The 968923-nt window shown below is 44.4% G+C and overlaps 2 protein-coding genes and 2 pseudogenes across 9 annotated transcripts; 2 read left to right on the top strand and 2 right to left on the bottom strand.

The window, feature by feature from the left end:
- The first annotated feature begins 114426 nt into the window (after window positions 1-114426).
- LOC124512316 (glyceraldehyde-3-phosphate dehydrogenase-like) lies at window positions 114427-115409 on the top strand (annotated as a pseudogene).
- An 85182-nt stretch (window positions 115410-200591) lies between these two features.
- RGS6 (regulator of G protein signaling 6) lies at window positions 200592-736016 on the top strand. Of its 8 annotated transcripts, XM_047079800.1 has the most exons (19): window positions 559070-559163; window positions 639404-639454; window positions 642496-642602; window positions 643812-643863; window positions 649252-649316; window positions 653473-653549; window positions 655939-656020; window positions 657568-657642; window positions 659303-659401; window positions 660521-660582; window positions 675818-675928; window positions 687971-688096; window positions 695777-695963; window positions 711073-711162; window positions 714949-715002; window positions 716458-716577; window positions 718998-719008; window positions 728651-728670; window positions 735850-736016. In XM_047079800.1, the coding sequence occupies exons 1-19, from the start codon at window positions 559085-559087 to the stop codon at window positions 736014-736016; spliced, it is 1635 nt and encodes a 544-aa protein (XP_046935756.1). In that variant the 5' UTR covers window positions 559070-559084. The 8 variants fall into 8 exon arrangements, with proteins under 8 accessions (XP_046935755.1, XP_046935756.1, XP_046935759.1 ...); XM_047079799.1 differs by lacking the exons at window positions 716458-716577; window positions 718998-719008; window positions 728651-728670 and adding exons at window positions 200592-200675; window positions 726997-727063 and having other exon boundaries at window positions 559064-559163; XM_047079803.1 differs by lacking the exon at window positions 687971-688096.
- Window positions 230324-230819, bottom strand: LOC124512315 (60S ribosomal protein L21-like; annotated as a pseudogene).
- Window positions 736017-793533: 57517 nt separating the features above from the next.
- DPF3 (double PHD fingers 3) lies at window positions 793534-968085 on the bottom strand. Its single transcript, XM_047079406.1, is given in 11 exon segments — window positions 793534-793640; window positions 794160-794241; window positions 804586-804698; window positions 849123-849251; window positions 866436-866573; window positions 886361-886439; window positions 894771-894866; window positions 901853-901980; window positions 919581-919688; window positions 939259-939419; window positions 967802-968085. Coding segments are annotated over 11 exon segments (1347 nt in total). The 5' UTR covers window positions 968044-968085; the 3' UTR covers window positions 793534-793569.
- Between the last annotated feature and the right edge of the window lie 838 nt (window positions 968086-968923).

Raw genomic sequence — 968923 nt, 5'->3', positions numbered from 1 at the left:
GACTTCGACTGGGACGCGAGTCCCATCCACTACACCGCAGCTGTGTCTGTAGGTAAGTTAACCTCATCTCTGAGTCTGGGTTCCTCATCTGGCAAAATAGTAACCGTGTGATGTAGTTTGAAGGATTAAATGGAACCACCTATTAAATTTTTTTTTTTCAACGTTTTTTATTTATTTTTGGGACAGAGACAGAGCATGAACGGGGGAGGGGCAGAGAGAGAGGGAGACACAGAATCGGAAACAGGCTCCAGGCTCCGAGCCATCAGCCCAGAGCCCGACGCGGGGCTCGAACTCACGGACCGCGAGATCGTGACCTGGCTGATGTCGGACGCTTAACCGACTGCGCCACCCAGGCGCCCCTGGAACCACCTATTAAATAAAGCCATTGACTGGCAAATTTGAAGACACAACCTGTCTTCCGTCTCCAGTATGTTAAGGCTGTGATGTTGTTTTTCTGGGAGAGTATCCTGAGGTGTTAATAGCAGGGTGGGATGGAAGAACCAGGATGAGCTCCCCCCCCCCCCACTCAGTTTCCTATCAGGTGCTTTCAACCCTTTGCCGTGTCTCTTAGAACGGCGAGTCTCGAATTTGAGCTTCCATCAGAATCACCTGGAGGTTTTTGTTAAACCACAGGTCACAGGGCAGCATCCCCAGGACCCATGAGTTAGCAGGTCTGGGGTGGGTACTCAGTGGTGCATTTTCTCCAAGTTCCCGCGTGATGATTTAAAAGCAGGCCTCTCAAAGAATAGGGGTAACAGGTGGACATCCGTATCCATTAATAGTTAAAAGAAACAGATGCTACAGTATAAGGCTCTTACGCCATATACCTGAGTGTTCTTTTGATATGTTAGCCAACCACAGAGCACTTTGCAGGGGAAACAGGCTTAAACTATAGCTAAAGAGAGTTTAAAGACCCTTTTTTAAATTAAAACTTAGTAAGTTAAGGGGCGCCTGGGTGGCTTGGTCGGTTATGCGTCTGACTTCAGCCCAAGTCATGATCTCACGGTCCGTGAGTTCGAGCCCCGCGTCGGGCTCTGTGCTGACAGCTCAGGGCCTGGAGCCTGTTTCAGATTCTGTGTCTCCCTCTCTCTCTGCCCCTCCCCTGCTCATGCTCTGTCTCTCTCTGTCTCAAAAATAAACGTTAAAAAAAATTTTTTTTTTTTTAAATAAAAGTAAGTTGCGTGAATCGTTCTGCCATTTGACTTTTAAATCCCTGTGTTAACTGGATGGTACAGGAGTGCCCTTATGCCCATTAAGGGGATGGAACTAGTTACCAGGTCAGCAAGGAGTGAACTTGGTCACCTTGGGGCGACTGGCAATTCGGATGGCAGTGCTACCTAGGAGAACAAGGCAGGGGAGAGCCAGGGAAGGGTACTGGGTCAGGCCCAGTGTGTGGCCACATGGGAATACAAAACCTGGGAGATGTGGTTCCACCTGGGAGTGCTGGCTTCCACTCGCTGACTTCCAAATTCAGCTCCGCCTGCTTACCCCGATCTCCTCCGAGAACCTACCCAACCTCAAAGTTCTCAAGCGAGTTTTCGACTGCCCTCATACCTGCCCCACCTGTTAAGAAACCTTTACCTAAATCCTCACGCCGCAGACCAGCCCATTTTCTCCAGTTCTGCCCGGAAAGGCGGGGGAAGGGTTGCTTAGGCTCCATACCCTTTAGATAAGCTGTAGCTCGGAGACTCGAAGAGCCTGGAGGTCCTTCCTGAGATGATCATTGCAACCTTGCTTGTACTGGCTCCTGCGCTGACCCTTCTTCGTGCTCCTTCCCACAGATGTCCTGCCTCTCCCTGGGTTTCCCTCCGCACCCGGTCAGACTCGCCCTCCCGGCCCTCCAGCCTTGCAAATGCAGCATTTCCTCCTGTCTTGCCTTCATGCACCCCCGAGAGCTTTCACCTTCCCTTCCCTTCTACGCCTTCCCTTTCACCTTCCCTTCCCTTCTCGTTAACACCCCTTTGGCCAAGCCTGCCTTCAGTCCTGTGAGTGTGCAGAGCTCACATTTCCTTCCATTGCTGAACTCTAAATGAGCACCTCTCGCTATGCTCCCTTACCCCTCCTTTGCCAGGCACAGCCCCGCCTTTAAACAAATGCAGCTCGTTTCATCCTTCTCTTTGGACCTCTTGTGACCCATTGTCAACCTGAATGATCTCCCAAACAAAAGAACCTAAAGCTTTGGGTACCTTACTCTGCACCTTTAGACAAATGCTTTCCTTAAGGCATCTCGTCATATGTTCCGGGGATGCATCTATGATTCCTTTTCCTTAACCAAAGCGCTGTGTTATTTTAAATGAGCCTGTCTCCCTACGCGGTTTTTTTGGGTTATACATTTGTTAGCACACCCCCAGATCTCTAATGAGGCCACCCAACCACACCTCTCCTATGCATTTCTGTAATTCAGCCTGTAAGAAAAGCATCACAAGAGGGTATCCGCCGATAAAATCCAGGCTTCTTTGCAAAAGTGTAGATGGTTTGGGAGGGTGTGGGCTCTCCAGGTCAACACAGACACCTCCATCCCCTACAGCCTTCCACACTCCCAGCTCACTGTCCACATTTATGTAACTGGCCTGGTAGATAGGCATTTAAGTTGCAGTCTTCTGGATCCTATTGCCAAACCCAAGAGAGCCATATCCTTCACCAGCCCCAGCCCCCGTCATACACACACACTCCTATCCCACCCCACCCTCACCTTCCTGGGAGCAAAGACTCTTAGAAAAGACACTTAAGAAAGGAGTTCTATTCAAGTTCCAATAGCAAACTAGGAGTGACTAACACAGGTGCCTGGAGGTGGCCTTTCAGTCACCTATCTTAGTGGGGAGGTAGGACAGAGTTGTAACTTGACCTAGTAATTATTCTAAAGAGCTTAAGGGTATTTGAAAAGAGTTACTTTTTGTAGGCTGCTTAAATGTTGTTCTGCAATCTGAAAACAATGAATATGCTCAGCAAACTTTGGTTTTAGTTGGTACAAAGATAAACTCGCCCAACATAGGTACCTTTCAAATCAATGTGGCTATAGCCTATGGCAACATGCTCTGTAAATGCAGTCTCGCTTAATACTAAAGATTCCAGCTGGAGTAGAAGCGAGGACGTCATTTACAGGCACTGGGGATAGACAATTCTACCTCCAGAAAGAAAAGATCTGGTGCAGGGTAGGAGGGGTAGGGGGTACGGAGTTACTGACCACCATTTTTAAGTATTTGACATGTCATTGTATGAAGGAGAAACCACCAACCAGCCTTGATGTCTGTAGTTCTAGAGGCAAAAATGGAACCAATGGATGCCTGTTGTAGGAAACAGATTTTGTCTCTGAGATAGCTGATCAATGGTGACTGGGTGGCTTCCTGGGCTGGAAGCCAAGAATGAGGAGTTAGAGTAGGAACCGCTTTGTGAAGATGCCATCCCTCCATCTTTTCTAGTGGACTCTTGCCTTCTTTAAATAAACTTGGAGTCATGAGCCACAGACTCGGGATGGAAGGAGACCATCCTCTCAAGATAAGCAGTTCTGCCTCCCAGCCCTGATGGGGTTGAATCTCCTTTTCATTGTCCAGCCACCTGAGCGTGAGCACATCCGGTGAGGGGGAACTCACTACTTCCTGGGGCAACACACTGTACCTTTCTGTCTCCCTTTTCAGTCACTCCAGTTATTTAGGGAAAATCCATTTCCCTTTAATTTTTGTAACTACTCCCAGTCCCCACCATTTCAAATTACACAAACATGAATTTCTCTCCCCCAGTAGTAACCACCAGTATTTTGGAAAACATCAAGTGTTCTCAATGTTATTTATTCCCTTGGGACAAAAACTCCCTACTCTCTCAACTTCTCCTCCTGCGTCATGGACTCCAGCCCCTTTCCCACAATAATATAATCACATGTAACATGAATTAAGGACACAAATGCTCCGTGTGCATTAGCCCATTGAGTACTCACAACGGCCCTGTGAGGTAGGGCTAGGATTGTCCCTATTCTACCAAACAAGACAGGCCTAGAGAGGTCAAATCATTTATTACACTAGAATAGCTGGTGAGTGGTAGAACCGAGATTCAGATCCACACTTCGGATTCCAGAGCCAGTATTCATTTAATGTGTATTTTCTCAGTCCTGGTCCAGAGGACTCCTGGTCCTCTGGGGCCTATGCTTGGCCGCATAGATCTTTGCTGAAGGGACCTAGCCAGTGAGCATCATGGTCACCAGGTTGTAAATGGGGTGGGGCTGGGGGCCATCGAAGACAAGTAAAAGTGTATCTAAAGGCCAGAAGATTAGGGGAAACTACCTCTTTGGGGGGCCCTTAACAGAGAGGGACTCGGAAGTGCTTCAACATCTCTCTCATACAAAATAGATGTTCTCCCTGCAAATTTCAACTCTAGAAAACATCTCTGTCCAATCCTGAGCCAAAGCTAGAAGTAAAAGAATCTTTGAGAAGCCTGAGTCAATGGTTCCTAGACATCAGCACCACCTGGAGAAGTTGTTGGATTCCTATTCTGTGGCTATGGGCTGAGAGTTTGGTATTCATAGGTCTGGGGTGGAGCCGTTGGAATCTTCATTAAAAAAAAGGGTTTTTTTAATGTTTATTTTTGAGAGAGAGAGAGACAACGCGCAAGTTGGGGGTGGGGGCAGAGAGAGGGAGACAGAATCCGAAGCAGGCTCCAGGTTCTGAGCTGTCAGCACAGAGCCCCATGCGGGGCCCAAACTCACGAACCGCGAGATCATGACCTGAGCCGAAGTCAGACGCTCAACCGACTGAACCACCCAGGCGCCCCAGAATCTTCATTTTAATAAGCATACCAAGTGTTTACACATGGATGATTCCTGAATCAGCTTCTTTGAGAAACTCCACCCTAAGCTTTCTCCCCCCAGCCCCCCCCTTTTTTTTTTCTACCCTAAGCTTTCAAAAGTCCCTGGCCAGCTCTTCTGAGCCAGCAGGGAGCAGCAAGTTAAGGCAAGGTGTCACAGGTTTGAGATACCTGGTACTTTGCTGCTTCTCACCAGGGGAGAATGGCCAGCTGAGCCCAGCTGGCCAGGCAGGAGTCTCAGGAGAGAAGGGTAGAGTTACCCTTTCAGTTACCCTTTACCCGACTCTACACCAAGGGTCTCCTTTTTGAACCAAGAGGCATTTGCTTCATGGAAGTCGGTTAAAATCTGTTTCAAAACCAACGTCTAAATGTTGTACAGAATGCTCGTCTCTCCTTAGGGTTAAGCGACAACAATATTAGTTTTACACTCTGGTCTAATCAGATCTCATTGCTGATGTTGCTGTGATAATCCTGCTTCCGGTTCTGTATCCTTATCAATGAGCAGACAGGAGCCATAGATTGGTCCCTGTTTACAGCCATCAAAAGACAGAGGCTTCTGGTTTATGCCTCGAAGGCCATCGATCGGAAAACTGTGCCCGAGGTCCTCGCAGTCCGTTTGCTAAAGCAACGGACTGAGAGAAACAGAACCAGCCCGGCTCCCAGTGTAAACCCGGGCAAAAGCCCGAACGGGTCCTGACCCGCGCACCCGGGATGGGCGGCGGCAGTGTTGCCGGTCAGGACGTTCTCCTCTAGCCAGCGTTCTGGTTCTCAATGGCCATCTAGGCTACTTCATACTTACTCAACACAACTACCACTTTGTTATACAGGCACACCTCATTTTATTGTTTATTGCACTCTGCAGATATCGTTTTTTGTTTTTTGTTTTTTGTTTGTTTGTTTTTACAAACTAAAGGTCGGCGGCAACCCTGCACTGAGCATGTCTATCAGCCCATTTTTCCAGTAGCATTTGCTCATTTCGTGTCTCTCCGTCACATTTTGGTAATTCTCACAATATTTCAAACGGTTTCATTATTATTATACTTATGACGCTGATCTGTGGTCAGTAATCATTGATGTCACTATGGTAATTGCTTTTTGGTGCCATAAACTGTACCTCTAGAAGACGGCGAACTTAGCAAACGTTGTGTGTGTTCTGACTGCTCCATTGACCAGCCGGTCCCCCGTCTCTCTCCCTCTCCCTCTCCTCAGGCCTCCATGTTCCCTGAGATACAGAAATACTGAAATTAGGCCAATTAACAACCCTGCAACGGCCTCTGAGTTTGCAAGTAAAAGGAAGAGACGCAGGTTTTAAATCATTTTAAATCAAAAGCTAGGAACGGTTAAACTCAGCGAGGAAGGCGTGTGGAAAGCTGAGACGGGCCAAAAGCCAGGCCTCCCGCACCAAACGGTTAGCCAAGTCGTGAACTCAAGGAAAACGTTTATGAAGGAAATGACAAGTGCTGCTCCCGGGAACACACGGTTAGAAAGGGAAACAGCCTTCTTGCTGATGTGGAGAAAGTTCGAATGGTCTGCGCAGAAGATCAAACCAGCCACAACATCCCCTTAAGCCAAAGCCTAATCCAGAGCAAGGCCCTGACCCATCAATTCTGTGAAGGCCGAGAGAGGTGAAGAAGTTTCAGAAAAGTCCGAAGCCAGCAGAAGTCGGTTCATGAGGTTTAAGCAAAGAAACTGCCGCCATAACACCAAACCACAATCCAGCGAAGATGATTCAGGAAGGTGGCTCCGCTGACCAACAGATTTGCAGTGTGGACAAAACAGCCTTCTATTGGAAGAAGCAGCCATCCAGGGCTTTCATAGCTAGAGAGAAGTCAGTGCCTGGTTACAAAGCTTCGAAGGCCAGGCCGATTCTCTTCGTAGGGGCTAAGACAGCTGGTGACTTTCCATTGAAGCCAGAGCGCACTGACCATTCCGAAAATCCCAGGGCCGTTCGGAACGATGCTACATTTACCCTGCCTGTGCTCTAGGGATGAAACAGGAAAGTCTTAACGACACACATCTGTCGACAACATGGGTCACTGAGTATTTTAAGCCCACTGTCGAGACAGTGCTCAGAAAAGAAAGAATCCTTTCAAAATATTGCTGCCCATTCATTAATAATACACCTGACCACCCAGGAGGCTCGGATGGAGATTTAGAACGAGATAATGTTGCTTTCAGGTCTGCTAACACAACATCTGTTCTGCGGCCCACGGATCAAGGAGTAATTTTGACTTTCAAGGCTTATTATTAAAGAAATATATCTCATGAGGATACAGTGATTCCATAGATAGTAACTCATCTGATGGATCTGGGCAAAGCAAATTGAAAAACTTCTGGAAAGGATTTACCATTCTATATGGCATTAGGGACATTCACGATTCCTGTGGAAAACAGGATGGAGGTTCCTCAAAAAATTAAAAATAGAAATGCCATAGGATCCAGTAATTTCACTACTGGGTATTTACCCAAAGAAAACAAAAACACTAATTCAAATAAGATGTATGCACTCCCATGTTTACCTGCAGCATTATTTACAATAGGCAAGATACTGACACAACTCGAGTGTCCATTCATAGATGAATGGATAAGATCCATTGATTCCATACAATGGAATATTAGTCATAAAAAAAAGGGAATGAAATCTTGCCATTTGCAACATGTATGGATCTAGAGGGTATAACGCTCAGTGAATAATATGATTTCACTCGTATGTGGAATTTAACAAACAAAACAAATGCACAAAGAAAGAAAAAGACAAAAACACTCTTAAATATAGAGAACAAAGTGGTAGTTACCCGAGGGGAGGGAGGTGGGACGGATGAGTGAAATAAGGGGATTAAGAGTACACTAATCATGATGAGCACGAATCACGATGAGTAACATATAGAATTGGTGAATAGCTATATCGTACGCTTGAAACTAATTAACTGTATGTTAACTACACTGGAATCAAAAAAAAAAAAAAAAAAGAACATTCATGATTCATAGGAAGAGGTCAAAATATCAACGTTAACCGGATGTTGGAAGTGGATTCCAACTCTCCTGGATGACTTGGAGGGGTTCGAGACCTCGGTCGAGGAAGTCACTGCGGAGGTGGTAGAAATAGCAGTGGAGCCTGAAGACGGGACTGAATTGCTATGATCTCAGGATAAAGCTCGAGCGGATGAGTAAAGAAAGGGGTTTCTTGGTATGGAAACTACTCCTGGTGAAGATGCTGCGAAGGCTGTGGAAGTGACAGCAAAGGATTTAGAACAGCGCATCAACTTAAGCTGACCAAGCAGCAGCAGGATCTGAGAGAACGACTCCAATTTTGAAAGAAGGTCCGCTGTTGGTAAAACGCTATCAAACGTCATCACATGCTACAGAGAAATTGTTGATGAAGGGAAGGGTGAGCTGATGTGGCAAACTTTTCCGCGGTCTGATTTTAGGAAATTCCCAAGCCATCGCCCTCATCCGTCAGTAGCCATCCACACTGAGGCACGACCCTCCGCCAGCAAAGAGAGGACAACTCACTGAAAGCTCGGATGATGGCTAGCATTTTTTAGTAATAAAATATTTCTCAATTAAGGTATATACAGTGGTATTTTTTAGGCATAATGCTATTGCACATTTAATAGACTATGGTGTAGTATAACTTTTCCTGGCAAACATAACTTTTATATGCATGTGACTTGCTTTATGGCAGCGGTCTGGAACCAAATCTGCAAGATCACCAGTGTAAGCCTGTGGAAAAATCCACAGGAATTTCGGCAGGGCTCAGCTAGGTGATTCTTACGCTCCATGTCGTATTAACTGCAGTGACTTAGTGGCATTCAGCGGGGCTGGTTTAGAGGTCCAAGATGGCTTTACTCACATTCTTGGCCCCTCAGCAGTGCCCCTTCCCCCCTCTATACGGTCTCAGACCCTTTCCATGTGCTCTAACGGTGCAGTTGGGCTTCTAACGTGATATTCAAGGCTCCAAGAGACCAACGTGGAAGCTGCCAGTCCTCTGAAAAACTAGGTCCAGAAATGCCATCTATCACTTCCCCATGTTTTTTCAAGCCAAGAGTTAAGGGGAGGGGAAACAGACCCCACCTCCCAAGGAGGGGCTTGTCAATAGGCATCATCTTTAATCTCCCATAGCTGGCCTCTTCTCTGGTTCCCATGTGATCATTCCCTCTCAGAATCTGCACTGAGACTAGAATACGAGGTTCTAGTTCAAGATGGTGATGTGGGAGGATCCTGAACTCACCTCCTCCCACAGACACTAAATCTACAGCTACATATGGAACAATTTCCTCTGGAAAAAAACCCCAAACGAGCTAAGTGACTCTTACACACTGATGTGGGTTTTTTCCTCATTTGCCCAAAGTGGGAAGGAGAGGCTGAGACACAGTCTCGTCATAAACCCCACCTCTGATGTGTGACCCACAATTGGGAGAGAACACATAAACCATAGAACACATAAACCTGAGGAGGAAAGGTTTATACCCACTTGTAGCACCTGAACTTTTAAGATCTGCACCCCGAGAGTCAAGCCCCCCAAATATCGACCTTAGAAGCCAACGGGGCATGCATCCGTGAGACCCACGCGGCTATAACAGAGAAACAGTTCTTTTTTGTTGTTTTTCATTTTTTAAGTGTCTGTTTATTTTTGAGAGAGAGACAGAGCGTGAGGGAGGGAGGGGCAGAGAGAGAGGGAAACACAGGATCGAAGCAGGCTCCAGGCTCTGAGCTGTCGGCACAGAGACCCACGCGGCTCTGAACCCACGGACAGTGAGATCGTGTCCTGAGCTGACGTGGGTCGCTTAACCCATTGAGCCGCCCAGGCGCCCCGCAGAGAAACAGTTCCTTTTTTAATTTTTTTTTTTTTTTTTTTTTTTGAGAAACAGTTCTTGAAGGGCTCACACGTGCAGACTCTCCCCCCCAGAACCCAGGGTAGAGGCAGAGGCCTGTTTGCTTCACTTAAAAGTGTTAACCTGAGGACCAGGCGTCTAATTAAACATACATCTAAAGGGTTACTTGGGGCGCCTCTGTGGCTCAGTCGGTTGAGCGACCCACTTCAGCTCAGGTCATGACCTCACGGTTTGGGGGTTCGAGCCCCCGCACCGGGCTCTGTGCTGACAGCTCGGAGCCTGGACCCTGCTTCGGATTCTGTGTCTCCCTCTCTGCCCCTCTGCAGCTGGCGTTCTGTCTCCCTCTGTCTCAAAAATAAATGAATATTAAAAAAAAAATGTAAAGGACTACTAAGAGAATACCTTCCGAAAGCGGGGGCCAATGGACCCCATTTTGCCCTCTCTCTCTGCCTCTCGCCAGTATCTCCCGGAAAGAAGCTTGTACTTTCATCTGGCACACTGCTTTTTGTGGCTGCCACCCAAGAGACACCTCTAAATCGCTTGGATCTGCTGGCCAACAGGGCTCGTGCTCACGGGCTTCACCGAACTGTGACATAGGAAGAAAGAGTGTTTAACCGGCTGCCATCTCCAGGGCACAGCGATCAGGCAACAGAGAGACTCCCAGTCTTTAGCCTATCTTCATAGCTCTGCCCTAAGGGTCAGACTTCTAATTAAACACACATCTAAAAGCCAACTGTCATCTTCTCTGGGCATCACCTCCCACTCTCCCTCTGCAACGCTCCAGAGCACCAGTATCCCAGAGAGGAGCCTGTGCACCCAAAAGCCCTGGGTTTTGCGTTTGCCTCCCGGGAGACATCCCTTGATCCCCCGAGTCTGGTGGCCAGCAGCACTCGTGTTCACTTTGGTGTGATAGTAGCGAAGAAAGGAATAGCTGTTTACTGACTATCATCCCAGGGCTCAGGACAGCGGGGACAGAGAGAGATGCCCATTCCCGATCTTCCCCAGCCCCAGAGAGGGATTTAGGTGCAAATCTGTAAAAGCTGCAGCCTAAGGGTCTGGCTTCCAATCAGCCTGAATTTAGGTGCTAACTTAAACCCTCCCCTTCGGGACACTGATGAGTGTTGGCACACCCTCACCTACTGGGAGCCACTAAAAATAAAGTTGGCTGCTCAGACAATCACAAAGATGTGGGATGTGATTAAGAGCTAAGGCAGGGTTGAACAATAAACTTCATCCTCTCCATGAGACCATTCCTTCAAGACTGGGAGAAGTGCTGTTTTATCTAATGCATAAAAAGCAACACACACACCAACACCACCACCATCACCACCAACAGAGAGTCAAGAAAAATAGATGAATGTTTTTCAAACGGAAGAGCAAAATGAAACCTCAGAAAAAGATCTTAATGAAATGGAGAGAATTACTTTACCTGATAAAGAGTTCAAGATATTAGTCATGATGACGCTCACCGAGCTTGGGAGGAGAATGAATTAAAATGAAAATTTCAATAAAGTGAAAAGACCAAATAAAAAAAAATTTTAAGTACCAAACAGAAGTCACAGAGCTGAGGAATACAATAACGGAATTGAAAAATACACTAAAGGGGTTCCACGTCCGACTTGATGAAGCAGAAGAAATAAAGCCAAGGCAGTGGAACTCACACAATCAGAGCAGCAAAATGAAAAATGAATGAAAAAGATCTAAGATAGTTTAAGGGACCTATAGACAATATCAAGTGGGCCAACATTGGCATTATGGGAGTCCCAGAAGGCAAAGAGAGAGAAAGAGGCAGAAAAATTTGGAGAAAAAATGGCTAAAAATTTCTCTAACCTAGGGAAGGAAACACACATCCAGATCCAGGAAGACCGGAGAATCCCCAATAAGATGAACTCAAAGAGATTCCACCAACACACATTATAATGAGAGTCTCAAAAGTTCAAGGCAAGGAGAGATTCTTGAAAGCAGCAAAGGAAAAAAAAAAAAAAACAACAACAACTTGTCCCATGCAAGTGAACCCTCCTAAGACTATCAGCAGATTTTTCAGAAGAAACTTTGTAGGTCAGAAGAGAGCACATGATATATTCAAAATGCTAAAAGAAAAAAAACCTTCCAACCAAGAATACTCTAACCAGAAAAGTTTTCTTTCAGAATTGGAGGAGGGATACAGAGTTTTCTGGACAAGCAAGTTAAAGAAGCTCATCACCATCAGACTGTCCTTATAAGAAATTTTGAAGGGATTTTAAACCGAAACAAAGGGGTACTAATTAGTAACAAGAAAACATATGGAAGTATTTATCTCACTGGTAAAAGTAAATATACAGTAAAATTCAGAATAAACTAATACTGTAAAGATGGTACATTAATCACTTACAAAGCTAGTATGAAAATTAAAAGACAAAAGGACTAAAAAGAACTGTAATTACAATAATATGTTAAGAGATACACAAGATAAAAAGATGTAAATTGTGACATCAAAAACAAAAATGTTGGGGATGGGAGTAAAAATGTAGAGCTTTAGAATGTTTCCCAACGTAAGTTGTTACCAACTAGAAATATACTGTTATAAATATCCATTCTTTTATGTAAGCCTTGTGGTAACCACAAAGCAATAAATCTGTAGTAGACACACAAAAGATAAGGAGAAAAGACTCTAAGCACCCTACTGAAGTAAACTGGATCACAAAGAGAGCAAGAGAAGAAAGGAACAGAGGGATTACAAAACAACCAGAGAACAATGAACAAAATGGCAATGAGTACATAGCTATTAAAAATTGTAATTCTTGGGGCGCCTGGGTGGCGCAGTCGGTTAAGCGTCCGACTTCAGCCAGGTCACGGTCTCGCGGTCCGTGAGTTCGAGCCCCGCGTCGGGCTCTGGGCTGACGGCTCGGAGCCTGGAGCCTGTTTCCGATTCTGTGTCTCCCTCTCTCTCTGCCCCTCCCCCGTTCATGCTCTGTCTCTCTCTGACCCAAAAATAAATAAACGTTGAAAAAAAAAATTGTAATTCTACATTTTCCAACCAAAGACATAGTGGCTGAATAAGTTTTTAAAAACCGTAAGCCATATATATGCTGCCTACAATTCATTTCAGATATATGGACACGTGCAGACTGAAAATGAGGAGATAGGGAAATACATTCCCTGCAGATGGAAACCAAAAGAAAGCTGGGGTAGCTACACTTCTACCAGACAAAATAGACTTTAAGACAAAGACTGTAATAAGAGACAGAGAAGGCCACTACATTATAACAAAGGGGTCAATCCAAAGGGAGGATATAACATGTATATTTATGCACATAACATAGGAGCACCTAAACAGATAAAGCAAATACAAACAACCCTAAGGGGGAAAAGAGACAGCAATATAATAATAACAGGGGACTTTAATACCCCACTTACATCAATGGATAGATCATCCAGACAGAAAATCAATAAGGAAATATCAGCCTTAAACAACAAGTTAGATCAGATGGACTTAATAAATACATACTGAACATTCCATCCAAAAGCATAATACACATGCTTCCCAAGTGCACATGGAATGTTCTCCAGGATAAATCATATGGTAGGCCACAAAACAATTCTTAATAAATTTAAGATGATTGAAATCATATGAAGCCTCTTTTATGACCACAATGGTAAGAACTAGAAATCAAGGGGCACCTGGGTGGCTCAGTTGGTTAAGTGCTGACTTCAGCTCACGTCATGATCTCACAGTTTGTGATTTCAAGCCCCACGTTGGACTCTGTGCTGAGAGCTCAGAACCTGGAGCCTGCTTTGGATACTGTGTCTCCCTCTCTCTCTGCTCCCCACTTCTCAAAAATAAAATAAACATTGAAAAAAAAATAAAAAAAAAAAGAACTAAAAATCAGTTACAAGAAAAAAACTGGAAAAATCACATATGTATGGAAACTAAACAACAACCAATGAACAACCAATAGGTCACAGAAGGAATAAAAAAATACTTTAGACAAACAAAAATGGAAATATATCAAAACTTAAATGATGCAGCAAAACTAGTTCTAAGAGGGAAAGTTTATAGTTACAAATGCCTACGTATCAAGAAACAAGAGAGATCTCAAATAAACAACTTAAGTTTATACCAGAAGGAACTGGGAAAAGAAACAAAGCCTAAAGTTAGTAAAAGAAAGGAAATAAAGATCAGATCAGAAATAATGACTAAAAAGACAATAGAAAATATCAGTGAAACTAAGAGCTAGTTCTTTGAAAAGATAAATAAAATGGACAAACCTTTAGCTAAATCAACCAAGTAAAATAGAGGGGGCTCCAATAAAATCAGAAATCAAAGAGGAAACATTACAACTGATATCACAGAAATATAAAGGATCATAAGAGACTATGAACAATTATATGCCAAATAGAACAATCTAGAAGAAGTGGAAAATTCCTAATTATATAACCTGCCCAAATTGAATCATGAAGAAAGAGAAAATCTGAACAGATTACTAGTAAGGAGGTTGAATCTGTCATCACAAAGCCCCCAGCAAACAAATATCCAGGGCCAGAAGCCTTCACTGGGAAATTCCACCAGACATTCAAAGAATAATTAATACCAATCCTTTACAAACTCTTCCAAAAAATAGAAGAGGGAATGCTTTCAAACTCATTTTATGAGGCCAGTATCACCCTGATACCAAAACCAGACAAGGATGCCACAAGAAAAGAAAATTATAGGCCAATATTCCTGATGAACATAGAAGCAAAAATTCTCAACAAAATATTAGCAAACCAAATTCAACAATACATTAAAAGGACCATATACTATGATTGGGTAGAATTTATTCCAGGGATGCAAGGATGGTGTGATATCCAAAAACCAATCGATGTGATACACCAGATTAACAAACGAAGGGTAAAAAAAAAATACATCCTCTTAATAGATAAAGAACAAGCATTTGACAATATTCAACATCAATTTATGACAAAAACTCTCAACAAAGTGGGTATAAAGGGAGCATACCTCAACATAATAAGGGCCTTAAGTGACAAGCCCACAGCTAATTTCATACTCAATGGTGAAAACCTGAAAGCTTTTCTTCTGAGATCAGGAGCAAAACAAGGATGCCTGCTCTTGTCACTTAAATTCAACAAAGTATTGCGAGGCCTAGCCAGAGCAATCAGGCAAGAAAAAGAAATAAAATGCATCCAAATAGGAAAGGAAGAAGTAAAACCGTAACTTTGCAAATGGCATGATACTATATATAAAAAACCCTAAAGATTATACCAAAAACTGTTAAAATAAATGAATTCAGTAAAGTTGCAGGATACAAAAATCAATCTACAGAGATCTGTTACATTTCTCTGCACTAATAATAAACTATCAGAAAGGGAAATTACAAAAACAATCTCACCCACAATTGTATCAAAAGGAATAAAATACCTAGGAATAAATTTAACCAAGGAGGTGAAAAACTTGAACACTGAAAACTTTAAGATATTAAGAAATTTAAGACATAGATGGAAAAAATATACCATGCTCAAGGAATGAATAATATTGTTAAAATGATAAAATAATTATTGATAAAATTTTATCAACTATGGATGTCGAATATTATTAAAATGTCCATGCCACCTAAAGCAATCTACAGATTCAAACAATCTGTATCCAAATTCTAATGACACTTTTCAGAGAAATGGAACAATCCTAACATGTGTATGGAACCACAAAAAAACTGAGTAGCCAAAGCTGTCTTGAGAAAGAACAAAGCTGGAGACATTAAACTCCCTATTCCAAACTATATTACAAAGCTATAATAATTAAAACAGTATAGTATTGGCATAAAAACAGACACACAGAGAAATGGAACAGAATAGAGAGCCCAGAAACACACACATAGATATGTGGTCAATTAATTTATGATAAAGGAGCCAAGAATATACAATGCAAAAGGGACAGTCTCTTCAGTAAATGATGCTGGAAAAACTGGAGAGCCACATGCAAAAGAATGACACTGAACCCCTATCTCACACCATACACAGAAGTTAACTCAAAATGGATTAAAGACCTAAATGTAAAACCTGGAACCATAAACTCCTGGAAGAAAACATAGGCAATGAGCCCCTTTGCATTGGTCATGGCAATGATGTTTTAGATTTGACAGCAAGAGCAAAAATAAACAAGTGGGATTACATCAAACTAAAAAGCTTCTGGACAGCTAAACAACCATCAAGAAAATGAAAAGACAACTTACCAAATTGGAGAAAATATTTGGAAATCATATCTGATAAAAGTTTAATAAACAAAAAATATATAGAATGCATATGACTCAATTGCAAAAAACCAAACCAATTTAAAAAACGGGCAGAGGATCTGAAGAGACATTTTCCCAGAGACAATATACAGATGGCCAACAGACACATGAAAAGGTGCTCAGCATCACTGGTCATCAGGGAAATGCAAATAAAAACCACAATGAGGTACTACCTTGCACCTGTTAGAATGGCTATTATCAAAAAAGCAAGAAATAATCACGCTGGCGAGGATGTAAAGAAAAGGAAACCTTTGGTGCGCTGTTGGAGGGAATGTAAATTGGTGTCACTACATGCGCAATAGTATGGATGTCCTCAAAAATTAAAAATAAAACTACCATATGAGCCAGGAGCACCTGAGTGGCTCAGTCGGTTAAGCTTTTGACGCTTACTCTCAGCTCAGGTCATGATCTCCTTGTCATCAGATTGAACCCTGCTTCAGAATCCATGTTGAGTGTGGAGCCTACTTGAAATTGATACTCCCTCTCTTTCTCTCTCTGCCTCTCTCCCCTGCTCACTTATGCACATAATCTCACTCTCTCAAGAAAAAAAAAAACCAACAAAAAAACCTACCATATGATCCAGAAATTCTACATCTGGGTTTCTCTCTGAGGGAAATGCAAATACGAACTCAAAAAGGTAACTTTACTCCCACATTCACGGCAGCATAATTTACAATAGCCAAGACATGGAAGCAACCTAAGGGTCCATGAATGAATGAATGGATAAAGAAAATGTGGTGCGCGCGCACACGCGCGCGCGCACACACACACACACACACACACACACAGGAATATCATGCAGCCATAAAAATAAGGAAATTTTGCCATTTGTGACAACATGGGTGGACCTGGAGGGCATTATGCTGAGTAAAATAAGTTAGAGCAAGACAAATCCTATATAATCTCCCTTACATGTGAAATCTAAAAAAAATAAAAAACTAACACCCCCTCCTGCCAAATTCTGAACTTACAGAGAATAGATTGGTGGTTTGCCCAGGTAGGGGGGGCTGGGGGGTGGAGGATGGGGGAAATGGGTCAAAAGGTATAAACGTTCACATATAAGAGAGTCCTGGGTGTGTAATGTACAGCATAGTGACTAAATATAGAAATAGAAAGCTGTTCGTCATCGATGTATCTTAAACTTTGGCTAAAGATTCCAAAACTAAAGCCTACAGGACCCCGGGAGAAGGCTACTCATCACACATTAAAACTCAGAATTTAAAACACTGGGGCTGAGAGTGCAGGTGGTCTATGAAGCTGGAGGCCCCTCAATGGTAGAATTGTCACACCTCTGTCCCCGTGATCTCACGGGCCCTAAGTTCACACCACATGGGCCCCGCTGTGCTCTCCGGTTTAGGCAGAGACCAAAGACGCTAGCTCTTACTACAATGGACGTTGTCACTGAAGGTTTAGTGACCAGGATGGGGTCTCAAAGCATTTGCCAACAGCACTTTGTTCGTCAAAACCCAATGGTCCTAAACTGAATAAAGTATGGACTTTTCATAACGATGCACCAATACTGACTCCTTAGCTACAACAAATGTACCACAGGAACAGGAACGTCAGAGGACAACAATGGGGGAAACTGGTGAGGGGACGTGGGAACTCTCTGTACGGCTTTGTAACTTTTCTGCAAGTCAGAAACTATTCTGAAATAAAAACGTTTCTTACTTAAAAACTAAGCAAGTGAATAAAACCAAAAGCCCCAAATCTTAGCGGTGCTGAGACAGGCGATACTACACGCAGATGAAAGCGATCTTGAACCCCCACCTGCAACCTTACCTAAACATCAATTCCAGCTGGCTTGTGTATTGAAACACAGATCTAAAGATTCTGGGGGCACCTGGGTGGCTCCGTCAGTCAGTTAAGCATCTGACTCTTGATTTCGGCAGAGGTCACGATTCACCATTCGTGAGTTCGAGCCCCGTATCAGGCTCTGTGCTGACTGTATAGAACCTGCTATGGGATTCTCTCTCTTCCTCTCTCTCTCTCTCTCTCTCTCTCTCTCTCTCTCTCTCTGTCCCTACCCTGCTCATGCTCACTCTCTCTCTCAAAATAAATAAATGAACTTAAATAAAAACATTCTGGACTGTACCACGAAGAACATCTTTATGATAAAGACAGAGGTCTCTTTAATAGGGTCACAAAGGAAAGGACTGAACCCCGTCGAAAGCAAGAACTTCTATTCATCAAGGGACACAGAGAAGAATATATTTAAAAATATATCCAACAATGGGCTCCTATCCAGAATACAGAACTCCTAAAAATCAATAAGACAGACCACATACAGACAAAATGGGCAAAGATCTGAAAAGGAATTTCACAGAAGAGGGTATCTAGAAGACCAATAAACACTGATGGTGTTCGGCATCATCAGTTATCAGGGAAAGGCATTTTTATCACCAGCTTGGTGTGAGGGGCATGGTTTGCCATCAGAAGAGGCCGGCAGAGGAAGAGGATATCAACCTTCACTCCAGGCCCTCTTCCCACGAAGACCAAGAACTCCACCCTTAAACCCTGGCAAAGGTTGAGAATCCCTGTGGGTCCCGAGAGGGTCCCCAAACCGGAAGGGCTGAGAAAGAGCTGTCTCTCTAGGCCCTCACCTCTCATTCCTGAGAATGCAGGTTTTGCTATATATTCTGGGCAGCCCTTAAAGCCTCCAGAAGGCCACCTAAAGCCTACCAGGAGGACAGGGGCAGCAGGGCGCTCAGAAGGTGGTGGCAGGAAGCGGTGAGGGCAGCCCCGGCCAGCAGAGGCAGGGTGTCCACTCCGAGGCACGGAGCAGGAGAATTTCGTTGCTGCTTCAGCACCAATGACAGCAGCCCTTCCGTTGCCAGGGAAGTGATGTGCCCAGAACTGCAATTTGCGGGGCCGTGACACCCTGTGCCTGCCATCTAGAGGTATGGGAGGCAGCCTGGCCGCCCGGCCTTCCGGCCTCAAGCCTGGGTGAGCTTAATGTGGGAGATCTGTCAGCTTAATCCCCTAAACATCTTCCTCCTGTGAGCCTTGTGCTCAGCTGCACGGCCTGCCAGCTGGCCTAAATCCTCAGCTTGCCAGAGAACTGGCCACAAGCAACGGCAGGAAATAAAGCCAAGGAAAGCCCTCAGCTGGGGCGCGGTGAGCGTCTCCTGGTGTCCCTGTGACTCTTTCAGATGCTGTCGGATGAGGAGGGCCATCCACGTCCCCTGATACCCTCCGTGGCTCTTCATACCCCAGCTGCGTCCAGCCGGCCCTGCCTTCACAGCTGGAGCCCCGCTTCATGGCAGTGACGTGAACCACTGCCCCAGGTGAGGCACAGCTTCCCCGCATCTAGCTGTGCGGCCTTCTCCACGCTTCCTCTTCGATTGGTGGAAGGGGGTCCGCGTGGGGTAAGCCTACAGCGGCCAAACACAGTCCTTGTCGCAGAGGCAGGGGGTGCATCATCACTAAACTCCCCCCCCCGAAGGAAAGGAAATCAATCTCATCAGCCCTCTGTCTTCAGTATTGTTACCACCTGAACGCCCGTAACCTGCCAAAGTTGCCCTCTGTGGAGCGGAAGCTCCAAGTGCTCGAAGATTCTCTCACGCTTAAACCAAAACTTGGTTTACAGCTGTGTCTCTGCTACGAAACAGTAAGCAGAGGTATGCGGTGTTAGGCACTCAGAGTGTTTCTGGCCTCTGTGAAGCAGTTCGTGGCGGTTGTCCATTCCTGGGGGTGGTTCTCGAGCTCGGTGGTACTGGCACCTTTGCTTTACAGCTGAGAAAGCCGAGGCCCAGAGGGGCCGGGAGAGCACGGAGTCACTCAGCTGGGTTTGTGGGATCCTAATACCTTGGGCTGATGTGTCCCCCAGCCTGTTGGGCCCGGTTCTAGCCTCTGAAACCCCCAAGAAAAGTGTCACTCTCTTTCCCAAGGCCTTTCCACATCCCTGCCCCTTCTCCCGGACCAAGCTTCCTTGGGCTTCTCATCGTTGCCTCCCGGCTTTGGCCTCAGTCCCCTCCCCATCCTGATCACCCGTGTGCCCGGGGTCCCTTCTAAGGGTGCTAGGCAGAAATGGACACAGTCTTCCATCGCTGGTAACCACCTCTACAATTCTGGACTCGGTATCCCTCACGATGCAGCCTGTGGTTCTCATTCCCCACCCCCACCCCCCATCTGCCATGAGCTCAAAAGCAAGTCCAACACCTGAGGCTTCATCACATATGGTATTTTAAAGTATTCCTTCTGCCTTCAGAACTTCACCTTCATCTCAGTGAGATTTCATCTTGTTAGATTTGACTGTTTCAGTCTGTTGAATTTTTTTTTTTTTTTTTAGTGGACTTCACGCCCAACACAGGGCTTGAACTCACAACCCTGAGATCAAGTCCTGAGCTGCGATCCAGAGCCAGACGCCTAACTGACTGAGCCACCCAGGAGCCCCTCTGTTGAGTACTTTAACAGTGTGGATTCTGTCGTTTCCGACAACCGCTACCCCTCAAAGTGTGTCACAGTAAATGTGACTCACATGCCTCCTGGAGGACGCTGCTGCTGAATGGCCGAGGACAGGGCCTGAGGCCACCACCCACGACCATCCAGACGGGGACCCCTTGCTTTGAAACAGAATTCCTTGGGAAGCATCGTTCAGCTAGTTACAGACCTTCCACGTAACCCAAACCCACACTCACCCTTCCAGGCTCCCTCCTGGTCACCATTGCCTTCTCCTGGGCCTTCAGGCTCTCGGCTCGTTGCGTCTGAGCCGACAAAGACCAACTTTGACTCCTCTGACGAGTAAGCGTCGTGTCATCTGCCCCGCTGTCGATGTTCTCTGTAGCGTCTCCGGACAAGGTTGACAGTCGGGTGACTGAGGCCTTGGTGATGCTGCAGGGGAATCAGGGTGCAGGTGACAGAAGGAGGGCCTTGGGAAACGAGCAGATAACCCAGTGAGTGGTGTGCGAGGAGGAGGAGGAGAAGCGGAAAGGGGGGAGGAGAAGGAAGGGGAAGGAGCTCTCCTGAAGGCAGTCGGGGCTGATGGCAAGAAATCTCCAGCACCTGCCCGTGAATCTGTGGCGAGCCCACAGGTGCCAGACACTCGCTGCCTCTGCTCCTTTTTCTCTTGACATTTTGCTCAAGAGGGATGGTACCCCAGGTTTGCTTGGATTGGGCTCAGCCCCCTTAGGAAAAGTGCAAAGCGCAGGGTCCATCCCTTGAATGCCTTTTCAAAACTCAGGCACTGGAGACGGGGCTGAGTTGATTGGCTTCATGACCAGAAGGTGCTTCTCGTAGACCATTTATTCATGCAAGGCCCTGAGAAACTGGGAGTTTCTCTAATGCTTTTCCACATGACCACAGATGAACCATTCAAAGAGGGCCAGCGGGAAGGGACAAACATTTAAGGGTCAGGAGAGGGGAAGGGCTGTCTTCTGCGAGAGAACTGGAAATGAACGTGCAAGCTTTATCGGGCAAAAGCTGTATTTCTGCCTGCTTATTAGGCACAGGGCTACGGGGGAAGGACGGGTTGACACGTGGAGGGACACAGGTCCTGATTCTGGAGGGAAGCCACAGAGGGCCCTTGGGAGCCATTCACCTAAGTGAAGTGTGTTTCCCGTGCGCCCCAGTTCCTTGGGGGCATGAGCCAACGTGCCCTTGGAAGAGTTGCTGCAGAAGCGCGGCCCGAGTGCCAACGGCAGGCTGCTGGCGCCCTCTGCTGTCCACTTGTGAGCTTTGCCTTCAAGTGGAGGAGAGCTATTCCAGGAGCAAATCTGCAGGCACAAAACTTGGCTGGAAACAGGGGCTCTCGAAGGACCACGAGAAGTCCTGTGCTGGACCCAGAGCCCTGTTAGCGTCTGACCTAATGGCCGGCATGACCCACTCATGGGTCAGGTGAGTCCCAGAGCAGTACTTTCAGGGACTTTTCTGGGGCCAGGGGTGAAGAGGGAATCCCTGAGAGCCAAGGGATGCTCAGAGCGCTGAGCAAATGATAAAGACGTTGCTTCAACCTGGAAGGCGTTCAGAGGAGAGAAGCCTGTGTCGATGGCTCCATTTTCCGTTCTTCAGACTAATGACAAAATTTCCTGCCACCGATAACCTCCCTCCCTCCAAAACCTGAGCCAGTGCGGAAAGGATTGGGGAGCAGGGGAGGGGATGAGGGGCTTGAGCTTGGGGAGAACTGCCAGGCGCTGGTTTCTCTGGCCAGGGTTTCTCCCCCAGTGCGATCTGCTAAGTACCCAGATGCAGAAACGCAGATCATTTTTCCCCTACAGTGAATTCCAGAAGCACCAAGGGTTGTCCGGTAAACAAGGCCCCAGTGCCCAGTCTTTTCCAGACCATGAGCTCCCCTCGCTTCAAGATTGTGGAGCAGATAGGGACGCCTGGGGGGGCTCAGTCGGTTAAGCATCTGACTTCAACTCAGGTCATGATCTCACAGTTCGTGGGTTCGAGCCCCGCGTCGGGCTCTGTGCTGACAGCTAAGAGCCTGGAGACTGTTTCGGATTCTGTGTCTCCCTCTCTCTCTGCCCTCCCCCACTCACACTCTGTCTCTCTCTTTCAGATATAAACATTAAAAAAAAACTTAAAAGATTGTGGGGTGGAGAAGAGTGACAGGATTCACTTATTTCTGTGGTAGGTTATGATTCTGTTGAACAAAGTGGTGTGTAAAATGTCACATTTCTTTCTTCTTACTCTAAATCTGGCTAATGGGTTCTAATCAGCCTTTGCAGAGGCTGACCGTGCCTCTGATCCTTCTAGCTCTTTCAGACACAAAGGGCGGGGTCTGGGATAATACTGGGATCAGCCTGTCCCAGCTGGAGAAATTTAGGAAATGCTGCAAAACATCCCGGGATCCCCCACTCCGGATGCCTGGCAGGGTTCCTGTTTACAAACATGCCGCGCTAAGGGGCTCATGCCGATTTAGAGACCCCAATCTCCATTTCTCAACCCCCGGTTTGTCATCTGCCGCTGGGAGCACAAAATTCGACCTGCCTGTGGCACATTAGGTTCGATAATCTCTTCCTGATGCTGCAAATTCTCGTTGTGAAATTTGGGACTTTTCTCACTTAACTGGATCCCCACATCTCGTAAGGGATCCAAGCTGTCTGGCCAACCAAGCTGAGCCTTGACCTTGAAAATTCAACATAGGCAAACTTCCCCGTTCTTTGATATTTTGAAGGTTTCTTTCTGGGGTCCAGCCCGTCACCTTCATATTTCTAGAAGAAGGAGCATGAAAAGAAAAAGAAAAAAAGCCCTCGCAAGGGGGCTCAAAGGGGGTCCTGTGCCAGTCTGTCGTGCCAATATCCTAAAGAAAGCAGACTGCAGTTATAGGTAACGTTCAAGAAGCTGAGATTATCTTTTGCTGCGTGATCACAAACTGTTTTGTTATTTCTCTAATAATACGTGCAAAGTCTCCTTTGGAGTTGTGAAAGGGGGAAGAGAGAGGGAGAGAAGGAGGAAGGGAGGGGGTTTCCAGTTCTGTTTTTCTACATGTACCGACAGGCTACCTTGGCCTGGGATTAGACCGAGAACTTCAGAGAGAAAAGGTAGAAAACGCTCACCTCTTGAAGTTTGCCTGCTGGTCTCCTAGCAACTGGCTTCTTGTTTGAGGCACAGCTGAGCGGCGTGGGGACTCCCGACACCGTGAAGGGGCACCTACTCGCTTTTTCCCACCGGATGATGGAGTTGTAATTAATCTAAACACTCCATTCAAGCGGCAGTGAAGGAAAGAGGACGAGTTCTCAGAATGAGCTTTTCTGAGTTGCCGTGCCTGGTGTTGTGACAAGAGAGGCACGTGTGTGAGGGCCTGCTGCTCCCTCAGCCTCCTCGATGCCCAACGGGGGGCCAGGGGGCTACCTGGCTGAGGGAGGTGGCCAGGTGAGGAGAGTGGGGCACTTCGGTGGAAGGTGAGGCATTCACTCCCAGGGTGAGGCAAATGACGACTCTCCACCTACGGGACCCCGAGAAGGACCCCTCCTAGATGCAGCAGGCCTTTTACCGCACCTCAGGCCCTAGCTGGACGGGGGCCTCCCCCAGGTCACCTGCTAGAGAAGGCACGTCTCGTCTCAAGACAGCATTTGCACTGAGACTGAGCCCCGTTACCAGGTCACTTGGTTTCTAAAGAAACAATAAAAATCTAGATTTATGTGTGTGTGTGTGTGTGTGTGTGTGTGAGCGTGCCCATGCACTAAAATCTCCCAATTTAAAAATATTTGGGGGCCCCTGGGTGGCTCAGTTGGTTAAGTATGCGACTTCGGCTCAGGTCATGATCTCATGGTTCCTGAGTTCGAGCCCTGTGTTGGGCTCTGGGTGACAGTTCAGAGCCTGGAGCCTGCTTCCGGTTCTGTGTCTCCCTCTTTCTCTGCCCACCCCCCCCCCCCAATCTCACTCTCTGTCTCTTTCTTTCTCTCTCTCTCTCTCTCTCTCTCAAAAATAAGTAAATAAACATAAAAAAAATTTTTCCTCAAACTCTTTTCATTCACTTGAGATATGTAAGGCCCCCAATTCAAACCATAACCCTTTGCTTAAATCTTTTCTAAGCAGTCTTTGCTGTTAAAATATCTTTTCTATCCCATTTCTAAAGCCATGCATCTCCCCTTCAAGCAGTGCGATGATCTGGGAGTGTGAGAAGCATCTGAGGCTTTCCGGTCCCACAGCTCGGCCTGGGAGCCCTGTCCCACCAGACACAGGGCTGCAGGAGAGGGGAGACCCTAGCCATCGGGAGCCGGAAGCTTGATGACCGGAGCTTGCCATCAGTGTTTTTGTTTTTAATTTTTTAAGTGTTTAATTATTTTTGAGAGTGAGGGAGAGACAGAGCAGGGGAGGGGCAGAGAGAGAGGGAGACACAGAATCCGAAGCAGGCGCCCGGCTCCCGGCTGTCAGCACAGAGCCCGCCCTGGGGCTCGAACTCACAAACCCTGAGATCATGACTTGAACTGAAGTCAGACACTTAACCAACTGAACCACCCAAGTGCCCCACCATCAGTGTGTGTAGAAGTGAAGAGTTGATGCAAAAGCATTGCAGAGGAAGAGAATGGAGAGTGCACATCTGGGGCGCAGGTGCAGGCTGGGCAGTGGTTTAGCCAAGGGCAAACCTGTGAGGCTGAGTTCTGCTCCTGAGCAGGTTCCAGTAGATCATGGCAGACCCGCTCACCCAGTTGCAAAAAGCAGGGAAAGAACTCAATAAGTTAGGGCGTCTGGGTGGCTCAGGTGGTTAAGCGTCTGACTTCAGCTCAGGCCATGATCTCCTGGTCGTGGTTTCCAGCCCTACATGGGGCTCTGTGCTGACAACAAAGGAGCCTGTTTCAGATCCTCTGTCTCCCTCTCTCTCTGCCCCTCCCCCACTCACGCTTTCTCTCTCTCAAAAATAAACATTAAAAGAAAAAAAAAACCTGGTGAATTACAAAAGTCCTGTTTTTAATGGCATCTAAGAGGCGAGGAAGCTGCAGGAATAAATGGACTACAATTTCAGAAAGGGGAGAACTGTTGGAGGTGAGTAGACAGTCGGCTGCCCTTCATTTCTGCCCTTTTTCTGATTGTGGTCTGGGCTGAGGCTACCTGCCCCCCTAGGGGCAGAGAATGTGGCAGATCCCCTAGATCCTGTGGGGCTGGGCTGCCCAAAGCAGGGCTTTTAGGAGCCTCAAACACGTGGCTGGTCCTCCCTAAACATCTTCTGAATCTGAGGCTGGATGGGTGACCAAAGAGTTAAGTGAGAAATTTTAAAAGGTGAGCGAGAGATATCCATCCTATCCTCTGGAGGTGCTACAGAAAGGGAAATTGTCAGGAGTAGCTGAACTGAATACAAAGAGGCAACAGATGAAGGCTGTAGAGGGGGGTACTGCCCTGAGGTCCCACGGGTCCTTTTCACCTGCTGTGGTTACTTACAGATTCTTCTGGAAGCTGCGAGAGCCTAGGAATCTAGGCTTGCCCCTACGCCCGGTGCTGGAGGACAAAGAACTTAGGACATTTATGAGACAGGGTGACCTGACTGAAGACCAGAGAGACCTCAAGCAGATGTCTGGGCTCCCTCCTGACACACACCAAATTTAGAATCTGTGCGAGGCGAGGTACTAAAAAGCGAAGCGAAAAACCTGTGAAGGCGGGGCTGAATCTCCTGCAGTCTTTCCGGGTTAAGGGGACAGAGAACTGCCAGGCTCCAGTTGAAATCTCTGGGGAGCCACACCCAGGAACAGGGGTAAGCTGAGGGTAGATGGCGTCTTCCCATAACTCTTACCAAAACTGTATCCGCGTCTTGACCCAGCTCAGTCTCCGAAGAAGGGTCTCCTGCCTGGTGCCTGATGCCGAAAGGGTAGACAACATTATCTGGAGCCTTTGTAGGTCTTTATCAAAATGTCTGGCATACAATAAAAATTTGCTAAAGAGCAAAAATCATGTCACATATAACAAAGTAAAAAAAAAAAAAAAAGGCAATAGAAATAAACCCACCTGTGGCCCAGATATTAGCAGTTAAGAACTGTTAAGTGACAGAATGGAAAATGCCACCAGATGTTTGGAATAGAATCTTTAAAAAGAATCAAATGGACCTTTTGGAACGGCAAAACACACTAAAATGGGGAGGTCAATGGGTTTAATGGCAGGTTGTGAACACAGTTTACTAACTAGTTAGAAGATGGGTCTTCAGAAAATATTCAGAAGAGGGGCGCCTGGGTAGCTCAGTCGGTTAAGCATCCGACTTTGGCTCAGGTCATGATCTCATGGTCTGTGAGTTCAAGCCCCGCGTCGGGCTCTGTGCTGACGGTTCAGAGCCTGGACCCTGTTTTGGATTCTGTGCCTCCCTCTCTCTCTGACCCTCCCCTGTTCATGCTCTCTCTCTGTCTCAAAAATAAATAAACGTTAAAAAAAATTAAAAAAAAAAAGAAAATATTCAGACCAAATGACATAGAGAAATACAGAAAAAGAAACATCAATGGTGTGACACGTGGGATCGAGTCTCAGAAGGAGCAGAGAGAGACAACAGAAGGGAAACTTACGGGAATTAGGACTGACCAATTTCTCAAATTGCTGAAAGACATCACCCTACAGATTCCGAAAGCTCAGTGATCCCCAAGTAGGATGAATCCAATGTGCTGTTTCTAGAGCCTGGATTGAGCACATTAACAAATAAGGGCTTGGACTTGGACCGATACAAGTATTTATTCAGGGGCATCAACCACCTTTGATTAGAGAATGGATGGATTCCAAGAAACTCTCTCGGATCATGCCCTGTTTCCAAGGCACTGCATCCGCGGAAAATCTTCCTGCTTTGCTCTTGTTTTCCTCCTTTGAGGGCAATCTGTTGAAGATGTGTTGATCCTCCAAGACCTGTTAGCATGGACGCTCACCACCGCTCCTCATGCTTGGGTTGCAGGGAGGGCGCTCCTGCTGTATTCAGGAGGGGCTAGTGTTGCAGAAAGGCCTCCGTTCCCTCCCTTCCACTTGGCTCCATCTCCTTATGGAAAGAGGCAGCATTTTGGGGACTGGAGAATTAGAGAAGTCTGACGCTTCACTGCCACCTATTTCTCTGGGGAGGCTGGTGTGTTAAAAATGCCTACCATACGTGGCCTTCCTTTCCCTTCTGCATTCAACCTGCGCGAGACGGTGGACCTCCCTGCCGGCTGCTGGCTGAGTCCGCCATGCTCCCTGGGTTTTCTCCCGAACCCCTTGTGTGTGCAGTTCCTGAGGTCTAGACTCTATGAGAGAAGGTGAGAGTGATTTTTTTTTTTTTTTTTTTTTTGTCTGCAGGCCCAAGCCTCATTCTCAAATCCAGTTTTACATGCCGTATTTTACTCCCTATTATGTTTCCTAATTGGTTCAAACTCCAAGCGGGTAGAGCGAGCTTTATTATCACCCGTAAGACCCCAATAAGAAACACCTCGAAAGTTACATCTTCTCTTAAGCCTTTCTCATCCCTTCAGAGCAGAATGAACTTCGTCCTTTCTGGCTCTGAGGCAATTTATTATAGCAACACATTGTGCAGTAATTACTTCTTCATCTAGAAGTCTTCCGCACCAGGCTTGGGTTCTTGGAGGCAGGTGCCATATCTGATCTGTTTTTGTTTCCTCGTATCATCGGACAGCATCCTGCACATTCTAGGTATTCAAGTTTTGTTTAAGGACGGGACTCTGGAATTCAGCAAATATCACCACGTGAGAATCGCTAGTGCTAACAACCCGTTCTCTGCAGCTGTTTTCAATATCAGGTTCAGGGTAATTGAGAGGAACACTGAAAGGACCCCATGAAGAAATGCTGTTTTTGCTCCTTTTCCTGCTTTTTTTTTTTTTTTAATCCAAGTGAGTTAACATGTAGTGTAGTAATGATTTCAGGAATGGAATTTAGTGATTCATAGAACACCCAGTGCTCATCGCAACAAGTGCCCTCCTTAATGCCCATCCCCATCCAGACCATTCCCCCCACCCCCACCCAGCACCCCTCCAGCAACCCTCAGTTTGTGCTCCGTATTTATGGTTTGTCTCTCTCAGTTTTTATCTTATTTTTGCTTCCCTTCCCCTATGCTCATCTGTTTTGTTTCTTAAATTCCACACATGAGTAAAATCGTACTGTACTTTTCTTTCTTTGACTTATTTCACTTAGCATAATACACGCTAGTTCCACCCACATTGTTGCAAATGGCAACATTTCATTCTTTCTAATCGCTGAGTAAGATTCCATTGTATGTATATACCACATCTTCTTTATCCATTCATCAGTCGATGGACATTGGAGCTCTTTCCATAATTTGGCTATTGTTGATAGCGCTGCTCTAAACAGGGGGGTGCACGTGCCCCTTCGAAACAGCATTTTTGTATCCTTTGGATAAATACCTCGTCGTGCAATTGCTGGGTCATAGGGTAGTTCTGTTTTTATTTGAGGAGCCTCCGTACTGTTCTCCAGAGTGGCTGCCCCTCTTCACGTTCCCACCAACAGTTCCTGCTTCTATTCTTGTTAGCACTTGAGCCTCTGCGCACGCCTTATAGTACAGATCGTATATGTCCCCCTTGCAAAGGTCAAGGAGGTAATGAGTTCTCTGGGGTCTTGCAGCACAATGGATGATATCTAAGGAGTGACTTGGTGGCGTGGTCAGGTAGGTTTTCCGAGACCACTGCCTCCTGATACCGAGGACCCTGGCTCCAGGGCAGAAGTGACTTCTGGAGGACACCTGAGCACCCGGCCTTGTTTTGGCCGGTTCCTGGATGCCTGAGAGGACACGCACACCAGACTCCAAGCAGAGACCAGACTCTCTCTTTTCCTTTCTGAGTCTCCTAGACGCTGTGTCAACATCCGTGCTTTCTGTGTCTTCAATAAACCCTGATCTCACTTCCTCCTGCTCACGTTTGATTTCTATCCCGTGGGAAGCCAAGGACCTTCTTAGCTGGTCCTGCAGGCCCTCCTTTGGGTCCTTGACTCGGTCTGTGACCTCATAACCAAGAATGGGCTATTTGGAAAGGATGACTCTTAGATGACAAAATTTTCTTCTCGAAGTGTCAAGTCTAAATTTTTTTTTACCCGTTTGAAAGAAAAAAATGTTTCCATACATTTGTAAATACATATCAATATCTATACTTTATTATATACATTTTTTCTGCTCTCTGAAATAGAACATCTTGAGTATAGTACAATCTTCCAAAGTCTCAGGACCACAGCCCACAAAGGCTATCGAGATAGAGGTTTCTTTGTGCATGCATCAAGTGACTGCAGTGATTTTCAAGTTCAGGGCTCTCCATCTTTCCCTTTCCTGCTATCTGACATGCCACAGTGGTCGTCTACACTGCTGGGTGGTTGCTGTGTCTATCACCCCACACATGGCTCAGGTGCTGGGGAAGGTGTACGTGTGGAGGTGGGGGATGTATGGCAAGGAGCACAGGAGAAGGTGACAGTCGGGCACTGGAGGAGGTTCCACTTCTTAAAGAGATAATAGGCATGGGGGAAGGGGAGCAGGGGCAGGGAAAAGGTGACCTTGGAACCGCTTGCAGGAGAAAGATCGGATTTGTTGCGCTTTATTTGTTGATGAGCTCACCCTTAGTGGTGACTCGGAATTAATTTACTTTAAACATCTTAAATACAGCACAACAATATAGTTTGGTGCCGTGAGCTGAGCAATGAGCCTTCCCAGACTGAGCTGGCTTAGGAATGAAAATACAGTCCCCGAGGGAATTTAACACAGAAGGAATTTGGTTTATTTTGTAAAGCAAAACAATTTTTAACGGCATGTCTTACTAATTACTAGGGAGATGAAATGTCAGCTTTGGAATCACTTAGGAAGTTTTGGCCAACATCAAAATATATCCAGATGCCGACTCCACTCCCAAATTGGATTATATGTATTTTAAGAAAGACCTGTGCAGGCACTTCTTATCAACAACGTCATACACAAAGCAGGAAAAGCAAGGGAATAATGTACAAGACTTTATTTCCCTGTTGAATTTATATTGAAAAGATTTTTTTTGTTTGTTGTTTTCTTTGGATTTTTTTTCCCTACAGTTTGTTGACAAGTGTAGCTTCATGTGTTTTTATTTAATTTAGAGAAATCACTCTGTGTCCTATTAAGGGTCTCTCGTGAGTCCCTCTTAGTTATGAAAATATAAGGAGAGTTGGCCTCACACGTCATTACTTTCACCAAAAGTGAACGTGACTCATCAAACCTACAGGCAAAAGGACAGGAATATGTTCCACCTCTTGGAGAAAGGAGGACCAAATAACATGTGGACATATTTTTATTTATTATTTTTTTTTAATTTTGTAAACATTTTTATTTAGTTTTGAAAGACAGAGCCTGAGCAGAGGTGGGGCAGAGAGAGAGGGAGACACAGAATCTGAAGCAGGCTCCAGGCTCTGAGCTGTCAGCACAGAGCCCGACGCAGGACTCGAACTCATAGACCGCGAGATCATGACCTGAGCCGGAGAAGGACGCTCAACCAACTGAGCCACCAAGGAGCCCTGAGGATGTATTTTTAAATCACCGCAGAGTTTGAGCCCCACATCAGGCTCTGCACTGACAGTGTGGAGCCTGCTTGGGATTCTCTCTCTCCCTCTTTCTCTGCCCCTCTCCCACTCATGCACATACTTTCTCTCTCTCTTTCTCAAAAATAAATAAACATTAAAAAAATAAATCACCATGAAATATTGTGCCCTCTATAAAGGGTATAGAGGAAGATCTGATAAATGGAAAGATAGATATCCCATGTTTTAGCATGGGCAATATACTACTAATATAAACATGTCAAACCCCTCCCTCAGTTATCCAAAAATTTACTGTCATCAAAATGAGGACTCAGTTGTAACCTGTTTGAGATTTTGAAAAGCTTATGCTAAAATTTATATGGAAAAAAGGCAATCTACAACTAGGTAAGATAATTTCAACTTTAACAAAGAAGCATGAGAAGGGGTGCTTGCCCTATCGTATGTTAGACACATCAGAGAATTATAATAAAAACCACGCCAAGCCCAAAACAGAGTGATATTAGCAGCAGAACAGTCAAATGGACTGTTGGAACAGAAAAGAAAGCTGATAAAGAGAGATACAGACGTATATGAGAATTTAAACATGATGCCAAAAATCAGTGAGGACTTGATGGCTTGTGTGACAAATGGTACTGGGAAAAGTGACACTATATGGCGAAAGATACAATGCATGCCTACGTAAAACCGTGTAAAAAGATGGATTCCGAGATGGATAAAAGAACTAAATATAAAGGTTAAACTATCCGGCTAATAGGAAAAATGTCCACAATATGGTTCTGAATTAATACTATAAAACTTGACAAAATTATATTTGTTTAAATAAAAATTAAGTATTTCTTTTCAAAATAATAAACTGTGGATATATTTTGATAGAATGAGAGAAGATGTTTGTAATGTTTAAAACTGAAAAGGGATTAATATCTAGAACACTGCTTCTGAAAATTTAATAGGCATACGAATTCCTTGGAGATCTTGTTAAACTTCAGCTTCTAATTCAATAGGTCTGGGGTGGGGCTCTGAATTCTGCATTTCTAACAAACTTCTGGCTGATGCTAATGCTTCTGAAAAGCAAGGATCAAGAATATACAATAAACTCCCCCAATGGGAGAAACCCCAATAGAAAAATGGGCAAAAAGTCATGAGCACATGATTTATACATAGAAAACCCAAAAGGCCATCAAACGTGTAAAAAGTCTCAAACTCATTAATTACCAGATACATGCAATTTAAAACAATAACAAGATATTATTTCACATATATCAGGGTGTCAAAAATTAGGAAGATTAAAAATGCCAATTATTGGTATGGATTTGGGGAATACGGAAACACTCATGCGCTGCTGGTGGGAGGGTAGACTGGTGTAGCCATTTTTCTGAGCAATCTAGTACTACTTGTTAAATTTATGTGTTTATGTGTTTATTTGTTTATTTTAGAGAAAGAAAGAGCATGAGTGGGGGAGGGGCAGAGAGAGAGGGAGACACAGAATCCAAAGCAGGCTCCAGGCTCTGAGCTGTCGGTACAGAGCCTGACGCGGGGCTCGAACTCAAACTGTGAGATCATGACCTGAGCCCAAGTCGGACGCTAAACTGACTGAGCCACCCAGGCACCCCACTATTTGTTAAATTTAAATGTATTCACACCAGATGTATAGGCACTCTACTCCTGGTTACATTTTTCACAAAAAAATTTCACAAAAGACTCATAAGAAGACATGTTTACTTAGAAAGATGTTGGGGCGCCTGGGTGGCGCAGTCGGTTAAGCGTCCGACTTCAGCCAGGTCACGATCTCGCGGTCCGTGAGCTCCAGCCCCGTGTCAGGCTCTGGGCTGATGGCTCAGAGCCTGGAGCCTGTTTCCGATTCTGTGTCTCCCTCTCTCTCTGCCCCTCCCCCATTCATGCTCTGTCTCTCTCTGTCCCAAAAATAAATAAAAACGTTGAAAAAAAAATTTAAAAAGAAAGATGTTTATTAGATCATTATTTATGGTGCTAAGAATTTGGAGGTTAATACTTGAGAGAGTGGACAGATGCCCACCTTCGAACATGCGCCATGTTGATGGATCAGAAATCTTAATGTTGTTAGGATGACAGTACCCACCTAATTGATGTACAGATTTAACACAATCCCTATTAAAATCCTAGGTACTTTTTCTGCAGAAATTGACAAACTGATCTTAAAACTCAAATGGTGGGGCGCCTGGGTGGCGCAGTCGGTTAAGCGTCCGACTTCAGCCAGGTCACGATCTCGCGGTGTGTGAGTTCGAGCCCCGCGTCAGGCTCTGGGCTGATGGCTCAGAGCCTGGAGCCTGTTTCCGATTCTGTGTCTCCCTCTCTCTCTGCCCCTCCCCTGTTCATGCTCTGTCTCTCTCTGTCCCAAAAATAAATAAACGTTGAAAAAAAAAATTAAAAAAAAAAAAACTCAAATGGTAATAATGCAAAGGACACAGAAGAGCTACTTGGGACTTTTGGCATGATGGAATGAGAATCTGGAATGGAATCTGGCCAATCCAGCAACCAATCTTACTCAAGGGTAAAAGTCTCAATGCTTTTCCCCTAAGATGAGGAACAAAACAATAATGCCCTATCTTGCCACTGCTATTCAACATTCTACCAGAGCTTCTAGCCAGAGGAGTTAGGCAAGAACAATAGATAAAAGACATTCAGATTGTAAAGAAAAAAGTAAAACCATCTATATTTGTAGATGACATGATTTTGTATATAGAAAACCGTAAAGAATCTACTTAAAATATTATCATAATTAATAAGCAAGTTCAGCAAGGTTGAAGGATACAAATCAATATATAAAAGTCAATTATATTTTTATATACTTGCACTAAACAATTAAAAAAAATTAATAGTGCAATTCCATTTACAGTAGCATCAAAAAGAATAAAAAACTTAGAAATACATTTCAAAAAGGGGTGCAAAACATACACTCTGAAAACTACAATACATTGTTAAAAGAAATTAAAAGAAGACCTAATAAACGGAAAGCCATTTCATGTTCATGGATCAGGAGATTTTATATTTAGATGACAATATTCCCCAAACGGATCTACAAATTCAGGGCAATCCCTATCAAAATCCCAGCTGGCTTCTTTGTAGAAATTGACAAGCTGATTCTAAAACTTGTATGGGGCAATCCCTATTAAAACGCCACCACCATTTTTCACAGAACTAGAACAAACAATCCGAAAATTTATTTGGAACCACAAAAGAACCCCAAATAGCCGAAGCAATCCTGAAAAAGAAAAATAAAACTGGAGGCATCACGATGCTGGATTTCAAGCTGTATTACAAAGCTGGGTCATCAAGACAATATGGTACTGGTGTAAAAACAGACACATAGATCAATGGAACAGGATAGAAAACAAGAAATAGACCCACAACTATATGGTCAACTAATCTTCGACAAAGCAGGAAAGAATATCCAGTGGGAAAAAGACAGTTTCTTTCACAAATGGTGTTGGGAAAACTGGACAGCTACCTGCAAAAGAATGAAACTGGGCCACTTTCTTACACCATACACAACAATAAATTCAAAATGGATGAAAGACCTAAATGTGAGACAGGAAATGATCACAATTCTAGAGAACACAGGCAGCAATCTCTCTGATCTCTGCCAGAGCAACTTTTTCCTAGACATGTCACTGAAGGTAAGGGAAACAAAAGTAAACGTGAACTATTGGGACCTCATCAAGATAAAAAGCCCCTGCACAGCAAAGAAACAATCAACAAAACTAAAAGGCAGCATACTGAATGGGAGAAGATATTTGCAAATGACATATCAGATAAAGGGTTAGTATCCAAAATCTATAAAGAACTTAACAAATTCAACACCCCAAAAATAAATAACCAAGTTAAGAAATGGGCTGAAGACATGAATAGACACTTTCCCAAAGAAGACTTTCAGATGGCTAACAGACACATGAAAAGATGCTCAATATCACTCATCATCTGGGAAATACAAATCAAAACCACAGTGAGATACCACCTCCCACCTGTCAGAATGGCTAAAATTAACCACATAAGAAACAATAGGTATTGGTGAGGATGTGGAGAAAGGGGAACCCTCTTGCACTGTTGGTGGGAATGCAAACTGGTACAGCCACTCCGGAGAACGGTATGGAGGCTCCTCAAAAAACTAAAAATAGAACTACCCTATGACCCTGCAATTGCACTATTAGGTATTTACCCACAGAAGACAAAAACACAGTTTTGAAGGGTTACCTGCACCCCAATGTTTATAGCAACATTATAGACAATAGACAATGGCCAAACTATGGAGAGAGCCCAAATGGTCATTGACTGACGAATGGATAAAGAAGATACGGTGTGTGTGTATATATATAAAGAATATTACTCAGCCATCAAAAAGAATGAAATCTTGCTATTTGCAATGATATAGATGGAGCTATAATGCATTATGCTAAGTGAAATAAGTTAATCAGAAAAAGACAAATACCATACGATTTCACTCATATGTGGAATTTAAGAAATAAAAACAGATGAACATATGAGAGGGGGGAGGAAAGAGAAGAGAGGGAAACAAACTACAAGAGACTCTTAATGATAGAAAAAAACTATGGGTTGCTGGAAGGAGGTGGGTGGGAGATGGGCTAGGTGGGTGATGGGTACTAAGGAGGGCATTTGTTGGGATGAGCACTAGGTGTTGTATGTAAGTGACTAATCACTGAATTCTGTTCCCAAAACCAATATAGGACTGTATGTTAACGAACTAAAACTTAAATTAAAAAAAGTGAAATTTAAGGGACCCAGAATCGTCAAACAATCTTGAAAGAGAACAAAGTTTTGACAACGACTGATCTCAAAATTTACTATAAAATTATAGTAATCAAGACAGTGAAGTACTGATAAAGATAGACATAGAGGTCAACAGAATGAAAGTTAGAGGTGAACTGTCACTTTTTTAATCAACTGGTTTTTGACAAGGGTTCCAAGACAGATTAATGAATGAAGAATAATCTTTTCAATAAATGGTACCGGGACAACTGAATATCCACATGTAAATAAATACTTCAGACTCTTACTTCATGCCATATACAAAAACTAACTCCCAAAGGAGTAAGACCTAAATGGAAAAGCTGAAACTATAATACTCTTAGACAAAAACAGGCATAAATCTTCACCATCTCCCATTAGGCAATGGCTTCTTAGATATGATACCGGAGGCATAGGAGAAAAATATATAGTGGACATCACCAAAATTAAAAACTTGGTGCATCAGGAACGCCTGGGTGGCTCAGTCAGTGAAGCGTCTAACTTCAGCTCAGGTCATGATCTCACAGTTCATGGGTTCGAGCTCTGCATTGGGCTCTGTGCTGACAGCTCGAGCCTGGAGCCTGTTTCAGATTCTGTGTCTCCCTCTCTCTCTGCCCCTCCCCTGCTTGCACTCAGTCTCTGTCTCTCAAAAATAAACATTAAACAGTTTTTTATTTAAAAAGATTTTTTGTGCACCGAAAGATACCATTAAGAAAGTCAAAAGAGAACCCACAGAATGAGAGAAAACTTTTGGAAATCATATATTAAGAGACTGATATCCAGAATATGGACATGTGGAATGATATGGAATACATATATGGAAAAATGGGTATGGAAAGAACATTTACAACTCAATAATAACCCAATTAAAAAATGGACAAAGGATCTAAATAGGTATTTCGCCAAAGAAAACATACAAATGGCCAATAAGCATGTGAAAAGATGTTTGACATGACTGGCCATTAGAGCAGTGCAAGTCAAAACCACAATGAAATAACCAGACAATAACACGCACTGGTGAGAAGGTGGAGACATTGGAACCCTAATACACTGCCCGCGGGAATGTAAAATGATACGGCCATTTTGAAAAACATTTTGGTAATTTCTTAAACAGTTAAACAAATAAACGTTCCATATGGTCCATCAATTCCATTCCTAGGTATTTACTCAAGAGAAATGAAAGCATGATGTCCACGCAAAGACTTGTAAGGCAAATGTGTAGAGACAGGAAACAGATCAGTGTCGGCCTGGGTCTGCAGGTGGGAGGACGTATTGACTACAAGTGGAAAGAGTGACCTTTTGTGGTGTTGGAGACATTTTAAAATTGGATGTTCGGATGGTTACACAGATCTACAAATTTACTTAAAAGCACTGACTTGCACACTTATAATGGGTGAATTTTGTGGTATGAAAATTGTACCTCTGTTGAAATGAAATTTCAAATGAAATGAAAATTGTAAAACTGTTGAAGAGAAATAACCAGTAACAAGGTAGAAGGAATGGTGGTATGGATAAATCAAGACTGGCAATACATTGAAAATTGTAGAAGTTGCATGCTTCGTAACGAGGGTTCATTATACTATTCCTTGTACTTTTGTGTATATTTGAAATTTTTCATAACACAGAGTTAAAAAATAAACCAGTAGTATTCTGAGAAAATTTCGTAGACGAAAAACCATCTGACAGGAAAAGTCTACTTAATGGTAAGACTCTTCGGAAAGAAATTGCACATTGAGATGAACTGTACACATTTCTAATTATAAATTCAGACTAAGCATTGAGTTGTCTTTATTCGATTGCCATTTAAAAATGTAGATTTTGAAAATCTGTATCACAATGCTCACAGGTCTGTGGTCCCCAACGCATAATGTTTCTAGTGCTCAGCATCTCCTGTGGACAAACAAGATGGTCCACTGGATGACCCCGCTTGCTCTCTGCAGGTTGCCTGGCAACAAGCTGTCTGGGATCAGTGGCTTTCTGTCCTCCAGTGGGAGGGAATGCACATGGTCTTGACTTTCCACAAGGTCTCCAGGTGCTATCAGCGCTGGTCTGCAGTCCCCCTGAACAGCTAGGGTTTACGTTCAGACCGCTCTCTGGTTGCCTTATAAAAATGCAGGGCAACGAAGGAAACTTTCCACATGGAGCACATATAGCCTATTCTGCGTATAGCCCTTTTGAAAAAGTTGAAGGGGTCAGATAGATCATTCTGGGTGTGGGAGACATGGCTTTGGGTGGGAATGTGGGAGGTAATGGCAGGCCACTGGCCAAGCTGAGATTGTCAGTGACCACGTGGTCCGAGGTTTATGCCCATGGACTGCAGGAACCATAGAGTAGCGGTTCAAGCCTTAAAGAGAGATCATCGATAATGGAAGACAAGCCTGCTCATAATTCTACTACTTGGCTTTTCTGAAAAATATGTTGAGCTCTAAGGACAAGAAGAATGAAACAAAAGAGGTCCTTCCGAGGCCACCGACAAAATGGCTTGGTCATCCTAACCAATTAGATCTGAAATCCATTCACACGCAGCAACCAGGGTCATTTCATGGAGAATCAACAAGAGAAGTGTGAATTGGGCTCCCACCATCATCGCCACCACTGGCTGGAGGAGTCCTGAGAAGTGTGTTCATGTACAGGCCGTGAAAGGGCCACATTAGGGAAGTTAAGGGAAACCAAGAGGCAGGTAATAGAGTGGGTGGTTAATCAAGATCCCCTACTGCCAAGTGAATTGTCTAGAACCTGTCCAGTTTTCTTTTTTCCTATCATTTTCTTTTCTTTCTTCACCATGATAAATGCACTCTTTAATCCCCTCCCCTATTTCCCTCATCCCCCCGCCCACCTCTACACTGGTAGCCATCAGTTTGTTCTCTAGAGTTAAGAGTCTGGTTTTTTTTTTGGTTGTCTCCTTTAAAAATTTTGTTCATTTGTTTGATTTCCTACATTCTATGCATGAGTAAAATCATATGCTGTTTGTCTTTCTCAGACTGGTTTACTTAGCATTATCCTCTCTGGACCCATCCATGTTGTTGTGAATGGTAAGATTTCATTCTTTTTTTATGGCTGAGTAATATTCCATGATATAGATAGATAGATAGATAGATCGATCGTCAGTGCTGATTGACATTGGGGAAAGCGTGATGCCCACGTGGGCTTTGTTTCATTGGGAAACGACAACAACGGCAAACACAGCGATAGCCAACCCAGACTGAGCGCTCTCTAGATGAGGACTTTAAACACATTAACTCATAAGTCCTCACAACCACTCCATCATGTAGAGTCTCTCTACTTGGCGAGGGTTAAGTAACTTGTCCAGGGTAACGCAGCCAGTGAGAGGATATAGATGTTCAGAAGAGGCCTCCGGGCACATGAATGGACAGACATGGAAGGACACACAGAATGTCACACAGACCACAGATTGCATACCTGTGCCACTCTCCCACCTCACCTCTGCTGGTTATGAGAAAGGCTGGGGCAGTGAGTGGTGTGGTGTGGTGTTAAAGAAAGTGAACAATGGGGTTAGATGGCCCGAGTTCAAGTCCTGGCTCTCCCATTTGGTCCAGAGCAAATCACTTAGAGTCTCTACACCTCGGCTTCCTCATCCTTAAAAAGTGGATTGTTATGTTAGCACCTCCCTCACAGGCTGTTATCAGTATTAAATGAGACAATGCTTTAATTCTAGACACAGGGCCAGTCATGTAGGAAGACCTCAGCGAATGGTGGTCATTGTTGTTACTCACGTGGCAGGAGGTGCAACTCACACACTGTGTGACTGCATTATATCCATACATCCATATGTATCCAGGACAAAAAGGTGACTTCTCTGTTTAAAGGAGTCCTTCAGCAGAGTGCCTGGCTGGCTTAGTCAGAGGAGTACGCAACTCTTGATCTCAGGGTGGTGAGTTCGATCCCTACATTGGGTGTAGAGATTACTGAAATAAAGAAATAAACTTAAAAATATAATAAAAGAGCCCTTCAGAAAGTCCAACACAACTTTCCCGCTTGCATCTCACGGGCCAGAACTTAGTCACATGGCCGCTCTAGGCACAAAGGAGCGTGGGAAAAATACATGGTGGTCCTGAATCCAGGTTCTGATTCCAAGGAGGAGGGGACAATGGATGATGAGATCCAATCTCTGTCACACTTCATCAGACGTGTGGAGGTTTTCAGAATTTCAAATGAATCATGGAGATGGGTGATGTATTTGATTTTCCATTGTAGCAGAATCTTCTAGTGGCTTATTCACTACCCATTCCCTCCAACTCTCTCTCTAGCAGAATCTTCATTTTGGGGGAGAGAAATGCTGTCTTGAAAGAAAGCTGTTTTCTTCACTTCCCTTGTATAAAGTTCGAGCCATGGGACCCACTTCAGGTTTATGAGCCATAAACCCCACCTTGCTCAGTATCTGGGAAACCCTTTGCTTCCTAGAGAGAGGCCCTTCCTGCAGTTTCCCTCCCTTCTTCCTGCCTAGGGCGTGGACTTGATGGCTAGAGCTGAAGCACCACATTGGACACAAAAGGCAAAGGCCAAATATAGAGGAGACCTTAGTCTTAATATCCTGGAGCCTCTCCACTAATGTTGTCAATCATGCTTCTAACCTTCTTGTATGAGAAACAAAACAAAACAAAACAAAACACCTACGTGTTTAAGCCATTATCAGCCTCTAGAACTGTGAGAAGTAAATGTCTGTCCTTTAAGCCACCCAGTTGATAGGATTTTGTTGTAACTGCCCAAGCAGACTAGGACAAAATGCATAGGAATAAAGTTAAGAAACTTAAAAATTCCCCTATAGGGATGTATACAAGACTTGAAATAAATGGAAAGCTAAAATAATTCTGATAAGAAAATTCAAATATTAGAGATATCAATTTTGCCTAAGATACTTTATGCCACGATCCTGATTTTAAAAAGGAATATGAAGTAGGTAGTATTGAGAATTGGGCAAGCTGGTGATGAAGTTCACATGGAAAAATACATGGGCAATGGATCCAGGCTATCTCCATCTCAGTTCCTCAATGAAAATGGAAGAAAGCAAAAAAAAAAAAAACCCCAAAAAACAAAAAACCAAAAAATGAAAACAGAAATGTTCTGGTAAAGCTTGGCCTGCAAGCAACTCACATCCTCTGTTCTTTCAATTGGTAAGACCAAGTCATGGGCCAGACATGGCTGCTGGTGAGGGGGGGGGCGGGGGTTGAGGAGGCCTGGGAATATGGCAGCCTCCCTGTAGCCACACTGAACTATGGAAGGGGATCCACTGCCTTATGTGTTTCTTACAAGGACTGACGGGAGGCTTATGAGCATGCCTATTTTAGAGACCTCCCCGAGTCTTAGGGAGGTGAAGTACTTTCCCAAGTTCACGATTAGTAACTGTCAGCACTGGGAATCAAACTGGGTTTGTTTTGCAGCAATGAATCCCAAGCCTGAGCTTTTTTCTCTGCAGCATGTTAAAATTTAGAGCTGGAAGGGAATTTGGAGATTGTCTAGTTGCCCCCGAGACTGTAAAATGCATGTGGGCCTCTCCTGGAGTAGCCACTCAATTATACATGTCACCTGCCTGACCAGCAGACTGGCTGACTGTCCTCCAGAGGGGCAGACTGACATTAGGCCTTTGAATGACGTGTCTAGGTCCTCTGCTAGTTCATGGCAGAACCGGGATGAGGCCCTGTGTCAGCTAATCATTCTGTCTTCTAAGCCACACTGCCATGCTTCCCTTGTCTCCTGCCTATGGACACATTCCAGCCCATCCAACCCCTCTGGCCGGAGGCTAAGTAAATCCTTTATTCTGCACTATGAGGGTTACACAAGGCTCACAGGCAGGGACCGTGCAGTTTTCCACGAGGTGATAACTTCGCAGAAAAGTTTGACTTCTTATCTGAGGTCCTTCATTTCACCCGTGAGGCTTGACCAGCCTCACTCCCCTCTTGATGATGCCGGTTCTAGGCAAAAACAAAGTTCTTTTGGGATTTCCTCTCTTCTTGAATTCATTTGGAGACTGCCCTAAACGCGTCACACCTGGAACTGGTTTCTCGCTGCTTCTTTACAAATCTGGACTCTCTTAAATTGTCATTCCTTTGCTTCCTAACCTGAGGCCAGATCTGTTTTTGGATTGATTCCAAATGGCTTGCGCCTCATAATTAACCCTTCTTTCCCTGGAGGTCACGGGGAAGAATCTGGCACTGGCCCAACTCTGTCCCCAGATGTCTGCCTTGGGGTTGCATCTGCTCTACCCACACCAGGAGCACAGCACGCGTACTTTGCTGCATGGTTTAGTCCCCCACCAGTAAGCTTCTTACGTATTGCCAATTTCCACTTGCAGGATACACACACCCCCCTTATAGACACACGCAGCCTTACTATTTATACGGGTTCATTCTTACCTGCGCCTAAACAGATACATGTATTACGCCCCCGGAACCAGTGGGTTATTCATCACAGTAGTAATGAATCTGGGAAAGCCCAGATCTGCCCTTGGAGCGGACTTCACTTTTGCCCAATGAGAATGATTCTCCTGGGTGACAGGAGGGAATAGTTCAGTACCCATCATTGAGACGCAAGACCCAGACTAAACCTCAACAACTCATAACCCGAGGCACTGGAGCACTAAAACCGCTTTAAAGAGAGTTTTGAGAGGCGGTGATTATCTTGGTAAGTAACCCCTATTTTAGGTGTCCTCCCAAGTGGGAAAAGTTTTGTCTGAATAGGCCAACACCCTTTAAATTTCATGTGGAGGAAAAAATGTCATAACATAAAAGAGAAATGAGTAAAAAAATGAGTTCCTTCCACTCATATGTGTATTTGACACTGAAAAGAAGAACTTTCATTGCAAGTGATATTATGTGATGTCTTGAGCCTACAGAGCTGGACGTTTGGTCATATAATTACCAGTGTTTATCTGCATTCACTTTGGTGTGTTCAAATCTTATGTTAAGGAAAAAGAATGTAAATCCAAATAATCACAATGTTATCAGACCATAAAGGATTCTTCATAAACCAGCAACAGATGCTATAACTCTCCCTTTCCCCCCCGGTGGCTTCTTCAGCTAAGTGTGAAAAATAAATGGTTGACCTGAAAGGACCAGCCCCGACTAAAGGCTTGAGCGCTCTCTCTCTACAGAAGGAAAACTTGGGGGCCACCTGGTAGCCAGACCCAACATCTTTGAATTTCTTCCTGTTCATGTTCTAAGCCTCCTGACTTATCCTCATCCTGGGAAGGAAAAGGAAAGCCAGATGTTCCTGTTGAAAAAAAGTTGGAGCTTGAAATTCATCCAAAGTGAGCTGTCGGGAGGAGGTTCTATGGTGACAAAGGAAGTAGAGGAGGGAAAATCAAAGGCATTCACCGGGCCGGGACCAAGGCAAGGTGGCCATGCCAACAGCCTGTCATCTGTCTAGAGTCCACCTCAGGGCTGTGGCTCCAGTGCAGAGGTGGAGAAGCAGGACACGCGAGGGGTCTAGCATGTGTCTTGGGAACAGGAGCCGAGGAGGGAAAGATCGTATGTGTGGGGCCAGCTTTGCACACAGTGGCCCAGAGCCCAGAGAGCACCCTGAAGGTGCGCTCTATTGGGGGTCTCACAGTCGGATACAAGAATGAGGCAGAGTGAATGCCGGCAGTGGGGAGAAACATGCTAGTTGCAATAAAATAGTGGGGAGAGAGGCCTTTTGTATGGGTGTATGGGTAGTGTCGTTGTATTCTTGGATCTCCAGAAGCTCCTTGACAAGCCAGTGCAGCGGGGTGATGTTCTTCATTTCCCCACCCCCCTGGGGTCCTTATCCTTCCACTAGCCATCAGTCAGACTATGTTACCGGGGGAGAGCTGTCAAAGTGAAGGGCAAAGGGCAAAGTAAAAACCCACACGTTTCTCGGGGTTTGACTTCCCAAATGGACATTTATATCGCCCACTGGGAGAAAACCCAACTTTGAAGTACCAAAGTCAAAGTTTGTGCCATACGCCAGAGGCCCGGGAAGGAAGCCTGATGCTGTCATGGGCAGCTGTCCTGCCCTAAACTTGACCAAAGGGTGTGCTGGATGAGAAGGGTGGAGGAGGAAGATGAGGGCCACCATGCTGGCATGTGGTCTTGAGCTCTTGTCCCATCCCACTTGTCTGGGGGCTGAGGCCGGGGGACAGACCTCTTTACGTTTAGGGGTGTAGGGGGAGAGAGAAGGGGAGCCTCCTTATCCATCTGGTGTTCTGAGGGCCTCACATATGTGTGGGTGGAGGTGATTAAGACCGGAATGGTGTCAGGGCAAGGAGGGCTTGCCTGGCAACGCTTCAGCCCAGAGACAAGGGCTGGCAGCTCAGAAGTGAGTTTTCTCCTGTGAGAGAGAAAGGGGGAAGAGGCAGACTCACAGCGAGCCACAGAAGTGAGGATGGTGAGAAGCCCAAGGTGGTTAATCTATGGAGAAGTCTGAATGGAGGAGTTCATCATCATAAAAGATGAACACTCGCGGCGCCTGGGTGGCGCAGTCGGTTGAGCGTCCGACTTCAGTCAGGTCACGATCTCGCGGTCCGTGAGTTCGAGCCCCGCGTCAGGCTCTGGGCTGATGGCCTGGAGCCTGTTTCCGATTCTGTGTCTCCCTCTCTCTCTGCCCCTCCCCCGTTCATGCTCTGTCTCTTTCTGTCCCAGAAATAAATAAACGTTGAAAAAAAAATAAATAAAAGATGAACATTCTTGGGATTTACGGCTTTCAGCCCACCTCTCTTCTTGGGGTTAGGAATTCTGTAAGTTTACCTGTTGTTTGATTGCTAGTTTCCTTAGTTATTATTTCAATCATTCATTTGTTTCCGTTGTTTTCAGTACCTGCTACACCCCTAGAGTTTAAGTCGTACTACCAAACCAGCTCTTTCCGGCTTTAGGGAATGTTTCCTCGTTCCATCCTGGGAAGTGGTGATCAGATTGGAGTTGTTCTGCCCACACTTCCTTGTTTTGGATCCTGTGATCATGCTCACGTTCAGCTGGAAAGGTGAAGTCTTTAGAAATTTTAAGCCATCGAACATCCGTGCGGTAATTTTGCAGAGAAGGGAAACACGTATGATCTCTGTTTAGAGTTTTCCGCGGCCGTGCAGTTATCTCAGGTATGAAAAGATGTAAGAGAACATCTCATTTTCAGGAATCCAAGACATTAAACCCTTAATCTTCAGGATGGTGACCATTTAACTTCTTTATGGATCTCAAGATCAGAGGGCTCAGAAAAAAGTTCCAGCTTCCTTTTAACTTCAGGCCCCTTGACGTAACTATCATTCTTCTTGATCCTGAGCCTTCTGAGTAAATAAGGCAGTGGCTATGTTCCAAGCATTTCTGAGGAATAGACTCCATAAATGTTGGCAACTCAGTAAGTGAGCCATAGAAACTTAAGTGATCTAGGAACAAAAGTGTAATGGTTCCTGCAGGCTCTCAAGAGCAGCTTTCCTCAAGCTTCTTTTATTCTTAGGGTTCTCTGGGGGGAAAGATGGGTGGTAAGAGGATTTATGGACCATACCTTGGGTGGATAATCAACCTTGACATTTCCAGAAGAATCCATTAACATAGCAGTAGACACTGCCGTCATCCTGCCTCCTGTGTGTAGAATTCAAAACAGGGTTATTTTCTATACCTTCGCAAAGGGGAGCATGTGTTTTTCAATACCTATTTCCTAACTGTAAAGAACAAGAAAAGTGACCGAGGTATTTTGCATGTGAAAGTGTGTGGATGTCTAGACTGGTTACCGTAGTGATTGGAGTGACAGTAACGAACCTGAGGGTTTTGCCCATACTTATACTTGTTAGTTTTAACATCGGACCATAACTTATCCTCCTAATGTGACTTGCAAATGCCTAGCGTTGGTCATGAAAACGGATGGTGGCGTACAGATGGCTCAGTGCATATCCATCACCCCCAGTGGGGAAGCAATGCCAAGTGCCTGCTGACGGCTCATTCCAGGCGACAAATGGCTTCCTTTCTGGTTGTGTTGAAAGCTGAAGGTTTTTCTTATTATAAAAAGATGCTATTTAAATTATTGTTTGCTTTTGCTCTGATGTGAGAAAGGGGGAAAAAAGTGTGGGTTGCAAAGACCCCTTTCCTGCTGAGATGAAACTGAGAAGGATGGGCTGCAAACTGAGAGGGCATCTGTGGTCTCTGTTTGCCTATAGATCCTGGGGTAGCAGGAAGACACCTTCATTCCATTATAGGGGCGACACAGATTCAGAAGGGAAGCACAAAAGCCTCCAAGGTCACGGGCTTTTTCTGAGAGGAAAGGAGCTAATGAAGGAAGCCACAAAGAGATGGCAAGGAAACCAAGAAGGAATGAGTCTGTCAAGAGCAATTTTCCATTGGCTTTTGTGATGCGCAAGACAATTAGGTGACATTCAAGGCTGTGTCCTTCAAGGGCAGTCGTAAACAAAGCTTTTTCCAGCATCTGCAGTAGGTTCACAGATTAACTCGGTCAATGCCTCATTTGCAACTCAGCTGGTGAATGATGCCCCTGCCCTTCAGACATCATGTGGCAGGTGGTTCCTTGGGCTTTGAGGAATTCACGAAGATAATTGGTAAGTTGAAGAGCGATGTTCAGAGCATAGTTGGTACCAGCTGAGGCGGAACCTCTTGGGGGAAACAGCCCCAATGTGATCTCTACCCAAGTGTTGCTGTTCAGAGTTTGGTGTGTCCAGAGTTTCTCATTTTTCAGAAGTTGGAGATCTAGATTTAGATGAGAAATTTTCTGATTCACCAATATTAGCAACTAAGTTTAAAAAGTCTTAAAAATCACCGTGCAAGCCAAACATGCCCACACACTTATCATTTGCAACCACGAATTAAATCATAACCAGAATGCTGCCTTGAGAGCCAGTTTCAGGGCAAAGGAGTCAGTTGTTTGACCTCTTTGGTTAGTGTCTTTGCACCATAAAAGCCGATGCATCTGTTTCCATCCCGCAGGCACGCATCTGCCAGGAAGGGCTGAAGTCTCCTCTGGTCCAGATACACCGTGACATTTGCCTCGACATCACGGGTTTCATTAAGACCACAGGTTTCATTAAGGTTGGTGGTCTTACATTATGGGGTTTGCCAGTTAAGGCTCCACCTTTCTCTACATCTTCTGGGACTGCATTCTCTGCCCCAGTTAGATTTTACCAATCCCCTGCTTTTACCTAAGGGTCCAGGAGCATTTTGTCCGTGTGGATATACATGCTTATCCGTTAGGAATTGAGTTTTCTTGTTTAATTTCCCAAAGGAAACAACGACGATATTAATGACATCCATTCATTTAGGAAACGTTGACTGAATTCCTACACTGAACCAAGCACTGAGCTGGACACCAGGGCTGCCCTACCCAAGAAGAGGGAAGTCAAGGAGCGTATATTCTCAGCACCACAGACGCTTCTCATGGAAGGAACAAACTTCAGTCTATCAGGCTCTGTGGGGAGACATTTTATGTAATTGTCATGTTTACTCTTCAGGCCAGTTCGACAAAACCAATGTTATAATTATTTCTATTTTTTATGGTTAAGAAAACTGTGGCTAATCAAGATCAAATTGAGGCAGGGAAATTGAAGGGATCCTATGGAAAACTGCTTTTTGTTGTTTTTGTTGTTCCTTTTCCTGTTTCTACTCTTGCTAGGACCTGCACTCCCAACCTGCCTCAGGGCTTATGGTACAAATAATGTGTGCCCTCCTTGTAAAGGTCAAGAGTTTATGATTTCAAGAGTTAATGAGTTCTTTGGAGTCTTGCAACACAATAGATGATAGCTAAGGAGTGATCATGTGGGGTGGTCACATAGGTTTTCCAAGACCCCTGACTCCAGGGGCATAAGTGACTCATGGAGGACACCTGAGCACTCATCCATGTTTTGACCGATTCCTGGATGCCTGAGAGGACACGTACACCAGATCACAGTCCTCACTAGAAATCCTGGACCCCAAGCAAAGACGAGACTTAATTCTTCTTTTCTTTCGGAATCTCCTGGATACTCTGTATGCACCTGCACTCTCTATGTCTTCAATAAGCTCTGATCTCACTTCCTCCTTCTCACATTTGATTTCTATCCAGTGTGAAGCCAAACACCCTCTTGGCTGGTCCTGTGGACCCAGCCAGCCTGCATCAGAATGACCCCATCTCCACTCTCCAGAGAGGCACTATGGGTACCCATCTATCAAACTCAGTGTCTAACCAGGTTCTCATGACTCAGCTCCTTCTCGCACAATGATGTTTTAGGAGGCAACGTGGAAGGTAGCAGCCGTTTTTCCTTATGGAAATTCCACATATGTGTTTAAAGTCTTTCCAATTCAAGAGTTATCAGTAAGAACTGTTAAAAAGAGATTTCATTTTCTGAGTGCTGACATGCTACTAGGCCCCATGCTATGTACTTTACAAAGTTTCAATTATATCTTCACAAGCTATCGTATGAAGTAGGGATTATTGCCCCTTTTGACCAAAGAAGAAATTGGAGCTCAGAGAAGTCAGGAATTTGTCCAAGGTTACACAAAGGGCCACTGTACATCTCCAAGGGGATGTACAGCCCACAGATAGGTGGTACGCAATCTAATCAGTTGTTCACAGAGTTCACACGTGGTGGTACTGAGAACTGACCCAGAGTAAATACAATGAGACTGGAACACAGGTGAAGGGACTCACAGAGGGGAAAGAGAATGCCAAGGAGGGATTTGAGAGAGACCCCCCAAAGGAAGTGGGAAATGCCACCATCATATGGGAACAACCTTTCCAACATCCTAATTTTGCTTGTCAATCCTACCCTTTGGAAGAGCCGGCTCAGCTATGCACTGGCCTTAAAGACAAGCGACTGGTTGCTTCACCTGTAAGACAGAATCTTGTTAAACTGTTGGTCTTGTTCAATGTCTTTGATCTGACTGATGTGAGAATAGAATTGACTTCCGTGACCTGGTATTTCCACATTGTGTAGACAATGTGGCATAAACAGCCGACTCTAAGATCCAAAATGTCTAGATCAAGATATGATTAAAAAGAGTCAGAATGTTTTGGAGATCATGGGGCTTTCCATTTTTATGGTTTGTCCTATTGTCCTACCTGGGTTTGAAAAAGGAATCATTTTCCTAAGGTTTAAAGATAAACAGGTAAATGGAATGGTATCAGAAGCCATAGATGAAGAGTCCCTGGAGAACAGCCTAGCAGGATGTTATCAAGGTGTGGCAGCCTTCCTGAGCATCAGGAAAACTCCACGATATGTCAAAGTGGCTTGCAAATGGAATGAATAGTCTTAGAATTCTAGAATATTAGATCTGGAAGGGATTTTAGAAACCGGGTAGGCCATCTTCCTTATTGCTTTTTTTAAAAAATTTTTTTTAAGGTTTATTTATTTTTGAGACAGAGAGAGACAGAGCATGAGCAGCGGAGGGGCAGAGAGAGAGGGAGACACAGAATCCGAAACAGGCTCCAGGCTCTGAGCGGTCAGCACAGAGCCCGACGCGGGGCTCGAACTCACAGACCACTGATCATGACCTGAGCTGAAGTCAGACGCTTAACCGACTGAGCCACCCAGGCGCCCCTTCCTCATTTCTTAAATGAGGACCAAATTTAACGACAAGAGAGACAGAGCGACTTACCCAAGGTCACACAGCCAATGATGAAGAAATGTTAGGGTTAGGTCTTCCTGAAGGTCTTCCACTGTGCCAGAGCAATGTTTCTGTTGTCCTTGAGGGCTATTTGGGGCTATTTGGGGGTGGGGAGCAGGGGGATGGGGGTAAAATAGTTGATTTATTAATGTCACAAATTCAAAGACATAGTTTTTCTCTAAACTTTTACAATTTATGTCTTATATTTTTATTTATTAAATAGCCTTATTTAATCCAGTTAATCAAATTCTCTTAAAATCTCTTAAACCGTGTTTATAAAGGTCATACGTTCCATTTTCATTTTTAAAGGTTATAAATGTCTGAACTAATAAACAATTTTCCCAAGTACTTAACTCTAACAAATCTAATAAACCTAGTAGAATTATTAGCGAGCTGTCAGCACAGAGCCTGATACGGGGCTCGAACTCACGAACCGTGAGATCACAACCTGAGCCAAAGTCGGATGCTTCACTGACTGAGCCACCCAGGGGCCCCAGACATTTTAAACATCCTACGCATCCAATACATACAGACCGTCCCACTGTCCATAAAATCTGTTCTTAAAATTAATAAGAAAGCATCAATTCTACAGAGTTGGCTCTTCCTCGGAGGAAAAAGCGGCCATTAGTCCACCCCAAGGTTGAGGCTGTCATCTCAAGAACTGAAGTTGCTCACAGAGGACCATGAAGAACATGGCCGTGATGACCAGTCGCGAGCTTCAGCCCTTAGGGGAGTCATCCCAGGATGCGCACTACATCTTGAACCCTCTTAAGAGTGTTGCTAATAGCATGTCTTACAGCCCAGTTCCTCTGGTTTAAAAGGATATATAAGTCTTTTGACTTAAATCTCCACTCCCTTCTCACTCCTTGGATTCTGCTAATCTATTTCCTGCCTGGTTATAGTCTGAAGATTTCTCCTTGTACCTGTTGCCCAGGCCACAACTCTTACAGATATTTAAGTGACATCTCACTTTGTTTGGATATCTCAGAGCTCTGTCCAGTTCTGTGGTCACATAATCCAATGATACCCCAGAGTTCTAGCACACAGCTTTCTCTGTTGACATGATGGTCTCTGGGCAGTGCCTGGCAACTGCAGCCTTCTCCTCCCTCTTTCCCGGGAAAAATATCCCCCAAATGCTGATTGCGTTCTAGATCTCTGAGACAGGGCCCAATTCTCCCTAGGGGGATAGTTCCCCAGTTGCATACAGCAGCCTTATTATGGCAGTTTTTCTCTTTCTTTCTTTCTTTCTTTCTTTCTTTCTTTCTTTCTTTCTTTCTTTCTTTTTTACAGCAGTGTTCTTTCATGGGAGAAATTTCAATAAAAGATTTTTTTTTAACTTTCTAAATTTATTTTTGAGACAGAGAGAGACAGAGCATGAGCAGCGGAGGGGCAGAGAGAGAGGGAGACACAGAATCTGAAGCAGGCTCCAGGCTCTGAGCTGTCAGCACAGAGCCCGACGCGGGGCTCGAACTCACGGACCGCCAGATCATGACCTGAGCTGAAGTTGGACGCTTAACCGACTGAGCCACCCAGGCGCCCCTTCAGTAAAAAGATTTTTAAGGTAATGAAATTTCTGGTGTCTCTTAACACTTCATATGAATATAAAAGTTGGAGGGTATGTTTGGGTGTTAATAAAATAAAATAAAATAAAATAAAATAAGTTATGTGCTGCGCCCAAATTTTACTTAGAAGAGTCCTGGGAGCTCCGAAGTGATTGCAAATTACACTTCAGAGAAATAGAAACTCAGATACAATAGCAAGTCCAAATGGCTTTTGCTCGGGAGTCATCTATTCCATGTATTAAGATGCTGTAAACAGAGAAAACAAAGACGGTTTCAAATAAGAATCCCTGATCAAAACTCACCTTGAATTACGGGTGTCGATTTGCAATTGAGCTGCTTCTCTCATGAGCATACTCCTGGTACAGGGCAGCTGGGGATGAATGCTGAAACAAGGCTCGGAGATGGTGCGTTCATATATACGTGTACTCCTTCACGTGACAAAATGAAACAGAAGTTCCTTCAGCTACTTTGTTTGTTTACAAAAATACTCAGCTGAACTTGACAAAATTTCTGAGTGTGTGCAGCAGACGTTGTAAAGTTGTGCTACTTTGGTAAAACCCAGCCTGTAGATGGGGTTAATTTAGTCCATCAGTATTGGCCCATATGGTGTTCAAAAAAAAAACAAAAACAAAAAACCAACATTAAAATTTTTTTTTAATGTTTATTCAATTCTGAGAGAGAGAGAGAGACAGAGTGTGAGCGGGGGAGGGGCAGACGGAGAGGGAGACACAGAATCGGAAGCAGGCTCCAGGCTCTGAACTGTCAGGACAGAGCCCCACTCTGGCCTCCAGCTGACAAATCATGAGATCATGACCTGAGCCGAAGTTGGACGCGTAACCCACTGAGCCACCCAGGTGCCCCAAAAGAACCAGCATTTAAGAGTAGGAGGGTAGCACATAAATGTCTGAATTTCTCAACAATACGAATACCTGTCTATACAATCAGTGTTCCCACATGGTGACAATGCTGTCCCCACTAGATGGGGCTTGTACTCTCCAGACCTTCGCAGTCCCTATTGTTCCTCAATTCTACCCGACATTGTGGATTGCTATTCACCCTCACTTTCGCTCTGTTCTTTTTCTTTTAAAAAAATTGTTTTAAACAGTTTCTTTACTATTTTTGAAAGAAAGAGAGCATGAGCGGGGGCAGAGAGAGAGGGAGACACAGAATCCCACACAGGCTCCAGGCTCTGAGCTGTCAGCCCAGAGCCCGACATGGGGCTCGAACCCACAAGATGTGAGATCATGACCTGAGCTGAAGTTGGAACCTTTACCGACTGAGCCACCCAGGCACCCCTTTTTCTTATAGTAGCATGACAAAGCAGCAGCAGAATTCTATCAAAATTGAAAAGTAAAAGACAAGGGAGTTGTGTGTTTCAAGATACAAAAGAGAGTATATTTCTATGCAGAAACAAAGACTACTCCTATGTTTCTACCATGCAAAGTTGTGCATTGACTTGGGGTTCTTGTTGGCGCGTGAGTATGCACCTGCCTGTGCTTGGGACTGGTTCCTTACATTTGGTGCTCTGACAATAATGGGTGTCAACGTGCTGTAACCTACTGAACCCACTCATAGCATGGAAGGTGGGTGAACCTCGCAAACTTTAGTTTTTTATAATTTTTAAGATTTTATTATTATTTTTTATATGTATAATTTATTGTCAAGTTAGCTAATATACAGTGTGCTCTTGGTTTCGGGGGTAGATTCCCATGATTCATCGCTTACATACAACACCCAGGGCTCATCCCAACAGGTGCCCTCCTCGGTGCCCATCACCCATTTTCCCCTCTCTCAACCCTCAGTTTTTTCTCTGTATTTAAGCGTCTCTCATGGTTTGCCTCCCTCCCTCTCTGTTTGAAACTGTTTTCTCCCCCCTTCCCTTCCTCCATGGTCTTCTGTTAAGCTTCTCAAGTTCCACATATGAGTGAAAACATATGATACCTGTCTTTCTCTGACACTTATTTCACTTAGCATAATACCCTCCATGAACCTCACAAACTTTCGTTTCTACTTCTCATGCTCCCTAAAATCTGAGATAAGTGAACGCTCTTTTCTCATGCAACTTTCAATCCAATTGTACTAACCCCACTTTACACAAACATAATTGTCTTCACTGGTACCTTTGCTTTTCCAATCTCCCTTGAAATAATTGGGTTATTGCATTAGAAGTGTTCTTGGCGATAGAAGCTAATAGAGATATGTAACACAGAAGACTCAACGCTCCCTTAGGAAATTATGGTGGAATAGAGTTGAAAAGGGAAGATATTAAAACCAGGACAATGTTGAATGAGATTGAAAAGGAAACACTGTAATTGAGAGGAGGAAAGAGTAGTTGGTAGGATTTCTTGATTTTAAAATTCATTCTATTAAAAGGATATTGTTGGTTTAGAATAGGCCATGTTCTTAGCTTTGATTAAAAAGTTGGAAGAAGAAATAAATATTTCAGCATCTTGGATGGGCAGAAATAGGGTTGTGGATCACTCATTTCAAAGGGGAAAGAAAAGAAAATGTTTTCTTGCAGTGGTGGAAATCGTGCTGAAGAAGAGGCATATTTTTTCAGATGATGAGTCTGATCTACTTAAATTCAGGGTCTGGAGAAGCATGGAAATATCAAAGTGGTAGGAAGTCATTATGATCATGTCCTCGCTCATATATGAAACTTATTTATGGATAACTATTGCCAATGCAATGAACAAAAAGGATTGACTGCTAAGGTACAGCCCCAAACAACCTTCCTGAAGCTCCTACCCCCAGGTCCTGGCTCACATCTGCTCTGTATAGCTTTTTACCTGACTCTCCCGAGACCTAAGGCAGGTTCCAGGTTGTCTTGGTCACTTACAAATAAGAAAAAAAAATCTTCTGGTCACCTCAAGTCACAAAATCAGTCTCATCTCAGTAATTAGGATATTTGGTTCCATGAAATCATCAAAACTCCAACTATGTTTAGAGTTACAGTTTCTTTCCTCCTCGAACTCAGCTCTGCCTTAGGAAAAAGGGGCCTGATGGATTCTCCAAGGCCCCTTTCTACAATCTCCCAATGTAGCACTTATGCCAATGCTCCCCACCCTCCTTCCTCAGTTCGCTAACCAGCATCTCTGATAATTCCAGGGCGAAGCAGGGAAGAGGGAAGAGAGGTAAGGTGTTAGGAGAGGTCTTGCCTGACAGGTATGGACATGGCTGGCATTAGGGCTGGGATTAGGACATAAAATTTAAGAGCTCTTCCAAATTAATAATAAATATAAATACTATTTAATGGAAAATTCTAAAGAACTAATGCAAAAATCTCTGATGAATAAAATGCCAAATTTTTAAATAAAGACAGGATGGGTTTAAATCAATTAAAAAATTATTTCAAACGGTCACTTAGACAAGAGAAATTGTCAAACACAGCACTTCTCTCAGTTGAAAATGACATAAGCAAAGAAGTTGATTTTGAAAATATTATCGATAACTTTATGTCCACAAAAGCCAGGAGATTAAAATGACAGTAAATCTGTTTGGGATATAAATAAAATATTAAAATGTAAAGTAATGTGGCTTCAATACACTTCAATTTTTCAACATTTTTGCAACTATGCTAATGTTCTGGAAAAAAACCCTTACCATTAAAAAGGCACATTAAAAATGTATACAGAGGATATACATCTTTCCTTTATTTACAAAAAAAATTTTTTTGTGCATCATGGATGTTTTAACCTTGATCTTGGGTTTTAGAAATGTTGTATCAACATATTATTCATCTTGATTACTGAGTTTTTGGTGGCCCCTCAAAATTTGTGCCCACCCGAAGATCCTCCTCGGTCCCGTTACTCTAATCCCAGCCCTGGCTGACACTGGGTTTGAGGGTAGGCTCAACAGGTGTTTAAAGATGACTTTACACGGGTGGCCCCTTTGCTGCAGGTTCACCTAGTCTGTCTGTATACACTCATGATTTCTCCCTTAGTCTTTGGACACCCCACAGGACACTTCTACCCCTCTATGTAGCTCTTTGGCAGGGTCACTAAACACACTTGAGCGACTGTCAGGTGCCCATACCTCTCCCAGAAAGCAGGTGCCTTAGACCCACTGTTGGTGGAGAACAGTTATAGCCCAGCCACAGCCCTTCCTCGATGCCACCAGCTCCTGCCTTTAAGGAACCTCTTCCAGGTGTACGTCACTGTATGCCCCGGGGATTCACATCAAATTTCTAAAGTGGTCCCTCTCACCAATCTTGAAGTGAAGGAAAAGCAGCCCTATTTTACCCCCCTAGGGGAAATCCCTCTTACCGTCTTCTGTCTCTTAACAACTGTCTCTATCTCTACAAATTCTTAGACTGGAAGGCAGTTGTCTGGTAAGGATGGCAAAACTTTTTTTTTTTTTAAATAACAACATTATTTAAATATAATCTGCATACAATACACTTCGCTCATTTGAAGTGTAAAATATGGGACGCCTGGGTGGCTCAGTCGGTTAAGTGTCCTACTTCGACTCAGGTCATGAGCTCACAGCTCATGAGTTCGAGCCCCACTTCGGGCTCTGTGCTGACAGCTCAGAACCTGGAGGCAGCTTCAGATTCTGTGTCTCTGGCTCTCTCTGCCCCTTCCCCGCTCGTTTTCTGTTTCTCTCTATCTCTCTCTCTCTCAAAAATAAATAAGCATTACATTTTGTGAAGTATAAAATTCATTAATTTTTAGTGTATTCATAGAGTTGTGTAACCATCACCACAATCAGTTTTAGGACATTTTGATCAGTCCCAAAGATATCCCATACCCATTAGCAGTCATTCCCCATACCTCTTAGCCCTAGATCAGCACTAATTTACTTTCTGTCCTTATGGATTTGCCTATTTTGAACACTTCATATAAATGGAATCATCTAATGTGAGGTCTTTTGTGATGGGCTTTCTATAATTAACATAATGTGTTCATCTCTGTTGTAGTATGAATCAGTACTCCATTCCTTTTTATTGCCACATAACATTCCATTGTATAGAGAGGGATCTTTTCACATTCTTTGCCCATATTATTTATTCCTTTACAATTGTGTTGTAAGAGGTCTTTCTATATTCTGGGTAAAATCCTTTATCAGATACATAATTTGCAAAAAAAATTCTCCCATTCTGTGTGTTGTTTTTTTCATTTCTTGATTGTGTCCTTTGATGCAAAGAAGTTTTAAATTTGGATGATGTCCAGCATATTTATTTTTTCCTTTTGTTACGTGTGCCTTTGGTGTCATATCTAAGAAGTCATTGCCTAATAAAAGGTCATGAAGATCTATATCTATGTTTTCTTCTAAGAATTTTAGTTTTAGCTATCTGAATGAGGTCTATGTTGAATTTGGAGTTAATTTTTGAATATGGTGTGAGGTAGGGGTCCAAATTATTAACTTTGTATGTGGATATCTAGTTGTCCCAGTAACATTTATTGAAAGGATTGTTCTTTACTCATTGAATTATCTTGGTACCCTTGGTTAAAATCAATTGATTGTGAATGTAATGGTATATTTTTCAATTCTGTTCTGTTGACTTCTATGTCTATTTTATGTCAGTACTTGACTGTCTTGCTTACTGTAGCGTCATAGTAAAATTTCCAAATTAGGAAACTTCCATAGTTATTCTTCTTTTTCAAGATTGTCTTGTGTCTCAAGTTTCCACACAAATTTTAGGATCAGCTTGCCAATTTATGCAAAAAAAAAAAAAAGCCAGCTGGGATTTTGATAAGGATTGCACTGAATTTGTAGATCAATTTGGGAAGCACTGTCATCTGAACAATATTAAGTCTTATGATCCTTGAACATGGGAAGTCTTCCCATTTATTTACGTCTTCTTTGAATTTCTTTCAATAATATTTTGTTGTTTTAAGAGTATAAATTTTGCAGCCTTTTTGTGAAATTTATTCTTAGGTATTTTATTCTTTTTTTTTTATGTTTATTTATTTTTGAGAGAGAAACAGAGTGTGAGCAGGGGAAGGGCAGAGAGAGAGAGCCACACACAGAATCTGAAGCAGGCTCCAGGCTCTGAGTTGTCAGCACAGCCCCACGTGGGGCTTGAACCCATGAGCTGTGAGATCATGATCTGAGCTGAAGTCGGACGCTCAACAGACTGAGCCACCCAGGCGCCCCTAGGTATTTTATTCTTTTTGATGCTATTGCAAATGGAATTGTATTTTTAATTTTATTTTTGGATTGTTCAATGCAAGTGTACAGAAATATAAACTGATTTTTTAAAAAATGTTTATGTATTGGGGTACACTCTTGTGTTTATCTCTTCTGTTAAAAAATTGTGTTTAATGTTTATTTATTCATTTTGAGGGAGAGAGAGGTCGAGCACGAGCAGGAGAGGGGCAGAGAGAGAGAGAGAGAGAGAGAGAGAGAGAGAGAATCACAAGCAGGCTCCATGCTGTCAGTACAGAGCCAATGCAGGGCTCAAACTTGTGAACTCTGAGATCATGACCTGAGCCAAAATCGAGAGTTGGATGTTTAACTTCCTGAGTCACCCAGGTGTTCCTAGAAATAGAAATTGGTTTTTATATATTGATCTTATATCCTGCAGCTTTGCTGAATGTATTTATTAATTCTAATAGTTCTTTTTTTTAGTGAATTCTTTATGGTTTTCTATACACAAGGCCATCTCATGTCCACACAGAGATAGTTTTACCTATTTCTTTCCAACATGGATTCCTTTTAATTATTTTTCTTGCATAATTGCTCTGGTTATAACCTGTGGTACAGTGTTGAATAGAAGTGGCAAAAAAGGACATTCTTATTTTGTTCCTCATTTTAGGAGGAAAGCATTCAGTTTTTCACCCTTTAGTGAGATGTGAACAATTGGTTTTTCACATATGCCATATTTCAGATTAAGGAAATTCCCTTCTAGTTCCAGTTTATTGAGCGTGTTTATCATGAAATGTTTTTAAATTTATTCAAATTTTTATTCTGCATCTATTGAGATGATCATGTAGTGTTTATCCTTAGTCTATTGACGTGTTGTAGTATGTGAACTGATATTTGGATGTTAAACCAACCTTGAACTTCTGGGATAAATCACACTTGATCATAGTGTATAATCTGTTATATGCTGCTGGATTGGTTTGGTAATATTTTCTTGAGGGTTTTTATGTCCATATTTATAAGAGATATTGATCTGTAGTTTCTTGTGCTGTATTTATTTGCTTTTAATATTGGGTAATACTAGCCTCAAAGCATGGATTGGAAAGTAGTTTCTCCTCTTCTATATTTTGGAAGAGTTTGAGAAGTATTGGTGTTAATTTTTCCTTAAATGCTTTGTAGAATTCAGCGGTGAGGCTATTTGGGCCTGGAATTTTCTTCGTGGGTAGGTTTTTAAAAATTTTATTACTAATTCAATCTCTTTACTTGTTTCAAGTCTATTTATATTATATTCATATTTTGTTTCTTCTTGAGTAAGTTTTAGTAATTTATGTCTTTCTAGAAATTTTCCTATTTGATCTAGGATATCTAATTTGTTGGTAGACAGTTGCTAATAATATTCTCTTATAAACCTTTTTGCTTCTATAATGTTCATAGTAATGTTCCTCTTCATTCCTGATTTTAATAGAGTCTTCTCTCTTTTTTTTTTTTTTTTCTATGCCAGTCTAGTGAAAGGTTTGCAATTGTGTTGATCTTTTCAAAGAACCAAGTTTTGGGCTTATTGATTTTCACTATTGCTTTTCTATTCTCTTTTGTTTATTTCTGCTCGAATCTTTACTATATTCTTCCTTCTGCTTACTTTGCATTTAGCTGCTCTTCTTTTTCCATTGTCTTGAGAAGGAAAGCTGTGTCATTGATTTTTAGATCTTTCTTTTTTGTAAAATAAACTTTGTTTGTAGAACTGTCCCATATTTATAGAAAAATTGAACAGATAGTACAGAAGTTTCTCAAATATCTCCACCCAGTTTTCCTATTAACATCTTACATTAATAAAATACACTTGTTATAATTAATGATCCATAATGTATATAGTGTAATGATACATAATAATGTACCGATATTGGATCATTAATAATGTATCAATAATTGTACCTTATAATTGTACATTAATAATTTATTAATTATTGTACATTAATAATGTATTAATAATTTTACATTAATAATGTATTGATAATGTTCTTAGTTTATTTATATGTTTAAAATTTCAACCTAATGTCCTCTTTACATTTAAATTTTATTTTACTTAAAAATTTGTAAAGGGGTGCCTGGGTAACTCAGCTGGTTAAGTGTCTGACTCTTGGTTTCAGCTCAGATCATGATCCCGTGGTTCCAGAGTTCAAGCCCCCCATTGGACTCCATGCTGACAGTGCAGAGGCTGCTTGGGATTCTCTCTCTTTCTCCCTCTTTCTCTGTCCCTCCCCTGTTCTCGCTCTCTCTCTCAAAATAAGTAAATTTTAAAAATTAAAATAACATAAAAATTTGTAAAGAAGGCTTACTTTGTTTTAGAGCAGTTTTAGGTTCACAGCAAAATTAAAATGAACATATAGAAATTTCCCATATACTTCCTCCCCTCACACAGACAGCCTCTTCCATTATCAACATCCTCCACCAGAGTGGCACATTTGTTGCAATTGATGAAACTGCATTGACACATCATAATCACCTAAAGTCCATTGTTTGCGTTAGGGTTCACTCTTGTGTTGTACATTATATGGGTTTAGACAAACATATAATGACATGTATCTACCATAATAGTGCCAAACAGGATAACTTCACTACTCTAAAAATGCTCTGTGTTCTGCCTATTCCTCCTTCCCACTTCACTCCTAAATCCAGTGACCCCTGAACTTTTTAATGTCTCCACAGTTTTGCCTTTTCCAGAATGTCCTACAGTTGGAATCATACAGTGTGTAGACCTTCAGAGAGTTTTCTTCTCACTTAGTAAGATGCACTGAAGTTTTCTCCCTGTCTTTTCATGGCTTGACAGCTTGTTTTTGATGCTGAATGATATTCCACTGCCTGAAGGTGCCACAGTTCACTTATCTTACCCGAAGGATCTCTTGGTCGCCTCCAAGTTTTGGCAGTTATGAATAAGATTACTGTAAACATCTGTTAAGTTTTTTGCACGTAGTTTTTCATTCCTTTTGGTAACTATCAAGGAGTGTAATTGCTGGATCATATGGTAAGAACATGTTTAGTTTTGTAAGAAGCAGCCAAATTGTCCTCCAATGTAGTATCATTTTGCCTTCAGACCAGCAATGAATGAGAGTTCCTGCTGCTCCATAGCCTCACTAGCATTTGGTGTTGCCGGTGTTCTGGATTTTGGCCATTCTAATAGGTATATAGTGGTATCTCTTTGCTGATTTAATTTGCATTTACCTGAGGACATATGATGGGAGCATCTTGCATATGCTTATTTGCAATCTGTGTATCTCCTTTGTTGAGGTAGCTGTTAAGATCTTTGGCCCACTTTTGTTTTGTTTTAAAGTTTATATCTCTACACCCAATGTGGGGCTCACACAACCCTGAGATCAAGAGTTGCATGCTCTTCTGATTGAGCCAGTCAGGTGGCCCCCGGCCCTGTTTTTAACTGGGTAGTTTGTTTTCTTATTGGTGAGTTTTAAGAGTTCTTTGTAAAAACTTTGGATAATAGTCCTTTATTAGACATGTCTTTTGCAGATATTTTCTCCCAGCCTGTGGCTTGTCTTCTCCTTCTCTTAATTTTTTTAAATGTTTATTTATTTTTGAAGAAAAGAGAGACGGAGTGTGGCGGGGTGGGGGTGGGGGTTGGGCAGAGACAGAGGGAGACACAGAATCCAAAGCAGGCTCCGGGCTCTGAGCTGTCAGCACAGAGCCCAATATGGGTCTCGAACCCACAAACCACGAGATCATGACCCAAGCCGAAGTCGGACGCTCAACCGACTGAGCCACCCAGGCGCCCCATTGTCCTCTCCTTCTCTTGACCTAATGTCCTCCTTATGTTCTAGGATCCTATCTGGGATACTACGTTGTATCTGTCGTGTCTCCTTAGGCTCTCCTAGCAACTGACAGTTTCTCACACTTTCCTTGTTGGTGGTGATCTTGACAATTTTGAGGATCCTGTTCAGGCATATTGTAGGATGTCCCTCTGTTGGAACTTGTCTCATGTTTTTCTCTTGACTACACTGGGCTATGGGTTTTTAGGAGGCAAATCAGAGGTAAAGTGTCATTTCCACCATATCCAATTAAGAGTATATACTATTCACATGCTTTATAACTATTGATATTGATCACCCGGATGAGGCAGATTTCCCCACTGTGAAGTTACTCGTTTACCTCCTTCCCACACGGTACTCTTTAGAAGACAGTCACTATATATAACCCACCTTTCAGGAATGGGATTTATGCTCCCCCTCTTCTATTTATTTTTTTCCCCAAGTTTTTATTTAAATTCCAGTTACTTAACATATGGTGTAATATTACTGTACAGGTGTACAATCTTACTCCAGGTATACAATATGGTGATTCAACATTTCCCTACAGCACCCAGTGCTGTTCACGGCAAGTGCGCCTACTTAACCCATCCCCTCCCCCCCACCTTCCCTCGGGCAACAACCAGTTTGTTCTCTATAGTTAAGGGTCCGTTTCTTGGTTTGCCTCTTTCCCCTCCCCCACCACCATGGTCACCATTTTGTTTCTTAAAGTCCACATAGGAGTGAAATCATAGGGTATTTGTCTTTCTCTGACTGACTGATTTCGCTTAGCATAATACTCCTTAGCTCCATCTCCATCATTGCAAATGGCAAGATCTCATTCTTTTTTATGCTGAGTAATATTTCATTGCATATATAGACCACATCTGTATCCATTAATCAGTTGATGGACACTTGGGCTTTTCCCATAATTCAGCTATTGTAGATAATGCTGCTATAAAGTCGGGTGCATGGCGGTACCTGGGTGGCTCAGTCGATTGAGCTTCCGACTTCAGCTCAGGTCATGATCTCACAGTTCATGAGTTGGAGCCCTGCATTGAACTCTGTGCTGACAGCTCAGAGCCTGAAGCCTCCTTTGGATTCTGTGTCTCTCTCTCTCTCTACCCCTCCTCTGCTCATGCTCTGTCTCTCAAAAATAAACATTAAAATTAAAAAAAAAATCAGGTGCATGTATCCTTTCGAATTAGTATTTTTGTATCCTTTGGGTAAATATCTAGTAGTGTAGTTGCTGGATCATAGGATAGTTCTATTTTTAAGTTAAAAAAATTTTTTTTAATGTTTATTTATTTTGGAGAGAGACAGAGTGCGAGCAGGGGAGGGGCAGAGAGAGAGGGAGACACAGAATCTGAAGCAGGCTCCAGGCTCTGAACTGTCAGCACATAGTCCAACATGGGGCTTGAACTTACAAACTGCCAGATCATGACCTGAGCCAAAGTCGGATGCTTAACTGACTGAGCCACCCAGGCACCTCTGTTTTTAACTTTTTGACGAACCTCCATACTGTTCTCCAGAGTGGCTGCACATGGTCCCTTTTAGAGTGGAGTGTCTGTATATGTTACTTGTATTTTTTTCTACATTTGTCATTTATTAATGGAGATTAAGGAGATTTGTCATTTATTAAGGAGATTTGTCATTTATTAATGTATTCAGTAACTTATTTGTATCAGTAGGACTGATATACATTTATTTTACTTTCTTTTTTTTTTTTTTAATATTTATTTTTGAGACAGAGAGAGACAGAGCATGAACGGGGGAGGGGCAGAGAGAGAGGGAGACACAGAATCGGAAGCAGGCTCCAGGCTCCGAGCCATCAGCCCAGAGCCCGACGCGGGGCTCGAACTCATGGACCGCGAGATCGTGACCTGAGTCGAAGTCGGACGCTTAACCGACTGAGCCACCCAGGCGCCCCTACTCTTTCTTCTTAAAAAGAAGAATGTAGGTGTTTATAGCTACGAAATTCCTCCGAAGCACTACTTAGCTGCATTCCATATGTACAAAATGGGTTTTTAACCAATTCCTGAGCAAGTCCTTCAGAGCAACTATTTGCTAGTTACGTCTTGGTGCTGAGCCAAAACTTAGACCGACTGCCATTTCAACATCTTGATACACTCACAACAAGGTTCTTTGGCGCTTTACCAACAAACTCCTTTATTATGAAATGCAATAGACTTGCATTTGCTTCACATTTCTGTGATAATACGCAAAGTTCCAGGGCAGGAAGTATTGTGTGGTTAGGAATTGCCAGAATGAGAAGTTACAATTCTAATGTTCACGTTAAACTACTTTTAGTTTAATTTAAGTATACCCTTGGGCCAGTTTCACAGCTGGAATTTCGGTTAGGCAGAGGAAACAGATCTATCTCTTCTAAATTATCTGGTTAACTTAGACAAGGACATGTGTTTAGATGTAGCGGTATGGAGAGAGGGGATGGAAAATGGAGGCAGGAAATACTTGGCGATAGTTGAGTTTGGCTCATAATCCAGAAGGGAGCCCAGACAGCAACCAAGGGCAAAACTCGCAGGAAGTCACAGCGACTTCAGGAGCACGGTAGTTTGAAACTTCTTATTGGTACAAAACCAAAAAACGTAGCTTATTTGAAGTAGGAGTACTCTGGCCCACTTCCTTGTTTCTTGTCTCTGAAATAAACTGAAGTTGGCCTTTGGCTCCCAGAAGCCTGATATCCCAGGACTGATTCCTGGGGAAGCTGGTTATCTACTGAGGAAAGATACAGCCTTTGAGGCTTCCCAGGGCTGTGATACGATCATACCAGCCCCAGTTCTTAACTCTAGCTCTATAACTTGCTCTGTGATCTTGAGTACTCCCCTCAACCTCCCTGACCCTCACTTGCCTCATCTAGAAAATGAGACTGAAAGGGACGGAGAGAATGATTTCTAGAGTCCCTGCAGACTCTAAATCTCTATGATAGATGTCCTGGCTGGTCTTAACTCATCTTGCATTATAAAATGACCCCAAGATAAACAGAGTACTAACCTGGTATTCTCTTCCTCTCCATTTTTTTTTCCCCTCTCCCCACTCTTGCTCGTGCCATTCTTCTGTATATTTACCCAAATACCAAACTCTCCCTTAAACTTTACCCTGGGACGGAATTGAAAAAGACGTGCTGCTTCCCTTACATCTATGTTTAATAAGATAGAATGATTAGGGAGGGAAGGCCTCTTGAGAGCTCAGCAAAGGAAAATAGTTCTGGAGGGCATGCCCCAATTATGTTTTCATTCAGGGCATTTTCAGTTAACAAAAGATAGTTAACAGTAAAATAGAGGCAAAGCAAATCCATTTGTGCCCATCTGCATTCTCTTCACCGGACAGATGCCTAATTCTGGAAGTACCGTGGCAAAAAAAAAAAAAAAGACTACAAAGAGCGCTGCTGTGATTCCATTGGTCAACAGCACACTCCATTCTTTTTACTATTTAGAAGGTTGGGGAAGGGTTCAAACATGGCTAGGTTCCAAGGGCCTCGGTTGGCAAAGGCTCAGCGAACTTTTCGTTTGTTTCATTTTGCAAAACCCACTGACATAGCTTCTCCGGCTGAAAACATTTCAAAGCAGGGGGAGAGGAAGAAAGAGGAATAATGTCAGGGATATAGGTCCAGCAATCTGGTTTAGGTCAGAGAAGGCCTAGAGGCAGTAAGAAGAGCACTGGATTCAGAGTCAAAGGCTGGTTCCCAGGCTGCCTACACCCTCAGACTCTGAGCCTCTTCAACCAAAGCACAGAACTACAGCTAATACTTGCCTCACGGGATGCCCAACAAAAGATGTGTTAAAGTGCTCTGAAAACCGCAGCAACTTCTGTTGGCCATTGTCGCGAGGAGGCCGTGCTCCGTAGAAACAGAGGTGTATTTTAAACAGAGCAGGGATGGCTGTGAGAGGGCTGTATTTGAGGATGGCGAGGGCTGTGGGGATTTGTACCCCATCCCTTCCACAAGTGTCTCTTCCTGCAGAGACAGACTCGTAACCAGTGAGGCAGGGCCCCACGGGCCCTTACCAAAGGGAGGTCAGGGGAACCAGCCTTAGGCACTCAGGCAGGGGAGTTACTAGAAGACTTTGTGATGCTGCAGGGAAAGGCTAGCACACCCCAGTGGCTCAGGGGAGGGCGGCAGTCCACCTGCTAAGGGCCAGCTTACCTGTCCTTCCTAGCTAGGATGCACGCTGTACTTGGCGGGATGGTTAAGCCTTCCCTCTCTGAAGGGTTCAGGTAAGCATGCCAAAGAGCTATAGAGTCAAGGTCTAGGAGTTGTCATTCCTTTCAGCAGCTCATTGTTTTCTACTCTCTGATGCTCTTGTCCTTTAGAGTGTTTTTTTCCTGCCAGCTCCATTGCCCTCTCTACCCCCTCTGCGTCCTTCCCTTGGCTTTTCTCTGTCTCTGTCTGTCTCTCTTTCTCACACACACACCCCACTGCCATTTCCAAATCTTCCCTCTCTGGTAGTTTTCCAACCCTCCTAGAGATATTCATTCCTTCCTATATAATAAAGAAGTCCTGACCCCATATGCTGTGTCTTGGGAAACTCTGGTCACTTGAGTTTCAATAGGACAGTAATGGAGGGTTTGCTTTGCTGACTCTAAGTAGTGTGTAGTAGGTGGGAGTGGCAGAGGAATAGCCTGGTTATGGAAAGAAGATGGGATATGACACGCTTTTCTAATCCAGTTCAGGTTAGGTGCTCCACCAGCCAAAGACGGGTTGAGTTGCCTCCTAAATTAACCTACAAGGAGACTCATCTTGTGTGTTTCCAGACAAAAGTATGGAAAATCCTGTGTGTGTGTGTGTGTGTGTGTGTGTGTGTGTGTGTGTGTCTGGTGGGGGTGGAGTGAAGAGGGATCTTAATAGCATTCTGTTTTTAAGTAGGATAATTTTTAAAATTGAATTTTGTAACTGTCAACTGGGAGCATGGACAGATAGTTAAAACTCACTTAAAGTATAAGCTTTAGTGTCCACACGACAATGAGGGACCTTCAGAACAAACTGAAGTAAATGATAATTCAGTAGATTTGGTGTGGTCTTGAGGCTCCATAATAAATCTCCATAATGAATAGTAGAAACAGCATTACCTAATCCATCACATTTCTCATTGAAAATTTCATTAACTTGACCAAAAGAAGTTTGCAAATCAAAACATTTTCACCCATACATCATGTAAAATGGAGCAAACCAAACACAGTGACATGTCAAACTCATTAATGGTTTTAGTCCAATCAGAAGCAAAAATGGGGTTGAATTTAGTCTCTCAATCAGAGCTCAGATGTGTCTTTGGCACATGTAACAATGCATCACCTCAGCTTGCCTGTCTCTTCTTCAACCGAAACACATTCGGTCAGATCTATAACATGGGTCTTGACCAAGTTGTCCCCTATGAAGTGATTCTGAAATTCTGAAGGAAGTTTTAAGCCCTTTTTATTTGCTTTCCGTTGTATTATTTCTCACCCTGACATCTTTTTGTTGCCCACAGAATTTCTGAAACTCATTCAAAATTGCACGATCGGTTTTTACATGTCACTGCAGTAATGGTTCTTTGTGGATCAGTTTTGTCACGCGAGAGTGTTGTCATATCAAAGTTTATGCTCATTTGCACCTTGTCAATTTTAAAGCCCAAGTTTATAATAGGCATCTAAGTGCATCCTACACTGCCCACAGCTTACTTGTTATGGTTTTGGAAGTACCATCGTTTTTATAAGAGGGCACCTAAGAGGTAATGAGCATGCATCCAGGCAGCGTAAGCATAGACTCATGCACGCACGTGGGCAATGCTCAGAAGCAGCCCACACCAAAGCCATGGCCATGTACCAACAGTCACACCACATTATTTAGATCACCTTACCTCAAAGGTATATATACACAGACGTGTGCAAAGAGATACTATTTGGAATTGGTTCAGGTGATTGTGGAGGTTGAGAAGTCCCACAACCTGTGGTCGGTAAGCTGAAGGCCTCGGAAAGCCAATGGTGTAGTTCCAGTCCCAACCCAAAGTCCTGAGCGGATGTGGATCCTGGCCTGAGTCCAAAGGCCTAAGAACCAAGAGTGCTGATGTCCTGGCTGAGGCACAGAGCAAGCTCCTCTTTCCTTGTGCTTTTTTTTGTGCTCTTCAGACCTTCAGTGGATTGAAGGGCGTCCACCTGCCTTGGTGAGGATGTTTTCTTTACCCAATCTACATATTGAAAATGTTAATTAATATCTTCTGGAAACACCCTCACAGACACACCCAGAAATAATGTTTTGTCAGCTATCTGGGCATCCCTTAGCCCCATCAAGTTGACATATAAAATTGACCGTCATAGAGTCTGAGTCTTGACCTTCTCCATGGGCATCAGTGCTTTCACTTTGCTCACTGGTAAAAATAGTATAAAAACTATTTTTGAACACTGACTTTTTTTTTTTTTGAGAGAGAGAGAAAGAGAGCGTGAGGTGGGGACAGGGGCAGAGGGAGAATCCCAAGCAGGCTCCACACTTAGCAGGGAGCCGGACCCAGGGCTCAATCCCATGATGCTAGGATCATAACCTGAGCTGAAATCAAGAGTCAGTCGCTCACCCGACTGGGCCAGCCAGGCGCCCCGAACACTGACTTCTTTAGAGAAAGTTGAAAGCTTGTGCCACACAGACCTGTGTGCTCTCTCGGCTGGGACAAGGTGCTCATTAAAATTCTCAGGCAAAGAATTAAACTGTTGTCTCTGTGGAGAAAACGTTAGACCTTGTAGCAGAGGTAAAAGCACGCAGAGGAGAATGATTTCAATGTTGACCTTGACGATAAAAAGTGACTCACAAGGTTGCCTTTTTGCAGCAGATATTCTTTTCAAGATTGAACATTCTCATTCAACACAGGCAAAAATAAATTTCTAATTGCACTTGATCACAAATAAAACTAAAGTTTGAGAACTGGATAAAGGCAGCTGATTGTGAGGACAGTGAGTCATTCCAGAGTCTCTATTTACCTGCCTCCAAAATTGGCAACATAAGGAACATTAGTGGTCCTCTTTTATCATGGAAAAAGCCACTTAATGAAGAGCCAGAGGGGGGCTCCTTCAGGACCTCAAGTGACAAGGGCAACTTGACCTCTTAACAAATACACTTGTTGACTTTACATCGAGTTTCAGCAACCTGAAAACCCTGGGCTGCAGACCTCTTAGGTATACTTCCGGCATCTCCGCTCAGTAGTTACTGGGATGTTTAGGCTGCAGAAGAACAAAGTTGTAGCCATCATATTTACGTAAATCTGTCTGTGTTTGTAAATATTATGACACCAAGACGAGGAAGAGACATTGCCTCTCTGGCGGATGTGCTGTGTGTCCCCTTGTGCCCCCAGCCCCCTGTCCGCCGAGGCAGCCCTGTTTGCAGGACTCCACGCCATTTACCCTGGTGCTTCCTCTTTGTCCAACTTGAGGAAGCCTGTCACACCATGATCACTTCCTCCCCGTGATGCAGTGAAAGAGTTCTTATTGACCCAGGAGGTTTGTTTGTTCATTTATTTATTTATTTGTTTGTTTGTTTGCAAAATGCTCTTTAAAGTCTTTCTGGCCCCATTCCCAGTTTACCTGGTAGGTACTGAATAAACGTGCACTGTTGAGCCGCGTTCAGCCGCTGTGTTTTGTGGGCTGGCCCACTCGGGGTACCTGGGCTCTCGTTGTAGTTTTCGAAAAGTATTCTTTTCATTGTGGCCTTCTCTTGGACTTTGCTGGTTTCGAGTGCCTGGTATTTTTGGTCTTTGGCACACTCTTTCCTGGGTTTCCAGTAAGAGGCCTTTCAAATAGTGCCTAACCCTCCTGTGGATTTGTTCACTGTCTTTTGTTTTTTGTTTGTTTAATCTTGTAACTCTTCCTTTACATTTTTTCCCCTAACTAGGGTCCACATAGAGTCAATTTTTCCTTTTCTAACAATGCATGGTTGTCCTTGGTTTTCTCTCTCCCTATGGGCCGTTGGAGAGGGGTGGGGTTGGCAATGAAAGGAGAGAACAATTATTATATACAGACTTTACATGTGATTTTATTTAATCCTCACAAAGGCTTATGCCCAAGATTATTATAATAAGAGGCAATATTTCCCGAGCATTTGCCACCTTACAGAAGACCCAAGTTTTGCTAATGATTTGTATGTACTATCTCATTTGACTCTCAAATGGGGTAGATTATATTATTCCCACCATTTTAAATGTAAGGAAGCTGAGGTTCAGAGAGGCCAAATGGCTGGCCCAAGGTCTCATCACTAGTAAATGGCAGACTTCACACTCGGCCCAAAGCTTCGGCGGCTATGCAGTTGAACGTCCTGTTGATAGCTGCTGCAGCCGGGGCTCACAACCAGGCTGGCCTGGCTGCAATGACCATGCTCTTCCATCATAGCACCCCTGTCTCCCTGGCCACCACGTGCTATTAGACTCAACTCCAGAGTGTGCAATTTAATAGCCTTGTGATAACCAGCCCCTGGTGAAAATTAATATCTCTACATTGCCTCTAAAGACGTTTGGAGCCATCATATGCAGGCATAAATGGGTTATTAATGGAGATAGTCAGATGATCTGAAAATTTATACTGAATTCGGAATAATTTGCAATAGGTTAAATGATACTGAGAGGCTCGTTCCAGAGAAGACGCAAGAGATTCACTAGCCCTGTGTGATCTTGACCACATTCCCATTGGCCCATATTAGCCACATTTGTGAAACAGAGAAATTGAGCTTGTAAAGGACTCCAAATCATCCATGTATGCCTTCATTCCCTCCTTCGTTCGTTCAACAAATATCATATTTACTAAATTCTGACAATGAGCCAGGCACTGTTGTAGGTAATGTGGTTATAAACTGAACAACACCAATAAGGCCCCGTCCCCTTGGGTTATGGTCTAAGGGTGATGGGACCATTGAAGGTTTAAGCAGGGGTTCATGGATTGTTCTCATGTAGGTTTTATTTATTTTTTCAATGTTTATTATTTATTTATTTATTTATTTATTTATTTATTTATTTATTTATTTATTTTGAGAGAGAGAGAGAGTGTGTGTTTGTGTGCACACGCATGTGTGCATGAGCAGGGAAGGGGCAGGGAGAGCCAGGGAGAGAGAATCCCAAGCAGGCTCTGCACTGTCAGCAAATCGTGAGATCATGACCTGAGCCAAGATCAAGAGTTGGACGCTCATCCAACTGAGCCACCCAGATGCCCCTCATGTATGGTTTAAAGGATCCCAAGGTTGTGGGATGGAACCCTGCATTGGTCTCTGTGCCGAGCATGCAGCCTGCTTGGGCTTCTCCCTCTCTCTCCCTCTGCCCCTCTCCCCACCCACTCTCTCTCAAAAAAAAAAAAAAAAAAGGCATGGAAGACGAAAAGAAAAAGGCTCACTCTGGTTGCTGGGGGTCAAGAGTGGAGGAAGGTAGGCTAGATGGAAGGCTTTCATAGTGGTCTGCCTGAGCAGTTGTGGCAGCTTGACTGGCCAAGGTGACAGAAGTGATAGACTGAGGTCAGGATGCATTCTGAAGGCACACCAAAGTGATTCTGCCCGCAGATGAGTTGTTGGGGGTGTAGGAGGGAGAAAGCGGAAGTTGGTTCCCAGGTGGGGGGCTGGGCCGCTAGACGAACGGAAACTCTGTTACCTACGTGCGGAAGCTCTGCGAGGAGCAGGCTGGGGAAGGGGTTCTGTTTTGACAGCTTTATGTTCGACGCGGCCGGCAGGTGCACCCCCGGCCATCACGTCGGGGTGGTGGAGGATGTGTGGTCTGGAGCCCTGGGGAAAAGTCAGGCGCTCCCTGCAGTTGAACTTACCCCCTCGATCCTGGTCATTCACTAGTAGATAAACTGGGACCACGGCCGAGGGTTCCTGCCTCTTCCCCTTGGCAGTGACTGACCTCCCAGCACACGGACTGGAGGAGGTGTATGTGGTTTCCCCGGTGTGGCCTGCTGAGGGACGCCTGACCTCCCCGTGCCGTTCACGTCTCCACCGAAGAAAATTTCAAGGCAGAGGGTATGGCTCCCAGAGCCCTGGAAGGAGGGCTCGATGGCCAAAGCTGCAAGAGGTTTTAGTCAACTCACAACATGCTCGATGACTTCTCCACCTCCACTCTGTCCTCAGTCTGTGTTGTAGTAACAGTGAATACTTTGTAATGCTCACCGGAGCCAGGAGCTCTTCTAAACCCATCCCCCTTCATCCTCACAATCCCACGTGGGAGGTGCTCTTTTTATCCCATGTCACGGCACAGTGGGGCCCAGAGAGGGTGTGGAACACATGGCCGCAAGGCTGGCCTGCCCTCTGTCCTGCCGGCTCTGGTGAGGTCCCCCTTCCTTGGACCCGCTGCCACCCTAGCCCCCTTCACCTTCCCTGCTGAAGCCTGGAGAAGGTGATGGGCTTTCTGCCCAGCGCCCAGGGCCTGATTATTCTCCTCGCACCCCCCGAGAGCTGACGGGCCACCGGCTCTGCCCTCTGCTGTGGGGTCTTTGGCCACAGCCTGGCCTAGATTAGGTGAGCCCCACTTCTCTGCTTGACCTCTGAAGCACCCCGAGCAATCAATCCCCCATGAGTTTACCAAGCGTGACTGAAGAAGTTCCAAATACAGGAAGAGAAGGCCTCTGGGTTCCTTGTTCTGCTTCAAATACACCATGGGGATGGGCCAGTGCAGGAGCTTCCCGGCTGACCCTTAGGGTTCTGTGCTACTTGGTCACATCTCCTTCTGGGTCTGGCAGGAGCTTTAAACATTTTCTTTCATATATCCTTGTACGCTTTTTGTTAAGCTTCATGTTTGATAGTTTATCTTATTGTTATTTAAATTTAAAAATTTCCCACTCTACTAACTAGTTGCTATTTATATATAGGTGAAAACTACTGATTTTGTTTCTTTTTAAAATTTCTTTTTAAGAGAGAGAGAGAGAGAGCGCGCATGAGTGGGGAGAGGGTTCAGAGAGAGAGAGAGAATCTTAAGCAGGCTCTACACTCAGTGCAGAGCCCAACATGGGGCTTGATCCCACAACCCTGGGATCATGACCTGAGCTGAAATCAAGAGTCAGAGGCTCAGCTCACTGGGCCACCCAGGCACCCTGAATACTACTGATTTTGTATATTTATTTCGTATCCCACCAGGGCACTGAACTCTTACCACTGGCAGTAAATTTTCAGCTGGTTTTCGTGGGTTGTGCCGATAAAGAGTAACGTCTTCAAATAATGAGAATTTTAGCCTCTCATTTTAAATTGTTTACACTTTTAATTTCCTACTCTCATCTGACTGTGTTGGCTAGTACCTCCAGGTTGATGTTAAATAATGGTGGAAGAGAGCACACTGATTTCTTGACGTTAGGGAGACAGCCTCTCCTAGCTCCCTATTAACCACACGTCAGGCGTGAATTAGATACATCGTGTAGAGAAGGATCCATATAGTGCTACTTTTTTTGTACGTTTTGATCAAGGTGGTTTACCGATTTTGTCAAATGCTGTTTCAGGTCTCTGCACATGATTACAGGATTTTCTCTTTAGAGTTATTAATATGATAAATTATCTTAATCGTTTCTTTAATATTGAATTACCTGGGAATTCCAGGAATAAACTCCACGTGGTCATGATGTATTAGTTTTAAATGAGCTGTTAAATTCACAAAAGATACCCATACATGAGCTTGTTCTATAGTTGGTTTGTTTTGTACAAGCTTTGACAGGTTTTATCACTATTATACTGACTTCATAAAAGGCATTCGAGCATTTTCCTTCTTTTTGCATGCTCTGAAACAGTTTGCATTAGACTGATCTGTTCTTTGAGGCCTTGGTAGAATTCCTCTGTGGAACTTTCTGATGCCATCTTGGGGGGTCACTTCTTTGACAACTTTCTCTCCTTTTCCTATATGATAAGCCTGTTCTCTTCCTTCTGGGTTGGTTTCATTGGTTATATTTTCCTAGAAATTTGTCCATTTCATTCATATTGACATGTTGTAATTCTCTTAATTTCCTCTGTGTCTATGGTTATCGTCCTCTTACCGTTTATCTTTCTGTATCTTTGTATTTTTGCCTTCTCTCTCCTGACTGGGCTGCCAGTGGTTTGTTGGGAGTTGGATTCCCAGGGTAGTGAAATATGAGGAGAGTTGAGGGTACAAGATGTTTATCAGGGAGGGGCCCCTGGGTGGCTCAGCTGGTTAAGAGTCTGACTCTTGATTTTGGCCCAGGTCACAATCTCACTGTTTGTGAGTTCAAGCCTCTCATCGGGCTGTGCTAGCAGCATGGAGCCTGCTTGAGATTCTCTCTCTCCCTCTCTCTCTGCCCCTCCCCCACCCACTCTCACTCTCTCTCTGCCCCTCCCCCACCCACACTCTCTCTCTTTAAAAAAAAAATGTTTATCAGGGAATGCCCCTGGAATCAACACCTATGGAAGGGAGGGGAAGGAAGTGGAAGGGGCAAAGGAGAAGTGAGGCAGGCCTACTGACAACCTCTGCTGACTTCTTAGCCAGCTCTGGAGCTAGAACATTCTTTCAGAGTTGTTCCCTATTGGGCTGGATGGCCAGGCCTCTATTCCTGCTTCGAAGAGAGAGTAGGTATGGATCATTCCAGAAGAGGTGTCCCTCGAGTGAGGTGGCTCCCTGCAGCTGAGGCCATCCCCAAAGTTGCTGACAGCTGAAGGGACAAGTCTTTCAAGAAGAGAGAATTGGGGTGGCACATCTCCATGTCCCCCACATGGGTTATTGATGTTTTACTTCTTGAAGACTCTACTTTTTGATTTATTTATTGCCTCTGCTGTTTTTCCCCCAACATATTAATTTCTGCATTTATCTGTATTAATTTCTCCTTTCTTCTTTTAGCTTATTTTCTTATTTACTTCTTGACTTTTTGAGTCAGATGCCTAATTCATATGCTCGTTTTTCTTTCATGTTGATCTTTTGAAGCATTTTTGAGGTTCCATATATTCCTCTGAGTGTGACTAGTTGTTTTCTGTGGGTTCCGATACATCTTTGTTATTCTTTCTTTTCCCTTCTAGGAACTTAAACATTTGTTTGTATTTCCTTTTGGATCCTAAAGTTGGTTAAGAGTGTTTAAAACTTGCAGATGGAAGGAACTTTGTTTTCTGATGGTTTTTGACTTCTAATTTTATTAGAATATTATTAATTTCTAATATTTATTTATTAGAACATGTTGCCTGTGTTCTTTGTACTAGAAACACTAAGGTTTCTAAGGTTTTCTTCGCAGATTTAATATATGGTCAGTTTTTATCAAAGTTCCATAGGTGCTTGAAGAGAAGGTACAGGATATCCAGCTTTTTTTTTTTTTAATTTTTTTTTCAATGTTTTAAATTTATTTTTGGGAGAGAGACAGAGCATGAACGGGGGAGGGGCAGAGAGAGAGGGAGACACAGAATCGGAAACAGGCTCCAGGCTCTGAGCCATCAGCCCAGAGCCTGACACGGGGTTCGAACTCACGGACCGCGAGATCGTGATCTGGCTGAAGTCGGACGCTTAACCGACTGCGCCACCCAGGCGCCCCCAGGATATGCAGTTTGATGCGTATCAACTTAGACAGAGCCTATTAATTATTCAGGTGTTCTATATCTCATTTGTTCTTTGTTCCACCAAATGGCTTTTGGCCAAAATTCTGGCTTGGCTTATATTTAAGACTGTGACTGCAGCAGGATTCTTGCACAGAGAGTCGTGACACTGAGGCTTTTTAATTTCTAAGAAGCAATTTTATTCGTGCCCGCACGGCTCAGTTGGGTTGTACCCAAAGAACTGAGTGCCGAACGTCACATGCGTAGTTTTTTTTACACATTTTCTATTTCTTTGTCTTCCATATATGGTAGCACACATACATATGCAGTTGATTAAGTCGGCTCAGTTTATAAGGTCATGGTCGGGTAGGTGCATAGCCAGGTTATCTTGAAGTTTTCTCTCCCTTTTTTTCTCTCTCCTTGGGGGGGGGGCCCTACCACATGACCTCTGCTTTTTTGTTTGCTTGCTTTCGTCTAGTATGTCTTAGCACAAATTTCCATTTCCAACTTCGCTGTCCACGTTTATATTTTTTTCAGGTGTAGATTGTCTGTGTTGCCTAGAGGTAGTTTTTGCTTTGTGATCTGATCTGAAAATCTTTTTATTTTAATAGATAAGTTAAGCCGCTTATATTAATTGATGGGACAGATGTATTTGGTTTCAGTTCTATCATTTTAATTTATATTATGTTTTCTGAATTTGGAGAAGTTCTGGGGTGCCTGGGTGGCTCAGTCGGGTAAACGTCCCACTTTGGCTCAGGTCATGATCTCACGGTTCTTGGGTTTGAGCCCTGCTTCGGGCTGTGTGCTGAGGATCAGAGCCTGCAGCCTGCTTCGGATTCTGTGTCTCCCTCGCTCTCTGCCCCTCCCTCACTCATGGTTTGTCTGTCTCTCTCTGTCTCTCTCAAAAATAAATAAACATTAAAAAAATTTTTTTAGAAAAGTTCTTGTTTTGTGTTGTTTTAACCATATGGTCTTTTTTTCTTTTTATTGGGTCTCTGGGCAGTCCTACTATTTAGAAAGGTATCTATTTTTGTTTGTTAATAGATAATAATTTATAATATAATTGCATTTAATGCCCTTAGTCCTCTGTTTCTTTAGAAAATATCTGTTAATTCCTTACTAGGACAAATGATGAAGTGAACATCCTTCTTTTTACTTCTGGCCCCTCTTTCCTCCGCTACCTGATTTTTGACAGTGTTCTCTTTCTTAGTATTTCTTTGGGACTGTAACTTATACTTTGATTGCTCATTAATTTAAGTTTTAAATAGTATCTCTGGCTCCCATTTTTATAGATGAGATCATCTGTGAACTTACTCTACCATCCCTAACAAGCTTCCCCTCCCTCTCTCCCATTTTTTATTGTATAGTTTTTTTTAATTTTTTAAAAATGTTTATTTCTGAGACAGAGAGAGACAGAGCATGAGTGTGGGAGGGGCAGAGAGAGAGGGAGGCACAGAATCTGAAGCAGGCTCCAGGCTCTGAACTGCCAGCACAGAGCCCGACGCGGGGCTCGAACCCACAGACCGCGAGATCATGACCTGAGCTGAAGCTGGACTCTCAACAGACTGAGCCACCCAGGCGCCCCTATTGTATAGTTTTTACAGTGACAAGAATAACAGTGTCCCTGACATGCTGTGCCATTGCAATACACAAATTTAAGATGCAGGAAAGAGCCCTTGAATTTTAGCTTTAAATGTTCGTCTCTTTCATTGTCTTGACCTTCTTCTTTCTTTTTAAAATTTATTTATTGTTAAGTAATCTCTACATCCCATGTGGGGCTTGAACTTTTGACCCCGAGATCAAGAGTTGCATGCTCTTCCGACTGAGCCAGCCAGGCGCCCTTCTTCTTTCTTTTCGATGAAAGGCATATCGGGTTTATTTCATCCATTCTCTGTTTTCTCTAATCCCTTTTTGGTATTCCTTTGTTGCCATTTTGTTTTAGTCTTCGTTTTTATTTCGATCCGCTGTGTCCCTTCTTACATTTTCCTGTAATGCCTATGTTCCCTCTGCTCCTTCCAAATTTTGCTTTTTCTTTTTTCCCCTTTGATATTTTTCTTTTTTATACTAGCTCAGGTTTTATCTCCTCCTGAAGGCTGCTATCTCCTCCTTGATTTCTTACATTTGTGCTTTGTGGATTTTCCTTTGCAGAAGCAATGACTTCATTAGGTTATTTTAACTCTTAGCAAAATATCTGCTCCCAATCGCCATCCATTTCATTGTAACATTTTTCTGACAGCAGTTTTATCTGTTGGTACATTTTATTGCTCTTTTCTACCTTTTTCCCCCTTATGGTATCTTTGGATCAGTGCCGTGTCCGTCTCTCTGTAATTACTCACCTTTGAGCCAGCTATATTTTTGTGGAAGCTAGTTGCAGGAATTTTCCTTGGTAGGGCAGAAAGTAACTTTTAAGGCTTCATAATTCAAAAACTCTCTACTATCTGCCGCTGCAGAGACTGCCTTTTGCAAATATGGCTCAGCTGCTGATTCTTCATGTAGTCCAATTCCTACTGCTTCTCTGAGGCCAGCCAGACCCCGGAGGTCCGCCCGTCACCAGCCCTGCTTATTTCAGTTTCCATACCTGTGTGGTAAATAAGAGATACAGTTTTGCGCTTTGGGTGAGCCCCTGTCACTTTCATCAAGAGTATTTTATGGCACTTTTGTAGATATCATACCGCTGAAACTTCTCGCAGTTCTCTGTCTTTCTTGCCTTCCTACGCCGCCCGACTTTAGCTGCTTTGGGGCATCTTTTAGCATATTTTGAAAGCTATGAATTATATTTGTTTCCTACTATTGCTGAAATTGAGTTTGTGGGTGTTCTTTTTCATTTTCTTTATTGCGTCTGTATAATTTCCAGGAGAAGGGCAAGATGCTGATTTGGATACTCTGTTTATATCAGAAAGTCTAAAAAATGACCTTCTTGAAAGAAAAAAAGTCAAATCCTGCCATTCCCAGATTGAAATTCTTTGGGGCTGCACATTTCATGTGGAATAAATCCAAATTCCTTTGTACTGATAAATCCTGTGTGAAGGCCCAGTCTCTGTTCAGCTGTCCAAACTCACCTTAAATCTCCCTCACACACATTCTGCTCCAGTCACTCTGATTATCTTGGGGCTCTTAGAAGGTAGCAGGTTCTTGCTCACCTAAGGGTCTTTGTCCATTAAACACCCCTTTGCCCTGCCCTCTCTGGCCTCAGCATTCTTTACATTGGCTCCTTCTCATTTTATAGGTCTGCGCTTACATAACACATTTTCAGAGATGCCTTCCCTGACCCTCCTATTCCAGCCCCTTTTGCCACCCCAAAATATGTGCCTTTGGCATCTTGATTATTTTGAGCTGTAGGCACTTGAAAACCAGCAAATGCAGGGAGAGGGTTTCTCTGAACTCCCCTATATGCCCAAAGACCAATCCTCCAAAAGGAACACACCTGTATAAATCCCCTTCCCCAGAGTTTCATTAACTAGGGAAGATGGGCTCTTATGACAGGAGAGGAGACTAGAGGTCAATACCACACCCAGAGAAACTTTGTCACAAACCATCATACCTCCCATCTATTTTTTTAAAGCCCCATTCATCTTCCCTAAGAACATTTACTCTCCCCTAAAAGGCCTATAAATCCCCCCTGCCCCCCTTTCCCTATTAAAATGGTGTATAATCCTGAATTCAAAGTGCTTTGGGGAGTTACTCAGTTTTCCTAGGTTTCTCCCATGTGTATATGAGGTATGCATGTTAATAAGCTTCTGTTTGTTTTTCTCTTGTTAATCTGTCTTTTATCGTAGGAGTCTCAGCTAGGAACTCAGAGAGCGTAGGGAAATTATTTCCTCTCTACACATGCTTCTTTATAGTACTTTATGCATTTTGTAATTATTTGTCATTTTCCCCCCTCTCTCTCCTTCCTTTCTTCCCTCTTTCCTTTTTTCTTTTCCTTATTTTTCCTGCTTCCCTCCCTCCCTTTCTCTCTCTCTCTCTCTCACTCTGTCTTCTAGGAGGACAGCAAAGGAAATATGACTATCTTGTCTCTTTATCTTCGGCTCCTAAAGCAAGGCAATATGTGATCAGTGGGCATTTGTTAAGAGAATAAATATATTAATACATGAAGATTATTTTCACATATGAGTGTCCTATTTCAATAGGGAAATTGATAGGGTCTGTTGTTTTCACTAGAGAATAAGCAGGTTGGAAGGAGGTCTGGAGACTGTTTCTTGGAAGGGTTGGTTATAGGAATAAGGGATATTTCACTTTGGAAAAGAGAAAAGTTGGAGGGTAGAAATTAATAGCCTTCAAATATAGAGAGTTTAATCTTGTAGTGGTTTTCATCATCAGAATCACTGGAAGAACTGTTTGAAAATATGGAATCCTGGATTGTTCCCTGATCTTTGATTCATTGGGTATGGAGTAGGACTACAGAATCTGGGATTTTTGTTTATTTGTGTTTTTAAATGTTTACTTATTTGAGAGAGAGAGAGAGAGAAAGAGAAAGAGAAAGAGAGAGAGAGAGAGCGTGCGACCCAAGCAGGCTCTGTGCTGTCAGCACAGAGCCCGACACGGGACTTGAACTCACTAACCTGTGAGATCATGACCTGAGCCGAAATCAAGAGGCTTACTCAACTGAGCCACCCAGGTGCCCTTTTACTTATTTTGGTTTTTAACCGCAGCTAGTTTTTCATATCAGAAAATGTTGGGAAATGCCATCTTATAAGAGGCAGCGTTGTCACTGTAGGAAAAACTAGAACACTTGGATTGAAGTTATAGAAAGGCAGACTTTGACTCAACAAAGGGGAGTTTCATCCTAGAAGGGCACCAAAGTGGCTGAGGCTGCCTCCCTGGAAGGATGCCCAGAGAGCCCGTCAACCCTCCAGGGGCCAGTTTTGCTGTGGATAAGACCTACGCTAACATGATTGAAATCTTCGGTTCAAGGAGATGCATAGTGTTTTAAATGCTTGGGGCTCACAGTTATTGTGCTAGTGGGGAAAGGCAGGAAACAATAACAGACAAACTCCAAATAAACAAAAACGGAAAGCAAAACGACATACACAAAATCAAGGGGGGGTTGGAAGCAAAACAGAGGCTTTAATGAAACTCTCAGAGGCCTGGAAGAGCAGAGGAAACCTGACATTGTCGATACAGTAGAACCACAGGACAAACAACGAGCACGGTGAAGCAGGCTGTGGTCTCAGTGACTAGATTATCTTAAAGTGCAAGGGCCTCAGCATTGAACTTGGACAACTGGTTTGCATTTGCAACCAGAAAATTATGAGGAAATGGATGGTGAAGCAGTGGTTTCAGAGCTACGGGAGGATGAACTTACCAGAAATTGTTTATCTGTGGTCAGTAATTCCCCAGGGAGTCCCAGTGGGGAGGGAAGCCTGTGGCCATTCTGGCTTTGAGGGACAACAAGTCAAAAGCAAAAGGTCTGGTTTGTTTCTGGATCATGAGGCTGCTGTAGAAACAAAGGCTGGTTCTAGGAACTCACTCTGGACTGGCCTGAGGGAAGCTCAGAAAGGCAGGGGTCACCATCATCACTGTTAACATTTATGAAGTCCCTTATATTACATATGATTTCATTCTCATAAAAATCCTGGGTGATGGCTCCCATCATCCCCATTTTACAACAAGGAAACCAAGGTTCCGAGAGGTTGTGTAAGTTGCCCAAAGGAACGTCGCTTAACAAAAGCCTATTGAGTATTTTGTAGGGATTAGTAAGTGAAAGACAGTCCAGATTTGAACTTGTATCTACCTCCAAAGCCCACGCTTTTTTATCCGCTTTAACAAAGGGTCAGTTTTAACAATAAATAAAACGCTATTATGAAACTGTAGGAGAAATCCCAAGTATCCAAAAGAAAAATTAGCAAAGGGCATGAATAAGTAAGCTACCAAAAACTTGATTCAAGTAACTTGAAAGGACATGAATGGAGTGTAAAATTTTAAGGACATCGCAGTAAAAGGAATGCAGGGAACAAGCAATGGCGTATTTGTTGGAGAATATGTAAACTAGTGCAACTTCTTTGGAGGGCAACTCGGCAGGTGTACCTACAAAGATTTTTAGTGCATATTCCTATTGGAATATATATATACGTATACATATATATATAAATATATATATATGTTCATATATATATAAATATATATATATGTTCATATATATATAAATATATATATATGTTCATATATATATAAATATATCTAAAATACATATATATGTTCATATATATCTAAAATACATATATATATTCATATATATCTAAAATACATATATATTCATATATATCTAAAATACATATATATATTCATATATATATCTAAAATACATATATATATTCATATATATATCTAAAATACATATATATTCATATATATATCTAAAATACATATATATATTCATATATATATTTTAAATACGTATATATTCATATATATATAAGTATATCTAAATACATATATATTCATATATAAAAATATATCTAAAATACATGTATATTCATATATATTCATATATATAAATATATCTAAAATACACATATATTTAAATACATAAAATATAAATATATATAAAATTATACATATAAAATTATATATATATAATTGTATATATATGTATATATATATATATGCATATATATATAAGCAAAGATGTACCTAAAGACACTTCAGTATTATTTGTAAGACAAAAGACCAGAGAAGCAACCCAAATGACCTTCAGTTGGAAACTTAACAAATAAATAATGGCAAAACACAAAAAGAAAAAAAATTTACAAAGCCCACATTTAACTACTAGGTGAATCTGCCCCTCAATAATGATGAGAAGACCCAGTGATAGTCGTGGCACCTTACAGAGAGATGTTGAGTTTTGTACAATTTATAAATTACTTGCAAATCGGACTTATTTTGAGTCAGAGAAGCAGACAGAGCAGGTGTTATCCTTCAGTGTAGATGGACAAAGAAATAGGGACGCTGTGGGGTTGAGTAAGTTGCCCAATATAATGGTGAGAAATGACTGTGGCCTGGAACACAGTTTTGTGGACCCTGTGCCTGGTGCTCTTCATGATGCCCAATATTTAGAAAATGGATGTCTGTGGAGGGGGTGACCCCTTCCTCTGGGAGAACGGACAAGACCAAGGAGTTATTTTTTAAGTTGACATGGACGGGGCCCCCTTGTGATGGTGTCACGGCTTGCTATGCTAGCAGGCTGGTTTCTTGGGCTCCTGGTGAGCCGTGCCTTCCTCTTGCGTCCAAGGGAGCAGACGGATCTGGACACTTTCACCGCTGGTACCGAATGTCCAAAATAAAGGCAATTCTCTTTGATACCTACCCTCTAACCAGCAGTTGAGGAAGCCATGGGATCACTCTGTGCCTTCCGGCCTCAGAGTAACAGAATCATGTCTGCTTTCCCCTACGTATACTAGCTCATAAAAAAGAATTCTGAAATTTTCAGAAATTTTGTGAACCAGTAGTTGAATATACCTATTATTAAAAATTAATTATATAGGGGCGCCTGGGTGGCTCAGTCGGTTAAGCGGCCGATTTCGGCTCGGGTCATGATCTCGCGGTCTGTGAGTTTGAGCCCCGCGTCAGGCTCTGTGCTGACAGCTCAGAGCCTGGAGCCTGTTTCAGATTCTGTGTCTCCCTCTCTCTGACCCTCCCCTGTTCATGCTGTGTCTCTCCCTGTCTCAAAAATAAATAAAACATTAAAAAAATTAAAAAAATAAAAATAAAAATTAATTATATAAAGGTATAGTTAACTAAGTTATATTAAAAACAACACTTATCGCTTCCTAATTATTTTACTCTTATCTGTACTCTCAAGGTTATTTGCATCTGTTGTATTTGCATAGTGGAAATGCTATATAATGGTATATACCTGTTCATTGTCTTCCCAACTCCAGGGCTCAGTGATGGCACGTTGCTAGCTAGAAATTGTGGGAGTATTTACGCTATCCAAACTGGCAAATACTGCAATTAGGGCTTGATCTATTGTCTTGTTGGTTATCTAGACTTAAGAAGATGATAGAAAAATGTCAACAATGCAGATTAAACTTACAAGTATGTCCTAAAACAAGTAATAAAATGGCAATAAATACATATGTATCAATAATTACTTGGAATGTAAATGGACTAAATGCTCCAATTAAAAGACATAGGGTATCAGAATGGAGATAAAACCAAGACGCATCCATATGCTGCCTATAAGAGACTCATTTTAGGCCTAAAGACACCTGAAGATCGAAGGTGAGGGATTGGAGAACCATCTATCATGCAGATGGATGTCAAAAGAAAGGCAGAGTAGCCATACTTACATCAGACAACTTAGACTTTAAGCCAAAGACTCTAATAAGCAATGAAGAAGGGCTCTATATCATAATAAAAGGGTCTATACAACAAGAAGATCTAATAATTGTAAATATTTATGCTCCCAACATGAAAGCACCCAAATACCTAAAACAGTTAATAACAAACATAAAGGAACTAATTGATAATAACACAATGATAGTAGGGGACATTACCACCCTACTTACATCAATGGACAGATCATCTAAGTGGAAAATCAGCAAGGAAACAATGGCTTAGAATGACACACTGGATCAGATGGATTTAATGGATATATTCAGAACATTCCATCCCCAAACGGGAATACATATTCTTTTCAAGTGCACATGGAACATTCTCCAGAATTGATCCCATATTAGCCCACAAAAGAAGCCTCAACAGATACAAAAAAAATTGAAATAGCTTTTCTGACCAAAATGCTATGGCACTGGAAATCAACTACAAGAAAAAACTTGGAAAGACCACAAATACATGGAGGTTAAAGAACATTCTATTAAAGAGTCAATGGAAAGGAAATCAAGAAAGAAATTAAAAAATACATGAAAACAAATGAAAATGAAAACACAATGGTCCAAAGCCTTTGGGATATAGCAAGGCAGTCCTAATAGGGAAGTTTATAGCAATACGGGCCCACCTCAAGAAGCAAGAAAGATATCAAGTTAAAATATGTCCTGTTTGTAACCATTACATTGTGAATAACACAAAAGTTGAGGAAATATACCTCCAGCATTGAAAGTCTCTCATGTTTTGACAATCAAGTAAAATTCTGACATTTTTTGCATTTCATTTTCATTTTCCTTATTAACAGATAAAAATATCAACCAACATTCGTGTCTGAACTACATTCATTTTTCTAAAAATTTTTTTTTTTTCAACGTTTATTTATTTTTGGGACAGAGAGAGAGACAGAGCATGAACGGGGGAGGGCCAGAGAGAGAGGGAGACACAGAATGGGAAACAGGCTCCAGGCTCTGAGCCATCAGCCCAGAGCCTGACGCGGGGCTCGAACTCACGGACCGCGAGATCGTGACCTGGCTGAAGTCGGACGCTTAACCGACTGCGCCACCCAGGCGCCCCTACATTCATTTTTCAACTGCAACCACGTGTTAACTGGGAATCTAAGAATTCACTAAAAATCAATGAAAGCATTCTGTGGGAATTAATTGGCTAAGTGGAATTTACAACAAAGGGTATTATGTTTTATTTCTATAGCTAAATTGTGAACTACACATCCTTTATATTACTAACATTTATAATAAGCTTTTATAGGTATACCAATACAGATTTTTGTCTTCTGGAGAACTGGTTGTTAAACATTACCACCAGACCACTATTGCCTAGGAACCTAAAAATCACTAACACCTGGAAAAGAGTCATCAGCAAGATGGTGGAATAGAAGATACCAGTCTTTGCGTCCGATATAAAACAACAATCAGACAGCTATCCATGAACAAAAATAGCCCTTGGAGGACTCAAATCCAACTAGGAACTTGCAGCAACACAGTGGAACATCAACAATAACAAAAAATGGAGAATAACTATATAGAAAGGGTTGCTCAGGAGGTCTGCATAGCTTAAATATCTGGAAATGGTTAGGAACATAGAAGAATAGGGTTTCAGTATCATAGGCGCTACTGCATTTCCTAGTGGCCTGCTCATGATGGACCCTGGCTCTCTTTGTCATTGAGTACCTCAACAGCCCCTGAGATAGCCACAGACTTCCTGTAGCTGTCACAGCAGAGGACCCCATAGTGTTTGTTGGTGTGGACCCCAATGGCCTTCTCCAAAGAAGACACCCACACCTTAACCACGTAACCAACAATTATAATTGCTTATGGACCCCTTTGAGAGGGAGATGCTACCATTTCCTTGCCCCAAGAATGAGCTGCTATTGTGCCATCCTGGACGCGGGGCTGACATCCTTCCAACCAGCTCTGCATATGCACTGGACCCAAGGGCCATGGCTTCTCTGTGTGCACCTGTCCTTATTTACCAGACCTGCTGTCACTGTGGGCTAACCTGTGACTTGAGTTAGTTCTGGACTCCAGCTTTGTGACTCCTCCGTGTGTGCCCACGCTGGGGAAACTAGAGCCACAGGTGTGCCAGCACCCTGAACTCTGGAGCCATAATCACTCTGCTTGTACCCCCACTTAGGACCTTGGCTCCATCGCCACTCTGAGAGTACCTGTGTCTACAGCACTGGGCCACCACCTCAATGGGCACATTTACATCCTGAACCCCAGAGCCATGGTTACTCTGCACACACCAGTGCTTAGGACATTGGCTCTGCAGCTACTCTGGAAGTGCCCACCCAAGGGCACTGGAGCTACCTGCGGGAGGACCTGGACCAACTGTAACTTTGCATGTGTCTGTGCTCTAGACAATGGCTCCATGGCTGCCTGACGGGTGTCTGTATATCGGACACGAGTGCCACCACCACTGGGAACACACTCAAAAGCCAGAACTAGTGCCAGAGGGATTCCCTTGGCCACAAATTCCCCTGTGGGAGAAAAAGAGATCAGGAAGAGCCCAGAACCCTTTGCCATCAAAGACCTCAAGAACTCTTACTGTTGCTATGGTCACCTACAGTGTTGGCTGCTGAGGACCCTTGCAATCCTTGCAAACACTGGCCTCAGCTGATGCAGAAGCACAAGACTATACCACTGTGCCCTCCTTGGAGCAGGAACTGCCACACCCAATCCATAGGTAAAGGTCTTTCCCCACTGAAACCAGTTTATAAAGTCAAGAAGACATGACTGCTATATTGAATGCATAGACATCAGCATAAGGCTACAGAAACATGAAAAATCAAGGAACCAGGAGACTCCCAAAGAACACAGTAATTTTACGGTAACTGACTCCAAAGAAATGGAGATCTATAACTTGCTGGACAAATAATTCAAAATAATTATTTAAATAAAACTCAGTGAGCTATAACACAGATAGGCAACTCAACAAAATCAGGAAAATGATCTATAAACAGAACGGTAAGTTCAACAAAGAAATAGAAATCATAAAGTAGAACAAAACAGAATTTCTAGAACTGAAGGGTACAATGAGTGAAATAAAAAGTACCCTAAAGGGCACCAATAGAAGCCTTGATCAAGCCAAAGAAGGAATCTGAAAAAACTAAGAGATTAGTTTAAGATTATCCAGTTAGGGGTGCCTGGGTGGCTCAGTCGGTTGAGCGTCTGACTTCGGCTCAGGTCATGATCTCACGGTTCGTGGGTTTGAGCCCCGCATCGGGCTCTGTGCTGACAGCTCGGAGCCAGAAACCTGCTTCTGATTCTGTGTCTCCCTCTCTCTCTGCCCCTCCCCTGCTCATGCTGTCTCTCAAAAATAAATAAATGTAAAAAAAAATTTTTTTAAATTATCCAGTTAGAGGAACAAAAGGGGCAAAGAATGAAAAAGAATGAAGAAAACCCACCAGTGAAAGTAACAATCAACAAAATGAAAGGCAACTTATGGAAACCATATATCTGATAAGGGATTAGTATCCAAAACACATAAGGAACTCATACAACTCAATAGCAAAAAACTCCAAATAAGCCATTTAAAAATGGGTGAAGCACCTTCATAGATATTTTTCCAAAAAAAAGACATAGGACAGGTATATGAAAACATGCTCAATATCACTAATCATCAGGGAAAATGCAAATCAAAACCACAATGAGATATCACCTATACTTGGTAGGATGGTTATTATGAAAAAGTCAAAAGACAAGCGTCAGCGAGGATGTGGAGAGAAGAGAATCCTTGTGTACTATTGGTGGAAACGTAAATTGATAGAATCACTAGGGAAAACGGTCTGAAGGGTTTTTGAAAAATTAAAAATGGAACTGCCATATGATCGAGCAATCCCACTTCTGGGTATATATGCAGAAGAAATAAAATCACTACCTCAAAGACATAGCCAAACTCTCATGTTTGTTGCAGCATTAAATTCACAGTAGCCAAGACAATATGGAGACAAGCGAAGTGTTTACTGACAGATGAATGGATAAAGAATGGATAAAGGAAATGTGATACGTATAGATCTACCTACCCACAGTGGAATATTATCGAGTCCTATAAAAGAGGAAATCCCGTGATGTACAACAAAATGGGTGAACCAGGAGGATATTTTGCTATGTGAAATAAACCAAACAGAGAAAGACAGGTACTGCATTATCCCACTTATATGTGTTACCAGGGTAGGGGAAAAGGGGAGATGTTTGGCAAAGGGTATAAAATTTCAGGTGATGAATGAATTAAGTTCTGGATATCTAATACACAACATAATGACTATAGCTAATAATAATGTATTATGTACTTGACTGACAGTAGACCATAAGTGTTCTCACTAAAAACAACAACAACAACAACAACAAAGATATCTATGTGAGGGGATGAGTACGTTATCTGACTTTTGCGGAAACCATGTGACAATGTATATGCATATCAAAACATCTCAGAAACCTTAAATATATAGTTTTCATTTGTCAATCATACCTCACTAAAACTGCCAAAAAAAAAAAAAAAACGCGAACACCTGGATCCTGTTTCCCAAGTTCCAATGTAACAGTTTCTGACTCAACAATTACACCAGCCTCAGGTGACTGTAATGTGCAGCTAAGGCTGGGAATTAGTGCTACAGAGATTTTCAAAATTGAATTCTAGAAAGTGTAGGTTGGGCCAGTGGACCAGGACTGGCTTCCTAGGAGATGAAGGGCTCAGACGAATGCAGGGAAGCTTTACCCTCTGAGACACAGCCAGCCTGTCTTCAAGGAATGATGTGCAAACTCCCGGGCCTCAAAAAGAGTCCAGCTAAGGCAGGGAGGGAACTTGGTATAAATGAAATATGATGAATAATGCGGAGCTTACAAAACTAAGCTCCAGATTATGGGAAGAGGAAGAAAGTGTGATGATTGATTTGTGCATGATGGCAATTGTATACTATCAGAGATCTTATTGGAGGAGGCCAGAAGTAGCCCAGGGCCAAACTTAAGGAGGTTACACTTCTAACTAATAAAACATATTAAACTACACACACACACACACACACACACACACACACACACACACACACACATACCCAAGTGAGTGCCAGAGGCTGAAATATCTTTTCGGAAGAATGTCTGCCTAAATCAATAGCTTAATTGTTCTCATGAAGAATCTCTTATTTTTTCCCCTTTGGTTTTAAATTATTCTTTACACTCTTTCTTCCTATCAACTCCTTTCTTTGATCTTACAATAAATAAATCTTACTCATTCTTACTGAAAAGAATCAGAGTAACTCCACGTTCTTCCCAAGCCTCCTGAGAGCCAGCAGACTGCCAAGAGGCTGGCCAATGAGTTCAGGATGAGGCTCTCAGGAAGGTAGAAAACCAGGGCTAGAGGTTGCCAGGAAATAAAAGAAAGAAAAGAGTGGTCAAAGGGTCAGCACGTGCCAACTTCTTCTGATCAGACTCAGGTGAAATTCAAAGAGACGTACAGAGAGAGTGAAGCCTACGGGGGATTGCTGGGAGAGGTGGCAAAAATCGCCCTCTGCTCTGACTCATAAGTCTCCACTGCTCTGACATCCCTCACAGGCTACTGTAGGGAATGGAAAATGCAGAGCAGTCTAGATTGTTCTATAAGAATCCTCCATCTTCTATAACACATTAAGACTTATTTCAGTGCTGTGCACACTTGAGGTGTTTTTAAGAGAGAAGGATTGGGCAAGAAATTGGAAAAGGCACTGGTGACAGGCTGCCACTTATCCCCTATATATTAATTCTCTTCTTTCTTATTAACACAGCTGCCATTTCTCAAGTAGGCAAATGATTATCTAGAATAAAACCCACTCTGCTGTTTGCTGAGGCTTCGTGGCAAAGTTCTGAAAATAAGACAAGGTTGTGTGAGATTCTAGAAAGTGTCCTTACAGTGAGGGTATGCATTCTTTGTCTCTTCCTCCTTCTTATCGACTGGGATGAAGACATAAAAACTGGAATGCTGGCAAGGATCTTGGTCTTGACGATGACAAAGAGCGAGATGGCCAGAGTTCGAGTTGCTGGTAAGCTCTTGTCACTCCCAGAGGATGGAGTGCTTGGAACTGATATGTGAGGACTCTCAAAAGTAAATGATAGTAGGAAGATTGGGGAAGAAGACCAGAATTCCAAGAATCACCCTATCAGTGATGAATTTCGCCCCCTTTTCTTCTGTTATCCCCCAGCCAGGACTCAAGGTGCCCTGAAGCCAGAAAGTAGACACCAACGCAAGGACATGAGGACTCCAGTAGAAGTCCTTTAGTTCTGGCTTGAAGAGCAGTAAAGGGGATTCCTAACATATTGAGAAACCTTCTTTGTTTTCTCCGTTCTCTTGTGCTCTAGCCCCAGAGCAATCCCGTGACAATGGTGGTAAGAACAGTGACAGTGGCAGCAGTGGAACCTGCAAGTACCTAAAACGGAAACAGGGAAACTTTCCTCTCTGATCAAAGGAGCTGTGGTACCAAAAGTGTAAGTAAAGTAAACTCGCATTTTGCTCTGTCTCTCTGACTTTCTGCTACTTAACTTCTGTTATAGGTGCAGTTTCGGGAAATATGCAGCAGAGGAGAATAAAAAAAGCCCCAGTTTTCTGGACTGCAGACCATAAAGAGGAGCAGCTGGAAAGCAGAAAGTACCAGAAATGTGACCGGGGTGGGAGAACTTGGGAAAAAAGTCCCATAAAGCTCCTGGCTTCACCCTCAAGTTGTGCATACAAGGACCTGCCCCTAATAGTACACCCTAGACATGAAGAATGGGTTACTGGGCAGGCCACCACCTAAGTCCCAGACTAGCCATGGGTGGCAGTCGTAACTGACAGATATCAATAACAACGCAGAGACTTTGAAAACAGAACAATGGCATTACATTCTACAGAAGACTGGTCAGCACTCGATGCCTGAACCCAAACAGATCTATATCCTGGCGACACAAAAATACCAATGTTGTTGATGGTATTTAAACAAGACATGGAGTCTCATAACATAGTATTAAAAATGTCCAGAATACAATACAAAATGATTTGGCACGCTAACAATCAGAAAAATCTCAATGTGTATGGAAAAAGACAATCAACAGACCCTAATCCTGAAATGACATAGATGTTGAGATTATCAAAGACTTCATAGTAGCAGTTACAAGTTGCTGTGAAAAGTAAGAATGACTTTTTTTTTTTTTTAGGGAATGGAAAGATAGACTCAGAGAAGAAACAGAAGATATAAGAAAAAAATGGATGTTTTAGAACTAAAGATACAATAAGTGAAATAAAAATGTCACTGGGTGAACTCCACAGCAAAGTGGACGCGACCAAGGTAAGCATTAGTGAACTTGCTATCTAAGTGAACTTAGATAGAATAATAACAATTATCCAACATAAATTACAGATAGAAAAAGATTGGGAAAAAAAAATAACAGAGCCTTGGGGACTTATGGGACAATACCAAAAGGTCTAACAGGGTCCTAGAACATAAGAAGCAAGCGTAAGTCACAGAAAAAAATATTTGAAGAAATAGTGCTGAAAGCTTCCCAAACGTCTCTGAAGACATCAATCTACAGACTCAAGAAGCTCAGCCAACCTCAAACAAGATAAACGTTAAGAAATCTATGTCCAGCTACATCATAATAAAAAACTGCTGGAGATTGAAGACAAGTGAAAAAAAAATCTTAAAAGTAGCCAGAAAAAAACGACACATTGCTTACAGTGGGAAACATTTCGAAGGACTATGGGTTTTTCATCAGGACTCACAGATGCCAGGAAGAAGAGGAGGAGCATCTTTTATTTATTTATTTTTAACATTTATTTATTTTTGAGACAGAGAGAGACACAGCATGAATGGGGGAGGGTCAGAGAGAGGGAGACACAGAATCCGAAACAGGCTCCAGGCTCTGAGCTGTCAGCACAGAGCCCGATGTGGGGCTCGAACTCACGGACCGTGAGATCATGACCTGAGCTGAAGTCAGCCGCTTAACCGACTGAGCCACCCAGGCGCCCCGAGGAGGAGCATCTTAAGGTGCTGAAAGAAAGTAAGTGGGAATTCAGAATTGCATTCCTGGGATAAACCGAACTTGCTTAGGACAGCGTCTTGTTTTTCTAACTTTGATGGATTTGGTTTGCTAATATTTTGCTTAATTCCCACCCCCCAACTATGCTCATGAGAAATATTGATTTAGAATTTTCCTTTCTTGTGTTTTACTTGTCATATTTTGGGTTCAAGATTATGTTGCCTTATAATACAAATAGGGGAGTGATCTCTCTTTTCCTATACTTGGTAACAGCTTGCATAAGACTATTTTATGTGTATTTAAATTTGTTTGGTAGAATGAGTTAGGAAGCCATCTGGGGCTCAAGTTTTCTTTATGGGATTTTATTTTTTTTTTTTAATTTTTTTTTCAACGTTTTTATTTATTTTTGGGACAGAGAGAGACAGAGCATGAACGGGGGAGGGGCAGAGAGAGAGGGAGACACAGAATTGGAAACAGGCTCCAGGCTCTGAGCCATCAGCCCAGAGCCCGATGCGGGGCTCGAACTCACGGACCGCGAGATCGTGACCTGGCTGAAGTCGGACGCTTAACCGACTGCGCCACCCAGGCGCCCCTCTTTATGGGATTTTAAAAAGTTGATTAAATTTCCTTAATGGTTTGAGGGCATTCAGATTTTCTATTTGCTTTTGCATCATTTCTGGTAAGTTACCTGAAGTATTTACCCATCTCATCTAAATTTCCAAATTTGTATAGGCACAAAGTTGTATATCTCATTTTTTATTTTTCATGGCTGCATCATCTGGATGTTGTTTTTCTTTTTATTCCTAGTATTGTTTGTTTTGCTTTTTATTACTTTTCTTAGGAGTCTTTCCAGAGATTTTCTTTTTTCAATTTTATGAGTTTTTAAGAAATCAGCTTTTGGTTTTGATTTTCTCTATTTGCCATTTCATTATTTTCTGTATTTATTTTTATTATTTTCCTCCATCCTTTGCCTTTGATATGATCTTGCTAGCCTATTTCTAAATATTTACCTCATTTTCTACCTATAGCTCAATAATTTCCAGCCTTGTTTCTTTTCATATATATACACGTAAGCATGTAAGGTTATAAATATCCTTGTAAGTCTGTTTTATTTTATATCTTAAGTTGTAATATGTAGTGTTATTTTTATGATCATTCATCTTGAAATAGTTCTAACTTCCTTTATGATGGGAAACAGTCCAGCATTTGGATTACAAGTGTGGAATCTATGGCTTTACTGATTGAATCCAGCACTGCCAGCTGTGTGAGTTTGGGTAAATCACTCCTCGGGAGCATTGGTTTCTTTGGGGGAAATGTAGAAAATAAGAATGATGTCTATCTTGAATGGATTTTTGTACAGATTAAGTAGAGCCTGGCACACAGTAAAGAACAATGTAAGTATAAGCTGTTACATAGTAGCTGTTACTTCTTTAGTTCCTTTGTTATCACATTTTTTTCTGGTTATACTTTACAATTTATTTCTAGTTTTATTGCGTTGTAATCAGAGGACATTTTCTGTATGATTTCAATTACTGATGATCCGGTGAATCAAAGCTGGAAATATTCCACATGTGTTTAAAAAGGCAGTATATTCTGCAGGGTTGAGTGCGGTGTGACAGTGTTTTGGTGTATCAGTCAGTATCCGCTCGGGAAAGTTGGAAACCATTCTAGGTATTTCAGAGAGAATTTAATACAGGATATTGGTTACAAATTTTTTAGAAGAGCAAACAGACAGATAGACAGAAAGACAGAAAGACAGAAAGAAGGAAGGAAAAAAGGAAGGAAGGAAAAAAGGAAGGAAGGAAAAAAGGAAGGAAGGCAGGAAGGCAGGAAGGCAGGAAGGCAGGAAGGCAGGAAGGCAGGCAGGAAGGAAGGAAGGGTGGGGCATTGGAGCTTAGTAAAGATGGCTTTGTCCAAAAGCCCAGTATCCCTGTACATCTGAGGATGCTAAAGGACCCTCTACTGCCATTAGGATCACTGCTGTTGCTTTGCACAGGTAGGAGCCTGCACAGTGATAGATGATGGAGCCCAGCATCCAGCAGTGACATGGATTGCCGCTAATAGAGTTGTCATCAAAAACAAAAAGAGAACAAAAAAGGCCTTCCCTTTTCCTCCTGCCTTATGATCTCTGACCAGTACCTCCCACTGGCAGAATATAAACTGAAGCTAACTGACAAAGGAACCTGGAAACATACTTTGTGGGATTCAAGCCTGTTTTGAGACAAAGCAGTGGTCCAAATGTTGTTCCAAATGTTTCGCATGAAGCAAAAATGGAAACTAAATGACTGGCCAACTTAAATGTGTTGTTCAAATCTTCTATATCTTTACTGCTTGTTTTTATCAATCATTGGGTAATGGGTTGGTATATTTCTTATAGTTCTGTCAATTTTTCCCTTATTTGGATGCATAAAAATGTAATGTTTTTATTTTCTTTTTTTAAATGTTTATTTATTTATTTTGAGGGGGACGGGCAGAGAGAGAGGGAGAGCAGGCTACCCCTGTCAGCGCGGAGCTCGATGCAGGGCTTGAACCCACGAACTGTGAGGTCATGACCTGAGCCAAAATCAAGGGTCAGATGCTTAACCAACTGAGCCACCCAGGCACCCTGTAAATTTAACGTTTTTAGAGCTTCCTGGTAAATAGAATCTTCTCTACAAATTATGAAGTGACCCTCTTTATCTCTAGTTAGCATTTCTGTCTTAAAGCCTATTACTGTGATGTGACAGCGTTTTTTTGGTTGGGTTCCCTAAGAGCAGAGCCCGCATAGGGATTCTGATGCAAACTACCATTTTACCCATTTTTAAGTGTCCAGTTTGTTGGCATAAAGTACATTCATATTGTTGTGTAACGATCACTGCTGCCAATGTTTTGTAAATTCCCTCTATAAGACTGAGGAAGTTTCCATTTTTCCTGGTTTGCTGAAAGTTATCATAAATGTGTGTTAAAATTTGTCAAATGTTTTTTTTTCCCTCTGAGATGATTATGTTTTTTTTTTCTTTTATTCTGTTAATTCGATAAATCATATTGACTTTGTTTTAAAAGATTCCATCAAATTATTCTGGGTTAAAAACCACTTGTTCATGGTGGATTAGCATTTTAATATATTGATGGATTCATTTTGCATTTTATTAAGGATTTTAAAGCTTATGTTCCTGAGTGATAGTGCTCTGTATTTTCTTTTTGTTTTAATATCTTTGCAGTTTTGTTACAGCTAAGCGGGCCTCATAAAAATTAATTGGGAAATGTTTCTTCTGTTGTTTGAAAGAGTTCTTTTTTTAACATTGGAATTATTCCTTCCTTAAATGTTTGCTAGAATTCATCACGAAATCCATCTAGGTGTGAAGTTTTCTTTGTGGAAAGGTTATTTACAAATTCAGGTTAACAGATTTTCTATCTCCTTTTTTATCTTTGGTAACTTGTATTATTGGCATAAAGAGGTTTGTAGTATCGCTTATCCTTTTACTGTATGGAACATTTGTAGTTACCTTCTGATACTGGAATTTTGAGGGTTTTTTTTCTCTTTTTAAAAAAAATTTTTTTTTAATGTTTATTTCTGAGACAGAAACAGAGCATGAGTGGGGGAGGGGCAGAGAGAGAGGGGGACACAGAATCCGAAGCAGGCTCCAGGCTCTGAGCTGTCAGCACAGAGCCCGACGCGGGGCTCGAACCCACAGACTGCAAGATCATGACCTGAGCCGAAGCCGGACGCCCAACCGACTGAGCCACCCAGGTGCCCCATTTTTTCTCTCTTTTTAAAAATTCAGTCTTGTCAGTGTTTACCAATTTTATTAAATTTTCAAAGAAGCAATTTTGGCTTTTATTATTTTTTAAGTTTATTTATTTATTTTGAGAGAGAGCACAGGAGCATGAGTGAGGGTGGGACAAAGAGAGAGGGAACAGAGGATCCCAAGCAGGCTCCGTGTTGTCAGTGCAGAACCCGATGCAGGGCTTGATCTCATGACCCATGAGATCATGACCTGAGCTGAAATCAAGAGTCGGATGCTTCACCAACTGAGCCACCCAGGTGCCCTGCAAGTTTGACTTAAAAAAAATTTTATTGCTGTTTCTCTATTTTCCATTTTTAAATTACTGTTCTTTATCATTTTTTTCCTTTTACTTGCTTTGTGTTTAATTTGCTGTTCTTTGTCTAGCTATTAATCTAGATCATTGTTTTAAGCCTTCCTTTTTATTAAGATCAGCATTTATAAATCATCCTCTAAGCAGTGATGAATCTTACACATCTGTTGTATTTTGAGGATCATATTGAAACTGTTTTCTAGTTTCTTTTATGACTGCTTCTTTGACACATGGGTCATTAGGAGTACGTTGTATAATTTTTAGAATGTGCAGCTTTTATGAACACCTTAGTTACTGATTTCTCATTGAACTCTGTCACGGTCTGAACATATACTCTGCATGCTTTCAATATTTTGAATATTTCTGAATATTTTTGAGATGGCCCAGCAGGGGTCTATTGTGGAGGATGTTCTATGTGCACTTAAGAGAATATTCCACCATTTTTTGGTTGTTGGCTTCTAGAAATGTCAATTAGATTGAGTCACTTGACAGTGTTCATTTTTTCTGTATTCTTATTGATTGAAAAAAATCTACTTGGTCTAGCATTGAAAGAGAAGTGTTAAAATTTCCGAGTTTGTCTGTTTCTCCTGTTAGTTCTGTCAAATTTGTTTCCTGTATTTTGAAACTGTAATATGAGATGTATAACAATTTGGGATCATTATGTCTTCCTGATGAACTCATCCTTTTATTTTTATAAAATGTCCTTCTTTATCTCTCATTATAGTCCTTGCGATTTTTTTCTTCCCTCTACATCGTACCAAGGTTCAAGACAATTAATTTTCCTTATAGTCTCCTGATTGTGTGGGGGCAGACATGGCTACCCTTATACTAATGATGTAGTTATTTGGGATTCTATAAATGGTAGGTGTCAATTTTTTTTTTTTTTTGAGATGAAGAAAGCTAAGAGACGGAGAAATCTAAAAGATAAATAGCTTCTAGGGGAATAGAGTAGAACTTGCAGACATATGTGAGATTCCTAAGAGTCATAAAAATACAAGTGGAAATAATTTTTTGAACCTTTTCTATACGACAAGCACAATTTCAAATACTTTACATGTACCAACAGATTTAATATTTGTAACAGCTCTATAGGAGGAGAACATTATTATTTTCTCTCTTTTTTAAAAGTAATCTCTAAACCCAATGTGGGGCTTGAACTCATGATCCTGAGATCAAGAGTTGGATGTTCTACCGACAAAGCCAGCCAGGTGCACCCCCCTTTTTTACTCTCTTTTTTAGATGGGAAACGGAGGCTCAGAGAAGCTAGATTACTTGTAGAGCTAGTAAAGGACAGAGGCAGAATGTGAGCCCAGGCGGTATGATGTTCAGGGATCCAACTCACCCACTACGGACATACAGTGATAGAGTGATCTCAGGTTAACTGTAAGGTTCTGAATGTGATACACACATCTGATCATGACGCTTGACTGCTCAAATCCTTTTAATGGCTTCTCATGGTGCTTTGGCTGAAGACCAAAAATCTTTACCTGTTCATGTAAGATTTATCTCCTGTGGGGCATTTGGGTGGCTCAGTCAGTTAAGCGTCTGACTTAAGCTCAGGTCATGATCTCATGGTCCGTAAGTTCAAGCCCTGTGTTGGGCTCTGTGCTGTCAGCTCAGAGCCTGGAGCCTACTTCAGATTCTATGTCTCCCTCTCTCTCTCTGCCCCTCCCCTGCTCTCACTCTGTCTCTGTCTCTGTCTCTCTTTCTCAAAAATAAATAAACATTAAAAAAAAAAAGATTTATCTTCTGTCCATCTCCCCAACCTCATTTTGATTTACTTTCTCCCTTGGTGCACTTCATTCATACTGCTCATCTCTAAGATTTTCTGGTATAATGTGCTTTCTCCTCCAAGAACATGACATATCCTGGACTCTTGGCCTGAAATTCTCTTTCCCTCTCTTTGTCTCATCATCCTTTAAGTCTCAAACATTACCTCCTCCAGGAACCCTTCTCTAGTGCTCCTGGGTTAGATTCTCCAGGCTTACCTGCCCACAATAATCTCTAACACTTATCATGCTTGGAACTGCTTGTTGGAGGTATGTCTTCCTTTGTAGACTTTAAACTCAATAAGGCCAGGGAAGGTAAATCTTATTCACAAGTTGGTCCCTATTAGTTAGTAAAGGGTTTGACACATAACATTCCTACAGTAAATATTTTTTAAGGCCCGAAGTAAAACTGACATCTTTAAAAAACAGTCCTCTCTCTCTAGACCCATGGCCTCTGAGAATTTGAAATATCATATAAACACTTCATGCACTCTATAGGGCTTATACCCAGGACATAATTCATGATCTGAAAATTAGTTCAGCATTCTCTTGGGACCAACCCTTAGGAGATGAGACTTCTGGGAATTTTGCTTTTCTAAAAGTGAGAGAAGCATTTCTTCTGGTATTTTGACCTCATAGATTCCCGTCCCATCTGGAACCTACAAAGTCATGCATTTTTATGAGAAGAAAAAGCAGCCAAAGCTGTGAAATAATCCCTTTTCTTCAGACTCCAAATAAATTTGTTTTAACCAATGAGCAGAGGGCATAGGGGATATTATTTCTACAGAGATTGATTTAAAGTATGAAACAGATGTCAGCCAGTCCCTGAAACCCCAAAGTATTTCCTTGATGCTGTCTCTAGTTCCTCGCAATATTTGTTTATTTTGGATAAAAGCCATTGCCTCTTTTAAAATGCAAACATTAACTACATGTTGAGTGGGTGGAGCTGAAGGAGACAGCATGGTGATCTGCTTTTCATGTTCACTTGTTTGATTCCCCCTCACCCCCCACAATTTTGTGTGAATTCGTAAATCATCTCCTTCCCAAACTGACATAGGCTCCATAAAGAGGAAAAGGAAGAGAGAAACCAAGAGAAGAAGTCGCTGCCAGGGTGATCCTTCTTGGGAATGGGATGACAAACCCTGATGCCATGGAAGGAGGAAGAGTCCTGTGCAGGCAGGCAGGAAAGCTTCACAAAGAGATTGCTTCCTGTTCACACTGTTTCCAGGGACGAGATTTTCTTTTTCGTTCTGCTTTGCTTAGTGACCTACACCTTCCTCTATCCTACCCCTATTCATTTGAAATAAGAGATCTTTTTAAAAAGAGAGTTTTACTGAAGCATAATTGGTATACAATAAATTGTACATATTTAGTGTGTCCAATGAGCTGTGTCAATATAGAAATCCACCTGTGAGCTTTTACGCCAATCAAGATAAGGAACATACCCGCCAATCCCAAAAGTCTCTTCCTCTCTCTTTGTAAATTCTTCCTTCTGCCCCTTCGCACCCTCTCCTAGGCAACTATTGATGACTACAGATCAATTGATGACTACAGATGACTTCACATTTTCTTGAATTTTATATAAATGGAATCATGTATGTTTTTCTTTCAGCTGGCATAATTATTTTGAGATTCCTCCATGTTGAATGTATTAATAATAATTTATTACTTTTTCATTCCATTGGATGGATGTGCCACAATTTGTTGCTTCATTTGCTCGTCGCCCATTTGGATTGTTTCCAGTTTGGGGCTGTTACAAACAAAACTGCCACGAACATTCATGGAGAAGTTTGTGTAAGTCTCTGTATGGACTTTGGTTGCATTTAGTTCTTTTGGGTAAAGACCAAGGATTGGAGTGGATGGGTCATATGGTAGGAGTTAACTTTTGAAGAAACTGACAAACCGATTTACCATTTTGCATTCCCACCTGCAGTGTATGAGAGTTCTTGTTTTTCGGCTTCCTCACCAGCAGTTGGCATGGTCACGCTTTTTTATTTTACCCATTCGAACGAGTGTGTGATAGTATTTCCTTGTGGTTTTAATTAGTATTCCTAATGGCTGATGATGCTGAGCATCGTTTCATGCGTTTATTTGCCATCCACACACCTTCTTTGGCGATGTGTCTATTCAAATCCTTTGTCCACTACCAAAAAATCGGGTTGTTTTCATGGTTTTGAATGTTAAGCGTTCTTCATACATACAGAGTAGAAGCCCTTTATCACATATATGCTTTGCACATGTTTTCCTCAGTCTTCCAGTTGTCTTTTGTTCTTTTTAAAAAATGTTTTTATTTATTTATTTATTTATTTATTTATTTATTTATTTATTATTCATTTAGAGAAAGCGCATGCATGCACACACAAGTGGGGAGGGGCAGAGAGAGAGGGGGACAGAGGATCTGAAGTGGGCTCTGTGTTGTCAGCGCAGAGCCTGAAAGCAGGGCTTGAACTCATGAACCGTGAGTTGAACATGACCTGAGCTGAAGTTGGACGCTTAATGGACTTAGCCACCCAGGCACTCTCCAATACCATTTGGGGACTGTCTGCTCTCCACCGAATTGTCTTTGCAACTTTGTCAAAACACAGTTGTTCACATATGTGTGGGCCTATTTCTGGACTCTATTTTGTGCCATTCATTTATTTTTTAATTTTTATGTCAAGGCCATATTGTCTTGGTTATTTGTAGTTTTATAACATGTCTCTAAATCAGACGGTGTTACCCTTCCAAATTTAGCTCTCTCAAAGTTGCTTTTGGCTAGCCTAGATCCTTTACATTTATCCACGAAATTTAAAATTGCCTTGTGAATTTCTACAAAAAAAAACCTGCTGAGATTTGGACAGGGATTTCATCTATAGAACAATTTGGGGGGAAACCTGACATTTAAACAATTTTGGTCTTTCAACCCACAAACAAGGCATATATCTCTGTTCATTTAGGACTTCTTTAATTTTCCTGAGCTATTTTTGTAGCTTTCAATGCCCATGTTTTAAACATGCTTTGTCAGATTTACTCCTGTGCGTTTCATGGTTAACACTACTGTAGATGCTCATTTTAAGAAATTTCAATTTTTGGTTTGTTGCTAGTAAATAGAAATATTACTGATTTTTAATATTGATCTCTCTATGTACTGCAACATTGCTAAATTCACTTAATTCTACGAGCCTTAAAAGATAGATTCCAACAAATTTTCTAAATAACTATACCAAATGTCTACAAGGAAAGACAACTTTATTTCTTTCCAGTCTGGGTGCTTTTATTTCTTATTCTCTTGCTGTACTGACTAGAACCTCAAGTATAATGTTGAATAGAATTGGTGAGAGCAGACATCCTTGTCTTGTTCTAGGTATTAATGGTGAAAGACTGACTGTTTTCCTTCTAAGTATTATGTTAGTAGGAAGGTTTTCTAAATTATTGATATTCGTTGAGAAATTTCCCTCTGTTCTCAGTCTGCTGAGGTTTTTCATGTTTGTTGTTGTTGTTGTTGTTGTTTTGTTTTTTACAGGAATGGATACTGAACTTTGTCAATGCTTTTCCCGGATCTAGTAAAATGATCATATGGTTTTTCTTCTTAAATAACTTAGAAAGTTTGTTAATGGGTGATCCACATCGATTGATTTTTCTACTGTTATTGTACTTTTTATACATTGTTGGATTCAGTTTGATCAAATTTTGTTGAGAATGTTTGCATATGTGTTCATGAGGGATTTTTGATCTTCAGTTTTTCTTTTACTGTAATCTGTCTGGGTTTTGGCATCAGAATAATACTGAAACTTACAGAATGGATTGGGATGTATTCCTTCCCCTTCAATTTTATAGAAGAGTTTGTGTAGCATTGGTATTATTTCTTCCTTAAATATTTAGTAGAACTCATCAGTAAAGCTATCTGGGCCTGGGGTTTTCTTTGTGTGAAAGTTTTTAACTACTTTTTAAAGTTATTTATTCATTTACTTATTTTGAGACAGGGAGAGGGAGAGGGAGAGGGGGAGGGGGAGGGGGAGGGGGAGGGGGAGGGGGAGGGGGAGGGAGGGAGGGAGGGAGGGAGGGAGGGAGAGAACGTGAATTGGGGGAGGGAGAGAGGGAGGGAGGGAGGGAGGGAGGGAGGGAGGGAGAGAACGCGAATTGGGGAGGGTCAGAGCGGGAGAATCTTAAGCAGGCTCCACACCCAGCACAGAGCCTGACTTGGGCTCAATCCCATGACCCTGGGATCATGACCTGAGCTGAAATCAGCAGTTGGATGCTTAACTGACTGAGACACCTAGGCACCCCTCAAGTTCTTTTTAGATGCAGAGTTATTCAATTTGTCTATTTCATTTTAAGTATATTTGGTCTATTTCATCTAAATTGCCAAATTTATTATCATAAAGTTGTTCACATTTCATTATTATTTGTTTAGTATCTAGAATTTATAGTGAAGTAGCCATTCTCATTTTTGATTTTGGTCATTTATGTGTTTTTTTTTTTTTCTTTTCTCTTCCTGATTAGTCTGGCTCGATATTTATCAATTTTATTGACCATCTTACAGAATTAGCTTTTAATTTTACTGATTTCTCTCTGTTGTGTTTCTGCTCTCTAGTTCACTGACTTTTGTTTTAACCATTATTGTTTCATTTCTTCTGCCCTTCTTTTTCTAGTTTCTTAAGGTGAACACTGAGGTCATTGGTAGGATACCTGTGGTTTTTTTCCTAATAGAAGCATTTAAAGATAAGGGGGTGGGGGTGGGCAAAATGAGGGAAGGGCAATAGGAGATATAGATTTCCATTTTGGAATAAATAAATCATAAATAAATAAATAAATAAATAAATAAAAGGCACAGCACAGGGAATACAGTCAGTGGCAATGTAATAGCATTGCATGGTGACAGATTGTAGCTCCACTTGTGGTGAACAAATCCTAACATAAAAGGAAGGTGAATCAAATGTAATATACCTGAAACTAATGCAACATTGTGTGTCAACTATCTTAAAGATAAAAAGTTATAAATTTCTCCCAAGAAATGGTTTTGTCGCATTCCTTACATGTGGATATGCTGTATTTTCATTTTTGTTCAGGTGAAAATACTTTCTAAATTTCCTTTTGGTTACTTTTCTGATTCACGGATTATTTAGAAGCACGTTATTTCATTTTCAAATAATTGGAGATTTTCCAGAGACCTTGGTAATGTAATTCTGCTGTCAGAGAATCTTCCTTACATGACCTGAATCCTTTTTTGTGTTTATATAATTTATTGTCGAGCTAGCTAACATACAGTGTATACAGCGTGCTCTTGGCTTCAGAAGGAGATTCCCATCGTTCAACGCTTACATACAACACCCAGTGCTCATCCTAACAAGTACCCTCCTCAATGCCCATCACCCATTTCCCCCTGCCAGACCCCATCAATCCTTTTAAATTTATTGAGACACATTTTATGACCCAAAATTTGGTTTCTCAGGGTAAATTTTTCCTGTGTACTTGAAAAAGATGTGAATTCTGCTATTGTTGGGTGCAGTGTCAGTTTAGGTCTAGCTGCTTGATTGGTGTTGTTTAAGCCTTTTCTACTTTTACTGATTTTTATCTCTACTGGTTATCAAGAAAGAGGCATGAAAATTTCTGACTATGGTTACAGATTTGTCTGTGTCTCTGTGAAGTTCTATCAACGTTTATTTAATAGACTTTGAAGCTCTATTATTAGATGCATAAACCCTTTTTATTGTTATATCATCTTGGTGAATTAATCCCCTGTCATTAAAAAATGACCTCTTCACCACTGATAATATGCTTTGCTCTGAATATTACTGATATTAATGTAGTCACTCCAGCTTTTTTTTGATTAGCATTATATACATTTTTCTATTCTTTTACTAACTTATTTATGTCTTTATAGTGAATGAGTGTTCATTATAAGGAGCATATAGTTAGTTGCGTCTTGTTTTTCTGCATCAGTCTGATAATATTCACCTTTTGACTTTAATTACATTTTTATTAGGACACTTAACGTTGTCTCAGCTCATTTTTAAAAATTTATTTTTTCTCTATTTCATTTGGTAGTTTCTATTGTTATGTCTTCAAGTTTACTGATCTTTTCTTCTGAAATGACTAATCTGACATTAATCCCATCCAATTTTTTTCTTTTTTCTCTCTTTTTCTTTTTTTAACCTCAGACATGATAGTTTTTATGTACAGACGTTCAATTTGGGGGATGCCTGGATGGGTCAGTCGGCTAAGTGACCAACTTGTTTTCAGCTCAGGTCATGATCTCGTGGTTTGTGAGATCAAGCCCTGCATTGGACTCTATGCTGACAGTGTGGAACCTGCTTGGGATTCTCTCTTTCCCTCTCTCTCAAAATAAATAAATAAACTTAAAAAAAAGAGAAGTTCAATTGTAATCATTTTATTCCTCCATGAGTCTACTTTTTTTTTTTTTAACATATGGGATGTAGTTATAATGACTGTTGTTAATATTTTTGTTGGTTAATTCTTACATCTGTGTCAGTTTTGATTAATTATTCTTATTATTATGGGTCACGTTTTCCTGCTTCTTTCGATAGCTGGTAAGTTTTGGTTGGATGCTATAAGTTGTGAACTTTACATTGAGTGTGAAATATTTTTCTCTTCCAAAAAATATCCTAAACTTACTTATTTATTTATTTATTTATTTAATATCCTAAATTTAGTTCTGAGATACAATTAAGCTACTTAGAAATAGTTTGATCCTTCAAGGTTTTGTTTTTTTAAAAAAAAATTTTTTTTTTAACATTTATTTATTTTTGAGACAGAGAGAGAGCATGAACAGGGGACGGTCAGAGAAAGAGGGAGACACAGAATCTGAAACAGGCTCCAGGCTCTGAGCTGTCAGCAAAGAGCCTGACACGGGGCTCGAACCCACGGACCAGGAGATCATGACCTGAGCCAAAGTCGGACGCTTAACCGACTGAGCCACCCAGGCGCCCCAAGGTTTTGCTTTTAAGATTCTTTCGGTGGTACCGGAAGGTGCCAAGACCCTTCTGAGTAGTCAACCCATTTTCTTGCCAATTCTGACGTTTTCCACTCCTCTATCTCGTCTTTTAGTGTGGTCCTTTCCGTGGCCTTGGGTAATCTCCTCCCATGAATGTGATGATCAGTATGTTGAAGAGTACTCAGGGCAGATCCTCCGCAGATCTCCAGGATTCTTGCTCTGTGCAGAGCTCTTCCTTTGGTACTCTGTCCTGCCAGCCCTGACTACTTTGGTCTCCACCAGACTCTGCTCTCTATGTTTAGGTGTATTTATTTATTTTGAGAGAAGGAGAGAGGCAGAGAAAGAGGGAGAGAAAGAATCCTAAGCAGTTCTGCACTATCAGCACAGAGCCCGACTGAGGGCTCAAACTCATGGAACCATGAGATCGTGACCTGAACTGAAACCAAGAGTCCGGATGCTTATCTGACGGAGCCACCCAGGTGCACCTCTGCTCTGTCTCTTCAAATCTGGAGTCACGCTGCTGGGTTCTGCTTAGGTTTCTCCTCCATGCACCACAGCTTGGAAACTCTTTCAGGACAATAAGCAAGGACTATCGTAGGGCTCGCTGTCTCTTGGGATGACTGTCCCTTATTTTATGATATACAGAAAATTGTTATTTTGTTTACTTTTTTGGCTGTTATTCTATCCTGTCTGGAAATGACAGTACAAGGGGCTCTTTTTTTTACCTATAGAATTAGGTCATCATGCTTACCTCCTCACCGAGTCCCTATGGAATAGAGTGGTCAGTGTTAAGTTTAATCATAAGGAGGTCCCTACACAGGATTATCTCAAGACCTCAACTTCTTCATTTGTCAAACCTTGGGTTTCTGATTGAGATGAATATTTAGAGCCACAGACAGATTTCTCTACGAGAGCAAGAAAATACTTTACTTAAATGGGGTTTTTTGAGACTCCATGTCAGGGTTATTCTGCAGATTAAGAATAGGAGAAATTTTTGTCCCTTGAAATCTCTTTAATGATGATAATCAGTAGGACTTGAGAGTTTCTTAAATGTTACTTTAGTTTCTTTTTTCCCATAGGATCCAAAAGCTCTTAACAAATATAGTAATCAGTATATAAACTAGAATCACAATCAAAGTGGTTCCCCCCGACCTCCACCAATTCTCACCACTGCTTCTGGGCCTTTCCCCACCTGGCCCTCCCTCCTCCCCCCCCCCTTCTCTGTGTTTCTCTCTCTCCTCCCTCATTCTTTCTGTCTCTCAATTTCTCTTTCTATGTTGGAACACAAGACATGGACATTTTATATCCGGAATGATTACTATATCCATAAAACACTGGCTAAGTCATTTCAACACCCACTGACTTTTAACAAAGTAATGATAAGGGCTAAACTAATTGTCACCTATCTGATGGGACTCCTGGTGCTAAGTAACGGAGCACGTAGGTCAGGGTTTCTCGTGGTTAACAGATTTCATCTGTTTAATCCTGCTGTGTAGGCCATCACTTATTAAGTGCTTAAAGGGGCTAGGGCTATGTAGGGTGCTATAGTGGGGGAAGGCCGGGGTGGGGGGGAGGAAAGAGCTACCGAAGGAAAGGTGCTCCCAGGTAATATACAGTTAGTTCCAAGTGCTGTTCTCAGAAGTTTGTCTCGTATGTGACTGCTGTTAAGCTATAACAGCCAAGTGCAAAAGCTGTGACAGACCGTATCTCTCACAAAACCTAAAATATTTGCCTCTGGCCCTTCACGGACAATGTTTGCTGACCTTGCTCTAGGCTGTATTGCAAACAAGATAGTTTTTTCAGTAGCGTGTCTCAGAACCCAGTCTGGGGCTTTGTACATAGAAGTTACCCAATAAGTACTTAACAGATGATGAATAACGACTTCTGTTCTCAGAAGTCCTGCTTTGGACTCAGAAGTGATGCAGGGGCCCATTATAATTGGTTAGAATTACTACAAAAAAGGTGCTTTTGTGTGTTTGTTGTATATGTTCAACTGACCTAGCACTCTTGGATTTAACACTAAGAATGTTTTGCATTTTTGGCCTAGACCCACTGGTAGCCATTTTCCTAGAGACAATGGGTGAGGCTGCCCCAAATGGGGCCAGGAAACACAGCTTCTGTCTGGCTTTCCATAGCTACCTTTTTCAACACTTTCTTTAAAGGGAGTGGAGTCAGATTACGTGGGTTTGTTGCACTCTAAACTTGGGCAGGACAGGAACCTCTAAGCCTCTGTTTCTTCATCTGAAACATGAGAACACTCTTTCACAGAGGGTTAGTGGGGGAATTGGAGATGCTGTGCGTAAAGTGTTTACTACAGTGCCTGGCCTACAGTAATGACGACATAATAATGACGTCATTATTCATCATCTATTAAGTACTTATTGGGTAACTTCTACATACAAAGCCCCGGACTGGGTTCTGAGACACGCTACTGAAAAAACTATCTTGTTTGCAATACAGCCTAGAGCAAGGTCAGCAAACATTGTCCGTGAAGGGCCAGAGGCAAATATTTTAGGTTTTGTGAGAGATACGGTCCCTCTCACAGCTTTTGCACTTGGCTGTTCTGGCTCAAAAGCAGTCCCATACGAGACAAACGAAAGGATCTGGATGTGGTCCAAAAGCTCCAGGAGGCCATTAAAATATAATATGATAAGTGGTATGATAATGTGGGGGAATATTCTAGCCCCTCGCTACTCAAAGTACGGTCCTCAGACCAGCAACCCTGACAACACCACGGAGCTTGTTAGAAATGCAGAACCTCATACTCTGCCCCAGAACTGTTGAATCAGAGTCTGTATTTAATAACAGAAGGTCTGGTAGGAGACCCTTCATAGAAGGAAGAACATGCGATCTGAAAGCTGAAAGACAAGTAGATTGTTTCCAGGTGACATAGGGGCCTGGGGACATCTTTCAGGCAGAAAGAACGGCAAGTAGAAAGGCCTGGAGGCAGGAGAGCGCATGCTTGAAGAACTGAAGGTGTTGGGGCTTTGTTAAGATGTTAACTCAGGTAGAAGAGATTTAAGGAACATAACAGTCAAATGCAGTGGCTTGATTTTGTTTAGATCCTGTTTTGAAGAAACCGATTATCAAAAGACATTTTTGGGGGTGCCTGGATGGCTCAGTCTGTTGAGCGTCCGACTCTTGGCTTCAGCTCAGGTCATGATCTCGCGGCTGTGTGGGTTCAAGCCCCGCATCTGTGCATCCCCCCCCCAAGTAGTGCTGTCTCCGTCTCTCTCAAAAGAAAGAAAGAAATTTTAAAACATTATTTCTAAAAAGACATTTTTGAGACAATTGAAAATCCGAATACAGAGTAGGTGTTAATACCATTGGCTGTGATGATGGTTCTGTGTTTATATAAGGAAATGTCTGTATTGTGGCGCCTGGGTGGCTCAGTAGGTTAAGCATCCAACTTTGGCTCAGGTCACGATCTCGTGGTTCGTGGGTTTGAGCCCCGCATTGGGCTCTGTGCTGACACTCCCATCAGTTCTGTGTCTCCCTCTCTCTCTGCCCCTCCCCTGCTCACATTCTGTCTCTGTCTGTCTCAAAAATAAACATTAAAAAAATGTAAAAAAAAAAAAAAGTCTGTATGTATTAAAGATACATATGGAAAGACTTAGGGGAAAAATGACCTGATGACAGGAACTGGCTTGAAAACATATTCTCCAGAGAGGAAGCAGATAAAAAGGAACGTATGACGAAAGGAGAGCCAAAAGTAAGTAATTATTGAATCAGGGGATGGGCACATGAGGTTCATTATATGATTCTCCCCTCTTGTGTGTACTTTTGACAACACTCATAACAAAAAGTTAAAAAAGAATTTTGGAATTCATCAAATCTCTTACCTTTGCTTTTATGTGAAGTTCAGTTCACTATTAAACTATCCTGAGAGTGATGCACAAAGCGCTATTTTCCTCTTTTGAAGACAATTCAGAAGCCCTTGACTGAAGGTCACGTTGAGCCCAATGGATCTGTGTGCATTTTCTTTTGCTAGAAAAAGCAGAGAAACACAGCTCTGCGGAGGTTTTACTCCATTTCTTTAAGCGGATGCATTTGGGCCCAGGGGTGGGGCCGCTGCCCAGAGGCAGCACAGACCGGTGCCCAGAGGACCCCCCCTCCCCCCCCCCCGGCACAGCCAGGCCTGTGGCTTGGTGGGCAGCGTTGTGCAAGGGCCATGAGAAGAATGTGCATTTTGTGCATTTTGAAATCATGTATCCAGTGACTGTCGATGGTGAAGATTATAGATTTTTCATCCTGTGGGGACATTTACCACATCTCTGGGAGGATCAATGAAAAGGAAATGAGACCAGAGTAAAGGGGCTGGCTTTGGAGTTACCATTTTGCAGCTCTGTAGACTTGAGAAAGCTACTAGGTCTCTTGAGGCTTCATTTCATCACCTGTTAATTTGTTTCAGCGACTCACTGGGGTTGTTGTGAAGATTTAAGGAGATTATTTGTCTAAAACTTGGTCTCAGGGCACCTGGGTGGCTCAGCTGCTTAAGTGTCCGACTCTTGGTTTCAGCTTGGGTAGTGATCCCCTGGTTTTGAGAGTATGAACCCCACGTGCAGAGCCTGCTTGGGATTCTCTCCCCTTCTCTCTGCCCCTTCCTGGGTTTCTCTCTTTCTCTCTCTCTCAAAAGAAATAAATACACTAAAAGAATTTTTAAAATATAAATAAAAACTTGGTCTCATTGGAAGCTGTAAAACCTGATCAATAATGTTGCATTTTTTCTGAACTGGACTTCTTAGTATTCTCCCTTCTTTCTTAGCTTGGAAAGCTTATTTTTGGCTCTCAAATTTGACTGCTCTCCCTGGTACCCTGTTTTCATTTCTAATGCAAAATGTGACCTTTAGAATGTGCCTCTTAACCGATCTTCTTCCTGCCTGGAATGTTGACGTGATCCTGGAGGTGCAATAGCCATCTTGCCATCATGAGGATTATCCTACAACCTAAGGGTGTCAGGGCAGAAAGGTAGGAGGAGGCTTAGGTCCTTAATGGCAGTGTCAGACTATACCAGGATTGGACTACCCACTGAATCTCACCTTTGAAGAACACACATTCCAGAGTTTAAAACTCTAATTGTCTCTGAAATAAGAAAGAAAATAGTATGGGTTAGAAAGTGTTGCAGAATACTGACAAACGATGATCTGAAGACTGCACATATGGGCTTACTAGATTCTTCTACTTCTATGTGTGTATGTGTGCGTGTGCATGTGCCCACGTGTGTGAAAATTTTCGTAATAAAAAATTCCCCATGTTGATTGTAATGTGATGCTCCAGCTCATAATTAAGTCCTTTCAAGGGCAGAGCACAAAAGTCTCCTGATGGCAGAGTTTCGTCAGCCTCCCCAAATACGCAGGCCTGCCAAAGGGGTCCTGCCAAGCTGCTGCCCCCTGCTGGCCCCTGCCACATTGCGTGTGCCAGAGTTTGAGCTTTCCGACCACAGGGGAGGGTCTTGGTTGCAACTCTATCTACTGAAGTTTTCAGACAGATATCTGACTCTTGATTTCAGCTATGTTATGGGTAAATGTACCTTCTGTTTTAAAATTTTTAATGTCTGCTGTTTACAAAGCACCATGGACCCTCGAAGATGGCATGTGTGGAAATACAGAGACGTAAAACCCTGTCATGTTGTGCGGATGAGGATTCATAAAGCTCCCCCTGGAACCGATGCCCTCCTTTTTATTCTCATTTCCCCAATTTTTCGAGCTCTCTGCTTGTGGACATGTTCTGGGATGTATTTCTGAAAGCCCATCCTTTCTACTTTGATTTCAGGTGTCATGGCTGTGATGCTTGTGACATATTTGACATGGACCAGGGAGAGGGAAGGGACCGGGCGTGCAGCTCAATTCACCAGGGAGGGTATGGAGTCATTTCTGTGACCCCCAGATCTAAATAGAAGAAGGAATAGCACCAATTCTATACAATCTCTTCCAGAAAACAGAATAGAATGAAACACTTCCCAACTCATGGGATTACTTAATTACTCTGATACAAAACCAGCCAAGAGATTACAAGAAAAGAAAACCACAGGCCAATATCCTTCATGAACATAGGTACCAAAATTCCCAAAGATACGTTAGCAGATTGAATCTAGCACATTCTGTGTATCTGTCCATCCACCCATTCATCCATCCATCCACCTACCTGTGTATCTACTTTGCTATGACCAAGTGGGTTTTATCCTGGGAATGCAAGAAGGCTAGCTCAATTTTTAAATAGCAATCAATGAAATAGCAAAAATATATTTGTAAACAGCCATCAATAGTAATAATCTAAAGAGGAAAAACCACTTGATCATACTAATTGCTGCAGAAAAAAAAACTTTTGACACAATTCAACATTTAACCATGATAAAAAACTTTTGGTGAACCAGAAATAGAAGGCAACACTCTCGACCTCATAGAAAGCATCTACAAAAAATCTACAGCTAACATCATACTTAAAGGTGCAGAGTTTTTCTTCTTCTTCTTTGTTTTTGTTTTTAAAGTTTATTTATTTATTTTGAGAGAGAGAGAAAACAAGAGTGAGTCAGGGACAGGGAGAGAGGGAGAGAGAGAATCCCAAGCAGGCTCTGCACTGTCAGCACAGAGCCCGATGTGGGGCTCGAACTCACAAACTGTGAGATCCTGACTTGAGCAAAAATCAAGAGTTGGACACTTAACTGGCTGAGCCACCCAGGCATTCCACAATGTTTTTCTTCTAACGTCAGGAATAAGACTGGATGTCCACTCTCCTCACCCCGAACCAACAGGGTACTGAGTTCTAGCTAGTGCAATAAGGCAAGGGGAAAAAAAAGGCATATATTTTGGAAAGGAAGAAATGAAAGTATCCTTATTCACAGATGACGTGATTAAGAAAATCCCAAGAAATCTAAGTGAGCTCATTGACACAGCAGGTGCAAAGTCTGTTGACAATTCAGTTTTATTTTTATATACTGGTAATGAACAGCTGGAACCTAAATTTTAATACAAATACAGTGGTCCCCCCCCCATAACAAAAAAAAAGAGAGAGAAAAAAAGAAAGAAACACTGAGGTATAATTCTAACCAAACATGTACAGGTTCTGTGTACTAACAAACTTACAAACTCATGAAAGAAATCAAAGACTTAAAAAAAAGACAGATATACATCTTGTTCATGAGTTGAAAGTCTCAACACAGTAAAAATGTCAGTTCCCCCCTAAGTTGATCTACAAATTTAACATAATTGCAATACAAATATCAGAAGAGCTTTTTTATAGATGTGGTCAAGCTTACTCTAAAACTTATTTGCAATGGCAAGGGAACTAGAATAACCAAACAATTTTGCAAAAAAATAAAATAAAATAATAAAATAAAATAAAATAAAATAATAAAATAAAATAATAAAATAAAATAATAAAATAAAATAATAAAATAAAATAATAAAATAAAATAAAATAATAAAATAAAATAATAAAATAAAATAATAAAATAAAATAATAAAATAAAATAAAATAATAAAATAAAATAAAATAATAAAATAAAATAATAAAATAAATTTGAGGAATCCCACGATACAATTTGAAGACTTTCTATACAGTACAGAAACCAAGACAGTGTGGTATTGATGATGGAACAAACAATAGAACATTCAGCAGGATAGAGACACCAGAAATTGACCCACACGAATATGGCCAAGTGATTTTTGACAGAGGTTCAAAGGCAATTCAATGGAGACAGGGTTATCTTTTCAACAAATAGTGTTAGAACAAGTGGACACCCATGTATTAAAAAAACGAAAACCTAAACTTCACACCAATACACAAATGAATTCAAATCGATCACAGATCTAAATGTAAAACAAAGAACTATAAAAATTTTACAGCCAAACATAGGGAAAAATCTTCATGATCGGGATTAGGCAAAAAATTCTTTTAAAAAAAATTTTTTTTTCATATTTATTTTTGAGAGAAAGAGAGAGAGAGACAGAGTACAAGCAGGGGAGGGGTGGAGAGAGAGGGAGACAGAATCCGAAGCAGGCTCCAGGCTCGGAGCTGTCAGCGCAGAGCCTGAGGCAGGGCTTGAACTCATGAACCTCGAGATCATGACCTGACCTGAAGTCGGCCACTTAACCAACTGAGCCACCCAGGCGCCCCATGGACTAGGTAAAGAATTCTTTAGGACAACAAAAACATGACCCACAATAGAAAATATTGGTAAATTAGACTCTGACAAAATAAAAAAACTTTGCTCTGATAAAAATGTTAAGAGAATGAAAATACATAGTACACACTGGGAAAAAATATTTGTAAGTCGCATATCAGAGGTCTTGTATGCAGAGTTTATAAAAAGCTTTCAAAACATAACAAGAAGGGCAGGATTGATCTAACCATCTCAGTCCCGCGTATTTACCCTAGAACAATAAAAACTTTGGTTCGTGCAACTCTGTTGAAAATCTACCCAAACTGGACACAACCCAAATATCCATCAAAAGGGAATAAAAAACAAACTGGCTCATCTGTACAATGAAATTTTACACACCAATAGAAAGGACTGAACTGCTGATACACGCAACAACTGGATATTCTTCAAGGCATTATTCTAAAAGGTTATACACAGTATTATTCCATTTATGTGACGTTCTTGAGAAGACTAAAGTATAATCTATTTTTAAATTTTTTTTTTAACTTTTATTTATTTTTGAGACAGAGAGAGAGCACGAACGGGGGAGGGTCAAAGAGAGAGGGAGACACAGAATCTGAAACAGGCTCCAGTCTCAGCTGTCAGCACAGAGCCTGATGCGGGGCTCGAACTCATGGACCGTGAGATCATGACCTGAGTCAAAGTCGGACGCTTAACCAACTGAGCCACCCAGGGGCCCCAAGAAGACTAAAGTATAAAAAAGAGAATAGATTAGGGGTGATGGGAAGGTGTGATTACAGAGATAACGGGGGACACCTTTTTGGTAAGAGACTCTTCCATATCCTGACTGTGTGGTAGTTAACATTAATCAATACGTGTGTTAAAATCCACAGACCTTTGCCTCACGTGTTAACTTAAAAAATAAAATAACATTTGGGTCTTTAATAATAATAGACATTTACTTTTCTGAAATAATTTCTGAAAACTCTAAGAATCAGGGGTTTGAATTTTTTGGCCCCACGAGATCATTTTAGCTCTGATCTGTACGGAGCAGTTATTTTGGAAAGGACTAAGGAGAGATTCATCTGTATTTAATTTAATTGCTACCAATGCTGGAATCTTGGGTCAAAACTCAATCTTGAATACTAAAGATCGAATACGCAATCTTTAATTACAGAATACTAGAGAATTTTAAAAGTAGGTGTTTGATTCATCCCCGAAACAGTCATTTCTTTAATGTGTAGGGCAAGATAAGGGGGGGGAGGGCAGAGTAGGAGTCATTCTAACCTAATTAGAACACATCTGCATTCCAGCCAGGAACTGTTTTGACCACAGTGGCTTAAACAGAATAGGGACTCAACCCTCTACTTTTCTTCTCTTCCATCCTTGGTGTATAGCCTACACCTCACTGGCCGTAGTTGATGATCTCCAACCATTATGTTTAACTTTCCAAGGGAATGAGGAAGACATGTTTACATTTCCAAGGGAATGGGGAGGATTTGCAAAAGGGTGCAGCTTCCAGCTGAGTCAAGTCCTTTTACGAAGTTTTCTTTGAGGTTCCTTATATACTTCCTCTCACTGGCCAGACCTTAGTCACATGGCTATACCAATCTGCGAGGGAGGTTGGGAGACATAGTCTTTTAGCTGGGCCCATTGCAGCCCAGGATAAAATCAGAGTTTTGTTATTTAGGGAAGCAGGGAAAAGGTAGACTAGGAATTCACTCACGTGATTAAGGAGGCCAAGAAGTCCTATGACCTGCCATCTGGAAGCTGGAGAGCAAGGAAAGGTGGTGGCATAGTTCAGTCCAGGTCTGAAAGCCTGAAAACCAGGAACGCTGTTGTCCGAGGGCGGAAGATGGACGTCCTGGCCCAGGCGGAGACCAAGTTCACCCCTCCTCCACTGTTTTGTTCTATTCAGGCCCTCAACTGATTTGATGATGCCCACCTGCATCAGTGAGACGAGCTTCTTTATTCAACCCACCAATTCAAATGCTAATCTCTTCCACCAACACCCTCCCGGACACACACAGAAAGGTTTTACCAGTTATCTGTCACCTCCTAGCCAGTCAGGTTGACATGGAAAATTAACCATCACGACCTGCATTTATTTGGCGTTTGAGGACAGCAGTGGAAGGCACTGAGAGGCCACAGAGCTCGGGGCGAATCTGGGGAACTCTAAAGTGATCAAATGTGGCGGCCATGAGGATAATGATCATGAAACGTACAGACTTTCAGCCCTCTCTAAATGGAACCCCCTAGACGCAGCAGCAGTCATTGTCAATTTCTGGCCCCTGTGCCCCGCCCCTCAAGATTTCTTATAGGTAGCACTTGCATTCCTATGCCTGAGGATCTTCTCTTGCTACTGGAGCTCACTTTGCTGCTTGCATGGCAGGCCAGAAGTACAAGGGAGTTAATTCTCCCCAGGAACCGCGCTCAACCAACGGCGTGAGTGAATCGGTGTCTAAATGCCATCTTGTGTGGGGTCACTCTGAGGCACGTCCTTTACGCTCGCTGCCGAGTTTTTTCAGCAGCTGTGAGCAACAAGCATCCATGTGGTAGTTGCCTTAATAAGGTACTCTTAGCTCCTACCGGTGTTCCCTTCGCCTCCCCGCTGCCCAAGAACGGCTTGTCCTAGAATCCTTGTCTTAGGGTCTGCTTCTGAGGGAACCCCAACGAAGACAGGTCCCAACTGAGAGCACTGTGAGAAACAGCGCATATAAGCAGACAGAAGAACCATCAGTAATTCCGTCCACTTTTCTTTTTTGAGGAGCACTGCTGAGCCTCAAGGGCAAAAGCATGATTAAAAATAAGCAGTCATACTTGTTGGTACCCTCAACAGATGGGGGCCATTCAGTTAGTTTAGGACAAACGGCTCTACACGCTTCAGGTGTGGGCCCAGTGGATCAGTGTTTACAGAATTATAGATGAAGTGGTTTTAATTCCTAAATCCTTGCTCTTGACTGGAAATAGTAATCCATTGCCACTGCTGTTGCCCAGGTGTAGACTCTTCTTATTTCTTGGTGGGACGATTACAGCAGTTACTTAACCCAGTCTCTCTGGCTCAGCCTCACTTCTCCTTAACGCATCCACACTGGTGTTGCCAGAGAGATCATTTAAAAATGTAAAGCAAGCTCTCTGCTCCTGCCTCTTGGACAGACAGATGCTTCTGGTATAGTGCCAGCAGCGTCCCTGAGACATGATGGTGAAGGCCGGAGTCAACGGATTTGGCTGTTGGGCGCCTGGTCACCAGGGCTGCTTTAACTCTGGCAAAGTGGTTATTGTTGCCATCAATGACCCCTTCACTGACCTCAACCACATGGTTTACATGTTCCAGTATGATTCCACTCATGGCAAATTCCATGGCACAGTCAAGGCTGAGAACGGGAAACTTGTCATCAGTGGAAAGCCCATCTCCGCCTTCCAGAAGCGAGATCTCACCAACATCAAATGGGGTGACGCTGGTGCTGAGTATGTTGTGGAGTCCACTGAGGTCTTCACTACCATGGACAAGGCTGGGGTTCATGTGAAGGGTGGGGCCAAGAGGATCATCACCTCTGCCCCTTCTGCCGATGCTCCCATGTTTGTGATGGGTGCGAATCCTGAGAAGTATGACAACTCCCTCGAGGTTGTCAGCAATGCCTCCTGCATCACCAACTGCTCGGCCCCTCTGGCCAAGGTCACCCATGACAACTTTGGCATCATGGAGGGACTGATGATCACAGTCCATAGCATCCCTGCCACCCGGAAGACCATGGACAGCCCCTCTGGGAATCTGTGGAATGACGGCCGAGGGGCTGCACAGAACATCACCCCTGCTTCTACTGGTGCTACCAAGACTGTAGGCAAGGTTGTCCTGAGCTGAATGGAAAGCTCACAGGCATGGCCTTCCATGTCCCTACTCTCAACATGTCAGTTGTGGATTTGACCTGCCGCCTGGAGAAAGCTTCCAAGTAGGTGGGGAGGCAGGCATTGAAGGGCCCCCTCAAGGGCATCCTGGGCTACACTGAGGACCAGCTTGCCTCCTGCCACTTTAACATTGACACGCACTCTTCTACCATCGATGCTGGGGCTGGCATTGCTCTCAATGACCGCTTTGTCAAGTTCATTTCCTGGTATGGCAGTGAAGTTGGCCATAGCAACCAGGTAGTGGACCTTATGGCTCACATGACCTCCAAGGACTAAGAGCCCCTGGACCACCAGCCCCAGCAAGAGGAAGAGAAAGAGGAAGAGGAAGAGGAAGAGGGAGGCCCTCGGCTGCCTGGGATCCCTTGCTTCAACTCATCCCCCAACACACTGAGACTCTCCCAACCTCCACAGTTTCCATCCCAGACCCCCTGAAGAAGTGGAGAGGCTTGGGGAGACCTACCTTTTCATGTGCCATCAATAAAGTATATTGTACCCAGCCAAAAAAATGCAAACCAAGTTATGCTTCAAATCCTTAAATATTTCAGGGCGCCTGGGTGACTCAGTCGGTTAAACATCCAGCTTTGGCTCAGGTCATGATCTCACGGTTTGTGGGTTTGAGCCCTGTGTTGGGCTCTGTGCTGACAGCTCAGAGCTTGGAGCCTGCTTCGGATTCTGTGTCTCCCTCTCTCTCTGCTCCTTTTCTGCTTGTACTCTGTCTCTCTCTCTCTCTCTCTCTCTTTCTCTCAAAAACAAACAAACAGTAAAAAAAGAATTCAAATCTTTCAGTATTTCCCAGCCAGGGAATATCTCAGATGTCCTAGGGGATTTATGCCCTTCAAGTTTTCCTTTTCTCTCCCGCATTTCAGTTTCTATTTTTCTGAATATGAAACATGAATTTTAGAATTACTTAATTATTCCCACCTGTTAAAGTTGAAGCGTTTGCTCCCTTCCGAGTGGGTGTGCACGGTAGTTAGGAGATGAGAAGAAGGAAAGCTCTCTTGAAGCAATTACTCAGCTGGGATATCAAGGGACCATTGATATGCACGGTGGAGTTTTTAGCTATTATACTATTTTAAGTTATTTGTATTTTAGGTCATATGTTTTCAAGTGTATACCCATAATGGATTAAAGGCTTATCAGGGGTGTTCGATCTCCAAATACACAACGCAAGTTGTCTCCTTTTGCCTGGAATCTTCTCTCATTGGCACCATTTGGGAACTGAAGCATTTCTGACTTCATCTTTGACAGTGATTTCTCTCTCAACACTTCCCTTTCTGAAAGTCGGGAAGAATTAGGTGCTACTTTCTGTGTTCTCAACGCTTTTCACAAGCCATTTAATTATCAGGATGTTTTGTAAGGAGTTGATTCGTCCTCTGTCTCTCCCACTAGACTGTGAAGTCTTTGCTATGGGGTTTGTGTCTTATTCATGTTCGTATCCTTTTGACATAGTGCCCGGAACAAATATTGGCTCCCAATAAAAGTTTTAAATGATCTCCCATAAAGCGACCCCATCAAGAAAAGCCCTAATTGTATTCTAAATATTCTGCTCCAAAAGCCAGAAACTATAAAATGTATTTTGGAGAAGATTCGCATCACAAATGACTAAAACGAAAACAAAAGTGTTGACGCTTAAAAGGGTGCCCTCTCAGGGAGCCTGGGTGGCTCAGCTGGTTAAGCGTCTGACTCTTGATTTTGGCTCAGATCATGATCTCATGGTTCGTGAGTTTGAGCCCCACACTGGGCTCTGTGCTGACAATGCAGGGTCTGCTTAGGGTTCTCTTTCTCCCTCTTTTGCTGCCCCTTCCCTACTTGCATGCTCTCTCTCCCTCCCTCCTTCCCTCCCTCCCTCTCTCTCTCTCTCTCTCAAAGGGTGGCGTTTCAGAACTTCATGGCAATAGGCTTTCTGCAGAACCCATTCTCTGAGGGATCCTGGGTAGGTGGACTGTGCTGGGCTCAGAGTTGCCCGTTTACTTCCCAACACTGACTTCTGGTTACTTCTGTAAGGGATCCTATTGCTGGAGTTAATGGGGTAAAGGCAGAAAAGGACAAAGGAGCCAGGCTATCATGTTATTTTAGTGCCTCATGAGGAAAGAGCCCCTTGGAGAAAGGAATCTGTTTACACCAGCATGGGAACTTACATTTACTTCCACTTTGGAGAAATCCTAATAAAAGCTGAAGAAAAGCAATGATTCCTTTTCTCTTCCTGGCACAGGAATGAAAAGAAGCGAATGCTACAAGCCTCTTTGTTTCTAATAAATCCGGGCTGGGTGGGGCTGCTGGGCATCCTTTCGTTATGTGTGATGAATGTCAGAATATCTCTAATTAAATATTCTGAAAAGGTGCTCTAAGCTTTTTGGAATTTTGTCTGAGCAAATCTCCAGGGACAGGGAAATAAAAAGTTAGGTCTTAAAAGTCTACTTCTCTTTTCTGCTTGAAAGGACTCTAGCGCATTCTACCAACTTCATCTAAATACTTCCCCGGAGAAGAGGCTGCAGGTTAAGTGGGTGGCCTTTAATGCCTTCCAGGAGGGTTTAATTATTTAACTCAGCTCCAGGTGAAAGCAGTTTCAGCAAAGCACTTCGGTCAAACGTAAGTTGGCCAAGAAGAAAATTTTGGTCAAAACGAACGCTTCTCAGTCATTGAGTTTTCATGTGTCAATCATTTTGGCGGACTGGGAGAGAGGTTTTGCCACCCTCGATACATTTCTTGAGCATTTTGGGGTCTCTCCTCGCCTTCCTTTTTTAAGTACAGGGAGTTCCACCTCCCTCTTATTCACTGGATACTTAGGACTTAATTTTCGAACAATGATTCCAGCCCTGCACTGTGTGTGATAGTGAAAAATTGGAAACATCCTAAGTGATTAGCAAAAGAATGTTAGTTGAGATAACCTCCATGTCCAACAATAAGTGGACTGCTCCAATAAATTGTGGTGTGTTTTAAAGAAATATGAAAATTCTCATCTATTGCCCCCAGATTAGCTATTTATCAAGATTCAGTCTTGATAACCCTGTTGATCAAGAGTTACAGATGTGTAGCCCATTCTTATAGTAAAGACATATAGACACACACAGGAAAAAATCTGGAGGATGTATACCTTGGTGATTGTTTCTGATGGGTGTACTTACACGGGGGTTCTTTATAGTTACCTTTGGTTTGTCTATTTTTGCCTTTTAACAAAGATCCATTGTTTTTTTGGTAAAAATAATTTGAGGGGCACATGGGTGGCTCAGTCAGTTAAGCATCCAACTCTTAATTTTGGCTCAGGTCATGATCTCATGGTCGTGGGATCGAGCCCCGCATTGGGCTCTGTGCTCAGCATGGGGTCTGCTTGAGATTTTCTCTCTCTCTCTCTCTCTCTCTCTCTCTCTCTCGCTCTGCCCCTTGCCCCAACTTGCACTCTCTCTCTCTCTCTCTCTAAAAAAATAATAATGATAATGTTAATAATAATAATTTGAGAAACATTCTTAATAAAATAAACTATAGAAGAGAATGATCTGGAATTTTCTTGCTTTAGGGATGGAGACTTGTTGCCTACATCACCGTGATGGCATCTGAGGTAGGAGTGCTCTCGGTCAGGGGGGGTGCCTCTCTTCTGTGGCTGGATGGGGCTTGGGACTGGGTTCTGACCTTAGCAGAAGGCCTATGTGATCCTTCCGGAACATCTCCTTAAAAACGTCTCACTGTCTATGGTCTCTGACCTTCCCTTCTTCTGTCCTGCCTGAACTGGGATGTGATGCCTGACCTGCCAACAGTTAAGACCAGGGAAAATTGACTGAATATAAACTAAACAATAAAGGAAAAAGTAGCAAACCTCCCTGGCCAGAACATGAAGATATTTCGAAAGACAGACAGGAATTCATAGAGCTTGTAAAATCACCCCCAAAAGGCATTAGAATTGCTAATATTATTTTTTTTAAGAAGTCAGCAACTGGGGACATTTATGTAGCAGGATGAAGATAAGTACCAAGTGGGAGTTTTTTCTCAGGTTGGTTGGAAATGATAACTAACGTTACTCCTGGAAACAAAACCTCAAGTTTCCCCACATCGTAAGGGCAGAGAATGGCCAGCTGTTGGGAATGGCAACCTTCCAAAATGACTCACTGAGGGGCAACGGACAGATCCTATTCCACCACCAACTCCAATCTCGCAGAATCCCTCTGACCCCACCCTACACTCGCATTCCACCTCCCAATATAGGACTTGGACGGAGACAAATGGTCTTCTAAGTAGGAGAATAGGACAAAGAACAACTATGTCTCATCTTTTCTTTCACGGGGATGGGGAGGAAACTCCAAGACAGGGAGAAGGAACTGGACCCGGAGAAATTCATTTGTACGGCTTGGGAGTACCTTCGAGAAGGGCGGGCTGACATCTCATCTTCTGGCTGGGCCTGGAGAAAGCACCCCGGAAGAATTCAGGAAGACAGACGCCTAAGCCAGGCAGGAACAGGGACCATCCCTTTAAATTTTCCATTCCCAGAGGTACAGGAAATAGATTCCACTTAAGTTGACAGATTCCAGGATTCTAGTCCTTCTTGAATTGATGAAGTGGGCACAGGGCTCACTGGGGTCCATCATAGCAAGAAGCAAAGAGCCTAGGCCTCCCTGAAGTATAGCCTAGACTGCTCCCGGTGGGGGGGGGGGGGTCATCCTGAAGATGGGGTCACTCGTCTTGAGGGACCCCACACACCTTGGGAAATGGAGTCTCACATCAATGAAGCCTGTTGAGAACATCAACCATCCATATCCAGACCACAGAAAACACCTAGAACACTAATTATAACAAACCGTGGAAAGGGTCGTGTGTCCACTAGGCCTTTATGGAGACAGTCCATTCCCCTGCTCTTTCCTCCCACCCTAACACTAGAGGGGAGAGCACAGGAGGGAAGCAGGAGAGGAGTCAGGGAGGGCCCACCATGCCCCCATCATACTCCAATTTAGCCTGGGCTTGGTGGGGGGTAGTGGGAATGGGGAGCTTTGATCTGATTTTGAAATGGAAAGATTCCAATAACAGGACTGAGCGAAAGGACTCAAATCAGAGGACTCTGATAACTGGAAATAATTGAAGAGCGGTGGGCTGAGGTTGAAATGGCATTAGGGAAGCTCACTCCTCTGCGGGAGAGGGTGGCAGAGAGCGGGTAGGGAAGGCAGATTCATTTTGCACTTGCACTCCAATGTGGGACTCCCCCCCGCCTTTTAACCAATTCTCATCCTTTTCAGAAAAACCGTCCCGCTGACCATCCTGTTTCAAACCCCACGGCGCACCCTCCTGAGGTCTTGACAGGCCCTTGTGATGAAGAGGTCACACGGGGCAGGGGTAGAAGAAAGGTCTAGAAAGGCACCTTGTGGTATATCGTGTCACATACATTTTGTGAACCATTTCCCATTCTCTTGATCTCACCTACCCCTGGGACCTCTGACCACCTGACTGCTGCGGCAAGCATTTTCTCAAGGACACCAGTCATTTCAGGAGGGCACAATTCCACAGTCCCCTAGCCCTTTGTTGTCCTGCTCTCCTTCTAACTCCTGCCCCGGGGCAGCACTTGCGGCGGGAGCCTGGCTCTGCTGTGAGATCTGCTGGGTCTGCAGCCCAGAAGTGTGGGGGCTCATGCCCCGTGAGCAGCCCTCCGAGCCCTGAGAGATGGGATCTGTAGGTACACCTCCAGGGACAGCACCTCTCAGAAAGCAAGTGTTGGAGCTTGAGCAGTCACGCCTGCCACCGTCATTCCTCCCTCTCCTGCTCGCCCCTGTCCTCCTCACTCCGACTTCCCTGGGATTGTCGTCTTAGATAAGGAGTCGCCCAGAGCCTCCGCCTCGGGCCGCGTGCTTCTGGGGGAACCGGGGCTGGGACAGGTGTGCAAACCTGCCTTGATTTTCAAGGTGTTGCTTCCTCGATTCCTCTGCCGGATTCGCATTCGCCTTGGGAATCGGCTTGCACGGCGTGAGCGTGAGCGCTGGGGATGCCTCCAGCTAGAGGCAAGCAAGCAGGCTGCGGGTCTGCACCATGCCAGGGGTCCACGCGTCTGCAGGCGAAGGCCAAGTGGAACCGCTCTCCGGCCCCAGCCTCAGCGTGACTGCGGGGGTGGACGACAGTCCCGGGGGGCCCTCCTCCTCCGAGCGGAGGAAGGGAGACTGTCCTTCGCTTCGCAGATAGAGTCAGGTTGAATGACAGTCACTGGGGAAACAAAAACCTCTCTCTAGACATTGTTGCTATAGTCACTGCCGAGACTAAAACCGAACCTGACAAGCTTTCCCGACAAAGGAAAATGACGTCCTTCAATGTGCTGAATTAAAAGCAAACTACCCATTTTGAAAGAGAGAAAACCTGTTCCAGCTCTGGGATGCCTGCTAACACAATGAGGCGAAACCTTTAGATAAACCCCCCCACGCCACTTGAGCATCCCAAAGCTTAACACGGTGTAGTTTACCAAAAGAATAAATTCCACGCCGAGGTCTTTGGGCTCCACTCAGCTGATTCCTTTTGCAAGGACACAGTATCCGATCCTGTACAACAAAAGGCAAAACCATCTCTACTAATCTTCAGCTTTCTTCTTCTTCTTCTTCTTCTTCTTCTTCTTCCTCTTCTTCTTTCTTCTTCTTCTTCCTCCTCCTCCTCCTCCTCCTCCTCCTCCTCCCCCTTCTTCTTCTTCTTCTTCTTTCTTCTTCTTCTTCCTCCTCTTCCTCCCTCCTCCTCCTCCCTCCTCCCCCTTCTTCTTCTTCTTCCTCCTCCTCCTCCCTCTTCCTCCTCCTCCTCCCTCTTCCTCCTCCCTCCTCCCTCTTCCTCCTCCCTCCTCCTCCTCTCTCCTCCCCCTTCTTCTTCTTCTTCTTCTTTCTTCTTCTTCTTCCTCCTCCTCTTCCTCCCTCCTCCTCCCTCTTCCTCCTCCTCCTCCCTCTTCCTCCTCCTCCTCCCTCTTCCTCCTCCCTCCTCCTTGTTCCTCCTCTCTCCTCCTCCTCCTCCTCCCTCCTCCTCCTCCCTCCTCCTCCTCCCTCCTCCTCCTCCCTCCTCCTCCTCCCTCCTCCTCCTCCCTCCTCCTCCTCCCTCTTCCTCCTCCTCCTCCTCCTCCTCTTCTTCCTCCTCCTCCTCCCTCTTCCTCCTCCTCCTCTTCTTCCTCCTCCCTCCTCCCTCTTCCTCCTCTCTCCTCCCTCTTCCTCCTCCCTCCTCCCTCTTCCTCCCTCCTCCCCCTTCTTCTTCTTCCTCCTCCTTCCTCCTCCTCCTCCCTCCTCCTCCTCCCTCCTCCTCCTCCTCCTCTTCCTCCTCTTCCTCCTCCTCCTCTTCTTCCTCCTCCTCCTCCCTCCTCCTCCTCCTCCCCCCCCTTCTTGTTCTTCTTGTTCTTGTTCTTGTTCTTCTTCTTCCCATTCAACCATCAGTCCCCTTGCAACTAGGCTCCAGAAAGCTGAGTAGAGCCAGGATACCAATGACATGAGTCTGATTCACCTCCAGCGTGGGAGGAAGACAGAATGGAAGAGTCTTCAGGGTTAGTAAAGCAAACTGACATCATTGTCTCCCCAGGAGGCGCCCAAGGCTGTTCAGGGGCGAGGGGTGACATTTGCAGAGGGCCCCTGAGCACTATCCAGGCAACCAAAGACATAGCTAAAGAGCTGCGGCTACCGAAATCTGGGGAGTCTGGGAATTCACCCAGAGCGAACTGGGTGGGTGTGCGCCTTCCTCACTGAGCGAGGAGTGAGCCACCGCCTCTTTGATATCGGTGTGGTGTCCGGGGAAGCACACGCAGGCTGCCAAGAGTCCCCAGAGGAAATGATTCTGAGGATGTGGGGCTTGGCCGCTGTCACTGTCCAGTTCCTGCAGGCCCCCTGGAGTCCTGGCACGGAGCATCCGGAGGAAGACCCCCCGGGGGGCAGTGACGCTAACCAGAAGTCCAGGGGGCCAGGACTACCCACTGAGATCACCCAGCTAAGGGCTGCACTTGAGAAGGGAGCCTCAGTCCTCCCACCCTGGCTCACTCTGTAAGGAAGGCAGACATGGTTTTATGCTTGAGCCTCCGGGGATGGCAGAGGTGGTTCCCGAGTCCCCCTGGGAGGAGGTGATGGTGGCAGTAGCGAGGTGGGAGTGCTGAAAGTCTCATCAGCTGCTTACCGCCTCCGCTGCCTTCCAGGGGACTTCTGGGTCAGAACGGCACAGCCCAGGTAAAGCTCCCTCCACGAAGACCCTGGTCCCAATGCCTGTGCTGTTTATGGGCGAGGAGCTATTTGGTGAGTTCAGGGTAGTTCGAATGGTTGGACCAGACCCGCACTCTCCGCACAATGACTCGAGGGGAAAATCCCCCACCGGGACATTTCCCCCAGAATCTTCCACTCACACAGATTGGAGGCTGGCACAGACCATAGGCGTGTGGTTGATAGGAGCCAAACTCCACCCCCCCCAGAGACACCAAACTCCCTTTTGTGCTAGTCCCTGAGTGACTTTTGGGTTCCTTCCTTTGGCCTCCGTATTTGACGATTCTTCTTTCAGACCATTCACGGCGTATCCCAAGGTAGGTCTTTAGAGTTCGACGTGTTTCTCTTTTGAGAGCTGATTCTCAAGAAGCCCACTCCCCAAAGATCACCTCTGTGGACTCCTCTCAACATCCATCTCTACTCCTGGCGACCTGTGGACCTGCCCACGCGAAGGCTCCTGTGACCCAGGTGTCAGCTCAGCGAGGAGAGAGGGGAGGCGAGCAGAGCGACAGGGCAGGCGTCCCCCCTTCACAGCTCTGCGGGGAGCAGCCGTGGGCCGCCACCCAGCAGGACTCTGGCTCTGGCTGAGGCTGAGGTTTATTCGGTTCTATTTACAAGTGAACACAATACCACCCCCTCTCCTTAGCCACTTAGCTCCTGTTACTCTAAGAGGAGCTGAGAAATGAGCAGTGTTCCACACTTCCTCCCACGAGATCGGATAAAAGAAGAACCAATTCGGTGACTCAGGGCTTCCTTCTCCCACTGACAATCCCACCCTCCCGCCCGAGGGGTGCACACCTTCCCAGGATTGCACTAGCCCCATCCCGGCGGCTGGAAGGATTCTCTAATCAGGGCGGAGAAGGGAGTGAGTCCTGTCTCCTCCAGCCCGGTCAAGTGCTTTTCCTCCCCTGGGGGCCTAGCCTGGTGTAAAGGGTGTCAAACCATTTTTTTCCCTGGTCTGGAAGCCCGGGGACTTTCTAGGTCTTAAAGGGAGTTTTTAATCAAATGCTGCGATTGGGTAGAAGCTAGCAAAATTGAAGTGATTATTATGCCTAAATGTAGAACATCTATTCCAAACCCTCATAGAAATGAGGTGGTGTTTTGTTTTGTTTTGTTTTATTTGTTTGTTTGTTTGTTTGTTTTTAAATCATCCGTTTGTTTTATCCTTGCCATAGCTTCCTTTTTTTTTAGGGGTGTTGACTTAGAATTCTATTTCTTTCAGTCCCACTAAGACTCCAGTCTGTGGCTCGTGTTGTGCTGTCTTACCGGACAGGTGACATTTTTGATTGTGTTTCCGGATGTCGTCCACTTCACGGCCCATTCTCTTTTCTGGCCTCCACAGACCCCTTGTCTGGGTTCTCAGCCCGGCGGTCTGCTGAGCGTGAGGCTTAGGAAAAGGGAGAAAAAAGAAAACAAGACTAGAGCCCCTGAGCTGTAAGGCCTCACAGGGAAAAACTCACTGCGCGTTTATGGGAGAAAGCTATCTTCGTTCCCCCTCTTGGAAAACACAGAAATGAAAGAGCATGGACATCTAACAGCCAATTCTGAACTTTGTTTTTTTCGGGAGTGAAAGATTTGACCGGAAAGAGGAGGAAGAGTCAGTAAAGAGGACCGGCGGAAAGCACAGGCTTTAATGGAGACAGAGCCAGCTCTGCTGGGTGATTAAAGGGAACTGACTTAACCTCTCTGAACGTCTGTATCCTCCTCTAGAAGGCAAGTGGGATAACTCCTCACAGCGGAGGGAAGATTAGCGGACAGGTGCTTAGCACACAGCCTGACACGGAGAGGCAGACAAAATCACAATCCCCCCAACCTAAAAGTGAACCCAGCAATTGGAGTGCTTCCTTCTCTCCTTCCCTCCCTTCTTTCCGTCCTTCCTTCCTTCTTTCATTCCTCCTTCCTTTTTATGGTGGTAAGATAGCCACAACATAAAATTTTAACCAGTTTTAAGCGTGTAATTAAATACATTAATGTATGTACATTAAATGTACATTAAATACATTCACGTTGGCACGCGAGTGTCGCGACTGGCCATGTCCAGAACGTTTTCGTCACCTCGGACAAACTCTGTGTCCATTAAACACGAATTCCGCATTACTTCCTCTGCATCTGGGGACCGCTCTCCCACTTTCCGTCTCTGTGCGCTTGACTCCTCTAGGTACCTCGTATAAGTGGGATCATGCAGTGACCCCACTTTGTGCCTGGCTCACTCTCGTAGCAACATGTCCTCAAGGTTCATCCAGGTGGTAGCCTGTGTGAGAATTCCCTTCCTTTTTATGGCCGAGTAACGTTCCACTGTGGGATTGTATCACATTTTGTTTACCCCTTCATCTGTTGCTGGACATTAGGCTGCTTCCCCCTCTTGGCCATCATGAATAAGGCTGCTAGGAACACTGGACAGATCTCTGTTTGAGTCCTGCTTTCTGAACAGCACTTTTGAAAAGATGTGGCTCGTCATGAAGAATTATCCACAATTTGGAAGTAGGCACATTTGGATGTGCACTGGATGTGCATCCCGTGCAGGGCTGGGTTCTGTTCAACGCGTCTGTCCTGTGTCAGGGTGCTCTGATTTTCCAGGGGTGTTTGCCGTGGTTTGATTTCCTGGTTATGCTCGACGCAGTTACTTTACGACTCCGTAAAGGTGGAGGGTGCAGGGTAAGAATAAGCAGCCAGGAGCGTTCCAAGGGATTCTTGTCCAGGTGCAGTGCACATGATTGCTGCCCAGGAGGAAAGAAAGTTAACTCAAAGGTTACAGTTAATGCGTTGGAAGATATTTTAGCAGGTCTACCGGAGGCAGGGAAAGAAATAGAAAGTCTGTATCGTTTTAATAAGGACGGTTTTTGCTTCTTGGTCCATCTTGCCCTGCTTCCCCAAGAGTCCACAACAGTGTTTGTTCTGTGGACTTGCTTGTCTCTTCATCTACCAGATGTTGCCCCTAAACTGCCCTTCTTGAGGCCAGGCTTGGCCTTGGGCAAAACAGCCAAGAAACCCTTGCTCGTGTGCTAATGACACATTGGAGACATCTTCTTGTTCAGGCTCTTACCCGAGCTTTTACTTTTCTTTTTCTTTAATTTTATTTGCTTTGACAGAGAGTGAGTGAGTGGAGGAGGGGCAGAGAGAGAGAGAGAGAGAGGAAAAGAAGGAAGGGAAAGAGGGAAGGGAAGGAGGCAAGGGAAGGGGCAGAGAGAGAGAGGGAGGGAGAGAATTGCAAGCAGGCTCCACACTGCCAGTGCAGATCCCGACTCGGGGCTTGAACCCAGGAACCAAGAGTCAGACGCTTAACCGACTGAGCGCCACCCAGGAGCCCCTGAGCTTTTACTTTTCTCCTCGGCTCAGTTTGAGGCAGTTTCCCTCTATCAGGGACATCTGCATTTTAGACTTCCCAGCTGGGACCTAAGTAAGCTCAGAGAAAGCTCAAATAAAGGAATTTCAGGCTTTATAAACCCATGCAATGTTTCAGCAGATGTTTCCTAAGCACCTGTAATATAATTTTTATTTTATTTTATTTATTTATTTATTTATTTATTCTTTAATTTTTTTTTTCAATGTTTATTTATTTTTGGGACAGAGAGAGACAGAGCATGAACGGGGGAGGGGCAGAGAGAGAGGGAGACACAGAATCGGAAACAGGCTCCAGGCTCTGAGCCATCAGCCCAGAGCCTGACGCGGGGCTCAAACTCACGCACCGCGAGATCGTGACCTGGCTGAAGTCGGACGCTTAACCGACTGCGCCACCCAGGCGCCCCTATTTTATTTTATTTTAAATGCTATCTTCAGCCAGTATTGAGGCTCTAGCTAGCGGCCGGTCAGCTCCCCCTTCCGAGCAGCTGATTAAATCCACACTGCCAACCACTTCCCTTAGGGGTTCCCGGACTCCAGGGTGCTGTGTCCCTGTCACATTGCCCTCAGGCCAGGTACCTGGCAGCTAGGGAAGCCCCTATGCCCTGGAGCCCGCAAAATGATTCAAGGTGACCGATCCACGGAGAGCCTGAGAAACCTAGCTAAGCCTACCCCACTCGCCATTCACAAGCTGAGCCCTACAGTTCCAGCTCCTGCCGCCCTGTCCCCGTCCCTGGGTGCAGCCCCGTGTATGGCCAGCCTATAAACAGAGTTCTGCCTTCCGTCCTTCCTCGTGTCACTGTGTTGTGTCCCACCACTGAAAGGGAGTCCCACAGCACTTCCCACGTGTCAGGGACTCTGCTGTATCTCGAGGGAATGTGGGCAAAGGGGAAATGGTCTCTGACCTCGAGGAGATTACAGTCTAGTGGGAGCAACACCAATCCTTACATGAAGAGGTAAAGAAGAAGGTGCAGCGTCTTCAAGCTCCAGAGCATGAGGACCTGAGAACCCCACCAGGACGTGGTTGTTTGGGGATCGGAGGCTTTTGGGTCAAGAACACTTATTCTTTTTTTTTTTTTTTTAAGTTTTATTTATTTACTTGAAAGAGACAGAGACAGCATGAACAGGGAAGGGGCAGAGAGAGAGAGGGAGGGAGAATCCCAAGCAGGCTCCATGCTGCCAGTGCAGAACCCGATGCAGGGCTTGAACTCACAAAACTGGGAGATCATGACCTGAGCCAAAACCAAGAGTCAGACGCTGAACCAACTGAGCCACCCAGGTGCCCCAAGAACCCTTTTTCTTTTCTTTTTCTTTTTTTTAATGTTTATTTGTTTTTGAAAGAGAGAGAGAGAGAGAGCGTGTGCACACACAAACGGGAGGGACAGAGAGAGGGAGACACAGAATCAGAAGCAGGCTCCAGGCTCCGAGCTGTCAGCACAGAGCCAGATGCGGGGCTCCAACTCATGAACCACGAGATCATGACCTGAGTCGAACTCAGACACTTAACCTACTGAGCCACCCAGACGCCCCCAAATCCTTATTCTTGATTGGAGTCTTCATTTCTGCCGAGAATCCTGCTTTCTCTTTCAACAGATCAGACATATTTCCCTCCCGTAGTTCATTTTATGACTTAGGTTTGTGTATCATGTTAGTTTGGTGATGGGCAGGGCAGGGTGTGGAAAAGAGAGAAGATCGTGAGTGAGCAAGAGGGGGTCAAACTGGTATGTTGAGATTTTAGAACCAGCTCTCCTCTTGCCTCGGGAAAGTGGCCCTCTCTCTTCTAAGCCAAGCTGTATTTTGTCCTTCTCAGCCAGAGAATAAGGTCTATTCTTTTTTTGTTATTATTGTTTTAACTCAAGTGAGTTAACACACATTGTAGGCTTGGCTTCAGGAGTAGAACCCAGTGATCGATCTCTTACATTTGACACCCTGTGCTCATCCCGAAAAGTGCCCTCCTTGATGCCCATCGACCATGCAACCCATCCCCCTACCCACCTCCCCTCCAGCAACCCTGTTTGTTCTCTGTATTTCATAGTCTTATGGTTTGCCTCCCTCTCTGTTTTCATCTTATTTTTCCTTCCCTTCCCCTATGGTCATCCTTTGAGTTGGCACAGCTGTTGACTGTTCACCCATCCTGTTTTCCACCTTTTCGTCACCATTTGTCATGACTGAAAGAATCTGTGCCTGGATCTACTCACTTTCTTGTAGCCCTGATAAGGACTCAACTCCCCGGAGCCAGAATTATGAGCTAGAGGCAGGGGTGTCTGGACACACAGGGCCAGGGTGGTGCAAGGACAAGGTCAGCACCCTAGAGTGATGCCTCCTCACTTTGTGTGTCCTAACCACCTCACTCGCCTGGCCCTGCCCTGCTATTCCCATCCTGGGGAAATGGACACTTGGCCAGTCAAGAAACTCTCCAGTGTCATCTCCCTCCCTCAGAACAATCCTCAATTGGGCTCAGGCAACTTCACTCAACCCCCTTGACGATCCTGGCCCTTCTTCTAACTCGCCTGTTGGAAGAAATAATTCTACTGACACCGTAAACAAATTGAAGAAAAATAAACATTCTACTTTACTAACATGACCAAGTCCATTCCCCACCCCCCTCATAAAGTTGCCAGACTAACTCAGTCCATGCTAAAGACGTGTGACACTGATTTCTGGAATGCCTGAGTGAGGAAATATGACAGCCATCTCTGGATTTTGGAAATTAAAAGTACTCTTCACTGCAGTTCCTACAAGAGCAAATTCTGGAAGAGGCAGCTTACTGTTTTGGGAGCTCAAGTGGTGGAAAGAGGGCAGTGCACATGAGGAAAGCCGTGGTGGTTCTCCCCACATTTCATGAGGGCTCCCTTGGGGGGTCAGTGGATTCAAGGGGGATTTGAGGAGGAATAATAATTGAGGCTTTTGAAGGGTTTGAAACACAAACAAGGGCTGCAACATTAATAATACAGTACATTCCTTTGAACACAGAGGAGTTCAAAGCTGTTCTTGTGGGGTATTAACTATTGTTTCTGGTGCCAGCTGCTTGCACAGAAGACCCTCCCCTTTGGCCTTGTTTTTCACCCGTAGAACATCTCTCTTTGGCCACAGAGGAGGACTTGTGCTTAATAGTTGGATAAAATTCGTTCCTTCTTTCCCTCCTACTCCCTCTTTCTCCCTCTGTTTCTCTTTCTCCCTCTCTTTCTCTCTCTTTCTTTCTTTCTTTCTTTCTTTCTTTCTTTCTTTCTTTCTTCTTTCTTTCTCCTCTATTTCTCTGTCTCTGCCTTTCACTTTCTTCAGAAATGCATGTGATCCTAAATTCAAGGAAGGGAAATTGGCCACTTCATCCCTTACTAGTCATTAGAAAACAATTCATTCGCTGTTGAGGTTGAAGTGATTAAGGTGTAAGCCATGTCGGTAACAGTGAATTGTGCTTCAATATGGCCTTCCCGGAATACCCCAGGTAAAGTAGCTCCACTGTCTACCACTCTCATCCACTATCTGAAACTTTTCTTTTTCTGTGTAAGAGTTGATGGTCTGTCCCTCCTGAGAGAAATTAAACTGCAGTGACTTTGCCTTATGCATGTATCACTGTGCACATCACATCAATTAATGTTGGCTAAATGAGTGGATGAATAAATGTATGAAGGAGTTGCATTTCAACAATGAGTAATTTAAATAAGTAGATACTAATGCGTTGAAATTCTTTTATTGAGTCATTGTTCCATGTAAAGTATATTTGGAGACATATGCCAGGCAGAGTGGTAGGCATTGAAGATAAGACAATGAACAAGACCAACATGGCTCCTGCCTCATGGGGCTTAGAGTCTAGTAGGAAATACAAGCAATAAACAAGTAATTCCAGGGTACTGTGTTTTTTGGAAGATGGAACTTTAATTTTGTTTTGGGGGAAAACAATTTCAAACATGAAGGCCCCTGGGTATAGCTTGACAAATTCCTGAAAGAAGCCCAGGGTTTCTGGCAGGCCATTGTCCATTAGAAGTTGCTTTTGCTTGCATATAATGGAATCTCTATGATGGAAATGTAACCAAATTGGGATTTACTTTTCCTCCTGCAGAAACAGGGTGGTTGGGCAGCCCAAGGCTGGTGCAGTGGCTCCATGATGTCGTCAGTGTTTCAGGATCTTTCTCTCCTTCTGCTCTGCCATCACAAGCATCAGACTTTACTCCTCAAGGCTGCAAAAGGGCTGCTCCAACTCGGGTCCCATATTCACTTTCCATCCATTACGAAGAAAAAGGAAGTGATAAGGCGGAAAGGGAGGTGCCTATCTTGGGAAATTAAAATCTTTCTTGAAGTCACCAGAGACTTCTTCCAAAACTGTGTCATGTGGTCATTGTCAGATGCAAGTTGCTGGGGAACTATAGCTTCTTTACTTTGGGTAAAAGCTGTATCTGGGGGAGAGAGAATGGCAAATGCTACTCCATTACAGAATGGTTTCTACTACCAAGGGAAAAGAGGAGAATAAATACTGGGTAAACAACGAGCAATTAGCAGTCTTCCACAGAGTACTCATTCCCTCCCAAGCTTGTTCAGATGGCCTCACTGTGAGTTAGTGACTGGAAACAAGAACTTAGTGAGTCACACAGGAGGACACATTGTCAGGGGCGCCTGGTTGGCTCCGTCAGGAGACCACATCTTTAGGATGCTGGGGTTTCAGCAGCTGGAAACAACAGACTCAAGCATCAGCAGCAGAAGCAGTGATATGTCGTTGCCCAACAACGCACCTGGTTAGTGGCAGCAGCAACCAGTATCTGGTGTGTGTTATATTAAACAGGAAAAAGGTTAGAATGATACACTAGGAGAGACCCCAAAATACAGTGTCTTGAGCAAGATGGAAATTTACTTCCCTTCTATGTAATATGCCAGAGTAAGCTGTCCAGGGCTATTTGAACAGCTGTCATTTTCACCTTGTGGCTTCCATCCCAGGATAAGAAGGCCACTCAGTTATCTTTATATCTTGACCATAAGGGAGGGGAAAAGGCCAGAGGTGTATGTGCCAAATTTGTAAAAGCAAGGGCTGGAAATGGCACACACATCACTTCTGCTCATATCTCATTGGCCAGAAGCGGTCATGTGACTCCCTGGATGCAAGGGATACTGGGAAATGTAGTCTTAATACAGTATGTACCCCACTGAAACTATATACTAAGTAAGGAGAGGAGAATGGATCTTAGCAGACAACAACAACTTCTCCTACTTGTGAGGTCCCCTAGCCTCAAGGGGGTATCTTGATTCCATTAGTGATTCCGGAATGTCCAGGTCTGGCTTTTTGTGCGTTGGTAAGATTTGGAGTCCATAAGAGGATGAAGATTCCAGAAAGAAATGAATGAAATGAAATGGGCAGATAGGAGCTCAAGTGTTGAACTAGTGGATAAGTCATGAAACTGCTGGATAAGAATTGAACTACTGGATACTACAGGAAGGCTTTTACTTGTATTCCGTTCTGCGAAGCGGAGCTCCAAGTCTCAATAGTAAAATGTGATGATTAATAAAGTGACCTATCTTAGCCTGGGCGCTCCAGGAAACAGCCTAAGGCAAGGATTAAAGTGCTAACCCTTTTTTTTAAGGGAGGTGCAACCCCAAAGCAGGAAAAGTAAACAAAAAAGAAATGAAGCAAGGAAGACGGGATGCGATGTAATGCAATACATTACCATACTTGTCACCGCTTCAATGAGCTACAAAGAGACAAGGGACACAGCTCGACACAAGGGACTCAGCAGATGTGTTCAGTCAGCATCCAGGACTTCTCCTGGGAGGGTTTTAAAGAGAAACCATACCCTGGAGTAGCTAACAGGCAAAAAAGAGGAGGGAGACTTTATCTGTCTTCGTCCCTTTTGTATTGTAGTTCTCATTGATTAAGGTTCACCATGCATGAAGCATGAGCTGGCCCCTCAACCACCACTCAGATTGGCCAGATTCCACGCTCTGCAATACGATGTTCTTAAGTCCGCAAGTGGAAGAGTGACTTGCTATAGGTAGGAAGCCAATCAAGAGAGAAAAAGAAGGAGGTGGTCAAAGGAATTTGAGAAAACGCACAGGTTCCTGTCCTGAATACAAGAATATCCAGGCTGCGATGGGACTTACAGGTTCCAAAAGACCTACTCTGGTCTGAAGCGTCAGCCGAGTCATTTCTTTCCCCCGGCCATTTGGCTGCCAAGAGGATGAACGAGATGTAGCCTTAGACATATTCCTAAGAGTTCCTGTATTGTTGGAGCAACCAGAACAACAGGACTTAGCTTATTACCTCCCTAGTGGGAGTACCTAGGAGTTTTTGATATAGATCATCTTTTGACTGAAGCATTATTGTCATCTGGTACAGGTTGAGTGTAGAGGATAGTGCATCAGAGACACCAGAGACATGTGCTATTTTCACTGCCCCACACTGAGAAAGAAAAATATAAATACACGAATAACATCACAACACAGCATGTGCTAAGTGCCGGATGAGTGATTGAGAATTCAGAGGATACAATTAGTAGGGTTTGCCGGGAGAGGAGACTGCTTCATGGAGGTGGTCAGGTTTGATCTGGACCTTGAAAGAAAGGATAAATCTTGAACTACTGGGTACTATAGTAAGTATCTGGAATACCTCTGCATACATACAGGGGTTAGGTATGTTTGGACTAGGAGGAGGGCATTCTGTGTTGGGGAAGGCACAGACAAAGATACGGTTGTTGGAAAGTACATGGTGAACAACAGCAGAAAGAAAAGATGAGTATCTGCCTTTGTCTGAAGGAAAGATCGAGAAACCGCCGTAAGATGGATTGGATCTTAAATTGTGGATATTCTTAAATACTAAGATGTGGAATTTGGATCATTTCCCTAAAGGCAATGGAAAGTTGCTGAGGGACTTTAGCATTCTAAGAACGGGACATTGGAGGACAACTTTTGATGGGTCGGGAGGAGGAAGTTGGAAAACGTCCCATCATGGAAACCATCCCTTAAAAAGGACCCTTAACCAAATAGGTCGTACCCACTTGGCCAAAGAGGATGGTTAAGTGGGGTGGGTACGCGGGGTCGTGTATTTCAGGGGGTGTGAATTGCAGGAAGGAAAAGCATGGGGGAAATGAAAATGATTTTTCTATGTTGTTGTTTTGCCAAGCTTCCGCTCTGAACAGACCAAAGATCTGGTCAGCCCTGATTCACGTGGAGTCCTTCAAACGCTCCGTGGGCGGCTTCATCAGCGCAGGAGAGGTCTGCCTTGAGGAACCGCAGGAAGTAGTCTTACTCTGATTTTATGGCTCTGTACTCCAGGTTTCCTTTCAACCCCGCACAATTCTGTGGCACCTGTCTTCCTGTTAGGCCAACTGTCAGATGTGAGCGTAAGACCTTTGGTGAGCGTAAGACCTTTGTTCAAACCCACTCTATGAAAGGTTATTTTCCAGTTTATTCCTTTTCTAATCACGTACCTGCTGCTAATCTTCCGTGCAGTTAATTCTAGGGCTGTCTGCAGATTGTGCCACGGGTGTTTTATAACTGTTACAACGTACTTTTCAAAAGCATTTGGGATGTTTTTCCTGTAGTAACTTACCCTTCTAGAAAGTCTTTAGTTGCTGCCCACACACCACATGAGTCACAACAGAACTCAATTCAGAGCTAGTAAAACCTTTAAGAATAGAACTGTTATTGGTGGAAAAGACTTAGTGCAGGAGCAACTAAGGAGGATTTGATTCAATTTGGGCTTAAAAACAGAACATTATCTTCAAATAAAAATTTTCTTTCCATCTCAAATCTATATGTTTAGAGAAAATACGTTACTACTCAGAGGAACTTCCAGTAAAATCAAAGAAAGAAAAAATTGATTCCAGAATTAAGGGGTAATTTACTTCAATTTTATTTGATGTCTGAAGGACAGGAGCACTTTTCCAAATCTGGAAAGAAAAGAAGGCTCCAAACTTGTTAGGACAGATTGCCAGAACCACACAACAAGTCCACTTTTTTTGTTTGCCTAATGCAATTCACAGAATATTCTCGTTTGTAACATTCACACCCAGGTCTCCTGTAGGACAATGAATCAGTCCTTGTCCTGGTTACCATTGCTATAAGATGAATTATTCCAGGGGCAGAAATTCCAAAGGGCTTGGCTGGGTAGTTCTCACTTGGTGTTTCTCACGGAATTGCTGTCAGATGTCTACCGTGGTTGTAATCATTTGAAAGTTCAACTTGACTGGATGGATGTCCAGAATGGCTTGTCACACGGCTGGCCACTGACGCTCCCTGTTGGCTGGCAAGAGTGAATACACGTTGGCTTCTCCAGTGGGACAGTCCCAGAATAGTCAGGTTTCCTTCATGGCAGCTGGCTTCCCTTGGAGCAAACACCCCAGCAGAACCGGATAGAAGCTATCTGGCTGTTTCCAGACCAACCACACAGTGCCGCTATTGGTTGAAGCAGTCAGCACCCCCCCCCCACCCCCCCCCCACACACACCCAAGGAGAGGAGGCAGAGGCCCCACCTTTGACGAGAGGAGCATCACATAATTTGCAGCCATGAAAACAAAATCAAGAATGCTGCTATAGTCCTATGTAGACAGCCTTAAGGTCTCCCGAGCACCTTTCTGGGGATTCCTATCAAGTTCACGTCTAACTCAGTATCCTGATACCCGCTTAGCAGATCGTCTTGTCCGGCTTCTTCCCAGAGCCTCTTGTCATATTTTCCCATTTCTTTCTTTAAAAAAAATTTTTTTTAACGTTTATTCATTTTTTCAAGAGACAGAGACAGAGTGTGAGTGGGGGAGGGGCAGAGAGCAAGAGACGACACACACAGAATCTGAAGCAGGCCCAGGCTCTGAGCTGTCAGCACAGAGCCTGATGGGGGCTCAAACCCACAAACCGTGAGATCACTGATTAACTGACTGAGTCACCCAGGTGCCCCTGCAGATCTTTCTATCTACTTGGATAAATCACCTGAAGGAAGCATCTCATCCTTTTCTTAGAGCACTTTCTAGCTGATTTGGTTTTAACCAGTTAATGGAGTCCTAACTTGTGCGTAAAATGTTGGTCATAAAATTTTATTTTTGTATTTATTCCGGAGCAGAGATTTTAATATAATAGCTTGGTTTTTGAACTGTCTTTCAAATGACTACATTACACAGGAATCTTATTATGATACACTGAAGTAATTGTTTCAGTGAAGAGTCTGTGTTTTTCATCTTAGCAGAATCTAATTGCCCCTCTATTGCAAACAATACAATGAAATTCCTTCATGATAAAATATTATGGACGGTCCTTTGGAAACAATTGTAATGGGTTGGGCCCACATCAGAAAAGGAAAGCTACTGAGAGCTGGTTGAATGCCTGAGAAATTGTGTTCTATCAAACATCTCAAGCAATCAGCCACCAATAAGCCCTGTAAAAATAGATGCTTCCCTGCTCTAAAAACTGGGTAATTGCCAATAATCTTCAGCCAGATGGGTACCGCCTTCCTATAATCACCCTAGAGTTTCCTTCTCAGTCTCCCCAGGTCAGCCTGAAAGTTATGCTCGTGTTAGTTGCCTCATAAGGAAGGGACTCCGATGGAAAGGGTGGAGACCTTCTTGTGTAAGGACTCAAGAGTGGTTTCTCTTCCTGTAGGAAGAAGTTCTGAAGATGGGTGGTGTCAGGGAAGGGCAAATGTCACAGTACAAGCTGAGCGTTTCACACTGAGGGCTTCTGAGGGCGGGGACTTCGATTTGCAAACTGTTTAAACTGGTTCTCTGGAGCAAAAGGCAATGGTACATTTAGAAAGAATGGCGTGTCACTGAGACGCCAATAGGGTTATGCAATAAACTATGGCTACTTCCTTAGAAATTAAATGTAGGTTTTATAAGACGTTGGGTTGTCAGGGAATCTACAAATATAAAATGGTTTCTACAGTACAAGGGCATTTTGTGGCTTTTCACGATGATTTTGTGTGAATGTTTTGTTTTGTATACAGTTTTTCAGAAATAGCGTGACAGGATAACAGAATGTGCTCTACGTACAGATGAAGTGGCTAGAGCCAGCATCATGGGAGGCAGTGCTCTGCCCAAGGGTATTTATTTGCTATATCATTTGTAATGGACTTTAAAACATTCCTGCGCAGACACTGTAAAATCTGCATTAGTCGGTTTTTATCTGCACTTCAGAGGCAGTTAGTTAATATTTGAAAGTACTCTAATCAGAAATGATACAGCAGAGGGATGGTTGATTAGCATTTGAAAGCCCTAAGTCAAGTCTATACTCCAGAGATAGCTGGTCGTGGAGAGACTTCAGCACCTTCCTTGTCTCTGATCTGCGTAGTGGGTGTCAGACTTTGGGCGCTGATGGAACGAGGGGTCTTCAAACGCGTGGACTTGCCGGAAGTGTTGTCTGGGCGCGTCTGCTGTTAAATAGAGTATAAGGATCTAGCGAGGCCAAGGCCTTCTCTCTAGGATCCCAGTTCCAAAGTTGTCATGTGCTCAGTTGCTGATTGGAGCATTTCTACGACCCTGCTTTGGCTTGGCAGCTGAGTCTGCTGCTACCATATTCACATTTACTTTGAGTACACTTTACATGAAAGAGGCTATCTCAGCACCCAAAAGGGCAGAAATCTGGGACTTCATCGAGCGCACAGGATAGGATGTGTGACTCTTCTTGTGCTTATATTGTTAAAGTAGCGTCTCAGACAAACTGCGTTGCACGCGTATATCAAAGGTATTTTTCAAACTTGCTGCCGGGAAAGAGGCTTCTGAGCACGCTAACTTCAATATTTCTTACTTGATACATACTTTGTAGGGACAAAACAAAAATTGCTTCGATGTTCGCTATTCGTATGATTTTTTAAAAGGATGGTTAGATAAAGATCACGAGATACCCTGGGAGACTGGCCACAGGTTGCTAAACAGTTCCTGAAGCTGACAGTGGATGGGTTAGTTGAAGTCTCGGTGGAAAGCAAATGGCTCGCTCAAAATGGGTAATGCGAAGACACTGGAAGGGAGATTGTGTGTTAGGGTGTGTGCAGGGTTTGCGGAGGCTGAGGAGGGATGATGTGGTCCTCGGAGGTCCTCAGGGAGCCATTACTGCTCCTGGGACTGAAGGGGCCAGGGAAGGGTAGACCTGAAGACAGAAGCTACCCATGAGGTGCTTTCTGCCAGGAGCAGAGGCTTCCCATGCAGGGGCATAGACCACCCACAGCATCTCTGCAGAGAGAGAATCAAGGAATGTATAACCCAACCCCATTCCGCTGCCCTTTCTGCCTTCCAGTCTCCTGCTGGTGCTTCTCACCGGGCAAGACTCGACCTAAACTGCAGGGCCAGGGAGCCCAGGAATGCAGTCCGGGCAGGCTAGCTTCCAGGGCCCAGGAGAGTGGGGAAAGGTGTGGAGTGGAGCTGGAGGGGCCAACAGAAGATCCAGGACAGTAAATTTGCTAGAAAGGACTCTTGAGCTCATTGAAGTCTATCGGAAAATAGCCTATGTGATTTATCAGGAACAGTAATTACCTCTCCAAAGTAGCAGCTAATCACTTCAGACCACAAAGTCCTGCTTCAGTTCAGGGACAATTTTCTTTCTCAGTGTGCGTAGCAGAGATTGGTCTGACCCAGCTTTTATTATAAATCACGACCTAATAGGAGGCTTACTGCTTCATCTACCTGCAAGTGGTGGTGGCTATGAGGAAGAGATTTCCTTCTTGATATCTCATACTTGTGAAGGATTAGGTAAACTTTCTAAATCTTTATATTTCACATTCTGGTTTTTTTTCCCCCCCTCATTGTACTTATTGCCGTTCATAGTTACCTATGAGTTTGTTGATCTGTCATTCTACCCAGTGACCGTAATCCATGAAGGCCAACGGCTATGTCTCTCTACACGGCCTACGTGGAGCTACAGGCAAGTAATAGGTGCTCAGTGATTATTTACTACATGATGGAGTAAATGAATACTCCGGTTATCTGTCAGCAAGGCAGCATGGTTGAAGCGGCGAGAGTGTGGGTTCTGGAATAAGGAAAAATTAGGTTTGAATGTTGGCTGTACTTAGGAGTTGAGAAGTCCTAGCAAGTTGCTTAATCTCTCAAAGCTGTAATTTCCTTCTCCACAATGTGGTGATTATAAAGTTTAGCCACCTAGATTTACTCACTAAAGTTTGAATCAGACACACTGTTAAGTGCCTAATAGGGCTGGGAACGTGAAAGAAGGCAGTTGGGAACTAGAGGGACACCTGATGCTGTTCCCATACACCTGTTGTTAGTTTTCATTAAAAAAATTTTTTTTTCAGTAAGGGAGGACTTCTTTCAAAAGAGTAAGGATCATTAAAAAAAATTTTCTCAAAGGAACAACCAGGGGCTTGGCATATAATATAAAGTCTTCATCTTTTGGGAGGTTATCGAAATTTCTCTCTTTGAAATGATCATTGGTCACCAGTGTTTAGTTCAATCTAGTGGAAATGTATTCAGCGGAGTCTGAAACCTTTAGCATCTGTGAGATAGGGTATCCTATGAAATTGACATCGTATATTCAATAGAAATGTTCCTAAAAATACGGAACACTTTTACTGATAATAACACATTTCAATGCATTCATCCTGTGATGAATTCTTCTCTAAAGTTAAGAATGACCCCAATATTATTGTTTTAAATACAATTCCTTTTAAGCGATGGGGAAAATATCTGGTGATGTCCTCTGGGCTGGCTTTCCAAGTACCTGTCAGTAAAGCACCCTCTCCCCTTAAAAAAAAAAGTGGCCTTTAAATTAAAAAAAAAAAAAAATCATACAAGTTGACCATAGAAAAAATAAGAAATAAATGACAAATAGATGCACAAAAGCAACTTTAAAAATGTAAAATCCATCCAGAAGCAAACTTTTCAAGTGTGAATTTGTACTTACCCATTTCTTTATAAACTTTACTAAGAAAATTCTTCATCAGAGCTACTTTTTCCTCCCTGGAGTATCAGTAGGGTTTCACCAGTCTGAGTGAATACTTTTGTAAACTGGATCCCTTTTGCAAATTTCCCCCACTTTCCCACTGCCAGAAAACACTGTTAAGAACCTGTGGGTGTCTCTCCAACATTGACTTTAACTCCTCCACAGTAAGTAACAACTATGTTGTTTAGATGGAATTGCCCCAACCCCTCAGGTTTAGGGATGGGCACTATGTGGTTTGAGCCAATCCAGGTAACCTCATTTTCCTTTGCTGATGTGATTGGTTCAAGCAACCCAGCTTTAGCGCAATTAACATGTGTTCTCTCAGCCACAGGGATTGACTCACAGGTGATCCAACCAACTGGTAACTTGAAACTTTTGCTGGGAATTCTAGGAAACAAAATTTTCTCTCCTGGATGTGAAACGTGGGTATAAAATCTGGAACAGTTTAGCACCCATTAAGGAGGGCAGCCCAGAATATAATCTTTAACTTTTTAAAAATGTAAGATGTAAGTGATCATCTTACAGTTGGGTAGAAAGATGGCTGCAATTTTCATCTCTAAAATCTATAAACCATGTAAAGCATTTCATACATTGCCAGCACATGGTAAACATGTGAAAATGTCTAACCCAATTATTAATGTTGTTTCCAATCTGACTTATAGTTAATCTGACCAATAAATTCTTGTCTACGTGCCAATAGACATAGGTTACCTATTGATCATTCTTCTGGCCAATTAATATATACACGTCTTAACAAAGATATCTTAGAGACAATATATTCAGTTGTTGTCACTGGAGCTAATGGAATGGCTCCAGCGGTTGAAAGCTCAGGCTAACATAAAGTGAGCTTCCTCAAAGCTGCTTGGGTCAATCCCCATCCCACTCCCACCTCCTCATCTGTCGGTTGGTCTTGTGCACAAAAGCTGTGGATTGCCTACATAACAGCCATTCCTCCCTGCTAACAGAAATCTAATTTTGTACATTTATTGGTCATATGGATGTTTTAGGGGATTGGATCTTGATAATACCAATTTCCGGGCCAGTGATTGGTTTAGAAATGGGTGTGTCATCAATTCTGGTCAATGAAATGTGAGGAAAGCCTTTTTGCAGGGCTTCTGGATGGAACATTCTGTCTCACAGCTTTTGGGTATTGATATGTGAGGAAGTGATGCTTGAGGTTGCTGCAGCCGTCTTTCTATCATGATGTGTCAAGCTTGAGACAGAGTCTACATTCTGAGGAGAAAAGAATCTGGTTCTTGATGACATAGTTGGACAACTGAAAACCAAAGTGCTTTAGGACTTCTTGTTGCATGGTGGATGGAAGCCCTTTATTGTTTAGCCATCGAGTGGCGTTTTCTGTTACTTACATCAAAAAAACGTCTAAATGATTCAACTATGGGACACGAATAACCTATTTTCTCCTCTTAGATGTTGTTCTTGTTATTCAGAGAGACGCAGGCTGTGGAAACACATGAATTGCCCCACTCATTTTGTAGACAAAAAATTTACCAAAGGTTCTTTTGGTAGCTCACTCTTCACGGCGACTTGAGCGGCAGCATATCTTATTGGGTTTAAAGAAAAAGCAAAACCTTTTGTTCCTGTTAGATGTGGAGACTTGGGTACCTCAAAGAGAACTTTGGGTATCTTTTGGCACATTTTACTTAATCAGTACAGTTTTTAAAAGTCTGTATACTCACGAAGAGGTGTGAAACTGTTGGGAAATATAAGATTCAGACACAGAGAAATTCTCTTCCTAGGAACAGGGAGGAAAACTCTTGAACTACAATTTCTGGCAAAGTCGATGTAGATAGAGAAAGAATAGATGCTGTTTCTGGACATGAGAAAGAACATACATCAAATATATAAGCTTATGTGCCTTTGGCAAGTGAAAGATTGTGTGGTATTTATTTAAAGGCAGATCAATCCCCCTCCGAGACTAAATGAGGAAGAGATTAATTGAAATCTTAATGGAACATAAAATTGGGCATTGGCGATGTTGGCCTGCAACCATTGTAGATTGACAGATAATGCAGCCAGTCTGTTTACCTTATTGGAATGAGCCCTGGGAGGTGATGTGCCTGCTTCCTAATCTAGGAGTCTAATGTTTGCTTCTTAGATTTTTGTTGACAGGCTGATATCCTGACTCACTGGATCAGCCAGGTCTGAATCCTTTCTCCTTTGTTTCTACCTACAAAAGATATACTGGCCTGGGTCTAGGCATGGCAGGGTTAATTCCAACACTGTATTGAAAAGAACTCCAGGAATCTGGGGTGAAGGAAGACCTGCTCCTGTCAACAGCGGTGCTTCCTTTAAAACTGCATTAGGGGGGCGCCTGGGTGGCACAGTCGGTTAAGTGTCCGACTTCAGCCAGGTCACCATCTTGCGGTCCGTGAGTTCGAGCCCCGCATCGGGCTCTGGGCTGATGGCTTAGAGCCTGGAGCCTGCTTCAGATTCTGTGTCTCCCTCTCTCTCTGCCCCTCCCCCATTCATGCTCTGTCTCTCTCTGTCCCAAAAATAAATAAATGTTGAAAAAAAAATTTTAAAAAAAAAATAAAAAAAAAACTGCATTAGGGAGGGGCGCCTGGGTGGCTCAGTCGGTTAAGTCCGACTTCAGCTCAGGTCATGATCTCACCATTAGCTCGTGGGTTCGAGCCCCGAGTCGGGCTCTGTGCTGATAGCTCAGAGCCTGGAGCCTGCTTCAGATTCTGTGTCTCCCTCTCTCTCTGTCCTTCCCCCCACCTCTCTCTTTCTCTCTCTCTCTCAAAAATAAATAAACATGAAAAAAAAAATAAGACTGCCTTAGGGAAATGATGCCTTTTGAAGAAAGCATGTGCAGTCGTCATCCTTGCCTCTCTAAATGGCAGTCACCTCTGTAATTACCTGACTTCTTTTCCTAGTTGAGCTCCTTGAGGGAAAGGCCTTTCCCTTATGAATGTCTTTATCTCCCTCTTCCTGGTATACTAGGTGTTTGACAAAGCCCAGTTGGCTGACTGAGGTCAGCCTATTTTCCAACCTACATTTGGAAAGGTTGCGTTCATTAATAGTAAGGCGCTAGATCATGATCACTAGGAATTGACAGATTATACTACATCTGACATCCAGTTTGCTGGGATCAGATAGAAAGTGAGTGTCCCTCTTGGATGAAGGTACCTCCTGAGAGAGAGGTCCTAGGGTCAGTCAGACAAATCATAGCATCAGGCAGCGAGTCTGAATGGTGCTGGGTGGGAGGCCAGGAGCCGGAAGAGTGAATGAACAAGTGGAGTTCTCGTCTCTTGGGATCCCTTGTTACCATTACCACTGCTGAACCTAATGAGTGTGTCATTGCCAATCCACATAGCCACACGCTAAATGTTAATAAAGCTTCTTTTTATCCTCCCAGAAATTAGGTAAGAAAAATGAGTAGAAGTTCTACCATTGTCTTCGTGTACCGTACTTTTTTGCACATCCTACTGTAAAGACTCCTTGTCTACACATGGATAAACAAGATCAATACAGTCTCTGCCCTCATGGGGTTATGATCCACTGGGAAAATTAGAAACAAACAGGCTATTACAATAGTATAATACCCACATTGAAATGTAGAACTCGATACTTAGTATTAAAATAAGTGAATATTAACCGATGGATATTGTGGAAATTAATAAAACAAAACTCCTTTAGAATGGAGCTGGAGGCCAGCAGGGGGAGCTCTTACACCCTAGCACTCCCGGTCACTCCTAGACCAGGAAGAGTGGGATGTGGCCACTACTTTACTATTCCAGCAGGAAGAAGAAAGACTTACCTCCTTCCCTGGCAATAGCCCAGCCAATGGAAGACTGTCACAACTTGCCAATGAGAAGCAATTATACTTCCAACTCCTAATTTCCTCTAATGGACTTTGTGTTTGTGACAGCCATCCCAAATTCCCTGTTTCATTCTCTATAAAGGGGTGTGCTTCTTTGCTCAGGGGGACTTGTCCGTGGTTTTGCAGTAACTTACTTGTCCTGGACTACAATTCTTTGCTATTCTCCAGATAATCTCCTCTTGTTGGCTGTAAGATAACTGGCAGATTTATTTTTAAGGTCAACACGACTTTTTTGTGTAATTAAACAAAAATATTTCTCAGCCACTGTAGCAGACAATCATGGTTTCTGCTACCCAGAATCTATTTCGTCTTTTTCTAGGAAGGAGATCTTGGGTTTTTTTCTTAGGAAATTATATCCCCTTCCCACTGTACTTTTAATCCATGGGGTTGGGTTATCCCTTCACCAGATCTAGGGATAGGAAAATAATCTCCTGATCTAGGGGTAGGAAAATCATCCAGATCTTAGCAACATTGTATTTGAATCCCTAATCGGCGAGAAGTAGTCACGTGACCCAAGCTAATCCAATCAGAGATAATCCTGGGTTTTTTGTTTTTTGTTTTTTTTTTTAAATGGAATAACCTGGACAAAGGAGTTCTCTTTTCTCTCCTTTTCTCCTTTGGTTCCAGACCTGGAATCATGTATGAACAGTCAGAACTTCAGGCAGCTATCTTCTCCACGAGAGGAGAAAAGGGTAACCAAGATGGAAGAAATGTAACATTCAAGAGGCAAAGGCAGAGAGACTGAGTTTCAATGATGTTTGAGCCCCTGAAAACCTTGGAGACCACTTTTACCACTGTACTTTCCATTGACGTGAGCCAATAGGTTCTTGAGTTTTTGCTTAAGCCAATTTGCGTTGGGTTTTCTCTCACTTAACAACCGAAACCTAATTTACAAATTTGCAGCTGCTCTCACTTACGGGTAAGCTAACTCTGGTCTTGTCTGATGTCTGAATGGAACTCACCTTTCCAATATCCCGAATTTTTCCTGGATTTATATTTAATATTTGCCTTTCATCCCTGGGCTTTTTAACAATGATGGTGAATTCTAGATACCTTTATCCTTTCTCCTCCCACCCCTATTGTGATTTTAGCTTTCCTAGCATGGCTTTTCCTCAGGCTGCTTTGGAATTACATGTAATGCCCACTGAAAGTGCAGATGGCTGGGCCACATGCCATGAAAATCTGAAGATCTGCACTTGAAAAATGCTCCCAGGTGATACAGATCTAAAGTTTGAAAAATAGAGTCCTAACATTAGACAAGGGTCCTTTCTGCTCTTCCCCCAAAACCCATACGTCACTCTCACCCTTGATCAGTTTCTCTTCCCATCTATGGATAGACTGTAAATGAGAAACAATAGAACTACACGGACTTCTCATTGGCTAGCATGACCCTGAGCTTTCCCTGTCATCCACTTAGCTAGGAAAATTTTCCTGGATGAACCATCTCAAAAGTCAGATCTTTGCCCTTTGGAAATATGAACTTAGGGGTGTCTGGATGGCTCAGTCAGTTAAATGTCTGACTCTTGGGGCACCTGGGTGGCTCAGTCAGTTAGGCATCTGACTTTGGCTCAGGTCATGATTTCACAGTTCGTGGGTTTGAGCCCCACATCGGGTTCTGTGCTGACAGCCCAGAGCCTGGAGCCTGCTTCTGATTCTGTGTCTCCTTCTCTCTCTGTCCCTCCCTGGCTTGTGCTCTGTCTCTGTCTCAAAAATAAATAAACATTAGGATAAAAAATAATCATCTGACCCTTGATGTTGGCTGGGGCCATGATCTCATGGTTCACGGGTTCGAGCCCCACATTGGGCTCTGCGCTGTGTCAGCGAGAAGCCTGCTTGGAATTTTCTCTCCACCCCTCCCCTCCTAAAATAAATAAATAAACTTTTTAAAAAATTTTAAAACAGGAAAAGAACGAAATCTGAACTTATATCTTCTAACAAGATACACTGATGTGATCTTCTGTATTCTGCGCAGCTGTAGTTTTTGAAAGGGACACAGAATTCCTAAAACTCAGCTCAAATCAGAGATTGAAAAATATATAGCTAGATAGAACATAACATGATATTTAAATATTTCCCTTTTTCTTTCCCCTTCTATGGGAGGCAGGAGAGGTCTGAGGTTGCCCGCCTTCTCCTCAATCCTGTGGGCTTCTATAGCAGTATAATATCAGGGTCTTTAAGCAACAAGGATTTCCTCAAATTTGATGGATTGTTGATGACTGTGATACATGAGGCTGAAGGAGAAGTCATGGGACAGACATAGAAGCCAACTTTGAACTGTAAGCCTTTCCCATGACCTGGGCCCCCAAAATAGTAGCTGTCTGCCGGCGACCATCTGCAGCCTTGATCTGACCCTGACCCAAACATTTGGCATGTGGAAGCTGGCCCAGAGCAAGCAGATTAATCTCCCAGTGCTCACAGCCTTTTCTTGGACTTCTGTATGTCACACAGTGATCACTGTTTAAAAACACTGATAAAATTCAAGAATGTGCCAATAATAACTCCCTCATCGTGGGCTGAGCTGGATTTCCAAAGCACCAGAAGCTGAATGCTGATCCTCCAGGAAAGATGGTGAGCAGGGTGCCATTGGGGGCCCTCAGGACCACCTGACTCCAAACCACAGGACTGGTCCACGGTAGGTCAGGGAGCTGTGGGTGGGGCAGAGTGGTTGAGAGAGGACATCTCCCCTTTTACATCAGCTTTTTTTAACCTTCCTTTGCCTTGAAGGTCCGGCTGCTTGTCTCACCATTCCTGTCTCCCCTGATCCCCCATGGAGACAGATTCCTTAAAGCTTCAGGGGTGCCTGGGTGGCTCAGTTGGTTAAACGTGTGACTCTTGATCTCAGCTCAGGTCATGATCTCACAGTTCATGAGTTCAAGCCCCGCATTGGGCTTTGCGCTGACAGTGCGGAGCCTGCTTGGGATTCCGTCTCTCCCTCTCTCTGCCCCTTCCCCACTTGCTCTCTCTCTCTCTCTCTCTCTCTCAAAATAAATAGACTTAAAAAAAAAAAAAAACTTCATTTAGAAACCTTTGAGTCACCTGCCTTGACGCCATTAATCTTCCCTCTCTGCCCTCGCTCTCTAAACTTCCTCCACAATACAAGTGAGTGTCTAAGGCTTCGTTTGCACAGAGATGTTAGAAAAATGTGTATTTTTTTTAACTTAATAGGGAAAATGACGTATGAGACCTTCCATTTGAATCAAGAAACTGAGAGAGGCACTGTGGTTTATGTAGGGACAATTCCTTTGGAAGATCCAGGCAGAAGTCAGACTGGTTTATGATGAAAAAGCACAATACTAATGTATTCCTAGCACTTCAGGGAAATTCAGGGAACCTCCTTCCCCCAGTCTATCGTCTACAGAACATATCCCATCAGGAGGACTAAGGTAAGGACAGTAAGGATGGGAAATGAGAGTTTATGGTGTCGATCAAGGTAGAGAAAGTGCTGCAGTTGAATGCAGTAATACTTTCCTTTCTCTTGGAAAGGACCTGTGCAAGAGAGGGAGGCTTGGGTCTTTCAGGGGATTGATGTTTATTTCCTTCAAGAAATACTGAGTGTTTCTTGTGTTCCAGGCATGATATTAGATATGGAAGATACAAGGATGGGCAAACAGATGTGGTTCCCGTTTTCGTGGAGCTATCATCAAGAGGGGTAACACTAGTAACCAATTAATCATTAAGTAAATGTGCAAAGGAAGTGGTGACGAGTACTGGTAAGGAGAGATCTCCATGGGGCTAGGAGAGGCAATATGAGAAAGGATTTGACCTCGTCTAAAGGGTCATAAAAAGCTTTCCTAAAAAAGTGATGACTGGGTTGAGGCCTGAATGATGAGCAAGAATTAAGTCGATAAAGAAGGAAGGGGAGGGAATGAGCTGGGGGCCCTGTGGGGACCTGGTGAAGCACAAGGAGTAAGGACTCTGCATTGGATCAGGGAGAGTGAAGGGGAGAGGGGCTGAGGTTGGAGAGATTCCAGGGCACAGATCAGGGAGGACCTTGCTTGTAGACCACGTCAAGGATTCTAATGTTTATCAGACAAGCAATGGGAAGCCATTGAATAGTTTTAATTGGTGATAGCGGTCATGATAGTGGTGGGGGATGTGTTCAGCTTTGTGTTGGAAAAGATTGTTCTGGTTGCCGTGTGACTGGGTGGGGAGAGGGTAGATTCAACGTAGAAAGAGCAGGCAGAGGGTCTTGTAGCATCCCAGGCAAGGAATGATTGGGCTAAGCTGGTGGCAGTGATGGAAAGAGACATTGAAGAGGGAAGATCAACAGGGCATGGTGTGTGTGGTCCCCTTATCACCTTCAAGCTTCCTCAAGGGTAAATCTGACAGGAGCCCAAAGGAGCATGCCCGTTGGTGCACGAGAGAGCACGTCAAAGCTAAATTACATTGATCTGAAGCACAGATCTTTCGAGCACTGGTGCAAGATCCCAAGGAGCATTTTCCAGCCCTCCTGCCTCTTCAGCATGAGCAGGCACCGAAAATGAAGTGTGAGGGAAGGAAGCAGGCACCCAGGTTATTTTTAGCAAGCTATAGGAAATAGCCAACATTCTAATTTGAATTCTTCTCATTAAAACCCAGAGCCTAACCCCACACAGTTCTTGTTTCTAATGTCGGCAAACTTCTCTTTTTCCAGATAATTGACAATAGGCCCCCACGGAAGTCTTCTCAGCATTTCTGCAAAAATTTAGCAAACATTAGGTTTGACACCATCACCATGTTTGCCAAGACAGCAAAAATCCCAGCCGGCAAAACTTCGAGCGTGATGAAGTGGAACAGAGAGGACAGCGCGGAATGAGTGATCATTTCAGGAAATCTTCTAGCAAGAGTTTCCAGTGTTGGGGTTTCGCATCGTCTTTGCAGGAAGAGCGGTACGGAAGGTCCACTCTGGGGCCAGGCTGCGGTGATGTAGGTGGGTTTGCTCCTCTTTCTTTCCCACCTTCCCTCCCTATCCTCGAGTCGTTCCCGGAGTTAAAATTATGTTTTAATATTTTCATTTGATAACAACAGAAACGTTTTTTATTCGACAAGTTTACCTGGTATAGTCAGCGTCTGAATGATGGCTGAGCTGGTCTTTAGATTGGTGTGGCAGGCCTTCCACCTGCTTGACCTGGGACGTGTTATTTAGCTTCTTTGGGTCTGGATTTCCCCACATGAGACGTGAAGAGGTGTTATACTAGCTCAGCACTTCCCCAGCCTCAGTCATTCGGGTGTCGCCTTCATAATATTCGCCATGTTGTTATTTTTTTTAACATTTTTTCTTCTAAATTGATTCATTTGTTTACTTCAGTCTTTTTTTTAAAACAACAACAACAAAGTCTTGGCAATAATATATGTGAAATCGTGGAACTAAAGTGATGATAACCTTTTTTCTAATACACATAAATAAGCACATATTTAAAATAAAATGGGTTTTTTTTGCATATATCTATGTGAAATCAACCTACACTCCTCCATGATGATATATGTAGACCCCACTCTAGGAAACTCTAGACAAGCCAGATTCTAAGCTCTCGTGCAGTGCTAACATACTGTTGTTCACATCTGGCCTTACCTACCCCTCCTGGTTTCCCATAGCTTCCTAAAATAAAACCCTAAGCGTGGCCAAATCAATGTCCCTGTTACTCCTTGTAGACAGTATGTGCAAGCTATTCTCTTCATCTAGAATCAATAATTTACTAAGGAAAGAGAAACCATGACCTAAGTAAGAAAGAGCAAATTGGGGAAGTACATGATGGGGTCAAAAGCTACCCTTGACCAGTAGGCCAAGAAAATCCTTAGAGTTGGTTGGCAGTTGGTGGGTGAAGGTCAAGAGTAAAAAGTTGAGGGTTTGGTCCTTTATGGGCTATTTGTTTTCCTTGAAGAAGAGGTTTACCCACTTACAGGACAAATTTACTGGACAAAATTTTTTTTAAATGTTTATTTCTGAGGGGGGGTGGGAAGGAGAGAAAAAGAGGGAATGAGGGGAGAGGAGCAGAGCGAAAGGGAGACAGAGTATCTGAAGTGGGCTCTACACTGACAGCAGAGAGCCTAACATGGGGCTCAAACTCACAAACTGTGAGATCATGACCTGAGTTGAAGTCAGACCCTTAATGGGCTGAGCCACCCAGGCGCCCCTGGACAAAGTTTTGAGTGCTCCCTGAAGGTCTTCAACCTTATCTAACATACAAAAGAAGATCTACTTGGGGAGTAATCATTATTTGATACAGAAATGTATTAATTCACTTATTTATAATGCATTTTGTGTTAAAAAAATGCATGATGTGTTTCCTCCATGCTAGGCATTGAACATACAAAGGCTATTAAGATATTTCTCTATCCTCTAGGAGCTCAGGTTTTGCTGGAGACGGAACATGAATGGGTGGGCCTGGTAAGGCATTGCGGACCTCCAAAGTATATCCAGGGTACAATGTGCCTCAGGACGGGTAGTGTCAGTTCTGTTGGATCAGGCAGAACTTCCTAAGGGATGTAACTTGATTTCTAAGCCAGCGTTGGTTGGGGGGGTGGCCCAGTGGGGATGGAATGCCCTCCCAGGGACTATAAACAGTTATAAGATTTTCTGGCATATTCAGAAAACGGAATGCAATTTAGTAGGGGTGGAACCTACAGTTGCCTGTGTGTGTGTGTGTGTGTGTAAGAGAGAGAGAAAGAGAAACAGAGTGGTTGACTCCAGCGGTCGTACTTCTCTATTCAAGAAGGAACTGTTAGAGACTTCAATGCAAGTGGGAGCTATGTCCAGAGCTGCATGCTGGAATCTCACTCAGGTGCTCACATGGTGGATAATTGGATAGGGACAAGTTCCCAAGCCATAGGCAGAGACCCATTAAAACACTATTCTAAGGGTCCGGGAGAGAGATGATGAGGGCAGCAGTGGTGAGAGAGAGAGAGGAGGGACAGCTTTGAGAGTCAGTGTGAAGGATGGGCTGATGAGAACGGGAGATGCCTAGGAAGGGGTCAAGGTTGCCAGCTTGCTGATTGGCTAGCGGTGCCATTCTCACCGTGGGGACCCAGCAGGAAAGAAGCAATCTGGGGAAATATGTATTTCTTTTGGAACTGGACCCCTTGGGGCCTGCATGGCAAAGTGATCGGGTATGGAGCCCTGACACCTCAGTTATTTTCCTAGCTCTGTTCCTATGACCCTGTTTCGACTTCTCACCATTTCTGGTGTCTGTCCCTAAGACGTATGGCCCGCTCTGGCTTGATTTCAGGTCTTGAGGAAAAGAAAAGAAAAAAAAAATATGTGAAAGCGCTTCCTAAATGTCTTCACAAATGTAAATATTTCTGTCTCCAAGGAAGCGCAAGGTGTAAAAAGCAGAGTCATCAGCACATTTAGCTCATAAATGGGCAGAGTATGTGACTCCTTTGCATCATGACAGAGCACACAGCAGAGACGTCTCTACAGAATTGACAACATTACTGCTTACCCTTTGGCCAAGATGGCCTAGTTTCTATGAGACGAAAGGTATCACTTTGCTTTGCAACGTGCCAATTCACCGGACACTACATCTCTTCGTTTTTTTCCTAAATCTTATGAAGTCATTTTTCCATTCCCACTTGCTAGGTTGGGCAAAACATCCATCGTCAGCCATAATGAGGATTCCTGTTGGATCACATACAAAGCCTGTTTTTCACGAGTGAGATTTAAGACATGTATGTCCACTCACGAGTGGAGTGAGCGACGTTTACACAGCATTGGTTTGCAACCGTCTTGGGAGCTTTCCTGGTAAAATCTGAAACTGGCCTCTGTACTCAGAAGGGAGGGAGAGACCAAAGAAAGAGGCAGGCCATCACGGGTAGGTGGGTGGCAATCTCAATAACAGCGACGGAAGCTTACATGTGAGACAAATGGATCTCTGCACCTGCCCACCCAATCTTAAAATGTTATAAAGGGGCTTTCACTGGGTTCAGTCACATATACTGGGCAGGTGTTCTCAATACCATATCACTATCTTAAGGCTACGTCCTTGAAGTAGCCTCTGGGAGTGGGAAAGGCAAGCAGGATGCATATTCCCAGGACAGAGGAAGGAGTGAGGAGCCTCCAATTGGCGGTCATGTCCTTCTGATGACGTTCCCAACACACAGGTAACTAACCATCCTTGCATGAACAGGGTAACCTAATTGTTCTAGGTTTAGGAAAACCCATAACACCTGCTAGTTCAGACCAAGGGCTTTGCAATCTGTCGCCCCTAGGGCTGAGGAGAACGGGAGGCTGAGGTGCTGATTGATCTGTGCTGGTGGTTAACATGCCCAAGGCAGCCCAGCAGCAGTGTCATCCAGACCAAAAGAAATTTGGGAATTACCTTTAATTACTGTTGTGGTCCCAGTTTGCTGTGCGGTAAGCATGCTCCTTATAAATAAGGAAAGTTGAGATATCAACAGTGTGGCGAAGGTCGGTATGGAAGACAAACCCCAGCACGGAACCACCGAGGGTGGGGGCTGGTGAGGAGGGCTGATGGTTGAGTGTGCACGATGCAGCTGAGGTCTACTGCAGAGAAAGGGGGGACATGAAGACTTCCTCGGGCAAGGAGGTCAGAATGGAGAGAAATAGGAATAAGAAGGCATTTTGAGTTAATTGAAAAGAACTCCGAGATATTTCTTATAAATCGTTCTCATGAATGGAGAAAAGATCAACTTGGGGCAACCACTCTTAGAATAGCGTTTCTGGTCAGGGTATTTTAAATGTTAACTCACCTCCCGGGAGGAGAGAAAAGCCGCCTCTTAGAGCGATATCCCACTGGTGGTGTGTGAGAGGATGGCTGGACTTAAACATCTGAATACTCTTCTATTTTAATAGTTGCGTGTTTATTTGATGACTCTCATTATCTTTGGCAAGTCATTATACTTTTCTATTTGAGGCAGTGGCACAACACTTTCTGTTAAAATAAATTTGAGGGAGGAGGGGCACCTGGGTGGCTCAGTCGGTTAAGCGTCTGACTCTTGATCAAAGCTTAGGTCTTGATCTCACAGTCGTGAGGTCAGGTCCTGTGTTGGGCTCCACTCTGGGCATGGAGCCTACTTAAAAAATAACATAAAGTAAAATACATTTGAGGGGGAAAAGTGAACTGATTTAAGGAAAAATTATTTATTAAAAGAAACAGGAGAGAGAGTATGGAAAAAACAGAAAGGCAGTATTAGAATGACCAAAGCTTGGGAGAACATCAAAAGTTGTGCTCCATTTGGGTGGAGAAGCAGAAAAGAAAGGAAATAATTACCTAGTTTGTAATGGCCCATGGGTAATTTTGCAACCAGTTTACCTCATCACATGGGCTTTTTTCTCATGAAAATTATTCTCTGAAAATGCAAAAAAATCCAAGGAGAGAGTCATATCTTAACATATGATAAACAGGGTTTTTTCTTAAGTTTATTTATTTTTGAGAGAGAGACAGAGCACAAGGGGAGGGTCAGAGAGAGAGGGAGACACAGAATCCGAAGCAGGCCCCAGGGTCAGAGCTGTCAGCACAGAGCCCGACGTGGGGCTCAAACTCACGAACTGCGAGATCATACCTGAGCCGAAGTCGGACGCTTAACCGACTGAGCCACCCAGGCGCCCTGGTAAGCAGGGTTTTTTTTAATGATGTGGCTACACTTGGACCTGGACACGTCTGGAAGGGGGAAGGAGATTCCCCCTGCAGTGGGGCTGCAGGGGGAGGTTAGGGGGAGCCCACCCCAAGACAGTTCACCAGCCTTACGATTTCATCCAACTCTTGAGTAGAGAGCGTCCTTGGGTGGTAACAGTGCAGTGACAGACAAGTGGGTTGAATTAAAAGGTTCTGAAGGTTTAATTTTAATGTGATGATGAGGGTAGTGTATGTATGTAGGCCCTGCAGCTCCTAGAACAGTGCTCTGCACATACACGTTAAGTAGCTGCTAAATGGGAGAATAATTGCACAATATTTTACATTGGCTTGCAAAAGAGGAGAAACTGGTCAGGTTGGAAGTGATAGATAACTGAGTTCATATCGCATTTCTGCCCTTTACATGCTGTGTAGCCTTGGGTAAATTACTTAACCTTTCTGAATCTCGTCTATCAAATGGAGCTAATCAGTGGTGCACTGTACATGTTCTACAACTGGCTCACCAGGAAAAAGGAAAGCTCTGCTTTGTAGCACTTGCTGATTTCCGTAGTGTCAATATTCACCATCAAGCTAACAACCATTTCACAGCTAGCTTGCAAAATTCCTGCCAATCTACAAATCAGTTCTCAGAAACCCCCAGATACAGTTCACCACTGGAGGTCACGATTCCAACCTCACACGGGTGCCAGTCATTCTTGGAGCACTTACTACCTGCTAATAAGCACTGCACTTGAGTGGTCTCATCTAGTTTTTCTTCAATGTTTGTTTATTTTTGAGAGACAGAGAGAGACAGAGCGTGAGCAGGGGAGGGGCAGAGAGAGAGGGAGACACAGAATCCAAAGCGGGCTCCAGGCTCTGTCCGAGATGTCAGCCTGACATGGGGCTTGAACTCACAGGCTGTGAGATCATGACCTGAGCCGAAGTCGGACGCTCAACTGACTGAGCCACCCAGGCGCCCCTGTTTTTTTGTTTTTTAATGATGATTTTGTGGGGCACCTGGGTGGCTCAGTTGGTGAGCATCTGACTTCGGCTCAGGTCGTGATCTCACAGTTCATGGGTTTGAGCCCCGTATCAGGTTCTGTGCTGAGGGCTCAGAGCCTGGAGCCTGCCTTGGATTCTGTGTCTCCCTCTCTCTCTGCCCCTCCCCTGCTCACGCTCTGTGTCTCTCTCTCTCAAAAATAAACATTTAAAAAAATTAATAAAAACTAATGATTTCAAAAGTAGAATTTAGTGACTCATCACTTACATATGACACCCAGTGCTCATCCCAACAAGTGCTCTCCTTAATGTCCATCACCCATTTAGCCCATCCCCCAACCCAAGACCCCTCCAGCAACCCTCAGTTTGTTCTCTGTATTTAAGAATCTCTTACGGTTTTCCTCCTTCTCTCTCTTTATCTTGTTTTTCCTTCCCTTCCCCTATGTTCATCTGTTTTGTTTCTTAAATTCCACATCTGTGTGAAATCATACGATATTTTTCTTTCTCTGACTTATTTCACTTAGCATAATCTCTAAGTTCCAACCACATTGTTGCATATGGCAAGATTTCATTCTTTCTAATTGCTGAGTAATATTCCATTGTATATATATACCACAACTTCTTTATTCATTTGTCAGTCAATGGACATTTGGGCTCTTTCCATAATTTGGATATTGTTGATCGTTCTGCTATAAACATTGGGGTGCATGTTACCCTTTGAATCAGCATTTTTGTATCCTTTGGATAAATACCTAGTAGTGCAATTGCTGGGTCATAGGATAGCTCTATTTTTAATTTTTTGAGGAAACTCCATACTGTTTTGTAAAGTGGCTGCACCAGTTTGCATTCCCACCAGTAGTGTAAGAGGGTTGCTCTTTCTCTGCAACCTTACCAACACCTGTCGTTTCCTCAGTTGTTAATTTTAGCCATTTTGACAGGTGTTAGGTAGTATCTCATATTGGTTTTGATTTGTACTTCCCTGATGATGAGTGATGTTGAGCATCTTTTCATGTCTTTTGCTCATTTCTTCATGGGATTATTTGTTTTTTGGGTGTTGAGTTGGTAAGTTCCTTTTTTTAAAAAAAATTTTTAATGTTTATTTATTCTTGAGAGAGAGACATACAGAGACAGAGTGTGACTGGGGAAGGGTCAGAGAGAGAGGGAGTCACAGAATCTGAAACAGGCTCCAGGCTCTAAGCTGTCAGCACAGAGCCTGATGTGGCCTGTGAGGTCATGACCTGAGCCAAAGTCGGATGCTTAACTGACTGAGCCACCCAGGTGCCCCAAGTTTGATAAGTTATTTATAGATTTTGGATACTAACCCTTTATCTGATATGTCATTTGCAAATATCTTCTCCCATTCCGTCAGTTGCCTTTTAGTTTTGTTGCTTGTTTCCTTCACCGTGCAGAAGCTTTTTATCTCAATGAGGTCTCAATAGTTCATTTTTTGCTTTTGTTTCCCTTGTCTCTGGAGGCATGTCTAGCAGGAATTTGCTGCAACAGAGGTCAAAGAGGTTGTTGCCTGTTTTCTCCTCTAGGATTTTGATGGCTTCCTGTCTTACATTTAGGTCTGTCATCCATTTTGAGTTTATTTTTGTGTATGGTGTAAGAAAGCGGTCCAGGTTCATTCTTCTGCACGTCGCTGTCCAGTTTTCCCAGCACCACTTGCTGAAGAGACTGTCTTTATTCCATTGGATATTCTTTCCTGCTTTGTCAAAGATTAGTTGGCGATACGTTTGTGGGTCCATTTCTGGGTTCTCTATTCTTTTTTTTAATTTATTTTAATGTTTTAATTTATTTTTGAGAGAGAAAGAGAGAGAGCACAAGTGGGAGAGAGGCAGAGAGAGAGGGAGACACAGAATCCGAAACAGACTCCAGGCTCTGAGCTGTCGGCACAGAGCCCGATGTGGGGCTTGAACTCATGAACCATGAGATCATGACCTGAGCCGAAATTGGATACTTAACGGACTGAGCCACCCAGGTGCCCCTCTGGGTTCTCTATGCTGTTCCATTTGTCTTTGTGTCTGTTCTGACGGTGCAGAGCCTGATGTGGGGCTCAATCCCATGAACTGCAAGGTCATGACCTGAGCCGAAATCAAGAGTTGGATGCTCACCTGACTGAGCCTGAGCCAGCCAGGTCTCCTCCAGAAAGAGAGCTTTGTAGTGATTTACCAGCAAAGCGAGAGCTTCTTCCTTCCCTGCTCTCTCTGCTGTTGGCCTATCACACAATGAACAACACAGATGTTTCTAAGAATTTGATATCCAGCTATTCGTTAAATGTATAATATTTGGAACTAAACTGATCCATTATTATACATTTTGTGCTAGAAGAGTATGAAATTCTTCCTTCAGAGAACTTGGGTTGGAGGAAGTTGGGCTGGGGGATTTGGCTAAGTAGACAGGGCCTCCTACCCAGATGTCATTCTCCTCCTATATCCGCCTTTCTGACAGAGCCAGCTCCATGAGATGCTGCAAGCCACCACCAGGAACTTTCTTACAGGGAAGGTGGTCATGTAATCTACCCGGTTCTGGCCAATGAGACTTAAGGAAGCGTGGTCAGAGGCTTTAGCAATTTTCTTTGTTGAACAAAGCAGAGACATGGGGAAAAAAAGTTCCATGTCTCCCTACCTGCTTTTTGACATTACTCTCCGGGGATGACAGATTTTGGGTCTAATTAGATGGATGGCCTGGAAGTATCTACCTACTTATTTCCTGTTAGGTAAAGATAAAGAAATAGCCTTACTGGTTAGAGCCTGTTACCTATGCATGATGTGATTTGCAGCCCCAAACATCCTATACCAATAATTAAAATGGATTTTCAAGTTTACCTGCTTGAATTGAACTATTAGAACGTGTGGTTACCAAAACACCACTGTGTCGGTGAGAAAGCTTTCTGCGGCAAGTAATTCCAAGTCCTGACTCCTGCTGGCTCAGCAGAGGGAGGTTTATTACCTTGTGTAACAGGGATAACAGAGTGGGGCAGGCCCCCCGGTGGTACACATACCCTGGCTGTCCTTCTCTGAGTGTCTCCCGTCCCATTCTCCTTGTGGGTGGGTTTGGTCCTCAGGCCAGTTGACTGCCAAGTTCTAGGCCCAGGGGAAGAAGGGGGATTGTCTATTCCTGTGTTTCTTCGGAGAAGCGAGGAGAGGTTCTTTGTCAGCCATGGTCCATATTTATCCTTTCCTAAGTCAGTCATTGGCAATGGGAGTTGGGTTCCTACAATCCTTCGGGACTACCTTCTATGGGCTAGGGGGTGGAGGGGAAGAATGTAAGAAAACCCACACAAGGACCAACTCCACTTTTCTTATCTTTTTGCTTCTTGGAGATTTTTCATGGGCTCTGGTGAGCTTGTTTTCCACTCTGGGAACCCTAACTGATCATATTTTTTTTTTTCTCTTCTACCTTGGCTTTGAGCCTTCACTCACTCAGGTGCCTCCCAGCTGACAAGGGTTTCTTTCCTTTTACCAGTTGGTTTCTCTTAAAAGAATCAATTCTTTTTGTTTCTGGGTCCCTAAGGCCCCGATTATAAAACAGGTGTTGTATTTTAAAACACAATGTGATACCAATGTCTTCACAGGGAAAAAAAAAAAAAGAATCTAGACATACGCGCTAGTGTTTTTAGAGTTAAAAATGTTTCACTTGCATTTGTTCTTCTGCTTGAACATATCTTTACGCTCACAAAGAAAACAGGTACCACGCCTTTAAGAGTAGCTCCCTGTCAGATTTTAAAATTGATGCAAAGTTACTTGAGGAATAAGAGCAATTAAACGTGAAGCGACTTTTATCTGACGACAACGTGGGGATTCAACTTGGAGGAGATAAGTTAGTAGAGGAGAGAAATGTGAGGTTTACACCCTTTCCTCATTTGATGGAAGAAGCCCTGGTCTTCTATTACCCCTCACGGCACCTTCACTTGTATTCATGTGTATCGGATTAACCACCAAAGACTTGTTTTGTACCTGGTTTCTGCTGCTTTTAGTCAGAGAGATACCTGTGAATCCCTTGTGTGAATTGTGAGCCAGCTGTAGCTGTTTCGGCCATTGTTATGAGACTACCCAGAACCCCATTCCTCCCTTCATCCACCCTAATAGGACCTGTGTCCACCCTCCCGTATAGCCTGTGCTACTGGGAGAATCTGATGCCACTCTTGACTTTCGGGTGGGATTGAAGCAGTCAGCACGTCTGCCATCATTGGTTCAGGGGCAGACATGTGATGGGCAGAGTCCAATCAGGGTGAATCTCAAGATTTGGTTGCTTAGAATGTCACAGCAGGCACATTCTGTCTCCTTCTGCGGTGTGTGGGTGTGTGTTCAGTGCTGCTCACACCATGGAAGGTCAAGCAGAGACACTGAAAACAAAACAAAACAAAAGCAGATGGAAAGAAACTGAATCAAGCCAGGCCTGAGGCCTGACCCGGCTCTAGACCTTCCAGTGACATGGGCCAAGAAATCTTTCTTGTTGATTGAGTTTTCCATTAGCCACTTAAAGGGCCCTGCAGATGGAAGAAGCTGCCCTCAAGAAATTTCTGGTAAATAGGCCTCTGAGTTTTCCTCAAGGCAAACAAGTTTTATTGCTCAAGAAAGGAGGGGGAAACGAATCCTTTGTGTTTTGAGCACTGGGAAGAAAATTAGCCTGATTTCAAGTGTATTGCCGCAGGCCTGGGAGACAGCCATGTTGTAGGAATTCTCCGGAGGCTAAGCCTATAACAGCACTCCAACCGGTCTTAAGGGTTAACTTGCTTCAAGCTTACCCGCTCTGGCTTTCTGAACTTACTCCCTTGATCTGTAGCAGAACTAACTGACTTTCTTTGAGATTTGCAGGCCACTGGCCTTGAGGCGTGAAGGACTCAACTCTCCCAGAAGACAAAGCCTGACTACAACTCAAAAACAGCTGCCGCTGATGCGGGCAAGTCTGTTCCGGGTCATGGGTCATGGCGATGTACGACTAACCACCTGGGCACCCGCTTCTCTTGCACGTAGCCCCCCCTCCCTGTTCCCACGCCTTCACCTTTAAAGCCCTCTGGTTTCCCCCCAGGATGAGGAAGAGGGTCTTTGAGGCATTCGCCCGCCATCTTCCTAGGTTGCCAGCTTCCTGCATAAAGCAAACTTTCCTTTCCCACCACCACTTGTCCTTTGAATATCGATTTTTGAGTGGTGAGCAGCTGAACCTGAGTTTGGAGCCTGTTCTCTGGTAATAGGCCCACACATTTAGACACAGCACCGCTGTGGTGTGGGGTCTCTCATGGACCTCGCAGAGCAGGCCCCTGAAGGAACTAGGTAATTAAGGTGTCGAAGGCTGGGACAAGCCTGGCAGGATGGCCATGGAGGCCCCTGCCGGCCCGCTCAGGAGGCTGGTCTGTGTCTTGGGTCAGCAGGGCAGGGCAAAGAGGGAGGACCAGTGATCCACAGTCACGCTGTTTGTTAAAATGCAGATTCTCAGGACATAGCCACTAAAGCCACTGAATCAGGATCTGGGAACAGGCATTTCGAGAAGCATCCCAGCTTATTTTTAGGTGAGTACCATTGAGAACCCATGCCTGAAGCGTGTGCAGGGGATTAAGCGGAGGAATCTCAGTTCAGTTGTCCCCTCCAGGCAGGAAAATGGTGAAAATAGGCGGCAAGAAAGCCCAGGGTCAGGTTCCAGCCAATCCAGAAATAGGATGCCCTCGGTGGTCAGGTTGGGAGGTATGCCCCTGGGTCCGGCCTAACATCTAGAGCCAGGATGAATCTTCAAGTAGTTTAGAGCTAATTACCAATGCTTCTGGCATCACGACAATCTTCAGTGCTACAAATGGCCTTAGACACGTATCGGATTGTCCTGCCAGCTTTGATGTGTGGAGATGTGGGGTTGTGGGCAAGTAGACCCTGATGCTGTCAGAGCGCCCCTCGCCTGTGTCGGGGGTCACATAGTCCAAGTGATAGGCCTCATCACAGAGAGGCTGCTGGGTTGATGTCACACACCCTCTTCTCCTGCCTCTGCTTTCAAAAGTATACACTATATGGGCATCTGGGTGGCTCAGTCTGTTAAGTGTCCGGCCCTTGATTTCGACTCAGGTCATGATCTCATGGTTTGTGAGTTCAAGCCCTGCATCAGACTCCACATGGATAATGTGGAGCCTGCTTGGGATTCTCTCTCCTCTGTCCCCTCCCTCTCTTCTCTGCCCCTCCCCAACTTGCGGGCGTGTGCTCTCTCCCTCAATAAATAAACTTCAAAAAATTCATTAAAAAAAGAATACATTATAGCAGCTTGGCAGGGAAGAGATTTTCAGCACCACTCTACAAATGGGGACAGAAGTACTGAATGATTAGACTTCACCAAGGTCAAGCAACAGGGATTTGGGAGAAATGGAAACCACAGTGGTTTCTACCTGTGACCGGGGGAGCCCTCATGGTCAATAGAAGTCATGGCCTGGGCAGCAGACCCCCATGTGGCCCAGCTGTTCCTTCTATTATTATTTTAGTTCTGAGTGTTCTTCAGCTAAAAAAGCAATACCAATCAAACAAGTGCAAAAAGTCTGAAAAGCGCCATGAGGAAGAAAGCAGGGCAGGAACCGGGAGAGCTGAGTTCTGTTCCAGCTGTAATCTTTGCTCAGTGCTTCCTGCTTCTCTCTGGACCCATTTCCTCATCTGCAGAATAAGCTGCAGCCTCACTGCAGATGTTAGCACGCGGGACTTCTAAGGTCAGGGTGTCTTCTTGTCAATTCCAGCCTCTCTCATAGAAGGCCAACTTGGAAAACGCTTTAACTGAACGCTGTGTGGTGTGGTTCTTAGATTTTGCAGCTTGACTCTCTCCCATTTGGGAAACCCGTCTCGTGTTTACCAACACAGTGCAATTAAAGAATGAGGCTGCACTCACCGTTTACAGGCTTGTTTCCATTTTTTCCATTTGTGACACTAAATCAGTTGCTGAGCCCTGATCCCATGAAAGGATTAGCTAATAGATTCCTTCTCTTAATTTCCCCTGATTTTAGAGGTCTCCCAAGAGAAAGAAAATGCATAGTTTATTGGGATGGGGTTTTACTGCCGAAATCTTTTACTTTTTAATTGCAAGGAAAGAGATACAAACAGACCTGGTTTACCCAAAATAATTTTGTGTTCCCATTTGAGTTTGATATAGTAGTTAAAAAAAATCTCCTACTTAAAAATACTCTCTCGGGATAAATATTTATGTGTGTATATTTTCTTAAACCTTGATCTTTTTCCATTACGTAAAATAGTTTTCATTCCTGGTATGCAATTCTATTAAACAACCTATCATCTCAAAACTAAGCATGCTACTAATTTCCCTGGGGATTAGTTTTTAATCTTCATTTTAGCCAATTGTTCTATTTCTTAGAGATAATACGATTTTATTGCATTTTAAGATATATATTTAAACAAAAGGCAAATATTATACGTGGTAAGTGGGAATGGGGTTGGGTTACTATGATAAAGGTTTGTTTGAAACCTACCTGAGGTACAGGACAGCTCTGGCTTCTAGACAGTTACATTTAAAGTATTCAATTTCTGGGCACCTGGGTGGCTCAGTCTGTTAAGTGGCCAACTTTGGCTCAGGTCATGATCTCGCGTTTTGTGAGTTCGAGCCCCGCGTCGGGCTCTGTGCTGACAGCTCGGAGCCTGGAGCCTGCTTTGGATTCTGTGTCTCCCTCTCTCTCTGCCCCTCCCCTACTCTCATTCTGTCTCTCTCTCCCAAAAATTAATAAACATTAAAAAATATATAAAATAAAGTATTCCATTTCTTCTCCTCTTCTTGGTTAAAGAATAATTTTTCTTTTCCCCAGAAAAGGAGGTTTCTAACAAAATTACACGTGATCCACCCCAGTGCTGGGATAAATAGGAAAGAGACAAGGACCCATTTCCTTTGTGGTCGTGCTCCCAGAGAAGGTTGGGGAACTCCAGATATGGAGTGGATTCTGTCATCTGTGGCTTGTAAATCCTCCAGAGTTGCTCCCAACTTCACAGCTGAGCCTCAGAAGTGGAGAAGAATGAGGGCTGGTTCTTCCCTTCGCTTGTCCCGATTTTTCTAGGGGGGTTTTCCAGGGGCTAAGGCAGGCCCTCTTCGCCTCCTCTCTAGGGCGGGAGTCCTCGAACTCTAAGCTGTATCTGAACCACCCGAATTAATCAGAGTGCGTGGTACCTCACTGATTTTTAGCCCCATTGTATGTTTCTGATTCAACAGAATTTTAGGGATGAGAAACCAGAGTTTTAACCTGCATGTCACCAAGATGTACATGCGTTAGTGAAGTTTAGTGAACAGATAAGCAGGCAGTTAGTTAATATTTGAAGTATCCTAGTCAGGAGTGCCTAATTCTAGGAGTAGTTAGGGAGTTTCTAGAGACTCTCATCTGAAGCTCGTGTGTGTGAAGGGGTGGGCTTACTAAACACGGTAAGCTAAACATGGCTTCAGTTATCCATATCCCATCAACACCAGAGGATTTGTTCATTAGCACAGTGCACATCAGAAATATTTTTCATGGGTGAAATCAGTGGCACTCAAAGTACGTAGCAAGGCCAGAAATATGGCACAGGTAGCGCACCTTTGCATGAACAGGATGAATTAATTGTTCTAGGTTTAGGAAAACCCATAACACCTGCTAGTTCAGACCAAGGGCTTTGCAATCTGTCGCCCCTAGGGCTGAGGAGAACGGGAGGCTGAGGTGCTGATTGATCTGTGCTGGTGGTTAACATGCCCAAGGCAGCCCAGCAGCAGTGTCATCCAGACCAAAAGAAATTTGGGAATTACCTTTAATTACTGTTGTGGTCCCAGTTTGCTGTGCGGTAAGCATGCTCCTTATAAATAAGGAAAGTTGAGATATCAACAGTGTGGCGAAGGTCGGTATGGAAGACAAACCCCAGCACGGAACCACCGAGGGTGGGGGCTGGTGAGGAGGGCTGATGGTTGAGTGTGCACGATGCAGCTGAGGTCTACTGCAGAGAAAGGGGGGACATGAAGACTTCCTCGGGCAAGGAGGTCAGAATGGAGAGAAATAGGAATAAGAAGGCATTTTGTTTTTGTTGTTTTTTTTTTAATTTTTTTTTAACGTTTGTTTATTTTTGGGACAGAGAGAGACAGAGCATGAACGGGGGAGGGGCAGAGAGAGAGGGAGACACAGAATCGGAAACAGGCTCCAGGCTCTGAGCCATCAGCCCAGAGCCCGACGCGGGGCTCGAACTCCCGGACCGCGAGATCGTGACCTGAGCTGAAGTCGGACGTTCAACCGACTGAGCCACCCAGGTGCCCCATAAGAAGGCATTTTGAGTTAATTGAAAAGAACTCCGAGATATTTCTTTTTTTTAAAGGATTTTCTTTTTTATTTTTTTTTTTTATTATTATTATTATTTTTTTTTTTTTATTTTTTATTTTTGGGACAGAGAGAGACAGAGCATGAACGGGGGAGGGGCAGAGAGAGAGGGAGACACAGAATCGGAAACAGGCTCCAGGCTCTGAGCCATCAGCCCAGAGCCCGACGCGGGGCTCGAACTCACGGACCGTGAGATCGTGACCTGGCTGAAGTCGGACGCTTAACCGACTGCGCCACCCAGGCGCCCCTAACTCCGAGATATTTCTTATAAATCGTTCTCATGAATGGAGAAAAGATCAACTTGGAGCAACCGCTCTTAGAATAGCGTTTCTGGTCAGGGTATTTTAAATGCTAATTACTTGCTTGGATGTATATTAAATACGAGCAAGTAAATACCAATGGACACACTTATATCTCACTGAGATGCAGGTTAAAATCCCTTAGTTCCTGGTGCTCCAGCTGGAAGCCTCATAAGAAAGACTAGAACAGTGATTTTCAGGGGGAGGGGAAGGCCGGGCCATGGGTTTGTATCAGGACATGTGCGTGTGTATGAGTATGTGTAATTAACACAAACCACATGCTTGGAGAAGTCTTCCAATCTTGAACCTGCTTTGCTGTCTGCAGACGCTGTCACTGCTACAGGAAATTCTCGAGGTTCCATGACTTTAAATTCCACCTATTAAAAAAAAAATGTTTATTTATTTATTTTTGAGAAAGAGAGAGCGAGTGCATGCACGCAGGGGCAGGGGGAAGGGCCGAGAGACAGTGAGACAGAAAATCCCAAGCAGGCTCAGGCTGCCTCAGTCAGCACAGAGCCCGACACTCTGGAACACAGCCTGGAACTCACCAACTGTGAGATCGTGACCTCACCCCTGATCAGAAATCAAGAGTCGGTTCCTTAATGGACTAAGCCACCCAGGTGCCCCTAAATTCCACCTATTTTTACGTCCATACCCCCGATCCCCCAAAGTACCGCAGAAGCCCTCAGCAGATTATCCATCAAGTCTCATTGGTCATAACTCTACAACATAGCCACAGAAATGGAACTAGCATGAGTAGTTTAGTCTAATAAAGATCCACTCTGGTGGAAGTGGTATTAGGTCTTCTTAGTTATAGCTGCCAGAAGGTGGGTGGGGAAGTCAGCAAAGAAGAAGGAGAGAGTAGAGGAGGGGTCAAGGATGGGTATGGCTTGGGAATGGGTTTGGTAGACAACCGTGTCTGTTACGGTCTATTTTTATGTTCTATCTATCAGTAAAGTTCAAGTGGGTCATGGCCTCCTGGGAGAATAGCATATCAGAAGCGTGATACTTATCAAAAGAACAGCTGGTATGGATAAACAAAATGTGGCATATCCATATAATGAAAACACTATTTGGCAGTAAAAATGAATGGACTCTTGCTACATGCACCATCACAGATGGAACTCAAAGGCATGACAAGAAGCCTGACACAGGATGACTGTACTGTATGATTTTGTTTATATGACATTATGGAAAAGGCAAAACCATAGGGGTAGAAAACAGACCAGTGGCTGCCTACTAGGGGTAAAGGGAGGTGACTGGCTACAAAGGAGAAAGAAGGAACTTTTGGGGGGTGATTAAAATGTTCTAGAGGTTAAAGAGAAAACTACTGCTGGGTCTTGGGGGATGGTGGGAAAAGGGACAACATTTATTGCAGGAAAATTCATTTTGAGCAGAGGATACAGTTCTGTTATCTTGAGAAACAGGGCCACCTGTCCACCTGCTTTGGTTTGGACAAATGGCACAAATTTCATTTCTATGTTCTTTAGAATGTCAATGAGGAGTTGGCCAACACAAGATTCTGAAGAGGGCTGAGGATACCCTTTGAGCTGAGCTCTGGTTCTTGAACACCTGCAAAAGGCCTTTGGATTAAAATAAGGTTCTCCTTAAGAAGAAGGCTTTGCTATGTTTTACAGAGGTTGCTATGTGTTCAATTTCAATGTTCTTGCTTTTGGGGGCTACCTGTGGTCTTAGGTGACTGGGACTTTTGATAGAGTTTGTAACTGACAGATTTTGCCTCAATAAAGGAGCCTTCTTATTGAAGTACCTGCCTTACCATTTACCATTTACCTAAACAAACATGCCTGTAACTGAATTTGATAAGCTGGGAATCCCAGCACCCAGCAGCAGAGGATTGGGGGGAGGGTGAAGAATAGATATTTTTGGTTGAGGGGACCTGTCCAAGATTTCAAGTCCTATCACATGAGCAGCTGCCTATTCTGTGACAATTCTGACCACAACCTCTGGATGGTAGCGTCTGAAATAATGTCTATGAGGTGATCTGATGAGGACGCTTGGTCCAAACAATTGGTGTGAACAGAATCCCATGGTTATTTTGGGAGCTGTTGTAGGTTTTAAAAAACTTGTCGTTGACGTAAATTTTCTCCCATGTGTATTGGTTATATATATATACACCTCCCTGCATCCCTATTATTAAGCATGGGGCCTTTGTACATACACATTCCATTCTGACCAAACACTACTTCTGAGTTTCAGACATCACCATTCCAGCATTGTGACATAAACACATCCATCCCCAGACACACAATTTTTAAAATTGCGGATTAAGTGCTAAACTATCATCATGAATTGCATGGCCTTTTCCTGAGAAAGAGATTATGCAATTAGTAATAAGAAAAATGCTGAGCATTCTATGGAAGAAGCATCCCACAGGCTGTGGGTCAGTCACAAACTGTCAGAGGAGGTAACTGAGAATACATGACCACTGGTCAACCCTCGAGCTGGATCTGGGCAACTGGAGGCCTCTCATTCCTCCAGTATGTTTGGAATGTATGTTTTGCCCACTGTTCCTGCAGTAGGAGCCATTTAAAGGATGAAGCTTTGTGAGAGTAATGCGTGGTTGAGACCATCTGAACTGGATATGTGGACTGGACCCTGTTGAGGCCTCTGCATGAACTTTAAGATTCTGGCAGGTGGGTGTGGAGATCTACTCATCTTGTGGCTGGCTGCTCAAGACAAGCCTTGTATGTGAGTTCCCTTGCTTATTAAAATTGTCACCTACAAATCTAGAATGTCTGTCTCTTTTCTGAGTCGCCTTGCCCTCCATTTATAGAGGACAATTTGCAAACCAATGCAAATTTTTGTTCAAAAGCAGATTCCCTGGTCCCCTCACTAGAAATTTCAACTGAGGTCTGAGGTGGGGTTCAAGAATCTTTATTGCTGTCTCTTCAGCAAGTGGTGCTGGGAAAACTGGACAGCGACATGCAGAAGAATTAACCTGGACCACTTTCTTACACCATACACAAAAATAAACTCAAAATGGATGACAGACCTAAATGTAAGACAGGAAGCCATCAAAATCCTTGAGAAGAAAGCAGGCAAAAACCTCTTTGACCTTGGCCGCAGCAACTTCTTACTCAACACGTCTCTGGAGGCAAGGGAAACGAAAGCAAAAATGAACTATTGGGACCTCATCAAAATAAAAAGCTTATGCATAGTGAAGGAAACAGTCAACAAAACTAAAAGGCAACCGACGGAATGGGAGAAGATATTTGCAAACAACATATCAGATAAAGGGTCAGTATCCAAAATCTATTAAGAACTTATCAAACTCAACACCCAAAAAACAAATAATCCAGTGAAGAAATGAGCAAAAGACATGAATAGACACTTCTCCAAAGAAGACCTCCGGATGGCCAACCGACACATGAAAAGATGTTCAACATCACTCATCATCAGGGAAATACAAATCAAAACCATAATGAGAGGGGCGCCTGGGTGGCTCAGTCGGTTGAGCTCCCGACTTCGGCCCAGGTCACGATCTCACCGTCTGTGAGTTCGAGCCCCGCGTCGGGCTCCGTGCTGACAGCTCAGAGCCTGGAGTCTGCTTCGGATTCTGTGTCTCCCTCTCTCTCTGACCTTCCCCTACTCATGCTCTGTCTCTCTCTGTCTCAAAAATAAAATAAAAACATTAAAAAAAATAAAAAAAAAAACCACAATGAGATACCACCTTATACCTGTCAGAATAACTAACATTAACAACTCAGGCAACAACAGAGAAAGGATCTCTTTTGCACTGCTGGTGGGAATGCAAACTGGTACAGCCACTCTGGAAAACAGTATGTAGGTTCCTCAAAAAATTAAAAATAGAACTACTCTCCAACCCAGCAATTGCACTACTATGTATTTATCCAAGGGATACAGGTACGTTGTTTCAAAGGGACACATGCACCCCCATGTTTATAGCAGCACTATCAACGATGGCCAAAGTATGGAAAGAGCCCAAATGTCCATCAATGGATGAATGGATAAAGAAGATGTGGTACATATATACAATGGAGTATTACTCGACAATCAAAAAGAATGAAATCATTTACAACTACGTGGATGGAACTGGAGGGTATTATGCTAAGCAAAATTAGTCAGTCAGAGAAAGACAAATACCATATGACTTCACTCATATGAGGACTTTAAGATACAAAACAGACGAACACAGGGAAGGGAAGCAAAAATAATATAAAAACAGGGAGGGGGACAAAGAGACTCTTAAATATGGAGAACAAACAGAGGGTTACTGGAGGGGTTGTGGGAGGAGGGATGGGCTAAATGGGTAAGGGGCATTAAGGAATCTACTCCTGAAATCATTGTTACACTATATGCTAACTTGGATGTAAATTAAAAAAAATAAACAAAAATTAAAAAAAAAGAATCTTTATTGCTAAGTTTCATAAATGCCTCAGGCAATATGGATACTGTGGCCTTCAAGCCACCCCTTGAGAAAGACCCTTTTAAAAATAGCCAGGAAATTCATTTTCTGTCAAGATTGAACAGGAGGCAAAATTTATCCAGAATCTTTTTTCCTTTTATTGTCAAAGTGCAAAGTAAATAGCCCTTAATTCTCAGGAAAAGAAAAGACTACATTAAGAGTGAGGAAGAGAAAATGTGGGGGTCTGAGGAAAAGCATCACGAGCTGTCAACTGTCACAAAGTCACAGTCCTAGGAAGTAGGCCACAGGGTGCCAAGTCTCATCTCCTCTGCAAATCGACTGCCACGCACACACGCACCAAATGCACTGACACTAACCAACCATATTTTCCCATCGTCACCTGCCAGTGTAGTCATCACAACTAAATTGCCAGCTTGTTTTTGTTCTGTTCACTTTGTCACCCAGTTTGAGAGCTACACCACGATCAATTCTATTGCATACTTCCCTGCAACTCCTCACTGGGTAATGAGGTCATCAAAAGATTTAGGAGTTTACCTATAAATGTATTTTATTTTATACTTTAGAGGAGTTTGGGGGAAAGATTCTTGTACACAGCATGGCCTTCATAAATGATTGCTGAGCGAATGAATGAAATGTTGGGCCGAATCCCATTATTGTATATATTCACAAAATAGTAGATCAAATCATATTTTCAGTACAGCTAACAGTGAGCTGAGTCTTAAAACCCACAGTGAACACTTTTGAAAGTGCAGATGATTTTCTGTTGTTATTTTATTGTGTTTGTTTTTTGTTAAGGAGAACAATTATATCTTGATACGTTTTGGAAATTTTTATTTTTAAATCATTTTAAATTACACAAAAGTTGCCAAAAATAGTTCAGAGAACTGCCTTATATTCTTCAAGTTGTTAACACTTCTGAATCATCTGAGAGTAAGCTGCAGATATGAAGCCTCCTTACCCCGTCATACATCGGTGTGTAGTTTCTACAAGCAAAGACATTCCTAAATAACCACAGCACAATCTCACATCAGGAGAATGACACTGATCCAGTGCAATCTAATAAAATCCACTGAAATTTCACCAATTATGCCATTACTGTCATTTATAGGCCTTGGATCCTATTAAAGATCACCTCTTGCATTTAGTTGTCTTGTCTCTCTAGTGACTTTTAATCTGCAACAATTTTTACTTTCATAGCCTTGCCATTTTTGAAGGATACATGCCAGTTACTTGAATTTCTCTCAATTTGCATTTGTCTGATGTTTCCTCATGACTTTTATATTTATGCAAAAGAAGTACTACTGTGTTCTTTTCACTGTATTCTATCAGGAGGCAACATGAGGTTGGTTTTTTCCATTACTGGTTTTTATTTATGTAAACTTTTGCCAGTTGATTAAGATGGTATCTCCCAAATATTACAGTTGTAATGTAATGTTAATTAGTAAGCGTGCTGTCCTTGTTAATTAATAATTAATGGTCTGTTGATGAGAATTAATGACTATTTTTAGGGATATACTTTGAGACACTGTAAGTATCTCATTCCTCATCAAACTTTTACTCACGAATTTTAGCATCCATTGATGATTCTGGCTTGAATCAATCAAAATGATGGTTGTAACATCGTGATTTTCTACATTCTATCTTTCTTTCTCCTTCTATTAGTTGTATTCTACTAGTAGAACTTTCCTTTCTCCTTTATTTCTTTCTATCAGCATGGACTCATCTCTATTTTACTCAAAGGTTACAACTTGTTGCTGTCATTATTTATTTTGATGCTTAAATTGTCCTAGATTTGGCTGATAGAGACCCCTTTAGATCCTATATTCTTTGAACGTATCTCCATAATTCTTTAAGTACCTTTTCATTTTCCTTGCACAACAAATTATTCTGGTTTTACCCACTACACCATGGAGCCATAGTTCTCTTTGGTGGAGAATGGTATTTAAAAACCAAAGTCTGAGTATTAGGTGTGTTCATGGCTACTGGGGTACTATTGCATTTAGACTCTCTCAGTGAATGGAACTAGGAAACATACCAACATATATATGCACATATTCATATATTTTTCTATCTTTTCATCTGTGTAAAGTAGAATTCATTTCATACCATCTTCTTTAATTTCAAGCCACATCACTGGGTTTATTCTAATCTTTCCTCTTTTTATATCTGTAATTCCCTTCTCCAACAGTGACAAAACTGCCTACCAATATCCTTAATATAGTTACTTGTTTGTTCAATTCTTGGTATGTAAACCAATCTGTTGGCCATGGTAGCAAAAAGTATGGCCTGTCTCTATGAAGTTAATTATTTTTATCATTACATATATATATATATATATAATATTTATAATATAAATATGTTATATTAAAATTACATATAAGTTATATATATAATAAAAATATGTAGTATATATGTCTATGTGTATAAAATATATACACATACATGTATACATATGTAATTATTTTATTGAATTGCAAATTCAAATTTATTGAATATAAGTAAATATGTATAAATTTTATTGAATTGTAAATTAAAATTTATTGAATATAAGTAAATACATATAAAAATACCTGATTATATATAATAATCAGCTTTACTGATATATACCATGAAGTTCAAGGTGTACTATATGATGATTTGATACACATGTATATTGCAAAATGGTTACCACAGTAAGGTTAGTTAACACTTCATCCCATCACAAAATTACCACTTTGTGTGTGTGTGTGTTTAGATGACAATTAAAATTTACCCTAACAACTTTCGAGCATAATACAGTGTTGTTAACTATAGTCATCATGCTACACATTAGATCCCTAAAACTCATGCATCTTATAACTAGGTTTGTACCCTTTGATCAACATCTCCTCATTTTTCCAATCTCTTGGAAACTACCATTCTATATTTCTATGAATTCAGCTTTTTTAGATTTCACAGTGAGCTCATACACTGTTCGTTTTTTCTCTGATTTATCTCACTGAGCATAGTGTCCTCAAGGTCCATCCATATTGTTGCAGATGGCAGGATTTCCTTCTTTTTGTATGGCTAAATAATGGCTCGTTCTGTGAAAAATGCCGTTGGAATTTTGACAAAAATTTTGGTAATAATAGTAAGTGTGTGTATTTGTGTGTGTGAGATCCATTCAGGTGTCAATGGATAATCAGGTTGTTTCCATGTCTTGGCTATTGTAGAAAATGTTGCAATGAACATGGGAGTGCATATAGCTTTTTGAGTTAGTGTTTTCACTTTTGGGGGGGATATATGTCCAAAAGTGGAATTGCTGGATTATTTGGTAGTTCTATTTTTAATTTTTTGAGGAAACTCCATAGTGTTTTCCATAGTGGCTGCACCAATCTACATTCCCATCAGCAGTATACAAGGGTTCCCTTTTCTCTACTTTCTCACTAATACTTGTCTCTTGTCTCTTTGAAAAATAGCCATTGTAACAAGTGTGAAGTAATATCTCATTGTGGTTTTAATTTGCATTTCCTTAATGATTAGTGATATTGAGCATTTCTTCACGTGCCTGTTGGTCATCTGTATGCCTTCTTCAGAAAAAATGTCTATTCAAGTCCCTCACCCATTTTTTACCTGTTTTTGTTTTTCTATTGAGTTGTATGAATTCTTATACTTCTCATCAGATATTAACTCCTTATCAGATAGATGGCTTGAAAATATTTTCTCCCATTCTATAAGTTGCCTTTTCAATTTGCTGACTGTTGGCCTTTGCTGTGCAGAAGCTATTTAGTTTGATATAGTCCCACTTGTTTATTTTTACTTGTGTTGCTTGTGTTTTTGGAGTCATATCCAAAAAATTGTTGCCAAGACCAATGTCAAAGAGACTTTCCTCTGTTTTCGTCTAGTAGTTTTACAGTTTTGGGTCTTACGCTTAAGTCTTTAATCCATTTGGAGTTAATTTTTGTGAGTTGTGTAAGATAGGGGTCGAGTTTCATTATTTTGCATGTGAATATCCAGTTCTCCTAACATCAGTTAATTCTTGGCTCCCTTGTCAAATATTCATCCACTGTTTACATGTGGATTTATTTCTGGGCACTCCATCGGTCTATGTGCCTGTTTTTATGCTAATACCATACTGTTTCGATTACTATAGCTTTGTAATATAGTTTGAAATTTGAAATCAGGTAGTGTCATGCCTTTAGCTTTGCTTTTCTTGCTTTAGACTGTTTTGGCTATTTAGGGTCTTTTGTGGTACCATATACATTTTAGGATCCCCCCCCCCCCGTTTCTGTGAAAAATGTCATTGGAATTTTGACACAGATTATGTTGAATCTGTAAATGGCTTTGGGCAGCACGGATACTTTAACAGTATTAATTCTTCCAATCTATGAATGTGGGATATCTTCCCATTTATTTGTGTCTTCTTCAATTTCTTTCACCAATGTCTTGTAATTGTCAGTGTATGGATCTTTCACCTCCTTGGTTAAGTTTATTCTTAAAGTATTTTGTTCTTAGGTATTTTGTTATATTTGAAGACCTTTCTTCAGATGCACCTGAAGCTCACTGCTTATACTTCCAGATGGTTGTTCCCTGATGCCTGACCCTCAAGAAGCTGCTGGTCTCAGAAATGCAGAGCTCCCCTTAAAAGAAAGACCCCCTTCCCATCCCCCATCTCTCAGTAAGAAGCCCATTCTCTACCTGTTCCAAACAGCTGCAGCCAGCTCCACGAAGATGCTTACACCAAATAAACCTGGGAACAGAAAATTTTCATATTTTAACAAATGAAATAACTGGGGCATCTAATGAAATTATATTTTACTCATTAGGTTAAGTGTGGTTTCCTTTGGTTGCAGGCTTTCTTCCAGGTTTTGGTGGCACCACTTTTGTGACTTAGCCCCAGGTAATACATATACCTGCTTGGGTACGTCCCCATTAAGCAGAAGGGTCTGAGGGCTGGGACCGTTATTTTATCAATTTCTAGTGCTTGGCAGAGGGTCTAACACAGGGTAGGTGCTAATTATTGTTAATTGGATGAAAGAATGAATATGTCCATTAGTCAATATAGAATGGTGGGAAAGGAGATTTATCTTGGGAAGGAGACATTAAAGTTCAACCTGTGACCCACGTGGAGGAAGACAGGTCATCCATCTTTAGAAATCTTTAGATATTTTGAGTTTTTGTTTTCCTGGTAACACACAATTCAAGAATAAATTATTCTTGATATTGGTTACATTGACATTGCACACTGCTCCCATGGTGACCATCCAGTACCAACAATGTTGTTCTATTTTCACCTGCAGTTTCCTGAGTTTTTAACCAAATATCCAATTTCAAAGATCCCACATTAAAGAATGTCTTCAGTTCAAGTTACCCTTTCTCATTTTCTATCTTCAACCTTTTCCTCTTTTCCCCAAGAACGTCTGCAGAGTTAATTTCTCTTGAAAATTCTTTCGTGGTGTTCTAGATACGAATGATCATAAAATACTCCAAACACAGCATGTGGTGTAAATGTTGAATCGATTAAAATGACGAGGTTAGTCACAATATCCCTGACGATCGCTGTGGCCCATTTTAATTTAGAGGGCGCCAGCTACACGTCAGCGAGAGACTGAAAGCTACCGGGCAAACCACTCCGGACCAGGAATCCCTAAGACAACCCTGACGCCGCTGAAGTTTCCAGACGCGGCCAGCTCTCGGGACTGACAGAAGGAGCCTCCGCATCGCCGAGCCAGTCTGCCAGTTTTCTCGGCAGCAGATAAAGTGCCAGGAATTTCTAGGCTTTCCCTTCCTCGGGCAAATCCCAGTCTGCACCGTCCGAGGCGCATAGGAACAGGTGAGCCGAGAGGCGGCGCCCGGGGGACGCGCGCAGGTGCCTGGGCCCCGCCCGGCCCCGCCCGGCCCCGCCCCGGGGACCTCCCGGCCCCGCCCCGGGCCGCCCCGCCCCGCCCCGCCCCGCCCCGCCCCGCCCCGCCCCGCCCCGCGCCACTCCGCTCCCGGGCCCAGGTGCCGGCGCCCAGGTGCGCGCGGCGCGGGGCTGCAACTCTGCCCGACACCCGACAGCGGGCGCCGCTGCGGCGGTTCGCGAGCGGCGGAGCTGAGCTGAGCGGCTCCGGGAGTTGGGGCAGCTCCTGCGCCCGGCCCTGCTCGCAGCGAGAGCTCCGCCCGGCGCCGGCATCCCCCAGCTGCGGGAGCGGGCGGGCGCCGAGGGGGCGGACCGACCTCCGCGGACCCCGGCGGCCTGGGGCGGGCGAGGGGCGAGCGCCGGAGATCCCGAGCGCCCCGCGCCCCGGCACCATGCGACCCGCCGCGCCTCCTGGCCGGCCCCGGGCTTCGCTCTCCGCTCCCTAAACCCCGCGCTCGCCACCGCGGCAACTCGCAAAGACAAGGCGGGTCGCCGGAGAGCAGCGGGGAGACCGCCTCCGACGTCCCCTCCGCCCCCCAGAGGCTGCCGGTGCCTCGTTCTCCGGGCTTCTCTAGCTTTACCATGAACCTGGCGCAAGCTTGGCTTTAGGAGAAATTCAGAAGCCGGAGGGGGAGTCAGTGCAATTCTTTGGTTGCTAAGGTAATTGTAGTTGTGACAAAAACGGGCAGGAAACAATTGGGGGAAAAGAGGTTTTAAAACGGCAGACACCCTCCCTCCCCCCCCCCCTTCATATGTGTTGATTTCATTTCATCTCCTGGGTGTGGATGCTGTCCATTTCGGATGCGTGACAGGTGTCGGGCTGTGCGTGTGTGTGCAGTTTGGGACTGTAGAGGCACGAGCTTACATAAGTGGTTAGGCAAGCTGGCGTGCGGACTTGTGTGGGATGGGTGCAGGTCTGCATATAAATCATGTTCCTGGGTTTCTGGGTGCGAAGCGCTCAGTGACTGGGGCCAGCGAGCAGAGGGTACGTGCTCTTAGGTACTTCCAGTCTTCCGATGCTGTGATCGCAGGTGGGGCACCTTTACCCCAGAAGCAGGCGTTCATTAACTTTTTCTGTGATAAACCTCGCCCTTTTGCGGTTTGCAAGAAGGAGCGCAAGCGAGTGGTGAGGTGGGGAGGGCAGGGGTGGGGGCGGGGGTCTGTTCTTCGGGAACTGCGGCAGGAAAGAGAACGGTAGGTAGGTATTCGCTCTCAGAGGGCGACCGCTAAACTGTTGGCGTGAACAGCTCGTGTTTACCGTCACCGTCAGGCTGTAAACGTGGCCCGGCGAGACGGAAAAAAGTGACCCAGAAAATTTAATTTTGTTCAGAATGAAAGATGCTTTTTAATTTTATTTTGTTATTCGTTTTTAATTTGATGGAGCAGGAACGTGATTTGTTTCTCTCTTGTTGGGAGGAGTGGCATTTCTGCCTTACAAATTGAAGATATTTTGGGGCTTGTTGTTGGCTTGGGATTGTTCCCTCAGCATTTATCAATGCTTAGAAGCTGGATCCGCAGGTAGTTTGTAATCGATACCTTTTAGCAACCCCAAAGTAAAACTGCAAAAATAAGCAGTCTTAGACCGAGCCCAACATTGGACCCTTTTCTCACCAGAAGGGGATGAGAGATGGAAGACGAAGAACCAGGCTTCTAAGTGTCCGGATGGAGTTACAGACGGAGCCGCAAGTTTGTGTATGTTCTGTCAGAAAGTGTTTGAAGGGACACTGTTAATAGGTTTGGCTTCCTATGTTAACAGCAAGGCTTCTCTAGATCACTTTTCATAGGCGGATGGGTAATTCCAGGGAGTGGGACCTGGGGGTTGGAGAAACTTTCTGTAAGCTGTACATTCTTTATCATGATGTGTTCTTAGTCTTATTAATTTGTTAATTTTGCAATGGCTGAGACTGCTCTGTGACAGAAAGTAAGCAGAGGACTGAGGGACATTTGAGGCTCTTTGGGGATGCGCTTCTGTAAGTGAAAGCTTGCATGCTAAACAGCCAAACCCAAGATAAGAAGTTCTTTCTGAGTTCCCTGATGGTACCGTCGAGCCAAATTGTTGCATAAGTATGGTGATCTTAGATACTATAAATGTTGAGGTATTATATATATATTATATATATATGTATAATATAATATATATTACATTATATGTATAATATAGTATATATTACATTGTATGTATAATATAATATATATTACATTGTATGTATAATATAATGTATATTATATATTTATATAGTATATATTATATATGTATAATATAATATATATATTATATATATGTGTGTGTATTCCCTCCTCCCCTCCATAACTCATTCTTTCCTGAAGGCATCTGTAAATTCTAGAAATATCAGATATTGTGGGTATTTTGGTACAAAAGGTGGCCACTAGGATTTCCTTTTTGTTTTTTAATTTTTTTAATGTTTGTTTATTTTTGAGAGAGAGAGCGAGCGAGCAGGGGGGGGGGCGGAGAGAGAGGGAGACACAGAATCCAAAGCAGGCTCCAGGCTCCACACTGGCAGCCCAGAGCCCAACGCAAGGCTCCAACCCACAAACCTTGAGATCATGACCTGAGCTGAAGTCAGATGCTTTACCGACTGAGCTACCCAGGTGCCCCGGTATCTCCCTTTCCGTTGCCATCGCATTGGTTAACTTTACTTCCATGTCTCCTTTAAGAGACTTTAATTAACAGTGAATTTATTTTGCTGAGAGTTTTAGTAAAACAGTGCTAGTTTTTCTTCAAGCGATAAATCTGTCTTATCAAGTGAAACATTACAGCAGTGCTTTTGCGGCAGAAATGTCTCTTTAAATGAGACAATCCTTATTTATCTATTTTTTTTTATGATTCATTGATTAAAAGTAACCAACATAGATATTTTTTAAATGAGCAAACATTTCTTGAGAAAGAAAAAAAATTAAAGGGTATTGGGGACAGTGAAATTTGCCAGTAATTTTGGATGTCTTTTTTGTCCACAGGGACAGAATTTGGTGTGAAAGTAGGATCCTTCTGTTTCTTATTTCTCTGATATTCTCCCATGCATTTTGTCCCCTGCACTCCTAAGACTTTGCCAGGAATTGCTGAACATTCTGTTTTGTGCTAAGGGTTAAACATCAGGGTGATATGAGTAAGGAGCTATGTGTCATATCAACGTTTTTCAAAAAGGATGCTCTTAGAGATTTCAATAACTGTTTCCTTAGCTTCACAGTTAGCTTAATTCACAGTGCTTTGAACCTAGGAAAGCATTTAACCTCTTCCTTTTCAGTGCCAGCTAGAAGGAATATATTTCCTGAATTTCATCTCATTGCAACATATGGCATGATATAAATAATTACTACACACACAGTATCCTGCTGTATGGAGAGAAATGGAATTACAAAATAAACCTTCGTGTTGAGTGATTTGGAGGTAACATTTCAAAGACAAGTTTTACTTTTCTTCCTTGATTACCAAAGTAATATATAACCATTGGGAAAAAATTCAAGAAAATACAAAGAAAAAAGATTTGTAATTCTCCCATGGATGGTGAACCACAGTTGACATTTCTGCATGCTGTATATTCCTCCAGATTTTATTCTGATCACATTATTAATTGTATTTTTTAAATTTTTAATTAAAATTTTTTTCTTATTTTAGAGAGAACAGGCAATTGCGATGGGGGGAGGAGCAGAGAGAGAATTTAAAAAAAAAAGTTTTTTTTAATGTTTATTTATTTTTGAGAGAGAGAGAGACAGAGCACAAGCAGGGGAGGGGCAGAGAGAGAGAGGGAGACACAGAATCTGAAGCTGCCTCCGTGCTGACAGAGCCTGACCCGGGGCTTGAACCCACAAACTGTGAGATCATGACCTGAGTGGAAGTTGGACGCTAAACCGACCAAGCCCCCTGGGGCACCCCAGAGAGAGAATCTTAAGTAGGCTCCACACTCAGCATGGAGTCCAGCATGGGACTTTATCCCATGACCTTGGGATCATGATCTGAGCAGAAATCGAGTTGGACACCCACCAGCTGAGCCACCCAGGCACCCCTATTCACTGTGTTTTTATACTTCTCTCCCCCAGCCTCCCAAATTTTCAAATCTTGTAAATGGAACTTGGATGTGCTAAAGGTTTAGTAAATTACTACTAGTTTATTGGATGATTTTGATAGAGGAGATTTAAATTTTTGTTAGTGGTTCTTATTTTCAAAGAGAGTAGTTCCTCTGTTTTTCCATTTTCTTTGAAAAATGAAGGTTTTTACTTTGGTTTGGTAATACTTGGGACTTCCCATAAGATTTAGGGATTAAAGCATCAGAAAAGAAAAAGAACCTTGGCCTTGTTTAGGGTGGGGTGTGCGTGTGGAGGGACGGATACCTGAGTTCTGGTTTCATTTTCTCCACCTCATGTGGCCTGTGGCCTCTGGGCCTCTGCTTCAAAAGATAAATGGAACTTTCAGCTTTAGTTAGTAAACTAACATATTTGTTGTTTTGACATGTGATGAGGATGATAGTTGTTTGAAGTGGGCTTTTTCAAACACAGGAGGCTCGGGGGTCAACCCCAGAGTTTCTGATGTAGTGGGTCTGGGGTGGGGCCTGAGAATTTTCATTTGTAACAAGTGCCCAGACGCTGCTGCCTGCACTGATCTGGGGACCACACCCAGAACTAGATGCTGTGCTCCTTGAGGGCAGAATCCCTGCCCTCTTTTCTTTGCATCCATCTGCCCTAGTGTCCCGCCAGGAGGTTCATTGTAAGCGTCGGTTTTCTCCGTGGGAAAAACTTTCTCCAGTAGTCAAGATAAAAAAGATAACCGTCCAGAGTCTGGAGCCATTAAGTCTGTAGTAAGAGTACTAATCAGTCATGAAACCCAGTTCTTCAAACTGCAACGGAAGCAAAAGCGCTTACAAGTAGGTTGTTAAAATGAACATTAAACCTAATGAGTTACCTTAAATAACAGCTCAGAGTACCTGCTTGAAATGTTACAAACTGGAAGGCTCATGCATGCTTCACTGTTGCCTTCCGGAGACCTATAAGAGGCATTTCGTTTTCTACCACATATACATTCCAAAAAGGGTGTGTATGTGTCTAGATTCACTATGAATTATCCCAACTACCAAAGCAGGTCAAGGAAACAGTGGCCTAGACTCCTCCCTCCAACCCCCGGCCAAAAGGTAGAACAATGCTCATTAGAACATCGCAAAATGGGGACCTAAGCTTGGAGAAAACATTAACCTGTGTGAGTCCACAAAACTGATCAGTGGCATCACGAGAAATCAGATCCAGGCCTGCCTGACAGGAAAGGGTGTTCTTTACCACATTCCTCTATGGACACGGAGTGAAACCATTTGATGGCCGGGAGATTGCAGGTAGCTGAAATACCCCAGTCACAACTTTTGGTCATCCTGGTGTGGCTACTTCGTGACTAGAGAATTAATCCTTCTACTTAGGCGTTAGAAACATAGGGTGCAGAAAACCTCCATTTTTATGGATGGGAACTTAAAATGTAACTATTTGAATCTGGACAAAGTAGATGTTCACAAATGCGTTGTGGTGGAGACCCAATTTCTTGGCTTTTCTAAGTACTTAGGTAAAACCTTTAAAGGAAAAAGCCAACCTGTAAGTTTTTGCAGGGTAGAATTCTCTTAGCCTAGTACCTGCCCCACCCAAGAAGCTATTTTCATGCCTGGGGTGATGCACACCTCTAGCAAAGCCCTTCCAGGGGAGCTATGCCTGAACCGGCTTGAGCAGGAGCTAGCGGAGGCAGCCCTCACTCTGAAGTGCCTCAGGCACCTGTACTGAGACCTGGCCAGCCCTGAGCCCTGACGGAGACCTGTGACCGGTGGCCCTTAAAGTAGGACAACAGGCAATTTAAAACCCCGTTGATTGTGTTTCTGAACCTCAATTTCCCCATCTGTAAAATAGGAATAACAGAATGCCCCTTGAAGGATCAGTAGCTGGGAGAAAATGACAACTTGCCTAGCATGCTGCACGGAGGAGGCACAGTGACCCAAGAAGGCGGACCCTGTCACACCAATTGTCTATTTTCTAATAATTTTGATTACGAGTTGTTGGTTTGCAGCCCTGGAAGTTTCCCAGTAATCTGAAACCCACCTGGGTGCAGGAGGGCAAAGAGACCCAGGGAAGCATTCACTCCAGGTTGGTAGGTGGCAGCGTTAATTAGCAAGGAAACTTACATAGGAGCTTTGTCCGGAGCAGCTGCAAGATAAATAGCCCTCTCCATGTGGCACCTGGGTGGCTCAGTCGGTTAAGTGGTGAAGCGTCCACTCTTGATTTCGGCTCAGGTCGTGATCTCACAGCGGAGCCTGCTTGGGATTCTCTCTCTCCCTCCTTCTCTGCCCCTCCCCCACCAGCACTCTGTCTTTCTCTCAAAATAAAAATCTCCGCACTGAATTGCCTGCCGGAATCGTAGGGGTTTTGTAGGAGCCTTAATGGCGTTCAGGTATGTGTTTAGTCCGGATGGAGCTCAGCAGCGCCTGATTCTCCCAGGGTTATGCCCTTGGAGGTGGCTCCCACTTTGGGAACCATGGGCAGAGCCGACATGCCAAGGACTAGAGAGGGGATGAGGAGCCTCTGAGTGCTCACGCCCCCCTTTCAGGTCACCCGGTGGTCCTGTCCTCTCGATAGCCTCCTCCAAAGTGAGTCTGTGAGGACTTGCCTATATCAGCCTAGCATTTGAGGGACTCCCAAGTCCCTTGGAGAATCCTGCTCCAGAGTGCTAAAAGTGGATTTGAGAAGGTTCGTAGAAAATAGGTGGCCCAGACACTGGGTGGAGAGGGTGGGGTGGGAAGGATCTTCCTCTGCAGTAGCCAAAGATGGGTCTGTTTCCTTGAGCCTAAAGGCCATTAATCATTAGCAGGACGAGAGGTGAAAAATAGGGGCTGCTGCTACATGGCTGTCTCTTAGGGCGGCTTGTGACCCATACTCGAAGCAAGGCTGTGCAGTGTTTTTCCTCTGTACCTTCGGGATCTCTTACCGTGTTTGGCAGGCTAGGAGTTGGGTGAACGTTTGCTGAGTTACTGGCTTGTAGAGTGGCAGCTCCAGTGGGTGAAAATGGGAGGGAGGATGAACTAGTATTGACAGAGAGAGATGGACTGGTCTGGGTGCAGGTACATGGGCTGGGGCAGGTGTGGATGCAAGGTACCCCATTCTTATTGTTTACTTGATTTTGCCTGCCTAGGTCACCTTGGATTTATGATATACTGAGGCCCTCTTCCTGGTTTGTAATTATGCACTAGTATTTGTCTCTCCCTCTGCCTGTGGGCTTCTTAAAAAATTTATTTATTTTGAGAGAGAGCAAGAGAGAGAGAACGAATGGGGGAGTGGCAGAGAGAGAGGGAGAGAGGGAATCCCAAGCAGGCTCTGTGCCGTCAGTGTAGAGCCCAATGCAGGGCTCGATCTCACAAACCGTGAGATCATGCTCTGAGCCACGATCAAGAGCCGAACGCTTAACCGGGTAACCGACTGAGCCACCCGGGTGCCCCTGTTTGTTTGTTTGTTTGTTTGTTTGTTTGTTTTAACCATGATTTTATCCTGTACCCAGCACCAGACCACACACATAGTCAGTGCTTGAGAAAGCCCTTGTTTGTTTCCTAAAGAAAAAGTTGCCAAGCCTACAAAGTTATGGATCTGTCGTGAAAGAGTGAAGTGATATTGTTCAGCACTTGTAAAGCTTTTTTGTAGATCACAGCCTTTTAAAAAGAATTAGGTGTAATTACTCCCATTTTATAGATGAGAAGACTGTGGCTGAAGCAGAGGTTTAGCCGCAAGCCGTACGTCAGGTAGTTATTGAGTAGAGAGAAACTGAGGGATTTAGATTTAAATCTTACCTGATCACAGAGTCTTGAGTCTGATGTATCACAAAATGGGGGATAGACAGAGACCCTACCCTCGAGATCACTTCAGTTGTCATGGAGAGATATTAGCAATAAATAGAAAATTAACAATGAAAGATGTTAAGTGACAGTTTAGGGAAAAATGCATGGAATTTTGTAAGTCAGATTAGGTAGCAAATAGATGACAAAGAGAGTAAGTGCAGTTCAGTGTGGAGACAGAGCATTGTAGCATCAGACCTGGTAGAGACAGGCTTTGAGAAATCGGTAGAAATTTCATAGGTGAAGAAAAAAGACAACAGCAAGCTTTGCAGGTGGAGGTATTGATAATGGCTTAGTAAAGCAATTATTGTTCTTCAGAGTAAGAACCCATTTTTTTTCTTGAAACGTGGGGCCCTCTGACCCATTTTTGATAGAAACATGGGTACCAAATTCATGGGTACCAGGAGTTTTTGCTAAAAGCAAGATAAGCCACCCATGTATGATGATGAATGAATGACCCTGAACCCCAGGGTTGGGAAGCCATCAGGGACAGGTGAAGACTGTGTTAAAGCAAAGTCTATGTTCTTCTCAGAAAGCCCTGTTGTCGCCATCCATTTTTAATCATTAGCAACCAATTTTAATTAGAAAAAATATTGTGTAGATGTACATTGCTCAATCCAAGCAAGACACTTGTTTGAGCTGGCTTTGTTTTTTATATGTGTGACCTCTCTAGAAGAAAGACAACAGCTTAAAAAAAATGTCCAATGTCTTTTTCTCTCAAGCTGCTATGTAAGTGCTACTGTGTTCAGATTCCAAACCAAGCAGGAAGATGCCATTATATTATTTTGCTGACCGTACATCCTAAAACAAAGACTGATTCAGCAGCTGGTCAAAATAGAAAGGATGCATTCACAAAGAATAAATTTATTGATTATATTTTAGATTTTTTTTTTTTTTTTAGAGGAAGGCACTTTAACTTTTAGAATGGCACATAGTTTAGGAGCTTGGCTGCTGACTTCTGCTGGGACCCTGGGGTCTGTGACATTGGGCAAAGTAGCTTAACACCATTGATCTGCATTCTCCCCAAGTGCAGAATAAGGCTGAGAAACTGTGATTGCTGAGGGCATTACCGACGGAGAGATTGTTCCTGGATGTCTCTGGTTTAGTCAGTTCTTAGTTGGGCAGAGAGGGGGGTTCCTTCCCCAGGTCACGGTTTGTCTAAGGTCCTTGCCGTTTTCCCTGCTTTTTTGCCTGGCTTGTCCTCATCGGCAATATGTCCCACTAATGAACACCTTTTTCTAGATGATCATTAATCAGGTATGGCTCTTGTTACCAAGAAGTTTAAAATTCTGTGGGGAGGGGGAGGAGAAACAGGATGTGTTAAGATAAGCACACATAAATGGGATAGGGGAGAGACTATGGAGAGATTTCATTGAAGATGTTGAGTGGACAAATTGGACATTTGACAACCAATGGCTTTGGGACCTGCAGAGATGGGAGCAGGGGCCAGAGGTGGCCAGGGTGTGCTTGAGGCATTTCAGTTAAGTAAAAGTACAGGGGTGACAAAGTGTGCAAAGAATGTCCCCCTATTGAGAATCAGATCCTTAAAAACCTTTCAGGCAGGAAGTCTATGTTGGTGAACTTAAAACTTGAGGGGCAGCAGAGACAGGGGACATCTAGGTAGTAAGTGAAACTGTTTAAAATAAATATTTACATGTACCAAAAGTACAAAGAGAAAACAAAGTAGATTGTGAGTGACATTTTCCTCACCTTATGTTGGTAACAGAGGTTGTGCCACAGCGAGTTTCTAGTTGTTGCCATTTTCCAGGAGATCACTCCTCTGCAGTGAAACGCTTGTAAGAGGGTTTGCTTTATTAGAGCCATGCACGGTTCCCATGCAAATGGGCCTCTTCCTGTACTGTGTCAGGCTCTCTGTCTAGACATTCAGTGCCTTTTAGACTTTCTGACTGCCAGCTTGACCGCGGACTCCAGTAGCTTCCTGTGGCTCAAGGGTAAAGTGGATGAATCTTGGGATAAACCTTATTTAACTTGCTCGGCATAACTGATTAGGAAGCTCTCAGATGTCTCACCCCTATGCGTAGGGTATCAAGCTTCATGCCAAAGCATATGCTGTCAATTCCAGGTTTTCATTTCTTTGGCTTCCTGTAGCTTTCAAAAGCTTCTCTGCAAAAACCACTTCCCCTGCCTGCCATCTGCCTTACAACCTCCCTCCCTCGCTTAAAAAAATCTGTGTCTAAGCCCCAGTTTCTTGTCTTTTTAATTATCCTTAATGGGGAATGACCTGTTGGCTATGAATGACATATTTGGAAGTAGATTGGCTTAAGTTGAATTTTGCTTATTGGGAATCCTTGGTTGGGATAAGTTACTTGGGGTTGCGATTGGACGTGTTGTTGGCCATGGAAGATGGACAGTGATTGACAAGACTAGAAATTCAAATTGGGGCCAGTCTATTAGGGACTTGAATGCCACACGCGTATAGCGGTGGTGATGATAATGGAGATTCAGGGCTTTCTGGCATATATAAAAAGAAAAAAACCCAAAGAACTGAATTAAAGCAAATTTAAGCCAACTCAAGAAGAGGAACCTATGTGACTTCTACATCTGGGAATTCAGGCCTGGCTGGATCCAGAGACTTAAATAATGCCGTCAGCATTCTTTTTTTTTTTTTTTTCATTTATTTATTTTTTTTTTCAGCATTCTTAACTTGATACTTCATTGTCTTGACTTCCTCCTTTGGTGACACTAGAGAAAAAGAAGATGGTCACGAATATCCCTCCCCTCACATCCTTTTCACACTGCCCCTCACAGGGAACAGGGTCTTCATTCTTCCAATGTCCTTCTCTCAGCCTCAGGGAAAGCCCCAGATCAGTCCCAGTGGTGCAGCTTGATCTAATCAGCATGTCCTGTCATACAGCAATCCTCTGGCCAGAGTAGTCCACGGGCCCACCCTTCCCTATCAGAAGAAGGAAATTTGATAGCAAAAAATATACGGGGCAACCAGAAGTAGCTGCCTCGGTCTTCTAACCTGGCTGAAGAACTTTGGGTTTCATTTGTTGGGCAGTAGAATAAATGCAGAGTGTTTCGGCCACTGTTTGAGAGTTCTGAGAAACTTTATAAGAGTTGGAAATTTCTCATTATCCAAAATAAAGGTTTTTTTGGATAACGCGAAAGATTTCCTCAATCGTGTGTTTCTTTTTTTTTTTTTTTTAATGTTTGCTTATTTTTGAGAGAGAGGGATAGAGACAGAGCGTGAGGAGGGGAGGGGTAGAGAGAGAGAAAAACACAGAATCTGAAGCAGGCTCTAGGTTGTGAGCTGTCAGCAGAGAACCCGATGCAGGGCTCAAACCCAGGAACCACGAGATCATGACCTGAGCTGAAGTCAGACACTTAACCTACTGAGCCACCCAGGTGCCCCTCAACTGTTTGTTTCTAATCTCGTTTCCTTTCTATACCAGCTTCCTCATTCAAGGATTACCGCTTCTGTTCTGTAGCTGCTGCACAAAGGCCAGAGTGAATGTATACAGTGGTGACATGACGTCACCTACAGCCCTGCAGTTATATGTGCATGGCTGTACCTGAGACAGGTCAGTGCCACCTTGAGAACAGATGCTGTATCCTTCCCCCAGAATATTTGCGCTGTCCTTTTTTTAAACATACAATTTTAGACGATAAGATACTCACAGAAGAGTACGCAAATCATTGCTCGATAAATTTTCGAGCAGTAAATACCTCCGCATTATCACTCCCAGATCAAGAGATAGAATGTTACCAGTCTCCCCAGAAACGACCCCATGCACCTCCCAGTAACTGCACCCCCACATTCCCTAGGGGTAACTGCTAACCTGATTGCTAATACCATGGTGTTCCACATCTTGAAACGTATGAAATATATATGGAATTATACACAGGTATACATACCGCCTTTTTTGTGGCTTCTTACGCACAGCATGGTTTGAGCCATCTGTTGTGGTATGGAGCAGTCTACTTTTCATTGCTGGGTAGCCAACCACTTTGTAATATCTTACAAATTGTCTATTCATCTGCTGTTTGTTGACAGGCATTTGGGACAGTTCCAGTTTAGGGCTGTGAGGAATAATGCTGCCGTAAACGGTTTTGTGCGTGTGTGTGTTGGTGCACATATGAATGCATTTCTGTTGGATGTACATGGAAGGCTGGTTTGCTGGGGCACGGGATACATATGTCCAACTTTAGTAGATTCTTGCAGAGTTTTCCTAAGTGGTTGTAACACTTTCTATTCCTCCTGTCACTTGATGAGTGTTATGATGAGTCTACATACGTGTCAGCACTTGGGATTGTCGGACTTTTTAATTTAAGCTTTTATGGTGGGTGTGCAGTGGTGTCTCATTGTGGTTTTGATTTGCTCTCGTTGTGCCTTTATAATTTTTTTTTTGTCACTTTCACTTAATGTCTTGTAGTCGCTGTTCAAGTTGATTGTCTATTTTAAGATTGGATTGTCTTTTTCTTATTGATTCGTAGGAGGTTTTTAAAACATTTTTTTTATTTATTAAAATTTTTTTAAAAATATTTTTATTTATTTTGAGACAGAGAGAGAGAGAGAGAGAGAGAGAGAGAGAGAGAGCATGAGCAGGGGAGGGGCAGAGAGAGAGGGAGACACAGAATATGAAGCAGGTTCCAGGCTCCAAGCTGCCAGCACAGAGCCTGACGCGGGGCTCGAACTCACAGACCGTGAGATCATGACCTGAGCTGAAGTCGGAGGCTCAACCGACTGAGCCACTCAGGCGCCCCCGTTTTTTTTTTTTTTTAAACAAATTCGAATACAAGTGTTTTTCCCAGTGATAGGTATTTAAAATATATTTTCCCATTCTGTGGCTTGCTATTTAACTCTCTTTTGATGAATAGGAGATCTTGCTTTATTTATTTAAAAAAAATTTTTTTTTAATGTTTATTTTTTGAGAGAGAGAGACAGAGCATGAGCGGGGCAGGGGCAGAGAGAGAGGGAGACACAGAATCGGAAGCAGGCTCCAGGCTCTGAGCTGTCAGCACAGAGCCCGATGTGGGGGTCAAACCCACAAACCGCGAGATCATGACCTGAGCCAAAGTGTGACCCGACTGAGCCATCCAGGTGCCCCTGGAGATCTTGCTTTAAATGTAATCCAATCTGTTAACCTCTTCCTTTATGGTTATCGTTTTCTGTGGCTGCTGAAGAAATTTTTGCTTACCCTAAGGTTGTGAAGTTATTTTTCCACTTTGCAGAAGCCCTGTTGTTATGCCTTTATATGTGGGTTGAAGATCCAGCCGAGGTTGATTTTTTATCTATGGCATGAAAAAGAGATCCATATTTATTTTGTTTTCCATATATATATCCGATTAACCCCTGCCCTGCCTATTGCCCTGTCCGCTTTCTAGTCCCTTCCCTTGTTCTTTTTGGCTCTTATACTGATCCCACCCTGTCTTAATATAGCTTAATAATAAGTCCATATCTGATAGTGTATGTCCAGTTATTTAAGAATAGCTTGGTTATTCTTAGACATTTGCATTACTGTATAAATTTTTTTTTTTTGTTTTATTTATTTTTGGGACAGAGAGAGACAGAGCATGAACGGGGGAGGGGCAGAGAGAGAGGGAGACACAGAATCGGAAACAGGCTCCAGGCTCTGAGCCATCAGCCCAGAGCCCGACGCGGGGCTCGAACTCACGGACCGCGAGATCGTGACCTGGCTGAAGTCGGACGCTTAACCGACTGCGCCACCCAGGCGCCCCTACTGTATAAATTTTAAAATCCTCTTTTGATGGGATTTTGAATTGGGACTGCATTAAATCTCTAGCCCAATTTAGGGAGTAAACTAATGTCTTTAAAATGTTGACTCTTTCTATTCATTAATATGGTATATCCCTTGGGGTGCCTGGGTGACAGTCTGTTAAGCGTCTGACTTCGGCTCAGTTCATGATCTCTGGGTCTGTGAGTTCGAGCCCCACGTCGGGCTTTGTGCTGACAGCTCAGAGTGTGGAGCCTGTTTCACATTCTGTGTCTCCCTCTGTCTCTCTGCCCCTCCCCCACTCATACTCTGTCTCTCAAAAATGAATAAATGTTAAAAAAATTTTTTTTGAAATACGGTATATCCCCTTTATTTATTTAGGGTTTTATCTCTGTTAGTGTTTTGTATCTTTCCATGTGGTAAAGGTATTGCACCTCTTTCTTCTATATACTATATGCTGTTGCTAGTATTTGAAGTCAGCTGATGCTATTATAAGTGATATCATTTTAAACATGTTTTCTGGTTGTTGGTCTGTGGATATACAGAAATATAGTTGATTTTTATTTGTTGACATTGAGTCCAGTGACTTTCCTAGGTTCATTTATTAATTCTAATAGTTCTGTGTAGATGATTATAGCTTTTCCATGTACACAATCAAATTACCTGAGAAACAGTTTTACTTCTTCCTTTGCAGTCTCCCTTTGCTTCCTTTCTTTTTATTTCTTTTTCTTGCCTGTTGCGTTGGCTTAGACCTCTACTGTAACAAAGAATAGAAGTGGTCATGGCAGGCAACCTTGTCTCATTTCTAATCTCAGTGGGAAAGTTTTCAAAGTGTGACTATTAAATATTATGGTTGCTATGTTTTGTAAATATCCTTTATCAGATTAAGCATGTTCCTTTACATTCAGAATTGGCTAAGAGTAGTTTTGCGAGTAGATGTTGAATTTGACTAGATGCTTACAGAATAGTTGAATGGAATGTCCGGCTCAGCTCTGCACTTCCCTTTTCTTTTGGATCTTGGTCTCCTATGTCCTCATTGGACACCCTAAGGTCATCCTGTGTCCTTAGGAGCACTCCTTTTTCCAATTGTATCTGGCTTTTCTAGTTCTTGAGGGTTGTTCTGTTACAAGGCAGACCCTCTTTGTAGGAAGTGGTACATGCTAATTGTACTATTTTTGTCGTCCATCAAATATGAGTGAAAGTGTAACGAACCCTCAGAATCCTATTCAACTGTTATTTCTTTTACCTATATTGCTCCTGCCTGATGAACTTCATGAATAGATATTTTTGTTTGTTAAGTCTTGCGGTCTCTAGCACTGTATGCATTATGGAGTATGCATAATGTATATATTATGGAGTCCTAGAAGAGATGCACTTGATATTTAAATGCCTGGTTTTAGGGTAAAAAGATTCTGGTTTTACCTGTTCTTAAAAAAAGAAGAAGAAGAAGAAGAAAGAAAACAACAAAATCTCAAGGAATATAACTGACATTCTTTAAAAAAAAAAAAAAAGCCAATAGGAGTGCCTTTCTTTTTGGGTCCCCAGGGAACACGCCCTCCTCTTTATCTCTTAGTCATTCCCTTCTGTGTATAACAATTGGCAAAGCTTCTCTGTCACTCCTACCTCTTCCCCAGCGGTGATACAGTCTTTATCATGTGAAATCAGAGAATAACAAGAGTTGCTTCTGCAGTCCCTATAGTCAGGAGTATTAGACCCTGTATGATCTTAGGACTCATACTAATAAAATGTGAGTCCTCTCACGTGGGAGGAAAGACATTTGGAACCCGAAGACCTAAATTTTAATGCTGGCTCTGTTACTAACCGGCAAGATGACGTGAGAATATAATTTGATCTCTCAGACTTTGGGTTCATCCTCTGAAAAATTAAGTGGTTGGGATTGCTCAGGGAACAGGAAATTTTTTTATGAAAAGGATCAAATAGTAAATACCTTGAGCTTTGTGGGCCATATGGTCTCTCTTGCAGCTACTGGGTCTCTGCTGTTGTAGTGCAAAAGCAGCACAGACAGTAAGTAAACAAAGGTGTTTATTTATAAAACTTTATTTCTGGACACAGAGATTTGATTTTATACAGTTTTCATGTGTCATAAAATATCATTCTTCTTTTAACTTTTTTCCCCACCATCTAAAAGTGTAAAAACAAACAAAAAGAACAAAACAAATGCATAAGAAGTAAAACCATTTTTAGTCCACAGACCATACAAAAATAGGCAGTAGGCTAGATTTGTCCCCTGGACCCCAGCTTGCCGATCTTGGAACTTGTTGGTTGGTAAAGGCTATTCCGGAGCTCTGTGTTAGGCCTTGATCTTCCTAATCTTTGAAAAAAAAAATTTTTTTTTCCTGTCCCATGCACATTGTTCAAGAGAGCCTTATTCCTTTCTCTTAAATCAATTCAGAATAAGAAAATAAAATATTTTATTTTCCTTTAATTTCTTCTCTGAGGCTTGCTCTTTATTTTGTAGATCTGAGTTTCTGACACTAGTAATTTCCTCTGTCTGAAGAACTTCTAGCATTTCCTGAGGGGCAAATCTGCTAGCGATAAACTTACTTATTATTTATTTGTCTAAGCAAGTTTATTTGCCCTTCGTTTGAAAGAAGAATCTCACTAGATGTAGAATTCTAGTTTGATGTTTTTTCTTTCAATATTTTAAATATTTCACTTCACTCTCTTGTTTTTGCATGGTTTCTGTTCAGAAGATGTCTATAATTCTTATTCTTGTTTTTTTGTAGGTAAGATTTTTTTTTCCCTGTGATGTCTTTTGAGATCTTTTCTCTGTCTTTGATTTTTTGCAGTTTAAATATGATGTGCCTTGGTGTTATATATATATTTTTAATTTACAGTGATTGGAGTTATCTGATCTTTCTAGATTTGTGGTTTGGTGTGTATCTGACCTTGGAATGTTCTCAGTTATTCCTCCAAATATTTCTTCTCCTTTCTCTTTCTTCTCCTGGTATTCTAATTATACTTATATTATACCTTTTGATATCGTATCATAGTTCTTGGACGTTTTGTCTCAGTTTGTAAAGATTTATTCTTCTCTCTCTGTTTTTTCAGTTTGGGGTTTCTATTTTTTTTAATTTAAATTTTAAATAGCTAATATGCAGTAGTTTCAGAAGGAGAATTCAGTGATTCATCACTTACATACCATACCCAATGCTCATCCCAACAAGTGCCCTCCTTAATACCCATCACCCATCTAGCCCATCTCCTACCCACCTCCCTCCGTCACCTCGCAGTTTGTTCTCTTGTGGTTTGTTTCCGTCTCTTCACTCCCCCCTCCTTCCCGTATGTTCATCTGTTTTGTTTCTTAAATTCCACCTGTAAGTGAAATCATCTATTTGTCTTTCTCTGATTGATTTATTTCACTTAGCATAATACACTCTGCTGAACTCTATCTACATCATTGCAAATGGCAAGATTGCATTGTTTTTGATGACTGAGTAATATTCCATTGTATATATATTACCTCTTCTTCATCTGTTCATCAGTCAATGGACATTTGGCCTCTTTCCATAGTTTGGCTATTATTAATAATGCTTCTACAAACATTGGGGTGCAGGTACCTTTTCAAATCTGTATTTTTAAAAAAAAATTTTTTTAACATTTATTTATTTTCGAGACAGAGAGAGACAGAGCATGAACAGGGGAGGGGCAGAGAGAGAGGGAGACACAGAATCTGAAACAGGCTCCGGGCTCTGAGCAGTCAGCACAGAGCCCGACGCGGGGCTCGAACTCACGGACCGTGAGATCATGACCTGAGCCGAAGTCGGACGCTTAACCGACCAAGCCACCCAGGCGCCCCTCAAATCTGTATTTTTGTATCCTTTGGGTGAATACCTGATACTACAGTTGCCGGATTGTAGGGCAGTTCTATTTTTAGTTGTTTGAGGAACCTCCGTACCGTTCTCCAGAGTGGCTGTACCAGTTTGCATTCCCGCCAACAGTGCAAGAGGGTTCTCCTTTCTTTGCATCCTTGTCAACACCTGTTGTTTCTTGTGTTGTTAATTTTAGTCATTGTGACACGTGTGAGGTGGTATCTCCTCGTGGTTTTGATTTGTATTTCCGTTTGGGGTCTCTATTGACCTTCAGGCTCACTGATTCTTTCCTTGTCCATTTTGAGTTGACCCAACGAGCCCTTAAAAGGCATTTTTCATTTGTTACAGTGTTTTTGACTTCTGACATTTACCTTTTTTTTTCTAAAGAGTTTCCATCTCTCTGCTTTCATTACTATCTACATTGTCTATTAGAACCCGCAACATACTCATAGTTTTAAAAAATTTCTTGTCTGATAACTTCAGCATCTGTGTCCTGAATCTGGTTCTGATGATTGGTTGTCCTTTCAGACTGTGTCTTTTCTTGCCTTTTGTGTGCCTTGTAATTGTTTTGTCAAAAGCCAAACATGGTATATCTGGTAATGGGAATTAAGGTAACTGGGCCTTGAGTGTGAGATTTTATTTAAATTGGCCAAGAGTTGAGCTGTGTTTAATGTTTGCTATAGCTGTAGCTGCTAGAAACTTCAGATTCCCCTCGTGTTCTTGTTTTTGTCCCTCTCTTGACTTCAAATGAGTCTTCAGAGAGTTTGTGTCTTGGAGGTGTTTGAGCTGTAATCTGTTGTTATACTGGAGCACCATTCACCCGTGTGGTGGTAGGGGATGAGTAAGGAGGTATGTGCTGTCATCTTCCAATCAAAAGCAAGAGTAGAGTGACTTCATTCTAGTAAATACAGCAACACGTCCTCTATTGCAGCAGGAGGGAAGACAAAGAACATGGTGGGTTAGGTGAGGGTGCCCGAAGTTGAGAGATTTGCCTTCTGCTGACTTCCATTTCTTCAATGAATTTTGAAGTGAGCCCATCAACAGCGTGTGCAGCTTGAACAAAGATAAGGTATGGGATGGCCACTTGAGACAAACAGAGAGCAAACTTGGTAGGAAAACATCTAGATTTGATGGGCAGTGTTGATGAAATTTAAAGCTGGTGCTCGTGCATTTAAAATGCAGCCAGTCGGTCTGGCTGTGTGATTTCTTTCTCATTCCCGCCACAAAGAGCATACTTGCTTGGGTGTGAGCTTGGGTCTTCAGATATTATATGGATATTGTGTGGTGGATATTCTGGTTCCGTCAACGTTGGAGTTTTGCCTGGAAATCTGCCACAGAAAGAGCATAGTGAGGCAGTTAAGGGTATTTGCAAGGGTGTGACTGTGAGTGGCTAAAATGAAAGGACCAGTGAGAGAAAAACGTGAAGGCAGAGCGAGGAGGAGGAGTAAAAGGCTTGTGAGTCCCATGGACTGAATGTCTAAATAAGCTTGAAAAATGTGTGCAGTGAATGTAGAGTAAGTGAGCTGGAAAGAACTGGTAAGTGAACTGGGGTGTGAGGTGGTCCAGTCACGCTGATGATGGGGTTCAGCACGTGGCCGTGGGAGACGGTGGCCGAGGAAGAGGGTTGTAGGAAGAGGGTTCAGGTGGGGAAATGGATGGAGGAACCGGCTTTCCAGATAGGTCTTTGATTCTGATGTTCACGTCACTGAGATTGATGAAGGAGTGAGGGATGGAGAAGAAAACCTCTGAGAACTAGAAGCAGGAGTCCTCGGGAAATGGGAAGGCTTAACAGGAGGGAGGCAGGATACAGTAGTGAGATTGGGTAGAAAGTGGCACAGCTAGATGGTCTGAGTGTCACGAGAGCAGGGATTTGTGTAGGAAGACAGGAGGGAAATCACTTGAAGCAGCAATGTGGAGCCGGGACGATGCTTACCTTACTTCCTGGTTCGAGATACGTGGGGTGAGAACAACTGGGCTCCAGGGGAGGGGATGTCCTTGGGGGAAGCCGGGTTTCCATGAAGGTCACTGAAGGTCAAAGTTCAAAGACAAGGTAGAAGGACATGGTGGGCATACTGTTTATAGAAAAAGAGTTAGAAAGGCAGGGAGGGTGGATGGGGAGTTGGCAGGGTCTGGGGGTGTCCAGAGCAGTGTGGGGGCCAGAGCCCTGGTGAGAGAGGATGCCTGGGTGGACCTGAACTTTGAGCAGTGATTGCAGCAATAGGACCGTGAGCCACATCACAAGGCCAAGCACATCCTGTTATATGAAAAACTTTCTGCTTCTCCCTCCCAGCTTAATTTTTTGGGACTTTTGCTTAATATAAGGAATGTGAAAATATTTATCTTTATAAGCAGCTTGAACAAAAATTTGTTTAGGCTGTAAGGCAGCTGTGGCAACTTAAAGAGGATAATATTTATTTTGTATGTCTTAAGGTTGGGTTGGTAGGGGGAAGTCAGCTTCACTGATGCACTAGGAAGTAGAAGGTAGGAACCACAAATCAGTTGAGGACCTACTAAGTACCAGTTGAACTATGTACCAGAAGTACCTACTACTAGGTACTTCCTATGCGATATATAGGTGCTAACTACTTTATATTTAAATATATACTTAAATTTCGTATATTCACAAAATTGTGTCTTAAATTCTTTCTATAGGTGATGTCACTGGAGACCACGTCGGAAAGGTGGGCACTGGAATCGGTCCTGGGTTTGGATTTTAGTTTCTTGGTTGACAAGCTATTTTACTTTTGGCAACTTTGGGCCTCAGTTTTCTCATCTGTAGAGTGGGGATAATAACAGCCACCTGTTAAGAGTTGCTGTGGCGCATTGCTTGGGTGATTCTAAGGAGCAGGCAAGGCTGAGAACCCCTGATACCGGTGATCAGCATTTACTCTGTTTTATAGATGAGGAGACCAAGGCTCAGAGAGGCTAAGTAAGCATAGCACTAAGTTGTTTGTGGCCACATAGCACTAAGTGGCATGGCCAGGATTGGGAGCCTGTTCTTTGACTCCAGGACCCTTGCTCTTTTCAGTGCAGTCTCTTCCTAAATACAAGGGAGTCGGAAGGAGCCCCACCTCCACGTGGCTGCCCAGACAGTAGGCAGCATGGGATGGGGTAAAGGGATTAGGTGAAGAGAAGGCAGGCTCCATGGAATCTAGGGCAGTGGTTTCCAGACCTGACTGGGCTTTCACATCACCTGGGGACTGTTTAAATGATAAATCTCCAGGGGCCACCGTAGGCCCACCAGATCAGAATTTCTGACACCTGGGACCCAGGAACATGGATCTTTAGAGTCAAGCCCAGGTGCTTCTGAGGCTGCTGGTCTGGTTCAATTCCTTGGACCAGCTTTCGGGAACCACCAAATGCTAACCAAAGTCCTGAGATGATCAAGCGATTATATCCTGGGTGCCCAGCATTGCCACCAAAATTGGCCCCTAAGGATTGAGCTCTCGCATCTTGCTTTAAGATCTTTGGCGTCTCTCGCTCTGTCACTGAGCAGCTAGACTTTGAGTTCGTCTGTATAGGAAGTGTCACGTTGGCAGACCACTATAACAGAAAGAAGTATTTGTTCTTCAGAACCGTTGTTCTTTCTTCTCCCCCCTGGAGGTTCCTGCCCTCTCAGTCAGATTAGAGCTATATAAACAAGCTTGTACTACTGAGCTAGCACACTTCTTGTGAAGTTTTTTTCTCCACAAAGTGCTTAACATTGCTGATGTCAGAAAAAAAAAATCCATTGGGTTTTAATGGGCCGAAGCAAACAGTGTGAGGTTGATACAATAGGAGGAGAGGAAATAACATCAACAGAAATTCTTATTTGGTAGCACAGATATTCAGACTGTTACAGTCAGGCTTTGATTACCTCTCTTGCAAGATATTTCCCTGAATAGGGTTTTGAGGGCTAGACACAAAGAAGGGCAGGCAGGATGTTTAAGGATTTTAGCTTCATGTGACAGTGATCTCGGTGGCATTGGAGTGTCACTGCAGTGGTCTGCCTCTTAGGTGTACGTCAGGATCTCCCGAGAAGCTTGTTAAATAGCTGATGGCTCCATCTCAGAATCCCTGAGGTGGGGAAAGCGTTTCTCCAATGATTCTGATGCTGATGGCCTGGGAATTTCACGTGGCCAAATAGTGGCTGGAAACCAGACTGCTGGTCAGTTGCTGCGTTCATTCCGCGCTAGGGAATTTGCATACCCTATTTGATTTCCTCTTCAAAAGCAACTCTGCAAAGTAGAGGACTCTCACCTTCCAGGTGAAGAGCTGGAAGGTGGGGGAAGGTGGGGGGAGGTACTCAATTGCCAAGGCAGTCTTGGTGTGGCCAGAGCTGAGATGCTATTTCCTGTCTGACTTCAAAGCCACTTCCTTTTCCACATCATGGAGGTCTTTCTACCTGCTGGGCTCAGCATTGTTATCTGCTGGACCCTAGTCTTGGCTGCTCCAGAGAGGCTGGCATTACAAAGGAAAACAGCTGGCATTTGTTGTAACTGCAAGCTACAACTGAAATAGAAGTTTGGAGTAAATTGCAGTCCCGACTTGCAGAAGATTTACTTATCAGTTTGAGTCATAGATACTCAATTGTTCTGTTATTGACAAGGTGTCTCCTCACTATACTTTCCATCCTCCCACATGTTCCTTCTTATCTAAATTGCTCATGGATTCCAAAAGTGGATTCCTGAGTTCAGGGCTGGCCCATATCAATAAATTCTAGGGAAAAGTGTGATTCTGTCCGTAGGTCTTTGTCAGGAAAGAGCCTTCTTTGTGGGGCAGTTTCAGTGGCTTGTTATCTGGATAGGTATTCCAGAAGGAGTGCGCTGCATCTTGGTAGAATCTTATCAATTCCATCATTCATTTAAAAATATCTGAGTACCTACAAGGTGTGCCACACCTTGTTCTAGGTGCAGGATGGACCCCACCAACAAAGACTCTGCCCAAGCAGAACTGGCTTTAGTAGAGGAGATTCCTGATAAACAAGTAAACAAAGAGAGGTGCAAAGCCCTGTTATTTCTCACTCCACGTTTGTCCCATTTAATCTCCTTGAGATCAGATCAGTCCTCATGGTTTTTTTTTTTTTTCTTTTGGGTGCCTACAGCTTCTGGGGCTTCACGTGGCCATGCTTGATGCCTGTGTTGTCCCCTAGGCTGGAATGGTCTCTTCTGCTTCCCCCAGACTCCTCTTCATCCTTCGCTGTCATCTCAGTTGCCAGCTTCTGCCCTGTGCCGGCATAACCAAATACCCACACATTACGACGTCCTGTTTCTGTGGACATGTCTGTCACTCTTCCTGGACTCTCAACACTTTAATGAGATCATCTGTGCCTGATTTATCTTTATATCTCCAGGGCCTACCATATCTTCATATCTCCAGCCCACCTTGCGAGTGGATGCTCAGGGCGGTTGCTCCAAGAAGAAATGTTGAGGCCCACTGCCCCTGGTGGTGGGTGGTGGTATTACAGAAATCGCTTCAAGGTTGGGGATGCTGAGTCTGGGAGAGGATGCTTCACTCCAGCAGTTTAGTGATTCCTTGACAAGCTCAGCATGAGTGATGCCATAAATGGAGGACATGGGCTAGGATAAAGAGAGGTGGTACGGAACATTCTGATGAGCATTTGAAGGAAAGTTTTGAGGTTCCAGGGCAGAGCTGGAAGGAACACTGGAGATGTGGGGTTTTACAGCTATTGTCCACTTGGGGTCCGGGGAAGTTGTGACTTGACCTGGTTCTGACAGCTAGTCAATTGCACACAAGGTAGGAGACCCAGGCCACCCAGTTCAGAAGGCTTTCCGCTATGCTGGGACTATAGTGACAGATAAGGAAACACAGGCACAGGGAGGTGAAGTAACTTGTTCCAGATCATGCTGCTTGGAAGTGATGCAAACTAATTTTGGATGTGGATCTGTCTGATAACAGACTCCAGCTTGTAACCACTGTGCTACCTGTCTGTCTCTTCTCGGAGTTTTCAAAAATCAAGCCCTGAACACGTTTTTAGCTTCTCCCTTGGTTAGCTGTAAGCCATTTTAGGAAAAGAATATCATTAACGTGTTTCCTTTCTACTGAAATGTAGTTTTGTGTTTCTTTCTACTGAAATGTAGTTTTGTGTAGTTTTGTAGTTTTGTGAAATGTAGTTTTGTACTGAAAAACATTCACATTCTTTAAATATTAAAATAAAAGGCCCTGACTTGTTTACTGTGTGCATATATACATGTAGCATAAATAAGATGAAGTTTTTGGTTTTCACTACCATGAAATTTAAACTATTCCTATTTCATTTCTATCATATTTCATTTAAAAATAAATATTTTAGGGGTGCTTAGGTGGCTCAGTTGGTTAAGTGTCTGCTTGATTTCAGCTCAGGTGATGATCTCATGTTTTGTGGGTTCTAGCCCCATGTCGGGCTCTGTGCTGACAGTGTGGAGCCTGCTTGGGATTCTCTCCCTTCCTCTTCTCTCTGCCCCTCCCCTGCTCATGCTGTCTCATTCTCTCTCTCAAAAAATAAATAAGTAAACTTAAAAAACTAATAAATATTTCATATATTGTAATGAATGAGAATCTAGCCCTTTAATGTCACGAGCCCTAGCTTCCTAGTCAATGAATGTAATTAGAACATCCTTACCTGTGTAGGTTTTGCATCCCATTTGTCTAACATCTGTTGACGCATGGGCTTGAAAGTGGTTATATCATTATTTTAGCAATGATTCTTTCTAGACACAGAAAAGTTGAATGACATTGAGCTGCCAGAGGAACCAAAAATAGAAGTTTTTCTACTATATACTAGATTCACTGAAATTCCTAATAGGGAGACTTGTCTGCCTGCACTTGGTAGTCTAAAGTCCTAGTCCTGGACCATCAGCCTATTATAACACTAGAAATGTTTCTGTGCGTGCATGCGTGTGTGTGTGTGTGCGCGTGTGTGTTGGGGGAATTGGCCAGGAAAAGGCGAAGGCAGGGCTAACAGGATTGTTTTTAGGTCATTCCCAACCTTGTTGTTATAACAACAAGGGAGATAATATGGTCATTATTATGGTGGGAGATAATATGGTCATTAAAGTCAAGTGTTCATTTAAAAATAAAGCCAGAGACCCAAAATGCCTCTGTTGCATAGATAAATGAGCATACATAAATGGACTCAGTTTTTGTTTTTCATGCTCTGTCGTATTCTGTGTTGAGGCAAAGGAGTAGGCAAATAAGTAGCTGTTCATTAAAAATAAAACAGCGTGTTATTCATTTAACTTTAAAAGCCACTGATTGGAATTAATAATTAGCTTTTCCATGTAACACTATATTCACAGAAACCCTGATATTACAGTACATAGAGGTAAGAGCACGTTCTTTATCTCTTCATGTAATCTAACTTTTAAAATGCGTCTTAATTCACAAATGACAAAGAAAGCACGCAACATTCAAACGGTATACTTTGGGCATTTAAATTCTTAGCACAAATGACAAATTCCTATCTCTTCCCCATCTTCTGCCCAAATTTGTTTTTATGGAATGACCTTTGGTACCAACTTATTTTATAATAAAATATTTCCTGAGCTTTCATTTTAAATTGAAATGGCCTTTTCTGTCAAGTGTGGTATTTGTAAAAGTTTCTTTGATGAAAAGCCTATGGATTTTGTGCAAATAACCCAGGCAGGCTCTTAGCTTAGAGATAACATTTGTATAGGACTTTTATGGCTTTATATGATACCTTTACACTCAGTTTATTAGACCCTTACCTGTGAATACTCAGTAGAATTCACATTTTACTGATGAGAGCAGTGTAGAGAGAGGTGCCTTGGTGTGGTTCTGGGTACACAGCAGGCATTCAACATTTTGTTTTAAAAGGAAGTTAACAAAGAGAACCCAATAGGTTATTTAACTTGTGCGAAGTCACACAGCAAATATAGTGTGATACCAAGAACTGAACTTCTTTACCCAAAAATTCCATATGTTGTCACTGTTATCTTTTGAGGCTTTTTAAAAAGGTCAAATTAAATATTCATTCTACTTAATTGAGGTAAAATTCACACAACCTAAAATTAACGACTTCGAAGCGTACATTTCAGCAGCATTTAATACATTCACAATGGTCTGCATCCATCGCCTTTACCTAGTTCCAAAATGCTTCATTATCTCAGAGGGGATCCCAAGTCCATTAAGCAGTGGCCCCATTCCATCCTCTGCCCAGCTGTTGGAAACTACCTGTCTGCTTCCTGTCTCGATAGATTTACCTATTCTAGATATTTAACATAAATGGAATCCTACAATGTGTGACTGCCTTCGTCTGTTCAGGCTGCTATGACAGAATATCCTAGATTGGCTGGCTTATAAACAACAGAAATTTATTTCTCACAGTTCTGGAGATCAAGGCTTTAAAAGATTTGGTGTGTGGTGAGAGTCTGTTTCCTGGTTCATGGATGACTTTATTCTTGCCGTGTCCTTATATGGTGGGAGGGAGCTCTCTGGGCGTCTTTTTTATAAGGGCACTAATCAGCTCCCAAAGGCCCTACCTGCTAATACCATCAAGCCAGGGGTTAGGATTTCAACATATGGATTTTGTTGGAACATAAACGTCCAGTCCATTGCAGTGACCTTTGTGTTTGGCTTCTTTCACTAAGCATAATGTTTTCAAGACCAATCTGTGTTGTAGCATGTATCAGCACTTTATTACTTTTTACGGATGAACTTTATTCCATTGTAGGGAGAGACGATATTTGGTTTATCCATCAATGGATGGACACTGAGCTGTTTCCATTTTTTGGCTATTGTGAATAGTGCTACTGGGAACATTTATGTTCAAATATTTGTTGGAATACTTGTTTTCAGTTCTTTGGGAGTATAGTTGAATTTTCAAGTTACATGGTAATTCTATGTTTAACTTTTGAGGAACCACCAAACTGTTTTTTCATAGCAACTGAACCATTTTACATTCCTATGAACAGGTACAAGTGTTCAGATTTCCCCACATCCTTTGCCACACTTGTTATTTGAGGTTTTTCTCTTTTAGTATGACCGTCCTAGTGGGTATGAAGTGGTCTTTCCTTGTGGTTTTGATCTGCATTTCCCTAGTAAAATATTCAGATTTGAGTGCATAGAATTAAGCAAGAAGTGAGCTTTGGTAAGACAAAATCAACATCACAATGATTGGCTTCATCTGTCCTCAGGAGATTATTTAAGACGGCATAAGCTCACCTCTAGGGTACATGATTCTGGGCTGAAAATAAAGAACATGTTGCTTTGGGATTAGGAGAATGTATGTGGATCACGACCCCAGTTATCCCCTAGATATTTTTTTAAGATACTGCTTAAATTAATGTGGAAAAATGAGAAATTTATCATGTTTTATTTTCATATCACCTGCCAAAAGTACTTCTTTGCATGGCAGGACTTTCTTTGTATAATTTTTTCATGTCTTAACGGTCTATTCATTTATTTTTGCAGTGTGAGTGAAGACATCCGGGATGGCTCAGGGATCTGGGGATCAAAGAGCAGTGGGGATTGCTGACCCAGAGGACAGTTCTCCAAACATGATAGTCTACCGCAAAGTAAGGCCTCTTGTTGAATGCTGGGGGTGCTGCTTGTGTATGTGTTTGTGTTCCGTGCAGGGTTGACTGATGGTTGACAGCTTGACAAATGTTTTCTGCTTAAACTGATAAATGAATATCATTTTCTTCTCGTGTCCTCTGATTTTCCAATTCTAAAATTCAGAGAAGTTAGGTTTTGTCATACTTGATATTGAACACTTGAAAAATACGATTTGATTTTCTTTAAAGATTTTGTTTTTAAGTAATCTCCCCACCCAACGTGGGGCTTGCTCGTACAACCCTAAGATAAAGAGTCGCATGTTCTACAGACTGAGCCAGCCAGGCTCCCCCGCTTTGGTTTTCTTTAAACGCAGAGATTGCCTAAGCAGTGCAGATGGAGACGTATTCTCCTTCAGTGTCAAGGCCTTTGTGTAACATTTATCAACTGATTGTTTTTGAACCCATGGTATGTATAAGATCTGGTCTAGATGCCGTGGGAGATACAGAGGTATGCATGAATTAGATGTCTGTGGTTGGTGAAGACAAGAGATGTACACAAATGCAGAGTCTGTAATAGTCTAAGTGTTAATTTCCAAAAGAGAAGTGCAAATACGGTATTATATGAAATCAGAGGAGGGAGTGATTACTTCCAGGCTCAGAGGCCAGGTGTGGACTGGTGGAGTGGTCTTTGAATTCACATTTTAAAGGATGGGTAGGACTGCTTTATGTGGAAAGTGGAAAGAACAACATTCCAGTGGCGAGATGCATTGAGCAAAGGCAAAGGGCTGAAGAAAGTGAACAGCAACCAGAACTAGTGAGCTTGGGCATAGGTGAGTTACATGGAGTAACGGAGGTAAGATTTTGGGAAGACAGTTTGGATGGAGCCAGATTTTAGAATGTTGAATCACAGACAATTTAATCATGAAAAACTTTTGTGCCGGGAGTTGCAAAATCAACATTTCCCTTTGGGATTATGAGTCTTGCCCCACTGTGCCAGATACATTGTTGTGAAGGTAGACTGGAGGCTTAATGGGGGAGGGGGTGGTGGTGGTATTTCTGTATCTGTGAGAAAGAAGGAGGATACTAATCTAGCAGGGGAAATGCCCCTCAGAATTGAGTGGGACTGAGCAAAGGAATTAAAGAGTCTAAATTAAAAATGTCTTGGAAACTGAATGGATATAGAATTAGGAAGGAATAGAGAATCAAAGATGGCTGTTACATAGCCACTTTGGGTTACACTGGCAAGACACTGATGCTATTAATTCAAATAGGGACATTTGGAAGGATGTTTTCAAGGAAGGAGATATGGCACATAAGTTTTATTTGTGCACATGTTGAATTTGAGGGAATAACTGCTTATTAATACACGTTTAATGCTTGCATGTGTGGGAAAATTTGATCTAACTAGATTACGTTATTAATAAGGAAAATTGGTTAATGTTCATACACTTCACTAAATATTTGAGTTGTCTGCTGGGTTCTGTGTATTCTGCAAGACTGTGTGTTTGATCTCTGCTAATCATATGGGCAAGGTTGAACTAGATATTCCTGGATGATCAATGTGGTGAATTTTTCTCTTTCCTTATAAAAATAGAACTCAAAACTAATCTCGCTTTGAGTATCAAATTCCTTCATCCTTTGCTTTGTAAGAGAATGCTTAGATAACCCATCTCTAACAGAGAAGCCTATTAAAGTGTAATAAAGAAAAAAGAGATTCACATGGCTAACAAATTGGTGAGGCATACAGAAATACAAAGATGTGTATTCCTCATTACCGTCTTAACCCACCCCACGCCAGGGAAACCCTAAGCCAAGATCATAGGAACCTGAGCTTTGGAATCAGACCTAGGTTAAAATTATTGCGATGCTACCACTTCCTAGTGATGTGACCTTGAGTTAGTTATTAATTCTGTGAGGCTCAGTTTCTTCATTTTTAAAAAGAAAAATAAAAGGTGGGGGGAGGAAGGACAGTACCTCATGGGGTTATTGTGAAGATTCATTTAGATAAAGTAAATGAGGAACTTAATGAAATCTTTTTTTTTTTTTCTTTAGGGTCTTATAAAAACAGTGTCATTTGGAGAAAGGAGATAAATTATAAGATGTTTAAATATTGGTACTATTAATACGTTGACTTAAGTATGCTCATACAGTGAGTTGCCTTTTTAAGACACAGGAAAACAATACAGATATTTTTGTATTATTCAGGAGATTGTAAACTAATGGGTTATTAAAGGTTGGTAAGAAATGTAAAGGTCATGCAATGCAAACACCTTTCTACTAGAATATTTGGGATTATGTTGAAAGGAAAACTTCCTACAGGTTTGTGCAAACTTGATTTTTACTTTTTAGGTGGTAGCAGGGGACTCTTGGTTTAATTTAGATACAAAGCTGTCAATAACCATAGTTCTTGAAAGATATGATGACTAGCCTCTTGGTTTCTATACTGGAAACATATCTTGCTTCCTTTTGACAAATTTGCATGTGGGATATTTATGTGTTCATGTTATTTGCCATAACAGTTAATTGCTATAAAAGCGATATTACGTCTGTTCAATCTATTAGGAAGAAAGAAGGCATTGCTTAGTATGGGTCTAGGACCTGGAATCATTTAAACCTAGTTAATTTGACTAATTTAAGTCATGGTTACGTTTCAGTCATGGGATATTTACCTAGTTCTCTACTCGCAGTGCTATAGACCAGCCGTTTGCTACAACCAATACAACCAATATTGTAGGACACTATCCTCAAGGTGTCAGTAAAGATTAAACCTTGCAACCAAGGTCAATTTAAGACATGTACATACTATGGAAGTCCTCTTTTATAGTGTTTTTTTTTTCAAGTTGTAAGCTCTAAAACCAAGCCTTTTCTTAGAGGTCCACGACAAAAATTTACATTAAAAATTATGCAAATAGTACTTTCCTTTTTGTTGTCTTTCTCTGGTTGTTTCTTACTCATGTCAGATGTTTTTAGTGTGACGTTTTTGCTTGCATTGTGTTGTGTTGATTCACATGCTGACATTTAAAAAGCCAAATCTAGAGAAATGGAGCTTTTGGGTGAACTTCCGAGTCATAAGTGGGATGATTATGTCCACAACGTTGTTGTGACTTTTAAATGCCATTTAGGGTGGTAACCTTCTGACATATGAGTAATGACGGGTGGGTTTCTGAGGCCTACACCTTCAGAATACTCTTCATTTTCTTTTCATGTTTTCTGTGTCATTAACTCTGAGAAGTTGTACTTTCCCAAGGCATGATTTATTTATTGAGTTGAACAGACTTTCTCATTTAGTTTTTCCATCCTTCACATTCACATTTTGGATTGGAGGTGTATATGAAAAATGTATTGGTCACATTAAAAATCTATTTAAAAGAAAACCTTAATTATTCATTAAGGCACCCAGACCCTGTTAACCTTTTTTTAATATTCTTGGATCCAAAAGATCCTGGGTCATTGAATTGCCCAACGTAGGGATGATATTTGAACCTGGCTGGATGTCAGATCATTTAGGTGTGTTTTATAACAATATTGATCCTCAAGAGATCCTCCACCCCTCCCTCCCCAAGGCATTTTTGTTTCATATGTCTGAGCTGGGTCTTGGGAACCTGAGTTTTAAACTCTTTCTCAGGAGAATCTGGGCTCGAAGCACTTATTCAGTATGTTTTACAATGTCCAGGTAGAGTACACGTAGCACCGTAATGGGAAAGTTAATGTTTTGAAGTGGGTTTTTGATTTTATAATTATTTATAGATCTCTCAGATGTAGAAGAACCAGGCTTCTGTCATGGAGTTACACGTAAGGGATTTTAGTAACCCCTTCAGAGGAGCAAAGTAAAGTATGGAGAAGGTGCGTAACTTGCATGAAGTTACTCAGCAGTTTCCCAGTGATTGGGTCCAGGTGGCCTAACTGCCCCCCTCGGCATCCCTTCCACCACCATGTTATCAACCACAAACTACCATTGCCACATTGTTGGGGTTCAGCAGACACTGGATAAGTTAAATAAGTGAAAGTACCGTGCGGCGGATCTTTGCTTTTCATGCTTAGTCTCAGAGATTTGACTTGGGTTGACTTTGAACATTTGTAATGCGAAAGCTTCATTCTACTTGCTGGTGCTCTTGTTTCTTGGTTAAAGATTTTCAAAAATGTTTACTTTCTTTTTTAAACCCAGAATTCTTTTGAGTACAAGTAGGTTGCTTTCTGATTTTGTTTAGTTCTCTGAGTGGTGTTAATAATGTCTCTTGAGAAATTTCCAACTGGACTGGTGATTTGATTTGGTAGAACTCTGAGCAATTAGATTGTAGTTGGATGGAGAAAATTGTAGCTTAACTTGACCCAGACTTGGGTCAGGAGATGGGATGGTGTGATGGAAGATGCCAAACAGGGAGCAGAGAGCTCTGGGTATCTGGCCCTAGCTCCTACACGTACTGCTTTGGTTCTCTGGATGGGGAACTTCATTTTCCCAGCTCTGTTTCTCATTTTGACTTCCTCTTCTCTACTTTTTTTCCTCCTTCCTTCCCAACCACAAAATACTCCTTACACAAAAAGAATACGTTCAGTGTCCACATAAAGTAGAAAGAAGCATGATAAAATGAACCCCGTGTGCCTACCAACCCACCAACATAACAAATATTACTTTGGCTTCGTTTCCTCTTCTGTAAAGTGAGGGGATTGGACTAAATATCGTAAACATACTTTTCTGCAATGATTTAAAAGGTTCATTCTGTAAGTTTTTAATCATAGATTAATTCACTTCTCTGCTGTCAAAACAATGTTGTGAGACTGTAGACACGTGTAAGGGTCTTTAGAACTTTTCCAGAAATATTTCAAACAGTCCTATGTAACTGAAATTGGACGGGGATCAAACCTAATGTCGTTAGGCATCAGAAGAAAAATTCTAGTTGCAATGATTTAACATTCAACAGTTAAAGTATCTTCTTGGTGGTGACCTGTTTCTTTGGCTTGCTAGTAACATTTAAGACATTTGTATAATTATCATTTGGCAGTACTGATTGTATGTTAGACAGACAGCAGGAACAGTGTCAGCAGCACTGGATATTGTCAGTAATATATAGTGTTAGGGATGAATTAGAAGTTTTAGAGAAAGAAGAAAACGTCAGTGTGCTTGTCTGTCATTGCTGGCTTCCTTCACTTGTTAGTTTCTACTGATTTACTCCTTTTCTGCTGGAATTTGGGTCTTGCCTTTGTGTTGACCTGATACTCCAAGGTCACTTCCCCTAATGTTCTAGGACCCTGGAAGCCCTGGGCAGAAGCTGCTTTAGGCACATTTCCAAAAAGTAAATGTGGTCCTATTTTAGTTACACAGGCAGTGGGATGCAGCAAGAAGGGGAAAACATTTAGCTTGGAAGAGGCAAGCCTGATGAGCACGCTGGGAATAGGACACTGTTTTGGAATTCACAGAAGGCAGTTGTGGTGGCCAGCGCAGCCAAGAGTCAGGGAACCTACAGATTCTGGTGACCAAGGCACAGTAAGGACTAGAAACCATCTAATCAGCAAATATGTATCGAGTATCATTTGTGTGCCAGACACTGTTGAGTGCTAGGAATGCAAGATAAGGTCTGTGCCCTGAAAAAAACCCGTGGGCTAATGGAGCAGAGATGGGTAACTAGACAATCGCAAGAGGCCATCGGTAGAGGTGAGCCAAGGAATGATGAAGGAGGTCGAAGGGTCATGAAACCCATATCAAGAGAGAGGATGGGGGCGCCTGGGTGGCTCAGTTGGTCAAGCATCTGACTTCGGCTCAGGTCATGATCTCACGGTTCGTGAGTTTGAGCCCTGCCTTAGGCTCTGTGCTGACTGCTCAGAGCCTGGAGCCTGCTTCAGGTTCTGTCTCCCTCTCTCTGCCCCTCCCCTGCTCACGCTCTGTCTCTCTCTTTCAAAAATAAACAGTAAAACAAAAAAGAGTGAGAGAGGATGATGATGTTATAGAAGACAGCCCAGGGGATTTGGCACCTGCCTTAATTCATGAAAGATGAATAGGAATTAACCTGGCAGAGAAGGGGAGAAAAAGCGTAGGAGGCATAAGGACTACCACATGGAAAGGGACAGAGTTGTGATGTTATAAACTGAGTTCTGGGAACTTCAAGTGGCTGTTCTCTTGGAGCTAGGTTTATGTGATGGGGGCTGAGAAATAAAGCTAGCTGGGGAGATTAGGACTGGATCACAAAGGACCTTATACATCATGCCGAAGATTTAGGACATCATGCGGGAATCTTCCTTTTGTGCCTGCATGCCCATGTTCTACCCCCTCCATACTGCTCTCTGCCCCAGGAGGTAGACTACATCTGCAGGGATCCTGGAATCTCTGGCTTTGAATCAGATTTTCTCAGTAGAAGCCTGGGGAGAGACGAAAGGAAGGAAGAAGAGCAAAGCCACATATTTCTTCCCCTGGCTCCCTCTAGAGTTTTGCACTACCTGTGTCGCTTTACTGAAGGTCGTTGTTCCTCCCAGGGCAGACTGTTCTCCTCTGGGTCCTGATACCCTTTTCCTCTCCTCATCTTTTTGGGCACCTGGGTAACTCCAGTTTGTATAGTCTTCCATTGCTGTATAACCAATTACCCCAAAATGTAATGGGGTTAATTGGCTTTACCATGATGTTTATTATGTCACAGTTTCCATGGGTCATTAATCTAAGGTGGGTCCTCTGGGTCAGTGTCTCTCAAAAGACGACAGTCAAGACATTGGCTGGGATTGCAGTTTCATCTGAAGGCTCACCTGGCATGAGGCTCACTTCAAGCTCACTCCTGTGGTTGCTGGGTGGGTTCAGTTCCTTGAGTGCTGTGGGGCGATGGCCTCCATTCCTCCGTTCCTCCACTGTCAGTTTCTTGCTGCATGTGTTTCTCCACGGGACAGCTCACAACATGGCAGCTCGTTTTGACAGAGTGAGCAAGGAAGAAGAGTAAGAAAGGGGGTTGGTAGTGGGAGTCTCACTCTTTTATAACCCAGCCTTGGACATGACATCCTATATCCCTTCTGTTAGGAAGGAGCAGGTCAGTGGGTCCACTGCTAGGTGAGGGGTTTTGCACAACTCAGAGGTTCTGAGTGTTTCCTTATGGTTCTCCTGTACTCTGCCACTTCTTGATACTTGGTCCTTTTTGAAATAAACCTTTCTTGAATTGTCCTATGTGTGCCATCTGTTTCCTGATAAAGCTCTGACTCACGCAGGTATTAACCCCAAAGCAGAGGAAAACCACTGAGACCTTGTTTTTCTTCATAAGGAAATTCACCGCAAAAAAGTTTGAAGCGGGGAAGTCATATGGTCAATGTGGAGAATGCACTTATGCAGAGAGGGTGTAAGAGAAATGGTAAAATTAGTAGGTCGAATGGTTTGGTGAGTTTACAGGAATCCAGGTGAGGGAAAACTGGTGGCCATATCATGGCAGTGGTGATGTAGATGAGTGGTATGTTTGAGAGACGTTTAGGAGGTAGAATCAACAGGATTTGGTGACTGCTAAGATGTAGGGTGGATTTGAGGGGAATAAGGAGGTATCTTTTCACCAGGCTGTACCTGGGAAATGGTGGAAGGTCTCTTGGAACCAACAAAATTTTGAACCAAGTAACTGTAGAGCTGGATTGCCTGCCCTTCTTCTCCTTGTGTGTAGAGAAGTCAAATGTCACACAAAGAGTATGTAACTAGACCAGGGTGTCTGGGTATTGATTGTGGCCACACCATTAGCTCATTTTGGCCACGCATGAGTTGCTTCTGTTTTAAGTCGAGCTCTGCCGTTTGAAGTGAGGGGTTAGCTAAGCTGGGTGATCTCAAAAGTACTTTCAGTTCTCACATGCCAGGGCTTTCATAATCTAAAATAAAGACATCCACGTTTCCTTACCTGTTTATTGTTTCATAGCCCTCTTTGTTTTCTTTCACATTTTCCTTAAAAAGTTAACCCAAGCAAAATTTTAAAAAGTCAGGTAAATCAGGATGTTTCAAACAAATGCTTTTTGCTCTTGAACATTTAGGGCTTCTTTTCTTTTTTTTCTTTTAACATTAAATAAATTACCCAAGGACTAACTTCAGAGAGTATTCTGGGTAACTAATTTAATTGTTCAATCTGCATTTTAAGATTCCTTTCGTTAAATAGCTCGAAGGTTTTTTATTGCCTTAGGAAACAACTGTTCTGTTTTCCTTTTCCCCTAGGATTGGACTTGCCAGAGGAAAAGCACCCCATCACATTCTCTTGGTTGGCAGGAGACAGGAGTGTGGGCAAGTCCCGGACTAGTGGTATCAGTGTCCGCAGATGAAAGGGCTGGTATTTTTAGTGTCGAGAATAGCTCAGTGTGGTTTAATATGATGTGTTTCCACGAGTATAACTTTCTAATTTGGAAAGCCTTTGGTGTGTTCAAGGCTTCATTTCATTTTTCCAGTTTTTCCCCCGCATTTCATTTCAAGGAGTCTAAGATTTTACATTTTGGCAGTTTATTACCTTCACTATCGACACGTCTTTGTAGTATCCCTTACAGTACAGCGAGCTTGCACGGCCATAGGGTTCAGTCCCCGTTCTCAGGATTTTGAACAAGAAATACTAGAATCTAACAGATACCCGTGAAGGGAAAATAATGAAGTGTTTCACTCATTGTGGGATAGGTGGATTGTTTTTTAAAAAATCTGTTTGCCAATATAAATCAAAACTGAAATTGCAAAAGTCTTTTGATTCACATCCTCACTTCTAAAAATGCATTACAATAAGGGAATGGAAAAAATATACAAAGATATAAGTATAGACTTAGACATACACTCACTCCGAGAGAATATTCACACCTCTGTGGTGAATAACATCAAAAGATATGAATCAATCAAATATCTGTTGAAAATGAATTAAAGGGGCGCCTGGGTGGCTCAGTCAGTTAAGCGTCTGACTTCGGCTCAGGTCATGATCTCACGGTCCGTGAGTTCGAGCCCCGCGTCGGGCTCTGTGCTGACAGCTCAGAGCCTGGGGCCTGCTTCGGATTCTGTGTCTCCCTCTCTCTCTGACCCTCCCCTGTTCATGCTCTGTCTCTCCCTGTCTCAAAAATAAATAAACATTAAAAAAAATTAAAAAAAAAAGAAAATGAATTAAATACTCATGGGGGGTATAGGGTTTATATTTGGGGTAACCCACCAGTTAGGTTACTGGGTCCCTGTTCTGGTATATCTACTAATTTTCTTGAAAGGAAGATGGTTACTGACACCTGGGGATATGGTCTGATTGAATAGTCTGTGTTTTTAAAACCCTACAAGACTTTGCCATTTTTGTTTTATAACATTTTTGTTTTATTTGCTAAACATAATGGTTATGTAGATTTACTAAAAAATTATTGGTGGGGCGACTAGGTGGCTCAGTTGGTTAAGCATCCACCTTTTGATTTCGTCTCAGGTCATGACCTCACAGTTCGTGGGATCAAGCCCCACATCTAGCTCTGCACTGATAGAGCACAGCCTGCTTGAGATTCTCTTTCCCTCTCTCTCTGCCCCCACTGCCCCCCGTGCTCTCTGTCTTCCTCAAAATAAATAAATAAACATTAAAAAAATAAATATTGTTTTCATTTTTTTATTTTCTACATCTCTGTGCTTACCTCTGGGACCTTTTTTCTTTGGTCTGGAGAACTACCTTTAGTATTTTCTTGAGCGCAAGTCTGCTGGTGCAAGATTAAGGAAGAGAATAAGGATTTATTGGCTCCCCACTCGATACCAAATACAGTGCTGGGTACTGTGCATACATTGAATCATGCGATCAGCAGATTAGCTTGTTAGGCAAATGGCGGTCAGCCTGTATGACATACAAGGGAACAGGATCAGAAGGAGTAGATAACTGGTATTGAGTTTTGAGTCTGGGTTTGCTTTATTCTAAAGTCTGTAATTTTTTTTCAAATAAATTGAATTATGTTAAAAAAAACCCAAAGGAAATCTCAAAGTTGTTTGTAGTTAATTATAGGAAGGTTGGTATTGACAGGGTGGGCTTACAGAGGAGGAAGGAATTTCAGGAGAAATGGTTTGAATTGCATCTGTAAGAAAGGGGAGAATTTAATTCTGTAGGAAAAGCCAAGAAATGATTTTAGGTGATGGGGTTGTGTAAGCGAGGTTTGGTGATAAGAAAACCTAGATGTATTTAGGAGGCAGTGTATTTTATAGCACTAAATCTAGGAGGTATGCTTCATGTAATAACAGCCTTATTCTTCATATGGAGAACCTGAGGCAAGAAATCACTAAACATTTCTAGTTCTGAAACTCACATGGTAAAATATTGGTACAGCTGAGCTTTCTGCCAACTTTCTTTCTTTCCTTTTAAAAATTCCTTGTTTTCCATTTTAAGAGTAATAATTCATTTTCAAAAGAATATATGAACTAAAAAAAAATCTCACTTATTCCTACCATGCAAATATGACCACAGTTAACATTTTGGTCTATTTCCTTCCAGTCTTTATATATATATGGGCTATATATGTATATATATATGTATATATATATGTGTGTGTATATATATATATGTATGTATATATATATACACACATATAAAGCCCTGATATATATATATATATATATATATATATATATATATATATATATAATTTATATATATATATATAAATAATCAGGCTATATATATCAGGGCTTTATATGTATATATATATTTATCAGGGCTAGAAAGAAGAACAAAGCTGGAGGTATCACAATCCCAGATTTTGAAATACACTATAAAGCTGTAGTAATCAAAAGTGTATGGTACTGGCACAAAATAGACACAGAGATCACTAGAGCAGGATGGAAAACCCAGAAATAAACCCACAATTATATGGTCAATTAACATAACAAAGGTCTATAACAAAGGTCTCTAACAAAGGGAGCAAGAATATACAACGGGGAAGACAGTCTCTTCAGTAAATGGTGCTGGGAGAACTGGACAGCTACATGCAGAAGAATGAAACTGGACCATTTTCTCACACCACACACAAAAATAAACTCAAAATGGATTAAAGACTACATGTGATACCTGAAACCATGGGAATCCTAGGAGAAAACATAGATAGTAACTTCCTTGACAGCAGTTGTAGAAACATTTTTCTAGAAATGTTTCCTCAGGCAAAGGAAAAAAAAGCAAAATTAAACTATTGGGACTATACCCAAATAAAAGGCTTTTGCACAATGAAGGAAACCACCAACAAAACAAAAAGGCAACCTACTGAATGGGAGAAGATATTTGCAAATGATACATTCTATACGGGGTTGTTACCCAAAATATATGTACAAGTCATACAGCACAACAAAAAACCTCCAAATAATCCAATCAAAAGATGGGCAGAGGGCCTGAATAGACATTTTCCAAAGACATACAGATGGCCAACGGAAACATAAAAAGGTGATTAACATCACTAATCATCAGGGAAATGCAAATTAAAACCACAATGAGGTATCACTTTACATCTGACAGAATGGTTAGACTCAAACAATACAAGAAACAACAAACATTGGCGAGGATGTGGAGAAAAATGGTGGGAATGTAAATTGGTGCAGGCGCTGTGGAAAACAGTATGGAAGTTCCTCAGATAATTAAAAATTGAGTTACCATATGATCTAGTAATTCCTCTGCTGGGTATTTACCCAAAGAAAATTAACACTAGTTTGAAACAATATTGTAGCATTGTTTGTAATAACCAAGATATGGAAGCAACCCAAGTGTCCATCCATTGATGAATGGATAAAGAAAGATATTACCAGCCATGAAAAAGAATAAAATCTTACTATTTGCAACAACGTGGATGGACCTAGATGGTATAATGCTAAGGAAATAACACAGATACCATGTGATTTCACTCATATGTGGAATTTAAGAAACAAAGAGCCAGACAAAAAACCCCACTCTTTAAAAAAAATTTTTAATATATATTTATTTTTGAGAGAGAGGGAGACACAGAATCTGAAGCAGGCTCCAGGCTCTGAGCTGTCAGCCCAGAGCCCGACGCGGGGCTCGAACTCCCAAACTGCGATACCATGATCTGAGCCAAAGTCGGACGCTTAACCAACTGAGCCACCCAGGTGCCCCAAAAACCCAGTCTTTAAAAAAAATTATTTATTTATTTATTTATTTTGAGAGAGAGAGATGACACGAGAGGGGGAGGGGGAGAGAGAACCCCAAGTAGGCTCTGCATTGCCAGTGTAGAACCCAACGTGGGGCTCGAACGCATGAACCATGAGATCGTGACCTGAGCTGAAACCAAGAGTCAGATGCTTAACTGACTGAGCCACCCAGGTGCCCCTAAACACCCCCCCTCGCCCCCCACCTCGTAAATACAGAGAACAAACTGGTGGTTGACAGGGGAGGTGGGTGGGGGATGGGTGAAATAGATAAAGGGGATTAAGAGTACACTTATTGAGCACTGAGAAATGTATAGAATTGTTGAATAACTCTATTGTATGCCTGAAACTAATATAATCCATGTTAATTATAAAAATAAAATAAATAATTAAAAAAATAAAAGAAATATATATTAGCCTAGTGGGTAATCGTAATGTATACACTATTTTATGTTTTCCTACCATTGTCTAAGCATTAATCCGTGCCACAGTATGTCATCATAATCATAGTTTTGAAGATTGTATTATATTCCGAGTAGGTAATGTACCATAATTTACTTATTCAGTTCCTTATTGTAAACAGCAAAATTTAGAATTTATAAGTCAGAGGGTATGACCTGTGTCGTGTCTCCTGACACATATTGTTTACCAGAAGGTCAGTATTAGTTTCTGCATCTATAGGCTGGCCTTCTCTGGGTTGTTGTCAGCTTTCACTGAGCTTAAGAAAGAGGGCGAGGGGATCTCCAGTAATTAGGGCTGGAGTATTATTCCCTCTCTACCTCGAGACCAGATGCCCATCCTAATGTCTAACTAGCTTTGCAGCACTCCCCTTATCTTGAGAGCCTCAACGCCTGGGTATTAGAAAATTTCAACTTGGAACCTTTCCAAGCCTTTTGCTATTTTATTCTCTATTTGTTTTTCTTAAGCAACTAACTAAATAAGAATAACATTTCAACCTCTTTCCATTCCCCCCTCCCCCAGCATTTTTCCTGCCTGCACCACCTCTGCCTCCAGTTTAACCATGGGGTTGGTTCTTACATTTTAAAGCTAAATACAAAAGCACAGTTCTGAGATGCAGCCAAGTTCTGCAGCCAAGTTTGAAGAATAAAACTTTTAAAACAGCTCTTCTGTCACACACTTGCGAGGGGAGGCAGGCTTTGCTATAAATAAGGCACATTCCATTTCTATCTCATCCTTTGCAGCCCTCTTGGATAATGCTGTTTGTATATGACTGCAGTGTTCTCTCGCTGCCCACTCACCCTTTCAACCTTCCCTTTTAGATCACATTTTATTTAAGCGCTTGGTAGTTCTGGAATTTAGGGACCCTGCTTGAGAGAGGAGTACAAGTTTCCTTTCATTCTTCGGGGTTAAGTGTACTAAGATAAAGTGGCTGACTTGTAAGAAACTACATTTTATCTGAGACATTTTTAGCAGCTGCCGTATTAGTTTCCTATGGCTGCTGTAACAAATTACCACGAAATTAGGGCTTAAAACAAAACAAATTTGTCCTCTCATGGTTCTGGAGGTCAGGAGTCTAGAATGATTAGGCAGGACTGTATTGCTTCCGGAAGCTCTAGGGGAGAACGCATTTCCTTCCTTTTCCAAGAGGCTGGCCCCATTCCTCAACGCATGACCTTGCCTTGCTCTGACCTCCTTTGGCCATCGTGCCTCCTTCTCTGACTCTGCCCCTCTTGCATCCTTCTTATAGGAACCCGTGGTTCCATGGATCCCCCCCCCCCCCCCCCCCGCCATGTAATCCAGGGTAACCTCCCCATCTTGAAATCCTTAACTTAATCATGCTTGCAAAGTCCCTTTTGCTGTGTAAGGCAGCATATTCACAGGTTTTGGGAGTTAGGATGTGGACATCTTGGTGGGGGGAGGTATTCTGCCTACTACTTAGAAAAGGGAAGGAAAAATAATTTTGGAATTTTATCTGTTTTTCATAGCTACAGAGAGGATGTGCTGAAGGATTGGTTTTCCTTCTAGTGTTTGGGATGGTAGATATGTAGCAACCTAAATTAAATCTAAGATGTCTGTTTGTATTTGCTAATGTCCCTTTGAAGACAGGAAAGAGGAACCTTTCAGTGGCTGGCAGTGAGGATGGGGGGGGGGAGGTGTCTTAGTTAAAGACCTTCCTTCCTTCCTTACTGGGTACTTACATTAGGCTCTTCTTAGGGCATTGAGGAGAAATGACCAAGCAGATGCATTCTAAATAAATGAAGGAAAACCTCCTTTACTAGAGCCTCCTACGGAGTGGCTTTCTTATGGGACTGTTCATCTCCAGTTATTTTAGATTTTAGAATATATAAAAATTGTGGTACTGAGCAGTGCAGTTAATCAACACTGTCTTCATGGCTGGCTGGAGAGTACAGTAGGAGACCATGACCTTGCATTCTTTTTTTTCAAGCAGTAGGAGAGCGCTGGCAAAATGCACTCTTCTTAGCCTGAAGGCTAAAGGAATGTGCCAGTCTGCTTGTTGACTCTCCCGAGGCCTCTCTTTCCACCATTTTTCATGTTCTGGTGAGGAGTCATGACACATAATGGCAGACAAAAGGTGCACAGGTGATAATGTTGGCTGTAAAACCACCAAGCAACAGCACAACCCTGGATGTTAAAATGATTCAAGGCAGATGAGCCCCTCCAAGGAGCTAGTCAAGAGAACAGATGATAAAGCCTAACCGTTAGCAAGGGATTGGAGTGAGCTTTTCTTCCTAAAAGGAATGATTACTATCACTAACTTCACTGCCTTCTGGGGAAGGAGAGGTCGGTAGTTGAAAGCAAGATCTCCTGTGGCCAGTGACATGCTACAATTTTAGGACAGGGGATAACGAACTACTTGCCATTGGACCTAACCCATCCTCATGTCAGTTCTTGCAGTGCCCTTGTACTAAGGGTAGTTTTTACGTTTTAAAATGGTTGGGAAAAAATTTAAAAAGAAGCAATATTCCATGATGTGTGAAAATCAACGTAAAGTTCAGATTTCAGGGTTTGTACCACAAGACTTATGGAAACACATCCATGCTATTCATTTATCAGGTATCTGTGGCTACCACAGAGGAGTTGAGCGGTTGTGGCAAGAGATTGACCATATGCCTGACAAAGCCTAAAATATTTACTAACTGGCCTTTTATAGAGAAGTTTGCAGCCTCTGCTTTTGGGGATTTGGAAGAGACTGAAAAAGCCTCTGCAAATGTCCTTGTTGGGACAATATTTCCATAGGAACCAAGACCCGGTGATTCCGCCCAGCGGAAACTCATTTCTAGGAACCCGTGGGGAGTCTGGCTGGAAAACGGGTATACACGATAACCCGGAAACCAGGTACATTCGTATGCTCTAAATAAGACACAAATCCTCCCATTCACTCCTGGAATAGTATCTCTCCTTTGCTGAGGGGGTCATAGAGTTTATTCCAGTACTTTATTGAAGAGATTCTGTTTGGTTGGTTTTTTTTTTTTTTTTTTTTTTTTAATGAAGAATGGCATATTGGGCTGCTGGAAATGTTGGGCTGTGTGTTCTGAAATATCCCAGTAGGACAAGTGCCAGCTACCTACGTTTCAGATGCAATGTCCAAATGGCTCTCATTTTTCCAAGACCCACTTTGTCCAGGCATCGGGCCAGTGCCTTGGCACATGACGGCTCACACCGACAACACCTCTGCAGGATCACTGGGTGCCATTCCCACTGGGTGCCATTCCCCTATGAAGAAGGGGGCTCGTAGTGGGTATGCCTGTGCCTGAAGGCTGCTGTGAGCACGAGGCCACTTCTTCGTAGGCCAGGCTCTCTTCACAAGACCCGGAAGGAGCAGGCCAGCCACCGGGGGAGCTGCTTAGTTCTGGTCTTTTCCCTCTGATAGCAGGGCTAGCACGACCTCATAAGCAAACTGCTCTAATCACTGAGTTATAGTACTCAGTGATGGCGTTAACTTCCATCACTTAGGTTGTGTCGATGTCTTGACTGTTGCGAATATGCTGCAGCAGGCAGGGCGCAGACATCGTTTTGAGATACTGATTTCGTTTCCTTTGGCGGTATACCCAGACGTGGGATTGCTGGATCGTGCGGTAGTTCTGGTGTTTTCTGAACCTCCATACCGTTTTCCTCAGTGGCTGTACTAACGTACATTCTGACCAAGAGTGAATAAGGATTTCCTTTTCTTCTCATCCTCACCAACGCTTGTTATTTCTTGTCTTTTTCATGATGGCCATTCTAACAGCATGAGGTGACCTATCATTGTGGCCTTGATTTGCATTCCCAAAAGCCAAGCTATGGACACAACCTAAATGTTTGTCAGTGGATGAATGGAGAAAGAAAATTTGGTGTGTAGATACAATGGAATAGGATTCAGGCATAAAAAAAAAAGAAGAAAACCCTGTCATTTGTGATCACACGGCTGAACCTGCAGGACGTTGCACTGAGTGAAATAAGCCTGATGGAGAAAGACGAATACTGTATGGCTTCATTTATATATGGAGTTTAAACAAAATAAAAATGAACGTATAGAACCAGAGAGTAGATGGTGGTGGGGGCTGGGGGTGGAGGAAACGGGGAGATGTTGGTCAAAGGGTACAAACCTTCTGTTATAAGATGAATGAGTCCTGAAGGAGCTAGTGCACAGCATGGCGGCTATAGTTAATAACACTATATTTTACTTGAAATTTGCTAAAAAAGTACCTCTTAAGTGTTTTCACCATACACACATACACACACACACACACACACACACACACACACAGGTAACTATGTGAGGTGATGGGTATGTTAATTAACTTTGTTGTGACAAGTATTTCATAACATATATGTATATCAAATCATGTGCTCTTTGTATAGGTACAATTTTATGTGCCACTTATACCTCAATAGATTTGGGGGAAAGTGTTAATTTCCATTCTATAGTTGCTCGCCGCAGTCCATATCCCTCGTGTCATGTGTGCGGAAGTCCTGAGATACTATTCATCTAAACTTTGTAAGATGAGGAAACTGAGGCTGGTGTAGGGTCAACTAGCCTCTGGTGGCTGAGCCAGACCTTCTGACCTCAGGGTCTGGCGTTCTACACACTACTTCCCACAGCTTCTCCGTGAGGCCAGGCCTCCAGCCACCGAGCCATGGCATCTAAACCAGTCATAGTAGAGGACTGTGCTACATACAGTTTAGGCATATGGAGCTTGGGTTCATCCTAATGGTGGTCACCGGACGACCTCCAAAGACCAGTTTTGCATCCCGGGTATTTTTTGGCTTTACTCTCAAACTGTTGCTGTGTCGAGTACAGTCTCTTTCTCTTCCTCATTAACGCATCTGTGGCTTGTGTTTCAGCCCCAAGCCAAACCAGACCAAACCAAAACTGGATTTCCATTCGTGTTCCTTTTGCCATGTGGCTCCAAATCAGGAAAGGTATAAGGCATGCATTCTGCTCACAAAAAGACTTAAAAATTGTGGGAAAACGCACTGTCAAGGAAGGTTTGTGTCCTTTGGGACGTAGGAATATACCATTAATCACAACTGTGCCTCACAGCTGCACAAGTTATTAAAAGAGCTCATTTTAAGCCAATTTTAAATAGCAGAGATCGTTCTTCAGCACATTCAACAAGCACTCTGTCCTGGTTTTGCCCCGATCCCCGCATACTCCTTCTCAGTCTTCAGCCCTGGAGTCGCCTCCTCTGCCCACCCTGTGACTCCTTGGCCCCCTTCTCTTCTCCATGCCATCTGGGAGCAACCTCGCGCTCTGTGTATGCTGACTTGGGGATTCCGCAAAAGCTCTCCCCTCTCCAACCTCCACATGCCTATATCCAGCTGCTTAAAGGATGTCTCTGTTTGAGTCCTCCTCACTGCAGACTCAACAGGTAGACTGTAACTCCTGTTGGCCTGCCTGAGACCGTGCTCCCGCTAGAATTCAGTGGCTGGTGTCACATCATTCATCCAGCGAGCGTCTGAGTACAAACCTAACATGATTCTCTTTGACAAAACTCTATGCCTCTATGCCACGTAAATATTTTTTTTTTCAACGTTTTTTATTTATTTTTGGGACAGAGAGAGACAGAGCATGAACGGGGGAGGGGCAGAGAGAGAGGGAGACACAGAATCGGAAACAGGCTCCAGGCTCCGAGCCATCAGCCCAGAGCCTGACGCGGGGCTCGAACTCACGCACCGCGAGATCGTGACCTGGCTGAAGTCGGACGCTTCACCGACTACGCCACCCAGGCGCCCCAATATTTTTATTTTTGTATGTGTTACCTTTTGTGTTTGCCTCCCTACAATATTGTAAATGCGTGGCACCCGGTAGGCAATAAATAAATGTTTGGTGGGCAGACCTATTGATACGCATTCCTGAAACATATCCCATTACCTTTCCCGGATGAGATTTGCTACCACACGACTTCTCTTTGCACTGGGTAGACCGTGCAACTCCATTTTTGGTGCAAAGATTGGTAGCATCTCTCCGAGCTTTGCAAACTTATTTATCTTAGGAATTATTGAGCTTGGCTGCTGTCCACATCATGTAACAATTCTGCTGTCACATTTTCCTCCTTGCTTTCTTTCTTCCCTCACCCCCAACTTCTCATATTCCTATCTGTGAACAAGAACGCGAAGAAATGAAGACAAGAATACAAACCCATATTTCTCTCACCAATTAAAAATATCTTTCCATCTTGTTTTACTATTCAATGAGTTCCTTGTCCTCTTTCTATGTCAAAATTAAAACAGCTTCTTTCCTTCCTAGTGTCTTTAAATTTTTTTTCTTATTGCAGAAATGATTCATGTTTACTATAGACAAAGTTAGAAATTATAGACAAACACAAAGAAGGAAATAAAATGTATAACCTATCTTGCTCACAGAGCTATAGTTAACTTTTCAAATTACCTAGTTCCAGGGACACCTGGGTGGCTCAGTTGGTTGGGTGTCCGACTTTGGTTCAGGTCATGATCTCGCAGTTCGTGGGTTCGAGCTCCACATTGGGCTCTGTGCTGACACCTCAGAGCCTGGGGCCTGTGTCTCCCTCTCTCTGCCCCTCCCCCACTCTCGCTCTCCCTCTCACTCACTCTCTCTCAAAACTAAACAAACGTTAAAAAAAATTTTTTTAAATACCTTGTTCCATCCTTTTTTATTTTCCTATGTACATATTTCAACAAAAATGTAGACTTGCACTTGCTGTTGGAAAACTTCTTTTTACTGACTGGGTTGAGAACCTGTTCCCATGATGGCAGATATTTCTCTAGATCAGGTGTCAACAAACTTTCTTTGTAAAGGGCCAGATAGTAAATATTTGAGGCCTTGTGGGACGTACTGTTTCTTTTTAAACTACTTAACTTGGGGCGCCTGGGTGGCTCAGTCGGTTAAGTGTCCGACTTCGGCTCAGGTCACGATCTCACAGTTTGTGAGTTCGAGCCCCGCGTCGGGCTCTGTGCTGACAGCTCAGAGCCTGGAGCCTGTTTCAGATTCTGTGTCTCCCTCTCTCTGACCCTCCCCCGTTCATGCTCTGTCTCTCTCTGTCTCAAAAATAAATAAACGTTAAAAAAAAAATTAAACTACTTAACTCTGCTGTTGTATTGTGATATGTAAATGAATGAGTGTTGCTTTGTTCCAATAAAACTTTATTTTCAAATCAGGCGGTTGGCCAGGTTTGACTCATGGCTGGGCCATGGTTTGCTTATGCTTGCTCTAGAATACCATTTTTAATGGCTCAACAGTATTCTACTTTATCAGTATATCATGATTTACTTAACCAATCAGAATAATAGCTAATATTGCTGGAGGCTTTATACTGTGTTTCACATATTGAAAGGCTTGTTCTATTTCCTTTCTCACTTTTCCTGCCCATAGCTCTGTGAAATGTAGGTATTATTCTTTCTATTTAACAGATGAGGAAACTCAGATAAAAAACAGGTAGGTAATTTGCCTAAGGTTAGATGGCTGTTAAGTAGAAAAGGCAAAACTTAATTTGTTTTGAGATTTAGAAGCCATGCTTTTAAGTACTCCTTATATTTTTATACACATTGGTGATTATTTCCTTGGGATAAATCCCTAGAATTAGAATAACAAGTGCATCTTAAGGCTTTTGATCTGTGTTTCCAGGTTGATATGTGTGGCCAGATCCTATTTCTTGGGGGTGTATAACAGCACTGTGTGCCTAACACGCCTACCTGTATCAGGGACTTTTTAAAACCTTAGCAAGAATACTTCATTGTTTTATATCATATTAAAAATTATAAATATGGATGAACATTTCCCTTATGCATATTTCTCATTTATGTTTCTTATTAGGTGAATTTCTCATTCATGTCCTTTCCTCATTATTCTATTAGAGCAGTTGTCTTTTTCTATTGATTTATTGGAGCCTTTCATGTAAGGAATTCCTCTGGTGTTTTAGTTGATGTTACATGGCTTGTTATGAAAATGGTCCATTTACTTGAAAAAGCTATTGTCTTTACAATTAAAGAGAGTTAAGCAGAAAAAGTATTTGGCTTTAACATAAAGCACTAGACTTCTGAAATTAAACAAACAAACAAAAACAACAAAAAACCCTGTAAGGTAAGACAGAACTTATTCCTGCTGAGGAACTTGTCCCTTTAGTTCACATCTTCTTAAGTCACTAGGATTTGAGTTCTTTAATTGGAACTACTGTTTTGCCGTGGTCATGGCAACACATCTTAGCTGCCATGGACAGCATATACCTTTACAAAATATTTTTTAGGGAGTGGTTTTTGGATGGAATTTGTTATCCAGTGTATTCATGGAGAGTCTAGATGAATTAATGGGTGGTAGAACAATAATTGTATAATAATAATAGTAATAAAAATAGTGAAATAACTATAGATACTTAATATCATAGTAGTAGTTAATAGTAGATAGTTACTATCTCCTGATCACTTACTATATTCCAGCCACAACGCTAAATGCTTTCTATTATTTAATTTGATCTTCACTATAATGCTAAGTCATAGATATTGTTATTATCCCTGTTTTATACATGAAGAAACAGACCAAAAACCTAGGTGGCTTACCCCGGACTTTAGAGCTGCTAAGTAGGAGTGAGCTTGACTTTGACCCTGATGCTCTACCGTCAGAGACTGACAGGCTTATTATAGAAAGATGTTGGGGTATGTGCTTACTTGTGTGCACATGTGTAGCAGATATCTTGATTGTCAAAGGTGGAGACAGCACTGCTAGACTCTAATAACCCTAGGATCAATGGGCCATGAATCTGACCCAGGATTCAGAACCCATGCTCTTGTAAAGATCAGAGTTAGGATGCTTAATTAGATTCAAAGAGCCCAAAGGGTAGCTGCTCCAATACAGTCTATCTCAGGTTTCTCTTGAGGACCGTCGAATTGGAAGAGGACATCTGATGGGGAAAGGCAGAGTTGTAAGACTCCCTAGGCACTAGAAAAGAACCATTTTTTTCCTTCCAATTTTATTGAAGTATAATTGACAAAATTGTGTGTGTGTGTGTGTGTGTGTCACTTTTTCTTTATTCCTCCATCAATTGACACTTAGATTGCTTTTGTGTGTTGGGTATTGTAAACAGTGTTTCAGTGAACAAGGAAGTGCAGAGATACTGATGTATCTCTGGAAGTGAAAGGAAGTCTTTGAGATACTGATTTCATTTCCTTCAGAAATGAAAGGGTTCTCTTTTTCCCACATCCTCACTAACTCTTGTTATTTCTTTTGTTAATAGCCATTCTAACAGGTGTGAGGTGACATCTTATTCTGGTTTTGATTTGCATGATTAGTGATGTTGAGAATCTTTTCATGTACCTTTTGGCCATTTGAATGTCTTCTTTGGAAAAATGTTTATTTAGGTCCTTTGCCTATTTTTAGGTTGGATTGTCATTATTTTTGCTACTGAGTTGTATGAGTCCTTTATAAATTTTAGATATAACCCCTTATGAGATATAGTTTATGAATGAGTCCTCCTATTCTGTAGGTTGCCTTTTCATTTTGTTGATTGTTTCCCTTGCTGTGCAGAAGGTTTTTGGCTTGTTGTAGTCCCACGTGTTAATTTTTTATTTTGTTGATTGTGCTTTTGGTGTCACGTCAAAAAATCATTGTCCAGACCAACCTTAAAGAGCTTTTAGCCTATGTTTTCTTTTAGGAGTTTTACAGTTTCACATTTTACATTTAAGTATTTATTTAATTTTAATTTACATTCAAGTTAGTTAGTGTATGGTGTAATAATGATTTCAGGAGTAGAATCCAGTGATTCATCCCCTACCTATAACACCCAGTACTCTTCCCAACAAGTGCCCTCCTCAATGCTCATAGCCCATTTAGCCCATCCCTCCATCCCAAACCCCTCAGTTTTTTCTCTGTATTTGAGTCTCTTATGTTTTGTCCCCCCTCCCTGTTTTTATCTTAGTTTTGCTTCCCTTTCCTAATGTTCACCTGTTTTGTATCTTAAATTCCACATATGAGTGAAGACATATTTGTCTTTCTCTGACTGACTAACTTCACTTAGCATAATACACTCTAGTTCCATCCACATTGTTGCAAATGGCAAGATTTCATTCTTTTACAAAAATTTTTTTAATGTTTATTTTTGAGAGAGTGAGAGAGTGCGAGCAGGGGAGGGGCAGAGAGAGGGAGACACAGAATCTGAAGCAGGCTCCAGGCTCCAAGATGTCAGCACAGAGCCTGACGCGGGGCTCGAACCCACAAACTGCGAGATCATGACCTGAGCTGAAGTCGGATGCTTAACCGACTGAGCCATCCAGGTGCTCCAAGATTTAAATCTTTTTGATTGCCAAGTAATATTCCATTGTATATATATATATATACACCATGTCTTCTTTTTTTTTTTTAATGTTTATTTATTTTTGAAAGAGACAGAGACAGAATGCAAGTGGGTTCGGGTAGAGAGAGAGGGAGACACAGAATCTGAAGCAGGCTCCAGGCTCCAAGCCATCAGCACAGAGCCCATCGCGGGGCTCTCACGAGCTGCGAGATTGTGACCTGAGCTGAAGTCGGATGCTCAACAGACTGAGCCACCCAGGCGCCCCTGTACCACATCTTTATCCATTCATCAGTTGATGGACATTTGGGCTCTTTCCATACTTTGGCTGCTGTACATAGTGCTGCTATAAACATTGGGGTGCATGTGCCCCTTTGAAACAGCACACCTGTATTCTTTGGATAAATACCTAGTAGTGCAATTGCTGGATTGTAGGGTGGTTCTATTTTTAATTTTTTGAGGAACCTCCGTACCATTTTCCAGAGTGGCTGCACCAGCTTGCATTGCCACCAACAATGCAAAAGAGATCCTCTTTTTCCTCATCCTCGCCAACATCTGTTGTTTCCCGAGTTGTTAATTTAGCCATTCTGACAGGTGTGAAGTAGTATCTCGTTATGGTTTTGATTTGTATTTCCCTGATGATGAGTGATGTTGAGCATTTTTTCATGTTAGCCATCTGGATGTCTTTTTTGGAAAAGTGTCTATTCATATCTTTTGTCCATTTCTTCACTGGATTATCTGTTTTTTGAGTGTTGAGTTTGATAAGTTCTTTATAGACTTTGGATACTAACCCTTTGTCTGATATGTCATTTGCAAATATCTTCTCCCATTCTATTGGTTGCCTTTTAGTTTTGCTGATTGTTTCCTTTACTGTGCAGAAACTTTTTGTCTTGATGAGGTCCCAACAGTTCATTTTTGCTTTTGTTTCCCTTGCCTCCGGAGACATGTTGAGTAAGAAGTTGCTGCGGCTGAGGTCAAAGAGGTTTTTGCCTGCTTCCTCCTCTAGGATTTTGATGGTTTCCTGTGTTACATTGAGGTCTTTCATCCATTTTGAGTTTATTTTTGTGTATGGTGTAAGAAAGTGGTCTAGGTTCATTCTTCTGCATGTCACTGTCCAGTTTTCCCAGCACCATTTGCTGAAGAGACTGTCTATTCCATTGGATATTCTTTCCTGCTTTGTCAAAGATTAGTTGGCCATACGTTTGTGGGTCCATTTCTGGGTTCTCTATTCTGTTTCATTGATCTAAGTGTCTGTTTTTGTGCCAGTACCTTATTGTCTTGATGATTACAGCTTTGTAATATATCTTGAAGTCTGGAATTGCGATGCCTCCAGCCTTGGTTTTCTTTTTCAAGATTGCTTTGGCTATTTGGGGTCTTTTCTGGTTCCATACACATTTTTGGATTGTTTGTTCTAGCTCTTTGAAGAATGCTGGTGCTATTTTTGATAGGGATTGCTACATTTAGGTCTTTAATCCATTTCCAGTTAATTTCTGTGAGAGGTGTAAGATAGGGCTCCCATCTCATTCTTTGGATGTGGATTACAGTGTTTCTAACACTGTTTATTGAAGAAACTATGCTTTCTCCACTGTGTGTTCTTGTGTTTCTTATCAAAGATTACTTGACCATATATCTGTGGATTTATTTCTGAGTTCTCTATTCTGCTCTATTGGTCTCTGTGTCTGTTTTTAGCCCAGTATCATACTGTTTTGATTACTATAGATTTTTGATATAGTTTGAAATCAGGAGTTGCGATACTGCCAGCTTTATTCTTTTTTCTTAAAATTACTTTGAATATTCTGAATCTTTTGTGATTCCATATGAATTTTGAGATTTTTTTTCTATCTCTATGAAAAATGCCATTGGACTTTTGATAGGGATTCTGTTGACTTTGTACATTGCTTTGGGTAGTATGGATATTTTAATAATATTAATTCTTTCAATCCATAAACATGTGATATCTTTCCATTTATTTGTGTCTTTTTCAGTTTCTTTCATCAGTGTCTTATAGTATTCAGTGTATAGGTCTTTCACGTTCTTGGTTAAATGTATTCCTTCCTTCATTCATTCTATTGTAAATGGAAGTTTTTTCTTTATCTCTCTTTCAAAAAGTTCATTTTTAGTGTATAGAAATGCAACTGATTTTTGTATGTTGATTTTGTATTCTGCAACTTTACCGAATTCATTTATGCTAAGTTTTTTTTGGTTGAGTCTAGAGGTTTGTTTGTTTTATACACACACACACACACACACACACACACACACACATTAGGATTATGTCATTTGCAAACAGAGGCAATTTTACTTCTATCTTTAAAAAAATTTTTTTTAAATGTTTTATTATCCATATTTGAGAGAGAGGAAGACAGAGCCACACACACACACACATTAGGATTATGTCATTTGCAAACAGAGGCAATTTTACTTCTATCTTTAAAAAAATTTTTTTTAAATGTTTTATTATCCATATTTGAGAGAGAGGAAGACAGAGCGTGAGCAGGGGAGGGGCAGAGAGAGAGAGCGAGAGAGAGAGCGAGAGAGAGAGACACAGAATTCGAAGCAGGCTCCAAGCTGTCAGCACAGAATCTGACACGGGGCTTGAACCCACGAACCATGAGGTCATGACCTGAGCCAAAGTCAGACACTTGACTGATTGAGCCACCCAGATGCCCCTTACTTCCACCTTTCTAATATGTCTTTCTCCTTTCCTTTTCTTTTCTTTCTTTCTTTCTTTCTTTCTTTCTTTCTTTCTTTCTTTCTTTCTTTCTTTCTTTCTCTTTTTTCCTTTGCCTAATTATTTAGGCTAGTGCCACCAGTATTATGTTGAATAGAAGTGGTGGAGAGTGGGCATTGTCTTGTTTCTGATTCTAGAAGGAACGCTTTCAGCTTTTCATTGTTGAATATGTCAGCTGTGGTCTTGTTATATATGACTTTTCTTAGGTTGAGGTACATTCCTTTTATACCTAATTTGTTGTGAGTTTTTATAATGAATGGATGTTGTATTTTGTCAAGTGTTTTATTATGCAGCTATAGAAATGATCATATGATTTTGTCCTTCATTTCATTAGTGTGTTGTATCATATGTATTGATTTGCATACACTGAACTTCCTTGCATCCCAGGGATAAGTCGCACTTTATCATGGTATGTGATACTTTTAATGTGCTGTTGGGTTTGGTTTGCTAGTGTTTTGTTAAGGATTTTTGCATCTATATTCAAAAGGGTTATTGGCTTGCAGTTTTTCTTTTCTTGCAGTAGCTTTGTGTACCTTTGATATCAGGGTAATTCTGGCCTCTGAAATGAGTTTGGGAGTGTCCCTTCTTCCTCGATTTTTTGAAAGAGTTTGAGAAGGATTGGTGTTAATTCTTTAAATGTTTGTTTGAATCCACCAGTGAAACCGTGGTCCTGTGATTTTCTTTGTTGTGAGCTTAAAAAAAAAGTTTATTTATTTATTTTGAGGTGGGGAGGGGCAGAGAGAGAGGGAGAGAGAGAATCCCAAGCAGCTCCATGCTCATCATGGAGCCCAACATGGGGCTCAAACCCATGACCATGAGACCAGGACTTGAGCCAAAATCAGGAGTTGGACACCAAACTGACTGAGCTACCCAGGCACTCCTGTTGTGAGATTTTTGATTAATGATTTAATCTCATGACTCGTTGGTCTCTTCAGATTTTCTATTTCTTTATGATTCAGTCTTCGTATGTTGTATGTGTATATGAATTTATGCATTACTTCTAGGTTATCTAACTTGTTGGTGTATAATTATTCATAGTAGTCTTTTATGATCTTTTTATTTCTGTGGTATCAGTTATTATTAATTTTGTTTACCTTTTCTATTATTTTTCTAGACTCTGTTTCATTTACCTCCACTCTAATCTTTATTCCTTCCTTGTGCTCATTTTGGGATTAGTTCTTCTTTTTTTTATTTCCTTGAGGTATAAAATGAGATTGTTTAAAATCTTTCTTGTTTCTTTTAATGTAGGTTTATTGCTATAAACTTTCCTCTTAAGACTGTTTTTGCTGCAAGCTATAGGTTTTGATATGTTGTTTCCATTTTTGTGTGCTTCAAGATATTTTTGGATTTCCTTTTATTTCCTTAATGATCCATTGGCCATTCAGAAGTGCATTGTTTAACTTTTACATTTATGAATTTTCTAGCTTTCCTCCTGTTATTGATTTCTAGTTTCATACCATTGTGGTTGGAATAGATAATTGATTTCATTTTAATCTTACTAAATTTTTTAAAGCCTTGGTTGTATACTAGTATATGATCTGTCCTAGAGAAAGTTCTGTGTGCAGTTGAGAAGAATGTGTATTCTGCTGCTCTTGGATGGAACGTTCTTTATATCTATTAGGTCTGTTTTGTCTAAAGTGAACTTTAAGTTCAGTGTTTCCTTATTGAGTTCTGTCTGGGTGGCCTATTTATTGTTGAAAGTGGAGTATGAAGTCCCTTGCTATTTTCATATTGTTGTCTATTACTTCTTTCAGATCTGTTAGTATTTGCTTAATATATTCATGTGTTCATTGTTGGGTGCATATATATTACAACTGTTATATCTTTTGATGAATTAACCCCTTTATCATTATATAATAACTTTCTTTTGTTATGGTTTTTGACTTGAAGTCTATTTTGTCTGGTGTAAGTACAGTTACCCCTGCTCCCTTTTGTTTTCCATTTGCATGGAATATTTATTCCCATCCCTTCACTTTCAACAATATATGTTCTGAAAGTTGAAGTGAGTCTTTGGTAGGCAGGATATAATTGGGCTTTTGTTGTTGTTGTTGTTGTTGTTAATCCATTCAGCTACTCTATGACTTTTGATTAGAGAATTTAATTCATTTACACTCAATGTAACTATTGATAGATAAGGACTTACTGTTACCATCTTGTAATCGTGTTTTGGCTATTTTGTAGTTCCTTTGTTTCATTCTTCCTCTCTTGCTATCTTCTTTTGTGATTTGATTTTCTATAGTGTATGCTTAAGTTTATTTCTCTTTCTTTTTTGTGTATGTAGTATAGTTTTTTGACTTGAGGTTATTATGAGACTTATGTAAAATATAACAGTCTATTTTAGGATGATAACTTTGCATACAAAAACCTTACCTTTTACTTCCCCCTTTTATGTTTTTTTTTTAATTTTAATGTTTATTTATTTTTGAGAGAGAGAGAGAAAGAGAGAGAGCGAGAGCATGAGCAGGAGAGGAACAGAGAGAGAGGGAGACACAGAATCCGGAGCAGACTCCAGGCTCTGAACTGTCAGCACAGAGCCTGATGTGGGGCTCAAACTCATGAATGATGAGATCATGACCTGAGCTGAAGTCAGACTCTTAACTGAGTGAGCCACCCAGGTGCCCCTCACCCTTTTATGTTTTTGATAGCACAACTTACATCTTTTTATATCATGTATCCATTAAAAAATTATTGTACCTATAGTTGTCTTTTTTTTTTAAGATTTTTTATTTTCTTAAGTAATCTCTATGCCCAACGTGGGGCTCGAACTTACAACCCTGAGATCAAGAGTTGTGTGCTCTACTGACTGAGCCAGCCAGGTACCCTGTACCTATAGTTATTTTAAGTCATTTTTTCTTAAAAGTTTTTTTTCCTTTATACCAGAGTTAAGTGATTTAAACACTACCTTTACAGTGTTAGGGTTTTCTGAATTTGATTATATACCTACTTTTACCAGTGAATTATATACTTTCAGATTTTTTATGCTATTAATATCCTTTCATTTCTACTTGAGGACTCTCTTTAATGTTTCTTGTACGGTATGTTTAGTGGTGATAAACTCCCTCAGCTTTTGTTTGTCTGGGAAGTTCTCTATTAACCTTCATTTTCAAAGGGCATCTTTGATGGGTAAAGTATTCTGGGTTGGCAGTTTTTTCTTCTAGCACTTTGAATATATTATCCTGTTCTTTCTGAGCCTGTAAGATTTCTGCCAAGAAATCAGCTGATGGCTTTATAAGCATTCTCTTGTATATAACACATTTCTTTCTCTTGCTGCTTTCAAAATTCTTTCTTTGTCTATGATTTTTGATAGTTTTATTGTAACTTGTTTTAGTGAAGTCATCGTTGGGTCAAGTCTTATTGAGGACCCATGAGATGAGCTTCATGTACCTGGATGTCTTGATCTCTCCCAAGATTTGGGAAGTGTTCAGCTATTAGCAGAGAAACTACTTCTTTTGGCCACCCAAATTACTCCCAAGTGCCTACCAATTTACATGTAAAACTCCCTTTTCTGTCATTTAAGCATTCAACCAACTGATGCCAAACTGTAATTTTAGTCTTGTATCACATGATTCCATAATACATACCCAGTTCTCTGGGCAAACAGACCCAGTCCAAACACAGCTTGAGCTTTCTCTCTCCTTTGTTTTACCTGTTTTACATTCTTGAAATGTCTTCAGTTTCTCGGCCTCAACCCTAAGTCTTCATCTGTCAGAATTCTGGACCGTTCTCAATACTGAAATAAAAATTCTACCTAAAGATCAGTTCCTAATTTTTAAGGACAGAAGTGACTCCCTCCACCGCCATTTGCTTCTGATGATATTTCTATTACTTTCTTAAAAAAAAATTTTTTTAAACATTTATTCATTTATTGAGAGATGGAGAGAAACAGAGCATGAGTGGGGGAGGGGCAGAGAGAGAGGGAGACACAGAGTCAGAAACAGGCTTCAGTCTCTGAGCTGTCAGCACAGAGCCTGATGCAGGGTTCAAACCCCCCCACTGTGAGATCATGACCTGAGCTGAAGTCAGACGCCCAACTGACTGAGCCACCTAGGCACCCCTATATTGCTTTCTTTTAAAACAATTTTTTTTGTGTTTATTTATTTATTTATTTATTTATTTTTTACAGTCTTGACGTCTTTTATTTTTTTTACATTTATCACGCCATGAATTCATAGGGGATGGATTCCAACAGCACAGGCTCCTTTCCATTGGTTCTCACAAAGTGTGCTTCTCTGGGTGGGGCAGGCTGGTGCTTCAGTTGAACCCAAGTATGTTTCTCCTTGGCTTCCTTCTTTTTCTGATCATTTTCCTTCACATGCTTCAGGAAGCTGTCTCGGCTCTTTGAGTGCTTAATGTGTTCGATACGTACATTAATTCTCTTAGCAAGAATCTTGCCCTTAACTTGTTTGTTTACAACAATGCCAACAGCATGCTGGGTAACATTGTAGACTCTTCCAGTTTTGCCATGGTAACATTTGTGGGGCATTCCTTTTTGAACAGTGCCCATTCCCTTGATGTCCACAATATCACCTTCTTGTAGATTCGCATGTATGTTGCCAAAGGAACAACTCCATGTTTTCTAAAAGGCCTAGAGAACGTATAGCGAGTATCTCTCCTCTTTCCCTTTGTGTTGGTCATTTTGGCGAATTACTGGAAGATGGCGGTTCCGGCTGAAGGGAAGCTGTGTTTATTTATTTTTAAGAGAGAGAAAGAGAGACAGAGCATGGATGGAGAAGGGGCAGAGAGAGAGGGAGACACAGAATCTGAAGCAGGCTCCAGGCTCTGAGCTGTCAACACAGTCCTGATGTGGGGCTCGAACTCACGAGCTATGGGATCATGACCTAAGCTGAAGTTGGATGCTTAACCAACTGAGCCACCCAGGGGCCCTGATAATTATATTACTTTCAAGTCAACTATAACCTACTTATTTGTTGGACAGCTTTTGCGTGTGTCTTCTCCATCTAGCTTCATTGGAAGACCCTTGAGAATTGGATCTAATTCATTTTTGTATTTCCTGTAGGACTTGCATGGTTCCTTGAATATAGTGATTTTCCATAGATGAAAATGACACGTTGGGACACCTGGGTGGCTCAGTCGGTTGAGCATCTGACTCTTGGTTTCAACTCAGGTCATGATCTCATGGTTGTGAGATTGAGTCCCACATCGGGCTCTGCACTGAGCGTGGAGCCTGCTTTGGATTCTTTCTCTCCCTCTCTTTCTGCCTCTGCCTCTCTCTCTCTCTCTCTCTCTCTCTCTCTCTCAAAATAAATAAATAAACATTAAAAAGTGGCATGCCTTAATCCTGTTCTTTTTTTTTGTTTTTAATATATCCCATTCTTTTATTGAGGTAGAGGTAGACATAAAGTCTCTTAGATGCCTTAATCCTGTTCCTGTGGATCCTGACTCTAGAAGAAAGGAAACCTCCATTTAGAGCTTTGATATAGATTGAATTTTGTCCCCCCACCCCCCAACTGTATTGAAGCCCTTACCACCTTTACCTCAAATGGTGATCTTATTTGGAAGTAGAGTCATTGCAGGTATAATTAGTTAAGATCAGGTCATACTAGAGTAAGGTGGCCCGTATTTCAATATGACTGATGTCCTTACAAAAAGAGAGATTTGGACACAGACACACACAAAGAGAACACCATGTAAAGATTGGAGTTCTGCCATAGCTAAGGATCTGTCAGCCTGGAGGGGAGACTGAAACACATTTCTTTCTGGAGCGTTAAGAGAGAGCAATACCCTGATGGCACCTTCATCTCAGACTTGTAGCCTCCAGAACTGTGAGACAGTCCATTTGTGATGTTCAAACCTCTCAGTTGTAGTACTTTGTTGTGGCAGTACCAGGAAACTCCTACCAGCCTGCATTTTCATCCTCAGAACAAACAAGAATGGAGTATTTTAAATAATCATTTTCTTGGTAGAGCTGAGGGCTGAGGTAAAGTAGCCTGATAACAAAGTAACCAGAACCTTCTCTATTATTTGCACCCCTGGTCCTTGGCTCTAGACTGAGTTCTTATGTCCCTCAGAGCATCTTTAGCACTGGAAACTCAGCATGTCAGAACTGGACAGTCTTTCATCTTTTGTTTTGTTTTGTTTTTAATGTTTATTTCTGAGAGAGAGAGAGAGAGAGAGAGAGAGAGAGAGAGAGAGAGGTGGGGGAGGGCAGAGAGAGAGGGAGACACAGAATCCAAAGCAGGCTCCAGGTTCTGAGGTCAGCACAGAACCCGATGTGGGGCTCTAACCCATGAACCATGAGATCATTACTTGAACTGAAGTCAGACATTTAACCGACTGAGCCACCCAGGTGCCCTTGGACAGTCTTTTATCTTTAACCCTCTTCCTCCCTCCTAAGCCTCTCTCAGTTATTATTACCATGTTCCTGTCAGTCCCTCTGGCTAAAGCCTCTGTGAGCCCTCCCTTTTCTTATCCCCAATTTAAAAAGTCTAGATTTCTTCCATTTTTTGAAAAATAGGAAGATCTGGCAACATCAGATCCTCATACTGGTGGCAATAATTGGACAGACGGAGGGGCAGACCCTTAACGCAGAGAATGTGTTCTCAGTCCTGCCTGATAGCACCATGCCTGAGCCTTGTCTGCGTTGGGGACTGGGACTCTGGCGGGATGAAGTGAGAACACTGCCTCTTTTCTCACAGGGCTCTAAGCGTAGACTTTCTGATCCTGGACTGAGTCAGACTGAAGGTTTGTATCCTGCTCTGTCACCGGCTGGGAGGCAGCCACGGAGAGGCTCCTTAAACAGGGCCTCTGTTTACTAATCTGTAAATGAGATGGTAATAGAGGTCACTTCATAGGGGTGTTGAGAGAATTAAATGACTTCATGCACATCAGGAGGTTAGAACCTGGCACATAGCAGGTGCTTCATAAATGATCATTTAATTGTATTGTTATATATGCAAGAAACTCTTATTGGCATTTATCCAAACAGCCTTATTATTTTTCATAAAGGAGAGCATAGTCACTCTTCAGTTTTTCTTTGCTTTCCCCCTGTTCCTCACCAGTTTCACACACATTAAGAAATGTGGTAATTTATACACACAGACTCAGGGCTGGCCTAGCAGGGAATTTGGAGCACAGCTTCTGGGATCTAAAGTGGCTGAGCTCCTGGGCCTCTCCTGGCTGCTGAGTCCCCTGTGCTTATCTGCCTTCGATGTTGCTTAGGTTCTAGTGACCAAGGGCACAGCTTGGTGACTGGCCTCCCGAGGCCTCCGGAGTCGCCAGGGGGTGCCTCTAATTAGGTACACTGTTGAGCACACAGGTATTTATCCTGGAGGCAAGAAAGGCTGCTGGGAATAGCTGCTTAACATGAAATGCAGACAGCAAGTCCAGTGTTGGTTAGAAGCAAGTTAACTATGATTTGAGGCATTGGCAAAGCCCAGGTAAGCCAACAGCGAGAACCCCAAACCCAGTCGTTTGCAACATATCCCCTTATTGGGCCACTCCTAAGCTGAGCAGATTCATTCAGCTGATATTTACTGATTGAATTCCCATAAACTGTAGGGATTTATTAAGCAATTCCTGAGTGTCAGATACATATAGTACAAGGTGTTAACGATAAATGAAATGATGAGTGAGACACAGTCCTGCCTGTAAGGAGTTTATAATCTGGTCATTGGGATTGACGGATGAGCTAACAGTGGTGTTGGGGTTGGGGGGTAGTCACAGATGTGGGTTACAGTATCCCAGAGTGGAGGAATCCTGACTCAGCGGGGGGGGGGGCAACGAGGGGACCATCATACTTGTCATTTTTTATCTAATGCCCTATAAGATTGACTTTTGTGAAGATAAGGATTGTGACTGTCTTTTTATTGCTGTATCTCCAGGGCTAGCCCAGTGGTTGGCGTATGGTAGAGGCTCAATTAACATTTGGTAAATAAGGCAATTAAATAGTGTCTAAGCTGAGAACTGAAGGATGAGGTGTTAGCCAGGAGGAAAGCGTGTGTGTGTGTGTGTGTGTGTGTGTGTGTGTGTATGTGTGTGTGTGTGTAGGTGGGATAGAAGAGTGGCAGTAGAAAATAAAATGGTGAGAAAGGACATCATGGGGAGGGGGTGGCATGTACTCCTTGGGAAGGACAAAGACTGGTTCTGGAAACGTTTGCTCCTACAGTAGGGTGGTATAGAGGCAATTCAAGAGGCATGGGAAAGGCTGATGGTGAAAACGACACAGAATTATTAAATATTTAAACAAGAAAGACTGGTTGGATTTGACATGTATGTTTAAGGTGCAGGAAAGGGATTGGATTGGAGAGGACAGAGTAGAAGCAGAGAGGCCGATTCGAGGGCTTCTGTAGCAATCTTGATTGGAGATGGAGGCGGCTGGACAAATTACTGACAATGGAGATGGGGATGTGGATAGATTCCAAAGCAACTAGGGATGTAGAATTGTCAAGTCCTGGCAACTGTGTCTAGAGAAGAAAGGAAGGAATAGCACTGCACCTTTAAAGAATTTTTTTTAATGTTTATTTATTTTTGAGAGAGAGAGAGAGAGAGACAGAGTATGAGCAGGGGAGAGGCAGAGAGAGAGGGAGACACAGAATCCAAAGCAGGCTCCAGGCCCTGAGCTCTCAGCACAGAGCCCAATGCAGGGCTCGAACCCACAAACCACGAGATCATGACCCAAGCTCAAGTCGGACGCCCAACCAACCGAGCCACCCAGGTGCCCGGCACTGCATCTTTAAAGGATGCTAGCATCATTCACTTACTTGATAAACAACAGAGGAAGAGTAGAAGTGGGGGAGATAAAACCACACGTGGACACACCGAGCTTGAGTTGCCTACAGGAGGTTCAGTGGGCAGGTGCATACATCAGGCTTAACCTCAGGAGATGGATCTGGCTTGATATACAGGTTTAGATGCTCATTAGCATAGAAGATCAGGGCTTTATAACCTAGCAGGTCCATTGATAACATTCAGAAGGCCCATGAACCTTGGAAATTACATTGGAGTTTTAATGCATGTGCATTGTTCTGGAGAGTTAGCTTTGTATTAACCTTTCCAAATAAGTTAACTCTTGATCCTTAGGGCCACTGGAACTAGAAGAGAGGTGGGATTGCTCAAGCAGAGGTAGGAGGAAGAGAGCTGTGGAGCGTTTGGGGGATGGGGGCACTGTGCTGAATCCGCGGTGGGGGGTGGTATGTGGGGAATGAGATGAAGATTTACAGAAAACATTAGCTTGACTGTTTATAAAGTGCTTTTACAGACACTGTCATTTCATGTCTCAGTAACTCAACTAGATATTTATCATTTGGCTCTGTGTCAGAGTTCAGTACAAGACACAGAAACTTGGCTATACATTTTCAAACAAGAAGGGATTTAATACAGAGAGTTGGGTGCTTACAAAATCACTGGAAGGGTGAGCTTCAGGGGAAAAATTTCCAGAACAATATGGGACCAAGGTCAGAAGGCACCCTTGCAGTTGCCATCCTGGTATTGGCAAGCTGGGACCAGAAAGTCCCTGTGGCTGCTGCCATTGCTACAGCTGCTTTTTGACCCTCAGAAAGCTGGAGAAGGGCCCTGGGACACTGCTGGGGTTCAAAAGTCTTATGTTTCCATGACTTTCCTTTATGGCAGTGGGCAGTCAAGGAGCCAGAAGATCACCCCCATCTTACCTACCTACACCTCCTTGCATGAATGCATATAATTAGTGGAACCCAGTTAACCCCTGTACCCCTAGATTCAGGGAGGTCTGGAAAATATCTTTATTCTACCTCTCCACCTAAAAAAGAGAGTGAAATGGAGGTAGAGAAGAGGTCCCCCCCGCCAAGGTACAGATAGCAAATATTTTAGTCTTAAAATACGTGGTCTGTATTGTAGCTACCCAGCCTTACTATTGCAGTGCAAAAGCAGCCATAGTAAGTGTATGTAAGAATGAGCATGGTTGTGTTCTAATAAAACTTTATTTATAAAAATAGGTAGTGGGCTGGATTTGGCCTATGGGCCATAGTTTGCCCACCCCTGAGGTAAGCAAATCAATTCACTGTAATTATAATGGGTTCATTTTACAGATGAGGGAACTAAACCATTTAGCCAGTGTAAGCGATTTAGAGCCATTTAGCCAGTATAAGTGAAAACGTACCCTCATTATTTTGGTTTCAAAGTTCATGCTATTTTCAGCAAACCTTGATGCTGAGCCCATCTCTTTGAGAGACTTGTGATCTAAAGAGGAGATAAAGTGTCCAATTCACAGACCATGGTAAAGGCCCCAAGAATTGCAATGCCTTGTAGGCATGTCAAACACTCTTCTCTTTGACAGAAGAAATAAAAAAAAAAAAAAAGTTATTTGAGCTAGGTGTTGAAGAAAGGTATAACTTTAATAGGTAGAGATAGTAAGGGGCAGGTGGGGCACAAAAAAGCTTTTAAAGTGGCATGGGAAACTTCAAGGCAAGTTTACGAAAACAGCTGGAATCTAAACTCATCTGAACACTGCATCCTTCTGGGTTTTGAGAGAGGAAGGCTGGATTATGGAAAACCTTGGATGATAGGATTAAAAATATGGATTTAAAAAGCAGAAACCCTGGCAATTTTTGAACAGGGCTGTGATACACACACATTACTACAGGAAGAATGATCTGGTGGTATTGTGGTACAGAAGTCTTTGACTCAAAAGCTACGGCCAACAAGAATTCACATAGGAAGTGATTGCAGTATCTTTTCATGCAAAGGAAGCAGTGGATATGAGGGACTTCTTGAACCATTCACGGCACTTGGAAATTTATAAATGTAGGTGGGTTGGAAGGATGGCTTTGATATTGAAAAATGAGAAGAACAAAAGTTAGTCAGGAATAGGATGTTGTTTGTGTAGGAAACATGGTGGGTTCCATCTTGGATATTAGGTAATGAGTGGGAGAAATGGAAATATGGGGCAGGCAATTAGAAATATGGGCTTCATTTTCAAGAGACAGGTGGTTGGGTGTTGTCACATACAGCTGGACAGAGAGCCACAGAAAAGCTCATGTCTCTGATGGTTGTGGGTGGTAGGGAATACCCAAGGCAGAAACCAGGGGTCTTAGGTCATCAAGAGCCAGGAGAGGCAATGGAGTAGGGAAAATAGGTGGAGTGCCAGGGTGAGTATTATCAGAGGAGTCAGGGGAGGAGCTATTTCCAGAAAAGGGAATGGCCAGTAGTGTTGCATGCCACAAGGAGGACAAGAAATGTTCATGAAAGGCCACTTGACTTGGTGATGACACAGTTGTGGTGGGTGAACTCTGAGAGAGCTGTTCAGTGTGTGGTAAGTAGACGGAAGAAGAAGTTGTGGACTGTTCCCTCGAGGAATTCGATATTGGAAGGAAAGAGGAGAGAAGATGGGAGACTAAAATTTATTTGTGTTAAAGTTGGTTAATTCTTCAGTGCCTAAATACCATAAATGACTTCCCTCATCCGAACGTATCCTGATTTCTCCCCCTCCCCTACCAGGAGTTCCTAAAGGAAAGGGGGTCAAAGGAAGAACACCATCTATTCTCTCTTGATTCCAGGATCTGTTTTTTGGCCAGCTGTTCGTGTCTGACTTGATTTTGCTGTTTGGTTCCGCCGACGGCCTCTCCTGGCAACCTGTGAGGTAATACACAAATGTGTGTGGTGGTTAAGCAACCGCTTCCAGCCGTGGAGGCTCAGCTAAATTTGGAACACGCATGAGTCCCAATCTAAGTCTTCGTTCAGTGGGGAAAAAATAAGTCCCTGACTCTGAAATTTCAGAGGTTATACATTTACGGAATATGAAATCAGTGTGCTGATGATTTTTGCCTTACCTCACTGGATTCCTTTAAAATCTACTAGAGAATTGCTGTGCAGTGAAAATTTCGTTCTCTTCAGGATCTTTTCTAGAAAAGAAAGTAGGTATGGCCAAGCTCCAGAAGGAATGGAGTATCTTACACCAGTGCTTTTTATGACAATAAGCAAAAGCAACATACACTGCAATGTCAACAAAGCAAACAAACTCTAGGGTCAGATGGAAATGATTTTATCTCTGTAAATTAAGATTCTTTCTTTTATATTTTTCTTTTTTCTTTTTTTGAAAAATTGGGCGTGGAGCCCAATGTGGGGCTTGAACTCACAGTTGTGAGGTGAGATGAAGGGTTGGATGCTTAACTGACTGAGCCACCCAGGCACCCCGAGGCTCTTTTTTTATTCTAACTCTTATTTCCTTTCACACCTTGGTTAGTGGCTTCCACAACATAATCAGCTTGGTCTCAAGTCGGTTATGGAATGGATGCATCGAGATGTAACTTGGATTAATATTCTTCTCTCAGTCAAATTCACTTCCTTACTCTTATATTTAAACCACTATGTTATTCTCAAAGGCCCTAAGCTGTGTTTCTCTGGAGCTGTTTAGCGACCGGAAGTGGTCTAGTCCTCCTTCCCATTGTGTAGAACTTCAGTTTTTGAAGTGTTTAGATATCCAGTCATTTCATTCGACCCCACAACAATCTGTGAGATAGGCAGTATTATCATTAAGCCCATCTTACAGATAAAGGAACTGAGATTCAGAGTGGTTAGTTAATTGGATCAGAGTCACATAGGATGCCAGCAGCAGATTCAAGGCTAAAGCTCAAGTTCCCCTAGCTCTAAATTTATCCCGTTTTATTCCCATGGTGCTTTGGGTGTCATTTTTGACATGAGTGTTTTCTTTCATTCTTAAGCACTTCAGTGAATAAGCTTTGTACACCATCAGGTTGGTTTCTGGTAGTACGTTGATTGTGGAGGGCTAGGGGCAGAAACCACAGCCTCGGAGTGACAGCTCCCCTTCTCGGAGGTTTGGCCTTTATTGAATGGACGGCTCTTGTTAAGGAAAGGTATGCATTGAGATAAGAGGCTTGCCAATCTTTCAAAAAGTGGAAGTTTCTGGGCTCCTTGGGGATGGCTAATGATAGTGATTATGGAGGAGTTTGCAGATGTGAAGTACGTTATAAATGCTGGAGGAGCGGCTGGCGGTAGAGTGTGTTTCTGGGGAGATGGGTATTTGCATTTTTTACCTTCTGGACACCGCTGCCTTTGGCACACTCGTGTTTTCCATAAACAAGCATGTTTTGCTTCTCTCTAGAAACAGGTCCGTTATCTAGCTTCGTGGTGGTTTTCTGTACGTGTGAGCTTGTGCTCCAGTTAAATTGAACGCTTGTACTGCTGCAAGACTGAATTTAGTGACGTTGCCAATATCTTAGCCCTCAAGTAGTCTTTAAATATCCTTAGCCTTGGGAGCTGGCCCAAGAAACTGCTTATTCTTTTCCCCATACCACTCAGCGTATAAATCCCGAATTACTGCTGACCAAAGATAGGTAAAGTACAAATCAATAAGCATTTTGTTCCTATATTTTAGGGAATGAGACGAGTGAGAGAAAACCCTTTGATGAGGGCTTCAAATTATTGTCATTGTTCTACAGATTAACAGGGCTGAGGCTATTATTATTCTCATTCGTTGACTACCATGTCCTTACATTGCACCAAAAGGGTTTTTTAGTAGCTTTTTGAAATATAACTCATATACCAACAATTCACACATTCAAGGTATACCGTTCAATGGTGTGTGGCGTGCTACATTATCAATTTTTTCTAAGTTTATTTATTTATTTCGAAAGAGAGAGAGTGAGCAGTAGGGAAGGGGCAGAGGGAGAGAGAGAGGGAGAGAGAGAGGGAGAGAGAATCCCAAGCAGTACATTCTTAATTTTTTAAAGTTATGGCCAAAGACATAAAACATAAAATGCCACAGTTTTGTGCAACTGTCACCACTATTTCCAAAGTCTTTTTTATCGCCTCAAACAGAAACACCATACTCATTTAACAATAACTCCACCTGAAAGGATTTTTGAATGTGCTTTGATTGCTACCTTCATATGTGGGCAAAGCCTTTGAGGAAGATTCTGTTTATTCTTTGCGGGAAGTTCCATATGGTACGTGACACAGGCTGGGTGCCCTCGGGAAGCAGCCTCTGGGATGAGTAGGCAGGACATCATGGGAGCATCTCTCAGGGTCCACACTTGGGGGGAAGTGAGGGGGTGGGACTGGGCAGCGGGAGAACCCGGGCTCCACTGCAGCCAGAAGGCCTATCCCAACCCCCCGGGGCTCTGGAACTGGGGACTCTGGAGCTGGGCATCGAGGATGCGTCTCTATACCTTTTTTCCTCCAGTCATCAGATGCCACAGGCCCTGGGGGATACCTGAGCCGGGGCTAAGTAAGTTACTCCTTCAACCAGGGGACCTGGGGAGAGAGCTGACAGCGGAGAGCTATGAGCCAGCAGTGTTCTTGGCAGCTGGGGGACGAAATCTTCAGCCAACGCATCCGAATGTGGCTGTCCTTTGGAGTCATGTGGGCATCCTCAGTAAATGCCATGCCTGGTTTAATTGACATGGGGGGACCAGAGGGCAGCAGGAGTTCTAAGCGCTGCCAGGTGACTGTAGTGAGCAAGTCTGGGACTGCCTGCTTTTAGTCCTGAAGAGGTGGCCTGTTGGTGCGGTGCCACCACTGTGGGAAGAAACCTGCATTTTGGAGTCAGGAAGATTCGCATGTGGCTCAACCACTTACTAGCTCAGTGAGTTCTCATTTAGGTTCTGCTGGTAAGACTTTGCTGCTGGGCTTTAAAAAAATGTATGTAAGTATAAATATAAATATAATATAAATATAAATATAAATATAAATATAAATATAAATATAAATATAAATATAAATATAAATATAAATATAAATGGAGGTGCATTTGAGTGGTTGGGAGGGGACTTACAAATCAATACAAACCCAGTGAACACTGACAAGAAAATTTGGCATAAGACAAGAATGCATAATTTACGAAGAAGTTCAGATAACTTAAACATTTGAGGATATAGTGTCTTAACGCATCGATTGCCTTTCGCGTCTGAAGACATGAAAATTACAACTGTGTTTGCTTATAGCACTCAGTAATGGTGAAGGTGGTGGCTGGAGACAGTTTTACACTCTTGGTGTGTGTGCACTGGTGCAACATTTATGGTGGAATATGTGATTCTTAAGGTGAATCAACTCTAATTCCCAGAGGTTTCTCCTGAGGAGACTGGTGTGTAAAGATGTGTGCGTAAAGGTGTGATTGGCCACGGCGGGAGATGGGGAGCAGAACAGCGTCTCGCGAGTAGGGTGTTGGTTAGATAGCTCATGGTACATACGTATTTGGGAATTATGTAGTCGTTAAAAAAATGATGTAGCGTGCACGTATTAACAGAGGAAGATAGCCGTCGCGTATTTTTAAACGAGAGAAGCGGTAAGGAAAACAGCATGAGCCGATTTCTGCATTAAAATCATATTTGCGTTGAAAATGCCTGTAAGAAAAATACCCGATGTTAAGAGTAAACAGCGTTTTTTCCCCTGAGTAGAAGAATCACAGGTGAATTTTACTTTCTAGCCCGTAACTCTCTATAATGCTTCGACTTTAAAAAAAGGAAGAACATTATGCATATATTAATTTTTGTGTTAATTTTATATTCAGGAAAAACAGCCATTTCCAAAAGTGACGTAGTTCCAAAATTAACACACGCACACCTCCATCCATACGTGCTTGTGTATGTCTGTGTGTGTGTTCATCTCCACGTGTCCCCAGCTGTCTGAGAGGGAACGGTCTATAATCTAATTAGTGGTTATTCCTAGGATTGGGGGTCATCGGTGATTTTCCTTTCTTATGCTTACTTATACTTCACAAATTCTCATTTTCTTCTTTTTGAAGTTTACGTATTTATTTTGAGAGAGACAGAGATAATGAAAGTGGAGGAGGGGCAGAAAGAGAGGGAGAGAGAAAATCCCAAGCAGGCTCTGTGCTGCCAGAGTAGAGCCTGCTGTGGGGCTGGAAGTCAGGAAGCAGTGAGATCAGTGACCCGAGCTGAAACCAGGAGTCAGACGCTTAACTGACCGCGCCACCCAGGTGCCTCTATACTTCACAAAATTTTAAATGATTGTATCACTCTTTCAACGGGAAATAAAAAAAGGGGAGCTTTTAGTATTTCAGCATACTTGTTTGGCCTGGTTTTCTATCCACCCTTTAAATAGCGCCTACATCTGTTTCTTTGGAAAGGGTCCTTGGGTTAGGATTTCTTTCTCCCAATAATCACTATTACATGTGGCATGGTTGTGTGCTTTACAAAATTAAGGGCATTTATTATGACTTGCACGTTTGTTATCAAACTGTGTGTTTTTACTTTATTCATCTTTTTTTTCCCCTTAAGTAAATTCAACCTTTAGATGAGCCATTTGCAAGCCTAGCATCCATCATCTACCATTATACCTTCTGCTTCATCTGTTAAATGGTGATGTGTCCCCTAAAAATATTGATATTAAATTAAGTCATTCTATATTTGCTCTTAGGGAGAGCTTTGAGGTTATCAAATTTACCAGGCAGGTAGGATATGCAGGAAGAGAAATGCTTGGAAAGCTTCCATGCATCTGACAAATCTCATTCATTCCTCTATGCCCTGAATGAAACATCACCTCCCCCTGTCCTGTCTTCTTGGATCCCTCAGGGCAAACTGGTGCTGACTTTTCCATGTGTTTATTATGGCCCTCATTAAATTTTGTTGTAAGTAGTTGATGGCTGTCATCCCATGAAGACCTCCAGATAGGAAATGGGTGGGTAGCCGCCCACCAAGATGGGTCCTCAGTGATCCTTACCTCTTGGTATTCATGCCCCTGACAAAGAAATTATAACAGAAGTGATGACATGTCATTTCCCAGATTAAGTTATAAAAGACTGGGGTTTCTATCTTGGGTTCTTTCTCTTAAATCACTCGCTCTATGGAAAACCAGCTGCCATGTTGTGAAGACTAGCAATTTGTGGAGAGAGGTGCATGTGGCGACAGCTAGTTGGAAACGGAGGCTGGTCCGCAAACATGCGAATGAGCTTAGAAGCAGGTCTTCCCCTTGTTGAGCCTTCAGATGTTACAGGCCCTGCTGTCAGCTTGGTTTCAACCTCATGGGAGACCCTGAGCCAAAACCACCCTTCTAAACACCTCCCAATTTCTAATGCTTGGAAACTACGTGAGACAATACATACTAGTTGTTTTAAGTGCTTTGAAGTAACTTATTACAGATCAGTAGATAACTAGTAAGAATTTGGTACCAAAAGGGGGGGGCAGAGTACTGATATAACAAAAAACCGAAAATATGGTAGTGGCTTTGGAACTAGGCAGTGCACGGTGGGAAAGCTGTAAGGATTTTGAGGGACATGTTGGCAAACGCTTCAAGTGCCTCGAGTACACTGTTCACAGAAGTTTGGACTTTGAGGAGACCACCGGCGAAGGCTTAAAGGAAAACGAGCAGAATCAGATTGAAAACTGGAAAAGGCAGAGTCCTTATTATGCAGTGGCAAAAAAATGAGCAATACTGTCATCTGCAGTAATATGGGAAGTAGAAAATGTACCTAATGAACTGGAGATTTCTTAACAGTATTGTTTCTTCCATTTCTTCCCCGTTGTTGCTTATAGGAAAATTGTAAGACAAACTGAAGGCAGAACTAGTGAACAAAAAGAGCCAGGACTTGCTGTTTTTGAAGATTCCCAGCCTCTTCAGATGCCACGTGATATTAAATTAAGAAATGGCTTCTGAGCAAAGATCAAATTAGGGGGCACTTTTAGGAAAACAAGTTCCAAACATGAAGCCAGGGGTGTGACTGTAAAATCTTTTCAAGATCTCAAAAATCAGGGTGCCTGGGTGGCTTAGTTGGTTAAGCGTTGAACTTTGGCTTGGCTAATGATCTCATAATTTGTGAGATCAAGCCCCACTTTGGGCTCTGTGCCGACAGCTCAGAGCCTGGAGTCTGCTTCGGATTCTGTGCCTCCCTTTCTCTCTGCCCCTTCCCTGTTTGTGCTCTCTCTCTCTCTCTCTCTCTCTCTCTCTCTCAAAAATAAAAAACATTAAAAAAAATTTAAAAAAGATCTCAAAAATCAAAGATGGTGCCTCAGAGAACTGTGCAGTCAGCCAAAAGACCCTCTAAAGGGATACAGGTTTCCTTTCTAGACCCTCTTGGTCAATGGTAGGGCTTCTTGGAAGCTCAAGGACATTGTACCTCAGCAAAAGCCCAAGGTGAGGAAGGACCCATTGCAAAGAGATTTGTGGGTGTGGCTTTTGTCTAACGGAATGAAGCCTAAAAGGATTCACAGAAGACCTTCAAAGTTTTTAAGAGCATTACACTTGAAGAGGCACCCTCAGCTTGAAATGAAAGTCACATAGTACAAAATGAAAAGAGGACTTTGACCCCTGAGTATCAAGAAGTAGGAAGCAGGCAGAGAAAAATACTCAGCTTCAAATACTTGTTGCCTTTCATGAAAATGGAAGGACTGCAGGGAAGCCCAAACCAAGAGTCCAGAGGGTAGAGTTAAGAGTGGAGAATTATTCCCAGACCTCAGCAAAGAACTCACAACATGTACTTGCCAGGATTTCAGAATTGCTAGCCCTACATGCTTCCCATTTCCTCCTTTGTGGGCAAGGGTTTATAGTGGTTATCCTCTGTTTGCCCCGCCATAGTGTGCTGAATGTGTGGGGACAGATAACCGGTTGCTTTGGTTGCACACATCTTAGACATTGAGAGGAACCGTACTCAGTGGGCCGAATGTCAGGGACTACACTCAAGAATCCTCACCCATGACTAGACTTTATTTAGAGGGTGAGAGTCTGGACTGGGAGCTGACGCCAGTGTTCGGTGGGACTTTTAGCGACTGTTGGAGGGGTTAGCGTATACTACAGGTAGGACCGATGGGAATCATTGGGAGCCTGAGGGTGAGTGGTAGCCAGCCTCTAAGATAGCCCCTATTAATCTCTGACTCCTGGCATTCAGAGTTGTTAATTCCTTCCCCTTCCCATTTTGTAGTAGGTTGGTCTTTGTGCCCAATAGCAGAAGGGATGGTATGTCACTTTGAGATAAGTTTATTAAAGATGGTATCTTCCGTTTTGGGGATGCTGTCATTCTCTTGTTGTCTTGGATCCCTCACTCTGGGGCACATCATGTTGAGGATATTCAGGCAGCCTTGTGGAGACATCCACTGGTGAAGAGCTTCCGGCCTATTGCCATGTGAGTGAATTTTGTTATAAGTGTACCCTCCAGCCCCAACAAGGCTTCAGATTGTGGAGCCCCAGTAGACAGCTTGACTGCAACTTCACGAGACACAGTGTAGAAAGGAATTAACACAGCAGACCCTAGACTGCTATCCTTAGAAAGGTCTGCTTCCAAGATTGGCTCTTGGCTGCCATCTGGGAACTTGGATTTAGGGGAGGTTCCCACCATTCTCTAATGATGAATGGTTGACATTGGCTAAACTGTGCAAACAATAGCATTTATGGGGAACACTTGCTTTTATCTGGAAGGCTGGAATTTGGTATGTGCTAGGCAGAGGGTGCCTATAAGAGCAGCCACCAGTAAAAACGTTGGACATTGAGTCTCTGATGAGCTTCCTTGGTAGACTGGTAGACGACATTTCACAAATTGTTGTCACAATGTGATGCTAGAGGAATTAAGCTTGTCCTTTGTGATTCCATGGGGAGAGGACTCTTGGAAGTTTGTGCCTAGTTTCCTATGGACTTCATTCTATGCACATTTTCCCTGTACTGAATTTTGCTTTATATCCTTTTGCTGTAATCAAAGCCATGAGTATTACTATACGTATGTGAATCCTCCTAGTGATCACTGGATCTGGAGGTGTTCTCGGGGATGCCCAAAACAAAGACCCAGGGCAAGAACCACCTACTCAGAAACTGAGATAACAATTGTTTATTATTTTAAGGCACTGAGCTTTGGAGCAACAGATAACTATACAGGAAGCCAGTTGTTTCTCTCTCCTCAACATTTAGCTTAGTGTCTAGAACATAGGTGTTAAATATTTGTCGAGTGAATTGATATTTCTGCCTTTGAAGAATTTTATGGTCCATCTGGTGCCTTTGCAGTAGAAATCTAAATCCTCACTTGATATTATGAAGCTGGCTTACCTTCCCTTTCTTTTGTCTGGAAGAACCAGTTCCAGTGGCAGCAGCCTGCCTTACAGTTATCAGATCCTGCCATCTTCCTTTTTGGATGAGGTTCATGTGTACAGGAATTAGTGTATGACCATGCTTCTCTGTTACTCACATCCGAATTTCCTTGATTTCTTTTTTTCTTTCTCTCCTATGCCTTGACAATGACAACTGTTCTTACCATTGGAATAAAACTGTCTTCCTGCTGAAAAATTAATTACTGAGTGTTTCAGGGCCTTATAATATATTAATATTTCTCTCTTGAGTCCTGCCTCTTACTCTGTCATATGATTGCTTTGACAAATGAATGTGTTTGTTTTACATTGTCTCCTCCTCTGTACACTATCTTAAAATAGACTTATATACAAAGATAGTGACCGTTCGAATAACTTTTTTTTAATGTTTATCTATTTATGTAGACAGAAAGAGAGTGTGGGTGAGGGAGGGTCAGAGAAAGAGAGAGAGGGAGAGAGAGAACCCCAAGCAGGCTCTGCACTGTCAGCACAGAGTCTGACGTGGGGCTTGATCTCATGACCACGGGATCATGACCTGAGACAAAATCAAGAGTTGGATGCTTAACCCACTGGGCCACTCAGGTGCCCCCAGGCTAAGATAACTTTAATGCAAAAGAAAAACCCAAAATATATACTAGAAATAGACTTCCTGGGGTTATTCACAGTTTCTGAAAGAGATTTGTCATATTTTAATCAAAGGGTAGGTGTCTGTGCACACACACACACACATACACACACACACACTCATCCCGTGTTGACTTCTGTGACATACCTGTTAGTACTTAACAAAATATTTTCCCTCCCTTCAAGTCTATTCAAGTCTTAGCAGATGACCTTGATTCTTATTTCCCTGACAATCTCAAGGTGATCTAATAGATCTCTGATTTGATCTCTTTTTTCTTAATTAAAAAAATACTTTCCATTTTTTTAAGTGTATTTATTTATTCTGAGAGAGAGAGAGTGTAAGCTGGGGAGGGGCAGAGGGAGAGGGAGAGAGAGAGAGAATCTCAGTCAGGCTCTGCACTATCAGCACGGAGCCCAGTGTGGGACTCAGTTTCACAGAACCGTGAGGTCATGACCTGAGCTGAAATCAAGAGTCAAATGCTTAATCAACTGAGCCACCCAGGCACCCCAGTACTTTCCCTCTTATCAAAAAGTCATGTATCCTTCTTTCCAAAGGGTCCTCTCTATAATCTTTCCTCCTTCTTCTTGAACATTATTTTTTATCTATTATTCTGCTTTTTATTCTTGCATTTTCTTTCTTCCTCTTCTTACCAGTTTCAATAAGGATGCTCAGGTTTCTCTAACTCCAAATAGAACAACCACCCTTTTCTTTGCCTGCTTTCTCTTGGAGTTATAATTCTATGTACTTCCTTTATTTTGTTGCCAAGCTTCTCAAGATTAGTCATTTTTGCTGGCTGCCTCACTTCCTCATCATTCACTTACTGCTTAACACTTAAAACCTACTGGTACCCTTTCCATCCGAAATTCCCCTCCAAGGTATTTTAATGACCATGTCTATTAGCCCTCTACCCCTTCTACCCCCAAAACAGATTGTTTACCTTATTGAAGCACTTATTACTGTCGTTGTTACTTTCTTAACAACTGCCTTTTCTTTTTTATTTGATATATGACTTTTTTTTTTTTGCCTTCGTACCCCTTCTATCTTTTATAGCTAGATTTCTGATTATTGACTAACGGAACAATTAATTAAGACTTATCCAAGCTGAAAGAAATTGGTTTCTGAAACAAATGGTCCACTTACAAAAGGTCTGTTCCCTTCCCAGGATTTTTAATTCTCAGGGGTTCAGTTATTTACATAGAGTATGAGGCCATTACATCTGAACGTGCAATCTAGACACTGTTGACTGACGGTCTTGTTTATTTCATTTGGATATGACTGCAAAATTCTACATTTCAAGCCTCATATTTCCACCAGAAGGTGAACATATCAACCTACCTGTATCTTGATTCCATCAAATTCTAACTGAAACCAGAATTTTCATTTTCCTTCCCCCCAAATAGCTCTGTATGACCCCTCTGTTTTTCATCTGATTCTAGGATAGGGATCAACTTTTGTCCTTCTCTTCGACCCTTGTGTCCAAATAATCCTCAAGTCTTATCAGAACTACTTATATATCATTTCCTCCGTTTGATATCTCTCTATTTCCAGTTCCACCTTTACTGTCTCCTAGCTCCTGCCTTTGTCCTATGTTCAGTCCCATACACTTGGGCCCAATGGTTCCTTCAAAAGTGAATATTCAACCCATCATGGCACCATCCGGAAATCGTCTGGTTCTGACAAATAAAGGGTAAATGTCTCTCTCCTCCTCCTCCTCTATGCACACTGTACCCTCATAGCTGCCCTGGCTTTCCTACCTCTGTTTTGCTCATCGTGCTCCCATGAATTAGGTTATGTGAGTAGAAATCAGCTTTGTAGGCAATTCCGGAGATCAAACAAAAAAACAGGAATTTGGAGGAAATTACTATTGTTAAGAAACACGTACATGCACATCATTTTTGCCTGTTGAAGTCCTCCTCATCTTTAAGCTTCATCTCAAGTTTGTGGTGTTTTCCCTGAAGGCTTTCATGCTTTCCCAGTGAGGGCACCCACTTTCTTCCACGTTACATTGTGCTTTGTTTCCAGTCTTCTGAGGACACACAGGGTTTATGCTCTGTGAGTTTACAGAATGATAATCTCTTAGGATATGAAACTAAGATACTAGAATTGGAATTACTATTTACTTTAGTTTTAACTTTTTTCCTACTGATTTTTTTATGGTGGTAAAATAGACATAACATAAAATTGACCATTGTAACCATTTCGAGTGTTCAGTTCTGTGGCGTTATTCACGTTGCCGTGCACCCATCACCACCCTCCATCTCTGGAGCTTTTTCATCTTCCCTGACTGAAACTCTTACCCACTAAACACTGTCTTTTAAGATTACAATTTTCATGGAAATTTTAAATGTTCATAAAGTTAGAGAGTGTATGTATTTTCAAAACAACAACAAAAAATTATAAACGTTTTATTTATTTTTGAGAGAGAGCACGAGCAGGGGAGAGACAGAGAAAGAGGGAAACAGAGGATCCACACCAGTAGGAGAGAGCCCGACATGGGGCTCAAACTCATGAACCACAAGATCATGACCTGAGCTGAAATCGGGCACTCAACTGACTGAGCCACCTAGGCACCTCCAAAATAATGAGATTTTGACATATTGGAAGTACATGCTCAAAATCTTAAGAGACTGGGGTACACAATCCAAAGATTTATTAGGGGTCAATAACAATTATGTATCTGTAGGCATTTTATAAATAGTCTTTGATATTAATTTTGTATATATGGTGGCAAAGAAGGCACTTGTTTGATATTAATTTTGGATGTAAGTTATTGACTGACACCTGTCATTTCTTCTTCTTCTTATTTTAATGTTTATTCATTTTTGAGAGACAGAGAGAGACAGACCCAGCAGGGGAGGGGCAGAGAGAGAGGAAGGCACAGAATCAGAAACAGGCTCCAGATTCCAAGCTGTCAGCGCAGAGCCCGACGTGGGGCTCGAACCCATGAACTGCAAGATCATGACCTGAGCTGAAGTCGGGCACTTAACCGACTGAGCCACCCAGGTGCCCCGACTGACACCTGTCATTTAATTATTAGATGGGCTTTTGCTTTGTAGAGAAAAACTTTTAAATAGGCAAGCAAAGGTTAATAAATTAAAATCACCTATAATATGACAACTTGTGTAGTGATTAAAATTTTATTATCTGTTCTTTTCAGCTAGTTTTCTATGAATACTGATATGGTTTTCTTTTAAAAAGGAAAGATCATGTTATTTTATTTTTGTAAATTTTGTACTTTGTACTTTGAAGAATGTCATGAATGTTTCTTTTTTTATTTTTTAAAGGGTTTATTTATTTTTGAGGGAAAGACAGAGTGCAAGTGGGGGAGGGGCAGAGAGAGGGGGACACAGAATCCGAAACAGGCTCCAGGCTCTGAGCTGTCAGCACAGAGCCCGACGCGGGGCTTGAACTCAGGAATGGAGAAATCATAACCTGAGCTGAAGTCAGACGCTTAACCAACCGAGCCACCCAGGGGCCCCACAAATGTTTCTTTTTTTTTTTTTTTTTAATTTTTTTTTTTAACGTTTATTTATTTTTGAGACAGAGACAGAGCATGAACGGGGTAGGGGCAGAGCGAGAGGGAGACACAGAATCGGAAACAGGCTCCAGGCTCTGAGCCATCAGCCCAGAGCCCGACGCGGGGCTCTAACTCATGGACCGTGAGATCATGACCTGAGCCAAAGTCGGACGCTTAACCAACCGAGCCACCCAGGGGCCCCACAAATGTTTCTTTTGATACTAAACACTCTTTTTCCATATATTTTAATGGCTTTATTTTATGAAGGTATAGAGGTAATTTACTTAGATACCCTAATTCCTGTGCTGTTGGATTTTTAGGCCCTTCCATTTTTTTTTTCCTCCTCTTTTTGCTATTTAAACAGTTCTATAAGACAGATGCTATTAACCGTGTCTCATATACCTGTGTTCTTTCTTTAGGAGAAATCCCCAAGATTTGTATGTTTCTTTACGAGTTGTGGTTTTACTGACATCTTTTGTGTCTGTCTCTGTGGCAATTTTGTGTAGTGGTGAAGAGTTTGGGCGGGAATTTTAATTGTACCTCAACCACTTACTGGCTGTGTGACTTGGGGCACGTTGTCTTTGTGCGCCTCATTTTCCCTCATGTGTGTACGTATATTGTATCCGTATATTGGGGATAAAAATAATACCATGTTGCTGGGTTGCAGAGGCGATTAAATGAGTTAATAAGTGGAAAATACTTAATAGTGGTTGGCATAGAGTAAGAGAACGGTACTTTTTGGCCAGTTTTGCTAGCATATGGCCCCTGTCAGGTAAGCCAAGTTAATTGTCAAGTAGCTCCTGTAACATAAAGCGTGGTTATATTCTTCAGTAAGATGAATTACATATTAATGATTTCATTTTATCAGTTCTACTAGGTGAGAACCAGGAACACAGCAATCCCAATCTGTCGTACTTTGTAGGGACAGGGTGTGTAACCTCGTAGATTTGAAGGCTTGATAGGAACCCTTTTGTAGGTAGATTCATACGGTGACAAATGAAAGGGGAATTAAAGTCTTGTTAGAAGAAATTTGTCATTTTGTAGGGGGAGCAGTGTGGTTCATTTCCAGACACTTGATGAGGGCAGAGATGTGGCTGTATTCTTTCATCATTTTTACATCCGTCTAGCCTTTGGCCATAGTAGGCACTCAATAAATATTTGTGAAATAAATAAACATTCACGAATAAACATGTCAATGCTTCATTGAATGTATTGCAATGTATGTTGTAAACATAATGAAGGCTTTGTATAATGAACTAACAATTGACAGTGGAATTCTTGTCTGCAGAGTGGGCTGGAGGCTTTCAGGCTTTTGTTCTGATTATTATAGGATTTGAGAGTGAGCAGATTCAGAAATGATGCAGGCGGCTGTTGCTTCTGGTGAATGCTTCACTCTATGCTGGTCAGGTTCTCTGATTCCTCTGCTGTTCCCTCGTGTGTGCTCTGTCCTTAGTGCACCTGCTGGATCTGATCTCACCGTGAAAATAGCGTTTCCTTTCTGCTGACCCATGGGGTTCAGTGTTTGATTAACATGTTTCCCATTTTCTGAGCAAAATACCTAGGTAAGTCCCCTTTGGTTGAGGTGAAGATCCGCAATAATTTACAACCACTGTGCGAGCCTTGTGTTGAATCACATACTTCTTGTAAGGACGTGGTGTCGTTTGTAACACTGGCACTAGCAGCCCCTCCTAGAACATTCTCGGTGCAGTGTGTTGACTCCCACATTGGATAACATTGACAGTCATCAGAGGAATGACTTAGTTGCTGCTGAATTAAAAAAAAAATCAGACTTACAGTATAAATGAATTTTACTCTCTTCAGAGTAGTGACCTTGGAATAGATGCAGTCCTTTGATGCTTCCATTGATGTTGCTATTGCTTTCTGGAATCCTTTTTACGTGGCCTTCAGAGCTATGAATATGAAATATTCACATTCGTCTGAATATTTTTGAGTTTGACAAATATTCATTCTCTGTGGGAAGCTTTGATTTTGGGAAAAAGGGAAAGAGCCATTGGCATCGAGTCCGGCAGCCGAAGTGAATGATGAGGGCAGAGAGTACTGGTTCTGTCTAAGGCAAAGGAGGATTTTAGACATCTTACAATTATGTCATGACACTCACGTGTTTTTTCCAAACATGATTTCTTTTTATTTCTCTTAAAAAAAAAGTTTATATATTTGTTTTGAGAGAGACAGTGTGAGTGGGGAGGGGCAGAGAGAGGGAGAGAGAGAATCCCGCGCGGCTCTGTGCCCAAGCACAGAGCCCGATGTGGGGCTCAGACCCATGAAATCGTGAGATCATGACCTGAGCTGAAAACCAAGAATCAGACGCTCAGCTGACTGAGCCACCTCGGCTCTCCCATGATTTCTTTTTCTAAAATCATGTTGCAATTTATAAATACTTCAAGCCTAGAGAGAACACTACGGGACCCTATATGACAGGCATGCTCCTAGCACGGACGTTAAACAGATGCTAACATTTTACAGTCTTTGTTGGCATATGTTCTTTCATCTTTCTCTCCTCCCCTGTTCTTTCTCTGGAAGAAGATATTTTAGGTACTCCTGAAACACTACCCTTCCTCAGGCCCATTGCCTACCCTCCTCCTTCCCTCCACAGTCACACCTCTGCCAGAGTTGCTTTGCGTCTTTCCTGGGTATGTTTATGCCTTTTGGAGGGAGTGCTTTAAAATGTACACAAATTGCATTTTACTGTATGTGTCCCTCTGACATTGTTTTTGAGATGTGTCCTTGGTAATTTGTTTTAATTGCTTTATACGAATAAATCGGCTTATTTGTCCACTGCCCTAAGAGAAGGTTAAGGTGATTCCACCTTTTTGCTGTTGCGGGTAGTGATGCAGTGATCCTCTGTGTGCATCGCTGCTTAGGAATACGTGCTGGGGATTGTCTAAAGCAAGTACCTGGAGGAGAAATTGCTAGGTTCCAGGAGATGAACATCATCAATTCGGTGGATGTTTCCAAGCCGCTCTCCAGAGCAGTTGTAATTATGTTCCCATTTGTAGTTACCGGTTCCCCACATCTTGATTTATCAGAGATCAGATTTTTGCCTATTGGATTGTCATGGGATTGTACCTCCTCATTTTAGTTTGCACTTCTCTGCTCACTAGTGTGATAGAGCATCTTGTCATCTGTTTAGTGGCCGCACAAGTTTCCTCTTTTGTGAATTGTCCGTTCAGAGCCTTTGCCAATTTTTCTACTGCCACTGGCCTTTTTATTAATGATTTATAAGAATCATTTATAGTCTAGATATTAATTCTTGGTCAGTGTGTTGGGCTAGAAATATCTTCTCCTAGTCTGTGGTTTATGTTTTCACTTTTTAATGATGTCATTTGTTCGAAAGCAGTGCTAAATTTGAATACAGTATATTAATTTCTTTATTATAGTCTATGCTGTTTTTGTGTGTTGTTGATGAAATCCTCCTTTTCCCTAATGTCAGAAAAATTGTTTCTAAGCCTTCTTTTAAAAGTTTTGAAATGTAATGTTTTAAGTGACTTCGAATTAATTTTTGTATATTGGTACGATGCTGGAATCTACTCTAATCTCTTTCCATACGGGTGACCAGTTGTCTCCGTTCCATATACTGAATCTTTTCAGGGCTGTCACTTACCACAGTCCCTTATGGTGTGAGGATGTGTTCCATGGCTTTGTGTTCTTCGTTAGGGTGTGTTTGTCCAAGGTGGCCCAGCCTCTCTTTAATTACTTTAGGCTTATAGGCCTAGGTTCAGTTTCACCTTTAGTGCTGCTTTACTACGCCAGGTTCTTTACACGTTCAAATATATTTGTGGACTGTAGAAGCCTCATTTTGCTTTTGTTGGAATTACTGAGACGTTTTACAGATATATGGTGAGAATTTACCCCCTCAGATGATACTGAATCTTCTCATCCACAAATATGGAATAGTTGTCTATGAAGTTCTTTTTTTTATGCCTTTAGGTAGAATTTCATAATTTTTTGCCATACTTCTTATGTATCTTTGTTAAATGTCTTCCTAAGTTTCCCCCGGTCTACGTTGCCGTTGTTAACGGCATCTTTTTTATTATCTCTTCCTGTTATTGCTGGTGTATAGGGACATTATTTGTTTTTGTATACCTTGCTGAATTCTCATTAATTTTCATGTTTTACTATAGATACTCTTACATTTCCTATACAGACAGATATATAATCTTTGATAATGACAGATTTTTTCCCCCCCGAAGTTGCATGACTAAACTATGTCTCTACTTGGAACATTTCTGACACCAAACATGTGGGTTTTTCCCACATTACACTCTCCAATTTTTTGCAGACACAAACTGGGTGTCCAACAATTTGGTTCATTTCTGGCATGAACTTCCTGGAGTTAGTGCACAGCCCACAGGTTAATGAGTTCAGTCCCACAAGACACTCCCCACTTCAGATACCAATCACAAGTCTGGGTTTCCCATACTTCTGACTGACTATAAATTGGGGGCACCTATGACCTCTTCCTCAGGTTTGATAATTTGGTAGAATGGCCCATAGAACTCAGGAAAGTGCTTCACTTCACTTTTGCTGGCTTATTATAAAGGATACAGCTCAGGAACAGCCAAATGGAAGAGATGCATACATAGGGCAAGGTATAGGGATGGGGGTAGTGGAGCTCCCATGCCCTGTCCAGATGCACCACTCTCCTGGCACCTCTATGTATTCACCAACCCAGAAGGTCTCCAGACTCCATCATTTTGGGTTTTTCTGGAAGTTCCATTACATAAGCATGATGGATTAAATCATTGGCAATTGGTGTTTGAACTCAATCGCCGGCCCTTCTCCCCTCCCTACTGGTAACCAGTCACAATTCTCCGAGTCATTTCATTAGCATAAATTCAGGTGTGGTTGAAAGGGACTGATTATGAATAACAAAAGACACCCCTCTTACAAATTCCTGGCATTTTAGGAGCTCTGTGCTAGGAACCAGAGGCAAAGACCAAATCTAAATTTCTTATTGCATTGCAATATTACAGTGGCTTACACTTATTTTTCTTGTATTACGGTACTGGCCTCAATTTCCACTATACTGCCTTTGTAAATAAAGTTTTATCGAAACACACTCACACTCATACTGTCTACGGCTCATTTTGCATTACAGTGGCAGAATTGACTAGTTTGGACAGCAGATTTCTAGTTTGCAAAGCCTGAAGTATTTGTTATTAGGCCTATTACATAAAATTTCCTGAGGCATGATAGAACCTTCTTATTCCTGACTTTAAAAGGAGAGCTTGTAATACTGTGCCATTAAGAATGATGTGCCTGTAGGTTGGTTGATGTGTACCCCTTACTGGGTTAAGAAAATGTCCTTCTATTCTTAGACTTATAAGAAATGTTTTCTTGTTTGTTTCGTTATTTAAAAAAAAATCATGAATGAATGTTCAATGTGTTCAAATGTGTTTTTAGCATATGAGATTTGTTTTTCTCTCCTATTAAATATACTTAATTCTGTTGTCTTTTAGATTATCCTATTTCCAGTTCTTGGGGCTTAGAATCCTCCTGCTTAATGTGTTTTTGTAACTTGTGAGCTTAGTGGGCCCGAGTTTTCCATGGGAGTTGCCTGAAGCATGGGTCGTGGGAGTTTTGCTCTAGTTTTCCCATACCTCTCCTTGTCCCAGGACCAATTTTTATGTGAACTTCTCATGTTGGGCATTTGTGGAGCGTGCAGTTCGCCTAAAATTGTACCCAAGAAGCAGAGATCTAAGGTTTAAATTTTGCAGGGAGCTTTTTGTTCTCCTTTTGTAACGTTAAATAGAGATTTACAGGTGATCTGACTTGGTGGGAGAATGCTCTTTAGCCCTTTTTCCCGGTGGTTGCAGTGCTTTGAGGGGCCTCCTTCAGGGCAGCAGGCCTACCTTCGGCAGGCCCTTTGGGCTTTGTTTCTGGTCCCAATGTGCTAGTTGAAATCTAAACCCTTACTGTTCCTGGCTCACTACTTGTTCTACTCCATCCTCTTCCCCATGACGGCCCTGGCCCCTCAAGGCAGCTGCCCAGTTGATTCCTCTGCTTGCTTCTGATTTTCAGTTGCTGCTTCGTTTCTGACACCTGCTCATTTCCCCTTCTTTTTTTTTCTTTTTTTTAAATTTTTTTTTTCAACGTATATTTATTTTGGGGACAGAGAGAGACAGAGCATGAACGGGGGAGGGGCAGAGAGAGAGGGAGACACAGAATCGGAAACAGGCTCCAGGCTCTGAGCCATCAGCCCAGAGCCCGATGCGGGGCTCGAACTCCCGGACCGCGAGATCGTGACCTGGCTGAAGTCGGACGCTTAACCGACTGCGCCACCCAGGCGCCCCTCATTTCCCCTTCTTTATTGCAGGTTCAACTATGAATTTAAGAAGGAACAGATATTTCTAGGTGCTCGTGGCAGGAACATGAGACTGTGTCATCTTAGGTTACCATCTTGGTGGAATGAGAGGCTGCCCCCTAAATGCAATTTCATCATTCAAAAAAAAAAAAAAAAAAAACAAAACAAAACACAGTGAAATCCAATAAAACAAAAAGCAAAACTCAAAAATTGGATCCCTAAAGGAACTAACCATGAGCCAGGCAGCATGCAGAGTCCTTTGCTATCAGCTCATATAATTCTTACAAAGACCTCATAGCTCTTTTTAAGTGGAAAAGTTAAGTAACTGGCCCAGCAGTTTGTCAGAGGCAGCACCAAAGCTAGGAACTCAGCTTTATCAGACATTCCTTCCTCTTTTTTTTTTTTTTTTTTAAGTTTTTATTTGTTTATTTTGAGAGAGAGAGAGAGAGCACAGGTTGGGGAGGGTCAGAGAGAAAGAAAGAGAGAGGGAGGGAGAGAGGGAAAGAGAGAGAGAATCCCAAGCAGGCTCCGCACTGTCAGTGCAGAGCCTGATGTGGGGCTCAAAACCTATGAACCATGAGATCACAACCTGAGCTGAAACCAAGAGTGAGACACTTAACCAACTGAGCCACTCAGGCACCCCAGACATTCTTTCTTCTTAAATGGCCTGAACAGTGGTAGCACTGGGTACTAACTGTGCCCCTTCTCAAAGTGACTATCATAAAGGTGGGCACTATTTTTTAGCCATTAGTCCTGAGATATTGATGCAGTCACCTTATCTGGTAATTCTAGAATAGAATCATGATTGCATTGGTGAGAATTTGCAATTTTAGGTAGATTTAAATGATTTTGAAGCAGTTTTTTTTTTAGGAGTTTTCAACAGTTGAGGAAGGAACAGGGATACTCTTCCTTCTCAGCATAACAGAGTCTCAGGGAATAAAGACGTGGCATTCCCCATGTTGGTAAGATTTTGGAGAAATATTTCTTCCAGGTCGACTAAGACATGTTTTAAGGGTATGTTGTCATGCCTGTGATTTCTGAAAGGTTACAGAGAGGTGGGTTATTTTTTTTTTTTTATCTCCTCTTGGTTTACTTATTCATATTCAGAAGTCAAAGCCTCTATAAAGACGGAGTCAGCGGTCATTAGATTTTTGTGATTACGAGGTTGCACATGGCTGACATTATAATCTCACTTAATGGCTTGAGGATGGACTCCAGGGCCTTTCACCTCCGCTCACCCTTGTTCACCACCTAATTTAGCAGCATTTTAGTTTGGATCCAAAGACAGCCTTGGGAATTTTGGCTCAGTGCTTGTAAAAGTATCGTGGAATATTGCGTGTTACCTGATGCTATTTGGGAGGAGATGCTTGAGCAGTTGTGGCTTCTGTGAGCCCTGATCTATTATCTAGGAGAGGCTGAGAAATGGTGGAACTTCTGTTCCGCCAGCAGCATAGACCTGTTTCACTGTGAACTTGTGTTAATGACTTTGCCAAAAATTTTCTCAATGCATAATAGGCATATTTGTTAGAGGAGCTGATCTTGCAATCCTGTGTATCTGGAGCAGTCAATTACGAATCTGCTAATTAGCTTGATGTTTGGTCTCCCAGCGAAGTGAGCTCTTGTGAACTCTGCCAGAATCTGGATTTCCAAACGATTTGACAAGAGAAAAGGGCAGGATGGGGCCAAAGAGGCCATTGCAGGTCAGTTTCTTATAGTCAGAAATCTGCTCAGCCTAAGCACCTTGCTTTTCTGTTGCCAAAAAATACTCATTCTTCCCCTTTCATAGTTGCTGACCTGTCCCAGGAAGAACTAATTTTGCCTCCCTTTCCTGTTTTCAGCAGTAGCCTATGGTTACATGGTCTGAGATGTGGCCTCCTGGGGGCAGATCTCCCCTCTCTTCTTTGCCCTATAATAGGCCTAACCTGTCCAATCTATAACCCCAGTGGCCGGCTCTATTAATTCTTCCTCTTTCTGGTGAGTAAGTGTGATTTCTCCAACGTATAGTACTTCCCCTCTGCCTTTCTCTTTTTACAGTTTTTTTGGAGATAGTCACCAATAAATGCTAATCTTATTGAAGGTGTTTTATATGCCAGGCACTTTAGAAACCACGTTAATAACAACAACTATTATATATTGACCGTCTACTCTGTGCCAGGCACTGTTTTAACTACAAGAGAGGGAGGTGGAGCAAAACAAAATGAACCCTGTCCCTCTTGGAGCATGTTTTATTGAGCAGGTAGCCAGACAAGAAACAAACATACACTGTGTTGGATAGTTCAGTGTGCTCTGAAGAAGCAGGGTGGAGAGTGACTGTGCATGTCGGGCTGGTTCGGGAAAGCTTCTGCGCTGGGGGCATATTTGGGAAGAGCAGAGTCTCCAAAGGATTGAAGGAACAAATCCAGGTTGCTTCAGAGCTCCACTCCGCATCTTGCCCAGACAGAGCCTGTCCGACGTGGAACCCCACCATTCCCTCCCTGTCTCTGCTGGTGGCACCACATTCTCCCAGCGCCCAGGCTCTAGGTCTGAACCTGGCCCTTCCCTCCTCTTTCTTTATCTAATCACCAGACCTCTTTGACTGTCTTTGAAATACGTGTGGCAGCAAAGTCTTCATTTCCACTGCCTTTGTGGGAGGGACACCATTGCTTGGTTGAGCACGTTGCCTTTGCATTTCGGAATCACAGTTACCGCGTCCTAAGTGATCTTCCTTGGCTGGTAAGGGCTCTGTCTTCTCCTGACCTATTACCAGCAACATGCTGGAGGACATAAGCCACCGTCGGAATGCCGACTCAGTGCCAGATATGGGATCCTCACAAGGACTTTACGATGCTGGCATTGTTCTCATTCTGCAGATGGAGAAGCAGACCTTCCCACAGTTGCTTACTGATCCAGCAAGTGGTGAAACCAGGATCTGAACTCCTATCTGACCAAATCCATGGGTCTCTCCCAATCTTGAGCCTGGGCTGCCCCCACCCTGCTGTTACATGTGATCAAGACCCCACCTCGATCTCTTAACTCCTCTGCTCAGAATTCTTTCGTGCTTCCCGGCATCCGTGGGGAAGTGTCCAAACATTTTGGGATAGCGTTCAAAGCCTTTCGTAACTGGGCCCTCCTCCACCTGTCTTCCAGTTTTACATCTGCGTTCCCTCCAGTGACAGCCTTTGCTGGGCATATACAAATGTGTCGTGTAGGTAAATGCAGCTTTACCTATGCTCACAAGGTGAGCACTTTTTCATTCCGTCTGTGTAAACTCACTCTCTCATCGTGCCCCAGCTCCGACTTACCTCCTCTCACCTCTCACCTGTACCCATCTTTATCTCCAGCCTCTGCTCAGTGAGAAGGGGTGTCCCGCCTGTTGTAGGCCAAGCCTCACTTCAGAGGATGTGCCGGGACATCCCCCGAGCACCTGTAGCTCTCCCAGTCCTGATCACCCCAACCTGCCTTCTCCCTTGATTTCCTTAGGACTGTTTCACATGTGATCCTAAAATACTGAGAAAACGTACGCATCTAAAATGAGTATAACTTTTCTAAGTAAGGGCCTTGGGAGATATATACTTATTTCACTAAAGCTTCTCAGAGCTCAAAATACATTTGGAGGAGCTCCCTTTCTAAATTGCCTTCCAGCTACCCAAGAAAGTCAATTTCCTTCTTTAATAGCTACGACTCATTTTTGGACTCATGATGACATGAACCCAGTTCAGTCACCTATCTGAGTCATCAGTAGGGACTCCATTTAAAATTTGACTATTTCCCGAAATCAAATTTATCCTCAAGGGATTAAAACGAGATGTTCACTAGAACGTGCCACAGGAAATTCTGAAATAAGGGTTCTGAAAATGTCTGCTTAAAATGTCAGGGGATGCAGCTGGGAGAAAAGCAGGACTGGAACGTTCCTTTTAGTTCTTCATCCATTGTCTTTCACTTGTCCGTTCCTTAGCAGAAGGAAAGGGAGAAAGGGAAGGATAGGAATGAAAACGGAAACATTCCGGGGCAGGATGAGTCACGGGAAGCAGTTCAACCCTACAAAACAAGAAAACGAACAGCATTCCCTCCCAAATCCAAGCCTTCCTCAGGGGAAGATGGGGCAGGACATTTCATTTTGAACATGGAATGAGGCTCGGTCTGGTGCAGGTGTGAAGGATAATAGAGGCAGGAGGGATGAGATAGAAAGGCCTTGGTACGCTCAAGAAGAGGAGTGCCATTGATTGGCAGATAATTCTCCTGAGGTGAGGGAGGCTGGAGGGCCAGACTTGGTCCAAGTAAGAGCAGGATCTTGATCTTTACTCTTCTGGCTACATGCAACTCCATTACTCAGCAGTTGTCTTGACCATGAGCTCACTGAGAGCCGCCACTGAATCTTATTCTGCTTTGTATATCCAGCGCTTAGCACTTGTCTGGCACATAATAAGGACTCAGTAAGTATTTGCTGGACTAATAAAGAAAAAAATAACGAATGGGTTGCTGGAAGAGGTTGACAGGCGAATTCTGCACTGTCGTTTCTGGTAGCAGCCACCAGGTGGTGCCTTCGTGAGAACAGGAGCAAATGAAATTGTGACTTTCAATGGCTCACTTGAGAGAAGCCTTAGGTCTTTCCCAGAACCCTTGCAAGAACGCGTGCCCTCCAGCAATTCTCCACACTTTCTTTTTCTTTTTTTAAAAATTTGTTTATTTATTTATTCAGAGGGAGAAAATGAGCATGAGGAGGAGAGGAAGAGGGGCAGAGAGAGGGGGAAATCCCAAGCAGGCTCCACACATGGCAAAGAGCCCCACGTGGGGCTCAAACTCAGGAACTGTGAGATCATGCCATGAGCCAAAATCAAGAGTGGGACACTTAATCAACTGAGCCACCCTGGCGCCCCTACCACGCTTTCTTATTCCTGACGTTGAATGTGCATACAGAGGTCAAATATGTGGCTAGCACTGACTTTCTTTACTTGGGTCAGTTTCACAGGGGACCCATAAGAATCCTTCAGAAGGTTTTATGTGTCAACCATGGGATGGGAAACCAGTTCTATTCCGGGCCTGTGCCGAATCAAGTGGGTTCCCACTGTTCCTGACTATCCCCTGTTTTCCAAGAGAACACATACTCCCATTGATCCTGTATCTTCTCTGAAATTCTTTCCCAAAGTCATTGGTAGCCTTATACCCAGCTCTGGCAGCCTGTGGAGTGTTGGGCCCCCCTGCCTATTTTAAGCTGCTACCTGATGAGTACCTGCTCTGTGCCTATGGCTTACATGTTGGAATCCTCGGAACAGTTTCACATGATGGGGGCATAAATCGGCTCAGCGGGCTTAGGCAGCTTTCCCAGAATGACACAGCGAGTAAGTGGGACAGAGAAGATTCAAACCCAGGGCCATCTCCCCACAGGCCTTACTGTGGTCTTTATTACATTTCACACAGGGCACAGTTTAATGTATCTGGATTAATGAGATCCAGGAACAATAATGCTGTAACAAAATCCAGAAAATGTGAAACAGTGTCTTGTAGAGGGAGTATAGTTCACTGCCAGTATGAGCAGATACACTCGGTTCTTGTCAGTTTTCAGGCAGTTCCAAAGGAATAGTTAGCCTGAGGCTCCTTTGTGCCTATAAGCCTAATTAAAGGTACAAGAGATTCTGATTGGCAAGAGCTGGGGACAATGCTGCTGACTGAAGTGCTGTGTGTGTGTGTGTATGTGTGTGTGTGTGTGTGTGTGAGAGAGAGAGAGAGAGAGAGAGAGAGAGAGACAGAGAGAGACAGAGATAGAGACAAAGACAGAGAGAGAAGGAAGGAAGGAAGAAGGAAGGAGGAGAAAGAGAGAGAGAACGTTAAATCTTATGAAGACCTAGAAAACTATCACTTTTGCTGAGACTGGATTTGGGCAAAGCAACAGAGTAGATGGACTTTACCTTGAACCTCAAGGCCTGTAGCATCCTCTGCCCCAATAAGTCCAATTCAGTGTCTGAGTGTCCCTTTAAAACTTACCCTTTGTCTCACTGTGTCAGGTTTCTGCTATATGATAAGCTGCAGTGAGTTGGACGGGGATAGTCAAATAAATAGATCAACATAGTGCACTTGCTAAATAATGTTTCTTTGGGGAGAAATGATTTAACTCAGTTAACGTAGCTGCAGGCTTGGGAGATGTTAGTGCTGGGAATATCAGGAGTGATTGGCCTGCGAGAGCGGGGATGAAGGGAGGTGAAAATCTGGGTAGTAATGGGGGGTTGCTGTTGGGGGAGTTGGAGGAGAGGGGATGAGAGAGGATGTGGGGTCAGGAGGGCCTCTTGGAGTATCTTACTTCAGACCTCGCTCTGTGCCTTTCCATAGGGCCAGACGAGAGTATCCTGGGTTTTGTGATCTGAAATGTTTTCTCTGAGCCTTTCAGAAAGCCTTGGAGGCAAGGAGTAATATACATGATTCATATTTTCGAACACTTAACATGCTAGAAACTGGGCATTATTTATATAATCCTCAGAGACCTTGGGAGGTAGATACTGGTGTTCTTTTCCCCCACCCTTCTTTCAAATAATGAAATTGAGATTCAGGAAGGTCATAAGCCAGTTAATGGCAGAGTCAAAGTTCAGAGCCAGGACTGTATGATTTATAAAGCCATGCTCTTTACTGCTATAGTATGCTCTGAGAATAAAGAACAAACCTTAAAATAAAAGTGCTTATTATTCGTGATCCTGCCCCAAAAACATTCATTTATTCATCCAACAGTGAATGTGCCAGGTGTTGTAGTAGGTACTGGGATATTGGATGAATAAAACAGACAAACCTGATCACGTGGAGGTTACCTTTAGAGAATCATAAAATCACATTTCCCACAAACTTAGGAAAAGCCTGATTGTTCTGTAGCCATGGTGACAGGTAGCCATCAGAACCAATTTTAAATCTGCTCATTTGGTCAACACCAGCTTGTCTTGGTTGGAACTGGCTTTAAAACAAACCGGTGTCAGTTCCTCATTTCTGAAAGTCAACCAATTAAGGGTGGATACTCTCCAGAACCCCTGCCTCTGAGCGCCAGCCAATCAATAAGAGCCTTAGCTGAGCACCTACCTGATGTTAGCCCACATATGCCTCTGAACATTGGCCAGTCATTGAGCTCCACATTTTCCAAAGGCTTCGATGAGATCAGCCCTCTGTTTTGCTTGGAGGCACCTTTTGGCCAGAATTGCTCATCTGTATTATAGTGAACAATAACTTCAGTCTTGTATTTGATTTCAGATACCGAGTGGTGTTCTCATTGTCCTTTGACAAAACAAACAAGTTACACCAGGGGAGATAGTGTCTCGCTACAGAGAAAACAGCGCAGGTGAGAGGCTGGAACATGACAGGTAGGGAACTGTTTTAGATGGGAAGCTCAGAAGAACCTAGGTAAAATATTTACAGAGAGACTAGAATGACCAGAGAAGTATCCAGACATGTGCAGATCTACACTAGAGCTTCTAGAAAGTAGGAAGAGGTATTGGGGTAGAGAGGATGCCTGTGTAGGGAGGGGAGGGAGTAGAAGATGGGGCTGGAGAGGAAATGGGTGGAGGCTGATTCTTCAGAGCTGTGGGGGTTTGGATTTTGCTCCAGGTGTATCTGGAAGGCAGGAGACTACCCAGAAATGGACCATGTTCCCTGCTTTAAAAATGACGTGCACATGCTTGTGTATACGTGTACACAGGCATACTCACAAACACATTTTGAAGTCAGGGTCAAAGATCCTTTAGGTCTACAGTAGTGTTTATTGTGCCATTGAACGTGTGAGTCATTGTACCCTCCACAGCATGCAGCTGAACCTGTCACTCTCTCCAACTGGGAGTCCCATAAACAAGGTGCATTTACTACCGTAGATGTCGCCCGGGGACAGGCAATCAGTGATGTTAAAAACTGCAACTCTGAGAAGTTGTTCACTTCATTATAAAGCTGCTGTACTGTCTCAGACAGAGGGGTGACATAGGGTTCCAAAAGACTATGAAGCCTTCCCAAGAGTTGGGCTTGGTCTCCTCCTAAATATATTAGCCAGTTTTCTTTAGTCATTACACATAGAGCTCAATGTCTGTATTTTGCCATCATGATTTATTCTGATCACTGTTCTTACAGAGGGGGATAGATGCCGATCAAAGACTGAAATATGCTCCATTTTTACTCTTTTTACACAGGTGTTTCTTCAGCAAGATCACCTGACCATCTTCTGTTGGGAATGTTTTTGTTAGTTAATTCATGAAACACGATTGAAACTGCTTTAGGATATGAATACCATACATGCTCATTGTTTTCATTCGGGGACTAGCGCTGCACTGGGCAACTGCGTGTTTGTGCTGCTGGCTCTTGCCGACGTTGACATTGGATTTACGCTGTGCAATGACAAGGCCAGCCACACAGCTTTGTGTGGGGAGGCAGGCTGCTCTCTGAGTCCTGGCTGTTTTGCTCTTCCAAAAGCATTAGCTCAGATGTGGCTGGAAATCATTCTCCTTTCCGTCAGTCACGACTTCTAAACCCATCCTTTCAGACACACCTCTAAACTACCTTGGACGCTTGGAGATGTGTTTTGCGTATTCATATTTGAATCACAGCATTGTTTGTGGACACTCCCTCCCTAGATTGGCAGTTGTTTGCTGAATTCCTGAGTCCCAGTTACTTTGAGTAGCAGGAAATAAGACGAGCAAGGAACTTGTAGATGCTCAGAGCCCTTTATCATTCTCCCTTCTTAGCTAATACATCTTATAGTTATTTCTGAAAGGAGAATTTATTTAAACATATTAAATGCTGTGGATAGTGACTTTAATGTTTGTCATAATAACATCACTGCCATTGCTTCCCTGCAAAGTGCCATGAATAAATCTCTAAAGAAATACCCTCATAATATAGTTTCAAAGGACATCCATCCTTCTGTTACACGTTGTTAATGTAGTGTTGTTGTTGTTACTGTTTTAATTAGCGCAGAGAGACCCCCATCCTGAGGTGGTATCTGTGCTCTATTGTAACGTGTCTGAAATGGATATGGGAGTCATAGGGGGATTCAATGTAGGTAGCTGAAGTATCTAGCGAAGACTTAGTGCTTGTTTGGCTTTGTGGCTCTGGTGAAATTTTCAGAAGATCTAGTTGAAGAATCAACATGGGTTGACCTTCTCTTTTCTTTGTTGCTTTTGGTTGTCTGGTGAATCAAAAAACTAGGTAGTCTTCTTGAAGTCTTTCTGACAGTTCCTCATCTATAGGTCAAGTTGTAATTGAAATATGATATAAATGGGTTGGAATGATGAAACACAAGATTTCTGTGACCCATTAGCTGCTTTCTAGCATAATATGGACTCTTATTATTTGCGTTCCATTGATAAGTGAGGCAGGATTGTATTTTATTAAGAATCTCCTATCATTGGGAATAGTCAACAATGGATGGATAACACGTATTGGATGTGGGCATTGGTTTTAAGTCTCAGTGCCACCTGTATCAGGAACCAGTTTTTCATGATCCCTCTTGCAGTGACCACTAGCTGGGTCTCGGTTATGGAGCCCCACAGTATAGTTTCAAATGTAGCAGCAACAGTATAACCCCTGTCCGCCAAAGACTTCAAGTCTTGCTGGAAGTTGTGTAACAGTGACCTTGCTGATTATTGACATACATTTATCTTGCCATGTAAGAAAGTTGGAGCCATCCCTGTATTTTAACATATCAGGCTCTGCATGCTCTGAATGTGATTCCGTTCCTGGGTTTCTTGGTCATGGATGTCCCGAGTCCATCTGATGCTCAGTGATGTGAACTACTGTGAAGGTTTCCAAGGCTTATACTGGTTTCCAAAGTTGTATCCTTAGAGAGGCTCTTCCTCTGCACAGTCTGCATCGAGCACTCATAAGAGCTCTCCTTTGCTGTAGGAGCAGGAACTGAACCAAACTGCAGATGTGGTTGGAAATGCGTTTCCTGCTTCCTGCTGACTAGTATGCTGTGATAAGCTCCAGTGCAGTCCTCCTGGAAGTGTTCCCTACCTTCATGGATGACAAGCATTTCTCTCCCTTTCTGTGGGTAGAGGGAGGGGCATGGATGGGAAAAGAATGTTGTTGGGTCTCAAGGTGGAGAGAAGAAGGTCAAATGTTTTATTCTTTCTGTGATGAGAACCAGCTCATTATAGAACTGAAAGTGAATGCTGGGTATCATGTTTAAACTAGGGGTTTGCGTAAGTAGTGATGGAATGTATTTTTTCCCTCGAGGAGGCCAGCAATCTGCTCTCAAAGGTTGAATAGGAGTCTGAGCTCCAGGTAACACATTCAGCCTTTTCTCTTCCTTTAATTCTTTGTCCTGTCTGTTGCTCCCTCATTGTTCTAAGAGAGGTTAAAAGATAAGACGTCCTAAGTGTTCTGCATTTTCTGGGACAAAATAGAAGTATCAGGCAAATATTAGTCCTTTGATAAGCTAATGACACATTTTGTAATCGTTAGAATAACCCCTAGAAGAATAGTAAAAGAGTGTGTAATTTCCATGCTAACAGGTTAAAAATAAAATAATTAAACATGAGCCAATGCTAATGAAAGAAGAGGAAAATTTGAACATTGGGACAAAAGTACACATACGGGTAGCTATAAACCCAAATGCTTCAGTAACTACATTATATACGTATGGGGTAAATGTTGTATTTGCAAAACAAAGGCTATCAGATGGATTTTAAAACCTTTCGGGAGACATATTTAGAAGGAAATAAAAGTTTGAAAAATAAAAAGATGGAAAAATATGTCATGCAAATACCAAAGAAAAGTAGATGTCACGTGATATCATTGTTGATCGTGTCATGAATGTGGTTGATTATGGTATGGGTTTATGCTTTATGTCGTATGCTTTCGTGATCAAGAGTTTCTTATTGTTAGGAAAAAATGATAACATTTCATGATTACTACAAAATGTTTCATAATCGTAGCTGATTTTTTAAAAAATAAAGATGTAGGCTTTTTACTGCATCTACAGAGACCTTTCAACCATGATGTAAACTACATGCCATTATGTAAAATCAGTGGACCATAAATATTTTAAGCCATTTTAAGTTAATTGGAAATATCTTGTGTTAGCAATATCATTATCTTCACAGTAAAAGGGATGGGGAGATTGCAGTAGAAATCAAGTTCCCTGGGGAATAGGCTGTACAGCCAAAAGTAAAGTCACTTTTTCCTGACCAGTGACTTAGCTTATTTCTGAGTAAAACAGGTCAATGATGTTCTTTAAATAAAACAATATTTAACTGGATTGATTTGTACCTGATATGGATTCGGGGACCTGAATAGAACTAGGTATTGAACTGGGAATCTAGAAAGGAAAAGAAATAAGACCCTTAGCAACAAAATCTTTTTAGGGTTTGAGCTTACTTAATACAGGATATAACACACATAGTGTTAGGTTGCAAGTTTGTGGATAAGCATAACTATATACTGAATAGTTTGAAACATTGGCCAAGTAGATCCCACTTTTCAGGGGAGCATGTTTATGTGAAGAGAGAATCCCTTCTTTCTGGAAAACTTTTAGTTTGCAAATATTAAATGATAGAGTTCCCTTCTGAACATTTCTTATTGTGACTTCTGTGCTTGATAAGAACTGTTATTTTACCCATTAAAGATAATCTATGGGGGCGCCTGGGTGGCTCAGTCGGTTAAGCAACCGTCTTCGGCTCAGGTCATGATCTCGCAGTCCGTGAGCTCGAGCCCCGCGTCGGGCTCTGTGTTGACAGCTCAGAGCCTGGAGCCTGTTTCAGATTCTGTGTCTCCCTCTCTCTGACCCTCCCCGTTCATGCTCTGTCTCTCTCTGTCTCAAAAATAAATTTTAAAAAAATAAAGATTATCTATGAATGCATGCTAAAAAGAGGTAGGAAAAATCCCCCACATATCCATAAAAAGACAATCATTATCAATATTTAGGTGTGTGTACTTTTTAGTCTTTTTTCTAGAGATAAGATTCTTGTAAAGTAAAAGTACACTCATAGAGTATACAATTTTTATTGTATTCTTTTATACCATTTAATGTAATTAGCATTTTCCCCAGAGAGTAGAGGCAGTATATCAGTCTAGATCCTGTGGTAATGTAATTCCTCAAATCTTAGTGACTTAACACAGCAAAGATTTATTTTTTGCTCATGTTATGTGTCTAATGTAGATTGACAGGGAAAGTGCTCATTCAGATTCAGGGATCCATACTGATGCTGATGGAAGCACTACTTAGACACTAGCATTCACAATCACTAAAGCAGAATAAGAAAATATGGGCACCCTGTGCTGGCTTTTAAAGTCTTCCTAGGGGCAACTGGGTGCCTCAGTCGGTTAAACGACTGACTTCGGCTCAGGTCATGATCTCGCAGTACATGAGTTTGAGCCCCGTGTCGAGATCTGTGCTGATGGCTCAGAGCCTGGAGCCTGCTTCGGATTCTGTCTCTCCCTCTCTCTGTCCCTTCCCTGCTCACACTCTGTCTCTCTCTCTCAAAAATAAATAAACATTAAAAAAAAAATTTTTTTAAGTCTTCCTAGAAGGGAAACATCACTTGCTTACATTTCATTGATCAATTCAAGTCACGTGTCCGTGCTAACTTCAAAGAAGGTAGGAAAGGAGAGGAAGGAAGGAAGAGAATTGGACTATTTGGCAACAGTTCTAATGACTACCTCAGATGGCCATTGAAAACATTTTTTTAAATAATTGGGATAGTTTCACGATGGACGTCTTTGCAAGAGCTTGCAGAGTTAGCCCTTCTGTTTATGTTTCCAATTTCAATACTTTATTAATCATGCTGAAATGAACATTTTGGTGCAGTCACCACATCCCCACCCCTTCTTCTGGGCACTTTACTAATCCTTATAAATTATAGAGTAGATTAAGTTCTCGCTATATAGTTTGTAGCATTTAATATCTGCCACCACACTACAAGTTTCATATAAGGACCGTGCCTCTTTTTTCAGTGCCGTGCCCTCTAGATGGAACATCATAAATGCTAAGTATATGTTAATGAAGGAAAGAGCAAGTTGTGAGAGGGTGGCAAAGCTATTATTAAGGTTTTTCCTGTGTATTGCCAAATTACTTTCCAAAAAGTCAATTTACTACCTGTTATAACCTGCTATCACTGGTTATTTTTTTTTTCTTTGCTAAATGGAAAGGCAAAATAGTATCTCAGCATTTTATTTGGTATGTCTTTGATTACCATTAAGATTAGGTATTTTTCATACATTTAAAAAATATGGTAAAAAGCACATACCAAAATTTATCATCTTAATGATTTTAAGGTTTACTGTACAATAGTATTAACCATGTGCACATTATTATGCAACAGATCTCTAGAACTTTTTCATGTCAAACAATTAAAACTATACTTGTTGAACCCTTGTTCCCCTACTTAAAGCCCCTGACAACTCCCATTCTACTTTGTTGCTAAGAGTTTGACTACCTTTGATATCTCATATAAGTAGAATCATTCAATTTGTCTTTTTGTGATTGGCATATTTCACTTAGCATAATGTTCTCAAGGTTCATCCACATTATAGCATATGACAGTTTTTTCTTCTTTCTTAAGGCTGAATAATATTCCATTGTGTATATGAATCACATTTTACTTATCCATTCATCCATTGATAGACTTTTTTTTTTTACTTTTACCTCTCAGCTATTGTGAATGATTTGTAATGAATATGTGTGCAGATTTTCTTCAAGATCCTGTTTTCAATTATTTTGCATATATATCCAAAGTATATGGAGGTGTGATTGCTAGATCATATGGTAATTCTATTTTTAACTTTTTGAGGAACGTGAATGCTGTTTTCCATAGTAGCTGCATCATTTTACATTCCTACTAACAGTGAGCAAGGGTTCCAATATCTCCACATCTTTGCCAATGCCTGTTCTTCTTCCATCTCTCCCTCCATCCCTCCCTCTCTCCTTCTCTCTCTCTCTCTCCCTCTTTCTTTCTGATAGCTGCCATCCTACTGGGCATGGATTAATACCTCATTGTGATTTCGATTTTCATTTCCCTGATATTAGGATGCTGAGGATATTTTCATGTTTGTTGGCCATGTGTATATTTTCTTTGGAGAAGTGTCTGTTTCAAGTTTCTTACCCATTTTTAACTGAGTTTCTTTGTTTCTTTGTCGTCGAGTTTTAGGAGTTCTTTATGTATTACAGATATTAATCTCTTATCAGATACATAGTTAGTAAATATTTCCTCCCATTTGGTAGATTGCCTTTTGACTCTGTTGGTTGTTTAATTTGCTGCACAGTTTTTAATTTTGATGTAGTCCTATTTGTCTATGTTAGTTTTCGTGGTATATGATTTTGGTGTTATATCTAAGAAAGCATTTCCAAATCCAATGTCATGAAGATTTCCCCTATATTTTTTTCTTAGATTTGTATAGTTTCAGGCCTTACATTTAGGTCTTTCATCCACTCTTAGTTAATTATTATATATGTTGTAAGATAAGGGTCCAATTTCATTCTTTTGTATGTGGATATACAGTTTTCCCAGTACCATGTGTTGGAGAGACTATTCTCTCCCCTTTGTGTAGTCATGGAACCCTTGTTTAAAATCATCTGACTATATACTTGAGGGTTTCTTTCTGGCCTCTCAATTCTGTTACATTGGACTTTGCTTCATTTATTTACTGGAACAGGTTTTTTGTTTTGTTTTGTTTTTTTCCCCAAGGAATTTTTAGTTTTCTGTATTGTGCCTTCAGTGAAGAGAGGTCATTTTACTTTTTCCTTTCTAATTTGGGTGTCATTTATGTCTTTTTCTTGCCTAATCGCTCTGGCTAACACTTCCAGTACTATATTAAGTAGAAGTTGTGAAAGTGGGCACCCTTGAGTTGTTCTTGTACTTAGAGGAAAAACTTTCACTTTCTCACCACTGAGTATGATGTTTGCTGTGAGCTTTTAATATATGGCCTTTATTATGTTGAAATAATTTTCTTCTATTTCTAGTTTGTTGTGTATTTTTACCATTAAAATGTGTTGAATTTTGTTAAAAGCTTTCTCTGCATCAATTGAGATGATCATGTGGTTTGTATCCTTTATTCTATTAATGTGACATTGACTGATTTTTCACATGTTGAACTACCCTTGCATTCCAGGAATAAATCCCACTATCATGGTGTATCATCCTTTTAACATGCTGCTGAATTCTGTTTGCTAGTATTTTGTTGAGAATTTTTCATCAATATTCATCAAGGATATTGGTCTGCCGTTCTTTTTTTTTTTTTCTTTTTTTCTTTTGTAGTGTCCTTATCTGGTTTTGGTATCAGGATAATGGGCCTCATAAAATGAATTTGGAAGTGTTCCCTCTTCATTTTTGGAGGAATTTGGGAAGGATTGGCAAAATTCTTTAAACTTGGGTAGAAAAAAAAAAAAACTTTAAAACAGGGGCACCTGGGTGGCTCAGTTGGTTAAGCATCCAACTCTTGATTTCAGCTCAGGTCATGATCTCAGAGTGTGTAAGATCGAGGCCTAAGTTGGGCTCTGTGCTGACAACATGGAGCCTGCTTGGGATTCTCTCTCTTCCTGTCTTTCTGCCCCTCCCATGTTTGCATGTGCTCTCTGTCTCTCAAAATAAATAAATAAACAGGTTAAAAAAATAGACTTTTGGTAGAATGCTCAAGTGATACCATCTGGACTTGGGCTTTTCTTTGTTGGAAGGTTTTTGATCACTGATTCAACTTCCTTACTAGTTACATAAGTCTGTTCATATTTTATATTTCTTCACGATTCAGTCTTGGCAAGTTGTATGTTTATAGGAGTTTAAACATTTCTTCTACATTATCCAACTTGTTTGTATGTAATTGTTCATAGTAGTCCCTCATGATTCTTTTAATTTCTGTGGCATCAGTTATAATGTCTTCTCTCTCATTTCTAATTTTCATTATTTTGTTCTTCTCTTTTTTTCTTATTCTAGATAAAATTTGGTCGATTTTGTTGATTCTCTTCAAAGAACCAACTTGTAGTTTTTTCAACTTATCCTATTGTTTTTCTGTTCTCTATTTCATTTATTTCTATGCTAATCTTTACTTTCTTCCTTTGCTAACTTTGGGTTTAGTTTCTTTTTCTAGTTCCTTAAAGTGTGAAGTTCCATTGTTGATTTGAGATCTTTCTTCCTTTTTAATGTAGACATTTACTACTATAAAATTTCCTCTTACTACTACTACTGCTACTGCAGCATCCTATAAGTTTTGGGATGTTATGTTTTCATTTTCATTTGTATCGAGATAGTTTCTAAATTTTCCTGTGATTTCTGTTTTGAGCCCTTGCTGTTCAAGAGCGGGTTAATTTCCACATGTTTGGTAACTTTCCAGTTTTCCTTTTGCTGTTAATTTCTAGTTTCATACTGTTGTGCTCAGGAAAGATACTTGATATGGTTTCACCCTTCTTAAATTTAAGACTTGTTTCTGACCTAACATATGATCTATCCCGGAGAATGTTCTGTGTGTGCTTGAGAAGAATGTGTATTCCATCATTATTGGGTGGAGTGTTTTGTATAGGTTTAATTATGTCCTTTTCCTCTATAGTGTTTTTTGAGTCCTCTATTTCCTTATTTACTTTTTTTGTTGTTCTATATGTTATTGAAAATGCAATACCAAAATCTGCTATTAGTATGTTACTGTCTATTTTTCTCTTGTAATTCTGTCAATGTTTGCTTCTATATTTGGGTGCTCTGATATTAGGTGCATATATATATATGTTATATCTCCTGGTGAATGGACACTTTTATCATTATATAATATTCTTCTATGTCTTGTGACATTTTTTGACTCTTATTTGATATAAATATGACTACTCTCTTTTGGTTACCATTTGCACAAAATATCTTTTTCTATCCTTTCACTTTCAGCCCATGTGTGTCCTTATATCTAAAGTGAATCTCTTACAGATAGCATATAATTGGATCTTGTCTTTTAGTCCATTCAGCCACATTATGTCTTTTGGTTAGGGAATTTAATCCATTTATAGATATTTTATTTGTGATACCATGGGGACTACATAAAACATTTTATAGTTACAACAATATTTTCTAAACTGATAACAGTTTAACTTAAATCACATAGAGAAACTCTACTCCTTTACATCCTCCCTCCCAACTTATGTTATTCATGTCAAAATTTACATCTTTTTTAAAAATTTGTTTTGAGAGAGAGAGAGAGAGCACACAAATAGGGGAAGAACAGAGAGACAGGAAGAGAGGGAGAATCCCAAGCAGGCTCCACACTCTCGGTGCAGAGACACAGAGCCCAATGTGGGGCTCAAACTCACAAACCCTGGGATCATAACCTGAGCTGAAATCAGAGTCCGGCACTTAACTGACCGAGCCACCCAGGTGCCCCCAAATTTACATATTTTTAATATTTTGTATCCATTAATAGTTTTATAGTTCTTCTTTATACTTTCATCTTTAAAATGATTTACTACCATTACAGTATTACAGGATTCTGTATTGGTTTATATATTTATCTTTAATAGAGAGCTTTATATTTTTGTATGCTTTCAAGTTGCTGTCTAGTGTCCTTGCATTTGAACTTGAATGACTCCTTTTAGTATTTCTTCTTTTTTAAATAATTTTTTAATTTATTTTTTATTTTTAATTTTATTTTTTTAAATTTACATCCAAATTAGTTAGCATATGGTGCAACAATGATTTCAGAAGTAGATTCCTTAATGCCCCTTACCCATTTAGCCCATCCCCCGTCCCACAACCCTTCCAGTAACCCTCTGTTTGTTCTCCATATTTAAGAGTCTCTTATGTTTTGTCTCCCTCCCTGTTTTTATATTATTTTTGTTTCCCTTACCTTATGTTCATCTGTTTTGTCTCTTAAAGTCCTCATGTGAGTGAAGTCATATGATATTTGTTTTTCTCTGACTAATTTCACTTAGCGTAATACCTTCCAGTTCCATCCACGTAGTTGCAAATGGCAAGATTCCATTCTTTTTGATTCCCAAGTAATATTCCATTGTGTACACATACCATATCTTCTTTATCCATTCATCCATTGATGGACATTTGGGTTCTTTCCATACTTTGGCTATTGTTGATAGTGCTGCTATAAACATTGGTGTCCCTTCGAAACAGCATACCTGTATCCCTTGGATAAATACCTAGTAATGCAATTGCTGTGTCGTAGGGTAGTTCTATTTTTAATTTTTTGAGGAACCTCCATACTGTTTTCCAGAGTGGCTGCACCAGCTTGTATTCCCACCAACAATGCAAAAGAGATCCTCTTTCTCTGCATCCTCACCAACATCTGTTGTTACCTGAGTTGTTAATGTTAGCCATTCTGACACATGTAAGGAGGTATCTCATTGTGGTTTTGATTTGTATTTCCATGATGATGAGTGATGTTGAGCATCTTTTCATGTGTCGGTTGGCCATCTGGGTGTCTTCTTTGGAGAAGTGCCTATTTATGTCTTTTGCCCATTTCTTCACTGGATTGTTTTTTGGGTGTTGAGTTTGATAAGTTCTTTATAGATTTTGGATACTAACGTTTTATCTGATATATTGTTTGCAAATATCTTCTCCCATTCTGTTGGTTGCCTTTGAGTTTTGCTGATTGTTTCCTTCGCTGTGGAGAAGCTTTTTATTTTGATGAGGTCCCAGTAGTTCATTTTTGGTTTTGTTTCCCTTGCCTCTGGAGACGTGTTGAGTAAGAAGTTGCTGCAGGCAAGATCAAAGAGGTTTTTACCTGCTTTCTCCTTGAGGATTTTGATGGCTTCCTGTCTTACATTGAGGTCTTCCATCCATTTTGAGTTTATTTTTGTGTATGGTGTCAGAAAGTGGTCCAGGTTCATTTTTCTGCATGTCGCTGTCCAATTTTCCCAGCACCACTTGCTGAAGAGACTGTCTTTATTCCATTGGATATTCTTTCCTGCTTTGTCAAAGATTAGTTGGCCATATGTTTGTGGGTCCATTTCTGGGTTCTTCAAGATTGCTTTGGCTATTCAGGGTCTTTTCTGGTTCCACACAAATTTTAGGATTATTTGTTCTAGCTCTTTGAAGAATGCTGGTGTTATTTTGATAGGGATTGCATTGAATATGTAGATTGCTTTGGGTAGTATTGACATTTTAACAATATTTGTTCTTCCTATCCAGGATCATGGAATCTTTTTCCATTTTTTAATGTCTTCTTCAATTTCTTTCATAAGCTTTCTATAGTTTTCAGTGTATAGATTTTTCACCTCTTTGGTTAGATTTATTCCCAGGTATTATATGGTTTTTGGTGCAACTGTAAATGGAATCAATTCCTTGATTTCTCTTTCAGTTTCTTCATTGTTGGTGAATAGGAATGCAACCAATTTCTGTGCATTGATTTTATATCCTGCAACTTCGCTGAATTCATGAATCAGTTCTAGCAGTTTTTTGGTGGAATCTTTTGGGTTTTCCATATAAAGTATCATGTCACCTGTGAAGAAAGTTTGACTTCCTCCTGGCCAATTTAGATGCCTTTTATTTCTTTGTGTTGTCTGATTGCAGAGGCTAAGACTTCCAATAATGTTTTGAATAACAGTGGCGAGAGTGGACATCCCTTTCTTGTTCCTGACCTTAGGGGGAAAGCTCTCAGTTTTTCTGCATTGAGAATGATACTAGCATTGGGTCATTCATATATGGCTTTTATGATCTCGAGGTATGATCCTTCTATCCCTACTTTCTTGAGGGTTTTTATCAAGAAAGGATGCTGTATTTTGTCCAATGCTTTCTCTGCATCTATTGAGAGGATCATATGGTTATTGTCCTTTCTTTTATTGATGTGATGAATCATGTTAATTGTCTTGTGGATATTGATCCAGCCATGCATCCCAGGTATAAATCCCATTTGGTCATGGTGAATAATTTTTTTTAATGTATTGTTGGATCTGGTTGGCTAATATCTTGTTGAGGATTTTTGCATCCATGTTCATCAGGGAAATTGGTCTATAGTTCTCCTTTTTAGTGGGGTCTCTGTCTGGTTTTGGAATCAAGGTAATGCTGGCCTCATAGAAAGAGTTTGGAAGTTTTCCTTCCATTTCTATTTTTTGGAACACCTTCAAGAGAATTAGGTGTTAACTCTTCCTTAAATGTTTGGTAGAATTCCCCTAGAAAGCCATCTGGCCCTGGACTCTTGTTTTTTGGGAGATTTTTGATTACTAATTTTATTTCTTTACTGGTTATGGGTTCCTTTTAGTATTTCTTGCAAGGCAGGTCTAGTGGAGATGAACTTCTTCAGCTTTTGTTATCTGGGAAAATATTTATTTCTCCTTCATCTTTGAACAGCAGTTTTACCAGATACAGTGTTCTCAGTTGGCAATTTATTTTTTCCCCCAGCACTTTGATTATCCTACTGTCTTCTTCCCTATAATGTCTGCTACGAAATCCATTGATAATCTCATAGGAGCTTCCTTGTATGTGATGAATTTTCAAGGGTCTGTCTTTGTCTCTGGTGTCTCAGCATGGATTCTTTAGACTCATCTTAGTAGGAGTTCATTGAGCTTCTTGAATTTGGTTGTCTGTTTCCTTCCTAGTTCAGGAAGTTTATGGCCATTATTTCTTCAAATAAATTCTCTTATCATCTCCTTCAGGGACTCCCATAATGTTGTATCTTGGTTCCTCTGGTAGTGTCCCATGAGTCCCTTAAGATATCTTCACTTTTCTTCATTTTGTTTTCTTTCTGGTGCTCTGAGTGGATAATTGCAAATGACCTGTCTTCAAGTTCACTGATTGTTGTTTTTTTTTTTTTTTTTTATGTTTTATCAAGTTTGTTGTTGAACTTTTCTAGTGAGTTTTTCAATTCAGTTTCATTCTTCAGCTCCAGGATTTCTTTTCGGTTCTTTTTAATAGTTTTTTGTCTCTTTGTTGATATTCTCATTATGTTCATTCACTGATTTTCTGATATTCTTTGGTTGTCTATCTGTGTTCCTTTAACTTACTGAACTTCTTCAATGAGATAATTTGAATTCTTTTTCAGCTAATTAATAGATTTCCATTTCTTTAAGTTCAGTTCTGGAGTTTTATTTTGTTCCTTTGATTGGGCCATGTTTCTCTATTTCTTTTTATGCCTTTTTATTTTTGCTGGAATTTGGCCACTTAAAAGGACAGCCACCTCTCTTAGTCTTTATGGACTGGTTTCATATAGAGGAAGACCACTCATTGGTCAGACTGGTGAGAGAAACTGGAGACCTCTCTGGCCTTTTCTAAGAATTATCTTCTCTGGGCTTGTGTGTATAATTTCCCAATCAGAGAGGTTTGCTGATTTCCTTTTTCAGAAATCATTATCACTTACCTTGTCTGGTGTCTCTGCAGTACTATAGTTCATTGGTGCAGCAACAAGCCACCAAGGTCTCCTTTGTTCTCAGTGGCCCTCAGGCATTCTGATTATGCCAGTTCCCCACCAGTGCTCTGAGTCAGGTCCTCTGTGTTAGGCAGCCCCTTGAAAAGTTGGAATATTGGACATACATTATGCTTTTCTCTTTCCTTCCCAATGGAGAAGTTGCAAGTTGGGTGTTTATTTCTCAATCACACTATGCTGTGCCTATCAAGGTTGAAATGCAATGTCATTTTCTTACCAGTTTCAATGTGATTGTTCTTGGCTTTGTGCTTTGCCTGGGATACTCTGACTTCTTAACTGATTTCTGGGATTCTCATAAAAGCTGTCTGGACCATTAATAAATCAGTGCCTAAGGGGGAATGATATCTGGAGCTTCTTATTCTGCCATCTTGCTGATATCACCTCTCAGGAAGATCAAATTTTATACCTTTTAGTGGAGGGGAGTGAAAAGGCCATTGTATTGGGAGTCAGCAGATAAGGTTCCATGTCTGTTTCTGTAACTAATAGTAGAACCACTGTCACCTTATGAAATGGTTCTAGAGTAGAGATTATAACAGCATATTGTGGCAACCATAAAGGACTTTTACTTATTTCCTGCCTAGTCTCAGGGTTTCAATAGTGAAGAAATTCCCTTTAGTAATTTTGGTATTTTTAAAACTGTGAACCTAACAAATGCTTATATATATGTACATTTGCTAATGTAATACACATTACATATAATATATTATTATAAGCATTCATTAGGTTCATAATTTAAAAACTATTCTATTAAAATCATCTGTGACCCATTAATTCTGAGTCATGACTTAGCATTTTAGAATATTTCTTTTATATTTTGCATGTACCTGAATAATGTGTTGAAAATTATATATATTTAAATGTTTTCCATACACAGTTCTGTCCACTTTCTGATCACCAAATTTTACTTAATGAACTTTTTTTTCATGTTAAGCATTTGCTGATTTTTCAATAGCCACATATTCTAAAATATGACTTTGTTGTACCTTATTTAACTATATTACCATACCTCATATCTATTTTGGGAGCTTATTATAAATATGATCATCTTTGTAGAAATATTTGATATGCTTTTGAAATATGCTATTAACTTCAAGTAGATTGCTGGAAATGAGATTCCTAGGTCAAGGAAGGGTATCGATGTGAATGGTTTTACACTATTTGCCAACTGCTTTTGAAAAAGTGGACCATATCTGTTACATTACTCTTTTTCTTCATTAGTATTTAAACATTTTTATGCTAATTTGATAATGAAATTATATTGCATTTTATTTCTGCTCTTTGATTATTTCTTAACGGTTATGTTTTTATGGATGGTTTATTATTATCCTTTTTGCCCCTGTATTTCTATTGAAATACTAGAAATTTTTCTTTTAGTTTTTGCTCTTTATGTGTTAGGGTATTAATATTTTCTTAGATTTCTGGTAAATATTTTTTCTTGATTTATCACATATATGGCTTATAATTTTATCTCATGTTCTGTCATGTTGAACCCTTTATTTAATCACATTTACACAACTTTCCTTTAGTGATTTTCTTCCTTTGTGATTGTGCCAACCGGATATTAGATATATCTCCAGTAGATTTCCTTTTAAGTTTTAAATATATATATATGTGTATATATATATACACGTTTCTGACCTTAAAAAAATTTTTTTTAATGTTTTATTTATTTTTGAGACAGAGAGAGATAGAGCATGAGCTGGGGAGGGTCAGAGAGAGGGGGAGACACAGAATCCCAAGCAGGCTACAGGCTCTGAGCTGTCAGCACAGAGCCCAATGTGGGGCTCGAACTCATGGACCACGAGATCATGACCTGAGCCAAAGTCAGATGCTTAACCAACTGAGCCACTCAGGTGCCCCACTGACCTTCTTCTTGAAGAACTTGTTTTTGAAGAGCTTCTTTTGACATTTTTTGCAGGACAGGTCTGCTAGGAATTAGTTCCCTCAATTTCTTTTTGAGAAAGTCTTTATTTTTTCAATACTTTGAAGTATTTTTTCAATACTTTGAAGGATAATTTTGTTGAATATAGAATTCTAACTTGGTGGGCTTTTCTTTTCTCCCTTAACGCTTTAAATATTTCACTCCACTCTCTTTTTCTTGCATGGATTCTGGCAAGAATTCCAATGTCACTCTTATTCATGTTTTTCTATAGGTAAGATGATTCCTTTCCCCATGATTTCTTTCAAGAGTTTCTGTTTAACTTTGGTTTTTGGTAGTTTGAACATGATAGACTAGATGTAGACTTTCTGACATTTATCCTGTCAGTGTTCTCTAAGCTTCCTAGATATGTTTTGGTGTCTGATTTTAGAAAATTCTCAGTCATTAATACTTCAAATATTTCTTTACTTTGTCCTCTCTTTCTTCCCTTTCTGGTTTCCCAGTTAAACATGTTATACCTTTGAAATTTCTCCACAGCTCTTGTATGGTTTCCCCTTCTTTCTTTTCCTCCTCTGTTCTTCTTATCGTCTTCATCCCTCTCTCTTTCTCTCTCCATCTCTGCATTTCTATTTGGGAAATGGCCATTGACCTATCTTGAAGCTCTCTGATTCCTTTCTCAGCTGTGGTTGGTCTCTTAGGAGCCCATCAATGGCATTTCTTCATTTCTGTTACAGTGTATTTGATCTCTTTCATTTCCTTCTGATTCTTTCTTAGTGCCCATCTCTCCACTGATCTTACCTATTTGTCCTTGTATACTGTCTGCTTTTCCCATTAGTGCCCTTAGCATATTAATCATAGTTATTTTTAAATTTTTTGTCTGAAAATTGCAACATCTATATTATATCTCAGTCTGGTTCTGATGATTGCTTTGTCTTTACAGACTGTTTTTTTTTTTTTTTTCTTGCCCTTTAGCATACCTGGTAATTTGTATTGAAAACTGAACATAATGGATTGGGTAGTAGGCCTTTAGTGTGATGCTTTATGGTAATCTGGCTAGAAGCTGGGCAGTGTTTAATGTTTGCTATAGCTGTAGGTGCTAGAGGCTTAAAATTCCTCTACTGTCCTTAGTTTTGTCTCTCCTTTTGTCTTTGGCATTGCCTAAAAACTCCTCAGGTAGAGTCTATATTTGGCATCCTTTTCAGCTGTAATCTACTGTTATTATACTGGTAAAGTTTCGTGCTAAGGTGTGGGGAAAGGGAAGCATTCTGTGATGTTTACAGGTATTTCTTAGCTTTTTTTTTTTTTTTTTTTTTAAAGCTTCTTTAGATGAGGCAAGAAGGCTAAAGGTATCGGAGTGGGAGAAAGGTCATTCTCCTAGGTGGAATAAGGCTATGGTAAAGTCTTTTCTCTTGGAGAGTATGCCTTTCTTACTGAGAATGCTTTGGGCATATTTCACAATGGTTACTGATAAGGACCTAATGTTTGTGTCCCTCAAAATTCATACAGTTTTTGATTTCCTTCTTTCTTTTTTTTTTTTCCCTTTGTTCATTTGTTTCTTAAATTCCACATATGAGTACAATCATATATTTGTTTTTCTCTGGCTTACTTTTCTTAGCATTATCACACTGTATGTTAACTACATTGGAATTAAAAAAAAAAAAATCGTATGTTGAAGCCCTAGCTGCCAACGTGGTATTATTTGGAGCTGGGACCTTGGGAAGGTGATTAAGGTTAGATGAGGTTATCAGGGTGGGGCTCTGCTCAGATAGGATTAGTGCCCTTCCAGGAAGAGACATCAGAGAGTTTTTTCCTGCTCTCTTTCTCTGTCTGTCTGACTCTCTTTCTATGTGCACATACCAGGGAAAAGTCATGCAAACACACAGCAAGATGGTAGTCATCTGCAAGCTGGGAAGAGGGCCTTATGAGAGCATGACAATACTAGCATCTGATCTTGAATTCCAGCCTCCAGAACTGTGAGAAAATAAATTTCTGTCCTTTAAGGCACACAGTCTATCACACAGTTCTTCTCTCTCTGTTGACGCATATGGTTACTCTTCTCTCTCTGCCAGAGCCATGAGGGGGTCTTTGGAGATCTTGGAGGTAGGTAAAACCTAGGAAAGTGTGAGGGTCCCTTCAAGCCTGCAGCCTTTAGGAATTTCCCATTCCCACGTTTGTCCCCATTCAGCTTCCAGCATTAGGGAGAACTATCATTTAAGTGTTCTTACTAGTTTATGGCTCTAACAGCTTTTGCTTCAGGTAAGCATATCTTCCATGTGATGCGTTGAATTCACCCGTCTCTGCAGATTTGGGGTTGGCAGTTGGCCCTGCAAGCTCAGTTCTTTGACAGATCCCAGAAAAGTCGTTGAACACTTCCTGTTGGAAAGATGGGAGTGGTGACTTCCAGGTTCCTTACGTATCAGAGCTAAAACCAGAACTCTGTATTTTAGAGGTTTACTTTTTTTCCTTTGAACTTCATAAAATGTTTAGTATATGAGGTAGAGAGTATTCTGAATTTTCCCACAAATTACCAGTTAAGTAATCCATCTCTCTCCCAGTGATTTATGACGCTTTCTTTATCATGTTAAATACACATACATTTTCTTTCACTTGCTTTGGTATTCTTTTCAGTACTATCCAACTTGTTTAGTCCTTCTTCTGTACTTGAGCCATACTATCTTAATTTTTTGTTCTTCATGGTACATTTTATTATGATGCATGGCAAATATTCCCTTAACTGTCTTTTAAATCTTCTGTTCTTCAGCAAGTATTCATCCAGATGAATGTGGTTATTTTTGTTATCTCCCTAAACCCATCCCTCCCCGAAACAATCCGAGTGGGATTCTGGTTAGAGCTATATACTAAGCTTATAAATTAATATGGGAATAATTATCATGGCATTAATAAGTCAAGTTATAAAAATCTCCAAAGTGTTTCTAAACATTAAACTTTATTTTAGAACATGTTTAGATACACAGAAAAATTTTAAAGAGAGTACAAAGAATTTTTATATACCCCACACCCAACTTCCCTTATTATTGATGTCTTATATTAGTATGGTACATTTGTCCCAACTCATGAGCCAATATCAATACATTGCTAGTCACTAAAGCCCACAGTTTATTCGGATTTTCTTAGTCTTCTCCCAATGCCCCCTTTAAGTTCTAGGATCCCATCTAGGCGAACACATTATATTGAGTAAGTTATGTCTCCTGAGGCTCCTCTTGGCTATGACATCTTCTCAGACTTTGTTTTTGAGGAGCAGTACTTAGATATTTTGTGGAATGTTTCTCACTTGGGTTGGTCTGATGATTTTCTCATGAGTAACTGGGGCTATGGGTTTTTGTGAAAGAAGACCACAGAGGTTGGGTGCCATTTTCATCACATTATATCGAGTGTACATTCTATTAACATGATTTATCACTGTTGATGTTAACTTGATCGCCTGGCTAAGATAGTGTTTGTCAGATTCTCCACTGTGAAGTTACTCTTTATCCCCACCTTTCCATACAATCTTGCTTCAAAGGAAGTCACTATGTGCAGCCCACACTTAAGGAGTGGGGAGTTACATTTCCTCTCCTTGAGGGCAAAATAGCTGCATAACTTAACTGGAATTCTTCTGCATGAGAGACTTGTCTCTTCTCCCCCATTTATTTATTTACTTAATCATATATTTAAGTCAGTATGGACTCATGAATATTTATTTTATATTTGGTCTATAACCCTACACTGCTTTATTTTGCTCCAATTATTCCAACTTTGGCCATTCTTGCAGTTGGCCCCTGTGTCCCTTTGGCAAACCCCTATTGTGTGTGTGTCTCTTGAGCACTTTCTTACTTTCCTGCATCAGAAGATATTCATGCTCATTTGTACATTTTCTGTCAGCCATAAATTTACCATTTCTCTGAGGAATTTTGGCTCTTTTTATTGGAGAATAGTATTAGAAACTAATATCTGGCCACTGGATATTCTATTATCCTTTAAAATTAAATTTAACAAAAAACTTGACTTTTTGGAGACATTTTCTTTGCCAGATGAGTTTATTGCAGATTTGACATATTTATCCAACTTCTCGGGGAGCATAAGAGTCCTGTGGAGGTTGAGTATTTATCCTGGTCCAGTCATTATGCCAGCTGTTGGGGTGAGAGTGGAAAGTGATACATTTTAGTGGATTTCTGAAGCACATATTCTGGTTTGTGTCTGGTGGCGGGGGGAGGGGACGGGTGGGAGAAATAAGCAAAAAGATGATTTTAATGAAAGATAAGCAGGCAATAAAAGGGCAATGTAGCAGGGAATGACTTGGGACTAGTGCTCCTTAAGAGTGGTCACTGGGGAAGGTCACCCAGAGGAGCTACTGTGAGTCACTTGGATAACGCAAAGGAGGCAACACTCAAGATTTGGGGGGGAAGATTGTTCCTTGCAGAAGTAGCATCAAAGGCAAAGGAAATCATCTGACGCATTGGAGGGAGAGAAAAAAGACCAGTGGAGGATCATTTGGGGGATAGCAATTGAACAGGAGGATGGAGGAAAAGGAAGTCAGAGACACAGATAGGACCAGGGTGGTGGTGGTGGTCATTGTCGTCTTTGGGGTAGAGAGTAGATAGAGCAATATTTCATGGGGAACCATGCCTGGGATTCTGTCCACCTTAGTTTTCTCCAGACTTTGCTTCTCTCCCCCAAACCCTGATTATACTTACTTTCAGGTGCCTTGGGGGAATTTTGGCCCTTGTCTGGCATTTCAGTCCTGGACCAGACGACTTGCTTTGGGAAGTGGCTCAGTGTTGAATAAAGATCATGGCTTTGGATTTAGAAAGTTCTGAATTTTAATTTTGTGTAATCTTGGGGAATTTGCTTAACTTCTTACAACCCCATTTTTCTTAGAACCTTAAAGGAATTTTATGTAGATTAGAGGTGATATATGTAAAGTGCCTTGGAGGTGCACAATGGTTGCAACTTACTATTTGTAGTCAAAGTTTGATTGTACGCCATGAGAAGTCTCTGGTACACAATGAACAGTTGAATCATAACTAGCTAAGACTAACTCAGGGTTGTATACTCTCACAAACTGTTAAGCAGGTACAGTGATTTGGTTTAGATTAGGAATTATCCTCGTAGGAGCTGCTGGGCAGTGGTGACTTTCCACTGACCCTCCTCCCAGCTTCTATTGCTATTTTGTGGTCTTTTATTTTGTCTCTAGACCTACTTCTGGGTTGTCAGTGTTTCACCTGCCTGCCTTCTCTAACCTGCTGCCCACCTGCCTGCACTTACTCTCAGGCAGGGTCTGCCTGACTCTGGGGCTCTTACAACCATGTGGGCTGTTCGTGATTTTCCGTGTGCCTACCAAGCATTTCATGGGTTCCGAGACTTGAGTGGAAGTTAAGGGTGAGGTCACACAGAGGGTCATAGTCCCTACTGCTGGTGTCCCTCCTTTCTTATCTCTCTTCTTCCCACTATGCTTCAGAAGCAAATCAGTTCCTTTCCATCTGAGTCAGTCCTTTGGAGGCCCCATCTGGTGCTTCAAACTGGCTTAAATTTCTTCTCAACAAATACATTAAATCTCCCTAAGAAGAAATCTTGTGATTAATGCTTTTCTCCATATTTATTTTTGGACTTGTCTCTTATTTCTTGAGTGACTGCTCAAATGTCATCTCCTAAGAGAGGCCTTTTCTGACCATTTTATTCAAAAGTTTTCTTTGACCTTCCCCCCCCCCCCCCCGCTCCCCAACAACCCCTCTTCCATCACTGTCAATCTCCTCACCTGGCTTTATTTCTTTTCCTGATGTTTATCACTATTGATGCTATTTTATGGGTGTGTTTATTGCTCCATAAGGCAAGAACTTTGTCTTATCCCCACTGCCTCTCCAGAGGCTACAACGGTGCCAGAACACCATTGGTCTCAATAAATTGTCAAATGCCAGGGCACCTGGGTAGCCCAGTCGGTTAAGCGTCCGACTCTTGATTTTAGCTCGGGTCATGATCTCTGAAGGAAATTCAGTCCAGATGGGGAATGCCACCTGCACAAAGACAGGGGAGTATGCAGGGAGGCCAAAGATAAAACTTCTCAGGATGGTACATGGCCAAGCTGGTACATCCCAGGCTCTGACTCTAGAAAATTTGGCCTCACCAAGTCTTATCTCCCTGGCTGTGTGTATCTTAGACTCTAGATTTTCTCTTAAAACAGACTGGCATTCTGTTCTTTCACCCTTATGAATTCCATTCGAGGCTGCCATATTGTCCAGCTCCAAGGGGCACTACTCATGGTAGTTCTGATCCACTTCAGTTACTTCTCCTCTCAAATACAGACTCCCTGCCCAAGATCCTCTTTTTCTCTTATTTTATGTTTTATGTTGTGCTTATTTTTGGAATCTTTGCCTTCCTGTTCCACTCTTTCATGATCTCTTTGGCTTCTACTCTACTATCCCTGGTTGACTTTTGCTAACTTTGCACTATCACAGGGCTGGAGGCTATTATATATCCGTAATTTCTTGGCATCACCTACATTTATATTTTATCATGGTCCTATAGCTTGAGTTGAGAGAGATTAGATGAGTAGAAACCAAATTAGAAGCAAGCTGGCAGAGAAGGCTCACACCAGAGCCAAGTAGTACCTTGATGTGTTCTCAGAGGTCGTGCTGCTCTAACAATCAAAGCCAATGCTGCTCTCTCAATCTATGGTAACCGTGGTTCTAGGGCGTATCCTAGAATGTGTGATGTGTGTGTCTGCTTGTGTGTTGGAGGGATACTGAGAAATGTAAACTCTTCCTCAAAGAGTTAGGTAGTGGTGAAGGTCTTGAAAGTCTTTGGTCTCTCTTTTTGTGCTCCAGAGTCTCATTGACATTATCCACTCTTGGTTATGGAGGTCAAAGTGTTATAGTCAGCATTTTACCCTGAGTGTATCTTTTTTTTTCCCCCTTTAAATTGCCAGGCTAGTATTAGGGACAGATTTACTCCTTGAATTTTGTTTTTCATACCTGACCATGGCTGTAATGTTGACATCTCACTTTTGGACTTTTGGACATGACACATGTACACATCTCTCGTCTTATTCTATTTTAATTGCTTTTAAAATCCCCATGTCCAGTACCTATTTTTAACCTTATATTTGGCAACCTGAAACACTTGTTTCTAAAATTAATTATCTAATTATATAGCATTTGTTGACATGATGAAGATAGCACTTAGCTAGTCTAGGATCCAATGCTAAGTGTTTTTTTTAATTTTTAAAAAAAAATTTAATGTTTATTTATTGTTAGAGAGAGAGAGAGAGAGAAAGGGTCAGAGAGAGAGAGGGAGACACAGAATCCGAAGCAGGCTCCAGGCTCTGAGCTGTCAGCACAGAGCCCAACGTGGGGCTCAAACTCATGGACTGTGAGATTATGACCTGAGCTGAAGTCAGATGCTTAATCGATTGAACCACCCAGGTGCCCCAAAGTGTTTTAATTTTAAAGTAAGTAACTTATTTGGGTTGATGTAGAAGAGGGGATTGAAAGGCTCCAGTCTGTGGTTTAGTGTGTGTGTGTGTGTGTGTGTGTGTGTGTGTGTGTGTGTGTGTGTATGGGTGTGTTTGGGTATAGTTACTCCTTTCTCCTTCATTCTTCTCCCTACTGCTTTTTCTCATCTCATCCCCTACTCAAAGGAGTTATGATGACATTAGAAATATCCTTAAATGATGATGCTTTTCAGATATTATCATCATTTCAGGATTTTCTGGCAGTTTACAGGGGGATTCTAGGACAAGTATCACCTAGGAAAGGGCTCTTTGAGTTCAGACATGGCAAGAAATGTATCTCTCTCAATTGAAGTCATACTCGTTTTCAGCCATATTGAACAACTCACGGCCTTCTAACATTAACAAGTAATAAAAAATTGACTCTACATAATAATACCTTTATTCACCTGGTCTTATGGTCCTCTGATTTTGGTAGATGACCCATAGGCTGAAATGTGCACCAGGACTAATGCTCAAATAGTAAATCCCCATTTTGTTTACACTAGGTGCTTTCCACACCAAATGTCACTTCTAGTAGTGATCTGAGTAGGCAGCTGTTCACTGTACGTAATATAATGTACACCAAGAGTTGTGGCTGCTCCAGAGATATTCTACTCTGGCAAACTGTGGTATCTGGAATTTCGTGCTAGCTGCCTTATATTGTTAAACCATAGACATCCCTGATCAAGCTGTGTTGTTTCTGGAGAGGGTAATGGAACCAACAAACATGGCTATTATTTAGCGAGGACTTAGTGTGTGCCCAGCCCCGTGTGAGGGGCTTTATGTACCTTACTTTGTTTAATCCTCACAATAAACTTGGGAGGTATCACCCCCTTTTGCACATGAAGACACTGAAGGTCAAGCAACTAATCAGTGGAGCTGGTCACAAGTCTTCTTCTGGCCACTGACACTGATTAACTCCATCACATAGACATACTTCATCAGGTTAGTTAGCCAGGCGAGTGACCACTGTGGGAACGAGGCAAAGGAGAGGTAAGTACTGACTGAGGCACAGAGTAGAGATTCATTTCCTATAGGAGCCTGGGTCTGGGGTTACTCAAGATAATGCCTAACAGATGTGGCAGTGACAATGATTCATAGGCTTCTTCCAAATATGATATTTGACTGTTGCCTTTCCATCATGGTCTGAGTTTGCAAACTTCAGGTAGGGGCGTTGGCTCATGCACATTAGGCCAGTGTTGAGTTACGCTGTTACATGGCGCCTGGAAGAACAGCTCCTCCAGGCAAAGCAAACTGAACAGAAGAGAATGTGGACTCGGGTTTTTCAGAACAGATCACACCCGTGTCCTAGGGTAAAGGACAGGTAAATTATCATTACCCATCTTTAAATGTTTTCACTGTAACAGAGTTGCCAAATGGCACTTTAACCTTGATTTTCCAGCAAGCTTCAGAGCCACAGATTTTTTTTCTTAGTCTATCCTAGGATCGTCTGACTTCATGAGGCCCTTAACCCATGGCACCAGGTGTCACAGCTCTGGCAGACGGGAGTGCCTACGACCTTCTTCTCCTACCTTTTTAGTGGAAAGCACCTGTTTTCCTGGGCACCTCTCTGTCTCCCTGTACAGGGTAACAGGAAAAGGGCGAAATCATGTATCAGTAAGAAAGGGGGGACCTTTCTGGGCTGATTTTTCTTTGGAATCAGAATGGAGATTTGTGGTCATACCACTTTCCATCAAGTATTTGCAAGTTTTTGGGCAATCAGTGCTCTTCGGAGTGGCTCTCACGGGTAATACTAGGTTAGCCTGCTCTCAGTATAGTCTGCCCTTTGTTATACTCTTTCCTTTTTGCAGGCTTTTTTTCCCCCTCTGAAGCAGAAAAATAGAGATATAAAATTGTTTACTCCATCTCTAAAATAATAGACAAAACCATCAACATTCCTATTTTGTTAAACTTTTTAATTTCACCAACAATACGTGGCAATTGTAGGATTCTTTTTAAGAAAAATAGAGAAGAGCAAAAAAAAAAAAAAACAACACAATTAACTAAAAACCTGTAATCCCACCACCCAGAGATAAGGTCCAACTCCATCTGCCTCACAAGTTCTATGCATTCTAGGCTCCCTATTCATTGAATATTGAGGGACTAATGCTACTTTGATTATGATGGTGATTTGTAAATAATTGCACAGAGTTAGTTCACAGAGATTCGAAATTATGGCCACAATAGCAAGCTAGGATTTTATTTTCTCAATTGGAAAGTAGAGAGTAAAAAAACAGATTAAGAGTGAAAGATGTTTTTCTAAGTGTGCATTTGTCGGTGGTAGTTCTAATTCCCGAGACAGAGAGAAGGTTTTAACTCCTGCCTTCCTGACTCATTTTTAGAAAGAAGCAGAATCATTTTCCCAACAAAACCTTTGAAAACCCCCAAGAAAAGAGGCACTGGGAGAGCAGGAGAAATATGGAAATGAGATATGACAAGCTGAAGGAGTACTCGTTTGGAAACTGTCACCTTTTGGAACACAGTAGAGTTGCCTGCACCACTGGTCCCAGCTTTATTCTTTTCATAAGGGCACTAGGTTCAAAATGAAGGCGGGGCTTCAAACCACAGGTCAGGATATTGGAAAAACTCAGCAAAATGTTAAGTCTCTTATGATGTCTACCTTTATGCTTATAGCTTCTCTGTAACAGTAGGAAGCAAAGGAGTGGGTGAGTCAGGAGCAGTAAGCCGGAAGCAAATAGATGTGACAGCAGCCCGCACAGAGGGACTGGCTACAGCACTGGCCCCTAGAATCCCCTTGGTGTCACAACTAAACATAATTGGAGCTTTGTCTCTGAGCTTTGTCCTCTTGCACTCTTCTGCCCTGTTTGCTGATGGGTTTCTGCTCTTGAAAACCTGAGAGGGAAACCTCCTGTTGACCGATCTCTGTTTTGCAGGCAGGAAAGGAGTGCCAATTTTACCTGCCCTGTATAGTCTCTCCAATTTCTTCTGAAGATTTTCTACATCAAAAAAGCAATTAAAAAAAAGCAACTTAAGAAAATGTAACAAGCAGAGGTGCCTGGGTGACTCAGTCGGTTAAGCGTCCAGCTTTGGCTCAGTTCATGATCTCACAGTTCGTGCTGATGGCTCGGAGCCTGGAACCTGCTTCAGATTCTGTGTCTCCCTCTCTTTCTGCCCCTCCCCTGCTTGTGCTCTGTCTGCATGTGTGTGTGTCTCTCTCAAAAAAATAAGTAAACATTAAAAAAATTTATATATATATATATATATATATAAAGAAAATGTAACAAGCACAAATAAACACAAACGAGTGACACACACACACACACACACACACACACACACACACGCACACACACAAGAATCCAAACGGTAGGCCTATGTAAAAATGGTTGTCATCTGACTTTGGAGTAAAGACATGTTAATTCTGTCAGCAAGAGGAAAGAGTTAGAAATTCTTGGGAAGACAAAAATTTGCAAAGGAAATCCCATTCAACTATGAAGTAAACTAACATGTGACAGAATTCTGAGTAATTGATGTATAAGAAAAAAGAATACATTTGAACTTGATACTTGGAACTGGTATAGTGACAAAGGATAACATCTCCTTTGCCTGGTCAGGTCTCACTATCTGGATCTGCACTGAATACAAATATTTACTTAGTCATAATATTAGAAACCTTCTGTCAGCTTTCAATTTTCAGAATTAACCTATATGTTATGCAAGAAAGGTAAGTTACATTTACTGAACAAAATGGAAATGTAAGACTTGACATTGTGAACTAAGAGTCAAGGTGAAAAAATGTAAGGAATTAGAAGGGACTAGAAGGTGGAGTGAAGCATAAGGGCGTATGTTTTCTCCTACTTCATAATGGCAGTTGAATGGTACTCTTTAATCCTGATAAAAAAGAGGAATAGAGATTTAGGTACACACAATTATGTACCAATAAAATGTTATATATACGGAGACAAAAGGGAAGGAGACTGTATCCTAAAATCTTTTTCTCTCAAAGTAGGGGATCAATGTAAATTGCTTCAAGTTTTAGAGGCATGTGTGAGCAAGGCAAGCTTATACTTTTCTCTCTGTGTCTTCGTTTAATTTTGTTTTTATTTTTTTTTAATTTTTATTTTTTTCAACGTTTATTTATTTTTTTTGGGACAGAGAGAGACAGAGCATGAATGGGGGAGGGGCAGAGAGAGAGGGAGACACAGAATCGGAAACAGGCTCCAGGCTCTGAGCCGTCAGCCCAGAGCCCGACGCGGGGCTCGAACTCACGGACCGCGAGATTGTGACCTGGCTGAAGTCGGACGCTTAACCGACTGCGCCACCCAGGTGCCCCTAATTTTGTTTTTAAATATCCATGTGTATCTTTTGAAATGAAAAAAAGCTGAACACATGATCTATAAGAAACTATGGTAAGCAGTTACACTGCAAAACTTCATTATATTCCTCTATTAGAATCTCCAATGCAACAAAACAGCACAATCTGTCTCCATGTTGTTTACAAGAGAAGTGCCAGCACAAAATGGCACCAAGTCTGACAATGAACAGACAGTCACCAATTCTAGGCAAGTACAAGCAAAAAAAGAACACAGAGCTGGAAATATTAGCCTGGGACAAATTCAAGGAAAAAAGCATTAAGTGGAAGAGAGGGCATATTTTGTTTTTTTGGTTTTTTTTTTAATTAAATTTCTTTTAATGTTTATTTATTTTTGAGAGAGAGAGAGAGAGAGAGAGAGAGAGAGAGAGAGAGAACAAGTGGGGGAGGGGCAGAGAGAGCCATAGACACAGAATCGGAAGCAGGCTCCAGGCTCTCAGCTGTCAGCACAGAGTTCAACGTGGGTCTCGAACTCACAAGCTGTGAGATCATGACCTGATCCAAAGTCGGAAACTTAACCCAAGTGCCCCTAGAGGGGATATTTTGTAATGGTGAAGGTTACGGCCCACCATGAAATTACTATCATGGATCTTTACACATGGAAAACCAGCCCTATAATTGGAAAAGCAGAAGCTATTAGGAGAGAAAAGAATTAAGGAATACAGTACAGAATATACTTTTAAAAAAGTCCACCTCTCCAAAGAAGTCTTGAAAGGCACGGCTCTTGGGCTTGGGGTCAGTGGAAAGGTACAGTTTATTCTGACCATAGGTTTCTGTCACTTTCTAGTAGAGGGAATAAAAAGTTTTATTTCTGTGACATTTCCTCATGGTAAAATTCCATAAAATTGAAAACTTGGGGATAAAGGTATTATCAGGAGATACGGTCATGATTTTTAGTATGTGAGCTGTAAATTCTGTCCTTATCACTAAGTTCCTGAGAATACTGCTGATTTTCCCAACTCAGTAAAACAGTGACCCAACCAAAGACGATTCTATTGACCTTTATTCTTCTGCGTCCAACCCTAACACCCTTCCTGCTTCTATTGGTTCTAGTCAATACAGAAATTTTATTTTATTTTTATTTTATTAATTTTTTAATTTATTTATTTTTGAGAGAGAGAGAGAGAGAGAGACAGAACATGAGCAAGGGACGTGAAGAGAGAGAGAGAGAGAGAGAGAGAGAGAAAGAGGAGAGACAGAATCTGAGGCAGACTCCAGGCTCTGAGCTGTCAGCAGAGAGCCCGACGTGGGGCTCCAACCCATGAACTGTGAGATCATGACCTGAGCTGAAGTTGGACGCTTAACCGACTGAGCCACCCAGGCACCCCATAGTCAATACAGAAATTTCAGTGTCATGGCTTATTTCTTCTAATGGAAGCTCAGGTTAAAAGCAGAAGGAGATCTGCTAGGTACCTGTGCAAATGTCAGGTAGAGAGGAGGCAGCCAGGGGACTAAGAAAGATGTGCTTTGAGCATCAGGAAAACCTTTTATAGCATCAGATACCTGGAAGAAAAATCTACATGTCGGCCAGAAGAGCACATTTTATTTTATTTTATTTTTTTAAAAAAAGCTTCCTGTATATACCTCTTAATCATCAGCATTGTGATCTTATCACACTCTTTAGACAGCAGATATTTTTAGCACATTTGGTATTTAGCGTAGTACGTGTTAATGTGCTGTTTAATCAAAAACCTTTAAAGGAACCTACTAATGGACAATCAGAATGAACAAATGTGATAGCATTTCCTTACCCTCAACCCCCACCTCCTTTAAACATAATGTACTGAATTGAAACACTCATGAAATCGATACAGACAAACTAGTGAATGATTACTCCCCAATGTCTGGCTGCAGTGATGAGAAGGCTCTTTCTGGACGGACTTGGTATCTATCAGGTAGTACACATGGCTTCTCAGTGATCTGAGCCATACCTGTTTAGGTGTCTCAATCTATCATGATTTCAAGGGGCTCCTCACGTGGGGAGTTTTTCTTACAGGATTTTTACCTGCCATTATTTGGCAATGATTGACTTAAATGAAAACATCAGGAGAGCCAAGGAAAGTAGCATTTTCACGTGATTAAAGCTACCTCAACACTGCATTGTTGCTCTTGTTTGGTCCTTTCAAAATTGTTATCGGGGGCCCAGTTGGTTAAGAGAGTTGTCTGTCTCTTGGTTTTGGCTCAGGTCATGATCTTATGGTCATAAGATCGAGCCCTGTGACGGGCTCTGCAGTGAAAGCGTGGAGCCTGCTTGGGATTCTCTTTCTCCCTCTTTCTGCGCCTTCCCTGCTCACGCATGTGTGTGCTCTTTCTCTCTCTCGGAATACATACATACATACATACATAGATACATTGAAAAAAAGTTGTTTTCAGGCTTTATAGGTAAGAAAGCAGAGATGTTTTTTGAATGTACGTTCATTCTCAAAGGCCACAAGAGTATCTTTTAAAACTTACTGATGAAGTTGGGGCGCCTGGGTGGCGCAGTCGGTTAAGTGTCCGACTTCAGCCAGGTCACGATCTCGCACTCCGTGAGTTCGAGCCCCGCGTCAGGCTCTGGGCTGATGGCTCGGAGCCTGGAGCCTGCTTCCGATTCTGTGTCTCCCTCTCTCTCTGCCCCTCCCCCGTTCATGCTCTGTCTCTCTCTGTCCCAAAAATAAATAAACGTTGAAAAAAAAAATTTAAAACTTACTGATGAAGTTAAACAGATGCAGTTTCAGACCGCTGTAAGTTTTTTCAGTGCACCTGATGTCAAGGACAGAACACATAAGTTTGTTCAGATTTTTATTGTAATTATAAAACAGCATTTTCTACCAAGTGTGCTTCAGCAGTCTCCTACATCAGAATGGCCCAGAGTGATTCTTAAGAATGCATATTCCTGGTCCTATTGCCCAGTTTCTGATTCAGTAGCTCTGGGGTGAATACTTGGGAATTTGTGTTCCCATGGTCTCCGGGAAATTTGTAGGCATGCCAGAGTTTGAGAACCACCGCTAAGGGCCATTATGATTCTGCAAGCAAACCCAATTTTCTGTTTTCATTTTACATCATACAAAGTAGGAGTTTAAAGAATTTATTTTTGGCAAAACTGGAACATGGTCTTCAAATTAGTAAGACCCTTGTTGTGTAGGAGAAATATTCTCTGCAAAATCCTTCTATGAAATTGATCTTAAAAAGACCTGCTGACTCAAATGCTAAACAAATCTGTCCTCCATCCGACTGCTGCCTGTCAGAATTGCTGACCTTACGCTTGTGTATTCAAATGCGTCCTGAAAGTCAAAACATATTTTCTGTAGTTTCTAATGGAAAAGAACTGAGCCTGTCACTTGGTTTTAAAAGGAAGAAATTGAGATAAGACAAAATGGTTCAGATAAATTTTACCTCACAAGAATAGAGGGAAGAAGAGAATAAAAATTTCCATAACCGTTGTCAGTTATCTTTTGGGTGAGGGGATCGTGAAATGAGTAACCCTTCCCTCCCCGAACAACAGTAAATGCTAGATATTAGACATCACACTTAAGGATTCCTGCTGTGTCAGAGATTAAATCACAATTAACTTCATATTGAATTATGGGGACTATAACCCTTAAGAGACTGGGACTTGTCACACAAGAAGTGGGAATTTTGTGGGTTTTTGTCTGATTTTGCTATTATTTGGCAGATTTTTCTTTTCTTCCTTCCTGACAGTTTTCAGTTAGCGTCAGCAGAGCCACCTCTGGCCACAAGGTGAAAGGGCCACCACGCTCTGAGATGACAGTTCTGTACCTTGGCCGGACAACTTTGAGATCCTTGCTTCCAAAAGGAGGTAGAACCTAGGAGCTGGAATGATCCTAGCTTATTAGTATTTGACTTTAATTAGAATACCAAAGTCCCTTGAATTTCCTTCTCAACGGTATTGGGGTCTAGTGTCTTTTGTTATAGACTTTCCTTTTTCTTCCGTTCTTTGGACTCTAGTGCACAGAATTAGAATAATCCTAATTCTCGGTTCATGACATACCACCAACTGTCCACGAGTGGCCGCCTTTTATTTTTTTTAATGTTTATTTATTTTTGAGCGAGCGTGCACATGCACGTGGTTACAGAGAGGGAGGGAGACCGAGAATCCCGAGCAAGCTCTGTGCTGTCAGAGCAGAGCCAGACGTGGGGTTCAAGCTCAAGAACGGTGAGATCATGACCTGAGCTGAAATCAAAAGTCAGATGCTTAACCGACTGAGCCACCCGGGCACCCCTATTTTACTTATTTTTATACTGACAACTGGTAAACATGGTCTAATCCAAGAATCCGAATGTAATTTGCTACATCAATCTCTGTAATTCTTTTATTCCTAAGCCTCTCCATCTCTCTTCCACCATAGATAAACACTATTCTGAACATTACTTGCCCTTTTCTTCCTGTAGCCGTCTTTATCTACATGTATGTTTAAGTGCTACCTTGTTTCAATTTGCCTGTCTTTGAACTTTATGAAGAGCTATCATCCCTGGTTCATATAATCTCCTAAAAACTTGCTTTTCACTCAACCGTGTGTTACTGAGATTCATCCATAAGTTATAGTATAATTTATACGGTGATCTGTCCATACTCCTGCCATTGGTCACTCAAGATGTTTCCAGGTTTTGCTTTTATGACCAGGGCTGCTCTCTGGTGTATGGGTGCTGAGGTCTCTCTTGCGCGCGGATCTCAAGGGGGAACAGTAGCCACGGGCTGTGTTGCAGGATGTGAGATTGTTCAGCTTTACAAGATGATGTGCTTTCCAAAGTGGTTGTATCTGCTTATGCTCCCATCAGCAGTGCAGAAAATACTCTGTTAATCTGTGTCTTCACAGACCCTCTGTATTTTCAGACTTAATTTATTTTTTGCCAATTTGTGGGTATAAATCTACCGATATACTTTTAAGTATTTTGTCTATTGCGTAGAAAAAAAGATGGAGAATAAGATTTGGCTTCCTTTCTGTCTATGAGCTAGAAAACAATGAAATGTTTGTGCCTGCTTCATTTAATGGCACCCAGGTTTTTATCCCCATTATCCTCATACATTGTTACTGTATGTAGGTGACATTCTTTTTCTATACTTGCTAAAAATATTAAAACCTTGCCTATACAGTGAAATCGCTTTGGAAAAACTTTTAAATGCTGATGCCTAGAGCCCTGCCTCCAGAGACTGATTTATTTGTCTGGGGTGCAGCTTTGAATGTGGGGAGGTTTTGAAAGCTTCCCAGGTGATTCTAATGTACAGTCAAGGTTGAGATTCACTGCTTTAAGTTATAGAGATCTTGATAAGCAAGTATAAGCTCAGGGTAGCCTGATACTGTGAATTTTTTTTTTCTCTTTTCTAAAGTATACATTTTGCATTGATTTGGAGAATTCTCTTGCCTCTGATTTCGAGTCCAGTGAGCTTTGAGGGATTTTGTGCATGTGTGTCATTGGTAGAAGTTCAGAGCGGGCATTCACTGGAAGTTATAATGGGCCAACATTATGCTTGGTACTTATGTTGTGCTTACCACTATGAATCTCAAAGTTTAGCGTGCATAATAATCACCTGGGAAGTATTTCATTTGTTTTTTACAGTGCACGCTTTGAGTCAAAGCCCTTGAATCTATATTCTAACAAGCATACCAGGTGATTATGAAGCAGGTGGTTCCAGGAGCATCCTTGGAGAAAAGCTGCCTCCTCATAGTCTTGCAGCGTAGACCGTATTTTCATTTACAGATGACGGAACATGATGCTCAGAGAAGTTAAGAAAACTGCATTGGGTCACACAGCTACCTGGCGGTCAAGCCTTTGCTCTGTTTATTCTTAGTCCTTTTCATGGTGAGCTTCCAACAAGGCCCCCAGAACGTGGGGGACGTCTGCCAGAGTTTAGAATGTGTGCTGTCTTCCCTACACTTGTGTTGTTTCCTCATCTGGGGATGACTCTCTGTCTCCACCAAAACAACAAAAACAACCACTAAAACCCTTCAGCATTCCACCCAAATCCACCTCATTCCTGTATTCTAGACATGGTTCGCTGTATTCTAGACATGGTTCTGGGCTGCCCTATGTGACTCATTCCAGAGGTTTATAACTGAAAGCAAATATTTTCATATAGACTTGCATTTATTTACTCCGGGGTTTTGATTACTTGGGACACTTTGAGTTGCAAGGGAGAGAACACTAAGCCGAGCAAGCAAGAGGGAATTTAGTGGGTTGTGTAACAAAGAACAGGGCAGGGGTGCAGCTGGGGTTCAGGGACCTCTGGGCAGTCAGGGTCCCAAGCCCCTCACGCTCCCTGCGATGATGTCTTTCTGTGCCTGGCTTCTACCAGCTGGTGGCAGATGTGGCTTTTGGTAAGGGTACTTCCTTATTCTTCACAGCTTCACTGGAGGGTGAGTGTTCCAGAATGGACACCTTGGGAAGGCTGTGGCCTGGTTTTGGTTACATGCTTTCTGAGTGTAGAAGGTGGTGGAAATGATTGTCAGTCTCGTGGTGGGAGTGGAGAAAGGAGCAGTTTTCCTGTAGAAGGAGGGAATGTGTTCCAGATAAAGGGCAAGGCAGTTGTTGGGCAGTCAAAGCAATTCACGTCTAATTTGGTGTGTCTGTGTCTAATTGTCAAGGGGTGTTCATGACTTAATATATTTGGCTCTTTGTGTAGTAAAAGTGTTGAGCTTAATTTATGTATAAATAACTTTCTCTGGTACAACCAACCTCATAGATAATGAAAGATAGGACTAAAAATGTTTACTTGCCTGCCCTTGGCTCAGAACTCTTGATTTTGGGGTGATTAATTTTCCTGAGAAAACTTCACATAGAGAATTTTTCATTACTAAAAGCTAGACTTGCAAAAAAAAAATCAAAAGTGCTATATTTTTTGTTCTTATCTGGTCCTGAAGCGATACCTTTTGTTGACGATGACTCCTGTGCAACTTTAAGAATTATTTCTAAACAAATGTACAAATGGATGGAAGTATTTCTGCACGCTTTTTAAAACTTATATTCAGTGCATGCTCTTGCCCGCCCCTCCCAAATTAGTACTTTACCCTGAAATCTGGGCCTTTGGCCCGTGCATTTTAAATTATGTTCATATTGTACTTCTCTGCACCCATCTCTCATACAGCTGCGTATGTCTACACGAAACACAATATGCTTTGAAGTTTCCATTCCATTTGTGAGCAGATGGTAGCTGGTCAAGGAAACACCATGAGGATGTTTGCTTCCATATTTTGGCATGAAAGCCTCCCAGTCACTCTCAAGAATTACCTTCTCAAGAATGTCCTTCTCGTGTTCCCTGTAATAAATGCGATGCCAACATGGCTGTTGGTATTGTACCAGCTATCTTGCGTAGGCGAAGGCAGTCCTCCCAGGAATGTTTGTTGCCGCGGGTACATTTCCGTCCACGCCGTGTGACACGTCGAAGTGGAACGGCCGTGGGTATCTGCAGCTGCCTCAAGAAGGGTGTCGAGGGTCTGTGGTTGTGCGCTTGCCTGGCTCTCACGTGGGTCTTTCCCGAACATTCGCTCCAGAAGAGCCACCGGTTCTCTTGGCAACAGGCCGAGTGTGTTGGTCTGCCGAGGCCGTTTGCCGTGAAAATAGTCGCTGCCGAGCTACTTTAGGAAGCTTTGCTTCACTATCATCCCCTCCTCCCTTAAGTGTTCTCATTTTAACTCATTATCAAACTAGCAGACTCGAATTGCAGCGACTTTTTGAACGTCTTCCAAAATGCTTCCTTCCAGGGACCTTTTGAGGGTCATCTCGCGCTTCTCCTTGATGCTCACGGATGGTATAAGGCCGGCTGTTCAAGAAATCGCCCTGTCACCCGTGATCTCTCCAGGTTCTCAGTATGTTCAGAGAGTCAGAGTTGCATTCTTTGCAGAATTTCCATCTGGGTTGGCAGTTAAGGCTGACTTAGCGCCATACGCTCTCTCCAAGGCTCTTGAAGGGTGTGTTGACCTCTTCATTGAATTCTCCTGCAGGATCAGACCTCCCTTGGATGCCACGAGGCAAGAAAGGCATCTGTGAGTGGCTGCCGTGAACTCTGCCGGGATGAAGACGTTTGTCTATCCTGGTCTAGGAGGGAGGCCGGTTGTCGCACTGTCAGTTCATGACTTAGTTTTGCTCGTCATCTTCCACGCGAGTATTTCCAGAGCACAGACATCGACCTGCGGAAGGCGCGGCTGTAATCAGTCCGGTTTCCTGAGATGTGCCGAGGCTTCAACAAGGGTCTTAAAAACTTGTGCTAGAATACCCGTCGTCAGAAAATTTCCTTTGAAGTTGATGCCATGAAATAGCTGCCAACCGGGCATATATTTTGAAGTGGTTTTTTTTCAATGGGAGTCTACTCACTCTCCTGTCTACTCACAGCTCAAACTCACTCTCTGCCTAGTGCCCTCGGTGGTAAATATTCTAAGAGAGCTGGTTGGAATTGGGGAGTGCTTACTTGGTGATGAAACTATGATGAAGAAACTCTACAATCACACGGTCTTCCATCGAAAGCATTTTTTTTTTTTTTTTTTTTTAGCCCTTCATTCTTTTTAACAGCCTCTGTGAGATAGGTTTTTATAAAAAGTATCTTTTGTTTTTGTTTCTGGCCACGTGTTGCTTAAAAGTTAACATTACATTCGAGGAAGGAAAACCTGATTAGGGACCACACAGCCTCACTCTTTCATTTTATAGATGAAGAAACTGAATTGCAAAGAGGTTACGTCACTTGCTTGTCGTCCCATAGCTAATTAGTGGTCCAACAGATTATTTCCCAGTCCAAAGATGGTTTCATGGATAAAAAGCCCATTGTTGGAGACTTGATTTTCACATTTTCCTGGGTAATGACTTACCAATTATCTAACATTTCTGAGACTTAGTTGCTTTATCTGTAAAATGGATTGTTGTCCATATTACATTAGACTGCATCTAAAAAAACAATTAACTCAGTGACTAGCATCTACCAAGTAGTTAATTATCAGTTCACAACTGGATTAATTCTCAATATTCTCTTCTCAGGGACCTTGGGAACCAGAGCAGGATGGCGAGTTTTCAGCTTTTATAATGCCTTTGTTTGGAAGCTTTGAATGTATGTGTCTGTTCCATCATTTAAAATTCTTCTAATGCAGTTAGAAGGGCTTACCCTGGAAGAAGAGTGGGGACATTGTTTGGGAGAGTCTGATAGAACATGTCATGTGTTGGTTCACTCAGAAGCTGAATGAGGTCTTTCTTTCTTACTTGTGCACTCTCATTTAACTGGAAATACCTTGGCACTTAAAACAAGGTGCCATATTGTTAGGTACCTGGAACTATGTTTTGAACCCATGCTTCTGAGAAGAGTCCATATCTCATTGTCACCAGTCATGGAGTGTTACCTCTTATTATGGCCTGAATATTTGCATGTGCATGCCCCCACCCAACTGTTATGTTGAAACTCTAATCCCCAATGTGATGATATTTGGAAGTGGAGCCTTTGGAGCTGATTAGGGTTAGATCAGGTCATGAGGGTGGTGCCCTAATGGTGGGATTAATGGCCTTAATTAGAGGGGGGAGAGAGAGAGGGAGAGAGAGAGATTGGGACAGATCGATCTCCATTTGAGTACAGAGGAAAGGCCGTGTGAGGACTCGGCAAGAAGGTGGCCATCTGCAAGCCAGCAAGAGGGCTCTCACCAGAAACTGAACCCTATAGACCTTGACCTTTCCAACCTCCACAACTGTGAGAAAATATATTTCTGTTGTTAAGCCCCCCAGTCTGTGGAATACTGTCTGGTTGCCAGAGCAGACTGAGACACCTCTGCCTGAGTGTGTGTGTTCAGCTGCCTACTTCCTTATTTGCCTAAATCACACACTGTAAACAGGTCTCCATGATGGAAGAAGCATCGTGTTCGGATGCATCGAGGATTTTCTCTTCTCTGTCCACCAACATCCTATGCTGCGAGAGAGTACTGGGCCAGATACACGAAGGGGGACCAGTCAGCAAACCCCTTTTCATTAGGTTTTTGATGACTTAAATCTTCTTTTCTATGAATCAAGAAGTTAGGCAGGCATTGATGTCCATAGATTTTTGTATAACATGAAAGCTTTATAATAGTTATTTGGTATGTAAATAATTTCCCTGCAAGCATTCATTCGTTTACTCTTCATTTCCATAATTGCTTATCATCTTTATATTTAGAATTTCGGTCTGCCCCGACCCAACCTTTTTACTGTGGTATATGCTTTTATGTAACCTGAACTGTAAAAGCCTGGAATACTGCGGATATGTCTCTGCTTTTATCCATCTGTCAAATCTGTCATTGTCTGACGAAGCGTATGTAGTCTGTCATATACAAATCTCTGCGTGGACACCAACACTTTTTAGCTATTCATTAATCTTATCTTGTTTCTTTGGCTTCTGGATCATTTTCAGCTGAATTTGAAACCATCTGAGGTCAGAGCTCATTTTTATCCAAATAGATAGGGTGCGGCTAAACCTGGATTATAGCCAACAAAGATCTTACATCAAGTGCCCACGAAATTAGAAACATCACCGAGGAAGCATCAGCAGAGTTTTGTTTATTGGTATCTTATTCTCAAATAAAGTTTAAGCATTGGTGATGGAAGCTTTTGGATGTTGTTGTGAAAAGCCTAGGGAAGGTTTAATTTTGCTTTTATTTAAATTTAATTTTAATTAAACAGTATTCAGTATTGCTTAATTTTGCTTTTTATTTTTGAAACATGAGTTCCTTCCTTCCTTCCTTCCTTCCTTCCTTCCTTCCTTCCTTCCTTCCTTCCTTTCTTCTTTCCAGGGATTTTGCCACCAGGGGTTAGGGCCCTCTGTTGAAGGCCATTTGTGTGTTCACACATGTGACTGTGGGTCAATAGGAATGTCTTTACCTGCTATTATGTAAGTTGTTATGTAGGGCTTTGTAAGGGATATGTGCAGTCATGAAGGCTGCAAATATTCTGTCAAACTGTAGGATTTCACCTCCTCTCTTCCTCTGAAGGTAGGGAGGAGCCATGTGACTTGCTGTGGCCATTGCAATGTGAGTACAGTGTTGGAGGCTTTAAGAGCTGGTACGTGAGCCACCACATTCTATCCCATTGTCATAGTGACCCTGAAAGCAAGCATTGGATGGAGACTCTATCTTTCTGCGTCCCTAATTGACTATGATAAACTGAATTGTAGTCAACCTGTATTAGATATGTATCTTGAGCAGTATTCTTTTGTTGCCATTTTGGGGGAGGATAAGGAAATATGACTTGGAGTGCCTAGTGTAACCTAAGCTATCCTTGTTATTACTGGGGTGTCCCTTATATGCAGGGGGCTTGAGGTCTAAGTGGGCAGAGAACATGCATTTACATAATGAAGAATGAACTAGGCACTTGGCTGTATCCCTTATTTAGCCACATTTATTACTGAGCAATAGAGAAGCTGATTATAAGATTGAGCTTGTGAGCATATTTCTGAGATTCTAATATCGACTGGGAAAATAACTTTTTTTTTATGGGACTTGTAGATCACAATTGATCAAACTACCTATGCAGAGGATTAAAATTTACTGTTGAGTAGCCAGTGGACCCGTGATATCTTTACTCTGAAACTGGTTTAAGAAGACCAATTATGAGTTAAGTCTCCATTGTTCTTTGTACCTTACATCTTAGGATGTAAGGAAATGGAATGAAATTCCTTGAAACAATACAGATTTGTTTTGATGGCATCTATTTTTAAATTTTTAAAAAAATGTTTATATATTTATTTTGAGAGAGAGAGTGCCCAGGGAAGAGGCAGAAACAGAGGGAGAGAGAGAATCCCAAGCAGGCTCCATGCTGCTAGCACAGAGCCCAACTAGAGGTTTGACCTCATGAACCGTGAGATCATGAGCTGAGTCGAAATCAGGAGTTGGATGCTTAACCGACTGAGCCACCCAGGCGCCCCATGGCATCTATTAATCAAAATTGTGCTTTATCTTTTTGGTATGTGGGGACAGCCTGCCTGATTATACATACTCATAGCTAATATAGGTTAAACTGGTAATTCATTCCTTGCTTAAATTGGTAATTCACTCAGCAAACATTTATTGGACATCTGGTATGAACCAGGCTCAGCTCTAGCTGCCGTTGGTACAATGAAGAACAAGACAGAGTCTCTGGCTTCATAAATTTTCCATTTTTGTGTGGGAATTGGGTAATCAACAAGTAAACAAAGATACAACATGACATTGGTGAATGAGTGCTATGAAGACAAAGCAGGGAGATGGGATAGAGAATGGCAAGGTGTAAGGAAGCATTTAAACAAGAAATTAAAGGAAGTGAGGGGGAATAAACCCATGTGAACAATAATACTTCAGGCAACAGGAATAGCAATTGTCCCGAGGCAGGGACATCATAAGGTATTTAGAGAACAATTAGGAGGCCAGTGTCGCTGGAGGGGGGTAAGCAATGGAGAAACTGGGAAGAGAAAAAGCCAAAGAGGTAGACAGCACAGATAATAGGGCCTTTGGATTTTTACCACATCTGATGGAAAACCAGCAGGGTTTTCGAATGTGGGAGAGCCATGATCTTCTTTGTTTTAACTGGATGATGACCCCAGAACAGTCTGTAGAGGGCAAGAGAACAAAACGGGAAGATGGGTTAGGAGGCTTACACACGAGTTCAGGTGGGAGATGATGGGGCTTGTATGCAGTTGGTAAGTGATGGGTGTGAGAAGTGGTATGATTCAGAATATATTTTGAAAGTATTGCCATTAGAATTTGCTAACTGGATGTGGACTTTGGCCTGACCATCTGGCTGAATGGTGGTACCATTTTCTTAGATGAGAAAACCATTTGAGAGGCTATTCCCTATTCAAGAGAAGGTGGCCATTGCATGTATGAGCCTGGAGTTAGGGAGAGGTTATGGCTAGAGAGGTAAAATTGGGTGTGCAACCAGCAGGTGAGTTTAAATCCATGAGGTTGGATAAGATCCCTAAGGGAGTTAGTGTTGGGAGCCAAGAGAGGTTGCCTGAGGACTGAATCCTGGGGTGTTCCCAACACTTAGAGGTTGAGGAGCTGAAGAGGAACCAGTGAAGGGGACTGAGAAGGAATTGACGGTAGGAGGACACATAGGCAGGTGAAGTGTCTGAAAGCTTCAAGAAGAGAGTGCCAAGAATGAAGGAGGAATGAAGAACCATGAGAATGCTACTGAGAGATCAAAGACCTTGACCATGGATGTGAACGCTGGATGTAACAGTATGAGATCATGGTGCTGTTGACAACATGAGTGCCACTAGCTGGGTGCGGGCAATGCTGGATTGTAATTGCTTTAGGTGAGACCGAACGATGAGCAGATGAAGACGGATACATAGTTCTTGAGAGATTTTTGCTATGGGGGCGAGTGTGAGGGAGAAGAACTATCTAGGATGTGAGGTCAGAACTATTTAGCTTATTTTTGTTAAGTGGGAGTTACTATGTTTGAAAACTGTTGGGACTTATTAGAGATAAAGATAAAGAGGGTCTCTGTAAGTAGGGTAAGAGGGAATGAGACCTAGCGTATCAAGTGGTGGACTGGCCACTTTATCTGGAGTTAAGGCGGTGCATGTTCTAGATTTGGACAGGCACAGATAGGTGAGCCTTCATAGTTATAGGAACGGGCTCTGTTTTCTTTTGCTTGCTCCTATTTTCTAAGAAAAAATAAGAATCAAGATCATCCGATGAGTATGAGGAAGTATAAAATAGTTTTCTAGCCGTGGGAGTATAAGTTGGCCAGGGAAGTGTGTGGTAAGATTGTTGAGCAGAGCTGAAAGCCTTTGAGATTAGCGTCCTATCTTTAAAGCAACACCAGCCAGGACAGTTGCTTATTTTCTCTAGATTGGGTCAGTTTCTGTGATGTAGGGAGAGAATCCAAGGATAATTGTATTTAACCAGGGTTATAGCTTTGCCAACCGAATGATATGGGACAGGAGAGACAGAGATGGACTGGGGACAAAATGCAAGGGAGTGATCATTATGAAGCTCAATGGGTCAGACTGGATGACAAGGAAGGCGGAACCGTGAGGCAGGTGATTGACCATGAAGAGATGGTCCAGTCAATGGATTCAGGGGCCACAGATGTCAAATTGTTGAAGTTGGGGCACTGGACGGAACGAGCTGGAAATACCTCCGAAATAAAAGTTGGCAGCGTTCCTCAAGATTAATCTCAAAAAGAGACAGTGTAAAATTACTTACTCTGCTGCATGGCTGGGGAAAAAGGCATTTTTCAAATATGACTTCAACTCATTTTGTACCAGGATGTTCACCCTGATATTCTTGGGCAAGTAAGTAAAATTAGGCAACTATTTCTGTGTCTTCACCCATAAAAGGAGATGAGCGAGAAGGCAGAACTGAATACTTCGTGATTGTTCAACTCCACGGGATTTCACTGCTTTGTGGCTGTTTAACTGACAGGCTAGAGCTGCAGAGATGCCGTTATCAGTGGGGCTACCAAGCCTCACCTGAGGAGATAAAATTGGAAGAGAAGGTCTTGGTTGGCACAACAATAGAAGCTTCGGTGTGTCACAAATGAGAGATCAGTGGACGGATGTCATCTATTTGGTTGTTAAGTAATACGCACACAAAGAGCCCTCCCCTGCAGCTTTGTCAGTATCTTTATCTTGTGAAGCCTCAGTGAATAAAAAAACTTGCTTTGGAAATATAATAAGGTCCCCCATCAACGGTATGGCAATCGTAAAATTTGTTAAATATGTAAATCTACTTCATATCACAGGTGAATCTTGTCATCATTTCATTTTACAGTATCTTGGGCATTATTGACTATAATATTGCAATAGTCAGATTTATTTTGTATTTACTGAAAACCTACCGTAAGCATTCTCACACACAGTGTGTTTTAAGGGGAGGTTTTACCAGTGCTTAACATATGTTTTCTAGAAGGAGAGCCTTCTGAATTGAAACTGAAAGATGATAATTACCACTTTTATTAAATATCCAGCTGGCACACTTGGAAAATGTTATCTTATTCTCTAGCATTGGTTTTTATTTTGGCTTCCAACTTCCTATTTACTTTATTCTTTTGTTTTTGTTGTTTTTGTTTTGAGGGGGATTAGGGCTACAGATTTTATTTTTTCCCTGCATTACTGGTTTTTATAAAATAGTTTATAGGTCAAGATTTGTGGATCTATTGGGGGCTTCATCCCAGAACTATTGGCAATAACTAGTTTTTGAAATAATTTTAGATTGATGCTTACAGTAATATATGTTTGGGGTGAACTGATGGTGTACAATATCTTAAGTCTTAACATGAGTGTTGGTTAATTTGGTAGTGTTAAAGTGAGGTTCAGTCACTGTTTAATTTACCCATCCTTGACTTCCCAGTAGAAGTTATCCCTTTTAAAATGACCTTTCTAGGGGCACCTGGGTGGCTCAGTCAGTTAAGCGTCTGACTTCGGCTCAGGTCATGATCTCCCACCCAGTTCATGAGTTCAAGCCCTGCATCAGGCTCTGTGCTGGTGGCTCAGAGCCTGGAGCTTGCTTCAGATTCTGTGTCTCCCTCTCTCTCTGTCCTACCCCACTCACACTCTGTCTCTGTCTCTCTCAAAAATAAACAAATGTTAAAAAAAAATGAAATGAAATAAAATGAAATAAAATAAAATGGTCTTTCTATTGCCAGATTCTTCTTGTCCCTAAACCAACAAACCATCAAAAGTCACTGGGATCATCAGGATGTTTCTTTTCAAGGCTTTGACAGAACCTCTCCACTATACTGAAGGTTATTGAGTGACTATTTGAAAAAGAACAGTGTGGAAGGCATTGGTGCCTTACATAGCTTTTGAAAGTGGACCTCATCATCATGCCCTTACCTGTTGACCAACATGATAACTGTTTACTTTATGGACTGAGGTCAGCATCTACTGCAAATGATGGGGAGTCCATTGTCTTTCTGTGCAGGTGAAGTTTAAAAGTCCTCCATAAAATGCATGGGGATCTCAAAAGGAACAAATACAGCAATGCCTGAGGTGACCCCTTTATTGCTGCCTTCGAAGTACTTTTAATCTCCGAAGGAATGTGGCTTGACTGTGAGAGGGGACAGGTCACCGGAGATTTTAACTTTGCTGTCTCCCCACGTTCCATGCTTTGAGAATCAAAGGTCGATAACAGTTGGGCAAAATCCTGTATGGGGCCAAAGATTTTTCTAAAGATTTTTAGGTCTGTATATAGACCCATATGTTACTACTTCAAGCTCTGCCATTGGCAATTTGGGTTTCACTGAGACTGTGTCTTCACAAGATAAGAGCACTTTTATAGGAATCATGTTTTATATAAGTATATTTTATTTAATCTCATCAATAGTTTTTTTTAAGTTGGTTTTAAGCTAATTTGGCATCTATCTCAGAGAGTGGCATATCCTGGGAGATAGATTTGCCCAGAAAATACTCGATGGCTATCCACTTAAAAACTGAAATTAGGTCAGTGTTATCTTGTCTTCAGGTAACAAAAATAAAACCCCAAGGGAGTATTGACTTGGGATTTTATTTAAGTGCTTAATTTCCTGAAAAAACAGTTTTGAGACTGAATAATTATTATATTACCGAATAATTATATATTTTTTCTCTCCCAGTGTTCTAACTTAGACATTAGAGACAAATGTTCTTATAAAGACCACAAAATCTCCAATTAGCCAAAGAATGAAATATACACTACAGATCCACAATCACTTACCAAAACCTCCAGGATGGATGTATTTTGAAATTCAAGAGGTTTTGGGTTTTCTTAGGGTCTGACGTGGCGTTTGTTAATCAAACACACTAGGGACTTCTCAGGTGAAAGTGAATATTCACAGGAAGTGGAATAGAGATACAGTCACCTCACATCTGTTCAAGTAACAGTTTTGCATCCTATTGAGTCTTGGCATCAAACTTAAAACAACCAAGAAGCCAAGCAAACAAAACTTTGTTTTTAAGCTTTTGAAATTTGGACTTGCAGTTAGATTGTGGGCCTCTCTTGCTCTTCTCTGGATTATATCTACCTTATTTATTATTAGTTTATTTGTAAAAACAACAACAAAAAAATGAAGTCTGTGTTTACCGTAACTCTAATATTTTGCTACTCACAGTGGGGTCCAGAGCCAACAGCCTCAGCGTTACCTGGGAGCTTGCTGGAAATGCAAAGTCACAGGCCCCTCCCCAGCCCTGCTGAATCTGCATTTTAATAAACCCTCAGGTGATTTGTGTGTATACTAAAGATCAAGAAGCACCAATCTAGTATTGTATTGGATTTAATTTAGAATTCAAAGGCCCACGTGGGCATATTTGACCTTTCCAACCCCTTGGAGAATGAAGTTGTCTGTGTCCCTTGCCGGTCCCATGGCATCCCCCTTCTCTGTAAGCCCCATCCAGATGACTCTAACATAACCAACTTTTATAGTCAGTATTTCCTCCGTCTTTTATTGTCTCTTAAAAAAATGAAAACATTTGGCTTTTAACTGGATCATCTAATTCATCTATTTACATTTATTGTAACTCTTGACACATTGGGGTTTGTTTCTTTTATTTTGTATTTTATTCTGCCATGTTTCTCTTCTCTTGTATTTTTCTGGATTGATAATTTTTCTCATCTCAATTCCTTCCTCTGCTAGTTTGTTGTATATTCCGTTTCCATATTGTAACAGGAACCCAAGGAATTTGACCATATACACTTACAAAAGTCTAAATTTAGCTAATCTCTTTCCTCCTCCCAAGTAATACCTTCGAACACTTAGCTCCTATTACCCTCTTCTGTTGCATGCTGTTGTTATTGTGTATTTGGTCTATTGTAAAAATTATTAATCACGTAAGAGTTTGTTATTGTTTTAAAGAGGATGCTTATTTACATTTATCCACATATTTGCCCACATGCTTTGCTTGTATCTTTGCATTTTAGATCTTCCTCTGGGATCACTTTTATTCTACTTAAATTCTGTAGACTTTCTTCCAGTGAGGACCTCTTGGTGACAAAAATTTCCATTTTTGTTTGAAAATGTCTTTATTTTGCCCTTATTCTAATCTGCTGTTAAATGTATCTATTTTGTTTCTATTTCAATTTCAATATTTTTTATTTCCAGAACCCATTTAGTTTTTTAAAGCTTTTTTGTCTTTTTTAAGATAGCATGGGCAGAGGGAGAGAGAGAGAGACAGAAAAATAATCTTAAGCAGTCTCCATGCTCAACGCAGAGCCAGACTTGGGGCTTGTTCCTTGAGATCCTTGGGATCATGACCTGAGCTGAAATTGAGAGTTGGACACGCTCAATGGACTGAGTCACCCTGGCACCCTATTTTAATATCCAGTTTTTTTATGATAGTATTTTTTCTGACCACATTTTCAAATTTCTTTTCTTACTGCTTGAACATAAGAAGGATGGTATTTCGTTCTGAATTTCTTAATTCCAGTATCTGAAGTCTTTATGAGTCCGGTTCTGTTGTCTGTTACTCATGGGTCTTGTTTCCTAGCTTTGTACGTGTGTGTGTATTAACCAATTAGTTGATTCTTTTCAACTTTGACCTACTCCTTTTTCTCGTAACTGGGTGAGGGTTTTTCCAGATGTAGGTTACAGATGAATTCTTCCAGAAATTGTGTGAGGTAGCATCTGCCATGTGCCTGAAGTATTACCAACTATGAATGACCCTTGACATTAAATGTTCTGCTTCGGGGTTTTGGGGACCCTGCCTGTTGTATGAGTTTGTGCCGCAAACTTGCATGGGTTTGGTTGGTTGCAATGAATATCTAGGATTGATTTTTTTCCTCCTTCCATCCTTGGTTAAAATTAGGGACAGGAAAGTTTCCTTGTACTCGTCCACGAGCATAGTTAAATGGACTGTTTGTGGTTCTTCTGGTGGTGGGGAGGATCTCCTGTGCATGTAGCCATGCGGCTCGGTAAAGGCACCATAGGATGGACTTGAGCGACTTCCTTGTTTGCTCTGGTCCTTCCTGCTGGGCCTGAAACCAAAGCTCCTGTACTCAAGGTAGACTCCTGACCTCCAGGCAAAAGCCAGCTTCAGTGCTCATCTTACTTTATAGGAGTCACACTTACTTTGCAGGGATCACGCACACATATACATGTGCGTATAGGTGTATATGTGAGCCTGCATGTCCATGTAGGTAGATATGGGACCATATGTGTACGTGTATCCATATACAGGCACACATGTGTAAAGAGCAGGAGACGTAAGAGGCATTTTATATATTTTATTTTTTAAATTTAAATCCACGTTAGTTAACATACAGTGTAGTATGGGTTTCAGGAGTAGAACCCAGTGATTCATCAGTTACATACAACACCCAGTGCTCATCCTAACAAGCGCCCTCCTTAGTACCCATCACCCACCTAGCCCATCCCCCCACCCAGCACCCCACCAGCAACCCTCAGTTTGTTCTCTGTATTTAAGAGTCTCTTGTGGTTTGTCTCCCTCTCTGTTTCTATCTTATTTTTGGTAAGAAGTATTTTAAAGAGAGAATGGTGTCAGGGTGATGGGCAGTATAACCGGTTCCTTCGAGTGCTATTGTAACCCATCAGCCCATATTCACACATCCTCCTTTAACCTCCATCCCCCTTTTGGGGGGAAGTAAACATAGGCCTGGGAATCTTGACGTGTTTTAAATGAGGAGGCAGAAGCTTGTCTTCTTGAGAAAGCAGTGGTGTGTAATCCTTTCAGGTAGTAACTCATCCTCCCTTCATTAGCAACTTAATCTGTGTTTTACAAATGAAGTTAATGGATGTTAATTTCCATGTCAAAATAGCTTAAGCAGCATCACCTTAGACTTCCAGTTAGCCTTGTAACCATTACAGTGGCATGGCATCCTGCTGTGGATCTCGTATTTGGCTGTACATCAGACCTGCCTGGGGAGCTTTAACATTGCTGCAGCCTGGAAGTCACCCCCCAAAACTGATATCTTTGGTCTGGATGCAGCCTGGGGCATCAGGAGTTTTAAAAGCTCCCCAAGCGCCTCTACTGGGCGGACCAGATTGAGGACTACTCAACAGTAGTTAATTTACATGGGAGCCACATTTAGACTTACTGGGTTCAGATCCTGACTCTGTCACTCACTAGATGTATGACTTTAGGCAAATTTCACAATGTCAACGTGGCTCAGTTTCTTCATCTGTAAGATGGGGATGATGACAGTAGTACCTACTATCCAATGCACTGTCCAATGCAACATGCACGGACTAGTGGATGGCACAAAACACACATTGTTGCTATTTTGTTTATTTATTTAAAAAAAATTTTTTTTAATGTTTATTTTCGAGAGAAAGCAGGGGCGCAAGCGGGGGAGGGGGAGGGAGAGGGAGACATAGAATCTGAAGCAGGCTCCAGGCCCCTGGCTTTCATCACAGAGCCCATGCGTGCAGAGCTCAAATCCATGAGCTGTGAGATCATGCACGGCCTGAGCCGAAAACGGGATGCTTAACCGACCGAGCCACCCAGGCACCCCTCATTGTTGCTATTTTAAATATACTATTGATAAAAATTATTATTATAACTAGATATTTTCTGTCTCAGAAGCCCATGTGAGGTTAAGAATTTAAATCTTGTTTTGGGTAGTACCAACCTAACTTTGGTATTTGATTAGTTTTGCTTAATTTTTTTGGTTTGTTCCATAGTTTTATTTAAAAGTTCATCCTAATAACCCTCTAAGTTTAGGCAGTATCTGCTGGAATCATTTAAGGTGTTTGTTTCCAGAAGACTGCAAAAATTAAATCAAGGTATTTGCAGAGAAAAGATTGACAGCTTGCAGGTAGCCTAGAGAAAGAGCCCCAGTTCCTAACAAAGAGAGGAAAGCGTAACAGGGAGCTTTTCCTTAAGCTGGAAATTAGTGCCTTCAAAATAATTTATCATATGCCACTGTTGATGACAATATCCAGAATCTTAGAGAAAAGCTTCATTAACATAAATATCTGATTTTTTCTGAAGCTGTACCAGTGTAGAACCTGTTTTTCTAAGGATCTATGTATTCTATACTTTTTCTTGTTTTCCTGTGTCACCCATCCTCTACAAGGTGGTTTAAATGTTTTGTGTTCTTGGTTTTACATTTTTACTCTCCCTTGAGTGAACAGTAAGACAGTCATCAGCAGATAGTGCATTTGTAAGTCACGTTATTTTCCCATTAAATTACTTGATAATTTCAGAGAAACTGTATTCCTATTTTTGATTCATTTTCAACTGGCAATGCCCCTTTTTTAGGTCCTGTATTTAGCATCTCTTCTTACTGATGTGGAAACAAACTTTTAAATGAACTACCTTTATTTATTTGTTTGTTTGTTTGTTTGTTTAAAGTAGGCTTCACCCTCAAGTGAGGAGCCTAATGTAGGGCTTGAACTCACCACACTGAGATCAAGATCTAAGCTGAGATCAGAAGTCGGATGTTTAATGGACTGAGCCACTCAGGCACCCCAATGAACTACCTTTTTAAAGAAATATTTTAATAAAAGATCTTTTGTAATGTGAATAATGTTTTGTTCATGGTTTTCTGGAGAAATCTGCCATGTTCCTTTAAGCCTTTACTTTTTTTTTTTTAAGTTTATTTATTTTGAGAGAGACAGAGATGGCACCAGTTGGGGAGGGGCAGAGAGAAAGGGAGAGACACAGAATCCCAAGCAGGCTCTGTATTGTCAGCATGGAGCCGGATGCGGGGCTCGAACTCACGAAACTGTGAGATCATGGCCCAAGCTGAAATCAAGAGTCAGATGCTTAACCAACTGAGCCACCTAGGCACCTCTCCGGCTCTACTTCTGTACTGGATATGGCTTCATTTATTTTTTGGGTAAAGGCATGTGCAAATATAATATCTGATTATTTATCTCAGTTCGACCTCTCCAATTAGATATCATTATCAAGATAATCAACTCTTTTTCACACAGAATTTAAAAGTAGACCAGGACTTGTGACATCATATTAATCAGAGCACTTATGAAATATTATTTAATTTCTTTGCTCTCCTTGTAAAGCATCATTTTCATTAACTCATTAATTCATGTATTTATTCATTATTTGTGTACCCAACAAAATAATACGATACGGCCTTGCCCTTAAGGATTTTATAGTCTAGGAAAACAAATATGTACACATACACACACCATGTCTGAGGATATGAACAGACATAAGATGAAGGTGGAACCCAAACAGCTCTTGTACATTTTGGTTTTCATATAATCTAGCCCATCATTTCTCTCCCAGAAAGTAGAATGGATTGCTTTTTTATTATAAACATAATGCATGTTCACTGTTAAAGAGATAAAGGTATCTGACCAGAAGAGAAATTAACCTGTGATCCCCCCACCTATTAGCAGTAAGTATTGTTAACATTTTGTTCTTTACTCTTACAAATTTCTTGCAGACGTTTTCTCTGTGTATTCATAGGCTGCCACAATTGTTTCAATCCCACACCAGTTCATTTAGGTCATCAGACAGCAGTGCAGGTGCTTCCTCCCAACACGGGCTCAAGTTAATTTTGGTATATTCCTTGGTGCATTCCTCCAAGTCTTCTTCAAATGCTAAGACTTTCTCCTTTTTGAAGGAAAACACGCTCCCAAACTCCTACCCAGACCTTCTCTCCAAGAGGTCCTGGCCAGAACATGTATGAATTTCCTTCTGTCTTCAAAGCATTTGCATTTTGCTCCTTCATTTTATAATTCCCTTCCTAGAGGAGAATAGGCCAGTGCCCGGCGAGCTGGGGTGACGGTTTGCTGTGCAACGGCCACGGGCACCTTAGTATGGCTGTGTTCCTATTCTGCTCCCCACAGGGTGAAAGGGATGAAATACTCTGTAACCATACCTTTCTTCTGTTCTTGTTTTGTCATTCTTACTCTGGCCTTATTGCTGAGCTTATTAATGTTATTCTTCCATTTATTAATCCAAGTTCATTCTCCTCTTCGGTATAGTTTTAGTACGAATTTCTCTGCGGATCCGTACTGACCATTCAACAACAATGGCAGTGGGTCAATTTACACTTGATGCTTTGGCCATCCGTTGTATGGCCATCCTGCACTTAAATAATCAACTGTGTAAAGTTGATTTTCAATTTTTCAATAGTCTGGTTAACACTACAATGAATATCCTTTTACTTGGGACTGGTTTGTAGGTGGAGGATTGCTGGATTAACAGATGTCTATATGTAACAGATGTGTGCGTATACAATATATGAATATATATATTCATATATGTGTGTATATATGAATATATGTGTGTATGTATATGAATATATATGTGTACACACACATGTATGTATCTCCGAATTATCCTACAGAACATTGTACCAATTTACATTCATGCAAACAAGGCATTACAATTTCCCAGAGTCTTTCCAACCCTGGTTATTCACAATCCTTTCAAAAAACTTTGTAATTAAGATTAATGAAAACATATTGATTTATGATTATTTACTGGTAAAATTGAGTATCTTTCCATATCATTCTTGTGTATGAATTTCCTCTTCATATTTTTGCTTACTTTTCCATTGAATTAGTTTTCTTATTGGTTTGTAATGGCTCTGTATATAGAAAGAACCTTAATCTTTGCCCATTTTACATAGTACAAATATTCTCTCTAGTTTCCTGTTAGTTGCTTAGCCTCAGTCTAGTGATTTTCTTTCTTCTGAAATGTTAAGTTTTATGTAATCATATCTTTTAGTTTTTTCTTTATTGTTTCTGGCTTTGACTACATGCAAAAAAAGCCCCTTCCCACCCCAAAGTTGTAAAACTACTGGGTGGTGATTTTGAAGTTCCACTTTCACTTTAAAATTTTTCTTTTAATGTTTTTATTTATTTTTGAGAGAGAGACAGAGACAGAGACAGAGACAGAGACAGAGTGTGAGTGGGGGGAGAGGCAGAGAGAGAGGGAGACACAGAATCCAAAGCAGGCTCCAGGTTCTGAGCTGTCAGCACAGAGCCAGATGTGGGGGGGGGGGGGTGGTGGCTCAAACTCATGAACTGCGAGATCATTACTTGAGCTGAAGTCAGAAACTTAACCAACTGAGCCACCCAGGCACCCCTTGAAATTCCACTTTTAATGTTTACTAAGTGCTCCTGAATAATGGTCTGCTTTGAAGCCCTTGAATTCTTGCTGTATCTGCTTGTCTGTTTCTGACTATTGTGGGTACAGCAGGATACATATTTATATCTATGTAAAAAGCCATGTAACCGTATGTAAGCAAACACACCTGTTACTCTTAAAAATTTTTTCCAGTCTATTCTTGAGTGCTTATTCTTTTAAATGAGTATTAAACATTTTGTAATGTTCCAAGAAAGATTCCATTGGTGCTTGTTGTATTAAATTTAAGCTAATTGACAAGAGAATCTGCATCTTCATAGTATCGTCTTCCAATCTAGCTAGGACGTAGGCATTATCGGTCTTTATCCCCCTAAGCTCTTTCCAATTTTCAACAATGGTATCAACATTCTCAAATTGCTGTGCACTGAGATTCCTCTCCCCTGGCACCAGTGCCCAGGCTGATGCTGCACTTGACCTTCCCTTCCTTACCTTTCTGGATCCACACCTCCAACTTCATCTGCCCAGCGTGGTTGTAGCTTATGTCTTTGACTTTATTTCTTCCACCTTCTACTCATTATTTTAAATTGTATTTTCTCTGTTCTCCTTGTATGCTTTTCCTGTTTTTACCAGTGGTTGTAAATCTCCTTTACCCCTAGTAATTTGGTAATTCAATGTATCTGTCTAGGGCAATGCTCCACTTCCTGTTTTCAATAGCAGTATATCAAACTGTATCTTTCCCCTGATATACCAAAGTTAAAGACCTTCCTAGACGCCCTCCCTCCCCTCCCTCCCTCAACTCAAGTGTTTATTATCATGCTCCTAATCCACACACTCTTCTGCTATTGAAGTTGAGCATTTAGGAGGCTCCTATGTCCTTATTTTTTGTCCTTATTTCTTCCTTAAAAATTCTGCGGCTAGTTGAATTAATTTAGACTATTAGTTTTAAGATAACTGTTAACATTTGGGGCATGTGCCTGGCTCAGTTGGTGGAGCGTGTGACTCTTGATCTCAGGGTCATGAGTTTGAGCCCCACACTGAGCATGGAGCTTACTTAAGAAAAAAAAAAAGATGCCGTTAACTTTGTAATTTTTTTTACAGCATGCTTCTGTTGTTTAAAGAATCGAAGCCTTTTAAACACATCATTAGTCACATTTACATTCTCTAGTTGATTTGACTACATTATCATACATTTAACCTATTTTTGCACTCATAATCTAACTCTTGAGATCTTTTAATTTTTTTATTGGGATGGTTTCTTAGAGCCCACTGTTGGTATCCTTTTTTGAGTTTATTTCTAAAAGTATCTTTTTCCCTCAGCTGTGTGGTCTTGGAGTGCCCTTCTTCTCCTCCACAGGTGTGAAAACACTGCTTCATTGTCCGCCATCCAGTGTTGCAGATGAGAAGTTTGATGTTAGATGAATTAGTTTTCCTTTTTAAGTTATTTGTTCTGACTTCAGGAAGATTGCAGGATTTTCCCCTTTATCTTTGAAGAAATTTCTCCAAAATATGTCCAGGTGTTGTCGCCGCCTTCTTCTTCTTCTTCTTCTTCTTCTTCTTCTTCTTCTTCTTCTTCTTCTTCTTCTTCTTCATCAAGCCTTACTAGGATGTCTAAGCATTTTGCTTTCGTTTTTGTTTTTTATTCTGAAAATGCAAGTCTGTCTTTGACTCAGTAAAGCTTTTCAATCTGAAAACTGAAGTTTTAACATCAGGAAAGCTTTCTTCTACTTTAAACAGTTACTGCCACACCTGATTTTCTCCTTTTATTTGTCTACATGGTTTTTCCAAAATAAAACAAAAAAACCCACTCGTAACAGTATAGAAAATACTGTGGTAGGTTCTCATTTAGCCCAGGCAAGAGTTAACTGTTAACCTTTTGTCACATTTGTTTCAAATATTTTTTGAAAGTATACCATATATTAAAATACTATCTAGAAGCCTAGAGTTTGAGCCATTCAATCATTTCTTCATTGTACTTAGACTGTTATTTGTGAATTAGAGAAGATGAGATAGAAGGAATGCCAGTAACAGCAGAAAGAAGTCTCAGGGGGCATAAAATGCATATTTTACACTTTCAATGAAATGAATCCTTGGTCTCAATATTGTTTTATAAATACTTATAATACACAACACAGTAGAAGTGTTGTATCAGGATGCTTGGGCTCCAGGTTACAGACAACCCCATCTCCAGTTGGGATAAAAAGAAATAAAACTGGGGGCACCTGGGTGGCTCAGTCGGTTAAGCGTCCAACTTTGGCTCAGGTCATGATCTCTCAGTCTGTGAGTGCAAGCCCCACGTCAGGCTCTGTACTGACAGCTCAGAATCTGGAGCCTGCTTTGGATCCTATGCCTTCCTCTCTCTCTGCCCTACCTCTGCTTGTGCTCTGTCTCTCTTCGTCTTTCAAAATTGAATAAATACTAAAAAAAAAAAAAAGAATTAAAAGAAAAAAAAGAAACAAAACCGTTCCTCTCCAATAACAAGGGCTACTTAGCTTTTTTTTTTTTTTTTTTAATTCCTGTATAGTTAACATGCAGTGTTATATTCATTTCAGAGATACAATATAGTGATTAGGCTACTTTATCTATTACTCAGTGCTCTGCACAATGAGTGTACTCAGGGGCTATTCAGCTTTACCTCAGACCAGGCCCTCATGTGGTCACGTTGTGGGTAAAACAATTCATAGGTGTGAATACACCTGGATCCTCAGCTCCAGATGTAACAATGTCCTCAAAAATGAGAAGTGCCATTGCCTTTTATATTTCTTATTTCTGAGTGAGGAAATCTACCTAGGGATTGAGGTAGTCTGGAAGACAGAGGGGAGGTCTTTATACTAGTGAACAGAGATGTTCACCAGTACCTTTACCTCCAAGCATCAGGGTTGAGAATTGGTGAAAATTCTCATTGCCAAAAAGAGCCAGAGCCATGTGATGGAATCCCACATTGCGTGGACCCTTGCATTCCCCACCCCCCCCAAAACTGTGGTTTTGGAATTAGTAATAGACTAGAACTTCTGGATTCAGCAGTTAAGGGTCTTCTACAAGTCCTAGCTTGACTGCTTTGAGAAATTTTTTCAGCTTTGGGTCTTTCATCTGCAAAAATTAAAAAGTTGAATTATAAAATCACACAGGTCCTGTAATTCCCCTTGCCTCAGATAGAAAGTAGATAGTTTTCTCAGTTGAAGAGATTACATGATTATGATGGTAGCTACACTGAGCATTTGCTTGTGCCTTTATTATTTTTAACAATCCAGGGGAAGTCTATCAGCTGAAATCTCTCAAACCTGCATATATCTGGTCAAAGCTCATTTATTGATTTTTCTGCTGAAAGTTGCACATATATAAAAACAGAGACCAAAGTTAATTTGTATGGTATTGTGGCTGCTTGACTCCCTGAAGCCTAAGTTGTTGGGAAATAATAAACTAAGTAGTAAAATATTTAAGTATTTGACCAGGTGGACAGCCTTTCTGGAAGGATCATATGTTTGTGCACTTGATATTTAACCTCAAATGCCCTGGCCACACCCCTAATTTGTTTCCAGGGGAAATCTGATACATAGGAGCCCCCCACCTTGGGTAGTATTATGTTCGCTATCAGCATGGATGTATGCTGGTTACCTATAATGTACTTGATTCGGAGTAAGTTTCTTGCTCATGGAACATGGTGGAGACTCTAGATATGTAGAATGACTTAGGGTAATTCCCATCGGAACAGTAGGGCATGAGGAGAGGGGATCGAGAACGCAAAAGAGAAAGGAGTTCACACTTACGGAGTGCCTTCTGCACAATAGCCACTGAGAAATTTTATTTTAACCCCATCAGGTGATTATCATTACCTTAATTTGTGTGTGAGGAAATTGTGGCCCAGAGAGGTGGAGTACCTGGCCCAGTGTCTCCAGTATTATTTGGTAAAGCAGCGATTCCAACCCAGGGCTGTCTGGCTGCGTCTAGAAGCGCTGCGTACCAGGCCTGCATATGAGACCAGTCCTCTCCAGGGGCTCTCCTGGTCCACCACTGTTTCAGCAAACAGATTATTTCCAAGAGTGCAGACAGTGGGGCTATGCTTTAATAGGAAGAGAACAAGCAACAGAAGGGTTAAAATGATCCTCGTAAGAAGGAACTTTCTTGACTCAACGCACGTTATCTTTGCTTCATGGCACAAGAAATGAGAGAAGTTTGTCTTCCTTGGGCTTTCTTATATTTCCTTTTGTCCTTCCTTTCTTGCATCTAATGCCGAGACTGATGTTTATTTCTGTCCTTTTGTCTTAGAGACGTACTAAAGTCATTTTTTTTTTTAAATCTTGGAAATAAAATACAGTGAATCATTACTGTCTTAGAGAAGACTCAAGTTAAGCTGTGTGCACACCCAGAAAAGTATCAGGGCTGACCGGTTCCTGCCTCCTGCTCTCTACTGCTAAGATACTATGGAGGTCAAAGCAGTTTTCCTAAAATGTTCCAGGCTTCAGAGACATTTGCTGCAGGACACCTGTGCCCTCCCTTGTTCTAAAGGCATCAGAGTTTTTCTCCCCTAGTGTTTGGCTTTCTTATTTTTAATTGATGACAACCTGGTTGTTGGGATTCTTCCCTTTGCATTCATGCCTTGAGCCCTGACCTCCAAGGGAAGCTGTACAGATATTTTACTTCAGGCTGGATATTTTTCTACTTAGTAACTGTGACAGTGTTCCCAGAAATACTTTTCTTGCTATTAAGGGCTCTCCCTTTCTTATGTGCTCCTACAACTTCTGTCTTCACCCTCCTACACTTTATAAGTATTAGCATATTTAATTTTTTCCCCTCAAAAAAATCTATACCTGAAGGCTGACCAGGAGACTTATGGGGCTTGTTTCAAGGCGTGCTCTGACATATCTGAAGTTGACCCATTCCTCTGCAGTTAAAGAGCAGAATAAAATCTCTTCAACTGTTCGGGTGCCTGGGTAGCTCAGCTGGTTAAGCATCTGACTCTTGGTTTCAGGTCATGATCTCATGGTTCTTGAGTTCAAGCCCCACATCAGGCTCCATGCTGATAGCACACGTGTATACCTGCGTGCTCTCTCTCTCTCTCTCTCTCAAAATAAATAAATAAACTTTAAAAAGCAACATCTAAAAAAAATCTTGTGAACTGCTTCTTAAAAGCATGGAATAATAAATATAAGTTTTCTAACTGGAAGTTAAAACCAAAAGTTTTCTTTTTGATTCAATCAGCTAAATCAGTGAACTAAATAATGCCTGAATATTTGTAGCTAATGAGCAAGGCTCTCCTGAACACTTAATTGTCCTGACCAGGAAATACCTAAACCCCATTTCCCCTGAGGCATTTACTATCATGTGTTCTTAGGACCATACTTCTAAAATAGTGAATTAGGGAGACTTGGAATATTTTATTGTGAGTATTTTGCCTTCTTCATCAGGTAAGATGAAATGCATTTATTTACTTATTTATTTAGCGTATTTTTTTAAAGCTTATTTTGAGAGAAAGAGAGAGCACAAGCAGGAGAAGGGCAGAGAGAGGGAGAGAGAGAATCCCAAGCAGGCTCTGCACTGTCAGCAAAGAGCCCAGTGAGGGATTCCATCTCACAAACTGTGAGATCATGACCTGAACTAAAATCAAGAGCCAGATGCCCAACTGACTGAGCCACCCAGATGCCCCGAGATGAAATGCATTTAAAAAAAAAAAAATGGAACTCAATGGAATATTATGAAGACGTGAAACTTGAATAGAGATACACTCAACACAGATAAATTTTAGTGATGACTGAGTGAAAAAGAAAGTTCCAGAAGAATACAATGTGTATGCCTTTTCCATAGAACTCAGAAATATGAAAACTTCGACAACACCCCTCCCACACTTTTTTAAGAAGGAAAGGAATGCACAAATCAGAATAGTGGTTACAGCAGGTATGGGGTGAGCATATGATAACTATTGGTTTGTTCTCATTTTTGGGTTAAGTCATAGGCTCATGGTTCTTCATTATATTATTAAAACTAAATGTTTTGAAGGCCCCATGTGGACCAAGGAGGATCATTTCTCCTGATTATGAATAACTTGTTCTGATCATGCAAGATCTTTTCAAGCAAGTCACCTGGATGAGCTCATCCCTTCCAGATTTGGGATTTAACAAAAAAATTTTTTTTAACATTTTTATTTATTTTTGAGAGACAGAGCATGAGCGGGGGAGGGGCAGAGAGAGAGGGAGACACAGAATCCAAAGCAGGCTCCAGGCTCCGAGCTGTCAGCACAGAGCTCGACGTGGGGCTTGAACCCACAAACTGTGAGATCCTGACCTGAGCTGGAGTCAGATGCTCAACTGACTGAGCCACCCAGGCGCCCCAGATTTGGGATTTGTAAAGTTTCTGCTATTCCCTATTTGTATCTGTGACTATAATCTTAAGGGAACAGTTAAAGAAAAAATTATTCAGTCACTTGTTAAAGATGATAAGGAGGGCTTTATTCAAGGAGGGGCTACTACAGCAGAATTTTGCAATAGGGGAGAGATACCGGGCCCAGCTCTGATTACGGCAAGGCCAAGTGGTGATTTACAGCCAAGGAGCAGGGTGAGGGTGAGTGGACAGAAAATGAGTTAAGGACAAACAAACATCAGGGGCAAGGAGGATTCTTGGGGAAGGCAGACTGGGGCAAACTCGGAGGTGGGAGATAAAGAATTTGGTCAGATATCAAGGGTGATTAGGTACCAGAGGTGGGAGATTTTTCACTAAATGGTCTCCGAGGATTCTTGCTAAAACCGGAATAAGCAGGCCGAGGACAGAATCCAAGAGCAATGCCTCGTCCAAAAGAGGACTCAGAGGAGTCTAAGGCTTGATAAGGAGATAGTCTTTGTCAGAGCCAACTGACTTCTAGCTACTAATGAAAGAAATGAAGGTCAGAGAAATCTTGGAACCGCTGGGGGCCAGGTGGGAGTGGGCGAGCCACAAGATAAAGTCCGGGGAGCGAGAATTAGTGCTTTGGGCTCAGCAAAGAGAAGACCGGAAGATCAGAATCTTTTTGAACCATCTCTTTCTGTGCACTGAAGATGGAACTTTGTTTTTAAAAATAAAGGCTGTTGCCCCTTGCCTCTGTGTTGCCAGCTGCCTTTGGTGGCAGAGTTTTGATTCCGTGGCATCCTTTGCTCACCAGTGATCTTTGGGACACGTTGTGCTCATAAGAAATAAATGTGGGTGCCATTCACTTGAATCAACAATGAAACTGCCAGCTGCAACGCATTCCCATTTCCCATGAGCACATAAATGTATTTCGGAGTGACCAGCTCCTCGACTATGCAGGCTTTTTCCTTCGCCTGTTTCGGGTCCTGGCAGATGTCAGCTCAGCGTTTACCACGTATCACGACGTTTCCATTAAGGCTTCCGCTCTCCTTGGTGAAACAGAAGAGGGATTTCATTTGAAATGATTCATTAAAATAATTTCACTTACAGTTACAGACATTGTCACCCTTATCTTTTGTCTGGACAACGGTGAGGTCTCTCTGCTCCCGTCTCCCCCCTCCCCCAAACCCTCACCTCTTGTGCCTTCCTAGCCCATTTCTGTCCTCAGCCAGAGTGATCAGTTGAAGGCTTAAATGAGACCAGATCATTCTCTCGCTTAAAAAACTCTCCACTGGTTGCCCACTGCCCTTAGAATAACATCTGCATTTTTATCACGTGCTCCCGGGCTCACTGCAGTCTGGCCCCTGCCTGTGGTCCCCACCTCGCGCCGCTTCGCCCCTTGTTCTGTGTTCTCAGTACCCGGGCCTTCTTTCTGTTCTACAATTGCCCTGAGCTCCTTCTCTCCTCAAGGCCTTTGCACATGCTGTTCCCTCTGCTAAAATGTTCCTGCTCTGGATCTTTGCGCAGCTGTTGTATTTCCATCATGCCACAGTGGGTCTTCCCTAGCCCCTGGCCTAAAGCAGCCCCAGCCCCACCTCGAGGGATACTATCTCATTGCACCTTTGCGTTCTCTTCATTGCATTTACTACTCGCTGATATTATTCTTGATATTATTCTGGTCCCGTGTGCCCCAGTGAGAATTAATTTCCACGAGGAGAACTGGAATGTTAATAGGATTGCCATTGGGTTCCCAGTGCCTCGGACAGTGCCTGGCACATAGAAAGTGTCCAGGAAATGAAAGCAGGACTGAAGATAGAAACTTACCTACTGCTCTGTGGGTCTACCGCATGTGTAACCAAATCAGACCGCGTCTAGTGAACATGGGAGAAGCCTTCTGATTTTTCTGGAGTAACATTACAAGGGATAGGAAATAAGCGCACACGGCTGGAACAACACTAAATAATCTTGTGACCCGCTGATATACATTTACGTTTTGCTGAAAGAATTAGGCCAACGTCAGATGATCTGAGTTTATATTCCTACACGTTATACATTAGTTTCCTGGTGATCGAAACCGGGTTAATTAGTCTACGCTAGGTGTTTCCTGTTAGGGATTTGAAGATTATCTGCTCTATCCAATTTGTTTTTTCTTAGCTGAGGAATCACTGTTGAATTTAAAAAGCAACTTGCCTGGCCCTGTTTCCTGATCTTTTGATGGAAATGTTTTAGTGGGGAAAAAAATGTTTACTAGAAGCAGGTAATGAAATCATTTCATGTATTTTTTTTTTTATGCGAATGCTTTTTGCATTCCTTGGAGGGATAACTCCGTGGCATAAAGCAGGGAGGAAGATTCTCATGTCATTTCCCAGCCTCCTTCCCTGGCCACATCTGGAGCTTCTTCTTTTTTTTTTTTTTAAAGCAACTCACAGATCAGTGCGGGTAGGAGCTCCTTGGGTTTGCATGGGACAGTCCTTCCTTCTCCCTTTGCCAACTGCGATCCCCACAGCAGGGCTCTAATTCCCCAGGGAAGGAGGCTGCCGGGCAGGGAGAGCAGAAGTGGCCTTATAGCTCACTGATACTTTTAGTAGGGAATGTTGTAAAATGTTAGGTAAATGCAACACATCCAGTTTTACTAATAGTATAAATTCTTTAAGGAATTTAATGTCTTGTTCTTTAATTCTTTTTTTAAAGTTTATTTATTTATTTTGAGACAGAGAATATTACGTGTGCACATGCACACACACGCAGGGGAGGGGCAGAGAGACGGAGAGAGAGAGAATCCCAAGCAGACTCCGTGCTAAGCTGACTTGGGGCTCGAACTCACAAACCGTGAGATCGTGACCCGAGCTGAAATCAAGAGATGGACCCATAACTGACTGAGCTACCCAGGCACCCCAGGGAACTCAATTTCTACACCGTAACTCTGGGGTTCTCATTAAACCAGAGCTTACAGAGATTTGAGAATAAGGTTCTGGTTGTTGACCTAGAGTCTGATAATCTGAATATGAGTTCTAAGTGGAGAAGAGAGGGAGAGAAAGTTTATGTATTAGACTCTGACATCAGTGTGTGTGTACATCTCGGTCCACCCTCATTTCTGTGTAAGGAAGAACTCCTGTGTTCCATAGGACAGTTGTGCAAACAGAGCCTCCATGGTTTGGTGCAACTTGTTCCTAAGTGACCGTGCTGGGCCGGCACCTGGATTTACAGGCAAGGTGCATCCTTTGTCTATTACAGCATGTGCTCCCCGGCTCCGTCACTTGGAATTGTACTCTTCACGTATTGACTTCCTCAGGCATGGAAGGGAGATGACAATGCGGCATTTCCTCTCTCCCAGGGTGCTTTAAAGGTCCGATGCTATGGGAGACAGCTTTGTGAAAACTACGCGAGCTCTACAAACATAAGAATTAACAGAGTAAGCAGTTAAGTTTTCCTAGCAATTGGAGCCAGAACCCAGACTCCACCACAGTCCCTTTCCCCCCTGCCACTCTTTCCCTTTGTTCTTCTAATCCCTCTCCTTTAATTCATCTCTTCCCTTCACAGTGACAGTCCTTCTTTCCGTAAGGGTGAAGTTCTGCCCAAGAGGAGGACTGAGCTTTGACCCTAGAACGTACCCTCTTTCTCTGATAGGGCTTTGCCTACTCCGCTCTGTGTAGACACCAGTTATTTCACAAGCATGTTTGTTCTTTGCCCCAGTTAGGGAAAATGCATCCCTTCTCCGAGGGGATGAGCACAACGCAGGCTGATGTTCTTGTTCAGTCAACAACTTGTGCAACTATATTTGGCCAATGAATACTGCTTTGGCAGGGTCATTGGTGTCTCCCTACTGGAAAAATCTAATAGATATTTCTCACACTTCACCTTAAGTTCTTTTTGACATTTGACATGGTTAAGAATTCCTTCGAGAACAACCTCCTTTCCTCAGTGAAGCTGACACCGGTATCTTGAGTCTCCCCCTAAAAACCTGGTGGTTTCTCTTCACGGGCTTTTCTTCCTCTAGTGACCAAATCACTTCCTCTACATACCACCACCACAACAAAAATTCTTTAAAAGCCTTCAGTAGTGGATAGAAATAAAACCCAAACTCCTTTGGATTTATGGTGCCTTCATATTTCTCTTGCTGGCGAAGTTAAATGATCTTTATAGGCAGCTATCCTGTAAATGATGAAGTCCATGTGTGGACCAGCGAACACCGTAGGTCTTCCTGGAGAAGGTTAATGGGAAGGTAGGGAAGTTTCCACAAAGTTCTCTTTTTGGAGACTTCCAGGCTGGTGTCCTTGGTGGAAGGGAGCATTAGCCAGACCCGGGTTGGCCTCGCTGATGTCCATGCCCTTGACCATCTACAAAGAATTGACTCGTGCCTCCAGTGCCACACTCCTCGAGAGTCCTCCCTGCCCAGTATTTCTCATTTCCGGGGGCCCTACTTCCTCTTGGTCATCTGGGCCCAGGAGTCCTGCCTCAGTGATTTCCACCCAGCAGAACCCTCCCAAGTGAGCATTTGTGAGTGTGGCGGGCTTCACTAAAGACGAGGGAGAGGGGGGTAACATAAGCATTTAAAATGCAGTGGGGCAGGAATGTCAATACCAGTGTGAACAGGCTCTCCAACCACTCTGGCACCAGAAGGGGACTTTCCACTGTCCGCTTCCCCAGAGTCCTGCTCTGCCCTCCCTGCCTCTCAGACTCCTGGCCTTCTCTCCCTTGCTTGCTTTCACTCAAAGCCCATGGGCCTTTCCCTGTTGTGTCAGCCTTGCCCTGGCCAGCACCCTCTCCTGTGAGCAGAGGAGCCTGGTCACTGCTGAGGTCCTGTTTTCCCTTGGTCACATGAGGGGGGTATTCAGTGCTCTTAGCTCTTGAAGGGGCACAGTGGACTGAGGGGGCCTTGACCAAATCACTTCAAGTCCCCGGAGCCTGCTTAACTCATCCTTAAGTAAGGAGGCCACAGGAGCTAAGCTCCGAGCTTCTCTGTGGATCTCCATTTCTGTGAGTGTCATCTCATCTGAGGTTGGCTATCAGAATGCAGTTCCTTGCAATTCCTTGGAATCCACGTGGTGTACCTGTATCTGCCATGGAAACTTATTTACTCTTTTCCTTTAAAAAAGATAGAAATAGTCTGGCTTCACTTAACTATGCAAATGGCCTAAACAAGCAAGACAGAAACGCTGCCAGGAGAGAAGTTGAGGTAGAAAGTGGCCAAGCCAGGTAGTAAGCTGTTTGCCCTAGGCCCCTGTTCTCAGATGGACTCGTTTCTTGGGGACAAGGCCATGTTTCTCTGCTATTCAGCTCTTAAAAAAAGGCAAGCTTGAGCCATCTGATATTTAAGGGAAATAACAGCAGTCTAAGAAATGTATTAACTTAGTCTTCTCTAAACTCTCTTCTGTTAAGTTGAATCATCAACAATCATAACACTTGGACTAGAGGAAGGCCTTTCCTAAGCAGTACAGCTTATGCTTTTGTTGAAGGATTGCTATAGGAAAGGTCCACTTCATAAATATTTTTGTGGTGTTTCCTTTTTAAAACATAAACTTACTTTGAAACAGTTTTCGATTCACCAAAGAATAGTGAAGGTAGTTCAGAGAGGTCTCATAATACTGTGTATCCAGTTTTTTAGATATGATTTTATTATTGTTTATTTTATTTTATTATTTCAGATTTTGTTTTCCAGCTATTATTAATATCTTATATTAGAATAATAAATTTGTTATGGTTAATGGACCCATATTGACATATTATCAACTGAAGTCTATACTTTTTTCATCGTCCTTAGTTTTTACCTAACGTCTTGTTCTACCCTAGGACCCCACCCAGATTACCATGTTACACTTAGCTATCATGTCTCCAAGTCTCATTAGAGTCCTCTTGTCTATGGCTTGTCTCAGACTTCTCTTGTTTTTCATTATGAAATACTCCAGGCATTCAAAAAAGGTGTGCATGTGTGTGTGCATGTGCACACATGTATGCACGCCTATGGGTGCGGGGGTTGGGGGCTGGAGAATAGTTATATAACCACCATTCAGCCTCAGACAGGATTGAAGCCCATGTGTATCCTTCTCGATCCCATACTCCTTCCCTCTCGAAACACAGACCAATGGGGCGCCTGGGTGGCGCAGTCAGTTAAGCGTCCGACTTCAGCCAGGTCACGATCTCGCGGTCCGTGAGTTTGAGCCCCGCGTGAGGCTCTGGGCTGACGGCTCGGAGCCTGGAGCCTGTTTCCGATTCTGTGTCTCCCTCTCTTTTTGCCCCTCCCCCGTTCATTCTCTGTCTCTCTCTGTCCCAGAAATAAATAAAAAACGTTGAAAAAAAAATTAAAAAAAAAAAAAAAAACCACAGACCAGTACCTTAGATTTGGTGTTTTTGTCCCATGCCTACTTTGAAATAACTATATATAGTGTTGTGTTCCATATTTTACTTTCCTTATTTATTTTTTTTTAACATTTATTCATTTTTGAGAGACAGAGCATGAGTGGGGAAGGGGAAGAGGGAGAAGGAGACACAGAATCTGAAGCAGGCTCCAGGCTCCGAGATGTCAGCACAGAGCCCGACGCGGGGCTCGAACCCACAAACTGTGAGATCATGACCTGAGCTGAAGTCGGACACTCAACCGACTGAGCCACCCAGGTGCCCCATGTGTTCCATATTTTAAAGGGATACGAATGTTACTCTGTAAGCCTCATTTTGTAGTTTGCTTTTTTTCAAGTAACATACTAAAAAAATCTACATTGCTCCAATTTATTTATTTTAATTTCTAAATCAGATTTGTTGTATGAATCCTCTCTCTTTTTGGTGGACCTTTGGGTTTTATTCTCTTGGTCACCGCCATGGTTATTGTAAACAGTGCTGAGCAGACAGGATTTACGTAGCACTTTATGCGTGAGTATTTTGTATGACTGTTGTACCTTGCAGTTATGGAAAGGGGAGTTCTAGGTTTGAAATTTTGTCTTTGACCAAAGAGCTTGTTCACTTATTCAATAAATATTGATTAGAAATCTAAAATGAGTCAGACACTGAGCCAGGTTCTGGAAGAAAACAGAAATAATTCCTCCCTCCTCATGGTGTTTACAGTCTATTTGGGATGACAGACATTAACGAAGTAATTAAAGATACATATGTACTATACAGATGCATTCTAAAAATGTGGAACAATAAATTGTGTTGTATCCCATGAAAAAAGATGAACGTTATTGAGAGATGATGAGCCTTCATATTTCCTGTATTGTAAATCACCAAAAGAATTTCCTGCCAGGACAAAGCTGCTCTCCTATTGAATATATGTGCTTCCTTTTATCTAATAATGGAAGCAATGTAAAGCAAGAGGTTTCCCTTTTTGCTGCAGCTACCAGGAATCTCCCATCTAAATGTAGTGCCCAGCTGTAGTACCTGGCTCATCCCAGTGACTTGTACTATATTTATATTTTGACTTTATGAATGAAAGGGTTTCTGGGGCAGTCGGTTATGTGTCTGACTCGTGGTTTTGGCTCAGGTCATGATCTCGTGGTTTGTGAGCTCGAGCCCCATGTTGGGCAGCAGTGTGGAGCCTGCTTGGGACTTCTTTCTCCCTCTCTTTCAGTACCCTCATCCCTGGCTCTCTTCTCTCTCTTTCTCAAAAAAAAAAAAAATAATAATAATAAAATAAATGAATAAACATTAAGGGAAGGTTTTCTTCTAATTTCATATGCCATCTCTTGCACACCAAATCATTTTAGAAGTAGCTAAGGCATAAATCTTGGAGGCAAGACAACATATTGATAAGCTGTTGGTCACCCCGAGTTTAGCTTTTCAGAGATGAGCGGCCTTCCTTTTCTTGGGGTTTGTGTGTTGGTTTAGGGGTCTTGCTGTACTAATTTGATTTCATTATTTGAATTCACTATGAATTCTTCAGATTAATTTATTATCCATCAAGAGGCAATTTATTCCCTAAATACTTCACTTAGATGATGATTCTTTTTAATCACCACCAACACACACACATACACGCGCGCGCACACACACACACACACACACAGCTCCTTAGCAATTCTACTTCGCTCTCCTGCTATCTTTAGGAACATTTGTCTTGCCTTAACTACTCTCCTTTTAAAGACATCTAGTTTTCTGTGACACTGTTTACTTTCATTATGCCTTAATTATGGGATTCTGATAACCATGGAGGAGTAGAGAGACAATAAATAGGGTTTTGTGGGTGATTAAATGCTAAAGCAAAGCTGAGATGTTTGATAACCACAACAGTTGTTTCTGCAAGTATATTCCAAAGGCAGGAATATTATTGCTATTACACAACAATCAAGCAAAAAAAAAAAAAAAGAAAAGAAAGAAAGAAACAGAAAGAAAAAGGCCTCCCACAAATCACTGTGCTCGTTGCATTGTGCTTTTGAAAATCTAATGCTCTTTTATCTGATGTTTTTTCAATTGTCAGTCTGAGTAGTTGGCTCTTCATGGCAGAGTACTACATAAAGGACGAGTTCTCAGTGCTGCAATGTCAATTATCTAAATGAGTGGCTGAGGTGGGCAAAATGTACCTCATCAACCATGTGGACCATAGTATAGTCTGAAGAGAAATTATATTTGAGCAGGTAGCATTGAACTCAATCGTAGTTGTTTGGTTTTAATGAATAATTTAGCACTATCACACAGAAATGCATTTGGCAGTAGGTGATAAAAGCTGAATCAATGGTGGTTTTAATAATTGGGGTATTTTTCTCACACAACAAATCTAGCCAGAGGCAGTTTTTAGGTTTTGTTCAGCTGTTTGGCAATTCTGTCAGAAATCGTGATTATTTTGTGTTTTCTGCTCTGCTCTTCCTCATGTGTTAGTATTCATCCTTATGCTTATTGCCTCATGGTGGCAAAATGGCTGCTGCTGGGACTGCAGACATCATGTGCACATTCTAGAAGGGAGACGTGAAGTGGTGTGCTAGCCACAGCTCTCTCCTTTTATCAGGACAGCAAAAGTTTCAACGGAACTCCCCAGCAGTCTTGCTCTTAATTCTAAACGGCTGTGATAGTGTCCAGTTTCAAGGATACCCCTGTAAGTTGGGTATTTAGCTGACACATAAGGTTTCAAACAAAGTGGAGGGCGCTAACAAGGATCACAAGGGAATGGATGCTGATGGGGCAACGAATTGGCAATCATCAGTCTATCATATATGGCACACGAGAGTTTTGCTACTAAGCATCAGATATAAAAATGAATGCGCTTACCCCGAACGTGGAAAACTATTACATTTCTAATGTCATGCCAGTTTCATAGTTAAACTGGAAAGATAGGAAATTCTGGTACACTCCCCATATCAACGTATATGATCGCTGACCTTACTACGTAAAGGATTTTGGTGGAGACTAGCTAATCTTGCTTTGTTTCTGAAGATTTTGCTTTTGTTTTTCTAGCCTAAAAAGTGAACCTTGAAGATAATTAAGAAAAATACATCGACACATGACATAAGGCATGTTAAGTCTGTGTCTATTCCCAGAAAATGCATATTTTTATGCCTTGGTTGTCTTCAGGTGATTGCTAGGGAAAGGGAGTGCGATAATTAATAACTACGCTCAAATTTAAAAAAGCAATTGGGCCACATAGTTCAATCTCATTTACCATGTTGTCACAGGTAGAGAAGACTTTTAATTTCAGGTTTTCCTTTTTCTTCTGTTGACTTCTGTCTTCTGGTTCTACCTTGCTGTGTAATAAGCCACCGTTCTGGGGGTTGGCTGCACTCAGCTAGCTTGTCCTGCTGGGGGCGGGGGGGTCTCATACTCTTACTCTCAAATGGCAACTGGGGCTGGAGTCATCTGAACACTTGCTGAGCTAGACACATCCAAGATGGCTCCTCACATGCCTGGCCATTGATCTCAGCTTGGATTCTGGCGTGTGGCCTCCCCATGTGGCGTGCACTTCTCCTAGGCTGGTGGCTGGCTTCTGAAGCTGAACATCCCAAGATACCAACACAGATACTGCAAGGCTTTTTTGATTTAGGCTGAGAAGTCCTGCAGCATCCACCTTCCACTGGCTATGCAGGACAGCCCAGACAAAGCGGGGCAGGAGGCATGGTCCCCGGGGGACCATCTGTGGAACAAACTACCACAATCTCCTTCCTTTACTCCCCTTGGAGATTCAGGGGCCATCAGAAGCCAGTCAGAAAGAGAAGAAAAGGGTGAAAATGCTGCTGCACATAACAGGCAATGGACCCAGGATGCTAGAAGTTACTCCCCTAGTACTCCTAGGGTACCCTTTTCATGGTGTTTTGAAACATGACAATGGTGGTTGTAAGTTGAAATCTTTAGCTTTGTAACTTTATAACTTTTAACTTTCCCCTTCTGAGCAAAATAGGTCAATATTAACTTGAAAAACTCCCTTTAACGCTAATAGTTGTAAAAACAAAATGCAACATGTACGACAACCCTAAGCTCAAATCCAAACCAACCCTGAGCTGTGTTGTGCGATTTCTATTCTTTGTATGTGAGCATCTCCTCTTGTATTAGAGGCCAAGCAGAGAATCATCTATCCCCAAATAAATGAGGTCAGAGTTGATTTTATTGACAGCCTCACCCCCGTGCCCAGACTGCAGAGACCCAGTTAAATGCATCTGCATGTACCAAAGGCACCGCAAGTCATTCTCTTTATGTTGGCCTTTGGTGGTTTTTCATCTTTGCTGCCTTTTCCTGTGAATGAACGGCAACACTAGGGCAAGTTTTCAGAATCTTTAAGGATCTTCAGAGATTCCTGTCTTGCTGAGACACAGGAAGGCCGTAATTAGCAGACAGACCAAGAATGAAGAGGTGGAAAAGAGGGTGGGTATCTTTGCTGCTATAAACTACTGGCTTTCACCATTCTACGCCTTGGCCTGTGTTGCTGCTGCTACCTGGAACACCCCTCCTCCCCGTTGTCTGCCTGGCCGACGCCTACTCACCCCCAGATGCAGCCCAGCTGGTGGCTTCCGCGTGACGGCACCTCAACTCCCTGGGCACGGTGCTCCGCAGGCATGATCCCGGCGCCTGCCATCTTGTCTCATTAGAGTCAGCTCCCTCACGGGACTGTGGCTTCTTATGGTCAGGGGCCACCTCTTGGCCTACCCCGCCAACCAAGCCACAGAGAGTGTTCAGAGGCTCAGAAAATGTTTGAAAGCAGAATTTATTAGTCAACGCTACCAACATACAGCTCATTTTTATGGTAATATGTTAGGGGTGGCTTTTATGTTTCCCTGACCAAAACAAAAAACCCACTAAAAACAACTGGACCATACAAACTTTCCAACATTAAGGATGGGAGAAATGTTACAATAACCTGAGACAGCCGTGCTGCCGCTCATTTTGCCTCTGTTACCCGGAGTGTACCTCTCTGTCTTCTCCACAGCCTCCCCCATCCTCCTGGTCTGGTTCAGGACCCCTGTCCCACAGCCCCGTGGTGCCTCCAGTGGGCACCACACAATTGGACAGCTATGTACAATGTAATGCTTGCTGGCCCTTTGCTTACATGTGTCTGGCCTCTTCAGTGAAAGGTAAGTTCTCACTCTTACTTTTTCTGTGTCCCCTGAAGATGGGTAAGTAGTGTGTATGCAGCAGGCCCTCGCTGGAGCTGCCATTGACTGTCTAGAGCCGACGCAGCGCGTGGGTATTTGCTGAGCACTAACGCGCTTCGCACCCCCGCGTGGTGGGAATGTAGCGGGAACTGGTTCTCGGAAGGGACGGGGCTGGGGACCCTAGTTTAGGGACATGGTTTTTCTCCAAGCTTAAAGAGGACAGGTTGTCAGAGTTTTGATTGACACAAAACAAGGCTTTTAGAGACCATCGAAATAGTTGCCAACATTTAATGGTCTGGAAACTACATAAGAATATAGAGTTCTTGTTTCTCTTGAAAATTTGGAAGATTTGGTTAAATGGGACCTTGATTCCCAATCAGCGGTAAGTGCTTCTAAGTGGTGACTGCTCCGTTCAGACAGAAGAGGAGCTTCCTTTCTCTCATCCTGCACTCTCTCTCCTTTCATTTGCATTACCATCTTGCTTCTTAGATAAACCATTCTAGAAAAAGCCTATTATATGTGCTGTTGTACTGCTGAATGCATACACACAGGGCTCCAAAAGAAAACCCTACATACGAGCAGTTGATGTATGGACTTCTTTCTTATCGTACACATTTGAAAAGATCTAGGACCTCTGCGCGTCCCTTAGAATTGCATGGTTTTTCATCAGTTGGCTTCTTTTACAACAATCATTATCACTCCCCTTTTATTGAGCACTTACTATATACTAGTTACTGTTGTGAGCGTATATTAACTTGTCAAGCTCACAACAGCTCTCTGTGAGATTGGAGCTTTTATTGTCCTCATTTTACAGATCATCCTCTATCCTCATTTCTCAGATGAGAAGCTGAGAGCTTAAGTACCAGGTTCACCCGGCGAGGAGGTGGGCTAACCAGCCTTTGAACTGAGGCACAGGCGAAGGGAGTTACATACCTTTAAGGTTGATTTCCAGGACAGTAATATGATCTTCTTTAAATGGCTGCTTTGTGTTCAGCTACATGTGCTCTCAGATACAGACACCTAGTTTTGTTCCTGTTGCTTGTTCACAGTGCTAGTTCATGACAAAAGTGGAAGAACATACAGATGAGTCTGCTGAGGTCAAATCTGTCTTGTTGTTAAACAACAGTCTGCTCTGAAGAAAGTTACACGATAGGGTCGGGGGAAGTCCTGATATTTAAAGTATTCAATCTAATTGACCCTCAGAAGCCACTACCTTTTTTTTTTTTTTCATGAATTTAAAAGAGGAATTGGTGGTGAAATACTTGTAGAGTGGTGGATTGAGTTATATCTTTAGTCTTGATTGTGTCTTTGTTTTTTTTTTTTAAGTTTATGTATTTTGAGAGAGTGAGAGTGCATGCATGGGACAGACAAAAAGAGAGAGGGAGAGGGGGAGAGAGAGAGAGACAGAGACAGAGAGACGAGAGACAGAGAGACAGAGAGAGAGAGAGAGAGAGAGAGAGAGAGAGAGAGAGAATTCCAAGCAGGCTCCATGCTATTAGCACAGAGCCAGATGCAGGGGTCAATCTCATGAACCATGAGATCATGACCTGAGCTGAGATCAAGAGTCAGATGCTTAACTGACTGAGCCACCCAGATGCCCTTTGATTGTGTCTTTGAATCTTGTCTCTGAAGCCACCTACTTGTAGGACACAGTCCCCAGATGCTAGTGACTCTAGTTCTTGATTGTTCTTCCCTTTCCTCTTGTCCAGCTTCTCCTACTTCCTTTGCTCCCTTTCTTTCTCTTCTCCTTTCCCCTCTTCTTTTCCCTTTTCCCTCCCTTTTGCATCTCTGCCAAGATCTTTGAGTGCTAATGCTATAAGAGAGAAATATAGTCGTTTCCTCTCTCAGGAGACTGAGTTGTTTAGTGGAGGCAGGTAGACATGTTTAAAAAAAATCACTTTTTAAAAACCTGACATTGTAGTGCACAACATCATTTTTCATCAATAATATGCTAAAAAACACAAGCAGAACAAATGATTCCTAATGCTAGCAGAACTGTAATCAAATGGGTCCTCTTGTACATTATTAGTATTAGAAAATATTTTAGCATTAGGGAGGTATATTATTTTCATATGATCCAATGTACAAATCAAACTATTGTGAACTTCAAAGGCGTTTGCACTTAAAACACATTAGTGCATTGGGTTGTGGGCGTATTTTAGCAACCCATCCCTGAGAAAGTTCCCTGAAGAGAAAAGGAGACCCCAAGAAACACCTAAGGGACAACTTTTTCAGGGGGTCCTGGACCAAGGCAAGATGTTCAGGGTGTCTGTGGACAATCAGTGTTCATAAAGGACAGATTGTCCACAGGTGGTGCTGTAGACAGCAGGGCAACAAGAGTGGGAGGAATGAGTGAGGAGGTGTGTAACTGAGAGTAGACAGAATGAGCTACTTGGAAAAGGGCTGAGATGCAAATAGATTCTTACGCACAAGAAACATCTATATTCTTGTCAAACATGATCAGATAATATATGTCTAAAGCCATCACAGTGCCCCTTTCTCTTGAGCTAGTAATGCGATTCCTGGGAATCTAATTTTAGGAAATATTTCAAAATATGGAAAAATCCATATGCATGGAAATTATTCATTTTAGTTCTACTTATAATAGCCAGAAATGGGGATGCTCTGCATGTCCCTCAGGAGAGCTATACTTAAGTAAATTAAAAGCATTTCCTTGGTGGAAAGTTACACAGCAATTAAGTGATGATCTTGGAAGACGGTGAAGTAATTTGAAAAATGCTCAAATGATTGAAAAGTATAGTAACAATTGTACCCTTGAAACTACGTGCGTATGTGAACCAAAACCACATAAAAAGGCAAAAGGGAGAAAAAGACGGACAGGAAATACAGCTGAATGTTTGTAATGCGTTGGATGTGAGATTATGGATGTAAAGTGATTATTATCATACCAAGCCCGATTGTATGATGAATTTGAAATCTCCTTAACCACGAAAATGACATAAATATAAACACCGAACAGTAACACTGTGGTAAGTGCATGATAGATGCGGACGCAGAAGCCTCAGCATGTTGTGTGAGCAGAGTTAATGGACGTTTTATCTGGGAGATAACGTTATAGTTGAGTCAGTGAGGTGTGTAGCTTGAATCAAGGGCCCAGGAGATGAATACAAAAGGGCTGCAGACATGGGCAAAGGACAGACATGGGCAAAAGACAGCCTACTGAATCGGGAGCGTGAGCTTTGCCGTGGTATTTGTGTCCTGTATCTGAATCCCATCCTGTCACGGCTGGTTTGCCAAGGGAGCTACTGCTTTTTTCCTTTCTTTGGAGGCCCTTTCTTCCATTTCATTAAGGTTTAGTAGGTCTGGGGTTGCTCTCCCTGGGAGCTGTTGATGCCCTAGTGAAAGGTGAGCCAGATGCATTAAGACTGCTCTGCCCATTGGTCTTGTGAGGACCCCTCACTTTTCCCTTTGGTTCCTGCTAGGATTCATTGTCTTTGGACTCATTAGTTTTTTATGGAAGCGATGGTAGGGATCATCATTGTAGTAGTCACGGATACCTTTGTTGAGCGCTTACAGTGTCAGGTGTTCTCGCAAGTACTTTCAAACTTGAGGAGGAGACATTAGTCTTCCCATTTTATAGATGAATGCATGGAGGCTTAGATACATGAAATAATTTATTCAAGCTTATACAACTTGAGTATACAGAAATACAGTTAACTTTTAAAAACTTGTTTATTATTTACAAAATAACTTCATTGGCTGAAAGTTGGCAATCTCATGTCAGTCCCCCAATCGCTGTATTTTCCCCCTGGAAGTTTCCTTGTTCACGAAGTCACAAATCTAGGAAACCCTGAACTAAAACCTCAGGGCCCCTGGTTTGACAGTGGAACGGAACATTTAAAATTGGAAATATTCTAGAAAATCTAGACTACAAGATTGCCATAAGTTTCAGAAGAAGAACCAAAGATTTGGCTTGCTGCTCCGAGTTGCACACTGTGTACAAAATATCTTCAGAATTTGATAGCTTCATTAGTTAAGACTTAGGAAAGAGCCCTTTCTTAGCGCTTGTACGTTCTTCCTTGCGTGTCTGTGAGTGAGGCCCATTCACAACTGCATGACAGTGGTCCCAGTGCTATCCTTTCCTACTAGAAATCATCTTTAAGCACATCTCCAAACTGTAATATGAGCATATGTGAGTGTCAAATGTGGCATGCTCTGTATTTAAGTAGAACTTTGGAAGAAAAGCCAAAAAACCTTAACACTTTGAAATTATTCAAAAAGAATTTTTAAAGTTTATTCATTTTGAGAGAGACAGAGAGAGCAAGAGTGGGAGGGGCAAAGAGAGAGGGAAAGAGAGAATCCCACGCAGGCTCCGCACTGTCAGCACAGAGTCCAATGCGGGGCTGGAACCCATGAACCATGAGATCATGATCTGAACCGACATCAAGAGTCTGACGCTTAACCAACTGAGCCACCCAGGTGCCCCTGAAATGATTTTTAAACGAATAGTTTTCTTGTCTTATCGATGCTACTATATCCCTTTTGTGCAATTTTAGTGAAGTTCTTGAAAACACAGAAGGAAAGCAACGTGTTTCGTCGTGTCTCCTTTCCCCCCCGCCCCCCAGTAGTAGCTATCATCAAGCTAACTTCTAGCTCTTTCTTGCTTTCTTGAATTTATATATTTCTGTATATACAACAATTTAGGGAGAATAATAGTAGAGAACACCTTTTCCCTTAAATAAAAAATTACAAAACAGAAAAATGATAGAAAAATCAGAATTACATCGTGCCCATCAAGGGGGGAAAGAAAATCAAAGTGTGATTTTTTTTCTTTTTTAGATTGAACTAAACAGGCCTGGGTTTGTTTGCATCGTGGACATAGTATTCTTAACAAGGTACTAGAAGCTTGCAAGGCCACTTGAAGCCTAGACTCAGAAATTGTACATCCTCGCTTCCACCGTATTCCATTGGTGAAAGCAAGTCATTAAGACCAGCAGATTCAAAAGGTGGAGAAACAGATTCTACGTCTGAGTGAAGGACAATGGCCTTCTTCGTAGTCTACCAAAGCCATGACTTTGTCGTAGGTTATTAACAGAGTTAAATGAGTTAATGTAAGTACAGTGCTTGGAAAAATACCTGACATATAGTAATTACTATTTTGTTATGATGATGATTATTATTTCTAGATGCTTCCCCAGGAGCTTATTAAATGTCTTTTAATCTTTTGTTTAGTTTTTTAAAATGATGTGGGAGGAATAGCAGTGACTTTTCAGGCCCTGAGAATGCTACTTACGGGCTGATGTCCTCTGCCATCTAAAACAAGGGTGTGTGAGGTGACAGAGACCTTTCTTTGGCCTCTCAGAGGCCCCTCGAGGTGGTGCTGTTGGGGATCCCCAGGATCCTGTGTTTTCATGCTTTTTTTCCTTTCTTCTGTCAAAACTAATGCCCATCCTTTATTTTTACCATTGTAGTGTTTACTAAATGTGAGAGATATGTCCCTTTACAGGAGGGCTGTCTTGTGAGTATGGGTGTGGTGTTACCTTTTTATTATAATGTTACTTGACTATTTGCGAATAACCAAAGCCACGGATAGACTAATCGTGCTTGCCTGTAGCCTTTATGCATCTATAAAATTTTTAAAAAATTAAAAATTACATTTTAGCAGAACAGATTTAAAAATTAAAGGCAAGAAAACGTTGGGGATTTCAAACTAACGGCCTTGACCTAACATGACAGATGCTGTTATTTTTACTAAAGTGACATCCTGGCTCCAAACCACCATGGCCTTTGACGCCTTCATTTTCCCAGTTTCCTCTGCGAAGATGACTGTAAGCCCTTCCATTTCACAGTGTGCTGTGACATTACTCCTCCTTTGTTTGGCAAGAAAGCACCAAGACATCAATTGCACCTCCGTCCACCTCTCTTTGGCCTGCAGTAATTAGCGTGGCACTCCTTGGTGTATGCTGACTTGATTATAAACACAAATTATGAATGCTGAAGTCATCTAGCACTGCTTGATTATAAGATGGTTATATAATTTAGTGCCTGTAAAATTTTCGTGTGCAGGGGCGCCTGGGTGGCTCAGTCGGTCAAGTGTCTGACTTCGGCTCAGGTCACGATCTCACGGTCTGTGAGCTAGAGCCCCGTGTTGGGTTCTGTGCTGACAGCTCGGAGCCTGGAGCCTGCTTCGGATTCTGTGTCTCCCTCTCTCTCTGTCCCTCCCCCGCTCGTACTCTGTCTCTGTCTCACAAAAATGAATAAACATTAAAAAAAAAATTTTTTTTTATTTTAACGTGCCCATGAATCACCTGAGGATCTTGGTAAAATGCAGACGGGGATGGGGCCTGAGATTCTGCATTTCAAATAGATTTTCAGGTTTATGTTCATGCTGTTGACCCAAGGACTGCTTTGAGTGCAAGGATCTGATTGTGCCTCTATGAATACTTTTAGATTATTATTTCAGCTAAATACGCAAACGTTGGTCAGTAGAAAATACACATGTCGGTGGATATGTTCATGGTTCCCAGGGTCAGAATAACCACTAAAACATAAAAGGCAGCTAGGTTATTAGAGTATTATAGAGGCCCTGTAGGAATCAGATCCTGACAATAGGTGTGAAGCTGCACGTACTGAATGTCAGGCATCACCAGTAATATATGAGGAATAACGATTGGATGAAGTCCTCTCTGGACTTTCCAGATATAACTCACAGATGACTCCTCTGCCAGCGGGACAGGCCAACTGTGGTTTTGCCTCTAACAAATCACATCTCTCCCTTTTTACCCAGGCAAAATTTTTTTGTACCTTATTCACCACTTACATTTTTCCTGGTCTTAGAGTTAACAAGAGCTCCCTTTTTCAATTTTAATGTCCTGAGGGCAAGGATTATGTTCTATTCGTTTTTGTACTTTCACACAGTGGGCATATAAACAGTTGTGGAACTGAATTTATTAGCTAGATAAATCTTGTGAGTGCCCTTTGCTATTTGCGTAACTAAGGTTTGATTTTCTTAAAATTCTAGGAGTTTTGCCCTCTTTCATATTTCAGGACACATTACTTTATTTACTACTTTTTTTTCTTTTTTCTTTCTAGGAAATATTCCCCAAACTTGACTGACTGAAGCTCAGTCTCTGATATTTGAACTCACACCACATTTTTATTCTTGGCTCTGAGATGCACTTTGCTTTTTATTTTGTTCTGAGGATACTCTTTGAGAAGATAAGAAATGCTTGTAGATATTTAGTGGGTAATTTGTGGGACCAGATTTATCTTTTCTAAACAGTCCCACAGTAGTCTTCTGGAGAGGCAGTAGGGTGAATTTGTCTTCAATTAAAGAAAAGTGCAAGATTGTAGAGCGATACCAAGGCATTGGCTTTGTGCATAAAATATCTTTTCCATGGGGAAAAACAAAACAGTGCCCAACTTTATCAATAAACCATTATAAGTTGTCTTTGACATGGGCTCCCAGGACATTCCAGTTCCTCTTTTGGCTTGAGAAGCTGTCAGATAATGATTGGGACAAAAAGCTCTAGAGGTCACGGTGGGATACCTAGCAAACATAGGGACACTTTGTATAGCACATCATTGAACCAGGTAGATAGCAGGTAGAGAGAGACCAGGGAGATAGCATATGAGTGGTAAGGCAATCTTCCCATGGTTTGATATGATTTTTTTCCTAGTTGTTTGTCTCTGCCTATCTTTCCACCCACCCATCTATCTAGCCTGCCTGCCTGCTGCCCATCTATCCATCCATCCATCCATCCATCCATCCATCCTCTTATTGAAAAATAAGACACACACTCAAAACAAAAACAAACAAAAAAAAACCCCCAGACAATGCAAGGATAGCTTACTGCAATGATTCCTGAAGTGTGGTCTTCACATTAGCAGCACCACCATTGTCTTAGAACTTGGTAGAAATACAGACGTTTGAGCTTTTATGTAGACTTTAAAATCATAAACTATGGAGGTGAGATCTCTGTTTTAATGACCCTCCAGAAGATTCTCATGCATGCGCTTGAGAACCACTAGTTTAGTGAATTAGGTGGACATTTTTCTAACTACCTTGTAGGTCAAGAAATAGAACTTTCCAGTTAACTCAGAAACCCCTTTATGTCCCTCTTCCCAACCACAGTTCCTTCCTTCCTTCTGAAAAAAACACTTTCTTGGGTTTCTCAGTAATTGTTCCTTGTCTCTTTCTAGTTTTTTTATTGAAATGCACAACCCCAGATACTATAGTTTAGTCTTTCCTGTTGATAGTAAATTTGTCTTTCCATGTGCAGCCCCCTCAGCACTGTCACTTTCTTTCTCATACAATGTATCTATTAAAGACCCTAGATTGTTTGGCTTGTTGGACTTCCTAGAGGGTAGATTTTGCTGGTAGTATACTCATGGCATAGTTCCATGTGATCCTCTACATTTCCTGCATATTGGCAGCTAGATATAGAGGCTTTATCAAACCCAAGCTTGATCCTTTTGCCAGGACTGTAGGTGGTACTGAGTTCTTTCATGACGAGGCATAGGATATGTAGCTTTACAGTTTTTTGATGTCATCAAGCATAACTGTTCGATACTTGGATCTATTGGGAGGTGTATATTGGCAATATTCTGTCATTTCATTTTCACTTTTACTTATTAGCTGGAATAATTTATGTAGAATAAATGTGTATCACTATATGGCTCCCCAGTGATAGATTCATACATGAAAAGCAGATCAAAGGCTCCTCTTTCTTTTTATTTACCTAGTTTTCAAAATGATGAATTGTTGCCCTGTGATGTTCAGAAAATAAGCAGTTATTTATTAAAATGTCATTATGAACTACTAGATTTGAACATACTGGAAGGCTGTCAAACGTTGGCAACCTTACCCTTATTAAAGCTCAAACTGCCCTTACCTTTGGCCAATGGGAGCTTCTTCCGCTTGCTTCCTGATTCCTCTTGATGTGACTTGTTCTCTGACTTCTTCCTTTTTTTTTTTTTTTCATGTTCATCTTGTACATTTCTTATCCTAGATCAGCAATCAGCCATTTCTCCAAGAAACCTCCCTTTTAATAGGAATAAGATAAATAAAACCACAAACTAGGCACTCATGGGTACTGGCTTTGTCTTTTATTTTATTTTTTTTCTGCATCTTTTCCATGACAGAGCTAGGAAATATTTATATCTACATGTCTTTTTCTATACCTACATATAGTGAATTCATATATATTATAATTAAATATGTATTTAAATATAAATAAAGTTAAAATACTTCACAAATTCATTCTAAAGTTTACAATTGAGGACTACAGAGTTTTTACTTAACTTCTTCTCTCTCTTTTCTTTAGTGTTTATTTTTGAGAGAGAGAACGAACAGGGGAAGGGCAGACAGAGAGGAGCTCTCTGTCTCCCAAAACGGGCTCTGCACTGACAGCACTGAGTGTGATGCGGGACTCGAACTCACAAACCATGAGATCATGACCTGAGCCGAACCAACTGAGCCACTCGAGTGCCCCCACTTAACTTATTCTATATGGCGTCCATATCTCATTTCTTCCACTGTAAGAATCTTGGTTCTCAAGGACACAGAAGATGCTAGCTTAGAATATTTCTTTTTTCTTTCTTTCTTTTTTTTTTTTTTAATGTTTATTTACTTCTGAAGGAGACAGAAAGGGTGTGAGAGGTAGAGGGGCAGACACACACACACACACACACACACACACACACACACACACAGAATCCGAAGCAGGCTCCAGACTCCGAGCTGTCAGCTCAGAGCCCGACGTGGGGCCTGAACTCACAAACTGCAAGATCATGACCTGAGCCAAAGTCGGATGTTCAACTGACTGAGCCACCCAGGCGCCCCTAGAATATTTCATAATTACCCATTTGCTCTATTCCACATTATACATCTAGTATTATTACTATCACCACCAACTAAGATCACTAAAAAGAGTTGAGAATTTTTTATGCATGTGTTATTTCGATTTTCCCCTAATTCTTTATGGTTACACCAAATCTGTGTTATTAGCTAATTTTTAGTACATGCTATACTCTTCAGCATTTAACCTCTGTTTAATGTTAATTCTTAGTTTTATATATGTAATGCTTACATCATCTCTATCCTAGTCCTTTGGTTATCTGAAACTCATTCTCTAGTAGATTCCTTAGGAAGGGGGTTATGGTTCAGTTTTGCTAGACATAAAATCCTTGGCTCAGATTTTCTTTCTTTGAATATCTAAATATGTTCCTCAATTATCTTATGGCATAAAACATTGCTGTAAATTCTGATAATCCAGTTTTCTTTCTCTTGTCGGTCATATTCTCTTTTTGCCTAGAGTTGGCCCAGTTGTTTTGTTTTGTTTCGCTTTTTCCTTTAAAGTCTTAAAATTTTACCAGTGTATGTCTTGGTGTTGGTGGTTCTGGGTGATTATTCTCACAAGGTAGTTTCTTTTTAAATTATATGTTAACGTGCAATTTACAAATTGTTCTATTTTAGGAAGGTTTTCTTCTTTCTTTTTTTTAAGGAAAGTTTTCTTTATTAAAGTTTTTTTTTAATTTTAGCTTTTATTTATTTATTTATTTATTTTTTTGGTATTTGTTATGTTCCTTTGTTCCAAAATTTCTCCCCCCCTTTCCGAATCTCCTGTTATTTTATTATGTTGCATCTTATTTGCTTGTCTTCAAAGTTTGTCACTTTTCCTGGTAACACTTTCTTCATTTTTTTTTTTTGATTTGAAACTTTCCATTTTCTCCTTCTATTTATCTGAAGGTATTATTATTATTTTCATTCACTCTTAAGTTCCTTCTAGTTAAGATTTTATTTCTAAAATTTCTAACTCCCTCAAGTTCTGTCACCTCATTTCTGATGTTTTTTTAGTTTATCTATTCTGGTTTCTTCATGTCCAGTATATTTTCTCAGCGTCTTTTGGCACATTTAGAAATTGTATATTACAGTTTTAATCTGATTTTTAAAAAAAAATTTTTTTAACGTTTATTTATTTTTGACACAGAGAGAGACAGAGCATGAACGGGGGAGGGGCAGAGAGAGAGGGAGACACAGAATCGGAAGCAGGCTCCAGGCTCTGAGCCATCAGCCCAGAGCCCGATGCGGGGCTCGAACTCACGGACCATGAGTTCGTGACCTGAGCCGAAGTCGGACGCTTAACCGACTGAGCCACCCAGGCGCCCCAGGTTTAATATGATTTTTGAGACTGTTTTCTTGGGTGTGCTTTTATTAACCTGTAGAGGTGGTATTTTATTCCTTTCTCTCTTGTTCTTATAGTAATATTGGGTAGAATTTGATCTCAGTGCTTCTCTGTTGCTCATTTTCCTGAAGTTTCAGCAAGAGACTTGGTTGAGATACTTTTTTCTAACTTCCCAGAACCCCCTCTTCAAGTCATGTAGTGTCTAAAAACAAACAAAACTTACTGTCTTACTTACTTACTTCTTACTGAAATTTCCTACTTTTGTTTTCCTTCCCCACTGTTCGCTGAATTTTCTGTTTTCTCAGTTTTGTTATTCCTGTTTTGCTCAATTTCGATTTTTCTCTCAGGAGTTTCTTTCCAATGGGAGGCTCTGTCTTGACAGCAGGAGTTGGCTATTTGTGTATTTGCTGGTGGTTTATCCTTACCTGCTTGAATTTTGGTGTTTGGGGAGAAGGTTATCTTATCACCTAGTTTTGTTGTAAATGTTACTTACATATTTTTTATTTTTCTATTTAAACGCTGTATGTTTATATGTGGGGATTCCAGAAGACCTACCCCCACCAAAACCAAAACCAAACAAATACAAAAACAGAAACAAACAAACAAACAACAAACAAAACCCCACTATGTAGCTATCACCACCACCACCTCAGAACTTGTCTGTGTTTAAAATGATGATTATAGCGCTTTGGACTTCAGAACTTGAGAGACCCTGCATTTTTAGAGCTGGGGCAAAATGTTTTCAAACGCAATTGTAAGAGGGAAGGGAAAGAATTGGCTTCTAAAATGTAATGGATTATAATTCAGAGATGGGTGAGCTGATTCTGTCTCACCCAGCTACAGAGCAAACTCGGATAAAGATGACAATACGGAACAGGAAGATACAATGGGGGCCGCAGGGGGTTAATCAACACAGGTTAGTCTTCCTTTCATGGCCTATGCCTTATCTATTTCTTCATCAAGTGGAGACACCTGTCTAGTTTCTTGCAGCAGACTATGTTAAATGGTTAGAAGTGTGCTGGCTCTTGCCCGCCCTGCCTGCCTCGCCCTGCTGCTGTCTGCTAGCGGGCCATGAGGTGAAGGGAAGGGACTGGCCCCATATCACATAGGTGCTTTGAGAATCAGACCTCAGGCCTGCGTTTGCTTGGCTCCGATCCAAGATTCCTTCCGCCACCACAGTTTACCTCATCACCAAGTATTAAGAAGATGGATTTATTAGCCCAAAATAAAACTGGCTGATGTGGACTGTATGCTGTTTTTGTTTTTTTTTTTTTTTTTTGAAGAATATTGTGAATTCTCCTTCCTTAAAAATCAGGGTTACCAAAAATAAAAATTAAAAATACATTATAAAGAAGAAATCAGGGTAATAGCTATCACTGTGGCATTCTTCTGTTCACATAGCTGTCACTATTCAGCGAGCAGCTTGCTGTGCTGTTTTCCAGGCCTCGTTGGCTTCTTGCCACGCGTGTTTTTTTTCTTTTTTTTTTTTTGAGAGAGAGTGTGTGTGTGTGCAGGGGAGCAGGGGTGGAGCAGAGAGAGAGGGGGAGAGAGAACCTTAAGCAGACTCCATGCCCAGTGTGGAGCTCACATGGGGCTCAATCTCACGATCGTGAGATCATGACCTGAATTGAAATCAAGAGTCAGCTGACTGAGCCACCCAGGCGCCCTGGCACTCACGTTCTTATTTACTGCTCACCATCTGGCAAAGTACTATCATCATCCCTAGCTTATCCAGGAGGAATCCTAATACAACTTAGAGTAAGTGTGTTGTCCAAAACTACCCTGCGAATGAACTGTGGGTCCACGAAAATAGACACCCTCTTCTTCTTGGTGTTCTGGGCAGCAGAGAGCAGCTTCTCTTCATCACTGTGGCCACCATGGTCTGTGCACCCCAGGACCACCCCCCCCCCCGTCTCTGCCCCACTGCACACAGACACACACGGAGAGTGGATGAGAGAGTACCCTGAATGATTATCTTGAGAGTAAGTCTGTCTGGTCTCATGGGTCTTGTAGCGGCTATGTCTGTTTTCCAGCCTTCCCCCTTTCCATCTCTCTCCATCCTTGGCAGCCAGTTCTTTGGCAATCAGAGTGTAGACCGGTGTATCTTCCTTACTCATGCCAACCTGGACATCTTCGTGCCATTCTCTGTGTAAAACTTCTACCTGGACTCTTTATAATCTGTTACTTTGGATACCTATGGTTGTAGAAAAGCAGTAACTAAAACAGAAATGTTTAGGGCAAAAGAGCTTTTTGTCTGATCCTTTATGTCCATTGGCCCAGATAATCGCCCCAACGACTGCGTGAGGCTGGGGGGCAGGAGGCATGGCCCATGCTTTGCCAAGCCTTCATCTTTTCAGGGGCTCTTCATGTCCATTGGCTTCCTCACTTGTCTCCTCGTCTTGACCTTTATCTTTCTCAAATCCATTGAAGACATTAACCAACTCAGGCCCTAAGACGCTTCTTTCTCTAGGTCACCTTCCTATCTAGCACCCATGATGCCTTCTCATTGTTCCCCAAATCAAACCCAAACTCCTGTCTGACTTGTAGACTCTAATTTTGCCTCACTGAGCTCTTTGAGAAGAGGACCTAGGTTTGTAATGGTCTGTAATCCTTGTCTTCCTTCCACTCTGCCTCTCTCTGCCCCCTTTGCTTTTACTGAGTAACATTTTCTTTTCCACAGTTACTGTAAAAAGAAATCAATTCTGTTTAGCTAAAGTAAATTACTTCCAACTCTCCTTACATGGAAAAAAAAAAAAGGCGCTAAAGTGCTGACAGATACTGTCTCGGGATAGAGGGATGTTCTTGCTGTTATCCTTCCAGAATGATCAGAAACAAATTTAACTGGTGAATGGCCGTTCCATGTGGAAGGGAAGTGGTAACTAATGTAAAATTAGTAGACCTCCCAGGAGGATTCACAGCGTTTCTATGTCATTTGCCACTTCTACGTTACAAATCAAATAGCAGTCTCACCTGGGAAGGCAGGATGGGTCTGTCCTGTCCACCTTTATCTCTTTAAAATATAGCTTGAGTAACAGAGCCACAGAAGCATGTGAAAATTTCTAGAGCATTGCCATTATATATTATTCACAACAGCCCCAACAGGGTTTGGATAAAATGCCTTTTCCTGACAGAGTTCACCGCCTCCACAGATCAAGAAACCTGAGGAAGACCCCATTTGTATGTGTGTGGCCAGCAGTACCCATGGGGGGTGCGTAGCTCAAGGGAGCTTCAAATAGCCATTCAGGATGGACTCAAAAAGGGAGCCTCAGAGGAGCAGACAGACCATTTGCCTAAATCATTTTACGCCCGTAAAAATTGGCAGACTTCAGCTGGTGGCAGGTGGATTTTAATTCATGCCTGGATGTTTCTTAACTACAGACATCAAGAGAGCTGGATGGGTCACTCTCTGCAGGCAGTTTCTCGGTTTTGCCCTCCTCCTTGGCTACCGTGCTATCTGTCTCTTTGGTATAGTCCCTCTTGGAGGCCAGAATCCCCTGGCAGAGCTCCGGGTCTTAGAGAAATGTGGCTGTAAAATGCTCGAAGTTTATTCTGATGATACTTGTCACGCTTGGGCAGATGGTGGCATTTACCACGTTGATTGGCGAGGAGTGTTCGCGCTCCCAGACGCAGATGGGCCAAGAGGCCTTCCCGGCAGCCTCACATCCGCCCGCTCCAACATCCATCGTGGCTGCTAGTCAGCGGCCCCCTCTTTGTTCCGGTAACACTTGTGCTTGCGTTTCTTTCATGTTGCCCGTCGGTGGTGGTGACGGTCATCTGCCTTGATGAATGCCCCCTACCAGGCTGGCTGTCAAGTCTTCAAGGGCAGGGACCTGGCTTCGACTCCAGGGGCTAAGAGGTTCTGCACTCTGTGCAAGGTCACCTAGCAGCCGAGTGGCAGCAGCGCAGGATTCTAAGCTTCATTCATCAATCTCCAAGGCCCAGGCTGTTAATGAGAAGGCCTGTCATGTCATAGCCATCATAATGGCCCTCTGAGGGCAGAATGATGGGCGTAAAATAGTCCATCATCCTTTGATAATTACAACAGTAATTGTTTGTTGGGGTCTTAGGAGCTGCACCAATCACTTTAAAGACATTATTTCAGTTAATCTTCCCAACAATCCTATGCATAAATAATATAATCACCATTTTCAGATGAAGAGAGTGAAGTTCACAGAAAGTAAGAGACTTGCCATCCAGGTTGCACAACTAGTAAGTAGCTCCAGCCCTCACTCAGACTGCTCTGTTTTTGAAGCCCTGGTCTTGTCTGCTCTGCTTTAGTGCCTGTTGGCACAAATGGACGCTTGACATCTGAGAACAGCTCCAGACAGGGAGCCCCTCATCGGTGTGTGTCACTCTTCTTCACTGAAGCCCAAGCTCTGTAGATCATTTGCAGCTGCCTTGAGCATAAGAAAACACACGGGACAAGGACACTTTAGATCTATGCACTCAAACAAAGAACACTTTGTCATACACTCAAAACGAGGTGTAGAAAATAATTTTATGTGTTGTCCCACTTTTCATTTGAAGTTAGTAGGGATCTTGGGAGTGACAGTTGGCAACTACCAGCCAATCCCCTGTCAACCCCCAAATATACCCACTTCTTGCTTCTTGCTTCTTGCTTCAGTCGTGGTCAAGGGCGTGGCTCTGACAAGTTCACCCTACCATGTGGACGATTATGGTGGGAGGGAGTGTGATGGTGGCCGTGATACCCTCTATCGGTGTACCCTGTATTTGTGCACACATCCTTATGTAATCAACTTCAGGGATTGGGTGACCAAGCATCATAGATTATTATCCCCCTTTTCCTCACGGAACTGAATCTCAAAGGTGGTTGAGTGGCATAGGGTGGACTCAAACTCAGGGCTTCCATTTTCTGATCCAGTGCTCTTTCTGTTAGAGTCATTACTCTCACACTGTGGGGTGTGGAGGTGCCTCAGATACCTATCATGATGAGGGGGGATGAGGGGACTCAAGGACCTACAGCCTGCCTTAAATAGAACTGATCCACTTTATCTGACTGATTCGTAGGGGTCTGCGTGAGGTTTTGTTTTATAGAAAGGTGCTGGCATTTTAACAGTTTGCTCTTTCTGTGTAAACACTACCAAACGTAGTTCTTATTGTGCATGCATGGGCGGGCTGGCGGGGGCTCAGCTGGGCTCTGCTGGCCGCCATAACTCTGGCAGCAGCAGTGGGGCTCCCTGCTTCTTTCTGCAAGTGTACGGGTCGGCTGGGCTGGCTCTGTGGGACCAGTGTGCTAGCCAGGGCATGCTTTTCACAGTTTCTTGGCTTGGGCCTGGAACTGGCCTACTCTTGCTCCCAAAGCAAGTCACAGAGCCAAGGCCAAAGTCAGAGGGCAGGACGGTTCGCTGCCTTTTTATGGGGCCTGTGGCAAGGTCACGGATGCAGAGAGGCATGAAAAGTTGGGGCCAATAATGCAGTCTATCACGACTACTTTCAAAAATTGGGATATCACTGCAAGGTCTGAATTCGAAGGCTGTTAAAGTTCTTCAAGCCACATATACCCATGGCCTCCGGGGAAGGTGGCTGTGTCTAGTGAAGGACAGGAACTTTGTACTCAGAGATAATCAGGCCCAAGGAGTGTTGCTTGTTAGTGGTGGCCAGTTTGGGCTGTGGTCATCCTCGTCTGTTCAGAGTCCAGAGTGCTCACCATTACACCATGGAACCCCTACTACATCCCATCTTTTCACTGCTTGCTCAGGTAGGGTGATGTTTAAGTGTGTGTGTGTGTGTGTGTGTGTGTGTGTGTGTGTGTGTGTGTGTGCGCGCGCGCACGCGCACGTGTGTGCATGTATAAGGGTACAAGATACGTGCCTCTGCCTACCAACCTCATCAGCTTCCGTCCTTGTTTTAGCTGACAGCTTTATTCTGTGCTTTGCTCCCCCTTCTCTCCCTGCTGTCCCCCAGCATTTATATTAGGTTGGGCTACAGAGCTCTCTCTCGCCACCAGCTCCTTGATTGTCAGTGTCAGCTGCACCTTTGAGCTCTAAGCCTTTACCTGCCAAAAGCCTTTCCTAGGTGGTTTGTACCTTCTGACCCCAGTCTGGCTAATTTACCTTCATAAACTGTCAGATTCTGCTAAGGTCATTTAATTCTGTCATCTTGTAACGTTCAAAAAAAAAAAAAGTGGATAAGAGGCCAAATGATGAGCCATCCACCCTGGAGTACAGCACGCCAGCAGCATTCTATTTCATCATTGAAAAAACAGTGCGGGAGTTACCAAGCAGAATATTTATTAAAATGGACTCCATGAGGAGGTTGTAAAGACAAATGCGAAATATCTAAATGTGCAGAGTTACAGGCTCAGAATAAAAATGATTTCCGGAATATTGGGGCACACAGAGTCTCCCATCTTACCCACTGCTCTCGTTCCCAGTACGTGTAACCGCATGGGTGGCAATTGCTAAATGTTGCAAGTCACGTATGCCACTTGATCCAAGGTCTCCTCACCAAACATCTGAGTGGGAGGGCGATCATGTTGTGACACAAGTAATCTTGATAAAGGGAAACAAAATCATTAGGTGATATGAAAAGCCACGCATCCGGGTCTGTTTAGTCAAAATCGATTCCAATGACATTTAAAAGGATGGAAAGAATCATAGCCATAGGCACTATGTAAGCATGGCCACTTTATGTGATTTAGTGAGTCCTTTTCTAATTATTGGCAGTCAATGCTGAGTGTATCCACATGCTAAAATCCATTTCCTTCTAATAAGATCCCATCCACCTGGACCTCAGTTATGTGGCTATCTCGTCAACATGGAGCAGGTCTCGGAATAGGAGGGATGTGGGAAGGCCACCCAAGCATCATCTCAAGTGTCTCAGTCAGGGTTTGATCAGAAAAGCGGAGCCACTAAGATTTATCATCTGGATTTCACCCAGGTCGTTGTGGGATCTGGTTAAACAGTCAATGGAAGGTTGTGACATCTGGTGCCAGGCATCACTAGGGCAGGCAGTGAGGAGGAAAGATGGATGTGACCTTGAGGAGGGAGAGATGAAGTGGAACCCATGAGGACAAGCTGGCATCCACATTCATGGACTGCAACCCACGTTGGTCTCTCGCTGCCATCAAATTGCGTCCATGATGGGGTCGAATTCCAGGAGCCACCGACTGACCTTCATCATGGAACTGAGCATGCACCTGACCAGGAGTCAGAGACGGTGAAGGAGGCATTCCAGAAAGGGCTGGACAGGTCCATTTGCTGACTCTTGACAACGAAGTGGCCAGCAGTAAATGAAGACACACAGAGTTGCGGAAGCACCTGATACCCCGCACCAGCCTTGCAGATGCAGAGAGACCACAGCTGTTCCTCCACTTCCTTCTTTCCGTCTCACCCACATGCTTCCTGGGGTCCGTGCTAACCCAGAGGAGCGCAGGGGACGGAAGCGTGCGAAACAGAGTTCCAGCTTAGCTGGTTAGCGCGACGTAAACCTACCGCTCTTGGTCTTGCTAAGCCCATTTTTCACATGTGGCCCACCCAGACTGAAATAATCCCTGTTGGTTCACCATCTTATAGGGGCCACTATTTACCTCGTTTGCCCAATTTGGGTGCTAGGTGCTTAGGTGCAAACATCAGATCTCGATTGCCTGTTAAGGATCTTTTCACTCTTGAATTTGTTATGACGTCCAAAAGATTATTTGAGAATAACCGAGTGTGGCACCCTATACTTGTATCTCCTGTGGAGATACATAAACATAAATGGATATGAATATTATGCACACATATAGGCTACAAATAATATACAGCTATTGATATAATATGGTCTAGCAATATCATGCACAGTCCTCATCAGTGAAACCCAGGAATGAGAGTAGCTTAGTAGGCTAACAAATATTGATCGAACACCTACTGTGTGTCAGGTAGTACTAAAGCCACAGAGGATACAGCAGTTAATGGACCAGTATCAGCCCTAAGCAGTTTACATTCCATTCCAGGGTGGCTCAGCCAAGACGCTGTTGATGCTCCTGGCTGGATACTTCCTGGCTGCAGGGATTGTTCTGTGCATTGTAGAATGTCTAACAGCATTGCTGGCCTCTACCCACTGGATGCCAGTAGTCTTTCCTCACTCCTCTCCCAGTGGAGACAACAAAAAATGTCTTTAGATATTGCCAGTTGCCCCCTGGAGGGCAAAATCACCCCCAGTTGAGAGGCACCGTTTTAGACACTAAGTCCCATTGACATACTTTTGGGCGCTAATAGGTGTCACTGAGGGGGCACATGACCATGTTCAGGGTAATTAAGAAAGGCCTCCTTGTGAAGGATTGGCATTTGAGATGCAGGTTGCTCTTCAGAGATTGGAGGTCAAAGTACTCGTGGCAGAAGGAAGAGCCAGCACCTAGGTCCTAGGTCAGAGCAAGCTTGGGATTTTAGAGAGCAGAAATGCCATGGGACTTGGAGCATGTGCAACATGGGGAGAGGGTGGGGCCTCAACCTGGGTGGTTTTGTTACAGGAATCATGGCTTGGAGCCTGCATTTAACCCTGGCTACTCTGGGAAGTCATGGGAGAGGTTTGATCGGGGGAGCGACGAGAATTATTCCTTAAAAGGACCATGCTGGCTGCTATCAGGTGGGTTGACAGATGCCTTACTGTCCTGCAATGCTGGGCACTCTGCTTCCTCTGCCCAGTGACCTGTGGGGATCCATAGTAACCCTTACAGTTGCCTATTTCCATCTACCAGACTGATCAGCTAATGGTAGTTTTGGGTCTCTGTGTCTGACAGTGATTGAAATTGGATTTGAGAATATGGCCGCTTTCATCATTGACATTTCTTTTTTTTTTTTTTTTTTTTTCAACGTTTATTTATTTTTGGGACAGAGAGAGACAGAGCATGAACGGGGGAGGGGCAGAGAGAGAGGGAGACACAGAATCGGAAACAGGCTCCAGGCTCTGAGCCATCAGCCCAGAGCCTGACGCGGGGCTCGAACTCACAGACCGCGAGATCGTGACCTGGCTGAAGTCGGACGCTTAACCGACTGCGCCACCCAGGCGCCCCCATTGACATTTCTTAAATGCTGGCTACTTCGGTTTCTGGCCCTTCCTACAAGTGCCAGGCCCCATGCTCACCCCCCTTTTAAAAACATACCTTCTGTAGCCTTTGGAGAACATCAACTTCTCACTAAGGCTGTAGTGGAGGGAACTCCATAGATTTCGAGTTTGGGTGAAATATGAAAGTCTCCTGCCTGACCACTACCCATGATACTAGTTTCATTTTGATCAGAAAGCCTTTAGGCTTAGGGCCATCTTCTCCCCTCCCTTCCCACACATACCCCATGGCTTCACGAGGTTTTACTCTTTACTGGTTTCAGGCCCCCATTTATATTTGAATTACACAAGCATGAGCATTCACGCTCTTGACCCATAGAGGAGGCATTCTGTTTTTCCTGGGAAAATGGTTTACTTTCATTTTGGACACCATTTGGAATATACTTGGTTGTCTGAGTGGAGGCAGAAAAGTAGCCAGCAAGAAGAACCCAGCTAGAGGCAGTGGCGAGATATGGCCTCTGAAAGCCTGTGACAGTAGACCCAGGATTCAAAAACGTCTTCCTGTGGTCAGTCCAAGGTCAGTAGCTGCAGACACCACATACCTAAGTTCTTGTGAGGCATTCGTTGTGTGACAAGCCAGCATGGCAATGATTTCCTAATAAAGACTATGAGACCTCGAGACAAGGTTAATTTCTTTTCAGCATTGCCTACTAAGCAATGCAGGAAAATGTTTTACTTTTTAGTTACTCTTTAATTTAAAATGATTTTAAAAATGGAATGGTTTTGGCACTTAAAGAGTTACTTGGGGAAAAAAATCGATCCTCCAGAATGTTTCTCTACAGCTTACTTCTTTTCCAGATTTTCTTATTTGGCATAGATTTCAGTGGAATCTTCCAAAAGTCATTAATCCATTCTCTTGCTTCAGTGCATGTTTTCTTGATGGATATTATCTATTTTTCTGTTATGTTGTAAGGTTTCCAGGACACATAAAAGTTGGAGGATATATGGTCGATGCAAACTAATTCTAAAGAGTAATGAGATTGATTTCAAGGGGTACTTTAAAGAATACAAATGCCTTTCTTTCAGTTTTCCTGAGTGGATGTAAAAAGGAAGGGAAGGAACAGCATCTGAAGCTAAGGAAGGAAACATTTGAGGTGAAGAATCACTAAATAGGAGTCAGACGGAGCTTTTTAACACCATGCCAGATAGCAGTTGCCTTAGACCATGGGCAAAAACGAGCACTGCAGGCACTTAAGAAGCATTTTTTTTTTCCTGGTAGATATTATTGGGCTTTGACAGGAAATCACACCCCGGTTGTCCTGAAAGAAAATCAGCAGTAGTTTTCTATGGGCCATTTGTACCAGTGGTAGTTTTGTGGGAGGCAAGATTTACAAAATTGACCATGCATTTGAAAGGTCATTGAGCAAAAGGCAAGCGTGTGAGTGAAGGTTCCACGGATGTTCTTTAGGTTTTGCTCTTTCTGTGAACAGCCTACATTTTCACTTTAGGAAAATAACAGTCATACACATACTCACAAATCACATTCAGCCAGTATTGATTTTAGCATTGTATGAAAAAGGACTTTTCTTGATGCTGTATGTGAATCAAAGGAGAGAGGGAAAGGGGGAGACTGACTGTCTCTGGCTCTTGCAATTTAGAAGTGAACGTATAGGTCCATGCACATGTAGCTATGATACTACATGCCCGGATAACACGTGTGTTCTCGTGGACCTGGGAAAATATCCCAGGTTGGTAGAAGAGTGTAGATTTCAATGGGACCTTGGCAGGTGGGGTCAATAAGAATATTCCGGTGGCAGAGATAGCTAGGGTAAGGCACAGAGCTGGGTGTTGCCAGCTTTGTTTTGTGAGGACAATAGATTCCTGTGATTCCAGCAGTGAGGAAAGCAGAAGTATTGGAAATGGTCTTTCAGAAAGATCCAAACTGACTTCGAGAGCAATTGTAAAGGTCTTGCTGATGAATTTGTATTGTATTTTCCATGCAATGCAGGATCCGTTAGAAGAATTTGAATAGGAGATGATCATGGAGCATTTAGAAGACATAATTTAAGTATAAACTATGACATATTTTCCTTGAAACCGTTAAAGAACCATAGATTCTTAGAGCTAGAAGGGACATTAGTAAGTACCTCATGAGGTGGTTTTCAGATACGGTGGGCAACCCTTCCTTCACATGACATCTTAGCAAATGCCTCATCTATAAGACAGAATGAAGAGCAGTTCTGGTGGAAACATTATGGGAAGAGTCCTACATTTGCTCGTTTCTCCTCCCTTTGCCCCTCCGGCAATCCCCAAGCTACCTGCAGAGAAAGCTCACAGTTGTTCCATTTTAAAGATGAAGTTCCTCAAGAGAAATGACAACATGTTTACAAAAAGATGTGTATGGCAATGTTACTAGCAGCTTCATTTATAATAGCTGGAAACTCGACCGAACCCAAATATCTATCAATGGAAGCATAGATAAACAAACTGTGGGGTCCTCACACAGTGGAGAATACTATGCCATAGTGAAAGGAGCGCCCTCCAGACACGCATAACAACATGGATGAATTTCAGTAACATTAAGCGAGAGAACCATGCGTGACATCAAAGAATACACATTCTCTGATTCCATTTATGTGACATCCAAGACCTCTTAAAAAGAACGTATGGGGAAAGAAACTCGAAAGTGGTTGCCTGGGCAGCAGGGAGGAGGGCAGACTCGAAAGGGGTACAAGGGAGCCTTCTGGGGGGTTGGAAATGTTCTGTATCTTGTTTTGTGTGGTGATTACATCTGTCTGTTCAGTTGTCAAGACTCATCAAACGAAACACCGAAGATGTACACATTCTCCCGCATACGTTATACGTTAACTTATAGAAGCTGAGTTACCGACGTCCTTAGACAGAAAGTTGCCCAGTTCCCATAGCCAGTTATGAGGAAGACTGGGGACTGGATGTTAGGTTTTCTGGATTCCTGGTCTGGTACTTGTCGTCATGTCTTCTCCCTCAGACTCATGCATCCCCTTGACCAACACAGCATCAACGCTGACTCACTACCACCCAAAACTACCCCCACTAGCTCAAAAACTTCACTGCTGCTGAGAAATATTAACTTGTAGAGTTAATTAACTTGTAGAGAATAAATCTACAGTGCTGTAGAGCTTCTGAATCAGCTTCTAAAATCTTCCTACAGTGATGGGGCGCCTGGGTAGCTCAGTCGGTTGAGCGTCCGACTTCGGCTCAGGTCACGGGCTCAACAGTTCGTGGGTTCGAGCCCCACGTCGGGCCCTGCGCCAACGGCGCAGAGCCTGGGGCCTGTTTCACATTCTGTGTCTCCCTCTCTCTGCCCCTTCCCCGCTCGTGTTCTGTCTCTCAAAAATGAATAAACGTTAAAAAAATTTTTTTTTTAAATTTTCCTACAGGGAGGCCAAAACTGGCAAGCACAGCCGCACTTTTCACACACTGTGCTTCGTGTATTTGTATTGCCGACTCATTGAGAAACAGTGCTCTATTCCATAGCCATGGGGGCCTTGTGTGACTTAGCCATGTTAATGCTAGATGGAAATACGGCAAGGGAGAAGACACTGGTGGCTTCCGTTGTAAACCTGTGAACACTCACTGGTGGAATGTCAGCTCTCGAGATACACCTGTTGTTGCATAGCCTAGAGGCTCACCTGCACAGATGAGTTGAACTGTAGTTCAACTCCATTTAGTGGTCACCAGTGGAGTGCCACACGCTGCTATGTTGTTTGGCCTGTATGTTAAGAGTATCATTCCAGGAGAAGGGGGGAGGTAGTGGGAGTTCATAACCTTCTTGCTCGTGGAAGCACTGGACGGCAGAGCAGCACCCTTGACTTAATGACTGATCTACAGGAGGGTCTAGCTCTTTTATCCTCCTGCGTCTTTTGCTCATAGTCTCTCTGCCTGGAGTGTGCCGGGGGTGCGTTGCCCATCCGAAGGGTCACACGTATGCCTGTATTCCTCAGTCTATGGAGAACGTTTCAAGGACTGGGACTGTGTCTTTGTCTTTGTGTTCCCAGTACCCACAACAGTGCCTTAATCTGGGAAGATGGATCTTAACTGGGAGCTATTTTGCCCCCGTTGCTCCAGGGAACATTTTGCAATGTCTGGACCCGTTTTTCATGTCGGGACCTAGGGGCAGGGGGTACCTAGCATTTAGTAGGTAGAAGCCAGGGGTGCTGCTAATCATTCTATAGTGCACAGGACAGCTGTCCACAATAAAAAAGGTACCCAGCCCCAAATGGCAAGGGTGCCAAGGTTGAGAAATCCTAACCTAGAATATACTTTATTGTAATAAGAGGTCAACAACATCATGAAATTGCTCACTCGGGGTCGGGGCCAATACGTTCCAATGTTATGATGAGTCTCTCGGCTTCTGTTACCACTCTTGATTCTCTGGGCATTGAAGTCCAGCTGCTTAATTAGAGGGGCAGAGATGTCTGACTGAGTCAGGTAGCCATCAGCCAAATTGGAATCACCTTTGGCTCAGTTTGAATCCGTCCGTCTTTTAAGCCAGTGTTGCCTTAACTTAGCTTTGGGTGTCTCATCCCTTCATCTGTAGCCAGGACAACAGGGGTCCTTGGCACAGATCTGCCTGCTTTGCTTAAAAGAGGTCTAGGGGGGTGGGAAATGAACTCAGATTAAATTTACTCACCCAAGGCCACACAACAAGTATGTTTTGGAGCCACATTCAAATCTAGCATGTTTCCTTTCTAGTTTTCTTGGACTTTATTAAATGTTCCTGCCTTTCCCTGGTAAAATTGATTTCCCCTTGTCACCAATTCTCTAGGAATCTTGGTCCAGGGCTTCGGCTCTTCAATCAGTACAGGGACATCACTCTGTTTGTGATGAATCATAGTTTCACCTTCTGTCCTAAAACTGAGTTAGGCCAGCACTCCAGGTTCTACTTTCTTTATGTTCATTCTGTACACTTCACAAGAATCTTTCTTTGGTTTATGGTAAAAATTGAAATGTAGAAAAAAATGGACTGAAATGAAAGACCAAACATTTTCAGTTAGGTTACTAATTAACTCTGTGACCGAGGGCAAGCCACTTATAAATCACTCATCTTTAAAATGCTAAGACTCAGTCTAGATCTCAAAACTTATGACCATGTATGGAGCAAGGGGAACCCTCTTGCACTGTTGGTGGGAATGCAAACTGGTCCAGCTACTCTGGAGAATAGTATGGAAGGTCCTCAGAAAGTTAAAAATAAAAACCCTATGAGCCAGCAATTGCACTGCTAGGTATTTACGCAAAGGATATAGAACCACAGATTCAAAGGGGTTTATGCACCCCAATATTTATAGCAGCATTATCAACAATAGCCAAACTGTGGAGAGAGCTCAAATATCTACTACTGATGAATAAAGAAAGTGTGGGGTATGTATGTATGTGTATGTATGTATGTATATAAAAATATTATTCAGCTGTTGAAAAGAATGAAATCTTGCCATTTGCAATGACATGGTTGGAACTAGAATGTATTATGCTAAGCTAAATAAGTCAGTCAGAGAAAGACAAATACCATATGATTTCACTCATATGTGGAATTTAAGAAACAAAACAGATGAACATACGGAGAGGGAAACAAACCACAAGAGACTGTTAACCATAGAGAATAAAATGAAGATTGATGGAAGAAGGTGAGTGGGGGATGGGCTAGATGGGTGATCGTTATCAAGGGGGGCACTTGTTGGGATGAGCACTGGGTGTTGTATGTAAGTGATGAATCACTAAATTCTACTCCTGAAACCAATATTGCACTGTATATTACCTAACTAGAAATTAAGTAAAAATTTGAAAAGAAAAAAAATTATGATCATAGGGTTGGGGTTCTTTTTTACTATAACATATCTATTTTTCTTGGCTTAAACCTGTAATACTCAACAGCTTATCATATAGGAAAGAACTGATCTAAAGTAGAAGAGGCAAGATTTGATTTTTCCTTAATTTTAAATTTTATTTAAATCCAATTTAGTTAACATATAGTATAATAATAATTTGAGGAGTAGAATTCAGTGATTCATCACTTACATAGAACACCCGGTGCTCATCCCAGCAAGTGCCCTCCTTAATGCCCATCCCCCATCCAGACCATCCCCCCACCCAACACCCCTCCAGCAACCCTCAGTTTGCTCTCTGTATTTAAGAGTCTCTTATGGTTTGCCTCCCTGTCTCTTTTTATCTTATTTGATGTAATTGGTAGATATTGTGAAAAATGGTTTTAAACTCTGAGTGTGGATTGAAATGCTTCTTGTTTCCCTAAGAGGACTCAGTTTCTCAGATAGTCTCTGCCTCAATTTCCACATGTTTTATTTCAATGCGTGGACTAAACACAGAGCATAGTCATACATGACGTGATCATAATGCAAGTCATAGCCGGTACGTGGGAAACCTGTGGCCAAAATCAAACTTAGAATCAGGTATATTAGGAGCCACCTTCTGTTCCTGTGATGAGAAAGTATTTGTAATGCTCAAAAGCTAATAAGAGGGTTCCCCAAAATAACAGACCCAACATTGAATTTTAAACAGTGCGATTTTCAAAAATTTGACCTGTACAAAAGCTTTCACAAAACACCTTATGTAGAACAAGGATGGTGCATGTTTAGTGAGAAATAATATTCCTCTAAACTTGGAAAAACGTTCTGAAGCTTCAGATGAAAAACATGGAAATGCCCCCTCTTCTTGACTCTGTAACAAACGTCCCCCGTCCCCGGTCTACTCGAGGACTGACTTTATCCCCAACTGACCAGAGCTGGATTACTCTGGATAATGACTGAATGATCCCAAAATACCAATAAGTAACAGAATATACAGAGGCACAGTATATAGTAACCACTTAAAACTTCCCTTTAAACTACTGACGGAAACACTAATTAAGACCTGAAATGGAAGCAAAGTAACACAATCTTTGTCGTGTCCTGCAGCATGAGTGTGGAACTAGGTTCTTTCACCTACTACGGTATCATCACAAAGCAAGCATTTAATGTCTTTGCTGCTACAGTCTCCTTTGCTTTATTATGCTGTTTATTTCATGGGAAGTCTCAATATTAGTTATAAAAATGTCTCTGTGTCTGCAGCTGCATTTTTCATCTCATAAACTCGCAGGGATCTCATCAGTTCAACGTGCTTTGTAAGGTTTGCCGCAAACCACTACAGGCAAGGAGAGGCTTAATCAAAGTTTCTTCTTCATAATGAACGTGACACACAGAAAAAGCATAGCAACGAACGAGCCTGTGATTGTAGGTAAAGACTCATTATATGAAAATCTATATTTAAATTAAGAGCTTGGCAATAGGATTCTTCAGTGTACAAGAAAAATCACCATAGGATGCCTACAAATAGTGTATCCTAGGCATTTGAATAGAATTTAATCTATAAACAGTTTACCCTAGGTTTTAAGCAATTCATTGCTGGGGGAAAAACAAACCTGGGTTCTTTAAAATAGCAAAGTATTTGCAGTAACTGAACATTATTATAGCTGCAGAAATCCAAAGATAATTTTCTTTTGTATAATTTTTGAATTATAAATTGTTTATCTTTCCTTAATAACTTTTACTATAGACAGAGCTCCTTTTTTTTTTTTTTGTTCTGTTTACATAAAAGTGTCTGGAATGATTCAGTGACACAGATGTTGGAAATTAAGGACTCAATTCAGACTGAAGCTTTTTATCCTCACCTGCCCCCCATGCTTTTATCCAGCACTAATTAATGTAAAGGCCAAAAGTCAGACAAAATGATGTGAAAAGGGAAGGTGGCAGCACTGGGGACCAGAATGAGGCCGTTGTATATAATGGAGAGACACCAGTTGACATTTTTCATGAGAATCATTTTAAAGGGTTCTCTTTTGCTAGTCAACAAATATAAAATATGTGAACCTCCTCCAGTTGTAATAGACTTTACAGTTTGTAAATAGAGTTAGAAAGAGTTTGTAACAGAGTTACAACAGTTTGTAATAGAGTTAGAGTTCCACCTTTTCTTTCCAAATAGCCGGAGAGGACAGTCTTTGCTGGCGGCCCGAAGCCCAGTCACTCATAACACCCCGGGGAAGGCTAGCAATGCCTGGATTCGAAGGGCGGCATCAAAAAGGAGATTGTACCACCCCCCAGGTGCTGAACAGAGCTCTCCTAGACTGTGGTAACCTGCTGGCAGGGTGATGACTGTGTACTTTATGCCAGCTCAGTTGTGCCATAAAAATGCTAAATCACCGGTTTTATGTAGTAGATTTGGGTTGGCAGAATTGCAAAGGTGAGTGCCAAGCCTGTGCCGATTGCCTCCTTTCCTCTCCCAGCTGCTCAGGTCCCCTTCCATCCCCCTTCCAAGTACAATAGACAGTTTTCCAAAGGAGACATCCAGATGGCTTACAGACACATGACAAGATGCTCAACATCGCTCATCGTCAGGGAAATGCAAATCAAAACCACAAGGAGATACCACCTCACGCCTTTCAGAGTGGCTAACGTTTACAACACAAGAAACAACAGGTGTTGGTGAGGGTGAGGAGAAAGGGGAACCCTCTTGCACTGTTGGTCGGAATGCAAACCGGTGCAGCCACTCTGGAGAATAGCATGGAAGTTCCTCAGAACGTTCAAAATAGAACTACCCTATGATCCAGCAATGACGCTACTAGGTATTTACCCAAAGGATACAAAAATATAGCTTCAAAGGGGTACGTGCACCCCAATGTTTATAGCAGCATTATCACTACTAGCACACTATGGTGAGAACCCAAATGTCCACTGACTGATGAATGGATAAAGAAGGTGCGATGCACACATGCACACACACACACAATGGAATCTTACTCAACCATCGGAAAAGAATGAAATCTTGCCATTTGCAATGACATGGATGGAGCTAGAATGTATTAAGCTAAGCGAAATAAGTCAATCAGAGAAGGACACATACTATGTGATTTTGTTCCACAAGAGACTCTTAACGGTAGAGAAAAAACCGTGGGTTGATGGAAGGAGGTGGGCACCCTGGAGGGCACTTGTTGGGATGAGCACTGGGTGTCGTATGTAAATGATGAATCACTGAATTCTACTCCTGAAACCCGTGTATGTTAATTAAAATTTAAACTAAAAAATATAATAGCTAATCTTCTGCCCAGTAAGTATAGTGAACGAATGGGATCCAGAGACGTCTGATACACTTTTTGGAGAAGTTTGGGGTGAGACTCTTTCTTTTAGTTTCCCCTTCAGAGAGAAGTCCTCATTTTCCTCACATGTTCATTTGTCTGCAGTTAGTAGAGATTTGTGGCCGGTGCGCCAGAGAGGGGTTGCCTTGGTGGGGTTGGCTGACCTCCTAGCCGGGATCGCCGTGCAGTGAAGTGGCCAGCCTCTGGCAGCCTGTCAGGTGAGGGAGAAGGCCGCTGTGTGGTCGTGTGGATCGTAGGCACACGGGAACATTCCCGTCTCCAGGTGCTGGATCTAGAGCACGGAAGCTATGCAATCAGATGCGCCGTGTCCGGTCATAGCTGTCTTGTGCCTTCACCTTCTTGGGGGGGGGTCCCCCTGCTCACATAGTGTTGACGGTGATGGCTTTGCGTCCTGCTGGTTAGTCCTTGGGCATCGGGAGCATTTTTGTCTCCTTGTGTATTTGCTCAGGTGATGCCTTTGAATGCACTCAGGCCTTTTGGGTGGACGTGATTTAGGTGATTCTTCCTCAGAAAATAGAAGCAGCTGGGTTCTCCGTTTTGCTCGTGGTGATCTTTAAATCAGGGCGTTGGAAGCCGCTGACTCTATGTAGCCAATTCCCTGAGGCTGTCTTGATTAGGAGGACATTTGACTTGGATGGGCTAATGGGGCTGAATCAATAAGGAAAACACAGTTTCTGCTTGCCTGCCTTTTAAATGACTAAGAAATGCACGTAACGATTCCCCCCATTACTCCATTTAAGCCCCCACTTCTGACGCCACACCACATTTTTTCTCATCCTGTCTCTCAGCGTTAGCCCATCCCACAGTGAGTGGGTAGAGGGGAGTCATGAGGTAGGAGGTGCATACGTGGATTATGCAGTACTTAGGAGAGAAAAAGCTGATGCTTGCTTTTTTTTTTTTTAACTTTTATTAAAAAGTTCCCAAGTCAACAGAACAGTATTAAAATTGTCTTATCAGAATGTCCTATTCTTTTGCATTTTCCTAGTTAAGGAGACTGCCATGAACTCTGGGGCCTGCCTAGGTGAGGGTCTTGAAAATATGATTAAAGATTAAATATTTGTTTATTGTTTTTGAGAGAGAGAGACAGAGAGAGAGCGAGTGGAGGAGGAGCAGAAAGAGTGAGACAGAATTCTAAGCAGGCTCCAAGCTGTCAGGGCAGAGCCGTATGTGGGGGCTCGAACCCCCAAACCCTAAGATCATGACCTGAGCCAAAACCAAGAGTTGGATGCTTAACCGACTGAGCCACCAAGGCACCCCGAAAGTGTGATTAAAGATTAAAGTGATTATAGTGAAAGTAATAAAACCAGGAAAAAAAAATACCTCGGATATAAACCTATTAAGCCACCTTTAGAATGGTGAATGAAAATGACAGTATTACAAAAAAATGTTAGAATTGTTGGCTTTACTTTGAAATTAGTATGTAAAGGAACATTTTATTTATTACACTAATGCTTCATCTTTAATTTTTAAAATTATGAGATTTATATCCTCTAAGTACAGCCTGAGTACATTTTAATATTTAGTTGTTGAGTTTTTTCTTAAACTGTGATTTAAAAACAAGTCATGGGGTGCCTGGGATTTCTCTCTCCCTCTCTGTCTGTCCCTTCCCTGCCCATGTTCTCTCGCTCGCTCGCTCCCTCTCAAAATAAATAAGTAAACTTTAAAAAAATAATAAAAATAAGTCATAATTCTTAAACTGGGTTTCATTGTTTTGGGAAACAACAGTGTTTTCTAGTAGAACATATTAAAGGTTTAAAAATGTGAGGTAATGAAAAAAGAGTATTCGTATCAAAATTTTCACCGAGTTCCAGCATAGGACATAATTGGCCATAACTGTAAAAAATGTGTAAATTTTGAGGTTATGGTAGAGTCACATGCAGTTGTGAAAAATAATACAAAGAGATCCTGTATTTCTCTTTCCCTTGTTCTTCCTCCCCACCCTCTGGTAACATCTTATAAAACTATAGCATGATATTGCAGCCAGGTTATTGACATTAATACAGAACAGTTCCATTTTTTATGTGTTTGTTTATTTTTGAGAGGGGGGAGGGGCAGAGAAAGAAAAGGAGGGAGACAGAGGATCTGAAGCGGGCTCTGTGCTGACAGCAGAGAGCTGGATGCGGCCTCAAACTCACGAACCATGAGATCAGGACCCGAGCTGAAGTTGGACGCTTAACCGACTGAGCCACCCAGGCGCCCCTATAACAATTCCATTGAAACAAACCTCCTGTGAGCTGCCCTTCTATAGCTCCCTCCCTTTGTTGGGAACAACCTAGTTCTTCCCTACTGTTTCTTCCTTGTGAGTCTTCTTTACTCCTCGCACAGAACACTTCACTCCTGACACTTCTGGTCACCAGATGTGTGAAAGTTTCCCCCACACTGGGCGATTCTATAATTCAACTCCTCCTGGCACTGTCTACATGGAGACAGCATCAGATTCCACAGATTAAGAGTTCAGTTCTACAAGACTGTGTCCTACCCTCCACTTCAGAGGCCAGTCGCAAGCCCTAGGCTGTTACTTGTGCTTCTGACCAACCAGCTACGGGTGAGAGGTTCTGGTGACCTCCTCAGGTTTGATTAATTTGCTAGAGAGGCTCACAGAACTCAGGGAAACACTTACCTTTACCAGTTTATTAAAAAATACAATAAAGGATATGAATCAATAGCCAGATGAAGAGATACATAGGGCAAAGTCCCAAACAAAGGTGCTTCTGTCTTCATGGAGCTTGGGGCCTTTCTCCTGACCTCTAACAACTACTAATCTATTCTCTGTTTCTAGAAGTTGTCATTTCAAGAATGAAATCGTGTAGTATGTAATCTTGTAGGGTAGTCTTTTTTTTCCCTGAGCACAGTTGCCTCATGATTCATCGGAGCTGCGTGGATCAATCATTCATTTCTTGTTTATCTCTGAGCTGTATTCCATGGTGTGGTTGTATCACAGCTATTTAACCATTCACCTACTGAAGGACATCTGGGCTATTTCCAGCTTTTGCCTATTATACAAAAGCAAGCAGGACTTTTAAAAAACATACTTATAGCGATGTTTATGACTCCATCTTATTACAGAGTATTTATTGGGCTGAGGAGAGTAAGATTAAAGGCTTAGAGTCAATTAGGACTAAAACAAATGTTATGAACTATGACAGTCTAGCTCAAAGTAGTTTGATTTCATTAATGTAGTTAAAAAAATTTTTTTTAAGTTTATTTATTTTTGAGACATAGTACAAGTGGGGGAGGGGCAGAGAGAGAGGGAGACACAGAATCTGAAGCAGGCTCCAGGCTCTGAGCTGTCAACACAGAGCCCAACGCAGGGCCTGAACTCACAAACCGCAAGATCATGACCAGAGCCGAAGTCGGACGCTTAACTGACTGAGCCACCGAGGCACTCCTAATGTCGTTTATTTTTGATATTCAATCAAGCTCAACTTTAGTATTGGCCAAGGTCCATCAAGAGAATTTACCTATAGTTATGTTGTTTAGTATAGTTACGTTGTGCCCATGTTTTCAATCCGAATGATTGCTCAGAACACACTATAAACAATTTACTTTTGTTAAGTGTTGCTCACATATCTCATTGTGTTTCTGGCGATGTGACAGCACATGATTGGGCTTATTTTTTGCTGCCAACCCCAATTGTTGGATGTTTAAAAAACACTAACCACCCTTATGTGCTTGGAGGTCTCTGATGAAAAGGCTTAATTAAATAAACATTCCATAATGAACAGAAGTGCCAGCACAGGCACAGTCTGTGAAATGTACAGCATATTGACGGCCGGCCAGTTATCAGTTGAGGGACACTCAGAAACATGTGGTTATATTGGTAGGAACTGGAAGGATCCAGTCTGCTTCCCCTTGGATCCCACAGAGTATATGTGTACGTGTGTTCGTGCTCCATGTTAGCCCTGACAGGGACAGAGAAACGGAATAACTGGCATCTTATCTGCCCAGCAGGTGCTTCTGGCAATGGTCATTTGTGATGTTGTTTTTAATATAATTCACAAAATTTCTCTAGGAAAAACACGTTGGAACGGACAATAAAATGTCATCTGCTTCATAACTTTTTCCTAAAAGGCTTGGAGTTTTAAAAAAGCTTTCTGCTTTGATCTCATAACAGTCTCTTGGAAATATTGTTAGTGTCCTTTGGGCCATATTTTATAATTGGAGAAACTGAAATAGAGAGACCAGATTGGTCTAGGAAAACTTTGTGGAGATAGGGAAGTGAGTTGACTCTTGCTTGCCCTAGAAAATGGGGAATTTAAAGAAGGAAATAGTCCTGGAGGATAAAAGTTGACAGCTTTGTTGGGGTGCCTGGGTGGCTCAGTGGGTTAAGCATCCAACTTTTGATTTCGACTCAGGTCGTGGTCTCAAGGTTCATGAGATCGGGCCCCACGTCAGGCTCTGTGCTAACAGCGTGGAGCCTGCTTAGGATTCTCTCTCTCCCTCCCAATAAAGTTGACAGCTTTGCTAAAGAAAAAAGTGAATGAATTGATGAGGCCGGAAGCTCTTTAAAGGCAAGAATTCCCTTTCATCTGTATTCCCAGTACCTAGTTGGAGTCCAGCCCAATGGAAGCATTCAATAAATATTTGTTTAATGCATAAATAAACGTATGGATGACCAAACTACAATTTCTGATGTTGCCATTAAAGACACTTTTCTCAGACGGTTCCTACCCACCTTATCCTGATGGTGGTGTTTAAATCAAGTATCTATGGCTGCATAACAAACTTATCCAAAACTTAGTGGCTTATGAAAGTAGTTCTGGTGATTCACTGGATGCACCTGGACAGTTCCTCTGGTTGTCCTTGACATTTCTCTTGCAGTTGGATAGCAGCTGGGATGGAGTTTCTGGAATTTCCACTTGGCTACAGGGATGTCAGGCCCCCTTTCTCTCCAGGTGGTCTCAGGGCCTTTCCTCTTTCTATGGCCTTTCCAGCAAAGTACCTGAACATCTAACTTGGTGGCCCAGGGCTCTCAGAAAGTCCAAGGTGGAAGCTTTCAGGTTTTTCAAAGGCTCAGGCCTGGAAACGTCAATAAGCCACTTCCTCTGCCTTCTTTTAGTTAAACAGTCATGGGAGCCAGCTCAGATTTAAAAGGAGGGGTAATAAATCCCACCTTTTGATGGGGCTCCACTGTGGTTTTCCATCAAGTCTCCAACACTGGATGTTTTACAACATGGTTTCCATCCAGTCATCCAACACTGGATGTTTTACAATTCACTCAATTCTGACACTAACCACCTAGAGTTAGCACAGACCCCACAGGCTAAGGGCTCAGTCCCACAAAAGTGCCTCCCACTTCAGGTACCGGCCACAAGTGAGGGTATTCCCAAGTCATCCACATTTCTGTCCAGCCAATTGTAAATTAGGAGGTTCCCCCAACTCTACCTCAGGTTTAGTTATTCACTCAGAAAACTCGGGAAAATGCTATATTTAAGATTACACTTTGTTATAAAGGACACAAATGAACAACCAGATGAAGTGGGGCATGGGGGGGGCGGCGGTGCAGAAGGATCCTGAGTGCAGGAGCCTCTGTCCCCTTGGAGTTAGGGTATACCACCCCCCAGGTACATCAATATGCTCACCGATCAGGAAGCTCCCCAAACCCCATTGTTCAAGAGTGTTTATGGAGGTTGTGTTGACTAGTAATGATTCATTAAATCATTGGTCATTGGTGGTTGAACTCCATCCCCTCCCCCTCCCCAGAGGTAGGGGGAGGGGGTTGAAAGTTCTAGCCCTGTACTGCTGTGTGTGGCCAACCCCTCTTTTGAAACTATCTAAGGGACCACCTTGAGTTACCATGATAGCATAAACTCAGGTATAGTCCAGAGGGATTCATTATGAATAACAAAAAAGCACTCCTATTATTCAGGAAATTTCAAGGGTTTTTAAACCTCTGTGGCAGGAACTAGAAATGGGGACAAAGGCAACATGTATTTTTTATCGTATTACAGGGGTAATGACAAAGGATTTGTGGCTACCTTTAGCCCACCATGCTGGTCCTCCACAGACTCAAGCTGGCCTATCACTTTACCCAAAATAGATGGAATTTTAAGAGTGACTGTTTTCCTGTCATGTACTTTGTTAAATAATAAAAATTCAACCCATACATTTTACAGATCGAAGTGACTTTGATAAGCATGATTCACAAATCGGGCAGCATCCCATCTAGCAAGTAGAGGAAAGCCCCAAGGAGTTGTACAAAATTTATAGGAAGGAGGGTGGGACGGTAAGTTCTTAGCAAAAGAAAAGATTGTTTCAGGCAGGGCCCCCTTCCCTGAGGGGAAAGGGCAGGGGTATTATTAGGTGGATTATTTAATCTTCTTTTGGGGAGGATAGAGAAAGCCCACATGACAGATTCCTCACTGATGCTGATCAGAAAATTCCTGACTGACCAGTTAAAACTACATTTCTGCAGAAGGTTGAAATGGCAGTTAGATTAGGTATTGAGTCCTGGTTTGGTGACCTGGCCTATGTGATGCCATTTTGGGCCTGTGGTTTTCTTTTTAACAATTCCTTTCTTTTCATCAGACTCCCAGCTTAATTGAGAGATGTGATCAAAATTTAAGACATTAGCTCCACTCTCAGCTACTGTTGAGAAGTTCTCATAGTTTTTGTTGTTCTTTGGGATCCAGAGGTCATGATATTTTTGCTTAACTTCTGGGATCTTCATAGGTCATGGCTTTGGGTTCACATTCTTTAAGTTGGTAATTTTTCTTGTTCCTTTTTTGACATTCCATTCTTAGGGAGATCATTTGCTTGGTGGTTCGTGGCTACAATCATGCATTTAAATGTTTTGAGAGAATACAATGTACCAGGGAGATTATTATGAATACTAAAACTAAAAGCAAGATAATTCCCAGTGTTTGGAGTGCACTTCAGAGCCATGGTCTCCAAGATCCAAACCAATCAAAGAAAGACCCTGTTGAAGGAATTACCCTTTCAGCCTAACTGGCTTGCTCCATGATTTTATATAACTTAGTTTCACCTTCCCCAGATGTGTTGATCCAGGTATAGCAGGTGGTATTAACTACAGTACAGACACCTCCTTGCTCAGCTAAAAGATACTCAAGGGCTCTCCTATTATCAAGAACAATTTTTGCCAGAGAGTCTAAGGATCTTTGTTGGGTTATTATTGCTTTAGCAGTGGATTCTGCAACAATTTCAGGAATTAAGGAGAAATTCCTCATCGGGCCTTATTTACATTTATTCCAAAACAAAGAAATAGAGACCTATCAAAAGGAGTGAATCCTGAATCATGAAAGCCTCCTGGTAGGTACTTTCTAATTCAATAATGTAAATTCAGGGGAGTCGGCCAATGAGATGTCTTGTTTTGCTTGTGAAAAGTTAGGGCCACAGTTAGGTTTTCTTGTAGCCTGAAATAAAAGGTTGTTCTAAATTCTGGAATTTGCCCCCCACCCCCACCCCCCAGCAAGGGCCTGGGAGATATAGATGAGGACATTATCCTTCCAGGCTAATGCCAGAGTAAAGGAAAGGAAAAGAAAGAGAAAAGGTTTCATGTTCAGTTAAAGTATGAAGTCTTTATCTGTTGTCTTGGGCAGAAGTAATCAACCTTGATGTCAGCTACTTATCTTCCTCATCAATTTGATTCAAAGGTCTCCAGCGTCTTCTAATTTTGAAGAGGTGTCAGTGGTCAGGAGCACTTGATAAGGGCCCTTCCAGTGGAGCTCCAACACTCTCTTCGTCTGATAACATTTCCAGAATACCCAATCACCATGCTCTAGATTGTGACCAACAAGAACCCCTGAATTGGGATCAGGAAAGACTTCTTTAACCTGTTGGTGACAGGCTTGAGCATAAGATCTCAGAGGCTTAGAATAGCTGGTCACAGTAGCATGAGATAACGAAGGACAAGCAGAAGGCTGCATAGACATTGGTCTGCTGGTGACTCTTTCATGTACAGTGAGTTTGTTTCTTAAAGGGGGAACTTCAAATAGTCAACAGGACCAAGGGCGTTACCTTAGCTCAGGGAAGTCCAATAGCTTCAGCACATTTAGAAATTTTAAGTTGGAGGATCTCTCAACCTTGTCTGACGATTGAAGTGAAAAGGACAGTGATAATTCAAAGAAGTTTGCAAGGTTTTCATCAAGGCTTGTAAGATTTGTTCAGTGAGATGGTTTCCTTGATGACTGGAGATTATGGAAGGTTCCCAGTGAGAAACACATTCTCTAACGGTTTCTTTGCTACCATGATGGCATCAGCTTTGTAGCAGTGGAAGGCCTCAGACCATCAGGAAAACACACAAACAGTAATAAAAACACTGTGACAACCCCCACTAAGTGGCATCTGAATGAAGTCTAGTTGTTGGTGTTCTAAGGATCCAGGGACAGGAGGTCTGAGGCCTCTGGGGACAAAAGTAATTTTTCCAGGATTATGGACTTGACTAGTTACACATTGCTGGTGACTATTTTTTGCAATTTTGTACAAGTCTCCCCACTAATGTCTGTTAGTAATTTGAGACATCTTAAATGCCCTGTAGTGGGGTGGAGGAATGTAAAAATGGAAACATGGGGTTTTCCAGGGAGCTGGGAAGAACCAAGTGGCCACCTTGGGTTTCCCATAACCATGGCCATTCATTGAATTTACAGTCATTATTTTACCATTTTGATGTTTCTGATCTGGGAGCCAACTGTCACCATGTTGCAAGGACATCGTGACGGCAAAAGTCTGGCAATAAGGCGTCATTTTTGTAGAAGCAGAATGGACTTTATCCACATGTGCCATAACCGTTACAGATTCTGTTGCTGTTTGGCTTTTCATGAGAGTCAGCTAATCACATATTAAGTTTTTTTCCCCAAGATTCCTTTTCCACTCTCCTTAGTGGCTTTAATTACATATATTAGAGGTTTTTCTTAATGCTTAGAAACTTCAATTTCTAGTGAAAACCAAGTAGTAAGCAATTGTGAACTGATATACCAGCATGTACCTTTTTAATTTTCCAGAGTAGCGCAAACACATCCAAATATCTTTTACTTTCTCTGTAATAAGAAGCCAAAGTAGAGACACCTATGTTCAGTAATTAATATTTTGGTATTTTATCTTATTTGGAAATGATCTAAGTAGTAAATGAATTTAACTTATCATTTCACCGAACTCAGCAAAACTTTAAGGTTTTAGGTTACCAAAAAGATTTGGGAGACTATTTAAAAGTTTGCCTAAAATTTAAAATTTTCTTTACATCTATTCAATTTACTTGTTCTTAACAATTCTGCTTGAATCACCCATAAAAATGTAATGAGACATCAAAGTCAGTCATTCTCCCAAGCTAGTTTTAAAGAACATTTTGTAACAGATAACATCAACGCACTTGACTTTAAGTAAACCCAGGCAGAATAAAAGTTGTAATTTTAATGTTGATAACTCTAAAGACATGTCTAATTAAACCAAAAACCAAATATTTTCCCAGATCGTGTGAACTTGAAAAAACATTTGTGTTAGTTTCTATCTTTCTGAGAATTTTAGAATGCCTAATCCTTACAAGTGCTTGCCTTCAAAATAACTAAATAGAGCTCTTTTACAAATTAATTTTAGCAGTACCGTCCAGAGGTAGAAAAATATCTCACACCTACAGCATATACATGTGGACACACACACACACACACACAGAGACCAATGCAAAGACCCTGTAGTTTACTAATGTTTGAGGAGAAGATTTTTAAGATTTGTATTTGTTCCTGGAATTAATCTTAAGGAGGCTGTGCTATAGAACTCTTTTGGCAGTTTGTATTTTATGTTATTTTTAAAGATTCCTTATTTTTAAGTAATCTTCACACCCAAGGTGGGACTTGAACTCATAACCCCGAGATCAAGAGTGGCACACTGCACCCACTGAGCCAGCCAGGCGCCCCTAGCAATTTGTGTTTTAAAAAGACTGCTTGCTTCTTTTTCTTTCTTTCTCCTTCAGTCTCAGATGATTGTGGGCTATGCTTACATTTCAAAGACATAAGATTTAAAACTTTAAGGGACAAAGAAAGACTGCAAGTTCCCCCCAAGATGGACTTTGGTTTCCCAGAGCCAATAATTTACAAGCCAGCCGTTTGAGATAAATGGGAAGTTTTGGGAGTAGTAGAGGAATAGGTGAATTTTGAATTGCCTCTATAGCTGCATTTCTAGTTTTGTAAAGTTTTGTAAGATAAGGACTATTATTTTAATTCCTCAAAGACTTGGGTTGTAACTTAAATGACATCATATGTTGGTCTATGCTTCCAACTACACTATTCTCAATTGGCTTCTTTCCCTCAGGGCACATAGTTCTAATTTTAAGTATTTCTGGCAGTATTGAATTACCTGCCTTGGGTGTAACAGATGTCCCCAAAGAGTGTGCAAAGGATACTACCTTCTCAAGATCCAGAATCATTCCTGAAGATAGCCAAAAGAAAGAACCAACAACCCATGTGTCCCAGGCAGGCAGAAAGCCAAGCCCAGTTATGCAAATTGAGACAAACAAGAAGGCAATAGCTGTCCCCAGGAGGGAGAGGATCAGTGAATGACCTATGGGCTTAGATTTGGAAAGGAAGGAACAATGTGAAATTTCATTTTCCTTTCTTGACTGGGCACCACAGACACAGAGAAGAACAGATTCTGGTGAAATTTTCACCCTCCCCTGGCTTCTGCCAGTTTTTCTAGGATCCCTCCTGCAGGCTGGTATCTACCAGAGTTTCTCCTTGGCTGTTTAAAGGAACAGTATGCAGTTTACCAGACAATCCCTCAGTTTTGTCAACTCTGGGAGGGGTCCGTAAGGGAACCCTCCTCCTGAGATAGGTATAGGGGTGTCCGTAAGGCCATTAACCCAGCAGACTTTTGTTTATGATTGTGTAGTCTCTTCAGAGTGGAAAAACAATTCAGACTAGAATGAGTTCTCAAAGGAGGATAGAGGGGAGCCGTGGGAGTTAGGTGAGTCTTACAGTCTTTTGTTTTAGGTCTCTCTCACATCTTTAATTTTTCATCAGCCTTTTGCAGTAAGTCTTTCAATGAAACTACTTTGGAATTCTGAGACCTTTTGCGGGCTTCTGCTTGCCAATTAAAGTAGGTATCCCATTTTGTTTAATTTGGGAACCCTTGCTTTTTTTTTTTTTTTTAATTTTTTTTGTCAACGTTTATTTTTGGGACAGAGAGAGACAGAGCCTGAACGGGGGAGGGGCAGAGAGAGAGGGAGACACAGAATCGGAAACAGGCTCCAGGCTCTGAGCCATCAGCCCAGAGCCTGATGCGGGGCTCGAACTCCTGGACCGCGAGATTGTGACCTGGCTGAAGTCGGAAGCTTAACCGACTGCGCCACCCAGGCGCCCCTGGAACCCTTGCTTTTAAGTGTACTTCTTAAATGAACCATCTTGTCTAATTGGAACATTCCACATAATGGCCATTGTATTTGTGAGTTGAAGTTCCCCTGTGGGCTGGCAGCAGTTTGGTAGGTCCCTAGCTGCAAATGGAATTAACCCAGATTTCTTTCCAGCCACATCCATCTACAGAGGGGTGCAACTCACATTTCTGTCTGGCCTTATTTTGGGTCCCCCAGCCTGACAATTGCCAAACCAAATTCTTCAGGACACAAAACAAGCTTATTACAATTTTGCTGTTCCTCCCCCCCCCCCCAGGTACCTGCAACTTTCAGGACTATAATTCTTAGACATAAAATAAGCAGGTGTGGGGGCGCCTGGGTGGCGCAGTCGGTTAAGCATCCGACTTCAGCCAGGTCACGATCTCGCGGTCCGGGAGTTCGAGCCCCGCATCAGGCTCTGGGCTGATGGCTCAGAGCCTGGAGCCTGTTTCCGATTCTGTGTCTCCCTCTCTCTCTGCCCCTCCCCCGTTCATGCTCTGTCTCTCTCTGTCCCAAAAATAAATAAACGTTGAAAAAAAAATTAAAAAAAAAAATAAGCAGGTGTGCCTGAAGGTAGTGCACTTGAATCTTTAGAATTTCAGGATCCCAGCAGCTAAGCCTTTGAGTTTCTCAGAGTCAAACTGATACCTGAAAGGGATACGCTGCTGGGTTGGGGATAGTTTGTGTTTTACAGTGTCCCTCATTGCATGAAAGCTTTCTTGAGGTTGGGAGTGACCCAGGATCAATCTAACTCATTGCATGACCAATTTATCCTATCATGAGAGTCTTCTTGAAGTGGTGAATGCCCTAACAGCCTTTAAATGCTTGGCCTGTGCCCACCAATCTTTGCAGGTTTCTGGCTTCCGAGGATTCCCTTGGCAATAACTTTTACTGCACAAAACAAGACAGACAAACATGTGCACCTTAACATCTCTGCGGTAGCCAAGGGATGTTACTGACTCCTGGCCACAAGAAGGCCCTGTGTGCACTACCACCAATTCCTGTGGAACCATGGACTGGGCAAGTGATTAAACCAGCAAACCCCAAGGGATGGGGACTGTGGACTGATTCCAAACAAAATGGAGAAAGACAGCCGCTGCCAGCAGTTCCCAGTGTGGAATCCAGGGATAGAACTAAGGTCTAGGGTTTTCCCTCTGGGGAACAGTGGTCTGAAAGGCTACAGGCTTGAGCTCTGGGAAGACCCTTCTGCCAGCTCCGTTGGGCCCCGGGCAAAACTACCCACTCAGCTGGGTTCTGGGCAGAATTGCCTGCCCAGTTGGGCTCCAAGCATAATTGTCTGCAGCTCAGGCTGACCACCCCTGTAAAGGAAAGCCAATTAGATGGAGACCTTGTACCCAACAGGAGTGGAGCTCAGAACTGAGAGGGGCTTCAGCCTTCAGAAACAGCGAGAAAGACAGTAAACCCAGACGGTTCATGGGGTACCACACTTGGGTTTCCTGTCCTTGGATGCCATTGGAAGTTCGCTTCAGATCCCAGCACTGCCACCAAATCTGTTAAATAATAAAAATTCAATTACGTAATTTTAAAGATCCAGTTGGCTTTATTAACCAATTCATGAATCAGTCAGTCTCCATCTAGCACATAGAGGGGGCTCTGAGGAGTTGTACGCATGGAAGGTTTTTATAGGAAGGAGGGTGGTACAATAAGTTCTTAGCAAAAGAAAAGAAAGGATAGTTTGACCTTGGCAGAAGGGCAGGAGATCTTATTAGGTGGATTCCCTTATCTTTTGGGGGATGGAGAGGGCCCATGTGACAGATTAACTCACAGATGCTGATCAGAAAATTCCTGACTATCCAGCCAAGACTACATTTCTGGGGGAAGTTAGAACTGCAGTTAGGTTGGGCATCGAGTCCCGGTTTGGTGACCTGGCCTGTGTGACACTATTTCGGGCCTGTGGTTTTCTTTTTAACAGCTTGGAAAATGTTTTATCCCCATTGCCACTAGAGCAGGCTGCATAAGCTGTGGCTTATGTGTGCATGCCAGACACATGCATGGGTTTATCAGGAAAAGCTATTGAATTGATGTGTCAGGGGGAAGAGGGTGGTGATGGGAAAGCCCCACTGACAGGCCTCAGTGTTAGGCTCTGGTTTTTAGTTGTGGCTCCTTTGGCAACTACTCCTTAACCCCCTCAGCTCTCATGCCCACTAGGCCCTGAATTGAGGAGAGCTCAGACTATGCTGCCTCCCTTCAACTTGACTGTCTCCATCATTTCCCTCCTCACCCTTGTGTTCTTTTCTCACAAGCCTGACTCAGACCTAGTTTTTGCCTGTTTGTTTTCTTTTGCTCACAGACTATTCTCTTGGGCCAGATTCCTACCCCCGCCCCCCAATCATCTTATTCTGTCTCCTCAAATGTTTTTTTTTCAATGCAATCTTGCCAAAAGCTATTTTAGGGTTTGACTGTGGCTTTTTGGCATCATTATCTCACTGGGTCTAGTTTGGAGGTTCCTCTGGGATCTCTTGCTGGAGTCTTCTCTTTTTAGGATTTCCCAGTCTATATCAGAAGCATTAAAAAAAAAATCATCACTTTGTCCTGGGGAGAATGTTATTTTCTCCATTCAGATATTTAAAAATCTTAATGCTCTACAACTAGAGTTTTATTTTGTAAGGGATATTCTCTGGTAAGCTGCCAATGGCAACCTATAATACGAAGTTCCATATGCCCCTTTGGGTTCAACTGTAATCTTTGTGAGATAATTTCATCCCCTTTTTTCTTGCTGTGTAACTGAAATCCTCAAGAGCAAAGAAACTTTTGTATCCCTCCCACATCCCAGAACTAGCTTGGAGTTTGGCCTCAGGCAACAACCAACTAACAGTGCCTTGAAGATAACCCTCTGGGGAGTTAATTAAGATAGACTGAATAATTTAAGGGGCAGTTCTGGTGAGTGAAATAGAGAAGAGCATTTTGGGTTCAAGGGTTGGTGCATCCCCTTTTTCATTATTTCAACTCTTACCTCTACTTTCTTGATGAACGTTAAAGAAAAGTAAACCTATTTTATAGATTTGATAGTGTTAATTAATTTTGGTGCTTACTATGGGCTCGCCTTTGGGCTGGGCTCCATGGAAGTTTGAGTTGTAATTACGCAGTAAGCTTTCAAATTGTACGATAAAATCCTAGTCAGTTTTCAAGATCCATCCCAGAGGCCACCATCTCCAGGAAGTCTGACCAAACTCTTCTTTGGGTTTGGTCACTCCCTCATCCCTACCCCATACAACTTTCTACACAGCTACATTACAGTTCTTCAGATATCATCTTATATCTATTCATTTACCCATTTTACCCCCTCCCACATCCACTAAGGTTATTGTCTCTACTTTATCCTGAAGTCTCTTCTCATCTACAGTGACTAATGCTCCATCCACTAGAAATGGTATTAACTCCTTTCCATAAAGACCACACATAGTTGTTCTAGGATTGCCTGGAATTATAGGCTAATACGTCAGTGTTGGGGCTTCAGAGTTAATCCAACAGACGCATTTCAATTTTCCCTGGTTCTATGTGCACCAACTTAGTCGTTAATTAAATCTCTGGGTCAGAAATTGTAGCAAGAATGTGCCATTTAATATGCTTCCCACATATTTTTAAAATAGTTTAACTTTTTTGCCTGTGTTTCTCGTACATGTGCCGTGATTGAGTTACTCTCTTATCCCTTGACCTTGCCAACAACTAGGGCAGGATCAAAGTCTTGTAGTTCTCTTTATGGCATTTAACACAATGTCACAAAAACTTTGGCCTTAAGTACTTCTTCTTATGATAAGCTTCATGGGACTTCGGGGTCTCGAAGAACTTTCTGGCCTGTGGGGCAGGAGATTCACTTGATTCTAGACCTGGCACAGACTCTCATTTGCTGCCGCTGTGGGGTTCACCTAAAGATGTGGGCCTCAGTTTTCTCAGCTGTAAAGTGCGAGGATGGGATTCTCAGCAAGCTCCCTTCCAGCTCTAAACTTATCTGAGTTCCCCCTTTCCCTTGTTCTGTATCTGCCACTTTCTGGAATATCTTTTGTATTTAATATAATAAGTTTGTCCTCACTTTGAAAGGTGTTTATGACATGAGAAAGAGGTGGGAAATAGTTAACATAAATGCATTCTGAGCAGCCTAATACTTTTTTTCCTGCCAAACTTCTCTTTCCTCCTCTTCCCCCGATATTTTTTGGGGGGTGGGTGGACGGGTGGGTGGCTGTTGCGATATTGATATTCAGAGAAGAGTAGAGCATGCAGGACTGCAAGGGTTCATAACAGATGGTTATATGGTGCCATTTTAGGAGGGTTATTATAAATAACACATCTATTTTCCTGAATAGTAGGATGTCTTAAGTGTTGAGGCTTCACCCTACTATTGAAATAGAAAGAGGAGGAGGAATCAAGGAAACACCTAGCTAGAACATTTTTGCATGATCTCAACTTTCTTATTGTTCCTGAGCATCTTAATTTGGATAGTGGTGTGTTTTTGAGATTGAATGCAAGGAAATTCATTGCACCATTTTTCTGGCACTCATTTCCCTTCTCTAAATGCTGCTTTGCTGGAGCTGCTTCCTCCCTTGCCTGCGTGAGCTTGTCTGCCCATATCCCAGCTGCAGTCGGTTGGCACAACCTTTCTCCCGGGGAATTGTATTGTACTCCGGGTGGATGTAATTCACGTACCCACTATCCCCAAAGGGAGAAGCAGTCTCTGCATTGGTAACTACAAAGAAGGAACTGACCTTGTATCCCCACTGTAGAGTGAATATATCGTTTATGTTAGGTGTTCAGTAAGATATTTTTTACCTCGAGGATAACGGAGACAGGAAGTAAAGAAACTTGTCAAGCTTCTTTAGGATAGCAACCTTTGAACATGTTTTGCTCTGTGAATTGGAATATGCTGCCCATCAAATTGTCACTTCAGTGATTACCATACAAACATTTGTTTACATTAATGTAATTGCTTTCCTTACATGCTAACTTGATAACCTGGTTCCTTGAAAGATATTACCCCATGTAATATCCAAGGGAAATGGAAAGAGGATGCCTTAGAATGTTACTGCTCTCGTTTTCACGTTCCAACCCCTGATTTAGTGCCCTTTATCTGTTCACCTCCAACCCTGCATGCTTTTCAATAAAAGAAAATGCATTTGGGTTGCCATAGCTCATGGACATTAGTGAGGAGGCATGCCGAAACTTGAGAGGACCCCCAGATTCTCAAACACCACTAACTGGGTTGGAACCACTGGAGGTCAAGCTGGATTTCCTCAGTGGTTTTATTCCCATTTTTGCCAGGGGCCTTACACATGTTGTGTCATAAGATACTTTCTACAGCACTGTATGGTAGGTATTAACACGAGTATAAACTTTATACTCTAAGCATAGGAACCACAGGTATGGAATCCTCAGATGCCAAGGGTCTGCTAGATGCCCTGAGTGAAAAGGTAAGTTGTGTCATCTGTTATGGAAAACTAGAATGCAAGTGCAAAATGGACCGAGACCTCCATGGGGAGAGAGAAGTTTGATGCCTTTCTAGCAACATCCCCAAAATGGACATTATGAGCACACCAAAGGGAAGGGATAATGTCCTCATCACTCTTCCCGTGGTAGAATTACATTTGCATCCTTCCTGCTAGAAACGTACTTCACTGCAGTGGGTCTTTACCTGTGTTTTTCTTTTTTGGAGGGAGAGTCCTTCTATTTCGTGCACCGAAATGGCCAGATACTCCATCTCTCTGCCCCCCGGCAGCTAGATCAGGGGTATGTCATGACTTGGGCTTCGCCAGTTGGTACTCTTCTTCTGCACTTTGGAGCTGGGGCATGTGCCGCAGAGATCAAAGGGCACCCGAGCAAGATTCTAAGGCAGGGGTGTTGACAGGCAGTGAGAGAAGCAGCACGGAGTCCAGGGTGCCGCCACTGTCCGCCAGACCTTGTGTGGGTAGTTCCTGGAGTAGCCACCCTGAGTTTCTGCCCGGTTTTCTAACACTTCCATCATTTCTCTTTTCTTCAGCGTTCTTCCAACGCATTCCTTTTCTGCTTAAGGTAGCCAGACTGAACTCCTGTGGCTCACAACCAATGACCTTGTATAATTCTGTCACAGAATACTGTGTGGCTTTGCTTACTCACCTGGCATGAATTACCTTCTGCTCAGGCCGTTTAGAGACATCCGTAGTCCATATGGATCACTGTTAATTTCACTATTTATGGTGAAAACTTGTTCCAGGTGGGAAAGCATGATTATTTTGGCTTGATTTTAAGAAGCAGAAAACAAAGGAAAAGAAATACTGTGTTGGCACCGAGCATTAAACTATAAGGAAATAAAGCTCTTAATGGGTAGACTTTTAGCTAAGCTCCACAGGTTTATTTGTTTGTTTATGTTTTCTGCCTATTCATTCAACAAAAGGAACTAGGGAAATTCATGGCAAGGAGAAAATAAAGCATCAAAGAGGATACAAATATTGAATAAGGTATTGGAAACCCAAACACTTAGATCTTTAACATTCATTATGAGGTTACTTCACATTTCTTAGGCAGATTTTTTTCCCCACCACTTGGTATTCTGTGCGTACACTTACATATTTAAATAATAAATTTTAAAAATACCATAAAAAATGGTCAAGTTTTTTTTCCCCATTTGACTCGCAGTTATTTCACTTCGATGAGACTCGTTAAGGAAACCATTTAGAGTTGTAAATGCCACCAAGTCATTCTAAAGTAAAGATTAGAAATTCTCTCATCAATCGCTAGTCAAAAAGGTCCTGACATTTCTCTATGGATTTGGCCCATGTGATTATTTACCAGTGACCATCCGACCTCCGTGCAAAGCTGCTCCCCCTAGAAGGGGCATGGTCTTTGCACAAGGTAGAGCGACACTTCATGGGTACCAGCAGCCATAACAGTTTCTTGAAAAGCAAATCAGATTCACATTTACTTGAGTGCTGGGTGAGATGTTTTGTAGGCAGAAAAGGAACTATACCCTAGTATCATTTCAGCTCTTATACATCAAATCTTCTTATAAGTTTAAAAAGGCTTTATAATCATTTTAATTAGTGCTTTCTCACCAAGCCCTGGGTGGGACATGACTGGCACATTTTTCTAAGAAAATGTAGTTAATGCCGCATTTATGACATGGAATTGACACAAGATGCTAATTGGTGGGGAGCTGATAATAGCAGCAGAATGATGGCAGAACACTGTTTCCATAGCCTGGTGCACCAGACTGTTTCCCCCATTTTTATAGGCTTAGGTAGTGGGGAGGGAAGGAGCTAATGACTATGATTTTTACAGTAAAAAGGGAAGACAGGATTTCCAAAAGCATCATTAGAAATGTCAACATAAGCCTGTTTCAGAATTAAAGCAGTGTATCTCAAAACTCGCCCCTGTAATGAAGCACCCTTAATATATTAACCAGCTGGTAACCAGCATCTGAGATCACATTTGGATGTGCCCCTTTCCAGAATGGCTGTGGGTGCTGGCTTCTTGTCTTCATCTGAGGATTTTCAGCTGGGCTTCTGAGCAGGCTGGACCCTGAGCCTGGGTTGAGGAGTGAGCCAGGCATAGGATTTTGAGGCCCTTTGCAGTGGGCTGCTGGCAGACCTGTCTTTATCTTTCATTCATAGGCATGAACTAGACTCCAGCCGCCTTTCCTTTAACTTGAGAGAGGTTATTTGACCATTCTAACTCTTGCTGTGTGAAAAGTGCAATGGTTCTTGTCAAGACATAACAAACTATATTTGAACATTGCTTTATCATTTACTGTTATATGCAGATGATAAGTGCTGTGGGGCAAAGACCTGCCATTCTCTATTCACATCATCAGCAAATGTGCAGAGACCAGGGTGTATTCTGAGTCTGTATGGTTGATCACAACCCTCACCTAGAGTTTCTGGAGCTATTCCCTCAGTCAGTAGACCATGATGTGGCACAGGAAGGGAACAACACCCAACTGAAGAGTGTTAACACATGTCTTTAGTGCCCCGATCCTCATTTTGCTGACTCATCTGTGACTCTGGAATCTTCATGTAGATTCCATCACCCTGAGGACCGGTTTAGGAATATGGCTCCTCAGTTCCCCCAAGGTTGTCTCTGTCCTTGGTCTGTAGCACCAGAGCAGCTGTGTCCATCAGCCTCTGACGGTCCTCAACCCTCTCCCTGGTCAGGGGCCAGTCACACTGCCCCAGTGAGCCTATAGGGAGAACTCTGAGTTTCCACCCCTCTTTGCAGGAGTTGATCTCTAGGTAATCTCAAAGGCTCTTGAAAGCTGCAGACAGACGTGTCTGCTAAGTCTCCATTGTCATCCATGGTTCTCCTCGAGCTTGTCCTCTACTGGGCAGTGAGGAAGGGCACAAGGTCAAAGGCCTTGACTCCAAGCGACTTCTCATACTCTCCAAAGATGTCCTAAATGTGTGCCTCTACGAGCCATCAATTCTTGTTAGCTGTGGACTTGGGTTCTTCCAGCATGTGGCGTCAACCCTGCCATCTTTGTGTGTCCTACATCTCTGTATGTCCTGCATAGGACCTTGGGACTCATGGTAAACTTCAGTGCTGGAAGTAACTTCCAGTACCATGCTCCATATGGCTCCTCATCAAATTACATTCCTAGATTATATATTTTACACTAAAAAAATCTCCCAAGGTATCTAGGACCATACTGGATCCTAAATAAAATGCTTGTTAACAGTGTCACCTCCATTTAGTATATATTGAAATAACTTTTTCTCCCCCAGTGTTCCCCTCTTGAACTCTACTTTGAGGGGCCACTCAGCCAGGACTTTCTGTGAGAGAATTGGTATATTTAGCAGTCATCAGATAGTTACTGTTATAGTGCTGAGTTTTTAGAAACCTGTTAATTGTACTAGCTTAAACCTAAATTACATGTTCCTGTCTTCATATGGTGATGATGATGATTTTATAAATGCTGGTTGGATAGCACTGTAATTAGTGGGCACCGGCTTCTATTTTGGTAACAATTTATTCTTACACCACATTTGAGAGGTTTCTCTTTCCTGTGGTCACAAAGAGGTAAAAAAAAAAAAATGACATCCTTTTTAATAAGGCATCCCAAGCAGCCTGAGTACCTATGAATTATAAATGAAAACTTTTCAGTGATTAAAATAAATATACTGATGCAGTCCCCTTTTCTGCGTCATTGCTTCACTAGGCCTGCATGAAAATCACTCAGAGGAAGTCCCATGGGTCTCTGAGATCACCTCCATCTGGTTCATGCATTTCTCTGATGTAAATCAGAGGGAATTAAGGACAGTGGCATTTTGGCTGGCTTGAGGAGAGGTGTTCTTTCTTCCAGGGGAGCCATCAGCCCCTTGCTGATGGTTAGGTAGGGCCCTGTGGTCCAGCTCTTCATGGACTCGTGTTTGTAGCTATGGTCTCACAATGTAGCTCGGTCCACATTTTGTTGCCTCAGTAATCAATTTCCATTTAATGTTCAAAGATGATTCCATTCCATTCCTTTCCCAGGTAAGGCTTTATTTAGTAGCGACAGTTGAGGGCAGGTGCTGGGGCAGGTGAATTAAGGGCTCCTTTAATTTATGACCACAAGAGACCCTTGTGGAACCTTGAAGGCTGTCACTCTAAAATCCAATCCCAGATGGATACTAATCAACATAAATGAATTGCATTTGCAGGAATCCTTCTTTCCCACTTCTCAGTGCAAAGCTCCTGCTGACATCAGGGGCCATTGGGTGAGAAGTGGGTAGTAGGGAAAGTTCTTGAAGACCATAATGACATACATGAGGGCAAAGAAAGAGAGGCCTGGATGAAGAAGAAAACTTTCTCCTAGCTTTTTTTATTCCTCCCTGCCCTCCATTTGCCTTTTATTTGATTGGTTGTTGATTAAATGACGTTAATGTCTGTTGCAGAATTGTGCATGAGAGACTACTGGTCTTTTACTGTTCACGTTGGAAATGAAAGGTTATGAGCATTGCAGGTTATCAGTTCTGAAATGGCCCATTTGCCAACAATTAATGACTTTTGGGGAGCAATTAATGTCAAGGTGAAAGCAATGAACCCTTCAGCAAAATGGACAGTGGTTTCGAGCTAAGGGAAAATTCAGCCTTTCATAGACTTTTCTCCTATCAAAACATCTCTTTAAGGTCCAATATCTAATAGTTTTGATATTGTATTTCAGATATCTAACTTATTTAGGGTTTTTTTTGGAAGGTTTATTTAGATTTTTAAGTCACACTTTTCTCTCAACAATGTATATAACCAAAGTAACACAGGAAAGATAGTGCTTAATAAAATCCGTGTTTAATGTCAGTAATATTTATTGTTATCAGATTAGAACCAAGTTAATATCAGATTAGTAAGTGGCATCTCAGTCACAAGACTTTTAGGGATGTGAGGTAAGGAAGACAAAAGAAATGGTAGAAACAACTGGATTCATCTTTGGAGAATCTCAAAATCATCAGTGAGACATTGGCAGAACAGGGAAATTATTTCTGAATCTTGAGCCAATGATGCCCCCTGATCAGATCATTTGGCCATTATGTGTTTAAATTTGTTTTCATGTTTATTTATTTTTGAGAGAGAGAGACAGAGTGTGAGTGGGGGAGAGAGGGAGACACAGAATCTGAAGCAGGCTTCAGGCTCTGAGCTGTTAGTACAGAGCCCGATGCAGGGCTCGAACTCACAAATGGTGAGATCATGACCTGAGCTGAAGTCGGATACTTAACTGACTGAGCCATGCAGGTGCAGGTGCCCCTGGCCATTATATTTTTAGAAAACCATCATGCTTCTTGGTGTATTTGTCTAGAAAACCTTTGCCTACAAAAATTAGAGAAAAATTGCTGATGGTTGCCAGAGGCAGGGAGGTTGGGCCAAATTACTGAAGGTGAGAGAGAGATCCAGGCTTCCATATGGAATGAAGAAGTCATGAGAATAAAAGGCACAGCATAAGGAATATAGTCATTGATATTGTGATAGCAAGGTGTGGTGACAGATGGTTGCTACACTTGTGAACATAGCAAATATATAAACTTGTCCAATCACTATGTTGTCAACCTGAAACTAATATAACATTGTGTATCAACTACCTTAAAAAAAATTAGAGAAAAGTTACAACCATAATAAATTGGTCTCAATTGCATAGATCATGAGACTACTCTCTTTCCATTTCTTTCTACGTGGTGTTATTTCCATTACTGCCCACTTAACCAAGGTTTGGGAGTCGTAACTGACAAAAAATCTAAAGCTATTAGGCCCTTAAGGGAAAGTTTACAGAGTTACGTCATCTGTTTTTAAGCTCCTTTCCTCCAGTGGACCTTGCCACACCCGCAGAACATTCTCTTTTTTGAACTCACAGATTAACAGTTGGAAGATGGATGTATTTTTGAGCCTTGAGTTTTTACTTTTGCTCTTTTCAGCCTTTTATGATGCAAGAATGCTTTGGAATGACTTGAAATAGCATTCTTCATTCATTCATAATTTATTGGAAATCTATTCGGAGCAAGGTATTGTGCTAGATTTGAGGTAGAGGAGAAGTGGTTCATTCACTCAGCAAATATTTGTTGTGCACACATGATGTGGCTAAGAACTAGGAATGGTGGAAAGCAAAAGATATTGTTCCCGCCCTCCTGGAGTTGAGTTTAGTACAGGAGACACCTTTAAATCAAAAATCACACACGTATATACACATACAACGACAGTGTGTGATATGAGCTGTAAAATAAAAGAATCACATTATCTAGGAGCAAAGGGCTTCTATGAGTAAGCAATATTTAAGAGAAGACTGAAGGACAAGGAGAGATTAACTTAGTAAGGGATGGGGTGCAGAACCGTATTGCAGGTAGAGGCAGCTGCTGATGCTGGTGCTCAGTGGTGAGGGAGAGAAGCACAGTGTGTAGGGTCATGGCACTGGAGCCCAGAGAACAAGGGAGAGCCCAGGGTGAGACGAGTCTGGACTGGGAGGTGGGTGCAAGACCATGTAGGACCTGATAACCATTTTAAGAATTGGAGGTTTTATCCTAGGAAGAGTGGGAAACTTTTGAATGGTTTTAAGAATGTAAAATGGATGGAACATGTTTTGTTATTTGCAAAGATCACTCTAGAACCATTAGAAGTGGTTGCAAGACCACTCAGAACACTGTTGGGCACAGGCAGAAGGTGACAGTAACTCAGGTACACATCATGGAGAAGGGAGCCATGGATGGATTCTAGAGATGTGGAAGAGGCAGAAGCAATAGAACTTGGTATTTATTGAATATGGTCTGGGAGATGGGTGTTGGCATGATCCCTGTTTCTAGCTAGCTTAGTAGGGTGAGCGATGGTACCATTAACTTAGGTAGAAAGCTAGGATAAAATAAGATTTGAGGGAAAAGCTGAGTTTTACTTCAGATACGTGGAGTTGGAACTGTTACATAGCGTTGTAAGAGTAAGCTATTGTTACATGGTCTTAAAAAAATGAATGGATGTTTAAAAATTTAAGATGGCTAGAGGTAGAGTGGTCTAGTTATCTATATTGCATAACAAACACCCAACAGTTATGGTTTAAAGCAACATTTACTTTGCTCATGAATCTGCAATTTTGGTCGGCATTGGGGTGAATAGCTGGTCTCTGCTTCCCTTGGTGTCAATGGGGGTGTGGCCTGAACGCAGGAGGCTGGAATCATCAGAAAGATGGCTCACTTCTATGCATGGCAGTTGATGCTAGCTGTTGGCTGGAACCTTAGCTGGGGCTGTGGCCAAAACACCTACACATGACTTTCCCATGTAGTTGTTGGGATTCTTGCCTGAGGTCGGTTGTCTGGGTTCCAGGGTGACTGTCATGTGAGTAGAGCGAGAGTCAGGCAGAGGTTCCATCATCTTCCATGACCTAGCCTCGGAATTCATGCAGCATCACTTCTCTTCCCACTGCATTTTTTTTTTTATTTTAAAAAAATTTTTTTTTCAACGTTTATTTATTTTTGGGACAGAGAGAGACAGAGCATGAACGGGGGAGGGGCAGAGAGAGAAGGAAACACAGAATCGGAAACAGGCTCCAGGCTCCGAGCCATCAGCCCAGAGCCTGACGCGGGGCTCGAACTCACGGACCGCGAGATCGTGACCTGGCTGAAGTCGGACGCTTAACCGACTGCGCCACCCAGGCGCCCCCCCACTGCATTTTATTTATTGGAAGTGTCTCTCTAAGCCAGGCCATGTTTAAGAGGAGAAAACTTAGTCTACCTTTTGAGGGGAGGAGTACTGAAGAATTTGTAAATATGTTTTAAAACCACCACATGGGGTAAGAGGTTAGGAGAAGAAAGCAAAAAGCATTCCAGAAGAAGGGAACAGGTTGAAGCAAAAAGTAGAAATTGTACTCAATAGAAGTGCTGCTGACTAAATTCAAGAATTCATGAAGGGCCATGAGTAGTGGCAAATACAGATTAAAAGAAAATTTGGGACCAAATCATAGTAGAGCCTAAATTTCTGCAAACCCATTGTGTTGGACCCTGAGACAAATGGTCAGAGTAGAATACAAGTTTATGTTTATTAAATAAAGATCAAAAGGTGATGTAACAGTTCAGTGACTGACTGGCATAGATTAGGAATAATTCTACTTGATGATAAAATGATTCATTCCAATTAGTTCTGGTCTACAAATTTTGGATCCTGCCTGTGTCTCCAAATTTAAACTGCTCACATCTTCAAATCATTTTATTTGGGCTTTGTGGTTTCCCTAATGCCAGTTGGAAATGTGAGTCAAAAAAAAAAGTATGCCGGGGCGGGGGGGTCCATTAGGAGGTGTTTCTCCTTTATCCTTTAGTGGATTAACTGTGGGAATCTTGGTCTTTCTGTTCCTCGTCGTGGCTTCAAATCCCTCCAGGTCACTATTGGACTACCTTAAATGGCCTGGATCAGGATGGGTGTAGTGGGTTGAATAATGTCTCTCCAAATTCATTTCCATTCAGAACCTGAGGATGTCACCTTATTTGGAAATAGGATCTTTGGGATAAAATTAGTTAAGGACCTCGTGGTGAAATCATCATGGGTTTTAGTGGGCCCTGAATCCAATGACTGCTGCCCCTACATGAAAAGGAGAGTACACAGACAAGAGGGAAGAAGGCCATGAGAAGATGGAGACAGAAGTAGGAGTTACATATCTATAAACCAAGAATTGCCAGGAACCACCAAAACCACAGGAGACAAGGAAGGATTCTGCCCTTGGGTCTTTGGAGGAGGCATAACCCCTATGAACACCTTGATTTCAGACTTCTGGCCTCCAGAACTGAGAGAATAAATTTCTGGGTTGGTTTGTGGTGTGTGTGTGTGTGTGTGTGTGTGTGTGTGTGTGTGTGTGTGCGTGTTTTGTTTTGTTTTTTTCTTTTTTTTCCTTTTTTTTCAAGTTCTTTTTACTTTTTGATTTTTTTATTTGTGTTTTTTGTTTGTTTGTTTTTGTTTGGTTTGGGTTTTTTTTGCATTTTCATTTTTTCTTTTTCTTTTTTCTTAAGCCACCCAGTTTGTGGCAATTTGCAACGGCAGCCTGAGGAAAGTGATATAAGAAATTTGAGCCAGGCATAGAAAATATGGGTGTTGGTTTTCCAGATGCACAACAGAAACCATTTTGAGTCTGTTGACAATTGTGTATCATTTTTATCACTGCTACCTTCAGAAAATCAGAGTCTAGCATATTTCTTTCCTTAGTATAATGGGTAAATATATCAGACTGGGAAAGGGGTAAGAGGAATAGGTCATGGGCTCCACCAAAGTGCGCTCACAGAACTTGGGGCTGGCACGTTATCTACACTGGTGGATGGTCACAACAAAGGGAAGTATAGAATGAACACTCCCTTGTGTAACCTGATGGCTAACAGGGTTCATTCCATGCAGGAGGGGTTGCTGCTGTGTACAGAAGGAGGGAACCTGGTTCTTTATCTCTATTATGGTAAATAAGGAAGAAAGCAAGCCTTCCTATGGCAACGGGGGATTTTTAATGAAGTAAAGGAGACAGAAGAAATGTCCCAATGGAGAATGAAGTGTGTCAAAAACAGATTGTGCGCGTAATTACTTTCTCAGACCTTCCTGACATTATCAGCAGGACTGGTGTTTTGATGAAAAAAAAAACTTAATTAAAACTTAATTTTTTTAAAAGTGGAAAATATTCTGCATGGTTACAGGAGGATTGAAATCAGGGCACTGTGTAATTTTAATTGCCTTCAAGAGATGCGCTCCACGAAGACTACCATGGGGAAAAGAAGCCCCAGGGACGAAATCAGAGGTGAGTTGCCATGTTGAATCTCCAGCAGTGGCAAGATAGGTGGTGGCTGTGTGTTTGGGTGGGGTTTTTCCCACTCTCATGGGTCGCAGGATGTGAACTCAGTTCCCACTGTTGGGCACAGCAGCTCAGAGTGAGAGAGGTAGTGAATCTATTCTGGAGTGTACTGATCCATACACACTTGGACAACACATTGTAATCACGTGCCGATTTGTAAAAAATAAAATCTGTCCCCCTAGAAAGGGAAATCAGAAGTTGAGGAGGTTAAATATGACACGAGGCAGCAGTTTTTAAATGCTGGTCTCTGAATCAGTTCTATCAGAATCATCTAGTTCTGGTTCATTACATCTTTTAGAATCTATGCGTTTCCATTTTTAAAATAAGCTTTCCCAGGGTACTCTGGGAGTCAGGTGTGGGAACCGCAGGCTTGTAGTAAAAGGAGGGTGGCCTCAAAATCAAGTCAGTATGGACTCTGCCCTTTACTCTTGTGTAGAGTCAAGCTGACTGCTTAGCCTCTTCCATCACTTTGGGGTAAGAAGCTTACCTGATGGGGTTTTGTGATCATCAAAGATCACATCAGTAAAGTGACTGAGACACATTAAGTGATCTAAAAATGATAAAACTGTAGAAGAAGAGTTGAATCGGGCTGCTTGCTAAATTGGGAGAGATAAGGCAGCTTTCTTCAAATATTTATAGGGCAGCTATGTGGAAGAGGTAACAAATTCATATTTTGTGGCCTTCAAGGTCAGACTGAGGCCCAGCAGGTGGAAGTCACAGGGAGATGAATTTCAATGCAGTATTAAGTGGAGCTTTCTTATGAATGGTCTGGGGATGACATTGGCTCATTTCTGAGGGCGGTACATTCCAAATCACTGGAACAATGACAGCAGCTGCCATATTGGAGCAGCTGCCGGGGGCCACCTGGAATCAGCCCTGTGATGGGGTTTCAGGCTTCCTGTGGAGCAGTGGCCAGCATACAACCATTTTGTAAACCATCAACACTTATTTGAAGGAAGTCTTAGCAGAAAGCATAAACAGATAAGACCTATACGAGCAGGGATGTCCCTTCAGGGATTCTCTGTGAGGGACATTGTTATTACCCTTTCCTCAGGTCTTTCAGAAAGGAACAGGGTATAGTGATTTTCTTGGATGACTGGGGAACTCTTACTGGCATTTTAGAGGAGGGAGCTAGAGCTGTGAAAGGTGCTGAAATGAGTAGGGCAGTCCCAGACAGGGAGAAAGTCATCAGACCCCCACGGCCAGTAGAACTCTGTTGAGAAGACTTGCATCTTGTTGAAGCTCAGATGGTCCCCCTGAATCAGCCCCCGAGGGTTCTTTTTGCAGCCTGGTTTAGAAACCTCTGGTGTAGGATGGGTTACAGGGCCACTCAGCCTTCCATCCCGGCACTCCCTGGAGACCATGAGCTCAAAGCAACCGATCAGGAGGGCCACCTGCATAAAACGGGGTAAAGCCAGTGGTGGGAGGGAAGACAGTTTGCCTCGCTCCCACTGGGGCCCATATTTGGATGAATACTGACTTACTTTTGAGAAGCACAGATGGCTGTCTTCGCAGTCTATCCCTCTTGTTATCAACAAGACATTGGAGGACCCCTTGATGGGGGGAAGGGGAGTGGTTTATGGTCACAGAGTTTGATCGCCCTGCATGGTGCTAACCAGGCTGTATGGGGGTCAGATGTTTGACTGGCCTTGACATCAGGCTCCAGCCAACAGACACAAAAATGATCTTTTTTTATTTTTATTTTTTTTCAATATATGAAATTTATTGTCAAATTGGTTTCCATACAACACCCAGTGCTCATCCCAAAAGGTGCCCTCCTCAAGGCCCATCACCCAACCAGCCCTCAGTTTGTTCTCAGTTTTTAAGAGTCTCTTATGCTTTGGCTCTCTCCCACTCTAACCTCACAAAAATGATCTTTAATTAATTTCCTGTTAGCCCCAGCTAACTCAAGTTGCCAAAGTTTCCCTTTCTAAATAGATAAATGATACTAAGTATTCCTCCTGACTACTTTATGTATTTATTTATTTATTTGTTTGTTTGTTTGCAAGTGCCTCTGTCTCCCACTGTTAGGTTGTTGGCTCTCATTTCCTAGTAAGTGGGAAGGCTCCATATCCCTTCTTTGTGGCCATTCCCCAGTGAGGCTGGTCGTCACAGGAGACCTTGATGAGGTACAAGGGCATGGCCATGTTACCAAGCAGCATGCTAAGAAAGACACTCCCCCGTGCTCTGCAAGTCTAGAAGAGGCAATATAACATTCGGTAGTGGGAAGTAATAAAAACTCTGAGAGAATTTGGCCCTCTCTGTGTAGGTGATCTGGAGTGGAGTAAATATTTCTCGTGCTACATGGTTTGCTCTGTAGGCTTCATTGTTGGCTTTCTGGGAAGCTGGTAAACAAGGCAGAGAAACGAATTATTCCCTCCAGAGTGCAGGGGCCCCACTCACCCACACAGCCCTCCTGGCTGTCACTTTGAGACACACCCCCAGCTTTCTGGAGCTGGGATGATTGTCTCCAGTTAGCTCAGGTCTTGCAGCAATGACAAATCCAACCTATGACATTGTCTGAACACTAGGACGTTCTTTTCCTCCTGGCTTGGTTTAGCTCTGCAGAGCACAGCAGTGGCCCAGGCAAGCAACAGGTCACTTCCTTCCTACCATTCTCTAGAACCCTCAGGGCTTGTCACCTGGAATCAAAGACTTGCCTACACTAAAGAGGATCTTAAAGGTCAGCTAACTCAACCTCCCACCCAGGATATGCCTTCCAGAACAAACCACCCACGTTGCTGATTAGTAATATTGTATGTGGTTACTCAGTGAGTGCAATTGTGTCATTTTGGGAGAAAGGACGATCCATAGGGTGTCGTGAAACCTATGGCAGTGAGCTGGGCCCTGATGGAGGTTTACTGTGGTTTCCAACCTTAATCATTAGTGGTTTGGATTACTGAAGTTTATAATAGGCTTTTTGGTTACCAATTATGATTCACTCCATGCCCTTTTTTCACTGTAACATGAATCTCTGACCCATTTTCTATGGTGCAGTAGCAAATGCCTAACAATTGGCAATATCCCCTTTTAATATCAGCCATTCAAATCATCACATCTACCAAGGTGGCTGGGGAACCCCTTCATCTTCATTTTCTCGGTTTGGCATTATTTTGTGGTGCTGTCATTACCTATCTAGGTGCAGCCCTTTGTTATGCCGGGACCTCCGCTCTATGCCAGTGAAGAGATGAGGTTCAACCAGGGAAGGAGTGAGAATAGTTGTTCTCAGACTTGACTGCACATCAGAATCACCTGGGACCTTTAAAAAGATTCTGATGCTTGGGGTGCCCAGGTGGCTCAGTTGGTTAATCGTCCAATTCTTGATTTCAGTTCAGGTCATGATCTCACAGTTTGTGAGATAGAGCCGGGCATCGGGTTCTGTGCTGATAGTGCTGAGCCTGCTTGGGATTCTGTCTCCCTCTCTCTCTCTGCCCTCCCCTGCTTGCTCTCTCTCTCTCTCTCTCTCTCTCTCAAAATAAGTAAAAACAAACTTAAAAAAAATCCTGATGCCTGGATCCCACTCCTAGAAGTTCTGATGTAATTGGTCTAGGATGCAGCCTGGGCTTCAGGAATCTTATAATCCCCACGATTAATTCCAGTTTGCAGGCAGGATTGTGAACCAGTGACCGAGGGGACTGTGCCTTAACAAAGGAGATCCAAATGGTGGTGGCCAAGAGGGGTTAGAAACAGTTGGGACATGTGACCGCATTTGACCCTCAAGATCTAATTTGGTGATAGCAGGAGTTTCAGCAGGAATGTTTATTCATTAGGTTGATGAGTACGCAGGGCCAGGACGTGGCCGAGAAGGACTAGATTGATGGCAGGGACTGAGCAGATTGACAGTTCCCTAGCAAATAAGATGGGATCTACAGTTCCAGCAGGAAGAGGTCAAATAAGGAATCAGACAAAGGGCCAGCAGTCTGGGCTGTGTCCAGAAGCTATAGTTAAAAGAAAAGGCTGCAACCTGATTGTCATGTTCACATTGGGCTTGCCACTTGCAGGGACAGCAAGGCTGACCATGCAGCCTGCTTGCTGGCTGGGTGATGGGGTTCCTCATTTATCCCCAGGCTCAAGGCTGAGCCTGTAGGAAAACAAAGGCTGGAGGTCTTATGTCAACCAAGACAGAGGCAATCAGAGACTGATGGACATGGAACAGGGAGGTCTGGATAGAAAGGCTGGCTCTGAGTCTGTTGTAATTATCAGGGCAGTCAGTAGGACTGGCTGGAAAGGTGAAGATATTCTTTGCTGTGTCTTCTTGTGGAAGTCATTTCATCTCCCAAACCACGTGGATGACGCCCTTCAGCTCTCATTGGGAAGTGGTGAATTAGGTAATGTGTCTAAAGATCTCTCTGGATTCCTTAGGAGAAAGGATCGTTTGAGCACTGCATAGGTAGGAACAAAAATGCAAATGAACTAAGCACTGTACTAAGGCATTCGATATTCACCCTCAAGTGGACTCCTAGCAGCTGGAAGCAAAGGATTCTATGTGGGGAAGCTGGCTATCTGACCACTGGAAACGGGTATGTAGCTCAGGCTTTGCAGCACTAGAAGTCTAAGAATCTTTCGATTCCCAGGCATGTGTATCTGTTACTCACTCGAAACTGGAGAAAGTCTCTCACGTAGACAGTCTGGCTTCTTGTCCCCTAGCAGCACAGGTGGTATGCATAGGTGTAGAGCATCCTCCCTGTTCTGGGAGGTGAGTCCCAGCTTTCTCTTCCCACCGTGCTGTGGCTGTGTGCTTCTGCAAGAGTATGTTTTCTGAGCGGTGGCTCACAAATGACAGACATTTTCAGGACTGCTGGGAAGGAATTGGACCTTTTTCCTTGAGACAGTGGGGAGCTACTGAATGTGTGTGGACAGGTGGGCAACACGCTGAAAGAAAACTTGAGGAATGTACACTAGGCTGTCATGTGTAGGTAGGAGATAATGATATTTAACTGCTGGCTTGTTGCAAAGAGGAAATGGAGGCTAGAAGTCCAAGATCAAGGCGCTGGCAATGTTGGTTTCTTCCAAGGACCATGAGGGGATGGTCTGTTCTAGGTCTTTCTCCTTGGCTTGTGGATGGCTGTCTTTTCATCGTCTTCCCTCCATGTGTTTCTGTGTCCAAATTTCCTCTTCTTACAAGGACATCATTCCTATTGGAGTAAGGTCCATCCTAATGACCTCATTTTAATTTAATTACCTCTATAAAGACCTTATCTCCAGATATGGTCACATGTCAAGGCTCTGGTGATTAGGACTTCAACATATTAATTTTGGAGGCACGCAACTCAGCCTATAAAAACCAATCTTCTTGGAGGCTTCTCTTTTAGGGTCTTATGCTTAGGTAATTACAGGCTATTTTAAGGGGTATTTAAAGACCCAACAACTCCCCCTACTCAACCTACCGTCTGCCCCAAATTATGTTCATCCTCTCTTTGTGTCTTTTTCCCCAATCGTTAAGTTTAATAAAGAAGTTTGCTAAGATAATTTTCATACGCATATACTCCTTTTGCCTAAGAGTAATAATAGCAGTCAATTAACTACCTGACAAATTTGTTTCCCAAATTATGAACAAGTGCTAATGTGTGAGCACTAGGTAGGGAGTCTAAGCTGTGTGATACAGTACAGAATATGTAGACTATCCATACTATGACATTGTGGGACATAGTAAGGGCTCTGGAGCTAGTCTGCCTGGGTTTGAATCCCAGCTCTGCCTTTTTCTCTGTGCGACCTTAAGCAAATTACTATTCTCCCTGTGATTTTTGTCTTCATCTGAGCAATGGGCATAATAGTAGCACCTGGGTCAATGGTTGTTTAGAAGATAAATGAACTAATACATATAAAGGGCCTTGTCTATAGTCAGCTTTCAATCAAAGTTAGCTGATAGTATGATTATTGTTGTTCTTACAATGTTTTATGAATTATGAAGCACATCCCTGTGTGTTTTCTCTTCGCTCTTGAAACAACCCTGTGGAGTGAGAGTAATTAGTCCCACTTCACAGATAAAGAGACTGAGGCTGTAAGATATCACGAGAGCCATTCCAGGGCATGTGGCAGCGTTCCCAGATTCTACCTCATTATTGATGATGCCTTTTGGAAAAGAAATAGAACTCCAAAATGACGAGCTTTTCCCCGGGAAGGTGAGGCCAGAGTGTGGGCTCCTGCAGGATGACCTCAGGGCGGAGCAAGGGTGTAATCTCCTAGGAGAGAGGCATTCTGAGGAGAAAAGTGATGGAAGGAGCAAATATCGGGTGAGAAAGATTTCAGAGAACTTTGTCTCTTGGTCAGTGCTTCATTGGTTCCGACACTGTCCAGGTGGTCATATTTTGAACGCTTTCTGGCTGTTGCTGCTAAAGGCAATCTTTGCATGTGATGATCTCCTCCAACAGATTTGTAGCATTCAGCTGACTCAGATTTCCCAGTCCTATGCTGGCTCGGCCAGGTGACCCCCATGTGTGCATTTTATGATTCCAGTGCTCAACGTAGAGCCTGGGATTTTTTTTTTTTCCAGAACTCCCACTGGTATACTTGGCATGTTGAGCTGAAGTAAGTTCCTCCCTATTCTCCAAAGTGTGCTCGTCACCACTGTCCTTATTTCGTCCCCAAGCATGGACACCAAAAATTAATGGGGAGAAGTCGCTAGTCTCTTAGTGATGAAGCAGGGTTGGCAGAGGGCACCATTGACATGTCTGTGTATTCCCAACTTGGAACTCGGCAGATGTCTGTGAAATTGACCAATCTGGCCGACTTAAAAATTTTTTAATCCATTTAAACTGTTTTATAAAATTATTTTTTATTACATTGTAGTTATTTACGCATATGTCTTTTACCCGTTAGGCTATGAGCCAACTCATGGGTGAGCACTAAGAGGTATTTAACTTTGCACCAGAGAGCTCAGTAATGCCTGGGAAATAGCAGATGTTCAGTAAATGGTAAATGTCGTCCAAAGCTTAGATGTAACTAAGCTGCCTCCCTGGGCAACTGGAAATGCCTGTATTGTGCCTTGAAGCCCATTGAATTCAGGTGCAAACATGGAAGTTATTTTAACAAACCCAGTGTGCGTTGATAAAGGCAGAATTATAGCTATTTATTTTTCCCCTCATCATCAAAGCAGCCTGTAAATTCAGAAGCTAATAAATACATAAAGGAGTGATCAGATACCCTAGGGCTGGGCTGCCATTTGTTTCACAAATGATTCCTCTTATTGAATTGCATGTGGTAGGAATGGACAGAGGTGGTGTCAGGCAGAGAAAGACTCCGTTCTGTTGGTAAATTACTGACCTTGACTACTATGATGGGCTGAGTTGTGTTCCCCTCCAAATTCACATGTTGAAGCCCTAACCCCCTAGTACCTCAGAATGTGACTGTACTTGGAGATAGGGCCTTTAAAGAGGTGAGTAAGTCAGGGCAGGCCCTAATCCAATCTGACTGGTATCCTTATAAGAAGAAGAAATTTGGGCACATGTAATGGCACCAGGGTTGTGTACCCACAAAGACAAGGCCATGTGAAGACACAGTGAGAAGGGAGCTAACTGTAAGCCAAGGAGAGGCCTTGGCTTCGAAAGAAACCAAAGCTGCCCACACTTTGACCTTGGACTTCCAGCCTCCACAGGCTGATGGGAATGGACACAGACCTTTTCTTATTTCATGGAATTATTATGTCACAGTGGACTATGAAAGAATCTATGAGTTTTTCAGCCTCTCTCCTTGGCTCACAGATGACTGCCTTCTCACTATGTCCTCACGTGGCCTGACCTTTGTGCATACATATCCCTGGTGTCATTCTGTGTGCCCAGATTTGCTCGAATGTCTCAGTTCTGACCCCAGAGCCGGTCTTGGAGGAGACCAAGTGGGGTCTCCCACACGGGTGCCATGAGTTAGAGGTCTCAAAATAGACCCCGTGGTGAAGTCACTAGTGAAATATTCTATGCCCACGAAGTTTCTGGACATCATTCTGGGTCCTTCTCCTCCAACCTCAACAATTAGCAAAACTACAGGAGTGCCGAGTAATGATGCCTTTGTTGTAGAATTTTGTTTATGGACAGCCTTGCTTGAATTAGACCATTTGACCATATCTATGAACTAGCATGCCAGATAGTGATTGGGAAAAACTAAATGTGAGTCCTTTCTTATACTGTATTATGGTGCTTGTGTTTTCTTTGTTTTCCTCTTGTTCTTTAAGTTCTATGGGAAACCCATGGGAAGGGAAAGATTCTAGCCAGGTTATTTGACTTCAAGTAATTTCATTTCTTTTGTTCTTTCTCTCATGTATCCCACTGTGTTTTTATAATATAGTCAATGGCAAGATTCATAGCAGAACAGAATGCTGCTTTGAACATTTGAGTGATGTGAATTCTTTATCAAGATTTCAGGAATCAAAACTTCATGATATTGTCCATAATTGGCACTTGTATGCACTTGGCATTGTTAATTTACATTAACTAGCATGAAAAGCCTAATTAATATAGTAGAAAGGCGGGGCGGGGCGAACCCATCTATGTGGAAAAAAAGAAACGATTGCCCTTCTATTTCCCATGCGAGGGAAGGGTTGAATTTATTTCAACTCTTTATGGATGAAAATACCTGTGATGGTCTTTTCAGAATGCAAACGTGGTGGAGGCTGGCCTGCCTCTGTTTCCATTGAGTTGTCTAGCAGGACGCTTCTGAGTAGACGTGCTGCAGAATTACTCTGCAAGGTGCAATCAGGGGAAGCTTATGAGTTGTGGGAAGCAGAGAGAAGAGGGAGAGAGGCATGATGAGAAATGAGGGTCTGGAGCGGGGGTTCCTGAAGGGTTCAGCCCAGCCAGGAGATGGTCACCAAGCCAGGAGCTGGAGCAGCTGGGACTGTGGGACTTGGCTAGTGTGCAACTTCCACCCATTGCACTCCCCCAAACCTTCATAGAAGACTGCGATGCAGACTAGAACTTGTCTCTGGGAAATTAAAACTCTCATGGTCTCCTTATTAGAGACAGTATGAGGGGCAGAAGAGCTTCACCCAGGAGGAGAAATGCAAAAATGACACTCCGTGGGACTAGCAGATCAAAGCCAACAGGTGACAGACACTGTGAGGAGGGCACTGGACTCCTACAAGAAAGTGAGATTAGTGAGTGTTTGCTTCAGACCATGATCAATACATGCATTCATAGTAACGCCTAGAAAATTGGAGATCTTGGGAGAAAGCCAGGCCCCAGACGCTTGGGTTCTGCAGTTGTAGAAGCTTTGAGATGCCTACATGAGGATAGGGAGAGAATGTGTCTGCTCAAGTGTCCTTGGAAACAGGGATTCTTCACCTTTTCCCAGGGGCGGTGGCAGGAGGAAGGTGGGCGAAGGAGGAGGTCAAGAAGATGAAAACATCCCATGTGCAGGTGGTTCGTCATCTAAGAAGGTTTTAGGAAAGAAAAAAAAAATGATTGCCAAATCCATGCTCTCCCAGGGTCTGCCGACCCTCCCTGTCTACAGCCTGCCTTTTAGTTTGTAGTGTTTTATACTCTTTTATGTAAAAGGATTTTCTTAAGAGAGTAAAAGAGAGGGGCGCCTGGGTGGCTTAGTTGGCTGAGCGTCTGACTTCAGCTCAGGTCATGATCTCACGGTCCATGAGTTCAAGCCCCGCGTCGGGCTCTGTGCTGACAGCTTAGAGCCTGGAGCCTGCTTCGGATTCTGTGTCTCCCTCTCTCTCTGCCCCTCCCCTGCTCATGCTCTGTCTCTCAAAAAATAAACAAGTGTTAAAAAAAAATTTTAAAAAAGAGAGTAAAAGAGAACCCACGAGACAGGAGGGGGAAGGGGGTATCCGGTTATCTGCCTTCCAGGCGCAGGGGTTCAGAGCTGTGCTACTCTGCGGAAGTAAAAAGAAAATGAAGTGTTTGATCTGCAGGTTGTGTGTTTTGTTCTGTGTATCGAGTACAGCTCAGATGGAATATTTCATTGGGCTGCTCTCTGATGCGCATAGCAGCCTCTGCCTGGCCAGCCACTGGGGGGCTGGGGTGGGGGGGACTGGCAGGGGGAAGACCTGAATACAGGGTTGGAGAGCATCTCTGTGTCACACATCTCAGGCGGATCATCTTATCCAATGCTCAACACAAGCCTTTTCCATCTTAGAGATGAGGAGAGCGAACCTCAGGAAGCCTGAGCGAGTATCTCATCACTGTGAAGCGTGTGGTGCAGCTATGTGCTCAGTGTTCTTTTGTCAGCGTTGGGAACTTTCATGCCCTAACCCTCCCCTCTTCATCCTGCTTCCCCTCCTCTCCCTTTCCCTTCCCTGCCTTCCGTTTTATAGTCCATCTTGAGAGGAATGGTGGTAACTGTTGAGTAGTCCAGCTACATTTTGAATAAATAATGACACTTAAATTTATAACCGTGTTTTATTCTACAATTTGAGCACAGGTAACATGTGTCTGGCTATTTTTCAACAGGCCTGACCAGGTGGTATTTGACTGTGACTGCTGTCAGTTATTTTCTGCTCACAAATCCAGGGTCAGTTTGCAAACCTCTGAAGGTGACACGGCACCAGCCACCACGGGGCTGGGTGGGATCAGGAAGGTGGGGGGTGCGTTACAGGTCCACCTCTTCTGTCTAAGGGGTGCTGCTTCCGTGGTTGCTTGACGACTGCTTCACCAGTTCCAACGAGGAGCCAAGAGCCACACCAGGGATAGAAAAGCGGAGAAGGCAGGGCTCACGCCGGGTTGTTCACCAAGCCTGGAACACGAGTCAGACCCAGGCAAGGAAACATCATGCGTACAAGCTTCAGCCTGGGGATGTAAGGAAGACTCTCTGGGGCACGTGGACCCAGCAGGTGGATTTATGTGCAAGGAATAGAGTGTGATGGAGGAATAAAGCAGTCCAGTGGCTGCATCATCAAGAGGAAGGATGGCACACAGAAGCAGTGTCTTTAATCCGGCCTCACCTGTCACGAGCAGTGTGGTCCCCACCGCCCCAGCTGCAGGACGTCATGTCTTATATCTGATAGCTTTCTCTTAGCTCGGAATTTAAAACCGTGTCGCTGGGTTTCCTCGGGGGCCCTGCTTTTATTTGTTGTGGTCTGGCAAAACGTACCACACGGATTTTTTACAGCTTGCTCTGTGCATGGGCATCTTTCCACCCAAGCAACATGTTTACAAATGCCAGCCCTGCGTTTTCTGAAAATACCGCTGAAAAGAGCAACTGTGTTGGGATGTGCCATGAGTGTGAGGAGACCAGGCAGCCAGCCGCCAGGACTGGCTCTTCCTGGTGAGGCTGTTGCTCAGAATCATTCTGCACGGTGCCTGTGCCTTATGTGTTCCCCAGCGCTAATCCACAAAGGGCCCGTTCTCTGTTGACATGCTGTCATTTTGGAAGTTAAAACCCTTTCAGGAGATTCCTGCTATGCTTAGTGTAATAATGCACGGATATAGATTTGTCACACATTCTACACAACCCCTTTGTATGAACTCTCTGTATTACTGAATTTGTCCAATCTCCATAGGGAACATACTCTAAGAGATCCTAATCTGAATGTTTGAAAATTTGCCTTCCCTAAGCCAGTCCCTTCAAACCACCCCTCCTTCTATCCCCACTTTTGAGACAGAGAGGGAGAGAGAGAGGGACACACAGAGACAGACAGAGACAGACCCCACCATACCTTGATGGTTTTTTAATGGTTAGATAAGTTCCTCTTCTCTGCTACTTGCATTATCTTCCTGCCTTCAAAATCAGCCCTTCTGTTGTAATTCTGTGTTTCTTTTACTATATTTCTTACTTTCAAAGACATGTACGTAAGTGGATGTTTGCAAGCCTCTTTCTCGACGTACCTATTTTCCCTCTGGTAATCCTGAATACAGACGAGCAAATTTTCAGTGCAAGAGAATAGGGAATAGGGAATTATACTGCTTCACACCAATTCAGGAATTTTCAGGGTGGGGAAGATCTCACGATATGGTGACACTGGGTGTCTTATTGGAGCCTGTCTGTGATAGGTCTCAAAAATGGACCAAAGATGGAGGGAAATTTGAGAAACCTAAGTAAGGAAGCATGGGAGCCATTCTTAAGCCTTGAGGTGAAAAACGATCGGTAGAAGGGGTTCTATTTCATGATCTGAAAAGCTATAAGGGAAAAATGTACTTCTTATAGACCTATTGATTTCAGCAGATAGAACACAGTTGTTGGAGGGCACTAGTCACACTCCAGACTCCACAGTTCTATTTTCTTCCTTCTCAGACGTTCTTAATTTATTGTGAATGTTCTCTCTACCTAATTTTTGTCGTGTTTTTTTTTAAAGTTTGTTTGTTTGTTTGGTTGTTTGTTTAGAGGGAAAGCATGAGTGAGTAGGGGCAGGGAGAGAGAGGATCCCAAGCCGGCTCCTTGGTGTTTAGCACAGAGCCTGACATAGGGCTTGAACTCATGAACTGTAAGATCGTGACCTGAGCCGAAATCAAGAGTCCTATGCTTAACTGACTGATCCACTCTGGGGGAAGCCCCTTTGGTGGTGATTTTTGAGGGCTGGTAGCTGGACTAATTTAATCATTATCCATTCCTTTCATCAAATCCTTGCGTGTATGTTTTTGCTAGATGTTGTTTTAAATGTTGGGCACTGCTTTAGATTCAGTAATTTATTTTCACTCCTTACCAGTTCACTAGCACATTTCAAATGGACAAGTCATTTTTAAGGGGAGATATTTTTTAAATATTTGTTTAGGGACGCCTGGGTGGCTCAGTCAGTTAAGTGTCCAACTTCAGCTCAGGTCATGATCTCACGGTCCGTGAGTTTGAGCCCCGTGTCAGGCTCTGTGCTGACATCTTAGAGCCTGGAGCCTGCTTCAAAATCTGTGTCTCCCTCTCTCTTTGTCCCTCCCCCCACTCTCACTCTGTCTCTCTCTCAAAAAAATAAAATAAAAACATTTTTAAAAATTTAAAAAAATAAGTACTTGTTTAATGTTTATTTATTTTTGAGAGAGAGAGACAACGTGAGTGGGGAAGGAGCAGAGAGAGAGGGAGACACAGAATCCGAAGCAGGCTCCAGGCTCTGAGCTGTGGGCGCAGAGTCTGACATGGGGCTCAAACTCACAAACCACTAGATCATGACGTGAGCCGAAGTCAGGGGCTTAACTGACGGAGCCACCCAGGCGCCCCAAAGGGAGAATATTTTTAAGGGAGCTTGTTTTTAAGGGAAAGTGTTTGTTTACTGTTTGGTAGTGGCCAAAAAGAGAAGATAGTAACGGACCCCACTGTGCCACCCTGCACTCCCCGTCCTCAGCTTTCGGCATCCAGCCAGGTGGGCTGCTGACAGATGCTCTTGGTCTAAGACTTGCTCTGTGGGCACCCCGTTTCTGCTCCTTGTCTTAAGGGGAAGCTCAGAGGGGTCAAGTGGAATTGCAAGCATCCTCTGAAAAAGCAAGAAGTGAACCACAGCACCCCCTCCCCAACACAGCTGGAGATCTCTAATAAGGCACACCCCTTCCCCTGTGCACCTGAGGTCCTGCCTGTGCGGTTAGCAAGGCTAGCCCTTTGATGGTCCCTTTCTTGCAAAGCTAGCACATCAGAACTAGTGGGTTCCTGTTTTACTGACTTAATAATCCTATCCTAGTTAGAAATACAAGATTGGAGTTTTAAGAATAAAAATATTTTCTCAGACGGATTATATTATTTGGAACAAAATGGTTTCAAATCTAGCGTACCTTTAAGTTAGATTTTTTTTTTTAATTTATAAAAACGAGATCACAGTAACAAAACTACAGTACTACGAAAGGCTATACAAGCAAAGTAAAATCTTCATTCTCTCCCCTGAATCTGAGCATGATTCAACAGGTAACACCTGTTAAGAGTTTATTCATCTAAAAATTTGATACTCGTAAGCAAATAATGTATACATGTATATATGTGTATACTTGTGTATTTGTACATTTCAACCAAATACATTTGCCAACTGTATAACTAGCTATTTCTGTGTAATAAATTACCACAAATGTAGGTGCTTAAAACAACGCATGTTTGTGATCTGGTAGAATCTATAGGCCAGGAATCTGGGCCTGGCTTAACTGAGTCTTCTGCTTTAAGAACTCCCATGAGGCATTGCCAAGACTGGGGTTCTATCTGCAAATTCGGCTAAGGAAGGGTCCATATGGAAGCTCATTTACGTAGGGGCTAACAGGATTCTGCTCCCATAGGGCTGTAGGACTGAGGTCTGTCAGGTCCCTGTTGCCTGTGGGCCAGGGGACCCCCTCAGTTCCTTGCCAAACGGGCCTTCCCATCATGGAAGTTTGCTTCATCAAAGCCAGCAAGGAAAAGAATCTTCCAGCAAGATGGGACTTAGAGCTCTGCATAATGTAATAGAAGGATGACATTCTCATTGCCTTTGTCATATTCCATTGGTTAGAAGCAAATCACAAGTCCTACCTATACTCAAGGGGAGGGGATTACACAGGCACATGAATATTAAGAGGTGGGGATCATTGGGGGCCATCCTAGACTCTGTCCTCTACACTATTTGCACACTGAATATTAACATCGTTTGTACTTCTGCATTAACAGTACTCTCCAGAGGAAAATCCGCTGTATGCCAGATGATAACTTTGATCTTCTTGCTTTAATTCCTTACCCCATCCGTGATTATAACTAACAAAACTTTAGGGTATATTGGTGGTAAAAAGAATCCTTATTCTAGAAATTTAATTAATAGTCAACATGAGGCAGGACCGTTTCTGTATTGTAGGTAAACTAAAACTTTATCACCAGGAGAAATGGGTCAGAATATGTAAAACACAGTAGCTAATACTAACCAGCTAGGGGTGGGAGCCTATACAGTGAGGTTGTTGATCAATGACTCTGGCCCTATTGGACCTCTGCCTGGAAGATACTAGCTGTGCCTGGTATTAACCCATCAGTTGCTGAATAGTGGGGAGATTCCTGGTGGGGATTTTAGGGAGGGGATCTGAGTCGTAGAGCTAGAGGTTCCTGGGTAATTCTATTTACTAATCATTAAAGACAAAGGAGCAGAGGCATAGTTTGAACTGCAGTGGTTTCTTTCCATCATATAAACATGTCCAGCAATATCTTTAGCCCTAAACCTGAGGACACGGACTCATCTGAAACCTCATGCATTTATCTATTGGGGCCCATTGCAAACAAGAAAGCACAAAGGCCCAGTTCTGACCGGGGGAAGTGCAGGACACAGGAGAGCGGTCCATCGTCATACAGGGAGCTCTCGGAGCCTCACAAATCATCCCAGGTTATCTACTACCTTGTTCTGAAATTGGAGAATGAGGTTCTTTCCCTGTGCCCTGGGTGATGGCAGGTTTTGTTACCAGTTCAAGCTGCTACTGTTACTGATTTTTCAGCTTTTTAAAGCAGCTCCCTCTCCCTTAATATTATGAGACTGGTTCAAAATATCAGCAGAAGAGCAAATACCAAATGGCTAAATATTTAAAAGATATAAAATCAAGCCAGCAAAATAAATGTATTCTATCTTCCAACCTTGACAATTGTGCTTTTAGAAAGACCTGTAGGCCAGGTTTGAGTTTAGAATTCTTGGGCACTTTATTTTATTATTTTTTAATTTTGATGTTTATTTATTTAGTTAGTTTAATTTTTTTATTATTTATTTATTTTTTTATATGAAATTTATTGTCCAATTGGTTTCCATACAACACCCAGTGCTCATCCCAACAGGTGCCCTCCTCAAGGCCCATCACCCACTATTTTTTTTTTTTAACAGTCATTCATTTTTGAGAGACAGAGACAGGGCGTGAGTGGGGGCAGGGCAGAGAGAGAGGGAGACACAGAATCTGAAACAGGCTCCAGGCCCTGAGCTGTCAGCACAGAGCCCGATGCAGGGCTCGAATCCACGAACCATGAGATCATGATCTGAGCAGAAGTCAGACGCTTGACCGACTGAGCCACCCAGGCGCCCTGAACTTTTGGATACTTTCGGGGCCTGTGCCTCCCCGTGGTGGGATGTGGGGAGAGCCAGCTTCTACCCTGCTTCCTGCTTCCTTCCTTTCTCCATCCCTGCCACACCCCTCATTCTGAAGTGCGGGACACACATTCACGGGGCCCACCCAGCCTCTACATCGAGGCTCCACCCACACACCCCTCAGACTACTGCTCTTTGGTCCCCCTCAGACCGTGGAGTGTGGGCTCAGCAGAGGCTTTCCCAGGCCCTGGGAGTGGACATGGGATCCTGCCGGCAGCATGTTCTAGAACTGTGCTGTGAGACAGCGTGGCCACATTGTGCCCACTGAGCACTCCTTGGCATGTGCTGTAAACATGAAGCACACACTGGAGTTTGAAGACCTGATATGAGAAGTGAAGTGAATATTTTTTATTAGTGACTACATATTGAAATAATAATATTTTGGATATATTGGGTTAAATAAAATCTATTATTAAAATTAGTTTTACCGGTGTCGTTTTTGCTTTCTAATGTGACTACTAACAACTTGAAAATATGTAGGTAGCTCGCGTTTGTGGCCGCCCTAACGTTTCTGTCGGGCACTGCTGGTCTAGTAGGAGGCAATCGGGTCTGCTCGGGCACATCCCCTTGGTACCTAGGGCTTCTTGTCCTGTGGGGAGGGAGAGTCACCACAGAGCCCTCTAAACCATGGGCTCCTGGGCAGAGGCCCCTTGTGGTTTTGCTTTAAGGTGATGTTCATAATTAATATGCCTTTCCACCCTCTCCTGGCTAAGTGACCTCTAAATCTCACTCCCCTGTGCTCACTGAGGTGAGAAGGTCACCTTTGCACCCCCACCTCCCCATCACAACCACTTCTGAATCCACACGTACCAGGCACAGGAAGCAAAATTGTTGTGTTTTGACAATTATCTTTGAGATGCCGTCATTCTTTGGATAAGACAGAATCCAATCACTGAACAATTCTTCTGCAGGCACAGAGCCTCCTCTCTCCTTCTCCTTTTAGTTTGGGGAATACATTTATCTTTCTGAATGGATTCTTCTAGTAGAATGATGACAGAAGGATCAGGAATGCCTTTTTGGATTCAAGAGGCAAACATTTTGCTGTGTGTGTTAAGGGTTAACATAAACTGTGGAATTAGGATACAGGTACTGTCTAAGAAGAAAATTTGCTTCTCCAATCTCTAGAGAAAGAAAACTGTAGACAGTCCTTGATGACTTACATAAGAAATTCAAGTTTATGGTATATTGCTTTGTGACAGCTTTAAGAATTTACAATGAATGCTTTAGACTATGGGTTTAGGGTTTCAACAGAAACAATGGCTTATTTAGGGGGCTTGTGCCTTTTGCCATCTGACTTGCGTTTATAAGGAGGAAGTATTAATAATTTAGATGTTTGAAATCTCTTCAGCTCATTGCTTTATTTCTTATTGGAGTAGAGGGTGGCTAGCTCTTAATAAAACTGTTTTTCCTCCTGAACACATAGCTGGATTATATTACCTGGCCTCCCTTGCAATGAGGTGTGGCCGAATGACTCAGACTGGCTCAGAGATGTTGGCTGGAGTGATGTATTCCTGCCCACATTGTCATTTACTCTTTATTCTTTTCTTCCTCTGCCTGTGGATGCGGAGTATCCAGGGGAGAGATTCAGAATGTGCATTTTAACAATTTTCAGGCGATACCTATACACATGCACATTTGAGAAACACTGCCCTAGGGAGCCTGGGTCCCTTCTGGTGGCTGAGAGGAGAGCCACCCAGGAGAGCCGCCCCTAGGAATAGTCACCTTAGATGGTCCACGTGATAGAAATAAAAGTTTATTGGTAGTAAGTCACTGAGATTTGGGGCTAGCCTTCTCTGGCTAATATATTCACAAGTATTTGAAGAACTGTGTACCTGTAATGTATTCCCTTCTTACGAATACTCTCTGCCTGCCAGAATGGTCTCATTATATACCTCCATTGTCCAAATTATTTAATAAAGACTAAAGTAGACCTTATAAGCGATATTAGTGAAACCTTGTGGATAGTTTTTTAGAAATCACCAAAATTACAAAACACTGGCAAATTCGCATTTGCCCTATATATATCTTGAAAATTTCCCTCTTTCCCCATCTTTCCCTCCTTTTATTTTTTCAGCTGCCTCCTTAACTTCCTAGTAGCCCCAAAGGGGTGAAAATTGTCTCTGTTTCCATAATGGATGAGGAGGTCACTCATTTACAAAATCCCCATGGAAGCCAAATTATAGGAAGATTCAGAGGCAAGAACATAAATTTTCATTTCTCTTAACTCCGTTATCTTTTTTCACTGGACTCTCTTTAATATCCTTAGGCCAACATTGATTTCTATAGCTTAATTATACAAGTTAAAATAGGTTATGTCTTTATTATCATAAAGAATACAACAATATGTATATTCATATGTTCATTCATTCTTGGTATAGAGAATAATTCAATCAAAAATAATCTGTTATAGGAGGGCACCCTTTGAGATGAGCACTGGGTGTTGTATGGAAACCAATCTGACAATAAAGTATATTTAGTATAAAAATAATCTGTTCTATCTATGATAGGTATAGGACAGCCTTCAAAAACCAGCTTGTAAAGCATTAATAAGAGATGTACTGATTTTTTTTTTGTCCCCTATAGATCTGGAGATGCAAGGTATTCCCAAGATGGATGAGTTTATTGGATGTGTATGTGTGTATCCGAGTATATTTGAGTAGCCGTCTGTGTTGGATTAGGCAGAGACACTATTTTAAAACCATCATCAGAATTACCTATCTTTATACATTTTAAATGAAGAAATCAAGGCAGTATTTCCTTATTGGCTTACATTATTACATACTAAATTATCAAAGAACCAGCATGTCCAAATCTCATCATTTTCATTAAACACATATACACACGCTTGCACTTATATACATGTATGCATGTATACACGCTGCCACACACACACACACACACACACACACACATACACACACACACACATGCTACAAGGAAAAGCAAAAAGAAGCTGCTTTAAAGGACATGTGCACACGTGCATGCACACATGCACAAGCATGCACGTGCACACATGCGTACACAAATCGCTTTGGCTTCTCTTCTTTTCCAGCCCATCCTTGTAGAGAGGAATGACCACTTCCATTTACTGCAAAAACTCCAGCAGAAAAGTGTAATATGCAAGAACCGCGAGCTTAGTGGTAGAGAAAAGAAGATTCTTTGAAGCTTTTCGCACTTGGGCTATCCTAGCAATAGACAAATGTTTCCATACACAGGGATCCATCAAGGTGTTGAAGAGATTAGGTGCCACTGTGATGGAGGTTTTACCAAATTTTAGCTTTCCGTCACTTCTCCCCTAAAATATCTTGGGGTTATATGTGCTGAGGGTTTTTTTTCTTTTTTTTTTTTTAAGAGAAAGCTGTCTTTTTTTTTTTTTTTTAAGTTTATTTCTTTTGTGTGAGAGAGGAAGTGCAAGTCAGGGAGGGGCAGAGAGAGGAAGGGGAGAGAATGTCAAGCAGGTTCTGCACCGTCACAGAACCGAAGTCGGATGCTTACCCGACTGAGCCACCCAGGCACCTCAAGAGAAAGCCTGAAGCAGGAGAAGGACACCCATGTCCTCTGGTTTGTATTGTAAGACTTTACAGCCTGATAGCAGCACATCTTGACTTTCTTGTTACTATCCTTAATGGTGGAGGAGAGGAAACACTAGCAATCATAAAATGCGAGTTCAATTAGCCTGACCTTTCATATTGAAATCTGAATTATTAACAAGTGCTTTATGTGCCTTTTTGCATTTCATCCTCCCAACAACTCCACGAGATGGGTACCATTATTGTACCCTTTTGCCGAGAAGGAAACAGGCGCAGGGAAGTTAAGTAACCTGCCCAGCGTCTCCTAGGATTCCAACCCAAGTCATCTGGCTTCAGGAGCTGGCCTCTTAGTCAAGTTCCTCTGCTCTGGAGTTGATGTGCTTGCCTAAGACTCGTGGTCATTCCCTGAGGCTTTGCATCTTGTGATTCTGGTGAACTCACGGAAATTTGGAAGTTTCACAAAGATTCAGATTGCTCAGGGATATGAAAATGACTCGTGGGCAGGGTGGAGCTTCCAAGGAAATCCATTTCATTCCCTTCTTAATGGGCTCTGCTAGTTTGCAAAAATCAAGAACTGTGATGATTTAAGATGTGTTTGAACTCTTTCAGATTTCCATAGAACCTCACTCAGCAGTCCTTTTGAGATGATGTCATAGTTCTTCTGTGTAAGCTAGCAATGCCTTCCAGGGGAAGAAGCCGGTGTATTTTACAAATGTTATCTTATCCTTACAGCACCCTTGAGGCTCAGCGAATGGTATTTAGTTACTGTTTAGGGGACTATAAAAATTAGGTTGTGGTTTGTAAAGTTTATTTTTATACCATTGAGAACGCATGCCTTTATACATATATGCTGTCTATATAATGTTGGATATTATGTATTATATACACATACACGTATATAAAAGTTTCACGCAACACTCTTTGTGTATGTGATCTGCTTTGATGTGTTGTATTCTGTTCCATTGTTCTCCATTATGCCACTTGTGACCCACAAAACTGACTGTATTACCTACAGATGGAGTATAACCTACAGTTTGCAAACATGAACTCCACAGCATTTATGGATCTAACTCAGGCAGTGCCCTGTTGACCCCCTTTTGCAGCGACCAGTTGTGACTTTCAAACTTTAGTTTTTTGGGACGCCTGGGTGGCTCAGTTGGTTGAGTGTCCAGCTCTTGATTTTGGCTCAGGTCATGATCCCAGGGTTGTGGGATCCACATGTTGGGCTCCCCCTGAGCATGGACCCTACTTAGGATTCTCTCTCTCTCTCTCTCTCTCTCTCTCTCTCTCTTTGTTTCTTTCTCTCCCCCTCTCCTCAGCTTATGCTCTCTTTCTCTAAGATAAAAAGCAAAAACAAAAAACCTCCCAAAACTTTAGGTTTTTTTTTATGTACATGAAAAGTTAGCAGCTTGGCATTAGATCTGGAATGTCCTAGAATCCCTTCCACATGCTCAGTGGCTATTTATTGAGCACCAGCTGTGTGTCAGGCACTGGCATGACAGCAGTGACCCAGACAGAGTCACTCCACTTGAGGACCTGGCCATCTAGTGGTGGGGGGTGGGGGCAGAGAGAAAATAAATGTATCATCTGTCAGGTGGCAGAAAGTACTTCTAAAGAAAAATTAAGTCAGCTAAGCTACAGTGACATTTTGGCAGAGAGCTGTTTCGCCTTTTCCTGGATCTCTCCTTATCTGAGGCTTTTCTTGCTCTCAAGCAGTGACTGCTAATTAGGGGCAGTGTGGACCTTCTAGGAACCCTTGGCAATTTCTGTTGTCACACCTGGGGGAGGCAGTGCTGCTGGTATCTCGTGGGTAGGGACCGAACGTATGGCTAATATCCTACATCGTATGGGACAGCCTCCCCCAACAAAGAATTATTGGCCTCAGAATGTCAATAATGCCAAGCAGAGAAATCTTGCTTGGGAGCCATGCTCGGGGGTCCAGTGCTCTTCCTGAACTAGGCATGGAAAGGTAAACTCCTCTCATCTGAGATGCCTCTTTCTGGCCCAGGAGAGCCTATGCCATAGCCTGTCTTGGTGACAGAGTTGTTTTTTGTTGAGCCCCAGAGTTATTGGCACCAGAATGCTGTCTTCATGTTTCCACTTAACAAGAATACCCACCAATGAAATGCATGTTCGGGAAGAGAGACACAGTGATGTGACACATTTCTCTGTTCTTCTCCATTAACCTCCTACCTTGAATGGGTGCTGGAGATTCCAATAGGAGCTGGTCCTCCGGGCTTCGGGCCTGCCTCATGGATTTTATTTAAACATACTGCATGATTCTGGGGATCAAAATAACAGATCAGTACCTCCTGCCCCTTCCTCTCAATGGAATAAATGGAAACTTTGTTTGGCTGTGGCTCCAAAAGAAGATGAAAGACTTACTTCCTTTTCAGACACATGTCATATTTCTCCCTTTCATTTCCTCTTGATAGCTGACCCTCAGCTGTTGGAGTTCCCCGTCCACAAAGTACTTTGAGAGGATGCTCAGGTCACCTGTGTGAGGAAATACCCTTCCAGGTCTGTAGGGCCACAGCCTCTTACTCTGCGTGGGGCACACCAGCGGGCCCCTTTGCCTCCCCAGCTGTGCAGGAGAGAGGGCCGGCACAGGGGCTTCTCCCTGGAGACATGCTTCAGCCCCAAGGGCTCCCGACTATGGCAGCACCACGCAGGACTGCTGAGTATAGACCCAAATGCCCTGGTCTCCTGTGATTCTTGGAAACAGTCTTTCGAGGCTCCAAGCCAAGTGGCAGAAAAATTCCAGGATGTTTTCAGGGGTAAGCTTGAGAAGAGGGGATTTCAGGAAGAGAAAAAAAAAAAAAAAACCAAAACAACTCCCTAGGATGTCCCCTATCATCCAATGCTTGGGGGTCCCTGGAAACCCCACTCTGGGTCTCAGTATGTAGCCAGGCCTTAAGTGGATGGTCAGGGTGTATGGACTATTTGCTAGACCCTGCTTGGGAGCTCTTCCAAATGTGGGAGAGGCACCATATCATGTGTCATGGAATGGCCATTCAGGAAGCAGAACTTTTTTTTTGTTACTGGTGGCTGGTGTGTATAATTATTAAATGTTTTTCTGGCCACTTCCCTGTTTTGACCAGGAGTCTCTCTCCTTACCACCCACTCCCCCAAATCACCCTCTCAACCCTCTTAGAACCCTGGATAATTCTCTCATTCTCTTTGTCATTTTCATACCGTGCACCTGGAACTCATATTCCGGTTAAACACTCTAGCACAAGAAAGAGGAAGCAAGAAGGGATAAAAAGAGGGTATGTCTAAACACTATTAATTCTAGAATTTTCAGTTAGTCATGTCTCATGACCTCTATGCCAATAATCAACTTTCTTTTCCCACTAGAAGCAAAGTAGCATGCTCGTAACCTCTCATATCTATAATGACTTGCTTCATTCATGCATACATGTATTAATTCATTCAACATAACTTTATTCAGTGTATATTATGATCTAGGAATGGGGCTGGGCTGGCCCCGTGGGAAATGCAAAGATGAAGTAAGACACATTCCCTCTCTCAAGCAAGTTTGAGTAGTATGGAGAAGACTGGATATTGGCTTAGCAAACCAGAAGCTATCCCGGATGACAGCGGTTTGGGATAAAACAAGGCATTGTCAGATGAGTGCCGTGGTCAGTGAGGCTGGGTCAGAGGTTCCTCGAGGGGAGGGACTGTGCTGACACATCACTGGGTTGCCAGTCTAGTGCCCGGTGGCTGGTGCATGCTTCTTACGTGTCAACTGAACTTCTATGGTAGTGCCAAGGGGGAAGCAGAGGGGATGCTTTCTGGAATGATCCATGGAGGATAAGGAGTGGAGTAGACTGGCCTAGGAAAATGGGCAGTTCTGGTCCCCATTGTTCCTTAATCTTGTAATGAACGAGCTCTCAGCCCATGGGGTTTGGATGACTGTGTCTGTATCTCGATACCATTAGCATCACTAAGAGATGCCCCTCCTTGCTCCCCCAGGTTACCACTAAAGTGGCTCCTCTACCCCCTCCCAGGAGAAGTTGGAAGGACATGGAATCCTGTGGAGGGAACTTTCTGTTGCAAACAAGGCCAATAAATTCCAAGGGACAAATCTCATGTGGAGCCCCAAGTCACTGTGCAGATCTTCTAATCCACACCTCAGAATGAGTAGAATTTGTTTGGTGTCACATATCAGCAAGATAAGTCGGTTGTTTTCAAGCAGTTTGGTTGGGTAGTGATGGAGCATACATTTTGGAGAACCATAATTGTGTAATTCAAGAATGTGATGCATTGTCCCTTCTCCCTGCCACCACCCACCCCCATGGAGATAGTTGACTTAGGGCATGCTTCTCCATGCACTTTGGAAGTCTCTGCAAGAAGGGGAGAATGGCGTTCTGCTCCTCCACTTGGGTTTGCTGAGGGTAGGGGCTGCAAGCACAAGACCTGCTCTTGTGACCTCAGAGCAAGGGGGAAAGACCACAGAAATGGATGCCACCAGAAGGGTGAGAGTTCCAGTCAGCACACAGAGCTGGTTGAGGATGTGACCGTGAACCAGCTGCACTGTGTCCTGTTTCCACTGACATGCCTTTACCCGCATACCAGCCCCTTCTCTGTCTTTGATGCCAAGAAAGAGCAAAGAGCAAGCCTGAAGCCTTCTGGGAATACAGATGCTAGAAAGTAGGGGAGGAGGCTGGGAAAGAGCCAACTTAGGGCTGTGAACGGTGATGAGTTAAACTAGTTGCATCTGCCTGAAAATTAACTAAGAAAGTATTTTAAAGGAGAAGAGGCTGAAAATATAAGGAGCATTAATCTTATCTGTCTCTGTGAACTTTTACACACACACACACACACACACACACACACACACACACAACCTGCACTTGGGTCAAGTAGAGAGCATTCCACCCCCCAAGATGGACCCCTTGTGCTCCTTTTCGGTCACTGCCTCCCCAAGATAACCATTATTCTGACTTCTATCACCACTGATGAATTTTACCTGTTTTTATTTTTTAACTTCACATGAATGAAGTCATATAATATGCTCTCTTTTGGGTGTGGCTTCTTCCCCTCAACGTAATGCTTATGAGATTTTTCCACATTGTACTTATGGGTAATGTTTTTTTCTTTTTCATTTTTAAGTGCTGTATATCACTCCAGAGTATAAATAAACCACAATTTGTTTATTCACTCACTTGTTGATGGGAATTTGAGTTGTTTCCAGCTTCGAGTGCTTTTGAATGAAACTACTGTGTACCTACCTCCCCGTGTGCATGCCTTCTGGTGGACAAAGGCACTCGTTTCTCCTAGATACGTGTCTGAGATTGGGATGATGTGTTGTGAGGTAGGTCTAGGTGTAGCTTTACACCAGGTTTGTTTGATTCTTCTGTCCAGGACAAAGGTAGCAAACCGGGTGTCTGAAAGCAGAGGGGTTGAAAAGGCTGGTGTGAGTAGGGTGAGTGGATGGCTTGTACGGGGTAGGGAAGCAAGTACTTCGAAGACCCCAGAGGATGCCTGATGCTAGGGACTCAGGAAGACTCATTAGGAATCACTTTTTGCTGTGTCTGGACTTAGAGAATGCTGAGTGAAAGGGCCAGATGGGTAGACTTAAGAAACTGGAAGAGTTTAGTCTTTCTAGTTTTGTCTACTAGCACAACATAAAGTAATTGACCTTGGAAGTATCACAGGATCTTTCAGTTCTACTTTCTCACTTATAAAATAAAAAGGCTGTTCAGGGTGATTTCTCAATGATCTTTGAGCTCTCATCATCATTATGTGAATAGTAGCTTTGTTATGAATGATCAATTCAAGTGTAGGAGAAAATCACATGGAAATTACAGGAAAAGCCTGCTGTTGTCTCCTTCTGTTGTTTTAACATCCGCCACTGGATGTTAAAAGAATATGAGAATGTCATTCCTTGGCTTAGACCAGTCCAGCTATGGGTGCCATTCGTCCTTCATGGGCAGCACCTGAGCCTCCTCTTGTTCCCCCAGGGAATGCTGTACCCCACATATGCCGGTCCATTTCTGCCCCATCTCCCACTGATTGAGCCACTGCTCCTGGCTGGTCTGCTGGCTATTCTGATGCCCTCACTGAAACCATGTCTGAGGGTTGACATAGGTAGGTGGACCATTTTCTTCCATTCATTTACCCGTTCACAAAGTAACTCCGGGTATGGCCACTACAGCCATCTCTGAGCCACACTGAGCCGTGACACCCTTCTTGACATTGGTCTATGGCCTTGGCTGCCCTGCCCTGGCTTACTCCCAGACATGGCATGGACCTCACTTTCCTTTCTCCACTTGGGCCAAATCACCCCCCAAAATCAACAGTCCCCAGAGGACACTCCTGACCTCTGTTGCTTCTTCCCCAGCCTTTCAGCTGCAATTGGGGAAAAAACAGTTCCGCCCCAGTCCTTCTGATGCTCGGGAGCAGCTGTGAAATGACACTGCCACCAAATGCCCTGGAGAAATAAGATGGGGCTCTTGGGGGCTACTAATTCACAACCTGCTGGATGGAGCCCACATTTGTGGTATCTCAGGATGCTTCCTCCACCTAAAGAGCCCGACCTGCAGGAGGGAAACTCCTTTTCTCCTAAAACTACCCTGGTCCTTGGAATGGACACATCCCCAGAGACAATTTATTCCTGGCCCCCCTCCCCCTACCTGAGAAGTTCTAGATCTCACTAAATTCTAGTTTCTTCTTTCTTTCAAGAGCTTCATTAAAATATATTTACAACTTGTGTTTATTGTTTGTTGAAATTTAGCTATTAATTTTATTTTTTAAGTTTATTTATTTATTTTGAGAGAGACAGAGACTGCGCGAGCAGGGGAGAGGCAGAGAGAGAGGGAGAGTCCCAAGAAGGCTCCTCACTGTCAGTGCAGAGCCTGATGAAGGGCTCAAACTCACGGAACTGTGAGATTATGACCTGAGCCAAAATCAAGAGTTGGAAGCCTAACGGCCTGAGCTACCCAGGTGCCCCTGAAGTTTAGCTATTTAAAAATATATGTATATTTGTGTTAAATAAGGGCCATATCAGTCCATCTTTCTATAACGGGTTCTTAGTCTGATATCCAGTATATACAAATCTTTCATACTGAATAAAGTGAAAATGGAAAGCAGTTTTTGCCAAGAGCCCCGCTCAAGGCTGCCACCTGGTGACACAATATCTAAATTGCAGGAATATGCAACAAGACAGGATGTTGATAGTGAACATCTCAGGCAATACCACGGAGTATTTTAAAGGGGGGAAAAGTCTTCATAATTACTACAAATAGTCAACATTTAAGACTTAAAATAGTCCTGCACTTGCAGCAGTGCCGTGATAGATCAAGAAAGAATTGATACTCTATGATCTGGGGGAAAGCCCCTCCGTTAAGTATAAATATCAGTAAATATAGTCTTTAAACATTTATACACCACATTTTGTCATGTGGAATCCAGCACATAGTTCTCATCTGGTGAAAGTCATAAAAATAATCAGAAAATTATAAAATAGAAAACTGGCCCAAGACTATTTCTTGGAAAAATAAGATACTGCTTTGAGAAATGAAAAAAAGATAAATGAGCCCTAGCACTGGAACAGATTTTTCAAAAATATTGCACACAGAGACCTTTTTTTCCTGTTATGCAAGTTATCTGCTTTGCTATTCTCCAGGGGCTAAAATGTATGCTTAACCTGCATCTGAATGTTGGCCCCAGGTGTGGGGGGCCTACTGGGATCCCTCAAATCCATCTGGCCTGGTTAAGGAGGGCTATAAGGCTAGATTTCATGTTTCAATAATTTCTGCCCAGTCACCCTGGGGTGGCAAGTACTGCTCAGTTTATAATAGTGCCTGGCACATGGTGGGTCTGCCGTTGATTGAACTAGTAGGTATTCTCGACAGGTATAGACGGCAGCACCGGTGATTAGCTGTAACATAGCCCCCTGGCAGGCACAGGAAAGGCAAGCCTTTTCTGAGCCCCTGCTGCACACAAAGCATGTCTCTGCTCCTAAAAGAAGCAGGGTGTATTCAGCCAACTATTTGCACTGGCCCCTGCCAGCACCAATTCTGCATGACCTAGATGTCCCCTTCCTCCTCTGTTAACGCCATATTTGAAGAGGGTGTTCTTTTAGGCTATTTGTGAATTGAATCCTCTAGTGTAACAGTGATTCTCAAAGTTTGGTCCCTGAACCAACAGGATGACTTCACCCAGGAATTTGTTAGAAGTGCAAATTCTTGGGCTCTACCCTGGACCTACTGAATCAAACACGGAGGGAGGCCAGTAATCAGTGTTTTCACAGGCCCACCAGATGATTCTAATGGCCGTTAAAGTTCATGAACCACTGCTACCTAAGGACTGATGTCAATTCGGCATCGCGGTCAGAAGAGCACAGTTTTTTTTACCTATTTATTCTGACGGGTCAGGTGCTGTCTATGTTGGTTCTCTTGCAGATCATCTCCTGATAATGATTTGGATTTTCAGAGGCAGCAAATGAATAGGAGGTTAAAAAGGAAGTTTGTGCATTTACTGGTGGGAGAATTATAACACAAGTTCATTTCTTGCCCGTTTTATTTATGCGATGCCTGAAAGTGGCAGGAACTGCTGCAGCCTTTCGAAACTTTAGTGCATTACACCTGTGCTTCCATTTGAGCCGCCATGTTGGTTGCAGCACTTAAGTAACACATGTGTTCCCCAGTAAGTGCAATCTTAGCACCGAAACGCTTGAGTTGGACGAGACAAAGGGACTTCCAGTATAGTAGCTGTTGTTAGGATTGAATGTAAAAGACGTTTGATGTTTAATTGAATAGAGTGGATGCCGTTGTTGAGTGGCTCACTCTAACCTTTCTAAAAGACAGTTAGCAGCAACTTGATCTTCGCCTTTATGATCCGTAACCTTTCTTCTCTTAAGACAACCTCAGGCTCAGGTCTCTGTGGACTCAGTTGGCTATCACGGGACACTGTCTCAGAAATACCCCAAAGAAAGCCTTTCTCTGAGGCGTATTTAGGTTTGTCATCAATGTTAAAAATTGAACTTTCACCCCGTGTATCTTGATCGCCAGAGTATAAGAACCTCCTGTCTTATAATTCTCTACCTATATTTGTACTCAGGTGCTCTCTTAATCCTGGAAAGTCTGGTCAAGGGAAGGAAACTTGACATTGTAATGCATGCCTTCGGTGTCTCTACTGTGCACAGTAATTAAAAATCCTCTGCTTTCTTTTTGGTCTCCATTTAATAATAATTTACATATGAGAAAGCTATTGTTGGAAATTTTGCTTAGTTCAGAATGAGGAATGGGATGTCCCATCCTTGCCCTTCGTGACTAGGCGAGTAGCGAATGAAATAACTGGTTATGCCACCGGGATGGGTAAGGCTCTGTTACCTGACGTTTTCATCCAGGCCCTTATAATTGCTGTACAGACAGTGTTCAAAGACAGGTCTTTCGTGACCATAAGGCGCTGACAGGACACTCATTTTTGCCATCATTCAGAGCTCTTCAAGGGAGCGAATTTCTTGTTACCTAAATATGTCTGCCTTTGAAGAACAAAAAGCCGAACTGACACCACCGGGATTTGCGTCTCCACGTGTGGGGATTCAGGAAACCTGTGTGTGCCATAGAATGTGATGTTGTAGGACTAAGTGGATTCCTTCACCATAGTACACTATATATAGTCTGCATCGTGTGGAGTGGAGACCACGTCAGCCATATTTGGAAGATATCTCAACAATGTGATAAAATCATCAGGTTCTTGCTAACCCTGAGTACAAGCAAGCTGGTTCTTGGGTAGTCCTACCAACAGTATGAGGCTTTTTTTTTTTTCTAACCAGCATTTGAGTGCCTTTTATGTGCCTGATACAGGGTGTAAGAGCAGCTCATGTTACAATTAATCTGGGTTTCCAACAATTTGTCTTTAGTATATGAATATACAGAGGCAGCAATAGGAATGATTGTTTGTGATGAATGTGTGTGTACTCCCAGATTACTAAGTGACCAATTTACTACAAAAAAAGGAGAAGGGAAATTACTGAGATCTGTTGCTTTCTGCTCCTTGTTTTGCATTATGGTTCAGTTTGGATTTTTGCAACAATTCAGAAATGAAAATTGTTCTTTCCATAATGATATCAGGGTTAAGTTTTTCCCTATTTTTTTTCTTTAGAAAATGTACAGCTTATTAGCTCAAAAAAAAAATCTTCCAAGTTTTAAAATGCTAGGTTGGTGCTGGGGGTGCAGCCCAACAGCACTGTGGGCTTTTTAATTCAGTGAGAGAGAGAGATGGTGGGTGGGCTATTCTGGGAAAATGCTGACAGAAACATCCATCCACATTGAAAGTCAAGTGGAAACCTGGTCCAGATGAGAGCAAATTAAAATATGGATGATGTTTTCAAAGAAGCAAGGAATAAATCACAGAAGTGCACCCACTATTTTAGATAAGGTCAGCAGCAATTTACTAGTGTGTGAGAAGGAAAATCCATCCTAGGGAAAACTGCCAATGACTGTTTTTAGTTAAACGTTGGAATGGACAAGATTTAGCAGTACTTTACAAAATGTATTCTGAAGCACTTAGAAAGACATCTAGTGTTGTTGTCATTGATGAGTTCTTTTTCATACAGCCTCTTGTACATGATATACGTGAGAGAAAGAATAATGCAGGGTTAGTCCACTTCCCATGGCCCACCCTAAGCTAGTACCTTCTCTGACCACATGGTAAAGTCCCTATAGCATTTGATGGAGACCATGCGGGGCTTCTGTGGCTGTGGTTTTGGAAATAACATTCTTCCTAGCCTTCAGATATGCCGTTAGTTACAAGTTTAAGAATCCCCTTCTATTCGATCTGATAGGATAGCCTTACTTTATGCCACTTTAGAATGACGTCAAGCTAAATACTATAAGACATGAAGTATTCAATGGCAGTACTCCGTTTCTGCTGGGACAAAGAAAGCCTGGCTTAGGTAATCTCACTGTACTGTCAGACCTGGTTGAATTGCCTCTGTCCCCACGAACCTCTTTTCTCTTTTACGTTCACATCCATACATCTCTCCTGCAGGTACACCCAACACGCAGTGTAGCCTCTTGTATAATTTCTATGATTAATGGACTCTGGGTCTGGCCGATTCCTTGTATTATAGGTCTACAAATTATCGTAATAATATAGGCATAATTGCAGGTATAGTTTTATATCTGCCTGGTTCCATAGTGGTTTTATCATTCATTCACTAAGAACAATTATTAATCTTTAACCCCAAGGCAAGACACACAGTTCCAATGTGGCACATATATAGTACATCAATTTACAATAGGGTTGGAGGGGGGGTGAGGAGACAGTGTAGTTTAAAGGACATAAATAAGACATGAAACCTGAAAACAGGATCGGGGACAGGTAGCAAGTAGGGAAAGAGATTGCAGAGAAGTTTAAAACCAAAGAAGAAAAGAAATACCAAAGCAAACGTGCTCACATCTCAAATTAGATGTGAAGAATGCTTTTTCCTTCCTCTGTGAATCTGAGCTGCCTCCACGTGACTGTGTCTGCCTTGGGGATCGAGAGATATGGTAAGTGTTGGGAGTGAAGGGTCTTCATTTTGGAAGGTATACTTCTGTTGGCTCAAGTCTGGGCAAATATTCTAGATGATCGATGTATGAAAGCCTAATGAGATGCCACTTAGGGGGTTGTTCATTAACAGTCTACACATGTAAAGTATTTCAGTTTGCGCCCTCTGTAGTTTCTGTAACATTAGAGTCAGAGGTTTGCCTCTGATAGGAATTTTCTACTTAAAAGCAAACTTACTGCCCCTATGTCTTGTCTCTGTGTATCCCCATCTTACACATTCTTCCAGGCACTGGTCAGATGTTTCTCCACAAGCTTCTTATGGGCAGGAATTGGACCTCATTCATCTTTTTATTCTTTAACAGTGCTTTCCACAAATATGTACTGACTAAATAAGTGACATAATTTACAGAGAGAATCTATGAGGCTTAAAAACACCTTCTACAAGATATTTAGTAAAGCGGTAAAAACACTGGTATTTAGCAATTACTTCTTCATATAACAAAAGTATTTTAAATACATACATACAAACAACCCAATCCAACAAATCACTTAAGGGAAACCATCGAAATGGTATCTTTGTTACTAGTTACTGAGTTTATAGTTCATTTATGCTTTCTCTGAATATATTTTGTACTCATTATGTAATAGCTACAGATAAACGATGATCATTTCCATGGGTATCACTGATATTTGTTTAAAACAACAGGCAGGAGAGAAGAACTAGTGTATATTCCTTTACATCATTAGTCTTGGGTTTCTTACAGAGTACACACAAAAAATGTCAGATTTGCTTTTCTGTCATTTGGCAAAGCTTACCCTCTACCTAAGCACACGAAGACACCTACTTTCCTCCTAGTGGCACAAAGTATTGTTTGCACATGCAAAGAATTTTGTTAAACGTGTCTACATTTGTTTGCACCTCCGAGTGTTTCTGTAAGTGATAACGCTTCATTTTTGCCACATCCAATCTTATTAAAATCACTTCATAGAAAACTCTTGATAACCATCATAATTACACCCAAGTCCTCTCAATAACACACTCATTATTTCAGTCAGTATTTAATACCACAAAGGACAATACTACACGAGGAGAGTAGGATGTGGCTGACTGGTGTCTAGTGTGAATTATTTGGGCGGGGTTATCAAGTAGATATAAATGCTCTACATGAAAGAGATGGTGGTAATTATGAATCATTACAATTCAATTAGTATCTGTACCCAGATGTATTGACCACTTTTCAAGCATTATGTGGTTGATCTTGCAAACAATCCCATCAGGGTCATTATTATCTCTTATATCAATGGTAAAAATGAGTCTCTAAGAGGGGATTGGCCCTTAAGCAAACTGGTAAGGTGGTGCCAGTGAGCTGAGTCTGATACTTTTGCCTCCAGATCCTGTGACTGGAGCTGTTGGCCAAGCCCACTGCCCTTGCTCTTTCATGGACCAAAGCAGATGTCACCATCTGATCCCATTTCTCTCTCACTGAGCCAAGATGAAGCCCAAGAATCCCCAGGGGAGACAAAAGCTGTCCGCTATCCTGCCCTGTATTCTTTTGGAGTGCATTTTGCTGGGCATTAGTGCAGATGAAATACAGCCAGCGTCTGTGGAAGAACCGTATAGTACGTCATCAGCACTCTAATATGAGCCTACAAGTTGCCCTGGGTTGAAGGAGGTAGATTTCCTGTAAAAGGCTTTGATTTGTTTATCTTCTCCAGGACTTTTGCCTCCTTTGGGAGGGGAGAGGTCTTCTGCTAAACACCTGCTTTCTTTCTTTCTTTCTTTCTTTCTTTCTTTCTTTCTTTCTTTCTTCACAAGAACTTTAATTGGCCAACTTTGAATGCACTAAGGTGACCTATTTCTGTCCAGAATAACAAAAACATTCCAGACGACTGACGCCTTTTATTGGGGACAGTTTGACCTGATTCTAACCCTCCTGCTCTACTTGCCAAGGAAGACGATCACTGATAGGCCTTAGCGCCGACCACTTTTTATTTCTCTACATTGTTTTTCTATTTTCTTGCAAAAATAGCAGACTTGTCCAAGTGCCTAGCTACTATGGCAATAAGTGCTATTTAAATAGATGCTGAATACATGTGTCCCAGCTTCAGTGAGTCAGTGGAAGCAGTTGTGGGATCTGATTGCATAAATGCATGGGAATAATGTTTGTCTCTAGGGCAACAGAACTCCTTTTGAGCCCTGGAGAGGACTGTGTTCAGATGCAGAAAGGCTGATGTAATGATCATACACGTTCAGGTGGAAGGGTCAGTTTCTCCCTGAATGGAAAATGTCAAATAATGGCCATTTGGATTTTCTGCACGGTAACCACAGCAAATGCCTCAAGAAAAAAGAGAATGAATAGAAAAGCCCTCAAAAAGCTCTAAAGAGCCTGGAAAATGTAAAGCCATCATTATTGCTTTATGGTCTTGATTTGTCTAAGCAAAGGTCCTGGCTTATTCAAATATATGTATTGATTTTTTTTTTTTAAATATGCAATTGACATTAAGAAACTTGGTCCTAAATAAATGAACTTTGCCTGGCAGAATCCTGCTGAACAAGTCTTAAATACGTTGGGAAACCACACTGCTGTGCGCAATTACAAACACAAAACTTGGTTGGCACAATGACATTTTCCAGAGATGTCTCTATCATGTGGCTACAACTGTGCTGTGCTAAATCTACTGCCATAAAAGCTTAGGGCACCTGGGTGGTCTATTGGTACTAGTTGGTCATTAATTCTGCCATAAAAATACACCTTGGTTCCGCAAATGAGATTCCTTCAAAATTGGCAATGGACTTGAGTGCCTGTCCCTGCACAGAGATAGGCAGCCTTTTTCCGTCTCAACAGTAGACAAAACAAGGACCAGGCTTGAAATTTTAGTCAAAGTTCAACATTCGGAAGGCCTTCCTGATTTTAAACATCCACTAATGTTCCCTTAAAAAGTGGGGATCTTGTAAGCCTTCTCGTTTCCTTCCCTCCCCTACCACCACTCCTGTCACCTTTTCCTTCTTCCTTTCTTCAGAGATTTCCCATCTATAAAATGGGGGGAAAATATAACACATTTGAACCAAAACCTCAGGCTCCTTGTTTCACCTCTCATGCTGTAAACAAGGTTATCTTCTTCTCCCTCTATTTGGTGTCACATTTTTTTTTTTGCATCTTTTGTGCTTTTTGTTGGTGATTTCATTGTTCAAAATGGCCCCGAATCACAGTGCTGAAGTGCTCTGTCGTGCTCCCAAGTGCAAGAAGGCTGTGTGACATGACTCATGGAGAAAATACGTGTGTTAGACAAACTTGGTCAAGGCGTGAGTTACAGTGCTACTGGCTGCCAGTTCAATGTTACCAAATCAACAAAATGTATTAAATAAGGTCTTTAAAGAGAAAGACACAAAACAAACTTTTTGTGTTGATTGGTTGATGAATATGCGACCAAAGGTTTGTAGGAATCTTACTCTGTGTTTCTCTTAGGAGCAGTGGTTCAATATTCACAGAAGCTTTGTAGAACATAGTTACAGGTAACAAGAGTTGACTGTGCCTGGCTTTGGGGTTGCCATGAGGACCACATGAGGTAATGCCTATTGACTTCAAGGTTCCTGGCATGGCTGCCATTGTCATCATCATTGGTAGAGGTTGACACGTGGAGAAAGAAAACAAATTACTGATAATTCCAATATTTTACCCCAACACCTGGCTTTATTTTGAGCATTCCTTTCGGTCTTGGTTTCTCTGTATTCACCTTTTTATACAACTTGTTACAATGCATGCAATTTCAAATAATGCTTTTTTTTTTTTTAATTTTTTTTCAACGTTTTTATTTATTTTTGGGACAGAGAGAGACAGAGCATGAACGGGGGAGGGGCAGAGAGAAAGGGAGACACAGAATCGGAAACAGGCTCCAGGCTCTGAGCCATCAGCCCAGAGCCCGACGCGGGGCTCGAACTCACGGACCGCGAGATCGTGACCTGGCTGAAGTCGGACGCTTAACCGACTGCGCCACCCAGGCGCCCCTCAAATAATGCTTTTAACTTACTGTTCTGTCATGTGCTCCTTTCTGTGTTATAAACAGCCTTCATTTCCCTGGTCTTATGGATGGCAAGTATTGAAAACTTTGTTCCTGGGATGACTTCAGATCAGTCTTTTTCTAGTTTGAGGCTGATTAATCCCTCACGATTCCAACAAGTCTTAAAATTCTGTGATTAATTATAAAAAAATAAGTCAGCAGTAGAGAGAAAGCTTTTACTGAACAGAGAAATTTCCTATGCAATCTTTTTATCTCTAGTGAAAAACTGTTTTTTAAGCCAGAGGGTCTGGGGCGTTATTCAGTGGGAAAAGGTTCTGGAAATACAAAGGAAGAGTAATTCTAACCTTAGTGAAAACCATGGTCTAATACAGGGGTTGGCAGCCTTTGTCTGTAAATGGCCAGATAGTAACCACATTAGACTTTGTGGGCCATATGGTCTCTGTCGCAACTGCTCAACTCTGCATTGTGGCTAGAAAGTAGTTGTGGATGATACCTAAACAAAAGAGTGTGGCTGTGTTCCAATAAAACTTCATTTACAATTAAAGTACAATTCCAAACAGAATGTCTCAACACCCAAGTGGGCAGTGCCTTTGTTACTCTGTTCCTTCCACAAAACTTCTAGCATGTGTCGGGTCTCATGCTGGCTGGTAGTAACACCAGCAAGAGTAGCAAAACAAGATTTTCCATGTCTTGTGAAGTTTACAGTCTGGAGGGGAAGGGAGAGATTGTAATGAATAATTGTACGAATTAACATATAATTACTGTGTTGATAAGTGCTGTGAAGGAAGAGACTAGTGGGCAGTGAGACTATATATATAATATATAAGAGATTCAGGCATAAAGTTAGGAGAAGGAGCTATACCTTGAGGATGCCACTGGAAGCTCACTGCCAAGACAGGGCCTTGATCCTTGTGGAATAAGTGATTTTCATTAACAAGAACTTGATGTGCAGGCCTAGCAGTGAGTAGATGCTAGCCCTTAATAGATTTGCCGTGGTCATTGGTCATGGAACCAGGGCAAAATAGAAGATCTCTGCCTTGAACTAATAATCCTGTAGATGACTGCTCAACTTTTACCCATGGTTATAACAACCATGGCGTCTAGATTCTTATTCTAACACTCAGATTTTTTTTTTTTTGCCCTTTTTATATAACATCCTTTTTTTTTCTTATGGTTTGACTTGCCAACTCCTCATTTACTGACTCAGGGCTGGATTTATTCGTGTTGACCACTCCCTTAGTATTTTTATTTATTTATTTACTCACTCACTTACCTACCTACCTACCTTCCCATTTACATTTATATTATTGCTTTTCCTAAGAAGAGATGAATAGTGTATGGTTGAGACGTGCCCAAGATTCAGGGATGTCCCTTAGCCTTGGGTAACTTGCTGCTTACTCAAACTTCTGGTCTCCCTTACCGACCCACCCTGTGTATCCTTTGCCTTGTTAGGGGGGTGCCCATGAGTACCCGCTCCTGCTCCTGCTCTCTCATCACCCTGGGCATATCTAGGCTGCCTAAGCCTAGCAGCCTTGTGTCTCCTCATTGATTGTCTTTCCCTAGGGAGGGCAGTACACAGAACTCTCTGGAAGAAGCTGTTGTTCTCTCACCCTGGTAAATAAAATGCTCTACTTCATTGCACTCTACTGACAATTGCAGTGTTCAGTCACTCTTCTTTCCATATGGGAAAGGACTCTTTTCCCATGGTTCGGTTCTGTGACTCAAGTGGGGAATAAGGAGGAAGACATCTTGGAACTCGTATGTGTGGAAGGTAGTGGGAGACAGCTGTTGCTTGCTCTGGCATTCCAGCCACTCCTAGGATTACCTGAGGTGGCTGTGGCAGAGGAAGAGGCCCCCAGACCAACTGCCCAACAGCTACAGTGGAGAGTCCCTGGGGTAATGTTCCAGACCCCAACTCTCCACTGGATGCACTGGGGCAGGGTCTGGGCACCCACATGGGGCTTCCTGAGATGAGAGGTGTTGGGGCATGTATGTGGGAGAAGCCCAGAGACTTCTAGAAGTATATGGAGCAGTATCTAGGGGATGATGTGTGCTCATCTGAGAAGTGGAGTTATATGGTTTGTTACTATTTGAAGTATTTATTATAGTTTATTACTGTTAATGTGATCCCAGCTTTCCACCTGCCTGTGCAGCCCATCAAAGAATGGTTTATCTTGCTAACGTGCAGAAATTCCTGTTTGCACATTTTGTTTGGTTTTGGGTTTTTTGTGTGTGTGTGTGTGTGTGTGTGTGTTTAGCTGTTCAATCCTTACATTAGTCCTTTTGAAATCTCTGTAAGTCCTAGATATTAGAAATGCTGGTTGTCCCATATAGTGAACTTGTCAAACTATACTGGGTTTCAGGTAGAAATAGATTTCTCCCTCCTTCCTAGCAATATGTTTATTTTCATAATGGGTTCCATTTTCCATAGAATGCCTTCCTCGCTACTCTATTTAAAAAAGTATCTCATCAATATTATTCTAACTGAATTCTGTAGTGTCTTTTAAAGGGGGGAAACTTTAAAATTTTTTTAATATTTATTTATTTTTGAGAGAGAGAGACAGAATGTGAGCAGGGGAAGGGCAGAGAGAGAGGAAGACACAGAATCTGAAGCAGGCTCCCGGCTCTGAGCTGTCAGCACAGAGCCTGACGTGGGGCTCGAACTCACGAGCTGTGAGATCGTGACCTAAGCCGAAGTCAGACCTTAACTGACTGAGCCACCCAGGTGCCCCAAGGGGGGAAACTTTAAATGGTGACTCCCTTGCTTAAAGCCCTTCATGGCTCTCCAACCCTCTTCATGAAGGTTAAGGAGCCGGGACTAGGACACAAATAGAAAGGGCGTACCAAAAGTCAGTGATCAAGATAAAAAATATTTAATGCACTATTTTCTAAAAAATCTGATAGGCAAACTATGGCTCATCTCTGTATTTATAAATCAGGTCTTGACCCACACTCTTCATGTCTCTGGGAGGCCGCCTCATCACATCCTTCTATCTGCCATGTTAAACTCCATCCACACTGACCTTTGTGGCTACTTTCCTTTTTGGAACCACGATGCTTCCTCCGCTCTAAGCCTTTGCATGGGTTGTTCCCTTTTTGCATCCCTCCCTGGGATTGCCCCTGCTCACCATGTAGAACTCACCCAAGTGTCCCTTCTCATGGTCAGGTGCCTCTACTGTATGTCCTCCAGGAGGTGACTGCCCTTCCTTGAGAGTGCTGGCCAAGGAGACACGCACTGGGGTGTTTTACTTAGACGTCTAACTCCTCCGCTGACTGTAAGTTCCCTGAGAGTAGGACTGACTCCTTTATACCTCTCTTAACACAGCGGCTCCCACCTCGACAATTCATAAACAATTGATGGGGGTTTGTCTAATGTGCTTCTGGTGTACCCCCTTGATATTGGGTCTGGGGACTTCAAATGGTTGTTTTCCTGGTGGTGGGAGCAACATCTCACCTGGTCCACCATTTGTGGGATTCTTTCTCATCTTCATAGCAGATGACAGGTAGACTAGAATGTACCATTATCTCTGCTTCTCTGCCTCCAACAAATCCTGTGGAGGAGGGATTACGATGGTGAAAAGAAAAATGAAGCCATCGCTCTACAGATGAGGAAAATGAGTCGCAGAGAAGTTAACTGACTTCCCCAGGAGCCTGTAGCACAGCCGAGAACTGCAACGTGGGTGTTACGACTCTGGGTGGGCACCTTGGTCTGCTGTCCTTGGCTCCCTCTGTCAAGAGGAGGTACTGAGGGAGGTTCTTCTTTCCCTTACTAGCAAAAGGACAAAGGAGATTAGGAGCCTTTTCCTGACACGAATGCCATGCCAATTTCTAGACCTCCCACCCCTGGTAATCCCTTAAAACATCCCATTTACACACCTCTGGGCTTCAAGGCTGAATGTTTGGTAGAAGCTCCACAGCGAATAAAAAGCCGGAAAATAAATAAATAAAAAGCAATGAAAGGTGTCTCCTCGTAGACGATAGTCTTCTCTCTCTTTTCTGTTCTCTCAGGTTGACTTTGTCCTCTTAGGTTGACTTCGTCCTCTTCACCGTGAGGGACTTAATTGGAACTGACTCTCTTATTAGCTTTCAAGTTAATCGGCTTCCACAGAGAGACTGTCTCCTATTAGACTTGTTCACTTGACAAACCTTCACGGCAGTTCAGCACAGACTGAAGTATTCATCAGTATAAGGACGGAACACTAGGTCTGAGGGGTTCCTTGTGGCCACGGCGGAAGCCCTTGGCTGCTGTTTGCACTTCTGCCTGAACCCCACTGTGGTGAAAGGTCAAGCCTGGGAAATACTCCATTAGTAGCAATTGCTCCCTCTAATGAGAGGCCACCTTCCCCCCCCCCCCCATAAACAGTGCACACCTCAGAAAGGCACAAGGTAAGATCGCCAAAGGCATGAGTGTAGAGACTGAAAAAGAGGGCCAAGGGCCCTGGGTCCTCCAAGGGGAGGAAAGAAGAGAGGAATTAGAAAAAACAAAACAAAACAAAAAAAACGAAGGAGCTTTGGGAGAAAGACGAGGGGGTGCAAGAAGAGAACTGGAGGCTGGAGTGAAGAGGGAGAGAGCAGTCGACTGTACCCAAGGCATTCAAGAAGATGGTGATAGGTTGGGGAAGTGAACAAGATCTTTCTTCCAGGCTACTTCTGGGGCAGCAAGGAATCACCTTACCCCGTGGTCACCATTTCACTGTGGTGTGTAGAGTCACGGAATCTAGTGCTCTCAGTGTGCGCTCACTAGGACTGAGCCCTTGGTGTTGGGTGGTATTGCTTATTTTCCAAGGCAGTGCCACTGGTTGACATCATGGGAGACCTCTGGATGCCACATACAACCTAAACCCTCAACCTAAAACACTGGTTTTTAAGCAGGGAAATGACACGCCTTAGCCTGTGTCTTGTAGATACTTTAGGGAACGGAAGGATGGGGAATAGGCAGGGAGTCTTGGTAGGAAGACTATTTCACTGGCAGAGGCAAGAGATGGGAGGTCCTGCGAGGTTCCAAGAGATGGGAACCTAGTGTTCCAAAGGAGGAACAGCGAGAACGTAAAGGGGTGAAGATAGGAAAGGCATCGAGATGGCAGATTTGACAGCATTTGGTAGGTGATTGGGGTGGATATTGAGAGAGGAAAGACTGAAGACAACTCTTGCGTTTCTCTCTTGTGTGACAGGGACAGAGCCCACTGTGGATTTTTGTTGGGAGATCAAGGGAAGGGGCTACGAGATTAGCCAGTTTATGGATTAATTATTAAGACACAGCAGGGACCTGGGAGCTCCCCTCCTCACAAATTAGTTAGCTGGTAATTAGGCAGTGGCTGATTAATGCTATCGCCTGCTTCCTGTGGGGTAGGAGGAGAGGCGCTGAGCCACCCCCAGAGTTGCTGGGATGCAGGAGGGAGCAGGGACAAGAGTCTCCACCACTATATTACAGCTCCCCCTCTCCTCCCAGAAACCCAACCCTGAAGGGGCATCCTGAACATCGGATTCTGTCTCCCCATTACTCTTCAGATGTTCTTTGCCTAATAGATTAAAAACAGGAAAAGGGGACAATAGGTGCGCCACGGAATTATCATTCTCAGTAGTGATGTTTTACCAAAACACCACAGCAACTTTCCTTTTCAAATAGTTGGGTACCGGTCTTCATGCATTTGTCAAGTGCACATCAGTTTATTTTTCCACTTGGGAACTATGACTTGGGTCTCTCTTTCCCCACCCCGGGCTCTGTCCTCCTGAAAACTGTCTCTTCTGATATGAAATGAAACTCCCCCAAGGCCAATATAGCTGCTCAATACTAAGTGTTGGGGGGAAACCTGAAGCTGAATTCGGTAAATGCTTTTGAGATCCATAAATTCCCCAGAGACCTAAACTGCTGTAATTCATGCAGGTGCATCCTGGTCTCCTGTTGGCGCCATGTGAGAAGTAAAGAAAGGTGATTGAATTGGAAGGAATGCTCAGGATCCCCCTCTCTAGTTCCCTAAACCCCAAACATTCTCTGACTGCTTAGTGCACATACCCATGCCAGAGTGCCTACCTCCGACCTCACTAAAGATACCTGTCTCTGCCTGTCTGCCAGGCTCCTGCCTGCAGTGGGCACATGGGCAGAACCCTGAAAATGCAAAAGGGCCCAGCAGAATGGTGGGCAAAGGGCAGAAAGTACAAGGGGGCAACATAAAGGCTGGGGGAGGGCTTTCTTTAATGGTACTTTTTAAATTAACATTAAGTGCCACATTTTTAAAATCTGTCATTTTTATTTATTTTTTTAAATTTTTTTTAATGTTTATTTATTTTTGAGACAGGGAGAGACAGAGCATGAACGGGGGAGGGTCAGAGAGAGAGGGAGACAGACTGTGAAACAGGCTCTGGGCTCTGAGCTGTCAGCACAGAGCCCGACGCGGGGCTTGAACTCATGGACCGCGAGATCATGACCTGAGCCGAAGTCGGCCGCTTAACCGACTGAGCCACCCAGGCGCCCCAGTCATTTTTATTTTTAAAACCCAAATAATCCTGTTTCTCTTTTTTTTTTTTTTAAATCAGAAGGTGTGGCACATCAGGGCCCCAATTTCCATTTGGCCACCGTCAACTGGAGGTGAGTTGGTGTCCTTCAGAACTGAGGGCATGTGGTCCCCAGAGGGTCTCACTCCCTACCACACCTTGCTGTCTTGTGTCTCCATAGCGCTGAGGTCCTTCAGGACTCACTAGCGAGTGATGTTCTGGAAGCCTGCCTCGGTCCTCTAGGCTGGGGTCAGGGGCCCACCAGCGCTCCTAAAGTAGTCATAGCAATTTTGTCTCTTTACACACATAAGCAATTAAAATATAGTAGCAAATGTCACTATGTTTATTTTATATATATACAGTTTTTACTATTATATCTTAATTGCTTGCTAACTTATGTCAGCAGCCCCCCCCCCACTGTAATTCAGGCTCCATGAGAGCAGGTACTTTGTCATGTTTGCTATTATACCTCCAAGGTATAATACAAACGATAACTTTGCACAAGGTCCAGAGCAGGCATTCAAATAAGTTAATGTACAAAAAATACGGATGGTGGATTCAATGATCTCTAGGGTCTTAGTTGCTGTGATGTTCTGTAGTTGTGGAGTGTAGTCCCCTACTCCACAGATGGGAAACTGAGGCTTGGGGAAGATCAGTGATTTTCTTGAAGTCTTGCTCAGGCTAGAACCTGAAGTCTTAACTCAGGTTAGAACCTGAGCCTCCAGAGAGCAGTCCACCTGACTTGGGCTTTCGTCTCAAGGAGCCAATGATCAGTGTAGAAGGAAAGAACAAAGTAAATGCCCAGTGTCTCCTGAAGAGTGAAAATAATAAACACTAGAGGGGTTTCTAGGAATTTCTACAGAAATCCCTTCAGAAACATGACTAGGATGGGGCGCCTGGGTGGCGCAGTCGGTTGAGCGTCCGACTTCAGCCAGGTCACGATCTCGCGGTCCGTGAGTTCGAGCCCCGCGTCGGGCTCTGGGCTGATGGCTCAGGGCCTGGAGCCTGTTTCCGATTCTGTGTCTCCCTCTCTCTCTGCCCCTCCCCCGTTCATGCTCTGTCTCTCCCTGTCCCAAAAATAAATAAACGTTGAAAAAAAAATTTAAAAAAAAAGAAACATGACTAGGCTTCAGTAATCCAGTGCCAAGCAATAGTCTTCACACTGGGGCGTTCAGGCACATTCTCAGGGGCCTTTGGGTTCCCTTTGAAAACAGTGAATATGCATACATTTGTATCACCTGCTGCTGAATTTCAGGGACTTTGTTTGTTTCTCTGAGAGGGTATGGCACTTTCCTGGCCAGTGAGCAGGAAAAAGGAGGGAAATTGAGTTGCAGATGCTGTCATGCTCTGGGTGAAGGCCCACTGATGGCACTGTGATGTTTTATGGTTCGGGGCTGTGGCAGTTAGTGACATATTTATACTGGAAGCACTGATTTCATTGCAGCAAGAACACCCCCATCCATTGCATTATTTTAATGCAGTTGACTATTACTAGTTTCATATTTAATTTTTACATTCATCTTGGTTTCAGAATTGCATGAGAACGAAAAGCAAAACACTTTGCATCGAGTTGTGTTAGTTTTATACATACTTAAGCAATGTGGCACCAAAGTATTCTAAAACAATGCTGGAGATACAGGAGATTGTCTCTTTCCTTTAAAAGGAGCCCATACATTATTCAAGGTTGTTGCATGCACTGACTTCCTGTCACATTTGCATTTAAGTTGTGAGAAACTGTTGGCACGAGAGAGAATTCCAGTGCCATGAGCTCCTCTGCTGTCAGAGTGAATTACTGAGAAGGAACTGGGTATGGGAGATGTGATGCGTTCTTCCCTCAGTAGGTGGCTGTTCCCACAGGCGATTCTAAAATCTAAGAGGTAATTCTGACTATTGTCTTGCTAGCTTTAGAACCTAATCCGTTGTAAGATGTTATGATATACAAGGTCTGAGGGGTGAAAAGATTTATCTTCTGTTTAACATGATGTAGTATGTTTAACCTGAGGTCAGTAGACTGTATAGCCTGTGGACCAAATTTGGCCCACAGACCATTTTTGTCAATAAAGTTTTATGGAAACTCGGCCGCACCTATTTGTTTATAGATCGCCTACAGCTGACTGCTTTCACACTACAATAATATAGGCCATTAGCTGTGACAGAGACTAATGGCCCACAAAGCCTAAAATCATTGCTATCTGGCAGACCCCTCGCATATGCATTCGAAATAACGATCTTTTCTGCCCTGTGCTTTCGGCTTATATACATTTCAGTTATTTGATTCTCGAAAGTGACCTAATCTCTCCTGCTTTTACAATTAGGAAATTCTAGGTGATTGTTGCTTTGTGTAAGATTCTTTGATTTTTCTATGAGGGAATCTAGTCTGTTTTGAACATCAATTGTTACTGCCTTAAGATCGGAAACTGGAGACTGGCGCGATGTCGTTTTAATCCTTGAACCCTACCTGGTAGAGCTCACCTGAGCTGAGCTGTGAGTTAGATCCTTGTGTTTTCACTTGTCGGCCCTTCCTGTCCCACCTCTACCCCGACTCTCTCTCACTACCTTTGGGACACAGTGCTCTTCGACTCCTTGCCTCTCAGCCACATCACCAAAGGCTCTGCGGCCACACTCCCATCTCCATTCAAATTAATTTTGTCCACTTCTTGTTTCCTCTGAGGGTATTTGCACTTGAAGCTTTTATCCCTACTGGGGAGTAAGCAGCGTTGGCCTCCCTTAAAGATTTGACCAACTTAGGGGCACCTGGGTGCCTCAGTTCGTTAAGCATCTAACTCTTGATGTCGGCTCAGGTCATGGCATCGCGGTTGTGAGATGGAACTACGCTTCTGGCTCTGTGCTGAGCATGGAGCCTACTTGGGATTCCCTCCCTGTCTCTCTCTCTCTCTCTCTCTCTCTCTCTCTCTCTCTGCCCCTCCCTGGCTCACATGCATGTGCGTTTTCTCTCTCTGTGTCAACATAAATAAATGAACATTAAAAAAAATTTTTGACCCCCTTAGAGGTGTTGGGGGAGGTTGGTAGGATGGGAATGGCCCAAGGTGAGAGGGTGGGGACAGGGATGTCCCTAGAAATGGCGCAAGTCCCCCTTGATGATTGCATGGTCCAGTGCACCTAATCCTGAGTTTGCTGTGAAGATCCGAGCATGTGCCTTTCTTACCTCAGATCCCCAAATCTTCAGGGGGATACAAGACTTAAAAAAAATTCTTTCAATGAAGTTGGCTTCTTTATAGAACCACCTAAGACTAACACAAAAAGCAGAAGACTCAAATGCTATTTGAAAACACCTGACTGGGGATGACTTCCCACTTGCACATGACGAGGGAAATCATCAAAGGACTAGGGGAGTGTGCTATGATGTAAGGACAGTCCCTAAAAGGAGACATTTACTGCTGAGTATACATTGCTTAAAAAAATAAATTTTTGTGGGAGTAACCAAAATAATGGAAGACACTAGAGCTATCTTAGCCATCTTGGGTCATTCCTGATCACACTGGCATTGTTCACCCTCTGAGGATTAAGTCAGCCAGGGTGAGCACCTCTGGCTGGTAAAACAACTTAGGAACTGGCACAGTAGTACATTTTCACAGTGGTTAAAAAGCTAGGCAGGTTTGGGCGTAAATCAAAATCCAATATCCACCTCTTCCATGGCAAGTGTTAACATGGTTAGTTCTGAGGAACCTTTAGCACTTGCGTACTTCAAGTCTCTATTGTTTTGATGTGTGTGTCTCTTTGTACAAATTAGAGACTACTCAATACATTTGTGAAGAAAGAGATCTTCACCAGCAGAAGGATAATACCCAAATCTGGTGATGAGGTGAGAAGGAAAGAGAGAGGCAGCATCCCCAGTGCACGATTAGAGGAAAAGCCAAATCATTCGGCTGAGGGCACAGAAATCTCTTTGGGAGGGAGGTGTCTAAACAGAGTAAGAGCACATGTGGTGTATTTCAGTGAAGTTTCCCTTGCCCTCCAGATTCTCTAGCAGGCCTGCAGAGTCCATCCTACAAGAGGGCCTCTCTCTGCATCTGGGAAGCTCAATTCTTACCCATTCTATAGGCCTTTATTGCAGAGGCTTTGGGAAGAACTTACACAAACAATCTGTGCCCTCTCTTTCACAGAACATTTCATAACAACCAACTCTCCTGATTCTGTAGCCAAAGTCAGAATGAGCAAGGCTCCTCTCCTGGGAGCAGGAGCACGGCCAGTACCCAGGGGTCCCTGCACAGTGTCTTTGCCTCCAGGTTTGTTGCAGGCCGGAGAGGCCATTTCTTCACAGGGACTAGAGAAGCAGAGCCCTGGAAGGAAGGAAGCAGGGAGAGCAGGCCTGTGGTAAGAGGGGTAGGAGATGGAAACATGCTTGGCTGCAATTGCCCACTTCTGCTTAACCGGCAAATTGGTCCCGTGATGTGAAGTCAGAGCTTATGTAGAATGGATCCTGTTTGTTTAGAAAAAGTAGACTGTCAGTAAATCACTCCAGGTATTGTCTCTAGCATGGTGTATATCAGGTCCATAGGCACAAAAACGTATTTGAGTGAATGCATAAATTAATGGAATAATTAAGACCTCAGAGTGGAGACGGGCAAACCGAGTTTAAATTCCACTTTGCCATTTAGTAGTTGTCAGTTATCTATTACTGCAGAACAAGTTACCCTCAAATGTAGCAGCTTAAGTGACTACGTCACTGTCTCTGTGGCTAGCAAGCTGGTTTTGGCTTCGCTGGGTACCTCTGCTTCTGGGTCTTTCCCAAAGCCACAGTCAGCTCAAGGTCTGGCTGAAGGAGGACCTGTTTCAACTTTACTTATGTGGCTGTTGGCAAGCTTCAGATCCTTAATCGCTGTTCCTTGCCACCTGGGCCTCTCCGAAATGCTGCTCACAACATGGCAGCTGGCTTCCCCCAGAAAGAGGAATCTCAGAGGGACTCCCAAGACAGAAGCTACATGTTTCTGTTTTGTTTTGTTTTTGCAAAAGTTTTCATTGTGGCTGTACACACACACACATACACACACACACACACACACACACATATATGTCATAAAATTTCCTGTTTTAACCATTTTTAAATGTACAATTCAGTGGCATTTAGTACATTCACAATGTTGTGCAGTCCCCACCACTATCTGTTTCCAAAATTTCTTCATCACCCCACACAGAACTTAAAGCTGCAGCGTCTTTTTAACCTAATCTCAAGAGTGACATACCATCATTCTGTTCTGTTTCTTGGAAGCAAGGCACTAAATCCAGCCCACACTTATGGATAGGATTACACAGGGTGAGAATACCAGGAGGGTGGACATCCTTGGGGCAGTCCTAGAGGCTGACTACCATAAAACCTTCTGATCTCAGGTGAGTTACTGACCTCGCTGAGCCTCAGTTACATCCTCTGTAAAATATCTACCTTGTAGAACCATGCTCATATCCAAGGGGAACACCACCCAACTTTCTACTCCCCAACATGAGATAAAATGCATGGCCCTGAGCCGTGAAGTTGAAACACGCTGGACTCTATCTTCCTGTACAAACTCTTGGATTCTCCATGATGCTTCTGTAACTGTCACATCTTTGGACTCCTGACAGCATGAACACATAGGACAGAAGCAGAGGCAGAACCGTGGAGATCCAGAATACATTTCCTAAATATTCATAATCTAATCTTTATATGAAGCAGAGATTCCTCTAAAGAGGAAGCCTGTATTGGACAATGCTTAGCTCCTATGTTCGCATCAAACCACCCCTAGGGATTGGTCCACAACCTACCTCAGTTGCTCATATTCACCACCAAGACGCTATCCTTGTTCCATTATGGTTGCTCTCTTTCTTCCATGCAAATTTCCAAACATCTCTTTAATGCATCTCCCCCCTTCTCTGATGAGCTGTCCTTTGCGGTGAATAAGAAACAGCTCCTCTGGAGCTCTGTGCATGGGGTTATATAATGAAGAAGCAGACTGCTTTTAAAACTATTCTTTACAAATTTCCAAAATGGCAATGTACGTAATCCGTTCTTGTCCTCTCTCACAGGCCAGTCCTACCCAAGTCAGGGTTTTATTCTAAACACCAGCTTCCAGATGTGTTCTGGGGTCACCATGCATTCCAGCCACATCTTTATACTTTCCCTTCCATAGTCCTGCAGGAGGCTGTAATTTGGATCCATAACTGATCAGCTGGAAATTAATTCAGGTGATTGTACTTTTAAGTCAAAGAAGTGAATTCATATTCTGTACAAAGGCTTCCAGTGATGACCATTTTGGAAAGATTATTGAGGATTATTTGAAATAAAAAGAGTTTATTGGCTAATGCTCAAAACCCAAAATAATTACTGAACACTGTTTCCCAAAGTGTTTCTGCAGAAAGAGATGCTGTTGTTTGCCCACTGACCAAAATTAAATTGTTAACCTCTAGGGTTGTTGAGAATATGACGAAACAGTCATAAATTATTTGCTGCTGGGAGTATAAACTGGGCTCTTCTCTAGGGAGTCAATTTGTAAATCAGAATTTAAAATATATGTCCTCTTGACCCAGGAATTCTCCTTTTAAAAATTAATGTAAACCATCCTTGCACATCTACAAAAAGGTATATACACAAAGAGTTTCACTGCAGTATTGTTTGTAATAAGAACAAATGAGAAAAATCTCAAATGTTCATCAATGTTAGACTAGATAAATCAATTACAGTGTGGAGTAAACCATGAGTCTGTTCAAATAATGAGGCAGATTTGTATATCCACACATGAAAAGATGGACATAGTATTTTGTTACCTGGATGAAGTAAGTCATGGAGTAAGTCATCAGGATGACCCCTTCTTTAGGCAATTTTATATACAGTAGAACCTTGGATTGCAGGTAACTTGTTCCCATAAGACAAACATTTCTAATAAATCTTAACTTGATAAACGAGTGATATCTTGCAATACGAGTAGCACGTGAAGCCAAACATCACATGATCACAATGGAGCCAGTGGTTCTTGAAATTCACTTTGATATTCAAGTGCTTCGATATACTTTGATATACAAGCATGTTTCTGGACAAATTATGCTCGCAAACCAAGGTTTTCCTGTATATATGTTATATATGTATAATATATATGTATATTATTATGTGTCTACTCGCATAGGTATTTGGAAGGATACACACCAAACTGTTACCAGTGGCACTCTTCCTCTAAGAGTTTTCTAATGGATAGGAGGGTTATTTCCCACTTTACTGTGTTACACTTGCGTATTGTTTGAATTTTTTATAATTACATACGTTTCTTTTTAAACTTATTACAGAAGTAACATATGTATATTTTTAAGCAGTAACCATTGCTTATGCAGTAACCGTAATGGAACAAGGATAGTCCTTCACCCAGATGCAATTACATTAATTAATCTTCCATATCTTTTTCTACACGTGAACCTTTTTTTAATGTAATTATTTTAAGGGTACCTGAGTGGCCCAGTCGCTGGTTGAGTATCCCACTCTTAATTTTAGCTCAGGTCGTGATCTCACGGTTCACGGGATCCAGTCCCACGTCAGGCTCTGCACTGACAGCACGGAGCCTGCTTGAGGTTCTCTCTCTCCCTGTCTCTCTGCCTCTCCCCCAGCTCACACTCTCTCCATCTGTCTCAAAATAAATAAATAAACACTTCAAAAATGTAATTATTTCATATAGACTATCGTTAAGCTACTTATTTTAGTTCAAAAATATATGATTGAAAACAGGATAAATGCAAGTATTCACAATAAACATGTTTATATGTCAGTAGGTAATCAATTATGTCTAATGGCTATAATAGTGTGGTTTTCAGGTACATGAGATTGTTGGAAACTAGGAATTAGAAATGAGGCAAGGTAAACTTTTAATGCAAGAACCTGTTACCGGGTTCCTTGCACTCAGTCTCATCTATCCCTATGTCCACACTATCCACAGTCTGTACTTAAGCTCTGTCAGTGTCTTAACTAAAATCCTGCATGGCCGCCTGTTGCCCTCAAGATAAAATTCTACCCTCCTCATCTAGATTACAAGGTCTGTCATTTTCTGGCTCATGCCTATCCTCCAGCATATCTTTGGTCAATACCTTTACCTCCTATTCCTGTCAGCCTCCCACCTCACCCTGGCTTCCTCTCCTCCTTCATATTTCCACCTCTATTCCTCCATTTCAAATGCAACCACTTCTCTGATTCCCGTAGTGTCCCGAGCTTACGCTTAGTTCTGGGAGGATCTTGTTCTTAGCACCCAACAGGCACTCTGCGTTTTCCTGGAAAAATCGTTCATCCTGTGTGGAGACCCAGAGCAAGGTTATTAAGCAGTCTCTGCTTCAAGCTCATTATCTCTGAATAGGATAATAATAGTATCTGCCTCCTAAGATTGCTAACTGGACCCAGTGAATGAATGCATCTCAGTGGCTTAGAAGTGCCTGGTGCAGAGTAAGAGTTCAGTGTGTTTGTGGCTTCAGTTGCTCTTCTACTCATTTTGTTGGGTTGAGATTGATTTTGCCTTCTGCTCTACAGGTCGATTTAAGGATTAGCTAAAGCGATCATTTAATTTCCTCCTTTTACATTGTGTGATGGGCCCAGGAAAGGACATACAACTTGATTTTGAGGGAGAGAAACTCTCTCTTTCTCTAGGCTTGGGCATGATGTGTGCCAGGCTCATTGCTGCTATAGCCAAGAGATTACGGGTGGGAGCATCTCCGAGTATGGAGCCCACACAGAAGCAAGTGAAACAGACCCAAGAGAAAGAAAGAATGTGCTGGTGACACTGCATGGGGCCCTTTCATGAAGCCGTGCATGACCAACTCTTTCCTCCACTCTTTAGTCATTTGAGCCAGAATGTTCCTTTTTTTTTTTTTTTTTTTGCTTAAACCGCTAAGGGTTGGGTTTTCTGTCACTTGTGATCCAGAGTTTCAAGACGTGTATCCTGTGTCTAACTAACATCATATCTTAGTGCAATATTCTGTCTCTTGGTCTTTATTCCTCATTAGGTTTAAGATCTGTGAGGAAAGGACCTGGGTCATCTTCATCTCTGTACCTCCAGCTCCCAAGACACTACTGGACTATATTAGATGCTATGTCTTGAGTGAATAAAATCCCCCAGAAGCTATTTCAACATATTGTTTCAGTGTTTCAACATAACCTGTTCAGTGCTTCTGGCTTATCCAAGTCTAAAATTCTACCGATTCTTCAGGAAGACATAGTAAGATAGGAGGAAGGAATTAACATCGTTGAATGAATGTCTGTTAGGAACTAGGTAACGTATACAGTGGTCCTCTCTTATCCATGGGGGCTACCTTCCAAGACCCTTAGTGGATCTGAAATTAGACAGCACTGGATCCTATACATACTGTGATTTTCCTTATATATGCATACCTATGATAAAGTTTAATTTATAAATTAGGCACAGTAAGATTAGTGACAATGACAAAAAAGAACTATAACATTATACTGTAATAAAAGTTATATGAACGTAGTCTGTCTCTCAAAATATCTTATCGCACTGTCCTCACCTTTCCTCTTCTTGCGATGTGAGATGATAAAATGCCTACCTGAGGAGGCAAAGGGAGGTGAATGACGTAGGCACTGGGACAGCATTAGGCTACTGCCACCTTCTGACAATACATCAGAAGAAGGGTCATCTGCCTCTGGACCACAGTTGACTGTGGGTAACTGAAACCACAGAAAGTGAAACTGGGGACAAGGGGACAATACTGTACAATACTTTATATTGCATTGTATCATTTAATCGAAAAGACTAATTTGCTTTTCTTCCCTACCTGGTCTCCCATGATCGGGGAGAGATTTTATCTATCAATGAAATAATATGAAATAATGAAATAATCACTTGGCAAGTGGCTGATGAAAGAACGAAATATGAGCTATCTTCGGGCGTCTAATAAGAAAAATGAAAAGCAGATAAAACACACACAAATTCTGTACTTAAAAAGGAAGCAATCCTTTGAGCCTTTTGAGTTCAAGGTGCAAGTTTTATAAACTATTACCATTGTTTTTGAAAGGAATAATTTTATTAAAATATGTCACTTCAGTTATGAATATTTCAATGCAGAATTCCCTTAAGACACAAAAAGGGAGGTGCTTGTACTCCACTCCTTCATTCCTGAGGGAAGTGATGCAATTGTCTACCTACAGGCTAGTTTGCAAGTCACAGGAAACCATCTCCCCTCTCCAGGCTGCCAGTTTGTTGTCCCCTACTTGGTGACATTCAGTCTGGGGACAGGTGACCAGGAGAGAAGTACTGAATAGCCTTCACTCCGGAAGGTTTTTTGTGCTCAAGGAGCACGCAGTAATAACATCTAAACTCTAATGCTTGTCCTCCGTCTATAGGCTATGCGTATGTAGTGGCATATTAACGTCCTGTTGATTTCAGGTGTACATCACAGTGATTTGATGTTTGCATACATTATGAAATGATCCCCATGATAAGTCTAGTTACCATCTGTCCCCATATAAAGTTATTACAATATTATTGACTATATTCCTCATGCTGTACATTACATATTGTTTTCAGTTCGTTTTTCAGAGTATAAGAATGAAGATTGTAGTATGGCCCAACTCCGGCTTGTGTAATTACTCTTTAGAAAGCAATCTAAAGAAGTATATTAACCAAGTAAATGTAGTTATTAGTCATTCAGTTACCTGTATAATGCTAGTTAAGAATTATTGAAAAAAGAATTATTGAAATTGGTTATTGCTGTATTTATTCAGTAAATACTTAAAGAGCATCCCTCTATGGACCAAATTCTATGGAATACAAAGATACCTAGGACCCAGTGGCTCTCTTGTCTACAAGGAGCTGATGATCAAGCTGAGTTGTCCTTGAATTGCTTTTTTCCATTTGCAGTGGGAATTTTGCGGATGGGAAATTCATCTAGAAAAGTGTTGAAGAATGTGGTTGATCTGCATGCGGGTTAAAGATTTACATGTTAGTGAGAGCCATAGGCAGACCAAGCACATTGTTCATAGGCCAAAAGAAGCAAGTTATTCAGAAAAGAATGGGAAATAGTAAATTGTGTGTAGTGCCATTTTGCTTGATGTCAGAAAGGTGAATTTCTAGAGTATTCTAGATCAGGTTGCTGTTCTCACATGGTTTGGGGCCCCACATATCTTTATTTTATCCTCAAATTTGCCCCAAGTTTAATACCTATTTGTGCCTAATCAGGGAAGAACACATAATACCATCTTATGTGTACTTTGAGGTGGAAAATCTTGGAGGGAAATAATTTTTACGTGACTTGAAGGAAAGAAGAATTTGAGTTTTGAGTCCTTGCCAGTTCAAGTATTTGCCCTAAGAATAGATTCAATGCCATTTAAACTCTGCCTCCATGAGAATGATCTTGGGGTGGGCGGGGGAGACTTTCAAGTCATTGGATCCTCTAATCTAGAATATGAGACTAACATTAGCAGAATATCCCTTTAGGATTGATCTACTTGTCTTCTGCTTTTTCCTTTCTCCATCCTGTCTTGAATCCCCAAGTACCCCATCTTAGAACTCTCCTAAAGCTATTGACTCTCATTTCCTACTGTCCTTTGCCTGCCAGTTTGTTTTATAATTTTTCACCATCTTATAAAGGGATAGCTTCCAAAAAGTGTTCTTTAAGTGATTAAGGGTAAAGATGAATAAACCTCTATCTGTATGTATTCATATCACCAATCAATATATTTAATAACAAAATACCAATTGAAAAATGACTAATGTCACATTTTTCATCCTTGGTCAAAATCAGAGCCCTCTCTTTTATTTTTTGCTTTTGAATTTGAAGGAGCCTAAATTCCTAAGAAAATGCCTAACATATCCAAGAAATTGAGATAAATCTATGTGAGCAGAAGAGGCCACTGACACTAATCTTGGCCACAGCCTGGAGTTATTTAGAGATAATATCAAGAGACCAATCTTGCAGGCTTTCAAGGGCCAGAAAGATAAGAGGAAACCTGGATATTGAGGTGTCACAGAAGCCAAGGGTAGTGTTTCAAGGAGGAAGAAGTGGTCAAAAGTGTCAAATGCTACTAAAATATCAGGAATAAAGAAGACTGAAAAGTATAGTCTGGATTTAGAGAAAGTTATTAGTGACCTTTATAAGCATTGTTTTAGAGGAGTTCTGGGGCTTGAAGTCAAATTGGCAGGTGGGAGAGGTGAGTGGAAGAGAAGGAAATTGAGATGTAGATAGACACGTCCTTCAGATTGGCTGTGAAAGGAGCGATCAGCCAGGACGTAGAGGAATATGGGGTTGTGAGGACTAGAAAATATTTATTTTGGAGGGGAGATATTTGAACAGGTTTAAGGTTTAAAAGCTGGTGGGAAGAATTCAGCCAGAAGAGAAAAGTTGGATAGCCAAGACGGATGGTACAATACAATAGATAATATGAAGTTCCTAAGATCCACACTGAGCCCAAACCCAAGAATCATCTTAGAAAAGACCTGACATTCAAGGTTCACCTGGAAAAGACTCTATTTTAAGATGGCCTCTGGATTTAGAAAACCCAAAGGTTCACCAAATTAGCCTGAAGATTGAAAGTTAGAGAGCAGTGAGTTGCCATTTGCACCTTCTTTGAGTCAAAGGAATTCAGTTATCTTAGACATTTCATCAAGCCTTGGAAACTAAGGAAAGAAGCAGGTGGTGAGGACGTACAATATTAAAATAAAAACTAGACCTGGCCACCGAGTTCATTACAGGTGAATCTAGCTTCGCCATAAGTTGAGAGGTGGGTGGTCAGACAGCTAGGTTTTACCTCAAGCTGGACTTGCACATAGTGAAAGCTCTCACCAAAGAAACTAATGGAGAACCAACACATTAGGTGGGAAGAATACCTAGGGCCATAGATCTTCGCATGCCTGGGGAAGGCCAGAATTTAAAAACTAAAACTCAAATAGCTGTGACCAATGGACAGCACCCTCCTGACACTTTAATCGCACACCACTCCTTTTACATCCATCCTGAGGGCTCTCCACCAAGACTTCTAAGGCATGAACCGCTGGTCAATGCTTCAGGGAGACAACAATGCTAATTATACTGAGTACCCGTGATTAGCTGTCTCGTCTCATATTCCTATCGATAACCTAATCAAAGACCCAGTTCAGCCAAGCTGACCTTACCGATTGCCTGAGTTGGCTGCCAACAGTTTCATCAGAGAGGAGGGGAATGGGGAAACTGGAGGCGGATTGTGTTGTGATTTATGTGGAACCATGAAGGTAGTGTTTGTGTCAGTGGGAGCTGTGAATCGATGCTGTGGGTAGCTGGATACGGTGGAGATTTTTTTCAAAAATTGGCAGGCATATTACATTTGGAAATTCTCCAGTGAAACATCAGAGATTTAATAAATGATTACAGTTTTGTGTTCTTGCTCTCTGTGACATCTCTCCTCTTAATGCTCTATCAATGTTTGTTTCTCAGTACGTGTTTGTCACTGTTCTTAATTTTGGAAAATCAGGAAAAACTCCAAATTAGCATGTAGCATCTGGGAGTGATTCTCTAGTACTTTTATTGGATATAAGCCCACAATATAACCCCTTTTGTAGGACTGTGCAAAGGTACTTGACCACGTATTCTTTCTGAAAGCTTCTCCTATCAGGTTTAAGACCTCACGGTATCCCATTACCTGGGTAAAGGAGTAAAGCAGATAGGAGTAGACAGAAGGCCAGAGCTAGTGAGACCAGCATTCCCCTGGATTATTTTATAGTTTCTTGTGTTAACACTAAAGGCTTCCTTTAGGCTCGTTAGGCCTGTTGTTAAGTAGGTTTCTTCTTGGGGGAAAAATAGTCTTGCCAGCATTTTGGGTTGTTTCCCAATTCTTACCACCACTTCTGTATATCCTCCCTTAGAAGCTATGAAATAGGCGGGGTGGCTACTCAAGACTTTCTGTGCATGCCTCTTTGATGTTACTCCCACGAGCTTCTGGAATGGGTCAAGAGAGATGCCCTAAAAAGCCACACTATACATGAGGTTAAGTCACATACTCTTCTCTTGCCCATCTCAGATCGCACTCAGTCTATTATGTTGTCCACCCAAGCTGGCCCCAGGGTCCTACGAAACACCCTGGAAAACAGCACTATCCAAACGGGAAAGTAAGCTCTTCTTCCCCAAGACCTTTGTATCATCATCAAATTTCACTCACAACATCTTGAGTAACAGTGCATGAGGGCAGACTTTGAGATTGGCATCAAAACCATAAATACATTAGCAGCTGCCGTTGTCTTGAGTATAGATGGCAAATGGTTCCAGGTAGATGGGGCTTTCTTCATAAATATCAGCAGTTTGGGGGTTAAGTGGAATTTTTTCTTTCACTGTTGACAGGGTTGAACTTCACCTGAGCCCTGTGATTCTGGAAAACAGTGATGACTAAGAAATGTCCCCATCCTTTTGTGTACTGGGAAATAGCTTACTGCAGAGTCATCTCCCCCATGTGACTCATAAATGATTTGTGAATGTGCCCCAGCTGGTCAACCTGGACGAAATGCCTGCTAATTTGGCTTGACCAAACTTCAGTTAAGCCCAGAGGCCTCTACTCACCCCTGAGGTTCAGCAAGCATTGGAACAAGGAATAATCCCTCCTTAATGGTGCTTCCTGAGAATCTGCTGGCTGCAGAGAAAATCTTTCCTGCTCAACTGTCAGATCATGCCACCTGCTTACCGCCCCCCCCCCGCCCCCGCACTCGCTCCTCCTAGCCTTGTTTATTCCTCCCTATCGAAAAGGAAGCCCTTTCTGCCTGACTTTTGATTAAGCAGAGGCTTAGAGATCTTATGGCCAGAGCATTGTCCCTATTGCACTAGCTCCCCTTCTCTTCTGAAATCCTCTTTTTAAGTAAAGTCTCTCCTTATCTAAGTCTGGATTTGTTTAATTTGACACTATTTTATTATTTAGCACTGAACATATTGAACATGACTTTTCTTGGTGACCTGTCTTCCTGCTTAAGACTGTAAGTCATGGTGTTGTGCTCAAGAGGTGGTTGTTGATGGTAAAGCTAATTCTGGGTGGGGTATTGGCTCATCTGGCATTAGTACTGGAGCCATCTTGTTTTGGAGGGTAGAGCAGCAACCTTTCTTTCACGTATTTTTGAGTTCACATTGAGCTCCTCTGGGTAGGGTACCGTGGAGACCTTTTGCTTGGCTGGAAACAAAACAAAACACTGTTAAAATAATCATTGAGTTCACATGTACCTATGCACAGATATATCTATATCTGTATACCTTGTGGTTAATTTCTAAATATGGGTTCATATTTTATATATATTCACATAAGTAAATAAATATATATGTATATGTGTGTTTATATATGTCTCAAGCTATTACATTTAGAAAGCCATAAGAATCAGATGTGCGCTAACTTTCTGAAAGGCTGAGATATAATCCAGGCATCTGGCTGCCGTCTTATTTTTACCCCTGACACATGCAAATGTTAGCAGGAAAAAAAAATTAAGGAGCAATTGATTGCATAATCATTTAATTATGCCTATAATGTCCAGAAGAACATGTAGGCACGGTCCTTTTTCAGAAAGCAGGTAAGGAAAGAAACAGGTAAAGGTAGAAGAAAACCATGCTGCCATGAGGCGTTAAGAGCAATGTGATAGCAAAATTATTCCCATTTTACAGATAGAAAAAATGAGATTTGAGAAATTGTGATTTGTGTAGAATATCACCTGACTTGTAAGATATGGAGCCACAACTGGACTAAGTTATTCTACCTTCTAGTCTAGGGCTGTCACCAGTACACCATGAAACCCTTTCTGTAGTGAAAATAACAAAGACCAGAGGAGAGTTCCAATTCTGCTCTTTGTTGTTCATTTCACTGTCAGACTCTCTGCAACTTGTCGCCTCCATTGCTTTCAGCACCAGAGGCCACTAATCTCTTCTTCCTTTTCTAGCCAACCTTCTTCTTCAAGCATGTATGAAAGCATTCCCAACATCCAGCCAATCAGAGGCATGATCTCTATTCTGTCCCTTGCCTCTTTGGGGCTGTGTCAATTTCTGAGTACCAGGAGGCTACTGCTTTCCTGACAGAGCCGGGGATAGAAAGAGAGGGAATACTTGTGTTCCTCTCTCAACTTCCCAGTTCTTCTGGAGTTCTTCCTTAGCTTCTGGAGGACACAAAGTACCTTAGATACTGAAAGAGTATTGTATTCCACTCAATATCCATTCTATCATCGAAAGATTTCGTGATAAACAGTGCGCCTAAGCGTACATTTTACCTTATGCAGTGTAGCCAAATTCTGCTTTGAGAATTACATGGACTAAAAATGTAGTTTATTCCACCGAGGTGGCGTTTTGATTTCAGAGAGATTGAGTGACAAGCTCAGAGACTCCCTTGGTAAGGCACGTGCCTCACCCAGAGCAACGTACAGGCAGCCTTTGGTCTAACCAGCCTTGCTGGATGCTGTCCAGTATTTTAGCTGTCAGATCATGCTCTCTATAAATGCAAAGATGTCATGTATATTATGAAGAAACCACAGATGTATTCAAAGCATGCAGCCTTTGCCATTTATCCTAACTCCTCCTAATCACTACTGCCGACACAACAAAACAAATGTAAGGCATAGCCCCACCACAAGGAGTTATCAATCTTGTCATTGAGGGGAGAGCAGAATTCTAACATATAGGGTAAATTTCTTTCCAGGCTCTTTAAATGTGAAATGTGATAAGATATTTAAAGATCATTTCACTAACACATAAAGGAAAATATGAACACGTGCACATTAAAGTGCAGGTCTCACAATTTTGTGCTAAGGAGACAGTAACTAAAGTAAGTTCCATGTGACGCTTGCAGACTAGGAACAGTTGCATTGAAATAGTGAACTTGTAAAAATAATATGGAAGAGCTAATCAGGCATAATCCCCCCTCTCCCTTCCCCTCTCCGCCCCCCCCCCTGTTGTTGCTTATCTGTTGCTTTTTCGCTTTACTTCCCTCTTTCTGTGCCTTTCTGTGCCTTTTGTGAAACACATGATTTTTACATTGGGCAACAAGGTCACAATTCTCTCTGATAATCACATAAACTGAGAATATATTTGTTTTTGGAGGGAAGAATCATTTCCTTTACCGATGTAGAAAAGAAAGAAAGCACTTTGACTTTGTGGTAAAGATAGCCAAGTCCTTCCTTCAGCAATGGAAATAGGCACACGGGGGATGGGCGTCTCACCGTTTAGCAATGGTGGCTTCTCCTAATGGAGATGGATCTCATGAAAAAAAAAAACAAACCAAAATTGTTGGTTCAAGAGCCGGCAGCAGACCCCTCCCCTAACATCTTGAAGGTAAAGAAAATCAAGGTGCTCCCTGAGGTAAACCCACACACAACAGATGCCATTAGCCATCTGTGGTGGGAAAGAAACAGAGCTTCCGGCAACGCATGGTTGAAAAGTTTGAGAACATCCAAAGCTCCCATCGCGGTGATATGGGAAATACCTCATGGAAGTAGAACTGGGTAATGGCTGCATTTAGTTGTAACAACCTCATCGGTGGTGTTCCCTTGGGAAGGCTGTCTGGATGCAAAGGGCATTGTCAGGCCAGCGCTGGGTTTCTCAGTGTGGTAAGAAGACCACCAGCCCGCCTAAGAATCTCCTGAGGTGCTTCTGAAAATGCAGATTCTGGGGCTTCATGGCACAAACACTGGGAATTTGGCGTGGGGTCAAAGAATCTGTACTTTGTTTATTCGTATCCCCATGAATGTTCTTTTTTTATACTTTCTCCTCAATTTAAAAAAGAATAAAAATGTGTTCATTGTAACTGAGAATGCAACTGTGATTGAAAGAAAAGTAAATCGTACCCAACTCCTCTGTTTCTTGTCCCCTGAGGTAACAGTATTCGCTGAGTGAGCATCGTCCCTTACCCACTCTGTGCTACCCATTGAAACATGTACACAGTCATTGGACGGTTTTGATTTTTGCTTCTGTTGTCTCTTTTTATAAACTGGGTCATATTACACACACTATTTTGAAATTTGTATTTCTCAAGTCATCATAGAAAGCTCTCCAGGTTTAAAAAAAGTATGCATATATATGTTTGTATGTATATGCACACATACATATACACGTATGTACATGCAGACACAAATATATATGTCAGTTTGCTTGGAAATGAAGTTTAATGGATGATAAACTCCATCAAAGGCCAAATATTGCCACAATAGTTAACCAGTAACATAAGGGAAAGTTGAAAAAAAAACTTTGAATTTCTTCAAAGTTTATGTGTGTGTATATATATATATATATATATATATATATATATATATTCTTTATTATATAGTACATTCATTAATTCCTTAAACTTGTATAATTTCCCATGGCACAGATCTGTTCAATTTTTTTAATTTTTTTAATGTTTATTTATTGAGAGAGAGAGTGTGTGAGAGTGAGTGGGGGAGGGGCATAGAGAGAGGGAGACACAGAATCTGAAGCAGGTTCCAGGCTCTAAGCTGTCAGCACAGAGCCCCACACAGGGTTCAAACTGAGAAATCGTGAGATCATGACCTGAGCCGAAGTCAGACGCTTAACCGACTGAGCCACCCAGGTGCCCCTGGATATGTTCAGATAGTCAAGCATTTCCCCATCAATGAATATTCAGATAACTTCCTAATGTCGTTACATGTTTTATTGCCATTATAAACATTGTTTTTATTGGGGGGGAATAGAGTTGCAGAAATGGTATTTCTGGGTCAAAAGCTGTATTCATTGTTAGTATTATAATACTAATACACTAATATATTATACTATTAATATGTAGTAATATAACATAGTATTATAATATTACTTTCTTAAAAGCTTGAAGCAAATTACGGCTGATTCGGATTCCACTTAGTTTTGTCCTAGAAAGTCATTGTGAACACTACAGTAGTGAATACTAAATCATTAGAGGAAATACAAGGTAGGTTCCTATGAGCTTCTGGTTCCAATATTTTCATCAACCAGTCACCACATAACCTTATGTTATGTATGTCTCTGATAAAGACAGCATATTTATTATGTGTTATTGATTTATTTATATTGAACTCACAACCAACGGCACTATAATTCAAGCCTGGACAAAGTTTGTCCAACAAACATTTTTTCTCTGAAAACATATCACATCCTTCTTGTGCTTAGGAACACTGGACAGCACTTCAGCACTATGCTTGGGGGCCATTTAAAACAACAAAATCACCAAAAAAAAAAAAAAATGCAGAAAATGTGCACTAAATAGATGGCAAAAAGGACATTGATTTTGAGGTTACAAATAGATTTCAAGGAGTAGGTGAATTTGTAAATACAAAATCCACAAATAATGAGGATTGACTGTATTCCCACCAGAAATGTTTGTCATGCTCATTATCTGTCATTTTCAGGGAATGTTCTCATTTTTTAAATATTTGTGAAATTTTTGTGAAAATTATTTTCTTGTTCTTAACTACTGGTGAGGTTGAGAGTATTTTCTTGCATTTATTGTACATGTGAGTGCAATCTTTGACCACTTACCTGTTCGTGTACTTTGCCTCTTATACTACTAAGTGGCTTATTTTATTTTAATCAATTTGTAGAAATGTTGTGTCTTAGGGATATCAACCCTTGGTCATATGTTATGCAGATGTTTTTCCACTCTATTGCTTATCTTATTTTTCGTTTGAATATCTTTGTCATATTCTTTCATAACCAAGTACGTCTCTGCCCTTTGTGATTTAAGGACTTTTATCTTCTTATATTTCCAAGATTATCTAGACTTCAGATTTTCATTCTATATTTTTAGGATATAAGTTATAGTTAAATCTTGAATTAGCATTGCATCATTGAGATCAGCCAGTCCGCGAAACAGAAACCTGATAAGCTACAAGTTAGAAGTACCCATTCAAGCACTATGCAGGAAAAAGAACCACACTAGCTCAAAGACACGATCTTTATGTCTACACGGTAAGTGTGTCCCTTACATTAATTAAGACCTCATGTTAGCCAAATTAAAATGGCATAGCTAATACCAAATCCACTCACTCACCTCCCTGGAAACCCAAGGTAGAATGGGTTTTTAGGTTGCTTTGATCTAGTAGCTCAATGGTATTTCGAAGACCCAGTTTCTTTCTGTTTGCGTTCGGCCTTCTTCAATATCAGCTTTAACCTAATCTTGGTTTTCTTCATGTTCATGAGGTATTTACCAACAGCAATAATGAGGGCTCTATATTCTTTTTCAGTACTCATGACGGCTAGGGTAGACATACTTCCACATTGGTATGGTTCTTCTGTGGTGCTTGGCAGAGCCTCTAGGATCTAGAACTAAGGGGTGTTAGTGTCACATACGAGGATCCATGTCAGTGTGTGATTTGGTTGAATGTTTTTTTCCTATGTGAGTTGTTTCTGGATCTGCACCACCCAAGCCTATTTCCAGGCCCTCGAGCAATTCTGTGAGCTGCCTACTATCTTGTATTAATGTCTTTCAACTTAGCCTGGTTAAAGTAGATTCTGTTTTTGCAACTGAGTAAAGTAATTGGTGTCTGAAATGTTTTCGTGTAGCACACCGGCAAGGAAATAGGAATCTGGAATTCGTTATTTAATGTAGTTGGGTCTGAGGGCATATGCAGTGAAATATTTCTTGTACATTGGCTGTGGCTAAGGGGAGTGCAGTGCCTTTTGAAGGCAAGACGGGTGGGCTCAAGTGGCTGCTCCCATATAATATTTCAGAGAAATGTGGTTCCACTGGCTTTGTGTAATTGCGCTAGAGAACTTAAACAAATAGAAAGAGAACAGGCTCGAGGTTTTCAATTCTTGCTTCGTTGTGGGCTCAGAAGACAAGTGAATTTTCTATACCTGGCCTAAAAGAATATCATCTCTTATAGACACAGGCATGTCAAATGTTCTGATCCTTTGCCTTGTTGAATTATAGCATAGGCTGAATTCACAGACTTTCTAGGTCTGTTAAGTGAGAATTGGGGCACTGAGAGGGAAAGACGGAACCCTGAGAAGTGAAATGGAGACATTTGGGAGGATTCATTGACTCAGAGATTACTCATACCCGAAGACCATATAAGAGGGTGCTGATTCCCCATAATCCACTCCTATGACCCCCTCTTCATTGCTTCCATTTCTCTATGCGAAATCAGATCCCAGGATATCACACAAAGCTGATCAAAATGTCATATCTTGGAAGAAAAAATATTCCTTCTATTTTTATTCCTATTGTAATTTTTTACATGTCAAAAGAATTCACAAGATTTTCCAATTTATATTCACAAAGATCTGCATGGTGTTATTTATCCATTACACATTTTAATTTTCTTCCTAACTAACATGAACATCTGTTTTTGCAATGAATCAGCTAAAATACTACATTTTCCAAACTTCCTAGTATCTAGGGAATGCCATGTGATATAGCCAATGAAACACAAGTGTAAGTCTGCTGATTATTTCTTTAAAAGTTTTGCTTCCCAAAGTGCTGTTCTTTCTTCTTGCACCTTCTTCTATCCTACTGTCTAAAAATGGCAGTAATTTCTGAAACTGTAGAAGTCATCTTGTGCTCATGAGGGAAAATCCAGGACGCCTGTTAAGACCTCAGGTCTGACCTTAAAAAGGTCAGAACAAACGACAGTGGCTACCTGCTGCTACTTTTCTTTTTATTGATGGAGGGGCAGAGAAGGGAGGAAGAAACCTAATTTATTTAAATAATTGTTTAGTTGAATTTACTTGTATATGCAGCCACACACCATCATGAACAGGTAATGTGGTAGATGGAAAGCGTCTATTTCCTCCATAAAAAAAGTAAAAATTCTTGAACTTCACTGATTGGGCCAGTTTTGATTTCATACCAACTTTGTACCCAATTACTTTAGCAAGAGAAATGCTGTGTGCTAATTGGTTTAGGCCAGTAAGATCCCTCCCTTAGAGATGGGGTCAATCCCATTAAACATACTTGTTTACAGATCCATGTGGTAGAGTGCTGACAAGAAGAAGAAAAGGAGGGTTAGATGTGAAGCAGGCGCGTAAACCTGTCCACTCCGTCTCTATTGTGGACATGCCATTAACATTTATTACTAATTACTCTCCTTCTGCTTTCATGATCACTGAGCAATCTGCTGGTTAGATTTGACTCCCATATAATATATATTAAAGTCACAGGCTCTATTGATGTGAGCCTTGTTGTCTGATGGCCAGTTTAGTTAATATATTCACAAAAAGATTCCTTGGTCTGAACTTAGTTAATGTGATTTCCCAGACCAGGGAATCCTCCAGATAAATGGTGCCTTATGAGCCATCCTGGCATCCAGCCCACTTGCCTTCTGGGGAATACCCTCTGCTACACTTCTTAGCATCTACTTGAACTCTGGAAACTGTCATGAGTGCCATGAGTGTTACATTTTCCTTGTGAAAGGCCGTGGCAATAACACTTGCCATGTGTCCAGGAGAACCCGAGATACAGTGCAGTGTGAGACAGATCTAATTCGTATCTTTATAAAGTCAACATGATTCGAGAGCCTTCACTACCGTAAAATGGAATCACTTTGGTGAGTTGCAGTTAAGTTTAAGGGTTATGTGACCAATGCAACCAGGGTTATTACTTGTAGAAAGGGAGGGTGAAATTTGCAAAGAAGAAAAGTCAGATTGATTGTGTAACCCTTATGCCTGCTACCAGATACTCTGGCAAAAAAAAATGTGGGCTATAGGTAACTGGTTGATATTTACTGAGTGAAATAAGATATACATCCGATCAATAGAAATATTACCAATAATAATAACTAGGATGGTGAGATTTCTGGACTGGAGGAGAGGATCCCTAAGTGCTGATTTCGTTTACTGTGGGTGCAACTGAGAATAAATCCCCTCAGTTGAATGATCTTCAAGTTTCGTTTCTGCTCCAAAACTGAGTAATCATTATGATTAAATGTTTCCTGAGCAGTTTTACTTATCTCATTAATTTACTTAAAAAGGCCTTTCTCTATATCACAAAGACCAACTTTATTGTGGTTTTTTTGAACAAATTATAACAAATGTTGTGTTTGTGGAATCCAAATTAATGAGGTTTAACTGCCTGCTAATTACAACTCCTTAGAATTCTATAAAGAGTTCCCCTTCAAGAGTTCAAATTTGTTGACGAAATTTTCTCATTAGTCTTCACTATGAGCTTGGGAAACAAATGATCAGTCTATCAAACATAAAAGGAAATATTCTGCGGTATTCTTCCCAGTTTTTCCTAGGGAAGGCAGTAACGGAACAACACAGAAACCTGGCTTCCGGTTTTAACATCGTGCACACAACTCACTCTCTTAAGGAGATTCTTGTAATGATTTAAAACCCAACCAAAATGTAGCAGTGGCGCTCAATTAGCAGATTCATTAGTTGTGTCTTGATCACACCTCTGATTGTCACCTCCATTAGACTGAATTAAAGTGTGCATTCATTATAGTCATTAGTCCCTGTCCCTGATAAGAAATCCGTGTTCAACTTCTAATGAGGGTGTTAAGTGATGTCTCTGATGAAAACACATACTGCTTGTGGTTCAGGGTGGTGTAGCCCATTTAAAAGCCATTTGTGCAGATACAGCCTGGGAAGTTCGGAACAGCTGGGACAAGGTGATTACCCCCCCCCCCCGGTCTGGTAATAGAAAAGGACAATATAGAAGACCGGACCTTCAAGAGGCAGGAAGGAAGGTAGTTTATACCCGAGGGAAGGGGTAATTGCTTCAAGCCATCCAGATGGGGGATTTTGCAATGGAAAGCAGGGTTTCTATTTGGCCAGTTCTACTCCACATGGGGTGGGAAGACCACCTACACCAGAATCATTTGGGAAGCTTATTAAGAAACAAAAAAGTCACCTCTTGCGCCACACTCTAAACCTCTGGGGTTAGGGCCCAGGAATCAATCCGTGTGGTTAATAAACCTTGCCGATTATTCTGGCCAAACTGAAGTTTGAGAAACACCACAGAAGAAGATGCCTGCAAGAAGATGCCTGCAAGAAGAGACAGAAAAGGAACTTAGATGTGGTAAAGACATCAGAGCATTTTGGGGAGCCATTTGACTTGGATTTATCATAGAAATATTTGCCCTTGGGGCGGCTGGGTGGCTCATTCGGTTAAGCATCTGACTTCGGCTCAGGTCATGATCTCCCAGTTCGTTGGTTGGAGCCCCACATCAGGCACTGTGCTGACAGCTCAGAGCCTGGAGACGTCTTCGTATTCTGTGTCTCCCTCTCTCTCGGCCCCTCCCCCACTCGTGCTCTGTCTCACTCTGTCTTTCTCAGAAGTGGATAAACATTAAAAAAAAAAAAAGGAAAGGAGAGGAAAGGAAGAGGAAGGAAGGAAGGAAGGAAGGAAGGAAGGAAGGAAGGAAGGAAGAAAGAAAGGAAGAAAGAAAGAAAGAAATTTTTGCCCCAAACAACTGAGGTAAATTTTTCAGAGGGCAGTGGTCCAATTTGCAACAGGTAACAAGAGAATGGATTTTTTGGTCCTTTAGAGGTTTTGGGTTTTCTTTTCCTGTTCTTTGTGGTCTTGTTTAGTAATGGGTGTTTCACTTGGCTACATAAAATAATTTTTGTGTATTTTATTATACATATAAGAAACATGGATGTGCTGAAATTTTTTTCTCCTGCTTGTGAAAAGTTGCACATCAGTAATTCCTGACACTTTCTAAGGTACTTTATCCTTTGGGAATCTGAGGAAAAGCATGGATTCTGATTTCCACAAATCATATGTGTACATAAACGCATAACTTTTTATATTGAATCTCTGGGGCAATTCATAGGCCTTCCCTGATCTGATCCATGGAGGCCAGATTAAGAACCTCTGACCTATAAGTCTTCCACAAGTTGCTCTATAAACTCAAGTAGCCACACCTATCGCACAACTAAAGTAGGGAGGAAAAGGGCATGGTTTGTGTGAAACAAATGGCTGATAGCAAAACTGAGGAATTCAGCATCCCTCAAGGCCTTGACCCAGACCTTCAAATCTGTCAGAATTGCCACAAAAAGTGTTTGCTTCCCCCTAATATTAGAGGTTTACCCATCTTGGGCGGCAAGTCTCAGATTTCCCCCCCTATTGGCTCATTAGGACCTGGTGGGGATCATAATGAAAGGCAGGCTCACTGCATTTTCTTCTCTCCACTGATAACATTAAGCTCTATATTGGTGAGGTTGAGGCTCTATATTTATATTTCCACAATAAACAAAGATGCTATTTTCTAGCACTTGGACTCTGTACTCTTAGAGTTTAGGCTTCTGTGGAAGTAGGTCCATTATGAATTAGATTTTTTTAAACTGTTGACTTTGGAAAAAAGAAAAATATTCTGTAACACCACCATCAAAAACACCTAATATTAATCATTTAGAGTGCATTCCTCTAGCATACATTTTATACTTTTTTGCTGAAATAGGATCATACTAAATGTAATCAAATCTGATCTCTTTACTTAATAGATCTTAAATATCTATATCAGTAAAATACATCCATTTTGTCATGTTTATTGGTGGCTGGCATGCGTATACTTCATTTAACTAAGTGCCCATGAATGGATGCTTAGGCTCATTCCCTACGTTTGATTTTCTAATGTCGTTCTGTGCTTACGGCCATTAACATTTGGGATTCTTGCTGCTGTCATGACCAATCTTAAGGTCTCTGAAAAAAACAAGTGCTTTGTAGAGTTCAGTTTTCTTGCTTAAAAGCAAATTCCTCAGAGTCAAGGGTGTTTGGATGTAATTTTCACTTTATTCTGGGAAACTAAGAATAAATAAAAACCCAAATCTATAACCAAGGCCCACCCACCTCGAGAAAGTAATCAGCCTCCGTCTCTGAAATTTCAAAGGAAAGCTAACTGGAGGTGCCACCAAAATCATTTTTAATTAGGCAGTTAGCAGTTCCTAAAGCAAGTTAGAAGTTGGTCTTCAAACCAGTGTTTTTAAAGAAAGGGCCGTTTTAATTGGTATATTCTTGTTTAGCATCTTATATCAGATGGTAGTTTTAGAATTTAGATTATATCAAAGTATACCAGACTAAGAATATGATTTCTTCTGTCTTCTAACTAGCTGAATGATGGCACGTAACTGGGTATATCTGTGTGGGTCTCTGGGCAAAAAGAGACACTTTTCTACTGCCTGTGGCTTGATGATCATGTTTGGGGACCCCAGAGCTGCCACTTTATCATAAGCCCTATAAAGCCTCACCACCAAAATGTGGTCCATGGGCCAGTGGCATGAGCATCACCTGGGAGATTGTTAGAGGAGTAGAACCGTGGATTCACTCACACCTCCTGAATCAAAATCTTGATATTATATTAGCAAGATCCCCAGTTAATTTTTATACGCTTTAAAGTTTGAGAATTACTGCTGGACAGGACGCCCAATAAGCAGGACACCCTTCATCTATTGCCCCCCATTAGACATACAGCATTTCTTTCAAAGGAATTGATCCTTGCAATAGTGTTTGTAAAGGGACCGAAAATAGGAAGATGTTGTGTGTGCCTTAATATTAGAATCCACGTGTTCGATCAGATTTCACAGAAAGGGAAATTTACATATAGTGAATCTTATTTCTCTTTTTTATTTTCATAATAAAATTAGATGCCTGCAGATTAGAAAACTATCCCAGTATATGTAACGTTAGAATAAAAGCAAAGAGCAGGGGAAGGTGGTCAGCACCATTTGGGTGATGGTGATCGTAAAGGTTTTGGAGCCTCTTCCCAGCACTAGCCATTCGAGAAAACTATTCATTAGCACCAACTGTGTTCCAGGCACTTGACTGGGGACGGGGGAAAAGAAGTTCATGCACCAAAATGCACAAAAACAAAAGTGTCCAGAGATTAGAGAGGGCACCTAATTTTGTATGAAGGTGCCAGGAAAACTTAACAACGGAAGGGGCACTTGAACTGAATCTTGCGGGATAATCTTTCCCAGGAGGAAAGAACGCATCAAATACCAGGAAGAATTAATATAAATACACAAAGACTGGCTTGCCATGTTAGCAAATGCTTTTATCATCTTGGTAGTAGGGAGCCACTGGGGGATTTTAGTCAGAAGTGTGAGCTGATAAAACGGTTTTTGAGAAAGATTAAGTCTGGTGTTTAGAAGAAACAGAGTGAGGTGAGGTCAGAGCAGGGAAGCTCAACAAAGATGTTGTTGCAACCCTGTGAGTGGTAGAAGGATGAGCTTGAACAAAGGCAGTGAATGTGGCAGTAGTTGTGGGAGGACTGAGTTCAGCCAGGTGTGAGAAGTGAGACTGGCAGGATTAGGAACAGAGCAAAGAGGATAGGCAGAGTAAAAGGACAAGACAGGGGCGCCTGGATGGCTCAGTCGGTTAAACGGCCGACTTCAGCTCAGGTCACGATCTCACAGTCTGTGAGTTCGAGCCCCGTGTCGGGCTCTGGGCTGATGGCTCAGAGCCTGGAGCCTGCTTCCGATTCTGTGTCTCCCTCTCTCTCTGCCCCTCACCCATTCATGCTCTGTCTCTCTCTGTCTCAAAAATAAAACGTTAAAAAAAAAAATTAAAAGGACAAGACAGACTGAAGACTCTAGATGGGGCCATTAAATTAAGATGGAAATATCAGGTGTTTTTCTGCCCTTTCCACGTTTCTTCCATTACAATTCCTCCTTGTTTGCATGTCCCCCGCTGTGTGAGGTCATTGTAGATACCTTTGTAGAAAACAATACAAATACCCCAACCCAGTTTCCCCCAATGGTAACATCTTGGGAAAGTAGAGTGAAACAAGTTCTTCTCAACATTTTATGATCTACCAGCAGTTCTGAGTTAAAACATCCATATACTTTAATGCCGATTCTTAAACAGTTCCCACTCCTTGTTCCCATCCCCTCCCCCATCCAATGGCTCTAATTGCCAGCCCCTGTCCCCTTTCTTCTCTGGTGGAGCAGATCTTGACTTTGGTGTGGAAAATCATGTCACTGGTGGTCACTAGGTGTCCGGTGTCCATCTGATTCCCTCAAGCCTGGAGATGGTCACTGAAGGCTGGTGGCCCCACAGAGTCACCCTCCAGTGTCTGCTTGTAGGGACTGAAGATTCAGCAGTGCTCTTTACTACATTGTTAAACATGTGACATGTCGTTGATTCTTGCCCTAGCTCTCCCCAGATGACTGGGAGTCTTTTAGTTTTCTAGTTTGAAATTTCTGGAAAATCTGTTCCTAAAGTAATCAAGACTTTGGTATGCAAGTGACAGATGCCCAGATTAAATTAATTTAAGAATCCTAAGTGTATTGGCCCACTGGGAAGTCCAGGGATAGAGCCCCGCTCAGAGATTTCGGAGACTCAAACAATAGGATCAAGACTCTCTTTCCTCCCTTTTGCCCATCTGTTGACCTATGCTCTTCATGGTATGCCTTATATGGCCATTGGTAGATCTGAACTCATGTCCTTACAACTCAGAGTGATGACTAAGAAATAAGACTTGGCCCTCCACCATTCAGTACAAAACCCCACTGGGAAGGGCTCTGTTTGGCCCAGTTCGCATCCTATGCCAATCTCATAGGCCAATCACTTGTTCAGGGACTTGTAGAATATTACGAAGGACTCAACCTGAGCTACTTATCATCTGATGGTCCTGGAATTGGAGTATCAAGTTAGCAACCTTGACAGAGCCAAATGGAAAGGGGAGAAACGATTCTTCCAAAAGAGGGAAATAGCATTTTCTAGTCTACCAAAGTAGACACTTGATGTCTAGTTTAGTTTCATTTGGATTGGTCATCCCTTCCTGTGGTGAGGAGAGAAGTTATGTCACACAGTACCTGTGGATGTCCCTTCGAGAGAAAAAAAGGCTGCAAGCAGAGAGACTTTTATACATGTGAGGTTAGAATTTGAAGCTCAGACCTAATAGCCTTAATTGTCTTTGTGAAGTAAAAAATAAAGTCAGCTTTACGAGAGAGTAGGACAGAGTGGGGAGCTAGAAGAACTAGTTGAGGGATGAGAAGTGTGGGTGACCAGTGATGATAAAAAGAGCTGCTAAGAGAGAGTGGAAGCCCAATGAAGATTGGAAATTCTAGTGAAATAAAGAGATATATTTCAAGGAGAGGGCCTATGCAGCTGTGGAAACTGGTATATCTGAAATCTGTAGGACAGGCCTATAGTATAAAAACTTCCAGACAGGAATCAATGTTAGTCTTAGGGCCGATTTTCTTCCTCCTCAGAAAAACCTCAGTTTTGCCTTTAAACCTTCCTGCTGATTGGATGAGGCCCACGAACATTACGGAGAAAAAGCTCCTTTACTTAAAGTCAACTGATTACGGATGTTAACCACATCGGCAAAATACCATTACAGCCACACCTAGGTTAGTATTTGATTAAATAACCGGCTACCGGAGCCTACCCGAGCTGACACGTAAAACCATGTGTCCCACAGAGACCATAAACTCTAGGGACCAGTCTGCATTTTCGTCCCCTCCTCCATCCAACAGAGCTAAGTATCGAGCAGGCAGGAGCAGAGAAAATGAACTGCTACACTCATAAAGATGAAGGGGACTTTCAGGGTGGGGACACTGGAGGCCGAGGGGACATGTGAGGGAAACTGCCGCTAAAGACTAGATGAGCATTGTCCCTCCAGTCCAGGCTGGACTGAGAAATCCGTTCCCCAGCTGTAAAGCGGAAATTATGGGAATATCAACCACATAGGCTAAAATAAATAATGCACGAAAAATACTTCTGTTGGGCACCGAACTAAGCACCACATTAATTTTCAGGTGTCATCATTGTTGTGGTTTCATTTAACTGTCAAGGAATTGACAGCTTCCACAAAGTCAAAGAGTAGGTTTGGTGGAAGTAAGAATGTGAGGTAGGCGTGGGATATTGGAGTTTCTTTATTCATCCAATAATTACTGAATAAGTACCGTTTATGAGCCAGGCACTGTTTGGAGGTGCTGTTGATGAACAGAAGTCACTGCCCTCATGTGGTTTATGTTCTATTGGTGGCAGGTGGCACCAGGTAATAAGCAAATAACTTCAAAAAACCAAGCAGCAATCAGCCCCATGGTAAAAGTGCTGGGAAGAAAAGTAGAGTTGAGTTAGGCAATAGAAGATGGGGCCAGGAGGGCTGGGGTGGGATGATAGAGTCAGAAGGAAAGCCTTCTGATAAACTGACATTTACATAGGAACCTGAAAGAATGTAGGGAGAAAGTATTCCAGGAAAATACAGTGGTGGTGCAAATGGTCTGAGGCAGGAGCCTGTTCTTCCCTGGAGGAGAATGTGGGAGTTGAACTCAAGCTGGTGACAAGGGGCCAGATGAGGTTGTGTGTGGTCAGTTATTATAAATTCCCTGGAGTTTATCCTCGGCCAATCCAATGGAGAGTTTTGAGCAGCGAAGTAACATGATCTGAGTTACCTCTCATGAGAGTCCTTTTGGAGACAACATGAGGAATTCACAAAAGGAAGACAAAGGTAGAAGAAAAAGACCGGTAAGGAAGATCTTTCCATAATCCAAGCAAGAAGAATTTGTGATTTGAAAGCATTATTAGGCATTAACAAGGCCAAGGTATGGCTATGGGAATGCATTGCCAGAGTGGCCTGTTGGCAAGGATCAAGGTGGTCCCGGAACCTAGAACAGCATTTCTGGGGGAGGTTTCTACACCGACATGAACTTGTTCAAGATGGCACAGGATAGGGTAGGATTAGGGGTAGGAAGAAGGACTGTGATTTAGGCTCTGAAGTCCTTCATGAGTGAGGGAGTATGAGTAAGAAGGTGGTAGGGGACAGCTGTAAAAGGGTATGAAAAGGATTTAGATTGATGTCAGGATCCCGCCTCAGGGCCTTTGCACTCACTGCTGTTTTTCCTTGGAACGTTCTCTTCCTAGTATCTGTACAACACATTCTCTTCCTTTCTCCATTCAGTTTGCTGTTTAAGTAGACTGGAAGACTGTGGGTCAGGAAATAGTATAGTAAGAACTAAGACAACTATCTTGCCTCTGCCCCTACATCACCTGGAAAGCAGGAGAATGGGCGGCTTCCACCTGAGAGGTCTGACATGGAAGTCGTGTCCATAGGGAAGAGGCACGTCTGGGTTGAGGCCCAAAGGGGGAGGAACTGTCCTGAGAAAGGGGTAAGAATGCCGAGGACTTTGACCATGAACCAAGAGACTGAGCAGGCACAGTGGGGAAAATCGTGCCTGAGGGAGGTCAGTCGAGGAGGAAAGGACCAAATGGGGAGGAAGTGCAGAGAGACCTGGAAGGAACAACTTGCTGGCATGAGAGCTGAGGAGACCAGACACGGTAACAGAACGTACAGGTCCTGGCAAGCCTAAGCCAGACGCTTCCTGGGACACCAAACAGAGTACAGGTGCCCGTGAGCTGTGAGTGGGTGTGGTCCGCGGGGTGTGAGGAGTAACTAGGCGGCTCACAGGATGCTTCACTCCTGAATGAGCCGTCGCCTAGAAGGGTGTGAAGGTGTGAATCCAAACCAGATAGAACTGGCAGAGAGAGATCGGGTCGAAGAGGTGTCTGTCCACAGAAGTCAGATTCTTCAGACTATCACACTTCAGGGGCCAGACCTTTCCGTTTTCAATGTAGGCATCTCTGCCCTGGATTTACAGAGGAATGAGTCCCCTCTCACTGAAGGTGTCAAAGCAGTAACGTAGACAACTACTTGGAAGAAATGTAGATAATGGGGGCTCAAGCGGATAACCTTTATTTTCCACTTGACCTTGAACATATGTGGTCTCCTGGCTCGCAAATGCCACCTCGATATTTTCTTCCGGTGGGATAGAGTGCAGTCATTTCACAGGGAGGTACATTATTTATGGAATGCGGGGCTTGTAGAACTTTAAAACTGTTTATAAGCGTGGAAACGGTATGAAAAATGAACGGAGATCAACTTTCACAACTTCTGCATGTGACTCGTCCCTTAAGTTCAGATCCACATCAGAGGATCCAGGTTGATCCTTGTGTTCTTGCCATTACCACAATGCTTACAATACTGTTTTCAGTAAGCTGTTTTTCAGTGCGTGTTTGGCGAAGCCGGTTTTGTGCTAACCTTCAGTGGGAGTGGGGGGACAGCACGGTGCCTACCTCTGTGGTTTCACAGGTTGTAAAGGGACAAAGTAGAAGGCTTGCATGAGACACACGGAAGATAAAGGCATATACAAGGGGCACCGTATCAAGATCATATCTGCCTATGGTATGAGCATCAGCTAAACCACACTCTCTGGAGGGCAAGCCCTGTCTCCAGACCATGGCTTTCTGCGGTGATGGTGTGGAGAGCGCGGTGGCTGGCAGTCCGTGGTACAGGGAGATTCCAACCACAACATTCGGGAGTGGTGGCTGTGCTTAGGGTTGGTTAAGGGGATGGAGAGGCATGGCTGTGGGAGGGTTGACAGCCAAGTTCACTGCCTCAAGATGTGAGAGCTGAATCCTTATAGCGCTTTATGGCTTATGTCTTTTATTGAGTACCTACTATGCTCCACATTCTTATAAGCACTTAGCACACATTGCCTGTAATTTTTCCAGTCATTCCATTCCAGTTCTCCCACTCTGAGGAAGGCGAACAGTTAAGACAGGCTGGCCCCCTGACGAGACCCGACACAATGACTGGATCTCAGAGGGGTAACCATTTTCCAAGACCTGGATCTCAGCTGTGTAGGTTCGAATTCGGATTGTATAACCAGGAGCGAATGAGGGTCTAGGAGACATGCACTCTCCTGACTCCTAAGGGACTGATGTATAAAAACAGGAATGCCAGCCAGTTATCTCGCAGTCATTATTCTGTGAACCAGATACATGTATTCTTTGATCAGGGCCGTCTCTTTGAGGGCAACGATGAGAACATAATTTGGGATCATCCGGTTCCTTATGCGTTGAGGCAGAGCAGGCTGGATGAGGTAGAGGATCTTGCTGGCTGGGTCACAGACCTGTGAGAGTCTAGGCTCTGATGCTGCCCTGGCTGCTGTGAGGCTGGATGCCACGGGGCTGGGTGGGGGACTCCAACGGCCCTAGCCTCTCTCGTTCAGCTTGCAGTGACTCCAACACTGACAGTCACCCGATTGGGCTGCTGTGTTCTTTCTTTAGATGTTCAATGCCAGGCCTTCAATCAAGTTGTAGTCTCACTTTGAGAGTAAGTTTCCCTTTCTGTGTTGTCTTTGCATATCACTGTTTCAATCCATCATTTCTGTCTTTTGACCGTACGTTCTTCAGGGAAATCTTATCATTCCATTTCCAAATTTGGGGAGAAGTGTATGAAAAAATGGGGAGGCGCTGTATGGTCAACCCCATCTCCCAATGAGAGAGGCTATCAATCTCCCCATTTTACTTGAATAAATGGAGTCACACTGCCACTTGATTTTTTATCCAAGCTCCTGTTACCATCCAACCTAGTATTCACTCAGCTGTTGTTTGTTGTTGACTTCTCTCATTAGGATGTAAGCTTTGGGAGAGCAGGGTCTTTATTTTATTCACTACCATATCCCCAGCACCTGAGACAGGTGCAGCATATATGTACATTGGATGGATGAGTGATCACACACTCGGTCCTAGGTCTATCAGGCTCCCACGCCCAGACTCAGTTTGGTGAGGCCAAGGAACAGAGGGAAACCTGACGGTGTCTGGGCCCAAATGAAAATCAAGTGAACCCTCTCTCTTCTTAAAGAACCAGCCTGGCTGAGTGGAGACCGAAGCTGGTGACATAGCAACACAAGAATGTTGAAGGCCTTTCTCTGTGTGGTTGAAATAACCTTGACGCTACAGAAGGAAGCAACTTGTCCTGCTCTTACTATTTTTATAAATGGAACCCTGGAACCAGATGAATCATTTGTAATTTTTCCGTTATCAATTTTCTTTCATGCATCATCATGTGTAGGCTCACCTCCAAAGGATACACCATTTACCTGGTAGCAGGCCCCTGCATGTCAGACCTTAATATCTAAAAGAAAATAAACCAGCTTAGAGTTGCCTTTTTTGCAATCCCAAACCCAAAATGTGGTTATATGGCCCCACTGTAGTCTGCTAATTTGCTAGCTGTTAATAGATGGTTGATGGACATCCATACTATTCTGCATATTTTATTCTGTGAATAACCAACACAGTTTTAACTTATGTGCCCTGTAGTGCATGTCACAGGCACCTCTGAGACAGAGATACATACATTCTGGAAATCGTCCTATGTGTATTGTGTTAGAAAGTGGAATTCTTTTCTCTGAGCCTTCTTCAAGGCCATTAAAACAAGATCTTGTTCCAAATCAAATGGAGCTACTTACTGTGAGAGGATTTTGTACCTTCTTCAATAATTAAAGAAAGCAAGCAAGATTTATAGACAATGCAGTTTACATGATGCATTGAAAAATGCGTTCTCCCAGCAGCTGTGTTTATCACACGTTCATTTTCTTAATATCTCCAAATTACACAGCAAAATGAAAGGGAGGGGAGAGTGGTCAGGGACCTTTCCAATTTTATTGGGATAATTTTCAAACAAATAGAAAGTCCAAAGGAATTGTACAGGGAATACCCATGTACTTGCCATATTTTACAACTAACATTTTGCTATAATTACTTTATCACTGTTAATAGACCTATGCCTCTCTCCATGTTATTTTTGATGCTTTTAAAAATAGGTTGCAGGGTCATAGGATAGTTCTATTTTTAATTTTTTGAGGAACCTCCACACTGTTTTCCAGAGTGGCCGCACCAGTTTGCATTCCCACCAACAGTGCAAGAGAGGAAGGGTATTATGCTAAGTGAAATAAATCAGTCAGAGAAAGACAGATACCGTATGTTTTCACTCATATGAGGATCTTGAGAAACTGAACAGAAGACCATTGGGGAGGGGAAGGGGGGAAAAATTACAATCAGAGAGGGAGAGAGACAAACCATAGGAGACTCTCAGATACAGAGGACAAAGTGAGGCTTGATGGGGGGTGGGGAGAGTGGAAAGTGGGTGATGGGCATTGAGGAGGCCCCTTGTTGGGATGAGCACTGGGTGTTGTATGGAAACCAATCTGACAATAAATTATATTTAAAAAAAAAGTAAGTTGCAGAAATCAATACACTTTACCAGTAAATACTTCAGTGTGCATATTATCAACTAGAATTCAATATTGTTTTAGAACAATAAGGGTTTTTTAGAATAAAATTTATAAAATTTGAAATTTAAAACTAAATTTAACGCAATTTAAATTTCAAATTTTATAAATTTTATTTTGTACATTTATAAAATGTATTTGGTGACATACACAAAATTAAAGTTTTCCATTCAGTGAGTTTTGACAAGTGCATATACCTATATAATGGCAATTGCACATAGGTAATCACTGGTTGGGTTTTTCTCATGGATTAGGTTAGCCTCTTCTAGAACTTCATACACTTCTAGAATCCTGTAGTATACTGTTTGGGCTAAATAGATATAGTATATACTATGTTGCCTAAGCTTTTCATTCAGCATATTTTTAAGATTCATCCTTTTGTCCCCCCCCCCAATATATCCGTAATCATTGTCTTTTTGAGTACTGACTTTTCTGACTCCTAATACAGTGCTCTTTTGACTACTATCACAGTACCAAACTGAAGGTATTCCTTCTTCACATCCTACCCTTCCTTCTCTGAAGCATTTGCCCCGCACCATGGTTATGGCCTTTAATAGTTTCTGGTTTATACTCTGGCAAAGCAGAAAACTAATGGCTATTACAATTTAAGCTCCTGGTCACCAGAATTTATGGACTGTTTTTCTCTTCTACATTATCTTGTTTACCCACTGCTAGGCCTTCACTGTGTGAGGGGGATTGAGGGAGGTTCTGGGGAGCGGGGATGTTGAGAAGTGGCCTAGGCCAATCTGGTAGCTCTTGTTGGGGGCTGTCAGTTACCTCCAATGAGAGAAGTCAGCCATGAGCACCCAAAGCCCCTCTCTACTATCTCTCTACCAGCGGGTCTGGAACAATGAAAAGCAGCCTCAGACCTGATTCTACAGGACACACAAACACTTCTTAGCAAGCAGAGTCAGAAGCACTCAAACAACCTGTTCTGCAATCTCAAGGATTCTTCCCTCTGTCCTTTCAGGCACCCCAGTGAGCACCTCTCTTGGGGAAACAGTCAGATAGCTTCCTATTCAGGACAGAGGACCAGATGAAGTTCTAGTCTGCCCTCCTCTGAAAGTGTGAGGTCATTAGGCTAGCCAGGCTTGACACCCGATTCGTGCAAACCTTGAAGTTTCTAGCCAATTCACACATCATTCATATTCCTCCTTTCGCCATTGGAAACTGATTTCCAATGTCCCTTTATGCCAACCAATGAACTTTCCGGTGCAGATTCAGAGAGGAGTGTTTGAAGCTATTGTGCTCCACCTCAGGGAGCATGAACCCCGATGGAAATCTTCCAGAGACTTGTCAACACCACTGTCTACATATTTCTACTTAGGATACTTGACATATTAACTAATAATGCTTCAAGGATGGCTTAAACATGACTCCACCACCCACACATAAGGCTCAATATTGACGTTAAAGTATTTCAATGCAAAATACAGATCATGCCGGGGAGATATAAGAGTCCATACATCCTCCCCCCACCACCCCCCGCCCCCATCCTCCCAGTCCTCCAACCCCACTGGAATGTCCATGTAATACTGGCATTTCTGCAGGATCTTGATTTTTTTTTTTCCATCTGAGGTTTTAAAAAAATAAAATTCAATTGTGTAACTTTGAAAAATCTGCTTGGCTTTATTCAATGTTTCATGAATCGGGCAGCATCCTGTCTAGCCGATAGAGAGGAGCTATATAAAATGGAAGACTTTTATAGGCACAAGGCAGCAGGACAGGAAGCTATCAGCAAAAAGTGGATTGCTTCAGGCAAGGGGAAGACAGGGGTGTCTACCAGGAAAATAGCCTCACTGTGCTGACCAGGTAATTCCAGACTGACTGGTTAAGATTACATCCCTGGGAGAAGCTGGAACTGCAATTAGGTTAGGGAGTAAGTCCCGGTTTAGTAACATGGGCTTAGCACGGGTGACTCCATTTTGGGCGTCTTGTCTCTTTTTTAACAGAGGGAATCCTTCATACTGGTATGAGTTTCTGCCTCTAGACTTAATGTGATTTAGAGCTTCAGCCCCAATGGTATCTCGCTCATCCCCTCCCACCCTCATTGACAGCAAACCAGTGTGAGTTAAGGATTTACTGAAATTCATTCCTTGGGGATTTTTAAATGCAAGTCTAATGTTGAAATGCAGCTCTGGGGGCGCCTGGGTGGCGCAGTCGGTTAAGCGTCCGACTTCAGCCAGGTCACGATCTCGCGGTCCGTGAGTTCGAGCCCCGCGTCGGGCTCTGGGCTGATGGCTCAGAGCCTGGAGCCTGTTTCCAGTTCTGTGTCTCCCTCTCTCTCTGCCCCTCCCCCGTTCATGCTCTGTCTCTCTCTGTCCCAAAAATAAATAAACGTTGAAAAAAAAATTTTTTTAAAAAAAAGAAATGCAGCTCTGATTATGGCTCTTAGCTACCAGAAGTCTTTCATTTGGAGAGAGAGCTGGTTGACTCTGGGGCAAACAGCACAGAAGCCGAGCAGCAATATAATGCTTTCAAGTGACTCTTCAGGCTGTGAAAGTACCACTCGCTTGGTAACTATTGCTGTTAATTAAGTTTACAGCCTCATTATTAGTTCCTGGCTCTGCTATTGTTATTAATTATGTCAGTATCAATTTGTAGTGGAAGGCAGTTCCCCAGGGGATTCTTTTAAAGTCGTATGTTAAAATTAGAAATAAATGTGTAAGTGTCCTTATCAATAGATATTAAGAGTTTGGGGATTTTATTTCGAGCACTTTCTAAATTTGAGAGCTTGTGTGACGGTTTGAGCATTGTTATGAATGTTATCTTTGTTGTTGGTAGCAGAAGTTTCTACAACATTTAAGTATTAAGTTTAAGTATTGGCTATTAAGTTTAGTAGTTTGCTGTTCACCCATTCCGTGATAACTTGTAGCTAATTCCAACAATTAAAATTATGCCTTTACAAGGGAAGGCATAATAGTAGATATGTAATAGTAAATTGTAAATAGTAGACCTTTACAAGAGGTCTAGCATGGGATTTTGTATACTGAACTCAAATCGGGCTGGACAAATACAAATGGAAACAAGTCTGTGTGTATGTTGACAAGGACCACTCTCCTCCCTTTAGTCAACAGTACTGTACGCTTTATTGACTTGTTTATTTTTTTAAGTGTTTACTTATTTTTAAATTTTTTTTTTTTAATTTACATCCAAATTAGTTAGCATATAGTGCAACAATGATTTCAGGAGTAGATTCCTTAATGCTCCTGACCCATTTAGCCCATTCCTCCCTCCCACACCCCCTCCATTAACCCTCTGTTTGTTCTCATATTTATGAGTCTCTTATGTTTTGTCCCCCTCCCTGTTTCTATATTATTTTTGTTTCCCTTCCCTTATGGTCATCTGTTTTGTGTCTTAAAGTCCTCATATGAGTGAAGGCATATGATAATTGTCTTTCTCTGACTGAGTAATTTCACATAACATAATACCCTCCAGTTCCATCCATGTATTTGCAAATGGCAATATTTCATTCTTTTTGATTGCCGAGTAATACTCCATTGTGTGTGTGTGTGTGTGTGTATGTGTATATATATATACATACACATGTGTGTATATAAATATGTATATATATGTATTATATATGTATTATATGTATATATATACATGTGTATATATGTGTATATACATGTATATATATGTGTATATATATGTGTGTGTGTGTCTGTGTGTGTATATATATATATATATATATATATTCTTTATCCATTCATCCATCGATGGACATTTGGGCTCTTTCCATACTTGGGCTATTGTTGATAGTGCTGCTATAAACATTGGGGTGCATGTGTCCCTTCGAAACAGCATACCTGTATCCCGTGAATAAATGCCTAGTAGTGCAATTGCTCGGTCATAGGGTAGTTCTATTTTTAATTTTTTGAGGTACCTACATACTGTTTTCCAGAGTTTACTTATTTTGAAGTGAGAGAGAAAGAGAGAGCAGGGGAGGGGCAGAGAGAGAGGGACAGAGGATCCAAAGCAGGCTCTGTGCTGACAGCAGAGAGCCCAGTGTGGGGCTCGAACTGACTGATCGTGAGATCATGATCTCAGCCAGTTGGACATTTAACCAACTGAAACGCCCCTTTATTGTTTTATTTTTGAAAGCTTTAAACCCTTCTCTGTCCTTTGGCCCAACTCTCCAGACAGTGTTTGCCCAACTGGGCCCCTACGTAATCATAGAACAAATTGGTTATTTTACCTATAGCTTGGTTTTTGTTTTTTGCTCTATCAAGAAAAAAAAAAAACACCCATGGTTCTCCAGGTTGGAGAAAACAACTATTAGCATTTTGATATATTTTCTTCTAGATACCTTTCTAAGCATATACATCAAACATAATTTAGATCACACACTTTATTTCCCCCCCTTTTTATTTAAGTATTTATTATTAGACATTATATTGTTTGTAATTTTTTTCTTATGAAAATATATATTGTACTGAGCAGCTTTATTTTATTTATTTATTTATTTATTTATTTATTTATTTTAATGTTTATTTTTGAGAGAGAGAGAGAGAGGGAGACAGAGCATGAGTGGGGGAGGGGCGAAGAGAGAGGGAGACACAGAATCCAAAGCAGGCTCCAGGCTCAGAGCTGTCAGCACAGAGCCGGATGCAAGGCTCAAACCCATGAGCTGTGAGATCATGAGACAAAGTTGGATGCTTAACTGACTGAGCCACCCAGGCGCCCCAGCCCTTTATTTTTTTTAAATGTTTATTTTATTTATTTTTGAGAGAGAGAGAAAGAGAGAGAAAGCATGTTAGGGGGGAGAGGCAGAAAGAGAGGGTGACAGAGAATCCCAAACAGGGACCATGCTGTCAGCACACAGCCTGATGTGGGGCTTGAACCTACAGACTGTTAGTTCAGGGCCTGAGCTGAAATCAAGAGTCTGACGCTTAACTGACTGAGCCACCCAAGCACCCTGAGCAGCCCTTTAAATAGATATTTGAGAGCAACTCCAATTATCTCCTTAGATGCCTAGAAAGGAATTTTTTTTCCTAAAGATGTGAACATTAATGATACATATTTAAAAATTCCAAGAACTGTACCAATTCCGAATCCGCTGGAAGCATTTCAGAGTGCCTGGCTCACTGTACCATATATCTAATAATAACATTCACTTTCTAACTTAATAATTTTTAATTTAGAAACTTGATGAAGGAAATATGCTGGAATATCAAATAATGACCTATTTTCAAAGCTTCATTTTGCTTTTGTTGGGAAAAAAATCTTTTCATTTTCAAATTGGATCCAATGGTTGACATGCTGCAAATTAACAATACCCAGATTGGCAAGAGAAAATACAAAGGTTATTTATACAAGCGTATGAGAGCCAGAGGTTACTTTAGTAATTAGTAATTAGTTACTTTAGCCAGAGGTAAAGGTTTATATATCAACTTAACAAAGGGCAGGGGAGTGGGGTTGGGGGGTGTTAGGGTTTCAGTGGGAAAATATGGAAGATTCTATTAGCATTTCGATGCAGTGGGCCGTCAGTCTCCATGGGAGTCAAATTTGCAGGAAACCTTGGAAGGAGGTTAATGGCAGTTGTATGTTTGAGGGGCTCTGCTTTAGTCAGATAAAGGAAGTTCAGATAAGATTTCCTTCTGTATCTTCTGTAGCTGGAAAGTTTTCACTTAAAAATAATCTTATACCAACACTGGGGGTCTGAGTGAGTCCCTACACTCGATTTTTTTAATATTATAAATAGATGTGCTGAACGAGAAATAGATTTCCTATCATGAATTATCCTGAGGATTAGTAGTAATGGTGTTTCCTTCCATTTTTAACTGGTAAAAATTGCCAGTGAGGAATGATGCAGAATAAAAGGGGAAACAAAAGAAAAGTTCCAAAGATCTTTTTTTTTTTTTTTAAGTTTCTTTTGAAACTGGGAGAGAGCATGAGAACGGGAGGGGCAGAGAGAGAGGGAGAGAAAGAATCCCTAGCAGGCTCAGCGCTGACAGCGTGGCTCTATCTCATGAACTGTGAGATCATGACCTGAGCTGAAATCAAGAGTTGGAGGCTTAACTGACTGAGCCACTTAGGCACCACCCCCCACCGACCCCCTGCAAGGATACTTTTTTTTTCATAGATATGAAGATATATGCTTGGATACGGAAATTGACTCTAATGTGTTGGGGGAGGGGGGAAAGATAGTAGCTGTGGCTTACAAAGAGCTTTTAACATACTCCTTGATATGGTATTACTTGGAGTTCATTTATTTTAGGTTATAGTCATGAGATATGTTTAAAACTTCTGAGTTACACTCTTTGAGATAGTCACAAATGCCAGAGACGGGAAACTTAGATCAATTTCTTCTTGTTTTGCTATCCTCCTAGGAAACAGTTTGTTCTACAGATATTATTCAGGCAAATCTCAGTTCCCTGAAACTTGACTTTTGCAGCCACCCTTGATTTGCACATCCACTAGCAGCTTTGTGGATAATGCAGTGTCAGAGACTTAATTGAAAGGCATGACAAGTAAGAAAATGGGTTACATACCTCAACACCAAGTCTCATTATACATGACAATGAGATTCATTTTGGGCTTTCCATTGCATACTTGTCACTTATATTCATTGCCTTCCAATTCTTCCCAGATCCTTTGGCAAATCCTTCCTGCGGAAATCACCTGAGTGAGTCGGAGAACAGATAAACCCCTTCCCCTTCCTTTAGATTTAATACCAAAGTTAAATGTGCTGCTTGCAGTGAACCACCTTGCTTCCTTTTATTTTATTTGGGGAGGGGGGCGTTTAAACATTTCCCTTGGGAAATGTACGGTTTTTTTCCCTCTACTTTCATAACCCTGGCATCTGGTGTGACTGATTCAGCTCTTCAGTCTGGGACAAAGCGACTTTTAAGTTTCCAGAGCTATGAGGAAGCTATAAAGGGAATGCAATTCGCTCTGTTAGAGAAATAACAGCCTTGGAGCTCAGGGACCAGAAATGTTGCTCTCCAAAGGTTTGTTAGAGCTTTACTTTGAATCTTATTCCTCAATATTTTTGTTGGCCTGAATCAGTGACTCTAATTATATATAGAAGATAGAAATAGCAGATATATTTAGCAAGTTGGAAAAATCCCTGTAGTCTACCCTGGGAGCAGCTCCACACACGGAGCCAACCTGAGACTCCAAAGACCCTGCGTGGTCTCTAAGAGACACGAATGACTTCATCGCGGTAGCGCAGGGAGCACAACAGAGCTAGAAACACCGAGCAGGGAAGGTCATCCATCAATAGGACCTCCGGGAGAATTCCCAGTCCCCACTCCGTGCTTTTGTTTATTACTTGTCTAAATTTTTGTTTTTAATTTTGGAGATTTTCTGCTTCAGACTTTCATTACTTTCCTCAAGTGTCAAGCCTACCTACCTCTGTCTAAGCGAACAACCCGCACTTCCTACTTCACCGAGAAAACTGCTACCAGGGGGATAATAGCTCCCACTGCTTTATGATCCTGTCCATTCCGTAGCCTGTGCCTCCACCTATCCCTGTCTCTCAAGGAGAAGCGGACTGGCTGTACATGATCTCATAGTGTCATCCCTTGGCGCTCCACGGGGAAGTTGCTCCAGGAACAGTCAGACTCCCTCCACCAGCTGCTGGCTCCCTCCTTCACACCAGGAAACCAATTAGAGTCACAGAGTAACTGAAGGGGGAAAAAAGATGTCTAACCTGGGCCCAAGGGTGCCTGGCTCCAAGGCCCCGAATACACCAGGTCTGGTTCAGCAGCCGCTGACAAAGTCCAAAAGAAGAGGGATGAGTAGAGGTGAAACAAGAAAGGAATTTATTTCAGTGGGTCCAACACCAGGAAGACAGCAGACTAACATCTCAAAGATTGTGCCAAAGTGCCGAAAATACTTCCAGGTTTATGTAAGGAAAGTGTGGGACAAAGGGTGACGGGTACGTGCAGACGGGCAGCAAAGGTCGGGTCATCGTTGTCTCAGGGTCAGTTATACAAGGTCTCGGTGGCTCAGGGCAGCCCTTATTGCTGGAGACAGTAGTTCTGATTCCCATCCCAGGATGCCTTGCACCGGGTCTTTTGCCAGAGTTAAGGAGACAAGCCGGAAGGAAGAAGTTAATCAGTATGAAAGTACAGAGTGAGGTCAAAATGGAGGTAGATGAAGTCCTCTTTCAGATGGAGGGAGAGCTAGTATGGGGCCTAAAGCAAGCTCCCACCATCCCTGCACCCCACACTCATAATCCCCCTGCCACGTCCAAGGTGAACCAAGGTGAGGCCATGAGTGCCATCAGCCCCAGGGGCAGGCTGTAACGGGTAAGTTGCCTGTGGAAAATGCTAAAGCAATAATAAAACTGACTAAAAGTTGATCTGCTTTTTAGTATTACTAGGTTCTGGCAATTCTAAAGTATGTCAGTGACGCAGTACTCCTCTCCAGAAAATTCTTTTGTTGGTCTGAGTTCTAGACAACTGGTACAATGATTGTTTAGTATTAATAATAATAATAATAATAATAATAATAATAAAGTATCACTGTATGTTAACTAACTGGGATTTTTTTAAATTTTTTTTTTATTTTTAATGTTTATTTATTTTTGAGACAGAGAGAGACAGAGCATGAACGGGGGGAGGGTCAGAGAGAGAGGGAGACACAGAATCCGAAACAGGCTCCAGGCTCTGAGCTGTCAGCACAGAGCCTGACGCGGGGCTCGAACTCACGGACCGCAAGATCGTGACCTGAGCCGAAGTCGGACACCCAACCGACTGAGCCACCCAGGCACCCCAACTAACTGGGATTTAAATGAAAACTTAAAAAAAAAAGAAAAAGAAACAAATAATAAAGTGGCACCTTTATGACTTGCCCTTTAAGAAATATTGCATTCTCTTTGGAAGTTAATTTAGAGAACTCTCAGATATACATGTTGACTTCCTACACACGTGGACTCAGTTACACACCATCAACTGTGTGATGGTGAATTTCAGGAGTCAACTGGACTGGCCATGGGGGGCCCCGTTTAAACACTATTTCTGGGTGTGTGTGAGTGTCCAGATGCCATTAGCATTTGAATTGGTAAACTCAGTAAAGCGGTTTGCCCTTCCAGAATTTGGGTGGGCATCATCCAGTCCAGTGAGGGCCTGCATAGAACAAAAGTCAGAGGAAGAAGGAATTCACCCTTGTTTTCTGCCTTGCGGAGCGACCTGGGACATCTCATTTCATGTCCCGCCTTCAGACTGGGGTTTACATCCTTGGCTCCCCTGTTTCTCAGGCTTTCAGACTTGGAATGAATTTATATTTCTGGTTTTTCTGGGCCTCCAGCTTGTAGATGGACTTCTTAGCCTCTGTAATTTCATTATCTATCTATCATCTATCTATCTATCTATCTATCTATCTATCTATCATCTATATGTCCGTCCATCCATCCATCCATCCATCCATACATACATACATACATATATCATGTCTCCCAGTTGGCTCTGTTTCTCCAGAGAACCCTGACTAATACAAAGTATAAGTTCATAAGGACTGGAATTATTTGAGGTTGTTTCCAGCACAGTTTGTGTCTCTAGGCTCTGAGATATTACATATTCCTGTGTTTAAAAGTAGATTTAAAATAAACAATGACCACACAAGAATTGTAAGGATAAAAAAGCAAGGCTTGCTTAACTGCAGTTCTACGTATAAATCTTTCTCTGAACCTTGTGGAGTTTACTCCTTTGAAAGTGTTTCTTTTATGTGCCTTTAAAAAAATACTTTCTTATAATTAAAAATTATTAATCCATTACTTTTCCCCTTTTTTATATTATAGTAATTAATAACCGGCCTAATTCTATATACACAAAATTTAATAAAAGATCATTTTGTTATGTTTTCATTTGTTTTCTGGCCTTTGTTATTATTTGTTTTATTTTAAGATCATTTCTGAAGCTAATTTTGTAGTGTAGAGGACGGAGGTCTTTAATGACCCACTCTGTGATCACTCTGTGATCCCTACTGTCCCATGTTCTCCCCACTCTTTCCTTCCGCATTCCTGTGCTTCTGTAAACACCTAGAAGAACTGTACTTCTGTGAAGACTTGCCCTGATTAGTCCACCTCCTTGCTTCCTTCTCTGAATTTCTCTAACACATTATAGCATCCCACAAGATGTAGCATGTAGCTGTATGCCAGCTTAGATTTTTTTCTAATACCTTCTTTCCTGAAATGGAATCTGAGCTGCCTGAAAGCCTGGGTTATGCCTCAAGTCGACTCTTCTGCGTCCCCCAAGCACACTGACTAGAAGTATCTGATTGACAGAGATGGGTGCTCCATAGCACCAACGTATCCTTCCAGAGCAACTCCTGTACCCTTGAGAACGCCATTGTAAGAGCTCTCACAACTTTATGTAATCACTGTCTGTCATCTTTTTCTGAAACTTTGATTTGGATGACCAAATGCAGCTGCTTATCTTCAAGGCAACAGAGCCTGCTGCAGACATTCATCCTAAAGGCACGTGCAGGGAGAGAAGGGGAATCAATAGCGAGAGTTAATTTCTGGCTTTATCCCCCCCAAAGAGGTACTTTTATAGCACTGAAGAGGAAAAGATGAATTGAAAAGACGCCTGCAGACTCTCAGATAGGTCATCTTTATTTGCATCCCCTATTTTCGACCAGCAGTTTTCAAAGTATGATCCAGGGATCTCCAGGAGTCCCAGAGATCTTTTCAGGGGTTCCATGAGGTCAAATGATTTCCATAACATCACCTGGACATCATTTGCCTCTTTCATTTCCCTCTCACACGTGCATTCTGGAGTTTTCCAGGTGCCACATGACAAGTGATAGCTCACTAGATTCAGTGTGGAAGCACATATGAAAAGCCAATTGTGGTGCATTAAGGTAGGAAGTAAAGAGATTTGCAAAGAATGTAGAACAGTGCCACCCTTTTCACTAAACTTTTGGGGGGAAAACGGTTCTTATTCATGAAAGCATTCTATTTGTTAACATGCAATGGTTTGTTGTTAACTTTTAATAAATGAATAAATATACTTTTAATTCCTTGGTTTTAATTTTGAATCTAGCAAGTAGCACTGGATATAACCCACACAAACAAAAGCTCTTTGGGGTCCTCAATAAGTCTGAGGACCAAAAAGCTTGAGAATCGATGTCTTAAAGCAACTGTGCTCAACTGTGCCTTCCTGAACTTGCTAGGACCTTCTTCCACCTTCTCTCCGCCATGCTGATCAACTCTCTCTTGCTTTCTCTCTGAAGCCAGGTTTTCAGCTCTAACTCAGGAATTTTATCCCGATAAAACTTAGCTCCTAATGAAACCCAATGAGGGGATGATCTGTCTGACATTTATATTCACTTTGCAACATGAATGGAATGAAGGATCAGTTTGCAATTGCGTTTTTGATGGCCTTTTGGATTTATAGAGCAGCGAGGGGTGGGCTAACCTATTCAGTCAAGTGAAAGGGTAAGTAACTATCAAAAAATAGTTGCCTTCTGTTTCACCGTCCTTGCAACCTTTCCCACAAGTTCTCATTGCAGATATTCTCCTGGAACCCCCTGCCTTGAATTTACAAGGAAGTGGACTTTGTAAATTGGGGGATGAAATTGGGGGATTACCAATATGAAAACATTGGTAAGATTCTCTAAAGAAAAACAGTCTAACTGGTGTGGTATGATTTTGATAATAAAGGAAATTCCCAGGATCAAAGAAGGTAGGAGGAAATATTCTGGCACTCAAAATGAAACTCATTAAATCTTGGTGAAATAATAGTTATTGAAATAGGCTAGTGGGTTTTGACCTTGGACACACTTAGAATCACCTATTAGTTTGTAAAACAAAATGCTTATATCTGGGCAATTGAATCAGAATTTTGTAGGAGAAAGGTGATTCTGATGCCTAATAAGGATTAGGAACTGATGACATAGCCAAATATGTGAGCAGATAACCAAATAAAGATCATAGTTTTTAAGTGTATGGATTCAATCCTTTATTCATTTAGCCTTTATTCAGGGCTAGGACCTGCCCAGAAATTTGAACTGAAGTCCTCTTTGACACAGAACCTTAAATTTATACACAAATTATATTCATACACAAACATTATATCTATATTTGTACACAAATATTTGTACACTTATATTTATACACAAATTATAACACAAATTTATAACCTTATAGGCTGATTGTAAGCCCCAATGGGAAACTTGTTGAAGGTAGAGAGAATTTTGTTCAATTACTCAAATGTAGTTTACTCCCTGGATAAGCAATGTCACTGGAATGAAAACTCTGAATTAAACGAGAAGGAACGTGTCAGACTAGTTTTTACACTACAGGATGAATTTACCTGTGTTAAAAATTACTAGAATGCATATGGAACACATTATTCTTTTCATCAATTAGTTCAAAAATATTCAATGAATATCAACTATGTATTGAACGAGATAGCCCCAAGCCACAGAGACCCACAAATTAACAGATAATTGTCATCTAGTGATTTGAGTGCCAATCCCATTGCATCTATCTGTGGGATAAATCTGGGTGTTTGTAATTCTAGAATAAAGCCAGCATGTCTGCTCTCATCTCCCTGTTAGCCTGTACAAATCGGCTCAAGTGGTAATTTGCCATCCCAGGAGAGAAGCCCTGTCATTCACAATTGCTTCAACATTACCTTTAGATATAGTAAGCACTGGTTTGTGAATGACTATAACGGTTTTAGCTAAACTCATTTTCTTTTCTTTTAAAGTTTATATATTTACTTGAGAGAGAGAGAGAGAGAGAGAGAGAGAGAGAAAGCAGGTGAGAGGCAGAGGGAGAGGGAGACAGAATCCCAAGCAGGCTCCACACTGTCCGTGCAGAGCCCAATGCAGGGCTTGAACTCACAAACCATAAGATCATGACCTGAACTGAAACTGAGAGTCAGACACTTACCTGACTGTGCCACCTAGGCACCTCCAAATTCATTTTCTTAGTCTGTAGTTACACAAGATAAAGCAATAGTCACGGGGGGGAGGGGGAGGCAGGCAATCCTTAAAATACACTGACACAAAAAGGTTGAAACCACCAATGCCCCCATCGCCTCCTTTTATAGAAGAGAACTCTGACGTTCACAGCAAGATAATGATTTATTCTAGATCCACTGCTTATTAACTCTTGGTCCTGGGTTTTTTCACAGCACTGACTTGACTTTAGCACAGTGACTTCTTAATGTCTTGTGCCAGCCATTGCTGGCACAAACTCTCACATGTAGGGATGGTTAATGGTGTTATTGTTCCTGATCACTGTTCCTTCTTTGTAAGAGTATTACCTGTGCCTGTAGTAGGCAGGTAACTGACAGCGCCTCCTTGTGGTGGGAAGTACACTTCTATAACCAGCGGTGTCCAGCTGGGCTGTATTACTTTCTCTGGCCAATAAAATGTAAGCCAAGCTGATATAACTATGCACATCTACGCTTAAGCTTTAAGAGCCATTGTAGTGGGGCACCTGGGTGGCTCAGTCGGTTAAGCATCTAACTTCGGTGCAGGTCATGATTTCACAGTTTGTGCGTTTGAGCCCCGCATGGGGCTCTGTGCTGACAGCCTAGAGCCTGCTTCGGATTCTGTATCTCTCTCTTCTCTCCGCACCTCCCCGACTCACGCTGTATCTCTCTCTCAAAAATAAACATTAAAAAAAAAATTTTTTTTAAAGAGCCATTGTGGGATTAAGCTATATTATTTTACCTCTGTCATGCAAATGGCGTATTGTAATAGGGAATACTATACCAGCCTGTAAAGAAGACGCGAATCAGAGTCACAGCCTGCCCACACTGACGTGTAATGTGAATGAGAGAGAAATCTTTGTTTTGGTAAACCGTGTAATAGGATGTTGGTTACTGCAGCATAACCTAGTGAGAGCTAATTACTACAGTGGGCAAGAGGGCCACAATTTTGCTCTTAAAGGACCAGATAGCAGCCATTTCAGGCTGTGGACCGCATACAGTTTCTGCCATGACAACTTAACTCTGTGGCAAACGTAGCCACAGACGTAAGTAACCAAACGGGTGTGGCTGTGTTATAACAAAACTTTATTTACGGGGCGCCTGGGTGACTCAGTGGAGCGTCCGACTGCGGCTCAAGGTCACGATGTTGTGGTTTGTGGGTTCGAGCCCCGCGTCAGGCTCTGTGCTATCAGTTCAAGCCTGGAGCCTGCTTCGGATTCTGTGTCTCCCTCTCTTTCTCCCCCTCCCCCACTCGCTCTCCATCTCTCTCTCTCTCTCTCTCTCTCTCTGTCTCTGTCTCAAAAGTAAATAAACATTAAAAAAAAATTTTTTTAAACCCTTTGTTTACAAACACGGGTGGCTGTAGGTTGCCACAGCCCCTGCAGTAGGATTTTATTTCCCTCCCTCCTTGAGGTTGGATGTGGTCCGTGAAGTTGGATGTGACACCTGCTTTGGCTAGTAGAACGGAAGCCATTTTAAGAACTAGTTCATGAAGCATCTTCTCTGTCAGCCTGAGTCTTGAGACAGAATATTAGAAAGCTGAGTGCCAGCCAACCCATGAGAGGTATGTAGAATGACTCTTAGAAGCAAACCTCAATGTTTTAACCCACTTCAAAATTTGGGGGGCATTTGTGGCCAGAGCACCACCTAGCCTATATTTACAGATACAGGTCTATCTAGCATTATGTTTTCGAGGACTCCCGCTCACTGCCATTCCAGTGGATCCTATGTGGCATTCCACATGATTGACTTCTTTATAGCGTTTGACTTGTTGATCACAACGATAGAATGTACTTAAATGAGGTTTTGAGTGTAGGGGGAGGATTGTTCTATTGAACCAAACAACCACAAATATTTTACAAAGAGTCCAATTACTCGAATGAGCTCTTAAGTGTAGACTCATCTGAAGAAATTTTTAAGTCCGATTTGCGATAGATAAAATCTGTTAGCAGTTTGATTCACAAGGCCAGTCTTTAGAAAAGCACAAATTAGAGACTGTCATACTTTTTCTCTGGTGTGTAAAGGTTAATTACCAAACTCCTGGTTGGTGACAAAAACACGAGTTCACAAAAGTCATCACGTTACATACCCAGAAGCATAGTTCTCCAACACCATCAAGTCTAGGCTAATCGTGTGATGGTCTGCTCAGACCTGTGGCTTCCTTTGTGCTATCCCTTTTCGTGTAGAGTCCTGTCTGCTTCTTGTGGTACATACAGGAGAGCTGTCCTTTCCACAGGCCCTGTCCTTCTCCCAGGTCCGGTTAATTGCTTCTCTGTGTAACATGTCAACCAGCAGCCTTAAATGGTTATCCAATTTGAGCTTGCCAGAAACCCCTTTGCACCTACTCTGTGATCTCCACTGTTATTTCTGGAAAATTCCCAGTTCACCAGGGGCTCTTTGCTTCCCTTCGTTATGCCCACGGGAGAACAAATCAGAGAGAAGCAGCAATCTCTGTGTGTCTCAAACTACAAGTCCTGGGTGGAGGAACAGAGTGAAAGGTAAAATCCCTTTGTTGCCCAGAGAACACCCAGTCCCTGTGCACCAATCACTCACTGTGGGTCTGGGCTTGTGGGCACCGTGACCGTGGCTCACACTTTTCGGACATTCCCCACAGCATCACCTACGGCTAGTCTTAAGAGTTTTTGCTTTTAGTGAAAGGTAATAGATTAGTGTTTTAATCATATTACCTTGGGTGGGGTATAGTGAGGCCAGATGCAGATCAAGAGAGAGAAACTGGAGATTTACAGTTTTGTTACAGCTCCCTAGGGAGAACAGAGCATACCACATAGAGCCACTCGGAGGAAGCTCAAGGGTTGATCACCAAGCAGAATGGGGTAGGGAAGAGTGGGCAAGCCTGTTTATTGTGGTTTCCACAGGAAGAGAAAGATAACGCAGAGCAAACAGGTGTAGGACTCACGAATTTCAATAATTTCAGCAGACTCTGGGGCAAAGGGGCTATTCTGACGTCTGGTACTTGGCCCAGGGTGATTAGGGCGGAGGCACGGTGGCCCATGATGTAAGTAAGAGCCCCATAGCGGAGGTGGTTGGGGGTGTGGACTTACCTGGAGACTCAAGAATGGGAACTGACTGGTCATTAGCCTGGGCCTCAAAACTGGGTCAAGACGGAGCACACACGTGCGCGCGCACACACACACACACGCGCTCACACACACACACACACACTATAATACAAGTAGAAGAGACACCATAATTCTGGAGTCCTGCTACCTGCCACAGTCACTCCATACTGTTTTGTTACATCTAGTAAGAGTGTAATTAGTGGGTATTTGACTGAAATCTGTGTTTGTTTAGAAGGAGTTTCTTTTTTTTTCTTTTAGGTGAGAGTTTTAATTTTTTTTTTTTTTTTTTTTGCTTTTTTAGCGCTTATTTATTTTTGAAAGAGAGAGAGAGACAGAGAGTGTATGTGAGCAGGGAAGGGGCAGAGAGAAAGGAAAACACAGAATCTGAAGCAGGCTCCAGGCTCAGAGCTGTCAGCACAGAGCCCGACTTGGGGCTCAAACCCACGAACTGTGAGATCATGACCTGAGCCAAAGTCGGATGCTTCACCAATTGAGCCACCCAGGTGCCCCAAGAGTTTTATTTATTTATTTATTTATTTATTTATTTATTTATTTTTCGAGAGAGAGTGTATGCACACATGAGCAGGGGAGGGACAGAGAGAGAGAGGGAGAGAGAGAGAATCCCAAGCAGGCTCTACACCCAGGGTGGAGCCTGCCACGGGGCTCAGTCTCACAACTGTGCAATCATAATGTGAGCCGAAACTGAGACTCAGACGCTTAGCTGACTGAGCCACCCAGGTGCCCCTAGATAGAGGTTCTGAATTTATTTCCTCATTGGTTCCCAGAGATGGACAGAGACACATGGACATCTTAGGCCGGTAGAAGAAGGGGGTACTCACATTCTTTATTCAGCTGATATTTTTTAGTGAAGCCTTCAAAGAAGCTGATTTTCTGTTCTAAAATTTCCATAGTCCTTTCTTTATGTTTGAAATAACTATCATATATACTATATATAAAAGAGAATTTTTCCTTATTTGTATAACTTTTATTCCCAGTTCACATTCTCTACCCTTCCTTATTAAATAGAATTAGTTGCACACATTTACTAGGGATAGAAATAACTTAATAATTTACAAGGCAAATCTGATTCAAACATGTATATTTTTTCCTGGTTCTTATGTCAGTAAAATGTTTCTCCTTTTTTTTTGGTAGCTTTTCTTTGCAATTTTTTTGTGACTTTGGAAACATACAACATCTTTTGACAAATATTAAATGTTTTCCAATTTAAATAGTACACCACTTCATTTTTGTAAACAGTATGATGCTATGCTTTATTCCGTTTTAGAATTTCATTTGAACAGCACCAATAACTACAGGCAGCTGTCAACTTATTGGTCTTGGGATTGGGGCAAGGTCTGTAACAGTGACACCAGCAAGAGAACTACATCTTAAAAATGTTCACATGATGATGTTTTCTACTTCAGTGGGAGTTTTGCCAGTGATGTTAGAAGTTGCTGTGGAGGGGTGCCTGGCTGGCTTGGTCGGTTGAGCGTCTGACTCCTGGTTTTGGCTCAAGTCATGATCTTACGGTTCATGGGATCAAGCCCCATGATGAGCTATGTGCCTGCTTGGGATGATCTCTCTCTCTCTCTCTCTCGCTCTCGCTCTCGCTCTCGCTCTCGCTCTCGCTCTCGCTCTCTCTCTTTCTCTCAAAATAAATAAACTTAAAAAAAAGTCGCCATGGAAACCAGAATTAGCTGGCACTATATTTTGTATTTGTTCAGTGACGCTGTAATGCCCCTCATGGATTTTCACTCAGGTAGTTATTAGACCGACAACATGTCCTGAAAGGAGTAGTTTTTGAACTGTGTTCTGTGGAACCCTAGGATTCTTCTAAATTACTTTAGAGGTCCCACTAAGCATCTGGATCACTTTGAGGCAGACTCATTAATGAGACAATAGCTGAGTAGCCCTGAGGGTTGGCCACCCTGGAGGAGAGAGTGGAGGGGTCAGGCTGCCTTTACAACAGCTCTGGTCCAAGAAGGACAGCCCACCCGGGGCCAGCCCCCAAGCCCCGTTCCCAGTAATCACCCAGCCACAAAGTACTGGGGGTGCACGCAGTATTTGGAAAAAAGAGGTTTACTGCTTCAAAGGTTTGAAAAACACAGCTCGAGCATTGTTTACGAGGAAAGAAACAAAGAGTAAGAACAATACTGAATTTGAACAACTAATACCTTAAGACTGGGAACATCCTGTGCTCTTAGACAGTTATAATTTAATCCAAATACAGTGGAACCACACTGTAATTCAATTCGAGGCAAAGAACAGAGTTTTGTACACAGCTGATTCATTTTGGAACACTCTCTGGGGATTTGGTTACAGAAAAGTGCAAAGGACTTCTTTGTGTTCATTCACCCTAAAGCTGCCCCATGGCCCCAGTTTTAGAGACAGCGAAGGCGTTTTGAGGACATCCCACTTTATTTTCACAAGGCTCTTTTGGGTTGCCCTGATACGATGTGCCCACATGCTATGTTTGGCCTGATTCTATAGCTTGGTTCTCAAACGAGGTCTGGCCATTAATTTGTCGTAATTGTTACACAGGGCATTTTAACGCCTTCAGAAGGGGCTTGCTGCATACACTGAACCGCTTTAGGGGGCACCATTGTCTTGTAACCACGCTGTGCTCTAGGGAACCGTTCCCCTTCACAATGCAGTGGCTTTGGGCGAGGCCTTCTCCCGCTCCTACACTCCCGATGCCTGGGTTACACCTGAGTTTGAGACCTCTGCTGGGTGGTTGTATTGTTTGGAATAGTCAGTAGAGCCTTTGACGTGGAGCCGGAGCAGATGAGGTCACAAACTAGCAGCCTACAGAGGTCAGCATTTGTGGGGGTTTTGTTTTGTTTTGGCTTGATGTTTAAAAATTTTGATTCGGGGGGGCTCAGTCAGTTAAGCGTCCAACTCTTTTTTTTTTTTTTTTTTAATTTTTTTTTCAACGTTTATTTATTTTTGGGACAGAGAGAGACAGAGCATGAACGGGGGAGGGGCAGAGAGAGAGGGAGACACAGAATCGGAAACAGGCTCCAGGCTCCGAGCCATCAGCCCAGAGCCTGACGCGGGGCTCGAACTCACGGACCGCGAGATCGTGACCTGACTGAAGTCGGACGCTTAACCGACTGCGCCACCCAGGCGTCCCAAGCGTCCAACTCTTGATTTCAGCGTCTGGCTCTTGATTTCAGCTCAGGTCATGATCTCACAGCTTGTGAGATCAAGCCCTGCGTTGGGCTCTACGCTGACAATGTGGAGCCTGCTTGGGATTCTCTCCCCCTCCCCTCCCCTGCCCCTCCCCTGCTCACTCTATCTCTCAAAATAAATAAACTTTAAAAAATGTTTTTGATTCAGTACCAATTTGATTCAAAATCAATTCGATTCAATAAAATGTTGGATTTCACTGTAAATGAAATTTTACATTTTCTTAAAAAAAAATCAGACAATCGGATAACTTTGGAACTACATGTCCAAGTTAGTTGGCCCTGAATAGCAGTACTCCGTTTCATGTAGCATGTGATTTCTTTCTCTCTTTTTTAATTTTTTTTTTAACATTTACTTATTTTTGAGAGAGAGACAGAGAAAGAGACAGAGTATGAGCAGGGGAGGGGGAGAGAGAGAGGGAGACACAGAATCCGAGGCAGGCTCCAGGCTCTGAGCTGTCAGCACAGAGCCCGACGCGTGGCTCGAACTCACAAACTAGGAGATCATGACCTGAGTCAAAGTTGGACGCTTAACCAATGGAGCCACTCAGGTGCCCCTGTAGCGTGTGATTTCAAGTTTACCGCAGTCGCCACTATTCCCTACTGTTGCTCCCTACTTTACATTACCTGCTTGGTAACTTAGGCATCTGATTTCGGGACTCATTTTATAACATCCTTGTTGTAGGCTTAGCAATTATCTTATTCCTGAGAGGATTGATTAAGAAAACATATCTGGAAATGACGGCATGTTATGCAACATTGTAATACAACAGAAGTGTAGAATATTTTCATTGTTAGTCCTCTGAAATCAGGTCACTGATGGTTAAAGAAAAAAAATGTAATGAACAAGAATTTGAAATAGCTAATTAAAACAACTTCAACAAAGAGGTAAATTTCCCAAAGTACTCTGCTTCTAGCAAGTAGCTTACCCAGGGCGTCTGTCCCATTTGTTTTTAAGTCAAATAAAAATTTAAGAATACCTCACTTAAGGGGTGCCTGGGTGGCTCAGTCAGTAAAGCGTATGACTCTTGATTTTGGCTCAGGTCATGATCTCACAGTTTGTGAGATCGAGCTCATGACGACAGCATGGAGCCTGCTTTGGATTCTCTTTCTCTGCCCATCCCCTGCTCGTGTACCCTTTCTCAAAATAAATAAACTTAAAAAAAAAGAATATTTCACTTAAATATTTACATAGCTGTAGAAAACAGTATTACAGCAAAGGCATGTTTTATGTAGGCCTTTACATGTACAAAGTAGGATTATTGTGCTCTTTTATTTTTTTTTTATTTTTTTGACGTTTATTTATTTTTGAGACAGAGAGAGACAGAGCATGAACGGGGGAGGGTCAGAGAGAAAGGGAGACAGAGAATCTGAAACAGGCTCCAGGCTCTGAGCAGTCAGCACAGAGCCTGATGTGGGGCTCAAACTCACAGACCTCGAGATCATCACCTGAGGCTAAGTCCGACGCCTAACCGACTGAGCCACCCAGGCGCCCCTCTTGTGCTCTCTTACAGAGTCATTCCTGTTAGAGAACAGGTCATTCCTGTTGGATAAAAATCCCTGTAAGCCTGGTGTTTTAGTCAAGGTGCACTTCTGGCTCGTTGAGTTTGGTAACGTGTTTTCAACACCGAGTAGCTAATTTTCCAGCAACATAGTTTGAAATGAGGATGTTGAATGGGTTAGTTTTAGTTATCAGAAGGAATTCATACTCCAAAGTTGAAAACGAGTGATAATTATCTAATGTTCTAAAATGGGGTGCTAGACCTGGCTGTGGAGTGTTTCATAAAAGATGTCAAAACCAGTCCAGTGGCTACCAGTCCTATCTCAGCTCTAGCCTGCGTTAGAGAGGACCAGTGACTCACACAGAGATTATAGACACCCATCTCTGTAAGGAGCTGTGGGCTTTGTAAAGAGGGCGGGGCATTTCCCTCCCGTTGCCATGGAGAGAGGAGTGGCTCACTAAGGGGGAGGTTCTCTAATCTGGAGACTGGGTCATGGCTCCAGCGGCAACAATTCCACTCCCCAGGCAGATACCTGCTGAGCTGCCTCCAGCTGGGCAGAGTGGAGCACAGTGAAGACAAGGGGGCAGGGGGTTGTAAATATAGAGACAGGTGCCTGCTTCCCACATAGAGAATTTGGTAGCTGGGAGGTTGCTAAAGCAGCCCATGAAAATGAGGCAAGGAGACAGGTGTCAGTAGTGGCAAGCTCAGCTTCCATTTGGCACAGAAAAAAAAATTGTGTGTTCTCCTTGAGTCCAGAACAATGGACAGGTAGAGAGTTTGAGCAGTTACTGCTAGTTTCTTGCCTGAGAAGTAGAACTTTTGGGGTGAGTTGGCCCAGGCAGTGGACCCAGACTGTGATATGCATAGTGCATGCTGATGTAGTAGATTGTGTGTGTGTGTGTGTGTGTGTGTGTGTGTGTGTGTGCATGCACAAATGGGGTTGGGGAGATGGCTCATAAAAGGCCGGTCAAATGGTTGTTCAACCATAGTAGGGCACTAGGCGTGGGCAGTCCCCTGTGGGGCTCTGAAGAATCTACAAATGTAAGTTTCCCATGAAAGTTCCAGCACGTGACTGCCTCACACAGCCAACTTTGACAGCCAAGAGACAATTGCAAACAGCACAAGCTGATGTAGAAAGATAGCCCCCACTCCACTGATGTCTCTCTCCTTGTGTTGACCCTAGAGGAGCAACGAGCAGCCGGGTGATAGTGAGGAGCAGTGAGCAAAAGGAAAGGTCACTGCGGGTCACACAAGATGGGGCAGAAGGAGAGAAGCTTGGAATCGGTGGAGATTGAAATTTTGATATGAGATCACTAGACCTTTAATAAATGAAGGAATCGCGGAGCGCCTGGGTGGCTCAGTCGGTTCAGCATCCAACTTCGGCTCAGGTCATGATGTCACAGTTAGCGAGTTTAAAGCCCCATGTCTGGCTCTGCACTGACGGCTTGGAACCTGCTTCAGATTCTGTGTCTCGCTCCTCTCTCTCTGCCCCTCCCCAACTCACGCTCTGTCTGTCTCTCTCTCTCTCTCTCTCAAAAATAAATAAACATTAAAAAAAATTTTTACAAATGAATGAATCCTAATTTCCACAAATAAGACTGTTCCTACAAATGAAAGTGATTGAAAATCTGCAAGGTCTTCCTGAGAATCTGTCTAGCCATGGGGAAGGGAGAGTCAACAAAATATGCCACACATAGTGATGAGAGAAAAACGAAACCATATCCTTAAATCCCTGTCATTCAATAAGCCAGTTTCCAACCCCATAGAGTACCAATGAGAATACCCCATAGAACATTTGATGAGCTTCTAAAATGAATCCTTTCCAAATAAGGACACCTCTTCTCTTACCATCTTCTGTATCTTATAACAAGCTCGTTTGGGTTTTTCTTGTCTAAAACCGAAGTCTTGTAGCCAAAAAAATCAAAATCATCCTCTTCTAAGCTTTACTTAAAAACATTGCTTCTTACAGTTGAATTAAAGCAAATTGTCTTCATTAATTAGTGTCAAAGGTGAATTTATTCTGGAGGTTTGTTTCGAGTCATGAGACATAATACATTTAAAACGATATTTCGATTTTGAGCTTCAATCATGGTGATTTCAAGTGAGGTTATTAAATCACTGTAACTTTTGAAGAAAACATGAAAAAATTAACCTCACGTCTCTTAGCTTGCTTCCTTTATTATGTTAGAGTCACTTGCGCCTGCTAGCATTTCCAGTTTGGGGAAGGCAGGCTCTAGGTTCGGCTTATCCTCATGATGGCGTTTCCTTTTGAAGGGTGTTGGCGGTGGAGAAAGCAGGACTGAGGGTGAGCCTCACAGTGGGACACCTTCTGTTGGCTCCCTCAGAAACTTCACAGGGAGTGTGTCATAGGGAGGCTGCTCAGGCGGCCATAACCAAAGACCACAGACCAGATGGCTTAAACAATAGACATTTATTTCCTCACAGTTCTGCAGTCTGGGAGTCCAAGATCAAGGTGCTGTCAGGGTTGGTTTCTGGTGATGTATCCTTCTTGGCTTGTACATGGCCACCTTCATGCTGTGTCCTCACATGGCCTCTTCTCTGTACAAGGAGAGAGAGAGAGAGAGAGAGAGAGAGCTCTGAGCTCTCTTCCTCTTCTTGTAAGGACACTAGCATTACCGAATCAGGGCTCCACCCTGTGACCTCATTTAACCTTAATTACCTCCCTAAAGGCCCTGTCACCAAATAGTCCCATTGAGGATTAGGGCTTCAATCTATGAATTCAAAATATGAAAAGACGTATTTCAGTCCCTAACAGGGAGGAAGGAAGAAATTATTTTAAAGTTTTCTTAAAGTTGACATTTCTGAAAAAAACATATTTAATTTCCAAATTTGGAAGACTTTTAGAGCCAATTGCCTGCAGAATTTCTTTCACAAGTGACTGAAACCCAGCTCAAATAAGCCGAAGCAAAACTGGACATCTTTTGGCTCACACAGCAGATGGTAGGGGGTCAACTACATTAGCCACAGCTGGATCCAGGGGTTCACATCATCAGGTCTCTCTGTCCCCTTTCCCGCTGTGTTTGGCTTCTTCTTCAGATGGGTCCTCTCCCTTGGTGGCATTGATGACTTGGGGCTCCAGGGTGACCTGGTTCTGGATTGGCATTTGCGACTCTAACAGGAGAGACACTCTCTCCCAAGGGTCAACTCTGATTGCCCCTGTGTGCGGTGGGGATACTTTCTGGAGGCCTGGACACTTGCAGTTATGGACTGGCAGCCCCAGCAGATGGGGAAGGACCTACTCTCAAACAGAAGACTCTGGGCAGATTGAACTTTAAGATGTGCCACAGTCTTCCCCTTCTAAGTTCCTGAGATGAGACCATTTCTTTGTACTTTGTAACTTCTATAATTTTATAAGTAATGGTTCAGAGAAGGTTCAAGTTCATCTTTATCACACTCGGAGAGATTCTATTTTAAGGTCATTAGAGTCTTTTGGAAAGCCGGTTGGTACCATGTTGACCTTTGCAGGTATCTCTCTGCAGACCCTTCAGGCCGCCTGACCTTGTCACCATCGGCAGATTTGGCTGTGGCTTCTTTGCTATGCGCAGGCTCTCTACAGATGACCTTAATCTCTGCCCTGCTCCTCAAACTTTCCCTTCTCTGCTCCCTTCTGCACACCCAGTCAGCCCACACCTGTGGGTTCAGGTGTCTGATGCCTCATCCAAAATTCTCGGGCTGAGAATATTTCCAATTTTAGAAGGACCACGCTGTACGTATACTGGATACTGACATTCCCAGCAGGGTCTGGGGTAGCAGCCAGAAACCCAGCTCCTTAACACTTCTGCAGGGCAACAGTGAATGTTGACACTAGGTGGGAATAAAGGAGGAAGTCTATAGTGGCCTTACATCAGTCAGGTCCGGTCAGGCATGGTCACCAAGTAAGTTACAAGAGATTTGTTTCCAGGGCTCTTTGTATTTCAGATTTGTGAATAAGGGATCCTGGACCAATACTGGCTTGTGTATGGTAGGTGCTCATGAATGCTTTGTTGAGTCTCACTCACTATGACTTGTATCTGTGAAATTTAAAACTTAAGAAACATTTATGGGGCACCTGGGTGGCTCAGTCAGTTAAGGGTCTGACTTCAGCTCAGGTCATGATCTTGCAGTGAGTGAGTTCGAGCTCCGCATCAGGCTTTGTGTTGACAGCTCAGAGCCTGGAACCTGCTTCAGGTTCTGTGTCTCCCTCTCTCTCTGCTCTTCCCCCACTTTGTCTCTCTCTCTCTCTCTCTCCCTCCATCTCTCAAAAATAAACATTAAAAAAAACTTAAGAAACATTTTGACTTAACTACTGCACTTAAAGCAGCATTTTCCAATGTTTAAAGTATGTAAGTGTATCTGTGTGGGTAGATTACTATAAAGAAGCACAGACTTCGTGCCAGTGTCTTCACTTTGAGAGGTTCCTGGTGGGCAAGAAGTTAGAAAGCCACAAAACCTGAGATTAAAAGTTTTTATTGATTCACGTCTTTAAAGTTCATCCTACTATCCAGGGGAGAGGAAAGCATTCTCACCAAAAATGTTATTACCAAGTGAAATGAGGTCAACACGAAACTAGTTCCTGACTCTCTTCTTCAACCCTTCTGGGGTTTTCACAAAAAGATTTTCCAAATCTTTTGTCTTTGAGCACAGAAATTAGAGAGCACTCTTACCAGGAGTGAAAGCAATTCAAGCATCCAAAGCTAAATTAGTTTACCACTTGGAACCGTGAAGTTCAAGAGAATTTTCAAGTTTGCAACATTTGGTCCCTACCAGGGAGATGCAAAGGGCAGAATCAGTTCTACTTTTGTTCGTGTTCCTGCCAGCTTGTGTCAACCATTTACCATCACGATGTCTCAGTTGTCCCATCTGTCAGCTCGAAGAGTCTTTGATGTATTTCAACATATCATGTTTTTAAGAACTTCTCAACACTACATTCTGGTTCTTGGCAACTGTCATGGATGGATTTGATGCACCTCACCCTGATGCCTGCCAGGAGGGAGCTGGAAGAAGGGCTTAGAGAATCTTATCGTAAATCCGCACGATGAACACATACATGCTGCCATCAGTGCGTGAGAATGGGATTAGGGGTATCTGTCTTACTAGGACTATGGGAATTTACTTTTCAAATACTCTATATGAGGACTTGGGGGTTGGCCAAGTGCGTGTGGTATGTCCTAATCTGGAAAACACTTTGGGGTTGGCAAAATCGGTGGTGTTTTAAAAACATGGTTGCTGGGGCACCTGGGTGGCTCAGTCAGTCGGTTGGGCGTCCGACTTCGGCTCAGGTCATGATCTCACGGTTGGTGAGTTCGAGCCCAGCGTCGGGCTCTGTGCTGACAGCTCAGAGCCTGGAGCCTGCTTCGGATTCTGCGTCTCCCTCTCTCTCTGTCTCTCTGCCCCTACCCTGCTCGCACTCTCTCTCTCTCTCTCAAAAATAAATAAACACTAAAAAATTTTTGTTTAATAAAACAAACAAACAAATAAAAACATGGTTGGTTAGGATAGTGGCACAAGACTTGGCATCCTTGCATAAATGAGGCATCATCAGAAATCTGGCAAGCCAAGGAAGTCTCAGCAGAGAAGCATGTCTGGTCTGAGCGCACTGAGCCTGTGTCTCTGTCCCCACTTCATGGGGAATCTGCCCCCTGGTTCAGCCACAGGCCTGGTGGTTCAAATGGAACATTGCCAGTTGGATGCTGGTCAGGGTACCAGTGGGCAGAGAAGGCCTTTTGGGAACTATTTGCCTGTACAAAGCCTCCCTCTCCTGTTTGACCCAGCCTCCAGTTTCTCTCCTTCCTACACCTTTCCTTAATGAGTCCAGCCCGCATTGACCTTTTGGTTATCTGAATTTTAGTCTTACCAATTTGGGGGGGGTGGTAGGGGGCTGAGGGGAGTACATCTCTTCTACTTATCTACGCTAGGCAACAAACTACCCCCACATTTAATGGCTTAAAACAGTTAACATTTCATCCTATCCTATCTTATGGTTTTGTGGATCAGGAATTCTTGCAGAGCCCATCTAGGAGATTGTTTTGCACCTTGTAGCAGCAATTGAGGTCAGTCAGTGGCTTCGGTTGGCAGATAGGTGATCTGGAGAATTCTAGACAACTGCATTCACATGCCTGGTGCCTTGGTGGGGATGGCTGGAAGGTGTGCTCAGGTGGAATGCCCATTCGAACACCTACGCCTACACTTGGTAGCCTCAGACTGTTTGCATGGCAAGTGGCTTTCCCAAGGGTGACAATTTCCACAGAAAGGAAGTGGAAACTACAGGTCTCCTAAGCCTGGGACCAGAGTCACTTCTGCCATATTCTAATGGTCAAGCAGTTACAAAGCCCTCCCGGTTTTTAAGGAAGAGAAACTAGACCCCACCTCTTACCGGATGGTAAAAGCAGAGTTGCCTGCCATCTTTAATCGACCACACTTGCCCTCTACATTATCCAACCTTTTTCAGTACTGTGCTGCTTTCTCCAAATTAGATGGTCTCATACGTTTTTGGTACGTAGGGCAGGATTCAAGAAATATTCATTGAAATGAAAAGAGTTAGAAGAGAGAAAATGTCTGCCTCTGATCACTTTCTCTAATAGATGTCAGGGCTTTGTGGAGCAATTTGGGGGTAGTTCTTCTAATCTCATAGCATAGGGCTCAGAACAAGGCTGACAGTCATTTCTGGATTTCTTCCCAGGTATAGCAGGTTGGGGGAGATGAGGCACTGCTCTTTCTACCCAGGACTTAACCACATCCAGGCTGAGCCAGAGAGCAGTCCTCACTGTCTGTCTGCATGAAGACTCATTTACCCCCCAGGTCATAGTACTTTAGATCAGGGGCCAGCCAACTGTGGCCCACAGGCCAGATCCAGTGTGCTTCCTATTTTTATACAGCCCATGAGCCGACTGGGTGCTGATGTGACAAAAGAGAAAAATGCAAACCATGGTGACACATATATTTTTTGTCATTCCAACTCCCTGGTGCAAATGACGTACTAAAAGTCAGAGAAGAAACTAATTACTTGGACTAGAAGAAGAAAGCAAGCCTTCTGTTGTTAGAATATTCCTAACATTTGAATCTCTTCTTTCAGCCCACGTAGATTAGTGATTCTTAATATAAGCAAAAAAAAAAAAAAAAAAAAGTATTTTTCTCTCCATAGCCAATTAATTTCTACCCTGAAGCATGGAATATGATTATTTCTGTCATTATCTTAGTTTCCAGAGCCACTGATGATTCAGTGACATACATATCCACACACTCGCATCCACTCTTGCCACCGTTTATCAGAAAGATCTGACTTCACTTTCAGGAGTGATAATTTCCCCCTAATTATTTTACAAATGGTTATTAAAGTATTTATGTTTTATAAACTGAAATTTGCTGGCATTTAGGCTTGCCTTGTAGACTCTTATTCTTGTATCCGGGACATCGGAGAAGACACTCATTCGAAATAGCCCACCCCAGTTCCTGGTGAGCTCACCTTTCTGGAAGTCTTCTAGTCCCCAGGGAGGCCCTCTCTTGTTAATATAAGAACGACAGGCTGGTGCCTGAAAGTGAGTTTTTTCCAAAGATATGGTATTGGGAGTTTTCTGTGCTCCTCTTTCCCTCTTATGTGCTATTTTTTTTCTTTTAAATTCCATAGCAATTTTTAACAACCTCCCCGCCGGTTTGATAGGCAATGAACTTTCTGTCATGGGTGGTTTCCACCTGAGGGAAATGGAATAGCATACCCCACGATATTGTTCTTACTTCCTCCCACTCTCCATTACAAATCAAGGAGAATGAGGTTGCATCCGTGTGCTTGACACAGGCTCTGTAGCATATGATTTTTCAGTCACTTTCACTGAAATAGGATTTCATTCACCAGTTCCTATAAGTTGCTTGTGACTTCTAATAGACTTTGCAACCGTTATTCATTTACCCTTGGCTCCGAAAGAGAAAGATTTGGAGTAAGGAAGAATGAATGGTCAGGAGAGGGGACATGGGTCTGCAGAGAAGCCATGCCAGAATCTCTCCCTACAGGCTACAACAGCCTTTGGTGTCCCATGCTTTAGGCCAGGAAAGATGGCACCTTGCACGTTTCCCAGTTGACTCTTGCAGCAATTCTGGAAAGGAAATAGACATTACTGAATACAGAGGGGGAAGTTGAGACTCAGAGAGGCTAAGTGGTTTGCCCAGTGATATACAGCTGGTAAGTGTCCCTGGTCTTCCTGTCACAATACACGCTTCTTCAGCCTTCTCCGTTTTGGTAAATGGCAAGGTCACCTTTCCAGATGCTCATGTTAAACACCTTGCTGGGACTCTATTTCTCCTGTATTTCTCTTGCATCCTTCTTTTAGTCCGGTACTGAACCCCTGCAGACCCAGAATCTATCACCTCTGTCACTTCTGCCCTCTTCCATGCCACCATGACCAATGCAATGTCCTTCTCCCTGGTCTCTCTGCTTCTGCCCGTGCTCCCCGAGAGTCAGTTCCCGGCACACAGGCAGATAAATCAGACAGAACCCTTGAAGGGAAATCCCATTTCATTCCTAATAAAGCAGAAGTCAGTACAGGGGCTGCAATCTGCCTCCCGACCCCCATTATCCCTCTGGCCTTATCTGCCATTATTGCCCACACTTGCTCACTCCACTTCAGTTACACTGGTTTCCTTGCTGCCTCTTGAATCATCAGGGCCTTTGCACTTGTCATTCCCTCTGCCTGGAACGCTCTTATCGCAGGGAACTGCATGATTTAGTCCCTAACCTTCTTTGTGCCATTGCTGAAATGATACTGTTTCAAAGACTATCCCATGTAAAAACCTTTCCCACTCCTTTCCCCACACCCAGAACTCCTGGGTCCTGGTACCTGCTTGAGTATTCTTCATAGCACTATTCATAACCTGCATACTGTGTATTTTCCTCATGCATTTGTTTATCGTCTGTCTCCTGCTGGAATGGAAGCTGCGTGAGGGTATTACTTCTGTCTGTGTCTTCGGTGCTGGGTCCCTAGTCCCTCGCCCCGTGCCTGCAACATAGTAGATGCTCAACAAACTTTAATGAGTGAATGAAGGAATTATTCAGTCTTAGGACCTGAAATCCAAGCCTCTCTGCTCTTTCCAAAAGCCCACCATGCTGCTGGTTAATTTTTATATGCTTACATTGATAGAAAACACCTCATTTCAGGAAATAGCTGAAGAATGCATTGTACAGAAGAGGAAATCAACCCTGAGTTCTGAAATCCACCTGGACTTGACTGATTTCTTGATACAGAGTTTTCTCTGGGTTCTAGAGGATGCGTTTTCCAGATTGGGGGTGCCCTTGGGCCACAGATGTCATCTCTTTGGTCCTCAGCTTTCCTGTCTATAAAATATGCAAGTTGAGTAGATAATCATTACTCTTCTTTCACATGAAAAATGATCTCCTTCGATCTGTAGAGTTAAATGGAACAGTCTGATGCCTCGTTTGTGACACCTGTTCCTTAATGTGTATCAAAGGCTCAAGCTCTCTGACAACCAGAACAACGTTTTCTTTCTCTTGATTTTTTTATTTCCTCGCATTTCTCGATGTCACACCCTATACTCAGTTGCATTCTATATGCTTTGTTGACCCAACTGAAGACCAAATTCACTGAGTGCGGAGCTCACCCTCAGTGTGAATTCTATTGCTTGAGAAACTAGCTCTAAGAGAAGAGTCCCTGTTGCCAACATCAGAGGTCGCTACGCTTCTGTGCACCTATGTCTGCATCCACAGTCACCCTGATCAATAGATACTTCTGTTTGGTAAAGTTAACTTCACACAGAGATCAGCATTACAGGCTAGCAAGAAATATCAGAAATATACTGAAAAATCTTCATGCTGGGAGTCTTAGGGTTGGTGGGTTGGTGTGAGGTTATAAGTTCCAACACCACCTTAAATGAAGGCATGAGTGTTAAGGTATCACGGTGGCCTGATCAACATTGGTTGGGCTATTGCTTATTAGAGGAAAGTGTGTATGGGAAATACCTTTCAGTGTCCCAAATCTGCAGCATCAAAGAGATTGAGGTATTTGAAATATTGAAAAATGTTTTAAATCTTGATGGACCTCTAATTACTGTGATTCTGTTACGATTTAAAAAAAAATTTTTTTAACGTTTATTTATTTTTGAGACAGAGAGAGACAGAGCATGAATGGGGGAGGGTCAGAGAGAGGGAGGCACAGAATCTGAAACAGGCTCCAGGCTCTGAGCGGTCAGCACAGAGCCCGACGCGAGGCTTGAACTCACGGACCGCGAGATCATGACCTGAGCCGAAGTGGGACGCTTAACCGACTGAGCCACCCAGGCGCCCCTCTGTTACGATTTTTAATGTGAAGAGAGTCAGGTGTGTTTCAATGTCACAGTCACCACATTTTAGTAAGAACTGGTTCATTTCCCTTTATGTGTGAGATGTGAAATGAATGCATGTTATTATAATATGATCCTATGTATGATATTACATGACAGGACAGAATATTTTCTCCCTCCAAAGGAGCACTTCTTAATTTGATAGAGAAAACACACGTTGAGAAGGGTTCATGCTTGAGCACTGCCTCTCTGTTTCCCTCTTCACCAACCCCCCAACATTTTATCTCAACGAAGTGCTGCGTACCTTTAATTTCATGCATCAGTACGGGCTTTGTCCCTGCTGTGTAAACTATTCTGTAGGGATATTAGAGGGTAAAAAGATGAAAGATACATATGTCCTGCCCTCAGGAAGTTTACATTTTGGGGAAAGGAGAAAACAACAAGCCAGAATTTATAGCGGTATATAACACCTGTGCCAAAAACGTTGCAAGGGAGGTGCTGTGAAAAGGGGAACATTTGCGAGAGATTTCTGGAGGAGGGGCTAGAAGAGGAGGCACAGAGGAATGCAGACAATTTAGATCTGGTCCCCTTAGGCCACAGGCTCCTCTTCGCCTTCAAAACGCACTTAAATGTGCAAGATGTCAGCTCACTTGCAACTTTTCCACACCCAGCCATCATCTGTAATGAGGTTCGTGCCCACAGTGTTGGTCGGTGGAAAAGAAGGAGACTGGGTGACAGCCAGAACAAATGGAATCCTCTCGGGCAGGAAGAAAAAGAGGAAATGAAATGGCAAAATCGCAGGAACCGCCAATGGGAAAGGGTGGGAGAGGACAAGTGGCCAAGACGATGACGTGGTGTTCGTTGTCAACTGGGCAGTCTTTCAGATGTCACCAGAGGACACCGCCATAATTAGCATGCAACCAGACGCGCGCAGCGACTACACATTTTGGCTTGGTTGGCGGCGATCGTTGAGTCTTAAACAAAAGCAGTTTCAGCTGCAGAGCTGGTGCCAGGCTTTCAGAGAAAGAGAATAAATTAGGCTGCTATGACAAGCTGTTCCACTGCAGCAACAATAGTTTGGACTTCCAACACTGCCTATCAGCCAGGCCTGCAAATACATCTTCATTTGTTGCTGGGCAGTTGGGAAAGACGAGTCGTTCAAGAACTTTATGATTTTTACCTTCCGTTCAGGCACACCTGACCCAGCCCTCATCGGCCACAAGAAACTGTAAAGACACCTAACGTGAGGCAAGATCCTCGTGTTTCTGTTCTGTGTGCGGTTGTGTTTGTTTGCTTGTTTGTTTGAGAACTGTAAAAAAAAAAGGCACAAGGCATCCTATTGAGACATGCATTTCAGTTCTACAAGGGTTTACGGAACACCTCCTATGTGCCAAGCATTATACCGGTTCTTGGATGGAAAAGTTGTGGCTGGGAAACCTGTGCCTTTCATTCAGGGTAACAACAGCACAAGAGAAGGAGCTTCAGCAATGTGTCCAGAAGGTCAGGAAAAGGAAATGTGGCGCGATGGAGACAGTGAGAAACTAGTGTGTCCGTGCCCCTTGTTTCCATGGTAGGCGCCTGGTTCACACCTTGTCAACAGCCAAGGATCTGGTTGCAGAAATACGCCACTCCTTCCACGTAAGAGCACAGAGTTTTAACATGTGATGGATTTGTGTGGCGTCATTCCAACTTTGTACCAGATTTTTAGAGCAGCTATAACCAATTACTATAAATTTAGTGGCTTGAAACAACACAGATTTATTGTCTTACGGTTATGGAGGTCAGAAGTCTGCCCTGGATCTCACTGGGTCAAGAGCCAGCAGCAGTGAGTTGAGTACTTGTCACATGGTATCATTCTGACCTTTTTTTTTTTTTTTTTGCCTCCTTCCACTTTTAAGGACTCTTGTAATTACACTGGGCTCACCTGGATAATCCAGGATAATCTCCCTATTTTAAGGACAGCTGACTGGCAATCTTAATTCTATCTGCAACCTTAATTCCCTTTTGCCATGTGACCTAACGTGTTCCTAGGTTCTAGGGATTAGGACATGGCCATATTTGGTGGGGGTGGAGCATTGTTTTGTCTACCACAAACTCATCTACCTTCCAAACCAACAACTGTGATCAGTTGGGTAACAGCTAGGGATACGCACTCTGGGCTCAGGAGAGAGGAGGGTTGCCTGGCCTTTGCCAAGTGTGGTCTCATCTCACCGTACCCGACACATCTGAGGTTACTCATGCAAGGGCAAAGGGACCAACCGCATATTATAAGGAAGCAGCACTTGCCTGGTCATCAGAAGACATGGATTTTAGTTTCCCTTCTGACAACAAGCTGCCTAGTTACTGTAGGCAAATCATTGGACTTCTCCGGGCTCCCATTTTGTCCTCTATAAAATAAAGGTAGTGGATCAGATGTTTTCAAGTCCCCTTTCCATTTCTAGCTCTCCACGGCTCTTCACTAGGAAAATGAGAATGGCCAGAAGTTTCCTGTTGGAAATGCACTGCCATCATTAGAGCATCAAAATGCTAGAATAGTATACAAAAGTCTATCTCTATAGAACTCAGTGTCTGTACCCCTCCAGGATCCATCCCGTCATCCTGCCCCGATGACTGTAATGCATGGTAGCCACCCACAGTCTTTTTTTCCCCTAAATTGGAAATTATGCCAAAAGAGCAATGCCAGTGAATTAGGTGGATTAGAGATAAATCATGGCTCTATGGTTGAGACACGGCATTAAGAAAATCGACTTAGAGATGTGTGAGGTCACATATAATTGAAAGTGAGCATTTCAGAGTGACTTGAGAAGGTTGAGTCAGCCTTTCAAAGCTTGTATTACGGGTAAGAAACCTGAACCTAAAGAAATAATATGTATGTGGGTCATTAGATAGCCTCCTCCCTCAGACAACCTCCTCCCTCACTACCTTTTTCCCTTTAATCAAAGAACCATACATATGCAAGTAACTGGATCACCTCTTCTTCTCTCCCTTTTCCCCTTTAATCACAACGGAGAGGAAAGTTTCCAACCTAGCATTAAATTAGGTCAACAGCTAACACAGCATGAGGATAGACGGCAGGAACAGCAAGTGGTATATACACAGGAAATAAACGACACTGTGCAGCCAGCATCGATAAGCTGTTGAATAGTGCAAGGGCCCTATTAAGATTTAAAGTAATAAAAGGTGTGAGGAAATATGGTTACCAGCAACTGATAAACATTCCTGCCTTATGGGTGTTCATTTCACTTACTGGCTTCTACTGCCTCCAGTATGATCTCTCCTGGTAACCTTTATCCCCCAGAGCCGGCATAAAGAACACCTAGGAAATGTCACCTTTGTAGTTGCTCAGAGAACAGCTTTGGGTGGCTGCAGGCAGACCTGAAAACATTAAGAGCGGCAGGTGCATGGAGTTGCATCCATTTGTGAAAGCTCATTGATTCAGCTTAAAGAGAACCTTGAACGGATTTTAGAAAAGGGTTGTCGGAAAGATGCATTGACCCCGGTACATGCAGATAGATGTGGAATTTCATCAGGAGTGTATATGGAAATGTGCCTGCCTGCAGAAGCACAGGTATTCTCTGCTCAACTATGCAGACGATTTGGAAACATTTACTGCTGCTGAACAGTGATGTTTCCTCACCATGGAACAGTGCTAAGATCGGACTCGGACTATCCACACAGTTGGTGGTAATGTCTAGATTGCTCCTGGAGACCTGGGGGGAGTGGTCATTGCTTCCCACGCCACCACCAGTTAGGCGTGTACCAGAGTCACTTCCCTCAGGCAAACCCTCAGTGGCCAAGACAATGGAGCAGGGGCGGTTCTAGCGCCAGTCCACAGTGGGTCCAGAAACATCTTTCCCCACAGACCTACAAAGGAGGATCATGCCCTTCTTGAGTCTATTAGTCTGACTCATCTCACCACCCAGTGGTGTAATTGGAAGTCAGGGGCATGTCCGTGAACCCTCAAACCGAGGCTGCATCCGAGGCTTGGGGGTTCTGCTCCCTGCATTGGTGACCATATGATTAAGGGCAGCTCAGCCCCCACCACTGGCACCGCTCCAGACTTTCCACTGCCTCCAGGACTGAACCTAAAGGCTACAGGCATCTGGTCTCTTCAGGCCCAAGGTTTCCATGGAAGGCAAAATAATGGTCTCAAAGACGTCCATGTCTGAATGCCCAGAACCTGTGTATATATTTCCTCACTTGGCAAAAAGGCTTTGCATAGGTAAGTAAGTTAAGATCTTCAGTTAGGAAGGTTGCCCCAGATTATCTGCATGGGCACCATGTCATCAGTAAGGGGATGACAGAGGGTCCGAGGTCAGAGTGGTGCTACCACTGGCTCTAAAGAAGGGAAGGGGGGGGGGGGCTGCAAGCCAAAGAATGCAGAAAGCCTTTCAAAGCTGAGAAAAAGAAGGAAGTGAATTTTTGTCTGGAACCTCCAGAATGGACACAGCCCTGCCACCCATTTTAGACTTCTGACCTCCAAAACTGTAGGAGAATGAATTTATGTAACTTGCAGCCATTAAGCGTGTGATGATTTGTTATGGCAGCCACAGAAAACTGGGGTTTACCTTGTTCCCCACCTCAGAATGCATCCCTTTATGGGCTAATTAACAAGAGCACATTCATTTCCTTCAACAGAAAACTTACCCTCACCCGCCACCCTGGTTCCAACAAATGTCACAAAGCACTGTAGGGTCAACCTCGGGCAGGTCAACTTGTCTGCTCTAGTATTTTGCTTTCATATTGCAATGAACAAAATGTTTGTTTCTCTTGTGCGATGGTAAATTTGGAGGGTCGGATTCCTACTTCTGTTATTCTGATTTTCTAAGCATGTCTTTAATAAGCATACATTAATTTTGTGATTAAATGACATAATAATTAAAAATGTTAAAGGAACATTTAAAAAGCGGGGCGGGGGGGCGGGGCACCTAGGTGGCTCAGTCAGTTAAGCTTCCGACTTCGGCTCAGGTCATGATCTCGCAGTTCATGAGTTCGAGCCCCGCGTCAGGCTCTGTGCTGACAGCTCAGAGCCTGGAGCCTGCTTTGGGTTCTGTGTCTCCTTCTTTCTCTGCCCTCCTCTGCTCATGCTCTGTCTCACTCTGACTCTCAAAAATAAATAAATGTTAAAAAAATGTTAAAGGAAGAGAAATCTGTCATTTCTGTAGTGCCTTAATCTGTGTTACCTAATCACAAGTGAGAATGTGAATGTTGTTTGCCCAAATAGAAGGTAGAAGATGGAAAAGCAGTCCTGTAAGTGAAAGCAATTAATTACCTCATATACCAGGAACAATGCCAAGGGTGAGTCTAGCCTGTAGGTTTCCAGATTATTATGAGTTTAATAAGGGCACAGTGGTAGGCAGAAGTCTAAGAGGGCCCCCAAGGGTGTACCTGCCCTGTGTAATCTCTGGGCCTATGAATATGATGGATGTTACTGCTATGATTAAGTATGTGATATGGCACAGACTTTATGGCAAGGAGATAATTTCGGTGGGCCTGACCTAATCACATGGAGCCTTTAAAAGCAGAGAGTTTTCTCTGACTAATAGTGAAAGAGAAAATCACCCTTGAAACAGGAGGAGGAATTTTTGTACCATTGATGGATATATAAGATGTATTAGTGAAGTGCTGCTTCACTTCTTCCCTCTGAATTCCACCCGTGAAGGTCTCTCGTGGCCCGTTCTAGTCAGAAGTATATGGAGCAGGGAATTCTGGGAAATGTAGTTGAGCTTACCCAAGCTGGCACGTTACAAAGCCACCAGAGTCTCTAAAGAGAAATTATGTCTTGGGTCAGGGGAGATGGGAACCATTAGCAGACTTAGATGAACAGTTAATGGCCCAGGAACAGATCTATAAAGGATCAAAGGATCTTTGTTGATGAAAAAGTGGACCCGTGAACAGTGGTGCAGATTCAGGTGCCACGGTGACAGGGTGTTGGATCAGAGTTAAAAACATGAGAAGGAGCAATGAGGGGCAAAGATGAAAGTGTGTGTGTGTGTGTGTGTGTGTGTGTGCGTGCGTGTGTGTGTGTGTAGAGAGAGAGAGAGAGAGAGAGAGAGAGAGAGAGAGAGGTTATAAGGAATTGGCTCATGCAGTTAAGGAGTCTGACAAGTCTCGAGATCTGCAGTATGAGTCAGCAAGCAGGAGACTCAGGAGAGCCAATGACTGGCAGGCTCAGGACCCAGGAAGAGCCAATGTTTCAGTTCAAGTCTGAAGGCAGGGGAAAACAACAACAACAACAACAACAACAACAACAACAATGTCCTATCTCAAAGGCAGTCAGGCAGGAGGAATTACTTCTTATTTAAGAGACCATCAGTCTTTTTGTTCTAGTTAAGCCTTCAAGTGGTTAGACAAGACCCACCCGCATTAGAGAGGGCAACCTGCTCTACTCGGATCTGTCAGTTTAATCTTATCCAAAAATACCCTCACAGAAATACCCAGAATAATGTTTGAATAAACATCTGGGTACTCCATGGCCCAGTCAACTTGATCCATAAAATTAACCATCACATCATGGTACAAAGAATGTGCACGTTGGAGACAAGTATCCCCTTTGCCGTACCGGCCAGCCTTTTATAACCTCCGGCTTCCCACATGTGAAATGGGGATGATGCATTTATCTCCCAGGACAATTGTGAAAGCCAACGGCTAATGTAGTTCCTCAGCAGTCATAGTGCCAACTCTATGCCAGGCACCATCACCCACACTGCAGACACAGTAATGAAGAGAGAGACCATATCCTTGTACTCCTAGAGCTCACAGTTTCGTGATAAGAGATAGATAAAAGCAAATAAATAATAATTTATTTAATCACTCAGTGCCCAGTATCAGATTATACATTCACTTGCATCCTGGGACATCGTTCTTAATTTCCTTTTACAAATGCTGAAACAGAAGTCACTTGCCCAAGACCTCTCTATGACCAAGTATCAGAGGTGAGACTCAGCCCAGGTCTTCTGATTCCACGTTCGGTACTCTTTGCATAGTCAAATCCCTCTTCTGACAGAAATCATAAGCATGCAGTTCCCACGTACTTATGACACTGAAGTAGATCACAATATCTCATGTAGACAGATGGTTATGGCTTTATATACTAAGAAAATCGATTTAGGCAGATGTTTAGTTGATAACAAGAAGTATCAACATGACCCCAATGGATTTGCTGAAAGTTATTGGTTGCTATTAATACAGAGATAGTTTATTGGTGTATTAATGCAGAAAGTAAGTCATATATAGCCAGCTAAACCTGAGAAGTAAAGCAGGATTCTTAGGACAAGAGAAACCACCAGGAACTAATCACATTTATTTCATGAATTCTAATGATACTGAGTTTCTATCACTGGAGTAATAAATACAATAATGAAAATAAGAAGAATGGTAGGGTCAAGTGACTGGGGGAGGAGGCCTCTTTAGACAGGTTGGTCAGGCAGAGCTGTGAGAAGGCAGATATGCAAAAATCTGGAGGAAGCACTGTGGGAGAGAGAATGCAAGAGCAAAGGCCCTGAGGCAGGAGAAGGGGCTTGGAGTGCTTGAGGAATAAGATGAAGAGTGCCTGGGGGTTGATGAGCAAGTGGGACATGGTAATCCATGCATCTGGAAAGGTAGAGAAGATCCAGATCCTGCCTCGTAGCCCATACTGAAGGATTAGAATCTTCTACAAGTGCAGGGGAGGCCCCTGGAAGATTTTAAGCAAGATTGAAATGATCTCGTGTGTGTGTGTGTGTGTGTGTGTGTGTGTGTGTGTGTGTGTGTGTGTGTTTAATCACGGTGGCTGCTATAAAGGTATCATCACTTACAGGGCACTTCTAGACCTTGAACTCTTTTCAAAGGTTATTGTGGGCTAGTTCATTCATGCAGTCCAGACTTGAAACTGACAAGTGAAAATGTGGAACTTCTGGAACATCAGTAAAAGTAAAGAACTACCATGATCCTGGCTCCGGTGTAGACCTCGGGTTTGCGGCATCCATGAGAGAAGTCTATGGTGGCCGTACAGGCCCCCGGTCACTTCTCTCCATCAAACATACTTGACCTTCATATGACCTTTCCACTGGTTGGTGATAGGGTACCAGTAGATTAGCACTGATGAGTTTTTAGGTCACTGTGACAAATAGTCAATGTGTTACCCTTTTCAGGTAACAGTGTTCCTTAAACCATTTGAAATGCCCAAGTTTTCAAAAAGCCCTTAATATGTGGCTTTAACAGAGTTGGGATTTCTAAGTCTGTAGCGTGTTTCTAAGAGAGGAGCTGATAGGACGGTAAACATAGGCCACGATGGCCCTCTGCTCTGCAGGTGTCCCTGCTTCCCTTGGTTTAAGACACGAGCCAAAATTTCCCAAAATTTCCCAAATTTTCCCAAAATTATGTATAATTTTATAAGTCAAAAACTGTTCTTTAAAAAGTACTACAAGGATGGGGCACCTGGGTGGCTCAGTCGGTTAAGGGTCTGGCTTCGGCTCAGGCCATGATCTCACGGTTCATGAGTTCGAGCCCCATGTCAGGCTCTGTGCTGACAGCTCAGAGCCTGGAGCCTCCTTTGGATTCTGTGTCTCCCTCTCTCTCTGCCCCTCCCCTGCCCACACACACACACACACACACACACACACACTCTCTCTCTCTCTCTCTCTCTCTCAAAAATAAACATTAAAAAAACAAAATGAAATGAAAAAGTACTACAAGACTCCATTCTTGTAAGACTCTTTTATTATTTCATGGCTTCTTAAGTAATGCCATAATACTGAGAATCATTCCATAATACTAAGGAATAAAAGGAATCCACTGCTAAAAATAGACTTCACATTTGCCCAGGTGCAGCCGCCCGTCTTACAGTAGGTTGGCTGGGGGCAGGGGTGCCTCCCCACTAGGGGTAATGAGCAGGGGAGAAGGTCATAGTGGTCTGGTTGGGATGGAAGAGGAACAATCCCAGTGGTCTTCCAGAGTTTGCCAAGTCAAAGCGCAAAGCTGAAATTGCAGGCTGGAGGGAAGTCAGCCTCATGATCCGGGGAGACTGGCTTGCGCGTTGAGCTGAAGGCACAGGTCTAACGTGTAATGATGGATGGCAGTGGGGGTGCTGGCCAAGGAGATTTAGAGAATGGAGTGAGGCTCGGGAGAAAGAGGGCCAGGCACTTTAGAAGGCTGGCGGTTTGAAGAAGTGTCGGCAAGAGCGCTTGGCAAAAGGTCGGCTCCTTGAAGGCACTGCGTCCGTGTCCTTTTGTCATAGATTTCTCACATAGTTTTCCGATAGCAGTCTTTAAACTCTCCCTACCAGGGAATTGGTGTTAACCCTTCATCACCAGCCCTGGGAATCATTTTTAGTCAAGTGTGGATCTCCATTTCTGTCTCTCCTTCACTGTCTGGGATTGCTTTCCACCGGCTTGATCTGGAAAGTGATGACTAAGGGGCGCCTGGGTGGCTCAGTCGGTTAAGTGGAAAGTGATGACTGATTCCAGATCTCCTAACCTGTATGCTGTCCCTCCGTGTTTTCTTTGGCTCCCGTGTTCTCCCCATGGGCTTACTTAGCATTTTCTCTTTTGTTGCTGTGGTGTTGAAAACCTGTTGACAGGATGCCAACAGTCCTCATGTGGGACTCCAACTCACGAACGGTGAGATTATGACCTGGATGAGCCCTGTATTGCTTAGGACCCAGTCTATAGATGAATTACCCACTTCACGAAGCATGAATGCCACGCTGCTTCCTGGGTTGCACAGCTAAGCAGTATTCTCCACCCTCACCCCCACCCCTGCCAGCAAAAACTCCTAGGGACATTATGGTTTAATTGCTCAATGCCCAATATCATAGAAGTTATACACTCACTTCATCTTGAGACATAGTTGTCACTTCCCTTTTACAAATGCTGAAGCAAAGGTCACTTGCCCGAGACCTCTCTGCTACCAGGGGTCAAAGGTGAGACTCAGTCCGATACCCCGCGTTCTTTACGCGATCAGAGCGCCCTTTCCAACAGAAAACGTAAGCCTGCAGTTCTCACACACTTACAAAACTGAAGTAGAGACATTATCTCATGTGGACAGATGGTTATGACTTCGTATACTAAGAAAACCTATTCAGGCAGATGTTTAGTTGATGACAAGAAGTGTAAACATGACCCTAATTAATGGATTTGCTGAAAGTTATTGGTTACTCCTTGTCAGAACTGTTGTGTTCCCTGTCACTCCTCAGATTGGCTACACAACGGGAAAAATTAACATGAAGAAAATTGGCACTTAAAATGCGTTCACTCTTCACCATTAAGCCAAATACCACTTTTCATTCAGAAAAAGAGTGAACTTTTCCTCGCGGTGTGGGGAACCACGAATAAGAGAGAGGGAACAGAGAGACCCGAGGAAGATCAATCTCATAAAACAAAAGGACAAAGGAGAAATGACCCCTTGCTAAGAATTCTGCCTCAGCCGTCAAGGCTGCTGGGCCTGACCCCAGAGCTGGAGAGTTACACCCCGTCTGTCACAGGTACCCCGTTCCCCGTTGGGGTCCATTCTCGAGAAGATGACATCATTCCCACCTCCCCTCCCTGGTGCACCCACAAGCTTTACAGGCAGCTCTCCAGCTGCCCTCTCCCTTCCCATGTGCCTCCCTGCACCTTCCTTAGCATCCAGTGTGGCTGGTGGTGAGGTTTCCTTCTGACCTTCCACGCACCTTCCTCTTCCCCAGCTCTGTTCCTCTCTACAGCCCAGGTGAAGGTGTTTTGGAAGCCCCTTTCAACGGATCCTTTATTGAGTCTCGGACTTCAAAAACTTCTTGGACTGACAGCATCCCTTCTGGTTGGCAACCGGGTGGGGGTTGAAGTGCTGATCGACACATCGGTGTTGCTTCTGTGGCCGCAGAAGCAAGGGGGGAACTAGGCGTAGCTAGAAACCGGTCCTCACAGGGGTCTTACAGGAAACATCCAGGTTTCTCGAAGGTCAGCAGATCCTCACACTAGTTAATTAAAGCAGCTACTCCCGCCAGTGAAAGCTTTCCGGCTGGGCTGAACTGTTTACAGCTAGCTAACATGCACAAAGGGGAGGAAGGTTTGAATCTTTCAAATTCGGAAGGTGCTTTCACTCTGCAGACTCTGGGGAGCAGGCATCTCAAGGCAGAAGATACTGTAAAGCACTTGGGGTGAATTTTGCTCCCTGTTTTTGCCTCTCCCTTGATGACCACCCTGCCTGTCAGCTCTGCCCCTCTGCCCTCCTGCCGGGACCTCCAGCTCTCGCTGCCCCTGTCCCTGTCTGCCCTGGTCAGGTGGCAGCGAGATCCTTCTAGCTGATCTCTCAGCCTCCGGTTTTCATCCCCTCCTTCCCTGCATTAGTAAGTTCAAGCCCTGCGCATGGTGTTCTCCCTGCCCCCTCTGGGTTTCTGTCCACCCTGTGTCCTTCCATGAGCCTGATAGGCAAGCCACAGCGAACAGATGCAAACGACCGCGGGTGATGTCCTCCCATCCCTTCAGCCAGGCTACCCTTTCCCTCTTCCTCCCCTAAGGAAACTCCATCCATTCTCTATGGTTCAGATGCACCTCGCGCACTCCCTGGTAAGAGGGAATTGTTCCTCGCTCCTCTTACACCAGCACAGAAGCACACATTTGTTCTCCTTTGTGTCACAGTAGTTTGTATGGCTTTTATTCCCGTCCAGTTGAAAGTCTTCAAGGTCTGGTTTGTGTCTTATTCATCTCTGGAACCTCACAGTACCTAGGAGAGTTCTTGGGATAAACCCGGTGTTGAAAAGTCTTTGTTGAATTGAGAAGCGCAGGCCCACCTTCCTGATGAGCTAGAAAGGTACGAGCTGGGCAGGTGCCGCAGACTAGCTCTTCTAAAGATGCGAAGGGCAGGGCAGACCGACGTCTTGCTGTAAGAAAGGTTTCCTTTTAGGACTCAGCACTTCAGCACCGCAGGGGTGGGGGTGGGGGGGGGTCATTGCTGAGTTCCCAGCAGTACTGAGGGCTCACGTGGGCGGGGCCAGGGATGCGCATGACAGAAAGTGGCAAAAGGAAGCATAGATGCCTTTTTTTTTTTTTTTTGGAACTTTAGGAGCTGATCATTTTTCAATGACTTTCATCTAAGGCCCCAAAGTGATTCTTTGTCTTACCTCTGAAATGGTTGTGCGTGAACATCCAGCTGTATAACAAGCACCATGCACGTTGGTACGTGTATATATGTATGTGCATACGTGTGTATATGTCTACACGTGCCGGTGTGTTTTCCAAAATCCAGTGTTATTATGGAGCCCATTGCAGAGGAAGCCGGGTCTAGGAGACATGAGCACAGTAACTTGATTAAACCCACCACTGCAGAGTAGCATGACTCAGACGGCCTGGGCCAAAGAGGCCGTGGGCAGAGAGTCGCCAGCTGTGGAGCCCGCTTTCCTCAGTTTATTGGTTTTCCCTGACAGCATGGAATAAAGTTAATCCCTACCAGGGCCTCAAGCGTTGTATTTAGTAAATTTACATTCGAGTCACAAGCACAGATTTGACCTCTGGATGGCCACCTCCGACTGTCATCGGTTTTGCTCCTCTCTCCTCTGGCACAGTGTCTGGACCCTGCATCTCAGATGTCACAACACCTCACTCTCCCTGACCATGTGCACAGAGGAGGAGTGACAGCCACCATCTCCCACTGCCAGGGACAGGGGACAAGTTGAGACTCTGGGCTGACAGAATGAAGGCCGAGCCAGGACAGGTAGGACAGTGGACTTAAACATGGCCGAGGAACCCCATGTACTTAGAAGTATCCCTATCTGCAGACCAGAGGGGAAGGAACTGGTCCTGGTAATAAAACAAACGTTTCTTGTCCTGTCTCTGTTCAGTTTACTTACATTTTCCCATCAGACTGTTTTAACGGTGCCCTCTACAGGTTATTTCCAAAACTACAGTACCCTGCCGACCTTTCTTCCCTCCATCCTCCTTTTGTTCAGGATTCCTTTTGCGGGATGGGCAGGAAGATCACAAAGCTTTCTTGACATACATAAGCAATATATTGCCGATTTGTAACTTCTTAAGAGCGTGGAAGTGAGCCAACCCTTTCCACTGGATGGAGGGACTGTAACCCTGGGGGGAGATGTCTTTGTGAAGATCTCACTTCAAATCCTGAACTGGGAAGAGAGGCCCAGAATCGTCCTGGACGACATGACACAGGAACCTTGACATGGGCAGCATTTTCTGAACACATTACTTTGCTGACAGCTTTCAGTCTTCTATGAAACGCTCCTTCGTATCCTTAGCATACTGGTTTTTTTCTGGTGCTCTTTTATTGTGGTTATTCTGCACAGATCAGAATTTCATCCTTCTTTATTTCATCTTTTGCACACACACACACACACACACACACACACACACACACAAAATCATCCTGGGCTTATTAGTTTCTTTTACCGCTCTTAAACTCTAAACAAAACCTGCATATGGTTACATTAAACAGGTATTTTCTTACCAGATATTTCCATCAACCCCCTCCATTCATCTATTTTAGTTCATTCTAAGCCATTATCATGCACCAAATTCAAGAAAATTGTGTTTTTATCTCCTGTTATTAATCACGATCCCGCTGCATGTACTGAGGCAGCACAGAAAAATAGTCAAGCAACAGATGAGGCCTATTTACGAAAGCTGTGGAACTGATACACATGTTCCTCACACTGCGATTGGGGTAAGGCTTTGAAAGTTTCTTCTGATGGGCTAGAATTTTGGTTTTTATTCTCTCTCTCCCCACCCCTTAAATAGAAACATAATTGCACAGATTCTTATAATCAATAGACCTGATTTACCCTGCCAGAGAACATACTCCTCAACCTTTTGGGGTGAAAGTGAACTCCTCTGGGGTCCCAGCATCGCACCGCTTGTATAAGCCAATGTCAACCAAGTGGTCCAAGTCCCTATTCAATTCCAACAGTTGAGTTGTATACTCTGAACCCAGTGGTGAGCTCGTTTCATTATTTAGGAACAGACCTCAGGAAAATGAACGTCACACATGGGCTAAGCCAAGGGTCTGTGAACTTTTCTGTAAAGGACGAGGTAAGTAAGTATTTTCAGTTTGTGAGTCATACCGTCTCTGTCGTAGCTACTCAACTCTGCTGTTGTAACGCAAAAGCAACCACAGACAATAGGAAACACATGGGCATGGCTGTGTTCCAAAAAACTTACTTATAAAAACAGGTGGCAGCCTAGATTTCACTCAGAAGCCCTCGTTTGCCAACCACCAGGCTCAGCTGTTGTAGGACCATTACTGATAGATGCAGGCCCGGCCCCTGCGTGACAGTGCCAGCCAAGGGGGTGAGTGGGACCTGAAATTTAAACAGGCTGTGCCTGTCCCCACCTCCTGCCCACAAGGGGCACTTGTAGTTCGTACAAGCCTGCTTCTAGGCTGTGTCCAGCCAGAAGGAGCACCTGCCCTCATGTATTAGTTAAGGTCCTCCAGAAAAAGAGAACCAATAAAATGTGTGCAAACAGAAATGGAAGGGCGCCTGGGTGGCGCGGTCAGTTGAGCATCTGACTCTTGATCTTGGCTCACGTTGTGATCTCACGGTTCTGGGTTCAAGCCCCACGTGGGGCTCTGCACTGATGGCACAGAGCTTGCTTGCAATTCTCTCTCCCTCGCTCTCTGCCCCTTCCCCACTCATGCTCACTCTCTCTCTCTCAAAATAAATAAACTTTAAAAAATTTTTAAAAGACAAAAGGAGATTTATTGTAAGTAGCTGACTCACACAATTATAGAGGTGAGCAAGTCCCAGGGTCTGCAATGTGAGGTGGCAAGCTGGAGACCCAGGGGAGCTGATGTATAGCTCCCAGCCAAGTCCAAAAGCCTAAGAACCAGGAGAGCTGAAGTTTCAGTTCCAGTCGGAAGGCTAGCAGGCCTGAGACCCAGGAGGAGCCAATGTTTTGTTTTGAGTTTGAAAGCAGGAAAGACTCCCTCTCACTGATAGGGACACCAGTCTTTCTGTTCTATCAGGCCTGCAGGTGATTGGTTGAGGGCCACCTACTTTGGGGAGGGCCATCTGCTTTACTCAGTTTACTGAGTCAAGTGTTACTCATCCAGAAACACCCTCCCAGACCCTCCCAGGGTAATGTTTCTCCAGATTTCTGGGCACTTCATGGCCCAGTCAAGTTGACCCATAAAATTAACCATTAACTAATTAACTAATTAACTAATTAGCAAAACATGGTGCTAAATGTGCTCAGTGGTGCTGAGTACTTTGCATTCTTTGGTGGGCTTTATTTTCAAAAGTAGGATCTCACTATGTCTGTTTTAGTATCCATATCACGCTTTTTAGACACAAACACTGTGCAAACGGTAAATGAATGGGCGCCATTGTTAGGACCATTTGGCTGCAAGGTGTAGAAACCCATTTGTTCCCCCACATTGATGGAGGGACTACAGAGACTGGAGGGACAGAAAATTAAACACAGCAGGCTATGGGTGTAGGACGCAGGAAGTGTTCACTCTCACAGAACGACACATGCCCCTCCTTATCCTTGCCTGTCTTTATTTCACCATTTTCTCACCCATTTCTATGTACACATGGTCTGCCCCAGCCCTGGCTCCATGCTTCATCTTGGGTATTTGCATCTCTAACCACCCCACTGATCTACTGCTTGTTGCCCCAACCCCAGCTTGGAGGGAGGGAACCTCATTCTCCTGGATTAGGATTAAGGTCAGCCTTGATCCAGTTGACTTACTGAAATGAACAGAGTCACGTGGCTCAAACATGGCTTCCTTGGCCCGCACCTGGGTACTGGAAGGGGACGGTGTGAACAATTCCAAAGGAGCTGTACACTGGGCAGGTACCCCAGGCTAGGGGAACTCTGAAGAAAGTGATTCATTTGATTAGGGATTGCTGTGATCTTATTATTTGTGTCCCCCTGCCCCAAATTCATATGTTGAAACCTAACCCCTAAGTTGCTGGTATTAGGAAATGGGGCCTTTGGGAAGTGATTAGGTCAGGAGAGTGACACCCTCATCAGCCGGACTAGCTCCCTTCCCCCTTCTGCCATGTAAGGTCATAGAGAAAAGATGGCCATCAGTGAACCAGGAAACGAGCTCTCACCAGACATCAAATCTGCCAACACCTTGATCTTGGACTTCCCAGTCTCTAGAACCATGTGAAATAAATGTCTGCTATTTATAGCCACCCAGTTTATTATTAAACTGATATTTTGTTATAGCAGCCTGAAGGGACTAAGACAGGCATCTTGTTAGTGGGTACCACCAAAACCATAGTCCCTTTAAAAAGTTTGTTCTTGTTCAAAAATTGTGATCCAGCCCACCGATCTCCATCTTTAAATATTGTAGAATATTTAAAGTAGGAGGAAACAAGGCAGGATTTTTTGGATTTTAACACCAGAATTCTTTTCTCAAATAAGATCTTGTATGGAGTCCCAGTACCTGCAACTGGAAAGGAGAGAGCTGTGGGACAACTGGAGAAAGAAGACAGCCCCTCATTGCTCATTTCCCTCCTCGGCCTCCTGTCAGCCTCAGGGCGGCTGCCGACACTCCTCCAGGGGACCAGGTGGAAGCTTCCCATGTCACTCTGCACAAAGAAATGAAAACGTTTCGGTTAATAACATTTTCTCCCAGCTTCTAGTAGTGGAAGACATCTTTTCCTTTCAAATTCCCCCTCTGTAAACTTCTTTACTGCATATATATTTAGAATATCTTATAGAGATTAATAATATAATTGCAAGGTTTAATATAATATTGGTATTTGACACTCTATTGGACCTAAGCAACCAAGGAAAAGGGAGTAAATAAAAACTGAGTGAAGGAAACGTCACTCACATGTGAATGGAACTGCATGTCAGTTGTGCATATAAACATCTGGATGGAAATTTTTTCAGCTATTTGTGTATTGAAATACATTTACATATAGTGAAATGCATAGCTTTTAAGTGCACCATCCGAGTTGTGTTGACAAATGCATATACTTGGGTAACCCACAGCTCTATCAAAATCGACAAAATTTCTATACCCAAGAAAATTCTCTCATTCGCTTCCCACACCCCCAAAAGATACCCCCCCACACACATACTTGGAAGAAACCCCAAATGTGATGTCTATCACCGTAATCAGTTTTCCTATTCGAACTTCATATAAATGAAATCACACTGTATATGTACTCTTTCGTGTCTGGCTTTTATCTCTTAGCATAACATTTTTGAGATTAGGGGCACCTGGCTGTCTCAGTGAAAAGAGCATGCAACTTGATCTCAGGGTCATGAGTTCGAGCCCCGCGATGGGTGTAGAGATTGCTTAAACATAAAATCTTTTATGAAAAAAAATATATACATTTGGGATTCAACCATGTTGACAAATATGTCAATATTCATTCCTTTTTATGTCTGAGTAGTGTGCTACCTTGTGACTGAATATACCATAGTCTATCCATTCTTCTGTGGATGGACCCCTAGAAAGTTTCTGGTATTTGGTTAGTACAACAAAGATGCTGTAAAAATTCTTGTTCAAGGCTTTTTGTGGACATATGTCTTCATTTCTGTTGAATAGTACCTAAGAGTAGACTTGCTGAGTCACAAAGTATGTTCTCTTTTTTTAAATATGAAATTTATTGTCAAATTGGTTTCCATACACCACCCAATGCTCATCCCAACAGGTGCCCTCCTCAATACCCATCACCCACTCTCTCCTCCCTCCCACCCCCCATCAACTCTGTTTGTTCTTAGTTTTTAAGAGTATCTTATGGTTTGGCTCCCTCCCTCTCTAACCTCTTTTTTTTCCCTTCCCCTCCCCCATAGTCTTCTGTTAAGTTTCTCAAGATCCACATAAGAGTGAAAACATATGGCATCTGTCTTCCTCTGTATGGCTTATTTCACTTAGCATAACACTCTCCAGTTCCAACCACATTGCCACAAAAGGCCATATTTCATTCTTTCTCATTGCCATGTAGTATTCCATTGTGTATATAAACCACAATTTCTTTATCCATTAGTCAGTTGATGGACATTTAGGCTCTTTCCATAATTTGGCTATTGTTGAAAGTGCTGCTACAAACATTGGGGTACAAGTGCCCCTATGCATCAGCACTCCTGTATCCCTTGGGTAAATTCCTAGCAGTGCGATTACTGGGTCACAGGGTAGATCTATTTTTAATTTTTGGAAGTATGTTCTCTTTTTAAAAAATTGTCCAAAAAGATGGTGTTACCCTTGTGGTGAGCATAACACAACATATAGGGAAGTTGAATCACTATGTTGCACACCTGAAACCAATGTAACACTGTGTGTCAACTCGACTCAAATACAAAAAATTAATTAAAAAGTAAAAACCTAAGAGTTTTCCAAAATGGTTGTCCATTTTACACACTCAGTAGCAATGTATGAGTACTCTGATTGTTGCACATCCTTGCCAATCCTGGATACTATCAGCCTTTTCAACTTAGCCATTTAAGTGGATATATGGTAGTATCTCGCTGTAGTTTTAATTTGTATTCCCCTGTAACTAATGATGTTGATTGCCTTCTCAAGTAATTATTGGCCCTTTATCTATCTTTTGTGAAATTTCTGTCTGATTTCTTGGTCTTTAAAAAAATTATGTTGCCTTTTTAGTATTAAACTATAGAGGTTCTGGATACAAGTTCTTTATCAGATATATATACCTGGCAAATATTTTCTCCCAACCTATGGTTTGCTTATTTTATTGAAGGTGTCTTTTGATGAGCAGTTTTAAATTTTGAAGTTCAGTTTATAGATATTCTTCTTTTATGGTTATTGCTTTCTGTGTTTTAAGAAATCTTGCTTTTCCCAAAGTCACAAAGATATTCTTTTATATTTTCTTCTAGATTTATAGTTTTAACTTACACATTTATGTCTATAATCCATCTTGAATTACTTTTTATGTATGATATTGAGGTAGGACTCGAAGTTCTTTGCTTTTTCCGTATGGATATCCAGTCATTCCAGCACTATTTGTTGAAGACTTTTCCTTTTTCCATTGAAAAAGTTTTGGTGCCTTCTTGAAATTAATTTGACCATGTTTGTGTGGATGTACATGGAGGTTTTTTTATTTTATTCTGTTATTCTATTTCACTTTTTTTAATGTTTTTTTTTTTGAAAGAGAGACAGCATGTGAGTGGGGAAGAAGCAGAGAGAGAGAGAGAGAGGGGGATCTGAAGCAGGCTTCAGGCTCCAAGCTGTCAGCACAGAGCCCAAGGCGGGGTTCGAACCCACAAACTGCGAGATCATGACCTGAGCTGAAGTCGGACACTTAACCAACTGAGCCATTCAGATGCCGCCTCTATTTCACTTTCCTTATGCCAGTTTCATCCTCTTGATTTCTGTGGTTTTCACAATAAATTTAGAAGTCAGGTAGAGTAATTCCTTCAACTTTGTTCTTTTATTTCTGGAATGTTGTGTCAATTGTGGGTCCTTTCCTGTATAAATTTTAGAATAAGCTTACAAAGCCAATTACATCCTTCTCCTAGAGACAAGAGGATACCTCTTCCTTTTGTTGCTATAAAGCCTGTCTCCTATAGCACCTACTGGTTCTCTCTGCCTTGGAGCATAGCGCCTTTGTCGCCCAGCATGACATGCAGGGTCCTTCTCCCCCAAGCTGTGAGTCTGTAACTAATAAATTCCCATCTATCTCATTTGTCTGGTGTCAGGCATTGTGTCTTTCCGCCATCTCCTACTATTTACGGCAGGGGATCCCTCCCTTACCAACTGGGTAAATCGGAGACAATTAGAACAATTCTACATTAGTACACATGGCAACGACTTATTCTTTTAGACAGCTGCAAAGAATTTCACAGGACAAATACAAACTAATTTACTGATGCTATTCTCTATTGGTGGACGTTTAGTTTCCAATTTCTGGTATCACAGCAATACCGTAGTGAATCTTCTTGAACATCTAAAGGAGTAAATTCTAAGAAGCTAAAGTCTGGATCAAAGACTATGCACATTTAAATTTTCGATAAACATTACCAGATTTCTTTCCGTAGAATATTTATTGATTTGACTCTCATAGGCCATGTCTGAAAACTTAGTCCTCACAACCTTATCAACCCAGCAGGTTAAACTTGCTGATCTTGGCCAAGATGATGGGTGAAAAATGTCAAGTTGCTGTGTTTTAGTTAACTTCTTCTTATTAGAAGAGAGGGTGTCTAGGGGCACCTGTCTGGCTCAGGCAGTAGGGCCTGTGACTCTTGATCTTGGAGTTGTGAGTTTGAGCCCCATGTTGGGTATAGGGATCACGGAACACAAAATAATAAACTTGAAAAAAAAAAAAAAGAAGTGAGGTATCTTTCCATATACTAAAGAGTCATTTGTATTTCTGGTCTTTTTCTTATTGACTTGAGGAAGTTTTTCTATGTAAGTAAATTAGCCCTTTTTCTATAATTAGGAATTGAAAACTGGTCATTTATCATTTGACTTAATTTATAGGACATTTTGCTGACCAGATTTTTATTTCTTTTTACATTGTCCAAGTTATCTTTTGTGGGTCTGGTTTTGGGGTTATACACAGAGAAGTCTTCTTTCTCTGTAGTTGTTATAAAGAAATTCTCTGGATGTTTTTGTCTGGATTGTAACGGTTTAGTGATTACATTTAAATCTTTGTTTCATCTGGAATCTATACTGATATAATGCATAAGATAAAGATAAAGATAAAGAGGGGCGCCTGGGTGGCGCAGTCGGTTAAGCGTCCGACTTCAGCCAGGTCACGGTCTCGCGGTCCGTGAGTTCGAGCCCCGCGTCAGGCTCTGGGCTGATGGCTCGGAGCCTGGAGCCTGTTTCCGATTCTGTGTCTCCCTCTCTCTCTGCCCGTCCCCTGTTCATGCTCTGTCTCTCTCTGTCCCAAAAATAAAATAAACGTTGAAAAAAAAAATTTAAAAAAAAGATAAAGATAAAAAGATAAAGGGGTGTCTAGGTGGCTCAGTCAGTTAAACATCTGACTCTTGATTTCAGCTCAGGTCATGATCTCACAGTTTGCAGGATGAAGCCCCACGTGGGCTTTGCGCTGACAGCGTGGAGACTGCTTGGGATTCTCTCTCTCCCTCTCTCCCAGTCTCTCCTCTGCTCGCTCTCTCTCTCTCTCTCTCTCTCAAAATAAATAAAATAAAACTTTTTTAAAAACCCAAAACTTTTATTTTTTCAGTTGACTACCTATTTGAGAATAACTCATCTTTTCTATACCACCTTTATCAAATAATAAGAGATTGTTTTTGGTATATGATCTGTTCCATGAACCTATCTGTTTCCTCATATATTGATACAAGAATTATTTTTATTGTTATATATTTTAATTATTATATATTTAAAACGTTTGAATATCTGTTATATTTTGCAATTTTATTCTTTTTTCTTATTCTTAATTCTGTTTTCCATATGAACTTTTGGAATCACCTTGTCTACAACTCCATAAAAAAATTCTGTTGCTATATTATTGGGATTATTTGACATTTATTTACTAACTTAAGGAGAATTGAATCTTTAAGATGCTGAGCTTTCCAATCAAAGGATGTGATGCACATGTTATCTCTTTAATGGCTTTTATACCCCTGGAAGGTGTTTTAAATGTTTAGTTTGTATAGATCTTGCCCATTTCTTATACATTTATTCCTAGATATTTATGTAGTAGTCTTTACCTCCTTTGAGATGTTCTAACTAGTTACAATTTGTTAATATTAAGGCCAGTGATTTCTAGATATGAACATCCCCCAGCCATCTAGTTGAATTTTTTAGTATTTGTAATAGTTTTCCAGATATGTAGTCATATCTCTAACTAATGATGATTTTACTCATTCATGCTGTCTTTATAGTTCTTATTTCTCTCTCTTGTCTGTTTTGGGTTGGCCTTCAGAGCAACACAAAGTAAAAGACAAAGGGTGTCTTTATCTTATTCTTGACTTTAATTTCTGTGGTTTTCCCACACCAAATATTAACCAAGTCTCCGCTATATTCCAGGCACCAGGATGTAGCAAATCCACCTGTCATTCAAGACTCAGCTCAAATCCACCTTCTTCCAAAGCCCTTTTTGATCATCTCAAGCAGCAGTTGTCTTTTTCTCCTCTAAACTTCATCTTTACCTCCCCTGTGCCCCTTCCTACTTTTTAACCTGTCTTAGAGTTACTTGTGTCTTCATTATTGTAGTCCTCTAAAATGCCGTAAGCTCAGGGAAGGCAGGGTCTCTGACTAATCATCCAGTCGTGCTCAGAATTCTGGCTCGCACGCAGCAAGTGCTCAACACTGTGCTGCTCAGTTAATTGGTAACTCATTAGTATGAAGATCTGCTCCAATAAATTTTAGATAAGCATCTGCTCAAATAAAATGCAGGATTCTCATACAGAGCGCTGAGGCACGAGTAATAAATACAAACCCAGAAGACAAAATACAAGCATACACGTGTTCAGCACCAGCCAAACAACCTTCCCTTTCACTTCTTAGGGAGGGAATACAACAGACAGGAAGTAGCCTCTCTTGCAGCCAGAGAGCTTGGAACCTTTGGAGGTCGGTCAGTTCTCTGAATCTTGACAAAATGATACAAATCATCAAGTCACTTCATGCCTTTTAGGTTTATCCTCAGAATCTTTTTCTCTAAAAAGCCTCTCTCCCTAGGGATCGTAGAGTGACTATTATTTAGTATTGCTGCGTATCAGTGTTTAGTCTCTTCATGACATGCAGTTGGTTTTACTTGGTAAGGAATGGCCCCTGGATTTTAAATTCCTATGTCTAGCGTCTCCACGTATCGTGTTCACTTCACTGTTCCCCTCACACCCGTGATTTACCTACACACCCTTTGCGAGTCCACATGAACGAACACCTTTTATGTGCAGCGGAAGCTGTTTGGGGGCACCTGTTATCAGCCCACTAGCACCTCCCTACCCATGTCCGCAGAGGCCTGAGTGGTGGGGGGGGGAGGCCAGGGATGTGGGTGTGGGGGCCTGACTCCTCAGGTTACAACCCATAATAGGAAGAAAGTGTATCTCGTCTAAGAACCCGAGATTTGGGTCCTAAAAGGTAGCACAGCAGCTGACACCTGCGTAGCTCATCAGCTTCTGTTCCATGAATAACTCGCCCATGGGTGAGTGAATGAGCAAGCACGCTCAGGTCTCAACAGGAGCTGGACCATGGACTGACTTGCACTACAGGCTTTTCTAATTTTTCGATATGGTTGAAGCCGGCAGCTTGTGCGTTTGCCCTGGTTTAAGAAAAGCTCCTGCATCCTGGCCCTCGTGCAATATTGTGAAGCTTAGGTTGCTTAGTTGATAAATATGGCTTTATTATTCATTCAGGCATTTGAGTGAAAGAGCACACCCACTGAAAGCAACAGCGGCTCCTTTTAAGCTGCGCGCTCTGTTGAAGAGGTTCTTTCTTTCAAGCTCAGGAAAAAGCACTGGTTGATGGTGGCCACGTACCCGGTCCCTCGAATCTCTGGATATAGCCCGTGGAGGAGAGCGCTCACAGCTGCGGGCCACCCGCATCACCATTTCTGCCACTGGCCAGAGGGTATTGTCAGGACCTCGTTCAAAAATTGGCTTTGTGGGGCGCTTGGGTGGCGCAGTCGGTTAAGCGTCCGACTTCAGCCAGGTCACGATCTCGCGGTCCGTGAGTTCGAGCCCCGCGTCAGGCTCTGGGCTGATGGCTCGGAGCCTGGAGCCTGTTTCCGATTCTGTGTCTCCCTCTCCCTCTGCCCCTCCCCCGTTCATGGTCTGTCTCTCTCTGTCCCAAAAATAAATAAACGTTGAAAAAAAAAAATTAAAAAAAAAAAATTGGCTTTGTGGTTGGAGACGTGCTCTGGGGACCCTGACCATGGTTGGTCCCGACCTTTCATTATCATCATCTCTTTCTCCCCGCTCAACATTGGTATGAACTGAGATTTGCGGGTACGCGCCGCCTGTGTGGGCCTTTCGGAAGACAACTTCTGTCCTGCTTCCCCATCCTTTCCTCTCCGCCAGCTCTTCCCCACACGTTGGTCATGCAATATTGATGACCTCCGGCCCCTTCTCCGCCCCAGTGTTCCCGAAGCCCTTGTGCACCGCTGAGCGGAGACAGGTGCAGGACCTAGTGGGGGGTCCAAGACTGCTGCTCCAAGGTTACCAGGGCCTCCTGGCTGCCAGAGCGGAGCCCTGGCACTGGAGATAAGGGGGGGGCGGTGGCCCAGCCAGTATGAGGGAGGGTTTGTTCCTCTCCTCTGTTCTCTAGGAAGTAAAAGGTTAAACTGTTCATTTTAAGAGACCCCCTGAGTATAAAGTATTGATGTTCATCTTTCTAGAATGGGCTGATTCCTAGGCTCTTGACCTTTACTCCGACTCATCAGCTGCACAGTCCTCAGAGAGCTTTCCTTTCCTTCTACTTGGTCAGGACAAGAGAGGCTAGGGTGTGTTGTTAGCTTAGTGCTCGGGGATGAGCAGTGCAGGAAACATTCCCTTTGTTCCCCCTTCTTATTCAGCCAGGTTGTGACAAGATACAACAGGGTGAATAATTTCCACAGAGTGAGTGCCCTTTCTGAAGATTCTCTGCTGGAGGAGAGAAGCCGTCTCCACAGAGAAGCCGGGAGCCACACCGCGGGGACCTGTCTCCCTTCACGTTTGTATGCGTCATTTACACATATTGAGCTCCGTCCACACGTCCACAGCCAGTCTCTCCTGAGGCTTCCCATGACACAGGCTGCCGCTTCCGAGAATATTAGCAGGCCGGACCCTTCCAGGGTCCCATTTGACTCTGGCTTCTCCCACCATAGTCAGATTTCTTATTCGAGGAGTCAGAATTCACAAGGACCGGGGTGATGTTGGCAAAAGACAATCAGATCTCTACTTTCCGGTTCCAAAAAATCGAAACAAGTATTTTTCTTGAAAAAATAAAATAAAATAAAAAACAACCACATGGGACTCTACTGTGTTCCAGACACCAGGCGACCTTGTCTTCGGATTATTCTAGAAAGTAAGGGAGTGATTTGTGTGATCACTCCAGCTAAGGAATGAGGAGAGAAGGGAAGACCATAGTTCTAGCCCTACCCTCCGACAAGGGACAATGCACCTAAAGCTTTCCAAGTGTTGCTCAGAATTGTGTCAAAAACGAACAGTCCTTTGCTTCACAAAATATTTTAATGAAAACAAAAGAGAAACTAAGAGCCTCGTGTACTACTGGTCCTGCCTAGTTCACATCTTCAAAGACCTTTAGTAATCTCCATTGTGTGGCTATGTGATTTTTATCACACAACCTCAGACTCTTACAATTTTGAAATAATTCACCACCAAGAACTCCTGTCAGAACTAAATGCTAATAAGATTTGGTCCGGAAGTCTAGCATGGTACGATCGTTAATGTTTAATGCACTCACATCAAAGTGGGGTAATCCTGCTACTGAAGGTCAAGAAAGGCTTTAAAAAAAAATAAATAGGGGAGAAAACATTACAGATATTCTGTTAGTTTTTTCACTCAGATGAATCTAGCATAAACTTATTACAGCCAAGCCCAAGACAGACATTTCCTGGTGATCTGGCAACCCCCCTTGTATCATTATGTGGTCTGTCTCTTTCCTCTTCCTCTTTGCTTCTAATGATGATGATGAAAAGTGTCTCTGGGATATACCGCATCTTCCAAGTGCTCTGTCACTGTCCCTCCAAAAGATTGCTGTTGGGTTTTATAACCATCGCTGATATGCACAACTAATTTACGTACAGAATTTGCGTATTGAATTATGGTTTGGTTTTGGAGCTATGGCAATGGAAGGTGTCACTTCTGATGGGAGAAGGAAGAATGACTTTCAACGATGCAGTAGGAAATTGCAAAGAACTCTGCTCCCGGTTCCCTCGCTAAATCAAAAGATTACAAGGGTCAAGATCAATGTCTTCATTTTCTTTAGCAGTATTCTAAAGAGGCCCCAGCAGAAAACTCCAGCCCTAGGATTTCTGGTAATTGAAAAAAGAAGCAACTGTTCTTGGGCAGCGTGTGATGCCTGTAGAAGTGCACCAGCTCCTGGGGGCAGCCTGGAGTCAGGTTCAGTCTGCTCGTCCTGTGCAAGGATGGCTCCCGCGGAGTTACTGTAGCAGGTATGCGTGCTAGTGTTCATTAATAAGCTTCCACAGAAGCTTATAGATTTCTCGGTTGAAAGAGAAAATATTTTGGGGGGACCCAGCCTCGATTTTCCCTGGCAAATTGTTCCATGGCTTTGAGATAAACGCACCCATTGAAAACTCTGGAATACATTTTCACGTGGTTCTATTATCACTCATCATTTTGCCAAGAAACATTAGTGAGGAAAGCTATGAAGTGGCTAACTAAGCTTTTGTGGGTTTTGTGTTTTGTTTTGTTTTGTTTTTGCCTTTTCATCTTGGTGTGTTTTAGTGGGAGAAGAATTCATCTGAGATGAGAGGGTCAGATTCTGGTGTTAGCTCTGCCCACTAAGAGTGTGTTTCTTTACGCAAGGGTCAGAATCTTTCCAGGAATTAATCTCTTGATTTGTCAAATGATGCTAACAATACCTGCCCCAGCCGTCCTGTACCAGGGTAGTAGGGATAAAGTGAAATCACAGATGGGAAAGTGTTTGCAAAATTCTAAAATGTTTAGATAGTGTTTCCTTGTGTGTCAAGGGAGTAATCAATTACACTTCTGCTGCAAAAAAGGCAGTTAGGAGGATTGAATGTCAAGGGCTTAGCAGAGACCCTGACACATAAAAAGCACCCTATGGATGGCAGCTGGAGGACCAAGGAGTGGGGGTGTCACCTCCCAATCTCCTCCATTACCCTTCTCCCATAAAAAGCAAAAGATCTTAATGGGCCCCAAAGGTCACTTTGGTGCTAATAGTTTTTGGCTTTGGAGACTTCTGCCCTTCTGGAAGCTTACATTCCTCCTTCCCAAACATTTGCAGAGTTTAGCTGTTCAATGGAAGGGAATGAGGCACCAATCAACAAGAAATGACCTTGGAGCCGACATGACCTTGGAGCTGCAGCAACTTGATTTAGAATTCTAGCGCTGCTTCTTGCTTGCTGGGTGTGATCTTGGGCAGCCTTCTTTAATGCCTTGTGCCTCTCTTTCTTCATCTAGGGGATTGTGTTAGACTGTCTCCCTCACGGGGAAGTTATGGGTTCAAATGACACAATGCCACCGTCAGGAGAGACTAGTTATCTTTCAGGGTGCAGTACAAAAGAAAATGCAGGGTCCCTTGTTCAAACATGATTAAGAACATCAAGATGGCAACAGCAGAGCATTAAGCCAAGTGTAGGGCCCTTCTGAGGTCAAGTGCAGGGCAAAGGGCAAGTCACACCATAAAGCTAGCCCTGGCCACAGTTCCTGGCCCAGTGGCAGACTGCCACCCAGTAGATACTCAGTAAAGACTGATTGCTTTTCTTTCTTTTCCTCACTCCTTTTCTCTTTTCTTTCCTTTATAGATTTATATTCCTAATTTATATCCTACTGCAATTTCTCTTACAAGTCTCTTAGGTTGAGGTTCCCTCTGATGATTAAACTGCCTCTTCCCTTTTGTCCTGAAATCAGGGAGTCAGGTGGTAGGATTGAGAGAGGATAGTTTATATCTAGACTCCTCCTGTCTCTGTGTCTATATTTCCCAAGGTCTTTCAAAGACAGTCCAAGAAAATAAAGAACTGACAGCATCATGATGCAAAATAAAGGGCTAGAGTGTATGTATATGGGACCGGGAGGAGGGAGAAAGGATAGAGAAGGTAAACTACAACAAAGGAAAAAAAGAAAAACAAAGGAAAATGAAGGTATTAGAAGAAGGTAAAAGCCTGCACTTTCCAAAGGATATCATTTTGCTACCATACGTCCAAGCACAACAAAGGCTGATTCATTATAAAGTCACCTATACTTTCTTCCCAACTTTCAGCCCTTTCCTTGAAATCAAAACAACCAAACCCTTTCTGAGGTCATGGTCTTTTGTCTCTGAACATTATAATCAACAAAGGATTTTGTTATGTATTAGTTTACAGAAATCACAGTATCTGTGAGTTTCGGTATGCTACTCACATGTTCATGTTATAGAGGAGAAGACAAAGTAATTTTCCATAGTTACTGTGTCCATTGGGAATGATTGGCTGCAAGTAGCAGAAAACCTGAATTTCTGTATTTGGGGAGGGGAGGTCCTCCTAATAAGAGGCTCAGAGGCAGACTGTGGCCTCAGGGGTTGGGCAACTCACAGACACCTTGTTTCCTTTCTGCTCTTCTCTTGGCCTTTCCTTCAAGGTCACAAGATGGCTGCTTTGGCTCCAGGCATCACGTGGTCAGAAGAAGAAATGTGAAAAGGAGCGGTGTCAGCCATATTGATGTCTTTTCTCATGAAAGTTAAACTTCTTCGGGCACCCCCCAGCTTGCAGACTTTGCTTGTGTCTCATTGGCCAGAACCATGTCCCACGGAAGTCTTGGCCACATAAAAATGCTAAGAAAGAGGGTGTTTAGCTTTTCCAGCCTTTATACTGATGGTGAGAGAGAAGGGTGTTGAGACACCTCTCGGGTAAAGCACACAACAGCGCGTAGGCCGTAGTGACACAGATAACAAGTGGCAGGAACAGAGATTGAACCCAAATCCTTCATTCCTGAGTCTAGTGATTTTACCACTGCCACATTGCTCTTCTTTTTACAATGTGTTCAACACCATCCAGCTTGGCCACTTCCTGCTGAGACAAGCAGACAGAAGTCACTCCCTCCACATTATGGAAATTTTAAAACAGGGAATACATTTACTATGCCTTGCTTTAAGCCTCCCCAGAGAACCTCCTCCAAATTATATAAAACTGAGAGATAGACGGTTTATAGAGAATTTTTTCCTTACGTGAGAAATTCTGTGTGTTTGAAGTTTCGTGAAACTAGTTGTATTATATTTGGAACACATAAGAGAAACTGTGTGAAACATTGCTTTAGGCTCTGTGCCCTAGAATTTCCAGGCTTCAGCTGCCCCTCCTCCCACCCTGCTTCAAGTCACAACTGACTTGTTTTTTGGTAGGAGCTATTTACATATGAAGATCATATTTAGATGCCCTTAGTAAATTGTTAAACTCACTTTCCTAAACAAGACCAGAGTCATAAACATACATAAATATCAGCTTGAGAGAGTAGAAACAAAAGCCAAGCTGGAATTTCTCCACTGTAATCACCACATGCAGTTACTGAAGCAGAAAAGCTGAGCTGAGTAATTCAGTCCAAGGTAGAGAAATAACAGAATCTGGAGATGTAAATATGTTTCTGTTGGAGATATTTGGAATAGCATTATCATCAGCTTCTTCCTTTTTAGCTGGAGAATGTTGTTTGAGGAATTTTTGTTGTGTTTTCTCTAAAGGCTTCCGGCAGTAAATTAGAAGTATAGCACCTGCTGAATGTTTAGTTGTAGTTGAAGCATTGAATAAATCATGAAATCTGTGTAAGGTGAACTGAATAATAGCTTCCCTGGAGAGAACTGTAATTTAATGTTGACAAAATAAATCACCTAGCATTTTCTGGGGAATCTTTTCCTTGTAGCAAGAGTGTTTGATACTCCTAAGTTAATTAAGAGTTTTGGCAGATTGGACTGCGTTAAACCTAGCAGTATGTTTAAGAACTACCATTATGTGCTAGGCACCAGGTTAGGCAATTTTATAAGCATCAGGTCCTTACATTCTCACCCAGCCCTGTGCAGTTCTTAGCTGTGTTTTTCCAGATGAACAACTAAGATTGGCAGAGGCCATGTGTTGAGTCTCAACACCTCAACGAGGAAGGAGTAAAGTTCTTCCACCACTTATTCATGAAAGTAAGTTTTTCCCAGGCAGTGTGGCACACCCAACAGATTGGCCCATTTAACCCTCATCACAACCCCTTCCACCGAGGCCAGAAACCTCAAATTCTCAGCCTTCCTGTGGGTTAGCTTGGGGTAGTTGGTAGACACGATTCCGTCCAATGATGTGTAAGCAGAATTCTCTGGGGAGGGCATTCCTCCTCCCAAATAGGTAAAGTCTCTTTCAGCCACTCCTGACCTTGAGAAGGGAAGCTGCACAATTAAGGTTAGTATAGCAAGAAGCCCAGTTCCTCGATGATATTGACCAGTTGCACTAGCCCTAGTCTGCCTGATGCCACATTCCTTGTTGACCAAGAAAAATCATAATCTCTTACTGTATTCAAGAGGCCGTTGATTGGTGTTCTGTTTCCCTGCCCACCTCCCCATCCCCCATAGCCATATACATAGCCAAATCAGTAAACGTGCTTCTGCTTCCTCAAAGTGGCCATCTGGTAGCTCCTAGTATAGAAGTTGTTCCCTAGGTATAGATAATTGAGAAATGTGATGATACACACACACATACATACACACACACACACACACACACACACAATGTTGCTCTAAGAATTAGAATGTGCTTCCATTAAAATGATAGTATTAATTAGATAACTGATGTCTTATACTGATTAGAGTAAAAGATTTAATAGCACTTATTGATTATGTGATCTTGAGCTAGTTAGTTAAGCTTGCTAAGTCTCAGATGCCTCATGTATGATTGGGGATAATAATAGTCCTACCTCATAGGGATTTGGGGGGTACTTGGCACTGAATTGGGCACATCATAAGCACTCAGTAGGTGGTATTATTGTGACTACTACTACTACTAGCAGAATTATTCAAGACTTGCAGATTAAGGGAACATTTATAAAATATATAGCCAAAGTAAAAATGTTCTAGTTCTCTCTCTCTGGATTAATCTGTTATGGTTCCTTTTTAACTTAATCTAACATTAGTATCCTTCCATAATTAAGTCAGTTATTACTTAAAGGTCAATGATTTCTCATCCTAGAGAAGCTTCTTTGGGGCCTTTTGAATGGGGACAACGTGTGTATTTTCCCTACTCTCTATTTCCATTGTCAAAGGCCATAGCTACTCTACCTAATTATCCTCGCCAACTGCCTCCTGACATTCCTAGGGCCTCAAGGTTCAGTACTTGATTTGGTTTCTTTTGACTCCAGTGCCCTGTGCTGTGTTGATTTATAAAATAGCTATTCTAACTGCTAAACTGAAAAGAAGGCCTGTGTGAGTCTGCTGTAAATTTTGGAGGAGTAAAAACAGCATGGTGCACTTTAAATTTTAAGATGTCATCAGAAAAAAAGCTCTTCCCATTTTCCTGTTGAAAATCATAAAACAGAAAAACAAGAGCAAAAAGTATAAATTCCGTTTTCAAAACAGCTGGGAGATTCTGTATCCATGAAACACAGTATATGACAGAGGGCTGGCCAAATGCCGAGGAACAAATGCAGGCTGTAGCTTTTGACAAACCGAGCAGAAAACACATCTCCAAAATTGGCACTCCAGAGTAGACCTACCCTGAACAATCAAACCAGCAACCCTTTGACAAATGGCAAGAGTATTGCAAACCTGAAAGCACAAGCATTCTTGACTCTACCTGGCACCATGTGGTAGCAGGTGAAGCTGAAAAGGGAAATGCACAGTTATGCTGTGTATATAGGAGAGTCTGTTGGTAAGGCATTGCTGCACCCTGTTGGCTGAAAAGAAGCAATGGCTAAAATAGCTCATAAACACACAGGCATTTGTAATAAGATTTCATAGTGAATCAAGGCAAAGTTTTACCAAGTCACAACAACGTCCTCCCTCCCAACCCACATAAATTTTTTCCAACTATCTGGATTAAAAAGAATTCTCTCATGAAGAGTGACAATAAAAAACAAAGCGCAGGATACTAGAGCATCCTACAGGCTGATACAAAGATAGCACAATCAAAAAGGAGAAAAAGAAACGGAAAACAAGTGGTAGGTACGAACGTGCTCTATGAAATGAAAAAGTAAGATGACTATGAAGTCGAAAATTTAAAGAAACCCCCAAAGAGCTCAAAACAGAGATGAAAAGTGGCCAGGGATGATACAGTGAAATGAGAGGGAAAGAAACATGATATAGCTCACCAAAGAAGTGAAGGAGGAAAATCATCACAGAAATGAAGATGATTTTAAAGCAGCACAAAATAAAATAGACACTGCTGAAAATAGAATAGGGGATCTGAAGGGTGGAATTTTCAAAACAAAACAAATAAAATGGAAATAAGAGTTTAAAGGGGGATTAGAGATAAAGTGGTAAATTTGGGTGACAAAGAAGACCCCACAGATAGCAAAATGTCTCTGAAGAAGAGAACTAAACAAATAGAATACAAACAACCAAAGATATAATTCCACACAACTTTAAAAAAATAAAAGAAGACTAGAATTTATAGATTGAAAGGATCTACCATGTTCCAGAAAAAAAATTGCTGAAGAGCCATCAACACTGTGCTATATTTTAGGAGTATCAATAAACTTCAGAGGTAAGAAATAGTCATTTAGTCAAGCCAGCAGGAATATCGGGTAACCGATATAAAACCAGAGATTTTTAAAAGTCAGTTTAGCCCAAGGGTTCCTTATAGAAATATCAAAAGATAGTAGTGATAATGCCTATAAAGCCCTCAATTAAAGAAGAAAAAAAGCGTGTGGCCTAATAAGAATTTTATGCACAGCCAAACTGTCATTAAAAATAAAAGCAGTAGATAAAACTTACCCAACATTTAAGGACCCAGAGTAGATGACTCCCATGAGTCATGCTTTAAAAACTATTAAAAAGAAACTATTAAAGGAAAGACTTTAACTAAGAGATGAATGGAGAATTCCTGACAAAAAAAAAAAAACAAAAACAACTTCCAGTGAACACTAAACCCACTTAGCATTTAGACTAAGTCTAAAATAAATATGGAAATTTTGGTTACAGAAAAGAGTATAAGCTCTGAATGTATATAAATATTAAAATTAATATAATATTAAAGACAGAGAAGGTAGAAGTTGGTGTATGTTGATTTTCTCATCATTTCTAGTTGAAGATCAAAGAATCTCATTTAAATTTTTTTAAGTTTCTTTATTTTGAGAGAGAGCATGTGTACGCGTGTGCATGCATGAACAGGGAAGGGGCAGAGAGAAAATCCCAAGCATGCTCCACACTGTCATCTGTCAGCACAGAGCCCAACACAGGGGCTTGAATTCACTAACCATGAGATCATGACCTGAGCTGAAATCAAGAGTCAGATGCTTAACCAACAGAGTCATACAGACACCCCTAAATTTTTTTAATTTATATTTTGTTTTTATCTGAGAGAGTGAGCCAGCAAGGGAGAGAGGCAGAGAGAGAAAGAGAGAGAGAGAGAATTTTAAGCAGGCTCCACACTCAGCATGGAGCCAGAAATGGGGCTTGATCCCAGGACCCTGGGATCATGACCTAAGCCAGAATCAAGAGTCAGACACAACCAAATGACCCACGTAGGTGCCTCCAAAGGATGTCGTTTAAATGTGGTAAATCAAGGACTTGAGGGGGTGCCTGGGTGGCTCAGTCGGTTGAGCGTCCGACTTCGGTTCGGGTCACGATCTCACAGTCCGTGAGTTCGAGCCCTGCGTCGGGCTCTGGGCTGATGGCTCAGAGCCTGGAGTCTGCTTCCGATTCTGTGTCTCCCTCTCTCTCTGCCCCTCCCCCGTTCATGCTCTGTCTCTCTGTGTCTCAAAAATAAATAAACTTAAAAAAAAATCAAGGACTTGATAAGTAAGTATATTTAAATATACAAAGGTAAAAACTTTAAGAGTATATCAGTACATTAGCTTTAGGTATATATATAATTACATATGTATTACATATTTTTTTTAATTTTTTTAATCTTTATTATTTTTGAGAGAGAGAGAAAGAGCAAGAGGGGGGAAGAACAGAGAGAGTGGAGGAGACACAGAATCTGAAGCAGGCTCTAGGCTCTAAGCTGTCAGCACAGAGCCCAACACGGGGCTTGAACTCACAAACCACAAGTTCATGACCTGAGCTGAAGTCGGATACTTAACCAACTGGGCCACCCAGGCACCCCTACATATATATACTTTTTAATGAAATTCAGAAGGAAAAATAAATGCAGAAGAACAATTTTTATTATTCATGGTGGGAAGTTAAATGTCAGTGTTTCAAGAAAGAGGATTTAAATAATTTAAATTTATAAAGGTGATCACTGAAAGAAGTAATCATAATACAAACCTGCCCAAATAGTATAAGGAATGCTCACAAAAACAAAACAAGGAAAATATGACTGAAGAGTATAATATTAAAAAAAGCAATAGAAACATAAACATGACACAAAATACTGTGAATTATAAACAAACAGTTCTGTCATAGCAATAAGTATAAGTGGACTAAACTCACATATTAAAAGGAAAAGCATCTAAAACTGAGTAATAAAGTAAACCTTAACCATATGCTATATACCAGATATATATCTAAAGCCTAGTGACTCAGAAACTTGAAAACAGAAGGATTAACAAAGAAATAACATCAAATACCAACAAAAATAAAATCAGAGGCTATGATCTTAAAAACAAGATTGAATTTAGAGCAAAAATCATTAAGCAAGAAAAATAAAGATACTTTGTATGATGAAGTGTGTCTTCCACAATGATCTAATAGTTATAGGTATTTCTGCACCAACTGATAGAGTATAAAATGTCATTAAGCAAAAACTACAGAATATACAAGGAAAAATAGAAACACTTGGTTATAGGAGGCTTAACAGATGAAGTGAGCCAAAGAATGTAATGATACAGATGACCTAAATAATATAATTAGCAAAGTTATATTTATCAAACTCTATCCCTAAAACTAAAGAGTATATCTTTTTTCGTTAGATGTCCAAAACATATTTCCAAAACTGACTGCATTTTAGACCACATAGAAAATCTAAATAAACTCTCCAAATAAGGAATGGAATAGATATTATCCTTTAATCAGTATGAGTCAAAAAGAATCAATCTGAAATTACATAATATTCAAAATGACTAACAGTAGACTGGGTATTTACTCAGAGAAAATGAAAACACTAATTCAAAAATATATATGCACCCCTATGTTTATTGAATCATTATTCACAATAGCCAAAGTATGAAAGCAGCCTGTGGATTAATAGATGAATGTATCAAGAGGATGTGGTATGTAGCTACAGTGGAATATTGCTCAACCATAAAAAAGAATGAGAATTTTTTTTGACATTTGCAACAACATGGATAGACCTAGAGGGTACTATGCTATGTCAAAATAAGTCAGACAGAAAGACAAATACCATATGATTACACTTGTATGTGAAATCTAAAAAATAAAACAAATGAACAATTTTTTAAAAAAAGTAGAAACAGACCCATAAATACAGAAAACAAATTGATGATTGCCCAAGGGGAGGGAGTAGGGGAATGGGCAAAACAGATGAAGAGGAGAGAGAGAGAGGTACAGGCTTCCAGTTATGGAATGAATAATTCACGTGGATAATAGGTACAGCCTAGGGAATGTAATCAGTGGTATTGTGACAGCGTTGTATGATGACAGATGGTGGCTACAATTCTGGTGAGCATAGCATAGACTTGTCAAATCACTATGCTGTACGCCTGAAACTAATGTAACATGGTATGTCAACGATATTCCAATAAAAATAATGACCAATAGTGGTTATAACCACATTGCATATCCTATGGAATTAGCTAAAGCAGTTGCTCAAGGGGAAATTCGTAGATGCAAGTACTCAAAGTAACAAAATTGAAAGGAAATAAATTCATTGTCTTACGCTCACGAAGCTAAAAATAAGAAAAATAAAACTAACCTAAGAAAGATAGTAATAATGATCAAGTCAGAAAACAATAACTGAAAAAAGGACAAATAAACCGGTTGGTTTATTAACCAACAAATAAGTTGTTTCTTTAGGGGAAAAAAGATAATCCCTAGTAAACTAGCCAAGGTGGATCGAAATAAATCATTTACTAAGAAAATATAAATATCAAGTGTGACCCCAATAGAAAAAAATCTAAACTAATTAGCCTAGAAAAAAACACAGAACATGGGCAAAAAATAAACCTCTCCAAAGAGAGCACTAAGCCCAGAATGTTTCACAAATTACTTCTACCAAACCTCTAAGGAAAAGGTAGACCCTAAATTAAACTCTTCCAGAGCATATAGAAAGATACAGCTTCCAAATTCTTTTTCTAAAGCTAGCATACATCAAGCATATCCTGATAAAAAGAGTACAAAAAAGCAAAGTAAAAAACCAGTATTGCTTATGAATAGGAATACAAAATAACCTAATTAAAATGTTACCAAATAAATCCAAGTGCTCACCAAGACAGAACTCACTACAACCAAGTGGATTTATTAATTCAAAAATATAAGAAGGTTTCAAAATCCAGAACCATGTTAACTTAATTCATATAACATTGCCAAAATTAAGAATCATTTTGGGGGCATCTGAGGTGTCTCAGTCGGTTAAGCATCTGACTCTTGGTTTCAGCTCAGGTCATGATCTCATGGTTTGTGGGTTCAAGCCCCACATCAGGCTCTTCACTGATGGTGCAGAGCCTGCTTGGGATTCTCTCTCCCTCGTCCCTCTCTCCTTGCCCCTCCCTGCTGGCTCTCTCTCTGTCTCTTTCTCAAGATAAATAAACTAAAAAAAAAAATCATTTTTGTCTTCTCTATAGATAACTGAAGAGGCATTTGATAAAATGTATGCTTTATTCTTGATGAAAAACTCATGCTAAAATACATCATTATACACACAGACACACACTCACACATACTTAATAACGTATGTCCCAGAGCTGCTACTATACTTACTGGAGGAAGAGAAGAAACAGTTTCATTAATGTCAGCTCCAAGAAAGTATACCTTACTCAACAGTATTTGTTAACTTTACTCCAGAGATCCTAGCCAGCCCAAGTAAAATAGAAAAAGAAATTAGCATAGATATTAGAACCAATAATTAAAATTATTGTGACATGCAGATGATATGATTATATATTGTAAAACACGAAGAAAAAATTTTAAAAACATTTATTAAGGAGATGAAGTACAAAAATGGTCCTTAATAACTTTGCATGTACAAACAAAAATTGGTTAGAAAATGTAACTGAAAAAAATCCCACTTACAGTAGAAATAAATTTAACAAGAAATGCTCCAAGTTTACACAAAGAAAACTTTTTAATGCTACTGAGAATATAAAAGATGATTTAAACAAATGGAAAGGGACGCCCTGTTTAATATAAAGATGTCTTAACTAAAAATGTAATTCAATGCAACCAAACACCAGCAGGTGTTCTTAGAGGTAGACAGGATGATTCCAAAGCTCAAATAAATATAAGCAAGCACAACCCAAAAATTTCCGATAAAATTGAGAGAGGATTGGCCTTATCAGATACTAAAATATGTTTTAAAATAAAAGAAGTTAGATAGATATAATAGAAAGATATATATATATACATATATATGTATGTACACATATGTGTACATATACATATGTATACACACACATACATATATATACATATATATATATATATGTATATATATATATAAAGAGAGAGAGAGAAATACAGCACTACACCTGAATAACCAGGAAGTTCAACGGAAGAGTGTTTCGGGGCACCTGGGTGGCTTAGTCGGTTAAGCGTCCAACTCTTAATTTTGGTTCAGGTCATGATCTCACAGTTTGTAAGTTCAAGCCCCACATCGGGCTCTGTGTTAACAGTTGGGAACCTGCTGAGGATCCTCTCTCCCCCTGCCCACTCTCTTTCTGCCTCTCCCTGACCCCCCCAAAATAAATAAATAATTTTTTTAAAAAGGAAGAGTGTTTAGAAGTAGACTAGACCACATGTGATAAATGGAAAAAAGGTACATTCATAATGCTATTGAAATCACTGGTACCTTTCTTCCCAAAGGGGAAGAAAAGGGATTCCATTTTCAAGAGAACCCTGAATTTCATCCTCAAAACTCACACTAAAATAAATGCCAGAATACTCAAAGGTTTAAAGACAAAAAATAAAACCATAAGGAACTAGAAAGATATAGAGAATTTTTCTGAGCCTGATGTGGGAAAGAACTTTCTATTTTTGATTCAAAATGCAAAAGTTATAAATTAAAATATTGATAAATTCTATTTGCTATAAAAGAATATGTCGCATTGCGGAAAGCACCATAAACAAAAGAAAAAGAAAAATAACATACTGATAAAAATAATTTGTGGACAAAGAACTTCTCTTCTTAACATTAAAAAATGATAGTTAACAGCTCAGTATCATACACTTAACACTTGTCAAGAGATCTCATATTAGGGGCTCTTGCATGGCTCAGTCAATATAGCAGGCAACTCTTGATCTTGGGGTCGTGAGTTTGAGCCCCACGTTGGGTGCAGAGACTATTCAAATAAATATATTTTTTTTTAATCTCACATTAAAGTGTTCTTACTACACACACACACACACACACACACACACACACACACACACAGGATGAGAAAGGAGCAGGAGGCCAAGTTTTGGATGTGTATTACCCCGATAATGATATGATGATGGTTTCTCGGATGTATGCATATCTCCAAATTCACCAAATCGTGAATACATTAAATACGTCTAGTCTTTTATCTGTCAATTATACCTCAATAAAACTGTTTATTTAAAAACAATGGAAATTACAAATGAAAATCCTGAAAAGATACTCATGATGCAAACAATGGAAAAAATACCTATTCTCACTCAAAATGAAAGAATTATACATTAAGACTACTGAGAGATACTGATTTTCTTTCTTTTAATGTTTTATTTGTTATTTTTGCGAGAGCATGAGCTGGGGAGGGTCAGAGAGAGAGGGAGATACAGAATCCCAAGCAGGCTCTAGGCTCTGAACTGTCAGCACAGAGCCCAACATGGGGCTTAAACTCAGGAAACGTGAGATCATGACCTGAGCCAAAGTCAGATACTTAACCGACTGAGCCACCCAGGTGCCCCGAGATACTGATTTTCAAAAACCTACCAGATTTCACATTGACAAGGATCAAAAAATTTAATTTCTCATTTTGGCAGCATTATAAGGAAATCAAGTAGTACTCGCATAGATCTCTGGTGGTACCATGAATTATTACAAGATTTATTCAGAACAAATTGCCAGTGTTTATCAAAACATAATCTTCTGACTCAGAAATTCCATTTCTAGGAATGTATCCTACATTTGCATTTGTATGCCATTGTGTGTACATGCAGTTGTGTGAAATTATGTATGTATAGGAATATTTATTGCCACAGTGTTTGTAAGAGCAAAAGATTATAAACTGGTGATCAATATAGATGCATTATTGCAAACATCTATTAAATGTATATGAAGGGATATGTCCTGTAACGATATGACCTCTAAGAAAACAAATTGCTAAAAGTACTGTAGAGTATGCTATCATCACTGTAAAATAATGCAGATAGTAATCAGGACTATTATACAGAAAGTGCGTGCTTACATATGAATGGAATATCACTGACCATATCCTCATGAACCTGATGACAGTGGATGCCTCTTGAGAGGGGACTTGAGAGCCTAGGATGGGCAGTGAGAAGTAGAGTTTTCAATGTGCCCCTTTATCTGTTAAATTTTGTATCATGTGTATGTGTTACCTAAGCAAAAGTTAATCCAGTTCCGGGGCAGCTGAGTGGCTCAGTAGGTTAAGCGTCTGACTCTGGATTTCAGCTCAGACCACCGTCTCACGGTTCATGGGATTGAGCCCCACGTCAGGCTCTACACTGGAGCCTGCTTGCAATTCTCTCTCCTCTCTCTCTGCCCCTCCCCTGCTTACTTTCTCGCTTTCAAAATAAATAAACTTAAAAAAAATTTAAAGACAAAAAAGTTAATCAATTTTAAATTAATTTAGATCCCAATGCAAATCCTACATCTCCCTTTGAGCAAACTGTACCCCAGTCTCCCTCTCTATGAAACAGGAACGATCATAATGGCCCCTCTCAGGCTGTGATCACAGCTACATGAGATAATCATGAAAAAGCAACCTGCACAGTGCCTGGCAATTCCATGTAATTGCTTAGTAAATGCTACCCACCTTTTACCCAATAATTAAAGGAAGTTTCATCTAACTATCACAACCTAGTAAGGTGCATGGTTGTGCTTTACTGTGTTTTTAATTTTCTTTGTAATACACTAATGACTTAAACATCTGCCTTCCCTGTGCATAATTAACTAACGGGGAGAGCAGTATACGTTGCCAGTCAGGCATACTACTTTCCCTGGTGGAAAATAACCCTTTTTATTTCAAGAGCCACGTCTAGGTGTTACCTAGTCCTTGGCACAACTAGAATAAGATGAAAAGGACTAAAGCTGACAAAGCACAACTATGTCCTGGCCTTGGATCTCAGACACCTGGATCCAAACCCTGCCTCTGTCACTCCTGACTGCCGCAGAGCAGTCATGTGGTTCACTTCTGTGCCCTTCCATAGCATCCCTTTAAAATAGAATACCCTGCGGAGGTGCTACTGGGATTAAATAAAACCACTCTAGACAAGCATGCAATCCACACTAGCCTCTCAATAAATATTTTTGGAAGAGTATTAAACACGTGTGCAAAGAGCAAGAAATGGTCCCTACCTTCAAAGTCCTTACAAATGGATAGATGAGGGGCGCCTGGGTGGCGCAGTCGGTTAAGCGTCCGACTTCAGCCAGGTCATGATCTCGCGGTCCGTGAGTTCGAGCCCCGCGTCGGGCTCTGGGCTGATGGCTCGGAGCCTGGAGCCTGTTTCCGATTCTGTGTCTCCCTCTCTCTCTGTCCCTCCCCCGTTCATGCTCTGTCTCTCTCTGTCCCAAAAATAAATAAACGTTGAAAAAAAAAAAACAAATGGATAGATGAAACACTGACTAATAACTTGAGCAAAAGCCATTCGGTGGTAGGAAGTAAAGAGGGTAAGCCTGACGGTTACAGAGGGATCACCAGTGAGCTGGTAGCCACGATGACTGACTGTAGATGAAATACCAAGGAAGAGAAAAAAGCAGCGTTGTGAGGGCCAGCCCTACACACTTGAAATCAACGAGGTGCACGGGAAGGTCTGAGGGCTGTTGGGAACAAGAAAGTGGGTAAGATGTGAGAAGTCACAAAGAGTAGAGACACTTGAAACTTTTCGACTCGGACACAGCATGTTAGAATCTGACTTGACTGAGGAAAATGTGAGCTAGCCCCTGCACTAGCACACCGCCACTTCTCTGTTATTTTAGCTGTTGAAAACCTTTACTGAAAACTCTCTTGCTTGCTCACTCACTCCCTTATATGCACACACACACACGTGTGTGCACAGACACGCATACATACATACAGTCATGTGTGCATGCTCACACACACACACACACACACACACACACACACACTCCAAGGTGCTTCCTACCATCAATGGTAATTTGGTGAGGAGCCGTAAACCAGGGAAGACCTCCAACCCCTCCCCCCTGCCCCATGTCTTGGGACCCCAGCACTGCAGGTGTGGAGGGCAGTGTGCCTGTGGACGCAGCACTGCCTGCTCAGAGGAAGTGTTTGTGGAAACCCCGGGGCATCCCCAAGGGAGTGTTCTCCCACATAGGCTTAAACTGGTGTTACATGTCCAGAAAGTCCTGTCGGAATTCTTTTACAAGGAAGGCAAGTACCAACGAATTAGCAACACACAATTTTTTTTCCATTTTAGGACAAAGAAGACAGTTCTGGAATTATGGAGCCCAGGATAGGTTCATTTAAAAACCATTGTCATCTTTTTAATGTTTGTTTGTTTGTTTCTTTATTTAATATTTATTTATTTTTTAATATCATATTCTCAAATTAGCTTCCATACAACACCCAGTGCTCATCCTAACAAGAGCCCTCCTCAATGCCCATCGCCCACTTTCCCCTCTCCCCCACCCCCCATCAACCTTCAATTTGTTCTCAGGATTCAAGAATCTCTTATGGTTTGCCTCCCTCCCTCTCCATTTGTAACCTTTTTTTTTTCCCCTCTTCCTTTCCCCCCACGGTCTTCTGGTAAGCTTCTCAAGATCCACATATGAGTGAAAACATATGGTATCTGTCTTTCTCTGACTGACTTATTTCACTTAGCATAATACCCTCCAGTTCTATCCACATTGCTGCAAATGGTCAGATTTCATTCTTTCTCATTGCCAAGTAGTATTCCATTGTAGATATAAGCCACATCTTTTTTATCCATTCATCAGTTGATGGACATTTAGGCTCTTCCTATAATTTGGCTATTGTTGAAAGCGCTGCTATAAACATTGGGGTGCATATGCCCCTATGCATCAGCATTCCTGTATCCCTTGGGTAAATTCCCAGCAGTGCTATTGCTGGATCATAGGGTAGAACTATTTTCAATTTTTTGAGGACTCTCCACACTGTTTTCCAGAGAGTCTGTACCATGAAACGATGCTCAACGTCACTCATCATCAGGGAAATACAAACGTTTATCTATTTTTGAGAGAGACAGAGAGAGAGAGGCAGAGTGTGAGCAGGGGAGGGGCAGAGAGAGAGGGAGACACAGAATCCAAAGCAGTCTCCAGGCTCTGAGCTGTCAGCACAGGGCCCGACGCAGGGCTCAAACCCACAAACCACAAGATCATGACCTGAGCAGATGTTGTATGCTTAACGGACTGAGCCACCCAGGTGCCCCGGGATAGGTTCATTTAAATGTCACTAGCAGGTTGGAAAAATCTATGGTGTGGAAGTGCTTTTTGCAAAGCAGAGGCCAAGTGGGGAATCTTATGGGGCAGGTGGAGACCAGCATGAGGGCAATGGGCGCCTGTAGAACAAAGAAGGAAGGAACTTGCCAAACTGAGGAGGAAGGGGCATGCAGGACTGTCCCCTAACTGGGGTCTTAAGAGCTGCTCTGGGAGGGTGTCACAGGGCAGCATTTCGGCTCACCACTTCGGACTACACAACTCACTGCCCTTCTCTACACAATGAATTTTGAGATCAGATTGAGATGAATTCATTGAGATCAATGAATTTTGAGATCCACCACACCAAACTTCTGAGTGGAATAAAGATTCCCCTGGGGTGAACTATTAACTCTTTGATGGTATCACACACGTTTTGTGTTCTCCACGTTACCAGACACAGCAGGTGCACAGGGTAAGGGAGGGGCTGACACTGTAGGTACAAATGTTTCTCTACAACATGGGGAGCCTTGCCAGGATCTGCCCCTGGGACTGCAGCCCAGGATGGTGGTTTTAAACCTTCCAGTCCACTTCTCCCCCATCGGGCTTTGTGCAGGACAACGAATGCATTGAATGCGTGTATTAAACGCCCACCACGTGTGTGTAACACACAGCCAGTGGCTGTTAGGGAGGCCCCACAGAAGGAGCGACACTTCCGCCGAAGAGCAGATTTTGCAAGTCCTTGTCTTCCGTTGGCATGTCTGTGATTTGCGTGTACCCCGCTGCACCCCTCCGCTGTGAAGAGTAGGCTGTAAACAAAGGAGAAGTGCTTGCGAGCCTGCGTGAGCCCCCTAGGGTAGCAGCGCCTCGAACACTCGGGGGACCTGGGGGAAAGGGAGCGCTCGAGGCGGATAAATACCCTCTCAGCGTGTCCTCCCCTGCCCATGCCAGGGAGGCTGTTGGCGGGTTGAAAAATCAAGGCCTTGGCCACGTCTCTCTCTGAGTTTGACTCATCGACGAGAACATTCACTTTTCCTATACCTCAGCTAAGCAGGATTTTAAACTCTGTGCTAATGAACGGATACTTCATTTCAGACCCACGGGGCTTCAGATCGCACGCTCGTCAGAAAGAGTTCCAAACCCTCTCACGGCAGCCTTGCACGGGGCCTAGAGACCCCTGGCCAGATGCAGATGACATTTTAAGAGTTTTTGGCGTGGCCCATGTTCCCAGACAAGATGCGAGTTTCTGTCGGTGAGCCCTCTTTCCCAAGCCCAGGGGTCTGCAGGGGGTGTGCCTTGGGAGCAAAGCTACCCCACCCAGTTCATCTGTTTATCGCAGATGATGCAGACGGGGCTCCCGGGCCGGGCAAACAAGGGCTTTGCAACGGAGCCCATCCGGAGGGTCAGTCTGCAGAGCGGCGTGATCAAGGCAACCCGGCGGCCCAGGATTGTGCTAGTCACAGAAGGCTCAGGAGACTTTTCCCATTGCACCTGCCCTGGCTCGCTGTGCTGAAGCACCCCCACACCCAGCATCACCTTATTGTTCTAGAAGATGGCGCTGTTTGGGGCGCCTGCGTGGCTCAGTCGGCTAAGTGTCAGACTCTGGATCTGGCTCAGGTCGCAATCTCACCGTTTGCAGTGGGGGGTCGAGCCCCACCTCGGGCTCCATGCTGGCAGTGCAGAACCTGCTTGGGATTCTCTCTCTCTCTCCCTCTCTCTCTCTCTCTCTCCGCTTCCCGCCCCCCACCCACCCTTCTCTCAAAATAAATCAAACAAACTTTAAAAAAAAAAAAAAAAAGATAGAGCTGTTTGCCCACAGAGTTTGAAAACCTTCTGTACCAAGGGTAGCAGTTTGTCAGAGACATGACCGGGTGCTCAGATTTCATTCGCCATCTGGGAATAAATACGAGGCTGCGTGTTCTCGCAGGGTGCGTTCACCTCCAATGCTTTGCAAGATGGGACTGCCCAGCGAAGCTGTTATTGGAGAGGGTTGCACAGGATGAAATGCTGTTGGAGATGATTGTCCAGGGAGGGCGGTCTCAAGAGTACCATTTCCTCTTGGTGTCAGGGAAGGACTGCCTGGCCTTGGGGCTTCAATGTTCCTTTCAGACCAAAGCGCCAAGGTCAAGGGTGTACTGCCCTTTTCTTTTGTTCTCATTCTCTCTCTCTCTCTCTCTCTCTCTCGCTCTCGCTCTCCCTCTTCCTCTCCCTCTCTCCCCTCCTCTCAACTTGACTTTCACTGCACTTTCTTTAGAGCCAAGTGCAAGCGGCACCTCCCACCGCCCTTGAGAACCTCTCTGGAAGACCACTCGCTCCCCATAGAGGAAGGGGTTTGTCCCATTAATTATTCTAACAAATGCCCAATTTTGTTTTTCTCCGTGGCCTATCCAGATGAAGGCTTCTTTTACACTTCATGTTTGCAATATTTTGTTCCTTCGAGAAAAAAAAAAAAAGCTGTTTACAAATGTGAAATTATTCCGATTATCTCATCTCTGCTGCATTCCTCCGCAATGCAAAGAGTTAAATGATGCATGAAATCACCTGTCGGCCCACATTAGCCAGAGCTGTGTTCACATACCCGGGGGTGGCTTGTGAATTATTTAACGAAAAGGACTCTTGGCTCCGTGTCCGGCTAGACACGGTTCAGCCCGAGTTACTTTGGAGGTGCTGTTTGCAGGCCCCGAGCTTCTACTTGGCTGAGGAAACCGTCTGCCAGACACTGTGGGTCGTTGCCAACAGCAGGTCTCCTTGAGAACAACTTGAACTTAGCTCCTGCAGGCTCCAGATGGCTCGCAAACTACAGTGGGGTTTTGCAGAGCCCTTAAAGCTTCGCCAAAAAAGAGGGAGTTGGCACCGTTTCCTCCCACGTGGCGGGTTCGCCCTCACGCTGGGAACCTCAGGGTTACTGCCGGGGGTTAGAGAGTCCATGTAATAACACGCCCGGTTCCCATCTGAGTTTGGACGCAATGAGAGAGAGGGGAGAATGAGGCACAGGAACGTCAAAATACCACCTTCGTTACCGATCCACCCCCAGGAGAATGTGGGGAGACAGCAACACTGGACATCCCGATTTGGAACCCCAGAACGCTGGCACGCCTCCCTGCCTAGTGCTGGAAACCAGCCTCTCCTGTGGAGGAACGGGAGAGGCCATGGCAGGAGACAGAGGCATGGGGGTCCAGGGCAGGGGGACCTTCTCCAGGGAACATGGCATCTCCTGAATGTCCTGAGGAGCCACGACAAGCTGTATATTTGGAGGACAGAATCATAGAGATTGTAGGAACTGGAGCAGATTTTAGAAACCATTGAAACCCTTTCATTTGCAACGGGAAACTGGGGCACAGAGGTGTTAGGGACTCGCCCATGGTAATGCAGCTTGTTAGAGGCAAGGCTGAGTTCTGTGCGCCTCTTGGTCCACGGTGGGGCACCACCCCACTGTGGGTCTCAGGCCCCAGACCCACCCCCACCCCCTCCGTCCCCCTTGGGAATGGGACATCCTCCGAGGATGCACAGTAATCTGGTTGCAGCAAATGGTGATTTAGGAAGAAACTTAATATTATGAAATCGAGTCAAGTAAAGGTCTCTGTTGATGCTTTGTCTGAGCTTTTTCAACTCTGAACACGCACTTGAGAATGCAGTCAGCTCCTGCCTGAGCCACAGGGCAGGACAGCCAGCTTGGGGAGAGATAAGGGAGGGGAGGGGACCTAACTGGTATGTCATCCGGAAATGCTCTTGTCTCCCACTCGGATGGGGATCACGGTCACGCCTGCTTCTGCAAATGCTCAGAATTCTAGGCAGCCCCTTGGCTTCTTTCTGTCCCCTGGACATAGTCCCCACTGCTGTGTTGCACCCCATCAACAATCTCCACTGTCAAAATCCTGTTTCTCCCAGCCACTCACTGCGGTGCTAGATTTGTGCAATGTTCCTTCTGCTGGTGTTCAGGGCTCAAACCCAACTGCTCCCCCGTGGAGCGCAGATGCCGGGAAAGGGCCCTTCCCGATGGGCCCAGTGACCTCAAGGAGGTATGCCCCTAGCCATCACATTCCCCAAGGGCTCTTGTTCCCTCACGGCCAAGCCACTGAAATCTAAATGCCCACCGGCGCTGCAAGGTAACAAGTTCACACACAGTCAAGGGCGCGCGCACACACATCAGATTTCTATTCCCATCAAATCTCTGCATCCCAAAATGACCTACTTGTTGGCAAAGGCTTTTTATCTGTCAGAAGTTATTATCAAATGGAAGTTTCCTCTCTCCGCGGCACACACATTATTGCAAACACAGGTTGTGTGGCTTCCCTCCACCTCACCAATCCCGCTCCTAAACCCTCTGCCTCCCAATTCCCCAGGCTCCAGAACAGCCAGGGAGAATGTCTGAGCCAGCAAGTAATCGGTCCCAAAGGAGGCCCCTTGGGGACAAAAGGGACATTTTGAGGGAACCCACTTATATTTTGGATGATGTGTCCTTCTCCATAAGGCTCAGTCCTGGAAAGCCCCCAACTAGGCCAGAACCCACCCCCCTGAGGCTCGTGCGGAGCCCCCCCACACCCCAGGGGCAGCAGGCCAAGTGTGGCCCCTCCCAGCTCTTGAAGGGGCTTCTATATATGTCTCATTTGAACCCTACACTGACCTGGGGAAGAGGCAGGGCAGGTGGCTCACAGGGTAGGCAAGTCAGGGAGCACTTCTTCCTTCTCACTTCTCCACCCCTCCCACCAGAGCCATCATTACCTTGACGGCAGGAGGGATGAGGCAGACTGGTCTGGATGGACCTGGAAGCACCCAGAAACCCGAATAGCACCCACTGAGGCACTGGGATTTCAGAGAAATGAGGGAAATTGTGTCTTAAGCATATGCTGCAAAAATGTGTTCCATGATGGAGCCGGTCCAATTCACTCAGGAGGAGACTGAGACCTGCGGAGGGGAAGTGATTCCCTTGTGACAAAGCAAGAGTAAGGACCACAGGCAGAAAAGCCACTCTGGGGGCATATGGACAGGACACCTTCACCCCATTCAACATCTCCCCCCCCCTCCAGGACACTTTGTTCCGCCCCCACCCCTCACCCCGCCCCAGGGCTCTAGAGAGGCCCTTCTATCCCAACTCCACCCACACCCCTTCTGCCTGAAGCCCCCACCTGGGCCCTCCCCCCTTAGAATTCAAGTCTCAGACTCCCCCCTCCACCCCCACCTCTCCCTCCACTTCCCACTGTCTCCTATCTTCTAGGGGGTCTTCTTCCCTGAGTTCCCTGGAGAGAATTCACACCCTGAATGGACCCACTCACCCCAGGGAGGACTAGGCTAATGGGCTAACAAGTTTCTCTTCCAAGCTGACCTCGTTGCATTTTAAGGTGCAAAAGTGACTCCTAGGGGCCATGCCTTGGCTCAAGAAGTACTTCAAGAGCTGGACAGTGGCAGGTCCAGAATCTCTACACAGAAAGGGCCAAGGGCTGCAGTCCTCGCCGGGGGGCTGCATTTGCAGAGCAAGCACACTTTTTACTTGATTTTATTTAAGTTGGTAGATACTTGGGATGAGGGACTAATCACTGCCCCGCCAACTTCTACCCTTGCCATTTAATGCTGTCATTAAGATCTAGGTCACTTGCTTTTATGTTGGCTGCAGTTCATGGGTGTCCTCTTAAGTCTGGTGCCAGAAGGGAACTTGGCATTTTAAGTGCAGCCTCCTCAGTACAGAGATGAGGGCCCTATCACCTCCCTCATTAAGGGCACTATGTTTCTATTAATGCATCCTAAGATCAAATTGATCTTTTGGGGTTTGCTTGCTGCCACATTATATTGTAAGTTTTCAGTTGACTCAACAGCAAAGTATCTTACATTTGGGCTGCTAAGTCATTAATGTCTCAAACCATTTGTGTGGTGTTGTATCCATGCGTCTGTGCCCTAAGTGTGGGAGTTTATATATATTCCTTACCGCAGATAGTTTTAGAACAAACGAAAGACCAACTCTAATCATGACACCCCTCACTCCTGATTCTGGAAAACAGTGTCTTCCTGACCCTCATAGTTGTGAATCTGGTCTGTGAATCTGGCATTCATTCTCAGTCCTAATCTTAGACATAGTCTTGGCTTTCAGAAAGCGAGAGCTTCGAGGTAGTATGCTGTGTGGCTTCCAGGGAACCAGACAATACACAAGATGTCAAATTAGTTCATTTGGCACGTGGAACACTGTCTAATCTGAAAATAATTAGTCATCATCTCCTGGGAGTGTGTGTGTGTGTGTGTGTGTGTGTGTGTGTGTGTGTGTGTGTTTGGGGAACGGGAGCCTGGGAGGGGAAGAGAAGGGAGAGGAAATTATTTTCATCACATGCTGAACAGAAATAACTGGAAAAAATTAAAGTCTGTGGTCTGCAGAGTCAGGAGGAATGTACCAGTTCGCTAGGGCTGCTGTAAGAAAGTATTGCAGGCTGGGTGGCCTAAACAACATAAATATTTTGACTCAAACTTCTGGAGTCTCCAATTCGGGGTCAAGTTGGTGACAGCCAAGGGCTGTGATGGATGGATCTGTCCCAGGCTTCTCTCCTTTGCTTGTGGATGCTGTCCTCTCCCTGTGTCTTCCCATCTTCCCTCTTTATACATCTCTGGGGCCAAATATCCCCTTTTTATAAAGCGGGTTGGATTAGGACCCAGCTTAAGGACCTCATTTTAACATGATTCGCTCTAGAAAGACCCTATCTCCAAACGAGGCCCCGTGCTGAGGCACTGGGGGACTCTAAGAATTGGGGGCAGACACAGTTCAGCCATCACAAGGGGAGTCGCAATGAGGCGTGCTAAGAATGTCACCAGCGTGACAGGGAGCTCCTGTCAAGCAGTAAAGCCACCCATGGAAGTCACATCTGAGACTCAGGTCTTTCTGCTGTGAGTGGGCTCTGAAACCGGCCCCTCCCCCACCAGGTGGGGTCGACACCCCTCCCCAGGTGGTTTAGGCCCTGCGAAAGCCCTGCTCCTCAAGTGGGGGACAAAACCCACTCCCTTCCATATTGTTTGGGCAGTCGGTGTTTCAAACCCAGTAGTTTCTTGATACGTACGTGTCCCTCCTCTCCACCTCCTGGCTCCGCGCAGCTCCGCAACCCACAAATAGGGGAAGAAGTTTCTTTTCGATGGAGAATGGGTACCGGCTGTTCTGCGTTAAGATCTTTTTCTTCGCCGTGCCTCCGTGCCTCCCGAGGACCCTGTGGGGCAGGCAGCAACATTCACATAACACGAAACCTTAGGCGACCTGGCCTCCTGACTGGAGCCCAGCCTGGCCACGTTCGCTCCACCCACCTGTCCCCCCTCCCCCCCCCCCCGTAGGTGGGGCTGGGCACCCCACCCCCCACACCCTCACCGCTGTGGCTCCCGGGCCCCACCTGCCGCTTGTCCTCCTGAGGCAGGAGAGCTACTGGGAGACTAAAAACAAAGTGAGGACGCCAGCCACTTAATCTGGGTGATTAACAGAAGTCATGGCAAATGACCCTGCCATTCTCCCAAGGGAGAACGGGTGCGTTGCCGGGTGTATTTTCAGATCTTGGTATTTATCCCCGTTTGCAGTGTGCAGCTGGCAATCCATCGAATGCTTCCCAGAGTTGCTCAGGCTCCTTAGAGTAAAATCAGAATTAAATCAGAGAAATAGATACTGTCTTCCATCTCATTATCTTGGGGATGAAAAATAAGTTGTTCTTTTAATCTGTGATCTCAGGAGCCGTAGGCAAAGGACTTGGAAATTAAAGGGAACACCTTTTCCTGGGCTTGCAAAGCTTGTCTTTCCTTTAGGCAGGTCCTAGGTCCCCCCTTGGCAAGGCGCTGTCTCTGGACTGGACAGTTCTGCTACTTTATCCTGCCTCGTGGTGGGGCTTGGGATTTAAGGCCAAAAAAAAAAAAAAAAAAAAAAAAAAAAAAAAAACAAAAAAACACGCTGCTCTGAAAAGCTGTGGGGTAATGTGGAGTTGGGCAATGAAATAATCATTTTCTCTGTGGTTGGAAACCTATGCAAAGTGGGTCCCATCCAGTGGGAAGTGACTTTAGGGACACCTTTTGGAAATCGTGGCTCTCTGGTAGCAGGTGCTGTCCTCTGAGGCAATGACACAAAAGAAGGGCCCATCCCTGGCCCTCTGAAGGGAGCAGTAGAATCTTCTGTGGTTACTCCCTTGCGTCAGATGTAAGAAGAAATTACGATCTATTCTGAAGGAGGAGAGATGAACATTTATCAGGAACAACTATCTCTGTGCCGGGCACTGTGCTGTAAGAGCTTTGCCTACATACTCATTTAAATTTTAGAAATGAATTGCTGGTCTTTAAAATAAAGTAATTCATGGATTTAAAGAAATTTGGGGAAATATTATCAAGCCTAAGAAGATGAGAAAATGACCCATCGTTCCTTGGTCTATTCTGTTTAATCTCTTGGTGGCTGGAGAAAGTGAGAGACTAGCCAGTTCAGAAAGACCAGGTCGGGGGGCAGGGGAGGGCGCATTCTTCCTTCACGTAAGAAGTGGAAAGGGGCTCAGGGTGTTTTATGGCACAGGAGGGTAGTGAGGGGAAGGAGCCAAACTCTGCAGGTGGGACCACAACCTCTGGGCAATCAGTTACAGCCCTGGAAGGGGACTCCAGCATCCCTTAGATAATGTGTTCCAGAAAACATCAGACGCAGGGCTGGCATGTTCAGAAGCAGCATTGGTTACGAGCAGGAGAGGCATGAGACGTGAAACCCAAAATGGAATCCTTGCTGCTGTCCCTCTGGCAGCACAAGTCAGGGTTGTTCAGGGCCCTGCCCCCCGGGGTCCAGTAGGACCCCAGGATGCTACAGGCTCAGGAGCTTCCTCGGGATTAGAGGCAAGAATCACCCGAAGTCAGTGGTGTTACTGTACCGTCTCCTGGAAGGCCCCCTTGGGGACTGTGCCCCTCTTCCTTAGGCTCATTGAATATCCTTGAAGGGCCTCCCCCTAAAAGGTGAGCACGAAGGGAAGGCCTGCCTGTCTGGTTTCCCAGCACCTAGCACCTAGTGAACATTCGAATATTCTTGCAGTTAAGTGATGATTCACCTCCTATTTCCCCTTTAGGACTGTTTAACCTGATTTTGCCTCTTTGGGCCCCCCTCCCCCCCACACTGTGATTTGTCTCTGTCTCCTCCGTCAGGGGTGACTCTTGTGCTCACGGGAACAGTTAGGGGCATCAGACATGAAGAATGGCATAACCAACCAAAGGGAACGGCGCAGGAAGAGCAAATGACACAGTCAAGTGCGGTGAGGCTGTGATCCAAGAAAACAGTGAGGGGTGCACCTCTCGGGACAGGCTGGAAGGTGCAGATGAAACCACACTACACAGAATCACCATCACTGAGCCGAGGAGAGCTGGGCAGGATGGGCCCTGGAGAGCCAAGGGTGGTGACATTGCCAACTACAAGGACGCGTTTACAACCAAGAAGTTACCACCTCGGGATCTTCTGAGCACGGGCTGCAGGTGGTCCTGAGCAAAGCAGACACGTCCTGGCTCTTGCTTCACACCCTTGGAATGGAAGAAGGAAGTAAAAATTATAGACAACTTATAATATATATGTGCGCACGTACTGGAAACATCAAGGGCCATGCCCTGGAGGAGGGGCTTTTGGGCGGGGCCTGAACACCTGACTAGGATCCAGATGGGTCTGCAGTGGCTAGGTGAAGCAGGTCATGAGCCAGGATGGAGCACAAGAGGTTGTTGTTCGAAGGAAGATGGGCGTGTCCCGAAACACAAAGCATTCTGGGAGCTGATGCTGGCAAGGTAGTTTGACGCCAAATCATAGAGGGCCTTGAATTCCAAAGTAGGAAACCTGGCATTTATTTTGTAGCAGTAGGGAGCCACAGCAGGCTTTTGAGGAGGAGAAAAGTTACATAAATCATTCCAAGCCCTTAAATTCACTCCAGTTGCCAGTTCAGTTGTTCAGTTTGGAGTAGGGGAAGGTGTTGAGGTAGAGTCAGGAAGGAAGTGAGCCAGAAAGAATGAGTGATTGCAGAGTCCGGGATGTCCGTGGGGTCAGAGGGGAGGACGGGTCTTATGTTCCTTGCTCCTCTCCAGGAGGAAAAAAATTTGTAGTGATGTTCCAGGACACTGGATGGACCAGTTTCTCTTTGGAAACAAAGATATTGTGAGGCTTTTTCTCCATCCAAGAGGAAGGTGATATACGTGTTAAAGCTAGAATCTTTCTATAGAAACATAATATGAAAAGGTGCATGTTTGAATTTGGAGTGTTGTATCCTGCTTACCTAATTATTTGGGCTGTGTGGCCACGTGGTGTTCCTTGTGGGCTAGTTCCCTTTGGTGGGCCAGGCTGAAGAACGTGATAAGATCAAATCTGAGATGGGACATAAAAATCGTATTTATTTTTCCATGTGTAGAACGTGATGTTGGCATTAATTAATGGGCTACTGTGACCCATTTAAGAAGCCCTTGGAAGTAACCTCTGAGCCACCCATCTAATTGGTCCCTGGTAGACCAGAAACTGAAGCGTTTAAAATGTCACGGAAGCAATTACTTCAGGTTATGGACAGATGTTTTCGCCGTCCTCAACCCTGACATCTTCCCCCAAGCAGACCATCACAATTGCCGCTTGACCACTGGTCTGACTGTCAAAAAAGGGACGGAGAGCAGTGGAATGTGGGGAAATCCCATCTACTTCCTCCCCGGGAGGAGAAAATACTGATATGTTTTGGAAACAATGCAGAATACTGATTTTCCAAACATTGATTCATGAGCAAGGGGGTCACTGTGTGTATTAGTTTTCTCTTGTTGCTGTAACAGATTACCTCAATGGCTTAACACAGATAAATTTATGATCATACAGTTCTGGTCATCAGAAGTCTAGAATGGGTGTCCCTGGGCTAAAATCAAGGCTTTGGCTGGACTATATACCTTTTGAAGGCTCTAGCAGACAATCTGTTTCCTTGCTTTTTCCAACATCTGAAGTTCACTTTCCTTGGCTTGTAGTCCCTCCTTTCATCTTTAAAGCCAACAGAGTCTCATCTCTCTGACTTATTATTCTATGGTTACGTCTCTAAGTGACGATAGCTGGGAAGGGTCCTCATCTTTCAAGAACTCATGTGATTAGACTGAGCCCACCTGCATAACCCAGGATAACCACTGCATCTCAAGGTCCTTAACTTTAATCACATCTCCAGGGTCTCTTTTGCCATGTAAGGTAACGTATTCACAGGTTCCACCAATCAGGATGTAGACACCTTTTGAGGGGATCGGTTTTTTCTGCCTTCCACACTGTGTACTAAACTTTTAATGTGGTCCCATCCTCTGCACCTTCTGCTCTGCTAAAGCCGTAGGTGAACCGGGGTCTGCTTGGGAGCTACCCTGACTGCTGGCATGGTGATCCGGAGAGCCAGCTCGGAAGCAAGACTGCCTGAGTTCAGTACCAGTAATCTCATTATTCAACAGCCCCATTTGGCCTTGGACAATTTGCTGTCCCTAAGTATCAGTGTGTTTCTCTATAAAGGGAGGAAAATAAGAAGCAGATGGCACACAAATTAGGGCAATTTGAGAAGATTATAATAGAGATGTTAGGTCCTCTCACATTGCTAGAATGTTTCATTGATCAGGGTCCATTTTCCTCATTTGCCCTGTAGCTGGTGCTCTGCAGTTGGAGATTCCTTATTCCATGGCTCACCCGGACGACCTGCTCCACTCATATTTCCAAGCAAACAATAGATTCTTTTACAAGAGACACTATGCCTTCTAAAGCTTTGCTCTTCCAGCCAAGCTCAGGGGAAAGTCATTTCCCCTAAAATGTCATCAACCCATTTGTTCACTGACCTAGAATGTCATCCTTTTCCGTTTTTCTCTTCAATTAAATGGGGGAAAATGCTTTCCATAGAAGTAATTTATGAAGCACTGCATATAGTAATGCTTAAAGCCATAAAAATAAGCCTCTAGGAGGCTAAACAAGTAACACTGCCTATCCTTCTACCCTGGCATTGCCCCTGGGTAACGTCGGGCACAGTACATTGGGGAACTTCTCCAAGCTCAACTGATCCTTGGGTGCCTATGAAGCAATTCCTTGAACACTGTTGCTAAGGTTCACGGAATCTTGAGATTTCTGTTCATTTAATCCATTTCCAAAGCAGAATGATCTTTAAAAATGTAAATACCAAGTTTACTTTAAAGCGAAGATATACCACCCCTAAACCCTAATATATATGTATTTATATATATTCATATATACACATATATACATAATGAATATATATGAATATATATTATATTTGATCATATATATATCATATATCATATATGGGTATATTATATAATATGCATAATATGTATTAATATGTCATATGTAATATACAAATATATTAATGATATATTAATACATATTAATAATTATATAATTTTGTAATATAATTATAATTAATACATATTAATAATATATTGTTAACATATATGCTAATATATCAAGCATCGCATTTGATGCTGGAATCCAAAATAAAGTTCTTTAAGAATATAGCACTCATGATACGGAAGGAATTTCAATGTCCATCAGTAAGTGAACGGATAGTGGCTCCTGGGCGGCTCAGTCAGTTGAGCATTCGACTTCAGCTCAGGTCATGATCTCAGTGCTCATGGATTCGAGCCCCGCCTCGGGCTCTGTGCTAACACCTTGCAACTCGGAGCCTGGAGCCTGCTTCGGATTCTGTCTCTCTCTCTGCCCCTCCCCTGCTCACGCTCCATCTCTCTCTCTCTCTCTCTCTCTCTCTCTCTCTCTCTCAAATATAAGTAAAAAATAAATATTAAAAATTTTTTTTGATTCTAAAAAAAGATAAGTGAATGGATAAAGATTTATTTATTTATTTAGTGTGTGTATGTGTGTGTGTGAGAGAGAGAGAGAACAAGGGAGGGGCAGGGAGAGAGAGAGGGAGAGAGAGAATCTGAAGCAGCCTTCGCACTGTCAGCATAGAGCCCAGCGCAGGGCTGAATCTCACAAAACGTGAGATCGAGACCTGAGCCAGAATCAAGAGTCAGACACTTAACCAACTGAGTCACCCAGGCACCCCAAGAAGAATGTTATATATATATATATATATATATATATATATATATATATATATATGATGGAATATTACTCAGCCATAAAAACAGAATGAAATCTTGCCATCTGCAACAACATGGGTAGACCTTGAGGGTATTGTGCCAAATGAAATAAGACAGAGAAAGACAAATACCATATGACTTCACTGATATGTGTAAAACAGACCGAAAGAACCAGCAAGACAAATGGAAACAAACTTAGAGATATAGAGAACAAACTGGTGGCTGCCCGAGGGGAGAGAGGTGGGGGGGGGGGGGGAGGGATGGTGGGAAATAGGCAAAGGGGATTAAGAGGTACAATCTTCTAGTTATAAAATAAATAAGACAAGGGGATGTAATGTACAGCATAGGGAATATAGTCAATAATATTGTAACAACTTGGTGTGGTGACAAATAGTACCTAGACCCTACTGTGGTGACCATTTTGTAATGTATATACATATTGAATTACTGTGTTGCACACCTAAAACTGTAGAACATTGTACGTCCATTATTCTTCAACTAAAAAAAGAATATAGCACTCATGTCATTCATTCATTCATTCAATTATTCTTTCAATATATATTTACTGAGCACCTACTATTAGGATTAAATGATGAGAAAGTGTAACGGAAAATGCAAGTACAAGTTAAAGTGGTAACCAATATAGACAAAAGACAGAGGATCCTATAAGAGCCTATAACAGAGTAATCACTAGAAACCATAGACAGATTCTAAGTAGGGGAGTTAAATGATGAAGTTTTCCTTCGCGAGTATCACAGGTTGCGGCCTGGAGAACAGATCAGGGAGAAATCCAGGCCTGCCCAGCCATCCTTAATGAATGTTCTTTAATACAGGAACTTTCTGCCAGACAAAGTCAGCCACATTTTCATTCCCCTCTTCCCACGCCTCCATGTGATATAGAGGCTAGATAAACTACCCTCTGCCCAGCGCCCTTTGCAACCACATGTAGCCATGAGACCCTGCTCTGGCCAGTGAGACTAGAGCAGAGATCTGTTGGCATCTTCTGGGAAGGTATGTGCTTATTGGATAAAAGGAACAAGTACAGCCGTACCAACACCCCCACCCTTCTTCCCGCCTTTCTTCTTATTCTGCAACGTGGAAGTGATGCCTTGAGCAGGGGCAGCTCTCTGGCAACCACAAGGGAAAGGCCAAGATGGACATTCACATAGAACTGCATGCCTGCCACGTACGCATTGCTTGTTATGTAGGAAAAATAATCCCCCGTGTTTAGAGGTTGGATTTTTTTTGTTTTTTGTTTTTGCTTTCTAGCAAAAGCATTTTAGACTGATACAGTGATTCAAAAGTCAGTTGAACTGAAAACAGACTAACAGGTATTTCAATCATAGTTGTAGCTAACACAAGGAATCTCCAGCCTCCCCTCCTGCCACTGGAATCACAGTCCTTTGAACAGGATAGCAAAAAAGGGAGGGGAGGTCCCCTTTTGAAGACCTCTGAAAATACTATTCCTTAGTGTTTCCGTGTGAAGCTTGTTGGGAGCCCACACTTGGTTCTGCTGTCACAACCTTAACTTTGAGTCTCGAGGCCTGAGTCTTTCTGAAACGTATTGGTCCCTTATGGAAGGGAACAGACTGTCTTTTACCCACTTTTGTAACCGTAGAAACTAAAACTACCTGGCACTTTGTAGGTGCTCAATAAATGTCCACTAAACCAGTAAGGGAAGCTGAGTACATTTAAGTAGAGAATAGCAGTGTGCTGTGTTTTTAAAAATAAAAATGAGACCTAGCCTGATCTTATGGAACACATATGGGACAGAGCATGCTCAGTGAAGGATACACATTTTGGATTAAGAAATATGATTATCATTTGCCAGCTCTGATTCCTGCCTCTGGGCTGATAAGATGTGTCCAAAGAGTCATTTTCACTCATTCCCGGACACCAGAACAGAAGGCATCTTTAATGAAATGTGGGAGCCGAAGTGACAGGCTTTAGAAGCTAGAAACAGGCAATTGATGGCAAAGTCAAGATGAAATGCTTCAGTAGAAAAGACCTCATGCCTGAGGCATACTTTCTGTGTTAAAGTTGTGGATTTTGTTTGTTTGTTTGTTTGTTTGTTGTTTTTGTTTTTTAAATGGCAACATAGTTTGCCTATTCGCGAAGATTTTTAATTTTCCACCGAGGAAAAATTGGAGGAGCTAAATAAATTCATTCACTAGATCATTAATTTACACAAACAAAAGTAATACTGTCCTCTGGTCATTTCTGTCAGGAGCGCCATCTATATAAGCAGAGATGGGCAGGCATGGAACTGATCAATAAGGAGCAGCATCGGGGCCTCTTTGGATCATGTCTGTATCTGGCTTCTGATGCCGTTTGTCCAAAATGATTTCTGAAAACATCAAAACTCCCCAGTCCTGCTCAGCACCCTACTTTGCACCTCAGCACAGAGAAGCATTCTGCATGGGGCGGCCTGGCAGATGGGCCGCGTGGAGAATGGGAAGCCAGAGGCCTGATTGCCTGTCCTGTCCTTTTTTTGCAGACACTGCTTTGCATTGGTCAAGTCAGAGAAGTCTCTTGTGTTCTGGGACTAGAAGTCTCAGTTTAACAACCAGGCCTATCACTGTAGATGAGGGCAGTAAAGTCCAGAGAGGTTAAATCACTTGTCCAGGGCCAACACAGCAAATCAGTGAGGCTAAGGCTAGCACTTGTCACGGGCCTCAGACCAGTGTTCTTCCCACTGTCCTTCTGGGGCCTCCGTTTGTGAAGAGATGATTTTGCTTCTCCTCACTCCTCTCTTACACCCCACAGCTATTTCCGTGAATTATAACATTCCCGTCCCATAACATTCCTCAGTTCAGAGGAAACCCACCCTGTGGTGTAATGGTTTCCATTTTCTCTGCTCTTTGGAAGAATGTTCTACCTGCATGCCAGTGCTGAGTTTTGAGCGCCTTTGCAGAAGGGCGTCCTGGTCATTGTGACTCATCCATGCAGAACCAGCTGAGCTTGCCAAGTAGGTTTTTTGCATCACTTGCTGTCAAATATGAGCCAACCTCTTATTGATTGCCACAGGGGAACATTCTCCCTAATGACACAGAGCTTCATGTTAAAGGATGTCAGCGAATTGATGTTGCCCTTCTCCAGGAGCGAATTGATGTTGTCCTTTTCCAGGAACAAAAAGTGTCAAAAGTTAGATGGGACTGAATAGTAAAGGAAATATAAGTATATACCTTCCCATCTCCCCATTCCCAGCCCAGGAGCTGTGATCTACCAGTAGAGGATAAATCGTGCCAAGACTCCGGGACAAAGAGAGAAAACACCGAGCAGCAAAGCATCAGCAGTCATTGGACGGAAATAAATCCTGAGATGGTTGATAATCTGATTATCTGGATCGAGTTCTCTGTTTCCTTCTCCACCCCCTTAGGGCTGGGCTGAACTTCCCCTTCAATGCAAACAGTATTAAGTGCCTTGTAACTCAGGAGCCCTGTCAGCAGACACTGAAAATAAGATAAATCTTGGATTTGATCGAGCTTGGACATTAGGGTCAGGAAGACTTGGACAAAGATTTGGGCTTTGCCACTTACTAGCTGTCCTTGGGAAAATCACTTAACCTCTCTAAGCCTCAATTTCAACATATTTACTGAGTAACTTGCAGGACCGAGAAATACATTAGTCAATCTATTCAAAATAATACCGAGGACAGTGTTGATCATATGTAGGTGTTCTTCAGGTGTTCTGAAAATGTGTGCCATTATAATTTATATAAGCTCCTGGAGCCCACTTTTGATTTTTTGGTAGGTCTGTACTCTTAGCATTTTACCAGAAACCATGACAACAATAGCAACAAATATATATATATATATATATATATATATATATATATATATATATATTCAAAAGCAGTATTATTAGCTGATGTTGCAATGGACCGTGCTCTGGAATCAACCTCAGCTATCACAGATTTTCCTGACACAACAACAGAATGGGCTACAGAGGAGTATAAGGCCCTAAGAATTTTTAAGAAAATGGTAGGTGGTGTAATTGGAATTTCTAGATTCTTAAAAAGCATTGGATTTTAGGATACCCGACCTCCAGGACTCATTGATTCTTATTATTAAGTATTTGTGTGGCTTCAGCAATTTTTGATAGGTGCATTTATTTTAGAGCCCTGTTGTATCAGTAAGCTAGAGCCATAATTCTTCTGCATAGCAAACCACCCAAACTCAGGGACATAAACAATAAGCTCATGGGTGTGCAGGTCAACTGAGGTTTGACCTGTCTAGCTATGTGTTGGGTCCCTTCTGCTCCAGATGTGTCTCACCCTCCTTGGAACAGCAGCTATCTGATATAGGAGGGCAAGAGAAGAGGCTGAGCATGACCATGGAGGTGCACTGAAAGCCTCTGTTCACATCATGTTCAATATCCTCCCATTTGCCAGGCGAGTCACATGGCCCAAGCCTAAAAGTCAAGGGGCAGACTCCCTGCTCATCATGATGAGGCCAGGGCAAGGACTTGGGTATATATTCATACTATGGAGGATTCAAGAACGGGGGACCAATGAACATTCTTTCACCCATCTTGTGTTGTAAACTATTGCTGCAATGTAATTCCCTTTCTGGTCACTTAAGGGGGTTATCCTTTTGATTTAGCTGTAACCTCTGATAAATAATATACCTCTTGGCACATAGTGAGCCCACATGAAAAGAGAAGTCTTCTTTAATAAATACATCCTTTTAAGATTCAGTGGTGTGGTGCAATGACTAACGAATCGTGGAGGCTTCCTCTGCATAGCCAGTCTTTAAATCCAGCCCACATCAGCAGAGACTGGAAATTGTTATCATCTAATGACAAGTCAGGTATCTAACTGATTGAAATATTGGCTTCCCTCCAATTCCCAATGATTTTGAGTCCATTTTATTAAAAGCATCAGTGTAACTGATACTTCTGGCTTCAGATAGCACACTAGATCAAAAGCATAGATTACCTTGAAAACATGACCATTTTTCCTAGGAATAACTCTCCTTGGCTATCAGTAAGGAATATTCAGACTACTCTGAATCATTGGGTTGAGTTTAGGGGCAGCAAGGCAGGGCACTAGCTGAAACTATTACCAGGAATGTGGATGAAAATTTTTCTTTTCCTGTCATTTAATAGGTCTTCAGAGACTTACCTTTATTTTTAGCATGATATATTCATCCACTCCCTAAAGGGCCAGGAACTTAAGATTCTTTCTCATTATCAGTACTTCTCAGGAAAACCCAGAAATATCCAAAGGAAAATGGTCTCCCTGCTCGGCTGCTTTTATGGGAATCTTATTGGGTGGCAGAGCAGTCCAGGGGTAAGAAGCCTGAGATCTAAGGTCTGTGGCTACGTTTAAACTCAGATCCACAAATGGGTAGCTGTGTGACCTTGGCAAGGTTGCTTAACTTCTGTGGCGGTCACTGACACTGTTCATAGATGGTCAGTTCCCCTCCCCTGTTGGCACCAAGAAGACTGGAACCCTGGCTTCTTTGTGGGTGGGTGGTGCTGTGTAACTAGATCTGGTCAAAGAATTCTGAGCAAAGGTGTCATATGTAACTTCTTGGCTATAGCATTTAATAACCAATACCAGATTCTCCAGAATTCTCTCTTGTCCCTTTAGCACAATGATGAGCAACATTCAAGATGGTAGCCATTCCATCAGCCTAGTAACTACAATAGGCAGAGTCCCCCTGGTGACCTGTGATAGACTTGAGCCATGAGAGAGAAATAAACATGGCTGTACTGAGCCATTGGGAATTTGACAGTTATTTGTTACAATAACTTAATCTGGTCTACCCTGGTTGACACACCTCACCAGATCTTTTTATCTGAAAAATGAGGATAACAGCGGAATCTAGATATTATTAAGTAATTATAAACATTAAATAGGATAATATTGTATGATACTTAGAATAACACCTGGCACATAATAAATTCTTAATATATTTTAGCTATTATATATTATTATTAAGTTATTCTGTATCCTAACCTCATTATTTATTTTTAACAAGTTATTTATGTCTATCAAACAAGTTGCCATATGACTTTGAGAAAGTCAACCTCAACCTGCAATTGCCAGTATGTTAGACTAGATGGGCTATAGTTTTAAATCCCTAGACTTAAAATTTTATGCATCTTTGATAGAAGCACTCTGAGAATCCGTTTCACAGATATTCTTTTGCTTAGGGAAATAAGATGTGTAATAAAACTAAACCTCCTCTTCTCCCCTATTCCAGTCGCTCCCTACCCCCACCTCCTCAAACAATAAGATCTATGTCCTTGTCACAGATTGCTCTGTATCCTGTTCTGAAGCTTTCTGCCCAGGAAATTACATCTGACTTGTAAATTCTTAGCTACAAATTGGTTTCCCAATTTAGGCACCTAAATCCTTAATAGTCCGTCTCCTCTCTCTGTTCTGTTTTCAATATATGCACATAGCAACTTGTTTTATTAATAAAATCTAACTGACTTCAAGCCACAGCCCACCGTGGTCTTTCTTTTGAAAATGTGACTTATTTGGTCCAAAAGGAAAGGATTCTGTCTTTTGTTCCACTTTAGTCCTGGCTTAAGGTGACCACCCTCATACCACCACAAACAACCACTGAAACCTGTCCTCCGACTTCTCTGAATCAGAACTTTCCATGTCTTTATCTTTTCTCCTGTGTGGCTCTGGCTGGCTCCTGCACTGGTCCCAAAGACCAGATGGCTCATATTGTCCAGGCTATGTATAAACCCAATTTGGGAAAGAGGAGGAATCATTGCAGGCATATTGAATTACATGGTGGATCTCATTAGGAATCCTAATATTTCTCCCTCCTTACCTTCTTGATCTCAGAGTCTGTTCTTATAGACCACGTTTTATGTTCTTGTATATAACCTCATGGCCTCATCCCATCCCCAGTGCTTGGTTTATTGCAGATCCTGCTACTATGTTTATTGACTGCCTGGGTGGAGGCTGTTTTTTTATGTCTATCGTTGGCATTCATGTTCATACATGTTCATTATGGCTGTTAATAAAGGTATCATTTATCATTACTTTATGGAGGAAAATGACACTTCCTTATTCTCTTTCAGATTGAAGACATCATCACAAAGATGCAAGATGACAAGACAGGGGGTGTGCCCATCAGAACAGTCAAGAGCTTTCTCTCCAAAATTCCCAGTGTCGTTACAGGTAAACTTTCTCCTTACAAGGTGTTGGTGGCAATAGGAAAAGGCCACTGAAGAGTTGTATAGTGCTGGTTGTGACCTGGGGTGTGTCTAAAGATTTGTGAATAGTAAAGATGATACATTCAATGTGCTTCTTAGACAAAGTCTAGTTGTGGTCATGGTTTCCAGAAGAAGCTGCTCTTTGCCAATGATTAAGGATGGTTTTGCCATGACCACCCTTCCGTGTATAGGTTGAGGCTTCTGGAAAGAAGCTCATTACTGACCTGAATAGCCCATCAGCAATTTAGCCTACGAGATGTACACAAGCACAGGCGTATTAAAGAAATGATTTTAGATTTAAATAAGCTTTAAGAAAGTCTTATGTTCAAATTCTACCAAATGCTTTTATTTTTAAGTTTTTCAACTGACTGTATTTGAACTCTTGGAAGAAGTGGTTTTAGAATATTTTTTCTGCATTACTTTGGGGATTTGGTGTGTTTTGTATGCTTGGACATTTCTTCAAAAATTAATTATGAAGTATATCAAACACATGGGTATAGTTTCAAGTATAATACTAAAATAGGCCACATGTGTCTACCAGCCTGCTTCCTAAGTAACACATCACCAGTATCTTAGGCCCCTTATGGGCCTAATGGATGACATCTGCCTCCCTTCCCACAGTAGGTAACCTCTATCTACTCTTATCCTGATCAGTTTGTTGCCTTTCTTCATAATTTCACCACATAGGCTTGTATCGTATCTAAACAAACAACCAAATAAATTAAGATAAAATTTTAGAGAGTTCTCTCATCATCAAAATCTAGTTATTTGCTTTCCAAATTTGGGGAGCCAGAAGGCTTCAGTTTCTACTACATACTTATAAAATAATTAAGATAAAAAATCCTGACAACACCAAGGGCTGGTGAGGCTATGGAGCAACTGGAACGCTCACACATTGCTGGTGGGAAGGTAAAAACTGTGGACATTTCTTATAATACTAAACAAATGCTTACCTTATGACCCAGCAATCCCACTCCTTGGTATTTATACAAGAGAAACAAAAACGTGCACTCAGACAAAAACTCATTAAGTATTTATAATAACTTTATTTGTGATCTCCAAAGCCCAGACACAACCCAAATGTCCTTTGGTGGGTGAAGAAAGAAACAAACTGTGGCACACCCACATTCATCAATAGAAAGGAGTGAACTGTTGATACAGGCACCAACTTAGATAAACCTCAAAGTTATTTTCCTGAGGGGAAGAAGCCAGTCTCAAAAGATTACATCCTGTAGGATTTCATTTACATGACATTCTAAAAAATTCCAAAACTACAGTGACAGAGAACAGATAGATCAGTGGTTGACAAGGATTAAGAACTGGGGAAGGATATGATTATAAAGGGATCGCACAAAGGAATTTTATAAGGTTACAGTGGAACTATCCTGTATCCTGATTGTGGTGGTGGTGGTGACATTAATCTATACATAGGTCAAAATTCATAGAACAGCATACACACAGCATACACACACACACAGAGTCAATATGTGTATGTTACCTTAAAAAATAAATATACTCAACTGAGGCACGCATAAGTATCCTAACTCATTATTCAGACTGTCACTGTTTAAACTCAGGTACCAAATAGATCTGGATAATGAAGGTTGATTGTATTGTTAGTATGCTCTAATTTTGAAATTTTTCTAAATGGAATTATAATATTGGCTATGATATATTATTTTTTCATACACTTCTGGATTTTGTTTGATAAAATGTTGTTTAGGATTTTTAATCAATTTTCACGGGACGATGTGTTTATTGCTTTTCTCACTTACCCTTCTTGCTGCTTTGGGTATCAAATTTATGTTAGATTCCTAAGATGAATCATGGAGTATATTTCTTTTGTTGATATAGTAGTGTTCTCTGAAAAAATGTTTTTCTCTTTAATCTAGATTTTAGGTGTTTACTTTCAATTATTTTATTTTTTTATTTCTTGAATTTCCATCTGGTTCTTTCTCCAATATACTTGGTCATTCATTCCACACATATTTCTTGGGTGTTTGCTATTCTAAATATTGCTGGCCAGTGGGAATTCAGAAATAAATGAAACAGCTAAAAGTTTCTGTTCTCATGGAATTTTAGATTCTAGTGGAGGAGACAACAAAATAAATAAGAAAAACCCGTAGAATTTTAGGTAATGATAAAGGTCAAAGAGAAAAATAAAGTATGAAAGGTAGATGATGGAGTCACAACTCTGAAACAGGTGGCCAAAAAAGAATTCCCTGAGAAGGTAACATTTGGGTAAAGATGGAGGGGAGATGAAGGATTGAGTCATGCAGATATTGAGGGAAAGAGCATTCCAGAAAGCAAGTGCTAACTCTCTAAGGCAAGTGTGTTCTTGCATACAGAGGAACTAAGAAAAGGGACCCAGAGTAGAGTGAAAAAATGAAAGGGCAATAGGGATGAAGTCAAAGTGATAATGGTGACCATGATCATGCAACCTCTTGGTCACTATAAGGCCACTGGAGAACTTTAAACATGAGCTGTCATGTTCTGACACAAGATCATTATATTGCATTCTGCATACCCTGGGGAGTCAGGAGACTGTGGCAAAAGTGGTAGTCAGACTAGGCTATCAGCATGGGAGACGTGTGAAGTGATCAGATTCCAATTCAAGTTTGAGGGCAGAATAAACAGTATTTGGGGAAAGATTGGATGTAGGATATGAGAGAAAGAAAGGAATCAATGATGACTCTGCGCTTTTGGTTTCACGCAACTGGAAAAATGGAGTTGGCATTAATTTCGATGACGAAGACTGTGAGTGGGGAAGGGGGTGTTTCTTTGTTTAGCTGAAGTGTAAGAAATTAAAAGGTCCATTTTAGACATGCTAAGTTTTAGGGACCTACTAGACATTCAACTGGAGATGACAAGTAGGCACTTGGGTGTGTGGATCTAGAATTTAACGGAGAGCCTGAACTGGGCACATAAGTCATTAGAATATAAGTGATATTTAAAGCCATGGGATTAATGACCTCACACCAAGGGATTGAATGTAAACAGAAAACAGTCCAAGTCCTACAACTTGGGATATTCTAACATATGAGGGTTATGGAGAGACAAAGAAATCAGCAAAAGAAAGTGAAAAGGAGCAGCTGGAGACAAAGAGGAACATCAGGAGGACATGGTCTCTTGGAAGCCAGATTTTCTAGAAAGTGCTTCAGGAAAGAATATGCCAAAAGCTGCTGATAGTCATGTAAGATAAGGACTGAGAATCAACCATTGAATTTAGCGACAATTGAATTCAACTGCTGACCTTGATAAGTGCATATTCCATGAAGCATTTGGCAGGGGAGAATGGCAAAAAGCCTTATTGGAGTAGGTTCAAGTCAGAATGGGAGGAGAAATATTTGAGGTAGTGAGTATAATTAATCTTTGAAGGAGTTCTCCTTAAAAGGAAGAAATGCAGGAGGATCTAGACGGGTGAATGAAGTCAGGACACGTAGGTTTTTAAATAATATGAAAGTGACAGTATGCTTGTATGATTAATGGCAATGACTCAATAGGGGGAGAAAAATGGTGCAGGAGATGGAGGAAAATTTCAAGAAGTGATATCATTGAGCAGGTAAGAGATTGAATGTAATGCAAGGCAATTGGGGAGCTCTAGCTAAAAACATGTACAATTCATTCATAGGAAGACAAATGGAGGTGCAGTAGATGCACAGAGGTACAAATAAGCATGATGGCGGGAGGGGGGAGCTTGTAGTAGTTTTCTTTTCACTGCTTCTATTTTCTTAGTAACATGAAAAGGAAAGAAGGTAGAGATATTAGGTTTGAGAAGAGATCAGAAGCCATGCAATAGTCGTCTAGGGGTCTAAAGAGATTGACTGGACTAAGGAAATAGAGTTTTGACTGTGAGGTAGCATTAAGGACCCTCTTGAGATTATTAATATTTATGAACTTAAAGAGAGGCAATTTCTCCAGCCACATTTAGCTCTCTGGGTTTGGACGTGTATCAGGTAGAAAGGTGGACTTAATTAAGGCTCTCGCAAGTATGAAGAGTATGATAAATCAAGGGAAAGGCAAGAGAGTAACTGAAATGATTGACCATTAAATTTTAACTGAGCAAGGATGGAAGTGAAACATGAGATGGGTGAGGAATAGTGGAGAGTAGTCATGACCATAAACTGTAGGTCTAGTGGAAAAGAGTTTTGGAGTTGGAGGCCAAAGTAAGAGAGCTGGAAATGTAGGGGATGGTGTTTGGATAGCCGAATTTTTTTAAAGGGCATTCTTCTAGGTTTTTTAGATTTTTTTATGTTTATTATTTATTTTTGAGAGAGAGAGAGAGAGAGAGAGAAAGAGAGAGAGGGAGAGGGACTGAGTGGGGAGGGGCAGAGAGAGAGGGAAACACAGAATTTGGAGCAGGCTCTGGGCTCCGAGCTGTCAGCACAGAGCCCGACGCAGGGCTCAAACTCACAAACCGTGAGATCATGACCTGAGCCAAAGTTGGAAGCTTAACCAACTGAGCCACCCAGACATCCCTAGCAGAATGTTTGAAATTGGGATTATGGGAGTAAGTGACTGAGATAGAATAGAGGGCAAGATCACTAGAAGAGAGGAGGTCAAGGAACCAAGGGGCCATGATTTGGGGAAACTGGGCTATGTGGGTATTGAAATCATGACTGGGGGATAGTTAGAGGCAGTGATTGTGAGTCTGTGGTTAAAATCTTCATGGAATAAGAGACAGAGGCCTAGGAATCAGTAGATGACTTCACAACAAGAGGAGTAGATGACTTAATCTGATGTCATGAGAGTCAAAGCTAAACGTTTTTTTGGAGAAGAGGTGGGGAAAGAAGACATGAGAGGCTAGAGGGTCACTTACCTGCCTTCAAATGCCATGGTGTGTAGAGCATGGGAGAGAAAATAGCCACCACCTCAGAGAGCCACAGGGAACCAGAGCCCACTGAGAAGAAAAAGATGAAAGGAAAATTAACTGAAAAGGATGAGGATATGAAAAATTTTATTTAGGATTGACCATGAGCTCCAGAGGGCAAGGAAAAGCATTTCAGGAAATGATGCATACATGACCTGGGTAATTAATGTCCATTATTGCTATGTACCAGGCACTAGAGTAGTCACAGGACGTGTAAAAATAAATGAAAACCTGATCTCTGCTTTTCGAAAGCTGTTAATCTAATGAGAGAAACAGACACAGGTAGACCAATAATTATATGAGCTATGTATTCTAATAGCAAAATGAACAAAGCCCAGAGGAAAGAATTGTGAGTTTTCCTTGGGTAAGTCTAGAACATTTCTCTAAGGATGTATGTCATTTTTTTCAATGTTTATTCTTGAGAGAGAGAGATTGAGCACAAGCAGGGAAGGGGCAGAGACAGAGGGAGACACAGAATCCAAAGCAGGCTCCAGGCTCTGAGCTGTCAGCACAGAGCCCTACACGGGGCTTGAACCCACGAACCGTGAGATCATGACCTGAGCCGAAGTTGGACGCTTAACCAACTGAGCCACCCAGGTGCCCCAAAGGATGTATATCAGCTTTTATTGCTACATAACCAACCATCACAAGTCATAATTATTTTTTTATTTCTCATGATCAGGATTGTTTGAATTGGCAATCCAGGTGGTTCTCCTGCTGTTCTCACCCATGAAGCCCTAGTCATCTGATGGTTCAATTGAGACTAGAGGTCTACGATGACCTTACTCATTTGTTTGGTAGTGGTGCTTACTCTTAGATGGCACTTCAGTTCTCTTCCATATCACCTTGTATCCCTCCCCCAGTAAGTTAGACTGGGCTTCTTCACAGCCTGATGGTCTCAGAGTTCCAAGGGAGAAAACTGCAAGGTTTCTTAAGGTATAAGCTCCAGAACTTATGCAATGTCAAGTACACACAATCTGTTCTTCAAAGCACATCACAAGACCAGCCTAGATTGAGGAGGATGGGGAAACCAACTCTACCTTCTGGTGTAGGAGTAGAATGCCACATTGACATAGGGAGACATGACTCTTTGGAGGTCATTATTATAATGATCCACCACATGAAATAATTTTAGAACTGGATCTTAAACATAAGTTGAAAACAGAGGAAGGTCATTCTGGGCAGAAAAAATAGAATTTTCATGGCCCAAATGCATGAAAACTATGCCAGGTTGCAGCAAAGATGAGCTTGCTTATGTGGTTGTAATTTATTTTTTTATTACTTTTTTAATGTTTATTTATTTTTGAGAGAGAGAGACAGAGCATGAGCAGGGGAGGGGCAGAGAGAGACAGGGAGACACAGAATCTGAAGCAGGCTCCAGGCTCTGAGCTGCCAGCACAGAGCCCAACGTGGGGCTCGAACTCATGAACCATGAGATCACGACCTGAGCTTAACCGACTGAGCCGCCTAGGCATCCCATGTGGTTGTAATTTAAAACACACTTATGTGTGTACGTGTTTGAAGAGAAGAGCACATTGGCAGAACACCCAGAGGAATTAAACGGATGTGAGACTTAATCTTAATAATGGATTATAAATGAACTTGGCTTATAGACTTTATCCCAAAGGCAACGGTTTTAAATAAGAAGGACATCACATCCATGTGTTAGAAGCAGGAAGAAACAGGGAGTGTAAAGACTAGTTAGTGAATCTTTAGATGGAGGAGTCTAAGCAGGAAATAAGAAGGGCTGTGTTAAGAATAGCCACAGTTGGGGCGCCTGGGTGGCTCAGTCGGTTAAGCGTCCGACTTCAGCTCAGGTCACGATCTCACGGTCCGTGAGCTCGAGCCCCGCGTCAGGCTCTGGGCTGATGGCTCAGAGCCTGGAGCCTGCCTCCGATTCTGTGTCTCCCTCTCTCTCTGCCCCTCCCCAGTTCATGCTCTGTCTCTCTCTGTCCCCCCAAAAAATAAATAAACGTTAAAAAAAATTTTTTTTTAAATAAAAAAAAAAAAAGAACAGCCACAGTATCAGCTGGAACCACAGCTTTAGAGCCACATCTCATTCAATCTTCATGAAAATCCTATAAGGTAGGAACTGTTACTATCTCCATTTTACGGGTGAGTAACCTGCTAATTCAAGAGCCTAAGTTACTTTTCCAAGGTTACACAGCTAGTCAGTAGCAGGACCTCTGCCTCCAGGGCCTACCTGTGAAAGAATAGTAACTATAAGATTCAAGACACCTGAAGGAAAGATAGAATGTAGAATTGATAGGACTTGGTGACTAGATGCGGGGCAAAGGGGAACTCATTCAAAATAGGATCCCAGTTTACATGATGGATTGAATACATTCATCTTTTTCTCTTTTGAAACCCCACAAAAATCAAAATAAAAAGGATTTTTAAAGATGCAATCCCAAAGTTGGAGGCCATTATGGTAACAATCCAATGTGAAAAGTGAACATCCTTGGATTAAATATCCTTGAAAAGATAATCCAGTACAAAAACAATCAATGCCTCGCTCTCCAGATGTGCACCTATGTGAGAGACTCGTGGAGAAATGTTTCCCAATGCAGACAGTAACAACAAAATTCAGAGATCTGAAAAGCAGACAGGTACATGGTAGCTGGCACAGCTCTGAAGCAACCATCACTAGTCAGTGGGAAAAGCTAAAAAAATTAAAAAAAAAAACTCAATTTATATGATAGAGTCCTCAAGAGTCTCAGACACTGGTAGTTCTATCTAGTTAGAATGCATTTGGCCAACATACTCACCTTCTCCTTAACCACCACTGCATGGACAAATCACTAACTCAGTGCCTACTGTTGAGCACCATCAGGTCCCACACTCCCAGCACACCTCAGGCTGGAGTTGAGGTTGTCCCTAACACCAGTTAAACTCCAGGACAAAAGGTAAATCTCATGCTCAACCTGTTCAAAGTCTCAAACATGATATTCAGCCAGCACCTGCTGTGACACAGAGAACGGCTAGCAATTGGAATACAGGAACCTCATTTGGCAATGTCAAAAAACACAGAAGAACTTAAGTCTGCACCAGTGGGTATTCAGCAGCCACAGACTGAAACAGAATTTAGCTGTAAGGTTGTTGGATGGAGCCACAGCTGTAGCCAATCCTATGAGCAACATGTTTAAACCCATACCCAGAGTGCTAGCACCAACACAGAATCCCAAGCTGTTTACCTCCACCAACCATCTCTAGAGAAGAACCTGGAATGATATTTTCGGAACACATTATGCCTCTTCACCTTCCTAAAGTTACAGGTACTAGAGTAGAGAGCTACATCCAAAGAAAATCTAGATCGCTGAGACCTTCGGGTACCAAATCCAAGGTGGAAATCCACAAATATATGGCCACTCCGTTACTGTGCCCATGGATATTTTGTGTACAGAACAGTAATCACCCCATATGGCAACTCCCCCCCCACCCCCCAGGCATCAGCCTCCATCAATCTTTCTAACCTTTAGTGAAATAGCCAATCACCCATCACAAACCAGCAGATACCCTTTCACACATTTTGGGAGTTTTGTCACCAACATTGGAGATTCCCCTTCATGAATAACAGCTGGGAGTAGCTTTCTCTCTTCTGTATCAGGAGGACCCCATTTCCTCTGCAAAGATTAGAAGGTAAACATTTTAAATGATGGATGAAATGAGTCTTGTGTGACCAACGCAGTGTTTCTATCTCTTGCATTGCTGGACAACCAGCTGTCCATACTCACATGTGGCTACCACCTGAATAAAACAGTGACTACAATGAGAGAAGGCATGAAGATGGAGACAAATATCACAATAATGAGAGTCCTCTGGTGAAGTTGGGAAGTATGAGATTCCTCCCAGATGCCATATTGATGAGGGGTATGTAAGGTGTGTCTCAGTGCATCCAAGACACCATCACTAAAGAAGTTCTAGAAAGCTACTCATTGCCACTTTCTCAGAAGCATGGTGAAAACCAAAGATGAGAATAACATTAATCTGAAAGTATCCCTGCTAGAAGGACCATCTCTGTACTGTCCAACAACTACCCTGAGTTGAGAATCTTACCAACTTACCAAGTCATATCAAAGATAAATAAGAAACAACTGTTAGTGACCTACACCGAGTAAAGAAACTAATACACAGGAGGGGCACCTGGGTGGCTTAGTCAGTTGAGCATCCAACTTCAGTTCAGGTCATGATCTCACGGTTCGTGGGTTTGAGCCCCACGTTGGGCTCTGTGCTGACAGCTCAGAGCCTGGAGCCTGCTTCGAGTTCTATGTCTCCCTCTTTCTGACCCTTCCCTGCTCGTGTTCTGTCTCTCTCTCTCTCTCTCTCTCTCTCTCTCTCTCAAAAATAAAAACATTAAAAAAAATTTAATACTAATATACAGGAATATGCAGATATGTATGTTTGTAATAAATCAAATGAGTGAGTCTGGGTGAGAAACTCCAAACTTAAGGTTCTAGAATATAAGGAAAAGGCCCCACATAAAGAATGTATTTTTTTAAAAAAATCAACATTGGAATAAAGGAAAATATACAGACCTAGTACATAGACTAACAAAAAGAATTTGTGAGGAATAAGGGTGTGGGTTATGGGAAGATATAAAAGCTGAACATCGAAATAAAGAAAGCTTTCTACAATTCACAGGTGTCATTAAAGGGGTCCCTGACACCCAGTGACACAAAAAGGTCAGAGTTGAGTGGATGTTATTTCTTTCAGAGGAGCCCCTTTGAAGTAGGCTTTATGGCACATTTGTTTACAACTTTCCTAATGTGTTGGTGTCTATCAGTTGGAATTGGTGACACAAGAGGGGACAGGCATTTCTTGACCTTCCATCTAACAAATCAGATTTATCTGGTTAACTTATGCAGGACCCATAGAGAGCCTGGAGAAAAAGTACCTATTTGGATCATTTATGCTGAAAGTAAAACCTTTTCCTGTCATGTTACTCTGTTCCTTTTCTTCTAGCCTTGAAATATATGTTCTAACCTTTTTGGTCAGATCTTTATTAATAATAATTATTTAATAAAAATAGATATAATGATTTTTAAATTCCAATGTAGTTAACACACAGTGTTATATTAGTTTGAGGTATAGAATATAGTGATTCAACAATTCCATACATTTTCAGAGCTCATCAAAGTAAGTGTGGTCTCAGTCCCCTTCACCTATTTCACCCTTCCCCCACCCCCTGTAGCCATCTGTTTGTTCTTTGTAGTTAAGAGTCTGTTTTGGGGGTTTGTCTCTTTTCCCCCCATTTTTTCATTTGTTTTGTTTCTTAATTTCTACATCTGAATGAAATCATATGGTATTTGTCTTTCTCTGACTTATTTTGCTTAGCACTCTACTCTCTAGATCCATCCATGTCATTGCAAATGACAAGATTTCATTGTCTTTTATAGCTGAATAATATTCCATTGTATATATGTACCACATCTTTTTTTTTAATTTTTTTAAATGTTTATTTTTGAGACAGAGAGAGACAGAGCATGAACGGGGAAGGGTCAGAGAGAGAGGGAGACACAGAATCTGAAGCAGGCTCCAGGCTCTGAGCTGTCAGCACAGAGCCCGACGCGGGGCTCGAACTCATGGACTGTGAGATCATGACCTGAGCCGAAGTCGGACCCTTAACCGACTGAGCCACCCAGGCGCCCCGTACCACATCTTCTTTATCCATTTATCTATTGGTGGACACTTGAACTACTTCCTTAATTTGTGTCTATTGTAAATAATGCTGTGATAAACATGGGAGTACATATATCCCTTTGAATTAATGTTTTTGTATTCTTTGGGTACATGCTCAGTAGTGGGATTACTGGATCATATTTTAATTCTTTTTTTAATTTTTTGAGGAAACTCCAGTACTGTTTTCCAGAGTGGCTACACCAGTTTGCAATCCCACCAACAGTGCAAGAGGGTTCCTTTTTCTTCACATCCTTGCCAACACTTGTTTCTTGTGTTTTGTATTTTAGCCATTCTGACAGGTGTAAGGTGCTATCTCATCGTGGTTTTGATTTGCATATCCCTGATGATAAGTGACATTGAACATCTTTTCATGTGTCTGTTGGCCATCTGTATGCCTTCTTTGGAGAAATGTCTGTTCATGTCTTCTGTCCACTTTTAATTGGATTATTTCTTGTTTTGTGCTGAATTGGATACGTTCTTTATATATTTTGGATATTAACCTATTATTGGATATGTCATTTGCAAATATCTTCTCCTATTCAGTAGGTTTGTCTTTTAGTTTTGTTAATTTTTTTTCTGTGAAGAATTTTTTCCTCTGTGAAGAATTTTTTTCTGTGAAGAATTTTTTTTCTGTTAATTTTTTTCTGTTCAGGAGACATATCCAGAGAAATGTTGCTATGTCCGATGTCAGAGACATTACTGCCTGTGCTCTCTTCTAGGATTTTTATGGGTTCAGGTCTCACATTTAGGTACTCAATCCATTTTGAGTTTATGTTTGTGTGTGGTATAAACAAGTGTTCCAATTTCATTCTTTTGCAGGTAGCTGTCCACAGTTTTCCCAGTATAATTTGTCGAAGGGACTATCTTTTTCCCATTGAATATTCTTGCCTCGTTTGCTGGAGATTAATTGACCATATAATTGTGGGTTTATTTCTGGGCTCTCTGTCCTGTTCTGTCGATCTACGTGGCTGTTTTTGTGCCAGTCCGTAGTGTTTTGATTACTACAGCTTTGCAGTATAACTTGAAATCTGAGTGTGTGATACCTCCAGTTTTGTTCTTCCTTTTCAAGATTGCTTAGACTGTTTAGGGTCTTTCGTAGTTCCATACAAATTTTAGGGTTGTTTGTTCTAGTTCTGTGAAAAATGCTGTTGGTATTTTGATAGGTATTGTGTTATATCTATAGATTGCTTTGGGTAGTATGGACATTTTAACAATATTTGTTTCTCCAATCCATGAGCATGGAATATCTTTCCATTTGTTTGTGTCGTCTTTTCTTCTTTCATCATAGTTTTATGGTTTGCAGAGTACAAGTCTTTCACCTCCTTGATTAAGTTTATTCCTAGGTATTTTATTATTTTTGGTGCAGTTGTGAGTAGGATTGTTTTTCTTAATTTCTCTTTCTGCTGCTCCATTATTAGAATATAGAAATGCAATGGATTTTTGTATATTGATTTTGTATCCTGTGACCTGATTGAATTCATTGGTTAGTTTTTTGGTGGGGTCTTTAGGGTTATCTATATATAGTATCATGTCATCTGCAAATAGTGAAAGGTTTACTTCTTCTTTATCAATTTGGATGCCTTTTAATTCCTTTTTCTGTCTGGTTGCTGTGGCTAGGGCTTCCAGTACTAAGTTGAATAAAAATGGTGACAGTGGGCATCCTTGTCTTGTTCCTGATCTTAAGGGGAAAGCCCTCAGTTTTTCACCATTGAGTATGATGTTATCTGTGGGTTTTCCATATATGGCCTTTATTATGTTGAGATATGCTCCCTCTAAAATAAAGGCATTTAATAAAAATAAAAGACTTTTATTGGCCTGACCATATCAGGATAGGATGGTAAAGGTGGCACTTTTACCCAGTATAAAGACTTGAGGAAGTTTCAGATTTGGGAGCAAAGACACAGGATCAATCTTAGTCACGTTGAGTGAGAGGTTTTGAAGGGACATTTAGGCTGTATTATACAGGAGACAGTTGGAAGTGAGGAACTGAAGTCCTGGGGAATGTTTTTCATAGGATATATGGATTTATGAATCATCATATCCTAAGTGGCAAGGGGTTTTGGGCTCATGATGCAGTTCTAAGATTTGTACATCTTCATGAATAAGCTCTATACCAATCTATCACCTACCCAGCCTGAGATAACACATCCCCGTATTCTATGATTTTGAGTTTGAAATTTTCCTGCCAATGTGAAGAAATTATCTTCACTTCTCAGATTAAAACTCATGGGCAAATTCATAGATGTTGCTAGAATGAAGCGAGTGAAGGGGTGCCCATGTCTGTGGGTTAGACATCTTGGGTTTGGGAAGGTTACCCCAAAGAGTAAATGTCCTGAGAAAGGGAATGAATATGGTTAGGAGAAAAAGAGCAAACGTAAGAGATACCCATTAGAATACGACCTCTCCCTAAGAAGTGAAAAATTAAGAACTAAAAGATACAAGGTTTAGAAATAAATGAACTTCAGGGAACACAGATAGAAAATAGGAGAGAGAAGAAGTAGCGAAACAAGGAGTAAAAAGAACCCAAGATCAAAAGCCAAGGCTCATTGGCTTTTGGGGGCAAGGCTTATTCATAAGAAATGAAAATCTATGCCAACCTATCTCACCCTCCAGAGGCTTGGTATTTCTGAGCAAATTGCACCCAGAAAAGGCACCTCATGATCACCTTAACCACTCCCTCTTTAGGACAACAGATCAGTGTCCTTGGGTCCTCCCATTTTGTTTTTTTTTTGTTTTTGTTTTTTAATTTTTTAATGTTTTATTTTATTTTTGAGTGAGCATGAGCAGGGGAGGGGCAGAGAGAGAGAGAAAGACACAGAATCTGAAGAGGCTCCAGGCTCTGAGCTGTCAGCACAGAGCCCGATGCAGGGTTTGAACTCATGAGCCGTGAGATCGTGACCTGAGCTGATGTCAGATGCTTAACCGACTGAGCCACCTAGGTGCCCCTTGGGTCCTCCTTTTTGAATAGTAGTCATCTAACAAAGATGTTGGAGCTAAGATGATAAGGTTTCTGAGTTTCCAAGTTCCAGCCTGCCAGTTCTATCTACTCCCCACTTGCCCTGCATGTGACAGACACATCCTGGGCCGAATGCCTGCCAACTCCAGGAAACTAGCCAGATTGCACGGCCTTGCCCAGCTGTCATAGACAGTCATTCCAGGATAATTCTCTGTCACCTAAATGTCATGAGGAATTTTCCAGGGACTTTAAAGATTATTTTCTTCCAGCCCACCCTCAGAAACACAATTTCCTAGCATGCAAGAGCCATAAGATTCATCTAGTCTCACTTATTCTTGCAGATAGGAAAATTGAGTCCCAGAGACATGATGTAATGTGCTCAGAAATCACACAGCTTGTTAGGGACTGAACCAAGATAGAATCTGGGTTTCATGCTACCTTTGCAATGCTGCTTCCATTACTTCATGCAAAAAGTTATAGACTCTTGAATTGGAATAGTTTAGATGACGGATGCATTCCCCCTGAACATGAGAATCACTTGGGTAACTTGTTAAAAAGTACAGATTCCAGGGCCTCCCCAGGGGTCTGGGGTCTATTTTTAACGTCTTCCCAGATTATCTAATACAACCTGTCCGAATTTGGGAATCAGTACAAGCACCACATTCCTGGCAAGTACTCTCCAGCCTCTGCTTTAATAACCAGCAATGATGAATGTCATCATCTCTCATTTCATCTTCAGACAACTTTGGCTTTTAGGACAAACTTCTTCCTTATGATGGATGGAAACTTACCAACCTCCCCATAGCTTCAATCCATTAGTCCTAATTCTTACATTCTGTATCACAAAGAATAGAGGAATGAATTTGATTAAAAATACATCCACCTAGCTCTTCCTTAGGAATTTTTATTATACAAATAATTTTCAGACGATATGCTGGGTATATATACACATAGTTTTATTCTGCTTATCTCAACACGTTTCTTCATGTGTACACATCTATCTCTTTTTGTAGTTCACAAATTTATTTTTAATGGCTCTATGTTGACATAGACATTTTAAAGTGTTTTTCTTATGGGTTCTTGGCAATAGAGTTTGGGTGATAGAGCCTGGAGATGTAAACTGCTTCAGTGATGTGCACTGGTAAATGTGTGACCTTTGACCCTCTTTGGGCCTCAGTTTCCTCATCTGTTAATTGATAAGTTTAGATTAAACAATGTGGTCCATGTCGACTTTGCGTATGAAGGCCTGTATGAAGTTACTGCTTTCCACTTAGTTCTTTTGATGTTCTGACTGAATCTAACCCTGGGTTAATCTAGACCATCAGTTTTCTCTTAAACTGTGATGCTTCCAGATGATAAAGTAAGAGAATCTGGTTAGAAAACCTGAGAGTTACCCCAAAATTAATCAACATTCTTGGTCTTTGTTACTCTCCTTCTGCTCCTAAATCACTGAGAGGAAGAGGAACTAAAAAAATGACTTAGAGACAATTGGTTGGGTGCTATAGGAGGCTGAATAGTAGCTTCCAAAGATATCAGTCCCTAATTCTTGAAACCTGCAAATGTTACTTTATGGCGATAAAGGGTCTTTGCATATGTGATTAAGTCAAGGCTCTTGAGATGGGGAGATGATCCCAGATTATGTGAGTGAGCCCTGAATGCACTCACATGTATCCTTGTAGAAGAGAGTCAGAGAAAGATTTGATACAGACAAAAGAGGAGGTCATGTGATCACAGAGTTAGAGGTTGGAGTGACGTGACCACAAGCCATGGAATGTGGCAGCCACCACCAAAATCTCCCTTAGAGCCTCCAGAGGTGGTGTGACCCTACTAACCCCTTGTGTTTTGGCCTAGTGAAACTGGTTTCAGACATCTGGCCCCCAGAACCATAATAGAAGAAATTTCTGTTGTTTTAAGCTACACAGTTTGCAGTGGTTTATTACAGCAGCCATGAAGAACTAATACAGGGCCCAGATTGCACTAAACACATTGTAGCATGAAAAAAATGACAGAGTAAGCGATGTCTTAGAAGATTGTGGTGTTCTAGGGGCGCCTGGGTGGCTCAGTCGGTTAAGCATCTGACTTCGGCTCAGGTCATGATCTCATGGCTTGTGAGTTCAAGCCCCACGTCGGGCTCTGTGCTGACAGCTCAGAGCCTGGAGCCTCTTCAGATTCTGTGTCTTTCTCTCTCTCTCTGCCCGTCCTCTGCTCACACTCTGTCTCTCTCTGTCTCTCAAAAATAAATAAAAACAGTAAAAAAAAATTAAAAAAAGAAGATTGTGATGTTCTTGATTGAAAAAAAGGCAAAAGTCTATAAATATTTTTTCAAAGTTTAATGGAAAATATAAATTATAATATTCATCCTGAAAAGAAATTGCACTGACATGTACCTATATAGTATAATTACTCAATGAGTAGTTAGCTTAAATTACTTCATAATGCTATAATACAAATTTTATTTGTTCTTGTCTCAATGTAGATACATTTTATATATCCTGAATATTGCTATTATTCCTGTATTTGTGATGAATTCTATTCAATCCATTATTAGTATATAAATATCATTTATTTTTTAATTAGTATGCCAGAATTTATACATGTGTACGTATTATTCCCTTCAAATAGTCACCTTGAGAAGTAGCATATTTATTTTAAGAATGCTGCCATTGCTTTCATTATTTCCAGAATTTCTCTCTGATAAGAGGTTATAGAGCTTCTAGAATTTGCTTAAATATCCTCAACAGAAGCAAAGCCACAAATCTGTATCCATATCCATATGCACACACATACATAGATATTGTCAAAATAGATGCTCAGTTTTCTGCTTTGGAGAATAGGGAACTAGTCTACTCAGACCAACTGTCTAGCTGAGAGCAGCTCTAAAATCCAGGGGAAAAAATAAACTTGATGTTATTGGAGAGTTAACAAGAGAATGAAGAATTACTGAGCCAAGATTCATGATAATGTGAAAATCCATAGATATCATCCTGGCTTGGAGGACTATTTACACCATGGGGAAATTTGACAATCCAAAGAGGCAACTGGAAAGCTGAGAAGTGCTTTTGATAATATAATGGGAGGAGGATAACTAAAATTGGAGCTGAAAGACCACTGAAGATGGGGATTCTGGTAAATTCTCCACTCTTTGGATCAAGACTCTGAAAGGCTAAAAGTGAAGTAAAAATACTCAATCTCCACACAGAGTGAGGACCAGCTCCCAGTAACTGACACAGACCACAAAAATCTAACTTCTTGACATTGGTGCAAAGTGATCCCAGGTTGTTAGTGCCCTTTGGCACTGGAAGAAGCAGAGAATTTTATTCTAGTCCTCCAATTATTTCTACCAATGACTTTCCAAACATAAGGGGACATGGTAACATGAATGAGAGCTCATAGAAACAACAGATGATGGAAACAAACTCAAAGGAGCTCCAGACTGAAATGATCTGACACTAAAAGGATTGTCATGGCTGTGTTCAAGAAGATGGAGAGCAAAGAAGAAAATTTCAGCAAAGAACTGCAGACCATAAAAAACAAAAAAAACTTATAGAACATTTTTGAATGGAAATTCTAGAACTGGGTAAACTTAATAACCAGGATTAAGAAGGGAGTGTATGGGTTTAATAGCCTATTAAATGTGGCTGAAAAGAAAATCACTGGACTAGATGGTCGTTTAGAAAAAAAAATGAAGAGGAAAAAGATTTGAGAAGAAAGGGCGAAAGGTATAGAATATATGAGAAAGTGAAACGTGTTTCGTTTAATGGAGTCTTCTATGTAGAAAAGAGAGGGAATGAGGCAGAAACAATGTTTGTAGAGTTGACTGAAAATCTTTCCAAAATTAATAATAAAAACCACTAGCCCACAAAGTCAGGAAGCCAACAATCCTACAAAAAAAAAAAAAAAATTACAGCTAGATAAATTATAGGAAAACCACAGAAAACCAAAGACAAAGATACAAACTGTAAGGACAGCAAGAGAAAAAAAAAATCAGATCTAACTGTAAAAAAGCAACAATTAGACCAACAGCTAGTTTTTCTGGAGGAACAGTGAAAACTGAAAGACCATAAACTGAAGGCAAATAATCGTTCATCTAAAATCCTGTACATAGCAAAATTATCCTTATTCCAACAAATGTAACAGCTTAGATAAAAAGTAAAAATTCCTTGACACACAAATTACCAAATCTGACATACAAAGAATCTTAAAGTTGAATAGAACATTTCCTGTTTAAAAGAATTGAATTAAAAGTTGAAAATGTCCCCACAGACAAAAATAGGTCAATTGACTTCCTAGAGAAATTGAATCAAAGATTTAAAGGAAGAAATACCAGTTCTACATTGAGAAGTGAGAGCACTTCCCAGCTCATTTTCTGAAGCCAAGATTATTCCGGTACCAAAAACAGACCAAGACATTACAAGAAAACTATAGTCCAATGTCTCTCATGAAAACACATGCAAAATGTTAAAACAAAATATTAGCCAATTTGAATCAAGCAGTCTTATCTGTCAGGAGTTGGCAAATTTTTCCTTGTAAACCGCCAGGTGGCAAATACTTTAGGCTTAGCAGTCTTCCTTGCAATTATTAGGACTCTGCCATTGTAATGCAAAAGAAGCCATAGAGAATATGCAAATGAGTAGGGCTGGCTGTATTCCTATGCAACTCTATTGACAAATATACATAGAGGCTATCCTTGGCCTACACTTACTTGACTTGGGTGTAGCTCATAAACAAGACATTGAGAAAAAAAATAGCAGACGCAAAAAGATATATGCAGTACAGTTTCATTTATATAAAATTCAAGAAACAAACTATGGAACAATAGTATTGAGGAATATAGAAGAGGTGGTAAAAATAATAAGAAAAGCATGGAAGTAACTACCATTTACTACTAAGGGACAGTGAGTGCATTACAATTGAGACCATACATCTTGGGAATGTTACAAAAAATTTTTAAACCTCAGTTAATGGTGACATGAATGTTTTCTTTCAATTTAAACTGTGTTGGGTGTGTAATGTTTCACAATAAGAAATAGTTTCTCTTTTGTTCTTTATAATAAAAAGCAATTTCAAGTCAGTTTGATGAATAAGGTCTGGGGAATGCTAATTGCCAATGCAATTTTGGTTTAAATAAGATCTGACTCTGAATAAATGAAGCTGGGTTTCTTGTTGTCCTTATAAACTTGTTCATGAGTTTATTTCCAAAGAGGATTTCAAAAAACATTTGTAGCATAGCCAATACTGATTGAAATAAGGGTGTAGCCTCTCAGGGGCCTGGCCAACTCTGAAAAGGACAATGCTTAATTAAATATTGACTAAGCTGTGTTTGCCTTAACAAATATAACTCTACTAACACATTTCCTTTAAATGTATGCATTTTAACTTTCTTCTGATGAAGTTCATTTTAGTAACAACATCCTGAAATCCTGTCAAGTTATAATTGTGAAAGCAAAAAGCATAACTGGTATTCTTGGCTTTTGTGCCATTAAAATCTTACTCTAAATGTCACATTAATTCATCTTTTTCAAATTTTTCCTTGTTTGATTTTTTTCCTTTGAGAAGAAATGCTAAGTGGAATGAAAGCAGAAAAAGATAGCTCATTTATTAAAAGCGAAACTATACCACACAACCTCTAATGTGTTCTCTAAAAAAATTTTTTTAAACACTTCTATTAAAAAGTCTGTCTCAGAGTGAGATAAAATGTAAGAAGAGAATGAGTCCGCATTTATTGTAACTGATCCAGGGTCACTGGTTTCTTTTCTAAAGAAAGAATCGGGAAACCACTGTGGACACCATCTCCTGTAACAAAGGGTGTTGGGCTAGCAACAATGACTGTTGATTTCACTGAATCCAAAGACAGAAAAGCAAACCCTGTGATGGCTAGATGTGTTGCTGGTAGGAAGTTTATGTAAAGATGGTGAACATAGAGACCGTTTGTTTGCAGCTTAGCAACTTGTGTAGTTGATTTTGTCATTCTATTCTACTGAGAACAATGGTACCCAATAAAGCTTTAATTTATGGAAACACAAAACATTGTTACTGGCATATTAAAACCATTATGGCATGTGTTCCATATTTAAAAATTTAGAGCCAAATTTAGAAGTTGTCATTATGTCATTTCCGAAGGCTATTTTTCCCCCCTTAAACATATTCACTTTAATATGTTTTGTGCAAAGAAAGCCTAACTCTTGCCTCACTTGCACTCAGAGGAAATTTGAAGTTATTTTTATATAAAATCAGATACTAATACTTTACCTAGTTAATGGTTCTAAGACATCATTTTCTAGACCCAAGAACACTATCATTGACTAGGATCTTCTGCAGAGTTCTACCTTCAGAGTTCTACCTTCAGGTAATATGTCCCTGGAGCATTATTTTCCTAAGAATTAACGATGGCAGCAACGTTTATTGAGCTCATCATAGCTAATATTGTTGACTATCACTATTGTCTAAAACACTCCCACTTTTATCCTGATACATATGAGCAAACTGCTGGAATGGAGGGTGGGTTGGAAAGTCCTAAGAAGGCACTCTCCAGAGTCACTATTTACAGATTTTCCTAAACAACACTTCCTAAATCCAAGTATTTCTTCCCTTTAAACCAAGTAAGGAGGGCTCCAAGAAAATCACTGGTGATGATTAGGGGGTGCCACAAGAAAGGACATATTTAGTTATCTCCCTAACTAGATTCTTGCTGAGCTGTTGAACCCATGGTTCTCTCCTGCTTCTGCCACCAAGAAGGAAAATATGGAAGAGTTCATGGGAAGCTTGGCAGGTTCCTCTCTGAGTTTGTGGCTGTATGTGAACCAAGAATGTCTGCTTCTTGAATCAAAGAGGCTGGATGGGGCAGCCCATCACCGCAGCGGGCAATCAGGGCCCACAGCATGGTATGATACCTGAAGAGAAAAATAGGGAACTCTGACCTCTTACCCCCAGGATCCCTGTGGCCTTTGGAGGCTCAAGGAAGGATCTCCATGGAAATTGAAAAAGAGATGGAGAGAGGAGAAATAGAGGAGCAGAACTTACCCTGTTCCACTACAAGACCCTCTGGACAAGGCTGGTAGAAAAGAAAGAAAGAAGAGTGAATTGGGATTTAAATTTTAAATAGAACTGATTGCAAGGAGCCAGAAAGCTAAAGGCTCTGCCCAAGAAGTCATTAAACAAGGGCAGCGGAGATCTGACTTTTCATGTTTTAGGACGGTGATCAGGAAAAGCAAAATCATTTCATGTTTGTACCTCATTTCATTCATATTGTTCAATAAACTGTATATAATACTGAATGACAAAAGGAAGCTGGGACTTCTGTCTCTGACCATATAGCCAACTCGATGTCAAAAGAGTACTGTTTGGTGGAGAACACAGAACTGGTGAGAATGAAAAGGAAATCTTTAGAGGCCATCAGCTCTAAAGATGAGAAATCCAGAGAAAGTGAGAATCCAGAAAAGTTAATGAGTATTAGATCAGCCTTTTTTTAGAGGACATCTGTTAATCCTGCGTAGTCCAGAGCCTGGATTTTAAGAGCCATGCATGGGGGTGTCAAGAAGCAAAATTGAGTAGGGAGACGGTATCTTCATAGATTCCTGAGGGGCAGTGCCATCATTGGGTGAACCAGAAAAAAAAAATGAGCCTCAGAAAAGGAGATGATGGGAATAATCATTTTAGCCTGGGTTATTATTAGAGTAAAAGAAAGGGCAAAAAGTACCTCCCCAGCTAATTCATAATTCCAGATTCTAAGTCTCCTCTTGCTGTTGTGTGTCACCAAACTCCCTGGGACCAACAGGCACCAAGCAAAAAATATAAAATTTCTCCATTTCACTACTGCCTCCAGCTACCCAGCAAACACACCTCCTCTATGGAGGAACACACTTTAAATATGGACGTCGGGGCGCCTGGGTGGCGCAGTCGGTTAAGCGTCCGACTTCAGCCAGGTCACGATCTCGCTGTCCGTGAGTTCGAGCCCCGCGTCAGGCTCTGGGCTGATGGCTCAGAGCCTGGAGCCTGTTTCCAATTCTGTGTCTCCCTCTCTCTCTGCCCCTCCCCCGTTCATGTTCTGTCTCTCTCTGTCCCAAAAATAAATAAACGTTGAAAAAAAAATTTAAAAAAAAATAAATAAATAAATAAATATGGACATCAAAAATTCCCAGAAAAAAAAAAAAAAACACTAGAAATGTAAGAAAACAAACCAACGAGTGAAGGTCAGAGAAAGCACAAACATAGAATAAAGATTGTGGGTGCTGGATTTATCGTATATGAACATAGAATAATTATTAGGTCAGAACATAAGAAATTGCCATTTTTGTAGCTCAAAACTGGTCAAATATCTGCAATCTCATATGTTTAACCTAATATATTTTTTTTATTTTTTTAACAGTTATTTATTTATTTTTGAGGGAGAGAGAGAGACAGCACGAGCTGGGGAGGGGCAGAGAGAGAAGGGGACAGAGGATCTGAAGCAGGCTCCACACTATCAGCACAGAGCCCAATACAGGGCTCGAACCCACGAACCGTGAGATCATGACCTGAGCCAAAGTCAGATGCTTAACTGACTAAGCCACCCAGGCGCCCTAACCTAATATATATATATTTTTAATTTAAATTACATTAGTTAACATACGGTGTAGTCTTGACCTCAGGAGTAGAACCTAGTGATTCATCTCTTACATATGACACCTATAAGTTAAATATTAGTTAACCTAATATTTTTAAAGACATGAGATGGTATTGGAAGTATTTTGGAGGACTGAAGATCATGTACTCTCAAAAAAACACTAGAAGCTTTGATAAAGAGTCAAATAGAATCTCTAGAGACAAAAAACATAATGGTTGAAGTTAGAAAATTGAAATGTTAAACAGCAGATTTGGCATAGCTAAAAAGAAAAATAGCAAGCTAGAAGGTTGAGTGGATGAAAGTGCTCAGAATGCAGTATGGGAAAGCAAAAATATAAATAATATGAAAAAGAAGTTAAAGACTCAGAGAAAAAAGTGAGAAATTCTAACAAATTTTGAGAAGGAAATGAGAGAAAATAGGAAGGGTAACTCATCCCCATTTTCTTTATTATTTCCTTTTTGATTTAAAGGTATAATCACTGATTGTTTTCCAAAGTTGATTAAAAGAGTCAACCCTCAAATTCCAAAATTCAAATTCCAAGCAAGATAAACGAAAGTAAATCTGTATCTAGCTACACTGACATCAAATTGCAGGAACACACACCAAAAAAGAAAAGAAACTAAGAAAAAAGAAAAAAATGGGAAAACAAAAGAAAAACAACTAGAAAAGAAAACAAAACAAAAAAGAAAACAACTAGAGAGAAAAGACAGATTGCTCATCTAAAAGAGGACCTCTTGTGCAGTGACTTCCCATGTATCAAAATGGGAACTAGCTGGCAATGAAGGGAAATCTTCAAAATATTTAGAGAAAGTAACAACCACCTTAAAGTTCTGCATGCATGAAATTATTTTTCAACAAGAGTAGAACTATCTCATAAAAACTGAAGGAACTGTATTATTAACATACATTTACCAAAGGAATTTCTATAGAACATATTTCAGGAAGAAGGAAAATTATCCCAGGGGAAGTCTGAGAATGGTTAAGTAAGGAACATGATTTAAGTATGGGTTAATTTGAAACAAACATGGGCTACATAAAGCAAAACCCATAATCTCCAGTGTGAGGGATGAATAAAAAAAAGTATTCCTAAATACTGGAAAATAATTGAGAGGGACTCGATCAGTTAACAGTATAAAGGTCCTGTATTGCTTGGAAACAGGATAAAGATACTTAATAGTTCTAGACTGGTACTGTCCACGATGGTAGCCATTAGCCACATAAGGCTTTTAAAATCAAAATTAAACAAAATATAAAAATTCAGTTCCTTAGTTGTACTAGTTTCATTCCAAGTACTCAATAGCCACCTGTGGGTAGTGGCTACCACACTGGTCAGGACAGAAATAGAACATTCCCATAATTGAAGAAATGTCAGTTGGATAGCCCTGCGTAGACTTTAACATTTATATGTGTGTGTGTTAGTTTCCCATTGCTGCTGTAACAGATTACCACAAAGAGTGGCTAATCAATACAAATTTATTATCTTGCAGTTCCAAGTGTCAGAAGTCTGAAATGGATCTTAATAGGGCTAAAATTAAGGTATTGGTAGGACTGTGTTCCTTCTAGAAGCTCTAGGGGAGAATATGTTTCTTGTCTTTTCCAGCTTCTAGAAGCTGCCCACATTCCTTGCCTCATGACACCCTCCATCTTTAAGTCCAGCAACACCTAGCTGAGCCTTTCTTGGGCTGTATGGCTTCAACACAGAGTCTTCTGCCTCAGTGTCTCCCTCCTCTACAAAGAACCCTTGTAACTATGTTGGGCCCACCCAGATAATCCAGGATAATCTCCCCCATCTCAAGATCCTTACTTACATATGCCAAATCACTTTTATCACATGAGGTAATATATTCACAGTTTTCAGGAAAAGTATGTGGATATCTTTGGAGGCCATTCTTCTACCTACCACAATGTGTATTAAAATTTCTAGAAACCATGAAACAAGTCTCAACAAATTTTAAAGATTTGGTGTTGTATAGACCATATTATGGTCTATCCTACAGCAATACAATTAACCTTGTGGTAATAGTAATAATAATAATAATAATAATAATAATAATAGATGAGGAAGAGGGAGAAGGAGAAGGAGAAGGAGAAGGAGAAGGAGAAGGAGGAGAAGGGGAGGAAGAAGAAGAAGAAGAAGAAGAAGAAGAAGAAGAAGAAGAAACAAATAAGATTGGAAATTTAAAGCATACTTCTCAATACCTCAGATCAGAGAAAAATTACGATAGAAATTAGTAAATACTTAAAACTAAGCAAAAATTTAAGACTTCATTTCAAAACTTGTAGAATCTGGATACAGTGGTACTTAGAGGGAAATTAATTGCTGAAAACAAATGAACTATGCTTCTAATTGGAGAAGTATAAAAACAACAGAATAAACCAGTAAGTAGACAAAGTAAAGACAATAAATTGACAGAACAGAAAAATAGATCAATAAGAGCCAAATTGTCTTTGAAACAATTGGCCACGTTGACAAACCTTAGGTAAGATTAATTTGAGAGAAACAGAAAGATGTGTATCAGAACGAATAAATATCAGAATGAAAAGGACATGTAACACAGATGTAGAAGAGATTAAAAGATGTTCAGAGTGTATATTAAACAGCCTTATGCCCCAAAATGAGAATTTCTGTAAAATAAGCAAATTTTTAGAAAATGATAAATTACCAAAAATAACTCAAAAAATTTTTATGAATATTTCCAGAACTTTTAATGAATGTTTTAAAATATCCCCATAGGGAGCGGCGCCTGAGTGGCTCAGTCAGTTAGGTGTCCAACTTCGGCTCAGGTCATGATGTCACAGTCCGTGAGTTGGAGCTCTGTTTCGGGCTCTGTGCTGACAGCTCAGAGCCTGGAACCTGCTTCGGATTCTGTGTCTCCCTCTCTCTCTACCCCTCCCCTGCTCTCAATCTCTCTCTCTCTCTCTCTCTCAAAAATAAATAAACAGCAAAAACAATTTTTAAATCCCTACAAATACTACTAGTTCCAGGTTCTTACTTATAGGTTCTGCAGACATTCAAGGAACACAAAAATTCAGTCTTACACAAACTCTTTGAAACAATAGAAAAAAGATAATTTCTCACTTCATTGTATAGGATTAATTCAAATTTGATATCAAAGCCAGACAGCGCCAGTATGACAAAGGGAAATTATAGCCCAATTTCTTTCATGAACACAGAGGGAGAAAATCGTAAACAAAATAATAGAAACTAAATCTAGAAACACTGAAAAAGGGGAAAAAATCATAGTTTTTGTGGGGTAAGAAAATAGAAACTGGAAGAGAGGGACTACCTCTTATAGAGGGGGTAAAATACTAGGGATGGAGACACAGGGGGTCACAAAGGGACTGGTATCACTGTCTTGCTTTTATTGGGTAATGGGTCCATTGGTGATCAATTACCACCATGTATTTAACATTAGCGTCGTTTAGAGTTAAATGGTGAAATCTATACTCTAAGTATGTCTATACTTTATACTTTCTATGTGTATGTGTGTATATATTTTTGAGATATCATTGACACGTGACATGATATTAGTTTCAGGTGTACAACATAATGATATGATATTTGTACATATTGTGAAATGATCACCACAGTGAGTCTAGTTAACGTCCATCACCACATAGAGTTATACTTTCTTTCTTGTGATGAGGGCTTTTAAGATCTACTCTCTCAGCAACTTTTCAAATATATAATGCAGTATTGTGAACTACAGTCACCATGCTGTACATGACATCCCCTGACTTATTTACTTATAACTGGAAGTTTGTACCTTTTGACCTTCTTTACGCATTTTGCAAACCCCTTACCCACCACCTCTGGCAACTGCCAAGATTTTGTCTGTATCTGTGAATTCAGCTTTTTTGTTTGCTTGCTTGCTTTTCAGAATCCACATGTAAGAGAGATCATATGATATTTGTCTTTCTCCGTTTCCATCACTTACATCACTTAGTATAGTGCCCTGTAGGTCCATCCATGTTGTTGCAAATGACAAGATTCCCTTCTTTTTTTATGGCCAAATAATATTCCATTGTGTATATAAACCACATCTTTATTCATTTATCCATTAATTGTCAGTCCTTTTATGTATATATTGGTGATGTATTGTTCAGGAGTTTACAACTGTATATATGTATACATATATATATGTATATACAACTATATATGTATATACATATATGTACATATACGTATATATACATATACATATATGTACATATACATATATATACATATACATATATATATATACACAACCATGTAAAAATCGTGCATACATGCACTAGTGGATGTGGATGTGTGTGGATGAGTGAGAAAGAGAGAGAGAGAGATTGAGGTTGAGATTTTAAAGAAATGTAAAATAAAAGCATATCACAAGATGGAGATAAACAAATGCATTTACTTTTGGAAGATGAACTTGACCCTGCTGTGCTTTTGGATTATACCCAGCCTCATAAATCTAACTTCGGGCTTTTAGCAGACAGGAGACCACGGAAAAACATTCAAGCTTGTGTATTTTCAGACAGGCTGTCTTACTTTGGGTGTTGTGTGTTTAACCCACACTGTCAAGTTTCTGTAAACAAACCTGCAACATGATCCATCTGACTGCTCCCTGGTTATTATTCAATTATCACCTATTCTGCTGATAAACAGTCTCAACCAGGCGACATTTCCTGCATGGAGCTGACACCCTCCCTTAATGGTTCACATGTCCAGATGTAATCAAAACTGTGAAGGGAAAAAGCAGAGAACTTCATCTTCAGTACAGAGTTCTCTCTCCTAGTTCTTTCTAGTTTATTCTTTCCTGAGGACGGTCATCTATCCTCTAGTGGAGAACCCAGGGCTGGGCTGTAGGAGTCTCCACTTCAAATGCAGACATTAAGGACGAGGAGTGGGGGAGACGTTGTCTGTAGAGAATTTTAAAATAATAAAAGGCAATGAAAGTCATTATTTTACCACCATACATGTCTAAATAAAGTTGGTGTTAAAATACTCCTCTCCCTAAAATTATTGAGTTGGCTTAAGAGTTCTTAATTGCTATAGTTACTATTGAGATATAATGTTGTATATGTAAGCTTTAAATTAGTATATTTTAATTACCTATCCTTAATAACCTCCTATTCTAGGTGGAAGTTAATCAGAAAACCAATAGTTATTCAGAACTCCCAACACAATTAGCAGAGCGTGCACTCATTTTAAGAGTAAGTGCAGAATAGTTTGGAATTAGCCACAGTTCATGTCTGAAACTTCTATGGCACTATTTAAATAGTTTTAATAGATTAAAGTAAACACTGATAGCACAATGAGACGGACTTAAGCTGTTTCAATTCTGTCATTCTGTGTGACCCTTTGCAGTTTATACTTGAATTTAAATTTTGTGTTTGAAATTGAAAACATTGAAAAGTGCAAGGTGTAATATTTCTGTTTGGTAAATGTAAGTTCAGTCTATGCACAAAATACTTACTGAATTTTAGAAATAGCCTTAAAAGTGAAATGGCCTCTTTTTGGCCATTTTTTGGATTTAAAAGTAAGAAAAAAAATCAAGAAAATGACATTGTTACTTAGTGGTATGATTTAGTAACTACCTAAATTGTGGGGTTATTTTTTTTTTTTTGGTAGATGTTTCTGTTTTATCAAAATTCATTTATTGGTTATTGTCAGTAAGGAGAGGGTGTTAAAAATGACCTGTCCCAACTGTCGATGCATAGAGGCGCCCTGGAATTATCTTTTCCTTTTAGTTCCCCAGAGTGTCATTGGGAAATCTAGAGCTAAGGGTAGGTGGAAGAGGAGTCTTCTAACTGGAGGGGACATGGTTTGGATGTTTTTAAAGGAAACTTCAGCTTCAACATATTTCCCCAAACTTGGTCTGCGGGAGAAGGAGCCCTGCTGGCCATTTTGGTTCTACGACAGTCCTTTTTCCTAAGATGCATGATTCGAGTCTGAGGTTCTGTCAAAAATATATTTAAAGCTTGGGTGTCATATACACCGCACCTGAAACTACATCCTCGCAGCCATTCAAGATCCTTTAAAAAAAATTTTTTTAATGTATATTTATTTTTGAGAGAGAGGGAGACAGATCATGAGCAGGGGAGGGGCAGAGAGAGAGGGAGACACAGAATCCGAAGCAGGCTCCAGGCTTTGAACTGTCAGCACAGAGCCCTACAGGGGGCTTGAACCCACGAGCTATGAGATCATGACCTGAGCTGAAGTCAGACGCTCAATGGATTGAACCACCCAGGTGCCCCCAAGATCCCTTTAAATGTTTAGATGTTATGTTAAAATACGTACGGGGGTTCCTAAGTTTTCAGTCCTCTTTCAGAGATGACATGAGGAAGAAAAGTTCAAGGCCGCCGCTGTCCAACAGTGTTCGCAGACAATGTGCACACGTTGGGGGGGGGGGGGTTTCAGAAGCCAATCTCCTCAGGGTTGCTTGCAAAAGAATTCTTGAGACAGAAGGTTCAGGCAATTGGGATGTATTCCTTAAATCACATAGTAAGGAGCTGTGTTATTGGGAGCCTGTTTGCTCCTGGTTCACCAGACTTAATATATGTTTTCTTATTTAATGGTCCAAACAATGAAGTGAAGCTTTGCTACGTGGGGCTCTTCTGAGGAAGGTGCAGCTGACTGACCCTGCCGGCCCCCATCCCCCCAGGGGTTGTTTAGCAGTGGGGCTGAGATTCTCACCCAGCCAGCCTTGGGCATGGCTTCACCTCCTCTCTCGAGTTTTTACGACTGGCTTTGATCTTCAATGTAATGCTGAACAAAGAATTTCAGTGGGGGGGGGGGGCACCTGCGGGGCTTAGTCAGTTAAGCATCTGACTTTGGCTCATGGTCAGGATCTCATGGTTTGTGAGTTCCAGCCCTGCATCAGGCAGGCTCTCTGCTGTCGGCAGAGACGCCCCTTCAGGTCCCCTGTCCCCCTCTTTCTCTGCCCCTCTCCAGCTCATTGACTCTAAACAAACAAACGAACAAACTTTAAAAAAAAGTTTTCAAGAATTTCAGTGGGACGAGTGGAGACGGTGGCATATATCCTGAACTGCACTTCAATTTGTAGACATGGCCAAAATCTATTTTCAGTCCGGAATAAATGAAGGTAGAGAAAAGCTCTCCCAAGCTGACCTTTCAATTTGCCACTGAGCAGCTCCTCTGGAACGTTCCGAAAGAGAACTCACTCTTGCCAGAGGGCTTAGCAAAGCTGAGGAACTTTGTGCTGTTGGATAAGCGCTTCTCCTCCTCCTCAGAGAGTGGTCCCTGTGGACCAAAGGGAGAGGACTGGCGTCTCCAGCAGCAGGGCTCTCCTGTCTGTTCCTAGTCCCTGCCCTTATGGCATCCCTCATCTTTTTGTCCCGCTTCCTCCCACCTGAAAATGCTTGCAGAATCCTATCGGATGCCAACCCGCTTCTGTAGTAAGCAATATTTGGGGGATTTTCTCAGAGGGTCGGGAAGCATTTGTACATGAGCGACATCAGTGAGCAAAGGGCCAGAGCAATATAAATCAGAGAAGCAGCTCAGATTCGGGCTGCCCTGATGGGGCTCTGCCTCTCATGGAGCATCTCGTTGTGTGGCCCTGTTTCCTCCACCTGCTGCCCCTGCCCTAACATGCGTAATGAGAAAAGGAACTTCATTTTTGTCTCACAGTTGGCCTACTTTAAAACCCTAAACTGTAGAGTGACCCTTCATCTGTGGCAACGTTTTTGAATCCCAGCATGTTCTGGCCTCTTAGAGCCATTGTCTATGTGAACAGCAAATACCAGGCCCCATTTGTGATCTCCAACGAACTCGGAGGAAGGCGGCTGGTTTAAGTCCTTGGGGCATCGTGGATGTAGAGAGAACGGGCCTACCGTTCACGGAGCCAACTGTGGACGTGCGCCAAGTAGTTCCTACTCCACAGAGGTGCTGGGGGGATTAAACGCGTTACTACGTAAAAATAGTTAAAACTGCGTCTGTCCTACCGCGAGAGCTCCGTTCCATCTGTTTCCTAGTATTCGTGTCAGTAGTCGTGTCGCTGTGTTCTCCCTGTTTTTCACGTGCTTCCCCAGTGCTTTTTTTTTCAGAAGCACGTAAAAATACTCAGTTTACCCCCTCTTGGCTATGGGAAACGCTGCTGGGCACTTCAGGCCCATCTGCTAGACACGTTATTTGTCCTCCTTCACCATGCTGGGAATATCAAATACCAGTTGTGGGGCTGGGAGGCAGGGCTGTGAGGCCTTGCAGACTCCCCGTGTTTCCCTTGGGAGGTGCAAGGCTGCAGATCCCCTGTATCCCAGATGCCCAGGTCTTTGTTCTATCAACTGTGCGGCCAAGTACCCAGGCCCCTTCAGGGGTGCCTGGCCCTTCGGCTTCCTTTCCTTCCCTCCTTTGTCACCATTCTATCCCAAAGACTGCTTTTCCTGGGGAGGCCCTAAAAGCTTAAGTGGGCTTTCTAGACCCAGACGCACGGGACCGACTCCTGCTGTGTTTGGTCATTTCCTCCCAAGACAGGGCGATCTCCCTGGCTGCTTCCTGGGGCAAAAGGCAGGGCACACACTGAGTGGCAGAAGTGTGGTGGGGGAAAATCACCTAAGTTAATTTATTGAAATATTACCCGACAACGCCAGAGGAACTTTAGAAAGGCTTCGCCAGCTTCCAAGAGTAAGAGGGTGTCACCTGTGTCTCACCACCAGATCCCCAAGGCCCGACGCGTGGTCTAGGAAATATTTGGAAACTAACTGTCACGCGCAAGAACGTCCTCAGTGGTATAATTGTTTGCTTCCTCGGATCCACCAAAATTTATGGCCGGTTAGTTTGTTTTTTTAGTCATTTAGACACAAGCTGTTTTTGAAGACTCAGAGGAAAAAAAAAAAATATCCCACAATACAACCGTTGGGATAGCTTATATTCAAGTTTGCATACTTCGTGTAAATTAACAACGTCAAAGTGTATCCCATGGGAATCAACATCTTGGCATCACATTAATCAAATGAGTCTATCGAATTAAGTTCAATAGATGTTTCTGATCCCATTGCACATCCTCAAATTAACAATAAAAGTCATAGAATTTAAAGTTAAGGTCCAAGGAGAGCACATGCTGAGTAAACAGTCTTGTGTAGTTAAAGACTCAACAACAGATGGTAGGAACAGCAAAGTGTAGGAAAACTGCAAAAAAAAAAAAAAAAAAATCTTCAAAAAAACAAATGGGTCCTTAAAATAGATGAATGCCAAATAAAACAGAAGAGTGTGAGGAGCCATAGTTTTAGTTGAAAGTGAAGGCTTTCACATCAGCTCTGGTGGGGCCTGGAAAATTCCTAAGTATGGACCTGATGAGAAGGTTTAATAGGGGAAAAAAAGGAAAACATTGGGACTATTATCAAAAATTTTAATTATAAACCATAATTTTCATATGGAATGAAATTATGGGATACTTTTCATACAAAAAAAAAGTGATCCTTCAATTTAAAATGTTTATGTGGGAAATGTTCAGAGGTCAATTGTTTTAAGGGAAAAACTGAGCAGAGCTGGTATTAAGTAGTAATTTCCTAAATTTAGCTCTTACGCCAATCTTCCCGAAAGTCATTGTATCTGTCTAATAAGAGCCATTTACCATGATTTCTGCCAGAAAGGGTAAACCTTAGAATCAGAAGATACCAGAGTTTGACGGTCCTCTGTGATCCTCTGCTCCAACTGACTCATTTCACAGGCAGACAAGGGAGTACAGAGTCAGAGATGTGGGTTAAATGAGCTCTCCAAGGTCTCATGGCTCATTAGTGGTGGAATCAAAAACTAAAACCAGCTTTCCTGGCTCTTTTTCCAGGCCTGAGATCTAGAGCCATGACCCTCCCAGGTTGCTGGCTCCTTCCTTTGGGGGCCATAGATAAGCACTAATCTTCTAGAACCTTCCAGTCAGACTTCATGCTCCAGGGTTGTGTCCAGAGTTAAAGGGGGTGTTGTGCTAGGCTGGAAGCAGAAATTGTGAAATTCAAACACGTTGGCAAATGCAAACACATGGATAAATCCACTAAAATCAGGGCAGAAAGCTTTCCTTACATAAATTGCTGTTGGAAAGAACGGTAAAAACTTACCCACAATCCATGAATGTGTTAATTGTTTTTTTTTTCTTCCACAGACACTCACTAATTTATTCTGAAGGGAATGATACATTTCCAAATTCCACTTTTACTTTCAAGAAATTCAAACTTCAAAAAAAAAAAAAGTTGAACACTGTATTGTGATTGCTTCAATAGTTAAGAGTATCAGCTGTCATGACTTTGAAAAATCATTAGCAAAAATTGGCCGTGAAAAAGGGAAATCTGTCTAGTTCACAAGCATTCATCTTATACGAGTAAGCAATTCCTAATCTCTTGTTGGAGAGAAACGCGGCACCTAACTGCGTGCTGTCGGGATCAGCTCCCCCCGCCCCGACCCGCCCCACAGTGATTGGCCTCGATGGACCTCCGAGCCTGGCTGGGCTCCAAGCCTTGGCTGAACCTCACACTTTATCCCCTCGGTGATTCCTTGCTCTTCCTCCTTCCTCTCCTTCATCTGTCTAGCATCTTTTATTTATTCATTTATCCCACCCATATTTCTTGTGCCAAGAAGAAAGGTTAGTTGTGTGCCAAGCAAGGTACCGGGTACAGGGAAAATACAATGGAAAGCGAAAACAGACAGCCCTCTCTGCCCCCCTGGAGCTTAGAATCGGATGGAGGACACAGATGTTAGGCAAGAATGAACAGGCATGAGTGGGGACACTCAAAGGAGAGGTGCACAGTGACGTAAGAGATCAGCACAGAATTTGAGTAGGCTGACCTTGAGCTGAAGTATGACAGACAGGTTGGTGTAAGGAATGTCATTACAAGTATAGGTATGAATGTATGTATTTGTTACAGGGGCTGGACGTTATGCAATTGTAGTCGTTGGTTGTGCAGCCTCTGTAAGGCTGTTGTCCTAACCTCTGATCCTCTGATGTGGAAGCTCAGAGTCTGGAGGACAGGCAGCCAGCAATGGAAGATGATGTAAAGTAAGGAGAGGGAGCACAAGTCAGGAACCACACCCACGCGGGAACCCGTGAGGATTGACTGAGACCCATGTCAATTCTCACCGCCTCCCTTGAGGATGTAGTCCTGCAGCACGTGCTGGCTCCCTCATCACAGAGACCAACATGCACCCAGGAGTCAGAGAAGCTGAAGGAAAATCCAGGGAGAGGTGGGACAGTCGCAGGTCTGGCTGCTGCCCTGCCCCAAGGAGGGGAGCCCTCCGATAAGGGACATGGCGTGAGTTGTGCTCCCTTCTGCTCTCCGTTCCCACAAGGAATGTCCCTGGTGGCCCACCCTCACCGGAAACAGTGGGGAAAGGGAACCTGGGGAAGGGGGTTCAGCCTAGCCAAGTTGACGCCTTACAAAGCTACCCAGGCAGCCTGGACACAGTGTAGGCAATGGGTGTGCAAAGCCTTCCACATTCCTCTCTGGCTGCTCCCACCCAGGTCTCCCTGGTCAGTGTGCACTTTCAGAGACATAACCTCTCTGCTGTGCAGGAAGTTGCACTGGGGACAGGTTTGGAATTCCCGGATGAGCTGCCAACAGGCGAAGGGAGGGAAGCAGCAGCTAATAACATTACAAGTCCCTTTGGCAGTGATGCAAACCTCCACCGTCACAAGTAGGACAAGTGGAGGGAAAGGAGGCTCTCTTAATGGCCAAGTCAGGCAAAGGGTGGCAGGCTTCCAAAGACAGTGCTGACCCCTGCATGGCATGTCAGTGGAACGAAGAGTCTGATGTCATTACATCTCTGGTATGTCTGCTTACATAGGATGTTTTTCTGTCTCCTCCTACCCGCGGATCTCCGAGCCATGCACAAGAGGGTCTGATACAGTTTGGCCCCCCACTTTTGCCAGTGTTGGGGAACCAGGCCTGCGCCTATAATGAGACATTCTGTCTTATTTGTGGCATCAAGTAGCTCAGCGGTCCTTCAGATTGGCTGTGTCGTGGAATCACCTGCAAAGCTTTACAGTCTGGCCAGATCCAAGCCCCCACAGCTTGGGGTGAGGACGGGGCATCACTAGTTTGTAGAGGCCCCAAGGTGATGCTGGTGCGGAGCCAGGGTTGAGAACCAGGGATCTAGCCTAACTCTCCTGTTTCTAGGTAGTGAAGCTCAGCCACGGAGAAGTTGACTGTGCCCTAGGATGGGACCCCGGTGTCCTCACTCTTCAACTCGGGCACTTTCCACTGTGTATCCTACGGTATCCCCCGTTGAGACTAAGCAACCTAAATTGAAATTGCATTCTCTGAGAATGTGTTTCTGAAAATGTTATTTATAGAAGACAACGGGATGGGTAACTCATTCACTCAAACTCCTGAAGCGTGTAGACAAACATGTGCTTCCCAAAGGTCTGCCTTAGCTTACCTTGTCCACAGCGTGAGAAACAGAAAGTAGGTGAGTCTAGGAATATGTTGTTCCACGGAATGCATTTCGGAATGATTCTAGCAATTTCAGGAGAGCCTTAATAGCCAATAATAGGTCTCCTAAAAATGAAACCATCTTCACTGGCATATGGTCACATGCTCAGCCTAGAATAGAGCCAGGAGCCTCTGTAACAGTCCGCTTTAAAAAGAAAACCAATAGAGAGAAGGAAATGGCAAATTGGATTAAAACAACTCTTGTAAATGAGCTGAGCAACATCCAACCTACAGTCTGCCCTCATAATTATCATTAATTATTTTTTAATAGAAACAAAATCAAATGATCAGACACTTGCAGTCTGTGGCAATCACATGATGTACCAATATCTACTTTTATTATCTTCTGTATTTAAAACTATCTTAAGTATCAATCACATTTTTAATGTTATTACAAAATGTCTAGTGGGTAGGGAATATTTATGATGTTCACATTTATGATGTAAATATCTGCCGTTTTTTTTTAACTCATGTATAATTGACCTGCCATGTTATATCAGTTTCAGGTCTATAATAACGTAGTGATTTGACAAGTCTATACATTATTCAGTGCTCACCACAATATGTTGTATGATGACAGATGGTGGCTATTTTTATAAAATTTTAAAGAACAATTGCAATATTGTTTCTATAAAAACCACACATTCTCATTTCAAAGAATTCAAGAGTCATGGACAAGTACAAAGAAAAAAAAAAAGTAAAATAATCTTCCAGATTGCACCATCCAAAAATAACAATGTGGGATATCAGGTGGACATCAGTTTAGATTCTTTCAAAGAATATGCGTCTGAGAGAGAAGCTGTCTAGACAGACAAACTGTAAAATGGGGATCACACTCTAACACCTTTTTAAAATTAAAAAATACAGGGGCGCCTGGGTGGCTCAGTCAGTTAAACATCTGACTTTGGCTCAGGCCATGATCTCACGGTTTGTGGGTTCGTGCCCCGTGTTGGGCTCTGTGCTGACAGCTGAGAGCCTGGAGCCTGCTTCAATTCTGTGTCTCCCTCTCTCTCTCTCTCTCTCTCTGCCCCATCCCCTGTTTGCACTCTGTCTGTCTCAACAATAAATAAAATTTAAAAAAATTTAATTAAAAAATATATATTTAGGTCAATTTTACTTTTACACAGGAGTAAGAAACTGAAGTAACACTGAGAATTCCAAACATCATGTAAATGTTTACCACCTAACACGTTATTTCCTTAAAGATGCCTTCACAAAAGAGATTATGAAAATGATTGTAGTCATATTTGTATTGACTATATGGTTCAGTTTTATATAGTATCGATCCACTCCCTGCTCTGAAAAATAAATATTAAAACATCTTCCCATTTTTTTCTCTCCCCACCTCCTAATTTTTTCAGTTCATTCTGATTCTTTCACTCAAAACATGTTAACTGAAGGTCAGCTTTGTGCAAGGTACTTTCAGGGTGCCGGGCCTGTGGCTATAAGCTGCAGACAGACCAGACCAAAGTCTCACCTGTTATGACTTCTTGCATTTTAACAGAGAGAAAAAAATAAATGACAGTTTTGCCATTGTGCTGATTCTGTTCACTAAGCCTCACAATTGCCCCGTGTTGTTTCTACAATTGAATTCGTTCAGTGCATATATCTAATCTAAGTAGAGGGCTGGCAGGCAAGAGGGATGGCCAAACACGCTTTATAAAAATAGGAGGGTCCTTTAAATTCACCTCCCATCAGTGAAAGTCAGCCCATCCTCAACTTATCTTCTTAACTTCATTTCTCCCCACCTCCTTCTCCATTTAGAAGAAGGAAAAACTGAGGTACCTGGCTGGCTCAAGTCAGTTAAGTCTCCAACTCTCAGTTTTGGCTCAGGTCATGATCTCTTGGTTCGTGGGATCAAGCCCTGTGTTGGGTTCTGTGCTGGCCATGCAGAGCCTGCTTGGGGTTCTCTCTCTCCTTCTCTCTCTGCCATTCTCTCTCTCTCAAAATAAACAAACTTAAAAAAAATTTTTTTTAAAGAAGGAAAAAGCTCTCTCCTTTCCAGATTCACCAGCAAAGTTTCCCCATTATGCTTCCTCCCATGTTTGCTTTTGAGGAACAAGGACCAGGGTGAGGGCAGCAGTTATAGTCTGAGCCTCTCTCTACTGCCTCCTTGCAGAATGTCCTTGACTGCGGCTTTACACACGTGTGGCATTGGTGTCATTAGGTCTCTTTCCCTTTTTGGCTTTTATTTGGTTTTCACTATTTTGATGTTGTAATTGTTCATTTTATTAAGTGTCGCTAAGTTAGAGAATAGTTATGATCGGCCTTTGCTATCCTATGTTTACTCTTTACTTGGAAATACCATTACGAACGCAAATCCCTGATATAAGATCAAACCATAATGTGTTTCCTGGAGTAGGGGTAGAAGAGGTAGGTTAACTAAATTTTCCTTGTCTGCTTCATGTTGGATCCATTCCTAAAGAGTAATTGCTACTCTGTCTCTTCTAAGTGTTCCCAGCCCTGGCCTGTTCTCCTGAAGGGCTTCACGGCAGAGGGGAGGACCTTTGGGAACTGGCTAGGTTCACAGGACCCATTGTCGCAACACATCTCACCACTTGTGAGGGTATCACACAACTACTGCATTGCCAGAGATAAAGAGCGAAATTCGCAACTGATTTTATGTCTGTGAGATGTTGCTCGAGCGAGAGGGTGCTCAGTGGGGAGGGCTGGACTAGGTGGCCTCAGAGGTCCCTTCCAACCTTGCAGTTCTGTGGCAGTTTGGGATTTTCAAGTGATTCTAATGAGAAAGGAAAGGATCTAAATATATTTAAAAAAAATGTAGGAAGATTTCTGTAGGGCTTGGGTATTGAAAGGATGCACATAACAAAGCAAGGAGGCTAAGGAGAAAAACATAAAGTATCCAAAGCTGAAAGAATAATATTCAGACAGGCTAACAGGGAGAAAGGTTGGAGTCCTGGGAAACATCCCGAGGTCAACAGTGACAAAAAAAAAAATTGGGAGCCCCGAGAAGGATGAGTGAAGGTCTCAAGAGGAAACAGAGGGCTCACTGATGATATTTGAAGACAGTTTACTAAGAAGACTTTTTAAAGGTATGGGTAGAGTACAGAAAGTAACAAAAGAAGGGGCAAGTCAGAACCTGAGAATAACTGGGAGGGGACACAAGACAGAAGCAGTGGCTCTCAGTGGTGGACCCCAGCCAACCCAAGGAATCACGCAGGGTGAGCTGACCCCACTGTCTTTCTCTTCTCCCTCCTCCTTTGAGTGCTGCTACCTCGGATTGGCTGAACCCAACGGAAACCAGAGGGCAAAGGGACCCACTGATCCCGTCCATCCAGGACAGCCTGTCTGGGGTGGTGTTTCTTGAGGGACAAACAAGAGATGTTCAGCAAGAAAGGACAAAGAGGGGACAGAACTACTCACTACTTAAAGAAGTTGAGTTATTACAGTACTTGACAGTAAGGAAGCAGATGAATTCAGTATCTTCTCCATGTTTATCCTTCCTCTCAAAGACCAAGGTCTAACTGGAGAGAAATAAGCAAACGGGATTGACACCAAACAGTCAAGACAGTAAACCAAGTACTAAATTACTTTAAACCAGTTCAGCCTGTGGGCCTATGTGAATTTTATCTGAGGATGTTGGGAAAAAATTATGTTCTAGTTCCAGAAAGGGTCAAGATAATACATTATTGAATTGATAATTATGGAATAGATAATAAACTTACTGCAATTAAAAGGAACGTTAAAGGTCTCAGGTACCTTAACTTCTGGAAGATGTTTGATGGCGCCTCTCACACTTGGGGTGGGAATACTGCTGGGGTAATACTGGTATAGAGTAAGGTTGCATTTACCCCTGGCCAAACAGTTCTACACAGTGAGTGTTAATCAGCAGTGATGCTGACATAGCACAGAGGAGAGAGAGCACAGGACCCTCGGTGACCCACTCCTGTTCAAGTTTTGGTGAAGGACTTGAATGAAGACAGGAGGTGTGTGCCTATCAAAGTTATGACTGATTCAAACCTGGGAATGAAATGCTATTCTGAGCAGCTCCCTTAAGACGCCTCAGGGTGCAATGCCATGGGAGGGGCAGAAATTCTGGATGGATGGAAAAATACTGACAGAAGCTTGAGGGAAAGTGTTTGATGAAGTTTGTCTGATATCCTCTGGAGGGGAACGGAGCCGGGATGGTCCTTCTCTCTTGGACTAGTGCTGCCTCTGAACTTGAGATTCCAGCCTCCTGTGAATGCCCCTTCACCCCTGAGGGAAATTCTGAGGTCATCTTTCCCTCTACTGCCAACAGCATACTGTGTGAGCTGTCCCCAGGAATGCAGAGACATCACATGCCTTGGGATGTTCTGTGTGGCCCCCACACAGCGAGCATGGCAAAAAAGGCCAAATGAAAACATTTTAAAAGATCTTGAGGCGCCTGAGTGGCTCAGTCAGAATAAGTGTCCAGCTCTTGGTTTTGGCTCAGGTCACGATCTCATGGTTTGTGAATTTGAACTCCGCCTCAGGCTCTGTGCTGACAGCATGGAGCCTGCTTGGGATTCTCTCTCTCTCCCTCTCTCTCTGTCCCTCCCCTGCTCACACACACACACACACACTGAATTTAAATAAATAAACTTTAAAAAGAAAAAGTTCTCAACTGATGGACCAAATGAAATGAAATGTGATGGAGTAGAATTGTACGTTTTGTAGAGCTAATTTGTCTGTCCTGTACTAAAAAAGGGCCAAAGTGAAGGCTCGATGACAGGGCTGCCCATGCAGTCACTGCCACAGGTGGACGTATAGTGTCTAAATTCGGAGACGTGACACGGCGAGAGCATACCAGAAGTGCTATCCACAAGGGAAGGCACCCACTCTCAGAGAACGATGACAAATCTCAGTTTCTCGCTGGGAGAGTGACTCACAAGGTGATGAGGCTGGATCCTTCGTCAGCATGAAGGAACACGCAAGAAAGTGGGGCCCCCGGAGGAGAGAAACACTCAAAGGGATTCGCAAGAAGTTGAAGAAGGCAGAGCTAAGCGAGATAAGGTTACAGGGAGACTGATTTAAAGACCAGTGTAAGAGAGGGGGGAAAAAAATCCTTGACAATCAGAGGTGTTTCAAACAGAAGCAGCCGCATTTTGAGATGGGGGTCACTGGAGCGAGAACGTGAGGACAGGGCTGGGGGACACCTGTCTGAGAGGCAGGGCTTTGCCCCTGCAAGTTCCTCCCTGCCTTCCCCAACCCGCTCCTTCATGAGCCTGCACCTCGCCCAGGACAGCGGAAGGCAGCGCGGAAAAGAGAAAGAAAAGGACCTTTTCACAACAGGTTCACCCCTTCTTCTGCCCGAAAAGGTGACCAGTTGGTCTGCCCCGAGCAGCAAAACAGACCGACCCAAAATGGCCACTAAACAATGGTAGTAATCCCTTACGTTTGTTAGGCTATTGAAACTCTCGAAGGGACATTTTTAACAAAGCAAGGAGTAAAGAACTCATTTTTAGAAGAGCCGCGTTCAGAGGCCGGCCCCACTGATGACTGACTTGTGTCACCTCGGGCGGTCACCTGAGCCTCACCCTGCCCACCCAGCCTGGTTGTCGGGAGCCTAGACAGGTTGTGCAATGACGTAGGCAGTGTTTGTACGTGCACACCCACGCAGACGTGTACACGTGTGGCAATGGCTGCCACCTGTCACCCATGCAGCCTCACGTCACCACACGCGAGCTCGTTCCCGGCAGTCAAGGCACAGACCTCACCACTTACCCTGGGTCTCCGCGCCTGCCCCCCCCCCGCCTTAGCTGAAGGAACCACTGCCAGGGACTTCCTTCCGTGCTTGGGATCTCGTTTCCCACTTCCTGACATGTAAGCAGCTCTCACTTCTGACTGCGGTCACTGCCTCATAGCCTCTTTTGAAAATCAGAGTGCCGCCTTCGTGTCTCAGGTCTGCTGTTTTCTTATTATAGCGAGGCCCTCTCCTTTCAAGGTGTCCTCAAGGGGCTGGCGATGTCTGAGTCCAGACTCTAATGGCACGGTAGCCAATAAATTGGAGGAAGTATAAGGGGGTGTCGAAATGCTATCCAAGAGCCCGGGCAAAAGGTTCCGGACTGAAAAGGAAAGCACTCCTTAGCAAATCGTCCCCTGAGCACTCACGGTGCCATCTGCACGTTCAGTGCTGGGAAGTTACAGCAGAGGCAGTTGTTGTGTGTGGGTAGAGTCCCGGGGCCTGGGACTACACAGAGGCGGTCAAGTATTTAGGAAGGGAATATAGGCTTGGGGTGGGGCAGGAGGAGGGTATCCCTGGCCCATCCGTAGTAAATGCCTCCATTTTTGTACTGTCTTTGTGTTTGGTCATCTCTGTTCTTCCCTTGTGGTTCGTGGGCCATTATGTCATGTGCTTCAGGGCCAAGACTCAGAAGGCAGCCTCCCTATCAAGGTTATAGATTCCGGGAAATCAGCCTCCTTCAGGCTGTATTTGGTAAGAAGAGTGCAGGGAGAGCAGCAGCCCGCCCTGGGCTCTTGCATTTGCCCACCGTGGGCATCCAGTCTTGATTTCCTCGTTGGCTTGGTGCATTGCTATTCAGGTTCTGCGTGTAACATTAACTCAGACTTGATGAAAACAACTCATGAGAATCCCTAAAGCCACATTTGATAAGGAAAACTACAGACAGTCGACCTTGAACAATGCAGAGGTTGGGACACCAACCTCCTTACCCCCACCCCAATGCAGCTGAGAATCTGCGTATGACCTTTGATTCCCCAAAGCTCAACTACTAATAGCCTACCGTTGACCGAAAGCCTTACCGATAAGATAAACAGTCAATTGACACATAGTTTGTATGTCGTATGTATTATAGATTATATTCTTACAACAAAGTAAGCTAGAGAAAAGAAAATGTTAAGAAAACCATAAGGAAGAGAAATCACATTTACTATACTGTATATATTGAGGAAAAAATCTGCATATAAGTGGACCGGTGTAGTACCAACCTGTGCTGTTCCAGGGTCAACTGCACAATTTTCTTTAGTTACACTGACATTGTTACTAATTGTTAGTAATTAATTATGTAGATTTGTATTGTGTCATGACATATTGTATTGTATGTTCTAATAGTAAGTCCCAAGGTCCTTCTCTCTTAAAAACTGGTGACCATCGGGGCGCCTGGGTGGCGCAGTCGGTTAAGCGTCCGACTTCAGCCAGGTCACGATCTTGCGGTCTGTGAGTTCGAGCCCCGCGTCGGGCTCTGGGCTAATGGCTCAGAGCCTGGAGCCTGTTTCCGATTCTGTGTCTCCCTCTCTCTCTGCCCCTCGCCCGTTCATGCTGTGTCTCTCTCTGTCTCAAAAATAAATAAACGTTGAAAAAAAAAATTTAAAAAAAAAAAAAAAACTGGTGACCATCTTTAACCCTTGTGGCAGAGCACAGATAGTTCGGGAGTAATCTGAGTTCCCCCCTACGTATCCCATGCAGCATCACTTCAAGCTGCCTGTGTGTTAGGGTGCTTACTTTGTTTTCTCCAAAACCCTCTTTAGGCTTTGATCGTGTGCTTGTTCAAAGAACCATCTTGCAGTAATGAGTCTGTATTGGCTGATGTCTGTGGAAAGCTTTGTTTCCCTCTAGGACTCGGGATCTGCTATTCCCCATCCCTCAAATGAGTGCCGTATTCCTTCACTGACACTTTCACCCCAATGAGGTCAGTGTTATTCCGGGCACTGAGCTGGAATAGCCCTCTGTTAAAGCCCCTCGGTCAGGAAACATTCCCTCCTTCTAGAATCTGACCTAGTGTGAAACACAGACGCTATGACCTTTCCGACGCGGAGGCATGAAAACCCCTCCACACAAGGCTGCCACCCTTGTCGTGGGGTGGAAGCTCTGGGGAAATGGCTCATTGCTGTGATGGCAGGACCGCCCCGTGGCCTCCCAACAGATCAAGAGCAGCATCACCATCTTGTTTTCTTAACTCGTGCTTTCTTACCGCATTTGTTGGGATCTGCGTAAAACGGGGAAGGTGAGCAGTGTGGGAAAGGGACCCTACATGAGAAAGAGAACAGCCAACGATGAAACCTCAGGGTTTGCTTTGCTTTCTGCTCTCAGGCAGCCTTCCTCTCTACTCCATGGCGTGGAGTCATTGGGGTAATTGGCTCCTGCTTTCTGCAAAAGGCATGCTCCCAAACAGCTGTGTTTTGATCAAGTTTTAATAAGCTGACTCGTGCTCATTAATGCACAAATAACTCTTACTCTTTAAAGGAAAGGTTGAGGGTCCCTTCTGTTGTGACGGCACGAGACTGACTTGCACTAAGGTCTAGAGATCCCTGTCGGTTCTCAGATGACTTGAGCACTTGGAAATTCAGCTCCTGTTTACAGTTTTGTCTTTTGATGTTTTAAATGTTTTCGATTTTGATGGTAATCTTTTTAATGCTTACGATATTACATGTATATAGAATGCACACAGCCGCCTTGTGACAAAGTACTGCCACGAGATTGCAGTGCCCGTGACCCAGACACTATAATAACATCATTTAACTTTAAATGTTTGCAAGCCATAGCTGCCTGTCATTTGGTTGACAGCATCGGTCTCGGACTCGTGTTGTACTTAGTTGGAATCTATCACCAGGTGCAAAAGCAAACCCTCTCTTTTGCCATGAGAGTCCGCACTGGAATGGCATTTTTCTAGACCGAGAACTTAGACTCTTAGAGTAGTTAATAAATCGATTTGGCATCACAGAAAAGACATAGTACATCAGTCACACACCACTTGGAAGTGTCACCGCCTAATGATAAAGGACAGAAGAGGGCATATTAGGTCACTGACACATTTCTGCTAAATGAAGCCGTGGCAGAATGTACAAACAAGTTTTGTAGTAATTTGGAAAGATAAAAATGATGGGGGAACTGAGACATCACAGGGTGCCTGCCCTGTGGCATTGTACCTGGCTTACCATGCTAGCAGATGTCTTCCTTGGGTTCCATCTTGGAACATAACAACTCAGCAGAAAATACAAAATGGCTCTTATTTTGAGGAAACTAACTGCTATTTTTTGTTTAAGTTTTTAAGCCATGTATTGCAGGGTACACTTGGAGTGATTCTGTAAGAGCTAGTACATTGTTTTAAAAGTAGTAATGATAACGAGAATAATAATAGAGACTCCAGTGAGGGGTCCACCTTGTTCGTAGTCAGAAGACTGAAGTTAACAAAAATGTACCACGTAGATTACTCTTTCTGCCACTGTCATTCATGACCTACGAAAACAGCAACTGCGTGTGGTTTAACCTAAGAAGCACAAAAGTGACAATTTAGTGTCAGCAAGGTGACATCCATCACAAGATTAATGTTTCTTTTTTTTTTGAGAGAGAGGGAGAGAGATCGCACGTGAGCACGAGTGGGGGAGGGGCAGAGGGAGAGAGAATCTCAAGCAGGCTCCATGCTCAGCGTAGAGCCCAATACGGAGCTTGATCTCATGACAGCAAGATCGTGACCTGAACTGAAATCGAGAGTCAGACACTTAACCCACCGAGCTTCTCCAATTAATGCTTCGTAATTTGAATTTTACTCTTTGGTGTCTCTGTTTTTATTTGTGCATTCGTTGGCCGTATGGCTTATGTAAGAACTAACAGCATAAAAAGTTGATGCCTAGTTTAATGTTTATAACATTGAAGTAAAAATAACGTAAATACCAGAACACCACAAGAACATGTTCTTTAACAGAGCTCTGTATCATTGCTCACTTTTGGTAAACATTGATCTGAATATTCCTATCACAAACGTTCAGGCTGGTTTTCTTTTCTTGTTATCACCTGCTCTCAGCCCTGAATGAGAGAAGTTTCACAAATATTCCAGAACTGCATTTTAAGCCTCAAACTCATGAAGTACCAGAACTGAAGTTGATGGTCTTTAATTCCTCAGTGTGTTTCCAGTTCAAGTGAACCCCAAAGTAGAAGGAGATCCCCACAAAAAAAAAAAAGTCAAGCAGAGTCATTCCGTGTAGGCCTCTGGCAGAACTCCATGGGTCAGCTGTAAGGAAGCGGCACCCGAACCTGACCTTGGGCGCTAGCGCCCACGCAACCGAATCGGTAGCTGCCCGCCGCTAACAGGAAGCTGGTCGTCCACACTCCGGCTCAGGACGAAGCAAGCATTTCTTTCTTTGAGCTTTCGGGGCCAGTTAGAGAGGATGCTTACAACCAGGGGCCAATCCTGCCGTGGGCATCAGCTGCGCAGATGTTTGCTTTCTCCTCGTTTCCACCGCAAAATGGGTCTGATGAGAGAGGGCGCGCCCCCTAGCGTGAGGGCTGGGTAGCTTCAAGGGGACACAGAAGGTGCTGGCACACGGTAAACATTCGGTGACCGTTGGCTGCCAGGGTCATGACTTCTTCTACAATTACTGTCATTGCTACTGCTGCCGCAGGGGAGGGCCAAGGGACCTACGCCTTCAGGTATGACGCTGTGGCACCTGATTGTGACCCCTGCATAAAGGGAAGAAATGGACTGCGGGAAGCCAGCGTCCTGCTCCCAGGAATGCGCCCTGCCAGCTGAACTGCGCCTGGTGATAAGCACCAGGCTCAGAAAGAACAGGAAAGATTGGGACACCTGGGTGGCTCGGTTAAGCGGCCAACTTCAGCTCAGGTCATGATCTCACAGTTTGCGAGTTCAAGCCCCACATCAGCTGGTCAGACTGGGGGGGGGGGCCGTGTTAGTGCTTCATTTATTCTCTCTCACCCGTTCCTGCCTTCCGCCAACAGCTGACAGGGGCCAGTGCATTGGGGAGTGTCTAAATTCAAAATAATCTTCTTTGTCAGGAAATGGAATTGGAAGTAGGTAAAAAAGGTTAGAATAGGATCATGAAGATAGGAAAAGGTGGTTTGGGGGCTTTTTTTTGTTTTTGCTGTGTCTTTTTCTGAAATCGTGGTGCAGCTAGGATACAGACTGGGCCCAAGGATAGGGAGGCACACACGTGGCTGAGCTCTGAGCCCGAGAGAACGTTCCAGACCTCCCCTCATGGAAGGTGACTCGAAGCACACTTGCTCTGTCACGTTGTCCTTTCTCGCCTCTCTTCATGCCCTTTCCTGTCTTCCTCTATCCTTGAATCCTAGCAGATAAAAGCACAGATCTGCTGGGAGGACGCACGTCACAGTGGGTCAGGTGAATTACAGCCATAACACCACAGAGATAAGAAGAAAGGCTGGCGCCTGGGTGGATCTGGGAGGGGGGTGCGGGACACTTGCCGTTATCAAGTTGTGCAGTTTAGCAAATGGCTGGTGGCAGGCTGGAATGATAGCCGGTTGATCTGTTTTGCATGCACTCCGAGGATGCAAAGCTGGAGCCCACCCAGGGTGCAGGCTGTCTTAGATGGCATTTCCCAGCTTGTTGCAGAGGATGCCGGTAAAACTAGCCAGAGACGTGAACAGGCATAGGGGCAAACGCAAGGCGTTGTGGGGGGTTTTTTAACCGTGAAAGAAAGATACTGCTAACTGGCAAGAGGTCCTGAGGTGCTAGCGTTGTAATTAGTAAGGATAAAAATACTAGTCAAAGCTAGCATTATGGAAAGCTTGCTTTGATTGGGTACTTTTTCAAATGCGTGACTTTTTTTTTTCCTTGATACCTGGGCAGGTGAGCCAGGTGGGGGCAAGGGAATCAGCCAGTCTGGGGTTTCTGGGTGAGGGATGGGGCAGGAGGCCAGGGCTGAGGGTCACTAAGGTGTTATCTTACAAAGGGCAGCCCATGAGAGGTTTCTAGGGGCTCCATTATCTGGTGGGTTTAGGAAGCTGGAAATGAGGCTCCGGCAGGTACATACCTTCTCACCTTAGAACAAAGAAGTGATGCCACGGATGTTCCCGGACCTGAGTTCAAGTCACTCTGACAAGGCATTTTATCCTCCCAGCTCCCGTGAGAAGTGGCTGCTGTCATTACCTTCACCCTATGGGTGAGGCAGCAGACCCACAGAGAAAGCTCATGGCTTCCCCAAGTTCAGGCAGCTTGCAAGTGGCAGAGCCAGGCTATGAACTTGGGCAGTCTGGCTCCAAGTCCCTGCACTGACCATCTACAAGCCGGCCTATGTGCAGGAGACAGACAGCGTGAGGGCACCAGGGACCAAGTCCCGTCAGCCAAACATCAGAGTGTTTAAGTCGAACTCAAATCCGTTACACAAAATACGATGTGTGTGCACGTGATTGTTGATGACATCAGCCACCTCCTTGGTCCCTGCGGGTGCTGGCCCCAGGACTGGACCCTCTGGGATGGGCAGGTCAGATGGAAACCATGGCCCTGCAGACCCAGTGGGCACAAAAAGGTTCCTGACAGTCATTATAACACAAGAGAGAAAACGGTAGCTGCTAAAAGGGAAGTATGGATTAAGTGCGGCAAATTCACAAAGGATAGGGATACTCTTTGCACCTGTGGAGTCAGGGAAGGCTTCCCAGAGGAAGTAGTCTTTGGTTCAGGGTGCGGCAAATGGTCCAATCTGGCCACCTGAGGGTACAAGACAGAGACATGGCCTGAAAGACCAGGAAGGCTGTCCCCGGTGGGCAGGGTGGGGGGAGGAGAGATGTGCGTCCCAATCAGAACAGACTCAGCAGGCAGCTTACCCAAGCCCCTCCGTTTACAGATGACAGACCCAAGACTTAGCGTAAGCGGCTTGTACAACGCATTCATTAGTTTGTGGCAGAACCAAATCTCACACCGATTGGCTTGCCCCGATTTTCTTTGTACTCCTCCCCAGGTGCAAAGGGGTGAGTGTCAGGGATCTCGCATTGCCAGGAAAGCTCAACTTTTTGCAACCTGCTCTCCGTGAGGTTCTCCAAATACGCAGCCCGCCTCTGGAGTTAGTATTAGCTAAGGACCGTCCCCGTCTGCAGGCAAGGCTAAGCACCCACTATATGCTTGGAGAAGCCGAGGATCTGGGGGATCGAGGTGGCTGCAGGCACTTTGGAGAAGCGCGGCCTCCAGTCTGCAGTCCCCTAAGTTCTGGGACCGCTGGCTGAGGTGCACTCCTGTAATATAAGCTGCCACCTCTGCTCCGTAGTGGCCGAGGCTTGCTCCGGCTACCTCTGCTTCCCCTTTACTGTCCTTTGATGAATCTAAAACTCTTCTATCCTGCCTACTCGTTTTTCCCCCCTCTTCTCTCTTGGACCGCAGCATTTCACAGGTTCGTTTAATCCGTATAGCCTGAAAGTCCGGGACACCTTTAAACTCCTGAAGAACCTTCGCACGTGACTTTGGCTGCAAGCAGGTTTCCCTTGGCCTTCATTATTTGCCACTGGAAAATGCTGTAAATGACATCAGACAGACTTCAGACGCCACCTCTGGAACTAAGAAACGAAGCAGTTATTCAGAGCACCGGTGATTGTCATTTTAGAAGAAATAAGAAATCAGTATCGCAGTCGTGGATCCTGGCAGTTTTTTCCTACCTAGGGCTGCTCTCGGTGGAAGCGTTGTGGCTTTCAAGGGCAACAGCGCCCCCGTGTGGTGATACTGTTTATTGCACCCCAGGAGAGCTTGCAAACTCCAGGCTGGAAGGAAATGCCGGGCGGCCTCAGGCAAGGACATCCATTCACCCCAAAATAATTTCTGCATTAAGCCGACAGGCTGGTTTCTGCCAAAAAGATGAGCGCAGTTAAGTTTTACTGTACTGATATTGTGTCTTAAAACTTAGCATCTCTTCTTGCCTGTGAAAGCAGGAAAAGGGCGGCCAGCGGCATGGGTTGCTTGCAATCATTTCCAGGGTTCGAAAGTGTGGGGTGAGTGGAAGGCGTGGGATTGCAGGGACGGAGTGAAGATCAGGAGGGAGGAGGAGTGGCCCGGCAGGGCTGGGAGCCAGGGAGTAGACGGGGTAGGGTAACGTTTGGTAATAAAAATGATGGGAAGTAGAATAGCTTGTATTTTAAACTAAAATCGATGGCTGCATAGCAACAGAGAAGTAAATTGGTGTCACCAAAATTCAGAATTCCTAGCTCTAACGTGATGCTTTCCATGGCTGCCTCCCTACCTCACGCGGACCCTCCGTGCTCTCTTGAGAAAGAAGGATCTAGTTTCTCCTAACTGTGAGTGTCTGGGATGCCCCTCCAGAAGCTCCCAAAACCACTGTGCCCTGACCTCTGAGGAGCTGAGGTAGAGAAGGACAAGCACAGGACTCGAAACCCCAAGACTGGATTCTGTTCCCAGCATCGTTGGGGTGCTAAGCGGGAAGGCATTCATCACCCACCTCTCTTGTCGTTCTTAAGTTGTCTGCGGACAGCACACCTCTGACACCCGCACCCTGCCTACAGCTCCCCCCTTCTCTTCTCTTGGAGGCCACTGCACCTTGACTTGTGGGCTGCCACAGGGCACATGGGGCTCCAGGGTCCCCACCGGAAAAGCGGAAAGAGTGCCCCCTGCTGACCTCACAGAGTTACCTCAAGGGTTAAACTGGACCTGAGGATGAATTCCTGAATCGTCGTGCCTACCTATCTTCAGATCTACGATAGAAATAAATAAATAATAACCTAAATGGACGCAGTGTCTTTATTATTTCTTATAACAAAGGGGCGAGGCAGCCTAGTTCATTCTTGTGGGTGTCTTCATCCTTGGGGAAACCAAATCTAGAGAAATGAGATGGGGACGTGGCCCCGGCTGGAGAGGAGCGGGAGAAATAAAGGAGTGTCTCTTTTTCCGGGGGAGCTCAGGCCCAATGTCAATGAGCCAGCCCAAGAGACAGGAAGTGGGTGCCCATAGAGGGTGGGGTGAGGGGTACCAAAGGGACAAGGAAACGGGTGTCCCCACGGAGGGGTTTGCCATCCAAACAGGCACAGATTGCAATGAAGCGCCTACCGGCCGAGAAACGGCAAGGATTGCCAGGACCCACTAGGGGCCAGGAGAGAAGTACCAAACAGTTTCGCCTTCACAGCCTCCAGGAAGAACCTGTTCTACTGGCACTTTGTGAACTTCTGGCCTTCAGAAGATGGTCCTTCGGCAGTGTTGGAATGAGGATCACAACTTTGGATAGATTCTTTTACGAACCCCCAGTGTCAGAGCCGGCTATAGACAAGATCATGAAATAGCCAGAAACGGGTCCTCTTTAAAGGGCCTTTTCTTTGCCGCCTGTATCTCCCGCGGGGAATATTTATCCGTCCCTCCTGCACATGCCAGAGAGCCGCAGGCTGGCTTTCTCCTCTCAAAACCAAGTGGCTGGCGCCTAATCCTAAGACATGAGGTGAGTTAGAAATAACGATCAATGTATTCATTACACAGTCGTTGATCACATAGAGGTCATGAGTCAGGGTGGCTGCCCACTGTCCCATTCATTCTTTCAGGGCTAGGCTAGGGTCATGAGGGGCAAAAAATATCCCCTCCTCACGTGGGGACATTTACTCAGGCAGCGAAGCCATACAGGTAGCATTTCAGGCATGAGTTGGTGACAGTGAATGGAGGTGGGAGGGTCCCCTTGGGTGGCCACCTGCTTGGGGGTTTTCCTGGTGAGGACTGGTGCTCTACCTGGACCTCGACAAGCCCACGTCTTCTCTCCCAGGGTAATGAGAGAAGGCCAAGCATCGTGTCCTCTTCCAGCCTTTGCTGGAATGTCCCACGTGTTATGGGACATTTTCATCTCTTTTCATCTCTTGCAGAACACCTAATTTGGGGGTGAATTTTCTAGGGATTTAGTGTTTCACTTCAAAAGAAACATGTGGGATAAAAAGAAGTAAAGTATAACGAATAAATAAGCAGAGGTTTGTTCAGGTTGCGATTGGAAAACCAAGGATGTTATAACTTTCCTTGAATTGATGAGGTCTGGCTAAGGGACAGTGACCCCAAGGTGGTATTTCCTTGCTTATGGGCCCCACTCAGTGAAAACCCTCAAACGAAGGGCAATTCTTCCCTTGCTTGTGATTATTGTGATTCAGAAAGATTCTGAAAGGAGTCTTAGGGGGATAGATAATATCTGCATTTAACTGACTAATGAAATGGAACATTATGTCATTGACGATGATTCCTTTTGGGCTGATGTAGAACAAACTTCCTTAGATACTTTTCCCTAGATTCACTTCAACCCTTCCCATCCATGGCTGCTTATGTTGTCATTTCCTTAGCATCGTCATGCCCATATCAATTTTAGTCATTGCAAAATACCCTGAGGGGCCCCTGAGTGGCTCAGTCGGGTAAGCGTCCATCTTCGGCTCAGGTCATGATCTCGTGGTTCATGAGTTCGAGCCCCGCATCAGGCTCTGTGCTGACAGCTCAGAGCCTGGAGCCTGCTTCAGATTCTGTGTCTCCCTCTCTCTCTGCCCCTCCCCTGTTCACACTCTGTCTCTCTCTCTCTCAAAAATAAATAGAACATGAAAAAAAATAAATAAATAAAACCAAGAGTGAAAAAATGATGCTATTGGGGAGGAAAGTTTTTTAAAAAAATAATAAAATAAAAGGCCCGAGACCCCAGAATTTGAGTTCTGGGTGGCATCACCAAACCCCCTGGGCCGAAGCCTTCTGTGCAGCTGGTCTTTCAATAGAGTGGAATGTGTTTTGGGTTTGTGTTCATTTCAATTTCTAAACCCTTCAGGGATCAATGTTCTCATCCTGAGCTCAGTTCTACGCCTTAGATAATACTCCATCCAGTGCCTGGCACATAGGAAGCAGTCAGTAAGTATTTGTTGAATGAATGAATAAATGAATTCAGCAACCAAAACTCATAAAAGCCCATCCCCTAAAAAGCCTTCACAATACTGTAGGTAGAGCAACAGAGGCACAAACCATAGAAGAAAGAGTTGATGGATTTGAACATAAAATAGTTAAAAACTCTGCCTCTAAAGGCATCTTAAGTGTAAGTAACAAATAGAAGGGGGGACATCGTACAGCACAAATTTCAGATCAACTGTTATATCTTTAATACTTAATGAGTTCCTATTAATCGATATAAAAAGAGGGGTACCCCAGTAGATGAAATGCAAATGGTCAATAAATGTAGTAGAAACATTTGCATCTCACCTCTAAGAACAGAGTTCTTTCCTTTTTTTTTTAAATGTTCATTTATTTTCACGAGAGAGACAGAGCGTGAGCAGGGGAGGGGCAGAGAGAGAGGGAGGCACAGAATCCAAAGCAGGCTCCAGGGTCTGAGCTGTCGGCACAGAGCCTGACATGGGGCTCGAACCCACGAACCGTGAGATCGTGACCTGAGCTGAGATCAAGAGTTGGATGCTTAACTGCCCGAGCCACCCAGGTGCCCCTAGAGTTCTTTTCTTAAATGGGCTGCCATTGCCTCCCAGTCGGACTAGCAATGATAGACAAGAATGCAAATTTCAGTGCTGTGTAGGGTCCAGGGAGAAGCATGAGTGTGCCCTTCCAGACAAAGGGGGATTCGGTGTAGCAGGTTCTAAAGCCTTGAAAATAACCCAGAAGTTTCACTTCCAGAGATTCATCTGAAGGAAATCATAGGAGATACAACAACTTACAACTGTTGATTGTTGTAGTATCATTGCAAACAAAGTGGAAAACTACTTCTTTAACTATAGGAGCTACATTAAAAAAAAAAAAAAAAAAGGTTATTTTTTGAAAAGAAGAGGAAGTGAGAGAGAAAATCTGAGGGGGAAATGATGTGATTTTTTTTAATGTTTATTTATTTATTTTGAGAGAGAGAGAGAGAGAGAGAAAGCATGAGTGGGGGAGGGACAGAGAGAGGGGAAGGGAGAGAGAGAATCACAAGCCGGTTCCAAACTGTCAGCACAGAGCCCGACTTGGGGCTCGATCTCATGAATTGTGAGATCATGACCTGAGCTGAAATCAAGAGTTGGATGCTTAACTGACTGAGCCACCCAGCGCCCCAGAAGTTATGTGATTGTTAGTGTCTTCTTTTTGCTTAGCTGTATTTTCTAAAGTTTTTATTAAAATAAAATCTTTTAGGGACACTTGGGTGGCTCAGTCTGTTAAGCAGCCACCTCTTAATAGAGCTCAGACCGGGGCGCCTGGGTGGCGCAGTCGGTTAAGCGTCCGACTTCAGCCAGGTCACGATCTCGCGGTCCGTGAGTTCGAGCCCCGCGTCGGGCTCTGGGCTGATGGCTCGGAGCCTGGAGCCTGTTTCCGATTCTGTGTCGCCCTCTCTCTCTGCCCCTCCCCCGTTCATGCTCTGTCTCTCTCTGTCCCAAAAATAAATAAACGTTGAAAAAAAATTAAAAAAAAAAAAAATAGAGCTCAGACCATGATCCCCAACCTCTGCGCTGACAGCATGAAGCCTGCTTGAGGTTCTCTCTTCCTCTCTCTCCCCGCCCCCTCCCCCTCTCACTCGTGCACACTTTCTGAATAAATAAACATTTTTAAAACATAAAACCTGTTACTTAGGTATTGACAAAAAATTAATTCTTCTAAAATAGAAAATAATGCATGCTCAGATAACAATGTAATTACTGCCAAGTGACCTAACCCATATTATTAAGTCTTCACCCTATGCCTCAGAGTTCACCTATATCAAGTCCTTACCATAATTCTAGAGTTAAGCAGGGCGGTGGCATTATTCCTCTGTGTCGTGATAAACCTGAGGCTCAGAAAAGTTAATGACTTTTGCAGTATCTCACAGTGAGTCGATAGCAGGCCTGGCCATAAGGTCAGGGGCGTCACATCCACAGCTCAGCCGATGAGCCTTCTCCTGCGGTATGTCGCTTCAGAATAAAAATCCAAATGACCGTTAGACCGTTGTCGCAAAAGCGCAGAGCAAACCGTTTTGTGGTCTGGGAACACTTACCCGGGCATTATCCTAGGTTAATAGTGCCAAGCAAACTGGGTAGGTTTATTATTCCCATTTTACAGATGGGGAAGCCGAGGTTCAGAGACATTAAGTGACTTTTTCAGGGTTATACACAGCAAGCAAATTTGGGATTCAAGCACCCTTTTAGTCCAAACCCTCTGCTTCGTCCACTTCAGTTTGGCATAATGAACTCTAACTTTATTAACATCCTTTCATGTGTCCTGTCACATTCCCGGAGGTTTACAATTTGCCCCAGTCCTTCGTAAGTGCCCTTTCAACACGGTTGGCACGGGGTAACGAGACTTTGGCGCCAGCCCCGTGTGGCAGATTGTATTTCCAAAGCTGTGTGGAGTGCCATCTCCTGTCCCACATCCTCTTCTAGAACTTTGTCACTCTTCCATCCCCAAAGGTGGAGCCAACAGGGTCTAGCTGAAGTAATGCTTCATCGCATACGTTACTTCCTGCCAGCCAAGGCTGGGTCGTAAAAATGTCAGGTGCTCCTGCGATGCTCTCTTGGAATCCAGCCACTGAGCAGTGATAAAGGCCAAGCAGCCCACAGAGAGGCCCACGTGGAAAGGAGGGGCCCCCGCTGACACCCCGGCCGAGCTCCCAGCCATCAGCAAGAGCTACCGTGCTGGCCGTGGGGCATCTGGAAAGTGGGTCCACCGGCCCCCAGCCAGCCCATCTCAGCTGATGCCGCACAGAGTGAGGTGAGGTGAGCCCATCAAGCTGCCCAGCTGGCAGATGCCTGAGCAAAGTAAGTGACGATGGGGGCACCCGGGTGGCTCGGTCGGTTAAGCATCCGACTCAGGTCAGGATCTCACCGTCCATGAGTTTGAGCCCTGCGTCAGGCTCCGTGCTGACCGTGTGGAGCCTGCTTGGAATCCTCTCTCTCCCTCCCTCTCTGCCCCTCCCCCACTGACTCTCTCTGTCTATCACGATCAATAAGTAAACTTAAAAAAAATAAGCGACGGTGTTTGGGGGAAGTTTTGTATAGCGGGCGCATCTGGGAACTGCATTGGTCTTTCAAAAGTAATTCTGTATATGGGGCGCCCGGGTGGCTCAGTCGGTTGGGCGTCCGACTTCGGCTCAGGTCGTGACCTCGTGATTTGTGAGTTCAAGCCCCGCGTCAGGCTCTGTGCTGACAGCTCAGAGCCTGGAGCCTGCCTCGGATTCTGTGTCTCCCCCTCTCTCTGCCCCTCCCATGCTCATGCTCTGTTTCTCTCTGTCTCTCAATAATAAATAAACGTTAATAAAAAAATTTTTTAAGAAAAAGTAATTCTGTGTAAAAAAAAAAAAAAAAAGACTCATTTTATCAAGTACCCACCATGTGCTGGACATTTTCCCAGGGGCTTGGGATGCGTCTGTGACAAAATGGATAAAGGTCCTTGCCCCAGTGGAGCTTGTATTTCGGTGGGGAGTACAGACACTAGATAGTAAGAAACAGTGATTCGTATGTGAAAGGGAGTAAGTGCTTTTGAAACTCTGAGAAGTAGGACAGGGAAAGGGGGTCAGGAGAGCAGGAGGCAGTTTGCTATGTTACTAGTGTGGTCAGAGAAGCCTCGGTGAGGTGACTGAGAATTGGCCCTGTGGCTTCTGGGGGAAGAAGCTGAGTGGGGAGCGTGGTCAGATGGTGGAGAGCCTTGCGGGGACGTGTAAGGACTTCGGCCATTTCAGGGTTTCGAGGGGCTCCGACCTGATTGGCATCTTTGGCGGCTCTGCTATGTGGGGAAGCAGCCACAGGAAGGCAAGGGTGGCGGCTGGCTTACACGTAAGGAACTGATCCCTGGGCAGGCAACCGCAATGCAGTGTGACAGGCAGTTTGATGGGGATGCACGTGTGTCGGCTGTGGGACCACACGGAGTGCGGAGAGGGGGAGGCGGTAACATCTGAGCAGGGCCTTGAAGGAGGGGTTGGTGATAGGCCAGGAGCGGTGAGCAAAGGACCAGCATGTGCAAAGGCCCAGGGAGTGGGCAGGGAGAGGCTGCGGGATGGGCGTGGCTTTTTGTATGCCCTGCGGGGAGTCCTGAACTTTACCATTAAAAATAGGGTATGGCTGGAGCGTTGGAATGCGCTTGGAGAACTGAAATGTTTAAAGTATTTGCACAACCTTTAAAAATCATTATATTGTGCTTTCTAAATTCTGGGGGCCAGAACCTGGTCACTGTGCTCAGCTCTGACTCCAGCAGGGTCTCCACACAATTTACAGACAGGAAGAGGGATGTGATTGGAATTCGAAGGTCACTGGGGAGAAGCCAACATATTAAATGGGTCCTCCAGGTGGATAACATTGTCACCAACGGTAACAGCAGGATTTGGGGTGGAAAATAAAACAGTGTCAGAGTGTTTCATGAATGAGGAGGAATTAACAAAAATAGGCAGAAAGCTAGTGGAATATGCAAGCCTCAAGTAATGAGGAATTGTTACATAAGAAAAAGAAGAAATGTTCTAAAGGAAGTCAGAGCACAAGGAAGATGCCTACTTTCTCTCCTAACCCCAAATTAGGTGAGGGGGGGAGTGGCACCAGAACAAAGGCACTGAGAACAGCTGCAGGGGAGTGAGTGAAGACGAGGAGGTAGGAGTCCCTTCTGTGCTTAGATGAAGGCTTTTTCACCAATAGAGCTGGAGAAGGGAGGTTCCAGATGTGTGCATGGGGAGGAGGGGGCCTATTAAGGGACGAGGATGCTCAAAGCAACAAGAAGATGAGACAGAAATAATGGGGCACCAGAGGCACTTGGGCTTTACTCACTGACTAAGGAGGAGGGAGAATTAACTGGTCCCAACATTTCTACTAGCTCAAGTTACAGGGAATCCAATACATATCTGTGGGTTAGTTAGATAAAAGAAAGGATGGATGGACAGATTGGATGGATGGATGATGGATGGATGGATAGATGGATGGATAGCTGTATGGATGAACAGATGGGTGGATGTATGGATAGATGGGAGAATTTATCTCTCTCTGGAAGATGCAGCCTCACCTGGAATGGACTATTCCTGAGCGAACCCTAGCAGAATTTGTTAGCGACCAGCCCTCGCCTAATGTTGGAAGCAATGGACGGCAAAGGAGGGGCCCCCGAGCATTCTTGGCTCTCTCTGGATCAGTCTCTTCCTGAGACCTGCAGGCATTCCCTGCAGAATTCCTTCTGTCAGTGGTCAAGTAACTCCCATTGCCCACTCGTGATGGCTCCTGAAGCCACTCATTAAACTCCACGTTAACAGCTGAAGTGCCCTTTTGCTGCAGTAAGATCTCATCTCTGACCTGAAAGTGGAAAACCCAGGAGGCACAACATGGGCCACTTTCAACCCTTTAGAAACAAGGACGGCAATGGCCTTGGTAAAAAGGAGTCCACTCTTGCCAAATGTTTTCCAAGATCAGTGGTTGTTAGCTTGACTAGGCCTTATTGGAACACAGATGGCCGGTGTTTGTGGTTCCATAAGACGGTGTGCTCCTGAGAATGTGCATTTCTAACGCGCTCCCAGGTGATACTCATGCTGGGACCACACGTTGAGAAACACTGCCCTGCGTGATTAGGTTTAAATCGGGGATCCCTATGTGTGCGGGCTGACACTGAGTGTGGCAGGGTAAGTCCATGTTGAAGGCCCCAGGTGTATCCTTGGGAAACAAAAGGGAGCCAGTGACTGGTTAACCAATCCCTGCCTTCTGCTGAGGTTGTCGTCTGGCTCTTGAGAGCCGGGCTGTTTGCCAGCGGAGGGGTTTGGAGAAGTCTGTGAAGGAGGGTGCTGGAAAGACTCGGGGCCACCGGTTGAAGCTGGTCCCGAAAGAGGGAACTTGGGGACGGGGATTGATGGGAGCTTCATAACTCCAGGGAATTTATTACTTCATTAACTTCTATACTATGACTTCAGGGAAGTTGTTACAATGCGCTCATCTGGCGTCCGGGTGGACCTCCACACGAAGCAGAGGTGGCTGGTTACACAACACGTCGTACGAAAGAAAAAAGATCAGAGCAGTGTTAAAAGGCAACCATCCATGTAACCTAAACGAAATACTAAGTACATGCAATTCCCAAGCTTCATGAAGGGGATCCATGGACCCAGACAGCATTTCTTTAAAAGAGTCCGTGTCTTTAAAAGAGCCTGGGTGGCTCAGTCAGTTAAGCATCCGGCTTCGGCTCAGGTCATGGTCTCATGGTTGGTGAGTTCAAGCCCTGTGTTGGGCTCTCTGCTGTCAGCACGGACCCTCCTTTGGGTCCTCTGTCTCCTTCTCTCTGCTCAGCCACCCCTCTCTCAAAAATAAATCAACATTCAAACTGTTTTTTAAAAAAATAAAAAATCAAAGAGCCCTTTCTTTTCTCCGTCTTCTATTTCTCTCACGAGCTGGCACCCTCCCCTGTAATCTCCTCTCCATCACATCCACCCTAAACGAAACAAAACACAAAAACCTACCAGCACTTACTTAACCTTGCCTCTTGGTGTTCCTCTCCCACTGTCCTCCCCATGCATGTTGGCAACAGCCCAGGAATGGGGTGGCTTTGCAAGGACCCTGAAGGAGGGTGGAGGCTGGGGGAAAAGACGAGGGCCAAGCTAGAACCCTCCTCCGCAGGCAGATGAGGGGGAAAGATAGGAAAGGCACATCTCACTTTTATTTTCTGTACAGCTCTTGGCTTGGGCACGCCAACCAGGGTCTCCAGCTGAGGCGCCCTCAGCCTTTCCCAGCAAAATTGCCACCTTCTCTGAATTACTTAGTCCCCTCCGAGAGCCCTGGCGTGCGTCTGACACCTGCAAAACCTCCCTCACTCCCTTCTCGAACTACTCTGAGGGCCAGCAGCCTTTTTTCTCTCCCGACCGGGGGTCAGTGTGCAGTTAGGCATATTGTATGTAGTCTCTGACTTTGTGCTTTTCTCCATCATTTGTTTGATCTTTTCTCCCCACATGCTGGTCACCCTTAGGTATGCTTCTTACAGGTGGGAACCACGGCTTTACAGCCCTGCGACACCTAGTGTCAGTGGTCTGCAGGTCCCAGAAAACAGCATGTAGTCAAAAAGATACGTTCCTTTGTTCTGCTCTGCTTAATTCCTGCCCTGCTGGTTGTCCTCTTTCATCTGATTGGAGGCGAGATGTTCGGAGGTCCTGGTGACAGCCCGAATGATGTACACGCTCATGCGTGAGGCAAACACTTATTAAGCATTTACACTACACACGGATACTGGGTGCTGTAACAAGGACTTACGAGGAAAAGCCCACACGTGTTGGGATCTTGCAGTCTAGCTGGGAAGCATGGAAACAAGGATCTTTCACGTAGAGGAGGCACCCGATTTTTTGCAGCAGTCAGAATCTTTAGAGTGGACCGTGGACCATCTGTGCCACAATCACCCCAGGGAATTTTTTAAATGCAGATGTCAGGGTTTACCACATGCCCTTTGGAGATAGGCCCCCCAAATCTGCAATCTTAATAATCACGCCACTGTTTCATCTCTTTGTAATCAAGGCTGTTGCTTCTCTACTTGCACGAGAGGGTTCAGGAAGGGAGTAGGGTCGCAGGGATTGTCATAGCCATGCTTCTGAATTTTTTTTTTAATTTTTTTAACTTTTATTTTTTTGAGAGAGAAAGACAAAGCATGAGCAGGGGAGGGGCAGAGAGAGAGGGAGACACAGAATCCGAAGGAGTCTCCAGGCTCTGAGCCATCAGCACAGACCCGACATGGGGCCCAGACTCGTGAACGATGAGATCGTGACCTAAGCCGAAATCAGACGCTCAACCAACTGACCCACCCAGGCGCCCCAGCCATGCTTCTGAATTTTTTTTAATGTTTATTTATTTTTGAGAGAGAGAGAGACAGAGCGTGAGCAGGGAAGGGGCAGAGAGAGAGGGAGACACAGAATCCGAAGGAGGCTCCAGGCTCTGAGCCGTCAGCACGGAGCCCTACGTGGGGCTCGAACTCCTGAACGTGAGATCATGACCTGAGCCAAAGTCGGATGCCCAACCGACTGAGCCACCCAGGCGCCCCCTGAATTTTTAATCTATGTCTTCAGCACCCTCTGCCGTGACTGTGGCATCTCTACTCCCCTGAATCGTTGCCAGGCTGATGCTGTGTCTGGGCCTCCCATTTCTCTGTGATCTTTGACTCCTGAATGCTGGTTAAGCACGACATCCACTCTGCCTCTTATCACTGTGTTCTGAATTTCCCCATTTTTAGTGGTTTCAGATTATCTCTTCTGTCTGCCTCTGGTTTGCTCTTGCACTTGGCCTTAGTGATCCTGGTGGACATCATTCAGTTGCCTCGTCTCAAGTCTGGTTTCCCCGTCTTCACCAATGGCAGCTCCTGTTTGGCAACTACATGATCGAAGGGAGTGAGAGATGTCATTTAAAGAGACAGGGAGAGCCTCTGCCCTCACCTCCCAGGGGTAAAGACATGTCACAGGCGATGGGACCTCTGAGCTGGCTTCATGGCTACCAGGCATGAGAGAAAAGTAAAGAGTAAAGATCATGGAAGAGAGCTGGCATCGTTGCCTTGACCAGACGTATTTATAATCTTCAGTCTGCGTCAGAAAACTCTCTTCGTCCCTCAGTGCGGGAGCCTCATCAGGCATCCTGAGGATCCCACCTGGTCCTTGCTCCTGGCCCCGCCCCCCCACTTCCTCCGGGAGAAGTCTTCATCTCTCCCTGGTTAAAGTACCTCTGTTTCTTAAGTAGGATTTCGAAGAAGCTCATCCATAATGCTTCACTGTGGCTTTCAAGTTCTGGCTTCGTTTGCCTCCTTCTTCACACCCTCCACTACTCTTCCCCCTTTCCCTAGAGCCATGCAAATGATTGACTCTAGGCATGGATGCTGGTCCCAAAGTGCCTAGGTTCAAACCCCGGCTTCACAAACCATGTGACCTCAGCAAGTTACCTAACCTCTCTCTGCCTCCCTTTCTCCATCTGTAAAAAAAAACGGGGATAATGACAGTACCTGCTTCATGGGGCTTCTTTGCATATAAATGAGTTCATTTATGTGAAGTGCTTGGAGCAGTCCCTGACATATAGCAAGCACTCTTCCAATGTTTGCTGATTCTGTGGCTTTGGGCATGATGCTGGAATGCCATCCCCCCACTAGCTCGTTCCAACTTGTCCTTTAAGATTCAGTTCAGGGGCGCCTGGGTGGCTCAGTCGGTTGAGCATCCAACTTCCGCTCAGGTCGTGATCTCGCGGTCTGTGAGTTCAGGCCCCGCGTCAGGATCTGTGCTGATAGCTCAGAGCCTGGAGCCTGCTTCGGATTCTGTGTCTCCCTCTCTCTCTGCCCCTCCCCTGCTCATGCTCTATTTCTCTCTCTCTGTCAAAAATAAAATAAAACATCTTAAAAAATAAAAAAATAAAAAAGATTCAGTTTAAGCACCACCTCCTCCAGCAAAGGGTTCCCAGCAGCCAGGACTGATGTAAGTGCTGTTTCCGTGTTCCTAGCTTCCTGCAAATGTATCTGTCAAAGCACTCAGTGTGTTGAAGAACAACAGTTTGTTTACTTGTCCATCATCCCCCTGGGATTGTGAGCCCCTGGAGCATAGGAACGTCTTATCAGGCTTGGGACCCAGTAGTTAACTTAGTCCCGAGACCTAGGAGGCTCTCCTGTTGACTGAGAGAATGAGATCATCCTGAAATCCACTCAGGGCATGTTTACTCTCCTGCCCACCTACTCCTTCTGTCATTCAAAAAAGAAATCTCCTGAGCATCTGGGATGTACCAACTATATTTTCCACCTACTTTTTGGTGATCTACCTGTAATTTCTGTGTCAGTGCCTGTAGCTAGCTGGGACAAGAGAGGAAGTTGATTTTGAGCTAGGGTTACTCACGGCCCGACGTTAACAAGAGAAATTTTGGAGACCCAAAGTCTCGCTGATAACTGCGTGAGCTATTTCTCTCAAATTCAAAGCCCTGCTATAGGCTACAGGCTTCCCAGCTGGGCTCAGACAACCCTACAGGCCATCGGCACATCTGATGATTTTGGCTAAAACAGGCGTAATAGAAAGTGTTCTTTGAATTACTGGAGCCCTTTTCTTCATCCGTTGCCACAATGCTTCTCAAGGTTCTATGCTACCTTCTTAGGTATATTACCTCAATATAGATTGGAAGTGTTGCCAGTTCTGTTTTGAGAAGAATGCTTTTCTCGTCTCCTACACGTAGAGAGCCTTCTGTTTGTGTAACAGCCCCACCTGGATGTCTGCTGTTCCTGACCCCAGCACCCATGTTTCCTTCCCTCCTTGGTAAGAAAACCCCATTTGTGGCTCAGCACACTGTTGCCCAGAGTCAAAGACTATTTCCCGGCTCCGTTTAGAGCGAGATGTAGTCAGTGACCGAGTTCTGGCCCAAGATGCGGACGGTTTCCTTTTGGAGTTGCGATACGTTACCGAAAAGTCAGTGGCTTACTACGACACAGACGTATTACAGTTCCAGAGGTTAGAAGTCTGACATGGGTCTTCGAGGGCTAAAACTGAGCTATTGGCAGAACTCTGTTCCTTCTGGACCCTCTAAGGGAAAATGTGTTTCCTCACCTTTTCCAGCTTTCGGGGGCTTTCTGCATTCCTTGGTTCATAGTCTTTTCCTCTATCTTCAAAGCTGGCAGCTATCTAGCATTCCCTCTTCTCTCTCTCTCTCATTCTCTTTCTCTCTCTCTCTCTCTCTCTCTCTCTCTCACACACACACACACACACACACCTTTGCTTCTGTCATCACATCTCCCCTCTCTCTGACACCCCTACCTGTCTCATAAAGATCCTTGTGATTACATTGGTCCCCCCTGAATAGTCCAGGAATTGCCATCTTGAGAGCCTTAGTTTAATCACATCTGCAAAGTCCTTTTTGCCACGTAAGGTAGATAGTCACAGCTCCAGGGGTTCAGACATGGGCATCTTTGGAGCTGTTACTCTGTGTTTCACAATGTGTAAATAGAGTAAGGGACTCCCGGAAAATGTGCTTGAAGGGAGGCGTCTCAACCGGGACAGGCACTTTTTAGTTCTTATGTTCTTCCTTCTTCCTCCCGCCTGAAGCTGGGATGTGATGCCTGATACTTTGGCAGACATTTTGAACCAGGAAGTGGCTTTGGGGTTGGAAGCCAAGCACTGGGAGGGCGGAAGAGAAACGTTAAGGCATGGATCCCCGACGATCCATGGAACCACACGTCCAGACCTCTTCTATCAAACATACTTCTGTCTTGGTGAAGTCACTGTCATTTTGTTTGTGTTATTCTTTTTCTAGAATGTGCAGCTGACCCGAATCTCAATCCCTCAAAACTGTACACAAGTGTCTACTTAATACATATCAGGCCTGGTTCTCTCAATCTACTACCCTAGCATGGGTACAACCACTGCTGAGAAAATATTTTAGAAAAGTAGACAGCGTTGTAATCATGTATTGATCAGACACCGGCCTTTAGTTCTGCCTGTAGGCTGAGCCGCATAACCTCAATGTTAATCAGGGCTTTTAACAATTCTTTCAGAGCTTTAGCCATTTTTTATGATAATAACACCAGCAGAATCAGGGTGGTCAAGGATGGGCTAGTCCTGAATAACTCGAAATAGGACCTTGTGTTGGCCCCCTCTTCAACATACACATAAATAATCTGCAATAGCAAACAGCAAGGTAGCTTTCCACACCAAAGATCTGGCCCGCCTTACTATCAAGGTTCAGAAGTGGCCCTAATAAGTGACCAACTCTATCAAAACCAACATCCGGAAGAAAAAACAGCACAGTGATTAGCTATGCCAAAAGGCAAATCATCGATTTTGGCCAACATTCTGTGAAATATTCATCGGATGTTTATTGAAAATCCGTGATGTGCTCTGGGCAATGAGCCAGGGGGGCCGAGCTGAGGAGACGGGGGCGTCTCTCCTTCAGGACCCTCAGATGCACCGATGGAGAAGACAGGCCAAGAAATGAGTGCCGTTGACTTTATCCTTTTATTTCCAGGAATCATAAGCTCATTTCTATGATCACTTACAGCAGCTATCCCTGACCAAGGGCTCCTCATAGAGCTCTCCCCAGTCATCACTTGGATCGTGTTGTATTCCCCTTATTAATTCTAGCAATATCTTTAATTATTCACCACCTGAAATCTATTCCATTTTGGAAGCAGCCAGCACTTGGGGCAGGAGAGCTGATGAGGAAATGTTGCTAGGAAGAATATACTCAGGATCGGTTTGATACTTATTCTTTCCTAGTTAGTTGCAGAGTTTCTCCACTTGGGAATCTTCTCAGCATCTTCTCTAAACAAAAGCCAGCTTCTCTCTGCCTGGAGTTGATGGGTATGAAAGGAGGCTTGCACGTTAGAAAGACGCCTGGCTTCTGACACCATTCCACCCCAAAGTCTTCTGACACAGGCAGGGTCTGGAGCTTGCAGTCACCTCGGGGCCGAGTGACGGTGTCCTCTCGGAGGCAGGGCTCACACAGCAGTGCGTGGCCACGGGCCAGCTCCAGAGTCGCACAAGATGCTTTCAGAGAGTCTGCTGTAATTTAGTGTTAGAAAAGTCAGAAAACAAGTGTAAACTTGTTGCAAATCAGAAGAGAGCACAGAAATGCTTAACTGTCTCTTTGGCTTGATCACCAGACAGAACTGTCAGGGGCCGTAAAATGGTGGTAAAGGGTGCAGTTTTCCCTGCATCGAGGCATGAGCAAGAGAGGTGGCTCTGACTGCGGGTTCTGATGGAGGCTGGCAGAGAGGGTCTGGTGTCAGAGCTCGTTTCTCCTGTCATCTCCCCAGAAAGGGAATGGAGTGCAATGATCACAGGCTAAGTCACAGAAGAGCGAAGCCTGGGCATTCAGAGTAATGGAAGGCATTTCAGATTGAGGAAGGACAGGCTCACGTCCCCTGCCAGCTGCACCATTCGAAAGCCAAGGGCATCGTTCCAATGTGCTTCTCATCTGCATTTTCTCCATGGGTGACCTCATCCGGACTCACTGCTTAAGGTGAATTCCTACACACCAATCACTCCCAAAGAGTATCACCAGCCTGCTCTCCCCTTGAAAATCCAGACTCATTTGTCCAACAACCAACTTGACATCTCCACTCAGATGGCTCCTAGAATATAAATCTGAGACAAGACACGGCCAACAGATGATCCCAGGCTTCCTCCCCAACCTGCTTCTGTGTCTCAGTCTAAATTCCACCATGCATGCAGTTAGTTAAGCTGGAAACCTGAGAGCCAGTCCTGACTCCTCTTGCTCTCAGACTCCGTGTCCCGTCCATTAGAGAGGACCAGGAGCCCTGCCTCCAAGGTAGACTGGAACCCCACCTGCTTCTCTCATCCCACTGCCACGGTGGAGCCCAGCTAGCATTGGATTCCCCCAACCTACTGAAAATGGCTACCAGCTGGTCTCCCTGCTTCTGCTCCTGTCATTCTATAATCCCTCCTCCTCCTAGCAGCCAAAACCACCTTGGAAAAATACCCAAGACAAGAGCGCATCCTTTTTCACAGCCGTGTAATATTCCATTGCATACACACACATCTTCCTTATCTGTTTGTCTATGGACAGACGCTTCCGTATCTTGGCTGTTGTAAATAACACCGCGACAAACGTAGGGGTGCGTATACCTTTTCAAGTTAGTAGTTTTGTTTTCTTGGGGGTAAATACCCAGCAGGAGAATTATCGGATCATGTGATATTTCTATTTTTAACTTTTGGAGGAACCTCCATGCTCTTCGCGGGAGATACAGGCTTGCGGTTACGGGAGGAAGATGTCACAGGGATATAAGGCACGGCCGAGGGAATATAGTCAGTGGCACTGCAATTATGTTGTATGCTGGCAGGAGTAGCTACATTTGTGGTGAGCATAGCATCCCCTGTACACCCGTCGAATCACCATATTGTACAACGAACGTAACATTGTGTATCAACTGCACTCGAATAAAAAAAAAATTTAAATAAATACATAAAATAAATGAAAACATACCCCAGGGCCGTCCACAGGCTTCCCGAGGTGCGGTGGCCCCTTCCTCTTTGGTCTCAGCTCCAGCCCGGTCTGTGTCTCCAGCCTCCTACCTCCAGTCCCACACGCCTGCCCTCTGCATGGTCCCACCCCGGGGAGGGGGGGGGGGGTTCTCCGCACCGTTGCCCTTCCTCCAAATACTCACGCAACCCGTCCTTCCTGCTGCTCCAGCCTGCGGGGCTCATGCCATCCTGCTCACTTCCCAGTCTCCGTCGCCCCGCGGTCACGCTCGCCCCCCTCGCTCCATTTCATCTAATTACACAGTTGTCTTTGTGGGGCTCGCTCCTTGATGGTCGGACATGTCTGTGAGGGTATGAGCTTGGGGGAGACAGTCACGCCTTCAGAGGAAGACAGCAGGGGCTCAACAGATGCTCTTTAGAATGAATAGAGGAGGAAACCATTAGGCCCCAGCTGTGAAATGGGAGCATCTGAGCAAAGGCTCAGGTGCACTGTGACGGTGATGTAAGAGCTGGTATGTGTGTAGCCCTGTGAGCGCTACGTCTCCTCCCAGCCGAGAAGTATCAGTATTGGGGGAACCAGGACAGCGGAGCAAAACCCCCCAGCCCTGACTTCCGCTAAAGTAAAGCGTGCTGAATAATTAACGCGCCTGAACAACACGTTATGGACAGGCCTGTATCATAAATGCTTTCTCCCCTCCGCTTCTGTGCTGGATCGTCTTCCTGGGTCCTTCCAGAGCCACGCGCTGCCCTTCTCGCCCAGCTCTGCATCCTCAGAGGCTGTCACTGTGGGCTGCCTCGATGTGCTCCCTTGCCCCCTGGCTACGATGGATTGATTCATCCCCTGGGTGACACCAGCAGGACATCAGTACACAGAAGGAGAGGTCACAGCATTTGTTCCCTTATAGACCTCGGTCTGAGAGTGGCTATATTCTCCTAAAGGTCATGGTTCCCAGGGATGCCTGGGCGGCTCAGTCAGGTGAGCATCCGACTTCAGCTCAGGTCGTGATCTCGCAGTTCGTGAGTTCAAGCCCCACATCAGACTCGCTGCTGTCAGCCCAGAGCCTGCTACGAATCCCTCTCTCTCTCTCTCTCTCTCTGCCCCTTCCCTGCTTGTGTGCTCTCTCTCTCTCAAAAATAAATAAACATTTGAACCAATAAATAATCAATGGCCATGGATCCTGTCCGGCCACTGTCTCCGACAGCAACCACCTCCTCTAGGTTTCCATAACTCCTCTATCTTCCTGTCGCATTGGACCTCGTGGAGGAAACTTCTCCAGCTGGTGCTCTGGCCCCAGACTGCTTCGCCATCCCTGAACCCAGCTGTACCTTTGTCTACACCACGTTCACTGCATGCCCCGTAACTGTGGGGTTCCCGGGGGTCCCCTGCTCCCCTCCAGGACCTCGTTGGCACAGCGTAAACAAGACCATGCTTTCGACCGTAGATGTGCCTGCTGGCGATGGTGGCCATTTTTCTTTTCTTTCTGGCCTTCTTTTCCCGTCTGATATCCCAACACGCTGCCCTCAGCTCCAAGACCACTCCTTAAACCGCGGAGGTCCGAAATCATCTAGAAGCTTAAAAGAGAAAATGTGCTCCACGTCTTGGAGATGAATGCAGTCATTTCTCCCTTCTGTGGGCTGGGTTCAGCCCCTCTTTTCTCCTCGCTGGCCACTGTGTGCAGGCAGTCAAAATTATTCCCGGCAAGGGGACTCACGGCCACTGATCATATGAGTGGTGCTGAGATCTGGCCTCTCCTCCATATTACTTAGGTTTCTAACATATAAAAGCAGCTCCCTCCTCGAAATCTGTTCTAGCCTCAACTTCTTTTGGTCATTTGTCGGGACTGTAGGGTTGGGAACATATTACGGAAGCAATGCGATGGCTGTGAAATATGAGAGGGTGCGTGTGTGTGTGTGCGAGGGCACGTGTGAATGTGTGTCGGCTCCATGTGTGGGTATGGTGTGGACGGCTGTGGACACATGTGCGTGCACAGCATCCGTGCTAATAGGGGAAGTGCAATCTCTGGGAGCAGGTTGGGGGGGTGGGGAGGGAGGGAGCTGGAATGAGAGACTGAGGTCATGAAGAGGGAGCCAGCCCCTGCAAGCCCCAGGGACCTCCGTCCTCTCCCTCAGGGTCCTTCCCTGTCCCCACACGTGCCTACGTTATTGATCTTAGAACCTGACCTACGGAAACCAGAAAAGGCAGGTAGGGAGATCCGAACTGTGGACTCTCAAAACTCTCCTCCACCTCAGACGGCTGGCTTCATTTTCCCCTCAAATCTTCCAAAGCCGGACCCGGGCCCCTTACCTGCCTGCCCGAAGAAGAAGAAAAAGAGTTAGGGATTTCAGGAGGAAAGAGTGGGGCGGGGAAGGCAGGTGGCATGGCTTGGCTGCTGCCAGCTCCCCTCTGGGCAGGGCCCTGGTGTCTTTTTTTTTTTTTTTAATGTCTGTTTATTTTTGAGAGAGAAAAAGAGAGACAGAGCTTGAGCAGGGGAAGGGGAGAGAGCGACACACACACGGAATCCAAAGCAGGCTCCAGGCTCTGAGCTGTCAGCAGCGATCCCAACATGGGGCTCGAACTCATAGACCGCGAGCTCATGACCAGAGCCGAAGTCGGATGCTTAACCGACTGAGCCACCCAGGCACCCCGCCCTGGTGTCTCTATTTATTTATGTTTTTTTTAACGTTTATTTTATTTTTGAGACAGAGAGAGACAGAGCATGAACGGGGGAGGAGCAGAGAGAGAGGGAGACACAGAATCGGAAGCAGGCTCCAGGCTCTGAGCCATCAGCCCAGAGCCCGACGCGGGGCTCAAACTCACGGACCATGAGATCGTGACCTGAGCTGAAGTCGGACGCTTAACCGACTGAGCCACCCAGACGCCCCTGTATTTATTTATTTAAATTCTAGGTAGTTAACATACAGTGCAATATTGGTTTCGGGAGTAGAATTCAGTGGTTCATCACTTCCATACAACACCCAGTGCTCATCGTAACAAGTACCCTCCTTAGTACCCGTCACCCAGCTAGCCCATCCCCCACCCACCTCCCTCCATCCACCCTCAGTCTGCTCTCTAACATGAAGAGGCTCTTGTGGCTTGTTTCCCTCTCTTCTCTCCCCTCCCCCTTCCGTATGTTCACCTGTTTTGTTGCTCAGGTTCCACATATGAGTGAAACCATATGGTATTCTCACTGATGGCCGGGCCGTGAGTGCCATTCTGCCGGCCTCCTGGTTATCCAGGGCCCCGGCCAGTCCTCAGCAAGGTCAGGACACATAAGCCTCTGATCAGCCCCTATCGTTCCTGCCACTGCTTCTGTTTTGTGTCAACACCCTGCCACCCTCCGACAACCCAGCTCTCTGCCCTCGGCACTCAAGGCTGTCAATCCAGGTAGAGTCAAAGGGGAGGGGTCCTGGGGAGGCGAGATGGCAGCAGTTCCGAGAGAACCCAAAGCCACCGGCCCTCCGCTGAAAGAGGAGGAGGCAGGGACACAACTGGGGGCACGCCGCTCTTCCTCTGGGTTTGGGGGGACCACACCGGCAGTGGAGTTGTAGGGGCTGCGGACTGACCCGGAGCGTTCACGGTAACGCTGGCAGAGGCCATGAGGCTCAGGCTGAGAGCAGAAGAGAGGGGAAGGCCAGCATCCCGTTGCTGGGAACACATGAGATCATTCCTCAGCAACTCTGAGATCATTTCCCTTTAGCTCGTAAGCCCGGTTCTTTCTCTGAGTCGCGCCTGAATCACGGCCCTCGGCGTCTGGCCACAGTGCTTTGCGCGTAGATGATGCCAGAGCGTGCTCTTGACTCTTTGCCCTCCCATGACTCTTCCCTTCCACAGAGACTTGCTGTTACTCCACCTTGACCTCAGTGCAAATGTTAGGTATGCCCTGGTGCCGTTAGTGTGGTTTGCTTCGGGCTGCCGTGGTGGAGCCCTTGGCTTTAAATCCAGGGCTCCCCCTCCGCCAGTCTCTTTCCACTGTTGCCTGCTGTTCCCGAACACCTGCTTCCTGACAGCGGGTCAGCTCTGGAATGGCACACACCTGTCTGTGGCCCCAGGGCACCCCACGATCCTCCAGTCACAGTCCTTGCAGCACACTGGTCCCCCTTCTTGCTGGAGGACAGCCATTTTATTCATCACTGCAGGGAAATGAGTGAAATGTTCCAGTCAGAGTAACAGCAGTCATCATACCAGTAAAGCCAACATTTGCCCATCCCTTGCCTTGTGTTGAAGGACTCGGGGCGGAAGCTTTTCCAAACTCACATCTACCCTCTCAGACCGAGCTTTTTATCGTATCTCATAGAAACTGAGGCTTACGAAGGGCGAGGCACATCCCCAAGGCCACCGAGCTGGTGGCAGGGGGAAACCGGATTCACACCCAGGCCACTTGGCTCCTAGCTGCTCCTGTGGGAGAAGCCAGGCGAGAGCCTGGCTGGAGCTGGAGTACAGGTCTCCGAGGGGTCCTCATGCTGCTTTGCCTCAAGAACGAGGAGCGGACCTGGAAGTATATCCCCCGCTGATAGAGAAGACCCCAGACCAAGGTTGAGAGGATGGCCTCATCCATCTGAACAAAAGAGAGGAGCTTGGAAGAGCCACGTAAGAACAAGCCACGAACTCTCTGGAAGGCCTGTGGCCTAGGCCTGGGGAGGGGCAGGAGAAGGGGCTTGGTCCCAGGCTGGGGATCTTTCCGTGGGAGACCAGCTCCGGACTTCCGTTCGCGCAGATGGAGAGGTCTGTGTTGGTTGTAGGCGAGATGTAGGGCTGGTTGGTGTCTATTCTGTGTCCTCATTTTAATCGTCGTAACAGGCTGTCAGGTGGATCCTGTGCTTGACCCCATTTTGCAGGTGGGTAAACTGGGGCTCCGAGTGGTGGGGTGACTCATCCCAGGGGATCCTCTAGCAAGGGGCAGAGCCAGGCCCTGAGCCGGGTCTGTCTGATTACAAAAGCTCGCTCCACCACGCCAGAGCTATTCTCTGGTAGAGCCCAGAGGCAGGTTCCAAGGGACTGGAGCCGGAATTAGTGCAAAACTGTAAAATCTTTGCTCACAAACCGTTGTGTCCCAGACTCTGCTTCAACCCCGGCTTGCTCACACGCCCTGCTGTGCACGCCTCGCCCGCCCCAAGGTGGTGGCAGATGTCCAGGGTACTTTGCAGACTTGAAACCTTAAAGCTGTGCCATTGGACCCGTGTAATTGCTATCACAGTGTGGATGGACGGATCAAATTCCTGGTAAGTGACTGCAGCCTGCAGGCCGGGGCCTCATAAAGGCTCTCGTTTCCTGCTCCCCTCAAGAAAGCCTCAGCCGCACAGATTAACTTAAATGTAAATTCGCATGTCCGTGAACCACGTTTCAGATTCAAATTCACACAAATGAGGTGACCGTTAGACAACACTGGAAGGCAATAGGGCCCAGACGCCTTCCAGCCACAGGGGCCCCTCCAGGCCTCCCCAGAACGCTCAGCAGCCCCCAGGACGTTTATAACATTCTCTGATGGGTGCAACTGAATGCCTTCACTAGCTTGCTTCTCCCCTGGAGCCGCGAGTCTGTTTGCCCCTCATTCCTGCCTTCGGGTTGAGAGGAATGTGGGCCCAGAGAACAGAGGCTACACCCCAGTGGCCTTGTCCTCCAGGCCCCTGCAAGAGGCCCAGTCAGCGTAGCCATGTTCAGCCTTCTCTTTAATAAGCTGATTGTGAAGCTAAGTCCTGGGCGCTCCCCACCTCCCCTGGACGCTTTTGATTGACAAAACTAATCTCTCCTCCACCCCCACGGCTGCCGCCACCGCATCCTCTTGCAAATCATGTCCTCGGCTGCTGACAATTAGATATAAGGCCCAGGATTGGGACGCAGGAGGGTTATGAGGTTATGAATCAATCGTGGGGGCTTGGGTGAGATAACAAACCAGGGGGCCCATCTCAGACACCTCACCGCAACCCTCAGAGCCTCCTGGTTGATTTATGAGTTGGTAATAACCTCGCCTGGTCTCCTGCCCCCTATTATTTTTCATAATGCACAGGGAAGCTTTAAATTTCAGAGAATGGGGAAACGCAGAATCTGAGTGGGGAGGCTGGGCTGCAGTGGGGGGTGCGCGGGGGCAGGGAGGGGGAGGGGAAGGCCCACCAAGGGGTTCCCAGCAGCCAGTCGTCTTTCCTGCCGCGTAGGCCCTGGGTCGCCGAGGGGCACGGTTGTCACAGGCCCATGGTCAGCAAGCCGATTTGCCTGGCCTGGAAGGACGCCCCAGGGAGGTGGCTCCCAGAGGCTGTGGTTTAGGAGGGGATACAGTGGTGATGCTTGGGGATCACTGGGTTCAAAATTTTACTTGGCGTGTCTGGACTGAATTCCTCCAACCTGTCCGAAACCGAGTCAGACTGCAGAAGCCTCCCTGTGAAGAAGGGAGGATCACACGCTAGATCAAAGCCAGCGAAAGGCAGTTGGAACTGTGCAGTCTGGAGGCCAGTGGAGTGAGCAGAGGGACCGGTGGAGAGCTGGCGGGGGGACAGTGGCTGTGAGCCCCACAGAAGAGGGTGGGAGACTTTGCCTTTCCTGCACTCACCGTCCTCTTCCAGTGACAGCCAGCATCGCATAAAGAAAAGAAGGCAGCTTTGGATTGCTGCCTAATATTTTTTTAAAGCTTTCATCAGGTTAGCTTTCTTTAGACAAGAGAAGACAGGAGTTTCGAAAGATAACAGTGTCAATGGATGAAAACCCTCGCAACTTTCATGTAAAGCAGTGGCTGCAAAATGCATCCCCCCCCCCCACACACACACGGTTGGTGCTGGTGTGTGATGAGGTTTCCTGCGCCACAAAAATTGAGAGAAAAATTTACAATGTAGTGAATATGTACCTATGGGTGGATACATACTGTAGGATGTATATTTGAATATAACTGTTGCTCGATGAGCACGTATTAAACCCCAGCTCCAGGCCAGGTGTTTGCACGGTACCAGAGACAGGACGGTGTGACAGAGTCCTCCCGTCTCAGAGCGATGGTTTAGCGAGTGTTAGGAGCGGAACTGTGTCTTCCCAAAAGTTTAGATGTTGAAGTTTTAACCTGCACTACCTTGGAACGTGACCTTGCTTAGACACAGGGTTATTTCAGATGTAATGAGTTAACGTGAGTTAGTGAGGGTGGGTTCTAATCCACTATGACAGGTGTCCCTCTAAAAAGGAAAAGTTGGACAAAGAGGCACACGTGCAAGGAGAGGGCCACGCGAAGATGAAGGTACCTCATCTCAAGAAAGCCTCGGCCTCACAGATTAACTTAAACATAAGTTCACGTGTCCATGAACCACGTTTCAGATTCAAATTCGCACAAATGAGATGACCATTAGATAACACTGGAAGGCAATACGGCCCAGATGCCTTCCAGCCACAGAGTCCCCTCCGAACCTCCTCGGAACACTCAGCTGCCCCCAGAACATTTCTAATGCTCTCTGATGGGTGCTCATGCAGAGATCGGGGTGATGCATTTGCAGGCCCCCGAACACCAAAGACCAGCAGACCTGCGGACGTGAGGAGAGAGGCCCAGAACCCATTCTCCCCCACCGCCCTCAGATGAACCCCCACTGCCAACCCCGCCTTCTCAGGCCTCTGGCCTCCAGAACTGTGAGCCAATAAATGTCTGCTGTTTGAACCGCTCAGTTTGTGGGCCTTTGTTACAGAAGCCCCAGGAAACCAATACAGAGGGGGAGGCAGACGTTGATCCAACAATCACATCGTGGATATCTAATTCCAAATGGAGAGAAGTGCTCCGAAGAGAAGGAACCCCATTCTCTGCAAGGGACAGCCAAAGGATGCGACGTGGTTTGGAGATCTGTGAAGGCTTTCCTGAGGAAGTTAGAACCAAAGGACATGCCAGAGTCAGCTAGAGACAGTCGAGCAGAGAAAGGAGGGAACATCACTGGCTCAGGAAATCGCTTATGCAAATGTCCTGCAGCGGGATGGAGCGTGGTGCATTCTGGGAGTGGAGAAGCAGTCCATGAGGCCGAAGAGGAGAAGAGGGAGAGGAAGAGGATGTTGGGACGTGAGGGACTGGCGCACACGGCTTGTTATGCTGGACCGAATGGCCGTGCATTGAGGGCACCCGCTCTACCTACCACCCACCGTGCCCAGAAGTCCACTTACTGGAGGAACAGGGCCAGAAATGGGGCCACGGAGGTCGGGCTCCTAGAGCTTGCCTGCGGCAACTGCCTTGTTCGTTGCCCCTCCCATCTGACAAGCTGTCCATCAGCAGACCCCTTCGTAAAAGCATCAGAAGACATCTTGAGGTTCTGTAAGGCAAAAAGGCAGGCAAATCACACAAAAACTCCAAGTTGCTGTTGCTTCTTCCAGGCATACAGATGACTTGATTAGACTCTTGGCTCCAATACAAGGTCCCTAAAGATGCAGACTCTGTCCGCAGCTAATGTGCGCTAATGCGTATTCTGTAGCGGGCACTGCGCGGGCATGGCACGTGCGGAACTCCTTTTAACCCCTAGGGTCTCTGCAGCGGATCGGTTATTGTCTCCGTTTCCATCTCAGGCAATGAAGGCACAGAGCAGGTGGGTGAGCTGATGATCAACAGACCATTCCAGCAAAACCACGGGCCAGGTTTTGAATACACGCACTTACCCTCTGAGTAGGCAGTATTTCACCCCCATCAACCCATGAAGACATGGAGGTTGGGGTGGGGGGTGGTTCAGGGACCTGCCCCGGGTCACACAGTCTGTAAGTGACACAGCATGAGCTGAACTCAAGTCTGACTTTATAAACGCTGTGTTCTATTGGTTCCTAGTCTTGGTTAACAAGCATATGTCTGTGAAATTTTGTCACGGCATTCCTTGGAAAAAGTCAAGCCCATTGACCAAACACGACTCCTCAAAATGCCATTAGACTTGTCCTGGCACACAGGGCTTCCTCCTGAGTCTCCTCCTGTCTTCCTGCCACTATTCAGTGTGTTAACCCTCTGAAATCCTAAAGTTTAACATCTCCTCTTAAGTAAGGTCAGCTTTCTCTGCCAGCTAACTGTTGCATTTTGTGGGATTTTTTTTTTAACTAAAAAAAAAGAAAGGTCTAAAACTATAAAGACTGCCCTACTTAGAATGTCCTTCCATTCATCTGCAAAATAAAGATGCTAATAATCTACTTACATCATGGGATTTAAAAAAAAAATTTTTTAAGTTTGTTTATTTTTGAGAGAGAGAGAGAGACAGACAGAGCATGAGCAGGGGAGGGACAAGGAGAGAGGGAGACACAGAATCCAAAGCAGGCTCCAGGCTCTGAGCTGTCAGCACAGACCCTGATGCGGGGCTCGAACACGCAAACCGTGAGATTGTGACCTGAGTTAAAGTCGGACACTTGACCGACTGAGCCACCCAAGCGCCCCCATGCGACTAGTATCGTAGGGTCATTCCACAGCCTGCAATATAGAAAGTGCTCAATGAATTATTAGCTCACTAGCTAATATTGGTAGTAATTATTATTACTACTAAATTAATGTCCCTGCTTCAAGGGGAAAATAAGCACAGAGTATCACTTTTCCAGTTATTCTGAGTACCGTTTGGAAAGTTATTCAGCAATAAGAGAGGATGTGGTGGACATAGTATCTGTCATGAGTTTGCCTGGATTCCAGGTTTGGCTCTTATAAGTATGTTGGCCTTGGGCCTCTCTGGGCCTCATCCTTAAAATGGGTATACTAGTTATTATACTATACACAATTATTGTCAGGATGATATGTGATTACAGGGTCAAGTGCCCAGCTCGGGCCTGGTGCACGATGGACCCTGGGGAATGTCTCCCTCCTTCAGGAATGTTGGCCTGCCTATGGCACCTACGTGATAAAGCGGCACGAAGCTGCCCTCCTCACTCACAGGTGTAGCAGAGACCTTGGCAGGTGTGTGAGAATCCCAGGGTGGACTGAGTCATAACCTTGACTGCGGAGGACCAGGAGGTCACTCACGGCAGGAACCGTCTTATCTTTTGTTGGGCTCCAGGAACAGTTTACTCAAATGAAGGTGTCTTTCCCCAGTGGTGAGGACTGACAAGTAAGTTATCGATTGCTTCAGTCATCAGTACTATGATTTATAAGCTACCAAGTTTCACATAACTTGAAATTTGCAGGTGACTGGAACCAGTCTTTTATCAAGTTTGCATAATCTAATTTGGGCTAAGGTTGATACAATACTTTGGGAAGAATGGGGGAAAGCATTTCAAAGTAGGATCCCCTTAGGTTCTGACTTATCTGGCAGGAAGTTCCAGGTATTCCTTAATCTTTGGGGGCACTTAAAACACATGAGGACAGGGGCACCTGGGTGGCTCAGTAGGTTGAGCGTCCAACTTCAGCTCAGGTCATGATCTCACAGTTCGTGGGTTCGAGCCCTGAGTTGGGATCTGTGCTGATGACTCAGAGCCCGGAGCCTGCTTTGGATTCTGTGTGTGTCTCTCTCTCTGCTCCTCCCCCACTCATTCTCTGTCTCTCTCTCTCTCTCTCTCTCTCTCAAAAATAAATAAACATTAAAAACAATTTTTTTTAAAAAAACACATGAGGACAAAGTTCAGAATACAACCCTTCTGTAATAAGGATCTCCCCCAAACCGGAAAGAGAACCCCCTAAAATATTGGAAGATCTCACCAGCTTGCTCGAATCTAGTTTGTACTGAGTGGTACAGATGATCACCCTTAGTCTAGGACTATGGTGAGCAGCCCTGTTAGAGTCTACAAAAAGCTTTGGGGTTGGCCCAATGTCCAGAGGGAGTGACGAGCTTGAGGCTTAGGAGCGAGCCTCCCAATTCTTTACTCCTCTGGAGAGAGGCAGTTTTGTGAGTCATGCCTCATTTTTCTCTGCCCCTTCACTGGGGAGCAGAAAATGCCCACGGCCAGGGCCTGGGGGCAGCAGAAGGGTTCAGAGCTCCCCTTACCCTCTCCGCTGTGTGTCTGCAACCTGATCCCCCAGCCTCTCCACTGCAGTCTCTGGAGGAGGTCATCGCCTCCCTTTCTGCTCTTTACAATGAAAAGTGTTTTTCACTTTTAAAAAGCCATATATTTAAAAAGCACTATATAAAGCAATATATTAACGTTCAATGAATTCCAAATAATAAGGAAATGTAAAAAATAGAAATTTTCCATCATTGGACCCTCCACTCTCTCCGAGATAACCTAAAGTTAACAGTTTGAATATTCTTCCAGGGTCTCCTGGGTGGCTCAGTCAGTGAAGCATCCAACTTTTGCTCAGGTCGTGATCTCACGGTTCCCGAGTTCGAGCCCCGCATTGGGCTCTCTGCTATCTGCATAGAGTCTACCTCTCTCTCTGCCTCTCCGTCGCTCACGTTCTCTCTCTCAAAAATAAACATTCTTCCAGAGCTTCTCTTCTCGGTATCTGTATATATCTATACGTGTGTAATTAATAGAATACAAATGCAAATACATATTTTCTATTGTAAAAATGTCATTTTACAATACGCACTGTTCTTGATATGCTTTTTCATTTAATACACTAGGTGTTCAATAGATATGTATTGTATGGATGAGCCATAATTAATTATTCAGTCCCCTACTAGAGAAGTTTTGAGTTGTGTCCAAACACCCTTCCAATACACATAATGATATATAAAAGACATAATTGGAATACATACCTACAGCACATATAGAAACATAAAGCATACCTACATCTGATAAATATATACTTAAATATACTAACAAACCACGCATGCTGTGGAGAACAGTTTCGGGTGCCCTCTGATGTATTTCATGGATATTCCTGACATATATGTTGACATATTAGCCTCAAAAAGAAAACTTTCAGCCAAGTGTTTTAGAACCTTTGGGAATAAAGAGTAACTATTCCGCATTTGTTCCTAAAGTTTTTTTTTTTTTTCAACGTTTTTATTTATTTTTGGGACAGAGAAAGACAGAGCATGAACGGGGGAGGGGCAGAGAGAGAGGGAGACACAGAATCAGAAACAGGCTCCAGGCTCCGAGCCATCCGCCCAGAGCCTGACGCGGGGCTCGAACTCACGGACCGCGAGATCGTGACCTGGCTGAAGTCGGACGCTTAACCGACTGCGCCACCCAGGCGCCCCTGTTCCTAAAGTTTTTATATTGGCTTTAAGTCCTTGGCGGGGTATCTTGACCAAAATAAGAACCAGAATCCGACAGTGGTAACAAAGGGCAACAATTAATTTGAAAGAGAACAGGAAAATAATCTGCTTCAAATTCTTTTCAGAATAGGAAGGAAAGAATGATTGGGGGCTGGAGGAAAAAAGGAAGAAAGGAAAGAGAAAAAAGGAAAAATGCTTTCTCCTGACGGACATTTGAACTATTCTCGCCTGGTTCCAGTGTAATAATTATAGGTCTTTTAAAGGACATAATATTATGACAGATTTCCCTCCCTTACTTGTTCCTGGGGCTCAACATGGACCATTTGCTTCCAGCCACGAGGCTGGAGGCTGGCCCCTCCTGGGTTAGTCCAAGGAAGCCTAAAGCAGCCCATGCCCAAGAGAAGGAGGGGGGAGCGTCCTTAACCCCTACACGTTGTTATGCTTGCTGAGGGCCTTCGTGCAGGTCTGCAGCGGGTGAGGCAGGCAGTGACCCAGGACTGGCAGGGGCGCAGCTCGGCCCTCACCAGAGCTTTGAGTACAGTCACCCCAGTCCCCAGATGAAGACCCCGACTGTTACGGTGGCTGCACCAGGGACAAGAAACCCAGGTCTGTGGTCCGCCACATTGCTAGGTGAAAAGGAAAGAGGCTTTTGTGACTTTCCCGTCTTTACCAAAAACAAAGTGCTTCAAAGGGGATCCTTCGGCTCCGTGAATGCAAACCAGGGCCTGGTGGACTGGGGAGAACAATTAGGCCAGACACTGAGCGCGTGAAAGCAAAAGAGGGTAGAAATCTAGACAATAGTGCTGAAGTCTCGGCTGGGGTGGAGGGGGGAACGGATATGATAGCGAGGAAGGAGTTTCAATGTGAATGAATACTAATTAGTGACATGGATATTAATGATGACAGTAATTAACAGGGGAAAGGAAGGGCTGTCATTGTCCCAGGGTGAGTAATCAATCTTGGCAGGTGATAAATAATGGTTCAGCAAGCTCAGCAGAAAGATAATCCGCCTGCCCGGGGGAGAGCTGTTGCTGATGCTGGAAACCTATCCGTTTCCAGGCAACCCACAAAAAAGAACTATTTTTCTTTTGAGGAAAAAACAGGTTAGAGTCTTCTCTCCCCCACCCCCAACTTGGGATTACAGTTCTTATTTGATTTCTGCTTTGTTCTTCATGTCCTAGAACAAATGTTGAACTTGTATCATTTGGAAGAGACGGACACACATGCACAAGCACACACAGACGTAACTCTCCTTTCTCTCAAAGAATGGGAATGAACAGGGGTGGTTTTGATCCAAAGTTTAGCTCCTAGATGCCATCCGGGAGCAAGAGCGGGGAGAAGTTTTGAAGTTCTGCTTTTGAGGTTGAAACGGGGGCACCTTGCAGGGCTGAGCCAGTGGAGGCTGGTCTTGGGGGAGCACAGAAATAGTAGGATGGGGCCCTGGTTGTCTATGGTGCAAGGTTCCATACCCTCTCCAGAGAGCCAGAGAGAAACAGGCCTGTGCTGTTCTCACCTCTGGCAACCAGTCAGATTTCTGGGAAACTTTATTTCTGGGGAAAGAAAATGCTCCTCGAAGACCTCTGCTAGTTCTCCAGGTTTTCAGCTAGGAATCTATTCCAGGAGAGCTATGGGCAGACCAAGCCTCAGACCCACACACAACAGGACTCAGACATCCAGAAATGTTGCCCTTTTCAGGCTGCTTTCCACCAAACATTCCATCCTGAGGTGACAAACCACGTTTGAAGATCAGCCCTGGTTTAAAGTGAGATGGTTGAGTGACAAAGGTGAATTGACCAGAAGTCCAGAACCTTCCAGAAATTTGGACTCCTCTACTCCCACGTTGGCTCTAGGCGCGACATTTTCAAAGGGAGGCAAACAAAAGGAAACATATTCAGAGAATTCTGACTAAAATGGTGAGGGTCTCTAGGTCATGTCATGGGAGAAAATAGCTGAGGGGCCCAGGCATGTGTCACCTCGAGGGAGGAAAACCTCAAGAAGAATGTTGATAGTATATCGGACCGACTCTCTCCAGAGCAAGAAGTCTGGGTTTGTTTTTCTATCATCAGAGGGCAAAACTAAGTCCAAAGAGAGGACTTCACAGAGGGTCAGATTTCTGTTCTGAAAAATCAAAGATGATTTCACTGGGACAGGCTGACTAGGAGGGAATCTGTAATTCCCAGGTACTAGGGTTTTTCCAAGTGGAGATTATGGTACCTCTTGTCCAGAGTATTACAGATGGGGCTCCTATATTGGCTAGGGTTGGAGTAGACATGCTTTAAAAATCCCTTCCAACTCAAGATTTTATATTAGTTAAGGTAGAACTTAATGTCAAAACGAATAAATCCCAACTTCTGTGGCTTAAAGCAATAAAGTTTATTTTTTAATCAAGTCAGAGCCCAAAATAGGCATCAATTTTTATGATTGTTCAGGATCCCAGGCTCCTCCCACATTGTGGCTCTGCCCTCCCCTGTGTTCTTGGGGTTCTCTACATTCAGCCAGCAGATAGGGAAGGAAAGGGTGTGGTGGGTCACATGGGAGTTTTTATGGTCCAGGCCTAGAAGTGGTGTATGTCATTTATAGCCATATTCCATTGTAAGAACTCAATAGGAGCATTTTCATTTAAAATGGGCCCAATGAAAAAATTAGAGATTTGTTGTTGTTGTTGTTGTTGTTGTTGTTAAGAAACTGTAAGGTCACCTGTGTTAGTCAGGCCTTGTCAGTTAGGGTAGGGAGCTGAAGAGGCCTCCTCCTTCAGGAAATATCCTGGGGTTCAGATATAGTATACTTTCACCTAACCTGTCTCAGGGAAATCATTAAAATCTATATTTGCAGGAAGTTCCCTATAGATACTCCCTAGAAGTGTGGACACAAGATCATCCTGAGTCATCAAAAATGGATTTTTTGGAAAAGAGTGAGATTGTGACTATGGAAGCATCCCAATGGATAGACATGGTTAATTAGGATGGAAAATTGTCAATATTATCCAGCTCTCTGGGTGTGTGCTAATTGGAATTTGGGGATTCTTAGGTAAACATGTTTCTTCTGCCACAGAGTTAAACATTCGTGATGTCTTCAGTTCAAATTGCTTTATCATTTCAGGTACTGACATTGTGCAATGGCTTATGAAGAACCTCTCCATTGAGGACCCAGGTATTTGACTCCAATTTTATCCTCCATGGTATTGAAAAACATCCCATAAACAAGTTCCAAACCAGATTCTCCCATTCTCCTGAGAACTGGGCTTATAAATGTGAGTCTTGGGGCACCTGAGTGGCTCAGGACGTTAGACATCCAACTTCGGTTCAGGTCATGATCTTGTAGTCTGTGAGTTTGAACCCTTTATTGGACTCTGGACTGACAGCTCAGAGCCTGGAGCCTGCTTCGGATTCTGTGTCTCCCTCTCTCTCTGCCCCTCCCCTGTGCATGCTCTCTCTCTCTCTCTCTCTCTCTCTCTCTCTCTCTCTCAAAAATAAATAAACATTAAAATAATAATCATAATAATAAATGTGAATCCCAAGATGTGGAGTCACTCTATTTGCAAATGAAATTAATTTATTTTCTCGACTGAACACCTATCTTTATAGAGCCAGCTCTTAAAATCAGATTGCCTGATCCACAATTAAGATGTTTAATTATTTGCTAAGACTCCTTCTGTTTCCTCCTTCTGCAAGAAGTGAAAGAATGATTTTTTTTTTCCCGAGCCTTAATTGTGCATTTCAATTAGGAAAACCTCACCAGAAAGACAACAACAGAATTCTGGCCAATAAAACAGTTTCTGAATCTGTCCTCCCACCAGAAAATCAGTAGTAAAATTTATTTTCCCAGCCTAATTAGAGAATGAGGGGTTTCAGAAAAGTGAAAATTCCAGATAAGCCAACCTTAGGATCTGTGTGTTTGTTAATGTGTTTTGGAGTTTATAGTACACTTCCTGTTTTAACTGAGTATCCTTGATGCCTGAAGGTCATATTTATCAATATCCAATATCCATTCATGTATTCTTATGTTCTCGGGGAGTAGACCTATCTGCCCTTAATTAAATGGCTTCCAATTGCTATGCGTTCTAAAGATTTTTGTAAGTGCCCTTTCTAGGTGTCCAACTTTCAGCTGTGATTCCTTGCTGTGGTCACGAAGTCAGCTCAGGAATTCCTATATTTTAATCTGATGCTCCTAAGAGGCTATTGACTATGAAACAATACAATTTACACAGAGTTCAATTAAATGTAGTCGCCAGAAATCTGAGTGCCAGAAAAGAAGTGGGTCATTCGTGGGAGGTACACTAGCCTTTTTCGCCATCATGATTAATGGCAACTTCCGTGACAAGTGAAAATTCGTAATTCTGCTCAAGCTCTTAATCCACAGGAGGGAACCTGTGAATTCAAATCCTTTTAAGGATAGAACCCAGATTAACTGCCCCATGCATTTCCCTCATGCAGCCTGGACTTCTGATTGTCCGCTTGTAAAAACTGGGCTGAATGCATTTCTACCAGTTCAGTGGCACGTACTTAAAGTCAATGCTTCTTTTGTTATAATGCTTAACCAAAGGAGTACCATTCTTCAGGGTAGTCTTTTCTCTACCAATAGCACTGTTTTCTTACCCCTTCTAAAATACTCACTGTATTTCTAAGGCGTATTATTATCATTAGTAGCAGTAGTAGTAGTGTGGGAGGAGAATAGGCTTCAGAAGTCCTCCGGCCCTGGTATGAGGAGCTTTCCCTGAAAGCTCGTGAATAAGCAAGATCATGTCTATGAAGGTCTCTTATACTCCGATGGCCTTGAGAGGACATCAAGGTGTTGGGAACCATTTAGGCTCCTGAGAAATGGTTGAGCAGGAAGAGTTAAGAACAATTCACCAGCTGGGAATACAAGGGTAGAAATGAGACAAAGCAAGGCCCTGGGAAGCCAGGCACATCCAACATCTGCCCCTCCCCTCACCCTCCCTCCCCATCTGCCATATAGCTAAACAGAACCACAAAGGATGAAGTGAGAGTTCCAGCTCCTAGGTCGGGGACATGAAAGTCACCTTCTTACTGGATTTTGTTCTTTCCTCCCTGGGGAAGGAGCAGCTGCCAGTGACGAAACTCTGCTTTTTTGCCGTCCCCATGATTCTCGAAGCATCTAGACTTTAAAAAGCAAACTGGTCATCAGTGAGCAAATAACATCCGACTTCATTCATTCTGACTCCACCAGTTATTTCCAAAAGAGAGGTGTTCTACATAAGTAAAACACTTGGATTAGATACAACCTCTTGAGAAGTTTGCAAGACAAAACAAGTTGCTTTAAAAAAAAAAATTCAGGGCTTATGAAATTGATAATTCCTGGAGACTCCTTAAGCATATCAATCACTTTCACATCCAAAAATTAGTTTTTAGCAGTAAGAGTACTTTTATATTGGTGAAGGATTATCACGCATGGTGGAACCATTTGGATTTGTTATTTTTCGTTCTCAGCTCTGCTCCTAATAGACACAAATTCTTACCTACGAGAATCTATTTATGGCTGGTGCTAAGTAACGAAACAATGGGCTGATTGTGACAAAAACATAAACACTTCTGTCAGGTTGGCCTCCTTCTGCTACTGCCCACTGCATTACCTACCCTTCCTCCAATTTTCTAAGAAAGTGAGGTTTTACTCTATATGCATTAGAGAAGGGCAATGCTGTCCTCCCTCCAGTAGGACTGTCATATCGGGGAATGCCATGGGCAGTGAGACTGCATGCTCATTTTGCTGGGGCTGATAAACATGATGAAACAGGCACATGAATCAGGGCTGCCGAAACCTACCGAGCGCCAGGCACCCCTAAGACCTTTTACATGAAGCATGTGTCTATACCAAAGCCCATGCTCTTAACCATGAAGCTACTTTCTTCTGCAAGTGTTGGGGAAAGTCAAGCGATGTCAGACTCTCAGAGCTGGGATCCAAATGTTGGTCCAAATGGTCCAAATGTCTGGGCCAACCCAGACACATGTTGGCCCTTCCTAGCCACTGATGCCCCAACCCCCACCTCCGGCCCAGTGCATTTCTTTATATCAAAGGCTATCAGTCAATCAGCCGATCAATCATGCAGCTATCTGGGGGTGATGACAGTTGGCTTCCGGTTGCCTTTCTGCCCTCCTGACTGACATTCCAGCTAAGGAGCCCTGCGTTCTGACAGCTTACTAAACACTCCTCTCTCTCATGCCCTGTCCGTGCAGTTGAAGCAATACACGTGGGAAGCCTTATAGCTGCCCAGGGCTACATCTTTCCAATCTCGGACCACGTTCTCACCATGAAGGATGACGGCACCTTCTACCGTTTCCAGGTAGGCCTGCCAGCTCCTCCTCCTGAAGAATGTTCTCTTATTATCTGATCTCAGATTAAAACTACCTATAAAACTGAGGGTATTTAAGGGAGCAACCCTTACCTCCCCCCAACACTGGGAAGGCCAAACAAGCTTTTATCTGGGCCATTTGTTGTTGTTGGCGGGGGGGGGGGGCACCTTTTACACATATTTCCTCATTCAATCTGAAGAACAAACTTTTAGGGTTATATATATCATCCATTTGACAGATGAGAACCCTGAGGTGCTCCGAGGTTTAATAAATCTAGGAGGTGGCCTTGATTTGAGTGTCGGTCAACCTGATGGCAAAGTCCTTGATCTCTCTACTCTGTCATGCTGCCTTCCTGGTCTGAAGTTTCTGTCCACTACCTAACCCCTCCCACTCCTTTTCTCAGGTCCTGTTCTAGAGGGAAATGGGCCAGAGGATAAGAGGCTGTGTCAAGGTCAACACCAATGGAGTGGAGTTTTTTAGACAGGGCCAAAGGGCATTTTAGTCTGCTCTAGCTACTATAGCAAAATACCAAAGACTGGGTGGCTTACACCACCAGTGTAGAAATTTCTCACAGTGCTGCATGCAGGAAGTCCAGGGTCCAGGTTGCAGCAGGTTAGGTCAGTGGTGAGAGGGCTCACCCAGGCTTTCAGACAGCCGCTTCTCCACCACGTGAGAAAGCAAGCTCTCTGGCGTTTCCTCTGATAAGGACACCAATCCTATGGGATCGGGGCCCCACCCTGTGACCTCACGGAACCCTAATTACTTCCTTACTCCCAGTGCAGCCACCCTGTGGGTTAGAGTTTCCACATGTCGGTGTTGGGGATACATACTTCAAAGAGAGAAAAGGAACTTGGAGCTTGTGTTCCCCGGGAAACTGTGCCGGCCTGACTTTAGCATTAGACGTCTATTGTCTTGGGATAAGACATACTTGCCCTGTTAACTAAGTTTCTCATTTTCGCATTTCTTTTGCTTACCTTAGATGTCATTTCTCAATACCCAGATTGAAATGTTGACGGCCTCTGCTGTATTAAGACCAGGAGAGAGTTGGGGGGTTGGCATCAGCACAAAGGAGCCGGGGCAGAGCCTGTCATGGGGAGGGGTCCTCCCTGGACGCAGGAGAGGGTGGACCCAGGCCCCAGGCAGAGGAAGGCAAGTACCGGTGTGCCTCTGAGTCCTGACATCTGTGCTCTTTTGCGCAGGCCCCGTACTTTTGGCCTTCAAACTGCTGGGAGCCTGAAAACACCGACTACGGTGAGCAGTGAAGAGGCGTCACTCCTGGGAGCGTGGACGACAAACGCTTGGTGTCTGGGTGACTGCCGCACAGAGAGGAGGGGTCGTTATCCTGCTCAGTCCTTTTCCGAGCGTTGACATGTAATAAGCTCCCTGTTCCACATAATGAAGAAAGGCAGAGCACACTGAGAGATGCAGCCTTTGGAGGGGAACAGGGGAAGGGAAGGAACGTTCCATCAAGCTGGCCAGTATGCTCATTTTGTGGAGCCAGGGAGAACCAAGATAGTGACCGCTGACCACTCCCTTCTGGGGCAAGGTTTCAGGGAGGGCTGGATCAAGGGTCCACCCCCACCCCCACCCCAGCTCTTTCTATTCTCACAGACTTGTTAAGAGTTATGAATAATTCATTGGTGTTTTTGAGAGCTAGAGAAGTTAGGCGGAAAAGAAGCTAGACCAGGGAGGAGTGTGCAGAAGTTATCCTGGACTAGGAAATTAGGAGTGGGTGAGGTTGGGAGTTTGGCAGGCAGGGAGTTACCTCTGTCCAGGCAGGACAGAAGTTATCTTGTCTACAGAAGTTACCTTGTCCCCATACTCCAGATGAAGAACTGAGGCTCAGAGAGGCCACAGCCTCACACATATCGCGTCGTATTCTACTTCTCTGGATGCCCAGTCAGTCGTAAGCTCCATGAAGCCAGGAACTGGTCCTGCTTGCTCATTCTCATATTCCCCAGTGCATAGCACAGTTTTGCTGGCACTCAGCAAATAGTTGCTGACAGTTCTGGTTCTTTATTAAAGGCGATTAACAGATAGTAGAAGCATCAGCATTGGAACTCAGATCCGAGTGGCTTCAAGGCCCGTGCTGACTGACGGAGCTGCTGAGGCAGTCCACAGTGGCTCTCCTTGGGCCTGGGGCACTTGGTGAGATCCCAGCTTCTCCCCAAGCTCTTTGCAGGGTTGCTTGCACGGGAAGACAGAAGCAGCTGCAGAGAAGGGAGGGGCATGGGCAGCTGGGCAGTGATCAGGGAAGCCTGTCCGGGAGACCTTGTGATAAGCTACCCTGTCTGGATCACTCCCAACGCCAGCAGGTGGGGAGCAATGCCGAGGACGGGGTGCAGACAAGGCATTGCCCAAGGAGGCTACAGTCGTCGTGTTTCCAGGTCCAGAGGACGGCCCTTATGCAGGGGGCAAGGCCCTCTGATGGTCTCTGCAGCTGTCTGCAGGGCACCACTGCGGGGTCCCTCTGGAACTGGGCTGTGCTCTAAACCACGTGATAAGTGGATAAGCAAGGCTTCCAACTCAGAATCAGAGCTACATTTGGCTATTCACAAAATTGGTTCTTCTGGGGCTGAAACGCCGCTCACAAAAGCCCAACTCGGAACTTGAGTAACCGTGGCTCAGTTCCATGCAGCAGCCGGGTGCCCTGGTGAATGTAAAAAACGATATTTTTACAGGCTGCGGAGAGGGGAGGAGGATGGCAAGACCAGATAACTAGACTCCAGTAAGATGAAAATATTTACTTGAACATGAGCCCATAAAGGTTAGGCCATCTCACACCATACACCCCAGGGCACTGGTTCCCTTTCTCTAGAGGGATTCTCCACATCATAATCTGAGTTGAGTGGCACGAACAAGGGTAGGAATAACAATTTTATATCAGGCTTTCATTAAGGCAAAATTATCTTGAACTCCTGTGCCTCGACTTTGGCAAATCGGATGGAGAAGTCAAGGTGCGGGCCGCAAAAGTACTCACCAGCATTTACAAAGCAGTTCAGTCAGAAAATCAAAGTTTTTACCAAGAGAGATCTCAGCACAGCGGCTCCAAGATCAACTGGTTCCACTAGCTGTGTGATGTTGGCAAGTTATTTAACCTCTCTGTGCCTCAGAAATTTCCTGTGAAAATTAGAAGAATAATAGTACTCCTTTCCTAGTGTTGTTTTATTAAGATGAAATGAAATGCCTGTAAGGTTTGGTGTGTGGCCCCACAGAAAGGAACCAATAAAAAAACCATGGTGGTGGTTAGTGTTATTATCACTAAGGTAATGTTTCACAATATCAGTTCTGCGGGGGCCATCTTGCCAGAGAGGATGTAAAACCAAAGCTAAGAACTCAGGATAGGTATAATTTGGATTGATGAAGAATCAGACACTTTCATTCATTCCACATTACTGACCACCCACTCTGTGTCCATTGCTTTGACACAGATTTGGTTAAGTCACAGTCCTACCATCCAAGCATTCCAGGCTGGGGGAGGCAGCGTGATGGGGAGGAAGAGGGTGGTGAGGAGTCTGATCTGAGTATTCACAGGTTTCCTGTTGGTGACGAATGACTGAGAAGGCTGAATACTTTGGGGAGGGACAGGTTTATAAAAAAAGCTGTCAGAGTCAAGGAGAGACATTGAGAATGGACGCAGCAGCTTCAGGGAGTCCCAACGATGGGGAATGACCTGGAAACGTTTCCGTCGTCCGTAAACTGAGGATAATCACAGGACATACCTGGATGAATGAATGAGTGAATGAATGAGTAGATGATGTAGCAAATGTCATAATGGAAACAGCTCTGAACTAGGCCTCGGTTCTCATTCCACCTCCACCACTAACTGGCCGATGGGTCACTCACTTCACCTCTCTGGGCCTTTGGTTTTCCCAACTGGCAACGAGGGGCCTGTACTGAATGGCCACCCGGGTGACTTACAGTGCTAAAATCCCAGTGTACTAAAAAGCAGTTCAAGGGTATGAGGAAAACAGAGAAATATGGTTCCCTGGTTTAAGAGGTTGAGGTAAACAACATCACTCGTAAAGACAAAGTTTGAAGAGGGAGTCAGTTCTTTAAATACATTGAAATAGGATGAGGCCATTATTATTTTTTTTTTTACTGCTTAGTTGCACATAGAGCATAGGAATCCATTCACTTCATAACATTTTTTGTGTTTTCTATTTATATCGCGGTGAGATGCGGTGAGCTTGAGATGGCAGCGGGTCATCCGAGTGATGTGCCAGGAGGTGGGGTTGCCAGGTGTGAGGGCAAGGAGACAACGATTTCTCAATGAGGAATTAAATACCCAGATAAAACCAACATGTGAGCTTAAAGCAAGTCCCCCAGATGCCCAGTAGTAGGACTGGCTGTCATTGTCTGTGGTCATTTGATTGGTCAGGCGTCACAGCAAGCACTGTTGAAGGCACCCTAGTCAGTGCAGACAAGCCCCAAGTTCTATGCCAAGAAAAGGTCCACTCAACAGCTACATTCTACCTCCCTAGGTGGGGTGAACAGACCCCCTGCCATGTGGCATTGGCCACAGAGGGAGCAAGCTGAAGTCAGGTGACCGTGTAGCTCGCAGTCATCAGGAATGGTACCAGCTCTGCATTCCACGTGTGGTGTTTTACTTCACAACCTAGCTGGCCCATTTTGACCCGGATGTGCTAGAAATGTCTCAGGATGCTTCTGCTTAAATAAAGCCCGTAGCCCAACTTGGGTTGCATTTTCCCGGGTTTTACATTTAGCAGTACAACATACCGTCTGCGACAGCAGTGTTCAAAACAGCTTTCACCTCCACTGAGCTGTGCTGCTCCTGAGTCAGGAGACCAGCGTGGTGGGGCTGGTGATATGTCAGGCTTCCTCTTTAGGGAGCTCCCAATTCCATAGGCTGCCTAAATGGTGGTCCAGGAGACCGAAGGAGGTATCTTATAATAGAGCAGACGCCCCTTCATCAGACATAATGGAGAGCTGTACCTGCCTGGCTCTTGCAAAAGATAGTCAACAGAGAATTATGAGAAAGAGATACGTCCTTACCTGATCACTTCTTGTCAACATAAGCTATACAAAAGAACAATCATTCGATGGCTTTTTGAGATCGGACCAAAGACTCTCTTTGATTATGGGCCCTAATAATTTGAGTTTCTTTATTAATTCAACCACACTCAAAACAAACCATCCAGTTTGGGCACCTTTGAAATGCATCAAGAATTTGAAAACACTTTGGAAGTAACCTGTATGTTGACCCCTTTCATATTCGTATTATTTCCCCCCCTTTTTTTTTTTCAGTTATTTCACCTCTACCAAACTCATTAGCAATTGTCTTAGCCCACTCTTCATTATCAAGTTGTTCCAAACCATTCAACTGGGTCCTCATAGAAACAACTCTCTCTTTTCACACTAATTTCATCAGTGAAATGTAATATTTGGTGAAATTACATTATTATAATAACAAGTGTGCCTGACATAAACAGACTTGTGAACAAGCACAACTGACTCTCATCCACATACAGCTCAACTGATGTGAGCAGAAATGTGAGCATACCAGAGCAGGCTGCCAGCCACGAGGTTCCAGCGTCTTGTAAGCTGCCATCGGCAAATTTTTCAGACCACATGGAGGAGGTTTGTTGATCCAGCAGGGAGTTCACTAGCTCTCCTAGTATAACTAAGTTGTCAAACCACAGGTCAGCCACAGGTCCTCTCTGACCCTGTCTCCTGGCCATCCTATTGGTCACTCATACCATTCATCTATTGTCTTCCCTGGATCGTTCTACTTGGCACTGGAGAAGGAGGGAGATATTGAAGAAGCAGAGCTATGGAGAGGAAGTGATGAAGGCATGTTTGAGAAGGAATCCTCTGGCAACTGAGGGCCAAGAACCCTTCTTTAGCTTGGGAAGAGAGACCCAAGATGTCCACCATTTCCACTGTTTATTCATTCCACCTGGTAGGCCGGCCCTGGTGCTAGGTGCAGGGATTCACGCTGAGTAGGACACAGCCTCTGCCCTTGAGGAGCCCTCCGCCTAGAGCTGGGGACAGTCTGGTAAATCCATGATTACAGTGCACTGGAATTAAGTTCCATGGGTGAGGATGAGTAGACGCTATTGGGAACACTGAGCTGGGTCTTCCAAGATTAGTAGAAGGTCGCCAGATCTTCCATGTGGAGAACACATGGGCAGAGGAGTAGAACTGAAGGGTTTGGTAGCCTCACATGCCCAAGGGAGGCAGGGAGGGAAGAGGTTGGCAAGGTAAGGCGACTGGAGCTTAAAGAACCAAGCACGCCACCCTAAGGAGCCTGACTACTCTTCTGAGGTCACTGAGGAGGCAATGCAGGGAGTATAGGCAGGAAGGTAACATGATCTTATTTGTGAAAGATGACCCTGGTGGAGGATGCTTGGGTGAACAGAATGAGGAGGGTGAAAGGGAGCAGTCAGGACTAGAAGATGAAGTCCTCCTCCAATCCTGACCTTTAAGGAAGATTCTTGGAGGGTAGGCATCATGGCTTCCACATGGAAGGATGTTCTGCTCAGTGCAGCACCGGACTCACAGGGAGGGCTGGCTGGATGGCTGGGTGGATGAGCGGATGGACAGACAGATGGGTGGATCTGTGACGCCACCACACTGCTGGGTCTGCACGTGTTGTAATTTCTCTTCTTCCCTCAGCCATCTATCTCTGTAAGAGGACAATGCAGAATAAAGCGAGGCTGGAACTGGCAGACTATGAAGCAGTAAGTATGGTTGTTTTGTAGCTTAGGTGTGGGAGGAGAGTAAAACCCTATCTGCAGCTCTGTTTCTGCTTCTCTCTCCTTTTTTCTCTCCCTTGTTCCTTTCAGGCAGTGGAAAGGAAGTGTCTTTTATTTCCCCTCCTTGTTCTCACCTCCTCTACCCATGCAATAAAATCGCACCTTTATATGAAGAGCTCTCAAAACTCAGCCATAAGAAAACAAACAGCTCAAAAATGGGCAAAGGACTTGAACAGACACTTCACCAGAGAGGACGTAGGATGACAAATAAGCACATTAAGAGATGTTCAACAGCATCAGCCATTAGGGAAACAAAGATTAACTCCCTGGGGAGACTTCTGGGGGTAGAGTGGCTAAAATGAAAAGTACTGATAATGCCAAGTGGGAATGCAAAATGGCACAGCCTGGAAAATGGTCTGGCAGTTTCTTACAAAAGTAAACATATACTTGCCACACAGCCAAGCAGTCCTACTCCTAGGTAGGCACCCCAGAGAAATCAGAACTTCCGTTCACACCCTAGCCCTGCTGACAGCACCCTTGTTTGTGATGAGCAAAACCTGAAAACAACCCAAGTGCACTTTAAGAGGCGAATGGCTAGGGGCGCCTGGGCGGCTCAGTCGGTTAAGCATCTGACTTCAGCTCAGGTCATGATCTCACAGTTCGTGAGTTCGAGGCCCGAACGGGCTTCCTGCTTTCAGCACACAGCCTGCTTCGGATCCTCTGCCCGCCCCCCCCCCCCACCTCTCTGCCCCTCACCTATTTGTGCATGAAGCCAGTCTCAAAGGATTACAAACTGTGCGATTCCATTTATATGACATTCTCATAAATACAAAACTATCATGAAAGAAAACAGATCACTGATTGCTAGAAGTTACAGAGGGGGGGGGTAAGATGTGGCTCTAAAGAGATAACACAGAGAGTTTTCTGGGGGTGATGGAACTATTCTGTATCCCGATCGTGATGGGGGTTCTGAGAATCTGATCTATACATGTGTTAAAATGCATAGAACTGTGCACCGAGAGGAAAAAGAGGGGGCGGATTCATAATATGAGAATTTTTTAAACTTACTATGTGATAATTTTGTAATGGCATCACCAAACCCACCTCCCTGTGCTTGGCAGTAGACGTAGAATCTAAGGACCAAATTCAACCCGGAAGATAAGATACGTGTCAGATGGAAAGGGTATCCTCTCCCAGTTTTCCTCCTGCACCACCTCCCTTCACAAGATGTGACCCCTGCAAAACTCAGAGGCCCTGCCGCATGCGTACCCATTCCCATTTAACACAGCCAAGGCACAGAGAACTTGACAACTCAGATACTATTTTAAATATTGCAAATTTATGGTTACAGGATCTCTCCCCCCAAACCAAACTTTATTGCGCGTCACAGAGAATCTGGGGAACTGCCCAGATTTTCACGTGCCCTCCAGAAGGCAAGGGAGTTCCTGAGCCATCAAGTGACTGAAGGGCTGGGGGGTGGGGGGTGGGGAGGAGCAGCAGTGGAGCAGTGAGGAGTCCTTCCCCCATAAACCAGCATTAACAGGGCTTCCAGAGTCTTCTTTCCAAATGTCTTGCACTGTCTCAGTCTCCCACAAGCGTGAGGCCCTCTGCATCAGACCTTGTCGCTCTTGGGTGCCTGTGCACAAGCCAATGGGGAAACAGTACTGAAGAACACAGTGCAGGAGTTAACCCAGGGCCTCGGGACCTGGCCAAAGTGTGCTTATCAGTGAGAGCCATTAAACGTAAATATGTTGTGGCGAGGGGGAGTGGTGCCTGGGTGGTTCAGTCGGTTAAGCATCCAACTCTTGATTTCAGCTCAGGTCATGATCTCACAGTTTGTGAGGTCGAGCCCCACATTGGGCTCTGCGCTGAATGTGGAGACTGTTTGGGATTCTCTCTCTCTCTCGCTCTCTCTCTCCCTCTCCCTCTCCCTCTCTCAAAAAAAAAGTTAAAAAAAAAAAAACATAAATAGGTAGGAACATCATGATCTTCCCAAGCAAACCCGACAGTGGCTGTTCTGTGGATCTGAGCATCCTGTTCCTGTCCCCTCACGTGTCAGCTGTCACCCCTCTCTCAGAAGACCACTGTCCTATTTTTGGGCACCCACCGTGAGGCGCTACATCCCTTCCCTAACACAACCTACCGGAAAGACCCAGCCTGCAGAAACAGGGGGCCCCACCACCCTCTGTCTCTCTTCCCTGTACTTTCCATGTTTTAGAAAAAAAAGAAAATTGTCCATGTTTTCCATGTTTAGAAAAACAGAAACGAGACAGCATCAACTCCTGATATATTTTATCCAATTGTCTCGTCTCCTGCCATAGAATGTTCTACTTTGATATTTGTAAAGAATATGGCATTAAGATGTTCTTTCGGGTTGAATGTCTGCCTAAAAGTGGTTAGATATTTTTTTTAAAGAATTTCTTTTCAAAATTCAGTAATTTTATTCATTTTTTTCTGATGGCATATTCTCTGTACAACCCAAATTCAAACAGCAAAGAAAGGAGAGGAAAGAACCTGCAATCCTTCTCCCCTATCCTTTTTTTCTGCACGTGCATTTTTTCTTTAAAAAAAAAAAATCTGAATCATATCCTGAACATTGTTCGGTAAGCTGCTTCTTTCCCCGATCATATACTGTAGTATGTTGAGAGTCTTTCTATATCAGTAATAATATCCACGTTATTGTTTTTATTTTTATTTGTTTATTTTTGAAAGAGAGAGAGAGAGAGTGAGCAGTGGATGGGGTGAAGAGAGAGGAAGACACAGACTCTGAAGCAGGCTCCAGGCTCCAAGATGTCAGCACAGAGCCCGATGCAGGGTTTGAACTCTTGAACCATGAGATCATGACCTGAGCCAAAGTCGGACACTTCACCGACTGAGCCACCCAGGCGCCCACGTTATTGTTTTTATTTTTTATTAATTTTTTAATTTTTTTAAGGTTTATTCATTCTTCAGAGACAGAAAGACAGAGCGTGAGCGGGGGAGGGGCAGAGAGAGAGGGAGACACAGAATCCGAAGCAGGCTCCAGGCTCGGAGCTGTCAGCACAGAGGCCGACACGGGGCCCGAACTCACAGATGGTGAGATCAAGATCTGAGCTGAAGTCAGACTCTCAACCAACTGAGCCACCCAGGTGCCGCATTAATGGCTGCCTAGTATTCCGTGGCATGACTGTGTCATAATTTATTTCACTGCTCCCTAATTGACATTTAGGCATCACGGCCTTTGCTTCCTATGAACAGTGGAAAAATCAAAGGAACAGTTATTTTGAGGTACTTGTACACTGAGCCTTGGTAACAACTGAGTTTAGGTGTGTTGATCTTCAACTGAAGCTCTTTTTATATTAATAATCCACTAATGAGGGTAATCAATTAGCGTTGGCATGAGCTCTATGAAAATACATAGCATAATGTGGGCTCTACCCTTGCATTCCATCAGAATTAGGTGGCTCATTAGGGGACCTGTCAAACACCCCCTCCTCACCGTCCTTTTGTGCCACCAGGTAAGCCTACAGACTCAGAGAAAAGGCTTCTCCCCTCTTCCTCTAAAGGCAACCCTAGATGCCTTTTCTTTCTTCCTGGTTTTGGCTTTTCCTTCACAAACATCACAAATATAGACACTCCCTTTTTTCTCACTTTTGACCCCAAACTCTCAAAGGCATGAGTGCCAGGTCATCCGGATTCTAATTTCTTGCCACCTTCCTGGACCTGTTTGCTGGAAGACAAGTCCTGAGAAATCCATTCTTGGTTCTCCTCATGCAGATGTCCAATAGGCTGCAAAGAGTCCCCTCGTCCCTTCCCCAAATGTGGCGTGAATAGCCACAAAGCCTTCTTCCTGTCTTCAGTGGCCTTGATGACAGGCGCTATGTGAGTTGTGTTCTTGTAAAACACACAAGAGAAGAGGAATCAGGTGAACCACAGAGACTTCAGATTTAATGGGTGTGTAAATGAATATTAATAGTCCTACTCTGTACAGCAGGGTCTGGTGCAAAATCACATTGGGTTCACATCCAGTGGATTTAAAGTGGGGGCTCTGCCGCTCTGTTGGGAGTAACCAAAATAGATGACTGCTTTGTAATAAGCATAGGTGTCGATGTGCAAACTTACAAGGATTAATGCCTTCTCGTTGATTTTCATTTCTCATTAGGAAAACTTAGCAAGACTCCAGAGGGCCTTCGCAAGGAAGTGGGAATTCATCTTTATGCAAGCAGAAGCACAAGTGAAGTAGGTGAACTTGACAAAGACCCTGGGAAAGTGAAAAAAAACCTCTCTGGACTATGGAGGTGGTGTGAGATTGGTATTACCAAGGCGGGGCGTCCTTCCATGGCCGGCCAGCTGTGGTCGGACGCTATCATCTCACATGAGGGCAGCAGAGTAGAAATCAAGGTGAAGATGGATAAATTTCATCTTCGTCATCAATGGCACTCTGAAATAATTTCAAAAGTGTGTGTTCTGGCAAACAATGGGCTTGCTCCCCAGCGTAGAACTCTGGTTAGAAGATGTCCCTATTTCCTGAAGAGATTTCCAATTATTCTTCTGTGCTTAGGGGCTGAAAAACATCAGACCCACTTTTCCTGTAGGTCTGGAGACTTTGTCTTCAGAGGAAATCATGTTGGAGTTTTAGGGAGGCCAACCCCTCTCCCCTTTCCCCCAGGGGAGGGGTCCAGAACCAATCAAAAATAAGGCACAGAAGTCAGACATTGGAGTCCAACGTGTTAGGATTATTACTGATACAAGCCAGTTTATAGGGCATGACTTTGGATCTGTGACTACAGCTCTTGACCCTGGAATTAAACTCACCCATGCTGGGCAGAGCTGGATATCTGCAGAACCCCCCACCCCAGCACAGAGTCGACCCCTATAAGTTCACTGTGTGCGGAGTGAACAGAGTGCCAGAACATAGGGCCCGGCAAGGACCGACCTGAGCTTTCTCAGTTTCTTCTTTCAGATCGGCCAGTAAAGTTAAGGCCCTCTTTCTCCCCCGGAGTACAAGAGATGGGAGACTAGCTGGAGTGTTTTCCCCACATGTTTCCCTCCCAGGGAGTAGAGTGGAAATCCCTTCCCCTCTAAGGAAACATGAGAAGTGGGCATTAAATGTCCCCCTGCCGACAAACATTCTTGTCAACCAGATCCTTTCAGTCCTGGGAAATGAACCTGCTCAGGTTGGGTTCTTTCTGGCCCTTTCCAGCAATGGTCTCTGATTTTGCAGGGAGTGTTAAGAGATGGAGGAGGGGGGTGAGAAAGGGACCCTGAGCTAGGCCAAGGCAAGCACCTTCTCCCTGAGCAGCCCCCCGTGGGTCCTCAGAGGACCCCTTCCGCACTCCATGGGCACTGTTGCAGCCCCATCACCTGGGCTGGTTCCCGGCTGTGCGGGTGAGCCTTGATCACAGGTGTGGTCGTAGTTGGAAATGACCCGACGTCTTTGAGTCCAGTGGCCGGCACGGTGCCATTGCTCTCGCCCTCCCTCTGCACTCTCTGGCTTTCCCCTCTGCCCATGAACTCACACGCCTGCAGAACACCCCGGTGCTGCCGGCAGCCTAGGAGGAGGTGGGCACCAGGCATCGGATGCTGAGCTGTGACTCTGCAGCCATGGTGGCCCCCGAGGAAAGAGCAAGTAGGAGGGTGGGAAGGAGGCAGAATTGAGCCTGTGGACCCAGAAGCCACTGGGAACCAAAGAGGAGCACTAATTTGCACTTTCAGGATCACACGGCATCGTGTGTTAAAAAAGGAGGGGAAATCGTCACTTTGTACATATAAGGTATTTCTCGATTAGCTTTTCCGATTAACTCCCGACTACTTTATAATTGTGGGCCATTGAAGTACCCAGTAATTATCACAAAAATCACAGGATGATTATGGTTTATTTCAGATCAGTCAACTAAAGTGTTCCCAAGAAAGCCAAGAACCAGAAGTTACACGACAATTAATCTGTTATTTTTTTACTTAGAGAGGCACTATGAAGTAATATAGTCTTAAGAAAAAAAAAGAAAAAAGAAAAACCTCTTATCTGTGTTCTGATCAGAACATAAAGAACCCATCTTTGTCACCTGTGATTTCCCTCTTGCAATGTGTGCCTCCCCGAGCTGAGGCCAGTGATATTTGCCTTCTGGATCTTGTCACATGCTAAGGCTATGACTCTGCTTTTAGAAAGCCAGATGGTCTCAGTGACTTTTAAAACACGTAATTGCAGCATTTTGAAGACACCTCTATTGACTGTGAATCTAAAGCAAACTTTCAAATTTGAGGATGGAACACCACAAGCCCATATCCTTTCCTATAATTTGAATATGCAGGATCCACGGTGACAGGGGTGGGGGCAAGCCCACAGAAAATTCAGTTCCGAATAATCTAAGTCTTAATCACTCAAATGGACAGCCGGATTCTGGTTCTCTCCTTGGGTCCGCCATGCTCATTCCACCTCTCTGATGATTCGCAGTCTAGGCGAAAACAAGTCCTCTTCCCATGTGTGGGCTTCTTGAGGTTTCCTGGAGGGAACCGTCCGCCCCTGGTTGACAGCTGTGCAGAGAGCAGGGGTCACACAGGTGCCAAGAGCTCTGTGTTCACCAAGCTCCTAGAAACAGGAGCCTCTGATTTCTTTTCTTTGCTCTTTCAGGATAGATCGGAAAAAGGACAAGACAGAAAGGAAAATTTTGGATAGTCAAGAACGGGCCTTTTGGGATGTGCACAGACCAGTGGTGAGAAAGCTCTGCTTGGTTCTCTACGTTTCTGGTTGGGTTTTTTTGTTTTGTTTTGTTTTGTTTTGTTTTGTTACTTTTCCCTCTTCCTTCGCTTGAAAGAAAAGACTATCTTTAGCCACCAGGTGTCTCATTCTTAAAACTAAAGGAAATTGCTAAACTTTGTGAAATTGGTTTTCCCATTCAGTCAGCATAACCTCAGTAGATTGTCTGGAATGTATCTCAGTTCCAGCTTTTAAAAAGTATTCATCCATGACAATATGAACTTGGAAAAGGGGCGCTGTGGGAAGTGCCCCTGGGGACCTCTGGACCCCAGAGGTTTACTGCTTACAAAATAAGCAGTTTCCATTTCTACTGTCATTCGACCCCAAAACTTAGAATAATCTCCAAAGGCGGCCCATTCTCGGTATTCACGGTAATCACGTTCTATGAAGTTGCCAGGTCCACTGAGTTAGCGAATGCTGAGCCATTTTCCTGGGAGAAATACAGGGTTAGGTTCCTGTGATCCTCTGGTCACAGCATTTTCTTCAGGTGACCAATACGTAACCACGGCTCAATTCTGCTTCTGTTTAAAGACAGCTTATTCCATATATACCGTTGATTCATTAATATTGAACTCATGGCCAACAGCGCTATAGCTCACGCCGGAAGGAAGCTTACCTGACACGCCTGTTGTCTCTGCCAGGCACCTCACGGCCTTGTCGCACGTAGGAACACTAGACAGCACTTCAGCCCCACGTTCGGGGGCCACTTGAAACAGCAAAATCACCAACAAAAAGCACAGACACATGGAAAAGGTGGTACCAAAGAGGCCTTGAAAAGGACATTTGTTTACAGTAGGAGATGAAACAAGAAGGCAGAGCGTCGGCTAATTCAGCCTCGCCGGGAATGTGCACACGTCTCACAGTTTTTGCCAGTGTGCACAGGTCCACAAAGAATGACGAATGCACCACCAATACCGATTTGGGGGTTCGAAGTAAATGATAGCTCGTAGGTGCATTCACAAAGACCAGATCCGTGAATAATGAGGTTCGATGCAGTTCTGATTTCCTGTTATTAAAACAAAGCTTGCATTTCCCTCATGAAAAGGAACCAGAGGGAGGATACCATGGCAGCCCTACCTGAGAGAGCTGGTTAGAAGCAAAACCAAAATAATAATAATAATGATAATAATAATTCCCCATCGTGGTATTGGATTGTTTTTAGATGGTTAGCTATGTGTAGCGACAAAAGCTGTGGCTGAAACTATCTGGCCCTTCTGAATAACCTGTTTACTCTTATAAACGGCACACTCTGTCCTTTCCATGTCATCCCTAGACAGCGTGAGGCAGGCTTGTATTATTTCACGTGAGAACTTGTGGAGGAACACGTATTAAAGATGAGACGTCTTTGTAAGAGAAACTGTAAGTGGCAAAATGGAGACAATCATGTATTATCTGTAATGGGAAAGACAATGATTGGGTCTCACGGTGTCACTTGGGTCACATTGGAATGTGTGATTTTCACTGAGTAATTTATACGATTTTCTTTTTTTTTTTTTTTCTCAGCCAGGCTGTGTGAACACAACAGAAATGGATATCAGAAAATGCCGGCGTCTGAAGAACCCGCAAAAGGTTAAGAAGGTTCGCTAGTTTAGCTGAATTAAACATTCTTGATGCAAATAGCCCTTCCATTTCTGGTACTGTTCAAGCAGTAATTTGCTATGTGTTAATTCAACCCCACTCTGTCCTGTGAAACCATTTCATTCATTCATTCTGCAAATATTTGTGGGGTGGCTGATACATACCTGGCACCCTTCTTGCTTCTGTAACACAGTGACAAGTCCTCACAAAGCCCACGGCCCGCACACGCCAACAGACAACAGTACCAGGAAGGCTGCATTAGGGAAATACAGGACGGTACAGGAGGGCCGGGAGCGGGGGCCCCCGGGCTGGGGGCTTCCGGAGGGCTTCCAAAGCAGGCTCAGTCAGGTGCACTGAGGTCTGCAGGGTAAGTAGCAGTTGGCTCTGGGGAGGAAAAGAAACTAAAGGAACAAAAAGTATCAAAATCCCACCAGTGAAGGTGAGCTTAGTACTTTGAAAGGCTTTTATATAACTAGATCACTCAAACTCGAAACACCATCTTGCTCAACTGTGAATGGGCCAATGATCGTTTGTGTTTCACGATCCTGGAAGGGGCAGTAGCCGTGGCCTACCCAGGGGTGACATACTCCGTCTGCCCCACGACGGCTATATCCCCATCTCACAACGGCACCCAGGACCATATTGGAGGAGAACCTGTCTGTCCTCCAAAATATTAACTTCAAAAAGTTAGAGATGTGCCCCCAGACATTCCTATTTCTTTCCTATTTCCAATCCTTCCATTTTCATATACACACGCACGCACACACACACACAGACATACACACACACACACACACCCCATGACATATATATCAACTTCTTGAATCTACTTACATATTTTATTCTTTACTGAGATGATTATGCTATCTTGTATTGTATTATGATATTTTATAGTGTTACTCTTAAGACATCCTCATTTCATCTTTAAAGGCCCCCTAATTCTACTATTCCAGAATTTCGTGGAGCTCACCTCCACTCTATCTGAGCCCTTCTTGATTTTATAGATTTCAGCTATACGTTGCATACCCTTCTGGGTTTTGTTTCATTCCCAAAGCAAAGGTTGTTTTTCATCTGTCTCCAGCACAAGGAATGGCTTAATCAGCAGCCATAGCAACGTGGAGAAACTGAGGCCAGAAAGCTCTTTGGCTGAAAAGGAAGAAAAATCTGAAACTTTGCCACCTCAAATTTATACTGGATGAGCATGTCATGTGCATAACTTTCAATAGTGGTTCTTGAACTTTCTTATGCCTCAGAATCACTTGGGCCATTTGATAAAAGTGCAGATTCAGGAGCCCCACCCACAAAGACTCTGATTCAGTAGGTCTGGGGTGGGGCTCAGTGTTCGTCTTCACCAAGAACTCCCAGATGATTCTTTGCAGATGGTCTATGGACCGTATTTGGAGAAACACTGATATTCAAGGAGACCGCATCAGCTTAGTGAGAGGAAAGATTCTCTAATAGAGGTAACCCAAAGATAGGACAAAGCTGCTTCAAGAGGAAGAGTTCCCCTCACTGTAGACATTTAAGCAGAGGCTGACCACTTATTGTCAGGATGTCACAGAGGATATTGGAAACATCAAATGAGTGCTTGCACTGCCTGCCTTTAAGGCCCCCTGCAACTCTGTGGGTGCGTGATTCTATATTCTTCCTTCTTCTCTAGTCAGTGTATGGTGTGACTGAAGAGTCCCAGTCGCAAAGCCCCGTGCACATACCCAGTCAGCCAATCAGGAAAACTACAAAAGAGGACATCCGGAAACAGGTGAATGAATGGACTCCCACACTCCCAGGAGGAGACATGGCCAGTTTGAAAGCCCTTTGAATGCTCACCTCTGAAGGCTGAGTGAGCTTTGAGTCCCTGGAAACCACAGTGGAACCCAGCTGTGAATGACTTGAACCCCTGAGTGCTGAGTGTGAACAACCGCGGAAGCCTGAGAGGAAAAATCTTCACCGGGTCCCCCCAGTAGTTATTAGAGAAAGGCAGAGTCCCCCCAGTAGTTATTAGAGAAGGGCATGAAGGAATTACCCCAATGCCTTGGGGGTGACAGCTCTGGTCAGGGTTCCCACAGAATGCTGTGGGGGCCACAGAGGGGGAGGGACTGGTGTCACAGAGTCCTTACAGTTGTGATGCACTTGCAGAGTAAGCCAGCTAGGAGCCACCGACTTTATTGCTGTGACGCAAAAGGCAAGCTTACAAAGCAAGAAAGCTCGGTTCCCGGGGCCTCGTTAGCATTATTTGGTTGCATGTTGTCTCCCTTCATGATGGGAAGCTAACTGGTCAACCCAGACAATGGCTAATTACACGACTCCTTTCTAGGGTTCGCTGGTAAGGAAGGAACTTTAGGGTCTGCTCTTCACACTATGCTTTACTGACTTCTGGGGGCAATCCAAAGGCATGAACTGTTAGGTGCCGGCCCTTGACAAGTTTATGTTGGGGGGTCCAGGGGAGGAAACAGATGTATTGATGACTCTAGTCTAAAGTGCACCAAGCATGTGGGTGTGATGCGGGTGTGAAGGGTGTGCAGAGGGAAATCACCAGAAATTAGTCCAAGTGGATATTGACGGCTCCCGTAAGCATTGCAAAGTTTTGCGGGACGTATACGCCACCGCCTTTAAGTTTGCGATCGCCTTTGGAAGTCGAGACGTAGGCTACAACACAGCACAGGAGAATACTGACATAGGTAAATTGTAGACTGTGATTCCTGAGTGTGGTGGGAATTCCCAAAAGGGCACATGGTCATTGGAATACAAGGCTGAAGGGTTGGCCAAGGCTGGCCAGAGGAGGTGCTTGCATCTGGACGGAAATACAAGGCTGGGGTTCATGGGGTGAAGGGGAAAAAATCGAGTGTGGCCCTAACACCTCTGTTCTGTCTTTCCCCAGATAACATTTTTGAGTGCACAGATTGACAGACATTGTTTAAAAATGTCCAAAGTGGCTGAAAGGTATGTTTCCCCCTCCATCATATTACTGCTTCCTTCTAATTCAACAAAGGAGAAATGTTATGGGGGCGTGCCAAAAGGCAGACCGTAGTCATTTCTTAAACCGATGAGTGAGAAAACCACAGGCCTTGTGCAAGCACAGCTAAGATAGCAGACCTCCCTTGAGTGATGTCAAGAAATGTTCTGTTGCGAAAGCTTTTCAGGGGGTGGCCACGGGACCTTGTCAATCTAGGAACAATGTCCTTAAAAGCCACGCAACGCACTTTTGCCTTCAGACCCTTGATTAATTCAAATGGAATTGCTCCCTTTTCGGCCATAACACGCCCAGATTCCCTTTATAGGGGGAAAGAAATTACGTATGCCCTTTGAGGTGCTGGCCACGCAAACAGGAGGGGGCCCGGCCGTCAGGAGGCGTTCTGCCTCTACACACCATCAACCACAGAACTGCATCAAATCAACTGTAAAGAAAATATTTGGCACCTCCAGCCTGGCTTCCTCAGGAGCATTTGTGCTACAATCTGCACCGGTAGCTGGTTCCACTCCCACTCTGTTAACTCACGGGAGACTCCATTTTGTCAACTAAATGGGCTGTTTTTCGAAATCTCAGTGCCGAGGAGAGACCACCTGGGGAATCTGTCCTGGAATAAATCTGATCAGACAGTCCCAAACTGCACGTTTGTTCATCCATATGCTGCCGTTTAAGCGATGGCCAGCGTCTGAGGGATCAACGGCTTAAGCTGTGGGTCTTAGCATTTATTGGATATCAGAGTAAAGTAGGTCCTTTAAGCCCAGCTCACACAGGGGTCTGGCCGTGCGTCCAACCTGCTGGCCTTTCTCTGCTGGCCCCTGGGGTGGGCCTGCATCTTCTTTCCAGATAAATAGCAACAAATCGAGGCTAAGAAAATCCCACTCCCAAAACCAAAATCTGAATGAACACCCTGGATTTGGGCCCACATCTCCGATGGCCCCTCCTATCTATTCCGGGACTTCTTGGTAGTGTGGCTATTGACATCTGGGGCAGTCCTGTGCATTTTAGACTCCTTAGCAGCATCCCTGACTTCTACCTACCAGATGCCAAAACCCACCTCACCATGGTGACAACAAAAATGTCTTCGGACATCACCAGATGTTCCCAGGGCAGGACCAGGGGAGGCAAAATCGCCCCTGTAAACATCACTGAGATTCCCATTTCCCCTAATGCAAGTGCTTCGGAAGGTGGCCAGTGACTGGAACTCAGTTTACACTTAGACACCGATTGCTGTGTAGCCATATCTGCGGCTAACTCTGTGGGGCCACGGAGCCACCTCCCCCCTCCCCCCACCCCCCATCCCCCACTGTTGTGACGTGGGGCTTCCCATGTACCAGGCTCTAAAATTGCTTTTCAGGTCTCACTGTGGTTGCCTTTGTCCCAGAGAATGCCCGTGATGACCTTGACTCCATTGGTGCCATAGCCTGTCAGGGACTCCGAGCTTCTCTCTCTGTGAACGAGGGACAGGAATGGCTGTCCTTGTGTGCCGGGAGGATCAGTGCTAGTAATGCCTGGCCCTCGAAGGGCACGTGAGAGTTTGTGGTCCAGGGAGAGCATGTGAGGGTGGGGGAAGGGGAGCATCTCTCCTTGGGTCAAGTTGCTCAGGTCAGTGGTCTTGAGCAGGACATTCCAGGTGGGGAGGAGTTAAGGATGGGGTTTCCCAAACCCTAGATCTGGGGAATCAACCGAATTCAGTGGGTCCAGGTAAATCCACGGAGCCTGTATTTTGAATAATCTGCAAGTGGGCTGATCAGGTCTCCAAGGATTTGGGGAAGCCCTTACCCAGCACTCAGAATGATCTGAGAGCTCCCAGGACAAGGGGCACCCAGCTGTGTCTGATCTCTGGGGATATGGGGAAAGAGCCAGAACCGGTCAGCCTGAGGGAAGCCCACTGACTCCTGGCAGGTGTGCTGGGGCCTGAGACCAGGGCGGGAGACAGTCCAGGTGGCCCGGGGAACCTGGCAGGAACTCTTGTTTGTTTGTTTGTTTGCAGCCCGTCAGGAAGCACCCCACCTAGCAGCATCTCATTATGCCAGAGAGGCTGCTCCCCTGGCCCCAGAGAGATGATTCCCACCAGCCCCTCCCCACTCCCAGCTTGAAGCTTCAGGAGTCTCCGCCCAGCAGAGACTGGATTTGATTCCCAGCAGCAATAACTGGCAACTTCTCAATGTGACACAAGGGTTTTTCATTAGAACCGCAAGGAAACTCCCAGATAGAGTGGAGGAGGGAGAGGAGACGGGTGTTAGAAGGAGATAAAGCAGCCTGGAGCCTTGGCCTGTCAGAGGCTCTGCGGGGGTGGGGACAGGGAGGTGGTGCTGGCAGCTGGCCTTGGGCACGACTGCTCTGCTTACTGAAGGTGAAAGCTGAGTTGTGTCAGGTGGGCGCACACGTCCCCGGTCCCTCGGGGGTCTGGTTCCCCGGGCCCTGCGGCAGATGATGGGTGTAATTAGTCAGAAGCCGTCAGGCGGAGGACCCGTCCCCCTGAGAACAGGCCCACGCCATTTTTCACCCAGGTCCCTGAGAGCTGATGGTGAGGAGAGGCCTAAGGGCTGGGGATGGTGAAGGCCCAGTTCTAAAAAAATCAAGAGAGGCGCCTGGATGGCTCAGTCGGTTAAGCATCCGACTCTTGATTTGGGCTCAGGTCGTGATCTCAGGACCGTGAGATCAAGCCCCAAGTCGGGCTCCTCAATGAGCATGGAGCCTGCCTGGGACTCTCTCTCTCCCGCTCTCTCTGCCCGATACCCCCATCTCATGTACAAGCATGCGCTGTCTCTCTCTATATGTATAAATAAATAAACTTAAAAAAATAATAATAATAAGGGGCCCCTGGGTGGCTCAATAGGTTAAGCGTCCGACTTCGGCTCAGATCATGATCTCACAGTTCGTGGGTTCAAGACCCACGTCGGGCTCTGTGCTGACGGCTCAGACCCTGGAGCCTGCTTCGGATTCTGTGTGTGTCTCTCTCTCTGCCCCTCCCCTGCTTGCTCTCTCTCTCTCTCTCTCTCTCTCAAAAATAAATAAAACATTAAAAGAAAGGACACTATATTTCAGTGAACTTTCCTGGATGACTTCTATACTGTGGTTTAAAACCACCAGTGATCAAGGTCTTATGACGTGCCACAAGGTGCTCCCCTTTTTCTAAACAGCCCCGGTCCATTACATCCTTTGAGTCTCTGTTTCTGCTTTTTCGCTGTTGGTTTGTTTTCTTGTGTCTGGTCAACAATCTGTAGCAGACCAGGTGTTTCAGTCAGATATTGCTGAGGAACAAACCTACCTCAAAACCTAGTGGCTTCAGACAACAGGCATTTACTACTGCTCACGTGTTCATGCGCCAGCTGGCCCTGTTGGGCTCGTGCTTGTGTCTGTGTGCGGCTGTGGACTGGGTAGGCAGCTCTGTGACCTTGCTGGGCTCTCAGATGTTCGGCTTCAGCTGGTTTAGGATGACCTCAGCTGGGACAACCGGGCTCTCCTTCACGGGTTCTCTCATCCTCCAGCTACTTTGACCTTGTTCACATGGGAATAGCAGGGTTCCGCGAGAGAGAGCGGAAGCAAGCGAAGCCTCTTGAGGCTTGGAACTGGCACTCTGTCACTTCTGCTGTATTTTCCTGGCTACCACATGTCACAAGCCCAGCCCAAATTCAAGGGCTGGAGAAATGAGACTCTTCTTAAATTGATCTACCATACCAGGAAACCAAATGACCAAGCTCCTTAGCCTTGATTCTAAAGCAGGAGTAAAGAGTCTTTTCTGAGAGATGGGCTCTCCCGAATTCAGGTGATGAGCCTTGAGGAACAGGGTTTGTGTCATTGTAGACTCTGCTCAGAGCCCTTTTGGTCACATATCTCACCTATGATCCCTCAGTGGTTGAAGGTGCCAAGTAAATGAGGTCTTACTGTCCTTTGCCAGAATCCTCAAGGGAGCCCCTATTTTATTCACCCAAGCCTTACGGCCGGCACTTGACAAACCGATTTGGGAATGCAAAACTCCATACATTTTAATTCCAAGTTGTCTGTGTTTCTTAGGGTTTCCCCCAGAGACGTCCCCTCACTCACAGTGGCACTGAGCTTGGCCAGGCACTGCAGGAACCACACCACCCTGCCCCACACGGAGAGATCGACTTGTCTCGTCTTGTATCTGCTTGTGTGCTTGGCTGTCCTTGCCCTATCCCTGGGAGCCATTTGTGCAGCACAGCTGACTGCTGGATTGATTTTCTACCATCATCTTGCTTGCCCATCTCGGGATCGTGGCTGCTCTCTGAAATTGGATGCTGGTTCCTTCTCTGCCTCCCGACCCTCCATGATCATGAAATGTAATTAATGAAATGAGATAAGACAGCAAGGGGCTGGATACCCTGAAGGGTTTTAAAAACCTGCTAGGGTGATAGAAGTCCATGAACTTAATGTCTAATGACAGTTTCAGGGAAGGAAAAAAGGGACCAAAGAGGTCATTACAACTTTGCTTTTGTGTGATTCCAGACACCCTGTGAATCCTTGCTTTTCCTTTCTCCCAGCCCACCTTAGGTGACAGGGAAAAAAAAAAAAACAGAGGCAACATGATCACCAGGGCGAGATCTGGAAAATAGGAATGATGGTCACTGTCCCATAATGCTTTCCACTCTGTGCCTTGTTGTCCCAGAGCTGCTGGCCATCCCTCACTGCCTATCTCCCTGGACTCGGTGGGTCCATCTTCTCTCCTACCTGCTCTGTGAACCACACTCCATATCTGTGCATCATTCTGGGGATCCCTTCCAGGCACCCCTCAACCCATTACAGATGGCATCTCTTCTTCCTCCAACTCACCTGTCTTATTTTTTTTGTTATATTCTATACAATATAGGGCAAAATTATGTCTTTATTTTTTTGTTAAGGGAGAAAGGATGAATTCTAAAACTTTTCTCTCAGATTTTTTTTTAAGTGGTTGGACTAAAAGTTTTCTAAATTTGCTTTTGTTATTTCTCTCCTCTCTAGGTTTATCAAAAGGAGAACCTCATTAGCAATCTATATTAATAACAGCTATATATATATATATATATATACAGTTGACCCCTTGAACAACAGGAGTTTGACCTCCTTATACAAGAATTTTTTTTCAATAAATGTAGTACAGTACTGTCAATGTATTTTCTCTTCCTTATGATTTTCTTAGTAACGTTTTCTTTTCTGGGGCACCTGGGTGGCTCAGTCAGTTGAGTGTCCAACCCTTGATTTCAGCTCAGGTCATGATCTCACAGTTCGTGGGATCGAGCCCCACATCAGGCTCTGCACTGATGGTGCAAAGCCTACTTGAGATTCTCTCTCTTCCTCTCTCTCTCTCTCTCTCTCTGCTCCTCCCCTTTCTCTCTCTCTCTCTCTCTCTCTCTCTCTCTCTCTTAAAATAAATATTTTTTTTAAATAACATTTTCTTTTCTCTAGCTTACTTTATTTAAGAATACAGGGGGGCGCCTGGGTGGCGCAGTCGGTTAAGCGTCCGACTTCAGCCAGGTCACGATCTCGCGGTCCGTGAGTTCGAGCCCCGCGTCAGGCTCTGGGCTGATGGCTCAGAGCCTGGAGACTGTTTCCGATTCTGTGTCTCCCTCTCTCTCTGCCCCTCCCCCGTTCATGCTCTGTCTCTCTCTGTCCCAAAAATAAATAAAAAACCTTGAAAAAAAATTAAAAAAAAAAAAAGAATACAGTACATAATACATATAACATACAAAATATGCATTGTTTATGTTATCAGTGAGGCTTTGGTCAACAGTAGGCTATTAGTAGTTCAGTTTTGGAGGAGTCCAGAATTGCATGGATTTTTGACTTGCACGGGTGTTTAATGCCCCTAACCCCCATGTTGTTTAAGAGTCAACTGTAATACATAGAACATGTATATGTCATATATATAAGCCCCCTATGCACACGTGCACACACACACACACACACACACACGTATGTATGTATATGTAATAACCATGATTGGTTAAAGTAGTTAGAAGCCGTAACTTTGCGATTAGATCAGTGTGCGCATCATCCTGTGATCCAGGAAGCTGTTCACTATTTCACAGCACTAGTAGGCGCTGAATAATGTTGACTGAACGACTGACCATGGGCTCTACCCTTAGTGGCTAGTGGGTGAATTTCTGCTGCTTTCTACAAGAAAATGGAAAGGCGTATGGGGATAACTCAGCCAGCCCCATATTTCACCCAAAGAACCAGTTCAAAGCACCTGATGACGGTGGATAGCACGTTTGCTAATGGCTGGTGTGTCAGCATCTTCTAACGATGTGAGAATTTGGCATTTGAAAATAACAACACCATATACTGGAGGCAGAGATAAGGGGACAAGGATATTAAAACGGCTCAATGAGAAGTAATTGTCCTAATGGACTTCCTCTGGATTTCCTGTATTTATTTTATTTTTTCCATTTCCTCCCGTATGAGTCAGCTCAGGTAGCCATAACAAAATACCACAGACTGAGTATATGGGTTTATAGAGGTCTGAAGTCCATGGTCAAGGTGCCAGCAAGGCTGGTTCCTGGTGGAGCCTCTCTTCCTGGCTTGCAGACAGCCCCCTCCTTGCTGTGTCCTCGCATGGCCTTTCCTCTGTGCGCACACACGCAGAGGAGAGAGAACTCTGGTGTCTCTTCCTCTCTTTAGGAAGAAAGTTCTACCAAATCAGGGCCCCACCCCATGACCTTAATCTTAATTATCTCCTTAAAGACAGTCACATTGCAGGGTTAAAGCTTTAACATGTGAAATCGGGGGGTGGGGGACACAATGTAGTCTGTTCGATGCCACCAATTCTGCTTTGGTGCCACCCACACCCAGCAATCTGTGGACATCGTTGCCTGTGTGCTATTACGTGCCAGCTGTCTGCAAAGCTCTTTCCATGCCTCTCTGTTCTCTCTCTGTGCTTTTCCTGTCCTATCTCAAATCTTCCTGTAGTCACTGATAATGACTTCGGACCCAAATAGTACTTTGTATCAACCACTGCGACCTCCCTCGTTGTCTGCTCACCCGTTTCATGGTCTTCATGTGTCTCCATGATACTCTGGTATCTTATCTGTGCGCTGCAAGGAAGTGCACGTTCGGGGGAGAGGAAGCTTCTCTGGCTAACGCTACAAAGGGCTGCCTCCGTGAACTCCCCTTCACATTCCCATCGCCTTCATCCTATTTTTGGTTGTATTGCTCTATTGTCAGGCAATAGAACCCCAGCTTAAACCCAGTTCAGCTAAAAGGAGCAGGTGCTGACCCACGGAATACAAGGAGGAGCTGCAGAGTTGAGCTCTGGGAAGGCCAGCAATGCCACTAGGCTCTAGAGTAGCTGCAACCAGGGCCTTGAACACTCCCGAGACCCCTTCTTCGTCTCTTGTCCTGTTCCACTTTCCACATTGGCCTCCTCCTCTTTCATCACAGACAGTGTTCAGAAACAGCACTGCCTCCAGCCCCTGAACTTTGTAACTGCGGTTTCTACTGTGGAAGCTGGAGAAGGATTAACCCAGCGTCGGTCAGCAAGGTGTCCATTCCTGGACAGATCAACCGTAGCCAGGAGCAGGGTTTGTTAGTACACGGAACCCCCTAACGCAGCGCTGGGCGCACGTTGAGGTGCAATTTCCAGGAGTTGAGGAGAACTGAGCAAGACCCCAGAGATGTCTTCTGTGCTAGTTTGCCCATTCTGGAGGGCTTCTCACCGCCCAGGATTCCCAGCTCCTTTACTCACGCCCCAAGAGGCACAGCACAAGGGTCAACACAACCAAGTCCACTCACTGCATTCCTGGAAGCCACTTCTGCCTCCATTTGTACCTCTTTTCACACCTGAGAAATGACGTTGCATGACCTACGTGCAGATCCTGAGGCCTTTTATTCTCTCTGCGTGAAGCTCAGTTTTTATCCTGTGTAGCCAACCCTTTGTTTCTTTCTGCTGTATCTCACTTTGGGAGAATTAGCTCCTAAGCATAAGGCACGTCCGACCCGGATGAGAGGCAGCAGGGACCAGACGGGCAGTGCTTGCTCGCACGCTCTCCTTGGGCTGTTTCTGGCCAGTCTCGTGGTGTTGAGAAGCATAGGGAAGAGGCCCTCTTCCATCTCTTCCTGGTGTGGGCTGTTCTCCCACCTCCTCTCCATCCTCTGCCACCCCAACGATGGAGTTAACCCTCTTTGCCACTCTCCCCGGGAAGGATCAACCCCCACAAGAGCTAGGACAGGAGTTAAGGCAACGGACTACTAAGAGCCAAAGCCGCTCACAGGAACCTCCAAGAGAAGGCACTTTGCTCTCTCCTGTCTCCCATGCCGCCATGATGGCAAACGGGACAAGTGAGCAAGCATAGATTCATGAACGCGGAGTTTATTTGCATAGGTTGTGTCAGTGACAGTGCAATAAAACACGTTGGTGCCATTCCTAAAAAGTCCACGCAAGCCTCAGATACACCGTTTACCTACCACCACACCCTCTGTTAGATGACTTCATTTTCAACCTTCTGCAAAGTTCCTCTCAAATTACACCTGTGGAAGACAGAATAATGGTTCCTCAAAGATGGCCACGTCCTAATCCCCAAAACCTGTAACGCTGTTAGGTTACATGGCAAAGGGGGATTACGTTTGCAGATGAAATTAAGGTGACTAATCAGTTGACCTAACATAAGGGGATTACCCTGGATTATCCAGGGGGGCCAGTGTAACAGCCCTTGTTGTAGACAACGGAAGCAGAAGGGTCAGTGTCAGAGCGATACAACGTGAGCCAGCCTTGGCCAGGCATTGCTGGATTTGAAGAGGGAAGGGGACCAGGATTCAAGGAGTGTGGGACGCCTCTACCAGGGGGAAAAGGCAAGGAAATGGATTCTCTCCTCAAGCCTCCAGAAGGAACATGGTCCTGCTGACACCTTAATTTTAGCCCAGCAATGTCCATTTCAGACTTCCGATCCTTAGAAGTGTAAGAGAATACATTTGCGCTTTATTTTGATCTTTTTAGTTTATTCATTTTGATAGAGAAAGCATGAGTGGGGGAGAAGCAGAGAGAGGGGGATAGAGAGAGAATCCCAAGCAGGCTCCGCACTGTCAGTACAGGGCCTGACGTGGGGCTCAGTCTCACAAACCTTCAGATCATGACCCAAACCCAAATCAGGAGTCAGACACTCAACAGACTGAGCCACCCAGAAACCCCACATTTGTGCTTTTTTTAAGCCACTAAGTATGTAGCAGTTTGTTACAGCAACTGTTAGAAATTCATATACCATCCAATCTCTCCCTTTCTCTTAGAATCTCAAGATCTTCCTTTCTAAAATGCCTTTAAAAATTTCTGAGTCTCTCACTGATCAGAAGGTCCTCGTAGAGCCCTGTCTAATTCTGTCTAATTCTGATGATTCAGTCAGTACATCCCACTTCTACCAATGTAATATAACGTTTAAAATGCACATGACCAACTTTTACGGTTCTCTTTACAAAGCTTCCGACCGATTTTATTTATGCAGCTATAATTTAACAAAACAGCCGTTCCTCTTCTAATACAACAAATTCCCCTGCTGGCCAATGCTGCCCATCACTGGGGCCGGGGGACTGATTAGTGATCATGCGGATCTGAGCTCTCTGGCCTCAGTGCAGATTGTCCGGGCATTTCTGTAGGAAGTTCTTACCCCTCTCTTCTCGTGTTCTTCCACTTATATCCAGGGTCCTGTTCAAACCCTGTGCTCTGAGAAGGCACAGTGTGGGGCTAGGCCCTTGAAACAACTTCATTCACACTTTTTAAATAAAATGTTTGATTTTGAAAGAGAGAGAGAGCAGGGGAGGGGCAGAGAGAGAGGGGGGGACAGGGGATCTGAATCAGGCTCCATGCTGACAGCAGAGACCCCAATGCAGGGCCCGAACTCATGAACTATGAGATCCAGACCTGAGCCGAAGTTGGACCCTTAACCGACTGAGCCGCCCTGGTGCCCCCAACTTCATTCACACTTAATGCCTGTTACATAGTCGTGTCTCGTGCTCTTAACTTGAGTGGTTACACATCCCTCCTTGGGCTCTCAACCACTTCTCTTGAACCAACATCACCGTTAAACCTCACCACCTCTCCTCCACACTCTGAAGATATCTCCAGATTTCTCTAAAAGAGACTTGACTGTGGGCCTGTGTTTCATTACCACTCGCTTCCTCCCGGCTGTTCTCTGGCCCTGTGGGGTCCCGCTGCCTCAGGCTGGTCAGCAGACAGCTGTCCTTCTTGCCTTCCTGCAGTAACAGGCCACCAACAGGCAGGCTCCCCGAGTGCCTAGGTCCTCAGAATTCTCACCCCAGCCTCTCCTGTGCCTCCCTTGCTTCCCCTGGCCCCAGGCACTTCTGCTGGGCTTCATCTGGGAACCTAGGTGTGACATGCCTTTGCAGGTCATAGGTGTGGCCATGTGGGCAGTCAAATAAAACAAGCTAGAGAGGTGGCTGGTAAAACCTCCACCCTGTCTCACAGAAATCTGAGCAAGAGTAAGGAAGGGAGGGGAGGAAATTTTGTTCTTTCATCCCTATGTGTTACTTGGGGGAAATCCATTTCTGGTTTAAAAATAAAATCCCCCAAAACTTGTAATTAGCTAGTTAGAAGACCCCCCACAACCACCACCTTTGTCTTGGGCTGCTCAGGTAGTTGTCTTTGATTTGAGATCGGGGCCACCAGAGGCTGAGGTCATTGAAAAGGCCAGGGGGCCGACATGCTGGGAGGGCAAAGGGGTCACCGCTGAAGAGAGGCCCATAGACTACACCCACCATCTCAAATTCTGAGAATGCTGTGGATGCCCAAATATGTCATAATCAGGAAAGCCCCCGATGCCTCATCATGACTCAGACACATCTCACATGGACCGTCGTCCCTCAAACAGGACCGAGGTTACCAGCTGCTGGTGCGAAGGAGTCAGGTGGCCAAGTGTGCCCTTTCCGTCCTCATGCCTAGATTCCTTCATGTTCCCTGCAGTGGGTTGAATAGTGGCCCCCAAAAGGGTATGTGCAAGTCCTCATCCACGGAAGCCGTGAACATGACTTATGTGGGACGAGCCTTTGCAAATGTAAATTAAGGATCTGGAGATGAAATCATCCTGGATTATCCCGGTGGGCCCTAAACCCAAGGACAAGTAAGGAAGAGAAGGGGAGAAGACCCAGACACAGAGGAAAAGTCATGTGAGGACAGAGGCAGAGATTGGAGTTAGGCATCCACAAGCCAAGGAGTGCCTGGAACCACTGAAAGAGGCAAGGAAGGATTACTCCTCTTGAGCCTCCAGAGGGAGCATAGACTTGCTGATACCTTGACTGCAGTCTTCTAAACTCCAGAAGTAAGAAAGACTTCTGTCATTTCAAGCCACCAAGTTTGTGGGCATTTGTTACAGCAGCCCCGGGAAACTAATGTGTACCTTAATGTGCAACCCATCTCTTTCAGAAAGAAAGGAATTAGCCAAGGGGACCAAGGGACAACTCCCTGTGGAGCTGTCACAGCACCGACTTGTAGTGTGACCTTTCCTGCCACAGTGCCGCCCTAGGGCCTTAGGATGAAGGCTTGCCTGGGCACAAGGCCTACCTTGTACTCCTACAAGGACAACGTGCCTCCACTGCACATGCTGGTTGCAATCACATAGCCTACATTTGCAGAAGATTTGGAAGATTCTTTTGAAATGCTTTTCCATTTTTTATCCAATGGTCCTGAGTGCTCCACAAGGCCATTGCGTACCATGGCGAACTTAACAAAGATCCCTTAAACGGCTCACTTGTAACTGGCTAGTTAGAAGACCTTTCTGTATTCCTGAAATATTCCAAAATTTACTAAAAAAAAAAAAAAAAAAAAAAAGAAGGTGGCTGGGGACAGAGTGAAGAACATTATAACCTACGTGTTCAGAGTGTGAGTATTATAACAAAGTGAACCCGATTGCCCTACAAAAGTCTGGTCTTGGCTCTTGAAGTCATTGGAGACCATGGAAGGAAAAAATGAAGCATGGGGCTAACCCAGAGAAATGGGTAAAGCCTGTCTCTGGGTCTTTGGATCCCTATATCCCTGCCCCACTAGGAGACCGTCTCTCCCACTTGCTACCACCACAGGAGATGGGCAGCTTATTCTCTAAAGAAATTGAATCACATCAGCTCAGAATTCAGGCACATCACATCGTAAAGGGCCCACTGAAAACAAGTGAATTAATGGAAGACCTACATACTGAACAGTGGAACCCTCCAACCGTCCTCTGCCTGGTTCTTCACCCTCCAGGAGCCAGAGGTATACACCCACAGGCAAAAGATTAGAAAACTACAACCTGTGGACCACATCTACTCCACGCTACTGTTTTCACAAAGTTTTATTGGAATACGGTCACATGCATTCATTCCTGAATTATCGATGACTGCTTTTTACTGCAACAGAAGAGCTGAGGAGTTGTAATGGACCCATCTGGCCTGTAAAACCTAAAATATTTGCTTTGTCTTACAGAAAATGTTTACTCACCGTTGCCCTAGAGAAAAATCAATGTCCCCAAAGAAAAGGCCCCAAATCCCTCATTGGGAGCTCTAGCGAAAAGACTGGTGAGCTGCCCGTGATCTGTCAACGAAGCCCTATCCACACACACACTGAGCCTCCAAGCAGGTTTTAGTATCTCGCTCTTAAACACAAGTGGATGCCCAGAGATTTTCCAGACACTCAAGGGAAACCCCAATGTGAGGGAGTATGAGGCAAACAAAGAGCAAAACAGACTTGGAGGAACCAAAAACTATTCAAGAAACAGAAAATAAAAATACATAATTAATATCCTCAGAAATATTAATGTCAGATATCAGAATATTTTATGCATAAATCAAAAACTAGATCCTGTGATAAATAAAAGTGAGCTCTGGAAGCTTAAGAAAGTGATAGCCCAGGGGCGCCTGGGTGGCTCAGTCAGTTAAGCGTCCAACTTCAGCTCAGGTCATGATCTCATGGTTTGTGAGTTTGAGCCCCACGTCGGGCTCTGTGCTGACAGCTCAGAGCCTGGAGCCTGCTTTGGATTCTGTGTTTCCCTCTCTCTCTATCCCTCCCTGACTAGTGCTCTGTCTCTCTCTGTCTCTCAAAAATAATAAATATAAAAAGAAAAAAGAAAGTGATAGCCCAAATTTTTAAAAAGTAAATAAATAACAAGATGGGAAGAACCATCAAACTAAAAAGACAAAAAGATGAAAAACGGCAGGGCAAATTTAGGAAAATTAGATTATCAATCCAGAAGGTCCAAGATTCAACTAGAGAGAATTATAGAAAGAGGAAACAGAAGAAATGAGGGTATGAAATTAACAAAGAAATAAGACTTCTGGGAAATATTTTTTTTTTATCCATTGCACGTGGTACCAAGCACAGTAAATAAAAAACACCAGCAAAAGCCAGGGTGAAATTTCAGGGCACTGTAGCAATAAAGAGAAGATGCTGTTTCCAGAGAGGAAAGAAACTAAGCAAAAGAACAAGAATCAAACTGGATCCACACTTCTCAGCAGTAACACTGGATGCCAAAAATACAGTAGAGCAACGCCTTCAGAATTCTGAAGGAAAATGATTTTTAACCCGGGGTTCTAGGTCCAGCACTATCTGCCAAGTACAAAGATAAAATAAAAATATTTTTAGACCTGCCAGGACTTGAAATAGTTAGCTTCTCTGCATCCTTTCTTAGGAAACCACTAAAGGAGTATCTCAGCACAACCAGAGAGTAAAACCAGTAGACGGACGTAAAGTCCAGGAAGCAAAACGCAGACAGAAGTCAGGGACGTCCCAGGAGGGTGATTTTACATCGAGTGTGTAGAGCAAACAGTCCAGACTGGAGAAAGAGGACTCCAGACTTTGGAGAGAGGACCTCCGGGAGACGGGGAGACAGAACTGAACAAGAATTGGCTAAGGTGTTTAAGATGTGGGAAAATTGGGGGCACCTGGGTGGCTCAGTCGGTTGAGTGTCTGACTTCGGCTCCGGTCACGATCTCATGGTTTGTGAGTCTGAGCCCCACGTCGGGATCTCTGCTGTCAGCATAGAACCTGCTTCAGATCTTCTGTCCCCCCTCTCTCTCTGCTCCTCCCCCACTCATTCTCACTCTCTCTCTCTTTCAAAATAAATAAACAAAATATATGTGGAAAATTTGTTGCTAGGTGTTTTACAGATTTGTTAGAACATTTGGAAAGGGTGGTATGCTACTTAGCAGGAAACAATTTATATCTAGTTTAATAATGTGGACACTGACGATTGATTTCACAGAAATTATTATACGTCTCTTAGGAGGATCGTGGGAGGAAGTGGTGGGGGGAGTCGGGGACTGGCGAAGAGAGTTAAATCCTCATCTAAAATTGATAATCAAGGGGCAGCTGGGTGGCTCAGTCGGTGACGCACCCGATTCTCGGCTTCAGCTCAGGTCATGATCTCACAGTTTCGAGAGTTCGAGCCCCGCGTCGGGCTCCGTGCTGACGGTGCAGAGCCTACTTAGGATTCTCTCTCTTCTCCCTCTCTCTCTCTCTGCCCCTCCCTTGCTCATGCTGTCTCTGTATCTCTCTAAAAAAATAAATAAACTTAAAAAAAGTTTTAAATAAAAAAGTTGACAATCAAGAACAACTATAAAAACACAATTTGGAAATACACAGGTAAATGCTAAAGGAAACAGAAGGGTAGAAAGCAGAGGTCTCTGTGAGCAGAGAGTGTGTGTTGTTGTGTGTGTGAAATCATTTTGTACTATTTTATTGTTTTAACCACATGCCTTTTGATGCAATGAAAATTTCATTCGAAAAGATAATGTGGCCGTTTACAGTATAACCGGAAAAACTAAGCTGCTTTGTGGATATAATGCTTATAATGCATTACCTCCTTATGGTCCGTCAGGATTTTAGTCTTTGTCGTATGGAAGTCTCCCAGTTGGGAACCCTTGACTGGCAGCCTGGAAGGATTTGAGTGTCCTTGGTGTGACCCAGATGCCCCGAGATCCCTAGTCTCCGTGAGAGGGTGATACACACGCAGGTTTGGACCTGTGTATCAGTCAGGCTAGCGCCACCAGCGAGGGGTGCACCAGGGTCCAGGTAAAGAGTAACGTGGGGAAAAGATATAAAATGTGTACGTACGACAGCAGGAATGCAAAAAACAATAGGTTCCTCATGAGAAGAGAACAAGCATAAATAGAAACAGCTCGATTTGTCATTTTCCCTTTAACTTGGAATCCTATAAAGACAGTTACCACGTTTGTGTAAAAATGCAAGTTTTTATGGAAAACAGTGGCGTACTTTGCTTTGCTTCCCTCCCGCAGCTTAATTGCTTACACAGAACAGTATGTGGAATACGATCCATTGATCACGCCGGCCGAGCCGTCCAATCCCTGGATCAGCGACGATATCACTTTATGGGACATAGAGATGAGGTAAAAAAAAAAAAAAAAAATGTTTCAATGTTCGAGAAAGAAAGAGATGTGGGGGAAAATTCATGAGATGGTGAAATTACATTATTTCCTACCTTAATTTGACGCTTTTTATCACTAGAACAGAAACCCCTCAAGTTACCTCCTGACTACGTTAAGCTCAGACGTGGTTCTACCCCCCTATACCTTTGGTTTGTACGTGGATCCTTAGTGGCTTCCTCTGACCTTTCTCTGACCCTTTAGTGGCTTCCTCTGACCTTTCTCTGACCCTTTAGTGGCTTCCTCTGACCTTTCTCTGACCCTTTGGATGCCATGATAACAGGGACAGTCCTTCACATTTCCTAGTTCTCATTGCTGGAGGGAAAAAAATTCTGTGGGCCAATTTGTTTATATATGTGCAGAAACAACACTAATAACAATAGGTAGCGCATACTTGGCCCTGGCCACCGAGTAAGTGTCCCACGTGGAGTCCCCACGACCAGTAAACATTATTATTCTCATCATTGAACAGATGAGGAAACTGAGGCACAGAGGAGTTAATGAACTTGCTCGAGGTCACACAGCGAGCGGGTAGCAGAGTTAGGGTTAGAACCCAGCTCGAGAGCTGTGGTTTTCATCACTCTGCTCTTCAGGAGTAACCGGAAGTAACCCTCTGCCCATGAGGGAGGCTGGTGCCTGTACTTTAACAGCCGAGGAGCCGAAGCCCGGAGGGACTTGGACCAGCGTCACAATCACAGAGGGAAACACGCACACACGTTCAGTGTGGGGGTGCCTGTGCAGCCTCCGCCCCTCGGCTAGCAGACTTTTTATTTCATTTTTCATTTCTTTGCATCTCCCTCATTCGCTTTCACTCTTGCCCTTTTTCCGCCTTCTTTTCTTGAAATGAAAAAAAAAAACTTACAAAAAAGTAACAAAAGCCTCTTATTACTTTCATATTTTGCTTATTATAAAAAAGCCCCCACTATTCAGATGTGCATAACGAAGAAAATTCTCTCTCCCTCCGATCCAATCTCATTGTCCAGAAAGAGTCTTTGTTTATAGTCTGATGCCGTGGTTCCCAAACTGCGCCATGGCAGGGAATTCACAGGGTTAGCCTGGGATATTCTGGATCTTTGAGGGAAGCGCTGTGGCGTTTGACTTGTGTCAGATGCTGCGTAAAGCACCAACTTAAGGTACTTGGCCATTTCCAACATTTCACATTACATTCCTTTCAGCGCTGTCGTATCTTTGCAAATCTGGGTTGTCAGGGCAGTTGCTACGATAAAAAGCAAGTACTTTGCAAAAACCAAAATGGAACAGAAAATGAGTATGGTGGGGTCCAGTCGGATTCCAGAGTTTGAGATAACGTGCAGTGTCCATCAGGCACACATTGTGGCTATTTAAGAATTGTGGTTATTTAAGAAAACATTATTTTTTCTTTCAATGTATAGGTACTTTACAGCTACTAAGTTTTTAGGACATAAATATATATTAAGTCCTTTGGACCTGACTGGTTAATAAACAAAGCTGTTACCTACTTTTTTTTTTTTTTTTTTGGCCCAGGGGCACCGTGAAAAAGTTACTGACACACTAAAAGTGCCATGGACTCAGGAAGTTTGGAAACCTTTGATTTAGGGTCTAAAACCTTTGATTTAGATTTTTATGTATATATAGTATCGTATTCTTTTGCGTAAATGGATTCATTACATGTACATTGTCCCATAATTTTTAAATGAATATATCATGGTGATCTTTGTAAATGCATATAACTCCACCTTATACTCTTTAATAACTACATAGTGAGTGCGCCCTTGTATGAGTAGAGTGTAATGTATTTAACCAACCCCTAGGTCATAAATATTAAAGTTATTATCTTTTTTTTTTTTTTTTTTTTTTTTTTTTGCTGCTGTAAACAACGATGCAAGGAACATCCTCACACACAAGTCCAATTATTACTTTAGGATAAATTTCCAGGAGTGAAACTGCTAGGACCGGCAGATATATTTTGGTTTTAGTTCACACAGCCGAATTCCTCTTGAGCAAAATTCTAACAAACCTTTCCCATGCCCAGAGCTTAAAAGTGTCCACTTCCCACATCCTCACCATCCCAGGCATTATCAATCTTTGTCACCTTTGCAAGTGTGTTAAGCTAAAATACAAATCTCATTGCTTTTTCATTTCTTTGAGAATCCTGTCTCATGGTCATTTGGTATTCATTTTCCTCTTGTGACTTGACTGTTTTGGGTTCTGTGCTCACTTGTCTCTGTGTTTTGCTTTGGACATTGGGATATCAAATGATTACATTTACTTGGATCATATATATTTTATCTTTTACCTGATATTTTATGTTTTCTGGATCTTGTTCTTTTTGTTTCTCTTCCTCTTCCCTGATTTTTGCTTTATGAATCAAATTTTGTGTTAGCTTTTGTTACTCTAGTTTCTACTCCAGTCATATTTACTTTTAAATTTTTAATTAAAAATGGCATCAATTCATACAAATAACATTAAAGTGTGTAAAGTAAAAATAGAAGGGGTGCCTGGGTGGTTTAGTCGGTTAAGGGTCTGACTTCGGGTCAGGTCATGATCTCAGGGTTCGTGGGTTCGAGCCCTGCTTTGGGCTCTGTTCTGACAGCTCAGAGCCAAGAACCTGCTTTGGATTCTGTGTCTCCTCTCTCTCTGCCCGCCCCCCCCCCACCCCCACTCACTCTCTATCTCTCTCTCAAAAATAAACATAAAATTTTTTTTAATTAAAAAAAGAATTTCCCTTTGCCTCTTCCAAATCCCGTTCTTCTTGATAGGTGTCTTAACCTGATACATTGTAAACAAACATTTTGTGACTGACATTTATTTCTCTGTCAGCGTTAAAAGAAAAGTAGTTTGTAAGTGAGTATCTTCTTTCTAATAGTTCTGACGTGCCCTAGGTCATCCCTTCTAATCTGATCCACTGCCAGAAATTCTAATTCTAATCTCTTCTAGTCTTTTTTTAACTCAAGGTATTTTCTCTCCTTTTATTTATTTATTTATTTTTTAATCACTACTCTTTTTTCTGTTCTATCCTCTCTTTCCAGGAAATCCTTTTGTAGAAATTCTGAGCCTCTGAGATGGGGCAGCCATATCTCTTTATCTTTTCCCTTCTACAACTCCCATCCTGTAGTCTTTCTAGTCTATGTTCAAGGGTAGAATTCCTTGAATTACTCTTCAGAGCCACCAGTTTGGTTTTCAGGGTGTCCGTTCTGTGGTTTTATACTTTAATTAATGAGTTTTTCGTTTCCTCCTGAGTCTTGGGAGAGCTAGTTGACGATCATGCTTTCCATTTCCAAGAATTCTGAATATTTCTTGGACTCCTGTTTCTTAATACCTGTTCTATTCTTTTGATATTTATCCTCTTAAATCCCCCTGAGGGCGTGATACTGGTTTGGGTTTTGTTTTGTTGGTTGGTTGGTTGGTTGGTTGGTTTCATACTTCCCCTCTATTTCTGACACCTAGTCTGTTTCACGGTGGGGGGGGGGGGTTATTTATCACACAATCCATCACCGTGACTCTAACTGTTCAGAGCAGATCAGTCTGTCTTTTCATATTCCCAGAAACTTGGGGGACTGCTGGTTTTCCTAAGTGAAAACCAGAGTTGGCTATCAACTCTGGCCATATAGTAAAAACACCTGGAGAGTTTGTTTCAAAACAAAACAAAACAAACAAACAAAAACCACAATGCCCAATCCCCTCCCGAACCCAATTAATTTCCGGCAGTGGGGCATTGGTTTGTTGTTTGTTTTTAATGTGTCCGAGTGATTCTAAAGTGTAGCCCTGATCCAGACAGACCAGATAGTAGCTGGTGAGGACTTCCTCGGCAGCTGTGGGGTCGGTGGTTCTCAAAGCACAGGGTATAGCAGAAGCACCTGGAATGCTCATTAAGAAGACAGATGCCCCAGGGTGGTTCTGGGTTTATTTTTAGCAAGTGTTCTAGATGATTCTGTGGCCCAGCTGTTTGAGAACTTCCCGTGTGGTTTGCAGAGTCCCCACCTCGCTCCCCCCACCCCCGCCCCACCTGCCCCCTGCAGGCTCTCCTCTGAGCAGTTCACATGACTATAGGGCTTCACCTGAGAGTGTTAGTGAGGAGCTGTAGGTCAGTCAGCACGGACCCCTGTGAGCCCTGGCCATGTGGGCCAAGAGCAGACTGAAAGACCGGGTCCCCTCTCAGAGCGACACGGGTGGTAAAGCTCCAATTTCCCTTAGCGTGACATCCGCACAAGCCAGGTGCTCCGCTCTGTCTCAGATCCTGATGGCGTTTCTGAAATTCTGCAGTTTCCTCTCCATGGTGTTCCCAGTAGGTCCACTCTTCTCCCTTCTGCTGAGGGGTCTTAGGGAACAATCCAGTTAGATTGCAGAAGCCAATGAAAAGTAGGGGGAAAGCAGGAGTGTCTTTAGAAGTCTCCCTGCTTTGCTGAGATGCTTTTTCCCTCTATTATTAGCTCTTCGCCCCTCGATTACAGAGGCACTACTCTCTGGTTTTGTTACCCATATTAAGACCTGGCCAGGAAATACCCCCCATGTGCTGAGGAGACCCTCTCCTCCATAGGGACCCTTTGTTCCATATTTCTAAGTGTCTTCCATAAGTCCCCTGGCCAGTGCCCACCAGCTGCCTCTGCGTCCAGTCCTGCTGCTCAGAGCTTGGGGGTTTCCCAGGCGTCTGTTGGGGATGTAGCTAATTTCTTTTCAGATGGCCCTGGAATCGTAAGTGGTTCTCAATCAGGTGACACCAGTTCAGTCCATCTGCTTCATACCTTCCAAATATTCCTCAGTTTTATCACCCGCTGATAGCCAATGTCTGTGCCTCTACATACTGAAGATTTGTTTGTTTTCTTTTTAATTATATTTTACTGAACTCCAGACTCTTGCCTGTCCCTTCTGCCTGGACCACTTCCTCAGAACCTCTCATGGCTGGTTTCACTTCTCAGTCAGCATGGGTGTCCCTTCATCAGAACGGTCTTCTGTGATCAGTCACCCTGAGTGATCACCCCATCCATCCAGCTCCTCTCCATCACATCCTCCTCCTGGTTCTCTTTCTAGTTAGGACTTAACTAGGACTATGTCTGACACATAGTAGGCATTCAAAACACATAAGTTGGATGGAAGACAGATGAAGGAGTGACTATTTCTCTGATGATTTCATTGGTATTTGGGAACTGGGGAGGTAGGTACATAAACATAATTCACCATAAGGACACTGGGATTTCCCCCTTCTTGCTGTAAAGACAGCAACAAAGTATGTGCTCATTCGGGGAAGTGGTGGTCACCTGACCTGTTAGTTTATCCCAACCTGTCAGCACTTTGTCCCCAAGGGAATGCTATCTGCTCCTACAACTAGTACTCTGGTTCTGGTCTTATCGCTTAGGTTTCTACTCTAATCAGAATGCCTAAGACACCTAAGGCATTCTGTGTACATTCAAGCAGAGTCAAGTGATTTAGATACAAGTGAAAATAAAGAGAAGCTGTGAGGCCCTTTCTTCTCCCAGCAGGACATTCCTACCCACTCAGATGCAGGCAGTGGTTAGGAACCTACCTTTGGAGAAGCACAGAGTCTGGAATCAGTGCCAACATCCTGCTTCAGCCTAGAGATGGTTCCTGCTCATGACACAAAGCCTTAAGATAACCAGTAGAATAATCAAAGGTCATTTTTTCTCAGTTTCCGCTTAATTCAATAAATATGAATTGAGAACTTACTGTGTGCTCAATTCCAAATAAGAAGTTCTGTCAAGACTCAAATGTAGCAAGGTGCCTTAAACATGCCCTCCCATCTCCCAGACCGAGGATTCCTTCTCCTCTGGCAAAGGACATTGATAAGTCATTTGGGCATAAAATCAGGCTCTGAGGGCAGAGTTGTTGGCAGAGACTCAAACAACAAGGGGCAGGGCCTGTGACTTAAGGCAATGAGAAGAACGTATTTGTTGTATTTTTTGTTCCTGAGAGGGGAGACCTAAGCACAGTGAAAAGCAGGGAAGAGCAGAGTGATGGGAGAGACCAGGCCTCTGTGCAGGGCCAGGAAGAGCCCTAAGACCACAGCGTCCAAGGAATATCAAGTATGTGATGTTTTTTAATGTCTGCTGCTGGCTGGTGCAATATGTACCCCCTTCTCAAGACCCTTGAATCTCAGCAAAGGCTTCTACCCTCCCGAACATCTCATGGGAAGGAGTTTTGGGGTGAAGATGGGTAGAGGCTTATGGAAGAGTGAAGGCAGCAGGTAAGAAAGCAGGACTCTCCTTGGGAGCTCAAGTTAGTCTGAGGCAGGCTTTGATTTCCACTGGGCCTGGGCAAAGGGCCGCAGGCAGGCTCATTACAGTGTCCAGGACAGACAAAATCTGCGTTCTACAGAGTTCAGCATACTCTCTCTGCCAAGTGGAGGTTACAGACGGCCCAGTGGAAGACAGCAACAGGACTTAACAAAATAAGTGGCAAGATGATGTAGGATAGGGCATGAATAATAGAAAATTGTGCTTTAATCCTTTTTCCTTCTCAGGCAAGCTATTAGATCTAGAAATCCAAGGAATTGAAAGCATCTATTCAGAGGGCAATTAAAGACTACCCTTTTAAGGATGAGCAAACCATACCTCAAGTCTATCTGATGGAAATTCTGAGAAATCAAGTTTAAAGAAAAGAGTGGTAGCCAGGGCTCATCATGGAGGAAAAATCAGCCAAAAGTTGCCGGGTTGCAGTTGGAGAGCACCCTGTAGTCTAATTTTTTTTTTAATGTTTATTTATTTTTGAGAGAGAGAGAGAAAGAGACAGAGCATAAGAGGGGGAGGGGCAGAGAGAGAGGGAGACACAGAATCAGAGGCAGGCTCCAGGCTCTGAGCCATCAGCACAGATCCCGATGCGGGGCTCAAACTCACAAACTGAGAGATCATGACCTGAGCCGAAGTCGGACGCTTAACCAACTGAGCCACCCAGGTGCCCCGAGAACTCTGTAGTCTAAATACCATCAGGAGAGTGTCTCAGGGAGGTCTCTCAGAAATATTTCTGGTCGTGTCATTAACCAGATAGTTGATCTAACAAAAACGTGGCATTGCCAGAATTGTGGTTCATAATTTACTCTCTCCACATGGTTTAGCTTTCTCTCTCTGCTGGGCATGAGTGAAGAGCTACAAGGAAACTGGTTTATCCTGCTTGGCCATAGTATCCACTACCAGCCTGCCTGACCTGCTGAGTAGCAGCAACTGTCCCCAAGCTTCCTGTGCCCAGCAAGTCTGATAGAACTATTAGTCCAGGGTATTAGTCAAGTTTCTTCTCTGTGGTGGCCAGCCTCCAAATATGGCCCCATCCATGCCTTTCTTCATCTTATGCGTGGGTCACTTCTTACATCAAGATGGGATAGGTCCCTACTTTTTCACCTGGGCTGGTGTTGGTGCCTAATTTGACCAATAGAGTGTGGCAGAAGTACCATTCTGAGAACAGGTCATAAAGTAGCTCGGTGTCTTCTATCACAGTCATTCAAAACATTTGCTCCTGAGATACTCCTTCTTAGAACCCATTGGCCATGCTGTGAGAATGCCAGGCCATTGAAGAGGTCATGTCATCAACAGCCCCAGCTGAGCTCCTAGCCAACAACCAGTATCAACTGCCATGTGATGAGTTATCTTGAATGTGCAGCCCAATTGAGCCTTTCAATGACCCCACCCCCAACTTCCAGCTATAACTACTTGAGAGACCCCACGTGCAAATCACCTGGCTGAACCCCAGTCAACCCAGGGGACAGGGAGAAAGAATAATCAATCACTGTTTTAAGCCAGAGTTTTAGGATGATTTGTCACAGAACAATACATACCTGGACCACTCCCCATCAGAGTACTCAGGACCCTCAGGCTACTCTAGGGGCATAAAATAAAATTGCCATCATTCTTTCAATAGCCTTGACCCTAAAATGGCATCCTTGGATATTTGCTCTTTAAGGAACTGTCCTTTGTTTCATAATTTTTCTAAAGACTCAAAAGTCTTTTCAAGATGGCTTATGTATTTCCCCAAATCTTAGTTTAGACCTCAAATGAGGGAAATGTAGTGGAAGGCAAGGCAGTAGGAAAAAAAGAACAGGCTTTAGAAATAGGCAGGCCCATGTACTGATTCCAGACTGTGTGGCTTTGGGAAATCTAACCTCTCTTGATCTCTGGACACCTAAATACAAATATCCACCTCCCTGGCATATATTGAGATTGAATATAGATGGCTGCTTCCTCTGAACCTGGCTTTCTCGTTCTCAATGTGGGAGATCTCTACCATGCTCTTAGGTTGGGGGATCAGCTGGAATGAAAGATGGACTCCCTTGGAGAGCCACCTGTCTTTGCTCTATATTGGTTTGGGCTGCCCAGTGGGATGTAAGAATTTGGTAAGAATCAGTGGGCACAGAGCACCAATTAAAGAAAAGACATCCAGCTAGCAATTAGAAAATCCCATCAGGATAAGGACACATCACTCACATCACTATACACATTTTCTTGTTGATTTCCGCTTAGTGTTGAACACTTGCTGTGTGAAAATGCTATGGTGAATACAAAGATGCATGAGACATGGTCTCTGCCCTCAAAGAGTTCACAAGGTAGCTGGAGAGACAGTGACATACCCTTGAAAGGCTAAATGATGATGCAAATGTATGTCATAAGGAAGCATCTCAAAACAATGGTTGGAAACAAAGGGGCTGTGAGTTCCATGAATTACTCGTTTGAGGTGGGCCGAGGGAAAGTTATTGTTCCAGTCACCTGGAGATGTTTTAATTTTCAAAATTATTTTATAACCAGAGCCCATTCAGTGGTAGCAACGTGTTCGAATCTGATCTTGAACCTTAAAGAGGATGATGCTTGGAAATACCCAAGTGATGCAAGAAACACACATTGAAAGAAGCTGAACCGAGAAGCTCTTAATAGAACAGATCCCAATAACCACATGTACTAGGGGGGAAAGGAGCAGATGTGGAATCTCCACATGTAGAAGGAGGATTGTGAATAATGGATAGTTGAGGGAACCCAGATGTTGAATACTGTCACCCCAAAATGCATACCCGTCCCAGAACCTCCGAATATGATTTTATTCGAAAATAAGGCTATTTCAGGGGCGCCTGGGTGGTGCAGTTGGTTAAGCGTCCGACTTCAGCCAGGTCACGATCTCGCTGTCCGTGAGTTCGAGCCCCGCGTCGGGCTCTGGGCTGATGGCTCAGAGCCTGGAGCATGTTTCCGATTCTGTGTCTCCCTCTCTCTCTGCCCCTCCCCCGTTCATGCTCTGTCTCTCTCTGTCCCAAAAAATAAATAAACGTTGAAAAAAAAAATTAAAAAAAAAAAAAAAGAAAAGAAGGCTATTTCAGATGCAGGCAGTTAAGAGGCGCTCAAACTGGAGTAGGTGGGCTCCTAATCCAGGATGCCTGGTATCTTTACAGAAAGAGAAAACAGACACAGACACACATGCACAGAGTGCATTCCACATGAAGATAAACACACAGGGAGAGCACCTCGTGAAGACGGAGGCAGCGATTGGAGTGACGGAGGCAAGAATCCCCAAGTGTTTCTGGCAACATCAGAAGCTGAGAGAAAAACACAAAACAAATTCTCCTCTAGAGCCTTCAGAGAGAAAGCCTGGCCCTGCCAACACCTTTGATTTTAGACTCCGAGCCTCCAGAAGTATGAGAGAATAAATTTCTGTTATTTTTTTTTCAACGTTTATTTATTTTTGGGACAGAGAGAGACAGAGCATGAACGGGGGAGGGGCAGAGAGAGAGGGAGACACAGAATCGGAAACAGGCTCCAGGCTCTGAGCCATCAGCCCAGACCCTGACGCGGGGCTCGAATTCCCGGACCGCGAGATCGTGACCTGGCTGAAGTCAGACGCTTAACCGACTGCGCCACCCAGGCGCCCCTAAATTTCTGTTATTTTAAGGCACCCAGTTTGTTGGTACTTTCTTATGGCCACCCTAGGAAACTACGGTATCCAGGTGCCCTCTCTATAGACCACCTTATTTCTGCTGAAGTCTGACCTTGCAGCTCTCTGGATGTCCTCATCTCTGTCCTATGTCTCTGATGACGCATCTAACATGACAGTCCAAGCTTCCTAGCCTGCCCCCAAAACGACCTTTCTCCCACCCATGATACCACCAAGTAACCTGGTAGGATGAATGTGGACCCGCTGCTCGGGTACCAGAAAATGGTGACACTAGCCGTGTGTATACACGAGGCAGTCACTACAAAAATGGAGTGACTTTCTACACCCAGCTCCTGGGAAACAGCTTTCCATCAGGGTGAAGCTTCCACCAGCGCTACAAGTTTGGCAGGCAAAGAGCAAATGGTGGAGCCCGTTCCAGCTCACAGCAGGACCCCGGCAGAAAGAGGCAACGTGCCGCGGTTCTCTGAGACTCACATCTGCTGCTAGCCTCAACCTCAGGGGACTTCTCCGTAAACAGTCGTTTCTGTCCCCTGGCAAGCTAGCAAGTGTGATGGGTTCTGTGGCTTGAGTTCGAGACAATCCAGGCTCTGTCTTCTTGTCTTGTTGTAAAAGGCCCGGCCTGAAACTTTGGAAGAGATGTTTCACAGAAGTCCCCAGGCTTGACCGGATGGGCTTGGTCCTTCCACTGTGACCCTGCTGGGCTAAGCCTGGCGGTACAGAGTTGTGCACAAGATTCTCCCAAGCCCCAAGCATATAATCTCAGAGTTGGAAGATGCTCCTGCTGGTGATTATGCCCAGCAGTGCAGAAATAGAAGGGTTGGGCTTGAGTCAGTTCGGTCCAGAGCTACGCCTTCCGATACAGTAGTCATAGCTACGTGTGGCCACTGAAGTGTGAACTTTAATGATTTAAAGTGAAATATAATTTAAAATTCAGTTCGCCAGATCAATACTCCTCAAAGTTTGGTGTTTTTTTAAATTTTTATTTTTGAGAGGAAGAGAGAGAGAGAGAGAAAGAGCATGTGTGAGTGGGAGAGGGGCAGAGACAGAGGGGGAGACAGAGGATCCGTAGCAGGGTCTGTGCTGACATCAGCGAGCCCGATGTGGGGCTCGAACTCGTGAACTGCAAGATCATGACCTGAGCTGAAGTTGGACGCTCAACTGAGGGAGGCGCCCAGGTGCCCTGCTCCTTAAAGTTGAATGAGCGCTTAAATCACCCAGAGATCTTGTTGGGCTGGGGATTCTGAATCCACACGCCTGAGGTGCGGCCTGAGATTTCACTGCTGGTCCACAGACCACTCCTTGAGTGGGCGGTTATAGCACGCAGCTTGCGAACTAGGACCCTATTGCTGCCTGAAGGGTCAGGCGGATAAATACACAAGTGAACTGCAAATGGAAAGACAGAGCTGAAGGAAATGGTCTGAGGAAGATCACGTGGTTTGAGGAGGGTCACATGGGCGTGAGTCAGCACAGCGAGGTTAAGAGCTGCACTCTGGAGCCACACCGTCCAGACTCGTCTTGACTCCATCACTTCCTAGTGTGTCCCTGGGCAAATGACCGCTAGACCTCAGTTTCTCTATCTGTATAATGGGGACAGTACCAGTACATTTTTCACAGAGCAGTAGTGAGGACTCTGTGAGTTAGCAGAGTTAAGACGCTCGAAACAATGCCCAAAACATCAATAGACACGAAGCAGGTGGTTGTTAAATGAACACAACATTCTGCTTCCAGGCAAGTGACGAGGGTTTATCCCGATGCATTTCTGACCAAGGGTATGTCACTTGGATCTAAATAAGACTAAAAATGGTGGAGTTGAGAGTTGGGCTCTAACTGACCGCCATGGTCCAGAGAAGCCAAATAAATGGGGTTGTTTCATTTTCTGCAGACAGGAGCCACTTGGCGGATATCCTGGTGAGCCTCACCTAAATGTTGCCCCTTTCAAATGCCTTCTCTCAAGAGACATTCTACTGTTGGCTGATGTTGAGTAGAAGTCTGCAACCGGACTTTGTACAGGTTTTATAGAATCTATCACTTAAATTTGAGACATTGCCCTTCGCCATGTGTCAGCAAAACAGATTTGAGTTGTTAGAGGGAACAGGACACAGGTTCTTGCCTGGCATTGATCATTTTTTAAACCTTTGTTCTCCCCAAAAGCAAAGAGCCCAGCCAGCAGCGAGTCAAGAGATGGGGCTTCTCTTTCGACGAGGTATTGAAGGACCAGGTGGGGCGGGACCAGTTCCTAAGATTCCTGGAGTCCGAATTCAGCTCCGAAAACCTCAGGTAACTCTCTCGAAGTTGGGCGCGGTGTGTACAAAGAAATTTGCAGAATCAGTCTCTCTTTCTGCCTCCCTTTCTCGATGAAATGTGATGGTTCAAACTCAAAGTCCAGCTAATCTGTCTAAGGTTGAAATGGAGAAGGACAAGCTTGATGCGTCACTTTGGTATCACCATGCTAGCACTTTCCAAAACCAACATTTTTGTTCTTTAAATCCAAACATTTGTTCAAGTTGTCGGAAACATGCCCACAATAATAAGTAAATGATCAAATGGGTTTTATGACACCGTGCGTTAACTAAAACCAGAAAACCGTGGAGCTTCAGAGTGGAAGGCACCTCAGAGAACCTCTCCTTCAAAACTTCTCAGTCTGGGGTCCTGAATACTCGACAAGCTAACCGGAAAACAAGAGACATCCCTGAGCTCACTTCAGAATTTCAAAAAGCCAAAGTAAATACCACTCAATACCTGGCGACATATCTGTAAAAACTAATTAAAATATGCTTTTCCTTTTGGGGGGGAATTCTATCAACTCCATGTCATGTTTGCTCTGGTCACCTGCCGCCAGTGAGAACATCTGATCATTTCCATTGGTCTCCAGCTAATCAAGATGAGGGGAAATGTATTGATGTATTAATCATAGCTGTTCAGTGGAAGAAAAAAACCAAAACTTTCAAAACATGAGGTCCATTGAGAGAGGGGGGGAAAAGGAGAGCATTCAAAGGGAAAGGGTTTGTTGTCATGAAAAGTCTGGGAACTTATGGTTTATTCAGGCTTCTGCTGTATCAGATGTAGACACAGAAGCCTATGGAAAAGGTGACTGGTGTAAGACCCCTGAGTGATATTAGCAAACTGGTGGCTTCTCAGATGGACATCTCAGGGTTTTTCTCTTGGCACCAGCTTCTTTTTTATATGCTAGGTTAATTGCCATCTTCCAAGGGTTGCTATTTTCTAGCAAGGGTGGTTTTATTAATTTTTTTCTTATTTTTTAACTTTAAAAAGTCCGAGAGCTACTGTGGGCAAAGGACTGCTCGCTCCAGGGTTAATGTGCAAAGTCCATGTTATTTATTTGGTAGTAGAGACCATATCAGCCCCATAAATCAACCACGCAGTCTTTATCCCACACCTATGCTGTATCAAGCCCTGCAAGAGTCTGCCGGGGGATGCAGAAAAGTCAAAATGCATGATCCTCACCCGCAGGGATCTCGTAGGCCCTTGACGAAAAAGCACAAGAGACTATTAAATCGTTAAATGACTGTAAATGAGAATAAACACTAAGAACTGTTTTGGAAGTGTTTTTTTCAAAAAAGGGAGGAATGAATGTAAGCCAGAGTAGGCCAATCATAAGCTGGTCTTTGAAAAACACACAGGATACTGATAGACAAAAAAGAAGGAAGGAGAGTATTCTACGCAGGAAGACCCAACGAGCAAAGGTGTGGCAGTGGGAGTCTCCCATGTCACACAGATGCCAGTTAACTGTATGTATCTATGCCTTTCTAGGCGGCCAGGTGCCTGTTGTAAAAACAGACTAAGGCTGCATATCTGATTCTAGGTCAGGACACAGGATTTCTTTCCTTATGCTGAAGCATTATTCTAAACACACCTCAGAGCTTCGCTTCAATTCCTAGTCAAGCATTTGGAACAGAAAGCTTGACTTCTAAAACTCCTCATTACGGTGGGTTCAGACCAGCCTCCCAGGCCATAAATGGAGGTGGGTCCTGATTAGGAAGCCACGCCCTCTATGGCCAGCATGATGCCCTCAGACAGCCTCTCTGTGCCCTAGCTCAGCCCCAGGACCCACCCAGAGCTTGGTCCCCATGAACCACCCCTGGGAGACTATTTCTCTTTGTCATCTCTGTCCCACGCAGGTCAACATAAAATGGTACAGAGGTCTCCTTTACCTATTTCTTAGCCCATGAGTGGCCTTATGATCCCCTGCCACCTGCACCATTACGGAGACTTGGAAGAATGACCACAGGGTCCTGGCCATTCTGAGCGGGAGCATCTACTGGCTCAGCACCTCCTGCCCAGTCTGAGTATAGCCAGGGCCACATATCGGTTCAGACTAGTGTAATGAAAACCCATTACATTTAGGGCCAGGAGTACATGGAGGAGCATGTCCCCGGCAGGTGCTCAGCACCTCATCCTGCCGTTACCTCTCATGCCTCTGCCAGCTCCTTCCCCCCGGGGCCAGGAGGCTGCATTCAACCCTAGGTGAAAGACTGGGGGGGGGGGGGGCCTTGTGAGTATGCCGGTGACTAATCTACACCCCCAGCATGAATGCATAAATCCACACTTAAAGAGGGTCCCCTCTGATCCATGACAGGAGAGAGGATAAAGAAAATAGAACAGCCAGAGATAAAAAGTACAGCCCAAGAGCTTATAAAATCCTCTCTGGAGGCCCAAGTTCCACTTTTATGATATTCAGCATAATTGGATGTATGGGGGAAAGTTCAGTTTGAAATCACACAACTACTTAGGACTCTTCGGTCATCCATAACCAGGTGGTTTCCTCCCTCCTCTTTGGGCCACAGATTTTGGCTTAGCACCCACCATGACCCAGGGCCCAAGGACTCAGAGCTGTCCAGCACAGCCATGGCACCCTGCAGATGCACCCCCAGCCATGTGAACGGGGCCCCCTGGAGCTGCATAAGGGGCATAACTCAGGGATCCTGCCAGCCCGTTGTGTTGGCCACCTTGGGGGGGTCATCTCTTTGCCCCAGGATCGATCAAACAGCCCGGGCAACAGGCGTCAGAGGATGCGAGGCAAAGAGACCAACCAGAACTCGACTGGATACATTGCAAAGGGCATCTGCATTTTGTCTTCCTGTGCTCCCCTGCATCTCTCTAGCTAGAGGGGTGCTTAGATCATCACATTTTTGCCCGGCACCTGGAGTGCCAGTTAAGTAGGCAAGTGGTTGAATCGGTACCAGAACTTCAGGGTGCAGAACAGAGGAGCCCCAAAGAGACGTAGAAATCACTCTCACAATGTCACCCTGGATCCTTTAAGGAAAAAAGATGTCTGTGATAATGTGATGTAAGTTCAAGTCCCTTTATATCTTTTTTTTTTTTTTTTTTTGGTGAGATGAGGGAGGAGCGTCATCATCAGGGCCTGGAGGGGGCACGGCCAGTGCATTTTGCTGCAGCCAGCGCGGAGTGAGAATGTGTGCTCTCTGGGGCACCCTGCGCTGAGCCCGGGGCTCCATTCTGACAGGGTGGGCCCCTGGAGACAGCTGCTTGCTCGGGTCTGTGGAATGCATGCGGGCTCCCATTCACGAGGCCAGGGCCTCAGGGCTCTGAAGCAGTGACTTGGAGTGCATTATCTGACTTTGTCGTCCTTCTCCCTTCTCTGTGCATTTTCCGAGAAGGGTGACAGGAGCCCCTTGTCCACTTTTGCCCCCTCCCCATCCCCTCTTCGCAAACCTGTGTCCTCCCTGGCTCGACACCCTCTGCCGCACGGCAGGGCAAGAGTTAAAACTCAAAACCCACAGCAAAGAGCGTTCCCCGTACATTTTTTATGAGCTGTAACATCTCCTGAGAGAACGTGGTTGTTCTTCTAACCTGCAGATTGATTATCCCCGTTCCACACAGTGTCAGCTGAAGGGAGAAGCAATTAAAGAGAGCACAGGGGAGTCTCCAGGTTTGCCTGGAGAGCTCCCATCTCCAGTCATGGCCCCGGGTCCTGGGAGGACCTGGGAAGGTTCACGAGACCCAGAGGGACTCACCACTAACCAAACACATGATTAATCGGAACAGGGGTGACTCACATATCGCCATGATAATCTGGGGCACCTCAGCCACTGCCCAGTGAACATAACTCAGCTGCTGTGGTGCTGGTGGAGGTGGCCGTTTGTAGGCCCCGAAGGATTTCTGCCCAACTGGGGAACCAAGTCAAGTTGCATCCATTGTTCCTGAGTCTCTGTTGACCAGCAGAGGGCACAGAAAGCCTTCCTTCGGCATAGAGTTTGCTTTCCTCCGGGAACGAACTAAAAGCTAGATTTTTCTAAGCCGTGAGAATCCTAGTTTATGAAAAAAAAAAAAAAATAGGTAAACTGAGACCTGAGGGGCTGCCCGGACGCCCTGGCAAGATGGAGAATGCAGACAGCTGCGTGGTTTTCCTGCTTCCAGCCGGCCTCGAGGAGAAAAACCCCACTCCCCGCCAGCACCATGGTCCTGGCGACAGAGGAGGCCACCTGGGGCAGCCCGGGACTGCCCCCCAAGTCCCACCCACAGCTGCCGGGCCCTGTGGCGGCCGAGCCCAGGCTGCCTCCCCACAAAGGCTGGTGTCTGCCCGCATTCCTGAACCATCGACACGGATCACATGCCGACACACGGGCTGCCTCCCCACGCTCTGACGACTCCAGCGGAGCAGGACAGATGGTCTCCCTAATACCAGCAAGTCCTTGCGGCCTGCCTGTCAGGACAGCCCTTCTGCTGCAAGCCGTAGAGGCTTAATGCAAGATGTTGGCATCTTCCTCCCGGCTGGTGTCCTCAAGGAGGGGCGCTACCTGCGGGCTTTTGATGAGGCGGAAGCCGCACAGGCCTCCGTGGGCCTCGCATCCGCAGTAGGCGTGTGGCGGGGAGCTCCGTGGCCCCGGCGAGGGGTGTGTGGCCGGGCAGCCGGGGCCCCGGGGCCTGTGGGCTCGCAGATGGCAAACGCAAACCCGAGCCTGCTCTGAATTTCAAATTGACACAGAGGTTCCTCGGAGCCGGGGACGGTAAACACGTATGGATGTCGGGATGCTGTTGTGACAGCACTTTGGCCGTCACCTGAGAAGGGTAAGGCGGGTCACCTCCAAAGCAGACAGAAGGCTGAGAGGATCCCCGTGGGTGCAGCAGGGAACACTGCTGGCTAAGGGAATGTCATCTCCTCCTCCTCACCTTCTAGCCTGTTGTCTCTTCTCCTCCTACTTAATAAAAAAAAAAAAAAAAAAATCTTGGTTTATGACAAAGGGAACCTTTTAACTGTGTAAAAGTTGGTTACATTTGACTCTGGAATCTCCATTTACATCCACTTTAGACCTTCTCTAGACCCAGCAGAGGGATGTGCAATAATGTGGCTCCCAAATCATCCTGCCAGAGGGACCCTGAGGCCTCAGGAACCACAGGAGCCTGCAGACCTCAGAAGCTGCTGGGTCCTCAGGGCCTTCCCGGAGCTTGAGAGCTCCTCCTCAGAGCAGATTGGAACAAGGGACAGAAGGTGACAGAAGGTGACGCCCCACGTGACATTGATTGAGGGAGCAGCAAATTGCCTGGGTACCATCCATGTGTGTGAGAGACTGCAGAGTCTGGGAGGGCTGGGAATGATGCTGGCGCAGAGAAGCTGTCTCCAGCAGCAGGGGTTGGGGGTGGGGAGGGGGGGATCAGCCCAGAGGCGACTCCCTGAGGGAGCCAGGACTCAGCCCCAGCACGTGGCTGCAAAAGATTCACCCGCTAGCACTCCTTCGAGTCCTTTGAAAAACCCACACCAGCTTCCTTCTTCAGAGCTGGGTTTCCTCAATCTCACCCGCCCATCAAACACTGCCCTGCAGACGAAGAAAACCTATGGGCGCTGTCATCACCAGATGACCATTTTCATCTGTAAGTGTTCCGGCCACCTCTTTTCATTCCATGGCAGTCCTGGAGGGTGGGCTGGAGACGCCTAAGGAACCTGAGCCGCAGGGCTGGGACGTAGAAGAGCCCCGCTCCCCAGTGGGGTCTCCGGGGCCCCCTGAGCAACCAAGCAGGTTTGCGGTCCCATTGAAACTCCCCCTCCGCCCCTTCGCACTCAGCTCAGAGAACGCTCACTGTTCCCTCCCCAGTAGCCAGAGGACGTGAGCTGCAGAACTGTGGCAGAAGGAAAGGTGGCCGGTGCGGAGGGCCAGGCGATGACGGATGGCAGCAGCAAGAGCCCCTGGCAACTTCTGCCGGGCCTCCCGAGGAGAAAGCCCAGCACTGAACCTGTGGCCACCGCCCTGACCCCTCCGCGGCTCCCACCCCCCCCTCCCCGGGACCTGAAAGCATTTCAGTTGCACCTGGTTGGGAAGTTCTTCAGACCCACATCACATATCTCTCCGCCCACTGCATACCCATTGTACAGATGAGGAAAGAGATGCCTGGAAAGGCACAATTCCAAGACAGCGGCATAGTCAAGATGAGGACAGAACTGTGTCTTCTGATCTTCTAGTCGACCGAGGTCACTAAGCCTCCTTCCCTGCCTCTCGCTCTTCAGGACCAACAAGGAAACCATGAGGGTCTTCTTTGAAGAGATTAGAATCCCAAATGGCAAAGCAGGGGAAGAGTTGGACTCCACCCTGCCCCTTGCACACACCTGTCCTTGGGGAAATGGGGCTGTATTACCACAGTTGGCCACTAAGTGGTGCCTTTGGGCCATGCACTTGGCTCCAAAGACAATTCTATGAAGAGAACCAGAAAAACACGCTTAACCTTTTTAAAAAAAAAAAAACAAAAAAACAAAAAGGAAAAAACAAGTACGTCTTACTTTGGGTGCAATTCCATGACAGATTGAATACACTTTCCACCATGCCGTGGTTCAGCTTCTCCTGTCCCTGCCCTTTCATTGACTTGAGTACGTGTGATTCCTGTGGCTGTGGGAACCACATAGCCCGGGGCCTGTCCTCATGTCTCACTGATGGGGAAACTGGCCTGTCCTGTTCACAAGGCACAAAGTGTGCTACCCAGATCTGGGTACTGCTGCAAGCCCTCCCCAGGGCTGCCTTGGGAACCATCCTCACAACCGGGAGCTGTTGTCCGAGCTTGGTCCTGTTTGCTGCGGCTCTCAGCAGAAAAGAGCTCACACCCAGCACTTCCAATGGCCGCTGCCATACTGATGCTGAGAAATTCATGAAAGGCACGTATGGAAGCGAGCGAGAGGTTTTTCTTTCCAGTGTTCCCTGGAGACTCTTTTGCCATAGAGGTTCCCCGCGTGTGCCTCTTCAGCTATGTTTCTGATGAGCCCATCTTCAATCCAACAGCCATTTACTGAGCACCTACTATATGCTAAGCACCATGCTGGACACTGACCTCGCAAACTGGCTCTTTTTCCATCTTTAACATGAATAGCGGGAGCCTTCCAGCTCAGGTCTTCTTTATGATCCTAAGATTCTATCTGCCTCTTGGGATTTCCTTTCTTTTGATGCTGCTAACTGATCCCAAGCAGATATAATAAGGGAAGTCACTTTGTCTGTGTCAGGGCACCTATATAGAGTGCTGGCTCTCAACCAGGGGTGATTTAACCTCCCAGGGGATGTTTGGTAATATGTGGAAACATTTTTGGCTGTCACAACGTGGGGAGGGGTTACCACTGGCATCTGGGGGGTAGAAGCCAAGGTTGCTGTTCAGCATCCTACAATGCACAGGGCAGCCCCACAACAAAGAATTATTGAGCCCAAAATGGAAATAGTGCTGAGGCCGAGAAACCTTGATGTAAAGGGAAAGAAACCTCTTTTTGGTAACCAGAAGCACAATGATTTTCTAATGTGCACTTCTTTTCTGTTCTCCACAATAACGGAGCACCCTTTGAATTTTCAGCAGTCCCCATTGTCTTTGTTACCTAGGTAGTGGCAGCAGGGAAGGCTGGGCAATACAGCAGAATGAATTTCGTGGGATGTCAGTTCTGGGACCACATCCAGCAAAGTCCAGATGCTGAGCCCCCTGGAACTGACTTTCTTTATGCTTCCACATCAGGTTCTGGTTGGCTGTCCAAGATCTCAAGAAACAGCCCCTGCAGGATGTGGCCAAGAGGGTGGAAGAAATCTGGCAAGAGTTTCTGGCTCCAGGGGCACCAAGTGCGATCAACCTGGACTCTCACAGCTATGAGATAACCAGTCAAAATGTCAAAGACGGAGGGAGATACACATTCGAAGATGCCCAGGTTTGTCTATCTGCGTGCATGCTTTCCACTCAAAAGATGTTCATTTGTCCACTCCGCCACCCCACCCTTTAATATAGGTCCAAGGCATTGTGGGTAGCTAGAATTTCAGGTTTTATGGTGTGTAAGGCCATCAGGGGAAACCATTCCAGGTAGGTGTGTAGTGAAATTCTTCCTCGGATTGTCTTCCTCGATTAGTTCCGTTACATAGAGATAGACATTTAGTTACAGGTGTTACCTTATCCGGGAGAATCTCAAAGTGTTTTTACGAAATCGTAAGTCCTATAGTAAGTCCGTGGGGGGATCTGGAAACCATAACACAGCATCAGCACAGTGGGTGTAGTCAGCTGCCAGGACTGTGAGTCGAGCCCACATCTAACTGTGAAGCCCACACTCATACTACCACCCTACACTGCTTCCATAGTGATTTCCAACTCTGCAGTTACTATTTAGGGAGCTCCTCTGCATCCCAGGCCCTGTGCTATGTGATAAGATAGCATAAAGAAGGGCAAAAGCTCCTGTCCTCAAGGAAATTACGGGCTAGTCGGGGAGAAAGACAAGAAAACGGGGAATGTTACCAATGTGGGAAGTGCCCAAAAGGGGTGAGCTCCCGGGTCTAAGGAAGCCCACGGGAAGGACTCCTGTCCCTAGATGCCACAATTGGGCACAGGTTTTGGGGAGGCTGGTGAAAGAAGCAGAAGCCACAGAAGCCACTCTAAATAGCAAGCTTTACCTTGAAGGCTGGAAGGTACTGTTTCTAAAGATAAGCATATGGTCAGTTTTCTACTTCCTGGCCTCTCACTGTGATTCCCTCTCATCCATCCTACACCTGGTGATGGGGCTTAAGGTTTCACTGTTGTCTCCTCAGCCCTCTTCACTTCTCTCACCTGTGGGGTCCCACATAGAGAATTTGCATAGTTTGCTTTCCTACAGACATTATTGTCTAATTTAGGAAACTCAGTGGCCCTGATGCAAATAATAGCATGGGAACACAACCAGTGTCCCTTGTCATCCAGATTTACCTGGTTATTTGCTCAGGACTTCAGAATGGAAGCACCTTCCCAAGCTCAACACTGTAACTGTCTTTCTCTTCCCCTGGCCATGAGCTCCATTAAATGCTGGTCCCAGGCAGATTTGGTTCAATGTTATTGCTTTATGAAAGCTCAAGTCCCTCACCTTCTTTGCAGCTTCAAAGCAAAATATTTAAGTCATGATAAATCTTTTTTTTTTTTTTTGGTATGTGTCTGTGTATATGCTCTCAAGCACGTATTGATGTATCCTGGTAAGGATAGTGATGGAGAAGCCCCTTGGGTGATAGGGAAGTTCCTTGGGTGATAGAGAAGCTCCTTAGGTGATAGAAAAGCTCTATGGGTGATGGAGAAGCTCCTTGGGTGATGGAGAAGCTCCTTGGATGATAGAGAAGAGCTCCTTGGATGATAGAGAAGCTCCTTGAGTGATGGAGAAATTCCATGGGTGATGGAGAATTTCCATGGGTTATGGAGAAACTCCCTGGGTGATGGAGAAGCTCCTCAGGTTATAGGAAAGCTCCTTGAGTGATGGAGAAATTCCATGGGTGATGGAGAAGTTCCATGGGTGATGGAGAAACTCCCTGGGTGATGGAGAAGCTCCTCAGGTTATAGGAAAGCTCTTTGGGTGATGGAGAAGTTCCTTAAGTGATGGAGAAGTTCCTTAGGTGATAGAGAATCTCTTCACATGAATGATCTGAAACACACAGCTCAACTCTCCATTATTCATGAAATATAAGACTAGAGATACTTGTCAGAACCATGATGCACCCCATCTACTATTATCACTCTGAGCATGACATCAGGAAGGATTTATTTTAATCTTTTATTATGGAAGCGTGTAAACATGTGGAAAAGTGGAAAGAGCAGGACAACAAACCATTATGGATTCTCATCCAGCCTGAGCAATCATCAATACAAGACTGATCTTATTTTGTATCCACACCTACTTTTTCAGCTACCATTGGATTATTTTTATCTTTTTTTATTTTTAATTTTTTTTAATGTTTATTTATTTTTGAAAGAGAGAGAGAGAGAGAGAGCCAGGGAGGGGCAGAGAGAGAGGGAGACACAGGATCCGAAGCAGGCTCCAGGCTCTGAGCTGTCAGCACAGAGCCCGACATGGGGCTCAAACCCATGAACTGTGAGATCATGACCTGAGCTGAAGTCGGACGCTTAACTGACTGAGCCACCCAGGCACCCCACCATTGGGTTATTTTGAAAGTAAATCTGAGACATTACATCTGAGACCTTAAAAATTAGCAACACTCTCTTTATATCATTAAATGTCAAACAAGTGTTCAAATTTGTAGCAGTTGCATAAATGCCATTTTTTAATCTTATTTTAAAATCCAAATCAGGCCCACACACTGCAATAGATTGACATGTCTTCCAAGTGCCTTTTAATTTACAGGTTTCCTTTATATCCCTATTTCTCCCTCACTGCCCTCTTACATTTTATTTCATGAAGAAATTGTATTCTTTGTCCTGTAGAGATTCCCACAGTCTGGGTTTTTTTTTTCAGCCCAGTGGTGCTATTTAACATGTTCTTCTACTCTATTTCCCATAAATTAATAGTTTGATTTAGATATTTAGTTGGGTTTATATTTGATTCTTGTGGGCAAACCTACTTCATAAAGTATGTTGTCCTCTCTTGTCAGAAGACACATAGGTTCTAGTTTTCTCTCTTTTTGTGATTTTAGCAGCTATTGATATTTTTTTGCTTAGACCCATGAGTTAATTAGGGGTTACAAAATGGTGATTTTCTAATCCTATCATTTTCTGGATTTATCAGCTGAAATACAAATAATCAAATACATCTACTATTAGCTTATCTAATAATGCAATTTATATAGGAAAGATAGGATAAGTGATTCTTTCTCTTTTTTCTTTAGTTTTCAAAATAATGTGTGGTTTCTATCATCTTCTAATGGTGACCAGTTAGGGTTTTTGTTTTGGTTTCAGTATCTTTGTAAACTCATAGGTTTAAACGTATTTGATGTGTTTTAGTCCATTTTGCTTATTATTTTTATTGACGCTTGCATTGGGCCACCTCTAGCCAGTGGCTCCTTTTAACACAGTCCTCGTAGTCTTTGATGTCATCCAAACAGCAAGGAGGCTAAGATGTTCCAGGCCTTTCCCCAGGCCTGGAATCAGCCATTTCTCCAAGGACCCCTAGTTTCTCTTATTGGGAAATGGTTTTTAGAGACCGTAATCTGGGCAATTGGAGGTGCTTGTTGTTCCTGTGTTGGTCATCATTTCTAGGCCTTTTCAGTGGACAGAGCTAGGAAATTAGTGGTTGTTGTTTGTGATAAAGACACATCATAAGTTCATACTGATTCTTTCTATCCAAATTGAAAATTACAGGGGGTTTTATTTAACCTCTTCTTTTTATGTTTGTGCCTCCTTTCTCTATGCTGAGAATCCTGGCTCTCAAGGGTGGTAGCATTCGTACTTCACATCATTACTCATCCACTGTATCCTCCATTACCACAGAGCAGTCTCAGAGCCCAGTGCCAAAACTACCAGCAATAACATGATCGCTGGTTCTTTAATTGCTGCGTAGTATTCCCTTGGGTGGAAGCACCATAGTCTAGCCAACCAGTCCTCTTTTTTTGACATTTATGTTGTTTCTAACTTAAGAAAGATTTGATGGGAAATATTAGGAAGTCAGCAGGTTGTGCCTTGACCAGTTTCTGAATACACAACCTTCGTTAGTACAGTGTTCTGCCATTTTTCAGGTACTTCCGCCAACATTATACCCCACTGTTGAGGCAGACTGGACACCAGGCTACTCAAAGCCTCTCTAAGTTCCTCATTAACTGTTAGGATTGGTCTCCTGGGAATTCAAATAAAACACTCTTCCTAAACAAACTTGTTTCAACCTGTTTGTTTCTTAAGTGCATTTCCACCATAAACATACAATGTGCTTCTAACTAGCAGCGTGACCTTGGGCAATACTTAAACTCTCTGAGTCTTCTTTTCCTCATCTGTAGAACAGAGGTATAGTGGTCCCTACGCATGGGGGTGGAAAGGGGACCAGGTAAAATGAAGCACATCAACAAGTAAAATGATCTGGCCCGCGGTAAGATTGGATAAATACTTACAATTTTATTTTCCTAATGCTATTAATGTATTTGATACTGTTAGGTTTAACATGTTTGGTGAAAAACTTTCAAATAATTGCATGTAATGTTAGCCCCATTTTAGTGTATCTTCCTCCTCAATTTATGTGTATTAGGTGATTATGCAAATAGGGTGACTCTGTAGCCTTTTACGCTAAACCAGGGGTTGGTTAAAACAAAAACCAAAAAACTAAACTTCTGTAAAGGGCCAGACAGGATAAATTTTAGGCTTTGTGGGTCATATGGTCTGTGTCACTACTACTCAACTCTGCGACACAAAAACAGCTATACTGTCACAACATTATAATGTAAACAGCATAAAGGAGTGGTTTGGCTATGTTCCAAACAAACCTTATTTATGGACACTGAAAGTTCAATTTCATATAGTTTTTCATGAAATATTATTCTTTTTACTTTTTTCGACCATTTAAAAATGTAAAGACCATTCTTAGCTCACAGCACATAAAGAAATAGCAGGCCAGATGTGAGCCACACGCTGGAGTCTGAGACCCCTGTGCTACACAGTATATCATGAAAATCATTGAAACACTTCAAGAAACCCAGAAAGGTAGAAAATAGAAGGGTGGGGATGGCTAATCTTCTGTTTCTATGGGAAAGAGGTCAGATGGGATCTGTAGCACACCAAACCAACCTGCAAATATTTCCCAGTGGGGGCTGGAGGTCAGAGAGCAGACGGAGGAAAAGTCAGCCAGTCCCCAAATGCTCACACTGCGTACCCTTCCTGGTCAACACTGCTGCCTTCACCAGCTACACAGGGGTGATGCAGTAGTTTCTAGGTAAGGAAAAGAAGTTCAAATCCTTAGCAGCCCATGACCGCCCAGGACTTGCACTCATATCTCCCAACTTGTTGGCCAAGTGTCTGCGGCTCAGATCCACGGCCCCTGGATTGTTAGTGCTCAGGGCTCGGGTATCATGCTGAGAGCTCAGGAAACTCTGGTCTCTAAAGAAGGGCCCAGCCGGGAAGCAGGCTCTGATCCTGCTTCTGCCACATCCTTTGTCTAAGATTGTAAATGTCTAGATATTTAAGTCTTTTAAGCTTGCTTTCCTCATTTTGTCCAACTGCAAAGTGGGAATGATGACACCCACGCCCTTTGAAATCCTCCCTAGTTGGGATCAGGATCTCTGAGTGGCTTCCTCAGCTGGTCACAAGGGTTCTCATAAGTCCCCTACAGGGGTCAGAACGCCAATGAAATGTGAGCATGTGCCCTACTATCAGGGGTCAGTAGTCAGAATAACGTCTCAGCCAGATTCATGGACTCCTTTGAAATGGGGACTGGGGGTGGGCACAGGCTCTCCCTGAGGATTTTGTTTTTTATCTGACCACATGCATTGTTATAGCAAAGTTAATTGCCTGTGTTTGCTTCCTGTGGAAATATTTCACAAGACACCCCGTCAGCATGGGTCCCGCATTTGCAACTTGTGTTTTGCTGATCCATTTGGCTTTTTTGAAAATTTGGGCCAAGACCAAATCTTCCATAAAGGTCTGTGGGCTGTGACCATAGCCCTCAGCTGTTTGCTGTGTTGTTCCAATTTCATAGATTTAGCTTTGTGAGGGGAGAAAAAAAAGAAAATGGGCCATGATTTTTTTTTTAAAGGACTCAGTTCTTTACACTAAGGATTGACTTCTCTGTCCTCAACCATGGGCATCAGAGGACCTGCACTGTCACTGGCTTGCTATGTGGTTTCAGGCAAGGATCTTGACCTTGCATGCCTTAGTTTTCTTACCTATAAAATGGGGATGATGTCTTCTGTATAGCCCTCTAAGGATTTGGGGGAAACCAGATGAGCTAATGGCCCTGAAAAAAAATTTTTTTTTCAACATTTTTTATTTATTTTTGGGACAGAGACAGAGCATGAACAGGGGAGGGGCAGAGAGAGAGGGAGACACAGAATCGGAAACAGGCTCCAGGCTCTGAGCCATCAGCCCAGAGCCTGACGCGGGGCTCGAACTCACGGACCGCGAGATCGTGACCTGGCTGAAGTCGGACGCTTAACCGACTGCGCCACCCAGGCGCCCCTGAAAAATTTTTAAGTAAAAAGTGCTATGTATTTATGTACATGAACTCACAAAAATTAATGGCTCTAGTATTCCCAAGGTCTTACCATTCCAAGCTTTCTTGGATCAAGAAAACTTCTCCCAAGATGCCCACTTTTCTGAGGAATTCTTAGGAGAAAAATGCAGAAAAAGTACGTGGGAGCCAAATGCTGGGGGCTCACGTGTCATCAGGAAGAATTCAAAAATTCTCACCCTGAAGGTAGTAGGAAAGCTTTGAAGGCTTTGAGAGAAAAAGGGTATCAGAGGATGGGGGGCAGGGAGAGCTGGAGCAAGAGAGGTCTGAATCTTGGGGCATGTAGTCTAAAGCTTTGCTGGTGGTTTTGGGAGGAGAAAATGAAACCGCAAGAAGTATTGAGAACCTAAGACTTCCTCTTTGGGAGTTCACCTCTTTCCAGAGCCTCCCCACAGGCTGCAGGAGGGAGTTGGACATCAATTGGCTGGCACAGTGGCTGCCTGGCTTCAATTTAAAAAGTCTCAGATATTCCCAGGACTGTGTCACTGGGTCTTTTCAATCATGTGTCCGCCTCCCCATCCATCCATTTCTTGAACATTCTCCCATTCCAGTTGGGAGGCCTTGACCTGTGAGCTATGAAGTTCTATAGTGAGGGAAACTGCAAAGGAAGCAGGAGGCCCCAATGACTCTTTGCCATTAGGCAGAGCTTGTCTATAAGCACACCATTCTTTACGAGCAAAACAAAACAGACCTAAGAAAACACTTCATTGGGATTGGATTGGATTGGATTGGATCGGATTGGATTGGTTTGGGTTGGATTGGGTTGGGTTGGATTGGGTTGGGTTGGGTTGGATTGGGTTGGATTGGATTGGATTGGAAATCTGTCCATCAAATGGACTGACGGTTGTTGAACTGGGCAGACCCAACCATCCTTTGGCTCCAGTTCCTTTAGGTTTCTGTGTCGGCTTCAGAGCTGTCCAAGCCCTGCTGCTTTCCTGACCTACAGCAGCTGCTGAAGTGCCCCACTGAGGCCCCTCTGGGTCTTCCAGCACCTCTGGATTTGCAAGTTCTTTGACGGGAGTGGGAATTTGGTCTTCTTACCTTTCATAAGTCCCCATGGCACTAAAGCGATACTCTGCATGCAGTTCAGTTTTTTAAAAATTTCCTTGACAACTCAGTCCAAAATTAGAATACTTTCAGCTGCACCTGTGAAGACAAAGGAAGGACAGTTTGTCCCGTGGCTTTCCACTTTGAAAAATCTTGCCAAACAACCTCGGGGGACACATATAGTAGGTGATCAATAAATACCGGTTAAATTAAATTTCTACAATATGCCAATTCAGCAAAACTTGGAATATCCAATAAGAGTCAGGTGTTCTAGGCTCTGGGAATGTACAGATCCACAGGAGGGCCCCTTCCCCTAAGTAAGCCTCAGTCTAACTTACTGAAACTCTACCTGGCCATCATCCATGCATGGAATGATCAAAGAGCAACCTCAAGACCAAAATGAGGACCAGTAATGAAAGAGATGAGAAATATACCAGCAAGTCTATACCTCCCTTAAGCAGACAAGAAGCCTCTAGTCAAAAGTTTCTATTATTATCTCAACGAAGATGTTTAAAAGGAACTTGATTAAGGAATGCCAGGCTTCTAACATTTCCTTTTTTTAAAAGCCAGAGCCCAACTCTTAAAAACTGAGAACAAACTGAGAGTTGATGGGGGGTGGGAAGGAGGGGAGGGGAGGTGATGGGCATTGAAGAGGGCATCTTTTGGGATGAGCACTGGGTGTTGTATGGAAACCAATTTGACAATAAATTTCATTTATTAAAAAAAAAAGCCAGAGCCCAGTGGAATACACATTTACGTTTGTCCCAGATTACTCAGAAATAGGAGCCTTTGTAGCCTGGTGAAGGCTGTTCATCTTTGCTCTAGTGGTGGAGGTGGGTGGCTTTGTGTGCCTGTATCACAAGACTGCACCAAGTTTCCTGATATTAATCCTCAATTGGAGGGCATTTCCTGGTAGACTTCCCATGCCAGACCTATTTTAATAAAGAATGCCACAGCACTGCTGGCTCCAGGAGTTACTCATTTTATTCTGTGGGTGGTTTTATTTTAGGAAGATGAACAGCAGAGGGAGGGATACATCTTCCAAAAGAACAAATCCGTTGTTTGTGATCTGGTCCTGCTTATTACCACACAGACTAGTAGTTCCTGGAGAGAAGACACCAGAGAACTAAATGCCAAAATTTCGTTGTTGATGCTTCATAGATTTCTTGCACCAAACCCCGTGACTTTGAAGAGGAAAAGGAAAACACTTGTCTAAGTTGATACCCGTGGTATTTGGGTACATGAAAGGCAATACACAAAGATGGCTTCAAAGCTACTCTTATGTAAAGAATAGGAATTGAACCGCATCAAATTACTGCACCTTTTGGTCAAATTGAACATGCTGATACAGATGATTTGCAGGGTAAAGACCAATGAGAATGTACTCTTACATTCTCTTATGATTTGACTGCTGCATTGCATAGAAACAAGCATCCTCTTGTTCTGCTTAGAAGGACAAAGAAACCCAAATGAGGGCTTCTCATTTAAGATCCATATGACTCTAGGATGGTCATCCAAAGCTGCCTCCGTGAGGACAAGCTACCATCTTTCACGCAAGTGGGTATCCATATTGCCATGTCATTCTTTCTGTTGTCTCTCCTATAACTGTTTAGCAGATACTGATTTAGGACCCACATCAAGACTTTACCACTGTGCAACCCTATCTTCTGTCCTCCTGCAGGACCAGTGTTTAAACAAGTGCTAATTTTCCCTAGGCCTCCTCTAACCATGCCTAGGATCTGAAGGCTTTTGGTTTAGGATATTCAAGAGTCTCTCGAAAGGGATCTGCTCAATGACTTGCTTTGCTACACATTTGCTGCTTATGGCTGCCCAAGGGCTCAGTCAGCCCCCAGAGCTTTGTCAGAACAGGCCCTTCCTTCTGGTGTAGAAGGCAAGTGGTACACAGCCTGTGAGGTAAGAAACCCGAGCCAGTTGATCTGGGTGACCCAGCTGTTACCATCACTGATGATGGAGGTAGTAAATGGTTCCCAAAGGGTGGTTCACCTACTACTAGGATGGCTCAGCTCAGGCCTCGAGAGGAGACCCCTAACGTTTCTGCTGGCCACACACTGAGGGCTTCTTTTGTCCCAGCCACGCAGCACTGACGCCCTGGAAACCCCAGCTGAAGGATGATGAAAAGCAACATGGTGCCAGGGAAGAGCATGAGCTTGGGGGGGTCACACATTCTGGGTTCAAATCCTAGCTCTGTACTTGGGCCAGTCACTTAACCTTTTAGAGTTTCGGTCTCCTTATCTATAACGTAGGGCTATTTCAGTCTCAGCACTGATTCAAAGCAAACAATAGCAACTAAATAAAATGATGTAACTGGGCTCTGCCTCACCTTTCCTCCCACCCCAGGGATCTTGCAGTCTTTGGTCTCACCCCCGTGTCATCCCTAGCAAGGGCAGTCACAACACGAAGGCCAATTATTATTATTACTTTACATGTGCACAGTTTTTGTAGTGCTCTCCCTGCTATTTGGGCATTTAATCGTGTGATCGGCAGGGCCGGAGAGGGGCAGAGTCAGGACCTGAATCCTAGTCTTTGGTTTCCACCACTGAACAACAACATCACATTCTGCCTCGCGGGCTCATTTCCTCTAACAGATTGCAACGGACCCAGCAGTTCCCAAAGTCTAGATGTTGTTCCGGGAAGCCTGGGTGTGAAGGGCAGAGATGAGGCACATGTATCTGCAAAAAGAAAAATAGGGCACTTGAAAATCACAAGAAGGGCTCTCGGCATCTGTGCAATGTTCCAGCTGAGTGGTTTCCCACTCCAGGAGGATGTTCGAAGGCTGGGAAATGAGGCCGTAGCTGGTTTAGGACCCCACAGCAACGAGGATATGAGGGTGCTCTCAAGTAATTCAGCTGCTCCAGCAGGCCTGGAAACCAAGGCTCCCGGCGTTTCTCCGATTACCTTCCCCAGTGCTCGTGAGGGTCACTGTGCTTTGCCTAAAATTAAAGGAGATTTCCAAATGAGGACGATCACAGCAAAACATTCTTTGAAGCCGGTGTGGTTTTGAGACAGCTTGCACCGCTCGCTCCTCCCAGCTCCCACGTGTCTTGCACCCTACTGATCCCAGTTGTCTTGCTTCTGCCTTAGCATCCCAGATGAGCAGAGCTCTCCATCCTGGGGCTGGGCCCAGAAAGGGAAATGAGGGTGGAGTGTCCCATCAAGTTGACATCCCGGTACAATAACCGTCAACCGCTCTGGGGGTGTGATGCCCAAACCCCACAGAGAACTGTGGGTAAGATGTCCAGTATGATCTAGGGCCCTAGAGCATCAGTGGCTCAGCCTATAGAGAACCACCCTCACCCTCCCTGGAGTCGGTGATACCCTTCCCTTGTGCGGGGAGGCAGATGTGGACCCTGGTTGTTCTGCTTGTTCATGGTCCACTCAGCTATCTCTTTTTGAGGAAAGGAAGGGGAAGGAAGAAGGAGGAGGAGGGGGAGGAGGAGGAAAACTAAGGAAGAGAGGAAAGAAATGACGAAGGAGGGAAGGGAAGAAAGGAGCGAGAAAAGATGGGAAGGAGGGAGGATGGGAAGGGAAGGTAAGACAAGAAAAGGCAAAGAAGAAATGGGAAGATCAAACTTATTTTTCTCTAGCCCCTGAGGAATTCTGTCAGTGGGGGCTCCCTGGTTCTTCCAGTAGCTCCCTTGCTCTTTGCAGATTCTGGATATACGTTTCCCTTAAGACTGGTTGTCTGCAAAGCAGGGGAAACAAACCAGAACCTCCCATAAATCAGGAGAGGTCACTGCCAAGAGCTTTGTACACTTGCTGTCCCTGGCAGTGATAAACTCATTGCATTTGGGAACTGGCCAAAGACCCTGAGTCCTATCTTAATTCTCGTTCCCAGAAAAACCTCAGCTCTCCGTTCACCCACCCCCTGTTTACTGTCTTTGTGCTTCTTCAACAAAGCTGGCAAGGAGGAAGGAACAGAGCTCCATAAACTGGGCACATCAAAGGCACCATTTCTTGGCTTGGGGGAGCAGCGGAGTGTGGGGGAGAGTCATGGATCTCTGGACTCCGGGAAATAGAGGCCCAGGCCTGAAACCTCCAAGGGCCCTGCCGGGGACACGGGAGATCTGCACACATCATCAGATGGTCTCTCTCAGACCTGTGCCTTGCATCTGCTGTTGTTACTTTGGTGGTTGTTCCCTCACAGGGTAATTTGAGACTGTCCTACTGATGGCCAAGGGCTAGCGATGGCGTTGACAGATTAAGACCGCCTTATTGAACCCACCCCCAACAGGTCATGTCCTCACTCTCTACCTCTCCCCATACCATCCCCACCTTGGCTCTGGCTCTGCAGTTGGCATGTGACATGGAGAAGATGAGAGCAGTGTCCACACTGCTCCTCTGACCCACATGGAGCCCCTGGAGAGTAGACCATCCCGGTCGGCCCCTCCATCCTGCTTGCCCCTTCTTGCTCTGGTTGACCATCTATGCAGCGGAAAGACCAGACTCACCAACCCTCCATCCCCACGGAACTGGGAGATACTTTTCTCTCTGTCCACTCACATCTTCCTACCTTGATGAGGATCTGTGGTTGTTTAGATGATGCTTCCCTCTCTCTGGCAGGGTAGGCCACCCATCCCATATGCAACATTCACAGCACCCTGTGCGTATGCTTCTTCTTTGTAGCTTGTAGCTCAAATACACCCCCAGATCTACAAAGGTGACTTATGGGAGTGGGCCCCACCGCAAGAAGCCAAGCAAAATTCACTAGTGGCTGGACCTGAGACTGCTTTGGGGGGAGTAGTCTATCCCCTTCGCGCATCAATCTTACCTAATAGAATCGAAGCTTCACGACAGCAGGGGCCTCATCTGTCTTATGCAGGCTGTAACCTCAGCGCCTGACAGAGTGCCTACACCTAGTAGGTTCTCGTTAAACACTTGCTGAATATTTCTGTGACTAAATGTTGGGGAATCCGCTTTATCCTGCTCTTTTTTAATTGAGAGGTTCCTTCTTTTAACGGACCAGGCTTTTCCATCCCCCAGTGAGGTTGGCGGAATTAGCTGGATCGGGGGAGAACTGTGTTGCCAAAGCCAGAAGGGCCAGGCTAGGAGAGATTTCCTTACCTTTCTTGGGGCAGTGGAGTGGGGGTGGGGGGGACTGTTTTGTGAGATATACCTCGATTTATATTCCTCTGAGAAGTCAGAATAAGAAGCAGGGACCTGTTAACCTTGGAGAGGGGTTTGGAGAGGGCCCAGGCATGAGTGACAGGTCTCTCCTGATGACTCAGGAGCCACCTGGCTCTGTCAGCCGGACAGAAGCGAAGCCTGAGACAAGAAGGAGACAGTGAGTCATTTTTACTCTGGATTCACATTTGTACCTAAGATTTAAACGTTACAACAATTTAAAGAGACTACGTATGAAAACAAAGACCAAAGCAGTGCTTTGGCCTTAGCTCTGAGGCCATTAGAGATGACCCAAGATGTTCACACATGGGATTCCTTTGAACTGAGTGTGAGCCCCGCTCCCCTTCCATGCAGAGGGCACAAACTGATGTGACCATAAACCACAATACATATGGAGCCTGCAAACTTGCTGGGTGTTAAACTCAGACAAGCACTTCAGTGACCCTGGAAACAATGTAGATTCCACTAACACGGAACCCATATAATAAGAGATAAACACATATTGTTCCCACCCTCAAGGAATTTAAACTAGAGTGGGCTGGATTTTTGTCTGAAATTTGCAGGAAGTGAAGCATGTTCTCACTAAGTGAATTAAACGCAACACGTCTGGATTATCAAAGTCGGTTCAAATCCAAGCCAATGTTGAGTTTTCTTGGCTCCTTGCAGTGGGCCATCCCATCAGCTGGGTTGCACCCTGCTGTTGTAAACGTGGGGGCATTCCAGGAGGAATGAAGCAGGTGCCTGAACTGAAGATGAGATGGAAAAGGATCCATATGTGGCCAAGGAGTTTGTTGCTTTCTACTTTCACTTTCTTTTGAAGTGGGAAGGGAGAGGCTCCCAGCAAACCCTTGCCGTTGTCAAAGGTTCCTCTGGGGTGCAATAGAAGCCTAGCCAGGTAGCTCTACAATGTGCTCCCCCCACCCCAGCTAAGGGGAGACCTCTCTTCCTCTACCCTCCCCTGGAGGGCAAGTACCCAAGGAAGAGGTCCTTCATGACCAATCCAGCCTCTCAACTGAGCACTGTCTCCTCACTGACCAGCTTTTCCCTCCCTCAAGTGCTGGGGTCCTTGTCCAGCTTCACGGGATGAACAGTGAGTGAACATAAGGGAAGATGCGTCCTCTGCCAAGCCAGCCTCTGCCGGCAATCCCACATCCCTAGTTAAAGCCCACTGTCCCTCTTAATAGGTCCTCTCTTGCGACAGCCAGGCTCTCCTGCTGAGGTACTTTCTATCACAACTGACAAGTAATGCTTTTTCAATCAACAAACTCCCTCTTTTAAGGAACCAGGCTTTTCCTGCCCTTGTTGAGGACAGATCCGTCAGGAAGGGCCCACAAACTATAGGAATTAGCTGGAAGTCAAGGGTGAAATTCATCACCAAGACCAGAATGCAAATGCCTCGAGGAGCCCAGGAGAAGAGAGAACACTACGCCACAGCATCTGCCCCTCCTGGATAGAAGCCTTAGGCCCGCTGCGCTTGCTCACGTGCTCCACAAACGGTTGCCAAGGGCACCCTTTCAGGATGGGATGGTGACCCTAACATGTACAACTGACCTAATTGCATCATTGCCTATGTTTTTTTTTTAATTAAGCCTTTTCTTCATTTTCTTAATGTTTATTTATTTTTGAGAGATAGAGTGTGAGTGGGAGAGGGACAGAGAGGGAGGGAGACACAGAATCTGAAGCAGGCTCCAGGCCCTGAGCTGTCAGCCCAGAACCCGACGTGGGGCTCCAACCCACAAACTGTGAGATCCTGACCTGAGCCGAAGTTGGACGCTTAACCGACTGAGCCACCGAGGGGCCCTTTTAATTAAGCTTTTTATTTTGAGATACTGCTAGATTCACATGCAGTCATAAGACATAATACAGAGATGTACCATTTATCCAGTTTCCCGTAATGGTAACATCTGCAAAACTATAGTATGATTTCATAACCATGATATTGACATTGCTACATCCACTGAGTATCAGATTTCCCAATTTTACTTGTACTCATGTGCATCTGCATGTGTGTGTGTGTGTGTGTGTGTGTTTAGTTCTGTACAGCTCCATCACGTGTGTAGGACAGACAGGCATTTCATCACTGCAAGAATCTTTCATTTTGTCTTCTTTTATGTTTTTTTAATTTAATTTTTATTTTTTTTATAATTTATTGTCAAATCGGTTTCCATACAACACTAACCTCCCCTCCCATCCCCCTCCCGTCCTTAACCCCTGGCAAGCACTCATCTGTTGTCTGTTTCTATAATTTGTCATTTCAAGAACGTTATATAAATGGAATTGTACAGTATGTAACCTTCTGGGGATTGGCCCTTTTGCTCATCATAATTCCCTTGAGATTCATCCAAGTGGCTGGGTGTATCAGTACTCGGTCCTTCTCAGTGCTGTGCCTGTGGTTTTAATCATTAAGCAATATTGCATCTCAACATGGCACCAAGGCCCAATTACAAAGACTTTGGGACATGACCCTTGAGGGTGTTTCGCGCTAAGAGAGAAAATACATTTTGTTTGGTGTTTCTGGGTGGGGCAAAACAAAACAAACATTGCAAGTGTTTCTAGATGCACGGAAGCATGCCTGTGTGTTTCTTTCCTAAACCAGTGGCCAGTTGGGTTGTGATTCCCCTTAGCCAGTTGGGTTGTGGCTGATAGTTCTTTCTTGCGTCTTCCCACTTCTTCCCCCTCCCAGGAACACATCTACAAGTTGATGAAGAGTGACAGCTATGCCCGCTTCCTCCGGTCAAATGCCTACCAGGACTTGCTGCTGGCCAAGAAGAAGGTATCATTGGGAAGGGCAGGCCCGCCTTTCTTAGCACTGTTGACCCTTGCCTGCTGCTTGCTGCTGGCGTGAAATGAGATGATCATCCCTTGGGTTTTATTTATTTTCTCTTTTCTTCTTTCCCTTCTCTATCTGCTCCCTCTCTAAGGGAAGACAGAACTGTCACCACCCCAGCACCGCCCCCCCCCCAGCTGCCGCCAAGGTCCACAGTGTGGCTTCCTGTCTCCATGTTCCCATTACCTTGGTCTGCAAGTGTTCTGCCCACAGCAGGGAGCGTAACCAAATACTGAGTCCACAGTGGCTTCGCACAAGGATTCAGGGCTACCAGTGACCCCAACGAGTCCCTTAGGAAACCAGAAAGAGACCCTCACTACAAAATCCAACCCCCTCACCACAGATTTTATCTCCCTGACCAACTCAGGGATGAAGATGAGGCAAGGATCGGGGCAGAACATCTGGGTAGAAAATCTTACACGTGCCGAGCCCCTCCTCCAGTTCCCAGTCTGGTCCCGGAAGTCATTCCTGGTATCATTCCCTCCCTGATACCCCTTTCCCTTCCCTCCCCGACCCCACAGCGTTTGCCTTTTCTTTTAGCCATAAAGTAGGTGCACCCCAGCTTCTTATTCCTCCTCCCCTTGGAATCAAGTCATGTTCCCTGCAGACCTTGACGTCTGGAGTTGGGGGCGGGGGTGCCCGGGGACCCTCGGCACGTCAGTGGCGAGGGGCAACTGAAGCAGGAGGAACTCAGCTGGATTTGGGGAAGGAGGGAAGGGAGAGCAGGGAGGGGCATGGGGTCTGGGAAAGGGGAGGCAGGAGAGATGACGGCTCAGGATTCCAGTATCCCTGCGAACCCTCTGCACTTTGCCACCTGTGCTCTGAGACCCACGTGTGGTTAAGTGTGGCTCTCCTTGCACTCAAATCCACACTTTCGTGCCACACTAGCTATGTGCCCCCCTCTTCTCCCCTCCCAGCCAGCCAGCCCCAGTCCCTAAGCATGTGGTTGTCCACCGCCACACTGTCTGTCAGGCCGCGTCCCCCCAGCCACGCGGCCCTTCTTTCTGTGTACTGTCGACCTCATGTGCCAGGATCCTGTCTGCGTATCTGGTCAGTACCATTTAACTCCAGAGTCTAGAAGAGCATTTATATCCCGCCATCCTGCTGTTAGATAGCCCTGAGAAAATCCCTGATAGTCTGAGAAGGGAAAAAGGACTTCTGGAAAGCCCAGGTTGTCAGAAACCCAGCTTTATTGGTTGCCTGCACCCTGTCCATCAAATGTCACTACTGTGATGGAAAATGGAAAGCCTGGCCTCTTGCCAGCTCCCTTACAGGAGGATGTAGGTAGAGGGGGCTCTGATGGAGGGGAACATCAGATGCCCATTTTTTTCAAGAAAGGTTATGGACACTTCTGGTGTCTCCAGCCCAGATCTCATGGGAGATGGTCGAAGCAAATGTTCCCCTTTCTCGTGGCTCCAGACCCTGAACTGATCACAGTCTGGAGAAATTCTGAGGCTCTAGCAGTCCAGCCCCTCCGAGCCCGTCTACATACCCAGGAGAAGCCAGGAGCCACTCAGTCTCCTTGTGGCTTTGAACTCAAGGGGAGAGCACACCCCGGGCTCAGGGAGTGGAGCTGATACTCCTGTGCCTGCAAGTCCTCCCGATTCCGGAGGAGGTCACTGAGTGAGGGAGGAACCCACGGCTTTCTGTGAAACATTACGCATGAAACTCACTAGAATTACCCTCCCAGCCCCCAGATTATAGGACGTTCTTCGGCAGAAAAGCTCTTACCGATGCCAACACCCTTTCATTATCCAGGGGTCAGTTGTTGCCAAAAATAGTGACAAAACCTACTTTTTTTTCCCATTTCTCCCTGAGAGTCTCCAGGTGTGGACTGGATTTGTAACTCAGCATTTTCAGGTAGGCCTAGAGTGCCTTGATTTCAGAGATGGGCTTTCCATGTGACATAAAGGTCCAGATCATGAAGGTACGTGAGAGTCACAAGCTCCAGCTACGAGAGGGGACGAGGACGGGCCTCGCTTTTTCTGCTTTTCCATCTCGTGATGGAGTCTGGAGCCATAGCCTCCTGAGCCTTCATCCCTAGTTCACCCTCTGTCCTAATGATGTCAAAGATAAGGTTAGTCACTCTGGCAAACCAGGTTCTCAAGGGGCAGGTGAGCTGGGTTTTGAGGGCTCCTCCGGGACAATTAAGCACCCGTGATGATTTTCCAGGGTAGCTCAGAGGGCTCATGCAAGGCAGGAACCCAAGCGAGTCAGGCTGACGGCGACCCTCCGTAAACACCAGCCCAGTAGCCAGAGGACAGGAGTGGTAGGCACACCGTGCTAGCTGCAGGGCTCGGGAGCAGCCTGACCCAAGCCAAGTGTGTGCCACCTCGGGCCGCCGACCGATAGAAGCTGAGTCCTGCTGTCCCCAGAGCCGAGACTTGGTATGGTACCCTTTGGCTCCTTGTGTAAGGAGAAAGACCAGCCTGGCTCTACCGTGGGGTGCCGCGTGTGTGTTTGTGTGTGTGTGTGTTGTGTTTTCCTTCTGCAACATCCTGTCTTCCGGCAGCCAGCTGAGGGGACGGGGACATGACTGCCAAAGAAGCCCTCTGACCTTGTCCACATAGACAGGCGGCTGCCCTTTGCCTGCCCCTCTGCTTTCGGCACACTGGAGACCCACAGACACCCAGCTGCTTATGCAGCTCTCCAGTTTCCATTATTTGCTGTGTGTGTGTGTGTGTGTGTGTGTCCATGTGAGTGATTGTACTCTCCAGATTTCCCAGCCTCGAGCTCAGGACCCTGGAACAGGGCTCTGGGATAAACTAGCAAAGATTCAGGATGTAATTCTCTCCCAAAACCTCTCAGAAAAGCTAGAAACTTAGGGAGAGGGTCAGGTGCCCACCAAAACCTCCTCTCCTTCTGTGGTAGTGAGTGACTAGGCTTGGGGGAGCATTCACGGGCTTTGTCTCTTCTGGTCCATGTCACGGGCTCCTTAGCTAAGAGTTCTCCACAGCGGTCCTTGAGCCTCCTGTAGCCTGCCCTGTGTAAAATTTAGAAGGGGTCACCTGCCTGCGTACCGAGAGAGCATTTTCTGTCCAAAACACTCCTGAGGCCCAAGGCCCTTTGCCGAATAAAAGGGCATGCGTAGACACTCCTTGCTCTAAGAACACAGAATGAAAGTCAACAGGGGGCCACTAGGCAGTCACCAAAGTTAGCAAACTCTCTGGCTGCATCTGGGTGGGAAAATCCCAGAATCCCAACCCAGACTGTAGATGCAATTGACGACCTCACCTTGCCCATGGCCACTTCCTGATGTCTCATCAGCATCCCCGACAGACCACCCGGCCCTCAGAGCTAGTCTGTTCTGGGTCCCCACTTGGGGCCCTAGATGTCTGCCTGCAGGTTGAAGGACACACACCAGGGGCTCCTGCCCATGAGCACAGCCAGTGGAGCAGGCCGCTCCAAACTGCTGACCGTGGCCCCGTGCAAAGGCACAGGGGCTCCCACTCTGAGCCCTGCAGCGCGACAGATGGTCCCTAGAGGAGCAAACACCCCTCTCTCCTAACTGCTCCAAGAGGCAGCACCATTTCCGGCAGGCTTGTTTTCTGTCTCTCCCACTGACTCACCTACAGCGCTGGCCGCTTCTCTTTTCCCATTTTTTCGCCCTGTTTTGCTGTTGTTTTTGCTCATTAGCTGCCGCTGCTGCTATTTGGAAACCACGTGTAAGCTGAAGATTTTTTTTTTCTGTATTTTTCTCCCTACCTTTTTTTTTTTTTTTTTCCCCTAAAGCCAGAAAGTGAGCAAGGTCGTAGAACCTCCTTAGAAAAGTTCACTCGCAGTGTGGTAAGTTCAGCTGGTTTTCTTCCCTCAACGTTTCTTCTGGGTTTTTTTTTTTTTTTTTTTTTTTTGTTTCTTCGGTTGTTATTGTTGTTGTTGTCGTCGTCGTCGTTTCCTTCGAGGCGGGAGGGAGTCTAGCGCTTTCCCCACTCAATACACCCCTTTTCTTTTGCGAGCGTCTGCAGCTTCTCTTCTAGGGATGGGTTTGCAAGAGACCAAGCGGCTCCCTCTGCAGAAGGTGCACACACAACCGCCCTGCCTCGGGCCTTGCATTCGATATTCGGCTCAGGGCTTTGGGGAGGAGGGACCGTGCTGCCCTTGGGGCCGCTCGGCCTGTGCATCTTCTGCAGCAGCCCAGGGAGAAGGCCATCGAACTGTACCACGAACTAAATTGGCTCAGAGCCGTAGCTCACCTGAAAAAAAAAAATTCCAAATTTCCCTCTGTGAATGAACTCTGGCAATCGCGCAGGTGCAGGTCGCGAGCTGATGTTGCTGTGTGGCGGCTTTTGCGTGTGCAGAAGGTGGCCGTGCTGCATGGGTTCTGGCGATGCAGTCTAGCTGGCGTGTGTGTTAGTGGCCTCTGCATGAGTTCCGACATCCCTTACAGCCCCTGTCAGCCTCATCCGCGTAGCGTAACAGGGAGAGGAGGGCAGTAGCCACCGAGGGGTGGAGGAAGAAACAAGTCCCTGCCTGGGCCCCCAGGGGCAAGGCCTTGTCCTGATTCTGATAGAGGGAGTACAGGTGGGCTACAGGTTCACTCTTCTTGTAGGGAAGTGGCCTATTTCCCATGCACATCGAGATTCGAGGGTTGTAGAGTGCAAGAGTGGCATATAGGAAACCCCACGGTAACAGGCGAGAGTGCTGAACGAGTAGGTCTTCCCCATGGTGCATAGTGGAGGTTCTGTACTGCGGTCTGTAGAACAGCACAGACCCATCTCTCCTTTTCATGCCATTCTCTCCAAGATTCGAGCGTAGAGCTTACTGTACAGGAAGGACTCGTTCTCACGCATTCACTTGCTCATCACAATGAGCTGCTGAGTTCCTGGGGCCCAGCCTGCACTGTTAACATCAAGCCAGTGGGAACCAAAATGGCAGCCAGGGAACAGGAAGGCCATGCGGGGAACTGGCCACACTTCCCTTCCCAAAGGACAGAAACCCACTGATGCTGATTTGCCCTTTCCCCCACTCCCCTTTCTCTGTTGAGGAGGAGAGTCCTTGTAAACCTAACTATCGTGTGATTAGTATCTTTATTTCATCTTTTTAACATAAATTGTAAGAATTCTGGGCTGAAAGCAACCGAGTCAACTACCTGTCACAGCCAGATGCATTTTAACAGAATTTAAACATTATTTTGGATTGGCTAGATGTGATCATCACAATAAGTGTAGTAGGTGGCAATTAAAATATGGGTGCTCATCCCTTCTTTGGTCTTCTCTATGGGCTTTCCTCATGAGAAATCAGAACTTGCAGAATGCAAGGCCTACTGGTCCCCCGTGTGTCTTTGGCGGCTGCTTTGCCACGGCTATGTGGCTTCACACACTAACAAGCTGCCACGGGCTGCCAGAGACAAAGCCTTCTGGAGCTTCTCCTCCCCTGAGGCCCTGCGGAGAGTGGTGGGAACCTGTCCCTCCCTATTCGTTTTGAGGACTGCATGCTGTGTGTAGACGATGTTTAAGAACTTTGTTGAAGAACCCAGAGTATACCGTGAGGCAAGCTGGACCACTAGATGCAAACGCAGGGCAACAGAACTCTCAGAGCCCCCTGGAAGCCCTTCAGGTTGACCTTGTAGGCCGAGGGTGGGAGAGAGGAAGGCTGGTACCCAGACAAGATGCTCAAACATCTCCAGGCTGCTTTTTATGAGAAGTGGGTATCAGGAAAGGCCTGAATGATCTCAGTGAAACTCTGTGAAGAGCTTTTAATGATGCCTCTTCAACCCAGAAGTAGTGTTGGGTCAGTGGTCCTCCAAAGTCTGTTAACAAAGCATGTGGAATGAGAAAGCACCAGACATCTTCCCAGCGTCTCAAGTGTGCAGGGATGTTTTCAAGGCTGGCTGAAGGAGAAAAAAAATCTTCCAAGCTCCTGAGATTTTTCGCATCTATATAATAGAAGGGGCAAACTTCAAACAAAAAGTTTCTAGATTCCCTTTCATGAGGTGGTGCATTCCAGTCTCTTGGTTCCAGTGGCGGAAATGGATTTGCATGGATGCATCCGTGTTCCCAGTACTCCTGCGACAACACCACACACCCACAAGATATGGCTGTGTTGGAGGAAATGGCCTATGGCTGTAGAATAGTGGCAACCCTCAGAGTACGTGAGGCTGGAACCCAAGAACTTGGTCTGAACAGCCCAGTGTTCCAATCAAATGGAATTAACAAACCAACCAATATGCCTTGCAATCTGATAGCCATTTTTCTGGATATAATATACATAAAATGCTAGATTTCTCTAAAAGGTCTGTATGAATATGTCATCTGCTGTATACTGCAAACTATAAAACTCGTTGAAAGATAGTTCAATAGCATTCTCACGGTGCTGGGAAATATGTATAAAAAGGCCCTCCGTGTCATGGGATTAATATGAAACATGAGGGAGTGAAGGTAGGCAGTTCATGGACCAAGGATATGAGGCCAGCTGCCATTTAGGACTAATTGGTGGCAAGAAACGTTAATCCAGGTGGTTGGATAGTTCAGTCAGATAGTCTCCCATGGTCAATTTCCTTTCTTTTCTTGGTAAAAGAAGCTTTGGAGAAAGCAGATTGTTCCTTCCAAGTCTTAAGATGTATTATGACGTGGAGGGATTATCTGTTAAAGGCCAGGCACGGCCCCTTTTACAGGAGATCCTGGGGAGTAGTTTAATGTGGTTCATGGAAGCTGCTGGGGCCATGCTAGTTTGGGTGCAGATACCTTGCAATCCCAATAGAGGCAGTGCTGTGGGAGCTTCTCCTTCCAATGGAAATTCACTCGGAGTCACCCAGAACTTGAATATACAAAGCCAATGTCTGGGGATATGCTGTGCCGAGCATCACGGAGTTGGGTTCACTGGAGCCGCAGAGCCTTCACGAAGCTCTGCTTATTTGACGGGAAAGACCCAGGTTCAAGACCAAACATAGCTGAAAGTCTATGGCATGGTGCAACTAGCCCATGTTATACCTTCATTCAAAACAGAAAACAGGACTCCTCTGATGGGCCCAAGCCCCACAGATGCCCAGCTGGACAAGCACAGCGCAGGCTGGAGTTCAGCCCCTACTCGACCTTCAGCTGCCCTTGTGTAGTGAATGACCCACACCGCTGTACATGGTGGGTCTGATCCGAGGAGCCCCAGCTGGAGAACTATAACACATGGCCGCCTCACAAGGGGGCAGCCCACACACGGATTCAGAGCCTATCTCCCCTAGTCCTATGCACTGGGAAGCTCCCTTTCACAACGGCTGTAAAATATGCTGTAGGAAGCATCTGGCATCATCGTGGGCCGTCTCTCCATCACCTTCCCTCTCCTCCTCACAGTCCTTGGCGGGAGCCCCGTTGTGTTGCCCACTCGTGGAGCAGGGGCTTCTCTGTGGAGAGAGATGCCAGTGCCCGGCCTCCTGCCATTCTCCGCCGTCCTCCTGGTTTTGCTGTTGACAGACAACATGGAGGGTGGGAGGGTGGCCAGAGCCGAAAGTCCCGCTGTCCTCTTGCTCTCTCTTAGTCTCGCTCATCCCCTCAGGCCCTACCGCTAGGCTGACTCTGACACACAGGCCCCGGGATGCATAGGAGGAGGGTGTGAAGATGCAAACGCGCCTTTGGCCAAACGCTCAGCAGCAGCCATCTGTCCCTCTCTGGGTGGTGGCCGAAGCCACCTGGCGAGCACTCCAGCCTGGGGAGGGGAAGCTAGAGAAGGTCCTCTTCTTTCGTACCGTCCCGTGGAAGAGGCCACGGGGGGTGATGCACTCGAGGCAGGGGAAATGGCAGCCCGAGTGACACTGGCATCAGCCTCCCTCGAGGCTTTCACCTAAGCCGCAGCTCCCTCGGCTGTAGCCTCAGGCTCCAAAGCTGGGAATGGGTTTGCAGGTGCCCGAGCAAGCACTGGAGGCCACAGAGGAGAGAGGAGTTGAGGACCAGGGGTCCACCCGCCTGAGACAACATGGCCGTGGAGCTTTGTCAAGGTGCTCCTTGGAGTTGAAGCCACAGGCCCCGCAGCTGAGGGAGCCTGGCATCTCCAAACAGGCGTTTCCCTCCCGCCTGCCTGCCAAGGAATGCAGCCGGAAAGTCAGAGACCCGGAAGCCCTGGGAGCCAGCTGTCGCCCGCCCTCCCCCTCCCCTCCCTCCCTCTGCCTTTCCTCCCTCCCTGGCCAAAAGAAAAGCTAATGAGAGGGGAAAAGTCAGCAGCCCACCTCCGCTCCTTCACAGGCAGCTCTGCAGGAAGAACCCCCACCCAGCTCCAGGCCCGATCAGGAAGTGGAAGACTGAGGCTCCTGGCAGGCGAGGCAGCGGGCAGACAACCAGGGTGCTCCAGGAACAGAGCGGGGGTCAGCTCCCTCCCCAGGAGGCTGTTCCCCCCCACCCAATGCCTCCGCAGTGTATCATGGGAAACAGCCTCCCACTCTGGTGGAATGAGTTCTCAAATACCTAGATTCAGCAGAGCCCCTCGAAGGGCTTCGACCTTAGTCAAAAAAAAAAAAAAAAAAAAAAAAACCCTTTTGGGCCTCCAGCAAAGGACTACCGGTTAAAAATCATTACATGGGGTTGGTTTGGATTGCAAACAGTCCTTGAGCCCCTTTGGGACCACCGGGTCAGACTGTTGCGCTCGCCTCTCCTACGCCAGTGCCCCGAGGCCCAGCTGTAGTGAAACCGCAGCCCACCTAGACGTGGAGGGGGACTTGCATAGTGGCATTTGGGAAGGAAAGCGTAAAAACCTGCCCCTCTTGAGCAGTGAGGACTTCCGGGACCGGGTGGAACTCGTCAGCCGCCCCCATGCAGCGGCCCCTGCTCCTAGCTTCAGCATGCTAGCTGTGCAGCCTCAGGCAAGTGGTCAGCCCTCTCTGAGCCCTGGTTTCCTCCTACGTACAACAGCTTGGACTAAATAATCTCTACAGCCTGCTCCAGCGGGGAGTGCCCATAGGTCTGTGCTTCTTTCTAGGCTAGGATTCCTGAATTGTGCTCATCATCTCTCAGAATGAGCAAAGAGTCGCCTTCCTGCTTGGAAAGTGGCTGCGAGCCTTGGAGACCGGGACAGAAACCATGGAGAGCATGGAGTTGGATCTGGACTTAAAAGCCCTGGGCAAGGATGTGAGGATAAAGCACTAGCAGAACTAAGGGTGCCACCGGCTATCTAAGTCATAGGCCTGCTCCAGTCCCCAGGGCTCACTCACACAGTGTGACCCCTGGAGAGCAGGAAGGGAGGGGTCACCAGAAATAGGGTGGGCAACACATGCGGGTCACCCCTGCCAGCTCTGGAGTCTCTGCCCTTCTGGAAGGATGCCCAGCTGGGTGTGTGCGGGAGGTGGGGGGTGAGGTCAGCCGGGCAGGGGGTGTGCTCCCATGTGGGTGCTGCGGCATCACCCCATGCACTGTGGGGCATGGGAAAGAAGGCAGTGTGGGCATCCGGGGACCTCAGCGTCATCCTGCTGCTCTCTGTCCTCTCTTAGAGGTGACCAAAAGGAGGTTCTGAGAGTCCAGGCTATACCGGTTATAGGCAGTGGTCATTAAGCCTCCTCCGCCCCTCTCTCCGTCCTGGCTCCAAGTAAAGCTTCAGAAAGCATATTTGTTATTACAGTATTGTAGCTTGAAATGCAAATATCAAAGTCCATTAGAAACTGTAAGACAACAACCGAATCAGCTTGGCTGCCGGGGTGCAGAAAAGGAAAAGGGCTAGAGGTGACTCCCCGTGGCAGGAGATGGGCTCGGGTCTTCTGAGACTCCGGGGAAGTAAGATTTTTATTCACCAAAAAGAGTCGGACGTTGTCAGTTTGGAGAAACTGAGCCCTACACCCTGCCACTGACTCGGAAGAAGGAACCCCCAGCTGTTGCAGCTGATGGTTCCACCTGTCAGCCCAAAGCAGCCCCAAACCCCTCCCCCACAGAGTGTCCCCTCGGAGAGAAAACCCAGCCGTGACTCAGCCTCCCCACGCATGGGGCACGTGCTCTGCAAAGCTTCTCCCGCCTCCTCTCGCCAGCCCTCCCTCCCCACCACCCAGGCCCCCTTTTGCCTTCTCCAGACCCCAGTGCGCCGAGCAGTCAAGTGAAAATCAAACTCCTCTGAGGCAGAAAGGCACAGCTGTGTGTTTACAGCCACTGATTCAGATCCAAATCGCATACCCTGCCAGTCTCCCGCAAGGCAGGCTGGGGGCAAACTGTGTCTGCGTGTGCCAGGCGGGAATCTATTTCGGGAAGTGACCTGCAGCCCTTTGCCATAGCAGAGCCTTCCTCTCAACCCCCACTCAGGAAAGACGGCCTTCTAGAAGGAGCTCTCACTTTAAAAGCAGCTGATGCGGTTGTGGGATTTCAGCCTGTTCCTTGTCACTTACACAGTCAGACTTTTGGCACCTGCCCCCCCCCGGCAGCCACATGGGAACAGCCGTGGGCTCCCATCTGTCCAGTGAGAAGCCAGGGGGTGAAGGCGACCACAGTGGGATGATCAGTGGGGAGGAAAGACCACTCAGCGGGACAGGACACCCACTTCTTCAAAGGGTGGAATCCACCTCGGTCCTGCCAGGGGGCCAAGGGGGGCAAAGAGAGAAACCCCCAGGTGTTGGGCTTTGGAATAGCAGGAACCTAGAGAGGGGACAAAGCTGTCAAGGTCAGGGAGAAGAGACCCAAGGGTGTCTGTGTCCAGGCTGGAACAGTAGACGTCAGAGAGCTCTAGGTCTAAGGAAGGCAAAGAAGTAAGACCGCCACAGCGTTCCCCCAAAATGAGCTCCTCTGTCTCCCCTTTTGTACAGCAAGCGGCAAGTGAGTACCCTTGGTTCAAGTCAAGTTTGGGAATCTCAGCCTTGCGGAAGGAGGGCAGGATAGAAACCCTTCCATAGGAGCACAGGGTGCGGGATGTAAAACTTTACACAGGAACACTCTGTGAAATGTTGCTATGAAGCAGAAAGCTAAGTGGGACACCGCATGGGGGGGCTGAGGAGGGCTCAGAGCAGGGGAATTTTCACTTTGGCCATGTCACCTGAAGGCCAGTGAGAGAAGGAGCCTTCGGTGGCTCCCCCACAGACGGGAAGGCGAGGCTGGGTTGGGAGTGTGTGACCACTCCAGCAGCGGCAGGGCCCAGCTGGTAGTGATCCGTGCACTCTTCCTAATCACGGCCAAATCCCTTCGACCTGAGCACCACAGCCCCCCAGCAGAAATGGTTCTCACTGGCATAATATTCAGCAGGAACTTTCCACATTGCCCTTGTCAGCCGGGCTGGTTGCGGAAGGATGATTATCGTAACTACACCCCCTGCTCCAGAGAGTATCTATTCGTGACCTGCTGGTAATGCAGTAAGGTTGAAAACAATATCCATTCCTGCCCCTCCCCGCCTCCACCTGCACTCTCTCTGTGTTTGCCCATAATTAGGCAAAGCAAGTACATTCGTGGCATTTTAGTGGCTGGTAAGAGGGTGAGTTCTATAGATCTGTGTCAACCGGAAAGGCAGTTTCTGGTTGTAGGCCACATGGCCCTGTCCTATCAACATCCTTTTTGATGACTCAGATGAAGAGAAAAACACGTCAGTCATGTTCAGAGATCCCAGCCTACGAGGTGTTGTTCGTTTGGGAGGTAATGGAATTACCTTCAAAAAGTATCTCCTTCAGGTGGGATGATGGGTCAAAAACAATTGAATCAGATAAAATTTAGGTTAAAAATCATTCTGTCTCATAACTACAGAATGACATTTGTAGACTTTGCTGTAATTCAAGTAAAAAAAAAAATCTGGGGTTGTAGTTAGCTATAAGCTTAATATAAGCAAAAGCAAGACACGATTGCCTTTTTTAAAAGAAAAGCTACTCTAGGCTGTGATAACAAAAGTGAAAGGACTAAAAAAAGTGTCTCACTGATTTTCATGTTGCTCTAGACTGTATGGAGTCTTGGTTCTAAGCCCCCACATTTTATCAGGAACTTGAACAATCTTGAGAAAATTCGGTAGAGAATAACTGGGGAAGGTATGTCAGGTAGGATAAAGAGGTCTAGTCCCTCAGGAGACTAGATAACCATTGCGAGATGTATTTGTGTTTGCCTCCCGCAGTAAGCAGACCTTTCTGTTCCAGACAAAGCTAGAACAAACGGGTAGAAGATACAGGGAGGGCCAGCCTACTGGAGACTAACAGTAGCAACTTCCCAACAATGGGACACATCCCCTGGAGGATCACTGAGCTCCCTGGAAACGCTCAGAAGCTGAACGGCCCAGGGTATTGTAGAGTAGGCTTCTGCACTGGATTCTATCATCTCTTGTAGCTGGAATCCTCTGATGCATTAGACATTTGTTACGTGGATCCTACTGCCATTTTATTCTATGGGTTATAAACGAGCCTTAGAAAAGGAGAGGGGATCCTATGAAGGGAGTTGGCTGAGATTGGGAGAGAGGGATGGAAGAGTCAGGTGAGCCTCTGCCTCGGGGGAGAAAAAGCCAGATGATGACACAGGCGAAGCAGGGGAAACTGTCAAGTAGCGGAATTACTGCCCTTCACGTGTCATCCTTGCCTTTTGTTGTTGTTGGTTTTTTCTTTCTTTCTTTTTTTTTTTTTTTTTAAGCCAATTGCTGCTGCTGCAGCTGAGCTCTGGCAACAGGGCTCTCTCCCCCCAATGCCTGAAAGGAGGTCAGCGAGCAGAGGACACAGGCGCCCGCTGGCACAGGGCAGCTGAGCGGCTGTAGTGCCATCAGGCTGAGCACAGCCGGAGTGGGCATGTGCGCGGGGCACCCTGGCTCTGAGTCGGAGAAAGCTGGGCCTGTCATCATTCCCATCCAGGAAGGGTGGATTTTTGAAAGCAGGAAAGATGAGGACGCCAGTTGCCCCTTCCCACAATGCCAGTTACAGACTCCAGGTGGGCGGCTGGCACCAACTCTATCTCCGCCTGGCCGGGAGCAGAACATGCCCCCCAGAGGCCTTAGACCGAGCAGAAACTGCCCTCCGGAGGCCCCCTCCTCCTGGGCTCTGCCTCGAGGACTCATCTTCAGCCCAACTCAGGGGAGGGAAGGGCTCTCGTGTCACATTCCTCCCAGATGTCCCGAAGACCAGCACGATCGAGGATGACACTCCCTCTTCTCTCAGGCTTCACCGGGGCTGCTTCCAACTCATCATGGGATTGTATAATTATGGTGATTACAGCTTATGGCTTTTTTCCTCTCCTCATCTCTTGCTTTCAAATTCTTCGAGGCCTCTCATTAAACATGGCGATCCCCGTAAACTCAGCAAAGTTTTAATAAGACTTTTTTTTTTTTAAGCTAAAGAAAACCCGGTTACAGTTGATTGGTACTGTGTTCCCTCCGACAGACCTTTAAAACTCTAGCAGGCACCATCAGTGCCTGGCTATAAGGGGTGGGGAGAGAAAGGTATGGGGATTCAGAAGGCATCCATGCTTTTTCACAGGGTTGGAGAACGTTTCCATGCCATGATCCTGGCCTTTCTCGTTTGCACCAAGAACAGGGTACATCTGAACCCCCACGCCTAATGGGAAAAGACAGACCATCAGGCATGGATAGAGGACCTGGCCTTTACATCACAACAGATTAAGTTGGAAAGTAGAGATAGAGCAGCCGATATAAAACTCAGTCCAACCTATAGCGAAAGTAGAAGGGAAATTCTGGTGGATTTTCTGTCCTGGATGATACTAGAAGGTTCCAGAGCATCCGTTATTCTAAATATGTAAAAAGAGTCCACCATTAGCGTGTGTTGAGTGATCGCATCCCAGCGATCACGTACTTGATGGCGGTTTCCTTGGTAATGACACAGCTCCAAAGCCTGTCATTTGCTAGGTCTCAATGATAGTTTTTCTTAAATTGTTTCTAGGCCTGTAGGAAGTAATGGGAAGGATCACCAAAAAGGAGTAGTGGGGAGGTGGCCGCTGGGGTCCCCCACCTGCCCTTCAGCATCTTTGCTCAGCTTTAGTGTCAGGGTCCTCTTCCTATCCACACTCCCCAGGACTGCGTGAAAAACTAAATGCACAGTGAGGTGCGCCTTGCCCCCATGGGGACTGCACTCTGGGAGGCTCCTCATGGCTCACTGCCAGGAGCTGTCTAGACTGCTCCCCACCCACCGGCAGCCAGGTGGTCACATTTGGGGCGTGCCTGAGCAGCACCAACCACCTAGGGTCAAATGTTGTTGGAACTTGGCAGTGACATTTCCCCCAGCTACCCTCTCATCCCCTGTTGAAGACAACCTGCTCGTTTGGCCCCAAGAACAAGGTCCCTTCGGTGCCCAGCAGAATGCACAAAAGTGGACTGGGTTCGAGATGGACAGCCTTGGCTGGATCCTGCCGGTCCACCTGATGTTGGCATAAGACCCCAGGGAAGCTCCTTGCTTGCCCGATGGGTATAACACAGCCGTACCCACCGTACAGGGTGGATGCTGGGACTAAATGAAGGCACAGTGGTAGTCGATGCCATTTCTTGGGGGCTCACGTACTCTGGGCGTCCACACCATGCTGAGCTTGGTCAGTGAGGGACTTTGGTTCTACTCCAGCTCTACCAATTAGCAGCTTCTCTAAGCTTTGGTTTCCTCATCTGTAAAAGGGAGACAAAAAGAAACGATTAAGTGGGGAAAAAATACACTTAGCAGAGTGCTTAGCCGAGTGCAGTATACGTGCTCAAGTAGAACCGTTTGTATTATTATTTTCATTATTATGTTGTTCTTTGTCCCCCCCCCGCCCCCCCCCCCCCGCATGCTGAGCTTTTATTACCTTACTTAATTTCCAACAATATTCTCCAAGGTAGGTATCATTATGTTCATTTGCAGTCGGGGACAGGTATGTGTGTATCTCATATGTGACAGTGTGTCCAAAGCACATCTAGTTATTACAGTGACCAGCTCATTAGAATGACTCGATATGGTAGCTATTACTTACTACTGGCTTATTTTTAAAGTCCAGAGCCAATGTTTTCCCTGGGAGTGGAGGGACCAAGGCGACTGACAGGTCAGCTTCTGCCCTGTGGGTATGGTGCTGGCGGTAGGGACAGCCACCTGGAAAATATCGCATACGTTGCCAGGATCTGGCATGTGCACCCCTCTACTGAGGTGCACAAGTCTGAGACACCTTCTGCTTCCAGCCACAGATGAGGAGTAGTTCTCCCCATGAGCAGAGCGTGAAATCCAGCCCCCCCCCGCCCCCCGCCCACATGTAGCGCTCCCCAAGAAGGAAGCCTCATTCCCAGAAACCCTCACCTCTCTGCTGTCTGCCTGCCTGGAGCCGCCCTGAGCAGTATGACCTCCCCAAGTCTGGTTGCTCCCCCTGCCGGATAAACCAAAGCTTGTATTTTGTGGCCACATACTCCAGAGTGGGGTTGTGGGAGGAGTCAGAAGCAAGTGTCAGGGGATGCTTTGAAATCCCTCCTCAACCAGACCCCCGGGGTCCACGCTTCTGCTTGTAGGACTGGCAGAAACAGAAGCAGAGGGGCCATTTCCACTGACACACATGGCTTTTTCCTGGGGAGAATTCAGGTTTTATATGTGTATCTGAAGGTAAATGCCTCAAGTTTGCAGTGCTTGTCCAAGATTGGCCCCTTCGGAGCCTCGTACAAAGCTCTGCAGCCGATCACATGGTTGCTTGAGATGCTTGTGTACGTGCCTGTGGTGTGAACATGCACGTGAACGTGGGCACAGCTGTCCACACAGGTGCACGCGCTGCCTGCCTGACCCGCGCCTCTGTGTTCAGCGTATGGCGCGCAAGTAACATACGCTGCAGACTCGCATGTGCCTTGGCGCGCGGATCGCATGCTCCCGCAGCTGTGTGCATGTCTGGGCAGGGGCACCCCTAAAGCCACAGGTGTTCATGGTTTCAGCTGGATAAGTTATTCTTCACTTCCCTTCCTAAAAACACAATTGCCTAGTGCTGCTGGCGCAGAGTCAGAATGGCCGCTGCACTTCACCCCCGAGGTGGCTTCCTTCCAGCAGTGGGTGAGTGATCCCGGCGTCCGCACTCTCTAACTTTTTGGGGGATCCTTCTGCACAGAAGGTGCTCCAAAATCCAGAAGAGATGATCTGTTTGTCTGTGGCCTTGTCTCTGCCTATCACTCTTGTTCCCACACCCTCGTCCCAGGAACAGTCAGCAGCGCCTAGTTTTTGGTGTCCCCACATTTCTGCCCCCTTTTTTTTGCACCCATGGTTTTTTTCTTCCTAAGAGACCAGGAGCCAGGGGTCCAGAAATGATGCGAAGAGAAGTCCCTTGTCTCAGAGGTGATGTGCAGATAATGTCTTTAGGTACTGACCCTGTAACGCGCTTCTCCTGGACCCCTAGCAGAACAGGACAGAAACGCTCACTACCTTTGAAGATGCTTTGAAATCCAACAGCAGCAGCCTTAGGCTTCATCTCCCGGTTACAGCTTCCATAATCCTTCCTCTGTGGCCCAGGGCCAAGTCTTGCGGAAACATGGAGAATCTCTCATGTCTACCTACTAGGCCATCAGGGGAGAAGGCAGGGCAACCGCCTGTCCTCTGTCCCACGGGCACAAATAGCATCGTGACAACCTGTAAAAAGGGTGTGTAGGGAAGGAAGAAGGTTCTCAGTGGATGGGACTTTCAGTGACCCAAGTTTCTATCTAGAGATCCCTTGAAAATGCCGCTTGGCCCATTCCCTGCTGCACTTTTTCAGGTTAGAAATACATGTGTGGTGAATACCCACTGAAGCGCATTTCTGGTGGAAGAGAGGAACGAGAACTAAGCCTGCCTTGACATTTGTGTCCAAACGGACGTGGACATTTATGGAAAGATTGTGCTTTGGGCCCGGTGGGGGGGGGGGCAGTCCTCACGATGATGACCTGTGCCTTCTAGGCTCTGCTTTGGCAGCTGGCTGAACCAAGGACCCCAACCTATGGATGAGTTTTGGGTGAACATGTTTGTAGGAGGTGAGAGGTGCCCTTGGGGGGTGGAGTTAGAGTCCCCGTGGTTCTGCAGGAAGAGTCCCACACTGCCAAGCAAATGATTCCTCCTGCTGTCTCTTCCATGAAACTTCAGTGGCTCTCTCCCCTAGAGAGTCAAGGGTCACTTGAACGTCCGACTTGGAAAAAACATCAAGTTGCTGCCCAATAGCAACACAGCCATGTCCCTGTTTCCTTGAGTCTTTTGACCTTTGCCTAACTTGGAGCGAACCAGAGTTAAGATCCCAAAGTACATTTGGGGAGGAGGTGGAGGAACCGGGGAAGAGGAGGGCATCGCAGGGGCTGCAGGAAGGCATACTGCCAAGGGACTTGCGAGCGGAATGCCCACCTCCACTCCACTCGAGAATCCGCCGAGATCTTCCCTGCATGCGGAGTATAGAAAGAGCGCCAGAGTTATTCAGTCAGAACCGGAGGAAGGAGAGCTAAGAGGTCCGATATGAAAAGGGGGACATTTCCCCTGCACAGGAAGAGCACGGGGAAAGTGGAAATGCACAGCCTGGAAAGGAAGCTGGGGAATCTGGGCATCGTGCCACCAGAGTAGGGCACAGATGCTATCCCCTTGTCACTCCTGGCATGCCTGTCTGGTTCCAGATTTGTCCCTGCACAGCTGGGAGACCATGCGGGAAGGTCTCCACCACCCACCAAAATTAACAGGCAGAGGCTAACCCTTGCAAAGAGCCCCGTAAGTGATGAGCATGATGGGAGGCCAGAGTCAGAGGGCCAGGAACACCACCCACAGAGGGCTTCCCCAGCCTGGCTGGGACACCCTGATTTAGGGACTGGGTTCTAATTGGCATTGGTTCTAATTGGAGTAAGGCAGCTCTGCCTGCCCCCTCCTGAGAAAGGTAAACACCACACCTGCTTCTCTCTTCCCTGGGACAGGTGCTATGGAGGCCCCAGAAGCATCGACACCAATAACATAAGAGCAGAAACAGCAGTAGTGGCTTCAGCCGGCCTGTCCCGCAGGTGCACTCTAAAGCCATGTGCACCAGGCAGTGGTGATAAGTGCCCCAGCTCAGTGCACTTAGCCAGTCTCACTTTGCCAAGCTTGCCAGCCAGAAGGTGGCGTCTTCTTTCTCAGGAGTCCCAGATGTGATGAGGGGAAGAACCTCAGGCAGAACAGAAATGCTTGAGATGGGTCTCAACACCTCCAGGAGAGGAAGCTTCTTTCTCGGTGAGGTTGAGGAAATCTCCCTGGGGTGCCCAAAGAGATTGCCTAATGTGGGTGGGCAGGGAGGAGCCAGCCGTTCGTCTCTGAGCCTTTCCATCTGCCTCCTTCCTTGAGAGGAATGGCCACATACCAAGTAGAAAGCGTATGGCTCATGAAGGCCACCCCACTTAGCTCTACTACTGACTAGCCGATGCCCTCAGGCAAGGAACTCAAGCTCTGTTTGAGCCTGTTTCTTCATCGATGCCGAGATGATATATCCTAAGACTTTAACCTAAGACGTCCTAAGACTTTAAAGTAATGCATAACTGGCCAGGATGGTGTGGACATTAGCACAAGTGTCTATAAAATGCCTAGTGTGTTTGGCACACAATCGTTGTTCAATGTGCAGTCCACTGGTGGCTGTCACTGTCCTCGGCAGCTAACCTGTACCCCCGGGAATGGGGTCACCATCGAGGTCCGGGCTAGTTGAAGAGGAAGGCACTTAGGAAGAGAAGGTACCTGGGATATTGATGCCACTCCATAGGGCAGGAATTAGAAATACAAAGAGAATGCCCCTGGGAGATTGGGGAATAGGTTGGTCCTTTCTTAGTGCAGTTGGAAACGTTGGCAACTCACCTTTTCTAAATTAAAAAAAAAAAAAAATTAAGAAAATAAAAAGCACTAGGCTAGAGTTAAGGTGTCTGAACCTGCTAACGGCCCCAGTGACATTTTCTAGGAATCGCTTTCAGAAGACAGGACTACCGGTAGATTGCATAGACCCACCGTCTACATGGCAAAAATCTGGTCGTTTATACCGCTGTACATAGTTAGTGAGCTGTTTCAAAAGAATCCATTATTTTTACTATGATCGTATTTTTTACCTTATTCTGTAACAGGTTTAAATGTACACGAATGGATATTAATTCTCTAGCCAGTGAACTTTTTATTAGTCATTCCATTTTCCCCTAATTCTTCATTTTTTTTTTTAACTTCAGCGTTGTTTTATGTTTGTGGTATCTTATTCTTAAGAGTCAAATAGAATATTTTAAAGCCAAATAAAATGCCGTTCAGCTCCTGAGAGGGATCAGAAAGCTCTGCAAGGGCCCAGGCGCCATACAGACTCTGGGAATGGATCTTGCCACAGGCACCCGCCCCCCATGACTGAAGAGTGAGGAAGCCAGCAGCACCCTCTCTGCCTGTGCGGCTCCCGCCTAGCCCTGCTGCGGATTAGCGGTGTGTGATCTTTGGCTAGTCCCAAGACCAGGTTTTTCCCTTTCATCTGCCCCCGCCCCCGCTCCCCTTGCCAGGAAGTTCAACAGAGGGCCAGTTGATGAGATGAGAGATGAAGTGTTGGAAAGCTTTTTGAAACTCTTCTGTATTGAATATGGATTCTGCTGCCATCCTATGCCAGCTTCTAAGACCCCTAAACTACCCCCAAGCAAGTGGCACTCTCTCCCCAGTCTGAAACAGCACTGAGAAAGGAGATGTTACAGGATTCCCATATGCCCTTTTGAAATCATGCCTTTTGCTTTGCTCAGTTGGAGAAGGGGCACCAGGGGCGCCAGCCTCCAGGGGAGTCACCTGATGAAGTCAGGCAGGTTCTTGACTTCTCCCCTCCCGTCGAACCCAAGCCCGGACCCTTACCTTCCCACCTGGCTCTTAGGCTCCTGACTGCTCTCCTCAGCAAGGCCGCCCAGGCCTATGATTGCACACACTCATCATTTATGAACCTGAGCATCATCTACGCACGGCTGACCCTCAGGCTCCTTGAGAGGACAGCTCTTGGAGCCTCCCACAGAGGGCTACTGTGGTCATTGGGTGAGCCCCAATCAACACTCTTTTCATTAGCAAGGATGAAAAATGCCTGCGTCACAACAAAGTGATCAATCTGGATCACTGGAAACAGTGTTCCACATTGGTTCCATTGCAAGTTCTAGTTTCTCTAGCAGAGGAACCCAGGTTTCTCCTACCCGGGAGTGGGGAGAACTGGATTGAGCCCAAAGGCAAAGTCACAGGGCTAGCAACTGGAAAGGAGTAAGGAGTGGGAAATTTCAAAGCAGAGATGTGATAGCTGGATTTTTTCCCTAATCTTTCTGTTTCCTTTTGAGGTGTAATTACATATAGCAAAATGAACAGATCTGAAATGTGAGGTTCAATGAATTTAACAACGGTATGCACCAGTATAACATACACCCCATGACCCTGGAAAGTTCCCTCACGCCCCTTTCCAATCAATTCCATCCTTCTCCTCCAGAGGCAACCACAGTTGATTTCTATCCCCATAGTAACGTGGATTTAGGCTTAGGGGATTTGAGATCTGTAACTTTGGTCTTAGGTCATCTGGGCAAATCAGCTTGAGAGTCTCAGCAGCAGCTCAGATGTCCGTACTCCATTAGCATTGGAAAGGGTCCTGCCCGAGTCCCCAGTGCTTGGCTCTGCTACCCCCCAATATGCCACCTGACCCCCAGGGCTACTCTCTGAGCCACAGCCCTCTTCCCAGCCAAAGAGTTTAGCCTCAGTCGCCCAGGTAAGTAAGCGGCAAAAGCTCTTGGTAACCCGGATCGTGCATGTTTTGTTGATTAATATCTGGAAGTGCGATGCACAGAGCCACAGCATGTCGAACAGCATGTTGATTTTCCTTAAAGCACTGCACAAAAGGGCGCCATTCCTCTTGTGCGTTTCCTTTTAGAAACAAAAGATTTCATGACCACCTTCTTCCAGACTTCTAGCCATCAAGATGGCCACAGAGCTGAAATGATTAGTCAGGGTGGAGGGTGGATGTTTGCGAACCTAGTCCATCACATTGAAGGATTCTAATTCTATTGGATTAACTTTGCCAAATGTCTCGAAGGTGAAAAGCACTTTGTCTGTATGCAAAGCTTTGGTGTCTCTGGAATGTACCTTCTGCAGTTTGGTTCTTAATCACTGTATATTTTCTCACTTGGACAAAGGCTGCCTGCTAATAGCATTTTCAACCACCTTCAGCTGCTTCGCTCAGCTACGCCAAGGCCTCAGGCTGAGCTGGCTGCAGTTTCCTGGCACCATGGTCCGTTCCCAAATGACCGGCACTGGGGAACATCACACATTCACACCCTGAAAAAATGGCTTCCCCTGTAACTATGCAAGATGCTAGGCAGAGGGGGAGTTACTGCTCTCCTTCCTAAGTGTTTTCTACAGAATCATCCAATCGGAGGCAGGGCTGGGGGTGAAGAAGAGGGAAGAAAGAGCCCCAGAGGGTGCAGGGCGAGAGATCTCTTCTCTCCGGACAGAGCAGGTACCTCTGGGGCTCCCAGCAAGCCCCTAGCAGCATAGACCTTGGGGCAGCTCATCTCTGAACACGGGTAGCCTCTGCTGTCAGATTTCACTTTGATCCCTGAAAATTACAGGAGCCTCGGCTCTTCAGAAGAGAGGCAGCTGCTGAGCCAGTGTGATTGCAGGATTTCTTCCCCAAAGCCCGAGGCCAGGCAGCTAGCCATGCCTGCGTCCTGCATGAATAACCACCTTCCAGCCTCACCCCAGAGGTCACTGAGTAGCGGACAGATTGCAGTTGGACTGAGCTACCCCCTGAGCCGACCCGAAACCTCACGACCTCCTTTAGCATCAGAACTGGCATTTGAAAAATGTGTGCGTGCAGGGGTGGGGGGGAGGGAGATAAAAATGCCAAGGAACGCCACCTGGATTGCTGAGAGGCTGGGAACAATCTCAGGGCAAGTTCTCTAGGCTGTTCCCAGAAGTCCTGAGATATGGAAGCAGTTGGGGGCGGGGGGGAGAGGGGGAAGGAGAAGGCATTGACGGCAGGCCACAGGTCCTTGGAGTCAGAGCTATGAGGCTGAGCTCCAGGGCTCAAGCAGGAAGAGATTAATTAGCGGCTCCAAGCCCGGCCCAGCCTTTTCTATAGAACAGGGAGGGGTAGAGGGTGGGGGACCTCCGGGCCAAAGGCACCTAAAGCAGACAGTCACACAATTCTCCAGATACAGAATCTCCAACCTCCCTCAACCTACAGCCCCCTCTCCAGCCAAAATGACCTCACTAATGAGGAAGTAGCTGTAATGAGGGTTTGGATGCCTGGTAAACCTCTCCCTCTTTGTTTCTGGGCTTTTAACATGGGCACTGGCAGTGCACTGTTATTCAGAAGCTTTAGTCATTTTTTTTTTTTCACATCCGCCAGCTAAATCAGAGCCCCAAATACCATGTATGGCAAAACCAGAACATATACATTTGGTGACAGAACGTGTAATTTGTTGCCCTGGTGGTAAAGGGACAGAAGGAGAGGGGGAGGAGCCAGTATACGGTACAAGGTTACTGCAGCAATAAACAGCACCAAGAGGCAAGCAAAATTCCTCGGTGCCTTTCATACGAGCAGGGATGGATGTGGGTAAAGGGTTTGGGGGAGGTTTATTAGAACCCTCGGACCAGGAGACCCCTAAACTCATCAGCTCCACATTTCCCCCGAGAGGACCTCGCGCACATACCCACACTTCCTGCCTTCAGGCCTGCATCCAGAAGGCACAATCCCAGGTGAACCAACAGGATGACAAATGCCTCCAGCTCCGTCTAAGAAAGGGCAGTCAAGGAGAGTACCAGCCATGGGTGTGCCTTAGAATCAGGGCCGGAGCAAGTCCTTGAAGGTCAGCCTCCGCCAGCTGTGAGCTCTTGTCCTACCCGCTTCACCCAGACAAGTAGCCACCTTACTTTTAGTGATTTGCAAAGACTGGCACTGCAACCCTCTAGGATTAAAAAAAAAAAAAAAAAATCTGATTAAAAAATCCTTACCCTGGTATAAATGCATCCTGCTGCAGGCTAAGTTTAGTGTATTTGAAGATCCAGATAAGGCCGCTGTTGGGGAGATTCTGTGTGTGCCCGTGTGTGTGTGCGTGTTTAAAATAGGGGAGAAAAAACGAAGTTCCGTCTCACTAGTGAACATGAGGAGTGAAAGAAAAGGGGATGTAGATACAGGCTTTCCAATAGCTCCTGAGGGCGATTCCATTTCTGGACAAGCTCCCATGCCTGCCATCAGAATTCTCAAAGTCAAGCTGGCAGGTCCCTCAATGGAGAGCTAAGCCAGATGACCCATTGTCTTGCATCCAGCAAACTCACAGCCCTTGTTCATTTACTAGATGTACCCATTATCCATCAATTCATCAATCAGCCAGTTGATTGAGTACTCTACCAGGCTTCACAAACCTGATCAATTTTTTTTAATTACATCCAGCTTGCACACAGCCAAACCCAGTAAACAAGACGAGCCCTGACACCCCACTTGGAAATGAACATGAGGAACTGCTGGCCCTTGCAGTCTCTCACTACCAAACAGCACAGCCCATGCTGATGAGGACCATGTGCTCGCCTTTGCAGATGGCAAGGGTGTTGCTGACCCGATGTCAATGACAGCATGGGGTTTGAGTATTTTCTCAGACACAGTGATCAGTCCGCTTGGGTCCAGCCACACACTCGTCTAGACCCCTTCCCGATGCTATGGATTTCTCTTTTTTATTTTTAAATGTTTATTTAGTGTTGAGAGAGGGCGGGAGGGATAGAGAAAAAGGGGCGGGAGACAGAGGATCCGAAGCGGGCTCTGTACTGACAGCAGAGAGCTGGATGCAGGACTCGAACTCACAAACCGTGATATCATGACCTGGGCCGAAGTCGGACGCTTAACCGACTGAACCACCCAGGTGCCCCACTATGGATTTCTTAAGAGGGTGAGCAGGGAATGGGCACAGAGTGTGTCAAAGAAAATAAGCAGAATGACTGAGCCTTACCCATCCTCCTCCTCATCCATCCTCTTGGTGCCCAATCCCACACTGGACGCTCCTCGGCCACCACCCCCCCGGGGGCAATAGAGGAATTGATCTCTCTCAGAATCTCTGTGCCTCATGCACCAGGCCTTACCAGCCAGGTCAATTTTTTCATTTTTGAGAACTGCTACGTGGGTTACAAGTGCAGGGTTTGTAGACATCCTGATGTGGGGTCATCAAGTTCAGCCCCTGGGTACCACAGACGGAGAGCCAGGAACATAGGACACGACAGGAGTGCACTGGCCTGGGTCCTGCAGCAGCCTCAGCTCACCGGCCTGGCTCCCAGCCTTGGCAAATGCCCCTTGGCAAATTTCCACAGCCCCAGAACCGGTCATCAAGACAACCCAGAGCCTCTCCCAAGGAGGGCTCACTCCCGCCTTTCAGAAAGGATCCTAAGTCTTCTGCCTTCTTAAGACTAGTTCATTCCTTAGCTTCTAATCACCCAGATCCTTAACCATCACCTACTTAGGTCAACCCACCTCCGTCATCTTCCTACTCCCCAGTCTACCTTTTCCTTCCTCACTTGAATAAAATCAAGTTCAGGATGGGCCCATAAGCATTAAGAGACACTCTACCTAAGAGTTAAAATGCCTGGTTTGGGGTAAGATTCCCACACCCCCCAAAGGACCAGCAACACACCTTGGCCCCCCAACCTGCCCCAGAGCCCTGCCTGTTCCAAGTGCTGGGGTCAAGGCTCCCAAACCTAGAGATCAACAGGGTCCCGTAGCTAAGTCATTCGGCCTCCATGGCTCTGGCAACAATTAATTCACCTGTCTGGCTCTCTGTCTCTGTCCCTGTCTGTGTGTGTGTGTGTGTGTGTGCACCTGTGCGTGCCAACTCTGTCGCCTGTCTCTGCAGGGAAAGTCGCTGGCGGGCAAGCGCCTCACCGGCCTGATGCAGTCCTCCTGACGGTCCCCGCCGCAGGGCCCGGGCCCGACGACCCCACGGGCAGGCGGCGGCGCTCCACATCCGCGGACAGAGTTTCCCTACGGGGAGATCTGGTCACTGTGAAAGAGAAGGAGTGAGGGAGATGACGGGCGGCAGAGGGGAGACTCGGTGGGTGCCCGGGGACACCATGCAGAAAAAGTCCACAGAGCCCGGGGTCGGCCCTGCAGAGGCCCCTGTTTACAACCCTCTCTTCCTTGTACAGTTGTGCGCCGACACCCCATTCTCGAGGAGGCCCTTGGCCCTAACTCGTTCGGGGCACAACTCGTGGCGGGGCTCCTGTCGTGACTCTCACTTGAGGTCATATCCTTATTATCGCCACTCTTCCTTCTGTCTGGGGGACCACGCCTTCCGGCAGATGCAAGAGCCACCGGCAGGCCCCGAGCACCCCCAGTATTACCCCCCCACCCCCCACCTCCGCACCGCGGCCAGTGCGCCCACAGCGCCCCCTAGAGCGACAGTCGCTGCGTCCAGACGGCCCCCTTTCTGGCCCCGCCCCGGCCCCCATCTGTGCAAGGACCCTCGTGCAACCGGCCAGGTGGAGGCCACACCGCTGAGCAACCCCGCCGACTGCTCCACCTCCAGGTTCTTTCAGCCCCCTGCAGGCCGACTTTCCGGGGGGGTCCCCACGGGGCGTGGGGCTGCCCCCTGGTCCCGTCAAGTGCCTCCAGGGTCCGACACCACAGGAAGCACCGGTGTCCGGGAAAGAGCTCGTGGTTTAACAGCCGTGGAGGTTCTGACCATCTTTGGAAACATTTATTATTTCCGAATTTATTCTGGTTTCGCCCCTTCTCCTTCGTTTGTTCCCTCGTGTTTTACTCAAAATAAACATGGCCGTGAACTCGGGGGCACTGGGATCCTCCCCTCCGGCAGCCCCCTTCCCCCGGGGTGGGGGGAGGTGGCTGGGGCATAGGCATGGCCGAGCCCCTGCAGGGAGGGCCAGGTCTCACTTGTGTCTGAAGTTGGGGCTGAGTTGGCTCCAGAGGGCCTAGGCCAGGACCAAATGGTTCTCTGCCAGCCCAGCAAAGTGGGCCCTAAACGAAGTGGACCGTCAAGGGGGAAAGCAGACACAAAGAAAAACCTGCAAAAACCTGCAAAAAAACCCACTTGCACTCCCTTCGTGTGTATGTCAAAACGACTATCTGCCAGTTGGCTGTGACGTAATACATGTACATCGCCGAGTCAGGTGCCTGTCGCGTAGTAGGTGCTTAGCAAACGGTAGCTATTACTCTCGCGATTATTGTTGTCATCCTTGTGACTCCCGTGAGCCCTCAGACAGCGGTATTGAGCAACATGTTTTTGAATTCAGACACTCACTCCACCTGCTAGAACTATCCTTCGATCTATTTTTGGCCATAGGTGAAAATTTTCCCTGGGGAGTGTATAAGCAGCAAACACAGAAGCAAAACAAACAAACAAAAAGCGATCACTGGTATTTCTTTACTTACGTAGGCAAATTCACCAGCTGGTGACCAAAGTCTCAAGCTTGTTTGCAGACCCCACCTCCCGGGTGCTTCCATGACCATCTTTGCAGCCCCACATCAGTGCAGTCATGTGTCTGATTCCACAGGGCCCTGTCCCCACGGCACCAGCCTTCCATCCCCCACAGCAGGGCCACTGTGGGCATTAGGAAACTTGGCTATGGCTATACCCTTGCGGGTTTGTGACCACTATGCCTCAGTTTCCCCCACTGGCGGTAGTTGCTCTCTCTGCCAGGTAGAGTAGATATTAGGGAGAGGACATGTGTTGGGTCCTCAGGTTGTCTCCAGCGGTGGATAGACCCGGACTCTTGTCAGGCACTCCCACACCCTGATATCACACAACCTCAGCACAGACTGTGGCCCTAGGAAGATACTCAGAAACTATGTGATGAGTACACGAACGAAATGAAGCCCTATCCCATGTTATGGGGTTTTTTGACTCCTCTCCTTGTTCTGCCTTTTTTTTTTTTTTTTTAAATCTCCTTGCTTTTCACACAGGACTCCTTTTTCAGAACCAAAATGCAGTTCAAGTTTTTCTGCACCCAACATTGCCCCCAAAGAAGTTCCTCCCTGTCAGGGGTCCCCCAGCTGTGTTGACATCAAGGCACAGGGTATGTGGACAAAGGAAGTTCCAGAACAGCAGCACCTCTGTGCCCTCAGTTACCCAGGGCAAAGGCCTGACTGCCCCCTGCCCTTCCCCATGGGCTGTGGACAGAGCAAGTTTGGCTTCCCCAGTCCCCCTGGCCACTGCTCCTGAGCGATGCTGGCTGAGACTTGGCCAACCCTGGAGGTCCCACCCGGAGCCAGATAGACTGCACCCCCGAGATGGTGCAGGCTGAAGGTTTCCAAACACTTCTGGGGACCCGTTCTGGGGGCAGGCAGCAGATTCAATAGAGGTACGTTCAAACCCAGAGCAATAAGTCCCCTCACCCCACCTCCCAACCAGGCATACTCGGTCCCGTGACCATCGCGTGCTCCCCAGTAGATCAAACCAAGCAACGCGGGTGGGAGGATGGGGTGGCTCCACCCAGCTGGCCCGTCCAAGGTCATCTACTGTGCAGACCTTCGAATGCAAGCACACTTCGAAAATACGGTCTTGGCGGGTTCCCCATTGGCCTGGTCTACACAGCCAAAACTTCAAACCAGATTAGACTTCTGAAGGCAGTTTTGTAGCAAAACAGGTCTCCCTGCTTCCAGAAGCTTCCTTAGCTCTCCTGCTGGGCAGAGTCTCTGGACCTGCGACTCTTCTTATTGAGGGCTCACTGGACAAATATCCTGTTGGCAGCCCCATAGTCAAAGCTTCAGGGCAGCCACAGAAGTGACCACCCACCCAGCAGCGTCAGACGCACAGGTACCAGGCACTGGACATCTGACTGAGATCACCTTTGCCTCAAGGGAAGAAGAAAACTTGGAGGTTGGAGCATGTAAATGCCCAGCAGCACCCAGAGGGCCTGGCCCAAGCAGCGGTGGGGAGAGGGCTCCTTCCCTTGCAGAAAGTGATGTCCTGTTCTGTCCGGTGCCGCTGTACCCCAGGAACACGGTGGGGCCCAGCCCAACGGTGCCATCAGCTGAGCAGGGCTCCAGGCCCACCAAGGCCTAGAGGTCAGGTACAGGCCAGCACCCTAGAGGCCCCTCTCACAACTCTGAGTTGTTGCATAGACCAGTGAACATGTGGGGACATGCTCCGGCGGGGGGGGGGGGGGTCTTCCTGGCAGGATTGCTGGTGTGTTTAAACTACCTCACCAACAGGACATTGAACCAGGAGCCTGCCACCATCGGGCCTTTTTGCTGTTTGTGGAAGTTGATGTTTCTCCTAAAATGTGCCCCTCCCATTGTGCTCCAAATGCATGGGCTTCGAAAGCCACCACTAAGAAGCCTTGCCCCTGTGCTGGAAAGGTTAGCGGGCTGTTGGTCTTTGGACCTTGCAGAGTGTGTTGGGGGGTGGGGGGGGGGGGCGTTGTTCCAACAAGGTCCAGGAGCTGGAAAGCCCTGGGGTTGGGGGAACATAATGGTCCACCAGCCTCCAACAGGGCTGGCCGAGCTGGGAATGGAGCAAGGACCATGTGCGGCGTAGTTGAATAGTGGTCAGCTGAATCCCTGATAACTCACCCTGGGACCCTCTGAAAAGAGTTCTGTGCTGTTGTAACAATGGGAAGGGCAAATGCCAGCAGCCTACTCATTAGTACCACCCAGTGATAAGGCCTCCCCTGGGCAAGGCCCGGAGGCCATCAAGTAGCAACGTAGCAAATGTAGCAATAAGGGGCTCGGGGCCTTAAAGGGACAGGGTCCAAATGATCCGGTCTTGGCCCTCTCCCCAGTCCCAAGGAGGGCTCAGAGCCAGCTACCGTCAGCTGTTCAGGGAGGACTCCTGGTCTATATTCTATGCCCAATCACAGCATGATCACAGACACGTCGGAATGGCCTTCTCATAGTGCATGTGGTTCTCATTAGTTTATTTTTCTGGAATTTGGGGATTGGACCCCAGACCCAAACATGCTGGTACAGTCTAAAAATAAATGACTTGAACCCACTATAATCCAGCTAATTCTGTGTGGCTCCTTGGTCTGGGGGGTTATTGGGCAGGCTTTACTGCTAGAAATAAAAAAGGTACCACCTCACCTCTTTCCCCACCCACACCCAGCCCCATTAATATCACACACACACACACACACACACACACACACACACGGTCTGGTTCCCCCTCACTGCCAAGCAGAAAAGCTTGGGAAAGCCAGATCTCTGGGGTGTGGGACTCATCCTGGTAGGTTGGGACAATGGTGTCACTGGAAGGCTAGAGCCCCGACCCTGCCAGGTTCTCCTTGGCTGCGTGGCCTCTGTGCCCCCTTGTTTGTGCTCAGCCACAAAACCCAGTGGCCTGAAAAAACGTCAGCAGTGGCCAGACGCCGCTATGATGCCCTTAAGTAAAGTCCCAAGGTTGAAGTCTGCTGCATACAGATGGTGCTCCTCGTGGAGAACCTTGGTTTCCTGAGCGACAGACAATCGCATCTCCCACTAACGCCGAAGCAGTGGGGCTCTGAGAGCCCGGAAGTCAGGTTGACAAGATGAAGGCAAGAACGAGGTAAAAAGGAGCCACGGTGCTCGCAGCTCCCTTCAGTGGCAGAACCTTCGCTCCCGGAAGGAGCAATGATCTTAGAGGATTGTGCCTTTAGTCACACCTGCATGGGAACCAGTTTGTCTCCCAACCCCGGGCCCACCTCCCAGAGCAGGACTTCCTGCCCCACACGGTCAAGACCAAGTCCACACCTGCCATGGTGCCTGAATTGTCAAGTCTGTGGCATACCCTGCTGTCGGGTCTCAGCCGCCACAGAAGAGCCTTCCTTCTCTGTCCTCCTTGATCAAGGCCACCACCTCGAGGGAACCCGGAACTTCTCCTACCCAGCAGAGCCACCTGGCTTATTTCCAGAATCGTCCTCTAACAAGCTGTCACTGCCCGTGTATCCTGCTGACCACCAGGAGCAGAGATGTGCTCAGGTCCAGGGGACAGGTGGGGATTGGGGCTGCCATTTATAACACTAAGAGCTGTGCCCACCTGGGAATCTTCCCCAGGGACTTCTGGCACAAAGGGCATGAGGCTACCCCTTCCTTGGTGCCAGCTTCCAATTGCTCACTAGTCCCAGCTTCCAATGCATTTCTTAGGACCTTTTCTGGGATGTGGCAGCCTCCAGGCTGTGTGGCTTGGACAAGCAAGCAGGAGCCCCTCTGAGGGGCATGCCCCCTGCTGGCCACAGAGCACTGGTGGCACGCTTTCCCCCCATCTGCCTTCCTGAGCAGAAGTGCCCACATGAGGGGCGCCTGGGTGGCTCAGTTGGTTGAGCGTCCGACTTCAGCTCAGGTCATGATCTCGCAGCTCGTGAGTTCGAGCCCCGCGTCAGGCTCTGTGCCGACAGCTCGGAGCCTGGAGCCTGCTTCGGATCCTGTGCCTCCCTCTCTCTCTGTCCCAACCCACTCGCATTCTATCTCTGTCTCTCTCAAAAATAAACATTAAAAAAAAAAAAAAAAGAAGAAGTGCCCACATGAACTCCTGGCTTCCGTTCCTGGGACCTCCAGTGCACGCAGCCGGACCCTCCAGTGCACGCAGCTGGGTCCCTTCCCTATACCCAGCCCTTCGGCACGCACAGTGGGATCACAGGATCTGTCCCTGACTCTGTATACCGGGGGGAAGGACTCCCTGGCCAAGGAGAAGCTACAGGGTCAGGCTTGTTCTTCTTCTTCTTAATGTTTATTTATTTTGAGAGAGAGAGACAGACAGACAGAGTGCAAGCAGGGGAGGGGCAGAGAGAAAGAGACACAGAATCCAAAACAGGCTTCAGGCTCTGAGCTGTCAACATAGAGCCCCACGCAGGGCTCAAACACGTGAGCTGTGAGATCATGACCTGAATCGAAGCTGGATGCTTAACTGACTGAGCCGTCCAGGTGCCCTGGGTCTGGCTTGTTCTAAATGGGCTCGGGGGGGGGCGGGGCTCAACATGAGCTCCATCTAGAACAGCACTCTCCGTTTGCTTTTGCTGCCTTAAAGCATGGGCTCAGGCCCCTCGGAGCCTTGGAGCTAGCCTAGCTAGGTCTAGCCTATCTCAGCAGCAGACAAAAGAAAGAAACGGCCCCTGACTGCACAGGCTGAGTCCCACCTCTTCACTTAGTTTCCTTGTTTGTAAAACAAAGATTAGAATTTTAAAATCTTACAGTTGTTGTGAATGAATACAGAGGGCTTGGCCTCTGCCTGGTACATAGTAAGTGCTCATGAAATGGGGCTGGTCTCGGCACTGGGAGGCGGTGAAGGTGGAGGGCCTTTGTAGATCCCCACCCGGCAGCTTTCGCAGTGGCCTGGCCCCTGAGCGTTGGCTCTTCCTGCCAGCAGGGAGGCTGGCTGTGGTTTCTTTGTGGGTGCAGGTAGCAGCCTCTGCCTGTGTCAAGCCCCTTGCTGTCTTCTTCCCAGCGAGGGCCCGGTTCCCTGACTCTGTGTCACCTGGATGGTCTCAACAGTCTTGTGTTAGGCCTTAGTAAATTGCAGAGCAGAAGGCTAGAGGGCGCCTCCTTCAGACGCTGGCTGGAAAATGGAAGTAGGATTCCATGTTCTCTATCTAGATTCCCATTCTTCTGACAGGCCTCTGCGGCTTTTTCACTGGGATTTGGATTCTGGGCTCTTATTCAGAAATATTCCATTCCAGGCCAACGATTCAGACGTCAGAGCTGGGATGAGCGGCTGTGGGCAAGGCCTGTCTTCCGAGGAGGTTCAGCGGGCACACGCATGGCTGAGGAGGGAGCGGCCTTATTCCTAAAACGGCGAACCACACGAATGAAGCCTGTTTTTCCTCCTTTGCACACTACATCACAGAAAGATTATTCTGAGTTGGGGAAGGGTAGGAAGAATCAGGGAAGGGAAGTTTCAAAATGAGACGAGGCCCTGGATATCTCTTCCTGTCGCCCTGCCCGTGACTGTCCCCCCCAGGGGAGAACCAGTGAATCCTGGCACTTGCAGGGATCTTGGAGATTTTCTAGTTAAATAGTGAGTGTGAGTGTGTGTGTGTGTGTGCGTGCGCACGTGCACATGTGTGCTAACTAGTGTGTGAGCGTATTTCACATTTTTGTGTTTATTGAAGTATAATTTTACATGCAGTAAAATTCACTCTTTTAGATACAGTGTTTTCCGTTTTGAGCAACTTACACAGTGATGTCACCACCACCAAAAATCAAGATAGAGAGTAATTCACCCCCAAATGTGCCCTTGTGGCTCTTTATTGTTGATCCGTTCTCCCCACCCATTTGCTCCTGGCCACGATTGATCTGTTTTCGTCGCCTTTTTCAGAGAGCCACATAATGGAAATTATACAGTGTGTGGCCTTTTGGATCTAGCTTCTCTCACTTAGCACAACACACATCGTTGCATATATCAGTAGAACATTCCTCCGTGTTTTGTTTTTAAACATAAAGAAACAGGCCGAGCGCCTGGGTGGCTCAGTCAGTTGGGCGTCCGACTTCGGCTCAGGTCATGATCTCAGGGTTCCTGGGTTCGAGCCCCGCGTCGGGCTCTGTGCTGACAGCTCAGAGCCTGGAGCCTACTTTGGATTCTGTGCCTCCCTCTCTCTCTCTCTCTCTGCCTCTCCCCACCTTGTGCTCTGTCTCTCTCGGTCTCTCAAAAATAAATAAATGTAAAAAAAAAATTTTTTTAAAAAGGAAACAGGCCCAGAGTGGGGAGACGGAGAGGAGACACAGGAGCAGGGCCCGGAATTCAGGTCTCCACTACCACCCGCCCCACACGCTCATTGGCCACGGCTTCTTCAGTAAGAAGTCATTTTTTTAAGCCTCCAAAATCCATGAGCTGCTGTTTGAGAAAATACGTGATGACAACCCGTACACTGAAGAAAATGCATGATTATTCATCTACCAGAAACTACTGACTTGCAAGCAAAGGGAAGCAATCGTGCATATCAGACTGAATCTTTATTCAGTTAGCAAGTAGTGCTGTGTAGACCACTCCCAATGACTCTGGGCCTTTCCCAGTCCTTTCCCAAAGAGATTAACACAGAATAATGAAGTGATAAAAGCTACCTGGAAGCTGGACCAGACCCCACGGACATGGAGATCCAGGGTAGGGTGGAATGGGTCGAATGGTGCAGCCATGAAATGCAGACCAATATGGCAAGATAATCCAGAATCATCTTGTATATTTCCTGTCTTATACCTAAGTTCCAAGTGAGTGAAAGACTGACGAATGCTTTGCCATAAAGTCAGGGGGTCCTATGATAGAATTTGCCTATAGAAACTGAGTCTCCCATGCCTCCAGACTATTAGAATTAAAAATTCATTTAATAGTCAACTAGCCCAGAATCTTCATTCTAAGAATAGGAAACAGAGAAGTAACATATGGAAATATGAAGTAACTCACATAAGGTTACACAGGGCTATGGCAGGACAAGGGTTAAAAGACTAGGCCTCTGAGTCCCACAGACCTACCTCTCCTTACATGCCCTCAACCCCTCTACTCAGCCCTTGCACTCAGGCCACATCCTAGCCTTTACTGTGTGTGCTGGAAGGTAGACATAGAAAGTGGATGGACCCACTTTTAAAACTTACTATAAAGCTACGGTAATCGATGCAGTGTGGTACGGGTGTAAGGATAGACATATAGGTCAATGGAATGGAATTAAGAGTCTAAAAGTAAATCCATACATTTATGGTCAATTTATTTTTAACAAGAGTGCCAAAAGAACTCAGTGGGGAAAAGAATCGTCTTTCCAACAAATGATGCTAGAACAACTAAATAAAGTTGAAAAAATGAAGTTGGACCCTACCTCACACCATACAAAAATTAATTCGAAATGGATAAAAGATACTAATACTATAAAATTCTTAGAAGAAAATATAGAGATAAATTTTCATGACCTTGGATTAGGCAATAGTTTCTTATACATAACACCAAAAATACCAACAAAAACAACTAGGTAAATTTGACTTCATCAAAATTAAAAACTTCTGTGCTTCAGGGGCGCCTGGCTGACTCAGTTGGTTAAGCATCTGACTTCGGCTGAGGTCGTGATCTCACAGTTCATGAGTTTGAGCCCCACATCGGGTTCTGTGCTGACACCTCAGAGTCTGAAGCCTGCTTTGGATTCTGTGTGTATCTCTCTCTCTCTGCCCCTCCCCTGCTCACTCTATCTCTCTCTTTGAAAATAATAAACATTTAAATAAATAAATAAATAAATAAATACTTCTGTGCTTCAAGGAATATCATCAAGAAAGTGAAAAAAATAATCCTTAGACTGGGAGAAAATATTTGAGAATTATACAACTGACAGGTACTTATATCTACATTATATATCTCTTAAAACTCAATAATAAAAAGACAACACAATTAAAAGATGGGCAAAGGATTTGTATAGACATTTCTTCAAAGAAAAAAATGGTCAGCAGGCACGTGAAAAGATACTCAACATCATTAGCCATCAGGGAAATGCAAGTCAAAAACATAATGAGATACCACCTCACACCCACTAGGTAGGCTATCCACAAAGAGACAGATAATAAGTGTTCGTGAGGATGTGGGTAAATTAGAGCTCTCATACACTGCTGATGGGAATGTAAAATGGTGCAGCCACTTTGGGAAACAGTTTGGCATTTCTTCAAAAGGTTAAACATAGAATTGCCATGTGACCCTGCAATCCCCCTCCTAGGTATACACCCAGAAAAAATGAAAACATATGACCATACAAAAATTTGGACATTAATATTTATGGCATTATTCACAATAACCAAAAAGGGAAATAATCCAGATGTCTGTCAACTGATAAATGCATAAGCAAAATATGATATATCCATACAATGGAATGGCCATAAAGAGGAATGAAATACTGATACATGGTACAACATAGATGGGCCTCGAAAACACACTAAGTGAAAGAAGCTAGTCACAAAGGACCATATATTGTATGATTCCATTTATTTGCAATGTCCAGAAAAGGCCAATCTATAGACACAGGAAGTGGATTAGTGATTGCTCGGGGCTAGGTAGAGTGGGGCAGAAGAGGGGGCAGAAAAGTCATTGCTTAGAGTGGAATGTGATGGAATTTCTTTCAGGGGTGATGAAAATGGCCTAAAATTGATTGTGGTGATGTTGCGCTACTCTACAAATATACTAAAAACCATTGACTTGTATGCTTTAAATGAGTGAATTGTATGGTATGTGAATTGTATTCTAATAACGGAGAGCGGGGAGGGGGAGAGGAGGGAGGGAAGAAGAAGGACAAAGAGGAAGAGGAAAGGAAGGAGGAAGGGAAGAAGAGAGGGAGGTGAGATCACTATAGGCCAGAGGGAAATCCAAGCCTGTTTTTCTAAGTCGCCAAGAGAAGAGCTGGTCCCCAGAGAGTGTGGGCGGAGGTAGACACAGAGAACTTTGAAATCCTATCTAGTGGCAAAGACAGGGTCAGCAGGTGCCAGGTCATCCCAGAGCAAGTGGTCTGTTTCAACTGTCTCTGCCTGCTCTGGGAATTCAAGTCCTCGAGCCCCACCTTGTAAGGAACTAATTAAATTATGTGGATTAGTGGTCTGCTGGATAAGAGAGCCACTCAACACACTCTCCTGCATCCAATGTGAGCCTTGTTTCCCAAAGCTTTAAGCCCTAGGGACATTCAAGCTGTAAGAGAAATGCCCCAGATGGAGTCAGAAGACTGGGGTTCTAGTTCCGGAGCTGCCACCATTAGCTGTGTGGCCTTAGGCAGCTCATGGTACCCCAGGCCATCTGGGGCAAATGTTAAAAAAAAAAAAGAATGCCAAGCCTCACCTCCACAGGTTCCAAATCAGAAGGTTTGAGAAGGACTATGCAGGATCTCCATTTTTAGTAAGTAATCCTATCTGCACAGCAGAGGAAACCATCAACAAAATGAAAAACATAGCCTTCTGAATGGGAGAAGATAGTCGCAAATCACAAATCTGAGAAGAGGTTAGTATCCAAAATATATAAAGAACTCCTACAACTCAATAACAGCAACACAAAAACCAAACAATCCAATTAAAACATGGACAGAGCAACTGAACAGACATTTTTTTTTCAAAGAAGATGTACAAATGGCCAACAAGTACATGAAGAGGGGTTCCACATCACTAATCAGGGAAATGCAGATCAGAACCACCCTGAGATATCAGCTGACTCCTGTCAGAATGGCTAACATCCAGAAGATAAAAAATAACAAATGTTGGTGAAGATGTGGAAAAAGGGAACCCTCGTGCACTGTTGGTGGGAAAGCAAACTGGTGCAGCCACTTTGGAAAACAGTACTGGTGTATCTTAAAAAGTTGAAAAGAGAGAGGCATCTGGGTGGCTCAGCCAGGTAAGGGTCCAACTCTTGATTTCAGCTCAGATCATGATCTTTTGAGTTGTAAGCCTGAGCCCCCAGTTGGGCTCTGTGCTGACTGCAGGGAGCCTGCTTGGTATTCTCTTCTTTCTCCACCTCTCTCTGCCCTCCCCCACTCGTGTGCGCCCTTGATCTCTCTCCCTCCCTCAAAATAAACTTAAAAGAAGATTTTTAAAAAATGGAAAATAGAACTCCTACATGATCCGGGAATTCCACTTCAGGGTATATAGATCCAAAGGAAACAAAATCATTGTCTTGAAGAGACATTTGCACCTTCATATTCATTGCAGCATTAACAATAGCTAAGACATGGAAACAACCTACATGTTCATTAACAGATGAACGGATAAAGAAGATGTGAAAAGAAAGAAAACATATATAATAAATCATAATAGTAACACAAGAAAGAAAATACATATAGGCTCAGCTTTTGGAGGTGACTCTGCTGGGCCAGCACCAGTGCGAAATAAACTGTCTTTTCTGATTAAAAAAAAAGAAGAAAGAAAAGAAAGTACATGTAAAATATTATTCAGCCGTAAAAGAGAAAAAAAAAAGGGCGCCTGGGTGGCTCAGTTGGTTGAGCGGCCGACTTCGGCTCAGGTCATGATCTCGAGGTCCGTGAGTTCGAGCCCCGTGTCGGGCTCTGTGCTGACAGCTCGGAGCCTGGATCCTGCTTCGGATCTGTGTCTCCCTCTCTCTCTGCCCCTAACTCACTCGCATTCTGTCTCTGTCTCCCTCAAAAGTAAATAAACATTTAAAAAAATTTTTTTAAATACTCCCATTTGAGACAACATGGATGGATGTTGAAGACAAAATAGACGGAAAGGACAAATACTGTATGATCTCACTTATATGTGGAATCTAAAAAAAGCCAAACTCACAGCAACTGAGAACAGGTTGGTGGTTGCCAGAAGCAGGGGTGGGATATGGGAGAAACGGATAAAGATGGGCAAAAGGTACAAACTTCCAGTTATAGGAAAAGTAAATTCTGGGGATCTAACACACAGCATGGAGACTATAGTTAACGATCCTGTATGGTCTATTTGAAAGTTGCTAAGACAGTAACTAAAATGGTGATCACTTCACAATAAATACATCCATCAAATCATTATGTTGTATACCTTAAACAAATACAATGTGATAGGTTAATTGCATCTTGATCAAACGGGGGCAAATGTAATCTTAGGCAACTCTAATACACAGTCAGATGTGATCCACTGAACTAGATGTTTCCTATGTTTTCTTTCAGGCTGAGAACTGTATGGGAAGAGGGTTTGATTGAAGTTCAGAAAAGGCATATAACTCCTATCCACTTCTCCAACCAAAGACGGAGGGTAAAGTCCTGTTCGTTGCAGTCTGTCTACACCCAGAATTTTTAAAATCAATTCCACCCCCCTGCACTGGTTCTCTGCTTGTCGCCCTCACAAAGCGACCAATCCTGGGTTCCCCTTCTGGAAAAAAGGTCCCTCGCTTAGGGGTTAAGGATGCTCCGTGTACACATGCACGCGCACATGACTGGGCGCCAATCTATTGAGTATCAAATGCGTGAGTGCAAGACTTTGCCAACATGAACCCACTGAGCCTGCAGATGAATCTATCAAGTCAGGAATAAAGGGAAAACGTTGGGATCAAACCAAGTGACAAATTACAAATTGGATCAGTGGCTCTTCCTCTAGCTCTGCTGGGGAGGCATGTTATGAACTCCCTGGACACGCCCAGTAGCTGGCAATACACACACATGCACACACACACATGCACACACACACCCACAAGGCCCGTTCCTGGTCAGGCATGAAGCAGAGGTGACCTTGACACTTCTCACTCCTAAGCCTTTAGCGCTAAGACTCGTGACTGCACTCAGGAGTCTGAGCTTTGGGCTGGAGAAAACCAACTTTCCCTTTGGCTCTCCCACATGGTGCCTGCTGGCAAGCCCACAGAACTTATGCCAGTTCACTCTCACAGTGTTCTGTGCTATTCCCCAGTCCCTGCTGCCCCTCCCACCCCTCCACGGTGTAGCCTCATGTTATGGCAGAATAGCAAAGACCACCCAGCAGTTGGCCCCACAGAGGAAGAAGGAACTGGCAGAAGGCAGGAGTAGATGGGAATGAGGCAGGATTTGCTAGCTGACCTGACAAATGACCCAGTGGGCAGTTCTAATGGAAGGCCTATCGTGGGAAATTTAAGTCTAGAAGTATTTATTAAAATTGGCCACGTGACAGGTGTTGTGCTGCCTGCTGAGCTTACACAGTTCAGTAAAAGTGGCCCTTGTCCTCAGAGACCACACCTTCTAGTAGAAGATGCAGACGTGTGCAACCGACCCATTGGGACCCAGGGCAAGAGGGGCGCAGGTACACATAAAACGCACATGGCAAAGGGAAACTAATTCTACATGGGAAGGAGAGAGGAAGAGAGAGGCATGAAAATTCCTGGCCTATTTAGGGCGCAGTGAGTGAACCCCGTGAGTGGAACATGAAGAGGGTGGAGGCTAGGAGTGAGGGTGAAAGAAGAAGAAAGGTCAGAGCTACAGACCAAAGAGAGATGTCATGATGGGCTCAAACCAGGGTAGGGCCTGCAGTGAAGGTGGAGAGAGGGGACAGACTCACGAGATGCCATGGGAGAGTAGGAAGCCCCGTGGTAACTCAGTGAGCGTGGGGGTTGGACAGGGAGAGATGAGTGAAAGATGTTTCAGGGGACTCAAGTCAGGATGAAGGAATGCCATGGGGCCAGGAGACCGAGTCCAAAGGGGCATGAGAACAGAGCTGGCTGGCTAGGAGAGGGCTTCCTGAGAGCGAAGGCAGTGAGGGAGGGGAAAAGACAAGAGGTGTTCAAAAGGGCGTTTCACGTTTCTTATTTCAGAGGGGGAGGATTTGGGGTCTGGCCATCGGGGTAGTAGAGCTGGCGAGGAGCAGGCAGGTCAAAGTGGAGGAGGTAAGGGGTCATCCCAGTGGATGTTGAGGCCACTTGGGATGACAGCGGAAGACAGAACAGAGGCAGAGCATAGGAGGTGGGGACCAGAGTCCTTATCCTAGGGGAATACGGAGAGGTGATCTGGAGGTCCACAGATGGGGCCACTGAGGCTGAGGAGGGGCAGACCACCAGCTGACCTACCTTCAGATGGAGAAGGGCTCCTGGGCAGAGCTCCTCAGTCAGTGGCCTGAAGAGGGCCAGTGAGAGATGGGCATGCCTGCCTCCAGACTCATCCAGATTGCCCTCAGCAGTACATGTGGGATGACCCTTTCTCCCCCGCCTCCATCACTTCTGGAAATAAAAGCCAGTCCCATTTGGAAGCCAAGGCTGTGCGTGGTGCTCAGCCCCAGGCTGGATGAGTTCTGCTCTCAGACCCCATTTTCATCGACCCTGTTCCTCTCTGGGAAAGTGATCTAGGATGGCTGGAAGCTCTCCCTCCTGGTCTTCCAGGGCCATCTGGTGGGACTGCCTCTCAGGAAAACAGTCTGATGACAGTGTCCCTATAATTTTTTAGTCATCAGACCCCTCTGCAGGGTTCAAGGCCTCTTACCAAGTTCCAGTCTCCATGAACATGGCTGAGGAAGGATTCTCCTTTGTTCGTGGCTCTATCACCTTTTTGCTTTCCTTTCCACAAAAGCAATACACATTTTACTCTCCCAGTTTTCCTATTTAAGGCATTTCCTCCAGGCCCTTTTAAACCAGTTTAGATATGTCTCTGTTTGGGCACATAAAGGAGGGCACCTACACACATGGGCCCACCGTATACGGAGTTCCTGAGAGCAAAGAAAGATCCCGTGGTTCTCCCCCCAAAAAGCGCATACAGAGTCTTCAGCAAACAGCATCATCCTGGAATCTGTATTAGAAATAGAATAAATGATGCTGATTTATAGCAGAAGGACCCAGGTTTCCAACACAGTAAGGTCATTCCTTTAGTGCACCATTAAAGCAGCCGATAGGTTAGGACAGATCTGTAATTTCGTAGAATGTTTTCTGCACCTTGAAGTATAAACACTTTGGTTGGTTCTAACCATTCGGAACAGAACTGTTTGCAGAAATGTCAACAAAACGAGTATCCACAACAAGACAGCTTTGTGATATGGTGCAGTTGTGTGAGCCAGGCTGTGGTCCCAGGACACAGACAGCCTTGGAGAGTAGGAATCTGTCAACCTGGGGTTCTCAGCATGATGGATCCAAGTGCCTTCTTCCAGGCCCTCAGTGCTCCTGACTTGCTGTCCACTATCCCTTGGGAAGAATAAATGATCTTCAGAGGAGCTCTAAACCCCTGCAAATTTCACGAGTAATATAAATTTACACCAAATTCTAAGTCTGGGACCCGGTATGAGAGCCCGAGGCTCTGAGATGCCTTATGTATGTCTTTCAGGTGAAATTAATTCACCTGACAGCATTGACCTCTGCTGCCGAGAACTCTTCCCTCTTATTTCTGGAACTGTTGGTGCCATCTGAAGAGTCAGGCTGCTGGCAGAGGGCCCCCAGGCTCACGAGGCTGAACCCCCATTTTGTTTATTAAAGTCATCTTCATGCATATCGGCACTGATGTTCCCATCAGGGGGGCTGAAACAGGCAGGGATTTTGTTGATACTAACAACAGAGCCCTACACTGTCTCTGACTCAGGAGTGGTACCAAAGCCATCGGTAATTTTCTCTTGCCCAGAATTCCATATTCAGATGCATATGAAATTCATATCTATACGAAATTTTTCTGAGCGAATACACTGAAAGTTTGAACTGCCATCTGTTAGGGGTGGTCTCCTGTGCCTAAATGCTGGACATCTGAGCAAAATCTCTTCCAGAAGAAACAGAGTTCTCTGCATGTAAACATGGCCAGGGTTCTACATTCCCGTAGCATTCACCAGCTTCTAGCCTTACCTCTTACCTCTCTTCCACCCTTCCTACCTCCATGATTGACCCCTTTGTACCCTGCCTCTGAAAACCACACACATTTAGTGCAGCTCCCTTTCGTATCATGTCCAGGCAATAGCTGAAATGTCCCCAGAAAACATCATTATAATTTGAAAAAAGCTGGGTTAGGTTGCCCGTGTACATAATAAAAACACACCCGAGGAGCTGTGTTCTCACACCTTGTAGCTGCCTGGACCGTGACACTAGAGCTCCAGGTACATGTGCCATCTGAAGTAACACCTTCTTTTCTTTCTTCTTCTTTTTTTTTAATTTTCTTAATGTTTTATTCGTTTTTGAGAGAGAGAGAGAGACAGAGTGAGAGCAGGGGAGGGGCAGAGAGAGAGGGAGACACAGAATCCGAAGCAGGCTCCAGGCTCTGAGCTGTCAGCCCAGAGCCCGAAGCGGGGCTCGAACTCACAAACCCTGAGATGGTGACCTGAGCCGAAGTCGGACGCTCAACCGACTGAGCCCCCCGGGCGCCCCCGGAGCACCACCTTCCGCTCAAGTCTGGAAGGTGAATTCCATTTCCCAGTGGCACAGTCCCCAGTGGAGAAGCCACTTCCTCATGTCACTGAGATGCTATTTCCAGATCTGAGGGACACGGGAACAACTCAGATTAGTGGCTATCTAACTCAGGCCATCAGCCCCCGTAACAGACATTGCTTTCAAAACCCGAATCACACCTCACTCCAAATGGAGGAAGAAGCCAGAGTGTGTCACCTTCAAGGCAAGTGCAGAGGCTTTATGAGTGGTCTGGGAATCGGCACAGGATAAAAGCCCCTCCCGTCCCTCCGGGGGTTGGAACTCTTGACCTCTGCACTGCCTTGGCTCTCACAGTAAGCGGTTGCTATTAGCTACACCTGACACCTGGATTCTGACTCAGGGCCAGTCTATTGCTCTCTTCAACCCAGAACACAAACAGAACTTCATTCCGCTCATTTGAGAGATCCATATTTTACTAATTTTTTTGGGGGGGGGGAATGCTTTTTGAGTTTTTCTTTGGCTTGGGAAGAGCGTCACTAAGCTTCAGGGACACAGCCGTGTCCTCCTCCTCCCCCCCTCCAAATGACTGCCTCCCTTGGTGATACCCCATGGCCCCACCTCCCAACAGCCTGCAGCCAACCTTGACTGACCCCCCCTTCAGCCTCCAGCCCCACTGGATATCGAATCCTGCCAGTTCTGCTCTGCTCCATTCTTACTGCTTCTGCCTCTGACCTTGACTGTTTGCAGTAACATCCCTGTCTCTGGCCAAAAGCCTCCAGCACTATCGAAATATACCCATTTCCAGCTTAAAAACAACCTCGGCATCTCCCTGTTGCCATCAGAATTCACTCAGCTCCATCCCACAGTGCGTATCATGCCCTCATGACGTGTCAGGCTAGTGTCAAGGTTAGCAAGGCGTCCGAGGCAGAGTCTGTGCCCTTGAAGAGATCCCAGGAGTCTTCCGGGGGCACAGGTGCATACATGAGCATGGCTTCACGTGAAAAGTGCTCAGGGGAAAGGAATGGCAAAATAGTTTGGAATTCCGGGAGCCGGAGGTTGAAGAAACCACAGAACACTGGTAACATTTGCACTGAGGCTTAGGGGGCAAATAGGCATCTGTCAAGTGGACACTGATCAAAGGGATGCCGAGGGATCTTTCAGGAAAGGAAATGACACGGGCAAAAGCACAGGCCCCCGGAGTGGTCAGGGCCTCTGAAACAGGTAATCATTGTCCCTGGCCATCATCGCACGTTCCACATGCATCATCTTCAGCAGACCAGGTGGGAAGCCAGTCATCCAAGTAACAAACCCAATTCGGAAGGCATCCCCCTTCCTACAGACCTACTCAGGGGCTAGGGAGGGCGGGAAGAGGAGGAAACGTCCAGCCCTGATGCCCAGAGACATGACAGGGAAGCATATGGACCCGTCTTCAGTGGAGTCTCTCTGGGGACAGGCATTCCCACAGCCCCAGGGCAATGATATCCAGTGACGATGACCGGCCGCGCTGATGTCCTAGAGACTTATCCCTTAGAACGGTGGTCGCTCGGCACGAACCAAGGGCCACAGGAGACCAGCAATGTCTCTGACCACAGAGTGCTCACAGTCTCGGGGCACAGATGAGACTATGCAGAGGAAGAACAAGCAGGCAGCATGTAATGAAGTGCCCAGCTGCAGGTGGTAGCCGTGACCCAGCCCTTGAGACTGTGAAGGTCAGCTCGCTGTGGACTGGAGTCATCAGCGACGGATTCAAGGGACGGCTGGGTGGGGCATGAGCTGAACAATGGAGGCTGGGTGGGAACCGGACGATAAAGAGGGAGACAAAGAACACTGTCAGCCGACTCCTGAACGAGGACACCTAGTTCCTTAGAATTAGAAAAGGCTGAGGAAGAGGTGTGCCCGCCTGCTCCTCCTTGAGGCACCTTGTCGCCGTTCAGGGCACTTCGTCCATTTCTTCAAAATAACTTGATGCTCATCCATCCAGATTCTTGGCCATCACAAAACCCCTCCTGCAACCCCAACCATCCAGGCTCATAACTGGGTGCTGTGAGGGCGAGAGAAAAGAACTGAATGGAAAGACTGTCCGGCAGATGCAAAACCCTCTCTGTGCTGTCTCTCCTGACAGCGACACCTTTCCCTGGGAGGCCAGCATCCTAAATCTTGAAACGTTTTGCCTTGGGGCTCAGGGAGGGGACAGCCCTTCCCCCTGACCCAGTATCTCAGCAAAAATGTCATCCCCGCCCAGGTTGACAGTTTTGCCCGGCAGGACAGAAGCAATCAGCCTCCACCCTCAGCATCCATATTCATGGCGATTGTTCATGTTCTGACCTGTAGCCCCGTGTGGGATGTCAGCCTGGGAGCCGGGGCTGATGGTCCCCAGAAGTGCACTTCAGGAATTAGCCCACAGCCATCTGCCTCTCCTCCAAGTAACTCGGGCCCTGGGAGAAATAAACAGCTGTTGTCACTGCAGTCCCAGAGAAGCATGAAATAGGGCAAGGAGGAAGGGAGGCGGTGCCTTTCAGAGCCAAGGCCGCTCCTGAGAGTGTTTGAAGGTTATTAGTGTGGCTATAATCAGGCCATTAGCCAAATGCAGGTGGAGAATGAAGTGGTTTTGAAATTGCTTTCCAGAGAAAGCAGAGTCTGTGTTGGTATAATCTACGCATGTGATCTCTTTCAAGTAGCTCGTCGGCGTCGTAAAGGACCAAGGAGCCAGGTCTCGGGTCTCCAGCTCACCACAGTCAGAACTAGCCTCTTCCTTGGCCCGTAAAAGGGATCCGGGCGTGACAGCCAAAGCCCTGCCCTCTCCCTGTTCCACCTGCTTCATGTGAGGAAGCGCAAGCCACAAGTCCCCTTCTCATACTCCCAGTCCTGGTCCAGAGACCCAGTTGGCTCATAAATACTTCCTTTTAGTTCACAGACAGTGGCCTTATCCTGCACCCCAGTGTGGGCAGTGTCGTCTAGTGCCCCATGCCCAGGGCGGCCGTCCCGGCCACTTCAGGCTTCCCCAGGGGATCCGTTTCTAGGAGCAGCTTCTTGATGAGAGAAGGGTCTTCTGATTCCACGTAGAGGAAGCCTCTTGCCCACCTCCTTAGCCACTGAGCAGATCCAGGCCTCTTTCTGAGGCTGAGGAAGAGGTGTTCCCGCCTGCTCCTCCTTGAGGCACCTTGTCACTGTTCAGGGCACTTCATCCGTCCATTTCTTCAAGCCTAACGCAGGAGTCTCCTTCTCTCCCCCAGCCCCTCCACGACCAATTAGTTGTAAATTCTGTTTTTGTGTCTCTTCAGTGACTCTCTCCCTCCCCCCTCCCCTGCCGTTGTTTCCAGCTCCTACCGCTACAGCCCAACCCAGCGCCCCTCCTGCAATTCAGCCGGAATCGTCTCTGGCAGATTTCAGGTCTGACCCTCTGACATTTCCGATCGATCCTTTCAGAGCACCCATTGTCCTTAGGATGGTGTCCAAATGCCTCGTCTGGCCCCTCGCCTTCTTGAGCCTGTGCTGCGGCCGCACTGGCACAGCATCCTGGGAGCTCTGCGGTCCCTCACTTACCGGCTTCACACATGACGCACCCTGTGCCTGGGATGTTTCCCTTCTCCCTACTCACTAAATCCCATTCCCCCTTTGGAGCTTGGCTTGGGTTCCACCCCTCTCCAGAAGCCTCTGATCCCTCTTTTCCCCACGTTTGAGATAAGGGCCCCCTTTGGTGGGCTTATTGCGGTATATTATCTGTACACCTATCTCCCCTGCCCATCTGGGCTCCTTTGAGGCAAGGATGCTGTCACAACTTTGGGTCCCCTATGCCTATTACAGCACCTAACTCTTAAAAAGAATTTTAAAAGTATCAAATGGCTGAATGCATGAACAAAAGAAGAACGGAGGAGGTTGCAAAGCACCCAACGACCCAATGGGACAATAGCTTGTTGAGTAACTGGGAATTGAGAGAACCACGTGTGCAAAACACACATGCAGAACTAAGGAATGTTTCAGAATGGAGTACCTTCAGCTTCACCTGAGGTTTCTCTGCACTTTGTTGTTTTAATGTTTATTTATTTTTTGGGGTTGGGGGGGGGCCTGAGCAGGGGAGGGGCAGAGAGAGAGGGAGACACAGAATCCGAAGCAGGCTCCAGGCTCTGAGCTGTCAGCACAGAGCCCGATGCGGGGCTCGAACTCACAAACCCTGAGATGGTGACCTGAGCCAAAGTCGGACACTCAACCGACTGAGCCACCCAGGCGCCCCTGCACTTCGGACTGGAGTAATCCCCCTACTCTCGTCCAATCAAATGTGCTGACTCTTGGTTCTTCGAGTCTTATCATTGACCCAAGGAACAACATTTGGTAATTAACCCATAGTGTAGCCTGCCTAGGTGCTGGATGAAGGACTTGGCTGTAACCAGGACGAGGAGCATGGTCGCCGTCCTGTGTAGTTTCCCCTACCAGGGGAACTTTGATGCACCAGGATGTGCTTTCCCACCCTGGGTTAGGTAAAATAACCTTTGACACACTTGTCCACTCTCTTCAGAGTGGGCTGATGGGAGCAGTGAAAGAACACCACCTTCTGAGCTGGTGTTTGCAGGTGCCAGGAACAAGTGAATGGAGGCCAACTGAATCACAACCTGATTCACAAAGTGGAAACTGCTCTGTCTGGCTCAGCCTTCTTCTTGGGTCAGTTTTTCTGTCAATCCTCCTTGGTGCCCCCGGCCCTCTCCAGGTCTCTTTCACAAGCTGGCAGATGTGTTTGATGCGATGCTGGCAAAATGACGTACAGATGGTTACCCATATGGTGCCAGTTTGGATCTGACTCCTGGAGAAAATTCTGGAAGCCCACTCAGCTATGAAGGACACCCACCAGCTTCCTGCACTGAGTCCAAAGCTGACTGCTCATGGGGGACACAGGTGGGAAGCAGGTGTTTCCCATAAATGGACCACCCTCTGCTAATCACCACCAATCAAGCCACTGGTGCAGGGGAAAACAAAATGAGAAAGAATCATCATCCAAGAGGTGACATGAACTGGTGGCCAAGGAAAGGATGGTCTGGATTCACATGAATAAATGGCCATATTTCGGGAAGGCTTTCTTACAGAGAATGCCAGAAATTTGGAGACAAAGAGTGCAGGGACTTCAGATTGAATTCCAGCTGATGCAATATCTGAGGGTGTGCAGTCTAGCAAGTTCCATCTAGTAAGTGTCCACAGCAGACAAAGAACAGATTCATTCAGCCAATTATTCAATGTTTATTGAACGTCTACCATGTGCCAGGCTCTGCTCTGGATGCTAGGGACAGAATAGTGAGCAACTTCCGTAAGGACCCTCCATTTTAAAGACTTGCATTCCAGTGGGGGAAAGACAGAGATACAAATAAGAGTATGTCAGGTCGTACTAAGAGCTATGCAAAAAAGGTAAACTAGAGTGAGGTGGTAACAAAGAAGGGGGTGCCACTTCAGACTGGGTGACTAAGGAGTCCTCTTGGAAAAGCTGACATCTGACATCTCATTCTCTGAATGAGAAGAAACCAGCAACCACACAGGCATCAAGGGAATAGCGAGTGCAAAAGCCCAAGTAAGACAGATTGATGCTCGGCTAACCCCAGAACACTAACGACTCCCAAATTTACACTTGCAGCCTGCACGTTGATTTTGAAATGTAGTCCCACTCCCTGAAGTCTCAGGAAGTTCAAGCTCCGTTTTTCCAAAGGTGGACTCATGGTCTCCCTCCCAAATCACCTCCTCTTTCCTCATGCTACCTATCGGTGAATGACGTGGCCATCCACACCGCTCACAAGCCAACGGGTTGGATGTCATCGGCTGCAGGTTTGGGTTTCCCATAAAGCAGCCTCTTAGATGAAGATTGGCGTAGGGAGATGTGCTAGAAAGCACTCTTGGGGTGCCCACCTGTGGAAAGGAAGGGAGGCAAAGCAGGATTGGAAAAGGAAGATGTCGAGCTGCACTGAAGTGTCAGCTAAGGCTTCAGCCAGACCCTGAGGGAGCTCTGAATTCGTGTGGCCCTCAGAGTTGTCTCAAGGTGGGACGAGGGCCTGGGATGTAGATTTTGTACCCTGACGTGGACCTGTCACTGATGGTAGGATGTCCATGAAGGTGGTATGATCTTGGACAAGATAACTGTCTTCAGCTGAGGGCAATTCTCCTAGGGGCTGGCGGTGTAAGTCCTTCAGTCCTGAGGGATCCAGGGTGATGCATCAAAGCATCTTCTTTTCCCTTTGCTTCATTCCCGCCATCCCACGAGAGATGAGACCTGTCCTAGGGGTTGGGGAGGTGGTCTAACTTTTATACCTCTCCCCCCTCCATCCTATCCTCCCCTTCCACCTTGCACTAGTTCAAGCCTCAAAATTTCTCATCTGGACTAGGCCTTCAACCTGTTTCTCCCTGGCCCCCTCTATACTCCACACAGTTGCCACACGGCTGTCACATTTTTCTAAGACGCAAATCTGAGCCCACTGACTCTACTGTTTAAAACGCTCCAGAAGCTATCTTCCGAATAAAATCTGAATTCTCTTCAGGATGAAATCTAAATTTCAGATCACAGAATTTCAGACCCTTCGTGACCTGATCCCATTGATGACTCTGTCCTTATCTCTCCTCACCCTCTCCCCCAGACTCGTTGTGTCAGCCTTTCTGCATGAGTCCTACGTTCCTTAAGTGTTCCTTTGGACATGTGGCTCTTTGGCCAGGAAGGTCTTCCAATCTCCACATTCTCTGACCTTCGAGACTCCTTGCACTGAGTTACAGCCAGCCCTGCTTGGCCACTCTCTCTCTAACAGAGGAGGAAGATAATATCTACCCCAGTTTGCCCCAAATTATTCTGCAACTATGGCATCCCAAAGGCTTCAATGAGAGGGGGCATCATCAGCCACCAAGAGCTGGAAGTGCCCAGTCAGATAACCGGAGGGAAGCTCTAGAACCAGGGGAGCCCCATGCTGGGGCACTGGTTGCTCTGCAAAAGCGGGGGGCAGGGTGGGGGCTTGTTGGTGAACTCAGGTGCAACTCTCTCTGGGTTCCCTGGGAATATTTGGGCAGAAGAACATGTAGAGGTGCAGGTGTGAGACACTATTTGGGGACCTGATAATATTGGGGGCACTTTTATCTGTGGGCCCCTGGGAGTTCCCAGAGATATGGGGGGAAGACTTGTTTGCGGGCTCACGTATGGAGCTTCTCAGGGACCCCCGTAAGTGTTGTCAAGAGTACGTGGCGGGGGGGGGCGCCTGGGTGGCTCAGTCGATTAAGCGTCTGACTTCAGCTCGGGTCATGATCGCATAGTTCGTGGGTTCGAGCCCCATGCCAGGGTCTGCGCTGACAGCTCGGAGCCCGGAACCTGCTTCAGATTCTGTGTCTCCGCTCTCTCTGCCCCTCCCCTGCTCACACTGTGTCTCTCTGTCTCCTCAAAATAAATAAAAACATTAAAAACAAATTTTTTTTGAAGCGTACGTGGGGGACATGCCCTTGGGACTCCCAGAAGGACTGGGCAAGGACTATGGTTGGCCAGCATGGGAGACACCCCTGAGGACTCCCACCTCTGTACTAGAGTGCTTATTGGGAGAGTGAGTGAGGCACTCCTGGGTTCAAAATATTCCAGGGGTTATTCTTCATGACCAGATTGAGGCAAGATCCAGTGAAATTTAAGGATTACAACTCGTGTGACTTTCTTTTTCCCCCACAGGCTTGGGGGCATTTTCACACTCATTTTGATTACTGAGCATTGCACCCCGCTCCTGAGAGACAAACTTATTATTTAGGCCTGGCAATTCTTTTGTTGAGGTTACTATCAAAACTTGCTGTCCTGGGAGCCATTTTGACCCTGTCTGGTGACCTTGCGTATCACTGCTGTGCTTCATTAGGCAACAAAGTTACAATTTAACTCCCCGAAGGCTAGCTTTTGTCCCTCCTTCTTTGGGATCCCCTCAGTGTTGAAAGCCACCACCCCCCCCCCACCCATACCTTCCTAGTCACAGAAAGAAATGGGGGGGGGGGGGCGCCTGGGTGGCTCAGTCGGTTTAGCGTCCGACTTCGGCTCAGGTCATGATCTTGCAGTCTGTGAGTTCGAGCCCCGCGTCGGGCTCTGTGCTGACAGCTCAGAGCTGGAGACCGCTTCGGATTCTGTGTCCCCTTCTCTGCCCCTCCCCGCTTGTGCTCTGTCTCTCTTTCTCTGTAAAATAAATAAACATTAAAACTTTAAAAAAAAAATTTCACGAATTCTTTTCAAATAAGGATACCCAGGGCTGGCAACAGTGGTGTAAGGTGGGGTCTTATCTTCTACTGGCGACACTTTAAATTAGTACCAACTTTTTGGGAAGCAATCTGGCAGTATATATCAAAAGCCCTTAATATGCTCTAACTTTTTTTTTTTTAACGTTTATTTATTTTTGAGACAAAGAGAGACAGAGCATGAACAGGGGAGGGGCAGAGAGAGAGGGAGACACAGAATCGAAAACAGGCTCCAGGCTCTGAGCTGTCAGCACAGAGCCCGACGTGGGGCTCGAACTCACGGACCGCGAGATCATGACCTGAGCTGAAGTCGGACGCTCAACCGACCGAGCCACCCAGGCGCCCCTAATATGCTCTAACTTTTGACCTCGCTACTTTGTTTCTAGGAATCTATCTTAAGGAACAAACCAGGTTTCTGCTAGAGGACATGCATTGGGCTGTTGGTAAACCAATCGTAAAGCAAAATGTTGAACAACACCAAAACCTGTTATAGAAATAATGGTACATGTGTGCAGCAGAATAGCAAGAAATGTTAAAATATCATGTTTTTGGGGCACCTGGGTGGCTCAGTCAGTTAAGCGTCCGACTTCAGTTCAGGTCATGATCTCGCGGTCCGTGAGTTCGAGCCCCGCGTCGGGCTCTGGGCTGATGGCTCAGAGCCTGGAGCCTGCTTCCGATTCTGTGTCTCCCTCTCTCTCTGCCCCTCCCCTGTTCATGCTCTGTCTCTCTCTGTCTCAAAAATAAATAAATGTTAAAAAAAATTAAAATAAAATAAAATAAAATAAAATATCATGTTTTCAAAGGAATTACACAAAGAACTTCTTATAATACAACATGAAAGGGGGAAGCCCAGGGTTCAAAAAGAGAGAGGGACTACCTGACCCGAGACCTGACTCCAAAATGTAAAACCACTTTCCAACTAAATAAGACCATCACCCAATTAAAGGGGGCTGAAGATTTGAAGACGCTCCACCCCAGAAAAGCATGCAAATGACCAAGAAGCACATGAACAGATGATCCGGGGCAGCAGGCATCAGCGAAATCCCAGTTAAACCAGTGAGACTGTTCTACATACCCATCAACATGTCTACAACCACAAAGGGGAGTACTAAGTTTTGCAAAGACATGGAGTCAGTAGAACTCTCATTTACAGCTGGCGAGAGTTTAAAATAGTCCAACCGCCCTAGAGAATAGTTTGGCAGCTTCTTGTAAGGTGAAACATACTCTTACCGCATAACCCAGCAACCCCGCTCCTAGGTATTTCACCAAGAGAAATAAAAGTGTATGTTCACAAAAAAAAACCCTTGAATGTGAAGACTCATCATCGCTTCATCAAAATGGAAAGCCACCCAAATGCCCACCGACAGGCGAATGAACAAACAAACCGTGGCTCCTTTATATACCAGAATATTGCTCGGCAATAAAAAGAACAGACTAGTTAGTGATTTATACAACAAGCTGGAAGAAACTCGAAAACGTTATGCCAGGAAAAAGAAGCCAGACCCAGAGTGCACATGCTGTGTGTTCTGTGTATATAAAAACCCACAACAGGCAAAACTAGAAGTTCCTCGGGGTTGGGTAAGGAGGGGGGTGTCAGGATTGGCAGGGAAGGGGAACAAAGGAAGTTTCTGGAGATGGAAACGCACTACATCTTGACTGTCATGGGTTTGTTCAAACTTGGTGAGCTGTACACCTAAAAGGAGCGTATTTTATTTTATTTTATTTTATCTCGATAAAGCTTTTTTGCTTAAAAATAGGTTGTAGAGAATTCCAGTAAAAAACGGCACATTAACTACATGCACCTCTCTTTGAGATCCCACTAAATGATAGTAAAGAAAGAAAGAGTGAGTAGGGGGCCCAACTTCAAAAGACGTGGCCAAGCTGGACATTGGATGGACTGGTGGTAACTGACCCAGTGGGGTGATGAGTCCCCCAACCTAGAGCACATTCGCTGGGTGATTCGACCAAAAAGGAAGAAGTCTGGGCACTCAGCAACGTCAGTGTGAATCAGGGCAGGGGTGAGGCTAGGAAGTGACCGCAGAAGAATTCATTGACTATCTGTAGGTGGGACAGTCTATTCCCATACCCTGCCATGCTTTGGCACAGAAAGCTGTCAAGTGCCCCTTAAACCACCCCTGATAAGACACCAGTGTGTTCCCCTCTTTTTTTTTTTTAAATGTTTATTTATTTTTGAGAGAGAGAGAGTACGAATAGGGGAGGGACAGAGAGAGAGGGAGACACAGAATCCAAGGCAGGCTCCAGGCTCTGAGCTGTCAGCACAGAGCCCAACGCGGGTCTCAAAGTCACAAACCGTGAGATCAGGACCTGAGCCCGACTGAGCCACCCAGGCACCTCGTGTGTGTTCCACTCTTAAACATGCACACACACAGATGTATCAATATAAAAGACCCAAATCATAGGAACTCTCCAAGTATATCAACATTCTTTAATGTTTACTTTTTTTCATTGTTCTTTTAATGTCTATTATTTATTTTTGAGAGAAAAAGACAGTGTATGAATGGGGAGGGGCAGAGAGAGGGGGAGACACAGAATCCGAAGCAGACTCCAGGCTCTGATCTGTCAGCACAGAGCCTGACATAGGGCTTGAACCACAAGATCAGACCTGAACTGAAGTCGGTGTTTAATTGACTGAGCCACCCAGGCACCCCGAAAGTAAATCAAAATTTTAGAGGACAGAAAAGATAAGGAAATCAAGACTCAATCCAGAAACTCCATATTCAAACATTAGGGCTCCAGGGAGAACAGAGAAAACCCAGAGAAGAAATTATCAAAGACATAGCACAACAAATTTTTCCGGAGCTGAAGGATGTAAGCTTCCAGAACAAAAGGACCCTCAAATGCCCAGCACAGTAACTGAAAAATGACGTGTGTTTGGCACATGACTGAAAATTTCAGAATCCTAGGGATGAAGATAAAAACCGGAAACTTTCCAGGGTGTAAAAAATAAGCCATCTGCAAGGGAATTGGAATCAGGATGGCCTGAGGTTTCGCATAAGCAGTAAGGGTGAATTTCAACGTTCTCAGAGTGAATTGCCCTGAATCTCAAATTCTATACCTGACAGAAACACCGCTGGAGTGTTACGGTGGAATATTCAAGGGCTCAAAAAATTTACCTGGTTCACACCAAGCTTCTGGAAGTTACTTTATGGACTGCAACTAAACAGAAACCTAGATGAAGGAAAACATGGCATCCATGAGAAAGATGAGGAAAAGAGAGGGATTCTCAGCCGGGACTGGGCAGCAGGCTTGCGGCAGGCAGTGTAGATCAGAGCAAGACAAGACCTCTGGAAAACAACATACTTCCTGGGTTACCTGGTTGGATGGAACATTTGGGGTGAAATAGAGAATTTGCTAAAGATAAAGCAAACAGACTAGGGAGACCTAGGCAAAACAGAGCCATTCAAGCAGCAAATGCCCCGTGGAGCCTGCAGTGAACCATAGTGACACAGCCTCAGCGACACAAACACTGTTTACTGATTCTCCGTTTTCCAGAAGAACCTACAGGGAAGATGGAGAACTTAATCGTTACATGTAGAGCACCATGTAAATCCTGACACTGAAAAAGCCGAAGGACTGGAGACTGAAGTTGATCCATGGAATACGGGGAGGGAACCTGAGAAAGGGCAGGTGGTGGGGAGGGTTATTATCCTCCCCGTAGTAAACGAAGAGTCAAAAATAACTGGGTAAGGTTGATAGAGCAAGATTAAAAAGATGTAGCGAAAAGTAACCAGCAGGGGAATTATCACCGTGAAGGAGATGGGGACAGAGAAGCCACATCATGAGAACAGGAAGTCTAAGGGATAATGTCTAACACTGATAAGCAGGAAATAGTGGTGGACCCCTGGCAACTAGAGACGCAGGCTGACATAACCACCAGAAGAAAATACCAGAAGGGCTAAAAGCAGCTGCCTCTGAAGATCAGGACTAGGGATGGGAGGAGATAGACAACGGAGCTGCCCTTTATCCTAAACTCCTATACTTACCATTCTTATCTGATCATGGGCACATATTACTTCATAAATCTTCTTAATGTTTCTTTATTTTTGAGAGACAGAGAGAGAGAACGCAAGCAGGGGAGAGGCCGTGAGGGAGAAGTACAGAGGATCCGAAGCGGGCTCTGCGCGGACAGCAGAGAGTCCGACGCAGGGCTCGAACTCACGAACCATGAGATCATGACCTGAGCCAAAGGTGGACACTGAGTCTGACCGAGCCACCCAGGCACCCCCCCCAAAAAAAAAACACTCAAAAGAACTGTAAACAGCATACGGTTGCCAATATTCTAAAACACACAGAAATAAATTCATAGAAAGAAAAGACTTGAAGGAAATATAGTACCTATGTCTGGGTGGAAGCTGTTTTGTGCTATGTAGTCTCTTCTTTATACCCTTCCATTTTTCCAAATGTCCTATAATGAGCACCCATTAATTTATAAACAAAACAATGCTATATAAAAAAATCAAAACAATGTTTAGAAACCATTTTTACAAGATACTGGAAATGAAGCGAAGGAAACAAAATTGACATAAAAATAAATTCAATTATTTACAACAATATGCATGAAAATAGATTAAGAAAATAGTGACAGTAATTATCGGGATGGTAGGATTATGGGTGATTCTTTTTTCATCTTATCTTTCCTTTTTTTCCCCCAATCTACTTTTTTCATAGTAAGCATGTTAAACCAGGTTTGGCTAGAGAACTCAATTTCATCTTTCCATTGGCTCCAGACCAAAATAATTAGGTAATGCCTCTGTGTGGTGCTGACACCTAGAAAGCCCTCAGTGAGCACTTGTGGCATTAACAGAACTAAATGTAAATGAGGTTCTCTCGTTTCTGCTTCTAACTGAGCCATTGGACTTTAGCAGCTCAGCATTTACGTGGTGCCCACTGCACCCAGTGGCCTGCAGGGGAGGCTGTGTGGGCACAGGAAGTGGAGGGTGCTGGCCCACTCTGATCTTGCCATGTGGCAGACCAGTTTGCAGAAGAGAAGAAATAGCCACATGTCAAAAGGAGGGAAAACGTGCCCGGAGCTATAGCGAATGGGTACATCTAGGCCGAAGGGGTGGGTATGCTTTCTAGGCCAGCCCCACCTTGGAAATCCTTGGTGGAATCCTCAATGGCAGCCTCTCCTTTCCCTGCCTGCTTCCCCTCCCAATGCCCACTTCCCCTTCTGCCAGAGAGAACCAACAGAGGCCCTGGGAAGCCAGTTCCCCTGCTCTTCCCCAGCCCCAGGAGGTAAGAGTCCTCTGAGACAAGGATGGAAAGCAACAAACACCGGGGATTCTTGACCACCCAACCACACTTGACTCCAGGGGAGCTAAGCTTAATCAGTCTTCCTATGGAGAAGCGAAGAAGCCGATAAGAAGGAAAAGAAGTATAGAGCACCCTGAGCTCTCTCTGAAAATGTCCTCCAAGGGAAGGCTGAGAAGTACACCGTGCATTCTCCGGCCAAGTGCATCCACAAGACTCTCCGGTGATTCCAGCCAAATTTGCTCATTCCCAAGTGACTGTCAACAACAAGACAACAAGAAATGCATGGCATCGACATGGACGCGTGGTGATCTGTATTTCAAGCATTGGAAGTTCCTTGGCCGCCCCATCTCCGCCTGCAATTGCATGGCGACCAAAGTAAATATAACAAGATGTTAAATGGAAAGTTTGGCCTGAGGCCCCACGACACAATAGACACGGCATTCTAATGTGGTGCCCGGAAGAAGATGCAAATTTTCAAGGTAAGATCCTAAAACTTGTTACCAAACTTGAACTTCTCACTGACACTCACAGTGAGGGTATGAAATGGTCTGGCTCTTAGAGATTAAGGGAAAGGATTTGTAGAGAAGATTTCTTTGGGGAAAAAAAAATTATATATATATATATATATATATATACACCGATGTGCTGTAAGCCTCAACCCTTCCAAGAGGGAGCATTGGAGGTGCCTCTTTCTCTTCTCAAATCTCATGAAAGGGGCTTCAGAAATCTTGGGTCATGTCCCCTGGCACTGGAGTGATACAGTGAATCCATGTTGGATTCCAGACTGGAAATCTAAAAGGCAGGGAGAGATGGGCTGGCTGGGCTTCTCCCAACAGGGATGGAAGCAGATATTTCCGCATCCTAGAGACTGACCTACAAATCCCATGGTACGCCTGGGCAGGGACACCTGAGTGCTTCCCTTAGACCGGTTGCAAGCCAATGATGCAAGAGAGAACAGGCGTGGTCAGGTTGGCCCCTGTCCAAGAAGGCCTCCTTGAGGGGTTAACAATCCTCAGTAAGGAAAAGCTGAAATGATCTCCAGTTCCTATGAGTGTGAGAAGTGTTGTAATGAGCTGGAGGAGAATGGCTGCACAGGAGAAGGAACTGGGAGAGAAAAAAGAAGCCTACTGTCGTCATCCCTTCACCAACCACAGGCTTCCTGCCTGCAGTATCCATGCTGATGAGTTGCACAGTTGGTATTGCAAGGGTCTGGGCATTCTGATTTCTGGGTTGAGACCATGTCTGGTGACTTAGCCTGACTGCAGGACTTTTATTGTCTAAGAAGGAGCTGAAAAGACGTGGAACAGCATGAATTTCCATCCAGTGAGAAGGAAGAACTTTACTCCACGAATACCTTTGAAAAAGACAAGAGAAATGAAAATAACATTGCCTTCTACTTCCTTGTCAGGGGTTCTCATTGCTCCAAATCCACATCATGCCCTCTGCCACGGAATCCACGGCTCTCCAAAACCAAAGAGCGCTCTCTCCCCACAGCTGAACCCAGTTCCAGTCCTTTAGATAGAGCCATAGGCTGACTAGTGCAAATATCCCAAGGGATGAAAGAGGCAATCCTAAGGAAAGCAAGGGAGCATTGCGAATGCGAGGCACCCTGCAACAGAAGGGGTAAGGCCGCCATTACTGTTTTCGGGACCTGGATATTCTGCAGTACCAAAACAGGAGGTCCAGAAAGTTCTACCAGCTCTACCAGCAGCACCAAAAGGAAATAACCATGGATGGAATTATGATTCAGGACAGGGGTGGGGAGGGGAGAAGGAGAGAAGGAAACTAATGTCTTGGTGAGCACTTCACATGTACCAGTAACTTTTATACAGGTCATCTCATTTCATTTTTGCCACCGTCACACGAGAAAACACCATTACCCCCATTTTGCAGAGGAGACACTGGGACTCGTAGAAGTTACGTGAGTTGCTCTTGGTCATTGTCTTGTTTGTAGGGCCCACCTGCCTTCCACTGCACCAGGCTGCCTCTCTATATTGTTACATGTTTAGGTTGTGGCTTTAATGAGCAATACAATGCCAGGAGGTAAGGGATGCTTGGCTGATAGTTCTATGAATGATGCCAGAAAACCAGTACAGGAAGACAGTGGGCTAGGTGGGCCAAACCCCAGAATTCAGGTGCTTCCAAGGGACTCCCTCCCATAGCCCTTTGCTAAGAGAAGCAGATCCTAGACACCTGATGCCTCATCCCCAACCACTGTGCCAACTGACCCAAGGCCTCCAGCCCATATATGGCCACAGACCCAGAAAGGGATCTTGTATCAGTCAGGGTTCCCCAGAGAGACAGAATCAACGGGAGATTATATATATGTATGGAGAGAGAGAGAGAGAGAGAGAGAGAGAGATTTATTCCCCAGAGAGACAGACCAATGGGAGATCATATATATATGTATGGAGAGAGAGAGAGAGAGAGATTTATTATAAGAAATTGGCTCACACAGTTTTAAAGGGACTCACAGGAACTAGAGAGCCTTCCAGTTCCTGAACTATTCTAATATCCAGGAAGCCTGGTGATTTAGTCGTTTTGCCTTCCCATAAGATACCTGTCTTCCCTTAACACAAGCGTCAACAAAGTATGGCCCATGGGTCAAATCCAGCCTGCCACTTGCTATTGTAAATAAAGTTTTATTGCAACACAGCCACGCCCATTCCTTAACAATATCATCCATGGCTGCTTTCACACCACAGCGACGAAGTTGAGTAGCTGTAACAGAGACCACAGAACCCATAAAGCCTGGAATATTTTCAATCTTGCTCTTTATAGGAAAAGTTCGCCGTCAGGAAATGTTTATTACTGAGCTCTTTCTATCCAGACACTGTTCTCCATGCTTTGCTTGCAAAATCTCACGTAGCTCTCACAAAGCACCTATGAGATTAATCCAGTCCTCTCATCCTCAAATTTTACAGATGAGGAAACAAAGGCTGAGAAAGGCTAAGAACAGTTTGCTCCAGGTCGTGAGTGCTGGATTCGAGCCCAACAGCCTGATTTTGGAGTCTGTTCTTTTTTTTTTTTTTTTATGGTTATTTTTGAGACAGAGAGAGACAGAGCATGAACGGGGGAGGGGCAGAGAGAGAGGGAGACACAGAATCGGAAGCAGGCTCCAGGCTCTGAGCCATCAGCCCAGAGCCCGACGCGGGGCTCGAACTCACGAACAGAGAGATCGTGACCTGAGCTGAAGTCGGACCAGGCGCCCCTGGAGTCTGTTCTTTTAACTTGTAAAGTTACGCTGCCTCCTGCCACTGTGTGTTCCAGGTACCTTCACAATAAATACCTTGACAGAATACAAGCGTTTTTATGCCAGAGACCTTTTTTTTTTTTTTAAAAGAAAGTTCTAAAAGGATTTGCGTTAACATTTTTACCCAGAGTTAACATCCAAGAAGCCCTGGCAGCAGGGCAGGGTGTATGTGCTGTGCTGAACCTCCAGGCTGTGACTGCAGTGAGTGGCTTGCTGACATTCCAGTCCCCAAGACCTGGGCAGAGTTGAATAGAGGGCAGCGGATGGTAATGGGGACCTCGTAGAGGCTGTGATCCCCGGTGGCGGCATCATTGCCCGGAAATGATCTTCTGCCATATTGAGGTGAGCTGAGGTGGGGGGGGGTGGGGGAGGGCGCTCCTTGCAATCGAGAGTCTAACAGACATTCCGAAGGTATAAGTTGTACCACCACCAAAAAAAAAAAAAAAAAAAAAAAGAGCTAGCTACTTAGACCAAATCAAAGCTGGAGAAAGGAGATTCGTAAGTCGTTCTTGGTTTCTGCCTCCTGCCACAACGTTTGGCTGCCTGGGTTTTGATTGCTGCTTTAATGAGAGTAAGCAGGAGTAACATTGAAATATTTTACACCTGTTGTGGCCCAGGTACCCACCCCCCACCCACCCATACCTCCTCCCCATCGGTCAGGAGAGATGCTGGTCCAGGGCAATGTGACCCCCTTGTGTAACAGGTGTCAACCCTTTAGTGACTGGAATGCGCAGAGGTTGGAGGGGGTCCTCAGGGAAGAGGGCCCCGGGTCAGGATACTAGAGAGAGGTGCAGGAAGCAGCCGTTTGCCAACCGGGTAGAAGAGTTTCCTATTTTGATACACAATACGGCCACACCTGTGCATCTTAGCTGAACATCAGCTCAGAGCAGACAGTCATAGACTTTGACCCTAAAGATCACTTCAATTAGCTTTGGCCAAACATTCCTGCTCATATGAATCACCTGATGTGCTGCTTAAAAATGCAACTGTCTAGCTCTCTTTGCTAGAGGTGCTGGAAGTCTGTATTTTTACCTCCGCCCTATAACCCTTACGATCTGAGATGTTCAGAAGACAGTAATCTAATCCAGCGTTTCTCAAACCTCTCTGGTGACCAGAAACAAATTCCTAGGCCCACCCTACCTCGTCTGAACCAGAACTTCCAGAAGAAGGGCCAGGGAAGCTGAGTCACACAGAGGATATTGTTCTATTATAAGGGAAAGCGCTGGTAGTGAAGGTGGAACCCGAACCAAAACCTTCTTTTTTACAAAAAAAAAAAAATATTTATTTATTTATGGGAGAGCAGGGGAGGGGCAGAGAGAGAGGGAGACAGAGGATCCGAAGCGGGCTCTGCACTGAGAGCAGAGAGCCCGATGAGGGGTTCAAATTCACAAACGGAAAGATCATGACCTGAGCTGAAGTCCAACACTTAACAGACTAAGCCACCCACGTGGCCCAAGAACCAAAACCTTCTAACTGCCCGGGCCAGTAGTTTATCTCCCTGCAGCCCTAGAAAATTGTGCATGTTTGTTAACCATCTATTAATCCTCCTAACAGGGTAGGATTTTGTAAGGTGAGTATTTTGACCCTTACTTTACAGAGGAGCCCAGAGCAGGTAAATGACTTATTTACGATCCAACCATTCAAACAGAGTGGAGCAAAGATTCAGAGCAAGGTCCTCCTGCCCCGTGTGAAAGCCTGCATTTCCTCTCTAGCACGCCACGTCTCCAGCAGGAGGTCTGCTATGATTCAGACACACCTACAAGAAGCAAAGACATTTCCCCTCACTTATCGACTGCAGAGGAAACAAAAAGCCTAGGTCAAACTGCACCCTTGGGCAAACTCCTGCACAGTTCTTTAGTTAGCTGATTGCTTCCCCCAGCCTTCTAGAAAGATCTTAAGTTCTATTTATAGTTGACCCACAGAGCACCAGTTCTCTCCTTCTTCGGCTCCCGGGGCCCCCCTCGTTAGGCTATCACAGCTCTGCTATTCTGAGTGTGGGCAGAGTGGGGATTAAAAAACTTTCGCTGGTTACCCAAAATCCGTGATAACATCACACGGTCTTTCACCAGCTGTGCTAGGAGGGAACCACCTTCTCCCTCTCCTGAACTTCTTGCGTATTTAGAAGTTAATTGCCCAAACCTCAGTTCCGTTGAATTAATTGCCTCTTCAGCTGACCTCTCCTCCTCTGGCCTGTAGTGGGAGTATGAAGGGAAGAAGGCAAGGGGTACCTTCTCATGCGAGGAAGCCCTCACAGTATGGGTATCACCACATGGTGACTTGGCTGCCCTCTGGAGCTCGCCTCTGTCCATACATCTTCCACCTGAAGGCTTAAATCTTTCCAGTGTGGCCAGGCCCATATCTCTGGTCAGTAGTCATGCTTGAAAGCCATCCAGAAATAGTGACTGAGTTGCCCTTAACAGCCGTATTTTCATGGTCTTTGCTAAGCATGGTATCGCCCATAAATGATTCATGGGGGGACTCTAAGTGCATTTTATTTGCTAATAACCATCTCTCTCTGCCAGGCCATTACAGATGAACTAAGATACCAAGGAGTGGTGAACCTTCATGAAAGATTACCCGCTGTGTGCCCAAAATGACCACACTGACCTTAGCAATATTAATCCCTGGCCCAGTTTTGCTGAATATGTCATACACATCCTCAGGTCATTGGAACTATGGTTCAGTGTATTTTTCTAGCTATATTAAGTAACCTGTGTATATGGTTTAATCATGAATGGGAAGGTGCAGACGTAAATCACAACCTTTGGATGCTGGACTTGAAAGGTGGTGTGAACCATCCTCCTGCATCTCCAAAGGCATTGCCTGAATCATTCCAGACAAATTCATAGGCAACTTCTCATTTTAAAAAAAATCATAACCCCAGGAAGAAGATGTCAAACCTTTTTCTGTAATCTGTTTTGTTGTCTAGCAGGCTTCATGAAGGTCCTCACCCTGTTCTGATGGATTTCCTCCTTTTTCTTTTGTGCAGATGGAGAACAGCCTACCTAGCGAACAAGGCTGATTTGCCATCAGTAAATTATGAAATGGTGCCTGTGTTTACACTTCTATTCTCCATCAAGGCATCTGTTTATTTAATTGATGGTCTCTGCCTTCTTTAAAGGTTACTCTGATATTTAGCAGGGTGTTGAGAAGGGTTGAGACGTGATAAATTATGCCCGCATTTACTCTTCCCCATGACCACGGCCATCACTGCAAACCCTTGCAGCCTACACTTCATCCATTCTGTGCTGCGCGGGTTGTTTACCACTATGGAAAGTCACCAATGAGCCAATAATGCTAAATATAAGGGTCTCTTCTTAGTTCTTACATGGTTTGCCCTCTTTAAAACGTGCGTGTGAGGAACACTCAAAGGAACCAGGGTTATACAGTCTGGAGAAGAGACTCAAAGGAAACGAATACTGGTTTGAAGCATCTGATTTGCTTGGAATGGCTCTGTATTAGGTGTTTTTTGGGGTTTTTTTTTTAATCATTGCTATCACAAACATAGTGCCTAGGAGAGGATCTGCTGTCTTGCCTTTTCCGGTTTCTAGAGGCTGTCATATTCCTTGACTCAAGGCCCCTTCCTCCATCCTCAAAGCCAACAATGGTGGGTCTAGACCTTGTCACATCACCTGACTCTGAAGCTGACTCTTCTGTCTCCTTCCTCTATCTTAAAGGACCCTTGTGATTATGTTGGACCCATCTGTATAATCCAGATGAATCTCCCTATTAAGGTCAGCTGATCAGCAACCTTGATTCTGTCTGCAACCTTAATGCCCCCTTGTCAGGCAACATAACATATGCTGAGGACAAGGACGTGGACATCTTTCAGGTGCCAAGATTCTTCCTACTGCAGCCGCTAACTGGTAGGGTTAGGACCAGTAGCTAGAAGTTACTGAGAGTCCAATTTCAGTCCCATCTAAAAGTTCAGGAAATAAGACCTTTTCAATAGTCAGGAGTGCCTAGGAAAACTGCCTTCTATTGAAGGAAGATACTGCATTTCCAGTTCCTAAAGGGCTTCAAGTATAGACCAAAGGGCCACTTCATCCTAAATAAGTGGTTACTACATGCCAAGCACTCTGCTAAACACTTGCCACGCCTTCCATCACTTATTCTTCACAAGAGTCCTACTAAATAAAAGTTACTACTTTAGAGAAGATAAATCTGATGCTCAGAGAGACTCAGATAAGAATCTCAGCTCAGCTGGGTATTAGCTGCTTGACCTTAGACAAGTCCCTTCACCTCACCAGCCCTCAGGTTCCCCATCTATAAAGTGGGTAGAATAATGGAACCCACCTCGAGGGAGAGTTATAAGGATTAGATGTGTTAATAGTAGCATCTAATTCATTGGTTTGTTGAATCTTGTATAAAATATGTTAGCCCAGTGTCTATCTCATTGTAAAGGCTCTGTAGCCTGCACCATAATGCAGCACCTTACACTATGTAGGATGTAGCAGACCCTCCTTGGGTGTCTTCCCAGGACCTGGAAACCTTCCCCTGGTGTCAGACTATGGGCTTCAGGCAGCCATGTTTCTTTTCTCTGCCCCTGACCTCCTGACCATGGCCGATTGGACCAGCGGTGATCACCTGACTCAAGCCAAGCCAAATAGGTGTTCTCTACCAGGAATCTGAAACCAGACCCCTGTGAGACATTTGTCTCAGTCTCTGTGGGTCGCTTTCCCTGGACTTGGTGTCGTAGGACGTTCGTTTTTTACTGTGTGCACAGAACAGAGAAATACGTCTTAAGAGAGAGAGGATTAAAGCAGTTGCCCAGGGGCGCCTGGGTGGCGCAGTCAGTTAAGCGTCCGACTTCAGCCAGGTCACGATCTCGCGGTCCGTGAGTTCGAGCCCCGCGTCAGGCTCTGTGCTGACTGCTCAGAGCCTGGAGCCTGTTTCCGATTCTGTGTCTCCCTCTCTCTCTCTGCCCCTCCCCCGTTCATGCTCTGTCTCTCTCTGTCCCAAAAATAAATAAACATTGAAAAAAAAAAATTTAAAGCAGTTGCCCAGAAAGGAGCTGAAAGAAGAGATGGAGGGGCCAGACAGCTCTCCGCCCTCCCCTTCTGAACCCACCCTGTTGCCCTTTTGAGACACCCTTGTGTCCTCATCCCCCTGTTTCAATTTAGTGGCCTAGAATTGATAGCTGTTATTTACAAACACAGAGTTTTAATGCACAGGTGTTCACAAACATTGGCAGACTGTTGGAGCTAGAAGGGACCTTCAGCCCCTGTCTTTGTTTACCCGCTGGGGACACTGTGGTTCCAAGAGGTTAGGTGGTTCACCCCGGGTAACACTGAAACAGTGGCAGAGCCAGGACAAGCGCCTAGAGCCTCTTGGCTGCTTGGGTGGAACCCTGCCCTCTGCCCCTGGCTGCCTCCAAATCTTTGCCTTCTGCTCTAACTCCTAGGGTTTGAGGAGCTAATATGACTGGAAGGGAGGTAGACTTGGGGACTGGAAGGTTCCCAGGGTTTGGGAAGGAGTTCAAAGGAAATCTCACACCGGGAGACCCAAAAACCCATTCAAGAGGCTAATTTTTATGCGGGATCTGGGACTCTTCCAACAGCACCTGGGTCTGCCTGGATGATGCTGGGAAAGAGATGAGCCAGGCCCTCATTTGCATGTATGCAAATGAGGCCTTCCACAGCTGTCCAGAAGCCACCTCTGCTTGGAGCGCTCCGCTCCGAGGCTGGGGCCTGCTTCCAGCTGTCTACTCAGCCTTGGAAGAAAGAGAGAGACGGGCTCGCCAGAGTCGCCCACCCAGCTGACACAGAGTCATCCCAACACCCCTGTGCTGGAGGAGCAAAGAGCTTAAGCCCCCAGAGTGTGAAACTGGGGTCTCCCTCGCCCGGGCCGCCCCTCACCCCACCCGGCAGCTGTTTCCCTGCTGGGCAGGAACAGAAGGCCAGGCCCAAGATCCAGGATTCTAGCAGGAGGGCCGTGGGGAGGACTCCCCCATGCTTTGAGGAACTGCACCTTTCTGGGGCTCCCACATCTCCCTTTCCCTGGCCTCGGCACCGCCCATCCCTCTCTGCAAGGCCTTCCCTTCCCTCACTGAGCCCGGGGAGAAAGAAGAGACTAGGCAATTGGCCTGGGGGTTGGGAAGCCTGACCTGAAACCCAGCTCAGCCACTGGACTCCCTATCACCCCGAGCAAGTCTCAGCCTCAGTTTCCCCTTCTATACATTTGAAGGTGAGGCAGGAAGCCTAGAGTCATGCCTTTAGCCAAAGAACTCCTTCCACAGCGACATCTTAGATGGACTGCCAAGCAGTCAAGCCTGGTTGCCACAGCTCTGGGAGGGGAGGGGGTGTCCGTCAGCCTTTCCCCCACCTGTTCATCTTGTAGAGCCCCTGCGGCTCATCACGGTACAGTTTAAAAACCACGAGGCTCACTGGTCCCTAAGGTCCCTTCCTGCTGCCAGGTCTATGATTTCAAAGCCAAGAATGGCTGCCGAGGAGTGGGTAAGGCGGGGCTGGGGGGAACGAAAAACAATTTTTTTTTTTTTCAGTTTCCTTTATTTACTTATCTTGAGAGAGAGCGGGGGGAGGGACAGAGAGAGAGACAGACAGACAGAATCCCAAGAAGGCTCCATACTGACAGGCCTAAGCCCAATGCTGGGCTCGAATCCATGAGCCATGAGATCATGACCTGAGCCAAAACCAAGAGTCAGAAGCTTAACTGACTGAGCCACCCAGGTGCCCCATGAAAAAGGATTTTAAACTATTGGAAAGACCCAAGGGCAGCCACAAACCTGTGGGTTAACAGACACTCAGCCCTCAAGTTCGTATTTGTGGATCTGCCCTGAGGAAAATCCTGCTGGAGGCTCTCAGCCTCCCTCCACATCCATCTGGGCCCCAAGGCCTCGGGAGGACTACCTGTGCCTAGCGGACTCCCCTCTGAGGGCAGCCAAGGAGGGCTGGCCCACCTAGGTCCCGAGGCTTACCCCTGCGCTCTCTCTCTCTCTCTTTCCCTGCTATCTCTCCCTCTTCCTTCCCCCTTCTGCCCCACCCCACTTGCCAGCCCGGCCCAGTCCATCCCTGGGAAAGTACTTGAACAATACCTGGAGAAGGGGATCAGGTATCCTGGGGGGACCAGCCCCTACAGAACACACAGATGGTTAATCCCTGGGCAATTCTGAGCTTTCCTTTCCTCCCCTCCCCCAGTCCCTCTCTCCTCTCCGTTTCCAGTCCTGGGCCAGCTCCCAGCACCCCTGCTCTCCTGACAAGACATCCTTTTCAGAAGAAAAGGTAGTTTGCTCTGGATGCGGGTTAACTAGTTGTGGGGCTCAGTGAGTCATTCTCCTTCTCCAGGCCTTAGTTTCTTCGTTTGGAAAATGAAGGGATTATACTGACAAGGAGGTGTTTCAACTTTGGGGATGTCACAGATCCCTTTGAGAATCTGAAGAGAGCCAGGCGCACGCACACACACACACACACACACACACACCACATAAAATTTTACGGACCAGGTGGAAGCCCGTCCACGGACTAGAGAAAGGCTCTCCAGGGGTCTTGTCTCTGCTCAAGTTCTAGTCTAGGCCCCTGGGCTCAGTTCCTCCACTCCATGCTAGCTGCACCCCCCTTCATGCCCTGGACTGGAAATGCCAGACGAGTCACAGGAGGGTTGGGCCCCAGCACACACCCCACCCCCTCCCCGGGAAGGAAGTGAAGAGGGAAGTGCATCCCTCAGTGGACAGGGTAGAGAGCAAAGAGGTTGCAGCCTCCCGTCCCCCTTCTCAGCCCCAAAGCCCCTGGCCTGGGAGCTGCAGTCTGTAGTGCACCTGCCCACACACCCTTGGCACCTGGCCTTGGCCCAGCCAGTCTGTCCTCCTGAAATTATCGGCAGGCCCTACGAGACAGGGCCCTGGTCCTCAGATCCAGCCTGCTCAGCACAGTTCACAACACCTCCCCTACTCAGGAACCTTTCGCAGCTCTCCCCGGGAAGTTCCCAACTCTGTCCCCTCACTGAAGGCTTTCCAGGTCAGACCCCGGCCCCAGGCATTTCTGCCTCAGCTCCTGAAACTCCTGTCCACACTGGCCAGTCTGAACTACTACTAGCCACATTTTCTGGCCTCCACACGTGTGCCTGGAATTGTCTCTCTCTCCCAGCTCCTGCCATCACCTAATGTCTAAATTAGCCAAAATGCCACCTCCTCTCTGAAGCCTTCCTAGCTTTCTCTCCAGCTGGAAGTGCTTTCCCCGCTGAACTCTCGTTATCTGACAGCTGTTGTGACCTTTGCCAAGTTCCCCTCATTTCTCTTTTATGTATTTATTTATTTATTATTTGAGAGAGAGCAGGAGCTGGGGAGAGGGATGGAGAGAGAGAGAGAGAGAGAGAGAGAGGGAGAGAGAGAATCCGAAGCAGGCTTCATGCTCAGTGCAGGGCCCAACACAGGGCTCAAACTCACAACCATGAGATCATGACCTGAGCTGAAACCAAGAGTCACTCAACTGACTGGGTCACCCAGGCGCCCCCTGTTCCCCTCGTTTCTGAGGATGAACTCAACAACATAAGGCCATACAACTATTTAGTGGACACCTATCATGTGCCAGGTACAGGGCCAAGAGCTTTACCTGAGTTGTCTCAACCTTCCTACAGAGGCAAGATATAAGGCAGATGTAATTATCTCTATTGAGAGATGAAGAGGCAAAGCTACATCTCTCTGATTCCCAACTGCCATACTTTCCTTGGCCCTACGGTGCCTGAAGGTCTCAAGGGAACTCATCCTGTCTTGAGGGCAGGATCTTACTCACCCTTTCTTCTAGATCGAAGCTATTGTCACATCTGCCATTAAATGGTGGGAGAGAGGGTGGTAGGAGGAGACCGAGGGAGAACCAACCGTATGTGCCAGGACTACACCCATGTGACTGCCTTGAATCTTCACAGCTACTCTGCAAAATGGGTCCCCTTTTCCTTGTGTTACAGACGAGGCAGCTGAGGCTCCTGGAGGTCATGTAGCATGCTGACCAATAGTCACCATGAAGGGCAGCTCTAGTCCTCCCCCCAAGCCTTCTCAGGGCCCCAAAGCCCCCTCCACCAGCAGCCTCACAGCGTGCACTGAGACCGGGATGAGTTTTCCCGGTGTTTTTTCTTCCAGTCAACAAATAGGTCCCTAAGTGTGAGAGTCCGGTGACATTTATAATTGAAATGTATTTTCTAACCGTCTTCCATTATTGGAACTGTATTCCCACGGGCAATAATTTTGGCCTCAAGACATAATGAAAAGCATACAGGAGTACGATGTATATTCTTTAAATGGCGTAACTAGAGGAAAGCTAATGATTTTATGGCACAACAAAAGCACAACTAAAAGATCACCCCAGAGGCTTCATTTCCTCCCCTCCAAAGTTAGATCCTGGTTGGAAGAAGATGGGCCTAGATTCTTACCTAGCCCTTTAAAATCAAAACATAGGTATAAACCACCAGTTTTAAACCCTGTACTTTTAGGTGCTCTTTACAAATGGCTTTAGCCTCTGGTTGTCTGTTTAGGGACTCATCTAATAATGTATTTTTTTCAGGGTCCTTTATGAGCTCTTTGAGGAGAATGTGGGCCTTTGTGCCCCAGAGAGGCGTGGAAATCATTTTCATAATTTACTATTTCTTTAAGTGCAGAGTGGATTTCGTTTAAGAACACAGGGTGGCCTACTTCATAGAGATCCTGTTACTAAGGCAATGGTACCTGAAGGATTCAGATTTTAAGTGGGCTGTAGTAATCCAGCAGAGACAGATGGGTAAAGGCCTGGCCACCCAGTCCTTCCCACCTAACAGAGCCACCTCCCCCACAGGGGCCAGGACCCATAGTGTAGGACCTGCTGCTGATTTGGCCAGGGCCTTGCCCCGGGGTGGGGGGGGGGGAGGGAAGACCTATTTCTGTAAGGCAGACTGTGCTCTACGTCCCACCTGTTTCCTCTAATTTGTTCATTCATTCATTCATTCAACCACTCACTCACTCACTCATATACGCATCCATCCACCTATCCAACCATCATCCATCCATCCATCCGATTTTAAACATGTACAGGGAAGCTGGGATCCAACAGTGAACAAGGCATAGTCTAAGCCCTCCAAGAGCTCAGTCTCATGGGGGAGGCCAGCACGAAAGCTGGCAAATGGAGCAGGGAGTGCCGGGTACTATGAAAGAGATATGTACCAAACATAATGGGGTCTCCATAGCAGCTCCTCCTTGGGCAAGTCAGAAAAGTTTCCATGAGGAGAGAGGGCTGAGTTGAGCCTTAAAGCTGTAGGTGGAGGGAATAGAAGCACAAGAGGGTGGGAGCATGGAGCGTGGATGGTGGCCTTCTAGACAGAACACAACTCAGACACATTGACAAAAGACAGAATGGAGGGTTGGAGAAGTTCTGAGTAGTTGTGTGAAATGAAGATTGTGAAAACCACCCTAAAAAGGAGCCAGACTGAGGCCCGAGGGCTGAGAATGGCTTAAGGAGCTGTCCTTTGAGAGGATGTGCAAAGTGTGCGGAGAAGGAGTGAGGGGTGCAAGGATCCAAGCCCACACGTCAAACAAAATGGCAGGACAGTTGCCAAAAAACCTCAGGCTCATCTCCTACAGGTTAAGAACTCTGAGAGCCTCCAGCACCAGCTCTCAGCTTCAGAAGAGGTCCTCTGTGCAGCCATGATGGTAAGTAGGGCCCTGTGGAAGAGTTTACCCCAGATCTGGGAGGCAGTCTGGATCCCAGTGCCTAAGACAGTGGTCCCAGGCCAGCCCAGCGTCCCTAGATTAAAGGAGGCCTTTGTTCTTATTTCCCTCGCTGCTTGGAAAGCCGCTCCCAAATTGCACATCCCTGCTGTGGAAGTCCCACGCATCCCTGGGTGTTCTGCTCCAAGGAGCCTAGCTCTTCTGAGTATGTTCTCCCCCACAGTATACATTCAGGACCATACCTGTCACCTCATCCTGAATTCAAGTCACTTGTGTACGTGTTAGTCCCCTCAGCTGACCCCTTGTTCCCACTGAGAGGTCCTAACGTTGCTATGGAACTCTGTATCCTTCAAGCCTATAGCTCCTAAGAGATGGTAAAGTTATGCTCATTAAAAATGTCTTAGATGACCCCTCCGAGCCCCTCTGCGGACACAGAGGACCCAGGGGAGGAAAGGGAGCAGAAAGGAGTGACCACCCAGCCCTCCTCAGCACCCCGAGACGCCGGGGGAGGCTCTCTGGAGTTGTGTTTTGCCTCTGTTTGGGGTTGAGCCTGTGTTTAGTCCCTGGTGGGTCTAGCGTTATTTTCCTCAAGGTTTCAAGGGGGTGGAAGAGCGTTTCATATTTCTCTGTTTGGCAAATAGTCTGTCCCCTGCCTCCCTTCCCAGCCATCAGGAATCTCAGAAATTAAAACCGGAGGGACTCGGGTTTCTTTCTGAGGAGGGGCCTCGACAGGAGGGGAGGGGCGGGCGCCAGACTCTGGGTTTTCTCTGCGAAGGTGGAAAGAGGAGGAAGGATCAGCCCTGGATAAAAAGCCCCAGTGCCCAGTGCGGGGAGGACCGGCTGGGTTCCCTGCCGCCTGCCAGGGGAGCACGCTTGCTTTCAAAGCTGAGAGGACAGCAGCGGTCCCCCGCTCCCTGGTGCTCCCCTTCCTTCCCTTGGGGGAAAGGGAGAAGCTTTCCGCAGGGAGAGGCGGGAGGAGCCAGGCCCAGCTGAGGTGGGGGGGGCCCAGATGCCAGCAGAGAGGGAGATGGGGGGGCCAGGAGGGCTGGGAGCCAACGGGCCCCCGAATGAGGCTTGGCGATGGCAGGCGGGCGCTGTGCAGAGCGGAGCTGACACCTGAATCTCGGCTCGCCTCCCCCAGGAGAGCACTTTAATGAGGCTCACAGCTGTGATATCACAGAACGAGCATTAACAATGCTAATTACCTCAAGTTTAGCCCGAACATTCTCAACCCACCCGCCTGGGGAGCACACTGTTGTTCTGGCCCCTGCGAAAGCACTCACGGGCTGGGGCTTAGGAAAGGAGGTGACAGCAGAAAGCAGAGCACCAGGTAGGCCAGGGCGGGGTGGGGAGTGGGGGGGAGGGAGGGCAGTGGCTGCTGCAGGCCACGGGGACCCCCAAGAGAGGAGGAGGTGAAGCCTCCTGGTCCTGACACGGATGTTCCTCTGCTTCCGCTTAAGAGGAACCCAAAGGAGAAGCCCCCGGTTGCGGGGGGGGGGGGGGCGGTCAGGCCCCCTTTGGGGAAAGCTGGGAGCAGAGACCCTATCTAACTGTACTTGGCCAAGGGTCACGGTTCCACGACGGCCTCCTGTCATCACACTGCCTGCTGCAGCCTCAGGGGACACCCTTCGGGCCCCTACCAGGTAGCCCCAAAGATGCTTTCAAATTTGGGGATTTTTTAAAACAGCACAACCAGCAACATACGAAATAGATGAAATCAGTTGTGCTGGTCAACGGCTTGAGTTGAAGGTTGGGACTCAGAAAGTTTTTTTTTTTCCCACCCCTGCCCTCCGAGGGCCCACGACACCCCCAAAGACCCTCCCGGAAGCCTAGGCCTCTGCAGAATTCACCTGGAAAATGAGTGTTGTGGAACAACGTAACCCTCTGGCTTCATTGTGTCCGGCATGAAGCCTGCCGTTCCGCGGGACTGCGTGGAGATAGGCTTTGCCAGGCACCCCAGAGGACCTGGGACACAGGCAGGTGGGCCTAAGCTGTGGGGGCGAAGGATGGATATGGGTGCGCGTGTGCATATCCACCTGATCCGGAAGGTGGCTCCTTACCCGAACCTGCCCGAGTTTATAGAAGTTCATGCCTGGGTCTACAAAAGTCAAACGTCACCCAACTAGACAAGGCAGGACCTTAGAGCTGCTGACTCCTCTCCCAGTGTCCTCTCTGCTCCAAGAAGGGGAAACCACATATGTCTCTCCCACAGTGCCACACCCTTAGGCTCTCTCTAACATGGGGTGTTCTCCCCTTGATCCCTTCTTCTTAATCCCCTACCCCATCCCACCCCGTCCCATGCTTTGTCCTCCCCCGCCGAGGAAAGAACCGAGGAAATCCACTCTGCTCTGACTTGAACACAAGGAGGGTCCTTCCACTTTCCCCCTCCCTCCACTATCCCTGTGACTCCCTAGAGCTACATCAGTCTCCGGGCTGTATTAGAGAACTCTCCCAGGCCCAGCTGACCACGCGCCTCGCTCAGCAACTGGGATGCAAAGCTGGGGTCAAAGTGCAAACCTCACCCCCGTCCCTGCAGACGAAAGGCCTGTGCGTGGCTGCCTGTGCCTTCTCCTGCTGGACTTTGTCATGAGCCTATACCCCGCCCCCCCCCCCCCCCCGCTGCTGGCATGAATGGTCTCACTCTGGGTGAAGGGTCTACCTTTCTGCTCTGGCCCCCGCGTGGGGACATCGCTCGGCAGAGATGCCTCGACAACCTGCTGGCTGGCGCTCGTCTGCAGCCACATCACTGGCCCCCGTGCCACAAGTAACCGCCCCATGTTAAACTTGGAGAGGAGAGGCTGAAGGCACGCGGGGACCTCTGCACTAACACCCACACTTATCGGGGACAGGGGAGCCCCTACCCAGCCCCATGGCCAGCCATGTCCTACTGGAAAGCCCCCAGTCAATTCCAACTAAAAGCCCACTGACCGACTGAGACAGAAGTCCCTGCTTGGGTTCCAGCGCCCCCATTTCCCAACTGCCCCCAGTTCGTATGTTATTACTTGTCTGGCTTGCAAGCCCTGCGAGGGGTGGGGCCTCGTCTTCTCGGCTGCACACGCCTGCCCCATGGGACAGGCTTTATTTGCTGATTTTTCTTAAATGTGGTTTCGGAAGACTGACTCCTGGCTCGCGGCCTCAGGAAACCACTGGCCGTGTGGGTCGGGGGTCCCGCTGCTCCTTTAAGGTGGTTGCTAAGCTCCGGAGGGTCTCAGGGCAGATGTGTCTTCTACAGGCCCTCTTGCTCCTGGCTCAGGGCGGCCATCCCACTGCCTTTTATGGAAGGCCGTTTCTGACCTGAGAGGGGAGGGGTGGTGACTCACCTGGCTCTTCTAGATGGTCCTGAGCCTGAGGTCTCTCTTTCCCCCACCATGTCCCCTTACCTCAGCCCTGAGTCATCTGTGAATCGTCCAACCCCCCCTCCCCCGGAAGTTCCAGGGGGTTCTCTCCCGATGCCCGGGCCTCTCAGAGGGGTCTTCTCAGGTGAAGCTGTAGGTTGTGTTTGTCTGCTGTGCCCATGAAAGCTGCAGGGACCGAGGCTTCCCCGGAGCTTGTGGGGGTCAGAATTCCATCACCAGCAACAACCGAGACGTGGCCCGTGTTGCTCCTGGGATCTCCTTGCAAACACGTAGGCATCAGGCTTTCCCTGCAGCCTGACATACGTGCACGTGCACACAAGCACACGCACACACACGTACATATGTCTTCCCACTGTATACCCCGGTGTGAAAGGGCCCACTCCCACAGGATCTGTACGTTTCCAGTGGATTTGTTGACGACTGGGTTGGTGGTGGGAGGGGGGAAATAACCAAACGTTCCCAAGAGTTTCAAAGCCTTTTATTTGTTTACACATTCTCTAAATTGCAGACAAAAAAGATTCGCTACATAGGTCATCAACACTGCTAACCAACCACAGAACAAGATACTAACCACAGCAAAGAAGGGACGGGGCCTGTGACTCAGTCTTTGTGAACGTGCAAGGGCTCCGCAGAGGGACTGGGACGTCCAGGGTCCCCAAGACTGCTTGATGCCCACGTTATGCTGGCTCCGGGTGGTGACCTCTCCAAGGCCCTCCTCCCAGAACCTGGTCAGGACAGAAGCAAAGGCAGGGAGAGACGGAGGGGCCCTGGTTCACTGAGAGCCCCTCCAGGCAGCCTTCCTGAGCAAAGCAGTCCCCTCTGCCTCCTGCGAGCCTAAATCGGGATGTGGGCTGTTTGCAACCTGGAGATCCTCCTGGAGACCGTCACATACACCAGCTGTCTGGGAAGTCACAGACCCTGCGCGTCCCCTGAGGACAGTGGAAGGCGTGGCACGGCCTCACCTCCAATACCGAGACACGAGGGATCCCGATACATCCCTAAGAGAGGGCAGAAACACCACAGCACTCTTCACTTCGGGAGCCACGGAAGAGGGGGGGACTTGACACTCAGGGGAAAGGAGCACCCCAGAAGACAAGAGAAGAGCGGCACACACACCCCTACACACTGACACTACATCACGTCACACCCGAAAGGGTCAGGGGGTGGGCGTGGGAGATTTCATGTGTCTGTTGCCGCGGTTGCTTTTCAGAGGAGCCAGTGGGATCTCTCGCTCAGACCATTACATCCGACTTCCTAAGCCGGTAGCCCTTCTCTCTAACCTCACGGAAACTGTGCCAGCCTCAGTCCTGGACACTTTCCGAAGCACCCAAGCAGCTCAAGGAAAAGCCCCTCAGTTGTCCAGTCAGCGGAAGGTAATGTGATGCTGGAACCTTAGGTCCGGGGGCGGGGGGGGGGGCAGGGGGAGGGAGTCCAAGGGAGCATAAAAGGAAGACCCTCATTAGCAGGCATCTCATTAGAGCTCACCAAGGCCAGCTCTCTCGGCCGTTCTTTGATGGCTACGAGTTTCAGAAAGAGCTGAGGTGGGGAGCGGTGCGAGAGTACAAGAGACAAGAAAGCACTTTGGAATGATGGGGGTGCACCGTGGAAAGGGGCTTCCCTCTCTTGTGCCCCCACCTGGGAGAAGGTGACCTCAAGTTTGCATCACATCTTCACGTCCAGAGACGTACACGGAGATACAGCAATAGGAGATCGCCGGCGCATTTCCAGGGGTACCCTTTGCAAATACAGCCAAAGCAGCCTGTGGGCAATAAATTCCTGAGGCTGCGAGGCACCCGGGGTCTACTCACCAGCTGAGACAGCGCAGTGAGGACTTAAACTGACCCCCTTCCCAGACCTCTCCAACTCTGAGTCAACCAGACGGCTTCCACGCCCTTCCCAGAACCCGCACAGGCATGAGCTTCCTCACACGGCACTCGGGCAGGCACCTCCTCCTAAGGGACCCCTTCACCCTTTCTACCCCAGCCCACCCGGAACTCGAGGGGTTCATATGCGGGGGCAGCCCCCACCCCAGCCACCAGAACCAGCCTCCTCCTGGCGAGGAACACGGTGGGGCATCAGGCGACTGGAAGAGGAAAAGCCATTTCTCTTGGCTTCTGGGCACAGATGCTCCATCTCTTGGCTCTCAAAAGGGAACGTTCGCAAAACCGGGCTTTAAGATCGCCCTCAGCCCAAACACATCGTGGGAGGGCGGGGGGGGGGGGGCGCAGACCTACTTGAGGACGGGCTCTTGCACCATTGCACCGTGTGACGCGGACCGGCCCGTCTCTCCTTCAGGTGTCCATTTCCTGATTGGCCCAGGGTGTCCACATCCGGCTGGGAGGGCATGTGAGCAGACTGTGTTCGCAGCCTGAGAGTCTGCTCGCGTGGAGGTGGGAGGGAAGACCCTCTCCGAGCTCAGCCCGCGGGGCCAGCAGAGCTCTCTCACTCCCAGGTCCATCCCGCATGCAGCTGAGGGGGCCAGTGGGCTCAGAGTCTGAGGCCTCTGCCTGGGTGCGGTGCGGCCAGTCTGGCCCAGATCGGATCCAAGTCAGAGGACCCACCCCACTCTGCTGCCACCAGCACGGGAGACCGGGGGGAATCCGGGTCATTCAAAGGAGGCTCGGTTCAAAAGAACCACCGGCTTTCACATGGGCAGTGGGTCAGATCCCAGAGAGCATTTCGGGTTCTCAAACGCTTCAAAACCAGTCTCACAGCCTGGCATCACGGGAGCCAGAGGTCCCAAAATTCTGCCCGTTCACAGCCGTGTGCTGGCCAGGGACCCCAAAGAGCCTTCTCAGGGCGTCTCCAGCAGAGAGGCCGAAGGCTGCGTTAGGCCAGCTCTGCGCTAAGGCCCACGCGAGGGCAGATAACGTGCCTTCGCCCAAGCCCGGGCATCCAGCTTGAAAGCGAGCTCAGTGCGGCTGCTTCGGGGAATAACGGTGAGCAGCTGAAATCCGGCTGTCACATGTGCAGAGGAAAGGGGGGATGGAACAAATGGTGTATTCCTGATGCTGTCAATTCAGACAACAGGGAGTCCAGTGAAGCACGAAGTCAGGAGCTGAGGAGCACCTGGCCAAAGGTGGGCAGAGGGGGTTTCCTGGAAACGCCTCCAACGCCGGGCCTCTCCCCGACGCCTGCCTCCCGCTGCCATGCCAGAACCGCACAGGAGGCCGAGACAGGCTGGCGGGGGTCTCCGTGGGCGTCCACCCGGTCTGAGCGTGAGGCCCTCCTCCCACCATGCCCCCCTGCTCTTTCCAGTGGGGACTGGGCAAGGCTGTCGTGAGTGTCACTGTCCAGCTCTCATCAGGCCCTGCCAATTGCACCTCCCTGCCCGCCACCCCAGGAGGCCAAGGCAGGATTTGGAGGCACAGCTCCGGTCCTCTGGCCGCTCGGCACACACCACCCCAGGTGCCTTCATCATCACGGAGGCTCAGGGTCACCTTCCAAGGGCAGCAGCCAGTACTTGGGCAGACGGACACTGGCAACTAGGCTGAGGTCGACCGTGTTCTTCCCCTCCCCCGCCCCGCCTCACCCAAACTCCCGGAAGGTGGGAACAACTGAACACTTAGCCTGCTCCTCTTCTGTGGATGAATATGCATGAACACAAGGAAAGAGACCTAGATACGCACACACCTTCCCTGATGGTACGCTACCTGGCGTGTGGTCAGAGGGCTGAGACCGAGTGTGATTTTAGAGCTGAAAAGCAGGTCGAAGCCTGGGCCAGGATGTGGTTCGTTTTTTCCCCAGCCGCTCTAGGGCTTTGTGGGCCGCCCTGCACAGAACGGGTGCCCTGCCAAGTGTCTCAGCCCGTACCAGCCTGCCTGGCAATCCCTCACGGTGGGCAACAAATGTGCACATCTTCCATCCGAGCACGAATGCCCCCTGGGCAAACGCGGCAGATAAACGACAAGCAGCCAGAATGGACATCCCTCCTCTTCCCAGCCAGAGGCACAAAGGCTCCCTGGGCATCTGACCATTTACTGCCACGGCGCGACTTCCCTGCTTTCCCAAATGGCACACTGATGGACCAGATGCGTCGGGAAGCCAGGGCTCTCTGCCTCCCTACCCCGCCTCTCCCGCCACCTGCTCTGCTACCTCCTCCGCTCCGAGATAACCGTGCTGTATTTTCATGCTCTCACTCACATATTATCTCGCAATGTGTCTTTCCTTTTTTTTCCCCCCCTTAGTACCTAATTTAGGCCTTTTCAACTACATGTTGAAAATGTGCAGGGGGTATATTTTCATCTGCTTCTTCTCGCCACCATCCCAACCTTCAGCATCTAGCTTGGCAGGAGGGCAGGGAGGGGCAAGGGCAGGAAGGGAGGAGGCAGGCCCTGCAAGAGGAGAACCAAGGTCTGGGGTGCGGTGGGGTGGGGGGGAGTAAACATGGAAGGGCAAAGTCAATAAGAACCACAATCCCAACTCCAGCCCATAAAATCTGTGCATCCCTTTGACAGGAAGCAGAAAGGAGTCCACAACCATTGCCAAACGTGTCCCCCAGAGAAGCAGAGGTGAGTGAGGGAAGAGGGAAAAGAGTCCATGGGCCAGTGACCCTCCAAGAACAAGACTCACCCCCTGCGGTGTGCAGGGGCCGGAAGCAGGGGTGGGCCCGGCCGGACCTCAGGGAAAGAGCGCCCCCTCCCCCTGTCCTTAGACAAACAGGTTCTCCCTCTTGTCCAGGAGCCACACATAGGTTCACTTTTAGTTTGTTAAGGGAGGGTGTGTGTTTTTTGTGTGTCCCTGTTTTCATCATCAATATTAATAACATTGATAGAAATAATAGAGATGCAGAGAGGCAGCCAGACAGGACGCAGTGGCATAAGTATAACGTGGGGATGTTGCTGAGGGAAAATACAGGGGCTCAAGGGCCTCCCCCGTGTCCTACAGGGACCGTTCACCCACTCTCCTCTTCCCACCGCAGCAGTGTTTATGTGCCAGACTGGGTCGGTGCCGTCCTGATGGCCACTTTGCTCGCTGCCTGGGCTAGAGGTCATTATTAGTATTTATATCTCTGCCGAAGAGGGTTCTGGCTGCCAGCCAGTCCCGGTTCCTGCCTTCCTCTGGCCTGCCCTGGGAAATGTCACCATCAGCACAAATGTTTCCTTCTCTTGGTGGGGCCAAAGAGGGGGAAACCCTGGAGTGACCCTCTTTCAAGGCACCGGAGCAAAGAAAGGGAGGCAGCCGGGAACACAGAGACTGACCGAGGGGCATTCCTGTACCCTCTGACTCCTGTTGTCCCCACCGCAGCACAGCCACCCAGGACCCTGGGGAGTCACCTCAGGTCTCAGCTGTCTGCGGGGACACACAGCCAGGGCTCGCTCGGAGCCCAGAGAGAGCCTTCCCTGGGAACCCACCGACTTCCAGATCTTTTCCCTCCCACGGGGAGCCCCCTGTTCATTCCGGGAGACCAGCTGGATGAGGCCCAGGCAAGGCCCAGACCCCTCCCCATCCCCGCTTCCTGAGGTGCTTCCTTTGGGGCGTCCTTCACAGCAGCCTGGGCTAAGGAGCATGGAGAGGGGGCCAGGCCTTCCCAGGAGCAGCTGCTGAGATGCTCAGAGGAAGCCCCCCCGGTCCGTGTGTCTAAGGGCTCCATTCGTCCTCCCACATTCAAGGCACCCGAGCTGGTGGCAGCACTCGGGCCTCCCCAGTCCACACCCTCTAGTCATTTAGCTCTGGGACTTCTAAGTGGAAATCAGGTTTCTGGTCCCCTCCTCAAGGACCCTCCCCTCCCTTCATTGTGCTTTGCCGAACCTGAAAGACCTTTGACCTTCCCCACCTCCTTCCTCTAGGCCCCCTTCCCCTCTCCCTCTCTACAGGTGACACCACTACAGGGATACGAACCCACCACAGGAGACGCCAATGCACAGCTCGATAAGGAGCCCGGTGTGGCACGTTGGGCATCTTCCCTGGGAGTGTGAGCATGACTCTGGCCCAGGGAGCCACCATTTCCTTGGGGTGTGACATAGGCACATCCTGAGGAGGGAGGGGCCTGTGGTGGGCAGCAGGGGAGGGCCTGGGTCCTCCCATTGGTAACAGGCTGAGAACCGGCCCAGGGACAGGAAAGGTGGTCCCTGGGCCTCCCTGCACCCCCCCACAAACACAGACTCAGAGAGCAAACCAGGGGCCCCTCTTCTCTGAGTCTAAAGCCTGAAGTTGCCGGCAGTCTTTCTTCAAGAGCACAGGTCTGTCTCCTAAACTTGCCCCCAATAGGAAGAGTAATAATAATCATCCCATTTTTCTTTCTTAAAATATCTGAACTTTTAAAGGGGAGGGCCGAAAGGAATCTCGTGCTGTGTTCAAAGCACAACGCCTAAAATGCACCATGAGTGTAACTCTCCAGGGTATCATGAAACCATCACTGTGAAATCCAAACCCTCCCCCAACCTTAAAACCTGTTATCTTCTCCAGCTCGGGAGGAATCTGGCCTCCCTCCTTCTCACCCACGGCTCACACGCCGTACTTCCCGCCACACGTCTGAGCTGGCCCCCCTGGGAAGCCACCGCTCCTCACCGCCTGCCTGGACTTCCCACCTGGCCCTGGAGCAATGACAGGAGGCCTTGGGATCCTGCTCCAGGTGCTCTGAGTCCGTGGGGGGGGGGGGGGCGGGGGGGGGGGAGAAGGAAATCAGGATGTAAATCTCCTAACAGAGGCCTTGTCTGGATTTCCTCATCGCCGTTGCCCACGCTGGATTTGCTGCAGGCCCAATAAGCAGTGTTTCAGAAACACAGGGTTTCAACTTCCGGCTTGGATCGTGTAGCCTCACCTCCTCTCTGGCCAGCTAGAGCCACGGTATCAGGGTGAAGTGGAGCAAAGGCACTCGGGCTGTTCCAGGGATCTGGCCGGCAGCCAAGAGCATCATTATCTCCCCTTGGTGGCCTGTATACCCAGTGACGAGATGCCACAGGGTGGGGGCCTCCATCGTGCCAGGCCCCGAGCCAGGATCTTCGCCGGCAAAACTGCTAATCCCTGCAACAGCCGGGCTGGATAGGCCACATCTCCCTACCTCCCAGATGTGGAAAATGAACCTCAGAAGGGCAAAGTCACTTGCCCAAGGTCAACCAGCTAGAAAGTAGCAGAGCTGGGCTTTAAACCAGTTTTTAAGCGAATGCCACACGGAACTGAATTACAGGCCTCTCCCGGAGTCGGCGCCCCGTTCTAGGCGACGATGATCTTGAAGAAAGGAGTACCTCAAGTATCTTCATTCTGAAATCCCCAACCCCAGGGTAAATCCCTCACCCCCACCAACAGGAGACCCACGCACGGTCCCGGTTTCCTTGTCACAGCTTCGGCCGACTGGCCCTGACCATAGGCAGCCTAGCCCCTAAAACATAAACCCATTTTGGTCAAAAGGGAGATTCTGAGAAGGCATCTAACCTTGGCTAATTCACACGAGAAGGGGGCATACAAGTCATTTCGGATCCCTCCTTGGAAAGCTCTGCTTTCCAGTGGTTATCTATATAACATTATGCCTTTTAGGTCTCCCATTGTCACTGTGGAACAGGCAGGGAAAGTATTATTATCTCTTTTTCATAGGTGAGCAAACAGGTTCAGAGACGTTAAGTGACTTGCCCAAGGCCACACAGCTACTGAGTAGCAAAGACAAAACTAAAACCCTGATCATCAACGTGTATCCCATGATTCTAGCTCGTCCTCTGGGGCTCAAAGAAAGACCAATTTGAAGTTCACCACCACTTTCTCTGTTTCAATACAGCAAGTGATAAATGTGACTCTGGAGATTCTGTCTTCTTGCAGTACCCCGGAAGTGCCATCCCACGAGCTGGCTTTGCTATCCCCACTTTCCAGATGGGGAAACTGAGATCTCCAAAGAGGACAAGGTTGGACCCAGCCTAGAGGGCATGAAACTGGGAAGGGAACCCTGGACGCTCCTAATGTCCTTTCTAGAGCTCTGAGCACTCCCCGGTCCCTCCACTGCAGGATTATAGCACCTGGCCTTGAAGATTCAATTCCTCCTCATAGCTTCCGTGGGCAGCAGGTGGGGCTGGAGGTAGAACAGGGCCACCCCATCATCTGTGTTGAGGTGGGGAACCCGTGCGCACATACTCCAAAGAGGACCTGTCAAGTAGCAGGGCCACACTTTTGGGTTTCGGACTTCCTTTTTAAACATGAAAGCCACTGCGGCATTTGGGAACATTCTGGTAACTTTTTTCTCTAAAATTAAGTCAAAGTGATTTTCAAAACCAATCGTCAGCCTTTGAGGACACCCCACTTTGGCTTTTGTGGGAGGACAGAGAGCCGGAGCAGTCGGGAGAGGACATCTGCCCCTCTGGTGTGACCCATCTGGGTAACAGATGACATGAAAACACAGCAGCTTTCGAAACCCTCCCTGGACCTCCAGCATCCAAAAACAGGTTCGCCAAACAGCAGGGGGAAGGAAGTATCTTATGAGGAAGATGCAAATCCCATCTGGACGGGACCCTTTAAACAAGATCATTATGTATACACAGAGCTCACTCGGAGACCACGGGCCCCTGCAGGAGAGTGACCCCCATCTCCTGCCACAGGTCACTCTGCCAGGCTGTCCGGGTCCACTGGCCAAGAGCAATTAGCCCGGGAGGGAGGCTCTTGCCAAGTCGCAGAGCGAACGCTTCTGCCGGGCAGAAGTGGCCCAACTAGCCCAAGTCTCCAGGGCCTTCTTCAGGAGCTGAAGGACTAAAAATAACCTCGGCCTTTGTTGTACGCAGCCGGACCACAGAGATGGGGCTGATTTCAGGGAAGCCGAGCATGCGCGAGGGTCCCACTCACCGAGACCTGCCCTTTGGGCAAATGATTTTTCCAGAAATGTGTCAGTTATTGTGTGCTGCTGCCGTTGCCACTGCTACCGAGATTCAAAGACAGCCCGATCCGCTCCAGCCCTCGGGGCTGACTTCCAACACAGATTTCTCGGAAGCTCAGCCTCCCACCTCTTTCTTCTCAAAACATTTAAAAAAAAAAAAAAAAAAAAAGCCAGAGTCCAGCATGTACCGGGGAGCTTCGGGGACAAGAGCAGCCCTCGAGCTGAGGATTCTGCATCGTTGCCACCGTGATCGTAAATAATCACATCCCCCCCCCCCCCACCCAACCCGGTTATTTGTTTAGGTGACAATCATCTCTTCCCCATCCTGAAATCTCCAGAGTCGGGTATCAGGAGACAGTGGCAAACATACACGGGGTGGAAGGAAGAAATTACTTGGGAAAAGGAATTCGTGGTGCCACATCAATACTGAAAGGTTGCTCAGAGCTGCAGTCCTTTGTGTCAATGTTTAGATTCTGGGCAGCCCGCACACACTTTCCTGGCTCTTTAGTCCCAGGGAAAGCTCCAGACCCAGGCTGGCTGGGAGGCAGAGCCTTAGCATGTCCCCTGCCATTGGCTGTGGCTTGTCTCACCTCAAGGATGCCCTTGAGAAGGTCAAGGAACTGCAAAGCCTGATCCTTTGCAAAGCCACTCCCGATGGATAACAAATACTGACGGGCTGTGGCAGGGCCTCAGAATTTTCCTCCCAATGTGTCTGCCCACTCCTCAGCACTTCTATTACCCTCCCCACCCCCCAGCCCCATCAAGAGACCACCCTGGCTGTAGACACCACTAGGTATCTGCTGGGGGTCCAGAAAACTGCTTTCTTTCTTCACAGAGACCAAGGAACAAAAAAGGATTTTCATCGTCAAGATGGCCTCCCGACTCTGAGTCTAGAAGTTTCCAGGGAGGCTTGTAATAAACAACAACTTCTCCACAGCCCTTTGTTCCTCTGCTGAGTTCACGATGAAGAGCCGAAGCAGGAGGCGGGAGGCTGTGTGAAGATTTCTTGGAACACAATAGATAGAAAACACCAAACTACACGTGAATGACTGATAGGTGGTCACAAAACAAGCTTCCCTTAAAATGGGAGCCAGTGAGAGGGCCTCAGTGCTGGGATAAATGTGAGGGGGTTCCACAGGGCCGGGCTAGGGGTGTTCTTCAAAAGTGCAAGATCCTTCTGGTAGAAACAAGGAGGGAGCGGCTGAAGTACCGGAACCTGTGTGTAGGAGGTAAGCAGACACCTCACCCTCTTGGTTCTACGTGGCCATGCCCTCTGTGACCACAGGTTTTCCTTACAGTTGGTCTGTCTGGATACATGGGAGCGGGGGCTTGATCTGGTTTGAGCTGGGCTCCGCCTCAGCCTCTCCAGCAACCTGGGGCCCTAGGCTTGGCAGCCAAAGGCTGAGGCCTTTTCTTTGAGCAGTTCCCAGCACAGGTGGCAGCTCCAGCTTCCTGCAAGAAACAAGATGGCGTTACCAGCAGCCGCTCTCGCACCCTCAAGCCCCGCCCCTTGGCCCTAACTCCCGCAAGCCCCGTTTCTCTTTTGACTTTCACAGCTCAGAGACTGAGTCCCAGGCCTGAAAATGCGCCGGAGCCTGCAGCTCGGCAGAGGGTAAGTGCCGCTCAGAAAAGTTAGGTGCTCGGAGGCGATCAGCTGAACTGCTGTAAAGCCCCTCATTCCTTGGCAGCCACCAGGTCTAGGCCAGTTCCCCGGGGAGGCTTCCTCCCCCACCACTTCTGCCACATGTCCAGGAAACGTCTCCTTGGCCCCCAAGTTGTCATTTCTGGGGGTGGAACCATGCCTCGGTGTCCTCATCTGTACAATGGCCGTGGCCGTACCTACTTCGAAGGATCGTGATCATTAAATGAGACAAGATACGGAAAGGCCTCAGCACAGGCCTGCACCATAGTGAGGGCTCAGGAAGCGGTAGGAGTAGCTGTTGGGGCTACTGTCGACCTCACCATCATTACCTTCTGGGGGCTCAGCCACCGGGGGATTTAAACAGTACATGTGATAGCCACGGTCACAGTCATCGCAGAAGAGTAGCTGGTCCTGGCGGAGTACAGAATAGGTGGAGAGGAAGAGAGAGAGCGTGAATTATTTAGGGCCAGCGTCCGGCCCCCACCTACTCCTCCAGCCGATTCTGTGCGGATCCACCTTCCTGAATGCCCCTTTCCAGGCCCCGTTTGAAGTCTTCCCTGTCCCCTGAATATGCTTTGTGTTCTGCCCATACCTGGAAACTCCTCCTCTGCCTCCCCAACTATGCAAACCCTACCCCCACTTTAGGGTTCTGCTCAAATCATACCTCCTCCAAGAAGCCTTCCTTGACTACCACCTCACATTCAAGCTTAAAGAGATTCCTTATTCTTCTGAACTCCTGTAGCCAGTAACCCTGTCTCCATAAGGCAGAAAAACACTTTACTGCATTTCTGTGTTCCCCATGGTGACTGCCTAGTGCATAGAAAGAACTTTAAGCGTTTGAAAATTTTAATTGAATTCCTCTTAACCTTACCCTTTCCATCTGTGAAATGGGCAACAACCATACTTGATGGTAACATCTATGACACCTCAGAACCTTTGCAGGATTTCATTATGCCAATATAGAGAAATGCATGTGATGTGATGCCACCTTCCAGATCCCAAATGCCTCGTCAGGGGCTGGAGGCTGGAGCCCAGGTGAGAACAGGACCCTCTAGCGCTGTGTTTAACTTCCAAAGACACAGTATACACCTTTGCTCCTGTTCCTGGACACTCTCCCAGCCCCTGACCCCTGCTCTTCTGGACCATTCCCTACACACCTCAAGTCTTCCAGCTCTTCTGTTCTACAGAGATGTCACTAATCTACATCCAATGGAAGTTCTCTCTCCCCTCTTGCATCCCCACAGTTCCCTCTGACATTTAATTGCATTTTGCCTTAGGCCACAAAGCCAGCTGTAGAGTAGACATGTACACACAATTGTTTTCTGGAAAGGTTCCTCTTGGAATGTGCCTCCTTTGTCCTCTCCTTTACAGATCGCCAGGCCCTTGAGGCAGAACCTTGTCTGAACTCATCTCCACATCTCCTTCAGAACTGGCACACAGTAGCGATGTGTTTGTGATCTGGTCCCCATTATCCAGCTTCAGCTCTGCTCTATTCTTTGGACCTGCTTGGATGCCTTATAAGACGTTTGCAAAACTAAGTTTTGTATCAAATCTCACCCTGGCACCCCTCCGTATGGAGATCCTGGAAAAAGTAGATATTGAACTTGGAAACCCCAGTGAGCAAGCAATAAGGCAGGAGATATCATGAAAGACTTTTTTTTTTTCTCTTTTAAATCATACTAACACCTTTCAGTGGTGCAATGGGAAGCGTTTGAAGAGTTAGCAACAGAGGAGTGACTGGTCACACAGGGAATTTAGAAAGATCTCACAAGCTGCTGTGTAAGAATAGATACCTGGGGGGAAGGAGGTTGGTTCTGCAGGCTGAAAGACCACTTAGGATGCACTATCACCATCCAGGTGAGAGGTGAACTCTGAACTAGGGTTGTGGCATGGGGAAAAGGTAAGGGTCCTGTTCCCATTTGAAAGTTATTGATTAGGGGCGCCTGGGTGGCGCAGTCGGTTGAGCGTCCGACTTCAGCCAGGTCACGATCTCACGGTCCGTGAGTTCGAGCCCCGCGTCAGGCTCTGGGCTGATGGCTCGGAGCCTGGAGCCTGTTTCCGATTCTGTGTCTCCCTCTCTCTCTGCCCCTCCCCCGTTCATGCTCTGTCTCTCTCTGTCCCAAAATAAATAAACGTTGGAAAAAAAAAATTAAAAAAAAAAAAAGAAAGTTATTGATTAGATGTAGAAAACGATAAAGAAGAAATCAAGAACATTACTGGGTCGTGGCTTGGTCGGCAAGCCAGATGATACAACCACCCATTGAGACATGGGCAGAAGAGTAGAGACGTGGGACATAGAAGGCAACCTCAGCCAGAGATATGTTATATACGTCCACAGATCATGCAGTGGAGATGCCCTGGAGGCAGCTGGACAGCAGGAAAGATGCCCGATCATGAGATATGGACTTGGGAGACATTGGTGATTAAGATGACAATGGAGGTCCTAAGAGAGGAAGCCCGTGATATGTGACAGATGTCCTTGAACTTGAACTCACGGAGGGATGTCCATTAATTTCTTGAAATTATATGAACAAATTTGAAATTATACGCACAAATGTACATTTTTCGGAGAAAAGAGTAAGTCCATAGCTGTCACTGAATTTTCTGAAATATCAAGGACTCAAAAAAGGTTACTGAGATAAAGGCCAAAAACAGACCCTTGGGAATACCAACTTTAAGGGACAAGCCGAGAAAAAAGAGACTAAGGCAGCAGTCAGAGAGTTAGGATGAAAACCAGGATGGCGTGGTTTACTCCAAAAAATGTACACCATTATTTTGGAGCTGAAGTAAGCTATATGACAATATGATTTAGGAATAATACAAGGAGGAACAAGTTAGGATGGGGACAGAAAATAGGGAGAGACTTGTCAGAAACAGTATTACTAAAGTCTTTAAGACACATGACTCCTACTATAGCGCTGACACAAGAAATACAAGAAGGTAGAATACAGTGGATTAGACTTTCCCAAAGGGAAACCAGGTGTCTCTAGATTTAAATACATTTTTCATGGGTTGATTATTGTCTAGTACCACATTCTCTTCTTTTCCATGTGCTTTTCAGGATAACTGCTTGTCAGGTCCACCCAGATCGGCCAGCTCATGGTAACCCCCATGAAAAACATAATTTAAGAACCTCTTACTCCCAAGTACCAGAGAACCAGTTCCAGTACAATGGCTATAGTTCCAGTAGAATGGGAAACCTAGTCTGGAATGTGCATGGCAAATCCCTGACTATGTGAGAGGTACCCTACTGCCCAAGCAGCCTCACCCTTGATTCCTCTCCTACAGTCAATGAGAAACCTCTGTATTAACACTGTTGGTAAAGCCAAAGACCAGAACTAACCCAAATGTCTATCAACAAGAGACTGTTTGAATTAACTAATGAAGAACTATGCAGCTGTAGGAAGAAATGAAGATTATGTCTAAATACTGTGGTGGAGTAATCTCAAAGATATCCAGTAAAAAAGCAAGGTGAGGAAAACAGGTGTGTTTGTTACTATTTTCCAAGAAAATGCATTTTTTTTCTGGATTCATTATGCGTATGGGTTCATACACATGAATTCTTACAACTTCATACATATATACATATAATGTTATATTTAAGTAGAAAGGAAAGATAAGCCATAATTTTTTTAAACGGCCACCTATGAGCAGAGTGAGGGAATAGTGTGAAAGAGTAGGAATAGCAGACAGATTTTCTTGAATATCCTGTTTGTTTTAATAGACTCGATTCTGGAACCAGTAAATATTTTGCATAGTCACAAGACAAAATTCACACTGTAATTTCTCTAAAAATAAAAGAAAAATGAAACAAGTGAATCTAATTATGTATGAGTTGATGGCATAACCACACAGAAAGTAACTATTTCAAGTGACTCTAAATCAAGTAGTTTGACTGTACATCCTTAGTCATCATCTTAGTCTTAAACAAAAATAAGTGTGTGTGTATGTGTATATATAAAAATATATTTCCTTTCAGCAATCATATTTTTGGTGGTAATGGTGGAATTAATATTCTGAAACTTGTACGTATCAAGTGAATGATTATGTTGTTATTGAGAAGAATTTTGACATGCTTGAAAGAAAATACAGATGTAAGATCAATGAAGTTAAGTAAAAACCCTATAGTTATTCCTGAGTATGAATTAGAAGTATCCGTATAAATTCAAGTATCCATACAAATTCAGCATTTTGTCTTTAAAACAAACAAAAACATATTTTCTAGCTGTATCCATTTAAAATGCCCCAAAACAGTGACTAATGAGGTAAAAATTAGCACCCCTAGTACCCCTATTATGTTCTCTAAAGATCATTGCCCACTGAAATGAACCAGAGGTCCTTGAAGAAATGGCTGGTTCCAGGTCGAGGGCATGAAATGTATAAATAACTTCACATATTGGAAAGCAAGGAAACCATCAAATACTATTGGGGTCATGTCTAAAGGACTCAAGATCCAACCTGATTACATTCTCGCTGGTCAAATATAGGACAATTTTAACTGTAATGGATTGAAACAAATGAGATATATTTAAATCCTTGGGTTCATAAAGATACTATTTATAAAAAAAAAACAACCCTTGTCACCTTTGGAAGAAGCTAGGGAAACATCCCTTTATTTTTTGGTTTATTATCTTGATATAATTTTAGTCATAGAGAAAGTTGCAGAACGGTACAGAGAGTTTCTGTACCCACTTTACTCAGCTTCCCTTAGTGTTGACATCTTACATTATGATAGGATGATCATGAAAAGCAGGATATTACCATTGACATAATTACTATTGACTAATCTGCAAGCCTCATTTGAAATTTTCACCAGTTTTCCCACTTCTGTCTCTTTTCCCAACATCCAATCCAGGATCTCACATTGTATTTAGTTGTCATGTATTCTTAGTGTCCTTGAATCTGTGACAGCTTCTCAGTTTGTCTTTCACGACCTTGATACTTTTGAAGAATCTAGGCCAGTGATTTTGTAGAATGTCACTCAATTTGAGTTTGTCTGATCTTTTTTCATGAGAAGATTGAGGGTGTGCACTTTGGGCAAGAATACTACAAAAGAGATGTGGTGCCCTTCTTAGTGCATCATATCAGGGCATTAATACCAATATGTCTTATTACGAGTAATGTTATTCTGATCAAATAGTTTAGGCAGTGTCTGCCAGTTTTTACTATAAAATTATAATTTTTCCGTTTGGATTGTATTAGTAAGTAATCTGGTTGGGGAGATACTTTGAGATTATGCAAATAATCTCACCAATTGGCACCAATTGATTGTTCTTGCTTACAACAACCCAAAACAGTGATGTTCGCCTATTGGTGATTTCCCTCTTCCCTCTACACTTATTAATTGGAATTCTACGCTGAGAAAGAGTTTAATTCTTCCCTATTTATTCAAATTTTTAAAGAGCAGTATGGATTTTGTTCTTCGGATTTTAATGCAACACAATCCTTATTGACTTTGTTGCTCAAATTATCCCAGATTTGCCGTTAGGAGTTCCTTCAAGTTAGTTCCTGTGTCCTTTAGGCATGCTTTATCAATTTTTGAGCACTTCCCTACTTTCTAGTACCATAGGATGCTCCAGACTTCTCTCGTATCTCCAGCCCTAGGATCAGCCATTTGTCCAAGGGTTCCTAATTCCTTTTACTGGAGAATGGTATTTAGAAACCAGTATCTGGGTACCATGGATCCTCATCGCTTCTGCGTTGTCATTGCTTCTAGGCTCTCCCAGAGAATAGAATTAGGAAGTAAATGTATGTGTAGGTACACGTGCGCACACCTGTATTTATTTCTGTATCTATCTATTACATATAGATATACATGTATACATGTAGAGAACTATACACACACACACATACACACACATCTTATATAAAATATATAAGCATATAGATACACAATATGTTATATGAAAAATCACAAATTTATCCTAACACCCCTATTCTACCCCCAACACCACAGGATTCAGTCTAGCCTTCCCTCTTTATTTGACTGTTCTTTCTGTGACATGGAGAAAACTGGCTCTCATTACCACAATATATACTTATTGGTTCGGACCTGTACATACATAAGGTAGTTTCAGAATGACTAACTTATATGCCTGTAAGAAACAAATTTACTAACTAGGGTATGATATTTATATAGTCTTTCTACCTTTAGCCTTAAAACACATAGTCATGTACTGCTTTCTCAAGTTACTAAAGTGAGTTCTTTCCTTCCCCACCCTTCAGGATGGTTATGCTATCTATTTACATTAGGTTCATTTGCTACTGTTCATGTTCCAGCTTCAGTGCCCACCCCCCCCCCCCCAACATCCTGGTTGATTTTAGTATTTTCCTGTAATAGGGTATGTACAACATTACCTTGGTCCTAAGTGTCAGCACTATACAAAAAGGCGTTCTCAGAGAAGTGCTATCCAACCCCTATTTCCCTCTTCTTTCTGCCCCATCCCCTCCCACTGCTGTAGGTAACCAGTCTCTTTAGTTTCTTGTTTATCCTTCCTGTATTTCTTTTATACAAGCAAACAGATATATATTTTTTCCTATGCCTTTCTTATAAGAATGGCAGCATACTATAGATACACATATTGTGTTGACGTCGATTTTTTCATTTAATGATACTAAACGTAGAAATTCCATATCAATTTATAAAAATCTGCCTCATTTTTCTTTATAGCTGCAAGTATTCCAGTGATGGCTATGCCATCATTTATTCAATCATCCTTCTGCATGTGAACATTTAGGTCATTTCCAATATTTTATCACTATAAAAAACGCACCCATGAATAACCTTACGCACATGTATTTTCATAGTGTTATAAGTATACCTTCATGGTAGATTCCTAAAGATGAGATTGCTGGGTCAAAAGGTAAGTGCGTAGTGGTTGTGTTAGGCAGGCATTGCTAAATGTCCCTACAAAAGAGTGGTGCCACTTTGTACTCCCACTGACAATGTATGAGGGTGCCAATTTCCCCACAGCTTCATCAACAGAATGTATTCTCAGACTCTTTCTTCCCAGTTTGACAGGTAAGAAATAGTATCCCAGTCTTTTTTTCATTTGAATTTTTTAAATTATGAGTGTGTTCAGACATTTTTTTTTTTCAAATGTTTCAGGTCCATTTTTACGTCTTTTGTGACTCTTCTTTCATGTTTTTACCCATTGTCTTTGTTTTTAATTTATTTATTTAAATTCGAGTTTAACATACAGTGTAGTATTGGTTTCAGGAGTAGAACTTAGTGATTCATCACTGACATGGAACACCCAGTGGTCATCCTAACAAGTGCCCTCCTTAATGCCCATCACCCATCTAGCCCACCCCCTCCACCTCCCATTTTCTATCAGGTCTCTGGTCCCTTGTCCCTCAAATGTTAAGAGTTCTTTATATGTTAGGGGTATTAGCTCTTTATTTGTGGCATATGCTGCAAATATATCCTCCCAGTTTGTTAGCTGTCTTTTTACTTTATCATGGTTTTTTACTATGCAATTTTTTTTAATGTTTATTCATTTTGAGAGAGACAGAGAGAGACAAAGGGATTTAGAACAGGAGCAGCGGAGAGGCAGAGATTGGAAGAAAGAGAATTCCAGGCAGGCTCTGCACTGTCAGCACAGAGCCTGACGCAGGGCTCAAACGCACGAACAGTTAGATTATGACCTGAGCCAAAATCAAGAGTCAGACGCCTAACCGACTGAGCCACCCAGGCAACCCTACTATGCAAGTTTTTCTGTAGCCAAATCTGTCAGTGTTTTCTTTTATTGCTTCTTAATTCTGAGTCACAGAAAAATCTTTCCTGATATTTAGACTAAAGAGGAATTCACCCATGTTTTCTTCTAATACTAACGTGGTTTTATTTTTTATATTTAGATCCCCAGTCCATTTACAGACTATTCTTATATATTATGTGAGATATGGACTTAATTTTATCTTTTACAAAATGATTACCCTATTGTGTCAGCACCATTCATGAAAATGTAATTAGAGGCAACCTTTATCCTAATACCAAAGGTCCATAGATAGCTGGGTCAATCTATGGGTTTCTTTTCTATTCCATTAGTCTATTTGTCTATATTGTTTTAACTAGAGGCTTTATAGTAAATAAATAATAACTGATAGGGCTAGTCTCCACTCATAATTTGTTGTTTTCAGTGTTTTCTTGACTATTCTTGCATATTTATTTTTCCACATGAACTTTAGCATCAATTTGTCTAATTCCATAGAAGAGCTTGTTTGGTATTTTTATTGGGTTTGAATTAAATTTGTAAACTCAGGAAGAACTGACATCTTTCTAATGTTGAATCATTCTATCCAAGATCGCAAAAATGTCTTTCCATTTGCTCAAGTCTACTTCTGGGCTTTTTCAAAAGGGTTTCAAACCTGTTTTTGTTTTTTCAAAAAAACCTTTCTTTTTCCCTTTATATGGGATTTACACATTATCATTAAGCTTATTTCTAAGTATTTCTTCTTTGTTGCTATTGTAAATGGGATTGCTGTACTATTGTATCCTAACTGGCTGTTATTTGTGCACGTGAAGGCTATTAATTTTTGTGTGGTAATTTTATCAGCAGATAACATCCTGCTACCTTTAATGTTTGAGGTAACTTTATCCTTGCTTCTCTAGGGTTTTCCAGATATACTATTCTAGTTTGTGAATTGGAGTTTTGCTACTGTGTTACCATTCTTATACCAGTAGTTGATTTCTCTTGTCTAATCACATTAGTTAATATCTCTAGAATGATGGCAAATAGTCATGGAAATAGTGGGCATCCTTACTTGGTTCCTGATCTTAGTAGAAATGCCTCTAGTGTTTCCCCATTAAATAAAATAATGGATTTAGTTCTAAGGTATAACAAGTTTATCATATTAAGAAATATCCCACAGGGGCGCCTGGGTGGCTCAGTCGGTTAAGCATCCGACTTCAGCTCAGGTCACTATCTCGCGGTCCGCGAGTTCGAGCCCCGCGTCGGGCTCTGGGCTGATGGCTCAGAACCTGGAGCCTGCTTCCGATTCTGTGTCTCCCTCTCTCTCTGCCCCTCCCCTGTTCATGCTCTGTCTCTCTCTGTTTCAAAAATAAATAAACGTTAAAAAAAATTTTAAAAAAATATCCCACAATTCCTGATTTGTTGAGTGTTTTTTTTTTTTAAGTCACGAATAGGTGTTGAAACTACCTTGTGATTTTGAAAACTGATAAATAAAGGGAAAGAACCAAGCATTTATCCTACCTTTTCTATATAATCTAAACTTGAGAGTAACCAAATATAAGTTTGGAAAAGTTTCTCTTTGCAGTAATTCTACTCCAGCTAGTAAACAAAGAAGAAATTATAAAATAAGAATATCACTATTTTGCAACCTCTAATGACACAGTCAGTCTAGGGGCACCTGAGTGGCTCAGTGGTTGGGTGTCTGACTCTTGATTTTGGCTCAGGTCATGGTCTCACGGTTCATGGGTTCAAGCCCCATGTCAGGCTCTGCGCTGACAGTGTAGAGCCTGCTTCGGATTCCCTCTCTCCCTCTCTCTCTGCCCCTTCCCCGCTTGTGCTTATTCACTCCACTATCTCTCTCAAAAATAATAAACATTTAAAAAATAATCAATCAAGTTGAAGATCATCAATAGCTTCCACATTCACAAAAAGAAATATACCAGGCATTAAATACTTCCTGATAAAAGAATACACACTACTTATGAAGTAGTCTTGAGATATATATGTGTGTGTGTGTATGAGTATATATATATATATATATATATATATATATATATATATAATCAATTCCCATATATACTATATTATAATATATATTTTTTAATATAAGAGCCTGAATTTGATGAGGATTCTAGTTCTAAGCACCAATATACAAGAGATATAAGAGACAGAGGGAAATGTCAAACACCAGTATAGGGATGTAGTCAGTAAAAATACAGTCCTGGGAAACTCGGCTCAACAAATTAACTGATTTCTTAAACAAAAATTCAAGGAGGGAAAAAAGAGAGCAAAATGGAGGGGAAACATACATGTTAAAAGAAACTTTAAAGACATATCAACTAATGGCAATGTATGAGCCTTATCTGGATCCCAATTCAAATAAACGAGCTACAATAAAAAAACATTTAAGACAGTTTAAGGCAAGGCAACACTGAAGACAATTGCGGCAATAGGAATGTTAACTGGATGTTTGGTTATATTAAGGAATTATTGATTCTTTTTTAGTTATGTCAACATTTTTGTCACTCTTGTTAAAAAGTAAGTCCTTATCTTTTGGGGAAACATGAAATATTTACAGGTAAAGTGATATTATGACCGGGATTATGTGGGAGGATGTGGGAGGATATTGATCATAGTTGAAGCTGGTGGTAGGGTCTATCAGTTTCATTATTTTCTGTACCTTTGTATAAGTTTGAAATCGTCTATAACAAAAAGTGTGTTTTTTTTAAATTCTGCATTTATTAGAGTTAACGTTTAGACCCAATGAGATCACGTACTCTGGAACATGGCGTAAATGGTCAGGCACATCCCAACCATAAGCAGTGGGCACCACTGTCTGTCACTGAACCCTCAAGGGAAAGTGGCAGTGAGGTAGCCTCTGGCTGTCACCTCCTACACCTCCCTCCACAGGCACAGAGAGCACCCAAGGTCCCTGTTGGGCAAGGAGGGGTTCTGACATTTTCCCCAGGAGCCCAGTGACAAGATTCCTTCCTTCTTTTCCACCCCTCTAAGGATTCCCAGACCCTTGGATTTCTCCCTCCTGCAAGGGAAGTCCCAAACTCACATCATTCTCCGAGGTCCCACAAAGGATGCAGGATTTGCACTCTATGCACTGCCACTTGTAGGTCTTGACGGCCTCAGTCATGTTCAGGGTGAACTGCAGGCAGGTTGGGTGACCTGCAAGAAGCAGAAATGGCAGCATAAGGGCCACAGGATCTGACCTGTCACCCCTCAACATCACTTTAACCAAAAACACATTTATGCCCAACTTAGAGGAAGGGCAGGTAGCACAGGCTGGGGAAAAACTGGGCCCCTACCCACACCCCTCACAGCCACCTGCAGTTACATCAGATCAAGGCCCAAGAGAGATATTGGCATTAACCCTGTTACCGGGGAAAGATGCCATCCACGTCCTCTTGCCCTAAGAGTCGCGTCCCCTTGAAGGTGTAACCGGTCGATGAGGACAGAAAGTGGCGATCGGAGAGGAAGAAAAGGGAAATTGTGGAGTGTACTGTACAAGGCAGCACCATGAAAGTCACCAGCATTTCGACCCAAACCTCAGCATCAACCGTGACAGGAGCAACACATAAGAGCTGTTTGGAGCTAGGCCTTCCAACCTGCACAGTTGTCCACATTCACACTGCCTCCAGGCACAGGGAGGAGGTCAGAAGGAGCGTGTGAGCTTTCCCAGGGCAGAGTTCAGGGGCTCTGTGAAATAGCACTGCACTGCTATGTAAAGAATCCATGCCCACACCCAGGACACTAGTAGAAGTTCACGCCCTGCACGGTAACAGGAACCATGGAGGAGAGCGGCCTGGCAGGCAGGGCAAAAAAGTGTACCATAGCATCACAATGACCAGGTCTATCCACTGGTCCTTACTCTTCTCCATCCCAAGTATCATGTTAGCCAAACCATTAGCAAATCAGGGGCGGACACTAATTGGGGATGGACATTAAGCTGTGACCTAAGAGCGCACAGTCCCAGTGGCCCATCATCCAAGGCTTGGCATGAAGGGCTGGATTCTCTTTGCAGCCATGGCACACCCAAAAGAGAGATGCCAGCCCTGAGAGAGCAGCTATGAGCCATAGAATGTGAAGACTCTTGGCCTTCTATTTGGCAGGGAAGAGAAACTTGGGTGATGTTCCCAGGTTTTGCAGGAATCTGCCCACAGCACCCAAGGCAATGTCCATGACTGACTCTGTCACAAAAGAACTGGGAGCTCTGCTGGGGGTTCACCCTTTTCCAGAGCCCCCAGCTCCACCAAACCCACCACATAGTGTATTGCATTGCTTCTTGCTTGTAAGGGAACGTGTTCTCCCAAAGAAGAATACTAAAGAGAGGGGACACCAGTCAGAGCCAGTCCTACCAACCTAGTACCCTCCACAGATAGTCAGGACCCCACATGGTAGCACCACCCCTTGGCAAAGCCACATCCCAGCAGGAGGTCCCCATTTCCTCCCTTCCAAATATTCAGAGGGCTGGTTACATTGTGGTCATTCGGGAACATGCTGTCTATTCAGTCAACATAAGGATCCTTCAAATATGAGCATCCACAAATATAAATCTCACGGAGTCCTCTCTGAGAGAATAAGAGTGGGGATGGAAATGACTCATCAGTGCGGAGCACGGGGGACACTTAGCAAGGAACACACAGAAGCATCGAGAGAGGGCAGATCTAAAAGCTTTTCAAGGACTCACCAGGTGCCATCCAACTTAGAAGTTCCCACAGCTCTGAATTAATAAGGCTCTCAAAGTGCCACCATGGCAATGACCCAGAGAGAAACAAGCCCAGATGAATATCCAGCTGATATTCTTGAAAACATCTCAAAGATCTGTCTAAGAACGACACAGGGTTGTTCTCAATTCCAATCTCCCAGAAAGAATACTGGGGTGGGAATGAGAGAGAAAACACAGCTTGAGGTTCTGAGTGGTATGGGCTGTGGATGTCCAGGTTCTCAGACAGGGCACCCCTGGGTAGGTTGAAGATGAGTCCACGGAGCAGATACCCATATATGCAAGTCGATTTTGCCCAGTTCTGTGGCTTCATCCCAGCCACAACCAGCTGTCTTGAGATAATTGTTCATTAACTTAACAGGCATTCCCTGAGCACCTGCTAGGCCACTCATTGCATTAGACAAAAAAAGATACAGTGGTGAGCAAGGCACCCCAAACCCCTCTAATGCAGCCAGAGAGAACTCAAATTAATAAGCTACATGCACACTTACCGTTGTGTGATAGGTTCCATGAAGGAAAATCATAATGAAACAAACCACAGTAGAACCTCACCTAGTCAGAGATGTCAAGGAAACCATCCAAGCAAGATCTTTAAGCTGATACCTGACAGATAAAGAGGACTTAGCTGGTTTGGAGGAGGGAGGGTGAGAGGCAGCTAGAGGGGTACCTGGAGCCAGATTACACAGGGACCTAGAGCCCTTATTTAAGGATTCGGGGCTTGAAAATCATTAAAGGGTTTTAAGCAAGGCGTTGACTGGATCACACTGTGTTTTAAAGGAGCATTCTTTAGCATGAGAGACCTTTGGGGTGATGAAGCAGTCTGTACCTTGATGGTGGTGGCGATTACATATGTGGAAGATTGCATAGAGCCGTACATATACACACATGAGTACTCATGCATGTGTATGCCTGTAAAACCAGTAAAATGTGAATAATTGCATCGATGTCAGTTGCCTGGCTTTGAGAGTGTACTATAGTTATGTAAGCCGGTACCATGGGGAGAAACAGAGCAAAGGGTGCACGGGACCTCTGTGTAATATATTTTTGTAACTTTCTAAGAAGCTATCATCATTTCAAAATAGAAAGTTGAAAGGATATTTTTAAATAAGGAAAGCACAAATAAAGATTCAAATCATCAAAAAGGAAGGTAGGAAGGAAGAAGCTGCTGTCTAAGAAAAGAATGTGTTGGGGAACAGGGGGAAAGGGAGGTACAAGAATTGCTGCCAGGAAGCCAGTCAGAAGCTACTGGGAGAGAGACAAGGATGGTTAAGCTAAGGTGGAGATTTCAGAGTATTAAAGAAATCACTGATAGGACTCAACAACTGTTTGAATGTTGGGAGTGTGGGGAGAAAGAGATGATGAGAATATTCTCAAGGTTCTGGATCTAAGAACCTGGGTGGGTTATGCAATAGCTTTACTCAGACGAGAAAGACTATAATAAGCATAGAAGGACTTGATGCAGAGCAGGGAGAGAGGTCTTCCCTCTGTCTGGGGCATGTTGAACTTGGGAAGTTTGGGAGACTTCTGGTAGAAATGTCAAGTGGAGAGTCAAATATATGGATTTATAACTCAAGAGAGAAACATGGACTAGACATATAAATTTAGGAGCCATTGCTAAACAGGTGGTCATCGAAACAATGAGAATTAATGAAGTCATCGAAGAGAAGGGCAAAGGGAAGAGAAAGGATGAGGAGAGAACAGAAGGGAGAGAAAAAGGTCTAGGACTGCACATACAGAACTCAACTATTTAACAATGAAAAGAAAGAACCAAGAGAGGAGACTGGGAAGGATGGCCAGGGAGGTAGATACAAACTATGCAAGCATGGGGTCAGAGCAGACAAAAGAAGAGATTTCAAGGAGAAAGGGTGGTCAGTTGTGTTGACTTCCACAGGTTCTTGAGTTTATCATTGCTTAATAAAGACCCAGAGTGAGGGAGTGTTGACAGATCAGAGCAAAAGCTGCCCTACTAATAGTAACACTCCAGGAGTGTCATCTTCCCTAGGAAGGAAGGTCAGCACATTCCAGAACATGACATGGAATTCAGTAGCCAAATGTGCATGTGGGGCTGCCTCTGTGGGTAGGGATGGAGGGTGGCATGTGTTGTTTGTGCCAACAACATTCCACAAATATTTATTAAGAGCTAATTCTATATTCAAGTTCTCTTAGACCACTGTGCCAAGCTCTGAAGACATTTTCTGGAATAGCTTTGGACCAGTGAACAGTAGCAAGTAGTTTCTGGAAACTCCTGTTGGAAGTCTCTGAAAATATCCTATGGGCTTTTTCTGTGTTTCTGTCTTGAGAAAGTCATCAGGGTCCCCAAAGGGAACAAAGCTCACACAGCCTACCCCCGACTCCTAACACCCCCAGTAAAATGCAGAAGTAGGATTAGCCTCAGCACTAGCTACAGAGCTCTGTCAGCTCAAAATTCAAGGCATCACTGAAGATCAAGAGGAAAGTATAGAATGCAACGTCTTAGCTGGGGAGGGTGAGGCAAAAGAAGTTAAGTCACACAAGCAGCCATTAGCAGGTGCAAAAATTATGTCTAAAACTAAATCCTCTGTGTTGTCACGACAAGTTGACTGCCTGTTGCCTGTCTCTAATAACTGGAAAAGTCATTTGCTAGATAAAACTGTAAGAATACAAATTCTTATCTACCATAGAAATGACTGAAATAATGCATACTGTTGGACAAAGGAAAAAGTTTCTAAGGAAAATGCTAGTAACCCATTCCTGAGTTTGAGTCCGAAAACTCCTCATTTTTGCCCAGAACTACCTTCTAAAATCCTTGGAAGTAAGACAGTAGATATAGTCTTCCAATTCAAGGGTAGAAAAAAGAGACACATTGGTGTAAAAAAAATTTTTACTTATAGTCACTTGCTACTTAAAGATGCCCATTTCAACTCTTTTGTAAAGTTAACTATCATTCTGTAAGGCATTTGCTTGGAAATTTAGTTTTTCTTATCTCCAGCCTCCTTAAAGCAAGGAATACCTGTATTGCTATTTAAATAGCCCTATGGAGTGAAGGGGAAACAACCCTTCCCAGGTCTCTGTGGGCGAGATGAATCAACAGGACATTTATAAGATTCCAATTACCAAAATGAATTTAGAAAGTGCTGCAGTGTGAATGACTCATCCCAGCCAGATCATTAGAAACCAAGTCCTTCCTGAGTGTTCCACCAAATTTCTTCCATCGGGAGGGCTCAGTAAATCTTCTGCCTGCTTATTTAGTTGGTCCTATAGTGACTTGGTGTGAAGATGCATTCCTAATCCAGCTCTAACTCCTTCCAAAATTGACCTCCATCCTCTGTAAAAGTTGAAAAAAATTTAACACATGGTCACCACGTGCTAGAAACCTAACTTCTGAACAGTGTTTTCAGACAATAGGAATTTGGCTCCAGGGTGCTATTGCAGAAGGTAGCAAGAAAAGGGAAACCAGTAGGATTTAAGAAGCTTCTAAGAAAAGAAGAGACTAAGAGAGTGAATGAGACTAAGGTGAATGCACTATAACCTACCGAGCTCAGTAAAAAAAAGAGAGGGCTGGCATCTGAAAGCAGTGACAACTCCCTCGCCACTTGAAGAACACAGCTCATGACTTCTCAGAACCCCTGGACTAGCTACGGAGAATGTTCCGGGGACAGCAAACGGGATTTCATGGTATTTGAGCGAGAAGGCACACAGATAAATATCCAGGCAAAAACCAGTTTCACACTCACATCTCTTCCTACACATGCTCATATACAACTGCCCACACACATGGGTATTTCCAACCTTTCAGAGACGAAAATATCTAAGTATACCTTGTTGATTAAGCTCACATTACGATTGTGACTTAGAAGTTACCAGAAGTCATTAACCAGTCAATATCACTCTACAGATATGCAGCACAGTGAGAAAAACACAGTTCATTTTCAACAAACCCTGGGCAAAGCTGGACAGAGTGCTGTGACACATATCTCTTATATTATGACCCTTATCAAGAGAGTTTTTTACTTCATCATCACCAATATTGAATTTGGACTAGGCTAAGCCACATTGCTGATTAAATGACAGCTCCAGAAAAAAAAAAAACCCACAGCATTATCTTGCTAGCTATGTGCTAAAAATATAAATAAAACAGATACAAATAACTGTGGAACTAGCATAGTCTATTATTTATTCATTGTGAAATTATAAACACCTAATTATATTTTATTTCCTTATTTATCAGTGTTGATCTCTTAAAAACCAATTTCCCAGGAAAGAAAAACCTAAATATCCATGATTTCCAGGCAAGTAAGTGCAAGCCTCAAATTGCACTCGTTGGTCTGATGCTTAGTTTATAGAAATTACATTGTATAAAATATGTAGGATCAATTCCAGTCTGAAATAGCACCAAAATCAAGTCTCCATGGGCATTCATTAAAAAATAATTTGGCTCAAATTTCTAACAGTTTCCTATATTCATACACACATAAAGTTTCTAATATTTACATATTGCAAAAATATGTAAGAAGCTTTAGCTGAAGAATTATGCAAAGTGCAGTCAAATTGGAATCATCCATGCTAAAGAGTAATTTGAGGAGAAAAAAATATTACTAGCTCACTCTGGGAAGCCTCTCATTCAATCAGATCCATTCATTCTCACTTATTCTCTCTCCCTCACTCCTCTCTGTCTCTCTCTGTCTCTGTCTCTGTCTCCCCCTCCCTCTATTTCTCTCGCTCTCTCCTTTCCACCCCCCTCCACTCTGAGACTCAGCTTGTCAGGTAGAGGGAATGAGGCTCTGAATCATTATACTTCATCTGTAAAGGGGATAGTCAATTCTGAGCAATTGAGAATTCAACCCCTGCACACACATATTATGACAAGTATGTTAACCAGGCACTGCTTCTTCACATAGCTTATTTCCCAGGCCCTGCTTTGTAAACTTCTGTAGTGGTCTGCAGGTTCAACTCTCATCTGCCCCAGCGTTACTTCTAACGCTAAGACATCCACAAATCAATGACACAATAGCATTCCAGAGGCACCCGTGTGGCTCCCTTTTTTCCTCATCGTTTTTAATGTATTTCAAAGAAGACAAAGAAGAGAAGGAGAGTAGAAAGGGTAAAGACCAAACAGACAAACACGCATTAAAAATAAATGATGGTATGAGCCATAGCTGCCTTTTGCTTGGGCAACACTTCACTGTGCAGCAGGTTCAACTAGTCATAGAGGTCTGCTCATCCTCCCTCAAAGCTGCCAAACTCTAGGGCACCCAGATGTCTTGTGCAAGGCAAACCACAGACATTGTACACTGGTCATTATTATCAATAACTATATAAAGCATATTCATGCAAAAGCATTAGAGGCACATTTAGTGGGCTAAACAGCTAAGGGCTTGTGGCATCATTCTCAAAGTGCCCTAGAAATCCTACCCCCCTCCAAGTTTTCATGGTCAAGAATAGTTCAAGACAGGGCACCTGGGTGGCTCAGTCTGTTAAGCATCTGACTCTTGACTTTGGCTCAGGTCATGATCTCACAGTTCATGAGTTTAAGCCCCTCATCAGGCTCAGTGCTGACAGCTCAGAGCCTGCTTGGGATTCTCTCTCTCGCTGTCTCTCTGACCTTCCCCTGCTCACTCTCACTCTCTCTCTCTCTCTCAAAATAAATAAATAAACTTAAAAAAAAAAAGAATGGTCCAAGATAGAGTCTCATCTATAAACCTGAAGGCATGTGGTTGATCGTCTTCGAGTGAAATAATGGAATAAGTCAGCCTTGACCTGGACTTATATAACTTACCTGACTGGCCCAGGTGAGGACCAAGGCACAGCATTAGAAAGAAGTCAAGAGCCATGGTAATGATCCCAGCATCCCTAATGAGTCACTGCAGGTGAGGACCAAGGATAATTTATCCATTCATTCATTCCCTCGATAGTATTGTTGAATAAATGAATGTGGTGGGCACTCTTCTAGGCATTGGGGATACAGCAGCGAGAAAAACCAAACCCTGCCCTCATGGAGCAAGTACCACAATTTGAGATATATTGCAGCATCTGAGCACTTGTCCCTTGGACAAGTCATTTTGCCTCTCTGAGCACTAGTTTTCCAATACATTAAATGAAAGGATAAAAACCTGCTATCCATAAAGCTGTAGCTCTGTGCCTATGCCACTCACAAACAGTATTTTTAGAGATATCATTAATCCCAAATTGCCCATCTGGTTGGTGGGATAAACAAAGCTTCTAAAGTTGCCAGCTAAAACTCAAAGGGAAAACAGGAACTAAGAAGGAAATTAAAACAAGCAGTTAGTGCTGCTAGATTCATGTCAACTTTTCCACTGGGCTAGCCCAGTATTAGTCCAATACCATGACAGAAAGCAAAAGAAATCTAGAAACCTAAAGCACTTCCATCGACCACACCACCTATCCCCATGCAATAAGTTGGACCTCTTCAGATGTGCTGTCAATGAATCTGCAGACAGAGGCCTTGGGAAAGTTTTCATCCGTGAAGAATATTGGATCTGGGTCGAGCTGGTCATGTGACAGTGGGCAGGTATTGCAAGGCCAGCAGTGGAAGAAGAGGGTCACCAACACATATTCAGGAGAGAGGACAGGCTGGAGATGTAGATTTAGAAATAATCCAGTGTGGGTGGTAGATGAAACCTTGGCACTTGGTGAAATATTCAGGGAGAGACCACAGAGTAAAATATTAAAGGGATTTTGTTGGAAGGAGAGGGAAGGGTAACCATTGGAATGAAGCAATTCAGGCTGATTTGACTTTCAAAACTTTAGCTGGAAGTGTAGATTGTAGGCAACCATCTGCCAGTGATGTTTGCTCCACAACAGTGTGTGGAGGCCAGACTGAATCATTGTTCAGAGCCAAACATCAATATCAGATGTGAATCCCTGACAGTGGCTGTGCATTTGGGGCCTCTCTGGACATTAAGAGCATCCAGTCATCGGTGTTGGCTAAAGGCTCTGGGTTTTCCTTGGAAACATGAGCCTGAAGAAAAAACTGTTGCTCATGTTAGAGACTCTGTAATCCCTGTGCTTCCTTCTTGAGGGTTTTGTGGCATAACTGATGGGTAGCTGTTGGAAAAGAGCAGTTATTCATCAATACTTCATTACCTGTATCCTCTGGCTGTCAATCTTCCATGAATTAGAAGATGGATTCATGGGTGGTCTAAGTTCTTGAGTTGTCTGAGAACCTATGAGATGGTATTCTAATTTATTTCTTTCAAAAATATTTGAGTTTTACCAAGTCAAAAGAAAAAACATACTTTCTTGTTTTTTTTTTTTTTATCCTTTTCTATGTGACACTGGGAAGAAATCATAGAAGTGCCTGGAAGCAGAGGAGTGATACTATGCGTGTGACACTTTGTTTTACGTTTGATTTTTAAATCACTTTTAGTCAATTTTTGAGGGTTCTTCTGGCTGCAGTTTATTGCTTGTGATCAGGTTCTTACAGAAAAATAATTCTATCTAATTTGACCAAATTCACTGAGCACCTACAAACTGCTAGGAACTGTACTAAGTGATAAAGTTTCAAAAACAAATGAGACATGGGTCCTGCCTCGAGCAGCTCAAGTTTAGGAGGTGTGATAGGCAGCCTGTAAGATGGCCACTAACCCCCCCCCCCTTCCTGGTATTTATAAGCTTATATAATTCTCTCCTCTTGAGTATGGGCTGGACTTACTGAATCATCTCTATCAAGTAGAATATGAGAAGTGATGGGATGTCCCTTCTAATATTAAGTAATAAAAAGACTGTGGCTTGCATCCTTGGCATACTCTCTTATGTTTTCTCACAAACCGCTCTAAGGGAAGCCAGCTGTTGTGTTGTGAGATGATCTATAGAGAGGTCTATATTGCAACAAATAAAGGGAGGCCTCAGTCCAACAGTCTTGGAGGCAATGAATGCTGCCATAACCATGTAAGTGAGCTTAGAATTAGAACCTCTCCTGTAGAGCCTTCAGATGAGATCACAGCCCTAAATGATAAGTTGACTGCCACTTCATGGGAGACCTTGATCCAGAGGCACCCAGCTAAACCATGTATGTTCCTGTCCACAGAAAGTATGAGGTAATAAATGCTTATGATTTAAGCTATTAGGTTTTGGAGTAATTTGTTATACAGCAACAAATAACTATTATAGGTCATATTTTTTTAAATGACTATAATACAATATACCTAGTACTATAAAAGGGAATGAATAAAGTGATTATAGATGGAGAAGCAATAAATAAGGGGGGGTGGGGCTTGGGAAAAGCCTGAGAGGAGGTAGCATTTGATCTGGGCCTTGAAGGATGAAGAATTATTTGCTAAGTGGGAAAAAAGAGAGAGAGAGAAAAGAGCATTACAGAGTTTAAGGTGCATGGTCCACTTAAGCAAAACAGCGTATCTCAAAGAGAACAGGAGAAAAGGCAAGTGGCAGAAGATAATGCTAAAAAGGTAAGAAGAAAGATTGTCAAGGGTCCCTTATGCAGGCATGGAGATCTGAATTTGACTCTGTAGGCACTGAGAAACCCTCAGAGATTTTTAAGCAAGGACCTGATTTGCTTACATGCATGCTTTGGAGAGATGACTCTGGTGGCAGGGCAAGGGTAGATTAGTGGAGATGGCTGGGGCAAGATGATCAGTTACAATACCACTTATTCTACAAATTTTTATTGAGCACTTGTGATGTGCCAGGCACTGTGGAGAGTGCTAAGCAATGAGTTACACAGACAAAAGTTCTACTAATGTTGAGCTTAGGTTCCAGAGTGGGGGCACTAGTCCAAGACCAGCTTTATAACTGCAGGAATAAATCAGGGAAACATTTGAGGGGTAGAACTGGTCAACAGAACATGATTCTTACCTGGATACAGGTGTGAGCAAGAGGAAGGACTCAAAGATGACACCAAGATTCCTAGATTGGGCTGAAGAGTGGATGGGCCACACTGTTAGCTGAGATGGGTATGGAGGGCTTGCAAAGAGTAATATAGATTCAGTTTTGGCACATGGCACTTGTGCAAGTGAGACATTTGGTGAAGATGTCCAGTGTGAGTGAGAAAATATGGGTCTATGTCCAGGAGAGAGGACAGGCTGAAGATGTAGATTTATAAATCATCAGGTAGGGGCGGTAGATGGAGCCCTGGCACTTGGTGAGACACCTGGGTAGAGACCACAGAGAGAAGGGCGGGGAGGGTAACGACTGGAACTGAAGGCATCACAGGGCATCGACAAGAGAACTCAGTGAGAAAGAGACTACGTTGTCACAAAAGGGCCAGGAGAGCCCAGAGAGAGTCCTTCAAGGCATCCAAGGAAAAGGAAAGGATGGCCACACCATCAAGTGAGAGAGGAGGGAAGATAAGAACTGAAAAGAACAAGCCATTGATCACTGGACAAAGTGGTCTCTGGGAGTAGTGCACCCTCACGCCTCTCTGGATGGCTGGATGTTTTCAGCATTGTAGAGGGAAGAATTCACGAGAAGATTCTCTTGCAACATGCTTCTCCTTCCACAGGCTTTGTCCTTCACTCTCAAGCTTGGAAATGCCATATGAAATAGTCTCAGGAATACTGTCTGTATCTGTTTCCATTCATTGATAGCAGGGGTCAGTTTTTGACAGAGATTCCACGGCCAAAGTTAGAGCCTACCAGGATCAGTTTCCATCCTGTCCCCAGAGATGCATCAAGTCTCTGGAAGCCAGTTCTTTCTCTCTAACCTTGGACTGAAGCTCTTCAGTCCCCAGTTTCAGACCCCTGCCTGCAAGTCTGGGGCAGGTCCTGGTGGAGGCTTCTCCCACAGCCCAGAGTCTGGTCAGGTGGATCTGCATATTCTCCAGGAATTCCCAGATCCAGGAGGGAAGTTGTTGGCACAGACAGGAAAGCAGCAGACTGAATGGTGAGGAGAGGGGAAGATGGAAATGATCACCAGGCAGCAATGTTGGTGACTGTGGTGCTTTTATAAAATGTCCACAAATTCTTTAATCCTCCTTTTTCAAGAGTTGGAAGCTAGTCTCCAAACATTGAATGTGGGCTAGACTTAATGAGCTGTTTTAACAAATAACAGTAAAAGAGGAAGTAACAATATGTAATTGTGGAGTCTATATTATAAAAAGGTAACTCAGGTTTCCATTTTGATCTCTTCCTCCCTCTCCTCCACCCTCCCTCCCTGCCTCCTTCCCTACCCTCACTCTGGAGAAAGTCAGCTGCTACATTACCAGGTGCCCAATGGAAACACCTACATGGCAAAGAACTGAGAGTGGCCTCTAGCCAGCAGCCAGCAGAGAACTGAGGCCCTCAATCTAACAGCCTGAGATGAATGGAGGCCCGTCAACAACACGTGAACAAGCGTAGAAGTGACTCCTTCAGCCCTAGTCAACCCTCGAGATGACTGCAGTCCCATCCAACATCTTGCCGACCACCTCATGAGAGAACATGTGCCAAAACCACCCAGCTAAGTCATTCCCAGATTCCTGACCCCCAGAAACTATAAGATAATAAATGTTTGTTGCTCTAAGCTGCTGAGTTTGGGAGTAATTTGTTACACAGCAATAGATAACTAATACACTAGCAAAGGAGGATCAGTAAGGGGTCTGGTGGGAAGGCTCTAGAAAAGCCAGACATTTGACAAGACTCCTGCTGAGGCAGGATCCCAGCCACAGTGAGGGCCAGTGCTGGGCTAAATAATGAAGGCATAAGTGGGGTTTGGGATTTTATCTAATTTCTCCTCCATGGAGGGCTATTACTTTTTAAAGAAATCACCTTTAAAAGAGCTAAGAGTGGAAACTAAGATAATTTAAAGGGTGATGTGGGGGTGACTAGAAAAGGAAGTGAATAGGTGTGAAACCTCACAATGCAACAGAAACACACCCAAAGCCTTCCTGAGTCCAACCTGTTGCACAGTGTGGGCTAGAGGGCCCTTCTCTACCATCCAAGCTGCTGCCTTTGGCCTCTGTTCTTGCCCTACCCTCCCCTGTCTCCCCCTCCCCTTGCTGCACCTTCCTTCCACTTTCCTGAGTCTATCTCACCTCCAACAACATTTCTGTTCAGCTTCCCTGGAACAAGTCCTCCCTGCTAGCAAGTCAGGGATTTCCTGGAACTTCAACAAACTGATATGAGCAGAACAACAACCTACAGCCAGTATTTTGACCTAAAGCAAGCAATGCTTGGATATCTTCATGATCATTACTCCTAATATTGTCAAGTAAGCATCTTTCTAGTCACTGGTTTCATTGGATGAAATTATTGATTTCATTCCTGGGGGGACAACAATCCTGTGAGGTGGGCAGGTCAGATCTAAATATTTCTGATTTACAGGCAAGGAAGCCGCAGTTCAGAATGGTTCTGGCAACAAGCAAGCAGTGGATACAGGGCTAGGATCCACATCTCCACACTCGAGTCCTTTGGACCCTTTACCTCACCCCATGGTCTCTCACTACGTGGTGTTCCAAGATAGCTGACCCACATGCAGCTGCCCAACTCCATTTCAGGTTCCTTAAGTTGCTAAATATAATAGCATTTTCCCCTTTTATTCACAAGAAGTTCACTAAGGCACTGTTGGTCACTGAATTTCTCTGTGCCTCAGTTTTGTCACTTTGTACCACCCAAAGATGGTCCAGCTGTCCCCTAAAGCCTTTTTGGCCCTCAATGTTCCATGCCTTGAGAAAAATCTCTCAGAAAGCTGGGCTTCCTTACACAAGAAAAGGCATCAAAACCTCACCATCTCACAGTGACAAATCCCAGAAATCCCTGGGGAAGAATCGCCCAGGACCAAGCCAGTCCAGCCCATTCAAAGGGACCCTGCAGGCTACCAGAGGTAGGCCAGCAGCCTCTGGTGGCATTACTGGGCTTTGGCACCTAAGAATCTCAACAGAGGTCCCTGACATCACTAGCTACAGTTCCTCTGCCAAAGGCTAGAGAGGGAAGGGGCCATTCCCCTCTTCTCACCTCATCAGCCCACTCAATCCTGCTGGCCAGTTATTCTTACATGGAACCGGGTGTTCAAGTCCTCCCTAGAGCTACCCTAAGTGGATTGCCCATCATCAGCTCTCCCAGTGGAGCCTCTGAGAGAAACACAAAAAGACATCCGGCAACCAGAGCCAATTTCACAACAGGCCCAGACACCTCCATTACACTGTCAAGCCAAGAAAGGACAGGAGTGTTCCTTATTCACTTTATTTAGAAGAGGAACAAAAGAACATACAGAAGGGCCCCCCCTTCTTGCATTCACCAGACTGTATTGCAGTCATGATGCCTAAAACCCTTATCCTCTACTCTGAACCCCAACAAAGGCTCACCAACTCCTGCCAATCCTCTTCCCCCTCCAATTTTCCCGAGTCACTAATTCACTTTCCAAATCAAGATGACAGGAGAAAGGAAAATGAGGATGATGATGGTGACAACCAGCCACCCATGAAGCCTCCTACCAAGCTCCTTGAGCCCCTGAGGTCCCTGATGTCCTTCGACGCTCTCAACAAGAAGGAAACAAAAATCACACTGAACAGACACTGCTCAAAGGAGAAATATCCGTGGGATCCATGGGATTACGTCAAAACCCAGCACGGTCCAGCCTTGTATTAACTCGGCATTTGCTTCCAAATGCCAGCACAAAAGCACCACCAGCTCGGCACTAGTCCTGCATCTGTGGTCACTCAGTCCAGCTCCCAGATCATTTGGCACCAGCCAAATTCTCATCTAAGATTAATCTGCCTTTCCTTATAATCAAATAAACATTTATCCAACAAATTCATGAATAAGATTGATCTCACTGTTTACTTAGAAAGCTGGAGGAGTTGATTTTACACGGGCTTTATTTTTTCCTCCAGATAAATTAGGGAGTTTAGATAGTACAAGAGAAAGCAAATCAATGGCTATTTTCAGTTACCAGCATCTGTCTTCAGATTTAATAGAAATGATTCTCTAAGACAAGTAGTTTATTCAGTACAATAACACCCATCGATGTTAGAGTACCGCAGAAGGAGAGCCTTTCCTGATAGTTTGTAAATGTACACACTTGCCTCACAACTGTCTGAAGATTCACAAAGCCTTTCTGGGTAAGTGATGGTCCACTCCATTTCATAACCAGGGAAACGAAGAGAGTATCTCTGAAATGGCCCTGGTTCACCTGAAGGATTGGTGTGAGAGAATTAGGAATATGTCACCAGAAACCTAACCTCCCTTCAAAGATAACTAAACATGTGTCATATATGCCAGTTTTCTATCCCATACTCATGGCAGACATCACTAATCAATTCGACATTCTCTTCCAATCCTCATGGCTGAGACCTTTGGGTCCTTCTGAACCCAGCACTCCAAGCAACCGTTACCAATCTGAGTTTTCGCATAGAAAGAAAATAGTTGCTACCCCTGAGCTGGAAGATGTTAAGCTTAATAGGTTAAAAGCCTCCTGTGAGAATTAAGGATTCAAACCTCAAGCAGTTCACCAAATGTTTAACTCCTGTTTCCCTTTCTGTGGGTCAGAGACCCTTATCCAAACAACTAGGACTGCCAACCGAACAGTGGCCTTGTTTTGTGGTTGGGCTAACAGACAGTATTCCCACAGTCACATACTTCTGTTTTCACAGAAGATGATCTGAAAGACCCGTTCTAAAGACATTTTTTTAAATAGTGGTTAATATTTTTTTAAAACTATGCCATCAGTTATGAGGTACTGACCAACCCCTTCTTAAGTAATTCCTCTGTCTCTCATTGCCTGCGGCAGAAAGTAAGCTCCCTAGCATTACAAGCCTCTTTGCTCTCTGGTCACCACTGCCTTTTTAAGATTCATCTTCTTTCATGACCACTGACCAACTACCACTACACCCTATGCAACAGCCACACAGAGAAGCACTTGAATTCCTCCCTCTCCCCACCCCACCCTCCTCCTCCAAAACCTGCTCTTTTTTGCACTTCACACTTTTGCACACAAAGGTCTCTCTCTCCTATCCTTCAGCTCCCATTCACAGCCAAACCTGTCGAGCAGATGGTCTACACTCTAGCTACATAAAGCACAGTCCATGAACCAGAAGCCCAAGCATCACCTGGGAACTTGTTAGAAACACCCACTCTTGACCTACGACCTTAAATCTGCATTTTAACAAAATCCCCGGGCGACTCATGTGCACAATGAATTTTGAGATGCACTGTCCTAAATCCACTCCTTTCCTTTCTGGGATACCCACTCAGTCTTCATTCTCTCTAATCTGACTTCCCTCCCTGCCTCTCCACCAAATCAACTCTCATCGAATGAGGGAAACTGTCAATTCATATACGAATAAAAGAATCAACGAAATACCACCTCCACCTTTCGCCTACCCTTACAACTTCCATTCATCCTTCAAGGCCAGCCCCACTTCAGTAAAGACCCATGCAGACAAGGAAACCAAAGTGCCAAGAGGCTGGGGCAACTGCCAAACAATAGCCAGAGCAAGCTCTCAGCACCCACATTATTCCACCTTTGAGTGACATCAGGAAAGATGCCCATGACCTCCCATGGCAGGCCCTCACAGCCACAGTCAGAGGCAGAGCCCCAAGGCTGGAACAGGAATGGCAAGTCTAATGTTGCTTTGTGGCTGAAGGCCCACATGGGCTAATCAAATCAGGTTCCTTTGTTCCGGTTCCTACCTACTGCCGCATACTCTACCTAATCTCCCAACCCCTTCTCTGTTCTCTCCCTTCACCGCACTTCCCAAGCAGCCACCTTTCTCACTCTCCTTGCCTCGAGAGGGAAGCTCTCCTTTTCCTTTGGAGAACAAGGAGCTCAGAGAGGAAATATCAGGCTCTGGTCTTCCCATTTCTCCACTCCACAGCAATGCCATTCTGGTGATCCTGAACTTTAGAGCCCATTAGGAGCGCCAGGGGTGATGCAGATCCTGACAGGGGCAGGGATCCTTGAGCCACACTTGGGGACCCCCTGCCTCCTAGACTCTCCTCAAGGCTCCTGCATATCAGCAAGCTATGCCACCATGTAGGCATTCGAGACCACGGGCAAGTCCACCAGCTGCTCTGAGTCTTCCTTGGTCAAATGAGACTCCAGAACATTTCCTGCCCACCTCGTCCTTCTATTGTGAGGATCCTGCTGACAGGGTGTGTGTTACTGCTTTGTTAAACTGGAAAACACTTTTTCAAAGAAAGGAAAAAGCAAGGTTTTGCCACTCTTCTGCTTTGTTTTGGCACCAACCAACAGCCTCTATTCTCATTCCCAGAAATTCCATATTCCTCTCAACCTCAGCCTACTGTCGACATACTCTTAAGTGTTTCAGACAGTCCTGTGATTGTTGGATGCAAAAGACATCAATTCATATTGGCCAGTGTCCAGACATAAGCTACATCTTCCTGATAGCAGTTCTGTTTGCCAGAGACCTGTGGGTCCCATGCATAAACAGGAGGCCCTCACTTCCTCTCAGGGGCCTCAGACAGGCAACATATGCTCTCTTTCCAAGATAAGGCCTTTTTGGACAACAAAGCACTTAGAATATTTCCCTTGTATCAATAAGAACAAACACAAATGCCCACCCCAGCGTTAGTGGGACTGATCTGGCGGGGGCAGGAAAGAGTTAAGGCATCATTTCCATTGTGTTGTTATGATCCACTGAGTATCTTTGAAGCCTAATTAAAGTGCACTCTTTCAATGATGAATGAATTAGCCCCAGAATAAGCATCGCTTTCCACCATTTTCTGTTTTTGTGTCTTTTAACTATTTTAAGAGGAAAACACCTGAGCCCAAATCCAAAGGGGGCAGTTAGTCATAGCCAGGTTGGCTCTGACTTTCTGGGTCCACCAGTAATTCTTTAATCTCATTGGAAGCTCCAACCGCTACTCCTTAACACATACCACTCTTTTTGTGTTACCTCTCACGCACCCATATCCATAGACTCCACATCCATTCTTGGAATCACACCTCTGCATATTATCTGCTGACCCCTTCCTCTCTGTCCTACTCACCTCAACTCCAGTTAAGCCCAACCCTCTCCTAGTCTGTGCCTGTACCCAAAGCCACTGTGCTGATCAGCCTCCATTGAAATGGTGACCACAAATCTTGGTAGTACCCTATATTTTGCTGATCAAACCCCTCTCCCACACCTCTCCATTTTCTCCAATCCCCCATAGCTTATTCACCTCCTCCCACTCTCCTTATTTAGTTAAGAACACACATTAGTGGTCAGAATAAAACTATTTCATTTTCTCCATGCAAATCCCCCCCAGCCCTCTGCACCTGCGCCCCTATGCTTGTCACCCTCCTATACTGGAAACAAACTCTCCCGGCTCCTACCCAAGGCCAATCCCCTACTTGTACCCAGATCCCAAACCTCTCACACTTCCCTGAGAACTCTGTTCCTGCTATTAATTCCTCTGGCATCAATTTCTCTCTCTGGTCAACAGTTCTGCTGGCATACAAATACACTGTAAGAGCTCCCATTTTTCAAAGAGACCCTTCTTGATTATCTCCTCCATCAATGACCCAATTTCTGCTCCTCTTTTCAGCCCAACTCCTTGAAAGGGCATTGCCCTCCATCCCCTTTCTGTAGTCTCCTGTCTTCCTCCCACATGCCCAGCTGTCCCTTCTCAGTCTCCTTTACTGGAATCTTCACTTCTCTCTGACTCCAGACTCTTCTTTCTATCTGGTTAGACTCACTTCCCCCACATGTCATCCACACACTTGAAACTCCCAAACTGATCCCTCCAGCACAGACCCGTCCCCTGAGTTCTGGACCCATACATTCACCTGCCATGGTGGTTGGGAACTCAAAGACTAAAAGTAAAAAAGATCCAAGATAGTGAATCCCTATCTCGAGGGGTGGTGGGGACCCTGAAGCCAGCAGGGGAGCCTGCAGTTGGAGGAGAAGTAGTATCTTCATGGAGCTGGGAGGTTCAACTCATAGCAAGCAGAAAAGCAGAAAGCACCAACTTTCAGAACTCCTGGGATGCATTTCGGATCACGAATAAGTAAAGAAAAGAGATCCTCACAAGTTCCAGAATCATGAGAACAGAGAGGAGAGATAAAGCGAGAAGAGGAAGAATTGGTAAATCTGGGGGGAAGGACACGGGGTGGGGAGTGGGGGAGACAAAGAAAGACGCACAGGACAAAGGAAGGAATGGGTAAGAGAATGAAAATAAGAACCCAGAAAAAAGATTTGGGTTCTTCCTTATTCAGGAGACACAGCCAGAATTCTGGCTGAATTCTTAACAAGATGTAGAAACTCAATTCTCTGAGTCCACCCTAAAAAGTATTTAGCACTATTACTAATAACAGTTCCCACTTATCAAGGTGCTTCCTGGGTGCTAGACGCTTTGAACACATGTCCTCATTCAGTGCTTGAAACAACCTGTGACCCAGGTGTCACTGTCCCCATTTTCAGAGTAGGGAAGTCATCGACTCAAGACGTCCTAGCAAAGGGTTGGCAGAGGAAAGACGCACAGGCATATCTTATCCCAACACCCATGCAGGCAAATACCACACCACTCAGCCGCAGGAGACAGACCTGGAGAAGGACCCTTCTCCTGACCCCAGGAGACTGAGGGGCTGGTGGGCCACTCTCACGGAGCACTGGGCCTCTGACCATCCAGTGGCTTCCCAAGTCAGAGGGCTGCCCTCCTGCGCTAAGGTCCTGCTTCCTCTCCATGACCCCTGTCCCCTGTCCACACTCCAGGTGAATCTGAGCATTTGGGGGAACCTGTCATCCCAGCCCCCACAGCTAATCCAGGGTCCTGGATTAAAAGCATTCCTGAATTACCCCAGGGCAAAATCGGGTCAAGGCCACCTCCAAACCCCGGCCTCACAGAGTTAAAGGTGAGCAACTGGAAGAGCTTAGAGGCAAAGAAGTTAATTATCTCCCTAAAACTAAAAGGGGAAGAACAGAGCCTGGGCAGAGGCAGTGTAGTTACAGGAGGAGGCCCGAAGAAGAGAGCATCGAGTGGAAGTCCAGAGCCTCAGCCCTGCACGGCCCCCAGGGAGCACTGAAATCTTGGCAATGACTCTTGGGTGTCTGTTTCCTCCTCTATTGGATCCACTCTGAGGCCTCTTCTCTGCACTCAATAGCCGAGGACAGGGTGGCACTCAGGCCCAACACAGTCTCCTGTGGGACAGAGCCTGACCTCTGGAAGGCCAGAGCTGGGCGACATCAACGCCTCTCTGCAAGCATGCACCCCACAAGTGCCCCGGAACCACACAGAAGATGCCCAGTCTCACCCCAACCCAGCTTTCTCCATCTGTCTCTGCAAGCAGGGGAAGAGGTGGATGAGGCAGGGATTCGCAGGTGTGGGTGGGCAGAGTGGACAGAAGAGGCCTCTGCTTCATGACATGACCAGTGATGGGGGGCAGGGTAAAATATAAACTTCCATCTCCCTTCCACAAACCCCTGGAACGGTGCCTGAAACTTCCACCACTGAAGTGACCCTCGTGGCTTAAAAACTTGACTTCCAAAAAGCCACAGTTAAAATGCAGAGCACTTTCTCAGACAAGTTAACTCGATCACGGGTTCCTCACTCGGTCTACTCAGAGCTTCTGTCAGCACCAGAGTGAGCCTTGGAATACCTGGTCCAACCCCTTCTTCAAACACCTGAGGAAACTGAGCCCTCCAAAGGTGAAGTGACTGGCCCAGGGCCACAGGGCAAGGTGGCAGCAAGGCTAGAATGTTGCCCCACGTCTCCTAAGTCCTTCCACGGCATGGACTGGCTCCTGGGAGTGTAACTCAGGTGGTCTGGAATCATGGCGTCCTGCTCCTGAGCTGCCCTTGCTCCTGTTCAGCTACCACAGCAAAACCCCTGGGGCCTCGCCAGCTGACTCCTCCCTGATCCTGCCTTCCGGAAGGATGAATGCACATCAAAACCCTGGGGCCAAAGTCTTCCTGGGTACTGTCCATTCTGCATCCAGCTCCCTTTTCCACAGCCTCCTGGGAAGGAGAAGTTTCCAGAAGGGAGAGCTCTAAAGGCTTTCACAGAAAAAGGACCCTTCTAAGAAACATTCCTCTGGACAATAGGAATAAGGCAAGAAAACAGGGGGAAAACAGGTTTGGTTTTTAATGTTGCATTCTCACCAACATGGCATCCTGGAACTTTGGAGTTCATCCGACTAATATCAAGTTGAATCCCTTATTTACAAAGATGGAGAATGAATCTCTTTTGAAGCAGATCAACCAAATGACGCCTGAGGCCTTAAACTGAGGTAATGGGAAGGAAAGCAGTACAGAGAAAGGACTAGTCCCCTGCCTGGGATTGAGACGGAGCTCTTTGCTCCCCTCCTGACAGGCCAACAGCCACCTAAGTGGTCCTGCAGAGCTTCCTGGCATGGGGGAGCCTGGCCAGGACAGCTGGCTCTTTGCAATGACCCAGTCAGCCCTTTCTGGGAAACCTAGATTCATTAGCATACTGGCTAAATCCACAGTGCTGACCAGCCAGTGGGTAACAGGACTCATGGCCAGGACGGATTCTCCCCAGAGCCGGCAGGACGCTTGCTACTACAGAAAAAGTAAAGTGTCACAGAGGAGGTTGGGGGAGAGGAAACAAGAAGGAGCAGAAGCCCAGAGCCCTTGGTTTGAGAAATGAGAGGGAGAATTCAGAAGGGCCATTTTCCCTGGACAATGGTTAGAAAGGAATGAACGCGCACCGGCCGTTGAAGTCAAATAGACATGTACATCTGCCTGGTTTCGGGCAGGTCACTACCCGACATCTGTCCTCCTCATTCCCCCAGCTCCAAAATGGGCCCAACATCTCAGGATTGTTAGAGGAGGTGATGAGATCAGAGGACCCATGACGGCGTGTAGCTCCTCAATGAACCTCATTCTCCTTCTCTCCCTTAGAATACAAAACCCCATCTGGTCCACAGGAAAAGCCCAAGAGTAAACACCCTCCCCGTAAGCCCTGGAAAGAGGCACAGGGCCCTCCCGGGGAGGAGGATGGCTGTCCCAGTGGCAATGGACTGACTCATTTGACCAACCGTCCTTAATTTCCCTCTTCACATTTCGGGAGCCCTAGAGTGCTCTTCCCCCAAATGAGGCATGCAGCAGAAATGAGCTGTGATTAGCACAGCAGAGAGACCAGAGGATGGGGGCAGGGGAGAGTGAGCTGCAGAGTTTCCTGGAATTAATGGAGAGGGAGCAGGAAGGGCAAGTTGCTGTCTCAGAAGATCTCGCTCTGCGCCAATCACCAGGCAGGGACTTCTTTTTTGAAGCCAACCTTCTCAACCTCTGTAGGGCAAAATCAACTCTGAGGGCTGCCTGTGATAGACCTAATGTGCCGTTAGAGGCAGGCCTGGGGTGCTTTCTGCAGGGCACACAGTTAAATTTCAAGCTAGCATGTAGGTGATCTAGGTGGATGCATGAACCAGACACAGAACATTGCGCGGGAAGCATTTAACACTCGGCCCCAGCGCGTTGGCTGAACCAGATTTGCATCAACATTACGGTGTAAAGGCAGATGAAGGAAAGAGAGATTTTGAAAGGGTTTGGTGAGACAGTGCTGTATGAGGCCCAGGTGCTGCATAAATGTCAGCGGGGGTGGAGTAGGGAGGTAGCAGGGGGAAAGAGGGGTGGATCTAGAAGCTGGCATCCTATTGCTTTTGCTTTTCTCAGAGGGAAGATGGATATTACTCTATTGTGGGTTTCAATTCTGTGCTGTCAGATGACCTTTTCAGTCCAGGGCTCTTCCACGTCGGGGCACGCCTAAGCCAAGACAAGTGCCACTGAGCGTTACAGGCAAATAATAAGCAAAGGCAAACACACTAAAGATCTAGAGTCTAGTCCCGGTCCCGCCACTTCCGTGTAGCTTTGACCAAGTCACAACCCTTCTGAGTTTTGGCCCGCTCATCTGCTAAGTGGGACAGTAGCCCCTGACAAGGCTGCTGGGAAGATTACCTTGAAAATGTGGCTGTTATTTAGCACATCAGGAAGTGCCAACCATTCTTGGCCACCCAGAGACGGCCCCACTCTTTGGACTCACAATCCATGTTCCTCACGCACCGCTGCACGTCTTTCAGTCCCGAGGGCCAGCAAAGAACCCACCGACAAGATGAAGTGGGGAGACATGAGCACAGGAGGTAGAAGGGAAAGCGAGGTCCCAGGAATTGCGATCTTAGGACTTCTTGATTCCCCCACAGGTAAAGGGGCTAAGGGCAGACAAGCAATGGTGCCAGAAGGTGCTTCCGCACCCAAACAAAGGCAATGGCCAGAATCGGAGCCTTCTTTCCTCAACTCTCCTCAACCACGTTCAGTGACCTATAGATCTAAAGGACACTTTTTCAAATAAACTCTCTCTCCAACTCGACTAAAAGGACAATCAGAGATTTGATCCCAAATTTCAATCGATCTCTTAGATACAAAGCTCTCTGGGGCCAACCGGCCTCTCAGGATATCCCATACTCCTCCCCAACGGTGTTACAAACCAGGAAGGGGTAGAAGAGCACTTTCTCTGGTTTCAGAATAATCCTTGGTGGAACAGACCCACCGAATCATGTGACACTTAGCGAGGTGAACATTTCATCAGTTGGACACGCATCACACAGAAGACAGGATACACCGGGGTTCTGTCACAAGTCATTTAGAAGGAATCCTGGCCACTTTTTTTCCCTCACAGGGGCTAGGATCCCACAGTCATGACACAGTCCGAGGCGGCCTGGTAGGGAAGAGTATATAAACCCAAACTTCTTCACGTGTGTAGCTGGGCTGCCCTCACACAGCCGTCCTAAACATTATATTCATCCTGCTCACGGGCCCAAGATGCTCTGGCTTCCTCCTGTTCCTATTTCCTGCATGGTTGATCAGGCCCCACCATGATGGTGAATGCTGTTTGCATCCTCTGACTTCTCGCCACAGCCTGGGATCTTCCCCCACTCCATTCAGGTTCATCTCACTCTGCCTGCAGCCCACACCTCAGAGCTTTTGTTCAGGTATTTCCCACTCTCGGTGGCCTGTCTTCTCTTTGCTCACCCCAACTGCAGCCCAACTGCACTCTCCATTCAGTGCAGACCCCCCTCGCTATTCCAACCTGAGCTGGAAACTCCCTTCACTCAGCCCGGGTGGCACCCACATTTTGTACCAACTTGGCACTTGTCTTGAATAATATGCGAACCACCTGTCTCCCCTCTTTATGAACAGAAAAGAGGACTTCCACAGTGGAGAGGGTCTGAGCAAAACAATCTTCGATTGGAAAACTCAGACATTACCAGCTATGACTACTACCATTGTCAACTCAATCTCCCTGAGCCTCAATTTTCATGTCTGTGAAACAGGAATAGTAATCTGAACCTGAGAAGGTGGGTATACAGCCTTCACAAGCTAACATCTATAAGAAGCCTATCAGTGACTAGCACATAGAAAGTATCCCCAAGGGGCGCCTGGGTGGCTCAGCTGGTTGAGCATCCAAGTTCAACTCAGGTCACAATCTCACAGTTCACAAGTTCAAGCCCCACATCAGGCTGGCTGCTGTCAGCACAGAGCCTGCTGTGGACCCTCTGTCCCCCTTTCTATGCCCCTCGCCCGCTTATGCACACTCTCTCTCTCTTCTTCAAAAATAAACATGATAAAAAAAAGAAAAGAAAGTGTCCCCAAAAGTTTGTTTCAATTCCCCTTTGTTTGTCTTTTATGCCCTGTAAAACCTAACACAGTACTGCAACATGGAAGACATTCAATAAATGTTTGATTAATTGATCAGAAGCATAAAGCAAACCGATAACTGGAGGGTCATTATACAAAACACCAGTATGTGGTCAAAACATATTGATCTATTTTTTCAATTACGGACAAAAGGTTGATGTCTACAGAGGGAAAACAATCTATTTTAACTAAAAAACTTTTCAGAATTACAAACTGCCAGTCTCTTTGAACCCATAACTCAAGTCAAGGAGAAATTTTAGCATAAGCGTTCACGCTAGCAACTCATCACACCATTCCTTCACCCCTTCTTACACAAGCTCTCTCCATTCCCAACCTCTTTTACATTTCAGGTCCTCAGAAAGTTGACTTCACATACTACAAATACAGTACAATCCTTCCTACTTCTTTAAATCAAACACAGAGCAAAACTATAGGAGTTTTTTTTCTAAGTTATGTGGAAAGAATCCTGACCACAGGTTTTCCCAAGAAGAATTTTTGTTTTATACATATAAATATAAAATTAACTTTGTCTTTTAATAAAACCTTCCTTCCCCTACCTACTGAGTTGGGGAGAGGGGAGTAGACAACCATGAATATTAGTGAGGCCGTTCAACCAAAATCAAGTTGAGAATAATATCCGGGTCCTGGGAGCAAGTACGAAATCCATGCACCAAGGATGATGTTGGACATGGTGAAATCCAAGGAGATGAGAACCATAAAGGAACTTGGAGTTTTCAGCAGAACCATTTTCCCTCGTGGCCTTTTGGCCTTACTGTCCTTTCCAGTTGCTTCTCACTGTTCATCTTTCACATTTTTGACAATTCTCTGGAGGAAAATGTCTCTTGCATTCACTTTCCGGCTGGCGTCTCATATTACCCAAACAATGGAAGTCCCCATAAGGCCTTGGGGCATTGCTTCAGTATGAATAGGAACAAGCCTAGAAATGTAATTTTGGTTAATGATCACAACACGCGTCCATAAGACCAATTCTCGCCATGCCTCCCCACTCCCTGGTGGTGAGTTAGGCACTAACTCTTTCAGGTTACCCAGCTACAATTCAAAGCATTGCCAAGCTTGACGAGACCCTGAGAGGTCATCTAGCCCACGCCCCTAACTCCGTGCAGAAGTATTTGGCTATCAGTGAGGTCACATCAGCCTCAATAGTCAAAAATTCTTGCTGTCAAAAGAACTATTTGTCAGTCTGTTCCAAGCCCCAACTTCTCCCGTCCTCTCTAGAAGCCAAAAAGATCAGTGTCTTCTTCTCAATGATGCATATGACAGTTATTAAGTGACCCCAATTCTCTTGCCCAAGTTAACCCCAAATCCTTTGCCCTTTCTTACAGGGCTTATTATTGTTCATCCTTTTAATTATTGCTAATATTCTTTTCTGTACTTTTTGGGTTTTCCAGTTATTTTCAGCTATTTCAAACACAGTGGTGTCAAATATTAAATAGAGGTGAAGAAATGCTTTCCAGCCCTTGCACGTTATACCCAATATAACCCAGCTTGGCATCGTGCTAACTTAAAAATAAACAGCACGCTGCTCCTTCAGCTAGTGTTCCACTACAGCTTCCAGATCCATCTCAGCTATGATTGTGTCTTGCCAGGTGATCACTAATAGCACAGTCACCATAATTATATCAGTCAGGTGGGTACAAAACCATTGATCCCCACTGTTAACCACCTCACACCAAAGCATTTCCTATTCTGGTGTGAGGAAAGACCAGGTAACCAAGGGATTGTGCTTCTAACACCATATTCATGTAGAATACAAAACATAGGGTTTTCTAACTAGAATCTTTCTCCTTCTAGTCAATGCCTAAAAGCTGACAACTGGGTGACTTCAGTCACGGGGTGGAGCTTGGAACAAACAGAGCCGACATACAACATATTGATCTCACCCCCTCACCCTGTTAAGAAAACTAGGAAGTAACTCAGGGAACTTAGCAATAGGCACCAGTAAAACACACCCTGAGATCTGAAAGGTTACTCATTCTCTCAAAGCAATGCAGTGGCCTCTCACAACGGCTAAAGAGCATCTCTTTGATGAGTTTGGCAAGGCAGCTGCCACCTAGCATGATCAGCTCATGGGCTACCTGTCAGGTTCATCCCATACTCAACTTGTAAGAGGATTTTAATTCAGCAGTAGGTCTGGTATCAGGAATCTTCATTACCATCTAAGGAAGACAATCATTTGTCAGTTCTTTTAGGATGTGAGATACTGAGTTGGAGACTCCGTGTTCTAATTCTGAATATGACCACAAACAACTGGGCTCTCAGGATGAAATGCACCTCAGCAACATCCTCAATACCTCATAACTAACAATTTCAGGGAGCCACAGCTATTGGGGAATCAGAAAGAGACCATTTCTTTAACTGCAACAACCCCACACCTCCCAAATTGGGCTCTGCTAAATGTCCTTTAGCATTTATCTCCCACAGAAACTATAGTCGATGTTCACTTAGCCCACAGGAGCCATTTGCATGAACTCAACTATTTTAAAGTTGGTCTTTTTTCATATTTAAGTTGGTAGAGATGAATGATGTTAGTCATTATGCCTCCAAGAGTCACCATTATGTATGGCTAGCATGTCGACTGGCTGGATTATTTATAGGTACTTTTGGTAAGCACCGTACTATTGTAGTTTGGACTCGGCACCCAAACGAGAAAACCTAATAGCTTTCTAACACCTTGTGGTGGAATTTTTTGGGTCAAAACACTTATCCATATAGGCCTCAATATGGCTTTCATTACTAACCATGAAATGTACCTCTTGCCCTTCACCTGGTGATGTGAAATTCTTCTCTTAGTCCTGCCACTTATAAAGGTCTTAAATATCACTACCAGCACTCCCCACTATAACACTATATTCCTCTGTATTTCTAATTCAGGATCAGCAAACTCTGGCCCCTGGGCCAAATATGGCCAGCTAGCTGCCTATTTCTGTAAATAAAGTTTTATAGGAATACGATCATGCCCACTCATTTATATATTGTCTGTGGCTACTTTCATGCTACAACCCCAGAGCTGAATAGTCGCAACGGATGTCTGGCCTGCAAAGCCTGAAATATTTACTATCTGGACCTTTACAGGAAAAGTTTACAGAGTCCCCATTATAAGACAGAAGGAAAACAAATTGCTTATTCAGAATAGCTTTCTCCTCACCTGAACCAAAGAAAATAAAGCAAGAAACAACCCTGACTCAAAAGACTACCTTTTACATGTACTTTGCATGAATTCTGTGCAGATGCATCTAAGATGTGAAATACTTAAGACAAATTTAAATAACAAAGATTCTGGAGTGACATATATATCTTCATATAAAATATAAAATTTTATATGTAAAATATAATATAAATATGCATATCCCTCCAGAATTTTTATTTAGATTTATTTTAAGTATTTTACATCTTCTAATCTTCTGTGCATCTCATTTCAGAGAACACTTTGTAAAATATATATTTATTTATATACTTTTTAAATATACATACATATATACTTTTTTTAATCAAAGGAATTTCTAAATTTGCTCTTTGGGGAAGACAATAAAACTTGAATTGAGTTCTTGTCACATGGAATAATTTAGAAATCCTAGAAAAGACAAGACGGGTAAAAGGAATGTGATATAATAGATGACTGGTCAGCAATAAGAACAAAGTACAAGAAAAATAGAGAACAAAAAAACCATAGCTTTAAACTGTATAGCCCTGCCCAGGGTTATAGAGAGATGCTCTTTCATTTACGTGCAGAGGGAAGGGGACTGGATGGGGGAATGTCTTGTACTAAACTGCATCCTGTATCCCTAATGTGCTCAATAACGACCTAGCTCCATCCAGAGACCAACCCAGGGACCCATCCCCAGCACATAACAATTCTAAGTCAGATTACCATTAGACACATCCATAGAGGAAGTGAAGGAATTTGGTCAAGGCATTTCATCCTTCAACCTTACCCAGACGGGAGCCCTCAGGGAAGGCTGTCCCAAAGTCGTCAAAGGGTATCTGGCACGCACTCACATTTAGTTTTGTCCACACAAAATTGATTTTCAGTGTTTTCAATTTATGACCAACATTTTGGGGAGATCTCACCAAAATTTTTGAAGTTTTGGTCCCTCTTGAAAAACCTGGGCACCTGAGAACCCTAAGCCCTCAAGCAGCACTGCCTGAGCTGGTAGTGGCTGTCCCACTCAGAGCACAGATGCTGTCTGGCTCTATACACTCCCTACGACTCCCTGGTGTCTCCCTGTGTCCCAAGGCTGAGCATCAAGGGCTGCCTCCTCCCCCTGGCACTGTTAATCGTCACTCATTAAAGATACCTGCTCCGTAGGCATCTCAAGTTTGACGCCAGAGCTAACCTTTTATATGAGCTGATATGTTTCCAAACGGATGAGGAAAGTGATTTTTCTCTTTGTCATTCTTTGGTTCACATGTATATTTTTCCCCTCCCTCTTGATCAGTGACCATCTACAGACATCAAGCACGTGCATGCTTTGCCAACAATTCACCGTCATTTGAAAAAGGCAGTCCCTTCCCTCATGAGCTACCAGTAAAGACATTTGATTCTGCTGGGTCTCCTCCATCCCTTAGTTAATTTACACTGACACTACATCCGTATGCTAGACAACTTATCCCTACAAGCAGCCAAAAGACAATACCTACAAAGAGGTAGGTATGTCACAAGGTAAGACACAGCTTACGGAGAGAATGTTTGCCCATCAGAATCAAGGCACCCTTTTGGAGGGCGTAAATTAGAAGGGAGATTTTGGGTGCAATCATTTCCCTCCTGAGAAGATATTTAATCCCCCTGGTGACCTCTGAATTGGATCCAGTGTCTCAAATTTAAGTCACTTCAGGAAGTGGGTGATACTTAATAAATGTGCAAAACTTCCTATTTACACCAAGTGTCTATCAACAGATGCATGGATAAACAAAATGTGGTATGTGCACACCAGGGAATATCACTCAGCCTTCAAAAGGAATGAAATTCTGACACCTGCTACAATATAGACACACCTTGAAGACAGTATGCAAAGAGAAATAAGGCAGTCACAAAAGGACAAACACTATACGATTCCACTTATCTGAGGTATCGCCAGTAGCCAAATTCATAAAGACAAAGTAGAATAGTGGTTGCCCGGGGCTCAGAGGAGGAGAGCATGAGGAGTTCTGTTTAATGGTGACAGAGTTTCAACAGGAGATGAAAAAGTTCTGGAGCGGATGGAGGTGGGCTGTGCAACAATGTGAATGCACTCAATGCCACTGCCCGCTAAAATGGTAAATTTTATGTAATGCATATTTTACCACAACAAAAAGAAAACAAAAGCTTAAGGAGGGTATATTGGCGGAGGGTGGGGGGGGGCGGTTGCTTTTTACTGGTAGGGAAACTTATAAGTCCGTAATAAATATCACGGTGTGACAATGCTCAGAGGGCAAGACATGGCCTGAAAGGCCAGTCTGGTTCCACCTGACCTAGGGCACCCATATGAGAACAGTATTCACTTCCATACACAAGAAGAAACCTATCAGAGGGTCTGGTTTATAGCCATACCAACTGGCCGCTTGGGGACGCTATACTAAGAGCACCTTTCACGCAATGGAAATATTAACCCCCAGATTTTTCCAAACACACACTAAGTCTCACATTCTTATGCCAAACTACTCTTGGCATAGAGATAACGGCAACATTGGACAGGCATATCAAGTCTATACACATAAACAGGCTCTCCATGGAGAGGGTGACAATGGCTGCAGTGATGGTGGGTGGGCGACAGCAACTATGGACTCAGAGAGCAGATACCGGCACCAACGCTGGGCCCTGTTCGCTAAATAAAACAGAAAAGGTCCAACACACCTTGAACGTGCAAGTGGGCAGAATCCTTTCAAGACGGTATGAAAGTCAAACTCAAGTAGGATGAGGTTGGTAAAGGAAAATTTACAGAGATGCTATGGGAGCATTGGAAACAGACTTTTATTTAACAGAAACTTACACAAATTTGATACAAACCCTACATTATGCAAAGCTTTATCACAATTCTACACATTGTAACTTGTGGGAGTTGGTTGGAGAGTGGGTTATTATTATAATTATTAGCATTTTGAAAAGGGACCTTTTCTATCAGAAAACGTCACAGAAAAGGGCTACAAAATGATACAAAGACACTCTTGGTGATCTCCCGCCCTCCACCCCAGGACTGGCCTTGAATGAGAAAGCTGAAAGGGCTAGCAGGAGGTCTGTGCCCATCCAGTCTCCCCTTTCAAAGGCAAAAGAGAGATTCTCAGGCTAAGAACCATTTTGGTAACACTGGCACTCAAGGACTGTTGCTGATGAGAACATCCAGTGTTACATTATGCATTCATTATTGGGACTCCGCTTACAAGTGGGGGACACTCAAGATCATGGACACGGAGAAGAGCTGGAATAGAATCGAGTGGCCCTGCCGATCAACCGAGCTCCTTCGCCAGGCCACAGACACCGTGTTGAATCACACAGGCCAGCACGTTCACTTCTACCCACACGACCATAAAAGGACATGTTAGAACACGTGTCTTTCTCCTTTACCCCCACCAGCAGCTGAATTTGAGGTTTCCATCATTCAGGTTGGCCTTCCTTGCCCTTGGGGACACTCTAGAACCTTAGGCCACCCCAAAGCCTGCTCAGTAGAAGTCTCCTCTGGAAGTTGTTAGGTGACCAAATTAGTATCATCTCAGCTGATGCTTATTTTGTTGTCTTTTTTTTTTTCCTCTTTCTTCGCTGCATTATTTTAAACAAAGCTGTCTGTGTTTGAAAATGTTGAACTCGCAGAGATAGTTAGTCACTAGATGGAATTCTTTTCTGAACTAGGCCTCGTCAGACATGACAACCAGGAGTCGAGCTGTTTCTTGACATCCAGATGAATGGGGTTTGCCTATGTGGGGGGGGGGAGGGAGTTTTCTGGGGAGTAGGGAGAGACTGCTGATAGCCTTTGTGGCTAATTTATTTCTGTCACGTCTTAACACATAACCATGTAACATCACCAATGCCTCCAACAGAATTTTGAAGAAGAAAAAAACCAATCACTCCTCACTTACCACATCCAACTGGCAGAAATAAAAATACCTAAAGCACATACATGAATGGCTTTTTTAAAAGCCCGAGAGAGCAGAGTTGATCTTTATTTTCTCATTAAAAATGTGGGGTCTTTTTCCTTAGCGTTAATATGAAGTCTTTATTTAACATTAAGTAACTCTTTTGATTTCGTGTCTTCACAAAATTGCTTTTAACTTTTGAAGTAGAAGGTACTTTAAACAAAAATACTGTGCCACGCCAGCACTTTTTTCTTTTAAATATTGAAATAAATAAAATAGTTAACTCTTTTTTTTTTTTCCGATAGTTTGTTCATGTTCAGTTATTTCTACGGTAGAGCACTTCCAGTCTGACCTGGGTACTTTCTCAGAGACACTTAAAGAAAATGTAATGAAGGATTTTAAAAAGGAAAAAAATATATATATCTTCTTATTGCACACACTTAGGCCATTCCCAAGACTTCTCTGAGCTGAGCTGAGCTGAGTTGCGCTGGAGGCTTTTCCACAATCCAGGCTCCTGTGTTGGCTGAAACACACGCGCAGGAGGGGGCCGGGCAAGGGAAGAGGAAGAGGAGGAGGAGGACAAGGAGGAGGAGGCGCAAATCAACGTGGCTCCTTTTCACCTTCTTCAGAAATGGCTTGCTTGAAGGATGCCGGAGTCCCCAGGTCATAGAGTTGACTGCAGAGGGAAAGGCAACGAAAGATAAAACAAAAAACAACAGCACAGGACAACTACCTAAAAAAAGGAAAGATTAAAATGAAGGGGGTGGTGGAAATGAAATGAACTGAAAAGAAAAACAAAAGAAGAAAGAAAGAGAACATACTACCTACGGCCATGCTAATGAGACCATGGCTATGTGCAAGGAGAATCTGGCTCGTGTCTCCTGTGCCCTGAGCATCAGCAGCACGAGATCAGCCAGAAATAGGGCAGGTCAGCTGCACTTGGGCAACCAACTGACACAAGAAACAGAGGGGACACAGCTGGATTTTCAAATCCTAGGTGGTGTAGTAGACAAAACCGGATGCTGGCAAAATCTATCATTTTTTTCTCCTCTACTTGGAAGCTGAATCTTTTCACTGTTAAAATGCCCCAGAAGGACCGTTACGATGCAATCTGTCTGCCTGTCACCTAAGTGGAAATGAGTTGTTCTGTGGTGTAGGACGAGTGGCAATTACAAAAACCCCAACCGATGCCCCATTTGGCCTCAGGCCCAAAGGACACTGCTTCACACACACACCCTCACCTCCGACCCCAAGTGATTCCAGGGAGTCAGAATTACTCAGGGAGAGAACCAAGCCAAAAGATCCATTCCAGTCCTCAACTAGACCAGTGATCCCAACTGTCAGCCTTGGAACCTGGTGGCAGTTCAATCCTGGTGGGTCCTTTAGCCAGGATGAGTACCAACCAGGAATGGATTTGGCTTCTAGCTGAAATGAAATCTGCTAAGTTATTTTAGGCTTTGGAATGGAGCAGTCTGCACAAAGGAGGAAGCAATAAAACCAAGTATTATCACATTTCACCCCAGAAGCAGTCCCTGAAGGCAGAGATGCGTGCCCCTAAACAGTGCCCATGTCACGTTGGGCTGGGTGGCAAGGGAGAGAGGAAAGGAAGGAGGGGCCCAACTGGAAAATGGCCAAGGTAGCAGGGAACAAACCTCAAAACCAAATGAGTGGCTCAGCCTCCTCCAAGTTGAACTCCTCCATCCCCCATCTTTCTTTGTAGTACCTAAGGCCTTACTCACTGGTCAGGGGCACAGGACTGGTATAGAAGCACTTCCAAAACTGAGACTCTATCTGTATACTTATGTTTTCAAGGGGTGGCTGAGAAGAGCCTCATTTCTACCCACCACCAAGCCCTCCCCTGACCTCTTCTCCTATTTCCTTCCCCTCCATCCCATCCCATGCCCTTCCACTGTCTCACCTCTCAGATGTGAGACATCTGGGTGTCCTTTCCCAGACCCAGTCCTCATCACTAGTGCTCATCTCTTCGCTGTCCCACCTGCCTCTAGCCCCTTCGCTCCTCTGATAAAATTAGTTGGCCTTCAGAGCCCCCACAGATGTCTGCCAAGTGTACTCTTGTTGGGCACCCAAATTTTCACTCCCTGCCAGGAGTGTTTCTGTCCCTCTCCCAGTGCCCCCGACCCCTCCAGTCAGATATCACCTACCACTCTTCTACTGAGTCTGTCTCATAATCATACCTTCATGACCCTCCAGTTTCCTCAAATTTTCATCCTTGGCCCCCCAAAACACACACACACACACACACACACACACACACACACACACACACTTTTCTTCTTTTGTTCCATTTAAGCTACCTGGAAAATAGCTGGTTGGTTCCCAACTCTGTGCTCCTAACATCTATTTTCTCCTTCATTTCCTCTGGCTGGGCCAACTGCAGGCCATTGAAAATGTCCCGCTGCACCTCAATCCCCTTCAAGGAGGCTACTTTTCCATCCCTCCACATGTCCTCAACTTCCCCCCCCCCCCGGACTCTGGTCCTCACACTCTCATTCTTCCTCCTAACCCCCCATCGCTCCTTTACTGGCTCCTGGATCTCTTCTACCCCCTCTGACTTGACCAATGGATGCTGTGTCCAGATAGGACCTCTCTAACATTTCTGTCCACAGTATTTATTGAGCATCCCCTATGTATGGAATGAGACACTAAATCCTTCCACTAATCAGCTCAGAAGCATTGCTCAGTGCTCAGTTTATTTCAACAAATAATTATGGCACAATGGTGTCAGGCACTGTCTGAGGGACACGAATGACATCATCTTTGCCCTCAAGGAACACATCATCTGTTTGATGAGAAAGACTACAAACAGTCATGTTATAATAAGCCCTAAACTAGTAGCATGAACAAAATACTACAGAACGATACTGAAGCATATGTTCGCATTATAATTTTCGCCATCTTACATGGTTTGGGTGGCGACCCCCAGCTTTGCCTTTTGTTCAGTTCCATCTCCATTCTCTCTGACAACAGACATTCTTGCCAACACAGTAAATAGCACTAGCCAATCTGGAGCTCTTAGTTGATCTGGATGACTTCGTCCAAGAAAATCTCCCTGACCATAGTGGTCCCCAGCAAAAATAACTACATATCACCCCATGATGCTCTTATACATTTTTAACTACTTGCAAATATCTAGTCTGCCCAACTAGATTGCTAAAAATCCAGCGGACACCAATTCTATTGGCCCCATGTTTAATTTCATCCTATCCTTCACAGGGCTGAACAGTCATACGCGTAGATGCTATTCAGTCTCTAGTTGTTAAATAAACAAAGGTATATATGAAAGAAAGTATTCACATCCCAAGTGCATAAACACAGGTTCCTCCTGAACCTGAGCTGAAAGGACAAGGGTCTGAATCACCAATAGTGGGAGACATCAATCATACACTCCCTGATAGGAGGCCCTGAGAAGGATGCAACATCATTTCTGTGGCACTCTCACCCGAATTCATAACCTGACTGTTAACTCTTAGAAAACAGTACACAAACCTGAAGTGAAGGGCTTCTATAAATTGATTACCCAGTAGTCTTCAAAAAGCATCAAGGTATGAAAGATAAGGAAAGACTATGGAACTAATGACTACAGATTAAAGGGCGTTAAGAGGACATGACAACTAAATACGATGTGTGATCCTAGATGAATCCTGGACTAGAAAGAAGACATCGGTGTAACTACTGGAAGAATCTGTATAAGGCCTGTAGATTGTGAGGCATTGCATCAACGTTAATTTCCTGATCATGATCATGGTACTGAGATTATCTGAAGAATCTAAGTACAGAGTACATAGAAATTCTTTGTATCATTTGTGTGAGTTTCTCTGTAAAATCTGAGATTATTTCAAAATTAAGAAATGTTTAAGTCTTACTCATTGGTTGAGGGTCAGTATTGAGATACTTTGTAAACCTAACTGCCAAAGCTTTTTAGCTAATAACTCAGTTCTGAAGGGGACCTTCCATCATTCTCAACTGTTTTGTAAATCAATCAAGCAGAATGGTTTTTCCTGTACTGTTATTTTGAGAAAATGGTCAGAAATCACTTTTATTAAGCACCACAGTACCATATAATTCAATTCTTTAGTGTTAGAGGCACTCAGGCATGTGAAGTGTTCATTCCCTCCACCTCATCACTTCCACCCTCACCCCCACCCTGATGTCACCATCAAAACATTGACCACGTAAGAAACTCAACCTTAGTTCCTTGGGAAAGTTCATAAGGACTTCAATACTGCTACTTTTCAGCAGGGTTCTGATGTGATCATAGGTTGGGTTTTGTTTTATTTTATTTTTACAGCATCGAATACCTCCTTTCAACCCAATAAGGTCTTGAATGAAAAGACCTCAAAAGCCCTTGACTCCTTTTACTCAAGAAATCTTCAAACTATGATCAACGGAGAAGTCAGTGTAGACTGTGGAAAGATTATTAGGAGACTCAAACACCGTTTCCTGAGCCTGGAACTTCAGACAGTCACCTAACGTGATCAGTCTGTTTCCTCATCAGTAAAATGGGAATGAATGACATCTATCCTACCCCACAGGATTGCTTTAAGAATCATCATGAGATAATATTGGTTATATATTATGATAGGGTAAAAAAAAATCCATGTGCTAAGGATAGAGAAATTGATGCAGAGATTCATGGCAACAAACTCACACAGGGACTGAGTCCAGAACCCAGAACTTTTTATTTCTACTCTAGGTTTCTACTCACTAGATCAAAAATGCCTCCCTCCAAAAGTATACAACACAATTCACTTCACTTCCAAAGGCTAAACCAAATCTCCTGTGGAAAAATTCCTAATATATGAGCCTGTTCAAACTTTAAGTACAAGTTCAAGATCATATTCATCAGATGTAACAGGAGGCATATTGGGATAATATTAATTAATTTTATTCCACCATGAAGTGAGTACCTCCAAACAGCTTTTAGTTCTCTCCCCGAGTAATGATCTTGTGTTCCCTCAAGTGCTATATAAAGGCAATCGCAGGCTGCAGCCCATTAGGTGCAGAGAGGGATGCACAGTAAGCAGGAAGGTTTAAAGGGGTACAATTGATGTGAACATCATATTTTTATTAAATCCTTCTCTCTAAAATACCAGTAGCAAATTGCATTACTGACTTTAAAGTACCTTTAAAAAATTAAATGCATATTTCTCACTCCCTGGGTTACAGAATACAGAACCCGATTTCTACAGTCTCAGTAACAGAAATAAAGGATTAGATTGTTCTAGGCGGGAAAAAACATCAGACAGACAGCAAGAGTCATCACTTTTACATCAACAGTTCTCCCCAGGGGATTTGAAGGTTGTAACAAATTTAGAAAGTTCTGTATCTTTGGTTCTCCTATCTTTGGGTTAAGACGAAAAAAATTAGGTGACACTTCTGAAGCATTCTGGGTGGTGCTTTCCTGAGCTGAGGACAAAGGAAACTAGTCAGATCGTTTTCATCTTGATGACTAATTTTTTTTTATATGGAACTTGAGCAGTGCTACTCATTTAACAAAAGCAACAACAAAACAATAGATGTGTTCACTGCTCACACAGCTCTTGCAACTCCTGAGGTCACACACACACACACACACACACACACACACACACACACACGGGGGACTTCATTCCTAATAGGCATCAAGAGGGAATGTCTAGAAATGATGGTTTTGAAGATGAGTTCTCTGTGACATTCTGCACAGAATTTTAACTGGGATTGTACTTTGGGCAGTCTAATTGTCTACTCTTCAGGCTTGAAATTGCTTTTAATAAGGTTATCTTTTAAAACTGTATTCATTACAAATGTCCCTTTCTTTGGTTGGACCTGAGAAAAAGTGAGGGATATCTATCTATCTATCTATCTATCTATCTATCCATCAGCCATCCATCTATCTATATCTTCCCCTCTTTGAGGAAGTATTCGTTGGAAAAGGAGTATTAGTTGAAAGGAGAGCCAATTAAACCATAATCAAAGGAGGCATTATAGTTCCAGAAAGAGCTCAAGGAAAAGTATTACAAGCAACTGTAGGAGCTATTGGATCAGGCTCTAAAGGAAAGGGTTGAGAGATTCACCCAGTTAGCATAAAAGTTGGAAATAAACTTCTTCTCCCAGAATACAGAAGCACCAGAGTAGCTCTAGATGAGAAGGATTATTTTTTATTTAGAGACAGTGGATGACATTGTTGGAAAGTATGCAGATTGAAATAAATAACTACTTAAATGGCATCACGTGAAGCTGCCCATTCCACTGAAGTTCTGAAAGCTTTCATGATGTCCGTGTCTCTATTTTAAAATAAACTAATGAGGGCGCCTCGGTGGCTCAGTCGGTTGAGCGTCTGACTTCGGCTCAGGTCATGATCTCGCGGCTCGTGAGTTCGAGCCCCACGTCGGGCTCTGTGCTGACAGCTCAGAGCCTGGAGTCTGCTTCGGATTCTGTGTCCCTCTCTCTCTCGGCCCCTCCCTCGCTCATGCTCTGTCTCTCTCTCTCTCCCAAGAATAAGTAAAACATTTAAAAAAAATGTTTAATAAAAAATAAAATAACGATATTCAAACTTCAAAAATTATAAATAAAAAAATATTAACCTATCTATATTCCTATATTCCATACATAGGTATGTGCAAGTGGCAGCACAGTACAAGGGTTGCCAGGGATCGAAATCTGTGAGGGCTTAGGTACATTTCTTAACCTTATTACTAAGCCTCAGTTTCCGTATCTGTAAACTGGGGCTAACACAAGCACCTACTTCATGGGGTAATCATGAGGATTAAATGAACTATCCTAAAGAAAACACTCAGAGGGGCGCCTGGGTGGCTCAGTCGGTTAAGCGTCCGACTTCGGCTCAGGTCATGATCTCACGGTCCATGAGTTCGAGCCCCACGTCGGGCTCTGTGCTGACAGCTCAGAGCCCGGAGCCTGCTTCAGATTCTGTGTCTCCCTCTCTCTCTGACCCTCCCCCATTCATGCTCTGTCTCTCTCTGTCTCAAAAATAAATAAACATTAAAAAAAATTAAAAAAAAAAAAAAAAAAAGAAAACACTCAGAAAATGCCTGATACATAAATATTGGCCATCATTATGTAGAGAAAAGGGGATAAAGTATAACATCAACCATCAAGGCATTTGAAAACCCATGACAGCCAGCTCCCCGCCTCCTGTGCCTCCTCTGAGTTTCCTTCCTTCACCTTAAGACATTTGTCTTCAAAGCCACGTGCATGCCACTCTCTCAAACCTCACTCAACCTCTCTGGATTGATCTTTCTCAACTGAAAAGTGGAAGACTTGAACTGGATCATCTTCAAAGTGCCCTCCAGTTCCTTTTTGTTTTTTTAAAGGATGTAAATTCTGACTGAGTCTGTTGGAAGATACTACAAGCAAGGTGAGACAAGGAGCTCAGGCAATGCTACGCCACATTACTACGCTTGGCTGGCCACACCAAATGAGAAAGATGAGGACATCTACTACCCCCAAAAGGAGAAACTGAAGCCCAAGCTCTGCTAGTAAAATTAAAATAGATAAGCAATAGCCATCCTTGGATAAATCTTTCCATGGGAGTTTGCCTTGTGTAGACAGTTCATTTTGGTTCTCCTTCCGAGCCCCAAGCTAGAACTCCGAAACTAGGTGGCTTTTTGTAATTTAAATTTAGCCGATTTTTTTTTTTTAACTTCCAGTTCAAAGGCAAGCTGTCATTGAAAATTTTAGGACTACAAACAACTATACGGATTTCAAATGATAGTATAGATCGGTTGGACATATTTTTATTAACTTGGAAGCTCACACTTCATCAATGAGAGCAAGTTACAATGCTATGAACCCAACAGCTAAGTCAAAGTAACAGAACAGATGACAAGGAGGAGAATGACAGGAAGAGCAGGCTGCATCCTCAGCAGAAACCAACTGGAACCAACTACATGGGCTTTTTCACACACGTGAGCATGCAGGAATATTACAGCACAGGAGGTTTCTTCCGTATTTGCTAGGAACAGGGCCACACGCAGATGAGGCAGAACACCCCCAAAGTGGGTGAGGTTGTTCTGTCCTCTCACAACTGAGAGCAAATGCCCAGGTCAGCTCTTACACATTTCAAGCAGGAGAAAAGTAGGAGTCCCTTCTGTCTCAGGCTACCAGGGAAGCACAAAGAGTCCATTTGTGGGTTTCTTTGCTTAGTCTTTGCTTTTGTTCGGTTGGTTTGTTATTTTAATGAGAGGTCTAATTCAGGAAGATCTGCAAAGCCCGGATTGTCAGAGCAGATCTTCCCAAACCCTTGCAAGCAGCCTGTTGCCTGGGCAGCTACTTGGATCTCCCAACCCAAGCCAAATGGCAGTGCCCATGTCTCTGGACCTGTGCTCCCATGGAGGCTGGAGACCCTGACCACACTGATCCGAAGAAGTTCAGAATCTTCAGATCAGCTCAGCTGAGTATTTTCCTAATCAGAGATCCTCTTTAATTTGGACTCATCCCCTTGGCTGTAAAACGGGAACGTGGAGCAAGGAATACCACCCTGGACATGCAGACCCCGTATGGCCGAACTCGCTTCATTCCACCCGAGTACAGCAGCCAGCTCCGACCTCCGATCCCTGGACTCCACCTGCCAGGTGCAGCCAAAGGAGGCAGACTTAGCCAAGCACTTCCCCCAGCCATTTTCTCTGATGGTCGAAGCCAGAAGCCAGGAGCCCACCATTCTCCGTAGAGGGCCCATCCCATCGTCCAAGCAAGCCTCAGAACCCACACGAGGCCCGGGCCCACGTGGGTAAGCATGCACACACAGAAAGCAGAGGGCCAGGCGGAGGACACGCCGGTAGCCACACCCACGCTAACATGGCGGTGGGAACCCAGAAAAACAAAAGACAAGCCGGGGGGAGGAAAAGGAAAGAAAGAAGGGAAAAAAAAAAAAAAGATCAAACAAAAAACAAACAAAAAAAAACCAACTATGATGGTTTTGCCCTCACTGTAAGACAGGCCAGCTAAGACATACCTTTTGACTAGGACTGCACAGCTGTTCGTTCTTGGGACTGCCGACAAGGTGATGGTCTTCTCCATCGCCCCAGGGACCTTGAGCAAGTGTTGCTTTGGTTTATTTCAGGAGGTGCTATTGGAAACATAAAACAAAGTGCCTGGAGGGCACTATAAAAAAAAAAATAGAAGAAGAGACACGGGAGACTTGATCATCCAACGGGAATTTATGTTTGTAAACAGGGGCCAAGGGGAGAGGGAAATATACTGTGAGGTATCATTCTTTCTTCCATGAGCGCGGCCTCGGGTTGCTTTGTCACCGCTGAGTCCATGACTTTCTGTTTATATTCCATTCCTGCATTTGGAAATTGCTCTTCGCCAGGAGGAAAGTGAGGAAAAACCCAGCAACAACACCACAGCGGCTATGCTGGCGGAGGGGAGGAGCCCAGGAGGCGCTGGAGGGAGGCCACACGGAGGCCCAGACTTCCCAGGAGCTGCTGACATTTTCTCGCAAGCAGGGAGGAAGATGGAAAGGTCAGGGAGCAGAAATGGGGAGGGGGTCTGCCGTAGGGAGCCACACACTCCGTGGGGTACAGAAAGTGCCATCATCTGCAGGCGAGGAAATCCTCCTGACTAGGTGTCCTTGAATCAACCCCTCCCCCAGCGGCTCTCTCCCAAGCAGGATATCACTTCAATTGCTTTGATTTCCCTTCGCTCTCTCTCTCTCTCTCTCTCTCAAAAAAAGGTCCATTTCTAATAATAGCTAGAATACATAAATAATAATTTTTAATGTTATTCGTTCTTTGTTTCCAAACCCAATGTTCCTCCTCTCTTCATTTTGCCAATAAATGGGAAAACTGAGGAAATCGACTCTGCTCGTGTCAGAAAGATCCCCTCCCCCCCAAAGAGAGACAATCCACCTAACTTCCCATTTCTATGGAAAATAAACAGTACTTCATGATGCCATCTCTCTGAAGGACTGTTATCCTGCTCTTTTGTTCTGCTTTGTTTCAGTGGTTTGTGCTTCGGTTGTACATACCCAGAACAGAGGGGAAGGGGGAAAGGATGCGAGGAAGGAGACAGGAGAAAGCAAGGATGGAGGGAAAACCTAAAGTTGACTTTCATTGAAAAAAAATATATATCAGACCCAGAATAACGACCAAAGTCAGAGGGTGGCGGCTAGTCGCCCAGAGAGTCTGGTCCGTGGGTTTAGCAACTGCCCTTTTTATCTGCTGTGGGTGAACCCCGGCCACTGCGGCGTCCTCGGCAGGAGCGAGGCTCTTCCAAATCGTCCTCATCAAAGCCGTGGAAAGTTGACGTGTCACTTTCTGATGTGGAACCGAATAAGTCCTCCGTGGTGCGTGCTGCGGCCGCTGCCTCCTCCTTCCTGCCTTCTCCTCCCAAATGAGCTGACATGTATGATGAATATATCAGCACATGGGTTAAGCAACAGACAGCATCATTAATACTCTTATTACATTCTTACAATGTTACTCTTAATAGCAAGATCATAAACCATTTCACACCAGGAGGGATTAGCTGGGTGTATCACCTGGTGATAGGGAATTAGGGTAACGGGACAAAGCCAGCGTTTCCAGGGAAAAGGATTCCTCCCCCTCCCAGAAAAGCACCATCTCTACCAGAATATATACGTCCACAGCTCTGACAGCGACAGATTCAACCGTGGTCTTTCTTTCTCCTCTTCCGTATGCACACATATGCATGCACGCTCGCTCAACCCCGCCCCAGACAGTGAGTTTCCTTGGTGGTTTTTAAGCCTGGTTGGTATTTCTTTGGTGTTTTCGGTTGGTGTTTCTCTTTGAACATTGTGTGTCCTTCACTTTGACAGTCAGCTTTACAAAGGTATTACTGTCAGATAACCCATTCGAGGTGGTTATTTTTATTTTTATTTTTATTTTTATTTTATTTTTATTTTTACCCGCTTCTAATCCCATTGTTTCCGCACCCTTTCAATTCTGCCCTTACACCATGTAGTTCATTTGCACTGAAAGCACGAAGAAGTTGCAAAGTCTGATAAGTGGTAGGTAATAAGAAAGTCTCTCATTTTCTTTAACGACTGGAGGAAATTTCTGTGATCTGCACCTGCATCCGTGAGCATGCACATATACAGCTGTGTGCACACACGTGCACGCGTGCGGGTAAACACACATACTCCAGCCGCTAAACATGCCCAGGTCTTAGTTACTCCAGAAAGTCCAGAGTTGTCATATCTGCCTCAGAGCACTAAAAAAGCAGGAAATAGGGGTTTATAAAGCCTAATAAAATACAGTATCCTGAAATCTATAAAACTCAGGTTTAAACTTACTCCCCTTGTAAATGGGCCCCAGGACTGCCCCCAAATGAGGTCACGATGTTTCACTGATGGTGTCAATTTCAGGAATCTCACTTTCTCCCCAGGAAACAGAGGTAGTGGAGTAGATGGGAAGGGAAAGAGTTTTTCTGAGCTTCACAGTCTTCCTTTGGAAGGACTCCAAGGAGGCCCTAGAGAAGTATTCGCCCACCTGCCTTAACAAGCGTATCTCATGGGCTAACGCCACCTGTTTACTCCCAAGGTATTGACTATTTCAGGAACATCAGAGTCAGACCTTGACTAAATCATCCACCAAAATTGGCAAATGCAATGAGAACACCTAGGCTGGTACCAAATGGCCCCCTGAGTCACATAGCAGACAGATCCTGGGAAGAAAAAGCTGAATAAAGGCTGTGAGGAGAGAGGCTTTGGACAGACAATACCGGCTGCCCACTTTTGGTCCCCCACGGATCAGATTCAAGTACCCCATCTTTTGTAGGAAAGGAATGGGGAAAATTATAGTAGTTTGCAGTGAGAATTCTGAAGCCTCCCTCTCTAATGCACCCCAAACGCGTAACAGTCCGTCACATTCTGCCTATCACTCCGCCAGGTGACTTTGCTCCTGGCAATAGAGAGTCCGTCTGATCATTTGCTTTTAAAAAACACTGAATTGCATTTCGCTTGTTGCGTTTTCTTTAAGTATTTCTAAAACTATTCGTTTTCTTTTGAGTATTTAAAACCCAGAGTCCAGTGTCATAACAGCCCTCTCTTCTAAGCTGGCAACGGTAGAGTAAAAAGTTCAACATTAGGTATTAGGTTTGGAAAACAAATGAACACAGACAGGCCACCCTGTCAGGTCCTTAAGAGTTCCGTGAGGGTATGTGCAATGGAAACCATGGTCCTTTTTCAATTACTGAGTTGCTACTCAAGTCAGTCTGGATCCCTAAACAACCCAAAACCCAAATATAAAAGGTTTGCAACCAAGCAAGGGAAGAACTGAGTTGTTGTAGTAAACCCAGGTGTGGTCATCTCAGTACTTCCCTTGGGACTCGGCCCAGGAAAGACCCTGGGGAGAAATAAATATGGAAAGGAGCAATGACTTCTCACTGCTAGCACGAACCACCCAACTGAACTGTATTTCGCCTACTAGTCAGCAATGGATCAGACTAAAGATGAATCTGAGATCTTTTCTCCTCCCTGCCTTGTGCTTTGGCTCAGCTGGGACATAAAACAATATGAAAAATAGGTAGCACCAACCCATCATGACCAGCCAAAAATAATGGTTTGGTTAGAGTTGAAAAACACAACAACTTGAACAAAACTTGAAGACCTGAACTCATGTTGAGAATGAAAGGATAAGACCATTGTCTTTTTTGGTCATTTTAGTCTTTGGAGAGGTTAAAGATGAAAATTTCAAAACACGCCAAATCGATTCCAGATTAGCCCTGAGAATACCTGTCCTTTTGCTCCCTTGATCTATCAGGGTCTCTTTTGTCTATTTTATATGAGAAAATGGGATGAGTGGCCAATGGAGGTGGTATTTACGCAGCTGCCCATGAGCCCAGGGGTCTCAGACTCCCGCAATTCAAGATGTGGCTGCTCTCCCTATGGTCATGCTTCCACACTCTTCCAGTTCGCCCCCGGCATTTCCATAGAACAAACGCATCTTCTCGTTATGTGCGCATCATCCGACACAAGGAGGCATGTGGCCCGTGCCTCTGGGTCTTTCCCGGACACTACCTCCCTGCTGTCCACAACACACACAAAGAAACAGCCACCTCGTGGAAAGGCCAGACACAAGCCAAAGACTCCTTTCCCTTTTTGTTCCATCTCAGGGCATCATTTTGGTTCTTAAAACTCAAAGAAGAAAAATATGAAAATGACCTGAAAACTCCTCTCCACTCAAAATCACCACCGTCACTTCTCCACGCGAGCCTTCAACTCCCACACAAGACAGCAGAGGGGTGCAAGTGGTCCTGGTCTATGGGCACAGATGCAGGTAGGGGCCACACTCACCAGAGCGTCCACAGTCCGCACAGGATACCAGCTCCTCAGGCCGCCCGCTCTTCTTGTTCATGTTAGAGCCCCCCAAGCAGAAGTCACAGTAGTTGTTGGGAATGACTGTCCCATCCGGTCCTTTCTGGGCTATAGGAACATTAAAAAAAAAAAAAATCCGATTTTTGACTGCCATGAGCTTCTACTGGCCCCTCTTCTCCCATGGCGTGACAGAATCTGCTCCGGAAAGAATATCAAGTCTAGGATATGAGGCCTTGTTACAACGAAGTGATTAAATTGGGCAAGGTTTTCTTTTTGATCCTCTTCAGTTCAACAGTTCTAATACCTTGCAAGCCATCCAGGGTTTAGTTTGATTTTTGCAATATTTGCAAAACCCATCTCTGTGTTTTTACAGAAACTACCCTTGCTCCTCTGATGGCATTCCCTGGATGAGCAAAGCATCTAGAAGGCCTACTAGTCAAGTAAACTTCTCTCATCACTGAACAATCAGCCCTCAGGGCTTAGGCTCAAACAGCAGGTAGCAACCATAAACATTGGTGGAATGAGAGGGAGAGAATGGCCAATGCCTAGGCCTTGCCCTTGGGAAAGATGCTCTTATTCAGGAGATATTCCTCCTGTCCCTGAAAAGAAAAAACAAAGAAGGAAATCTCCTTCCAGGAAGGACATTGAGGATGCTTCTGGGCACTCTGATGAACATCTTGGCAGGTACACAAGGGTCCACTCTTACTCGGCCTCATCTCCCTAAAGTCCAGACTCATTGACATGGAGAAAACTCAGGACTAGTTCATCAGCAGACTTCAAGCACCTAGAAACAGAACTGGACACTTAGCCTCGCCTCATGCCAAAGATAGGTTGAATGGTGAGTTAGTGAGCACGTCTTGAGGCTTAAGATCTTCATAAGCCACCCCTGCTGAAGGTCCTCATTCAAAGGCAAAGAAAAATCTTAGGACATGATCTTAAAAACAAAGCTTGCGAGAACGGCACCTAGTGTCAAGCACTGAAACCATTCTCAGTTCCTAGGAGATGGCTGAAAAGGCTTGGACAGGTTTCTTTGCATGGAGAGAAATGCCTCCATTCTCCTGGTCTTCGATCCTCGTTGTGGAGATTTTTTTTTGTCACGTTAACACTCCCTGTTTGCAACTAAGAAGAAAAGTCTGTCTGTTTATGGGATCAGCCTAAACCACAGGGGTATCTTCTTCCTCACTATACCCAATGTCTGCTGCTATCTTTCATTATTTACTGGCTAACATTAATCAGGGTCCCGTAGGGTACAAATCTGTAAAAGGAAGCAGATATGTGAGCAGAAATACCATCCAGACAGTAAGTGATAAACGGATTCACCCACTTTAATATGATTCCCTCTGGCCTTCGCTTCCTCCATGCCTCTGCTTTGCCTCCAGGAATAGAAAAACTTACCTGGGAAGGCAGAAGACAAAAGCTTGCAGAATTACATTATAGAGAGTTAATCCATTTATCAGTTGCTATTTGGATTGTTTAATCAGTTTCTAAGTCATTGATTTTCATCTTTAGGGAGGCAGCCAATTCTCTGCAAAAACGTGTTGGCTGTTGGGGACAGACAGAGGAGTTGGCCACCCCCATGGCCTGTTGAGTGTCTTCATCAAGGACTGTGTCTTAAAGACATGACATGTCACACAGAACGGTTTTGCAAATAATCTCCAAAAATCTCGCAAAAATGTTACTCTAAAATTTTCATTGTCCAAGTCCAGAAAGAAGCTCCTTTCTTCTTTCTCTCTTATTTGCCACCTTCACCATGTTTAGAACTCCCTTAAGAAAATCCAAGCATGTCTATGAAGCAAATAAACTCAGGGTTTTCCCATTATAGACTATCCTAAAAATCAATCCAAAAGTGAACAGGAAGAAGTGGGGTATATGAAATTAAGGGGCTGAGTGTAAACCAAAGCTAACTTTCGTCATTGATATGAACTAGAAACAAAATGTGGCCATGCCAGTCATAACTCAGGTAGCTTCCCGCATGAAAAGCGATCAAAGAATTCCACGTAGATCATCCCACTAAAAGTCTCAGAACCACATCCTCACCATCTGTCTCTCCTGTACTCTTAAGGACTTTCTATTATGTCAGATTTTCTCTCTTTTCACAAAATCTTAAAGCAACCAAAGAATCTGGTTTTCTCCAACACACTGTATGCCTTGCGATTTATGAGGATGAAGTAGAATATAGACTATAAGAACTCCCAGGTAATTCGTTACAATCTTCATCACCAACAGACCATTGGATGCCCTCATCGAATCAGGAACTCTAATACTGCAAGAATTAAAAGTTCAGAAATGATCTAGTAGAGCAAAGCAGATAGTGATAGAGAAATTGGTCCTGTGTAAAAAAGCCAAAGGAACAGCATTTAATTTATCTAATGAAGAGAAGTTTCTGAGAAGACTGGATCAGAGCAGGATCCCCACATATATTTGTGTTGGTTGCTGGCCATACAGAGTGCCTGGTCAAGGGGGTGAAGAAGGTGCTAAGACCCCAGTTGTAGGCCCTGCTGTGTGTAGCTGTGACATGTCAGGGCTGGGGGGGGAGGGGAAAGGTATCATTTTAGTCTAGCATTGACCCAGTATACAAAGTGACAGTGAATATTAGGCTTCATTTTCGGCAAAATCCTACTCTCTTCTCATAATAGTGAATTCAGAACTTCCTTTCATCTTGGTATAATGGTGTGGGATAGACTAATCAATAGCTTTTGCCTCCGGTCCTCTTATACCTTTTGGTATTTAGAATTGGTTTCAGGGTGATTTTTCCCATAAAGTTCTCCCAACTCCCCAGCCAAAATGGCCAGTCAGGCCTTGGGAGGGCACTCTGTTGACGTCACTTTTATGATACTTCTCTTGTTTATACACATGTACTCTGGCCTCATCGACCTGCACTAAACGATCTACTCCTCCAGGTCGGGCACCATGTCTAACTCATCACCGGAACACCTACATGGCCTGCGTGCAGGAAATGGTTAACCACAATGTGTAGGATGAATGGCTTAGAAAAGGATGGCAGAGATGTGAGTAGACAGCCCAGTGACACCCCTGGGACATCCTCCTAGTGGGGACAGAGCACTGTGTTTGCTCGCCCTGTGGCAGAGTTATCTGTCGCTCGGAATATCATTCACTACATAGTTTATTTCCCAAATCCTCAGAGAGAAGTGCTGGTCCATGTCTAGATGGATTGGTCAGTCATCTGGCCTGGCATCACGTCTAGCTCCCGGAGTAAAGGGAGGGTGGCTTTACTGAGGGCCCTGGGTTGCTGGAAGAATAACACTGTAGCCCTACTATGGTAGGAGAAACAGCATCCTGTTCACAAACATACAAAAAAAGTAGAAGACTGTGATTCATTGTCTCTTGAGAAGGGGACACCTGGTTGCTACCCACTCAGTCTCCCTCTTGTTCAATGGCTTCTTGAAAAGAAAAAGAAGCAGACATTTACTACGCTTCAAAACTGTGACAGATCTTATGCTGGATGCTTTACATACATTGTTTCATTGATTCTCACAAAAACTTTGTGAAGTGGAGATTATTCGACAGATGAGGTAACTGGGACTCAGAGAGATTAAGGGGCTGGCTTCAGGCCCGTTCCAAAGTGCAGGAGGGGAGATTCACCCCTGAGCTGTCTATGTCCCCAGAGACTCTCTGCCTCCTGGAAAGTCCAGAGGCAAACACTTCCTGGCCATACCTCGCATATAAAATATTTCATAAATCTCTTTCGAGTCAACTTGATTCACCCATATGTCAATTAGGAAGCCCAAAGGGACAAAAATTATTGAGATCGGCCTGATAAAAGCAGAAATTCCCTTTGAACTTAAATTTGATGTCCCTACCACGGTAATCCACGCTGGGTGATCCTGTTTATTGTCACATACTCTGTGAAAACACTTCTCCAGAGAATTCCAGAAGCTCTGGAAGGAATTTTTTCAAGTAAAGCTTACACCACAGCTATACTGGCCTATGGCCTGACCCAGCCATGAGCAATTTCCTGGTACCGTGTATGAGATCATTATAAAAAGGATTTTACTATAAATAGGAAGCTCACCCAGACCTGGTGAGAGGGATTTAAATAGAGATTCTGCTTCTGCCTATGGGAAATCGAGTCCCACTTTATAGAATAAGACAACAGGAGGGCAAAGACCCGAGTGGTATCTCGATGGCAACGTCCGTAAAGATGGATTTGGTTTTTCATTGATTAATGTTCACGGGCTGAGATCATATAAGAGATACGAGGGAGCTGCCAAGAAAATAAAGTGAGCCCGAAGAGTTTAGGAATTTACCTGGGGGAGATAACTCTAAAAATCTCTAAGGGGGAAAAAAATGGAAATCAAGAACAAAGTTCATGAAAATACACACACACACACACACACACACACACACAAAACAGAAGATGGGAGGGAGCACTCCAATCAAACCAAAAGAAAGGAAAAGCCAAGCCCCAAACAGTCTCCCTGCCACGCCCGGTAAAGGGTGAGCAGTCATTCTGGAAAGGTCTCAGTGTACACTACAGGATTTTTTTTTCACTCTGATCAGGCCACGTGTCTATGGCAAACAAGGCCCCGAATCTTCCCTAAAACTCCCACCCACACGGGGCTGTCTTCGCCCCTCTCGGTCTGATTTCTGCTCTGACGTGCCTGCCCCTCATGAAAAGAAAGAGTGGCGGGGACGGCCTGGCCACCAGCAACATCCCCTCAGCTGGTTCTACCAAGACCAAAGCTGTGTCCCAAATGTCCTAGGGAAATAGGAAGCAAGCCAGGAGTTGAGGCTCCTCTGTGGCACATCCACAAAAGCGTGACTTCACATCCTGAGCAGAAGCTCAGCCGGCCTGCCAGGGCCTGGTGTGCACACGCACGCGGCCGTGCTCTGTGCCCACGACCCAGCTGCAGCCCAGGGACCATGTCTTCCAGGGCCTGCTAGTTGGGTGTGTGGCCCTTGGGGAGCCCGAGGGGCAGTGAGAAGAGCCCTCCAGGAGGAGCTGTGCCTCGCCCCTCTCACTTGCTCCCCCACCGCCCTCCACGGCTGACAGTTCCCATCCCTCCGCAGGGCTGACCTGTTTCCATGGCAACCGGAATCCTGGGCTCTGGCAGCCTCTGGTCTTGCCACCTGTTATTACTTCATCTCTCAAGTGTAAAGCATCCTAGCCAGTGCCACTTGGCTGTGCAGAGCGCATCTTCAGAGGACGGAGTAAAGAAAAGGGGAGAGGAAAGAGGGAGAGCGGAAAGGCAGCCCCAGGCTGGCCACACAGGACACACGGGACAGGCCGGGCCATGGGAGGAAGGGAAGGCGAGGAGGGAGGGTGTGAGCCAACGTGCCTTCCCTTCAGAATCAGCGAGCAGGCCTCAGCTGGAGGCCACCGCCACATCCTGCTACCTTGTACCCAGCCTTTAATGAGGGCCGTGGGAGGGGCAGGGAGCGGGTGGCCGCTGGGGCAGCTGCACAGAGATCTGCGCGGGCCCACACAGAGCAGAGCGAGGAGAGGGTTAAAGTAGCAAGATAAAGACTGTGGGGAAGGCTGGACCAGAGGGCAAACAGAGTCTCAAAGCCTGGATAAATGGCCTTAATTCTCATGCTCTTGCTCACCCTACTCCTTACGTGTTTACTCATATAAATTATCCCCAAGGCCTGACACCTTTTTTCACTGCTTCCCGAGAACTGATGAAAAAATAAATCCTACAGATCCAAGGAATAAAAATGTTGGGATTCCATTCAGGCCGGTTCTTCTTGGCTACAAACAGCAACTCGGGCCCCACCCCAGGGCTCCAGAAGGAAGACGAACGATGCCTTCCTCCCTGAACGTGGAAAGGCAAGGGGCCTGGGGAACCTGGCAGCGAAACGGACTCCGGGGTCCACTCCCCACACGCCCGTTAGGCCACGAGAGTCCTCAACCGCAGAGAACTCGCTCTCCCTCACGGGCCATTTCGCCACCTAGCACCGAGGACAAAGTGAATGTACGGTAAGGATTAAGGAGACAGTGCTGCTAATGCAGAGTGATTCCAGGCACTGAGATTAGTCCGCCGGGAGAAACGAAGGCCAAGGGCTGATTCAGTGAGTCTCCACGTTTATGGACGGGCCTCGATCGCCACAGTCCATGTTGTTCAGGGCCACACGAGGAAGAATGAGCTGAAATGGCAGTGCGTGCCGCAAGAAAGCCGGAAGCGAAGCCAGTTGAACAAAGGCGCAGTAGAGGCCTCCGCCCGCGGGAAGATTTCCCTGGGCCAGGGGTTGAGTGCATGCCCTTCTAGAGGCAAGAGAATATACCAGCTGGCATCATAAGGCCCCTTTTCGGCCTATGATTTGATGATTATGAGAGGGTGAAGGAAGGATCAGAAAAGTGAGGTGTTCCAAACCAGGGGAGCTCAGCATCTCCTCATGTGCTCTGCTTGTGGCCATGTCTCTCTCCCTGTTCATCGTGAGCTCCCTGAGCGGGGTCTTTAATCGCGGAATCCCCACCACCCAGCACAGCGACTGACCCAGCACTGGCAACAAATACTTAACGAAAGGGATAGATGATCTTCACAGAGGCTTTTTGGACATAGAAAAAACTCAGGCAGAGGGGAGGCAAAGACGAGGAGTGGAGTGGATGTCAAGTGTCCCCTGAGGACCAAGTGACCATTCTAAGGCACTGCCGGTGTCAGTCCTGTTCATAACGGGGACAGAAAGAGGGAGCAGTAGAAGTAACAGGCAGGCTCATCAGAGAGTATAAAGCTGTGATGGAGAAAGCCACTGGACCCGCCCTCCCTCGGGAACCCTTTCCTTGAGGCATTTCTTGGAAAACCAGGAAGGAAGGACTTAAGAACTCCCAGACTCCGTTGGTCCCACAGCCCCTTGAACCCCATGTTTGGTCTCTCACCAGGGGCCCTGCAGCAGCTAGAGAGAAAATAAGCCATCTTACTCTGCGATTGGATGGCTGCAGGATCTTTATCAAAGTTTTAAGTGTGGTGTCAGTCACCTCACCTTTCCTTGCGTCTACCTTCTTTTCCTCCATCTTTATGGAGTGCAAAACTCAGACCATTAGACACACACCTTGATAATATTTACCCCTAAACACTGTGCCGTAAAAACAGAAAACATGTCTGCTCACATCTATGTCTCCATCCTGACAGACGTATTTGCTTAGAGTTGCAGTTTGCCAGGAATTTGGATACCACATCACCCATTCTGGGGCCAGATGGTCACATGACCCATCAGTAATGTCCTTTGTGCTACAGCCCCAGGCTGGCAACTTTGAGTCTGTCACTGATGCTTTGGAAAAGCGAGGAAAAGACCAAGCAAAGCTGATTACTTTTCTCGGTGCTGATTAGGGAAAGCACAAGGAGATATTTCAATTTTTCAGTGGAAGGTCATATGGGTCAGCTCATGCCCTGGCGTAGCAACTTGTTATTGCCACCAAATGAGTCAGTTGAAGGGAAAAACGTTTAATCTGGGAGTAACTATGTCAACAGGGCTCTGAATGAAGTGGTGTCCTTCCCCTCAGAGAACTGCAGGACATCTCGGTGCTTTAGAGCAGGATAAGCCTCGTCCGTTTAAGTTGTCAGGATATTATTATTGTGATATTAGAATTCACCCAGCCCCCCTTCCTCTCTTGCTCTAGCCTTGCCTCTCTCCACACCTCTTCCCCACCACCTCCAGGGGGCGCAGGTACATGTCAACCCCAGCTGCCCACAGTGGACCAGCATTTTCTAGGTTCTCGAGACTGAAACACAGTACTCAGGGAAAGGAAAAGGATGCGCCTCAAGCGTAAGACCTGAGGATTACAACCGAGTCAAGAGACTACAGAGCCAAAGAGCAGCCCAGCCCAGGGATGAGGGCCCCGATGGGGGACACACCCAGAAAGCAGGCCAGGAAGCAGGTGCTGGGAGCCACAGACATGTTTGCCATGGGTAGGCCAGAGCCTTAGGAAAAGAGTGAAAACCAAGTTTATCCCGTGGATTTAATAGTGCAACCTGGTTCCTGGCTAGTCATCTGAGTGAATCGACAAGATAAAATAGACTGAACATCAGTCTCCAAAAAGTGGATTTCTCTAAGGCAGTGGTTCATCTGAGAACTTGTTAAAAATGCAAATTCTAGGCCCCTACGCCAGACCCACTGGTTCCGAAATTGTGCGGTAGGATCCAGCAGTCTCTTTTTTAAGGAACAGGTGATTCTGACGTGCTCAAGCTTGAGAACCACTGCTCTAACACCACACGTGTGTCACATACATTTTCTGTTAATACTGCACTTCATACGAATTGTCTTATTTAATCTTCACATGGCCCTAAGAGGTAGATGCATTAATGTTTCATTTTACATCATGATACTTGGGGCACAAGGAAGCTACGTGGCCTAAGGTCATGTGTTAGTAAGTGGCCCCACTGGCTCTGCACCCGGGCAGTGCGGCTCAAGCCCGCCTGCTACTGATCTACGATGGGCTCAAAAACCATACCCCCGTGGGAAGTCACGTCAGAGCTTGGCAGGCCCAAGGCCCAGAGGTTGGCAGGCCCTGGAGGGCAAGGATTCTCAAATTTGAGTGCCGTGCAAACCATTTAGGGAATCTCGGTAAAATGCAGATTAGGATTCATAGGTCTGGCTTGGAGCCTAAGATTCCATATTTCTTATCAGCTCCCCCACAGGGTAGCCTACAGTCTAAGTTTGCCTGGCACGGAGGGGTTCCCAAGGCACAGACTTTCAGTCTAAAAGTGGAAATGTCCTGGGCAAACCTGGATGAGTTGGTCACCTGAGTCCTAGCTGATGTTGAAGCTGCTGATTGCACTGTGAGAAGAAAAATGCAGGCCCTCAAGGTGAGATCTGGATCATATTCAAGTGTGATTTAAGTTTTGAGAGTGGAATATGGCATAGTCTATTTTATACTTTAAAAAGATCACTTCGGGGCACCCGGGTGGCTCAGTTGGTTGAGTGTCCAACTTCTGCTCAGGTCATAATCTCGCAGTCTGTGGGTTTGAGCCCCACGTCAGGCTCTGGGCTGACAGCTCAGAGCCTGGAACTGCTTCAGATTCTGTGTCTCCCTCTCTCGCTGTCCCTCCCTTGGTCGCAGTCTGTCTCTCTCTCAAAAATAAACTTAAAAAAAAATTTTTTTTAAAGATCACTTTTGGGGTGCCTGAGTGGCTCAGTCAGTTAAGCGTCCAACTTTGGCTCAGGTCATGATCTCATGGTTCATGGGTTTGAGCCCCGCGTCAGGCTCTGTGCTGGCAGCTCAGAGCCCAGAGTCTGCTTCTGATTCTGTCTCCCTCTCTCTCCCTGCCCCTCCCCCCACTTTGGGTGGGATCACTTTGGCTACTCCACAGAGAATAGACTCTAAGAGGTAAAAACAGGCTGAGAGGCCAATAAAGAAGCTGCAGTGATCCAAGAAGGAGCTGGTGAAGGCCAGGAGATGGAGAAAGGAAGACAGATGTGGAATACCTTTTGGAGGGGAAGCTGATACAGTTGTGAAGGAAAACAAAGCCAAGGATGAATCCTAGGATTTCTACCTTAGGCACAGCATTAGTTTTTTTAAAGAATGACGTCAGAAAGAGATAGATAGATAGATAGATAGATAGATAGATAGATAGATAGATAGGAGAGCTAGAAAAAGAGCATGAGACACAAATGAGAGAAAGATGCAAGAAAATTACTGAACTAAGTGATGTATGATTTTTTTCTAGAGTAAGACTCATTTACGAATTAAAATCGCAAGCAGAATTTGTAATGGGGGGGTTCCTATAATACCACAAACAGCTAAAGTTAGTGTTAAAGATTAAATGTGCCTATTAGGGACTGAATTGTGTCTCCCCCGCAAATGCATATGTTGAAAGCCTAACCTCAACATGATGGTATTTGGAGGTTGGGCCTTGGGGAGGTGATTAGGTTTAGATGAGGTCATGAGGATGGTGGGATTAGCGGCCTTATAAGAAGAGATACTAGAGAGCTTACTACTCTCTCCCGACATGTATCAAGGAAAAGCCATGCAAAGACACAGTAAGAAGATGTCTATCTCCAACCCAAGAGGAGAGTCCTCACCCAACACTGACACTGCCAGCACTTTTATATTGGATTTCCAGTCTTCAAGACTATGAGAAGTAAATCCCTATTGTTGAAGCCACCTATGGTATTTCATTAGGCAGTCTAAGATGAGTACCCATTAATACACCTGTTTCTTTTGAAAAGCCACTGTTGGATATGATGCACTTCACGATTGGCCTACAGGTGAAAATTGAGGGACGTCGCTAGAACTGTGACAAAGATCTCATCTTTGGGATTAGGATCCGTCACTTGGGGTTCCAATGTCTTGACTTAATTGAAAGGTGTCCAACTCAAGCACATTCACATCTCAGCTTTCCATCTTGCTCACCGTGTGACCCGGGGGAAGATACTCATCCTTGCTGAGCCTCAGTTTTCTCCTGTGCAAAATGAGAGTAATAGCATGTGCCTCACAGACTACGAACTCTACACGAGACAATGCGTGTGAAGGACCTGGCACCTATTAGGTATTCTGTCATTTCTTCCCCCTCTTTCTTCTCCTATGTGAAATAATTTAGCTTCTGATAAAGGAAGGGGAAAAAAATCAAAGGCCTACATCAGTAAACTTTCCCAAGAGGCGACACGTGACCGGAGAATTCCCATTCACGCTCCAAGTCCCTGAACACATCAGGTGGAGTCTGTGCCTTGGTGTCCTCTAGGGGACACACAGCAGCTACCTCACAGGGTTGCTGTGAGGAATGACTGAGACGAACGTGGCACGCCTAGCACGGTGTCTGACATGTTCAAGGAATGTATTGAAAGTATTATTGTCATTGTCATGACTCAGGACAGGGGACTCCTTCAACTCCTTACCTGAACGTTCTAGGTAAGTAGGCCCAAAGTGTGAGAGAAATGAAAGAGGCTCACAGAAAGGCAAGTTGGTGGGTGGAGACCCTGTCCTGGGGAAATGGGACGGCAAGCACAGGGATGCTACACTTGGCCAGATTTCGTTCCACAGCTTCCTTCCGCTGGGTTTCCTGCATCCATCTTATTTCCCCAATTAAACCAGAAATTGTCCTGGGGCGAAGACGGCATGTTTTCGCTTTTTTAGAGGCCTGATTCAACGGAGCCCCACAAGTGGTCACAGGCTCAGTAAGCGCTCAATAAATGCTCACGTTTAGCCTGTACTGAAGGACTGGTGTCCTACAGCTAAGGTTTAGCAAGGGGCGGGGAGCGGGGAGGGGGCGCCAGGGCCTGGCCAGGCTCTGATAGCTCCACCAACGCCACCGAGACCCCTACAGGCAGTTAGCGTCCTGGCATCACACGGCCACAGACAGGCCCCGACTCAGATTAGCCATCTGTGGTCATGGACATGCTCTGTCGGTCCGAATGGCACAGAGATGGGATAGGAGCATTCACAATGTGCAGGCATATGGTGCCCAACACCCACATCATCGCACTGCAGACTCACGCAACCCCATGAGGTCACTTTGGTTTTTCTCTCCATCTCACAGAGGAGGCAACAAAGGAGCAAAGAAGTGTGAGGAACTGAGCCACAGTCACACACATATAAGATGGCAGAGGGGCAGGGCCATGACTCACGCCCCCTAGCCTGGCCAATTCCATTTCCATTCTCCCAGACTGCAGGTCTGAAAACTTAACTCCAAGTATACCCTCAAGGCCAGAGCAACCCCTCAGGTTTCTTTTCACTTCGTAATCTATGAACTGTTCCGTCAAATAATAATTCACCTAAAGAACACCTGTTGTTAGTTTCCAAATTTGCTCTTCAGGAAGTGGAAAGTGGCTCCCTCTTCCCGACAGAGCCCTGTTTCTGATCTTTCCTCTCTCTCCCCTGTAACAAAGGCTGAATTTCCTGCATCAAGGTTGGGTACGTGGTGGGCTGTGTGTGCTTCGTGGTTTTGCAGGCACCTTCAGAGTGATCCAAAATTCTCAAGCCTGTGTCGAAGGTAATTTTCACTCTCTCTCTTAAAGCTCTACTCGTTGCCCTCGGGCCATATGCTAGAGGACAGAAATGTCAGGAGACTAACATCTGTTAGATCTTTCCCATCAGTGTAGCAATGACATCATATGCTTCTTTTAGGTAATTTGCACATTATCAGACTAATTTTCAGATTATCTAATCAGCCGACATTACCCTTAATCAACTCAGCTCTCCTCTTCCAGTTCTACACGGTACAACATGCCCTCCAAAGGCGTGCTAGGGTGGGGCTTTTTCTGCTCTTGACGGATACTGAAAGCCCAGCTATGTGCCAGGCACACCATCATTATGCAGAAGACTGAGACCTCCAAGGACCCAGGACAACCCAACTTCCATTCCACGGACCTGAGAAACAGGCTTGAAATAAATTTTATAGATCCATATTTTAAAAAGCACTTTCCTCTTAGGAGCTCCAAGTATGGCATAGAGAACATTTTATACTCATTTACGCTATTAGGTAAAAGAGATGTTCCATGTGACAATTAATAATATGCCAAACAAAATTTTTTTATAAATCATTTGTCCTTGCCTTCTAGTAATTGCTACTGTGGCTCTCCTTTTCATACAGGATGACAGCTACACAGCTTGGCATAGAAGTCACGTCCAACGGTGGCTCCCGCTCACTTTCCCACCGTTCTTCCAATGCCACTGTCAGAGCAGACTACTACCCCTTGTCTGAGGCATCATGCTATTTCATGCCCCCCTGCCTTTGCCTCTACCTGGGAAGCCCTCTCCCCATCCTGGGAAATTCCTCTTCATTCTTCCAGAGCTAACTTGAATGTGACCTTCTCAGCAAAGCCTTTGCAAAGCCCCTAGTGCAGTGGTTCTCAAGCTTTTGTGGGCACCAGAATGCCCTGGAGGGCTCTCCAAAACACAGATCATGAGCCCCACCCTCAGAGTCTCTGTTTCAGGTCTCCAACAAGTTCCCAGGTGATGCTGATGCCACACCTGGAGCACCACTGCCATAAGGGGTAGAAAGTGTACTGTGCCCTTGACCCTCTGCCCTTCACAATTCTATATGTACTCCATTACACACTCCTGCACAAGACTGTGAGCTCTCGAGAACAGGGATTGAGACAGTATTTAGCACAGCGATACTAAACCAATGAATAGATGGATAGATGGATAGATGGATGGATGGACAGACAGAAGAATGTATTAGACGGAATGTAGTTATTTACAGCGTTTCCATTAGAATCCAGAGCCTCATAAATGCCCACCCCCACCCCACCTCACAGAAAAGTACCTTGAAAACATCATCTTTAGTAGATTCTCACTCTGCATAGAAGATAAAAGGAAAGTCAAGAAGAGTTTTGATATTGTGAGCATGGGTCAAAAGAGTTTTGAATTCTAATCCAGTGCTCTCTGCTACCCTGGCCCCACTGGGGCTGTTTACCCAGGTACCTTTCAGAAGTCAAAAGAGAATGCTTCTCTTTTTTTTTTTTAAGTTTATTTATTTATTTTGAGAGAAAGAGAGCATGAGTGGGGGAGGGCAGAGAGAGAAGGAGAAAGAGAATCCCAAGTGGGCTCCATGCTGTCAGCACAGAGCCCGATACGGGGCTTGAACTCACAAACTGCGAGATCATGACCTGAGCCAAAATCAAGAGTCGGACACTTAACTCACTGAGCCACCCAGGCGCCCCCACAAAAGAACGCTTCTGCGTGGCACCACGTGGAATCCCAACCTGGCAAGCACTCCCTCCTTGTACTCATATACATGTAGTCTGTGTGTGTGTGTGTGTGTACCTGTATGTACACACACATATGTGCACACACACATACATACACACAGTGATCTCGGTTTTAGAAAGCAGACAGGGGTGATCAAAGAAATGCAAGAAGAAAGAAGAATCCAGCCTCACTTGGGGAGGGGAAGGGGGGGGGGCCGCTTAGGCGGGGAAGACCCCAACAGAAAAGTACTACGTGCCAAGGTGAATGTTGGAGCTCCAAGCATCTCAGGGCTACCTATAGTTGGGGCAGAGAGGCAAAGGCATGAAGGAAAGGGGACAAACCTAGAGAAGAGACAAGAAGTGTATACTCAGGAGAAAATGAGCGGCTAGGAGAGGAACAAAGGCGAGAGAACATCAGCCGGTGGGGGGTGGGGGGGCAGTCAATTGCTGAGCTGGCAGCACAGGGCAGCTGGGGGCTGGGGGGGTGAGGGGAGGTCAGTGCTGGCTCCAGCACTCCGCTCTGCCCTTTCAGCAGCGGCAGGCACAGGCATGAGCAATGGCTTGGCTGGAGACACAGTCAGGGGGTGCGGCAAGGGACGGCAGGTGGACCAAAGTCAAAAGGTCTCTACCGCTGCAGGTGGTACAAACGCAGATGCCCATGCCACAGAAAACTCGGGAGTCTGTAGGGCTGTTTTCCCCACAGGCCTGTGTGTGCTCACAAGCAGCTGGGCCACCCTGCAGTTCTGCTAAAGAGGGAAAAGTCAGCATTCCCACTTCGCTGGCATCCAGAACTTTTCCTGGGGGATCTGGAGATTAGCCTCTTGGATTAAACTCTCCTGCCTCCCTCCCCCCCTCCAAAAGCCTCGCCAAGGGAGGATCACAAAGCTGAGACCTCAGACGCTGTCACGTTCAATTCACCACACAGCCCCAGTGGCATTTAGGGGCAGGATGGATGGGAGCCCACCCCCACCCCCAAACAGTGGGAGCAGCTAATGACTGGGTATTAACGATGCTGGCAATTAGTGCTCACGGGAAAGTGGTTGGGGGGCTGCTCACCAGGGGAATGTGGGAGGGAACAGAGCAGACATTCGGAGCAGCAAACAGATTGGTGGCGTGCGTGGTGCAAAGAACCTGGGAAGAGCTGCTGCCTCTTAGATTTCTTCAGAGAAATTGGGGAAGAGGGAAGGGATGGCTTCTGTGGACAGTAGGGGCCTTCCCACCACACCCTCCTCCTCCTCGCTAGCAAAACTGGATTTAATCACAGAATTCTCAGAGGCATTGTGAAGAGATGTTGTTGAAAAGGTGTTTGTGAAGGTTCTGGAACCTTCCTCTTGTAAGGAGGCCCCAGATGAGCCTAGGGACAGCTACTCTTTTTTATGCAGCTTAAAACCCTTGGGTAGTCAGATGACCCTTTTTGAAGGACTCAGTTTGTCACCTGCAGGTGTCAAGGAGAAGGGTAGATGGGAGTTAGAGCCAAGAGGCTCACTGACAAGCCCACAGAGAGAACGCACAGCCAGATTGTGGACACATCTCCATCTAGGAGGAGGAAAGACTCAGCTTCCTGACCAAGCATGGCCATCTGGCCTCTCAGAGAGGACAGGAGGAGACAAAAGACACTGACTCACAAGAGTACACGAGGAGATCCTGGTGGACAGAGGAAACTATGGCAGTGCCCATCTTGGAAGTCAACAGCGAGCAAGTGGGGGCATCGGGGAGATGGCAGGGACGGCTATGGAAGAGATTTCCTTGATCCACTCAGGGCCTGCAGAGTACCTGGGGGGACCATGAGGAACCTTCCTCTGCTGTTGCCATCACCATGCACACACACACAAAAGAGATGCAGACGAAAGAGAAGCATTCCGAACCCTAGAGCGTGAGTAAAAAACCACAACACAAGGACAAAATGGCTTGACATTTGAGAAGGGATGTCAAGAAGATAAGCCAGCGCTGGGGGGAGTGGGAAATAATACCAAGTTAACAAATACTTCAGAGAGAGCAACTGTGGCTAATAAATACTTTCCAGATAGCGACCCAAATCGAAAGAGCTCATTCTTGGCCTCCTCGCGGTAGGAGACAATAGGTACGCCTGGGCCACTTAGATCAGAGAAGGGATAAGAGGAGAGACGGGGAGACGCAAATGCCAGCTGCCCTGTGCATGTTCCTTTCTGAAAGATGAGTGTGACTGGACCAAGGGAACCTCTCCCTGGGGAGGAGAGAGAGAGAGAGAGAGAGAGAGCGCGCTAAGCATTACTCAGAAGCTGGCAAGGGGAGACGCTCTGTCAGACACTCATGCTGGGTTTTCCAGGTTCTATCCAGATGACAACAGCAGGTAAGAAAATAAAGGTCGGTCACATGCATGAAAGACTTGAATCTTGCAAATGAGTAAGAATTAAAGAAGGCGTACGGGCTGAATTGGGTCCCCCAAAATGCATCTGTTGAAGCCCTAACTCCCACCTCCTCATGCTTCAGAATAGGACTATATTCAAGGAGAGGGCCTTTGAAGAGGTGATCAAGTTAGGGTGGGCCCTAATTCAATCTGACTGGTATCCTTACAAGAAGAAATTTGGTCACACAAAGAGACAGCAGGGGTACAGGAACACAGAGGGGCCACCACGTGAAGAGGGGGCGAGAGGGCAGACACTTGCAAGCCAAGGAGAGAGGCCTATGTGGGAACCAGTCCTGATGACACGTTGATCTGGGACTTGCAGCCTCCAGAAGAGCGAGAAAATTAATTTCTGTTCCTTAAGCCACCCAGTCTGTGGTATTTTGTTCTGGCAGCCTGAGCAAACTAATACAGAAGGCCATGTTACAGGAAGAAAGGAGGGTGAGGGTTAGGCAAAACCAACATGAATCCGAAGAAAGGTCTTGGCCAAAGTATGTTAATTATTTCAAATATTTGGTGAAGGCAGCTGATGGACATCTGTTGACTAAGTTGATTGACTAAAATGCACAGGAGTCACCCTCAAATCCTAGAGTCTGGATATTTTTAAAGGTCTGATCCCTTTAATTACATTGAATTGTTCACTTTAAGACCACCTACCACAAAATCTTGTGAACAAAATACAAAATACATGGCATGTCCACAATTATTCTTCACCTAATGATCTTAGAATGACCCATATCTTGAAGCAAGTCCTAAAGATTCCATCATGCCACCCCATTTTGAGTTTTTGACAAGTGTCCCCAGATTATGCGTCCTAATGGAGTGCTCAAGGAAAGCATACAGACTCAAGGGTCCTATTTTTCTAAGACAGGAGAGCCCTGAACCAAAATTGTGACCCTTATAACAGCCAAGGCAATAAATCAAGACTATCCCACATCTCTTGGTGGCCAGGGAGACGTTTAGAATGTCCATCTGAATTGACATGCCCAAGGGCTATGCCCAAGTCAGGGTGGTATCTGTGAGCGAAACTTCTGGAGCTGAGGGAAAAGAGGGATAGGTCTGGCATTTGACAATGGCCAGGTGAGGATGTTTCCCTTGTACCTTAACGCTCATCTCCTTCCTCTGGGAACAGAACTGGGTGCGTCATCCGGCCCAGCTTACTCTAAACCTGGGGCTTAGATGACCCATGGGGTAGCTGGGGCTGGGCTAAAACAGCCAAGTCACCACAGGACACTGAAACACTCTACAGCCCTGCCCACCCACTTCATCACTGCCCCACCCCACTTCATCACTACCCCAGCCAACAACTGGGAACTCACGTCTGTGGTTCTCATTTCTGTGGTTAGGCGGGGACCGGGTCTCCTGGTCTTGAGCCTCATCCCCCTCCTCACTGGCCAGGTGAGTGTGAGCGTAGTGGTAGCTGAGTCCTGGCCGGTTCTTGTAGCGCTTGCCACAGACTAGACAGGAAAAGAGGAGAAGAGGGAAAAGGGCAAATATTAGCAACCTCTGCAGCCATCGCCATCATTCTCCCAGGCAGTGACTCCCATCCATCTACCCCAGAGCTGGGTTTCCGTTAAAAAGCGTCTCCCACCCTCAACAACCTTAACTCCGCTGGACAAAACAAACACCACAATGAACAACATGGGCCCAGGTAAAGAAAAACCAGAGAAGTAAAGGATGGAAGTTGAACTATTTAAGAGCTCCATCATTTCCTATCTGTGAGACCCTGGTCAAGTCATTTACGCTCTCTGTGCCTCAGTTTCTTCAGAGGCAAAATGGGAATCATAACAGTACTTAACTCATAGAGTTGCTGTGATGAGTTAACCTCTATGCAGAACACTTATAACAGTGCCAGGCACATGGTAAGGGTTATGATTATTATAACTTTGAGGTCAAAGAGCACTGGTAGTCCATCCAGTCCAGCATGCCATGGCACAGATGAGGCAAGTGAGGCCCAGCAAGACTAAATGATTTGGCTGGGAACGTATAACTGGTTGTGGCAGAGCCACTAGAAATCCAGGTCTCCTGGATTCCCACGCAGTGCTCCTTCCACTACACTGTGGCAAACTCTGTAAAGTACAAAAGCTTTATATGGATATTTTTGATGTATCGTGCAGTGATTTTGTGCCAGAAAACCACATTCTACTTCCGCCATGAAAACCACAAGGCCAAGGCATCATTGGTAGAGGTGGCATCTGAGAGCTTGTGCTCTTGAAGCCCCAGGAAGTCTCTGGGCCCCAAAATCTAGGAATGCGTCCTCGCAAGCACTACCTCTCACATGGACAGTCTGAGACAAAGGCACCAAGCAACATAAATACGGCATCGTGGGGCCCAGAAGAAGAGAGGTGCACTTCCTTTGGTTGGCTGCCCAGTACTTGAGAAGCAGAAGTCCAGCTAAATAACTTAAGAATAGACCACCGCCACTTTTAACAAAGTTGGATTTAGTGGTTCACTGTTTCCAATGATATATGTGGCCAATTTTTAGTCTTTATCAAATTTAGGTAGTTCCTCTTATTCCTGTTTTAGAGTTTTATTACAGGAGAATTTGATTAGCCACCCTTTCAGCATCTACTAGTATACGACTCTCCTTCAGTTTGTTGATATGGTGAATTATGTTGATTTCCTAATGTTTCCTATTATTGAACCATTCTTGTATTCCTAGAATGAGAGTGTATTATCTATTTGATATACCGCTGCGTTCTATTTTCTAATCTTGCATTTTTGATCTATACTCAGACAAGATGAGATCTATAATTTTTGACCTATCTTCTACCGTGTTTCAATTTTATGGTTATGCTGACTTCCAAAAATGAATTGAGGTTTTTTGCTGTGTGAAATTGGACAAGATACATAATCTCTCTGTGCCTTTTTTCTTATCTGAAGATGATAATAGTACTACTTACCTTGAAGGATTATAAATAATGTATGTAAAGTATCTCACTCAGTATCCAGCACATAACAGATGCTCACTAAATGGTAGTGAGGGGCTAGGGGCTTCGGCTTGGTCTGCCACATCTTAAGTGCTCGACCCTCCTAAAAGAGGGACTTTGACCCTTAACCTCATACAATGGAATTCAGCAATTGGTTGGACTTTCTTAAAAAGGTGAGAGTCTGAAATTCAAGTTGGTGACCTGTATTATATGGTGACCTAACTATAAATTCAAGTGCTACAATTGGCTAGTTACATTCTCCCTCTCCCTCCCCCCCACCTCTCTGTCTCTCGTAAATATTTAAAAAAAATAAATAAAATGACACCACACATCTCAATTCCATTTGACACAGGCAATGGGACCTAAAGAGGCCCCGAGGCGCACTCTGGGCCTGCTTGTGGCTTTTTCTATTTAACCTTTTCAATGATCTGAGGTCAATAAACAGCAAATTATGGGGTCATCGGATAGAAATCCACTAAGTAACCAAGCACTGTTGGTGAAGAATAAATGTTTATTAAAAACAAGGACAATAGTATCAGTATTTACACGAGGAGGCCTCAGCTGACTCTGGGGACTCCTTGCTACAAATTCCACAGCATTTGTGCCATGTTGTGTCAATTATCACTGTCTTCCTTAATCACAGAATTTCAGGATCTTTTTTTTTTTTTTAACGTTAATTTATGTTTGAGAGAGAGAGACAGAGCACGAGCCCGGGAGGGACAGAGAGAAAGGGAGACACAAAACCTGAAGCAGGCTCCAGAGGCTCTGAGTTGTCAGTACAGAGCCTGACATGGGGCTCGAGCCCATATGAGATCATGACCTGAGCTGAAGCCAGACGCTTAACCGACTGAACCACTCAGGTGCCCCCAGAATTTCAGGATCTTCACAGTCATGTGGTCTCACTATAAAATTGTTTTATTCCCACTAAAACTAGATGCCTGGGACAATTCCGCCGATTGGGCAAAGAACTACCCATCTGAGTGGGCATTTCTTCTTTGATCTCTCGAATTATAGTTACGTCTACACCAGAGGACTTCTCTTCAGGACGGTTTCATACTAATTTCATCTTAATAGCAACAACTCCGCTTCATATGTTGCCATGCATGTATTACACCTTCAAAACATATTCGTTGAACAGCTGATGAATGAACACGGAAACACTTTGTGGGAAAGCCAGGAGACGGGGGAGGAGGGAAGCGTGTAGAATCTGATCCACCTATCCACATTAATCTCATACTAATAGGTCTTTAAACCTATAGAACCAAACCCAAGCAAAAAGCTTCCTGTATCTCCTTTCCCAACACCATAGAGAGTAATTATTTTTATAGCAAATCCTTTTGCTAGAAAAGAAATTCTCAAGGAGTAGTCCCCAGACCAGCACCATCAGCATCACCTGGGAAGTTGTTAGAGATGCATATTCTTGGGCTCCACCCCAGACCTACTGAATCAGAAACTCTGGGGGTGCAGCCAGAAATCTCTGCTTCAACAAGCGCTCCGGGTGATTCTGGTACACTCTATAGTCTAAGATCCACTCTGCCAGAAGATTGACTATATTTAGGCTTGACTCTGCCCACCCTGGTGCACCTGCCCTTTGGAATGGATAGAAGTGGCAGGCGGGGACAGTGAGACTTGCGCTTGGTCATTAGAAGAAACAGAACCAGACAGTACGTGGAGATCATGGAAACCTGGCCTCCTAACCCTCGTCCCTATACACAGGGCTCTCCTGATGGAGTGTCATTTTTCACCACCTGCTTATACCATGTTATTCCTTCATCACCAGGTCTTCAAGACAACGTGTATTTAGCATCCAATATGTGTCCAGCCCTGTGGCATGAGAAGGACAAAGGTAAAGGAACCACAGTCCCCACCCTCCAGGAGTTCAAAGTCTGGCAGAGAAGATGTACACATCCACACGCAAAGAGGGAGGTGGAACAAATGTAGTGTGCGCATGCGCGCGGGCAGGAGGCGGGGCCACCATAGCGGCCTCCGAGTGGAGGGTTGGCTTCCTGGAGGTGGTGGGTGAGCTATGGCCTGCAAGGTAGCAGAGTATCACCATACAGACAAAGGAGGCAAGGGCACTCAGGCACCAAAGCGCAGGCTGCCTAACTTTGGGAACAGCCCGCAGGAAGGTGGGGGGGGGGGGGGGGGGAGGGGTGGCGTGAGGGAGCTAACAAGCGAGAAAGCTGGGCAGGACTGGTCCTGAAAATAGGGAGCCAGGGGAGGATTGTAGCCTGAGGACCGACTTACTCAGATTTACATTTTGGAAATCCCACTTAAGACTACAGTACAGAAGATGGATTTGAAGGTGGCAAGAGGCTATTTTAATTTTCTATGTGTGAACGATGAGGATTTCAGGATGGGAGAGGGGTTAAAGAGAAGGAATCTGGTGAAAAGGGGTGGGTATAAGCTGCAAGGAGGAGCCTAGAAAGACTGGTAGTAACCCCCCACCTTCCTGGCCATGCACCATCCAGCCCCCGTCTGGCTCCCCAGCCTCACCCGACACAACGTTCCACCACCTTCTCTGCCCTTCTGCCCATTGCCTTTCCACTCCTTAAACGTTCTTCTTTTCACCAGAAAGCCCTTGGACAAGCTCTTCACTTTGCCTACAATGCTCCCCAGCCCCGATCTGCCTAATGATGCTTCATCATTCTTCAGATCTCAGTTGAAATGTCCTTCCCCAGGGAAGTCTTTCCAATCAAAATCAGGATCCCAGTTTGTTACCTTCCTAGGACGAATCATGGATCGATATGTGTGTCTCCCACCAGCAGCAAGCATAGCGGGCCCTCCCGTGTTTGCACACTGCCGCATCCCCAATGACCAGCACGGGGCAACTCACGGCTGGCACTTGGTGCCAGTTAGGGAAGCAACAAAAACACCCAGGTTTCTACTGGGCAACTGGATGGAAGGATGAGGAGGAAAACGAGATTTAAAGAAGGAAGAGGATGAGTTCAGTCTGGGGTTGCCCTGAACACCCTGAACTGGGGAAAGAGATGTGGATGGGGGAGATGTCAGGGTGGAAGTGAGGGATATGGAGAGGAGGAGAGATCGTGCAGAGAGAGAAGAAAGGTGTGGACAGAGGGAAGAACTCAGAAAACACCAGCATCTTAAGGATCCAGTGGAGAAGGAGAAACTTTTTTTTTTTTTAAGAAAGATTCAGCCCTGAAGGAGCAACACAAACCAAAGAGGTAGGGTTTCCGAGTATCCATCAATAGATAACTGGATAAGGAAGATGTGGCATATATAGATACAATGGAATATTACTCAGCCATAAAAAAGAATGAAATCTTGTCATTTACAGCAACATGGATTATTTTAGAGGGTACAATAAATGAAATGTCAGTCGGAGAAAGACAACTACCATATGATTTCACTCAAGTATGGAATTTAAGAACAAAACAGAAGGAACAAATTAAAAAATAGACTCAACTATAGAGAACAAAGTGATGGTTATCAGAGGGCAGGTGGGTGAAATAGATGTCGGGCATCAAGACTTCACTTATCAGGATGAGCACTGGGTAATATACAGAATTGTTGAATCACTATATTGTACACCTGAAACTAATTATAACACCGTATGTAAATTATGCCAGAATTTTTTTTAAAGAGGTAGGCTTTCCAGATGACAGGACCACTGATACCACCAGTCACAGCCACGGCTCACAGCCACTGACTGTGTGCCATGGGCCAGGCTTGCTCTCGTGCTTCAGGTAAATTTGCTCATGGCAACCCAGGTCCCCATTTTACAGATGAGTAGCCTTGGGCACAGAGGCAGAGCCAGGATAAAGTCAAGCGCGTAAGAAGGGTCAAGAAAGATGGGGACTGAAAAGAGACCACTGGATTTGAGAGCCAGGAGGCCACCTCAGCCTCCTGAGAAGGGAATCCTCAGCCTCATGGAGGACAAGACAAGACTGCAGAGGCCTAGGATGCTCCTGAGGAATGGGGTGGGGTGACAGGGCTGACAGACCATTCCTTCTGGCATGGCTCCACAGTGAGGCTGGGGGGCGGATGGGACTGTGGGTCAGGGAGGCTGACTGGGGCTTGTTCTCTACCAGGGCAGATCCCAGAACAGCCTCACAGGCCAACGGGAAGGGGGCAGGAGTGAGGGGGAGTCTAAAAGGCAGGGTTAGGAGGGATTGGAGATAATACAGCAAGATGCCTGACCCCAAAACGAAGCTTCTAACCCAAGTGCCAGGCCACTGAATGACTTCATCCTAGGGACAAAAGAGTTCTGAGATTTATTTTGGTGGAATTGTATCTGGATCAAACTGCTACGTTTTGATGGAAAGAAATGCCTTGGAAATCCTACTTTGACTGGATTAGAAGAAAAGGAAAACCCAGCCCTATTCTATTCTATGTCCCTGCTGCTCCAAACACTGATGGACCGGCTTCATGGGCGTGTGACCTGTGCGTTCAGACAGGGTCCATGCTCAGAAGGGCCCCACACTTGGGCTAATCCTTTGCTGTCACCATCTTGAAATTGTAAATAGGCGTGGAACAAAGGGCCCCTCCTTTTCATCTTGCACTGGGCCCCATAAGTTGCGTACCTGGTCCTGGAAACCTAGGGCTGGCGTCCAGAGATCAGGGACTAAGTTGCTCCAAACAACCAACCCAACAGCCCTGATAGGACAGGAGCTGTGGCGTGGAACACAGGACCCTAGCAGCCCTGCAGTGGCAGTAAAAGGCCCCTCTGGGGTAACACAGGAAGTCTGGCCAGAGAAGTTAACCACGCAGCCACGGTCATTTCTGTGCCACCCACTCCTCTGGCCCTACTTCTGGGCCGGGCCTGCCTTCAGAGAGACGGTTTCTCTGTGGTGGGTGAGAGGACACCCTGGATCTGAACTGCCTGGATTCAAATCCCTGCCTCGTCTGCTACCAACCGCCTGTGTGATCTGGGGTGAGGTGCCAAACCTCTCTGCCTCAGCACCCTCTGTGGAAAATGGGGATGATCGCAACAGCACATCTGCTTCACATTGTGAGGTTTCATGAAAGAATACATCTAAAACCGTGCCTGGCTCATAGCAAGTGTCAGCCATTGTCGGCTGTTATCACTACTGCCATCAAAGCGGATCGGCAGAGGGAAGAAACCCAAAAGGGGAGGGGGGGGAGTATCTAGTCATTTCTCCTCTGAAGTCAGGGGTGAGGGAGTTGCAAGAAAAAGAGGGTGGGGAAAATACCCTCTGAAAATAAAGTCTTAGAACCATCTGCTCTCCTTTACCTCCTCGGCAGTCTCACTCTGGAATTCTCTGTCGTGCGGAATCAGAGCGAGCCCTAAGACTGCTGAAGCATTCAGGGAGGGCTGTGCCCCCATCCCCCCCCCACCCCCGCCCCAGTCTCCTTCCCCAGGGCCCTCTCCTTTGCGTCACGCGCCTCTGAATCCCTCGCCCCAGGGACCAGCCAACCCTGCATGGGCACAACCTGAGGCCCTTCTTTTCACCTTGGCAAGCATGCACCTGGATTTGTGTTCCTGGCACGGCGCTCGTGGAGAGGACCGGCTGTGACAATAAGGAAGGTCCAGCTTGCCTTCCTCCCTCTCCTTCCCCTGGGGCGGATCCATCTGTCAAGCTGCAGAAATAGTGTGTGCCCACTTCCCAATCCAGAGCTGGAGTCTCCAGGTAGGACCTCCTGTCTGGAGTTATGAATACCTTCAGTGTTGCCCTGGAATATTTACAGCACACCCACCCCCCCAATCCTACCCCACTCACTCCTTATCTGGGGGAGTAGAGTGGGGCAAGGAGGCAGAGGAGGAGGCGGGGGGTGGGGGGGAGAATCAGGGGCAGTTTGTGTGAACAAAGCCGGCTGCAGCAGACAGCAGAAGCCTTCCTGCAGGGGAGAAGCAGCCGCCTTCCCCACTGATAACTTAATGACTCTGGCACATTTTCATCAGCCCAACTTGGAGCACGCAGTGGGTATCTGAGCCAGTGGTTTCCGAGAGACTGAAAGCAGCGACTGAAAGCAATTACGGGATGAGCGTCCAAGAGACAAAGCCTGGGCCTTGGGAGTCACCGGGCCGCATCTCATTCCCAGTTCTGCCCAGTGGCACTTTCATACAATGCGAGCATGCTACTTCCCTCTCGCTGCAGCCCGACTCCCTCATCTGTAAAATCGACCCAGCAGTGCCCGTCTTCTGCCCATGCCTCCAAAGCATCACACTTCCAGACCGCGAGGTAGGCACACAGTCGTACATTGAATCTCATAGCAGCTCACAGGATAAGGACTGTCATCCCCACTTTACAGATGAGGAAACGGAGTCTTAGGGCATCGAAGCAACTCCCTAAATGGCAGAGCCAGGATTTGAACTCAGGTCTGCCTGACTTTGAAGCACATGACTGAAAGGTGCACTAGTGATTCTCCATTCGACGCCCCTCCCAGTGCCTGGGGCTGACTTCTATGGCCTCTTGCCCTCTGCTTCTCGTGGCATTTGGCCAGCGGGAGGCACTGGCAAGAGGACAGAGGGTGAGAAGAAGGAAGATGGGGGTTTGTGCCCTGCCGTCCCTGCCTGGGCAGCGTGCTGGCACAGGTACTCCCCCCTCTCTTGGGCACCGCGTGTCCTCCCCCTGCTCCTTGGCACCCCAGATAGAAGGGCTCCGCCTCCCCTTTGTCAGCACTTCTATCCTGCCCACACCTCCTTAATCATTCCGCCGTCCAGTTCTCTTCCATTCGGCCCTTCTGAGTAGAATCCTATGTCCCATTGGGCCCAGGACACATACAAAAAGGAGGCCATTTTGACAGGAGATTCCTACCCTGCCAGACCGGTTCATAGATGTTTGGGGCTCCCTGCACCTTCCTGACTTCCCTCTGCAGAACCATCTGGGGGATGGAGGAACACCTACAACCAATTCCCAGGGTGGGGAGAAGCTCCAAGTGGGAAAAGCCCTGCCATGCCTTGGCTTAGGACAAAACTCAGGGATACTTCAAAAAGCCACCACATCAGACTTGCATACTCATGCAAGTCGATGACCCTGTGACTTTTTTTTTTTTTTAAGTACACGTTTAATTTACTCTAACGCTGCATGAGGGTTTTTTTTTTTTAATGTTTATTCATTTTTGAGAGATAGAGCACGAGCAGGGGAGGAGCAGAGAGAGGGAGACACAGCATCGGAAGCAGGCTCCAGGCTCCGAGCCATCAGCACAGAGCCTGACGCAGGGCTCCAACCCATCACCTGTGAGATCATGACCTGAGCCGAAGTTGGACACTTAAACAACTGAGCCACCCAGGTGCCCCTCCTCTATTTTAAATGCCTAGGCCTTACTCTAAGAGCCAGTGATGGCTCCACTGAGCTCAAATGGTAAGAATAGTCCAGGTCCTGCAACGTGTAGGCACCAAGAAGCTCCTCTTGGGCAGGTCCAGGGGGGCCACTCCTCCTCTCCCAGAAGCCCTGAGGCCAGCAGTGTGGGTGGCCCTCGGCAGGCCTGGGGTCAGGCCCTGGCTCTCCTACTAACCCCCTGTGCACCCTTGGACAAATTCCATACTTTTCTGGGCCTTTGTTTCCCCATCTGTAACACAGGACAGTTGAATCAGATGATCTGGAAGTCTTTTGATTCTAGCACTTCATGATTCTGTTTGCTCGGGGCTCTCTGAGGCCTGTAGGCCTCCTGAAGCAATGAGTCCCTCAACTCCGATACAAAACCAGCATAGGCTGCAGCCTAAGGATCCACCCAGGGCTGCCTCCACCCCTCTCCTTCCCCTACCAAGCCAGGTCAGCAGCTGCCTTCCTGTGGCTTCATTTCTTCTTCGAGGCCACACTTGGTGCTTATTTTAAACTGAATTCTTCCGGATAGAAACACAGGGGGATGGGATAGGGGTGGGATGTAACATCCTGATTTTTCAAAGCCACATTCCTTGGGGGCTGGCACTGACCCATGTATTAGGAAGGAGCCCAGAGCCAGGATCTACCAAATGCCAGTGATTCGCAAGTCCTGTGTCTCCACGGACGGAGGGCATTCTGCTTATTTTAGGAATTTGCGGTATATGAATGTGACTCCGGCTTTTAAAAAAACAGGAAGAACGGAGATAAAGCAACAAGCCTTTCATCTCTAAATACTATATAACCTGATTTCGGATCCCCAGCAGAGAATGCAGAAACTCCCAAAATCAATGCATTAAATGTGTTAGTGGGACTCTTTCCTGCCCTGCTGAGAAGCAGGGTAACAGAGTTCTGGGAAAGTGTGGGGCCTGCCTTCCTGGGTCAGCTCATTGTCTGTGTGACCTTGGGCAGGGTACTTCATCTCTGCAAACCTCAGTCTGCTTGTCTGGAAAATGGGGATGATAAGAGTTCGCATCTCAGATGGGTGCTCTGAGAACTGAATGAGCTCATCCCTATAAAGTGACTGGCACATAAACCAATATCCACCATTAGCTATGCTCCCTGGCTTCTCTGGTCCCTGCCAACTCTGACAGCTGGTGCACAGACCAGAACTGGGGACCCAAGTTCGGTGTGAGATAAGTACCCTTTCTTGGCTTGGCATAAAGAAAGTATTGAGCACAATTATGAAACAGACAGTGAGCTAATTGTTTTTATGCGTAGTCTCATTTAACCCTCTTGGAAACCCTGTAAGGTGAATCTCATTGTCCTCACTTGACAGGAGAAGAAAGTAAAGCTCAGAGAGGTTTTGGGATCTGCCCGAGACCGCAGGTTCAAGTCCTGGACTTCTGATTCAAGAACCATCTTCTGGCGCCCCTTGTAGAGGCCGTATCTTCATTTCTTATTCTAGTGAGTCCTACACTAGCATATCCTTAATGTACTTAAAGGGCAAAATATAAGTCTTCTTTTAATCATACAGTAAACATTTAAGTAATAAATATAATTGTCAACATTTCTGGGGAAAATAAAGAAAGGTTAAAAAAATTAGACATATTACCATAAAGCATGGCAGCCCCCCAACATTTGGGAATCTGGCTAGTGTGCTCTCCCTCAGGATCTCTGGGTGAATCTCTGACATAAATGCCACCTCGGATTCAGAGCGGGCTTTATTTCTTTTTTTTTTTTAATTTTTTTAATGTTTATTTATTTTTGAGACAGAGAGAGACAGAGCATGAACAGGGGGAGGGGTAGAGAGAGAGGGAGACACAGAATCCGAAGCGGGCTCCAGGCTCCGAGCTGTCAGCACAGAGCCCGACGCGGGGCTCGAACTCACGGACCGCGAGATCGTGACCTGAGCCGAAGTCAGATGCTTAACTGACTGAGCCACCCAGGCACCCCAGAGCAGGCTTTATTTCTGAGTCCCGACCCATCCAGTATGTCTCACTGACGCTTACCTGAGGTAGGCACCCTTCCACCTACAATATTGGTGTAAGTGCCCCACTTCTTTCAGGGAAACAAATGTCCATTAGCATGTGTTAAACATTTCTGCCCACATGTCCTATTTCCACAATCTCCGATGTCAAAGTCCCATCGCTCTCCAAAGTTACCTCCTCCTCTGGCACATTCTAGTTAAGCCTCCCTCATGCCCATATGACCCAAGCTCAAGACTTCAAGAGTCATCGTTGCCGCCTCCCTCTCCCCTGTGCCCCACATCTTATCTGTCCTCTGCCAGGTTCTGTAGGTTTTTCATCCATAAAGCCCTGCTCGTTTGCCCTGCCTACTTTGCTCCTGCGGTCATCATCACCCAGACTTCATGTCTTCTCCTATCACCTTCTCAGCCGTCAAGCTTCATTCAGGCTCCCTCCCCTGAACACCTACTTCTCCAGATTAACCTTTCCAGAGATGTGTCTGGATCATCATGTTCACCACTGACTATGCAGGCCAACCTCTAAGCAAATCAGTCTGGCATTCCCAGTACCCTTGTCCAACACTGTGCCCCCCAATCTCCCTACCCAAATGCTCGGCTCTGGCCAAGCTGGTCTCCCTCTTGTCGTGCTACATGCCTCCCACGTTCGTCAACATTTTGGGAGCAACCACTGTGCTGGGGCTGGGATGGAGGATGAACGTAGCATAGTTCCTGCCCTCTGAAGGCTCCCTTTCCAGCCTGAAGAACAGACAGACAGACAGAGAGATTGCTAGCATCCAACGGGACAGGTGGCCTACACAAAGGTATGTACACGGTAAGGTAGATTCCAAGAACAAGTGAGTGATGCAGCAGGTGAGGAGACATTGCAGGGGAGGGAGGGAGGCATTGCTGACTGAGATCAAATCCTGGCTCTGCCATTTATTTGCTATGTGACCTCAGGAAACTTAATTAACCTCTCTTCTCCCCAGTTTCCTTATCTGTAGGATGGAGATGATCATACTATCTGTCTCACGGCACTTTTTTGAGGGTTAAAGAATTAATATAGATAAAACCCATAGAACATTCCAGGCCCATAACGTAAGTCAACAAACTTCTGCTCTTACTGATTACCTCCCCCAGCCCACCCACCTACCAACTCCCACACATACCCCTCCATCCCTAGAGAACAAAATCAAGTCAATACTCATTCACTACAGATCTGCTCGGCATCCTAGGGAGACACCCTCTGACATACCAGCTCCCACCCCCTGGCCACTCCCTCCCCCGAATTCTGACAGTGCTCTCAACCTACTCAATGAAATTTTCCTGATGGGGTGTTATCTCTATGATATCAGCCTTATCTTTCCAACTCTATTGGAGATAGAGGAAATAAGGAACAGGCAAAGGAGGAAGAAACCTTCCTTCAGAACATATCATGTGCATTTTTATGCACAGTATCACATATACCTTTCCCAACCAGTATTATCCCCACTCCACAGCTGAGGACACGGAGGCTCCCAGCAGCAAAATGAATTTTTCTCAGAAAGTCCCAGATAACAAGCTAACAAGCAGCAGAACCACAATTTGACCTCGGCTTTTTCTCACTCCAAAGTCAGTGCACGTTCCTCCTCACCCAGCTCTCTCTAACCTGGATGGCCCTGACCTTGCTGCCTACTTCCCTTACCCCCCACCATGACTTGAAGTAAGAGAAATCAAAGGCTTTGCACCAGGCCCTCTGACCTCACAATTCTACTTCTACGAAATAATGAAAGCGTATGTGAAGATATAGCTGCAATATTGTTTTCAATAGCGAACAAACTTTAAACTGTCTAAATGTCCAACAAGTGGAACACTGATTGAGCAAACTGGGGCATGTCCACGTAATGGAACACCATATAGCCCTAAAATGTCATAAAAATGTCTTTATTGACCCGGAATGATGCTTTGCATGTATTGTTGAGTGGGGGGATGGGTTAAAATGGTATGTATCATTTAGTGTGTGCACATGAGTGTGTGTGTGCACATTTGTGTGTGTGTGTGTGTGTGTGTGTGTGTGTGTGTGTGTGTGTAGAGGGAGAGGAACAGAGACAAAGACACAATCCTCAAATAGTATACAAAACTAGAATGTAAGCTACCTCTCAGGAGTAAGACTATGAGTGATGTTTATTTTTCCTTTATGATTATCTGCAATTTCTGATTTTTCTGCAAGGAGTATACGTTCTATTTCCGTAGGAAAAAAAATATTAAAAAAAAAAACAACTTCTACAAACGTTAATTTCTATCCTGTTGTTGGTCAGCCACATCTTGGGAGGAATTGTTTGCCACAAAGTTTTCATTAAGCAACAGCTAGCTGAGAACAAGCTCTGGCTGGAGGAGAAAATAATTCCAGAGGGTGTGGGTTACAGCCCCAAAAAGACAAACCAAATGGTTGAAAGCTCCAGAGGTGCGGCCTGGGGAGGGGAGGGCAGGCAGTGAGAGCAAAGGAAGAAAAGAAATGCAGGTGTGAAGGGGGCAGAGAGAAACTGCAGCTTCTCTTCAGCCCTGCCTGTGGCCTGCTCTGCTGGGACTCTCTGCAACCTGTGTCCGCGACACGATGGCATTTAAATATTTAAACAGGCCCAGCTTTGCCGTAAAGAATGCACTCAGTCTCCAGGGATCAATCCCATGCCACAGGCCACGCTCCACAAATCAAGTTTCTGGGGCACAGAGCCCTTCCCACCCTCCCCTGCCGCACCCCATGCAAAGACCTGCAAGATAATAGTGCGGACAACTGAGTGATGAGCCCGGCTTCCCTTCAGTGACAAGGGCAGCCAGCCTGAAGGCCGCGTTATTGGCTTTTCCACTGCAGTTCCAAGCTAAAAGCACATGAGCCTTAGAGAATGCAGGGCCTTAATGCCCTCAAAAAAAATTTTTTTTTTAATAAGACTGCCAGAGTCATCTGGTTCTCGCTGTACACTCAGGTATGGGGGAATCCAGAGTAATTTTAGAAGGCTGAGGTCAAGCAGATTTTCTGGGACTACCTTGGGCACAAGCTGTGTCTGCCTCAGACACCAGTCCACCCGTCCCACACACCCCCTCAGCCTGTGCATGGCAGTCCAACATCGTCTCCAGGACGAAGAGCCTCCTTGTGAGGTCACTGCCTGGGAAGGAAGGAGCCCACTGTGTGGGCAGGTCTGGAGACTCAAGAAAGGGGCCCCCGCGTTGACGGATCAGGAAAGTGATGTCCTAGCTGCTGAAGGCTGACACCAGGACCAGATCCCCAGACTCTTTGCTTTTAGCTCCATACCCTTCCCCCTCCACTATTCCACCATCAAGAAGAGGAGGAAGGGACCCGAACCCTATGCTGACACTGCCCCAACTGGACATCCCCCGCTGACTTTCTAGAAGGGAGGCAACACTGTGGAGTGGCCATGTTTTCGGTCATGGGCTGCACAATCAAAAATACATGTCTGTGGGGTGAGGGTGGTGGAGAACAAAGTTTTTACTGATAGGGAGGCTGAGTTGAGAGCATCCATTCCTGAGGTGTGAATACCCGACGTGACTCAGAGGTGAGTCAGGCTCCCACGAGGGCTTTGATCATGTCTATTTGCTTTTTGTCACTAATCCACCCTAAGTCCCCAGTTTGTGTGTGTGTGTGGGGGGGGGATATTTTAATAGATTCAAATGTAAAAGGCTTAAAAGTATATAATCTATTCCATTCTACATCAATTATCATGACTACCTGATTCCAGCTTGCCAGACTGACACCTAGAAGCTATCTGTTAACAGTGGACATGGCTTGACCTCATAAATGTGTGTGATCATTAATTCACTTTTAAAACAGGTTTTCTCCTCAACTCTCAGGAGAGCCAAACTCCAGGATCAGGAGAGCATATTTCACCAGCACTTTGTGTGGGGGTGTCCTGGGGTATGTCAGCTCCGGAGCTGAAGAAGCCAGGATTCACAAACCAGCTTCAGCATGAACCAGCTGGGCGACCTTACACAAGTCCCTTCACCTCTCTGAGCCCCAGCTTCTTCACAGCAGATCAAGGTCAACTGTCCCTCCCTCTCAAGGTTACTGTGAGGATTTATAGAGACAACATATGTAACGAGCTTAGCACAATGCCCTACACACTGTAAGCACCATTAGCAGGAGTTAACACGGTGATCAGAAAAACTGGGGACAAAAGTAGGTGTTGGCAAGGATGTGGAGAAGCTGGAACCCTTGTATACGGTTGGTGGGAATGCAAAATGGTGCAGCTGCTCTGGAAAATAAGTATTAAGGTTCCTCAAAAAGAGTAAAAACAGAATTACCACAGGATCCAGCAACCCCACTTCTGGGTATTCATCCAAAAGAACTGAAATCAGGATCTCAAATATTAGCACCCCTATGTTGACTGCAGCACCATTCATGATGGCCAAGATGTGAAAACAACCTAAATGTCCATTAACAGATGAACTGACAAAGAAAATTTGGTAGATACACACAATGGAATAGTATTCATCTTGAAAAAAGAGGGAACCCCTCAATATGCAATAACATGAATGCATCTTGAGGACATTATGCTAAGGGAAATAAGCCAGTCACAGCAAGACAAACAGTGCCTGATTCCACTTACACGAGGTATCCAAAACAGTCCAATTCATAGCATCAAAGAGTGGAATGATGGTTGCCAGGGGCTGGTGCAGAAGGGGAGTTAGGGAATTGCTAACCAATGGGCACGAAGTTTCAGTCAAGCATGATGAATAAGCCTTTCAGATCTGCTGTACAACATTATACCTAGACTCAGCAATATATATTGTACACTTAATAATTTATTAAGAGGATAAATGTTAAGTATTCTTACCGCAGTAAAATAAAGTTAATTTTTTAAAAAAATATTTTAAAAACTGGGGGAAAAAAAACTTCACAGCTTGCTTCCACTGTGCCCAGCAAAGGGGTAAATGGGTGCTTTGCTCCTCCCTAAATGGCTGATGCTTAGAGACAAATGGTCTCCCTCTCTCCCCCTGAATATCGTCCCATCACCACCATCTTCTCTCCTATGAGGTTTCTTGAACATAGACAATGGAAAAGTGGGTCTCATCTGGAGTCAGCTCCAGTGATGCTAACAGAAAATTCAGGGTAGGGAGCAGTTGGGGAGAGAAGAGATAAACATTTAGAACATCCCGGTAGCCCGACCCAAGGATTGCTTTCATATGTCTGTCTCCAGTCATCATTGCACCTCTAAAAGGGGGCTAATGATACTGTTAGGATTTAAAGCTATTAAGTAAATTAAAGCCAAGTGCTGGATTGCTGAGCTTTATATGGGACTGCTGAGTTTTAGATCAATGCGGGGGGGGGGGGGGGTGGGAATAAAAACAGGAAAGGAAAGATTCTAAAGAGACCAACTAAAACAGTGAAGTGAGCCTATGGCACTTGACCTGGAGAATTCCTGAAGACTCTAGAACTTTCAGATGCAAAAAGCAGGGAATAATAAAAGAGCTGAGCAGACGGAGGCCAGAAGCCTTTGAATTTGAATGAAGTAGACCAGTCACTGTCAAAAGTCAATAATTCAGAAATATCCCCTGAGAAGCTGTCAAAAAAATGCAGGTTCTTGGGTCTGCTCCCCATGGTTCTGATGGAGGGGGTCTGGTATGAGGCCCGGGAATCACATTTTAATAAGTGTCTAGGTTCTCTCGGTGCAAATGGCCCAGGTCCATGCTTTGACAAACACTGACGGCCTTCCCCACAAAGTCATATTCAGTTGCTCTGTTTGTGAGTAATGAACACTTTTCTTTGGCAAGAGACTGAAAGGGAAGAAACAGAACTACAATCCTTAAGCTTGGTAAACTTTCAGGATAATTAATAGGGATTGGTTACTTGCTGGAAAATGAAGTATTCACATACACACATGCCACGGATTGGGTAAAAAATAAATTATGTTCAGATGATTGAGTATTTCTCTGAGATGGAATAAATTCAATGGCTGAATGAAAGGAACAGGCAAACTATCTATCACCTGAAGTTAGCAGCTAAGATAACATTTCAACCACGCGTCGGGAAAGGGATACTTGGACCAGGAACATAATAGGACGACTACGTTTAGGAATATAAACCATTCAGGGTTAAAGGCAATCACATCTGAAAGATAGCTCCTACTACCCCCACATAAACCCAGAAAGAGGTGGTGGGGTACAAGGTGGCCTAATATCTTCATAAATAATTCGAAAGATGGAGGCCGGCTCACGCAAATCCCCACAGACAACACAAAAGTGGCAGTGATGGCGAATCTGTGAAGAATGGAATTCAACCACGGGGCAATGTCTTTAAATTTGCCTTTATCAAATCTTGTGTAATGAAGTCACATATTATTGTATCTCTTTATTGAGACTCAATAGGGCTAAATGTAGACTGATTTATGGAAGAAGGACTAATCGGATGCATTAAGTAGAAAAGAGCACGCACCTGGAGAGGCATTAGCACAGGGGTCAGGACAGACACTGCATGGGAAGTCGTGTGGCAATGGGGCGGCCGAGTACTTCTGTTCTCTACACATTAAGGGAACTGTATTAAGAGCCGATGTGTAAAATAAACAAGGAAATGTGTCTGTTACTCTCTGAGCCGCTTGGCCTTGGTGTTACTTCCAGTGGGAACCCTGAGCTTAAATGTAAATCTGGGAAGGAATTTAAAGCAGGCCATCACAGAGGTTATGGGATGTGACCCCAGATAAACCAAAAAGACAAGGGGATGTTAAAAGAGCCTCCAGAATAGACAAAATGCTCAGTGTGCCTCTTTGTTGGGAAAAGATGCACAAAAGATAAGGGAGCCTATAGGAGTAAAAAAAAATTTAGCTCCTATTAAGGAAAAACAATCATTCAGAGCACAGTTGGAATCATGGAAGAAAGGGTAGCTTATCGTAACACCATCCCTGGGGACACTCAAGGAGGTGACCAGACACCTCTCTACTTAGGATGCATTAGAGATTATTAAAAGCATTCCTTGCTCAGTTCGGGGGTAGAGGGTGGGCCTCGTGACCTCTCTAAAGGTCATTCCTATCCCAAAGGATCACTTGTCTGAAGGGCACCAGATAAAAATAAAGTCTATTAATCACCAAGCTGCCACACAATTTCCTAAGAGGGCCAGAAGAGAGAAGGGCAATCTACAGTGGACGCTGGTCCGTTGAGGGAGGAAAAGGGAGGCAGCACCTGTGTGGGCAGAGCCAAGGAATCAGCTGCTGAGACTTCCAGAAAGCCAATGTCAGGCCTCCGTTTAGACCTCCCAAGCATCACAGGGTAAGCAGAAGGAGGAAGAGACTGTGGAGATGGGAACAGGAAACAGTGAATGACAAGAGAGTCCCTAATCACAGCCACAGGAGCTGGGTGGGGAAGGGGGTAGGGGGGGACGGGCAGGATGCAAGCACCTCACCCAGAAAGAGGGGAGCCAGGCACGAGAGGGACACCCACAAGGTAGCTCTGCGGAGGTGACCTGTCAGGAGGCAGGCGGCAGACAAAGAGTGAAGAGAGAAACCGAGAGGTGGGTGAGGAAGGGCACACGGGGTGTGTCTGCGAATACAGGGGACTACTGGCTGAGAATCCACTGAAAGCCGAAAGAGATAGAGCAAAAAGTAACCCCGCCATCTACGGGAGCAGACAATCACATGACAAAAATAAAGCTTCGGAAGAGAGGAATCGAATGGCAATGCCCCAATCCCAGAGCAGCTGCTGGCATTCTTGAGAGCTGGGCTGCTCCAGCCAGACACAGCTGGGAAGCCTGCTCCACGAGGGTCGGAAGGACCCTTCCCACAGGGCTCACCTGCTCGGGCTTTTATGCAGCAGAACAAAACGGAGCCCCTTCTGGGAGGCAAGACCCAGGCCAAAGCAGGCACCTCCTGATACTGTCATGAGACATCAGACCCCATGCCCTGCTCCCTCCTCATCCTGGACCAGAAACCACTTTGGGAGGGACATGTTACCTGCAGGAGTTGTCTCAGGAATGCCATCTGCACGGTGTATTAAGCAGCCAATTGGGGGTCATGGAGTTTGAGTTCTTCTAGCAAAATGTTCTCCAACCAGCTGTCACCCCACCGGGCACAGAACAACTTTTTGAAATCAAAAGAGGCCAGTGAAGAGGGAGGAAAAGGACACCACCCCCGAGGTGCTCCCTGAGCCCCCTCGCCCCCGTTCGCCCTCTGCTTCCACGGAGACGGCAGACACTGCAGGACGGCCTTGGAAGACCCACCGTGCCAGGGCCCTGCCTGAGCCACCTCGCAGCCCTTCCCCTGTGGCACCGCTCTGCATCCTCGGAGGGGAGAAGACAGGAGGGGAAGATGGTCAGAGAGTGTGGCTTCGAGGGCTGTCCTTGTTGTGGAAGGAGGGATGGCACCCCATCCGGTGAGAAGAAAAGTAGGGCAAGGATTTTAAACCCACCCCCCAGCGCGCTGGTGGGTGAGAAAGAGAACGGCTCTCGAGCTGACGGCCATCCCTCCGAAGGCTGAAGGTTTCTGGAGGCACACCCGCCGCCCCTGCTCCCGCTCTCCCTCAGCCCCAACCCAGCCCTGTCTGCGCCCCCTAAACCCAGGAGCTGGGCCGTCCTTGTCCAAGAGACACCTCTGAAGCAAGCAAGAAAGGCTGGAGATGGATCGAGGGCCATTTATTAAGCTAAGTCGTCGTCAGAGAAAGATTCATAACTCGCCCTACCTAGGACGGGAGAGGGAGAAGGAAATTAAAGGGAAACATGAAAAGCCAGAGGAGCCAAGTACCTTGGTGGAGGGCTTTGAGTTATGCTTTTGTTTGTAAGTCTCTGAAACAGAGAAAGAAAGAGGATGAATCTTCAGGAGACCAAGAGAGTGAGAGAAAGAGAGAGAGAGAGAGCCAGAAGAAAGCCACCAAGGAGGCACTGCCAGAGAAAGGGGGCCGGCATCAAAGGCAGGAGGCCTCCCTGACTTGCTTGTCCCTCATGCACAAACACCTGGGCGGGCGGGTGGCAGCAGCGGGAGGTGGTGACTTTGCTGACAGGGCAGGCATGCGAGCTGGGGTGCAGGCCCAAGAGGAGGAGCCAGTGAGGCCGAGGCTGGGGGCGGACAGCCAGGGAAGCACAGGGAACGGGGTGCTGGGGGCAGGGGCAGGAAGGCGGCATCTGCCGTACTTACTGTCACAGACGTAAGGTTTGTCATGGTCTTCCTGAGAGGCGGCGTCGTGCCTCCTCCTGCCACCTGCAGAGCCACGGGCCTGGGGAGACAAGGGGGGGGCGGAACCGGGAGGCTTGTTATCGTAACGGTTACAACAGCTCCTGGGTACACACTCTGTGAGGCCCTGGGCATCGCACCTACATCTCCTCATTCAATCTTCCTCACAACATTTGAACCAATACCGACCCCATTTTACAGGCCAGGAAACTTGAGGCCCAGAGAGGCCCAGGTAACTTGCCCCAGAACACTCAGTCACGCGTATCATCTCATTAAATGTTCACAACTCCAAGAGAGGTCCTACTATGACCTCCGTCTTACATCGGGAGGCCGAGGCAGCAGCCCGTTAAGTAGCTTGCCCAGGGTCACTCAGCTACCAAGTGGGGAGCCAGGCCGGAAACAACAGTCTGACTGCAAAGCCTACATCTGCCCGATCCCCCTACTCTACTGTTGCCACAAGGACCCCCTCCTCCAACCGCTTAGCCTTCTAGCTTCGTCGACCCCACATGGAGATGCCCACCCCGCTCCCCTCAGCTGACCGGATGACGGCAGATCGGGAGCAGAGGCCGTGTGCCCGCAGTCATCACCCCAGGCGCACGCTGTCCCCTGCGAGTCTCTTAAGAGCCAGCCAGGCCTGGCATCTGGGCCTAGGGCGTGAGCCCGAGCATGGCACGGAGCTCCCTCTGGCCTGCTCGGCCTACGCTGTGGGGGTGAGCTTCAGCTGAGGCCTCCCTGTGTGGTCTGCCTCAGGCCTCCAGCCAGTGACAGAGACCTTGACGCCTCACAGTCTCCTGGGGCTGGACTCCCGATACCACCACCCTGCGTGCACCTCCAGAAAGGGTCGGCGTACCCAGGGGTGGGGCTGGGCTGAGCTCTACCTCCAAAGATAGAGGAGAGCAGCCAAGAGGGTGCTGGCAACTCTGCAGCCCCAGGACGGTGGCTACAGAACGCGGCAAGGTTTATTTTTAAACCTTTATAAGTCCCACATGGTCACGTGGGTAGCACCCTGGCCTCCTCCGGGTCATTCTCTGGTAATGAGTAGCAGTAAACGCCCAACCAGGGAAAGGGCCTGCTGGGGTCTTTGGGGACAGAGAAGGAGACGCAGCAGATGAGAAATAAAACATGGCAGCCACCTGGGGTGCGGGGGGGAAACGGGGCAGTCCCCTGGGCTGGGCCTGGACAAGTGGCCCTGGAGATTTCAGGGTCAAAAGGCCTGTGGCTGACACACACACACACACACACACACACACACACACACACAGGCACGCACACTCTCTCACTCACTGGGGATTTCACAACGGAAAGGCCTGTACCCCAGGCCTGTGATGTTCACACACTCTCAAAAAACACACACACTTCACAGTCAACACCACCTGCTAAGCTACCACCTCCACCATCGCCTCAGCTTGTCTCTCTCCAAAACAAATTACAGAATTCCACCCCCCTCCTTCCCTCCCTCCCACCGCTTTGCCTCTCTGCCTCCCCACCCCCCATCCGGGCACAAGGCCGGCGACAGCCAGCGGCCCCCTCCCCTGGCCCTCATCACTCAGAGTTGACCTGAAGAGGGAGCTGTGAGGTGCTGCGGTCACCCCCAGGCACTGACAGGCCTCCCTGCCTGCCCAGGACGACGACATGGAGGCTGGTCACCCTCAGCTGCCCTCACCAACCCCCCCCCCCACGCCCCCACGGTGAAGCCAGGGACAGCTTGACGTGTGCAGCCCGCAGCCCTGTCACAGCCGCCTGGAGCAGGTGAAAGCAAGTGAAGCAGAATGACAAGCCAGCAGCAGACGCGGGGAAGGGGCTCTGAGAGACTAAAAATACCGCCTGGGAGAAGAGGAGGAGATAGGACAGTGCGCACTCCTGGGGGACGGCCAGCAGGAGGGGGAGGGGCCCACTGAAAGCCAGGGTCGGGTTTCACTCTGCAGGGCTGACCAGCGAGGTCACTTCCACACTCTCCTTGCACCTTGGTTTCCTCAACTGCAAAATGGGCACGTGCAGGGAACTCTTCCTGTGGCAGCGTTACTCCTAGAGTCTCCTGGAATCGCCCAAACTTGGAAACTCAGAATCCTGCTGGTCTTTTTCAGGGGTCACGTCCTCAGGGAAGCCCTCCCTGACCAACCTATATCCACTCACACCCTACTCCATCGTTCTCCTCTCCCTGCCCTGCTTTGTTTGGTCCCAGCACTTAGCACCGTCTGACATTATATTATTCCGTCTCCCCAACAAGAATATAGAAAACACATCTATGTGGGCCACGCTATACTCAGAACCTGGCACAGGGCCAGCCACTTAAGGCGCACTTAATAAACCTTTGCTGAATCAATCAGTCAGTCAGCGAGTCAATCATCTTCAGTCCTTCTCCTTCATTCTTTCTACCCAAGTGCTACGGTTTCTTCCCTCCAAGGCCATCTTGGGCTTTGCATTTCCCTTCTATTCCACATTTTAATCCAGGAGCTCATCAACGGACTCCTGAACTGCTCCAAGAACCCACCAGCTGGGGTCCTACCTCTGCACTGCCCCCAATCCAAATGCATCCAATCCAAATGCATGACCCCCAGACCAGTTAGACAAAAGGAGTAAATGACAGAGCCCATAGTCATTTATTCATTCATTCATTGCCATCTAAAGACCACTGACACATCCAACAGCAACCTGGTGCTAAATCCATCAGGTTCACCTCATGCTCATGCTATGTCCTTGTCTTTGTTTTTATTGATCCCTGTCAGGGACCAGCCTCTGCTCTGCCACCCACACTGGTCCATGCTTTAGCCCCACTAACATCCACTCCTCCAAGAACCTTCCTCCTGCCAAATTGAGGAGTAAAAAGAGCATCAGCGTTAAAGTCAGACAGGCATAGGTTTAAACACCAGCCATGTGTCTTTAGACAAGTTACTTCTCTAAATTTTAATTTTCTCAACTGTAAAATGGGCACAGAAACACCTTTACTGCAGAGTTGCTGAGAGCGTTTGTGCCAAGAGCGTGTGAAACCACAGGGGATAGCGCCCCGTCCACAGGAAGTGCTCGATAAATTATTTCCCCTTCTTGCCCAAGCTGATCTCTTCTCTCTCCTCCGAACTTTTATTGCATTTCGTTAGTGCACAGGCAGAAGCCTGCTGTTTTCTAATTGTATCATGGCTATTAGTATTTTCTCCTCAATTTAATCCCGAGGTCCTTAAAAGCAAAGACGGCATTTCATACGTTATTATGAGCCCCCAACACTTAGATCTATGCTGGGGACACAGCATCCAAAGCTCTTGCACATGTATTAATTCAATTCATTCCTACAATACACCGTGAGTTACAGAGGGTAACATTATTCCCATTTGGCACTCGATGAAACCATCTCTAAAAGGGTTTATGATTCGTCCACAGTCACAGGGTCAGTAGAAGGAGCAGGACCTAGGTTTCCAGACTCTATTCTCTAAACTTTTAAAGCTGACTGTCCAAAAGAAACCAGTCCTCCCTCTCTGAGAACTGTCCACCCCATTCCACTCCTCATCATTCAGATACTGGTAAGCCACGACAGCCATGATTGTACCACATAGCCCACCCCACTGGCCACAGTGGATTGGCTGGCTCAGGAGTCACATGACCTAAGCTGGGCCAATCAGATTCTACCTATAAAGGATTTGGAGCTGGGAAAATGACTCCAGTGGTGAGCACACACACTTGAACTGGCAACCCATCTATTCAGGAGCTAGGAAGCCATGCACACAGAGAAGCAGGAAATCGTCTTTTGGTAGAAAAATAAAGAAGCAGAGGCCATCCGCTGCCTGGGTTCCTTTCCCAGTCCTAAGTCCCTGCCATTTTCTTGCCCTTCCTAAGGGTTGCATCTTCAAAGATCGCTCATATTTGCGGCAATGACCCAGCAGCTTTTCAAATACTCCACATTTTTGCCGAAGCTGTTGCGTTTCTTGCAATTAAAAGACCCTCGACTAGCACACGCTCAGAGAGCTAGTTCCTCTATAAGAGTTGTTCTCAAGTGATGGTCCAGGGTTCCCTGGGACCTTTGAGACCCTTTCTGCTATCAAAACTATTTTCGTAACAGTACCAAATAGCACTAGAATGTTACTTGAAACTTTACACTCTCAATTCTCTCACAAGTGCACGGTGAGAGTTTTCCTGAGGCAACCTGACATGATAATGTCATCACTCCGTGTGCTGGTGTATTCTGAAGGTTAACATTTTTTTCTGCCTTAATTTCTAGTATGGTAAGTATCACTGGTTATAAACCACCAGAACAATAGCTTTGGGGGGCTCTCAGTAATTTTTCAGTAAAGAATTCCTGAGAAACGCCCCTGCAAAAACAAAACAAAACAAAACCAAAAACCCTGAGAACCATAGCTCCACATCCTTGCTGTTTAAAGTGTGGCCCTCAGACCAGCAGAGCTGGCATCACCTGGGAGCTTGTTAACCAGGCAAAATCTCAAAATCTCAGCCCTCCCCCCCACCCCCCAGACCCACTGTGTTAGAATTTGCACTTTAACAAGATCACCATGTGCTTCGTATGCACATTACAGTTTGAGAAACATTGGACTGCACCACTGTGCATCAATACATGGTTACTGATTGATTGATTGATTGATTGATAATGCTCACATGGATGCCTTCCAGCAATTTCATGAATTTTAAAGAGCCTGGATTTCTTGGGCTAAAGTTACCATAGACACAGTCATTAATTGTTGGGCCTGAATTTCCCTCACCCCTCAGGGTATCTCCATTGTCAAAGCTCCAAGAGTTGTTCCTTTACACCCTCTGAACAATGTCTAGCCTTTATTAAGCACTCAGAATCGGCTGTGTATTATTACTCACATTTTAATTATGAAAAACTGAGGCCCAGAGTGCTTACATAATTTTATCAAGATGATGAGGTTAACATTACTTCACCCAATGTCTAGTAAATAAATGGTGGAGCTGGGATTTGAACTCCTGGTTCAAACAAGGCAGAGGCTGTCCTTATAATCACTACCTTACCCTTGGCTTCCTCAGTGGGCACACAGAGCACCTGGGGATCTTGTCAAAGTGCAGGCTCTAATTTGGTCCATCTAGGGTGGAGTCCAGGGTCTGGCATGTTTGACAAGCTCCCAGGTGATCCTGAGGCTGCAGTCCAGGAGCCACACATTGAGTGTGTGTATGGCCTTGCTGCCTGTCAGTCCTCACAATAGAAATGCTCTCTAGGAACCAGCAGCAGCTTGACTATGCCACTTAAAAGGGTAGTTTAACTGAGGCTGTGGGTGAGGCAGCTTCACACTTTTATTCCAGCATAGGCAGGTTCACCCACACTCTTCTGGGTCATCGCATGGCTTCCACCATGGGTGACAGGTGCACAGTGTCACTGCACAACATAGAGCCCTTCAGTGGCCCCGTGGCTAGCATCAAGTAGGCCTGGAGTTAGTCTAGGCCCCATCCAGCTCCCTTACTGTGTTCAAGCCTTCTCTCAACTCCCACAAAGTTGAAATATAGCTTTTCTTTCTTTCTCATCATTCAGTCATTCATTCAACATGCTGGTCTTTGGCCATATTATGGGCACGGGGCCAGGCATGACTCAGTGGCAAAAGCACAGACCTGTGTTCGAATCCCAACTTTTTTTAAATTCATTTTTTTAAATCTTATTATTATGTTTTTTTTTTAGAGAGAGAGAGTGTGCGCAAGCAGGGGAGAGGGGTAGAGGGAGGGAGAGAGGGAGAGACAGAGAGACAGAGAGACAGAGAGAAAATCTCAAGCAGGCTCCATGCTCAATGAGCCCAATGCAGGGCTTGATCCCACAACCCTAGGACCATGACCTGAGCTGAAATCAAGAGTCAGACACTCAACCAACTGAGCCACCCAGGCGCCTCCTGACTTCTTTTTTACTAGATTAGACGACCTTGAGCAAGTTACTTAATCTCTCTGAGAGTAATAATACCAATTTATGGGAACGAAAGAAGTGCTGGCCAATAGAAATATAACATGAGCCACACACGTCATTTCAAATTTTCTAGTAACCACATTTTTCAAAAAGAGTAAAAAGAAAAACAGGTACAATTAATGTTACTAACATATTTTATTTAATCCACGATATCCAAACTATTATCATATTAATAGAAAAATATTCATGAGATGCTTTGCATTCTTTCCTACTAAATGTTCAAAATCTGGGGCATATTTGACATTTACAGCACATTTTACTTGGAACTGGCAGTATTCTAAGTTTTCATTGTAAAGAGCCTCATCACATGGCCCAGGGTCCAGAAAGTACACGGTGAGTACACAGTGACTGCTGCTGTCACTGCTGTGTTCTTACAGAGGAGACACCCAGCTCATATCCATGCACTTTTGAGTTCAACCATCTAGATTTAGCTTGGGAATAGAGAAAACATGAAGAGGACCACTCTCTACAATCTACTCAAGGAACTTTGGTTTGGGGTGAGGGAAGGGATAGAAGCAAGCCTGGAGGCACACAGCTCTTGGAGTTTGCAAAAGGCCCAGAAATCCTAAAGCCTCCTCCAATGATGGAATTGGGTATTCACTATTTTGTAGCCCCCAGTGAAGTCATGGGTCTAGGCAAGTTTACCCATGGCTGCTGAAGCAACCAGATGGAAACTTGATGGGGAACCTTTTAAGGAGAGATCAGGCTGACAATACTCAAATCCACTGATCCATTTTCCCCCGAGGGCAGAACAGCTGGACAACATGTACCTCCTCATGTAATGCAGTAAGAAGCACAGGGAAGATTCTTGCCCCACCAAAAAAAAACCTTACACATACACAAACACCTTAAATCTAATCAGGTCTCTAATCAAACCACCAGTTTTCAGAAAATAAAGAGGATACATTAAATACCACCAATCTGCCAAACCTAGAATGTGGGAAATTCTACAAGACGAACCACCCAAGTTTTTCAACAAATAAATGATGTGGAGAAGAAAAAAATATGTATGTGTGTGGTGGGGTAGAGCAAGGAAGAGGTATGGAACAAAAGAGGCTTATGTTTCAAACAAACCAACTGTAAAAAGGCACTTTTGAGGAAATCATCAGGGACTAGATAGTAGATATTAGAGTAGTTGTTATTTGTACTGGGTATAATAATGATATTTGTTAGAGTTATACTCTGAGGTATGTGCAGGTTAAATGACAAAATGCCTATGACTTCCTTTCACATATTCTTCCAAAAATTAAATAAATATATAAACCAACAACAAATGGGAGTAAAGAACAAATAAAACAAGTTCATTACTGAAGCTGGCTGGCGACTATAAAAGGCGTGATGCATGACAGGGTTGCCCTGCCCAGCCTGAGAAATTCCAGCCCCATCAGCAAGTCAGAGCATCTGAGCTCAACGTGGGCAAAACTGGACTGCTTGCACCATTCACCTAGGAACTTGCTTATAATACAGCTTTCCAGGCCCTACCCTAGACGTCCTAAATCAGAACTTCTGGGAGTAGGGTCCTGGGAATGTGCATTGCAATAGGCGCCCCTGGTGATCTTGATGTATACTAAAGCACAAGAAGCACGGGAATAGAGAGGCTTGCCATAATTATCACGGGACCCAAACCCACAGGGCACCCAGGACTAGCCTCTTATCCATGGGAGGGGTAAGGATCCTGTCCAGAGACTGAAGGAGCCAGAAGACTGAAGACCAATTCTCTAGATGGAAAGAAAGCTTATCCTTGGAGGTCCCTTGTCACCTGGTTATTTTCAGATGCCCTTGCAGACCCCTGAGGATGACTACCAAAAGCCTACTGGGCTTGGATACGAGCACTCTGGAGAAGCAACCTGCATGTCTGAGAGCACCACTCAGGCTTGGGTCCCTCCCCTCAAGGACCACTCCCATAGGTTTATACCTTCCACCTTGGATTTTTCATCTGCCCATTTCCCAGGCTCCTGGCCTCCTCTTGCCACATCCAGGGCCCACACCAAAAGCCCATGCCCCACCCATTTGGAAACCATTCACGGCCCCCATGCTTTCCCAGCATGATTCTACTCTCCACCTAGTGAAATATACCCCAAAGCAGGTGTCCTGACCTTGTCACTCTGGGGCAGCCCCAGGGATAGGAAAATTCAGCCTTCTTTTAAGACCAAGTAATGGGTCCAAAAGTCACCTTCTCCTCATCCTCTACCCTTCTCCAGACCCCACCCCAACCCTCCCAGGACCCTCACTGTCCCCTCAGGTTACCTTCTCCCACTTCCTCTCCCTCCTGTAAGGGCTGAACTCTTACAGGCTATCACCAGGGGTCAGAGCTCTTCTGGCATTTTCTTCTCTGAGTATTCATCAAGGGAGGCCGTGTACATGAGCTTTGTCTGCTTGAAGTGGGACCTTGGGTCTGGGGACCAGTTGTGCTTCCACCCTCAGTCTCCCTTATCTCTTCCCTCCATCATGGCGTCTCCAGCTTACCCGTCCTCTGGTCCTATTCTTTCGCTTGGGAATATCCTCTTCTAAATCTTCTTCTTCATTTCCTTCTTCTACATTTTCATCATTTTCCAAAACCCTCTGAAAAGACAAGAAAATAAACAAAAGAGTTGAGAAATAAAATGCAAAGGAGAAAGCCATCCGGGGGTGATTTGGGTGGGGGGGGGGTCTGTTTTGTTGTTATGTTTTAACAAAACAAGACGCTGCCATTGCTTGGGAAGCAGGGCCTCCGAGATGCTGCCCAGAGTCTGAGCTCTTGGCGGTAACAACTCTCTCAAACCCTTGGGCCCCTTCCAGCCCAATCCTCCCAGAACACTGACTTTTTTCAACTATTTTTACCCAAGAAACATTTTCTAAAAAGAGAATACTCTGGTAGAGGCACTTCTCTATGTGGACCCAAGATGTTTTTCAAAACTTAACTTTTTTAATGTAATTTTCCTTTGTTCCTAAATATGAAAATATGTTCCTTCTTTCTCTGCCATTCTGGAACCCTGCCCTGTTTGATGAAAACAAGTAACTTCCTGTTCATCTGACCAGAATTTGACATTAATGTGTTGTTCTTAATCGTCCATTGTTTTTTTTTTTTAAGAAAAATGGGTTTTCATTATAGCACATTACTTGTAACGAAAGCTTAAAGATCATGAATTTAATTATCACTCTCCAATAGCCCTGTGAGTCACATAGCAGCAGAGAATCCAATTCCCATTTTACAGGTGAATAAACTGAGGCTAAAAGCAGTTTTGATTGCCCAAGGTCGTACAGTGAATCCAAGACCAAAGTCAAGTCAGGTTCATCAGCCCAGAGTTTTCTGTTCATTTCTCAGCCCTATGTTTGAAGATTGAGGTATATTATGTAGACCCTTCCTGTAGGGACATGAACACTTCATTCCCTTTGGGAGTGGGGAGGACAGGTAAGGTGTGTACTTCTAGATTTGGGGGAGAAATGAAAGATTGTGGCAGAGGACCCAGCTCCCCAAAGTGAAAGGGGGACGGAGCTCACTGGACTCCATGTCTGGGGCCCTAGGAGCTTCTTTATGGACTCACTGTGTGACTTTGGGTGAGTCATCATGTCTTCGTGCCTCAGTTTCCCCAATTATAAAATAGGAATTCATTTATTCATTCAATCAACAAACATGTGTCTAGTGCTGACTACATGGCTGTACTACATGCTAGACAAGCCACAGAATGACTACAGTCAGGCCTGGCCCTAAAAAGATTCCACAGTACAGTGAAGGGAAAACAGATTTAAATAAAAACCACAACCATATAGTTACTACTGCCATAAATGCAGTCATGGGCAGGTGCAAGCTGCTAGGAGAGGCTGTTAGAGGGAATTTTACCTAATCTGAGGGTCAGGAGAGGCTTACCTGAGGAAGTGACCTAAGAGAGTTGAGATGTAAAGGATGAGCAAAGACTAGCCTGGGGAATGGGGATGGAGGGCAGGGTGGGAGGGAAAGTATTCTGGGCAGAGGGAATATCATGAGCAAACTCCCTGAGGGAGGAAGAGGAATTTGGCTTGTCCACATTGCAGAAAGAGGCAAGTGTGACTAGAGCTCAGTGACTCAGAGAGAGACTCGTATGAGATGAAGCTAGAAAAAAGGCAGGTACCATATTATACACGATAACAGCATCCATCCACGCTTGTGATGGCGTGATAATCACACAAGCTATGAAAAGGCTTACAAGCAGCACACACTGCACTGACATGTGGTCTCACCATCGCTGTTCAGGTAGCCTCCTGGACAACACCTCTGGCCTGTCTTCCAAGCAGGATGCCCAGGAGTGAGTTTCCAGGTACCTTCTCCCACTGCCTTCATGTTGGAGTTCTCTCCCAACCACAGGGGTTCACATAAGGTCTACATAATATACCTCAATTTACTAGATCAAAACAGATCTAGTAAATTCTCCGGCTTCTCTACTGGGCTTACTTGGGAAGCCATCAGCTGACAGCACATGGAGGTTCTCAAGGCCAACCACAGCCATCCAACAGAGAAGCAGCTCTGTCTGCTAGACACGACCTGTGGCCCATATCTAGAAAACATCGGCCCAGGTCCCAAGCAAGCCTCCTAGGCTCTCTGCAGCTTGGCTCCCTGAACCATCAGTGGGAACACAAGTGAAAGTCAAGCAAGACAATGACAAGTCAAATGCTCTGCAGACTTTGGTGAAAAGATGCAGTGTAAATATCAGGTGTTGTTGTTATGACTGTTGTTGCTGTTCAAACAGCTGTCCTGCCAACTTCCGGGTCTTGAAGTCATTTAATCATGGCGAGTTCCGAGTGCCTCATATTTAAAGGTCATTGCCTCTGGCATCTTGTACAACATGACTCCACTCTCATTTTTTATTATGAAGGGATTTATGACCTGCAATATGGACTCAGGGTTGGAAGATAAAACACTGGTTGAAGGCTGCTGAGTTAGTCTCCAGGAGTGCCGCCTGGCCTCGATGTCCGGAAGTAAAATGACTTCTCCCTCCCTCTTCCCATTGGTCTCCCTGTGTCTTAAGAACCCCTATGCTGTGCCCCAGGCTTCAGATGTGACAGCAGCCACCCCAGTGTGTTTGCATTTCCTGCAATGCGGCCCTGACACCCAGAAGCCTCTCTGCATAACTAGGGAGGAGCCAGGAGTCCCTAACAAACAAAGCTCGCATTCAGGTCTCAGGAAGCAGAGGGGGCGTCCTGTGCAGAGGAGTCGAGGGCCGGGATCCAACTTAGATGCAGCTGATCCCCCACTAACATACTTGCATTCTCTGTCCAAGGACATTATCTGGAAAATAAACACATTTTAAAATAACTTTTCTCCCTGTTACTCTAAACAGTCTTTACGGTGATGATAACAATGGTTTGTGGTTGTGTTTAAAAAAGAAGAAGGAATGCCTTTTAAAGACTCCATTATCTCTGGCCTGGAACACTGCAAAGCCTCCTAACTGATTTCTCTCCCCCCCCCCCCCCACCGGCCCCGTGTCCAGTCTCCTTTCCAGGCAGTAGCCAGAGGGATCTTGAAGAAACACATGTTCGCTCCCCTGGTTAAAATGGCTTCCTTTTTCACTCCCATGAAATCATGTCCTGAGAAGCCAGAGTGGTTTGACCGTGCCGGCCCCTCCTACTCCATTCTAGGCCCTTCCCCCCACCGGCACGGTCCTCTAAGCCACACAGGCCTTCTGTCGAAATTTTTTTTCCCGTTTTTCTTTTTATTTCTTGACCTACAATATTACATCAGTTTCAGGTGAACAACATCATGATCTGACATTCTCTGGCAACCACCAATCTGTTCTCTGTATCTATAAGTCTGGTTCGGTTTTGTTTGTTCTGTTTTTTAGATTCCACATATAAGGGAAATCGTGTGGTATTTGTCTTTCTCTGATTTATTTCACTTAGCATAATGTCCTCAGGGTCCATCCGTGTTGTCACAAGTGGTAAGATGTCATTCTTTTTCAGAGCGGAGTAGTATTCCATTGTGTATATATACCACATCTTCTTTATCCATTCAGTTGGCCATCTCTATGTCTTCTTTGGCAAAATATCTGTTCAGGTCCTCTGACCATTTTGTAATTGAATTGTTTGGGGGTTTTGTTGTTGTTGTTGTTATTGAGTTCTATGAGTTCTGCATCTTCTGTCTGTTCTTTCAAAACTACAAGCTCAGACCCATCTCGAGGCCTTCACACACACCGTTCCCCTACCCAGAAAGCTCTCCCCCACAGCCTCACTTCACTTGCTCCTTCCCATCCCTTAGGACTGAGGTTAAATCTCTTATCTCCCATAGGACACTACCTAGAATCTGTCCCTCCTCTCATATTGAATCTTCAGACTCTGTTCTTTTCATGGTCATTTATCCTGAAACGCAATTATTGCCTTTGTTTATGTGTTTTCTGTCTATATATCATACTAGAATATAAAGGTGAACAGATGGGACTGGTCTCTCTTGGCTTCTCTGTCTCCCCAGAACCTAGCACAGTGCCTGCTTAGAGGAGGCACTCGATAAACTTTGGTGGAATGAATGAGTTTAAAAAATGGAGCAAATACAGTCTATATACTACATATGTGCCTTATTTTACTAACCAAAGCCAATAAGAACGTGTAAACTCATTTGGCTCAAGGTCCTGGTTTTGGCTTCTAGCACAGTAAATGGCAGCCCACCTCTGCACATATCAGACATTCCATTTACGTAGGAGATGTTAGTGATGATGATAATTCCACAGTGATGACCCATATACTGGCCCGAGGCTGCCTGAGAGGAACCCGAACCAGCTTGAAAGGGTGAGACTACCTATCACTAGAGCATCAGGGCTTCTGGGCAATGGCTCTGTCCCTTCCACTGATTCTGTGAAATTAACGCTAGCTGCACAATACAGATGTGACAGACCTTAACTTCAAAGACCTGAAAGTCCAAAATCTGGGGGAAAGAGGGGAATACATGAATAGGGAAAAAGAACAAACAAGAAAGGACTAGGCACCCTAAATGTCAGTGACAAGAAGAGATCCCTCTGGCTGTGGGGCGATCAAGAAAGGCTTCATGAGGTAGGTGGTATTGGGGCTGAGCCTAACTGATGGGTGGAATTTGTACACATAGAGTAGAAGAAAAAAAATCACCACATAAAGGATACAGCATGACCACAGGCACAGAGGGAAGAAGACTGAAGAAGAGAGGAGCTCAGGAGTGAGGGGAAATAAGCCTGAAAACTAGGTTAGGAGCAGAGAGAGGAGCCCCAAGAAGATCAGACGCATCATTTTGGACTGACCTAGTAGGAAACAAGTGTTTCAGCTAAGTTTTTTAAACAAGGGATTGGCACAAGCTGAGCTTTCTTTCGGCATGAAAGATCAGCTAGCAAAGTAGGACATGTTAGAGAGGGGAAGGACGGGGGATGGGGTGACTCCCAGGAATCTGTTCACTTGCACATCCGTTCAAGAGATTATTTATTGTGTACCTACTACGTGTTAGGCACCGTTTGCATGCTTCAGATATATTAGTGAACAAGACAGACAAAGAATCCCACCCTTGAGTTTACATTCTATTGGAAGAAAACAGAAAATAAACAATACATAACAAATCAGCAAATTACAAAGTATGTTAGATAGCGATCAAAGCTATGGGAAGAAAAAAAGAAGAAGCAAAAGAAAGCAGAGTAAGGGAATCGGGGGCGCTGGGGGGCAGGGAGGACACAGGATGTGGTAGCACACACAGTGATTGGGGTAAACTTCATAGAGAAGAGACAGGAGCACAAAGTGAAGAAGGGGAGGGTGAGGGCCCAACTGAGGTCTGGGGAGAGGACTCTGCAGGCAGAGGAAATGGGCCGAGCAAAAACCCCGAGGCAAGAGAGTGCCTGGTGTGTTCTAGAAGGAGCAAAAAGACACCAGTGTGCCTGCAGCAGAGTGAGCAAGGAAAGGTGAAGCAACCGAGTCGGAGAGGTAAGGGGCCTTGACTTTTTATTCTGGGACAACAGGAGCCTGTGCAAGTTTGCAGGCCCAGTAACAACACGATCCAACTTAGGTATTAAAGGGTTCCCCCTCAGCCACTAGCAAGGGCGTCACTTAGAAAGCAACTGCAGGGGCACCCGGGTGGCTCGGTCGGTTGAGCGTCCAACTTGGGTTCAGGTCATGATCTCACGGGTCATGAGTTCAAGCCCCGCATCGGGCTCTGTGCTGACAGCTCAGAGCCTGGAGCCTGCTTCACATTCTGTGTCTCCCTCTCTCTCTCTCTCTCTCTCTGCCCCTCCCTGCTCACACTTTGTCACTCTCTCAAAAATAAATAAACATTAAAAACATATTTTTTAATAGAAAATAATTGGAGCCCTTCAGACCAGAGATGACAGCAGCCGGAACCAGGGCAGTAGCAGAGGGACCTGTTAAGAAGAGTCAGTGCTCTGGATTTGGGTTGTGGGCACAGCTCACAGGATTCCCAATGAACTGACCGTTGGGTGTGACAGACGACTCCAAGGGGCATTAGATGCATGGAGGTTACAGCTATTAAGGATTTTTCCTAGGGCTGTAACTCTCAGGAGGAGAGGAGGCAGCCAATAGAAGCCACGTTGTGACATGGAGAAGACCTGACCATTCATCTGAACACGGGATGGCAGAGAAGGAGGCCAATTCACTGCTTCGTTCTACATCTTTATTGAGATTCGACTGCCGGGCACGTGCAAGTCCCCAAGGGGACAACGGTGAACACAACAGCATGGTCCCTGACTCAGTGGAACGCCCTGACTTGCTGGTACTTAGGAAGCAAACCAAAACTTTAACTGTTAATGCTTTAATTATAACTTCAATGAATTAATATGCAAATACTAAACATTAAATTAGATATACAATTAATAAATATGTAATATGATATATAATATGTGTCACATAAAATATAAAGTATAATAAAATATACATTTAATATAAATGTAATTTGATTTTAATAATTGAATTATATTTCATTATTAATGCTATTGTTTAATATTTATATTAATTAATATTACTACAATATTCTGTGCCAACCGTTGTATTCAAGACCAGAGATTCAAGGCAGATAAATGAGAAATGGTGAGAGTGTACCATTAAAATCTTGAGTAGGAAGAGCCCCACAGTGCTGGGAACAGAGGGTGCTAAACAAACAGGGAGGGAGAGGACCCACCAGCCCTGGCTGAAGGGTGACTCCTACACTGGCCTTGAAGGAGGAGAGGGTGCTGTGGACTAGAGCTGAGTACAGGGTGTGAGCAAGTGGCAGCGGAGGGCAAGGGCTCACTCAAGACAAGCTGGTGTAGACAACCCCTGGGGTTTCAAGACTGAACTATGGACTGTTTGCTCCCCAGGGGCGAGGACTCCCTCTATCTGGTTCACCATCGTGTCCCCAGGACCCAGCACGGCACCTGGCACACAGCAAGCAAAAAATATATTTTGAGTAGACACGAAGGGAGAGGAATAATGACTTCTTCTGGGGGATGGGGGACAGGTTAAATTAGAAAAGAATTTGTGAGTCTCCCAGCAGCAATGCCATGGGGCAGTTTGGGAGGAGGACCCCCAGCCGGTGCCAGAGTTCTGGAAGCACGATGGTGACGCTCTGGACACACTCTCCACAGCGGGCACGGAAATACCTGTATTTCCTGAATGCTCTCCTCTTCTCTGGCATCCACCTTCTTCTCAACACCCTCACCACGGAGCAAGGCTTCCAGTGTGGTGCTTTCTGAGGTGAAGCCATCCTTTTTCAGGGGCAGCTCCACTTCTGAAAAGTAAGGACAGAGAAGCAGGGTCAGGTCATTAGAAGCAGGAGGGACAGGAGGGACAGCAGGTGGCCCTGAGGGCACGCAGGAACCAGAAGCTCTGGGTAGGGCTAGAGACAGCCTGCGCTCTCTCCTCTGGGTGGAACAGGAACACCGGAGCTGGGCCCGGCTTTTTCATCTCCTGTTCACAGTCCCAGAGACAGATTCCAACCCTGCCGATACCCGCACAGACAGCAGAGGCAGCACAGAAATGGTTCCAGATGGACAGCGACTACGGGCAAGGTGCATCTAGAGAGTGAGGGCAACAATGCCCAGTACCCCACAGGGCTGTTTTGTGGGACATAAATATGTTGCTTTACCTTGAAGTGCTTTGAAAACTCTACAGCAATACACCAACATTAGCCTCGAGTCTTACCGTTCTCTCCCTCTACCCCAAGTCTTGTCTGGCAACTCCATGACCTCCCCTCAGCCACCCTGCCTGCCCAGCTCCAGGTTGCTCCACGAGAAGCTACTCTGGGATGCCTGGGTGGCTCAGTCAGTTGAGCATCTGACTCTTGATTTCGGCTCAGGTCATGATCCCAGGGTCATGGGATTGAGCCCTGAGTCAGGCTCCACACTGACTTAGTGTAGAACCTGCTTAAGATTCTCTCTCTCTCTCTCTCTCTCCCTCCCTCCCTCCCTCCCTCCCTCCCTCCCTCTGCTTCTCTCCCCCACATGTGCTCTCTCTAAAATAAAATTTTAAAATATTTTTTTTTAATTTTAAAAAAGAAGCTGTTTCAACCTCAGAGAGGCTGTTCTCATCAAGGGATACAAAGACCACTAAAGCCAAGGGAAGAGAAGAGGGAGCACAGATACCTAACAGACCCCAGATCGATGGCTGGGGGCCGCAGTGCCTGCACACCAGGGCACTTTTTCTGAAGATGTCACAGTTTGATTGGCTACCTAGGGCTTGAGGTCATAGGGCCCGCTGAGCAGTGGCGGCCAGAGTCAGCCCTACGTGTGGAAGAGACCAAGAGATAGAAGCTGAATTCCTTTCTCAAGATGTCCCCCAAACTCTTAACCCAAAGGAAGATTTTTGGTTTTGTTTTTGTTAAATTAAAAACTGAAACCTCAGGTATAGGTGATCATATTTTGATTTGCTACAAAACATTCACCCAATCTCCTCTAATTCTGTACCTCATACCCCCATGGCAATTAGAGGCTTGGCTCCTATCCTGTTATCAGGTAAGATGAATACAGGAATATGAGGGATGGGTGCCCGAGAAAATAGTCAGGGGGAACAAATGGCCTAGGTTTAGGGGGAATTGAGAGTTTAGTGTAGGAACTATTGACAGAGGTGTGGGCAGGAGCAAGGGAACAACATGGAAGGGTGAAGCATCCCAGTGGGGAGCCATTACCGCTGCTATTCATGGAGGGACAGAGGGAGAGCCTTTGCAAGAATCTGGACAGATCTGTGACTCACAGCCTCAGTGAGCTCATGGGCAAAAGAACCAAGTCCAACCTCTCTCTTTCATCCTTGTCTTCCTCCTCTGCCCTCCCATTGGCCAACCTCAACTAGACGCCAGAAGGCAAGGGAGCCTCAGTGATGCGGCATACCAAGGTCAGTTTCCCAGGATAAAGGAGGCTAAAGGTCAGTGCCCCAGGATGAAGAGTGGATCGGGGGGAGAAAATGGGAATAACAGCACAATCAAGTCCTCCTCTGCTGGGCTTTATTCTGACTCAGATGGAACTCTACCCACCCCCTTCCATCTCCTCAAAACCAGATGTAGGCCGACCAGTCCACGAGAAAGAGGCGCTACGGTATCCCAGCAAAACTGAAGAAACCAACCCCCCGGGAGAAAATGGTGGGAAGGAGAAACAGCATCTAGAGTTCCTGGAGAGATAAGATCTTTGGGATTTTTCTTACCAAAAAAGGCAAGCAAAGGGTCCACCTCCATCAAGAAGTACTACCACCAAATCAACCACCTCTGAAAGTCATCCATATCCCTATTCATTCAACAAATATTTACAAAGAACCACGGTGTTACCACTAGGCCCGCGGGAGGTTTACCAAATGCAGACGGCCCTGGCTTTTGGGTGGTTCACAATCTAAGGAGACACTAAACACGGCATGCAAAATAAATATGCAATTACAAATTGTCATAAGTGCAATAGGGGGAAACAACAGAGGGAAATGTGAAGGAAGAACACTGTGGGGGGGCGGGGTTTACTTTCGATCAGGGGGTCAGGGAAGGCCTACGTGAGGAAGTTATGTTAAAGTTGAACGTCAGAGAAACAGTCCACTGTCTGCTTTAATGAGTTCAGGGCGTGCAACTCCAGAGCCTACTCTTCCTCCCAAGTCAAAAAAAGGCTTCCAAACGTCTGATACAAAACAATGAAAGCATGTTGCCCCATGTCCTGTCCTCGCTGAAAAGAGAACAGCTGGTTACCATCCTTCGAATTTATCATCATCATATATATATATATATATATATATATATATATATTTGAAGTTCCTATTTTAGTATCCCCCTTAGCCTCCTCAGCACCAAACAAATCGTATTTCCAGAATTGCACAGCATTTTAGAGCTGGAAAAAAGCCTTACAGATGATCTGCTTTAATCATCTCATTTTATAAACAAGTGACCTGAGGCTCAGAGAAGTTAAGTAACTTCACAGAAAGCCACACAGCAGAATACGAATGCAGCCGAAGGATCCTTCCTAGAGGCCACGGAGATCATGAAGAGAGCCCCACTTTATGTATCCTATTTAGCATTCTGCAGGCCCAGGATGAGCCTCAGTGGGCGTTGATATGTTTGTGTACATGCAGGGTGCTTGGCACATAGTAAACATTCAAACTGTGGCAGCTGTTATTGCTATGTATTGTTTAACCCCCACCCCCACCCAAGAGGTGAGCACAGTTACTATCCCATTTCACAGATGAGGACGCTGCAGCTTAGGGAGGTATAGAACCTGTTTAGTGTCACATAGTTATTAAGGGGCAAAGCCCAGCCTGGACCCCAATCTGCCTCCAGAATCCATTCACATACTCTCTAGCTTGTACAGACGTCACCTTGTCTCTCTTTGGTTCTTCCTCGAAGAGCCCTTTTCCAAACCTTTGTGCATTTCCACTACATCTCTAAACTCTCTCCATAGTTTTCATATTTCGAAATACAAGGCAGATCGTTGCTGAAGCTGAGGGCAGGTCTGTGTCATGATTCTGGGCTCTGCTCTATATGAACATTCCCATGTGGTATTCACCCCTTCTGCAACAATACTGACCCCACACGGAACTTTCCATCCATTGTGAACTTCCTTCTCTTCCTCCTTCTCCTTCTCCCTCTTCCTCCCCTGCTAAATACTCCTCCATCCTATTTTTCCATAATTCAGTCTACTCTCTTGGTCCTCTGGTCATTTACCAGATGGGCACGGTAAAAGAACCAAGAGCAAAAAGAGAACCAAATTGGGAACAGTGAAATGGGCTCCCTAAATGCAAAGAGCCAGAAGGGACTTCCAATAGCCTTTAGCAGCCAATCCCTCGGGAGGAAAGCGTAGCACAGAAATATAAAGAGCCCTTCCCAGGGTCACGGAGAAACCTAGTGGCATCACCCTTGCCTAATTACCAAATATTTGATTGGCACACAGACGTTCTGCATTCAGATGGCCCTGTCGTCAAGCTCCCGCCCTGCCTTGTATTAGATGAGGGACCACAGGCTAATGACTCAGACCTCCGAGTCTCTGTTTCCTTATGTGTTAAATAAGGATGATCACAGTACTTCATAGGGTTGGCGTGAAAATTAAACAAGGTAATACACTGCCTAAGGAAACTCTGAAAGAGCCACAAAAAACCCAGCGTGGAAACAGAGTGGAAAATGAGGCTTATCAATTCTTGTTTTGATTTTGGTTTTTCTATTCAAAACTTATCATTCCAAATTCGATTGTATATGTAAAGAACGTGGGATGGTCCAAGGGCCCTGTAAATGCTCCAAGTAACTATCATCAAAGTTAGAATAATCCTGATTTTAATGTCCAACGGAAACAAAATGCAAGCTACTTACAAAATTTTAGGCTTGCCAGCAGCCACATTTTAGAAAGCAAAAAGCAACAGGTGCAACTAATTTCAATATATTTTCTCTAACCCACTACATCCAAAACATTATCATTTCAGTGTGTAACAAATATAAAAAAAAATAATAATTCAATCTTCCGCACTCTTTGATTTGCGTTGAGCCTTCAAAGTCTGGTGTTAATTTTATACTTAACAGCACATCTCAATTCAGATTAGCCATATTTCAAGGGTTTCGTAGCTACGTGTGGTTAGTGGCTACCATATTCGTGCAGGTTGATAGTTTATAGTATTAAAAGGAACATGGGCTATGATTTTGTTTCCCAAAAACATGGAAGGACATGAAGTATGGCTCTTAATGCGGCCTTCTTCATACCCAGCTGAGCACCATTCCAGGTCAGCGTTCTAGCTGACCACTGGCAAACCCCGGTTTCAAAGCACTCTGGGTAAGGCTTGCAAGGTCAGAATGACAGGCCAACCAGTGCCCTCCCAACAAACTGGCAGAGGGTACATTCCCTGGCTCCTGACCACAGGAGGTCCCAGAGTGAAGGGAAAAACAAGGTAACAGGTCCAAGCTCTTGCACAACGTACATCCTAGACATGCTCCCTATTGAGCCCTCAGGGATTTCATTGATTGTTTTATTCTAATACACTCCATCTAGAGATAGGACTTAGTAATTCTTTAATAGCATACTCATTTTGACCCTCGCACAAATTTGGGGATCACATAACCTGACGAGAGCCATCACACATGTAACACGTAAAGAAAACGGTCCAAAACCCACACATAATTCATCTTTAAATTAGCCTGATTTTATACACAAGGATATAAACCCACGGATCGTTACTCTCTCCAGAGCGGCAGCAGCTGTCACCCAAGCCAGCCGCCTCCCTGGGCCCCCGTAAGCAGCGCTGCCTCCACTTCTAATTGGGAACAGAGATACTCCTTGGGTGACTTCCAGCACGATCCATCACACCAGAGACAGCTTCTGTGCAAACCGAAGCAAATCGGTTTCCAAATAAGAAAAAAACCTCTTAGACAAACAAGGATTGAAGCACAGGAAGTCTTGAAAAGAAAAGAAAAGAAAAGAAAAGAAAAGAAAAGAAAGAAAAAAGAAAAGAAAGAAAAATGCACAAATAAAAGCAAAAAAAAAAAAAAATTGCCAGAGAAGTGGCTTCTATCCAGGGCTGTGGACAGGGCAGCCATCCTCTCGGGTGGAAATCAAAGCCACAGGCTTTTGACACAGGTGCCCCAAGCCTGCCACCCAACACACTGAGAGCAAAGCTTCCACTGGGTTGTTGGAGCCACCAAGCTCATTAACAGGATGCGGGCGAGATGAACCCGAAAGTGCAACATGGGAGCACAGTGAGTAATTAAATCCCAGGCCATTTAAAAATGCAAACGCCTGGATGTCACAGGCTCACAGAGTCTCTGACTCCTCATGCATTTTTTGGCTCAGGGTGGAGGACTGGGAACCTGCAAGTCATATATGGATTATAATAAAATATGCCATATAAAAAACAGATTAAGACAGTTCTTCTTTGGGGAAATACACAAAGAGAGGAGCTGTCTGTTAGCTGTCGAGTTTGCACGAGATACCATCTTCCGGGAGGCTGTGCTCTGCCAACAGACAGACTGCCCCAAGGGAAATAGTGGTGAAACACCCCGACAAGGCACATCCATCCGTCCATCCATCACGGGCTCTCTCTGACGCAGGGGCCTGGAGACAGAGTAATGGTGCGAAAGGGAGGGAGAAACCCCCACAGACAATGGCACACAATCCTCGGCTACATCAGGAGGGCTCAGATTTTTTTTTTTTTTTGTTACCTGCCTCTAGTTTTTCTTTAAAAATACAAATGTGCAGTTTTCTCTTCTGAGTGCTTATTATTTTAAGGAGTTAAGCTCATCATATTTCCTTGGATTTATACATCAACTTACACCGAGAAGCAAGGAGCTTAAGAATCATTATCTCATTCATCCCCATCAGAATCTCTGACTCATGGGGAGAAAGAATGGGGGGGTGGATAGTGTTATCTCTCACCACACAGGAGAAGAGACTGGGGTGGGGGGCACACCGAAGCCCTGATTTCCCAGGAATCCATCTGCTCATTCCTCAGGGGCGCCATTTTCTTGGCTGCATTTGACTCCCCGTTTTGTGATTCATAAAGCTCAAAATGGGTGAGGTTCACGTTGAGGACCCATCACCCAGGCTGCACCCTGCAGGCCCTCACTACCACCTGTTTTAGAATCCCAGGATATCCATACAACAGGAGGGCTGCTGGCCTCCCCATATGGCCTCTGTCTCCCCTCTCTGGTGTGCCTACCCACTCACCCCCAAGCCAACATGGCAAGGTTGGGCCCTCGTACACACCACTCAGGGGTGAGTACCTCAGATGAGCATTTCCCCACCCCTGAGACACAGAAGAACGCCCACACTGCCAAAGGTAGCTCACCAGTGGCTGGCAGACCAGGTCAATGCCTGGTGGGGGCAGGGGGGAAGGATGGTGGCAGGCACAGGGAGCGCTGAGATAGGACAAGGGCATACAGACAACCAGAGAGCGCAAGAGGCTGCTCAGGAGTGAAATCTCAGCTCTAGGACCCTAAACCACGCACTGCGCTTTGATCTCCTTATCTGTAAAACTAGGGGACCAAAGCCCACTTCCCGGTGTTGCTCTGGGGCCAAAGGAGGCAAGGGACGCAGAGCGTCTGCCCAAGGGGCATGATGCTAACCAATGTGAGTGCCTTCCTTTCACCTCCAGGGTGGCGGCACCTGCCGGCAAACCCCTCACTCTCTGACACTCTCAGACCATTGGAGGCGGTGTGGCAGCGTTTCCCCCAGCCTGGGCATGGGCCTAGGGAGAAAGAAGCAAAGAGGCCAAGTCCAGAGCAGTGCTGAGGACAGAGGAGGTTGAGATGAGACAGAGCTCAAAGGCGAGATGCCAGCCTTGCTTCAGTTCCAGGGCAGGCACTGTCCTGCAGATTTGGAAATCACAGCAGAACCACATGGAAAATGCCCTGCCCTATTCATTTGTTGGACAAATCATTCCTAAACACTTACTGTGTACCAGGTTCTATTCTAAGGGCTGAGGACACAGCTGTGAACAAGAGAGGGAAAGTCCTGCCCTCATAGAAACTATATTCTAGTTGGGGGGGAGGGTGCAGAGAGCAATTACCCAGAATAAATGAGTGAGGCCTATAGCACAACAGATGGTGATCAGTGCTTTGGAGAAAAACAGAGTAAAGGAGGGGACATTGGAGTACCCGAGGAAGTAGGAGGGTGATTACACCCTGAGATGTGGCTAGGAAAACACAAACCTGAGGAGGGGAAAGGGGGCACACCAATATCTAAGAAAGCATGTTCCAGGCACACGAGCCATCAGTGCAATGGCCCTGAGGCTGGGGCCCATCTGCCTGGAGGACGGTGAGTCAGGAGGCAGAGTAGGAGACCAGTTCAGAGTTACAGGGGCCTTGAAGGGCCATGCAGGCCACTGAGAGGAGGCTGGCTTCCACTCTGAGTGTGATCAGAAGCCATTGGAAGTTTTGAGCAAAGAGCGGCATGATGATGCCTGTATCTTAAGACGATCACTTTGAAAATAACTGAAGGAGGAAAGGCAGAGTGTGGACACCAGTTGGGAGTTACTGCAATATGCGTGGGTCCTCGCCAATGATCCTGGTGCTCAGGAGAATGGCACAAACGAGCCCTGTCTTCATGACACTTACATCCCGGTTTCTAGATACATCCAGGGGGCAGGACATTTTGGGAGCAGTCCCCTGACCCCTGAGTAGGGAGCATCCCCACACGGTGAACCAGGATAGAGTGCAGGTGCAGAGGCCAGGTGGCCAGTTCTGAGCGGCCAAAGTATGGTGCCACCCACACCAGGGAAAATTCACAGAGGAATGGCTTTCCAGAAGAAGGTAGACCAGCCTAGGCCACGGGCAGGAGAGAAAAGAGCCAGTCAGACAGGCCTGGTCTAGCACACCATGGGATGACAGGTGTCAGTAAAAGCAGGGAGGAAGCCTTCCAAGTTGACCTCTGTGCCCTGGGCAACGGATGCCAGAGTTCTGGGACATAAGAGGCAAGTTTTGCAAGCTTGGGTACCTCAGTGTAGAAGGTACCAGACTTGGGGCTTTTTAAAAGGCTCAAAGGCAGAATGCAGTCCCATTCCAGGCCAGACAGCACACACTCTTTGAGCTGGGCAGTGACTCCCGCAACAGGCTGGAGACAGACACAGTGTTAGCAGAGCCCCCCTCAGCCCACCCAGCAATGCAGCCCAGATGGCATCGAAGTGGAAGCCCTCCAGGCCCACCGTCCCTTGTGACTCTCAGAACAGTGCTGTGACGTGAGCTGAACAGCCACCATGGTGTGCATTTCACAGACGAAGAACGAAGGCCAGAGTCCTTAGGTAACTGCCCCAGATCACACAGCCAGTAGGTAGAGGGGTCTGGACTTGAACCCAGGCCTTGGGATCTCTGTTTGGTGTCTTTTATTCTGCAGAGCACAGCTGTAGGGCATAGCGAAGGCCCCTACGACCTAAAATCAGAGAGAGGCAAGATGGCAAAAGCCCCACGTGCCAGGCCAGGATCTGGAAGGGAAGCCCAGGTCAGCTGCCACGGGGTTCTGTCTGCTCGGTGTTCCTCATCTGTGAAATGGGGGTGCCGAGAGATAAACCATGTTCTCCGAGATTAAGATCAAACATTGGGCACCTTTCTTTCTTCTATCCCTTGAATAAATCTTTCCCGTCCACCTGCTATGTGCCAAGCCTGGTGCTGGGCGCTAGGAACGCAGATGAAGAAACAGGTGGGTCCCTGCCCTCAAAGCGTGTACCTTCTGGCGGGGAGAGACCCCAGTGAATGGGCAATGCGACACAGAGCGGCTCCTCGGCCCTATGACCCATGCTCTGAACACGGTTCTGCGGGGCGGGATGGCAAAGGTGACCGTGGAAAGTCAACAGCAGCTCTGCACACCATCCAGCCCACTCCCAGCTGCCACCCGTGTCCGCTGCCGGACCCAGCTCCCACAGCCCTGCGGAATGCAAGCAGTGCTGAGATGGCCCAGGCTTGGTCCCCCAGACGGCCAGGAAGGCAACAGGAGTATGGGGTCCGCAGCGGCCTGCCCACCTCTCCCCAGCTCTCCTGCTCCTGAGGCCAACGCGAGCTGAAGAAGCTGCTGTTGCAAGCCTCCAGGATGGATGGCTGCGGGCTCTGACACCGCAGGAAGGAGATAAATGACTGGTCATTTCCCCCTGATGCACTTGAAGGCATCCATTCTCCCAGCTGTACCAAGCTCAGGCACCCCCCGTGCGGAGCCAGATAAGCACTGACAGATGTGGGTGGGAGCCGGAGCGTCCTTCTCCCTTGGAAGGACACAGCCAGACTCCTCTGCGGGCCAGGAGAAGGTCACGGTGTCCACTGGCTCACACCTGGCCGGGGGCTCCACGGGTCCCTTCCTTCGCCTCCCATCTCGCCCACCCCCGCCTGGCTCATCCCCGTGAGGAGCACCCGGGAAGGAGGGAGGGCGAGGGGCAGAGGGAGCCAGCTGACAGGCTCATCAATCTCGGGCTACATGCTTGGCACATCGGCGCTCCTTAAGTTGTTCCCGGACCGGGAGGGTGCTGGAGGAATCAGGGGGACTGTCTCGAGGAGAAGAGAAATCACACCGAACATCAGAGAGCAAATGGTGGAAGAAGCCTGGAGACTATTAAAATGTGGGCCATGTACAGAAGCAGTAGGGAACTAATTAAGATGCAGAATTTGCAAAAGCTGGGGAAGTTGGCCGCAGCCTGCTCCCATCTGGAGAGTTCTGGCGGTTCAGTGTGGCAGGGACAGCACCCTAGGCAGGCGAAGCAGCCCCCCCCCCAACCCCTGCCCAAGCAGGCGGGACTCAAGCCCCGTTGCCTGGACGGCCCCCACTTGGGAGCACCTTCCTGAGTATCTCTGTGACTTGCTTGTTGGTCTGCTAGGACACCCTCTTCTTTGAGGCACCCGGGGCTACCATCCCCCCCAGGGTTCCTGCCCTTCCGCTCATGCTCCCCCAACAACGTGTGGTGATGACTATCCTGGTCATTCATCCCCAGTCATTGAGTGGCTGCCAAAGGCAACACACACACACACACACACACACACACACACACACACAGGAGAAATAACCAGAACACCCTATTATTCCTGGCTGCCTTCCCTCCCATCACCCTTGGAATTTGGCAAGGGTGGCAGAGAGCCGTGTTGCTCCCCAAGTATCCTGAAGCAGAAGGGATTTACAAGGCCTCAGGTACATTCCGGGAGCAGAATGAACATCTGGCGGAAAAGAACTCTTGGTCTGAGGACACCGCCATGAATGTGTGTGCTGGGTCCTGGAGCGACATGGCACCAGTTCCAACAGGCTCCCCCTTAGGGTTCTCTCCCTGGCTTCACCGCTGATACCCCCTGGGAAATTAACTTCCTGATTCAGTGCCACAGCTCCCCAACCTCTGAAACAAAGGTAAAATCTGCCCTAGACCAGGGGGACCAAGAGGTCTGGGGTTGGAAGATGCTAAATTGATCTAAGCAGACCATCCAAGCATTTAATCCAGAGAAACACAAGTAAAAGTTTGTTCCCAGCCTTTTTCTTTTCTTCATTCAAACACACACACACACACACACACACACACACACACACACACAAAATGGAGTTAAAGGCCTCTTTTTTAATCAGCTGGCTTTTGCCCAACATCTGCCCTGCTTCAGGGCCTTCTGGTGGATATTTACTATCCACCTTTCTCTCCTGCCAGCTCGGCTCCCCCTTCGCAAGGACAGAGCTCCATTCTTGGGGAAATGGTCCAGGGGAGGCCCCTCTCTGGCACCAGGCCTCTGCTCCAGTCCTCATGTTGCACGAATTGTGATGGCTGCGCCTTGAAACACCTTGCATTCGCCTCTGCAGCCAAGTGCAAGCTGCAGGGAACACTGAACTCCATTGTCAGTCAGCGGAGAGAAATAATGTTGTATGTGTTGTCCTTCAGACGCCCAGGCAAGTAGGAGGTTGCAAGATATTTATTCAAGACAGATTGGAGGGGTGATGTTAGGCGTGAGAAACACACAGGTCCAGGGACACAGAATGTTTTCAAGTCCCAGAGAGCTCTCCCCCGCTCTCAGCCCCATCCCACCCGCACACAGACACATTTTTATTTTCAGCAAGTAGTAAAGAAACACAGGCAGGATGGCATATTCACACCGTGGGAGATGGGATGAGAGCAGCAGGATGAGTGTGCCCAACAGTGTGTAACTTCACTCTGAACAGTGACTGAGCGGCAGCCATGATCACCTCCCCACTCCCTGTCCTGAGATGTGGCCTCAGCCCAGATGAGCTCTGTGCTTTTGGGGGGGGGGGGGTTGCTGAACCACAGGGAGGTGGTTCTATAGACCTGTCCTCAGACCTTCTCCAGGGGCCCTCAAGATTCTGGGATCTATACCCTCTCCCCTTGCCCCGACCTGGTTTCCTGACAGAGCTCTCAGCTCTGCAGACCTGAGGTCAAGGACAACTCTTACCTGATGGCCTCTGTTACTGAAAGCTGCCCACCGCTGGCAGGATTCAGGCAGAGACACAAAGGAAGACAAGAGGTACAAGCTGGGTGTTGGCATGATAAATTGCTTGTGGCATCTCCTCATTATCCGTAGGGGGGACTGACATGGAAGGAAAACTCGTGCCTTGAGACAATTCTGCTCCGGGCCAGTGCCCCCATCTCTCACAAATCAGGGGAACTCCTCTCCCTCTCCCCCAAGGAAATGAGGGTGCTGACGGTGGAGCCCAAGGGAGGCTCCAAGTGTCACAGACATAACCACGTTCCTGGAGCTTGTCAAGGGGACCTCAGGAGACTCACAGCAGGAGATTGGGAGGGAAGAGAGACGAGAGGATGGCATCACGGGGGCTGGGTGGTGGAGGGGTGCCAAGGATTGATTGGTTCATTCATTGGTTTTCTTTCAACATAAACTTAGTCTTCCAGTTTCCATAAATTTAAAGAGATTCAGCTCAGGTTGGACAAATTGATTATCGATTTTCAGCAAGGTTTGCCCAAAAAGGATTACACATAATGTTGTGCAATTTGCTTTTCTTTTTCCACTTAGTGGTATATCTTCGACATCCTCCCATTTTTTTCCTACTCATTTCTTTAAAAGGCAAAATAGTATTGCATTTTATGAACGTACCATATATTTAACTAGTCCACTATCAATGGACCTTCTGGTTGTTCCCATTCTTTGTTGTCATTGTTGTTGCTGTTATGAACAATGTCACAATGGGTGACCTTACACACTGGGAGTATCTATTTATTTATAGGATGAATTCCTAGCAGCAGAATTTCTAGGTCAAAGGGCATGGGCGTTTTAAATACTGATAGGTACTAAGCATTGACCTTCAACAAGGTTATACCTAATTCCACTGCAGTGTGTCGAAGAGAGGCAATCCCTAGCCTTTCTCCCCATCTCTGTTTCCTTCAGCTTCTCCTCTGTCTCTGGGAAGGTGGGCCTTCGTTCACCCCACCTGACTGTCCTCACCTTCTAGGAATTTGCAGCAAATGGTCCGGGGACTCTGACCATGACTCTACTCTGAGTCACCTTCAAAACTACCTGCCAAAACACCTCATTCTCTTTGAACCCGAATCAAAAGGAGTAAAAATAAGAGACAGTCATTTTAAAATATTGTCCAAGTTGACCCGGTGCTGGGGAAGACATAATATCCAAAAAAAAGGGAAAGAGTCCTCTCAGCTGGAAACTGCATTTTATAAACGATGAGGCAGAGCCGCTGAAAGGTGGGGACCTGCCAAGGGGACAGACAGAGAGAGTGGCTGAGATCCAGCTTGAGCTCTACTAACCCACCAAAAGGGACATCATTTTTTATAAATGTCCGCCCAGAGGGGGCGCCTTCTACTGCTGCACAAAGATGCCATCCAGGCTAGCTGAGGCCCTGGATGAAGGCCCTTTTCTGACATTTTGGCTTGTGTGAAAAATTCCATTTCAAATGGGAGCCGCCTCTAGGAAGAGAATGATACACGCTGCTTAGCATTCTCTAGATGGACCCTGACGCTTTGAGGTCCGAGGCTTAGGTTCCTTATCACCTACTCTCAGGCACTCTCCTGGCATCTTCATTCACAACCTGTGGTGGCAGGCTGGTGTGGTGGTACAGCCTGAAAGCCTGGCCCCAGGAGTCGGGACTCAGAACAGTATATGGAAATGACACACTTTTGGCCCAAGGCATTGGGGTTTTTGTTTTTAGCTGGCTTAGCAGTAGATCTGATCCCCCAAAGAGGAGAAACCAGTTCATCTGAGAAAGAGCTCTGTCATTCGAAAAGTTATTTATTCCAGGCCTGGATGTTTACTGCCAGCCTGGATTCTGGCACGGGAGAATGAGCCTGCCTCGGGTGAGCCCAACTTACTTAGGATCTTTTGCCACATCGGGATATGGTTACGCCTCCGAGGGCACATCCTCAACAAGCTGGTGCTCACTTTTTCCAGAGAGGGCCCTCCCATCGGACCCTAGCTGACTTGGGCTCTGGGTCCTCACCACCCTGAGATCTGGAACAGCCACCCCAGCCTCTGCCCCGAGCATGAGGGCAGAGCCCAAGGAAATCTTTCAAATAATCGTAGACAGACATGAGGACATGAGGCACTGGTGGGTACTCGGCCCCAGCAAACCACCAGCCCTAGGATTCTTCCTTTTCCCACCCCCTACAGGTCATGGCAGGCCCAAGGATGGGGCAAGTCCAAAGCCAGCTGTGATGCCAGCTGCTCCACAGTCAGCCACTGGGAGGCCAGTGTGCTCAAAGTAAATGTCTGTAGACAAAAGGGCCAGACACTCATAAAATAACTTCTTACTCAGTCTCACCAACAATGAGACTGTCAGTTCCCAGATATGTGAGCAGCACAGTAAACCTTCCTTGGCTCTGCCCACAGCCTGATTTCCCTAACATATAAAGTAGGCTTATTCCACTTTTATCCCTTCCTTCCTTCTCCACCTCCCAGGGCTCTGGTAGGGACCAAAGGAAATGCTATAAATGAAAATGCTTTGTAAAGGGCTTTGTAAATTACAGTGTGCTGTTCAGACACTGGTTATGATAATGACGATGATGATTCAATCAGGGTTCTCCATCCCCTGGGTGGCAGTGATTGGTAGGGCAGACATAAACTCAGCCAGCTAATCAGTCCTTCCCGCCACTTCTCTGCCACAGCTCTCGAAGGGGACTGCTTTCTGCTGAGTGTAATGAGTGCTGGGCCTGGGGCTGCTGATGGCCACCTTGTCTCCCCCACAAGGAGACGAGAGTTAGAGGTGGAAAGAGACACAGAGCCCTCGCTTCAATGTTTGAGCCCCTGGATACAGCTATGCCTGAAACCAGCACAGCTCTGAGATTTACCATTATATGAACCAACTTCCCTATTTTTTTCCTTAGGCTAGTTTGATTTGTGCATCTGACATTTATTACTAAAGGAGAATTCCAACTATCTCTTGGATGCATTTTAATCACTTATATGTTAGTTTCATAATCATAAAATAAAGTTTTTAAGGGAATTTTTTTTTAAGTTAGTATACCTCTGAGGGCATGAAGAAGCAGGAAAAAAAGCACTGAACAGAGAAATCAACCAATGTGGATTCTATGCATATTCCCACAGGAATTGCTGTGTGACTTTGAGTACATCTCCTAACCTGCCTGGACCTCTCAAAATAGGCAATTGGAATTAATGCTGTCTGCGTTATTTTATAGCACGAAATATCTTTGGTCCCATAAAAGACAATCCAATTAGTCTAATACAAAGTGGTCTTAAGAAAGACTTTTTATACAAATGTTAAGAGTAAAGACTAACAATTAAAAATTAATGTCAAGTACTTGTAATAAAATCTTTTAAACTAACAAATTACGTAGGAGATAGCCTCACATAGGAAATTTAATATGAATTCATATATGAACATGAAAATGCTCACCACATCTCCGATTAAATTGGGAAAATTAGAAACAAAAACTGAGAGGGCCTGGTTAAATAGCTGTGGTATATTCATACAATGGAATATTGTGTAACTGTAAAAATGGAATGAGGAAATTCCTTATATGTTGATATGGCCAATGCCTGAGGCACATTTTTAAATGGAATGGGCAAAATGCAAGGTGGCTGTGCTGGGTCAAAAGACGAGGAAAAGGTCATATGGATGTACTTTTTGGTGTGTGCATAGAAAATCTCTTAAAGAATCTCAAAAACCTGGTACCTCTGATTAACTGATGGGGAAATATACCCAGAGGGTCCACATACTCCAACATGGAGACACATCCAGCTGGTGACAGGACACCTAAATAACACCCTCCCTTCAAAATCCGCACAGCCAACCCAGCACGTATCAGCCGCTGACTGCAGCACCTACTGCAAAGCTCTGAGTGGGGTAGAATTCAATTGGTCCAGGCAAGGACCGAGTCAGGGATTACCACCTCACTCATCCATGGCACTTCCAGAAGAACAGGATGGATGATTCTGGAACAAAGAAGGAGGACGTCCCCACCTCCACAATAAATTGCTCATATCAACAATTATTCAGGTTCAATAAAGAAACACGGATGATGTGAAGTCATGCCATGCCAACCTGTGGTCTGGCCACCTTTAAAGCACTTTAAAACCACTGTTTCCCAAACTTCAGTGTGCCTTGTGGGAACGCAGTCCTGGGGATGTGGTAAAATGCAGATTCTGATTTAGCAGGTCTGGGGTGAGACCCAAGATTCGACATCTGTCCCAACCTCCCTGGGGATGCTGTGCTGCCGATCAAGAGCGCACTGTGAGTGTAGTTCTAGAACCACTCCAACCAATATGGGCACAACCAGCCACGTGTGATAACCGAGCGCTTGAAATGTGGCTAGTCTGCAACGAGATGCGCTAAACATGTAAAATATAACACTGGAGTTAAAAAAAAAAAAAAAAAAAACAATACAAGAAAAAAATGTAAAATGTCTTGACTCATAATTTCTACATTGATTACATGCTAAAATGATAATATTATGGCCATCTTAGGTTGAATATAATCCATACTTAAAATTAACTTTACCTGTTTCTTTCTCTTTTGTTCAGTGTGGCTACTAGAAAGTATACAATGATACATGTGGCTTGCGTTATCTTTCCATTAGATTATACCGCTGGGGGAGACTTGGCTCTCCTACAACCTGCACCTCGGGAAGTTTGGAACAACCTCAGTCATCACCCTGAAGTGTCTGCAAGGGTCTGTAAATTCTGCAGGGCCACTGAAATCTTGGATGGAGCTCACTGAAAACCCTAGTCCCCACCCCACCCCCATCTCTAACAAATAAAACTTCTACAAGAATGAAATCTGGGTTAAAATAAACAATCAATACAGGCTTAACCATAGAACCGGGAGCGAAAGCATCCCAAGCAACTGTAAATAGAGATTTTGCAGAGAAAACACAGCCTCAGACGTCAGTGTGGAAAGGCAGGAGTGAAGTAACCTTGGGCAGCCTAGTAACCTAAGGCAGCCAGGTCTGTATTATTTGGTGAGGGGAAATGCCAGCTGTGCCTTTGTTCCCCTGAACAGCATTGTTCACGCCAGCCTGAAACACTTTGCAGCCCTTGCACCTCCAAAACCAGAGGTTCCTTTAAGGCTGAAGACCCAAGTCAATCACTTGGCCTTTCTGCAACTCAGACCCAGGTCTGAAGATGGCCCTCTAGGGGCGCCTGGGTGGCTCAGTCGCTTAAGCATCCAACTTCAGCTCATGTCATGATCTTGCGGTCCGCGGGTTCAAGCCCTGCATTGGGCTCTGTGCTGACAACTCAGAGCCTGGAGCCAGCTTCAGATTCTGTGTCTCCCTCTCTCTCTGCCCCTTCCCTGCTCACACTCTGTCTCTGTCTCTCTCTCTCTCTCTCTCTCTCTCTCTTTCTCTCAAAAACAAATAAACATTAAAAAAAAATTTTTTTTGAAGATGGCCGTCTAGTCAGAAGGGTTATAACAGATCAGTAGTCAAGAAAACTAACCAATTCCTTCTGTGTGGCCACAAGCAATCACCGAGAGGCAAATTTTGAACTCAGACTCTTCCATTTCCATGCCCAAGATGGGTTCTATTTTTAGCAAGTGGCCCTTCTCGGGTAAGAAGCTCCTGAAGTTCATTCACATTAAGGGGGCGGGGGGTATGCTCTCCTTAGAAACACAGAAGCTAGAACAAGGTTTCTTCACTTGAGGCCACAAGAAGTGTCACACAACCCAAAGGAGCTATAGCTCCTTCGGCTCTAGTCTGGAAAGGCATTCCTCGTGGGTCTGTTCCCACCCTTGCCGGCTTGCTTTACTCCAAGGAGCGACAAGAGGGAGACAAGAGGAAAGAGAAGGCACAAGACACCACAGGAAAGAGACACTCAGGTGAACACATACACATGTTTACACATGAGAGAAGGCACAGAGGAACACCTTTGGGCACCACGGGGCAGGTTCAGTCTCCCAGAGAACCCAGTTCTATAGACAAAGGAGCAAAGCAAACTTGTCCTGGGCCAGCCCAGCCTTCTCCCACCTCTCCCACCATGGGCCCAACCAAGCTTCAGAGGGCACTGACCAGGTTTTATTTCCAGCAGCCGAAGCTTTGGATCCTCAGGTGGGTGCAATCGTCTCTTCTTACGCCAGCAACGAGCAGGGTATGTGTATAGCTGGCCCGGAGCGAGGCCTGTGGATAGAGACAGCATAAAGGTTAAGGGCTCCAGGCTAGAAGGGGCCTTGGAAAATTCCTTGTCTGACCCTCTCCCTCACAGTGAAAGGAAACTGAAGCCCAGAAAGGTAAAGTGACTTAAGGTCACACAGCTGGTTGATGGTAGAGCACAAGCAGTATTAAGTCATCTGACCCCAGGACCCTTGCTCTGTCTACTCCACCATGCTGTCTCAGTAAGCCTACGCCATCACCATGACTAAGACAGTTCAGATCTCCTGGTCTGGGAGATCAGAGGGACCTTTCCAGATTTAACTGCACTGCAGTGTTTCCAAGGCAGTGGACCCCTAGGTATTACCCATCGACTGCCCCTCTCTCCAGGTCCAGGTTAAGGAGGTTCCCTTCAAGGCAAAGCAGCAGAAGTCAATCTGCCTACCTATCGACAGCCTGGATTGAGAAGCATTTCAAGGAAACAGGATCAAGGAGCCAGATTTCCTACCTAATGGCTTTCTCCACCCACTGTTAGCTGCTGGCAGCTTGCTAAAGCCAATGGGAGCCCTAAGCAACCCCCATCAGAATATAAGCCTACTCTGGTGACCATGCTCCGGACTCATTCCTGCAGAGCCCGGATACATGTGCAACCCTGCCCACTTGCCTGGGCCTTACAGGAAGAAATGGACAAGAGTCCAGTGGCTGGGCTTATATACTAACCATACTGTCTCTCAAGAGTCTCCATTTAGATTTGAACTCTGGCAACAAAGTTCCACACCAGCATCATCTGTCATACCAACCACCCCATGAGGATCCTCCCTGCTTATCAGACCACAGTCTTATGGCTCCTGTGGCACATAGTGTGGTAGCCAGAGGCGTTGGAGGAATGTGGACTTTCCACAGTAGACAACGGTCTATTCCAAAAAAAATAAATAAATAAATAAAGAGACAGGGGGTGGAGGCTGGGAGGAGAGGGAGGAGGGCTTAAGACTAGTTAGGCAATGTGCAGACTTAAAAAACTGCCTGATACACCCAAAAGAACCCAGCAAGTCAAGCAGTCCACTCCTGCTAGAGTAAAAAGCCTGGTGACAACAGGGACTTTGTCTTATTTTCATCAGAATCCCCAGAACTAGACCTGTGCCTGACACATAGAAGAATCAAACTAAACATTTGCTGAATGAATGAGTGAGTGAATGAATACATTCCAGCTTCATTTAATTAGTCACAACTCAGTCTTCTGTAGATAAATGTGGCCTGTGACAACTGTCAGACCTATGTGAGGTCATTTCCTAGACCTAGGACCACGGGGCTTAGAAAATATCAGGACCCTATTTCCATCTGCTGTCTGCCATTTGGGGACCATTTGTAGAGAAAATCTACAAAACTTTCATTGCTATATATCCATTTATTCATTTCTCATTTTTACTAGTCATCTCTACCCATTCATTTGTTTGGGTTCCAAAGCAGAGACAACTATTCCAGTACTAAAGGAACCAAAATTTGCAAATTCTCTTTATGTGCTAAGTTTCATTTTTAATTGCACAGCTGTTCCCACAGGTTGTAAGTCTGTGAAGCAGCTGAAGGTCCCTACCCCTCCCCATTTTGGTTCTCAGAAACCATCAAGGGTCATAGAGCCTAGAGGCTCCAGAAAAATCTCTGGTGTCATGAGCTAAGGACTTGTGGTGTCCAAGAGTCATCCCAATACTTAATTTTATTGATAGCTTCATAGCTTCTGCACAGTGGGAGGATCCAGAAGCTCTGAGCTCCCCGTTCTCTGAGGACCAGACTTGTGGTTGATTTAGAGAAGATTAAATGAATCACAGTAAGGCTGCTCTCCCTCCCATGGAAGGTCCAGTTTTGACCTCTCTTTGAGGGAAGGCATCACTGGGAATAGTTCAATGTTTTTGATGTGATTCACTCCATGATCCTATCACCTCTGACCCTAGAACTCCTGTATGGCTGCATTGATTCTGATGTCTTCCCAAAGTTTGAGCCACCTCTAAGCCTGGTATTCCCCATGATCCCAACAAAGGCCAAGTACATAGGCTGACCCAGTACTCTGCATCCCATAAACAGGTCCCACCAATCCCTACTCATCTTGGGTTAGTGATTCTTTTTTTTTTTTTTACACTTTAAATATCTTACAATTCTATTTATCAGTTATACCTCAATAAAATAATAATAATAAAGAACACAGAAATCGATTATAATTATAGCAGCTTATTATTCAGTTATGTTCAGTATTATATCTACATAATATAAGTATTAAGCACAAATTAAATGTATTGAGATTCTGTTCTTAGTATATTTTTAAAATATACTAAGTTTATGTAAGTTTATGTATTTATTTTGAGAAATAGTGCGATGGGGGAGGGGCAGAGAGGGAGGGAGAGAGAGGATCCCAAGCAGGATCCATGCTGCCAGCACATGGGGCTCAAACACACCCATGAAACCGCGAGATCGTGACCTAAGCGAAAACCAAGAGCTGGATGCTTAACCAACTAAGCCACCCAGGTGTCCTTACCTGGAGAACTTCTTAATGACCTCAAGACCAAAAATTCATGCCAGACCTACCCAATCTGAATTTAAGTGGGTGGGAGAATTGGGCCAGCTATTTTTTCAAGAACCTTATAGATTGTTCCAGTGTCTGACCAAGGACCTCTGGATGTCTAAGCATCATCTAGTTACTGCCTAGATGTTCTCTCTGATATACCAAAACTGGTTAAATGGCCTTCTCTAAAGTGTCTCAAGGTTCCCAGTGTTTCCCCCAAGGTGTTGTCATTAATTGCCTGCTTACTAGAATGTCTCCCCTACTCGTTTTATAAAATCCAGAATGACAGGAACCGTGCCCATCTCTGGTATCCCCAGTACTTAGCACAGTACCCGGTAGGCACCTCAAGAAGTACTTACCAATAAATTTAACCAGAACTGAATCAGATTCAGAAATGCAGAAAGTGAATGACCTACTATTCCTGGTTCCAGGAGACTCATCCACCCGCATTCAAACCATCCAAGAGGGACCCCAGAGGCAGGCTCAGAAGTGAGCACAGAATCCACCCCAAGATGGCAGTCTCTATGCCTTAGGCTCCTTCTTGCCCCACAGGCTGCTTCAAAGTATTTCCAGCCTGACCAAAAGCAGGTGAGTAAGAAGGGACTGGTCCAGACCAGCACTCTCAAAAGATCTAAATGACAAGAGGTCAAAATTGTCAACACTTGCCCAAGGGCCTATGCCCTCCCTGAGACTGTGGTCACTGCACGTGTTGGTCAGCAACACCAAGGCAGCCTCAGGCCCCTCCGTTTATAGCTGCAGACCCACTCACTCTCCTGGGATTAAGTAGTCCGAATGGCCAGAAGATGGGACTATTTTTATTTCATTCTTTAACTTTCTCTGATGGATTACAGAAGCCCTGTGATGCAGAGGAAGAGCATGAGTCCTCCTACCACCAATCCTGTAACCTTGGAAATATCACCACACATTTCTGACCCTGTCTCCTTGCCCATTCGACAAGAGTGTTAATAGTACCTACCTTACAGGGGCTGTTGTAGGCATTCGCTTATATTCAAGAAGAAGCTCTTTATAACCATGAAGCCTTGTGCAAACGTCAGTTATTAATTATCATGAGTTAGCGGACATAGACGAATCTGGACTCTATGGCCATGTGGCATGACAAGGCCCCCACCCCACGTGCCCATGCTGCTCTTTGCTCCTAGCCATGAGGGTAGAAATAGGCCTCTCTTTGATGTCTGCTTTGACTCCACCTCATCTCAACAAGCAAATGACCCCAAGAACTCTCTCGAGGCTCTAGCCCCCCTTCCTTGCCCTCCTCCCTAGGCTGACAAGCACCAGGGTGCCTTTATAGGGCCAATGCATTCAGCCCTGGAGTTCCACTTATAGAGGGACGAGCACAGCCCCGTGAGAGTTATGTTGTTTATCTCATTAGAACAGGAGGCACATAACTCAAAGCCTGTGTGTGTGGTAGATGGAGAGGGGAGGGAAAGGGGAGGAGGAGGAGGGAGTCACAGCTGCAGCCAGGGAAATTAACCTGAAGGAGTGAGCCTGGGGCTAGGGGGAATATGGAGGAGGAGGGAAAGGAGGCAGGAGACAAGAGGGCCGACTAGTCTTCCCTGGTAACCAAGGCCACAGCTACCCCCCCATTCACATACCCCACTGAGCAAACTGCTTTTCTTTTCCTTTGAGCTGCAACTCCAGTTACAACACTCATACTCATGTACAAGCACACGTATCTCTCTCTCTCTCTCTCTCTCTCTCTCTCCCTCTCTCTCTCTCTCACACACACACACACACACACACTCACAAACTCACACACTTGCTGGAGGGAGAACTGTCTCCATAGAAAAAAATCAGCAGGATGGGCTTGATGCCTGTATGGTCAGCAGATTCCAGACAAGTCACTTGTTACCGGCATCGATCAAGTCAGCAGGTGGACCCTAAGTATCATTATCCCTGACAGACATGGCATGAGCTATTAAGAACCCAGATGGGGGCGCCTGGGTGGCTCAGTTGGTTGAGCATCTAACTCTCGGTTTTGGCTGAAGTAGTGATCTCAACGATACATGGGATTGAGCCCCACATCAGGATCTGTGCTGGCAGTGCACAGCCTGCTTAGGATTCTCTACCCCCCCTCCTCTGCCCCTCTCCCATGCTCTTTCTCTCTTTCAAAATAAATAATAAACTTTTTTTTAATTTTTAAAATAAGGGCACCTGGGTGGCTCAATCAGTTAAGCATCCCACTTCAGCTCAAGTCATGATCTCGTGGTTCATGGGTTCAAGCCTTGAGTCAGGCTCTGTGCTGATAGCTCAGAGCCTGGAGCCTGCTTCAGGTTCTGTGTCTCCCTCTCTCTCTGCCCCTCCCCCACTTATGCTCAGGTTTGCGCTCTCACTCTCTCTCTCTCAAAAATAAACATTAAAAAAAATTTTTTTAACTTTTTAAAAGAATTCAGAAGATGAAATGAGATAGAAAGGAAGTAAAGATGACAGGGGATAGGAACAGGGTTTGAAAAGAAGAAAAGAACTGGAGTAATGCCTTCGTCCCCCAACCAGAGTTGAGCAGTGGCAGTTCACCCAGAGAAGGGCTCTCCCTGAAGCCTCTCAGAGACGGGGATCAGCAGCCACCATTGAACCCTCCCTGCAATGGAAACCTCACTCCTTCACAAGACAGACTTCCTGTGGTTGATCAACTCTTACTGTGATAAACAGTTTTGCCTCACCCTTATTTTGAATCAAAGACTTCCTATATTTATGCCAATTTGTTCACCCTCTGTCCCCAGAGTGGACAGGTGTCACCTGTATCCAAGCCATCCATCCCATCCACCCACTTGGGTTTGAAGGACAGCCAACTGAGAGGCCAAGGAACTAGAGGGCATGGGAGTTAGAGAAAAGAGGCAGTGGTCACACCCACTCAGATTGGGGTAACAGGATTTAAGGCTCCAAATTAAGAATCCAAACACTGCTTCCCTTTTTCATCTCCCCCTTGCCTACCCCCTACTGGACAGGAAAGGGATGGAACAGCAGGCTGCTCTTCAGACCTTCACGGCCACTAAAGAGCTCCTCCGCATGCTGCTCCCACAGGTGCCTCCACAGTGGGTCACCAACAGCCTCCATATTTATAAAGAGATAATGACACAAGTCAGGCGTTCTTCATCAAAACTGGGCATCAGAACTGCATAAGTATTTATTGAAAAGGGCTGGTGCCTGGGCTCCAGTCCAATCCTACTAAACCAGAATATCAGAAATACACCAAGGCAATTGCAGTTCGAAAAACTCCTACATAAGGAACTTTGCACTAGATCAACTCTTACTCATATTTATATTCCCAGGGCCCAGGACATAACAGGTGTTCCACTAATGTTTGTGATTGAAAACACCAATTGGACCACCTCTACAGAACTGGAGGGATGAGTAATAAGTCCCTAGGTAGGGCTTGAGGAGTAGACAAGATGTATTTCGTAAGCACTTAGACCCATAATATTTCCTGGTCCTTGGCTTATTTAAAAGTTGTCCTGACTTTGTGGACCACCTGTTCAGTGAAGCCCCTTGAACCATCCCAGGCCACAGTGTCTTTTCTTCTCCCCGATAGCCTGGAGTCCTGGGCACTAGGCACCATACCCTAGCACTCAGCACAGCTCTCTATCCAGCTCCCCAACCATCCTCTCCCAGAACCCTGCCCCTTCTTCTCCATGAGCTTCTCTCCCTCTCTACTATTCAATTCTAATGTCCCATGGGCCAAGACTGGTGAGGTAAGCCTCAAATCCAGGATGCCGCCAGCCCCTTCTGGCTCAGGGGTTCCCAAGCCCCTCACCGGTCCCATCACACTCAAAAACCGACACAGTAACAAAGCTAACATTTACTGAGCTCTTACTCTGTCCTAGGCTAGTATCTCACACTCACTGTTACTTACCATAACAACTACCCTATGAGACATTTAAAGGACAAGGACAGTGAGGCTAACAGTGTTTAAGTAACTGGCACAGGGTCACACAATTCAAAGGGTAATCTAGTCCACAGCCCACATTCAAGACCTCTCTACTAACCTAACCCCACCAAGCCATCCCATTACTGATCCACACACAGTAGGGTTGAAATCCAAAGTCCTTCCCTTGAGAAAGAAGCTCCCCACACTAAAACTATCAGGAAAATATCCCCCAGCCCTCCCACCCACCCCCATCAAGACATTTCTTGTGGAATTTATTTTCCCTCTACTTCCATATCACCAAGTAAAATTGCTCATGGAGAAATGCATCCTAATAATATAAAAGCATCATCGAGAGGCACATAAAACGTATGGAAAATCAGAAAAACAACCACTACATACTTCCTAAATTCATCAGAAAAAAATTTTTCAAGAATAATCACATTATAATGTGAGCTTACATGTTATTGGGTCTAACTCTTACCTGATACAAGAATTGTGTCCCCAATATCCCTGACAAGAGCCTCCACCATGGCCTTTGTTTCAATAATTCTAGTCCTCACCCTTCCATGAAGCAGTCTATGGTGCTATTGAAATTTTGTGTTGTTAGAAATATGCCTACCAATCTCATCCACCACTGATAAGAATGCAAAATAGTTCAACCCTATGGAGGGAAATTTGGCATATCTAGCAAAAGTGCATATGTATTTGCCCTTTGACCCAGCAATTCCACTTCTAGGAATCTGTATCACAGATTAATATGCAAAAATATAAAAATATGTATTCGCTGTAGCATTTTTAATACTAGAAAAAGCCTGGAAATAATCCAATGTCCATCATAGCAAACTGATTGAATAAACCATAACATATGCACACAATGGACTATTATGAAGCAATTGACACATAGAGGGAGGGAAATACACACTACAATGGAGTATACTATTAAGTGAAAAAAACAAGGTGGAGAATAGTGTGTATCATATACTATAATTTATCCAACAAATGGGGATACACCCATATACATATGTACATAAATATATATGTTGTGTGTTCACATATGGTTTTTCTTTTAGTGGAAAGATAAACCAAAGGCTTAGTAGAAACTTACAGAGAGCAAAATCAAAGTATTAGTAACAAGAAGAAGAGGAGGAAGTTGCCTATATAGAAACAGGAAAGGGACAGAGACAGAACAAGACATTCTCTGACTATACCATGCTTTATAGATATGACTTTAGAACCATGTGAATATTTCATATGGTTAAATTAAAAAAGCAAACATCTGCTTCTGGCTAGATGGGAGTATCAAGGATCATATTTACTCTTTTACAAGAAACCAAAAGACAGATAAAATATGAAATAAAAGTTCTCAAGACACAGGACATCAAGAAATGGAGGACAGTGATGCCTGAAGCACTGGAAATGAACAAGGTAAGTCTACAGCCATACCACCTTGAACGTGCCCAACTGTCTGGACATGAACAAGATAAGCCCTAGGACTTCCCCAGCTTACTACCTCAAGAGAGCTTCCAGATTGCAGCACAGGGAAGAGAAACATGGGTGGAAACCAACAGACTTTCTGAGACTGAGTGAAAAGAAAGAGATGAGAGTCTGAGGAGACCAAGGTGACCAGAATTCAAGAAACAGAATTGTAAAAGAAGAGCGTTACACAGAAAAAGCGCTTCGGAGGTCCACAGAGACCCCCTTAGAGTATTCAGCTCCGTATTAATCAGCACTTATGAAGAAACTGTTCAATGTTGAGGGAAGAACCAGCCAGTAGGAACAGATATGAGTGCCTGGTGTGCAAAGGGGCTGGGAACAGTCTGTTCCCACCAGCATGTTAGGAAAGCCTCATGATTCATGGAGTACTGGGTAGAGTACAGAAAAGGGTCTTACCTCTCTGACAGGAAATTATTAGCCCTAGACTAAGCACTGCTCCAGTATCACCTAAAGATCACACACTGTTTCCAAGTAACTTAACTGTCCCAAAATAAAGCTCTAGAATAGTTATAGGAATAAGTAATATATACAGCACCTACAAGGTAAAATTCATGATGTCTGGCATCCAATCCAAAATTACAAGGCATATATAAAGAAGCAGAAATATATGACCTATAATGAGGGGGGCAGGGGAACCAACCAATTAAAACCAACCCAGAATTGAAACTGACATTATAATTAGCAGCAAGAACATTAAGACAGTTATCATTTGTATTCCATATGTTCAAAAGTGAAGTAAAAAAATTGATTCTTCTAAAGATTCAAACTTAACATCTAGAAATGAAAACTACAATGTGTGAGATAAAAAATACTGAATGGGATTAATGTCAGATTAGATACTGCAGAAGAAAAAATTAGTGCACTTGAAAATGCAACAACAGAAACTACCCCAAATGAAACCCCTGGGAAAAAGAACTTTTTAGAAAAACAGCATAATGAGCTGTGGGAAAACTTCAAACAACCTAATAATATGTGTACTTGGAGTTCCCAAAGAGGAGAAGGAGAAGAAAAAATATTTGTAGAAATAATGGCTAGAAATTTTCAAAATTTGATGAAAACCACAAACATGCAGATCCAAGAAGCTCAATAAAACTAAGCACAAGAAACATGAATAAAACTGTAACAAAGCACATCATAATCAAAACTGCCCAAAAACAGTGATATTCTATATAGCCATTTAATACACACATGTGAATATTTAAATGTCAAAATTTTTAATAATTTCATAAAGTCTTTGTAGCCACTCAGAAGGAAAAAAAGTGAAAGGTAAAATATTAAAAGTAGCCAGAGAAGGGAGCCATATTATATAGAGAGGACCAAAGATAAGAGTGATTTCTCATCAGAAACAATGCAAAAAAAAAACAAAAAAAAAAACAAAAAAAAAAAACAGTGGTTCAATATCATTACAGGACTGAAAGGGAAAAAAAACTTGTCGACCTAAATTCTATATTCTGCAAAAATCTCTCTCAAAAAACTAAAGCAAACTAAAGATATTCCAATATATACAGAAGTTGAAAGAATTAATCATCAGCAGACCCACACTACAAGAAATATTAAAGGAAGTCCTTTAGGCAGAAGGAAAGTGATACCAGACCTAAATATGGATATATACTATCAAATGAAAAGCATCAGGAATGGTTTAGTACATGAGTAATTATGTAAGATGTTTTTTTCTTATTCTTGAAAACTCTTTAAAAGATGATTAACTAAGGGTGCCTGTCTGGCTCAGTCAGTTAAGCATCCAACTTCGACTCATGTCATGATCTCACGGTCTGTGAGTTCAAGCACCTCATCAGGCTCTGTGCTGACAGCTCAGAGCCTGAAGCCTGCTTCGGATTCTGTGTCTCCCTCTCTCTCTGCCCCTCCCCTGCCCTCTCTCTCTCTCTCTCTCTCTCTCTCTCAAAAATAAATAAACATTTAAAAAAATTTTGTAAGATGATTAACTAAACAAAGATAATGACAGTGTAGTAAAAGGTTTATACCATATGTAAAAATAAAATATATGACACCAATTGCACAAAGGTAAATAGGGGAAAGATGAAAGTATACTTGAATCAGTTTCCTATTGCTGCTACAATGAAGTGCCACAAACTCAGAGGTTTAACACAACATGAATTTGCTGCCTCACAATTCTAGAGGTCAGAAGTCTAAAATCAGTCTCACTTAGCTAAAACCAAGGTGTCAGCAAGGTTTCATTCCTTTTGGAGATTCTGGAGGAGAATCTACTTTTTTGCCTTCTCTGGCTTCTAGAGGCCACCCACATCCTTTGGCTCATTTATGGCTTTTTCCTCAATGGCATCACTTTGACCTCTGTTGTCACACCTCCTGCTCTGACTCTGACCTGCTTCCTTCCCTTTATAAAGACCTTATGATTACATTGAGACCATCCGAATAATAATAATCTCCCCATCTAAAGGTCCTTAACTTAATCACATCACCAAAATTCCTTTTGCCATGTCAGGTAGCATTTCTATGGTTCCAGGTCTGGATGTCTTTGTGGATGGCATTATTCTGTTTACTGGATACTGTTGTAGAGTTTTTATACTATTCATGAAGTAGTAAAATATCACCTGAAAGCAAACTGTAATTAAAGATGCAGACTACAAACATTAAGCAATCACCAAAATAACAAAACAAAGAGTTATTAAGCCAACAAAGGAAATAAAATAGAATCATAAAAAATTTAACCCCCAAAAGGAAGAAAATGAGGGAAAAGGGAACAAACAGATGGATAAATAGGAAACACATAGCAAAATGATGGGTTTAAACCTAATTATAATAATAATCACATTAAATGTAAATAGTCTAAATACCTCAATTTTAAAAACACACACTGTCAGATTGCATTTAAAAAGCAAGACACAACTATATGTGCCTACAAAAAATACCTACGTTTAACATCAAATCCAAATATGTAAAAGTAAAGGAATGGAGAAAGATACACAATGATAACATTAATCAAAAGAAAGCTGGAGTGGCTACATTAATGTCACAGGAAGCAGATTTCATAGTAAAGAATATTAGTAGAGATAAAGTTATTACATAATGATAATGGATCAATTTACCAAGAGGACATAACAATCTTAAATGTGTATGCCCTTAATAACACAGCTTCAAAACATATGAAGCAAGAACTAATAAAATTGTAAAGATAAATAGACAAATTCACAATTATAGTCAGAAATTTCAATTCTCTCTCTTGATAATTCATAGAAAAAATAAATGGAAAAATTAGTAATGATGAAGATTTGAGCAATACTATCAACCAACTTGACTTAATTGATATTTCTAGAACATTCCAACCACCAACAAGAAAATACACATTCTTTTCCAGGCCAAAGAGAAAATTTATCCAAGATAGGCCATATTCTGAACCATATAAGTCTCAGTAAATTTTAAAGGATTCAAGTCATACAAAGTATTTTCTGACTATATAGAATTAGAAACAAGTAACAGGCATACATTTGGAAAATCCCCCAAATGTTTGGAAATAACACACTCCTAAATAATCCATAGGTAAAAGAAGAACTCAAAAGACAAATTAGAAAATACTTTTATTTGAATGACAATGAAAATACAATACAAACATTGGTGAAATGAGGCTAAAACAGTACTTATATTTGGGGATAAACTATATTAGAAGACACCCATAGGAGAAAAAGAAGAGAAGTCTCAAATCAATGACCTCAATTTCTACCTTAAGAAATAATAGAAGAAATAGAAGAGTAAATTAAATCCAAAGTAAGAAAAAGAAAGGAAAAATAAATATCAACACAGAAACCATAAAATAGGGAAAAAAAGGAAAAAATATTATATCACAAGCTATTTCTTTGATATCAATAAAATTTATAAGCCTCCAGGTAGACTGATCAGGTGAAAAAGAAAATTCAAATTGCCAATTAAAAAAATAGAAGAGAATATGTCACAAGATTCTACAGATATTAAAAGGATAATGCACCAATGTTATAAACAACTTTGTGCAACCAATTTTGACCAACTTAGCTGAAATGGAAAAATTCCTTGAAGTTACAAACTACCAAGATTCACTCAATATGAAATGAATAACCTGAGTATCTATTAAAGAAATCAAATTTGTAGTTAAAAATGTTCCTACAAAGAAATTGCCAGGCCCAGAGAAATTCACTGGTAAATGTTACAAAACATTTAAGGAAAAAAATACCAATTCTGCATAAACTCTTCCAGAAAACTGAAAAGGAAGGAATACTTCCCAACTCATTATAAGAGGCCAACCTCACCCTGAGACCAAACCAGACACAAACACAAGGAAAGAAAACTATAGACAAATATTGCTCATAAACATGGATGTAAAACCTCTAATAAAACTTTAGCAAAGTGAATCTGATGATATATAAAAAGGATAATATATCATGACAAAGTGGGATTTATCCTCAGAATGCAATGTTAGCTTAACATTCAAATATCAATCAATGTAACTCCTCATGTTAACAAACCACAAAAGAAAAATCACATGATCATCTCAATAGACTCAGAAAAATCAGCTAATAAAATCCAACATCAGTTCCTGATTTAAAATTCTCAAACTAGAAGGAAGTTGCTAATAAAAATCAACTACAAAATGCCCACAGCTAACATCATATTTAGAAATGAAAAAAATGAATGTTTTTTCCTTAAGATCAGGAATATCATAAGGATGTCCACTCTAACCACTTTTTCTTAATATTTCAGTGGCCATTCTACTCAGTGCAACAGATGAGTAAAATAAATAAAAGTCATCCATACTGACAAGAAAAGTTGGGACACCTGGGTGGCTTAGTCAGTTAAGCACCCAACTCTTGACTGTGGCCCAGGTCATTATCTCACTGTTTGTGAGGTTGAGCCCTGTATCGGGCTCTGCACTAACAGCGTAAAGCCTGCTTGGGAGTCTCTCTCCCTCTCTCTCTCTGACCCTCTCCTGCTCTCTCTCTCTCTCCCCTTCTCTCTCAAAATAAATAAATAAACTTAAAAAAAAAAAGGAAAGAAAAGTTTTCTTTTTCACTAACAACAATCAACTGTAGAAAACGCTGAAATGCTGTAGCATCTACAGAAAGCTATTAGAATAAATGAGTAAAACAAAGTTTGAGGATACAGAATGAAGATACATATTTCTGTATTTCTGTAAACTAATGACGAATAATCAGAAACTAAATTTTTTAAAAATCCATTTACAATAGTATCAAAAATGTTAAGTACTTAGAGATAAATTTGAAAAAAGTGTGAAATATCTGTACACAAAAAACTAAAAATCATCAATGGGAAAAATTAAAGATAACAAATGGAGAGATATTATATTCAGGGATTGGAAGACTCAGTATTGAGAGTTGTTAATTTTCCACAAAATTGATCCATAGATTCCACATAATCCCAATCAAAATCCCAGCAGAGTTTTTGTAAAACTGGACAGACTATAAAATTCATATGGAAATGCAAAGGACTAAAATAGCCAAAATAACTTAGAAAAAGAAAAACAGATTAAAGGACTAACACTACTTGATTTCAAAATGCATTGCAAAAATACAAGAATCAAGACAGTATGATATTAGTGTAAAAACAGATAAACCCATGAAACAAAATTGAACATCCAGAACTAGAACTACATACATGTGAACATTTAATTTTTGACAAAGGTACAAAAGCAATTCAGTTGAGAAAGGCTAATCTTTTCAACAAATTATGCTGGAACAATTTGATTTCTATCTGCAAAAATATAAACTTTAATCTGTACCTCAAACCATATTTTAAAATTAATTCAAAATGGATCATAGACCTAAGTATAAAACCTATAATTATTAAACTTCCAGGAAAAAAAAAATACATTACTTGACATTGGATTAAGCAACAATTTCTTACATACAACAACAAAATCTCAATTCATTAAATAACAAATTGATAAATTGGACTTAATCAAAATATAAAATGTCTGCTCTTTGAAAGACACTATTAAGATAATGAAATAGGGGCACCAGGGTGGCTCAGTCAGTTAAGTGTCAGACTCTCGATTTCAGCTCAGGTCATGATCTCATGGTTTGTGAGTTCAAGCCCCTCACTGGGCTCTGCACTGACAGCACGGAGCCTGCTTTGTATTGTCTCTCCCTCTCTATCCCTCCCCAACTCTTGCTCTCTCTCACTCTCTCTCAAAATAAATAAACTTAAAAAAAAAAAAGATAATGAAAATATAAGACAAAAACTGGGAGAAGATATTTGCAAAGTATATATCAAACAAACATCTTGAATCTAGAATATATAAAGGACTATCAAAATCTAACAATACAAAAACAATTCCCCTAGAGATCTAATACATATGATGGTGAACATAGACAACAATACTGTATTATAATCACCAAACTTTCTAAGAGACTAGAACTCAATTATTCCAACCACTAAAAAAAGGATGATCATAAATATGATAGAGCCAGTAATTATCACTACAATGGCAATCATATTACAATATATAAATGTATAAATTTAACATGTTGTACACCTTAAATTTCCACAATGACGTATGTCAAATAAATTTCAATTTTTTAAAAAAACCCAATTTTTAAATGGATAAAAGATTTGAGCATTTTACCAAATAACATATATAGTCTCATAACATCATGGCCAAAATGTCCAGGAGTCAATCAAAATCATTCATATGAAGAACCAGGAAAAATCTCAATTTGAATGAGTAAAAAAGACAATAGATATCAATGCAAATATTAGAATTATCTGACAAGGATTTTGAAGGAGGCATCATAAACATGTTTCAACAAATAATCACAAATACTTGAAAAAATGAAAAAATACAAAGTCTCAGCAAGGAAATGGAAGATATAAAGAAGAACCAAACAGAAATTGTAAAAGTTAAAAACACAATAAAACAACACAACAAATGCAGAGAATAGAAGAAAGAAGTAGTGAACTGGAAGACAGAAAAATAAAAATAACCCAATCTAAGCAACAGAGAGAAAAAACAAAAACAAAAACAAACAAACAAACAGAAAGACCCAGAGCCTGAGGGACTTATGGGCTATAGCAAAAAATCTAAAATTTGTGTTAGTAGAGTCCCAGAAGGATAAGGAAAAGAGAGTGGGGCTGAACATGTATTCAAAAAAATAATAGCTGAAATTTTCCTAAATTTGGCAAAAGATATAAACCTACAGATTCCAGAAGCTGAGTGAATTCCAAAACAGGTAAACCCAAACAAATCCACACCAAAACATATCAAAATCAGATTTTTGAAAACTAAAGACAAAAAAAAGTCTTGAAAGTAGTGAGACAGAAATGACACCTCACTTACGAGTGTTTATTTTTGAGAGAGAGACAGCAGGCAAGGAAGGGGCAGAGAGACAGTAGGACGGAGGATCTGAAGCAGGGTCTGTGCTGACAGCAGTAAGCCTGATGTGGGACTCAAACTCATGAACTACAAGATCATGACCTGAACCAAAGTCAGATGCTCAACCAATTGAACCACTCAGGTTCCCCAACACCTCACCTATAAAAGAAAAGAATGACAGCAAATGTCTCCTCACAAACCTCATCACACACCAAAAAGAGATGCAAAACATTTTTCAATTGCTAAAATAAAAGGATTTATCAACCCAGAACTTTATATCCAGCAAAAATATCCTTTAGGAATGAAGGGAAAAATCTAGGCATTCCCAGAAGAAAGAAAACTTACGAGAAGTTGTTACCAGTAGACCTACTTACTTTAAAAGAATGGCTAAAGAAATACTTAATCAGAAAGAAATTATAAAAGAAGGCATCTTGGAACATCAAGAGGGAAAAAGGAACAATTAAAGAGTAAAAATATGAGTAAATATAATAGACACTTAAGTTTTCTAAGTTAATAGTTTGATAGTTGAAGCAAAAAAATTTTTTTTATTTCAAGTTTTTTTTTTTTTTAATTCTAGTTAGTTAACCTGTAGTATAATATTCTTTTCAGGAGTGAAGCAAAAATTATAATACCGTCTGAGATGGTTTTTCAATGTGTGCAGAGGAAATGTTTAAGACATTGTGTTATACACGGGGGAGGGTAAAGGTATTGAAATAATGAGAGGGGCTGGTGAGTATGATTATAAGGGGGTAGTATGAGGGAGATCTTTGTGGTGATGGAATAGTTTTATATCTTGATTATAGTGGTGGTTCCACAAATCTATATGTGATAAAATGGCATAGAACTACACACACACATTTTACCAATGTCAACTTTCTGGTTTCCAGATTGTGCTCTGATTACATAAGATGTATCCACTGGGAGAAATTGGGTGGAAGATTTGGGGGATTCCTCTGTACTATGGGTGCAACTTCCTGTGGATCTGTAATTATTTCAAAATAAAAACTAATTTTAAAAATACAAACAAATTATATGAAATTTGAAAAAAATAATACCCAATAAGTGAAAGCAAAATGAAACAAATCCAACTGTGTATTCAGTTAGTGGCACAACCACTCAGAGGAAGTATTTCAAGTGACCTTAAAACACAGTAATTTCACTCTACATCCTTAATAGGCAATGCCCTAAGGACAAAAAGAATTGCAAAAAAAATAAAAGAAGAAGAAGAAGAAGAAAAACCTTAAATATGTTCAGTAATTGTATCGTTGGAAGTCTAATTTTATTTGATACTCATATGTATGTGGGGGGCAGGGGGAAGCAAATAAATAATTATGTCAGCATCATTAAGAGCCAGGATTTTTTTAGAGTTGGAGAAAGGAGAGACAATTAAGACAGTTCAGAAAAACTGTGTAAAATTGAATTGAATGGGAAATATAAGTTCATAATGTATTTTCTCTTAAAAAAAAAAAGAAATCATATTTCTTAGATCCACTCACTGAAAAGTCCTAGAAACAACAACCAACCCAGGAACAATAAGCACCATCAGATTATGGTCTTCAAATAACATTTCCTACAAAAAGGCAACAGGATTTCTTATAGAAATAGCTAATTCCAGATCTGGGCAGGAAATGTACAAAATAAGCCTAAAACATTTGTCTTAATATTAGGATACCAAGGAAGCCATCAGAAACTACTGGGGTTCTTTTAGAACACCAGCACTGGCCCAAACCCCTATGGGCCAAAGATGGGACAATTTAAGCATCAATAAGAATAATAGCTCCAATGGGTTAAATGTATCCATGGTGTTTAAATCTGTGAAATCATGATGGCACTCAACAAAATAGTAACTTTATTAATCACTTTTGGTAAATATTAGGGAACCAACTCTTTATTTTGAAAACTGGTGAATACATTATTTACAATAGTCAAATTACGGAAGCAGCCCAAGGGTCCATTGGTAGGTGAATGAGTACAGATGTTGTGGTATATGTACACAATGGAATATTATTCAGCCATAAAAAAGAATGAAATCTTCCCATTTGCAACAACATGGATAGAGCTGGAGAGTATAACACCAAGCAAAATAAGTTAGTCAGAGAAAGACAAATATCATATGATCTCACTCATGTGAAATTTAAGAAATAAAGCAAACAAACAAAGAAAAAGAGAGAAAGAGAGAGAGAAACCAAAAAACAGAGTCTCAACTATAGAGAACAAACTGATGGTTAGCAAAGGGGAGGTTGGGTGGAAGGGAGAGGGGTGAAACAAGGGATGGAGATTAGAGTATACTTATAATGATGAAAAATAAAATAAAATAAACTGATAAATAAAGGGGCAAAATTATTTATCCTGCCTGTCATATGTGAACTATACCTCACAATAACCAAAATTTTAATGAGGAGATATTTCACTTTATAGAGGTTACAGAGCTAATAAATGAAGAATTAGTGACAGCCTTGAATTAAATGTCACGTTTTTTGCAGCCCTTAACAGAATAAAGGATCTAGGCAATTACCATCAAGGGCTGCTAACATCAATAAAAGAGAGGTAACTTGGGGTGCCTGGGTGACTAAGTTGCTTAGGCATCAGACTTCAGCTCAGGTCATGATCTCACGGTTCGTGAGTTCGAGCCCCGCGTCGGGCTCTGTGCTGACAGCTCAGAGCCTGGAGCCTGCTTTGGATTCTGTATCTCCCTTTCTCTCTGCCCCTCCCCTGCTCGCTCTCTCTCTCTCTCTCTCTCTCTCTCTCTCTCTCTCAAAAAGAAATAAACATTGAAAAAAAAAATTTTTTTCAATGTTTATTTTTATTTTTGACAGAGAGAGACAGAGCATGAACGGGGGAGGGGCAGAGAGAGAGGGAGACACAGAATCGGAAACAGGCTCCAGGCTCTGAGCCATCAGCCCAGAGCCTGACGCGGGGCTCGAACTCACGGACCGCGAGATCGTGACCTGGCTGAAGTCGGACGCTTAACCGACTGCGCCACCCAGGCGCCCCAAGAAATAAACATTTTTTAAAAAAATTTTTAATAGAAGAGAGATAACCAGATACCATGAGCCTCCTGATGGAAATAACACACCACCACTTAGGAGTTGTTCTTGCCCCAAAAAGCTGAACCTGAATCTGCTCAGGTCTCTAGTCTTAACAACCAATTCCCAAGAATAACACCATGGGGATGCAATCAGAAAATCTGGACTCTGGAAACCCTACAGCGCAAACAACTCAGTTTCTTCCATAAACAACATGCAAGGGGGAGAGAAAGAGAGACAGACAAACACACGCCAAGACCTACAGATTTAAAGAGACTTAAGAAATACCTCAGCCAATTGCAACATAGGATTCCTCTTTGGATTCTGATTTCAACTACCAGGGGGAAATAAATGTTGAACCAATATGTGATTCTGTTAAGGTCTAATTGCTACCTTGGAGCTTTGATAGCCATCGTGGGCATGTCTGCTTATGTCCTTACCATTTAGAGATACATACTGAAAAATTTACAGATGAAATAACATGTTGCCTTGGATTTGCTTCCAAATAACCTAGGGTCAAGGAGGAAAGTGGGAGGTGAGTATAAATGAAACAAGACTGGCCATGAGTTGATCATTGTTGACACTGGGTGATAAATACATGGACATTCGTTTTACTATTCTCTCCACTTTTGTACGGGTTTGAAATTTTTCATCATAAAAACTTTCTAAAATAGACCCATAGAGAGCCAGAAAACTGCATTCCTTTGGTTGCCTCCCTAATCTCCACCCGTTGGTCTTTATGGTGTTCTCTGGAGCCTAGAAGACTAGTGTCATGATAATAATAGTAGGAATATCAACGATAATAGCCAGCATTTTGGGAGCACATAGTTACTAGGTGCTGACTCATACATTTTTTCTGAATATTTCCATGCAATCCTGACAAAATTCTAAAGTGAAAACTATTATTATTCCCATTTCGCAGGTGAGGAACCTGAGGGAGAGATCTTGGTTTGATGATAAAGCCAAGCCTCCAACCCAGATCTGACTACAGATTTCCAGCTAATAACCACAGAAAGGGCAAAGGATGAGGTGGATGCCATGCCCTCAACCTTCCCTTTTGGGGGCTAAATCCTGAGTTCTTTCACTCTGTCCCCCTCCCCCCCCACCCCTGCCAACAAGGCTCCATTGCCCCTCCCCTCCATCATCCTTGGGACATGTGCCTAGAGCTATAAATCAGTGGAGTTTCATGACAGTATCCCAGCCTGCTGTACAGCTTGCTTTTCCCCAGCATCACTGCGGAGATTCCCAATGGCTGGTCCTCCCTCCCTCCAGACTGGAAGCCAGAACATGTCCAGGGTGGCGTGGCTTACCTGGGCCACGGTGCCTCTTCTCCATCCAGATGTAGCAGTTGTTCTGGGCCACACCGGTCTGCGAGTCCAGGAAAGGGAGACGCACACTGCGCTCTGCGCACAGCCTCGAGTTATAGCTTCGGCAGTGCTCGATGGCCTCCTTGTAGAACTGGTCCCCGAGTCTATCAGCAGGGGAGAGAGATGGAGGAGGAATGAGGCCAGGGAAAACAGAAACACCCCCAGAGGATAAGTGATGGTACCCACCTACCTCCCTGGGAAGATTTTGCGTATCTGGAGACCAAGGCAATGAGTACCAAGGGAGGGGAGGAATCCAACTTGGTGTCAGGTCTCAACCAGGTTCTATTTCCCATGCCAAAATCACCAGGGAATTTAGAATCCCCTGTAACCAAGAGCCTAGGGCCCCTAGATAAACCACTAGTAAAAGTAACAAGTTCCCACTCCAGGAAGCATGAGGTCCCACCTCTAGAGGTGGTTCTAGAACAATCTTCTACATGAGATCTACCAGGACCTCAGGCTTCTAGAGCCCCCTTATTAAGATCCTACATTAACCACACTTTGTTCTCAGTAATTGCCAGCAAAGGCACTCTAGAGTGAACCCAAACCCCAAAGCATGGATGCACAGATTTCCATTGCAATCAGAGAGAAACACCCCACATAAACACAGACCAGCAAGACAGAGGAAATATCCCATAAAAGTAAAGCTATCATGGGGAAAGGAGGCGAAAAGGGGCACGAACCAGTCTTTTATAACCACACACTTAAAAAATAACTTCTGGGGCGCCTGGGTGGTTCAGTCGGATAGACGTCCGACTTCAGCTCCACTCATGATCTCATGTTCCGTAAGTTCGAGCCCCGCAACAGGCTCTGTGCTGACAGCTTGGAGCCTGAAGCCTCCTTCAGATTCTGTGTCTCCCTCTCTCTCTTCCCCTCCCATGCTCACTCTCTGTCTCTCTCATTCTTAAAAATAAATAAACATAAAAAATTTTTTAAAAATAAATAATAAAGAAAATAAAAAATAAAGAAAATAAAAATAGAAAAATAAAGAAAAAATAACTTCCTAACTGAAAGTAAAGGAAGGATGTATAATAGTTGCATTTTGAAGTCAAGATAATTCAATCCCTGAAATCTAAAACACAAAGAGAAAGACCTTTCTGGTTTGTTGGAGTGGTGATCTAAGCCCAGCAAATTTTATGTTACTGAATCTTTAGTATCCTTGGACATGTGGTGATGCTGCTAATTTTAAGATAATACCCTTTTCAAAGACCAAAAATATAACACTGGTAAAACTGATCAAATATTAAAAAAAAAATCAGTGAGATCAAATACCTACCAAATCAAAGACAGGCACTTGTGGGAGGTTAATAAATGGCTCAAGGAAATACAAATGTAATAACATAACCTGTGCCAGGTAGACTTGTACTTCTTTGTGGGGAGGGGAGGGAAAGGCAGGAAGGGGGGAGCCAGAGGGATTACAGGGCCAGAAGGGAGAACCAGGTAGCTCATTTTGAAGCAACATTATGAATGTCCCTTTGTTTTGGTTCTGCATAGATTTGAAGAGGCCAAAATCAGGGTGAGAAAGTCTCTAAGTTGAGAATAGTATATTTCTTAACAAAAATATTTAGAGGACTAAAGAAAGCAAAATTTTAGAGGGATTTTTCTATAGTGTTTTTTAAAAAAGTCAGTGGGTCAGGGTCCACCAAGAGTTTAAAGCAAATTTCTTATTCTGGGAAGATACAACCATTGAAGCTTCTGAGGCATCTCTTGGAAATTACTTATTTGACATAACTCCTAAAAAAAAAAAAGTCCCCTTGCTCCTTTTCCCCCTCTGAACATCTTCAGTTTCACAAGGAAGGCATAACGTGCTCAGAAAGTATCCCAGCAGTTGCAAAACCAAACTGTAATCAAATTATAATAGCCACACAGCTGGAAATGAATTGGGGGGGGTGGAAGCCCATTAAAATGCTATAAAACAGAACATGAGCTGATGTAATCAAAGATGGTAACAAGGATCATGAGATTGATCAAAAATAAAGAACCATTTCCTACAAAGCGTTCACATCTGTGTCCCACCAGCTTAAATGCCTCCACTGCTAAGGCGACATAGTCCAGTGTGCCAGAACTTTCACAGGCAGCTCAGCCCAGGTAAGATGACACACAGCCTGTCCAGAGTGTCCTAGATGCTCCAGCTTCTTCATGAAACAGCAACCAACCAACCAGTTGATGAGCAACAGCAATCAGTTGATGAGAACTGACAAGAACACATAACAGAGAGGTGTCCGATGTGAGAAACAGTCATCTGGTTTCCCACGATCTTTTGACAGATGGCCAAAATAGATGTTAACTATTCCAACTCCAAAAATTCTGCTGTAGGAGAAGCCATAAGAAAAAAGAAGATGGCACACTACAACTCATCAGCTGGCGACAGGAAGGTTTCCGTTTTCAAAACAAACTCTGGAAGCCAATAGAAAAGGAAACTACAGAGGGATCTCAAATTAGACTTTTCCCGATACGCTCATTACTGGCTTCCAACAACTCCAATCCCAAAGAGAGGAACAAGAAAATGAAGTTGCTGGAAGGGAAAGTGAGTTTGGCCAAGTCCATGCCCCACACCAAATGGAACGAGAAAGTCAAACAAAGTGGTGCGCTGGGTGAAAATTAATTTCATCTTAAATATTTTCCACTTTCCGTAACATGCAATGCTATTAGTAACAGGCATGCTGGGGGGGAATGTGTATTTTTAAATGTAATCTTGGTGTGAACGATACCTCTCTTATGTAAACAGAAAAAAAAACCTTCTTCGGACTGGAACAACTGTATTACAGGCTGGACCTGCAAAAATGTGACATCTAACACCCTCTCTGCCACTGTCTCCAGGGAACTCACTTTTAAACAGTCCAGGCATTGGCAGAGATTTGGAAACAAAAGTTTAAAGCCTTTTTCAAGATGTGGGAGGAGAAGAGAGACTTCAACCTTTTTGATAAATTCAAGCAGCGCCTCTCCAAAAGTTAATTAGCCAAAATCTTCACAGGGCTCGTTCTGCTCTCTAGAAGAAAATCGATGGCCAGGTCTCCCTAACCCGTGGAAAGCAATTTAAACAGGAGAGAGGACAAATGTCCTTTTCAATATGGGATTTCTTTAAAAAAAAAAAAATCCCTCGATGATAGGATCCCAGGGGTGACATTTGCATTCAAGTTGTGAGGGGCAGAGGGAGCAGGGAAAGGCTGGCAGGGAATGACTCATTTTGTGGAGCATGCCCCAGGCTGGGTCAGGCACAGCCCAGCCTCAGCCATCACCTGTCTGCATCAAACCAAGGGGGCCGGATTGCCACGGGATGATAGATGTCTTGGGCTGGAAGAAGCTGGCACAAGGCAGAATAGAATGATGTTCTCATCAACAGCCTACTTCGGGCTACCCAAGGCTGCAATCAGAAGCAGGAAAGGCAAGAGGAACAAATTGCTAGGCTCTCCGCCAGAGCAGGAGCCCCCCATGGCCTATGGCTTGAAGGAGTGCTGACTGCCCAGTTCTGGGGGCCGCTGGGAGGGGGGAGATCCCTTAGCGATCACATCTGGAGTGAGGGAGCTTCAGCCCTCAGAGCTTTCCAGTGACCCTCCTTGAGCATACCTGTGGAAAACTGGATTCCAGGGAACCAGTCAGGATTCAGAGGGGTCAAAATAAGACTTCTCCAAAATAACTGTCAACCAGGCTCCAAATGTGATTTTCAGAGCCCATCACGGACCCTCTGCTCCTTTTCTTCCTCATGCATCCACCTTTGTCTCTCTGTCTCTCAAGACCGTGCCCGTTCTCTTAGATTCCGTGTCCACTGTCCTGAGCTGACTCCTAAGTCCAACCGTCCAACGCAGATACCTGGGGCCCCTCCCTCTTCACTGTCCCTCTGCTCCTGTGTTCTGACCCAAGAACAGGTGTCCTGTCATACCCCAAACACGTGTCCAAAAGCACATTCCTCATCTCCTGCCAGCAGTCTGCTCCCTCCCCAGAGTCGCCATTCTTCTGGGTTGGGAGGGTGTGTGGGGAGACGGCAGTGAGAGAACACTGCTCTTCTCTCCCTAGCAAGGTGTCCTTGGCCTTCCCCTTTCCTTCATCCCATCTGGCACTGGGTTCTTGCATTTCTCAGGGTGTCACCCTCTTTCCATCCCTGATGCCATCCACCAGTCCCCTTTGACAGTAAAAACAGGACCTTGGCCCATCATTGCTATTTGTGCACATAAACAGAGATAAGCAGAGATAACAAGAAGCCCTAGCCTGTGGCAGGATTTCGGCCCCTCCTTCCCCCCCATCGGCCCCTCCTGTTCTCTGTGGGCACCTGGATTTCCTGCTGTCTCACCCAGCTGCCCACACTGCCACCACCACCCACAAATACACATTAAGACGCATCTACACCGATATGCTAACTTCCTCCTGTTTGCATTTAAATATATTTAACTCTAACTGCACCGCAGAAAGCCGGTTCCCATTTACATAGCATTTTATAACTAGCAAGCAGGGGGCAATATTTGGCAAGGTGGAGGAACCTTTTCATTTTCCTCAGAGTTAGTTACACTCTTCCTAAAGCTGCCCTTCAAAGAAAGCCAGGGTTAGGGTTTACTGCGGACTGAACTGTTTCCCCTGAAATCCATGTGTTGAAGCCCTAACACCCACCCCCCTCCACACACACACACACACACACACACACACACACACACACACAATGTTCTAGTATCTGGATACAGGGCCTTGGGGAGGTAATTAGGTCGTGAGGACAGCGTCCTCATGATAGGATTAGTGCCCCTATATAAGAAGGGACAGGAGAAAGACCTCTCTCTTCCTCTTTCTCTCTCTGCCATGTGAGCACCCAGCAAGAATACACCCTTATCTCAGACTTCCCGGCCTCCAGAACTGTGGAAAATAAGTATCTGTTGTTTAAGCCACTCAGTCTATGGCATCCTGCTCTAGCAGTCCAAGCTAAGGCAGTGTTTCTGATATTTAAAAGAGGAAAGCCCTGGAACCCCTGGGTGGCTCAGTCAGTTAAGCGTCCGACTTCGGCTCAGGTCATTGATCCCGCGGTTCATGAGTTTGAGCCCCAGGTCAGGTTCTGTGCAGACAGCTCAGAACCTGGAGCTTGCTTCAGATTTTGTGTCTCCCTCTCTCTCTGCCCCTCCCCCACTTGCGCTCTGTCTCTGTCTCTCAAAAATGAATAAACGTTAAAAAAAAAACAACTAATAAAATAAAATAGGAAAGGCCTGCAGAGAATGGTGAGAGCAAGATTCCAGTCCTCTTCTTCCCTCATTCTGCCCTCTCCCAACAAAGATGGCAATAATAATACTATTCATAACGTTAGTTTCAATTCCATTCAGTGTTTAATATTTGTCTTCTTTACAAGACTGTAAAGTCTCTGAGGGCAGAGACCATCTGCGGGGCCACTGCACGTAGCCACCTGCCCAGGGGCACCATTCATGTAAACTTCAATGTGAACGGCACCCCCTGGGGCAGTGTAACCCGGTAACCCTGCAAGCCCGCTGTTTTCCTGACTTATCCCCAGTGTCCAGCACAGAGCCCAGCACACAGATGAATTGCTTTCAACAACAACTCATATACCTATGGTAGATGTTTATATTAAGACAGTCTTCAGAGTTTGTTGCACGTATACGTTGGTGATTTCGATTGCATGGCTGCCTACTCACAACTTCCAAAAAATGTTGAGAGAATGTCTGCAACCAGTCCCATTGAGTCATCGCCCGTGGGCTCCTGGGTCATTGCAGCAGCCCCCGACTATAGTCACTGCAGCTCTTCTCCCACCCATCCTGACAAAAAGGAATATCCCTGGAGCTCAGTTTTTTGTCTTTCATTCCTCAGGATGGAAGCCAAGATGGCTCCCACTGGTGCCCAAACTCCTCTGGAGGACGACAGGGCCCTTGGAGAGCCGAGGGATTGGGGTGGAACAGAAAGAACAGAGACTTGGAATCAGGCAGATCTGAATCCAGCTCCATGGCTGACTGGCTACAACCTCAGGCCAAGTCAGTTACCCTCCCCAAGCCCCAGCTCTACTTAACCACAACGCCTACTTCAGGTCTGTGAGAGAACTAAATGACAGAAAACGTCTGACGCACAGAGGGAAGTGCCTTTCGTCAATGGTGGTTCCCTTCTCCTTCCCCCAAAGAGCAGCATCTTCTGTCCCTGGCTGTGTGACACACCATCTTCTTCAGCTGGCCGATGCCCTCCACATGACATACGCATGCCACACTCACTGCTGCAGTGTCTTTGAGGCTGGCAAGTGCTAACCCAAGCCTCTGTCCCAAAACCTCAGGCAACCAGGAGAGCTGAGTAGCCATTGCATGATGACCCCAGCAGTCCAAAGCCTACCCCAAGAACAGAAACAGTGCCTGGCTCATTTGCTGCTCTATCCCCAAGCCCAACACAGAGCTTGCCATGTTGGGTTGAATGATGAATGAATGAATGAATGAATGAATGAATCCTCATCTGACCTTCCTGTATATATGAATCAGATAGCCCTACCCTTGGACCCCAACAAAATACTTTACTCAGGTCTTTCCCCCCACCTATAATTCTTGTCTCTTGCCCCTAGCCTGGCTAATCGTAATCTGTTCAAGGGCTGGCTGAAGGCCTGCCTCTTCCAGGAAGCCTCCCCAGTGACCCCTGCCAACAGTATTTGCTCTCTGCCTTCTCAGGGCTCCCTGAGTCTCAGCCATGTTTGGCCAGTCCGTACCATCCCCCTTATGTCTCTCCACCCAACTAGATCATAAGACTCTTGAAGACAGGAACTAAGAGTTATATATTTCCATGCTACCCAACCAAGCACAGTGCTGGGACTGCAGAAGCGTGTGATAAGCCTTGACTGAAATGTCAGGCCATCCTTGGGAATGCAAGCTGGTGCAGCCTCCCTACGACCCAGCAATTGCACTACTAGGCATTTATCCAAGGGATACAGGTGTGCTGTTTTGAAGGGACACATGCACCCCCATGTTTATAGCAGCACTATCAACAATAGCCAAAGTATGGAAAGAGCCCAAATGTCCATCCACGGATAATGGATAAAAAAGATGTGGTATATACATATATATAAATATATATATTTATATTTATATATATATATATATTATATATATATAAATACTCCATTGTGTGTATATAAATATATATATACACACAATGGAGTATTATTGTAATGTGTGTGTGTGTGTGTGTGTACACAATTGAGTATTACTTGGCAATCAAAAAGAATGAAATCTTGCCATTTGCAACTATGTGGATGGAACTGGAGGGTATTATGCTAAGTGAAGTTAGTCAGACAAAGACAAAAATCATATGACTTCACTCATATGAGGACTTTAAGTGCCAAAACAGATGAACATAAGGGAAGCGAAACAAAAATAATATAAAAACAGGGAGGGGGACAAAACAGAGGAGACTCATAAATATGGAGAACAAACTGAGGGTTACTAGAGGGGTTGTGGGAGGGGGGATGGGCTAAATGGGTCAGGGGCACTAAGAAATCTACTCCTGAAATCATTGTTGCACTATATGCTAACTAATTTGGATGTACATTTTACAAAAATAAAAAATAAGATTTAAAAAAAAAAAAAAAGAAACGTCAGGCCATCCTAATGGAAGCTTCACAGCTGAGAGATACTTGGGACATTCTTTCTCCATGCGCAAATGAGGTGAGCCTGAAGTTACCTGGCCTCTCCAGAGCCCAGGCTCAGGCAACTGAAAACAGATATGCTACAGGTTCAAATCTTACTGAATTTTCCCAGTCATCCCATAAAGAGAAAAAATCACCTCAGCTCTCAAGATTTTCATTTCTCCATCTGTGATATTCACGCCTCTCTGCAAGACAAAGAACTCATCTCCCCCTTCTCTGAACTTCACAAGCTCCCTGAACACTGGGCTGTCAACAGACCACCCCAAGAGGATGAACTCTTCCTCGGCTGGTGCAGGAAATGAGCCTTTGGTGCTTATCAAGAATGCCATCACCTCACTCTCCAGAAGAATCTTCTAGGGAGTGGCTTTCAAACTTTGGTTTGTGTCAGAACTAGTGGGGGTGGGGGAGGCTGTGAAATCCTGATTCTGGAGGTCTGGCATGTGATCCAGACATCCGTATTTTTGACAGACACCCCCCCCCTTCCGGTGATTCTGAGAAATATGAGACTCACTGGCCTAATGATGGCTCACCAACCTCCAAAGCAAAGGGAAGAACAAGAGAGCCTTGTGATGTTCTTTGGCCATGTTCTAAGGGCAGAGCAGGAGAGCCCAGTTAACTGACTTTAACTCAGCTGGGTTTGCTCCTGAAATTTTTTCTCTGGCAACTGGCGTGGATCAACCTAGCAGCACTGCCCTGTTGCAGGCTAGTCCCACAGAAGCCCTCATCCCTAACAAAACAACCGCGAGGCCTGCTTTGAGGCAAATGTATGGAGAAGATCCTGACATTCTCTGAGTGGTCACTCTAGCAATAACTCTGACCTTCAACACATCGCCGGAAAGGCACCTTGGGGGCCAGGGTATTGCTTCACGAAAGCCAAGTCAGATGAAGAATTTGAACCCTGAAACTCCTCTCATGACTTAAATGCCATGCAGTCTGATGTTCAGGCCTGCTAGACCCAATAAATCCCTTTTCCGGCATCTACTCCGGTGAAGACTTTTCAGGGACTTATTATGCAAAGCTGCCTAAGCAAGACGGAATTTATATTGAACCTGGCCATGATTTCCGAGCTGCCACTGGGTGTTCTGACGACATACGCAACTCAGGGTCGAAGTCAAGGGGCCGCCAAGGACAAGAGACTGGAGACAGGAGGGAAAAAGGATGATTCCTTCCAGTAAATAATGGGGGTGTGGGGGGCGGGGGGGGGGGGGTTGGTCAGGAAAGGGGGATGCTCCGGGGAGGAAGAAGACTGTAGCTTTTCTTGTATCCAAGGTTTGCCTTTCAAATGGCAGCCAGACATGACAAAATAAATCTCTCCTCTGGAGGCTAAAGTATGTGTAGAATGCAACCAACTTTCAAAAGTGGGGGGGAAAAAAAAGAGACAGACTGCTTTATCTTAGGGTGAAGCACACCTAGAAAGAAAACACACACACATCACAGAAACTTCATTGATTGAGAACGGATTTTTAGTTTCCCTGGTTCACAGACTGAGTCCTCTCTGAAACCCCAGCTATGAGCTGGGCACCAATATGTTGTCCCCTGGGTGTGCCTGCCAGTAGAAGCAGGCCATTGATTAGAGACAATTCTTGGACAAACACATCCTCAACCCCATCTTCGCTGCTGGAATACAAGGGCCTCAAGATTGCCCTCCCTGATAAAAAGAATATTGGCCTGGCATTTAAAACACAGCCACAAAGAACACATCCTCTGTAGTCAATTCTCAACGCAGCAGTCCAAGTGATCTTTTTAAAATGGAAATCAGATCCTGACATTCTCCTCCTTAAATCCCCCCAATGGCTTTCACCGCACTCGAAATAAAATCCAAACTCCTTCCCGTAGCTATAGGCCCCCAGACTGTCTGGCTATGCCCACCTTTCCTACTTCCCCTGTCTCCTGCCCCCCTTACCTACTCAACTTCATCCTCACTAAACTTCTCTATGTCCCTCTAATATGTCAGAATCATCTCACCTCAGGACCTTTGCATATGCTATTCCCTCTTTCTGGTATACAGTTCCCCCAGGTCTTCTCATGGCTGGCTTCTCCCCAGAAGAGTCTTCTTTGACCCACCCTAAGGCAGCCCACCTTACTCCACTCCTGCCCCAGTCCTTGCTATGTCTCGTTCTATTTTGGTTTAGTTTTGTTTTTTTTTCCATCATACCGCTATCAAACTTTTTCTGTTTTTTCTTTGCCTGCTGATTGTCTCTACATTATGAATTCCATGAGAGCAGGGTCGTTATTTCTCTTGTCTACCACTCTCTGAACCTAACACAGGGTCTGGCACATAGGGAATCACTCGACATATAACACCACACAAAGTAAGTGAAAGATCCAGGCTACCTGCAACAGACAACTTGAATGGTATGGAAGACAGGCCTTCCAGAAGACAAGAAGGTCAGTCCTAGGGGGAGGCCCCCAGCACAGGGAATGAGAGCGACACCACCCACGACCTTCTCACTTCTGATCCTCCCTGCCCAACACAGTCATCAGTGGCTTAGGGGCCCATTCTGCTGTCCGTGCTTGAATCCTGCTCATAACCCAACAATGCCACCTGCACACCATCAAACCTGGAGAGAAGTGTGGCCAAGAGGTTAAATGATGCCCTTCATGACATCAGTCCTTCTTGTCCATGCCCAAAAAGAACATTCCAGGCCTCATGCCGGCACTGTAAACTAGCAGTGCCAGAAGATGGTCCCCAAAGTACCTACTCCAGTTTCCTGAAGGGACGTGTCTCTAAATTAACCTCCTCTGCATGTTCTTTCCCAGAGAACTGATCCATGTCTCTTTCCAGAGCCCCGAGCCTACGGGTAGTGGCAGGGACAGGAGCAGGATGGGGGGTGGGGAAGCATCGCTTGACGGGAAATCAATGGGAACTTGAAGGTCATCCGGAGGGCGCTGTCTCCCCATCATGCACCTGCTGGGATGGGATTTGTGGTCCTGACCTCGCTTGGGGGCCTCTGCCCTCCTGTCAGAGTTGGTTAAAATCAGCCGGCAGAAGCAAACGCCCTGCAGACCAAATGATCTCCAGGCCGCCCTTCTAAGGGACATCAAGCCAAACAAAGAAGCACTGAGTCTCATTTAACCTGCCACAAGGTTGAGAGTCACCCCAATTTCTCCTGGTGGCCCTCTGAGAAAACTGCCTCGGGCCTGCTGGTTTTTGAGCCACACGCTTGTAAACCTTTTAACAAGGACAGAACAAAGCCAGGTTGACCAAGAGGCTGGTCATGTTGCCAAATTTAAGTCCTCTGGTAGGGAAGACTGAAATATTCTGGGAAACTAACAAAGCCAAAACCAAAAGGTGAGTCACCCTAGAAATACCTAAAGCTGCCCTCATAACCTCCACGTCCTGGGATAAGAACAAAAGATACCAGAACCTCCGTGCTGCTGAAGGGAAGTCTATTTTTCTTCCCGGCCCAACAATATAAGGGGATGTGACTGTATTTAAAATCTGACCCTCCTTTCCTCGTGGAGCTATTTCCAAGTTCCCTCCCTCCCTCCCCGCACCTTCCCCCCTTCCCTGTCTTCTTCCCCCAATCCTTCCACCTCACCGAGAGTCACTTGACATACAGATCAGCCCACATCTCCAATCCAAAAGTTGAAGAAGAGTCGAATATCAAAATGAGGAAGAAACATCCTCGACATATTTATAGAAGGGTGACAAGACGGTGATAACAAAAATAACAGTGGCCTGGCTGCCATTTATTGAGCATTTACTATGTGTGCCAGGTACTGTTCTAAGCACCTGACGGATGATCTCGTTTCGTCCCCACACAACCCCCTCTGATTATTCCCCCTGATTTCACAGATTAGGAAACTGAGGCACAGAGAGTTTTCAGTGATTTGCCAAGGGTGTTCGGGGCTGCTGCGAAGACCTAAGCCCAGGCAATTTCAGTCCAGAACCCTGTTCTTGGCCACGACCCCAGCAGCCTCTCATGGCAACTGCTGCCCCTTCACCAAGATTGAGCCTCCAGAACTGGAATAGCCTAAACAACACTTACTTTTTTGGAGGCACCAGGTTTCTCTAAGAGCATCACCAAATTTGCTAGGCAGCCTTAGCCATTTTTCTTTTTTTGTGCCTCGGTTTCCCAAACTGCCAAACAGTTCCAGAAGCACTGTTAGTCACAGAGCCTGTCACAGAGCCACCTCTTAGTAACTCAAGAAGTAGGTTGGTTATGGAGCTGCCTGAAAAGATACCATCAGAGAAATACAAAACGTTATTTTGTGGTTTAGAAACCAAATCCATCCCGAAGGTGAACAAGGGGTAATGGGCTTTGAGAGGCCCTGTGGCTCTCTGAACATTGACTGAAGGGACAAAAAGGAAAATGCCAGATTACCATAAGAATCCCGGAGTGCTCAAGATTGTCTAATGTGATGCGTTTGTTGTACTGCAAGGAAAACCAATAACCAGAGAGGTGAAGTAATTTCCTCCAGTCACACCGGGGCAGGGCTGAGATTAGATCCTCACTGTCCAGGCTCCGAGTTCCAGGAATTCTCCACTGTTTACAGCAGGGGCTTGCAAATGACAGCCCCTGGGCCAAATGTAGCCCCCACAAATTCCTATAAATAAAGTTTCATTGGAAGACAGCCATGCGCATTCATTCACATGTGGTCTGGGCTGCTTTCGCACCGCAGTGGTAGCACTGAGGAGTTCCAACAGTGACTGCGTGGCCTGCGAAGCCTTCTGGACCTTTACAGAAAAAAAAGTTTGCCAACTCCTGGTTTACAACCTAAGTCTCAAATGATGAAAAGACTCCGCCCTTGGAAGGAAAGAAAATAGAACGGGAGGCCGAGAGTCCCACAGCTCAAGTGGACCATTTCCCAATTATCCCAGCTTGGTACAACTTAATAAAAACCCATAAATACAGTTAACAATAAGGAAAACAAGCACTAGCTCACCCTACCTATTTAATAATTATTGTTAACTACAGCATGCAAAACTCATCACTGGAAATTACTTCTTTTTCTAGCCTCTCCCGAAAGCCCTTTTTTATTAGAAAATGCTGTTGGCCAATGGGCGAAACGTGCTTCCTACAGTTGCAGAGGCCTCATTGCCTCCTGTTGAGTGAAAATGGGGACATTGAGAGCATTGTCCCCTCCCTGGGGTGCTCCCTGTCAAACAGGATGGTGCCTAAACCCTCCTTGGCCTCTCATTCCAAGTAACATTATTAGGAACCACGAGGCACAGGAGAGGGTCTTGTTCAGACTTTTGCCCCTGGTGCCCCCCTGCCTCCCTCATCCTCTCTCTCCTCTCCAGAATGTACCCAAGAGGCAGCATAAGGCTCACAGATGCATCCCAGCCCTTGCTGTTTGGGTAAGGACATGCTACCGTGTCCTGGAGTGGAGAGATGGGGCTTGGCCCCTGAGAGACCCATGTGGGAATCAAGGGTAGACCTCAGTGCCAGGTCGAAGTCGGAACTTGGTCACTGTGGATCTTCAGCAAGTCTCTCCACCCCTCTGGGCCCCAGGCTCCACCTGTCAAATGTCTCTAGAGAATTATCTTCACGTGTTCCAAATGATGGAAATATGCACAGAGTCATATTAACGGGTGAGGCAAGGCAGCCACACAGCACCCAAGGATCCAATATCACCAGGATTAAACCATCATCAGAATTATGGAAGCTAGAGAAGCTTATATTTATCAGCATTATCTCAGGCAGAGAACTTTGATAAATAGCACCCGTTTTGCATGGAACAGTCCCAGTTCACATCAAGGTGCAGGCATCATTATTAATAACTCCTGCTTTGCCTCTCAAAAATGCCCTTGCTTGGCTGATAAATGATAAGGTCACTCTACTGATAAGCTGTTGGGGGTCAGAGAGAGGTAAGAGCCCCGCCACCCCAAACATGGTCAGCGAAAGCAGTAAATGGGCTTCTAAGAAGCCACATCCAGTTGGGTCAAGAGTTAGGGCACAGGTCTGGGGCCAGAACTGAGTAACTCAGGTCAACACAGGAGAGACCTGCCCTCCTTCTCTAGCTGTGCCCCATCAGGCCTTCTGCCTCTTTTTATGGTTGTTAAACAAATACTTAGAGAATGTCAGCCAAAGTGCGAGCTCCCTGGGAGGCCCACAGGCTTGGGGCAAAGAGGGGGCTTTGGAAAGGGCGATGAGCGGGAGAGGTGCCAACAGGTGCCTACCACCTGCCTGCTGTGCTGAGCACTTGACCTTCCTCCTCTTCATCTCTGGGACCAGGTACGGGCCTGGCCCTTCACGGAGCCTGACGCTGACCCAACAGCACTCAGTAAGCGCTCATTCTGAGGACCTGGACCCAGGAGAAGCTGGGGGCTTCCTTCCGTTCTTTGAAACTCTTCCCCACAGGGGCTGCACCTCTGTGCCTCTCCCACCAATCCTGCTGAACTGTAACGGTGCAGGGGGGCGTGCTATGCTCTGGGACCTCCATCATTTAGAGAGCCAAGAAGTGAGTGAAAAGAAGGGTCCAGAAGAGCCAACTTGAGCTGTAGGCCAAGGCCTGCAGGGGAGGAAGGCCGGACGGGCAGCTGATCAGAGGAAAGGCAACAAAGAAGGAAAAGGAGGGGGAAGGAAGAGGTGGGGGACAGGAGTCAATATCAGTGGAGGGAGGGCAGCCTCCAGCACATGCCCCACAGCCATCAATATCTCTTCTGAGGACAGGTTATCTGGGGAATTTATGCTCTCTAATAATTACCTTGCAGAGGGTTCCACTTATCTTACCACAAGAATCTGCCAGTTGCCAGACACACAGGGTTCTGGTTAATTCCATCCACCCTGCCATCCACCTCGTCCTCCCAGCTCCCCAGCTCCTGTGCTCTGACCTCTAACCTCTCCTTTTCTCTCTGGCCTAGAGGAAGCCGAGGGTAGAAGAGTGCCAACCACTTGCAGCAGATTTAAGAGCCCCTAGGAGCTGACAGAGGGACTTGGGGGGCTCTCCCTAACTGACAGATATGAGAGGTAAGGGGGCCCGGCCTGGGGATGTGCACATGGCTATAAAAGGCTACGTGGGAAGGGCAGAAGCACCGATATGATCGCTTTCGTCTTCACCTGATGCTATCAGATCTAGTTAGCATTAATTTCATTTTCTTGTCTCCACAGCCCTCCTCAGAGCCTTCCCTTCCCTCCTCCAGCCCTTGAGGAGGGCCAATAACGGTCGGGCCGCTTACTCAATAACCATCATGTGCCGCCCTCGGTGGTCGGGATCTCTTTGAACACATGTCTCGGACCCAACCGTGAGCTCCTTGCAGACAGAGCCCTCGGCTCCCGGTTCTGGCACCGGGGCTACCCCTGAGCCTCAGCAATGACAGTACGACCAGCTAGCCTCTGCTGTGGGCCAGGCTCCCTTTTAAGTGCCTTAGAAAGAATAATGCACTTCATCTTTGCAGCAACCCCATGAGAGAGACGCTGTTACTGTTCCCCCCTGACAGAGAGGAGGACACTCAGCTCCAGTCGGAGGCCCAGGGCCACGTGGGGAGCAGTCAAGTCGGGAGTTGAACCAGGCGTTCTCATCTCAGAGCCTGGACTCTTCAACACTACAGTCGGCACCACCTTGGCAGTAAATGTCTGCTGATCCCCTGGAACATCTTATACCACACCTACCCACTTATTTATGCCACGCTGTTCTAAAAGAAGAATTTTTTTTAATGTCTATTTACTTTTGAGAGAGAGGGAAAGAGACAGAGTGTGAGCAGGGGAGGGGCAGAGAGAGGGAGACACAGAATCCGAAGTAGGTTCCAGGCTCTGAGGTATCAGCACAGAGCCCGTCGCGGGGCTCGAACTCACGAACCGCAAGATCGTGACCTGAGCGGAAGTCGGACGCTTAACCAACTGAGCCACCCAGCTGCCCCTCAAAGAATAATTTTTGTTAAAGTAATAATAATACCAGCCAACAACTCGGGGTCCCTGAGCATGCATAGCTAGGTGCCAGTCACGGGCTAAGAACTTTCCGCTTAGTCCTCATGTCCACGTAGGGGCGGCTGCTATTACCCCAAGCCACCTCTCTGCCCCAGAAACACCAGCCTCAGGGCCTTGGCACCCGCAGGGCCCTGTCCAGGAACATTCCCCTCATCTCTACAGAGCACTGCTTCTTCTCTGTGAGCTCTGCACTCCCCTGCCTCCTTGAGGTCTTCCCCAAACTCCTTCTGCTCTTTCTTTACCTACCCCCCCAACCCCCTGGCTTCTGGTCTTTTTAGCACTTTGCCAACCCCAAAACTCATTTTATTAATCTTTACTTACTACCTGTCTCTCCACACTAGATACAGAAGCTCCCTGGGAGACAGACTGGTCTAGTTTGTTCACCTCTGCATTCCCAGTGACTAGGGGTACCTGACATACAGTCGTCGGATACATAATATCCCCACTGGGCCTTACACAATACTCGTGGCCTGCTCACCTGGACCTCTGTCAAAGCCCTCTATCTGCCCTATCTCCACTTACCCAGTTCCAGTGTCCCAGGCATCCTGCAGCGTATTTTAGTATTTCGTGGCACCCCACTACAAGGTAGAAAATAGTATCTTTATCATTCCCACGTCACAGATGAGGAAACAGGCCTAGAGAGGTGAAACAGCCGGCCCAAGACCACACAGAAGTGGGGTAAAATCAGTCCCCATTCTGTCTGCCTCCTCAAGGCCGTGATATTAATCATTCTGCCACAGAGCCTCCGGCTGGGTCCCCTGGGTAACTCAACTCTCTTCACCCATGTACCCCTAAATATCCCCCGCCTTCCTTCTCCCCTAGCCCTTGCTTCTCTGTGCCAATTCTCTTCCGCTGGCCCTTCCAGGCTCTCTCTCTGCACCACTCTTCTCCCAGCTCTGTGCCCCCAGGAGCATGTCCCACAGGGTCAGCCGCTTGCCATCTTCCCTCTGCTTCTGCAGCCTGGGTCAACGGTGAATGCCAGCAGCAGGTCAGAGGGAGGGAAGAGAACAAGATGGGGCATTTACTCCCCCAGCCGCTTCCCTCGCCGGGTCTACTGAAGGTCACAGCTCCCGTCAGGAAGCCCTCTCCATACGGCTCCCCTCTCCCCTTGACCTAGCCCCCAGGGTACTGCGCTATCTTACCTCGTACATTCCCCTGCCCACACTTTTATAAATAGCCATCTTATTACACACACCTCAGTTTCCTCTGTTGGAATCTTCCACTTTCTGCCGGAACTCTGGCTCTCCACCACACAAATGCCACCTGGCCTCTCTGCCTCCTCCGGCCCCCCCACCACTGTCATTGCCCCCTGCCCCCTGCCCCCTGCAGCTGCCTCGGTCAGGCCCTTCTCCACTGCCTGCACTGTTGTCTCCCTCCAAGACCTATAAATAAATGTTGATTTGCTGGCTTGAAGGACTGCCCTGGCAGCCTGCACTCTTTCCCTGGGCTCCACTAGCCCCTTTGCTAACCGGGGAAAGAGGGGAGCACCAGGGAAGCCCTACAAGTACACAAGAAGCTGTCCACCCGTGACTAGAATGATAGCAGAGGTCATCAGGTCCAAGGCGGGGGGGCCCCCTTTGCTAGGATCAGGCTTGTCCTGTGCAGGGGTGTTGGGAGGACTTCACAGGCGGTGTGCTGTTAGCGCAAACAAAGCCGACCTCACGGCTTCGATAATCGTCGTACAATTTGTCAAGCAACTGCCCTGTGGCGGGTACCGTACTCGCAGTTTACATTAACAGATGAGGAAACTAAGGCTCAGAGAGGACAGGGAGTTTAACCAACGCCACAGAACTGCTCGGCGGCAGAGCTGGGATTAGAGCACAGCTCGGCCCAAATCCACAGACTTCTTCTCCCACCGGTCCACACTGCCCGACGGCCAATCCCTTCCTTCTGTAGGAGGGCCACGTGCTCAAACCTAGGCAGGCAGCTCAGAGACACGGGCCAGCCGTGACCGGAAGAGGGTCATGCGGATGGGGTGTGAGGTAGGAAAAAGAGTGTGGAGGGCCCCGTGCCGCCTACAGTCACTCCGTCCCAGGGGCACACGGCGTCACTTGGCCACAGCAGTCACCGCCAGGCCCAGGGGCCTGGAACATGCCCCCACTGCTCCTTCCTGCACAGCCAGCAGGGAGCCATGCGCTTGTCCTTGGGCGCACACCAGCATGTCAACAAAACACGCCCGCAGGCCCTAGCCCGGGACAGTCACAAGGAAACTCTGAAGGGCAGGGCAGAGGGACCAGGCAGCGACAAAAAGGGAGGAAGCCTTCCTGCTTCAGGACCTGGAGCTGAGCTGCGCTTCCTCGAGTGCTCCCTACAGCCAAAATTTATGCTCCCCTTAACACAATTCAAGGACTAAGGGGTTTTGTTTTGTCTTTTTTTTGGAAGGCGATAGAAAAAGAAAAAAAAAACCAAATTTCTCGTGTTAGGAGTATTTTTTTTTTTTTTTTAATGTTAGGAGTATTCTTGAAGGCAAACATCGTCACTCATGAGGACACACACACACACACACACACACACACACACACACACCAGCTCTGGCACCACCCAGCCCCAAACAGCCTTCACTTCAGTACTGGCCCTCCTGGGCTCCTGGAGAACCCGGCTCTGCACAGCCCCCTGACCTCAGCCCACGTGACTGCTGGCCGGCTCGCGCTCCCCAGAGTAACAAAGCACTCCCAGGACCCGGCAGCAGTGACACCTGCTACTGCAGACCATCCCACCCCCACCAAGCTCGGGTGTCGCAGTGGCCCTGTCTGATGTGTCCTGACAGGACAAGGTCCAATTAGCAGAGGCCGCTTCCAGTGCCCCAGCATGAGATGGGGCCCAAATCTCCAGAGCTGTCCTGAACCTCCTCTCCCCCAGCCCCTCCAAATCTTAAATCACTGATGTGACACCTCTAGGTGAATGGCTTCTTACGGCGTTGCATGGACCGGGAAACACCCAGAACAGACAGTGACCTTTAAAATAAAACAAAGACGAAAACAAAATACTGCTGAAATACAAAACTGAGTTCCGTCCTAAAATCTGTGCAGTCCTGGAATCTGAGTACTCTCGCTCCAGGCAAAAACACTGTCTATCCCTCCCCTTAAACACCAAAAACTGAATCTCCCCTAAAGATAGGAGGTTGGCGAACATGATTAGACCCAATTAATATATGGAGAAACTGAGAACAAAAGAAGGAAAATCAATAGAATTTCCTTGCTCTGACCACCGCTACAAATGAAGTAATAACTTGAGAGGGATCTGAAGAAGAAGGAAACCAAAAGTGTCAGACAAGAGCCGTGGGGCAATTTAACAAAGCTGCAGCAGCCCGTAGGAACCGGCCAGGCAAAGACCGCCAAGGCTGACAAGACGTTCCTGGGGATGGTGGGAGGGGGAGACAGCTGGGGTCACTAGCCTTCTATTCATTACATAGCATGAGGCTCATCAGTGGTAAATTCTCGCCTCTCTCACAAAAGCAAGACACAAAAGAAAGCAAAAGGGAAGAAGCATCTGCACAAGCTGCCATATATTAGGGACACTGGTAATTTCTAGACAGGCAAAGGCCATAGGGGACCCCTGCCGCTTCACACTAAGTGTATGTCTATCACCACGCCCCTCCTCCCCTTCTCTCTCATCCGTGTTCAGGGAGGGAAGAAAGGAAATTACCAAGCCTGCACCCATCGCCCACCCTGGATCACCAGCTGGGCCATGTGGAGCACCCAAAGGTGGGGGGTGGGAAGCCCCAGGGGAAAGGGAGATCTCCAGAGATCACCGTCCCTACCTCCTGCTCGGCGCCTGGGGCTCCGCTGGACAGAAGGCACCGCCAAATTCAACAAGAATTTAGCTGGGCCTCCCCACAAGTCCAGATGGGAGATGCTAAGTGAGATAGCCAGCTCCACGCTATCTTTGTACCTGCAGGAGTGAATTCCTTGCTGTCCAGCTGGGTTTTCTGGTAGCCCCTCTGTCTACCCTGCTGCCTCTGGGTGGGGTTCATAAAGGTGCCCCTGGCCTGAGCGACAGTCATTCGTTCACTTAGCCAGCAGACGTTTAAAAAGCGCCTCATCCGGGCCGTAGCGCACACGTGAGAGGCAGCACACCATTTAAGGGAGCGGCAAGGGTGCTGGGTTTGAATCCTGGCCCCTCGTTCACTTGCTGTGCCATCTGTGGACCTCTCTGAGGTTCACTTCCCTCATCTGCAAAGCGGGGGTGATTATAGGACCCTCCTCCTCGGATCACTGAGAACCGATGATATAACCTCACTGTGAGTGATCAGTCAACAGTAGCTGTTGTTACTCTGACATGGGCTCCCACCTTCCACTGGCTGCTACCATCAGTGGTGGGAAAACACGGCTCCCGAGTTAACTCCCAGATAGTATCGTCTGTTCCACGGGCTTCTCTGTCCACAGAGACAGAGCAGAGTGTATCAAAAACTAAAACAGCTCAATGCCATCGGCTCAGATTGCCCCACCACCACCACCAGTCAGCTGTCTAGCCAGCAGGGTCGGTGGTCAGAAGCACAATCATGAGTGTGTTGATGATTCAGTACAAAACCACCCCCACCCGCAGAAACCTAACTCCAGCAGAGATCTGCCCGGGAGTGGGTAGAGGGCACCTGCCCCCTTTGTTTAAAGGGCACCGGGTCACGAAGGAAGAGGAGTCTTAGCTGGAACTTTAGAATATTCCAACAGGACATGTGGAAAGGCGGTTGTGTTGGTCTCGTATTGCTGCTGTTAACAAATTACCACAAACCTGATGGTTTAAAACAACACAAACTTACTATCTTATAGTTCTGGAGGTCAGAAACCCAAAATGAGTTGCAGAGGGTTAAAATCAAGGTGTTGGCGGGGATGCTTTCCTTCCGGAAGCTCTGGGGGAGAATGGGTTTCCTCGTCTTTTCCAGCTTCTAGAGGCTGCATACATTCCTTGCTTTGTGGAATTCCCTCACCTCCACCGTGTCACTTAGACTTCTGCGTCCATTGTCGTATGGCTGCCTCTGACTCTGACCTTCCAGACTCCCTCGTATAAGGCCCCCTGTGATTATATTGGGCTCATCCATACACTCCAAAATAATCTCCCCACCTCCAAGTCCTTGATTTAATCATATCTGCGAAGTCCCTTTCCTTGTAAGGTAATGTTTTCACAGATTCCAGGGATTAGGACACAGACATCTTAGAGGGGGTTCCTATTCTGTCTACCAAAGGTGGGTTCTGCTGAAAAATGCACTCGAGAATTGTTACAGCAACGGTGAGGGATTGGAGGAAATAAGGTTCTGCCCTGAGCTCAAGAATACTGAAAACATCCTACTTGGCAGCAAAAATCTAATTTAAGCACAAAGTGTATGGTGCCTAAGAGACATGTCTGTGTGAACTTCTATTTCCCCAACTGAAATACTACCTTTGCAGTGTCCTTGTGTCATGAGGAATAAAGAAAAAAATTCACCCAGAATCCTTCACTCCACGCCAGACACACCGTTAATGCTTCGCATATGGCCACCAACGAGCTGTCCACGAGTTCTGGTAGCCCATGACTAAATAAACCAGCTTGATATGAACTACTTGTCAGTCAGCAAATAGTAGCAAATTCCTGCCGGGCCCCAGAAATCAGAGGGGCCACCTCAGCCCAATGCAGACCGACCTTCTCGTGCCGAGGCCTGAGCGGCCCCCACAGAGATACCCAAAGATCTGGATTTATGATCAGAATTTCCTAGGCCAGACATGGTCCAGAGATGGGGATCTCAGTTTACTTTCTGCAGAAAGAAGACAGGTATGAGACCCAAGCAATCTTCCACAAACCCAGGCTCCATTCCCCTACCTGGCTTCTCCTGCAAACCATGGGTTATTTTTAACTGAATTGTGATCACTCTGGGCTACGGGCTATAGTCAACAATTCCCAACACGAACCTTTCTACTTTCCCATTTCGTAGATGGGCGAACTGAGGCAGTCACCAAAGGAACAAGGATTTTATCTTAGGACAACATTGTGCGTCATTTGCTTTTATCACCGAAGTATCTCAGGTGAGGTTAAAAAAAGAGAGAGAGTTTTAGAATTTGGATCTCAGATCTCCTGCTAATTAGCTATGTGACTGTGGGAAAATTGCATAACCTATCTGAACATCCCCTTCTTTATCTGCAAAAGGACACAGGAAAATCAGCCTCTCACAACAGTTGCATGGATTAAATATCACATACAACCCTGAGCATGTTGGATTTATGGAGCACTGTCTGTGTCTCAGGCACTATGCTAAGCATTGCATGTATAATAATCCATTTAATCATGACAACAACTCTGTGAGCCGGGTCTTCTCCTTCCCATTTTCCTAGAATGTAGGCCTCTGGAGGGCAGGGCTGTTTTTTGCGTCTTCTGCCCTAACTCAAGTACGCTGTAATAAATGCAATCTACAAGCACTGTTGCTGATAAAAAGAATTGAGAGGCCAGTGGCGTCGGGAATCACTCTGGAAGGTTTTAGAAAGGTGGAATCTGGAAGGTAAGGAGAATTAGAGAGAGGGAGGGAGCAGAGAGGGCAGATCTTCCCATGGGGGTACGGTGAGGTGAAGAAGTGACAAGGAAGGCATGTACGAGATAGGACTAAGCATGGCACATGGATAGGAGGCAGAAAAATCGCTCTCAAAGACCGTGTCTACATCTGGGAGACATACATGAAAAGAAAATGGCCCTTCCCTGTCAACCTCACTGGGTTGTTCTAGCAAATGAGATAGGGTGTGAAGGTTCTTGGATGCTCTCCGCCATCAGGGATTCTACGTTCCCTATAGGGAAATGAGCTGTACTTACGGACAGCTTCTAGTGGTTTTATAAATACATCCTTTTACGCCCTTCATTTGCCCCTTTTTCTATCTTCCTTTTAACGTTCTGCTCTCTGGTAGATATTTTCAACAACAACAAAAATCCAAGGTAGGAAACAGTTAAAAATCATCCTTGATGGTGAGGAAAAAACGGTTGCTCAATCCTAAGAGAGCTGGTATTTCTGGCACTAAGGAATACACGTGACTGAGGTCAGACCTGATCTGCCTGATTTACTCTCTGGGACCAAAGTTCCAATGGAGAACTCTGGGTCCGCACTAGGCCACACCAGGGGGCTGCCGGCTGCAAGCAATAAAGACCAGTGCTTCTCTCCTTCAGGGTGGGAAGTCAGAGGCTCCAAACTGGAAGTACGGCTCTTCCGGGGCCTCAGTTCCCACCTTGGGCCAAGTCATGGGATCCGTGCAGCTGAGCTCTGAGTCCAAGTCGGCAAAGCTGAAAGGGAACCCTTTATCCGGGCCACTCCTCCTACGGCGGCACAACCTGGCGGGAAGTTCACGCAGGGCTCTGGGCACTTCAGAACCCTCTTGGGTTACTGTCCTCTCCCCAAACAGCAAAATCTTTGAACATCTCCGTTCTGGACTGAGCATGAAACTTGTTTCTCCCCAAGCATCTCAGGGGTATGTAGGAGGCAGTGCAAGGCTCTCTCTGCCCACCCAGCACGGTGCTCCCCTCATCCTGGGCACAGTGGAAGCTGGTCAGACGTCAGGGGCCGCGGCTACTCAAACTGGGAGGTAGGGCAGAAAGGCAGGGGGGCAGCCCCGGTCACGCTCAGTGGCCTGGGTCTTGCTTTCCAGTGCGATTGTGAACACCAGCCCATCCCCCTGTGGAGGTCACAGGTTTATCTGCCTGCCGAGCTGTCACTACGGTGACAATACCTCCATTTTCCTCTCCCCCGCCGCCTCTCCCCCACCACCAGTTGAGTAAAATCAGTCCCACTCCATCCTGCAACTTTAGAGACAGGCTTGTGCCACAGGAGGAAACCACCTCCCCAGGCCTGAGTGAGGCCAATTCAGGTCAACCCTAGAGTTTCTGTGGCAAAGAGGTGCTCTCTTTCTCCCAGTGTGGCAAAGCTGATAAAAATGTTTACCTGAAAGCTGTTGGGAGACACCCAGGCAGCAGGCCTGTCTGCAAAGGAGGCCAGTGTAGAGGGGGAGCAGAACTGAGAGGAAGGGGGAGATGGCGGGAGTTCAAATGACCTTGTTGAGCCCCCAGACCCAGTCCCAGGTGAAGCAGACGCACTCCCTGAACTTGCAGTTACACGAGCCCATACATTCCTCTCTGTGCTCCAGCAGAGTGGGTTGGGTTTCTTGCCATTTGCAACCTGAAAAAGCCCTGACTGATGCACATTCCAGAGTTTGATTTTACCAACAAATCCTCCACAAGGCTGAAGAAGAGCTGCCCCCCGCCCCCCCGCACACACACACACCTCTGGGTTTCTCAAATGCTACCCGGATGCTTTTGAGATAAATACGGGTTCGTGGTCATCAGGTGCCGCATATCCAACCTGAGTGGGGGTCAGTCAGGGAATGTTGGAGATGGCATCTCAGCGAACTGTACCCTGTGGCTTACCACAGTCCCCACCATTCCCTATTGTCTCCCATCAAGTGCATTTTCCTCATTTACTTTACCTGCCTGGTCCCTTTAAGTATATCAATTTATCATCCCTTATAAATGGATGGCTGAAAGGATGGATGGATGGATAGATGGACCGTTTGATCATTCAATGCATAAACCTGTGGATGGATGAGTGGATGGGCGGGCACCAAGTGGTTATGCATTTGCACGTCGAGCCTGCACACACATAGGCACAACACAAACAATGAAATGCAGTCGGGGACCATTTGATAACACAGGAAAGCAAATAGCCACAGACTTACTTCCGTGTGGCTTTCGTCTCTGGAATAACGGGGGATGACTCTCTGGGTAGCATTCATCCCATAGTTGCCCTCTTCCCTCCCAAGCCAAGATGGTTCCCATACTCCCACCAACAGTGCAGCACAAGGACAAACCATTCCTGCATTCACAGGCAGCTGCCTCAGAAGAAAACCTGGCCTGAGGAAGTAGCCTCCCTCCCCTTCAGTCCCCAGCATCTACCTGGATCTGGACACCAGCCACAGAAACAGAAAGAACTACAAAGAATGCAGGCAGTGTTTTGGTGCCTGGACTTGGGGTAATGATTGGCAGTGTCCACAGATGTATCCACGAGGCTCTTGCCTTGAAACAAGGATGTGAGGGGTCTAGGGTGACCAAGGAGGGCCACCAGGTGGCTCAAAGAACTGAGAAAACAATAGGAAGACAGCAACAGTGGAGCTCAGAGCCTCAGCCACCGGGCTGGAGGCGTCGGCACGACTTCGGGGAGGTAGTTGGTGATTCACATAGAACCACGCTGTGAACTAGTCACTGTGGGGGGGGGGGGTGTGCTCACGGTTCAGGCAACTGCTTGCTTCAGAAACTAGACAGCGTTCGCTCCACTGTGAACCGTATTCCCCTTTCATTGTCTTTGTGAAGTCATCACAGAGTTCCGAGCGTAAGAATCCCTCTTTTCCTGGGTCAGATCAGGAAAGCAGCACTCGTGCTGAGTGGCACCTGGACCAGGCCTGTTCATGCTGGGTATGTCACCCCAAGCGTGAGGCACGAAACACACGATGTGAGGGTTCTGCATCTCATCTATCCGTACTGCCAGGAAATGAATGCATAGAACAGTGGGAGAAAACAGAGCGGCACGCACAAATACTCCAAGGCCATAAAAGAAGGGTAGCTGCTGAGGGGGTAAGAAGTACTAGCTTCCTCAGGAATAATCCTTCACGGTGGATACCCTCCCTGCCTGGCATCCACTTTCCAGGTGACTCAGTCGCAGAGCTGAGGAAACACAAGCGTGGGACGAGCCATGGAAAAACAGACTCCCACCGAGGAGCAAAGCAGGCACCAACAGGGGCGCCTGGGTGGCTCAGTCGACTAAGCGTCCGCCTTCAGCTCGGGTCATGATCTCGCGGTTCATGAGTTCAAGCCCCGTGTCGGGCTCTGTGCTGACGGCTCAGAGCCTGGAGTCTGCTTTGGATTCTCTATCTCCCTCTTTCTCTCCCTGCCTCTCCCCTGCTCACATTCTGTCTCCTTCTCGCTCAAAAATAAACATTAAAAAAAATTTCTTTTTAAAAAGAAGGCACCAACAAATGTGAGAACCAGCACACAAATGGTCTCTCGCTGGGGTTCCCTCTGATGGGGTCTCTCCAGGGGTTCCATCAGCCCCTGGAACACCACAAAAGACACGATACTGCAGAAGACTGACACAGGGTCTCTCCCCTCAACATGCTTATATTTGAGAGAGGCAACAAGACCCGTGAGGGGACAGACATAGGAAACTGTATACAATCTGGAGTCGAGAGTCCTGGGTTCTCGTCCGGCTCTGCAGTTTTGGCCTTGAAGCCCACCACTGACTTTTCTGGGCTTCAGTTTCCTCATCTGCAAAGTGAGACCCCCTCACAGCTCAAAGGTTGTGCGAGCTCTGGGTTGCCGGATTAGCCAATCATCAAGGGGCTGCCCAGGGTTCTGACACCACGCTTTGGGAGAGGCACGTAGATATTCACGTTCAGAATCAGCTCCTGGGAGCGGAAGTGAAGATGCTGAGCCCTGAACCTCTGCTGAGGTTCCACACGTCAGGTCACATGCCCCCAAGCAGCGTAAAGGCTGAGACCCACTTTTTTTCAAAATTTTTAAAGTTTATTTATTTTGAGAGAGGGAGGGAGGGAAGGAGAGAGAGCGCATAAGTGGGGGAGGGTCGGAGAGAGAGAATCAGAAGCAGGCTCCACGCTGTCAGCAGGGAGCCCTAGGTGGGGCTCGATCTCACGAAACCACGAGACCATGCCCTGAGCTGAAATCAAGAGTCGGACGCCTAACCAACTGAACCACCCACATGCCTCCACATTTCTGATTGTCCCCGAATACATGTATCTTCAGCCCTGGGTGTTTATTTTTTATCTTACCAGGAGGAAAGAATTTGGATTCTGTTAAAATATATACAAAGGGGATGCATTTGTTTATTTTGAAGAATGTATTCTCGGATATAACTGGTGAGGAGCAAGGTTACAAACCCTCCTTTTCTCTGGGCTCATGTGAGTGCTATTCCTCCGAGGTGATTTCTCCAAAGACCACAAATGGCCAGATCTTCCATTTCTCATCTCCTGACCTGTCTCAGTTTGATACCGTAGTCAGGGACAGCTGTCACATTATCCTTCAGGACCTCGGTGCTCCCACGTCCACATCCTGCCATCATCAGCCCCGTGGAGGTTCAGGGTCCCTGCCCACTGCCCACCTTTCCACCCACCCCATGCAGTAAAGTCACCAGATAAAATAAGGATAAAATAATTTGAGTGTTAGATCAAGAATATCCATTTTTAGAGGCACGTGGGTGGCTCAGTCAGTTAAGCGTCCGACTTCGACTCAGGTCATGATCTCACAGTTCATGAGTTCAAGCCCCACGTCCGGCTCTGTGCTGACAGCTCAGAGCCTGGAGCCTACTTCAGATTCTGTGTCTCCCTCTCTCTCTGCTGCTCTTCTGCTCACACTCTGCCTCTCTCAAAAAAAAAAAAAACGGTTAAAAAAATTTCTTTTCATTTTTAGTATAAAACATTTGCCTTTCCAGGTAGCAAAACTGAGCAATTCCCTTCCAAGGATAGAAAAATTCTCTCCTTCTAAGCTTGTGGTCACAGAACCTCAGCCCAGTGGCCCTTGTGTCCCCTGGCCTCAAAAATGTCTGCCTTTGCCTCTTTCAGGGTGAGTGATGAAGGCCATGGCTTCCAAGGCTCATGGTAACATAGGCAGTTCCCAATTGGATGCCAACGGTGCTTGGTCAAAGAACTGCTTATGGCTGGAGTCAAAAACATTTCTACACAGAGCTACTAGCTCCAGAGCAGAAGGTCTGGCAAGAGGGGGAATGGGGAGAGAAGGAGAGAAATGTAATAGGTACTGCCGTATAAGTCTCTAGGGGAGACCTCAGTCTGAGACATCTCATTAAAAAAAAAAAAAAAAGGTATCACCTGGCAAAGGCTGCCACATGGGTCATGAACTTCTAGTTCTAAATTCTGTTTATAAGAGATAAGCCCAGCATATCCTCCAGCTCTGGGTTCCTTAACAACACCTGCCGTTCTTTTACCTGCCTCCCTGGGCACCTGGAGTGGAAGTGCCATGAGCACTGGGCTGGTGCCCTTTTTCTCTCGTCACCATATACCCACCATCCAGTCCGGGACCCGGACTCATGGCGAGCACTTGATGAGCTTTTGTTCGATGCATGAATGACTATCTACGTTATCCGATATATCCCAAAAAGCATCATGAGTTTGTAGTGCAAAAGGTCCTGAACAACTCAAATGAGAAAAACACAAACATGTCCCGTGAAGAGGGCTGGCCTGAATGACATCTGGGGTCATCTGCAATACCAGAGGCCCTTGAGCCTGTCCTATTCGGGCAAGTAACTTCCCTGCAAGAATTTCAAACACTTTCTTCAATACCTTAGCCCAGGTTGAAGTCCTCAGCCTGTGCCCAGCACCGGGTGATAACCCCAGGAGGGAAGTGTGCCGAGAAGCCAAAACCAGGAACACGAGGGACAAAAAACTAGGGCAAAAGCGCCTAGGTGGGGACGGATCCAAAGAAGGAACAAGAGAAACACTTGAAGATGCAGCATGGCTGTCCAGGACATACACACTCACACAAACACAAAGATCCTCCTTCCAGATCCACACTGCACCCCCTTCCCACCCCCCCCCATCCCATCATTGGATGACAGTGCTGCTTTGTGGAACAGAACAATAGGCACATTATGCCAACCTATAATTATCCTAGGAGAAGCGATAGTGAAGTCAAGGCATTACATGAACATTGGGATACTGGATACCATCCCACAAAAACAACAACAAAACAACAACAATCCACCAAAATCCCTAATTTAAATAAAGACTGAAAGCCGTCCGGAGCCAGTACCCTTTCACATTTATATGAGGGTGGGATTTTTTTTTTTTCTTTCCACGTGATTATTTAAGCACAAGGCCTTCTTTCACTGGAATTGGTAGAGTACTGGGGGCAGGGGTTGGGAGGTTTTTTGTTGTGTTTTTGGTTGGTTTTTTTTTTTTTTTCACTAAGGAGGCAGAGAGTAAAGGAAGTGAAGGGCGGGAGCAGGTGCCGAGACTATAGGCTGTGACCCACAGGCCGCCCTCAGAGGTACCTGGGTCTCAGTCCACCCAGTGAGTCTTCCATTAACAGAGATTCTTTTCCACCACGGCAACAAAACGAGTATCCAGGGACGTGGGTGTAAGACACACAGAGTCCCGGGTGGTGTCCTGGAAAAGACAGGGACCAAAAATATAACGAGAATATCTGAGATCCCCCTCTCTCTACCATAACTAGATGCTTCTGTGGTTTATTCAAGAACTACGTGCTCCATCTCTGCCGCGTGTGAGGAGCCATCAAGCCAGCAACTGAGGAAAATTAACAAAGACGGTCACTTTCTGCCCAGAGCCTCGGTTTCCTGAGAGCGCCGGCCAGCCCTGGAGAAGCACACACACACACACACACACACACACACACACACACACACACACTCATGCTTCCAAATTCAAGGTGCAGCCCCAGACTGGCGTGGGGCCGCACTGACGAAGGCCATCTCCACAGGCCATCACTGAAGAGGGAGAGGACCTGCCACTCCTGAAACAGAGGTGGAGCCAGAACTCTCTGAGCCAAGGAGCAGAAGCTGCCGGCATGGGGCACACAGGGTCATCTTCGTGTGTCCTGGCAAAAGCAAAGGTGTGGAAAACTGATGGTTTGTTTTTCAAACACATCCCTAGTTTCTACGCAAAGGTCTCTCTTCTCTTTCAGGGGGGAGCCTTCCTCCTGAACCACAGCCCCATGTGCTCTGCCTCTTCTGGACCCAGTCAACCCTCCTTTCTTTCTTTCACCTTCTCCACACACTAACGCAGGGATGGCATGAGAAGGCCATTAATCGTCAAAGGACCCTTCTAGCAATGATCCAACCTCCTTCCTTACATTTACTGAAAAGCTCCTCCCATATATCGTATGTTCATCTGTCCATTCCATTTAGAAACCATTAACCGTCCTTCCTCAGAAGCCACTGGTTCTTAGGGACTCATTTCCTCCTTTTCTTGCCAAATCCAAAAGCCACTTCTTGGTCATCATGCTGCTCGACCACCATTTGATGATAGAAGCCACATATTCTTTGAAACTCCCAGAACCTTGATTTCACTCATTCCTTTGGCTCCCTCAGCGAGTGTCCCCCCCATCCCGGTGCCCGGTGGTGGGTGTGGGGGGCGGGTAGGACAGTAACAGGAGC

The sequence above is a fragment of the Lynx rufus genome, unplaced genomic scaffold (assembly GCF_022079265.1).
Source record: "Lynx rufus isolate CCGP_SWC_20201006 ecotype Redwood Valley unplaced genomic scaffold, mLynRuf1.p SCAF_17, whole genome shotgun sequence".
Lineage (NCBI taxonomy): Eukaryota > Metazoa > Chordata > Mammalia > Carnivora > Felidae > Lynx > Lynx rufus.
This window is presented reverse-complemented; position numbering and strand designations above follow the sequence as displayed.

Bases quoted from the DNA above. Each gene is read 5' to 3' on its own strand.
- RGS6 (XM_047079799.1), top strand. From the start codon at position 200,592: ATGGCTCAGGGATCTGGGGATCAAAGAGCAGTGGGGATTGCTGACCCA. The intron at 653,550-655,938 runs GTAGGTGAACTT...TTGCTCTTTCAG, and splicing joins CAAGCAGAAGCACAAGTGAA to GATAGATCGGAAAAAGGACA. The intron at 660,583-675,817 runs GTATGTTTCCCC...TCCCTCCCGCAG, and splicing joins ATGTCCAAAGTGGCTGAAAG to CTTAATTGCTTACACAGAAC.